A 1,153,433-nucleotide genomic window follows, 5' to 3' on the forward strand; every position below is an offset into this window, starting at 1 on the left:
CTCATTTTTATTATTGTTTTTATTTTATTATTTTTTATATTTGAATGCTCATTTGCATTTATATAATTTTATTCTCTGTTTCTCTTACCTCTTGGGGGAAACAACAGAGGACTACGATTTTTAAACTGGGCTCTTTTTTACCCAGATCGCAGCCTTATTTTTTTTAGCTACCTTGGGCTGAGAATTTTTATTTTTCTACAGTCACTTATAGGTGCCAGCTTAAAACCTTAGTCTCTTACTACAGGGGGGAAAACGTCAGGGTGCCTCGAAGGACCAAATGTTAAAAGGAGCCCTAAATAAATAAGTCTTACTTCCAATTTTTATGGAATTCCTTTTTCTGTGTCCCTTACGACTTATGGGGAAACAACAGAGGATCCGGCTCGAAGGACCAAATCTAAGAGGAACCCTAAATAAATAGGTCTTACTCCAATGAGTTCCTTTCGGAAACTGATTTCATTTGTTATTTCTCTTATAAGTACGATACATGAAAATCCTAAATCTATTTAAAACTACTTATTAACGCACTGCACGCTGACATGCTATGCGACCCTTTCTCAAGTGCGATAAGCGCACCTCTTATGTATGTGTTTGTGTTAGGCTACAGGGGATCGGTTTTAGACCATGCTGTTTGTGTCTTATTTCATGGGTCGGATCCCTTGAAACTCTAACTTAACAATTTGTATATATAATAGTGTTCAATGCTTGAAAATTCTGGAAAGAGCCACAAAAAGAGGTGTAAATTTGATGTGTTTTTGATTAACATTTTTTGAATAAATTTGATGTTACTTAAACCTTTTCTTCGATTATAATTTAAGTGGACTGTATAAAAGTCAATTTTTGTTTTTGTATTTTGATAATAAATATTTTTTCTTTTAATAAATAGTGAAAGTATAATTTAATTTGAATTTTAATATTTTAAATGTTTTAAGTTTTCATTTGTTATGTTTAACCCAATGTTTGAACATCCTTCAAAGGGCCACAAAAGGGCCTTGGAAATATAATTGACAATTTTTATCGATGTTTTTTTTTAATTATTATTTTTTTGAATTGTAAATATTTTTTTTTTTAATTTTTACCATACCGTACAGTTTTTAAAATTTCCTTATTGATGCGTGTTCCTCCTGAAGATGATGTAAAAGGATCCGATCTTGATGCTGCTGATGGTGTAGCTGGTTGTTTTTTCTGGCGCTGATGTTCTTCTACTAGCCGGTGGTCCTGCCGCAGACGATGGTCCCGCCGTATAAAATACCAAAGACTTTGGCTGTCGACTTTTTGTTTTTGCTCGATATTTGGCCTAGAACACGCCGTATATTAATTTATTATTTATGTATTTCCGGCGTTGTTCCGGAAAAACTTATTTTTTATGTTTCATTTTATTTTTTTTTAATTGAAATCTTGTTTTTGATTTCCCACAACTGTGATCAGAATCTTTCCCTACACAAGTTGTATTTTTAACTCCTTGCGCCATATTGCTTTGGAGATCCGATGGCTTAATTCCAGCCCAAAGATTTTTTATAAACATTCCGATGTAAGGCCTCGGACAGTCCTGCGCTAAACAATAAACCCACTTATTGCTCTATGGCAATTCTCAATCTCTGTGTCCCATAACACTTGGGGGGAAACATCAGAGGACTACGATTTTAAACTGAGCTCTTTTACGCCCAGTTCGCAGATATCTTAGCTACCTTGGACTGAGTGTGTCAATGCACATCTAGCCACTATATAGGTGCCAATTTTAATAGGAGCCCCAAAAAACGGTTGGGAATACTCCTAGAGCCTTTTTTTGACTCACCACTTATGTATGTGTTTGTGTTAGGCTACAGGGGACCGTTTTAGACCATGCTGTTTGTGTCTTATTTCATGGGTCGGATCCCTTGAAACTCTAACTTAACAATTTGTATATATAATAGTGTTCAATGCTTGAAAATTCTGGAAAGAGCCACAAAAAGAGGTGTAAATTTGATGTGTTTTTGATTAACATTTTTTGAAAAAATTTGATGTTACTTAAACCTTTTCTTCGATTATAATTTAAGTGGACTGTATAAAAGTCAATTTTTGTTTTTGTATTTTGATAATAAATTTTTTTTCTTTTAATAAATAGTGAAAGTATAATTTAATTTGAATTTTAATATTTTAAATGTTTTAAGTTTTCATTTGTTATGTTCAACCCAATGTTTGAACATCCTTCAAAGGGCCACAAAAGGGCCTTGGAAATATAATTGACAATTTTTATCGATGTTTTTTTTTAATTATTATTTTTTTGAATTGTAAATATTTTTTTTTTTAATTTTTACCATACCGTACAGTTTTTAAAATTTCCTTATTAATGCGTGTTCCTCCTGAAGATGATGTAAAAGGATCCGATCTTGATGCTGCTGATGGTGTAGCTGGTTGTTTTTTCTGGCGCTGATGTTCTTCTACTAGCCGGTGGTCCTGCCGCAGACGATGGTCCCGCCGTATAAAATACCAAAGACTTTGGCTGTCGACTTTTTGTTTTTGCTCGATATTTGGCCTAGAACACGCCGTATATTAATTTATTATTTATGTATTTCCGGCGTTGTTCCGGAAAAACTTATTTTTTATGTTTTATTTTATTTTGTTTTAATTGAATCTTGTTTTTGATTTCCCACAACTGTGATCAGAATCTTTCCCTACACAAGTTGTATTTTTAACTCCTTGCGCCATATTGCTTTGGAGATCCGATGGCTTAATTCCAGCCCAAAGATTTTTTATAAACATTCCGATGTAAGGCCTCGGACAGTCCTGCGCTAAACAATAAACCCACTTATTGCTCTATGGCAATTCTCAATCTCTGTGTCCCATAACACTTGGGGGGAAACATCAAAGGACTACGATTTTAAACTGAGCTCTTTTACGCCCAGTTTGCAGATATCTTAGCTACCTTGGACTGAGTGTGTCAATGCACATCTAGCCACTATATAGGTGCCAATTTTAATAGGAGCCCCAAAAAACGGTTGGGAATACTCCTAGAGTCTTTTTTTTTGACTTATTTTTCTTATTGTTTTTATTTTTTTATTTTTTATATTTGAATGCTCATTGGCATTTATATAATTTTATTCTCTGTTTCTCTTACCTCTTGGGGGAATTTAAACTACGATTTTTAAACTGGGATCTTTTTTACCCAGATCGCAGCCTTATTTTTTTTAGCTACCTTGGGCTGATAGGTGCCAGCTTAAAACCTTAGTCTCTTACTACAGGGGGGAAAACGTCAGGGTGCCTCGAAGGACCAAATGTTAAAAGGAGCCCTAAATAAATAGGTCTTGCTCCAATGAGTTCCTTTTGGAATTTCTTTTTCTGTGTCCCTTACGACTTGGGGGGAAACAACAGAGGATCCGGCTCGAAGGACCAAATGTAAGAGGAACCCTAAATAAATAGGTCTTACTCCAATGAGTTCCTTTCGGAAACTGATTTTATTTGGTATTTCTTTTATAAGTACGAAACATGAAAATCTTAAATCTATTTAAAACTACTTATCAACGCACTGCACGCTGACATGCTATGCGACGCTTTCTCAAGTGCGATAAGCGCACCACTTATGTATGTTTGACCATTTGACCATTTTTAAGACGGTTGTAATCTCTAATTAGCTATATTTTAATTTAGTGCATAAAGCACAAAAAAATATTTGGTTTTTTATTTTAAATACAATTATGAATTTGTATTTCAATAGAAAATTTTACTTAAACTTTTAATAACATCGATTTTTCTGCACCTCTACTGACACGAAAAACGTTGTTTTGCCACCAGTTGAATTTATAATTTCTGTACAAAATGTACTCAGTTCTAAACTTATGTATTATAAAGTCATCTGGAGCGCTGTAAACCATTAGGGAATATAAAAATCAAAAAAGGCCAACATTATTGTAAGTTATTATTTGATCGTAATTTAGCAAGTCAATCTCTTGGTGCTTTATCGTGAACAATATTTTTTGTGACGATAGCGTGATTATCGCTTTGTAATTGGTTCTTATGTAATTTGAATATTTTCAGCAATTCATTGTGCTCGTTCAATAGAGCATCTAGCTTGCTGACGATACGCCTGGCATAAAATGAATCAAGGTTATTATAATCACAACGTGAATTCACGCGATTGGCAAGTGCGCTTCCGGAATCCTCGCCACCCATAAAGTAGATTTGTAAGAATTTATGTGGTTCGTTTGGCATAGGCATTTTATGATAAACTTGGCCTCTGATTTTGAATGTAGAATTGTAATGTTGACCATTTTCATTAGTATTTAGAACTATTTCTGTTGCTCCAAGCAATGTCATTTAAAAGCATGAATTGAATGTTCGAATGACTTCACGATCACGTTAGAATCAGGATCCTTGCCGATAAGTAAGCCGTTAAATTGTTTAGGTGGTGTTTCAATTTCTGGTAGTGGGCTATTTGGAATCGCTAGCAGCATTTAATTAATAACTTCTAAACTATGATAGATGTCTTTAGTCGGCTTTTTCACTAATCAGAGAAACTTCATAAAATTTTTTAAATTTAAAAATTTAAAAAAAAATGTATTAAGACACAAATATTGTAAATACAAAAAATTGTTAATTTCAGAAGAAATCGAAATCAATGCACGCAAAAAGAAAGAATTTTCTACAGCTTTTTGCAAAATCATATGGTTTGTTTGTCACAGCTGCTGATCAGCTGATTGTAGAGCTTTTAAAAAGCTACGGCGAATCTAATCAACGCATCAGTTATCGACTTGTAAAAAATATAAACGCTTTTTTAAATTTGGAAATTTGAATTAAATGCCGCTAGCGCACAGTGGTCGATTTGGCCTCGCTAGTAGCGGCATTTAATTATGATTTTCAAATTTAAATAAACGTTAATTTAAGTTTACCTATCGATAGTATACACCTTGATTAGATGCTAATTTATGTTTTATAAGCTCATCAATAAGCTAATGATCAGCTGTGAACTGTAAAAGTCAACATATGTTTCAGCAGTTGATATTTACAATTATGGCGCCCTTTTACTTATTGGTTGCATATTTGAATAAATAGTGCAATTTACGATTATTCTAGTGCAAGTTTGGTTTTTAACAACTATTAAGGTATGTGCTATATAGAAAATCTGTGCTTGTGACGTGTCAGTATATGTGTTACTTATAAATTTTAGTGGATTTGGAGTGTATTAACAATGTGCGGAATAGAGCGCACACCAGTCTTTCGTGAAGTAGAACTTAACAAATTCACCTGAATTCACTCTGGTTGCAATTATTTGTTAAAGTGTGAATTATTATCTGTCCGAAATATCAAAAATGAGTGCGTAGTCCTGCGTATCTACAAGTTATTTCACTTTTTATGAAGAATGTCAGTGTCGAAGCGCGCACTTTTCTTAGTATGGCACGGCGAAGCCGTTACAATCAAATATGATTGTAACAAAAAGGAGTTTTGCAAAATTGGGGAAAAATAGTAGTTTTAATAGTGGGCTTGTCCAGTAGTGGAAGAAATGCGATATAAATAAGGCAGCTTTTGAAAAAAGGAATAAAGAATGGCTAGACACGCCTCAGGTGTTGATGGAAAGATCATCATTTAGAAATGTTGGACGCCCAAAGAAAAGTATTTCAGAGTGATGCAGAATAACTCAAATCAACAAACTATCAGGCATTTCGGAGAAAGTCTCGACGGATGTATTGTTGTTGGCTGCAAGTAGCAGCCTATATAAGGACGGAAATACATCAAGAATTGTGTCGAAGCTGAATGCTGACGAGTAGCTTACCGGGGATATTATAAGAACTGGAAGTACGGCCGGTACTGAAAGTACTAACAATGGAAACACTGCACGAAGATTTTTTGCAAATTTAGCTGCGCGCATAAAAAGAGTGACCAAATTTTAATATTCCGATTTACCATTGTCCTGCGAGCATTGTCCTGTGGACATTACTTAAACACCAATGCATTCGGATCGTACGCTATGGAAACTGCCGAAATTTTCGTTAATAAATATTCTTGGTTTGACATGCCATCGCCTGTTCACAGAATTTTAATTTTTTTGTGTATGATATATATAAAATTGTTGTATACAATGTATATGTTTCTTATTTGCTTCTTGCATAATATAAGTTATAATTCTATTTCTTACTCTTTTTCTTTAGAATACAAAAAATGTAATAAAAGTCTTTTTTTAAATATAAAAAAAAAAATTTAAAAAAACACTATAAATTTCATTTTTGTCCACATAATGCAAAATTGAGTAAGAAACCGAAAATAAAAAACCGATTGAAGATATCTCTAATATTTCAGAAGTTATTAATTTAATGCCGCTAGTGAGACCGAATCGACCACTGTGTAGCGGCAACAAATCGCCCACTTTGCTACGCCGGGATTTTTGGGGATCCCGCCCGCATTCCTGAGTAATGGCAAGCAGGCTGAAGAGGATTCTCAAGTGACTGTTGACGAGCAGCCTTTTTGAATTTAGACGTGAGATTCTGCCACGCCAAGTGAAATCCTTCTTATTCAAAGAGGTCAGAGCGATGATCGTTCTAGCCTCGCCGCTCATCTTCGCGTTCAGGTGAAACAGACGCTCAACCAGCCAAAGCCTCGGATTATTCCAACAACTGGAACTTTGCCTTTAAATTCGGATTAGAGGGGTAGCTGCGTGGTCGCCATCTGCAACTGGGAAGGAGCAGGTATCGTACTGTTTTTCGACCCGGTCCCAAAGGCATTTTACCTGGGCGCAACGGACGTTCGAAAGTACTATATGTTTCGATTTAGAGTTATCCCAGGTATGAGCGATATTTCAATAGTTGCAGAATCTTAAGGGCTATCTCCAAACAAAATATGATTTCAATCGTTAAATTTGAGCCAAGGTTTTTTTCCTTAAAAAAACAATATTTTCAGTTTTTTTTTTTACTATTTATACTATATATTATATATTTTTGTTTATTAAATATTTTTTTTTATATATATTTTCGTAAATATTTTATTCGATTAGAGTTTTCTTTCAGCTGATTACTGTGAAAGTTTCATGCGGTTTTCAACACTGAAAATTTTGGCGGGACTTTTAGCGCATTCACTTTTTTATTGTCGTTAACCACGTTAACCAAAAAGGAGATAGACATAGTTTATAAGTATTCAGCTCCATTGTTTTCAACAATAAAATATTGGACTGCTGAATTTAAACGCGGGCGGACAAGCATTTTTGACGATGATCGCCCGGGTCGTCCCAGAGAGGAAAGTCCATGGAATGATGTTGGATGATCGCCGAATCAAGCTGCGAGAGATTGCAAATGCTCTTAACATTTCTCGGGAACGCGTTGGAAACATTTTACACGAATTTTTACACATGAGTAAGCTTTCGTCAAGATGGGTGCCGCGATTGCTCACAATGGAAAATAAACGGAACCGCTTGCACATTGCGAAGGAGAGTTTGGAATTGCTTAACGCAAACAAAACGAATTTTTTCGTCGGTTTGTGACTGTTGATGAAACCACCTTATACAAAGAGTAAGGAACAGTCAAAGCAATGGATTTCAACTGGAGAAACGGCACCGAAAAAGGCAAAGATCGGTTTGTCGACCAACAAGGTGATGGCCACGTTTTTCTGGGATACCCGAGGTGTAATTCATGTGGATTATCTGGAAAAAGGCAGAATAATTACCGGAGAATACTATTCCAATCTCTTGGGAGAATTCGATTCGCAGCTGAAGAAAAAAAGGACGCATATGGCGACAAAAAAGGTTTGTCTTATCAGGATAAGTCCTCCCGCTCACAAGAGCGTCGTCACCATGTCGAAATTGTTTGAAGTGCACTACGAAATTCTACCCCATCCACCCTATTCTCCATATGTAGCACCCTGTGACTATTATTTATTTCCAAATTTAAAAAAGTGGCTTGGGGGTAAAAAATTTCCGTCAAATGAACAGGTAATCTGTGAAACAAACGCCTATTTTAAGGACCTGGACAAATGGAAGGTATTGGGAAACTGGAGGATCGGTGGTCCAAGTGCATACGTCTAAGTGGAGATTATGTTGAGAAATAAAAAAATTAAAATTAAAAACCTTTTTTTTTTTTGTTAGGCCGCCTTTTTATTAGCCTACCCTTGTATATAGATACTCATTACAGCGAATCTTTTTCCTATTCGTTTAAATTTTAATTTATTAAAAAAATTATTTATTAATTAATTTATTTGTTTTTTTTCTCTTGCACTATAATTGTTTTTCGCGGCCTTCGTTGGGCCGCGGCGAAGATGCCCAGTTGCAGTGTCAGCATTCTGTATCCGGCCAGCAACGATCACTTGTTGCGAAAATGATGAGCCAGTCCGCGAACGAATGCGTGGTCAGCACCTCTGTTCTTACGCGTGCGGGCCACTGGATCCGGCGTGCAATTTGACACTTTTTCTAATATTTTACTGTTAACTTATGTTACCTTATATGTAGGCTGCATAATTGCGGTACACTTTTTTTAGTGTTGTCATTGCACCCGGTACTCGTAGAGTGCAAGGGTATATTGTAGTCGTGTGAATGTATGTAACATAGAGACGAAATCATCTCCGACCCCATAAAGTATATGTCTAGTCATTAAGATTTTTCAACCGACATAGACATTGCGGAGTTAAAACTCTCTAAAGAAAGGCCCGTTGAAATCGAGCGGCCGAGAAAAAATTGACGTGCGAACAACTAGCGATTTATACAAAATTAAGCCTTACACTAAATAAATCTAACCGCCTATTAGCAATTGCTTATTATTTCACCAAATACTGTTCAAGTAATATTTAATCTGCACCACATATGTTCTCGCGGGTCTAGTTAGGTTTAGTTTTAGTTTTTATAGTTTTAGTAAATTGTAGTTAATTATATTATCTAAATCGCGTCTAAATTTATCTAAATGGTCACCAATATTTGGTCATTGAGATTTTTTTCCGCACCAAAATACAAAGATGAATTAATTTGTTTTAACGTTATACGATTATTAGAGGTGATATGTATACTCAATGGGTATTATCAAAGATTATAAACTACATAGATGGGACATCAGGGCCCAAAACGGTCAACTTTTTGCGTCGAGCTTGTTGGTGAGGGGGAAACGCACATGCATACGATTCTATTTTTAGAACTCTTCACATGTATCCGTCAACAAAAATGTGAACCTATGTGTGTATGTGTGACTGCTCGCACGACGGCGTAAAAATGTTTTGGCTTCCAAATTTCAATTTCAATTTCTCGTTTCTGTTTTCGATGCGCCGATGTGGTAGTTGGTAGAACAAATAGTATTTTTGATCGCCGCAGATCAAGACAGGATGGTAGCGTAATGCATAGAGTAGTTACTCTATGTGTAATTTTTCTGTGTTCAAATCATCGTAAGGACTATGAACTTTTTCTTTCTTTTATAATTATTATTATTTTTTTTTCTCTAATTTTAATATTTTTCTTTAATTTTACAATTGTAAAATTGTTTTATTCTTCATTATGTTCCGCTAATAAAATGCTAATAAAATTTCAAGGGAGTCCTTCCGGCATTTTGTCATCCGACACGTCCGTCACTTATTTTTACAATTGTAATAGAATAATAAAAACGTAAAATTTAAAAGTAAAAAAAAATTAATAAAAAAATATAAGTAAATATAAAACGAATCATAAAACTAAAACTTTATCAAAATTGAAACAACCGCCCGCTAATGAAGTCGAACCCAGGACCCAATGAATAATGACCACGCACTATCCATCTAGGGTACCCTCGAAGTTGATTTTATGATACTTAAAATTGGTGTTAAAGGAGGCGCTAGAATCCATACCAAAAACATAGCTGACGAGTAAGGATAGTAAAAGATATTTCTGATCTCTTTACTCTCACATTGGTTCGGATACAAAGTTTCAAACTTTCATCGTTCCAAAGATGTTACGATCTAAAAATAGAATTCTCTCTTTCCCTCTCTCATCTGACAGCCGTTTTTCATGGAACCCGGGTTCCATGACGCGGCCTGCCAAAATGCCGTAGAACCCGCACTTATAGACATTTTTAAAACGGGTTCCACTACGAACTGAGACGATGTTAAGGTGATTTTACAATTTTGTTTTTTTTTTTGGATTATAAATTTAGGAAAACACATTAAAAGAACAAAAATATAATGTAAATAGATTTAAAATTTAAAAAAAAATGGATGTCCCGAGCCTGGTTTGAGCTCGTTTTACTTTGCACACCAGCCAAGCACTCTACCACTCGGCTATTCCACCATTCGTTGTCGCGCGAAAAATTTCTCAAACTTAACTTGTCGCGCAATGGAACCCGCTCTTTGTATGAGATGTCCCATCTATGTACTTTATAATCTTTGGTGTTATCCATATATATACGATTTCCCATCTTGAAGACTATAAGAGATAGAACTATAAGATGTGGAACTTTGCATCGTATGATTTCCGCGCAGATCAAGTTTGTGTCAAAACTTAAGTGCGCCCGCCCCAAAAAAAAAATTTATTTTTATGCCAAACTGTTTCATTGGCTAATCTACACCCACAAATTTTAAAGAAGCCGAATCGGATAATTTTTAGAGGAGTTATGACTTTTTAGTCAGTTTCCCCACTGAATCGGTAGTAAGGTCGTAGGTTTGTTGTTTTTCCCAAGCGCTAAAATATGCAAAAAAAAATTGTTGCTTATAATCCATACTCTTAATGCTTCAACTTCAATAAAAGTTTGTAAATATTACATGTTTTGTGACTGCTTGCATAATATTTAATCATGGAACAAAAAATAGAGGAACACGACGAATACAAAAAATTTAAGGATTGACGCAGTCAATGTCACAAAGCGGGTCAGCGGGTTGCCATCCAAGATATATTGCTTTCTTGCACCAGCTGTATTATCTGTAAGCTGTATTTTTTCATTATTTTTTCAGTCATTTTGGTTCTTATAGTGCTTCTATTTATTCAAAAACATTTAGGCTCATGAAGTGTCTCTTACGTGTTTTTCGGTTTCCTTAATTTTTCAAATATTGTATTGTTCGTCTGATTGGTATCAAATTATTACAGACATACCAACATGGTATGCCTAGAAAACAGTAAGTACATTTTCGTTTTCAAGAGAACATAAAAAATTAAAATTTTATTCAAGAAGTTAAATTAAATACAATTAATTAATTAGCGATTGTGACCAATTTCATTCATTTGGGGTGCAGATATGTCCACTATTTGATTGTAAAATATTCTCGAGTTACTAAAAATAAAAATTTATTAATACATTATTCAAAATATTTTCAACAAGACGACTTACAACAAATCTTTTAATCGAATGGCGTGGTACATTCTCTGAACGAGTTTCTAGATTATTCATATTTTCAAATCGTTCCCGTATACTGAAAAAATTTAAAAAAATTTAAAGCTTAAGGTTATACATTAAGAGTTTAAATCTCACATTTTCGCACTTTCAATTGATTCATTGGATATAAGTTGAGAGTAAACATCAACGCGACCTTCATTCAATTCATTTTCCATTTCGTGAATTTGCCATTTTTCAAATTTTGAGCGCAAGTGCTTCGCACGGGCCGCATTCTTTGCCTGAAAATCGATTAAAAATATATAATAGCTGCATAAAAGATTCGAATTTGTCTGCTGTTACAAAAGTGCAGTAGAATTGTGTTTTCTTTCGAATATATTTAACAGAAAGAAAAAAAAAATAGTGATAAACCATAGCCATCTATATTTTTTAAGAGAATTAAAAGCTTATATGTGTTTTTCGTTCTCCTTTTTATTTTTAAACGTGGAAATTATTAATGGCAGGCACCTCATATGATGTTAACATAGCTTTGCATTTTGTTTCTTAAATTTCACAGAGCTAAAGCTTGCGTGGATTAAGAGCAGTGGTCGGCAGGGCCCTATTCCAGCGGCATAGGAATTTTCACTGCCCGCGCTCTGCCGCTCACTCACAGTATAAACGTATGAAACGTCAAGCTTCCAGCCTTCTTTCTGCGGTTCGTTATTATTTTTTGCCATTTTTTTATGGGTCACTCCACCACCACTAAATTACTGGAGTTGACATCCTTTTTCATAGATGGCTTTTGAAAGGGATTTTAAACTGATTTTATTGAAACAGACTTTAGTAAAGCCTTTGATTCGGCCAATCACTCACTCCTGTTGAGTAAACTCTTCTATTTATTGTTTTCATTAATGACATCTCGTCATGCTTTCGTCATTCCTTCTTCTTAATGTATGCGGATGAACTTAAAAACTATAAAGCCATTAGCTGCATTAGTGACAGTTACTTGTTACAGGAGGATATATTCTCCTGAGTTTACTTAAGGTGCTCCCGTAATCTTCTTCCATTAAACTTATCTAAGTGTATGTTTACCCGTTACAGTAAGCGGTCTCTTGAAATCCGCACGGGCTATTCCATCAGTAATTGTAATTTGGCAGCTAAAGAGGAGGTGTTAGGCCTTGGTGTCTTATTTGACAGCAAATATAAATTTTCTGGTCACTTAGACTATATTCTGCCTAAAGCGTATGCTATGCTTTTTTAGAGGCACGTGAACGAATTCAAAAGTCCATACTTGAACCTCAGCGTCTATGCTGCATTTATTCGGTCGAGTCTGGAATATGCCTCAATCATTTGGAATCCGGATTGTAAAGTTCGTTCTAACAGAATTGAGCGACTCCAGAAAAATTTTTTAAAATTTGCTCGTTTGCCTCTAAGGTTTCAGGATCCTGTTCCTTCATACCAGAGCCGCTGCCTTCTTCTGAATGTTTGCACGTTGGAGGATTGGCGTAAACTGGCAGCTTTTAATTTTTTGAACAATGTAGTCGTTGATAACATTGATTCCTTTTTTATTGGGACTCATTAATTTTAATGTTTCTCAAAGAGAGAAATGGCCTGGGGACATGTCAAACATGCCCGCGTTGAAGTCATCGTGCATAGGTGATAAAGATGGTGAGTAATCAACATATGACCACTTTAAATCTGGGATATTAGAGCTTTCACGATCGGTCATAAGATTAAAAAAGGATTGAATAGCGAGAAAATGATGTCAGTATGTGAGCGGTTCAGACGAAAGCGGTATATATAATATGAACATGTAATGTATGTAAAAAAAAATGTAATGTTTGGTGACAAATAAATTCTAAAATTTGCTTCATACCAGAGCCGCTGCCTTCTTCTGAATGTTTGCACGTTGGAGGATTGGCGTAAACTGGCAGCTTTTATTTTTTTGCCCTTTGCCCCCTTTCGGATCAAGTGTCACAGTGCCAATTATCTTTTAAATGAGCGAATTGAGCGGGGTTTTTTCTTATTTTAATTCTTTACCGCCTAGCCTCCGAATTGAGTTGGGCTCTGATAAGGCACTTATTAGGTTTTTATTAGTATTGTAATATTATTTATTAGTTTGTAAGTTGTTATTATGGAGCCATGTAAGGATTTAGTCGTTGGCGAAATAAATAAATAAACTGAATCTTCTGGGATTTCTTATAGACCTCCTTACGTGTATCTGTATAGCTACTTAGATGGAAGAACTCAAAGAGTCATATTTAAAAGTATACAATCTCACTTGGTCCGTGCTGACGTCGCACAAGAAAGTCATCTTTTCCCGTTACTATTTATTCTTTTTATTTGTAAGCAGATGATTTTACGCTTTGTCTTCAATACAAATCCAACTCAGCCCATTGCAATCTCCAGTCCGATATGGAAAACTTTCTAGAATGGTGTTTTGCAAATGATTTAATACTTAATGGATTAAAATGAATGTCTTTTTATCGTTCTGGCCCTCTGTAGGCTACGTATTCTATCTATGGGATCGCCTTAGAAAAATTAACTCAGATTAATGATCTCGGCGTCCAAATAGACTCTAAACTTAAATTTGCCGACCATATTTCCACAATGATTAATAAGGCTAAAAGTATCCTTGGTTTCATTAAAAGGTAGTCAAAAGAATTTAACGACCCCTATATTACTGAAAGCATATTCATTTCTTTGGTCCCTCCGATACTGGAGTACGCTTTATCTCTCTGGAGTCCCTATGGAGTACATCAGGATCCCCTATGGAGTACATCAGGACCGCATAGAATCCGTACAAAAGAAAATTACAAAAGAATTTCTTAACATTTTTCCTTAGAGGTCTTAACTGTCTTAATCTTCATCTGAATTAATATGAATGAGTAAGCTTTTAGTAATTTAGGGGTCGGTAAATTCTTTTTAACACCTTTGGATGAAACCAAGGTCACCTTTGGCATTATAAACCATTGTGAAAATATGGTCGGCAAGTTTAAGTTTAGAGTCTAATTGGATGCCGAGATCATTAACAGATGGAAAGCCTACAGATGGCAAGAACGATAAAAAGTTTTCAAGATCATTCTTGAAAGTTTTCAAGATCGGACTAAAGATTGCATTGTGCAGATATGGATTTTTATTGAAGACAAAGCTTAACATCGTCTGCATACATAAGAACTAGAGAGTTCATTAAAGCAGGGGGCGGGTCACTCAAAAGAGTAAATAACAAGGGGCCAAGATGACATCCTTGAAGGACGCCAGATGTAGCACGGACCAAGCGGGAATGTATATTTTTAAATAAGACTCTTTGTGTTCTTATATCTTAAAAGCTGGAGATCCACGTACGGAGGTCTATAGGAAATCCCAGCATATTCAGTTTACTCAACAAGAGTGAGTTATTGACTGAATCAAATGAAAATGTTAAAGTCTGCGTAGATAACATAAGTTTGAAATCCCTTTCGAAAGCCATCTATGACGAAGGATGTCAACTCCAGTAAATTAGTGGTGGTGGAGCGACGCCTAATGAAGCCATGTTGACATAGAGAGATTATCAAAGAGCAAAGGTGTTGCAAATGAGGACTAATTAGTTTTTCAAATAACTTTGGAAGTGCCGACAATTTAGAGATACCTCTGTAGTTAGCAGCATCCGACTTTTTCTCTTTTTTTTTGTAAGGGAATTATGAAAGATTCCGTCCACTTAAGGGGAAAAATCCAAAGATGTTTCCAAAGATAAGTTGAAGTCTGTAAAGAGGTTTGCACAGAGCCCTGGCACAGTATTTTAATACACAACTAAGGACTTCATCGGGGCCTGGCAAATAAACGAGTTTGACCCTTAGAAAATCAGATAATAAGCTATTCTCGGAGAAAAAGGGACAAAAAGGAAATAAGATTTTCTGAGTAAATATTGTAAACGTAAGGCTGATCTGTCAATTTAGGCGGAGAATAAGTTGTTTGAAAAAATTCCGCGAATAGATCGGCAATGGCCTGATCAGAGTCCGCAGATGAATTTTCAAACGTAGGCAGAGGGAGTTATAAAACTGCTTCGGATCCTGAGTGAATTGTATTCGGCAGCGGCGAATAACATTCAGCGTTATGCATGGTAAAATTTGACTGAGCTAGTAGATATCTTGAAAAATCTATACTACTGCAGTATTTGTTATTTTTAAGTAAGAGCCTATTTTAGGTATTTTTTTAGGTTAATGAGGCACCTTGTAAACCAAGGAGGATTTGTTGAAGCGGACCGATATTTCCATGGCACACAGGAGTAAAAAAATATATTTAAAGTATGGTAAAAAATTTCTAAGCTGACATTAACATCGGTGCTTGTCAGAGTATCGGACCAATCAAATGTATCGATAAGGCTAATAAGTTTCTGAAAATCAGCTTTACGGAAGCAGCGAATCTTATTTGCCACGCATAGAGACATCTGATCGATACCAGGAATAGTTTCGATAGAGACCTCCAGCGTGGGGTGATATGAATCCTCTGGGGTTGAAAGGGGAAAAGCTCTGGAGAGAGCGGTACCATCAGGATCAGATACAAAACATTAGTCTAAAAGCCGACCTAACGAATTTCTAACATGGTAAATCTGACCTAGGGACATGTCAAACATGCCCGCGGTGAAGTCATGGCGAGTGATAAGTGACAAAGATGGTGAGTTATCGACGTTGGACCACTTTAATTCTGGGATATTAAAGTCGCCCACCGCTACGAGTTGGTCACGAAGCGTCATAAGATTAAAGACGTATTGAATAGCGGACAAATGCTGCCAATATGTGGGCGGTTCAGACGAAGGCGGTATATATAAACATGTAATGTGTAAAGATTTCACGGACATAGCGATTTTAACGCAAAATTCTATGTCACCAAACTCTTGGGATTTCACCTCTTCAAAAGCAAGAGTAGAGTCTACCGAAATGAGGACTCCAACGCCCCTTTGCTGAGGTCAATCTAGTCTAAAAGTGGTGTACTTACTTGGAAAAACTTCGGAGCTTAAGATCTCCGGCTTTAACCAAGTGTCTGTAATGGCTATAATATGGGATGCAAAGGAAGAACTATCAGAATATAGTTTAGGGAGCTTGCTACGGAGCCCCCTAGTGTTCTGATAGGTAGGTGTTAGTGACGATACTAGTTTTTTGCGTTAGTGGAGAAAGAAGAGGTGGTTCCGATATTGGAAAGTCTCACTCCCACTGGTTTTATAAATTTTTTTCTTTACGGAAGTAGGCTGATGTTCTTGGACGAAAAAATTCTCTGGCCAAAAACTAGAAGAACAAATCGTCTTGAACATCAGCGCGGGCACACGAATCTTGAAAGAAGACGTGCGCCGTGTATAATTATATTTAAATTTAGTTATGTCCTCCACCTTTATATCGGCTTTTGTTTTGATTCACAATTTATTCAATTCACAAATGAGTAAATACCGGTTTACCAATATTTATCATAAACGCAGTGCGCACAAAAAAACACGATCGTTCGTTTAAGAGAATATGGGGAAGTTTTTGGTTCCCACTAGTTTTTGTACGAAAATGTTCTCTGGCCAAAGATAGGGTAAATAAATCGTCTGAAACATCAGCGCGGGCACACAAATTTTTAAAGAAGACGTGCGCCTTAAATAATTATATTTATATTTAGTTTTGTCCTCCACCTTTATATCCGGCCACGGAGGACAAATCGGACAATTGCTAATTTGCACTGAGAAATTCGGACGGCGAATTGTTCTTAGTTCTAGACCTTGGGGTGGCCTGACATATGAGCAGCTGCGTTAATGCCGGCGGATCCAAACAGCGGATTTCTAATGCTTAGGAAACTCATTTAGATCTGGTCATTGATTTTAAGAAAACCAGGAATCAACTCTTTAAATCCGTTCTTAGTCTGTCTCATGAACGACCTTATTTCCTATTGGACAGCACGACAATTATCACAAAAATAATGTAAACCAGACCTACGGGAAATTCCATCCGAAACTGAGGCAGTGAACCTGACACACTTGGCGTTTACGACGCTTTCACATAGCCAGTAATGGATGGGAGGCTAGGATGAGGAGATTGTCTTGGTACAAAACTTCATCGAAGAAACGAATTTAAATTCAATTTTAATAAATAAGAGTTAAAACAAGAAAGGAAAGCTAACTTCGGGCGGAGCCGAAGTTGATATACCCTTGCGGTTAAAACCGGATATATATCGCAAACATCGGATACAGTTGGCCGATCCTTATGAGAATATGATAATATAATCCAATTTATTATAATACAAAATCTAAAAAAGTCCTAAACTTCTTTCTTCAAAAATACCAAAGTTAATATTTCTACCAAAAACCATTTCCGATCGCTCAGTTATATGGGAGCTATTAGATATAGTCGACTGATCGTTATGAAATTTGGTAGGTCGTATTATATAACAAAAAATATAATCTGTCTGACAAAAAATATAATCTGTACCAAGTTCCAGCTAACTATCTTCAAAAACACGAAAGTTGGGTCATTTCCGATCGTTCAGTTAAATAGCAGTTATAGGATATAGTCGGCCGATCCTTATGAAATTTGGCATGTCGTATTATTTTGCCAAAAATAGCGCTCATGTAAAACTTGAACTCTCTAACTCTAAAACACCGCAGTTATACCATTTCTGATCAATAAGTTATATGGCAGCTATAGAATATAGTCGGACGATTCCGGTTCAGACTTATATACTGCGTGCAAAGGAAAGAAGGGTGTGTGCAAAGTTTCAAGTTGATAGCTTTAAAACTGAGAGACTAGTTCGCGTAGAAACAGACAGACAGACGGACAGACGGACCGACAGACAGACGGACATGCTCATATCAACTCAGGAGGTGATCCTGATCAATAATATATATACTTTATAGGGTCGGAGATGTCTCCTTCACTGCTTGCACACTTTTGGACAAAATTATAATACCCTCTGCAAGGGTATAAAAATACATCAAAAGTTAAAAAACACCATACTTTGAACCCTCTGTACCAAGTAGCAGCCGAAGCGAGAGCTTTGGAGAGAGCGAAGGAAAATTGAGAAATAGAGAAAAGTGTAGTGTCTCCTGGCACGATCGCCATGTAGTGTTATTTAGAAGATTTGGTCCAGTTGTTTGATGATTAGGAGCAGGCGTCATCCGATCGATCTTTATTGAATGCTTTGGCTTTTCCGCTGTTCACTGTTTAGCAGTGAGCAGCGACTACATCATTTTGTTTTTTCTTATTATGTACAGCAACAGGAACGTTGCTGGCTAGCTGAGGGAGTTATGCGGGCACATACATATGTATACACAGCGAAGGTCAAGCGTGGGAACGCTGACATAGCAATTGGGCTGTCGCTGTTATCCAAGTGCGAATCATATTTCGTCTGCACTTGAGTATGTGCAGAGGGCACTCAGCGCTGCGACGAAGTCGCTGGTTATGTATGATGTATTGATGTATGTTGGCATAATATCAAAGTGTTGCAGACTTATTTCTATTGCACAAAAGGGGTCTATTGCACGAAAGAGACAAACAAGAGAAGAGGAAGAAGCGAAGCTGAGCTATACTTGGATATTAAATTATTTTTTTTTTTGAACTTTAAATTATGTTGGTATTTGGACTAATATTAGTATTTTTTTTTTGGCTGCATGTTCAAGCTGAAGGCTTTATTTATTATAGTTTCTTTTCCTTAATATCATTTCATTTTTCAAGTTTTAATATTTTGGGATTAAATATTCCTATTTATGTCAACTGGATTCCCATTTGTAAATCTTCAATATATTCTAGAAACCAAGAAAAGCTAACGTCGGGCGGAGCCGCAGTTTATATACCCTTGCAGTTAAAACCGGATATATATCGGAAAAATCGGATATACTTGGCCGATCATTATGAGAATATTATAATATAAAAAATTTATTACAATACAAAAATTAAAAAAAGTCCCAAACTTCTATCCTTAAAAAAACCATAGTTGGTATTTTTACCAAACACCAAATACCATTTCCGATCGTTCAGTTATGTGTATCCCTTTACATGGTGGTGATGCATATCTGCATCACACCGTTTAAATTCAATTATTTTTCAACCTGCGTTACAAAACTATAAAACACTCAACAGGTGATTACTTTTCCCCGCCAATTTGGTGAATGTGGTAATCTGAATTGGTTCTGCAGTTTCTCATCCAACATATAAAAAAACAAAAAAAAAATTATAATTGATTCAATTTATATTTATAAACAGGTAAATATTATATTTAGTTGTATAATGTTGAGTTTTTGTGTTTGTTGCATTATAATACGAATAAATAAACAATTTCGCTTAGTTTAAAAAAATCGTTTTTTTTCGCTTTTTGTAAAAAAAAATTAGGAAAAACAAACATTAAAAAAAAAAAAAAGAAAGCAAAGCTAACTTCGGGCGGAGCTGAAGTTGATATACCCTTGCAGGGAAAACCGGATATATATCGCAAACATCGGATATAGTTATAGTTATACATTACATACATTATAAAACCAATTAATTACAATAAAAAATCTAAAAAAAAGTCCCAAGCTTCTATCTTCAAAAATAAGAAAGTTGATATTTCTACCAAATACCATTTCCGATCGTTCAGTTATATGGCAGTTATAGGATATAGTCGGCCGATCCTAATGAAATTTCGTAGGTTGAAATTTCGTAATTTCGTTTCGTTTAAAACTGAGAGATTAGCTTGCGTAGAAAAAGACAGACGGACAGACGGACATGCTTATATCAACTCGGGAGGTGATCCTGATCAAGAATATATATACTTTATAGGGTCGGAGATGTCTTCTTCACTGCGTTGCACACTTTTGGACAAAATTATAATACCCTCTGCAAGGGTATAAAAAGATGTGTATTTTTTATTTTCACTTATCTACCAAACAAAAAAAATCAATTAAATCAGAGTTATTGCCATGTAAAGGGATATGGCAGCTATAAGGTATAGTCGACTGATCTCGTCCGTTCCGACTTATATACTGCGTGCAAAAGAAAGATGGGTGTTTGCAAAGTTTCAAGGCGATAGCTTTCAAACTAAGAGACTAGTTCGCGTAAAAACAGACAGACAGACGGACGAAAGATATTGCTTTTTTTAATTTTAGATTTATGTTTTAAACGTTTTCTTTTCCTACGTTTCATATCTTTTCCATCTTTTTTATAATTTAAATCTACATCATAAGATTCCCGTTTTTCATTAATTTTATCTATTTTATTTTCTTTTATTTTTTAAATTTTTAATAGGTTCCAAACCAAAAATAAATATTTCAGCGACAGTTCTACCTGTACCTGTTTTGGTCAGTTGATGTCACCTACCGAATTTCATAACAATCGGCCGACTATAGCTGCCGACTAAGCGACTTATAGCTGGCATAGAACTGAACGACCGGAAATGGAATTTGGTAAAAATAACAACTTGGGTGTTCTTGAAGATAAAAGTATGGGACTTTTTTTAATTTTTGTGTTGTAATAATTTGGTTATATTATGATATTCTATATATTATATTATTTATTATATTATATATATTTATATATTATATTCGGCCAATTATATCCGATTTTAGAGATATATATCCGCTTTAATCTGTTCTTTAGCTGTCCTAAAAAAGTTAGCTGTCCCTTCTTTTATTTTATATTTTTACCCAGCCTGAAGCAGGATGCCTGAACATTCTCCAGCCGTAATTTCACCGAAAAATGGAAAAATTTTCAAAAAAAAAGTATGTCCATGGTTAAGTCAAATATAAAGGACCAAATAAGCTTAGTTTGGTTAAACCTACCTAAATCGTATGTGTACCTTGGACAAATGTACATAATTTGTTCTTTTAAATTTTGGAAATTGTATCACATAAGTACTTTATAGAAAATATATTTCTTGAGCAAAGGAAGCAAATTCCTATTAAAACAAAAATATATCTGAGAAATAGGAAAAACATTCCTGAGAATCCAAAGGAAAAATTCTTAATTAAAGAAAAAAAATGTCTTCATTTAAAAAAGACAATTTATCAATTTAAGAAGCATCTGCCCTTCATTTAAGAAAATTTTTCTAATTTTTAGAACAAAAAAATGGTTAAAGATTTGAAAGCAGAAACCATAAATTTTAAAAACAAAATTTCTAAAAAGCAATGCGTGTTGCTACTTACTTTTACTTTTTTTTACTTTTATACTTTTTAAAAGCTCAAAGCCAGAAGTTTTTTGAAACCCCAAAAAATAATAACCCGGGCAAATATATCCGAATCGTTGTGATCCATATCCCACCACAGCCACCAGACTATCCGAAAACCAAGTCTAGTCTTAACATTCTGCAGCAATAACATATTCAACCCTAAAAAGATCATACCCAATAACAAAACTAAAAAAGCGAATCAAGCTTCCTGGTGGTCGTCAGCTAACCAAACCTAACCTTTAGCTCTGAACCTTGTTCATCAGAAGACAGATCAGTAACGAGCAAAGCCTCTGGACTGACATTAAGGCCTCTTAGGAAAACTTCTACAGCTTCTACAGCTTATAACACCCTGACGTTTACTTTTGGTGTAGATGGCAGCGCGGTGGAACTCATTGATCATTGAGGACATCAACCCAATGACGGCAAATCAACCCAGTTCAAGGGCCGTCTTGAGAGGAACTCCGCAAAGAGAAGTCCTCCTTTACGGAACAAAGCATTCGATTTCATACTATGTAGGATGGAAGACGGAGGCTGCCAGTTAGTGGCGTACGCGGATAATGTTGCTATCAATTTCACAAGAAAATACCCTCAGTCCATTTGTGACCTCGTGGACCTGGGCAACTGGACAAGCAGAAATGGCCTAGGGGCGAACGCGAAGAAAACAGAGCTGGTTCTCTTCAAGAAGAATTATGAAAATGCAAATATGAAATCCCATCAGTAGAAACAGTCGTAGAAAAAGTGTTCAACTCCTCCAAAAATGGTCTGGTTTGGCTTAATTTTGTTTTGTAGGTGTAGATTAGCCATTGCATAAGTCAAAACATGAAAACATTTTCCAAAAACATTAATGAGCCCGAGCCACAACTATATTTCCGTTTTTGGGGTGGTAGTGGACGTGGCAAAATTTCATGTTTCAATCATGTTGTCACAAACTTTATTTATTGGACTCGTATGGTTCCAAGTTCCAAAAAGGACAGTCTTATAGTCTCCGAGATTCACGCGTTCAAAATCTTAACACGATTGTATGGGAAATGAAATATGTGATATGGGTATAAATCTTTTAAAAATCGGTCGATTTGGATATTTGCTTTTCAGATATATATAAACTATAGAAAAATGTTTCGAAAAACTTTTTTTTCTCAGCAAAAAAAGATTGTGTTGTATTAATTGCCATTCAACTTGCAGTTTGATTCTTGTTAACCTAGAAACTAGTTCAGGTGTATCCGACAACAAAAACATTTAAAAGAAATTCATTCCGAAAATAAAAAACAATTTAACTAATACTAATAAAAAATACTTATAATACTAATTAAATAATAACTCCAAATTAAAAAATAAGTCACACCTTCCATTTATTTGGTTCATACATATGTGGAAAGTAGCCGCATAAAAAAATAAATAATAAATATTATTTTAACGCTGCCGACTAGACTTTATTTCAGATAACATATGAATACAATCATTTCATACGTACGTACAACAAGGTGGCAAGCCGCGTAAAAAACAATATATAATCTTATACATTTTTTGTGAGGGTCTGAACTGAATGAGACATATATCAAACGAAAGGCATTGCTCTAATTCAGAGGTCGGCACCCCAATACATTGATATAATTTTACCGCATTAGTGTTAGTAACGTATAGTAGAAAGTAGGCTTTGAGCATGACGTTTCACACATTTATACTGTGTGTGTGGCAGAGCTCGGGCAGAGAAATTTCCTATGCCCCCGAGATAGGGCCGTGCCGACCTCTGCTCTAATTAGATAATTTTTATCCAAAATTTGCCACAAATCTATGTGTTTTGTCGAAATTTAAGATAGTAGGGACTTTGGTTCAATGGTTCAGACAACCCATTTTTGTGACAAAATTAATAACTCGCAAACAAATATAATATTATTAAAAGAAAATATCGTGTTAACTTCGTCTAACTATTTTTTAAAACAACTGCTTGATAAGCTTAAAAATTGTTTATTTAAGATTTTAGAAAATAACTACCTTGAAAAAACAAAATGGCCATATTTAAAATTATTATGGTTGGACTAGGTAGATTCGTCGGTAGAAATATACTACTTAAGCATTAGAAATCGACACTAATATAAGACTGACATCCCCTAATTCCCGAATTTGGAGGTGTAAGTTACTTAAATATAATCAAAATTTGTTTTAAACTTTTTAAAATACCTTAAGACTGCGTAAAAAAATGTACAAGAAACTCTTAAATTAAGATATGCATAACCTTATAAGCAACTAGCTGTCCCGGCAAACGTTGTTTTGCCACCAGAAGACTTTATAATTTCTGTACAAAATCTACTCAGTTCTTGACCGGTGTATTATAAAGTCATCTGGAGTGCTGTGACCATGAAGGAAAATATTATTTTTAAGTTATTATTTGATCGTAATTCAGAAAGTTATTATTATTATAGTTATTACAATATTTTTTGTTAGTCCGTCTTTAGCTAACACAAACAAACTGGATGGTTTACCCACTCGAGAGCATGCCACGTATAATTGTCCGTGTGAAAAACATGGTGTTCTTAAATCTAAGCCAAAAATAGACATCGTTTGACCTTGGGATTTGTTGATAGTCATTGCTAATTTCATTGTCATTTGATACTCATTTCTGTACATTATGCGTTGGCATGCCTTGCGAATCCAGTGAGTTTTTCAACTCTGTGGGAAAATTTACTGCTTCGCTGTCGTCGCAAACTTTATCAATAGATTTATATGATACCAAGTTCTTTGGCAACAGCATTTGTATCTTCAGATTTAAACTGTCAACGACTACATTTTTTGCCGCTAAAATTGCTCTCTTTTTTGCAAGCCACTCATGATTTATGTACTGTGTGTATGTCGGGAAATATTTGTTCTCCATTTTAAAGCATGAATTGAATGTTCAAATTGACTTCAGGAACACGTTAAAATTAGGATCCGTGCCGATAAGTAAGCCATTCAATGGTTCAGGTGGTGTTTCAATTTCTGATAGTTGCACTTTTCCTGACGCGCAACACATACCAGCTGGCTCATTTTTTAATTTCAGAGCATGAATATGCGGACATTCCTTGTCCATAGCACCAATAACTTTTGAGTGAGCATAATACTCAATATTAGGCTCATACTGGAATGCTAGACGCAGGAATGAATCAGATATAAATGCTCGATGTACCTGTTGTCGTTGTTGGTTATTCTTTCCTATTGACTGCGCCTATTGACTGTGAAACGGCGTGATTGTGGTTGTTCTAATCTTCTGACTTCATTGCATTCAGCTCGTGTATCTTCTGGCTCTTCTTGATGCAATTGCGCTATTCTAACACGAAAATCAGTATTTTGTTGCTGGATCTGTTCTTTGGTTCTTTCGGATCTTCTATTCGCATGTTTTGAGATCTACTTGTATCACGACTCAAATTACCCCCTTTGCGTTTTCTTAGCATTGCTCACTGTACATAGCACTCATAAATAGAATTAATGTATTTACTTAATTTATTTATTTACTTAAGGATTTTTGCCCCAGTTTAAATTAAGTTAAAATGCTATGGTAGCGTGAGTTTGTCAGTGTGATGAGGTACTGTAAAGGGTCGCCAGGTAATCACCCAGATCGCCCAGAAATGAGTCAATTATATTCGCACGTCTGTGCTCTTTGATTACTTTTTTATTTCTGACTTTAATTCAAAAGATAAAGAATTCTCTAAGTCTAAATACATAAGTTTGGCGCGCGCTGCGCCGCCAGTTTAGCCGGCAGCGGAGCGGCTACATTACATATTTCTTATATACATATACTTAGGTGGTATGTTGTTGGGCGAGCATGTCACATGAGCATGCACGCTTAGTTTACGTTATTGTATAGAGAGTGAGTCTTATGCACACATGTCTTTGGCACATGCGGTCAGCGTGGGAACGCTGACTTAGCCTAACTCATAATTGGGCGGTCATATTTCGCGCACTTGAATTGGTTTATTTGTTTGTTATATGCATGCAGGGTACAGTGTTACCTCGCTACATGTTTCTACATATGTATGTGCATATTACATCTCCCTCCTTTTGAAAAATAACGTAACCTAGTGAAGTTATTTTTAAAATTTTATTTATTTTTTTTATACCCTTGCAGAGGGTATTATAATTTTGGTCAAAAGTGTGCAACGCAGTGAAGGAGACATCTCCGACCCTATAAAGTATATATATTCTTGATCAGGATCACCTCCTGAGTTGATATGAGCATGTCCGTCTGTCCGTCTGTCCGTCTGTCTGTCCGTCTGTCTGTTTCTACGCGAACTAGTCTCTCAGTTTTGAAGCTATCGTCTTGAAACTTTGCACACACCCTTCTTTCCTTTGCACGCAGTATATAAGACGGAACGGCCCGGATCGGCCGACTATATCCTATAGCTGCCATATAACTGATTGATCGGAAATGGTATAACTTTGGTGTTTTTAGAGTTAGAGAGTTCAAATGAGAGCAGAGTTGACATGAGAGCTATTTTTGGCAAAACATTACGTCATGCCAAATTTCATAAGGATCGGCCGACTATATCCTATAGCTGCCATACAACTGAACGATCGGAAATGACCCAACTTTCGTGTTTTTGAAGATAGAAAGCTGGAATTTAATACAGATTCTATTTTTGGTCAATTGATCCAACCTATCAAATTTCATTAGGATCGGCCGACTATATCCCATAGCTGCCATATAACTGAACGATCGGAAATGGTATTTGGTAGAAATATCAACTTTCGTATTTTTGAAGATAGAAGTTGGGGACTTTTTTTAGATTTTGTATTGTAATAAATTGGATTATATATTCCTATTCCCATAAGGATCGGCCAACTATATCCGATGTTTGCGATATATATCCGGTTTTAACTGCAAGGGTATATAAACTTCGGCTCCGCCCGAAGTTAGCTTTCCTTTCTTGTTTTTATATATTTTTTTTGTTTGTAAAATTTTATTTTATTTTATTTTATGCTAAAAATTTAAAATTTTATTATTATTAAATAGGGGAAAAAAGATTTTTTTTTTCAGTGTTTTCTTTTTTATATATGTATATATATATAGTATTTTGGAAATGTATGACCGTTGATTCTTATGAAATAAAAATTTGTATCCTATCCTTATGTACTGTTTTTTTTGTTTTTATTTCCTGAAATAACTATATTATCTCTATCAATATATCTCTCTAATAACTATATTATCTAATTTGTTCTACTCTATAGGGCCCTGTGTATTGGAAGTCTAATTTATGTCCTACTTCATTTTTAAGTAAAACTTTATCTCCTATTGATAGACTTATTTCTTTAGCTTTTTATACCCTTGCAGAGGGTATTATAATTTTGTCCAAAAGTGTGCAACGCAGTGAAGGAGACATCTCCGACCCTATAAAGTATATATATTCTTGATCAGGATCACCTCCTGAGTTGATATAAGCATGTCCGTCTGTCCGTCTGTCCGTCTGTCTGTCCGTCTGTCTGTCCGTCTGTCTGTTTCTACGCGAACTAGTCTCTCAGTTTTAAAGCTATCGTCTTGAAACTTTGCACACACCCTTCTTTCCTTTGCACGCAGTATATAAGTCGGAACGGCCCGGATCGGCCGACTATATCCTATAGCTGCCATATAACTGATTGATCGGAAATGGTATAACTTTGGTGTTTTTAGAGTTAGAGAGTTCAAATTTGACATGAGAGCTATTTTTGGCAAAACATTACGTCATGCCAAATTTCCTAAGGATCGGCCGACTATATCCTGTAGCTGCCATATAACTGAACGATCGGAAATGACCCAACTTTCGTGTTTTTGAAGATAGAAAGCTGGAATTTAATACAGATTCTATTTTTGGTCAATTGATCCAACCTATCAAATTTCATTAGGATCGGCCGACTATATCCCATAGCTGCCATATAACTGAACGATCGGAAATGGTATTTGGTAGAAATATCAACTTTCGTATTTTTGAAGATAGAAGTTGGGGACTTATTTTAGATTTTGTATTGTAATAAATTGGATTATATATTCCTATTCCCATAAGGATCGGCCAACTATATCCGATGTTTGCGATATATATCCGGTTTTAACTGCAAGGGTATATAAACTTCGGCTCCGCCCGAAGTTAGCTTTCCTTTCTTGTTTATCATAATATTCCTTATTTTTCTGCTTATTCGAGTCAAGCACATTTCTTGCTCTTTTGTATGCTACTTCTAATCTATATTTACTTTCCTTTCATCTATTTACATATTGCGTAATCATCTATTTTATATATTGGTTCTATATTATTTAAAATGTTTAGGTTATTAAAATGCTTAGGTAAGTTACTTGTTTTTCCAAAGACAAGTTCATATGGACAATAGTCATGTGCCATAGATGGGGTCGTGTTGAAACAGTATACGAAATATTGGATCCATACATCCCAATCAGTTTTATCAACCGATATTTATGAACGTATGTATTCATTAAAAGTTCTATGACTTCTTTTGACTGTTCCAACTCCAACTGTCTGATGGTGGTGTGCAGTAGGTGTTATATTAGTTATTTTTAAATACTTGCACAGGTCATTTATTATCGAATTTTTGTATTCTGTTCCCATGTCCGTAATGAACGTCTTCATTGGACCGTATTTCAGAATAAAATTTTCGAATATAGCCTTCGCTATTTTATTAGCGTTTTTATTTGGAATTGGAATTGCTACTAAATATTTAGTCAGGTCACAAATTAATGTGACTGCATATTCGTTTGCGTTTTCTGACTTGGTTAGTGGACCTATAGTGTCTACAATAACCCTGTCAAAGGCTTTTAAAGGGGTTTCAGTAATAGTTAAGGGGGTTTTAACATGTTTATTTATTTTTGCTTTTTGGCATTTTTCACATTTCTGGATATGCTGTGTTATATCACGAGTCATAACTTTCCAGTAATAATTTCTTTTTACCTTGGCCAAGGTTTTCGTAATGCCTGTATGACCTCCTTGTATAGGATCATCATGGAATGTAGACAATATTGCTTCTTTCTCTTTAACATTTGTTAAAGTGGTCACCGGGTTGAGTAGCGCTACACTTAATGTATTCAATAATTCATTGCCCATATTTTTGAAATCATCTATTGAAATTTTTTCAAAGATGTGTTCCCGCGGTGCCATTTTCAATTGGCTTATTTTTAATGTACCGGCTTATTTTTCAAGCCTTGGAAATAGTTGTCCTAAGTCAATATTTCCATTTGCACATAAATCACCAATTTCTATTCTTGCCTTAATTCTTTTACCATGTTAAAATAAACATAGCGCATCTTTTATATGCAAGGTCACTACTTTACGTACTTCGTCATTATTTATGAGAGACGAAGACGTTGGGCTGAGAATCTTTTTCTGTAGATTGCCTTGGCAATTCTACTTTTTCATTATCTGCGCTGATATTTCGTCTACTTTGGTACCTGGTAGTGACTTTCAGGATTTTATTGTGTATGTCTTTTAATTCGGATATTGTTATCCTAGATAGGGCGTCTGCCACGAAATTATCTTTACCCTTTAGGTACTCGACAGTAAAGTCGTATTCTTCTAATTCAGTTGATTTACCATAGAAAATAAATATGTTGAAGGTCTGTGATTTGTTTTCCATAAATATATGGTTGAAAATGTAATATTGCCCAGTGGATTGCTGCTAATTCTTGTTTTGTAGTACTCTTATTGCTTTCACCTTTTGTGAATGCTCTCGATGCGTAAGAAATGGGAAGTTGGAGTCCGTTATAGTTTTGGGTTAAAAATGCTCCACATGCTTGTTTACTTGCATCAGTGATTATGCAAAATTCTTTGCTAAAATCGGGATATTGCAACAGGGTTGGTTCCATAAGTTTCTTTTTTAAATACAGGAAAGCTTTTTGGCATTCGGACAGAAGAATGGGACATTCTTTTTACTTAATCGTGTTAAGTGCCGTAAATAGTCGGCGAAGTTATTTATAAAACGTCGATAATAGTTGCAGAATGCAACGAATCGTCTAGCACTGTCCCCATCGTGTGGTACGGGATAATTCATGATGAAATCATAGTTTTTGTCATCTGGAAGTATTTCTTTATGTGTGCACTTGTGACCAAGAAATGTCACTTCATGCATAAAGAATGAACATTTTTATGGATGTAATTTGAGGTTATTTTTTTATACAGAGTTCAAATACATTGGTTAGGTTTTTGATCATATGTTTTTCTGAACATCCAATGACGATTAGATCGTCCATATAAAGAAATGCTTGGGATGGTTCTAGACCCGAAAATGCTATGGCAAATGGCAATCGCGTGAAACGATATGAGCCGTTGTTGGTTGAGAATGACGTTATATTTCTTGATTTTTCTTCAAGCTCTATTTGATGAAAACCTGACATAAGGTCAAGGCATGAAAAGTATTTAGCTCTACCTAATTGATCAAGTATGTCGTCAATCCTATGTAGGGGAAATTTATCGGGCAGAATTTTTTTTATTAATTTGGCGATAGTCTATTACTTATCTCCATTTTTTATCATTAGAACCTGGGAGTGATTTCTTAGGTACTAACAGAAGTGGGCTATTGAATTCAGATACAGACTCTTCAACTTTATTGTCTCTAATGAGTTTATCTACTTGGTTCTTTATTTTGTCTTATGTACACTGGTTCTTTATCTTTAAGTCTTAAATGTTGTTTGTAAAAATTATTAGTTGTGATTGATTCGGTTTCGAGTCCGAATATATCACTTTATTTAGAACATATGTCGGAGAGCTCTGATTCGAATTGCTTAGGAAAGTTTTTCTTTAATTTGGATATGACTTCGTCTGTTCTAGAACCTTTGCTTGGTTGAATTATCTCGTAATTCGAAAGCGGTTCATACTGTATGTTATTGATATCTATTAATTGGTCGGTTCTGGTTGTATTCAGTAAACGGACAAATGTATTTTTTTTTTTTTTTTTTTTTTTTCCGGTCTTTCAGAATTTGGAAATGGCTTGTGCATCAATAAGAGCATCAGCTAGCATTCCTGTATTCATCATAAAGCTTAGAGGCCCAGACGACCGAGGGGCGCTCAAGAAACGATTTGTTAGAATATTAAGTTATTTTGTTAATTATTAAGCTAAGAGGAGTTAGAAAGGAAATTTAAAATTCTATATTTTAAGTTAGAGGGACAGGAAAGAGATGTAATAGAGTAGAGACCATTGTAGTTCGAACATAATACCCTAAAATCAGTCTTCGATAAGCTCTTGTCGTGTGAGGTTGTCTTTAACGAGCTCGGAAATCGTTTACTATCTACCATACGCATAGAAATTCGCCGCGAACTTCTTATCAGCCATTAAAGTTACCTCATTCATTATTAAGCGCCGCAAACTGTTGACTGGCGATGCCTTAGCATCTGCCGAAACCAAAATGACAAAACAAAGAAAAAAAAAATATCCAAGGGGAAAACCCCAATCCAAATCAACATACGAATTATTATCGCCCTCTTCAAACCATAGAAGACGATAACACTGATGCTATTGAAACTGATACAATAGATCGAGTGAATATCAAACCACCTCCCATTACCGTAATTAAACAAAACCCAAATCATGTTCATGACATCATGTCCAAGCTGAAAATTGAAAAATATTACATAAAAAATATCTCTATTGGTTATAAAATATTCCTGGAAAAAATGGATCACTTCGAGCTGGCCACAGCAAAGCTTAAGGAACTTAATTGGGAGTTCTATACATACGACACTAAAACAACTAAACCATATAAAGCTGTTCTGTCTGGAATGGATAGACTCCCAGCAAAAACCGTTATGTCCATGCTTATTGAACTAGGCTTAAAATGCACAAACGTAAAAATTGTTGAAAAAAAGACCAAATATGACTATGATCTCCTACTGTTCATTGTTTATTTTATAAACAAAAGCATCACAGTAAAAGAACTACGAAACAACTACATGTACATCAATCACATGAAAGTACGATGGGACTATAAAGTCAAAATTGACAACAAAATAACACAATGTTACAACTGTCAATTATTTGGTCATGGTTCAAATAATTGTTCAGTTAAAACTGTGCCCACTGTGCCGGACCTCACCCTACGGTTTCTTGTGAGAACCCAAGTAACAATAAATGTGCCAACTGTAAGGGCAATCATCCATCCACTGATAAGACCTGCCCATGCCGTTTGTCTTATCTCAATTTGATCTCCAAGCGTTCGGCGAAGCGCATAAGAAAAACCAATATTGAACCAGAAAATCCAATACGGAGTAATCGGGATTCTTCAACAAATAATAATATAGGATTCTCTACACACACTTTCGGCAGTTATAGAGATGCGCTCAAAGGCAAGGCAACTTTACCAAATGCAACTGAAACTGGCCTCTTTACGCCAGAAGAAGTGAACTCTTTATTAATAGACTTAATAAATAATCTCAGCACATGCTCCAATAAAGGAGAACAATTCCAAGTTATATCAAATTTAGCCATTAAATATGTGTATTCAAACAAGTAACTCTCCTGATACCTTAAATATTATGGCGTGGAACGCCCGCTCTATAAAGCATAAGCGTGTAGAATTCATTAAGTTTTTACAAGATAATAATATTCATGTAGCTACAATAAGTGAAACATGGCTTACTCAAACCGACAGATTTAACATACCAAACTATACTGTGTATAGACGAGACAGAAAAGAAAATAGAGGTGGCGGGGTTGCCATTGTCGTTAGCAATAAAATAGAACACGAGCAAATTACCAATTTAAAAACGCACCTAATTGAAAATGTGGGAATTAAAATCAAAACAGCCCCTAACAATAACAATCTAAAACTTTATGCCATATACTTTCCTGGTTACACAGCAAAATGTCTGACTGCTTCATGTAATGTAGCTGGAGACCGAAATCACTTAAAGACACAATATAGATCAGACTTACTAAAAATTTTCAAATTGCAGGGGAATTTTATCGCCTGTGGTGATTATAACTCATGTCATAGAACATGGAACTGCGACAGAGCAAATTGCTGGGGTAACATTTTAAATGAAATATCAGATTTAGGAAAATTTAACGTGCTTTTTCCCTTCCATCCAACTTATATTCCTAGATGTCATAAGGCTAAGGCATCCACAATAGATCTTTGCATTACCAAAACTCCAAATCTAGTTTCAAATCCAACAGTCTTACAGAACCTATCCTCCTATATCCAAAAATAAAGATCATTTGCCTATAATCTTAAAATATTCAATAAATTTCTTACAAAATGAGAAACACCAACCGATAATTAGTAAAGCAAACTGGACTAAGTTTAAGGAATTTATCAATGACAGATTGCTAGATATAGGAATAAGTAAATATAAATCTTGTTGTTCGATCTCAGACATTGACTTCCTGGTCAACTCGTTCACAAATATTGTCAACGATGGTTTTCGTGAAGCAGTTCCCCATAAAAGACAAACATTTACAAATTACAAGATACCTCATCATATACGCGAGTTATTTAAAATTAGAAACACAATTCAAAGACAATGGATTAGGTCAAGACAGCCGATACTTAAAGCTAGATGTGATCATCTTAACTATGTTATTCAACAAAAGTTATTTGCTCATAATAACACAGAGTGGAACAGTAAACTTCAACAGTTAGGAAAATGTAGTAAGCCCTTTTGGAAGATAACAAAAGCTTTAAAAAAGAGAAAACAATTTATACCCTGTCTCTGCCTTGGCGACTCAAGCTATGAGACTGGAACTGAAAAAGCAAACGTACTCGCAGACATTTTTGAACAGAAACATAAATTAACCACTTCCTTCTCAAATCCAGAAACTGTTAACCTAGTTCAATATTCCATTCAGTCAATTGCAAATTATGATATTAATACTTCTCAAGTATTAAAAACTACAAACTCTGAAATTTCCAGCATAATCAAAGCACTAGTAACACGTAAATCACCTGGAGATGATGGTATTTCAAATATCTGCTTAAAAAACCTCCCTGTTTATGCCATTAGCTTTCTAGTACAAATCTTTAATCATTGTTTTTCCGTTGGATATTTTCCAAATGCATGGAAAACAGCCAAAATAATACCGATTGTTAAACCAGGCAAACTAGCCAGCAGACCTGATAGTTACAGACCGATTAGCTTATTATGTAGCATATCCAAAATATTTGAAAAAATAACCAAAGCTCGAATAGTTAGTTATTTAGATACACACGAAATACTGCCTTCCATACAATACGGATTCAGGACCAAACTAAACTGCACAGTTCCTTCCGTAAAACTCACAAATTACATAAAAGAAAATATGCAAAATAAAAAATCTGTTGGACTGGTTACCTTAGATATTGAAGCGGCTTTTGACACAGTTTGGCACGATGGCTTGGTGCACAAGTTAAAGAATATGGAATTGCCCCCATACCTTATAAAAATTGTACATAGTTTTATAACACAAAGAAGTTTTTATATATCCTTAAATGGAGAAAAGTCCACTCAACGCTCTATACTAGCTGGGGTACCTTAGGGATCGGTGTTAGGACCAGTGTTGTTTATTATATACACGCACGACATTCCCCAGATGACAAATTGTAAGTTATCATTATTTGCTGATGATGCAGCTATTTACACTTCCGGCGTATTATACAATGATATTAAATACATCATTCAAAATTATCTCTACAAACTAGAAGAATATTACCACAAATGGAAGATAAAAATTAATCCTAAAAAGACACAAGCCATTTTTTCACGAAACGAAGAAAATCTTGTTATTTACCAAATGATTGTCTAGAACTATGCAACACACCAATTGAGTGGGTTAACAATATTCGCTATTTAGGAATACATTTTGATAAAAAACTCACTTTTAGTACACATGTTGGGGTCACAATAGATAAAATAAACCAAACAATACGAATATTATACCCTATAATCAATAGAAAATCTAAATTATCAATTGAAAACAAGTTAACCATTTTTAAGGTAATATTCAGGCCAGCCTTGATGTATGGACACTCCATTTGGGGAAAATGTGCACAAACACATATTAAAAAAATACAAACGTGCCAAAATAAACTTCTAAAGCTATTACTTAATCTACCATATTACACAAGCACTAAATACGTGCATGAAATGTCTGGAGTCCAAACGGTACAACAATATATTTCACAATAAACTCTCTTAGTCAGTAAAAGTAGTATAATTAGTAAATAAGTGTCAGATCAAGGTTTTTAAATCCAATTTTTCCTTGAAATAATTATATGTTATAAATAACCAAACGAATAAAATATTATAATATATTTCAGTTGAAAAGCATATGCTATAACTCTGTAAAAATAAAATTCGTAACATTAGCTTTAATGAAATTTATAAATTTTTAGGAAATAAAGCACACAGAATAAATAAATAAAAAATAATACCCTAAAAGGGTCATGCAGTGCATATGTCGAACTACAACGGCTAAGGAACAGAGGACTAAAGTTTCGAGTCCTTCTATTAGGAATGTTAAAATTTAAGCGTGTTAGTAAATGCTGGCTATCTACATCCCCGTTAATAAGGTTATGCAGAAAAACTACACCGAGCATTGTCCTACGATTTGTTAAGCTAGGTAAGTTTATGAGTAAGAGTCTACTACTATAAGATGGAAGTTGAAGATTTGCATCCCAGTTTAGACCTCTAAGTGAAAAAGTTAGGAAATTCTTTTGTACGGATTCTATGCGGTCCTGATGTACTCCATATTGGGGACTCCAGACACATGAACCGTACTCCAGTATAGGACGGACCAAAGAAATGAATAGTGTTTTGGTTATATAGGGGTCATTAAATTCTTTTGACCACCTTTTGATAAAACCAAGGACTTTTTTAGCCTTATTAACCATTAAGGAAATATGGTCGGCAAATTTAAGTTTGATGTCTAATAGGATGCCGAGATCATTAACCTGGGTTAATTTTTCTAAGGCAATCCCATTAATAGAATAAGTAGCTTGCAGAGGGCAAGAACGATAAAAAGACATATGTTTGCATTTAGATCCATTAAGTATTAGATCATTAGCTAAACACCATTTTTGAAAGTTATCAAGGTCAGACTGAAGACTGCATTGGGCAGAGATGGATTTGTACTGAAGACAAAGCTTTACATCATCTGCATACATAAGAACTAGAGAGTTCGTTAAAGCAGGGGGCAAGTCGTTTATAAAAAGCGTAAATAATAACGGGCCAAGATGACTTCCTTGACGGACGCCGGATGTAGCACGGACCAGACGGGACTGAATGTTTTTAAATAAAGCTCTTTGTGTCCTTCCATCTAGGTAGCTGGAGATCCACGTTAAGAGGTCTTTAGGAAAACCCAGCATATTCAGTTTACTCAACAAGAGTGAGTGATTAACTGAATCAAATGCTTTGCTGAAGTCTGTGTAAATTACATCAGTTTGATATCCCTTACGAAAGCCATCTATGACAAAGGATGTCAACTCCAATAAGTTTGTGGTGGTGGAGCGACGCTTAATAAAGCCATGCTGACAAGGAGTGATGATCGAAGAGCAAAGGTGTTGCAAATGAGGGGTAATTAATTTTTCAAATAACTTTGGAATTACCGACAACTTAGAGATGCCTCTGTAGTTGGCAGCCTCGAACTTTTTCCCCTTTTTATGTAGGGGAATTATAAATGATTCCTTCCACTTAAGGGGAAAAATCGAGGTTTCCAAAGATAAGTTGAAAAGTCTTAGAAGAGGTTTGCACAGAGCCCTGGCGCAGTATTTCAGCACACAGCCTGGTACTCCGTCGGGGCCTGGCGAATAAATGGGTTTTACCCTTAAAAGACCAGATAATAAGTTGTTCTCAGAAAAAGACGGACAGAAAATAAGATTTTCTGCTTGAATGTTATATGCATAAGGCTGATCAGTCAATTTAGGAGGAGAATAAGTTGTTTGAAAAAATTCTGCGAATAGATCGGCAATGGCCCGATCCGAAGTCGCAGAGGAATTTTCAAACGTAAGCAGAGGTGAAAAAGATACGTGTTTACGCTTAGTGTTTACAAAATTATAAAACTGCTTTGGATCCTGAGTAAATTGAATCCGGCAGCGGTCAATATAATTCCTATAACCGAGCTAGTAGGTATCTTGAGAAATCAACACTACTGCAGGTTTTTTTATATTTAAGTAAAAGCTTATTTTTTTTATTTTTTAAGTTAGTAAGGCACCTTGTAAACCAAGGAGGATTTGTTGAAGCGGACGGATATTTCCAAGGCACACATGAGTCAAAAAATTTATTTAAAGTAAAATAAAATTTTTCTAAAGTGACATTAAGATCAGTGCACGCTAGAATATCAGACCAGTCAAATGTATCAATAAGGCTATTAAGTTTCTGAAAATCAGCTTTACGGAAACAGCGAATCTTATTTACCACGCTCGGAGACATCTGATCGATACCAGGAGTGGTTTCGATTGAGACCTCCAGTATGGATCCTCTGGGGATGAAAGGGGAAAAGCTCTGGAGAGAGCAGTACCATCAGGATCAGATACAAAACACAAGTCTAAAAGCCGACCTAGCGAATTTCTAACATGATTGATCTGACCTAGGGACATGTCAAACATGCCCGCGGTGAAGTCATGGTAAGTTATAAGTGACAAAGATGGTGAGTTATCGACGTTGGACCACTTTAATTCTGGGATATTAAAGTCGCCCACCGCTACGAGTTGGTCACGATCCGTCATAAGATTAGAGACGTATCGAAAGGCGGACAAATGCTGCCAATATGTAGGCGGTTCAGACATAGGAGGTATATATGAACATGTGATGTATAAAGCTTTAACGGACATAGTGATTTTAACGCAAATAAATTCTATGTCACCAAACTCATGGGATTTCACCTCTTCAAAAGCAAGAGTAGAGTCTACCGAAATGAGGACTCCACCTCCTCTTCGCTGAGATCGATCCCGTCTAAAAGTGGTGTACTTACTTGGAAAAACTTCGGAGCTAAAGATCTCCGGATTTAACCAAGTTTCTGTAAATGCTATTATATGGGATGCAAAGAAAGAACTATCAGAATATAGCTTGGGGAGTTTGCTACGTAGCCCCCTAGTATTCTGATAGGTAAGAGTTAATGAGGAAACTAGTTTTTTGGGTTAGTAGCCAAAGAAGAGGTGGAGGGTTGGTCGGTGGTTCCGATATTGGGAAGTCTCACTCCCACTGGTTTTTTAACTTTTTTCTTCACGGAACTAGGCTGATGTTCTTGGACGAAAAGATTCTCTGGCCAAAAACTGGGAGAACAAATCGTCTTGAACATCAGCGCGGGCACACGAATCTTGAAAGAAGACGTGCGCCGTGTATAATTATATTTAAATTTAGTTATGTCCTCCACCTTTATATCGGCTTTTGTTTTGGCTTTGATATAAGCCGAGATATCAATCTCTGAAGTATCAGGGGCAAGCCGAGAAACAAATATATGTTTCGATGGAGGAATCACCTGTAAGGGTTTTGGTGTCGCAGGTACGAGAACTGCAGCATCAGTCGGTGCCGGTGGTCCGGACTGTGGAATACCCTTTTGGGTGACTCTAATGGGGGTTTCGTTCCCTAGGACCTGTGGCATCACTTGAAGGGATGCCATGGCGGACATATCGGACAATTGCTCATTATCCCTGAGAAATTCGGACGAATTTTTCTCAGTTCTAGCCCTTGGGGTGGCCAGAGATATAAGTGGCTGCATTAATGTCGGCTGAGCAGGCTGAGGCGGATCAGAAACCGCGGATTTCTTACGCTTAGGGGACTCATTTAGCAGCTGAAGGCCACTAAACTGAGTGTCCAGCGCACAGAGCTGTTCATTGATTTTACGAAAACCAGTGATCAGCTCTTTAAATCCATTTTTGGTCTGTCTCATGAACGACCTCATTTCGCTTTGCACAGCACGACAATTCTCACAACAATAATGTATCCCAGACCTACGGGAAATGGCATCCGAAACTGATGCAGTGAAACCGGCACACTTGGCGTGCACGACGTTTTCCTGGTTATGTGAATGGGTGCTAGGCTGGGATGTGGAAATTGTCTTGTTACAAGACTTAATGGCACAGACCAGTTTAAATTCCATTTTATTTATTTTTTATTTTTTTTTTATTTAATAAAACAAAAATTAATATTTAAAAAGTTAAAAAACACAATACCTTGAACCACTGTGCCAAACAAGAAGCCGAAGCGGGAGCTTTGAAAGAGTGCAAAAGAGAAATGCAGAAATATAGATAAGGCGGCGAAGAACCAGAGCTGAGCTATGCTTGGAATAGAATTTAGGCAAATTATTAATTCGACTCCACATATGTATACATATACATATAAATATACCACAGCACTCGCGAAGCGATACGGTTTAGGCTTTAAGAGGGTTAAGATTCACAAGATTTAATTCACAAGTATGTAAACACCGGTTTACCAATATTTTTAATAAAACGCAGTGCGCACAAAAAAAACACGACCGTTCGCTTGAAAGAAAGAGAGGGAAGTCGATGTTGCTATTATTAGTATTATTGGATGTTGCTACTGTATTCCCATCACAAATACCGGATACTATTTCTTGATTTGGAATTAAGACATTATCTTCTGGTAAGTTTATATCTAATTTACGGACAACTTCAGATCTTGCTGGTAATATTGTCAAATTATTACCAGAACTGAACTTTATTGGAACGTTTATTGGGTATTTTAGTTTATTTGGTCTTATTATGAACCAAGATTGCTGGTTCACAATCTAATTTGCAATTAAACGTTTTTATAAAGTCAACTCCTATAATTCCGTCGCATGGTATTGCGAAATTTTTTGAAACTAAATGGAAATTGTGCGGAATTGTATACTTGTCAGTCTGCAATTCAATTCGAACTAAACCATTGAACTTAATTACTCCTTGTCCAATGCCTTGTATATCTATTGTTCTATCTTGCTCAATGTTTTCAAAAGCATCTGAATTATCTTTTAGTTATGAAATGTCTGCTCCTGTATCTAGGAGAAATGTGAGATTATTATTTGTGGCGGAGTTTTTGAATACAACAAACATATTAAGACTTAAGTTTACTGTGTGTACTTTTTTATTTAATTTTGTGTACCTAAGGGTGCCTGGTAGTTTTCCGAACTACCCTGAGTGACACGTTTATTAGAGGAGTTATTATTTTGGCCGCGGCTTTGATTACCGCTACCTCTATAATTTCCTCTATACTGGCCTCTGCCTCTATTGTTATTATTATAACATTTATTTATTTATTTATTTATTTCGCCAACGGACAAATCCTTACATGGCTACATAATCGCAATAACGACGATTACTGTTGTTTTGGGTATTTATTCTACCTCGGTAGTTTCCTCGACTACCTCTATTATAGGGTCGGTGACCACTGAAGTATAGAAAAGTATTAGATTGTCCTGTTGCATCTGTGCAACTATTGACAAAATTTAGTCGTTGCTTGGTCTAGAGTGCTGAATGTTTCAGCCTCCATTATATATTTAACTTTTTCTATAGAGCAATTTTTAATAATTGCACTGACAGCATGCTCTGTGCTGTATTTAGTGGCTGTTTCGGAGGTTTCATCGTCGATGTAGGCTCCTTCTAGGGCCTTTGCCAACTTCTCTACCTCTTGTGCATATTGATTGGCCGTTTTTTGCTTTTGCTGAAGGTTCATTAGTTTTGCAGTTATCCCTGATACTGAATCACCTTTTATTTTACTTTTCAATTTACCAATTATGTCAACAATAGTTGATTCTGTGGTAATGAGCTTTCTTGTATGGCCTTTCAATTTTGACTTGATTAAGTTAATGGCTGTTGTTTCATGTGTGCCTTTCAGTGAATCAATTAGATTCAGTGCGTCTATGAAACTTATCAGATTTTCTGCCTTTCCATCAAACTCTGGCAGCAGAGATGAGGCAATCTTTAGGTATTCTACCTGTGACATAGCCATGTTTACGAATTTTTCAGATATTGATTCTGACTCAGATTCGGATACCTCGGGAAAATGTTTTACCGCTGGTATCGTGAGATCCTGTAGATCTTCTTCTTTAATCTGATATTCTGAATCGCTTACAGCTTCTGTATCTGTATTTGTTTCTTCTTCGATTACTGCTGGTGTGTTCAGTATCGAAGGTATTGTAATTTCTAGTAAATATTTTGAATTTATATTCTGAAGGTTATTTTTCAACCTCTGTAAAAATCTAGATACATACGACCAATGGTGAGAGTTTAACTTTTTTCTATTGTCGTGTATCAATGAACGTGCTTGGTTGAAACAAGCAACTAGCGTTATTGCGTGTTGGATGTAATCCAATACTGGGCGAATGTACAATTGTAATGGTAAAACTGCATAGATGGATAAAAGAGAGACATATAAAAAATATATATATATTACTAAAGACACGGCGAAGAACTATTTTATTATTTGCCATTATGAATTGCAAAGGAATGGAATAATTTGAACGCCAAATTAATTGATATTAAAACACAGTTCGATAAGTCGTATAAATGCAGTACGGGCTGTATAATGGGCCTTTGCAGTCAGCTGGACATCTGGCTTTGTAAGGCTGTATCCTTTTTCGATCTGGACGATGAGTTTTTGAATTAATTATTTTATTCTGAATTGTTGGTGAGTTACAGGTTGAGTCAGTGGCTTTTTTCTTTAACAACGTCTCGATGTGTTCGAGTTCGTTGAAAAGTTTTTGAGCAATATCCCACTTCGGGGGATTTTTGCTTTTGTAGATGGTCTTTACGATCTCAGACTTGCGTTTTCCGTCGTTGAACCCGCTATAATATTGAAAACATTTGAGAGCGGGTTCCACGACAAACGACTGGCAGATGAGAGAGGGAAAGGGAGAATTCTATTTTTAGATCGTAACATCTTTGGAACGATGAAAGTTTAAAACGTTGTAATCGAACCAATGTGGGAGTAAAGAGATCAGAAATATCTTTTACTATCCTTACTCGTCAGTTCTGTTTTTGGTATGGATTCTCGTGCTTCCTTTAACACTAATTTTAAGTATCATAAAATCAACTTCGAGGGTATCCTAGATGGATAGTGCGCGGTGCTTGTTCATGGGGTCCTGGGTTCGATTTCATTAGCGGGCGGTTGTTTCAATTTTGATAAAGTTTTAGTTTTATGATTCGTTTTATATTTACTTATATTTTTTTATTAATTTTTTTTTTACTTTTTATTTTTACGTTATTATTATTCTATTACAATTGTTGTAAAAATAAGTGACGGACGTGTCGGATGACAAAATGCAAGGATGCAAAATGCAAATGGAAGGACTCCCTTGAAATTTTATTAGCATTTTATTAGCGGGACATAATGAAGAATAAATCAACTTTAAAATTGTAAAAATAAAGAAAAATATTACTATTAAAGGAAAATAAAAAAAAAATAAATATAAAAGAAAGAAAAAGTTCAAAGAAACGAGAAATTGAAATTGAAATTTGGATGCCAAAACATTTTTACGCCGTCGTGCGAGCAGTCACACATACATACAAAGGTTCACATTTTTGTTGACGGATACATATAAAGAGTTCTAAAAATAGAATCGCATGCATTTGCGTTCCCCCCTCACCAACAAGCTCGACGAAAAAAGTTGACCGTTTTGGGTCCTGATGGCCCATCTATGTATGTATACTATAATCTTTGCTATAACTTCGGTGTTTTTAGAGTTAAAGAGTTTTGGATGAATGATATTTTTATTAAAATAATACGACCCAAATTTCATAAGGATCGGCCGACTATATCCTATAGCTGAAATGACGCAACTTTCGTGTTTTTAAGAATAGAAAGTTGGAATTTTTCACAAATTCTATTTTTGGTCAGTTGATATGGCCTACCATGGTATTGGGAGAAATGGTATGGAAATGGTATTTGGGGAGAATACCATCATTTGTATTTTTGAAGATAGAAGTTTGAGTCTTTTTTTTTAAGATTTTGTATTGTAATGAATTGGTTACATTATTATCTTCTATCTATATATATAAAAGAAAGTCGTGTTTTATGTTACACCATTTATAACTCAAGAACGGCAGAAGAGATTTGAGTGAAAATTGGTAGGGAGGTAGCTTAGAGCCAAGAGACGGACATAGGATACTTTTTATCCCGTTCGACAGCGTTCCTCCCGAGCCCATACTTTTTTATTTAGGCAGACAGCTAAGAAGAAAATGTCAAATGAAAATGTCAAATGTCGAAATGTCAGTTAGAAACGAAGTCAAAGTCAAAGTCAGGCTCTCAAATTTAACAGCGAACCAAAAGGATTGTGTTGCGCTTCCGGGAAAGTGAAATTGCCTCAACTTGAAGCACCACCAGAGCCTCTGCACTCTCTATTGATATTTGTAAGAAATCAATATTAAAACTATTTCTATTAAATAAATAATTAACAAGTGGATTGAAGTGAAGTGAAGTTTAATTAATAATGCCGCGACCAAGACGATCGAATCTTTCCCGACAAAGCCGTAATGCAAGAAGAATACAAAATACTGCATTTGAAAGAACTGAAGAAGAACAAGAAATTGCACGTGAACAGCGCCGCAATAGTATGGCTCGACTTCGTGCTTCTCAAATAGATTTTAATTTGCGACGCAGAACAAGATATTTAGCTGATTTGAATCGAGCTGCGTTTCGATACGATTGCAGCAATGATTACAGCTTGCATCCTAGTGTTTGCATTGGGCAAATGGACGAGTATTGTGGTGCATTAAAGTTTTCCGGAGAAACGCCTGGATTATGCTGCGTTGACTCCGCCACATGAGCCATTGTATTCATTGCTTTGCGGCGAAACACAAGAATCACGCCACTTTCTTGCAAATACTCGAAAATACAATAGTTGTTTCCAAATGACGTCATTTGGGGCAGACATTATCGAAGAAGGAGGTTTTAAACCGACATTTAGGGTATTTATTTTTGTACTTACATAGAATGTAGTTAAAGAATCTGGTTTTTATTTTGTAGATACAAGGACAGATTCACTATCGAATTGGATCATTACTACCTTTCGAAGATACACAGAATAAATTTTTACAAATATTTTTCATGGGCAACATGGAAGAACAACTTGATCGACGCCTAGGGATCAATGCAGGAATGAAGCGAGCTATTCTTCAAGACTTGCAGTGTCTGCTTCATGAACATAATGCGTTGGTCAGGTTGTTTAAGAGTTGTCATTGAACATTCAAAATAATCCAGATGCAGTGTGCAACATAAAAACATATTTTGGATGAATGCACTATAGGATGTAAAATTGGAATGGGGAATTGGATTGGTCATTTAGGGATATATGAAACAATGATAAACTATTTTACGGCCCTTTGTTACTCCTTTCAGGTGTTAACGGTTAACTGTGGCGGTTAACTGTGGCGTAATGTTGAACAAGAACTGACAAGAATAAGCGCGATCAAATGCTTCAGGATCCATCCTTTCTCTAAACAACTGTTAGATATTGGCGAGGGGAATTTTGCTGTACGTGAAAATACTGGATGTACTTGAAATACTGAAAAATATTTATTAACCAAAATAAATGAAGAAAAAACAGCTAGTCCTTATAGAAAACAAAAAAGGGCAAAACAACGTTGGCCGGGGTTGCTAGTATTCTCATAATGATCCATTGCATCTGATTACACGTTTAAATTCTCCCAAAGGTCAAACAAAAATTTGGAAAAATCCCCGACAGTCATCTACACGCTTCTGCAGACCAGTGAGGTTCAAAGTCAGACTGTATGCGATATCGGAAACAAAAGAATCGATGTTAAACACAGTTTTTAATTGACCATGGTAGATGGGAAAATATGTAATGTCCTCAGCGATACGTCTGCAGTCAAATGTTACATTTTTAAAGAAAAGAAAACGGAAATGAACGACTTCAAAAAGTGTTTGAAGATGAATGTTAAAGAAAACTGCTTCGAGTTTGAATTATCACCATTACACTCATATAAAAGATTCATCGAATATGGCAAGTTATCTATAGATTGGATCAAAAAATTTGGCTAATTTGTACCGCAGAGGGAAAACAGTCACTTTCATGGAAGACTTCATGGCAAAAATGGTGCTAATAGTGGACCAGCCGAAAAGTGGAGGTAGTGGAAGTTCAAATGACGGAAATACTGCGAGAAAATTTAACATTAATTCTTAGCTATCTGCTAAAGTAACTTGCTTAGATGAATGCGTTATAATACGATGTTCAACATTGCTTCAAGACTTGGCATCAGGGTACAGGATTAATGCTGACAAATTCAGAATATACGCTCTTAACACTGCCAAAAAATTGTTAAGTTTGTATGAATGGTACTACCCTCAGTGCACAAAGTTTAATCCATGGTGCATATGTGATTATTTTGCTCTTGTTTCAATTGGACAATTATCGGAAAAAGCTGCAGAGTCGCAAAAGTTCGCTGTTCGAATGTGCGCCGACATTTAAGCAGATATCATGCTCTCGGGCATCCTGCTGAGCCAAGCAGGGCTCAACACTAGCATTGAAATATATTAGGTCTGATTGGCTAGAAAATCCAAATACTTTAACACCGACACAGACATATGCCCAGACAAGCTCTGGCAAGAATACGTACTACACCAAACAACACAAGGTGCAAGTACACTCTGCCCCTCGCAATGGAGGCACCCCCGAACCCATAGACATTGACCCATCACTGTCCAAGATGCTTAAGCCATCTCAAGCCCCGGCATACCAAAACAGGAAGCCGGCCGTATCCGATCGATCGGGCCCACATAAAAGGCAGAGGGTTGACCACGTCCCGCAAAGCGCAGGCGAAACCGGGGAGAAATATACAGCCGCAGCTTCAAGCGTGGATCAGGAAATTGACGACGACGCCCTTCTGGATTATGATTTGGACGTCATTAATTTTTTAGGGGAAAGTCCCTGCTGCCCGTCATCAGACGAAGAGTAGCGGGGGTAGAAATGAAACATTAATGAACATGGGCGCCTAAAAAAATTGCATCCGTCCATACGAAGGGTTAAAAGGCGTCCGCCCAGTAGATTCGCCATTTTTGATACATTTTATCCATGGCGTTACCACGATCACAAAGAAATATTTCGTATCGCTATTCAACTTGAAGGCCACGTTCTTCATCTTAACAGATTTGTCCTACTTTGATGCCATCATCGGTGTTGACCTGTTAAAACAGGCAGGGGCATCGCTTTGCCTAGCTTCCGGTCACCAATAATGGGGCTCCGAAGTTGAAAAGATAGAAATCCAATCTTGCCCCAATGTAAACAGGAAAAATTACTTCGCGAACCCAAATGAGGCGTTACCTTACAACACGTCGGTGGTGGCCACCATCAGGACAGTTGATGAGGAGTCCATTTATGCCAGACCATTTATGCCCGTACCTGATGGGGGCAGCCGATTTCGTCATTGACGAAATCCAGGACCTTCTTAAAACGGCAAAATCCAGGAGTCGATATCCCCCTACAATAACCCAATATGGGTAGTAGAGAAAAAAGGGCACCGACGAATCTGGCAACCGCAAAATGTGGCTGGTGTTGGACATTTGAAAATTAAATAAGAGGACAGTACCAGATCACTACTTCATGCCAATTATCTCTATAATACTAGGGAATTTAGGCAAACCTAATACTTCACAACGCTCGATTTGAAGTCTGGCTACCATCATATTACTCTGGCAAAGCGTGACCGCGAGAAAACTTCCTTTTCCGTAAACGTAGGAAAGTACGAGTTTTGCTGACTGCCATTCGGGTTGAGGATTGCTGCCAGCATCTTCCAAAGAACCATCGACTACATACTGTGAGAGCAGATTGGCAAATTTTACTATGTCTATGTGGATGATGTTATCGTTTTCTCAGAAGACAAATACGCCCAAAAACCGGTTTTTCCAAAAAAAGCGTAAACCTTTTAATTTAGAGTAAGCCTCTAAATTGCTCTCTAGTTTCTCTTCTCTTTGGTAACTAGAGACGGCATATTATTGACTTCACACGCTAGCAATGATGCAGGACAAAATTCCCTGCAACAAACTTTGGCACTGCAAAAACCGAGTCATGGACATTTTTGCAGTTGCTGAGAGGCGAGAAATTACTGTCGAGCACAACAGAGCTCAAAGGTCTGCCCAAGAAAACGTGAAGCAGGTACTCTCCGAGTACTACTTCCCGAAAATGACCAAGCAAGCGAACGAATAGAACGAAATTTTCTCCACGGATAAAAAGTATTTTCTTACATGCATCGACAAATTCTCGAAATTTTCCGTCGTCGAACCAATTTCCTCTAAAACTATAGAGGACCTCAAACCAGCGCTACTGTAGCTGATGAACATTTTCCCTAAGGCCAAGGTCATATATTGCGACAAGGAACCATCGTTGAACTCGCACACCATCGTGGCCATGCTGGAAAATAAGTTCGGCGTTAGCATTTAAAATGCGCCGCCCCTTCACAGAATCTCAAACGGAAAGTGAAACGCTTCGACAGCACTCTGGTAGAGCTTGCTAGATGCCTTAAAATCGATTAAGGATGTAGTCTCATGTTCCGGCCTACTTTTTAGAGGTTATTTCAAGAAATTTTTTTTGTAATAAAAAATAATGCGATCGTTTCAATTTTCACATATGTTTTTATAGGCATTATAAACTATTTGAAAATATTTTGTTTAATTTATTCTTGTGTAGTTTAATACACTTTATAGCATGCCAAATTATGCATATAAAAAAAAAAGGTAGGTCCCTGGCGTAGGTGATTTCGACTGCTAGAGTCATCCGAAACAAAAAATTAGAATAGATTATTGTTTTGTAAGCTTATGGCTCTGTCCCGTACTAGAATGAAATATTTTCATCAATAAACAACAAAATGGCGAACAGACAAAAAAAAAAATTTGTTTTAATTTAAAAAATTTGTCTTAAATTAATGATAAAAAAAAAACTAATCATTAAAAATAAATGATTCTAGTACGGGACAGAGGTGTTACTTTTTAGGACAACATATCCAAATTTCAGCTAGATCGGTACCATAGAATTTTGTGAATCACCTGCGCCGCACACAAAAATGTCGTTCCGAGAAAAACGCGTTTAAAGTTTAGACGCTACCGAGAAACTCATACTTTTCGGTGTAGGCGCGCTCTCGATTATGGGCTGTATCTCTGTCATTATTTGATATTTTTTATTTGAAACTTTAACAGTACATTCTTAATAAACAATACTATCGAAATATGTGAAAAAAAAAAATCGATTTTTTCAACCTCACACATGAGACTACATCCTTAAGGCACTAGCGATACCGTAGAGCTGATCCTACTGGCTACGGCCAAAAATAACAAATCTATTCATTCGGTCATCGACAAATCTATTCATTCGGTCATCGACAAGAGGCCGGCCGACGTGGTTCGGACACAATCGAATGAGCTACTATACGAAATACAGGATAAGATAAAACTCGCGCAGGACAAGCTCCGGAAAAGGAAAAACGCTTAATAGAGTGTTCGAGGTCGGCGAAAAAGTCCTAGTGAAGTCCAACAGACGACTGGGAAACTAACTCTCACCGTTATGTGAAGAAAAAACCGTTGAAGCGGACATGGGGACCGAAGTCCTCATTAAGGGGAGGGTGGTCCACAAAGACATCCTTACATCCACTTCCAGACTTACATCCAGACATCCACTTTTTTCTAGCCACTTGGCATAAGATTTTACTACCATTTTTATTTTAATCACGCTTTGGGGGTGGACTACCCAATCTCAACAAAATTTACAGCTCATCCAAATTACAGGCTTACAACCATATACCTGATTTTCCTTTTGGCCGCAACATCGGCACGCGTCACGGACTATTCTAAAGCCACATACATTCCCATCGTTGATGGCCCGATTCTAGTATGGGAGGAATTTGCGTTCGTAAAACACTTAACGATCATGTCATAGAAGGCGTGTCATACAAATATAACATTCAAGCAGCAAATCTCATTTTTTGTCCTTTTTTTTCTGAGAACAACTTATTATTTTATATTTTAAGGGTCAAACCCATTTATTCGCCAGGCCCCGATGGAGTACCAGGCTGTGTGCTAAAGTACTGTGCCAGGGCTCTGTGCAAACCTCTTCTAAGACTTTTCAACTTATCTTTGGAAACCTTGATTTTTCCCCTTAAGTGGAAGGAATCATTCATAACTCCCCTACATAAAAAAGGGAAAAAGTCCGAGGCTGCCAACTACAGAGGCATCTCTAAGTTGTCGGAAATTCCAAAGTTATTTGAAAAATTAATTACCCCTCAATTGCAACACCTTTGCTCTTTGATTATCACTCCTTGTCAGCATGGCATTAAGCGTCGCTCCACCACCACAAACTTATTGGAGTTGACATCCTTTGTCATAGATGGCTTTTTTAAGGGATATCAAACCGATGTAATTTACACAGACTTCAGCAAAGCATTTGATTCAGTTAATCACTCACTCTTGTTGAGTAAACTGAATATGCTGGGTGTTCCTAAAGACCTCTTAACGTGGATCTCCAGCTACTTAGATGGAAGGACACAAAGAGTCTTATTTAAAAACGTACAGTCCCGTCTGGTCCGTGCTACATCTGGCGTCCCTCAAGGAAGTCATCTTGGTCCGTTATTATTTACGCTTTTTATAAACGACTTGCCACCTGCTTTAACGAACTCTCTAGTTCTTATGTATGCAGATGATGTAAAGCTTTGTCTTCAGTACAAATCAATCTCTGTCCAATGCAGTCTTCAGAGTGACCTTGATAACTTTCAAAAATGGTGTTTAGTTAATGATCTAATACTTAAAAAATCAAAATTCAAGCATATGTCTTTTTATCGTTCTTGCCCTCTGCAAGCTACGTGTTCGATTAATGGGATTGCCTTAGAGAAATTAACTTAGGTTAATGATCTCGGCGTCCTATTAGACATTAAACTTAAATTTTCGGATCATATTTCACTAATGGTTAATAAGGCTAAAGGAGTCCTTGGTTTTATTAAAAGGTGGTCAAAAGAATCTAATGACCCATACATAACCAAAACATTATTTATTTCTTTGGTCCGTCCGATACTGGAGTAGGGTTCATATGTCTGGAGTCCCCAATATGGAGTACATAAGGACCGCATAGAATCCGTACAAAAGAATTTTTGAATATTCGCACTTAGAGGTCTATACTGGGATGCAAATCTTCAGCTGCCATCCTACAGTAGCAGACTTTTACTTATAAACTTAACTTAACTTAACCTAGCTTAACAAATCGTAGGACAATGCTCGGTGTAGTTTTTCTGCATAACCTTATAACGGGGATGTAACGGGCATTTACTAACGCGCTTAAAATTTAAAATTCCTAATAGAAGGACTCGAAACTTTAGTCCTCTTTTCCTTAGCCATTGTAGTTCGACATATCCACTGCATGACCCTTTTAGGGTATTTTGTTCCTCTAATTTAAAATATCGAATTTTACATTTTCTTACTAACTCCTCCTAGCTTAATAAATTATAAATAACTTAATACGTACTAACAAATCGTTTCTCGAGCGCCCCTTGGTCGTCTGGGTTTCTAAGCTTTATGATGAATACAGGAATGCTAGCTGATGCTCTTATTGATGCACAAGCCATTTCCAAATTCTGAAAGACCGGGGGGGGAAAAAAAATAGAAGAAACTAACTAATGAGAAACATTAGGGAGTCCCAAGGTAACAGGTGGGATTTTTTTTTAAATTAAAATCGCATACCCTCTATTTTCTTTCCAAATGACCTTATGATCATTGAAAATAAATATTATGGCGATTGAATCAGGACACCTCTTGCTGACTTGATAGCGAAGTTATAAACTCTGGCATATCGTTTTGAAAATCATTTTCAATGAATTCCGCGCGCTCTTTGCGTTTTATGGTGCGAATTCTTTGAATTAAGGACTTACTTATTGGAAACTCATCAGTATTATATCCATGTGCCTCAATAGTAGCTTCAAGAATATATACAGAATCTCTGATACTTATGTGACACCTGTCTAGTGCCGCTACTATTAAAGTTACGAAATTTTTCCAAGTATATAATGCACTTGCGAATACTGAGATTTGCACTTTCATTTACAGTTAAATTCATTTGACGAATGTTGTAGAAAACTGCTTAGACTTGTTTATTAGAAGAAAGTTTTGAACCCGTTAATTGGTTTTTTGCATCACCTATTAAGAATATATTCTTTTTAGCACTGCGTAATTCCACTGACATGTTGACCGAACAAAAACCATGTGTTTGATGTGCAAGTAAGTCTAAGGAATGTGCCGAAAAGAAACTGCACACTTTTTAAAGCTCTCAGTGGCTGTCTTTGATCATGCCATGCGATGCACCGTTAGAAAGCTCCATAAAGCCAGTACATAATAATTAACTTTCGCACGTGTCGACCATAGTAATCAAGTCGGCACGGGTTATCGTTATCCTACCCAATAAACAAATTTAAAGGGTATGCATTAAAAAAAAATTTATGATTTTTTGGGACACCCTAACCAACATGTTCCCTCAGTATTACATGCAGAAACTCTTGTTTGTTGATGTCGCCCATCTACGCGACCTGCTCGACTTGTTGACCATCAATCACAGGGTAGCTAGAAGCTTAGTCTTCCTAGGGACCGCGTTGAAAGTAATGGAAGGAACGCCGGACGCGGAAGACATTGAAAAAATTAAATTTGGGGAATTCCAATTAACAAATGCAATGCCAGCTGGCGCGAAAAAGATCATGCGCTCAAGAGCTCCACGCTAGAGGCATGGCGCATTGCGAGACCCAGCAAACCGAACTACACCTCATTACTTACGTTGATGAGGGGATTGTAATTATAAATGATCGCTAGGCTCGCGTGTGTGTGGATAATGGCACCTATGTCCATGTAAGGGGCCCATATCTGATCACCTATGCAGAAGGTGCCATCGTCAACGAAACCCGATTGGTCAATCATGACACAGCCCAGAAGAGGGCTTCAGGAGTGGCCAGCTCGCCTTCCCTGAACGTCACTATGGAATGTAACATTCTCAGTCTTCCTTGCCTTCACCGATTGAGTGAACGTAATCTGGAACACATTAAGGAATTCAGGGAGAAGATCGACCACCATCAATTATATTAGATTATATTCATAGCGGGAGCAATATGCTGCGCTTTGATTTCCATCGGCTTGACCTATCGGCGAGTCACTCAGGCCCGAACAACCGCGGCCCAGCTAAAAGAGATGATTGCCCAAATAGGTCGGCTGAGGACGACCTCATTCCTGAAGGGGGAGTAGTTAACTTAAGGTAACCGCGCAACGGCAATGTCCGATTATTTAAGAGCTCGCTCTGGCCAAACTGCTGACACAGCGTCTGGCCGGATGCCCATGCAAAGCCGGCGAACACTACATATTTGTGTGGCCGCTATGAAACACATTTTTGTTAGCTTTAAGTTTCAGTTTGTACTTGCGCTTCATTCAACAAAGAAGGCATTTGTCCCATACTCCGGCACAGCCGTTCAATAGTAAAATTATTTTATTGAATTGGTCACCGCGCCTCAAGGGCCGTGATAACGGAGCAACCATAATTCCTGTCATAGAAGAAATCTCTCTCGGAAACCGCCAGGGACCCAATAATCGCATACTACCTGCAAGGAGAAGCAACCCCCTCGGCAACCGCCAGGGACGACCACACCCTACTGCACCATAATCTCACTAACGGCTGCGGCACCACTGACTGCAGCAAGGGATAACCGAATATAATAAACTAACCCCATAATTTAATTAACTTATACAAATGTAAAACTATACTAAAGTGCAACAATGTTGAACGTGTTACAATCTCTTAATACAAATTCAGAGATAGAACTATCCGAATTGGTACTTTGACTCGTATGGTATCGGCGCAGATAGTTTGGGTCAAAATTTTTCCCCTCCCACTTCTACCGCTAAAACTGTCGTACCGTCAGTTCTTGTTTTTTACAAAATTTACCCAGTAGTACTGGAGGTGGCTATTGGCCCTGTTGACAAAACTAACCACACCCTTTACTAACCATATGATAAGCAAACGCCGAACCAGCATATGAAAAAAAAAATATTTTTCTGGGAAAGCGTCAACGAAGTACTGGTCAATATGCGCATTTGTTTTTGGAAAGAGTGAAACACGAAAATAGACAAAGATTAACTTTGAGTACGCTTTCCGTTGCTGTTTGCTTACTATACATGTCTATAATGAACTTTTTCACAATTTACAAAATAATTTTAATGCAAGAACAGTTAGTCTTTATACCCGGTACTAAATAAGGATTGATCTTTTGTCTCTGGTTCGCTACTTAAAAATTTCTGTTTATATAAGCTTTGTCCAAACGATCCGTCAAATCTTAATTAACTTAATTTATTTCTTGAAATTAAAGAAAAAAATTCGTTTTGGAATATTATGATTCTTTTTGCAGTGTGATTTAGCCAATTTTTCAATGAAACTTGGGCCATGGTTTCGGTGACTTCAATATCAATATCAATTTTTATGCATGCCATTCGGTTTAAAAAAATGCACCCAGAATTTTCCAAAGAGGATGATGACATTTTAAGAGAAAAAGTAGGAAAAACATGTCACGTCTACATGATTTTTTTTTTTTTTTTTGCGGGTTTTAAGAAGTTTGGATATGGCTTGTGCATCAATTAGAGCATCAACAAGAATTCCTGTTTTCATCATGAAGCTTAAAGGCCCAGACGACCGAGGGGCGCTCAAGAAACGATTAATTAGTATATGTTAAGCTATTTGCAATTTATTAAGCTAGGAATTGACAATTCTATATTTGAAATTTGAAGGACAGGAAAGAGATGTTATAGAGTAAAGACCATTGTTAAAATTTAAGCATGTTAGTTAATTCTGGCTATCTATATCCCCATTCATGAGGTTATGCAGAAAAACTACACCGAGCATTGTCCTACGATTTGTTAAGCTAGGTATGTTTATTAGTAAGAGTCTTCTATTATAAGATGGAAGGTGAAGATTTGCTTTCCAAAGTTAAGAAATTTTTTTCTACGGATTCTATGCGGTCCTGATGTACTCCATATTGGGGACTCCAGACACATGAACCGTACTCCAGTATCGGACGGACCAAAGAAATGAATGGTAAGCTTGCATGAATGGTAATGGAACACATAAGCTTGCATTTTGATCCATTAAGTATTAAATCGTTTGTTAAAGACCAATTTTAAAAGTTATCAAGGTCAGACTGAAGACTGCATTGGGCAGAGATGGATTTTTACTGAAGACAAAAGCTCAACATCATCTGCATACATAAGAACTAGAGAGTTCGTTAAAGTAGGGGGCAAGTCATTTATAAAAAGAGTAAATAACAACGGACCATGATGTCTTCCTTGAGGGACGCCAGATGTAGCACGGACCAAACGGGAATGTATATTTTTAAATAAAACTCTTTGTGTTTTTCCATCTAAATAGCTGGAGATCCACGTTAAGAGGTCTACAGACAATCCCAGCATATTCAGTTTACTCAGCAAGAGTGAGTGATTGACTGAATCAAATGCTTTGCTTAAGTCTGTGTAAATTACAACGGTTTGATATTCCTAACAAAAGCCATCTATGACAAAGACTGTCAACTCCAATAGGTTCGTGGTGGTGGAGCGACGCTTAATAAAGCCATGCTGAAATGGAGCGATGATCGAAGAGCAAAGGTGATCTTTGAACTTTATCATAACTTGGCAATATATCACAACCTTGCTTACGTATTAAAGCCCTTATGTTGTTGTACTGTTGTTTGGTAAAGGACTTCTCTAGTAAAAATTCTAAAGCGTCATCTTCAGAAATAGGCTCGGGCTTTGGTACGTTATCATTTTTTTTGGGTAAGTTAGGGAGAATGGGGGAAAGCATACAGGTCAAAGTGTCTGATTGCATTCATTTTGGTGAATGCCAGCATGATTCCTGTCACTGCTTTCTTCAAGCCGACGCACTACCTCCACGTGGTTCTCCCTGGATTGTCGCTCGACAGCCGTTGAGTGGCAAACTAAAGCGCGCGACGAGAGTCCTAACTCTATAAACTAGGTTGTGGCGTAGGACTTGAAATCCACCCATGTAAAACACAATTTCAGTGAAGGAAGCAAGAGAAGCCTCGGAAAGGAACCGATCTAACGTTGACGACCATAGCAAGCGTAAAAAGGACAATGATTTGAGAGTATGCACCTAGAACGTACGAACATTGTACAGACCTGGTGCTGCTCAACAACTAGCAGATACCCTCAACAAATGTAGGGCTGACATCACTGCTATCCAGAAAATGCGATGGATAGGACAAGGCTGCATAAAGAAGAAGAACTGTGACATTTACTACAGCTGCCATCCAGAACGGCATGAATTTGGTTGTGGTTTCGTTGTAGGTGCCAGGCTGCGGCGCCGAGTCTCTCACTTTCGGCCAACAAACGAGAGAATTGCAACGATCCGAATTACTGCCAAATTCTTTAACATCAGCCTGATATGCGCACATGCCCCAACGGAGAAAAAGGATGATGCCACCAAGGACGCTTTCTATGCGGAGCTCGACCGAGCTTATGGCCGCTGTCCTTCCCATGACATTAAAATTCTCCTCGGGGATTTTAATGCCAAGGTAGGACGAGAAGACATCTTTGGTGCCACCGTCGGGCGATTTAGCCTACATGAGACCACCTCGAGCAATGGTCTCAGATTAATAGGCCTTGCAGCTGCGCATAATATGGTAGTTCGTAGTACTGGATTCCGTCATTTGGACATCCATAAAGCATCTTGGCTCTCTCCCGATCGACTGACCAGAAATCAGATCGATCATGTTGTGATCGATGCAAGGCACGCATCTAATATACTCGACGTGCGATCCTGTCGGGGCTCAACATCGACTCCGACCATTACCTTGTTGCAGCTAAGATTCGCACACGGCTATGTGTGGCGAAGATTGCACGTCGAAGTACGTTAAGAAGGCTGGACATCGGAAAGCTGCAATCACAACAGGCGAAGAATGAATTCTCCACTCAAGTCTCGGGGCTATTAAGCCGAGCACCTTCAATACCTGAAGACATAAGCGATATGTGGGCGCTCATATCTCACTCCCTGCGAGCTTCGGCTGAAGAAGTGCTTGGATTCCAGCGTCCTCTATCAAGGAATCCATGGTACGATCAGGAGTGTCATGACGCAACAGCTGCAAAGGATGCCGCCTACGGAAGAACACTACAAGCTGGGGCGACACGAGCGATTGTGGATGTCTACAGGTCGAGAAGAAGAGACGAAAAACGCCTTTTCAGACGCAAGAAGAAAGAGCAGGAAAGGCGAGAGTGTGAGAGCACAGAGAGCAGCAGATGCAGAAATGAAGCACGTAACTTCTACCAGAGGGTCAAGCGTCTGACCCAAGGATTTAAGACTGGTACTGTGGCGTGCAGGGACAATGATGGAAATCTTGTCACAGAAACAGAGGTCGTGCTGAGGTTATGGAGGGATCACTTCTCGAGTTTGTTATCTGGCTCAAGCACAGACTCTGAAGACTATGATCCACGAACCCCAATCTATGGCACTGATATTGAAGTGCCAATCCCAAGTCATTTCGAAGTCAAGGATGCAATCCAACGGCTTAAAAACAACAAGTCTGCAGGTGCTGACGGTCTGCCGGCAGAATTGTTTAAGGCAGCTGGTGATATGTTGGTAGGGAGCATGCACCAAATAATCAGTAAGGTATGGCTCACGGAGAGCATGCCCGAAGACTGGAACCTCAGCATGATCTGTCCCATCCTGATGAAGGGTGATGCTACGGTGCGCACCAACTACCGCGGAATTAGTCTTCTTTCAGTTGCATACAAGGTCCTAACGAGCATATTGTGTGAAAGACTGAAACCCCATGCTGAAGCACTGATTGGACCTTATCAGTGCGGGTTCAGGCCTGGCAAGTCCACTGTTGACCAGATTTTCACCTTGCGCCAAATCCTGGAGAAGTCTTACGAAAACCAGATCGACACGTACCATCTCTTCGTCGACTACAAAGCTGCATTTGATAGCCCCCGGCGAGATCGCCTATATGCCGCCATTTCTGAGCTTGGTATACCAGCAAAGCTGACTAGACTTTGCAGAATGACATTGAGCAACACCATCAGCTCTGTCAAGGTAGGAAGTGGCCAATCCGAAACCTTTATTACCAAGTGTGGCCTCAGACAAGGTGACTCGCTGTCTTGTATACTCTTCAATATTTTAATGGAGAGTATTATAAGAAAGGCTGGTGTACATCGGTCGGGCACGATATTAACCAACAGATGTGTCCAGCTCCTTGGTCACGCTGATGATATTGATATCATTGGCCGCACCAAGCGTGATGTCACAGGAGCCTTCGGGGCTATTGAAAAGGAATCAGCAAAAGTAGGACTAGCAGTGAATATGGAGAAAACAAAGTTTATGGTGTGCTCTAGCAGAGAATCGCGGCGTCTTGATTCTCCGCTGACTGCAGAAAACTATAGCTTTGGGTCCGTCAAGGAGTTTATCTACCTAGGCACTGCTATAACAAGCACAAATGATGTCAGTCTGGAGATTAAGCGGAGAATAACACTTGCCAACAGATGTTACTTTGGGCTCAGTAGGCAGTTTAATAGTAGAGCTCTCTCTCGACGCACAAAAATCACACTCTACAAGACGCTCATTCTTCCAGTACTCCTATATGGTACGGAGTGCTGGACAGTGACGCAATCAGATGCAGCTGCTCTTGGAGTGTTCGAGAGGAAAATTCTTCGTAAAATCTTTGGCCCAATCTGCGTGGACGATGTTTATCGCATCAGATACAACCACGAGCAGTATGAGCTGTACGGTGATGTTGACGTAGCCAGTCGAGTGAAATCTCAAAGACTTCGCTGGCTGGGCCACGTTGCCCGTATGGATGAAGACGCTCCGGCCCGTAAGGTGTTTGATGCGGTGATTGTTGGGACACGAAGGAGAGGACGACCCCGAACGCGATGGCAAGACCAGGTGATGGAAACCCTGTCCACACTTGGTGTTACCAACTGGCGAAGGCGCGCCCAGGACAGAGTCGCGTGGAGGCACATTGCGCTTCAGGCCGAGACCCGATAAAAGGGTTGTCATGGTCATATAATAATAATAATAAGTTAGGCATATTTTTCTTTAAAGTTAAATCATATCAAATATGATATTAAATCAAATCAGGATAATCATCAAACTACCGAACTGAGCGGTCGTGCTTTTCCAGAGCTCCGGGAAAACTGCAACATAAAACAGCAGATCAAAAAAAAAAACTGGGGCAACCCAATATTAACGAAAAGACGCTGAACCACCACGCTTTTTTTAAAAGCAATAGACAATCTTTTTACAACAGTTGTGATGAGCTAAACCAAAAGTAGTGCATTGTTTTAAATAAATAAATGCCACCCAATGAGCTCATTGAGCAACGATCAAAATAACGAGCGTAGAAGTTCAGTGAACCAAAGAAACGGCTTCTACTCTTACTTTAAAACCCGCGATACCGAAGTAGAAAAATCGGCAATTAAGAGCAACCCGGCTTTACAGACCGCTGAAACCCAAAGGGCACGGTCTTGCTCACCCGCACTGCTCACTCCGACTCCCGCGTCATGGAGTTCGCAGTGTAAAATCCCCCCTCCAATATCGGAAACAAATTTCGCACCAACAACTAGCAGTGCTACAATTTCTGCAATCACAGCGACAACCAATGCAACTCAAAATACCGCGACGTCAACGACTACAGCGAGTACAAAAACAACAACCTCGGAAAGTGCCAAAGCGACCACGAACACACAGACTGGAATGGATCGCTTCATCCAAATTAAGCGCAAGCTTAGCCCGCAGAGTAATCCGTCAGGCAATAAAACAAAAATGAACCGTGTTCTGAAGATCGATGAAGAACCAGGCAGATCCACTAGAAACAGATTTGTCCTACTGGCGGAAGCTGAGGAAAACCAACCAGCCGAAGACACAGAAAAAAAACTCAAAATCCAATCTATATTAGAGAGAAAAGCTCGAGTGCCCTAGTCAACCAAATTGCGGCGTTGCTCGGGAACGGGGACAACTTCATGTTGACAAAGGGGCAAATCTAGACCGAAGAGCCAGTGGCGGATCCTTTGTATCATGATCAAAGGAACCACAGAACCTGAAAATTTTACTTGTTTGCTAGAAAAATATTCTCTGCAATAAAAAAATGAAAATACAACAGTGACACCAGCGTCAGTTGACACGAAGAACCACAAAAAACATATGGATATGATGCCGCTTGCGACTATCGTATACCCCAGAGATTCGATATCTCTGCGGGCATATACACTCGTCGTTAACGATATTTTCCGTCGATACATCGAAATTTTTCCCCTCAAGTTGCCACTCCTAGCACTATCCCGCAGTGTTCCCAACCGTTACATGATTATCCTATACGATAAAATAAAGTGCCCGATTTTGAATATCTAAAATGGTAAGTATCGATGTTGTTTCGATTTTACTGTTTATTTTTGTGAGTAGTGAAATTCCACTGACCTTATTCAAAGGCATGATACAATTATACAAGGTAGTCAATTCGTTGACTTAAGTCCCTTATTTTAATTATAACATAGTATGAGTTGAATAGTGCGAGTGAAACGGCTATACAGTACTTTGATTAACCCTCACACGGGGCATGGGGCTAAAAGTTTTTCTTAGTTATGACAAGAGTTGTGTTTATAATTTTATTTTAAGTAGTTTTTAATTTGACATAATTCTTTGTTTTTTTTTTTTGACAGCCATTCTCTTGTTTAAGTTCTTAAATCTAAAGTATATACGTATCTTAAAATAATTTTTTTTTATATTTACACCAATATCGACCTGCTCAGCGGCGTTTAACAATGTCTGTTTTAAATTTTTAGTTTAATAAGACTAAAAAAACAAACTTTACGCCTAGCACGTGCATGCGACAAGAACTGCAAAAAGTCATTTTTTGCTTGGCCACTTAAAAGTTTTGAAAAAAAAATCACCTTTCAGCTTGACAGTTTAAAATTAAGGGACCAAAACTAATAATTGTATCATGATCAAAGGAGTGTTTACATAAAAATTAAGGTTAGGTTTGCTTATTAAACAAATGTAGTAGCCAATTTTGCATAAAGAACCAATGTTTTAACTTGGTGTTTCGTAACAAACTTTAGGAATCTCAATGTAGAATGAGAATTTTGAAAAAAAAAGTAAAATAAGGTGCAAAAATTCAGAAAACTTTTTTTTCGGATGCTGTGCAGTTTTTCTTAGCAGCTTCACTTTAAAACAAGAAAGGAAAGCTAACTTCGGGCGGAGCCGAAGTTTATATACCCTTGCAGTTAAAACCGGATATATATCGCAAACATCGAATATAGTTGGCCGATCCTTATGGCAATAGGAATATGTAATCCAATTTTTTACAATACAAAATCTAAAAAAAGTCCCAAACTTCTATCTTCAAAAATACGAAAGTTGATATTTCTACCAAGTACCATTTCCGATCGTTCAGTTATATGGCAGCTATAGGATATAGTCGGCCGATCCTAATGAAATTTGGTAGGTCGGATCAACTGACCAAATATATAATCTGTACCAAGTTCCAACTTTCTATCTTCAAAAACACGAGTTGGGTTAAAGTTGGGTCATTTCCGATCGTTCAGTTGTATGGCAGCTATAAGATATAGTCGGCCGATCCTTACGAAATTTAGCATGTCGTATTGCCAAAAATAGCTCTCACCTAAAATTTGAACTCTCTAACTTTAAAAACACCAAAGTTATACCATTTCCGATCAATCAGTTATATGGCAGCTATAGGATATAGTCGGCCGATCCGGGCCGTTCCGACTTATATACTGCGTGCAAAGGAAAGAAGGGTGTGTGCAAAGTTTCAAGACGATAGCTTTAAAACTGAGAGACTAGTTTGCGTAGAAACAGACAGACGGACAGACAGACGGACAGACGGACAGACGGACATGCTCATATCTACTCAGGAGGTGATCCTGATCAAGAATATATATACTTTATAGGGTCGGAGATGTCTCCTTCACTGCGTTGCACACTTTTGACCAAAATTATAATACCCTCTGCAAGGGTATAAAAATGTGAATGTTATTTCATATTAAATTTACTATCAAGGATTTGAATAATTGGAGAATATAATTAGTGAAAGTTTTTTCTGGCATTTTTGGGAGCATTATTATTATTATTATTAATAATTATTACTGCCTTCCGCCAGTATAGGCAATACTCCAGTGACTCTGAGTCCGAGACCGATGGCCGGCCAGATTTTTCACACCAAAAAACGCAAACGCTAGCGCTGTCACATCCGTGAACATGGCTTTCAACATGGAGAAAATGACGGGCACTATACAGGCGACCGATCACCATGCCGCTCAGGAAAACAATATCGAAAGACAATGTAGGGAAAAGCGCAGCCTTACGGATGTCGTTTTTTTTCGGCAAAGCCAAAAGATATGCCATCAGCTCTCGCTTTGGCGCAAGAAGTGGAACCTAACCACGAGAGATATTTCTTCGCGGCTTCATTTGCGAGAAGCCAGGAGGACAAGGAAAGAAATTAGTATCCAAAGGCGAAAGAACACCGACAGGCTCATGCACAGACAAATGCCAAGACAAGCTCTGGCAAGAATCCGTACTACACCAAACAACACAAGGTGTAAGTACAGTCTTCCCCACGCAATGGAGGCACACCCGCACCCATGGACATTGACCCATCAATGTCCAAAATTCTTAAGCCATCTCAAGCCCCTGCATACCAAAACAGGAAACCGGCCGTGTCCGATCGATCGGGCCCACAAAAAACGCACGGGTTAACCACGTCGCACAAGTCGCAGGCGAAGCCGGAGAGAAATACACAGCCGCAGCTTCAAGCGCGGCTCAGGTAATTAACGACGACGCCATGCTGGATTATGATTTGGACGTCATTAATTTTTTAGGGTAAAGTCTCTGCTGCCCGTCATCAGACGAAGAGTAGCGGGGGTAGAAATAAAGCTTTTAATAGACACGGGCGCGTCGAAAAATTGCATCCATACGAAGGGTTGAAAGGCATCCGCCCAGTAGATTCGCCATTTTCGATACATTCTATCCATGGCGTTACCACGATCACAAAGAAATGCTTCGTATCCCTAGTCAACTTGAAAGCCACGTTCTTCATCCTCACCACCTCAAATGGGGCTCCGAAGTAAAAAAGCTAGAATTCCTATCATGCCCCAACGTAAATTTCACTGAAGTGGACTGCTCCAGCGCACCACCTTTAGTCAGAAAAACGTTTTCAAAAATGCTAAGCAACAGAAAAAATGCCTTCGCGAACCCAAATGAGGCGTTACCTTACAACACGTCAGTGGTGGCCACCATCAGGACAATTGATGAAGAGCCCATTTATGCCAGACCCTATCGTCCCTTTCGTCAATAGCGAAATTCAAGACCTACTACAAAACGGCATAATCCAGAAGTCGAGATCCCCCTACAATAACCCAATATGGGTAGTAGACAAAAAAGGCACCGACGAATCTGGCAAACGTAAAATGCGTCTGGTTTTAGACTTTCGAAAGTTAAACGAGAGGACAATACCAGATCGCTATCCCATGAAAATTATTTCTATGATACTAGGGAATTTAGGCAAAGCCAAATATTTCACAACGCTCGATTTGAAGTCTGGCTACTATCAAATTACTCTGGCAGAGCGTGACCGCGAGAAAACTTCCTTTTCCGTAAACGGAGGAAAGAACGAGTTTTGCCGACTGCCATTCGGGTTGGGGAATGCTGCCAGCACCTTCCAAAGAACAATCGACGACATACTGCGGGAGCAGATTGGTAATTTTGTTATGTCTATGTCGATAACAGGCATTTTATCTAACGACAGATGCCTCAGCATACGGCATTGGCGCAGTGCTTTCCCAAGAAGGATGACGCATCACTATGATCACTAGAACCTTAAATTACAGAGAGGTTAACTACGCTACCAACGAAAGGGAACTGTTAGCCATAGTTTGTGCGCTAGAAAAGGTGCGACACTACCTATATGGAGTAAAAGATATAAACGTCTACACTGACCACCAACCGCTGACCTACGCGGTATCGGAGAAGCATGCTCTCCGTCATAACCTACCTTCGTTCTCTTTGGAAACAAGAGACGGCATATTATTGACTTCCCTTGCGAGGACTCATTGCTTGAGGAGCTCGCAAACATAATAGTTCCTAAAGACGTAAACGGCATTCATTACGATTTGCACACGCTTGCAATGATACAGGACAAATTGGTTCGGCGATTCCCCGCCACCAAATTTTGGTACTGCAAAAATCGAGTGACGGACATTTTTTCAGTTGCTGAGAGGCGAGAAATTACTGTCGAGCACAACAGAGCTCAAAGGTCTGCCCAAGAAAACGTGAAGCAGGTACTCTCCGAGTACTACTTCCCGAAAATGACCAAGCAAGCGAACGAATAGAACGAAATTTTCTCCACGGATAAAAAGTATTTTCTTACATGCATCGACAAATTCTCGAAATTTTCCGTCGTCGAACCAATTTCCTCTAAAACTATAGAGGACCTCAAACCAGCGCTACTGTAGCTGATGAACATTTTCCCTAAGGCCAAGGTCATATATTGCGACAAGGAACCATCGTTGAACTCGCACACCATCGTGGCCATGCTGGAAAATAAGTTCGGCGTTAGCATTTAAAATGCGCCGCCCCTTCACAGAGTCTCAAACGGAAAGTGAAACGCTTCGACAGCACTCTGGTAGAGCTTGCTAGATGCCTTAAAATCGATTAAGGATGTAGTCTCATGTTCCGGCCTACTTTTTAGAGGTTATTTCAAGAAATTTTTTTTGTAATAAAAAATAATGCGATCGTTTCAATTTTCACATATGTTTTTATAGGCATTATAAACTATTTGAAAATATTTTGTTTAATTTATTCTTGTGTAGTTTAATACACTTTATAGCATGCCAAATTATGCATATAAAAAAAAAAGGTAGGTCCCTGGCGTAGGTGATTTCGACTGCTAGAGTCATCCGAAACAAAAAATTAGAATAGATTATTGTTTTGTAAGCTTATGGCTCTGTCCCGTACTAGAATGAAATATTTTCATCAATAAACAACAAAATGGCGAACAGACAAAAAAAAAAATTTGTTTTAATTTAAAAAATTTGTCTTAAATTAATGATAAAAAAAAAAACTAATCATTAAAAATAAATGATTCTAGTACGGGACAGAGGTGTTACTTTTTAGGACAACATATCCAAATTTCAGCTAGATCGGTACCATAGAATTTTGTGAATCACCTGCGCCGCACACAAAAATGTCTTTCCGAGAAAAACGCGTTTAAAGTTTAGACGCTACCGAGAAACTCATACTTTTCGGTGTAGGCGCGCTCTCGATTATGGGCTGTATCTCTGTCATTATTTGATATTTTTTATTTGAAACTTTAACAGTACATTCTTAATAAACAATACTATCGAAATATGTGAAAAAAAAAATCGATTTTTTCAACCTCACACATGAGACTACATCCTTAAGGCACTAGCGATACCGTAGAGCTGATCCTACTGGCTACGGCCAAAAATAACAAATCTATTCATTCGGTCATCGGCAAATCTATTCATTCGGTCATCGACAAGAGGCCGGCCGACGTGGTTCGGACACAATCGAATGAGCTACTATACGAAATACAGGATAAGATAAAACTCGCGCAGGACAAGCTCCGGAAAAGGAAAAACGCTTAATAGAGTGTTCGAGGTCGGCGAAAAAGTCCTAGTGAAGTCCAACAGACGACTGGGAAACTAACTCTCACCGTTATGTGAAGAAAAAACCGTTGAAGCGGTTGGGTGGTCCACAAAGACATCCTTACATCCACTTCCAGACTTACATCCAGACATCCACTTTTTTCTAGCCACTTGGCATAAGATTTTACTACCATTTTTATTTTAATCACGCTTTGGGGGTGGACTACCCAATCTCAACAAAATTTACAGCTCATCCAAATTACAGGCTTACAACCATATACCTGATTTTCCTTTTGGCCGCAACATCGGCACGCGTCACGGACTATTCTAAAGCCACATACATTCCCATCGTTGATGGCCCGATTCTAGTATGGGAGGAATTTGCGTTCGTAAAACACTTAACGATCATGTCATAGAAGGCGTGTCATACAAATATAACATTCAAGCAGCAAATCTCATTTTTTGTCCTTTTTTTTCTGAGAACAACTTATTATTTTATATTTTAAGGGTCAAACCCATTTATTCGCCAGGCCCCGATGGAGTACCAGGCTGTGTGCTAAAGTACTGTGCCAGGGCTCTGTGCAAACCTCTTCTAAGACTTTTCAACTTATCTTTGGGAACCTTGATTTTTCCCCTTAAGTGGAAGGAATCATTCATAACTCCCCTACATAAAAAAGGGAAAAAGTCCGAGGCTGCCAACTACAGAGGCATCTCTAAGTTGTCGGAAATTCCAAAGTTATTTGAAAAATTAATTACCCCTCAATTGCAACACCTTTGCTCTTTGATTATCACTCCTTGTCAGCATGGCATTAAGCGTCGCTCCACCACCACAAACTTATTGGAGTTGACATCCTTTGTCATAGATGGCTTTTGTAAGGGATATCAAACCGATGTAATTTACACAGACTTCAGCAAAGCATTTGATTCAGTTAATCACTCACTCTTGTTGAGTAAACTGAATATGCTGGGTGTTCCTAAAGACCTCTTAACGTGGATCTCCAGCTACTTAGATGGAAGGACACAAAGAGTCTTATTTAAAAACGTACAGTCCCGTCTGGTCCGTGCTACATCTGGCGTCCCTCAAGGAAGTCATCTTGGTCCGTTATTATTTACGCTTTTTATAAACGACTTGCCACCTGCTTTAACGAACTCTCTAGTTCTTATGTATGCAGATGATGTAAAGCTTTGTCTTCAGTACAAATCAATCTCTGTCCAATGCAGTCTTCAGAGTGACCTTGATAACTTTCAAAAATGGTGTTTAGCTAATGATCTAATACTTAAAAAATCAAAATTCAAGCATATGTCTTTTTATCGTTCTTGCCCTCTGCAAGCTACGTGTTCGATTAATGGGATTGCCTTAGAGAAATTAACTTAGGTTAATGATCTCGGCGTCCTATTAGACATTAAACTTAAATTTTCGGATCATATTTCACTAATGGTTAATAAGGCTAAAGGAGTCCTTGGTTTTATTAAAAGGTGGTCAAAAGAATCTAATGACCCATACATAACCAAAACATTATTTATTTCTTTGGTCCGTCCGATACTGGAGTAGGGTTCATATGTCTGGAGTCCCCAATATGGAGTACATAAGGACCGCATAGAATCCGTACAAAAGAATTTTTGAATATTCGCACTTAGAGGTCTATACTGGGATGCAAATCTTCAGCTGCCATCCTACAGTAGCAGACTTTTACTTATAAACTTAACTTAACTTAACCTAGCTTAACAAATCGTAGGACAATGCTCGGTGTAGTTTTTCTGCATAACCTTATAACGGGGATGTAACGGGCATTTACTAACGCGCTTAAAATTTAAAATTCCTAATAGAAGGACTCGAAACTTTAGTCCTCTTTTCCTTAGCCATTGTAGTTCGACATATCCACTGCATGACCCTTTTAGGGTATTTTGTTCCTCTAATTTAAAATATCGAATTTTACATTTTCTTACTAACTCCTCCTAGCTTAATAAATTATAAATAGCTTAATACGTACTAACAAATCGTTTCTCGAGCGCCCCTTGGTCGTCTGGGTTTCTAAGCTTTATGATGAATACAGGAATGCTAGCTGATGCTCTTATTGATGCACAAGCCATTTCCAAATTCTGAAAGACCGGGGGGGAAAAAAAAATAGAAGAAACTAACTAATGAGAAACATTAGGGAGTCCCAAGGTAACAGGTGGGATTTTTTTTTAAATTGAAATCGCATACCCTCTATTTTCTTTCCAAATGACCTTATGATCATTGAAAATAAATATTATGGCGATTGAATCAGGACACCTCTTGCTGACTTGATAGCGAAGTTATAAACTCTGGCATCTCGTTTTGAAAATCATTTTCAATGAATTCCGCGCGCTCTTTGCGTTTTATGGTGCGAATTCTTTGAATTAAGGACTTACTTATTGGAAACTCATCAGTATTATATCCATGTGCCTCAATAGTAGCTTCAAGAATATATACAGAATCTCTGATACTTAGGTGACACCTGTCTAGTGCCGCTACTATTAAAGTTACGAAATTTTTCCAAGTATATAATGCACTTGCGAATACTGAGATTTGCACTTTCATTTACAGTTAAATTCATTTGACGAATGTTGTAGAAAACTGCTTAGACTTGTTTATTAGAAGAAAGTTTTGAACCCGTTAATTGGTTTTTTGCATCACCTATTAAGAATATATTCTTTTTAGCACTGCGTAATTCCACTGACATGTTGACCGAACAAAAACCATGTGTTTGATGTGCAAGTAAGTCTAAGGAATGTGCCGAAAAGAAACTGCACACTTTTTAAAGCTCTCAGTGGCTGTCTTTGATCATGCCATGCGATGCACCGTTAGAAAGCTCCATAAAGCCAGTACATAATAATTAACTTTCGCACGTGTCGACCATAGTAATCAAGTCGGCACGGGTTATCGTTATCCTACCCAATAAACAAATTTAAAGGGTATGCATTAAAAAAAAATGTATGATTTTTTGGGACACCCTAACCAACATGTTCCCTCAGTATTACATGCAGAAACTCTTGTTTGTTGATGTCGCCCATCTACGCGACCTGCTCGACTCGTTGACCATCCATCACAGGGTAGCTAGAAGCTTAGTCTTCCTAGGGACCGCGTTGAAAGTAATGGAAGGAACGCCGGACGCGGAAGACATTGAAAAAATTAAATTTGGGGAATTCCAATTAACAAATGCAATGCCAGCTGGCGCGAAAAAGATCATGCGCTCAAGAGCTCCACGCTAGAGGCATGGCGCATTGCGAGACCCAGCAAACCGAACTACACCTCATTACTTACGTTGATGAGGGGATTGTAATTATAAATGATCGCCAGGCTCGCGTGTGTGTGGATAATGGCACCTATGTCCATGTAAGGGGCCCATATCTGATCACCTATGCAGAAGGTGCCATCGTCAACGAAACCCGATTGGTCAATCATGACACAGCCCAGAAGAGGGCTTCAGGAGTGGCCAGCTCGCCTTCCCTGAACGTCACTATGGAATGTAACATTCTCAGTCTTCCTTGCCTTCACCGATTGAGTGAACGTAATCTGGAACACATTAAGGAATTCAGGGAGAAGATCGACCACCATCAATTATATTAGATTATATTCATAGCGGGAGCAATATGCTGCGCTTTGATTTCCATCGGCTTGACCTATCGGCGAGTCACTCAGGCCCGAACAACCGCGGCCCAGCTAAAAGAGATGATTGCCCAAATAGGTCGGCTGAGGACGACCTCATTCCTGAAGGGGGAGTAGTTAACTTAAGGTAACCGCGCAACGGCAATGTCCGATTATTTAAGAGCTCGCTCTGGCCAAACTGCTGACACAGCGTCCGGCCGGATGCCCATGCAAAGCCGGCGAACACTACATATTTGTGTGGCCGCTATGAAACACATTTTTGTTAGCTTTAAGTTTCAGTTTGTACTTGCGCTTCATTCAACAAAGAAGGCATTTGTCCCATACTCCGGCACAGCCGTTCAATAGTAAAATTATTTTATTGAATTGGTCACCGCGCCTCAAGGGCCGTGATAACGGAGCAACCATAATTCCTGTCATAGAAGAAATCTCTCTCGGAAACCGCCAGGGACCCAATAATCGCATACTACCTGCAAGGAGAAGCAACCCCCTCGGCAACCGCCAGGGACGACCACACCCTACTGCACCATAATCTCACTAACTTATACAAATGTAAAACTATACTAAAGTGCAACAATGTTGAACGTGTTACAATCTCTTAATACAAATTCAGAGATAGAACTATCCGAATTGGTACTTTGACTCGTATGGTATCGGCGCAGATAGTTTGGGTCAAAATTTTTCCCCTCCCACTTCTACCGCTAAAACTGTCGTACCGTCAGTTCTTGTTTTTTACAAAATTTACCCAGTAGTACTGGAGGTGGCTATTGGCCCTGTTGACAAAACTAACCACACCCTTTACTAACCATATGATAAGCAAACGCCGAACCAGCATATGAAAAAAAAAATATTTTTCTGGGAAAGCGTCAACGAAGTACTGGTCAATATGCGCATTTGTTTTTGGAAAGAGTGAAACACGAAAATAGACAAAGATTAACTTTGAGTACGCTTTCCGTTGCTGTTTGCTTACTATACATGTCTATAATGAACTTTTTCACAATTTACAAAATAATTTTAATGCAAGAACAGTTAGTCTTTATACCCGGTACTTTTAGAGTACAAGGGTCATGTGAATCGTTCAAGTCGTGTGAATGTGTGTAAAATTTACTGTGTTTATGCGTTATCGAATTCATGCTTTCATTTCACAATTTCAGCCGATTTTTGTGTGCATAAACGCCATTTCGTGAGTTCGGCAACACACGAAAGTTGACCATGATTTCAGCTTCAAAGCATGAATTGGTGGTACAAATCAGGTGGTAACGCCGTGAATAAAAGAAATTAATAAACAAGAAAGGAAAGATAACTTCGGGCAGAGCCGAAGTTAATATACCCCTGCAGTTGAAACCGGATATATATCGCAAAAATCTGACATAGTTGGCCGATCCTTGTTGGAATATCATAATATAACCAATTTATTACACGACAAAACCAAAATAAATCCCAAGCTTCGATCGTAAAAAAACCAAACTTTGTATTTTTACCAAATACCATTTGCGATCGTTCCGACTTATATACTGCGTGCAAAAGAAAGAAGGGTGTGTGCAAAGCTTCAAGTCGAAAGCTTTAAAACTGAGAGATTAGTTCGCGTAGAAACAGAGCATTTTCTAGAAATCGTGATTTCCATCGCATAAACATAGGAAAAGAAAAAGAATCATCTGCGACCCCACAAAGTATAAATACTCTTGATCAGCAGCTATGTCGATATAGTCATGTCCGTCTGTCCGCCTGTCTGTCTGTCCGTATGAACACGCGGATCTCAGAAGAGAGAAGAAAATGGTAAGATCTCAGAAGATGGTAAGAGAGAGAGGAATAGGATGTGGCTTGGAGACTTCTTCAATGCCCATGCAGGTCAAGTTTGTTTTAAAATTCACAGAAAATGCGAATTTCTGTAGTGCCAGTACAGAAATGTTTTTTGGAAAACTTTTGATGCCAAATTATTTAATATATCTGAAAAACAAATCTCATTCAAATCGACCGATTTTTAGAAGAGATATACCTATGAATATAAATATACCATTTCCCAGTAAGAATACCAAATACCAGAGGTCGGCACGGGCCTATCTCGGGGGCATAGGAAATTTCTCTGCCCGAGCTCTGGCACACACACACACAGTATAAATGTGTGAAACGTCATGCTCACAGCCTACTTTCTGCTATTCGTTACTAACACTAATGCGGTAAAATCATATCAATGTATTGAAGTGCCGACCACTGCCATATACCAAAAAAAATGGTAAAAATTTGGAACGTGTGGAATTCGAAGACTATAAAAGTTGGAACTATCCTATTTGGAACTTGGACTCGTATGGTAGCCGTGTCTATTCAGTTTGTGTCACAATTTTGCCACGCCCACTTCCGCTCCCAAAACTTAAATCGTTTTGGTTTGATTTAAGCTATTCCAATGGCAAATAAATATTTAGGAAGTACATTTAAAATAATTAAATATTAAATAATAAAATATATGCTATTACCAAATAACGCATGCTTAACAACATAATAATAACGACATTCGACCCCAAAGCAAAGCACACCTTCAGCAAAAATGTATTACTTTTTGGAATGGTTCCAAAAAGAATAGTTCCACCCCTGGAACCCGCTGGAACGAGCGTACTTTTTCTCACATTTGAGAGCGGGTTTTTGACAAACGGCCGGCAGATGAGAGAGGAAAAGAAAGAATTCTATTTTAAGAACATAACATCGTTGGAACGATGAAAGTTTGAAACGTTCACATCGAACGTTTCACACACTGCTCTCGGTGTGTGAGCAAAGAGATCAGAAATATCTTCTACTATCTTTACTCTGTAGCTCTGATTTTGCCATTGATTCTCGCTTTTACATAAATACCAACTTGAAGTATCTTTAAATTAACTTGGAGGGTACCCTAGATGGAAAACGCGTGCTCCGTATGCTTGGGGTTCTGGGTTCGATTCTATAAGTGGAGGTTGTTTCAATTTTTAAAAAGTGAATTTTAGTTTTATAATTAATTTTATATTATTTATTTAAGTTAGAGCTTAAAGATAATTAAAAAAATAGAAAAAGTTCGAAGTCATAAGAAGGATTTGAGTATGGGATAGTTGTAAAGAAAGCAACTACTCTATGCAGACAACGATCAGAAGTACTATTTTTCATCTACCACATCGGCGCATTGCAAACAGAAACTATGAGAAATTGAAATTTGGAAGGCAAAACCTTTATACGCCTTCGCGCGAGCAGTGACACATACATACAAAGGCACACATTTTTTTCGACACATACATGGAAAGAGTTCTATGTATTGTATGTCTTTACCTGTAGGCAGTATAATTGGATGCTGAATATCAATCTTCGGCGAAGTTTTTAGTCGACCATTTACATGCAACAGACAAAACTTATCCAAGAACGGAGAGGAAGAGACAAGTATACTCGATAACGATATCTCCTTTCCATTTTGAAGCGTATTTATGTCCTCCCAAAAGCTCACACGCTGCACTAGTCGCAATAACAGTTGGTTTTTAGACTTGACGACGCTAGGTACACGTACAAAAAGGTTTTACACGTAAGCAAATATGCGCAGCAGTGCTGGAAACGGACATTAGAGAACAACGTCTAAGAGTACATTGGTGCATTGGTCTATAAGCTTCTGAATAGGCAAAACTCGATGGAGCGAATATTAGAGCGAGGAGGTTTTTCTTAAATGACTGAGCCACAGCCGAATCGCTCCAACAAAAATTATTCCCAACGTAGACCTTCAACTGCGCTTTTTTGGACATAAGTCGAGCCAATCATTCGGCTCCCAATAACTTAAGCTTCGAAACGGTAACCGTTTTTAAAGGCGCAACTCGGGTCTTCGAGCAGAGTAAATAACTCGCAGATCCAGATCTGTTCAGCTTTGCCAGGGCGCATCGGCGCAGCTTATGACACATTAGGCCTTGTCGGTCCTGTGCTAACAAAGCCAAAGATCTTTCTCCAAAAGCTATGTCGTGAATATTCCTGGGATTAAAATCTTCCTCAGGCTCTTCACTCCGACTGGGATATTGTTGTCTACTGCCTGACCCGACGAAATGCTTGGTTTATGCTTGGTTTTTTATTCGAATGATTTATGGATTAATATTAAAGTCTGCGCAACTACGCGGCCAGTTACGGTGACAGCGCAGTAGTCGGTATTAATTTATGTATGTGTGTTGATAGGATTTGCGTAGTTATCTCCCGGTCAGGCATGCCACACAGTCGCCTCAGCACTGAGACTGTACTTTGCATATGTGTGTGGTCATTACTAAGCTCTTGAAGTATGCCAAGGAAAAACTTTTTAAGATTTATTCAACACAGCGAGCGCAAATATTGATAAAAGTTTCAAACCAAAAAATATGATTATTCCCCATTTTTTTAATCACAAATAGTGAACATTTATTAGGTCTTATTTTTCTTTTTAAAGAAAAAAATAATACAAAATAACAATTAATCATGATTTTATATTTTTTGGCTCACAGATTAAGTATTATATTTACTTATATTTACATCATGCATTATATACATATTTATTATTTTAAAATGTATACATTTATTAATTGAGCGTATATGTATAAATAAATTCAGGTCGTTGCCAACTACATATCGCACAGTGGCCGATTTGGGTAACTTAGCGTCAGATGTAAAATATCATTAAAAATAATAATTTTTATATGTTTGAAATTTTTATGTAATGTTAACCCAATAAGAAATAAAATTCAGGGACCGTAAATAATGATTATTGTTATGAATTTAATTTTAATAATTACAATATAAGGATTATTCTCTGAGCGAAAAAATAAATATCACAAAATAAACATTATTCTATAATCGAAAAATAAAAATCACAAAATAATCATTATTTTATGATCGAAAAATCAAAATCAAAATATAATCATTATTTTTGATTTTTATTTTTTTTTGCTCAAAAATATCACTCAATTCATGATTTCGCGCTGCGTATTAGATTTTCTTGATATTTGACTTCATATTTCCTTAGACCACATATACAGGTACCATTTAGTACCATGATTTCTTCTTTAACAGTTTCCGGACCACTAAAAGTTAAGAAAATTGAATCTAAAGTTTCTATAAATCATAGAAACAAATTTTTATATGGAAGTTTTTTTTAGTTTTTATTGTAATTATTAGAGCATACCATATTTTAATTTTGGATTAAAGGAAAAGTCCAAAAACATTTTATTAAATTTGTTATAGTTATTTAAGCTTTTTATTTTAAATAATTAGAAACTTGGAATATCATTTTTTGAAAAAAGTCATGGCCATCTACAAAAATTTTAAGTATTTTCTGAACCGAGCTTTTAAAGAGACTTGTTTTTAACATGGAAATTGTCCAAATGTGTACTCCTCAAAGCAAATCGTTGCCGAATATGCTATTTTAATTGAAAAATAAATATCTGAAGCTTTAGGATCTAGTATCTTTTAATGTAAAAAATCTTCATATTCAGTTTTTTCAAATGTTGAATGGTATGGAAGACCAAATCATGGTACTAATGGTACCTGTATATGTGGTCTAAGGTAATATGAAGTCAAATATCAAGAAAATCTAATACGCAGCGCAAAATCATGAATTGAGTAATATTTTTGAGCAAAAAAAAATAAAAATCAAAAATAATGATTATATTTTGATTTTTATTTTTCGATTATAAAATAATGATTTTTTCTGATTTTTATTTTTTTGCTCAGAAAATAATGATTATTTTGTGATTTTTAAAATAAAACTCATAATGATTACAGTCTCTGATAACATTTAATAACTTTAATTAAGTAAAATTTTTTACAAAATTTACAAAATACACCATTTTTTATTGTCCTACTCTGAATCTACATTTTTTTTCTGACTCAGAATCCGAATTTTCTTTTTGAGCATTGTAGTCCAGAAAAAGATTTTGGACTTAAATCTCAAAGGAAACTGCTTTGCTGGAGTTATTGGTCGAACTTTTGGAAAAGCTAGTAATTAGTGGATCTGACGATACTAACCATAAATGCAAAAGATCCGAATCTTAAGCGAATCTTAAATCTATGTTTTGGGCTTCTAAGGCTTTTTCTGACATCATTCATCGGAAGTGGTACTATTTCTATAATATCCGCCCCGTGAATCTATAATATAATATCCATAATATGCCATGCTCATCGAAAAGAACCAAATGTTCGGTTAACCTAGAATTGCCAAATCGTCCACTGTGGATCGGTATTTTACCTTGTCAAGAGGTTTTTTTTCATTGTTGTGTGTATTTATTTATATAAGTAAAGTACGCACATTTTTTAAATATCTATAAAATATAAGTTGTTCAAATTATAATGTCGAACTATTTAAATAATTTTAAAACGTCTGTGTTTTTTTTGCCATATAGATAATTTATGCAAATATAATTCTTTTTAATTATTTAATTATAATTATAATTCAATTTAATACATATGTGTTTTTTTGGCCATATAGATAAATTATACAAAAAACTTACATCTTGAAGAGCTTGATCCTTATATTGAGACTTTTCGGAATCGTTGACAAAATTGTTTTCTTCTTCGTCACTTATTCCTGTATCATCGTCACTACCATTGTCTTCATCTGAATATTTTGAATTGTAAAAGCTAACATTTTCAGGTGGGGGAGTAAAGCATTTTAGTGGCTTTGGTTTTAATGTCTCCATTGAGGAATTGCTTTTTTTTTCAAACATTTCTCGAAATTTATTCAAAATTGTTGAAGTGGTTTGAGTTTCTTCTAAAATGCTATCTTTATATAATAAAGGAGGCTTTTGGTTCAAGTTTTCCGCAACAACGTATAATGGTGACATTTTTTCTACACTTAATTCTGACGGTGCTACGCCACACTGCATTTTTTCATTTTCATTGTTGCGTAAATTTTCAAAGAAGTTATACCTTTCCGTCAAAATTTCTGTGGTAATTTGAACATCCTCCGGTTTCGAATCGTATTTAATAACATCATTGATCTATAAATAAATACAAAAAATTATATAATTTATATACATATGTATGTATATCGAACACCCAACAATTTTATATACTTAAGAAATGGTCGACATTAATTTTACAACCTGTTGAAAACCAGATTATGACATCTTTATGACTATCTTTAACACTTATTGTAAATACACTCCCAGGTGCCTTGAACCTTTTACGTAAATCAAACTGATTTTGTACACGAAACTTCGAAATTTTTATTGAAATGTAAAATATAAATTAAAATTCAAAATACTTTTGCTTACCCTTGTGGTTTGCCGCTCTTCACATTTAACAATGGCGCTTGAAAACTTTTCTATAAATATTTCCCTTTTTAGTGTTGGGAAATAACATAATACTGACTTAAGACAAAATTTAAATTATATCGTTACTTTACGGGTTCATCATTCTCCTCGTGACATTTCCCACCTCGTAGTTCTTCCATTTGGTTTGCTCGTCTGATCCATGACAAGGATTGTTGTAGGGGAGCGTTGCTGCCGCAAAAGATTCCAGAAGTGATGAAAAAAAGAAAGAAGTCGGGGGCGTCGTGGTTGAATTCAAAAACGCGTTCAGCTTTATTCCGCTGCTTACAAGAGATTGACAACTTAACTTAGAAGAATAAACGGACAATTGATGACGGCCGACGAGAGAGGGAGAGTGCATAGAGGGGCGAGCGCGGATGCGCTTTTGAGCGCGGATAAGCTCTTCAGCGCGGTTGCGCTCTTCAGCGCGGATGCGCTCTTAAGTTCAGCTGAGCGGCGGCCCAACGGCCCCTCACATAAACAAGGACTAGATTGACTTCTGAAAGTAAAGTTAAGTTTGGCTCAAGCTTTTTGGGTAGGCTACCCACTATTTTTTGGGTATATATTCCCGGATCCATCTTTTCTAGAATCGAACCCTCAGATACCTAGTGAACGTTGACTTCGTTATACCACTAACTATACAGCATATAGACAACCCATTTCATACAACAAAAATGGACGCCAAAATTCCTTGCGACAGGCCCCAGAGCGAGATCTTACTCTCTTTCTTACGCTCATATTCTCATATTTTTACGAATGATTAAAAATCAATATACTGAGATAGTGTCAGGGTATATTTCAGTCGGAGTCACTTAAAACGCCGATTGCTTTTAAGATTTTGTTGTTCTGCAAGAGGCTTGTGCATGCCTACCCTAACGATGGAATGATTTTTAAGGGAGTGTGAAGACACGAAAAAAGATGATTGATTTTATTACCTTTTTTGTTTTGGCACTAGTTATTAATTTGGTCTATTGTGAGATCTATGTCGTTAATTCAATAAACTTCTTCAATATTTTGGTTCTTTAAAAAAGTTTCCGCCGAATTTGTTATATATATATATATATATAAAGGAAAGGAAATTATAATTTAATTTAATAATTTCGTTAAATTAATAATTTCCTTTATAATTTCCTTTCTTTTATATACTTATGTCGGAAAAATGAACGAAAGATGAGCGTAAGAAAGAGAGTAAGATCTCGCTCTGGGGCCTATCGCAAGTAATTTTTATGTCCATTTTTCTGTATGAAATGGGTTGTCTATATGCTGTATAGTTAGTGGTTAAACGCACCATGCGTTCCCAAGCACCGCCCGTGAGGTGTGGAATATAGGTGGAATATATCCAAATGTAATTTCCGAATACTTACATTCTACATCCGAAGCTAGTGTCTGATACCATCTTAAGAGGTACGCCTTGACGTGCAGTAAATGGAATTTAAACTGGTCTTCTTAATTAAGAATTGTATCAATTGTAGCAATATCTTCATCCCAGCCTACCTGTTCTATAAATATTATTATTTCTTTTTATTTGAATATAAAAAGATTGGCCGCTATTAGCCCAGACTACCTACACAATCACAAAAAGACGACTCAAGTTGTGTTAGTAAAATCGAGGAATAACTGCGCAAAAACTTCGAAGGCAAAAAATCTAAAAAAAACCACGGTCTCTGTGATGGTAAAATAAGACGGGGACAGCATTATGGCACCAACAGGATCAAAAAAGAAATTACAGGGAAAACATCAACAAAAGGATTGAAGACGACAGGGTTATTGACACACTGTTGGAATTTAACTTGAGTACTGAATAATAGTTTTATTTTGGATAATTGAACAGAGATTAGGTTTTACACATTCGTTGGCGTTAGTAATGGTAGAAGGCAATAACTTTTGCTATCGATAGTTCCGTATGCGATATGTGAATGTAGATTTATAACGTGCCAATTGCTTTCCATTACTTCTCCTCAATTGGTAAGGCGTTGATCGACTGGACGTATACCCAGGAGTGTCTTGCAGGTTGGCCCAAAACTTCTTGTAGAAAGCTTCTAAGGTAAACAGCTTCCATTGAGGAGTCAGAGCCATGTCCTCTGCGTCTGTGCCTGACAATGCAACCGTCCGTTGCTTTCGACATTCCCAGGATATTACTTCACCTGCGAACTTAGAAGCAAAACCTATAAAAGATCTGCGATCATCAATGTTGGCGGCCCAGTCAGCATCGGCGTAACCTACAAGGTCTTTGCCACTTCGTTTGTAAGCCAGGAAATAGTTCTGAGTGCAGCAATCCAATTTTGTTTTCCAAGGTTTGTATTGTATTGACTCAGTGCACTCACTGCAAACGCAACATCAAAGCGCGTTGATACTGCCACCCACATTAGGGCTCCTACTAAACTCTGATACGGCACGTTGGAAGCATCTTCTTTCTCGCTTTCGGTTTTCGGACAAATTTCAGTTGACAATTTCTCATTCGTGTAGATTGGTGTTTTTACGGTCTTACAATTCTCCATATTGAACCGTTTGAGAATATCTGCGTTATATTTTGGCTGACCCATAGTAAACTCTGTTTTGTCTGTGTTTTGTTTAAACTCGATGCCCAAGCAATACGATAGTTTACCCAAATCTTTCATCTGGAACTTGTTGGACAATTTGCGCTTCAATTGTAAAAGCATTTGGGTGTTATTGGTCGCAATTATGAGGTCATCTACATAAAGCGGTACGATCAGGATCCCGTTAAGCGAGTGACTTAAGGTTAAGTTCTTTGAGATTACTATCGAGCTTTTTGTACCACTGGCGTCCACTCTGTTTTAGGCCATATAAAGTCTTTTTTAGCTTACCCACTTTTTCAGGTTCATACATTTTTTTGTCTTTAGCTGTCCAGATTTCTTGGAATTCAGGTGGGACGCTGATGTGAAGTTCTTCCTCAATATCTCCATTCAAATAGGCGCTGTTGAAGTCGTATTGATGAAGATACAGTCCGAGTTCCGCAGCCAAAGCTGTTATAATTCGAATCGAGCTCATTCTGGATACTGGCGATAAGGTCTTATCATAGTCAATGCCTTCGCGTTGGGTGAATCCGTTATCAACCAGGCGAGCTTTACGGCAATTTACCCTTCCGTCAGGTAAGTATTTTGTTCGAAGTACCCATTTTGTTTCGATAACCCTATGGTTTTTCTGCCGATCAAAAACTTCCCAGGTATTGTTCCTTTTTAATGACCTGTACTCGTTTATTAATGCCTCCTTCCATTCGATGGCCTCCATTGATTTTCTGCTACCGGCTCAATGTTGACATCAATCTAGGGTTGTTGGTTTTTGAAAAAATATCGTATTGATGATATTTGCTGTGAAAAAAATATCAATCGATAATATTCAGAAATATCACCCAAAAAAATCGATATATCGAGTATTTTCGATATTTTTTATAGTCAGCTAAATTTGAAAAAAGGTTATTTTTAAATTTAAAAAAAGGTTTTAATATGTGTTTTCATCCGCCATGAACTGCAAATAAGACATATTTTTTTATTTAAAAAGTGAATTGAAAAAACAACAAATATTTATACCCACTCTCAAGCAACTTTTATTTAAGTTCTTTGAAATAAAAAATAACAAAATTATTAAGGACATTGTATTCAAATTTATTTATAAAAAAAACTTAATACAAAAAAAAAAAGTTTCATGGAATTCATGGAATATGTACTTAATAATTCTAATTACTTAATTCTCTTATTTAATGCTCTTAATTACTCTTAATTACAAAATAAATCTTTCTTCAATGATTTAAAAAAAACTCTTTCGGTTATATGCTGGTCTGTCATTCGACTACGGGAGTCACAGACAATACATTTAATGGCAGAAGCCAACCGTTCAGATGAAACCGAACTTCCAGGCGTGATAAGAAAACTTAAAGCAACCTTCGCTAGCATCGGCATCGTTGAAATTTGTGAGTTCCAGAATTCCAACGGATTTGTCTCCCAACTACAAAATGGCATACTCAAGTAAACCTGCATTTCCTTTCTTTCGCAACAAATATCGGAGAACACCAACTCAAAAATATTATTATCGACTATTTTTGCCCAAAAAATATCACGATAATAATATTTTTTTAAGAGAAAATATATCGATATATCGATAATTTGATATATTTCCGACATCCCTACATCAATCTGAGGTTTAATGAACTCTTCGAACTTATACTCGTGCCCAAATAGATTTGTGAAAACAACGTCTCGGCTTTTAATTAAGATTTGTAGATTTGAGATTTTTCACATTGTATGGCCTATAAGCTTTGTCATCGGTGCAGTATCCAACGAATAAACATTTATTGGATTTTGGGCTAAACTTACTCTTCGATGGTTTGTCCAGTGAATATGCAATTTGACCAAATTTTTGCATATGCCTTACAATTGCGATGCGATTGTTTCACAGCTTAAAAGGCGTTTCTCTACATAGGTTCCTTGAAGGACATCTGTTTCTTATGTAGTTTGCTGTGTTTACTGCTTCAGCCCAGTAGCTCGCAGGAAGTTCGTCTTGCAACATCAGGCAGCGAGCCATTTCCACAAGGGTCCGGTTCTTACGTTCCACAGTGGTCGAGCTTGTATGGAACCGCGGCCATTAATACTTATAGATGTGCTATCGCTATGAAACTTTCACCAAAAATCAAGAAAGATATTATAAGCATATCATAAAAAAAGTTACTAGATCGTGCATGAATTTCATCATTTTAGCTATGAGGACTTCTATAATTTGTATAAAAACACGTTAATCATTACTTAATATAAATTTTTGCTTATAGATATTATTTATAGTAATCGCTTTGGTATTGTTAATCTGTAAGAATTAGTTTAAGCAAAGGTTACATAGACCAATTGCTGGGTTTTGCCGTAACTTCCACTTGAACATGTTGGACGTGAGAAAGAAATGAGTTCTGAAAAGGTACGTCTGAGACAGATTTAATTGATATAAAACTTCAATATTTATAGCTAGGTTAATTCATGAATATTTCTTATGTAGTAAATTAATGGAGATATAGCACTAAATAAAAATTATAAATTAACAACTTATAAGTGTGGATTGTGTTACAATATTGTGCCGATTTAATCAAACGGTAACTGAGCAATTCTTGTTCAAGCTTTTGTTGGTGTTATGTTAGTCAGCATTTGTGGTGTTGTTCATGACCTAATATTTTGTTTATTTTTTATAATATTTTGTAATTTAATATGAAATCTTATGACTTTACATTCTCCGGGCCGTTGAACAGGTGTTCAACCGTCGTCCAGCTCTCTGGTGAAATTCCTTGGGGCGGGTTCCGGAGAGGTTCTTCTTTTGATATTTTTTATTTTTGATATTTTTGATCGTTGTAGAAGTCTGCAACGATTCTATATCGCAAAATATAGACATATATTAGAACCAGTATAACGATTGAAATGGTCAAAGCTGCGTTCAAAATGGTTGTCCAGTGGTCCAGTTGATACGGTGAAGTTTTATCCTTTCATTACGGCTAGTCGATGTTGAAGAACTCTAGTTCTGGTTCCTAAAGTGGATTCTGATGTTGTGTCTATGGGCACAAAGATGTTTCCAAATCGACTGAATGAAGTTCGTATCTCAGTAGTCAAAGTACCAAGCGTCGCAAACTGATATTAAAATTGCGTGCTGTGCAGCCAGAAGGCATGCTCAACGTGCCGGTCGCCTTTAATGGTTGATGAAATTCCATTGCATACTGCCCGAAGTTTAGTTGGGTCCTTTGATGCAAAGATCCATTGGTTAGATTGGTGAGTTTTCAACCATATCACGCTGGGGTCTACTGGATTGCTCTGACTTTTTGTTCCAAATTTTTTATTGAATACTCATCGCATCGACTGTCAACATTGTAAGCCGTTTGATGGCGATCTCTGTGAGCGTTGCAGCAATTATTGTTGTTTGAAGATTGTATAAGGTCCAACCTTTTGAATCCCAAATTTGAATGGGAACGATGCTGAAGACGTCTAATAATTCCGAAGACACCATAGGTATTGTTATTCGAAAAATAACGTGACTTTCTGTAGTGCTCCTTTTTGTTGAAATTAGTTGATGCAGATGAAAAACGTCCGTAGTGGCAACAGGCAAGATCTAATCGTGGGCCAAATAATTCCGAATTAAGTCGAGTTTTTCTCGTGATTGCGAAGGTGATACCAAAATTGGACTTATGCTTTAATGGCGAACATCATTTAGCACGTTGGTTACTCTGCACCCGCTGTTGTCCATTTGCAAGTACACTCATTTGAGCTGCGAGGATCACAAATTATTGCTCCAGCTGCGCACACTGATACTTTCATCGTTGCTGATTCATTGGATTGCTGGACTAGGCTTTCTTTAGCATCACTTGAAAAGACGGCGTGCTCTAACTCTTTTAATTTGCTGTGGCTCCAATACAATTCGTAGCGTTATCGCAATGCACGTTAGGCGGAAACGCCAATTTCGTGGCGTAAAATCAAAAATTAGGTAAATTTTTATTTTTTTTCGAAATTCTGTTAAAAAATTGTCGGCCTATTATAGAAATATTTTTCGAACATTTTTACGGCTATCTACTTACTACTTTCGACTTGGCTTTGCGGTGGCCACTTTAAATCATCTGATTGTTCTGGGTTATGTGTTCCAAACTTTTTCTCTTCCACGTGACCAAAGTTTGTTAATTTATATTTATTAAAATACAGTATGTGTATGTGTTATGTATGAGTGTTTTTATATCGAACCTAACCACAAAATGGCTCTGTTTCGTGGATAAGAACTAATTATATTACGTCGTATTAGGTAAACTGCAAATGAGGTTGTGTGTGTTATTCCGTATACATTGAAATAAAGTTAAAACCATTTGCGCATACAAATTAAAAATATTACTTTTAGACAAAGAATACTTTTAGAACAACTATAACTTCGGTGTTTTGAGAATTAGCGAGTTCAGGTTTTGTACAAATGCTACTTTTCGCTAAATAATACGATTTACCAAATTTTATTGGGATCGACTATATCCTATAGCTGCCATAAACTTGAAAATTGGAAATAACTCAACTTTCGTGTTTTTGAAAATCTTTGTTCAGTTAATCCGACCTACCAAATTTCATAGCTGCCATATAACTGAACGATCGGAAATGGTATTTGGTAAAAATACAAACTTAGGTTTTTTGTTTTGTATTGGAATAAACTGGTTATATTATGATATTCTCATAATGATCGGCCAACTGTATCCGATTTTTGCGATATACCATATATCGGCTTAGCCCGAAGTTAGCTTTCCATTTTTGTTTATTGTCGAATCAGGCAGCAGCAAAGCGGCTAATGTTAATGTTTAAATAATGTTATTTTAATGCTTAGTTTAATGTTTATTTATTAGGCTTAAGTTTGTATAAATCGCTTAGTTGGTAGCTGGTCTTCTGCTGATCATCTGGTCTATCTGTTGATCATTCGGCTTCATTTGCATGCAGAAATAAACATTTATAACGTTTCAAATTTACTTAAATTCGTCTTTGTGTTTTTGTGCGGATTACGGCATTGAAAACCCTCAATGACCAAACATTTATTTTTATTTACGCTTAATTTTTTTTTACATAGGCAGGTAGGATTTGACTGCTAGCTTTAGGACAACTGAACATTCGTCGTTCCGATTTGCTGGAAGTGTGGCTGGTCAGGGAACGCAGTATTGACGCCACTAATGATTGGCTCTGCGGTAAAATAAACAAAAATTGTTTAACTACCGTGGAAATTTAGAAATATGTTTAATTTTGATTTAGATATAAAATATAAAAAATAAAATGTTTGTTAAAACAAATGTGTAATTAATTTGTTAAATGTATAAAATGTAATTTGTGTAATTAAAAAAAAATATCTATCTTTTATATCTATCTAAAATATCTTTTTTATATCTAATTTAAAAGATGGGGTGAATATGGTAAATATGGGATATGGGCCTAGACTATATACAATAATTTACAATTATCTACATTAGTTTATAATATTAGTGTACAACACGGGAAGACAGATCGATAGGTTGGAATCTCTTTAAAGGCCTAGGAGTTTGCGGCTGTGTTGGTTTAGGACGTCACCCGCCATATAAGCACCCAAGAAGCAGTGAGAGGTGGCGTTTTTAATGGTATTAAAAGTATGGCAATGTTCCATTGCTTGGTCCGACGCTCCATCGCACTCAGCCAGTCCTAAACTGCAGCCGAGGCTGTCAGCTGAGACGAGTGGGATGCAAGCAAGGCCGTGTCGTCGGCGTAAGTAGCCAGAAGCATACGAGCGTCTGTGGGGGCGACGGAACAGGCATATCACTCTTGTACACATCGTGTATAGGAACAGACCAAGTACACTTCCTTGGGGCACTCCTCCGTGAATGTGTGCCAAGCTGTATCGTGAGTCCCTTACTGCTACAACAAAGGTTCGATAGGCAATGAAAGACCTCAGGATGGCGAATAGGGTGCGAAATAGGTCCCTTGATTTTGTAAAGAAGGCCCTCGTGCCACACCTTGTCAAAGGCTTGTTTTACGTCGAGGAAGACGCCTACAGTGTGCAGATTATGCTCGAGTCCGTGGGTGATGTGGTTGACCAGGCGATGGACTTGTTCTGGGCAGCCATGGGATTTTCTGAAGCCGAACTGGTGTTGAGGAATATGGCCTCTACTTGTGGTAGTTCCAACAGTCGGCTGAGTAAAATCCGCTCGAACACTTTCGAGAAAGTGGATAGCAGGCTGATTCAAATCGAGATAGTGGCTTGCTTGGCTTTGGGATCATAATGATCCGGGCTTGCTTCCACTGTCTTGGAAAATGTCCCAGGCTTAGCATGGCGTTGAAAATTTACACCAGCGCTAGCACTCTTTTGGGTGGAAGAGCCTTGGCCGCTTGATTGTTAATGCCATCGGGTCCAGGAGTATTTTTTAAATTAAGCGCCTTTAATTGCATTGTGACTTCTTGTGGCGTGGTGTGTCTGATGGTGCGTGCTGGCTGAACAAGAGCGCGAGTTTTGTTAACGTTTTATGTTAACATTTAATTCAATATAAACAATGTTCTTTTTATTTGAATTCGTATAATAGTTTTTATTTTACTTTAATGATCTTGTCTTGTTCACATCTTGGTTCATTCTGTGCACGAATGCTTTCGAATCGTCGAGCGAGCTTTTTAATTATTTTATGGAAGCTTTTAATCTTGCACTTTTGAATGCAAGCAAGAAAGAAATGGAGAACAAGAACTTGGACTACATAACTTCCCCATCGCTTAAATTAAGACTCTCCCGAGTTTTACAATTTTTTTATAAAAAATATACATAAGTGTAGAATTTCAATTATGGTAGATTACGTATTTAAAGTCTGATATTTCTTTTTTCTTTTTATGTTGGAGCTATGTACATTGTTTAAATTAAATTTTCTATATTTCGGTTCATTTTTGTGTCTTAGAGATTTATAGTTTTTTATATATCCTTCGTCTCTAGTTTCTACAAAATTTTCCCTCGTTTGATTTAAAGATGAAATGTAAGCTTCCTTATATTTTAGAATGTTGTTACGTACAAGTTTTTTGTCACAATTTCCGTATTCAACATTCATTGGTGTATTTTGTATTGTTGAGTGATAACTGTTATTATAATATTCTATAGCTTTACTGACTTTATCTTTGATTGATATATCTTTGTTTTCGAGGTATATTATTTTAATCTTTTCTGTTGAAGTGTTGTGGAATCTTTCAACGTCTGCATTGCCAGTGTGACTAGTCGGTTTCACAAAATGAACTTCTATGTTCTCATTTCTTAAAAAATCTTTTATATTTATACTATTAAATTCATTGTCAGTTATTAATTTTTCAAAGTTTCCTTTTTGGGATTTGTACAAGCGCATTTTTTCTATTATGGTTTGATTATTGCGATCCTCAAGGTAGTATGCAGTAGCAAATTTTGAAAATCGGTCAATAAAAGTTAGAAAATTACATTTTGAATTTGTATAGATATCCATATGAACAATTTTTTTTATATCATTTGGTGTTTCTGTATATTTAAATTTTTCTTTTACTGGGTTCCTATCATATTTACATTGATTACAAATATCGCAATTGTTAATATACTTTTGGATGTAATGTTGAAGTTTTGGAAAATAAATAATCTTTTTTAAGCTTTGGTAATTTTTATTTATACCTGAATGACCAGTATCATATTTATGGAACGTTCAATTTCTTTATACACATCTTCGTTTTCAATGTCTTTTGCGTGAAATGAACATTTTACAAATTTTACATTTTTATTACCCTCAAAAATTTGGCTAATTTTGTTTTGAAATTTATTGTATAGATGATCGTTATATTCACTGAATATTCCTACTTTGCCCTTTATGATATGATGTCTTAAAATTTCTTCCATTCTATTTTCGAGATCATTTCAATTTAAATAAATTTTCTTATTTTTATTCTTATATTCGAATTCTATGGTTTTTTTATTTGTAAGGATGATTTGTATTTTAAATCTATTAACAACTGTTTCTAAATTACCTAAAATAGTTGTGTCAACAAAGTCTTCAGCTTGTGTATGTTGTGTGTCAATGTCATCAACATTGTTTTCTAAAGAGCTACAGGATTCGGCTGTGTTTACGGCACAAATTTCGTCGTTACTTAATCGACTTAAAAAATCAGCTACCTGGTTATCTTTTCCTTTAATGTATGAAACGCTTAGTATTTCATTAAGTTCTTTTCCGTTATATTTAATTAGCAGCCACTTAAGTGGTTGGTGATCGGACAAAATATCGTATTTAACTCCATAGAGGTATGGGCGGAAATAAGCTGTTGCCCACACTATAGCTAGTAATTCCTTTTGTATAGAAGAATAGTTTTTCTCATGGTCATTCAAAGTGCGACTTGCATAGCAAATAGGATGATTATCTTGTTGCAAAACAGCACCTAAAGCAATGTTACTAGCGTCAGTAATAAGCTGAAATTTCTTTTTAAAATCCGGATACTTAAGTACCGGTGCCTCAGTTATGATTCTTTTTAATTTGTCAAATGCAAGCATGAAGTTGGGTTCATTAACATCTATCTTGGCATCCTTTTTAAGGCATTTAATCAATGGATAAGCTACTTGAGAGAAATCCTTTATGAACTTTCTACAATACCCAGTAATTCCTAGAAAAGCTCTAATTTGCTTAATATTTCTGGGAATTTTAATCTGAAGAATGCTGCTAACTTTTTCTGGGTTAGGCTTAACTCCTTCGTGGGTTAAGACATGACCTAAAAACTTAGTTTCTTTTGAAAAGAATTTGCATTTGTTGATTTGAATCTTAAGATTTGCTTCAGAGAGTTTTTTAAAAATTGTATGAATGTGGCCAACATGTTCTGAAAAACTAGTAGAAAAAATAAGAACGTCGTCAAGATAAACCACACAAATTCTATTTATTTCTTCTTTTATGACTGTGTTTATAAGGCGTTGAAATGTGGCAGGAGCGTTTTTGAGCCCGAATGGCATCCGATTAAACTCGTAATGCCCATGAGGAGTAGAAAACGCTGTCTTTTCCCTATCTTGTTCCTGAACAAGAATTTGGTGAAAGCCTTTCGCGAGATCTATAGTAGAAAAATATTTCGCTCTTCCTAACTTATCCAATATACCTTCTATATTTGGGATAGGAAACTTATCATCTACTGTGTTTTCATTCAATTTGCGATAATCAATAACTATACGCCACTTTTTTGTTCCACTGTTATCAGCTTTTTTTGGTTCAAGCCATAGAGGGGCATTATATGGAGAATTGCTTTTTCGTATTATTCCCTGATGTAGCATTTCTTCAATTTGCTTATAAATTTCCTGTTCATGTACTTGAGGATATCTATAAATCTTACAATATACAGGTTTATCCACTACTGTTTTTATCTGATGCTTGATAATGTTTGTATTGCTAAGGCACTGACCTTCAAGAAATATTAATTGTTTAAATTTTCTTAAAATTTTAGTAAGAGCATTGTTTTCCTCTTGATTTAAATCATTGAAAGGTATTTTTTTTTTTTTATCGTCGATTTCGATTGGTTCAATTTGATTTACCTCTTCAGAGTATGGTGAACTATTTTGAAATTGGATATTGTTATTATTAAGGGGTTATATACAGTTGTACGCGCAAAAAAATGGATTTTTATCGATTTTTTTTTGACACCATAGAAAATATTTTCGAAAAATGTTTTACCGACGTTGTTTAGTAAATGTTTCTGGGTACTTCATTAAATTTTTTCATAAAAAAATATTACATAACAAAAATGTTATAGCCGAATTCCCGAATCGTCTTTTTTCGATGGTGTCTTGCGGTGGACATGATTTCTCAAAAACGGTTCATCCGAAATCCAAAATTCAAAAAAGTTTAGTTAGTATATTGTATTGTCTAGTCCGTGAACGGGGGATTTTTAAAAATTTTGATTTAAAAAAAAAATGGCGACGTTTTTAACAAAAAATGTACTTTTTCAAGGTATAAGATTTTCGTTTTTTGTGCTTTAAAAAAAGAGTATTCCCTCGTTCACGGACTAGCTAATATCATAATAAATAAGTGGTCAAAATTTGGTGTTGATCGGATTAGTAGTTTTTTAGTAATCGTGTCCACCGCAAAGGTAATTTCCCAAAAAAAAGATTCTGAGATAATCGCGTTTAAAGTTTCAAGTTTGTTCAAGTTTTATATGCAGATAGTGCGCTATAAATAGCTACAGCTTCGGTTCTAATGCTCCGATCGTTATGAATTTTTGTGAGAGTATTTCCACTAGAATATACTTAAAGAATATGCAATAAAAAATCGATTTTTTCATATATCACAACTGTATATAACCCCTTAATTGTAATTGTATTGTGATGAAAATCAATAACAGCATTTAATGGCTTGAGAATATTTTGACCTGTTATAGCATCGAACGATTTGTTATTAAATGTTGCCAATTTCCAACTCATTGTGGCATCTTCTTTAAGGATGTAGTCTCATGTGCCGGCCTACTTTTTAGAGGTTATTTCAAAAAATTTTTTTTGTAATAAAAAATAATGCGATCGTTTCAATTTTCAAATATGTTTTTATAAGCATCATAAACTATTTGAAAATATTTTGTTTAATTTATTCTTGTGTAGTTTAATACACTTTATAGCATGCCAAAGTATGCATATAAAAAAAAAAGATAGGTCCCTGGCGCAGGTGATTTCGACTGCTAGAGTCATCCGAAACAAAAAATTAGAATAGATTATTGTTTTGTAAGCTAATGGCTCTGTCCCGTACTAGAATGAAATATTTTCATCAATAAACAACAAAATGGCGAACTCACAAAACAAAAAATTAAAAAAAATTAAAAAAATTTGTCTTAAATTAATGATAAAAAAAAAACTAATCATTAAAAATAAGTGATTCTAGTACGGGACAGAGGTGTTACTTTTTAGAACAACATATCCAAATTTCAGCTAGATCGGTACCATAGAATTTTGTGAATCACCTGCGCCGCACACAAAAATGTCGTTTCGAGAAAAACGCGTTTAAAGTTTAGACGCTACCGAGAAACTCATACTTTTCGGTGTAGGCGCGCTCCCGATTATGGGCTGTATCTCTGTCATTATTTGATATTTTTATTTGAAACTTTAACAGTACATTCATAATAAACAATACTATCAAAATATAAAAAAAAAAAAAATTGATTTTTTCAACCTCACACATGAGACTACATCCTTAAATTCAAGAGGTAAATTAGTTATAATTTCTTGCGTTATTAGCGATTTTGAACTAAGAGATGAAAATGTTATTGGATGACGCAAAGTTCTTCGAGGATATTTTAACAATTTATTTCTATCTAACATGGAAGTTGTTGAACCAGTATCAATCAAGGCTGTGATTATTTCATTGTTTATAGTTAGGTTAATTAAGGGAAGTGATTTTTCGAGGCAACTATATGAAAATTTGCATGGCAAGTACAGATCATTGGCTCTGACATTGGTTCAGAAGAGAAGCTTTGATCTTGATTATCATTTTTAAATTGGCTACAATTAGTTTTATCTACTTCGACATGATCGATTTCCATTTTTGAAATATGGCTTTGATTTGTATAGTTTTGATTTGAATTTAAATTTTGTGTTCCTGATCGAAAGTTCCCTGAATAAGCTTTTACATTTTGGAAATTGTTGTGGTTTACATACTGACCTTGATTATTATAATTTAGTTTGTAATATCGGTCTCTTTGATTATTTGTATTGGGATAGTTTTGATTTTCCGTTTTGTTCGGTTTTTCGTTACTTTGAGGAAATTTTGTTTTAACATTTTGAGTTCTAATAAGGCCTTCGGTTTCCAATAAATCGAAAGCTTCTCTTAAATTTTTTACATTTCTATTAATTATGACTGAAGCTAAATTTACATCAATATTTTTCAAGAATGTTCTTAGCATAGATTCTTCAACATTTTTGGGACTAAACTCAGAATGCTTTACGTTATCATATTCATATTTTTCATTAATTTTACACATTATGCTTCTTAAAGACTTAAAATATTCTGTAATGTTGTTGTTGTTACTTAGCATAAACGCTTCTTGGTAAAGTTGATTGTAGGACTCCTTTACGCCAACATTCCGAATAAGAATCCTCTTGATGTCATCCCACGACGGCTCGGAATTCTCGATGGTTCTCACAACATGTAGAGCTCCGCCTTGGATTTTGTTGAGTATGACACGGTGAAACACGTAGGCTCCTGCAGTAGATGTGGGGGGTAATAGTGAAAATATCATCTCCACTTCACGAATAAATGATGAAAGAGCTCTTGTATGGTCTCCTCTGTATTCGTGAATGTGGTGGGCATCCTTTAGAATATCCCCAAACGATAGAGTAAAATCGTTTGCCATTGTTCGTATTCAAAATCAATATCCGTTGAGTTCTTTAGAACTTGATATCAAACGTTCTTATGAACTTGTCATCGAACCACTTACGAACAGAATAAGACCGCTCTGGGATGCAGGTGTGTGTAATTGCCAATTAATGCACACATTCATACATACATGCAAAGATTGGCACACTTTCAAGTGCCGGCACGCTGCATAACCAAAAATATGCACTAGATATTTCTAGTTTAACCACAAAGTCGTACGAGATTCAGTAAATATCCAATGCACAAAAACACTTTGTTGGTTTGGTTTCCGTGGGTGTTGGAAAAACGTGGGTTTTCAGGTTATATATGTATATATGTGTGTATGGCACCAATTCGCTCGACACTGCACTTAAGTGGGTATTTAAATGTTTTAGGTTACTCCGTCGACTGCGCCAGTTTTGTTAACGTTTTATGTTAACATTTAATTCAATATAAACAATGTTCTTTTTATTTGAATTCGTACAATAGTTTTTATTTTACTTTAATGATCTTGTCTTGTTCACATCTTGGTTCATTCTGTGCACGAATGCTTTCGAATCGTCGAGCGAGCTTTTTAATTATTTTATGGAAGCTTTTAAACTTGCACTTTTGAATGCAAGCAAGAAAGAAATGGAGAACAAGAACTTGGACTACATAACTCGCGTAAGAAGTTTGCAACTTCATCGCGGTGTGAAGCGTCTGAAAGTTCAAAAGGAGTGAAGGTGGCAGACAGATGTTCCGTAAAAGCGTTGGCTTTGTCAGAGTCGTTCTTAAGCCAGCGGCCAGTGTGGCTTTGTATTGGGGATTGTACAAGCGGCTATTTTTTAATTGCTCTCGTTAGCTTCCATATCGAAAAATCGCTGCAATTGTCCGGGCCAGCTCCCTCTAGCAGGATATCAATGTTCTTTTGGCGTGTTTTCGCTAGCAACTTGCGCAGTCTATTAATAATGCTAGTTAGACGCTGCTTAGTTGCAGTATCGCCTGACACAATGAATTGCTTTCTGAGGTGCCTTTTTAGATCCAGCAGTGTCCTTGCCTTCGGGGTTATTAATGGTGCCCTCCTTTTAGGTGGGCGACCAGATTGGCGCTGAGGTGGCGTAGCTCTAAGGGCGGCTTCAGTAATTGTGGAGGTGAAGCTATCTACGTATGCATCCATATCGCTGCAGGTTGCTATTGGTGTGTTGAGCACGGTGTGAGCATCGATGTAGGACTTAAAAAGGGCAACGTTTGCATGCGCAGGTAGCATTTTGGGGACTCCTTTAAGGAATTGAGCTTCTTCATTTATTAGGAAGAGCAACGGGAGATGATCAGAAGATAGAAGTCTGAAGATGCCTGTTGTCTGACGCCTTCGAATCGACATTGACATTGGCCAGGACAGAGCTGAGGGTCCGTCTTCTGGCACACATTCTGCAATTGCCCCACCATCTGTGTTTGGCATTCCAATCACCTGCAGCAAGAAACTTGTCTCCGAGATTGGAGAGGAAAGTCATGAAGTCTGCTTCCGTCCACCTGACAGCTGCAGGGCAGTACACAAAAGCAACGTTAAACCTCCCTCTTCTTGGAGACATCTCGATGGAGACGGCTTGAATGTGTTCTTCCAAAAGAATGAAAGAGAGTTCATGGGTTATGCCTGACTTGACGAAGATCGCTGCGCCCCCATGTCGCCGGTCATCCGAATGATCGGCTTTGTGCAAAGTGAAACCAGGGATCCTGAGGGTGGACCGCGAGCAGAGACGGACTTCTGACAACAAGAGGATGTCGATTTCGTAAAGCTCTATGAAGGCAGTGATCTCATTTGCTTTCGAGATTATCCTATTGGGGTTCCAGAAGGCTATTTTAAGCACTCCCTTTGCGAAGAGTAGAGAAAGATGGACGCGTCTGCAGGATTGCTTGCATTAGAGTCTCTACCAGAGACATCATCCTGTCGAGCCTCATGAAAAGCTGTTCCAGTTTAGCACTCAGAGCGGCGTTTTCGGTGGAATGTGTTAGAGGGGGCGTATTTTCCATTTCTTTGCAAGGGTAGGTTCCTTCTGGCTAAACTTGCAAATGATTCCTTACCAACGTTGGGTGAGAGATTGGTTGAAGGAAACGTGTTCGATTCTGTGGCTGCTGTGAGCTTTGATTCGTTATTTGGCTTAAATGCGACTTGCAGAAATTTGCGGCATCCTATGAAGTTAGCCGCGTGAGAGCTGCCGCAGTAAAAGCAGCATCTAGGGTCGTCTTTTCCAAGCTTGCACTCCAGGGTAGGGTGGTTTACTCCGCATTCTCTGCAGATGTAATGCCGTGTGCAGTATGCTTTTGTATTCCTGACATCTAGAGCATTGTAAAGGACCGAATTGCTTGCGTGGCTTCTCCCAGGTTATTATGTGTGTGCAAACAGCAGAGATATTCTTAAGAAGCTTGTTGTTGTCACCCTTCTTAATGTCCACAATCCTCATGTTAAGCGGAAGCTGTGTTGCCTTATTACGAGGGGTATAGAGCGCAGAACGCAGTAACCTCTTCCTGCAGGCACTCAATAATGTCCTCCGATGGGACGTCATAATGAATGTTCCTCAATACCATGCGGTGGGTCTTCTGTTTGGGCTTGTCCTGAATTTTGGGATTTTGCTGGCAGCAAAGTTGCGTCGGACTTCGTTGTGGCGCGGTTTATCGCGGCTTGCGAAGTAGAAGGCCCGACGTCCATTTCTTCCTCGTCGCTTAGGGTTATGAAGCGGTTTCCAGATTTGGGAGTATAGCTTGTCTTCTTTTGGCTGACCTTGGGAGAGAGAGCGGTACCTGCTCTCTTCTTAGCTTAAAGAAAGCTTAAAGCCAGCAATTGCCAGGGCCCAGTGCTTGTGAAAAGAAAAAACTGTGGAATCACCTATAGCTGATTCACTTGGGGATTGCTAACGTGAAGGTAGGACAATTGCAGTCCTACAGTCCCGAAAGAAAAGGAAAGGAACTTCCCGAAAGCCTTAGATTTTTTATTTAAATGCACTTGATGAATCACCAATAACAGGTCTTACTTTTGCAAAAGCTCGACTCGCACTGATTTTATAACTAATGGAACCATATTTAGTACAAGTTTTAGATATTTTTATTAAAAATTAAGATTATGTAAAAAGTAAGTAAAAATTGAAATTTTTACTTATCAACTGTGGACTGTGAAATGTGGCGGTTAATAACCTACAACGATACCTAGAAGGTGGTGGTAGCAAAGTGGGAGTAAACCAACCAAAACCGAGCTTGTCCTCTTTACTAGGAAGTGAAAAATACCAAACACTCTGCCTCAGTGGTAACGCCAAGTACCTAGGAATTACGCTAGACAGGAAACTGGGCTGGAAGTGAAACACTATAGAGCAAGCAAGGCAACAATCGCACTCTACATGCCAAATGGTCATTAGAATCAAATGAAGAATGTCCCCAAATATAGTCAGATGGTTTTTCACAGTGGTCATAAGACCCATCGTATTCTACGGAGTGGTGGTCTGGTTGTCTGCTCCCACAAACTCCACATGTAGAGAGAGACTTAGGAAAACCCAAAGAATGGCGGAGGTCTGTATTAGAGATAATAGGGGCCAAGAAAGTCACGCTATCGGCAATTAGGCTACGCGCGACGGGCCATGGAAAAGGACCGACTATGGACATACCAAGTTGGACCTACACCATTGCACGCCAACGGGGCCTACAGACTACTGCGTACCTGTTGTTCATCCCACCTTAAAATATAAGGTATCCATTCCATCGAGGGAGGAATGGGCCACACAAATCCCGGGCCGGTTTCCTTCATCCGAGCCGGTTCCCTTCATATTTACACAGACGGTTAAAAGTTGGGAGGCGGTTTCACTCAAAAAACTATTTGTATCTTCTCAAACAGTCGAGCGCCCTTGACGGATTCTCATCCATTTCCAGGATAGTGAATAACTATCGCAGATCTGTCTCTTAACGAGATGGCGGAACAGCATGAAATGGGAGGACCCCGAGGGAAACTGCGCCGAACTAGCAAGGGCAGGACCTACCAATCCTCTTCTCTCGGAGAAAGAACTAGTAGACATTCCCTTAGCTGTATGCTATGTATGTTATGCTAAAATTCAGGGATCACTTTGACCGCGTAGCACTGAGGAAATGGAGGAATCTCCAAAATTACAGGAAATCACTCATGATATATCCTATCCGCTCTAGGAAAAGATGAATGATACTTATCACCCTCAATAGGCAGGACTGCAGTCTGTGGCAACACGGGACACTGGCAATAACGAGCACACGCGGCTAGACTAGCGGTGCGATACAATGATTACTGCAGGAGTTGTGGGAATGTCGAAGAGGAAGAGACAGTCGCACACCTCCTGCGTTATTGCCTGGCGCCGGGGCGCATTAGACTCAAATTCTTGGGTGCAACAGCACCCATGGACCTAACAGACCTCGCGGAGATCGCTTCACGCAGACTTGCTGCCTTCATCCGGATAGATGGATAGGACCGCGAGCCGCCGCAGGAAGGATAGCACACTATAGATGTATAGGATAGGTATCACAAGGAGCGAAGCGACTCAAGTGGATGGGGGTGTCAGTGACTGGCCCCGCATCGCTGCCCTAACCTAACCTAGTGCATTGCACCTAACCTAACTGTTTTCATTCTGCGTTACATGTTCATTCAGGGGGAACATCTGAGTAAAGTTTTGAAAAAATTGAAAATTTTTTTTAGCTTAAAAAATTTTTAAGGGTCTTAAAAATAACATATCTAAAGATAAAGTCCGGCAAAAGTGTCTAAGTGTCGATATTTTCTATTCTGCGATGCCTCACAGGTATATCCCACAGTACTAAAAACTTTAAACGCGTTTTTCTCGAAACCGTTTTTTTTTTGAGACGGCCGGACACATATTTCAAACCACTCTTAACCTATTAATCTGAGATTTTGACAGTATATTTAAAAAACCTATGTCTATCGATAAACGTATGATTTTATATTTCTTAGTATTTTATCAACAAATTTATGACGTTTTTGTTGTGAAAATGTTAACTTTTTTTCAATCACTCACCATTTTGCAAAAAATCAATATATCGCAAAAATCCTACATGTGTCGATAGCTTTTGATGTATACAAACTAACCAAATTGGATTTTTCGTTCTACATAAAAAATTATGGACGTTAGCTTGTCGGCCAGAGACTCCCTTTAAAAAAATGGGTCCTACGAATAAAGAATGCAGAGTCGCCATTTTTTTTTTCGATTTCATTGGCTCTTTCAGTTGGCCAAAAAAAATTCCAGAAAATACGTTTTTTTCGCCTGTCACTCAGATGTCCCCCCTTAAATTCATATTGCTGAATTTTACGCAGGATGATTGTGCGTTCTTGGGTCAAAGCGCCTAGGCATAGAGCTGTCGTTGGCGCTCTGTCAGATTTGTAGCAGAATCGGAGCATATATGCAACAATCCGTTGCAATTTGTGCAACGGGTTGCTGTGCCTGCAGTTGTATAATTCTCCTCCGAATCCGTTGCGGCTAACAATTTCTGTCCGTTGCGAATTTGGCTGATTTTGAATTTTGTCTTTTTCTCCAAACTGGTCGAAATGATGGTTGGTATGTTGGCATGCTGTAACTTTTTGCACTACTTCTACGACTAAATTAGCACTCGTCAAACAATCGTCTACATCAGTGGTCGGCAGGTCCCTATTCCAGTGGCATTGGAAATTTCTCTGCCCGAGCCCGAACACACAGTATAACATTTAAAACGTATGAAAAGTCACACTCTCAGCCTACTTTCTATTATTCGTTAATAATACTAATGCACTGTTATCTTAGCTCCCTTTTTGTACCCTTGCAGAGGGTATTATAATTTTGTCCAAAAGTGTGCTACGCAGTGAAGGAGAAATCTCCGACCCTATAAAATATATATATTCTTGATCAGGATCACCTCCTGAGTTGATATGAGCATGTCCGTCTTTCCGTCTGTCCGTCTGTCTGTCCGTTTCTACGCTAACTAGTCTCTCAGTTTTAAACCCTTTTTTCTTTTGCACGCAGTATATAAGTTGGAACGACCGGGATCGGCCGACTATATCCTATAGCTGCCATATAACTGAACGATCGGAATTGACCCAACTTTTGTGTTTTTGAAGATAGAAAGCTGGAACTTGGTACAGATTATATTTTTGGTCAGTTAATTCGACCTACCAAATTTTATAACGACCGGCTGACTATATCTTATAGCTGCCATATAACTGAACGATCGGAAATGGTTTTTGGTAGAAACATCAACTTTGGTATTTTTGAAGATAGAAGTTTGGGACTTTTTTTTAGATTTTATATTATAATAAGTTGGGTTATATTATCATATTCTAATAAGGATCGGCCAACTATATCCGATGTTTGCGATACATATACGGTTTTTATTGCAAGGGTATATCAACTTCGGGTCCGCCCGAAGTTAGCTTTCCTTTCTTGTTTTAACTGTTTTTTCCCCTTTGTTCAGTTTATGTTCCGTTTTTTTTCAACCTAAAAAAAATATGCACAATCACTTTCTCTCAGTGCAGGAGACGTACTTTCTTTTGATTTTGGTTTTCGGTTAAGTGTTTTACGTTGAGAGGTTCGTAAAATGCTTTCCTACTGAACATCGCTCACTGAGAGATATGATTGACACTCTCACAGAGACCCTCATTAAAATATTGATTGACCGAAAAAGTCACATCTTAAAGCTCGGGTCGGAAATTCTGCCGCAGCTCGAAGTTGTTTGGAAGTTCTCTTATTTGCTCTCATTTTGCAGCATATGATAGCCAAAACTTAAAAAAAAAATGTTTCCACTGAGAAAACAGCATTAGAAGGAATGCCATCGGATACACAAAAATGTTTCATAAAAGCGGATTGTACGCCAACCATGTGCGAAGATTCAATGCACCCACTGTTAATGATGTTGCTGCAATTATTGTTGGCGATCCAAGTAAAACGCGAGACATTGTCGTTCAGCGGAGAAGCAATGTCATGCATCGTATAAACGATCTTCGGCGAAATAACATCTTTGGCGGCTTGATGATATTGTTGGCAGGCGTTCCCAGTAATTCCCCGTGGAAGAAAACATTACCACAAATATGAGAGCTGAACTTCAAAATGATCAAGGTGCTGCACAATTTTCAAAACGATTGTTAGCTGTTGGAAATGGAAAAGTCCCAGTTGATGCCGGATCTGGATTAATTTCTCTGACCAAGGACTTTTGCTGATTTGTAGACTCTCAAGTAGCTCTTATTGAAAATGTTTTCCCAAACATTAGTGAGAATTATCAGAATTATGCTTGATTAAGTCAACGAGCAATTCTTGCCGCAAAGAATAATGATGTACACGCAATGAATTTCACCATTTAATCAACAATTGCTGGCGAGTTGGTGATATAAAAATCAGTTGATTCGATAACAAATTCCGATGATGTAGTAAATTATCCAACGGAGTTTTTGAACTCTCTGGAGTTACCTGGATTTTCACCACATAACTTGCGACAAAAAGTTGGTACAGTTATTATGATATTGCTTAATTTGAATCCACCGCGGCTTTGCAACGGTACTCGACTTTCGGTTAAAAGACTTCTGCCAAATTTTATTGAGGCAACCATAATTAACTTTCCGATAATCATCTTACTATATATCGGAAACCCACAAATTTTCAAATATAAAACAAAAAAAAATGTTGTCTCGATCTTTTAATAACAAATACGGAGTTTGCCGGGCTTGCTAGTAATATATACATAAGTCGGCATAATTATTTTGTAATATATACATTGGTCGGCATAATTATTTTGACGAAATACAAACGGTTCAAATTTCGATGTAACTTTGTAATGGTTTAATATAACTCTATGTATTTTTTTCTATTTTTCTTAGAGCTAATAAAATCTTAAAAGTGGTGGCATAAGTATTTTGACAAGTGCCTTTTCATATGTATAACAATTCAGAATAAAAAAGTAGTTTAAATTTAAAAAAAAAACTAAAGAAAAAATAAAAAAAATAAAATATATAATTTCGTTTAGTTTAAATAACTTTTTCCAAACATCCCGGTACTGAATCGATTAAGTTTTGAATGATCTCTGGAGAAACGGAAGTGACCTCAGAAATAGTCTCCTCCCGGGTTTTATATAACGATACTGCTTTTTTTTACGTTTCATAAAAGACCAGACGTTTTCAATTATATTTAAATCTGGACTTTATGGTGGCCAGTTCAAAATGATAACACCAAAATGTTGTAATCATCTTGGCTTTGTGGCATAAGGGGCTTATCCTGCGGCAGAATGAACGATTGTGCAATAAGCCTGCCTCAAGAAGTAAATGCATTATCATTTAGAACCCGTAAATATTGGCCTGATGACAGGAACGAAATCACCCAGTCCATTCAGAGTCAGAACATCACCCAGCCAGAACATCACAGAGCCCCCACCATGGCTTACTCTTTGGCAAACGGGCCGTTTAACCCCTGTTATTTAATAATTTTTAATACATTTCTATTTTAATAACAACGTTTAAAATTGCTCAAAGGGCCGCATTGTCTGCCTTTGTGTCATTGGTAATCTTACACAAATTTTATTTTTTAAATTAATATGTGTTAAGAGGAGCCCCAAATGAAGGTTTTACTCCTATGAGCTCCTTTTGGAAACTGATTTTATTTGGTAAAGTTCTCTTATAAGTAAGATACATGAGAATCTTAAATCTATTTAAAACTACTTGTCAACGCACTGCACGCTGACCTGCTATGCGACCCTTTCTCAAGTGCGATAAGCGCTTCACTTGAGTACATATTTGTGTAGGCTGATGGGGATCGGTTTTAGACCATGCTGTTTGACTCGTATTTCATGGGTCCGATCCCTTGAAACTCTATCTTTGGAATTTATATCTACAGTTGTGTTCAATGCTTGAACAATATGAATTATACTCAACTTTCATTTGTCCATAAAACGCTCCTGCAGAACTCTTTTGGCTTATGGACATACATACATATAGCTTGTCTCTTGGACTTGTTTGCTTTTGTTAGATATGGTACTTTCTTGACTTTATAAGTCTTAAAATCAATTTCTTTCAAACGTCGACGGACATTGCGTTCACTAATTGGTGTCTTAGCTGTCAAATTAAATTGATTTGCGGAATCTGCTGCGGATTGAGGCTTTGAAAAAAGGAGCGTACAAGGACTTGGTCTTCAATGAGATCTGTTTGGAAATGCTTGGAAGTTTGGTAATGTCTTAACTGCTATCTTAGCGTTAAACTTTGCTATTATTGAAAATCTGGTAACCAAACATAGCTCAGCCATTTTACCCATGTTATTTCATAATTTTTAATACCTTTTTATTTTAATAACAACGTGAAATATTGCTCAAAGTTAAACACAGAAGTTTTTTGATTTTCGCGTGCTTAAAAGTGTGAAAATATTTCCATAAAGATGCTCTCAAAATACTTTTGCCACGCAAAAATTATTATGAGCATGAAGAGAATGCAAAAGGTAAACGAAATGAAATTTGGCATGCACATAGCTTAAACAAGATTTTATGTTTACGCATAATTTTTGCACAATTATATATTGCTCGTCATTTTAGCAAAAATTGTAAACCAAGAAAGCAAACGGTTGCTCTCAGATTTTTTTCTCAAAGACTCATTAAACAACACTTATTTTGAGACCCAAACAATCGGTAAAATTATTAGTTATTTGCGACCTATGATTAAAATGATATCAATAAATTGAGTGCCGACTACTGGTCTGCATAGAAGTCTGTCGATCTTAGCAAAAAGGAATAAGTGTTTCTCACAATGTATTTCTGTAGGGGATCGATGTTTTGTTCGATTGTCCAGGTTATCCATATTCCAAAACTTTTCAATCAATGCGTCAGAATCTTTCTCCATTACTGACTCCACAAGACACGGCCGATTCAGTTCTGGACTTTATTCTTCCTGCGACAATGCATCCAAGTTTAGTTAGTTGAAGCATGAAACTCTCTTCCAATTAGAGCATCTCTTCCAATTTTTTTTGGTTGATTCGGAAGGAGTAACGAATATTAGTTTTCAGTTCCTTTTAGTTGATCAATTTTCCCAGGTTTTTCGAACTTTGGATTCACTAATGCACACTCATTGGGTATTTCCAACTCTCAATGAGACAATGGTTGAGGTGGTTGGTCAGCTATAATTTGCGGAAGGACAAAAGCATCGATCCGCTGGGTAAAATCACCACGATGAGACCTTACTAGAACAGTCACTCATGCTCTGCTTATCCTTGGATGTTCACCAAAACTTTCAATTCGATGTTTGGTATCGTGGCGTCTTAGCGACAACATTGATGCTACTCGTTCGGTGATTAAAATGATCTGCGTTCCTTAATCTAGCAGTGCCCAAAACTTTGCTGCCTGTCCGTTATCTGCTTAGAATGCTACCTTTGCTGTGGCAAGGAGGTTGTAATTTTTGTTGCTTACTGAAAGCTTGAAAATTTGTTTTTCTGAATGTAACAAGGTTGTCACACTTGAAATAATTTCATCCTTTGCATTCCCTCGATTTGTGGTCGGCTTAAAACAATTGTCGGGTCGGCAGCCCCTGTTTTAGTGTAATGTTTATTTATTATGTTTAAGTATGTGGAAATCGTTGCTAGTTAGTTGCAGTTAGTTGCAAGCCGACTCTCTCTTGGCCGCTTGACTTCAAGGGGCCCTTCTTTAGATAGTCTTATCTCCGCAATGTTTAGTTCGGGCCTCCCTCTCCATTATCGAGAGCTTTAACTTCGGAATGTCCAGTCGGGCCGCACTTTCTGTTCATAACATTAAGTCCCTGCATGAACTACAATCTGGTCTATCTATGTTGATCATCCAGCTTCATCTGCATGCAGAATCAACAATTTAATAACGTTTCAATTGACAATTGACGCATATCTTTGGTTGGTGTACCCAATTTAGTCTTTCGGGTGTTCTGAAAATCAGGAATGCATCCCATGGGGATACGATGATGCCAAGTCCCTTCAATGGTTCCTGGGTTTCTAGGGTGGTTACATACAGCTCCTGTTACAATTTGGAACTGGGTTTTGATGATGTAGCCTAGGCATTAGTGTATTTGCTATCGGCCGAGGATTATCATAGGATTCCACTATTATACGCCAAGCATGTAAATAGTTTTCCTCGTTTAACCTGCATAGCGCGGTTAAGGTACCACATTTTCTTCACTTATGGCCAGTTAGTTTCATGGACCATACAGGAAAATAAATGAAAATGTTAACCTCTAAGGATAAAATTAAAGGTATCTAGTGCGCTTAGAACCGCAAATAGAGTTATAGTAGGGTTAATGTAATGAAAAGCGAGGCTAAAGGCTCGTAAAAGACGAGCGACCGAGAAAGAGTCGGCTTGCAACTCACTAAGGAGATATGTCCCTACTTAAGCAAAATAAATAAACTATAAACTAATTCAGCGGCTGTTGCCTGACCCGACAGAAAATTACCTCATAATTGGACCATTACTCTTCTTCTCAACTCCTTCGTTCTCCTCGAAATTCTCCTAATTCTTCATAATTGACCTCATAATTGGACAATTATAGCTTAATTAATAAATAAGTAATAAGCATAATAAATTAATTTTAAATTAATTCAGTGGCTGATGCCTGACCCGACAGAAACTTTACCTCATAATTGGACCATTACTCTTCTTCTCAACTCCTTCGTTCTCCTCGAAAAAGAGCTGTCAGACTTTGGAAGAACATACATACAAAGTATGAGTGCATAAGGAAAATTAACAAGTCCTAGCCAGCGAACTCCTCCAGTGCAGAGTCCTATTTGCACTCCAGAAAGATCTTCACAATCAGCTCAAACAACTAAAAATAAACTTTAAAAAGGATAGAAAATCTTGGAACCAAGCGTTATCGAATGCTCAGCGGTTTCATATTCTCAACCAAGCACTGCCAAAGAGCAGGACCAAGATGTGCACCAAATGGAAATTAAAGATGGCGCCTACATAATAGCAGGGATCTTGTCATCAAACGCTATGATAACCCTCGTCTACGATTTATGCACCCCATGAATGCCCTCTACGACTTACCTTTGATTTCAAGGAAAAGATCATCAAAGATAAAAAATATTAGCATATGTTTGATCTCCGATGAGGTTTTTCTTGAGAACAAATGTATGCATCAACGAGTTCAACCGTCTCAAAACTAATATCTATTCTAGCACGCAATGAATACTCCATAATTTAATCGCTAGACTTTCTATGTCAACTGTACAAGCCCGGGAGCATTGCTTGGGGAACTCCAGTGACATTCAGAGTTTTGTAGATTTGGAAACTTTCATCAGCAATCGGCTCGTAAGCATGAACATCATTGAGAACCGGAAATCTTCTCAGCCAACTCAAAACTATGCCATCCCAATCAAAAGGGTTTCAGTTTTCGACAGGAGCCGGCGGTTCCGTCTTTTAAATAAATCGTAAGGGCACCCACATGTTGCGGCGCAGGGCTGGAATAGCCTAAATTTCCTCTTACACTCTTTTTTCTGATCGCAGCGCAGCAGCCAAAAAAATTGTTTACAAGGCGGACATCGCCACCATACCTTGCTTCACTTCAGAACGCAGCAATGTGAGCCTCCGATCTTACTCGGCCTTACGTTACGTGCATTCCGCAGATATCCAACGAATGTTCATCGACATGCTCCCGACATGCATGTCAACTTATCTTATGGTGGAATGATCAAATCAAAATTGCCTAAAACAGCCAAATAACTGTCACTTTTGGCACTGCATCAGCAACATACGCGTGCTCCGTCAACTTGCTCACAACGAAAAATATGATCACAATATGAGTATGTATATATCGACGAAGTTGGGACTTAATCATCCACAGATTTTATTCGGCACTCCAGGCCAGCACATGGCTCAAACAAGAAATTTAGAAGTAAATTCCCAGGAGACTATTAAATTCCCATTGGAACCCACACTAAGACTTTTATAGATTCAAGGTTCGATTTGACATTCCGGCCCTCTTTACTAAACGTTAATTTCTATCAGTAGTCGCTCGCATCTACGATCCCTTAGGTTTTATTTTTCCTACTACTGCTGCCAAGAATATTCTAAGTCTGGCAGAGGTGAAGTCAAGTCACACCCATTAAGCCAGTGGCATTCCTTCGAATCAAACTCTCTGGGGCAGTGTTTATTGGCTACCCAATAGTTTAAATTTTTGAAAATTTCACCTACCGAAATTCCCGATCGACACTTACTATCAACCACTTGACCAAAATAAAGAAAAAAGAGGACAACTGACCCAAACATTGCAAACACCCAAAACATGTTTGTTGTGATGTAAACTTCACCCACCCACTAATTACTCATCATACAACAAACTGTTATTCGTTTTGGCTTACATCCGAAGATATCTGCATAACTCACGTCAACCGCAAGGCAATCGTGGGCACAATTCAAGTAGCAGAATTACGAGAAGTTCTCCACCAAATAATAAGGATGGTGCATAACGAAGCCCATTCTCCAGAGATCAGGCGAGTCCAGGGAAAAATCACATCGCCCTGAGCGCTCTTTGTCCGTTTTCAGACGATTTTTGGATTGTGTGAATAAAAGGGGAAAAAAACAAACCCCAACAAATATAAGCAATTTCCTTGGAGCAGACAAATCTCTTCGCATCAGGCAACAGGACTTTCGAAATGCCATGGACACGGATATCGCACCCACCACGTGGAATCCAATCCCATTTCCATCATAAAATACTCAAACGAATGGAAGATGGGTCGGATAATCGATTTGCATCCTGGAGAAGATGGCCTAGTTTGCGTCGCCTTACTGAAGACTGTCTCTGGAACCTAAAAGAAATCGTTTTCCAATCTGGGTCTACTATTGCCACCTATAGAACCCATATTGTGTTGATCCCAGCATTCCGGGGGCGGCATGTATGGGCGTTATTTTTTTTTTTTATTTATCGCTGCATCTTTTGTGAGCTTAAACTCCACCCAGATTTGTCCATGTAATCTCCACAAAGCTTAACTTTGGCTTTCTCTCCCCTTTGTAAAGTAGTTGTCTAAGAAGAGTCGTGGAGTAAGCAAGGCGATCGGAGTGGTGGATAAGGTTGTGGTACAAACAACGAGGGATGACCCATTCTCAAGTTGACCCATTCATAAATAAACAATTGTAACCTTACCGATATTAAGCAAAAAAACCTTTAGTAACTAGAAAGTGGCTAAATGAATTATGTTTTAAAGTGGTTTCCCGACTATATTATACCCGGTACTCATCTCTATCAACCAGATTTTAACTAACCTTAAAAGTTTTAAAAGTACGGTCTCTAAGAAAACATTTTTTGTCACGTTCAGAAGGAGAAGCATAATAAACAGTCTACAGTTCTATACAAATTTTTCGATTTTTCTTTGACGAAAAAATGCAATACATAGGTACATATTTAAAACTACACATTAAAAACTATTCTTACACGGCACGTTTCTGTCTTGTATTTAGTTTGAGCGGTTTTGTATAAATTTTTTTATAATTTAGTTTTGTATACTATATTGAATTTTTTCGTCACAGAAATGGATGTCAGATATTTTTTGGCGTGGCTTGCGGGTTTGTTGCGGGTTTTGGCGTGGCTTGAGGGTTTGCCTCGTCAAGATGTTTTTTTATTTGATATCAGGAGTTTTTTTTTGTTTACATAAATCGTTCATGTTTATTTTATAATGATACAAATTATAATAATAAAAGCAAGGCTCAAGTTTTTTTTGAGTTGATTTTGTAATTTTTGTTTTAAAACAAGAAAGTTAATGTAACCTCGGGCGGATCCGACGTTGATATACCCTTGCAGTTAAGATCGGAATATGTCGGAAAATGTCGAATATTTGGCCGATGCTCAAGTGTAATTCCAAAAGTCTCAAGCTTCTATCTTCAAAAATACTTAAGTTGGGTGGGACGAACCAATTGCTCAAAAATAAATTCCCTGGAAAATCTCTAATCTCGAACTCTTTGAACAAGAAAGAACGGTTATAGTCGAGTTTCCCGACTATGCTATACCCGGAATTCTTCTCTTTAACCCACAGTTTAACTAAAGTTTAAATGTATGAACTCTCAGAAAAAAATGGTGCCGGTATACTTTTGGGAAGTAGAATAAAAGTCTATAACTCCAAAAGTGGAAAAAATTTTAAACTGATTTCGTCAAGTGTATGTCGAGTAAACTAATAACCTTCGGGTATTATAGGAGTCTCCAAACCAAATCCTTTAGCTTTATTTGTTATAGCCTTTTCTTATAGATCCTCGCGCTTATACCGACAGACGGACATGCCAATATCGACCCAGCTGTGGATGATGATCAATTTATACTTTATGGGGTCGGGAAGGAATAATTTTTCTTTGTGACATACAGTTGCGGCAAAAAAAAATAGCACTGAGATGCACAATTTTCTATAATGCATTACAAATTATGTTTTTCTTTGAAATTGTATTGATTATTTTATTTTACATTATAGGCATACATGTTATCTCTATGAGAGAAATTGTATTGATTATTTTATTTTACATTATAGGCATACATGTTATCTCTATGAGAGAAGTGAATTAAATCTCAATTAGCTAAAGGTTTGTTATATTTTGGGCATTTTATCAAGTAAGATCCAAAAGAGAGCGGCAACAAAAATAGCACTAATAATGGTTTTGATCAAAGATTCAAATTTTTCGAAGTTTTTAGTTACTGATTACATTAGAGAGCATTGCAGTAACAGAGTTCTTACGAATTAGATCGTAAAAAAAATAAATATGGGTCTCAAAAGGCACTGTAGGGACGACCAAAGGATAATCTTTTAAAAACTTATTGAGGAAGGCAAAACGTATGCTCAGGTGGCGAGAATTGTCGGTTTCTCAAATAAAATGATTAGCAACGCATTAAAATATGTTTCGAAGGCAGAAAGCCGCGGTAGAAAGGTCGCCATGTCGAAATTGCAGGTCAACCGACTGGTTCGTGAGAGCAAGGAGTCGCCCTTTAATCCGGCTACTGAGCTAAAAATGGAGCTAAATATTTCGTCATCAATTAGAACAGTTTCCCTTTGGAGTGTGAAGCATGGGGCAAGTTGGATTTTGTTTGCCAAAGAACATCCGAATTGGCCGGCAGAAAAATGGAGAAATATTTTTTGGTCCGATGAAAGCAGGAAAAGGATCCTGAATTTTGAATTTTGATGAATTTTGAGGAAAAGGATCTCGTTCATATGTAAGGCGACCCCAAAATTCGAAATACCGTCCCAGTTTTACGTACAATACCATTAAACCCGGTGGAACCAGTATTATGGTTTGGGCATGCTTCTCGTATTACGGAGTTGGTCCCAATATGGTCTAATGGATCGACTCGTATAGTCCGAAATCTTGAAAAACGTCATGCTGCCTTATGCTGAGGATGAAATGCAATTGTTATGGGTCTTCCAACAGGATAATGACCCAAAGCATACCAGCAATAAAGCTCGAAAGTGGTAAGAAGACAGAAATCTCCATGTAATGGATTGGCCAGCTTAGTCCCCAGACCTAAATCCTATAGAAAATCTGTGGTCTGATGTGAAAAAATTTGATTCAAATACAAATCCAAAAAAAAATAAGGGGCTTTGAGCTTTCTGTCAAGGAGACTTGGAGCAATATCCCACTGGAAAGGGGCCAAAGATTGGTAAATTCAATGCCGAGACATTGTGAAGCTGTCATTTCTGCCAAAGGCTTTAAAACAAATTATTAATGCATTTTTTAGATAAAGATTACAATCTAAAATAATAATTTGAATACTTTCTGGTTGTTTCCATGTTTTTTTTAAGTTTTTTATGTTTTCAAAAAAATAGTGCTATTTTTGTTGCCGCGTCAAATGCTCAAATTTATCATTCTTACTTAAAAATTTTCTAAAGTTTGTTAAAATCGAGGTCGAGTTCGCTATATGTTGTTTAATTATAACCTAATGTTTATAAAAACTCCATTAAGAAGCCAAAAAAACAAAAAAAAGTTTTCAAAAAAGAAAATTGTGCATCTCAGTGCTATTTTTTTTTGCCGCAGCTGTATATTCACAAGAATACAATGAACCCTTGTTCTCTACGAGTACTGGGTATAACAATAAAAGAAACCCACGAACCTCCCAAATCTTTGCGGTATTGCGGTCTTATAAAGATCCCTTGTGGCTCAAATAGGTGCCGTGGGCTATCGACCAAGTTTCTAATAATTACCCTATATAACTGAAAGGGTACTTCATTTAACTACGGTTTCGCCTAAAATTAGCTTTTCTCTTTATTTTTTAACTTACTCTAGGGCCAACATTTGGAGAGCTCAAAATGGTGTTTTCTGGTTTAGTTTGAGTGTGACTCTTTATTATATTTGAAGCATGATTTGCGTCCAGCTCCATGAAAATACTGCGCGATGCTTTTCCTATACCTGCGCAGAATATATTTTTCAATCAATGAAAGCAGTAATTATTTATACATACCTGATTCGAAAACATCTGCATCCGCTTTTAAGGGTTCTTTACTAGATTTTTGATTTCTTTTCTTAAACAGTTCACCATTTTCGAATCGGTTTTTTATTAATCGTGTTTCTACCGTAACATCTTCATTCGGGATTTTACCCGCTGATGTTATACCTTGCTCTGATTCAGCAACTGCCAACTGATACATTTCTTTTATTTTAGCTTGTTTACCCATAAACAGGCGAGAGCGTATGTTTTGTATTTCTTGTTTTGTTTCTTCGCGTCGTTCTTCTTTTGCCAAAACCTTACCAAGTTCAAATCTTGTTCTTATGTCTTTAATTGCATCCCCTAATCCTGCAGGGCTGTCCTTTTTTACATGTTTTTCAGATCGTATGAATTTTACGTCGTTTTCATCATCGCTTCCAAAGTTGTCTGCGCAAATTTAAATTATAGTATATTTCATATTATAAAAAATAAAAGTATACGATGTTTGAAAAATTAATATTTTTTTTAATATAATGAACTTACTATTTAAAACATCAAAATCTCCACATTCTTTTAAAATCTCGTTTCTTATTTTAGGGCCATTTTCGAATGCCATAAATTTTGACCGAACATTTATATGATGTAGCTCCTCTAGTCCTAGGTTTGGCTTATCGGATGCTGTAAGATAAATAAAAATTTATTCAAACAAATGTATAATATTATTCTTCTTTTTCTTAGCCAGAAGCATGCAAAATTTAAAATATTTTTAAAACCAATAAATTATCTAGTTTTTTTTTTTTAAATAGTTGTATTGTAAATTGTAACTTGTATTTATAGAAAATAGAAAATAGCTAAATCAAAATAAATATTCGTCAAGAAAATTTAATTTGTTGTATATACTTAAGTTCATTGTATAATTAAATTAATTAGAAATAAATAAAAACTAAGCCGAAGCCGAGGAACCGAATACCAAAACAAAACAAACTTAAATGTTTAAAAAAAGAAAAAAAATCGATTAAATATAAAGTTTTCAATCACTTCTCTATATAGTAGACAGCGCAAATTGAAACAGCACCTGGATTTAAGTTTGAAATGACTTAAGGGCTACCAATCCGAATAGAGGCGATTTGTCAATAACTTCCGCAAAATTGATTTTATTTTCGTACGGATAATTTTTTACGATTTTGGGCCAAAGGACATCTCCGATCCTATAAAGTATGTATATTCTTGCTCAGGATCACCTCCTTGGTGAGTTGATATAAGCAAGTCTCTCCGTCTGGCCGTCCGTCCGTCCGTCTGTCCGTCCGTCTGTCTCACAGTGGTCGATTTGACCTCGCTAGCGGTATTTAATTATGATTTTCAATTTAAAATAAACGTTAATTTAAGTTTACCTATCGATAAAATACACCTTGATTAGATGCTTATTGATGTTTTCTAAGCTCATCAATAAGCTGTGCCCCTTTGGTTATTGGTTGCATTTTTGAATAAACAATGCAATTTACGTTTCAAAAGAAATCATGCGATGCAGAGCTCTACGAACTAAGCAAAATATGTTTAAGCACAAAACTAACCAAAACGAACTATTACTTAATTCGAAACAAAATTTAAATTTCAAAAATTTATAGGTAACAGTAGAGCTGGCATTTCCTTCATTAAAACTGGTGTTGTCGGACAACAGAAATCGTTTAAGCCACGACAAATTAGAAAACTTCCTTGTTTCCTTGAAAACTTCCTATACTCCTTGTTCGCCTAAACTCAACACACTTAGATAATGCTATCGACAACTTGAGTTTATTTGAAGACGACGATTAATTATTTACTAAATTTTTGAATAGAATAATAAGCCCATGACTGAATAGCACAATGTTTTAATTTTGATTTAATTAGGAGTTATTAATATTTATTTGTTGTTTCTGAATGAACTAAATATTAAATATTATTAATATTTTTTATTACCTTATTATTATTACTATGCATCTTACAAGGGTAAAGAAAAGTGGGTAAGAAAGATAGGAGGTAAAGAAAGAGGTCACACAGTGATAGTGCATAAAAATCAGGTGAGAAAAAAAAAAAAAAAACTACGATAGAGCAATAGAACATACAAAAATATTTTTTGCTCTGCTCTCGCACTAGATTTTTGGATACGGCTACGGCTACGAGGAGCACAGAATATTTTTTTTCTGCTATTGTATAGCTATATCTTCGAACTTTTCGTAGTTCGGAGCAGAGCAGAGCAGACAATTTACTTTTTTCTGCTACGGCTCCGCTCCCGCTCCCGGAAAAAGTGACAGCGGTAGCAATAGCAGATCAATATTTCTATGCATCTCGTTGCTATGGAGTAGTAAATGCAAACCCTGGTTGACCACATTCAACAGCAAAAAAGTTCAGAAAAAGGCGATTTTCTAAATAAATTAAGATTTTTTGGGTGTTACAAATATTATATTTCAATCCCGGTTTTGTGCTATATTCGACCTAATAAACAATTCCTTCTATGTCTCTTTAAAAGTTCCTTTAATTTTTTTTTTTTTCACTGTGTTATTTTTACTTAACGCCTCGGTTTCCAATCCGAATACATCGCTATATTTTTTGCATGGTTGACAGATGTGTCCGGAATTGGATAGGAAAATTTTTTTAGAGTTGATATAATACAGAATTTTCTCTATTTTCTTTGTTTGATTGAACTATAAGTTATTAATGCTGACTACTTTATCAGTATTTGTTGCTTGCTATGTATATCCTATGTTCAATTTCTTGGTTTGAAATTAATATACTGTCTTCAATTGAATCTGTTTAAATTTTACGGAATTATTACCAGAACTGAATGTTATTGGAACATAAATTGGAAATTTCAAGTTATTTGGTCTAAGTATAAGCCAATCTTCGGATAGCTTGAAGTCTAACTGACAGTTGTATTTTTTGATAAAGTCGATTCTTAATATTCCATCACAGGGAATGGCCAATTTCAAATGTACAATATGAAACTTATGTGGGATTAATATTTAGTAGTCTGTATTTCAGTGGATATTTGTCCTATGGATTTTGTAAATTCTTGACTAATTCCTTGTATGTTTATTACATAGTCGGATTTAATGTCAGGAAAAACGTCTGAATTTTCTTTGAGTATTGATATGTCTGCACCAGTGTCTATTAAAAATACAAGTTCTTTTCCGGTGGCGAAATTTTTGAAAATTATAAATGCATTTAAACTGAGATTGATAGTTTTTGCCTTATCTATTGCTGAGTATCTAAAGGTTCCTGGGAGTTTCTAGAGGCATTATGGGCTGTCCTGACGTTTTTGATATTATTATTATTATTAAAATTATTATGGTTATAATAATATATATTTTTTATTATTTCCCTCATAATTTCCTTTGAAGTTGCCTCTGTTATTCCATCTATAGTTATTATTAAGGGGGTAATAATTATTGTTTTGACCGTTATTCAGATTATTATTATTATAATAACTACTACCATTGCCTCTATCGCGATAATTATAATCGTGATAATGTGACTGTAGAAAATGGTGCTCGCATTTCCAATCATTTCTGTGCTGCAATTGATAAATTTGATCACAGCTTTGTTCGTTGTTGTGAAAGTTCCAGCTTCGAGTATTGTTTTTAATTTTTGCTGGACACAATTTATCGTTATGACCCGTATGGCTTCCTTCGTGCTAAACTTATCTGAATGCTCGTAAGACAATCCCTCAAGAATAGATATAGATTCCAACAATTTTCGAAGATTGTCAATGTCTATAGTAAATTGCGTGGCCATTTTACCTTTTAAATAAACACTGGCCATTTTTGCTTTAATTACATCAGAGGTTTCGCCTTCATAATAATCTGTTAACTTTTTTATTATAGCGCCTATAGTGGTTTCATGACTCACTTTTTGTAAGCGAGCATATTCATAATTATCCTTTGTTAGGTTAACTAAGTTAGTTCCTGTTATGAATTGTTTCAGGTGAATTTTCTTTCTAATGGCCTCTGGCTGCGGCTTCAGCTTCAACTTCAGAATTTGTATTACAACTTTCTTCTTCTAGTTCACTTGAATCAGAAAAATTTTATTCAGACGATTCTGTAAATGTCAGAGCCGCAGGTATTGTCAAATCGGTTAATTTTTTTTGACTATTTTGAGGTTTGGGGCTAAATAGAGGCTACGTTATTGATCCTCTTCCTCTATTGTAGAGGGTTTGTTTCCTGTACTTCTGCCTTCTATTGCTTTGTCTGTTTCATCAATATCTATTATTGATAGGGTATTTAATACAGACGGTATTATTATGTTTAAATCAAATTTGTTTTTGATTGAAGTCAAATTTCATTTAAGGTTTATTAAAAAATTTGACAACTGTGTCCAGTATTTCTGACTTGATTTGTCTTTGTTATTATGCATTATTATACGTAAGTCGTGAAAAAACAAGCAACTAATATTGATGAATGTTTGTTGATCGTACTTTTGCGTATTGGCCTGTTTTGTGATAGACATGTGATAGAAATTATATCTTTCAATGTATTAGTTTGCCATTGTACTATTGAAGAATGGCTTGCACTTGCTCAGGGAATTCAGGGTCCTTTCTTAAGGTTTCCCTTATGGCCCTATTTGTGGACATAATTATTTTGAAAATATATTCAATTTTTTTTTATTCGACAAGGGTTTTTACTCTTATACCTTATCCATTTCATTGGCTTGACGCATATAATGCCTTTCTATTAATTTATTATTTTTAATATAAAGGTTAAAGGTTAGAAGATAGTGATAATAAGTAAAAGGATCCACAGTGATTGAAAACTATTTGTGTGATCTATGATGCTTACTTTATTGATCACATTGGCCGTATTATCTTTAGTCTGACTATTGCTGAACCAACACATTTTTAGGAAACTCAAATTCTACATCTTTAAAACAAAAAAAAATTATTTCTTGAATATGTATATGTCGGAGATAAGTTAAATTTAATTTGAAACACTGTATTCAATGATTAATTAAAAGTTTTCATTGTATAGTTTAATAAGGAATAAATGGGCATTCCAAATGAAGAGAGAAGCTTTTTGAATATGAGCGCGGTGGGATAGGCCTGCTTAAATGAGTAAAATGAGCTGGTCGCGACTCGGAGAATTGTTCAAGAAACGCTACGAAGGCAACGAGACGCCGGCAGCAGTGTTGCTCAATAAGCTCAAGGGACGCCCCAATGCAAATGAATGCCTCTCGGTGTATTCCAGTCGATTAATTACATCGTTATTGACCAAGTGGAAATCATTGACCCATGAGGAGATTGCCATATTCCAAGTCTTGGCTCATGCATCCCAAATTGACCCCAGAGCCCCCTCCCCTCCCCCGTGTAGCGTTCACTACAAACATAAAAACACGTGCTGAATTGAAACAAAAACTCAAGGCGCACACGTTTAGCAGCATTTTAGAAATTTTCTGAAATGGAGGGACCCGAAAAGAAGAGGTTTAAAATGCAGACGCCGATTAGATGCCATAATTGCGGGAAACTTGGGCATAAGGCAATAGAGTGTCGCAAGAGGAGAACAGAAGAGCGAAACGAAATTAGACCAGGCCATAGCAACAACAGAACAACGATGGCACGAGAGAGATCAACGGTAACTTGTTTCAAATGTGGCGGCGTTGGACATATCCCGTGAGTGTGTACGAGGGGAACAGCAACAGCGAGCCGAAGCAGCAACGAAAGAAGGGGACTGCAATTCAATTTGGTGAGAAGTTTCCATTTTTTTTGATTCGGGATCTGAATTCTCTCTGGTAAAGGAAACAGTCGGCGTGAAGCTAGCCGGTAAAAGAATTCATAACATGGTTGTTTTGAGAGGCATAGGCGACAACGTTGTCAAAAGCAATATGCAAATTCGGTCCACCATACAAATCTCTGAATTTAACTTGGAATTGTTATTTCACGTAGTAGATAACACAGTGCGACAAAAAAAAAATAGGAGGAACTTTTGAAGAGACATAGTAGGAATTGTTCATTAGGTCGAATATAGTATAAAACCGTGTTTGAAATTTTTTTAACACCCTCAAAATCTTGATTTATTTAGAAAGAACGGTTTTTCGGGACTTTTTTGCTCTTCAAAACTCCTAAGCGCGTTATTTTAATTAAGTAAGTAATTTTGGAAGTTGTACCTAAAAAATGGCGTCAAAGTCTGAAAAACACGACAAAAATTCAAAAATGTCAGTTTCTTGCGTAAAAATTTTATCCTTTTTGTTGAAATAAATTAAAGATATTTTTTTCACTTTTTTTCAAAAGCTACAACATATAACTTTTAAAAAACGTCAAAAATTTTAAAATCGGTTTAAAATTACGCGCTTAGGAATTTTGAAGAGCAAAAAAGTCCCGAAAACCCCTTTTTTCTAAATAAATCAAGATTTTGAGGGTGTTTCAAACACGGTTTTATGCTATATTCGACCTAATAAACAATTCCTACTAGGTCTCTTCAAAAGTTCCAAATCACTGTCGCACTGTGTAATAATTGCCTTAAATATGATATGATAATTGGACCAAAACGCTTCGTCCGTCTTTCTACGTGCCATACTTCGAGGTTTAGGGGACTTGGTTAATAAATACGCAGTAGTCTACATCGAAGTCGTATTAATTTTGTCTAGTATTATAGAGGAAGCATTTGACAGATTGGAAACAATGCTAAGCGTATTATCCAAGTCAGGCTTTTCCTTAAAATTAAAAAATGTCAATTTCTGCAAACGGAGATAGAGTACTTAGGGTTTCTTATAAGAGATGGCGAGCTAAAGCCCAATCCTCGAAAAAAAAGCACTAATCCAACTGCCTACACCAGAATCAGTCACACAAACTAGACAGTTCATAGGTTTAGCATCTTACTTAAGTAAGTAATTTGTCCCACATTTCTCAGAAGTAATGAAGCCTCTTTATCTGCTAACATCAAAAATGAACGAATTTGACTGAAAAGAAAAGCTTGAGGAAACATGCAAACAAATTATTAAGGTGCTAACTAGTGACTCCGTGTTGATTGTATTCGATCCCAACTTACCCATAGAGCTGCATACGGATGCATAAATGCACCACAATACCCGAATGAAAATATCATTCGTATGAACTCGAGATATTGGCGGTGTACAACGCGATCATAAATTTCCGACATTATTTAAGCGGCAGAATATTAACACGATTGTAATTCTGTTAGGGCAAGTCAAAAGAAAGCGGTATTGACACCGCGGGTTCATCGTTGGTGGACATTTTTGCAGTCATACAAATTCCAGGTGGAAAACAAGAAAGGGAGCGAAATAACTCATGTTGACTGCTTGTCTAGAAATCCCGTCACTGTAGTAGAGCAGGAAAGTTTGAGTAAGGTAGTGGAGGTACGAGTTGACTTGGCAACTATAACCCACAACTGGCTTATATCCGAACAGAAGAGTGATCAAGACATATCGCAAATCATGGCCGATTTAAATAGTGATGAAATGCAGAAAGAAATAGCAAATTCTTATGAAATACGGAAAAGTTTGCTGCACCCTAAAATTCAAAGAAGACACAATGCTTGCTAGTCGTACCCAGGGCATTTAGGTGGTCAGTTAATCATGTTCACGAAGCTATAATGCACTTGGGGTGGCAAAAAACCCTAGATAAGATTTACGAGCAATATTGGTTCGATGGATTGTCAAAATACGTGGGAAGATTTTTAGAAAATTGTGTGACATGTAAATTGTCAAAATCAGTGTCAGGTAAAATACAATCGGAGTTACATCCCATTTCCAAGTTAGAGATACCATGGCATGCGGCACACAAAGATATTAGTGGGAAATTGACCGAAAAAAGGACAAGAAGGAATACGGCATCGTTCAAATTGATGCCTTCACCACCATTTTCTACCTGTACCGCATCTGGAGCTCGAGACCCTTGGGAATGCTCACTGTAAAAGAGGAAGAGCGAGTGAATCTGAATAAGGCTAAAAAGGAAGCTAAGGAAGGTATGAGTAGGAATGCTCAGTATGATAAGGCAAGAGTGGATAAAAAACATGCTCAGGTAGTATGGCATAAAATTGGAATAAGAATATTTAATTTTAAAATCTGATGATACCTTCGCAAAAAAAAAAAAATTTTAAATGAAAGAAAATTTGTTAAATGCTTGTTATTGTTTTACATGCAAATGATTTATAATAGTTTGCTCAATATAAATCAATATCAATTGCATGGTTTTATTATATAGCCTATCAGTTGTAAGTGTTTTGCAAGAAGCTCTTTCACGCATCGGCTTCGGTTCGATTTTTTTTTGGTGATGACAGGTAATTTAGGCATTGGCATAAATGCAGCCCTTGTTGCGTTACTTTACTTATTTTAAAAGTTGTTTCCTCCTCTTGTGGGGATTTGGATATTTTATGTAGTCCTGTATTAGCCGCCGTTGTAGGAGCTTTACCCTTTTTTCCGCTCCTGTTCTTCGTTTGGATCGGTGTGTTTTGCTCTGCCCTGTACTCAGCTTTTGTGAGGGGGCGAAATCCACCGTTGGGACACAACTGCAGAGCTTCTTCTAGGCTCGGTGCGTCTCTTTGCTCAACAGGAGCAGATACCTCCTACCTCCTAGATACCTTCTCCTAAACAGGACAGATTGCCTTCCGCATTTTGTTTTTTTCTCGATGGTGAAAAAGGAATTGACATTCCTTCCACACTTGGTAAATATCTGCTGCTGGTTTCCGGGGCCTATGGGCCTACCGACGCACAGGCTTTAATTGTTTCCCACGGATACACAGGTTTAACTCCGCTGCTGCTTCTTTTAATTTTTTTTTTTGGAGGAGATTTCTTGAAGGAGATATCTCCGACCCTATAAATTTTATATATTCTTGATCAGGATCACCTTCTGAGTTTATATGAGCATGTCCTTCTTTCTATCCGTCTGTCTGTCCTTCTGTTTCTACGCGAACTAGTCTCTCAGTTTAAAAGCTACCCTTCAGTACCAAAATTCCCTCCCGGCCTTTTCCTGGCAACATGTCCGAAAAACGAAAACAAATTGGATGGGCTTCGTTTACTCAGTTCGAAACGAAAGGGGAAACGAAATTTCTACCTGCTTTCGGTTTTCGACAATGATTCTCGCAGCTTCTACATCATATTTTCGGAGCAGAGGCACGCGACAGAGAGACAATTAGAGAGATGTAGATGGAGGGAAGGGAGAGAAAAAAAATCGGTGTCGAAAACCAAATGAATGGAAGCGACGTCAGAATACCCTTTTTAAAATATGTTAAAATATTTATATATATTTAAGATTATATTTAATTAATTTTTCTTATCTAATCATATGGTATATTGAAATGTATTAATAATTGGCTTTAGGCAAAGCCAAAATGTTCTTGTTTGATTATTTGCCTTGTGCGATTCTAATTACAAGGCATTGCGTTGGTCGACTATACCCTGGCACGCGCCAGAATTATCGTTTGTCAATTTTCGGTTTCGTCTTGCCTCTCCCCTTCTCTTTGCATTTGATGTTCAAGTTGCACCTAAAGCAAACGCGTTTGTGAAGAAAAAAAAGTTTAAGTGACCAAAAAACTAATTCTGGTGAGTACAATTAAAAAGTAATGTGCATATAATTAAGTTATTTATTAAATACCGAGCGGCCGTTCAATATACATATTTACATATGTACATATATTTATTAAACGGCATTTGCCGCTTGTACATACATATTATGTTATTATTTATTTATTGTTTATTTATTTATTTAAATAAATAATTAACAAGAAAGGAAAGCTAACTTCGGGCGGAGCCGAAGTTTATATACCCTTGCAGCTAAAACCGGATATATATCGCAAACATCGGATATAGTTGGCCGATCCTTATGAAATTTGGTAGGATGGATCAAAATATAATCTGTACCAAGTTCCAGCTTTCTATCTTCAAAAACACAAAAGTTGGGTCATTTCCGATCGTTCAGTTATATGGCAGCTATAGGATATAGTCGGCCGATCCTAATGAAATTTGGTAGGTTGGATCAACTAACCAAAAATAGAGTCTGTACTAAATTCCAGCTTTCTATCTTCAAAAACACGAAAGTTGGGTCATTTCCGATCGTTGAGTTATATGGCAGCTATAGGATATAGTCGGCCGATCCTTATGAAATTTGGCATGTCGTATTATTTTGCCAAAAATAGCTCTCATGTCAAATTTGAACTCTCTAACTCTAAAAACACCAAAGTTATACCATTTCCGATCAATCAGTTATATGGCAGCTATAGGATATAGTCGGCCGATCCCGGCCGTTCCGACTTATATACTGCGTGCAAAGGAAAGAAGGGTGTGTGCAAAGTTTCAAGACGATAGCTTTAAAACTGAGAGACTAGTTTGCGTAGAAACAGACAGACGGACAGACGGACAGACGGACATGCTCATATCAACTCAGGAGGTGATCCTGATCAAGAATATATATACTTTATAGGGTCGGAGATGTCTCCTTCACTGCGTTGCACACTTTTGGACAAAATTATAATACCCTCTGCAAGGGTATAAAAATACATTTTTATATTCTTCAAAAAAGGAACATAACATAACAGATCAAAGATGGAGCCTAACATGAAAATATTAAAGATGGCGTTTAATGTCGATGGTAAAAAATAAAAAAAAATCGAATATATTAATTTTTTATTAATTTCTTTTTTCAGACGTTGACCTGATTGCGGATACGAGCAGAACGAGGTCGAGGTGGTCGAGGGGACGATTTGGGCGATTCAAAAATTGATCACCTAGAGCGAAAAATTGATGAGCAGGCGAGGGAAATCGCCGCATGCACAAATCAACTGGCCAAGTTGACAGCATTGCTGGAGGTTTTTGTTAAGGGAAAGGCCACCAGCAATGCTGTCAACATGGAATTCCCAATTCGCATAGAAGAGGCATTGGGAGCCTTAGATTTTGCCTTAGGCCGCGGCATGAAGGAAGAATGTGTAAGTATAATATTTATAAATTAAATATAAAAAAATTTTTAATACCTATTAATTTTTGCAGTGACAAATTTATCGAAGCGCGTACCATTGACCAAATCTTTAAAATATGTTATTGTTGAGGAGCTGATCGTCCAATATAACATAGACGGAGTTAGTGGGCCTAAAATGAAAACCTTTTCAAATTTTTATGGAGTTTTGATCGGTATGTAATTTAATTACAAATAATGTAAACAATATCTAATTTCTATTTATTTTATTTAAAGATAGTATATCTAACGTGGCTCTGGGGAACTCGCCGGAGAAAGTTTTGGGTCACGCTCTCACTTGTGTTAAAAATAATAATAACAAAAAAAAAATAAATAAATAAATAATTTGTAAAATAATTTTTTATAATTAATAATTTGAAAAAATAATAAAATAATAATTTGTAATTTATTTATTTAATACTTTTTTATTGAAAGGAAAGGTGGGGGTAGAAATCCTTACAGTTTCTCGCTGATTCCTCAGATTCCCATACGAATCCCTGCTATTTCTTCACAGGTTCCTCATTGAATACCCCTACAAATCCCTGCTATTTCCTCTCAGATTCTTCAGTGAACACCCCTACAAATCCCTGCTATTTCCTCTCAATTTTCTCTGTATATTCCCCAGGGATTCCCAGGGGTATTTAGTATGAAATTCTGCAGAATCCTGCAGAATTTCCTGAGAATTCTCCGGGGAGTTCGAATTTCTCGATGCGAGGAACTTTTCTATTCCCTGGGTGGCAATTCCTTTTTTCTAAGGTTTCCTTGAGCAATCCTTGAGGAATGGTACTGAAGGGTATCGACTTGCGACTTTGCACACACGCTTCTTTCTTTTGCACGCAGTACAATAGTCGGAACAGCCTGGTTCAGTCGACTATATCCTATAGCTGCAATATAACTTTTGCATCGAAAATGATAAAACGTTGGTGTTTTTAGAGTAAGCGAAACAAAGGATCGGCCAACTATATCCGATTTTAGCGATATACCATATATCCGCTTTTAACTGCAAAGGTATATCAACATCTGCTCCGCCCAAAGTTAGCTTTTCTTTTTTGTTTATTGTCGGGTCAGGCAGAAGCACAGCGGTTTAGTGTTTAAATTATAATGTTAAAAAAAAGTTAATGTAATGCTTAGTGTAATTTTTATTTATTAGGCTAAAGTTTGTATAAATCGCTTAGTTGGTCGCAAGCTGAGTCTCTCTCTCGGCCGCTCGACTCAACGGCCCTTTCTTTAGAGAGTTTTAGCTCCGCAATGTCTAGGTCGGGCCGCCCTCTCCATTATCGAGACCTTTAGCTTTGCAATGACTCGTCGGGCCGCACTCTCTGTTCATAACATTGAGTCCCTGCATGCACCAAAAGCTGTTCTATCCGTTAATCATCCGGCTTCATCTGCATGAAGAAATTAAAATTTATAACGTTTTAAATTTACTTAAATTCATCTTTGTATTTTGGTGTGGATTACGGCATTGAAAACCCTCAATGACCAAACATTTATGTTTATTTACGCTTATAATTTTTTTCTTTTTTGATTTAATACTACTTTTAAATAGGCATGTAGGATTTGACTGCTTGTTTTAGCACAACTGAACATTCGTTGTACCGATTTCCTGGAAGTGTTACTGGTCAGGGGTAGCAGTGTTGAAACCTTTTTTGATTGGCATTACGATAAAATAGAGAACAAGAAAGAAAAGATAACTTTGGGCGGAACCGAAGTTTATATACCCTTGCAGTTAAAACCGGATATATATCGCACACATCGAATATAATTGGCCGATCCTTATGAGAATATCATAATAAAACCAATTAATTACAATAAAATATATAAAAAAAAGTCCCATGCTTCTATCTTCAAAAATACCAAAGTTGGTATTTTTACCAAAAACCATTTCCGAAACCAGTTATATGGCAGCTATAGGATATAGTTAGCCGATCCTAATGAAATTTGGTAGTCAACTGACAACTGACAAAAATAGAATCTGTACGAAGTTCTATCTTCAAAAACACGAAAGTTGTGTCATTTCCGATCGTTCAGTTATATGGCAGCTATAAGATATATATTATTTTGCCAAAAATAGCTTTTATGTAAAATTTGAACTCTCTAACTCTAAAAACACCGAAGGTATACCATTTCCGATCAATCAGTTATATGGCAGCTATAGGATATAGTCAGCCGATCCCGGTCGTTCCGACTTATATAGGAAATAGGAAAGAAAGAAAGTTTCTTTCCTTTCTTATAAGGAAAAAAAGGTATGTGCAAAGTTTCAAGGCGATAATTTTAAAAGTGAGAGACTAGTTTGCGTAGAAACAGACAGACGGACAGACAGACAGACGGACAGACGGACATGCTAATATCAACTCAGGAGGTGATCCTTATCAAGAATATATAGGGTCGGAGATGTCTCCTTCACTGCGCTGCACACTTTTAACCAAAATTAATGCTAATAAAAAGCGTGTTTCCGCCCAATGTGCACTGCACCTAATGCCGGGTACATTGAAACCTCGATTGGACCACGTCCAGCAAGGAAACCCAAGACGCACTCACCTACTCACACTTCCCAGGAAGGTCACAGAAGAACCCAATTCAGGAAACGCGAAGCCAGGGAGGCTCGAACACGCTCGAACCCCCCGTAAGTAATAGGAATCTCGGTTAAACAGTTTCAAGCCCTTTAAATCTGCAGCCCCGGATGGCATCTTCCCGGCTCAATTAACCAAAGCCGGGGCTGAACTGAGGTTATGGATCAGGAAAATCATCACTGCAATCTTCAAAACATCGTTCCTGTGACGCGGCTGCGAACGAAAGTTGTCTATTCAGTACTCTACCCCCTACGTAGTAAACCATTCTACCATTCTTAGAGGGGTTGCTCCCCTAAGTAAACATTTAAATTTAGAAAATGCTTAGCAGAATCAGCAAGCTGAAGGCTTAAACTACGCACAATTCATTATTTTTAATGTTCTCCTATATAAGCATAATTGGGTAAAACTTTTTTTATAAACACGATTACAATATTTATGTCGATTACCTTAAAAGTTAAATTTTATTGCATAAATAATATACTATATATTATAACTTACCTCTAGCAACATCAGAAGGCAATGATTTGGGTTCATTTTCCCTTATGATTAATTCTGGTTTACAATGAGAAGGTTCTGCTTCGTAAATGATCTTCGGTGCAAAAATTAGTTTGAAGTGAATATTACAGTATAAACATCCATTATGGAAGTGGTAATTTTCAGGCCTGCAAGTTAAAATAATAATATAATCATAATTTTATCTTAATATATATATGAAAATAAACAGATGAAATCATTTCATATTTCATTTTTCATTTTTCAGTTCAGTTCATTTTTCTGCAGCTACTAATAAGCTAAGTCTGTATAAAGTTTAAAGGAAAAATTAAGATACTAAAGATCCCAATAAGTAAGTCACATAGACAGAACTTTTAAGTTAGCTATATAGCTAAACGACCGGAAATGATATACATATGTTTATGTAGACAGAAAGAGTTCCACACTCGTATTTTATTTTTGGATAATTTGGATTTTGGAATTTTCGGATTTTTAAACTCACCGGATCTACTAAATGAGGATACCACGAAATCGTTTATTACTTTTAAAAGAAACAATACCATTGTTCAATAGTATAGTGTTCTGTTGTTCAAACATTTTTAGCATTACAATTTGTAATTGTAGTGTTGCCATTTTAGCCTATTTCAGGCTAGATCTAGCCTATTTTTAAATGATATAGCCTATAAAATTTGTAAATAGCCTGACGGGGAGGCTATTTAAATGACGGGGAGAACGACGATATTGAAAGTTTGTTAACGTGTTTAATATAATAACAAGAAAGGAAAGCTAACTTCGGGCGGAGCCGAAGTTTATATACCCTTGCAGTTAAAACCGGATATATATCGCAAACATCAGATATAGTTGGCCGATCCTTATGGCAATAGGAATATGTAATCCAATTTTTTACAATACAAAATCTAAAAAAAGTCCCAAACTTCTATCTTCAAAAATACGAAAGTTGATATTTCTACCAAGTACCATTTCCGATCGTTCAGTTATATGGCAGCTATAGGATATAGTCGGCCGATCCTAATGAAATTTGGTAGGTCGGATCAACTGACCAAATATATAATCTGTACCAAGTTCCAGCTTTCTATCTTCAAAAACACGAGTTGGGTTAAAGTTGGGTCATTTCCGATCGTTCAGTTGTATGGCAGCTATAGGATATAGTCGGCCGATCCTTACGAAATTTAGCATGTCGTATTATTTTGCCAAAAATAGCTTTCACCTAAAATTTGAACTCTCTAACTTTAAAAACACCAAAGTTATACCATTTCCGATCAATCAGTTATATGGCAGCTATAGGATATAGTCGGCCGATCCGGGCCGTTCCGACTTATATACTGCGTGCAAAGGAAAGAAGGGTGTGTGCAAAGTTTCAAGACGATAGCTTTAAAACTGAGAGACTAGTTTGCGTAGAAACAGACAGACGGACAGACAGACGGACAGACGGACAGACGGACATGCTCATATCTACTCAGGAGGTGATCCTGATCAAGAATATATATACTTTATAGGGTCGGAGATGTCTCCTTCACTGCGTTGCACACTTTTGACCAAAATTATAATACCCTCTGCAAGGGTATAAAAACATGAAAATTACTTTAATGTGGTAGATATTATTAAATTTGAATATATAGCTTATTTTTCAGACATTTTTCTGAGTTTTAGCCTATTCTAGCCTATTTTTACCCAAAATCTAGCCTATTTTGAGCTCAGTACCTGGCAACACTGATTACAAATGAAAACAAATTTTTACTGTTATTCTCCAATTCCTATAGCTTTTATATACCTCTATGATCGGAAATGAACAATTTCTGCCGTTTTTGAAGATAGAAGTGTCAGGACCGAAGTTGATATACCCTTGAAGTTAAGATCGGATATATTTCACGAATATCGGATAAAGTTTTTCGATCTTTAGAGAATTTTATTAAAAAAATACATTTCAAGAATACTAAATTAAAAAAAAAGTCCCAATCTTCTTACTTTTAAAATTTTCAAATTGATTCCTTTGTTTAAAAAATACCAAAATACCAAATATGTTTACCACCAAGAAATCCGATCGTTCAGTTATATGACAGCTATAGGATACGACGGCGATCCCAGCCGTTTCCACTCATAAACTGTGTTCAAATGAAAGAAGGGTGTGTGCAACGTTTTAAGTCAATTTCTTTAAGACTGAGAGCCAACGAGAACAGACAGATGGACAAATAGACGGTCAAACGGACATTCCTATATTAACTCAGGAGGTGAGTTTAAAGGCTATAAGAGTCTATAAGAGAAAAACTATTAATTATTAAATACTAAACAATACTTTTCACGCAAACCAAATTTTGTCAAAATTTGGCCACTCCCACTCCCGCCCCCTAAAAAGGACACCTCGTTTAACATCAGTTCATTAATATTTTTGGGAATTGTTTTGTTGCCAAATTATTTCAATAACTTATCTTCACCTAAAACAAAATTCATCGACATGAAAGTCTGTGGAAAAGTGGCTATAGCAGCTCTTCGAGTTCTTTTGGACAAATTCATTTTCCATATGCGAGCCTTGAAGACTTCGGGTACGTCAAATCAGATTGCCAAGTGCATCATCTTCCAGTTGCTTCCTAAAAGGTTGGAAGCCGCTACCCAGGCTAAGTGGGAAGAAAATCAAAATTCCTTAAGTTCCTTATCCCTACTAGGGAGTCGGTGTCTGAATTTTTGGAGCAGCGATGAAGGACGATGAAGGCTATGGACGTGGCCATGGCCGGAAACGCCCCGGGCGCTCAGGTGGGAAATAACAATATCCGGCGCAAATAACAGTAGATTTTTTATTATGACTAAAGGGGCCAATCCACAGGCGAGCATGTTCGCCAACATGTTTGGTACCTCCAGATGCGGTTTTAATCACCAGCCACTCGAAAAACCACCACCACCGCTATTAAATTTATTACTATTGTTTTGGCAATGTACATCAAGATAAGCATCACAAGTAGCATAAATATATTGGTAGATTTACTTATCGAGCTATATCCTAAGTAATTTGATATTCTCAGATACCAACGATTCCAAGCCATTCAATAGGTAATACCAAACCATTCTATAAAATCGAAAAGATAGCGGTGTTATTAATGTTATTAGTGTCTTTTCTTTTAACATCTTTTATATGACTTTCGTTATATTTTCAGCCATGAACAATAACTTTTTCAAACGTTACAGCCCTGAGAACTTCTTATTATTTATTATAAAAACTATGTTTTATTATTTATTGAGAACTTCTAACTTTATTATTTCTCTTATTTTCTTCTAACATAATTTTAGCTCTTTTATATGATATTTCTAATCTATATTTATTTTCTTTAGCATAATCATCTATGTTATAGTTAACTGTTTGTTTTACCCAAAACAAGTTCATATGGACAATAGTCATGTGCCATAGAAACAATGTTGAAACAATAAACGAAATATTGGATCAATTTGTCCCAATCAGTTTTATCTACCGATATATATGAACGTATGTTTTCATTAAAAGTTCTGTGACTTCTTTCGACTATTCCAACTGTCTGGTGGTGGTGTGTAGTTGATGTTATGTTATTTATTTGTAACAACTTGCACAAATCATTTACCATATTATAGAACTTTTATATTCTGTTCCCATGTCCGTAATGAACGTATTTTTTGGATCGTACTTTAGAATAAAATTTTCAAAAATCGCCTTTGCTACTGTGTTAGCATTTTTGGAGTTGTAATCGCGACTAGATGTTTAGTCAGATCACAAAATAATGTTACTGCGTGTTCATTTCTATATTCAGACCTGGGTAGTGGACCAATGGTGTCTGTTATAACCCTGTCGAAAGCAAGTATTGGTGTATCAGTTATTGTTAGAGGAGTTTTTATTTCTCTTGTAACTTTTCATTTTTGGCATTTTGGACATTTTTGTATTCAGTAATATCTTGAGTCATACCTTTCCAATAATAATGTCTTTTGACCTTGGCAAAGGTTATTGAGATGCCTGTGTGACCTCCTTTTATTGGATCGTCATGGAATATAGACAATAGAGCTTCTTTTTCTTTTATTGTTATTATTTGGGTCACCGGGTCGAGTGGCGCTACTCTCAATGAAATTAATTTTTTATTGTACCTACTTTTAAAGTTATCAATTGAAACGTATGCAAAGATATTATCCCACGGTGCCACTTTGAGTTCGCTGATTTTATTTATACCGGCTTGCGTTTCAAGCCTTTGGAAAAATTGTCCTAAGTCAAGAGTTCCATTCGTATATAAATCGCTAACATCATATCTTGCAGTACCATGAAGTTTTGAAGCTTTTTCTATAAATTGCCTTGGCAATTCTATTTTTTCTATTCCTGCGCAGGAATTTGTGTCTACTTTGATATCTAGTAGTGACTTTCTTTACAGATGCATTTGTTTGTTGTATCTGTTGAATGGTTATTCTTGATAACGCATCCGCTACAAAGTTTTCTTTACCCTTCAGATATTCGGCTGTAAAATTATACTCCTCTAAATCAAGTCTCATACGCATTAGCTTTGAGCTTGGATTTACCATTGAGAACAAGTATGTTAATGGTCTGTGATCTGTTTTGACAGTGAAATGTCTACCATAAATGTATGGACGGAAATAAGTTATGGCCCAATGAATTGCTGCCAATTCTTCTTCTGTTGTACTTTTATTACTTTTACCCTTAGTAAACGAACTTGATGCATAAGTAACTGGAAGTTGGAGTCCATTTTTGTTTTAAGTTAAAACTGCTCCATATGCTTGTTTACTTGCATCAGTTATTACGCAAAATTCTTTGCTGAAATCTCGGTATTATAATAAATTCGGATTTATTAGCGCTGACAATCTAGCTGTCCATTTGAATTTGAAATTTTTTCTATATAATCTTGTTATGTGACGAGCATAGTCGGCAAAATTTTTGAAAAACGGCTACAGTAGTTGCAGATTGCAACGAATCGTCTAGCACTTTCCGCATCATGTGGGACTGCATAATTTTTAATGACGTCGTATTTTTTGTCATCAGGCAAGATTCCGTTATCCGTGCATTTTTGTCACAAAAATGTCACTTCATGAATGAAAAATTATCATTTTTCAGGATGTAATTTAAGATGGTATTTCCTACGTTTCTTCCTACATTTTCTCAAAAACATCAATTAAGTTTTTGAGCATATGTGTTTCGGAACAACCAATGACTAATGAATCATCCATATAAAGGAAAGCTTGAGGAGGTTCTAATCCGTAAAATGCTATAGTCATCATTCTCTGGAAAGAATTTGGCGCTATTTTTAGGCAGCATGGCAATCGGTTTTTTCTAGTTCAATTTGATGGAATCCTGACATTAAGTCAAGGCATGAAAAGTATTTTGCTCTTCCTAGTTAATCAAAAATGTCATCAATTCTAGGGAGCGGGAATTTGTCCGACAACAGTTTTTTATTATTTTCTTGTTTTTACAGTTTTTATTATATTATTCCATTTTTTCTTGTCTGACCCTGGAAGAGATTTCTTTGGTACTAACAAAAGTGGGCTGTTATAAGGGGATACAGACGGTTCTACTATTTTATTGTCGATTAGTTTTTGTACTTGTACTTGTATCTCATTTATTTGACCTTGAGGGTTTATATAATTTTTTATTTAGACTGGTTCATTGTCCTTCAACATTAGCTTTTGTTTGTAGAAGGTATTATTAGTGATGGATTCGGTTTCGAGTCAGAATACGTCACTAAACTGAGTGCATAAATTAATCAATTCGTTTTTGAATTGTGGTGGAAAAATTTTAGCTTATTGAGATAAGACAGTTTTTTCTCTATTTTCTGGATTGTTTTGAACTATATCGTATTTCGAAAGTGGTTCATATGATAAATTTTTAATATCTACTACTTGATCGGCATTGGTCATATTCAGTAATCGGACAAATGCATTTTTGGATATTGCCACTGCGTTTGCAACATAAATGCTTTCTTTAATTTCCTGGTTTGGAATTAATACACTATCCTCATCTGATGATAGGTGAATTTTTCTGACTACTTGGGATATTGCTGGTAGAGCAATGGAATTAGTACCAGAATAGTATGTTATTGAAACATAAATTGGGAATTTTAGATTATTTGGTCTCATTATGAGCCAATCTTTATTTTGTTTTCATATCTAACTGGAAATTGAATGAAGAATATAAATTCTTAATGAAGTCAATGCCTTATATTCCATCACAAGGTATTCTGAAGTGAACATCGTGTGGAATAATGTATTTACCTGTCTGTTCTCTGTTGAAATCAGTCCTTTGGACATAATACTTGACCTATGCCTTAAATATTGATTTTCTTATTTATTTGGATATCATGAAAGATAACGGGGTTTTCCTTTGACATAGACATGTCTGCACCGGTATCTATTAAAATAAAAGTTTTTTATTTGTCTTCACAATTAAAAATTCTACGAATATATTTAAATTAAGATTAATGGTATGAACCGCATAGTTTTATACTGCTGAATATTTGAGGGTTTTGAGAGTTTCCCTGATTGTTTTTTGCTACCCTAACATTATTATGGGTGTCATTGTTATTGTGGCCTCGAGTTGAGTTACCATGTCCTGTCACGGTCGCCATGAAAAGTCTCCTGGCAGGATCTCCATGTAGTATTATTTCGAAGATTTAGTCTAGTTGTTTGTTCACAGCATGGTTTTTTCAAGCATCGCTCTACTACAACCAACCTTCTTGAATTTACTTTGATCATCCATAGGGTCTTTTTGAGCTGCATGAAAACTGATGTGGTATACACTGATTTTAACAAAGCATTTAATTCTGTAATCCATCATTTACTAATGTTTAATATGCCAAATGTAGCTAGTTTTAAAAAAAAAAAGATTTTTTAAAACAAAAACTATAAACGGACATTTTTGCAAATATTATAACAATTATGTATATTGTAAATATATAAAAAATGTTTATTTTATATACAAAACACGGTTTTGTGCTAAGTTCGACGTGATAAACAATTCCTACTATGGAATCCAATTCACTATAAAAATTCTTTCACTTTTTTTTATAACCTTGCAAAGGGTATTATAATTTTGTCCAAAAGTGTGCAACGCAAGAAGGATACATCTTCGACCCTATAAACTATATATATTCTTGATCAGGATCACCTCCTGAGTCTGTCTGTTTCTACGCGAACTAGTCTCTCAGTTTTAAAGCTATTGAATTGAAACTTTGCACACCCCATTCTTTCCTTTGCACGCAGTATATAAGTCCAAAAAACCGGAATTGGCCGACTATATTCTATAGCTGCCATATAACTGATTGGTCGGAAATGGTATAACTTTGATGTTTTTAGAGTTAGAGAGTTCAAATTTTACACGAGAGCTATTTTGGCAAAATTGTAGTATATGCCAAATTTCTTAAGGATCGGCTGACTATATCCTATAGCTGCCACATAACTGAACGATCGGAAATGACCCAACTTTCGTGTTTTTGAAGATAGAAATCTGGAACTTGGTACAGATTATTTTTGGTCAGTTGATCCAACCTACCAAATTTCATAACGATCGGCCGACTATATCTTATGGCTGCCATATAACTAAACGATCGGAAATGGTTTTTGGTAGAAATATAACTTTGGTATGTTTGAAGATAGAAGTTTGGGACTTTTTTTAGATTTTTTATTGTAATAAATTGGATTATATATTCATATTCGCATAAGGATCGGCCAACTATATCCGATGTTTGCGACCGGATATAGGTTTTAACTGCAAGGGTGTATAAAATTCGGCTCCGCCCGAAGCTAGCTTTCCTTTCTTGTTTTAATATATTTCCGGAACGGCCCGGATCGGCCGACTATATCCTATAGCTGCCACATAACTGATTGATCGGAAATGATATTACTTTGGTGTTTTTAAAGTTAGAGAGTTCAAATTTTACACGAGAGCTATTTTTGGCAAAATAATACGACATGCCTAACAAGATGGTCGAACAAAAAATATTGTTCACGCTATAGCACTATTAGATTGACTTGCTGAATTACGATAAAATAATAACTGAAAAATAATGTTTGCCTCTTGTTATTTTTATATTTCCTCATGGCTCACAGCGCTCCAGATGACTTTATAATACGTAAGTCTAGAACTGAGTAAATTTTGTACAGAAATTATAAAGTTATAAACGTTTGCTGGGTCAGCTAATATAATATATATTCTTAATCAGCATCAACAGCCGAGTCGATAAGTCCATCCATGTCTGTCCGTATAAATGCGTGGATCTGAGCGACTTCAAGATAAGATAAAGCTTTATAAGGATTTATAAGAAAAGTAAAAGCTTTAGGATTAAATCAAAGCCTAGCTTCGTCATCGTATATGTACTGGTTGGAAATAAAATGGTAAAGGAATTCAAATTGAATTCAAGGAATTCAATGTACTGGTTATAAATAAAATGGTGAAGGTTCAAGGAAATAAAATGGTTCAAGGAATTCAAAAACCCAATCAAAAGCTGGAGTAGAGGCATTAATAAGGAATAACATAAGCTAGAATCATTCATATGATTATATGAAATGGGTAAAGCAGAAGGAAAAAACCTTTAAAATTCAACATGAATTAATTTAATTTATTATAAAGCCGTTCCCAATTATATACTGTGTGCAATAGAAAGAAGAATGTGTGCAAAGTAGATAGCTACATAGACTAGTTCGCGTAGAAAGAGACAGACAGATGGACATGCTTATATTAACTCATGAGGTGATCCTGATCGGAGAATCGGAGATGGGTCGGAGATGTCTCCTTCATTGCGTTGCATACTTTTGGTCAATATTATAATACCATAAAATTATCTACCCTATAAATATAAGATGAAGAAGCTTAGATAAATCGCTAAAAATTCCATTTACTTGGAAGAGGCTGGATACTTGGATATTATCTAAAACTACAATTTCATGATTTTCCTGAAGATGCTAGTTAGTATACAAAGTGACTCCGGGTCACAAGACCAGACGATAAAGCTTAAGTTTAAACCGCCAGCCACCATCGAAACAATATGGGCACATTTATGTGGTATTTTATCAAACTATTGCCTAAACTTAGCACAGGTGTTCAAAATAGCTTCCTAGGGAGTCAATCAATACAATGAAAAAAAAAGCAATTAAATATTTTCTTTGGTTAACTTTTTTATATGAAACAAGAAAGAAAAGCTAACTTCGGACGGAGCCGAAGTTGATATACCCTTGCAGTTAAAACCGGATATATATCGAAACATCGGATACAGTTGGCCGAACCTTATGATTAGATCATAATGAAACCAATTAACTTAAATAAAAAATCTAAAAAAAAGTCCTAAGCTTCTATCTTCAAAAATACGAAAGTTGATATATCTACCAAATACTATTTCGAATCGTTCAGTTATATGGCAGCTATAGGATATAGTCGGCCGATCCTAATAAAATTTGGTAGGTTGGATCGACCCACCAAAAATATCATCTGTATTAAGTTCCAGCTTTCTATCTTCAAAAACACGGGTCATTTCCGATCGTTCAGTTATATGGCAGCTATAAGATATAGTCGACCGATCCTTATGAAATTTGGTATGTCGTAATGTTTTGCTAAAAATAGCTCTTGTGTGAAATTTGAACTCTCTAACTCTAAAAGTTATACACCGAAGTTATACCATTTCCGATCAATCAGTTAGATGGCAGCTATAGGATATAGTCGGATTCCGGTCGTTCCGACTTATATACTGCGTGCAAAGGAAAAAATGGTGGGTGCAAAGTTTCAAGTCGATAGCTTTAAAACTGAGAGACTAGTTCGCGTTGAACAAAAAGACAGACAGACGGACATGGTCATATCAACTCAGGAGGTGATCCTGATCAAGAATATATATACTTTATAGGGTCGGAGATGTCTCCTTCACTGCGTTGCACACTTTTGACCAAAATTATAATACCCTCTGCAAGGGTATTAAAATAAAATAAATTTAAATTAATATATATCCATATTGTATGGATACACAAAGAGCATTAAGTAACACTAATAAAAGGAAATATACTGCAGGGCAATTTTACTTAGTAAACTTGCACTTCGCAATTCCTTGTGATGGAATAATAGGCATTGACTTCATTAAGAAATTCAATTGCCAGTTAGATTTTAAACCAAATGAAGATTGGCTCATGATGAGACCAAATAATTAGTTCAGGTAATAATTCCATTGTTTTACCAGCAAGATCCAAGTAGTCAGAAAAATTCACCTATCATCAGATGAGGATAGTGTATTAATTCCAAACCAGGAAATTAAAGAAAGCATTTATGTGGCAAACACAGTGGTAACAACCAAAAATACATTTTTCCGATTACTGAATACAACCAATACCGATCAAGTAGTAGATATTAAAAATTTGTCATATAAACCACTTTCAAACTACAGTTCACAGTTCAAAAAAATCCAGAAAATAAAGAAAAAACTGTCCTATCTAAAGTAGCTGATAGTTTTCCACCACAATTTAAAAACGAATTGACTAATTTTTGCACATTTTCGGGCTCGAAACCAAATCGATCACTACTTCTACAAACAAAAGCTTAGCTTAGAGATCACTTCCAGGGTCTGACAAGGAAAAATGGCGATTAGTACTTGACTACTGTCAAATTAATAAAAATCTGTTGTCGCATAAATTCCCGCTCCCTAGAATTGATGACATTATTGATCAACTAGGAAGAGCAAAATACTTTTGATGGATTGACTTAATGTCAGGATTCCATCAAATTAAACTAAAAAAAAGTTCAAGAGATATAACGTCTTTCTCAACCAGCAATGGTTCGTATCGCTTCACGCGATTGCCATGCGACCCAAAAATAGCGCCAAATTCTTTCCAGAGAATGATGATTATAGCATTTTACGGATTAGAACCTCCTCAAGCTTTCCTTTATATGGATGATTCATTAGTCATTGGTTGTTCCGAAACACATATGCTCAAAAACTTAATTGATGTTTTTGAGAAATGTACGAAATACCATCTTAAATTACATCCTAAAAAATGTTAATTTTTCATTCATGAAGTGACATTTTTGTGACAAAAATGCACGGATAACGGAATCTTGCCTGATGAAAAAAAATACGACGTCATTAAAAATTATCCAGTCCCACATAATGCGGAAAGTGCTAGACGATTCGTTGCAATCTGCATTCTTTATTCTAAAGTACGATCAAAAAAATACGTTCATTACGGACATGGGAACCGAATACAAAAATTCTTTAATAAATGACTTGTGCAAGCATTTACAAATAAATAACATAACATCAACTACACACCACCACCAGACAGTTGGAACAGTCGAAAGAAGTCACAGAACTTTTAATAAAAAGAAAATTCAAAGTGAAAGAAAAATTCTTTTCTTTTATAAAAAAAAAGAAACAACGTTTAAAATAAAATACTTACAGATACCTTTTTAAATACATATAGTGTTAAACATATACATTTACACATACATATAAGCAAAAATAATATAAACAAAACATTAATTAAACAAAAAAATAAACACACAAAAAAATTATTAGCATTTATACTTAAAATAACTACATAAATTTTTACTGAATTCTTTATTACGTTACGTTATTCTTTAAAAGGAGGGAGATGTAGCATGCGTACATATACATATAAATAAGCGACTATACATAACCAGCGACTTCGTCGCAGCGCTAAATGCCCTCTGCACATACTCAAGTGAAGACGAAATATGATTCGCACTTGGATAACAGCGACCGCCCAATAGCTAAGTCAGCGTTCCCACGCTTGACCGTCGATGTGTATACATATGTGCGTGCATGACTCTCTCAGCTAGCAAGCAACGTTCCTGTTGCATAATAAACCAAAACACTACATTATTTATTATTATTATTAACAATGATTTTATTCTAAATTATTATAATTAAAAGTCAAGATATATTAAGCTAACTTCTTTCACTTTCTCTTAAGCGAGCGATCTTATTTTTGAGTGCACACTGCGTTTATGATCAATAGTGCCGTAAACAGGTTTTTACATACTTGAGAATCGATATTTGAGAAACTTCAGTTTTAACTTAAACCGCATGGTTTCGCGTGAGGCGGATTAATAATTTACTTAGTTTCAATACTCCCAGCTCTGTTTACTCCTCTTTATTAATTTTCTTTCGTGGGCAATAGAGGTCTTACCGTATGGTTTCGCGTGTGGCGGATTAATAATTTACTTAGTTTCAATACTCCCAGCTCTGTTTCCTCCTCTTTATTAATTTTCTTTCGTGGGCAATAGAGGTCTTATCTCTATTTCTGCAATTTTCCTTTGCCCTCCTTTGCCCACAAAAGATGTATTCCCGCTTAGTCCGTGCTTCATCTAGCGTCCCTCAAATCATCTTGGCCTGTTACTATTTCCTCTTTTCATTAATGACTTGCCCTCTGCTTTGAAGAGCTCTCTAGTTCTTATATATGCTGATGACGTAAGCTTTGTCTTCAATACAAATCCATCTCTGCCCAATGCAATCTTCAAACCGATCTTGAAAATGTTCAAAAATTATGTTTTGCAAATGATTTAGTATTTAATTGATCAAAATACAAGCTTATGTCTTTTTATCGTTCTCGCGATCTGCATGATCTCAGTGTCCTATTAGACTCTAAACTTTAATTTTTATTAGACCATATTTCCACAATGGTTAATAAGGCTAAAGGTGTCCTTGGTTTTATTAAAAGATCGTCAAAAGAATTTAACGATCCCTACATTACTAAAAGCTTATTCATTTCATTGGTCCGTCGGATATGAAGTACGGTTCATGTGTTTGGAGTTCCTAATATGGAGTATATTTGGATCGCATAAAAATCGTACAGAAGAATTTCTTAACATTTTCACAAAGAGGTCTTAACTGGGATTTAAAACTTTATCTTCCATCTTATAGTAGTAGACACCTACTAATAAACTTACCAAGCTTAACTAATCGTAGGACAATTCTGGGTGTAGATTTGGGGATGGGGATGTACATACATAGATAGCCAGTATTTATAATTTTAAGATTCCTAATAGAAGGACTATAAACATTAGCCCTCTATTCGTTAGCCATTATAGTTCAACCAAAGATTCCCATGGATGGGACATCAGGGCCCAAAACGGTCAACTTTTTTCATCGAGCTTGTTGGTGAGGGGAGAACGCACATGCATATGATTCTATTTTTAGAACTCTTTACATTTATCCGTCAACAAAAATGTGAGCCTTTGCATGTATGTGTGACTGCTCGCACGACGTCGTAAAAATGTTTTGGCTTCCAAATTTCAATTTCAATTTCTCGTTTCTGTTTTCAATGCGCCGATTTGGAAGTTAGTAGAACAAATATTATTTTTAATCGCTACAGATCGAGACAGGGTGGTAGCGTAATGCATAGAGTAGTTACTATATGTATAATTTTTTTGTGTTCAAATCCTCAACTGTGTTCATAAATAAAAGAACTACCTAACTGAGCGGACGTGCTTTGTCCGAGCTCCGGGAAAACTGCACCATAATACAGCTAATCAAAAAACTGGGGTAACCCAATATAAGCGAAAAGACGCTGAACTACAATTTACTAAAAGCGACAGACAAGCAGTTGTGATGCAGTTTTATAACAGTAGTGATGTGCTAAACCAAAACTAGTGCATTGTTCAAAAAAAAATAAGAGCCACGCAATGAGCTCATTGAGCAACGATCAAAAGAACGAGGGTAGAAGTTCAGTGAACCAATGAAACGGCTTCTACTCTTACTTTTCAACCCGCGATACCGAAGTGGAAAAATCGGCGATTATAAGCAACCCGGCTTTACTGACCGCTGAAACCCAAAGGGCACGGTCTTGCTCACCCGCTCTGCCCACTCCGACTCCCGCGTCATGGAGTTCGCAGTGTTAAATCCCCCCTCCAATATGGGAAACAAATTTCGCACCAACAACTAGCAGCGCTACAACTTCTGCAACAACAGCGAAAACCTCTGCAACTCAAAGTACCGCGACGTCAACGACTACAGCGAGTACAAAAACAACAACCTCGGAAAGTGCCAAAGCGGCAACGGCCACACAGACTGGAATGGATCGCTACATCCAACTTAAGCGCAAGCTTAGCCCACAGAGTAATCCGGCAGGCAATAAAACAAAAATTAACCGTGTCCTGAATATCGATAAAGAACCAGGCAGATCCACTAGAAACAGATTTGCCCTACTGGCGGAGGCTGAGGAAAACCAACCAGCCCAAGACACCGCAAAAAAACCCAAGCCCCCTCCAATCTATATTAGGGAAAAAAGCTCGAGTGCCCTGGAGTTTTACTAAACGGTATACAGATCGCTCAAGCTTACCTGGCGTAAACATAACGAATGCAAAAAGATGCACCTAAAACTGAAATCCAGCAGCCTCCACTGGATCATAAACTCACGATCGCCACTGTGCCTGGACTACAAGTTACTACTGTACAATTCAGTCCTAAAGCCAATCTGGACGTATTGCTCCCAGCTGTGGGGGAACGCGAGCAGCAGCAACATAGACATCATACAGCGCGCACAATCAAAAATCTTGAGAACTATCACAGGGGCACCTTGGTATGTTCGCAACGAAAACATCCACCGGGATCTGGGCATCCTCGCAGTGAAAGACGAAATACAGAAGCAAAAAGAGTCATACAAAGAAAAACTGTCTTCGCACCCAAATTTTCTCGCTCGGGGATTGACTCGGGTTTCTAGCGTATCCCGCCTTAGACGCAACGACCTCCCAACCCAGCAATCCATTTTTAGGGCCGTCTAACTCCGTATCAGTCAATATGACTGTTAGTTAAGTTAAAAATATAAGATTTGATACACCTCTTGTTAGTCTCGCAAAGAGAAGATTCAAGAAATAAAAGCAACGTTAAAAAAAAAAAAAAAAAAATCCTCGTAAGGACTTTGAACTTTTTCTTTCTTTTATAATTATTATTTTTTTTTATTTTTCTTTAATTGTTATATTTTTTTTTAAATTTAATAATAGTAAAATTGTTTAATTTTTCATTATGCCCGGCTAATAAAATTTCAAGGGAGTCCGTCCGGCATTTTGTCATCCGACACGTCCGTCACTTATTTTTACAAATATTGTAAAAGAATGCAATTTAAAATAATAATAATAAAGTGAATATGAAAAGTGAAAAAAAAAATAAAAAATTAAAAGTAAATATAAAAATAATCAGAAAACTAAAACTTTCTAAAAATTAAGATAAACGCCCACTATTGAAATCGAACCCAGGACCTCAAGAATAAGGAGCGCGCACTTTCCATCTGGGGCTCCCCTTCAAGTTGATTTAACGATACTTTAAATTGGTTTTAAAGTAAGCGCTAGAATCCATACCCAAAACAGAGCTGAAGAGTAAGTATAAAAGAAGATATTTCTGAGGTCTTTGCTCTCATATTGGTTCGATTTGAACGTTTCAAACTTTCATCGTTCCAAAGATATTACGATCTACAAATAGAATTCTCTCTTTCCCTCTCTCATCTGCGGGTTCTATGGCATTTTGGCAGGCCGCGTCACGGAACCCGCTCTCAAATGTTTTCATTTTTTCCGTCGTGGAACCCGCTGTAAAAGTGAAAACATTTGAGAGCGGCTTCCACGACGCGGCCTGTTAAAATGCCGTAGAACCCGCACTTATAGAGATTTTTACAGCGGGTTCCACTAAGAACTGAGACGACGTTAAGGTGATTTTAAAACCACATTAAAAGAATAAAAATATAATATAAATAGTTTTAAAATTAAAAAAAAAACGGATGTCCCGAGCCAAGAGTTATAGACATTTTTATAACAGAACTGTAAGAAAGCTTATACCTTTGCGAGGTAGGTGCCTAAGACATAGGTTGTCTATTCCATTGCCACCAGGCGCTTTTTTAATTTTTAGAGATTTTATTCCATATTAGGAAGGGCATGGATAGAGCTGTTTACAGTGGAAGTGGGTAATGGGTCATTAAGATCAGCGGGTAAAGAGTGGTTGCGATAGAGCCAATACTTCTGCTTTTTCATTCGGAGTGTTATATCAAGTAGCATTTTCCACAAGGGTGGGCATTACTATGCGTTTCTTTTGTTAGTTTCCAAAAGGGAGAAGAGCCCTGTCTAAGGATGACAGTGTGGTGTTCCAACCCTTTTTTTTATAGGTTGAACATCTCTTTTGTGATCAAAAAGTTTTGTAACTTAAACATTGGTAGGTCGATATGATGTCTGAACCTTTGCCATTTCCGCGTGTAATGATTTCGATTCCTTATCAGGTTGGTAATATCACTAGAAAGCGGCTTGAGTGAATAGCGAATTTTTTTTTGGGGTATGCTGGAAATTGTAGCGCATCCGCGCTCGCCCCTCTATGCATTCTCTCTCTCTCGTCGGCCGTCGTCGATCGTCCACTCTGGCTTATATTTACGTTAAGCATTTATTTCTAAGATAAGTTTTTATCTCTGGTAAGCAGCGGAAAAAACTGAACGCGTTTTTGAATTCAACCACGACGCCCCCGACTTCTTTCTTTTTTTTACTACTTCTGGAACCTTTTGCGGCAGCAACGCCCCCCTACAACATTTTGGTCCTTCGAGCCGGATCATTCCTGGATTTTCTTCTACCAACAGTTCTCGGCATTGTTCCGCCAAAAGATAAGTAGATTTTTCCGTCTCCGTCTCTCTGCCGGTCTTCAACAGTGGTCCGAACATTAAATTTCGTTCACACTGCTGCAAGATTGTTTTTCCCTCCGTGTCAACTCCAAGTCCGAGTTTTCCGACACAATGGCAGTTAGCGATTTTCTACTCTTCTTCGTCTTCAAATTCTGCAAATTTTTCCATCCGTCTCCGTCTTGTGTGCTGCCCATATTCCTCGCCGTTTTCGGCCTCTCCGTTATCCATTCACTTGCCAACAGTCGAGGCATATGCGCATCCAAATACATACATACACACATACATATTTTATTTTTTTGGAGCAATTAATCCGCAAAGAAAAAAATCCACAAGTGAACAGTGAAATTGCCAAGTTCCCTGAACAGTCCGCCGCCAAATATATAACTGATAAAATTTAAAAAAAATAAAATTTTCTTAAAACCAATGTTTGGTCATTGAGCGTTTTCAATGCCGTAAATAAAAAGACGAATTTGTTTCTTTTGAACGTTATAAAAAATGTTTATTCCTGCATGCAGATCAAGCCGGATGATCCGCAGATAGACCGGCTATGGTGCATGCAGGGACTCAAGTAAATACAGAGAGGGCGGCCCGACTGGTCACTGCGAAGCTAAAGCTCTCGAATAATGGAGAGGGCGGCCCGACCTAGACACTGCGAGCTGAAACTCTCTATAGAAAGCTTGTTGAGTCGAGCGGCCGAGAAAGAGTCGACTTGCGATCAACAAAGCCTTTGTACAAACTTAAGCCTAATAAATAAACATTACACTAAACATTACATAAACATTATTTAAACATTATTTAAACATTATTTAAACATAAACATTAAACGCCGTGCTGCTGCTTGACCCGACAACCAACAATTGTAAACCGCCATTCCCCTATAAATCCGTGATTGTGCCGCTTAAATTCTCAACCTTGCCGCCGCAGTATCCGTGTTGTGCTTTTCTTTGGTGCTGTTTTTTTCCCTTTGGGGTGAACTACGTACAGGGTGCCGAGTGCATACCCGGCTGCGTAGAAAATAAATTCAAAAAAAACCACATGCAAAAGCCCCAAAGTATGCTCCAATTGCGCCGATAAAGAACACATTCAAAACAATGAAACTTGCACCAACACCCAAATCTGCATAAACTGCAAATACGAAGACGACGAAACAAAACACCACAATGAAATGGATAAATCCTGCCCCTCTTTAATAAAACAAAAAAAATAACTGCCATCAAAACACTTGAAAAAGTAGACCACAAGACAGCACGAATAATATATAACACACGACACATTCACCCTCTGAACTCCTACGCCCAGAAAGCAGCGCTTCCACCATCCAGTACACCATCAACATCCGCAGCAATATTAAAACGACTAGCTCCAACACAAACATCTACTCCTACACCACAATCATCAACATCATCTACACCACAACCATCAACCTTAACATCTAAATCAACATCTTCATCCTCATTAGCCCCAACCACACCAGCCTCCTCTAGGAGACAATGCACCACCTACGACGACCTACTCGATGAACCCATGGACACGACCTCTTCAAAATACACAACGCGATCTGAACTCTTCGATGACCTTAAACTTAAAATATTCTCAGTTAAACCAAATATAATAGGAACCCCCTTAAAATCCAAAGAGAAACTCAACACCAAGACTAACACACACCTACACTGCACAAAAAATATACCTATACTGATTAACTATACGCTATATCACGAAAACACTTCCACCAACAGTTTTGGGTTTACTTAGACTCAATCAATTAAGTCCAAAACTAAATTCACGATAGTATCTTCATACATACCACCCAACAAAAACTACACAATACAAAACCTAAGAAACATATACGACAATTTAAGACCTCCCCTGCTTATTACTGGCGACTTTAATAGCTGGCACAGAAGCTGGGGCTCACCAACCAACAATAAAACAGGTAAAACCTTATTTGAATACATCAATCAATCTTCGCTCACAACTCTATACAATGGCTCAGCCACCCACTTCACCACCCACCACACATTCACGCACATAGATCTCTCAATTGCATAATCTGAGCTCCAAATTGTATACGGATACCTCCCTATCAGGCAGCGACAATTATCCAATCCACATCGAAATGTTTGACGAACATAGAGTAAACAACCCCACTGAAAGACCAAGATTTAATCTAAAAAAGGCAAACTGGCCACTCTTCCAGGAAATCGCAGATAAACTATCCGCCGAAAAACCCCCCAGCGCTAATAAAAGCAAAGAAACCACCAATATAACCAAATTAATAATCCAATCTGCCAACGAATTCCCCAATCACACCCTTCTAACAAAAAGAGGAACGTACCATGGTGGGACCAAACTTCCCAAAAACTACAAAATGAAAAACAAATTGCTTGGACAAATCTAAACAGATACATTGACACCACAAACATACTAATTTACAAAAAAGCCAACGCTATACTCAAACGGGAAATAAAAATTAGAACAAAAAAATCCATAGAAAACTTCACTGCGCAAATCAGAGAAATATGGTTCAATATCAACCGTATCTGCGGCCTGAAAACCAGACACAACATCCACTGCCTTACTAATCCCATTGACACAAAAAGCATTCTAAACAATAACGAAATAGCCAACACCCTCTGCACACGCTGGTCAAATGTATCACTCGACAGCAACTTCCACGAAAATTTAATTCAACGAAAAACTAACCCAACCACTTACACACACATTCCATCACCCATAGCACTTGAGATCGAAAAAGAAATAACGCTTATAGAACTACAGGCTGCACTCAACCAACTCAAGGGAAAAACTCCTGGCAGAGACCGCATAAGCTATCCAATGCTGAAGTACTTTTTATACCCTTGCAGAGGGTATTATAATTTTGTCCAAAAGTGTGCAACGCAGTGAAGGAGACATCTCCGACCCTATAAAGTATATATATTCTTGATCAGGATCACCTCCTGAGTTGATATGAGCATGTCCGTCTGTCCGTCTGTCCGTCTGTCCGTCTGTCTGTTTCTACGCAAACTAGTCTCTCAGTTTTAAAGCTATCGTCTTGAAACTTTGCACACACCCTTCTTTCCTTTGCACGCAGTATATAAGTCGGAACGGCCCGGATCGGCCGACTATATCCTATAGCTGCCATATAACTGATTGATCGGAAATGGTATAACTTTGGTATTTTTAGAGTTAGAGAGTTTAAATTTTAGGTGAGAGCTATTTTTGGCAAAATAATACGACATGCCAAATTTCATAAGGATCGGCCGACTATATCCTATAGCTGTCATATAACTGAACGATCGGAAATGACCCAACTTTCGTGTTTTTGAAGATAGAAAGCTGGAATTTAGTACAGACTCTATTTTTGGTCAGTTGATCCAACCTACCAAATTTCATTAGGATCGGCCGACTATATCCTATAGCTGCCATATAACTGAACGATCGGAAATGGTATTTAATAGAAATATCAACTTTCGTATTTTTGAAGATAGAAGCTTGGGACTTTTTTTAGATTTTGTATTGTAATAAATTGGAGTATATATTCCTATTCCCATAAGGATCGGCCAACTATATCCGATGTTTGCGATATATATCCGGTTTTAACTGCAAGGGTATATAAACTTCGGCTCCGCCCGAAGTTAGCTTTCCTTTCTTGTTTTTTTTTTTTTTTTTCCGCGGTCTTTCAGAATTTGGAAATGGCTTGTGCATCAATAAGAGCATCAGCTAGCATTCCTGTATTCATCATAAAGCTTAGAGGCCCAGACGACTGAGGGGCGCTCGAAAAACGATTTGTTGGTACATATTAAGCTATTTGAAATTTGTTAAGCTAAGAGGAGTTAGTAAGGAAATTTAAAATTCTATATTTTAAATTAGAGGGACAGGAAAGAGATGTTATAGATTAAAGACCATTGTAGTTCGAACATAATACCCTAAAAGGGTCATGCAGTGCATATGTCAAACTACAATGGCTAAGGAACAGAGGACTAAAGTTTCGAGTCCTTCTATTAGGAATGTTAAATTTTAAACTTGTTAGTAAATGCTGGCTATCTACATCCCCGTTAATAAGGTTATGCAGAAAAACTACACCGAGCATTGTCCTACGATTTGTTAAGATAGGTAAGTTTATAATTAAAAATCTGCTACTGTAGGATGGAAGCTGAAGATTTGCATCCCAGTATAGACCTCTAAGTGCAAATATTAAAAAGTTCTTATGTACGGATTCTATGCGGTCCTTATGTACTCCATATCGGGACTCCAGACACATGAACCGTACTCCAGTATAGGACGGACCGAAGAAATGAATAGTTATTTTGGTTATATAAATGAATAGTTTTGGTTATATAGGGGTCATTAAATTCTTTTGACCACCTTTTAATAAAACCAAGGACTCCTTTAGCCTTATTAACCATTAAGGAAATAAGGTCGCCAAATTTAAGTTTAATGTCTAATAGGACGCCGAGATCATTAATTTGTGTTGTAGGGGGGCGTTGCTGCCGCAAAAGATTCCAGGAGTTGAAAATGGAGATGAAAATAAAAAATTCGGGGGCGTCTTCGGGTTATACGCGTTCAGCTTTATGCGCTGCTTACAAGAGATTAACTTAACTAGTACGATAAAACGGACGATCGATGACGGCCGACGAGAGAGCGAGAGTGCATAAAGGGGAGAGCGGATGAGCTCTTCAGCGCGGGTGCGCTCTTCAGCGCGGATGCGCTATTACGTTTAGCTGAGCGGCGGCCAAACGGCCCCTCACATAAACATCCCGCCCCCCTTGAAATCACTCGGGTTGTAACAAATCCCTCGTCGTTACGGCTGATAGGGTGAACGCAGCGGCCACGTCCTGCGGGGGCCCTCGACGAGAGCCGGAAAATTTTCTAGGCGCGGATGACGCGGGTGGACGAGCGGTGGAGCGCTTGACGACTGTCAGCCAGTGGCGGAAGAATGCCGAGGAGTAGCCGACGAGCGCCGGGAAGTCGGTGGCCGTGGATCGCCTTGTGAGTGCCGGAAAGTGGCGGACGAAAGCAGTGGGGCGCTTGACGACTGCCGGCCAGTGGCATAAGAATGCCGAGGAGTTGCCGACGAGCGCCAGGAAGTCCGTGGCCGTGGATCGTGGCAGACGAAGGCCGAGAAGTACCCAACCCGCACAGGGAGGTGGCGGACGTCGGCCGAGCGTCAGCTGAGACACTCTGTGTACTGTCTCCCGCGCGCCGTAACCGTTGCTCCTCTTGACATGCCTTGCGCCGAGCCCACGGTTTCTCCACGAGGTGCAGCAGCGAGTGGTGATCCTGACCACACGACTTACAGCCGTCCCCACGCCGACACGATCCGTCGGAGTGCTCGTGGGCCAGGCAGCTCGAGCAATACCGGTTCACGAGAACCGCTCGGAGCCGCTTCTCGGCGCTAAGGCGTAGAAAGCGCCGACACTTCTTCAATGAATGGATCCCATTGCAGACTCGGCATCGTTAGGATTATATACCTCGAGTACATCTGCTCTCTAGTGACTGGGGGCGTGGCTCATAACGCGCGTGGCGCGCGGATCAGAATTGGCCCGGATCAGACGGATCATCAGCTGATGGCCCCCGTGCAGCGTGATGCGATGCGTAAATTGAACAAGGATACGAGACAGAATTGTGCTCGCAACGTGAATCCGATTCCGAACTGATCTGTGTGGGCACATCTCCCTGATCCAGTGAGTCACCGAGGCTGCGGGCAACGCGTGTGGAAAAAACAGACACGTTGCTGGGGTTGGCTGGAGATAATGGCCCTTGCAGAACCCATCCAAAAATGGTCTCCTGTCCGAGAAGCGACGCGCAGATGATAGCCTTGGAATTACCGAGGAGAATGGACGGAAGAATGTCAGCTCCTACTAACACATCGACCTGGGAGCTCTCAAAGAAGTTGGGGTCTGCCAGGGGAATGTTGGGCAGCCCCTTGAGAAGATCTCGCGAAATCGGATATGATGGCAGATTTTCTGCCAACTGCGGAAGAACGTAAGCCGCAGTCTCTAATTGTAGCCCGGGTCTAGACGGCGACCGAATAAAGAAATGGCAAAATTTAGTTGACTGCGCGGAAATGGTCTGATTAAGGCCGGAAACTTGTGCGTGAATCGTCTTTAAGGGAAACTTGACAACGTTGAACAGTCGTTCCGTTATGAAAGTCGCTGCGGACCCTGAGTCCCCACTGGCTCGTGCCTGGACGGTGCACTCCAAATGGCACACGTTGATAAGGGCCGTGCCCAGTAGGACTGATCCTCTTAGCCGTTTGCTGGCGTAGGCGGACTTGGAGCGGTAGGCGGCGTAGGCGGACTTGGAGCGGTGGTGAACGGTTTGCCGCGGTGCAGGAGGGTGTGGTGTCGGCTGTGACATGTGAAGCAGGTATGGGCGCTCGTGCAGTCTCTGGTGCCCTCGGGCAAAACAGTTCAAACATAACTGCTTCCTCTTAATGTAGTCTGAGCGCCCATTTACGTCCATTTCCAGGAACCGCGGACATAAGCGAATGGGGTGGTTCTCCCTCGAACAGAGATCGCAACGCTTGGGGCCCGGAACCACTCGAGTCTCGTATGAATTGAGCCTCCGAGCAGGGGCAGTAGGAATTCCCGACCTTGGCGGAAGTTGCCCGGAGCCACTAGGCCTGACGTCGTCGATTGCCTCCAGAGTGGCGCTCTGTCAGGAAGTTGTCCAATTCCTTCCATGTTGGAATTTCGGCCTTATTATGCACGGATTGCTCCCACATAGAAAGTGTGACTTTGGGGAGCTTCGACGAAATCATAAATACCAGGAGGCAGTCCCAAGCCTCAACATTGATGGAGGACATTTATAGGGCTGTCAGACAACTCTGAATGGTGACTTGAAGCTCCTTCAGCGCGACCCCGGACTCTTGAGAAATAGCCTGGATGTTGAAAAGGATCTTCAACTGGCTGTTGACCAATAGCCGCCGGTTCTCAAAGCGGCCTGTGAGGCTTTGCCAAGCGGCGACAAACCCCTCATGGGTAAGCGGAGCCTTAAAAACAATGGCGTGGGCGTCACCACTTATTTTAGACAGTAAGTGAAACAACTTCTCTACCGGGGTGAGCCGCGAATTTTTGGATGTAAATGGCCGTAAACAAGTCTCTGAAGGTGGGCCACCGAACATAATCACTCGCAAAGACTTCGGTATCCACTGGAGGTAACCGGCAGCCTGTAGACGGGGCGTGTGTACATTGACGGAAGCCTGAGTGGATTGGGAAGCGATTTTCTCTCGAAGCTAGGCAATACACCTCGAATAGCCGGAGTAACAGTAGCTGTACTTCGATTCCAGCACTATCGAGGTGGCTGCATGGTTGTCTGACACGGCTAGTAAATCGGAGCAGCTCTCATAGCTTTTCTCCACCTTCTCCCACAGTGCCCGAATTTGTTCCCGATGGACTTCGCAGATGTATAGGGAGCCTACTTCCGTTTCTCTGGCGCCCGGAGTATTTATGTTGGCCACAAATTGGCTAATTCGATCTGTTGTGGCGATGAACTTTTTCAGCGCCACTTCGACAGACTTGGAGCCATTTTCGCAACGGAGCGAGTCTGCCTCTGTGATGGACCGGGGATTGTATTCGTCACTCTTTGCCCTTGGAATGGCACTAGTCGCCTTAGGCTTCAACAGAGGCGTCCGCAGAGATGCGGATTGAGATCTGTCCGAACGGATGGTTGGGATCGGACGCGGCTTTTTGTCGTCTCCCGTGGGCATCTCAGAATCCAATTCGCTGGTCAGCGCTTGTCGACTGACTTGCGCAATAGGTGCCTCGTACGAAGCGTTGTCCGGTCACACTAATGTGATGGGAACGGTGAGATCGCGGATGAAATGCGATTACAAGGCAGAAGTGGGAATTAGTAGCGCCGATGTCGAAAGGAACGTTGTATGCGGCACGATTCGAATGTGGAAACCAAAATTTCAGGAACCCAAAGGGGAAGAGGTTTGTTGAGATTCTAGGCGGATGTTGCCTGATGCGGAGTAAAAGCAGCGTTAGAGGGACGGGAAATGGACAAGTACCGGAAAATTCGTGCTCGTTCGGAAAAAAATGATGACGGTCTATATATGTATGTATATTTCGACTTGTGTGGTTCGTACTGAATTGAATATATACTGAGATATTAAATTCTTAACTAGTTTCGAATTTGCGGAGCCGGAAGGTGGACTTAACTTTGGCTTGAGTTTAACACACAAAAAATAAATAATTAATTTTTGGCTAATTGTCGGACTTAATTATGATGGAGCCAGAAGTTGAAAATCTTAATTTTTAATCAATTGAGGTTAATTAACACGAAGCCGGGAAGGTGGAATTAAAATTCGGACAGAAGGTGGATAATTAAATTAATTTATTAAAATTTTTCGATAATTAAATTTTTGACTTTAATTATTGAGTGGCCGGAAAGGTGAATTAAAAAACATGGCCCTTTGCTCGAACGGAAAATAAGAATTAAATAAATTTTAGTAGTTATAATTATAAATACATAAATTTATAATTAATTATTTTTTTTTTTTTATTTTTTTTGTTACGCAGCCGGTTATGCCGTCGGCACCCTGTACGTACCTCAAAGGAAAAAAAACAGAACCGAAAAACTCAACACGGCTAGGTCGAGAATTTAAGCGACACAATCACGGATTTGTAGTGAATTTGCGGTTTATAATTATTGGTTTTAGAAAGTTTAAATTTTAAGTTTTTTTTAAATTTTATCGGCTATATATTTCCTGAAATTGGAGGCAGAAAATATTTGGAAATATATGCACATGCATGCAAGTAGGGCAAGGGCCTGTGGGGCATATGATGGCACAGTGGAACGTCGATAAGTTTACTGTATATTTTAAATTTTATCGGTTATATATTTCCTGAAATTGGAGGCAGAAAATATTTGGAAATATATGGACATGCACGCAAGTACGGATATATGTAAGGGCATGTGAGGCATATGATGGCACAGTGGAACGTCGGTAAGTGGACTGTATAATTGGGGGAACAGAAAAGTTATGTGGTGTAAAAAATGACACTGATTGCGGAAGATAAAAAACAAATAGTACGACAGCGGCGGACTCTTCGGTGAATATTAGGAAATACCGGAACTAATTCACACCGACTGGCCAATATTAATTATGCCTTCTTTTTGTCACCACACAATTACACTGTTCACTTGCGAATTTTTCGCGGATTAATTGCACCAAAAAAATATGTATGTGAGTATGTATGAATATGGATGCACATATGCCTCGACCATTGGCAAGCGAATGGATAACGGAGAGGCCGAAAACGGCGAGGAATATGGGCAGAACAAAAAACGGAGACGGATGGAAAAATTTGCAGAATTTGAAGATTATTATAGATTACACAGTGCGACAGTGATTTGGAACTTTTGAAGAGACCAAATTTTAAACGTTTTTTAATAGTTTAATGTTGTAGCTTTTGAAAAAAAAATAGATCTTTAATTTATTTCAACAAAAAGGATACAATTTTTACGCAAGAAACTGACATTTTTGAATTTTTGTCTTGTTTCTCAGACTTTGACGCCATTTTTTCGGTACAATTTCTAAGAAATGATATCATTTTTTATACATATCATTACTGTCTCGTTAATCTGAATAAAACGAGACCAATTTCATTAAGAAATTATGAAAAATCAAACGGAACACCAGCCAGCACAGACAGCCGTGATGAAGCTACCAAGCTTGGACCATGGAGTGAAATTAAAGCTGATAAAAAAAGGAGGGATGTGGGAACCGGCAGCGAAGAGCGAGAGTGACAGCGGTAGCAACGACGTCAGCGCCGACGTCAACGATTGACTCTTCTGCTGTTTAAATTATGTGCTAGGAGTTTAAGACGTGCGGCCGATGGACCAACATCGCCGGTCCGAAAATAAATTATGTATAAAGTTTACAGAAACCAGCCATATACATATTCATATTACAGGGAGTAATTCGTGGGTTAATACATTGGCGGCGAGGTAAAACTACAAAAAGAAAAACAAGAATTAACCAATATTTAAACTAAACCACATGTATATTTGCAAGACGTAATTTTATGATATTGCGGTACTTGGTACAAATGCATGTGTCGTTTTTTTTCTTTCTTTCTCTCTCTTGTGTTCTACTTGTTCTTCTGCTCTTATCGTACCGTACCACTTCCAATATAAGAAATCATGATAGTGAGCGGAAGACAAAAATCTAATGAAGAGAGCGTTACTGATCACAATTCAAAATATCATAAGCCTAATTCAAGAGCATGACTTAGTAACAGTTGGTTGCAAGTCAAGAGAAAAAAAAAAGGGAAAAGACAAAGACCAAGCATAAATAAAAGAGTGACTGTGTAACAGTTGAAATAATAAAAAACAAGAAAGCAAAGCTAACTTCGGGCGGAGCCGAAGTTGATATACCCTTGCAGTTAAAACCGGATATATATCGCACACATCGGATATAGTTGGCCGATCCTTATGAGAATATGATAGTATAACCCAATTTATTATAATACAAAATTTAAAACAAGTCCCAAACTTCTATCTTTAACAATACCAAAGTTGGTATTTCTTCCAAAAACCATTTCCGATCGTTCAGTTATATGACAGCTATAGGATATAGTCGGCCGATCCTAATGAAATTTCGTAGGTTGGATCAACTGACCAAAAATATAATCTGTACCAAGTTCCAGCTTTCTATCTTCAAAAACACGAAAGTTGGGTCATTTCCGATCGTTCAGTTATATGGCAGCTATAAGATATAGTCGGCCGATCCTTATGAAATTTGGCATGTCGTAATGATTTGCCAAAAATGTCATGTCAAATTTGAACTCTCTAACTCTAAAAACACCAAAGTTATACCATTTCCGATCATTCAGTTATATGGTAGCTATAGGATATAGTCGGCCGATCCGGGCCGTTCCGACTTATATACTGCGTGCAAAGGAAAAAAGGTTGTGTGTAAAGTTTCAAGACGATAGCTTTAAAACTGAGAGACTAGTTCGCGTAGAAAGACAGACAGACGGACAGACGGACATGCTCATATCAACTCAGGAGGTGATCCTGATCAAGAATATATATACTTTATAGGGTCGGAGATGTCTCCTTCACTGCGTGGCACACTTTTGGACAAAATTATAATACCCTCTGCAAGGGTATAAAAATGAAATATTAAAATTCTTAACTGGGCAACAGTACGTTCTAAGTTGAAAAAAAAACCCTATTGAACAAAGAGATAATCTGTTTGTACAGAAGCAGTTAGCCTTGTAATGAGCTGACATAGTCAGAGGCAGTTTGCCGGGGGAAAAAAATTAATAAGTGAAATTTTGGTTTTCGTTTCACTTGCAGAATTCGCCGAAAAAGGAAAATGGGTAAAAATATAATCAAACCTTTCCTGTGTGAAACCATCGAAAAATCACTGTTACGAAACGAGTGCGAAAGATGGTTTTGCGCATTTGAATATATATATATATCAATATATCAATATATATCAATATATATCAATATATATCAATATATATCAATATATATCAATATATATCAATATATATCAATATATATCAATATATATCAATATATATCGATGCTGAAGAGATTGAAACTCCTACCAGGAAACGAAATAGATTGCTCCACTTGGGAGGCGTGCAATTGCAGACGGTTGCTTTCTCCTTACCCGATTCACTAGTGGACCCAGATAAGAATGAAAGAGTCGACGTATTTCTGGTGCTGGTGGGAAAGCTAAATGATTATTTCTCACCGAAACTGAACTCAACCTTCGAGCGGCATATGTTTAGGAATCTTTCGCCTTTGGAAGGTGAGAGTTTTCCAAAATTTACAATCCGGTTACATCACCAAATGCAGAAATGCGATTATGGCTCTACTAAGGCCGAAATTGAAGAGATCTATTTAAAAGATAAAATCATGGACTCCTGGACTTCGCTGGAATTGAAGAGAAAGCTACTTGGGAAAGAGCATACCTTGAATGAAGTGATCGAAACTTGTAGAGTAGAGGAAAAAATTATTAAGCAATCACAATCGATGATTTCTCAGGCAGAAAGAGAAAAAATAATTAACATATCATTTCGGAAACCGAGCAAGGGTACAGAATGACGTGCCACTCTGATGGGTCACTCTGGGTCACTCTGACGATAACCTGACCTGCCCGGCGCGACAAGTTAAAAGCAACAAATGCTCGCGGTTTGGGCATTTCGCCCGCAAGTGCAAAACGAATCTCAAACGCCAGTCCACACAGCCAAACAACGGAGGCCCTAAACGGTAACGGATAGATGTGCGGCAAGTACAAGATGAATGCGCTCCTTTCGGAACGAAACCGACCAAGGAGGATTTTTCCGAATTTGCAGCGATGATGATGAAAATGGTGAACTGATAGAGTGTTCAATAGGAGGGCAGCTGGTTCCCCTTATCATCGACTCAGGCTCGCGTTTCAATCTGATTAGCCAAGCTGATTGGTTATCAATGGAAGCAAACAAAGCAGTAGTCTTCAACATCAGATCCAACTCGGAGAGACAATTTCGGGGTTATGCTTCCAACCAATTGCTTAATGTAATTCGTGTATTCGAGGCTCCTATATCAACAGGCTCAAATAAAGAGATCATTGCTTCATTTTATGTTATTGAAAATGGGAAACAATCGTACTGGGCCGAGAAACAGCGATCAAGTTGAACATCTTAGCATTAAGATTACAAGTCAACCGAGCTGAGTGCATTACTCTATTTCCCAAGTGGAAACGAGTAACAGTCAAGTTATTAATTGACCCTAGCATTAGGCCCATACAGCAGTGACATAATAGTGCCAGTGGTCGGTCACAGCCCTTTGATCTCGCCTATCGTAATAGCTTTTAAAGAAAACGGCGATATCCGGTTGTGCCTTTGACTCATTTATGACAAAGTTAAAGGATGCTACATACTTTTCGCAGCTCGACTTGAAAGATGCATATCATCAATTAGAATTGGATGAGGCAAGCCGGCAGATAACCACATTTATAACCCCAAGGGGTTTGTTCCGCTACAAACGATTAAAGTTTGGGATAAATTCAGCCCACGAGATATGCCAACGACGGCTTAAAGAGTTATTGGCACCATGCCCCAACGTTCTTAATTATATCAAGCATGACGAGACGGTCAGGAAAGTCCGGGAAATATTTAAGAACAATAATGTGGTACTGAATGACTCAAAATGTGTTTGGAAAATACACCGTTTAAAATTTCTAGGCCATATTCTATCCGAAAAGATAATCAGTGTTGATCCCGAACAAATAGATGTCATCACTTCATTCCGAGACCCGAGAAATAAGGAGGAGACGAGAAGCTTCCTAGGACTGGTCACTTACGTCAGGAAGTTTATTCCAGATCTTGCCGATCGCACAGAACCGTTAAGGAAATTGTTAGGAAAAAACACCAAATTTTTCTGGGGCCCCAAAAAGAAAGAAGCGTTCAACAATTTGAAAACTCGCCTGGCTGAAATACCCAGACTTTCATACTTCAATGTAAAACATCGAACACGTCTCATTGCTGATGCAAGCCCGGTGGCGCTGAGAGCATTACTGCTACAATTCACGGAACGAGGCGAACCCCAGATCATTTCTTTTGCCAGCCGAAGTTTGTCAGATGTGGAGAAGCGGTACTCACAAACCGAAAAAGAAAGCTTGGCACTGGTATGGGCGGTAAAAAAATTTTATTACTACTTAGCCGGTATAGAGTTTGAATTGGTTACCGACCACAAGCCACTCGAAACAATATTTAAGCCATCGTCAAAACTACCAGCTCGCATCGAAAGGTGGCTTCTGCGACTACAGATTTATAAATTCAAGGTTATTTATAAAGCTGGGAAGGAAAACCTCTCAGACACTTTGTCTCGTCTGTGTAATATATCATCGACAAAGGATTTCGAGTCAAGAGCCGAATATAGCATTTTTCGTATACTGGAGGGCTCAATTCCTAAGTCGATGAGCATACCGGAAATAGCAGAGAAAAGCATCCTTGATGAAGAAATTGTGGATGCCATTACTTGTTTGCAAGATGATTCATGGACTTCCGCCACATCAAATAACCTCTACCCGTTCCGATTCGAGCTTTCCACAATCGGGAACATCCTATTGAGAGGAAACCGTTTAATCATCCCGACTTCTCTGCAGGAAGAGGTGCTAGAGCTAGCCCATGAAGGCCATCCAGGCGAATCCGCAATGAAGCGTCGGCTACGCTCCAAGGTTTGGTGGCCTGGCATAGATCGTGCGGCTGAAAAGTTTGTAAAGTCCTGCAGAGATTGCCTTCTGGTCTCGCAAGCAATGAGTAGAACACCGTATCCAACGGGTCCTTGGATATGCGTGGCTTCCGATTTGTTGGGTCCTTTGCCAAATGGCGAATTCGTACTCGTTTTCATTGATTATTACTCGCTATACTTGGAGTTTAAGTTCTTGCGTTCGATAACATCAACGACCATTATCGATGTAATGAAAGAAATTTTCTGCAGACTTGGACGGCAGTACATCAGTAGTGAGATTAAAGAATATTGCAAGGTTTGTGGCATAGAGCAGATTAGAACTCCGCCTTACTGGCCTCAGGCAAATGGTGAGGTTGAAAATATAAAAAGATCGCTAGTAAAGCGATTAAAGATCGCATATCAACACAAAAATAACTATAAAAAGGAGATAAAAAAATTTGTGTTCATGTACAATGTAACCCCACATAGTAGCACAGGTACAGCTCCTACGCAGTTGATGTTTAACAGGCTGATCCGTGATAAGGTGCCAGGGATTCAGGATTTGGGCGCGGAAGTATTAGACTCAGCAGAACGAGACCAAGACTGCATTGCAAAACAGAAGGGGAAAGAATCAGCTGATAAAAAGAGAGGGGCGAAGGAAATTGATATAGGAGTTGGTGACAAGGTCCTAATAAAAAATGTTGTGTTTCCACATAAGCTAACACCATACTTCGACCCTACAGAATACGATGTCATAGAGAGAAAAGGAAACATAGCTGTAACCCGGAATATTAGCCACTTAAAGAAGATACCAATAAGGAGCCCGTCGGACAGTATCTCCGATCCTGATTCTTTTCCACAGGTACATGTGACTCCACCAGAAGATTTGACAAACACAGAACAAACGGAACACCAGCCAGCACAGACAGCCGGGATGAAGCTACCAAGCTTGGACCAAGGAGTGAAATTAAAGCTGATAAAAAAAGGAGGGATGTGGGAACCGGCAGCGAAGAGCGAGAGCGACAGCGGTAGCAACGACGTCAGCGCCGACGTCAACGATTGACTCTTCTGCTGTTTAAATTATGTGCTAGAAGTTTAAGACGTGCGGCCGATGGACCAACATCGCCGGTCCGAAAATAAATTATGTATAAAGTTTACAGAAACCAGCCATATACATATTCATATTACAGGGAGTAATTCGTGGGTTAATACACACGGTAAAATTCGACCGAGCAAGTAGGTATCTTGAAAAATCAACACTACTTCAGGTTTTTTTATATTTTAGTAAGAGCCTATTTTTAATATTTTTTTAGGTTAGTGAGGCACCTTGTATACCAAGGAGGATTTGTTGAAGCGGACGGATATTTCCATGGCACACAGGAGTCAAAGAAATTTATTTAAAGTACAGTAAAATTTTTCTAAAGTGACGTTTAGATCAGTGCATGCCAGAATATCGGACCAATCCTAAGTATCGATAAGGCTATTAAGTTTCTGAAAGTCAGCTTTACGGAAGCAGCGAATCTTATTTGCCACGCATAGAGACATCTGATCGATACCAGGAATAGTTTCGATAGATACTTCGATAGATACAGCGTGGGGTGATATGGGGATACTTACCCACTAATCTAAAAATTAGACTTCTTAGTCTCTTCAACAACATCCTCCGATCAAATATCCCCCAGCAATTTAAAGTAAGCAGTGTAATTCCCATACTCAAACCAAATAATGACAAAACCAACATTAACTCATACCGACCCATCTCGCTTAACCCCTGCATTTCAAATGTTATCGATAAGATAATAGCAAAACGGCTAATGGGATTTAGAAAGGGAAAATCGGTTTCTGACCCTCTAGCTCTGCTAGATTATCAGATAATTACAGGCCTTTCCAGAAAAAACCACATTTCGATCATCTCATTAGATTTCGCCAAAGCTTTTGACAGAATAAGCATCCACAGCATCTTCGACGAGCTTTGACACCTGGAAAATAGGACCAACTATCCTAAACTAAATAATAAACTTCCTCACTAACAGAAAAATCACAGTCCTAGCAAACAAATCGAACTCCAATCCGAAACCACTACACAACGGAATACCGCAAGGATATCCCTAAATACAGTAACCCTACAAAATACCTAAATACAGTAACCAAAAACTACAAATGGAACAAATATGTAGAAAACCTCACTCTAGAACTAGCCAAAAGACTCGACGTAATCAAATGTCTCTCTAGCAAAAAATTCTGCTGCAACACAACCACAATTTTATACGTGGTCAAATCCATCATTATGTCAAAAATCGACTACGGGTTACACATATATGGCCATGCTCCCAAAACCACACTAAGCAAGCTTACAACAATATACCAATCAGCAATAAGAATTGCTTTCAACGCATTCCGTACAACCCCAATCAACAATCTCCTCCACGAAGCCAATATATTACCAATAGGACATAGAACAACATTTGCAACGAAAAAAAATTTCAAAACTATAATCCACACCAAACACTCTCCAATAGAAAAAATATACTACAAAATCAAAAACCCAAAAAATACTCCAAAACTCCCGTCGGCACTACACAACACAATAGAACAATTTAAAAATCTTAATCACCGGTAACATGCAAAAAGGAAAAGACCCCTCACAGGTTAAGCAGCAACGCAAACATAAACACTTCATTACACGCACTACACAAAGAAAACACAACACCCAACATCTACCAGCTAAAATTCAATGAACTAAAAAACACTACCAAATAGACAATTCCTCTACACAGATGGATCTAAATCTGAGGACGGCGTTTCATTCAGCGTCACAATAGACAACGAGGTCATCGAACACTACATTCTACCTCAGTACTCCTCCGTATAAACTGCTGAAATATCGGCAATACTAACAGCATGTACGCCAGTAAACTTCGAGGGAAATTTGCAATATGCACGGATTCCCTCTCAGCCTTACAAGAGATCGGGAACACCAAAAAACAAAATTTCTACACCACCATTAGGAAAATAATAAACAAATTTAAAAAAAAAATAAAATCCTGCTGTTATGGGTCCCTGGGCACTGCGGGATCATAGGAAATGAATTCGCAGACACAAGGCAAAAAAAGCACACAATTTCCCACTAATCATTCAAAACAACCAGAACCAATCCGACACCCTTAAGTACATTAAACGAAATACCCAAGCAATTAAAAACTGTATTCTCAATAACTCCTCAACCCACTACCAACAAATAAACCACGACAGCGAAACTACGAAAAACATCCCTCGAGCAGACTCAATTAAATTCGCAAGATTAAGACTAGGTCATACCAACATAACCCACAGAAACTTAATCAATAAAACACCACCACCAATCTGCCCAAACTGCAACACAATCTTGATCATACAACACATATTCGTCGACTGCCCTGAGATCCAAATTTCTAAAACAAACAATAGCTGAAATAACCTCATACAAAAATATACAAAATACAATACAATTCCTAAAAAACACCAATATTTACAACTGTATATAATCACAAGCAATCATACCTAAAATTATCAACATTACTATTGTTCAAGCATTGAACACTATTTCTTATAGAAATTCTTAAGTTAGAGTTTCAAGGGATCGGACCCATGGAAATATGAGATAAACAGAATAATCTAAAACCGATCCCCTGCAGCCTAACATAAATAACACAAAAATATGTGGTGCGCTTATCGCACTTGAGAAAGGGTCGCATAGCAGGTAGTTTTAAATAGATTTAAGATTTTCATGTATCTTACTTATAAGAGAATTGTACTGAATAAAATCAGTTTCTAAATGGAATTCATTGGAGAGTGACCTTATTATTTGAGGCCCCTCTTAACAGGCAGAATATAGTCCAAGTGACCAGAAAATTTAAATTTGCTCTGAAAGATTATGTTTGGGGCACGAGAAAGATGCTCCTCCATTGAGGGCAGAAGGTGACGATTCAGAACACCTTGGAACTTTTCAGCATTCACAGTTCTATCAATTAATGCCAGATAACCAACGCCATAGTAAGAAAAGAAAACCATTCGTCCTGCTCCTTGCTTGACCGTTCGCATTTGGGGCGCACGTAGCTCATACTATTGTAAGCAAAATGTATTATTTTAGTGTCGTTAGAAAAAATTACGTTTCGCCTTGCATTTTGACCCGCTGTTTGCAGATTTGAAACGATCAGACATACTTAATCGTGAAAGGATTAGATCCTCGTGGCAGTTGGTTCTTCTTTTTGTATGAAATTCTCGAAAGAAGAACTAATAAATTCAACGTTAGAGCTTATTCCTAGAAAGCTTGGACATTTTCAGTCAATTTCGACATATTTAAAAAAAAAATTTGACACAAAAGAAGTTTAATAATTAAAACAAGAAAGGAAAGCTAACTTCGGTCGGAGCCGAAGTATCCGCAAACATCGGATATAATTGGCTATAAGATCCAATAAGAAGAATATGAATAATATAACCCAATTTATTATAATACAAAATTTACAACAAGTCCCAAACTTCTATCTTTAACAATACCAAAGTTGCTATTTCTACCAAAAACCATTTCCGATGGTTCAGTTATATGGCAGCTATAAGATATAGTCGGCCGATCGTTATGCAATTTGGTAGGTCGGATTAACTGACCAAAAATATAATCTGTACCAAGTTCCAGTTTTCTATCGTCAAAAACACGAAAGTTGGGTCATTTCCGATCGTTCAGTTATATGGCAGCTATAGGATATAGTCGGCCGATCCCGGTCGTTCCGACTTATATACTGCGTGCACAGAAAAGAAGGGTCAAGACGACAGCTTTAAAACTGAGAGACTACTTTGCGTAGAAACAGACAGACAGACGGACATGCTCGTATCAACTCAGGAGGTGATCCTGATCAAGAATATATATACTTTATAGGGTCGAAGATGTATCCTTCACTGCGTTGCACACTTTTGGACAAAATTATAATACCCTTTGCAAGGTTATAAAAAAAAGTGAAAGAATTTTTAAAGTGAATTAGAATTCTATAGTAGGAATTGTTTATCACGTCGAATTTAGCACAAAACCGTGTTTTGTATATAAAACAAACATTTTTTATATATGTTTGGTCATTGATAGTTTTCAATGCCGGGAAATGAAAGACGAATTTAATTACAGTACGTTATATTTTATTTATGCTGCAGGCAGATGAAACTGGGATCAACCATTGTGATCATCCAGTTTATGGTGCTAAGCAGTGACTAATAATATGGACAGAGAGTGCGGCTCGACTAGACACACGCGAAGCTAAAGCTCTCGATAGTGGAGAGGGCGGCCCGACATAGTGATTGCGAAGCTAAAGTTCTCTTAAAATAGGCCCGTTGAAGTCGAGCGGCCGAGAAAGAGTCGGCTTGCGACCAACAAAGCCTTTGTACAAACTTAAGCCTAATAAGCTATAAGATATAGTCGGCCGATCGTTATGCAATTTGGTAGGTCGGATTAACTGACCAAAAATATAATCTGTACCAAGTTCCAGTTTTCTATCGTCAAAAACACGAAAGTTGGGTCATTTCCGATCGTTCAGTTATATGGCAGCTATAGGATATAGTCGGCCGATCCCGGTCGTTCCGACTTATATACTGCGTGCACAGAAAAGAAGGGTCAAGACGACAGCTTTAAAACTGAGAGACTACTTTGCGTAGAAACAGACAGACAGACGGACATGCTCGTATCAACTCAGGAGGTGATCCTGATCAAGAATATATATACTTTATAGGGTCGAAGATGTATCCTTCACTGCGTTGCACACTTTTGGACAAAATTATAATACCCTTTGCAAGGTTATAAAAAAAAGTGAAAGAATTTTTAAAGTGAATTAGAATTCTATAGTAGGAATTGTTTATCACGTCGAATTTAGCACAAAACCGTGTTTTGTATATAAAACAAACATTTTTTATATATGTTTGGTCATTGATAGTTTTCAATGCCGGGAAATGAAAGACGAATTTAATTACAGTACGTTATATTTTATTTATGCTGCAGGCAGATGAAACTGGGATCAACCATTGTGATCATCCAGTTTATGGTGCTAAGCAGTGACTAATAATATGGACAGAGAGTGCGGCTCGACTAGACACACGCGAAGCTAAAGCTCTCGATAGTGGAGAGGGCGGCCCGACATAGTGATTGCGAAGCTAAAGTTCTCTTAAAATAGGCCCGTTGAAGTCGAGCGGCCGAGAAAGAGTCGGCTTGCGACCAACAAAGCCTTTGTACAAACTTAAGCCTAATAAATAAATATTACACTAATAATTACACTAAACATTACATAAACATTATTTAAACATAAACATTAAACGCCGTGCTGCTGCTTGACCCGACATTCCCCCCGCCGTTGGGGCCTGTCCTCCAACTCCATCCGTAAGGGGAAAGGCACGGCTTAAACCGTCCCGTTCGAAGTCGTCCATCGAAGCCGGGGATGAGCTCCATAGTTCTGGCCAGTGGTCACGTCCAAACCCTCTAACGTCCTGCATCGCTGCTCCAGAAACTCCGCCAAAATTTTAAATATATTTTAAATATATTTTCTCGCGGCGAATACGATCTGTCCCACTGTGCGCTCAGAACCGCAAGTAGCGATGTGGAACTCATATATGTATGAAGGCGTTATGCGCGGGCCATTGCACTTGCAAGTGGATCGTATGTATATATGTTTTTAAATGTTTTTTCGCGGGTCAATAGTTTTTTAAATTGTTAATTATATTAAGTAAAATCACGTCGGGGTCACCAATGTTTGGTCATTGAGCGTTTTCAATGCCGTAAATAAAAGACGAATTTAATTAATTTTGGACGTTACAAATGTTTATTCCTGCATGCAGATGAAGCCGGATGATCCGCAGATAGACCAGCTTATGGTGCATGCAGGGACTCAAGTAAATACAGAGAGAGGGCGGCCCGACAAGTCACCTCGAGCTAAAGCTCTCGAAAGTGGAGAGGGCGGCCCGACTTCGACATTGCCGAGCTAAAACTCTCTATGGAAAGCTTGTTGAGTCGAGCGGCCGAGAGAGAGTCGGCTTGCGATCAACAAAGCCTTTGTACAAACTTAAGCCTAATAAATTACACTAATAATAACACTAAACATTACATAAACATTATTTAAACATAAACATTAAACGCCATTCAGAATACCTTGTGATGGAATATAAGGCATTGACTTCATTAAGAAATTTACAATATACATAATTGTTATAATATTTGCAAAAATGTCCGTTTCTTGTGTACAAATATTATAGTTTTTGTTTTAAAAAATCTTTTTTTTTTTTAAATCTAGCTACATTTGGCATATTAAACATTAGTAAATGATGGATTACAGAATTAAATGCTTTGTTAAAATCAGTGTATACCACATCAGTTTTCATGCAGCTCAAAAAGCCCCTGTGGATGATCAAAGTAAATTCAAGAAGGTTGGTTGTAGTAGAGCGATGCTTGACAAAACCATGCTGTGAGGGGGAAATGATGTTTTTGCAAAAATGTTGCAGTTGGGAAGTAACCAGTTTCTCCTGCTCCTTAATCAACAAGCAACTAGACTAAATCTTCGAAATAACACTACATGGAGATCCTGCCAGGAGACACTTCATGGCGACCGTGACAGGACATGGTAACTCAACTCGAGGCCACAATAACAATGACACCCATAATAATGGTAGGGTAGCAAAGAACAATCAGGGAAACTCTCAAAACCCTCAAATATTCAGCAGTATAAAACTATGCGGTTCATACCATTAATCTTAATTTAAATATATTTGTAGAATTTTTAAATGTGAAGACAAATAAAAAACTTTTATTTTAATAGATACTGGTGCAGACATATCTATGTCAAAGGAAACCCCCGATATCTTTCATTATATCCAAATAAATAAGAAAATCAATATTTAAGGCATAGGTCAAGTATTTTGTCCAAAGGACTGATTTCAACAGAGAACAGACAGGTAAATACATTATTCCACACGATGTTCACTTCAGAATACCTTGTGATGGAATATAAGGCATTGACTTCATTAAGAAATTCAATTTCCAGTTAGATATGAAAACAAAATAAAGATTGGCTCATAATGAGACCAAATAATCTAAAATTCCCAATTTATGTTTCAATAACATTCAATTCTGGTACTAATTCCATTGCTCTACCAGCAATATCCCAAGTAGTCAGAAAAATTCACCTATCATCAGATGAGGATAGTGTATTAATTCCAAACCAGGAAATTAAAGAAAGTATTTATGTTGCAAACGCAGTGGCAATAACCAAAAATGCATTTGTCCGATTACTGAATATGACCAATGCCGATCAAGTAGTAGATATTACAAGTTTATCATATGAACCACTTTCGAAATACGATATAGTTCAAAACAATCCAGAAAATAGAGAAAAAACTGTCTTGTCTCAAAAAGCTAAAATTTTTCCACCACAATTCAAAAACGAATTGATTAATTTATGCACTCAGTTTAGTGACGTATTCTGACTCGAAACCGAATCCATCACTAATAATACCTTCTACAAACAAAAGCTAAGATTGAAGGACAATGAACCAGTCTAAATAAAAAATTATATAAACCCTCAAGGTCAAATAAATGAGATACAAGTACAAGTACAAAAACTAATCGACAATAAAATAGTAGAACCGTCTGTATCCCCTTATAACAGCCCACTTTTGTTAGTACCGAAGAAATCTCTTCCAGGGTCAGACAAGAAAAAATGGAATAATATAATAAAAACTGTAAAAACAAGAAAATAATAAAAAACTGTTGTCGGACAAATTCCCGCTCCCTAGAATTGATGACATTTTTGATTAACTAGGAAGAGCAAAATACTTTTCATGCCTTGACTTAATGTCAGGATTCCATCAAATTGAACTAGAAAAAACCGATTGCCATGCTGCCTAAAAATAGCGCCAAATTCTTTCCAGAGAATGATGACTATAGCATTTTACGGATTAGAACCTCCTCAAGCTTTCCTTTATATGGATGATTCATTAGTCATTGGTTGTTCCGAAACACATATGCTCAAAAACTTAATTGATGTTTTTGAGAAATGTACGAAATACCATCTTAAATTATATCCTGAAAAATATTCATTTATTATTCATGAAGTGACATTTTTGTGACAAAAATGTACGGATAACGGAATCTTGCCTGATGACAAAAAATACGACGTCATTAAAAGTTACCCAGTCCCACATGATGCGGAAAGTGCTAGACGATTCGTTGGATTCTGCAACTACTGTAGCCGTTTTTCAAAAATTTTGCCGACTATGCTCGTCACATAACAAGATTATGTATAAAAAATTTCAAATTCGAATAGACAGCTGATTGTCAGCGCTAATAAATCCGAATTTATTACAATACCGAGATTTCAGCAAAGACTTTTGCGTAATAACTGCTGCAAGTAAACAAGCATATGGAGCAGTTTCAACTAAAAACAAAAATGGACTCCAACTTCCAGTTGCTTATGCATCAAGTTCGTTTACTAAGGGCAAAAGTAATAAAAGTACAACAGAAGAAGAATTGGCAGCAATTCATTGGGCCATAACTTATTTCAGTCCATACATTTATGGTAGACACTTCACTGTCAAAACAGATCACAGACCATTAACATACTTGTTCTCCATGGTAAATCCAAGGTCAAAGCCAACGCATATGAGACTTGAATTAGAGGAGTATAATTTTACAGCCAAATATCTGAAGGGTATTCATCATTCAACAGATACAACAAATAAATGGATCTGTAAGGAAAGTCACTACTAGATATTAAAGTAGACAAAATTTCTGCGCAGGAATAGAAAAAATAGAATTGCCAAGGCAATCTATAGAAAAAGCTTCAAAGCCCAACGTATGACGAAGTACGTAAAGTAGTGACCTTCTTTGCATACGTTTCAATTGATAATTTTAAAAGTAGGGACAATAAAATATTAATTTCATTGAGAGTGGCGCCTTTCAACCAAGTGACCCAAATAAAAACAATAAAAGAAAAAGAAGCTCTATTGTCTATATGCCATTACGATCCAAAACAAGGAGGTCACACAGGCACACAGGTCACTCAATAACCTTAGCCAAGGTCAAAAGACATTATTATTGGAAAGGTATGACTCAAGATATTACTGAATACATACGAAAAAATTTCCAAAATGCCAAAAATGAAAAGTTACGAGAGAAATAAAAACTTCTCTAACAATAACTGATACACCAATACATGCTTTCGACAGGGTTATAATAGACACCATTGGTCCACTACCCAGGTCTGAAAATGGAAATGAATACGCAGTAACATTTATTTGTGATCTGACTAAATATCTAGTTGCGATTTTAATTCCAAACAAAAATGCTAACACAGTAGCAAAGGCGATTTTTGAGACTTTTATTCTAAAGTACGATCCAAAAAATACGTTCATTACGGACATGGGAACAGAATACAAAAATTCTATAATAAATGACTTGTGCAAGCATTTACAAATAAATAACATAAAATCAACCGCACACCACCGACAGTTGGAACAGTCGAAAGAAGTCACAAAACTTTTAATGAATACATACGTTCATATATATCGGTTGATAAAACTGATTGGGACATATCCAATATTTCGTTTATTGTTTCAACACAACCACATCTATGGCACATGACTATTGTCCATATGAACTTGTTTTCGGTAAAACAAACAGTAACCTAAAACATTTTAATAGTAAGGATAACCTAGAACCTTTATATAACATAGATGATAATGCTAAAGAAAGTAAAAATATATTAGAAATAGAATACAAAAGAGTTAAAATTATGTTAGAAGGAAATAAAAGAAATAATAAAGAATTATATGATAAAAAAATAAGAAACGTAGATATATCGGTAGGGAGACTAGGTCATACAGGACATACAGGACAGGAATGAAACAGGACATAAGCTAGATCCAACTTATTTAGGTTTATCAACCCTATACAGTTAGAAGATAACCCCAGAAACCCCAGAAAAGTTAGAAGATAACGATAATATAATATAATATTGTTTTCTTTTATAAAAAAAAAAGAAGAAACAACGTTTATAATAAAATACTAACGAATATATTTTTAAATACACATAGTTTTAAGCATATACATTTACACATACATATTAACAAAAAAATTAATTAACAAAACAATAATTAAAAAAAAAAAAAGAAAAAACACAAAAAAAATAATTAACATTAATACTTAAAATAAATACATAAATTACGTTTTTTATTTAAAAGGAGGGAGATGTAGCATGCGTACATATGTATATAAATACATATTAATAAGGCTGCAACACTTTGTTGTTATGCCAACAGAAATCATACATAACCAGCGACTTCGTTTCAGCGCTAAGTGCCCTCTGCACATACTCAAGTGCAGACGAAATATGATTCGCACTTGATAACCCACTCTTGACCGTCGCTGTCTATACCGTCGCAGATTTACTCGTCTCGGATTAATCTCGGGCTAAGAGACTAGTTCGTGTAGAAACAGACGGACATGTTCATATCAACTCTGAAGGTGATCCTGATCAAGAATACATATATGTCTTATACATATATACATTTTATACATAATATGATACATATGTCTAAGATCTCTTCTTCACTGCGTTGCAAACTTTGGACCAAAATTAAATAACGCTCCGAAGTAACATTGTGCTCTTTCATTGCGCTTATTCCTTTCTTTTACACATTGTTTCGGAATTTTGAAGCTCAAGAACGCCCCGGTTTTTTTACCCTTGCAGAGAGAATTATAATTTTGTCCAAAAGTGTGCAGCGCAGTGAAGGAGACATCTCCGACCCTATAAAGTATATATATTCTTGATCAGGATCACCTCCCAAATTGATATGAGCATGTCCGTCTGTCCGTCTGTCTGTCCGTTTCTACGCGAACTAGTCTCTCAGTTTTAAAGCTATCGACTTGAAACTTTGCACACACCCTTCATTCCTTTGCACGCAGTATATAAGTCGGAACGACCGGAATCGGCCCACTATATCCTATAGCTGCCATATAACTGATTGATCGGAAATGGTATAACTTTGGTGTTTTTAGAGTTAGAGAGTTCAAATTTGACACAAAAGCTATTTTTGGCACATTACGACATGCCAAATTTCATAAGGATCGGCCAACTATATCCTATAGCTGCCATATAACTGAACGATCGGAAATGACCCAACTTTCGTGTTTTTGAAGATAGAAAGCTGGAATTTAGTAAAGCTTCTATTTTTGGTCAGTTAATCCGACCTACCAAATTTTATAACGACCGGCTGACTATATCTTCTGCCATTTAACTGAACGATCGGAAATGTTTTTTGGTAGAAATACCAACTTTGGTATTTTTGAAGATAGAAGTTTGGGACTTTTTTTTCGATTTTATATTATAATAAATTGGGATATATTATCATATTCTTATAAGGATTGGCCAATTTTATCCGATGTTTGCGATATATATCCGGTTTAAACTGCAAAGGTATATCAAATTCGGCTCTGCCCGAAGTTAGCTTTCCTTTCTTGTTTTTTAATAAATCAAGATTTCTATGGTTTTAAAATAACATGTCTGTTTAAAAGTTGAAAATCACTGTTGCACTGTGTAATTGTACTGTATAGGTATAAAGAAAATTTTTTCCCTTTTTAGAAAATTATAATAAACTAAAATTATGATACACTCTGCAAGGGTACAAAAATTAGAGAGGTTACGTAATAATTACCTTAGTTGTTTTAAGCAATCTCGGCAACGAAAGCATGTTTTGTGAAATATAATGGTTTCATTTTTTTTTTGTAGAATTACTTCTTCCATTTTATATACTGCCTTACTGCATTGGTGGCACATAGCATTTTGCTCAATCGCTAAATTCTTATAAAATAAAATAAAAAAATTAATTCCGACATTAATCTTTCATGATTAATTTCAATAATTAAGTTTCACAAGCTTACTTTATCTAAGTCGAACAATTTTTTATCTTTCCGTAGGTTTTGCTTCTGAAGATCATCAAATTTATTAAAACTACTCCTCTGAAAAAAAGAGAATATAATTCTGTGAGTTCTAATATAAATGATAACGTGAGGAAAAAGCTAACTTCAGTCGAATCCGAAGTTTGTATACCCTTGCAGTGTTTTTTGGTTCTGTGAGTTTTATTAAGCTTGTGTGCAACCTCCGAAAAGGGTTTTGATCCTAGAAGCTGCTTAAAAAGAAATTATTGTAGTAGTTTCTTTTTTGTTGTCAATTTAATTTAATATTTTTTGAAAAAACAAGCATTTTAGATTAAGTTAATAAACATTGTTTATATCATGAAAACACTGTGCTCATCAAGGCTTGTGTGGCCGAGTGGGGTAAGAGATTGAGCGCATCTCTGATGAGATCCGAGATCGCTATTTTCGTTTTTAAATTATTTATAAGTCAATATCTTAAAAAAATACGAAAGTTGACCTGAGCGTTTCTGTGGCATCTATATTATATACATATATAGTTGCCCGATAGTTGCTTTTAGTGCTCAATTCAGTGCTCTGTGCAAAATCTCAACTCCGGAGCTTTTAAAGCTTATGAGTAAAAAGAATAAAAACGGACGGACATGCTTACATTTTTTCTACACATAATCCTGATCAAAAATATGTTATGGGTCTTATGTCATATGTCATGGGGATGCCAGTCCACAATGTGACGAATCTTAGCGAGCGCGTAAAGACACTATGTCCGAAAAATGAAAAATTTTACCAGGATATACCAGGTATTTTTTCATTAATTGATTTAAATCTTACAATTTCTTTTTTTACAAACATTTGTCAAAAGTTGTTTGGTTTGGAAGAAATTTGTATGTGAAATTATTTTAATTCACTAAATTGGGGCTAGTGTGGGACATATGTCTATGGCTGATGTGGGCTATAATACGTTCAATCTGAATGAATTATATAGTTCACTTTAATTTTACCAACCGTTTATTTTAAATATTTGTCAAAAGTCGTTTGGATTGGTAGAAATTTTTAAGGGAAATGATTTTGATTCACCATATTGGGACAATAGCCCCACTTGCAATTGATATTACAGTCTCCAGGCAAAGTATTTGTTTATTGAAGCACTTTCATTGAAGCTACGTGTTACGTCTTAAATTTTGATACGCATCGATAGACAACTCTACTACCCCAACCCGATATTTAAAGTAAAGAATTTGCTAAATTTATAGGCAAAAATTGTGTAGTTTGTCCATCTTTTTTTGGCTTTTTGCCTTTGTGCGGGTTTATTTATTAATAGTTTTAAGTATTAAGTTACTGCTTAGAAAAAATGTTAATCCAAGAAAAAAAACTCCGCAAGTTTAATTAATAAATAGTGTTTGTTTGTAACAATATTATGTTGATGACTACTGTAGGTATATGATGCGTTCGGATGATAAAACGCGGCACAACGCTTTGTCAGATCGCCCATTTCATGTTGCAACAACCGAGGCCTAACTTTTTGATGGCCTCGACAACGTTTTTTCCATCCCGATTGGCCCATATTAGTATCAAATCATGGCTAACATTGCTCGTATCCCAGTATTTAGGTTCTGTACATGAAAACTGGTTATAATTCTTTTAGTGACAATTTTACTCCGGAGAAAAATTATTGGTTTCCTAATATCAGCGAATGCAGCGACGAGTTCTTTACATAACTATCCAACCAACTAGACCATCCGTCTAATAATAGCAACCAGGAGGCCAGTGAGCTGAAAGTTGCCACAATACCTTTGGATTAGCTTCGTCTCACGTAGGTTCTCGATGAACCTCCCACAACAAAATTGGGATTACATGCCAAATACGCCTATAAATTGGTGTACTTCGATCCCGGAATGATATTTACATACGGTGATATTAAAAATCAAAATGAAAAACCATATGTAGATCGAAGTTCAATGTCGGGCTTGCAAGACAATACCCAGACTACATTTCGCCAGGTTAGCTGGAAGAGCGCCTCGGGATAGACATTTGTTTACCCTTGCAGAGGGTATTATAATTTTGTCCAAAAGTGTGCAACGCAATGAAGGAGTCATCTCCGACCCTATAAAGTATATATATTCTTGTCCGTCGGTCAGTCTGTCTGTTTCTATGCGAACTAGTCTCTCAGTTTTAAAGCTATCGACTTGAAACTTTGCACACACCTTTCTTTCTTCACCTTTCCTTTGCATCTAGTATATAAGTCGGAACGTCCGGGATCGGCCGACTATATTCTATAGCTGCCATATAACTGATTGATCAAAAATGATATAACTTTGGTGTTTTTAGAGTTGAGAGTTCAAATTTTACACGAGAGCTATTTTTGGCAAAATGTCAAATTTCATAACGATCGGCCGACTATATCCTAAGGCTGCCATATAACTGAACGATCGGAAGTGACGCAACTTTTGTGTTTTTGAAGAAAGATTTTGGTCAGTTGATCAAACCTACCAAAATTCATAAGGATCGGCCGACTATATCCTACAGCTGCCATATAACTGAACGATTGGAAATGGTTTTTGGTAGAAATACCAACTTTGGTATTTTTGAAGGGAGAAGCTTGAGACTTTTTTTTAGATGTTTTATTGGAATTAATTGGGTTTATTATTATATTCTTATGAGAATCGGCCAACTATATCCGATGTTTGCGATATATATTGTTATATGCACATATATAGAAATATATATATGGACCACCCACTGTACCAAGAGTACTTAAAGGGCACACACTGTAGCACTTTGTTGCAGTGTTTATGTTTGTTTATGCAACTTGAAGCCTGGGTTATAAACCTTTAGTGACCGAATTTCCAAACGCTGTTGGCCTAGAGACCTTGACTTCCCAACTCCTAGAAATATTGTAAAGGAGAAGAACCTTTTGGGAACTTGGAGCGGCAACAACGGCTGCTCCAAAAATAAAGATCAATAATAAAGTATCCAAACAAAAACAATAAACAAATTAACTTGATACAAACTGGATGGGGATCCTTTGGAAGACTAGACATATTACAATATCCAGTTTTAACTGCAAGGGTATATCAACTTTGGCTCCGTCCGAAGTTAGCGTTCCTTTCTTTTTTTTGTTGAAACTTGTATTTTTGATTTCATTGAAAAGTATTATTGTTTTGTTTGTTAAATAAATAAGATTAATTGTTATCAATGATTTAAACGATTTAATCAATGTTTTTTTTTGAATATCGAAAATAATCGATTCACTGAGAATACATTTTTTTCCAGCTCTACCTTACGAATGATGGGCCCAAATAAGGGGAATGACGAATTATGAAGGGCAACAAGTTCGAATCACCTCCTGGTCTATGGTGAATCAAGCCTTCTTCGTTAAGTCATTTAATTTATAACCAAAGTTTCCAACTCACCCACATGAACATTTAGCATGGCTTCGAGCCTCCTTAACACCTCCTTACCTCCTTAACAGTTTCAAAAGAGGCCTGAAGACCATAAAATCTTCAAAAAGCACTTTTTGAGGTAGTAAAATGGAAAACAATTAGTGGAGGTATATATTAAATTTAAATGTTGTTTATATATGTTGTTACCGCCGTCATAGAATTAAGTTTATATTTGAAAAATGAAATCGTTAGAATTAATGTTGAATAATGTTTAGAATAAGTTTTGAAAAATGCTAGACGCTAGCTTATCGATATATGAAAAAATGAACGAAGAACGATGCGTCTGCGATTGCTAGGTGAAGCTAACGAGGCGAGGGTAAACGATGAAGTTTTTTTAGCGAGCGCCATTTGATTTGAGTTAAATAAAGGAAAGAACAACCAAATTCATGTTTGATAAAGAATCGTGCAGCAACCTCTCCCCGATCCCAACATTCCCAAAAAAACGTCCTAAAAAAAACATTTCTAAAAAAAACAAAACTTCGTTACCTGCGGATTAAGGCAGAAAAACAGCGTCGCGTCGCTAGCAGACAACAGCTAGACCGACTGGAGGCGACAAATTTAGGAAATAACGAAGGTGAAGGCGTCGCGTCCCTAGCAGCCAAGGCAAGGTTGAGTTGAGCACGCCATTTTTGGGGAAAACCAGAACTCTTGCGGGTAAAGGCAGAGGTAAGGCGTCGCGTCCCTAGCAGCCACAGGCTAGGTCGAGTAAGCACGCAGTCACGAAAATAAAAGCAGACGCCATATTGCACGCACGCCGGACGACGCGAAGCATGAACATTGAAGTGTGCAGAATTTGCGAGAACAAAAACGAAATAGCGTCAGAAAATTGGGTACAGTGCGACGTTTGCGGAAGGTGGTACCATTTCGAGTGTGCCGGCGTAGAGGACGACATTGAGAGCAAGGATTGGAGCTGCGATTACTGTCTTGCGGGTTGCAGCGGTATGCAACGATCACCAGTACAGCCTCAAACACGTGAAGACGCAATGGATACTCCTGAACCGCACGGCAAGCGCTAGACGTCGATACACTAATCGATACTGCCGGCAACGGAGAGAAAATGAATGTTCGGGAAGTCTGGCCGTTATTTATCAGCACATTTGAACACAGTACGACAGCAGCGGTATATACGAATGTCGATTAAAGAGAAAGCTCGTGACTCGGTTAGAGATAAACTCCTACTTCCTAACCTAGTCCCAGAAGTCATCAGCACTTTGAAGATGTTCTTCGGCAGACCAGAGCACGTACCATTTCGAGTGTGCCGGCGTAGAGGACGACATTGAGCAGAGGCAGCATCATTAGTGGTAGCGCCATCGTTTTACAAAACAGTCGCAGTTAATTTCCACAACAGTCGCCACCCGGACAAGGGAGAGGCAGATGAGCCTGGACCAGCACGAGGACAAACACGATCGAACGCGAACCATACTGAAGCAGCTCAGCAGCAAGTTCAACTGAGGTGCGTAGCTTGCGGCGACCCGAGTCACAACCCAGCACAATGTCAGGTATTCTTGAACCTTGACGCGAAGCACAAGTGGCAGGTAATCAGAGCGGGTAAAGCCTGTTTCTGCTGCCCCAAGGTACACCGGAACAGATGCCGAACCGGGAACTGCAGAATTAATGGCTGTACAAGGAGACACCATGATTGTTGTTCCTAACACAATCAGCCAAGACAGACCACAGGGTCACGTGAGTACGCATCGCGACGACAACCACGGAAGTCAGTTCTTTCGCATCATTCCAGTCAAGCTGCATTACGGCAGCAGGCAGATCGAGATCTACGCCTTTTTGGATGAAGGATCATCCGTGACCTTAGCAGATGCATCCGTATTCCAAAGACTGGGAATACAAGGCCAGGCAGTGCCAATGTGTTTGCAGTGGACCACAGAGACGACTCGACTCGAGAGTGGATCCGTAAAAGCATCCGTCCAAATCTCGGAAATAAACTGCGATAAGGTTTACTGGTTGAACAACGTCCAGACCGTTCAGAACCTAGCATTACTGAGACAGACAGTCAATATGAAGGAGCTATGCGACAGATTCCAGCGTTTGAGAGACTTGCCGCTACAGTCCTACTCTGCCCAGCCGACTTTGCTAATCGGAACCAATAACTGGAAGCTAGCAGTCCCTCGCAAGATCCGCGAAGGAAAATGGAACGAGCCAATAGCATCGAAGTGCATGCTAGGATGGAGACTGGCAAGAACTTCATGACGACATGAAGGAACATTTCAACCTTGATGCACTTGTACCACGAAAGCTATACTTAGCTAAAGATGAGCTGGCAGTGAAGATACTGGAAAGCACCTGCCCAAAAAAAGTTCGGAAAATATGAAGTTTGACTTCCGTGGCGCGGTGACAAACTCCCTTAGAGCCGCGGTAACGCTCTGAAGCGGCTTACCTGCATGAGGAAAAAGGTCTCTCAACCAGAATCAGATCTGTACGAAAAGATTGACGCCAAAATCCGGAACCTCCTAGACAAGGGATACGCGGATAAGCTATCCGAGGAAGAAACCAGCCGGGAGATCAGCCGTACATGGTATCTGCCGATATTCATAGTGCTGAATCCAAACAAGCCGAAAAAAATAAGGCTCGTATGGGATGCAGCCGCAAAGGCACAAGGATACGCGTTAAATTAATACCTTCTCAGGGGAGCAGATTGCCTGAACCCACTCATAGACGTCTTGCTAGCCTTTCGGGTCAACAAAATAGCGATTTGCGGTGACATTGCGGAAATGTTTCATAGGATCAACATTCGCGAGGAGGATATGCAGGCGCAGCGATTTTTGTGGTATGACAAAGCCAGCGACAAAGTAGACACCTATGTCATGTAAGCTATGACTTTTGGGATTAGCTGCGCGCTGTTTATAGCGAACTTTGTTCGAGATAAGAACGCGGAAACCCACCAAGAAAAGTTCCCATTTGCCTTAAACGCCATCCAAAGGGCGCACTACGTTGACGACTTCATCGAGAGCATGAGGAACGAACAGAAGGCCATCCAGATCACCAGACAAGTCATAGAAGTACATCGCAGAGACGGATTTGAGATCCGTATCTGGTCATCGAATTCGGAAGAAGTACTCAAAAGCTTGCAGGATAATGGCAACGCTGGAACCCAAAAGAACGTGGATTTTTGTGCAACAAAAAAGATACTTGGCATGTTCTGGGACCCACATAATGATATCTTCAAATTTATCTGCAGATTTTCAAGGCTGAAGCGTGATGTGCTGGCGGAAAACTCGAACTGATATCGATCTTCGATCCATTGGAATTTTTATCATGCCAGACGATTGGACAAAAAATACTTCTCCAGTGCATATGGCGGCAAAAAATTGAATGGGATCAGGAGCTACCTGAGAGAATTCTAGAAGAATGGCGCCAATGGAAAACCATTTTGCATGACAAAAGGACTTTCGAGGTCCCTAGATGCTTTTCCCCAGCCACATGTCAAATTGGACTCCTGTTCATTGCCGGACAAGATATACCAACAACCACGACAATGGCTCATATAAGCAAGGCAAAGATGCTGCTATACAAGCAATCTCAAGCCATCGCCTTCGCAGCAGAACTAAAAACGTAACCCGCGGGACCGGCGCTCCTCTAGGAAAGCAGATTGGCCGGATTGAACGCATACCTGGACAACGAAGGAGTACTACGAACTAGAGGCAGATTGAACGCAGTTGACATAGCTGAGGACGCCATTATACTAGCTCATGGATGCCTGATAACCAACCTCATAGTTAGAAGCTTCCTCGAAAAGAATCACAATCTCGCTCATAAGACTGTAATAAACGACATCAAAAATTCGTTTTATATCAGCCGTCTACGTCTACTGCACAAATCTGTCGAAACACATGGCAACGATGCAAGATCGACAGAGCAGTTCCCAGACCACCCCAGATGGCACCAATCCCGAGGGCAAGAGTTGGAAGCTTTAAGAGGACGTTCACCTATACAGGCATTGACTATTTTGGCCCGTTATTGGTGAACGTCGGCCGGCTCAACGAGAAGAGATGGGTAGCTCTGTAGCTCTGTTCACCTGTCTTACGTTGCGCGCGGTGCATTTTTAGATAGCCTACATACTAGCCAATTGCCTAGCCAATTTTATGGCCCTTCGAGGGATAGCGAAGGAAATATTCTCAGACAATGGTACAAATTTCAGAGCCACGTGGATTAGGAGCTGAAAAAAATCGAGCTTGATAAGATCACCATTAAATTCGACGGCATAAAGTGGCGATTCAACCCACCAGGAGCACCGCACATGAGTGGAGCATGGGAGAGACTCGTCCGGACAACGAAAGGAATCTTGAAGAACATTTGCTCAAGTTATTCTTTCAACGACGAGGGGTTGAGAAACGCATTGATGGAGGCACAATTTATCATCAACTCGACCTCTCACGTTCGTAAGTCTGAATTCCGAGGATGACCCTGACTCCAAACCACCTGCTGCTAGGATCAGCGAAAAAATACAAGCTGCTGTCAAAAGGGGCAATGAATCTGAAGCGTAGATGGAACAAGACTCAGCGCTTCGGAGACCGCTTTTGGCAACGATGGGTTAAAGAGTATGCACCCGTATTAACCAGGCGCACCAAATGGTTTGAGAAGGTACCTCCAATCACCATCGGAAGCATCGTCGTAGTCGTGGATGAGCTTCTTCCTAGGAACCTGTGGCTAAAAGGACGCGTGACTGACGCAATGGTGACTGCAACAAAGGTAGCAGTTTTGGACGTCGGCTTGGAGAATGGTAACTGACCACCGATCGGGATCAATTACGGGAGAGGGAATGTTACCGCCGTCATATAATTAAGTTTATATTTGAAAAATGAAATCGTTAGAATTAGTGTTGAATAATGTTTAGAATAAGTTTTGAAAAATGCTAGACATAAGCTTATTGATATATGAAAAAATGGCGGAAGAATGAGGCGTCTGCGATCGCTAGGTGAAGCTAAGTTTTAAGTTTAACATTAAGTTTTGCACCAGCCTCGTGCACCAACCTCGCCCCGATCCCAACATATGTAGTATGTGCTTTTGTAAAGTTGCATAATTTACAGTTCGAACCAAGCATTTTTTGTGATTTGTAAAATAAAACTATATTGGATTGTGCTGTATTGTAAAAACTATTAACGCAGTTTTGTTCTAGAATTTATTTACAATAAGACAACATATGTAAATCTTTTTTGCTCGTTTTGCTCCATAAAAAAAAGAAAAGAAAAGCAAACTTCTGGTGGAGCCAAAGTTGATATATCCTTGGAGTTTAGATCGCATATATATCGCAAAGTTCGGATACAGTTGGAAAATCCTTTCGAGAATTTTAGTATAAGACCCATTTCTTATAATAAACAAGAAAAGACGGCTGAAGTCAAGCTTATTGACTATATTATACCCGGTACTCATCTCTTCCACCCACAATTTAAGTAACCTTTGAAGGTTAAACATTAATGGTATGGATTCTTAGCAACAAATGTTTGTTGCATACTTTTGCACTTGGGCAAAAAAACAACAAACCTACGGCCATACTACCGATTCGGTTGAGGAGCAGACAAAAATGTCTATAACTCTAAAAATTATGCGATATGGCTGCTTTTTGATTTGGCATCAAAAAGTTTTCCAAAAACATTAATGAACTGGCGCTAACATCAGATATATGTTTCGGGGCGGGAGTGGTCGTGGCAAAATTATGACACAAATTTTATCATACGATCCCAAGATCTAAATCGAATAGTTTTATTTTTTTTAGTCTTCGAAATCCACGCGTTCCAAACTTTAGACCGTTTGTATGGAAAAAGATATATATGGGTATAATGAAATTTGTTTTTCAGATATACATTAACTATAAAAATAGTTTGGCATGAAACGTTTTTCAAAAACATTCCAGTACTTGCACTTCAGAATTTCCAAACTTGTGAAGGCGAATGGGGCTGTGAAAAAAATTTTTAAACAAACATAAACTCCGTGGTCTTTGTAGAAGTCTCCATTCCAAATCTTAAATCTCTATCTCTTAGATACACGTTGTTTGTAGTGGGGCGTTGTTTCCGCAAAAGACTCCAGAAATGGGGATGAAATGAAAAGTAGGGGGCGTCTTCAGTAATTTACACAAGAAGCGCGTTTAGCTTTATTGGCTGCGTACATCGAATTAAAAACTTAACTTAGAAAGAAAACAGGCAACGGTAATAGAAAAGAATACGATCAACGACGACCGACGAAGGAGCGAGAGCGCAAAGAGGGGCGAGCGCGGATGGGCTCTTCAGCGCGGGTGCGCTCTTCAGTGCTGGTGCGCTCTTCAGCGTGGGTGCGCTCTTAAAGTTGCGGCACAACGGCCCCTCACGTAAACATCCTCCCCCCCTTGCAATCGCTCGGGTTGCAACAGATCCCTCGTCGCTAGCTATGCGTCACTGCAGCTAGAGGGCGTACACGGGTCGATGAAAGCCCCCGCGTCGAAGATCCGGGTCCCGGCGTTGACGCTGTTCCGTCTCAGAAGCTACGATAGGGTGGGCGCAGCGAGCGCGTCCTGCGAGGGCCCTCGAGGAGAGGCGGAAAGTTGCCTAGGCGCGGATGACGCGGGCGGAAGAGCGGTGGACGGCACCCGATGAGTGGCGGACGAAAGCAGTGGAGCGCTTGACGACTGCCAGCCAGTGGCGGAAGAATGCCGAGGAGTTGCCGACGAGCGCCGGGAAGTCGATGGCCGTGGATCGGCTTGTGAGTGCCGGAAAATGGCGGACGAAGGGCGAGAAGCACCCGAAACGCGCCGGGAGTTGGCGGATGACGGCCGACGAGAGAGCGAGACACCCCGTGTACTGTCTCCCGTGGGCGGTGACCGGTGCTTCTTGGTCCCGGGGTGCAGCAGCGTGTGGTGATCCTGACCACACGTCTTACAGCCGTCCCCACGCCGACAGGATCCGTCGGAGTGCTCGTGGGCCAGGCAGCTCGAGCAATAGCGGTTCACGAGAACCGCTCGGAGCCGCTCCTCGGCACTAAGGCGTAGGAAGCGCCGACACTTCTTCAACGGATGGATCCCATTGCAGACTCGGCATCGGTAGGATAGTGTACCTCGAGTACATCTGCTTTCCAGTGACGGGGCGTTGCGTGGGCGTGGCGACATCGTGCTGAATATGACCTTGGAATCTAGAATTTGGCCCGGATCAGTCGGATCATCAGCTGATTGCCACCGTGCAGCGTGATGCGATGTGTAAATCGAAGAAGGAGTCGTAACTGAATTATGCTCGCATCCTGAATCGAAACCCTGAACTAGTGAGTCACCGAGGCTGCGGGCAACTCGTGCGGAAAAAACAGACACGCTGCGGGGGTTGGCTGGAGATAATGGGCCTGTCAGCACCCAACCGAAAATGGTCTCCTGACCGAGAAGCGACCCGCAGATGTTAGCCTTGGAATTACCGAGGAGAATGGACGGAAGAATGTCAGCTCCTACTAACACATCGACTTGGGAGCTCTCAAAGAAGTTGGGGTCCGCCAGGGTAATATTGGGCAGCCCCTTGAGACGATCTCGCGAAATCGGATATGATGGCAGATTTCCTGCCAACTGCGGAAGAACGTAAGCCGCAGTCTCTAATTGTAGCCCGGGTCTTGACGGCGACCGAATAGAGAAATGGCACAATTTAGTAGACTGCGCGGAAATGGTTTGATTAAGGCCGGAAACTTGGGCTTGAATTGTCTTGAAGGGAGGCTTGACGAGGTTGAACAGTCGTTCCGTTATGAACGTCGCTTCGGAGCCTGAGTCTTTCAGTGCTCGTGCCTGGACGGTGCACCCCAAATGTGCACCTGGACGGTGCACCGCCTCCGAGCAGGGGCAGTAGGAAGTCCCGACCTTGGCGGAAATTGAACGGAGCCACTAGGCCTGATGGCCTCCAGAGTGCGATGGCGCTCTGTCAGGAAGTTATCTAATTCCTTTTATGTTGGAATCTCGGCCTTATTATGTACGGATTGCTCCCATAGAAAGTGTGACCTTGGGGAGCTTTGACGAAATCATAAATACAAGGAGACAGTCCCAAGCCTCAACATTAACGGAGGACATTTCTAGGGCTGTCAAACAACTCTGAATGGTAGCTTGCAGCTCCTTCAGCGCGACCCCGGACTCTTGAGAAATAGCCTGGATGTTGAAAAGGATCTTCAACTGGCTGTTGACCAATAGCCGCCGGTTCTCAAAGCGGTCTGTGAGGATTTGCCATGCGGCGAAAAACCCCTCATGGGTAAGCGGAGCCTTAGAAACAATGGCGTGGGCGTCACCACTTGTTTTGAACCATAAGTGGAACAACTTCTCTACCGGGGTGAGCCGCGAGTTTTGGATGTAAATGGCCGTAAACAAGTCTCTGAAGGTGGGCCACCGAAGATAATCACCCGCGAAGACCTCGGTATCCACCGGAGGTAACCGGCGGCCTTTAGGCGCGGGCGTGTGGACATTGACGGGAGCCTAAGTGGATTGGGAAGCAATTTTCTCCCGAAGCTGGGCAATACATCTCGAATAGACGGAGTAACAGTAGCTGTACTTCGCTTCCAGCACTGTCGAGGCGGCCGCATTGTCGTCGGACACGGCTAGCAAATCGGAGCAGCTCTCATAGCTCTTCTCCACCTTCTCCCATAGTGCCTGAATTTGGTCCCGATGAACTTCGCACATGTATTGGGAGCCTATTTCCGTTTCTGGGGCGCCCGGAGTACTTATGTTAGCCTCAAATTGGATAATTCGATCTGTTGTGGCGATGAACTTTTCCAACGCCACTTCGACCGCACTTGGAGCCATTTTTGCAACGGAGTGAGTCTGCCTCTGTGAAGGACCGGGGGTTGTATTGACGGGGTCGTCACTCCTTGCCCTTGGACTGGCACTGGTAGCCTTAGGCTTCAAAAGAGGCGTCCGCGGAGATGCGGATTGAGATCTGTCCAAACGGATGGCTGGGATCGAACGCGGCTTTTTGTCGTCTCCCGTGGGCATTCTCAGAGTCCAATTCGCTGGTCAGCGCTTGTCGACTGACTCGCGCAATAGGTGCCCCGTACAAAGTGGTGGCCGGTCGCACTAATGTGATGAGAACGGTGAGATCGCGGATGAAAGGCAATTACAAGGAGCAAGTGCGAACTAGTGGCGCCGATGTGGAAAGGAAAGTCGTGTGCGGCACAATTCGAATGTGGAAAGAAAAACTTCAGGCACCAGAAAAAACCCAAAAGGAGACGAGTTTGTTCGGATTGTAGGCGGATGTTGCCTGATGCGGAGTAGAAGCAGAGTTGGAGGCACGAAAAATGGAAAAAGTACCGGAAAATTCGTGCTTGTTCGGAAAAAAATAATGACGGTCTATATATGTATGTATATTTCGACTTGTGTGGTTCGTACTGAATTTAATATATACTGAGATATTAAATTCTTACTATTTTCGAATTTGCGGAGCCGGAAGGTGGACTTAACTTTGGCTTGAATTTAACACACATAAAATATAAATAATTATTTTTTGGCTAACTGTCGGATTTAAATATGATGGAGCCAGAAGATGGAATTAAAAAACCGCGGCTCTATTCGGACAGAAGGTGGATAATTAAATTAATTAATTATCATTTTCCGATAATTAAATCTTCGACTTTAATTATTGAGTGGCCGGAAAGGTGAATTAAAAAACCTGGCCCTTTGCTCGAACGGAAAATAAGAATTAAATAAATTTTCGTAGTTATAATTATAAATACATAAATTTATAATTAATTGATTTTTTAATCTATTTTGTTATGCAGCCGGTTATGCCGTCGGCACCCTGTACGTACCTCAAAGAAAAATAAACAGAACCGAAAAACACAACACGGCTAGGTCGAGAATTTAAGCGACACAATCACGGATTTGTAGTGAAATGGCGGTTTATAATTGTTGGTTTTAGAATATGTAAAATATTTTTTAAATTTTATCGGCTATATATTTCCTGAAATTGGAGGCAGAAAATATTTGGAAATTATATGGACATGCATGCAAGTAGGGCAAGGGCATGTGGGGCACATGATGGTACAGTAGAGCTTCGATAAGTGGACTGTATATGTTAAATTTTATCGGTTATATATTTCCTGGAATTGAAGGCAGAAAATATATGGACATGCATGCAGGTACGGATATATGTAAGGGCATGTGGGCATATGTTGGCACAGTGGAGCTTTGATAAGTGGACTGTATAATTGGGGGAACAGAAAAGTTATGTGGTGTAAAAAATGACACTGATTGAGGAAGATAAAAACAAATATTACGACAGCGGCGGACTGTTCGGTGAATTTGGAAATTCCGGAACTAATTCACACCGGTGATTATTAGAAAAAACTCAACCTGCCGTTGTGTCGGAAAACTCGGACTTGGAGTTGACACGGAGGGAAAAACAATCTTGCAGCAGTGTGAACGAAATTTAATGTTCGGATCACTGCTGAAGACCGGCAGAGAGATGGGGACGGAAAAATGTACTTATCTTTTGGCGGAACAATGCCGAGAACTGCTGGCAGAAGAAAATCCAGTAATTATCCGGCTCGAAGGACGAATGTTTGTAGGGGGGCGTTGTTTTCGCAAAAGACTCCAGAAATGGGGATGAAATGAAAAGTTGGGGGCGTCTTCAGTAATTTACAAAAGAAGCGCGTTCAGCTTTATTGGCTGCGTACATCGAATTAAAAACTTAACTTAGAAAGAAAACAGGCAACGGTAATAGAAAAGAATACGATCAACGACGACCGACGAAGGAGCGAGAGCGCAAAGAGGGGCGAGCGCGGATGGGCTCTTCAGCGCGGGTGCGCTCTTCAGTGCTGGTGCGCTCTTCAGCGCGGGTGCGCTCTTAAAGTTGCGGCACAACGGCCCCTCACGTAAACACACGTGTTCCTACGGACAGAAGGGCGTGTAATAGGTAAAAAAATAGGTCCTACGAATATGGGCTGCAGTGCCGCCATTTTGTTTTCGATTTATTAAAAAAAAATGTAATTATGTACTTTAAATATAATTTAATAAAACATCATTTAAAAATTTTCGATTAGCTGTTGTTTGGTCATTGAGCGTTTTCAATGCCGTAAATAAAAAATCAGAATTTAACTAATTTCAACGTTATAAACTTTATTCAGGCCGCATATGAAATTAGGATTTATGGTCAATATTTGAAATCCAATTTACGCCAAATTAGCAAAGCCGAGCGGCCGAAAGAGAGTCGGCTTGCGACCAACAAATAATCAGTTACTGATTAATTATTATGTTTAAATTAGTTGCTTGCTGCTTGACCCGACATTCTCCCCCCAGTTGGGGCTTCTACTCCAACTTTATCCTTAAGGAACAAAAGGCACAGCTTAGTCACTGCTCGCTTGGTAATTCCAGATGAGGTTTTTATCACCGCCACTCGAAAGATACCATCCCGACCAGGGATTAACTCCATTATTCCCGCAAGCGGCCATGTCATCGGAGGTAGATTCTTGTCCTTTACTAGCACCACATCGTTCGGGGCCAAGGCAGGACCGGAGGTGCGCCATTTGGAGCGCTGGAGCCTTATTACGCACTTCCGGCTTATAATAGAACGGTCCACAAAAATCCACACCAGTGACTCCGAAGACCTGGGAGCCGCTAACTCTTTGCTCCGGGAGATCAGCCATAATGTGCTCCAACAACCGAGGCTTAGTCCGGAAGCATCGGATGCATTTGTGTATTGCCTTCGTCACGGTTTTTCTCCCCCCAATTGGCCAATATTGGGACCGAATAATTGCCAACAGTGCGCGAGGTTCCGTATGTAAATTTCGCTCATGGAAGTCAACAATTATAGCTTGCGTAACTGGATGGCTTCTTGGAAGTATAATTGGATTCTGACTATCAAAATCCAACGACGAATTTTTTAGCCGACCGTCTATGCGCAACAGTCCAAATTCGTCCAAGAAGGGAGAGGATGAGGCAAGGGCACTGGATACCGCTATGTCTTTTCCATTTTGAAGAGCCTTTATGTCCTCCCAAAAATGCACACGCTGCACTAGCCGCAATAACAGCTGTGTTCCAGATTTTATATCGCTAGCCGTAACACCGTTGTGGTGAATTCGTTGAGAAAACTTGTATACGTACGCGAATACCCTCTGCAGTGCTGGAAACGAATTAGCGTACTTAGAAACCGCTGTTATATCCACGTACGGAGACTGAATGAGCCGGACCCTTGCACGTAACTCCTGGGTTGATCTCTCAGATGGGACCGCGGTTGGCCACGCCTCTTGGGATCCAATGAGAAACGGAGGACCATGAGACCACAGCTTATTCTCAACCAACTCATTGGGAAGAGCACCACGCGACAGGATATCTGCTGGGTTCAAAGAAGTGGGAACATACCGCCACTCCATTTCTCTAGTTAGCTTCTGAATGGTCGAAACTCGATTGGCGACGAAAACATTAAACCGAGAGGGTTCTTCTCGAATCCAAGACAGAATCGCACCAGCAAAAATACTTTCCAACGTAGACCTTCAACTGCTCTACTTCCGACATAAGTCGAGCCAACAACTCGGCTCCCGATAACTCCAGCTTAGGCACCGTAACAGTCTTTAACAGAGTAAATAGCTTGCAGATCCTGCGCCCTTGGACACGACATAAACGCATACCCCATACGCCTCAATGCTGGCATCACAGAATCCATGGACCTCCATCTAGGGAATTCGGCGCGCTGCGTACTAACAAAGCTGCTACAAATCATATTCCAGTCGCAGTGAAGAGCTTGAGGAAGACTTTCATCCCAGGACAACTTCTCCCGGCACAGTTTCTGGAGAAAGATCTTTGCCTTTGAATTTACAGGACCAACAAGGCCTAAGGGGTCATAAAGCCGAGCGACTGAAGAAAGCACAATGCGCCTAGTGGGCTTTGAGATTGACTGAATCCCTTCAAAAGAAAATAGCAAGCGGTCAGTTGCAGTATCCCAAGCAAGACCCAGTGTCTTTGTGAAGTTGCTACCATCATCAAACTTTAGGAAAGACTCCCGATCTTCTTCAGGCACCTTATCCAGCACGTCAGCAACATTGGAGCACCACTTCCTTAACCGAAAATGGCCTTTGGCAAAGATCGCGGATGTTTGCTGCATTATGCTAATAGCTTCATCTATAGAGTCGCCTCCGGAAAGCAGATCATCCACATAAAAGTCGTGACGCAGAATTTCGGCCCCCTCTGGAAACATTAATTGCTTATCATCTGCCAACTGATGCATTGTCCGAACTGCTAAAAATGCGGCAGGCTTCGTTCCATAGGCGACCGTGTCCAGCTTAAAAACCTGCAACTCATCCTGGGTGGAATCACACCGAAGAATACACTGAAGATAGTTGTCCTCAGGAAAAACCCTGACGCAACGATACATTTTACAAATATCTCCAGTAATGGCCACCCGATGGCATCGGAACCTTAACAGAATATGCAGTAACTTTGGCTGAATAACTGGGCCAGACATCAACACGTCATTCAATGAATATCCAGAAGTTGTGACAGCAGATCAATCAAAGACAACCCTGAGCTTGGTTGTTGAACTGTCCTCCTTTAAAACACAATGGTGTGGAAGAAAGTATTGACCAGTGACGCTCGCATCAGAAGGGACTGGAGACATGTGACCCAACTCCAGATACTCCTTTATGAAGGCAGCATATTGCTTCTTTAATTGAGGACGGCGACAGAGCTTCCTCTCGAGGGAAAGAAATCGTCGAACGGCTTGGGGGTACGACTCTCCCTCTCGCCTCACAGCGTAAGCGCCGGAATCCAGCCGAGCAACATGTTGCACGAAATGCGCATCGCAATCTAGCTCTTCCTTCGTCCGCTTCACAATAGGCTCGGAGCAGTCTTCGATTTCCCAAAACCGGCGGAGCAAAGAATCCAGCTGATCATCCAGCATTGTTGCGCTCTCCGGAACATCCTTGTGGGCAGTGGAAACGAGTGATCTTCTCTGGACATGTGAACCGCCTCCACACACGACCCATCCAAGTCGAGTTTTCTGCAGCAATGGCAGGCCGGCTGAGAGCTTAATTTGCCCAACACACAACAGCTCATAAAACAGACTGGCTCCGATAAGAAGGTCGATGCGCTGTGAGCGGAAAAATTCAGGATCAGCCAAAGAAAGATTGCCAGGAATATTCCAACTGGAGACATCCAAACTGAAGCGGACCTGCAGCCTAGGTCCGTAATATTGGTGGCGATGACGGCGTTAACCAGGGCCGAGTACTCGGAACAAGGGGAACGTAGGAGAACATCAACAGAGAATCCATCTGTCGCAAAGCCGGTATCTCCAATACCAGACACCGCCATGAATGATTTGTACCTCCGGAGCTGCAGCTGACTTGCCAGCCGGGAAGTGATCACGTGCACCTGAGATCCAGAATCCAACAGAGCTCGGCATGGAACAAGGGATCCAGCGCGACTACGAACAAGAATGTTCGCTGTAGCAAGCAACGATATATCGCCGCTGTGACCTTGAGCAACTAGTGCATTAGCAGTTGACGGCGAAGAGGCTACAGGCTCGGCGACCTCGGCTATGGCTGACGTGGGAGGACCAACCAAAGGCTGGCCGCCAGATGCCGGCGGCTCCAAGAAATGCAGCAGGCTGTGATGCCTCCTTCCACAACTGCGACAACTAGCAGCGAGGCACTCACGCATGTGATGGCCCGTTTGCAGACACTTCCAACAATGACCGAGTCGCCTGGCCTCACCAAGGCGAATCTCAGGGGCATTGAAAGAAATCGGGGGCATGCAGACATTATATGGGACCATCCACCGCATAAGGCACAGGTAGAGGGAAGCGAATTAGTAACAATAAAGGATGATCTACTATTATTTGCACCTCGAAGCCTTCCCACATGAGCGCCCGGGGCGTATGCAGCCATGGCCACGTCCATAGCCTCCAGCGTCCTACACCGCTGTTCCAAAAAGTCGGCAATCGACTCCCAAGTAGGGATGGCGTCTGAACCTGAGGAGTTTTGACTCTCCTCCCACTTGGCCTGGGTAGCTGGGTCCAACCTTTGAAGCAGAACTTGGACGATGATCTGGCGATCTGAACTGATGTACCCAAATTCTGTAAGGCTCGCATATGGGCATTGAATTTGTCCGAAAGACCTCGAAGAGCTGCTATTAAGCCACTTTCCAACAGACTGAGGTCCAGAATCTCGTTCACGTGTGCCTGAAATATTAAGCGACGGTTATTAAATCGTTTCTCCAATAAATTCAGCGCAACATCATAGTTCTCGTCGGAGACTTCCAAGGAACGAACTGCTTCGAAAGCGGACTCCCGAAGGCAAGACCGCAACCTTTGCAACTTTTCCACCTTACTAATACGAGGATTGCTGCCGACGATGGTAGAGAAGATCATGTAAAATTCAGCCCATTCCGAGTATCCACCGCTGAACGTAGGGAAAGGCAAAGGAGGCAGCACTTGAAAACTTTGACCTAACCCTGGGTCAGCCTGCATGGTGGACATTCCGTTCGCAAGGGTGGATTGGGCAGCAATTCGAGATGAGCGAAGGGTCGTCTCGTGCTCAATTTCCGCCTGCATCGTCGCTACGAGCTCCGAAACAGTCCATCGAAGGTCACTGCTGATCTGCAAAATGTACAAATCCTCAAGCTCCCCGTGGATGGCCTTGAAGTCGCTGAACATGGTGGCTATCTGACCATGTCGCACGTGTAGCATGGCATCATCCACCTTGGAAATAGGCTGAAGAGTTCCTTGGATCCTCTGTAAGTCCTGGAGAATACCCAGGGCCTTGCACTTTAAAATTGCACTCCGGGTTGGAGTGGGTGCTCCTGTGACGGCACCGCTGGAGTTCATGATTTATTATATTGAGTTCCGAACAACCGAAATAAATTTTATTTGCTCGCGGCGAACACGATCTGTCCCACTGTGCGCTCAGAACCGTAGCGGAATTGTGGAATGTATATATATATGAAGCTATGTGCGAGCGAATGCACTTGCGTTGTGGATCGTATGTTTGTATGAAGTCTATGCGCGGGCAAATGCACTTGCGTTGTGGATCGTAAATATGTATGTGTGCTTGTGAACTAACGTTTATGTTTTTGCCTGTATGTATGTATAATATAATAATATATTATAATTTGTTTATTATTGTAAATAAACTTATTAGACACGTATGATAATTTGATAATGATAATTCTACATAACACTGTTTACACAATTGTTTTGTTTTTGTTTTAGCAATTTGTTTATGTGTATATAAATATATTAACGATCACGTCGGGGTTCACCAATGTTTGGTCATCGAGAGTTTTCGATGCCGTAAATAAAAAATCAGAATTTAATTAATTTCAACGTTATAAACTTTATTCAGGCCGCATATGAAATTAGGATTTATGAACAATATTTGAAATCCAATTTAGGAATCGAGCGCAGTAAGAAGACGAACGAGAGTGGCGCCAACCTTCCAGAATAGGCTGAGCGGATGGTCGCTAACTTTAAACGCCGAATTAGCAAAGCCGAGCGGCCGAAAGAGAGTCGGCTTGCGACCAACAAAACATCAGTTACTGATTAATTATTATGTTTAAATTAGTTGCTTGCTGCTTGACCCGACAGCTGTTTTGATTTGGCCAAAAAAAATTCCAGAAAATCCGTTTTTTTTTGGCCTGTTACTCAGATGTCCCCCCTTAAGCAAACGGATGGGTGGAGGGAAAGGCGCAAAAACAAGATTATAAAACGATCGTAGGCACCCGCCTATAGGGCATAAAACGATCGTAGGCACCCGCCTATAGGGCACAAAGTCTACGCGTTAAAAATGTATTCGGATTAAGATCTTTTTTTCATACAAGTAACCTCAATGTGTCAAATTGCATTGTAATAAAAAAAAAAAAATTTAATAAAACTGACAGAGTTAAAATAATATATAATTAATCTACAAAGTGTAATATGTACATTTCTGCATTGCGAGCATAAAAAACATATATATATTCGTTGGATCAAAGAAATCGCTTATAGCTATTCTTATATCTATTCCAAAAGCAACAACAGCCGATCAGTGACTTTTTTTTTTAAAAAGACGGGTATTTTCCAAGACACCCGAGACGTTCATGTGTGTTTTTCCTAACCATGCTCTATGTTAAGGATCATATTTTTTTACTTATTCTCTCATTTCACTCTTTTTGAGGGTGGCAAGTAAGTTCTGCTCAAGCGACCGAAAAATAACCGTGAATTTTGTGAGTTAAGAAACACAGGCACAAAGTCACAAATTCAAGAGAGTGAAAAAGAGTTTTGCTTATGAGTGGCGAGAGGTAGCCGCACAACAATTTTCTTGTGTCCATATGTTGATGGCTGTTGATGCTGATCAAGAATGTTGATCAAGAATATATAGATGATTCCTTTTCTATGTTACATACATTTACACGGCAAAAATATCCGCCCCGATATATGTATAAAAATAACCAAAGTTAACTGCGAAACGGCAATTTCTGATTATCTAAGAGCTCGCTCTGTCTAAACATTTTATTGAATTGGTCATCGTGCCTCAATTCAAGGGCCGTGATAACGTAGCCAGTGTTTCCACCATAATTCCTGTTATAGAAGGAATCACCCTCGGTAACCACCAGAGACTAAACATCGCAAACTTCCAACTAGTAGAAGCAACCCTTTCGGCAACCGCCAGGAACACCCGAATCTGTGACGTCACCGACTGCAGCGAGAGATAACTAAATAGAATTAAACATTACCCTGACACTCATGAAATAAATAATTGGCGCCCAACATAAAAGATCATGTAAGTGACAGATCATAAAAGAAACAGACAACAAACAACAGACAACAGAAACAGTGACAGACAAAGATCATAAAAGATCATGTAAAAGATCATGTTTTTTTTTAAATAGAAAAAAAAGTAAAAGTAAAATTTTGCCCCTCACACTGCCAGAGAAAATCTGCACTAACAATTCATAACAATTATTTAAAATTATAAAATTATTGTAGTTATAATCATCTTAAATTTTATATACGTATTTTGTTTTTTTATAATTGTATATAAGCCATTTCGGGATATTTTTTCTCACATTGTTTGCATTTCTTTTTTTTTTGTGAATAAACAAAAAAATTATTTTATACAAAAACGCAGAAAGTTGCGGAATTAAAAAAAATTTTAACCAGGGCAAAAAATAACCGCTATCTCAAAATTTAATTTTGACCGAAAATACCGAGAATACAGCCGAAAATATTTCATATAATTGTATGCATTTAATCCAGCTTTTATATGTCTCTATATAAAATGGTAAAAAAAATGATCGTTGAACTAGCGCATGGGTAGGAAAAACACACATGAAAGTCTCGGGTATTTTGGCAGATACCCGAGTGTTTTTAAAAAACACTTTGGTGTCTACGCATTGATCGGCTGCTTTCCATTGCTTTTTGGGTAAAAATATCTGTAAGCGATTTCTTTCGTCCAACAAATAGATGTTTTTTAAAGCTCGCAATGCAGATAATTTAATTCATGAATTATATTACCTTCATTTTATTAGTTTTCTTACATTTTGATTTTAAGTCAAATTTTTATGAGAATTCCTTAATCATTTTTTTGGTTTAAAAAGATTTTATTTAATTTTTTTTAATTTTCCTTAACATTTTTATAATAATTATTTTTTTTTTTATGTACATACAAATTATTTTTAATTTTAATTATTTAAATAAAATTGTAAGATTTTGTCCTTTTCCTTTTCTTTCCTTTCTGTCCTTTTCTAACTACCTAAGCGTCTAGACTTCGTGCACGGGTACCTAGAACATACAAAAGTAAAAACAACAAAACCCTTTCCTACGATCGTTTTATGATCTTCTTTGTGTGCCTTTCTTCCACCCATCCGTATTTTATGTGTGCCTGCGATCCACCCATCCGGTTTTTGGTAAATACTCATGCACAAAACTTCGTTTATGAAAGACACTCGGGTGCCTAAAATACCCGGTGTTTTTCGTGTGTACTCATTGTGCGAGTGGCAAGCTGCCGTTCTCTGGTGCCCATACACATCGAGCCATTGCTGTCCAAGATGCTTAACCTATCTCAGGCCCCGGCATACCGAAACAGGGAGCCGGCCGTGTCCAACCGATCGGGCCTACACAAAAGGCAGAGGGTTAACCAATTCGCGCAGAGCGTAGGCGAAACCAGGGAGAAATACACCGCCGCAGCTTCAAGCACGCCTCAGGAAATTGATGACGACGCCATTCATGAATATGATTCGGACGTTCTTTATTTTTTAAGGGAGAATCCCTGCTATCCGTCGGTCATCGACAAGAGGCGAGCTAACGCGGTTCAAACGGAATCAAATGACCTACAATACGCGATACAGGATACGATTAAACACGCCCAAGATAAGCTCCGAGACAGGGAAAATGCTTCCCGACAAAACAGGGTGTTCGCAGTTGGCCAAAAAGTCCTATAGAAGTTCAAGAGGCGACTGGGCAACAAACTATCACCTTGGTGTGAGGAAAGAACCGTGGAAGCGGACGTGGGGACCACAGTCCTAATTAAGGGGATGGTGGTCCACTAGAGCATCCTTGGGTAGGCCGAGCAGAACAGTATTATCGCTCGCCTGATAATCTTTCATTTTTTATTACTATCATCCCTTGCCACTTGGCATAATTATTCGTACCTTATTTTCCATGCTTTAGTGGTGGGCTACCCCGTTTTGAACAAAAATCGCACTACATCCGAATTAAAAGTTTACAACCATACCCCTGATTTTCCTTTGGGCCGTAACATCGGCATGCGTCACGGACTACTCGTAAGCTAATAACATTCCCATCGTTGATGGTAAAAGTTCGCGTTTGTTAAACACTCAGCGAATTTTTCAGAATATAGGCGCATCATAGAAGAAACCGATGGAATGACCAATATATTCTCTCAGTCACACATGCAGAAACACTTGATTGTTGATGTCGTCTATTTACGCGACCTGATCGACTCATTGAGCGTCCATCATAGAGTAGCCAAAATCTTAAACTTCCTAGGGACGCAATGAAAGTAGTGCAAGAACGCTGGACGCGGAAGGCTTTAAAAAAAATGTCAATAATTTTTTTTTTATATTAAGTTACTTTCTGTAGTAAATTAAAGGAAAATGAATTAGTAAATGCAAACAATAGGCAGGTCAATTAAAATAATAAAATACAAAATCAAACTAATAATTTATTAATAATATAATAAATTATAATAATAATAGATTTCCGCAACCGTCAACCAACTTCTGAGGTCGTCTAAAAAGTCCCAAATTGATACCTATTAAGATGCTATTAATTCGAAGTAGGATGAGTGCGATGGAGCTGCAGGGTTAAATGCTGGCAGTAGTTCTTGCCAAAGTAAATGTTGTTAGCCCTAGCATCATAGATCATGCAGTTCTTGGTCTGTGTGTAGATGGAAGAGCCCACCGAGACCGCGATAAGATATTTTTTGTCCGTATCGTCCGACCAGATCCTACAATCTGATAACATCTTACAATTTATTATTAAGTTTCCTGAAATAAGTCGGCCTGCAACAAAATCACCGTTTTCCCGTTTTCGCATGAAGACACCATACTCAGACTGGAGGATAACGTGATAGATGAATGCGACTGTGAGATCAACACGGTAAAAAATTGCTCCACGACGTCAGGAGCTACGTTTTGCCAGCTGGCGCTAAAAAGATCATGCGCCCAAGAGCTCCACGCTGGAGGCACTGCGCATTGAGAAATCCAGCAAAGCGATTTGCACCCCATTACTAACCTCGACGAGGGGATTGTAATTGCCCGATCGCCCGATCGAATATAAACGATCGCCCGGTTTTGTTTAGTTAATTTATATCTAAAAATGAATTGCAACGAAATCGGCTGTTTTTTTACAGGAGGTATACCCATATATGTATAAACCATATATGTATAAACCGAAAAACGGGATAAAATTTGGGCGCATGGATTTCGAAGACTACAAGAGATAAAACTATCCGATTTAGTTTTTTGACGACTATAGCCGTTCATACTTGTTTTATACATCGACATTTAGTCGACATCTCCGTCTCTATAAAGTGTACAAATATATTCTTGATCAGGATCATATCCTGAGTTGACATAAGCACATCCGTCTATCCGTCTGTGTGTTTCTACGCTAACTAGTCACTCAGTTTTAAAAGTATCTAACTGATTGATTGGAATAGCCATAACTTTGGTGTTTTAAAAGTCAGAGAGTTGGGATTTTCAAACAATTCATTGCAAACCTCTACTAAGACTTTTCAACTTATCTTTGGAAACCTCGATTTTTCCCCTTAAGTGGAAGGAATCATTCATAATTCCCCTACATAAAAAGGGGAAAAAGTCCGAGGCTGCCAACTACAGAGGAATCTCTAAGTTGTCGGAAATTCCAAAGTTATTTGAAAAATTAATTACCCCTCAATCGCAACATCTTTGCTCTTCGATTATCACTCCCTGTCAGCATGGCTTTATTAAGCGTCGCTCCACCACCACCACCGTCGCTTATTGGAGTTGACACCCTTTGTCATAGATGGCTTTTGTGAGGGATTTCAAACCGATGTAATTTACACAGACTTCAGCAAAGCATTTGATTCAGTTAATCACTCACTCTTGTTGAGTAAGCTGAATATGCTGGGTTTTCCTAAAGACCTCTTAACGTGGATCTCCAGCTACTTAGATGGAAGGACACAAAGAGTCTTATTTAAAAACGTACAGTCCCGTCTGGTCCGTGCTACATCTGGCGTCCCTCAAGGAAGTCATCTTGGCCCGTTATTATTTACGTTTTTTATAAACGACTTGCCACCTGTTTTAACGAACTCTCTAGTTCTTATGTATGCAGATGATGTAAAGCTTTGTCTTCAGTACAAATCCATCTCTCAGCTTCCATCCTACAGTAGCAGACTTTTACTTATAATTTTACCCAGCTTAACAAATCGTAGGACAATGCTCGGTGTAGTTATTCTGCATAACCTTATTAACTGGGATGTAGATAGCATTTAGTAACACGCTTAAAATTTAACATTCCTAATAGAAGGACTCGAAACTTTAGTTCTCTGTTCCTTAGCCATTGTAGTTTGACATATGCACTGCATGACCCTTTTAGGGTATTATGTTCGAACTACAATGGTCTCCACTCTATAACATCTCTTTCGTGTTCCTCTAATTTAAAATATAGAATTTTAAATTTTCTTACTAACTCCTCTTAGCTTAACAAATTACAAATAGCTTATTATGTACCATTAAATCGTTTCTCGAGCGCCCCTCGAGCGTCTGGGCCTCTAAGCTTTATGATGAATACAGGAATGCTAGCTGATGCTCTTATTGATGCACAAGCCATTTTCAAATTCTAAAAGACCGCAAAAAAACAAAAAAAAAAAAAAATAATGCAGAGTTTTTACTTTAAAAAAATGTTCTGCGAAAAAGAAATTAATCGCTTCAGGTCGACCATTTTTGCAGAAACAAAAACAAGAATGAATTTCTGTCTGTGAAAAGTTTTCGAAAGTCCAACATCAACGAAAATAGGGAAAAACACAAAAAATTGTTATTGTTATTGCTCTTTGCCTATGCTGGGACCAACGAAGCTTATGGCGGGAGCAACGAAGCTTATGGCGTGAGCAACGAACCTTATGGCGTGAGCAGTCTCACACAACTTCGAATGCATGAGAATTTTCAAAAACAAATGAGCAGCGAGACCAATGGGATGAGCACCATTGATGTAATGTATAAAGATTTAGCGGACAAAAAGATTTTAATGCTCTTGTTTAACTCTTGTGATTTTACCTCTTCAGAAGTGAGTTGACTTCACCCCCTTTCGCCGAGGTCGATCACGTTTAAAAGTGGTGTACTTACTATGAAAAACTTCGGAGCTAAAGATCTCCGGCTTTAACCAAGTTTCAGGATAGCAGGATAACGTTTATTTAAAACTGTCCTTTAGGGACAACCATTAAATGTTATCACGTAAACTTCACTTATAGATGATTTTAAATATTAATATGGTAGAAATAAATTAGATTAGTAAGGGGAGGTCCAGCGGGTGTGTCCTTTTTAGTCTTCTGGGCTGCTCGCTGTTGTCCAGCAGGGAGCTGGCCAACAGGTTCGGGTGATTATGAAGCCTATGCATTTAACGTGCGCTGCTTCTTTGGATCTCGTCCTTGACCCAAGGGAAATTGAGAACCTCGTGGATGGTGCGATTGTCATGATAGACGTGGGCCCCACTGGCGATTCGAAGGGCTCTATTTTCAAAAGCTTGTATAGTTCGGACATTCGTCTTGCTCGCAGTGCCCCAGAGCTGTATGCCGTACGTCCAGATTGGGCGTATTACGGCCTTGTAAATGAGCAGTTTTGTGGAAGTTCTCAGCTTCGATCTCCTACCCATGAGCCTGTAGAAGGATCGAAGTCTTTGATCAGCCTGTTTCCTCTTCTTAATCAGATGGGGCCTCCAGGTGAGCCTCCTGTCAAGGGTGAATCCCAGGTACTTGGGATTGTCTTCCTGTGGGATTGGAGAGCCGTTGAGGTTAACTGGAGGGCAGTTGCCTTTGCAGAGAGAAAATGTGGTGGCAGCGGACTTCTCATTATTGACGGCAATGTTCCATCGCTTTTGCCAGTCGCTAAGCAAGTCAAGCTGCAATTGCATCGTTTCGGCTGCCCCCATGGCGCTATCGGCGGTGGTAAGGAAGGCGGTGTCGTCTGCATAGGTTGCTGCGAGCAGGTCAGGCCTCTGAAGAACAGGTAGGTCGGCCGTGTAAGCATTGTACATCAACGGGCCAAGAACGCTGCCTTGAGGTACACCAGTCCGAGATTCTCTTATACCGGATATGGCCTCGTCACATCTAACCGGAAATTTACGGTCTTCCAAGAACAAATTTAGGAACTGGAAGTAGGGTCGTCTTTAATTTATATAGAAGACCGGGATGCCAGACTCGGTCGAACCCCTGCTTCACGTCCAGCATGACGGCCATGCAGTACTTCTTGGTTTCAAATGCGTCCAGGATGCACTGCACCACCCGATTACACTGCTCTGGGGTACCGTGTCGCCGCCTGAAGCCAAACTGGTGGTCAGGGATCAGTCCAGCCTCGTCAAATACTGGCAGTGCTCTGCTTAAATACACTCGGTCCAGTATTTTGGAGAGCATTGGTAACAAACTTATTGGTCGGTAGGACGAAAAGTTCGCTTCGGGTTTCCCGGGCTTAAGTATCATAGTTACCTGGGCACGTTTCCATGTGGACGGAAAGTACCCTATCTTCAAGCATCTTTTATAGATCCTCGTAATTAGCTGAATGCTTGGAGGTGGTAACCTTGCCATAAGTTATGTTGAGGGTCGCTGGCTCAAGTTGTTCGACGAACCCGTCAAAGGCCTGCTTTCTTAGTCTTGCCAGCGTTTCTGTCATACATTTGGTCGCTCTATTGAAGGCGGTTTTGTCCAATGGATTCCTCGAGAGCATCCACACTCTTCGGAGTCGTCGCTTTTCAAGTTTAAGTTCTTCGACTTCTGGGCTCCAAAAATGGATGTCCCTGTCAGCGATTTGCACCCCATTACTAACCTCGACGAGGGGATTGTAATTGCCCGATCGCCCGATCGAATATAAACGATCGCCCGGTTTTGTTTAGTTAATTTATATCTAAAAATGAATTGCAACGAAATCGGCTGTTTTTTTACAGGAGGTATACCCATATATGTATAAACCATATATGTATAAACCGAAAAACGGGATAAAATTTGGGCGCATGGATTTCGAAGACTACAAGAGATAAAACTATCCGATTTAGTTTTTTGACGACTATAGCCGTTCATACTTGTTTTATACATCGACATTTAGTCGACATCTCCGTCTCTATAAAGTGTACAAATATATTCTTGATCAGGATCATATCCTGAGTTGACATAAGCACATCCGTCTATCCGTCTGTGTGTTTCTACGCTAACTAGTCACTCAGTTTTAAAAGTATCTAACTGATTGATTGGAATAGCCATAACTTTGGTGTTTTAAAAGTCAGAGAGTTGGGATTTTCAAACAATTCATTGCAAACCTCTACTAAGACTTTTCAACTTATCTTTGGAAACCTCGATTTTTCCCCTTAAGTGGAAGGAATCATTCATAATTCCCCTACATAAAAAGGGGAAAAAGTCCGAGGCTGCCAACTACAGAGGAATCTCTAAGTTGTCGGAAATTCCAAAGTTATTTGAAAAATTAATTACCCCTCAATCGCAACATCTTTGCTCTTCGATTATCACTCCCTGTCAGCATGGCTTTATTAAGCGTCGCTCCACCACCACCACCGTCGCTTATTGGAGTTGACACCCTTTGTCATAGATGGCTTTTGTGAGGGATTTCAAACCGATGTAATTTACACAGACTTCAGCAAAGCATTTGATTCAGTTAATCACTCACTCTTGTTGAGTAAGCTGAATATGCTGGGTTTTCCTAAAGACCTCTTAACGTGGATCTCCAGCTACTTAGATGGAAGGACACATAGAGTCTTATTTAAAAACGTACAGTCCCGTCTGGTCCGTGCTACATCTGGCGTCCCTCAAGGAAGTCATCTTGGCCCGTTATTATTTACGCTTTTTATAAACGACTTGCCACCTGTTTTAACGAACTCTCTAGTTCTTATGTATGCAGATGATGTAAAGCTTTGTCTTCAGTACAAATCCATCTCTCAGCTTCCATCCTACAGTAGCAGACTTTTACTTATAATTTTACCCAGCTTAACAAATCGTAGGACAATGCTCGGTGTAGTTATTCTGCATAACCTTATTAACTGGGATGTAGATAGCATTTAGTAACACGCTTAAAATTTAACATTCCTAATAGAAGGACTCGAAACTTTAGTTCTCTGTTCCTTAGCCATTGTAGTTTGACATATGCACTGCATGACCCTTTTAGGGTATTATGTTCGAACTACAATGGTCTCCACTCTATAACATCTCTTTCGTGTTCCTCTAATTTAAAATATAGAATTTTAAATTTTCTTACTAACTCCTCTTAGCTTAACAAATTACAAATAGCTTATTATGTACCATTAAATCGTTTCTCGAGCGCCCCTCGAGCGTCTGGGCCTCTAAGCTTTATGATGAATACAGGAATGCTAGCTGATGCTCTTATTGATGCACAAGCCATTTTCAAATTCTAAAAGACCGCAAAAAAACAAAAAAAAAAAAAAAAATAATGCAGAGTTTTTACTTTAAAAAAATGTTCTGCGAAAAAGAAATTAATCGCTTCAGGTCGACCATTTTTGCAGAAACAAAAACAAGAATGAATTTCTGTCTGTGAAAAGTTTTCGAAAGTCCAACATCAACGAAAATAGGGAAAAACACAAAAAATTGTTATTGTTATTGCTCTTTGCCTATGCTGGGACCAACGAAGCTTATGGCGGGAGCAACGAAGCTTATGGCGTGAGCAACGAACCTTATGGCGTGAGCAGTCTCACACAACTTCGAATGCATGAGAATTTTCAAAAACAAATGAGCAGCGAGACCAATGGGATGAGCACCATTGATGTAATGTATAAAGATTTAGCGGACAAAAAGATTTTAATGCTCTTGTTTAACTCTTGTGATTTTACCTCTTCAGAAGTGAGTTGACTTCACCCCCTTTCGCCGAGGTCGATCACGTTTAAAAGTGGTGTACTTACTATGAAAAACTTCGGAGCTAAAGATCTCCGGCTTTAACCAAGTTTCAGGATAGCAGGATAACGTTTATTTAAAACTGTCCTTTAGGGACAACCATTAAATGTTATCACGTAAACTTCACTTATAGATGATTTTAAATATTAATATGGTAGAAATAAATTAGATTAGTAAGGGGAGGTCCAGCGGGTGTGTCCTTTTTAGTCTTCTGGGCTGCTCGCTGTTGTCCAGCAGGGAGCTGGCCAACAGGTTCGGGTGATTATGAAGCCTATGCATTTAACGTGCGCTGCTTCTTTGGATCTCGTCCTTGACCCAAGGGAAATTGAGAACCTCGTGGATGGTGCGATTGTCATGATAGACGTGGGCCCCACTGGCGATTCGAAGGGCTCTATTTTCAAAAGCTTGTATAGTTCGGACATTCGTCTTGCTCGCAGTGCCCCAGAGCTGTATGCCGTACGTCCAGATTGGGCGTATTACGGCCTTGTAAATGAGCAGTTTTGTGGAAGTTCTCAGCTTCGATCTCCTACCCATGAGCCTGTAGAAGGATCGAAGTCTTTGATCAGCCTGTTTCCTCTTCTTAATCAGATGGGGCCTCCAGGTGAGCCTCCTGTCAAGGGTGAATCCCAGGTACTTGGGATTGTCTTCCTGTGGGATTGGAGAGCCGTTGAGGTTAACTGGAGGGCAGTTGCCTTTGCAGAGAGAAAATGTGGTGGCAGCGGACTTCTCATTATTGACGGCAATGTTCCATCGCTTTTGCCAGTCGCTAAGCAAGTCAAGCTGCAATTGCATCGTTTCGGCTGCCCCCATGGCGCTATCGGCGGTGGTAAGGAAGGCGGTGTCGTCTGCATAGGTTGCTGCGAGCAGGTCAGGCCTCTGAAGAACAGGTAGGTCGGCCGTGTAAGCATTGTACATCAACGGGCCAAGAACGCTGCCTTGAGGTACACCAGTCCGAGATTCTCTTATACCGGATATGGCCTCGTCACATCTAACCGCAAATTTACGGTCTTCCAAGAACAAATTTAGGAACTGGAAGTAGGGTCGTCTTTAATTTATATAGAAGACCGGGATGCCAGACTCGGTCGAACCCCTGCTTCACGTCCAGCATGACGGCCATGCAGTACTTCTTGGTTTCAAATGCGTCCAGGATGCACTGCACCACCCGATTACACTGCTCTGGGGTACCGTGTCGCCGCCTGAAGCCAAACTGGTGGTCAGGGATCAGTCCAGCCTCGTCAAATACTGGCAGTGCTCTGCTTAAATACACTCGGTCCAGTATTTTGGAGAGCATTGGTAACAAACTTATTGGTCGGTAGGACGAAAAGTTCGCTTCGGGTTTCCCGGGCTTAAGTATCATAGTTACCTGGGCACGTTTCCATGTGGACGGAAAGTACCCTATCTTCAAGCATCTTTTATAGATCCTCGTAATTAGCTGAATGCTTGGAGGTGGTAACCTTGCCATAAGTTATGTTGAGGGTCGCTGGCTCAAGTTGTTCGACGAACCCGTCAAAGGCCTGCTTTCTTAGTCTTGCCAGCGTTTCTGTCATACATTTGGTCGCTCTATTGAAGGCGGTTTTGTCCAATGGATTCCTCGAGAGCATCCACACTCTTCGGAGTCGTCGCTTTTCAAGTTTAAGTTCTTCGACTTCTGGGCTCCAAAAATGGATGTCCCTGTCAGCGATTTGCACCCCATTACTAACCTCGACGAGGGGATTGTAATTGCCCGATCGCCCGATCGCCCGATCGAATATAAACGATCGCCCGGTTTTGTTTAGTTAATTTATATCTAAAAATGAATTGCAACGAAATCGGCTGTTTTTTACAGGAGGTATACCCATATATGTATAAACCATATATGTATAAACCGAAAAACGGGATAAAATTTGGGCGCATGGATTTCGAAGACTACAAGAGATAAAACTATCCGATTTAGTTTTTTGACGACTATAGCCGTTCATACTTGTTTTATACATCGACATTTAGTCGACATCTCCGTCTCTATAAAGTGTACAAATATATTCTTGATCAGGATCATATCCTGAGTTGACATAAGCACATCCGTCTATCCGTCTGTGTGTTTCTACGCTAACTAGTCACTCAGTTTTAAAAGTATCTAACTGATTGATTGGAATAGCCATAACTTTGGTGTTTTAAAAGTCAGAGAGTTGGGATTTTCAAACAATTCATTGCAAACCTCTACTAAGACTTTTCAACTTATCTTTGGAAACCTCGATTTTTCCCCTTAAGTGGAAGGAATCATTCATAATTCCCCTACATAAAAAGGGGAAAAAGTCCGAGGCTGCCAACTACAGAGGAATCTCTAAGTTGTCGGAAATTCCAAAGTTATTTGAAAAATTAATTACCCCTCAATCGCAACATCTTTGCTCTTCGATTATCACTCCCTGTCAGCATGGCTTTATTAAGCGTCGCTCCACCACCACCACCGTCGCTTATTGGAGTTGACACCCTTTGTCATAGATGGCTTTTGTGAGGGATTTCAAACCGATGTAATTTACACAGACTTCAGCAAAGCATTTGATTCAGTTAATCACTCACTCTTGTTGAGTAAGCTGAATATGCTGGGTTTTCCTAAAGACCTCTTAACGTGGATCTCCAGCTACTTAGATGGAAGGACACAAAGAGTCTTATTTAAAAACGTACAGTCCCGTCTGGTCCGTGCTACATCTGGCGTCCCTCAAGGAAGTCATCTTGGCCCGTTATTATTTACGCTTTTTATAAACGACTTGCCACCTGTTTTAACGAACTCTCTAGTTCTTATGTATGCAGATGATGTAAAGCTTTGTCTTCAGTACAAATCCATCTCTCAGCTTCCATCCTACAGTAGCAGACTTTTACTTATAATTTTACCCAGCTTAACAAATCGTAGGACAATGCTCGGTGTAGTTATTCTGCAAACCTTATTAACTGGGATGTAGATAGCATTTAGTAACACGCTTAAAATTTAACAATCCTAATAGAAGGACTCGAAACTTTAGTTCTCTGTTCCTTAGCCATTGTAGTTTGACATATGCACTGCATGACCCTTTTAGGGTATTATGTTCGAACTACAATGGTCTCCACTCTATAACATCTCTTTCGTGTTCCTCTAATTTAAAATATAGAATTTTAAATTTTCTTACTAACTCCTCTTAGCTTAACAAATTACAAATAGCTTATTATGTACCATTAAATCGTTTCTCGAGCGCCCCTCGAGCGTCTGGGCCTCTAAGCTTTATGATGAATACAGGAATGCTAGCTGATGCTCTTATTGATGCACAAGCCATTTTCAAATTCTAAAAGACCGCAAAAAAACAATAAAAAAAAAAAAATAATGCAGAGTTTTTACTTTAAAAAAATGTTCTGCGAAAAAGAAATTAATCGCTTCAGGTCGACCATTTTTGCAGAAACAAAAACAAGAATGAATTTCTGTCTGTGAAAAGTTTTCGAAAGTCCAACATCAACGAAAATAGGGAAAAACACAAAAAATTGTTATTGTTATTGCTCTTTGCCTATGCTGGGACCAACGAAGCTTATGGCGGGAGCAACGAAGCTTATGGCGTGAGCAACGAACCTTATGGCGTGAGCAGTCTCACACAACTTCGAATGCATGAGAATTTTCAAAAACAAATGAGCAGCGAGACCAATGGGATGAGCACCATTGATGTAATGTATAAAGATTTAGCGGACAAAAAGATTTTAATGCTCTTGTTTAACTCTTGTGATTTTACCTCTTCAGAAGTGAGTTGACTTCACCCCCTTTCGCCGAGGTCGATCACGTTTAAAAGTGGTGTACTTACTATGAAAAACTTCGGAGCTAAAGATCTCCGGCTTTAACCAAGTTTCAGGATAGCAGGATAACGTTTATTTAAAACTGTCCTTTAGGGACAACCATTAAATGTTATCACGTAAACTTCACTTATAGATGATTTTAAATATTAATATGGTAGAAATAAATTAGATTAGTAAGGGGAGGTCCAGCGGGTGTGTCCTTTTTAGTCTTCTGGGCTGCTCGCTGTTGTCCAGCAGGGAGCTGGCCAACAGGTTCGGGTGATTATGAAGCCTATGCATGTAACGTGCGCTGCTTCTTTGGATCTCGTCCTTGACCCAAGGGAAATTGAGAACCTCGTGGATGGTGCGATTGTCATGATAGACGTGGGCCCCACTGGCGATTCGAAGGGCTCTATTTTCAAAAGCTTGTATAGTTCGGACATTCGTCTTGCTCGCAGTGCCCCAGAGCTGTATGCCGTACGTCCAGATTGGGCGTATTACGGCCTTGTAAATGAGCAGTTTTGTGGAAGTTCTCAGCTTCGATCTCCTACCCATGAGCCTGTAGAAGGATCGAAGTCTTTGATCAGCCTGTTTCCTCTTCTTAATCAGATGGGGCCTCCAGGTGAGCCTCCTGTCAAGGGTGAATCCCAGGTACTTGGGATTGTCTTCCTGTGGGATTGGAGAGCCGTTGAGGTTAACTGGAGGGCAGTTGCCTTTGCAGAGAGAAAATGTGGTGGCAGCGGACTTCTCATTATTGACGGCAATGTTCCATCGCTTTTGCCAGTCGCTAAGCAAGTCAAGCTGCAATTGCATCGTTTCGGCTGCCCCCATGGCGCTATCGGCGGTGGTAAGGAAGGCGGTGTCGTCTGCATAGGTTGCTGCGAGCAGGTCAGGCCTCTGAAGAACAGGTAGGTCGGCCGTGTAAGCATTGTACATCAACGGGCCAAGAACGCTGCCTTGAGGTACACCAGTCCGAGCTTCTCTTATACCGGATATGGCCTCGTCACATCTAACCGCAAATTTACGGTCTTCCAAGAACAAATTTAGGAACTGGAAGTATGGTCGTCTTTAATTTATATAGAAGACCGGGATGCCAGACTCGGTCGAACCCCTGCTTCACGTCCAGCATGACGGCCATGCAGTACTTCTTGGTTTCAAATGCGTCCAGGATGCACTGCACCACCCGATTACACTGCTCTGGGGTACCGTGTCGCCGCCTGAAGCCAAACTGGTGGTCAGGGATCAGTCCAGCCTCGTCAAATACTGGCAGTGCTCTGCTTAAATACACTCGGTCCAGTATTTTGGAGAGCATTGGTAACAAACTTATTGGTCGGTAGGACGAAAAGTTCGCTTCGGGTTTCCCGGGCTTAAGTATCATAGTTACCTGGGCACGTTTCCATGTGGACGGAAAGTACCCTATCTTCAAGCATCTTTTATAGATCCTCGTAATTAGCTGAATGCTTGGAGGTGGTAACCTCGCCATAAGTTATGTTGAGGGTCGCTGGCTCAAGTTGTTCGACGAACCCGTCAAAGGCCTGCTTTCTTAGTCTTGCCAGCGTTTCTGTCATACACAGTGGTGTCATTTCCGCTTTTTTCCCGTCAGATCTGGGTTTTTTTGAAGCGTGATTGCGGGAAAAATATGAAAACAGCGGGCAGCGGGAATTCTGGCTTTTTGAGCAAATTTACGCAGCTTTTTTTTTTTTGTTTACAGTTTGATGCATTCTCTGTTGAAAATATTTTAAAAATCAAAAAGAAACAAATCTCTCCAATCCTTGAGTATTTTGGTACTCCTAATATAGATACAATTTAACGACTGTACGACATAACCATGGTAGAGTGGGAAAATGTCGATGATACTGTTAAGTTCTGGGCTGAAGTTCTTAGATATCGGGATTCTGGCGGAAACTGCCGTTTTCAGGAATTGGCTTCAGTTGCTCTGCAAATGCAGTCCTGCCTTGGTCGAATGCCGACGTCGAGCGGTTATTCAGCCAAGTACATTTAATAAAAACGAAAATTCGAAATCACATGAGCGTTGAAACATTAAACGCTATACTGATTATAAGGTCCATATTTTAATTTGTATCTTAAAATTATAAATTAATTTACTTAAAATTTGAGGTACGGGCTGCGTCGACACAATATGTGCTGTTTTAACTATAATATACCACCCAGCTGCCTATCTACAATTGAAGACAAGAAATTTTATCCAACTGATGATGATGATAATATTGACGACATCTTAAATATAATATAGATCTTAATTTTTGTACATTATTGTTTTTTTGTGGTTTCTTGTAATGATATCCGTTAGAGAATTACCCATATATTTTATGTTAAGTGGAACTGAGGTCTTATTAGTGAATAACATGCAGTACGTTGCCTTATAAAAATCAGTTTTTTTCTTAACTTTTTTCCTCTGGTATTCCGCTTTTTTTAGCTTTTTTTTTTCGTTGATCCAGCTTTTTTTGCTCAGAAAAAAGTGACACCACTGGTCATACATTTGGTCGCTCTATTGAAGGCGGTTTTGTTTAATGGATTCCTCGAGAGCATCCACACTCTTCGGAGTCGTCGCTTTTCAAGTTTAAGTTCTTCGACTTCTGGGCTTCAAAAATGGATGTCCCTGTCAGTGGCTCTTGGGCGGTTGGAGGGCCTTGGTGCTGCTTCTGAAGCTGCCGCCTAAATATGGGCTGTTAATTCTTCTACAACGGTGTCGATGTCAAACGGGGAGTCAAGTGTCGGGCTGGGGTCGGTAACATTGTTCAGGTATGATTGGTACTTGTCAACGTCTGTTGTCTTGTAGATCAGCTTTTTGCGGGCTGACCTGAGCAAGGCTGGGGTGAAAAGTGACACGGCGAAGGCGCTGTGGTCCGAGAGGAGGTCTTCTACTTCTCTCGCCTGAATTCCGGCAGAATCCAGTCCTCCGGAGATGGCGAAGTCTAGGACATCTGGGATTTTGCGAGGATCCGTAGGCCGGTATGTGGGTGCACCGTTCGCGTGACAGCTCATGTTTCGGGACTGAATCTGCCTGTATAGAGCCGAGCCCTTTGGGTTCCTAATCCTGGAGCCCCACCAGGGGTGTTTTGCATTAAAGTCCCATCCGATTATGAACTTGGGGCCGAGGCAATCCAGTAGCAAGCCGAATTCCTGTTCGTGGTTGTGCCTGGGGGGGCAATATGCTGCAGCGATTGTTATGTCACCGTTGGTAGTGGAGATTTTAATTTGGGCACATTGCACCCAGTCTTCGCACATGGCTGGAAGTGCCTCATACTTGATGCAGCTGCGAATAAGGATGGCCGCGCCCCCGCGACCTCTACCGTTCGGGTGGTTAGCGGCAACAAGGGCGTATCCTCTAATAGTCAAGTATGATCTGTTGGTAAAATGCGTTTCTGATATGAGGAGAACGTCTGCTTGGTGGGTCCTGCAATACAGCTCGACCTCTGGCCTTCTTTTTACCAGGCCGTTAGCATTCCATATGGTTATATCTAATCGCGTATGCATAAGGATTTGCAAACGGTGGCCATCATTTGGGCTATTTGGCTCAAGACCTTCTCCATCATGCGCTCAAACATAGATTCCATCCTAACCAATAGGGCGTCCATTGGATTACTTGGAAGACTGGGATCGGGATTGGGGTTGGAGTCAAACTGTGGTGCTCCGTTTTTGGCTGCGCTAGCATAGCTGATGTTAGGGTTAATTTTGCTGAGTTGAGGTTGCTGGCTTCTTGGGGCATTCTGCTTGGGGGCGAGCATGCTCTTTGCCTTTTTGTAGGCTGGACAGCCCTTGTAAGAGGCCGCGTGTGGTCCGTCGCAGTGGAGGCAAACGACTGGTTCACTGGCGATTTTGGTGCATTCGGACGATGGGTGCCTATCTCCACACTTTACGCATCTGTACTCCAGATGGCAGTACCGTTTCGTGTGACCGAAGCCCTGGCTGCGATGGCATTGGGGCACATCTTCGAATTTTTTTGGTGCTGCATAGCCGCTTGACTTGAAAGACCTCCTTGTTGTTTTTGGCTGGCTCAAGGTTAATAAAGAAAATGTTTAGTGGCTTCTTTATACCTTTTTGCGTGGGATTGTGTATATCCCTGACTTTGTGTCCATGGCTGCTGAAACCATGGTAAGTGTTAGTGACCATATTAGGTTTTTGGATTAGTGGACGAAGAAGAGGAAGGTTGGTCAGTGGTTCTAATATGGGGAAATTTTACTTCTACTTGTCTTAAAACTTTTTTCTTTACGGTACTAGGCTGATGTTCTTCGATGAAAATGTTCTCTGGTCAAAAGCCGGGTGAACAAATCGTCTTGAAAATCAGCGCGGGCACACGAATCTTGAAAGTAGACGTGTGCCTTATATAATAATATTTATAATTAGTTATGTCCTTTGGCTTTGATATAAGCCGAGATATCAATCTCTGAAGTATCAGGGGAATGCCGAGAAACAGTACATTTATATGAAGTATAAGTTTCTATGGAAGAAGCACCTGTAAGAGTTTCGGCAGCATCAATCGGTACCGGTGGTCCGGACTGTGGAATACCCTTTTGGGTGTGGGTTTCATTCATTTGGACCTGTGGTATCACTTGAAGGGATGCCACGGAGGACATATCAGACAACTGCAAATTTGTATTGAGAAATTCGGACGGCGAATTGGTCTCAGTTTTAGCCCTTGGGATGTCCAGAGATATGAGCGGCTGCGTTAATGTCGGCTGAACAGGCTGAGGTGGATCACATCTTGAAAATTATCACAACAATAATGTCAAACAGACCTATGGGAAATATCATCCGAAACTGAGGCACACTGAGGGGAATCCGGCACACGCCAAGTGTACATCGTTTTCACATAACCAGCAATGGATGGTAAGCTGGGATAAGGATATTGTCGTGTTACAAGACTTTATTGAACAGACGAGTTTTAATTCCATTTTAATAATTAATACTGTATAACAAAATATATACATAAAAAATTAAAAAGCACTATAGCTTGAACCACTGTGCCAAATAGGAGTGGATGTGGAAGCTTTAAAGAGAGCGAAGGAAAATTTCAGAAATAGAGATAAGACCGCTATTGCATTCGAAAGAAAAAACAAAAGAAGAGGAAGAAGCAGAGCTCAGCTATGCTTGGAATTGAAATTAAACAAATTAATAATTCGCCTCCATATATGCCACTGCACACGCGAAGCGATACGACTTACATAAGTTAAGTAACTAAATTTTCCCAAATTCAATTCTTAAGGAAGTTAATTCCGGATTACAGCAATATTTATCATAAACGCAGGGCGCACAAAAAAAAAGACCATTCGCTTAAGAGCAAGTAAGAGAAGTGTTTATCAGAAGTTATTTAGTTTGAAGTTAAGATTCATACTATTTTTAAGAATCGTTTAAATGATGAAAACAGTCTAATTTTAAGATTAACGATTTATACGGAAGAAACATCTGCTATTAAATAAAAAACCTCTTGATGAGGTAAAATACCAGTGTCAAACTATAAAACTACATTTTGAGTCAAATTTTTGACCCAATCGATCTGAATTTTTTTAAACTTTAGCCTTTATCCTGCAAGCAGTTCTTTATTTAAATAAACAATAATAAGTTATTTTTAATAATTATTAATAATTTAATAATATATAAATAATTATAATCATAATAATAATTATAAATAATAATTTATTAATAATATATATTCTTTATAAGGAAGAAAATTATTTTTCCAGGGGGGGGGGGGGGAATATATATTTTGATAATTTTTACCATGCTTATATTCTCGTTATCATATTCACATCTTTTCGATCTTTTTGTTTTAATTTTTTTTATTGGCTTAGTTTCCGATTCTTTGTCCTCCATTACGATCAGTACTTCCACAATTTTCTGAAATTTAACGTATTTAAAGAATTGAATAATATTTTAATTTTTTTCTGTTTATTACAGGGTGACAATAAATAACCCGGACAAACATTTTTGATCATAACTTTTTAAGGAACTGTATTTGAGAAAAAATGCAGATACACAACTATTAAATAGGTATTGTGTTAACATATATTCAGCTGCTTTCGTAGTGTCTTCCTTGGGCTGCGATGCAGAGCCCTAAACGTTTCTGGAAATTTAGCGCAATGGGCCGCAGGAGGTTCTTCCGATAATCGATCCCGTTCTCGGAGCAATGATTGCATCAGCGCCTCCAAACTTATGTGGCGTTAAGCACATGCCCTGGACTCCAAAATAGACCACACACTCTAGTCCATCGGATTAAGATCTGGCGAGTAAGGTGACCATTCACTGCATGTGATAAAGTCCGGGAAATTGGCTTTGCACCAGTCCTGAGTCAATTTGGCTCTATGGGCAGACGCTGAATCCTGTTAAAACGTCCACTCCGTATCACCGAAGTGCTGCTGGGCCCAAGGAAGCACAACTGTTTCCAAAATGTTCCGGCGGTACACTTCCTGATTGATCCTTGACCCCTTGATCGATGAAAACAAGGGGTGTTTTGCCAGTGGCGCATTTTCCTCCCCAAACCATTAACATAGGAGTGGAGACTGCTCACATTGACGGCGCTCGATTATTTCAGAGGTACCTGGAGCTTTAGCAGACCAGCTTCTGTCATTTTGGTGATTGTGCGCCTGTTGGATGGTGAATATCTTCTCGTCCGTGAAAAGAATTCGCTTCCATTTTTGACCTGCGGCCCGACACTTTAGCTGACGGCATCTTTGGAGTCTCACGCGCTTATTGTCATCCGTAAGAAGATGCATTTTTTGGAGCTTGTAGGGCTTGAGATTAAGTTCATTTTTTGCTCGATTCACTCCGATTTCACGGGCTATTTTTCTGACCGAGACTCTGCAATTCCGAGTGATCCGCTTTTTCACTATCTGGCGAATTCTGGAAGTGTTAGCGGTACATGGTCTGTAAATATGTTTGTTTCAGAAAAGTACAAGCTATCGATAAATGCATTTATTTAAGGGCTGCATCATAACACATTTATAATAGATTGCTTTAAAGTTGGTCCGGGTTATTTATTGTCACCCTGTATTTATATACTTTATTATAAATAAATAATTATTATTAATTAATTAATTAATTAATTAATTAATAAAATATTAATTAAAATTGTTATAAATAATGATTAAAATTATGAAATATTATCAATATTGTATCGAATTTTAAAAAATAAAAGGTAACTTCTGGCGGAATTGAATCTGATAAGCCCTTGCAGTCAAAATATCATAATAAACTATAGGATAAATATCAGACACGGTTGATTCTTAAGGTTCTTAATTTATTTCATTATAAAATACAAAAATTATAAGTTACAACAAAAATGTCATGTACTTTCTCCCAAACTTACCATATATTTTTAAAAACACAAAAGCTGTTTCACATAGTTTAGTTAAGTGGTATAGTTTAAGTATATATGTATATATTCTTGATCAGCATCAACAGCCGAGTCGATATACATATGTAGCCATGCCCGTCTGTCCGTCTGTTCATATCAACGGATGGATCTCATACTCTCGAAAGATCTCGAATCCTATAAGAGATATAACCATTCGATTTGGAACTTGCACTCGTATTGTACTCGAGCAGATCAAATTTGTGTTCAAATTTTGACACGCCCACTCCCACCCTCCGGAGACATCTCCGACCCTATAAAGTATATATAGTCTATATCAGGGGTGCCCAAGCTCAGCATACGGCAGAGCCAGTGCAAAAAATCACCAATACATTTACACAATATTTTTTCATGTCTATGCACTGAAGGAGTTTCAAATAAATATCATTATAATAAAAAAAATGCATTTTATATATATTTATATATTGTAATACATACATTTGATAATTATAAATAGGACCTATATTTTTTACCAATTAATGGTAAGATTATTAATGAATAACTTTTTACTAAAATAATGTTCTGCTAGGAAGAAATTCATCGCTTCAAGTCGACCATTTTCGTCGAAACAAAAAAAAATTAATTTCTCGCAGTGAAAAGTTTTTGGCAACCCAACAACAAAATGCATTCGGATCAGGACAATTGAGGAGAATAGGGAAAACAGGAAAAATTGTTTTTGTGTTTGGGCTTTGCCTATGCTGGGAGCCACACACGTATATATATATATATAATTAAATGTTTGCACCATAAGTTTTCAATAAAAAAAATTATCTTTATTTTTCTTATGTCCAACTGGTTACAAATATTCTTTATTTGAAGAACACCAACCTACTACTTGTAGATCTTAAACTGAACTCCACTCCTAACTCTGACTTCTTTTACGATCAAACCTCGGTTTTGGAGCTTTCGAGCTTTACTTGAGTGTGTTTATTCTAATTGAGTGTGTTTTATTGTTTAGGCTGAGAACTTTCCCGATTGGACTTTGGATTCTTGCTTTTGAATTTGTTTTTGTCTTTGGTCCCGAAATTTGAGTTTTACGATTGGGTTTGGGGATCTGAATTATGGGAACGTGCTGAATGCATGTTTCCCTCGGTCTGTTTAGTCTGAGGATTTTTGTTTATAAGTACTTTTCCATCCTCAATTATGTTTAGGTCTGATTTGGGCTAGGATCATGTTCGGTGCATTTGCCTATTTGAATCTAAGTCTCAAGGGTAAGTTCTGACAAATACTTAATGTGTATGTGTGAGTGTGTGGGTGTGTGGACATTTACATAGTTTATGTATAATGCTATGGATATGTCACTCCCCCAACCTTTGAATTTGGCCTGTCCTCAGGTCGATAGATTTGGGTATAACATGAGATGCTCTCCTATGTTCATATTAGGTTGATCGTTTACAATTTCTGGAATCTTTGGTGTTTCTTCCTTTGGTTTTACATATTTTACAATTAGTTTCTTCGGTAAACTTTTGAACTTATAGAATAGATACAAAGATAAACTTATAATTGTAATTATAAAAGTAGTTGTTGTTATTATTTGGAATACATTATAATATTTTGTGTGTGTTTTTATAATTTCTTTTGTTTGGATATATGCTAGCGGTTCTAGTTTTGTTACATTATTACTGACATAAACTGTTTGGGTGTAATCTGCCATTGTATTTGAAAGGATAAATTCATTCAATTGAACCGAACAATTAAGGATTTTGATAAGGTTACTTCCGCTTATAGAAATTTCTTTATTAATGCAATTTTGATTTAAAAATGTTTTAGGGATGTTCCATGTCAATAAAATATTTGGTTCAATATAATCAATTTGAAAATTTTTATGAGTTTTAGTGTATTTACAACCTGTATTTTCTTGTTTAATTATTCCATTTATACATTCGTCAAATACAATCTTTCCTGTTTCTTTATCAAATACTTTTTCATCATGTAGGAAATACTTATTGATCGTGTTCTCTGTTAGTATGTTATTGTCTTCATCTGGGTAGGGAATAATTTCGAAAACAGGGGCTTTAAATATTTCGGTAGGAATGTGGGACATAATCAGAATTTCATTTGTATTAGTTTTGAGCCAAGTGGAAGTTTTGATTTTAAGCAATTTCTCGGAATTCACCTGTTTTAAATTATCATGTTTTAAAAGTTTGGGGTTAAAAATTCCAAGTCTAGTTAGTTGCATTCCTAACTCAATGTCTTCTATGTATTCTGTGAAGTGTTGTAGATTAAATATTAGGACGTTAGCCTGTTGCTCTTTCTCTTCCTCGTCTCTAAATTTGTTGATTAAATCTAATCCATTGTTTACGACATCAATAATCTTATTCAAATCATTACTTTGAATACTATTCTCAGTTAGTGTATCGATTTTCTGTTCTAACTCTTCTTTATCATCCTGATCCAATGTTCCAAATAAGTATTTGTAAGTTGTTCCTACAATGTTTAGCAACCCTCTTTTGCTACGTTTTGCGATTTTAATACCATTAATTTCTCGTTGAAGTTTTCCCACTAAATATTCTATCTGCAATGTTCCTTTGAATTCACATGCTTCTTCTACTAATTTCTCAAAGATTTGTTCTGTTTTCGTAATATTTATGCTTATAAAGTGATTCTCATAATTAGTTGGAATGTCTATCGTGCCTGTTTTAAACATTAAGTATCCATTTTGGGCTTTTATCGGATTTATTTCGATGTTTTGTCCATTCGTCATTTGAATTGAAGTAGTTAATATAATCATAAACATAATAATTTTATAGAGGTTGTTGAATCCATTAGGTTTCTTCTGTTTGTCTGGAATTGTTATATTTACTTTTATTAATTATTTTTTTCTTTTTAAATTTAGATTTATAATGAGTAATTTTCCTGCCTCTATTGGTTTCTTCAAAATGTTTCTCATCAACTTGTCTGATATTTCCTGTCTTTTTAAACGGGTTAGTTGTTTTTGATTTTACTAACGGAGATTGCTTATATTTGGTATCTATTTCATAATCATGTCTGTCTTTATTTAGTTGATTAATCTTATTGATTTTCTTATCCTGTGTATCATAATCGGGTGTTCCTGCATACATGAAAATATCGGCTGGTACTCTGTTTGTAGCATTATGTTTTGTTTTGTGATTATAAATGTAAAGTATTAACTCGAATTTAGTGTACCTATTTTCAATATTTGTCTCACTTCCAATGATTCGTAGTTTTTCATTAACTGTCTTATGGAATCTTTCTACGTCTGATATACCATTCTTACTTGTTGTTACCTGAATTTTTACTCCTTCCGAATCTAACCAGTTGTGTAAAGCTACACACATAAATGCTGAATCCTTATCTACTTTAATTTCTTGTGGTTTTCCCATTTCATTAAATACTTTCATTATTGCTCTTTTCGCTTCTAGCCAATCTTTACTTGTTATTTCTACTAATGAAGCAAATTTTGAATACACGTCAATACAAGATAAAAACTGTTGATTACCTACTATATAAAAATCCATTACGTATTTTTCACGGATGTTTTGTATTTCTGGGGTGGTTTCGAAAGAAAGTTTTGTGTTTCTATGTTCTGTTTTAGATATGTTACAAATTTCGCACTCGTTAATAATGTTCTGGATTAGGTTTTGATGGTCAGGGAAATAGTATTTTTCTTTGAACCAATTAATTGTTTTTTCTATTCCTGGATGTAATAGTTCTTTATGTCTTCCCAATATTTTCTCCTTGAATTCTGCGTATGTCAAGATATCTTCTAATTTAGTTGTGCATCTTACTAATTTTGTTAAATGATTAGAATTGATTATTTCTACGAAAACTTTCTGGAATGTTGGGAAATCTGAGTCATTGTGCATGTAAATAGCGCTTTTCTTTGTACATAAATATTCTTTAATTATTTCTTTTGCCAGGTCTTCAGTCATTTCTTTATAAGTTATTTTGATTTTGATTTTATGAAAATAATGCTGTACGTTCGTTTGGTCTTCATTTCCTTTTATTAATTCGATTTGTCTAGGGAAATAATTGAATGGTCGTTCCGTTATTGGTATGTAATTTTGGTTGTCTTCCTGTGCACTATGTACGGTTGCGCCTACACTTTCGGCTACTTCTCCTAACATATTTTCTTCTATTTTGGTTCGGGATAAAGCGTCCGCTACATAATTTTCTTTTCCGGGTAAATATTTAATTTCGTAATCAAATTCATTTAATTTTATTTTCCATCTCTGTAACTTCATGTTTGGTTCTTTGATATTATTCAGCCAAACAAGAGGTTTATGATCACTGAGTATTTCAAAACGTCTTCCGAATAAGTAAGATCTGAAATATTTCGTTGCCCAAACGATCGCTAACAATTCTTTTTCTATCGTGGCATAATTGATTTCATGTTCGTTTAAAGTTCTGCTTGCATAACATACGGGTTTATGGTTTTGTGATAACACTGCACCGATTGCTATATTACTTGCATCAGTTGTTAAAGAAAATGTTTTACTGAAATCAGGATAAATAAGTATTGGATCTGAAGTAATAAGTACTTTTAATTTTTCGAATGCTTCTATGTAATTTTTACACTTTATATCAATTACTGCTCCTTTTTTTAATTTAACTGTCATTGGTTTTACAATATTAGCGAAATTAGGAATGAATTTGCGATAGAAGCCGCATAGTCCTAAAAATGATTTTATTTGTTTTGGGGTCTTAGGTATTGGAAAGTTAGTTATAGCATTGGTTTTATTAGGATTAGGTTTGATACCACTTGTAGTTACGATATGACCTAAAAATTCTGTTTCCTTTTTCATGAATTCACATTTATCCAATTGTAATTTCAAATTGGCATTCCTTAATTTTCCAAAAACTTTCTTAAGAGACAAAATATGTTCTTCCAATGAAGTGGAGAAAATAATGATGTCATCCAGGTATACTAAACAATCTTTATAGATTAAATCTTCTAAGAGATTGTTCATACATCTTTGGAAAGTTGCAGGGGCGTTTTTAAGACCAAATGGCATACGGGTATATTCATAATGCCCATGTTTAGTTGAAAATGCAGTTTTTGCTATGGAATTTTCATCCATTTGAATTTGGTGGAAGCCTTTGGCTAAATCGAGTGTTGTAAAATATTGGCATTTTCCTAATTTGTCTAGAATTTCATCCATTCTAGGGATCGGAAATTTATCGTTTATTGTGATTTCATTTAAACTCCTATAATCTATTACTAATCTGAATTTTTTCTTTCCTGAAGCATCGCTTTTCTTTGGGACTATCCAGATTGGTGAACAATAAGGAGATTTCGACTTTCGAATTATTCCTTGTTTAATCATCTCAGTAATTTGTGTATTAACTTCTTCGTCAAAAGCTTGCGCATATTTGTATGGCTTTTTATATATCGGGTCTTCGTGTTTTGTTTGTATTGAATGTTTTATTGTACTAGTAAAAGTCAAATTTTCACCTTCCTTGTACTGAATATCTTTGAATTCAAACAAAACCCTTTTTAAATCTTTCTTTTCCTCTTCATTTAAATGTTCGAGACGAAATTCGTTGCATTCTCTAAGTTCGTTGTTTATGGAAAAATTAAATGAGTCATCTTCTGATAGAGGTGGATTAAGGCAATCTTGTGCGGTCTCATCCTTTTCCTCTTTCTTTTCGATTGACTTTGGGCTAAGGCATTTTGGTGCGGTCTTGCCCTTTTTAATTTCTTGTTCGGATGATTTTGAGCTAAGGCATTTTAGTGCGGTCTTGCCCTCTTTATCATCTTCACCATATTCAATGAAAAGTTTTTTGTCTCCTAACGTAATTGATTCATCTTCATAATCTATCTTAGCTTTACTTTCTTTCAAAAAATCTCTGCCTATAAGTATGTCATAATTCTCTGAGAATTTGTGTAAGAAAAATTTTTGTTTTACTGGGCAAATTTTACTGGGATTTAATGTAATGCTTTTAAGTAAGTTAATTGGTCCATTTATTGTATAGACTTTCTGATTTTCGTTAGTTTCTGCAAAATTTCCTGAGTTTTCTCTCATGATGTTAATGGAAGATCCTGTATCGATCATTGCTTTGAGAGTTTTACCTTTGACTACTACTCTGATATAAGGATACTGTTTTCGTTTTCCGAGGCTATTTGCTGAAAATTTACGTCCATTCTACTTTGGGCGCTTTCACTTTCTCTCTGTCTCTTAACAGGTGCATTTGGAGAATTATTAGAAGTTGATGCCTGATAATTCATGGGGTTCTGAGCTCTACCTTGATTTAAATTCCTTCTGAGTTCATGATAGTTGCCTTGGTTTTGGTTTCTGGCAGGTGAATTCGGAATATTTGTTGGATTGCTTGATCCTGGATTATAATTCAAATAATTATTTGAGTTATGTCGGGGATAATGATTTGAATTATTTCTCGAGTAATTTTGATTCTGTCTTGAATTACCCAAATTCCTACGTTGATCATAATACCTGGTTTTATAATTATCGTATGGATCTGAATCCCAATGGCCTAGAGTCATGGCTGCCTCTTTTAAGTTAGTAATAGTTGTAATATCTCTTTTCGATAGTGAATTATACAATCTGTCCGGAAGTTTCTTTTCAATGCAATCCCTGATTGTTTTGTTCAATGAACTTGTATAAATTGTTTTATCTGTCTGATCCATTTCTAAATCTAACTTATTTAAAACTACGGATGACCTGATTTTAAGTTCGTTTATGAACTTACTGATGCTCCCTGGGTAAGGTGTTTGATGTACGTGGCGGATGACATCTTCGTATGGCCTATGGTCCTTGAATGCTTTGATCAGGGCCAGTTTCGTCTGCATCCATGTTGTGGTTTTTTCTTCTGCGATGACTGCTTGTGCTGAGTCAATAATGGTCCTCTCGATGGCCCCGTAGATGATATGGTTTTGCCTCACATCCTGTGTTGGGTATAACTGCAACAGATACTCGACCCGTGTAATGAATCGGCTGAGCTCTATTGGGTTGCCGTCGAAATAAGGCAGTTCCTTGATTTGTCCAATCAATTGATTGAGATGGATCTCGGATAACTGTGGTGTCGCCATTTTTATCGCTTTTGAAGTTTTTGTATTGCAATATTGTCGCACGAAAATTCGTGGAGTTATTGACCGAATTGGATTTTTAATTAATTGTCTTTATATACAGTCGCACTGCACATAAATTCTTTTGCGGATTTCTTTTAGTCACTTTCGCTGATCAGGATAAACTAGTCGTATAGTATTATCCTTCTTTGTTGATCAGTACCGATAACTTGGTGTAAGGACCTTTTTAGAAATCCTACCGACTGCGCCAATTAAATGTTTGCACCATAAGTTTTCAATAAAAAAAATTATCTTTATTTTTCTTATGTCCAACTGGTTACAAATATTCTTTATTTGAAGAACACCAACCTACTACTTGTAGATCTTAAACTGAACTCCACTCCTAACTCTGACTTCTTTTACGATCAAACCTCGGTTTTGGAGCTTTCGAGCTTTACTTGAGTGTGTTTATTCTAATTGAGTGTGTTTTATTGTTTAGGCTGAGAACTTTCCCGATTGGACTTTGGATTCTTGCTTTTGAATTTGTTTTTGTCTTTGGTCCCGAAATTTGAGTTTTACGATTGGGTTTGGGGATCTGAATTATGGGAACGTGCTGAATGCATGTTTCCCTCGGTCTGTTTAGTCTGAGGATTTTTGTTTATAAGTACTTTTCCATCCTCAATTATGTTTAGGTCTGATTTGGGCTAGGATCATGTTCGGTGCATTTGCCTATTTGAATCTAAGTCTCAAGGGTAAGTTCTGACAAATACTTAATGTGTATGTGTGAGTGTGTGGGTGTGTGGACATTTACATAGTTTATGTATAATGCTATGGATATGTCACTATATATATATATATATGTATATATTTTTTTTGTGTGGTTTTATTTAAAACTGTCCAACAGGGACAACCATCAAATATTGGGGCAGAAAACTTGGCTTATGTGTAACTTAAGTTAGACGTGGAAAAACAAGAATGTCTAAGAGTTATTCCGGATGAGGTCCAGCGGGTGAGTTCTGCGCAGCCGCCGCATCTGTTCGCTGTTGTCGAGGAGAGTGGTCGCCAACTTGTTGGGGTGGTTGTGTAGTCTCTGGATGTACTTGCTGCTGCTTCTCTGGATCTCCTCCTTCACCCATAGGAAGCCAAGCACCTCGTGGATTGTCTGGTTGTCGTGGTAGACGTGGGGACATTTGAAAATAGAGCTCTCCGTAACGCCCCAGTGGCGATACGGAGGGCTCTATTTTTAAATGTCTGGATAGTATGAATATTAGTCTTGCTGGCCGTGCCCCAAAGATGGATCCCGTATGTCCAAATTGGCCGAATAATCGCCTTGTAGATTAGGATTCGAAGAGGTCCTCAGATTCGACCTCCTACCCATCAGGCAATAGTACGCCTTTAATCTTACTTCACACTGCTTTCGTTTTTTGACTAGGTGAGGCTTCCAAGTAAGCCTCCTATCTAGCGTGAAGCTCAGGTGTTTTGGGTTTTCTACCTGCGGAATGAGTGAGCTGTTGAAGTGGACCGGTGGGCAATTTCCTTAGCGGAGAGAAAAGCTGGGGGTGGTGGATTTATCGTTATTCACTTGAATATTCCACCTGCTCTGCCGATTGCCGAGAAGATCTAGTTGCTCCTGCATAACAGCAGCCGCCACATAACTGATTGATCGGAAATGCTATAACTTTGGTGTTTTTTGAGCTAGAGAGTTTTTTGCACGGATTTTGCACGAGTGCTATGTTTGGCAAAATAATACGACCTGCTAAATTTTATAAGGATAGGCCGACTATATCTTACAGCTGCCGTATAACTGAACGATCGGAAATGACCCAACTTTCGTGTTTTTGAAGATAGAAAGCTGGAACTTAGTACAGATTATATTTTTGTTAATCCGACCTACCAAATTTCATTACGATCGGCCGACTATAATTTACAGCTCCTATATAATTAAACTATCCGAAATGGAATTTGAGTTTTTGGTAAAAATACCAGCTTTGGTACTTTTAAAGATAGAAGGGATGGGACTTTTTTTAGGACTTGGGCTTTTTTTTCAATGTTGTGTTCTAACAAATTGGTTTATAATATAAACCAACCAAAGGATCGGCCTACTAAATGCTTTATTTTAAATAAATATCCGATCTTAACTGAAAGTGTATTTTAACATCGGCTCCGCCTAAAGTTAGCTTCCATTCTTGTTTAAAAATTTGGTGTCGTTTTGGCCTTGTGAAGGCATTACTGGTAAAGTATAACAGTAAATGCAGTAAAGGAAAGCATTCCCCATAATACTGCTACCGAAATTAAGTGCACATTCGTCCAGGCCAGTGTTCGGCACCCCAATACATTGATATCATTTTAACCATTAGTATTAATAACGAATAGCAAAAAGTAGGCTGTGAGCATGACGTTTCACACATTTATACTGTGTGTGTGACAGAGCTCGGGCAGAGAAATTTCCTATGCCCTCAGGATAGGGCCGTGCCGACCACTGCAGATAACGATCCGCCGACTATATCCTATAGCTGCCATATAGCTGAACGATCGGAAGTGAGATTCTATTTTTCTATTCTATTCTATATTCTATTCTATTCTACAGATTCTATTTTTGGTCAGTTGATCCAACCTACCAAATTTCACAAGGATCGGACTATATCCTATAGCTGCCATAAAACTAAACGATCGGAAAAGGTTTTTGGTAGAAATACCAACTTTGGTATTTTTGAAGATAGAAGCTTGGGAATTTTTTTATTAGATATTTTATTGTAATTAATTGGTTTTATTATGATATTCTCATAAGGATCGGCCAACTTTATCCGATGTTTGCGATATGTATCCGGTTTTAACTGCAAGGGTATATAAACTTCGGCTCCGCCCGAAGTTAGCTAACCTCTCTTGTTATTTAAAAAGTTTGTAACATTTTTACACGTAATCTATTAAAAAAAAAAGTAAGAAAAATTTTTCGTTGGATTTAAGTAACTACCATCTCCAGTTTTTTTTTGGGATTCAGGGAAACAAAATAGTGTAACAGACAAACAAACTTCCGTGCACTGTGATAATATAGGCTAACGAATTTTTTTGTCTTATTTTCGGGTGGAGCTAAGGTTCATATACTGTTTTAAATACATCGTTTGATATAACTCGCAATTTACGGATATAGTTGGCCATGGACTATGAAAAATGTATTTCAAATAAATTCGGTTATTCGAATGTTCGGTTTGACCTACTGTTTGATTTATTGCACGTTAATTCAAAAATGATACACGCAGCCAGAAAAATAACCTAAAGAAGAAAAAGAAACGCACCTTCACTTTCGTGCAAAAAAACAAAGAAGAATTAGATATTGGTACCAAAAACTTGGTACTTAATTCATTTCATTCAACAATTCGGTTCTTATTATTTAGATGAGGTTCTTCTTTAGTTAAACCCTAGCAACCTTATACATTTTACGTGCTTAACTTTACTTAAATCTTAGTCTTATATAATTCTCTTATAAAGTGATACCGAATATCTATGTGTTTAATTCTAGCATGAAAAGTAGTACTCTAAGCTACACATTTAGCGCTCTGGTTGTCACTGTAGATCGTTGACGCCGTCTTAAAGCCCCATCAGATATTACTTTCTGGACGTAAGCAGCCTCTTTAGCTGATATTGAAAGCGCTACGTACTCTGCCTCTCTTGTCTGGCTCCGTTTCTTTGATTTCCACCAAAACTGTGATCCAGCCATGAAGTACGCCCAACCGCTGAATGATTTGCTGTCAATGGTGTCTCCTGCCCAATCTACATCGACATAGCAAAGAACAGGCACACCAGATGGGGCATAATGCAACTACAAGCCCGAAGTTCTTTTTAGGTAGCGAAGGACTCTTTTAGCAGCCACCTCATGTTCCTTGCCACCTCTGTGCCACGGAATGTACAATGTCTGGTCTTGTGGTCATGGCTAAGCACAGCTGCTTTTGGTTAGCTCTCGGGCAGTCGTCCATAGTACAAAGGCTCTGATAACTAACCTTTAAAAGTGTGGTAATCGGTCGACATTCTTCCACGCCATATTCTCGTAATAGCCCGTCGATATACTGTTTTTGAACAATCGTCAAGCTGCCGTCACTTTATTCCGTTCAATTTCCATGCCCAAGAAATGGTTCAGCTCTCCGCCATCTACTATATCAAATTCCTGTGTGATTTGAAGTTTAATATTGACAAGGTCTTTTCTGAAACAAGCAATAATAAGATAATCAACATATACAACAATTATGCAAAGATTTCCGCCAATTGTCTTGGGGAAAGTGCATGGCTTACTAGGACACTGGACACAACGAGTGTGCTGAAAAGTACTATACAATTTCTGGTTGCATTCTCGACTACTCTAGGCAACCTTCCGAACATCGACTTGTGCAACCTCAGCGTTTGTGCAACCTCAACCTCACCCGTTTTGGATACGATGTGTCCACGAATCCCTTAGGCTGCCGCATGTATACCACATCTTTTAGGCTACTGTTGAGATACGGAGCTGAGACGTCGATTTGGTGGAGCCAGTGCTATCACCAATCAGATGGAAGAGTACCGTGCCACGAGGGAAATGATTCTATGTAATTCACATCGTACTCCTGTCCACAACCTTTTACGACTAAGTGATCCTTGATCCACGAAGCCTTAAAACTGGTCAACCTTGATGGCAAAGATCCATTTGCTCCCAATAGTCCTTTCGCCAGCAGGAAGATGAACAAGACTCCATGTCGAGAAGTAGTTGAGAATACTCCACCTTCATCGCAGTCTTCCATTCTTTTGCATGTTCCATGCTCAGCGCCTTCTTGACTCCGATCGGCACTTGAATGTTGGCAACTCCAATAGCGTTCAGCTTATTGTACTCCTAACATGGCCAGGATGGCTTTCCCGTACGGATTAACTTCGGTCTCCCTGAGTCTCTCTGGACTCGGTTGACGCTCTCAACCAACTCGTCTTCATCATCATTGGCCTCTGACTGTTCGTCCCTTTTTTGGATCCTCGTTATTATTATCATATCGTGTTCAAGGAACACAACTGTTATGTATGCGACTGCATTCTCTCGCGCAGCGATCTCGTTCGACTGAAGTCAGTCTTCACTCAATCGTGAGCCCCTGCCGATCGAGCTGCAGTCACGGAAATTCATCAATTCCCCGTCATATAAATAACCCCCTGTAGTAATTGCTACCCCTATTCCTCATTACTGAATCACTTAAATAAATTTATATATGGTTGCGCATGCATAAAATTGGCGACGAGGATAGACTACTAATTCCCTGAGCGTAAGCTTATTAATGTCCGGCATGTCCGCCACCGGATCAAACCTTCTAGGATGCAACTGGCTTAAACCATTCGGAATCCGCATAGAAGGCATTCATGGCGTGCAGTGCGGCAATGGTATCGCGGAAATTTTAAAGAAATTCGACCATTTGTTTTCATCAGAACTTGGTCGGTATACGGGGCCGCCAGTGGCCCACAAAGTGGACCAGGAAGTTCTGCCAGTCATACTATCACCGCGTCGAATTTCTTACTCATTCCTCAAGCCATATGAAGAAAAGTTGGACCGTCTCTGTGCCCGAGGAATACTTGATTCTGTAGAGCACTCTGAGTGGGCCACTCCGACGGTTCCCATAGTCAAGAAAGATGGTTCCATTTGCATTTGTGGAGATTATAAATCTACGCCTAGCAAAGCGGTACAGCTGCATTGCCATCACATTTCTGCAATCAACACGTTATTAGCTTCGATATAAGGAGGCTCAATTTTCGCCAAAATAGATTTGGGCCAGGCGTATCAAAAATTTGTAGTAGACGAAAAGTCAGCTTTGATGCAAACAATTGCTACTCGTAATTTCAGCAGCCCCAGGAATATTCCAAAGCTGCATTGAAAGGATACTGCAGAACATACCGGACGTACTTCCGTATTTTGATGATATTGTAATAATGGGCAAATTAGAAGAGGAACTTGCAAGTAGATTAAACGAAGTTCTAGCTCGTATGGACCAGGCAGGATTACGTCTGCGCAAGGACAAATGTCAGTTTATGGTTTCTTCCATCGAGTTTCTTAGATTCAAAATTGACGCTCTGGGCATTAGGCCATCAGCCGACAAAGTTAGAGCCACCCATGAGGCACCACCGCCAAAAGAGAAAAAACAGTTGCAAGCCTTTTTGAGACTGACCAATTTTGAACACTCATTCTTGCCCCGGAAGGCCTCCATTGTGGAACCATTACATAGACTTCTAGACAAGAACGTACCATAGACATGGCGTCCGGTGCAACCAAAAGCACTCGCAGAACTAAAGAATTGGATCGCATCGGATGCGGTCTTAATTCATTATTCTCCGGACCGCCCATTGATCATAACTTGCGATGCGTCACCATACGTCACCATTGCGTTTTACTCGCGCACGCTTTCAAAGGCGGAGAGGAACTATTCGCAGATCGACAGAGAAGTGGTAGCGTTAGTCACAGGTGTCAAAAAATCGCATAACTATTTATATGGAAGGAAGTTCACGCTTATTGCAGATTACACAGCCACACAAAAAAAAATATTTTTTCGGGTCTCGAGGTCAGACTATGTTTACTATATGTTTTCGGGGTCGCTGAATCCGAATCCGAGGTCCAAAAAACCCCAGCACGTCAGGGTTCTGACATAACCTCAAAAAACCTGATACAAAATTATATTCGAGTCCGTGGGTCAGACCATGTTTATTATATGTTTTCAGGGTCGCTGAATCCGAATCCGAGGCCCCATAAAATCGACATCCGCGTCAGCTGCAATCACCTTCCTTCGAAAACTGTTCGCCACCTATGGCACTTCTGAGGAGTTTAAGTTGTTTACGAAATACAATCGGATCCGTCACATCCGATTCGCGCCGTTCCACCCTGCAACCAACGGACAGGCCGAACGAATGGTTCAAACCACGAGGAGTTACCTGAAGCAGTTAGATCGTCACACGGATGGCAACTTAGCTTTGGCTCGTTTCTTGTTTCCGTTACAATTTCGTTACAAAGAAATCGTTTCGTTTTCGTTTCGTTTGCTGGCGGATCAACAACTCCAGCTGGGCCACAGCATTTGCCTGAGCCAAACGGGACTGGAGGACCGCAACGCAGATCGGCCTGTGACCGTCGCCGCCCCCAGTTCTATGATCCGTCTGGGTGTTAAGGGATGTTATATATGCGACTGCATTCTCTCGCGCAGCGATCTCGTTCGACAGAAGTGAGTCTTCACTAAATCACGACAGTCACGACAATTCATCGATTCCCCGTCATATTAATAGCCCCTTGTACTAATTGCAACTGAATTACTGTACGAATTACTGTACCCTGTATTAATCGTCAGTACTGAATTACTTAAATAAATTTAATATATGCTTGCGCATACATAAAACCAACATTCCTGGTATTAGGATTAATGAGTCTATATGCTCTATACCTTTCCTTTTCTTGTCTTGTCTGGAACTACGGCCTGTGTACCAAAAACACGAACACGTCACTAAAATTGATCAAATGCATTGTCATACTGTCTGACTCTGACATCTTCATGTATGAGAATAACTGTTTGAATAACTGTTTTCTACGGGCCGGTCCACAACTTATGTGAACACTTCCAGCTTTTTCCAAGCTTCCATCGATGATATTCTGTGTTTAACGTAGTTGATCTGCGACGGCTTAATACCCAACAAAATACTCTCTTGGACCTTTTCATCTATTATATGAAGTTTCGTCTGTTGTTCTTTTGTTCGTTTTTAATTTCACAACCACACACAACTGACCAAAGTTCCGAGTGTATTAGCAAACTTTTCATCTGCACTGCCCATGAACTATAATTTTCACTATCCAGTTTTTCTGTTAAGTATTGTGAACTCATTTTGTTCATTTTATTGAAACACGTCATTTTATCGTGCCAAAGAAGAAGAAGAAGATATACAGTGGTGCATTTACTTATATTTTCAAAAAGAAAAGATCCAACTTTCTAACTTAAAAAATATCAAAAATAATAATGTAATAAATTTAAATAATAAATACCAAAAGTAAAATAATTTTCGATCATTTAGTTATAGGGTCGCTTTAGAAAATGCATAGAAAATCTAAACTCTCCAACTCTAAAAACACCAAAGTTGTGGAATTTCTGAATAATCAGTTTTATGGCGCCTACAGGATATAGTCGGCCGATCCCGCCCGTTCCAACTTATATAATGCGTGAAAAGGTTTTGGGGTATATGGAAAGTTTCAAGTCGATAGCTTTTAAACTGAGAGATTAGTTCGCGTTGAAACAGACAGAGAGTCGAATTAACGGACATTCTTGTATCAACTCAGGAGATGCTTCTGATCAATAATAAATATACTTAATAGAGTCGAAGATGTCTCCTTCCCTGTGTTAAACATTTTGACCAAAATTATAATACTCTCTGCAAGGTTACAATCCACCCTTACAATTTTGATTACAATCCACCATTACCATTTTTTTAATAATCATTTTTGAAATAAATTGGTCATATGCGCAGAGCACAAGAGGTTATTTGCAAGATTTGCAGCGTGCAAGATTAAGATTCACGTAGATATATAGCAATGGTGGGCAAACTCTCATTTTACATAGCACGCGTGTATAGGTAAGGAAATTCTGCCGCAGCGCTGCCAGCGCTCAAATTTTAAACATGTGTTCGTTTTGCCCCCCACTGATAGATATATAGTAACCAGTAAACTCAAACTGAAGTTTAAAGGTATGTATTCTGAGCAAAAAATTTTTGGTTACGTACTTTTGGGCTTTGGGGAAAAAAACTTAATACTCCCTAATTCTACCGATTTAATAGGGAAGCAGACTAAAAAGTCTATGACTCCTCTGCCAAATTTTCCGATTTGGCAATTTGATTTGCAACACTTGGCAATTTCACAAAAACATTAAAGTACTGGCGTTACGAAATTTCCATTTGGAAGGCACGCAAAATTTTGACACAAACTTAATCTGCGCGCCATGAGTCCAAGTTCCAAATCAGATAGTTTTATCTCTTATAGTCTTCGAGATCCACGCGTTTAAACTTTGAACACGTTTTTATCAGAGAAAGTATATATATGTATGGGTATATTTCCTCTACGGACAGACGGAAATCGCTATATCGACTCGGCAGTTGATGCTGATCAAGAGTATATGTACTTTATGGTCGGATATGATTCTTTCTCTATGTTACATACATTCCCACGACTACAATACACCCTGTACTTTACGAGTCGTAATCTGGAGTTTCTCGAGCGTGACAACATTATATTTTTATTTTAAAGACACCCTCACACACCCTTCTTTCATTTGCAAGCAGTTTGCACCCGAAATCCGGGTTTGGCCGACTATGTCCTATAGCTGCCATAAAATCACAAAATAATGATTATTCTCTGATTGAAAAAAATAAAAATCAGAAATAATCATTATTCTATGATCGAAAAGAAAAAATCAGAAAATAATTATTCTATGATCGAAAAATAAAAGTCACAAAATAATCATTATTCTCTGATCGAAAAATAAAAATCTCAAAATAATCATTATTCTCTGAGCGAACAAATAATCACTATTTTGTTAATTTCTATTTTTTTTTTTGCTCAAAAATATCACTCCGATCATGATTTCGCTCTATGTATTAGATTTTAATGATATTTGACTGCATATCTTCTCCGACCACATACCTAGGTACCATTTAGTACCATGATTTTTTCACTATCACCCCTTCGTACCACTGGGGAATTTTGGGATGTTAGGAAAATTGAATATAAAGCTTCTAAAAATCATAGAAACCAATTTTTTTATGGAAGATTCTTTAGTTTTTATAGAATTATAAGAGTATACCATACTTTATTTTTGGATAAAAAGAAAAGTCCAAAAACATTGTATTGTTATTCCAATTTGTTATCGTTATTCAAGCTTTATAATTATAATTTTTTGAAAAAGTCATGGCCAAAAGTTATAATGATTTTCTGAACCAAGCTTTCAAAAAGATTTGTTTTTAATGTGGAAATTGCCCAAATGTGTAATCCTTAAAGCGACTCCTTACAATTTGCTATTGTAATTGCCAAATCAAAAACTGAAGCTTTAGGATCAAGTATCTTTTTTCCCAATATTTAATGGTACGGAAGGCTGTTAGTCAAAAAATCATAATACCTGTTCTGTACCTGTACTAAATGATACCTGTATGTGTTGTCTTATAAGATATCCAGCCAAATATCAAGTATATCTAATACATAGCGGGAAATCATGAATTAAGTGATATTTTTAAGCGAAAAAAAAAAATGATTATGTATGATTTTTATTTTTCGATCAAAAAATAATGATTATTTTCTGATTTTTTTTTCGATCAGAGATAATAAAACTAATAACAATTACGGTCCATGGATATACATATATATATATATATATATAGTCCATGTATTTATGGTTCAACTATTCCCATGTGAAGTATTTATAGTTAAAAAAGCTTTTGTTTCGAGTGCATGCATTTATTAATCACATGGATACGCACAGGTCAGAAGAACAAACAATGAAGAAAATAGTTTCAGGCCTGAGTAAATTTTTATGTTATGTTTTTAAGGTCAATCAATGGGCATAATAAATTTTACAATTATGTTAAAATTATATTAACAAAAATATTTCACAAAATATTGAAATTTTGTGTACCTGATATTTTTTAATATAAATTTGTTTTTTATAGAAAACTGATACGAAAAAAAACGTTCTGAATTTGAGGAGGAAAGAATACAAACTGATTTCAAACTTAAGAAACTAGTCAGTATTGTCTAATTGTGTATCCATGAAATATACAAAGTTGAGTCGAAATTTAAAAAAAAGTAGTGAAGCTTTTTAAAAGTTTTCCAAAGCTTTTATACATAAATATAAAGCACTGATTTCTAAGTCTTTTATGTATATAAATATATGTTGTATGTATTTACCATTAAATTCATTTTACACCGACGTTAATCTATATAATTTTCGAGCCTTTGAGGACAGTCCCTAAAAAAAAACGACTGCGCAACGGCTGTTTTGGGTACCAAGTTGGTTAACATTCATATAAGATATTGTATGTGAATGTTTTTAAACATGGAATTTGAGCATTTGTTTTATTCATCTTTTCTACTTCACTGCTTAAACTAATATAACACATTTTTTGTTCTATTCATAGATCTTTATTTTTAAACTTGAGTTATAAAAAAAAAATTGAAAAATAAGCAAGCCTTGCAAGTACAAGAATATTTTGTAGCCGTGTAAATGAGAAGGAATCGTTTATTATATACATATATTCATTACATACTATTACAACATATATTCTTGATCAGCATCAACAGCCAAGTCGATATAGCCATTTCCGTCTGTTCGTTCGACTGTCTGTCCGTATGAACGCGTGAATCTCAGAGACTATAAGAGATAGAGCTATAGGATTTGCCATGAAGATTCCTAAAATGCCCGCGCAGTTCAATTTTGTTTTACATTTTTGCCACGCCTTCTTACACCCCATGAATCTTAAATTTCTGTTGCGCCAGTTTTGAAAAACTTTTGATGCCAAACTATTTCTATAGTTAATTTATATCTAACAAGAAAGGAAAGCTAACTTCGGGCGGAGCCGAAGTTTATATACCCTTGCAGCTAAAACCGGATATATATCGCAAACATCGGATATAGTTGGCCGATCCTTATGAAATTTGGTAGGATGGATCAAAATATAATCTGTACCAAGTTCCAGCTTTCTATCTTCAAAAAAACAAAAGTTGGGTCATTTCCGATCGTTCAGTTATATGGCAGCTATAGGATATAGTCGGCCGATCCTAATGAAATTTGGTAGGTTGGATCAACTAACCAAAAATAGAGTCTGTACTAAATTCCAGCTTTCTATCTTCAAAAACACGAAAGTTGGGTCATTTCCGATCGTTCAGTTATATGGCAGCTATAGGATATAGTCGGCCGATCCGGGCCGTTCCGACTTATATGCTGCGTGCAAAGGAAAGAAGGCTGTGTGCAAAGTTTCAAGACGATAGCTTTAAAACTGAGAGACTAGTTTGCGTAGAAACAGACAGACGGACAGACGGACATGCTCATATCAACTCAGGAGGTGATCCTGATCAAGAATATATATACTTTATAGGGTCGGAGATGTCTCCTTCACTGCGTTGCACACTTTTGATCAAAATTATAATACCCTCTGCAAGGGTATAAAAATCAAGTTTCATCCAAATTGGTTCAAATATCAAAATATATATTATCCAAGTATGTATATAATATATAAAACAAGAAAGGAAAGCTAACTTCGGGCGGAGCCGAAGTTTATATACCCTTGCAGCTAAAACCGGATATATATCGCAAACATCGGATATAGTTGGCCGATCCCTATGAAATTTGGTAGGATGGATCAAAATATAATCTGTACCAAGTTCCAGCTTTCTATCTTCAAAAACACAAAAGTTGGGTCATTTCCTATCGTTCAGTTATATGGCAGCTATAGGATATAGTCGGCCGATCCTAATGAAATTTGGTAGGTTGGATCAACTAACCAAAAATAGAGTCTGTACTAAATTCCAGCTTTCTATCTTCAAAAACACGAAAGTTGGGTCATTTCCGATCGTTGAGTTATATGGCAGCTATAGGATATAGTCGGCCGATCCTTATGAAATTTGGCATGTCGTAATGTGTTGCCAAAAATAGCTCTCATGTCAAATTTGAACTCTCTAACTCTAAAAACACCAAAGTTATACCATTTCCGATCAATCAGTTATATGGCAGCTATAGGATATAGTCGGCCGATCCCGGCCGTTCCGACTTATATACTGCGTGCAAAGGAAAGAAGGGTGTGTGCAAGACGATAGCTTTAAAACTGAGAGACTAGTTTGCGTAGAAACAGACAGACGGACAGACGGACAGACGGACATGCTCATATCAACTCAGGAGGTGATCCTGATCAAGAATATATATACTTTATAGGGTCGGAGATGTCTCCTTCACTGCGTTGCACACTTTTGGACAAAATTATAATACCCTCTGCAAGGGTATAAATATAATTTAAATTTTTTTAGTTATTGTTTTGCTTTCCACCTTTCATTCCACCTGGTTTCCAAAAGCAGCCGTAAAAGGCAGCCTGTCTTTTATATAAAATGCGAGATAACCACAAAAGTGCAGGACCAAGTCGGGGCAGGATCCCTTCTTCACACTTATTTATTTATTTTATTCGTTGGTCTGGCCCAATACAAATCCTGCCTTTCTTTTAATTATAATGTTGGCGACTGGGTGGCAACTGACTGAGCAAATTACATTATTTGTATGTAAATGCCAGGCAGCCATAAAGTTGATTTCCCTCCATTGTTTTACACAAATTCGATTATGCAAAACAGAGTACCTCCTGCCATCCTAGACAGTGTCCTATCGAGACACGACGCCTTGTTAAGAAATCATCGAAAATTTTGCGTAATTAGCGCAATTTTTGTTCGACGATGGGGAAAATGAAGTTAGTTCAGCGAGCCACAGCCTGAGCCTATAACTGATTGATCGAAAATGCTATAACTTTGGTATTTTTAGAGTTAGAGAGTTTTGGATTTTTGTGAATCCTCTTTTTTTAGCTAAATATTACATTTTGTTTTTGAATGGACTAAGTATTTTTATTTTAAACAAGAAAAAATTGTACTTTGGGGGGATTTGAAGTTGATATACCTTTGTAGTTTAGTTCGAATAAATATCGCATATGTCGGATATAGTTGGCCGATGCTTATGTGGATTTTAGAAATCCCAAGCTTCTATCGTCGAAAATACCAAATTGGGTAATTTCAGATCGTTCTAAAAAAGTGATCGGCTTTTAATACATTGATATGATTTTAACGCATTAGTATTAGTAACGAATAGCAGAAAGTAGGCTGAAATTTTCTATTCCCTCAGGATAGATCAATTAGATTAAGAGGGGACATCTGATTAACAGGCCAAAAAAAAACGGATTTTCTGGAATTTTTTTTGGCCAAATCAAAACAGCTAATCGAAAATTTGTAAATGAGGTTTTATTATATTATATTTAAAGTACACAATAAAATTTTTTATTTTTTTTTTTTAATTTTTTGAATAAATCGAAAACAAAATGGCGGCCCTGCAGCCCTTATTCGTAGGCCCTATTTTTTTAAAGGGGGTCCATGGCCGAACACCTAACGTCCTTAATTTTTGATCTAGAACAAAAAATCAAGTTTGGTTAGTTTCTGTATCTCAACGGCTATCGACAGACGTAGGATTTTTTCGATATAGTGATTTTTTGCAAAATAGTGAGTGATTGAACAAAATTTTCAATTTTCACGAACAAAAAACGTTACAAAATTGTTAATAAAAAAAAAAGTAAGCAAAATAAAAAAAAAATCGTGTGTCGTGTGTGTGTCGATAGACATAGGTATTCTGAGTATACTGTCAAAATTTTAGATCGATAGGTTAAGAGTTGTTTGAGTTATGTGGTCGGCCAACTCAAAAAAAGCGGTTTCGAGAAAAACGCGTTTAAAGTTTAAAGTACTGTGGGATATACCTGTGAGGCATCGCCGCAGAATGGAAAATTTCGACACTTAGACACTTTTGCCGGACTCTATCTATGGCTATAGAATATAGTCGCCTGATCCCCACCGATATATAGAAGATTACAATTTCCCGATTACCCCGACCGGTGTTGCCAACGTTTGTTTGAAAAAAAAATCGTTTTTGACGAGAAGAACAATGCAAAACAGCTGAAAATTAAAAAAAAATGGCAACACTTTTTTTTTAATTTATTAGATTTTTTATACATTTGTAGAACCTGCTCTGATATTCACAATATTTGGAGATTTTCATTAACACAGTGTCGTCGCCACGTGTTCAAGTTTTACACTCACCGCTTGTTAGCCAAGCGTCCCGACATTTTTGTTTATAATCCTTTACAATTTTTTAAAACAATAAAAACGCACTGAACTTAAGATCAATTAACTATTGCCTTATGTGACGCTATGATATTAATTGGTTTTGAGGTTGCTTTACAACACTATACAATCGTTTTGTCACTAAACTTGTTGGCAGGCATCCACAAAACAGCTTCAGCAAATATTGTCCCATACTTTTACGCACATACTTGTAAAAGAAAATCTGAAAAAAAGCATTAGGTAAGAAAAAAATTCAGAATTCCCGATGCACGCTGTTTGCAACTTTCTTAAATGGCAAACGGTATTTGAAAATACTTAAAATAATAAGCTCAAATAAGCTATAGAATAAGCTCAAAGCTTAACACAGTCAATAAAAAGAGTTCAAGACCTTGAGCAGTGGTGGGCAAGCTCTCATTTGCCACAGCACGCGTGCAAATTATCTTGTGTTTTTCTATTTTATTCGTTTTTTTCGCGGTCTTTTAGAATTTTAGAAATGTCTTGTGCATCATTTAGTGCATCAGCTAGCATTCCTGTATTCATCATAAAGATTGAGAAACGACTTATTAAATTTTATTAAGCTATTACTTATTTATTGAGCTAAGAGGAGTTATTAAGGAAATTTAAAATACTAGATTTAAGATTTGAAGGTCAGGAAAAGATTTTATAGAGTAGAGACATAAGAAGTTCGAACATTAGAAGGAATAGAGGACTAAAGTTTCTAGTCCTTCTATTAGGAATCTTATAATTTAAGCGTGTTACTAAATGCTGGCTATCTATGTACATCCCCATCCCCAAATCTACACCCAGAATCGTCCTACGATTAGTTAAGCTTGGCAAGTTTATTAGTAGGATTCTACCACTATAAGATGGAAGATAAAGTTTTAGATCCGAGTTAAGACCTCTTTGTGAAAATGTTAAGAAATTCTTCTGTACGATTTTTATGCGATCCAAATATACTCCATATTAGGAACTCCAGACACTCCAGACACATGAACCGCATTTCAGTATCTGACGGACCAATGAAATGAATAAGCTTTTAGTAATGTAGGGATCGTTAAATTCTTTTGACCATCTTTTAATAAAACCAAGAACACCTTTAGCCTTATAAACCATTGTGGAAATATGGTCTAATAAAAATTAAAGTTTAGAGTCTAATAGGACACTGAGATCATGCAGATCGCGAGAACGATAAAAAGACATAAGCTTGTATTTTGATCAATTAAATACTAAATCATTTGCAAAACATAATTTTTGAACATTTTCAAGATCGGTTTGAAGATTGCATTGGGCAGAGATGGATTTGTACTGAAAACAAAGCTTAACAGAGTTCGTTAAAGCAGGGGGAAAGTCATTATTAAAAAGAGTAAATAGCATCGGGCCAAGACTCTTTGTGTTCTTCCATCTAAGTAGCTGGAGATCCACGTTAGGAGGTCTGTAGGAAATCCCAGCATATTCAGTTTACTCAACAAGGGTGAATGATTGAGTGAATCAAATGCTTTGCTAAAGTCAGTGTAAATATCATCAGTTTTAAATCCCTTTCCAAAGCCATCTATGACGAAGGATGACAACTCCAGTAAATTAGCGGTGGTGGAGCGACGCTTAATGAAGCCATGATAAAATGGAGAGATGATCGAAGAGCTAAGTTGTTGCAAATGAGGAGTAAATAGTTTTTCAAATAACTTTGGAATTCCCGACAATTTAGAAATACCTCTGTAGTTAACAGCCTCAGACTTTTTCCCTTTTTTATGTAGGGGAATAATGAATGATTCCTTCCACTTAAAGGGAAAAATCGAGGTTTCCAAAGATAAGTTGAAAAGTCTAAGAAGAGGTTTGCACAGAGCCCTGGTGCAGTATTTTAGCACGCAGCCTGGTACTCCGTCGGGGCCTGGCGAATGAATGGGTTTGACCCTTAAAAGACCAGATAATAAGTTGTTCTCAGAGAATAACGGACAGAAAATAAGATTTGCTGCTTGAATGTTATATGCGTAAGGCTGATCAGTCAATTTAGGAGGAGAATAAGTTGTTTGAAAAAATTCTGCGAATAGATCGGCAATGGCCTGATCAGAAGTCGCAGAGGAATTTTCAAACGTAAGCCGGGGTGAAAAAGATACGTGTTTACGCTTAGTGTTTACAAAATTATAAAACTGCTTTGGATCCTGAGTAAATTGTATCCGGCAGCGGTCAATATAATTCCTATAACATTCAGCATTATGCACGGTAAAATTCGACCGAGCTAGTAGGTATCTTGAGAAATCAACACTACTGCAGGTTTTTTTATATTTAAGTAAAAGCTTATTTTTTTTATTTTTTAAGTTGGTGAGGCACCTTCTAAAATAAGAGGATAAAAATAAGGCAAGGAGGATTTGTTGAAGCGGACGGATATTTCCAAGGCACACATGAGTCAAAAAATGTATTTAAAGTAAAATAAAATTTTTCCAAAGTGACATTAAGATCAGTGCACGCCAGAATATCAGACCAAATGTATCGATAAGGCTTTTAAGTTTCTGAAAATCAGCTTTACGGAAACAGCGAATCTTATTTACCACGCTCGGAGACATCTGATCGATACCAGGAGTGGTTTCGATTGAGACCTCCAGTGTGGGGTGATATGGATCCTCTGGGGATGAAAGGGGAAAAGCTCTGGAGAGAGCAGTACCATCAGGATCAGATACAAAACACAAGCCTAAAAGCCGAACTAGCGAATTTCTAACATGATTGATCTGACCTAGGGACATGTCAAACATGGTAAGTTATAAGTGACAAAGATGGTGAGTTATCGACGTTGGACCACTTTAATTCTGGGATATTAAAGTCGCCCACCGCTACGAGTTTGTCACGATCCGTCATAAGATTAGAGACGTATCGAATGGCGGACAAATGCTGCCAATATGTAGGCGGTTCAGACATAGGAGGTATATATGAACATGTAATGTATAAAGCTTTAACGGACATAGTGATTTTAACGCAAATGAATTCTATGTCACCAAACTCTTGGGATTTCACCTCTTCAGAAGCAAGAGTAGAGTCTACCGAAATGAGGACTCCACCCCTCCCTTCGCTGAGGTCGATACCGTCCCGATAACTGCAGCATCAGTCGGTGCCGGTGGTCCGGACTTTGGAATACTCTTTTGGGTGACTCTGACTGACATTTACTCTGACATTTACTAGGACCTGTGGTATCACTTGAAGGGATACCACAGATGACATTTGCTCAGACATTGCTCATTTTCCTTGAGAAATTCGGACGGCGAATTGTTCTCAGTTCTAGCCCTTGGGGTGGCCAGAGATATGAGCGGCTGCGTTATTGACGGCTGAGTAGACTGAGGCGGATCACAAACAGCGGATTTCTTAAGCTTAGGAGACTCCGTTAGTAGCTGAAGGCTGCTAAACTGGTCATTGACTTTACGAAAACCAGTGATCAACTCTTTAATTCCGTTTTTGGTCTGTCTCATGAACGACCTCATTTCGCCTTGGACAGCACGACAATTTTCACAACAATAGTGTATACCCGACCTACGGGAAATGGCATCCGAAACTGAGGCAGTGAATCCGGCACACTTGGCGTGCACGACGTTTTCACATAACCAGCAATGGATGGTAGGCTGGGATGTGGAAACTGTCTTGTTACAATGTCCTGACTTTATGGCGCAGACAAGTTTAAATTCAATTTTTTGTTTTAATTAATAAACAAAAATTAATATATAAAAAGTTGAAAAACACGATACCTTGAACCACTGTGCCAAATAGGAAGCCGAAGCGGGAGCTTCGGAGAGTGCAAAAGAGAAATGCAGAAATAGAGATAAGCCGGGGAAGAAGCAGAGCTCAGCTATGCTTGGAATTGAAATTATTCAATTTATTAATTCGACTCCAAATATACCGCAGCACTCGCGAAGCGATACGGTTTAAGCTTAAGATTCTTAAGATTCACAATATATGCAATTGATTAAGTGAGTAAACACCGGTTTACTAATATTTATAATTAAACGCACAAAAAAAACACGACCGTTCGCTTAAGAGAAAGAGAGGGAAGGAGGTTTTTTCATGAAGGTTTTTTTTCCTGCGTTGTAGGCGATTGCTTCCGGTTGCTTGTTGAAAGGAAGTTTGCAAAATTGACAAATGATTGTGATTGTGTGTGCCGGCGTGGATGTGCGTAGCGAAAAGTGCTATTTATTTTGTAGGAAATGTGAGAAAATTTAACAATATTTTGTTATTTTTTTTTTGTTCTTTTGGTTTGTGTTCATCCCCTTGAATTTTCTCTTTTATCTTTGTTTTTATTTACCATTTAGGAATTTAATTTAATTTAATTTAAGAGAAAGAGAGGAAAGTGTTATTAAAAATACCCAAATCTTGTTAGCAATTTTATTATTTCTTTACAGTCCTATGGAATCAAAACCATCTATTAAATCAAAGTTAATATTATACATTAACTCTTTTCGTCAATCACAAGGACGACTTGGAAGTCAATTTTTTTTCTATGTTCTAAAGTAATTTTTTTTTCATTTTTCGAAAGAATCATTTTTAAAAGGGTTTTTACGTGGGGCATGTTCAAATTTAATTTGTCCCTAAAAAAAGAATATGTTGAATGCGACACATATAAAATTTTTGGACCAAACATTGTTCCTCTGGGGAGTACTCGTTGGGTCATCTACTTAAAAGTAATTTGCAAAACGTTTTTGTTTTTTGGCTAATGTTCTGAAAGGAACCAATTGTGTCAACTATACTAGTTTTTGAAGTGTCCTTTTTTTAATCCGAATGGGCTGAAATCTATCTTATCTATCTCATATCTTTATGATAATTTGTTCGAAGATACATAATTTTTTTTAACAGTGTTTCATTTTTTTTTTTAAAGAATTTATTGGCTTTAATTATTTTTTTTGCATTTACTACACTGGTACTTTTGTAATATATGATTCGCCGATTGGCTCAAAAATGTTTCCTCAAGGCCACAACTACCAACGCCATTTTTCAAATTTTATGTTGAAAAAGCCTCCTTTTGCAAGTTCTTTTTCCCAATGAAAGGCGTCGAAAAATGGTTTTCACAAATTCTTAGATTCCTTTTAAAATCATCCAAGATACTGCCACATTTTTCTCTTCATTTTGGTCCTATAATTTAATTCGAGGACGGAAATTTAAAAATTGTTAGGTTAGAAAAATGATGCAGTCCCAATGAGGATTCGGACCTATGATTCGGAAAATTTTACAGAGAGCAATCAACCATGCAACCTGCAACATTGGGCTACCACCCTGACTCAAGTTACAGTAAACAATAGTATTATTTGTTCTACGCGCTGTTCGTGAGTTAAAGCGTCGCAAACATTGAGCAAAATAAAGAGAAAAAACTGGCATATATTCGTACTTCTACATTACAATACTACTACAATACAATACTACTACGACAAAGACAAAAAGGCACCTCAAGCTGTCAATAGAATTTGTAGAGTGTATGCATCCGATACAATTTTATCGAACAACGATGGTTTTAACGTTTGCGTCCTGGTGTGGAGGGGATCGAAGATGCGTCATGTTCCGAAAGGACTGACGTTGATAAATGCGACCAAATTATTTTGGCATAATTTTTGACTTCCCAGAATTGAAGCAGAAGCACTCTCAAACTTTTTTAGAAGCTCTCTAATTCGCTCTCAATTTACTCATTTGACAGTCCAAACTTAAAAATCAAAATGTTTCCACTCAGAAAAATTTTCTCAGAAATTGGGTTGGAACAAGTTTTTTCCATAAGAAAATTTAAATTGGGACTCGTAGTTTTTAATTTGTTTAAGAACTTTTTCTTTTCTTTTAAATTAAATACACTATTTTAAAACCTTTTTATACCCTTGCAAAGGGTATTATGATTTTGTTCAAAATTTTTGGTTTCCGACCCTATAAAGTATATATGTATATTCTTGATCAGGATCACCTCCTGAGTTGATATGAGCAAACTAGTCTCTCAGTTTTAAAGCTATCGTCTTGAAACTTTGCACACACCCTTCTTTCCTTTGCACGCAGCATATAAGTCGGAACGGCCCGGATCGGCTGACTATATCCTATAGCTGCCATATAACTGAACGATCGGAAATGACCCAACTTTCGTGTTTTTGAAGATAGAAAGCTGGAACTTGGTACAGATTATATTGATTATATTTTTGGTCAGTTAATCCGGCCTACCAAATTTCATAACGATCGGCCGACTATATCTTACAGCTGCCATATAACTGAACGATCGGAAATGTTTTTTGGTAAAAATACCAACTTTTTGAAGATAGAAGTTTGGGACTTTTTTTTAGACTTAATATTATAATAAATTGGGTTATATTATTATATTATCATAAGGATCGGCCAACTATATACGATGTTTGCGATATATATCCGCTTTTAACTGCAAGGGTATATCAACTTCGGCTCCGCCCGAAGTTAGCTTTTCTTTCTTGTTTTTATATAACTCTTTTATTACTAAAAGGTTTTTTTTCTGTGGTCCTGCGGTCCACCACTAAAATTTTAATTCTTCTGAATTCTATTCAAATAATTTGTAATATTTTTGTTTCTTCATTTTTTGTAAAAAAAAGGTTTACTGTTATAATAATTAAGGTAAACAAAAATTAAAATACCGTAGCTTACTTTTTTGTGGAACACCTGTCTGTTATTTATTCTAAACTTTCAAAGTTTTTGTACTGATCATGATACAATTATACATGTTTAATACATACATGTATAATTGTATCATGGTACTGATAAATTTCAAAGTTAATAATCTTTTTGTATGACATGTTTAACAAGTTTGTTGGACTGGAAAATTTATCATAGAATTCTTTTTGTTCATTTGAAAAAGTTTTTGATAAAATTTGAATTTGGCAATTTTTATAAGGAAATTTCCATTAAGTGTTATTAAATATAAATCTGCAATTATTAAACAAAGTACAGCTTTTTCTTAACTTTAGTTCTTTTGAAATTATGTACATTTTCCTTAAATTCATAAGTCTTATTATTTATAGGTACATTCATCAATTTCAATATGATTACCATTTGGTATTGGGGTGATTAATTTGACATCTTCTTTAACATAATTTTTGGGTAACTTAATTGCCATAACAAATGCACCATTTTTGTATTTAAAAATACCCGATCTTATTCATTTGAGTTTAAAGAAATCTATTTCAAATTTATTTGTTTCATCTTTTGATAATTTTTATTAAATATTAATAATTAATATTAATATTTTTATTAAATATATTTCCATTTTTCTTCTAAATTTCTTAAAGATCTCATTTGGTAATTAAATAAGATTTTCTTTATTGTGCCCTTGCTTCTTTAATTACTTTTGTCTAAGAAAAGGGGTATTATATTTCTTCCTTGATGAATTGTGTCTGCTTATTTATGAATAGTGTCGTCAAAATTTGTATTAATGTAAATTTGTTTATTCAGATTCGATTGTGTTTGTTTGTAATTTGATTGTGGTTATTATGGTCAATAATATTTAGGTGTTCTTATATGTCTTCCCAATCCTCATTGTCCATTATTCCAAAAAACCATTTGTAAAGTGCGCCTGCACCATCAATAAGTCCACTCTTTGTTCTTGTGGATGAAGTAAATGATTTAATTTTTGCTTTTTGTGACCAGACTAAAATATTCTGTTAACATGAAAGAAACTTATTACTACGTGATGAGAAATGAAACGCGTCGTTGTTTCTTTAGTTTATTTGAGCTGCGTGTTCTCGGATTCACTGCTAAAGAATAAGAGACTTTTTTACTAAATGCGACGCGGCGCGAAAATGCGTATACAGAAAAGCTAGGATAAAAACAATTACAAAAAAAATGATGACACGTCAATCTGCGTTTCCAAGATAAATTGGTATACATATTTTAAGTAGAAACATGCATGTTGCTCAACCTTTCAGCAACATGAATATTTGTTTTATTAAATATTGAATATTTTTTAATATATATATATATTTTTTTTTTTTAACGTTGCTTTTATTTCTTGAATCTTCTCTTTGCGAGACTAACAAGAGGTGTATCAAATCTTATATTTTTAACTTAACTAACAGTCATATTGACTAATACGGAGTTAGACGGCCCTAAAAATGGATTGCTGGGTTGGAAGGTCGTGCCCCTGTGATAGTTCTCAAAATTTTTGATTGTGCGCGCTGTATGATGTCTATGTTGCTGCTGCTTGCGTTCCCCCACAGCTGGGAGCCATACGTCCAGATTGGCTTTAGGACTGAATTGTACAGTAGTAACTTGTAGCCCAGGCACAGTGGCGATCGTGAGTTTATGATCCAGTGGAGGCTGCTGGCTTTCAGTTTTAGTTGCATCTTTTTGCATTCGATGTGCTTGCGCCAGGTAAGTCGTCTATCAAGGTGAACGCCAAGGTACGTTACGTTGTTAGCTTGGGGGATCTGCATACCATTTAGTAACAGCGGAGGGCATGTTTGTCTATTAAGAATAAACGTTATATGTTTACACTTTTGTTCGTTTATTTTAATGCGCCAGTCGGACAGCCACCTTTCCACTATTGTGAGATGATTAGCCAGTTGGGTTGTTGCCTGCGTTGGGCATCTGGAGCGACTAAGGATAGCGGTATCGTCGGCGAACGTTGAGGTTGTTAGTTGTGCGCTCGTAGGAATATCCGCAGTATACAAAACATATAGGCACAGGCCGAATGCGCTTTCTTGTGGAACTCCAGCTTCGATGGTGTAGTCGCTCGAAGTAGCTGCGTTGCATCTCACTGAGAATACCCTATTGTAGAGGTATGATTCCAGTAGCTTGTGGGTGTATGTTGGCAAATACGTTTTAATTTTGTGCATGAGTCCGATTAGCCGAACTCGGTCGAAAGCTTGAGATACGTCGAGGAAAATAGCAGTATACCCGCTGTTCGAAGGCTGAGCGTATTTCGGATGTTAATCTGTTCACTTGTTCGATGGTGCCATTGTTTCTTCGAAAGCCAAATGGTGTGCCTGGATAATATTGCAAGCTCCAGGATGTGGTATTATGCGAGTTAACAAGCATTTTTCAAACAATTTAGACAAACAAGGTAGAAGGCTTATTGGTCTGTATGATGACGAAATTGTGTGGTCTTTTCCAGGCTTCGGTATCATTATAATTTCTTCCACTTTTTTGGGAAATAGCCAAGGTTAATGATTCCATTAAATAGTTTGCAGACGACCTCTATAGCGCATTTTGGAAGTTCGATCAGCATCTTTGGGGTCAATAGGTCACCACCCGGAGCCTTTTTTGGTTTTAGCCCTCTTATGACTTTTTCGATTTCGTTCGGCCGGAATGAAGGTGCGGCTGGCTGAGGGGAGGACTCTGGCTGAATTTCTGGCACGAGAAATGAATTTGAGGCTGGGTTTGGCTGGAAGACACTTTGGAGATGTGTGGCGAATGTTTCAGCTCGGTCTTCGTCGCTGCGAGCCCAGCATCCCGAAGAGTTTCTTATCGGGGTGGTCGTTTCAATTGGGGCGCTAAGATTTGGGTGGGCCCTCCACAGGGGGTACTTTGTGCTTGTTGGCGAGAGATTCTGGATGTACCTCAGCTGTGCATTTTCTTCCTGTTGGTGAAGAGCCTGGTCGAGTGATCGGGTTGCTTCCTTAAGGCGTTGTTTTGAAGCTGGTGATCTGCTGTTTTGCCAATCACGACGCGTGATTTTCTCGCACGAGCTGTTCGATTTGCTGATTAGATTTTAAGTGTTTGTTTCGGTCTACATCTTTCCTATGAGGAGTAGAGATTTTAGCTGCCGCAACGAGTACTTCTTCCAGGGCGCTCGTAGTGTAGTCGATGTCCGATTCCATGTTAAATTTCGGGGCGAGTTCTATGTGGGTAAAATACAAAAGTACTCACGTACTTTTTGTATTTTAGCCAGTTCGTGTTTGGCGTCGTCAGGCTGAAGGGGTGTTCGGTTATTTCTGGGCTTTGAAGAAGCGTTAGAAGCACAGGCGAGTGGTCTGATGATAAGTCCGAGACTGCTTTGGCACTTATTAGATTGCGAGGTAAGTTTTTTGTCACTGCAAAATCAATTAGGTCTGGGAGCTTTCGTGAGTCTGTTGGCCAGTATGTGGGACTTCCAGGGAAACCGTAGTTCAGTTTATTTTTCACATTTATAATTGCATTGTACAATTGTCTTCCTTTGGGAGTCACTAGACGTGATCCCCAGTGCGTATGTTTGGCGTTATAGTCTCCTGAGGCTATAAATCGATCCCCAAGTGAATTGTAGAAGTCCATAAATTGTCCTTCCGAGATTGAGAAACGAGGAGGGCAGTAAACGGCAGCGATTGAAAGGATTCCGTTGCTTGACTGAATTTGTATCGATGTGGTCTGCAAGAAGTTTGTGGCAAACCTTTTGTGAAAGTGGTGTTTAATGCGTTCTCTGATTAGAACTCCAGTTCCGCCGTGGGCTTTCCCATCTGGATGATCTGTGCGGTAGATTGTGTAGCCTCTAATTTGAAAGTTGTATTAGTTTTTAAAATGCGTTTTCACTAGTAGCATAACGTCTATATGGTTTTCGGTCAAGAATTGTGACAATTCTAGTTTATGCCGTGAGGCACCATTGGCGTTCCACATTGATATTCGTAGCGCCTGCATAGATTATTTAGACTGTTGTGCTACGAGCAGCTGTATCACCATGTTCTGGTGTTGAACAAGCGTTTGCTTGGTCGTTTTCATGAATGACATAAGGTCCATCATACTTTGTTGGAGGGTAAGGATCATATTTGCTGTGTGGCTGTTCTGGGGCCTGTTGAGCGCTTTGAGAGTTAAGCTGGATTGGAATTTCCCTTCCAGATCGTAGGGCATTGCCATAGGAGAAGCCGTTGGTGGTGTTTTGGGGACCTAATGAGGACCTCGCAGCTTTGGCGAAGAAGACGTCTGGCGCAGCTTTTGACGCAATGTACACATTCTGTGGATTTTAATTGCGCGTTTCGGTCGCTTGTCGCATGCAACTCTTTAACTCCTTGTTCACCATATATACACTATAGTTTGCCGTATGGTTGCCTTCGCAGTTTCCACATTTCGTCACGCTACTGTCCTTGTTTGTAGTGCAGTAAGCGGATTTGTGGGCGTCCCCGCAGACTACACAGACAGCTCGAAGTGTGCTTAATAACCTGGTGTTTCCACACTCTTGACAATTATTGCGTTTACGTGGCTCTTCAACATTGATTTTCCGATGCAAAAATATTGTAGCTTGTAGATTGAGTGGACTTTGTTCTTCTTCAGCGACCTGCTTTCTGGCTCGAGCTCCACCTTGAAGAGGGGTTATGGCTTTTTATCTTAAATTAGAATGTTAATAACATTCTTGGCCGCCGCCAAGCCCTTGTCTTTAAGGACGGTTTTTATTTCCGCGGCGGTAACGTCGAATTCGACTCCCTTTACTACTGTAGGCCCTTACTGCTTTTTAGCTGGTACGTGTAATAGTTTTTCTGAGCACTGTCCAGATATTTGGACACGATTCGGAAGAGCTCTTCAGTCTTGGTTTGCTTCTTTGTTTCATGGATATTCCCTATGATAAACGGAACAACGTGAGTCAAAAAATGTATTTTAGGCAGTGTGGGGCAAAACGCAAACATGTTTAAAATTTGAGTGGATGCGTAGCAGAGAAAAACAACAAGAGCAGAGCATTCACTGAGAGAAAAAAAATTGTTTTTTTATTTCATTTTTCGTTAAGTATAAAGTTGGAATGGGCACTATTATTCGGTTTGACGATTTATTAGAGACTAAAAAATGCTGCACGCATGCAGAACCAGAACTTAAAGAGAGAATGATAATTCGTTACTCGTTACTTTAGTGTATAACATAAGAGGAATAAGATATACAGTGGTGCACATACAAATATTTTCAACACTCCTTCTCACCGCGGTATATTTAATTCACAAGATTCCTTTTTAGTTTAACCCTAGTGAAGTAATACATTTTGTGTGCTTAACTTTACATAGAGCTTTAGTTAGAACATCTAAAATCATATTTTCGGTTGGAACATATTCAATATCAATAACTTTCTTCTTATATAAATCTCTTATGAAATGATACTTGATATCTATATTTTTACTTCTAGCATGAAAACTCGCATTCTTCGCTAAACATTGGGCGCTCTGGTTGTCACTGTAGATCATCAATGTTGGCGCCGTCTCGAAACCCATCTCAGATATCAGCTTCAGCACGTAAGCTGCCTCCTTAGCTGCTGTTGAAAGCGCCACATACTCAGCCTCCGTGCTACTGAGTGCTATGATGCTCTGCTTCTTCAACTCCCACGAAAACGCTGCTCCAGCCAAAAAGAACGCCCAACCACTGAACGATTTGCGGTCAGAACAGTCACCTGCCCAGTCTGCATCCACAAAGCAGCGAACAGGCACACCAGTTCGATCAAAGTGCAGCTTCAAGCTCGAAGTTCCTCTTAGGAAACGAAGGACGCGGCCACCTCATGTTCCTTATGGGGGTCACTGCACTTCTGAGCCAACTTGGCCACACAATGAACAATGTCCGGCCTCGTAGTCATTGCTAGGTACAGCAGTGATCCAATAAGCGATTGATACTGCTTCTGGTTGGCTCGTGGACAGTCTTCCAAACACACATAGGTTCTGATAACCAACCTCCAAAGACGTTGCATTCGGCTTACAGTCTTCCATGCCATAATCTCGTAACAGCCCGTCGATATACTGCTTGTGGCCAATTGCCACACTGCCCGTCTCTCCATCCCGCTCGATCTCCATGCCTAAAAAATGTTTCAGCTCTCCGCCATCTACTACTTCAAATTCCCGTGCGATTTGAAGTTTTATGTCGACAAGGTCTTCTTTTATGGAACAGGCAATAATTAGATCATCGACATATACAACAATTATGTTAAATTTTTCGCCGTTGTTCTTGGTGTAAATGCATGGCTCACTGGGACATTGTACAAAACCAATACGCTGAAGAGTACTGTCCAATTTCTGGTTCCATTCACGCCCACTCTGCTTCAGACCGTATAAAGACTTGTGTAACTTCAACACCCTTTTTGGATACGCTGTGTCCACGAACCCTTCCGGTTGCCGCATGTAGACTACATCTTGTAGGTCGCTATTTAGATACGCAGCTGAGACGTCCATTTGATGCATAAACATTTTGTTCTCGACAGCCAGTGCGATCACCAATCGGATAGAAGAATACCGAGCCACTGGGGAAAATGTTTCTTTGTAGTTTATGCCGTACTCCTGTCCACAACCTTTTGCAACTAAGCGAGCCTTAAACCGTTCCACGTTGCCGTACTGGTCTCCTTTAACCGCAAACACCCATTTGCATCCAATAGTTCTTTCGCCAGGAGGAAGATTTACAAGACTCCATGTATTGGTGGACTGTAGTTGAGAATACTCCAACCTTCGCAATACATCGCAACCTTCCATTCTTCAGCCTGTATCGAGCTCAAAGCCTCCTTGACTCCACTCGGTACTTGGACGTCGGCAACTCCAATAGCGTTAAGCATATTGTACTCCTTACGTGGTCGTCCTGGCCTTCCAGTACGAATTATCTTAGGCCTACCTGGGCCTCGCTGAACTCGTTCGACGCTATTAACCAACTCGTCTTCACCATCTTCGGCTCCCGACTGTCCGTCCCTTGCATGATCTCCGTCATTTTCATCGTGACCCCCATTTATCTCCTCACCAAAAACGCTTCCGTTTTCTGCCAATTCTACTGTCGATATATCCTCGGTTTTTGTTATATCGTGCTCAAGGAACACCACAAATCTGGCTTCCTTGATAGTTTGCGTATCAGGATTGAAGAGTCTATACGCTTTGGCAGTTTCTGAATATGCTCTATTCCTTTCTGAGAAAATTTTCTTTTCATTGTCTTGTCTAGCACAATTGCCTTTGTACCAAACACCTTAAGATGGGATACGCTGGGCTTTTTCCCAAACCATGCTTCGTATGGAGTCACGTCTGTCAATGTAGACGTTTCTGATCGGTTCCTCAAATACATCGCAGTCATTATCGCTTCCCCCCACAGGTACTCGTTCGCATTAGCGTGAACCATCATGCTCCTTGCCATTTCCACTAGCGTCCGATTGGCACGCTCAGCCACGACGTTTTGCTGTGGAGTATGGGGAACGGTGAGCTGCCTCTTAATCCCATTGCTTACCAGGAAGTTTTCGAATGCTCCATTTATGTACTCTCTACCATTATCGCTCCGTATAGCTTTAATCTGCTGCCCAGTTTGCTTCTCAGCCAACAACATAAATTCTTTGAACTTCTCAAACACTTGGTCTTTTGTTTTAAGCATATACACCGATACATAACGCGTCTTGTCGTCTATGAATGTAGCAAAATAACGCGCTCCACCTTTGGAAACTGTACTCATAGGACCGCACACGTCCGTATGGATCAGCCCCAACATTTTGTTCGAACGATTTTCCGCCACTTTTGGAAATTGTTTCACGCATATCTTGCTTTTCGCACAAGTCTCGCAAACAAAGTCATTCGTGCTACCGGTTACTCCGCGTAGACCATACACAAGTTCTTTTCGAATCATGGATTTTAAACTTTCGAAATTTAAATGTCCGAATCTATTGTGCCACGTTATTACTTGATTTGTTTTTCCTTTTGCAGCAAAAGCCGTTTTGTTTTTATTTTCGAAAATAAACAAGTCATTCTGTTTAATTGCTTTTAATACCGTTTCGCCGTTCTTATTATTGACACTAGCACTATTTTTCGAAAAACTTATTTCGAACCCGTTATTAGTTGCTCTCGACACCGAAATAAAATTACACTGAAGGTTTTGTACGAACAATACATCAACCAATTCAATAATGTTTTCTTGCCAAAACAGTTTTACTGTTCCAATGCCTTCAGCCTCAATGTAATTTTCTCCAACCAGCATTATTTTTTCCTTATGCTCACGAATTGAAACAAATAACGATTTGTTTGCACATAAATGGGCTGTTGCCCCACTGTCAATGCACCAAATATTACTCGTTAGTCCACTTTGGCTCGCTGCGGCAGCGAAAACCGAGAACGACTTTTTGTTCTCCTCGCGTTTGCTCACACTATTGATATCCTTTTCTGATCTTGCGTTTTTCTGTTTTGAGTAGCACTTTGCCGAAACATGTCCGTAACGACCGCAGTTGCAACATTCCACATTTTTCATGTCTTTCTTATGCTTGGGCTTTTCCTTTTCGGCACGCGACGAGTAGATTTTCTGTTCCGCTTTATTGTCCATTTTGTCTCCCACTTTTCGTCGTTCTCCCTCTTCCAGCAACTTAATTTTTAGAGAAATTAAGGAAGGCAAAGAATCACGCGTCTCCATAGCAATTACGAAATTTTCGTACGAATCCGATAGGCTGGACAACAAAATTATTACAAGCATTTCTTCTGGGACTGGTTGATCGACCTCTTGTAATTTCTCGATGACGTCATTGAAATTACTCAAATGCACTGTGACACTGTCTGACTCTGACATCTTCATATACAGCAACTGTTTAAACAACTGTATTTTACGCGCTGGTCCACTAGGCATGTGAACACTAGCCAGCTTTTTCCAAGCTTCCATCGATGATTTGCAGTGTTTAACATAGTTAATCTGGGACGGCTTTATACACAACAAAATACTCGCGAGGGCTTTTTCATCCTTGTTATCAAAATTTGCCTGCTTTGCAACCGTTCCACTTTCGTTTTTAATTTCACGACCACACACAATTGACCAAAGTTCTGAGTGTACCAGCAGACTTTTCATTTGCACTGCCCACGAACTATAATTGTCACTATCAAGTTTTTCTATTGAGTATTGCGAACTCATCTTGTTTATCTTGTTCATTAAACACCACCGAATCTCTAATTATTTTATAATCTTTTCGACTATTACGCAGTAGTTTTCTTGCTGGTCTGGGCCCATAACCTATTCGGTTTGACGATTTATTAGAGACTAAAAAATGCTGCACGCAGGCAGAACCAGAACTTAAAAAGAGAATGATAATTCGTTACTCGTTACTTTAGTGTATAACATAAGAGGAATAAGATATACAGTGGTGCATATACAAATATTTTCAACAACTATAATAGTTTTGTTTTTTTTTTTTAAGAAAGCTTTGCTAGCAACCGTTCTTAAACAAACGAAAAACTGCGCTTCCCTAACTATATTTTCTATGGAGAAAAATTTTTCCAGCCTAATTTTTGAGTAAATTTTTCTCAGTGGAATTATTTCGATTTTTATGTTTTTTCTGTCAAATGAGTCAAAATGAGAACGAATAAAAGAGCTTCTAAAAAATGTTTAAAGTGCTCACACTTTTAGTGTGCCGGCAGCGCTGCGTCAGAATTTCCTACCCTATACACGCGTGCTATGGAATTCTCATTCGCATTCTAACTGACGTATGTATGTCAAAGCAAGACAAAAGTTATTGGCAAAATCAAAAGAAAGAGAAACGATAGGAGCAGTCCACAGGTCTAATAAAATATTTTTCATATTTTACTCTGTAAGCCGGGGGTTATATACATACTAGAGAATGGAATTTTGAAAAAGTTTAATTAAACTTAAACTAAAGTTATGGATTTTCCGATCAATCAGTTATGTGGCAGCAACAGCAGTAGAGTGCTATAAAAAATATAAAAGAAATGTTAGAAAAATTTGAAACCATCGAGCAAAAGAACAGATTAACAACCGAAATACGGTGAGCCTTCAAACAGCGAGAATGCAGCGCTATCTACCGATATCATTAAAGTTGAAGTTCCACAAGAAACCGCAAAGGGCCCTTGTCTATATATTTTGTATACTGCGGATATTCCAACGAAAGAATAACTAACAACGTCAACATTCGGCGAAGATACCTTAGTCGCTCAAGATGCTTAACCCAAGCAACAAACAAACTCGCTAATCATCTTAGAGTAGTGGAAAGGTGGCTGTCCAACTAGCGCATTTAAATAAATTAACAAAAGTGTAAACATGTAAAGTTTACTCTTAATAGATAAAAATTCCCTCCGCTTTCACTAAATGGTATACAAATCCCTCAAGCTTACGAAGTAACGTACCTTGGCGTCCACCTTAATATTGAAAACTATCACTTGGTATGTTCGCAAAAAAAAAAATCCACCGGAATATGGGCATCCTCGGAGTGAAAGACGAAATATAAAAGCAAAAAGTGTCGTACAAAGAAAAACTGTCTTCGCACCCAAATTTCCTCGCTCGGGGATAGAGCGGATCCCGCCTGCGACGCATCGACCTCCAATCCAACCAGCAATCGATTTTTAGGGCCGTCTAAGCCCTGTCACTCAATTTGACTATCAGTTAAGTTAAAAATATAAGATTTGATAAACCTCTTGTTAGTCTCGCAAAGAGAAAATTCAAAAACTAAAAGCTAGGTTCAAAAAAAAAAAACCTGCGAAAAAACTGAACATTTGTAAAGAGCTCAAATAACTGGAAGAACAAACGGAAAGCTTGCAAGCAGAAAGTGGAGATTCAGAGAAGAAGGAAGTGAGAAAGTTTGCGAGGGACTGATGTTGATGTGTTTGCTTGAAGCCCTACCCTACCTATTATCATCTCCACTAGAGCATGGCTCTGATGATCCCTTTTAAACACTTAGGACTGAAGAAACATCAGCTGGTTCAGTTAGTTCCGACTTATTTACTACGTGCAAAAATAACAAGGGTGACTGGTGAACAAGGTGAACCTAAAACAAGTCTAGAGATTCAACTCAAGCAAGGAGGAGTTTGTTGCGTTCTTTTGGATTGCTTGATAGACAATATGGCCAGTTTTGTAGCTTTGAACGCACTTGAAGTCAAATTTGCGTTTTTCTGGAAATATCGAGGACTTGATCAAGGATATCTCTAAAGACAGAGAAAATCATGTTGTGATACATACTGTTATATAAGTCTAAGCATTTAAAAAAAAAAACCTGAACTCTCCACTTTTTAACTAACGTCACCATACTTTGTATTCTCTATGACTCTTTTTTTTTTTTTTAAGAATATTTCTTTTTCACTTTTTAGAACCCAATTATAAAAAAAGTGGTTCTCATTGGAAATATTTTGATTTTAAGTTTGGGCTGTCAAATGAGTCAAAATGAGAGCAAATAAGAGAGCTTCAAAAAAAATTTGAAAGTGCTCACACTGTCAGTGTGCCGGCAGCGCTGCTGCAGAATTTCCTACCCTATGCAAATTAAATTGTTTGTAGTTCGGTGAATTAAAAAAATGAAAATTTTATTTTTTAATTTCACAACTTGGTGTTAAACCTTTATTTATTAAACGCAAAAATTACAAGACACTTTTGATTTTTCTTAAATATTTTTGTCAACCGTTCGCGGTCTCGGTCAAAATAGGACTGCCTTCTTAATTCTAAATCTGATCCAAAGAACCTCGGCCATCAGTTGTGTTTAGATTAGAGGCTTAAGATGAAACTGTCGCATCTTATTGTGAAATTCGATTAAGCTGATCGATGCAATTTGGTGGGTACTTGAAACGCAAAAGGCGTAATTGATTGGGCTTCGGAGGGAAGCTGATGTTTACTTTTGATTTTGATTTGATTATGGGGAACCGAGATCGGACCTCAGAGCCAAAGACAAAGCCGAAGGCAAATGCAGAGTTTGAAAATATTGTTTATAAAATTCATAAGTGGAAAGCCATAAGTGGCCTGGATTTATGGGTTGGATAATTGAGCCAAAGATCAAGCCAAAGGCAAATGCAGAAATTGAAAATATTGTTTATAAAAGCCATAAGTGGCCTGTATTTAGGGGTTGGATAACTTGCACGCGTGCTATGGAAAATGACATTTTGGACCCTCTGGGATTGAAAGAGGGAAAGCTGATGATGCTAGTATGTGAGCGGTTCAAACGAAGGCAGTATGTATGAACAAGATATGCTTAAAGATTTACCGGACAGAATAATTTTTAAGGCAAATAAAATCTTTGTCACAAAACTCTTGTGATTTTACCCTTTCAGAAGCCAGTTGGGAGTCTAACGAAATGCAACCTTCGCAAAGGTCGATCACGTCTAAACGTGGTTGTTGAGATCGGGGCGAGGTTGGTGCACGATTTTTTAAGCAAACATGGATTTGGTTGCTCTTTCCTTTATTTAACTCAAATCAAATGGCGCGCGCTAAAAAACTTCGTCGTTTTCCCACGCCTCGTTAGCTTCACCTAGCGATCGCAGACGCCTCGTTCTTCCGCCATTTTTTCATATGTCTATAAGCTTACGTCTAGCATTTTTCAAAACTTATTCTAAACGTTATTCAACACTAATTCTAACCATTTCATTTTTTCAACTATAAACTTAATTCTATGACGGCGGTAACATTCCCTCCCCTGTAATTGATCCCGATCTGTGGTCAGTTACCATTCTCCAAGACGACGTCCAGAACTGCTACCTTTGTTGCTGGTCTTTCTATAGCACCATGCTGCGTCTTGATGGTCACCCGGCGAACTTGTCCATCGTTGGCCATTATTGCGTCAGTCACGCGTTCTTTTAGCCACAGGTTCCTAGGAAGAAGCTCATCCACGACTACGACGATGCTTCCGATGGTGATTGGAGGTACCTTCTCAAACCATTTGGTGCGCCTGGTTAATACGGGTGCATACTACTTAACCCATCGTTGCCAAAAGCGGTCTCCGAAGCGCTTAGATACGCTACGCCTCTTTTGGCAGCAGCTTGTATTCGTTCGCTGATCCTAGCAGCAGGTGGCTTGGAGTCAGGGCAGCGTCATCTTTGGAATCAAGACTTACGAACGTGAGAGGTCGCAAGTTGATGATAAATTGTGCCTCCATCAATGCGTTTCTCAACCCCTCATCGTTGAAAGAGTAACTTGGGCAAATGTTCTTCAAGATTCCTTTCGTTGTCCGGACGAGACTCTCCCATTCTCCACTCATGTGCGGTGCTCCTGGTGGGTTGAATCGCCACTTTATGCCGTCGAACTTAATGGTGATCTTATCAAGCTCGATCTTTTTCAGCTCCTAATCCACGTGGCTCTGAAATTTGTACAATTGTCTGAGAATATTTCCTTCGGTATCCCTCGAAGTGCCATAAAATTGGCTAGGCACATGATACATGAACTGGTATCTAGTCTGTAGGCGATCTCAAAATGCACCGCAGGCAACGTAAGACAGGTGAACAGAGCTACGCATCTCTTCTCGTTGAGCCGGCCGACGTTCACCAATAACGGGCCAAAATAGTCAACGCCTGTATAGGTGAACGTCTTCTCGAAGCTTCCAACTCTTGCCCTCGGGATCGGTGCCATCTGGGGTGGTCTGGGAACTGCTCTGTCGATCTTGCATCGTTGCCATGTGTTTCGCACAGATTTGTGCAGTACTCGTAGCCGGCTGATATAAAACGAATTTTTGATGTCGTTTATTACAGTCTCATGAGCGAGATGGTGATACGTTTCGTGGAAGCTCCTAACTATGAGGTTGGTTATCCGGCATCCATGAGCTAGTATGATGGCGTCCTCAGCTATGTCAACTGCGTTCAATCTGCCTCTAGTTCGTAGTACTCCATCGTTGTCCAGGTATGCGTTCAATCCGGCCAATCTGATTCCCTAGAGGAGCGCCGGTCTCGCGGATAACGTTTTTAGTTCTGCTGCGAAGGCGATGGAATAAGATTGCTTGTATAGCAGCATCTTTGCCTTGCTTACATGAGCCATTGTCGTGGTTGCTGGCATGTCTTGTCCAGCACATTTCGCTCGCAGCTGATCAATAAACAGGAGTACTAGAGCCACAGCTCTGTATAACCGCCGCCAGATTGAGAAATCGTTTGCGTTGAACATAACCACTGATTTCGTATGCGTCGTCATCACATGCTTCGGGATCTCCGAGGTATCGATGATGGTCTTCTGCTTCTTGGATATTGGCCAGTTGCTTGTATCGGTCTTCAGGACTCCGGGCCCGTTATCCACGTCTTTTGTTGGGTTTGCCCGGTGACCTTGATAGCTCCATCTGCTACGTTCAGCTTTGAAGGAATCCACCGCCATTGCTCGACCAGTGTTGTTTCCAGAATTTCGGCGACTCTGTGCATCACGAACTGATAAAAGTTGCGGGGGTCCATAGTTAGCCACTTCCGCCATATGCCGCCATATGCACTGGAGAAGTATTTTTAGTCCAATCGTCTGGCATGATAAAAATCCCAATGGATCGAAGATATTTTTTAAGATATCATTATGTGGGTCCCAGAACATGCCAAGTATATTTTCTGTTGCACAAAAATCCACGGGCTTTTGGGTTCCAGCGTTGCCATTATCCTGCAAGCTTTTGAGTACTTCTTCCGAGTTCGATGACCAGATACGGATCTCAAATCCGCCTCTGCGATGTACTTCTATGACTTGTCTGGTGATCTGGATGGCCTCCTCTTCGTTCCTCATGCTCTCGATGAAGTCGTCAACGTAGTGCGCCCTTTGGATGGCGTTTAAGGCAAATGGGAACTCTTCTTGGTGGGTTTCCGCGTTCTTATCTCGAACAAAGTGTGCTATAAACGGCGCGCAGCTAATCCCATATGCAGCTAAGCCTGCATATCCTCCTCGCGAATGTTGATCCTGTGAAACATTTCCGCAATGTCACCGCAAATCGCTATTTTGTTGACCCGAAAGGCTAGCTATGAGTGGGTTCAGGCAATCGGCTCCCCTGAGAAGGTATTAATTTAGCGCGTATCCGTGTGCCTTTGCGGCTGCATCCCATACGGGCCTTATTTTTTTCGGCTTGTTTGGATTCAGCACTATGAATATCGGCAGATACCATGTACGGCTGATCTCCCGGCTGGTTTCTTCCTCGGATAGCTTATCCGCGTATCCCTTGTCTAGGAGGTTCCGGATTTTGGCGTCAATCTTTTCGTACAGATCTGGTTCTGGTTGAGAGATCTTTTTCCTCATGCAGGTAAGCCGCTTCAGAGCGTTACCGCGGCTCTGAGGGAGTTTGTCACCGCGCCACGGAAGTCAAACTTCATATTTTCCGAACTTTTTTTGGGCAGGTGCTTTCCAGTATCTTCACTGCCAGCTCATCTTTAGCTAAGTATAGCTTTCGTGGTACAAGTGCATCAAGGTTGAAATGTTCCTTGATGTCGTCATGAAGTTCTTGCCAGTCGCAGTTGCAGTGGTGCATGAAAATATATCGTTGTGGGTTCGCCGATCCTTGGATGCTCCATTCCAGCATGCACTTCGATGCTACCAGCTCGTTCCATTTTCTTTCGCGGATCTTGCGAGGGACAGCCAGCTTCTAATTATTGGTTCCGATTAGCAAAGTTGGCTGGGCAGAGTAGGACTGTAGCGGCAAGTCTCTCAAATGCTGGAATCTGTCGCATAGCTCCTTCATATTGACTGTATGTCTCAATAATGCTAGGTTCTGAACGTTCTGGACGTGGTTCAACCAGTAAACCTTAACGCTGTTCATTTCCGAGATTTGGACAAATGCTTTTACGGATCCACTCTCAAATCGAGTCGTCTCTTCGGAGCTGCCTGGCCTTGTATTCCCAGTCTTTGGAGTACGGATGCATCTGCTAAGGTCACGGAGGATCCTTCATCTAGAAAGGCGTAGATTTCAATCTGCCTGCTGCTGCAGCTTGACTGGAATGATGCGAAAGAACTGACTTCCGTGGTTGTCGTCGCGATGCGTACTCACGTGACCCTGTGGTCTGTCTTGGCTGATTGTGTTAGGAACAACAATCATGGTGTCTCCTTGTACAGCCATTAATTCTGCAGTTCCCGGTTCGGCATCTGTTCCGGTGTACCTTGAGGCAGCAGAAACAGGCTTTACCCTCAAGGTTCAAGAATACCTGACATTGTGCTGGGTTGTGACTCGGGTCGCCGCAAGCTACGCACCTCAGTTGAACTTGCTGCTGAGCTGCTTCAGTATGGTTCGCGTTCGATCGTGTTTGTCCTCGTGCTGGTCCAGGCTCATCTGCCTCTCCCTTGTCCGGGCGGCGACTGTTGTGGAAATTAACTGCGACTGTTTTGTAAAACGATGGCGCTACCACTAATGATGCTGCCTCTGCCATTTTATACAGCCAATCACTGAATGCCTTGACTGCGGCCACTCTATCGTCGCGGGGTTGCATTGCCCAGTTTAGCTTGTGTTGGTTGGGTAGTTTATCTACCAGCTCCTTGACCAGCATTGGATTGTTGAGATGCGGCTTCAGATCGCACGCCTCCATAGTAGCACAGACGTTTTCCACTGCAAGCGCGTACTCTAATAACGCCTCCAATCTGTCTTTGGGTGGTGCCAGTCTTCGCACCTTTTCCACCATTCTTTCTAGGACGTGCTCTGGTCTGCCGAAGAACATCTTCAAAGTGCTGATGACTTCTGGGACTAGATTAGGAAGTAGGAGTTTATCTCTAACCAAGTCACGAGCTTTCCCTTTGAGCGACTTTTGCAGACGTAGCATGTTTTCCACATTCGTATATCCCGCTGCTGTCGTACTGTGTTCAAATATGCTGATAAATCGTTATTTATCGTAGCCAGTCCTCAGGATCCCCGCTGAATATTGGAAGGTCCTTGGGTATAGCTTGCCGGGCCGCTATTTGAGTACTTGTATGTGAATCTGTGGCTCAAAACATCCCAGCTACCGCTACGTCAGCGGGGTTCATCTGCATGAGAATTTTGTACTTTTCTTTTATGAACCTTGCCTCAGACTGTATTTTCTCCTCGAGCATATATAACAAGAGTTGGTTCTTGTTCATGTCGGGATTGACTTCCCGAACATTCATTTTTTCTCCGTTGCCGGCAGTATCGACGGCTAGCACTTTGCCGTGCGGTTCAGGAGTATCCATTGCGTCTTCACGTGTTTGAGGCTGTACTGGTGATCGTTGCATACCGCTGAACGGTGCTATGTGGCTGCGACCCGCCAACGTCGCACTGCACCCAATTTTCTGACGCTGTTTCGTTTTTGTTCTCGCAAATTCTGCACACTTCAATGTTCGTGCAATATGGCGTCTGCTTTTCTTCTTCTTGACTGCGTGCTTACTCGACCTAGCCTTTGGCTGCTAGGGACGCGACGCCTTACCCCTGCCTTTATCCGCAAGTGTTCTGGTTTTCCCCAAAAATGGCGTGCTCAACTCAACCTAGCCTTGGCTGCTAGGGACGCGACGCCTTCACCTTCGTTATTTCCAAAATTTGTCACCTCCAGTCGGTCTAGCTGTTGTCTGCTAGCGACGCGACGCTGTTTTTTGTGCCCTAATCCGCAGGTAACGAAGTTTTGGAGAAGGTTTTTTAGAAATGTTGGGATTTGGTTGTTCTTTCCTTTATTTAACTTAAATTAAATTTTTTATATCGATAAGCTTACATCTAGCATTTTTCAAAACTTATTGTTAACATTATTCAACACTAATTCTAACGATTTCCTTTTTTCAAATATAAACTGAATTCTATGACGGCGGTAACAGTGGTGTATGGTTTTTTTTTTTTGTTTTACTGGTCTTTCAGAATTTGGAAATGGCTTGCGCATCAATAAGAGCATCAGCTAGCATTCCTGTATTCATCATAAAGCTTAGAGGCCCAGACGACCGAGGGGCGCTCAGGAAACGATTTGTTAGAATATATTAAGTTATTTGTTAATTATTAAGCTAAGAGGAGTTAGTAAGGAAATTTTAAATTCTATATTTTAAGTTAGAGGGACAGGAAAGAGATGTAATAGAGTAGAGACCATTGTAGTTCATACATAATACCCTAAAAGGGTCATGCAGTGCATATGTCAAACTACAACGGCTAAGGAACAGAGGACTAAAGTTTCGAGTCCTTCTATTAGGAATGTTAAAATTTAAGCGTGTTAGTAAATGCTGGCTATCTACATCCCCGTTAATAAGGTTATGCAGAAAAACTACACCGAGCATTGTCCTACGATTTGTTAAGCTAGGTAAGTTTATGAGTAAGAGTCTACTACTATAAGATGGAAGTTGAAGATTTGCATCCCAGTTTAGACCTCTAAGTGAAAAAGTTAGGAAATTCTTTTGTACGGATTCTATGCGGTCCTGATGTACTCCATATTGGGGACTCCAGACACATGAACGGAATGAAATGAATAGTGTTTTGGTTATATAAGGGTCATTAAATTCTTTTGACCACCTTTTGATAAAACCAAGGACTCCTTTAGCCTTATTAACCATTAAGGAAATATGGTCGGCAAATTTAAGTTTGATGTCTAATAGGATGCCGAGATCATTAACCTGGGTTAATTTTTCTAAGGCAATCCCATTAATAGAATAAGTAGCTTGCAGAGGGCAAAAACGATAAAAAGACATATGCTTGCATTCTAATCCATTAAGTATTAGATCATTAGCTAAACACCATTTTTGAAAGTTATCAAGGTCAGACTGAAGACTGCATTGGGCAGAGATGGATTTGTACTGAAGACAAAGCTTTACATCATCTGCATACATAAGAACTAGAGAGTTCGTTAAAGCAGGGGGCAAGTCGTTAATAAAAAGCGTAGATAATAACGGGCCAAGATGACTTCCTTGAGGAACGCCGGATGTAGCACGGACCAGACGGGACTGAATGTTTTTAAATAAAACTTTTTAAATAAAACCCAGCATATTCAGTTTACTCAACAAGAGTGAGTGATTAACTGAATCAAATGCTTTGCTGAAGTCTGTGTAAATTACATCGGTTTGATATCCCTTACAAAAGCCATCTATGACAAAGGATGTCAACTCCAATACGTTTGTGGTGTTGGAGCGACGCTTAATAAAGCCATGCTGACAAGGAGTGATAATCGAAGAGCAAAGGTGTTGCAAATGAGGGGTAATTAATTTTTCAAATAACTTTGGAATTGCCGACAACTTAGAGATGCCTCTGTAGTTGGCAGCCTCAGACTTTTTCCCTTTTTTGTGTAGGGGAATTATAAGTAGAGGTTTGCACAGAGCCCTGGCACAGTATTTTAGCACACAGCCTGGTACTCCATCGGGGCCTGGCGAATGAATGGGTTTGACCCTTAAAAGACCAGATAATAAGTTGTTCTTAGAAAAAGACGGACAGAAAATAAGATTTGCTGCTTGAATGTTATATGCGTAAGGCTGATCAGTCAATTTCGGAGGAGAATAAGTTGTTTGAAAAAATTCTGCGAATAGATCGGCAATGGCCTGATCAGAAGTCGCAGAGGAATTTTCAAACGTAAGCAGGGGTGAAAAAAATACGTGTTTACGCTTAGTGTTTACAAAATTATAAAACTGCTTTGGATCCTGAGTAAATTGTATCCGGCAGCGGTCAATATAATTCCTATAACATTCAGCATTATGCACGGTAAAATTCGACCGAGCTAGTAGGTATCTTGAGAAATCAACACTACTGCAGGTTTTTTTATATTTAAGTAAAAGCTTATTTTTTTTATTTTTTAAGTTAGTGAGGCACCTTGTAAACCAAGGAGGATTTGTTGAAGCGGACGGATATTTCCAAGGCATACATGAGTCAAAAAATTTATTTAAAGTAAAATAAAATTTTTCTAAAGTGACATTAAGATCAGTGCACGCCAGAATATCAGACCAGTCAAATGTATCAATAAGGCTATTAAGTTTCTGAAAATCAGCTTTACGGAAACAGCGAATCTTATTTACCACGCTCGGAGACAACTGATCGATACCAGGAGTGGTTTCGATTGAGACCTCCAGTGTGGGGTGATATGGATCCTCTGGGGATGAAAGGGGAAAAGCTCTGGAGAGAGCAGTACCATCAGGATCAGATACAAATCACAAGTCTAAAAGCCGACCTAGCGAATTTCTAACATGATTGATCTGACCTAGGGACATGTCAAACATGCCCGCGGTGAAGTCATGGTAAGTTATAAGTGACAAAGATGGTGAGTTATCGACGTTGGACCACTTTAATTCTGGGATATTAAAGTCGCCCACCGCTACGAGTTGGTCACGATCCGTCATAAGATTAGAGACGTATCGAATGGCGGACAAATGCTGCCAATATGTAGGCGGTTCAGACATAGGCGGTATATATGAACATGTAATGTATAAAGCTTTAACGCAAATAAATTCTATGTCACCAAACTCATGGGATTTCACCTCTTCAGAAGCAAGAGTAGAGTCTACCGAAATGAGGACTCCACCTCCTCTTCGCTGAGATCGATCCCGTCTAAAAGTGGTGTACTTACTTGGAAAAACTTCGGAGCTAAAGATCTCCGGATTTAACCAAGTTTCTGTGAACAAATCGTCTTGAACATCAGCGCGGGCACACGAATCTTGAAAGAAGACGTGCGCCGTGTATAATTATATTTAAATTTAGTTATATCCTCCACCTTTATATCGGCTTTTGTTTTGGCTTTGATATAAGCCGAGATATCAATCTCTGAAGTATCAGGGCAAGCCGAGAAACAAATATATGTTTCGATGGAGGAATCACCTGTAAGGGTTTTGGTGTCGCAGGTACAAGAACTGCAGCATCAGTCGGTGCCGGTGGTCCGGACTGTGGAATACCCTTTTGGGTGACCTTAATGGGGGTTTCGTTCCCTAGGACCTGTGGCATCACTTGAAGGGATGCCATGGCGGACATATCGGACAATTGCTCATTATCCCTGAGAAATTCGGACGAATTTTTCTCAGTTCTAGCCCTTGGGGTGGCCAGAGATATAAGCGGCTGCATTAATGTCGGCTGAGCAGGCTGAGGCGGATCAGAAACAGCGGATTTCTTACGCTTAGGGGACTCATTTAGCAGCTGAAGGCCACTAAACTGAGTGTCCAGCGCACAGAGCTGTTCATTGATTTTACGAAAACCAGTGATCAGCTCTTTAAATCCATTTTTGGTCTGTCTCATGAACGACCTCATTTCGCCTTGCACAGCACGACAATTATCACAACAATAATGTATCCCAGACCTACGGGAAATGGCATCCGAAACTGATGCAGTGAAACCGGCACACTTGGCGTGCACGACGTTTTCACATAACCAGCAATGGATGCTAGGCTGCGATGTGGAAATTGTCTTGTTACAAGACTTAATGGCACAGACCAGTTTAAATTCCATTTTATTTATTTATTTATTTTTTTTATTTAATAAGACAAAAATTAATATTTAAAGAGTTAAAAAACACAATACATTGAACCACTGTGCCGAACAAGAAGCCGAAGTGGGAGCTTTGAAAGAGTGCAAAAGAGAAATGCAGAAATATAGATAAGCCGGGGAAGAAGCACAGCTGAGCTATGCTTGGAATAGAATTTAGGCAAATTATTAATTTGACTCCAAATATACCACAGCACTCGCGAAGCGATACGGTTTAGGCTTTAAGATTGTTAAGATTCACAAGATTTAATTCACAAGTGTGTAAACACCGGTTTACCAATATTTTTAATAAAACGCAGTGCGCACAAAAAAAACCCTACCGTTCGCTTGAAAGAAAGAGAGGGAACTTACTTGAAAAAACTTTGGAGCTAAAGATCTCCAGCTTCAACCAAGTTTCTCTAAAGGCTATGATATGGGATGCAAAGAGAGAACTTTCAGAATAAAGTTAAGGGAATTTGCTTCGTAGCCCCTTAGTATTCTGATAGATATGTGTTAGTGACGATATTAGTTTTTTTAAATTAGTGGACGAAGGAGAGGTGGAAGGTTGGTCAGTGGCTCTAATATGGAGAAGTTTCACTCCCACTGGTTTGAAAACTTTTTTCTTTTCGGTACTAGGCTGATGTTCATGTGCGATAATTTTTTGTGGCCAAAAACTGGGTAAAAAAATTGTCTTGAACTTCCGCGACGGGCTTACGAATCTTGAAAGAAGACGTGCGCCATATATAATAATATTTTTATTTAGTTGTCCTCCTCCTTTTTATTAACTTTTGGTTTGGCTTTGATACAAGCCTAGATATCTCTGAAGTATCAGGGGCATGCCGAGAAACAAATATATGTTTCTTTGGAGGAATCACCTGTAAGGCTTTTGGTGTTGCAGGTACAAAACTGCAGTATCAGTCGGTACCGGTGGTCCGAGGGTTTCATTTACTAGGACCTGTAATATCACTTGAAGGGATGCCACAGAGGACATATCTGACAATTGCTCATTTGCACTGAGAAATTCGGACGGCGAATTATTCTCAGTTCTAGCCCTTGACGTGACCAGAGATATGAGCGGCTGCGTTGATGTCGGCTGAGCAGGCTGAGGCGGATCCCAAACAGCGGATTTCTACCGCTTAGGGGACTCATTTAACAGCTGAAGTCCGCGCACAGAGCTGGTCATTAATTTTTCGAATACCAGTGATCAACTCTTTAAATCCATTCTTAGGCTGTCTTAGGAACGATCTCATTTCGTCTTGGACAGCACGACAATCATCACAATAATAATGGAGCCCTAACTTACAGGAAATGGCATCCGAAACTGAGGCAGTGAACCCTGCACACTTGCCAGTGCACCGTGCACGATATAGCCAGCAATAGATGGTAGGCTTGAATGAGGAGATTGTCTTGCTAAAAGACTTCATTGAGCAGGCGAGTTAAAAATCCTTTTTAATAATTAAGAATGTAAAAAATAGATAAAAAGTTAAAAAAACACCATACCTTGAACCACTGTAACAAATATAAGCCGAAGCGAGAGCTTTGGTGACAGCAAAGAAAATTTGAAGAGATAGAGATAAGACCTCTATTGCACACAAAAGAAAAAAACAAAAGAATAGGAAGAAGCAGAGCTCAGCGATGCTTTAAATTGAAATTAAACAAATTATTAATTTGCCTCCAAATATACCACAGCACGCGCGAAGCGGTGCTACTTTAGAGGGGACATCTGAGTAACAGGCGAAAATCGGATTGTTGATTTAATTGATGCAGATGAGGTTGAAGGTGTGTTTGATTGGTTGTGATCGCAGGATGGGGATTTAGTTTTTGCATTTGAAAATGTTGATGTGAGCATGCTTGGAGATCGAGTTCTTATTGTGGTTGTGGTGTTTGTAAGTGTGTTTGCATAAGAGTTTCCTGTTTTGTATCCGTGTCGCTTAAGGATGTAGTCTCATGTGTGAGGTTGAAAAAATCGATTTTTTTTTCACATATTTCGAAAGTACTGTACATTAAGAATGTTAAAGTTTCAAATAAAAATATCAAATAATGGCAGAGATACAGCCCATAATTGAGAGCGTGCCTACACCGAATAGTATGAGTTACTCGGTAGCGTCTAAACTTTAAACGCGTTTTTCTCGGAACGACATTTTTGTGTGCGGCGCCGGTGATGCACAAAATTCGATGGTACCGATCTAGCTGAAATTTGGATATGTTGTTTTAAAAAGTAACACCTCTGTCCCGTACTAGAATCACTAGAATTTATTTTTAATGATTAATTTTTTTTTATCATTAATTTAAGATAATTTTTTAAATTTTTTTTTAATTTTTTGTTTTTGTTTTTTATTGATGAAAATATTTCATTCTAGTACGGGACAGAGCCATAAGCTTACAAAACAATAATCTATTCTAATTTTTTGTTTCGGATGACTCTAGCAATCGAAATCACCTGCGCCAGGGACCTACCTTTTTTTATATATGCATACTTTGGCATGCTATAAAGTGTATTAAAGTACACAAGAATAAATTAAACAAAATATTTTCAAATAGTTTATGATGCCTATAAAAACATATTTGAAAATTGAAACAATCGCATTATTTTTTATTCCAAAATAATTTTTTAAAATACCCTCTGACATGCTATGCGACCCTTCGTGTTCAATGCTTGAACACTCTGCAAAGGGCCACCAAAAATGTGTACATATGATGTTGTTATACCCTTGCAGAGGGTATTATAATTTTGTCCAAAAGTGTGCCTTCACGCAGTGAAGGAGACATCTTCGACCCTATAAAGTATATATATTCTTGAGCAGGATCACCTCCTGAGGTGATATATAGCCGACTATATCCTATAGCTGCATTATAATTAAACGATCGGAAGTGACCCAACTTTTGTTTAGATAGAAAGCTGAAGCTTAGTACAGATTCTATTTTTTGTCATTTGATTCAACCTACTAAATTTCATAACGATCAGTCGACTTTATCCAATAGCAGCCATATAACTGTTTGATCGGAAATGCTATTACTTTGGTGTTTTTCCAGCTATAGAATTTCGATTTCGTACGATTGCTATTTTTTGCAAAATAATACGACATGCCAAATTTCATAACGATCGGTCGACTATCCTATAGCTGCCATATAACTGAACGTTCGGAAATGGTTTTTGGTAGAAATACCAACTTTGGTTTTTTTCAAGATACATAGAAGCTTGGAACTTTTTTTTATATATTTTATTGTAATTAATTGGTTTTATTATCATATTCTGATAAAGATCGGCCAACTATATCCGATGTTTTTGATATATATCTGGTTTTAACTTGGGCTCCGCCAGAAGTTAGTTTTTCTTTCTTGTTTTTGTGTTAAATTTATTAATTTCACGAAATTGAAATTGTTCACTATTAATTTTGTTCCTTTCTTCCTGAAATATTTTATGTTTCCCCAAAAGACACCAGGATAAATGGCAGATTTTGTATTTTCGTCGGACAACTTGAAATTCTTTTCCTTGTTTTTTGTATTTTTTTTTTTTTTTCCTTGTAGTTCCTTGTATTTTTGTATTGAAATACAATCTTAGATTGTATTTACCAAGGCTGTATAAATAATTGATTTTTAATGGGATTGGATCTTGTGCGACCTGACATGATCCATCCGAAAATCGTCTTCTGTCCGAAAATAAACTTATCCTCTTTTTACTATCTTCGGCATAATAATTTGTGGATATAAATCGAATTATTAGATCAATTCGACCAGGTTTATCGAAATTGGGATCGGCTAAATAATAGCCTTTCCAATCAAATTTATTAACATTTAAATTGTTTGTGAGAAGAGTTTGCTTTAATTTTGGTATAATACTTGCGTTTGTGCTAAATTCTTTTGAATATTTACTATTTTTCTTGAGTGTCCATTTTAATTCGTGATTTGAAGCACATGCACCTGTTGGTGATACTTCACTTATTTGTGTGGGAGATTTTATTATAGGCAATTTTAATTTTTGAGCTGCATTTTAAGAAATTAAAGTACTTTGTGACCCATTGTCAATCAAAGCTCTGAATTTATTAAATTCATCATCTTGACCTTTTATTTGAACATAAGCGGTGGCCAACAACACTTGTTCAGAGGTCTGATCAATTGTTTAATTGTCAATTGTATTGCCTTGTTTATGTGAATCATGCTATTGTGATTATTTTTAAGGCAAAACGAGCATTATAACCAGCTATTGCACTTAGTATCAGAACTGTGCTTTAAAAATAGCAAAAGCAATAATGTTTGGTTATTTGTGTTATTTTTTAATATTTTTGTTGGTAACTAGAAAAAATATTAAAAAACTTTTAATATTAACTTTTTTTGTTATTTTTCCTACTGATGTCAACGAACTAAGCCGTTGGTCTAGAAATTCTATGACATCCTTTAAATTTTGGATTTCATAAAATCTTTTAACTTGGCCCTCATATTGTTATAGGGCCTCAATATTTAATTTCTTTAAAATGATATGCGCAAAAATGCAATCTGAAAATGCAATTTCGGTCAGATTTGCTTTTAGACGCATCATATAAATTGATTCATTTATTGATTCAATTGTATTTTTTAGATTCTCATAATTTTGTAATGAAATTGGTCTCTTTTTATTCAGAATTAACGAGACAATATTAATATGTATCAAAAATGATACCATTTCTTGGAAGTTGTACCGAGAAAATGGCGTCAAAGTCCGAAAACACGACGAAAATTCAAAAATGTCAGTTTCTTGCGTAAAAATTGTATCCTTTTTGTTGAAATAAATTAAAGATCTATTTCTTTCAAAAGCTACAACATTTAACTATTAAACAAGAAAGGAAAGCTAAATCGGGCGGAGCCGAAGTTAATATACCCTTGCAGTTAAAACCGGATATATATCGCAAACATCGGATATAGTTGGCCGATTCTTATGATTACATCATAATAAAACCAATTAATTACAATAAAAAATCTAAAAAAAAGTCCCAAGCTCCTATCTTCTAAAATACGAAAGTTGATATTTCTACCAAATACCATTTCCGATCGTTCAGTTACATGGCAGCTATAGCATATAGTCGGCCGATCCTAATGAAATTTCGTAGGTCGGATTAACTGGCCAAAAATATAATCTGTACCAAGTTCCAGCTTTCTATCTTCAAAAACACGAAAGTTGGGTCATTTCTGATCGTTCAGTTATATGTTATATGGCAGCTATAAGATATAGTCGGCCGATCCTTATGAAATTTGGCATGTCGTAATGTGTTGCCAAAAATAGCTCTCATGTCAAATTTGAAATCTCTAACTCTAAAAACACCAAAGTTATACCATTTCCGATCAATCAGTTATATGGCAGCTATAGGATATAGTCGGCCGATCCCGGCCGTTCCGACTTATATACTGCGTGCAAGGGAAAGACGGGTGTGTGCAAAGTTTCAAGTCGATAGCTTTAAAACTGAGAGACTAGTTTGCGTAGAAACAGACAGACGGACAGACGGTCAGACGGACAGACGGACATGCTCATATCAACTCAGGAGGTGATCCTGATCAAGAATATATATACTTTATAGGGTCGGAGATGGCTCCTTCACTGCGTTGCACACTTTTGGACAAAATTATAATACCCTCTGCAAGGGTATAAAAAGTATTTTGATGATAATGGAAGCAAAAACACAGATTCATTATTTGTTGAAAATAGTGAGAAAAGCTTGGGAGTTAAAAATCCCGAGAACGCCGACGTAGAAATATGCGTCAACAAAAATACAAATATCTTGGGAACAAAAAATCCCGAGAACGCCGACGTAGAAATATCCGTCAACAAAAATACAAATATCTTGGGAACAAAAAATCCTAAGAACGCCGACGTAGAAATATCCGTCAATAAAAATAAAAATATCTTGGGAAATAAAAAATCCTGAGAACGCCGACGTAGAAATATCCGTCAATAAAAATAAAAATATCTTGGGAATTAAAAATCCTGAGAGTGCCGACGAAGTAAATACCGTCAAAAATCAAATAAATAATATAGGTACCGACCAATTAGGCGGACTGAGGGAAAAGATAGTTCACTATATTGAAAAGGAGCATTCAAAGATAAATATGCAAATTTCTTTTAGAACAGACATAAAGGGGGAAATAAATCTAATCCATGATAGGCCAATATACGGGAAGCAACATCCGTATGCTCTATCTGTCAACGATTTCGTGAATAGCGAAATCAAAAGAATGTTATCAGAAAAAATAATAAGGCTTAGCAGAAGCCCTTACAATTCACCACTTCTGGTAGTCCCAAAGAAAGGAGAGAATCAAGACGGAAGCCGTAAATTAAGACTCGTCATTGATTACAAAAAATTGAATGAAAGTACTATACCTGACAGGTACCCAATGCAAGACCCATCAGTAATTCTATCAAATTTGGGAAAAGCAAGATATTTTTCAACAATAGATTTAGAGTCAGGATTTCATCAGATACTAATGAAAGAATCTGATGTCGAAAAAACAGCCTTTTCGATAAATAATGGAAAATACGAATTTTTAAGAATGCCATTCGGATTAACAAATGCACCAAGAATCTTTCAGAGAGCAATGGACGATATTCTAAGAGAACAAACAGGGAAAACGTGTCATGTCTATATGGACGACATTATAATATTCTCAAACTCAATCGAACAACACTATACAGATTTAAACAAAATTATAAATATATTATTGAGGGCAAACATGAAAATCTCTTTAGAAAAATCTAAGTTTTTCAAACGCGGAACTAAGAAGTTTCCAAGGTTTTACGGGCTATTATAGAAAATTTGTTTCAAACTACGCCTACATAGCCAAACCTCTAACAAAATATCTTGGAGGTCATAATGGCAAAATCTCAAAAAGAATGTCAACAAAAATATTGATTCAGCTGGATGAATCAGCAATTAAAGCTTTTAACGAGCTGAAAAAAATCTCATTGCTCAAGCAGAACTAGTTCAACCGGACTATACTAAAAAATTTACCTTGACCACCGACGCTTCAGACGTCGCAATTGGTGCAGTTTTATCTCAAGAAGGAAAACCAATTACTTTTATTTCAAAAACCTTGTCTAAAACAGAACAAGCTTATGCGACTAATAAGAAGGAACTTTTAGCGATAGTATGGGCTCTTAAAAATCTAAGAAATTTCTTATACGGAGTAATTGGAATTGAAATTCAAACCGACCATCAAACTTTATCTTACACAATTTCGGATAAAAATCCCAATGTAGATATGAAAGGATGGTATTCTTTCATACAAAGTTTTACACCGAAAATAACATTTAAGCCCGGTACAACAAATGTAGTTGCAGACGTATTATCTCGAATTCAGATAAATAATATTACTGACAGCGATATAGAACAAACAGACCAGTCAGACTCAGATCAGAACACACAGCATTCAGCTGAAAGTAGTTTTGAAAATGTAATACAAGAGACCCGTAAACCGTTAAATCAATTTAAACAACAACTGTTATTAACAACGGGAAGGTATACAATACATGAGTCACTGAAAATTTTTGACAGGACACGACATTTAATTGAATATGACACACCAGAAAATTTAATAACTATATTAAGAGAGTATCTTCCACCTAACATTACGGTAGTAATTCATTGTACCTTAGAGGACTTATTTCAAATTCAATTACCTTTAAAAAATAATTTCACAAACACATTCCTTTTTACAAGAATCTTTCTACAAGACGTGGAAAACGAGGAAGATAAAGCTATAATAATAGAAGAAACGCACAGCCGTGCTCATAGGGGGCTAGAAGAGAATTACAAACAGATCAGTAAATTATATTATTGGCCAAACTGTTTTAAAAAATTAAAAGAATATATTAAAAATTGCGTGATTTGTAACGAAAATAAATATAACAGGCACCCAATAAAAATTCCAATTGGGGAAGCCCCAATTCCAAGTAAAGAAGGAGAAAATTTACACATTGATATATATTACGCGCAAGGTCTTACTTTCATAACTTGTATTGACGCTTACTCAAAATTTCTAGTAGTAAAAGAAATCCAAAATAAATTAAATATCGAAAATAAAGTAATGGAACTTCTTCAGCATTTTGCACAAGCAAAAGTAATAATGACCGATAATGAACCGAGCTTTACCTCGGCCCAATTTAAATCTTTCGCACAAAGGTGCAATTAAACTTTACATTACGCAGACCCGAGGCACAGCACGTCAAACGGACAGGTTGAAAGGGCACATTCTACATTAACAGAATTAGCTCGATGCATTAAAGAAGAATTTAATTTAACTGACTTTTCCGAAATAATAATAAGAGCCGCTCAAGAATATAATCAGAGCATTCATTCTACAACGAACCAAAAACCTTTTGACGTATTATATAATAAAATAGAGCACGATAACATTCCTGAACTTTTGAAAAATACTCAAGAGAAAATGTTGGAAACACATAATGAAAACAGAAAAGAAAAAGAATATCATGTAGGACAGGTAGTCTATGAAAAGAAACACGGGGAAAGAAATAAACTTAAAACCAGATATAAAAAACAAATAATTAAGGAAAATTTACCCAACAAAATAATAATCAACAATAGAAATAGAATTATTCACAAAGATAATATAAAATTCTAAGTATTTATATATCATACTTTTTTTCTTTCCTTTCCCAGAAAATGTTTTATCAGGTGCTCATACTACACCTTATTTTATTAACAAAATCAGAAATAATTGACTATACAAGTCACAAATATCTTCTATTTAAGGACAATAAACGTACGTATTGACGTACGATTCATACGCAGATTTATTCCATGTAACTAACTTAAGCTTTTATAAACAAATAATAAATTTGGAATCAGATAATATTAAAAGGGATACTAATAAAAGGTCACAATGGGAAATTAAATATGACATAAAAGTAATCGAACTAATTTTATCGCAATTAATATCAACTAGATCAAAAAGAGGGATAAATGAGTTAGGCACCGTGTGGAAATGGTTAGCTGGAACTCCGGACCATGATGATTTTATTACAGTTCAGAATAAAATTAATGAATTAATTGAAAACAATAATAAGCAGTCTATTATCAATTCCCGATTATTCAAAGAAATAGAATCTCTTTCCGATGATTTTAAAAAAGTATTTATTGATCAAGATCTACCACTTCGAAAACATCGCTTGCGATTATTAAAATTTGATCTGCAAAATTTAATTGACACAATCACTCTAGCAAAAATTGAAGTTTTTAATACCAAAATTTTAAACAATGATGAAATCTTGGAAATATTAAAACATGAACAAAAACCAGTAATTATAGCTGATTTAATGGACATCTCTTCTTTTAAAATCGCATTGCATAAAGAACTTTTAATAATTTATATAAAATACCCAATAATAAAAAACAGATGTGAAATATACCACGCTAGAGCGATTTCCCAAATCGATGGAAAACTAGTATTAAGCGATCATGTCGCAAAATGCGAAAATATTTTTTACGAAATGTCTAATTTTAAGAACGAACTTTTTAATAATTATTGCACTCTAAGTAACAAAAAAACGTGTTTTACCCGATTATTAAATGGTGAGAAATCAACCTGTAAAAAAATAAGAGAAAAAAATAAAAAAATAGACATCATACAAGATGGTGCCATCCTTATAAATGGGAACAATATTGTTAACAACTCCCATTTAAACGGTTCGTTTTTAATAACATTTAATGGTACAACTAAAATTAATAATATCTCATATACCAATTTGCAAAATAAAATTCTTGAATACGTAACTACGAACCACTTTAAAAATTATGAAATATCCGATTACATATTATCAAATAACTCTGATCTTTCTTTAGATAATATAAACATTTTAAACCCCTTTCGTTAAAATTAAGAATACTTAAATATCACTTACCTTTATATTATTAATTTTAATCATTATATATTTGATTCTTTCACTTATTATAAAAGACAAAAATGCTATATTATTTGAAACCAAAAAACATCGGCCTGTACCAGAAAAATCTATTAACCAAGAAAATTTATTAACAGAATTAAGAGATCATTGAAATGAATTTCATATTGAATCGGGACGATCCATTTTAGAAGGGGGAGAGTTATCCAATCCCTAAATACAGGCCACTTATGGCTTTTATAAACAATATTTTCAATCTCTGCATTTGCCTTTGGCTTGATCTTTGGCTCAATTATCCAACCCATAAATCCAGGCCACTTATGGCTTTCCACTTATGAATTTTATAAACAATATTTTCAAACTCTGCATTTGCCTTCGGCTTTGTCTTTGGCTCTGAGGCGCGATCTCGGTTCCCCATAAACAAATCAAAATCAAAAGTAAACATCAGCTTCCCTCCGAAGCCCAATCAATTACGCCTTTTGCGTTTCAAGTACCCACCAAATTGCATCGATCAGCTTAATCGAATTTCACAATAAGATGCGACAGTTTCATCTTAAGCCTCTAATCTAAACACAACTGATGGCCGAGGTTCTTTGGATCAGATTTAGAATTAAGAAGTCAGTCCTATTTTGACCGAGACCGCGAACGGTTGACAAAAGTATTTAAGAAAAAACCAAAAGTGTCTTGTAATTTTTGCGTTTAATAAATAAAGGTTTAACACCAAGTTGTGAAATCAAAAAATAAAATTTTCATTTTTTTAATTCACCGAACTACAAACAATTTAACTTGCATGTCCATATATTTTTCTGCCCCAAATTTCAGGAAATATATAGCCGATAAAATAAAAAAAAAAATTTTAATTTTCTAAAACCAACAATTATAAACCGCCATTTCACTAAAAATACGTGATTGTGTCGCTTAAATTCTCGACCTAGCCGTGTTTTGTTCTTTGGTGCTGTTTTTTTCCTTAGCGGTACGTACAGGGTGCCGACGGCATAACCGGCTGCGTAACAACTAACTTCAACCAAAAAAATAAATTTATTATAAATTTATATATATATAATTATAACCACCAAAATTTATTATACCCTTGCAGAGGGTATTATACTTTTTTTCCAAAAGTGTGCAACGCGGTGAAGGAGACATCTCCGACCCTATAAAGTATATATATTCTTGATCAGGATCACCTCCTGAGTTGATATGAGCATGTCCGTCTGTCCGTCTGTCTGTCTGTTTCTACGCGAACTAGTCTCTCAGTTTTGAAGCTATCGTCTTGAAACTTTGCACACACCCTTCTTTCCTTTGCACGCAGTATATAAGTCGGAACGGCCCGGATCGGCCGACTATATCCTATAGCTGCCATATAACTGATTGATCGGAAATGGTATTACTTTGGTGTTTTTAGAGTTACAGAGTTCAAATTTTACAGGAAAGCTATTTTTGGCTTATATATATTTAAACATTACGACATGCCAAATTTCATAAGGATCGGCCGACTATATCTTATAGCTGCCATATAACTGAACGATCCCAAAAATTACCCAACTTTCGTGTTTTTGAAGATAGAAGCTTGGGACATTTTTTTAGATTTTTTATTTTATTTAATTGGTTTTATTATGATGTAATCATAAGGATCGGCCAACTATATCCGATGTTTGCGATATATATCCGGTTTTAACTGCAAGGGTATATCAACATCGGCTCCGCCCGAAGATAGCTTTCCTTTCTTGTTTAATTATTATTTCCGTTTGAGCGAAGTGCCAGTTTTGTTAATTAAAATTATTCAATTCCACTCAACAATTAAAATTATTAAAAAGAAGAAAGAAAAGCTAACTTCGGGGGGAAGTTAGCTGTTTAGCAAGTTAACCCTTGCAGTTAAAACCGGATACATATCGCAAACATCGGATATAGTTGGCCGATCCTTATAAGAATATAATATAACCCAATATATTATTGTTGTAGGGGGGCGTTGCTGCCGCAAAAGATCCCAGAATTATATTGAAATAAGAAGTCGGGGGCGTCTTTTCGTGAATTCAAAAGTAAGTTCAGCTTTATTGGGCTGCTTACAGAGTATTAATTAAACAAGTACAATAAAACGGACGATCGATGAAGGCCGACGAGAGAGCGAGAGTACATAAAGGGGCGAGCGGATGAGCTCTTCAGCGCGGGTGCGCTATTCAGCGCGGGTGCGCTATTCAGCGCGGATGCGCTCTTACGTTCAGCTGAGCGGCGGCCCAACGGCCCCTTACATAAACATCCCGCCCCCCTTGCAATCACTCGGGTTGCAACAAATCCCTCGTCGTTACGGCTGATAGGGTGGGCGCAGCGGCCGCGTCCTGCGGGGGCCCACGACGAGAGCCGGAAAATTGGCTAGGCGCGGATGACGCAGGCGAACGAGCGGTGGACGGCACCCGTGGAGCGCCGTGGAAAGCCGTGGAGCGCATGACGACTGTCGGCCAGTGGCGAAAGAATGCCGAGGAGTCGCCGACGAGCGCCGGGTGGTCGTGGATCGGCTTGTGAGTGCCGGAAAGTGGTGGACGAAGGCCAAGAAGCACCTGAACCGCGCCGGGAGTTGGCGGACGACGGACGAGACAGCACGCCAGCAAACGGCTTAGAGGATCAGTCGAATGTGCAGGTGTGTTTCGCTTCCGGGTCAGGAGCCGTCCTACTGGGCACGGCCCTTATCAAGGTGTGCCATTTGGGGTGCAGCGTCCAGGCACAAGCGCTGATAGACTCAGGGTCCGAAGCGACTTTTATAACGTAACAACTCTTCAACATTGTCAAGTTTCCCTTAAAGACGATTCACGCACAAGTTTTCGGCCTTAATCAGACCATTTCCGCGCAGTATACTAAATTGTGCCATTTCTCCATTCGGTCGTCGTCTAGACCCGGGCTACAATTAGAGACTGCGGCTTACGTTCTTCCGCAGTGGGCAGGAAATTTGCCATCATATTCGATTTCGCGAGATCGTCTCAAGGGGCTGCCCGACATTCCCCTGGCGGACCCTAACTTCTTTGAGAGCTCCAAGCCGATGTGTTATTAGGAGCTGACATTCTTCCGTCCATTCTCTTCGGTAATTCCAAGGCTAACATCTGCGGGTCGCTTCTCGGTCAGGAGACCGTTTTTGGATGGGTGCTGACAGGCCCATTATCTCCAGCCAACCCCCGCAGCGTGTCAGTTTTCTCCATACGAGTTGCCCGCAGCTTCGGTGACTCACTGGATCAGGGAGATGTGCCCACACAGGTCAGTTCGGAATCGGATTCACGTTGCGAGCACAATTCTGTCTCGTCTCCTTGTTCAATTTACGCATCGCATCACGCTGCACGGGGGCAATCAGCTCATGATCCGTCTGATCCGGGCCAAATTCTGGATTCCAAGGTCACATTCAGCACGATGTCGCCACGCCCTCGCAACGCGCCACGCGCGTTATGTGCCACGCCCCCAGTCACTAGAGAACATATGTACTCGAGGTATACAATCCTACCGATGCCGAGTCTGCAATGCGATCCATCCATTGAAGAAGTGTCGGCGCTTCCTACGCCTTAGTGCCGAGAAGCGGCTCCGAGCGGTTCTCGTGAACCGGTATTGCTCGAGCTGCCTGGCCCACGAGCACTCCGACGGATCCTGTCGGTGTGGAGACGGCTGTAAGACGTGTGGTCTGGATCACCACACGCTGCTGCACCTCGTGGAGAAGCCGCGGGCTCGTCGCCAGGCACGTCAAGAGGATCAAGAGGTACACTCCGTGTACGGTTCGGATGCTTCTCGGCCTTCGTCCGCCACTTTCCGGCACTCACAAGCCGATCCACCATCGACTTCCCGGCGCTCGTCGGCAACTCCTCGGCATTCTTCCGCCACTGGCTGGGTGTCGTCAAGCACTCCTCGGCATTCTTCCGCCACTGGCCGGCAGTCGTCAAGCGCTCCACTGCTTTCGTCCGCCACTCATCGGGTGCCGTCCACCACTCGTCCGCCCGCGTCATTCGCGCCTAGGCAATTTTCCGCCTCTCCTCAAAGGCCCCCGCAGGACGCGGTCGCTGCGCCCACCCTATCGTCGCTGCTGAACCGGAACAGCGTCAACACCGGGACCCGGATCTTCGACACGGGGGCCTTCATCGACCCGTGTACGCCCTCGAGCTGCAGTGACGCATCGCTAGCGACGAGGGATCTGTTGCAACCTGAGCGATTGCAAGGGGGGCGGGATGTTTAGGTGAGGGGCCGTTGTGCCGCTGAGCTGAGCTTAAGAGCGCACCCGCGCTGAAGAGCGCATCCGCGCTCGGCCCTCTATGCACTCTCGCTCTTTCGTCGGCCGTCGTCGATCGTCCGTTTATGCTTTTTCTAAGTTAAGTTTAATCTCTTGTAAGCAGCGGAATAAAGCTAAACGCGTTTTTTGAATTTACCCAGAAGACGCCCCCGGCGTCTTCTGCGTCTTCTGTGCTCTAGGTCTGGGGTTGCTCCTCTCAAGATATTAACCCAAAGTGGAACTTACTGGGGCCGAGCTAATGGCAAGGATAATGTCCGAGATCTCCAGTATAGTTTGTTGGTGTGACTCAACCGTCACTCTATTCTGGATCCAAGATGAGCAGTCCGGGTTCAACGTTTTTGTCGCTAACCGTGTGTCCACGGTTCAGAGCCTGACGGGCTTCATGGAATGACCCCATGCTTTTAACCCAGCGGATTTAAAACCCCGAAACGCTCTTTCAGCTAAGCTGCAGGAGTGCATTCTATAGCACGAGGGTCCTCCTGCCCAGTTTCCGTTATTCCTGATAAGGGTTCTCCTGCCCAACATAGAACCGTTTACCATACAACATATACACTCAAAATAAAATTTACCCTGAAATTTAGGAATTCGCCATAAAACTTTATTTTTTCTAGAACAAGTTTTCTGAAAACAAAAAAAATTTTCTTAAATCAAAGAAGTATTTCTCAAATATAGAAATAGTCGCCATAAACTGAAATCGCCCTAAAAACCAGAAACATTTTCTATAATTAAGGAAAATTATGATTTATTTTCAGAAACTATTTTCTTAATAATAGAAAGGATCACCATAAAAAGAAAATAGCCTTAGAAAATAGAAAACAATTTCTACAATATAGAAATTCCTTTCTAAAATTTTTGTATATTATATATCTATATCAGTGGTCGGCACCTAATACATTGATATGATTTTAACGCATCAGTATTAGTATAGCAGAATGCAGAAAGTAGGCTGTTAGCATGACGATTCACACATTTATACTGTGTGTGTGGCAGAGCACGGGCACAGAAATTTCCTATGCCCGCAGGATAAGGCCGTGCCGATCAATGATCTATATTATATGTTATATAAAAAGTTTTAACATGTTAAATACAAAAAAATCATGTTAAGAAATAATGTAATGATATTTGAACTATCAAATATCGCACACACAACGGAGTGTTCTATCTCTAAGATGTTGACTTTAAATGTTTATCAAACCTTCAAAGGTTGAAAATAATTTCCCAAATACATTTTCAGGTTATATGGCTGATGTTCAATAGTGAAGAGGTGAAGCCTAGCCATGTGAAGAGGTCAACGAAAAATTGGATCTTACTTTTGAGTGGAAAGGAACGGTTAAAAGAAAGAATTTAACTTTCATTTCTTTAAAAGGAAGTCTAGAGTTTTATCTTACCAAAAACATTCCCTCAACAAAGCGAAGGTAAAAAGGCCAAAATTACACTACCTAACAAGAAAGGTAAGCTAACTTCGGGCGGAGCCGAAGTTTATATACCCTTGCTGTTAAAACCGGATATATATCGCAAACATCGGATACATTTGGCCGATCCTTATGGGAATATAAATATATAATCCAATTTATTACAATACAAAATCACACACCCTTCTTTCCTTTGCACGCAGTATATAAGTCGGAACGGCCGGGATCGGCCGACTATGTCCTATAGCTGCCATATAACTGATTGATCGGAAATGGTATAGCTATGGTGATTTTAGAGTTAGAGAGTTCAAATTTTACACGAGAACTATTTTTGACAAAATAATAATATGACATGCCAAATTTTATAAGGATCGACCGACTGTATCCTATAGCTGCCATATAACTGAACGATCGGAAGTGACCCAACTTTTGTGTTTTTGAAGATAGAAAGATGGAACTTGGTACAGATTTTAGTTTTTGTCAGTTAATCCGACCTACCAAATTTCATAACGATCGGTCGGACGAACTTTGGTATTTTTGAAGATAGAGGCTTGGGACTTTTTTATACCCTTGCAGAGGGCATTATAATTTTGTCCAAAAGTGTGCTGTTGTACGCATTGACGAAATAGACATCCTTTTGTTGTCAGAAGTCCGTCTCTGCTCGCGGTCCACCCTCAGGATCCCTGGATTCACTTTGCACAAAGCCGATCACCCGGATGACCGGCGACATGGGGGCGCAGCGATCTTCGTCAAGTCAGCCTTAGCCCATCAACTCTCTTTCACTCTTTCGGAAGAGCACATACAAGCCGTCTCCATCGAGATATCTACAAGAAGAGGGAGGTTTAACGTTGCTTCGGTGTACTGCCCCCCTGCTTTCAGGTGGACGGAAGCAGACTTCGCGACTTTCCTCTCCAATCTCGGAGATAAGTTTCTTGCTGCAGTTGACTGGAATGCCAAACACAGATGGTGGGGCAACTACAGGATGTGTGCCAGAGGCCGGACCCTCAGCTCTGTCCTGGCCAATATCAATGTCGACATTGTAGCAACTGGAGAAGCCACATGCTACCCCTATCGTGCAAACGCCGCCCCCAGTGCAATTGACTTTGGCATCTCAAAAGGCTTCAGACAACAGCAGGTCACTGTCAGAGCACTCACCGAGCTATCTTCCGACCACCTCCCGTTGCTCTTCATAATAGACGAAGAAGCTCAATTCCATAAAGGAGTCCCCAAAATGCTACCTGCGCATGCAAACGTTGCCATTTTTAAGTCCTACATCGATGCTCACACCGTGCTCAACACACCAATAGCAACCTGCAGCGATCTGGACGCATACGTAGATAGCTTCACCTCTACAATCACTGAAGCCGCCCAGAGAGCTACGCCACCTCAGCGCCAATCTGGTCACCCATCTAATAGAAGGGCACCAATACTAACCCCGGAGGCAAGGGCACTCCTGGATCTAGGCACTCCTGGATCTAGGCACTCAAGGGCACTCCTGCGTCTATCTAGCATTACTAATAGACTGCGCAGGCTGCTAGCGAAAACCCGCCAAAAGAACATCGATACCCTGCTGGAGGGAGCTGGCCCGGACAACTGCAGCGATTTTTCGATATGGAAGCTAACGAGAGGAATTAAAAGACAGCAACTTGTACAATCCCCAATAAAAAGCCACACTGGCCGGTGGCTTAAGAACGACTCCGACAAAGCCAACGCTTTTGCGGAACATCTGTCTGCCACCTTCACTCCTTTTGAACTTCCTGACGCTTCACACCGCGATGAGGTTGCAAACTTCTTACGCGCTCCCTCTCAGCCATCGCGCCCCATCAGACACACCACGCCACAAGAAGTCTCGCTGCAGTTAAAGGCGCTCAACTTAAAAAAGACTCCTGGACCCGATGGCATCGACAATCGAGCGGCCAAGGCTCTTCCACCCAAAGGAGTGCTAGCGCTGGTGAAAATTTTCAACGCCATGCTAAGCCTGGGACATTTTTCCAGACAGTGGAAGCAAGCCCGGATCATCATGATCCCGAAGCCAAGCAAGCCACATTCTCGCATCGACTCCTACCGCCCAATCAGCCTGTTATCCACTTTCTCGAAAGTGTTCGAGCGGATTCTACTCAGCCGACTGTTGGAGCTACCACAAGTAGAAGGCCATATTCCTCAACATCAGTTCGGCTTCAGAAAACCCCACGGCTGCCCAGAACAAGTCCATCGCCTGGTCAACCACATCACCCATGGACTCGAGCATAAACTGCACACTGTAGGCGTCTTTCTCGACGTAAAGCAAGCCTTTGACAAGGTGTGGCACGAGGGCCTTCTCTACAAAATCAAGGAACTTCTCCCTACGCCCTATTTCGCCATCCTGAGGTCCTTCATTGCCGATCGAACCTTCGTGGTAGCAGTAAGGGACTCACGATCCAGCTTGGCACACATTCACGCAGGAGTGCCCCAAGGAAGTGTACTTGGTCCGTTCCTATACACCATGTACACGAGTGATATGCCAGTTCCGTCGCCCACCACAGACGCCCGTATGCTTCTGGCTACTTACGCCGACGACACGGCCCTGCTTGCATCCCACACGTCTCAGCTGTCAGCCTCGGCTGCTGTTCAGGACTGGCTGAATGCAATGGAGCGCTGGACCACGCAAAGGAACATTGCCATAAATTGCAGCAAGTCGGCTTGCGTCACTTTTTCCCTTAGACTCGTGATCGACATCGTACATACCTTCAATGGTGACGCTATTAATAACGCCACCTCTCACTGCTACTTAGGTGTACACCTAGATCACAGGCTCATATGGAACACCCACATCACGGCAATCAAAGCCAAATGTGTTCGCAAACTACAAAAGCTCGACTGGCTCCTGGGATCCAAAAGCCTCCAGCTTTCGACGAAAGTTTTGCTGCTCAAAGCAATCCTCACGCCAACCTGGACGTATGCGATCGAGGTATGGGGCACCGCATCCAAGCACCAGCTAAACAGGCTGAGGGTAGTACAGGCACGTGCTGCTCGACGGGCATCCGGACTTCCCTGGTATGTGACAAACCAGGCCATCCAAAACGACCTACGCCTTGTCCCGGTGGGCGACCTCCTAAACCTACACAGCCGACGGTACTCGGACAGGCTAACGAGTCACCCAAATCCACTGGCTAGCAGGCTGGCCGACCCGCAAACTCTTAGGCGCTTAAAGAGATTCCACCCCAGCGATCTGTCTTCCCGTGTTGTTCAATAATGTTGTAAACTAATGTAAATAACTGTAAATTATTGTATAAAGACTAGGCCCATATCCCATATGTACCATATTCACCCCACCTTCTAAGCGCCCGGTTATGTTCAAATGGTTTTGAACGATTCCGGCGACTAAAATAAAATTTAACTTGTTTTAAAAAAATAAGTACGCATTGAATACCCACTGTACCGAGAGTACTTAAAGGGTGCGCACTGTAACACTTTGTTGCAGTGTTTACATAATCCAAAGTCCCGGTCATAAACCCTAAGTGGCCGAAATATGATCCCATCGTTATGGCTTAGCCCGCACACAGAAAGAGCTAGCGTCGGCATAATTGTAACAAACGGTCAGCATATGCATACCATTCGCGCCTCCACTTGAGAGCGCATAACAACGTATATTATTATATTCCTTTATATATAAGTACATAGTCTTCTCTCTGCCGCCGCCTGCGAGCAGCGCTGCTACGAGACTTAGCCTTACTTAGACTTAAGAAATATTGTAAAAGAACAGAGACATTTTGATCGTTCGAGCGGCACCTCAGCTGCTCCTTCCAAATAGAAACCAACCAAACTCAACTCTTGGTAATATCCTTCATCCTTCATCACATGGCGTGACAGCGATCGAAGGACATCGAAGGACTAAAAGGAATAGACCCAGGAGGATTCGCATAAGCAAAAAAAAAAAAAGCCGGATAAACTGGATAAACTGGAAAATAATTGGAAAACCGGAAATGAATAATATCTGCAAAAAAAAAACACAAAAACTACAAAAATATCTACTACCTACAAATCTACAAAAAATCTGAGAGAGTAGAGTGAAGCAATGGGCAATCGCCGAGGAGTCACGAAAAAAATAAAAAAAAGAGTAGCACACCTAAAGTGGCTACTCTACGTAAACACTCCACCTCCCGCGTGGGCTACAGCCCAAAAACTTCAATCAGAACTAGATTTTCTGAAAGAAAAACTAATGAGTAACAAGAATAAAAGCCCAAAAATTGCCGCCACTCACTCAGTATCGATAAAGAAAATTAATGAGAAAATAATAACAAAACCTCCACCACCAAAGCCATTACCGAAACTAAAAAAGACGTGCCCGAAGGATTGCCCTGGACCACTGGACAGCCCCCACTGCAACCACACCTGTGCGAGGACCGGCACCGGTAACGCCTGAGTCCAAAAGGCCCCAGACAGCAGCAGCAGCAGCAGCAAACAGAGTGCGGGAATACGCCACCTCCAGCGCCACCGAGGGAACGTCAGCGTAGCCAAACCGGCGACGACCAGCTGACGTGAAAAAAAAGGGAAATCAAATAAGGAGAAACATTTTTTTTAACCCATGCACTGCGTTGCATAATTTTTTTGATTGCACTGCGATGAATATTTTTATACCCTTGCAGAGGGTATTATAATTTTGGTCAAAAGTGTGCAACGCAGTGAAGGAGACATCTCCGACCCTATAAAGTATATATATTCTTGATCAGGATCACCTCCTGAGTTGATATGAGCATGTCCGTCTGTCCGTCTGTCCGTCTGTCTGTCTGTCCGTTTCTACGCGAACTAGTCTCTCAGTTTTAAAGCTATCGTCTTGAAACTTTGCACACACCCGTCTTTCCTTTGCACGCAGTATATAAGTCGGAACGGCCCGGATCGGCCGACTATATCCTATAGCTGCCATATAACTGATTGATCGGAAATGGTATAACTTTGGTGTTTTTAAAGTTAGAGAGTTCAAATTTTACATAAGAGCTATTTTTGGCAAAATAATACGACATGCCAAATTTCGTAAGGATCGGCCGACTATATCCTATAGCTGCCATATAACTGAACGATCGGAATTGACCCAACTTTCGTGTTTTTGAAGATAGAGAGCTGGAACTTAATACAGATTATATATTTGGTCAGTTGATCCGACCTACCAAATTTCATTAGGATCGGCTGACTATATCCCATAGCTGCCATATAACTGAACGATCGGAAATGGTATTTGGTAGAAATATCAACTTTCGTATTTTTGAAGATAGAAGTTTGGGACTTTTTTTTAGATTTTGTATTGTAATAAATTGGATTATATATTCCTATTCCCATAAGGATCGGCCAACTATATCCGATGTTTGCGATATATATCCGGTTTTAACTGCAAGGGTATATAAACTTCGGCTCCGCCCGAAGTTAGCTTTCCTTTCTTGTTTTTATATAATATAATATTTTTTGAAAAATTGAGCGGAACCTCTTTTGCCCAATTTGAAAGTATGGCCCGTATAGCTGTACAAATAATAGGTATGAAAAAATGTTAGATAAAAACACAGATTTAAAAAAAAAATTTTTTAATTAAAGGAAAAAATACCATAAATTCCTAAAATTTATGTAAAATTTTAATTCTTTTCTAATGAAGAAAAAAAAAATAAATAAATTCAAAAATAGCATAAATTCCTAAAATTTATGAAACATTTTAATACTTTTTTAATGAGAAGTAATAGCATAAGTAAAACAGATCAAATAAATGATTCTGACTATTACTTCCCAGAAAAATTAAGCAACATTATAAAATATGACTCAGAGAAAAATATAATAGAAATTGAAAAAAAAACATATACAATATCTAAAATGGGTTTAGTAGACACGAAAGTTGTAGATTCCACGGCAAATGTCGTTAATAAAATTGAATCCGAAAAAATCGATCTTCAAACAGTTACAATATTGTTAATGATAATCGTCATTATAATGTTAGCAAGCGTTTTGCTAAAATTATATAAATTACACAACAAATGTTTAAAGAAAAAATTCCAGAGTCAAGCAAATGACCTGGACAAAATCTAAATAAAAAACCCAGAAAACACAAAAATTATTATACACAAATGTAAACACCTACAATCTAAGAAAATGAAATAACGGAAAATAAATATTAACATATATTACGTAATTCTCTTTACAAAAATTATGGCTAAACTAAAGGCATGGATTGGAACAAATTGTACGAGAAGTTATCAATAATTAAGACAAATTTTGACAAATCGTACAAGTCTCTAACTCAGAATAGACCCATTCAAAAGAATACGGTTAGGAAGCACGTTGAAATATTAGTAGAGTGCTTTAATGAAGCGCGTATGCTAGTACATGATCATAGGGAAAGATTAAATCAAGATCATTGGTCACAGGTATCGAAACTTTTGATACGACTACGATCTAATTTAATATTTATTTAACAAAAGTTCAGTTTAGAAATATCATTACCAACCGTTCTAAACACTCCAATAGCAGTTGACACTGCACCTGACTCGGAATCAACAGAAACGAAAGAATCTGAGTCAGAAGAGCTTCCCAAAGTAAACCTCAAAATAGAAGATGAAGATTTAAATAATCTTACTATTCCGGCGGTATACACTGATTCAATTCAACAGATTCAGATACTTCAAGTGTTTCTATTACACTTACAACAAAATAAGTAACTCTGTCACAATGGCACAATCAAATATTGATTTTATTAATACAGCATCCAAGCTTATACCAGTTTTTGATGGTATGGCTGAAAATTTAACAAGTTTCATTGATGCTTTACAAATAATACAATAAATAAAAGGCGCGCACGAGGAATTAGCTGTTTCCATTATTAAAACAAAGCTAAATGGTGTCGCCAGGAATCTAATCGGTAATGAAACAACAATTACTGAGGTGATATCTAGACTAAGAAGCAACGTCAAAGGCGAAACTGTTGAGGTATTATCAGCGAAGCTGATGAACCTACAGCAGCGCAATAAAACTGCTAACCAATACACAAAAGAAATTGAGCAGATGACGAAAGCCTTAGAAGGTGCATATATATCAGATGGTTTACCTTTAGAGCTTGCCAGGAGTTATTCCATGCATCATGCAGTCAAAGCAATGACTAAAAATTGCACAATCGATTAGGTAAAACTTATTATGCAAGCTGGCACATTTAGTACTATGAACGAAGCCGTTTCCAAATTTGTCAATAGTTGCACTGAAGCAACTGGGCAGTCGACTTTACAGTCGAATATTTAAAGGAAAAAAATAATCATGTAGCTGATGCGTTATCAAGGATAACCATCAAAGATCTACAAAATATAACTAGATATATATTAAAAGTGTGTTAAAAAGTATAATGATGTGTGAAGCGTCATGCTCACAGCCTACTTTCTGCTATTCGGAACTACTAACACTAATGCGTTAAAATCTTATCAATGTATTGGGGTGCCGACCACTGAAGTGCGTAAAGTAGTGACCTTGCAGATAAAAAACACGCTATGTTTATTTAAACAAGGCAGAAAAATTACTGCAAGATATGATATTAGAGATTTATATACTAATGGAGTTATTGATTTAGATAAATTTTTCCAAAGGCTTAAAATGCATGCCGGTATAGATAAAATCAGCCAACTCAAAGTGGCACCGTGGAAAAATATCTTTGAACATACTTCAAAAGATAATTTCGAATTAATGGGCAATAAAATATTGAAAACATTAAGAGTAGCGCAACTCAACCCGGTGACCCAAATAACAAATTTAAAAGAAAAAAATTTTGTCTACATTTCATGATGACCCAATTCAAGGGGTCATACTGGCATATCAAAAACGTTGGCTAAAGTAAAAAGACACTATTACTGGAAAAGCATGTCTAAAGATATGAGTTCGTAGTACTTAGGAAAATGTCAAAAATGCCAGAAATCCAAAATAACTAAACACACAAAGACCCCATTAACAATTACAGACACACCAATAAATACTTTCGACAGAGTGATAGAGAACACTATTGGTCCACTGCCAAAATCAGAAAATGGCAATGAGTATGCAGTCACTTTAATATGTGATTTAACTAAGTATTAAGTTGCCATACCTGTTCCGAATAAAAATGCCAATACTGTCGCTAAAGCAATATTTGAATCTTTAATCCTGAAGTACGGTCCATTGAACAAGTTCATTACGGACTTGGAAACAGAATATAAGAATTCAATTATAGACGATTTGTGCAAATATTTAAATATTGGAAATATTACATCCACAGCACACCACGACCAGACAGTTGAAACAATAGAAAGAAGTCTTTCAGAACTTTCAGTGAATACATACGATCGGTTACATATCGGTTGATAAAACTGATTGGGACAAGACCCCCTCTATGGCACATACATATTGTCCATATGAGCTAGTATTCGGTAAAACAAGTAATTTGCAAAAACATTTTAGTATAAGAGAGTAAGTATAGATTAGAAGTAGCCTATAAAAGAGCTAGAAATAATAGAAATAAACTACTATACGATCATAAAGTAAGGGTTATAGATATATCATTAGGTGACAAAGTTTTTGTTAAAAAAGGAGACAGGTCATAAGTTAGATCCTAAATATACAGGTCCGTATATAGTAACGGAAATAGGAGATAGAGATAGCATAGTATTAACAAATAATAAACATAAGAAACAAACAGTTCATAAGGATAGAATAAAAATCTTTATTTCATAAATTGCACTTAGTATGGCCATACAAAGACACACATACATAGATAAATAAATACACATATTCTTTTAATAATTTCATTTTCTTTGATTCTAATAACATAATACAACAAAAAAAAAATTTAAAAAAAGGATGTATTAATTAGAAATTCTGATTATAAAAATAACTTCATTATATTACGTTATTTTTCAAAAGGAGGGAGATGTAGTATCCACATATATTGAATACGCAATGCACCGAAAGTTCTTAAATGGTGCGAACTGTTACACTTTGTTGCAGTGTTTACATATTTCAAAGTCCCGGTCATAAGCCCTAAGTGGTCGAAATATGATCCCATCGTTATGGCTTAGCCCGCACACAGAAAGAGCTAGCGTCGGGATAATTGTAACAAACGGTCAGCATATGCATACCACTCGCGCCTTCACTTGAGTATGCATAACAACGTATAATAGTATATTCATTTATACATAAGTACATAGCCGTCTCTCTGCCGCCGCCTGCGAGCAGCGCAGCTACGAGACTTAGCCTTACTTAGACTTAAGAAATATTGTAAAAGAACAGAGACATTTCGATCGTTAGAGCGGCACCTTTGCTGCTCCATCTAAATAAGAACCCGAAATATAATCAATACACGGAACAACTGAATTATTATGACAGCGGTTTAAAGTTTATTTGCGGGAAGTTTTTAAGTGTCGACGTCGATCGTAAAACAGGGCTAAAGGTCGGTGATGTTTGCCACTACGATCGCTGTCAGCATGGTGTGGTATGGGACTACACATAGGACAGTTATCTGAAAAGCACGGTGCGCGATAAAAGACCGGATAAAAAAAACTTGCGGCATAGCTCCAGCCATTGCATTTCCTGAGAGAGGCCTAAAAACCTAGAACTGAAGGTAGCCCTAGCGAAAGCTGAATTTGTCCAACGCACAGAAGTTCGTAGAAGAGGCTAGCTCCAAAAAGCAGGTCTACCCTTTGAGGCTGATGGAAGTTGGAGTCAGCGAGATGAATATTTGCGGGAATTTCCCAAGTATCGACGTCGATAGTAAAACCGTGCTAAAGGTCGGTGATGTTTGCCGCTACGATCGCTGTCACATGTGTTCAGGTCCGAGACCTGAGATTCCAACCAAACGTTTACCGAAAACCCGTCCGTAGCAAAACCAGCCACATCTAAGCCGAAGACAGGTTGTGGACTTCGACTTGCGCAACTGTATCATAGTTGGTTCGCTAATCGTGAAGAAAGGCAGCTGGGAACCAGAGTCAAGAAGTGCTCGGAAGGGCAACAATTCTGCAGAACGACATTAGCAGTAGCAAACAACACCGTCTCGCCGAGATCTAGGACAAGAATCGATAATATGAGAGTGCCCACCACAGACCAGGCAATAGAAATGTAACCATAAAGAAAGAATTTCCTTATTTGAAATTTCGGTGACTTCTAGCCTGAACACTAAGTTCGTATAATGAACGTAATATGACCAAAAAGTTTCGAGGGCAGAATACCGCAAGCAATACTTCAGGCGCTTTAGCTTTTCTACTCTACTGATGAAGGGGACCACTCAGAACAACCTCCGCTAAAGGTTGAGAGCGGCAAAGGAGGCAATGACTGAAAGCTCTTGCTGAATGATTGGTTGAAATTCGGGGAAGATGACCAATTCGATAGCGTAGAACAATTTGGAGCGCCGAATCACCTCCTGGTCTATGGTGAACCTCTCTCGCTAAATCATTAAATTTAAAGCACAGCTTTCTCCTAAGCTCGAGAAATATACAGCTTCGACAGTTGCTTGTGAGTGGCCTTAAAATCCGACACGAAAGTTTCTAGCTCCCCCTATACGAACATTTTGCATGGGTGGACACATTGTGAACCTCCTTAACTGATTTCAAAGACGCCTGTAACCCCACCAGATCTTCAAAAAGTACGTACGAAATCTGGCTAAAGAGCTGTAGCCTTTCAGAAGATCTTCTTCCACAGAATCCAGGCTGTGGTATGAATGTGGCTTCATCTGGGTCATAGTCCAATAAGGAGAGTTTCATTATCACTCCAAGGAACCTTCGGCTCCAAGTTAGAGGCAAAGTATTTTGCAAAGAGTTCTGAAACGCCCTGATTCGAGTCGGCTACTACATAACCATAAAATATGGGTGAAGGTAAGACCGATGTTGACTTTTTGCTGTTAACAAACCGCCAAAAAGCTTAAGTATGGGATCGGAGGCTAGCTTCGACATCGGATATATACTGGTTGTAAAGAAACTTATTAAGGAATTCAAATGCAGCTAAGTTGAAACCACCAGCTACCATCAATGCAGTAGGGTCCAACATTCTAGCACAGACATTGGTGATGTTTTCAATACTAAGTGCGCTGTTTGGAGGGATATACGACGCAGTGATGACGAATGGGCCCTGGATTGAAACAGCAAGTTGATCCCACCACCTCCTCGCCCACTCAACTTAGCTTCTCGGTTTTTTCGAAATACTTGGTACGAGTTTGGCTCAAAGAACTCAGTGGAGCTAAAGTTGTCATTGAGCCACGTTTCCACAAGGATGATTACATCAAAACCGCTGGCAGAAGAATTCAAGAAAACCATCCGGGACTTGGTCCTCTTTCTCGATTTATTTTGTAATATAACTTTTAAGCTTTTTTTTGAGTCCGAGGACGAATCTGGGCATTGAACGGCTAGGAGCTAAAGAAAAAAGTACACTTTTGGTACTAGTCCATGTGGAGGCATATCCAATACGCATAGCTTGCCAGGTAGCCGAACAGGACACAAAGATCTTTTCAATAGACTCAACAGTAGACCTATGAGTGTCCAGTTGCAATGCGAATCCAGTGCCAAATGAAAACATAGAGCGTTTTTTTACGACATTTTCATAATCCAGCACAGTCACACGCCGCAATAATCAACTCGCACGTCCAAAAGTATCGTAGCAGAGAGCGATCGGGGTGATAGCTAGCTTGGGCTTGGGTTTTTTTGACGATCGCGTATGTGGTAAAGGAAGAGTAGCCGGGAGGTCCCAAACCTTGGCAGACTCTCTATGCACAAACCGGCTGACTTTTACCGACTGTTCAAGCATTAAACACAAATACAAATTCTTAAGTTAGAGTTTGTGAGGAGAATTAGCCTCCTCACACGCTAAGACAGCAATGGCCAATCAGTTTAGAGGGGCCGCGGGAGATAGGCCGAGGACCAATACGAACGGGGAGTGGTAGGGTTTCACCATCAAGTACGAAGACGGAATCAACGTGGAACGTAACGGTTCCCGGAGCAGCAGCAGACGAATGGGAAGACCAGGTTACATCGCCCAGTGGGAAGACGGAATCAACGTAAAACGTAACGGTTCCCGGAGCACCAGCAGACAAATGGCAATGCAAGGTTACATCGCCCAGTGGGAAGACAGAATCGACGTGGAACGTAACGGTTCCCGGAGCACCAGTGGACGAATGGAAGGGCAGTGAGGGGCAGAGCTCCATCATCGAGTGGGAAGACGGAGTCAACGTGGAACGTAACGGCGCCCGAGGCAACGGTGAGCACTATGAGCCCGCCGCGCAGCGGAGTTCAGGATGAGCGACAAGACTGGGGGGCAGCAAAGGAACAAGGAGCAACAGGAGAGGCGAAGGAGGCCAGCGGCACGTCGCATAGCAACAGCAGGGGTCAGCGGCCGAACGGAAAGGGGCAACGACCGTACGGATGGCAGCCCGCCAACGGGAAAGTGGCGTGATCTTGGAAGCAGGAGTAACGGCAGCCCGCCAACGGGAAAGTGGCGTGATTCTGGAAGCAGGATTAACGGCAGGAGCAGAATCCAGGAGGATTAACGGGCGCTCCAGAGGGTATAAAAGGAGGCCCACTAGAGCGGCTCGGGACGAGTCTTTTTAGGAAGCTTGTAGCGTTGAGTTGGAGGACCGCCTGTGGAGAGTCGGCCAGTCAAGTGTTAGAGCGTTTCTAAAAAGGATTCGGTTGTTTGAGTTGAAGGACCGCCTTTGGAGAGTCCGACAGCCAAACGTAAAGACAACGAACGAGACAAAGAGAACGGTACGAGGACAGTTACGGGGAACGACCTAGGCGACAGGAGACGAGTTGGACCAGTTCCTGGCCACGGCAGGTAGCCTTGCTAGGAAGTGCAGAAAGGATAAGTCTGGCGCACGCCACTCGGACTCCTGACTCACAACCAACAGGCGTGGTCCTGCACCGGAAAGGACAGGCCAACTCAAGATCCCGAGCCCGGTTTCGCTCCGGAGGACGAAAAAGGACAGGACGAGAGAGGATCGGCGTCGGTTGGTTTCCTCGAAAGCTACAGGGTAACAGAGTCGAGTGTGGGCTATTCCAAGTCAAAGCAGGTAGCCTTGCAAGGAAGTGAGGAAAGAACAAGTCTGGCGTACGCCACGCGGGTTCTTGACTCGCAACCAACAGGCGTGGTCCTGCAGGACGCGGATAAGCCAACTCGGGAACTCACGCCCGCTTTGGAACGCGATCGGGGAGGCTCCGATCACCCACCAAGCAGCTCTTGACCCGGGCCCATTGGCGCGTACGCGCGGTGGTCACCCGGCCGAAAGAGAGGTGTGACGTACGGTCCTGGACAGGCGACTTCCGACCCTGTCGGAAACTGACAAGACTTCGGCGACTCCCAATCCAGGCCCGCCGGTGCGAAAAGGCACGGCGTCTCCTGGCGTAGCGGAGCCGGCTGTAGACAGCAAACTCTGAACCAGGGCCGCTGGTGCGCATGCACAGCGGGTTGCGGGGACGACCACCAGTAGCCATCTCCCAAACCGGACTCGCCGGTGCAAAAAGCACGGCGCGCTCCTGGCGTAGCGGAGATTACTGCAGGCCGCACACCCCGAACCAGGTCCGCCGGTGCGCATGCACGGCGCATCTCCCTGGTGGTGCAGAGGCGACAGTCAGTAGCTATCTCCCGAACCAGTGTCGCCGGCGCGCAGAGCACGGCGTTCATCCTGGTGTAGCGGAGGCTACAGCCCGCCAACTCCCGAGCCCGGCGGTACAGCGCGTAGGCGCGTATCCCCGACGGCGTAGTGGAGGCTTTTCAGTACATAGCCGAAGGCCAGACCAAGTCGAAGAGGTGGAAGGTTTGACGACGGATCAACGAAGAGGAACCCCGGCAACGAGAGCAACAGCGGAAACACCAGCAACGGAGGAGATCTCCAGGACGGACACACCAAGGGTCACCAAGGACGCACCAAGGGTCATTCCCGGGAAACCGCATAAATCACCATTGTAAACAGAGAGAGCAGAAAATAAAGAGACTGCACAACGGAAAGCTACTTGTATTATTTTCTGGGCTTGGGCAATCACGTCGAATCTATAAATTCGGTGGAACGGATCCGCGAAACTCTGTGAGCTAGCCGCGGCAAATTGTGGCGAGCGGAAGCAGAAATAACAATTCGTTACAAGTTTCAAGGGATCGGACCCATGAAATAAGAGACAAACAGCGTGGTCTAAAACCGATCCCCTGCAGCCTAACACAAACACATACATAAGTGGTGCAATTATCGCACTTGAGAAAGGGTCCCATAGCATGTCAGCGTGCAGTGCGTTAATAAGTAGTTTTAAATAGATTTAGGATTTTCATGTATCTTACTTATAAGAAAACTTTACCAAATAAAAACAGTTTCCAAAAAGGAACTCATTAGAGTAAGATCCTTTATTTGGGGCTCCTCTTAACATTTGGTCCTTCGAGCCGGATCCTCTGGTAAGGGACACATAACAAGAATTCTAAACGGAATTCATTGGAGTACGACCTTATTTTGGGGCTCCTCTTAACACCAACATAGGCCAAAAGTCATCATTAAAGACTCTAGACTAATGCTCCGGAACTCCCAATTTAAAGTTTACGAACTTGAGGGCGTTAATGTCAGCATCTTTTTTGACCAGCTTAGCACAAGCTTAATCACTCGGCTCCACGTTCAGTTTATCTGCGACAAACATGCACAGTGCATCTGGTTGGAAAGACTTCGCGAATTTACCAATATGAAGGTATTTTAAGGTGGGAAGCACTTGAAGCTGAGCGCAACTGGGTGCTTGTCCCACAATGCGCCTATTAGAGTTGATACGCTTCTCCCTCGGGACAGCCAATTTTGATGCCGTTGGGGTCTGGCATCAGCGATCAGCGACCGTTCAAATGCCCGTGATGCGTCAGATAATGAGCGAGATGACGAGCGTTAAAGCGGAAAGAGCTACCAACGGCGCCGGAATAGCCACGAAACAGGGGTTGAAAAATCATAGAGAGAGGCGAGACGTCATAGGGCCCACAAACTATTTGCAGCCAGATTTTCCGGCGGTTACATGACCCGACATAGATATAAAATATTTTTGGCCGATATAATGACGACATTACCATCTGCACGGTTCGTTTCTTGAGAAGCCTGCTGAGACTTTCTGAATAAATTATCTACGAACCATGTAATCTGTTGCCAAAAATTCATCGTCATTTAAATCTTCATATTTGCTCAGCCTCCCTATAAAGTAGGATCGGCTGATCGGATCAGGATGGATATTTGGTGAAAATACCATTTTTATTGTTCTTGAAAATAGATTGATCGCTCATATTCAAATTTGATTGTTACGTATTTCCCCATTATTATTGTATCTGTCCTTTAAAAAAAATTTGACTCGTGTTAGTATTTTTCACTATTTATTATCTTATTTCAATTTACTCACCATTTTAAGTTCTGGTTCTTCATTGTCCTCAACTGCACAACTACCAAAAAATACGCAAACAGACAAATACAGCAACGTTGACCATTGCGAATGGGCGCAAAGAAAAATAAAAACTAACAATTTTTGCAATATAATTTTTTTTTAAATTCATAAACAGTGCCTTCTTAATATGTTACCATTACCAGCGACAGGAAACGTAATCCAAAATTGTGTTTTTCCATTTTCGTGTTTTTGCTCTTTCCGAAACATAACAAAAACAAATGCACAAATTCACTAATGCTTTTCTAAAAACTAAAAAAAAAAATGTTTTTTTCCAGGCGGACCGATGTTTGCATAACATAGAATAAGCGAAACGACCGCTCACCTAGTAAGCGTTGTGGTAAGTACTTACCACATGGCCAATAGCCACCTCGAGTAATGCAAAGGAGCTCCAATGAAAATAATGTTACTTTAATGAGTTCTTTTTCCATACTGACTTTATTCAAAATAAAACTGTCTTAAGAAACTTACATGATTGTAAGTTAACCTTAATACTATTTAAAAGTACTTAGAAACGCATTGCACGCTGATATGTTACATGACCCTTTTGCAAAAAGTGTACCACTAATGCATGTTATGTTAGACTTCATGGGATCGGTTATAAACTGTATTCTTACTTACTTTGTTTTATGTGTCCAATTATCTAAAATCTAAAAAAAATCACAAATTTAAAATGTGCGAAAAGTAAATCTAAAATCCACAATAAATAAAATAAATGTTTCAAGCAACTTTATTGGTTCAATAGCAATTACGCTTAATTAAAATAAATTTCGCACTTAAAATTGGTGTTGCGACACAAATAGAAACAACTTTGCAATACTCTTTCCTCGGGGCATTCCGTTGGTAAACACTGTCATACACAACTCGATTTCGATATCTTGGGGTCCCTCCAGGCTTTTTTTTAGCATAAGATTAGCTTGGTTGTTATTTTTTATTATTCTGTTAAATAAAAAAAATATTTAAAAAATAATTTTTGAACTGTTTGAGACCTGTTTTCTTATATTTATTTATTGCACCATTCTTAAACAAAGTGTAGGTCAAATGGCATAGATTCTATTAGAATTAGAACGACAAAATGGAAGCCGATAAAAAAAAAATGCTTGACCCAACCCAACAATAACATTACCAAGCTTTGGGATTTTTTAAGATAGAAGCTAAAAGTTTTTTCGTATTTACAATTTTAGAATTAATTACAATGAAATTCTTAAACGGATTGGCCAACTATAACCAATTATTGCAATGTATATCCGATCTCAAATGCAAAGGTATATCAACTTCGTATTTGCCCGAAGCTAACTGGTTATTTGAGATGTTATTTCGCGATTTTTATACTCTTGCAGAGGGTATTATAATTTTGTCCAAAAGTGTGCAACGCAGTGAAGGAGACATCTCCGACCCTATAAAGTATATATATTTTTGATCAGGATCACCTCCTGAGTTGATATGAGCATGTCCGTCTGTCCGTCTGTCTGTCCGTCTGTCTGTCCGTCTGTCTGTCTGTCCGTTTCTACGCGAACTAGTCTCTCAGTTTTGAAGCTATCGTCTTGAAACTTTGCACACACCCTATTTTTCTTTGCACGCAGTATATAAGTCGGAACGGCCCGGATCGGCCGACTATATCTTATAGCTGCCATATAACTGATTGATCGGAAATGGTATAACTATGGTGTTTTTAAAGTTAGAGAGTTCAAATTTGACACAAGAGCCATTTTTGGCAAAATAATACGACGTGCCAAATATTATAAGGATCGGTCAACTATATCCTATAGCTGCCATATAACTGAACGATCGGAAATGACCCAACTTTCGTGTTTTTGAAGATAGAAAGCTGAAACTTAATACAGATTATATTTTTGGTCAGTTGATCCAACCTATCAAATTTCATAAGGATCGGCCGACTATATCCTATAGCTGCCATATAACTGAACGATCGGAAATGACCCAACGTTCGTGTTTTTGAAGATAGAAAGCTGGAACTTGGTACAGATTCTATTCTATATTCCGGTTTTAACTGCAAGGGTATATCAACTTCGGCTCCGCCCGAAGTTAGCTTTCCTTTCTTGTTCCATACTGACTTTATTCAAAATAAAACTGTCTTAAGAAACTTACATTATTGTAAGTTAACCTTAATACTATTTAAAAGTACTTAGAAACGCATTGCACGCTGATATGTTACATGACCCTTTTGCAAAAAGTGTACCACTAATGCATGTTATGTTAGACTTCATGGGATCGGTTATAAACTGTATTCTTACTTACTTTGTTTTATGTGTCCAATTATCTAAAATCTAAAAAAAATCACAAATTTAAAATGTGCGAAAAGTAAATCTAAAATCCACAATAAATAAAATAAATGTTTCAAGCAACTTTATTGGTTCAATAGCAATTACGCTTAATTAAAATAAATTTCGCACTTAAAATTGGTGTTGCGACACAAATAGAAACAACTTTGCAATACTCTTTCCTCGGGGCATTCCGTTGGTAAACACTGTCATACACAACTCGATTTCGATATCTTGGGGTCCCTCCAGGCTTTTTTTTAGCATAAGATTAGCTTGGTTGTTATTTTTTATTATTCTGTTAAATAAAAAAAATATTTAAAAAATAATTTTTGAACTGTTTGAGACCTGTTTTCTTATATTTATTTATTGCACCATTCTTAAACAAAGTGTAGGTCAAATGGCAAAGAATGGAAGTCGATAAAAAAAATTTACTCGAAGTCGATAAATTTATCCGGTTCGGATTTACTCGAAGTTAACTGGTTATTTGTGAAGTTATTTCGTGATTTTTATTTTAAAAACTAAAATTATTTTGTCATTTTTATACCCCTGCAGAGGGTATTACAATTTTGTGCAAAAGTGTGCAACGCAGTGAAGGAGACATCTCCGACTTTTGTATCTCTTTTTTTATAGATTTGGTATTGATTTTCGGCCAACTACATCAGATTTTTGCAATATATATCCAGTTTTAACTGCAAGGGTATATATACTTCGGCTCCGTCCGAAGTTAGCTTTGCTTTCTTGTAATTTAAAAAATCCAAATTCTTTTGTGAATTTGATATTTTTTTCTTTGCAAAGACCATGTGCAGTATTTGCGAGAAATTTTATATACATTTTATACAAAAAATAAAAATATCTTTTAGATTTTAACTGCAAGGGTATATCAACTTCGGCTCCACTTGAGCCGCTGGGGCTCCTTGTGATAACGCACAGGCAGAGGTCCTACAAGAGGACCCTCTCCCCTCCCTCTACTGAAGTGCCCAAGAGTGTGGTATCCTTCCTGCGACGGCTCGCGGTCCCATTAAAATTTACGGATGAAGGCTTTGAGTCTGCGTGGAGCGATCTCCGCGAGGTCTGTTAGATCCGTGAGTGCTGCTGCGCCCAAAAATTTGAGTCGACTGAGCCCCAGCGCAGGGCATTGACGCAGGAGGTGTGCGACTGTTTCTTCCTCTTCTACATCCCCACAGATCCTACAGTAGTCATAATGTGGCACAGCTAATCTAGCCGCGCGTGCTCTTATTAACCAATGTCCCGTGATGGCCTTGACTGCCAGACTGCAGTTCTGCCTATTGAGGGTGATAAGCATCATTGATCTCTTCCTAGAACGGATAGGCCATATAATGCGTGAATTCCTGCAGTTTTGAAGATTTCTCAATTTCCTCAGTGCTGCGCGGTCAAAGTGATCCCTGCACTTTAGCCTACATGTAGCTAAAGGGATGCCTACTGGTTCCTTCTCCGGGAGGAGAGGATTGGTAGTACCTGCTTTTGCTAGTTCGTCGGCGGCGCAATTTCCCTCGTGGTCCCTATATCCGGGCACCCATATGAGGTGGATGTCATACTGCTCTGCCATCTCGTTAAGAGATCTGCGACAGTCATTTACTGTCCTGGAGTTGGATAAGAATCCGTCAAGGCCTTTGAGTGCCGCTTGACTGTCTGAGAAGATACAGATTGTTTCTTGATTGCCAGTAAGTGCTGGGGATCTAAGTGCTTCCCCGATAGCTATATTAATGGTCGGGAAGTCTGAAGGACTCATTTTGACACAGCTGTTCGCAATGGAAACCGCCTCCCACCTGGCCATTCAATTTTGAACCGTCTGTGTAAATATGAAGGGAACCGGCTGGTCCCGGGATTTGTGTGGCCCATTCCTTCCTTGTTGGAATGGATACCTCATATTTTAAGGTAGGATGATCAACAAGTACGCAGTAGTCTGTAGCCCCCGTTGGCGTGCAATGGTGTAGGTCCAACTTGGTATGTCCATAGTCGGTCCTTTTCCATATGCCCGTCTCGCGTAGCCTAATTGCCGATAGCCGATAGGCTATCTTGGACCCCATTATCTCTACAGCAAGGTATTAGGTCAAGTATGAAGTCTAGGATGTCTGTCGGTGTGGTACGTAGGCTGCCGGTGTGATACAGACGACGGAGATCCTTTGCGTTTTCCTAAGCCTCTCTCTACATGTGGAGTTTGTGAGAGCAGGCCACCAGACCACCACCCCGTAGAAAAAGATGGGTCTTATGACCACTGTGTGAAACCATCTTACTTTTTTTGGGGACATTCCCCATTTAAGGCCAATGGCTTTTCGGCTTGTATAGAGTGTGATTGTTGCCTTGTTAGCTCGATCCATAGTGTTTGACTTCCAGTCCAGTTTCCTGTCTAGCGTAATCCCTAGGTACTTGGCGCTACCGCAGAGGGAGAGTGTTTCTCCTGATAGTTTCGGAAGCCTTCAGTTTGGTATTTTGTACTTCCTGGTGAAGAGGACGAGCTCGGTTTTGGACTTCCTGGTGAAGAGGACGAGCTCGGTTTTGGACGGGCTTACACCTAGTCCATTCCTAACTGCCCATATTGAGAGGACCCTAAGTTTGTCCGTCGTGCGGTCACATAGAGTCTGGGAAAATTTCTCAGAGAAGGCAACTGCAACATCATCCGCATAAGCGATAACTTTGCAACCACCACCTTCTTGGGATCGCAGTAGGCTATTAACCGCCACGTTCCACAGTAGGGGTGAGAGTATGATTCCGGAGTGCCTCTTCTGACATATCTATGAAAAGATTCTCTTCCTAGTGACGGCTCAACCGCCTTGGGTATGAATACGACCTTCGTCCGCAACCACATTGCGGGTACGATGCCTATTCTGAAAATTGCTGAGAAAGCTTTCCTGACACAAGCCCTCAGATTGGGTCCGGCTTTAATTAGTTGAGTCGGGACAATGCCATCTGCTATTGCTATGCTATGCTATTGCCCAGCTAAGATACCTGTTAGTCAATAGGTATTCGAGTTGGTTACGGAGGGAGGAGCTGTCCCCTGTCTCCGCGTTTCCAGGGTTGTTTCTTCTAGAGAGCATCCCGGCAAATGTGCCTCAGTGAGAGCCTCTAGGATTTCTTTGCTGGACCTTGTCCATTTACCTTTCGAGGTTTTAATGTATCCTACGTTTGGTGCAGTTGTTGCGAGGACCTTCCGGAGTCGGAAGGCCTCTGATGTTTGCTGAATGTTCGTGCAGAACTTGGTCCAGGAATTCCTTTTTGCCTTACCAAGTTCTTTGTTGTATTGCCTAAGGTTCGCTTTATACGTCTCCCAGGCTGTCTCCGAGTTTATCTTGCTGGCAAAATTAAAGGCCTTGCGGGCCTTGGTCTTAAAGGGCGCAAGTGTTTGCGACCACCATGATGGTTTCTTTGACTTGTTATTCCCCGATCTGCTTTTGGGACAAGCTTTATTGAATGCCCTGGCGCACGCTGCCGTAAGCGTGTCCACCATGGCATCCAGGACTTCCCTACTGTCAACGTCCCTTGTTGGAGGTTTCCCCAAGGAACTTTCTAGTTTTTTCCTGTATAGCTCCCAGTTTGCTTTTCTCCGGTTGCGTACCATTAGTCGATTAAAGTTCGATGGTCCAAGAAAGAGAGTTTCTCTAGGACTCCCCATCTAACAATCTTGTCTGCTAGGGAGTCAGAGTAAACTTCCCTTCTGTACTTGACTATAAAAGTGGGTTCTGTACCCCTGTTATCCACCAGAAGATTGCAGCCTACGAACAAAATTCAAGATTTACTCACCCCTCTTGCTCGTGTCAGTGCTTCCCCACTGATGATGATGGGCGTTGGCATCGCAACCTATGATCAGGTCGATCTTATGCTTCCTGCTGTCTTCTACCAGCTGTTTGAGTAGCGGGTGAGGTGGGAGGGCCTGGTCGTGGCTAAAATACACCGAAGACACCCTTAGAGGACCTCGCTTCATTACTGAAATTGGGAAGCAAACAGAGGTTAAGGTTCTTGTTAACCTGTTGTATCGGCTTTTTAGAGCCTATACTCCGACGCCTCCAACCCAATAATCCTGCCCCCAAGAATTCAGGGTTCCTGGATGAGGGCCACATCATCTCCACTCTCGGCGAGGTGGAGTAGGAGGGCAGCAGACGCCGCTTTACTGTGATGGATGTTTATCTGCAAGATTGTCAGGGGCATTCTTACAATTCTCCACCACAGTAACTTCTGCCTCCGTCTCGGAGCTCAGCAGAGAGTCCTCCTCGATTCCGATTCCACTAAGTGCCCTTGCCAAGTCGCTCTCCTCCGAGGTGTACCCTTCCAAGATGTCCTCCTCTTCATCCGACATTCCTTCCGGGTGCCCCTCTTCGGTCGGCTCCTCCAAGTCTGGCCCTTACGCATCTGCCTCCAGCCCGATACCTCCTGGTTTGCTCTTCGGATCGGATTTGTGAATACGGACCGTCACATGTTCAAATCCGTACTTTTACCGGTGCTCAGACCTTTCCAGGGATTTTATGGTCTCCTCTTTGAGGGTGAGGACGACCTGCCTCCGCAGTCCCACCGCCTTCTCGACCTTGGCGACTCTCCAGACCGCTGTTAGAAGCGTCGGATTGCATCCTAAGCATATGTAGTTAAAATGGTCTTAGGGTCGGCTGGATTTTCTGTGAGCCACACTCGCGCCCTCGGTTTTCTTAGGATCTCCTCCCAGTCAACCGCCACCAGCTTAGCTCCAGGGTAGACCTCTCCAAGCGATGCCACCATTCGCTTGTAGGTCATCCTGCGACTTCGCATTCTGGTGGTGGTCCTGGGGGCTTCTCCCTCCGTGGACCTCTGCCTTTTCACGCTTTGCGCGAATTCCTTGGCAGGATCTGACCCAGCACGTTTTTTCTAATCTAGCCTCACACCCACCTTTTCCGGTTTAAAATCGGGCAGGATCTGCCTTGCCCACTCAATAATCTCGGCTTAGTCCGGGTTGGCTTTGGCCGATGGGTCCGCCCTCATTAAAATGAAGGCTGCTCTTCTCCTACCTATATAAGAGCACTTTCGCTGGGTCGAGTGAGACGCTCCCGGACCTTGCTGGTTGGTTTAGAGGTTGACCCTGGGGTCTTCCTCTCCACGCCGTTCGGTGGTCCCATAGCTAGCCACGCTTTGGAAGAAGAAGCCTTGGCAACCTGTAGGGGCTTCTCCATCTTAGGAAGTCCTTGGCTTTTGAGGGCCTTGGAGTTTGACGGGTCACTGACCCCATTTCCGGGCTTTTTTAGGAAGTTCCCTTCTCCGCTTAGGTTTTTAATATTCATGTTTTGGTCTCACGAGTAGGCGGGAAGGAGTTCGTCCATTATGACATAGCCCGCTTGTCACGATGGATAAAAATGGGAGGTCGGCCGGTCCCCCAGAGTTCGCATATTAGAGTCAGAGCTTCTCGATAGCTTCAAGATAGTGTCAAGTCGATAGCTTTAAAACTGAGAGACTAGTTCGCGTAGAAACAGACAGACATACAGACGGACAGACGGACATGCTCATGAGAACTCAGGAAGTGATCCTGATTTATAGGCCGTTTTCCCTTGACCACCGTCAATATTATAGTCCAAAAATCACGGAATATTCAAATTTGATTCTTACGTATTCCCCCATTGCAATGGAGATTATGTTTATTATTGTATCTGTCCTTAAAAAAAAAAATTGAATCGTGTTTTTTTTTTCAATATTTATTATCTTATTTCAATTTACTCACCATTTTAAGTTCTTGTTCTCAACTGCACAGCTACCAAAAAATACGCAAACAGACACATACAGCAACGTTGACCATTGCGAATGGGCGCAAAGAAAAATAAAAACTAACAATTTTTGCAATATAATTTTTTTTTAAATTCATAAACAGTGCCTTCTTAATATGTTACCATTACCAGCGACAGGAAACGTAATCCAAAATTGTGTTTTTCCATTTTCGTGTTTTTGCTCTTTCCGAAACATAACAAAAACAAATGCACAAATTCACTAATGCTTTTCTAAAAACTAAAAAAAAAAAATGTTTTTTCCAGGCGGACCGATGTTTGCATAACATAGAATAAGCGAAACGACCGCTCACCTAGTAAGCGTTGTGGTAAGTACTTACCACATGGCCAATAGCCACCTCGAGTAATGCAAAGGAGCTCCAATGAAAATAATGTTACTTTAATGAGTTCTTTTTATACCCTTGCAGAGGGTATTATAATTTTGCTCAAAAGTGTGCAACGCAGTGAAGGAGACATCTCCGACCCTATAAAGTATATATATTCTTGATCAGGATCACCTCCTGAGTTGATATGAGCATGTCCGTCTGTCCGTCTGTCCGTCTGTCTGTCCGTCTGTCTGTCCGTCTGTCTGTTTCTACGCGAACTAGTCTCTCAGTTTTGAAGCTATCGTCTTGAAACTTTGCACACACCCTATTTTTCTTTGCACGCAGTATATAAGTCGGAACGGCCCGGATCGGCCGACTATATCTTATAGCTGCCATATAACTGATTGATCGGAAATGGTATAACTTTAATGTTTTTAGAGTTAGAGAGTTCAAATTTGACACAAGAGCCATTTTTGGCAAAATAATACGACGTGCTAAATATTATAAGGATCGGTCGACTATATCCTATAGCTGCCATATAACTGAACGATCGGAAATGACCCAACTTTCGTGTTTTTTAAGATAGAAAGCTGGAATTTAATACAGATTCTATTTTTGGTCAGTTGATCCAACCTATCAAATTTCATAAGGATCGGCCGACTATATCCTATAGATGCCATATAACTGAACGATCGGAAATGACCCAACGTTCGTGTTTTTGAAGATAGAAAGCTGGAACTTGGTACAGATTCTATTCTATATTCCGGTTTTAACTGCAAGGGTATATCAACTTCGGCTCCGCCCGAAGTTAGCTTTCCTTTCTTGTTCCATACTGACTTTATTCAAAATAAAACTGTCTTAAGAAACTTACATTATTGTAAGTTAACCTTAATACTATTTAAAAGTACTTAGAAACGCATTGCACGCTGATATGTTACATGACCCTTTTGCAAAAAGTGTACCACTAATGAATGTTATGTTAGACTTCATGGGATCGGTTATAAACTGTATTCTTACTTACTTTGTTTTATGTGTCCAATTATCTAAAATCTAAAAAAAATCACAAATTTAAAATGTGCGAAAAGTAAATCTAAAATCCACAATAAATAAAATAAATGTTTCAAGCAACTTTATTGGTTCAATAGCAATTACGCTTAATTAAAATAAATTTCGCACTTAAAATTGGTGTTGCGACACAAATAGAAACAACTTTGCAATACTCTTTCCTCGGGGCATTCCGTTGGTAAACACTGTCATACACAACTCGATTTCGATATCTTGGGGTCCCTCCAGGCTTTTTTTTAGCATAAGATTAGCTTGGTTGTTATTTTTTATTATTCTGTTAAATAAAAAAAATATTTAAAAAATAATTTTTGAACTGTTTGAGACCTGTTTTCTTATATTTATTTATTGCACCATTCTTAAACAAAGTGTAGGTCAAATGGCATAGATTCTATTAGAATTAGAACGACAAAATGGAAGCCGATAAAAAAAAAATGCTTGACCCAACCCAACAATAACATTACCAAGCTTTGGGATTTTTTAAGATAGAAGCTAAAAGTTTTTTCGTATTTACAATTTTAGAATTAATTACAATGAAATTCTTAAACGGATTGGCCAACTATAACCAATTATTGCAATGTATATCCGATCTCAAATGCAAAGGTATATCAACTTCGTATTTGCCCGAAGCTAACTGGTTATTTGTGATGTTATTTCGCGATTTTTATACTCTTGCAGAGGGTATTATAATTTTGTCCAAAAGTGTGCAACGCAGTGAAGGAGACATCTCCGACCCTATAAAGTATATATATTTTTGATCAGGATCACCTCCTGAGTTGATATGAGCATGTCCGTCTGTCCGTCTGTCTGTCCGTCTGTCTGTCCGTCTGTCTGTCCGTCTGTCTGTCTGTCCGTTTCTACGCGAACTAGTCTCTCAGTTTTGAAGCTATCGTCTTGAAACTTTGCACACACCCTATTTTTCTTTGCACGCAGTATATAAGTCGGAACGGCCCGGATCGGCCGACTATATCTTATAGCTGCCATATAACTGATTGATCGGAAATGGTATAACTATGGTGTTTTTAAAGTTAGAGAGTTCAAATTTGACACAAGAGCCATTTTTGGCAAAATAATACGACGTGCCAAATATTATAAGGATCGGTCAACTATATCCTATAGCTGCCATATAACTGAACGATCGGAAATGACCCAACTTTCGTGTTTTTGAAGATAGAAAGCTGGAATTTAATACAGATTCTATTTTTGGTCAGTTGATCCAACCTATCAAATTTCATAAGGATCGGCCGACTATATCCTATAGCTGCCATATAACTGAACGATCGGAAATGACCCAACGTTCGTGTTTTTGAAGATAGAAAGCTGGAACTTGGTACAGATTCTATTCTATATTCCGGTTTTAACTGCAAGGGTATATCAACTTCGGCTCCGCCCGAAGTTAGCTTTCCTTTCTTGTTCCATACTGACTTTATTCAAAATAAAACTGTCTTAAGAAACTTACATTATTGTAAGTTAACCTTAATACTATTTAAAAGTACTTAGAAACGCATTGCACGCTGATATGTTACATGACCCTTTTGCAAAAAGTGTACCACTAATGCATGTTATGTTAGACTTCATGGGATCGGTTATAAACTGTATTCTTACTTACTTTGTTTTATGTGTCCAATTATCTAAAATCTAAAAAAAATCACAAATTTAAAATGTGCGAAAAGTAAATCTAAAATCCACAATAAATAAAATAAATGTTTCAAGCAACTTTATTGGTTCAATAGCAATTACGCTTAATTAAAATAAATTTCGCACTTAAAATTGGTGTTGCGACACAAATAGAAACAACTTTGCAATACTCTTTCCTCGGGGCATTCCGTTGGTAAACACTGTCATACACAACTCGATTTCGATATCTTGGGGTCCCTCCAGGCTTTTTTTTAGCATAAGATTAGCTTGGTTGTTATTTTTTATTATTCTGTTAAATAAAAAAAATATTTAAAAAATAATTTTTGAACTGTTTGAGACCTGTTTTCTTATATTTATTTATTGCACCATTCTTAAACAAAGTGTAGGTCAAATGGCATAGATTCTATTAGAATTAGAACGACAAAATGGAAGCCGATAAAAAAAAAATGCTTGACCCAACCCAAAAATAACATTACCAAGCTTTGGGATTTTTTAAGATAGAAGCTAAAAGTTTTTTCGTATTTACAATTTTAGAATTAATTACAATGAAATTCTTAAACGGATTGGCCAACTATAACCAATTATTGCAATGTATATCCGATCTCAAATGCAAAGGTATATCAACTTCGTATTTGCCCGAAGCTAACTGGTTATTTGAGATGTTATTTCGCGATTTTTATACTCTTGCAGAGGGTATTATAATTTTGTCCAAAAGTGTGCAACGCAGTGAAGGAGACATCTCCGACCCTATAAAGTATATATATTTTTGATCAGGATCACCTCCTGAGTTGATATGAGCATGTCCGTCTGTCCGTCTGTCTGTCCGTCTGTCTGTCCGTCTGTCTGTCCGTCTGTCTGTCTGTCCGTTTCTACGCGAACTAGTCTCTCAGTTTTGAAGCTATCGTCTTGAAACTTTGCACACACCCTATTTTTCTTTGCACGCAGTATATAAGTCGGAACGGCCCGGATCGGCCGACTATATCTTATAGCTGCCATATAACTGATTGATCGGAAATGGTATAACTATGGTGTTTTTAAAGTTAGAGAGTTCAAATTTGACACAAGAGCCATTTTTGGCAAAATAATACGACGTGCCAAATATTATAAGGATCGGTCAACTATATCCTATAGCTGCCATATAACTGAACGATCGGAAATGACCCAACTTTCGTGTTTTTGAAGATAGAAAGCTGAAACTTAATACAGATTATATTTTTGGCCAGTTGATCAAACCTACCAAATTTCATAAGGATCGGCCGACTATATCCTATAGCTGCCATATAACTGAACGATCGGATATGACCCAACTTTTGTGTTTTTGAAGATAGAAGTTTGGGACATTTTTAGGTTTGGTTTTTGTATTATAATAAATTGGGTTATATTATCATATTCTCATAAGGATCGGCCAACTATATCCGATGTTTGCGATATATATCCGGTTTTAGCTGCAAGGGTATATAAACTTCTGCTCCGCCCGAAGTTAGCTTTCCTTTCTTGTTATTTAAAAAATTAAAATTATTTTGTCATTTTTATACCCCTGCAGAGGGTTGAGTATAGTATAAAACCGTGTTTGAAATTTTTCTAACACCCTCAAAATCTTGATTTATTTAGAAAAAACGGTTTTTCGGGACTTTTTTGCTCCTAAAAATTTCTAAGCGCGTAATTTTAAACCGATTTTAAAATTGTAGACGATTTTTGATAGTTAAATGTTGTAGCTTTTGAACAAAAAATAGGTCTCTAACTTATTTCAACAAAAAGGATAAAATTTTTATGCAAGAAACTGATATTTTTGAATTTTTGACGTGTTTTTCAGCCTTTGACGCCGGTTTAGAAAAATTTCAAACACGGTTTTATACTCGACCTAATGAACAATTCCTACTAGGTCTCTTCAAAAGTTCCTTCAATTTTTATTTTTTTGTCGCACTGTGTAATTTATGAGTAAATTTTTTTTACATTTGCATTTTGCTTATATTATTTTTATATTTTTTTTTTTATTTTATATAAAAGAACTTTTGTGAAAAATGTTAAAAATTTTGAAGACAGAGCACTTTTAATCGAAGTAACACATTGTAGTGCACGAAGGGAACTTGACGAAAATTATAAACAAATCAGTTGGTTGTTTTATTGGCCAAACTTTTTTACTTGCAAAGTTGTAAAATTTTCAATGAAAACTAATACAATATAACAGACACCAAATTAAAATTCCAATTGGAGAAGCTTCAATCCCAAATAAAAAGGATGAAAATTTACACATTGGTACACAACGCGTAAATTCCCACTTTCATAACATGTTTTGATGCTTACTCTAGTAGTAATAGAAGTCTAAATTAAATTAAATATCCAAAACAAGGAAATGAAAATTCTTCAACAATTTCCATAAGCCACAGTAATAATGCACGATAATGAACAGAGCTTTACCTCGGCCCAATTTAAATCTTTTGCACAAAGGTTCGGCTTAGCTTTACATTACGCAGACCCGAGGCACAGTACCTCAAACGGACAAATTGAAAGGACACATTCTACATTAACAGAATTAGCTCGATGCATTAACCCCCTCATGCCAAAATTAAAATGAGCGTGGCCAAAAATTTTTAATTTTAAATTTAAAGAAGAATTTAATTTAACCGGCTCTTCCGAAATAGTAGTAAGAGCCGCTCAAGAATTTAATAAGAGTATTCATTCTACAACGAACCAAAAACCGTTTGACGTACTATATAACAAACAACAGTGCCACTTCAAACTCTGAATAGACAAGTCTTGTTACGGCAATATTAAGGGGACCCCCCCCATTATCGATTTTAAATTGTGACGATTTTCAATGGGCTGGCAAATGAACATAAATTATTTTTTAGGGTTGTAACTGTGCTTACATATATTAAGACACAAAAAGGGAGAAAATCATTTCACAGAATTTTTTTTTTGTTTTGTTGTTGTTTTTTTGTGATCAAAGAAAAGCCCTTCTTTTCGGCGGCGCATGTGATTTCCGCTCACTGGAACATCTGAATCCAAAAATTCCAACGGGATTAGAAAAAGTACATGTTCGGCTCTGGTATGAACTACGGTTATTAACTTCGCTCAAAAATTAGCAAAATGGCGGACCTTTGAAATTTTTTTTTGAAAATTTCCATTTTTTTCAGCCACAAATCAAGTTGAAAAGTAAAGAAGATCTTCACCGATTTGATTTATCCTAGTTCATACGAGAGCTATATATGTATAGAATAATGTGTTAAAATTGTTAAAATTGTTAAAATTGTTAAAATTGTTAAAATTGTTAAAATTGTTAAAATTGTTAAAATTGTTAAAATTGTTAAAATTGTTAAAATTGTTAAAATTGTTAAAATTGTTAAAATTGTTAAAATTGTTAAAATTGTTAAAATTGTTAAAATTGTTAAAATTGTTAAAATTGTTAAAATTGTTAAAATTGTTAAAATTGTTAACGTGTTAAATTGTTAAAATAAAAACCGATTGGATTTTTTTTTAAACAGTGTAAAAACACTGTTTTGAGAAAAACGCGTTTAAAGTTTTGAGACGGCTCTCGCCGTCGCCTGAGGCTTTCACCATAAATCGGCTATATCTTCAAGAGTTTTTGAAATTTTTACTTAAAATTTTCAGGGAACATTCTTGAATAGTTATAAATTCGAATTAAATTAAAAAAAAAAATCGATTTTTTAAAACCGAGAATGGGGGGTGGGGGGTCCCCTTAAGCCGCGATCAGCGAAGCGTCTTTAAAACTAATCAGCAAAAACTTGAAAAAAAATATCCAGAACATAAAAAAACAAAAAACTAAACCAACAAAAAACACACAACCATGGATGAACCACCAAACTAGGCAAAAGACAACAACTCGCTCGAAAAAACATCAATATTCGTCATCAAAAAAAAAGTCGATTATGCATGCGATGGAGAAATCGAATCAATGAAAAAACTCAGGACGGATCAATTTTGAATAAATTGACTAAATTTTGACAAAATTGAAACTCTTAAAACTAACCAAAATTGCAGACATGGAAGTAACAGCCACCGAACCCCAGACATTGAACTTCTCAAAAGGTGAATTTATTGCAACAAGCGATACTATACATCGACGAAGCCACAATCCTGCAAGAACTAAAATCACAAAAAGTTACCGAAGTCAGGAAAATAATGAAAAAAAAAAAGAACACCAACCTTGCGGACAAAACATTGGTAGAAACGGGCCTAGTCATAATTTCATTCGAAACCACCAAGCTTCCAGATACAATAAGAATTGCTTACGATTATACGTGTATACCAATACCACTTTGATGCAAAAAATGCCTCCAATTCTTCTATGCATCGGACACCAGATTCGGACACCCAGCAACCATATGCAAAAGTACAGAATCATGTTCAAACTGTTCAAACGCGAAACACACAAACATCCAACAACAAAAATTAAACCCAACCAAAACAATACTGCAACATCAAAATTCACACACCACACCTGCACCCCGAGACAGCAACACCCCAAAGACAATCACGTTTCCAGAAGAAATGGACACAGACTACACTTTCCCCTCTACATCAAAGATTACACCTCAGGCATCAGAACTCACGGGAGACCTAAAAATAAGATATTTCCCAAAGATAAGTGAAACACCCTAGGCGCCAGCTTCAAACCCCCCAAACAAAATGCCAAAAATAGTAATAAAAACAAACAGACCACAGCGACAGCGAATCCTTTTACACCAACAAGACTAACGTAAAATCTAAATACTTAATCAGCTTCCTCTACTCTACCCTAAAGTCAAGCTCACTAAAAAATAAATATATATATGTATATATAATTAAATATTTTCTCCAAAATAGTTTGAAAAGATATATTTTTATTTGAGTTCCGATTTTGATACAGTCTGATTTTTTAAAACTGCTTAGAATTTCAGAACAACTGCTTAGGATGTTAGAATTTCAGAACTAACTTATCTTTGGGGCTCTAGGACCTTTTTATAGCTACCCTTGCAGATCAAAGCTCGAAAGAAGCTTTTCTCTCTGAGATGCTTTGTTTTCTGAAGAGAATAGATTGAGTCGGAACCTTTTACTTGAGGTGTCAGTTGACATGGAAGGCTTTGGGTCTCATTTAATCGAGGTGACAAGAAAATGTGAATTTCCTGTGATGTGGGCTCCCATTTAAGAATGGTTTGAGCTGTTTAGTTTTAATTCACTTAAAAGGAGTGAAAAAGATTTGAGTCGGAATTTCTTTTAACCCAAATATGGTTTTGCTTTTCAATCCGAAGTGAACCTTAGAAATTGGAAATCTGAAATGAGGCTGTTTTCAGCCGAATTGGAATAATTAAATGTTGATGTTTTTTCAAAAATTGGAATGAGGCTATTTGCAACTGGGTTACGAATTTCAATACAAAAGGCTTCAGCTTTGGTTTACAAAATTTACTGAAATACACTTAAAGAAATTTTGTTGATATGTTACTTCCCCATCCCTAAGAATTTACCCTGTCCTCAGGCGGTTAGTTTGGGGTATAACTGTAGGTCATGTTCTTTATTTACTGAACTTTTAGTTTCTTCTTCGGGACTAATAACCTTTTTTTTTTATAATTAATTATTACCCTTTTTGGGATGTTCTTAAATTTATAAATCAAATATATGATTATAATAATAATTATTATTGCTAGTATTATTAATAAAATTGTTTGGGTTGTTTTACAACCCAATTGTTTTGAATGGTTTTGAAATATTTCTTTGGCTATGATATAGGATAAGGGTTCGAGTTAAGTTATTTTGTTGTTTACATAATTAGTTCGGGTGTAATCAAGCATAGTATTTGTTCCTATTACATCTTCTATTTGTATAGAACAGTTGAATGCTTTTATTAAAATGTTTCCTTCTGCTATTAGATCTTTATTTATACAATTCTGATTTAACAAAGTTTTTGGCAAATTCCATGTTATTATAATGTTGGGTTGGGTTAAAATAATTAAATATAATTTAATTCGAAGTTTTTGTACATTTTTGTATATCTACATTTTGTATTTGTTTGTCTTAAGAGACCTACTATATATTTATTATTTACTATTTCTTTTGTTTTTACTTTAAAGACTTGCTGATTTTGTATGTAATATTTATCATGCAATGTTTCGGTTATTATATTCTGATTCTGATCCGGATACTGTAAGATTTTATAAATGGGGGTTTTAATAAAAGTACGAGGAATATGAGAAATTATCAATATTTCGTTAGTATTAACTTGTAACCAAGTAGATGTTTTGATATTTAACAATTTTTCTGAATTAATATGTTTGAGCGGGTCATGTTTTAGGAGCTTTAGGTTGAATATGCCTAATCTTGTAAATTTCATTCCTAATTTAATGTCTTCTATGTATTCTGTAAATTCGCTGTTTCCACCTATCCCATCCCTATCGTGGAGAGCAGATTGGGGAGAGTTCTGAACGAGAAAAAGACGACGAGAGACGCGAGATTACGACGAGCAGCAGAACAATTAAACAAAGACGAAAAAGGCGCGATTAAAACCAATTAAAAACGTGTAACTTACTTTATATTCTATAAATTTCAATCTATAATCAATTAAACATTACAATAAAACATTAAAATAAAACTAGTGAGACTTTCTCATTTTACAAGGAAAACACCAATCCTACAAATATGGGGGCTCAACCTACGTGATAAAGTGAAGTTAATAAAACGATGAACATATTAACTTAAAACGACGAAAAACTAAAGAAAAGTGCTGAAACGCTGTATTGTGAAATTAAAAACGACGACGACGCCACACACACAACTCTGATCTACACGCATACATTTACAACGACGCATGAGTGTATGTAAACAACGGGTGGAGAAAACGTGAAAAAGAACGACGAACACTTGCGTAAGAACGACGTGAAACACCGTGTTAAAACGGGAATTGATTTTCACAATACAAAAAGCTTGACTATACCTAGTCTGCAAAAATGTCTCAACTCGGTGATTTTGATTCCGTGCTGCGGGCATTGAAAACGGAGTAGAAGAAAAATGTGGATCTTTTACACATGTTTGTGTATGAAAACAACGGTGATCGGCATAATAGAAAACGACTGCGAAATTTTCAGGGATTTGACTTTGCCAAAGATGATGAAGAGTTTGGATAAAAAGTTTCATATGTTGCTGAGAATTTGTCCAACAACGATTTGGCTGTAATTTGCAACATATTGGGATTGCAGCATGACAAAGATGACCTAATGGTCTATATTTTTCGAAATTTGCAAGCGGGAAACTTACTGCCGGACGCCGGTAAAGAGAACGACGAAGATGACGAAGATGATGAATATGAGGACGAAGAGGAAAACGATGAGAGTGGTATACCGAACCGTGTGATCACTAGAGCCAGAGAGCAAGAGAGAGCTGAAAACAAGGCTTTGAACTCGAGCGACGAAGAGGAAGAATTTCGCTCTGTAGGAAGCAACACACAAAAACAGAAGAAGAAGAGAGCCAATGCCAAGGTCTCTACAGTCACATCCGAAAACAATGATGTGAGCTCAGTGAAAAGTTTTGGAGCGGTTTCGCCACGATTTTCGGTGAATTTCCGGGATATTGAGGACTCAATTAGACCCTTTAGCGGTGACGACACGCTTGCAGTGGAAGTGTGGGTGCATGATTATGAGGACATGGCTTCAATTATGTACTGGGATGATCTTCAAAAGTTTATTTTCGCGAAACGGTCACTCAAATGTCTTGCCAAAATGTTTATAATGAGTGAACGTGGTATAAGAAGCTGGCAAATGTTAAAAAATGCTCTGATCAACGAGCTTAAAGCGGAAGTGAATGGTGCACAAATACATAAAATGCTGTCTGAGAGAAAAATTAAAAACAGTGAAAGCGTGCAAGAATATCTTCTTAAAATGAAAGAGATTGCTTCTGGTGGAAGCGTAGACAGCAGTGCGCTTATGCAATATGTGATCGATGGCATAAACGATCTAAGCGTTAAGTTGAAGTGCTATGCAAAAATTCGCCAAAAATCCGGAAAATTCTTTTGAAATATGCCCATAATTGTTGCAATTAAAACCCTTTCGGCCGTTACTTCGATTAGCGCACTGAGCGGATGTATGCCCTAAAGCACCGCAGTTAAAACAGTTTACTTTTTTTGGACCGGACACGTCTTTATGGCCATAAGTCAGGACGAGAAGTTTAAATATTTAAACGCGAAAGACAGTAGTGGCCATAAAGACGTGTCCGGTCCAAAAAAAGTAAACTGTTTTAACTGCGGTGCTTTAGGGCATACATCCGCTCAGTGCGCTAATCGAAGTAACGGCCGAAAGTGTTTTAATTGCAACAATTATGGGCATATTTCAAAAGAATGCACCGTTGGCAAAATCGAACCGGTAGCAAATCTGATCAATATGCGTAAAGTTTCTGAGGAAAAATTATCGATGTGTAAGGAGACTCGTATGCAGCTTAATAAGTATACGGCCCTGATTGACACTGGCAGCAAATACAACATTATGAGTGAAACAGTCTACGTGAGTTTAAATAAGCCAATGCTGAATGCCGTAAACATTGTTCTCGTCGGGTTCGGAAATCAAAACAGATGAAAACCGTTCGGTTCATTTGAAGAAGAGTTCGAAGTGGACGGGCAAGTCTTTCGAGAAAACTTTCTTGTAGTTTCATCTAATTTTTTGGACGTTGAAGTTGTGTTAGGGGCAGAATTGTGTAACAATGTTGTGTACAAGGACAACTAGGACTTGGATGTGGAAATAGGGGCGTTAATGAAAATCAATGTTGATAATGATGAAAACGTGAACATTAACATTGACAAAGAAGCAAGTTTCGAAGCACAACGCGAAGTAAACGACTTAATTAAAAACTATAAGCCTGTGAATACGAAGTCAACCAACGTTGTTATACGTATCGTTTTGAAGGATGACACTCCTGTGCACTCGCGTCCTCGTCGATTCGCATTTTCCGAGCGATGTGTCATTGATGATCAAGTTGAACAGTGGCTAAAAGACGGTATCATTGAACATTCTGAGTCCGAGTACAGCAGTCCAGTCGTTCTCGTGAAGAAACGTGATAATTCAGCACGTCTATGCATCGATTACAGGAGAATAAATAAGGTAATAGTACGAGTTTTATTTCCCAGGCCCCTGATTGAGGACCAATTGGATCGTCTTTAAAATGCACACATATTTAGTACACTGGATCTAAAAAACGGATTTTTCCACGTAAACGTTGAGAAGGACAGCCGCAAGTTTACATCCTTCGTAACGCACAATGGCCAGTACCAGTTTCTTAAAGTCCCATTTGGTCTCACGAATTCTCCAGGTGTGTTTCAAAGACACGTCAACGCCATCTTTCGAGATTTGACTCGTTCTGGTATTCCGATTCCATATGTAGTAGGGATGTCGGAAATATATCAAAATATCGATATATCGATATATTTTCTCTTAAAAAAATATTATTATCGTGATATTTTTTGGGCAAAAATAGTCGATAATAATATTTTTGAGTTGGTGTTCTCCGATATTTGTTGCGAAAGAAAGGAAATGCAGGTTTACTTGAGTATGCCATTTTGTAGTTGGGAGACAAATCCGTTGGAATTCTGGTACTCACAAATTTCAACGATGCCGATGCTAGCGAAGGTTGCTTTAAGTTTTCTTATCACGCCTGGAAGTTCGGTTCCATCTGAACGGTTGGCTTCTGCCATTAAATGTATTGTCTGTGACTCCCGTAGTCGAATGACAGACCAGCATATAACCGAAAGAGTTTTTTTTAAATCATTGAAGAAAGATTTATTTTGTAATTAAGAGTAATTAAGAGCATTAAATAAGAGAATTAAGTAATTAGAATTATTAAGTACATATTCCATGAATTCCATGAAACTTTTTTTTTTTGTATTAAGTTTTTTTTATAAATAAATTTGAATACAATGTCCTTAATAATTTTGTTATTTTTTATTTCAAAGAACTTAAATAAAAGTTGCTTGAGAGTGGGTATAAATATTTGTTGTTTTTTCAATTCACTTTTTGAATAAAAAAATATGTCTTATTTGCAGTTCATGGCGGATGAAAACACATATTAAAACCTTTTTTTAAATTTAAAAATAACCTTTTTTCAAATTTAGCTGACTATAAAAAATATCGAAAATACTCGATATACCGATTTTTTTGGGTGATATTTCTGAATATTATCGATTGATATTTTTTTCACAGCAAATATCATCAATACGATATTTTTTCAAAAACCAACAACCCTAATATGTAGACGACATTATAGTTCCTGCTGAAAACGAAAGACAAGCTGTTACCAATCTGAAAATTGTTATTCGACGTTGTGAAGAGTTCGGGTTAGTAATCAATCTCAAAAAATGCTGCATTTTGAAGAAGAAAATCGAGTTTGCAAAAGATTGCTATCTCTGACGAAAAAACAAAAGCCGTGACGAAGTTTCCGGTTCCGACAAATCAAAAGCAACTTCAAAGCTTTCTGGGTTTGGTTGGGTATTTTAGGAAGTTTATTCTTGATTTTTCGATCATCGCGAAACCTTTAACTGATCTTTTAAGGCGCGACGCAAAGTTTGTCATTACTGATAGAGAGATTGCTGCTGTTGATAAGCTTAAGAATTTGATTTCACAAAAGCCGGTGCTTAAGATCTTCCATCCCCAACATGAAACGGAGTTGCACACAGATGCGTCGATCGATGGTTTCGGAGCAGTCCTACTTCAAAAATGTCCCTCCGATAGTCAGATTCATCCAGTCTATTATATGAGCAAGAAAACGACTGATGCTGAGAGAAAGTTTTCCAGTTATGAGTTAGAAGTATTGGCGGTGGTTGAAGCTCTTAGAAAATTTAGAGTTTATCTTCTCGGTATGAACTTCAAATTGATTAGCGATTGCAACGCATTCACCAAGACCATGGAGAAAAGAGAAGTGTGCACTAGAGTCGCTCGTTGGATTCTCGAACTTCAAGAGTTTACCTTCGACGTGGAGCACAGATCGGGAACACGTATACGTCATGCTGACGCTTTAAGCAGATACCCTGTAATGATGATCTCCGACGAAACATTGCACAGTCAGTTAAGACATATACAGTCGCAGGATGAGGAGCTGAAGGCGATTATTGACATCCTGAATGAGAAGCCGAGTCACAATAATTTTTTCATGAATTCTGGTCTCCTTTACAAGCTAGTTGACGACGATGAGCTGATAGTTGTGCCACCAGTTTTTCAACGCGAAATTATCAGGCAGGCGCATGAAAGAGGACATTTTTCTGTAAAGAAAACCAAAGAAATTATATCCAAGAAGTATTTCATTCCGAAACTGGAAGAAAAAATACAACGGCAGATCAGATGCTGCATTCCATGCATCGTCTCTAACCGTAAGCTTGGTAAAAAGGAAGGAGAGTTGCATCCTTTGCCGAAAGAAGCGGAACCACTTCACACGTTTCATATTGATTTCTTAGGGTTCTTAGGGTGATTTCGTTGATTTTCTTAGTGATTTCTTATCAACACATAAGGCGTATAAACACATTCTAGCCGTTATTGATGGGTTTACCAAATTCTGCTGGCTGTATCCAACCAAAACAACTTCTTCAAAAGACGTCATCGCTAGGCTGGAGGCACAGAGCGCAATTTTTGGCAACCCTGTGCACATCATCTCCGACCGTGGTACTGCCTTCACATCCGACGAGTTTAAGCAGTATTGTAGCAAAAAAAAAAACGAACTTCATGCAATAACGACTGGCCTTCCTAGAGCAAACGGACAAGTGGAGCGCCTCAATGCAACAATCATATCAGTCCTATCCAAACTATCCATCGAGGACCCCAGCAAATGGTACAAATTTGTGAGCAATGTTCAGCAAACAATTAACTCGACGTACTGTATGAGTATACACACAACTCCATTTGAACTACTTGTAGGCGTAAAGTTGCGGACAAAAACTGACGTACAGATTAAGGAAATTATACATCAGGAGTTGATCCAAGCGTTTCAGGATCATAGAGACGATAGCCAAGCAACAGATTCTTGTCATGCAGGACGAAAGAACAAGCACACGTATAATCTCAGACGCAAACCTGCAGCAAAATACAAAGTCGGCGATATTGTTGCTTTAAAGCGTACTCAACTTGGCGGTGGGCTTAAGTTGAAGCCAAAGTTTTTGGGACCTTACCGAGTTACAAAGGTGAAGCCGAAAGATACCTACGATGTATCGAAAGATACTGTATCTGCTGATGGGCCGAGATTCACTACCACTTGTGCTGAGTACATGAAGCCGTGGGTTCGTCTAGGTCTTGAGGACGACGACGACGACGCATTCGGGACGAATGCATAGAAGGATGGCCGAGTTGTGGGAATGGGTCTGGCAGCGCTGTTTCCACCTATCCCATCCCTATCGTGGATTGGGGAGAGTTCTGAACGAGAACACGCCGACGAGAGACGCGAGATTACGACGAGCAGCAGAACAATTAAACAAAGACGAAAAAGGCGCGATTAAAACCAATTAAAAACGTGTAACTTACTTTATATTCTATAAATTTCAATCTATAATCAATTAAACATTACAATAAAACATTAAAATAAAACTAGTGGGACTTTCTCATTTTACAAGGAAAACACCTATCCCACAAATATTTATAAAAGGTACCTACGAAATTTGTAAGTCCTCTTTTGTTTCGTTGAGCAATTTTGATTCCGTTCATTTCTCTATTTAATTTTTCTTTTAGATATTGAATCAAAACGTTCAAATTCTCGTGTTTGTTCCATTAGATTTTTATAAGTTTTTTTAGTTTTAGTTAAATTGACTGTGAGACAATGATATTCATAATTAGTGGGCAGATCTGTGTTACCTGTTTGGAAAATGAAGTATCTATTTTTTGCTTGGATTGGATTGATATCTATGTTCTGACACACGGAGTATATATAAAACATAATAAAATAAAAGATAATTTTATTAAGCTGGGTTGTCTTCCGATGGAAATCTGGAATAATTATATTTGCTGGTATTAATTTTCTTCTTCTTTGTGAATTTCGATTTATAGTGAGTGATTTTTCTACCTCTATTTTTTTCTACATAATGTTTTTCGTCAGTTTGGGTAATTTGGCCTGTCTTCCGAAAATGATTTGTTGTTGTAGATTTTACAAGTGGGGCTTGTCTATACCTAGTATCAATATCGAATGTATGACGATTTTTATTAAGCTTGTTTATTTTCTGTGTTTTATTCACTGTTCTGCCTGTAGAGCTATGTTTTGTTTTATGATTATAAATATAAAAAATTGTTTCAAATTTAGTAATTATATTTTCAGGATTCCGTTCAATATTTATAATTCTTAATTAATCGTCAGAAACGCCATTTTTACTTGTGGTTTTAGTTATTTTTACATCTTCTGATTGCAGCCAATGTTTCAATGCTGAGCACATAAATGTGGAGTCTTTGTCGGCTTTAATTTCTTTTGGTTTACCCATTTCATTAAATACCCAGAGTAATGCCCTTTTTGCTTCTAACCACTCCCTACTGTTGACATTTATTAAAGCAGCATATTTGGAATAAATATCAATGCAAGATAAGAATTGTTTATTATCGATCATGTAAAAATCTATAACATATTTTTCTCTGGGGTTAAAGGTTTCTGGGGTTAATTCAAATGTAGGTTTTGTATCTCTGTGTTGTGTTTTAGCGAGGTTACAAATTTCACACTCATTTATAATATTTTGAATTAATCTCTGATAATCGGGAAAATAATATTTTTCTTTAAAGATGCTTGTTTGTTTTTCTATTCCTGGATGTAATAATTCTACGTGAGCTTTAAGGACATTTTCCTTGAATTCGGCGAATGTTTGGACATCTGTTAATATTGTACTGGTTTTCATAACTTTGGTTAAGTTATTTGGGCTGATAATCTCTATATAAGCATTTTGAAATATTATGAAGTCCATTTCACAAGGAAAATAGATAACACTTTTTTTGGAGCATAAATATTCTTTAATTAATTCTTTTGCATATTCATGGGTCATTTCTTTATACATTATTTTAAGGTTAGTTTTATGAAAGTATTGAGTCAGTATAACTTCATTTGAATTTCCTCTATGAAATTCAATTTGTCTATTGTAATAGTTTAAAGGTCTTTCCGTTATTTCTATATAATTCTGATTATTTTCTTGTGCACTATGAACTGTTGCTATTGTGGGTAATGCCTGGGCACTATCAGGTTATTCTCCTAAACAATTTTTTTCTAGCTTTACTCTTGACAGAGCATCAGCTACCTGGTTTTCCTTTCCCGGCAAATATTTAATAGTGAAGTCAAACTCTTTTAATTCTCCATCTTTGTTGTTTCATATTTGGTTCTTTTATATTATGAAGCTAAACTAATGGTCTATGATCGCTAAGAATTTCGAATTTTCTACCAAAGAGATAAGACCTAAAATATTTAGTGGCCCAGACTATAGCCAAAAGTTTTTTTTTCTATTGCTGAATAATTAATAATAATAATAATTTTTGTATTGCCTCAATTTTTTTGGGGTTTGGCTTTTTTCCTTCTGTTGTTATTATATGTCCAAGGAATTCGGTTTGACGCCAAAATAATAAGAGGAATCAAAGGCTCAGCCAATTTAGCAATCCCTCAAACCAAACCCTCTCTACATCAGAGAAATGTTCCTTGGTGGAGCAAACTCTGCAGGATTTAAGGCAACAAAAAGCAATCTCTTTGGCACGCATACAAACAAACTCAGAGCACCGCTTCTCTAATTTCTTACAGAAAATCTAACGCTCTGTTCAAATAAAATTCAAAAAAAGCAAAACGGGAATTCTTTGAAAGATTCACTTCTAATATAACCCATCTATCATCGACCAAGAAAACTTGGGCTGACCTAAATCGCTTGATAGGTAATTTTCCAAATAACCTCAGGCCAATAAAATATAACAACGAGAATCTCAACCACTCCGTAGACATAGGCGATGCATTTGGGAACTTTTGGTCGGACTACTCTAAGGACGGCAATTTCTCAGGAATACACACCCACCAAATTGTCGACCGCCTCCACAGACCTTGACTCAAATTTTTCTCTTAGTGAGCTTGAATATGCACTTCAGCATGCGAAAGGGAAAACACCCGGTATAGACCGAATTTCATACCCAATGCTGAAACAGTTGCCCTCCGAGGCCAAATACCGCCTATTAGAAATGTGTAACTCCATGCTCGCTACCCTCATGTGTGGAAATCCGCCGTAATTATCCTTATCCTAAGACCTAACAAACCAACACATGAAATAACATCATTTAGACCTATTTCTTTACTCCCATGTTTAAGCAAGACCTTAGAAAAAATGCTAGCCAAAAGGTTAATGTGGTTCATTACGAAACATAAACTTATCAGCCCCCACCAAACGGCTTTTAAGCAATAGCATAGCACTATTGATTCCCTCCTGCATCTCCACCATTACGAATCGGATGCCCTTTCTACCAAAAATCATGTTACCATATTGGCAACTGATTTTGAAAGGGCATTCGATCGCGTAGGGGTGCATACAGTATTGGCTCAACTTTCTCGGTGGGGGGTAGGTCAAAAGACCTTCAACTTAGCGAAGGCTTTCATGATCAACCGTTCTATCCGTGTAAGAGTTAACAACATTCTATCTTAATTCTATACTCTCCACAATGAGATCCCACAAGGATCGCCCCCCTCTGCGGTACGGTTCAAGATCGCCTTCCAGTCCTTAAACAACATAATATTAAGACATAAGCATATTGAACTGGCAATTTATGCAGACGATGCCATAATTTTTAGCAATTTTTCCGATATGGAGAAGTATCACTGCCACTGGTTTTAAAACTTTTTTAGTACTCGACTAATATTCTTGGACGAAAATGCTCTCTGGCCAAAAAGTGGGTGAACAAATCGTCTTGAACATCAGCGCTGGCACCCGAATTTTGAAAGAAGACGTGTGCCTTATATAAGAATATTTAAATTTATGAATTTCCTCAACCTTTGTCCCCAACCAGGAAATGTCGGTAAATTGCTCATTTGTACTGAGAAATTCGGACGGTGAATTGTTCTTAGTTCTAGCCTTTGGAGTGGCCAGAGATATGTGCGGCTGCTTTAATGTCGGCTGAGGAGGCTGGGGCGGATCACAAATACCGGATTTCTTACGCTCAGGTGACTCATTTAGCAGCTGAAGCCGCAAAGTTGTGGATTTTGCCTTGATTTTGACAATAACTTTGGTCTTGCTTTAACATACCTACATACGTCAGTTAGAATGAGAATGACCATATGTCCCTTCATACCGAACTTGTAGCACAACGCATCGCGAAACTGGCACTTTTCTCTTGAGTGAGAATAACCACAGCCAGAGCACGGATTTAAATGCGTTTTTGTTTGATTTTGTCAAACAAAAGCCTTTACCAAGCCTTTACAAAGATTTTGAAAGATTTTTTTGAAGTTAAAATAATAAAACACCGCACCACGAAAAAAGATTTTTTATAAGTACAAATATTTATACACCGCCCCACGAAAGGAAGTAAGCTTTTTGCTTCCAATCTGCACTGACCGAATATGCGTAAAAATTTTGCGAAAATTGTTCGAGATATGACTCCCAGGATTGTAGATCTTTCTCAAATACGTTAAACGGAACGTCTACGTCTATATGTCATAGATTCATCCGCGCGTACCGATAAGCTCAAACCTGCTGCGGCATTTTTTATTAACATTTCTTGCATCCATTTACGTTGCTGCTCCAATATAGTCGTTGTAAATCCCTGCTGTTGAGCAAGGACTGTTTATAATAAGCTAGTATCTGTCGGCATCTTCATGAATATCAACGACTACGTGACACGATTTTCTTTTTTCTTCGTTAATGATGTGAGGCTATAAACTAATCTTTATTAAGTGTGTATAAATCAATGGGCGGCAAACCTCTTATTTTCCATAGCACGCGTGCATAGGGTAGGAAGCGCTGCCGGAACACTGACAGTGTGAACACTTTCAAATTTTTTTATTTTTCACTTTCATTTTGACTCATTTGACAGCCCAAACTTAAAAATTCAAATTTTTCCACTAAGAAAAATATTTTTTAGAAATTGGGTTGTAAAAATAAAATAACAAAACTACATTTTTTTCGCTCAGTGAATGCTCTGCTCTCATTGTTTTTCTCTGCTTCGCATACACTCAAATTTTAAACATGTGTGGGTTTTGCCCCACCACTGGTATAAATATATACGAATTTACAGAGTTGCCCATAATGTAAGAGAATACAAAGTATGGTGACGTTAGTACAAAAGTGGAGAGTAAAGGTTTTTTTTTTAAATTGCGTAGACTTATATAACAGTAGGTATCACAAAATGATCTTCTCTGTCTTCAGAAATATTCTTGATCAAGTTGTCGATATTTCCAGAAAAACCAAAATTTGGTTATGTTGTCTATCGAGCAATCCAAAACAACACAACAAACTCCTCCTTGCTTGAGTTGAATCTATGGACTTGTTTTATGTTTATCTGGAGACTATTCTTTAAATTAGCGTTATTTTATTTTATCGTACATCTCTTCTCTTGAAATGTGTTCCTAATCCCTTAGTTTTATGGCAGGTAAAGGATATAGACGGCCGATTCTGGATGTTCCAACTTATTTACTTCGTGCAAGATAACAAGGGATAACAGAGAGACAAACATGCTTATATGGACTCAGGAGATGATCCAGATCCTAAGTTGATGTATCATGTCCGTCTGTCCATTGTCTGTCTTTTTGTACGCGAACTAATCTCTCAGTGTTGAAGCTTTCGACTTGAAACTTTGCAGTCACCCTTATTATCTTTCCATATATATAAGTCGCAGCGGGATCGGCTGACTATATAACTGAACCATATAACTGAACGCTCGCCTACTGAACATAGCTCACTGAGAGACATGATTGACGTTCGCACAGAGACCCTCATTAACAGACATTGACCGAAAAAAACAATTCAAAAAGTCTGTTCAACACTTTGAATTGTGTTCGATGCACATTGGTGCAATCTGTACTTTTTGAATGAAACAATATTTTTTTTTAATAATTTATTTTCTATTATATTTATTTGGGTTTTGGGTACTTATTGAATTGCGTCGTTTACTTCGAATAAATTGTTAAGCTGAAAATGTTCTCTCCACAGATACTAGAGTAGCCGGTATGGGCAATACTACATGTGCACGCGCACTAAAGTTTGGCGGCTTAGCCTTACATTCGTATAAAAATGTTTAATGGTAAACTTCACTCTCTCACTTTCTCTTAAGCGAACGGTCGTGTTTTTTTTTTTTTGTGCGCACTGCGTTTTATGATAAATATTGGTAAACCGGTGTTTACTCACTTAATGAATTGAATATATTGAGAATCTTAAGAATCTTAAGCTTAAACCGTATCGCTTCGCGAGTGCTGTGGTATATTTGGAGTCGAATAAATAATTTGTACAATTTCAATTCCAAGCATAGCTCAGCTCTGCTTCTTCCCCGACTTATCTCTATTTCTGCATTTTTCTTTTGCACTCTCAAAAGCTCCCACTTCGGCTTCCTATTTGGCACAGTGGTTCAAGGTATTGTGTTTTTTAACTTTTTTATATATTAATTTTGTTTTATAAATTTAAAAAAAATGGAATTTAAAATTGTCTGCGCTATGAAGTCTTGTAACAAGACAATTTCCACATCCCAGCCTACCATCCATTGCTGGTTATGTGAAAACGTCGTGCACGCCAAGTGTGCCGGGTTCACTGCCTCAGTTTCGGAAGCCATTTCTCGTAGGACTGGTATACACTATTGTTGTGAAAATTGTCGTGCTGTCAAAGGCGAAATGAGGTCGTTTATGACAGACCAAAAATGGATTTAAAGAGTTGATCACTGGTTTTCGTAAAGTCAATGACCAACTCTGTGCGCTTGACACTCAGTTTAGCAGCCTTCAGCAGCCGCTCATATCTCTGGCCACCCCAAGGGCCAGAGCTGAGAAAAATTCGTCCTAATTTCTCAGGGAAAATGAGCAATTATCTGATATGTCCGCCATGGCATCCCTTCAAGTAATGCCACAGGTCCTAGTGAACGAAACCCCTGTTAGAGTCACCTAAAAGGGTATTCCAAAGTCCGGACCACCGGCACCGACTGATGCTGCAGTTCTCGTACCTGCGACACCAAAACCCTTACAGGTGATTCCTCCATCGAAACATATATTTGTTTCTCGGCTTGCCCCTGATACTTCAGAGATTGATACTTTCGACCTCAGGGTGGAGTTCTCATTTCGGTAGACTCTACTCTTGCTTCTGAAGAGGTGAAATCCCAAGAGTTTGGTGACATATAATTTATTTGCGTTAAAATCACTACGTCCGTGAAATCTTTATACATTACGTGTTCATATATACCGCCTATGTCTGAACCGCCTACATATTGGCAGCATTTGTCCGCTATTCGACACGTCTTTAATCTTATGACGGATCGTGACCAACTTGTAGCGGTGGGCGACTTTAATATCCCAGAATTAAAGTGGTCCAACGTCGATAACTCATCATCTTCGTCACTTATCACTCACCATGACTTCACCGCGGGCATGTTTGACATGTCCCTAGGTCAGATTAACCATGTAAGAAATTCGTAAGGTCGGCTTTTAGACTTATGTTTTGTATCTAATCCTGATGGTACCGCTCTCTCCAGAGCTTTTCCCCTTTCAACCCCAGAGGATCCATATCACCCCATATCCATATATCAGCTGATTTTCAGAAACTTAATAGCCTTATCGATACATACATATGACTGGTCCGATATTCTGGCATGCACTGATCTTAACGTCACTTTAGAAAAATTTTTCCGTACTTTAAATAAATTTTTTGACTCCTGTGTGTCATGGAAATATCCGTCCGCTTCAAAAAATCCTCCTTGGTATACAAGGTGCCTCACTAACCTAAAAAATATTAAAATTAGGCTCTAACTAAAATACAAAAAAACCTGCAGTAGTGTTGATTTTTCAAGATACCTACTAGCTCGGTCAAATTTTACCGTGCGTAACGCTGAATGTTACAGTTATTATATTGACCGCTGCCGGATACAATTTGCCTCTGCGACCTCTGACCTCTGATCCGCAGAATTTTTTCAAACAACTTATTCTCTGCCTAAATTGACAGATCAGCCTTACGCATATAACATTCAAGCAGAAAATCTTATTTTCTATCCGTTTTTTTCTGAGAACATCTTATTATCTGGTCTTTTAAGGGTAAAACCCATTTATTCGCAAGGCCCTGACGGAGTACCAGGCTGTGTGCTAAAATACTGCGCCAGGGCTCTGTGCAAACCTCTTCTAAGACTTTTCAACTTATCTTTGGAAACCTCGATTTTTCCCCTTTAGTGGAAGGAATCATTCATAATTCCCCTACAAAAAAAAGGGAAAAAGTCCGAGGCTGCCAACTACAGAGGCATCTCTAAGTTGTCGGAAATTCCAAAGTTATTTGAAAAATTAATTACCCCCCAATTGCAACACCTTTGCTCTTCGATTATCTCTCCCTGTCAGCATGGCTTTATTAAGCGTCGCTCCACCACCACAAACTTATTGGAGTTGACATCCTTTGTCATAGATGGCTTTTGTAAGGGATAACAAACCGATGTAATTTACACAGACTTCAGCAAAGCATTTGATTCAGTTAATCACTCACTCTTGTTGAGTTAACTGAATATGCTGGGTTTTCCTAAAGTTCTCTTAACGTGGATCTCCAGCTACCTAGATGGAAGGACACAAAGAGTCTTATTTAAAAACATACAGTCCCGTCTGGTCCGTGCTAGATCTATCAATACAATCCATCTCTACCCAATGCAATCTTCAGTCTGACCCTTGATAACTTTCAAAATGGTGTTTAGCTAATGATCTAATACTTAACCAATCAAAATGCAAGCATATGTCTTTTTATCGTTCTTGCCCTCTGCAAGCTTCATATTCTATTAATGGGATTGCCTTAGAGAATATAACCCAGGTTAATGATCTTGGCGTTCTATTAGACATTAAACTTAAATTTTCCGACCATATTTCACTAATGGTTAATAAGGCTAAAGGAGTCCTTGGTTTTATCAAAAGGTGGTCAAAAGAATTTAATTACCCCTTAGAGGTTTATACTGGGATGCCAATCTTCAGCTTCCATCCTACAGTAGCAGACTTTTACTTATAAACTTACCTAGCTTAACAAATCGTAGGACAATGCTCGGTGTAGTTTTTCTGCATAACCTTATTAACGGGGATGTAGATAGCCAGCATTTACTAACACGTATAAAATTTGACATTCCTAATAGAAGGACTCGAAACTTTAGTCCTCTGTTCCTTAGCCATTGTAGTTCGACATATGCACTGCATGACCCTTTTAGGGTATTATGTTCGAACAATGGTCTCTCCTCTATTACATCTCTTTCCTGTCGCTCTAATTTAAAATATAGAATTTAAAATTTCCTTGCTAACTCTTCTTAGCTTAACAAATTTCAAATAGCTTAATATGTACTAACAAATCGTTTCTCGAGCGCCTCTCGGTCGTCTGGGCCTCTAAGCTTTATAAGGAATACAGGAAAGCCAGCTGATGCTCTTATTGATGCACAAGCCATTTCCAAATTCTGAAAGACCGCGAAAAAAAAAAAAGAAAAACGATGATACATTTTGTCAAAGTTCAATTTTGTTTATATCCCGTCCCATTTTCGTTTAAATTATTTTTTCGGAATATCCAGATGTCACAAAGGCAACACCCACTAACTTTCACATACAATTTTTTTTTTTTTTTTTATGAACGTTGCTTTTATTTCTTGAATCTTCTCTTTGCGAGACGAACAAAAGGTGTGTCAAATCTTATATTTATGCCCTTGCAAAGGGTATTATAATTTTGTCCAAAAGTGTGCAACGCAGTGAAGAAGATATCTCCGACCCTATAAAGTATATATATTCTTGATCAGGATCACCTCCTGAGTTGATATGAGCATGTCCGTCTGTCCGTCTGTCTGTCTGTCCGTTTCTACGCGAACTAGTCTCTCAGTTTAAAAGCGTCTTAAAACTTTGCACACATCCTTCTTTCCTTTGCACGCAGTATATAAGTCGGAACGGCCCGGATCGGCCGACTATATCCTATAGCTGCCATATAACTGATTGATTGGAAATGGTATAACTTTGGTGTTTTTAGAGTTAGAGAGTTCAAATTAGACACGAGAGCTATCTTTGGCAAAACATTACGACATGCCAAATTTCATAAGGATCGGCCAACTATATCCTATAGCTGCCATAGAACTGAACGATCGGAAATGGTTTTTGGTAGAAATACCAACTTTGGTACTTTTGAAGATAGAAGTTTGGGACTTTTTTTTTAGATTTTTTATTTTAGTTTTTTGATTATACCCTTGCAGAGGGTATTATAATTTTGTCCAAAAGTGTGCAACGCAGTGAAGAAGACATCTCCGACCCTATAAAGTATATATATTCTTGATCAGGATCACCTCCTGAGTTGATATGTGCATGTCCGTCTGTCCGTCTGTCCGTCTGTCTGTTTCTACGCAAACTAGTCTCTCAGTTTTAAAGCTATCGTCTTGCACACACCCTTCTTTCCTTTGCACGCAGTATATAAGTCGGAACGGCCCGGATCGGCCGACTATATCCTATAGCTGCCATATAACTGATTGATCGGAAATGGTATAACTTTGGTTTTTTTAGAGTTAGAGAGTTCAAATTGTACACGAGAACTATTTTTGACAAAATAATAATATGACATGCCAAATTTTATAAGGATCGACCGACTATATCTTATAGCTGCCATATAACTGAACGATCGAAAATGACCCAACTTTCGTGATTTTGAAGATAGAAAGCTGAAACTAAGTACAAATTCTATTTTTGGTCAGTTGATCAAACCTACCAAATTTCATTAGGATCGGCCGACTATATCCTATAGCAGCCATATACCTGAACGATCGGAAATGGTATTTGGTTGAAATATCGTTTTTTTTGAAAATAGAAGCTTGGGACATTTTAAATTTTTTTTATTTTAGTTAATTGGTTTTATTATGATGTAATCATAAGGATCGGCCAACTATATCCGATGTTTGCGATATATATCCGGTTTTAACTGCAAGGGTATATCAACTTCGGCTCCGCCCGAAGTTAGCTTTCCTTTCTTGTTTTAACTTAACTTACAGTCATACAGTCATACAGTCATATTTACTGATACGGAGTTAGTCAGCCCTAAAAATCGATTGCTGGGTTGGGAGGTCGTTGCGTCTAAGGCGGGATACGCTAGAAACCCGAGTCAACCCAGTTTTTCTTTGTATGACTCTTTTTGCTTCTGGATTTCGTCTTTCACTGCGAGGATGCCCAGATCCCGGTGGATGTTTTCGATGCGAACTTACCAAGGTGCCCCTGTGATAGTTCTCAAGATTTTTGATTGCGCTGTATGATGTCTATGTTGCTGCTGCTCGGGTTCCCCCATAGCTGGGAGCCATACGTCCAGATTGGCTTCAGGACTGAATTGTACAGTAGTAACTTGTAGTCCAGGCACAGTGGCGATCGTGAGTTTATGGTCCAGTGTAGGCTGCTGGCTTTCAGTTTTAGGTGCATCTTTTTGCATTCGATGTGCTTACGCCAGGTAAGTCGTCTATCAAGGTGGACGCCAAGGAACGTTACTTCGTTAGCTTGAGGGATCTGCATACCGTTTAGTAGAAGCGGAGGGCATGTTTGTCTATTAAGAGTAAACGTTATATGTTTACACTTTTGTTCGTATATTTTAATGCGCCAGTCGGACAGCCACCTTTCCACTATTATGAGATGATTAGCCAGTTGGGTTGTTGCCTGCGGAGGGCATGTTTGTCTATTAAGAGTAAACGTTATAATTTTGTGCATGAGTCCGATGAGCCAAACTCGGTCGAAAGCTTGGGATACGTCGAGGAAAATAGCGCTGCAGTATTCTCGCTGTTCGAAGGCTGAGCGTATTTCGGATTGTAATCTATTCACTTGGTTCCATGGTTTCTTCGGAAGCCAAATTGGTGTGCCGGGATAATATTGCAACCTTCCAGATGTGGTATTATGCTAGTTAACAAGCTATTTTCAAACAATTTGGACAAACAAGATAGAAGGCTTATTGGTCTGTATGATGACGGAATTGTGTGGTCTTTTCCAGACTTCGGTATCATTATAATGTTGGATTTCTTTCACTTTTTTGGGAAATAGCCAAGATTAATGATTCCATTAAATAGTTTGCAGACGACCTTTATAGGGCATTTTGGAAGTTCGATCAGCATCTTTGGAATCAATAGGTTACCACCGGGGGCCATTTTTGGTTTTAGCCCTCTTTTAGCCCCTCGATTTCGTTCGGCCGGAATGAAGGTGCGGCTGGCTGAGGGAAGGACTCTGGCTGAATTACTGGCAGGAGGAATGAATTTGAGGCTGGGTTTGGCAGGAAGACACTTTGGAGATGTGCGGCGAATGTTTGAGCTCGGTCTTTGTCGCTGCGAGCCCAGCCCCAATATGGTAATCTGATACCTGGAAGAAGCCTAAAACGTCCACCCGCCCGACGCGTGGTAAAGGAATTTAGCCAATATTTACACCACGGATAGCATGGACGCTATGAGGGAGAACCCCAAAAAGGCCCTACAGGGAGCTGCCGAAGTGCGAGGATAGTCTGAGGACAATAAGCTGAAGTTATTTGAGAAAAGAGTACCTCGATCATCTGGCGACGGAAGAGGACATTGGGATAGCTATGGCCGAGCAGCTCGACGTGGACGGGCAGCTTGGTTCTAATCAGGAACCAGTCAGTGGACCAGTGGACCAGTCAGATCCCGTCACTCCGTAAAAAATGCCTGAGGTCCAGGAGATCTTTACAGCGAGCTCGAGGCAAGAACTCGCAAGATCAGAATACCAAAAAAAAATACCAAAGTTGGTAATTTTACCAAATACCATTTTTGATCGTTCAGTTAAATGACTGCGCTGCGTTTCAGAGCTAGAACGAGCGGGTAATAAGGACAATATTTCATTTTCTGCTCACGGAGAAAGAGGATTAGCTACAAATTCGGGCTTAGATGGGAAACCGCGCAGATCGTTGATCCACGTAGTGAAAGTGCTCTCCAAGAAGCTGTTGCTTTAATTTGGGCAAAAAATCCTTCTCTATGGTTAAGTGCTTGCCAGCCGACTGTTTATGTAAGGCTGTTGGTTCTGGACTAAAAAAAAAACGTTTCGTAGTTAGTGGTTGATAGTCTGGGCGAAGCAAGAAACTCACTTGAAGACGTCTTTCTACCTCGTCGGTTCGATAGAAAATAACTAGTCCTAACTAGTCTAATTTGACTAATAATTTGACTAGTTGCCCGTCAGCCAACGGGTGAAAAAGGGGCTATAGTGCGACTATACTCTCCAGTTTTAAGTTTTAACCAGGCTTATCGTGACAAGCGGACGATGGATCATGATGGACGAACCCTTTCCCGCCTACTCGTGGGACCAAAATATGAACACTACCATACCAAATAAAAACCTAAGTGGAGAACGAAACTCCCCAAAACAGTCCGGAAATGGGGTCAGTGACCCGTCAAACTCCAAGGCTCTCAAAAGCCAAGGAGTTGCTGAGATGGAGAGGCTGGAGGCGGGACGCGCCGGTGCGGAGGAGGTTGCCAAGGCTTTTTCTTCCAAAGCGGGGCTAGCCATGGGACCACCGAACGGCGTGGAGAGGAAGACCCCAGGGTCAACCTCTAAACCAACCGGCGGGGCCCCTAAGGCGAACCCTGGTCTGGGAGCGTCTCACTCGACGCAGCGTAAAGGCTCTTATAAGGATAGGAGAAGAGCAGCCTTCATTTTAATGAGGGCGGACCCATCGGCCGAAGCCAATCCGGACAAGGCCGAGATTATTAAGTGGGCAAGGGAGATCGTGCCCAATTTTAAACCGGGAAACGGGGGTGTGAGGCTGGATCCGAAAAAACGTGCTGGGTGAGACCCTGCCAAGGAGATCGCGCAATGCGTGAAAAGGCAGAGGTTCACGGAGGGAGAAGTCCCCCAGGCTAAGAAGAGGAAGGCCCAGCCGCAGCCGTCCAACCGCTCGTTCCCCGAAGTGACGAAGCGATGAACCCTAATTGGAGTCCTGGACAAGGGCTTCAAGGATGGGCTCATCCCCAAGGACCTTTGGCGACGAGTGGTAAACGAGTTGCATGGGCGCTTCGTGGAGGAGATGCTGCGAAGCGGAGGCCCCCACCAGAATGCGAAGACGCAGGATGGTACCAGGGTAGCGTTAAGGTAATTGCCTGCCAAGACGCGCGATCGGTAGAGACCTACAAGCGTATGGTAGCATCGCTTGGAGAGGTCTACCCTGGAGCTAAGCTGGTGGCGGTTGACTGGGAGGAGATCCTAAGAAAACCGAGGGCGCGAGTGTGGCTCACAGAAAATCCGACCCTAAGACCAACCTAACTATGCTAAGGATGTGCAATCCGACGCTTCCCACGGCTGGAGAGTCGCCAAGGTCGAGAAGGCGGTAGGACTTCGGAGGTAGGTCGTCCTCACCCTCAACGAAGAGACCGTAAAAGCCCTGGAAAGGTCAGAGCACCGGCTGAAGTACGGATTTGAACACGTGACGGTCCGTATTTACAAATTGGATGCGAAGACCCAGCCAGGAAGTATCGGGCTGGAGGAAGACACGCAAGAGCCAGACTTGGAGGAGCCGACCGAAGAGGGGCGACCGGAAGGAATGTCGGAAGGGTACACCTCGGAGGAGAGCGACTTGGCAAGGGCACTTAGTGGAATCGGAATGGAGGAGGACTCTCTGCTGAGCTCCGAGATGGAAGAAGAATTTACTGTGGTGGAGAATTGTAAGAATGCCCCTGACAATCTTGAAGATAAACCTCCATCACAGTAAAGCGGCGTCAGCTGCCCGCCTACACCACCTCGCCGAGAGTGGAGCTGATGTGGCCCTTATCCAGGAACCCTGTATTCTTGGAGACAGGATTATTGGGTTGGGGGCGTCGGAGTCGATACAACAGGTAAAAGGCGATCCTGCGTCCTCACAAAAAAGAACCTTAACCTCTCTTTGCTACCCAATTTCAGTAATGAATACCATGTCGCCACAGCGATAGAGAGCCCAAAGGGTCCCTTAAGGGTGTCTTCGGCGTATTTGAGCCACGACCAGGCCCTCCCACCTCACCCGCTACTCAAACAGCTGGTGGAAGACAGCAGGAAGTATAAGATCGACCTGATCATAGGTTGCGATGCCAACGCCCATCATCATCAGTGGGGAAGCCCTGACACGAGCGAGAAGGGTGAGTCAATCGTCGATTTTTTCCTAGGCTGCAATCTTCTGGTGGGTAGCAGGGGTACAGAACCCACCTTTATAGTCAAGATCAGAAGGGAAGTATTTGACATTACTCTTTACTCTGACTCCCTAGCAGACAAGATTGTTAGATGGGGATTCCTAGAGAAACACTCTTTCTTGGACCATCGATACATAGAATTAGTGGTCAATTTTAAGAACTTTAATCGATTAACGATACGCAACCCGAGAAAAGCAAACTGGGAGCTATACAGAAAAAAACTAGAAAGTTCCTTGGGGAAACCTCCAACAAGGGACGTTGACAGTAGGAAAGTCCTGGATGCCATGGTGGACACGCTTACGGCAGCGTGCGCCAGGGCATTCAATAAAGCTTGTCCCAAAAGTAGATCGGGCAAGACAAACCCGGAGACAGCCTGGGAGACGTATAAAGCGAACCTTAGGCAATACAACAACGAACTTGGTAAGGCAAAAGGGAATTCCTGGACCAAGTTCTGCACGAACATTCAGCAAACATCAGAGGCCTTCCGACTCCGGAAGTAAAAAACAAAAATAGTAAAGCAGGCTTTTACTTAAAGATAAAAAATGATGCAGTAGTAAAGATTTTTCAAAATATCCACTTCCAATTTTATCGGTCGTAACGCTGAATTGTAACACCGCATAAAAAAGGAAAAAATTCTGATGCTGCCAAAAACAGAAGCATCTCTATTATAAATTTTCGTCAATTCTAATAATTTAATTTATTTGAAAAATTAATCACTCCTCATTTGCAACATCTTTGCTCTTTGATCCTTTTTCCACGCTTGCATGGCTTCATAAGGAGTCGCTTTACCACCACTAATTTACTGGGGTTGACGTCCTTTGTCTAGATGCCTTCCGAAAAGGCTTTCGAACTGATATTATTTATACAGACTTCAGTAAAGCATTCGATGCTTGAACGCTTGAACAGCTTCAATACCTGATTATACTGATTATACCCTTTCAGAGAATCTTAAAATTTTCGTCAAAAGTTTAGAAAAAAGTAAAAGACAACATTTCCGACACTATAATCTATATATATTTTTGATAAGTATTACATCCTGAGTCGATATTCACAAATAGTCATTTTGCACACATTTTTCTTTTCTTTGCTCGAAATATGTAAGTCGAAACAGATCCTATAGCTTACATAAAACTGAACGATCGGCAATGCTATGAACTTACCGATAATGCAGATAAAAGATTGGGACTTTTTTCGAAACTCACAGTGCACTAAATTGTGAAACTCCTTTGTCTGTTATGTGATTTCGTTTGCGGATCGGTCAACTACATCCGATATTTTCAATATATTTATGTATATTTTGGGAAAAATTTGTTTCTGGGGTCCTAAAATTGCAAATGCTCCTAATCAGGAATTTATTTTTTATAACGGTTATAGTGCTGAAGGTAAACATATGTGTCTGTAAAAAAGTTATGTTGACATAGAATCATACTTACTCAAAATTCCTTTCATTTGCTCTTTCAATAATTGCAGGAGCTTGCACTCGAACAATTTTAAGATCGAAGTCAATGTTGTCGTACCAAAGGGGGCCCCTTAGTGTAAAGATAACTCGACCTTCTGGTGCAATAATCAGTTTTGAAACGAAGGTAATAAAATTATATGTATAAGCTGATGGTTTTGAATAGCAATCCTCTTCCTCACAGGTGATACTACTTTGTCTGCACCGGCTGAAAGAAGCATTCAAATGACAGTGAATATCAAGTTAAAAAATAGGAAAAATAAACCTCGGGTGGAGCCGATGTTGACATATCGTTGCAGTTTAGTAAAATTTTGCATTTTTGGATACACATTGGATCGGATATTTGTTTATTTATCGAATATAATAGGACGATCGTTATAGCAATAAGAATTTCACTATATATAAAAGAAACCCATGATGCTAAATCAGCAGTTTATCGTGCATCATAGAGACCAGCGAATTGGAGGCCGGCTTGGGGGCAACACCCTTCACAGATGCCGAGGAGGCAGTTGCTCCAGTTCCAGTTCCGGTTCCCGTTTTGGCCTCCTTGGCACTGCTGTTGTAAATGCTGTTCCTTTGGTACACGGCCTGCACCATCTGCGGCAATTGCAACTGCTGACCAGCTTAGATGAAATAAAAAAGTACGTTATATAAAAATTTCGGTCGTGGGGGAGCAACTAAGACGTTTCGAAATAAAAAAAATAAGTAAACAAGAAAGGTAAGCCAACTTTTGACATAGACGTCAAATTGATATACACTTGCCGTTAAGATCAGAAATATTTAATATCGCAAAAATTGGATAAAGTTGGCTGATACTTATGAAATTAGGCTGATTTAATCAGTTGGGCAACCTTCTATTTTTGATTATATGATAATAGTTATTTCCGATCCGTTATTTATATAGCAGCTATAGGATATAGTCGGCAGATCCCTACAGAAAAGAGAATGTGTAGAAAATTTGTTGAAATTGTGACTACACTGACTACACATTGGTAAAATTAGGATTTTTTTAAAACACTAGGCCAAATATCATCCGTTTTTTTCGAGGTTTTGTAGAATTAAGGAAATGGCTGGTGCACTAATTAGTGGACTCATTAATTAGTTAAATGAGTTTATTTTTCTAAGGAACTCCCATAGGGAAAATACGTAGCCTGGATAAGACAAGAATAATAAACAAACATAAGATTGCATCTTGATCCATTAAATATTAAATTCTCCAAACACCATTTAAAAAATTTTTTTGAGATTGGGTGGAAGCTTGCATTGGGCACAAGCGGATTGCGGAACACGATTTTAAATACAAATTCGAAAGATTGAGTTTCAAGGGACTGGTTAATGCGTAGTTGCGGTGATGTCTCTAAACACAGCAGAACGTCGATTTGCAAATATTACGAAAATAACCCATCTCAGCTGAAAAATGAAATTTTCCATCACTTTTCTGCCATGGGATTTAAGAAAACTTTTATTTATAAAGTAATTTTGGATATTCAGAATGGGAAAAAAATGGAAAGAGCCCGTGGATCCGGAAAAAAATGTCCATTACAGCAGTCTCACGTAAAAGCCAAATTAAAGGCTGAAATTGTGGGTCACTCAGCCAAATCGTATCGTGCGCTTGCTAAAAAATACAATGTGAGCGACAAAACTGTTAAAAAGTATGTAAAAGTCATGGAAGTGGTCAAATGTTGCAAAATAAACCGTTTCCAAAGTTCCAGAAGATCAGAGAGAGACAATAAAAGTTCGGCTGCGTGCGCTCTCTAGAAATTTGTTTTCTGCAAGCAGCTCGAAATTTTGCATAATGGATGATGAGACGTATTTCACAGGGGAGGGTCATGCATGGACTCCAAAACATTACTTTAAGCTTCCTGGTACTCAACCACCTGAAAATGTAACCCAGGTTACAAAAACAAAGTTTCCTAAGAAGGTTTTACTGTGGCTCGCCATAAGCGAGCGTGGAATTAGCAAACCTGTCTTTTTTAAGGGAGGACTGGCTGTCAATATCCAAATTTGCAAGGACAATTGTCTTCCGGCGCTTATGAATTTTATAGATAAGTATCATGCAAGTGATAATACGGTGTTTTAAGCTGCAAAACCCTCCAAATGTGCCTCAGTTAAGGCCAATCGAAAAGTTTTGGGCAAATTTAAAAAGAAATGTTTACAGCAAGGGATATAAGCCAAAAAACATTGACTATTTAATATTAAAAATCAAAAGAGAGCTTGCTAAAATCGATACAAATGGAATTCTGGAGGCTATGCGAAAAATACCCAAAAATATAAGGAAGGCTGATCGCAATGGTTATGAATATTTTTTGAAAAAAATATCATATAGTCTAATAAAAAACATATAACAAATTTAAGTTAGTCGGACTTATAGTGTTTTTTATATTTGTATTGCAACAGTTGTTCGTATTTCATTCTGCATACCTTACGCCCAAAGTTAGCTTGACTTTCTTGTTTTAAATTTACTTTGTTTTACGAATTTGTATATTCGCCTTTCTTTGGAATAAATGAGGTTTTTACTTAGTTTGGCTGTTTGCAGATCTCGTTTTAATTCTTATGGGGGGAATGTTGGCTTCTTGTAGGAGGTTATTTGTTGGAGTAGAGCGGACGGCTCCGAGAGCTAGGCGAATAGCGGAGTTTAGGGGCGGTTATATTTTGTTTAGTGTGTTTTTGGGTGCGTGTAGGAATAGGAATAGGCCGTATTCTATTTTTGCAACAATAGTGGCTGTTACCACGTTGATTAATGTGCCTGTACAGCATTTAAACTTCAGACTGGATAGGCATTTTATTATATTTAGTTTTTTGTGAAGTGCAGGTATAAGTTAATCTATCTGTGTGTTCAATTTATATTTGCTGTGTATATTTATTCCTAAGATTTTTAACGAACTTACTGTAGAGATTTGCATGCTATTGAATGTTACGACACGAGCTTTACGAGCTTTTTGCAAATGTGGAGATTTTGGCACTTTGATAGGGATAGGGATGCCCCGGAATATGAGCCCAAGTTCTCTGTCATTTAAAAGGTTACCTAGGTTAAAGCTAATATATTTTTTTTTGTTTATTAAAGTTAATTATGAGAAAATAGTCATCGGCTTGTGGATTAAATTTGATTTCCTTTTGTAAGGATATTATATCGGACAATTTATTAAAGACTATTACGAATAGTATGTTGGATCGGTGTTGACCCTCACGGATTATTATTTTTCTACTAAGCATGAAATTTCGGACGCAATTTATTATTTCCGGCCCTGTTTTCCATTCCTAATATTGGTCAATTATAGAACGCACACCTACTCGGTCGAAGGCTTTTGGAAAATCTAGAGTGATATGATCAAGATATGAGATAGTCTACGTAAAGTAAATGGGTCTGGCTTCAGGAAAGAAATTATAAGGCTAGTTTTGTATAGTTTGTTAAATAGGGCTGTTATTCTGTTTGTTGTAGTATTGGAGCTATTTTTGATCACGCCGTTGAAGTTTTCAGCTATGTAATGGTAAAATTATGACATATAAAAAACACTAAAGAAAAAATGGAAAGGTCACTAAGTTTTACGCCAAGCGGCAAAAGGATTTAATTTTTTTTTAATATCGGCTTAATATCGATAGAAGTCATCTCGGTGCTGACCCTTGGATCAGTGGTGCATTGACTTATGGTCTGGCTACCACACAGGGTGGACCTGAATTTTCTTGGATCAATAGTGCATCGTTTTCTCGTATTGCAAATTGCACGCTAATTCTTATATTTCCGATTGTTGTATGGCAACAATAGGATAAAGTCGGTCAATCCTTATAAAATTTGGTGTGTCGTATTATTTTGCTAAAAATAGCAGTCGTAGAAATTCCGAACTTTTTAACTTAAACAAGAAAGGAAAGCTAACTTCGGGCGGAGCCGAAGTTGATATACCCTTGCAGTTAAAAGTGGATATATATCGCAAACATCGGATAATGTTGACCGATCCTTATGATTACATCATAATAAAACCAATTAATTAAAATAAAAAATCTAAAAAAAAGTCCCAAGCTTCTATCTTCATAAATACGAAAGTTGATATTCCTACCAAATACCATTTCCGATCGTTCAGTTATATGGCAGCTATAAGATATAGTAGGCCGATCCTAATGAAATTTGGTAGGTTGGATCAACTGACCAATAGAATCATAGAAGAGGATCAATAGAATCTGTACTAAAGTTGGGTCATTTTCGATCGTTTAGTTATATGGCAGCTATAATTTATATTTCTTGAATTCCACAGAGGTTTTCTGAGCCGCATGCAAACTGATGTGATATTCACTGACTTTAGTAAAGCGTTTGACTCTGTGAACCACCATCCCCTCCTTCATAAGCTGTGTCTTATGGGGTTTTCTCCACATATAGTACAGTGGTTGACCTCTTATCTATCGAACCGCACGCAGCGTGTTTTGTTTAAAAACAGTTCATCACAGATTATAAACGTTTCATCTGGTGTCCCACAAGGTAGTCACTTAGGACCTCTTCTGTTTGTTCTTTTTGTCAACGATTTACCTAGTGTTGAATACCAATTGGCTGCCCGACATAAGGGTAGAAGTAATATTTGGAACATATTAACAGAAATTGTTAAGGAGGATGGCGTTGTTTTGGATGGTTTTTTATATTGCCGATCTTGTCATAATCTTGTGAAATACTCACCGAAACAGACTTCAAATTTAAGCCGACACAAATGCTGCAAGTTGCTTAAAGAGTCAAAATTGTTGACTACAGCGAAACCAGAGGACAAAAAAGATGCTATTGACGCATGTGTGGAATGGGTGACACAGGACTGCCGACCCTTTTCATCAATTAATGGCAATGGATTTAGGAACATGGCAAAGTTTCTAGTCAATATTGGTGGAAGGTATAAGGAAGGAGTTGATCTTGATGACCTGCTGCCTGATGCAACGACGGTGTCTCGAGCTACACAAAAGTTGGCGGATGAAAAAAAAAACATGATTAAAGATGAGATAGCCGAAGTTGCTAATAGTGGTGGAGCAACTGCCACAGTTGACTTGTGGACGGACAGTTACGTTCATCGCAACTTTCTTGGTGCCACCTTGCACTACCAAAAAGATTTTAAATTGGTAGATCTCATCTTAGGTGTTAAGTCAATGGACTTCGAGCGTTCAACTAGCGCAAATGTTTTAAACAAGTTGAACACTTTGATTGCTGAATTCGGCATATATAATTTGGACCAAATGAAGCTCGTTACCGATCAAGGCACAAATATTGTCAAAGCTTTGCAGAATAAGATTAGGTTAAGCTGCAGCAGCCATTTGGTGAACTCGTTTAAGGAATCTAAAGAAGTTGCTGAATTAGTAGAAATGTGCAAAAAAATTGTCAAATATTTTAAGAAATTTACAGCTAATTTACAACACCTGCAAACATATGTAAAAAATCAATGCCCAACAAGATGGAATTCGAATGTCACAATGTTTAAGTCTATTGTGGACAATTGGTTCAACATTCAGAAAGTCAGCGATTGTTGCTTATAAACATATCAACCCTAAAACAATTGGTAGACTTATGTAGCGATTTCGAAATAATTTTTAAGAAGCTTCAATTCTGCAGTTCTCCATCCCTGTGTTTTGTGATACCTTCAATTGAAAAAATGAGGCATATTTGCGCGCCACAAGAGGAAGATGTACCGGCACTGGTAACATTAAAAGAAAAGATATGTAATAACGTTAATGAAATTTGGATTCCAAATATTTGTGTGTGGCATAAAGCTGCTTGTTTTTTGTTTCCACCTGCGTTACAAATGCAGCCTAACGATCAAGACGCAAAAAAAAAATTTTACATTTCACAAATTAAGAACTTGGACGTTCCATCAACTAGTTCTGCTCAAATTAGCCCAAGCACACCAAACGGCGATTTCTCAGAATTTTCATTTGAAAGCTCAACTTTTTCACAAAGTACCCAAGCAGAGAAGGATCAGAATGTTTCTTTTTTTTCCCCCAACGTACATAATTAAAAAGTCCACTCTGAATAGCTTCAAAGCACCTGAAGATGAGCTGGAAAGCTATTGTAAAAAAATAGTTGATATAGGAGATGACTTTGATGTTTTAAAATGGTGGAAGGATAAAGATCCTTCCAGACTCTCAAAATTCGCACTTAAAGTCCACTCAATGCCGGCAAGTAGTCCTGATGCAGAGCGCGGATTTTCTTTGGCTGGAAACGTCATCTTTGCCCAAAATCTGTCGACAGCATTATATTTTTAAACTCGTATTATAAAGCATTTGACCATTGATTCTGTTTTTCGATCCTTTAATATAATTTCTTAAGCGGTTATATACAGTTGTGATATATGAAAAAATCGATTTTTTTTTATTGCATATTCTTTAAGTATATTCTATTGGGAAAACTCTCACTAAAATTCATAACGATCGGAGCATTAGAACCGAAGCTGTAGCTATTTGTAGCGCACTATCTGCATATAAAACTTGAACAAACTTGAAACTTTAAACGCGATTATCTCAGAATCTTTTTTTTGGGAAATTACCTTTGCGGTGGACACGATTACTAAAAAACTACTAATCCGATCAACACCAAATGACCACTTATTTATTATGATATTAGCTAGTCCGTGAACGAGGGATTTTTAATTTTTTTGAAAACTCCTTTTTTAAAGCACAAAAAACGAAAATCTTATACCTTGAAAAAGTACATTTCTTGTTAAAAACGTAGCCATTTTTTTTTAAAATCAAAATTTTTAAAAATCCCTCGTTCACGGACTAGACAATACAATATACTAACTAAACTTTTTTGAATTTTGGATTTCGGATTAACTGTTTTCGAGAAATCATGTCCACCGCAAGGCACCATCGAAAAAAGACGATTCGGGAATTCGGCTATAACATTTTCGTTATGTAATATATTTTTATGTAAAAATTTAATTAAGTACCCAGAAACATGTACTAAACAATGTCGGTAAAACATTTTTCATAAATATTTTCTATGGTGTCAAAAAAAAATCCATAAAAATCCATATTTTTGCGCGGTACAACTGTATATAACCCCTTAATAAATTTTAAATCAAAATTAAAACATGAAAATAAACGCTTTGTTGTAAAATCATTTTCATTGTGTTGCATTTCACCTTCTTCTTCACACATTTCATCTGTGAAAAAAAGTTCAGTTTACGTGAATGAGTAAAATCATATTTCCATGAGTAAAATCATTCGAGTTGATTTTTGTGAGTTGAGTGCTATTCTTGTTCAAAAAAATGATTGTTGAACCGAATGAGTAGCGCCCGAAATCATTATGCTGAACACGAGCCGAACAATTTGGAGTGACACAAAAAATCGCTCGCACCAGAGTGGATTTAAAATCTATAACGAAAATGTGAGCGCATGCAAGTTTGATTGGCTGATCCGAACAGTGCGATTATTCGGCTGTTGACCGTGTGCGAATTTTTTTCATTCACACGAATCCGTTCTCTGATCTGCATAGGTTAGGTAAAGGTTACAAGTTGACACTTCTGTTTGTTTATTTTAATGCGCCAGTCGGACAGTCACCTTTCCACTTCTTTAAGATGATTAGCGTGTTTGTTTGCTGCTTCGGTTGCGTATCTTGAGCGACTAAGGATACCGAAAATATCGGCGAACGAGGATGTTGTTAGTTGTTCCTTCGTAGGAATATCCGAAATATTCGAAACACATAGGCCAAGGGCCGAGTGCATTTTCTTATAGAACTCCAGCTTTGATAATGAAGTCGTCACAGAGAATACCCTATTGAAGAGGTATGATTCCAGTAGAATGTGGGTGTTTTAATTTTGTGCATGAGTCCATTAAGCCAAACGTCGCCTTGAGATGCGTCGAGAAAAATAGTTGTTAATTTCGGTAGTTAATTTGTTTACTTGCTCAATGGTTCTATTGTGGGGCGAGTTCTATGTGGGCACTAACGTAGTTTTTGTATTTAAGCTAGTTCATTTTTGGCAACGTCAGGGTGAAGGGGTGTATGGTTATTTCTGGGCTTTGAAGAAGCGTTAAAAGCACAGCCACACTCACACTCGCGCACTCAGACAGACCGTTGTCAGATGATAAGTCCGAGACTGCTTTGGCAATTTTTAGATCGCGAGGTATGCTTTTGTCACCGAATAATTAATAAGGCCCAGACCTCAACTTGCGTGGGTCTGTTGGCCAGTATGTAGGACTTCCAGGGGACACATAGTCCAGTTTATTTCTCACATTTATAATTTCATTGTACGTTTGGCTTCCTTTGGGAGTCACTAGACGTGATCCCCAAGGCTATAAAACGATTCCCAAGTGAATTGTAGAAGTCCATAAATTGTCCTTCCGAGATTGAGAAGCGAGGAGGGCAGTAAACTGCAGCGATTGGAAGGCTTCTGTTACTTAACGGAATTTGTATCGATGTGGCCTGCAAGAAGTTTGTGGCAAGCCTTTTGTGCAAATGGTGTTTGATGCGATTAGAAGATTAGAAGACTCTGTTTCCGCCGTAGGTTTTCCCATCTGGATAATCTGTACGGTAGATGGAATAGCCGCTTATTTAAAATTTATTTTTGCTTGTAAGATGCGTTTCCACCAGGAGCATAACTTCAATATGTTTTTCGTTTAAGAATTGTGACAATTCTAGTGAGATGCCGCGAGACGCAATTGTCGTTCCACATTGATATTCATAGAGTTTGCCTAGATTATTAGAACTGTTGTGCTGTCGTTATCATGAATAACATAAACTCAATCATACTTTGTTGGGGGGTAAGCATCATAGTTTCCATTTGGCTATGTGGCTGTTCTGGGGCCTATTCAACGCTTTTTGAGTTGGTCCGAATTGGATCTTCCAATCCAGATCGTAGAGCATCGGCATAGAAGAAGCCGTTGGTGGTGCTTAAGGGACCTAATGAGGACCTCGCAGCCTTGGCGAAGAAGACGTCTGGCGCAGCTTTTGACGCAATGTACACATTCTGTGGATTTTAATTGCGCGTTTCGGTCGCTTGTCGCATGCGACACTTTAATTCCTTGTGCACCACACATCCTCTATATCTATATAGCTATAGTTGCCTCCGCAGTTTTCACATTTCTTCACGGTACTGTCCTTGTTTGCAATGCAGTGAGCAGAGTTGTGAGCAGAGCGCCGTCGTGCCCAAACGGATCGCGGAAAACTAGACACACCGTGGAACGTAACGGACCTCGGAGAGGCAACGTGGATGGAAGGATGACAGCGTGATACTGGAAAGCAGGATTAACGGCAGGAGCGGAGTCAAGGAGGATTAAAGGGCACTTCAAGCGCTTTGTAAGGAGCTCGGGCTTATTTGGAGTCGGGAAAGATGGGAAAAAATAAGGTTGGATGCTAATATATTATAAGTGTAAGGCTGAGAGGGAACATTTTAAGGGTTATACGTTGTTTTAAACAAAGAGATCGCAAAAAGAAAGAGATCTGCAAAGAGATCGGCGGTTGCCTAATCGGTATTCGCCGATGTGTTTTCAAACGTCAGCAGCAGAGAAAAAGTTAAATGTTTAACGCTTACAAAGCGTTCACTGCTCTGGATTCTAAGTAAACTCAATGCGGAAGGGCTGAGTATAACTCTTACAACATTCCACGTTCCACGGTTAGACTGAGCTACTAAGTATCTTGAGTAAGTAATTGTACATTGTAACGTTCTAAAAAGCGTAATTTTATATGACTCTAAAGAAAAATACAGGTTTAGCAGCAGACCTAAGTAACCTAAGGAATCTAAGGAACGAAATAAAGATGGTGAATCATTAACTGTAATAATTGATAATTATTATACAAAAAAAATAATTAGTTGTTTATTTTGTGTATTGGTCATCCGGTCGATCTGATCGTTATTCGATGAAAGTTCCATTAAAAAGGATTTTATCAGTAAAAGGGCTCGCGGCTTTGCTTAATACAACAGCTCTTTGTACATATATTTCTATGCTCGTGTATAAGGCTGATAGTAGAGGGTTCGCAAGGATGTACTTCAAGACATAGGAATTTGCTGACATTGGCACTTGCCATAAGTGGGGCTCTGAGGAAAATATGTCCACAGGCCACTTTGTAAGTGTCCAGTGTCCACAGGCACTTTATAGTTATGCAGCTACACTGTAGCAAAATATTGTTATTGTTATATCGACACATGTAGGGTTTAAATATTACTCTATAAAAGCCAGATTTATAAAAACATTGTTTTGCTAGGGAGCAGAGAAAATGGAGTTTCGCATGTGCTACAGTTCTCTCGTATGTTTTTTTTGTTCTTATTTGTTTTTTCTGACCATTATAGGATGAACTAAAATAAATAATGCAAACAATTAAAGTTTATTTAATCGCAAGGTTCAAGTTGCATTTAAAGTTATCAATTTATTATTATGAATTGTATACTGACATAAAAGTACTGCCACACTCAAAATGTGCTCTGTACTGGTCTGCAAGTATTAGAATACAATATCAATACATTATGTCGCAAAAAATATTTGTGGTGGTAAAGCTTAACTCGACGAAGAGATCTGCCACTGAAAATGAATATAAGCTAAAGAAGCAAAGAGGTCCAACTCAGCGCGTGGCAACCAAACGGTACGGTGCAAGAATCCAAGCTATGAAGGATGAAGTCATGTGAAACAAATTTGAAGTAGCTTTATGCTTCAGTGAAAGAAATAATTTTTTCAAAAATTTAATTTAATATATTATTTAAATATCGGCTGTTCCGGTTTGTCAACCAGGACCGAAAAATTAAATGTCCATATTCCTCGATTCTTTTTTTGTATTTTCATCAATAAATATCCAAATTTTCATAATCTATTGGATTATGCTCCCAGCTTTAAAAAAAAAAAAAAAAAAGCCCAAAAAGTCAAAAAATGTAATTTTCACCTTTTCTTTTACTTTTAAAGACATTTTTATGTGTATTTATTTCTCAAGGAAAACATATGATGTGTTTGCTCTTTTTGTACTAAATCTCTTAATAACAATCTAATAAGACGAGAAAAATTCAAAGAGAGCGAAAAAATGTTCAATTACCTGTAATTTGTACATTGATTTGTATCTTTGTTCTAATCGTACGTTTACGACCCAAAACATAATTTTATATTAATTGCTTTTCATTAAGTGAAAGCAGGTGGATGAAACTTTATGTGTTAAGTCATTTTAGTGTAAACTATTGAAATTTAACAAAAAATCCCGAATTTTTCAAGAAATTTTTTTATATTGAATTTTAAAGTGGCGTACGTTGGCGACCCAATGTATGACGTACGTATAAAAAATAATATCACTTAAAAAAAAAATATTTTTTTTTTTAACAAACTGATAAATATTTGTAGATGGATAAAAGAAGTGACAATTGAAATTAAATTAAATTAAAACTTAAAAATCAATTTTAAATTTAATTTTTTATTAAAAAAAAAAAATTTTAATAAAAAATTATAAAAACAAAGAAGTAAACAAAACAAAAAAAAAAATTGTATTTATTGGCACTAATTGCGTACGAACGTACGTTCGCGACCCCAGGAAATGCCCATATATAATAATTTATAAAACAAATGAATAAACTAATATTTAAGATGTTTATGTCCCATGTTATGTCCTTGCCACTTTGGATTAAATGTGATCGTAATGAAAAGACACGGTCATTCATATACACGCACGAAAGTCATAGCATCTTGTATGTATCTTCGCGTGTGACGTGGACTACCCAAGTACGATGATGGTAAGATAACAGAGTTAATAATTTCAGCAGTGTTAGGGATGTACGCAGTAGAATCTCGCAAGTGTCGCAAGTGTCGTAGTCGCACTATCTTCACATAAATGTCGACCATAAAGTTTTTACAAAGCTCACGATAACGTAAAATGATGTTGTCTTGGCCGTGTCTAATCATCAAACAATACGAATAAAAGACCTTCGAGCTAAACTTCTTATTTGTTTTGGCTCCTGTAATAATATATACTCAAATTAATTGAAGTTTTATTCTTTAGTAATACATTAATTGTGTTCTTAATAATGATTAAATTACTAAACGGTGGGTGTCATTAAGGGGTTATATACAGTTGTGATATATGAAAAAATCTATTGGGAATACTCTCACAAAAATTCATAACGATCGCAGCATTAGAACCGAAGCTGTAGCTATTTATAGCGCACTATCTGCATATAAAACTTGAACAAACTTGAAACTTTAAACGCGATTATCTCAGAATCTTTTTTTTGGGAAATTACCTTTGCGGTGGACACGATTACTAAAAAACTACTAATCCGATCAACACCAAATTTTGACCACTTATTTATTATGATATTAGCTAGTCCGTGAACGAGGGATTTTCTCCTTTTTTAAAGCACAAAAAACGAAAATCTTATACCTTGAAAAAGTACATTTTTTGTTAAAAACGTCGCCATTTTTTTTTTAATCTAGACAATACAATATACTAACTAAACTTTTTTGAATTTTGGATTTCGGATGAACCGTTTTCGAGAAATCATGTCCACCGCAAGACACCATCGAAAAAAGACGATTCGGAAATTCGGCTATAACATTTTTGTTATGTAATATTTTTTTATGAAAAAATTTAATTAAGTACCTAGAAACATGTACTAAACAACGTCGGTAAAACATTTTTCATAAATATTTTCTATGGTGTCAAAAAAAAATCGATAAAAATCCATATTTTTGCGCGGTACAACTGTATATAACCCCTTAATGAACTGAAGATCATTATTTTTTCTTCGAATCACAATTTGTCACGTCAGTGTACGGCCAACCATGATCCCAGAAACGTCGTCAATGCTCTTTAGGTGGTGTTCTATCAGGATTGATAACAATAGCATAATTTTCACTTTGTAGTTTGTGCATGTGTGATTTAAATAATTTCAATAAGTCATCGTGCTCATAACGTCCCCTTAACATTGTCAAGCTCGTTGACGCCTGGCAAACGGTGAATGAGATTATGGTAGTCGCATCGTGCATCCACACGATTGGCGAGTGCACTTGTGGAGTCCTCGCTACCCATAAAGTAGATTTGTAAAAATTTATAAGATTCGTTCGGCATTGGCAGCAATGAGCCCACTTTGTGATACACTTGGCTTTTGATTTTAAACGTGAAATTGAAATGTTGACCGTTTGCAGCAATATTGTTAACTATTTATGTTGCGAAAAATGATGTCATTTGGAAGCATGAATTGAATGTACGAATTGACTTCAGAAACAAGGTAGAATTTGAATCTGTACCGAGAAGATAACCGCGCAATGGTTCAGGTGGTGTTTAAATTTTTACTTTTCCTGATGAGCAACACATCCCAACTGGCTCATTATTAAATTAACAGGCAATACAGGCATTCCCTTTCTAAAGTACAATAATAATTTTAGAATGAGTAGAATATTCAACATCAGGTTTGTACTGGAATGCTAGTCGAAGAAATGACCCTGATGTCAATGCTTGATGAACTTGTTGGCGTTGTTTGTCAATTCTTCTTCTTCCAACTATGAATATGTGCGCTACTCTTCCTTGCAGTTGTCTTTCTTGATTACGTTCAGCTCGTGCCTCTTGCGATTGTGATTCACGTTATTGCGCCATGCTCACACGTGGCTTTTTAATTATCTTCCTTGATTTGTTCGCCTAATGTTCGTGCTCTTCTATCTCCCGTGGCTGTAGAATTGATCGTGGCATAGAATTGAAAATTAGCCTCATTGCGTTTTTTTGGTATTGCTGACTATAGATCAGTTGCCGGCGGGGTCCTGTTCCAGGGGAATGTGACACATACATAAATGTTCGATACGTTGCGCTCCAAGCCTACTTACTAGGGCGGGTCAATTTGTTCCTGTCCAAAAAATCCTGAAAATCGTCCCCCATAATCGAAATTGACGAAGAATTCTAAAAAAATTTCACCATAAAACCATGTGTATAAAATGAATTCCTAGCTCGCGACGGGAAGCTTAAAGATTTCACTATGAGGTACCTAAGGTATTTCGAGGTATTTAAGGCATTTTAATGTATTTTAAAAAAACCTACGCATTTTCCAATTATGTTGGAGGCAATTGTTCATCTTTTCATCTTTTACAACAAATTTTATAATTTATTTAAAATTTATTTAACCTGTAATTTTTTTTTAATTTGACAAAATGAGCCAAACTAGCCATGTACTGAGCCTTATATAAGAAATTAGGGGCAATGCGTCTCTAACTTTTTAACGAAGTAAGTATATATTCAAAGGCAAATAAATAAAAGTAGACGTGGAATAATAAAAGACGGAATTTAATTTAAATTTTTATTATAAAGTTTATTTGCTTTCCAACAAGTAGGTAGTTTTTGCATTTAGTTGACTCCAAGTCATATAATGTCATCTTATTAGAATCTCAAGTCTTTCTTTGACTCGATTTGAGGAACTTTGGAACGACTTTCTAAAGTCAATGACATAACAGCATCTCGATTCTGTGGCGATGGAATTGCTGGATCTGGCAGTGGTATTTCAGCAGAATTTATGTATTCCAACAAGTGATCGTGTGGGATGTTTGCTTATGTTTGAATTATAAGTTCAAATAAGATGTCGTCATTATCCAAATCAACTAAATGCATATAATAGGTGCAATCGAAATTAATGCGATTCTTTTTATAAGATCTATGTTTAGATGAGTCATATAATTTCTCGCAATATTTTCTCGCAATTATTTTATTAATTGCACTTTCGCGAACAATTTTTCTTTCATCGAAAAGCATTATTAACAAAATTTTTTTCTGTATGGGTGAAGAATGCGTTGTTTTGGATTGCTTTGTTTACAATTTCTCTCAGATTTTGTGGTAAAAATTGCGTTGATTGAATAAAATTAAATAAAAGTTTACTGCCATATACCACCGAATTAAAAAATTTGGTGAAAATTGATTGCAAATGCAAAAACTACCTACTTGTTGGAAAGTAAATGATTTTTATAATACAAAATAAAATTAAATTTCGTCTTTTATCATGCCACGCCTACTTTTATTTAGTTGCTCAAAATGCCTTTGAATATACATATATTTCAATTTTCAGACCGCTAACTTACTTCGTTAAAAAGTTACAGACGCATTGCTCCCACTTTCTTATATGAGGCTCAGTACATGGCTAGTTTGGCTCATTTTGTCAAAATAAAAAAAAAATTTTAAGTTGAATAAATTTAAAAAAAAAGTATAAAATTTGTTGTAAAAAGATGAATAAGAATTGACTCCAACATAATTGGAAAATGCGTATGTTTTTTTTTAAATACACTTAAATGCCTTAAATACCTCGAAATACCTTATGTACCTCATAGTGAAATCTTTAAGCTTCACGGTGCGAGCTGGGAATTCATTTTATACACATGGTTTCATGGTGAAATTTTCTTAGAATTCTTCGTAGATTCCGATTATGGGGGACGATTTTTGCGAACAAACTACTGCGAACCTACTACTTTATGTTATTCATTACTGTATGTTTAGCAATTTCGGAGAAGTATAATTAAATAAATTTTTTAATATATATATATGGTATATTAAAAAATAAATAAATTTATAAAATAGATAACAAAATTTATTTATTTATAACAATGAACAGAAATTAAGTTCCACTACCCTTGATGATTTAAAAAAAAGTTAAAATGTCCGAGTAAAAAGCATTGGCCGGAACGTTTGGAAGCCAGCTCAGTTTCTTAAACCGTCTGGGGTTTTTCTTGATGGCATTATTAAGTGCCTTATTAAGTGCTCATTGGAGCTGAAGACTTCCCTCCAGCTTCTGCAATGACTGCAGCTCCAATTCGTGCTCGACTTCTCAGTTTGGCATTGCCAAAATTCAGTAGGAACTATTCGGAGTTTCAAAACTGTATAAGTAACTGTATAATCATATTACCGATAAATTTAATCATTTAATTTCTTGCCTCTCTGGTGAAGCCTTAGGAACTATCAAGGCTTTTTAAGTCACCAAGAGTAATTATGAAAAAGCGATCGCTAGTTTAAAAGAGTTTACGATATCACATCTTTGCGAACCAAATACGCAAATTATTCAGGTCTCATCGTCATTGAGAGGTCTCATCGTCACAGTGTCATCCATTTATGAGTCATTGTTGTCCATAGAGATGGCACTTAAATTGCAAGCTCCATCATTGTTTATTTAGACCAGTGGTCGGCACCCCAATACATTGATATGATTTTAACACGTTTCACACATTTATACTGTGTATGTGTGGCAGAGCTCGGGCAGCGAAATTTCCTATGCCTTTGAGACAAAAATTAAAAAACACTCATTGTGACTAGACAAAAATGGGAGGAATCATTGAATTATGAGAAATTTCCGCTATCCGATTTCGAAACAAATATTAAATTCTAGGTATCAAACCTGTCCGCTGAAGAAACTAACAAACCAAAACAAGAAAAAACTGGGCTCAGTAAGCAACTGGAAGTTCGAGGGCTTACTCCGCTGCCAACCATAATCTTGTTCAGTGTAGTCCGTTTGTTCTTCTTGCTGTAGTTTGTTAATTCAGCCTCCCTGTGTTAAAAAGGTGTCACGGTTGCAAAGGGTAAATCGACTAGGTGTCAAATTTGACAAAGTTCGCACAACAAATTACCGATTTACTGTGACCGAAAAATAACTTGTCGTTACCACCCCCGACTGAAAATTCTCTCCAGCGCCTTATTCTGATGGCCCTTTTACGTCACATGTTTTGCATGCGTCATCTCTAGAAAGGGTTTCGTTAGTGACGTCGATCGTAAGAGTTCGAACTAAAAATGCCGTGCACATATTGGCCCGAGCATTACTTGACAGCCTTACAGCAGGCCCCAGAAAGCATCTTACTCTCTTTCTTACGCTCATATTACGGTCCGCTTATGCTAATATTTTCATTGAATGCTGTTTTTGAGTCTCTGAAAGGAGTACCATTAAGAAGATTGGTCAGCGCTTCAATCGATCTATGTATGTATGCGTGTCACACAATCACATACATGGGTGCGTGTGTGCGTGCTATTTTATTTCTAAGCCAGCACAAAACTTTTGAGTATTTGTAATTAATTTTAAAAAATTTGTGTAACTTTTAGGGCTTGCTACCCTAAAAAAAATGGTGGTGGGTAATGATGAAAGAAATTATATTATTATACCCTTGCAGAGGGTATTATAATTTTGGTCAAAAGTGTGCAACGCAGTGAAGGAGACATCTCCGACCCTATAAAGTAACATATTCTTGATCAGGATCACCTCCTGAGTTGATATGAGCATGTCCGTCTGTCCGTCTGTCTGTCCGTCTGTCTGTTTCTACGCAAACTAGTCTCTCAGTTTTAAAGCTATCGACTTGAAACTTTGCACACATCCTTCTTTCTTTTGCACGCAGTATATAAGTCGGAACGACCGGAATCGGCCGACTATATCCTATAGCTGCCTTATAACTGATTGATCGAAAATGGTATAATTTCGGTGTTTTTAGAGTGAGAGTTCAAATTTTACAATATGAGCGCAATATGATTACAATATGAGAGTTCAATATGAGCGCTATTTTTGGCAAAATAATACGACATGCCAAATTTCGTAAGGATCGGCCGTTTAAATCCTATAGCTCCCATATAGAAATACCAACTTTGGTATGTTTGAAGATAGAAGTTTGGGACTTTTTTTAGATTTTGTATTGTAATAAATTGGATTATATATTCATATTCCCATAAGGATCGGCCAACTATATCCGATGTTTGCAATATATATCCGGTTTTAACTGCAAGGGTATATAAACTTCGGCTCCGCCCGAAGTTAGCTTTCTTTCTACCCTTTCTTGTTTTTTATACCCTTGCAGAGGGTATTATAATTTTGTCCAAAAGTGTGAAACACAGTGTAGGAGACATCTCCGACCCTATAAAGTATATATATTCTTTATCAGGATAACCTCCTGAGTTGATAAGAGCATGTCCATCTGTCTGTTTCTACGCGAACTAGTCTCTCAGTTTTAAAGCTATCGACTTGAAACTTTGAACACCCTTCTTTCCTTTTCACGCAGTATAAAAGTCGGAACGGCCGGAAATGACCCATCTTTCGTGTTTTTGAAGATATTTAGATATTTTATTGTAATTAATTGGTTTTATTATGATATTCTCATAAGGATCGGCCAACTATATCCAATGTTAGCGATATATACCCGGTTTTAACTGAAAGGGTATGTCAACATCGGCTTCGCCCGAAGTTAGCTTTCCTTTCTTGTTATGTTATAATTATTTATTATAAATATTTTACATTTTTTTAGGAATACGATCAAGTGGTAAAGGTGAATTTTTTTTATTTGGATTTTTAGTAAAAAATAGGCTACATATTTCCCCTAAGGGATTGCCTTAGAAAATTTAACTCATGTAAAGGATCTTGGTCAAATTTTCCACATATATCGGCCGACCATATTTCCACAATGGTTAATAAGGCTTAAGGTGTCCTTGGTTTTATTAATAGGTGGTCAAAAGAATTTGACGACCCCTAAAAACCTAAAAGTTTATTTATTTTATTAGTCTGTCCGATACAGGAGTATGGTTTATGTATATGGAGTCCCCAATATGGAGTACATCCGGATCGTATAGAATCCGTACAAAATAATTTCTTAACATTTTCACTTAGAGGTTTTAACTAGGATGCAAATCTTTATCTTCCATCTTATAGTAGTAGACTCCTACTAATAAACTTATTAAGCTTAACCAATCGAAGGACAATTCTGGGTGTAGTTTTTCTACATAACCTTGTATTGTAGTTCGACATATGCCCAACACCACCCTTTTAGGATCTTATGTTTGAACTACAATGGTCTCTACCCTATCATCTCACTTTCCTCTCCTTCAAATTTAAAAACATATATTTTACATTTTATATGTAATTATTCCTTGATATCTCTCTAACTTTTCTATTTAGAGTAATAACTCGTTTCCCGAGCGCCCCTACATTGCGACTCCAGCTCCGATTCAAATGATTCTTTTTCATTGGAATTGGACGCAGAAATAAAGTAACTATTACAAATAATATTACGTTATAACATTAAAAACAAAAATAAAATATATAAAATGTCTTTTAAAAATATTTATGCGTACATGGGTTTTGTTTAAGTTAATGGAATTGGGGGCGGTAGGTGTGGGCGTGGTTAGATCGAATTCAAATTTTGGCTATAACCTTGTGTTGATCTTATTATTAATTGTGCCAAGTTACAGTACTGTAGGGACATTTTTGGATTTTATGCAAAAAAAATCGGTCAATCCGGCCACTGTGCATTGGCTGGGCCTCTAATTTTTGTGGTGAATGCTAGCTGGTGCACTGATTGGTCCACAAGCATAGCTTGCAAATAACTATTAACCGATTGCTGAGGTCTCAAAATAAGTGTTGTTCAATGCGTCTTTGAGCAAAAAGTCTGAGAGCAACTGTTTGCGTTGTTCGTATACAAATTTATCTCTCGCTCAAATGACGAGCAATATTTTCTGTCGCCATTTGCTCTGTTCTTTAAAGGAGCGTTTGACTATGTGAGACTATTTAAAAAAAAATTTTTTGCATGTATGTATGTTAAAGTTAGTGGGTCTTGCCTTTGTGACATTTGGATATTCAGAAAAAATAATTTAAGCGAAAATGGGACGGGAAATAAACAAAATTAGAACTTTGACAAAATGAATCATCGTTTACCATTAAACATTTTTATACGAATGTAAGGCTAAGCCGCCAAACTTTAGTTCGCTTGCACATGCAGTATTGGCCATCCCGGCTACTCAAGTATCTGTTGAGAGAGCATTTTCAGCTTAACAATTTATTCTAAGCAAACGACGGAGTTCAATAAATACCCAAAGCCCTTACTCTTTATTGTTAGACTGAACTTTTAATAAATATAATAGAAAATAAATGATTCAGAAAAAATTATTTTTTCCTTCAAAAAGTTACACATTGTACCAATGTGCATCGAACACAATTCAATGTGCTGAATTGACTTTTTCGGTTAATGTCTTTTAATGAGGGTCTCTGTGCAAAGGTCTATCTTATCTTTCAGTGAGCGATGTTCAATAGGCGAGCATATTACGAATCTCTCAACGTTGTGTTACATCTGGTTTTCCTCAAAGATTAGTTGGCCGATCCTTATCGGTTGGCCGACTATTATAAATAAAATCAATTTTTTACAATAAAAAATCTTACAACAGGTGCCAAGCTTCTATCTTCATAAATACAAAAGTTGTTATTTTATACCAAATACCATTTCCAATCGTTCAGTTATATGGCAGCTATAGGATATAGTCGGCCAATCCCTGAGAAATTTGGTAAGTCATATTATTTTACCAAAAATAGCACTCATGCAAAATTCAATGTATCTAACTCTAGAAAAACCAAAGTTATACCATTTCCGATCAATCAGTTATATGGCAGCTTTAGAATATAGTCGCCAATCCCGGACGTTTCGACTTATATACTACATGCAAAGAGAACAAGGGTGACTGCAAAGTATTAAGTCGGAAGCTTCGAAACTGACGGACTAGTTCGCGTAGAAACAGACAAACGGACCGACGAACAGACGGACATGATATATCAACTCAGGAGATGAGACTGATCAAGAATATATACTTTATAGGGTCGGAGATGTCTCCTTTACTTCGTTGCCAAAACTATAATACGCTCTGCAATGGTATAACAATTTATTAGGTACTTAATTTCACATTTGGCCAAGAATAATAATAGTAAGTTATTATTAGTAGTTGATAAGTTATTTTTTTTTGTTGACGGTGGGCTAACACCAAAGAGGTTGGTATCTGTAGACTCTGTAGATTCCAGACTCTGTAAAGTATATATATTCTTGATCAGCATTATTTCCTGAGTCCATATAAGCATGTTTGTCTCTCTGTTATCCCTTGTTATCTTGCACGAAAAAAATAAGTCAGAACGATAACGGTAATTTAAGATAAGATAACGGTAATTTAAAGAATCGTCTCCAGATAAACCTAAAAAAAGTCCATAGATTCAACTCAAGAAAGGAGGAGTTTGTTGTGTTGTTTTGGATTGCTCGATAGACAACATGACCAAATTTGGTTTTTTCTGGAAATATCAACGACTTGATCAAGAATATCTCTGAAGACAGAGAAGATCATTTTGTGATACTTACTGTTATATAAATCTATTTAAAAAAAAAACCCTAACTCTCCACTTTTGTACTAACTAACACTTTTGTATTCTCTAACATTATGGGCAACTCTGTAAATTCGTGTGAACACACATGTTTAAAATTTGAGTGTATGCATAGAAGTGAAAAACAATAAGAGCAGAGCATTCACTGAGCGAAAAAAACTTAGTTTTGTTATTTCATTTTTCGTTAATTCAAAAGATGGAAAGAGCATTTGGAATGGAAATGGTATTGTATTATAAAGAAAGATTTGCTAGCACAAGCTCTTAAACAAATGAAAAACTACGCGTCCCTATCTATATGTTCTATGAGGAAAACTTTTAACAACCCAATTTCTAAAAAATATTTTTCTCAGTGGAAAAATTTGGATTTTTAAGTTTGGGCTGTCAAATGAGTCAAAATGAGAGCAAGTGAGAGAGCTTCTAAAAAAATTTGAAAGTGTTCACACTGTCAGTGTTCCGGCAGCGCTGCGGCAGAATTTCCTACCCTATGCACGCGTGCTATGGAAAATAAGAGGTTTGCCGCCCATTGATTTATACACACTTAATAAAGATTAGTTTATAGCCTCACATCATTAACGAAGAAAAAAGAAAATCGTGTCACGTAGTCGTTGATATTCATGAAGATGCCGACAGATACTAGCTTATTATAAACAGTCCTTGCTCAACAGCAGGGATTTACAACGACTATATTGGAGCAGCAACGTAAATGGATGCAAGAAATGTTAATAAAAAATGCCGCAGCAGGTTTGAGCTTATCGGTACGCGCGGATGAATCTATATGTCTTCCGTTTAACGTATTTGAGAAAGATCTACAATCCTGGGAGTCATATCTCGAACAATTTTCGCAAAATTTTTACGCATATTCGGTCAGTGCAGATTGGAAGCAAAAAGCTTACTTCCTTTCGTGGGGCGGTGTATAAATATTTATACTTATAAAAAATCTTTTTTCGTGGTGCGGTGTTTTATTATTTTAACTTCAATAAAATTTTTCAAAATCTTTGTAAAGGCTTGGTAAAGGCTTTTGTTTGACAAAATCAAACAAAAACGCATTTAAATCCGTGCTCTGGCTGTGGTTATTCTCACTCAAGAGAAAAGTGCCAGTTTCGCGATGCGTTGTGCTACAAGTTCGGTATGAAGGGACATATGGTCATTCTCATTCTAACTGACGTATGTAGGTATGTTAAAGCAAGACCAAAGTTATTGTCAAAATCAAGGCAAAATCCACAACTTTGCGGCTTCAGCTGCTAAATGAGTCACCTGAGCGTAAGAAATCCGGTATTTGTGATCCGCCCCAGCCTCCTCAGCCGACATTAAAGCAGCCGCACATATCTCTGGCCACTCCAAAGGCTAGAACTAAGAACAATTCACCGTCCGAATTTCTCAGTACAAATGAGCAATTTACCGACATTTCCTGGTTGGGGACAAAGGTTGAGGAAATTCATAAATTTAAATATTCTTATATAAGGCACACGTCTTCTTTCAAAATTCGGGTGCCAGCGCTGATGTTCAAGACGATTTGTTCACCCACTTTTTGGCCAGAGAGCATTTTCGTCCAAGAATATTAGTCGAGTACTAAAAAAATTTTAAAACCAGTGGCAGTGAAACTTCCCCATATCGGACCACAGTCCAGCCTTCCACCTCTTCTTCGTCCACCAATCCAAAAAACTAATATCGTTATTTACAATTACCTATCAGAATACTAGGGGGCAACGTTGCAAACTCCCTTAACTATATTCTGATAGTTCATTCTTTACATCCCACATTATAGCTGTAGCGGTGGTCTAAGGAGACTTTTCAAAACAAAAAAAAAAAAAAAAAAGGAGAAGAAAGCGGGATGAACAAAAATTCTAGAAAATGATAAGTCCATAAGTACAACATTAATGAAAAGATGACTGCATTATCTGGTTCAATTGGCCGTTAATTAGAATGGTCGAGGAAACCGTTCTTCAGAGTGGACAGATCACACTTTAGTACTTTGGCAGGCAGAAATGTGCAATAGGTGGCGCCAGAAAAACTAGGTGTTACCGGTTAAGCTATTTAGACTACCCTAGTTACCCGAGTAATAATCAGGAAAGATTATCGGGTGGTTCTGAAATATGGAGGATAGTTTAGACCAGGGTTATTTCCGCTGCAGTTGCCTTTAAAAGCTTTGGTGCGACCCGGTTCGAGCTCTTTCATGGTGTGCGCAGTCGTAAATGACAGTCGAGTCTCTACCGATTTAAAATCATTATTAAACTCGTATTTTTTTAAATATTAACCACAATTGGAATTATATACTAATGAAAGAAGTCTTCACCGGAAACGATCTGCCAACCAACCCACATCAGCCATATTTTGAAGGGGCAGGAACCCCAGTTCTTGCCCTTAATCCCGAATTAAATTTAATGGGAATCAAAGAGGGAGCAGTATTTTGAAGGATGAGCTGTTCAGTAATCAGGAACTAATAATAAGTTTTATTATCGTACGTCGATCTTCGCGAGCTTTGGCCATGTCGTGACCAAAAATGTTGAATTCATAATGAACTGGACAAAACCATACCACCAAGGGAAATACCTTCCTGCAGTCGTCGTACACCGTTCGCTCCCTGGCCAGTTTCACCGGCTCGTACCTTTTTCACCAAAATCTTTCAAAATTCTAAGATTCTAAAATATGGGATCACACAAATCAAACCTAAAGAAAATTGTCCTAAGTGTAGAAAAATTAAAAATAAATATTAATTGATTTTAGTTTTGCAAGATTTGTTTAGCAGCGAGTCATATCATGTTGTAATATGATTTTCAATTTTAATTAAGTATATAATTTGATAGTTTTAAATTATATCCGAGTTTAATTTTTCTCCGTGTACGTATATGCACATATAAGCTTAAAGCTTTTACATGCTAAAGCAAGTCTCCCGCGCCATCTACGATAGAATTTCTTTTACCACCTAATTCGGAGATGACCGCTTTTGAGTCAATTACAGCTTTCAGCTCTCGGAAGATCGATCTTTCTACGCTGGATCTGGAGTAAACATCGTGGGTCATTTTTTTTGCATTTTACTAATATTTTACACTCTCCAAAATTCACCTATACCTTTGTAAGAACGAAAGTATAAAATAGAACTAAAGATCTAAAACTCTGCAAAAATTATGAAAATTCCCTCGTCGTGAGTAAAAAGAAACTAAAATAAAGAATGCGACTTTCTTTGCATGTCATAAACTAAAACTTATGTGTGGAGAACAACTTAACGTAAACAAATTTTTGAATTATTCCCAGCTTATAAAACAATTTTTTATATATTTTTTGTTTTAAGCTCAGCTTGAAGAGGTTGAGAGAAACTGAAACCTAATTTTGTGAATTCTTTATATACATTCAGTTAAATATTTCCTAGTATTAATTACACAGCCACACAAAAAAAAAAAAGTGTCCGGGTTGGGAGATCAGAGTACCCTATCCCCATGTATTTTGGACCGCTGAACACGAATCTGAAGTCCGTTTCGGTCCTGCACGTGTACGTTTCTTCCTAACCTCAAAAAAAGTTTTACATTTTTGGAGGTATGCGACTTTATTTTTAATTTATTGGATTTTTATGAAACTGGGTACCCAGGGGTTTTTGGGGTCGCTGATTACGAATTTGAAGTTAGATTTTCAAAATTCAATATGGCGGACGAATTTTCAAAAAATTCGTGGATTTTCTTTTTTGAAAATTCGTCCGCCATATTGAATCCGCCATATTGAATTTGGGAAATCTGACTTTAGATTCGTAATCAGCGACCCCAAAAACCCCTAAGTACCCAGTTTCATGAAAATCCAAAAATTGTTCAAAAATTCGTCCGCCATATTGAATCCGATATGTAACCTGTTCGATCCGTCCGAAGCAAGACCACCACCCCCTAAGCCGACGAGCAAGAGCCGGACACTATAGCGTGCCCAAGCAAGGACGGGTCCTTCTCAACACACACCGTTACCCGTTACACAGACTTTACAGAAACTTGGTTAAAGCCAAGCAAGTACACCCCTTCAGAGATGTGATCGATCCTGCGGAGGGAAGGTGGAGTTCTCATTTCGGTTGACTCCCAACTTGCTTCTCAAGAGGTGAAATCACAAGAGTTTGGGCACATAGAATTTATTTGCATTAAAATTGTTTTGTCCGCTAAATCTCTATACATTACATGTTCTTATATACCGCTTTCGTCCGAGCCGCCCACATAATGGCATCATTTATCCCCTATTCAATAAGTTTTTAACCTAATGATTGATCGTGAACTTTCTGGTAGCTGTGCTGTGGGTGACTTCAATATATTTACCATCTTTATCACTTATCACTCACCATGACTGCACCGCGGGCATGTTAGACATGTCCCTAGGTCAAATCAACCATGTTAGAAATTCGTTAAGTCGACTTAAAGACTTGAACGTTGTATCTGATTCTAAAGGTACCACTATCTCCAGAGCATTTCCCCTTTCAACCCCAGAGGATTCATATCACACCACGCTGGAGGTCTCAATCAAGTCCCAAAAACAAGTCCCAAGCTTCTATCTTCAAATATACGAAAGTTGATATTTCTACCAAATACCATTTCCGATCAATCAGTTATATGGCAGCTATAGAATATAGTCGGCCGATCCCGGTCGTTCCGACTTATATACTGCGTGCAAAGGAAAGAAGGGTGTGTGCAAAGTTTCAAGTCGATAGCTTTAAAACTGAGAGACTAGTTCGCGTAGAAACAGACAGACAGACGGACATGCTCATATCAACTCAGGAGGTAATCCTGATATAGAATATATATATAATACTTTATAGGGTCGGAGATGTCTCTTTCACTGCGTTGCACATCAGTCAAAAACAAAAATGGACAAAAACGTCAAAAACGTTGGACAAAATTATAATACCATCTGCAAGGGTATAAAAATAAATCAAATAAAACAAGAAAGGAGAGCTAACTTAGGGCGGAGCCGAAGTTGATATACCCTTGCAGTTAAAACCGGATATATATCGCAAACATCGGATATAGTTGGCCGATTCTCTTATGATTACATCATAATAAAACCAATAAATTACAATAAAAAATTTTAAAAAAAGTCCCAAGCTCCTATCTTCTTAAATACGAAAGTTGATATTTCTACCAAATACTATTTCCGATCGTTCAGTTATATGGCAGCTATAGGGTATAGTCGGCCGATTCTAATGAAAGTTGGTAGGTTGGATTAACAGACCAATAATAGAATAGTTACTAAGTTTGAGCTTTCTATCTTCAAAAACACGAAAGTTGGGTCAATTTCGATCGTTCAGTTATATGGCAGCTATAGGATATAGTCGGCCGATCCTTATAAAATTTGGCATGTCGTATTATTTTGCCAAAAGTAGCACTCATATAAAAAACTGTCCATCTGTCCGTCTTTCCGTCTGTCTGTCTGTCTGTTTCTACGCGAACTAGTCTCTCAGTTTTAAAGCTAGCGTCTTGAAACTTTGCACACACCCTTCTCTCCTTTGCACGCAGTATATAAGTCGTAACGGATCGGCCGACTATATCCTATAGCTGACATATAACTGAATGATCGGAAATGGTATAACTTTGGTGTTTTTAGAGTTAAAGAGTTCAAATTTGACATTACAGCTATTTTTGGCAAAACATTACGACATGCCAGATTTCATAAAGATCGGCCGACTATATCCTATAGCTGCCATATAACTGAACGATCGGAAATGACCCAACTTCCGTGTTTTAGAAGATATAAAGCTGGAATTTAGAACAGATTATATTTTTGGTCAGTTGATCCAACCTACCAAATTTCATAAGGATCGGCCGACTATATCTTATAGCTGCCATATAACTGAACGATCGGAAATGACCCAACTTTCGTGTTTTTGAAGATAGAAAGCTGGAACTTATAGATTATATTTTTGGTCAGTTGATCCAACCTACGAAATTTCATTAGGATCGGCCGACTATATCCTATAGCTGTCATATAACTGAACGATCGGGAATGGTTTTTGGAAGAAATACCAACTTTGGTATTGTTAAAGATAGATGTTTGGGACTTGTTTTAAATTTTGTGTTATAATAAATTGGGTAATACTATACTATAATACAAAATTGTAATGTTATACAACTATATCCGATGTTTGCGATATATATCCGGTTTTAACTGCAAGGGTATATCAACTTCGGCTCCGCCCGAAGTTAGCTTTGCTTTTTTGTGTTTAATTAGAATCACCTGCCGAGTTAAGATAAGCATTGAGGTTCAATAATATAATACGCAAACTTGTCTTTTAATTTTGATGCTATCGACTCAAAACTTTACACACATTTTTATTTGGTTTGCACACAATATATATTTTTTTTCTTTGCAAATTAAAGCGTGAGAATAATCACAATGGCACCGTGGTATGATTGAATAAAAATAAACAAGGAAACAACAGAAAAGCTTTCTTCGGATCTCAACCCTTTAGATTCGAGAAAATACTATGTCCTAAAATCTAGGAGACTATGGAGACAGTGACTTCCGCTTTTACGTATCAGCCGAATGATCCAAAGTTAAACACTAGTTCCGAATTTAGTTAAAAATTGAGTTTTAGGATTAGAAAAATGATTGTTAGCTAAAAGAAGATTAAATAAAATTAAGTAATGTACTAAATTAAAAATATTGGACTTACTTTTTCTGTTCAGAATCAATGGAGTATCCATTGGGGCAATTAACAGTAGTACATTTATAGCTTCCACGTGTGTTAGTGCAGATGTCGTTCTGAAAAAAATTGTGTACGAATATGACTTAAGTTCAATATACTTTTCTTTGGATTATTTATTTTTGGTGTAACCTTATTTTATTTATTTAAAGACTATACCTTTATTTTATTTAAAGACTATACCCTAAATCGTCCAAATAACTAAGCGATCATGAATCCCGCTACTTTGTAATTTTTTAAGAATGCGAAAATAAGAATTAAGAATGGGCGAATTTTTAACTTACGGTTAACTTGTCAAAAGTCTTTCATCAGTAAGTCTAATTTATGGACCCTTTGAACAATTAGTCAGAAACCAACCTTTTGATTCTGTTTATACCCTTGCAGAGGGTATTGTAATTTTGTCCAAAAGTGTGCAACGCAGTGAAGGAGACATCTCCGACCCTATAAAGTATATATATTCTTGATCAGGATCACCTCCTGAGTTGAGATGAGCATGTCCGTCTGTCCGTCTGTCTGTCCGTCTGTCTGTCTGTCCGTTTCTACGCGAACTAGTCTCGCAGTTTTAAAGCTATCGTCTTGAAACTTTGCACACACCCTTCTTTCTTTTGCACGCAGTATATAAGTCGGAACGGCCCGGATCGGCCGACTATATCCTATAGCTGCCATGTAACTGATTGATCGGAAATGGTATAACTTTAGTGTTTTAAGAGTTAGGGAGTTTAAATTTGACACGAGAGCTATTTTTGACAAACCATTACGACATGCCAAATTTCATAAGGATCGACTGACTATATCCTATAGCTGCCATATAACTGAACGATCGGAAATGGTTTTTGGTAGAAATAGCAATTTTCGTATTTTTGAAGATAGAAGTTTGGGACTTTTTTTAGATTTTTTATTTTAGTTAATTGGTTTTATTATGATGTAATCATAAGGATCGGCCAACTATATCCGATGTTTGCGATACATATCCGGTTTTAACTGCAAGGGTATATAAACTTCGGCTCCGCCCGAAGTTAGCTTTCCTTTCTTGTTTTGAATTAAAAGGGTCTAAGTCAGAGACAAGGCGTTTTTTTTCGCTCAAATGTGATCAGATTCACTGAACGTTTGACTGCTCAATAGCTCAAGCTCAAAAATAAATAAAACATGTTATTTATGCGTATGCTTCAAGTACCGAACTGAAGGGACGTGCTTTGCCCGAGCTCCGGGAAAACTGCAACATAATATTTTTTTAATAATAAAACGGACTAACCAAACAAAAAATCTGGGGTAACCCAGATTAGACGAAAAGACACTGAACCACAATTTATGAAAAGCAATAGACAAGCTTTATATAACAGTTGTTATTTGCTTGTTTTAAATAAATGGGTGCCACGCAATGAAGTCATTGAGCAACGATCAAAAAAACGAGCGAAGATGTTAAGTGAACCGAAGAAACGGCTTCTACTCTTACCTTTCAACCCACGATACTGAAATGGAAAAATCGGCGATTAAGAACAACGCGGCTCTACTGACCGCTGAAAGCCAAAGGGCACGGTCCTGCTCTCCCGCTCTGCTCACTCCGACATCCACGTCATGGAGTTTTTAGTGTAAAACTCCCCCTCCAATGACGGAAAAAAATGTTGCACCAACAACAAGCAGTGCTACAATTTCTGCAACCACAACCACATAATTCAAAATACCGCGACGTCAACGACTACAGCGAGTACAAAAACAACCATTTCGGAAAGTGTCAAAGCGGCCCCGGCCACACAGACTGGAATGGATCGCTACATCCAAATTGAGCGCAAGCCTAAAAAAAAAATTTTCCCTACTGGCGGATGTTGAAGAAAACCAACCAGCCCAAGACACCACAAAAAAACCCAAGCCCCCTCCAATCTACATATATCAGGGAGAATAGCTCGAGTGCTCTGGTCAACCGAATTTGAATCGCGTTGATCGGGAACGGTGACAACTTTTATGTTGTCCCGCTTATCAAAGGGAACATCCATAACACAAAGGTGCAAACCAAGACTGAAGAGCACTTCCGAATCGTGTCCAAATATCTGGACAATGCTTGGAAAAACTATTACACGTACCAGCTGAAAAGCAGTAAGGGCCTACAAGTCGTAGTAAAAGGAATCTTAAAGAAAGGGCTTCATATGGACACACTAGGTCATACTGCACACTTCGGGCTGTCTGTGTAGTCAATAGGGGACAACGCTCTCCAGAGCTGAAGGAGTTGAAGAGTCAAGCGACCGAAACGCGCAATAAAATTCACAAATTCGTACATTGCGTCAAAAACTACGCCAGACGTCATAAGTTCCCCTAAACACCACAAACGGCTTATTCTATGCCGATGCTCTACGGTCTGGATTGGAAAATCCAATTCAGACTCACAAAGCGTTCAATAGGCCCTAGAACAGCCACATAGCAAAACGGAAACTATGATGCTTACCGTCCAAAAAAGTATGATTGTGAATTACGTCTAGTGACTCCCAAGGGAAGGCAAATGTACCATGAAATTGTAAATGTGAGAAATAAACTGGACTCTGTTTTCCCTGGAAGTCCCAGAGTCCCATACTGACTAACAGGCCCATGCAAGCTTCCAGACCTTATTGATTTTGCGGTGACAAAAACATACCTCGCAAAACATACCCAACAAACAACAACCAAACTCGCTTCTCATCTTAGAGTAGTGGAAAGGTGGCTGTCCGACTGGCACAACCAAACTCGCTTCTCATCTTAGAGTAGTGGAAAGGTGGCTGTCCGACTGGCGCATTAAAATAAACGAACAAAAGTGTAAACATGTAAAGTTTACTCTTTAAAGACAAACTTGCCCTCCGTTTTTACTAAAGGGTATGCAGATAACTTAAGGCATCGAAGTAACGTACCTTGGCGTCCACCTTGATCTTGAGAAGTATCACTGGGACACCTTGGTATGTTCGCAACGCAAACATCCACCGGGATCTGGGCATCCTGTCCATCCTGAAGCAAAAAGTGTCTTTTAAAGAAAAACTGTCTTCGCACCCAAATTTCCTCGCTCAGAAGTTGACTCGCGCTTCCATCGGATCCCGCCTGCGACGCTATGAACTCTCAACCCAGCAATCAATTTTTGGGGCTGTCTAACTATGTATCAGTCAAAATGAATGTTAATACCTTAATATGAAATGGAGATTAAAAAAATAATAGCTAGGTTTAAAAGAAATGTGAACATTTTTAAAGAGCTCTTTTTTTCTGGCATATTAAAAAAGGAACAATTCTAGACAGATAATGGAGATTCAACGAAAAAGGAAGTAAGAAAGTTTACGAAGCACTGTGTTTGCTAGGAGCCCTACCCTACCTTTTATCATCTCCTCTAAAGCATGGCTCTGATGATCCCTTTTAAACACTTAGGACTGAAGAAACATCAGCTGGTTCAGTTTAAAATTATTAGCGATTCATTTAAATAATATTTTCATTCATAAGGGATAAAATAGACTCTAATTAGTTAAAACATTATTTTTTATTCATGTGTCAAATATCAAAAAAGTAGTAAGAATAATAAAATAGTAAATAATAGTAATTTAAAAGTAAATTAAATAAAAATAAATAATAAAAGTGAAATTTGGTAGTATGGGCGTCGGGTCAGGCAGCAAACAACAGTTACGTTTTATTAATTAATAATGTACACATTGTTGATCGCAAGCCGACTCCTTTTCGGCCGCTCGGCTTTATATAATTCGGTATGTCAAGCTAGCGAGCATACGCTGAGCCTATTATATAAGGCGGGCGCACTCTCATTCGTTATCGATTTGCGCTCGCACCCTAAATTGGCTTTCCGTTGTATAATCGCAATTTCATATACGGCAAAATAAAGACTTTTCTAATGTTTAAAACTAAATACATGTTGATTTTTTATTTACCGGCATTGAAATATCTCAATGACCAAACAAGGGGGGGATATATAAAAATGCATGGATTTTTTTTAACATATGGGCATTTCCTGGGGTCGCGAACGTACGTTCGTACGCAATTAGTGCCAAAAAATCAAAGAAAAAAACCTTTTCTGATACTTTTTTTTTTGTTTCCGATAGCATTTGGTGAGTTCTTTTCTTAGTTTAAATTATGGTTCTAATGGATTTTTTATTTTCATAATATTAGCAAAAAACATGAGGTCGCGAACGTACGCGAAATGGAAGTCGGTTTTGGCTTGCTTAAGCAAAATCCATAAATCTGCGAATTGGAATGGAATATTTTAATGCAATAACTTTACTTTTAAAATAGAGGCATGTAGCTTTCTATCGAGTCTATTCCCAATTAAATATCTCCATTAGTTTTTATACCCTTGCAGAGGGAATTATAATTTTGTCCAAAAGTGTGCAACGCAGTGAAGGAGACATCTCCGACCCTAAAAAGTATTTATCTGCTTGATCAGGATCACCTCCTGAGTTGATATGAGCATGTCCATCTGTCCGTATGTCTGTCCGTTTCTACGCGAACTAGTCTCTCAGTTTTAAAGCTAGCGTCTTGAAACTTTGCACACACCCTTCTTTCCTTTGCACGCAATATATAAGTCGGAACGGCCCGGATCGGCCGACTATATCCATAGCTGCCACATAACTGATTGATCGGAAATGGTATAACTTTGGTGTTTTTAAAGTTAGAGAGTTCAAATTTTGGGTGAGAGCTATTTTTGAGCAAATGAGAGCAAAATATAACGATATGCCAAAATTGGTAAGGATCGGCCAACTATATCCTATAGCTGCCATATAACTGAACGATCGGAAATGACCCAACTTTCGTGTTTTTGAAGATAAAAAGCTGGTAGAAGCCGATCGTTATGAAATTTGGTAGGTCGGATCAACTGACCAAAAATATAATCTGTACCAAGTTCCAGCTTTCTATATTCAAAAACACGAAAGTTGGGTTATTTTCTTATGAAATCTGGCATGTCGTATTATTTCGCCAAAAATATCTCTCATGTAAAATTTGAATTTTATAACTTGAAAAAATATCTATCATGTAAAATTTGAATTTTTTTAATAACTCTAAAAGCACCATAGTTATACCATTTTCGATCGTTCAGTTCTATGGCAGGATATAGTCGACCGACCCTTATGACATTTGGCATGTCGTAAGCTTTAGCCAAAAATAGCTCCCGTGTCAAATTTGAACTCTCTTACTCTAAAAACACCAACGTAACGCAAAAAACGATAAACTAAATCGTTAGAAACCTTTTCAATCGAACAGATAGAATTCTATGATAGATTATTCTATCCAACAAACTATCTGAACCAGTCATACAAAAACATTATTAACTATGAACATTTACTCTACAAAACTTTGAAAATTTAGAAGAAATAACAGAACTAAAATTTCATAAAAAAGTAATCTACGGTATTTTAATTTTGTTTACTTTGATTATTATAACAATAAAACTTTATTTATACATAAAATTAAGAAACAAAAATATTAAAATTAATGTGAATATAATTCAGGAGAATTCAGTACTAGCTTTAGAGGAGTTATACATCACTACCCCCTCTCTACCCGCTAATACACAACTTCTAATAAGGCTTACGTTGCAATCTAAAATAATATAAACAATAAAAATTATAAAACACAGAAATTACAGAAATTACCCAATTACGAATAAGCAGAGTCAATCCGAAGCCTTAATCATAAAAAAGGAACCACTTAACCACTTTAATCACACTCCCCACTTAGAACCCAAAACCAGACTCTGCAATCAGAAATCATATCACACCTAGCATTTAGATCTTAAACCCAAACAAAAACACGATATATAAGACATCGTCAACGATATAACCGATGCTTGCGATTAAACTGCAGCATAGTTGGCCGATCCTTATGAGAATATCTTAATAAAACCAATTAATTACAATAAAATATTAAGAAAAAAGTCCCAAGCTTCTATCTTTAAAAAAACCAAAGTTGGTATTTCTACCAAATACGAAGGGTGTGTTCAAAGTTTCAAGGTCATTGCTTTAAAATTGTGAGATTAGTTTGCGTAGAAACAGACAGACAGACGGACATGCTCATATGAACTCAAGAGGTGATCCTGATCAGGAATATTTTAGGGTCGGAAATGTCTCCTTCACTGCGTTGCACCCTATTGAACTCGTTCAGTGCCCACATAGAACTCGTCCCGGAGCTTAAAATGGAATCGGACATCGACTACACCACGAGCGCCCTGGACGAAGTACTCGTTGCGGCAGCTAAAATCTCTACTCCTCAAAGGAAGTAACTAGACCGAAATTTAGTAAATAAGTTAGTTATTCTTTAGCAGTGAATCGGAGAACACGCAACTTGTATACAGTCCACTCAAATAAACTATTTTGAGAAAAATCAACTACGCATTATATTTCTCAACAATGCCAGTAATTCAGCCAGATGCTACCACTCAGCCAACTGCACCTTCATTTCGGCCGAACAAAGTCGATTATGTCATAAAAAGGCTAAAACCAAAAAAGGCGTGAGCTACTGACGCCAAAGATGCTGATCGAACATCCAAAATGCGCTATAAAGATCGTCTGCAAACTATTAAATGGGATAATTATTCTTGGCTATTTCCCAAAAAAGTGGTAGAAATCCATCATAATGATACCGAAGCCTAAAAGGACCACACAATTCCGACATCGTACAGACCAATAGGCCTTCTATCTTGTTTGTCTAAAGTGTTTGAAAAACGCTTTGTAACTCGCATAACCCCACATCTGGAAGCTTCAATATTATCCCGGCACACCAAATTTGCTTCCGAAGGAACCACGGAACCAAGTGAACCGATTAACGTCAGAAATACAGCTTTTGAACAGCGAGAGTACTGTAGCGCTATTTTTCTCGACGTTCTCAAGCATAGCTCGCAAATAACTGTTAACCTTTTTCCTTATGTTCAGTTTATGAGAACCACCGAAAAAATTTTGACAATCACTATCTCTCAGAGCAGGAGACTTACTTTCTTTAGATTTTGGTTTTCGGCTGAGTGTTTTACGTGGAGATATTTGTAAAATGCACGCCTGCTGAACATCGCTCACATCGCATACATACATACATACATGTATGTATTATGTTTACCAAGTTACCATGGTGTGAGGGTTTATGGGGTGACAGGGGGGCCCTGAAAAAATTTTGCCCACTGGGCCTTTTTCCTTAAATCCGCCACTGATTATGGATTGACCTAAAAAGTCAATTCAAAAAGTCTTTTCAACACTTTGAATTCTGTTCGAGGCACAGTGGCACAATGTGTAACTTTTTGAATGAAAAACAAATTTCTTTTATTCATTTATTTTCTATTATATATGTTTAAAGTTCAGCCTAATAATAGTCTTTTGCTTAGAATACATTGTAAAACTTAAAATGCTGTCTCAACAGATATTTGAGTAGCCGGGATTGCCAAGACTACATGTGCAAGCACATTTAAGTTTGGCGATTTTTTTTTTCGGTCTTTCCGAATTTTAGAAATGACTTGTGCATCAATTAGAGTATCAGCTAGCATTGCTGTATTCATTATGAAGCTTAGAGGCCCAGAGTATATGTTAGGAGGATTTGTTAGTATATGTTAAGCTATTTTTAATTTATTAGGCTAGGAGGAGTTAGTAAGGAAATTTAAAAATCTATATTTCAAATTGTTGTTGTAAATTGTTGAGATGTTGTAGAGTAGAGACCATTGTAGTTCGAACATAAGACCCTAAAAGGGTCTTACTGTACATATTTTGAACTACAATGGCTAAGGACTTCAGTCCGTTAAATTTAGTCGTGTTAGTAAATTATGGCTATCTACATCCCCATTAATTAGGTTATGTAGGAAAAGTACACCCTGCATTGTCCTGCAATTGGTTAAACTTGGTAAGTTTATTAGCAAGAGTCTATTACTATAAGATGGAAGGTGAATTTTACATCACAGTTTAGACCTTTAAGTGAAAAAGTTAATGAAAGTTACATGCACAGTACAGTGTTTAATTATACCCTTGCAGAGGGTGTTATAATTTTGTCCAAAAGTGTGCAACGCAGTGAAGGAGACATCTCCGACCCTATAAAGTATATCTATTCTTGATCAGGATCACCTCCTGAGTTGATATGAGCATGTCCGTCTGTCTGTCTGTCCGTTTCTACGCGAACTAGTCTCTCAGTTTTCAAGCTATCGACTTGAAACTTTGCACACACCCTTCTTTCCTTTGCACGCAGTAGCAAAGCAAAGCAAAGCTTCCTGTAGCTGCCATATTACTGATTGATCGGAAATGGTACAACTTTAATGTTTTTAAAGTTAAAGAGTTCAAACTTTTCAGGAGAACTATTTCATAAGGATAATTTGGCAAAATTATAAGACATGCCAAATTTCACAAGGATTGGCCTACTATATCTTATAGCTGCCATATAATGTAACGATCGAAAATGAACCAATTTCGTGTTTTTGAAGATAGAAAGCTGAAACTTAGTACAGTTTCTATTTTTGGTCAGTGGATCCAACCTACCAAATTTCATAGGATCGGCCGACTATATCCTATAGCTGCCATATAATTGAACGATCGGAAACGTTATTTGGTAAAAATATCAACTTTCGTATTTTTGAAGATAGAAGCTTGGGACTTTTTTTTAGATTTTTTATTTTAATTAATTGGTTTTATTATGATGTAATCATAAGGATCAGCCAACTATATCCGATGTTTGCGATATTTATCCGGTTTTAACTGCAAGGGTATATCAACTTCGGCTCCGCCGGAAGTTAGCTTTCCTTTCTTGTTTTTTGAATGAAAAGTAATTTTTTTTTTAAATAATTTTTTTTTTTATTATATTTATTAAAAGTTCAGCCTAACAATAAATAGTATGGGTTTTGAGTATTTATTGAACTCCTACGTTGGCTTAGAATAAATTGTAAAGCTGTACCTATGTACTTGACTAGCCAGGATGGCCAAGACATGCAGGCGCACTCAAGTTTGCCGATTTTAGCCATACATTTATATAAAAATTGTATATATCGTCGTTCTAATTTTGGTTATTTCCCTACCCATTGTCGTTTTAATTATTTTCTCTGAATATCCAAATGAAACAAGACCCACTAACTTTGACATGCACACATAAATACAAAAAAGACTTTTTGAATCGTTTCACAAAATCAAAAGGTCCTGGAAAGAACAGAGCAATAGGGAACAGAAAATAATGCCCGTCATTTGAGCAAGAGCAAAATTTCTATATGAACAAAGTAAACGGTTGCTCTCAGACTTTTTGATCAAAGAATCATTGAACAATCTGTGAACAGTTATTTATTCAAGCGATAAATATACCTATGAAATCCGAACCGGTTGCAAGTGTCAGCATAAACTGTCACATTGCTGGGCCTAAAGTATATGAACTAAAGTGCAGCTCCTGCTTCGGCCTCCTATTTGGCACAGCGGTTCAAGGTATAGTGTTTTTAAACTTTTTATATATTATTTATGTGTTGTTTATTTAAACTGGTCTGTTCTATGAAGTCTTGTAACAAGACAATTCTTGTCCTCATTCCAGCCTACCATCCATTGCTGGCTATGTGAAAACGTCGTACACGCCAAGTGTGCCGGGTTCACTGCCTCAGTTTCTGGTTTTCTGCCCCGTAGGTCTGGTTTACGTTATTGTTGTGAAAATTGTCGACAGACTAAGAATGGATTTAAAGAGTTGATCACTGGTTTTCGTAAAATCAATGACCAGCTCTGTGCGCTTGACACTCAGCTTAGCGGCCTTCAGCTGCTAACTGAGTCCCCTAAGCGTAAGAAATCCGCTGTTTGTGATCCACCTCAGCCTGCTCAGCCGTCAATAACGCAGCCGCTCATATCTTTAGCCCCCCAAGAGCTAAAACTGAGAACAATTCGCCGTCCGAATTTCTCAAGAAAAATGAGCAATTATCCGATATGTGCTCCGTGGTATCCCTTTAAATGATACCATAGGTGAAACCTTAGGTGATTTCTCCATCGAAACATATATTGGTTTTTCGGCTTGCCCCTGATTCTTCAGAGATTGATATCTCGGCTTATATCAAAGCAAAAACTAAAGCCGATATAAAGGTAGAGGACTTAGCGAAAATAAAATATAATTATTTAAGGCGCACGTCTTTTTTCAAGATTCGTGTGCCTGTGCTGATGTTCAAGACGATTTATTCACCCAGTTTTTGGCCAGAGAATATTTTCTCCAAGAAAATCAGCCTAGTACTATAAAGAAAAAAGTTTTAAAACAAGTGGGGGTGAAACTTCCACATATTAGAGCTACTGACCAACCTTCCACCTCTTCTTCGTCCACTAACCCAAAAAACTAGAATCGTCATTAACACTTACCTATCAGAATAATAGGGGGCTATGTAGCAAACTCCCCAAACTATATTCTGATAGTTCTTTCTTTGCATCCCATATTATAGCCTTTACAGAAACTTGGTTAAAGCCTCCGAAGTTTTTCCAAGTAAGTACACCACTTTTAGAAGGGATCGTTCTCAGCGAGGGGGGGGGGGGTGGAGTCCTCATTTCGGTGGACTCCACTCTTGCTTCTGAAGAGGTGAAATCACAAGAGTTTGGTGACATTGAGCTTATTTGCATTAAAATCATTTTGTCCGCGAAATCCTTATACATTACATGTTCATATATACCGCCTTCGTCTGAACCGCCCACATATTGCAGCATTTGTCCGCTATTCAATCCGTTTTTAACCTTATGACTGATCGTGACCAGCTCGTAGCTGTGGGCGCCTTTAATATCCCAGAATTACCATAAAGTGGTCCAACATCGATAACTCACCGTCTTTATCTCTTATCACTCACCATGACTTCACCGCGGGCATGTTTGGCTGTCCCTAGGGCAAATTTATCATTTTAGAAATTCGCTAGATCGTCCTTTAGACTTATGTTTTGTATCTGATCCCGATGGTACCGCTCTCTCCAGAGCTTTTCCCCTCTCAACCCCTGAGAATCCTTATCACCCCATGCTGGAGGTATCAATCGAAACCATTCCTGGTATCGATCAGATGTATCCACGCATGGTAAATAAGATTCGCTGTTTTCGTAATGCTGATTTTCATAAACTTAATAGCCTTATCGATACATATGACTGGTCCGATATTCTGGCATGCATTACAATTTAGAATTCTGGCATTAGAAAATGTTTATTGTACTTTGTACTTATTGTACTTATTGTAATTTTTTGACTCATGTGTGCCATGGAAATATGTGCAAATACATCCTCCTTGGTTTATAAGGTGCCTCACTAACCTAAAAAATACTAAAAATAAGCTTTACTTAAATATAAAAAAACCTGCAGTAGTATAAATTTTTCAAGATATCTACTAGCTCGGTAAAATTTTACCGTGCGTAACGCTGAATGTTACAGGAATTATATTCGCCGCTGCCGGATACAATTTACTCAAGATCCAAAGCAGTTTTATAATTTCTTACATAATTTCTTTACATAAAAAAGGGAAAAGGTCCGATGCTCGGCAATTCCAAAGTTAATTGAAAAATTAATTACCCCTCATTTGCAACACCTTTGCTCTTCGATTAACTCTCCCTGTCAGCATGGCTTTATTAAGCGTCGCTCCACCACTACAAATTTACTGGAGTTGACATTCTTTGTCATACATGGATTTTGTAAGGGATATCAAACCGAGGTAATTTACACAGACTTCAACAAAGCATTTGATTCAGTTAATCACTCATTCTTGTTGAGTAAACTGAATATGCTGGGTTTTAATATAGACCTCTTAACGTGGATCTCCAGCTACTTTGATGGAAGGACACAAAGAGCCTTATTTAAAAACATACAGTCCCGTCTGGTCCGTGCTACATCTGGCGTCCCTCAAGGAAGTCATCTTGGCCCGTTATTATTTACGCTTTTTATAAACGACTTGCCCCCTGCTTTAACGAACTCTCTAGTTCTTATGTATGCAGATGATGTAAAGCTTTGTCTTCAGTACAAATCAATCTCTGCCCAATGCAGTCTTCAGTCTGACCTTGATAACTTTCAAAAATGGTGTTTAGCTAATGATCTAATATTTAACAAATCAAAATGCAAGCATATGTCTTTTTATCGTTCTTTCCCTCTACAAGCTACGTATTCGATTACTGGGATTGCCTTAGAGAAATTAACCCAGGTCAATAATCTTGGCGTCCTATTAGACATGAAACTTAAATTTTCCGACCATATTTCCTTAATGGTTAATAAAGCTAAAGGAGTCCTTGGTTTTATTAAAAGGTGGTCAAAAGAATTTAATGACCCATACTTAACCAAAACATTATTTATTTCTTTGGTCCGTCCGATACTGGAGTACGGTTCATGTGTCTGGAGTCCCCAATATGGAGTACATAAGGACCGCATAGAATCCGTACAAAAGAATTTAATATTCGCACTTAAAGGTCTATACTAGGATGCAAATCTTCAGCTTCCATTCTTGAGTAGTAGACTTTTACTTATAAACTTACCCAGCTTAACAAATCGTAGGACAATGCTCGGTGTAGTTTTTCTGCATAACCTTATTAACGGGGATGTAGATAGCCAGAATTTACTAACACGTATAAAATTTAACATTCCTAGTAGAAGGACTCGAAACTTTAGTCCTCTGTTCCTTAGCCGTTGTAGTTCGACATATGCGCTACATGACCCTTGTTTGCTCCAAATGGCAAACTGCGAAAATGCCTGTTTCAAGCCAGCAACTATGGTCCCAGTAGAAACGCATCAACCGAATTCAATCGAAGTTCATTTATTACTAGTTTCTATTTGCTCCTTCTCTTCTTTCATTCGAAACTGCGACGCAGCGAGTGACAAGAACGAGTACTTAACAGAGCTATAATATCTTTAGGCCGTACAATTCAAATATTTCTCATAAGCATGGGCGTGAGGAACACACGTAGATATCTTGCAGCTCGGGCTCGTTGGGGGTTATTTTTTTTGCTCGTAGCTTGCTATGCCCCGTCTCATAGCTAAGTAGCCCAAGTTGCGAGTTCTACGTATTTCCCTCACATATTATTTTTATAAACAAGTTACGACTAAACATCGGCCGCGTTTAATAGCCGAAGGGCTTCAGAAAATGGTGCTAGTCGATGGACAGCACGTTTGTAGATTCCATTTTTAGTTTTTACGATGGCCACTCGGACCCTTCCATCAGCACCTGTAATCGTTTCAGTGATGACGTCCAAAAGCCATGTCTGAGGTGGCAGATTATTCTCCTGAATTGCGACAACGGTTCCAGCAGTTAAATTTGGCGACTCCTTATTCCATTTCACGCGTTGTTGTAAGCTCTACAAGTAGTCTCATGACCAATCCTGCCAAAAGCGTTGTTTTATCGCAGACACCAGATGCCAGCGCTGAAGAAACGATAAATTCGGTTCCAGATTTGCCTGAACGGTTGCTGGAGGCAAGGTCGCCAAGCTGGTCCCGAAGGAGGTGCCCAGGGGTTATAGCTTCACCACCGTTTGGGCTTGAGCCGTCAGCGATAACGATAACGGCAGCGAATTCAGCACTGCTTCAACTTCTACGATCACCGTCTGGAGCTCGTCTTCTTTTAGTAACGCGTTACCCACACCTCGGAGAAACAAGGGCTTAGCCGATTTAACGGCCGCCTCCCACAGCCCTCCAAAATGTGGGGCTCTGGGAGGGATGAAGATAAATTCGAATCGACGAGGTGCTCCAAATGCTGTCATTGCATCCTTATGGGTTTCCAATTTGCTCATTAGGTCATGTATGATACGTATGATCATGTCCGACAAATCTAGATAAGCACAGCGGATATGTATTAGCGGTGAGATCTTTTACAAGTTCAAGATGAACGGCTTTTGACAGGAAGCAAATGAATATCGATACATATATCTTGATTGGAGGCTTGCCACGAATTCCTAGCGATACTCGAATCGGCCCAAATAAGTCAACTCTACTAATTGCAAACGGCCTTGTTCCTATCAAACGGTCGGCTGGTAAGTTACCCATTATTTGTGAAGCTAATTTTGGCTTGTATCGAAAGCAATGTACACATTGTCGTACGACTGCGCTACATTCGCGCCTAGCAAGTATGAGCCTTAAGAAGCTTAAGGAAGGATAAGAAGGATTAAGTGAAGACCACGAGCGAGATTTTGTTGCGTTAACGAATCGTAGGAAGTACGCAACAATGCGCATTACTTTAAGAAATGAAGATGAATTTTCGACAATTTTTTTATCGGATTCGGCTTGAGTTGTGTTGTAACGTGGCTAGTAGTTATATTCCGAATCTCTAACTCTTCGTAAGTTTTGATTTGCTGAATTTTTTTATTTTGAGGCCAAAGCCTTTGATGGAATTGATGGAAAGTCTGCTGGATTGCTGTCAGTGGGTACATGGCGCCAACGGCTAGTTGAGGCTAGATGAGGTCATCTCTTGAATCTTACTGACGCGGTTGGCAACAAAGGTTTTTAGTTTTGAAGGATGTGTTTGCAGCCAATAAAAGACGATTTCTGAGTCGGACCACATTACAACTCGTTCAACTGGAGAGTGGATCAGTGGACGAACTTCTTCCCACAAGTTGGCTAGCAAGAGCGCCGCGCAAAGCTCCAGTCGTGGTACCGACTTTGTTTTCAGAGGGGCCACTCTTGATTTTGCAGTAAGCAATTTAACTTCCACACCATGTGAATGTTCGACACGGATGTACAGGCAACATCCGTATGCCTCAGTTGAGGCATCCGCAAAGTCATGTATTTATTTCGTACATACGGTATTTTTTTTCGTTCCTACATGCCTTGGAATTGTCAATATATCCAACTCTTCCAAATCAATTGTGATCGATTGCCATTTCTGCTGAAGGCTTTCAGGAATTGGATCATCCCACTCTATCTTAAGAAGCCAAATCTGTTGTATAAGAATTTCGGCCTTTGTGACAACAGGACAGATAAGCCCGAGAGGATCAAAACGGCGAGCAGTAAGGGACAACATAGATCTTTTTGTTGGCGCATGGGTTGTACACATCTCTCGCGAAGAAAACTTAAAGATGTCATGTTTTGGGTTCCAAACAAGGCCTAACGCCTTTGTATCTTCGTGCTCCCCAACAGATACATCTGTAGACTGATATATTAGAAAATTTTTTAGCTGCTCACAGTTAGTTGCCCACTTCGAAAGAACAAGCTCGGCCGAGCCTAAAATTTCAACTACTTCGTTTCGCATCGACGTAAGTTCTTCGATTGTATCCGCGCCTGACAAAAGATCGTCAACATAGAAGCTATTTGATAACACTAAGGAGAAACTGAATATATCTCACTGAGGTACTTGAGGCAGCGGATAGCTAAGAACGGTGCGCAGGCCGTGCCGTATGTAATGGTATTCAAGCGATAGACTTGTAATTTTTCATCCTTATACTGTCTCCATACTATTAGCTGAAAATTACGATGGGATTCAGTTATTTCGACGTGTCTATAGATTTTGACGATATCTGCTGTAAAAGCGTATTTGCGAAAACGAAACCTTAGCAATGTAGCGGATAGACACGGCTGTATAGTTGGTCCGATCATCAGCAATTCGTTCAATGACACTTGAAAGCTTATCTTACTCGATGCATCAAAAACTACTCTAAGTTTAGTGCTTGAAATTTGCGGTCTGAGCACACATTGATAAGGAATGAAGAAATGAGGCTCACTCGGAATTTCATCATTGACCAACGTCATGTTGCCTTAGGAAATGTACTCCTTCATAAAGGCAACGTACATGGAATTTATTTCTGGGTTATTGGACATCCTCCTTTCTAGTGCTAAGAACCGCCTTTTTGCGATTTCAAACGACGAGCCGAGACAAGTAGGGCTGGACTTAAATGGCAATGAAACTTGAAGTCGACCGGAGGGTAACCGAACAATACTCTCGATGAATGCCTTTTCGCACATAATTTGCTCCGGAGTGTAAAGTTTATTCTGTGCAATGCTCGGGAGACTTTCTATTTCCCAGAATTTTCGAATCAACAAGTCTACACTGCAATGATCTTAAACCACCCTCAACATTGAGGTAGCCTGTTTGAAATTTGTTTTTGATGACTTATGGTACGATCTGATACGATCCATCCAAAAACGGGATTTTGTAGGACTGGACCATATGTTTCCTGCTTAAATTTCCCTTCCTTTAACAACTCGAAAAATACGTCAGCACCAAGCAATATGTCAATTTTCTGAGGTTTGTGGAACAGTGGATCAGCTAATTTTATGTTGTCAGGGAGGTTCCAGTCTAACACTTGAACTGCCCTCTCTGGTTGGGACGATGATATTGACTTCAGAACAATAAGTTCAGTTTCCAATTGAAATGCCTGTGTTCGGGAGTGTATAGCTTGAACTACATGGCGAGCTGATACAGCTGATTGACCTATTCCAAGAAGGTTTGTGTCTTTTCGATCACGCTTAAATTTTAGAATTTTGGATAACTCCTCTGTTATTAAGTTTACCTGTGACCCGGAATCTAAAAGCACACGAGCAATATGCATTTGACCATTGCTACCTGTAATGTTAACAAGGGCTGTAGCTAATACAATCTGATTTGAGTCGGCTGTCATCACGTGGTGGACGGCAGAGATGGTCAAAGGTTGTGTCACAATCGGCTCTTGAGTGGAAGCTAGCTCGGAGCTATCGGAGAGTCGGAGCTGTATCTATGAAGCAGTGAATGATGTGGTTTGAATGAATGCCACAAGCGAACTGCACGCGTGAATGTAGTAATCCACAGCTTTTCAATAATAGCATTTTGGATCCTGGGTTCGAGTGGTATTGGCAACAGACAAGGAAGTTTTATTAAAGGTCTTTAAAGAATTTGGCCGCCCCAGTTTGCGAGACTTTTGCGTGCTTAACGTAGCTTCATCTGCTGCTAAATGTTGGTAGCGTTTATTGAGTGCATCTTGGCAATCCTGCCAAAGGGGGATGTTTTGAAAGTCTAAGCTCTCTTCCCATCTAGACTTAGTTTTTGCGTCCACTTTGGTCATGACGATGTGTATGAGCATTGCATTTCCTATTACCTTGTCACTGCCTAGTGAAAGCAAGGATTCGTAGATAGCTGTGACAGTATCTATCATATATATACAATATATATGATATACAATCAAATATACATATAAAATGATATAATTTTTTGCGTGATATACAATCAAAAAAAATTAAACACATCAGTGCACTGATTGTCGTACACCCGATTTGAGGGGGCCGCTCGCGAGGATAATACCGGATTAATGGACACAATTTCCTCTTGAAGGTTAAATGCACGATTTATGTAATTGTTTAAAGTGTCTAATCTGCACTCTAATTCGCTGCCTCGAATGGATACGATTTGTTGTTGCATAAACTCTCCCATGCGGTCTATGTCACCCTTAATACTTTCAAGACGCGAGAGTAATGAATTAGCATGATTGTTGCTATCATTGACATCATGTACACTTGAACTTTGCTGACGACTTAAACGTCGCTTCGGAGCCATGATGCAACTTTACGCTAAAATGTCAATATAAGTGACTCTTTGCCACCCACTGATTTAATTGAACTTGAATTCTCAAGTAGGAAGTACAGCTATCTAGTGTTGCGATAGGTTATTGATTGATTTTAACTTATTTTAACTTTGTCACTTTGTTATAACTGTACCCTAATTGCATGTGAGCTCAAGTGCACGCGTGAGCCGTTACTCTGCAGCAGAGAGACAAATTGGACAATTCGAATTCACAAAACTCGGGCTAAGCGCAATTAAGGTGATGCAGTGATTTTCAAAGCTCCCTCTGATCAGGAAACTGTTTTTTTTTGTTGTATGTGTGTTCTGGTGTGTGGTATGTTATGTGAAGAGAGAAAGAACGGCACCAAGCAACTAAAGAACCAACTGAAAGCGTGACATGTGTTTGACTCAAAACTTACGTCTTGCCTAATATTCATTTACTGAAATGATATCAATTTGTTACTCAGCGATTGGCGAAATCCAGCGGCGTGTCCAGTATAAGCCCAAACTGAGATTCCACGGTGAATGTATATATGTGTATTACCCGGTAACCATACCAATAATCGAAACAATTGTTAATTATATTCAAATATATATTTATGCGCGGTGGTCTGTTCACTCCGGCTGTAAGAATAAGATTAGATTACAAGAATTGACAAGAGTCAAAGTATGGCCTTATTGAGAGTCATAATGGGTCGCTCTCTCGCTCTCAGAGATCACCGGAGGTACAGACTCCCACATCCCTCCTTTATTGATGAGCTTCAGCTTCAATCCTTCTCCGGGTGCCGATGTCGTCTCAGACGTCGATTCCCTCTGTTTTGATTCATCCAGTGTCCTGAAATTTAAAGGCTGCAGAACGTCACCTGTGCTTCGGGAGGGTGGAGAGTGATCTTCGGTCTCAGCTGGAGGTTGTGTTTGTGGAATCTTTTTCACATGGCTCACATTCCTTGTTAAAGTTTTTCCCCCGCCTGTTATTCTTATAATGTCTCCCTCTCTTCCTTGTACGACGTATTCGGTGGTGTCAAAATTTGGTGTAAGCTTGTGGGGAAAGATTACGTTTTTAAGAAAAACCTTGTCTCCCACTTCAACATTAATTTCTTTGGCTCCTCTCCTCTTGTCGGCATATTCTTTGCCTTTCTGTTTGTTTACTAAATCACGGGCTCTTTCTACTGAGTCACTGTATTCTCCCATTAAATCCTGCACCCCCGGAATCTTGTCCCTTATTACTCGATTGAACATTAATTCCGTTGGTGCAGACCCTGTGGTTCCATGGGGAGTCACATTATACATCATAACAAATGATTGTATTTCTTCCTTGAAATTTTTCTTGTTGGTGTATGCAATTTTTAGCCTTTTTACTAACGATCGATTCATATTCTCAACTTCCCCATTGGCTTGAGGCCAATAAGGTGGCGATGTTACTTGCTCGATTCCGCATTGCTTACAATATTCCTTAAATTCTGCACTCACATATTGTCTTCCGTTGTCAGTTTTCAGCTTTTTAGGGTAGCCTAATCTGGTGAAAATTTCTTTCATGGTACTGATCAATGACGTTGATGAGATCTATTTTAGAAATTTATATTCCATGTATCTTGAATAGTAGTCGATAAAAACTAGGATGTGCTCGTTGTTAGGTAACGGTCCCAAAAGGTCTTTAGCCACAAAAATCCACGGTCCTTCTGGAAATGTGGTTCGTTTCATAGCAGTGGGGTTTAATGCTTGCGATACCATTATACAATCTACAATACTGCATGATTTGACGAATTTCTTTGCGTCTCGATCTATTTGCGGCCACCATACCTTGGACCTTAATCGTCGCTTCATCGCTGACTCTCCCGGATGACCTTCGTGTGCCAACGTTAGAATCGCCTGTCTTAACGCTTTTGGAATAACTATGCGAGTTCTTCGCATCATGATGGATCCAATAAGTGAGAGCTCATGTCTGAACGGAAACAGACTGTTTGACGATGAAGCGTTCCACGATTCGTCCTGCAGGCACGACATTGCATCTACAATCTCCTCGTCGTTAATGCTTTTCTCTGCAAATTCAGTGATCGGACGACGGAGTCGCGTTTTCGATTACGTGGAGAATGCTATGTTCGCCTTTCATGTCGTAACAATATCCTGGGTTTAATTTGCATAGACGAAAAAAAGTATCCGCAATATTCTCCTTTCCGGTTTTATATTTAACAATGAATTTGAAAGCCTGGAGGCGGAGGAGCCATCTTTCGATTCTCGCTGGAGGCTTCGAAGATGGTTTAAAAATGGTTTCTAGTGGTTTATGATTGGTTATTAGTTCGAACTCTAATCCAGCTAGATAATAGAAGAATTTTTCCACTGCCCAAACTAATGATAAGCTCTCCTTCTCGGTCTGCGAATAGCGCTTTTCGACATCTGTCAGGCTGCGACTAGCAAAAGATATTATTTTCGGTTCATCGTCTCCATGGAATTGCAGCAATACAGCTCCCAATGCAACCGGACTGGCGTCTGCAATTAACTGTGTTTTGTGCTTTGGATTGAAATACTGCAAGTTAGGAATTTTCGCCAGACACGATTTCAGTTTATCAAACGCATCCTGTTCCGTAGCACCCCAGGTGAACTTCTCGTCCTTTTTGAGCAGTCGTCGCAATGGGTCAGTTTTATTTGCTAACTCTGGAATGAATTTTCCTTCATATGTTACAAGGCCCAAAAAACTGCGAGTCTCCTCCTTGTTCTTTGGAGGCCGAAAAGATGTGATGGTGTTAATTTTTTCCGGATCGGCCTCGATGCCATGATTCGATAAAATGTGACCCAAAAAATGTAATTTAGAAGCTTTGTAGACACATTTCTTTTCATTTAATACTGCGTTGTTTTCTTTTAGAATGCCCCGAACTCTTTTCAATGCTTCATCGTGCTCGTCCTCAGTTTTTCCAAAAACAATGATGTCATCTATGTAATTTAGGACATTTGAGGAACCCGACAATAGTTGCTCAAGCCTCCTTTGGAAAATCTCTGGTGCCGAGTTGACTCCAAACATTAATCGCTTGTAACGAAATAATCCTAACGGAGTTATAAACGTTGTTATTGCTCGGCTTTGTTCATGTAGCTCGAGTTGGTGGTATGCATCCTTGAGATCTAACCTGGAGAAGTATCTAGCATCCCTGAGTTGAGTCATGAACGCTTCAAACGTCGGTAAAGGATAGTTTTCCCTTAAAATGGCTTGATTTGCTCGCCGCATATCCAGGCATAGTCGAATGTCTCCATTTTCTTTGAAAACTAAAACCATTGGTGAGATCCAGGCACTTGGGCCATTTACAGGTTCAATAATATCACGCTTTAGAGCATCCTGAATCTTTTCACGCACCTTTCCTTCTAATGCAATTGGTATCCTTCGCATGGGCTGTTGTACTGGTTTTATGTCCTGATTTATTGCCAACTTGACACTGTCGCCCTTCCACTTCGGAAAAACCGATACCTCCTCAATATGATTTATCTGCAGACCCAGCCGTAGCACATCCAACTTAATTGTAGTTTCTCGTCAAAGCAATGACTGTTGTCCTTTTTCAATGGAGGCAATCATTTCAGCCTCTTTACCGACAGAAATTGGTGCCTCAAATACGCAAATTACATTTAAAATTAGGTCCGAAGCATATCCTTTGAACTGGTTCTGTGAGTTAGGACGAACATTGAACACTGTGGCTTTATTCCTTTTTAGAGTGGACCAGTCGTATTGGCAGATGAGATTATAGCGAGACCCCGAATCAATGATCAGAGATATGTCTGCCCCCCCGACTTTGCATTTGAGGCATTCTTCTTGCTCATCACAATTTATTTTGAAACAATTCTCAGTTTTCGGCTTTTTAGTGTAGGAGCCCGTTTCACCTGGATTAGTAGATCTCCATTGAGAGTTCTGTCTTTTTAAATTCGTCCTGCACTTCCTTCCAAAATGGCCCAGCCGACCGCACCGATTACATTTCGACTGTCGAGCTGGACAAGTAGGACAGTCATCTTTGTGGCCAGTACGTCCACATCTCTCGCATTCGAAGTTCCGTCTATTTCCTTTCGGTTTACTTGTCACGACTCTGTTTACCGGCTCCTCTGTACCCTTTGTCATCATTGCTGATTCTTTTCTTATTTCTTCGTCAACTTAGCATGCCTCGAGTATTTCATCCAGTGAATGTTCTTTTTCTAATAATTTCCTTTTTGAATCTCCTGATGCCCAAGCGTCGATTACCTTATCTTTAAGAGAAATCTCTTCGATGTCAGCTTTCGTTGATCCAAAATCGCACCTCTTAATTTGTTGTCTTAGGCGCAAAACAAATTTGGCAAAACTTTCGTCGCCAGATGGAATCAAACTTTTGAACATGTGTCTTTCGAACGACGAGTTTTGTTTGGGTGAGAAGAACGCTGTCAATTTGTCCACCAACACCTGAAATACATCATTTTGTTCCTCTTCGTCGAAATCGATTACAGCATCTGGTAATGAATACGCTACTGATTGCAGCTGTATTCCACCTAAATGGAGTAGTTTGGTCCTCTTTTGCTTGCACGCAGTGATCTCCTCTGATTCAGCATAGATCTTAAATGCTCTCAGCCATTTCTCCCATTCCAAACGAAGCAGTGCTTTGTCAATGCTTTCGCACAAGAATGGTTTACTGGGTAATTCCGCGTTCATCTGTGAAAATTTGGATATCTCTATACACATATGTATATATATATATATAATTTATTTAATGAAACTGAGTTTCGCTTCATTCTGTCACTGACTCCAGTTAGTTCGTATCTAACTGTACCTACTTTACTAAACATATGTATGTTTTTTTTTTTCTCTCTGACTTTTGTCAGTCTTACTGTCCCTGACCTTTGTCAGCTTAGTACATATGTATGTACATACATGTATGGCTAACTGCCTCTGAAAACTCCTTTTCAGATAACTCCTTTTCTTTTTTTTTTATTATAATTATTATTATTACTGTCTCTGACCTTTGTCAGCTTAGTTCGGGCCTAACTGCCTCTGATCTTTGTCAGATAATCTCTCGCTTTCGCACATTTTCTTGTTTTATTTATTTCAAATTGCATGCACATGTACATACATGTATCGTGTGCAATATGCATACACGTATATGTATGTATGTATGCCGGTGTGTCAACGCCAGTTCTATGTCTACATGACGAACGGCGTGCCAAAAGGATAGTGCAATTGAAAATTGCAAATATTTTTTTTTTTGCGTTAATTTTTTTTTTTTTCCTATTTATATTTTATTTCCTTTTAGTTTCATTATTAAGTATTATTTACCTCGTCGCCAATGTATTACCCGGTAACCATACCAATAATAGAAACAATTGTTAATTATATTCAAATATATATTTATACGCGGTGGTCTGTTCACTCCGGCTGTAAGAATAAGATTAGATTACATGAATTGACAAGAGTCAAAGTATGGCCTTATTGAGAGTCATAATGGGTCGCTCTCTCGCTCTCAGAGATCACCGGAGGTTTAGACTCCCACAATATGTAAAGCTGATCTGCTATATAAACGATGAATTCCAGCGGCGTGTCGAGTACAAGCCCAAACTGAGATTGCGGATGTACGTTTAGCTGATCTGCTATATACGATGATACGTCCTTCTGAGTCCACCCGGCGGCGCCAATGTTTGCTCCAAAGTGGCAATCGGCGAAAATGCCAGTTTCAGGCCAGCAACTTTGGTCCCAGTAGAAACGCATCGACCGAATTCAACCAAAGTTTATTTATTACTAGTTTCTCTCTGCTCCTTCTCTTCATTCATGGGGGTTATTTTATTTTCTCGTAGCTTGCTATGCCCCGTCTCATAGCTAAGTAGTCCAAGTTGCGAGTTTTACGTATTTCCCTCACATATTATTTTTTAAACGAGTTACGACTAAACAGATGGTATCGAGATCACTAGCATCGAACAATGGTTTCAGTGGCTTTGGTGGTGTACGTAATAGATACAGTTAGACTGATTATTTGGTCATATTGGCCGACTATCTTATAGCTGCCATATAACTGAACGATTAGAAATGATCCAACTTTCGTGTTTTTGAAGATAGAAAGTTTTTCTTTCTTTCTTTGGCGTCGCCTAAGCATCCACAGATGGCGATGCTTCTTCATTTACTCGATCGCCTTCCCTCAGTCCAACTGCCCGTTGGGCCCGATTAACGCTTCTCCAATTTCCTTCTCGATGTGTTGGACTCCTGAAGCCTTCATTGCTTGCTTCATGAAGAAGTCGGTGATGCTTTAAACTTTGCACTGTCCGCGCCACAAATGCTACCCTTTCGCTAAGGCACGAATCCATCGGGTCGGGTGATCACTTAGAGCTGCTTCAAGCGGTATCCTACGCTTACGGCGTGTTGCGGCAACGCTGTCAAAATTGCCGCCAATTGCCAAGCCACAAACGCCAGTCACCAGTATGCCAATCCAATCACTCCGGTCGGGTAACTCACAATCAAGCGTGTTCCTGCAACCCTCTATCTAACAGCCCAATGCCAGAGGCATTAGCGCATTAGCGCCACCTGACTGCGAATAAAAGCTTCTGTCGTCGCTCGTGCCTACAATACATGCACACGCCACATTAACAATACTGTCGAGTTGTAAACGTTTAAACCAGTGGTCGGCACCCCAATACATTGATATGATTTTACCGCATTAGTGTTAGTAACCAATAGCCGAAAGTAGGCTGTGAGCATGACGTTTCACGCATTTATAATGTGTGTGTGTGTGGCAGAGCTCGGGCAGAGAAATTTCCTATGCCCCCGAGATAGGGCCGTGCCGACCTCTGGTTTAAACGTATATTTTATTCTTAATACTCAATAATAATTCAAACTTAAAATAAAACCGGAGTTTAACCACCACACCCGCCAACTTAACATTATTGTGCCCGACTACTCCATAGGGACACCATACCAAACGATAAGAAAATACTAAGCTAAACTATCGGTATCGCTTTCGACCCGCGAAAATATTTATATTTAGTAATGTCCTCCACCTTTATACCGGTTTTTTTGGATTTTATATAATCCGAGATATCAATTTCTGTAGTATCAGGGGAAGGCCGAGAAACAAATCGTTGTATGTTTCGCAGGTACGAAAACTGCAGCATTAGTCGGTACCGGTAGCCCAGACTGTGGCATACCCTGTTGGCTGATTCTAACGGATGTTCCATTCTAACGGAGTCCTATGACTAGGACTTGAAGGGATGCATATAATCAGTTATATGGCAGCTATAGGATATAGTCGGCCGATCCTTACGAAATTTGGCACGTCGAAATATTTTGCCAAAAATAGCTCTCATGTAAAATTTAAACTCTAAAAACACTAAAGTTATACCATTTCCGATCAATCAGTTATATGGCAGCTATAGGATATTGTCGGCCGATCCGGGCCGTTCCGACTTATATACTGCGTGCAAAGGAAAGAAGGGTGTGTGCAAAGTTTCAAGACGATAGCTTTAAAACTGAGAGACTAGTTCGCGTAGAAACAGACAGACTGACAGACAGACGGACAGACGGACATGCTCATATCAACTCAGGAGGTGTTCCTGATTAAGAATATATATACTTTATAGGGTCGGAGATGTCTCCTTCACTGCGTTGCACACTTTTGACCAAAATTATAATACCCTCTGCAAGGGTATAAAAATAAAATCTGTAAGAAGTTCAAACTATCTGTCTTCAAAAACACGCAAGGAAGTGTTATTTCCGATTGTTCAGTTATATGGCAGATATTGGATGTATTTTTTCGATCCTTATGATATTTGGTACATCTTATTATTTTGCCAAATAGCATTCATTCAAAATCCGAACTCTATAACTTTAAAAACACCAAAAAAATAGCCACAAATTCCGATCAATCAGTTATATGGCAGTTATAGGATATAGTCGGTTTATCATAACCGACTAACCGTTTATCATAATAGTTTATCATAAACTATTAGAAAATATTTTGTTTAATTTATTCTTGTGTAGCTTAATACACTTTATAGCATGCCAAAGTATGCATATAAAAATAGTAGTAGGTCCCTGGCGCAGGTAATTTCGACTGCTGGAGTCATCCGAAACAAAAAATTAGAATAGATCATTCTTTTGTAAGCTTATGGCTCTGTCCCGTACTAGAATGAAATATTTTCATCAATAAACAACAAAATGGCGCCTCACAAAAAAAAAAATTCAAACAAATTAAAAAAAAATTATTTTAAATTAATGATTCTAGTACGGGACAGGGGTGTTACTTTTTAGAACGACATATCCAAATTTCAGCTAGATCGGTAGCATAGAATTTTGTGAATCACCTGCGCCGCACCAAAAATGTCGTTCCGAGAAAAACGCGTTTAAGGTTTAGACGCTACCGAGTAACTCATACTATTCGGTGTAGGTGCGCTCTCGATTATGGGCTGTATCTCTGTCATTATTTGATATTTTTATTTGAAACTTCAAAAGTACATTTTCAATAAACAGTATTTTCGAAATATGTCAAAAACAAAAAAATCGATTTTTTCAAAGTCACACATGAGACTACATCCTTAAATAGGAGTCATAACATTCTTTAGACCATCTTGTATTACAAGATTGCCGAAAATTGCTGTGGTATTTCATAGTTGTGGTAGTTATATTAATAGCATTAGGTTATACCAAAGATTATAAAGTACACAGATGAAACATCTCATAGAAACAAGCGATTCGCTGGAACGAGCTGGTTCCATAGCGTGACAAGATAAGTTTAAAAATTATTTCGCGAGACAACGAATGAGGCATAGCCGAGTGGAAGAGTTTAAATCTCTATGGATGAGGGTTCTACCCGCTGTAAAAATTCAAACATTTGAGAGCGGGTTGCACGACAAACGGCTGGCAGATGAGAGAGATAAACAGAGAATTCTATTTTTAGATCGTAACATCTTTGGAACGATGAAAGTTTGAAACGTTCGCATTGAACCAAAAGAGCATAGAGATCAAAAATATTTTCTATCTTTACTCTTTAGCTCTGTTTTTGCCATTGATTTTCGCATTTATTTCAGTACAAAATTAAAAAATGACGGACGGACTCCCTTAAAATTGTATTTACTGGACATAATTTTTAATTTTTTTAATACTACATTGTTCTAGTCCCAACGCGCAATGTTTTTGTATTAAAACTAATAATAAAAACTCTAATATTTTAATGTGTGGACCTTACAATCTCCGTCAAAGTATACCGGTGTCTATTTCTTACAAGCGTCTATAATTTTCGCTCTTAAACCAATTGTCTCTGGATGATCTTTAAAAATCTTATTAAAAAATTCTATATGCGTGGATGATGGGTTCATAAAAAATTGAGGTGGGACAATAAGACTCCCAAAGTTTTTTTTTCTCATTTACGAAATGAACGTTCTTTATGGAATTCTGAAAGTCCCACTATTCATGCAGTCAAACATAATATCCACTTTTTCTGTCAATACTGCAGTAGATATGGCTACTTCGTTTAAGACCTAATTAAATTTTAAAAAGGGTTTTCTCTATTTGCCCCAGGCTGAAAAACGGTCGGTCGGCAGGAGCTCGGTCACATATTATGGGCTCTCTATTATTTACCTCTATCCCTAAATTAAATAAGATAGTCAACTTTTTTTCTTTTCTTTTTACCGGTCTTTCAGAATTTGGAAATGGCTTGTGCATGAATAAGAGCATCAGCTAGCATTCCTGTATTCATCATAAAGCTTAGAGGACCAGACGACCGAGGGGCGCACAAGAAACGATTTGTTAGTATATATTAAGCTGTTTTTAATTTTTTAAGCTAGGAGGAGTTATAAGGGAAATGTAAAATTCTATATTTTAAATTAGAGGGACAGGAAAGAGATGTTATAGAGTAAAGACCATTGTAGTTCGAACATAATACCCTAAAACGGTCATGCAGTGCATATGTCGAACAACAATGGCGAAGGAATAGAGGACTAAAGTTTTGAGTCCTTCTATTAGGAATGTTATGTTTTAAGCGTGTGAGTAAATGCTATCTGCATCCCCGGTAATAAGGTTATGCAGAAAGACTACACCGAGCATTGTCCTACGATTTGTTAAGCTGGGTAGGTTTATAAGTAAAAGTCTGCTACTGTAGGATGGAAACTGAAGATTTGCATCCCAGTATAGACCTCTAAGTGCGATTATTAAATTCTTTTGTACGGATTCTATGCGGTCCTTATGTAAGTTAACAATGGTTATCTAAGATAAAGACACGAAGACGGACGACGCATATGGTCTTACGACGGGCGTTGGCCGATGACTGTGGTCTGTGCGAGTTAGGGTTACGACTAAGCTCTCCTTATCTTAAGTTAGTTAGTTCTGATCTGACAGCCGAAGAATAAAGGCACCTCTTCTAAGTCCTATGTTATATTCCTAATCACCGTTGGAGGAATAACTGTAGCCACGACCCGGCTACCAGTTTACAAGAAGAGGATCAGCAGCATCATTGTCACTGATCGTGGCCACCACCTGGTCTTGATCGATGCCCTGCATCGTTACGGAAGTGCAGAGACATCTACAAAGTGTCCGACCGTTGTGGGCAGCAACTTGCCGCATCGGTTTCGTCAGAACCCACTATTCCGTGAGCAGCACGTGCCACGGTGGAACCCTCCTGCAAGAGCTGTGCAGGTGGAGAATGTTGTAGGCAAACACGCTGCCACAACCAATCCAAACCTTATCTGGCGCCCAACCAAGTCGAAGACCCCGACGAAATCTCCAAGCCTCGAAAACACGAGGAAACACAAAATCATCATTTCAAAACTGGTAACGTGGTCTGGACCACACAGAAGACTGCGAAAAGGAAGGAAAACTTTCATAGATTCATGTAAGTGAAACCCTTTTGTGAATTGCCAGGAAAAATTAAAAAGAATCGCTAATAAAATAACATATTTAGATTTGTGTTATTTCTTATAAAACATTTCCTTTTGAAAATAGTGACGGCATTTAAGTCAAGAAATTATAGTATTTATTTCTCTCTGTGTTGCGGTTTTTTTCTTTTCTCAAATCAGTAAAATCAATTCGCGGAGAAGAGTAAGGTAAATAGATAAGCGCTTAGTTTAGCGCCTAGCTTGGCGACGGTCCAATATTTTTTTGAGACGACTGTATGAGCGATTCAGAGTCTGAAAGCTTGATTGTTCGGCTAAATAACCTCGCGTTATCAGAAGAGGCCGCCGAACGTATAGTACAGAAAAAACAAAGTATGGATCCACAACAGCTACAGGCAATAATAAATGCTGCGGTTTCGGCCGCATTACAGGTGCAGAAACAAGAGTTTGAAGAGAAATTGCAGAAAGTCACTGATAGGTTTAGCGCTGCGACACTATCTGCTCCTGATATTGCGGTATACTCGCCAGTTGCTGTAACCGGTAATACGCCTTGTGACGAAGGCCTTGAGGCGGTAAAATCATTGCCAGAGTTTGATGGCTCACAGGGAAAATATGTTTCTTGGCGACAGGCAGCACTAGCATCATATGAGTTGTTCAGACGTTTTGACGGGAGTCAGGCTGTTCAGGCTGAGGCATTATCAGGCTGTTCTAATAATCCGTAACAAGATTAGGGGATCTGCTGATTCTATCCTTTCATCCTTTAATACTATTCTTAACTTTGAGGCTATTATAAGCCGCCTTGACTTTACCTATTCTGATAAGCGTCCATTATACTTGCTCGAGCAAGAGCTGACAATACTAAGGCAGGGGCAGATGTCTATTACACAGTTTTATGAGGAGGTTGAGAAGAAGCTGACACTCCTAACAAATAAGACAACTATGACATATGAGACTGACCATGCTCGATATATGAATGAAAAGTATAGGGCTGATGCCCTACGTGTATTTGTTTCCGGTCTGAAGAGAAACTTAACAGACGTGCTCTTTGCTGCTCAACCGAGGGACTTGCCATCAGCCTTGGCAATGGCTCAGGAAATAGAGGCGAACCACGAGAGGCATGCCTTTGCCACACAGTATGCCAGGTCCATAGAGGAGAAACATCTTAGGCAGGCCCAGAGTAATCCGTTACAAGGGACACCCGATTCCACCTACAAACAGATACTTAACAAGAAAGGAAAGCTAACTTCGGGCGGAGCCGAAGTTTATATACCCTTGCAGTTAAAACCGGATATATATCGCAAACATCGGATATAGTTGGCCGATCCTTATGGGAATAGGAATATATAATCCAATTTATTACAATACAAAATCTAAAAAAAGTCCCAAACTTCTATCTTCAAAAATACGAAAGTTGATATTTCTACCAAATACCATTTCCGATCGTTCAGTTATATGGCAGCTATGGGATATAGTCGGCCGATCCTAATGAAATTTGGTAGGTTGGATCAACTGACTAAAAAAAGAATCTGTATTAAATTCCAGCTTTCTATCTTCAAAAACACGAAAGTTGGGTCATTTCCGATCGTTCAGTTATATGGCAGCTATAGGATATAGTCGGCCGATCCTTATGAAATTTGGCATGACGTAAAGTTTTGCCAAAAATAGCTCTCATGTCAAATTTGAACTCTCTAACTCTAAAAACACCAAAGTTATACCATTTCCGATCAATCAGTTATATGGCAGCTATAGGATATAGTCGGCCGATCCGGGCCGTTCCGACTTATATACTGCGTGCAAAGGAAAGAAGGGTGTGTGCAAAGTTTCAAGACGATAGCTTTAAAACTGAGAGACTAGTTCGCGTAGAAACAGACAGACGGACAGACAGACGGACAGACGGACAGACGGACATGCTCATATCAACTCAGGAGGTGATCCTGATCAAGAATATATATACTTTCTAGGATCGGAGATGTCTCCTTCACTGCGTTGCACACTTTTGACCAAAATTATAATACCCTCTGCAAGGGTATAAAAAGGGGTGGAAAAATCCATATTTTACCAGGGATCAAGGTCAACGAACCGTTGGTGATAATACCCCATTAGAGAAGATGGACGTAGATCCAACATCGTCTAAATTCCGTCAAGCGACAAACTTTCAGCGCTCTCAGGGTTCTTCCGCAATGCAGGCACTGGATGCACAGCCACAAAATTTACACAAGAGACCGATGAACTCTCAAAGGTTGTCTGACTTTAGGCGTCAAAGGGTTAATCATCTGTTTGAAGAAGAAAAGGGTGGTCAAACCGAGGATTATTATAATCAGATTGCTACTGATGCGGTAGATGACATAGATGATGAAGAAAAAACGGGCTATGAAAGTGATGCCGTGCATTTTTTAGGGGGATCGTCCCTACTTCCGTTCGTCCAACGAACAGTAGCGGGGGAACCACGAAAGTTTCTAGTTGACACTGGGGCCTCTAAGAGCTACATAAAGAGAGAGATTGGGTGGCCGACTTCAATTCCCGTTGATTCTCCATTTACTGTCAAGTCGCTCCATGGGGTCGAAAAAATAGAACACAAATGCCAGTTTTATCTTTTTGGTGTAGAAAGCCCTTTCTTCTTATTACCCGGGCTTAAAACTTTTGACGGCATAATTGGCCTTGACCTGTTAGCGCAAGTAGGTGCGACCATTGATCTTAAAAGCAATTCTATTAGATTTAATGGGGGACGTGAGGATCTGCACTTTCAAAAATGCGCTCAGGTTAACTTTACGAATATTGAGGATATTGTCGTGCCCCCAACAGTGCAAGAAACTTTGCAGCAGATGATGTCTAAATACTCAGGGGCCTTTGCTGACCCAAATAAGAAGTTGCCGTTCAACACAAATGTTTAAGCGACTATTCGGACAGAGGATAATGAGCCGGTTTATTCAAAACTGTACCCGTTTCCGATGGGTGCTGCCGATTTTGTCAATCAAGAGATTAAGGACTTAGTAAAAAATGACATTATTCGACCATCTCGGTCTCCCTACAATTACCCCATATAGGGTGTCGATAAAAAGGGCTCCGACGCTTCGGGATCGCCCAATAAACGCTTAGAAGTCCTCCGGGAGAAAATAGGAAGGATCTGTTACGTCTATGTGGATGACGTTATTGTCTTTTCAGAAACTGAAGAATCTCATGTTGACCATATTGCGGATGTTTTTAAGTGCCTGCAGGACGCCAACATGCGAGTGTCCAAGCAAAAGTCACACTTTTTTAAAGAAAGTGTCGACTTCCTCGGTTTTGTTGTGACAAAGGAGGGTACTAGGACAAGCCAGGACAAGGTAAAAGCCATCAAGGATTTTAAACAGCCAAGTAATTTGTTCGAGCTGAGATCGTTCTTAAGCTTAGCGAGTTACTTTCGATGCTTCATCAAAGATTTTGCATCAATAGCGAGACCTTTGACAGAGTTACTGAAGGGTGAAGGTGGAAGGGTCAGCAAATACCGTTCAAAAGGCATTTCGGTGAGCTTCGATGAGTCCCAGTTAAGCGCATTTGACAAGCTTAGAAATATTCTTGCTACAGAGGACGTTATCCTCCATTACACAGATTTTACGCGACCATTTGATTTGACAACTGATGCTTCATCCTTTGGCATAGGTGCAGTTTTGTCTCAGGGAATTAGGCCTATAACGATGATATCCAGAACGTTAAAAAATAGGGAATTAAGTTATGCCACGAATGAAAGGGAACTACTAGCAATTGTATGGGCCTTGGATAGTCTTCGTCACTATCTCTGGAAAAAGTGACATAAACATATTTACGGACCATCAGCCCCTTATATTTGCGGTTTCTGATAAGAATCCTAATTCCAAACTCAAGCGCTGGATGGCCCGCATTGAAGAAAGTGGTGCAAAGCTCATGTATAAGCCAAGAAAGGAAAACTGAGTGGCGGACGCATTGTCGCGACAACGTATTCACCCTTTGCAAAGTTCAGCGGAGTCGGATCGAGCCACTATTCACAGTGAAGAGTCATCAACACTTGTTATTGAGGCCACGGAAAAGCCAGTTAACTGTTTTCAAAACCAAATCATATTGCAGGAGGCGTCCACGTCAAATAAGCGACTATTTATTGTGTTTGGTATTAAGACTCGACATCAACATCGAGTCGTGAAAGACGTAGTAAAGCCCAAAGTCGTGAACGCCATACATTGTAAGCTTCCAATTTTGGCCCGCATTCAAGATAGTCTGGTTCGGCTCTTCCCGGCCACTAGATTTTGGTATTGTAAGTATTGGGTGTCGGACTTTATCAGACCGGACGAGCAAAAAGAAATACTAGTTGTGGACATAACAGGGCTCACAGAGCTGCCCAGGAAAATATTGAACAAGTGCTGCTTGACTATTATTTTCCAAAAATGGGCAAAATAGCAACTGAAATCGTTCTAAACTACAGGATTTGTCAGAAAGCAAAATATAATAGGCACCCATTAAAGCAGGAATTAGGAATTTCGCCAATACCATCGCGGGTGGGAGAGATGTTACACATGGACATCTTCTCAACAGGGGGAAAGTACTTTCTCACTGCTGTCGATAAATTCAGCAAGTTTGCGGTGGTCCAGCCAATAGCATCGAGCGCCATTTTAGATATGAAAATTCCAATCCTTCAACTGGTGAATCTCTTCTCTAATGTTTGATCGATTTATTGCGATAATGATGCATCGTTTAACTCCGAAACTATCCGATCCATGCTGAAAAATCATTACGATATCGATATAGCAACTGCCCCACCTTTACACAGCACATCAAATGGACAGGTGGAAAGATTCACAGAACTCTTATAGAAATTGCCAGGTGTCTAAAATTGGAGAGGAAAATAGACGATGTCACGCAGTTATTCCTTCAGGCGACTATAGAGTACAATAGGTCATTTCACTCTGTCATTAGTAGAAAGCCTATTGAGATCATCCATGCTAGTGCTGACTCTGCCCCGGACATAATTATGAACCTTAAAAAGGCACAGCAGGAGCAGTTAAATCGTGACAATCCAGCTCGACAGAATAGGGTATTTAACGTAGGTGAGAGAGTTTTAGTAAAAACCAACAAGAGACTGGGAGATAAGCTTACTCCTTTGTATGTCGAGAACAGGGTCGAAGCTGATACTGGGACAACGGTCCTAATTAATGGTAGGGTGGTCCATAAGGACAATATTCGATAAGGGCCACCAAAACAAAAGAAAAAAAAAAAAATATTGTTTCCCAGGCTTAATGTACCAAATTGTGTTAGGTACCCCAAACTCTGAAAACTTGCAGAGGTAGAGTCTTACCATCGATGTCGAATTTCTGGCTCAGAAGCACGCTCACACAACCGTAGTCAATAGCTTAAATTGAAAATAACGTATCTGCTTTCACTCTTTCAAAAGTAAATGTTGTAATTCACTTAATATTAACACTAATCCTAAAGGCGATTTTGAAAGAGGGTTTCACAAAGGCTAACTTGCTGCTTTAGGTGGCTAAGATGAAAATAAGAAATTGTTGAATTTTGTAAAATTAATATTTAGTTTGTATGAAAATACTAGCTAGTAAGAAATTGTTGAATTTTGTAGAAATAATATTTAGTTTGTATTAATATTTAGATGAAAATACTAGCTAATAAGAAATTGTTGAATTTTGTAAAATCATTATTTAGTTTGTATGGTGTATCTTATACATCTTATGATATGTATCTTCTCCGATCGCACTCATACCATTCGCCAGATATCACACGCTTTCACGTCCTAGGCTACGACTTACCATTCGCAGCGATTCAAGGATAACCCATGCGCCTCTCCACCGCAACGAAGTGCTCTCAGACTCCACTCCACTTTAAGCCTGTCCTTTTTTCACTAAACGAAAAAAGCCCGCAGCATATAACGGAGCTGCAATTACCTACAACAAAATGCCAGCTGCAGCAGCGCTTAACTGCTTCGCGTTCTGCGTATCGATAAAGATAAAGATTTATCAGGCGGCGAAGCAGAGCCTCGATAGTGGTGACTCAAATCCTCGCTAACATGGATATGGCCGAGGACGTCCATGTTTTGAAAAAGGAGAGTAGTTAACAATGGTTATCTAAGATAAAGACACGAAGACGGATGACGCATATGGTCTTACGACGGGCGTTGGCCGACGGCTGTGGTCTGTGCGAGTTAGGGTTACGACTAAGCTCTCCTTATCTTAAGTTAGTTAGTTCTGATCTGACAGCCGAAGAATAAAGGCACCTCTTCTAAGTCCTATGTTTTATTCCTAATCACCGTTGGAGGAATAACTGTAGCCACGACCCGGCTACCAGTTTACAAGAAGAGGATCAGCAGCATCATTGTCACTGATCGTGGCCACCACCTGGTCTTGATCGATGCCCTGCATCGTTACGGAAGTGCAGAGACATCTACAAAGTGTCCGACCGTTGTGGGCAGCAACTTGCCGCATCGGTTTCGTCAGAACCCACTATTCCGTGAGCAGCACGTGCCACGGTGGAACCCTCCTGCAAGAGCTGTGCAGGTGGAGAATGTTGTAGGCAAACACGCTGCCACAACCAATCCAAACCTTATCTTGTACTCCATATTGGGGACTCCTGACACATGAACCGTACTCCAGTATCGGACGGACCAAAGAAATAAATAATGTTTTGGTTATTTACGGGTCAGTAAATTCTTTTGACTACCTTTTAATAAAACCAAGGACTCCTTTAGCCTTATTAACCATTAGTGAAATATGGTCGGAAAATGTATGTTTAATGTCTAATAGAACGCCAAGATCATTAATCTGGGTTAATTTCTCTAAGGCAATCCCATTAATCGAATACGTAGCTTGTAGAGGGAAAGAACGATAAAAAGACATATGCTTGCATTTTGATTTGTTAAATATTAGATCATTAGCTAAACACCAACTTTACTGTTAGAAAGTTATCAAGGTCAGACTGAAGACTGCATTGGGCAGAGATTGATTTATACTGAAGACAAAGCTTTACATCATCTGCATACATAAGAACTAGTATGACTATAATGATAATAACTAGTATGATAATAATGACTTTTTCGATTTCGTTCGGCCGGAATGAAGGTGCGGCTGGCTGAGATGAGGACTCTGGCTGAATTACTGGCAGGAGAAATGAATTTGAGGCTGGGTTTGGCTGGAAGACACTTTGGAGATGTGCAGCGAATGTTTTAGCTCGGTCTTTGTCGCTGCGAGCCCAGCATTCTGAAGATTTTCTTATCGGAGTGGTCGTTTCAATTGGGGCGCTCCACAGCGGATACTTTGTGCTTGTTAGCGAATGATTGTAGGTTAAGGCTGTTGGTGCAGGGGCGGATACAGGTATCTGATTGGGGGAGGGCGATCAAAATTATACCCTTGCAGAGAGTATTATAATTTTGATCAAAAGTATGCAACGAAGTGAAGGAGACATTTCCGACCCTATAAAGTATATATATTCTTGATCAGAATCACCTCCTGAGTTGATATGAGCATGTCCGTCTGTCCGTTTGTCCGTCTGTCTGTCGGTTTCTACGCAAACTAGTCTCTCAGTTTCAAAGCTATCGACATGAAACTTTGCACACATCCTTCTTTCTTTTGCACGCAGTATATAAGTCGGAACGACCGGAATCGGCCGACTATATCCTATAGCTGCCTTATAACTGATTGATCGGAAATGGTATAACTTTGGTGGTTTTAGAGTTAGAGAGTTCAAACTTTAAAGGCCAAATTTCAAAAGGACCGGCCGACTATATCCTATAGCTTTCATATAACTGAACGATCCGAAATGACCCAACTTTCGTGTTTTTGAAGATAGAATGACGGAACTTGGTACAGATTATATTTTTGGTCAGATAACCCGACGTACCAAATTTCAACGATCGGTCGACTATATCTTATAGCTGTCATATAACTGATTAATCCGCAATGGTAGAAATACAAATTTCTACAAAGTAGAAATACAAACTTAGGTATTTTTGAAGATAGAAGCTTAAGACTTTTTTTTAGATATTTTATTGTAATGAATTGCTTTTATTATGATATTTTTTTAAGGATCGGTCAACTATATCCGATGCTTGCGATATATATCCGGTTTTAACTGCAAGGGTATATAAACTTTGGCTCCGCCCGAAGTTAGCTTTTCTTTCTTGTTGGCAAATAGTTAAAAATGATACGCAGTTTCAAACAATAAAGGGATTCTATAGTTTTATTCAAAACACACTGTACATTGCACATAAGTGTTTTGTCTTATTCAGTGTCTTATTAAGTGTCTTATTCATAACCTCATTCGATATCTATGGAACATATATATAACTAAAATTCTAACGCTATTCATAAATGCAAATTTGTATTAATGTGATTTACAGTCGTGAAATCGCTTCAGCCACGACACATTAGGAAATATACACCTTTTTCGCCTAAACTCAACACACTTAGATAATGCGATCGACAACTTGAGTTTATTTGAAGACGACGATTAAATATTTACTAAATAAATTTAGAATAGCTTAATTTTTTAATTTTGATTTAATTAGGAGTTATTATTATTTATTTGTTGTTTCTGAATGAACTAAATATTAAATATTATTACTTATTAATATATGTTATTACCTACAAATCATTCTTACAAGGGTAAAGAAACTGGGTAAGGAAGAAAGGAGGTAAAGAAAGTGGTCACACAGTGACGGTGCATAAAAAACAAAACCAAAACTACGATAGAGCAGTAGCACATACAAAAATATTTGTTGCGCTGCTCTGCTCTCGCTTTAGATTTTTGGCTACGGCTACGAGGAGCACAGAATGTTTTTTTCTGCTACAGCGGTAGCTACAGCTTTAAACTTCTCGCTCTTAAAGACGATTGCGATCGCCCGCTGTGTTGGTGAAGAGCCTAGTCGAGTTATCGGGTTGCTTCCTTAAGGCGTTGTTTTGAAGCTGGTGATCTGCTGTTTTGCCAATCACGACGCGTGCGCCTCTTTTCTCGCACGAGCCTTTTGGTTTGCTAACTGGATTTGTAGTATTTGTTTCGGTCTATTTCCTTCCCATGAGGAGTAGAGATTTTTGCTGCCGCAAGAATACTTCTTCCAGGGCGCGATGTCCGACTCCATTTTAAGCTGCGGGGCGAGTTCTATGTGTATGTGTATTTCTATGTGTATGTGTATTCTATGTGTATTTTAGACAGTTCGTTTTTGGCGTCGTCAGGCTGAAGGGGTGTTCGGTTACTTCAGGCTTTGAAGAAGCGTTAAAAGCACAGGCGAGTAGTCTGGTGTTAAGTCCCACACTGCTTTAGCACCTACTAGATTGCGAGGTATGTTTTTTGTCACCGCAAAATCAACTAGGTCGGGGAGCTTGCGTAGGTCTGTTGGCCAGTATCAGTTTATTTCTTACATTTATAATTTCATTGTACATTTGCCTTACTTTGAGAGTCACTAGACGTGATCCCCAGTGCGTATGTTTGGCGTTGTAGTCTCCTGCGGCTATAAAACGATCCCCAAATGAATTGTAGAAGTCCATACATTGTCCTTCCGAGATTGAGAAACGAGGAGGGCAGTAAACGGCAGCGATTGAAAGGATTCCGTTGCTTGACTGAATTTATATCGATGCGGCCTGCAAGAACTTTGTTGCAAACCTTTTGTGAAAATGGTGTTTGATGCGTTCTCTGATTAGAACTCCAGTTCCGCCGTGGGCTTTCCTATCTAGATGATCTGTGCGGTAGATTGTGTAACCTCTTATATGAAAGTTGTATTTGCTTGTAAGTTGCGTTTCCACTAGTGACATAACGTCAATATAGTTTTTGGTCAAGAATCGTGACAATTTTAGTTTATCACGTTCCCGTCCAGTTCCATTTTAGTTTAAGACACCACACCACGTTCCACATTGATATTCGTGGAGTCTGCATAGATTATTTAGCCAGTTGTGCTACGAGCAGCTGTATTACCATTTTTTGGCTTTGAACAAGTGCTTGCATGGTCGTTATCATGAATGATATAAGCTTTATCATACTTTGTGGGACGGTAAGCATCATAGTTTCCCATTTTGCCGTTTGTGAGTTAGGCTGAATCGGGTTTTCTATTCCAGATCGTAGAGCATCGACGTAGGAGAAGCCGTTAGTGGTATTTAGGGGACCGAATGAGGACCTCGAACCTTTGGCGAAGAAGACGTCTGGCGCAGCTTTTGACGCAATGTACACATTCTTCGGATTTTATTTGCGCGTTGCGGTCCCAGACCTTGTGCACCACGCATCCTCTATAGCTTGCCGTATGGTTGCCTCCGCAATTTTCACATTTCTTCACGGTACTATCCTTGTTTGAAGTACAGTGAGCGGAGGACGTCCCCGCAGACTACACAGATGGCTCAAAGTGTGCAGTAAGACCCAGTGTGTCCATACTCCTGGCAATTAGTGCATTGCACTGGACCGTTGCGCTTATGTAGCTCTTCCATAGTGATTCTCCCATGCAAAGGATTTTGCAGCTTTTAAATTGATCGGACTTCGTTTATCTTTAGCGACCTGCTTTCTGGCTCGAGCTTGACTTTGGAAAAAGGTTGTGGCTTTTTGTCTTTATATATAATGTAAATAACATTCTAGGTGGCGATCTTCTTTTCTTTAAGTACGGTTTTTATTGCCGCGGCGGTAACATCGCGTTCGAATTCCATTACCACCACTTTTAGACCCTTGCTACCTTTTAGCTGGTAGGTGTAGTGCTTTTCTTTGCATTTTCAAAATATTTGAACACGACTTGAAAGTGCTTTTCAGTTTTTGTTTGCACCTTTGTTTCATGGATGTTCCCTTTGATAAGCGGGACAACATGAAAGTTATCACCGTTCCCGATCAACACCGCAATTCGGTTGACGAGGGCACTCGAGCTATTCTCCCTGATATAGGTTGGAGGGGGCTTGGGTTTTTTGCGGTGTCTTGGGCTGGTTGGTTTTCCTCAACCTCCGCTAGTAGAGCAAATCAGTTACTACTGGATCTGCCTGGTTCTTCGTCGATCTTCTGGACGCGGCTAATTTTTGTTTATTGCCTGCCGGATTACTCTGCAGGCTAGGCTTGCGCTCAATTTGGATGTAGCGATTCATTCCAGTCTGTGTGGCCGGGGCCGCATTTGTTGTTTTTGTACTCGCTGCAGTCGTTGACGTCGCGGTATTTTGTATTGCAGTGGTTGCAGAAATTGTAGCACTGCTTGTTGTTGGTGCAAAATTTGTTTCCGTCATTGGAGGGTGGTTTTACACTGCGAACTCCATGACGCGGGAGTCGGAGTGAGCAGAGCGGAAGAGCAAGATCGTGCCCTTTGGCTTTCAGCGGTTGCTCTTAATCGCCGATTTTTCCATTTCGGTATCGCGGGTTGAAAGGTAAGAGTATAAGCCGTTTCTTTGGTTCAATGAGATTCTTCTCTCTTGATTATTAGCTCAGATATAAAATAATCATAAATATCTTATAAAATAAGAAAACCTCTTGACGAGGTAAAATAACGGTGCAAAGCTGGGTTTAAGTTATTTAAGTTAAATTTTATATTAAGTGTTAGTTATTTTATTTGCAATATTATTTGGTCTTACATATAGAAGGGCGGAGTGATGCAATACGTAAGAATATGTAACCATAAATCTATGTAAACCATATGTATATATATAAATCTATAAATCTGTGTAACCGTAATATTTTTGTTTGATATGCAAAAAAAAAGTGTTGGATTTTCTTACCCGTCCTGTGCATACATGGTCGCTGGCACACTCATCTATATCACGGCATGTGCTGAAGTCTGTTGACAAGGTGTATCCTCGAGGGCAGGAGCATTGAAATGATCCTGGAGTATTCATGCAGGATCTGGAATGGCTTCATATTATAAACGTTTTAACAATTTTATAGTCGCCTACCCCATGCATAACTTATAATCCTTATGAGCTTCGCATTCATTTATGTCAACGCATGTTCGGTTGTCGAGACCTATTTGGTAACCTGAATTACATGTGCACCGATAACCGCCCCAGAAGTTGACACATTTTTGTTGACAAAGACCCGGAATAACCTTACACTCATCGATATCAAAACAAACAGTGTTAAAGTTATTTTTATTTGACATTTTTTTTTCAAACCCAGGTTTGCACTCGCAATAATATGACCCTATAGTATTAAAGCAGTATGCATTCGACGGACATAAGCGGTGATCCAGTGAACATTCATTTATATCTAAACAGCTTTTACTTCCGTTGCTCAGTGTTTTAAGTTCATGCCCCAAGGGACACTCGCATACATATCCACCATTCCGATTGCGACAAATTTGTCCTTCGCCACAATTGTGTTCACCAGTCTCGCATTCATCAATATCTGTAATTATAAAAATATGAGAAACTACAAATTTATAGACAACATAATAACATGAAAGAAGCAAATCGAAAAGAAAGAATTTCCGACGCTCTTCAGAAGCAGTTTTTAATACCGATTCCAATTAAGCAAAGTTCTTAATCGATCAACAAACAACGTAAATTAAATACAGTTCAGGTTTATTCTTTATTTGAAAGTAAAGTCCGCTTAAAATAACAATAAAAGTGGCGTTGTGTGTTACGCCCAAATTACAATAAGTCCAAGCTTAAGCTTATTCAATTTATGCTTTACAAGGTCGACTCCCAGCAAAAGACAAGGCGAGGGTCGCATACAAATGCCTAACGATGACCTTGAGTGCAGAATAACAAAGTGCATGCCAAATGGTGAAGAAAATGGTTATCTATGGGCGTTTCCGCTCAAAATTTTGTGTGCCACAACCTGTCAAATTAATTAAATTTAACAGTTATGGCTTAATTATTCCATAGAGTAGCTAAACAAAATTAAATTGTTTTGAAGGGCTTAATCATTTGGTACAGGTTCTTATATTGTATTGGATCCCGCGGGACCGAGACATAGGTCTTTTTACACAGACAGCACACAAAATTCTCACTCGTGAGCGTAAAATTCATATTCATAAATTTTGTCCAGCTGTAGTCAGCGCGTCTTAGCGAGCAGGTCACTTTGTGCCAAGCGAAGACCATGGTAAAGCCATGTGCCATGGTAAAGTAATAAAGATGACCTTTTCTTATAAAATACTTTTGCATTTCTACCGATGGAAGACCAGTCTCGTATTAGTTTTTGTTGAATAATTATTTTTATTCGCCTAATAATTTTATATGCAGCAAACTCGTCAATTTGTTCAATTCATCAGTTTGCTTCTCATATCAATACACTCTTATTTTGTTTCTTCGCTCTTCCTGCTCACCCCAGCTCTTTTGTGTGTAAATACGAATACGAATACTAAAATTTTTACATAGGATATTATTAAATTTTACAAAGGCTATATAAGCTAAAGAATTGATATTTCGTTTGGAGGCTTGAAGTTGCTAGCAGATCAAGTTTGATTTTTCAGATCGGACAACTATTACAAGTCCAATAAGAAAGGACGGCTATAGTGGGGTTTCTTAACTATGTTGTACCTGGTACTCAGCTCTTCCACCCTAACTACCTTACCTTAACTAATCTTTAACATTTAAAATGTAACGCTATGGATTAACAATAAATTTTTATGGCATACTCTTACGCTTAGTCGGGTAATTCAGTCGATTTGGACAAACAAATAAAAAAAAAAAACCTTCCTTTTCTGGCCTTACAGAAATGTTCAAATTATGGGGGCGGAAGAGGGCGAGAGAAAAATTTTAAACAATTTTAACTGCGTGGTAATTATAGGAGTGCAAATCCTATATCTATTGTCACTTATAGTCTCTGAGATCCATGAGATACGGACATGGCTATATCGACTCAGCTGTTGATGCTTATATCTACATACCTACAGTTACATACATTAACTCGAATAAAATATATAATTTGTAGATTATTTGTAATATAATTTGTACTCTACGAGTACCGGGTAGAACGAGCAAATTCAAAAAGTACATCTTCGCTCAATACAAGACATCTCTTCTTGTATAACATATCGTTCAACGATATGTTTAGCCAAAGAAAAAAACAAATAAAAAAGAAAGTAAAGCTAAGCCATATTCAACAAAAAAAAAAACAAAAAAAAAAAAAAACGGAAAGCTAACTTTCGTCGGAGCCCTACAGACTTGACACTTTCCCCACACCCTTCTTTTCTTTGCACGCAGTATATATGTAAGTAGGAATGGCCGGTATCGGCCGACTAACTACTATAGCTGCCAGATAACTTATTGATCGGAAATGCAATAACTTTGGTGTTTTTAAAGTTAAAGAGTTCGCATTTTGCATGAGTACTATTTATGGAAAAATAATACAACTCACAATATAATAATACAATACATAAGGGTCGGCCGTTTTTAGAGGTAAAAAGTTGGGAGTTTGTAAATAAAATTTGTTTAAATTTTAAACACCTTCACACCTTTTCTATTATACTTTTTTTTAAATAGTAAAGTAAAACTTTTCCAATCTAAACTTTACATTTTCTATTCGTCTATTTGTAAGTTGAAATTGTATATAGTATATGCAAAGTACACTATATACTATATACATAGTACCATATATAAGTTGAAAATCTGCCATCGCAGATCCGATCTACGGAATTTTATAAGGATCAGTCAATTATATCCGATGTATGCCATATGTGTCAGATCTTAACTGCAAGGGTAAAAGAACTTTGGCTTTGCCGGAGGTAAGCTTTCCTTTCTTATTATAGCTAAGTGAAAAGTCATGGCTATTTGTAGAGCTTTGTTGAACGAGGAAAGGATTGGGCTTCAAGACCTGTTTTAGATATTCATAACTTAAAAAACAAATAAGATGCGAAACTTCTATTTAATTGACCAAAAAATGTGTTTTTCTAAATATTTGCCGAGTTATATCAAAGTTGAAAAAAGGCCCAATGCAGTTGCCCATAACAATCACTGTCGACGGCAATCCACGGGTGACGAACCTCATGTTATAACGTACGCGTGAAGACACTAGTATACTACATAGCCGATGAATTAAATATTTTGTGTGTTTCATCTGAATTAATGATATACCAGGTGAAAGGTATTGCTTTAATAATATAAGTTTTGTCGAAACATTTGCCAAAAGTCTCTCAGTTGCAGAAATATAAAAGTAAACGGAACTTTGATTCAATAAATTGAAAGTCTCCAGACTTTCTTTAACAATTCTTGAATACGCGTCGATTGCCACCGTCATCTCAATTCGTCATTCCAAAGCTTTTCAAAAAGTTCAATTTTTTTCCTCTTCTCAACTGGAAAAGTGTGTCTAGTTTGTCTTTTTGTTTCTTTCAAAAAAAAAAAACAAACTTAATCATGTTTATTTTCCATTTCCAATTAGTGTTTGTTGTAAAATTGTTTCTAATGTTTACCTAATTAAAAATCTTAATCTTAATCTCAATATCTTTCTTCAAGACCAAGCTATAAAATAATCTATATTTTCTGAATTCTCATGATTATAAAGAACCACTATTTTATAATAAATTAAGGTTTAATTATATTAATGTATTTTATAAGACACTTCGACAAATTATAGCGATAATGAACATGAATTTATAATATATAATTTTTTTTGGCAACTACTAAAGGAATCTTGCCACCAACAGCAAGACACTTCTAATATTGTCCTTAGCCACGGAATGTTTATTTAACAATACTAATTTAGAATCCTGCACCCACCCTTTTTTGTTTCGATCTATGAAGAATCACGTGACGACCATGTCCCTAATGAAATTACCTGAACCATTAACAGATTCCCTGAGCAAGGCAGGACCCTTAGTTAGGGTAGATAGTAAATAGACCCTAGTAGATAGGGTCTTTAAATTATCTTGAATTATCCTTCAAGGATATTCAAAAAATAACCTTAAGTTACAATGCCTGATTTTCTTTTGACCCTTTTCATACCTTAAATAGTATTTGTTTTTAAGTCAATTTACTAATTTCTTTTTTTTTATAAGTGTCTTTTGAGTTGACTTTGTTTGTGCTCATTGCCTGGGAGTACCTCCCTCTTCAAGGAAAAAGTATCAACCAAATTTCTATAGTAATTTTCTTGGTATTTTGTTTTGTTTTTTAATTGAAATGGCTCAGACTTTGGAATTTGTCTTCCTTTGTTTATTTATTTATTATTATGTTCTTTTGTCTTTTTGGATTGAGATGGTTCGAGCTCTGGCTGTAGGAAGCTTTTCACTCTCCAAATAATACATTTGTAATTAACATTATACAATTTTAATTCCTTGGCTAGGAACAATAGAATATATTAAATATTTTTATAATACAAGTGAGAGTTCTGAAGGACAAGTCCCAAAAAAATTTTAATTTACCCTTATCTATCAATAATATACCTACATACATATATATTATTAGCTGACCCGGCAAACGTTGTTTTGCCGATGACTTTATAATTTCGGTACAAAATTTACTCAGTTCTAGGTATACTTATTTATTATAAAGTCATCTGGAGCGCTGTGAACCATGAGGAAATATAAAAATAACAAAAGGCAAACATTATTATACGCTTGCACAGGGTATTATAATTTTGTCCAAAAGTTTGCAACGCAGTGAAGAAGACATCTCCGACCCTATAAAGTATATATATTCTATAAAGTATATATATTCTTGATCAGGATCACCTCCTGAGTTGATATGAGCATGTCCGTCTGTCTGTCTGTCCGTCGTTTCTACGCGAACTAGTCTCTCAGTTTTGAAGCTATCGTCGTAACTATCGAAACTATGGTGTTTTTAAAGTTAGAGAGTTAAAATTTTACACGGGAATATTTTTGGCAAAACATTACGACATGCCAAGTTTCATAAGGATCGGTCGACTATATACTATAGCTGCCATATAACTGAACGATCGAAAGTGACCCAAATTTCGTGTTTTTGAAGATACAAGCTTGGGACTGAAACTTAGTACAGATTCTATTTTTGGTCAGTTGATCCAACCTACCAAATTTCATTAGGATCGGCCGACCATATCCTATAGCTGCCATATAACTGAACGATCGGAAATGGTATTTGGTAGAAATATCAACTTTCGTATTTTTGAAGATAGAAGCTTGGGACTTTTTTTTAGATTTTTTATTTTAGTTAATTGGTTTTATTATGATGTAATCATAACGATCGGTCAACTAATCATAAGGATATATCCGGTTTTAACTGAAAGGGTATATCAACTTCGGCTCCGTCCGAAGTTAGCTTTCCTTTCTTGTTTTTAAGTAATTATTTGATCGTAATTCAGCAAGTCAATCTCTTACTTCTATAGAGTGAATAATATTTTTTGTGACGGTAGTGTGATTATCGCTTTGTAATTGGTGCATATGTGATTTGAATATTTTCAACAATTCATTGCGCTCGTTCAATAGAGGCCTCTGATTTTGAACTTGGCCTCTGATTTTGAATGTAGAATTGCAATATTGACAATTTGCATTAGTATTTCGAACTATTTCTGTTGCTCCGAACGATGTCATGTGAAATCATGAATTCAATGTTCGAATTGACTTCAGGAACACGTTAGAATCTGGATCCATGCCGTTAGATGGTTCAGGTGGGGTTTCAATTTCTGGTAATTGCACTTTTATTGACGCCCAACACATCCCAGCTGGCTCATTTTTTAATTTCAGAGCATGACAATGCGGACAGTCCTTGTCCGTACTACGTAGCACTAATTACCACGTTTGAGTGAGCATAGTACTAAATATCAGGCTCATACTGAAATGATAGACGCAGGAATGACGCAGGCTCAAAGAAATTAGAAGTGTCTAAATGTAAATTATGATTTGTTGTTTCTATTTGCAGACTTATTATTTTCGGGTCCGGTGTTGACATTCTACCTGCATGTACATCGGTCTCGCGATCTCAAAACTTGGTTTTGTTTGTCTGACGTGTTTGTCAGGGAAACACAGAAACCTTTGATTACTTCCTAGATTCTATGTAAGAGATAGCGGACGCATTAAGGGATCCGTTGTCGGACTCTGAGATAAAGGCAGAGGATCGACATAATCTAAGGTCGAAATTGAAGCTGTTACATGAGCTGATGCATGTTCCAACACCAACCTTGGCTGTCTTATCCACCAAATGCTACTGACATGAAGAATTTTTCAAAGGGTATCGTAGTAGAGCAGTCCTACGAACAAATACTCGACCATTGATCTATGATATTCAATTCATCAACCAGACGGATGAAGTTTTTTAATTCGTACAGGACTCAAATTCAGTTTGTGCCATTCGCTTGATGCATAAAATCAATTGTTGGAACTGTAACGAATTAGGACATCTTTAGTAACATTTTCCAAAGACACGTCGCATGTTTTGTTATGGGTGAGGGTTGATTAACACCTCTAAAGCCAATATTATGGTAAGTTATAAACCAATATCGGGATATTCGTCAAAACCATTTAGTGAATATCATTTACAATTCTCGGAACCTTGGAATCAGATCCGAACTTAGCAAATACGAAATACGAAATACGAAATGGTATTTTAGACTTAATCAAATATACTCCCTATCATATATGTACGTTTAGACAAGCTGCTATCTGACTTGGAAAGTAGAAAATTGTAGCAGCCTTAAGAATTAAAAGTCTTAATTATTCAAAATTAATTCAGATCAAAATTATTTCAGAAATGTTCGGGAGCTAAAGAAAGTCGTAACTTAATCTCTCTTACAAAGCATAACGACATTCGTTTCTTTTCACAAACAGAAATATTGATCAATCATACTAAGCTCTGTTTAATAGCGGAGCACACAAAAGTGAAAAAGGTTATCGAAAAGCATACCGGCAGTTAAAAATCATGTTTAATCCAGATTTCAGGAAGTAATTTGGATTTTCCCTATCTTTGGCGGCACATATAAGTTCGTTTTCGTTCAGACTTCTCTCTCTTCCTCTTAAGCGAACGGTCGTGATTTTGTTTGTGCGCACTGCGTTTATATAAATATTGCGTCTATAAATATTGGTAAACCGGTATTTACTCGCTTGTGAATAGAATTTATTGAGAATCTTAAGTTTTATCTTAAACCGTATCGCTTCACGTGTGCTGTGGTATATTTGAAGGCGAATTAATAATTTGTTTAAATTCAATTCCAATCATAGTTTATCTCTGCTTCTTCCCCGTCTTATCTCTATTTCTGCATTTTTCATTTGAACTCTCCAAAGCTCCCGTTTCGTATAGTGTTATAGGTATAGTGTTTTTTAAATTTTTATATATTAATTTTGTTTTGTTAATTAATAATATGGAATTTAAACTGGTCTGTTTTATGAAGTTTTGTAAAAAGCCTCATCCCAGCCTACCATCCCAGCTGGCTATTTGAAAACGTCGTACACGCCAAGTGGCCCAGACTCTTTGTGGACTATTGGACGTGGGGTTTCCATAAAATATGAAATCTTATGTCCTAGTTTGATGTCCTGGATAACTTGTTAGTTATATTTTCAACATTGTAGGATCATCTGCAACTCTTGGCCAAAGTAGCCGCAAATGTCGCAAAAAATCAATTTTGCCTGAAATAAGTACATGCAGACTAGCTCAGAGAAGGTTAGAGCGGTAGACGAATTTCAAGTTTTCAATACTCAGAAAAAGTTGAGTAGATTATTGGGAATGACATGGTGGTACCAGCGGTTCTTGTCCCAATACTGCACCATAATATTTCCACCAACGAAGCTCATGGGAAAAAAGGCTCATATGGAATGAACCGCATTTAAGGAAATCCGAATTTAAATCCGAATTTAAGGAAATAAAAAAGCGACTATTTTCAGCACCTCTTTTAATGCACCTCAATTATGAAAATCTTTTCATTGTCCAATGACAAAAAGCTTGTTGACGCATCTTGTTGTCCATAAAACTTGTTGGCGCATCTAACCGAAAATGGTACAATTACCATTCGGAACCAGACCAATCCAAGTGGTATATTGGCCTGATGGGGACTTAATCTACAACGGTACACCTTTAAAGTTGAACACCTTAAGGGTGCTTTCTCGTTCTTTTAAAGAAGCGGATATGGTAAATGCAATTGAGTTTTAGCTTTCATCAACAATTGATTTATCGTAAAGTTCTTTTCAGTCCGAGGAATACACTGCACAGAAAGACAAGTTTATAGAAGCCGGATTACCCGATTTTCAGGTTAACGGAAATTTTCTTTACCATAGAAACTGATTTTCTTTACCATAGAAATAGGGATGAGGGATGCGAGAGGATATAAATCGCCTCAGTCCTTGCTTCTTCGGAACATGGGTGCGCAGCCAAACGCTTGGAACGCATCCGACAAAATTTCTTTTGGCCAGGAATGGCTTTAAGCGTTCGGCAATATATTGCAAAATGTGAACTTTGTAGGACGTATCCAAATCAGAGCCAAAGGCCATCTGCCTATGGGCCCAAACCAGATCATCAGTGAATGACCTTTTCAAAGATTGTATATAGATATCATGGGGCCTTTTTCACGGTCAAAGAAAGGTTATAAAGGTATTTTCATCACACTTGATCACTTCTCCAAGTTCACCTTTTTCAGACCAGTTTGAAATTTTTCAGATTATTATCGAATTCTTAAGAGATGACAATTTTGGAGACAACGGATCCCAATTCAAAAGTCATAAGTTTGCAGCGTTTCTTACTAAGTAATTAAGCATGTCTGAACTCCGGCTTACGTCCCTCAAGCTAATTGGCATTCGCCTTATAAACATTTTTGCTAATATTGGGAAACACTTCAAAAGGAAAAAACACGAAATCTTTTGAAATAGGTGAAGCGAATTCATTCGCATCTTTCAGCTTAGTAAGTTGTCATCCAATTTGAATGTTTAATTGGGGCCAATCGGCATAAAACAGAAAATAACTGCCCAACCAAAGCTAGGATAAAATAGAAAGTAGGATCTAAGCAATTTTCATGCTTAAGGTAACTATGCTTAGGCTTTATCTCAACTCGCTATCTCAACTCGCGAACCCTTTTTATACCCTTGCAGAGGGTATTATAATTTTGTCCAAAAGTGTGCAACGCAGTGAAGGAGACATCTCCGACCCTATAAAGTATATATATTCTTGATCAGGATCACCTCCTGAGTTGATATGAGCATGTCCGTCTGTCCGTCTGTCTGTCTGTCCGTCTGTCTGTTTCTACGCGAACTAGTCTCTCAGTTTTAAAGCTATCGTCTTGAAACTTTGCACACACCCTTCTTTCCTTTGCACGCAGTATATAAGTCGGAACGGCCCGGATCGGCCGACTATATCCTATAGCTGCCATATAACTGATTGATCGGAAATGGTATAACTTTGGTATTTTTAGAGTTAGAGAGTTCAAATTTTAGGTGAAAGCTATTTTTGGCAAAATAATACGACATGCCAAATTTCATAAGGATCGGCCGACTATATCCTATAGCTGTCATATAACTGAACGATCGGAAATGACCCAACTTTCGTGTTTTTGAAGATAGAAAGCTGTAATTTAGTACAGACTCTATTTTTGGTCAGTTGATCCAACCTACCAAATTTCATTAGGATCGGCCGACTATATCCTATAGCTGCCATATAACTGAACGATCGGAAATGGTATTTGGTAGAAATATCAACTTTCGTATTTTTGAAGATAGAAGCTTGGGACTTTTTTTAGATTTTGTATTGTAATAAATTGGAGTATATATTCCTATTCCCATAAGGATCGGCCAACTATATCCGATGTTTGCGATATATATCCGGTTTTAACTGCAAGGGTATATAAACTTCGGCTCCGCCCGAAGTTAGCTTTCCTTTCTTGTTTAGCTTTTATTTAGGTATGAATACAAAAATATTACCTGTTATGTGACCACCACATCACGTTGGACCAAAATCAAAAAAAAAAGTAAAAGAGTAAACTTTTTATTTAAAAATAAAAAGAAAAAAATAGTAAACCAAAACATATGTTCTGATTTATCCATCTGACCTAGTGCAGCTAGTTATTATATTGATAGGCTCAGCTGACCCGAACTGTCATTCATCCTACCGGTAACCCATTTTGCACGAGATCTCTCCAAGCTTCAGGGATTTTTACGACCCAAAACCGCTGCCGCTGCCCAAACAACACGTCTGCCTACTTGGGTTCTTGGATTTTTTTTTATGTACTTTCTTTTGAAACACAATACACACGGAAATAAATTCCCAAATATACCAAAGTCAATGAACAAAAAAAAAAATAAACCAAGAAAAATAAAAAAACCTGAAAAGACAAAACTCCCAATTAAAAATACGATTGCGACCAGAAAAGAAAATAAAACCCAACTACGCCGGGAATAAGATTAAAATTTCTGTATTTTGTTAATAAAAAGTGAAAATTATGTTGCCTCGAATGTGAAATTTTTTAAAGTACACTAAGCATTACAATGGAAATATTGAAAATATGCGAACCTCGCCACATATTATCCTTATCCAAGAAATGGTTATTTCACAATACTATTTCAGAATCCTTCTCCCACCCATTTTTGTTTCGATATACGAAGATTCGCGTTTCGACCATGTCCCGAAAGAAGATATAAGAACCACCCCCACTTTCCCTGAACAAGTCTATTCTTCCTATTAAAAGACTGAATTACCTTCGGGATATGAACCACCCGTTACAGACTTTCCATAGAATTTATTTTTTGCCTATTGTTTTGACCTATCATAAGAATCGGCCGACTATATTTTATAGTTACAATGTACTAACAAATACAATGTTAGCCTGTCTGTAACGATAGTTTATAAATAGTTGTAATTTTGCTGCCAAAATTGGCGTCGCTGTAGCAGATCGGAAAATTGGTCACAGAAAACTATTATGTGTGGTCCATCCAAATGCGAAGTGTGCTGGTACATGCTTGAAGTGTTTCGAAGACCCATGGCCGGTCGGGCAACCAGCGATCTGGGATGCGCAGAACGAGAAAGCGGTGGCTATGATAACACAATGTGTATGGCAGATAAAGTTGTTGAAAAGTTGCCTTACAGGTGCATAGCACCAGCTGAAGGATGTGGTTGAAACAAGTCTGAAAAGATACGAAAAGTATCACTCTACAAGAAGTTGCTTGCTCTTCGTATGACGAATGAGTGTTACGAAGAACGAAGCTTCGAAAACATACTCAGAGAAGTAGATAATAAGATTGATATTGAATTGGCTGTCATAATTCCGGTCTCCAGTTTGAAAAAGTGTTTCCAAAACTTCATTGTCGCAATGGAAAAGCGCAATGTTGTGTTAAAATGTAAGCGTCTTAGTAAATGCTGGTTATCTACATACCCATTGATTAGGTAATGCAGGAAAACTACACCCAGCATTGTCCTACGATTGGTTAAGCTTATAAGTTTATTAGTAAGAGTCTAATATTATAGACTCTAATATTATCACTTCCCTCTCATTCTCTTAAGCGAACGGTCGTGTTTTTTTGTGCGCACTGCGTTTTATTATAAATATTGGTAAACCGGTGTTAACATACTTGTAAATTAAATCTTGTGAATCTTAACAATCTTAAAGCCTAAACCGTATTGCTTCGCGAGTGCTGTGGTATATTTGGAGTCGAATTAATAATTTGTCTAAATTCTATTCCAAGCACAGCTCAGCTCTGCTTCTTGCCCGGCTTATCTATATTTCTGCATTTCTCTTTTGCACTAGTTCAAAGCTCCCGCTTCGGCTTCTTCTTTGGCACAGTGGTCCAAGGTATTGTGTTTTTTAACTTTTTATATATTAATTTTTGTTCTATTAATTTAAAAAAAAAATGGAATTTAAACTTGTCTGCGCAATTAAGTCTTGTAACAAGACAATTTCCACATCCCAGCCTAGCATCCATTGCTGGTTATGTGAAAAAGTCGTGCACGCCAAGTGTGCCGTATTCACTGCGTAAGTTTCGGATACCATTTCCCGTAGGTCTGGGATACATTATTGTTGTGAAAATTGTTGTGCTGTGCAAGGCGAAATGAGGTCGTTCATGAGACAGACCAAAAATGGATTTAAAGAGCTGATCACTGGTTTTCGTAAAATCAATGACAAGCTCTGTGCGCTTGACACTCAGTTTAGTGGCCTTCAGCTGCTAAATGAGTCGCCTATGCGTAAGAAATCCGCTGTTTCTGATCCGCCTCAGCCTGCTCAGCCGACATTAATGGAGCCGCTTATATCTCTGGCCACCCCAAGGGCTAGAACTAAGAAAAATTCGTCAGAATTTCTCAGGGATAATGAGCAATTGTCTGATATGTCCGCCATGGCATCCCTTCAAGTGATGCCACAGTTCCAAGGGAACGAAACCCCCATTAGAGTCACCCAAAAGGGTATTCCACAGTCCGGACCACCGGCACCAACTGATGCTGCAGTTCTCGTACCTGCGACACCAAAACCCTTACAGGTGATTCCTCCATCGAAACATATATTTGTTTCTCGGCTTGTCCCTGATACTTCAGAGATTGATATCTCGGCTTATATCAAAGCCAAAACAAAAGCCGATATAAAGGTGGAGGACATAACTAAATTTAAATATAAATATACACGGCGCACGTCTTCTTTCAAGATTCGAGTGCCCGCGCTGATGTTCAAGACGATTTGTTCTCCGAGTTTTTGGCCAGAGAATCTTTTCGTCCAAGAACATCAGCCTAGTTCTTTGAAGAAAAAAGTTAAAAAACCAGTGGGAGTGAGACTTCCCAATATCGACACCACTGACCAACCCTCCACCTCTTCTTTGGCCACTAACCCAAAAAACTAGTTTCCTCACTAACTTTTACCTATCAGAATACTAGGGGGCTACGTAGCAAACTCCCCAAGCTATATTCTGATAGTTCTTTCTTTGCATCCCATATAATAGCATTTACAGAAACTTGGTTAAATCCGGAGATCTTTAGCTCCGAAGATTTTCCAAGTAAGTACACCACTTTTAGACGGGATCGATCTCAGCGAAGAGGAGGTGGAGTCCTCGTTTCGGTAGACTCTACTCTTGCTTCTAAAGAGGTGAAATCCCAAGAGTTTGGTGACAGAAATTATTTGCGTTAAAATCACTATGTCCGTGAAAGCTTTATACATTACATGTCCATATATTCCTCCTATGTCTGAACCGCCTACATATTGGCAGCATTTGTCCGCCATTCGATACGTCTCTTATCTTATGACGGATCGTGACCAACTCGTAGCGGTGGGCGACTTTAATATCCCAGAATTAAAGTGGTCCAACGTCGATAACTCACCATCTTTGTCACTTATAACTTACCATGACTTCACCGCGGGCATGTTTGACATGTCCCTAGGTCAGATTAACCATGTAAGAAATTCGTAAGGTCGGCTTTCAGACTTATGTTTTGTATCTGATCCTGATGGTACCGCTCTCTCCAGAGCTTTTCCCCTTTCAACGCCAGAGGATCCATATCACCCCACGCTGGAGGTCTCAATCGGAACCACTCCTGGTTTCGATCAGATGTCTCCGAGCGTGGTAAATAAGATTCGCTGTTTCCCTAAAGCTGATTTTCACAAACTTAATAGCCTTATCGATACATTTGACTGGTCTGATATTCTGGCGTGCACTGATCTTAATGTCACTTTAGAAAAATTTTATTTTACTTTAAATAAATTTTTTGACTCATGTGTGCCTTGGAAATATGCGTCCGCTTCAACAAATCTTCCTTAGTTTACAAGGAATTTACAATCACTAACTTAAAAAATAAAAAAAATAAGCTTTTACTTAAGAAGACCCCCCCATTCTCGGTTTTAAAAAATCGATTTTTTTTTTTAATTTAATTCAAACTTGTAACTATTTAAGAATGTTCCCTGAAAATTTCAAGTAAAAATTTCAAAAACTCTTAAAGATATAGCCGATTTATGGTGGAAGCCTCAGGCGACGGCGAGAGCCGTCTCAAAACTTTAAACGCGTTTTTCTCGAAACAGTGTTTTTACGACTGGCGCATGAGGTTACTCAAAAACTATTAATCCAATCGGTTCCAAATTTTAACACGTTATTCTATACATATATAGCTCTCGTATGAACTAGGATAAATCAAATCGGTGAAGATCTTCTTTACTTTTCAACTCGATTTGTGGAAAAAAAAGAAAATTTTCAAAAAAAAATTTCAAAGGTCTGCCATTTTGTTAATTTTTGAGCGAAGTTAATAATCCTAGTTCATACGAGAGCCAAACATGTACTTTTTCACAAATCACATGCGCCGCCGAAAAGAAGGGCTTTTCTTTGATCACAAAAAACAACAACAAAAACAAAACAAAAAAAAATTCTGTGAAATGATTTTCTTCCTTTTTGTGTCTTAATATATGTAAGCACAGTAACAACCCTAAAAAATAATTTATGTTCATTTGCCAGCCCATTGAAAATCGTCAAAATTTAAAATTGAGAATGGGGGGGGGGTCCCCTTAAATATAAAAAAACCTGCAGTAGTGTTGATTTCTCAAGATACCTACTAGCTCGGTCGAATTTTACCGTGCATAATGCTGAATGTTATAGGAATTATATTGACCGCTGCCGGATACAATTTACTCAGGATGCAAAGCAGTTTTATAATTTTGTAAACACTAAGCGTAAACACGTATCTTTTTCACCCCGGCTTACGTTTAAAAATTCCTCTGCTACTTCTAATCAGGCCATTGCCGATCTATTCGCAGAATTTTTTCAAACAACTTATTCTCCTCCTGAATTGACTGATCAGCCTTACGCATATAAAATTCAAGCAGCAAATCTTATTTTCTGTCCGTTTTTCTCTGAGAACAACTTATTATCTGGTCTTTTAAGGGTCAAACCCATTTATTCGCCAGGCCCCGATGTGCTAAAATACTGTGCCAGGGCTCTGTGCAACCTCTTCTTAGACTTTTCAACATATCTTTGGAAACCTCGATTTTTCCCCTTCAGTGGAAGGAATCATTCATAATTCCCCTACGTAAAAAAGGGAAAAAGTCTGAGGCTGCCAACTACAGAGGCATCTCTAAGTTGTCGGCAATTCCAAAGTTATTTGAAAAATTAATTACCCCTCACTTGCAACACCTATGCTCTTCGATCATTTCTCCCTGTCAGCATGGCTTTATTAAGCGTCGCTCCACCACCACAAATTTACTGGAGTTGACATCCTTTGTTATAGATGGAATGTAAGGGATAACAAACCGATGTAATTTACACAGACTTCAGCAAAGCATTTGATTCAATTAATCACTCACTCTTGTTGAGTAAACTGAACCTGCTGGGTTTTCCTAAAGACCTCTTAACGTGGATCTCCAGCTACTTAGATGGAAGGACACAAAGAGTCTTATTTAAAAACATACAGTCCCGTCTGGTCCGTGCCACATCCGGCGTCCCTCAAGGAAGTCATCTTGGCCCGTTATTATTTACGCTTTTTATAAACGACTTGCCCCCTGCTTTAACGAACTCTCTAGTTCTTATGTATGAAGATGATGTAAAGCTTTGTCTTCAGTAAAAATCCATCTCTGCCCAATGCAGTCTTCAGTCTGACCTTGATAACTTTCAAAAATGGTGTTTAGCTAATGATCTAATACTTAATGGATCTAAATGCAAACATATGTCTTTTTATCGTTCTTGCCCTCTGCAAGCTACTTATTCTATTAATGGGATTGCCTTAGAAAAATTAACCCAGGTTAATGATATCGGCATCCTATTAGACATCAAACTTAAATTTGCCGACCATATTTCCTTAATGGTTAATAAGGCTAAAGGAGTCCTTGGTTTTATCAAAAGGTGGTCAAAAGAATTTAATGACCCCTATATAACCAAAACTGTACTGTGCAAGGCGAAATGAGGTCGTTCATGAGACAGACCAAAAATGGATTTAAAGAGCTGATCACTGGTTTTCGTAAAATCAATGACAAGCTCTGTGCGCTTGACACTCAGTTTAGTGGCCTTCAGCTGCTAAATGAGTCGCCTATGCGTAAGAAATCCGCTGTTTCTGATCCGCCTCAGCCTGCTCAGCCGACATTAATGCAGCCGCTTATATCTCTGGCCACCCCAAGGGCTAGAACTGAGAAAAATTCGTCAGAATTTCTCAGGGATAATGAACAATTGTCCGATATGTCCGCCATGGACAAAAAAAAAAAAAAAAGTAAAAAAGTAAGGAAATTCTTTTGTACGGATTCTATGCGGTCCTGATGTTTTTCATATTGGGGACTCCAACACATGAACCGTACTCGGACGGACCAAAGAAATAAATAAGGTTTTACCTATGTAGGGGTCGTTAAATTCTTGGGACCACCTTTAAATGAAACCAAGAACTCCTTTAGCGCTATTAACCATTGTAGAAATATGGTCGCCAAATTTATGTTTAGTGTCTAAGACGCCTAGATCATTAACCTGATTTAGTTTCTCTAAGAAAATCCATAGAGTGAATATGTAGCCTGCAAAGGGGAAAGAACGATACAAAGACATAGGCTTGCATTTTGAGCCATTAAAAATTAAATCATTTGCTAAACACAATTTTTTAAAGCTTTCTAAGACTGAAGATTGAATTGGGCAGAGATGGATTTATACTGAAGAAGAAGCTTAACATCATCTGCATACATTAGAACAAGAGAGTTCGTTAAAACAGGGGTCGTTAATAAAAAGAGGAAATAATAACGGTTCAAAATGACTTCCTTGAGGGGACTTCCCAGATGTAGCACTGACCAAACGGGAATGTATATTTTTAACTAAGTCTTTGTGTTCTTCCATCTAAGTAGCTGGACATCCACGTTAAGAGGTCTTTAGGAAAATCCCAGCATATTCAGTATACTCAACAAGAGTAAGTGATAGACTGAATCAAATTCTTTGCTAAATTCTGTGTAGATAACATCAATTTAAAATCCCTTTCGAACGACATTAATGACAATGGATGTCAACTCCAGTAAATTCGTGGTGGTGGAGCGATGCTTAATGAAGCCATGCTGACATGGAGAGATGATCCAAGAGCAAAGGTGTTGCAAATGGGATGTTCTACATTTTTCAAATAAATTTGGAATGGCCGATAATTTATACATACCTCTGAAGTTACCAGCATCCGACTTTTTTACATTTTTATGTAAGGGAGTTATGGAAGATTCCTTGTACTTAAAGCATAGTACTGAGTTGACGAAAATCCGCTCTCCAACGAGTGACAGCTGTCAAACTCCATATAAAAAAAACGGTGTAAAAAAGGAAAGAAGAAGAAATTTTTGCCTTCTAGATTTTGCGGGTACTGAGTTGACGAAAATTTTTGTTATCGATTTTAATCGTGTTGCCGGATCAAAAAAAATAAACAGCTGCTCCCGGGGTGTTAAAAAAATATTTGAATTTATTTTTATAGGTGTGACATGGAGGGTCAATTGACCAACAAAAAAATAGTCGGCCCGAAAAATTTTCGACGCACCAGGACAAATTAAAATTAATTTCTGCGGTCAAGACGAAGCCCATAATATGGGATTTGACCCACAAGGGGCATTTTAATGCCATAAAATGGCATTGAAATGATTTGTAATTGATTTGGATTTTGATTTTGACCCAGTTTTCTATTTCTTAATCAGCTCCTTAGCGGCGAAATACATAAACAAAACACCAACATCCAATCGTTTTGAATTCATTTTTGCTTATTTGTTTTTTGTTTACAAACAACAGCTGTTCAGTATTACCTTATTTCTTCATTGTTTTGGTCACACTACCTCGGCAGCCGAATAAAGTGCAAAATCGCTATCAGAATTTCAACAGCGGATTTTCGTCAACTCAATACTATGCTTAAGGGGAAAAATCGAGATTTCTAATGATAAATTGAAAAGTCAATGAAAAGGTTTGCACAGAGCCCTGACACAGTATTTTAGCACACAGCCTGAGCACACAGACTGCATCGGGGCCTGGCGAATAAACGGGTTTGACCTTTGAGCCCTCAGAAAAGAAGATTTGCTGAGTGAATGTTGTAATGGCGAAGCTGATCTGTCGATTTAGGCGGAGAATAGGTTGTTTGAAAAAATTGTGCAAATAGATCTACAATAGCCTGATCAGAAGTCGCAGGTGAATTTTCAAACGAAAGCAGAAGTGGAAAAAATACATCTTGACGCTTAGTACTTACAAAATATTTACAAATTCCTGTAACATTCAGCTTGTAGATATCTTAGAAATCTATACTACTGTTTTTTTTGTATATTGAAGTACGTCCTATTTTCCTATATCCTATTTTAAGTATTTTTTAAATTCGTGAGGCACCTTGTAAACCAAGGAGGATTTGTTAAAGCGGACGGGTATTTCCATACCACACATGAGTCAAAAAATGTATTCAAAGTATGGTATAATTTTTCTAAGGTGACATTAACATCGGTGCATGCCAGAATATCGGACCAATCATATGTATCGATAAGGCTATAAGGTTTGTAAAAATCAGCCTTGCGAAAAGAGCAAATCTTATATGCCACGCATGGAACGGGAAACTTCTGATCGATACAAGTAAATATTTTTCTGGGGTTAAAAGGGGCACAGCTCTGGAAAGAGTGGTACCATAAGGATAAGATAAAAAACAGATGTCTAAAAGCCAAGCTTACGAATTTCTTACATGGTTAATTTGACCCAAGAAAATGTAAAACATGATCGCGGTGAAGATGGTGATAACATAAGACACATAAGACCACTTTCATTCTGGGATATTAAAGTAACCCAGACCTACAAGCTGGTCACGATCTTTCATAAGATTAAAAACTGATTGAACAGCGGAAAAATGATTCCAGTACGGGCGGTTAAGACAGAGGCGGTATATATGATGTAATGTAATGTATAAAACTTTCCAAAAATAAAAATGTATAAAACTGGGGCAAGTCGAGAAACAAATTTATGTTTCGACCTGCAAGGGCTTTGGTGTCGCAAGTTCAAAAACAGCAGTGAATTTCCGGGCTGTGAAATTCCCTGTTGGGTGCCACCCTCTGCCTCTGGGTGTTTTCATTCACTAGCACCCGTATTCTTACTTGAAGGGATGCCAAGGAGGAGATGTCAGACAAATGCTCATTTGCGCCGAGAAATTCCGTCGGCGAATTGTTCTCAGGCTGAGATGAGGGATGAGAAGATATTTTTTAACAAGACTTCATTGAGCAGGCGGGCTAAAATTCCATTTTTATACCAATGCAGAGGGTATTATAATTTTGGTCAAAAGTGTGCAACGCAGCGAAGGAGACATCTCCCACCCTATAAAGTATATATATTCTTGATCAGGATCACCTCCTGAGTTGATATGAGCCGTCCGTTGACATGAGAGCTATTTTTGGCAAAACATTACGTCGTGCCAAATTTCATAAGGATCGGCCGACTATATCCTATAGCTGCCATATAACTGAACGATCGGAAATGACCCAACTTTCGTGTTTTAGAAGATAGAAAGCTGGAATTTAATACAGATTCTATTTTTGGTCAGTTGATCCAACCTACCAAATTTCATTAGGATCGGCCGACTATATCCAATAGCTGCCATAACTGAACTATCGGAAATAGTATTTGGTAGAAATATCAACTTTCGCATATTTGAAGATAGAAGCTTGGGACTTTTTCTCGATTTTTTATTTTAGTTAATTGGTTTTATTATGATATTCTCATAAGGATCGGCCAACTATATCCGATGTTTGCGATATATATCCGGTTTTAACTGCAAGGGTATATACACTTCGGCTCCGCCCGAAGTTAGCTTTCCTTTCTTGTTATAATTAAGAATATAAAAAAATTTATGAAAAGTTAAAAAACACTATACCATGAACCTTGTGCCAAATAGGAGCTGATGCGGGAGCTTTGGAGAGACCGAAGGAAAATAGCAGTTATAGAGACAAGGCCTCTATTGTACACAAAAGAAAAAAAATAAGAGGAAGAACCATAGCTGAGCTATGCTTGGAATTGAAATAAAACAAATTCCTCTAGTCGCCTCGAAATAAAAATAGCACATGCGAAGCGATACGGTTTAAGTGAAAACTGTAATTTCTCAAAATTCTATTTTAAAGTAAGTAAGAATCGGTTTTTGGCAATATATATCATACCGCAGTGTTCACAAAAAACACACGACCGTTCGCCTAAGAGGAAGTGAGAGAAATGAGCTGATGTAAATCGATTTTTATGGATATGAGAAGAAGTGCTCGTACATGCACGGACTTAGAAGAGTCGCAAGATGATCATGATGATGCACCGTGGGATTTTATTGAGACCTAAAATGTGAGAACAGGAAAACCCTGGTGTATACGTAAGGAATACAATGTATTGAATGCGGCCATGTGGAGGAACTCGTGGATCCATTGGCATAAGAGGATACAGTAAGTGACACACAAGGCTATTATTGGAATGTATCAATGACCAAGGAATTTGAGTATTTAATGGAGAATAGAACTTGGACTTTGGAAGATTTACCAGAAGGGCAACAAGTGATTGGTTGCAAATCAATTCTTCCCCGAATACATTGGCAGGAGGACCAATTTTCTGGAAATCTGAGAAGCAATCTGCATGGTACTTAGCAGTACGGAAGCTTAATATCAGGCTCAGAAATTGGCGACCAGAGAGGTATTGCATCTTAAAAATTTGGTGATCGAGATTGGATATGATACGATAGTTCTCCAATAATTTTGTATGGATACTCAAAGCGCACAGGCTTTGGCCAGGAACCATTTCTTCCGCTCACGGAAGACACTCGCGCAAAATAAATTTGCATCTTTATTTTTGTTTTCATTAAAAACTGACGTCTGCTCCTACGCCAACTGCTCTAGAGAAGGAATTGAACCTGGTTAACCGTTGACTGCATTTCTCCAAAAGAGAATGTAATGGCCTTGTTTACATCATATAACTGTCATATAACTGTTTACTGTCATATAACTGAACAATCTGAAAAGATACAACTTTGGTATTTAAAAAATATTCAAAAACAATAATATAAGATATTGTCAAATTTGAATCATCGGCATTGTTTTCTGTTTATTAAAAAACAAATATATTTGTCGTATATCAAGCCGAAGTTGATATATCCTAGCAGTTAAAACCGGATATCGCTAAAATCGGTAATAGTTGGCTGATCTTTATGAGAATATCATAATATAACCTATTTATTACAGTACAAAAATTAAAAAAAAATCCCAAACTTCTGTCTTTAAGCCCAAGTTGGTATTTTTACCAAGTACCATTTCCGATTGCTTAGTTATATGGCAGCTTTAGATTATAGTTGACCGATCCTAATGAAATTTGGTCACATTATTTTGTTGCATTCGTACGAACTTTCTAACTCTAAAAATACCAACGTTATAGCATTTCCGATCAATCAGTTACATATACATATTTTTTTTTATTATGACAGGTGTGGTTTTATTCAAAACTGTCCAACAGGGACAACCATTTAATATTGGGACAGATAACTTGGCTTATGTGTAACTTAAGTAAGAGGTGAAAAAATAAGAATGTCAAAGAGTTATTCCGGATGAGGTCCAACGGGTGAATTCGCGCAGCCTTTAATCTTACTTCACACTGCTTTCGCTTTTTGACTAGGTGAGGCTTCCAAGTAAGCCTCCTGTCTAGCGTGAAGCTCAGGTGTCTTGGGTTTTTTACCTGCGGGATAGGGGAGCTGTTGAAGTGGACTGGTGGGCAATTTCCTCGACGGAGAGAAAAGGTGGTGGCGGTGGATTTATCGTTATCCACTTGAATATTTCACCTTCTTTGCCAATTGCCGAGAAGATCTAGTTGCTCCCGCATGATAACCGCTGCCTCTGTAGCGTTGTCAGCAGCGGTCATGAAGGCGGTATCGCCCGCATAGGTCGCTGTCATTATGTTGGGGCTCCGCAAGACAGGGAGATCGGCCGTGTAGACATTTTATAATAAAGGGCCCAGCACGCTGCCTTTGGGGACTCAGGCGCGGACCTCCCTGAGTCCGGAAGTGGCCTTTTCGCATCTGACCGCAAATTCGCGGTCCTTCAGGAACGACTCCAGAAAGAGGAGACCGGAGTGCAGGTCCCGGTCGAAGGCTTGTTTGACATCCAGCATTACAGCCAGGCAGCACTTTTTGGTTTCGAAGGCATTCAGGATATACTGCACCACTCTGTGGCACTATTCCGGGGTTCCATGGGACCGCCTGAAGCCAAACTAGTGATTGGGGATCAGACCAGCCCCGTCCAGTACAGGCAATGCTCTACTCAAAACACTCTTTTGAGTATTTTGGAGAGTATCGATAAGTGACTGATCGGACGATAACAGGCAAGATCGGCTTCGGGTTTTCCGGTCTTTGGTATCATGGTTACCTGAGAATGTTTCCACTTGGTCGGAAAGTACCCAATCTGTAAGCATCTTTTGTAAATATTCGTCTGCATATTGATGTTTGCAGGTGGCAGCAGTTTTAGTGCGGTTGCATTGCATCATCGCCCGGGGCCTTGTTGTTGCTCAACAGTGAAATCTGGGCGGCTGTCTCTCTTTCGTCACAGGAAGTATTCTGTCGTCGCCTCGTGCGGGCTCTGCCAAGAGTCGTTCCGTTTCTGCTGCCTCTTGTGGCAAGCAGCGGTAGAAAGGGGTGAATACGCTTTCCAGGTTTTCGGCGAACGCGTTGGCTCGGTCAATCTCTGATCTGCACCGAGTGCCGTCGGCTTAAGAGGACGTCGTGTACTTTTCGTGACGCGCCACAGATTGTTTTGTGGGTCACCCGTTTCCAACTGTTCAACGAACCCGTCGAACGCTTCCTTCCTCAGGTCCGCCAAGAGTTCAGAGAGCCACTTGGAGATTCTATTCAGGTTGGTCTTGTCCTTTGGGTTTCTGGACAGCATCCAGTCTCGCCAGAGTCACCGCTTTTCCAGTTTGAGAGCCGTGACGTCTAGATTCCAAAATGGATATCCCTGTTAATGACTCTCGGGCGGTAGGAAAGCGTTGGAGGTACCTCGGCTGCCGCAGCTTGGATTTGTGCGGTCAGTTCCTCGACGGCCACGTCAATGTGGTCGGGGGATTCCAGAGCTGTGTTAAGATCCGCGGCAGAGCACATCCAGGACTGGAATTTCCCGATGTCCGTCGTCTTATAAATACGCTTATTCCGGGCCGACCTTAGGATGGCTGGCGTGTTAGAGAGACGGCAAGAACGCTGTGGTCAGAAATAAGTTCGGCGACTTCTCGTACCTGGATTTCGGCTGAGTTCAGACCTCCCGTGATGGCGAATTCCAGGACATCTGGGATCTTCAACGGATCTGTTGGCCAGTAGTTCGGAGCGCCGAGATTACGAGCCCAGATTGCCTAACTAGGGCCACGCCTATTGGGTTATTGATTCTGGAGCCCTTTCAAGGGTGTTTGGCATTAAAGTCCCCGCCAATCGGAAACTTGGGCCCGAGGGATTCCAGGAGCATCCCGAAGTCAACGTCACTGACGTTGTGTCAAGGGGAGCAGTAGGCAGCAGCAATGGTAATTTCACCATTGGTGGTGGCGACTTGAATTTGAGCGCATTGCACCCAGTCCTCACCAATGGCTGGCAGGGGATGGCCGCACCCCCGCGACCCCTTCCATTTGGGTGGTTGACAGCAATAAGGTCGTATCCTCTGAGGGTTATATAGGATCTGTTTGTAATATGGGTCCATCGCAATGGAGACAGAGGGCCGGTTCGCTAGCGTTCTTTTTATATTCGACCGTTGGGTGCTCACCTGCACACTTTACACTTGTAAAGTAAACATCGTTGTAACGATGTTCACGCTAGCAGTATCTTTGGGTGTGCCCATAGGCCTGGCACCGGTAGCATTGCGGGACATCGTTAAATTAAGTTGGCGGCTCAACCGTCACTACTGAGCTGCACTCCTACCGCTTGATTTGGAACGCCTCCTTATTGTTTTTGGCTGGCTCCAGGTTAACAAAAAAGATGTTTAGGGGTTTCTTTGTACTCCTTTGTGTGGGTTTATGTACGTCTTTGACTTTGTGCCCGAGCCGGCCGAGTCCCTCTTTGATATCATCCAGATCAGTCGAGTAATGGAGGCCCTTGATGACCACCCGGTAGGCGCGTTCGTCTCTGGGTTAGAAAGTGTGAAACCTCTTTTGATTTTCGCTAAGGAACGTCTTAAGTTTGGTTAAGGCGTCCTTGTTCGGGGTCATGACTCGAATGCAGTTGTTCTAGTGGGCCTTATAAGTGATCTCAACCTTGTAGCCTCGGGCGCCAGAGATGGCTTTGGAGGGGGCCTTCATATTTGTTACGTCCGGGATAGAAATCAGTGGTGGCTTGATCTCCTTGGGTGCTTTGACTACTTTGTCGTCCTTCTTGGGAGAATTAGTAGAGATAGGTACCTCATCGTCATCGGCCGCTTCAATGTGGTCATTATTATCTATATCATTTTTATCAGATAGGAGGGCGAAATAGTTTTTTTTCCAGTTTAGCCTTTAGTGCAGTTCTGGCTGCGTCGCTGGTGATTGGTTCATCATCCATGATACGTTCTTTGGAAGGTTTCCGCTTCATTTCTCCGGGCTCGGGCAGACAGAACAGACAAACAAACAGACGGACAGACAGACGGACAGACGGGGGGTGTTGCTACTCCTTGTAGGTAGTGGTTGGGATCCCTGGCGGTTGCCGAGGGGAGATCCGTTCTATGACGGGAGTTATGATGGGAGCACTTGTCCCGTTGTCACGGCCCTGAGGCGCGGTGACCAATTCAACAAATGAATTTACAAGGTAACGGCTGTGCCGGAGATTGGTTTTATTGTGCTCTTTATTGTATGAGACTCTGACACAAACTGAAACTTAAAGCTAACAAAAAGTATTTCATAGCGGCCACGCAAATGTGCAGTGTTTGCCGCTATGCATGGGCTTCCGGCCAGACGCTATGTCAGCAGTTTGGCCAGAGTGAGCTCTTAAATAATCGGACATTGCCGCTGCTCGGTTAACTTCAGTTAACTTATATATTTATATATGTATATATAAATATATGTTTACTATATTTGAATTATATTTTCACATTATTAAAAAGACAACACAAGTGTTTGGACACACACAAACACAAAATACAAGCCATATTGAAAAGTATTTATTTCAAAACTTTTGATTTTTTGTCTATATAATTTTCACTATTTGCGTTTTTGAAATCGCACCAAAAGATCGTAAATTGTAAGCTCATGTAAATGTCAACATCAACAGCTATTTTCAACAGCTGATTTCTTCGCAGTGACGCAATCTATTGAAATTTTTGATAAGAATCATTAAAAATGAATCTATTGTGAATGATATGCAGTTAAAATTATAAAAATTCTTTAACTTTCAAAAAATGATTTTTGGCCAGAGAACGTGGTCATATATATTTTTTTTTTTTTTTTTTCACTATAAGTAGTGCAGTGCCTTACCAATACCATGTTACGGTATGTTGGAAATGGAGTTAATAAAAAAATTTAATTGTTAACTTCACTTCTTAACAGATCAAGATTGGTTGATAGCTCGACCATTAGATATCAATCAAGACATAAATATCTCAATTTAAAATTTAGTAATATCTTAATTATACCAGCACGACCAGAAGTCGTAAAACAAAGTGTTATATGTAGATACCCCTCACAAAGAAATCATTATTAAAAATCAGTGTTTAGATGAAGGCATCATTATAGCCAGCACTATAACTGATTCGAGCAACAAATTGATAAATATAGCAACAAACCGAATTTTAAATACAACTGACACAAATTAATTTTTAAACATTTCCAAAACTGAATTCAAATAATTTGAAAACTATAAAATAGTTCAAAACAAAAAAAATTAAAATAGAAAAAAAAAGTTCTTTCAGAGTTAAGGGGTTTAGTTCGAGGGGTCTCTGCGATACAGTGGCAAACGTTGTTTTGCCCCTTTTTGTTTCTAGAAGCGCTATTTGTTTTTTTTTTTATCATTTATGGTATTTTAGTTAATAAATATGTTTCAGTACATCCAGTATTCTTACGTACAGCAACTTTCCCATCGCCAATATCAATAGTTGTTTAAAGTTGTTAAACTAAAATGGTATTTTAGTTAATAAATATGTTTCAGTACATCCAGTATTCTTACGTACAGCAACTTTCCCATCGCCAATATCAATAGTTGCTTAAAGTTGTTTAAAAAAAGTTTCGGCGAATGGATCCGAAGCATTTAAAAGCGTATATTTCGTCAGTTGTACTTTTTTAACATTACGCCACAGTCGCGATGATCTTAAGCAACCAATAATTTAATTAGCGTACGTTTAACATGGAATAATGTCTAAATGTTTGTCTGAAATCACCTTAAAGAATAACAAAGAGCCACCAAATAGTTCATCATTGTTTTTTATATCCCAAAATTTCCAATCCAATGCTTTAAGCCAATTTTTACGGGCTATAGTGCATTCATCCCAAATAATTATTTTACCTTGTTTCAGCACTATGCTCATAGACGATAGTTTGTTTATGTTGCACACAGCATCTGGATTATTTTGAATGTTCAATGGCAGCTTAAGTCCTGAATGAGCTGTTCTGCCTCCTTATTATTAAGTTGCTGCAATGCCAGAGGATTCAATGACCAATGCGATGCCATTTTTTTAATCGTAACTAGGCGAGAAGTTTTTCCAATTCCAACTGGTGCATCAAAAAAAAAATCCTACTTGTCCTGTCTCATCTGCGAGCATATAGCGGTCGTAAATAACTGTTTGTTCGTCTGTAAGTAGTGGAACATTGCGACTAACAATGCCGTTCATTTCTACAGTATCGTACTGTAGTTCACCATTCATATCTGTGATGAGTAAAAACGATGTCATTTGTAAGCATGAATTGAATGTACTGTACTTGAATGAATTGACTTCAAGGAACAAGGTAGAATCTGGATCTGTGCCGAGAAGTATGCCGCGCAATGGTTCAGGTAGTAATGTCGAGTAGTTGTACTTATCCTGATGAGCAAAACATCCCAACCGGCTCATTTTAAATTTGAGTGCAGTATAATACGGGCATTCTTTTTACAATCACTTTGGAATAAGCAGAATTTTCAATATCAGGCTCTTACTGGAGTGCTAGTAGAAGAAATGCCCCTGATGTAAATCCTCGATGAACTTGTTGTTGTACTTCTAACTATGAATCTGAGCGCTTCTCTTCGTAGCAGTTTTCTTTTTTAATTGCGGTCATCTCGTGCCTCTTTCGATTGTGATTCACGTAACTGTGCCATGGCTACACGCGCATTTTCATTATCAAATTCAAGTTGTTCTCCTGATATTCGTGCTTTTCTATCTCATGCGGCTCTAGAATTGACCGTTTGGCGACTTAAATTGGCCCAACTGGCCCATTGCTGACTGTAGATAAGTGGTCGGCAGGGCCCTATATCAGGGGCATATGACACACACATAAATGTACGATAGGTTACACTCACAGCCCTTTACTGTTATTCATTTCTATAGGTGCAGCCATTTCGGAAGAGTATAATTCCCGCCTTCGAATGGGATAAAAAGTATCCTATGTCCGTCTCCTGGCTCTAAGCTACCTCCCTACCAATTTTGCTCAAATCTGTTCTGCCGGTCTAATAAGTGGTCTAACATAACACGACTTTCTTTTATATATATAGATTGTTATCCATAGACGATAACACTATAATTGGAAAACTGATGAATTTTTACAATATTTTGAAAAAAAAAAGTTTTTTGGACTATAAAAACCTGGCAAGAATCCCTGGATTATGAGGAATTGCCGCTGTGGTCCGGTTTCGAAAATATATTAAATTTTAGATACCAAATCTACCAAATCTTCTGCTGAAAAGGCCGCTAAACCGAAACTGGAGAGTACTAGGTTCAGCAAGCAACACAATAAAAGTTCGTTGTCTTGCTCCACTTCCAACAATAAACAAGCTTGCAGTTAATTTAACTTACAAGGCAATAGTCTTTGTGTAGACTATTTGTGTTCAAGCAAAGATTATAAAGTACATAGATGGGACATCAGGGCCCAAAACGCTCAACTTTTTGCGTCGAGCTTGTTGGTGAGGGGGGAACGCACATGCATACGATTCTATTTTTAGAACTCTTTACATGTATCCGTCAACTACAATGTGAGCCCTTGTATGTATGTGTGACTGCTCGCACGACGGCGTAAAAAGGTTTAGGCTTCCAAATTTCAATTTCAATTTCTCGTTTCTTTTTTCGATGCGCGGATGTGGTAGTTGGAAGAACAAATAGTATTTTTGATCGCCGCAAATCGAGATAGGATGGTAGCGTAATGCATAGAGTAAGGACTTTGAATTTTTTTTCCTTTTATAATTATTTTTTTTTTATTTTTCTTTAATTGTAATGTTTTTCTTTAAGCGCTAGAATCTATACCAAAAACCGAGTTGACGAATAAAGATAGTAAATTCCATTTCTCATCTGCCAGCCGTTTGTCGTGGAACCCGCTCTCAAATGTTTTCATTTTTTCCGTCGTGAAACCCGCTGTAATAATGAAAAAATTTGAGAGCGGGTTCCACGACCACGGCCTGCCGTAGAACCCGCACTTATTTTCATTTTTACAGCGGGTTCCACTACGAACTGAGACGATGTTAAGGTTATTTTACAATTTTGTATTTTTTTTATTGGATTATAAATTTAGGAAAACACATTAAAATAATAAAAATATAATATAAATAGATTTAAAACTAAAAAAAAATGGATGTCCCGAGCCTGGTTTGAACTCGTTTTACTTTCCACACTAGCCAAGCACTCTACCACTCGGCTATTCCTCATTTCTCATACTTATCTCTCTCAAAATTTCTCATACTTACTTAGTAAGCTAATTCAAGCTTACTAATCTAAGCTAATCTAAGCTTGGTCAAGCTTACTTGGAATTGGTCAAGCTAATTCACAAGTAAAGAAAAAGATACAATGGTAGAATTAATGGTAGTGAGTTTTCGTTCAACTTTTGAATTTTGAACACAATTTCTCAAAAAGAACAAGGTTATCACTATCACTAATATTGGGACATACCAAAGAATTTAGCGTTAGCAGCCGTATGTTTTTTGAACCTCAGGCATAGATATGTTGTTTTCATCTACCCATTTTTCGAACGGTTGTTTGTTGGCCAAATAAAACAAGGTCCGAAACATCCCATAATTCAAAAAATCTCCTTGAATGGATCAGGAAAATATATGGCAAATTCCTCAACTCCTCAACAGCCTACCCAAAGCCTAAGATGCGAAGAAGAATGACTCAAATCGATAGATAGCAATTAAAAAAAATTAATTGGTCGTTAAAAATAGTACCATCTTCTAAAAAGATTTTGTCACCTGAACAAGAACATTATCAGAAAAGTGGTCCAGTACTGCCTTCAAGTCGATTTTAAGTCAGACTTTCAATTAAATTGGATCCAGGAGTTTCGAGAAACTCTCGAGGTAATCAATTGCCTTTATTTATTAATCGACAGAAGATTATCTCGAGGTCCAAATTTAAAGAAAATGTTTTTAGAATATGGAAGAATACAAATCATATATCATATATGGAAGATACTCATATATGGAAGAATAAAAATCATCAGGTCATATGTCCCTTGCAAGCAATGATGTTCTCGCTACTCCACACTATGTCATATGTCCCTTGCAAGCAATGATGTTCTCGCTACTCCACACTATGTTATACCCCATCAGTGTGTCTCACAGCCTCAAAGCATATCCACCAAACTATTACTATAGTTGTAGTTTGCCACCTGCCCCATTTTTTGTCAATAAGGTTTTGGTGTCAATAAGATATCCGTGAAAAATACATTCCCTCGTGGCTGCCGAAATTATTGGTTCTTACATTTACGGTACCAAACGGGTGCTGGTTGCATTGAGGATCCAAGTCAATTAAGTCTAAAGCAGAGGTCGGCACGGCCCTATCTCGGGGGCATAGGAAATTTCTCTGCCCGAGCTCTGCCACACACATACAGTATAAATGTGTGAAACGTCATGCTCACAGCCTACTTTCTGCTATTCGTTACTAACACTACTGCGGTAAAATCATATCAATGTATTGGGTGCCGACCACTGGTCTGAAGTAACACAGGTTCAGCGTTCAGAACGCTGGGTTTTAATTGAGCAATCGGTTTTCAAACTCGCCTGAAGTTAGTTAATAACACTTTCGGATTCAGAGCTGATTAAAACATTAGCAATAGCTTATGTTTGAATTTGAAATTAATGTCATGGGTCAAAGGGGAACTGCGCAAAACATTCTTTCAAGATATTTGTACAGAAATACTACAAAAAACGTTCTCAAAATGTTTTAAGATTTTTGGATCCAATTTTTAAAAAGAATGCTAAAGTCAAGAACGTGTTGTCGTTGCGCTAGCCTCAAACTGCTGCCCACTCCACCCTTGCCTCGGAACTCTTAATCCTTGATTCCTTTTCCTTTCTCGAACTTCAGCGGTGAATATTTGAAGTGGACCGAGCCTTACTTAATTTTCTCAACAATCATGGGCAAGAGATGCAAAGATGTACCGAGCTTCCCTTCGGCATTCAGCTTTAGCAGTTCACTCTTTAGAGGTCTGTGGGGAGAATTTCGATGTCAGCTCTCCAAGCAATGCAGTTCCTGGAATTTTTTGCGGAGAATTATAATGTCACGTTGATCTTGTTAGAGAAACGATTTAATAACCGTCGGGTAATATTTATTTATGAATCACGTGAATAAAATTTTCGACCTTAGTTAATTGGAAGGTAGGTAAAAAGCAGCTCTTTGAGTGCTTTAATATATATTTAATACCCATATGCCAGCCTTGAAGAATTTGGGTACGACACTTCAGATCGTTGGTTGCATCATTGTCTAGGTGCTCCTTTAAAGGTTGGACCCATATTTTCAGGCTAAGCCAAAAAAGAAGAAAGTCAAATAGTCTAAACTCAGACGCCAACCCCATTCGAATGGCAATGGTCAATAATCGAATTTCTGGAGCAGCGATGCAGGATGTTGTAGGATCTGGATATGGCCATGGCCGCAGGCATTAAGGTGGAAAGGTTGCGAATAAAAGTAGATCGTCCTTTATTTACGGCAAGTTTACTAAGACTTTGGGCCTATCTTGGGATCCTGACTGATCGCTTAATATTTTTTTCAGTCAACAATCAGTGATTCAAAGCCTAAAGCCAGTCAGTGATTCTTCAATCTTCAACCCGGCGGTATGATAGGACTAGGACTTTCGGTCCTGTTATTACTAAGGAAAAGATCTTTCTCCAAAAGCTATGCCTTAAAAAATGGTCCTGGGATGAAATTCTTCCTCAAGTCCTTCACTTTTTCCACGAGTTGATTGATGATTGTCTGTGGTCTTATGGCCCTCCGTATCTCCTTGGGGGAGAGAGATCCTTGAGAGATCCACAACAATGGAGTTGCATGCAAGAGTTTTGCTCATCCAGTCTCCGTTCGTGGATATAAAAGGGTTTGAAGTACAGCAGATTAGATTGATTACACTTAGATTGATATCTAAGTGCAACAGGAATTTGCTTCTTAGCGAATTCGCCAAAAAGATGTCAAAGCTAGAGACGTCAAGTCTGGAACCCAGCTATTATTTTGATTAATGCAGTGCGACAATATTTGGGATGACAGTAAAGAAGGGGGAAATCATTATCCTGTGAACTTGCCTCAATCTCTACCTTCTTCAATAAATAAGGTTGAATTTGAACAAATTCTCCTTTGGACTTTAATAATCGACATGCAATTATACTGCCTAGGACCAGTTACTTTCACTAAATCAGTTATTTATTATTAACAATGATCTGTTATTTCTATAATATTATAACTAAATGTAAGGATAAATTAAGCTAAAAGATATTCCATAATTTTGGATTTAATTACATCTAGGGATAGTTCAGGGTATAATAAATGGGACAATGAGTTATAATTTTTACAAATAACGCGAAATGGATCGTGTTCCGCAAAATTACACCTAGAAATCGGTAACCAAAGGGGTCGGAAGGATCTAGTTACTTTATTAGGCACAGAAAACATTAATTTTTCAAGAAGTACTTGTGAGTCAACCTGTCCAAGAATAAGCACATGAAGTAGCATAACCCCAGCACAAGTACGGCGCTCTTTTAAAGAAGGTAGGTTTAGTAGTTTTAACCGGCAATTATACGACGGGAGGGAAGTGGCAGTACCCCAGTTTAAGCTTTTTAACGCAAATAGCAGAAACTGCTTTTGGACAGATTCAATCCTCCTTTGGTGAATAAAGTATTGCGGACTCCAAACGCTAGAACAGTATTCCACGATAGGACCGAACCAACGATACGTATAGAGTTTTAGTTTTGAAAGGATCATCAAATTCTTTAGACCAACGTTTGATAAAAGCTAGCACACCTCTGGCCTTATTAACTGTTAGTGATATGTGTTCGTTGAAGGACAACTTGTTGTCAAAAATGACTCCAAGATCCTTAATTAGGGAAACACGATCTAAGACGTTATTCCCAAGAGAGTACGAAACGATGTGAGGCACACTGCGATTGAACGTCATAACCTTACACTTAGAGCAGTTAAGCAAAAGGAAATTGTTTGAGCACCACAAGAAGACTTCGTTAAGGTCTAGTTGCAGGTGCCTATGAAGGAAATGGTCTGAGAAAGAAAGACATAACTTGACATCATCAGCATGCATAAATGTAGTAGCAAAGTTTACAACACTAGGTAAATCGTTGACAAAAAGAACAAACAGAAGAGGTCCTAAGTGACTACCTTGTGGGACACCAGATGAAACGTTTATAATCTGTGATGAACTGTTTTTAAACAAAACACGCTGCGTGCGGTTCGATAGATAAGAGGTCAACCACTGTACTATATGTGGAGAAAACCCCATAAGACACAGCTTATGAAGGAGGAGATGGTGGTTCACAGAGTCAAACGCTTTACTAAAGTCAGTGTATACCACATCAGTGTGCATACGGCTCAGAAATCCTCTGTGGATAAACGAAGTGAATTCAAGAAGGTTAGTTATGGTAGAGCGATGCTTAACAAAATCATGCTGTGAAGTGAAAATAATGTTTTTACAAAAATGTTGCAGTTGGAAAGTAACCAGTTTCTCAAGCAGTTTGGGAATCGCAGATAGCTTAGCAATCCCCCTGTAGTTCTCAACAAGTGCTTTAGAGCCTTTCTTGTGAAGCGGAATAATAAAAGATTCATTCCATCTCTTGGAAAGACATGGCAGCTCCAAAGATAGGTTGAATAATATAGTGAGAGAATAGCAAAGGATATCAGAACAGTACCTTAGAACACAGCTAGGAACATTGTCAGGACCAGCAGAGAATGATATATCTATTGTTGAAAGAGCTTCGAACAGATCCTGAATTCGAAATTTTGAAAAGTAAATGTTGTTTATATGTGGTAATTTATCCTTAGACCGTATTGTGGTTATATGAATCGGACAAAAAAGAGGTTTGAAAAAATGTTGCAAAGAGATTAGCAATACCTTGCTCAGAAGAATGTGAATTATTTTTATATGATAGGGAAGGAGGAAAAAGATTTGATTTACGTTTCATATTGACAAAAGAGTAGAAGGAGCTTGGATCATTACGAAAGTTTACCTTACAATTCCTGATATACTGCTTATAGAGTTGATCGTTAAGAATAATAAACTGGTTGCGAACATAAAGAAAGTTTGACTGGTGGCACATCGATCCTGACTTAAGAAACTTTTTGTAAGCTCTGGATTTCCTGTTCTTAAGACGAGAAAGGTATTTATTATACCAAGGTGGTTTTGTAGACAATGATACTGGGACTTCCGGAACAAATTTGTTCAAGGCATTATGAATTATTTCGTAAAACGAATCCGTAGCTGATTCAATTGTGTTTATAAATGAAAGAACATTCCAATCGATTTCAGCTAAATGATTCCGAAGGTCCATAAAATCAGTCTTTCTGAAGCATTTGAAACGAGGTTTAGCATTAAAGCAAGCACCATTGTGAGGCACATTAATTAACACCGATGCTAATAGTGTAGGGTGGTGAAAGTCTTCAGGAAGCGATAGCGGCGGGGACCGAATGACTGTCACAGAGGATGACACATTGGAAAAAATAAGGTCCAGAAATCTGGAATGAGTGTTATGAATTGGATTAATTTGGAGCAGGGCAAGATCGGTTAAGCCATCGATAAAGTCGTTATGACAACTGGAAAGCAGGGAATTGTCTACCTCAGACGGGATCCAGGAAATGATGGGAAGGATGAAATCTCCCATGATTAGGATTTAATCACGGTCCTTGACCACCGAAAAAACAGACCTAATGGCATCAAGATGGTGAAAGTACACAATATCTTCAGCCATGGGAGGAATGTAGGAACAGGTCAGAAAAATATGAGACGAGCCAGTTAAAATTTTCACTGCAATGAACTCAATTCCGAACTCGTTCGGGAAAGGAATAATTTCAGAAGGGTACTCATTACTAACAGCAATGAGGACACCACCTGCAAAAGTTGGACGATCCAATCGAAACACTATGAATTTGAAAACAAGAATTTTATAATTAGAGACAGAGGAGTTAAGCCAAGTTTCAGTAAGCACGATAGCATCAAAATCAAAAGAAGCACTCTTTGTAAAAAATTGGCTCAGCTTACCCAGAATACTTCTAACATTTTGATAGCAGCAGGAAAATACTATGCTATTCAGTTTTTTTTAAACCAGTTTCTGCAGGGCTAGGATTCTGAGCGTCTTTTGCTAGGAATTCATGAATGATACTGTGCTCAGGCCAAGCTACAGGATCAAGTGCTTTTTCAAGGTAAGAATCAGGTAGAACTATTTCAAAAGAAGAAATAGAACGCTTATGCTTGAAGTTAAACTTAAAAACAGCTATTTCATTAGGAGCAACTTTAAGATGGTTTAACAGGTGACTCCTGATTTCATCAACAGTAGCATCCGGCATAAGCCGAGAGACAAAAATGGACTTACGAGGAGCAACCACCCTCAGCGTAAGTCCAGAAGATCTTACTTCAGGCCCCACACAAACCAGGGGCCTTGGAGACATCACAGCTAGAGCAGAGGGTAGGTTGTCCAACGTGGGGGTTTCCCAACGATGTCCAACGATGGAGGCTCCAAGATGAGAGGTGGCTCGAGATTTGTACTTGGTACGCTGATCGCTTCTTGCAAGGGATAAATATTAGAGTGCCCTGAAGGAAGGCTCATCAAGTCCATTGGTACTGGAACAGCATAAGTAGGTAGAAAAGTAGGCGACGGTAAAATGTTTGGTGTTGAAAATTCATCGACTAGTGCAGCATGGGATGTAGGGGTATTCAGTAATTTAGCAGTCAGCAGGTTGTTGTTCGGAATTTTTCATCTGGGGGATTCGCTTAACAGCTTTAGCCCAAGGAATTGAGTTTCAAGAGCGAGGAATTGCTCATTAAGGGCCGAGAATTGCTTGCGGACATCTAGGAAACCATTTCTCGTCTGTTTCATAAAAGTCCGCATCTCTGACCCAATTTCTCTACAAGCGATGCAAGACCATGTCAGGCCAATTTTCTTGTTGATAAGGTCACTTATCCGTCCATTGTGTCCTCCTTCAGCACATTTAATATGTGAGCAGTTATTGCAGAGCCAACAAGACAGGTATGAGTCACCCGGGATGGTTCCACCAAATTCACATTTTTTTGCTGTGCAAGTAAGACTCATTTTTGTCTTCTTTCTTGACGGAATGCGGACCACTGTAATAGCGTGTAAAGAATTTAGGCTCTCTGAAGCACTCTGTAGCCGAGAGTGGACAATCAGATCGGATGTAAGAGATGACGTTACAAAAGAGATGTGCAACGAAGGTTCGGCGTCGTGAAGAACGACAAACTCCACAGTAATTATGATGTAACGGGTTACGTTACAGTAACTATGATGTAACATAAGCTCGGAGAGACTTATGTTGGAGAATATAGTTAAAGCGCAACAGAGATAACTTTAACCGATTAAATGTATAAATTGGAAATAAATAGTTCAATGAACTTATTAAGTCGAATTTATTTTTAGGGATTAATCGTTATATTTCCACTTGTCGCAGAAGGAGAAAGCTTGAGTTCAAGATCGAAAATAATTGCAAACTGGCAAGAGCGATCGAAGAAACACGTCCGGGTACGGCAAGTGAATATACAGAACTCCTCATCGATTTCCATGAGCAGAATATACACACGAGATGTCGCGCTCGTTGGGCACTTTTATAGTAAGCCAGAAGTTCACAACAAGGTTTCTGTAAAATGCTGAGGGAGCGTTTTAATTTATTTTATCCCCAAAGCCATTAACCTGAAGCTTGTAAAACATCTGTCCACAACTGCCTTTCTGCTGACATTAAAGCAGTTTGTATCCACCTATCGAAAACCCTAACATATTTGGTTTGACAAGCAGCCAATTTCGTTGGAAACAAAAACGACCAAAGAAGCTCCTCCTACTCTTCAGAGGCGATGAGCATAAACAAGCAATGCTGCTGTTTTGCGAGATTAGGTCCATCGGAAGCCAGTTCATTAATCTTCGATATCCGCTTTCGGTGAACTGTCAAAACGGCTGTCAAAAGCTCTAAGCATAATTTTGACCGTCTTTGAGATTCTCAAAGCTTGGATTTGAGGAGCTGCAAACGCTACTGTTATCGATTCTGCTATAAATTCAAGACCATCGATATCTCTTATAAAGGATGCGTACTTTTCTCAGTCAGCTTTATCGAGCGTGATATAGTGGCAACTCCAGTGAAGTATATCGAGTGACGGTGAATAGAACCTCATTTGGAACTATCAAGCAAGCAGTGTTTAAGCTGTTCCATTCAAAATATTTTATTGATTATTTTAAAGAATGCATTTCTCAATTATTCAAAAATTACCATCTTTGACAAAATGGTTTAACTTAAAGAAAACTTTGTTCTTTTGCAAGGGTTTTTTCATTATATTGTCGAAAAAAATAGAAAAACATTTTTTTAATTAAAATCCTTAGTTACCTAAAGGAATATTTACCACAAGATTTAGTAAATATTTCAGATTGATACGTTATCCATTTATGAAACACCAAGATCACCAACTTTAAAAACCCTGTTTTGAGAAAAACGCGTTCAAAGTTATGCGTTATACTTCCTTTTTGACAGATAAGATTGTTTAATTTGTAGGTGAAAATGAGGCATTTAAACAGTTCTGCATCAAAAAATTTTTAAAAACATGAATGAAATGGCGCTACAACGACATTTCCTTTTTTGGGGCGGGAGAAGGAGTGGAAAAAATTTTGGCACTAGAGGCACTAGAAAATTAGAGGCCCAGACGACCGAGGGGCGCTCAAGAAACGATTTGTTAGAATATATTAAGCTATTTGTCAATAATTAAGCTAGGAGGAGTTAGTAAGGAAATTAAAAATTCTATATTTTAAATTTGAGGGACAGGAAAGAGATGTTATAGAGTAGAGACCATTGTAGTTCGAACATAATACCCTAAAAGGGTCATGCAGTGCATATGTCGAACTACAACGGCTAAGGAACAGAGGACTAAAGTTTCGAGTCCTTCTATTAGGAATGTTAAATTTTAAGCGTTTTAGTAAATGCCGGCTATCTACATCCCCGTTAATAAGGTTATGCAGAAAGACTACACCGAGCATTGTCCTACGATTTGTTAAGCTAGGTAAGTTTATGAGTAAGAGTCTACTATTATAAGATGGAAGGTGAAGATTTGATCACAGTTTAGACCTCTAAGTGAAAAAGTTAGGAAATTCTTTTGTACGGATTCTATGCGGTCCTGATGTACTCCATATTGGGGACTCCAGACACATGAACCGTACTCCAGTATAGGACGGACCAAAGAAATGAATAATGTTTTGGTTATATAGGGGTCATTAAATTCTTTTGAACACCTTTTAATAAAACCAAGGACTCCTTTAGCCTTATTAACCATTAAGGAAATATGGTCGGCAAATTTAAGTTTTATGACTAATAGGATGCCGAGATCATTAACCTGGGTTAATTTTTCTAAGGCAATCCCATTAATGGAATACGTAGCTTGCAGAGGGCAAGAACGATAAAAAGACATATGCTTGCATTTTGATTCATTAAGTTAATACTTAACTTCTAATGATCATTAGCTAAACACCATTTTTGAAAGTTATCAAGGTCAGACTGAAGACTGCATTGGGCAGAGATGGATTTGTACTGAAGACAAAGCTTTACATCATCTGCATACATAAGAACTAGAGTGTTCGTTAAAGCAGGGGGCAAGTCATTAATAAAAAGCGTGAATAATAGCGGGCCAAGATGACTTCATTGAGGGACGTCAGATGTAGCACGGACCAGACGGGACTGTATGTTTTTAAATAAGACTCTTTGTGTCCTTCCATCTAAATAGCTGGAGATCCACGTTAAGAGGCCTTTAGGAAAACCCAGCATGTTCAGTTTACTCAACAAGAGTGAGTGATTAACTGAATCAAATGCTTTGCTGAAGTCTGTGTAAATTACATCGGTTTGTTATCCCTTACAAAAGCCATCTATGACAAAGGATGTCAACTCCAGTAAATTTGTGGTGGTGGAGCGACGCTTAATAAAGCCATGCTGACAGGGAGAAATGATCGAAGAGCATAGGTGTTGCAAGTGAGGGGTAATTAATTTTTCAAATAACTTTGGAATTGCCGACAACTTAGAGATGCCTCTGTAGTTGGCAGCCTCAGACTTTTTCCCTTTTTTACGTAGGGGAATTATGAGTGATTCCTTCCACTGAAGGGGAAAAATCGAGGTTTCCAAAGATATGTTGAAAAGTCTAAGAAGAGGTTTGCACAGAGCCCTGGCACAGTATTTTAGCACATCGGGGCCTGGCGAATAAATGGGTTTGACCCTTAAAAGACCAGATAATAAGTTGTTCTCAGAGAAAAACGGACAGAAAATAAGATTTGCTGCTTGAATGTTATATGCGTAAGGCTGATCAGTCAATTTAGGAGGAGAATAAGTTGTTTGAAAAAATTCTGCGAATAGATCGGCAATGGCCTGATTAGAAGTCGCAGAGGAATTTTTAAACGTAAGCCGGGGTGAAAAAGATACGTGTTTACGCTTAGTGTTTACAAAATTATAGAACTGTTTTGGATCCTGAGTAAATTGTATCCGGCAGCGTTCAATATAATTCCTATAACATTCAGCGTTATGCACGGTAAAATTCGACCGAGCTAGTAGGTATCTTGAGAAATCAACACTACTGCAGGTTTTTTTATATTTAAGTAAAAGCTTATTTTTATACCCTTGCAGAGGGTATTATAATTTTGTCCAAAAGTGTGCAACGCAGTGAAGGAGACATCTCCGACCCTATAAAGTATATATATTCTTGATCAGGATCACCTCCTGAGTTGATATGAGCATGTCCGTCTGTCCGTCTGTCCGTCTGTCCGTCTGTCTGTCCGTCTGTCTGTCCGTCTGTCTGTCCGTTTCTACGCGAACTAGTCTCTCAGTTTTAAAGCTATCGTCTTGAAACTTTGCACACACCCTTCTTTCCTTTGCACGCAGTATATAAGTCGGAACGGCCGGGATCGGCCTACTATATCCTATAGCTGCCATATAACTGATTGATCGGAAATGGTATAACTTTGGTGTTTTTAGAGTTAGAGAGTTCAAATTTGACATGAGAGATATGTTTGGCAAAATATTACGACATGCCAAATTTCATAAGGATCGGCCGACTATATCCTATAGCTGCCATATAACTGAACGATCGGAAATGACCCAACTTTCGTGTTTTTGATGATGGCACTTGGTACACATTCTATTTTTGGTCAGTTAATCCGATCTACCAAATTTCATAACGATCGGTTGACTATATCTTATAGCTGACATATAACTGAACGATCGGAAATGGTATTTGGTAGAAATATCAACTTTCGTATTTTTAAAGATAGAAGCTTGCGACTTTTTTTTAGATATTTTATTGTAATTAATTGGTTTTATTATGATGTAATCATAAGGATCGGCCAACTATATCCGATGTTTGCGATATATATCCGGTTTTAGCTGCAAGGGTATATCAACTTCGGCTCCGCCCGAAGTTAGCTTTGCTTTCTTGTTTTTATTTTTTAAGTTAGTGAGGCACCTTGTAAACCAAGGAGGATTTGTTGAAGCGGACGGATATTTCCAAGGCACATATGAGTCAAAAAATTTATTTAAAGTAAAATAAAATTTTTCTAAAGTGACATTAAGATCAGTGCACGCCAGAATATCAGACCAGTCAAATGTATCGATAAGGCTATTAAGTTTCTGAAAATCAGCTTTACGGAAACAGCGAATCTTATTTACCACGCTCGGAGACATCTGATCGATACCAGGAGTGGTTCCGATTGAGACCTCCAGCGTGGGGTGATATGGATCCTCTGGGGTTGAAAGGGGAAAAGCTCTGGAGAGAGCAGTACCATTAGGATCAAAACATAAGTCTTAAAGCCGACCTAGCGAATTTCTAACATGATTGGTCTGACCTAAGGACATGTCAAACATGCCCGCGGTGAAGTCATGGTAAGTTATAAGTGACAAAGATGGTGAGTTATCGACGTTGGACCACTTTAATTCTGGGATATTAAAGTCGCCCACCGCTACGAGTTGGTCACGATCCTTCATAAGATTAGAGACGTATCGAATGGCGGTCAAATGCTGCCAATATTTAGGCGGTTCAGACATAGGAGGTATATATGGACATGTAATGTATAAAGCTTTCACGGACATAGTGATTTTAACGCAAATAATTTCTGTCACCAAACTCTTGGGATTTCACCTCTTTAGAAGCAAGAGTAGAGTCTACCGAAACGAGGACTCCACCTCCTCTTCGCTGAGATCGATCCCGTCTAAAAGTGGTGTACTTACTTGGAAAATCTTCGGAGCTAAAGATCTCCGGATTTAACCAAGTTTCTGTAAATGCTATTATATGGGATGCAAAGAAAGAACTATCAGAATTTAGCTTGGGGAGTTTGCTACGTAGCCCCCTAGTATTCTGATAGGTAAGAGTTAGTGAGGAAACTAGTTTTTTGGGTTAGTGGTTCCGATATTGGGAAGTCTCACTCCCATTGGTTTTTTAACTTTTTTCTTTACGGAACTAGGCTGATGTTCTTGGACGAAAAGATTCTCTGGCCAAAAACTCGGAGAACAAATCGTCTTGAACATCAGCGAGGGCACACGAATCTTGAAAGAAGATGTGCGCCGTGTATATTTATATTTAAATTTAGTTATGTCCTCCACCTTTATGTCGGCTTTTGTTTTGGCTTTGATATAAGCCGAGATATCAATCTCTGAAGTATCAGGGGCAAGCCGAGAAACAAATATATGTTTCGATGGAGGAATCACCTGTAAGGGTTTTTTGTGTCGCAGGTACAAGAACTGCAGCATCAGTCGGTGCCGGTGGTCCGGATTGTGGAATACCCTTTTGGGTGACTCTAATGGGGGTTTCGTTCCCTTGGAACTGTGGCATCACTTGAAGGGATGCCATGGCGGACATATCAGACAATTGCTCATTATCCCTGAGAAATTCTGACGAATTTTTCTCAGTTCTAGCCCTTGGGGTGGCCAGAGATATAAGCGGCTGCATTAATGTCGGCTGAGCAGGCTAAGGCGGATCAGAAACAGCGGATTTCTTACGCATAGGCGACTCATTTAGCAGCTGAAGGCCACTACGAAAACCAGCGATCAGCTGGTTGATTTTACGAAAACGAAACCAGCGATCAGCTCTTTAAATCCATTTTTGGTCTGTCTCATGAACGACCTCATTTCGCCTTGGACAGTAGGACAATTTTCATAGCAATAGTGTATACCCGACCTACGGGAAATGGTATCCGAAACTGAGGTTGTGAATCCGGCACACTTGGCGTGCACGACGTTTTCACATAACCAGCAACGGTTGCTAGGCTGGAATGTGGAAATTGTCTTGTTACAAGACTTTATAGCGCAGACAAGTTTAAATTCCATTTTTTTTTTTAATAATAAAACAAAAACAAGAAAGGAAAGCTAACTTCGGGCGGAGTCGAAGTTGATATACCCTTGCAGTTAAAACCAGATATGTATCGCAAACATCGGATATTTAAAAAAGCTTTTATATATCGTCAATCCGAAATTTTCTGCTTAAACATAAAAATAAAATCAAACTCCTATGGGTCCCCAGCCACGTCGGAATCAAGGGCAACGAAAATGCCGATGCAGCAGTGAAAGGAGCGACCATCGCTTCACTATTTTCTACAACAAATGTTAACCGTGGAGACATCAACAAAAAATTAAATTCTGAGTCCATCAAAAAAAAAACTATAATCTTGCAAAAATCATCGCAGTGGTACCAACAAATTAATCCTGAAGCAATAAGCATAGCCGACTACAGTAAAACTGCACAGACCTCCAACCTCCCAAGAAGAGAGATTACCAAAATCCGGCTTCGACTTGGCCACACCAGACCCACCCACGAACATCGCTTCTCACAGATACCAAACTATCAATGCCAGTTCTGCACCACGGACACCATATCAATCTCCCATATCCTTGACGACTGCCCCGCCCTACAAACACATAGAAAAAATTTTCCAAATTTTAAACTCTCGGAACTATTAATTGACCCTAATCCTGCAAACCTCCAGCTAATTCTAAACTTTCTTAAATCAGCTAACCTTTTGCATCTCATATAACCTAATAAAACCATAACCTAATAACCTCATATTCATACCTAAATAAAAGCTAAACAAGAAAGGAAAGCTAACTTCGGGCGGAGCCGAAGTTTATATACCCTTGCAGTTAAAACCGGATATATATCGCAAACATCGGATATAGTTGGCCGATCCTTATGGGAATAGGAATATATACTCCAATTTATTACAATACAAAATCTAAAAAAAGTCCCAAGCTTCTATCTTCAAAAATACGAAAGTTGATATTTCTACCAAATACCATTTCCGATCGTTCAGTTATATGGCAGCTATAGGATATAGTCGGCCGATTCTAATGAAATTTGGCAGGTTGGATTAGCTGACCAAAAATAGAATATGTACTAAGTTTCAGCTTTCTATCTTCAAAAACACGAAAGTTGGGTCATTTCCGATCGTTCAGTTATATGCCAGCTATAGGATATAGTCGGCCGATCCTTATGAAATTTGGCATATCGTAATGTTTTGCCAAAAATAGCTTTCATGTCAAATTTGAGCTCTCTAACTCTAAAAACACCAAAGTTATACCATTTCCGATCAATCAGTTATATGGCAGCTATAGGATATAGTCGACCGATCCGGGCCGTTCCGACTTATATACTGCGTGCAAAGGAAAGAAGGGTGTGTGCAAAGTTTCAAGACGATAGCTTTAAAACTGAGAGACTAGTTCGCGTAGAAACAGACAGACGGACAGACAGACGGACAGACAGACGGACAGACAGACGGACAGACAGACGGACAGACGGACAGACGGACATGCTCATATCAACTCAGGAGGTGATCCTGATCAAGAATATATATACTTTATAGGGTCTGAGATGTCTCCTTCACTGCGTTGCACACTTTTGACCAAATTATAATACCCTCTGCAAGGGTATAATTATAATGATATTAGCTAGTCCGTGAACGAGGTATTTTTTTGGAAAACTCCTTTTTTAAAGCATAAAAATCGAAAATCTTATTCCTTGAAAAAGTACATTTTTTGTTAAAACCGTCGCCATTTTTATACCCTTGCAGAGGGTATTATAATTTTGGTCAAAAGTGTGCAACGCAGTGAAGGAGACATCTCCGACCCTATAAAGTATATATATTCTTGATCAGGATCACCTCCTGAGTTGATATGAGCATGTCCGTCTGTCCGTCTGTCCGTCTGTCCGTCTGTCTGTCCGTCTGTCTGTCTGTTTCTACGCGAACTAGTCTCTCAGTTTTAAAGCTATCGTCTTGAAACTTTGCACACACCCTTCTTTCCTTTGCACGCAGTATATAAGTCGGAACGGCCCGGATCGGCCGACTATATCCTATAGCTGCCATATAACTGATTGATCGGAAATGGTATAACTTTGACGTTTTTAAAGTTAGAGAGTTCAAATTTAACATTTTTTGGCAAAACATTACGACATGCCAAATTTCATAAGGATCGGCCGACTATATCCTATAGCTGCCATATAACTGAACGATCGGAAATGACCCAACTTTCGTGTTTTTGAAGATAGAAAGCTAAAACTGAATACAGATTATATATTTGGCCAGTTGATCCAATCTACCAAATTTCATTAGGATCGGCCGACTATATCCCATAGCTGCCATATAACTGAACGATCGGAAATGGTATTTGGTAGAAATATCAACTTTCGTATTTTTGAAGATAGAAGTTTGGGACTTTTTTTAGATTTTGTATTGAAATAAATTGGATTATATATTCCTATTCCCATAAGGATCGGCCAACTATATCCGATGTTTGCGATATATATCCGGTTTTAACTGCAAGGGTATATAAACTTCGGCTCCGCCCTAAGTTAGCTTTCCTTTCTTGTTATTTAATCAAAATTTTTAAAAATACCTTGTTTACGGACTAGACAATACAATATACTAACTAAATTTTTTTGCAGTTTGGATTTCAGAGGAACCGTTTTCGGGATATCATGTCCACCGCAAGACACCATCGAAAAAAGACGATTCGGGAATTCGGCTATAACATTTTTATTATGTAATATTTTTTTATGAAAAAATTTAATTAAGTACCCAGAAACATGTACTAAACAACGTCGGTAAAACATTTTTCATAAATATTTTCTATGGTCTCAAAAAAAATCGATAAAATTTTATTTTTTTGTGCGGTACAGCTGTATATAACCCCTTAACTTAAAATCTTTGCAAAGCTAAGGCTGCAGTCAAAGCCTAGATTTATAAATATTAAGATCGTTCTAGTTCTAATTGTGAATTAGTGATACAATTTAATATTATTTTCATAAACAAAATGCCAAAATGCCCCAAGCATTTCGCAAATGTTCGAAATTCGAACCATACCCGAACATTTTAATAAATGCAGAGCGCCGAGATCTCGAATAGAGCACAAATGAATACCGTGATGATGCATCAAACAGATAAGACAACAGCGGTAATTGATGCGCAAGCCGTCCATATAAATATAAAATAATTCATGGGTGTGCACCACGCTATGGTAATAGAAGAAAACAGTGATCAAAACTTTGACATTTGATCGAACTTGGCGTGCTTATTTCGGTCTTGGCTCACTTGGGCTCTTCCATTTGTCACTTTTTGAGTAAATTTGGGTCGTCGTTGGCAACATTCAACAGCTCTTGAGCGATGCTTATGCGATGGTTCATTTCGTCAAATTACGGCAATACCCGTTACGCCTCTGACAACCAAACAAAAAAGAGGATTCAAGTAAACTTGGTACAGATGTTAGGGAAGAGTGTACCAACATAACAAAAAAATCGATAATGGAAAATATGTTGCCCGCGAAATTTGAAAAGTCACCTTACTTTTTGAACACATTTCGTATAACCTAAAAGTATTAAAAATTCCTCATATAAATGAGGAAGATACCTCATATATATGGTATATTCCTCATATATATGAGCTATACTATATATGGTATATTCCTCATATATATGAGGTATACATTATAAATATGAATAATAATGAAATTATTTGTATTAGACGATAAGCAGATATTGCTACATTTAAATAGAAATCCCTAATTTGGAAAAATGAATCAATTTTGTTAGAAATTTTCTTTGAGTATTTGGAGCTCCATGAAGCCTTAATGTCCTAACAGTTCCGTTGCCACACTTCAAATAGTCAAAGGCGGAACCAAAGGAATGTAACAATTCAGAAGTTTTGCGTAAAAAAAAAAATTTCTGTTTCAGTTAATTTAACTGAAACCGGCACTCAAAGAGAACAAGGGTACATTTTTTATCGTTTGTCTCCGACACCTTAAAGTAGATCAACATCAACATCCGAATCGATATAGCCGTATCTGTAAGGTTAGTTAAATTGTGGGTGCAATAGTCCTCTCTTACCAGGTATAATATAGTCGAGAAACTCGACAATGTATATCCGTCCTGTCTTGTTGTTCATATTTAATATTAATAATAAAAACAATATATTGCGGCTTGTGTCTTGCCACATAGTTCTCACGAACTCTTAGAGTCATATATAAACAGATTCCCCCAACTGCTGCTAAACAATGAAAGACAAAAAATCCAAATCGATCGCGCCACCGAGGCTCTTCTTTTTGGACATATGGGTTGTTACCCAAATTTTGCTGACCGAAGCCATCCTAATTCGGGAACCAAGATTAAAAACAATTTCTGCTGTGCATCAGTTTGTTTTGAAAAATTATAATGAGGCTGAATTAAGTGATGTCCAGCAAAAGTATAATAAAAGATGAACTCATGGTATTCTTTGGATTCATAAACATTAATTTGCCAAAATGCAAGAGAATGCTCGACCGTTTTAAAGAAAAAAAATTGGCATCTGATCTGATCGATAAAACTGAAGATTCCATGCTCCTGTTGTTGCATGCAACTTCTACATTGACCAAAAAATTAAAAACGGGCGACACTTCTCCTCTACTGTAGAAAGCATTGAATAGAGAAAATATAGCTAGTACGCCGAACCAATTTAAGCAGAAATAGATAACATTAAGTCCTGAAATAAATTAAACATTGTTGATCGCAAGCAGACTCCCTTTCGGCTGCGCGGCTTTAACTCATTCGGCATTTAAAGCTAACGAGCATGGGGTCTTATTGCGCTCGCACCCTAAATTGGGTCTTACACATATAAGTATAAGATCCCAATTTCATATGCGGCCAAATAAAGATTTTATAATGTTTAATTTAATACAATTTGCTTTTTATTTTACCGGCAAACTATCAATGACCAATCTATCAATTATAATATATTTATATATAAACGAATTAGTAAAACAAAAACAAAACAATTTCGTAAACAGTGTTTTGTGAACAATTTTCATACGTGGCTAATACAGGAACAGTTTGTTTATAATAATAAACAAATTATAAAATATAATATTTTATACATACATAAAGCATAAACATAAACGGTAGTTCGCAATCACACATATATATTTATGTTCCACAACGCAAGTGCATTTGCTCGCACATAGCTTCATTCATATAGACGTACCAAAATTCCGCTACGGTTCTGAGCTCACAGTGGGACAGATCGTGTTCGCCGCAAGTAAATAAAATTTAACAAATAACATTTTGGCGCCGGAATTATTAACTTCGGGTTGGGCGGAACTCAATATAATCAATCATGAACTCCAGCGGCACCATCACAGGAGCACCCACTCCAACCCGTAGTGCTATTTTAAAGTGCCAGGTCCTGGGTATTCTCCAGGACTTACAGAGGAGTGCCTCGCTGCTTATTGTCGCAGTTGTGGAAGGAGGCATCACAGCCTGCTGCATTTTCTGTAACCGCAGGCTTCTAGCGGCCAGCCTTTGGTTGGTCCTCCCACGTCAGCCATAGCCGAGGGCGCCGAGCCTGTAGCCTGAATTTTTTCTTCCACAGCGCATTGATCTTCATATCGGAGCGAGTCTTTTTTATGAGCTGCATTGTGTTGGGCAAATTAAGCACACAGCCAGCCTGTCGTTGCTGCAGAAAACCCGCCTTGGATGGATCGTGTGTGGATCACATGTCCAGAGAAGATCACTCTTTTCCATTGCCCATAAGAATTTTCCGAAGAGCGCAACGATGCTGCATGATCAGTTGAATTCTCTGCTCCACCAGTTTTGGGAAATCGAAGACTGCTCCGAGCCTATTGTGAAGCGGACGAAGGCGGAGTTAAATTGCGATGCGCATTTCGTGCAACATGTTGGCCGGTTGGATTCCGGCTCTGTGAGGCTTTCGTTGAAATGCGGTTCAAAGTTGCTGGGACAATATTTTTCTCAAGCCGTTCACCGATTACTCTCCCTAGAAAGAAGCTCTGTCGCCGTCCATAATTAAAGGAGCAATATGCTGCCTTCGTAAAGGAGTATTTTAAGTTGAGTCATTTGTCTCCAGTCCCTGCTGATGCGAGCGTCACCAGTTATTCAGCCAAAGTTACTGCATATTCTGTTAAGGTTCCGATGCCATCGGCTGGCGATTACTGGAGATATTTGCAAAATATATCGTTGCGTCAGAGTTTTTTCTGAGGACAGCTATCTTCAGGGCATTCTTTGGCGGGCTGGATCAGAACCATCTTCAGAGCTGGATACTGTCACCTATGAAACGAAGCTTGCCTCATTTTTAGCAGTTCGGGCAATGCATCAGTTGGCAGAGGATGAGCAATTAAGGTTTCCAAAGGGGGCCGAAATCTGCGTCGCGACTTTTATGTGGATGATCTACTTTCCGGAGGCGACTCTATAAAGCTATTAGCATAATGCAGCAAACATCCGGGATCCTTCCCAAAAACCACTTTCGGTTAGAGAAGTGGTGCTCCAATGTTGCTGACGTGCTGGATAAGGTGCCTGAAAAAGATCGGGAGTCATTCCTAAGGTTCGATGATGACAACAACTTCACAAAAACTCTGGATCCCGCTTGGGATCCCGCAAATGACAGTGGTCAGTTCGAAGGGATTTCGTTTGAAAGGATTCAGTCAACCTCAAACCCACTAGGCGCATCGTTTTCTTCAGTCGCTCGGTCTAATGACCCAATAGGCCTTGTCGGTCCTGTAATTGCAAAGGCGAAGATCTTCCTCCAGAAGCTGTGCCGTGAGAAGTTGTCCTGGGATAAAAGTCTTCCTCAAGCTCTTCACTGCGTCTGAAATATGATAAGTAGCAACTTTGTTAGTGCGCAGCGTGCCGAATGTCCTAGATGGGCGCTGACATCGAAATCCCAGGCTGAGGTCCATGGATTCTATAACGCCAGCATTGAGGCGTATGGGGCTTGCGTTTATGTCGTGTCCAAGGGCGCAGGATCTGTAAGCTATTTACTCTGCTCGAAGTTCCGAGTTGCGCCTTTAAAGACTGTTACGGTGCCAAAGCTGGAGTTATCGGGGGCCGAGTTGTTGGCTCGACTTATGTCGGAAGTAGCACAGTTGAAGGTCTACGTTGGAAGGAATTTTTGCTGGTGCGATTCTGCTGTGGCTCTGTCTTGGATTTGAGAAGAACCCTCTCGGTTTAATGTGTTCGTTGCCAATCGAGTTTCGACCATTTAGAAGATAACTAGAAAAATGGAGTGGCGGTATATTACCACTTCATTCCAAATGAAATGATTAAGAATGAGCTGTAGTCGCACGGTCCTCCGTTTCTCATTGGACCCCAAGAGGAGTGGCCAACCGCGGTCCCATCTAAGAGATCGACCATCTAAGAGCACCTGGAGTTAGGTGCAAGGGTCCTGCTCATTCAGTATCCGTACGTAGATGTAACATCGGTTTCTAAGTTCGCTAATTTGTTTCCAGCACTTCCAGGGTATTCCCTTACGTATACAATTTTTCTCAACGAATTTTTAACAACGGTGTAACAACGCTGGAACACAGCTTTTATTGCGACTATTGCAGTGTGTGCATTTTTGGGACATAAGACATAAGGACATAAAGGCGCTTCAAAGTGGAAAGGAGGTAGCGGTATCCAGTATTGCCTCATCCTTCTTGGATAAATTTGGTCTGTTGCACGTAGACGATCGACTGAAAAATTCGTCATTGGATTTTGATAGTCAGCATCCAATTGTACTTTCTAGAAACCATCCAGTTACCTAGCGCGGTTTTAACAATCATTCGGTCCCAATATTGGCCCATTGGAGGAGAAAAATGGCATTACATAAAATGCATCCGATGCTTCCGGACTAAGCCTCAGTTGTTGCAGCACATTATGGCTGATCTCCCGGTGCAAAAAATTAGCGGCTCCCAGGTCTTGGGAGTCACTGGTGTGGAGCTTGTAAGGGATCTTTCCACAGTTTTTTTTCTACAGGCTTTGAAGCGGTTTATATGCACCCGCCGAAGTCCTCAACGTATTTGGTCTGATAACGAAACCAACTTTGTGGGAGCCAAAAACAAGCTAAAGGAGCTGCTCCGATAATTTCTAAGCGATGAGCATCAACGGGCACTGCTCTATGGAGTCAATCGAATGGCATTTTATTCTTCCTCCATCTCCGCATTTCCGCATAAGTACATGGGGCGGCGGAAATAAAGTAGCCTACACTCATAAAAAAACATAAACCCTGCACTGATAAGTTCCCAATTTCATATACGGCCAAATAAAGATTTTATAACGTTTAATTTAATACAATTTGCTTTTTATTTTACAAGTAAAACTTGTAAATTGAAAACTTGTTTATTGAAAAAAAGTAAAAAAAATTATAAAAAAAAAAGGATACAAGTTTTTTTAAATGCTCGGCGATTTTTTGCTATCAAAAAATATGAATCAAAGGATTTGCATCAAATTTTGTGTAAAAAATAAAATTAAGTGCTCCGAAACACTTCGCATGTGTTCTGAAACGGTTCTGAGAAAAAAAAAATGTTTAAAAGTGGTACAAAGTCGTCCAAGATGGCCAGGATGATGCCAATGACGAGCCCCGCTCTGGACAACCACTGATGAAAACGTTCAAGCAGTGAAGAAAATTGTTTTGGAAAATCGTCGAATCACTATCAGAGAATTTGCTGAAGATGACGAAACCTTTTGGGCATGAGTCAGTTTGTTCCAAAATTACTGAATTTTTACCAAAAGAACCGCCTCATGAGCATCGCTCAAGAGCTTTTGAATGTCGTCAACGACGACCCAGATTTACTCAAAAGGTGACGAATCATGGGTATGTGGTAATGATATCGAAACCAAAGCCCAATCGTCCCAATGGAAGAGCTCAGGTGAGCCAAGACCGAAAAAAGCACGCAAGCACTGTTTTCTTCGATTACCATGGCGTGGTGCAACATAAATATTGATAAAGAAATTAATAGTTTTTCTTGAAAATACAAAGTCACCTTACTTTTTGAACAGACCTCGTACTTAAACTTCACGCTCGTTGTTACGGCTATTCGGCAGAAGATGCGGCCATCTTCATTAATTTTCCCCCGAGTACAATATTAATCCAAAAAAAATAGCATGGCCAGGACGGAGTCGAGTCACACTCACTAAGCCAACACCGTGTTTTTAACCCTCTTAAAATCTTGGTTTATTTAGAAAAAAACCGTTTTTCGGGACTTTTTTGCAATTTTAAAATTTTTGATGTTTTTCAATAGTGTAATATTGTAGCTTTTGAGAAATCTACCTTGAATTTTTCGGTACAACTTTCAAAAAACTGTGTCATTTTTGACCTTTATCAATATTTTCTCATTAATGTTGAATAAAACGAGACCAATTTCAGTAAAAAATTATAAAAATTGTTGAAGTTGTAACGCTTTTCCCAAAACAAATCTTTTCTTGTCTACCTAGTGATGTCGTTCCAGTACCAAGGAACATGCTGAGCGTCCCATCAGGGCAGACTTATGTTGATTCCTTTCTTGAAATGATCATATCACCGAGTCTTGGAATGGAATCGAGTAAAAATCTTGAGCCATCTTGGAACCTCCATCGCTGGACAACCTACATCCTGCTCCTGCTGTGCCGTCTCCAAGGCCTCTGACTGGTGTGGTGCATGAAGTTAGGACTTCTGGGCTTACGCTTAGAGCGGTGGCTTAGCCCCATCCATGACACTCGTGGAAAATTTCTGGACCTTATATTCTCCAAAGTACCATCTTCTGTGTTAGTAATTCGGTCGTCCCCACCATCATTTCCTAAGGACTTTCAACATCCTACACTATTAGCTTTGTCTTAAGAACAGGAAATCGAAAGCTAACAAAAAGTTTCTTAAGTCAGGATGCTTTTTGCATCAGTCAAAACTTTTATGTTTTCGTAACAAGTTTATTATTCTTAACAACTAACTTTATAAACGTTATATTATGAATTTTAAGAACTTTCGTAATGATCCTAGCTCTTTCGTTTTTTTTTATCAATATGAAACTTATATTTCTTCTTTCGTATCATATAAAAGTGTTTCAGATTCTACTGAGCTAGGTATGGCCAATCTCTTTGCAAAATTTTTTCAAACAATTTATTTTTCGGAAACCTGCGAGTCGCCAGGAAAGGACCCTTGTCTATCCCTTCTCCTATCTCTTCGCCTGCATGATTGGCAAGGAACAAGCAGAGCAAACACTGGGGGAAAAAGAAGGGCGTTCAACGTGACGTGTACACGTTGCTAAGTTCAAGATGCTCCAACTTTTGAGTCACGTCGAAACGAAGTTACTAACCAAGGTTGATTGATTAACCAAGGCACAACGCGCATATCGCAAATGGCTTATTATTTCAAATTTACCATCTGCAATTATAAAATGATAATAAAGTATCGTTTAACGATTTATTAATGTTTTAAATACATAATTTCACAATAATTGAACATGTACGCAAAAAAAATTGACTCTCAGCAGACAAATTAGTTGAAATTAACTCTGAGAATCGAGTCGCTTCAACGTTGGTTTCCAAGTTGAATTGACCAGAGATGATAGCTAAAAAAAATTGCTACTTCCAAATGAAGATGTCGGGACTGGCACCAGGGTTTGCATTTACTACTCCGTAGCAGCGAGATGCATAAAAATATTGCTCTGCTATTGCTACCGCTGTCACTTTTCCGAGAGCGGGAGCGGAGCCATAGCAGAAAAATGAAAATTGTCTGCTCTGCTCTGCTTCGAGCTTTAAGAGCGAGAAGTTTAAAACTGTAGCTACCGCTGTAGCAGAAAAAAACATTCTGTGCTCCTCGTAGCCGTAGCCAAAAATCTAAAGCGAGAGCAGAGCAGTGCAACAAATATTTTTGTATGTGCTACTGCTCTATCGTAGTTTTGTTTTTGTTTTTTATGCACCGTCACTGTGTGACCACTTTCTTTACCTCCTTTCTTCCTTACCCACTTTCTTTACCCTTGTAAGAATGATTTGTAGGTAATAACAAATATTAATAAGTAATAATATTTAATATTTAGTTCATTCAGAAACAACAAATAAATAATAATAACTCCAAATTAAATCAAAATTAAAAAATTAAGCTATTCTAAATTTATTTAGTAAATATTTAATCGTCGTCTTCAAATAAACTCAAGTTGTCGATCGCATTATCAAAGTCTGTTGAGTTTAGGCGAACAAGGTGTATATTTTCTAATGTGTCGTGGCTGAAACGATTTCACGACTGTACATCACATTAATACAAATTTGCATTTATGAATAGCGTTAGAATTTTAGTAATATATATGTTCCATAGATATCGAATGAGGTTATGAATAAGACACTTAATAAGACACTGAATAAGACAAAAAACTTATGTGCAATGTACAGTGTGTTTTGACTAAAACTATAGAATCACTTTATTGTTTGAAACTGCGTATAATTTTTAACTATTTGCCAACAAGAAACGAAAGCTAACTTCGGGCGGAGCAAAAGTTTATATACCCTTGCAGTTAAAACTATCAATATCATAGTAAAATAAAATAAAAATATCATAATAAAAGCAATTCATTACAATAAAATATTTTAAAAAGTCTTAAGCTTCTATCTTCAAAAATACCAAAGTTTGTATTTCTACCAAATACCATTGCGGATCAATTAGTTATATGACAGCTATAAGATATAGTCGACCGATCGTTATGAAATTTGGAACGTCGGGTTATCTGACCAAAAATAAAATCTGTACCAAGTTTCATCTTTCTATCTTCAAAAATACGAAAGTTGGGTCATTTCCGATCGTTCAGTTATATGGAAGCTATTGGATATAGTCGGCCTGTCCTTTTGAAATTTGGCAAATATTTTTTCAAAAATAGCTCTCCTGTAAAGTTTGAACTCTCTAACTCTAAAAACACCGAAGTTATACCATTCCCGATCAACCGACAGACAGCCGGACAAACGGACAGACGGACATGCTCATATCAACTCAGGAGGTGATTCTGATCAAGAATATATATACTTTATAGGGTCGGAGATGTCTCCTTCACTGCGTTGCACACTTTTGATCAAAATTATAATACTCTCTGCAAGGGTATAATTATGATCGCCCTCCCCCAGGCAGATACTTGTATCCGCTCCTGTCAAGGCCCTTTTATCAAGGGATACCTTATTTTCTGCTGGTCCCGACAATGTCCCTAGCTGAGTTTTTATCCCTAATACTGCTTTGATATCCTTTGCTATCTTCATACTATCTTATTCAATATATCTTGGAGCTTGCAAGTTATCCAACCCCTAAATACAGGCCACTTATGGCTTTTATAAACAATATTTTCAATCTCTGCATTTGCCTTTGGCTTGATCTTTGGCTCAATTATCCAACCCATAAATCCAGGCCACTTAGGGCTTTCCACTTATGATTTTTATAAACAATATTTTCAAACTCTGCATTTGCCTTTGGCTTTGTCTTTGGCTCTGAGGTCCGATCTCGGTTCCCCATAAACAAATCAAAATCAAAAGTAAACATCAGCTTCCCTCCGAAGCCCAATGAATTACGCCTTTTGCGTTTCAAGTACCCACCAAATTGCATCGATCAGCGTAATCGAATTTCACAATAAGATGCGACAGTTTCATCTTAAGCCTCTAATCTAAACACAACTGATGGCCGAGGTTCTTTGGATCAGATTTAGACATAAGAAGTCAGTCCCATTTTGACCGAGACCGCAAACGGTTGACAAAAATATTTAAGAAAAAGCAAAGTGTCTTGTAATTGTTACGTTTAATAAATAAAGGTTTAACACCAAGTTGTGTAATTAAAAAATAAAATTTAAATTTTTTTAATTCACCGAACTACAAACAATTTAACTGGCGCCCAACTCAAGGGGCCGCGTCACATAAAGCTCCAAAAAATAGTTTAATGAAAAATAAGTTAAACATAAATGGAACTCGCGCGGTCAACAACTCAACATTTTTAGTGGAAAAATTAAAACATCCACCAAACGACACTACCAAGTGACAGTGATCGTTAACAATAAAGTAAATGGAAATTAATTAATGAAATAATCCATAAAGAGTGAATTAAAACAAAGGTGGACCGAAATTTTAAACCAAACAATTACAAGAACACAAAAACTAAAAAAATCAACGCACAAAAAAAAACAAACAAGAACAACAAAAACAAATAAAACGACAACTCCAATAAGAAAAACCAGGGAAGGAAGGCAGGACATTCTCTATCCATTTATCAACTATCAACACCCCAACCACACAGAAGGAAGACCCCAACGGGACAATATCGTGAGGAATTAATTTAAAATAATAAAAAAATTAAAGACTATAATTTAAGATCTATAAATTTGAGAAAAATAATACAAGATTTATATATTGCAAACAGTAAGATTCGCGATTTAACAAAAAAATATAAAGAATAATTCTGGAAGATTTGATAAATAGCTTTTGTGAACTAAATCTAACAATGGCAACCGGAGGTTAAGCACCAAATTTTTCTGCAGGCAGTGTAGCCACAGCCGGCAGTTTAACAGTAGAATTGATAAACAGATTAATAAACGCTCAATTGAATGAAGTTAGCAGGAAAGTAGAATGTTTAGAAGGAAGGCTAGCCACAGATGCAAACACTGTGGAAGATTATAAAGTACAAGCAATTGACCCAGCTATAAAATGCGATACACTTGAAGTGGTAAAATCCTTACCAAATTTCACAGGGGAAACAACACAATATGTAGGTTGGAGAGAAGCTGCAGAAACTGCAATGAGTCTCTATAAAATTGAAAGTGAACAATATTTTATCGCCCTAAAAATTTTACGAAATAAAATTATGGGAGCTGCCCATAATGCTCTTACCAATCATGGCACAGTTTTAAACTTTAAAGCAATCTTATCCCGATGGGACTTTATATATAGTGACAAACGACCAATACATGTTCTCGAGTCAAAACTAAGTATCCTCAGGCAAGGACGAATGAAAATTACTGAGTCAATTCGTAATCGAACTACCGAACTGAGCGGACGTGCTTTGTCCGAGCTCCGGGAAAACTTCACTTCGCTTATATTTTCGCCAATATAAGCGAAAAGACACTGAAATACAATTTATTAAAAGCGACAGACAAGCTTTTTATAACAGTTGTAATGTGCTAAACCAAAACTAGTGCATTGTTGAAAAAAAAAATACGTACCACGCAATGAGCTCATTGAGCAACGACCAAAAGAACGAGCGTAGAAGTTCAGTGAACCAAAGAAACGGCTTCTACTCTTACTTTTCAACCCGCGATACCGAAGTGGAAAAATCGGCGCTTAAAAGCAACCCGGCCTTACTGACCGCTGAAACCCAAAGGGCACGGTCTTGCTCACCCGCTCTGCTCACTCCGACTCCCGCATCATGGAGTTCGCAGTGTAAGACCCCCCCTCCAATACCGGAAACAAATTTCGCACCAACAACAAGCAGCGCTACAACTTCTGCAACAACAGCGAAAACCCCTGCAACTCAAAGTACCACGACGTCAACGACTACAGCGAGTACAAAAACAACAACCTCGGAAAGTGCCAAAGCGGCAACGGCCACACAGACTGGAATGGATCGCTACATCCAAATTAAGCGCAAGCTTAGCCCGCAGAGTAATCCGGCAGGCAACAAAACAAAAATTAACCGTGTCCTGAATAACGATAATGAACCAGACAGATCCACTACTAACAGATTTGCCCTACTGGCGGAGGCTGAGGAAAACCAACCAGCCCAAGACACCGCAAAAAAACCCAAGCCCCCTCCAATCTATATTAGGGAAAAAAGCTCGAGTGCCCTGGTCAACAAAATTGCGTCGTTGATCGGGAACGGTGACAACTTTCATGTTGTTCCGCTTATCAAAGGGAACATCCATGAAACAAAGGTGCAAGCCAAGACTGAAGAGCACTTCCGAATAGTGTCAAAATATCTGGACACTGTACAGAAAAACTATTACACGTACCAGCTGAAAAGCATTAAGGGCCTACAAGTGGCAGTAAAGGGAATAGAACCTGATGTTACCGCCGCGGAAATAAAAACCGCCCTTAAAGAAAATCGCTTCGCCGCCAAGAATGTTATTAACATTCTAAATAAAGATAAAAAGCCACAACCCCTCTTCAAGGTCGAGCTCGAGCCAGAAAGCAGGTCGCTGAAGAAGAACGAAGTCCACCCAATCTACAACCTGCAATATCTTTTGCATCGGAAAATCACTGTTGAAGAGCCACATAAAAGTAACGGTCCAGTGCAATGCACTAATTGTCAAGAGTATGGACACACAAGGTCTTACTGCACACTTCGGGCTGTCTGTGTAGTCTGCGGGGACGCCCACAAGTCCGCTTGCTGCACTACAAACAAGGACAGTACCGTGAAGAAATGTGGAAACTGCGGAGGCAGCCATACGGCAAACTATAGAGGATGTATTGTGTATAAGGAGTTAAAGAGTCGCATGCGTCAAACAACCGCAACGCGCAACCAAAATCCACAGAATGCGTACGTTTCGTCAAAAACCACGCCAGACGTCTTCTTCGCCAAAGCTGCGAGATCCTCATTCGGTCCACTAAACACCACTAACGGCTTCTCCTATGCCGATGCTCTACGATCTGGAAGGGAAATTCCAATTCAGCCTAACTCTCAAAGCGCTCAACAGGCCCCAGAACAACCACACAGCAAAACGGAAACTATGATGCTTACCCTCCAACAAAGTATGATGGAGCTTATGTCATTCATGAAAACGACCATACAAACGCTTGTTCAAAACCAGAACATGGTGATACAGCTGCTCGTAGCACAACAGTCTAAATAATTTATGCAGGCGCTACGAATATCAATGTGGAACGCCAATGGTGTCTTACGGCATAAACTAGAATTTTCACAATTCTTAACCGAAAACCATATTGACGTTACGATACTGGTGGAAACGCATCTTACAAGCAAATACAACTTTCATATAAGAGGCTACACAATCTACCGCACAGATCATCCAGATGGGAAAGCCCACGGCGGAACTGGAGTTATAATCAGAGAACGAATTAAACACCATTTTTACAAAAGGTTTGCAACAAACTTCTTGCAGGCCACATCGATACAAATTCAGTCAAGCAACGGAATCCTTTCAATCGTTTCCGTTTACTGCCCTCCTCGTTTCTCAATCTCGGAAGGACAATTTATGGACTTCTACAATTTACTTGGGGATCGATTTATAGCCGCAGGAGACTACAACGCCAAACATACGCACTGGGGATCACGTCTAGTGACTCCCAAAGGAAGACAATTGTACAATGCAATTATTAATGTGAAAAATAAACTGGACTACGTTTCCCCTGGAAGTCCCACATACTGGCCAACAGACTCACGAAAGCTCCCAGACCTTATTGATTTTGCAGTGACAAAAAACATACCTCGCAATCTAATAAGTGCCAAAGCAGTCTCGGACTTATCATCAGACCACTCGCCTGTGCTTCTAACGCTTCTTCAAAGCCCAGAAATAACCGAACACCCCTTCAGTCTGACGACGACAAAAACAAACTGGCTAAAATACAAAAAGTACGTGAGTGCCCACATAGAACTCGCCCCGGATTTTAACATGGAATCGGACATCGACTACACTACGAGCGCCCTGGAAGAAGTACTCGTTGCGGCAGCTAAAATCTCTACTCCTCATAGGAAAGAAGTAGACCGAAACAAACACTTCAAATCTAATCAGCAAATCGAACAGCTCGTGCGAGAAAAGAGGCGCACGCGTCGTGATTGGCAAAACAGCAGATCACCAGCTTCAAAACAACGCCTTATGGAAGCAACCTGATCACTCGACCACTCACTCTCCACCAACAGGAAGAAAATGCACAGCTGAGGTACATCCAGAATCTCTCTCCAACAAGCACAAAGTACCCCCTGTGGAGGGCCCACCCAAATCTTAGTGCCCCAATTGAAACGACCACCCCGATAAGAAACTCTTCGGGATGCTGGGCTCGCAGCGACGAAGACCGAGCTGAAACATTCGCCACACATCTCCAAAGTGTCTGCCAGCCAAACCCAGCCTCAAATTCATTCCTCCTGCCAGTAATTCAGCCAGAGTCCTCCCCTCAGCCAGCCGCACCTCCATTCCGGCCGAACGAAATCGAAAAAGTCATAAGAGGGCTAAAACCAAAAAAGGCTCCGGGTGGTGACCTATTGACCCCAAAGATGCTGATCGAACTTCCAAAATGCGCTATAGAGGTCGTCTGCAAACTATTTAATGGAATCATTAACCTTGGCTATTTCCCAAAAAAGTGGAAGAAATCCATTATTATAATAATACCGAAGCCTGGAAAAGACCACACAATTCCGTCATCATACAGACCAATAAGCCTTCTATCTTGTTTGTCTAAACTGTTTGAAAAATGCTTATTAACTCGCATAATACCACATCTGGAAGCTTGCAATATCATCCCGGCACACCAATTTGGCTTTCGAAGAAACCATGGAACCATCGAACAAGTGAACAGATTAACATCCGAAATACGCTCAGCCTTCGAACAACGAGAATACTGCAGCGGTATTTTCCTCGACGTATCTCAAGCTTTCGACCGAGTTTGGCTCATCGGACTCATGCACAAAATTAAAACGTATTTGCCAACATACACCCACAAGCTACTGGAATCATACCTCTTCAATAGGGTATTCTCAGTGAGATGCAACGCAGCTACTTCGGGCGACTACACCATCGAAGCTGGAGTTCCACAGGGGAGCGCACAACTAACAACGTCAACGTTCGCCGATGATACCGCTATTCTTAGTCGCTCCAGATGCCCAACGCAGGCAACAACCCAACTGGCTAATCATCTCACAATAGTGGAAAGGTGGCTGTCCGACTGGCGCATTAAAATAAACGAACAAAAGTGTAAACATATAACGTTTACTCTTAATAGACAAACATGCCCTCCGCTTTTACTAAACGGTATGCAGATCCCTCAAGCTAACGACGTAACGTACCTTGGCGTTCACCTTGATAGACGACTTACCTGGCGTAAGCACATCGAATGCAAAAAGATGCATCTAAAACTGAAAGCCAGCAGCCTCCACTGGATCATAAACTCACGATCGCCACTGTGCCTGGACTACAAGTTACTACTGTACAATTCAGTCCTAAAGCCAATCTGGACGTATGGCTCCCAGCTGTGGGGGAACGCGAGCAGCAGCAACATAGACATCATACAGCGCGCACAATCAAAAATCTTGAGAACTATCACAGGGGCACCTTGGTATGTTCGCAACGAAAACATCCACCGGGATCTGGGCATCCTCGCAGTGAAAGACGAAATCCAGAAGCGAAAAGAGTCATACAAAGAAAAACTGTCTTCGCACCCAAATTTTCTCACTCGGGGATTGACTCGGGTTTCTAGCGTATCCCGCCTTAGACGCAACGACCTCCCAACCCAGCAATCGATTTTTAGGGCCGTCTAACTCCGTATCAGTCAATATGACTGTTAGTTAAGTTAAAAATATAAGATTTGATACACCTCTTGTTAGTCTCGCAAAGAGAAGATTCAAGAAATAAAAGCAACATTAAAAAAAAATAAAATTACTGAGTACTATAACGAAGTCAATAAAAAAATGACCTTACCAATAAACAAAACCATAATGACATACGGAAAGGACAGTGTAATTACCAAAGAAACAAACAATTCAATAAAAAAGAGTCAATGAAGACCATTTTTTAGACCAGACCCCTACAGAAGCTCAAAAAAGGGAATCAGATGGAACAGAAAGTCAGCCAGCTAATAAAGTAACCAGATTAAATAATATCAATGAAGACCATTTTTTAGACCAGACCTCTACAGAGGAATGCCTTATTTATTATTAAAAATCTCGAGAACTCCGACGTAGAAATATGCGTCAACAAAAATACAAATATCTTGGGAACAAAAAATCCCGAGAACGCCGACGTAGAAATATCCGTCAACAAAAATACAAATATCTTGGGAACAAAAAATCCTGAGAGCGCCGACGTAGAAATATCCGTCAATAAAAATAAAAATATCTTGGGAATTAAAAATCCTGAGAACGCCGACGTAGAAATATCCGTCAATAAAAATAAAAATATCTTGGGAATTAAAAATTCTGAGAGTGCCGTTGAAGTAAATACCGTCAAAAATCAAATAAATAATATAGGTACTGACCAATTAGGCGGATTGAGGGAAAAGATAGTTCACTATATTGAAAAGGAGCATTCAAAGATAAATATGCAAATTCCTTTTAGAACAGACATAAAGGGGGAAATAAATCTTATCCACGATAGGCCAATATACGGGAAGCAGTATCCGTATGCTCTATCTGTCAACGACTTTGTGAATAGCGAAATCAAAAGAATGTTATCAGAAAAAATAATAAGGCCTACCAGAAGCCCTTACAATTTACCACTTCTGGTAGTCCCAAAGAAGGGAGAGAATCAAGACGGAAGCCGTAAATTAAGACTCGTCATTGATTATAAAAAATTAAATGAAAGTACTATATCTGACAGGTACCCAATGCAAGACCCATCAGTAATTCTATCAAATTTGGGAAAAGCAAGATATTTTTCAACAATAGATTTGGAGTCAGGATTTCATCAGATACTAATGAAAGAATCAGATGTCGAAAAAACAGCCTTTTCAATAAATAATGGAAAATACGAATTTTTAAGAATGCCATTCGGATTAACAAATGCACCAAGAATCTTTCAGAGAGCAATGGACGATATTCTAAGAGAACAAATAGGGAAAACGTGTCATGTCTATATGGACGACATTATAATATTCTCAAACTCAATTGAACGACACTATACAGATCTAAACAAAATTATAAATATATTAATGAGGGCAAACATGAAAATCTCTTTAGAAAAATCTAAGTTTTTCAAACGCGAAACCAGTTTTCTAGGATACATGGTATCCTATAACGTCATCAACACAGACCCAGAGAAAATGGAAACCATTAAAAAATATCCGCTTCCAGAAAATATTCGGGAACTAAGAAGTTTCCTAGGTTTTACGGGCTGTTATAGAAAATTTGTTTCAAACTACGCCTACATAGCCAAACCTCTAACAAAATATCTTGGAGGTCATAATGGCAAAATCTCAAAAAGAATGTCAACAAAAATGTTAATTCAGCTGGATGAACCAGCAATTAAAGCTTTTAACGAGCTGAAAAAAAATCTCATTGCTCAAGCAGAACTAGTTCAACCGGACTATACTAAAAAATTTACCTTGACCACCGACGCTTCAGACGTCGCAATTGGTGCAGTTTTATCTCAAGAAGGAAAACCAATTGTTTTTATTTCAAAAACCTTGTCTAAAACAGAACAAGCTTATGCGACTAATAAGAAGGAACTTTTAGCGATAGTATGGGCTCTTAAAAATCTAAGAAATTACTTATACGGAGTAATTGGAATTGAAATTCAAACCGACCATCAAACTTACACAATTTCGGATAAAAATCCCAATGTAGATATGAAAGGATGGTATTCTTTCATACAAAGTTTTACACCGAAAATAACATTTAAGCCCGGTACAACAAATGTAGTTGCAGACGCATTATCTCTAATTCAGATAAATAATATTACTGACAGCGATATAAAACAAACAGACCAGTCAGACTCAGATCAGAACACACAGCATTCAGCTGAAAGTAGTTTTGAAAATGTAATACAAGAGACCCGTAAACCGTTAAATCAATTTAAACAACAACTGTTATTAACAACGGGGAGGTTGTTAATAACAGTTAACAACTGTTAACTGTTATTAAGTGACAATGAGTCACCGAAAATTTTTGACAGGACACGACATTTAATTGAATATGACACACCAGAAAATTTAATAACTATATTAAGAGAGTATCTTCCACCTAACATTACGGTAGGAATTCATTGTACCTTAGAGGACTTATTACAAATTCTTATTTATTTACAAGAATCTTTCTACAAGACGTGGAAAACGAGGAAGATAAAGCTATAATAATAGAAGAAACACACAGCCGTGCTCATAGGGGGCTAGAATATAGAATAGAAACACACAGCCGTGCTCATAGGGGGCTAGAAGGGTTGAAAGTGCGGGTCGAAGAAAGCGGACGTGCCGCGCGGGCGCTCCCCAGTGACGCGCCCAAGCAGCGCAGAATCTGGAAAAGGAGTGGGTAATGGGTGACCGGACAGCTGGGGACGGACTCACCTGCCGAGTGAACCAAAAACACTCCCTGGATAGGTCACTAGATGGCCTCCGTGAAGACTCGGATAGCCGCCAACCGCCGAGGTAAGAGGCGCGAAGAGAGCTTTCTCTTATAGGATCTCTCTTTGCGACACCTTTCTCCGAGTTGTAGCAAACGTGGCTGCCCCCACCAGAATTGCGCAGGTCATGGCAGCTGATCGCAACCAGCTGGCGGGCAGTGTTGGGTAACGCCCTAACAGTGTCTGCCGGTAGAGGGCGCTAGACCCGGTTCAAGGGCACCAGGGCTGCCGAACGTCGCAATGACGCGACTACAGGAGCCGCTAGAGGTCGCCAGCGACCCAAAGCAAAGGAAAAGGGTAGCATACCTTTCAGGGCTGCTGCCTCAGGTCCTTTGACCAACATAAAGCGGAAGGGGCTAGAAAACTCTGGCCTGCCATGAGGTGACAAAGGTCATGGAGCCGACCAACTGCCAACCCCTCCGCTACGGCGGTTCACCCACAAAAGGGGCTCTGGCGACCGAGCAGGAGCGGTATAACTCCCATCGGTCCCGCCAGGAGGAAATTCCAGGCGCACCGTTGGAAGGCAGTGCTGAAACCCCCAAACCACAGCATGCATTAGCCATGCTCTATCCACTTTCCCCACCCCCCCAACCCCCTATCGAAGAAGGCTAGCGCTCAGCTGAGCCGGAGAATAAAACCCTCGCAGCGTCTGTCCCACATTGGGCGGCTGCGAGGTCTGCGTCTGTACCAAAGTGGTCGGCAGCTTAGACACCTGGCAGTAGGTATAAAATGCGCAACCCCCCCCCAATTTGGAATGTCGTCGAAAAACGAAATTACTCCAGGTGGCAGCCACAGAAGTGGAAATCCACCCGTGGGAGAGACCACGGCTAGGGCAAGGATTCTGGAGGCCCTAAACAACATCCCAATCATACCTGACAAGGCGGTGCCTCACTTGGCCGCCCTGGAAAGGAACACTACAAGTGCAGAAGAGCTAAAGAGTGCGAAAACGGGTGACCCGTTCAAAAAGAGCAACAAAATGCGGCGCTCGCCGCTATTGGCGCCACAGGCTGGCAGCTCAGCCGGCTCTGGCAGCCCAGCAGCGGTAGAGAAGGAAACGCCAAAGAGGCCACGTGAGATGCTTAGCCCGGACAAGGACCAGAGGGCGGCTCCCCCGAAGAAAAATAAGGCTGGCAGCCCACCGGCAAAAAGCGAAGAATGCCTGACGGAGCTGGGCACGATAGTGAACGAGCTGCTATCGTGGGTCACCGAAAAAAAATAAGAGGCATATTTCCGCAATGCAAAGGAGCCTGATAACCAGATTGAAGGACATCCACTCCATTCTGGTCGGAAGTGTTCCAGAGGAGCATGCGCGACCGGCCATCATGCCCAAGCCAGTGTGCCCCAGATGCGAGAGAGCCGGCATCGATACCGCGGAGAAGGAGCAGCAGACCCTTCCGACGAAGGTCTGGACCCAGGACCAGGCTGTGCAGACCGGCAGCATCCCGAACAGCACGGGCCCCTGGAGTGCACGCCGGGACCCGGGCGCCAAAGTAGCAACGGCCAACAAGGCGGCAAGGTCCAAGCCAGCTGTTGCGAACCCGGGTGCCGACAAAGGAAGCGACGGCGAAGCAATCAGGAGAAGGTCCGAATGGACGAAGGCCAAGCCGAGAAATCCCGAGAGGAGACGAGCCAGACCCGACGCCATAGTGATCCAAGCAGCAGGCATGACGTACAGTCAGATCCTAAGCATGGTAACTCGCAGGGAGGACGGGAAGCTTGACGACCTTGGCCCGTGCGTCAAGAAGGTGAGGAAGACAGCCAAGGGCGGGCTGCTACTGGAATTGGCCAGGAAGAAGGAGAACTCCACAAAGGCCCTTAAAGGTTGCATCGAGGAGGTCCTAGGGAGCAAGGCAGAGGTGCGTGCGTACTCGGAGGAGACCAAGGAGTCACTCGTCGAGCTACGAGGACTCGACGCACTAGCTACTTCAGAGGACATCGTCGGGGCTATCGCGCAGCAGGCAGCGGTGGACCAAGGCGCCTTAAAGGTAAAGAAGCTGAGAAGCAGTTATGGCGAGACGCAGACCGCTATCGTGGCTTTCCCCGCGAGCCTTGCCAAGACCATCATTGCTGTGGGCAAGGTGAAGGTTGGGTGGTCGGTTTGCCATATGAGGGAAAAGGAGGTCGTGGCTCGCTGCTACAGGTGTCTTGGGATGGGGCACATCGCAAGCGCTTGCAAGAGCTCGAAGGACAGGAGCGACTGCTGCTTCCGCTGCGGAGACTCGGACCACAGGGCGGCCTCCTGCAAAAAGGACCCACGATGCTTCTCGTGCGAAGATAAGGGCCGGAAGGATGTGAGGCATCAGACTGGAAGCAGAAGTTGCCCCATGTCAGCGAAAGAAGGTGGACCTAGGACGACAGGATGTTAGTGCTTCAGCTGAACCTGAACCACTGTAGGGCGGCCCAAGATGTGCTGTCGCAGACGGCGAGGGAGACGAAGGCGGACATAGCGCTCCTAAGCGAGCCCCATAGGACTGGCTCGGACAACCGCTGGGCAGTTGACCTTTCGGGGAAGGCCGCCATCTGGAGCTGCGGCGCAACCGGCGCGACAATGCACTCAGTGCACAGTGCGGAGGGATTTGTAAGGGCTCGGATAGGTGGGGCATGGCTGTACAGCTGCTACATGGCACCTAGCCTAACCACCATTGAGTTTGAGCGCATGATGGACTGCCTAGGAAATGACATCAGAGGCCGTTCTGACGTCCTTGTAGCAGGGGACTTCAACGCATGGGCGCAGGACTGGGGCTGCCCGAGGACGAATGCGAGAGGGAGAGTGGTCAGAGAAACCTTTGCCTCACTCGATCTCGTCCTGCTGAACGAAGGAAACCAGCACACCTTCAGCAGAGCCGGAGCAGGTTCCATCATAGACCTGACGTTCGCAAGCCCCTCGCTAGCGAATGGCGCTAACTGGAGGATAAGCGGCAGCTTTACGGCCAGCGACCATGAAGCAATATTGTGCTCAATTGGTAACCCTCAAGAACGACCGAGGGACCCGAAACCACGAGGCTACAGAGTCGGTACGCTCCAAGCGAGGATCTTCACCGAGGCAGCGCGCGACATTGGCAACATCTTACCAAGCGGAGCCAACGAAATGGCTGATACCCTGGCTGCTAAGCTGGAGGCAGCGTGCATGGCGAGCATGCAGCGGAGAAGCCGCTACCGCAGGAACCACGCTCCCGTTTACTGGTGGAGCGTCGAGATCGGCTCCATCCGAGCTGAGTGCATGAGAGCAAGGAGGCTCATGCAGCGTGCGAGAGGCAGCGACGCCTTTGAGGAGCGGCTCTCAGCCTTCAAGGACCGGCGCAAAGCATTGAAGGTGGCCATCCGAGACAGCAAAAGGAAATGCTTCCTGGAGCTATGCGACTCGGCGGAAGAAAATCCATGGGGCAACGCGTACCGGATAGTGGTGAAGAGGCTGCGCGCAGGAAACCAGTCCCCCACGGACCCGAACGTGCTAAGGACCATAGTGCAAGCACTGTTCCCAGCCGGCAACCAGGTCACCCAGCTTCCCACCCCCCCAGCAGACAATGAAGCGAATGAGGAGGTAACGGAAGAGGAAGTACTGGCCATAGGGAGAGGCCTGGCCCCGAACAAAGCACCCGGCCCGGACTCGGTTCCTAACCGAGCCCTGAAGCTGGCTCTAGCTCTGCAGCCGGGCAGCTTTGCGGTGCTCTACAATAAATGTATCCGCGAAGGCACTTTTCCCACCAGGTGGAAGGTACAGAAGCTCCTGCTGCTCCTCAAGCCAGGGAAACCAAGGGAGGAGGCGTCGTCCTATAGGCCAATCTGCCTGCTGGACGCAACGGGCAAGGTCTTCGAGAGGGTGATCGCGGCGAGGCTCGAAGCTGCCATAGAGGAGGCGGGAGGGCTGTCTCCCAAGCAGTATGGATTCCGGAAGGGAAGGTCAACGGTGGATGCCATAGCAGAGGTGGTCGGCATTGCTCGCAACGCAATATCGGGAACCAGGTGGAAAGGTGGCTCCAAGCAATACTGCCTGATAGTCACCCTGGACATCAGGAACGCCTTCAACACGGCGGACTGGAGCAAAACACTGGCAGCCCTAAGGCGGTTCAACGTTCCCAGTGCCATAATGAACGTCGTCAGTAGCTACTTTAGCTCCAGAGTGCTACTGGTCGACACGGACATGGGCACGGAGTCCTACGACGTTACGGCGGGTGTGCCCCAAGGATCGGTCCTAGGACCGCTGCTGTGGAACATCATGTATGATGGAATCCTGAGGCTGCAGCTCCCAGCGGGATGCGACGTCGTCGGCTTCGCAGACGACGTAGCGTTGGTGATAGTGGCCAAGCACAGGGAGGAAGCGGAGAGAGCGGCGAACAAGGCTATCGAGACAATGGAGATGTGGCTCCAAAACGCCGGTCTAAGCCTAGCCCCGCAAAAGACCGAAGCGGTGCTGGTCAGCAGCCGCAAGGTGCTGGAAACGGCGACAATCCGGGTTGGTGGTATGGCCATAACCTCCCAGCGGGCCATAAAATACCTGGGCGTGATGATCGACGCCCGGCTCACCTTCCGCGAGCACCTTGATTATATCCAGGGCAAGGCTGCAGCCACTAACAGGGGCCTTGCCAGGATCCTTCTAAACACCAGAGGCCCCAAGCAGAACAGGAGAAGGCTCCTCGTGAGCGTTGCCTCGGCGCAAATTTTGTATGCAGCACCCATCTGGGCTGAGGCGATGAATACGCCCAGCTACAGGAGAGGGGTAGATGCAGTCTACAGGCTGGGTGCTATAAGAGTCGCGTCCGGCTTCAGGACAGTCTCCGACGACGCCATTCTGGTCATTGCGGGGATGGTCCCGCTGAAGGAGCGCGCTCGTGAGCTCAAGGAGCTCAAGGAAACCCGTGCTCGCAATGAGGGTGCGGGCGGCACCCCCAATACAGCTGCAAAGGAGGACGCCAAGGAGAGGTCGCTCACAGCCTGGCAGGAGTGCTGGGACGCGTCGACGAAGGGACGTTGGACACACACCCTCATTCCTAACCTTAGAAGGTGGGTGCTGCGAAGCCATGGGCAGGTCGACTTTTACCTGACCCAGGTCCTGAGTGGACATGGCTGCTTCCGGCAATACCTGAAGCGTTTTGGCCACACGGAGGATGACTGGTGCCCGGAGTGCGGGAGTTCGATAATCGAGGACGCCAGGCACGTTGTCTTTGAGTGCCGGCGGTTTGCACGAGAGCGCCACCGACTGGAGATGACGGCGGGTAGATCAATCCACCCGGGAAACCTAGTGGAGGTAATGCTGGAGAACCAGATGCTCTGGGACGCAGTAGCAACTTTTGCTGCAGCATTAATGCAGAGGCTCAGGAGCATCGAGCAGGAGAGGCGGTAGGGTGGAGAGTTGGGGCCTGTGGCGGGCGAAGCAATGCCTAGCGGTCGTCCCGCCCGCACTCAATCCCTCACTATCCATCATCCATGAACAACCACCTTTCCCCCCCCCCCCCCCCTTATTATTATGGTTATACTTATGTATGTATGTATGTTAAATGTTGTTGATATTAATAAAACAAAAAGTATATAAAAAAAAAAAAAAAAAAAAAATAGGGGGCTAGAAGAGAATTACAAACAGATCAGTAAATTATATTATTGGCCAAACTGTTTTAAAAAATTAAAAGAATATATTAAAAATTGCGTGATTTGTAACGAAAATAAATATAACAGGCACCCAATAAAAATTCCAATTGGGGAAGCCCCAATTCCAAGTAAAGAAGGAGAAAATTTACACATTGATATATATTACGCGCAAGGTCTTACTTTCATAACTTGTATTGACGCTTACTCAAAATTTCTAGTAGTAAAAGAAATCCAAAATAAATGAAATATCGAAAATAATGTAATGGAACTTCTTCAGCATTTTCCACAAGCAAAAGTAATAATGACCGATAATGAACCGAGCTTTACCTCGGCCCAATTTAACTCTTTCGCACAAAGGTGCAATTTAACTTTACATTACGCAGACCCGAGGCACAGCACGTCAAACGGACAGGTTGAAAGGGCACATTCTACATTAACAGAATTAGCTCGATGCATTAAAGAAGAATTTAATTTAACTGACTTTTCCGAAATAATAATAAGAGCCGCTCAAGAATATAATCAGAGCATTCATTCTACAACGAACCAAAAACCTTTTGACGTATTATATAATAAAATAGAGCACGATAACATTCCTGAACTTTTGAAAAATACTCAAGAGAAAATGTTGGAAACACATAATGAAAACAGAAAAGAAAAAGAATATCATGTAGGACAGGTAGTCTATGAAAAGAAACACGGGGAAAGAAATAAACTTAAAACCAGATATAAAAAACAAATAGTTAAAGAAATCTTACCCAACAAAATAATAATCAACAATAGAAATAGAGTTATTCACAAAGATAATATAAAATTCTAAGTATTTATATATCATCCTTTTTTTCTTTCCTTTCCCAGAAAATGTTTTATCAGGTGCTCATACTACACCTTATTTTATTAACAAAATCAGAAATAATTGACTATACAAGTCACGAATATCTTCTATTTAGGGACAATAAAGACGTATTGACGTACGATTCATACGCAGATTTATTCCATGTAACTAACTTAAGCTTTTATAAAGAAATAATAAATTTGCAATCAGATAATATTAAAAGAGATACTAATAAAAGGTCACAATGGGAAATTAAATATGACTTAAAAGTCATAGAACTAATTTTATCGCAATTAATATCAACTAGATCAAAAAGAGGAATAAATGAGTTAGGCACCGTGTGGAAATGGTTAGCTGGAACTCCGGACCATGATGATTTTATTACAATTCAGAATAAAATTAATGAATTAATTGAAAACAATAATAAGCAGTCTTTTATCAATTCCCGATTATTCAAAGAAATAGAATCTCTTTCCGATGATTTTAAAAAAGTATTTATTGATCAAGATCTACCACTTCGAAAACATCGCTTGCGATTATTAACATTTGATCTGCAAAATTTAATTGACACAATCACTCTAGCAAAAATAGACGTTTTTAATACCAAAGTTTTAAACAATGATGACATCTTGGAAATATTAAAACATGAACCAAAACCAGTAATTATAGCTGATTTAATGGACATCTCTTCTTTTAAAATCGCATTGCATAAAGAACTTTTAATAATTTATATTAAATACCCAATAATAAAAAAAGATGTGAAATATATCACGCTAGAGCGATTTCCCAAATCGATGGAAAACTAGTATTAAGCAATCAAGTCGCAAAATGCGAAAATATTTTTTACGAAATGTCTAATTTTAAGAACGAACTTTTTAATAATTATTGCACTCTAAGTAACAAAAAAAACTTGTTTTACCCGATTATTAAATGGTGAGAAATCAACCTGTAAAAAAATAAGAGAAAAAAATAAAAAAATAGACATCATACAAGATGGTGCCATTCTTATAAATGGGAACAATATTGTTAACAACTCCCATTTAAACGGTTCGTTTTTAATAACATTTAATGGTACAACTAAAAATAATAATATCTCATATACCAATTTGCAAAATAAAATTCTTGAATACGTAACTACGAACCACTTTAAAAATTATGAAATATCCGATTACATATTATCAAATAACTCTGATCTTTCTTTAGATAATATAAACATTTAAACCCATTCGTTAAAATTAAGAATACTAAAATATCACTTACCTTTATATTATTAATTTTAATCATTATATATTTGATTCTTTCACTTATTATAAAATACAAAAATGCTATATTATTTGTAACCAAAAAACATCGGCCTGAACCAGAAAAATCTATTAACCAAGAAAATTTTTTAACAGAATGAAGAGATCATTTAAACGAATTTCATATTGAATCGGGACGATCCATTTTAGAAGGGGGAGAGTTATCCAACCCCTAAATACAGGCCACTTATGGCTTTTATAAACAATATTTTCAATCTCTGCATTTGCCTTTGGCTTGATCTTTGGCTCAATTATCCAACCCATAAATCCAGGCCACTTAGGGCTTTCCACTTATGATTTTTATAAACAATATTTTCAAACTCTGCATTTGCCTTTGGCTTTGTCTTTGGCTCTGAGGTCCGATCTCGGTTCCCCATAAACAAATCAAAATCAAAAGTAAACATCAGCTTCCCTCCGAAGCCCAATGAATTACGCCTTTTGCGTTTCAAGTACCCACCAAATTGCATCGATCAGCGTAATCGAATTTCACAATAAGATGCGATAGTTTCATCTTAAGCCTTTAATCTTAACACAACTGATGGCCGAGGTTCTTTGAATCAGATTTAGAATTAAGAAGTCAGTCCTATTTTGACCGAGACCGCGAACGGTTGACAAAAATATTTAAGAAAAATCAAAATGTCTTGTAATTGTTACGTTTAATAAATAAAGGTTTAACACCAAGTTGTGTAATTAAAAAATAAAATGTACATTTTTTTAATTCACCGAACTACAAATAATTTAACTTGCATGTCTTTGTAAGCGATGGATCGAATCATTTATTATTCCGCTTCATAAGAAAGGTTCCAAAGCCCAAACTATCAATTTCCAATTAAAAAATTACAGAAAATTTCCAATTATTCAGAACTACCGCGGAATTGTTAAGCTTCTGTCAAGCATCGCTCTACTAAAACCAATTCATTTCGATCATTCACAGGCGTTTCCTATGCCGCATGTAAACCGATTTAGTGTAAACTGAGTTCAGCTGACGATGACATTTCATTCGCTAGAGGCGAAAGCTATTATCCTGGAGTTACTTTAATTACTTTAAAACTTTACAATGAGTCGCAAGCAATCATTTATATCAGTGGTGGAACATTTTAAATCATAATTAATAAACCCAACTCTGTTTCAATACCCAGATTTTAGCAAAGAATTTTGCATAATCACAGATGCTAGAAAATAAGCTTGTGGATTCCTAACACAAAACAAAAATGGACTACAGATTCCAGTTGCATACGCATCAAGATCCTTTACAAAGGTGAAAACAACAAGAGCACTACAGAACTAGAATAAGCAGCTATTCATTGGGCGATAACACACTTCAGACCATACTTGTATATTTATGGTAGGCATTTCACTGTCAAAACAGAGCCACAAAGCACTTATCTACTTATTTTCAATGGTGAATCTTAGTTCCAAATAAACACGAATGAGACTTGAATTAGAGGAATACAATTTTATAATTATAATTTTATACTATATAATTTTTGAATAAAAGGAATATAATTTAACGGTAGAGTATCTAAAGGGCAAAGATAATTATGTAGCCGATGCGCTCTCTAGAATAACAATCACAGACTTGAAAAATGCACAATTAAATATTCTAAAAGTCACTACCAGAAACCAAAGTAGACAAAAATCCTGCGCAGGAAAATAACAATAAGAATTGCATAATCAATATACAAACCAGAAAGGAAAGCTAACTTCGGGCTATAGGATATAGTCGGCCGATCCTTACGAAATTCAGCATGTAGTATTTTGCCAAAAATAGCTCTCATGTTAAATTTGAACTCTCTAACTCTAAAAACACCAAAGTTATACCATTTCCGATCAATCAGTTGTATGGCAGCTATAGGATATAGTCGGCCGATCCCGGTCGCTCCGACTGCGTGCAAAGGAAAGAAGGGTGGGTGCAAAGATTCAAGTCGATAGCTTTAAAACTGAGAGACTAGTTTGCATAGAAACAGACAGACGGACAGACGAGGTATAATGAAGTTTCTCCAAATTTAATTCTCAAGTAAGTAAACACCGACTAATAGCAAGTTCTATGCGCAGTGCGCATAAAAAAATATACGACCATTCGCTTAAAAGGAAGTGAGAGAAGCATATGATTATGCTTATGCGGCATATGATGTTTACATATTTTGCTGCTGACCCTAATCCACGTCTTCTAATCCAATGCGTCAACAGCCGCTGCTGGCCACCTGGTACTTTTGATGGTATAGAAGAATATTGGAATTAGATTACGGGGAAGAATAAGAAGTGTGTTGGACTTATCCTGCGCTGGGTCAGAACCGAGATTGAGATTCTTGCAATAATTAAAAATCGGGTCTCGCCTTACAAGTTTTTCATCTCGCACAATCAAAATTACACTCGGTTAAAATATTAAAGCTTGGCTGAATTTACTTATTGTTTTTGCACTCCACGTGACTTGCCCGGATTTTTGATCTTTTTTTTATTTATTATTACTCCCAAAACAAGTCGGTGCAATTTTATTAGCGCTTGGGAGTAACAGTGTATAAATGAAAAGAATAAGCGCAATGGAAGGGCACACTATTGCTTCGGTACGCTACCAAGATTGCACTGACTAGTTTTGGAAAAGCGTTACAGCTTTAACAATTTTCATAACTTTGTAATGAAATTGGTCTCGTTTTATTCAAAACTAATGAGACAATATTCATATGTGTCAAAAATGATATCATTTAATGACACCAGTTTCGTGTTTAAAAATTTTATTTTTTTGTTTTTAATTAATTTAAGATCTATTTTTTTTTCAAAAGCTGCAACATTTAACTATTTAAAAACTCGAAAATTTTAAAATCAGCGTAAAATTACCCGCGCAGGGATTTTTAAGAGCAAAAATGTCTCGAAAAACCGTTTTTTTAATTGATCAAGATTTTGAGGGTGTTAGAAATATTTCAAACACGGTTTTCTACTATATTCGACCTAATAAACAATTCTTACTAGGTCTCTTCAAAAGTTTCTCAAATTTTTTTTGTCGCACTGTGTAATTATTTTTTTACTTCAGTCAAAAATGTCTGAACTGAAATGTTTATTAATGGTAATCGTTATGATGTAATAAGATTCGAATTTACTTTCAAGTGTAAATAGTTCGACACTTCTCGTAATGTTTTTGTTTTTTACATTAGCAGTGCAGAACGGAACGATAGTTTTATGAAAAAGCATTAGTCCTTCTTCTACTCGATATTGTCGACCCTTTGGGAGAAAAAATCGGTAGCCAAAAAGCCAAATATCAAATCAAATATCAAATATTTTACCAACATAAGTGAGTGGCTTTGGAATTGATCACCAATTTCACGCGAGCAATATAAGAAAAAATTGCAGGAAAAATATCATGGAAGATGTGTTAAATGCCTTAGGGGCCTTAGGGGCCTTAGGTTCATATATTGCGGGACGCGCCTGGGGGGGGAGGGATTTCGGGTTAACGATTTGTCACGCAGGGGGGAGGGGGGGTCAATCGCTGCCTCACGTGACACTAAATTTTCAAATAGCTATACTTATTATCCCGGTAAAAGAAAAACATATCTTTCAAATGACTCGCGAATGTGACAAATGTGCGTGCTGCCATCTACTTTACGCCTCCATTTCTAAACGGTAAGTTTCAATTTGTATCGTTTCTATAGTGCCTTTAGGTATTTCTTGTTTGTTTCATTAGTGAATCCAAACATTTTGAGTCCAATCAGTTCAGTCGAGTCAATTGTAAAATGTACATAAAGAGGTTAAATTTGCTTGCAAGTGAATGAAACAAAATAAAGAGGTAGACAAATCATGGACAAAAATAAAGCTTTCCAAGACTTGGCTTCTGCTTTAAAGAATGCTTTTCCAGAAAAATCAGTAGCGGTTCACAAAATGAAGCTACAAAACTGTGGAGTTCAATCAAAAAAAGTGATGATTTTGAGGCAAAACTTCAGTCAAAAATGTCTGAACTGAAATGTTTATTAATGGTAATCGTTATGATGTAATAAGATTCGAATTTACTTTCAAGTGTAAATAGTTCGACACTTCTCGTAATGTTTTTGTTTTGGTAGAAACTGTCGCAATCAAAGTTGTATTAAATTTTTAGAATGATTCAATCGTAGATGCGATTAAGATTATTGGAATAATATTACTCTTGCGATGCCCATAATTAATCACACTCAAAAACTGTTTATTGATTTTTCGGAACATTTTTCACAGGTGCACTATGATAAGGACAAATTTGAAACTCCTGCTCAAGATAAGTTGAAGAAAGAAATTAACTTATTACACGATGATATACAACTTTATAAAGTAAGTAACAAAACTGATTTATTGTCACAAGATGAAGAAAAGATTTTAAAAGAAAAAAGAAGATATTAGAAATGAAAAAAAACATCTTTAAAGCAAAAGAAGACACTGCAGAAAGGAATAGAAAATTCCGGGCAAATAAGAGAAAAAATTTGGAAGAAATATGTTCAAAATCCCCTGAGATAAAAAGAAAAGCTGAAATTACGCTCAAAAGCTGGCCGACCAAGAATTGAAGAAGATCAGCCAGAATTATTCAAGACAATTGTAGACATTGATAGCAGCTGATAGTAGACGTCGGACCGAAACATTAAGGTGCGTCAGAACACTGAGCGACTTAACAGAGGTTCTCATAACGGAATTTAACTTCGATATAAGCAGGAGTGGGACCTAATTAAGATTGCTACCTCGTCGTGCTTATTCAATTGAAGGCCAGAAGCATGTTGTGACCGTTCCTGTGAAATTGGCCAAACCACAGAATGATATACACAAACAACATGTTGACGCACAATTTGCAGCTGCAACGATTCACCATTTGGAAGAACTAGCTTCTACACTGGGACCTCATGCAGGGAAACAAGGGTTATATTCACCCTTGTGTGAATTGTAAAATTTTATTTGATTATTAAGAGTATCAATGAGAGATAGATTGTAGATAGATAGATCAAATAGAGATAAGTACATAGTAAAATGTTCGACAAAGAGATGAATTCAATAAAATCTACAAAAATAATACTTTCTATGTTAAAATAGTGAAAATTACATAATGTTGCTGTTAAGAGGAGCCCTAAATACCATAAATAGGTCGCACTCCAATGAATTCCGTTTAGAAACTGATTTTATTTGGAAAAGTTCTCTTATAAGTACGATACATAAGAATCTTAAATCTATTTAAAACTACTTATCAACGCACTGCACGCTGCACATATTTTTGTGTTATTTATGTTAGGCTGCAGGGGATCGGTTTTAGACCATGCTGTTTATCCCATATTTTCATGGGTCCGATCCCTTGAAACTCTACCATAACTTAAGAATTTCTATATAAAATAGTGTTCAATGCTTGAACAGTTGCTACATTTTCCATCAACTTGCAATATTATTATTTCAGCCGCTGAAAAACAATGCTCACTTTTGATGAATATAGAGTACCGAGTCAAACTTCCGGATCATGATTAGGTCGTTGCTCCCGCGCATAAACTGATACCTTCAGTTTATGCAGGTATTGTGATCAAAGAGAGTGGTTTTGGAACTTCAGATGCTGTTACTCATTCCGGATCAACCTATGGTATTGCCATACGATCGGGGAAGCACTCATCTTCAACTGCTTGGTCTCACGTTTTGGATATAGACAAACGTTTTGATATTTCGGAATTCAATCAGATTACTAAGGATCATTTTGGTAATACGAAACCAGTCATAATTTTAACGTCAATGGGGGGCCTGATGAGAGTCCGCGACACAATAAAGTTATTCTTGCGGGGATACATCATTTTGTGAAGAATAATTTAAACGCTTTATACATCGGTTGAACGCAGGATGGCACCTCTGTGTAGAGAATTATCAGGTGTGATTCTCCTTCATGAAAACTTTGGAACTCATATAGATAAAAATGGTAAAAAAATTGATGAACTCAAAGAATTGCCAAATTTTGAATTCGCTGGTCAGGCGTCAGTTAATATTTGGTCCAACGTAATTATTGATCAACACACCGTTGTAAGTGAGTACATTTCTCCAAAAAATTCCGAAATCGATGAAGCAGATCTTGTTAAAAGATAACAAAAATGGCAAGATGTTCACGTTAGGTCGAGTCAATATTTTACGAAAATTGTAAAGTGCACAGACACTAACTGTTGTTCACAGATACGAAGCTCACTTTTCAAAATTTTGCCAAATCGATTTTCCTGCCTCCTTTAACGATAGCTCAAAGTCAATGTGGCCTATAAATTTCTGAAGATAAAGGAAAATTCCAAAATTTATTCATCTCACAAATGTTGAAGCACACAATGCTGGAAAAAGTTTTTCCTTTGTACAAAGATATTCCATACGACATAATGTGCCCTTCAGTGAAACAAGAAATCAAAAGGAAAATATTCTCCAAGTGCGGTCTCTATATTGCGGCAATAAACAGACTGCAATGTCAATAAAAGTCATGTGGTGCATTAGATAAGATCGCGAAAATTCGTCCAGTGAGAATTGCAGCTACTCGGCGAAAAGAATTTTCAAAAAGAATCAAAAAAGTCTGAAATTCTAAATTATAATAAATAATTATTATGGACGATAATGTTAGGAGTTTGCTTCTAATAAAGCATCTACATATATAAGGCTCTTTCTGATACCGATGATTCCAAATTACATTCTAACCTTTTTAGATAAAGTTTATTTATGAAATATGTTAATTGAAGTTTAAAAAAAAACAAGAAAGGAAAGCTAACTTCGGGCGGAGCTGAAGTTTATATACCCTTGCAGTTAAAACCGGATATATATCGCAAACATCGGATATAGTTGGCCGATCCTTATGGGAATATGAATATATAATCCAATTTATTACAATACAAAATTTAAAAAAAGTCCCAAACTTCTATCTTCAAAAATACGAAAGTTGATATTTCTACCAAATACCATTTCCGATCGTTCAGTTATATGGCAGCTATAGGACATAGTCGGCCGATCCTAATGAAATTTGGTAGATCGTATTATTTTGCCTCTCATGTGAAATTTGAACTCTCTAACTCTAAAAATACCAAAGTTATACCATTTCCGATCGTTCAGTTATATGGCAGCTATAAAATATAGTCGGCCGATCCTTACGAAATTTAGCATGTCGTATTATTTTGCCTCTCATGTGAAATTTGAACTCTCTAACTCTAAAAACACCAAAGTTATACCATTTCCGATCAATCAGTTATATGGCAGCTATAAGATATAGTCGGCCGATCAAAGCCGTTCCGACTTATATACTGCGTGCAAAGGAAAAAAGGGTGTGTGCAAAGTTTCAAGACGATATTGCCCATTAGCCCCCCCTCCCCTCCAAACTTCTGGAGTGAACTGGCGTGAACTTTGGAAACCTGCGTGTTACAGCGTGTCCCCAGTCCTTCCTTGCCCTACTTCTTCCCTTGTCTATCCCTCCTCCTTTCTCTTCGATTTCGTGATTGGCAAGGAACAAGCAGGGCAAACACTGGGGGAAAAAAGAAAGACATTTTGCTTTAATGCGCATATCGCAAATGGCTAATTATCTAAAATTTACCATCTGCAATTATAAAATGACAATAATGTATCGTTTAACGATTTATCAATGTTTCAAATACATAATTCCACAATAATTGAACTTGTACGCAAAACAAATTGACCCTCAGCAGACAAATTAGTTGAAAATAACTCAGAAAATCGAGTCGTTTCATCATTGGTTTCCAAGCTAAATTGACCAGAGATGACAGCTTAAAAAAAAATTGCTACTTCGAAATGAAGATGTCGTGACTGGCACCAGGGTTTGCATTTACTACTCCGTAGCAGCGAGATGCATACAAATATTGCTCTGCTATTGCTACCGCTGTCACTTTTTCCGAGAGCGGGAGCGGAGCCGTAGCAGAAAAAGAAAAATTGTCTGCTCTACTCTCCTCCGAGCTACGAAAAGTTCAAAGCTATAGCTATAGCAATAGCAGAAAAAAATATTCTGTGCTCCTCGTAGCCGTAGCCGTAGCCAAAAATCTAAAGCGAGAGCAGAGCAGAACAAAAAATATTTTTGTATGTGCTACTGCTCTATCGTAGTTTTGTTTTTATGCACCGTCACTGTGTGACCACTTTCTTTACGTCCTTTCTTCCTTACCCACTTTGTTTACTCTTGTAAGAATGTTTTTTAGGTAATAATAAATATTAATAAGTAATAATATTCAGAAACAACAAATAAATATTTGTCGCAGTAAGATTCCTAGCAAATGTAGCATTCTGGTAATTTGGGAATTCGGGGAATTACCTGCTTCTGCTTTACCCGTTGATACTGAGCGAAAGCACGGCAGCAGAGGCAGAGACGCTCTGCTGCTGAGTGAGGTTCGATGGTAAGATACCAAGAGTCTTGAGTAAGACAGAGATGGCTGTATACGCTCGATTGAGTGAGTTTATGACCGTGAGCGCGTATTCAATAGTTAGTTGAGCTTGGGTATTCGAACCGATCGGAACTCGCTATGCAGCTGTGTCAATCATCAAAGGCATCAACATGGATAACATACCCTTCCCGCCGACCAACATACCCTTGCCGCCGACATATTAATAACTCCCAATTCAAGCAAAATTAAAAAATGATGCTATTCAGTCATGTATGTATTTATTATACTATTCAAAAATTTATTTATTTATAAATTAATCGTCGTCGTCGATCGCATTATCTAAGTGTGTTGAGTTTACGCGAACAAGGAGTATATTTTCTAATGTTTCGTGAAATCGTTTAAGCCAAAAATTAAGATCGCCCTCCCCCAAGGCAGATACTTGTATCCGCCCCTTCAACTTTAACTTAAAAATGTTATGAATTTTATCTGATCAGTGAAAAAAACGATTAAAGACATAACATCACCTTAGCCTAGCGCGTTAAAAAAAAAAATTACAAAATAACAAACTATAAAACGTATTCTGATAGTTCTTTCTTTTATGGTCCTGCTTCCCATGTTATGGTCCTTACAGAAACTTGGTAAAAAAAAAAAGAAAATATTCCAAAGTTTTTTCAACTTACTACACCACATTTAGATGTAATCGACCTCTAAGAAGGAGAGGAAAAGCTCTCATATTTTTACACTTAAATTTGGGATCTGATCGATCACAAGAGTTTAGTAATAAAGAATTTATTAAAAAATGTAAAATCTTGTCCGATCAATCTTTATCAAAACAGTCTTGCGGTATTGTTAAGAATTTTTAAATTATTCATTAAATCGGTTTCAATCATGCGATTCAAGACAAAAGTGCGCCGTTTTCGATGACTAGTTCCTACCGAGATGGCAACTTTATGTTCCCTGTTGGGTCATGCAAGCGCCGGAAAATCTGGCCGGAAAGTCACGCCTCGCCTCTACTACGATGTTTCAACCCCCCTTTCGTCGCTATCTTGACGCCGTTGAAAACTTTCTCCGCTAATACGCTCGTCATCTTGCTCATTATCTGCCGGTCGCCGGTCAATACCGCTTGCATTCGCTGTCGCTCTTTCGAGTTCTCACGGTCTCGTTTTCTCGGTCGAGATAAAACGAGACCGCAATTATTAAAATATTATAATTTTATTGTCTAAGTCTTTTTTTCTAAGCAAGAGCTTATTATTGAAAACGCTCACTAAGTAAAAATTGGTGACCCCCACGTGATGGTGTAAGAAAATTATTCTTAAGGGAACCCCCCCCATTCTCGGTTTTAAAAAATCGATTTTTTTTTTTTTAATTTAATTCGAACTTGTAACTATTCAAGAATGTTCCCTGAAAATTTCAAGTAAAAATTTCAAAAACTCTTAAAGATATAGCCGATTTATGGTGAAAGCCTCAGGCGACGGCGAGAGCCGTCTCAAAACTTTAAACGCGTTTTTCTCGAAACAGTGTTTTTACGACTGGCGCATGGGGTTACTCAAAAACTATAAATCCAATCGGTTCCAACGTTATTCTATACATATATAGCTCTCGTATGAACTAGGATAAATCAAATCGGTGAAGATCTTCTTTACTTTTCAACTCGATTTGTGGCTGAAAAAAATGGAAATTTTCAAAAAAAAATTTCAAAGGTCCGCCATTTTGTTAATTTTTGAGCGAAGCTAATAATCCTAGTTCATACGAGAGCCAAACATGTACATTTTCTAATCCCGTTGGAATTTTTGGATTCAGATGTTCCAGTGAGCGGAAATCACATGCGCCGCCGAAAAGAAGGGCTTTTCATTGATCACAAAAAACAACAACAAAAACAAAAAAAAAAAAATGCTGTGAAATGATTTTCTCCCTTTTTGTGTCTTAATATATGTAAGCACAGTTACAACCCTAAAAAATAATTTATGTTCATTTGCCAGCCCATTGAAAATCGTCAAAATTTAAAATCGAGAATGGGGGGGGGGGGTCCCCTTAAATCGTTCTGAAACAAACTTTTCACTAAAACTGCGCTGTGAATTAACAAACAAGAAAGGAAAGCTAGCTTCGTGCGGAGCCAAAGTTGATATACCCTTGCAGCTAGAACCGGATATATATCGCAAACAACGGATAAAGTTGATCGATCCCTTTAAGAGTATCATAATATAACACATTTATTAAAATCAAAAATTTAAAAAAAAATTCCGAGCTTCTATCTTCAAAACAACCAAAGTTGGTATATCTACCAAAACCCATTTCCGATCGTTCCAGTTATATGCCAGCTATAAGATATAGTCGGATCAACTGGCCAAAAAAAGAATCTGTACTAAGTTCCAGCTTTCAATCCTTAAACACACGAAAGTTGTTCAGTTATATGGCAGCTATAAGATATAGTCTTTATCAAACTTGGTTTGCAAAAAGTTGAACTCATGCAAAATTCGAACCCTCTTACTACAAAAACACCGAAGTAATAGTATTTCCGGTCAATCAGTTATATGGCAGTTATATATAGGATATAGTCGGCCGATCCCGGCCGTTCCGACCAATATACTGGGTGCAAAAGAAAGAACGGTGTGTGCAGTAGATGTCTGCAGAAATACATTCTTATCGCCTCAGCCATAGAATCCATCCGAATGGAATATGTAGAATGAATCAGTGCAAGAGTTACAACGAATTGAGTGAGAGAGTAAGAGAGTAAGAGAGCCTTCTAACTCATGGGCATGCTCTTGCTTTGAAACCGAGTGAGTTGGGGTGGGACGTAAGAAAGGGTGCTTTTGGAATGAGGAATGCAACCGAATTTCTCGAATGGTTATTCGCTTCTTCTAATACTTCTTTTATTATGAGGGAGTTGACCGAAAGGCACATTAAATGAAAGTGTTTTTTTAGCGAATGTATGAATAATTCTTTTATTCTTATGGTTTTTAACTGTTATTATTATTTTTTTAGTGTTTTTTGTTCAGTTTTCTTGTGAGTTTTTCCAAATTACATTAAATGAAAGTGTTTTTTTTAGCGAATGTATGAATAATTCTTTTATTCTTATGGTTTCTAACTGTTATTATTATTTTTTTAGTGTTTTTTGTTCAGTTTTCTTGTGAGTTTTTCCAAATTAAATTATTTTACAATTAATAATTTTGTTAAGTGGCAAAATTGTGTTGGAAAAGTTTCTATTAATAAACATTGAAAATGTTTATTGACATAAGTAAAATATGTGGAATAAAATATACAACATAATAATGAATATTTCTGAAAAAAACAATGACTTTCTTCCACTTTTGAATTATTTTATTATCAGTGTCTAAAAGGACAGGCAAATATGCATAGTTGTATCGTACATTCTAGAATGAACTGTATCTCTAACTCATTCAATTCGGGTTTCATCTCCCAAATGTTGTGGGAGTGAGAACTACACAGTCGCACTTACTCATTCATTATTTTCGTCTCACCATTCTATCTCGCTCAATTCATTTCTAAGGTTGTGCATTAGAATCCTTTGTTTGGAATCCGAGCATCCAGTCTTCTTTCGGCTCTTCGACGCCTTCCACAACCCTGGATAGCTTGTCTGTCACCACATTCCCGGTCCCTTTGCAGTGCTCGATTGCCATCTGGTATGGTTGCAGCTTAAACGACCACCTCGCCAATATTCCGGCCAGGTTCTTCACGGATATGATCCATTGCAGACTCGAATGATCCATGTGCAGCCGAAATATTTGACAGAAAACGTGGAACTGCTAACACGGCTGCTTCTCCGTTACGCTAAAGTTCCGCTGAAAAAGCACTGCTCCTACCCCGGCATCCGAAGAATTGCAATGTAAATAAAACATTCTTTTAAGATCGGGAAGTCTTTAGACTGACGCTGTAGTCATTGCCTTCTTCAGCATCTTCACCGATCTCTCTGCCTCCTACGTCAAGACAAATTTGACCTTTCTTAGGGTATCCGTCAGCGTCGCCGCCAGTTCTGTGAAGTTCCGTATGAACCTTCGGTACCATCCTGCCATTCCGCCACCATTTTGATCACCTACCCTTTCTCTGGATCGGTCCTCACTTCTTCAGTCCGTATTGTCAGTCCGGCTTCCTTCAGGCTTCTGAAAACCTCTTCCAGCATCCTCATGTGGTCCTGAAAGTTTGCGGTTACTACAAAAAGGTCGCCCAGGTGCACAAAGACGCTTTCTATAAAATGGTATAACCGAATGGCATAACCACGAAATGGTACAATGGACGTCTCGGTACCGTAAAAGCCGTATATCTCTTGCTGGCGTCGTCCAACTCTATCTACCAGAATGAATGCTTTAGATCCATACTTGAGATGTATCTTGTCGTCTCAATACGGTCGCCTCAATATGCGTCCTTGATTGTAATTTTATTCAGCTTTAGGGCGTTTAGGCAGAGGCGATTCCTTCCTGGCTTCCGGACTAAAGTGATTGTGTTGCTCCATGGGCTTTAATACTCCTCTACAACTCCAAGTCATACCATCTTATTGATTTTCTGTTATATAAGCGTCTGAACTGCTTCATTACCGCTGTCTTCCTAATCCACTTTCCTCGAAACTTGGGAAAGATTTTTGGACTTCTTCCAGATGCTTTCTCTCTGCGTCACCTAATTCATGCTGCTCATGGCTATTTTCTCCGCTGTACTGCTCGTTGCTTCCTGGGATGGACAATGATGGACATAGGTAGAATAGCATTTCTCTTATCTTATTTTTGTGTTCCACTTAGCTCCAGAATCCAACAGCCCTCTCATCGCCACTTCTGCCACCTTGACCATAGCGTAGGGTCGGGGGTTTATTTTGGTTACCCCCGCATCATCGACATCACCGAACTGCTTACTAACTGTCGTTACTATTTTCTTCTTTTGTAGCGCTCCTGCTAATTGGTTCGGCCGAAAGATTCTTTCCCTCGATTCTTTGTACCGTACCCTCTCCTCCAAGCTCTGAATCACCTTACGTGTTGTTTGCTCCTGTAGTATGCACATATATTGAATACCCACTGTACCGAGAGTACTTAAAGGGTGCGGCCTGTAACACTTTGTTGCAGTGTTTACATAATCCAAAGTCCCGGTCATAAACCCTAAGTGGCCGAAATATGAACCGATCGTTATGGCTTAGCCCGCACACAGAAAGTGCTAGTGTCAGCATAATCGTAACAAACGGTCAACATATGCATACCCCTCGCGCCTCCACTTGAGAGCGCATAACAACGTATATTATTATATTACTTTATACATAAGTACATAGCCGTCTCTCTGCCGCCGCCTGCGAGCAGAGCAGCTACGAGACTTAGCCTTACTTAGACTTAAAAAATATTGTAAAAGAACTGAGACATTTTGATCGTTGGAGCGGCACCTCTAAATAAAAACCTAACAAAACTCAAACCCTGGACTTATCCTATGACATGGCGACCGTGACAGCGATGAAAGGACATCGAGGGATAAAAAGGATACACCAAAAAAGATATACCCAGAAGGATATATATATAATAAAAAAAAAAAAAAAAAACTGGATAAACTGGAAAATGCAAAATAAATCGACGAAAAACAAATCTAAGTGAGTAGAGTGAAAGCAATGGGCAATCGCGGAGGAGTTGCGGAAAAAAATAAAAAAAAGAGTTGCACACCTAAAGTGGCTACTCTACGTAAATGCTCCACCTCCCACGTGGGCTACGGCCCAAAAACTTCAAACAGAACTAGATTTTCTGCAAGAACGATTAATAAGCAACAAAAATAAACGCCCAAAAATTGCCCCCACTCACTCAGTGCCAATAAGAAAAATTCATGAAAAAATAATAATAACAAAACGTCCATCACCCAAGCCATTACCGAAACTTAAAAAGACATGCCCGAAGGATTGCCCTGGACCACTGGACAGCCCCCACTGCAACCACACCTGTGCGAGGACCGGCACCGGTAACGCCTGAGCCCAAAAGGCCCCGGACAGTAGCAGCAGCACATAGAGTGCGGGAATACGCCACCTACTGCGCCACCGAGGGAACGTCAGCGTAGCCAAACCGGCGACGACCAGCTGACGTAGAAGGAAGAAAAACTAAGATTTTTTTTCTAATTTCCTTTCTAATGAGAAGTAATAGCATAAGTAAAACAGATCAAATAAATGATTCTGACTATTACTTCCGAAAAAAATTATATGACAGAACAAAATATGACCAAAGGAAAATAAAATAGTATATTAAAAAAAAGTTCAGTTTAGAAATATCGTTATCAACCGTTCTAAACACTCCAATAGCCGTTGACACTGCACCTGACTTAAAATCAACAGAAACGAACGAATCTGAGTCAGAAGAGATTCCCAAAGTAAACCCCAAAATAGAAGATGAAGATTTGAATAATCTTACTATTTCGGCGGTAAACACTGATCTGGATAACTCTACAGATTCTGATACTTCGAGTGTAATAGAAAACAAAATAAGTAAATCCATCACAATGGCACAATCAAATATTGATTTTATTAATGCAGCATCTAAGCTTATACCAGTTTTTGATGGTAAGGCTGAAAATTTAACAAGTTTCATTGATGCTTTACAAATAATACAATCAATAAAAGGCGACCACGAAGAATTAGCTTTTTCCATTATTAAAACAAAGCTAAATGGTGTCGCCAGGAATTTAATCGGTAATGAAACAACAATTACTGAGGTGATTGCCAGACTAAGAAGCAACGTCAAAGGTAAAACTGTTGAGGAATTATCAGCAGAGATGTTTTTGAGAAATGTAGGAAATTCAACCTAAAGCTTTATAAAAAATTTCGACGATTATTCACGGCACATAACAAGAATATGTAAAAAGAATATTCCTTTTAAATGGACGGATGAGTGTGAAAATGCATTCCAATACTTAAAAACAAAACTTATGGAACCTACTTTGCTACAATACTCAGATTTCACTAAAGAATTCTGTATAATAACAGATGCAAGTAATCAAGCATTTGGAGCGGTTTTAACTCAAAATCATAATGGTCTCCAACTTCCCATTGCATACGCATCAAGAGCATTTACAAAAGGTGAAGTAACAAATGTACTACTGAGCAGGAATTAGCTGCAATTCACTGGGCGATATTACATTTCAGACCATATATATATGGAACACATTTCTTAATAAGAACAGACCATAGACCTTTAATATACCTTTTCTCAATGACCAATCCCAGTTCTAAACTGACACGTATGAGGCTCGAACTAGAAGAATACGACTTTACAGTCGAATATTTAAAGGGAAAAGATAATCATGTAGCTGATGCTTTATCAAGGATAACCATCAAAGATCTACAAAATACAACTAGAAATATATTAAAAGTCACTACTAGATATCAAAGTAGACAAAAATTCCACGCGGAAAATCAAGAACAAGTATTGCCAATGCAATCTTTGAATAAAGCTTCTAAGCCCAACGTATACGACGTCATACACAATGATGAAGTACGTAAAGTAGTGACCTTGCAGATAAAAAATATGGTATGTTTATTTAAACAAGGCAGAAAAATTACTGCAAGATATGATGTTAGAGATTTATATACTAATGGAGTTATTGATTTAGATCAATTTTTCCAAAGGCTTGAAATGCAAGCCGGTATAAATATAATCAGCCAACTCAAAGTGGCACTCTGGGAAAATATCTTTGAATATAATTCAATAGATAAATTTATATTAATGGGCAATAAAATATTGAAAATATTAAGATTAGCGCTACTCAACTCGGTGACCCAAATAACAAATTTAAAAGAAAAAGAAGCAATTTTGTCTACATTTCATGATGATCCAATTCAAGGAGGTCATACTGGCATATCAAAAACTTTGGTCAAAGTAAAAAGACACTATTACTAGAAAAGCATGTCTAAAGATATAACTGAGTTCGTAAGAAAATGTCAAAAATGCCAGAAATCCAAAATAACTAATCACACAAAGACCCCTTTAACAATTACAGACACACCAATAAATGCTTTCGACAGAGTGATAGTGGACACTATCGGTCCACTGCCAAAATCAGAAAATGGCAATGAGTATGCAGTCACTTTAATATGTGATTTAACTAAGTATTTAGTTGCCACACCTGTTCCGAATAAAAATGCCAATACTGTCGCTAAAGCAATATTTGAATCTTTTATCCAGAAGTACGGTCCAATGACGACGTTCATTACGGACATGGGAACAGAATATAAGAATTCAATTATAGACGATTTGTGCAAATATTTAAATATTGAAAATATTACATCCACACCACACCACCACCAGACAGTTGAAACAATAGAAAGAAGTCATAGAACTTTCAATGAATACATACGATCTTACATATCTATGCACTATAGCACTAAATAATATAGATATAATATAGATGACTATGCTAAGGAGAGTAAGTATAGATTAGAAGTATCCTATAAAAGAGCTAGAGTTATGTTAGAAGCAAATAAGAATAGAAATAAACTTCTTTACGATCATTAAGTAAGGAATATAGATATATCAGTAGGTGAAAAAGTTTTATTAAAAAACGAGACAGGTCATACGTTATATCCTAAATATACAGGTCCGTATATAGTAACGGAAATAGGAGATAGAGATAACATAGTAATAACAAAGAATAAACATAAGAAACAAACAGTTCATAAGGATAGATTAAAAATCTTTATTTCATAAATTGCACTTAGTATGGCCATACAAAGACACACAAACATAGATAAATAAATACACATATTCTTTTAAAAATTTCATTTTTTTCGATTCTAATAACATTTCAATTCAATTCAATAATTTTGCTTCATTTTTCAATATCATTTTCTATTTTCTTTAAAGCTAACAAATTTTTTACTTAGAGCTTAGACCTATTAACTATCTTTACAACTATAATATTCTATACTTTGTTTATTTAATATTTATTTGTTCATTTTTATTTACATTTAATAACCCAAGAAAATGGTAAAACTTGGCTCGATGGGCTTAAAGAATAAAGATAAAACTAAGACTGGTGCTTCGTGGTTACTAGCTTAATACTTGGAAGGGAAGGACCTGTCAGCACGCGGATGTGCAATATAGGATTTGCGAATATTGAATTTGTTTGTTGAATGAGAGATGAGTGCATCGTTCATTTTAATATCTGCTTTTAAATGTAGACGGTTGGTCGCATAGAAAAAAGGTAAATTATAGATCATTATTAAGATTTTATTTTGAGCAAGTTGTAATTTATTTATATGGGTCTTGGCACTACAGCCCCAGATTTCAGATCCATAAAGCATTATGGGTAAAAATTATGGGTTGACAGATTTGATCTGAGATTTTTAAAAGGGTACAATATTCGGATGGTCCTATTTATTTTGTCAATGGTATGACTTATGTGACCATTGAAAATAAGTTTTTTGTCAAAGTTAATGCCAAGATACTTTATGGAGTTTTCCCATTTAATGTCAGTGTTATTTAGTTTAAGTTCACTATTTTTCTGCCAAATAGTGAACTTAAACTAAATAACACTGACATTAAATGGGCACAGTTTCCGTTTTTTGGTGAAGAAAATTGATTTCGTTTTTGAGGCATTTATTTTAATTTTCCATTTATAAAAATAAGAAGATATTGCATCTAAGGACATTTGGAGCTCGTTTTCTATCGAATCATAGGTAGTGCCAGAGCTAAACAGGGCTGTGTCGTCGGCAAATATAAGTGTATGACATAGGGGGATGTCATAGGTGTAAATGTTATGAAGAACTGGTCCGAGCACAGAGCCCTGTGGGACACCTGCTTTAATTAGTTTTTTATTCGAATTGGTACCATCAAGACTGACGTAAAAGTACCTATCTGAGAGAAAACTTTGGATGATCTTTGTTAAATATATTGGGCTGTTACAAGTGATAAGCTTATGGATTAGACCATGGTGCCAAACAGTATCAAAAGTAGCTTCTATGTCAAGCGTTACCATGCCAACTGACTCCATTCGTTCAAAAATTTCCTTTATATAGTTAGTGATTTGATCAAGTGGGTGAATACAGTTCAGAAAAGCACGAAAGCCATATTGGACTGGGGGTAGAATGTTATTATCTTCCACATGCAGATTGAGCCTAGATTTAATTAATCTTTTAAAAATTTTTGAAAAACCACATAGCAAACTTATTGGACGGTAATTGTTTGGACAATCCGGGGGCTTCCCTGGCTTAGAAATTGGAATAATTCTTGCAACTTTCCAATTTTTGGGGAAATAACCAATTTGAAGACATTTATTCATGATTAGAGCAAGAAAGTCTATCGCATTTTTTGGTAAATTTTTTAGACAAATGTTTGGAATTTTATCAATGCCAGGTGATTTGTTATTTTTTAGTGACTTTATTATGACGTCAATATCCTTAGGAGTGATTTCAGGTGTGAATGTTAGGTCATTCAAATTGTTAAATTCGCTTAAAGTATTTTGGACTTCAGTTGAGGTATTATGGTCTGAGAAACTGTCAGTAATGTGATGTTTTGATTCAAAAACTTCTGCTAAGATATCTGCTTTTTCTGCTCTTGTGGTAAACACTATATTATTGTGAAGGAAACTTGGCATAAACTGTTTTTTGTTCTTAATAATTTTAGTAAGCTTCCAAAATGGTCTGGAATTCTTGTCCAATTTAGACAGTTTAAGATTCCATTTTTCATTGTTAAGCTCAAATAGTTTCTGGCTAATCATGTTGTTCAAATAGTTTACCCTAGCCTTAAAGATGGGTTGTCTGGTTCTAATCCATTTTCTTTGATTTGTGTTTCTTTTTTTTTTTTTTTTTTTTTTTGCTTTAACGTTCCTTTTATTTATTGAATCTTCTCTTTGCGAGACTAACAAGAGGGCTTATCAAATCTTATATTTTTAACTTAACTAACAGTCAGTGAAACAAAGGTGCAAACCAAGACTGAAGAGCATTTCCGAATAGTGTGAAAATATCTGGACACTGTACAGAAAAACTATTACACGTACCAGCTGAAAAGCAGTAAGGGCCTACAAGTGGTAGTAAAGGGAATAGAACCTGATGTTACCGCCGCGGAAATAAAAACCGCCCTTAAAGAAAAGGGCTTCGCCGCCAAGAATGTTATTAACATTCTAAATAAAGATAAAAAGCCACAACCCCTCTTCAAGGTCGAGCTCGAGCCAGAAAGCAGGTCGCTGAAGAAGAACGAAGTCCACCCAATCTACAACCTGCAATATCTTTTGCATCGGAAAATCACTGTTGAAGAGCCATATAATCGCAACGGTCCAGTGCAATGTACTAAATGTCAAGAGTATGGACATACCATGTCATACTGCACACGGGCTGTCTGTGTAGTTTGCGGGGACGCCCACAACTCCGTCTTCTTCGCCAAAGCTGCGAGATCCCCATTCGGTTCACTAAACACCACCAACGGCTTCTTCTATGCCGATGCTCTACGATCTGGAAGGGAAATTCCAATTCAGCCTACCTCTCAAAGCGCTCAACAGGCCCCAGAACAGCAACACAGCAAAATGGAAACTATGATACTTACCCTCCAACAAAGTATGATGGAGCTTATGTCATTCATGAAAACGACCATGCAAACGCTTGTTCAAAACCAGAACATGGTGATACAGCTGCTCGTAGAACAACAGTCTAAATAATCTATGCAGGTGCTACGAATATCAATGTGGAACGCCAATGGTGTCTCACGGTATAAACTATAATTGTCACAATTCTTAACCGAAACCCATATTGACGTTATGCTACTGGTGGAAACGCATCTTACAAGCAAATACAACTTTCATATAAGAGGCTACACAATCTACCGCACAGATCATCCAGATGGGAAAGCCCACGGCGGAACTGGAGTTCTAATCAGAGAACGAATTAAACACCATTTTCACAAAAGGTTTGCAACAAACTTCTTGCAGGCCACATCGATACAAATTCAGTCAAGCAACGGAATCCTTTCAATTGCTGCCGTTTACTGCCCTCCTCGCTTCTCAATCTCGGAAGGACAATTTATGGACTTCTACAATTCACTTGGGGATCGATTTATAGCCACAGGAGACTACAACGCCAAACATACGCACTGGGGATCACGTCTAGTGACTCCCAAAAGAAGGCAATTGTACAATGCAATTATAAATGTAAAAAATAAACTAGACTATGTCCCACATACTGGCCAACCCACTCACGCAAGCTCCCAAGCTTTATTGAAGATTGGCAAAACATCCAATTTCCAGCTTCAAAAGAACGCCTTAAGGAAGCAACCCGATCACTCGACCAGGCTCTTCACCAGAAAGAAAATACACAGCTGAGGTACATCCAGAATCTCTCGCCAACAAGCACAAAGTTCCCCCTGTGGAGGGCCCACCCAAATCTTAGCGCCCCAATTGAAACGACCACCCCAATAAGAAACTCGGGATGCTGGGCTCGCAGCGACGGAGACCAAGCTGAAACATTCGCCGCACATCTCCAAAGCGTTTTCCAGCCACCTTCATTCCGGCCGAAAGAAATCGAAAAAGTCGTAAGAGGGCTAAAACCAAAAAAGGCTCCCGGTGGTGACCTATTGACCCCAAAGATGCTGAACGAACTTCCAAAATGCGCTATAGAGGTCGTCTGCAAACTATTTAATGGAATCATTAACCTTGGCTATTTCCCAAAAAAGTGGAAGAAATCCATTATTATAATGATACCGAAGCCTGGAAAAGACCACACAATTCCGTCATCATACAGACCAATAAGCCTTCTATCTTGTTTGTCTAAACTGTTTGAAAAATGCTTATTAACTAAAATGCTCGCCACATAATACCACATCTGGAAGCTTGAAATATCATCCCGGCACACCAATTTGGCTTTCGAAGAAACCATGGAACCATCGAACAAGTGAACAGATTAACATCCGAAATACGCTCAGCCTTCGAACAGCGAGAATACTGCAGCGCTATTTTCCTCGACGTATCTCAAGCTTTCGACCGAGGTTGGCTCATCGGACTCATGCACAAAATTAAAACGTGTTTGCCAACATACACCCACAAGCTACTGGAATCGTACCTCTACAATAGGGTATTCTCAGTGAGATGCAACGCAGCTACTTCGGGCGACTATACCATCGAAGCTGGAGTTGCACAAGGAAGCGCACTCGGCCCGTGTCTATATGTTTTGTATACTGCGGATATTCCTACGAGCGCACAACTAACAACGTCAACGTTCGCCGATGATACCGCTATTCTTAGTCGCTCTAGATGCCCAAAGCAGGCTGGGCAACTGGCTAATCATCTCACAATAGTGGAAAGGTGGCTGTCCGACTGGCGCATTAAAATAAACGAACAAAAGTGTAAACATTTAACGTTTACTCTTAATAGACAAACATGCCCTCCGCTTTTACTAAACGGTATGCAGATCCCTCAAGCTAACGACGTAACGTACCTTGGCGTTCACCTTGATAGACGACTTACCTGGCGTAAGCACATCGAATGCAAAAAGATGCATCTAAAACTGAAAGCCAGCAGCCTCCACTGGATCATAAACTCACGATCGCCACTGTGCCTGGACTACAAGATACTACTGTAAAGATGCATCTAAAACTGAAAGCCAGGAGCCTCCAAAGGATCATAAACTCACGATCGCCACTGTGCCTGGACTACAAGTTACTACTGTACAATTCAGTCCTAAAGCCAATCTGGACGTATGGCTCCCAGCTGTGGGGGAACGCGAGCAGCACTAACATAGACATCATACAGCGCGCACAATCAAAAATCTTGAGAACTATCACAGGGGCACCTTGGTATGTTCGCAACGAAAACATCCACCGGGATCGCAGTGAAAGACGAAATCCAGAAGCAAAAAGAGCATACAAAGAAAAACTGTCTTCGCACCCAAATTTTCTCGCTCGGGGATTGACTCGGGTTTCTAGCGTATCCCAGCTTCAAAAGAACGCCTTAAGGAAGCAACCCGATCACTCGACCAGGCTCTTCACCAGAAAGAAAATACACAGCTGAGGTACATCCAGAATCTCTCGCCAACAAGCACAAAGTTCCCCCTGTGGAGGGCCCACCCAAATCTTAGCGCCCCAATTGAAACGACCACCCCAATAAGAAACTCGGGATGCTGGGCTCGCAGCGACGGAGACCAAGCTGAAACATTCGCCGCACATCTCCAAAGCGTTTTCCAGCCACCTTCATTCCGGCCGAAAGAAATCGAAAAAGTCGTAAGAGGGCTAAAACCAAAAAAGGCTCCCGGTGGTGACCTATTGACCCCAAAGATGCTGAACGAACTTCCAAAATGCGCTATAGAGGTCGTCTGCAAACTATTTAATGGAATCATTAACCTTGGCTATTTCCCAAAAAAGTGGAAGAAATCCATTATTATAATGATACCGAAGCCTGGAAAAGACCACACAATTCCGTCATCATACAGACCAATAAGCCTTCTATCTTGTTTGTCTAAACTGTTTGAAAAATGCTTATTAACTAAAATGCTCGCCACATAATACCACATCTGGAAGCTTGAAATATCATCCCGGCACACCAATTTGGCTTTCGAAGAAACCATGGAACCATCGAACAAGTGAACAGATTAACATCCGAAATACGCTCAGCCTTCGAACAGCGAGAATACTGCAGCGCTATTTTCCTCGACGTATCTCAAGCTTTCGACCGAGGTTGGCTCATCGGACTCATGCACAAAATTAAAACGTGTTTGCCAACATACACCCACAAGCTACTGGAATCGTACCTCTACAATAGGGTATTCTCAGTGAGATGCAACGCAGCTACTTCGGGCGACTATACCATCGAAGCTGGAGTTGCACAAGGAAGCGCACTCGGCCCGTGTCTATATGTTTTGTATACTGCGGATATTCCTACGAGCGCACAACTAACAACGTCAACGTTCGCCGATGATACCGCTATTCTTAGTCGCTCTAGATGCCCAAAGCAGGCTGGGCAACTGGCTAATCATCTCACAATAGTGGAAAGGTGGCTGTCCGACTGGCGCATTAAAATAAACGAACAAAAGTGTAAACATTTAACGTTTACTCTTAATAGACAAACATGCCCTCCGCTTTTACTAAACGGTATGCAGATCCCTCAAGCTAACGACGTAACGTACCTTGGCGTTCACCTTGATAGACGACTTACCTGGCGTAAGCACATCGAATGCAAAAAGATGCATCTAAAACTGAAAGCCAGCAGCCTCCACTGGATCATAAACTCACGATCGCCACTGTGCCTGGACTACAAGATACTACTGTAAAGATGCATCTAAAACTGAAAGCCAGGAGCCTCCAAAGGATCATAAACTCACGATCGCCACTGTGCCTGGACTACAAGTTACTACTGTACAATTCAGTCCTAAAGCCAATCTGGACGTATGGCTCCCAGCTGTGGGGGAACGCGAGCAGCACTAACATAGACATCATACAGCGCGCACAATCAAAAATCTTGAGAACTATCACAGGGGCACCTTGGTATGTTCGCAACGAAAACATCCACCGGGATCGCAGTGAAAGACGAAATCCAGAAGCAAAAAGAGCATACAAAGAAAAACTGTCTTCGCACCCAAATTTTCTCGCTCGGGGATTGACTCGGGTTTCTAGCGTATCCCGCCTTAGACGCAACAACCTCCCAACCCAGCAATCGATTTGTGTTTCTATCACTGATTATATTTTTTATCCACCGTGGAATTTTCAAAACTATGGGCCTAACAGGCGCTTCGGGTACACACTGCTTTATTGCACTATGTATGTCAGCTTGAAGAATATTGACCATTAAATCTATTACTTCTTGCGCCGCTTCAATATCCGAAAGAGCTTTGAGATTGGCTAAGGTAGCAACATTGAGGATATGCTTAAATTGTTTCCAGTTTGCTTTGGAGTATTGCAAGTGTGTAACATTTTTGCAATGAACTTCTTTAGTAAGCTCACAACGTACTGGTAAATGGTCCGATGAGAGATCAGTATGCACAATTGGCTCGGAGAAATTTATCGGTGAATTTGTAAGGAAAATGTCAAGAGTAGAAGGCTTGCTACTAAAGTTAGCTGGTATATAGGTTGGATCTTTGGAGTATAAATTTTCCTGTTGACAAAAGCTCATGAAGGCAATTTCCAAACGAGTTAGCTCTGGCAAAATTCCATAATCGATTTCTGCAGTTCAAGTCACCACCCAATATGTAATGGCCATCAATTTGTGAAAATTTTACTAGGTCGGCCCTGAACATTGTTTTTATGTGTTTATTTATTAAAGGAAAGTTGCATGGATTGTTTAGGCATTTAGCTGAAGCACCAGGAAAATAGGCTGATTATATTTTGAGAGAATTATTGGAGTCAATGTTTATTTTTATAGCAATGTTTTCTATTAGATGGGTCTTTATAATATTAATTTGTTCATGCTGAATACTGTTCTCTACTATAATCGCAACACCTCCACCTTTTGTGGTACCTCGATCATTTCGATAAACTTTATAATTTGGTATAGACAGTTTAATTTTACCCGTTAGCCATGTTTAACTAACAAGACAAACATGGATTTGGTTTTTAGTGAGAAAGTTAACTAACTCAAGACGTTTACTACTGACTGCACGAGCGTTCCATGCCATGATATTAATATGAGTGAGTGATTTACTTATTGGAGTACACATATTGGATAGCAAGTTGAGTTATTATATTGAACTGCTCACTTTTTGAGGTACAGGCACTCAATTTATTTATGAGCTCAGTCGTAAGAGCTGTGATTTCATCGATGGTAAAAAGGTCGGGAGAACTCGGTGGATTTGAGTCGTTGTTTACGACTGCATTTCTGTAGCTCTGGTATGAAATTTGAGGAAGATTTGGCGGCCGAATCGGAGTTGAGTGCTGTCTTGGTACAGTGCTGTCCTGGCTGATACGAGCTCCACGAGCTGTTTGGTTCTCGTACCTCGGTTTGATGAAACGATTACCGCTGGACGATCGTCGTTGGAGAAGCCACTGATAAGAAAGTCGGCAAGGGCACTGAGGGTCGGAGGAGTGGTTATTTCCTTTGCAGTTTGCGCATTTTAGTTTGGTTCTGTCAGGGCACTCAATGGTCTTGTGTGGGCCGGCACAGTGGGCGCAAGAGGTCTCTACAGCGCAATGCATGGATCCATGTCCATAAAGCTGGCAATTGTAGCATTGTGTCAGTTTGCTGCTTGGTTTTGATTTGTACTCCCATCGTACTTTGGTATGGTTTATATAAATGTAGTCTTTGCGTAGCTGGAGCAGAGTGATGCTTTTATTAGCGAAATAGACTACATAGAGCAATAGCTTATTGTCATTTTTTGTTGTTTTTTCAATTGTTTTAACCTCAATGCATTTCAGGCCCATGTTATTAAGCAAAGTTTTGACGTCAGCATTGGGTAGTTTGTCAAGAACAGAAAATACCGCCTTGTAAGGTTTGGTCTTTTTGCAATCGTACGAATAGAATTCGCATTTGTGATCACGCAGCTGAGTGCAAATTTTATTGTAGTTTTCTTCACCTGTGGTGAATATTTTGATACCAATAGATATGGTTTTGATATAGTAGTCACTTATTTTAATGCGGATGAGAACTTCATGTAGGAACTTGGCAGTCTGTTTAAGGACAGTAATAGGTACCATTTTAGTAGAATCTTTTGGCACGACTTCAGGTTTCTCTTCGACGTCATCAATGTTGTTGTTGTTCTCAATAGTTTGAAGCGGACGATAGTAATTTGTGAACTCGTCACGAAAAGCTTTGTTCACAGTAATATTTTTCCTTTGACGTGGCATTTTGTTAACAGCGGCTGATGCTACAGCATCGCCAGTAATTGTCTTTTGACGTTTTATGTTTATGATAATATGCACTTTCAATCGACAAAACTTTTAGCTCTTTATTTAGATATCACGATGTGCTGATCGAAATAATGAAAGATAACAAACGAGATCAACGTATGCAAGACAACCGTACACTCGGAGTGTAAGTCAGAGACTGATTCTAATAACATAAAACAACAAAAAAATAATAAAAACAAGAGAGAAAAGCTAACTTCGGGTGGAGCCGAAATTTATATACCCTTGCAGTTAAAACCGGATATATATCGCAAACATCGGATATAGTTGACCGATCCTTATGACTACATCATATTAAAACTAATTAACTAAAATAAAAAATCTAAAAAAAGTCCCAAACTTCTATCTTCAAAAATACGAAAGTTGATATATCTACCAAGTACCATTTCCGATCGTTCAGTTATATGGCAGCTATAGGATATAGTCGGCCGATCCTAATGAAATTTGGTAAGTTGGATCAACTGACCAAAAATAGAATCTGTATAAAGTTTCAACTTTCTATCTTCAAAAACACGAAAGATTGGTCATTTCCGATCGTTCAGTTATGTGGCAGCCATAAGATATAGTCGGCCGATCCTTATGAAATTTGACATGTCGCAATGGCTTGCCAAAAATAGCTCTCGTGTCAAATTTGAACTCTCTAACTCTAAAAACACCAAAGTTATACCTTTTCCGATCAATCAGTTATATGGCAGCTATAGGATATAGTCGGCCGATCCGGGCCGTTCCGACTTATATACTGCGTGCAAAGAAAAGAAGGGTGTGTGCAAAGTTTCAAGATGATAGCTTCAAAACTGAGAGACTAGTTCGCGTAGAAACGGACAGACAGACAAACGGACAGACAGACGGACAGACAGACGGACAGACGGACATGCTCATATCAACTCAGGAGGTGATCCTGATCAAGAATATACATACTTTATAGGGTCGGAGATGTCTCCTTCACTGCGTTGCACACTTTTGGACAAAATTATAATACCCTCTGCAATGGTATAAAAAGGATGTATTAATAAGAAATTTTTATTATACCCTTGCAGAGGGTATTATAATTTTGGTCAAAAGTGTGCAACGCAGTAAAGGAGACATCTCCGACCCTATAAAGTATATATATTCTTGATCAGGATCACCTCCTGAGTTGATATGAGCATGTCCGTCTGTCCGTCTGTCTGTCCGTCTGTCTGTCTGTCCGTTTCTACGCGAACTAGTCTCTCAGTTTTGAAGCTATCGTCTTGAAACTTTGCACACACCCTTCTTTTCTTTGCACGTAGATGTTGTTAGTCGTGTGCTTCTGGGGATGTCTGCTGTGTAGAGGACATATAGTATTGGCCCTAGCACGCTGCCTTGAGGAACTGCAGCTCCAACAGTGTAATCATCGGATATAGCGGTGTTGCACCTCACGACAAATTTTCTGTCGTGAAGGTAAGACTCCAACATCTTCTGGGTGAGCATTGTAGGGGAGCATTGTCTTGATCTTGTACATTAGACCTTCCAGCCAGACTCTATCGAATGCTTGAGAGACATCTAAAAATATGGCAGTAGAGTACTCCGTTTTTCGAACGCGTTCCGAATTTCGGATGTTATCCGGTTGACCTGCTCAATTGTTCCATGCTTTTCACGAAACCCAAATTGGTGTGACGGGATTCCTTCCTGGATTCTCAGGTATGTGTTTATCCGAGTCATTAGGCATTTTTCAAAGAGTTTAGATAGGCAAGAGAGTAGGCTTATAGGTCTATACGACGTGGGGATAGAGTGGTCTTTTCCCGGCTTTGCTATCATTATTATAATTGACTTTTTCCGTCTTACTGGAAAGTGGCCAAGTTTTGCGATGGCATTAAATAGCTGGGTGAGAGTGCAAACGGCGCAGTATGGGAGCTCAATGATCATTTTGGGAGTTATGAGGTCACAGCCCGGGGATTTTTTCGGATTCAATTGTCGTTTGATGATGTTAACGATTTCGTTTGGGCGAAACTCAATCGGCTCATGTTGAGGCTGGGGCTCATCTGATAGATTCGGGAAAGTAAACGCATTGGTGGCAGGATTTGGTTGGAAGACATTTTTAAGGTGTTTGGCAAACGTGCTGGCTCTGTCTGCGTCGCTGCGCGCCCACCCGACTGTGGAATTCCTAATAGGCATCACGGTTTCTTTCGGTGAGCTCAGAGTTGGGTGAGCTCTCCATAGTGAGTGTTTTGTACTGTTAGTTGACAATTGCTCTATGTAGCGGCGGTGGACATACGTTTCTTCTTGCTGTAGAGCTTGATCAAGTTGACGTGAGGCATGTTTTAATCTTTGCTTGCGATCTTTGCGATCTGTGACATTGCCATTCTCGACGTAAGCGTCGCTTTTCGAGGACGAGCTGTTCGATTTGTAGATTTGTCTTCTTTTGAATGCAGTGTGTGTATATAGTTTGAGGTGTTGAAACTCGAGCTGCAGAGACGAGTACAGACTCCAGCGAATAACCAAAACTGTCTACGTTGGCTTCGTCGCTGAGGTGAGGACTCAGCTCAATGTGTGAGCTGATGTACTTCCTGTACTTAACCCAATTGGTTTTATGTAAGGTCAGTTTTGATGATTGATCCCATATTTCTGGGTGTTGGAGAAGAGTAAAACGGAAAGGCGAGTGATCAGATAAAAGATCCGAAAGGCATTTTTAGGAATGTTTTTGGTAATCGCAAGGTCAATTAAATCGGGAAGTTTCTTTGGGTCTGCCGGCCAGTATGTTGGTGTGCCAGAAGAAGCATAGTCTAGCTTGTTCTTAGCTTTGATAATTGCATTATAGAGCTGCTTTCCTTTTGGGGTCACGAGACGAGATCCCCAGTGTGTGTGCTTGGCATTGTAGTCTCCTGCTGCTATGAAGTGGTCTCCGAGTGAGTTGAAAAACTGCATAAACTCAACTTCGGCTATGGTGAAGCGTGGGGGGCAGTATACGGCGGCTAGAGTTAATTGCTTGCCAGTATTTAGGTGTATATTTATTGATGTGGCCTGTAGGTAGTTTTTTGCAAATTTCGTATGATAATGGTGCTTGATACGGCTTCTGATTAAGATTCCAGTCCCGCCGTGTGCTTTACCGTCTGGATGATTTGTTCCATAGAATGAATATCCTCGTAGTTGGAAATTGGATCTGTTCGTAAGATGTGTTTCTGAAAGCAGCATTACGTCGATTTGATTGTCTAGTAGGAATTGCGCTAACTCGAGTTTATGCTGCGAAACGCCGTCAGCGTTCCATGTAGATATTCGTAGGGAAGTCATTATTTGGATTGTTGTGAAACCAGCATTTGTATTAATAGATTTTGGTTTCGCATTAGATCTTGCATAGTTGTACGCATAGACGACATGAACTCCGTAAGGCTTTGTTGTAGACTGCATATCATAGCTTCAAAGTTACTTTTTGGCTGCTCCGGCGGTTGATGCTGCTGAGCCGTGTTCGGTTCTTGGTGTGCTGGTTGCGGCAGTGAGCTTTTTGAGGCTGGGGTAGCCAGTCCTGATTTTAAAGCGGTTGCGTATGTGACATTTTTGTCAGAGTTTATGGGTCCTAGTGAGGATCTGGCTGCAGTCGAGAAGAAGACTTCAGGGTTTGACCTGGAGGCTATGAACTGATTATTTTGGGTGCGGGCACTAAATCCCCTCTGGTGGATGCGACTTTTCAGCTCCTTATAAATTGGGCAACCTCTATAGTTAGCAGTGTGATTTCCACCGCAGTTACCGCACTTCTTCGAGTTTTGGTCATCTTCAAAGTCATGAAGCTCACCACAAACTACACAGACTGGGCGCAGTTTACAGTAAGACCTTGTATGGCCATATTCTTGGCAGCTCGCACATTTTACCGGGCCACTGCGTTTGTGCGGCTCCTCAACTGTAATTCTGCGGTGCAGCAGGAACTAAAGATTGTATATAGGGTGCACTTCGTATTTCTTGAGGGGCTTAATTTGTGGTTCGAGCTCAACCTCAAAGAGTGGCTGCGGCTTTCTATCCCTGTTAGAGATATTGAACACTGTCTTAGCGCTAAATCCCTTCTCTTGTAGCGCCTTTGTTATCTCTGCAGGCGGTACTTCGGGCTCTATGCCCTTAAGTACGACTTGCAAGCCCTTGCTGCTTTTTAGCTGATACGTGTAAAAGCTTTTTTTTTTGTCGGTGAGATATTTCGATTATACTCTGTAATTATCTTCAGACTTCGTTTGAACTTTGGTTTCCTGGATGTTGCCCTTTACGAGTGGTATTATGTGGAAGTTGTCCTTGCCAATGAGCTCTATAATTTTGTTGACAAGAACGTTGGAACTTTTTTCTCGTATGTATATTGGCGGGGGCTTAGGCTTCCTTTTTTCGACTTCTGCAGATTCGGCGTCATCCTCATAGTCTGCCAAGATTTTAAAACGGTTTGGGTTCGTGGGCGTTTCTATTGCAGCTCTGTTAGCTTTGCCACGGGTTATTTTGCGTTGAGAGTTTAGGGGGCTCAGCTTCCTTTTGATTTGGATGTAGCGATCCATACCAGTCTGCACAGCCGGCTTAATATTTTCTTTGTTTTTGTTCTCTTTTTCGGGCAGCACTGCGGCAGAAGTATCAATGTTTGCGCTGCTAGCGGATGACGTCGTTAAACGCGCTGTCGTAGCGGTTGTTGTTGTTGTTGTTACGGTTGACGTTGTCAAAGAGGTTGCGGTGCTAGTTACTGCGCTCTTTGGCTGCAGAGACATCGATGGTAGCGAGGGGGAGCAAGAGCGCGCTCTCACGCTCTCTACGTTTAAGAATTCGGCCAAGTTTGGGGTAATTGACCGTGTTTGGGATGAGCTTGCATTACTTTCGGTTGCTTTGAAAGTGAAGTAAGCGTTGTTTCTTTGTACTGAGAGCCGTCTCTCGTCTTGCTCACGTTGACGTTGTGTGCTAACCTCGTTTAGACTCATTGCAATCGAGGTTGATATTGTTCGAGTTTTAAATGTTATGTTTTATATTAATTAATTAATTAATCAATATAAACATTAGCGATTTCATCGCTGAAAGCGTCTTTTCGCGTTGTTGTTGATTTACGAAACCAGTCACTGCACTTTTTTGATATTATTGAATACTTTTTTTTTTCCCCGGAGCACAATAAATATACGTCTGCATGCGACGACGATTTGCGAACCTTTTTGTTTGCTTTGAGAATTAGTTTCAATTACTCAGTCAGCCATCGTAGATTGGCAGAATTGGCGTTGATCCGCTGCATCTGGGCTGCAGTTCGAGCAGTGACTACAATCTCTGTAGTCACTACAATTTAATAATCAATAATTATAAAAATAACTTCTAAAATAACTGTAAAATAACTTAAAAAATAACTATAAAAATACTTTATTAAAAAAATAACTTCATTTTTCAAAAGGAGGGAGATGTAGTATGCACATATATTGAATACCCACTGTACCGAGAGTACTTAAAGGGTGCGCACTGTAACACTTTGTTGCAGTGTTTACATAATCTAAAGTCCCGGTCATAAACCCTAAGTGGCCGAAATATAAACCGATCGTTATGAATTAGCCCGCACACAGAAAGTGCTAGTGTCAGCATAATCGTAACAAACGGTCAACATATGCATACCCCTCGCGCCTCCACTTGAGAGCGCATAACAACGTATATTATTATATTCCTTTATACATAAGTACATAGCCGTCTCTCTGCCGCCGCCTGCGAGCAGCGCAGCTACGAGACTTAACCTTACTTAGACTTAAAAAATATTGTAAAAGAACTGAGACATTTTGACACTATATCATTCCAGCTCCATCTTGGCTGGCGGGTACAGATACCCTTGTTGCTATCCTATTCCGATTCACCGTCTCCTTCGCCGAACGTTGGTTCCCCGATACCCCAATGTATCGTTTTCCCTGCCTGCAATTCGGAAATTTTGGCGTTAGGGTGTTCGCCAACGTACACTTGTAGCAGAAAAGGGTGCCGCGAGCCGCTTCGCAGTCAATGTACACGTGACCTACTTGATGAAAAATCCACGCAGGTGATCGCGTTGTATCCAACAGTCATGTGTTGTTTACACCCTGCTCCTCGCTCCGGATTTAGGACACGTTCTACCTCCTTGCATTCGTCGTTTAGGTGTTCCAGTGTGTAAACTCGGATCGGATAGACCCACTGCCTCATTTGCTACAGGAGATTCCGGGTTGCCGTCTTGATAATCCAATCGTTTTCCACTCCGGGGTTTACGGATGCCACCAGCCTACTGAGTGCCATAAAACACTCCACCAGTGACTCTCCCTGTCGTGTTCCCTGACTCTGCCCTGAAAATCGCAGTCTTTTCCGCCTTCCGTTTGTCCTTCAGACGTTTTTTTTAAAATGGGACCCTGCCGGCTGATTATTTTCCACTTGCATCGAGAACTCGGAGGATCTAGAGAATGGAATCTTTTCATTGCCATAATTTGGTCAAACTTCGTCCTCATGCATCTTTTTGATCAACCAACTGTTGCTCCTGATGGGGATCTAATTTAACGTGGAAATAAATCCAAAATCAAGTGGATGCTTGATCTAGGCTAAGGTTTCTAGGGATTGCCCTTCTTTGTTGCGCGCTGAGCCGACCGGTCCCTCTTTTTTCCGTACCGCCCTGTGCGCCCACTTTTATGTCCATATCCTTTCCCCTTCTTCGAGCATTGGTAGACTAGGACCGCAAAGGAGTTAAGTGTTTTGGTTTATTTATCTACCAGGGGTTCTGCCTTACTTTGGTTAATATATTTATACACAAATGAATGAATAAAAGCTGAACACTAAGGAATACCAAAATTTAAATAAATATATCAATACACAAATATATACATAAATAAATATGTATACCATATATAACAATAACCAAAATATATAAATTAATAGATGAATAAATAAATAAACAAATAAATAGATAACTGACCACTCCCTTTGATTCCAGACTCATCCACTTTATTCAAGAAAAATTCTATTTTTATTCTATTCAAATCTCAATCGCGACTTTAAATACATATTTAGTTTCTCAACTAGGTGCTATAAGGAAGGACTTTTTGGTTTCGGGTTGAGTGTTTTTCGTATTTTCGTTTTTTTTATGAGGGTGTTGAGAAATAGTTCGTCTTTATTTTGCATTTAAATAGTATTACATTTGCTTCTTTACTTGTTAATTAATTTCTTATTATCGTACCTATTTTTGTGCACATCATTGTCTTGTTTACCATTTGGGAGATTTAAGCTCACACGCATAGCCGAAATTGCAGTGCAATGCGTTAGTATTAGAACATCACGCGATCGTTTTTCAGTTCTTTTTCTGTACGTTTTGCAAGCCGGCCGCATTCTCTTGTCGACATTAACCGCAACCGCTCGCTGATAGCAACCCCGCTTAAAAACATTGTAAACCCGCTAAATAGTGAAAATAAATGCATAAAACTATAATAAAAACCATAATACAGTCCACTATTCATAAACATAAGAAATTTTGGTCCTTCGAACCGGATACACGCGTTTATTTGTGCATTTACTTTTGTGAACATTAGAGACAAATTTACCGCTTTTTCGTCATGAAGATAAGGAGAAAATTCATACTTCATCGGGAACTGCTGATTTAAGGTTTGAGAAATTTCGGATTCCCACATTTTCTGGTAAATATGAGGATTGGAGCCAGTTTAGTGATCTGTTCTTAAGCTCAGTAAATAGTAACGAAAAGCTCTCCAAGTGCCAAAAGTTTCATTATCTCAAATCATATCTGGAGGGAGAAGTACTGTCCCTAATTAAACATATTGCCGTCTGTAATAATAATTACCAAGATGCATGGGAAAAATTAGAAAATCGTTATAATAAAAGATCGCTCATCGCTCGATCGTTTGTTCAGAATTTTTTATCGTTGCCAACCGCTAACAATTCGAATATTGCAGAATTACGCAAGGTAATTGACTCGGCCGACGAATGCATTCGAGGCTTACATGCGCTGAACTGTGACAGCCGCGATGTATGGCTCATTCATATTTTGCTGTCAAAGTTAGGTTCAGAAATTAAACAAGCTTGGGCCAACTGCAGTATATCGGCCACTGAAGACGTCACCATAGATGATCCGTTCGCCTTTCTTTTCGCTCATTGTGATACTTTGGAGTCTTGTCAGGATTTACCCGCAATGCAACCCTCAAGACCAGCCCAGAGTAGACGCCGCCAAGCCGCCTTTCATGCCAGTGGATCAACTCAGTCGTCTCGCGAATGTATATATTGCCAAGGACAGCATTCTATATATTCATGCAATGAATTCAAGGCACTGGATGTAGTCAGCCGCCGCACCTTCGCCAGGGATACAAAATTATGCTGCAACTGCTTGAGTCGATCGCACCAAGTCAGGGATTGTAATTCATCGAACACTTTCCGTCAGTGCAACGCTAAGCATCACACATAAGTACACCCGATTGAAGCAAGATCGGTTCTTGTGGCACCTGCGCACTCGACTGCCGCTGTTAGCCATCATATTTTGGAGAGGGCCAACAATCCAGCCCTACTGCCAACTGTTGTCGCCAATGTATTTGACACATGGGGAAACCAGACCTCATGTAGGTTATTGCTCGATACTAGATCAACAATAACCATGGTATCTGAGTCCTTTATCCAAAGGATCGGAATTCCTCGCACGCATGGCCGCATTTCGGTAGTTGGTTTAGGTGCTAACCCGGCTGGTGTTAGCCGAGGTCGCGCTAGCTTCACCTTACTCTCAAGAACCACGACTGCATCATTGGAAGTCTCTTGTCTAATTATGAGTTCTCTAACTTCTACGATTCCAGCTCAGCAGGTCAAATCAAATGCAACTATTTGGAACAAGATTCGCAGCCTACCGCTAGCTGACCCGACGTTTGGATCTCCGGGCAAAATCGACGTTATCTTAGGCGCTGATCAGCTGTGGAACTTATATACTGGACATAGCCGAGAGTTTGGTATCGATTACCCCATCGCACTGCATTCTAATTTTGGTTGGGTTATTACAGGCAGCTATACTGATTGTAACGAAGCATCTACGCACGCACAAGTTCATCACGCTTATGAAGATTTGGATTCCTTAGTTCACTCATTTATGGACATGGAACAAGTGCATCCGAGTAAAACAACGATGGACGCCAGTGATCCCGCCGAACAACATTTTATGAAAACACATGCTCGTAGAGAAGATGGTGTTTATATTGTTCAATACCCATTCAAGGAGCCCCGCACGCCAATTGGCTCCACTTTGCCACAGGCTTTAAACCGCTTCGCCGCTTTGGAAAGGAAATTTAGAAGATTCCCCGCACTCAAACAACAATATGTGGATTTCATGGATGATTATTTAAATCAGTGGTCGGCACCCCAATACATTGATATGATTTTACCGCATTAGTGTTAGTAACGTATAGCAGAAAGTAGGCTGTGAGCATGACGTTTATACTGTGTTTATATACTTATACTGTTTATACATTTATACTGTGTGTGTGTGGCAGAGCTCGGGCAGAGAAATTTCCTATGCCCCCGAGATAGGGCCGTGCCGACCTCTGATTTAAATCGAGGACATATGGAATTGATTCCGGCTGCTGCAGGCGGTGAGGATCCCGCACGCTACAACTATTTGGCACACCATGCAGTTTTTAAGCCAGATAGTACTACCACACGTTGCCGTCCACGGGTCATTCTCTTAATTCGCGACTGCATATAGGACCGCCTATTCAGAGGGACTTAATTGGAGTATGCCTTCGATTTCGTCAGCATCGTTATGTATTTTGTGCAGACATCGAGAAGATGTTTAGAGGCATTTTGGTGTCGGACGAACATACACAGTACCAACGTATAGTTTGGAGGAAGGATGAAAACGCTACGCTGGATCATTATCGACGGTTGACAGTAACATATGGATTAGCTTCATCGCCATTTATTGCAGTTCGAGTTCTTAAACAGCTCTCGAATGACTATGCCAAATTGTATCCCACCGCTGCTTTCGTGCTCAACAGAGGCGCGTACGTTGATGATATTCCTACTGGATGCGACAACATCAAGGATCTCATTGCACTCAAAGATGAATTGATTCTGCTTCTTAGCGAAGCCCAATTCAAATTGCGAAAGTGGAGCTCAAACTGTTACGCCCTTTTAAAGTCGTTGCCAAAGGAGATTTGTGAGTATCCACCAGAGGACTTAGAGGAAGACCGCTCATTTCGATTTGTTAAAGTCCTGGGATTGTGTTGGGAACCAAAACCGGACTATATATAGAAACCCCCGCATTTACAACTGCTCTTACTAAACGCATATTGCTTTCAGAACTAGCCAAGATCTACGACCCGCTGGGTTTGCTTTCGCCAACGGTTGTTTTTCTGAAGATCCTATTTCAAGATAGTTGGCTAAGTTCTGTCGATTGGAATTAAACTTGTCGAGTTCCTCGCTACATATTTGCACCACATCAAAAAATGGAACTGCACGGATTTGCTGATGCATCATCTCAAGCGTATGCTGCCGTCATCTATAGCCGCGTTGAATTCAACAATGGATATGCTGTCAAACTGATTATGGCTAAAACTCGCGTAGCCCCTATTAAGCCTATCTCTATTCCGCGACTAGAGTTAAACGCAGCTCATTTACTCTCTAAACTGATTTATCTGGTCAAGCAATCATTAACTGTTCCTATTTCCAGAATCAATTGTTGGTCAGACTCTGAAATAGTCCTGCATTGGCTATCTTCTCCGCCTAGGACTTGGAACACCTATGTTTGCAACCGCACTGCTGAAATTCTAGAGGTTTGCCCATGCAGCTGCTGGCAACATATTCGAAGTGGTGATAATCCCGCAGACTGCGCATCGCGAGGAGTACTGCCAAAGGACCTCGTGGATCATCAAATATGGTGGAATGGACCACCTTGGCTATCTCAGTCATGTTCAGCTTGGCCACCTGTTAAAGCTAAGTTTGTTCTGTCGACAGAAGAAGAGGCCTGCCTAGAGATGAAGGCTGAAACGAAAGTTAATCTCCACATTTCCGACGACGGAAATTTGCTATCTTGTATGATCAACAAATCCTCCTCATGGTCCCGTTTATTAAGGATAGTCAGCTACTGCCTTCGCTTCGTTCATCGTCTTCGTGAGAGGAATCGACTTTCACCATTCCTATCGGCGTGGGAGCTACAATATGCACGAGCTAAGATCTTTACGCACGCTCAAGAGGAGTTCTTTAACGTGGAGTACAAGCAGTTAACTACCGGACAGCCATTGTCGAAGAAATCGAAGTTGATTCGCTACACACCATTTTTAGACGAGCAGAGAGTAATGCGTGTTGGTGGTCGCATCGATAATTCTATAGCTACTTATGACGCAAAGCATCCCATTCTCCTTCCTAAGGAATCTCCAATAGCTGGTCTGCTAGTTCGCTCATGCTGCATTGTTACACGCTGGAGTCGAATACACGTTTCATAGTCTACGCCAAAGGTATTGGATTCTAGGAGCTCGGAACCTCGTCCGCAAAACTGTATTCAATTGCAGAACTTGCTTTCTGCAGCGAAGACACACGAGTTCTCAACTTATGGCTGATTTACCGGAGTTTCGAGTTCAACCCGCCCGTTGTAACCTGCACACTGGATTGGATTATGCTGGACCTGTGTCAATCAAAACATCGACAGGCCGAACACCAAGATTTGGCAAAGCTTGGTTTGCGATCTTTGTCTGCCTATCTACAAAAGCGATTCACATAGAATTGGTCAGCGATTTGACGACATCCGCCTTTATAGCCGCTTTCAAACGCTTTTGGTCTCGACGTGGACCTATATCGGATACTTGGACAATGGAACGACTTTCCATGGAGCCAAAAAAGATTTAGCTGAAATGCAACGAATGGCAATAGCTCAAAGTCAAGATGAAGAAATTTCAAGCTTCATGGCCAGCCACGAGATTAATTGGCATTTCATTCCGCCATCTGCTCCCCATTTCGGAGGCATTTGGGAGACTGGTGTGAGATCCATAAAGCTGCACTTAAAACGAGTCATTGGCAGCAGTGCCTTGACATTCGAGGAGTATTCGACCCTGTTAATTCAGATTGAAGGGCTTCTGAACTCTCGCCCTTTATGCGCACCTAGCGATCACAGTCTTAACCCGCTAACTCCTTCTCATTTTCTAACAGGTCAGCCTCTCACTTCGGTACCAGAACCATCTTTCCTGGATGTAAACATCAACAGACTGCAGCGCTGGAGACAACTACAGGCCAACGTTCAAGGTTTCTGGAAACGTTGGAATCTCGAGTATCTTAGCACGCTTCAACCTCGCACGAAATGGCATCAAGATGCTTCAAATGTTGCCGTGGACACACTGGTTGTGCTGAAGGAGCCCAATCAACCGCCAAGCAAGTGGATGCTAGGACGAGTCACCGAAATTCATCCTGGCCAGGATCAGAGGGTCCGGGTGGTCACCGTTAAAACCGCCAAGGGAATCTACAAGCGCCCTTTTACGAAAATTTCTGTGCTTCCTTTGAACTGAACCGTCGTTCAGGGGGGCCGGTATGTTGAGAAATAGTTCGTCTTTATTTTGCATTTAAATAGTATTACATTTGCTTCTTTACTTGTTAATTAATTTCTTATTATCGAACCTATTTTTGTGCACATCATTGTCTTGTTTACCATTTGGGAGATTTAAGCTCACACGCATAGCCGAAATTGCAGTGCAATGCGTTAGGATTAGAACATCACGCGATCGTTTTTCAGTTCTTTTTCTGTACGTTTTGCAAGCCGGCTGCATTCTCTTGTTGACATTAACCGCAACCGCTCGCTGATAGCAACCCCGCTTAAAAACATTGTAAACCCGCTAAATAGTGAAAATAAATGCATAAAACTATAATAAAAACCATAATACAGTCCACTATTCATAAACAAAGGGTAAGAGTTAGAATTGGTATTGTCGACTATTCTAACCATTCATTTCATTGATGGTTGATAGTCAAGATGCCTTACTTTATAGAATTATAATAATTTTTATTCTATTTCTATTGCTTCATTCTGATCCTTCTTGGAGCAATGCAAGGGCTATTTAGTTCTAGCCGTTTGAGACTTCCATTTCCGGATCCGTACCTTTATATAAAAATTAATTAATTCTAGATCTCACATTCCTATTCTCTCCATCTTTTATATTTCTTTGATTTTGCATACGATATCTTTTGTTTTTGGAACGTGTCGTGTTTTTCACCCCTTCCCCTTGGTGAGGAAACTTTCCATTTTCCATAGAGTTCCATATAATTTTCACAGCGCTGCCGGCCTACAGTCAGTGTAAGAACTCTCAAATTTTTGTAGAAGCTCATTTGACAGCCCAAACTTTTTTAACAAAAAATTTCCCTTTCTCTTTTAAATTAATAAAAAACAAGAAAGGAAAGCTAACTTCGGGCGGAGCCGATGTTGATATACCCTCCCAGTTAAAACCGGATATATATCGCAAACATCGGATATAGTTAGCCGATCCTTATGAGAATATGATAATATAACCCAATTTATTATAATAAAAAATCTAAAAAAAATCTTAAAATAAAAGTTGGTATTTCTACCAAAAACCATTTCCGATCGTTCAGTTATATGGCAGCTATAGGATATAGTCGGCCGATCCTTATGAAATTAGGTAGATCGGATTATCTGACCAAAAATAGAATCTGTACGAAGTTAGATTTCTATCTTCAAAAACACGGAAGTTGGGTTATTTCCGATTGTTCCGTTATATGGCCGATCCTTATGAAATTAGGTAGATCGGATTATCTGACCAAAAACAGAATCTGTACGAAGTTAGATTTCTATCTTCAAAAACACGGAAGTTGGGTTATTTCCGATTGTTCCGTTATATGGCAGCTATAGGATATAGTCGGCCGATCCTTACGAAATTTGGCATGTGGTATTATTTTGCCAAAAATAGCTCTCACCTAAATTTGAACTCTCTAACTCTAAAAACACCGAAGTTATACCATTTCCGATCAATCAGTTATATGGCAGCTATAGGATATAGTCGTTCCGACTTATATGCTGCGTGCAAAGGAAAGAAGGGTGTGTGCAAAGTTTCAAGTCGATAGCTTTAAAACTGAGAGACTAGTTTGCTCATATCAACTCAGGAGGTGATCCTGATCAAGAATATATATACTTTATAGGGTCGGAGACCAAAAATTTTTGAAATTTTTGAACAAAATTATAATACCTTTTGCACGGGTATTAAAAGGTTTTAAAATAGTGTATTTAATTTAAAAGAAAGCTTTGCTAGAAAAAGTTCTTAAACAAATTAAAACCTACGAGTCCCAATTTATATTTTCTTATGGAAAAAACTTGTTCCAACCCAATTTCTGAGAAAATTTTTCTCAGTGGAAACAGTTTGATTTTTAAGTTTGGACTGTCAAATGAGTAAATTGAGAGCGAATTAGAGAGCTTATAAAAAAATTTGAGAGTGCTTCTGCTTCAATTCTGGGAAGTCAAAAATTATGCCAAAATAATTTGGTCGCATTTATCAACGTCAGTCCTTTCGGAGCATGACGCATCTTCGATCCCCTCCACACCAGGACGCAAACGTTAAAACCATCGTTGTTCGATAAAATTGTATCGGATGCATACACTCCACAAATTCTATTGACAGCTTGGGGTGCCTTTTTGTCTTTGTCGTAGTAGTATTGTATTGTAGTAGTATTGTAATGTAGAAGTACGAATATATGCCAGTTTTTTCTCATTATTTTGCTCAATGTTTGCGACGCTTTAACTCACGAACAGCGCGTAGAACAAATAATACTATTGTTTACTGTAACTTGAGTCAGGGTGGTAGCCCAATGTTGCAGGTTGCATGGTTGATTGCTCTCTGTAAAATTTTCCTAGGTCCGAATTCTCATTGGGACTGCATCATTTTTCTAACCTAACATTTTTTAAATTTCCGTCCTCGAATTAAATTATAGGACCAAAATGAAGAGAAAAATGTGGCAGTATCTTGGATGATTTTAAAAGGAATCTAAGAATTTGTGAAAACCATTTTTCGATGCCTTTCATTGGGAAAAAGAACTTGAAAAAGGAGGCTTTTTCAACATAAAATTTGAAAAATGGCGTTGGTAGTTGTGGCCTTGAGGAAACATTTTTGAGCCAATCGGCGAATCATATATTACAAAAGTACAAGTGTAATAAATGCAAAAAAAAATAATTTCTTTAAAAAAAAAAAAATGAAACACTGCTAAAAAAAAAATTATGTATATTCAAACAAATTATCATAAAGATATCAGCCCATTCGGATTAAAAACAAGAAAGGAAAGCTAACTTCGGGCGGAGCCGAAGTTGATATACCCTTGCAGTTAAAACCGGATATATATTGCAAACATCGGATATAGTTGGCCGATCCTAATGAAATTTGGTAGGTTAGATGAACTGACCAAACCAAAACTAGAATCTGTACCAAGTTCCAGCTTTCTATCTTCAAAAACACATAAGTTAGGTCCATTCCGATCCTTCAGTTATATGGCAGCTATAGGATATAGTTGGCCGATCCTTATGAAATTTGGCACTTCGTATTATTTTGGCAAAAATAGCTTTCATGTCAAATTTGAACTCTCTAACTCTAAAAACACCAAAGTTATACCATTTCCGATCAATTAGTTATATGGCAGCTATAGGATATAGTCGACCGATCCCGGTCGTTCCGACTTATATACTGCGTGCAAAGGAAAGAAGGGTGTGTGCAAAGTTTCAAGTCGATAGCTTCAAAACTGAGAGACTAGTTCGCGTAGAAACGGACAGACAGACAGACGGACAGACAGACGGACAGACAGACGGACAGACAGACGGACAGACGGACATGCTCATATCAACTCAGGAGGTGATCCTGATCAAAAATATATATACTTTATAGGGTCGGAGATGTCTCCTTCACTGCGTTGCACACTTTTGGACAAAATTATAATACCCTCTGCAAGGGTATAAAAAGGACACTTCAAAAACTAGTATAGTTGACACAATTGATTCCTTTCAGAACATTAGCCAAAAAACAAAAACGTTTTGCAAATTACTTTTAAGTAGACGACCCAACGAGTACTCCCCAGAGGAACAATGTTTGGTCCAAAAATTTTCTATATGTCGCATTCAACATATTCTTTTTTAGGGACAAATTAAATTTGAACATGCCCCACGTAAAAACCCTTTTAAAAATAATTCTTTCGAAAAATGAAAAAAAATTACTTTAGAACATAGAAAAAAAATTGACTTCCAAGTCGTCCTTGTGATTGACGAAAAGAGTTGATGTATAATATTAACTTTGATTTAATAGATGGTTTTGATTCCATAGGACTGTAAAGAAATAATAAAATTGCTAACAAGATTTGGGTATTTTTAATAACACTTTCCTCTCTTTCTCATCTGAGGACATCTGAGTAGAGTTTTGAAAAAATCGATAAATTTTTTTTTCGCTTAAAAAATTCTTTAGGGTCTTAAAAATAACATATCAAAAGATATAGTCCGGCCAAAGTGTCTAAGTGTTTAAATTTTCCATTCTGCGGCGATGCCTCACAGGTATATCCCACAGTACTTAAAACTTTAAACGCGTTTTTCTCGAAACCACTTTTTTTGAGTTGGCCGAACACATAACTCGAACAACTTTTAACCTATCAAAATACAATTTTGACAGTATACTCAGAATACCTATGTCTATCGACACACGTTTTTTTTTATTTTGCTTACTTTTTTTTTATCAACAATTTTGTGACGTTTTTTGTTCGTGAAAATTGAAAATTTTGCTCAATCACTCACTATTTTGCAAAAAATCAATATATCGAAAAAATCCTACGTGTGTCGATAGCCGTTGAGATACAGAAACTAACCAAACTTGATTTTTTGTTCTAGATCAAAAATAAAGGACGTTAGGTGTTCGGCCATGGACTCTCTTTAAAAAAATAGGGCCTACGAATAAGGGCTGCAGGGCCGCCATTTTGTTTTCGATTTATTAAAAAAAAATTTTATTATGTACTTTTAATATAATATAATAAAACCTCATTTACAAATTTTCGATTAGCTGTTTTGATTTGGCCAAAAAAATTCCAGAAAATCCGCTTTTTTTGGCTTGTTACTCAGATGTCCCCCCCCCCGCGTTTATGTTAAATATTGGTAAACCGGTGTTTACTTACTTGTGAATCGAATTTATTGAGAATCCTAAAAATCTTAAGCTTAAACCGTATCGCTTCGCGAGTGCTGTGGTATATTTGGAGGCGAATTAATAATTTGTCTAAATTCAATTTCAAGCATAGCTCGGCTTTGTTTCTTCCCCGTCTCATCTATATTTCTGCACTTTTCCTTTGCACTCTCCAAATCTCCCGTTTCGTCTTCTTATTTGGCACAGTGGTTCAAGGTATAGTGTTTTTAAACTTTTTATATATTAATTTTGTTCTATTTTTTAAAAATTATGGAATTTAAACTGGTCTGTTCTATGAAGTCTTGAAACAAGACAGTTTCCTCATCCCAGCCTACCGCCCATTGCTGGTTATGTGAAAACGTCGCACACGCCAAGTGTGCCGGGTTCACTGCCTCAGTTTCAGATGCCATTTCCCGTAGGTCTGGTATACACTATTGTTGTGAAAATTTTCGTGCTGCCCAAGGCGAAATGAGGGTGTTAATGAGACAGACCAAGAATGGATTTAAAGAGTTGATCACTGGTTTTCGTAAAGTCAATGACCAACTCTGTGTGCTTGACACTCAGTTAAGCAGCCTTCAGCTACTAACTGAGCCTCCTAAGCGTAAGAAATCCGCTGTTTGTGATCCGCCTCAGCCTACTCAGCCGTCAATAACTCATATCTTTGGTCACCCCAAGAGCTAGAACTGAGAACAATTCGCCGTCCGAATTTCTCAAGGAAAATGAGCAATTGTCTGATATATCCGCCATGGCATCCCTTTAAGTGATGCCACAGGACCTAGTGAACGAAACCCCCATTAGAGTCAACCAAAAGGTTATTCCACAGTCCGGACCACCGGCACCGACTGATGCTGCAGTTATCGTACCTGCGACACCAAAACCCTTACAGGTGATTCCTCCATCGAAACATATATTTGTTTCTCGGCTTGCCCCTGATACTTCAGAGATTGATATATTTGCTTATATCAAAGCCAAAACTAAAGCCGATATAGAGAGGGAGGATCTCATCTTTCAAGATTCGGGTGCCCCCGATGATATTCCAGACGATTTTTTTCACCCAGTTTTTGGCCAGAGAACATTTTCGTCCAAGAACATCGGCCTAGTACTGCAAAGTTAAAAGATTTAAAACCAGTGGGAGTGAGACTTCCCCATACCGGAACCACTGACCAACCTTCCACCTCTTCTTCGTCCACTAACCCAAAAAACTAGTATCGTTACTAACACTTACCTATCAGAACACTAGGGGGCTCCGTAGCAAACTCCCTAAACTATATTCTGATAGTTCTTCCTTTGCATCGCTAGGTCGGCTCATATTATAGCCTTTACAGAAACTTGGTTAAAGCCAGAGATCTTTAGCTCCGAAGTTTTTCCAAGTAAGTACACCACTTTTAGACCGGGATCGAACTCAGCGAAGGGGGGGTGGAGTCCTCATTTCGGTAGAATCTACTCTTGCTTCTGAAGAGGTGAAATCACAAGAGTTTGGTGACATAGAATTTATTCGCATTAAAATCACTCTGTCCGTCAAATCTTTATACATTACATGTTCGTATATACCGACTTCGTCCGAACCGCCCACATATTGCAGCATTTGTCCGCACATTTGTCCGGTACGTTTTTAATCTTATGACTGATCGTGACCAGCTCGTAGCGGGGGGCGACTTTAATATCCCCAAAATAAAGTGAGATGTGTCCATGCGTGGCAAATAAGATTCGCTGATTCCGTAATGCTGATTTTCATAAACTTAAAAGCCTTATCGATACATATGACTGGTCCGATATTCTGGCATGCACTGAATTTAACGTGACATTACAAAATTTATATTGTACTTTAAATAAATTTTTTGACCCAAGTGTGCCATGGAAATATCCGTCCGTATCAACAAATCCTCCTTGGTATACAAGGTGCCTCACAAACCTAAAAAATATTAAAAATAGGCTCTTACTAAATATAAAAAAACCTGCAGTAGTATTGATTTTTCATGATACCTACTAGCTTGGTCGAATTTTACCGTGCATAACGCTAAAAGTTATAGGAATTATATTGACCGCTGCCGGATACAATTTACTCAGGATCCAAAACAGTTTTATAATTTTGTAAACAGTAAGCGTAAACACGTATCTTTTTCACCCTTGCTTACGTTTGAAAATTCCTCTGCGACCTCTGCGATCAGGCCATTGCCGATCTATTCGCAGAATTTTTTCAAACAACTTATTTTCCGCCTAAATTGACAGATCAGCCTTACGCATATAACATTCAAGCAGCAAATCTTATTTTCTGTCCGTCTTTCTCTGAGTACAACTTATTATCTAATCTTTCAAGGGTCAAACCCATTTATTCGCCAGGACCCGACGGAGTACCAGGCTGTGTGCTAAAATACTGTGCCAGGGTTCTGTGCAAACCTCTTCTAAGACTTTTCAATTTATCTTTGGAAACCTCGATTTTTCCCCTTAAGTGGAAAGAATCTTACATAATTCCTTTACATAAAAAAGGGAAAAAGTCCGATGCTCGGCAATTCCAAAGTTAATTGAAAAATTAATTACCCCTGATTTGCAACACCTTTGCTCTTCGATTATCTCTCCCTGTCAGCATGGCTTTATTAATTTATTTTATATTTTATAATTTTTATTATTTACTGGAGTTGACATCCTTTGTCATAGATGGCTTTTGTAAGTGATATCAAGCCGATGTAATTTACACAGACTTCAAAAAAGCATTTGATTCAGTTAATCACTCACTCTTGTTGAGTAAACTGAATATGCTGGGTTTTCCTATAGACACCTTAACGTGGATCTCCAGCTACTTAGATGAAAGGACACAAAGGATCTTATTTAAAAACATACAGTCCCGTCTGGTCCGTGCTAGATCTATCAATACCAATCCATCTCTACCCAATGCAATCTTCAGTCTGACCCTTGATAACTTTCAAAATGGTGTTTAGCTAATGATCTAATACTTAACGAATCAAAATGCAAGCATATGTCTTTTTATCGTTCTTGCCCTCTGCAAGCTACATATTCTATTAATGGGATTTCCTTAGAGAAATTAACTCAGGTTAATGATCTCGGCGTCCTATTAGACATTAAACATAAATTTTCCGACAATATTTCCTTAATGGTTAATAAGGCTAAAGGAGTCCTTGGTTTTATTAAAAGGTGGTCAAAAGAATTTAATGACCCATACATAACCAAAAAATTATTTATTTCTTTAATCCGTCCGATACTGGAGTTTGGTTCATGTGTCTGGAGTCCCGATATGGAGTACATAAGGACCGCATAGAATCCGTACAAAAGAATTTTTAATATTCGCACTTAGAGGTCTATACTGGGATGCAAATCTTCAGCTTCCATCCTACAGTAGCAGACTTTTACTTATAAACTTACCTAGCTTAACAAATCGTAGGACAATGCTCGGTGTAGTCTTTCTGCATAACCTTATTAACGGGGATGTAGATAGCCAGCATTTACTAACATGCTTAAAATTTAACATTCCTAATAGAAGAAATCCAAACTTTAGTCCTCTGTTCCTTAGCCATTGTAGTTCGACATATGCACTGCATGACCCTTTTAGGGTATTATGTTCGAACTACAATGGTCTTTACTCTATAACATCTCTTTTCTGTCCCTCTTATTTAAAATATAGAATTTTACATTTCCTTAATAACTCCTCCTAGCTTAAAAAAATACAAACAGCTTAATATATACTAACAAATCGTTTCTTGTGCGCCCCTCGGTCGTCTGGGCCTCTAAGCTTTATGATGAATAAAGGAATGCTAGCTGATGCTCTTATTCATGCACAAGCCATTTCCAAATTCTGAAAGACCGGTAAAAAAAACAAAAAAAAGTAAAAAAAATCAATATTCTCAAATTGTGGTATGATTTTAAATTATTTCGTTTCCGAAAATGGGCTTTCAGCAAATAACCTAAGTGAGGTTATAAAAAAAAAAGATGACTATCTTATTTAATTTAGGGATAGAGGTAAAGCGCATAATATGTGACCGAGCTTCTGCCGACCGACCGATTTTCAGCCTGGGGCAAATAGAGAAAACGCTTTTTAAAATTTAATTAGGTCTTAAACGAAGTAGCCATATCTACTGCAGTATTGATAGAAAAGGTGGATAAAATGTTTGACTGCATGAATAGTGGGACTTTAAGAATTACATAAAGAACGTTCATTTCGTATATGAGAAAAATAAACTTTGGGAGTCTTATTGTCCCACCTCAATTTTTTATGAACCCATCATCCACGCATATAGAATTTTTTAATAAGATTTTTAAAGATCATCCAGAGACAGTTGGTTTAAGAGCGAAAATTATAGACGCTTGTAAGAAATAGACACCGGTATACTTTGACGGAGATTGTAAGGTCCACACATTAAAATATAAGAGTTTTTATTATTAGTTTTAATACAAAAACATTGCGCGTTGGGACTAGAACAATGTAGTATTAAAAAAATTAAAAATTATGTCCAGTAAATACAATTTTAAGGGAGTCCGTCCGTCATTTTGTAATTTTGTACTGAAGTAAATGCGAAAATCAATGAAAAAACAGAGCTAGAGTAAAGATAGAAAATATTTTTGATCTCTATGCTCTTTTGGTTCAATGCGAACGTTTCAAACTTTCATCGTTCCAAAGATGTTAGGATCTAAAAATAGAATTCTCTGTTTATCTCTCTCATCTGCCAGCCGTTTGTCGTGCAACCCGCTCTCAAATGTTTGAATTTTTACAGCGGGTAGAACCCTCACGCATAGAGATTTAAACTCTTCCACTCGGCTATGCCTCATTCGTTGTCTCCTGAAAAAATTTTTAAACCTATCTTGTCACGCTATGGAACCAGCTCGTCCCAGCGAATCGCTTGTTTCTATGAGATCATCTGTGTACTTTATAATCTTTGGTATAACCTAATGCTATGAATATAACTACCACAACTATGAAATACCACAGCAATTTTCGGCAATCTTGTAATACAAGATGGTCTAAAGAATGTTATGACTCCTATTTAAGGATGTAGTCTCATGTGTGACTTTGAAAAAAACCGATTTTTTTTTGACATATTTCGAAAATACTGTTCATTGAAAATGTACTGTTGAAGTTTCAAATAAAAATATCAAATAATGACAGAGATACAGCCACTCGGTAGCGTCTAAACTTTAAACGCGTTTTTCTCGGAACGTCATTTTTGGTGCGGCGCAGGAAATTCTATGGTACCGATCTGGCTGAAATTTGGATATGTCGTTCTAAAAAGTAACACCCCTGTCCCGTACTAGAATCATTAATTTAAAATAAATTTTTTTAATTTTTTTGAATATTTTTTTTTTGAGTTCGCCATTTTGTTGTTTATTGATGAAAATATTTCATTCTAGTACGGGACAGAGCCATAAGCTTACAAAAGAATGATCTATTCTAATTTTTTGTTTCGGATGACTCTAGCAGTCGAAATCACCTGCGCCAGGGACCTACCACTTTTTTTATATGCATACTTTGGCATTCTATAAAGTGTAATAAACTACACAAGAATAAATTAAACAAAATATTTTCTAATTGTTTATGATAAACTATTATGATAAACGGTTAGTCGGTTACGATAAACCGACTATATCCTATAACTGCCATGTAACTGATTGATCGGAAATTGTGGCTATTGTTTTGGTGTTTTTAAAGTTATAGAGTTCGGATTTTGAATGAATGCCATTTGGCAAAATAATAAGATGTACCAAATATCATTAGGATCGAAAAAATACATCCAATATCTGCCATATAACTGAACAATCGGAAATAATAATAACAATCTGATGTGCCTCCGCACATCTGCCAAGCACTCTACCACTCGGCTATCCCTCATTCGTTGTCGCGCGAAAAATTTCTCAAACTTAACTTGTCGCGCTGTGGAACCCGCCATAGAAAATTTTTCTTTGTATGAGATGTCCCATCTTTTTGCTTTATTATCTTTGCTTCTATCTTCAAGAACACAAAAGTTGGTCTTTCTACCAAAAACCATTTCCGATCGTTCAGTTATATGGCAGCTATAGAATATAATCGGCCGATCCTCATAAAATTTGGCATGTCGTATCATTTAAAAAAAAAAGAAATTCATACAAAATTCGAACTCTCTTACTCTAAAACAAGGAAGGAAAGTTAACTTCGGGCGGAGCCGAAGTTTATATACCCTCGCAGTTAAAACCGGATATATATCGCAAACATCGGATATAGTTGGCCGATCCTTATGAATATATCATAATAAAACCCATTAACTAAAATAAAAAATCTAAAAAAAGTCCCAAACTTCTATCTTCAAAAATAAGAAAGTTGATATTTCTACCAAGTACCATTTCCGATCGTTCAGTTATATGGCAGCTATAGGATTTAAACGGCCGATCCTAATGAAATTTGGTAGGTTGGATCAACTGGCCAAAAATATAATCTGTATTAAGTTTCAGCTTTCTATCTTCAAAATAGGGTTGTTGGTTTTTGAAAAAATATCGTATTGATGATATTTGCTGTGAAAAAAATATCAATCGATAATATTCAGAAATATCACCCAAAAAAATCGATATATCGAGTATTTTCGATATTTTTTATAGTCAGCTACATTTGAAAAAAGGTTATTTTTAAATTTAAAAAAAGGTTTTAATATGTGTTTTCATCCGCCATGAACTGCAAATAAGACATATTTTTTTATTTAAAAAGTGAATTGAAAAAACAACAAATATTTATACCCACTCTCAAGCAACTTTTATTTAAGTTCTTTGAAATAAAAAATAACAAAATTATTAAGGACATTGTATTCAAATTTATTTATAAAAAAAACTTAATACAAAAAAAAAAAGTTTCATGGAATTCATGGAATATGTACTTAATAATTCTAATTACTTAATTCTCTTATTTAATGCTCTTAATTACTCTTAATTACAAAATAAATCTTTCTTCAATGATTTAAAAAAAAACTCTTTCGGTTATATGCTGGTCTGTCATTCGACTACGGGAGTCACAGACAATACATTTAATGGCAGAAGCCAACCGTTCAGATGGAACCGAACTTCCAGGCGTGATAAGAAAACTTAAAGCAACCTTCGCTAGCATCGGCATCGTTGAAATTTGTGAGTTCCAGAATTCCAACGGATTTGTCTCCCAACTACAAAATGGCATACTCAAGTAAACCTGCATTTCCTTTCTTTCGCAACAAATATCGGAGAACACCAACTCAAAAATATTATTATCGACTATTTTTGCCCAAAAAATATCACGATAATAATATTTTTTTAAGAGAAAATATATCGATATATCGATATTTTGATATATTTCCGACATCCCTACTTCAAAAACACGAAATTTGGGTCATTTCCGATCGTTCAGTTATACTGCAGCTAAAGGATATAGTCGGCTGATCCTTATGAAATTTGGCATGTCGTAATGTTTTGCCAAAAATAGCTCTCGTGTCAAATTTGAACTCTCCAACTCTAAAAACACCAAAGTTATATCATTTCCGATCAATCAGTTATATGGCAGCTATAGGATATAGGAGGACTTCTCCTACAAAGCCACCAGAGCCAATCAGGTGAGGATTATGATGCGGGATAAGGAGTCGTACTCTGCCCTCAAATCCCAGCTTGATAGCGCCGGGAAAAGATATTACATATTCCAAACCAAGAAAGATAGAGCCTACCGAATTGTAGTAAAGGGACTCCACCACACCACCGATATAGACGAGATTAAGGAAGACTTTCGGCATCAAGGACATGCAGTCCGTGATGTGCACAATGCCATAGGGCAAATCACCAAGAATCCATTACCTATATGTTTTCTTAATCTAGAGCCGTCTAGCAACAACAAAGAGGTCTTTAACAAAGAGGCGGCAAAATGCGTGCACTGCCATGGACCCCAAGAAAGCCAAGGCCAGCATGGCCCCTGAAGATCCACGTCCAGCTCAACCACTTCGTTTAGCTTTCCAACCCGTTCAACACTATCCAACAGGGGACACCTTATCAAGGAGCTATGCTGATATAGCCAGGGGAGGAGCCCGTTCACAACAGCAACAAGCGGCAGCACCCGAGATGCCACAAGCCGATCAGTTGGCAGCCTTTACGACGAGAGTGGAAAGCCTCCTGGAGAGAGTTTTGGATAAGATGTTAGAACGTATGACAACAATGATGAGCGCCATCCTTACTCAGATATGCAACAAGTAGGACTGCACGTAGCCTTCTGGAACGCTAACGGCCTAGTTAATAAAAGGCTAGAAGTGGAGCATTTCATCCACACCCGATGCATTGACATTTTGCTGATTTCAGAACACACAAATCATTCCTGACTTTACACGGCTACGATATCATTCATGCTAATCATCCCAGTGGCAGAGGGCACGGAGGAGCGGCAATTATAATCAAATCTAGCATTGACTACAGCGAGATCGCAAGAATCAAAGAATAATGGATCCAGTGCGCCAAAATCAGTGTCTCCACCCTTGGGGGGAAAATTATGATCGGTTCCGCTTATATTCCCCCTAGACAGAGAGTGTCCGATAACCAATTTGATTTACTGCTGAATGACATGGGCGACAAATTCGTACTTGCAGGTGATTTCAATGCCAAGCACCCATGGTGGGGCTCGAGGGTGACTAACCCTAAAGGATCTACGCTATTCAGGTGTATTCAGCGTAGAGCCTTGAACTGTCATTCAACCGGAGAGCCTACGTACTGGCCCACTGACCCCCAAAAACGGCCGGACCTACTGGACTTTGCTATATCCCACGGAATTCATCCGGACTTCATTGCCTGCTCGTCAAATGCAGATCTCCTTTCGGATCACAGCGCGGTGGAGCTCCACATTAATACCCCTGTTGAAAAGAAGGTCATTAGTTCCCGGATGATAAAATCACGTACCAACATCGAAACCTACACAGGGTGGCTAAATAACGCCCTAGGCAATACTCAGCCGGACCTCAACACAGGATTTGATATTGACAATGCCGTGGTCAACCTCACTCAGGAGATGCACAATGCTGCCTTAGTCGCAACACGAAGGCTCCATGCAATAACAAAATCCTTCAAAGGCACCTACATTTGTGGTCTCCAGAAGTAGCTCTACTGCTCAATGAAAAGCGACGGCTTAGAAGGATCTGGTTCCGAACTAGGTATCCCAGCGACAAAACAGCTCTCAATCGTCGACCAAAAGACTCACGAAGCTGCTCCAGAGGTTGCGGACGTGTGCTTTTGAAGAATACCTACGTCAGGTTGAGCCCGGCGACCCCGAGCACAACTTGTGGCAACTGACAAGTCACATCAAGCGTCCAAAGAAAAGGGTGGCTCAGGTTAAGAAACCCGACGGTGAGTGGTGCCGCTCCGATCAGGAGAGGGCGGACGCATTTGCTGCTCATTTGGAAAACGCCTTCACTCCATTCAATAGATGCTCGGAGGTGGACCAAGCTGAGACTGAGAGGTTTCTGTCTCTACCCTGGATGGATTTCTGTCAATTGGAGCCAGTCTCGGAAGAGGAAGTTCAAGAGGAGGTCGCTGGCCTTAACACCAAAAAATCCCCGGGTGCGGATGGCCTTGAAGCACTTGCCATTAAACTTCTCCCCCCATTAGGTATCCAAAGGCTTACGAGCATATTCAACGCGTGCTTGGAGATCGGCCACTTCCCCTCTGACTTTAAAAAAGCGGAGATCATACTTATTCCGAAGCCAGGAAAGTCTGAAGCTGATCTTGCCTCATACAGGCCGATAAGCTTATTATCAGTACTATCCAAGTTACTTGAGAGAGTATTTCTGCGCAGATTTCAGATCATATTAGACGAGGCTGGCTTGATTCCAGACCATCAATTTGGTTTCAGGCGTTGTCACACCACCCCGGAGCAATGCCACAGGATTGTACAAAAGATTCTAAACAGCCTGGAGGAGCAGAAATATTGTTGCGCAGTTTTCCTTGACGTCAAGCAGGCATTTGACAGGGTCTGGCATCCAGGACTACTAATGAAAATAAAAAGGAGCGTACCCCATGAGCATTACGCCTTCCTCAAATCATACCTGAATGACAGGTCATTAAGGGTTAGATGTGGAGACGCAAGGTCAGATTATAGGCCCATTAAGGCAGGTGTACCGCAGGGCAGTGTACTTGGCCCCATTCTGTATACGATGTACACAGTCGACATGCCTGTCGCTGAAGAGGAGGGCCTTCTAGCGGCTACGTATGCAGACGATACGGAATTTTTGACCTCTGCAATCTTTCCAAAAGAGGCCTCTGCGTCTCTCCAACGCCAGCCAAGGTGGAACATTGCCGTCAACCACGAAAAATCAGCCCAAACGACTTTTACAATGAGGAGAGGCGACTGTCCTGGAGTCAGTCTCGGAGGCACTCCAATTCCAGCAAGCCCTACACCCAAATATCTGGGTATGACCCTGGAGAGAAGGCTCACCTGGAGAACCCACCTGCAGCGCAAACGGACGCAAATCGGGATCAAGCTGCGTCAGCTAAACTGGCTCCTTGGAAGGAGGTCCAGGCTGAAGCTAAGAGTCAAGCTCTTTATATATAAGGCCATTGTAAAGCCAGTCTGGACCTATGGTATCCAGCTATGGGGGACGGCGTGTCTAAGCAACCGAAGGATCATCCAGATCGCCCAAAACAAGGCCTTAAGAACTTTAACTGGAGCTCATCCGTTCCACGACAATTCGACAATCCACGTCCAACTGAGAGTCCCATATGTGAGCGAAGAAGTTCAGCGATTCGCCAATAGGTACGTGGAAAGGCTGGACCGACATCCTAACCCTGAGGACATCCATCTTCTGGACAACAGCCACACCACAAGGAGGCTGAAACGGACCCACCCACTGGACCTCTGCCACTCGGGCGAACGGGACTGAGCTGCAGTTGTAAAACCAACAAGGCCCACTAAAGGGCCCGACAATAAATCACTTGAATTCTATCGCTAAGGTTTACTGTTAAAATTAGTTTCCTAGGATAAACAAACATTGTACTACTCAATATTTCATTAAGTTAAGGTCCCATTATAAAATTTAATTATTGTCCATAACTCCGAACAGATTTTAAATATAACTATTGATTGATTGATAATAAAAAAAAAAAAAAAAAGAAAAAGAGTTGCAGGAACACGCTTGATCGTGAGTTACCCGACCGGAGTGATTGGATTGGCATACTGGTGGACTTCATTGGTGACTGGCGTTTGTGGCTTGGCAATTGGCGGCAATTTTGACAGCGTTGCCGCAACACGCCGTAAGCGTAGGATACCGCTTGAAGCAGCTCTAAGTGATCACCCGACGGAGTGGATTCGTGCCTTAGCGAAAGGGTAGCATTTGTAACGCGGACAGTGCAAAGTTTACTGGAAGCAACAGGTGTTACTGGATTAGTGCCTTATCATTAGATCGGTGCATCATTAGATGATGCAGCGCTCGCCCAGAAGACGTCCTCGTGACGTGATGGTGACGCCGCATCAGGATGGCAGCTTGTTGGTTCCGCAACCGAGTGCAGATGGTGGCCGAGGCAGTGAAGACCCGGCGTCATCCGCCCACCACGAGGAATATCCACGTGCTGCCATTTTGGACAACCGTAATACCATGGTTGTCCAAAATGGCAGCGCATGGTCTCAGCGCATGGCGTTGGGACACACAGTGATGTGGCCGGCGGAAAATCGGTGTGAGCGCCCTCACCGGGGTACGGTGCTTGTGCGGTGGCTACTGGAGGATATGGAAGCTGGTCTCCACGAAAGCTTCCCGAGCCGCCTACGTTCTATTGCATGTTTACGCAGACGACGGAAGCGTATGGTTTTACGGATCTAGAGAATCACCAGAGGTTACTAAAAGCGCTACAGGATGACGCGCGTGAGACGGTGAAGTCGCTGTTAATTCACCCGAGCAATGCGAATGTAGTTATGGAGCAGCTGCGACTCAGATACGGCCGACCAGCTCAATAGTATCCGAGATGTGCCTGCAATAACGGAGCACAATCTGGGAAAGCTCGTCGCATTCGCCACTCATGTGAGTTCGAGTAAATGAAGAAGCATCGCCATCTGTGGATGCTTAGGCGACGCCGGAAAGGAATTTAAACTGTGTCAACAAGACAGTTTTTCTAGAATCCGAACTAGGATGGGTTGCTTTTGGTCCTGTAGGAGGACGACTAGAGATGCCATCTCGGCTTGACTGTTAGCCATGTCGTTGGCTACTTCGAGATCGAGAATTTTGGTGTGAAGTTGGCGCCAGCAGTTGCAGCCAGCGACGACGTGAGGGTCCAGCTGATCTGTGCGATTTGGACGTCGGTAACAGACGGGATTATTATGGGAAAAGGATCACATTGTGCTGCCACGTAGCTATAATATGGCGTACAATCGGCTGATGAATATCGAGAATTTTTGCCCAGAAGAGTTTGCACAGGAATATTAACGGCTCATGAAAGACTACATCGTCAAAGAATACACTAGGCGTTCGAAACGACCGGAAATCTATATGGAAAGCGATAAGACCCGGTATTTGCCTCATTTTAGAGTGGAGAATCTCAACAAGCCGGAAAAGATTCGATTGATATTCGATGCGGGGCACAAGTCGGAGAAGTGTCATTGAATTCGGACCTGTGGAAAGGTCCACAGCACTATAAGCCTTTTGCATTTAATCTCTTATATTTCAAGGAAGGTGCAGTCGGAGTCTGCAGTGGCATCAATGAGATGTTTCACCAGTTGAAGATCCGACCAGAAGATAGATGTGCGCAACGATTCTTGTGGAAAGACGGGAATGACCAACGAGATCCCGAAGTTTATGAGATGTCCATGATGACCTTTGTAGCTGCTTACTCACCGAGTAACGCGCATCATGTGAAGACTATGAATGCCAGGTGATTCCTGGAGTCGGTCCCCAGAGTGGTCAAGGCTATCGTGGATTACCACTACGGAGATCTAATGGAGAACTGGACGATCACGTATGAGGACGGCGACGTGCAAGGTCCGTGGGTGGAAAAACGAAGTGCGCACCAAAGGGAACAATGACGATTTATTGCAGCGTGACCTAAGTGAGAAATCACGCTGGTTAGGAGGACCGGCATTCCTGAAAAGACCGGTAGATAGCTTGGCAGAATCTGCACCCGGTGACGAAGCGGATGCAGAGGATGAAGAAGAGATTCCGAGTGAGTTTTTAGTCGTCGGAGGAAGTAATACGTTTATATCGTTGCAAAGGTTCTAAAGCTACAGGCGACTGTTGAGGACTACGGCCAGGGTTCTGAGGTTCACGCGCCGATACCATGGACAACGAGATGAGCTTGAGAGCTACGCCTCACTGTGGTTGAGTGTGAGGGAGCAAAGAGTTTGTTGGTCTGCAGAGCGCAATGTGAGGCGTTCCGGGATGAGATTGGAGCCACAGAGAACGGACTGGAGTCGCTAAAGGAAGCGACATATCTAAATAGCAATGCGTCACACAGTGAAGGAAGTGGCGCCGAAGAAGCACGTATTAGAGAGTTTCCTGAAAGAGGCGGAGAATATTGTTCATTCTCGTCCGCTCACCCATCTGCCGGTAAGTGCGGACCAGGAATTCCCTCTTACGTCGAATGATCTGCTTAAGGGACCAGCTTGCTCGCCGGATACCCCCGCCCGGGATGGAAGCATTGTAATGGAAGGAACCACAAGAAAACAGTAGCGCATCGCAAGGATGCTGAGGGAAAGATTCTGGAAGAGGAAGATCGTCTTCGTTTGTGACCCAGTTGTACCGCGTCGAGACTGGCAGAAGGCAGTGGATGGAGAAATCAGGCGAGCCAGCGTGCGAATCATGGATGGAGATTGGTCTCGCTGGATAATGCTCCCCGCTTTAAAGTTCGCGGTTTTGGATTTCAGTGAAGATGTTCATTACGGAGGTGGGGATGTCGCGGGTCGAACGCGATACCGATAGTTTAGCTTAGTATTCTCTTATCATTTTTTATTGTACACCTATGAAGTAATCGGATACACTAATAATAAGTTGGCGCTCGTGATAAGTTTGTCGTAAAGAGGCATGGAGTGTCAGAGGTTAAACTACGGTAAGGCATCTTCTATTTAAAGTTTGAATTATTATTAAACTTGGCATTGTCGTCCATGGCTTGCCTGCGTGTATTGTAGGCAATTCCCGCACCAGCGACATCAAATATAAATATAAGGCGCATGTCTTCTTTTAAGATTCGTGTACCCGCGCTGGTATTCAAGACGATTTGTTTAACCATTTAGTTAATGGACAGAAAACATTTTCGTCCAATAACATCAACTTAGTACCGTAAATAAAAATAAATTCAAAACCGATGGGTGCCCATATACTGGCATCATTTGTCAGCTAATCAATCCGGTTTTTAATTTTTTGTCCGATTGTGACAAACTTGTAGCTCTGGTGACTTTAATATCCCAGAACTCAAGTGGTCTTATGTCGATAACTCACCATCTTTATAACTTATCACATACCAAGAATTCACCGCGCTCATATTTGACTTGTTCCAGGGTAAAATTAACCATATTAGAAAATTGTTCCGTCGGCTATTAAACTTATGTTTTGTATCTGATCCCGATGATACCACTTTTTCCAGAGCTTTGCCATTTTCATCCCCAGAGGATCAATATCAGCCCATGCTTGAGGTGTCAAACAAAACCATTTCTGGTATCGATCCGGAGTTTCCATGCGTGGCAAATAAGATTCGCTGTTTCCGTTAAACTGATTTTCACAAACATAATAGCCTTATTGATAAATATGATTGGTCCGATATTCTGGAAGGCTCCGATCTAAATGCAACCTTAAAAAAATGTTACCGTACTTTAAATACATTGACTCATGTGTGCCATGACTTCCCATCGAACTACCGAACTGAGCGGACGTGCTTTGTGCGAGCTCCGGGAAAACTGCACCATAATACAGCTAATCAAAAAACTGGGGTAGCCCAATATAAGCGAAAAGACGCTGATTTACAATTTATTAAAAGCAATAGACAAGCTTTTTATAACAGTAGTGCTGTGCTAAGCCAAAACAAGTTAATTGTTTAAAAAAAATAAGTGCCATGCAATAAGCTCAAAAGATCAAAAGAACGAGAGTAGAAGTTCAGTGAACCAAAGAAACGGCTTCTACTCTTACTTTTGAGCTCCCGATACCGAAGTGGAAAAATCGGCGATTATGAGCAACCCGGCTTTACTGACCGCTGAAACCCAAAGGGCACGGTCTTGCTCACCCGCTCGGCTCTCTCCGACGCCCGCGTCATGGAGTTCGCAGTGTAAAGCTCCTCCTCTAATATCGGAAACAAATTTCGCACCAACAACTAGCAGTACCACAATTTCTGCAACCACTGCAACTCAAAGTACCGCGACCTCAACGACTACAGCGACTACAAAAACAACAACTTCGGAAAGTGCCAAAGCGGCCACCGCCACACAGACTGGAATGGATCGCTACATCCAAATTAAGCGCAAGCTTAGCCCGCAGAGTAATCCGGCAGACAATAAAAAAAAAATTAACCGTGTCCTGAATATCGATAAAGAACCAGACAGATCCACTACTAACAAAATCGCCCTACTGGCGGAGGTTGAGGAAAACCAACCAGCCAAAGATACCGGAAAAAAACCCACGCCCTCTTCAAACTATATTAAGGAGAAAAGCTCGAGTGCCCTGGTCAACAAGATTGCGTCGTTGATCGGGAACGGTGACAACTTTCATGTTGTTCCGCTTATCAAAGGGAACATCCATGAAACAAAGGTGCAAACCAAGACTGAAGAGCACTTCCGAATCGTGTCCAAATATCTGAACACTGAACAGAAAAACTATTTAACGTACCAGCTGTAAATCAGTAAAGGCCTACAAGTGGTAGTAAAGGGAATAGAACCTGATGTTACCGCCGAGGAAATAAAAACCGCCCTTAAAGAAAAGGGCTTCGCCGCCTAGAATGTTATTAACATTAAAATAAAGATAAACAGCCACAACCCCTCTTCAAGGTCGAGCTCGAGCCAGAAAGCAGGTCGCTGAAGAAGAACGAAGTCCACCCAATCTACAACCTGCAATATCTTTTGCATCGGAAAATCACTGTTGAAGAGCCATATAATCGCAACGGTCCAGTGCAATGCACTAATTGTCAAGAGTAAGGACACACAAAGTCTTACTGCACACTTCGTGCTGTCTGTGTAGTCTGCGGGGACGCCCACAGTCCGCTTACTGCACTACAAACAAGGACAGTACCGTGAAGAAATGTGGAAACTGCGGAGGCAGCCATACGGCAAACTATAGAGGATGTATGGTGTATACTGAGTTAAAGAGTCGCATGCATCAAGCGACCGCAACGCGCAACCAAAATCCACAGAATGCGTACATTGCGCCAAAAACCACGCCAGACGTCTTCTTCGCCAAAGCTGCGAGATCCTCATTCGGTCCACTAAACACCACCAACGGCTTCTTCTAAGCCGATGCTCTACGATCTGGAAGGGAAGTTCCAATTCAGTCTAACTCTCAAAGCGCTCAACAGGCCCCAGAACAGCTACACAGCAAAATGGAAACTATGACGCTTACCCTCCATCAAAGTATGATGGAGCTTATGTCATTCATGAAAACGACCATGCAAACGCTTGTTCAAAACCAGAACATGGTGATACAGCTGCTCGTAGCACAACAGTCTAAACAAGATATGCAGGTGCTACAAATATCAATGTGGAACGCCAATGGTGTCTCACGCCATTAACTAGAATGGTCACAATTCTTGACCGATTACCATATTGACGTTATGCCACTAGTGAAAACGCATCTTACAAGCAAATACAACTTTCATATAAGAGGCTACACAATCTACCGCACAGATCATCCAGATGGGAAAGCCCACGGCGGAACTGGAGTTCTAATCAGAGAACGCATTAAACACCATTTTCACAAAAGGTTTGCAACAAACTTCTTGCAGGCCACATCGATACAAATTCAGTGAAGCAACGAGCAAGAATCCTTTCAATCGCTGCCGTTTACTGCCCTCCTAGTTTCTCAATCTTGGAAAGACAATTTATGGACTTCTACAATTCACTTGGGGATCGTTTTATAGCCACAGGAGACTACAGCGCCAAACATACGCACTGGGGATCACGTCTAGTGACTCCCAAAAGAAGGCAATTGTACAATGCAATTATAAATGTAAAAAATAAACTAGACTATGTCCCACATACTGGCCAACCCACTCACGCAAGCTCCCAAGCTTTATTGAAGATTGGCAAAACATCCAATTTCCAGCTTCAAAAGAACGCCTTAAGGAAGCAACCCGATCACTCGACCAGGCTCTTCACCAAAAAGAAAATACACAGCTGAGGTACATCCAGAATCTCTCGCCAACAAGCACAAAGTTCCCCCTGTGGAGGGCCCACCCAAATCTTAGCGCCCCAATTGAAACGACCACCCCAATAAGAAACTCGGGATGCTGGGCTCGCAGCGACGGAGACCAAGCTGAAACATTCGCCGCACATCTCCAAAGTGTTTTCCAGCCACCTTCATTCCGGCCGAAAGAAATCGAAAAAGTCGTAAGAGGGCTAAAACCAAAAAAGGCTCCCGGTGGTGACCTATTGACCCCAAAGATGCTGATCGAACTTCCAAAATGCCGAAGCCTGGAAAAGACCACACAATTCCGTCATCATACAGACCAATAAGTCTTCTATCTTGTTTATCTAAATTGTTTGAAAAATGCTTGTTAACTACCACATCTGGAAGCTTGCAATATTATCCCGGCACACCAATTTGGCTTCCGAAGAAACCATGGAAACATCGAACAAGTGAACAGATTAACATCCGAAAAAAGCTCAGCCTTCGAACAGCGAGAATACTGCAGCGCTATTTTCCTCGACGTATCTCAAGTTTTCGACCGAGGTTGGCTCATCGGACTCATGCACAAAATTAAAACGTGTTTGCCAACATACACCCACAAGCTACTGGAATCGTACCTCTACAATAGGGTATTCTCAGTGAGATGCAACGCAGCTACTTCGGGCGACTATACCATCGAAGCTGGAGTTCCACAAGGAAGCGCACTCGGCCCGTGTCTATATGTTTTGTATACTTCGGATATTCCTACGAGCGCACAACTAACAACGTCAACGTTCGCCGATGATACCGCTATCCTTAGTCGCTCCAGATGCCCAACGCAGGCAACAACCCAACTGGCTAATCATCTCACAATAGTGGAAAGGTGGCTGTCCGACTGGCGCATTAAAATAAACGAACAAAAGTGTAAACATATAACGTTTACTCTTAATAGACAAACATGCCCTCCGCTTTTACTAAACTGTATGCAGATCCCTCAAGCTAACGACGTAACGTACCTTGGCGTTCACCTTGATAGACGACTTACCTGGCGTAAGCACATCGAATGCAAAAAGATGCATCTAAAACTGAAAGCCAGCAGCCTCCACTGGATCATAAACTCACGATCGCCACTGTGCCTGGACTACAAGTTACTACTCTGCAATTCAGTCGTAAAGCCAATCTGGACGTATGGCTCCCAGCTGAGGGGGAACGCGAGCAGCAGTAACATAGACATCATACAGCGCGCACAATCAAAAATCTTGAGAACTATCGCAGGGGCACCTTGGTATGTTCGCAACGAAAACATACACCGGGATCTGGGCATCCTCGCAGTGAAAGACGAAATCCAGAAGCAAAAAAAATCATACAAAGAATAACTGTCTTCGCACCCAAATTTTCTCGCTCGGGGATTGACTCGGGTTTCTAGCGTATACCGCCTGCGACGCAACGACCTCCCAACCCAGCAATCGATTTTTAGGGCCGTCTAACTCTGTCTTAGTCAGTATGACTGTTAGTTAAGTTAAAAATATAAGATTTGATACACCTCTTGATCGTCTCGCAAAAAGAAGATTGAAGAAATAAAAGCAACGTTATTAAAAAACAAGAAAGGAAAGCTAGCTTCGGGCGGAGCCGAAGTTGATATACCCTTGCAGGTAAAACCGGATATATATCGCAAACATCTGATATAGTTGGCCGGTCCTTATGAGAATACCATAAAAAAAATCAATTAATTACAATAAAATATCTAAAAAAGGTCCCACCCTTCTATCTTCAAAAATACCAAAGTTGGTATTCATACCGAAAACCATTTCCGATGGTTCAGTTACATGGCAGCTATAGGATATAGCCGACCGATCCTTATGATATTTGGTAGGTCGGATCAACTGACCAAAAATAGAATCTGTACCAAGTTCCAGCTTTCTATCTTCAAAACACACAAAAGTTGGGTCACTTTCGATCCTTGAGTTATATGGCAGCTATAGGATATACATAGTCGGCCGATCCTTATGAAATTTGGCATATTGCATTATTTTGCCAAAAATATCTCATCTACTAAACTCTCTAACATTAAAAACTTAAAAGTTACAGCATTTACGATCAATCAGTTGTATGGCAGCTATAGGATATAGTCGGCCGATCGTAATAAAGTGTATTACGTCGGATGAACTGATACGGTTTATAAAAAAACAAATTTGCAGGTTTTTCAAAATCTGTACGTAAGCTTTAGATATTGATATTCCAAAAGTTTATCATTATTCTAATATTATAATTATTGACATAAGAAGGGTCGACTGAAAGGTGAATAGTGTAGAGCAGGTATAGGGAGGGAATGGCATATACATATCATGTAAAATTTTTTGTATAAAGCCTTTGTTTTTTTGCCTGGTTGGCTCCTATATCGGAACATCCGGGGCAGCCAGTCTTGGCCCAATACCGGGCCGATGCTAATTCTTTGTATGAGTAGGTTTTTTTCTATCTACGTCGATATCACAAATGTAAAGCTACCAAGCTGCAAACTTTTTTAATCTGTAAAGCTACAGGAACTATAAGACAAACTAAAAGTCTATTGGCAGAAGCCAGATACAACCGGATAATTAGGGCCTTTGAGGTTTTTTTTTTCGATTTTAAATTCTTCACTATTTTTTTTAAGAAAGTCTTAATATGAATATATTCAATGAAGATATCTTCATTTCATACCTATACAAGATTTTCCATCTGATGTAGATTTGTATCCTCCTCGACACTTTAAAAGGATCTCGCAGCGGTAATTTCCATTTGTATTAATGCAACGCTCATGACTTCTACATGGGTTATTGGTTTGACATTCATCTGTGTCTAAAAGTAAAAAAATAACAAATAGGATAATTAAACTAAATTCATTAAATTAATAAATTTCCGTTAGAATCGAATCTTATCGTATTTTTTTTTAATTGGGTATGTTAATATGTTACCAAAGAGTACGTTAAATGCTCTAGCTGTTTTTAATGCTTTAAATATATTGTGAAGTGCCATACGTAAGATGGGACAGAAAGAATCTACACTCGTGCGGCACGCTATAAAACATATTTATAAAGTTAATAAGAAAAGTAATTGTGCTGCACAGATATGATATACAAATATTTTAGCTAGAATTCAAATCCGGTATTTTTATTATAAATAATGTTTTAAAATATACATAAACAAATTTACATATACAAATAAAAATTGGAAAAGAATTAGAAGTAGAAAAGAATTGGCAAGTAGATTTTTTTGTGAAAGTACTTTTGAAGGAACACTGTTGTTAATATGATCCCTCGATACCACACCCTTCCTAATGCCACCTGCATAAGAGAACGACTTCCGGGGCTCCGTTTACGCCTGTGAAATCGTGGGCAATTTCTTCGTTTCCATTTTAATAGGTATATCTTCCTCTTAAGCTTCCATTATGTTAATGGTATTGTTTTGTAAAAGTAATATGATCTACTACCAAAATAACCTTTGACGATGGGTCGAATGTGCATGAAATAGTGAGATTTTTAATTATGGGAATTTTTTCTCACGCAATCGAGTCAAATTTTTTATTGAAAACATTTTAACTTAAAATAATTTTTTTTCTTTACTACATTTTTCTTTCTAAATTATTTTCTGATAGTATATTTGACTTAAATTTATTACTTACAAGAAAGTTGATAAACCCTTCTAGTTAGAACCTTTCCAGTTATATCGCCGAAATCGGATATAAGCAATTTATTTCCCAATTCAATTCAATTCAATTTCTCGTTTCTGTTTTTAATGCGCCGATGTGGTAGTTAGTAGAACAAATAGTAGTAGTGTATAATTTTTCTGTGTTCAAATCCTCGTAAGGACATTGAACTTTTTCCTTTTTTTATTATTATTATTTTTTATAATTTTTTTAAATTGTAATATTTTTCTTTAAATTTACAATTGTAAAATTGTTTAATTTTTCATTATGTCCTTCTAATAAAATTTCAAGGGAGTCCATCCGGCATTTTGTCATCCGACACGTCCGTTATTTATTTTTACAACAATTGTAATAGAATGCAATTAAAAATAATAATAATAAAGTAAATAGGAAAAGTAAAAAAATAATAAAAAAAAAAATAAAAAATCAAATAAATTTAACAAGAAAATAAAAGTAAATATAAAATTATTCAAAAAACTAAAACTTTTTAAAAAATTGAAACAACCGCCCCTAATGATATCGAACCCTCGAAGTTTATCCAATCGTCCAAAGATGTTACGATCTAAAAAAAGAATTCTCTCTTTCCCTGTCCCATCTGCCACGTCGTGGAACCCGCTCTCAAATGTTTTCATTTTTGAAAAGGCCGCGGCCTTCCAAAATGACGTAGAACCCGCACTTATAGACATTTTTTCAGCGGGTTCCACTACGAACTGAGACGATGTTAAGGTGATATAAAAATTTTGTATTCTTTTTAATTGGATTATAAATTTATGAAAACACATTAAAAGAATCAAAATATAATATAAATTAATTTAAAATTTGGCAAAGAAATGGATGTCCCGAGCCTGGTTTGAACTCGTTTGCCTCCGCACATCTGCCAAGCACTCTACCACTCGGCTATCCCTCATTCGTTGTCGCGCGAAAAATTTCTCAAACTTACCTTGTCGCGCTGTGGAACCCGCCATAGAATATTTTTCTTTGTATGAGATGTCCCACCTTTTTGCTTTATTATCTTTGCTTCTATCTTCAAGAACACAAAAGTTGGTCTTTCTACCAAAAAACATTTCCGATCGTTCAGTTATATGGCAGCTATAGAATATAATCGGCCGATCCGGCCGTTTCGACTTATATACTGTGTGCAAAAGAAAGAAGGGTGTGTGCACGGTTTTAAGTCGATAGCTTTATAACTGAGAGCCTAGTTCGCTTAGAAACAGACAGACAGACGGACCAACAGTAGAGGTCTGCAGGAATACATTCTTATTGCCTCAGCCATAGAATACATCCTAATGGAATAGAATGAATCAGTGCAAGAGTTACAACGAATTGAGTGAGAAGGAGTGAGAGTGTAAGAGAGCATTCTAACTCATGGGCATTCTCTTATACTTATGGTTTTTTAACTGTTATTACTATTTTCTAAGTGCTTTTTGTTTATTTTTCTTGTGAGTTTTTCCAAATTAAATTATTTTACAATTCAATTGTTGGCGGCAAAATTGTGTTGGCAAAGTTGTTATTAATAAACATTGAAAATATTAAGTATAAGTAAAATATGTTCCACTTTTGAATTATTTTATTATCAGTGTCTAAAAGGACAGGCAAATATGCATAGTTGTATCGAACATTCTAGAATGAACTGTATCTCTAACTCATTCAATTCGGGTTTCATTCCCCAAATGTTGTGGGAGTGAGACCTACACAGTCGCACTTACTCATTCATTATTTTCGTCTCACCATTCTATCTCGCTCAATTCATTTCTAAGGTTGTGCATTAGAATCCTTTGTTTGGAATCCGAGCATCCAGTCTTCTTTCGGCTCTTCGACGCCTTCCACCACCCTATATAGCTTGTCTGTCACCACATTCTCGGTCTCTTTGCAGTGCTCGATTGCCATCTGGTATGGTTGCAGCTTAAACGACCACCTCGCGAATATTCCGGCCAGGTTCTTCACGGATATGATCCATTGCAGACTCGAATGATCCATGTGCAGCCGAAATATTTGACAGAAAACGTGGAACTGCTAACACGGCTGCTTCTCCGTTATGCTAAAGTTCCGCTGCGCTGGGCTTAGCTTCTGGGAAAAGAAGACTATGGGACGTACGCCCTCCTCCTCCGCTTTCTGAAAAAGCACTGCTCCTACCCCGGTATCCGAAGAATTGCAATGTAAATAAAACATTCTTTTAAGATCGGGAAGTCTTTAGACTGACGCTGTAGTCATTGCCTTCTTCAGCATCTTCACCGATCTCTTTGCCTCCTACGTTAAGACAAATTTGACCTTTCTTAGGGTATCCGTCAGCGTCGCCGCCAGTTCTGTGAAGTTCCGTATGAACCTTCGGTACCACCCTGCCATTCCGTCACCCTTTTGATCACCTTCCCTTTCTCTTCTCACTTCGTCACTTCTTCAGTCCGTATTGTCAGTCCGGCTTCCTTCAGGCTTCTGAAAACCTCTTCCAGCATCCTCATGTGGTCCTGAAAGTTTGCGGTTACTACAAAAAGGTCGCCCAGGTGCACAAAGACGCTTTCTATAAAATGGTATAACCGAATGGCATAACCACGAAATGGTACAATGGACGTCTCGGTACCGTAAAAGCCGTATATCTCTTGCTGGCGTCGTCCAACTCTATCTACCAGAATGAATGCTTTAGATCCATACTTGAGATGTATCTTGTCGTCTCAATACGGTCGCCTCAATATGCGTCCTTGATTGTAATTTTATTCAGCTTTAGGGCGTTTAGGCAGAGGCGATTCCTTCCTGGCTTCCGGACTAAAGTGATTGTGTTGCTCCATGGGCTTTAATACTCCTCTACAACTCCAAGTCAACCATCTTATTGATTTTCTGTTATATAAGCGTCTGAACTGCTTCATTACCGCTGTCTTCCTAATCCACTTTCCTCGAAACTTGGGAAAGATTTTTGGACTTCTTCCAGATGCTTTCTCTCTGCGTCACCTAATTCATGCTGCTCATGGCTATTTTCTCCGCTGTACTGCTCGTTGCTTCCTGGGATGGACAATGATGGACATAGGTAGAATAGCATTTCTCTTATCTTATTTTTGTGTTCCACTTAGCTCCAGAATCCAACAGCCCTCTCATCGCCACTTCTGCCACCTTGACCATAGCGTAGGGTCAGGGGTTTATTTTGGTTACCCCCGCATCATCGACATCACCGAACTGCTTACTAACTGTCGTTACTATTTTCTTCTTTTGTAGCGCTCCTGCTAATTGGTTCGGCCGAAAGATTCTTTCCGTCGATTCTTTGTACCGTACCCTCTCCTCCAAGCTCTGAATCACCTTACGTGTTGTTTGCTCCTGTAGTATGAAGATATATTTAATACCCACTGTACCGAGAGTACTTAAAGGGTGCGGCCTGTAACACTTTGTTGCAGTGTTTACATAATCCAAAGTCCCGGTCATAAACCCTAAGTGGCCGAAATATGAACCGATCCTTATGGCTTAGCCCGCACACAGAAAGTGCTAGTGTCTGCATAATCGTAACAAACGGTCAACATATGCATACCCCTCGCGGCTCCACTTGAGAGCGCATAACAACGTATATTATTATATTACTTTATACATAAGTACATAGCCGTCTCTCTGCCGCCGCCTGCGAGCAGAGCAGCTACGAGACTTACCCTTACTTAGACTTAAAAAATATTGTAAAAGAACTGAGACATTTTGATCGTTGGAGCGGCACCTCTAAATAAAAACCTAACAAAACTCAAACCCTGGACTTATCCTATGACGTGGCGACCGTGACAGCGATGAAAGGACATCGAGGGATAAACAGGATACACCAAAAAAGATATACCCAGAAGGATATATATATAATAAAAAAAAAAAAAAAAAACTGGATAAACTGGAAAATGCAAAATAAATCGACGAAAAACAAATCTAAGTGAGTAGAGTGAAAGCAATGGGCAATCGCGGAGGAGTTGCGAAAAAAAATAAAAAAAAGAGTTGCACACCTAAAGTGGCTACTCTACGTAAATGCTCCACCTCCCACGTGGGCTACGGCCCAAAAACTTCAAACAGAACTAGATTTTCTGCAAGAACGATTAATAAGCAACAAAAATAAACGCTCAAAAATTGCCGCCACTCACTCAGTGCCAATAAGAAAAATTCATGAAAAAATAATAATAACAAAACGTCCATCACCCAAGCCATTACCGAAACTTAAAAAGACATGCCCGAAGGATTGCCCTGGACCACTGGACAGCCCCCACTGCAACCACACCTGTGCGAGGACCGGCACCGGTAACGGCTGAGCCCAAAAGGCCCCGGACAGTAGCAGCAGCACATAGAGTGCGGGAATACGCCACCTCCTGCGCCACTGAGGGAACGTCAGCGTAGCCAAACCGGCGACGACCAGCTGACGTAGAAGGAAGAAAAACTAAGATTTTTTTTCTAATTTCCTTTCTAATGAGAAGTAATAGCATAAGTAAAACAGATCAAATAAATGATTCTGACTATTACTTCCGAAAAAAATTATATGACAGAACAAAATATGACACAAAGGAAAATAAAATAGTATGTTAAAAAAAAGTTCAGTTTAGAAATATCGTTATCAACCGTTCTAAACACTCCAATAGCCGTTGACACTGCACCTGACTTAAAATCAACAGAAACGAACGAATCTGAGTCAGAAGAGATTCCCAAAGTAAACCCCAAAATAGAAGATGAAGATTTGAATAATCTTACTATTTCGGCGGTATACACTGATCTGGATAACTCTACAGATTCAGATACTTCGAGTGTAATAGAAAACAAAATAAGTAAATCCATCACAATGGCACAATCAAATATTGATTTTATTAATGCAGCATCTAAGCTTATACCAGTTTTTGATGGTAAGGCTGAAAATTTAACAAGTTTCATTGATGCTTTACAAATAATACAATCAATAAAAGGCGACCACGAAGAATTAGCTGTTTCCATTATTAAAACAAAGCTAAATGGTGTTGCCAGGAATCTAATCGGTAATGAAACAACAATTACTGAGGTGATTGCCAGACTAAGAAGCAACGTCAAAGGTAAAACTGTTGAGGAATTATCAGTGAAGCTGATGAACCTACAGCAGCGCAATAAAACTGTTAACCAATACACACAAGACATTGAGCAGATGACGAAAGCCTTAGAAGGTGCATATATATCAGATGGTTTACCTTTAGAGCTAGCCAGGAGTTATTCCATGCAGCATGCAGTCAAAGTATTGACTAAAAATTGCACAATCGATAAGGTAAAACTTATCATGCAAGCTGGCACATTCAGTACTATGAACGAAGTCGTTTCCAAATTAGTCAATAGTTGCACTGAAGCAACTGGGCAGTCAAACACTGTCCTATACTATAAGAATTATCCACAGCGCGGCTCAAATCGCGGACGTGGAAGCTATAAAGGTAGTTTTCGTGGTAATCACAATAACTACAACCACAATAACTACAACAACGATAATTATAACAACAATTATCAAAATAACAATAGAGGGCGAGGCCTATATAGAGGAAACTATAGAGGCAGTGGTAACTCGAACCGAGGCCACAATAGCAATAACCAAGGCAATGTAAGAATGACCCAAAATAATAACCAAAACACATCGGAAAACTCCCAAAACCCTTTAAATACTCAACAATAAAAGAGATCAGAGTTCACACCATTAATCTCAGCCAAAATATATTCGTTTCATTTTTTAATACACACAGGTGCAGACATTTCCATTTTAAAAGAAACTTCGGATAACTTCCAAAACATCCAAAATGATTACATCATAGACATAAAAGGTCAAGAAATAATAAAATCCAAAAATCTAAATTCAACTTTATCAAAAAATACAACTGTCAATTAGACTTCAAGCCATCTGAAGATTGGCTTATAATTAGACTCAATAATTTAAAATTCCCAATTGAAGTACCAATAGCTCAAAGTTCTGGCAATAATTCAATACTTCTGCCAGCAAGATCCCAAGTTATTCGGAAAATTGAACTTAATTCTAAAGCAGACAGTGTATTAATTCTAAATCAGGAAATTCAACATGGTATTTACGTTGCAAATACCATAGCAACATCCAATAATGCCTTCATAAGACTATTAAACACAACAAATACCGACCAAGTAGTCAGTACAGATAACCTAACATATGAATCACTTTTGAACTACGATGTAGTCAACACAAATTCAGACAATAGAAAAAAATCCGTACTATCACAACTATCAAAAAACTTCCCTCCACAGTTCAAGTCTCAGCTTACTAGCCTATGCACCCGCGATAGTATAGCGATATATTCGGATTGGAAACCGCATCAATAACCACAAATAATTTTTACAAACAGAAACTGAGATTAAAAGATGATGAACCAGTTTTTATAAAGAACTATTGAAGCCCACATAGTCAGGTGAACGAAATACAAAAGCAAGTAGAAAGATTAATCTCAGACGGGATTGTCGAACCGTCAGTATCCGAATAGCCCATTGTTACTTGTTCCTAAGAAATCATCCCCCGGATCAAATGTAAAGAAATGGCGATTAGTAATTGACTACCGCCAGATTAATAAAAAATTACTATCTGATAAATTCCCATTACTTAGAATTGATACCTAACGTCTTTTTCAACGAGGAACGGCTCATATCGCTTCACACGATTACCCTTCGGATTAAAAATAGCTCCTAATTTGTTTCAGAGTATGATGGCTATTGCGTTCTCTGGTCTAGAACCTTCTCAAGCGTTTCTTTATATGGATGACTTAATAGTAATCGGTTGTTCCGAAAAACATATGCTTAAAAACTTAACAGATGTTTTTGAGAAATGTAGGAAATTCAACCTAAAGCTTTATAAAAAATTTCGACGATTATTCACGGCACATAACAAGAATATGTAAAAAGAATATTCCTTTTAAATGGACGGATGAGTGTGAAAATGCATTCCAATACTTAAAAACAAAACTTATGGAACCTACTTTGCTACAATACTCAGATTTCACTAAAGAATTCTGTATAATAACAGATGCAAGTAATCAAGCATTTGGAGCGGTTTTAACTCAAAATCATAATGGTCTCCAACTTCCCATTGCATACGCATCAAGAGCATTTACAAAAGGTGAAGTAACAAATGTACTACTGAGCAGGAATTAGCTGCAATTCACTGGGCGATATTACATTTCAGACCATATATATATGGAACACATTTCTTAATAAGAACAGACCATAGACCTTTAATATACCTTTTCTCAATGACCAATCCCAGTTCTAAACTGACACGTATGAGGCTCGAACTAGAAGAATACGACTTTACAGTCGAATATTTAAAGGGAAAAGATAATCATGTAGCTGATGCTTTATCAAGGATAACCATCAAAGATCTACAAAATACAACTAGAAATATATTAAAAGTCACTACTAGATATCAAAGTAGACAAAAATTTCACGCGGAAAATCAAGAACAAGAATTGCCAATGCAATCTTTGAATAAAGCTTCTAAGCCCAACGTATACGACGTCATAAACAATGATGAAGTACGTAAAGTAGTGACCTTGCAGATAAAAAATATGGTATGTTTTTTTAAACAAGGCAGAAAAATTACTGCAAGATATGATATTAGAGATTTATATACTAATGGAGTTATGATTTATATCAATTTTTCCAAAGGCTTGAAATGCAAGCCGGTATAAATATAATCAGCCAACTCAAAGTGGCACCGTGGGAAAATATCTTTGAGTATAATTCAATAGATAAATTTAAATTAATGGGCAATAAAATATTGAAAATATTAAGAGTAGCGCTACTCAACTGTGACCCAAATAACAAATTTAAAAGAAAAAGAAGCAATTTTGTCTACATTTCATGATGATCCAATTCAAGGTGGTCATACTGGCATATCATAAACTTTGGTCAAAGTAAAAAGACACTATTACTAGAAAAGCATGTCTAAAGATATAACTGAGTTCGTAAGAAAATGTCAAAAATTCCAGAAATCCAAAATAACTAATCACACAAAGACCCCTTTAACAATTACAGACACACCAATAAATGCTTTCGACAGAGTGATAGTGGACACTATCGGTCCACTGCCAAAATCAGAAAATGGCAATGAGTATGCAGTCACTTTAATATGTGATTTAACTAAGTATTTAGTTGCCACACCTGTTCCGAATAAAAATGTCGCTAAAGCAATATTAGAATCTTTTATCCTGAAGTGCGGTCCAATGACGACGTTCATTACGGACATGGGAACAGAATATAAGAATTCAATTATAGACGATTTGTGCAAATATTTAAATATTGAAAATATTACATCCACACCGCACCACCACCAGACAGTTGAAACAATAGAAAGAAGTCATAGAACTTTCAATGAATACATACGATCTTACATATCTATGCACTATAGCACTATATAATATAGATATAATATAGATGACTATGCTAAGGAGAGTCAGTATAGATTAGAAGTATCCTATAAAAGAGCTAGAGTTGTGTTAGAAGCAAATAAGAATAGAAATAAACTACTATACGATCATAAAGTAAGGGATATAGATATATCAGTAGGTGAAAAGGTTTTATTTTATTAAAAAAGGTTTTATTATTAGGTTTTATTAAAAAACGAGACAGGTCATAAGATATATCCTAAATATACAGGTCCGTATATAGAAACGGAAATAGGAGATAGAGATAACATAGTAATAACAAATAATAAACATAAGAAACAAACAGTTCAAAGGATAGATTAAAAATCTTTATTTCATAAATTGCACTTAGTATGGCCATACAAAGACACACATTCATAGATAAATAAATACACATATTCTTTTAATAATTTCATTTTCTTCGATTCTAATAACATAAAACAACAAAAAAATAATGAAAAAAAGGATGTATTAATTAGAAATTTTTATTATAAAAATAACTTCTAAAATAACTATAAATAAACTTAAACAAGAAAGGAAAGCTAACTTCGGGCGGAGCCGAAGTTTACATACCCTTGCAGTTAAAACCGGATATATATCGCAAACATCGGATATAGTTGGCCGATCCTTATGATTACATCATAATAAAACTAATTAACTAAAATAAAAAATCTAAAAAAAGTCCCAAACGTCTATCTTCAAAAATACGAAAGTTGGTATTTCTACCAAGTACCATTTCCGATCGTTCAGTTATATGGCAGCTATAGAACATAGTCGGCCGATTCTAATGAAATTTGGTAGGTTGGATCAACTGGCCAATTGATCAACTGGTTGGGTCAATTCTCAAAATAGAATCTGTATTAATTTTCAGCTTTCTATCTTCAAAAACACGAAAGTTGGGTCATTTCCGATCGTTCAGTTATATGGCAGCTATAAGATATAGTCGGCCCAACCTTATGAAATTTGGCATGTCGTAATGCTTTGCCAACAATAGCTTTTGCAATAGCTCTAACTCTAAAAACACCAAAGTTATACCTTTTCCGATCGGAGATGTTTCCTTCACTGCGTTGCACACTTTTGGACAAAATTATAATACCCTCTGCAAGGGTATAAAAATAACTATAAAAATTACTCTATTAAAAGAATAACGTTATTTTTCAAAAGGAGGGAGATGTAGTATGCACATATATTGAATACCCACTGTAGCGAGAGTACTTAAAGGGTGCGCACTGTAACCCTTTGTTGCAGTGTTTACATAATCCAAAGTCCCGGTCATAAACCCTAGGTGGCCGAAATAAGACCCGATCGTTATGGCTTAGCCCGCACATAGAAAGTGCTAGTGTCAGCATAATCGTAACAAACGGTATATGCATATGCATACCCCTCGCGCCTCCTCTTGAGAGCGCATAACAACGTATATTATTAAATTACTTTATAATAAGTACATAGCCGTCTCTCTGCCGCCGCCTGCGAGCAGCGCAGCTACGAGACTTAACCTTACTTAGACTTAAAAAATACTGTAAAAGAACAGAGACATTTTGATCGTTGGAGCGTCACCTCAGCTGCTCCTTCTAAATAAAAACCTAACAAAACTCAAACCCTGGAATTATCCTACGACACTCCATCATTCCAGCTCCATCTTGGTTGGCGGGTACAGATACCCTTGTTGCTATCCTATTCCGATTCACTGTCTCCTTCGCTGAACGTTGGTTGCCCGATACCCCAATGTATCGTTTTCCCTGCCTGCAATTCGGAAATTTTGGCGTTAGGGTATTCGCCAACGTACACTTGTAGCAGAAAAGGGTGCCGCGAGCCGCTTCGCAGTCCATGTACACGTGACCCTCTTGATGAAAAATTCCACGCAAATCCAACGCGATCAGCGTTGTATCCAACAGTCATGTGTTGTTTACACCCTGCTCCTCGCTCCGGATTTAGGTCACGTTCTACCTCCTTGCATTCGTCGTTTAGGTGTTCCAGTGTGTAAACTCGGATCGGATAGACCCACTGCCTCATTTGCTACAGGAGATTCCGGGTTGCCGTCTTGATAATCCAATCGTTATCCACTCCGGGGCTTACGGATGCCACCAGCCTACTGAGTGCCATAAAACACTCCACCAGTGACTCTCCCTGTCGGGTTCCCTGACTCTGCCCTGAAAATCGCAGTCTTTTCCGCCTTCCGTTTGTCCTTCAGACGTTTTTCTAAAATGGGACCCTGCCGGCTGATTATTTTCCACTTGCATCGAGGACTCGGAGGATCTAGAGAATGGAATCTTTTCATTGCCATAATTTGGTCAAACTTCGTCCTCATGCATCTTTTTGATCAACCAACTGTTGCTCCTGAATGGGATTAAATTTAAAGTGGGAATAACGTGGGAAGGTTTCTAAGGATTGCCCTTCTTTGTTGCGCGCTGAGCCGACCGGTCCCTCTATTTTCCGTACCGCCCTGTGCGCCCACTTCTATGTCCATATCTTCGAGCATTGGTAGACTAGGACCGAAGTTAAGTGCCGGAGTTCAAAGGAGTTAAGTGTTTTGGTTTATTTATCTACCAGGTTTATTTATCTATTAATTACTTTGATTAATGTATTTATACACAAATGAATGAATAAAAGCTAAACACTAAGGAATAACACAAAATTTAAATAAATATAACAACACACATATATAATAAATATAATAATAAATATAATAAATAATAAATATAATAAATAAATATGTATATATATAACCAAAATATATAAATTAATAGATGAATAAATAAATAAACAAATAAATAGATAACTGACCACTCCCTTTGATTCCAGACTCATCCACTTTATTCAAGAAAAATTCTATTTTTATTCTATTCAAATCTCAATCGCGACTTTAAATACATATTTAGTTTCTCAACTAGAGGCTATAAGGAAGGACTTTTTGGTTTCGGGTTGAGTGTTTTTCGTATTTTCGTTTTTTTTATAAGGGTAAGAGCTAGAATTGGCATTGTCGACTATTCTAACCATTAATTTCATTGATGGCTGATAGTCAAGATGTCTTACTGTATAGAATTATAATACTTTTTATTCTATTTCTATGGTTTCATTCTGGTCCTTCTTGGAGCAATGCAAGGGCTATTTAGTTCTAGCCGTTTGAGACTTCAATTTTCGGATCCGTACCTTTGTATAAAAATTAATTAATTCTAGATCTCACATTCCTATTATCTCTATCTTTTATATTTCTTTAATTTTGCATACGATATCTTTTGTTTTTTTTGGAACGTGTCGTGTTTTTCACCCCTTCCCCTTGGTGAGGAAACTTTCCATTTTCCATACTACACTACATACTAGGCGGCGACTTCAATTGCAGGCACGGTGCGTGGGGCTGCTACAGGGCTAACTCATGGGGGAATTTATTGAAGCGGAAACTAGACTCACAGAACTTCTATATAATCCACACGGCGGACAACACCTACATCCCAGCAAGAGCTCAAGGTCTCTCTTCAACATTAGATCTATTCATCACAAATTGCCCGCAACGCTTTTCACATGCGCGAGCAATAAACAATCTGGGATCTGATCACCTACCAGTCCAAATTACGTTACTTAATTCCCCGGCAATAGTTGAGTCGTATTACTTCGATACTAAAAACGCAAATTGGGTAGAATATATGCGCCTTATCAACTCTCAGCTACCAACAATAAACCCCAGCTCAATCTGTCTTCCCCAAGACATTGACGAGCAAATCAACATCTTTAATAACACAATATCTGGAGCTAAAACTGCCAGCATACCCCAAAAAAGAATTCGCTATTCACCCAAGCCGCTTCCTAGAAATGTTACCAACTTGATAAGGAATCGGAATCATTACAGACGGAACTGGCAAAGGTTTAGACATCATATCGACCTAGAATTGTTTAAGTTACATAACTTTTTGATATCAGAAGCGTTGTTCAACCTTAGAAATAAGGCTTGGAACACAACACTATCATCCTTAGACAAGGGCTCTTCTCCCTTTTGGAAACTAACAAAAGTCATTAAGAAGAAACGCATAGTAATGCCCACCCTTGTGGAAAATTCTACTCGATATAACACTCCGGAGGAAAAAGCAGAAGTATTGGCCCAGTTGTTTCATCGCAACCACTCTTTGTCCGCTGATCTTAGTGACCCATCAACCACTTCCACTGTAAACAGCTCTAACCATGCCCTTGCGAATACGCCTATAAATCTTACAAACATTCCACCACTAACGAGAGACCAAGTAAAAGGTGTCTTAAAATCCCTAAAAATTAAAAAAGCGCCTGGCGTCGATGGAATAGACAACCTATGTCTTAGGCATCTACCTCGCAAGGGTATAAGCTTTCTTACAGTACTGTTTAACAAATGTCTTAAACTCTGCTACTTTCCAAATGCTTGGAAGAAGTCGAAGGTAATCCCCATTGCCAAACAAAACAAACCGATAGATTCACCTTCTTCTTATAGGCCAATTAGTCTCCTTTCCTCAGTAAGTAAAATATTAGAGAAAATAATTAAAGAGAGGCTTATCCAGTTCCTTGAGAATAATGCCTGCCTACCTTCTTTTCAATTTGGGTTCCGGCGTGAGCACAATACAGTCCAACCTCTTGTAAGAATCAAACAAATCGTAAATAGAAGTTTTTCAGCATCCCAATCCACCGGAATGGTACTGCTAGATATTCGAGCTGCTTTTGATTCCGTTTGGCACGATGGACTGATACATAAAATGTTCATTCTAAACTTCCCCCCAGAAATCATTAAGATAGTGAAGAGCTTTCTTTCCAATAGGTCGTTCTCGGTACACATAGAAAGTGCAACGTCCACCATAAAATACATCCCAGCAGGCTGCCCGCAAGGATCCTGCCTTTCTCCAATCCTGTATAATATATTTACAGCAGATTTTCCAGTTCTGCCCGGTTGTTCCATGTCGGTATTCGCTGATGACACAGCTATTTTAAGCTCAGGTAGATTATCATCGGAGATCACCAACAAATTAACTCTAGCGTTTGAAAAAACTAACACATACTTCCGAAAATGGAAAATCCTCGTGAACTCTGATAAAACCCAGGCAATCTACTTTACAAGAAAACGGAAAAATATCAACATTCCCAATGGAGCAATCATGCTAGGGAATACTTATGTTAGCTGGGAACCTAGCGTCAAATATCTAGGACTAATTTTAGACAAAAAACTGAAATTTGGCGACCATATAAAAAACACCATTAAAAAGGTGAACATCACGGTTCGAACTATCTACCCCTTCATAAACAGAAATGCCCGCCTGAGCTTAGAAAATAAACTATTTCTATTTAGATCAATTTTCCAAGCAATAATTTTTTACGGTGCACCTGTCTGGGCAGATATAGCGAAATGTCATTTAAAGAAGCTTCAAGTGTCCCAAAATAAAATATTAAAAATGATTTACAACCTACCTTGGTACCACGCTACGACTGATCTTCATAATACTGCTAATATTGAGTTAGTTACAGATGGACTTCCACGCCTTACTCGGTGTTTCTACTTAAGATGTCAGAATTCGACGTACCCTCATTTAAACGATCTAGCCTTAGATTATAACATTTAGTTGTAACTTAGACCTAAAGTTTTATTTTTGTAGGTTAAGATATTGTAAGCGGTTTTTGTATTTTTCCCGCACACTTTAATATTGGATACACCAAACAATTTGTCACCACCCATTATCTATTCTAAGTTGATAAGGTATTCTTCCTGAACTCTTAAAAATCTATCCCATATTAGTATCACGCACTTTTTGTAAATTTAAGTTTGTTGAGTGAATAAATTGAATTGAATTGAATTGAAAAAATTAATTTTGCATACGATATCTTTTGTTTTTGGATCGTGTCGTGTTTTTCACCCCTTCCAACGCAATGGGTTTTAATTTTTTTACTCTTTCTAAAACAGTGGTGAGTAAACTTTTCATTTTCCATAGAGTTCCATATAATTTTCACAGCGCTGCCGGCCTACTGTCAGTGTAAGAACTCTACAATTTTTGTAGAAGCTCATTTGACAGCCCAAACTTTTTTAACAAAAAATTTCCCTTTCTCTTTTAAATTACTAAAAAACAAGAAAGGAAAGCTAACTTCGGGCGGATCCGAAGTTGATATACCCTTCCAGTTAAAACCGGTTTTATATTTTTAAACATCGGATATAGTTAGCCGATCCTTATGAGAATATGATAATATAACCCAATTTATTATAATACAAAATCTTAAAAAAAAAAGTTGGTATTTCTACCAAAAACCATTTCCGATCGTTCAGTTATGTGGCAATATAGTCGGCCGATCTTTATGAAATTAGGTAGATCGGATTATCTGACCAAAAATAGAATCTGTACGAAGTAACAAATCTTTATCTTCAAAAACACGAAAGTTGGGTTATTTCCGATTGTTCAGTTATATAGTCGGCCGATCCTTATGAAATTTTGCTTGTCGTATTATTTTGGCAAAATTTGAACTCTCTAACTTTAAAAACACCGATGTTATACTATTTCCGATCAATCAATTATATGGCAGCTATAGAATATAGTCAGGGCCGTAGCTAGCATGGGGCAGGTGGGGCGGTGCCCCAGGGCCCCCGAAGGGAAGGGGCCCCGCCGGGGCAAAAGACTTCCGTATAGGGGGCCCCACATTTACTTGTTGCCCCAGGGCCCCCGAGGCTCTAGCTACGGCCCTGGATATAGTCGGCCGATCCGGGCCGTTCCGACTTATATACTGCGTGCAAAGGAAAGAGGGGTGTGTGAAAAGTTTCAAGTCGATAGCTTTAAAACTGAGAGACTAGTTTGCTCATATCAACTCAGGAGGTGATCCTGATCAAGAATATATGTTCTTTATAGGGTCGGAGATGTCTCCTTCGCTGCGTTGCACACTTTTGACCAAAATTATAATAACCTCTGCAAGGGGATAAAAAGGGTTTAAAATAGTGTATTTAATTTAAAAGAAAGCTTTGCTAGAAAAAGTTCTTAAACAAATGAAAAACTACGAGTCCCAATTTATATTTTCTTATGGAAAAAACTTGTTCCAACCCAATTTCGGAGAAAATTTTTCTCAGTGGAAACATTTTGAAATTTAAGTTTGGACTGTCAAATGAGTAAATTGAGGGCGAATTAGAGAGCTTCTAAAAAAGTTTGAGAGTGCTTCTGCGTCAATTCTGGAAAGTCAAAAACTATGCCAAAATAATTTCGACGCATCTTCGATCCCCTCCACACCAGGACTCAAACGATAAAACCATCGTTGTGCGATAGAAACTGTATCGGATGCATACACTCCACAAATTCTATTGACAGCTTGAGGTGCCTTTTTGTCTTTGTCGTAGTAGTATTGTATTGTAGTAGTATTGTAATGTAGAAGTACGAATATATGCCAGTTTTTTCTCTTTATTTTGCTCAATGTTTGCGACGCTATAACTCACGAACAGCGCGTAGAACAAATAATACTATTGTTTACTGTCACTTGAGTCAGGGTGGTAGCCCAATGTTGCAGGTTGCATGGTTGATTGCTCTCTGTAAAATTTTCCTAGGTCTGAATCCTCATTGGGACTGCATCATTTTTCTAACCTAAAATTTTTTAAATTTCCGTCCTCGAATTAAATTATAGGACCAAAATGGAGAGAAAAATGTGGCAGTATCTTGGATGATTATAAAATGAATCTAAGAACTTGTGAAAACCATTTTTCGACGCCTTTCATTGGGAAAAGAACTTGAAAAAGAAAGCTTTTTCAACATTAAATTTGAACAAGAAAGGAAAGCTAACTTCGGGCGGAGCCGAAGTTTATATACCCTTGCAGTTAAAACCGGATATATATCGCAAACATCGGATATAGTTGGCCGATCTTTATGAGAATAACATGAGGTTATCCCCTTATGAGGTTTTATTAACCAATTAACTAAAATAAAAAATCTAAAAAAAAGTCCCAAGCTTCTATCTTCAAAAATACGAAAGTTGATATTTCTACCAAATACTTTTTCCGATCGTTCAGTTATGTGGCAGTCATAGGATATAGTCGGCCGATCCTAATGAAATTTGGTAGGTTGGATCAACGTAGGAACAGACAGACAGACGGACATGCTCATATCAACTCAGGAGGTGATCCTGATCAAGACTATATATACTTTATAGGGTCGGAGATGTCTCCTTCACTGCGTTGCACACTTTTGGACAAAATTATAATACCCAAGCATATTCCAAGCATAGCTCAGCTCTGCTTCTTCCCCGTTGTATCTCTATATCTGCATTTTTCTTTTGCACTCTCGCTTCGGCTTCCTATTTCGGATGCCATTTCCCGCAGGTCTGGTATACATCATTGTTGTGAAAATTGTCGTGCTGTGCAAGGCGAAATGAGGATGTTCTTGAGACAGACCAAAAATGGATTTAAAGAGCTGATCACTGGTTTTCGCAGAAAACCTTGGTTAAAGCCAGAGATCTTTAGCTCCGAAGTTTTTCCAAGTAAGTACACCACTTTTAGACCGGGATCGAACTCAGCGAAGGGGGGGTGGAGTCCTCATTTCGATAGAAGCTACTCTTGCTTCTGAAGAGGTGAAATCACAAGAGTTTGGTGACATAGAATTTATTCGCATTAAAATCACTCTGTCCGTCAAATCTTTATACATTACATGTTCGTATATACCGACTTCGTCCGAGCCGCCCACATATTGCAGCATTTGTCCGCTATTCGGTACGTTTTTAATCTTATGACTGATCGTGACCAGCTCGTAGCGGTGGGCGACTTTAATATCCCCAAATTAAAGTGAGATGTGTCCATGCGTGGCAAATAAGATTCGCTAATTCCGTAATGCTGATTTTCATAAACTTAAAAGCCTTATCGATACATATGACTGGTCCGATATTCTGGCATGCACTGATCTAAACGTGACATTAGAAAATTTTTATTATACCTTAAATAAATTTTTTGACTCATGTGTGCCATGGAAATACCCGTCCGCATCAACAAATCCTCCTTGGTATACAAGGTGCCTCACTAACCTAAAAAATATTAAAAATAGGCTCTTACTAAAATATAAAAAACCTGCAGTAGTATTGATTTTTCAAGATATCTGCTAGCTCGGTCAAATTTTACCGTGCGTAACGCTGAATGTTGCAGGAATTATATTCGCCGCTGCCGGATACAATTTACTCAGGATCCAAAACAGTTTCATAATTTTGTAAACAGTAAGCGTAAACATGTATCTTTTTCACCCCTGCTAACGTTTGAAAATTCCTCTGCGACCTCTGATCAGGCCATTGCCGATCTATTCGCAGAATTTTTTCAAACAACTTATTCTCCGCCTAAATTGACAGATCAGCCTTACGCATATAACATTCAAGCAGCAAATCTTATATTCTGTTCGTTTTTTTATAACTTATTATCTGGTCTTTTAAGGGTAAAACGCATTTATTCGCCAGGCTTCGACGGAGTACCAGGCTGCGTGCCAAAATACTGCCCCAGGGTTCTGTGCAAACCTCTTCTAAGACTTTTCAATTTATCTTTGGAAACCTCGATTTTTCCCCTTAAGTGGAAGGAATCTTTCATAATTCCCCTACATAAAAAAGGGAAAAAGTCCGATGCTCGGCAATTCCAAAGTTAATTGAAAAATTAATTACCCCTCATTTGCAACACCATTGCTCTTCGATTATCTCTCCCTGTCAGCATGGCTTTATTAAGCGTCGCTCCACCACCACAAATTTACTGGAGTTGACATCCTTTGTCATAGATGGCTTTTGTAAGTGATATCAAGCCGATGTAATTTACACAGACTTCAAAAAAGCATTTGATTCAGTTAATCACTCACTCTTGTTGAGTAAACTGAATATGCTGGGTTTTCCTAAAGACCACTTAACGTGGATCTCCAGCTACCTAGATGGAAGGACACAAAGAGTCTTATTTAATAACATACAGTCCCGTCTGGTCCGTGCTACATCTATCAATACCAATCCATCTCTACCCAATGCAATCTTCAGTCTGACCCTTGATAACTTTCAAAATGGTGTTTAGCTAATGATCTAATACTTAACGAATCAAAATGCAAGCATATGTCTTTTTATCGTTCTTGCCCTCTGCAAGCTACATATTCTATTAATGGGATTTCCTTAGAGAAATTAACTCAGATTAATGATCTCGGCGTCCTATTAGACATTAAACATAAATTTTCCGACAATATTTCCTTAATGGTTAATAAGGCTTAAGAAGTCCTTGGTTTTATTAAAAGGTGGTCAAAAGAATTTAATGACCCATACATAACCAAAACATTATTTATTTCTTTGGTCCGTCCTATACTGGAGTACGGTTCATGTGTCTGGAGTCCCCAATATGGAGTACATCAGGACCGCATAGAATCCGTACAAAAGAATTTCCTAACTTTTTCACTTAGAGGTCTAAACTGTGATCAAATCTTCACCTTCCATCTTATAATAGTAGACTCTTACTCATAAACTTACCTAGCTTAACAAATCGTAGGACAATGCTCGGTGTAGTCTTTCTGTATAACCTTATTAACGGGGATGTAGATAGCCAGCATTTACTAAAACGCTTAAAATTTAAAAAGGAAGTATAACGCATAACTTTGAACGCGTTTTTCTCAAAACAGGGTTTTTAAAGTTGGTGATCTTGGTGTTTCATAAATGGATAACGTATCAATCTGAAATATTTACTAAATCTTGTGGTAAATATTCCTTTAGGTAACTAAGGATTTTAATTTAAAAAATGTTTTTCTATTTTTTTCGACAATATAATGAAAAAACCCATGCAAAAGAACAAAGTTTTCTTTAAGTTAAACCATTTTGTCAAAGATGGTAATTTTTGAATAATTGAGAAATGCATTCTTTAAAATAATCAATAAAATATTTTGAATGGAACAGCTTAAACACTGCTTGCTTGATAGTTCCAAATGAGGTTCTATTCACCGTCACTCGATATACTTCACTGGAGTTGCCACTATATCACGCTCGATAAAGCTGACTGAGAAAAGTACGCATCCTCTATAAGAGATATCGATGGTCTTGAATTTATAGCAGAATCGATAACAGTAGCGTTTGCAGCTCCTCAAATCCAAGCTTTGAGAATCTCAAAGACGGTCAAAATTATGCTTAGAGCTTTTGACAGCCGTTTTGACAGTTCACCGAAAGCGGATATCGAAGATTAATGAACTGGCTTCCGATGGACCTAATCTCGCAAAACAGCAGCATTGCTTGTTTATGCTCATCGCCTCTGAAGAGTAGGAGGAGCTTCTTTGGTCGTTTTTGTTTCCAACGAAATTGGCTGCTTGTCAAACCAAATATGTTAGGGTTTTCGATAAGTGGATACTAACTGCTTTAATGTCAGCAGAAAGGCAGTTGTGGACAGATGTTTTACAAGCTTCAGGTTAATGGCTTTGGGGATAAAATAAATTAAAACGCTCCCTCAGCATTTTACAGAAACCTTGTTGTGAACTTCTGGCTTACTATAAAAGTGCCCAACGAGCGCGACATCTCGTGTGTATATTCTGCTCATGGAAATCGATGAGGAGTTCTGTATATTCACTTGCCGTACCCGGACGTGTTTCTTCGATCGCTCTTGCCAGTTTGCAATTATTTTCGATCTTGAACTCAAGCTTTCTCCTTCTGCGACAAGTGGAAATATAACGATTAATCCCTAAAAATAAATTCGACTTAATAAGTTCATTGAACTATTTATTTCCAATTTATACATTTAATCGGTTAAAGTTATCTCTGTTGCGCTTTAACTATATTCTCCAACATAAGTCTCTCCGAGCTGTACTCTCCGGACGTAACCCGTTACATCATAGTTACTGTGGAGTTTGTCGTTCTTCACGACGCCGAACCTTCGTTGCACATCTCTTTTGTAACGTCATCTCTTACATCCGATCTGATTGTCCACTCTCGGCTACAGAGTGCTTCAGAGAGCCTAAATTCTTTACACGCTATTACAGTGGTCCGCATTCCGTCAAAAAAGAAGACAAAAATGAGTCTTACTTGCACAGCAAAAAAATGTGAATTTGGTGGAACCATCACGGGTGACTCATACCTGTCTTGTTGGCTCTGCAATAACTGCTCACATATTAAATGTGCTGAAAGAGGACACAATGGACGGATTTTCTTGAAACTCAATTCCTTGGGCTAAAGCTGTTAAGCGCATCCCCCAGACGAAAAATTCCGAACAACAACCTGCTGACTGCTAAATTACTGAATACCCCTACATCCCATGCTGCACTAGTCGATAAATTTTCAACACCAAACATTTTTCCGTCGCCTACTTGTCCACCTACTTATGCTGTTCCAGTACCAATGGACTTGATGAGCCTTCCTTCAGGGCACTCTAATATTTATCCCTTGCAAGAAGCGATCAGCATAAATAATTACTGATAATAATAATAAATAATTTACACAGACTTCAAAAAAGCATTTGATTCAGTTAATCACTCACTCTTGTTGAGTAAACTGAATATGCTGGGTTTTCCTATAGACCCCTTAACGTGGATCTCCAGCTACTTAAATGGAAGGACACAAAGAGTCTTATTTAATAACATACAGTCCCGTCTGGTCCGTGCTACATCTGGCGTCCCTCAAGGAAGTCATCTTGGCCCGTTATTACTTACGCTATTTATAAACGACTTGCCCCCTGCTTTAACGAACTCTCTATTTCTTATGTATGCAGATGATGTTAAGCTTTGTCTTCAGTACAAATCCATCTCTACCCAATGCAATCTTCAGTCTGACCCTTGATAACTTTCAAAATGGTGTTTAGCTAATGATCTAATACTTAACGAATCAAAATGCAAGCATATGTCTTTTTATCGTTCTTGCCCTCTGCAAGCTACATATTCTATTAATGGGATTTCCTTAGAGAAATTAACTCAGGTTAATGATCTCGGCGTCCTATTAGACATTAAACATAAATTTTCCGACAATATTTCCTTAATGGTTAATAAGGCTAAAGGAGTCCTTGGTTTTATTAAAAGGTGGTCAAAAGAATTTAATGACCCATACATAACCAAAAAATTATTTATTTTTTTAATCCGTCCGATACTGGAGTACGGTTCATGTGTCTGGAGTCCCCAATATGGAGTACATCAGGACCGCATAGAATCCGTACAAAAGAATTTCCTAACTTTTTCACTTAGAGGTCTAAACTGTGATCAAATCTTCACCTTCCATCTTATAATAGTAGACTCTTACTCATAAACTTACCTAGCTTAACAAATCGTAGGACAATGCTCGGTGTAGTCTTTCTGTATAACCTTATTAACGGGGATGTAGATAGCCAGCATTTACTAAAACGCTTAAAATTTAAAAAGGAAGTATAACGCATAACTTTGAACGCGTTTTTCTCAAAACAGGGTTTTTAAAGTTGGTGATCTTGGTGTTTCATAAATGGTGTTTCATAAGATAACGTATCAATCTGAAATATTTACTAAATCTTGTGGTAAATATTCCTTTAGGTAACTAAGGATTTTAATTTAAAAAATGTTTTTCTATTTTTTTCGACAATATAATGAAAAAACCCATGCAAAAGAACAAAGTTTTCTTTAAGTTAAACCATTTTGTCAAAGATGGTAATTTTTGAATAATTGAGAAATGCATTCTTTAAAATAATCAATAAAATATTTTGAATGGAACAGCTTAAACACTGCTTGCTTGATAGTTCCAAATGAGGTTCTATTCACCGTCACTCGATATACTTCACTGGAGTTGCCACTATATCACGCTCGATAAAGCTGACTGAGAAAAGTACGCATCCTCTATAAGAGATATCGATGGTCTTGAATTTATAGCAGAATCGATAACAGTAGCGTTTGCAGCTCCTCAAATCCAAGCTTTGAGAATCTCAAAGACGGTCAAAATTATGCTTAGAGCTTTTGACAGCCGTTTTGACAGTTCACCGAAAGCGGATATCGAAGATTAATGAACTGGCTTCCGATGGACCTAATCTCGCAAAACAGCAGCATTGCTTGTTTATGCTCATCGCCTCTGAAGAGTAGGAGGAGCTTCTTTGGTCGTTTTTGTTTCCAACGAAATTGGCTGCTTGTCAAACCAAATATGTTAGGGTTTTCGATAAGTGGATACTAACTGCTTTAATGTCAGCAGAAAGGCAGTTGTGGACAGATGTTTTACAAGCTTCAGGTTAATGGCTTTGGGGATAAAATAAATTAAAACGCTCCCTCAGCATTTTACAGAAACCTTGTTGTGAACTTCTGGCTTACTATAAAAGTGCCCAACGAGCGCGACATCTCGTGTGTATATTCTGCTCATGGAAATCGATGAGGAGTTCTGTATATTCACTTGCCGTACCCGGACGTGTTTCTTCGATCGCTCTTGCCAGTTTGCAATTATTTTCGATCTTGAACTCAAGCTTTCTCCTTCTGCGACAAGTGGAAATATAACGATTAATCCCTAAAAATAAATTCGACTTAATAAGTTCATTGAACTATTTATTTCCAATTTATACATTTAATCGGTTAAAGTTATCTCTGTTGCGCTTTAACTATATTCTCCAACATAAGTCTCTCCGAGCTGTACTCTCCGGACGTAACCCGTTACATCATAGTTACTGTGGAGTTTGTCGTTCTTCACGACGCCGAACCTTCGTTGCACATCTCTTTTGTAACGTCATCTCTTACATCCGATCTGATTGTCCACTCTCGGCTACAGAGTGCTTCAGAGAGCCTAAATTCTTTACACGCTATTACAGTGGTCCGCATTCCGTCAAAAAAGAAGACAAAAATGAGTCTTACTTGCACAGCAAAAAAATGTGAATTTGGTGGAACCATCACGGGTGACTCATACCTGTCTTGTTGGCTCTGCAATAACTGCTCACATATTAAATGTGCTGAAAGAGGACACAATGGACGGATTTTCTTGAAACTCAATTCCTTGGGCTAAAGCTGTTAAGCGCATCCCCCAGACGAAAAATTCCGAACAACAACCTGCTGACTGCTAAATTACTGAATACCCCTACATCCCATGCTGCACTAGTCGATAAATTTTCAACACCAAACATTTTTCCGTCGCCTACTTGTCCACCTACTTATGCTGTTCCAGTACCAATGGACTTGATGAGCCTTCCTTCAGGGCACTCTAATATTTATCCCTTGCAAGAAGCGATCAGCATAAATAATTACTGATAATAATAATAAATAATTTACACAGACTTCAAAAAAGCATTTGATTCAGTTAATCACTCACTCTTGTTGAGTAAACTGAATATGCTGGGTTTTCCTATAGACCCCTTAACGTGGATCTCCAGCTACTTAAATGGAAGGACACAAAGAGTCTTATTTAATAACATACAGTCCCGTCTGGTCCGTGCTACATCTGGCGTCCCTCAAGGAAGTCATCTTGGCCCGTTATTACTTACGCTATTTATAAACGACTTGCCCCCTGCTTTAACGAACTCTCTATTTCTTATGTATGCAGATGATGTTAAGCTTTGTCTTCAGTACAAATCCATCTCTACCCAATGCAATCTTCAGTCTGACCCTTGATAACTTTCAAAATGGTGTTTAGCTAATGATCTAATACTTAACGAATCAAAATGCAAGCATATGTCTTTTTATCGTTCTTGCCCTCTGCAAGCTACATATTCTATTAATGGGATTTCCTTAGAGAAATTAACTCAGGTTAATGATCTCGGCGTCCTATTAGACATTAAACATAAATTTTCCGACAATATTTCCTTAATGGTTAATAAGGCTAAAGGAGTCCTTGGTTTTATTAAAAGGTGGTCAAAAGAATTTAATGACCCATACATAACCAAAAAATTATTTATTTTTTTAATCCGTCCGATACTGGAGTACGGTTCATGTGTCTGGAGTCCCGATATGGAGTACATAAGGACCGCATAGAATCCGTACAAAAGAATTTTTAATATTCGCACTTAGAGGTCTATACTGGGATGCAAATCTTCAGCTTCCATCCTACAGTAGCAGACTTTTACTTATAAACTTACCTAGCTTAACAAATCGTAGGACAATGCTCGGTGTAGTCTTTCTGCATAACCTTATTAACGGGGATGTAGATAGCCAGCATTTACTAACATGCTTAAAATTTAACATTCCTAATAGAAGAAATCCAAACTTTAGTCCTCTGTTCCTTAGCCATTGTATAATAGTTCGACATATGCACTGCATGACCCTTTTAGGGTATTATGTTCGAACTACAATGGTCTTTACTCTATAACATCTCTTTCCTGTCCCTCTTATTTAAAATATAGAATTTTACATTTCCTTAATAACTCCTCCTAGCTTAAAAAAATACAAACAGCTTAATATATACTAACAAATCGTTTCTTGTGCGCCCCTCGGTCGTCTGGGCCTCTAAGCTTTATGATGGATAAAGGAATGCTAGCTGATGCTCTTATTCATGCACAAGCCATTTCCAAATTCTGAAAGACCGGTAAAAAAAACAAAAATAAGTAAAAAAAATCAATATTCTCAAATTGTGGTATGATTTTAAATTATTTCGTTTCCGAAAATGGCCTTTCAGCAAATAACCTAAGTGAGGTTATAAAAAAAAAAAGATGACTATCTTATTTAATTTAGGGATAGAGGTAAAGCGCATAATATGTGACCGAGCTTCTGCCGACCGACCGATTTTCAGCCTGGGGCAAATAGAGAAAACGCTTTTTAAAATTTAATTAGGTCTTAAACGAAGTAGCCATATCTACTGCAGTATTGATAGAAAAGGTGGATAAAATGTTTGACTGCATGAATAGTGGGACCTTCAGAATTACATAAAGAACGTTCATTTCGTAAATGAGAAAAAAAAACTTTGGGAGTCTTATTGCCCCACCTCAATTTTTTATGAACCCATCATCCACGCATATAGAATTTTTTAATAAGATTTTTAAAGATCATCCAGAGACAGTTGGTTTAAGAGCGAAAATTATAGACGCTTGTAGGAAGACACCGGTATACTTTGACGGAGATTGTAAGGTCCACACATTAAAATATAAGAGTTTTTATTATTAGTTTTAATACAAAAACATTGCGCGTTGGGACTAGAACAATGTAGTATTAAAAAAATTAAAAATTATGTCCAGTAAATACAATTTTAAGGGAGTCCGTCCGTCATTTTTTAATTTTGTACTGAAATAAATGCGAAAATCAATGGCAAAAACAGAGCTAAAGAGTAAAGATAGAAAATATTTTTGATCACTATGCTCTTTTGGTTCAATGCGAACGTTTCAAACTTTCATCGTTCCAAACAGTAGAGGACCGACAGTAGAGGTCTGCAGGAATACATTCTTATTGCCTCAGCCATAGAATACATCCGAATGGAATAGAATGAATCAGTGCAAGAGTTACAACGAATTGAGTGAGAAAGAGTGAGAGTGTAAGAGACAGTAGAGGTCTGCAGGAATACATTCTTATTGCCTCAGCCATAGAATACATCCGAATGGAATAGAATGAATCAGTGCAAGAGTTACAACGAATTGAGTGAGAAAGAGTGAGAGTGTAAGAGAGCATTCTAACTCATGGGCATTCTCTTATACTTATGGTTTTTTAACTGTTATTACTATTTTCTAAGTGCTTTTTGTTTATTTTTCTTGTGAGTTTTTCCAAATTAAATTATTTTACAATTCAATTGTTGGCGGCAAAATTGTGTTGGAAAAGTTTTTATTAATAAACATTAAAATATTAAGTATAAGTAAAATATGTTCCACTTTTGAATTATTTTATTATCAGTGTCTAAAAGGACCGGCAAATATGCATAGTTGTATCGAACATTCCAGAATGAACTGTATCTCTAACTCATTCAATTCGGGTTTCATTCCCCAAATGTTGTGGGAGTGAGACCTACACAGTCGCACTTACTCATTCATTATTTTCGTCTCACCATTCTATCTCGCTCAATTCATTTCTAAGGTTGTGCATTAGAATCCTTTGTTTGGAATCCGAGCATCCAGTCTTCTTTCGGCTCTTCGACGCCTTCCACCACCCTGGATAGCTTGTCTTGCCATCTGGTATGGTTGAAGCTTAAACGACCACCTCGCCAATATTCCGGCCAGGTTCTTCACGGACATGATCCATTGCAGACTCGAATGATCCATGTGCAGCCGAAATATTTGACAGAAAACGTGGAACTGTTAACACGGCTGCTTCTCCGTTACGCTAAAGTTCCGCTGCACTGGGCTTAGCTTCTGGGAAAAGAAGACTATGGGACGTTCGCCCTCCTCCTCCGCTTTCTGGAAAAGCACTGCTCCTACCCCGGTATCTGAAGAATTGCAATGTAAATAAAACATTCTTTTAATGGTTTGCTCCATCATTCCAGCTCCATCTTGGCTGGCGGGTACAGATATTCTTGTTGCTATCCTATTCCGATTCACTGTCTCCTCTAGACCTCGGGCTCCTTCGCCGAACTTTGGTTGCCCGCTACCCCAATGTTCCTGTTGGCATTTCCCTGCCTGCACTTTGGAAATTTTGGCGTTAGGGTGTTCGCCAACCTACACTTGTAGCAGAAAAGGGTGCCGCTAGCCGCTTCGCAGTCCATGTACACGTGACCCTCTTGATGGAAAATCCACGCAGGTGATCGAGTTTTATCCAACGCTCATGTGTTGTTTACACCCTGCTCCTCGCTCCGGATTTAGAACACGTTCTACCTCCTTGCATTCGTCGTTTAGGTGACCCAGTGTGTAAACTCCGATCGGATAGACCCACTGCCTCATTTGCTACAGGAGATTCCGGGTTGCCGTCTTGATAATCCAATCGTTTACCACTCCGGGGTTTACGGATGCCACCAGCCTACTGAGTGCCATAAAACACTCCACCAGTGACTCTCCCTGTCGTGTTCCCTGACTCTGCCCTGAAAATCGCAGTCTTTTCCGCCTTCCGTTTGTCCTTCAGACGTTTTTCTAAAATGGGACCCTGCCGGCTGATTATTTTCCACTTGCATCGAGGACTCGGAGGATCTAGAGAATGGAATCTTTTCATTGCCATAATTTGGTCAAACTTCGTCCTCATGCATCTTTTTGATCAACCAACTGTTGCTCCTGAATGGGATTAAATTTAAAGTGGGAATAACGTGGGAAGGTTTCTAAGGATTGCCCTTCTTTGTTGCGCGCTGAGCCGACCGGTCCCTCTATTTTCCGTACCGCCCTGTGCGCCCACTTCTATGTCCATATCTTCGAGCATTGGTAGACTAGGACCGAAGTTAAGTGCCGGAGTTCAAAGGAGTTAAGTGTTTTGGTTTATTTATCTACCAGGTTTATTTATCTATTAATTACTTTGATTAATGTATTTATACACAAATGAATGAATAAAAGCTAAACACTAAGGAATAACACAAAATTTAAATAAATATAACAACACACATATATAATAAATATAATAATAAATATAATAAATAATAAATATAATAAATAAATATGTATATATATCAATAACCAAAATATATAAATTAATAGATGAATAAATAAATAAACAAATAAATAGATAACTGACCACTCCCTTTGATTCCAGACTCATCCACTTTATTCAAGAAAAATTCTATTTTTATTCTATTCAAATCTCAATCGCGACTTTAAATACATATTTAGTTTCTCAACTAGAGGCTATAAGGAAGGACTTTTTGGTTTCGGGTTGAGTGTTTTTCGTATTTTCGTTTTTTTTATAAGGGTAAGAGCTAGAATTGGCATTGTCGACTATTCTAACCATTAATTTCATTGATGGCTGATAGTCAAGATGTCTTACTGTATAGAATTATAATACTTTTTATTCTATTTCTATGGTTTCATTCTGGTCCTTCTTGGAGCAATGCAAGGGCTATTTAGTTCTAGCCGTTTGAGACTTCTATTTTCGGATCCGTACCTTTGTATAAAAATTAATTAATTCTAGATCTCACATTCCTATTATCTCTATCTTTTATATTTCTTTAATTTTGCATACGAAATCTTTTGTTTTTGGATCGTGTCGTGTTTTTCACCCCTTCCAACGCAATGGGTTTTAATTTTTTTACTCTTTCTAAACCAGTAGTGAGTAAACTTTCCATTTTCCATAGAGTTCCATATAATTTTCACAGCGCTGCCGGCCTACTGTCAGTGTAAGAACTTTAAAAATTTTGTAGAAGCTCATTTGACAGCCCAAACTTTTTTAACAAAAAATTTCCCTTTCTCTTTTAAATTACTAAAAAACAAGAAAGGAAAGCTAACTTCGTGCGGAGCCGAAGTTGATATACCCTCCCAGTTAAAACCGGTTATATATCGCAAACATCGGATATAGTTAGCCGATCCTTATGAGAATATGATAATATAACCCAATTTATTATAATACAAAATCTTAAAAAAAAAGTTGGTATTTCTACCAAAAACCATTTTCGATCGTTCAGTTATATGGCAGCTGTAGAATATAGTCGGCCGATCTTTATGAAATAAGGTAGATCGGATTATCTGACCAAAAATAGAATCTGTACGAAGTAACAGATTTTTATCTTCAAAAACACGAAAGTTGGGTTATTTCCGATTGTTCAGTTATATAGTCGGCCGATCCTTATGAAATTTTGCTTGTCGTATTATTTTGGCAAAATTTGAACTCTCTAACTTTAAAAACACCGAAGTTATACTATTTCCGATCAATCAATTATATGGCAGCTATAGGATATAGTCGGCCGATCCGGGCCGTTCCGACTTATATACTGCGTGCAAAGGAAAGAGGGGTGTGTGCAAAGTTTCAAGTCGATAGCTTTAAAACTGAGAGACTAGTTTGCTCATATCAACTCAGGAGGTGATCCTGATCAAGAATATATGTACTTTATAGGGTCGGAGATGTCTCCTTCGCTGCGTTGCACACTTTTGACCAAAATTATAATAACCTCTACAAGGGGATAAAAAGGGTTTAAAATAGTGTATTTAATTTAAAAGAAAGCTTTGCTAGAAAAAGTTCTTAAACAAATGAAAAATTACGAGTCCCAATTTATATTTTCTTATGGAAAAAACTTGTTCCAACCCAATTTCTGAGAAAATTTTTCTCAGTGGAAACATTTTGAAATTTAAGTTTGGACTGTCAAATGAGTAAATTGAGGGCGAATTAGAGAGCTTCTAAAAAACTTTGAGAGTGCTTCTGCGTCAATTCTGGAAAGTCAAAAATTATGCCAAAATAATTTCGACGCATCTTCGATCCCCTCCACACCAGGACTCAAACGATAAAACCATCGTTGTGCGATAGAAACTGTATCGGATGCATACACTCCACAAATTCTATTGACAGCTTGAGGTGCCTTTTTGTCTTTGTCGTAGTAGTATTGTAATGTAGTAGTATTGTAATGTAGAAGTACGAATATATGCCAGTTTTTATACCCTTGCAGAGGGTATTATAATTTTGTCCAAAAGTGTGCAACGCAGTGAAGGAAACATCTCCGATCGGAAAAGGTATAACTTTGGTGTTTTTAGAGTTAGAGAGTTCAAATTTGACATGAGAGCTATTTTTGGCAAAACATTACGTCATGCCAAATTTCATAAGGATCGGCCGCCTATATCTTATAGCTGCCATATAACTGAACGATCGGAAATAACCCAACTTTCGTGTTTTTGAAGATAGAAAGCTGGAATTTAATACAGATTCTATTTTTGGTCAGTTAATCCAACCTACCAAATTTCATTACGATCGGCCGACTATATCTCATAGCTGCCATATAACTGAACGATCGGAAATGTTTTTTTTTGTTTTTGAAGATAGAAAGCTGGAATTTAATACAAATTCTATTTTTGGTCAGTTAATCCAACCTACCAAATTTCATTAGGATCGGCCGACTATATCTCATAGCTGCCATATAACTGAACGATCGGAAATGTTTTTTGGTAGAAATACCAACTTTGGTATTTTCGAAGATAGAAGTTTGGGACTTTTTTTAGAATTTGTATTGTAATAAATTGGATTATATATTCCTATTCAGATAAGGATCGGCCAACTATATCCGATGTTTGCGATATATATCCGGTTTTAACTGCAAGGGTATATAAACTTCGGCTCCGCCCGAAGTTAGCTTTCCTTTCTTGTTTCTCTTTATTTTGCTCAATGTTTGCGACGCTATAACTCACGAACAGCGCGTAGAACAAATAATACTATTGTTTACTGTAACTTGAGTCAGGGTGGTAGGAGTATCTTGGATGATTATAAAATGAATCTAAGAATTTGTGAAAACCATTTTTCGACGCCTTTCATTGGGAAAAGAACTTGAAAAAGAAAGCTTATTCAACATTAAATTTGAACAAGAAAGGAAAGCTAACTTCGGGCGGAGCCGAAGTTGATATACCCTTGCAGTTAAAACCGGATATATATCGCAAACATCGGATATAGTTGGCCGATCCTTATGAGTATATCATGAGGTTATCCCCTTATGAGGTTTTATTAACCAATTAACTAAAATAAAAAATCTAAAAAAAGTCCCAAGCTTCTATCTTCAAAAATACGAAAGTTGATATTTCCACCAAATACTTTTTCCGATCGTTCAGTTATGTGGCAGTCATAGGATATAGTCGGCCGATCCTAATGAAATTTGGTAGGTTGGATCAACGTAGGAACAGACAGACAGACGGACATGCTCATATCAACTCAGGAGGTGATCCTGATCAAGACTATATATACTTTATAGGGTCGGAGATGTCTCCTTCACTGCGTTGCACACTTTTGGACAAAATTATAATACCCAAGCATATTCCAAGCATAGCTCAGCTCTGTTTCTTCCCCGTTGTATCTCTATATCTGCATTTTTCTTTTGCACTCTCGCTTCGGCTTCCTATTTCGGATGCCATTTCCCGCAGGTCTGGTATACATTATTGTTGTGAAAATTGTCGTGCTGTGCAAGGCGAAATGAGGATGTTCTTGAGACAGACCAAAAATGAATTTAAAGAGCTGATCACTGGTTTTCGTAAAATCAATGACCAGCTCTGTGCGCTTGACTCTCAGTTTAGTGGCTTAATGGGTCCCCTAAGCGTAAGAAATCCGTTGTTTCTGATCCGCCTCAGCCGGCTCAGCCGACATTAATGCAGCCGCTCATATCTCTGGCCACCCCAAGGGCTAGAACTGAGAAAAATTCGTCCTTATTTCTCAGGGAAAATGAGCAATTGTCTGATATGTCCGCCATGGCATCCCTTCAAGTGATGCCACAGGTCCTAGTGAACGAAACCCCCATTAGAGTCACCCAGGGTACTCCACAGTCCGGACCACCAGTACCGACTGATGCTGCAGTTCTCGTACCTGCGACACCAAAACCCTTACAGGTGATTCCTCCATAGAAACATATATTTATTTCTCGGCTTGCCCCTGATACTTCACAGATTGATATCTTGGCTTGTATCAAAGCCAAAACTAAAGCCGATATAGAGGTGGAGGACATACATAAATTTAAATATACATATATAAGGCGCACGTCATCTTTCGATATTCGAGTGCCCCCGATGATGTTCTAGACGATTTGTTCAACCAGTTTTTGGCCAGAAAACATTTTCGTCCAAGAACATCGGCCTAGTACTGCAAAGTTAAAAGATTTAAAACCAGTGGGAGTGAGACTTCCCCATACCGGAACCACTGACCAACCTTCCACCTCTTCTTCGTCCACTAACCCAAAAAAACTAGTATCGTCACTAACACTTACCTATCAGAACACTAGGGGGCTCCGTAGCAAACTCCCTAAACTACATTCTGATAGTTCTTCCTTTGCATCGCTAGGTCGGCTCATATTATAGCCTTTACAGAAACTTGGTTAAAGCCGGAGATCTTTAGCTCCGAAGTTTTTCCAAGTAAGTACACCACTTTTAGACCGGGATCGACCTCAGCGAAGGGGGGGTGGAGTCCTCATTTCGGTAGAATCTACTCTTGCTTCTGAAGAGGTGAAATCACAAGAGTTTGGTGACATAGAATTTATTCGCATTAAAATCACTCTGTCCGTCAAATCTTTATACATTAAATGTTCGTATATACCGACTTCGTCCGAGCCGCCCACATATTGCAGCATTTGTCCGCTATTCGGTACGTTTTTAATCTTATGACTGATCGTGACCAGCTCGTAGCGGTGGGCGACTTTAATATCCCCGAATTAAAGTAAGAGCTCACCATCTTTGCCACTTATTACGCACCATGACTTCACCGCGGGCATGTTTGACATGTCCCTAGGCCACATTAACCATGTTAGAAATTCGCTAGGTCGGCTTTTAGACTTATGCTTTGTATCTGATCCTGATGGTACTGTTCTCTCCAGAGCTTTTCCCCTTTCAACCCCAGAGGATCTATATCACCCCACCCTGGAGGTCTCTATCGAAACTATTCCTGGTATCGATCAGATGTTTCCATGCGTGGCAAATAAGATTCGCTGTTTCCGTAATGCTGATTTTTATAAACTTAATAGCCTTATGGATACATTTGATTGGGCCGATATTCTGGCATGCACCGATGTAAATGTCACCTTAAAAAAATTTTACCATACCTTAAATAAATTTTTTGACTCATGTGTGCCATGGAAATATCCGTCCCCTTCTACAAATCCTCTTTGGTTTACAAGAAGCCTAATGAATTAAAAATATATTAAAAACAGACTCTTACCTAAATATAAAAAAACCTGCAGTAGTATAGAGTTTTCAAGATATCTACTATCTTTGTCAAATTTTACCTTGCATAACGCTGAGTGTTACAGGAATTATTTTCGCCACTGCCGGATACAATTCACTCAGAAACAGTTTTCAGCAGTTTTATAACTTTGTAAGCATTAAGCGTAAAAATGTATATTTTACACCTCTGCTTACGTTTTAAAATTCATCTGCGACCTCTAATCAGGCCCCTGCCATTCCATTCGCAAATTACTTATTTTGCGCCTAAAACGACATATCAGCCTTTCGCATAAAACATTCAATCCGCCAATCTTAGTTTCTGTTCATTTTTCTACGAGAATAGCTTAGTATCAGATCTTCTAAAAGTCAAACCCGTTTATTCGCCAGGCCCCGATGGAGTACCAGGCTGTGTGCTTAAGTACTGTTCCAGGGCTCTGTGCAAACCTCTTCATAGACTTCTTAACTTCTCTTTAGAAACTTCGATTTTTTCACTTAACTGAAAGGAACCTTGCATAACTCCCTGACATTAAAAATGGAAAAAGTCCAATGCTGCCAACTACAGAGGCATCTCTTATTTGTCGGTAATTCCAAAAATATTGAAAACAAACCTTATTTATTTCTTTGGTCCGTGCGATACTCCAGTATGGAGTACATCAGTAAATTAATTACTCCTTATTTGCAACACCTTTTCTCTTCGATCATCTCTCCATATCAGCACGACATCATAAAGCGGCATTTCACCACCACTAATTTTTTGAAGTTGACATCCGTTGTCATAGAATGCTTTGAAAGGGTTCGAAAGGGTTTTCAAGCTGAAGTTATGTACACAGAATTTAGCAAAGCATTTGATTCAGTCAATCACTTATTCCTGTTGATTAAACTGAATATGCTTGGATTTTTTACAGACCTTTTAACGTCCAAGATTTCCAGCTACTTAGATGGAAGAAGCCAAAGAGTCTTTTTTCAAAATATACATTCCCGTGAGGTCTGTGCTACATCTGGCGTCTCTCAAGAAAGTCATCTTGGCTCGTTGTTCTTTTCGTTATTGACTTGCCCCCTGATTTAACGAACACTCTAGTTCTTATGTATGCAGATGATGTTAAGCCTCAGTACTTGTCTTCAGTACTCTTGCCCAATGAAATCTTCAAACCAATTTTGAAAATGTTCAAAAATGGTGCTTAGAAAATTATTCGGTACTTTACGGATTATTATTATTCTCGCCCTTTGCATGATCTCGGTGTCCTAATAGACTCTAAACTTAAATTTTCCGGTGTCCTTGGTTTCATTAAATGGTGGTCAAAAGAATTTAACGACCTCTACATTTAATGACCCATACATAACCAAAACATTATTTATTTCTTTGGTCCGTCCGATACTGGAGTACGGTTAATGTGTCTGAGGTCCCCAATAAAGAAAAGTAGTTCGTCTGAAGACTCCAATGTCCCACTAGACCAGTGGTCGGCAGCGCCCTATTCCAGGGGCATAAGAAATTTCTTTGCCCGAGCTCTGCCGCTCACACACAGTATAAAACGTATCAAACGTCATGCTCTCAGCTTACTTTCAGCTATTCTCTATTAATACTTACGTATTAAAATTTTATCAATATATTGGGTGCCGACCACTGCACTAGACCCAATTTATTGAATCAAAATTCCGTATATTTTTGCGCAAATTTCTGCCAAACTGACTTTTGGCAAATTTTTCGACAAAAATTATATAATTAAAGCAATACCTTTCACTTGGTATATCATTCATTCAGATCAAACGCACACAGAATTTTTAATTCCTCGACTACATATTATAGTGTGTTCACACGCACGTTATAACATGCGACTCGTCACCCGTGGACTCCCGTTGACAGTGGGTGCCAATGTTATGGTAAACTGCTTTGGGCTATTTTTGACATTTATATAACGGTAAATATTTAGAAAAGCACAATTGTTGGTCAATTAAATAGAAGTAAAAACAATGTAGAACACTGTACATTATAATTTATTGGTTCAATATTTTTGAAAGAACACAACAACAAATTGTGTTCCTGGACAGGGGTGCCCAAGCTCTGCATATGGGAGAGCAAACTCCCATACCAATGCGAAAAATCATTAATACATTGGTGCGAGAATTTTTTTCCCATCCATGTGGGTGCACTGAAAAATAAAATTATAGTAACATTCACAAGGGGTTTAAAAATATGAATAGAATAAAAAATACATTTTATTATAGCAATTATAAAAAGGCACTACATTTTTTACAACTGCTCATTATTATACATACTATGACAAATAATGCAGAGCTTCCTACTTAAAAAAAAAAATGCTCTGCGAAGAACATATTCATCGCTTCAGGTCGAGTATTTTGGCAGAAACACAAACAAAAATGAATTTCTTGCAGTAAAAAGTTTTGTGAAACAACAAAATGCATTCGGATTAGCACGATTGAGGAGAATAGGGAAAACACGACAAATTTTTATTGTATTTGCCCTTTGCCTATGCTGGGATCAACGAAGCTTATGGCGTGAGCAACGGAACCTTATGGCGTGAGCAGTCGCACACAACTCCGTATGCATGAGCATTTGCAAAAACAAATGAGCAGCGACAGCAATGGGATGAGCAACACAGCTATAGAATAATATTTATTATTGCTGCCCAGCAAATTTTAAACCTTAATTGGGAAAGCTTTACTTTACTATTTTAATAAAAGTAAAATGGAAAGTATTGGTGAAGGTGTGGCAACCCTCACGCGAGTATCGATATTACGGGAGTACATCTCAAGGAGACACAATCTCTCATCTATCAGATTCGTCCGCCGCCACTACTGAGTCTTTGCCGCATTCATCTCCCGATCATCTTTTTAGTTTTAAATATAAGTATATAGTGAACAATAAATATAAGCAAAGTAAATTGGTGACCCCGACGTGATCACTATATACACGCGAGTACTGGTGCTTACAATGGCAAACAACGACACCCCACAAGACGACGCCGAAGTTTTTCACGGTACAATCCTTGCGTCAATTGAAAAACCGGTGTTGTCCCGAATCGCCGACGCCATCGTCAACCAACCACGCACAGGCAAGTACGAAAATTTGAAATCGTGCATTCTGGAACGCTTCTGCGAAAGCGAACAAAAGAAAATCCAGAAGTTAATATCGGAAACCGACCTTGGTGACAAGCGCCCCACGCAACTGCTCAACGAGTTAAACGCACTCGCCGCAAACAAAGTTCAAGAATCTTTCTTGAAAGCATTGTGGCTGCAGCGCTTACTAACACAAGTGCAAGCGATCTTGCAAGCATCGGACGCAAGCCTAGCAAACTTAGCTAAGTTGGCTGATAAAGTGATGAAAGTCGGTGATTTTTGTATCAGGTACGCACCGTCGACGCCAAGTTGGCGCCAACCAGCAGCGACGTTTTTGGCGATCGTCTAGACCGCATCGAACAACAAATTGACGCGCTGTTCAGAAACCGTTTTCGCAAGAACAGCTTGCGAACGGATCGCAACAGCTTCATAGCTGGAGACATGTGTTGGTAACACAGCAAATTTGGCAACACCGCCAATTCGAAAAAGACCACAACACAATTGCCCGCCTCGCCATCAACGACAATTCCTTCAAAACACAGTTCCTCATCGATACCGGCGCCGACATTTCAATGATGCCACCCTGCAAAAACGCAAAAACTATGCGCACTCCAAAGCTTCTTTTTGCCGCCAATGGCACGAAAATACAAACCTATGGAGAAAAACGCATAGCATTGTCACTGGGATTGCGACGAAACTTCGTGTGGACGTTCGTGAGAGCTGACGTCAACTGCGCTATCATCGGATCCGACTTTCTTCAACATTTTGACTTTCTCGTCGATATGAAACGACGCAAACTCATCGATCGGGCTAAGCTGCTGGTTTTATCCTACGACACGAGTAACCAATATGCTACATTGCTTCACGAATATCGCGATCTCGCAACGATCAACTCGAACCGGCTGCCAGCCAAGTCCGAAGTAACACACTTCATCTCGACCAACGGTCTTCTCACGCCCGCGCCCGACGACTAGCGCCCGACAAACTCAAAGCTGCACCATCCGAGTTCTCCTACCTCATCGAGAAAGGAATATGCCGTCCCTCAAATAGCAACTGGTGGCGACCGTGCGGCGACTACCGAGCACTGAACAACGTAACAGTGCCGGATCGATATCCTATTCCGTACATACTGGATCTTATACGGTAAGAAGATATTTTCGAAAATCGACCTGCAAAAAGCATATTACCAGATTCCTGTCGAATCACAAGATATTCCCAAAACAGCAATTATCACGCTTTTTGGGCTATTCGAATTTTTGTTCATGATGTTCGGTCTGCGCAACGCAGCGCAAACTTTTCAACATAAACGACGTCATACAAGGCCTCGACTTCGTTTTTGCATACATCGACGACATTCTGATCGCTTCAGAATCCGAGGTGCAGCACGAGACGCACCTTCGCACGATCATCGACCGCCTTCGAAAGGCACATCTCACCGTAAACTTTGAGAAGTGCCAATTCAGTAAGACACAACTAACATTCCTGGGACACGACATCAGTCAGCACGGCTTAAAACCATCCGAAGCCAAAGTGGAAGCCATACGGCACTTTAAAAACCCGCTTATCGCTAAAGACCTAAAAAAGTTTCTGGGTATGATTAATTTCTATAGGCCGTTTATCCCACGAGCAGCCGAGAACCAGCACATACTCCAGACGCTGATCCAAGGCAATGAAAAAAACGACAAAACCCCGATACTCTGGTCTACAAAAGCCGACTACGCATTCATCACCTGCAAGAACGAGCTTGCAAACGCTACGTTGTTGAACTACATGGCACTAAACTCACAATTACCACTAACCACCGACGCTATGGGTGCCGTAGCACATCAGATCATCAACGGGCAGACACAACCACTGGGATTCTTCTCCAGGAAATTAACATCGACGCAAAAGAAGTACAGCCCCTACGATAGAGAACTGACTGCCATCTATCAGGCCATTTTGCACTTCAAGTACGCACTGAAGGGCAGAAATTTCGTCATTTTCACCGACCAAAAGCCGCTTAACAGCGAGAAAGCATCACCTCGACGCCCTCGGCAACTGGATATCCAGCACCGATATCCGGCACATCTCTGGAGAAGAAAACAACGTGGCTGATCTTCTCTCACGCATCGATGCCATCAAACACATAAACTTCGACGAGATGGCACTGGAACAGGAAAACGATGAGGAACTACAATCGCTTCACATTCTGTAGTCGAAAATACAATTTCACTAAAAAAATTGTCTCTTTCAGGCTCCAACAAGCAATTGTACTGCCACGTCGCCAATAACCAGAAGTTCCGTGTGTGCCCAGATGCCAACGCCAAACCATGGTTGAAGCTCTTTATTCGCTGAGCCATCAAGGAGTTAGGGTAACGAACAAGTTGGTCAGCAAACACTACGTTTGGCCCCGCATGGCGAAGGATGTCGCTAAAATCGTTCGCTCTTGCATCCCGTGCCAGAAGGTCAAAATCCAACGTAACACCAAATCGCCACTAGGAGAGTACACCGCCAGCGATGCCCCTTTTCGAACACATAAATATCGACATAGTCGGCCCTCTGCCTTCATCGAACGGATACCGATACTACCTCACGTGTATCGATCGTTTCTCAAGATGGCCCGCAACAATTCCTTTAGTAGACATCACAGCACAATCTGTAGCCAACGCACTGATATCGGGCTGGTTCGCTCAGTACGGTATTCCTCTCCAAATCACAACCGCTCTGGGTCGACAATTCGAGTCTACATTATTCCAAGAGCTTTCCAAAATTTGTGATTTTAAGCACCTGCGGACGACGGCGTACCACCCGCAAGCCAATGGTATGATCGAACGCTGGCACAGAACGTTAAAAGCTGCTTTAAAATGCGTCGATCCAATCAACTGGAGCAGTTCCCTGCATCTAATCCTACTCGGCCTACGCACAACAATCAAGAGCGACATCGGTCTGAGCCCTGCTGAAATGGTTTATGGCACCACACTACGGGTGCCAGGCGGATTTTTTGCACCGAGCACACAAAAACACACCGAGTCCGAGTTCACTGAGGCTCTTCAAAAAACCATGTCTCAACTGCCAACCACTAAGCCAGTGCACCATCATACACCGCAACAATTTGTGCACCCGGACCTAAACCATTGTACCCACGTCTTCGTCCGAGTGGATCGAGTAAAAACCCCGTTGGCAGCAAACTACGAGGGTCCTTTCGAAGTGGTAACAAGACACGACATATATTTTACACTCGAGGGCCACGCAAAGGACAACAAGGTTTCCATCGATCGACTTAAACCAGCTTACATCTTCAAAGACGTACCGCCTCCAACATAGTAGCAGACGACAGTGCCAACTGCTCAGACACCCGTGTAACGAACAACATAGAGCTGGTGTTCTTTGGAAGCTAATAACACGGCACGCATTAAATTCCGGCTCTCGCTCGTCAGCGAATGGAGTGGTGTTCTTCAGCGGTTATAGCCTACAGGTGCTCATAGTTATCTGAGATAAATCAGTTTTATTTGCGTGCAAAAACGAGCCAATTTCGGCCGGACAAGAGATAGCTTAACAAACGGATGGACAAGAACTAGGATAGTACTCTCACTTTGCGCACCCCGAGATGTAAAAAGGGGTGTCTTCAGCCCACCCTACCATGGCCAGTGCGTTTTCCCAACGATCCTGCAACAGGCCCCTTTGAGTTTATGACCCTACGACGGCTCTGTGATCGGCATGGAGTTACAACAGGGTTTTCTACTCTTTCATTATAATGGCGTATTTATGAAACATAAAGATGTACATCTCGTTTTGTTTACTTTTGTTTTCTTGAGTTAAAGTCTAAAAGATTACTTCATTTCTTAATAACTACTGTTTTACAAACTTATATTACTTAGAACCAATGCTAATAATTTGTATTCGCATTTAGGAAGGATTTCTTAACGTATTATTTATATATTTATATGTTATTAAGTGTAATATTTATTATTAAATGCAAATATTTTAAATCAAACGTATGTATGTTCTTTTTATTTTTAATTTTATCTTCTTTTTTTTTTTTCTTTAATAGTGCCTAACAAGTTAACTTTATTTTCAACGCTTTCTTTTCATTTCATTTCAATTGATTTCAAATTTCGGTTTTGAATCGAGATGACATGCATATGCAGACGAAAAAGGTAAATATTGGGTAGACTTAGCTCACCTGATATACTCCACCGTTGAAAGCGCTTCCAAATATCGGAGGTGTCGTAAGAAGTCTGTAAATAAATGCAAGTCCAAAGCGACTCGCGAAGACTAAAATTTTTCAGCACACACACCCACATCGAGACTTAACCGAATTTGTCTTATCGGCGTTTTTATTCATTTTCGCCCTCTTTCTAATTCAACTTCTTACTCGTTTCTAATCATCATCTTTTCTAATTTACATCACACCCGTTTTTGATCTATTCCTTTTTTTCTTTTTTTTCCTTTTTTTTTTAAATTTGTATATTTTTACACAATTTTAGCTTGTGGTTTTAACCTTATTTTTTTTTTAACCGATTTTAACTTTGTACCGATTTTAAATCTGCTAAACTAGGTTTTTAGATTATACTTTATATTTAGATTAACTAAAGACTTCATGTGGTTTTGATGACACATGACATGGACGACACCTTTGCCATCATCGCGACGTTCCCTAATTTCGGGTATTTGTTTGGGAGCTAATCGCACGGAATTCTTAGCTGTCTATCAGCAACGCGCAGACTAAACCAGACTCGAGTTTTCGTCTGCTCTTTTTCTTGTGTCTGACTATCTCCCTATGAAAACAACACCGCAAACCAATTGATGCTGATATGGGCTGGGCTGGGATGTTGGGCTGGGCGTAGATAATGTTGACTGGCGGAGTTCTGGTTCTGGTCGGTATGGGTAATTTAGCTGCCCTCTTGGGGCAGGAATTAGCGTTCCTATGCTCGCCTCCTTCGCTCCAAAGCTGGGGTTACTCGGCGATAGCTTCAACCAAAAATTTGTGGATGGATCTGGATCTGACGTACATCCGTGCCGGTCCAGAGTCTGATTCCAAAAAAAAGCACCAGATTCTAGATCTCAGTTTCTACAAGATGGCTTACTGCCAGGGCTAGACTTCTGCTACTCCTAAAACGCTAAAGCAAATGCAGTCCTGCCTAATCCCTACGTCTAATGTTGCCAATTTACCACCCGCTAGGTGGCACTAGTAAGCACAGGGTCTGCGGTTTTGAACCCCACTACACCCGAGAAAGTGTCAAGATAAGGACGACGGATCAGATTCCCAGCAAAGTATCTTTCCCAACTGGAACTCAAGGAGGGGGGTACTGTGGCAACCCTTTTCACTTTTCTTTCTTGACCAAACTCGATAACTCACGCGAGTATCGATATTACGTAAATCTCAAAGAGACACACTCTCTCATCTATCAGCTTCGTCAGCTTCGTCCGCCGCCACTACAGAGTCTTTGCCGCATTCATCTCCCGATCATCTTTTTAGTTTTAAATATAAGTATGTTGTTTGGTCATTGAGCGTTTTCAATGCCGTAAATAAAAGACGAATTTAAATTTAGTATGAACGTTATAAATGTTTATTTCTGCCTGCAGATGAAGCCGGATGATCATCTGATAGACCAGCTTATGGTGCATGCAGAGACTAAAGTCAAATACAGAGAGGGCGGCCCGACTGGTCACTGCGAAGCTAAAGCTCTCGAATAATGGAGAGGGCGGCCCGACCTAGACACTGCCAGCTAAAACTCTCTATAGAAAGCCCGTTGAATCGAGCGGCCGAGAGAGAGTCGGCTTACGATCAACTAAGCTTTTGTATAAACTTAAGCCATAAATAAACATTACCAAACATTACGCTAACATATTTAAACATTAAAATTACACCGCTGCTGCCTGACCCGACATTCCCCCCTCCGTTGGGGCCTGTACTCCAACTATATTCGTAAGGGGCGAGGTACAGCTTAATCAGCTCCCAGCGAAGCACTCCAACCCGAAGAGGGATCCGCTCCATAGCTCTGCCCAGCGGCCACATCCATAGCCTCCAAAGTCCTGCATCGCTGCTCCAGAAACTCTGCCAGCGACTCCCAAGTAGGGATGGGGTCGGAACTTGAAGAATTTAGACTCTCCTCCCACTTAACCTGGGTAGCTGGGTCCAACCGTTGAAGAAGCACCTGGACAATGATGCAGCCGGCTATCTCATTCGTCGAACCCAAATTCTTCAAAGTTCTCATATGGGCATTGAATTTATCGGATAACCCTCGAAGACCTGTTATTGAATCACCTTTCACTAGAGTGAGGCCAAGAATCTCGTTCACATGAGGCTGAAATATTAAACGACGGCTATTAAATCGTTTATCCAACAAATTCAGCGCGACATCATAATTCTCATCGGAGACTTCCAAGGAGCGAACTGCTTCGAAAGCGGACTCCCGAAGGCAAGATCGCAACCTTTGCAGCTTTTCCACCTTACTGATGCTCGGATTACCGCCGACGATTGTACAGAAAATCAAGTAAAACTCAGGCCATTCAGAGTATCCACCGCTGAAGATAGGAAGAGGCAAGGGAGGCAAAGCTTGAAACCTATGACCTGACCCCTGACCTAGCTAGGGTGGAGTGGGCAGCAATTCGGGAAGAGCGAAGGGTCGTCTCGTGCTCAATTTCGGCCTGCATTGTCACTACCAGCTCCGAGACAGTCCATCGGAGCTCACTACTGATCTGCGAAATGTCCAAATCCTCAAGCTCCCCGTGGATGGCCTTGAAGTCGCTGAACATGGCGGCTATCTGACCATGACGCACGTTGAGCATGGCATCGTCCACCTTGGAAACAGGCTGAAGAGCTCTTTGGATCCTCTGCAAGTCCTGGAGAATACCCAGGGCCTTGCACTTTAGAACAGCACTACGGGTTGGAGTGGGTGCTCCTGTGTCTGCGCCGCTGGAGTTCATGGTTGATTTATTAAGTTCCGACCAACCCGAAGTAAATAATTCCGGCGCCAAAATTTTTTTTTTTTTCTCCAAATTTATTTGCCCGCGACGAATACGACTTGTCCCACTGTGCGCTCAGAACCGTAGCGGAATTGTGGAACGTATATATATATGAAGTCTATGCGCGGGCGAATGCACTTGCTTTGTGGAACGTAAATATGTATGTTTTTTTAAATGTTTTTTCGCGGCTCAATAGTTTTTTTAAATTGTTAATTATATTAACTAAATCACGTCGGGGTCACCAATGTTTGGTCATTGAGCGTTTTCAATGCCGTAAATAAAAGACGAATTTAAATTTAGTATGAACGTTATAAATGTTTATTTCTGCCTGCAGATGAAGCCGGATGATCATCTGATAGACCAGCTTATGGTGCATGCAGAGACTAAAGTCAAATACAGAGAGGGCGGCCCGACTGGTCACTGCGAAGCTAAAGCTCTCGAATAATGGAGAGGGCGGCCCGACCTAGACACTGCGAGCTAAAACTCTCTATAGAAAGCCCGTTGAATCGAGCGGCCGAGAGAGAGTCGGCTTGCGATCAACTAAGCTTTTGTATAAACTTAAGCCATAAATAAACATTACCAAACATTACGCTAACATATTTAAACATTAAAATTACACCGCTGCTGCCTGACCCGACATATATAGTGAACAATAAATATAAGCAAAGTAAAAAGGTATTTAAAACGCACATTCATACGATTTTATTTTAAGAACTCTGTACATGTACACCCACCCAAGGAGAGAGCGCGCTTTCCATCTAGGCTACCCTCCAATTTGATTTAATGAAACTTCAAATTGGTTTTAAAGTAAGCGCGAGAATCTATACCAAAAACAGAGCTTAAGAGTAAAGATAGTAGAAGATATTTCGATTTGTTCGTTTTAAACTTTCATCGTTCCAAAGGTGTTACGTTCTAAAAATGAAATTCCCTCATTCCCTCTCTCATCTGCTAGCCGTTTGTCGTGGAACCCGCTCTCAAATGCTTTAATTTTTACAGCGGGTTCCACGATGCGCCTGCCAAAATACCGTGACCCGCACTTATAGAGATTCTTACAGCGGGTTCTACTGCGAACTGAGGCAATTTTAAGGTGATTTTAAAATTTTGTATTTCTTTCTTGGATTACAAATTTTGGCAAACAATTTTTAAAAAAATAAAAAAAATGTGTTTGCCCCGAGCCTGATTTGATCCATCATTTGTTGTCACGCGAAAAATTTCTTAAACTTTACTTATCGCCCTGTGGAACCCGCTCCTTTCAGTCATAGAAAATTTTTGTTTGTAAATCTATGTCCCATCTATGTATGTCATTGTTGCCATTTTAGCTTATTTCAAGCTAGATTTAGCATATCTTTAAAATGAACTAGCTTGAAAAATACTTGAAATGCATATAGCTTAAAATCTGGCACGTTTGAAATTTCATTTAGCTAATTTCGGCTTAAGAAATGTATAACAAAACATGTTTTGTTTTTCGATTGTATTATTATTTTTGGTAATTTTTATCGATAATTTGGACAAAAGTCATTCCTTATAACATTGAAGTTCTACAAATAAAATTGATATTTTGGAAAAATACAACTAATTAATTGGGGAAAAAAGGAACAGACTATAGAGTTTTGTTGAACAAGGATGCTGGCCAAAACAAAGCTTTTGAGCAACTGGCGTTATTTGCTTTGCATATTGCTTCACTGCCACGGTCGAATGCTGCGGTTGAGAGGGCATTCAGCCAAATGAACATCGTAAAAACAAAGTTGCGCAACAAAATGTGTTTTAAAAGCTTGCACGCAATATTAATAATAAGGTTTGTTTTTGAAATTTTAAATTATTTAAAATATACTAAGTATTTTTATTTTAATGTTATAGATATTGACTGCGACGTCATCGCAATGTTGTCATGACTACCAACTTCCAACGAAATACCTCGCTTTAGTTCAATCATCCGCCAAATATATGGACTCTAATGATGAAGTTTATGAAAATTTCTCTTTTATAATAGTGGTTAGCTTATTTGTAGCTTATTCTAGCTTATTTTTCTTCAATCTAGCTTATTTTATCTTTCAAAATCTGGAAGCACTGATGTATGTACTTTATAATCTTTGCTTTGACTAACTCCCATAATTAAAAGCCGAAGCGAAGCAGGAGGCAGAAAAATGAAAATTTTCGGCAGCGGCAGCTGTTTTGAAATTAGTGCTTATGCTTCGACTGCGGTTCGTGTTATTTTCGGAAGCAGAACCAAATTCTCATTTTGGAAAGTCGCTCACAGTCGAAGCAATTGGTATAAATGTATTGAAACTTTTTCTTCTGGGCCTGCAGTTTTTTTACCACTGTATCGACCTACTATATCCTATAGCTCCTTTACGACTAAACGATCGGTAATGAAATTCTCAAAAAAAAAGCCAACTATATCTTATGTTAGGCCAACTATATCCGATCTAAACTACAATGCTATGTATATTAAATTTGGCTCCGCCAGAAATTAGCTTTCCTTTTTTAGAGGGTCTGAATGTCATGTCCACAAGCTTTTCGGCAAAACTTTTTAAAGTAGAGTTGCAACAATCGTACCCCCATCTCCTCTTTTCAATTTCATGATTCCACCTTAATTACTTACTTCACACGTTTTTTTATTAAATTGTGTTTCTTTTAAAAATGATACTGAAATTTGTATTTTGTACCATGTATTTACATGTTTCCGACACAAGCTTTTAAATTGAAGCAAAATGTTGAAACAAGACAGGAAAGCTAGCTTCGGGCGAAGCCGAAAATAATATACCTTTGCAGTTAAGATCGGCTATACATTGCATATATTGAATAATCTTAAGCGATCTTTTTGAAAATTTCATTAAAAAACCACTTCCTAAGAATACCAAATATAAAAAAACCAAGCTTATATCTTAAAAAATACCAAAGTTGGGTCATTTCCGATCGTTCAGTCTTAAAGTAGCTATAGGATTTTTGATCTATTAACTCGTTCTACCAAATTTAATAAGGGTCGGCCGACTGTTTCCCATTAATCCCATATAACTTGTGAGGTGAGGACTTCCTAATGATTCTTCTTTAGATCCAATCTACCCAATATTGTAACGATCTTATAGTAGCGGAAATAGATTGGATCTAAAGAAGAATCGTTAGGAAGTCCTCACCTCACAAGTTATATGGGATTAATGGGAAACAGTCGGCCGACCCTTATTAAATTTGGTAGAACGAGTTAATAGATCAAAAATTGAATTCATAGAAAATGTAAATTTTCTAACTCTCACAAGAAAGAACGGCTTTAGTCGAGTTTCCCGACCATATTATACCCGATACTCTTATCTTCCACCTACATTTTAGCTTAAGTTGAAAGGTATGCCCTCTCTGCAAAAAATTTTTGTAACATGCTTTTCGGCTCGGAAAAAATACTGAAGCAATTCAGTAGGGAAGCAGAATTAAAAGTCGTCTAAAAATTTTCCGATTAAGCTTAATTATATTTTGCAGGAAAGAATAGGCAATGTAATATGTAGTTAAGCATCAAAACATTTTTACAAAAGTTGTGTAAACTGGCGCTGGTTACTGGACGGTATACCATGCGTGTACTTCTGTGAAAGTGTAAAATTAGACCACCTGAATTATTCAACATAGTTAGTTTCATTGCCCCACCGTGTTTTCAGCATCAAAGCAGCACACAAATCTGCCAAGATCGATAAAAAAAACCCTAAAAACAAAATTTGAAAAATTGAACACGGGAGGAAAAAAGTCAGAAAAAAGTAATTCACTTCAAAAAGTAAACACCGGAGCCTGCCTATGTTTGAAGCAAAAAAGTTGAGTCAATTCAGTAGGGAAGCAGAACAAAAAGTCTGCAACTGCTCCAAAAGTTGCGCTTAATTTGTCCCTCCAATGAAGCTCCAAGGATTGTCCGATTGAGCTTAATTTTGATTTGCAAGTAAGGATCGGCAATGGAATAGTTTGGCATCAAAACTTTTTTACCCGCCGAAACTTGTGTGAACTGCGCTACGAGATTACTGAGAAAGTTGACACCATTCAAAATTTTTACATAGACTTGAGCTGCGTGGATCCCATAGGAGTTCAAATCGGATAGTTTTAAATCGATTTTTTCTATATTTTATAGTATTCGGGATCCTCACGCTTAAAACTTTAACACTTTAGTATGAAAATTGGTATATATTTTAAACACCTAAAAATCTGCTTGAATTTTATTTAACGGATATAAATTAGCTATATAAATACTTTGGTATCAAAACTTTTCAAGAGAACATTGCTGTATTGGCGCTACAAAAATATGCAATTTGTTGGGGCGGTGCAAAAATTAAAAGCTCTTCGATACAAATCCATAAGCCATTAGCTGTATCCCATTCACGTTAACTAACTTTAAAGCAGTGATCGGCACCCCAATACATTGATATGATTTTACCGCATTAGTGTTAGTAACGAATAGCAGAAAGTAGGCTGTGAGCATGACGTTTCACACATTTGTACTGTGTGTGTGTGGCAGAGCTCGGGCAGAGAAATTTCCTATGCCCCCGAGATAGGGCCGTGCCGACCTCTGCTTTAAAGCTTAAACTTTAACGGTGTGGATTCTCAGCAACAAATTTTTGTTGCATACTTTTGCGCTTTGGGGAAAACCATCTGAGCCCCTCATCTACCACCTTCGACCATACTACCGATTCAGTAGGGAAGCACAATAGAAAGAATATGAATCCTCTAAAAATTATCCAATTCGCATGATTTTTGATTTATAGGTGACTCACTTATTTTTATTTATGACTGTATATAAAAAGTTAAAATTTACTTAAATTTGTAACGTTATTAAAATCTTTATTTGGCCGCATATGAAATTAGGAATATACACAAGAACGCCAATTTAGGGTGCGAGCTCAAAGAGATAACGAACGAGAATACGCCCTCCTTAGATAATAGGCTGAGCGGATGCTCGCTAGCTTGAAATGCTTGCGACTAACAATGCGTACATTATTAATTAATTATAAAATTAAGCCTAACAGCTTTTTGCTGCCTGACCCGAAATCCTCCCCCCAGTTGGGGCATGTACTCAAACTTCATCCTAAAAGAGCAACAAGCACAGCTTAGATACTGCTCGATTAGTAGCCCCAGGTGAGGTTTTAATCAACACTCGAAAGACTCAATTTCGACCAGGGATTAAATTCATTATTCTCGCAAGCGGCCATTTCATCGGAGGTAGGTTCTTAGGTTTAGGTACTCTCCCTTCCATCGGGAACAGAAGGACTGCTGCCGGAAAGGAACGCGATGCCAACTGTCCAATCGGTTGAAGTTCAGCTTTGTGACATTGGGCTCGATAAAGCTGTATGACGGACCACCAGTGAAAAAATGAGCCGGGGTTGAAAGGTCTGACGATTCTCTGAAAGAGACAATAAAGGTAGTGAGTTTGAACCAGCCCCAATATGGCACAGCTGCGTTCGCAGCTCCTCGAATCTTAACACTGAATATCCAACACATCGGTAAAAATTGAGCTTGGTGGTTTTAACAGCCGCTTCCCACAGTCCACCGAAATGCGGAGCTTTGATCTTCGAATAAAATGCAATTCGATTAACTCCATAGAGAAAAATTCCACCAGCGCCCGTTGACGCTCATCGCTTAGAAATAATCGGATCAGCTCCTTTAGCTTGTTTTTGGCTCCAACAAAGTTGGTTTCGTTGTCAGACCAAATATTTTCAGGCCTTCGGAGGGTGCATATAAGCCGCTTCAATGCCTGCAGAAAGGAAGTTGTGGACAGATCCCTTACAATTTCCAGGTGGACGGCTTTGGTGGCAAAACAAATGAAAGCGCTGACGTAATATTTAACTGAAGCTTTATTACTAACTTCCAGCTTATAATAAAAAGGCAAAAAAAAATCCACACCAGTGACTCCAAAGACCTGGTTTTGCTTCGGAAAATAAGCCATAATGTGCTTCAGCAACCGAGGCTTAGCCCGGAAGCATCGGATGTATTTGTGCAGTGCCTTCGTCACCGTTTTTCTCCCCCCAATTGGCCAATATTAGGACCGAATGATTGCCAAGAGCGTGCGAGGTCCCGTAGGGATTCAGGCAACCTCAAAGCCTACTAGGCGCATCGTTCGGTCTTGCTCGACTGTATGACCCATCAGGCCTTGTCGGTCCTGTAATTGCAAAGGCGAAGATTTTTCTCCAGAAGCTGTGCCGTGAGAAGTTGTCCTGGGATAAAAGTCTTCTTCAAGCTCTTCACTCCGACTGGAATATGATTTGTAGCAGCTTTGCTAGTGCGCAGCCGAATTCCCTAGATGGGCGCTTACATCGAAATCAGAGGTGGAGATCCATGGATTCTGTGACGTATGATGCATGAAAACAAGAAAATATTTTCGTGGAAAAAATGTTATTTTTCGTTTTCGATTTTAAATTGATTTAATCGGTCTTTTCAATAATTAAATCGAAAAGAATCGATTCTCAAAAAGTAGAATTGTTTACAGCTCTAGCGTTTATGTCCTGTCCAATGGCACAGGATCTGCAAGCTCTGCTCGAAGTTCCGAGTTGCGCCTTTAAAGACTGTTACGGTGTCGAAGCTTGAGTTATGGGGAGCTGAGGTCTAAGGTCAAGAGTTAAGGTCTACGTTGGGAAGTATTTTTGCTGGTGCGTGTATGCTGTGGCTATATCTTGGATTCGAGAAGAGCCCTCTCGATTAATATTTCCATCGCCAATTAAGACTATTCAGAAGCTAACTAGAGCAATGGAGTGGCAGCATGTTCCCATTTCCTGTAAGCCCGGGAGACATCCTGTTGCGTAGTGCTCTTCCCAATGAGTTTATTGAGATTAAACTGTGGTCTCAAGGTCCTCCGTTTCTCCTAGGAGCCCAAGAGGAGTGGCCAACCGCGGTCCCATCTGAGAGGTCTGGAGTTACTGGAGTTACTTGCAAGGTCCTGCTCATTCAGTCTCCGTACGTGGATATAACAAGTCTAAGTACGCTAATTCGTTTTCAGCACTGCAGAGGGTATTCGCTTACTTATACAATTTTTCTCAACGAATTCGCCACAAAGGTGTTACGGCTAGCGAACTTGAACTCAGCTTTTATTGCGACTTTTGCAGCATGTGCATTTTTGGGAGGATATGAAGGCGCTTCAAAATGGAAAGGAGAAAGTGGTATCCAATGCACTTGCCTCATTTTTTAGACGCCTAAAAAAAATTCACATTAAAAAATTCGTCATTGGATTTTTCCCGTCAAAACAGGTTTTTTTTTTAAGGCGAACTGCGGGAAAAATTTTTGAATTGCGGGAATTTTAAACAGCTTTTTTAGAAATTCAGTTGGATTTTTCACCATTTTTTTTTTTGTGGTATTAACACTTAAGTACAAAATATGAAAAAGTTGCAGCTTTACGATAGTTTTTTACAAACAAACCAGAAAATGTGTTTTCTCGATATATGCAAATGTCATAACTCGCTTTGTGTTTCCATCTCTATACATTTAAAAAGTGCACGTAAATTCTTAGCTGAAGTTCTAAAATTCCGCAAGAATATAAGCAAAAATTCCGCGATGTCTGGCTTAAAAGTGATGAGTTCAAGGCATGGATTCGCAGGGATGAAACAAACCTGCAGAGGGTTTATTGCAACTATTGCAAGACCACTATTATAGCTAAACTAAGTGATCTGCGAGCTCACGCTGCAACAAAGAAGCACACAAGTGCCATGAGTGGCTTCACGCAAGTGAACAAGCGTAACTTTGCAAGTGCATCCGAAAACTATATTGTGCAAATTAGGGAAGCATTATTGTGCCCTTTTATTGTACAGCATACAGCAATAGCGCAAATTGACCACTTGGGAAGCCTGATAGGCACCAATATGTCATACGAAAATGAGAAAGACGAAGAAGATATTGATAAAATTATGGAAATCTTAACATAAGAAATTAACTTAACTAAATAATTTGTTATTTTTACACCCTTGCAGAGGGTATTGTAATTTTGTCCAAAAGTGTTCTACGCAGTGAAGGAGACATCTCCGACCCTATAAAGTATATATATTCTTGATCAGGATCACCTCCTGAGTTGATATGAGCATGTCCGTCTGTCCGTCTGTCTGTCCGTCTGTCTGTCTGTTTCTACGCGAACTAGTCTTTCAGTTTTAAAGCTATCGTCTTGAAACTTCTTTCCTTTGCACGCAGTATATAAGTCGGAACGGCCCGAATCGAATCCTATAGCTGCCATATAACTGATTGATCGGAAATGGTATAACTTTGACGTTTTTAAAGTTAGAGAGTTCAAATTCGACATGAGAGCATTTTTTGGCAAAACATTACGACATGACAAATTTCATAAGGATCGGCCGACTATATCCTATAGCTGCCATATAACTGAACGATCGGAAATGACCCAACTTTCGTGTTTTTGAAGATAGAAAGGTGGAATTTAGTATAGGTTCTATTTTTGGTTAGTTGATCCAACCTACCAAATTTCATTAGGATCGGCCGACTATATCCTATAGCTGCCTGTATTTACGTTCCGACTTATATACTGCGTGCAAAGGAAAGAAGGGTGTGTGCAAAGTTTCAAGTCGATAGCTTTAAAACTGAGAGACTAGTTCGCGTAGAAACAGACAGACAGACGGACAGACGGACAGACGGACATGCTCATATCAACTCAGGAGGTGATCCTGATCAAGAATATATATACTTTATAGGGTCGGAGATGTCTCCTTCACTGCGTTGCACACTTTTGGACAAAATTATAATACCCTCTGCAAGGGTATAAAAACAGAACCCAAATATTTTGTTTCGTTTAGAAGTCATTAATTTTGGCCAGAAAAAGTGGTCATCCGGCCTATAGTGCAGTGATAGTAGCGAGGTGAAAAGAAGAAGCATTAGAAAGATTGACAGTCATGCTAAAAGCTCTATCGGGTGCAGGATTTTCATTTAATCAAAGATAATAAATGGGATGACGGGACAGATGGGACAGATAAAAAGATGGGACATCGCATACAAAGAAAAATTTTGTATGGCGGGTTCCAGCGCTGGATCCTCCTCCACCGAGTAAATTTTTCGCGCGACAACTAATGAGGGATAGTCGAGTGGTAGAGTGCTTGGATGATGTGCAAAGTTAAGGGGTTATATGCTTCAGATATGCCTACAAAAACTCCAATCACTGAAGTGAACGAACAAGACGTGCTAATTGCCTGACCAAAAGCAGTAGTATCTTGGCAGCCACTTTTGCATTGCAGGAGTATCTGGACGCATTTCACCAATGGGCCACGAACTGGAACATTCGTGTAAATGCAGACAAATGTGCCAATGTAACTTTTACCAATTGCCGAAGTACCTGCCCAGGAGTCAACCTCAACGATAACCCAATCAGAGCCCTTCCTGCATACAAGTACCTCGGTGTCACCTTGGACAAAAAACTCACTTTTGGCAGGCACATTACCTGTATCCAAGACTCTTTCAGGACTAAAGTGGCTCGGATGTCCTGGCTCCTCACACCACGCAATAAGCTCGCGTTTGGATGTAATGTGCAGATTTACAAGTCTATACTAGCGCCAAGTCTTTTCTACGGACTCCAGGTTTATGGCATCGCTGCAAAAACCAACCTGAACCAAATCCGGGTTTTGCAAGCAAAAACTCTGCGAAGGATCTCTGGAGCTCCGTGGTTTATGCGAACCAGAGACATCGAACAAGATCTCAACGTGCCTAAAATCGGAGACAAGCTCCAGGAACTTGCTCGGAAATACATGGAACGTCTAAATGAGCACCCCAACAGCCTAGCTAAAAAACTTGGTACCGCTGCTATTAGGAGCGCTGTCTCAAGTAATCGAGTCAAGAGAAGAGTAAAAAGACACCACCCTCAAGACCTACCAAACCGGACCTTGACCTAGCCGATTTCGTCACCCTCGACATAATCATACATAATCGACATAATCATAAATAAAAATAAGTTAAAATAAAAAAACATTAAATCACCTCTTGCCCTAAGCAACGCTTAGACTAAGTATTTTTAAAAAATTTGTAAAAAACGATTAGAATAAGCTGTCAATTTGGTAGTAGTGCGCTAATCTTAAGAATAAAATTTCAACATTCAAAACGTAAAAATAAGGGGTTATATACCTTCTTTGTCGAAGAATAAGAGCAAAGTTCGGATTTTTTTTTTAGGTATGTAGCAATTATTTAATTACAGGGATGTTTTAATTTTTTGATAGTACACTTTATTAACAATGTTTGTGCAAAATTTGGTGGAAAAATATTAAATAGTTTTTAAGAGGTGGCTGTTTCCCTTAGAGGCTTTTTTTTTTTAGAGCCTTGCGGTGACAGTTCCCCAGGTCAAACAGGTCAACTTAAACCATAAAAGTAAAAAAATTTCATAAGTTTAGTGTATTTCCTTGTGCTTGAACGATCGATTTTAAAATTTTTATTTTTTTTATTCATACGGGAACGTTTTAAGCTAAAAATGAACTTTTTGGTCTCTAGAAATTTCATTAAAAAATTCGTTCCGGCGAAAAAAAAGTTTGTGCGTAAAAAGTCGATCGTTCAAGCACAGAAGAATTTCATTACGAACATTTTAAAAAAAATTTGAAGTAAACCGGTTCAGTAGTTTTCCGCCAATCGATGTCACCGCAAAGTCATTTTCAAGTTTCAAGTTCAGTTCAAGGTCGCAATGAGGCGCGCGGTTAGGAGCGCTGTAACTTTTTTTCTACTGCTCCAATCTCTATGAAAATTTGGGAAAATGTTCTTAAGGAGTTTTTCTTCAAGATAAAGCAATAAACAAAATTTCGATTTTTTGAAAATAAAAAAGGTATAAAGGATAAAACCCCTTAAACGAGTTCAAATCAGGCTCGGGACATCCATTTTTTTTAAATTTTAACTTTATTTATATTATATTTTTATTCTTTTAATGTGTTCTCCAAAATTTATTCTCCAATAAAAAAAACCGAAAATATTAATATCACCTTAACATTGTCTCAGTTCGTAGTGGAACCCGCTGTAAGAATGTCTATAAGTGCGGGTTCTACGGCATTTTGGCAGGCCGCGTCAACTTCACGACCAAAAAATGAAAACATTTGAGAGCGGGTTCCACGACAAACGGCTGGCAGATGAGACAGATTCTGTTTTTAGATCGTAACATCTTTGGAACGATGAAAATTTGAAACGTTCAAATCGAACCAATGTGAGAGTAAAGAGATCAGAAATATCTTTTACCATCCTTACTCTTCAGCTCTGTTTTTGGTATGGATTTTAGCGCTTACTTTAAAACCAATTTTAAGTATCATTAGATCAACTTCGAGGCTAACCTAGATGGATAGTGCGCGCTCCTTAATCTTGGGGTCCTGGGTTCGATTTAATCAGAGGGCGGTTGTTTTAACCGCAAGGGCGGTTACCCCTTGCAGAGGGTATTATAATTTTGTCCAAAAGTGTGCAACGCAGTGAAGGAGACATCTCCGACCCTATAAAGTATATATATTCTTGATCAGGATCACCTCCTGTTTTGATATGAGCATGTCCGTCTGTCCGTCTGTCTGTCTGTCTGTCTGTCTGTCCGTTTCTACGCAAACTAGTCTCTCAGTTTTGAAGCTATTGTCTTGAAACTTTGCACACACCTTTCTTTCCTTTGCACGCAGTATATAAGTCGGAACGGCCGAGATCGGCCGACTATCCTATAGCTGCCATATAACTGATTGATCGGAAATGGTATAACTTTGGTGTTTTTTGAGTCAGAGAGTTCAAATTTGACACGAGAGCTACAAATTATTACGACATGCCAAATTTCATAAGGATCGGCCGACTATATCTTATAGCTGCCATATAACTGAACGATCGGAAATGACCCAACTTTCGTGTTTTTGAAGATAGAAAGCTGAAACTTAATACAGATTATAGTTTTGGCCAGTTGATCCAACCTACCAAATTTCATTAGGATCGGCCGAGTACATCCTATAGCTGCCATATAACTGAACGATCGGAAATGGTATTTGGTAGAAATATCAACTTTCATATTTTTGAAGATAGAAGTTTGGGACTTTTTTTAGATTTTTTTTTTTAGTTAGTTGGTTTTATTATAGTGTAGTCATAAGGATCGGCCAACTATATCCGATGTTTGCGATATATATCCGGTTTTAACTGCAAGGGTATATCAACTTCGGCTCCGCCCGAAGTTAGCTTTCCTTTCTTGTTTTTATTAATATTTTTTTTTACTTTTCATTTTGACTTTATTATTATTATTTTTTATTGCATTCTATTACAATTCTTGTAAAAACAAGTGACGGACGTGTCGGATGATAAAATGCCGAAAGGACTCTCTTGTAATTTTTTTAGCCGGACTTTATGAAAAATTAAACAATTTTACAATTGTAAAATTAAAGAAAAATATTACAATTAAAGAAATATTAAAGAAAATAATATTTTTAAAAGAAAGAAAAAGTTCGAAGTCCTTACCAGGATTTGAACACAGAAAATTTATACATACCTAGAGTAACTACTCTATGCATTACGCTATCATCCTGTCTCGATCAGCAGCGATTAAAAATACTTTTTGATCTACTAACTACCACATTGGCGCATTGAAAAAGAAACGAGAAATTGAAATTGAAATTTGGAAGCCAAAACATTTTTACGTCGTCATGCGAGCAGTCACACATACATACAAACCCTCACATTTTTGTTGACGGATACATGCAAAGAGTTCTATAAATAGAATCGTATGCATGTGCGTTCCCCCCTCACCAACAAGCTCGACAAAACAAGTGGACCGTTTTGGGCTCTGATGCCCCATTTATGTACTTCATAATCTTTGATTTAATATAAAAAAGTGCTCTTTTCTGAAAACTGAAATAGAATATCTTTGCTACTTGGTCATATTAAACCAAATTCGCGAAAAATACAAGCTCAAGCTTTACAATTGAGAGAATTTATAGGTTTATCGTCGTACTTCCGCAAATTTGTCCCGCAGCTCTGTGAACAGATGAAACCGTTATCACAATTGACTCCTAAAAATGGTAGCTTCGTTTGGAAATCAGAGCATGAAGAAATACGTCAAAAGATTATCTCAGTACTATTTTATGATCAGTGTTTAATGATCTTTGATCCGCAATATACCATAGAGCTGCATACAGATGCAAGTGCAAGTGGCTATGGTGCCATTCTCATGCACAATATAGACGGTAAGCATAAATGATCAAATCTTTTAGCAAATGTACATCGTCCCCAGAATCGGGGTATCATTCCTACGAACTAGAGACGCTCGCAGTATACAACGCTCTAAAAAGTTTCCGCCATTACCTTCACGGTCGAAAGTTTGTAGTATTTACAGATTGTAATTCATTGGGAGCAAGTCGAACCAAAGGCATATGGGCATGGTGGGCAATCATTTACAATCATTTGACTTCACTGTAGAGTACCGCAAGGGAAATCGCATGGCGCACGTGGACTTAAAACCGATTGTTACTGAATAAGAGATAACAAAAAGGAAATAAATACCAGAGGTTTCTCATCGACTTGACATAGGTGACAAAAAACTTGCTGGTAGTTGAGCAGCAGCGTGATTCGTGCTTAAGGTAAATTATAGCCAAGTTGAATGATGGAAAGATGCAGGAGAGCTTAGCGAAGACGTATACAACGTATACGAACACGTATGAGTTAAGGATTGGAATTCTATATCAGAAAAGTCAGAGAAATGGAAAGGCACGCCGTCTACCTGTAATCCCAAGAGCCTTTAGGTGGTCTGTAGTAAATTATGTCCATGAAGCAAGCATGTATTTAAGGTGAGAGGAGGAGGGTGGAGGAGGTGATCCTGATCAAGAATATATATTGTACTTTATAGGGTCGGAGATCACTGCGTTGCACACTTTTGGACAAAATTATAATACCCTCTGCAAGGGTAGGACTTTTTTCTAAGCCCAAGGGCAAGGCGCCCTAAAATTAAGAAAGCCCTTTCTACAATATATACAAAAATTCTTAAATTGAGGGTCAACTTTTCTAAATACTAGAAATTGTATTTCTACATTTTTCATGACACATTACATCTTACATTTACATATTTTTACATTATTTTTACATTTACATTTGATTTCTTTGATAGCTCTCTGCAGTTCTTACTTTCACATAAGACTTTTTTTTATGGTATATAATAAATTTGACCCTCGAATCTTTTTTTTTTTGTTTTCCTTATTACTCCTCTCGGGAGCCTAGGGCCTCTACAAGGGCTCTCCACCTAACTTTATTTGCCGTTGTTTGCTTTATTGTGTCCCAGCTGATGTTCTTCCGGGATATTTCTAGCAGAGCTGTACGGCGCCAGGTCATCTTTGGGCGACCCACTCTTCTGCTTCCTTGTGGGTTCCATTCCAGAGCCATTCTTACGATGCTACCTGGTTCCTTCCTCAGAGCGTGGCCAATCCATTTCCATTTCCGTTTCTTTATTTGCTCCTGGATTGGGATCTCTCCTGTGCAGTGCCATAAGTCCTCATTGTTTTATTCCTCAAGTCCTCAAGTATTATTCTTAGGCACTTATTGATGAAAGCCTGCAGCTTCATGAATATCCTTTAAGTGGTCAGCCACGTCTCCGATCCGTATAGCAGTATGGATTTTACACACGAGTTGTATATTCGCAGCTTTGTTTTTCTGTTTATCTGCTGGTTTCTCCATACTCGGTGTAGTCTTCCAAATGCAGACCTCGCTTTGCGCAGTCGGTTCTCCACCATTTGATGTTATGATAGTACCGAGGTAGGTGAAGCTGTCGACGAAGTCGATGGTATTATCTCCGATTGTGATGTTGGTTGTGTTGGAGTTGTTGATCCGCATAGCTTTCGTTTTTGATGCGTTGATCTTTAAGCCTACTGCGCCGGCTCGGATCTCGAGGTCCCTAGCTTTGGCTTGAATGTCTTCGAATTTGTGAGCCAAGAGACATATGTCATCCGCGTAATCCAAGTGTTCTAGATGTCGGATGAAGTTCCAGGTGATTCCGCGTCTTTTCTTCTGTTGAACAGAAGTGGTGATAGAGGACATCCTTGCTTGACGCCTGTGTTCGTCTGGAAGAGTGCACTAATTTTCCCGTTGTGCAGTACCGCCAGCTCAGCATCATCATACATAGCTTTCACTATGTTTATGATTTTCACTGGCACTCCCTTTCTTGCAAGTGCCCTCCATATCGCTGCTCTGTCTACCGAATCGAATGCCTTCTGGAAATCTATGAACAGGAGGTACAGCGGCGAGCGCCATTCCACAGTTTGTTCGGTTATTGCGCGTAGTGTGTTTGCCTGGTCTACGCAGCTCCTGTGTGGTCTGAAACCTCCTTGTTCATCTCGTATTGTTGGCTCTATCTTTTCCTGAAGACGTTCGTTTAGTAGAGTGGCTAGTACCTTGTAGCTTGTGTTTAACAGGGTAATGCCTCGCCAGTTGTTGCAGTCACTGAGGTCTCCTTTCTTCGGTAGCTTAATGATGATTCCTTTTTCCAAGATGTTGGGAACAGCTCCTTTTCCCATATATTATTGAAATGTGGATGCAGTGTTTCGGCCATTAGTTGCGTGTTAATCTGGAGAAGTTCGGCCGGTATGCCGTCATCTCCAGCCGCTTTGTTGCGTTTTAATTTCCTGATTGCATCCTTTATTTCTCTAATTGATGGTGCCGTGGGTGATATTCTGAGGTTATTGCTCGTTACAATACTCCTTGAGTTATCTTGCGTGCTGCTCGGTTGTTCTGTGCAGCTGAACTCCATAAAGTGCTGTCGCCCTCTCTGGAGTTGTGCCTCATCATCAGTAAGGAGTCTTCCATCTGGGTCCCGCACTGGTTGGGTTCGCCAATGGCAGCTTCCGGTCAGCTGACTAATTATCTGGTACAGTGAGCGCATGTTGTTCGTGTTGGCTGCGCTTTCTGCATTTTCAGCGAGTCTGTCCAGAAATTTTCTTTTGTCGTTACTTGCTGATTTCTTCACCATCTTGCACAGCTCTTTGTGTTCGTCGTGAGCTCTGCAGTCTTGATCTGCTTTCGACTTTAGGCTGTTCCGTTTGCTGATAAGTTCCCAAGTGTGCGCTGATATCCAATCCGTGCGCCTGCGTTGTCGGGTGCCAAGCATCTCCTCCGCGGTGCTTCTCAGTATACTGCATGTTTATTCCCATGAGTGATTCAACGGTTGTACTGTCATCTGTTCACGCAACGTGTTCATCTGTGGTCATTCTGGTGGATAGGTTGGAGTCACTCAGTCGTTGTACGTTAATGGTAGGCGGTCTTCTTGTGGTCCTGTTGACAGTGTTGCTATTTCGTCTGAGCTTGATTAAAAGCTCTCCGATTATCAGCTCGTGGTCACTGTCGATAGACGCACTTCTCCTGTTCCTAACATCCATTATCTATGGGCTCCCCAAAGGCCTCGAATCTTGAATTGTATACTTATTTTTATCTGTGGGAAAATCACGTAAATTAAATCAGTTCGTGGTCACTGTCGATAGACGCATTTCTCCTGTTCCTAACATCCATTATCTATGGGCTCCCCAAAGGCCTCGAATCTTGAATTGTATACTTATTTTTATCTGTGGGAAAATCGAGTAAATTAATATTGCGATATAAATATTTCCTTTGCTGATGAAATGTTTTTAGTAAGATAAATCTCTGGACTTCCTATTCAAGAAATGAGAAAAAAAATTCCCACAATCTAAGAATTTATTCAATAAATGCATTAAATAAAACAAAATTAATGTATAAAAATTCTGTGCGATATTTGATAGTTTAAATATCGTTACATTATTTCTTAACATGATTTTTTGTATTTAACATGTTAAAACTTTATATATAAAATATAATATAAATCATTGGTCGGCACGGCCCAATCCTGCGGGCATAGAAAATTTCTCTGCCCGTGCTCTGCCACACACACTACAGTGCACTGTATAAATGTGTGAAACGTCATAGCCTACTTTCTGCTATACTAATACTGATGCGTTAAAATCATATCAATGTATTAGGTGCCAACCACTGATATAGATATATAATATAAAAAAATTTTAGAAAGGAATTTCTATATTGTAGAAAAAGTTTCCTTTTTTTTAGGGCTGGTTTCTTTTTATGGTAAGCCTTTCTATTATTAAGAAAATAGTTCCTGAAAATAAGTCATAATTTTTCTTTATTATAGAAAAATTTCCTTGTTTTTAGGGCGATTTCAGTTTATGGCGACTATTTGTATTTGAGTGTATAGCCCACTCCAAATAAAATTTAATAAAAAGATTTCTAGTTTCTAAAAAAAATTTTCTGGAAACAAGAAAATCTTTCTTAGAATTAATGATTGGATGATAAATGAAGAAGCTAAAATATATTGTGAGCAAGCGAGGGCTCAGGCCAAATATAATATTGAAATTAATGCGAAATATGAAAAGAATCGAGTTGATAAGAATAAGGCCAAGATTGTAAAACATAAGGTTGGGGATCATGTCTTGCTTAGAAGTGAAGAGCGGCATCAGACCAAATTGGATCCTAAGTTCAAAGGACCTTTTGTGGTTGCCGTGTTGTTGGAAGGTGATCGATACCTGTTGAAATCGTTGAATAGCAAGCGAACATATAAGTATTTACACGAGAGTTTGAAGAGGCTGCCGGAAGAGCAGATCTCTGATGAGACTATTGAGAAAGGTGACGGTGGTGCAGGGGACACTCGTTGTAAGACATCAAACACAGGGGCTAGATCTGATCAACAATAGTCATGCATGGTATAGATGATATTGTGTGGTGCAGTTTTGATCTGAGTAGATCGTGGAGCTAAAGGGGCGAAGCGTCGTGTGAGACGGCAAGAGCCCGTAACTGTGGTTTGATAACGAGGATAGCCAAATGGGCGGGTTTGCGCAGAAGAGTACGAGCTACTGAGAAAGAGTTATACATGGTCAAGCCAAAAGCACAAATGTAGAATCAGGAGTGTTCTGTCATGGCGTGTGGTGCGGTTGACTGGTGTGGCAAGTTTGGAAGGACTCACTGTATGGTTTGAGACAGGAAGATAGCCTGCGACACCGACATTTGATGACATTATTTATAAAGTTGTGTGTGCAGACTGTTTGTTTTTTTTAGGAGAATGTTGAGAGATGAAAAAGATGTAAAGAGAAATGAACCAAGAACCGTACCAACCTAGTTTTACAGAAAGCACACGAGGGACGTGTGAAAGTAAGAATGGTCGTGTCGAAGATGTATAAGATGTAGCAGGATTGCTACTTAGGGTATATATATATTAGCTATAATGTATGGCATAACTGTAAACTGTTGCTAGTGTAAGTTGGTGTCGTTGCCTGTTGTCGGTTCTGGCTCTCTCTCTCTTGTGCTCTCATAGCTCTCATTGCTCTTAAGCGAGTGATGAGGGTTGATGCTGATCACGAGTTGAGAGCGGAGTCCGCCGAACACCAGCAGCGATCCGAAGCCGATCTAGTCAAGAATAATAAATAAATTAGAGTAAGCAAAGTTTTGGTGTTTTACTCCAGGGACATCGTTATATCCCTACAAAGATTAAGAAAATATGAAGTTCGCTGTAAATCGTTAAGAAAGAGAAAACAATACAGAACAAAAGAAAATAAGCAAAGAGCTATTTTTGTGGTTCCTATTACTTAAGATAGATTGTCGTTTCAGCTGAGTGTGGCGCTGTCGGGTGTCGGTTCTCTCAGAGACAGAGAAGTCAAAAAGGAATAGAGAATTGGATGATGAAATATGGGGCGTGTCAAGGGAAGCGGGCAAAATGAAAGCAAAGTTGCTTAACCGCGACTCACTTCGCATCAGTAAAAAACATGCAAGAAGAATAACAGCAAACATCCCAGCCCCTGACATACACGCATTATGATCAAGTAAATAAATGTTGACAGAAGTAATATTAAAGTTATTGGGGTTCTGGTATGCTTTATTTGGATAAATGGACTTTTTTATTTATTTTAAAATTTTATTTTAGTCGCCGGAATCGCTCACAACCATTTGAACATGACCGGGCGCTTAGAATATGGGGTGAATATGGAACATATGGGATATGGGCCTAGACTATAGACAATAATTTACAGTTATTTACATTAGTTTACAATATTATTGAACTACACGGAAAGACAGATCGCTGGGGTGAAATCTCTTTAAGCGCCTAAGAGTTTGCGGGGATTAATGGACTTAGAATATCTATATTATCAAAAGAAAATTCAGAATCTAATTCAGAATTTGCAGTCTGCATCTAGCTTTCTTTGAGTTCGGCCGTTTACTTTTTCGCTCATGTCGCATCTCATGAACGGCTCATGTGTGAGGCCGTTCGGTGCGCGTCGATCTGCAGGCGTGCCTATCACACCGCTTGTGTTGATTTGCCCTCGGAGGCTATAAAACTACTTATTAACATTCCGAACTTAATGTGGCAATGTAATAGCTGCGTCATTGGAAATGATTCGCATTCCAAAATAGATGAGCTAAATCATAAAGTTCTAGATCTGGAGTCCCGCTTCGAAAGCCTTAATGCCAAAGTTGGCCATGCCCTAGTAAATGGAACGGCTGTGCCCGCTGGACGCGCCTCTTCGCTTGGGGTGCATGTTGTTGCTCCCCCTTTTATTGCTACCAGCACTGGGAGCAAAAAGGCTACTCTGGGCCAGGCCCCAACGGCATCTAAGGAGGCTGTCCGAGGAAGAAGCGGATCAACTCTTCATGTTGGTAAATTCGCGACGTCTACCCAAACTGATGCACTGTGCAAGTTTGTTGCAGATAAGCTGAACGTGGAGCCAAGTGATTTAGCCTGTGCTAGGCTGATCAAAAAGGATGCTGACATCAACGCCCTCAAGTTCGTCAATTTTAAATTGGGAGTTCCGGAGCAAAATTTCCCTACAGTCTTCAATGATGATTTTTGGCCTATGTCGGTAAAAGTCAGCCGGCTTGTTCATAGAGAGCCTGCTAAGGTTATTGACCTCCCGGCGATTCTACCTTTACCGCAATCGCAACCTTCAAAAACCCCCAGTAAGCGGCCGCTGGCGCCGTTACTTCTTATTCCTTTCAAGCTGCAGTTTGTCACCCCGATTGCTCTCTGCTGCGCTGCCAACAACAAACAGCGTGGGCGTTAATGGTAACAGTTGATGCTGTCTTCAATTCCTCCAATAATTTGATTCGTTTGCTGATCGATATTCTTCAACAACAACAACTTTTTTCAGGGCGAGTTGTTTATTTCTTATCTTACCTTGTGAATGCCCAGCAACAACAAGACGATGGTAATCGAGACGTTGGCAGCGCATCGCTCATCTTATTTCTTTTTGCTGGACCACTCGCTGGTGCTTTAGTTTCGCCGATGGAAGATGTTTGTTTACGTTTTGGACGTGTGGGTGGATCTTTGCTGCGTTTGGATGTGCCTGACTATGAACGCTCACTGTTTTCACCTGGCACTGGATTTGCCTTGCAACTGGACTCTCGCAGGTCTACTGATGAGTCTAATGGAAATTTCTATGTGTCCTCGTCGGCTATTTTGCAAGCTATGCGTATTGGATATGCCTCCACATTCACCAGTACCAGGAGTGCACTTTCATCATTACCGCCTCGGCGCGCCGTCCAATTCCCAGTTTGGACTGTAGCTACTCGTCGTCCTCGGACCCAAATAAAAACCTAAAAGTTCTATTCCAAAATATATCGGGAATGAGAACCAAGACCCGGATGGTATTCCTCAATTCTTCTGCCTGCGATTTTGATGTAATCATCCTTGTGGAAACGTGGCTCAATGACAAATTTAGCTTTTATGAGTTCTTCGAGCCTAACTTGTACCATGTATTTCGAAAAGACCGAGATGCATTCAGTACCCAGTTTGGTGGAAGATTACTTTTATAACGCCTATTCACAAAGGTGGCAGTAGGTGTCATGTAGGTGTCACCAACTATCGACCTATAGCCAAAATTTGCAACGCCGCTAAGATACTGGAGCGAATAGTAACTAAAAAATTGACTTTTCTGTCTCGCAGTTTTATATCCCCCAACCAGCCTGGGAGGTCCACTACAACTAATTAAGCGGTCTTCTCTAAGCACTGCTTTGAAGCTTTTGAAAAGCGATTTCAGGTTAATGCCATTTACACTGACTTCTCCGAAGCTTCGACAAAGTCATGCTGCCCTTCTGGCCAATTATATAAATAAGGTATTCACTCCTGCATATTAAGTTGGTTCGAGTCTTATCTGGCTGACCGACCTTGCCACGTTTCTATTGGAGACGCTAGCTCAAGTCCATTTGTCACCTCCTCTGGTCTTCCACAAGGCAGCTCTCTTGGACCTCTCATGGACTCCCGTAATCTTCTTCCATTAAACTTATCTAAGTGTATGTTTGACCGTTACAGTAGGCGGTCTCTTGAAATCAGTATGGGGTATTCCATCAGTAATTATAATTTGGCACCTAAAGAAGAGGTGTTGGACCTTGGTGTCTTATTCGACAGCAAATTTAAATTTTCTGGTCACTTGGACTATATTCTGCCTAAAGCGTATGCTATGCTGGGCTTTGTTAAGAGCCACGTGAACCAATTCAAAAGTCCATACTCGAGCCTCAGCGTCTATGCTGCATTTATTCGGTCGAGGCTGGAATATGCCTCAATCATTTGGAATCCGGATTGTAAGGTTCGTTCCAACAGAATTGAGCGACTCTAGAAAAATTTATTAAAATTTGCTCTTTTGCCTCTACACGTTTATGTTTATGTTTACACGTTGGAGGATCGGCGTAAACTGGCAGCTTTAACTTTTTTGAACAATGTAGTCGTTGATAACATTGATTGTCCTTTTTTATTGGGACTCATTAATTTTAATGTTCCTCAAAGGGATCTTCGTACCTTTGCCCCCTTTCGGGTCAAGTGTCACAGGGCCAATTATCTTTTAAATGAGCCGATTGAGCGGGATCTTTCTTATTTTACCTCTTTGCCGCCTAGCCTCCGAATTGAGTGGGGCTCTGATAAGGGTGTGTTTAAACGCATGTTTATCAGGCACTTATTAAGTTTTTATTAGTATTGTAGTATTATTTATTAGTTTTTAAGTTGTTATTATGTAGCCATGTAAGGACTTGTCCGTTGGCGAAATAAATAAAGAAATTGTTTGATAAAATATAAACTGAAATTTCTTGATTGTTAAACTTCTGAGCAATGTTTTATAATATTTTATTCTCAACTTTAGTACAAGAATTATTATTAACAACTGTTGTATCATAGAAAGTTAGTAGAAATGTCCTTGGTTAAGTCAACGATCAATTCTTGTCGCAAAGGATAATAATGTACACGCACTGAACTTCACCAATTAATTAAAAAATTGCTGGTGATTTGGTGACATCCAAATCCATTGATTCCAGAACAAATCCGGATGATGTAGTAAATTATCCAACAGAGTTTTTTAACTTTCTGGAGTTACCAGGATTTCTACCACTTAACTTGTAACTGTAGCTAATGGGAAATTTAAATGCAACGCAACTTTGCAACGGTTCTCGACTTTTAAAAATGATTGAGGCAACCATTATTAAAGAAAAGTAAGCAGGGGAAAATGTATGTATTCCTCGAAAACCAATGGTTCCGACTGACCTTCCGTTTGGCTTCATACAATTGAAATTTCCCGTTGACCTTGCGTTCGCAATGACAGTTAAAAAGTCGCAAAGCCAGTCGGTTAGTGTTTAAGGGATAAATTTATAAAACTATTGTTTTTCACATGGGCGCTGCGTGCGTGTTACGTTGCGTGTTTACTAGTTGGGAAACCAACCGCATTGTTTGTGTTAACGTCAGACAAAAAGATGTAGAAGATTTTAGAGGATGTAAGTTAACAACCAACTCCTAGCTAAAGCCGAGCAGTCCAATTCATATCCCCTTTATTAATATTAATAATTTTTATTATTATTATAACACTTCTTATACCACTCATGTATGGTCCACCTTAATTTTGTTCCACCCTAATGGGCCCGAGAGGTGAGCCGTTATGTGCCGTGGTTTTGTCTCATTGGCTGACAGCGATCGTATGACTTCTGTAAAATGTGCATGGTCAGCGGCCTGCCACGGGCATCAGGTCATGAATGAGCTTTTGTTAATTCTTAATTTCAGTTCATATTTTTTTTTCAATAAATGAAGACTTGGACTTGTATTGTATCCGCGCAGATAAAGTTTGTGGACTTGTTCCAATGGCTAATTAACACCTATAAATTAGAAATTAGCCAAATCGGATAATTAATTAATACCATTTAATACCATAATTAATACCAAAAAAAAGAGAAAGTTAAGAATGAACAAAGTGGACGAACTAATTTCCGATTTTAAAAACAAATTCCTATCATTAATCCATCCTACAATCTTCTAGCAGCCAGGCTGGAACAAACAATACAATGTTAAATGTAGGAAAATTAATAAAACAAATGTTTAATAAGGAGTGGAAACCATTGAAGGATCAGATTATAAGCTTAAAATCACAGTTATGCCATAATATTAAAAAGGTTGAAAATGATCAAAAACAAGTCAATGCAATCTTGCGAGCGCTCTGGAGTGACAGTGTGTAAAAGAAGGGCACACTGTTTTGGAAAAAGCGTTATAACTTCAACGATTTTTATAATTTCTTGATTTCTTCCCGTATAAACGCGAGGATCTCAAAGACTATAAGAGATAGGGCTTATGGATTTGGAACGGAGAGCTTTTAAGTTTTGCACCGCCCCACAAATTGCATATTTCTGTAGCGCCAGTACAGCAATGCTTTTTTTTTAAGTTTTGATGCGAAAGTATATATATAAAATTTTATATGTATGTATGTCAAAATTTTGAATGGTGGCCACTTTCTCAGTAATCTCGTAGCGCAGTTCACACAAGTTCTGTATGCTGAAACTATTCCATTGCCGATCCTTACTTGCAAACAAAAATTAAGCTCAATCGGACAATTTTTGGAGGAGCTGCAGACTTTTTGTTCTGCTTCCCTACTGAATTTTCTCAACTTTTTTGCTTCAAACATAAGGAGGCACCGGTGTTTCCTTTTTGGAGTGAATTACTTTTTTCTGACTTTTTTCCTCCCGTGTTCAATTTTTCATATTTTGTTTTTACGAGGGTAGACTGATAAAAAGTCGGCCTTACAAAGAACATCTGTTTTTTTTTTTAATTTGCTTTTTTATTTCTCAACATAATCTCCTTTTAGATGTATGCACTTGGGCCACCGATACTCCAGTTTCAAAACGCCTTCCATAAAATAGGATTTGTCTAGGTCCTCAAAATAGGCGTTTGTTTCACAGATTACCTGTTCATTGGACTGAAATTTATTACCCCCAAGCCATTTTTTTTTCAGGATGCTAAATCTGGAGTATAGGGTGGATGTGGTAGAATTTCGTAGTGCAATTCACACAAATTCGTAGTGCAATTGGCGATAACGCTAACGCTGTGAGCGGGAGCATTGTCCTGGTGAAACAAGACTTTCTTCTTCGCCATGTGCGGTCTTTTTTCTTCAGCTCCAAACCAAATCGTGCCAAGAGATTGAAATAGTATTCTCCCGTAATTGTTCTGCCTTTTTCCAAATAAGCCACATGAATTACACCTCGGGTATCCCAGAAAACCGTTGCCATCACTTTGTTGGCCGACAAACCTATCGTTGCCTTTTTCGGTGCCGTTTCTCCAGTTGAAATCCATTGCTTTGACTGTTCTTTACTCTCTGGTGTATCATGATGAATCCAGGTTTCGTCAACAGTCACAAAATGAGAAAAAATTCGTTTTTGTTTGCGTTAAGCAATGCCAAACTCTCATTCGCAATGTGCAAGCGGTTGCGTTTATTTACCATTGTGAGCAATTTCGGCACCCATCTTGACGAAAGCTTACACATGAGTAAAAATTCGTGTAACATGTTTCCAACGCGTTCCCGAGAAATGTTAAGAGCATTTGCAATCTCTCGCAGCTTGATTCGGCGATTATCCAATATCATTCCATGGACTTTATCGACGATTTCTGGTGTTGTCACCTCTCTGGGACGACCCGGGCAATCATCGTCAAAAATGCTTGTCCGCCCGCGTTTAAATTCAGCAGTCAAATATTTTATTGTTGATAACGATGGAGCTGAATCCTTATAAACTTCGTCTTACTCCTTTTTAATATCGTCGTTGTATTTCTCTTTTAAAAACAGAAATTTTATGATAGCACGATATTCGATATTAATCATGTTGACGACAATACAAAAGTGAATGCGCTAAAAGTCCCGTTAAAATTACAAGTGTTGATAAAACTGCATGAAACTTTCACAGTAATCAGCTGATATAAAATTCTAATCAAATAAATTATTTCCGAATTAAAAAAAAATTTTTTTCTTTGTAACGCCGACTTTTTATCAGCCTACCCTCGTAGGGTTTGTTTATCGGGCTTGGCAGATTTGTGTGCTGCTTTGATGCTAAAAACACGGTGGGATAATGAAACGAACTGTGTTAAATAATGGGGGTAGCCTAATTTAAATTTCATTTATTGCAGAGAGTCCACACCATTCAACTTAAGCTAAAATGTAGGTGGAAGATTAGAGTATCGGGTATAATAAGTTCGGGAAACTCGACTAAAGCCGTTCTTTCTGGTTAGAGTTAGGGAATTTGCATTTTCTATGAATTCAATTTTTGATATATTGACTCGTTCTACCAAATTTAATAAGGGTCGGCCGACTGTATCCCATTGATGCCATATAACTTGTAACATAGAAAATGTCCTTACATTCGTGTTTTTGAAGATAGAAGGTGAGGACTTCCTAACGATTCTTCTTTATGCACAACTGATCCAATCTACCCAACATTGTAACGATCTTATAGTAGCGGAACTATATCTGTTCAAGCATTGAACACTATTTTATATTCCAAAGAGAGAGTTTCAAGGGATCGGACCCATGGAAATGTGAGATAAACAGCATGGTCTAAAACCGATCCCCTGCAGCCTAACATGAATAACACAATCATAAGCGCATCCGCATAAGCATCATAAATAACACAAACATAAGCGCATCCGCTTATCGCACTTGAGAAAGGGTCGCATAGCATGTCAACGTGCAGTGCATTGATAAGTAGTTTTTAATAGTTTTAAGATTTTCATGTATCTTACTTTTTTTTTTTTTTTTTTATTTTAACGTTGCTTTTATTTCTTGAATCTTCTCTTTGCGAGACTAACAAGAGGTGTATCAAATCTTATATTTTTAACTTAACTAACAGTCATATTGACTGATACGGAGTTAGACGGCCCTAAAAATCGATTGCTGGGTTGGGAGGTCGTTGCGTCTAAGGCGGGATACGCTAGAAACCCGAGTCAATCCCCGAGCGAGAAAATTTGGGTGCGAAGACAGTTTTTCTTTGTATGACTCTTTTTGCTTCTGGATTTCGTCTTTCACTGCGAGGATGCCCAGATCCCGGTGGATGTTTTCGTTGCGAACATACCAAGGTGCCCCTGTGATAGTTCTCAGGATTTTTGATTGTGCGCGCTGTATGATGTCTATGTTGCTGCTGCTCGCGTTCCCCCACAGCTGGGAGCCATACGTCCAGATTTGCTTTAGGACTGAATTGTACAGTAGTAACTTGTAGTCTAGGCACAGTGGCGATCGTGAGTTTATGATCCAGTGGAGGCTGCTGGCTTTCAGTTTTAGATGCATCTTTTTGCATTCGATGTGCTTACGCCAGGTAAGTCGTCTATCAAGGTGAACGCCAAGGTACGTTACGTCGTTAGCTTGAGCATACCGTTTAGCATACCGTTTAGTAAAAGCGGAGGGCATGTTTGTCTATTAAGAGTAAACGTTATATGTTTACACTTTTGTTCGTTTATTTTAATGCGCCAGTCGGACAGCCACCTTTCCACTATTGTGAGATGATTAGCCAGTTGGGTTGTTGCCTGCGTTGGGCATCTGGAGCGACTAAGGATAGCGGTATCATCGGCGAACGTTGACGTTGTTAGTTGTGAGCTCGTAGGAATATCCGCAGTATACAAAACATATAGACACGGCCCGAGTGCCCTTCCCTGTGGAACTCCAGCTTCGATGGTGTAGTCGCCCGAAGTAGCTGCGTTGCATCTCACTGAGAATACCCTATTGAAGAGGTATGATTCCAGTAGCTTGTGGGTGTATGTTGGCAAATACGTTTTAATTTTGTGCATGAGTCCGATGAGCCAAACTCGGCCGAAAGCTTGAGATACGTCGAGGAAAATAGCGCTGCAGTATTCTCGTTGTTCGAAGGCTGAGCGTATTTCGGATGTTAATCTGTTCACTTGTTCGATGGTTCCATGGTTTCTTCGAAAGCCAAATTGGTGTGCCGGGATGATATTGCAAGCTTCCAAATGTGGTATTATGCGAGTTAACAAGCATTTTTCAAACAGTTTAGACAAACAAGATAGAAGGCTTATTGGTCTGTATGATGACGGAATTGTGTGGTCTTTTCCAGTCTTCGGAATCATTATAATAATGGATTTCTTCCACTTTTTTGGGAAATAGCCAAGATTAATGATTCCATTAAATAGTTTGCAGACGACCTCTATAGCGCATTTTGGAAGTTCGATCAGCATCTTTGGGGTCAATAGGTCACCACCGGGAGCCTTTTTTGGTTTTAGCCCTCTTATGACTTTTTCGATTTCGTTCGGCCGGAATGGAGGTGCGGCTGGCTGAGGGGTGGACTCTGGCTGAATTACTGGCAGGAGGAATGAATTTAAGGCTGGGTTTGGCTGGAAGACACTTTGGAGATGTGTGGCGAATGTTTCAGCTCGGTCTTCGTTGCTGCGAGCCCAGCATCCCGAAGAGTTTCTTATCGGGGTGGTCGTTTCAATTGGGGCACTAAGATTTGGGTGGGCCCTCCACAGGGGGTACTTTGTGCTTGTTGGCGAGAGATTCTGGATGTACCTCAGCTGTGCATTTTCTTCCTGTTGGTGAAGAGCCTGGTCGAGTGATCGGGTTGCTTCCTTAAGGCGTTGTTTTGAAGCTGGTGATCTGCTGTTTTGCCAATCACGACGCGTGCGCCTCTTTTCTCGCACGAGCTGTTCGATTTGCTGATTAGATTTGAAGTGTTTGTTTCGGTCTACTTCTTTCCTATGAGGAGTAGAGATTTTAGCTGCCGCAACGAGTACTTCTTCCAGGGCGCTCGTAGTGTAGTCGATGTCCGATTCCATGTTAAAATCCGGGGCGAGTTCTATGTGGGCACTCACGTACTTTTTGTATTTTAGCCAGTTTGTTTTTGTCGTCGTCAGACTGAAGGGGTGTTCGGTTATTTCTGGGCTTTGAAGAAGCGTTAGAAGCACAGGCGAGTGGTCTGATGATAAGTCCGAGACTGCTTTGGCACTTATTAGATTGCGAGGTATGTTTTTTGTCACTGCAAAATCAATAAGGTCTGGGAGCTTTCGTGAGTCTGTTGGCCAGTATGTGGGACTTCCAGGGGAAACGTAGTCCAGTTTATTTTTCACATTTATAATTGCATTGTACAATTGTCTTCCTTTGGGAGTCACTAGACGTGATCCCCAGTGCGTATGTTTGGCGTTGTAGTCTCCTGCGGCTATAAATCGATCCCCAAGTGAATTGTAGAAGTCCATAAATTGTCCTTCCGAGATTGAGAAGCGAGGAGGGCAGTAAACGGCAGCAATTGAAAGGATTCCGTTGCTTGACTGAATTTGTATCGATGTGGCCTGCAAGAAGTTTGTTGCAAACCTTTTGTGAAAATGGTGTTTAATTCGTTCTCTGATTAGAACTCCAGTTCCGCCGTGGGCTTTCCCATCTGGATGATCTGTGCGGTAGATTGTGTAGCCTCTTATATGAAAGTTGTATTTGCTTGTAAGATGCGTTTCCACCAGTAGCATAACGTCAATATGGTTTTCGGTCAAGAATTGTGACAATTCTAGTTTATGCCGTGAGACACCATTGGCGTTCCACATTGATATTCGTAGCGCCTGCATAGATTATTTGGACTGTTGTGCTACGAGCAGCTGTATCACCATGTTCTGGTTTTGAACAAGCGTTTGCATGGTCGTTTTCATGAATGACATAAGCTCCATCATACTTTGTTGGAGGGTAAGCATCATAGTTTCCGTTTTGCTGTGTGGCTGTTCTGGGGCCTGTTGAGCGCTTTGAGAGTTAGGCTGAATTGGAATTTCCCTTCCAGATCGTAGAGCATCGGCATAGGAGAAGCCGTTGGTGGTGTTTAGTGGACCGAATGAGGATCTCGCAGCTTTGGCGAAGAAGACGTCTGGCGTGGTTTTTGACGAAACGTACGCATTTTGTGGATTTTGGTTGCGCGTTGCGGTCGCTTGACGCATGCGACTCTTTAACTCCTTATACACAATACATCCTCTATAGTTTGCCGTATGGCTGCCTCCGCAGTTTCCACATTTCTTCACGGTACTGTCCTTGTTTGTAGTGCAGCAAGCGGACTTGTGGGCGTCCCCGCAGACTACACAGACAGCCCGAAGTGTGCAGTAAGACCTTGTGTGTCCATACTCTTGACAATTAGTGCATTGCACTGGACCGTTACTTTTATGTGGCTCTTCAACAGTGATTTTCCGATGCAAAAGATATTGCAGGTTGTAGATTGGGTGGACTTCGTTCTTCTTCAGCGACCTGCTTTCTGGCTCGAGCTCGACCTTGAAGAGGGGTTGTGGCTTTTTATCTTTATTTAGAATGTTAATAACATTCTTGGCGGCGAAGCGATTTTCTTTAAGGGCGGTTTTTATTTCCGCGGCGGTAACATCAGGTTCTATTCCCTTTACTGCCACTTGTAGGCCCTTAATGCTTTTCAGCTGGTACGTGTAATAGTTTTTCTGTACAGTGTCCAGATATTTTGACACTATTCGGAAGTGCTCTTCAGTCTTGGCTTGCACCTTTGTTTCATGGATGTTCCCTTTGATAAGCGGAACAACATGAAAGTTGTCACCGTTCCCGATCAACGACGCAATTTTGTTGACCAGGGCACTCGAGCTTTTTTCCCTAATATAGATTGGAGGGGGCTTGGGTTTTTTTGCGGTGTCTTGGGCTGGTTGGTTTTCCTCAGCCTCCGCCAGTAGGGCAAATCTGTTAGTAGTGGATCTGTCTGGTTCATTATCGTTATTCAGGACACGGTTAATTTTTGTTTTGTTGCCTGCCGGATTACTCTGCGGGCTAAGCTTGCGCTTAATTTGGATGTAGCGATCCATTCCAGTCTGTGTGGCCGTTGCCGCTTTGGCACTTTCCGAGGTTGTTGTTTTTGTACTCGCTGTAGTCGTTGACGTCGTGGTACTTTGAGTTGCAGGGGTTTTCGCTGTTGTTGCAGAAGTTGTAGCGCTGCTTGTTGTTGGTGCGAAATTTGTTTCCGGTATTGGAGGGGGGGTCTTACACTGCGAACTCCATGATGCGGGAGTCGGAGTGAGCAGAGCGGGTGAGCAAGACCGTGCCCTTTGGGTTTCAGCGGTCAGTAAGGCCGGGTTGCTTTTAAGCGCCGATTTTTCCACTTCGGTATCGCGGGTTGAAAAGTAAGAGTAGAAGCCGTTTCTTTGGTTCACTGAACTTCTACGCTCGTTCTTTTGGTCGTTGCTCAATGAGCTCATTGCGTGGTACGTATTTTTTTTTTTTTCAACAATGCACTAGTTTTGGTTTAGCACATTACAACTGTTATAAAAAAAAAAGCTTGTCTGTCGCTTTTAATAAATTGTATTTCAGTGTCTTTTCGCTTATATTGGCGAAAATATAAGCGAAGTGAAGTTTTCCCGGAGCTCGGACAAAGCACGTCCGCTCAGTTCGGTAGTTCGATTACGAATATGTATCTTACTTATAAGAGAATTTTGCAGAATAAAATCAGTTTCTAAACGGAATTCATTGGAGTACGACCTTTTTATATGGGGACCCTCTTAACATTTGGTCCTTTGAGACAGCCTGACGTTTTCCCCCCTGTGGTAAGAGACTCAGGTTTAAAAAACTGGCACCTATAAGTGGCTGAAGAAAAATAATAATTCTCAGCCCAAGGTATCTTAAAAATAAAGGCTGCGATCTGGGTAAAAAAGAACCCAGCTTAAAAACCGTAGTCCTCTGTTGTTTCCCCCCAAGAGGTAAGGAACATAGGGTATAAAATAATATAAATGCCAATGAGCATAAAGAAAAAATTTGTTTATCGATGTGTGTTTATCCCGGAACAACTCCGGAATAAAAAATTATATATATTTGTGTTGGCGTATCCGAGGCCCTACATCGAAGAAATTAAATTGTTTATATAAAGTGTATAAACTTTGTACACAGTGAGTGAGGAAAAAATAAAATAAAACCCCAAAGAACCCCCAAACAACATCCACAAAAAGTAAAACCCCAAAGAACCCCCAAACAACATCCACAAAAAGTAAAACCCCAAAGAACCCCCAAACAACATCCACAAAAAGTAAAACCCCAAAGAACCCCAAAGAACCCCAAAAAAACATGTACAAAAAGTAAAACACCAAAGAACCCCCAAACAACATCCACAAAAGTTAAAGAAAAAAATACACCAAAATAAAAAAAAAAAAAACCCGTGAAACAACATCAGGAGCAGAGGCGGCATCGAGAAAGGAAACCCATCAGCAGGAGCAGCAACGGCGGCAACAACATCAGGAGCATCAACGTCAGCGACCCATCATCAGGAGCAGCAACGGCGGCAACAACATCAGGAGCATCAACGTCAGCAACACAACATCAGCAGCAATAATTAGAAAATAGTCCTCGGCAAGTTTCGTTTTTATTTTCTATATATATACTTGAATTGTGTTTTAGAACTTAATTTAATTTAAAAAATTTTAAATATGTCGACTAAGGATAAAATCCCCATTATTGAAGACCAGGTGCTCCTCACCCGGCAAATAGATGCGCTTCTCGCAAAAAAATTCTTATTTAGAAGAGGACAGCAAAATATTAAAAAAATTGGAAAGCAAAAAAAAAATCAATTAATAACCATAATTATTTGATTAAACTAGGTCCAGTAGATCATGATTATTTTAAAGCAAATCATTACGATAGCATGCTATTGAAATTTAAGTTCGCAAAGGAAAAAATTAAAAAATATTTCGGCCAGGCTGAGCTTTTTTTGAGGCTTGAGGGGGCAATAAAGAACCTTGAGGATTACCTCGAGAAAACTTATATAGAAATTCAGGAAAGGAAAAATAAAACCTTTCCAAAAAGGATTAAAAAATTAATAATGTTGCTAAACAAAATAGATACAGTGTCCGATTTAATAAAAATAGAAGGGCTCAATAATAAATATATAAGCAAAATTATAGAGCTCAAAGATGATATTGAAATACACATCGAGCTAATGGATAATAAAATCCAAGAGAAAACTATTAGCAAGGTAGAAGGTGGTAGCCCTAGAATGGACGAACTACCTAGCCTACCAAAAATTGAGGTCCCCAATTTATCTGGAAATTCCAAAGATTGGGACCATTTTTATGAGTTATTTAAGGAGCTGGTTCATTCAAGAACGGATTTAAGTCCATCCTTGAAGCTAAGCTACCTTAACCCTTTCGGGACGGGGTTTTTTTTCGAAAACCAAGATAGTTAGAGAAAATCCTTTTTCAGATTCTGAGAGATGACTAAAAATAATTAGGTACTGCATACTTGGAAATCCTGAATTCGTCCTTAATTAATCCTTAAAACTGTATTTGGGATATTTCACAAGTGCTCTAGCATTAAAATTATAGAAAATACGATGCAAAAAAAATGTTGGGACGTATTTTCCCAGTAGTCCCGAAAGGGTTAAAAGTGCTCTAAAAGGGGAAGCACGAAATGTGGTTTCCCATTTATTGCTTGGCTCAGGCAATAATTACGATGCTGCCTGTGAATTACTCATCAAGCGATATGAAAATAATAGGAAAATATTCTTAGATCAGCTTAATCGCCTCATTGAGCTTCCAAAAATAAATTTGGACTCATATAGGCACCTTAAAAATATAATTGATTCAATCAATGAATCAATTTATATGATGCGCCTAAAAGCAAATCTGACCGAAGAATCAGATTGCATTTTTGCGCATATTATTTTTATTTTTTTTTTTTTTTTTTTAAGCTTAGTTTGTTTTTATTGGATCACTCTTTAAGAGTCTAACAATAAGGTTGCAAATCTTAAAATAATACAATATCTAACAGTTTGTTTTGAACTGAATAGAGACTACGTGGTCCTAATAATTAGCGCTGGATTGGGAGGTCGTTGCGGCGAAGACGAGAACTGCTGGAAACTCGCGTGAGGGGGTTCTCTCGCGAGATGATTTGGATGTACTGATAGCCTGTTGTAGTACTTTGTTTTGATTTGTGCTATCTCTTCTCTGACGAGTGGTATGTGGATGTTTTAATTCCGAACGTACCACGGGGCCCCGGTCATGGTTCAGAGAATTTTTGACTGAGTTCGTTGCATTATATCCACACTGCTGTTACTGGCATTCCCCCACAACTGGGAGCCGTACATCCAGATTGGTTTCAAGACGGTGTTATAGAGGAGTACCTTGTAGTCCAAGCTAAGGGGCGAACGGCTATTGATAAGCCAGTGGAGGCTGTTGGCTTTGAGCTTTAAATGCGTTCTTTTGGCTTCAATGTGGCTGCGCCAGGTAAGCCGTCTATCGAGGTGTACGCCAAGATATGTTACTACATTTGCTATCGGAACCACTGTGTTGTTAAGAGTAAGTGGAGGGCAGTCTTGCCTGTTAAGAGTGAACGTTACGTGTTTGCATTTTTGTTCGTTAACTTTGATTCGCCAGTCGGATAGCCATTTCTCCACTGCCACCAGATGTGTAGCAAGTTGCGCCGTTGCTTGCTTGGGGCATCTCGCGCGGCTTAGGATCGCTGTGTCATCTGCAAAAGTGGATGTGGTTAGATTCCTGCTCGTTGGGATGTCCGCAGTGTAGATAAGGTAGAGTGTTGGTCCAAGCACGCTGCCTTGAGGAACTCCGGCTCTAATTGTGTAGTCATCGGACATGGCTGAATTACATCTTACTGAGAATTTCCTGTTGTATAGGTATGACTTCAGAAGTTTGTGTGTGTTGGTTGGGAGCATTTCTATAATTTTGTGCATTAGACCTTCTAACCATACCCTGTCGAAAGCTTGTGATACGTCCAGAAATATCGCAGTGCAGTACTCCCTTTGTTCGAATGTATTTCGGATTTCTGAGGTTATGCGGTTGACTTGCTCAATGGTTCCGTGTTTTTCTCGAAAACCGAATTGATGAATAGGGATTTTGCTGTGTGTTCTGAGATATAGGGTAATGTGTGCCAAGAAGCATTTTTCAAAGAGTTTTGATAGACACGTTAGTAAACTAATTGGTCTATATTATGAAGCAATTGTGCGGTCTCTGCCAGGTTTTGGTATCATTATAATTAACGACTTTTTCCATCTCTCTGGAAAGTGTCCGTGTCTCGTTATTGCATTGAAGAGCTGGCAAATAGCTCGAACAGCACAGAGAGGAAGTTCAATAATCATTTTTGGTGATATTAGGTCGCATCCTGGAGATTTTTTTGGGTTGAGTTCGTTTATGATTTTGAGTAACTCATGTGGCCTAAATACAATAGGTTCATAGGTTGATGTGTCGATATCTGATGTTGCTGGCAGTGAGATCCCGTTTGATGATGTGTTGGGCTGAAATACATTTTGAAGATGCTCTGCGAATCTGTCGGCTCTTTCTTCGTCGCTTCGAGCCCAGTTGCCTGTGGATGTCCTTATTGGCACTGCAGATTCGATTGGTGCGCAGAGAGATGAGTGTGCTCTCCAAAGTGGGAACTTGGAGCTAATTGGGGATAACTGTTCTATGTAGTGTTTTTGCGACCCTTCTTCTTCATGACGAAGTGCAGCTGAGAGCCTCTCTGTAGCGTCTTTTAGCCTTTGTTTTGCGGTTGGTGATCTGTTGGATCGCCATTCTCGCCGTGAGCGTCGCTTTGCTAGAACGAGCTGCTCTATTTCAACGTTCGTGTATCTATTATTGTACGATGTTTTTGGGGTTTGTGGAGTTGATACGCGAGCTGCTGCGACCAAGACGGATTCAAGAGTGTTTGTGGATAAGTTGATATCAGCTTCGTCATTCAGACGTGGATTCAACTCAATGTGCGAACTTACATATTTTTTGTACTTAAGCCAATTGGTTTTATTCGTTGTTAGTCTGAATGGTTTATCTACCGCAACTGGATGTAGATTTAGATGAAGAAGTACAGGCGAGTGATCGGACGATAGATCTGGTAAGGAGTTGGCACTTATCAGGTTGCGTTTTTGTGACTGCAAAATCTATCAAGTCTTGCAGTTTTCTAGGTTCTGTTGGCCAATATATAGGTGTCCCAGGTGACACACAGTCTAGCTTGTTGCTTGCTTTTATTATTGCATTGTACAGCCTTAGGAGTCACAAGTCGAGATCCCCAGTGCGTTTGCTTGGCATTGAAGTCTCCTGCTGCTATAAATTGTTCGCTCAGAGAGTTTAAATATTCCATGAATTGGGATTCTGATATTGTGAACCGAGGAGGACAGTATACGGCGGCAAGCTTTAAAGATCGGGAATCCATTTGCACATCTATTGATGTAGCTTGCATGAAGTTAGTGGCGAAGCTGTTGTGGAAGCAGTGCTTGATGCGATTTCTAATCAGAATCCCAGTGCCTCCATGAGCTTTCCCGTCTGGGTGATTCGTGTTGTAGAATAGATAGCCTCGAATTTGAAAATTATATTTATTTGTAAGATGAGTTTCTGCGAGTAGCATTACATCGATATGGTAATTAATAAGGAACTGAGTTAACTCGAGTTTGCGCTGTGAGACGCCTTTTGCGTTCCACAGTGCTATACGGAGTGGAGCCATTGATTATTTAGTCTGTTTTTGAGCAACAAGCAGCTCAATCAAAACGTTCTGGTTTCGCATAAGATCTTGCATAGTTGTCTGCATGAATGACATGAATTCCATCATACTTTGTTGAAGATTACATATCATTGTTTCAAGTTTGTTCGTAGACGGTTCTTCTGGTTGATGAGGGGGAACTGATGATCTTGGATTGGTGGGAGCGGTACTTTTAAGGCCCAACTTTAGAGCAGTTGCATAGCTTGCGGATTTGTCGGTGACCTCATTATTGGCCAAAGATTTAACAGCTGAAGGGGGGATGACATTACGTGTAGATTTCATAGGTGGTGTATGTGAGTGAGCAGTGGTCACTCTTTGGTGTGTGCGACTTTTCAGTTCCTTGTAGACTGGACAGCCCCTGTAGTTAGCCGTATGGTTGCCTCCACAGTTTCCGCACTTTTTGCTGCTGGGATCCTTTTTATTTTTTGGGCATTTGTGAGATTCATGAAGGTCTCCACAAGCAACGCATACTGGACGAAGCGTGCAATAAGACCTTGTGTGGCCATATTCCTGACAATTATTACACTGCACCGGTCCATTTCTTTTATGCGGCTCCTCTACCGTAATTCTGCGGTGTAGTAGGAACTGGAGAGTAAAAATTGGATGCACTTCATTTTTTTTCAGAGGCTTGGATTTGGTTTCGGGTTCAAGTTCTACCTTGAAAAGAGGTTGAGGCTTTCTTTCTCTATTCAAAATGTTACTAACATTTTTTATATTAAAACCTTTCTCCATCAGTGCTCTTGTAACTTCATCTGGTGTTACTTCCGGCTCGATACCTTTTAGTACTACTGGCTGGCCCTTACTGCTTTTTAATTGGTACGTGTAGAAGTTTTTATTATTGTCGTTTAGATACTTTGAAAGAATTCTGTAGTTTGCTTCCGTATTAGTCTGAACTTTAGTTTCATGAATATTTCCCTTTGTTAATGGAATTATGTGGAAATTGTCTAGTCCTATTAGATTCAGTATCGAGTTTACGAGAGTATTCGAACTTTTCTCTCGGATGTAAATCGGCGGCGGCTTAGGCTTTTTGTTGTCCCCTACGATGACTTCAGGAGGTGTATCATCGGATTTATCTGCCAAAATAGCAAATCTGTTTGCTTCTATGGGCTTCTCTATTGTAGCTTGTTTTGAGGTGCCTCGAGTTATTTTAGCAGAGTTACCAAGTCTAGAGTTCTGCGGGCTAAGCTTTCGTTTTATTTGTATGTAGCGATCCATACCTGTCTGTACGGCCGAACGTTGTTTTGAAGGGGGCTCGCTGGTGTAAGGTGCTGCATTGTTTGCTTGCACTGCAGTTTCCGATATTACTGTAGATGGTATTGCGCGAGCAGTCGATACCATTGTAGTTGTTGTAATAGTTGCCGTTGCAGTTGCTAATGACGACACTGTGCTGGTGACCGTGGCTATGCAGGCAGGCATGAGGGAAGGGTATGGGGTTTTATCCAACGAGAGCGCAGGAGAGCAAGAACGCGCCCTGCCTTGCGATGTTGGATAGAGTTCATTACTCGGGGTTGGGGTTATTGATCGCGGTTGGTTATTTTTTGTTGGGTTTGCGGTCGCGTTGTCTTGCGTTGACACAAATGAGTGGTATGCGTTGTTACGTAGCAAGGAGAGTCGACGCTCGTCTTGCTGACGTTGGAGCACCGTATGAGTGTCGAATTCACTCATAGCTTAATGTTTTTGATTTTCTTATTTTTTCTTATTTACACAAAAAAGTACGAAGTTCATCGCACTAAGCGTCTTTTCGCCCACTGTGTATTTTTGTTTAGACCTTGCACTGCACTATGCTTAGTTTTTGTTTAATTTTCGTTGCACGATCAGAAGACAAAAAGAAAGCACGTCTGCACTCGCCGACGTTCGCGAACGAATCTGATTTATTATTATATTTAAAAAAAAATTAAATATTGAGGCTCTACAACAATATGAGGGCCAAGTTAAAAAATCAAGTGAGATTCAAAATTTAAAGGATGTCACAGAGTTTTTAGATCAACGGCTTAGTTCGTTGACATCAGTGGGAAATGAGGTCCCAACAAAGAAAATAATAAAAAATATTAACACAAGTGACCTAACATGCCCGATGTGCCAAATGCCCGGGCATCAATTAGTTTATTGTTACAAATTTAAAGCTTTAAGTCCATAGGCCAGAATGGACGTGGCTAAAAAAGTGAATTTGTGCTACCGATGTTTAAAGCACAGTCCAAACATCAAATGTACAAGCGAGCTAGTATGCTCATATTGTCAAAAATCACATCATAGCATGTTGCATTTTAAAAGGGAGAATGTAAATACATGCATGACCTCTGAACCAGCGTTGTTGGCCACAGCTTATGTTCAGATTAAAGGTCATGATGGTGAATTCGGAAAGTTCAGAGTATTGATTGACAATAGGTCACAAAGCACTTTGATTTCTGAAGAAGCGGCACAAAAACTTAAGTTGCCTAAAATAAAAGCGCACACTGAAATAAGTGGAGTATCACCAACAGGTGCGTGTGTGTCAAACCACAAGCTAAAATTAACAATTAAAAATAACAGTAAATATTCTAAAGAATTTTACACAAATGCTATTATTTTAACCAAATTAATGAAATGTCTACCCACTAATGAAATTTCTCTAAACACGTCGGATTGGAAAGAATTCTATTTAGCGGATCCCAATTTCGATCAACCTGGTCGAATTGACCTTGTAATTGGTGCGGATTTATATCCACTAATCTTACTGCCGGAGATAACCAAAAAAGGTATGCTTCTTGGGCAAAAAACGGTCTTTGGATGGACAGTGTCAGGGTGCACAAAATCCAGAGGAAGTAAGTCGATTGTAGCAACCAGTATCGAGCTAAAACACATGGATCGATATTGGGAGGTAGAAGAAGAGGATAGCAATGACTTAGAGACAGAAATTTGTGAAAATAATTTTAAAAAAATATACTAAAAAAGATTCAAATGGAAAATATATTGTAGCTATTCCCTTTAAAGAAAATATAACATTACGAGACTCAAAGAATCAAGCAATGGAGTTTCATGAATTTAGAAAAAAAATTACTATAAAATGAAAAACTTCGAATTGAATATTCAAAATTTATGAAAGAATATTTAGACTTAGGACATATGGTAGAAGTAATGATAAAGGCAAATTCTACCTTCCTCACCAAGCTGTTATAAGGGAATCGAGTCTCACAACAAAATTAAGAGTAGTTTTTGATGCCTCAGCCAAAACCAGCAATAACAAAAGCCTAAACGACATTATGTGGGTTGGACCAAAAGTTCAAAAAGATATTTTCGATATAATGATAAATTGGCGTAAATGGGAATATGTAGTATCATCGGACATTGAGAAAATGTACCGACAAATCAAAATAAAACATGGGGATCAAAAATTTCAATATATGTTGTGGAGGAATGACCCAAAAACAAAAATAAAAACCTACAAATAAACTACTGTAACTTATGGTACCGCTTCCGCCCCATATTTAGCAACCAAAGTATTGACAGATGTAGGTGAAAATTGCAAAAAAAAATGATCGGGGAAATAATAAAAAATGATTTTTATATGGACGACCTTATGACAGGTGCAAATTCAATAGAAGATGCCACAACCATAGTTCAATTAATTTCTAAGGAACTATCGAGCTCTGGGTTTAATTTGAGAAAGTGGGTTTCGAATGACCCAAAAATAAAAGATATGGTAGAAAACTCAGGAGATAATAAAATAGTTAGCATCAAGGAAGATGAGTTTATAAAAACCTTAGGGCTACAATGGGACCCTAGCAAAGACGAGTTAAAATTTACAGTATGTTGTACTGAACCTAAAAAACGAACTAAAAGATTCGTCTTGTCCACATTAACAAAAATATTCGATCCATCAACCAACCTAGGTACCGGTAACAATTGTGGGAAAAATCTTTATGCAAAAATTGTGGACAGCAGGAATCAATTGGGATGAAGAGCTAGGTATTGAAGATCGTAAGGAATGGGAAGAATATAACTCTGGGTTAGAGGAATTAGGGCAAATAAGGGTCCCTAGATGGATTAATTTCAAATTTGAATTATGTATTTAAATTCATGGTTTTGCAAACGCTTCGGAAAAGGCTTATGCGGCCGTAGTATATGCCAAGGTGGGATCAAAAGTGACTATAATCGCTAGCAAAAGTAGGGTCAATCCGATCAAAAATAGAAAAACTATCCCAAAACTAGAATTATGCGCAGCACATTTGCTGAGTAAGATAATGATGCGCATAACGGAAGCCACGAAAAATTACAAATTAGAAATATATGCATGGAGTGATTCAACCATAACGCTAGCCTGGATTAAGAATGGGTTGAATAAGATAAAATATATCAGACGTAGAACAATTCGAAATTCAGGAATCAAAAAATACTGAATGGAATCATATAAGATCCGAAGATAATCCAGCAGACCTTGCATCAAGAGGAGTTTGCGCAAATCAATTGGTGAATTGCGATCTTTCGTGGAGAGGGCCAAAATGGTTGACTGAGCCAAAAGCCAATGGCCACAATCGCCGATCATTGAGGAATCCTTAACACTAAATACATTGGTAAAAACCAAAGATGACAGGATTTACGAATTGATGTAAAAGTTCTCTTGCATGCATAAGTTAACCCGAGTAATAGCTTATGTAATGCGATTTTTGAAGATAAAAACCAGAGCAAACTCTAACCCAAAGTTTTTAACAGCAAAAGAATTAAAAGATGCTGAAATAATCATAATTAAAAAACAACAGGAGTGGCAATTTAATAAAGAAATAAAATACCTAAGAAAAAGTTAGAGTCGTTAAGCTTAGGGTGCAAGAGAATTTGGTAGCCAGACCATTAAATAAAATTTGCCCCCTAGCTGGTTTAAATGATCAATATGATGCAAAAGCACATCAAAATAGATCAAAGTCGCCCAGAACAAGAAGCAGTGCTAGATTATCTAAGCTAGGAATGATGATGGCCTTAATGATGCTCTCATTATGCTGTCAGTTCTTACATAAAAAACTTACATAGAAATTCAGGAAAGGAAAAATGAAACCTTTCCAATAAGGATTAAAAAATTAATAATGTTGCTAAACAAAATAGATACAGTGTCCGATTTAATAAAAATAGAAGGGCTCAATAATAAATATATGAGCAAAATTATAGAGCTCAAAGATGATGTTGAAATATACATCGAGCTAATGGATAATAAAATCCAAGAGAAAACTATTAACAAGGTAGAAGGTGGTAGCCCTAGAATGGACGAACTACCTAGCCTACCAAAAATTGAGGTCCCCAATTTATCTGGAAATTCCAAAGATTGGGACCATTTTTATGAGTTATTTAAGGAGCTGGTTCATTCAAGAACGGATTTAAGTCAATCCTTGAAGCCAAGATATTTAGAGAAAATCCTTTTTCAGATTCTGAAAGATGACTAAAAATAATTATGTACTGCATACTTGGAAATCCTGAATTCGGTCTTAATTAATCCTTAAAACTGTATTTGGGATATTTCACAAGTGCTCTAGCATTAAAATTATAGAAAATACGATGCAAAAAAAATGTTGCGACGTATTGTCCCAGTAGTCCCGAAAGGGTTAAAAGTGCTCTAAAAGGGGAAGCACGAAATGTGGTTTCCCATTTATTGCTTGGCTCAGGCAATAATTACGATGCTGCCTGGGAATTACTCATCAAGCGATATGAGAATAATAGGAAAATATTCTCAGATCAGCTTAATCGCCTCATTGAGCTTCCAAAAATAAATTTGGACTTATATAGGCACCTTAAAAATATAATTGATTCAATCAATGAATCAATTTATATGATGCGCCTAAAAGAAAATCTGATCGAAGAATCAGATTGCATTTTAAAAAATTTTAAAAAAATTAAATATTGAGGCTCTACAACAATATGAGGGCCAACTTAAAAAATCAAGATTCAAAATTTAAGGGATGTCACAGAGTTTTAAGACCAACTGCTTAGTTCGTTGAAATCAGTGGGAAATGATGTTCTAACAAAGAAAACAATAAAAAATATTAACACAAGTGACCAAACATGCCCGATGTGCCAAATGCCCGGGCATCAATTAGTTTATTGTTACAAATTTAAAGCTTTAAGTCCACAGGCCAGAATGGACGTGGCTAAAAAAGATTTGTGCTACCGATGTTTAAAGCACAGTCCAAACATCAAATGTACAAGCAAGCTAGTATGCTCATATTGTCAAAAATCACATCATAGCATGTTGCGTTTTAAAAGGGAGAATGTAAATACATGCATGACCTCTGAACCAGCGTTGTTGGCCACAGCTTATGTTCAGATTAAAGGTCATGATGGTGAATTCGGAAAGTTCAGAGCATTGATTGACAATAGGTCACAAAGCACTTTGATTTCTGAAGAAGCGGCACAAAAACTTAAGTTGCCTAAAATAAAAGCGCACACTGAAATAAGTGGAGTATCACCAACAGGTGCGTGTGTGTCAAACCACAAGCTAAAATTAACAATTAAAAATAACAGTAAATATTCTAAAGAATTTTACACAAATGCTATTATTTTAACCAAATTAATGAAATGTCTACCCACTAATGAAATTTCTCTAAACACGTCGGATTGGAAAGAATTCTATTTAGCGGATCCCAATTTCGATCAACCTGGTCGAATTGACCTTGTAATTGGTGCGGATTTATATCCACTAATCTTACTGCCGGAGATAACCAAAAAAGGTATGCTTCTTGGGCAAAAAACGGTCTTTGGATGGACAGTGTCAGGGTGCACAAAATCCAGAGGAAGTAAGTCGATTGTAGCAACCAGTATCGAGCTAAAACATATGGATCGATATTGGGAGGTAGAAGAAGAGGATAGCAATGACTTAGAGACAGAAATTTGTGAAAATAATTTTAAAAAAATATACTAAAAAAGATTCAAATGGAAAATATATTGTAGCTATTCCCTTTAAAGAAAATATAACATTACGAGACTCAAAGAATCAAGCAATGAAGTTTCATGAACTTAGAAAAAAAATTACTAAAAAATGAAAAACTTCGAATTGAATATTCAAAATTTATGAAAGAATATTTAGACTTAGGACATATGGTAGAAGTAATGATAAAGGCAAATTCTACCTTCCTCACCAAGCTTTTATAAGGGAATCGAGTCTCACAACAAAATTAAGAGTAGTTTTTGATGCCTCAGCCAAAACCAGCAATAACAAAAGCCTAAACGACATTATGTGGGTTGGACCAAAAGTTCAAAAAGATATTTTCGATATAATGATAAATTGGCGTAAATGGGAATATGTAGTATCATCGGACATTGAGAAAATGTACCGACAAATCAAAATAAAACATGGGGATCAAAAATTTCAATATATGTTGTGGAGGAATGACCCAAAAACAAAAATAAAAACCTACAAATAAACTACTGTAACTTATGGTACCGCTTCCGCCCCATATTTAGCAACCAAAGTATTGACAGATGTAGGTGAAAATTGCAAAAAAAAATGATCGGGGAAATAATAAAAAATGATTTTTATATGGACGACCTTATGACAGGTGCAAATTCAATAGAAGATGCCACAACCATAGTTCAATTAATTTCTAAGGAACTATCGAGCTCTGGGTTTAATTTGAGAAAGTGGGTTTCGAATGACCCAAAAATAAAAGATATGGTAGAAAACTCAGGAGATAATAAAATAGTTAGCATCAAGGAAGATGAGTTTATAAAAACCTTAGGGCTACAATGGGACCCTAGCAAAGACGAGTTAAAATTTACAGTATGTTGTACTGAACCTAAAAAACGAACTAAAAGATTCGTCTTGTCCACATTAACAAAAATATTCGATCCATCAACCAACCTAGGCAGCGGTAACAATTGTGGGAAAAATCTTTATGCAAAAATTGTGGACAGCAGGAATCAATTGGGATGAAGAGCTAGGTATTGAAGATCGTAAGGAATGGGAAGAATATAACTCTGGGTTAGAGGAATTAGGGCAAATAAGGGTCCCTAGATGGATTAATTTCAAATTTGAATTATGTATTTAAATTCATGGTTTTGCAAACGCTTCGGAAAAGGCTTATGCGGCCGTAGTATATGCCAAGGTGGGATCAAAAGTGACTATAATCGCTAGCAAAAGTAGGGTCAATCCGATCAAAAATAGAAAAACTATCCCAAAACTAGAATTATGCGCAGCACATTTGCTGAGTAAGATAATGATGCGCATAACGGAAGCCACGAAAAATTACAAATTAGAAATATATGCATGGAGTGATTCAACCATAACGCTAGCCTGGATTAAGAATGGGTTGAATAAGATAAAATATATCAGACGTAGAACAATTCGAAATTCAGGAATCAAAAAATACTGAATGGAATCATATAAGATCCGAAGATAATCCAGCAGACCTTGCATCAAGAGGAGTTTGCGCAAATCAATTGGTGAATTGCGATCTTTGGTGGAGTGGGCCAAAAAGCCTTAACTTAACACTAAATCCTTAACACTAAATACATTGGTAAAAACCAAAGATGACAGGATTTACGAATTGATGCAAAAGTTCTCTTGCATGCATAAGTTAACCCGAGTAGTAGCTTATGTAATGCGATTTTTGAAGATAAAAACCAGAGCAAACTCTAACCCAAAGTTTTTAACAGCAAAAGAATTAAAAGATGCTGAAATAATCATAATTAAAAAACAACAGGAGTGGCAATTTAATAAAGAAATAAAATACCTAAGAAAAAGTTAGAGTCGTTAAGCTTAGGGTGCAAGAGAATTTGGTAGCCAGACCATTAAATAAAATTTGCCCCCTAGCTGGTTTAAATGATCAAGATGATGCAAAAGCACATCAAAATAGATCAAAGTCGCCCAGAACAAGAAGCAGTGCTAGATTGTCTAAGCTAGGAATGATGATGGCCTTAATGATGCTCTCATTATGCTGTCAGTTGACAAACGCAGCACCGGAAATAAAAGATCCAAAATACCGTATTGAACAAATTTCTAAATTCTCGTCCATGTATTTAGATCTGATGGGAGACATAGAAGTTGTCTCATCATCATGGAATTTGGTGATATTCTACGATATGGAAGCATATTTCGAGATGATCCATAAAGGAAAGAGCATAATCACCAAAATGAGAGTAGTTTGTGAAAAACTTCATGGGTTTGAGGATCAGTGCTACCTTATTTTGGGCAATACACTTAAACAGATTTTAGAGTTGGAGGAGAATAATAAACTCTTCATGACTCATAATAAATCGAGGCAAAGGCGGGCACCGTTTGAATTTATAGGATCTTTATACCATATTCTGTTTGGAGTAATGGATGAAGATGATCGGGTTCAAATGGAAGATAACATGAAAAACTGATTGAGCAAACAACACAATTTAAAAGAATTAAGAAAAAAAAAACTTCATTAGTCGAATCCACTACTAATATTCTAAAGAAAACAACGGAAGAAGTCAATGCAAACTTCATAAGTATGAATAAAAGAATAAAAAATATGACGTTAATATTGCAAGAGTCATATTACGTATACAAAGAATCTATCAAATTTTTTATGGTCACGAAGGAATTAAGTAGTCTGATCGATGAATGTGAAAAAATACAAGCAGGCATCATAAGCCTGTAAATTGACATTAACCATGGAAGGCTTAACACGTCCTATCCGAAAATTTAATTCTTCCAGGGAAAAGAGTATACGGAGTACGGAGTAAAAGAGTACGGAGTTAAAGGATGCACCTTACTTACCGCAAGGGGGTTGTTCGTTGATAAAAAACTAATCATCAATGCGAAAATTCCTCTGTTTGGGCGGCATGCATATAAACTGTATAGGGTTATTCCTGTTCCAGTCAGAGCAGAAAATCACACTATTCTAGCTCAAATTGAGTCAGAATATTTAGTGTACAACTTTGAAATTGATTCATACCACTTAATGACGGAGTCTACAATTAGTAAATGTCAAAAGTGGCAAACAAACAAATGAGTTTGTGACGGCAGCTGGCCATGGAGGAATGGCAACGATAATAGTTGCCAGCTAGGACCCCTTAAACGTAATAGACCTTCCAATTGCTTTTACAAATCTGTCCTTTCATCAATTTCTTTTTGGGTAGAGCTAGAAAAAAGAAGTAGTTGGTTGTTTAAAGTTGAGGAAAACAATAAGTTGAGGCTCCAATGTGTCCAATCCAAAATCCAGATTATTGATTTACCAGAGCAAGGCATATTAACAATCAGTTCAGAATGTACAGCCCGGACCGATGATAAAATTCTAATAGCTCAGCACATTATTAAAACGGAAAGTCAAGAGGGATTAGCTTCGGCTTATATAGGAGAAATAAGGGAAATTCCTAGAATTGCTTGGGACCCTCTAAAGCCTCCTGTTATAAATCATACAGCAGAAATAGCTCACCTGGCCAAACAAATTGAAGATTTGAAAGCACAAAATGTAGAGTTAAACAAGAAAGGAAAGCTAACTTCGGTCGGAGCCGAAGTTAATATACCCTTGCAGTTAAAACCGGATATACATATATCGCAAACATCGGATATAGTTGGCCGATCCTAATGAAATTTGGTAGGTTAAATGAACTGACCAAAACTAGAATCTGTAACAAGTTCCAGCTTTCTATCTTTAAAAACACAAAAATTGGGTCAATTCCGATCCTTCAGTTATATGGCAGCTATAGGACATAGTCGGCTGATCCTTATGAAATTTGATGGGTTGGATCAACTGACCAAAAATAAAATATGTATGAAATTCCAGCTTTCTATTTTTAAAAACACGAAAGTTGGGTCATTTCCGATCGTTCAGTTGTATGGCAGCTATAGGATATAGTCGGCTGATCCTTATGAAATTTGACACGTCGTAATTTTTTGCCAAAGATAGCTTTCATGTAAAATTTGAACTCTCTAACTCTACAAACACCAAAGTTATACCATTTCCGATCAATCAGTTATATGGCAGCTATAGGATATAGTCGACCGATCCCGGTCGTTCCGACTTATATACTGCGTGCAAAGAAAAGAAGGGTGTGTGCAAAGTTTCAAGTCGATAGCTTTAAAACTGAGAGACTAGTTCGCGTAGAAACAGACAGACAGACAGACGGACAGACGGACATGCTCATACAGACTCAGGAGGTGATCCTGATCAAGAATATATACACTTTATAGGGTCGGAGATGTCTCCTTCACTGCGTTGCATACTTTTGGACAAAATTATAATACCCTCTGCAAGGGTATAACAATTTTAAAATATTTAAGATATTAAAATTCAAAAAGAAAATATACATACAGTCCACTACTCTTTGTTATCGAACAATTATAATAATTTTCTAATACTGAAGAAATAGAATTAACAAATGTAATACGAAAACAAAAATACACATATACATAAGTAAAATGTTAATCTAAAACAACACACACTTTTTTGTGGCCCTTTCCAGAATGTTCAGGCATTGAACACTATTTTATATTCCAAAGAGAGAGTTTCAAGGGATCGGACCCATGGAAATGTGAGATAAACAGCATGGTCAATCATAAGCGCATCCGCATAAGCATCATAAATAACACAAACATAAGCGCATCCGCTTATCGCACTTGAGAAAGGGTCGCATAGCATGTCAACGTGCAGTGCATTGATAAGTAGTTTTTAATAGTTTTAAGATTTTCATGTATCTTACTTATGAGAGAATTGTACAGAATAAAATCAGTTTCTAAACGGAATTTATTGGAGTACGACCTTTTTATTTGGGGCTCCTCTTAACAATATCCTATAGCTACTTTAAGACTAAACGATCGGAAATGACCCAATTTTTTAAGATATAAGCTTGGTTTTTTTATATTTGGTATTCTTAGGAAGTGGTTTTTTAATGAAATTTTCAAAAAGATCGCTTAAGATTATTCAATATATGCAATGTATAGCCGATCTTAACTGCAAAGGTATATTATTTTCGGCTTCGCCCGAAGCTAGCTTTCCTCTCTTGTTTCAACATTTTGCTTCAATTTAAAAGCTTATGTCGGAAACATGTAAATACATTGCAAAATACAAATTTCAGTATCATTTTTAAAAGAAACACAATTTAATAAAAAAAAACGTGTGAAGTGGAGGAATCATGAATTTGAAAAGAGGAGATCGAAGGGGTACGAATGTTGCAACTCTACTTTGAAACGTTTTGCCAAAAAGCTTGTCGACATGACATTCAGACGCTCTAAATCTTTCCAAGCAGCATTCCTATATACATAATTATTCAAGTTTTTATACCCTTGCAGAGGGTATTATAATTTTGTCCAAAAGTGTGCAACGCAGTGAAGGAGACATTTCCGACCCTATAAAGTATATATATTCTTGATCAGGATCACCTCCTAAGTTGATATGAGCATGTCCGTCTGTCCGTCTGTCTGTCCGTCTGTCTGTCCGTCTGTCTGTCTGTCCGTTTCTACGCGAACTAGTCTCTCAGTTTTAAAGCTATCGTCTTGAAACTTTGCACACACCCTTCTTTTCTTTGCACGCAGTATATAAGTCGGAACGACCGGGATCGGTCGACTATATCCTATAGCTGCCATATAACTGATTGATCGGAAATGGTATAACTTTGGTGTTTTTAGAGTTAGAGAGTTCAAATTTGACACGAGAGCTACAAATTATTACGACATGCCAAATTTCATAAGGATCGGCCGACTATATCCTATAGCTGCCATATAACTGAACGATCGGAAATGACCCAACTTTCGTGTTTTTGAAGATAGAAAGCTGAAACTTAATACAGATTATAGTTTTGGCCAGTTGATCCAACCTACCAAATTTCATTAGGATCGGCCGATTATATCCTATAGCTGCCATATAACTGAACGATCGGAAATGGTACTTGGTAGAAATATCAACTTTCTTATTTTTGAAGATAGAAGTTTGGGACTTTTTTTGGATTTTTCATTTTAGTTAATTGGTTTTATTATGATGTATTCATAAGGATCGGCCAACTATATCCGATGTTTGCGATATATATCCGGTTTTAACTGCAAGGGTATATAAACTTCGGCTCCACCCGAAGTTAGCTTTCCTTTCTTGTTTACATGATAAATGGCTATATTTGGAGAGCATCTAGAAATTTGTTTGTCAAAAAATAATTATTATTTACCCCGTGACGGCAGTCGCTCGCTTCAAAAAAGTGTCGTCTTGCGGTGCGTAAAACGTGGACTCACAGTGTTATTTTAAATAAAAAAAAAGTTCATCCTAGAGTATTTGCTTTATAAAGGATGTGTGAAAAATTTAAGATCCGAACATTTCTTTTTGAGTTACGTTACGCACCGACTTGGAAAAAGTTGTTTTGAGAAAAGCGCGTCAAAAGTTTTAAATGCAAATGAAATGGAGAACGATGACAAGATAATTTTCATCTCAGCGAGTTAAATTCCGATCGACATGGAATTTTCACAGGATATCCTTCTATCCTGAGATAATGTGCTTTAAATAAAAAATTATCAAAAAAAAAAATTAAAGTTTTAAACCATTCTGCTCCCTTCAGTCGATTTGTCTCTTTGTTGGGTTGCTTCAATCGAGCGGATAGCGCTGACGTGACACACATACACTCTTGTGGAAATGGGCTTAGAAAATTTATCTGCGTCATTTTACTGCCCACTTTCCGTTCATAAACACTATTTTACCTATCTAAATCCAGCTAGTTCTCCAGCTAGTTGACTTTATAACTTTATATTTCTCATTACATTTTTTAGAGGGTGGGCAATTTCGGCGAATAAATGTATAAACTAGAGGACTAACGTTCCTTGTGACTCCAAAACGACTTACTTTCTATTTCTTCGCCATTACCCCCCTAATATGTCTGGCTTCGATAAACGCAAGCCTATACCTTTTTATGCTCAGACTATAGCGATCCACTTTCTATTGCAACTGCTATATATCTTCATAAATAAAAAAATTTTGGTAAAATATACAGCCGACGCCTTATAAACGCTGCTGATTAATTTTTAAATCCATAACGTGCTTTATTGAATCCAACAATCCCTCTCTGTTCACAAACGCTAACTGTTCTCGGTGACGGTTTCCAAGTTCATTATCGTGAAATTCTGCTTTTTCAGAATTCTGCGTGCAAAGAACAAATTGGAGAGTGGCAAGTTTCAAGTCTGTAGCTTATTTTTTCTAGTTTATAATTAGTATAACAATAATATACAATATAATCTTTTGGTTATTGGGATGTTTATATTTTTATTAAATTGTGTTACTTTAAAAAAATGACACTGAGATTTGTAATTTGTCATTTATTTACATGTTTCCGAAACAAGCTTTTAAAGTGAAACAAAATGTTTTTGAAACAAAAAAGGAAAGCTAATTTCTGGCGGAGCCAAAATTAATATACATAGCATTGCAGCTTAGATCGGATATATATGGCCAACATGGGATATAAAGTTGTCTTTTCTTTGAGAATTTTATTACCAAACGTTTGGTCGTAAAGGAGCTACAGGATATAGTAGGTCGATACAGTGTTTAAAAAACTGCAGGCCCATAAGAAAAAGTTTGAATAAATATATACCAACTGCTTCGGCTGTGAGCGACTTTTCAAGATGAGAATTTGGTTCTGCTTCCGAAAAAAACACGAAACCGCAGTCGAAGCATAAGCAGTAATTTCAAAACCGCTGCCGCTGTTGCAGATTTTCATTTTTCTGCTTACTGCTTCGCTGCTGCTTTCGATTATGGGAGTTAGTCAAAGCAAAGATTATAAAGTACAAAGATGGGACATCTCATACAAACAAAAATTTTCTATGGCTGAAACGAGCGGGTTCCACAGGGCGAGAAGTTAAGTTTGTTTAGTTTAAATCTATTTATATTAAATTTTAATTTTTTTAAAGGGTTTTCCAAAATTTATAATCCAATCAAGAAATCAAACAAAATCAAACGAAATTTAAAAATCACCCCAACATCGCGTCAGTTTGTAATGGAACCCGCTGTACAAATCTCTATAAGTGCGGGTTCTACGGCGTTTTGGCAAGCCGAAAAAAAAAATAAAAATAATTGAGCGGGTTCCACGACAAACGGATAACAGATGAGAGAGGGAAAGAGAGAATTCTATTTTTAGAACGTTACATCTTTGGAATGATTAAAGTTTGAAACGTTCACATCGAACCAGTGTGAGAGCAAAGAGATAAGAAATATCGACTACTATCTTTACTCTTCAACTCAGTTTTTGCTATGGATTCTCGAGTTTCTTTAATTCCAACTTTAAGTATCATTAGACCAACTATGAGGGTAGCCTAGATGAAAAGCGCGCGGTGTGGTACAGGGTTCGATTTTATGAGTGGAGGTTGTTTCAATATATCAAAATCAAATGTTAAGATTATTTTTATAATATTTACTTTTATTATTGGTTATTACTTTTTATATATTTTCTTTATTAAAATTATTTTATTTCATTCTATTACTACTGTAAAAGTAATTATTTTGTTATTCATTTCATTATGAGAAATGGGGAAAATAGTGACGGACGTTTCAAATGACAAAATAGCGGACGAACTCCCTTGGAATTTTATTTACCGGACATAATTCTTAAATTTTTTTTTTTATTATACAATTAAAGAAAGGAAAGCTAACTTCGGGCTGAGCCGAAGTTGATATACCCTTGCAGCTAAAACCGGATGAATATCGCAAACATCGGATATAGTTGGCCGATCCTTATGAGAATATCATAATAAAACCAATTAATAATGTCGTATTATTTTGCCAAAAATAGATTTCTTGTAAAATTTGAACTCTCTAACTTTTCAAACACCAAAGTTATACCATTTCCGAGCAATCAGTTATATGGCAGCTATAGGATATAGTCGGCCGATCCCGTTCCGACTTATATACTGCGTGAAAAGGAAAGGTTGTGTGCAAAGTTTCAAAACTGAGAGACTAGTTCGCGTAGGAACAGACAGACAGACGGACATGCTCATATCAACTCAGGAGGTGATCCTGATAAAGAATACATTTACTTTGTAGGGTCGGAGATGTCTCCTTCACTGCGTTGCACACTTTTGGACAAAATTATGATACCATCTGCAAGGGTATAAAAAAACATAATTACAAAAAAGAGGAAAAGCTTGAAGTCCTTGAGGAGGATCTGAACATAGGAAAAGTGTAATTCTATGCATTACGCCTTTTTTCATTACCATCGTGACTGATCGGTAGTGATCAAAAATACTATTTGTTCTACTGCCACATCGACGCATTGAAAACATAAACGAGAAATCGAAATTGACATTTGGAAGCCCAAAAAATTATACGCCGTCGTGCGAGCAGTGATACATACACATATACAAAGCCACACATTTTTTTGACACATACCCCCCTCACCAACAACGAAAAAAGTTTACCGTTTTCGTACCGTCAAAGTTACAGCAGCCGACGAATTTCGGAAATGCTGCAACTGTTGCTTGCTTCTGCTGTAGCATAGTATGTTGTCTACTATTAATATTCAGTAGACTTTTCTGCTGGTTTCTTTTAATTTTTAGTAATCAGCATTCATTATACCCTTGCAGAGGGTATTATAATTTTGGTCAAAAGTGTGCAACGCAGTGAAGGAGACATATCCGACCCTATAAAGTATATATATTCTTGATCAGGATCACCTCCTGAGTTGATATGAGCATGTCCGTCTGTCCGTCTGTCCGTCTGTCCGTCTGTCCGTCTGTCTGTCCGTCTGTCTGTCCGTCTGTCTGTCCGTCTGTCTGTTTCTACGCAAACTAGTCTCTCAGTTTTAAAGCTATCGTCTTGAAACTTTGCACACACCCTTCTTTCCTTTGCACGCAGTATATAAGTCGGAACGGCCCGGATCGGCAGACTATATCCTATAGCTGCCATATAACTGATTGATCGGAAAAGGTATAACTTTGGTGTTTCTAGAGTTAGAGATTTGACATGAGATTTGACATGAGAGCTATTTTTGGCAAAATAATACGACATGCCAAATTTCATAAGGATCGGCCGACTATATCCTATAGCTGCCATATAACTGAACGATCGGAAATGACCCAACTTTCGTGTTTTTGAAGATAGAAAGCTGAAACTTAATACAGATTCTATTTTTGGTCAGTTGATCCAACCTACCAAATTTCATTAGGATCGGCCGACTATATCCTATAGCTGCCATATAACTGAACGATCGGAAATGGTATTTGGTAGAAATATCAACTTTCTTATTTTTGAAGATAGAAGTTTGGGACTTTTTTTAGATTTTGTATTTTAGTTAATTGGTTTTATTATGATGTAATCATAAGGATCGGCCAACTATATCCGATGTTTGTGATATATATCCGGATTTAACTGCAAGGGTACATAAACTTCGGCTCCGTCCGAAGTTAGCTTTCCCTTCTTGTTTTTGAATACATTTTTTGAATAAGCAGCGTAAACCAAAGAAGTAAAAAAAAAAAGCAAAAGAACAAAGAACAAGTCTAAAGCAGTCCTTTGACTCTACCGATGAAAGAGTTGTTGAGATAACAAATAGCCAAAGATAACCCTTGGGAAAAAAAAAATTTTTATAATCAGTTTCGTTTCAATAGTGGTTACGTAAGTTATGTAAAATTAACACCACAAATATTTACCGACACATGCGCCAAAATCATTCCTATGAAATCCAGATGAGCAAGAAATTTTTAAGTCAGTATTTTCAGTATTTTGGTCAGGATATTTTGAGTAATTACTGCTTGGTATAAGATTTGAGATCCTTGGCCTAGTCGTAGTTGTAGTCGATGTTGAAGTTTTTCTGTAACAACGAAACGATCCTTTGGTATTGTAGCAGTCATATTTTGAAGGGCAGTTATGAGTATTAAGAGTGCATTCATCATCATCTATTGTAATAAAATAAGAAAAATGTTTTATTGAAATTCAAATTTTCAAATATAAATTAAAACAATAAAGGAAACCAAGCTTCGGGAGGAGCCACAGTTGTTTTACCCCTGCAGTTATGATCCGATATTAATCCTTAAGCAAATTTTATTTTAAAACCAATTTATTAGAATAAATAATTTAAGGGGTTACGCCACCCTGACCGCGTGGAAACGGGACGGTTTTTCAGGAATTTCTTGTGACTAAACTAGTTGAGATAGGATTTTTCCACTTTTATTTCTATTCAATACAACTAATGAGCTTTAAAATTATAAAAAAAAACTTGTTTTCTATGCAAAATGGCGGAGATATGAACATCGGCGATCATCGGTTTTTCCGGAGTGCTCCTTGATGGTGGGCATGATTCACGTGTCAATTTTCATTTCAATCAAGTAAACAAAATTTTTTTTTAAAAGTGATAAATTTGGAACAGAGTGACGTAGCCGTCACAAAAATTACGCAAATGAGAGCACTTCAAATATTGACTCAATTTTTTGGGCAAAAAATTTCGTACTAAAAATTGCATAAAAAAATTTTCATCCATTGGATCGAAAAAATCCTACGTCACTCTGTGGAAAATCTATGTAAGAAGTGGTTTCGAGAAAAACGCAAAAGAAGAAAGAGAAGTGTCTTAGGTGCCCTCCTGCCGTGCCGATTTCAAATAAACATAACTTCCATAATTATCAAGATATTGTATTCGGGGACGTCTTAAAATACGCGTAAGAATATAGTCTTTTAAATTAAGTAAAAAAAAATTTCAGGGTGGCGTAACCCCTTAAAACAAGAAACGGCTATAGTAGTGTTTTACGACTATATTATACCTGGTACTCATCTCTTCCACCCACAGTTTAACTGACCTTGAGAGTTTAGACATTAACGGTATGGATTCTCAGCAACAAATTTTCAGCAGCGTAAACCAAAGAAGTAGAAAGGGCCAAAGAAGTAAAACCCAAAGAAGTAAAAAAAATAAGAAGCAAACGAACAAAAAACAAGTCTATAACAGTCCATTAACTATTCCGATGAAAGAGTTGTTGAGATAAAAAATTGCCAAAGATAACCCTTGGGAAGAAGAAGATAAAACTTTTGCGCTTAGGCAAACAAAAAAAACAAAAAACCTTCTGCCATACTGCTGATTCAGTAGGGATAATTCGATTTGGCTGCTTTTTGATTAATGGGTGAAGATTAGCCATTGGAACAGTTTGGCATCAAAACGTTTTCTAAAAACATTAACGAACTAACATTACCAGCGCTACAACCAGATTTCTGCTATAGGGGCGGGAGTTCCAAATCTAACACTTATATTTCTTATAGTCTTCGAAATCCACGCGTTCAAAATTTTAGCCCGTTTGTATGGGAAAAAGTATATATATAGGTATATCTCCTCCTAAAATCGGCCGATTTGATTTAAATTTGTTTTTTAAGATATATAATAGATATAGAAATGGTTTGGCATCAACAGTTTTTCAAAAAACCGTCTTGTACTGGGGCTACAGAAATTCGCGATCTGTGGGGGCAAGAGGGGGCGTGGCAATATTAACAAACTTTAACTGCGTGGGTATTTTAGGAGTCTCTATTTCAAAAGCTCCATCTCTTATAGTCTCTGAGATCCACGCGTTCATACGGACGGACGGACAGACGGACATAGCTATATCGACTCGGCTGTTGGTGCTGATCAAGAATATATGTACTTTTGGGGTCCGAGATGATTCAATGTACCCTTGTACTCCACGAGAACCGGGTATAAAGAGTCCCAACGAGTCTTCAAAAACTTTAAACTTGGTATTTTTACCAAATAAAAAACACTATTTTCGATTGTTCAGTTATATGGCAGCTATATGAATCGTCCGATCCTTATAAAATTTGTTATTCGTAAAAAGTCGGACTATCGAACTCTAACAACACCAAACTCATAGCATTTCAGATCCATCAGTTATGTATGTACTGCATGCAAAAAAAAGAAGGGTGTGTGCAAAGTTTAAAGTCGATAGCTTTAAAACTGAGAGACTTGTGAAAACACAACAAATTTATTCAACCACTTAAAGTGAGCTCATTCGACAGCGGTTAGCATTCCAAAAGTTGTTAAAAAAATATGAGATTTTTTTTACACTAAAAAGACAACAACCTATGAAAATGGTTCATCCCGAAAAACCTCACTTGACAAGGCTCTTATTGAGATGACCTGTACTGATTTAAAGCCTCTTAGAATTGGGGAAAACTCAGGTTTTTGCAAATTTGTGGACTGCTTGGACCCACAATACAAATTACCCTGCACAAGGACACTAGGTGATGTACTTTTAACTAACATGTACGAAGATATCGATAAGCAGCTAAAAGCGATTCTCAGAAGGGTAAGGTTCTGCGCTGTGACTACCGACGGATGGACGCCAAGGGCCAACGACCACTACTTGACGGTCACATGCCATTTTCTGATGGATGATTTTAAATTAAAAAGCACTGTTTTTTCAACAGCTAAACTGCAAAACGATTCAGATCGTTCTGTCCGAATGGGGTTTCGCAAACAAGGTAACTGCAATTGTGACAGATAATGCAGCCTCAATGATTAGAGCCTGCACTATTCTGGCGAAAAGTCGCATGCCTTTTGCATACATTATCAACATTATAATGCAGGACACCCAAGAAGTACCGATCAGGTGGAATAACTGCTTCAAAATGGTAACCCGAATTTTAAAAAGAAAAGACTCCATTTCTCGTGTTCTATTGGATTCGAAAAGGGCTCCCCACCGCTAAAAGCAGAAGAGGTTTTCGTCCTAAACGATCTTGAGGTGCTGTTTAAGCCTTTTGTTGCAGCTACCAACAGGATCTCAGGAAGCAGTTAAGCCACGATATCATTGATCATACCGTTATCGGCTGATCTCCACCATCGCCTCAAAAACATGCTTCGTTCTTTGAAGACTTTGGATGGACGGGACGTCGGGACGTGCAAATTCATATTACAAGTGAACACTTGGCTGTTTCCGTATGAACACAGGATATATATACTTCATGGGGTAGAAGATTATTCCGTTTCTATTTTACATACATTCACACGAATAGATAGAAAATATTAGAATAGAATAATATTAGAATCGGGTATAATAATATTTTTATACCCTAGCAGAGGGTATTATAATTTTGTCCAAAGGGAAATTTTTCGCGCGACAACGAATAAGGGATAGCCGAGTGGTACAGAGCTTGGCTGATGTCCAGAGTTAAACGAGTTCAACTCAGGCTCGAATCATACACTTTTTGTATAGTTTAAATCTATTTATAATATTGTTAATTATTTTCAAACTCATGAAAAGAAAATATCAACCCAACGGTGTATAGTACAACCTATTCACGCTATGGGTGTAGTCGACCCGCCCAATAAGCCGCCCAATTTGGCAGTACCAAAATTTCTGGTTATCCGGCGCTATGATAAACAGTCCATGCGTAACGTCAATCCGTTCCTAATAAAAGAAAAAAAAAGTTGATAACACCTGTAATGGTGAAGTTTTCTTTGCAAAAAATACATGGAATGAAAACCTTCTCGTAAAAACAAGAAACAAACTTACACTAATGGAAAACATCCTCTTTTCTAATGGGAATGCAGTAATGAATGGTACACTAATGGGAAACATCCAAGCTTCGTGTCTTTCGCATCCAATGCAACACCAGAAACAGTCAAAATGTGTTACCAATCAATGAAAATACGGCCGTATTCACCTGCTGCCACTTCGCTGCAAAAATTGCTTCCGGTATGGACAGATCGCCAGCATTTGCTCCAGTGCTAAAATTTGTATCAACTGTGCCAACGAATCCCACACTGACCACTGAAAAGGATGAAATATGCTCCAACGAAAAATGCTGTGTAAATTGTCTGGATGTCAAACTTCAGAAAACCGGGCATTCATCGGCATACAGAAGATGCCCAATCTTCGTTAAACAACAGGAAATCCAAGCAATTAGAACCCATGAAAAAGTTGATGCCAAGAAGGCCATATTAATCTACAATTCCCGTCACCCTCATGATAGATCGTTATATTTTAGTATAGTTAAGAATAATATATCACCTGACACTAATCATAAGTATCCCTAATCCCAATTTATTATAATACAAAATTTAAAACAAGTCCCAAAACTTTTATCTTTAACAATACCAAATTTGGTATTTCTACCATTTCCGATCGTTCAGTTATATGGCATCTATAGGATATAGTCGGCCGATCCTTATGAAATTTGGCATGTCTCAATATTTTGCGAAAATAGCTCTTGTGTCAAATTTGATTTCTCTAACTCTAAAAACACCAAAGTTATACCATTTCCGATCAATCAGTTATATGGCAGCTATAGGATATAGTCGGCCGTTCCGACTTATATACTGCGTGCAAAGGAAAGAAGTTTCAAGACGATAGCTTTAAAACTGAAACCTACAGGAAATTTTGACTGCTGGACAGAACTCGCTCTTTTTAAAATGTACGTCTATGCATTTCTTATGAAACTCGTGCTACATTCACTTCCATGGTCCTTTCTTTTTACGAAACGACTGAATAAAATGTTTTTTTTTTTACTATTATATCTTATTTATTGTTATATTATATTTTTGAAAATCTATGTTAAAAATCTTCTCAGATCGACCAAATCTGTTTTTCAGCCATGAAATATCGGGTATGTTCGCGGGAGTAACAACCTCTTTTAGGCGTCCAATGCGTTCAGAATCATTCCCCCAAACACGCTTGAAATCGGCAAGCCATCCGAATATTGTTCTTTTAGATGGAGCAGATTCTGGATAACAATTGTCAAGCCAAGTTGCCGTACGGTTTCAACAGTATTTTTACCCATACAAAAATAATGTTTTGAACACTCGAATATATCTTCCGAACGGATCGTCCAATTGTTAAAAAGTTTTGTATGTTTCGTCAAAGATTATAAAGTACATAGATGGGACATCAGGGCCCAAAACAGTCAACTTTTTGCGTCGAGCTTGTTGGTGAGGGGGGAACGCACATGCATACGATTCTATTTTTAGAACTCTTTACATGTACCCGTCAACAAAAATGTGAGCCTATGTGTGTATGTGTGACTGCTCGCACGACGGAGTAAAAATGTTTTGGCTTCCAAATTTCAATTTCTATTTCTCGTTTCTGTTTTTGATGCGCCGATGTGGTAGTTGGTAGAACAAATAGTATTATTGATCGCCGCGGATCGAGACAGGATGGTAGCGTAATGCATAGAGTAGTTACTCTATGTGTAATTTTTATGTGTTCAAATCCTCGTAAGGACTTCGAACTTTTTCGTTCTTTTATATTTATATTTATTTTTTTTTCCTTATTTATAATGTTTTTCTTTAATTTTACAATTGTAAAATTGTTTAATTCTTCATTATGTCCGGCTAATAAAATTTCAAGGGAGTCCTTCCGGCATTTTGTCATCCGACACGTCCGTCACTTATTTTTACAACAATTGTAATAGAATAATAATAACGTAAAAATTAAAAGTAAAAAAAAAAAATAAAAAAATAAATGTAAATATAAAAAGAATCATAAAACTAAAACTTTATCAAAATCGAAACAACCGAAGTCGAACCCAGGACCCCATGAATAAGGACCAAGCACTATCCATCTAGGCTACCCTCGAAGTTGATTTTATGATACTTAAAATTGGTGTTAGAGGAGGCGCCAGAATCAATACCAAAAACCGAGTTGACGAGTAAGGATAGTAAAAGATATTTCTGATCTCTTTACTCTTACATTGGTTCGATTACATCGTTTCAAACTTTCATCTTTCCAAAGATGTTACGATCTAAAAATAGAATTCTCTCTCTTCCTATCTCATCTGCCAGGCGTTTGTCGTGGAACCCGCTCTCAAATGTTTTCATTATACAGCGGGTTCCACGACGGAAAAAATGAAAACATTTGAGAGCGGGTTCCATGACGCTGCCTGCCAAAGTGCCGTAGAACCCGCACTTATAGACATTTTTACAGCGGGTTCCACTACGAACTGAGACGATGTTAAGGTTATTTTACAATTTTGTATTTTTTTTTTTATTGGATTATAAATTTAGGAAAACATATTAAAAGAATAAAAATTTAATATAAATAGATTTAAAATTAAAAAAAATGGATGTCCCGAGCCTGGTTTGAACTCCTTTTACTTTGCACACCAGCCAAGCACTCTACCACTCGGATATCCCTCATCGTTGTCGCGCGAAAAATTTCTCAAACTTAACTTGCCGCGCAATGGAACCCGCTCGTTCCCGCCATAGAAAATTTTTCTTTGTATGAGATGTCCCATCTATGTACTTTATAATCTTTGCTTTTACTCAACACCTTATAGTCGTACGGTGGTGTGACAATTCTATTACACAATACAATAGAACTTAAAGGAATTATCTTAGGATACGACTTTGAAGCTATATGTGTTGAAATATGCTCTAGGAAAAAAATAACATAATATCAACATACCTCCAACCTAAAGCTGTCTTTAATATTAGCAATCTTCATTCCGTACTCAATCCACCTTATAAAAAACCTACATTGATAACTGGCGACTTCAACGCTTGGCACCAATGCTGGGGCTCTCCAAAAAACAATAAAAAGGTACCTTATTAAGAAAATTTATCACAGGTTCGAATTACATAATACTAAGTGATAAAAGCCCCACCCATCTCAGCACGCATAACTCTTTACGCTAGACAAACTCAATCGGCAGTGACAAGGCCATTCTTTAAAACACAAAAAGCCAACTGGAATCTTTTTGAAACTCACGCCAATGCCTTTCACTTAAAAACCCCAATAAGATCCAATATAAACCAGAAGAAGCATCTAACCTAAAAAATAAAACTTAGCAGTGCACATTCCAAAGGCTTCCAACAGTTGCCAAAAGAATGGTGGAACAAAGCTCTCGAAACCTCGTGCAAATCAAAAAAACAAGCATGGAATAAACTTATAAGAAAATAAAAATATAAAAATATTACCAAAGCGAACATAATAGATTTAAGGAGAAAGAATGCCCTTTTTCGACGTGAGTAAGAAACAGAAAAAAATATCCCATTCAAAGCTTCAACGAAGATATCAACCCAAAAAAAAGATATGGAGTAAAATCCGTATTTTTGGTCGGTTGAGTCCAGTCAATGGTTTCCACAACTATTCCAAACAATCCTCTTGAAAACCTAACCGATAAACAAGAAATACAATACAATACAACTTCAATACAACTTCAACCTCCGAAGAGATAAGTCGTACCAACACAGCGTAAAGCCCAGCCTCGCGCAAACCAAAAAAGTTATCAGCAAAATTTTGCACAAACATAAACCACAAAAAGAAAACAAAAACCCAACAACACCAAACACACGAAACCTCTAATACGGGCTGAAGCCCTTCATCCGATCGTGACGGACCCACCTGACATTTTCAAAATTACCTCAAAATCGTACTATTCCCAATTAGGCGACCCAAAATTTATTGTAATTAAAAGGAAGGACAACGGCTCGTTTGAAAAACTAACACCGTTCATAATTAAAAAATTCTTTGACTTTGCCTGTGCAGGAGAAGTTGACGGATGCAAAAAAATAGGAGACGGAACATTATTAATAAAAACTAAAAATGAATTGCAAGCCAGAAAGCTCCTTAGACTTACAACAATCGCAGAAATGGAAGTAACAACAAGCGAACATAAAACATTGAACTTCTCTAAGGGAGTTATTTATTGAAACGACCTTAGTTATGTTGACGAAGATGTTTCTGGCTTGACGCAGACACTATTCTACAAAAACTAAAATCACAAAAAGTAAGCGATGTGAAAAAAAAATAAGAGTATTTTCCACTTCCTCTCCGATGCAGTAAATGGGCCCGCTTTGGTCACCCAGCATCAATATGCTAAAGCTCCGAAACCTGCACTAATTGCTCATAAACAAAAAAAAAACACACAAACGACGGAGAAACAAGCAAAAACGAAAAAAATGCCTTAGCTGCAAAAACAACATAGAACTTGACCATCAGCACAGCCTAATCGATCGCAAATGCCCCACTTTCATAAAAAACCAATAATTAACCGCCGTTAAAACCACACAAAAAGTTGATCACATGCCCGTATTTATTTTGAATGACACGGATCTCAATTGAGGAGCACTTATGCCAAAACACTTGCAAAATCCACAATTCAGATGACAACAAACCTTCAATCACCGAATACTAATATAAATATACACACAAGCCCAACACAACCACAACATAAAAATTCGAACACCACACACACATCAGGAACCCATATCCCTCCATCGAATGCAACAGCCACCGGATTAGTCATAACAACTCTACCATCAAGCCAAACTCTTCAACACCATCACCACCACGATTACGACAAACTAGAAGACATGGATACTCCCTGCATCACACATACCAGAAACTAACTACATAACTAACCACATCATACTCGTCACAGAAGACTCACAAAATATAAAAATCTTCCATAAAGACAAGTCTAAAAACCTAACAACGAATCTTAAAGCATCTAAGACTAAGGCCAAAGCGCTAAACAAAAACAAACACGCTAACAACAGCGACAACAGCAAATCTATATAGAACCTTAAACTCTAAGTAAAACTTAAACTTAAACCGTTATTACTACTAATAAAGTAAAGTTACAAGCTTTCATCTTCCCTAAAATGTCATTAACATTAATTCAATGGAACTTAAAAGGATATGTAAATAACTATAACCAACTCCTTATTCTCATCAAAAAATATTCACCGCATATAATTTCCCTCCAAGAAACCCGCATACAATACACTACTAGTATACCAACCACAATAAACTACAAACTATTAACAAACATAGCAACCAACAGATTTGGCTCCGTAGCACTTTTAGTTCATAAGTCAATTCAACACACTACCCCTAATATCACAGACGACCTAGAAACAATAGCCATAAATATTCAATCTAAACTAAAATTAAACATATCTTCAACATACATATCTCCCACCAAAAACATTACTAACCAGACACTTGAAAGCACAATAAACACACAACAAGCACCCTCACCGCATGGGGGGTAATTATGGGGTGCTGATGTAGCGAGCGAGAGGCAGCGACAACTTTGAGGAGCGGCACCTAGCCTTCAAGGACCGACGCAAAGCACTGAAGGTGGCTATCCGAGATTGCAAAAAAAAATGCTTTCTGGAGCTATGTGACTCGGCGGAGGAAAACCCATGGGGCAACGCATACCGGTTAGTGGTCAAGAGGCTACGCGCAGGAGGCCTGACCCCCACGGATCCGAACACACTAAGGACCATAGTGCGAGCGCTGTTCCCTGCCGGCAGACAGGTCACCCAGCTACCCACCCCCCCAACAGACATTGAAGTGGCTGAGGGGGTAACGGAAGAGGAAGTTCTGGCCATAGGGAAACCTTGTGGAGGTAATGCTGGAGAACCAGATCCTCTGGGACGCAGTAGCATCTTTTGCTACAGCGTTAATGCAAAGGCTCAGGAGCATCGAGCAGGGGAGGCGGTAGGGTGGAGAGTTGGGGCCTGCGGCGGGCAGATAAACCCCTTCCTGGGGTTTACCAACAACAAACACACGAGAAATATAACTCAAAGATTTATTGACAATGCACACCTTATTCTACTGAACGACTAATCTCCCACTCCCAAACTCACAATACTTACACACACATAGACCAGGACTTTACCAAATACCCATCCATACAGGGTTCCTTGGTGGAACAAAAAACTCGACCTGCTACAAAAAGAAAAACAAAAAGCGTGGAAAACACTCAACCGCCACATAACATAACACATCAAAGACTACAGACGTAAAAATGCAAAGTTTAGATACACCTTAAAAAATAGTAAAAATGAAGCTTCTAGATTTTTTACTTCAACCATCCATTTGTCAACCCCTTCTTCCAAAATATGGGCGAATATAAGACGCTTCTGCGGACTCTAGTTAAGCAAATCCACGCCATAACAAACCCAGACAACACCGAAGCAACTACAACTAATAACGAAATTTCCAATATCTTTGCTAAACAATTTTCAAACCTGTCAGAAGACATGAATTTCCCAGAACAATTTCGAAAAAACAAATATAGAAACAATACAGTAGATTACATACCCTCAGTAGATTACATGTTCGTCAACCTGCTCGCCTACTTGAATTTCATTTTCCCCACTAACTAGAACCAACATTCGTGCGAACATCATTTTTCGATAAATTTTCAAACTATCAACATGGTAACGGACAACGACTGCGGCACTGTAATTGCACTTATGGCAATAAGTATTTGCTTAGAAAAAAAGAAAACAAATATGATGCGAAAAAAAGGATGCACAGTGCTCATCGAACTCTTTATATTTTTTGAGTAGAACTTCTTATGCGTTATTACGCAAATGCTTGTTTTTATATTAATCGCTTTTGGCGTGCCATAATGCAGGCTCATTTTTTGAGGTAAAAAATAAAATCTAGCAGGAACTTTTATTCATTTTTCTTTACCAAAACGTTTTTCAAACTGACGTTCGTGCCAACATTGCCATCCATTGGCGAGCATGTTGTTGCAAACGTTGTCAAAATAGAACGATTTCAATTTCATTCGAACATTTTCACGAACACAAAATTTGACAATGAACACTACCATCCACAGGAAAAATTTCGTCGAGCACAACATGTTCGCCCAACATGCTCGCCTGTGGATGGGCCCCTTTAAGCTTAAACCATGGAAAAACAGATTTCCAACCTCGAACTAGCATCAGCACTACAACCCCTTAAAGGATCTGCCCCAGGACTCAACAGAATGTCCTACCAAATGATCAAAAATAGCTCCAATACTACAAAAAACAAAATAACAGCCCTATTTAACAAAATATTCGATACTCACATACCACGAGCCAAATGTGGCTTGCAAATACTCACAAGGCAATCGACTTCGGACAGTCTACTTTACGTAGACTATCTCATATCGAAGTCACACCAGCACAGCTCACTCGTCACTCTTGATTTTTCAAAAGACTTCGACCGAATAGGTGTGCAATCTATAATCGACCAACTTCAGGAATAAAAAACAGGGCCGAAATTAATATATTACGTCCGAAATGTTGTGCTTAACAGAAAAATAATAATCCGTGTCAGTCAACACAGATCCAACACACTACCCTTATTCAATGGAAACCCCCAAGGATCCCCAATCTCCGTTATACTATTTCCCATATCTTTTAATAAATTGTCCGATATAATATCCTTACACATAGAAATGAAATTTAATGCATACGCTGATGACTATTTTTTCATAAATAACTTTAATAAAAAGAAAAACATTTAACCTAGCTGTTCAAGCATTGAACACTTTTTTAGATAAAAATTTTTAAGTTAAAGTTTCAAGGGATCGAATCCAAGAATAACGAGATAAGCAGCATGGTCTAAAACCGATCCCCTGCAGCCTACACAAATATGTACACAAGTGACGCGCTTATCGCACTTGAGAAAGGTTCGCATAGCAGATCAGCGTGCAGTGCGTTGATAAGTAGTTTTAAATAGATTTAAGATTTTAATGTATCTTTCTTATAAGAGAACTTTACAAAATAAAATCAGTTTCTAAACGGAATTCATTAGAGTACGACCTTATTATTTGGGGCTCCTCTTAACACTAGGTAACCTTTTAAATGACATAGAGAACTGGGGTTCATATTCCGGGGCATCCCTATCAAAGTGCCAACACCTCCACATTTGCAAAAAGCACAACTGCACCTATGTCATACCATTCAATAGCATGCAAATCCTTACAGTAAGCTCGTTAAAATTCTTAGGAATAAATATAGACAGCAAATACAAATAAAACACACACATAGATGTAAGAGAGTGGAAGATGTAACAGCAGCAGTATAAAATCAGCAGTATGGCAGCAGTGTTAAAAATCAGCAGTATGGCAGCAGTGTTAAAAATCAGCAGTATGGCAGCAGTATGAAGATCAGCAGTATGGCAACTTAGAAGAAAGGCGTCGAGAGGGCAGCATCGAGGAAGCAGCAACAGCAGAGAGAACGACGGAAAGCAGCAGCAGAAATTATCTTAATTATAAAATATAAGGAATCAGAATCTGTAACATTTAATACACCTAACTATCTTTAATAAAACTGAGTGGAGCTAAAAACTCTCCTCACATTTGGGGGCTCGTCCTAACCAGAAAATTACAAAGTGACGCCGTCCCGAAAAGTCTTTAAAAGTGAAGAAGTTGGATCACAAAAGGGAATGAGAGCAAATGAGTGAAAAGTCCAGACAGCAGGAGACTTCTAGAATACCAATTGCGAAAGGAAAACAGCCGTACTACACAAGATCAGTTGCCGCAGCAGATAAAAATCGGAAAATGATTGAGCCGGAGAGAAACGTTGAAGCAAGTGGAGAAAAAAATATGAGTGAGACAAAGAGCTACGTGCAGAGTCTCGTCGAAGCAAGTGTGACTAAAACACAAAGCAACGTACAGAATCCCGTGGAATCGAATGGAGGAACAAATGTCGCAGCTGAGGCAATTGCAAGCTGTTCGATCGCCGAGAACACAAAAACGCTGCAGGATCTTGTTCAGCTTATGGCATTAAAAATGGGAGCAGATGAACAAAATAGCCGTTGCTCAGTTACAGCGGAAAGTTTCGCGAAAATAATTCCGGAGTTTGACGGTGAATCCATGCCGGTCAAGAATTGGTTTGACAATTTCGAGCTGAATGCTGAAGCTTACGATTTGAACTTAAAGCAGATGTATGTACAGGCACGTGCCAAAATGACGAAAACGGCTAAATTGTTTTTGGATTCGACTTACGTACACCAATACACAGAGATGCGGATGTTGCTGCAGGCAGAGTTTAGTCGTCCATACGTATGCAGTGCAGATCTTCACGAGCAGCTTCGGGATCGCAAGAAACGCAAGCAGGAATCATTTCACGAATATATTCTTCAGATGAGAAAGATTGCAGCACTTGGCAGCATCGATGCAAGTTCTGTAATCCGCTACATAGTAGACGGCCTGAACTTAAGGAGTGACTTCAAATACACCCTGTACAATTGCAAGTCTTTCAAAGAGCTGCAGGAGCAATATGACGTATTTGAACGCGTCAACGAAAAGAGCTTCAAGCCGTTCCAGCTGAACGATGCAAAATGGACGCCGAATCAAAAAAAACAGTACGAGTTAAACGACCGAAAGAGCTACTGTTTTAATTGTGGATCAGCTGATCATCTTCGCAAGGATTGCAAAGCCGCCACGAAATGCTTCAGTTGCAACAAAGAAGGACACATGTCTAGAGATTGCCCTAGGTCAGCTGCTGGTGTCCAAGTTGTGCGCAGCGGAAGACGGATGAAAAAGGTCATCATCAACGACGTCGAAGTGGAGTGCCTAGTGGATACTGGAGCTGATGTATCTATATTGAGAAAGTTCATCTTTAACAAAATCCCAAATGTCTTCTTGGAGAGATGTACATCGACGCTCCGCGGACTAGGAAAGAAGATCACGTACCCAGAGGGATGCTTTTTTGCTGAGGTTGCAGTAGATCACGAGATAACCCAACACAAGTTCGTTGTTGTAGAGGATGAAAATATGGAGTATGACGCATTGCTTGGATTCGATTTTGTTTCAAAGTTCAATCTTTCGCTGTCGCCAGAGGGATACAAGTTTTCTTCCCCGCATGGGAAGAAAGCTTGTGAGGAACCGAATGAGATGAGTATTTATAGTATTGTTAATACAAATGATGAAATCGATGTTCCTACGCAGTATAAAAAGGAAGTATCAATGCTGATCAAGAACTACAAGGCGGTGGATTCAGTAGCAGAGGTTCCAGTCAAGCTGCGAATTGTTCCAGATGGTGAGATTATCCCATTTCGTCAATCTCCGAGTCGATTTGCGATTGCCGAACAACAGGATGTCGAACAGCAGATCGTAGAATGGCTATCTGCTGGAATTATACGCCCATCTACATCAAACTTTGCTAGCCGTCTGGTGCTGGTAAACAAAAAGGATGGCACACACCGTGTTTGCGTTGATTTTCGTAAGCTGAACTCGATGGTATTGAGAGATTGTTTTCCTGTCCCTGTTATAGAGGACGTACTTCAAAAGCTGCAAAAAGCGCGATACTTTACCGTGATGGACTTGGAGAATGGTTTCTTCCACGTTGCCATTGAGGAAGAGAGCAAGAAATTTACAGCGTTTATAACCAAATCCGGATTGTACGAATTCAATAGAACACCGTTTGGATTTCGGAATTCGCCAGCTGTATTCATTCGCTACGTTAATTACGTATTTCACGAGCTGATGAACAAGGACATACTCGATTTATATATGGATGATATAATAATCCACGCCGAGACTGCAGAGCAATGTTTGCAAAAGATGGCACTCGTCTTTAAAAGAGCTGGGGCGTTTGGCCTGAAGATCAAGTGGCGAAAATGTCACTTCTTGCAGAGAAGAATTTACTTCTTGGGCCACAACATTGAAGACGGAAACCTGTGGCCTGGACAAGAGAAGACTGCAGCGGTCAGCAAATTTTCGGTGCCGAAAAACGTCAGAGCAGTCCAAGCTTTTCTGGGGCTGACGGGATTTTTCAGAAAATTTATTCAGAATTATTCGCAAATTGCACGCCCGTTAACTGACCTGCTGCGCAAAGATGTTCGTTTCCAAATGGCTGAGCCTCAGATGAACGCGTTCCGGAGTTTGAAGGATGCGTTGACAAAGGAACCTGTTTTGAAATTGTACACCAGAGGAGCTAAAACTGAGTTACATACAGACGCATCAAAAGACGGATTTGCAGCGGTATTAATGCAGTGGTTCGATGACAAACTCCACCCTATCCAGTATTGGAGCAAGAAGACAACAGGAGCTGAGTCTCGCCAGCACAGTTATATCCTGGAAGCCAAAGCCGTGTATCTAGCGGTACAAAAATTCAGACATTATCTGCTGGGATCGCCGTTTAAGCTGATAACGGATTGTGTCGCTTTTAAACAAACTCTACAGAAGGCGGATATACCAAGAGCAGTCACGCAGTGGATTGTTTATCTACAAGATTTCGTTTTTACAGTGGAACATCGTCCTGGAGAACGATTAAAGCATGTTGACTGCCTAAGTCGCTATCCTGATCGGGTTATGCTTGTCTCCTTAGAGATCACAGCACGCATCAAAAACGCTCAAAGAAAAGATGATATGCTGAAAGCAATTGTGGAAATTCTCAAAAGCCGCCCATACGAGGGGTACAAGATAAAAGCTTCACTTGTCTATAAGGAGGTGAATGGTAACGATCTCCTCGTAGTCCCGAAAGCAATGGAAAAAGAAGTCATTGTTGACGCCCATAATGCAGGCCACTTTGCACTACAAAAAACTCTACATACAATTCAACAATCCTATTGGATTCCTCATTTGGAGCAAAAAGTTCAGCATGTGGTAAACAATTGTGTAAGATGCATAATTTTTAACAAGAAACTTGGCAAGAAAGAAGGCTTTTTAAACTGTATCGATAAAGGTGATCAACCCCTTCACACGCTGCATGTTGATCATCTGGGTCCCATGGATGCCACTGGAAAACAATATAAATACATATTTGCGATGGTGGACTCATTCACAAAGTTTATATGGCTTTTTCCTACAAAGACTGCAAGCTGCGAGGAAACGCTGAAGAAGGTTAAGACTTGGTCTGAAATTTTTGGCAACCCAGTGCGGATAGTTTCAGACAGAGGTTCTGCTTTCACAGCCAACTTGTTTGCAGATTACATGAAGGAAAACGGTATTGAACACGTTTTAAGCACAACTGGAGTTCCCCGCGGAAATGGTCAGATCGAGAGGGTGAATCGCACGATATTGTCGATTATTTCTAAGATTTCGGCAGATGATCCAGCCAAGTGGTTTAAGGCAGTACCTGAGGTGCAGAGAGCTGTTAATTCCCACGTACATGCTTCTACTAAGAAGTCACCATTTGAGCTAATGTTTGGTGTGAAGATGAACAATAATCCAACCCATCGTATTCTGCAGCTTCTAGATGAGGAGATGTATTCAAACTTCGACGAGCAACGGCAGCAACTTAGAAAAGATGCAAAGATCGAAATTCAACGTGCACAAGATGCCTACAAAAAGTACTATGACCTAAGGCGTAAACCAGAAGTCAATTATAAAGTTGTAGACTTAGTCGCTATACGCCGGACACAGTTTATTGCAGGGAAAAAGCTGGCTGGAGAATATCTGGGACCGTATGAAATATCAAAAGTTAACAGGAACGGCAGATACGAAGTGCGGAAGGCTGCGGATGTAGAAGGCCCATGTAACACTTCAACCTGCTGTGATCACATGAAGCTGTGGCGTTATGTAAAGGATAATGAAGACGCTTGGTCATCTGGGACAGATGACTAGTCAGGAATGGCCGAATGTAAGAGAGTGGAAGATGTAACAGCAGCAGTATAAAATCAGCAGTATGGCAGCAGTGTTAAAAATCAGCAGTATGGCAGCAGTATGAAGATCAGCAGTATGGCAACTTAGAAGAAAGGCGTCGAGAGGGCAGCATCGAGGAAGCAGCAACAGCAGAGAGAACGACGGAAAGCAGCAGCAGAAATTATCTTAATTATAAAATATAAGGAATCAGAATCTGTAACATTTAATACACCTAACTATCTTTAATAAAACTGAGTGGAGCTAAAAACTCTCCTCACATAGATAAACTTATACCTGCACTTCACAAAAAGCTAAAGATAACAAAATGCCTATCCAGTCTCAAGTTTAAATGCAGTACATACACATTAATCAACGTGGTAATAGCCACTATTGTTGCAAACATAGCATATGGCCTATTCCTATACGGACACGCACCCAAAAATACACTAAACAAAATAAAACCGCTCTAAACTCCGCTAGGTGAATAGCTCTCGGAGCCTTCCGCTCTATTCCAACAAATAACCTCCTACAAGAAGCCAATATTCCCCAAATAGAATTAAAACAAGACTGTAAACAGCCAAACTAAGTAAAAACCTCGTTTATTCCAAAGACACGCCAATACACAAATTCGTAAAACAAAGTAAACTTAAAAAGAAATCTTCTCCAATTATAGACCGTATAATAAACCACTGTCAGCAATTTCACCTCCCCTTCGAACCACATAAGCTAAGCAAACTCAAGCCACCCTGGGACCTACCCAACCTTATAGACACACCCATACGATAATATTTTATAAAAAAAAGGCACACATCCAAAGATATATATTAGAAAATATACGAAGACACAAAATCAAACCTTAAATCACACAACTTTATATTGACTGATGGATCAAAAATAACCGACATTATAACATAACGAAAACGGAAATATAACGGAATACAATAATATAAACGGAATATTTATAACGGAAATAAACATCCTAAAATGTGGAATCCTGCCACCATATTCCTCTGTTCTAAAAGCCAAAATCATCGCCATTCTCGAAGCTATCAAAATTATAAAAAACAAAAGAGGCAAATATGTTCAGACTCCTTCGCAGCAATAGACTCAATAAAAAATAAAAACAATAATAATATTTATCCAAATAAAATAAGATCATTAATAGCCCAGTTGACCCCAAAAATCAAATTAATTTTGATTCCTTGCAATTGCAGGAAACGAACTAGCAGATCAAGCAGCAAAGTCGACCAACAAAAGCCCACTAATCTTTACATCCAATATAAATTCTACAGATATAAAAAGATAACTCAATTCTGAACTCAAGGCAAGACAAAATCAAAGCTTAATACACTGTAGACAAAGGTACCAATCCATCAACACCAATCCATAGATAGCCACCATATTAGCGACCGTTTTAGACAAACCCACCAAAACTGGAATAGACTTGACCAAACTACTAGACTACGTCTAGGACACACCAACCTCACCCACCAACACTATCTGAAGCAAATTCCAATACCACCTTGCCCTTTCTGACAAGGCAACCTCTCCTTACACCACATACTAAACACATGTCCACCTCTCTTGCAAACAAAGCAAACTATCTTCCAGAACTGCAACCCGCTAAATCTCCTCAATGTCCTAACCCCAGAAAACATTGAAAAAATACTACTTTTCCTAAAAACGACACAATTATACCACAAAATCTAAATATAAATATTCAATAAGACTAGTTGCCTAATTTAAGAAGATAAGAAAACGGTTAAATATTAAGTTAAGACACAGAATGTATATAACGCTTAAGGCCTAATTTCTGAATCTTAGGGTTAGTTTTATTTTGAGTGTATGCTTGCGAAATCCGAAACCTTCCATTAGGCTGTTTCCAAAATTTTCTCTTATATAAATACCAAGTCATATCAATATAAAAGGAAAATAACTAGCCGATAAAATTGCCAAAGACTCATTCCTGTATCGCCTTGTCTACACGACCAACCGCAATGCTAGTGATATTAAAAAAATATATTAAAACAAGAAAGGAAAGCTAACTTCGGGCGGAGCCGAAGTTGATATACCCTTGCAGTTAAAACCGGATATATATTGCAAGCCGATTCATATGATTAAATCATAATAAAACCAATAAACTACAATAAACAAGAAAGGAAAGCTAACTTCGGGCGGAGCCGAAGTTTATATACCCTTGCAGCTAAAACCGGATATATATCGCAAACATCGGATATAGTTGGCCGATCCTTATGGGAATAGGAATATATAATCCAATTTATTACAATACAAAATCTAAAAAAAGTCCCAAACTTCTATCTTCAAAAATACGAAAGTTGATATTTCTACCAAATACCATTTCCGATCGTTCAGTTATATGGCAGCTATGGGATATAGTCGGCCGATCCTAATGAAATTTGGTAGGTTGGATCTACTGACTAAAAATAGAATCTGTATTAAATTCCAGCTTTCTATCTTCAAAAACACGAAAGTTGGGTCATTTCCGATCGTTCAGTTATATGCAGCTATAGGATATAGTCGGTCGATCCTTATGAAATTTGGAATGACGTAATGTTTTGCCAAAAATAGCTCTCATGTCAAATTTGAACTTTCTAACTCTAAAAACACCAAAGTTATACCATTTCCGATCAATCAGTTATATGGCAGCTATAGGATATAGTCGGCCGATCCGGGCCGTTCCGACTTATATACTGCGTGCAAAGGAAAGAAGGGTGTGTGCAAAGTTTCAAGACGATAGCTTTAAAACTGAGAGACTAGTTCGCGTAGAAACAGACAGACAGACGGACAGACAGACGGACAGACGGACATGCTCATATCAACTCAGGAGGTGATCCTGATCAAGAATATATATACTTTATAGGGTCGGAGATGTCTCCTTCACTGCGTTGCACACTTTTGACCAAAATTATAATACCCTCTGCAAGGGTATAAAAAGTCCCAAACTTCTATCTTCAAAAGTACCAAAGTTGGTATTTCTACCAAAAACCATTTCCGATCGTTCAGTTCTATGGCAGCTACAGCGACAACTTTGAGGAGCGGCACCTAGCCTTCAAGGACCGACGCAAAGCACTGAAGGTGGCTATCCGAGATTGCAAAAAAAAATGCTTTCTGGAGCTATGTGACTCGGCGGAGGAAAACCCATGGGGCAACGCATACCGGTTAGTGGTCAAGAGGCTGCGCAAAGGAGGCCTGACCCCCACGGATCCGAACACACTAAGGACCATAGTGCGAGCGCTGTTCCCTGCCGGCAGACAGGTCACCCAGCTACCCACCCCCCCAACAGACATTGAAGTGGCTGAGGGGGTAACGGAAGAGGAAGTTCTGGCCATAGGGAAACCTTGTGGAGGTAATGCTGGAGAACCAGATCCTCTGGGACGCAGTAGCATCTTTTGCTGCAGCGTTAATGCAAAGGCTCAGGAGCATCGAGCAGGGGAGGCGGTAGGGTGGAGAGTTGGGGCCTGCGGCGGGCAGATAAACCCCTTCCTGGGGTTTACCAACAACAAACACACGAGAAATATAACTCAAAGATTTATTGACAATGCACACCTTATTCTACTGAACGACTAATCTCCCACTCCCAAACTCACAATACTTACACACACATAGACCAGGACTTTACCAAATACCCATCCATACAGGGTTCCTTGGTGGAACAAAAAACTCGACCTGCTACAAAAAGAAAAACAAAAAGCGTGGAAAACACTCAACCGCCACATAACATAACACATCAAAGACTACAGACGTAAAAATGCAAAGTTTAGATACACCTTAAAAAATAGTAAAAATGAAGCTTCTAGATTTTTTACTTCAACCATCCATTTGTCAACCCCTTCTTCCAAAATATGGGCGAATATAAGACGCTTCTGCGGACTCTAGTTAAGCAAATCCACGCCATAACAAACCCAGACAACACCGAAGCAACTACAACTAATAACGAAATTTCCAATATCTTTGCTAAACAATTTTCAAACCTGTCAGAAGACATGAATTTCCCAGAACAATTTCGAAAAAACAAATATAGAAACAATACAGTAGATTACATACCCTCAGTAGATTACATGTTCGTCAACCTGCTCGCCTACTTGAATTTCATTTTCCCCACTAACTAGAACCAACATTCGTGCGAACATCATTTTTCGATAAATTTTCAAACTATCAACATGTCAACGGACAACGACTGCGGCACTGTAATTGCACTTATGGCAATAAGTATTTGCTTAGAAAAAAAGAAAACAAATATGATGCGAAAAAAAGGATGCACAGTGCTCATCGAACTCTTTATATTTTTTGAGTAGAACTTCTTATGCGTTATTACGCAAATGCTTGTTTTTATATTAATCGCTTTTGGCGTGCCATAATGCAGGCTCATTTTTTGAGGTAATAAATAAAATCTAGCAGGAACTTTTATTCATTTTTCTTTACCAAAACGTTTTTCAAACTGACGTTCGTGCCAACATTGCCATCCATTGGCGAGCATGTTGTTGCAAACGTTGTCAAAATAGAACGATTTCAATTTCATTCGAACATTTTCACGAACACAAAATTTGACAATGAACACTACCATCCACAGGAAAAATTTCGTCGAGCACAACATGTTCGCCCAACATGCTCGCCTGTGGATGGGCCCCTTTAAGCTTAAACCATGGAAAAACAGATTTCCAACCTCGAACTAGCATCAGCACTACAACCCCTTAAAGGATCTGCCCCAGGACTCAACAGAATGTCCTACCAAATGATCAAAAATAGCTCCAATACTACAAAAAACAAAATAACAGCCCTATTTAACAAAATATTCGATACTCACATACCACGAGCCAAATGTGGCTTGCAAATACTTACAAGGCAATCGACTTCGGACAGTCTACTTTACGTAGACTATCTCATATCGAAGTCACACCAGCACAGCTCACTCGTCACTCTTGATTTTTCAAAAGACTTCGACCGAATAGGTGTGCAATCTATAATCGACCAACTTCAGGAATAAACAAGAAAGGAAAGCTAACTTCGGACGGAGCCGAAGTTTATACACCCTTGCAGTTAAAACCGGATATATATCGCAAACATCGGATATAGTTGGCCGATCCTTATGATTATGATTTATCATAATAAAACCAATTAATTACAATAAAAAATCTAAAAAAAAGTCCCAAGCTTCTATCTTCAAAAATACGAAAGTTGATATTTCTACCAAATACCATTTCCGATCGTTCAGTTATATGGCAGCTATAGGATATAGTCGGCCGATCCAGGCCGTTCCGACTTATATACTGCGTGCAAAGGAAAGAAGGGTGTGTGCAAAGTTTCAAGACGATAGCTTTAAAACTGAGAGACTAGTTTGCGTAGAAACAGACAGACGGACAGACAGACGGACAGACAGACGGACAGACAGACGGACAGACAGACGGACAGACGGACAGACGGACATGCTCATATCAACTCAGGAGGTGATCCTGATCAAGAATATATATACTTTATAGGGTCGGAGATGTCTCCTTCACTGCGTTGCACACTTTTGACCAAAATTATAATACCCTCTGCAAGGGTATAAAAACAGGGCCGAAATTAATATATTACGTCCGAAATGTTGTGCTTAACAGAAAAATAATAATCCGTGTCAGTCAACACAGATCCAACACACTACCCTTATTCAATGGAAACCCCCAAGGATCCCCAATCTCCGTTATACTATTTCCCATATCTTTTAATAAATTGTCCGATATAATATCCTTACACATAGAAATGAAATTTAATGCATACGCTGATGACTATTTTTTCATAAATAACTTTAATAAAAAGAAAAACATTTAACCTAGCTGTTCAAGCATTGAACACTTATTTAGATAAAAATTTTTAAGTTAAAGTTTCAAGGGATCGAATCCAAGAAATACGAGATAAGCAGCATGGTCTAAAACCGATCCCCTGCAGCCTACACAAATATGTACACAAGTGGCGCGCTTATCGCACTTGAGAAAGGTTCGCATAGCAGATCAGCGTGCAGTGCGTTGATAAGTAGTTTTAAATAGATTTAAGATTTTAATGTATCTTTCTTATAAGAGAACTTTACAAAATAAAATCAGTTTCTAAACGGAATTCATTAGAGTACGACCTTATTATTTGGGGCTCCTCTTAACACTAGATAACCTTTTAAATGACATAGAGAACTGGGGTTCATATTCCGGGGCATCCCTATCAAAGTGCCAACACCTCCACATTTGCAAAAAGCACAACTGCACCTATGTCATACCATTCAATAGCATGCAAATCCTTACAGTAAGCTCGTTAAAATTCTTAGGAATAAATATAGACAGCCAATACAAATAAAACACACACATAGATAAACTTATACCTGCACTTCACAAAAAGCTAAAGATAACAAAATGCCTATCCAGTCTCAAGTTTAAATGCAGTACAAACACATTAATCAACGTGGTAATAGCCACTATTGTTGCAAACATAGCATATGGCCTATTCCTATACGGACACGCACCCAAAAATACACTAAACAAAATAAAACCGCCCCTAAACTCCGCTAGGTGAATAGCTCTCGGAGCCTTCCGCTCTATTCCAACAAATAACCTCCTACAAGAAGCCAATATTCCCCAAATAGAATTAAAACAAGACTGTAAACAGCCAAACTAAGTAAAAACCTCGTTTATTCCAAAGACACGCCAATACACAAATTCGTAAAACAAAGTAAACTTAAAAAGAAATCTTCTCCAATTATAGACCGTATAATAAACCACTGTCAGCAATTTCACCTCCCCTTCGAACCACATAAGCTAAGCAAACTCAAGCCACCCTGGGACCTACCCAACCTTATAGACACACCCATACGATAATATTTTATAAAAAAAAGGCACACATCCAAAGATATATATTAGAAAATATACGAAGACACAAAATCAAACCTTAAATCACACAACTTTATATTGACTGATGGATCAAAAATAACCGACATTATAACATAACGAAAACGGAAATATAACGGAATACAATAATATAAACGGAATATTTATAACGGAAATAAACATCCTAAAATGTGGAATCCTGCCACCATATTCCTCTGTTCTAAAAGCCAAAATCATCGCCATTCTCGAAGCTATCAAAATTATAAAAAACAAAAGAGGCAAATATGTTCAGACTCCTTCGCAGCAATAGACTCAATAAAAAATAAAAACAATAATAATATTTATCCAAATAAAATAAGATCATTAATAGCCCAGTTGACCCCAAAAATCAAATTAATTTTGATTCCTTGCAATTGCAGGAAACGAACTAGCAGATCAAGCAGCAAAGTCGACCAACAAAAGCCCACTAATCTTTACATCCAATATAAATTCTACAGATATAAAAAGATAACTCAATTCTGAACTCAAGGCAAGACAAAATCAAAGCTTAATACACTGTAGACAAAGGTACCAATCCATCAACACCAATCCATAGATAGCCACCATATTAGCGACCGTTTTAGACAAACCCACCAAAACTGGAATAGACTTGACCAAACTACTAGACTACGTCTAGGACACACCAACCTCACCCACCAACACTATCTGAAGCAAATTCCAATACCACCTTGCCCTTTCTGACAAGGCAACCTCTCCTTACACCACATACTAAACACATGTCCACCTCTCTTGCAAACAAAGCAAACTATCTTCCAGAACTGCAACCCGCTAAATCTCCTCAATGTCCTAACCCCAGAAAACATTGAAAAAATACTACTTTTCCTAAAAACGACACAATTATACCACAAAATCTAAATATAAATATTCAATAAGACTAGTTGCCTAATTTAAGAAGATAAGAAAACGGTTAAATATTAAGTTAAGACACAGAATGTATATAACGCTTAAGGCCTAATTTCTGAATCTTAGGGTTAGTTTTATTTTGAGTGTATGCTTGCGAAATCCGAAACCTTCCATTAGGCTGTTTCCAAAATTTTCTCTTATATAAATACCAAGTCATATCAATATAAAAGGAAAATAACTAGCCGATAAAATTGCCAAAGACTCATTCCTGTATCGCCTTGTCTACACGACCAACCGCAATGCTAGTGATATTAAAAAAATATATTAAAACAAGAAAGGAAAGCTAACTTCGGGCGGAGCCGAAGTTGATATACCCTTGCAGTTAAAACCGGATATATATTGCAAGCCGATTCATATGATTAAATCATAATAAAACCAATAAACTACAATAAACAAGAAAGGAAAGCTAACTTCGGGCGGAGCCGAAGTTTATATACCCTTGCAGTTAAAACCGGATATATATCGCAAACATCGGATATAGTTGGCCGATCCTTATGGGAATAGGAATATATAATCCAATTTATTACAATACAAAATCTAAAAAAAGTCCCAAACTTCAATCTTCAAAAATACGAAAGTTGATATTTCTACCAAATACCATTTCCGATCGTTCAGTTATATGGCAGCTATGGGATATAGTCGGCCGATCCTAATGAAATTTGGTAGGTTGGATCTACTGACCAAAAGTAGAATATGTACTAAGTTGTAGCTTTCTATCTTCAAAAACACGAAAGTTGGGTCATTTCCGATCATTTAGTTATATGGCAGCTATAAGATATAGTCGGTCGATCCTTATGAAATTTGGCATGTCGTAATGTTTTGCCAAAGATAGCTCTCGTGTCAAATTTGACAACTTTAAAAACACCAAAGTTATACCATTTCCGATCAATCAGTTATATGGCAGCTATAGGATATAGTCAGCCGATCCGGGCCGTTCCAACTTATATACTGCGTGCAAAGGAAAGAAGGATGTGTGCAAAGTTTCAAGACGATAGCTTTTAAACTGAGAGACTAGTTCGCGTAGAAACGGACAGACAGACAGACGGACAGACGGACATGCTCATATCAACTCAGGAGGTGATTCTGATCAAGAATATATATACTTTATAGGGTCGGAGATGTCTCCTTCACTGCGTTGCACACTTTTGGACAAAATTATAATACCCTCTGCAAGGGTATACAAATCTAAAAAAAAGTCCCAAGCTTCTATCTTTAAAAATACTAAAGTTGATATTTCTACCAAATACCATTTCCGATCGTTCAGTTATGTGGCAGCTATAGGATATAGTCGGCCGATCCTAATGAAATTTGGTAGGTTGGATCAACTGGCCAAAAATGGCAGGTATAGAATATAGTCGGTCGATCCGGGCCGTTCCGACTTATATACTGCGTGCAAAGGAAAGAAGGATAATACCAAAATATTAACCTAAAAAATTAAGCATTAACATCTTTACAAAATTACACAAACAGACTCTAATCTCACGACGCACAGTGGCCAATTTGGCTATCCTAGCGTCACAATAAACAAATTTTCAACTTTTAAAATTCATTAAAATTTTGTTTCCTACCGATTGTCAAATAAATGTATACGAGCTATATATATACTTCTATAAATATACTGCTATATATATTTCTGGCCTAGGCCATACTAAGTGTTGCCTAGCGCCATCTGACGAAGTTTCATTGGGAAGTTTGACATGTTTTAGCAAAAACGTGCTGAGAACGTTTTGATGTACGGCCATAATTTGTGTTGTTTACAATAACTTGAAAAAATCAATTTGGCAGAAAATGGAATTAACTCGAGAAAATTTTCGAGCAATCATTATACCCTTGCTGAGGGTATTATAATTTTGTCCAAAAGTGTGCAACGCAGTGAAGGAGACATCTCCGACCCTATGAAGTATATATATTCTTGATCAGGATCACCTCCTGAGTTGATATGAGCATGTCCGTCTGTCCGTCTGTCTGCCTGTGTGTTTCTACGCGAACTAGTCTCTCAGTTTTAAAGCTATCTACTTGAAACTTTGCACATACTCTTTCCTTTGCACGCAGTATATAAGTCGGAACGACCGGGATCGGCCGACTATATCCTATAACTGCCATATAACTGATTGATCGGAAATGGTATAACTTTGGTGTTTTTAGAGTTAGAGAGTTCAAATTTGACATGAGTGCTATTTTTGGCAAAACATTACATACCAAATTTCATAAGGATCGGCCGACTATATCCTATAGCTGCCATATAACTGAACAATCGGAAATGACCCAACTTTCGTGTTTTTGAAGATAGAAAGCTGGAATTTAATACAGTTTCTATTTTTGGTCAGTTGATCCAACCTACAAAATTTCATAAGGATCGGCCGACTATATCTTATAGCTGCCATATAACTGAAAGGTCGGAATTGACCCAACTTTTGTGTTTTTGAAGATAGAAAGCTGGATTTTGGTACAGATTCTATTTTTGGTTCAGTTCATCCAACCTACCAAATTTCATAAGGATCGGCCAACTATATCCGATGTTTGCAATTTGGTAGGTTGGATATCCGGTTTGAACTGCAAGGGTATATCAACTTCGGCTCCGCCCGAAGTTAGCTTTACTTTCTTGTTATACCCTTGCAGAGGGTATTATAATTTTGGTCAAAAGTGTGCAACGCAGTGAAGGAGACATCTCCGACCCTATGAAGTATATATATTCTTGATCAGGATCACCTCCTGAGTTGATATGAGCATGTCCGTCTGTCCGTCTGTCTGCCTGTGTGTTTCTACGCGAACTAGTCTCTCAGTTTTAAAGCTATCTACTTGAAACTTTGCACATACTCTTTCCTTTGCACGCAGTATATAAGTCGGAACGACCGGGATCGGCCGACTATATCCTATAACTGCCATATAACTGATTGATCGGAAATGGTATAACTTTGGTGTTTTTAGAGTTAGAGAGTTCAAATTTGACATGAGTGCTATTTTTGGCAAAACATTACATACCAAATTTCATAAGGATCGGCCGACTATATCCTATAGCTGCCATATAACTGAACAATCGGAAATGACCCAACTTTCGTGTTTTTGAAGATAGAAAGCTGGAATTTAATACAGTTTCTATTTTTGGTCAGTTGATCCAACCTACAAAATTTCATAAGGATCGGCCGACTATATCTTATAGCTGCCATATAACTGAAAGGTCGGAATTGACCCAACTTTTGTGTTTTTGAAGATAGAAAGCTGGATTTTGGTACAGATTCTATTTTTGGTTCAGTTCATCCAACCTACCAAATTTCATAAGGATCGGCCAACTATATCCGATGTTTGCAATTTGGTAGGTTGGATATCCGGTTTGAACTGCAAGGGTATATCAACTTCGGCTCCGCCCGAAGTTAGCTTTACTTTCTTGTTATACCCTTGCAGAGGGTATTATAATTTTGGTCAAAAGTGTGCAACGCAGTGAAGGAGACATCTCCGACCCTATAAAGTATATATATTCTTGATCAGGATCACCTCCTGAGTTGATATGAGCATGTCCGTCTGTCCGTCTGTCTGTCCGTCTGTCTGTTTCTACGCAAACTAGTCTCTCAGTTTTAAAGCTATCGTCTTGAAACTTTGCACACATCCTTCTTTCCTTTGCACGCAGTATATAAGTCGGAACGGCCCGGATCGGTTGACTATATCTTATAGCTGACATATAACTGTACGATCGGAAATGGTTTTTGGTAGAAATACCAACTTTGGTATTTTTGAAGATAGAAGCTTGAGACTTTTTTTAGATTTTGTATTGTAATAAATTGGATTATATATTCATATTCCCATAAGGATCGGCCAACTATATCCGATGTTTGAGATATATATCCGGTTTTAGCTGCAAGGGTATATCAACTTCGGATCCGCCCGAAGTTAGCTTTGCTTTCTTGTTTTTCACTGCTTTCGACGTGAATTAACACGACAAGAGTGCATCGATGAACTTAAATCTTTGTATGGCGATGGAGCACCATCTTATAGCACTGAGAAAAACTGGTATAATGAATTCAATCGTGGCCGACGCTCGATCGAAGACGAAGGTCTTGAAGGCCGTCCAAACACAGTCGTTGTTCCAGAGAACATTGACGTCGTGCATGAACTGATAATGCAAGATCGTCATGTGACATACCGTGAGATACAGCATCCTTGGCCATTTCTTGCACCAGCATACATTCGATATGGCATGAACACTTGGTTGTAAGAAAAATTATTTCTCGTTGGATCCCGCACAATTTGACAATCGCTCAAAAAAAATTCGTGTGGATTGGTGCAAAAAAAAATTTGAAAAAATACAATCGCGGTGTTTCAAAAGACGTTTATAAGATCGTCACAGGTGACGAATCATGGATCTATGCTCATGAGTCCGAAACAAAACAGCAATCGACCGTGTGGGTCTTCGAAGACGAGCCAAATCCAACGAAAGTTGTTCGTGGAAGAAGCACTTCGAAGCAAATGGTGGCCTGTTTCTTCGGTAAAACAGATCATGTGGCGACTATTCCGCTTGAGCAACGTAGGACAGTCACTTCTGAGTAGTGCATCTTAATTTGTTTGCCTGAAATCTTTGGAGAGATTCGAAAAACGTACAAGATGGACCATTCTGCACCATGACAATGCGAGCACTCACACATCAGCTCAAACCAGCGCCTTTTCGACCGGCCAAAATGTCGAACTGATGGATCATCCGCCATACAACCCTGACTTGGCACCCAATGACTTCTTTTTATTCCCGCACATGAAGAGAAAAATGCGTGGTTAACAATCTTCGATGCCAGAAGATGCTGTTGAAGCGTTCAAAAACCATGTTTTGAAGGTGTCTCAATCGGAGTGGACAAAGTGCTTCGACAATTGCACTATAGGAAATATGACCACTTTTTCTGGCCAAATATTATATTTCAAGAACGAAACAAGATATTTAAGTTCTGATTTCTGATTTAAGTTCACATGGTCAATAGATTTAAGATTTAAAAAAAATGGGGCGTGGCACCGCCAACTTTTTAAGAAACACATTCTAACTCTAAGCAAGATATTTAGATTTTAATTTTTGATTTGAGTTTATATGGTCAAAAGAATTCCGATTTGAAAAAATTGTGGGCGTGGCACCGCGCCCTATTTAAAAATAACATGCTAACTGTAAAACTAAGCAAGATATTTCAATTTGGTTCTTTTAAGTGTTTTATAAAGCCATAGTCTTCTTTTGGAAAATAAGGTGTGCTTTTTTTTTTTAATTAAAATCTTTTATTTTTTTTTTAATTTTAATCGGTTTTGCACTAGTCTTACAGCTAACAGATTCACATTCAAGGTTTTGAGGTTGCCTCCTTAAATTATGAATTTCTTCGAAAGCGCATAGAAGTGCAATTAAACAGTCTACAACATGGACTAAATTACAATGTTCGACTCGGTTTGACTTAGTTTAAAAAGACAACACAAGTTTTTTGGACACTTCACATACACAAACACATAATAAAAACCACATTGAAAAGTATTCATTTCAAAACTACTAGTCTTACAGCTAACAGATTCACATTCAAGGTTTTGAGGCTGCCTCCTTAAATTATGAATTTCTTCGAAAGCGCATAGAAATGCATTTTCATATTTCACTCATATGAAGAAAATTAAACAGTCTACAACATGGACTAAATTACAATGTTCGACTCGGTTTGACTTAGTTTAAAAAGACAACACAAGTTTTTTGGACACTTCACATACACAAACACATAATACAAACCACATTGAAAAGTATTCATTTCAAAACTTTTGATTTTGTACATAAAATTTTCAGAACCCGCGTTTTTAAAATCGCACCAAATGTTAACATCGACAGCGGTTTTTAACAGCTGATTTCTTCGCAGTGGTGCCAGTGCCACATTAAAAATGTATCTATTTTGAATGATATGCAGTTAAAATTATTTAAATCCTTTAACTTTCTAAAAATGGTTTTTGGCCAGAAAATGTCAAATTTCCTATAGTTAATTGGTTTGAGCGCATGCATAAGTGTATAAGTCTTCCTGGAGAATACTTTCAAAAGCAATAAAACAATTTTTAATAATAAAAATTCTCATTTTCATTTTCATATGTATAGAAACCCTCGTATCGTAAAAAAAACACACAATATAACACCTATAAACTTGATCAACTAGATCAGCTGTAAGCTCTCAAAGCTAACATAAAGCGTAAAGCTCAAAGCTTGATCGATGTCTTTTTATATTTGCGACACATTTTTTTTGATTTTGTCTGTTTGAAATCAATTTTAGCATTTTCTCAAAGTTGAAGGTATGTAGTATACGACATTTTTAAAACCAGCAATGGTTGTAGTACCCTTTTTTATAACAAATTTCAACTTCTGTAGAGGAAAACTTTATGAAGGTCGCCTCGGCCCGCAAAAAACGTTTATTTTAAGTTAAATTTAGCGATATTTTCAGCAACCATGTCCGCCTGTAAACAAGCACTTTTTGTAGTATGGCATGGGGAAGCCGACACATCACAAAAAGTTCCGCAATATCTCACCCAACACCTGAAAAAATAAGTTCTATTCTAAAAATTATAAAAAATGTTAATATATATTTTGACATCTAAATATTAGTTTTAAAAAGTTAATTAAGCTCAATACTATTATATACTATGTATTTAAACAATGAGAAAGCCAACTGAAAACAATACAGCCGAAGATGCCATGGCTTTTGTAGTTGATTTAAGTTTTGTAAGCCTAAGTCTACGATGTAATAATATTAATAATAATATTTTTGGTCACCTACCACCGTTTTTGGGCACCGACCTACCAAATTTCATGACGACCGACTATATCTTATAGCTGCCATATAACTAAACGATCGGAGATAATGGTATTTGGTAAAAATATCAACTTTGGTAATCTTGAAGATAGAAGCTTGGAACTTTTTTTGATTTTTTATTGTTATTGGTTATATAATAATATTTTCATAAGGATTGGACCACTATATCCGATGTTTGCGATCAGGTTTTACCTGCAAGGGTATATCAACTTCGGCTCCGCTCGAAGTTAGCTTTCATTTCTTAATAAAGGTTAAATAAAAAGAATGTTCCATTTGAATGGACTAATAAATGTCAAAATGCATTTGAATGTCTCTAATCGCAACTAGTAAAACCAACTCTGTTACCAGTTGTTACCAGTACCCAGATTAACAAAAGAATTGGGTATAATCACAGATGCGAGTAAGAAATTTTGGTGGGGCAGAGCTAACACAAGACCACATATAATTTATATTCCAGTTGCCTATTCATCGAAAGCACTTACAAAAGGGTAAAGAAACAGGAGTACAACGGAACAAGAGTTAACTACCAATCGTACAGAAAAAGCTTCTCAGCGTATACAAACTCATTACTAATGACGAAGACCGTAAAGTAGTAACCTTGCCTTTCTATAAAAAAAAGATAACCTCTATTTCTTAAAAAATGTTAAGAAAATTATAGGAAGAAGAGATGTTGATGATTTATATACTAATGGAACTATTGACTTAGGACTACAGTTTCCAAGGCTTGATAAAGAAGCCAGTATTTTAAATATACGTCAATTGAAAATGGCACCGTGCGAAAACATCTTTGAAAAACTTTCAACAGATAACACAGTGCGACAAAAAAAAAAATTGGAATATGGTACAAAACCGTGTTTGAAATATTTTTAACACCCTCAAAATCTGGATTAATTTAGAAGAAACGGTTTTTCGGGACTTTTTTGCTCCTAAAAAAACTCAACGCGTAATTTTAAGCTGATTTTATAATCGTTTTTCAATAGTTAAATGTTGTAGCTTTTGAAAAAAAATATATTTTACATTTTTTTTAACAAAAAAAATACAATTTTTACGCAAGAAACTGACATTTTCGAATTTTTGTAGTGTTTTTCCGACTTTGACGCAATTTTTTCGGTACAACTTCCAAGAAATGGTATCATTTTTGACACATATTGTCTCATTAATCCTGAATAAAACGAGACCAATTTCATAAGAATTTCATAGAATTTCATTATGAGAATTGTTGAAGTTATAACGCTTTTACCAAAACTAGTCTGTGAAATCTTACTAGCGTTCCTTGTACTTAGACTAACTATACCTGAAATAAAGTTTATTGATCTGGAGTTTTCAATTTTGTGGCTTAATAGCAAATTTGGACGGTTTAAAACGCTTGTTAGCTAACACGTACTTTTATTTTGAGTTCAATTTGAATTTTCGATGAAGTTGAATTGTAGCACTTCTTTTGAATTTCATATTTTTGGCGTTAATATTGTGGTGTAAGTCCCGGGACTCGGGACCCCACATCCTGGGATGGTTCAAAGTTGAATGGCCAGGAGGGAGGCGATTTTCACTGTGAGCGGCTGTGTCTAAATGAGTCTTTTAGACTCCCCGATCACTGTGGTGTGTTCCAAGCACTGTTTTTTTTTTGTAATAGCAGGATAACGTTTATTTGAAACTGTCCTTTAGGGACAACCATTAAATGTTATCACATGAACTTCGCTTATAGATAATTTTACATATTAATATGGTAGAAATAAATTAGAGTAGTAAGGGGAGATCCAGCGAGTGTGCCCTTTTTAGTCTTCTGGGCAGCTCGCTGTTGTCCAGCAGGGAGCTGGCCAACAGGTTCGGGTAATTATGAAGCCTATGCATGTAACGTGCGCTGCTTCTTTGGATCTCGTCCTTGACCCAAGGGAAATTGAGAACCTCGTGGATGGTGCGATTGTCATGATAGACGTGGGCCCCACTGGCGATTCGAAGGGCTCTATTTTCAAAAGCTTGTATAGTTCGGACATTCGTCTTGCTCGCAGTGCCCCAGAGCTGTATGCCGTACGTCCAGATTGGGCGTATTACGGCCTTGTAAATGAGGAGTTTTGTGGAAGTTCTCAGCTTCGATCTCCTACCCATGAGCCAGTAGAAGGATCGAAGTCTTTGATCAGCCTGTTTCCTCTTCTTAATTAGATGGGGCTTCCAGGTGGGGGGCTTCACCCTGTATAGGGTGAATCCAAGGTACTTGGGATTGTCTTCCTGTGGGATTGGGTAGCCGTTAAGGTTAACTGGAGGGCAGTTGCCTTTGCAGAGAGAAAATGTGGTGGCAGTGGACTTCTCATTACTGACGGCAATGTTCCAACGCTTTTGCCAGTCGCTGAGCAAGTCAAGCTGCAATTGCATCGTTTCGGCTGCCTCCAAGGCGCTATCGGCGGTGGTAAGGAAGGCGGTGTCGTCTGCATAGGTTGCTGCGAGCAGGTCAGGCCTCTGAAGAACAGGTAGGTCGGCCGTGTAAGTTTTGTACACCAACGGGCCTAAAACGCTGCCTTGGGGTACACCAGCGTGAGCTTCTTTTAGACCAGAGATGGCTTCGCCGCAACTTCCCGCAAATTTACTGGAACTAGGAACTTGAAGTACGGTCGGGGTAGGCCAGTCTTTAATTTATATAGAAGACCGGGATGCCAGGTTCGCTCGCCTGCTTCACGTCCAGCATGATGGCCATACAGTACTTCTTGTTTCAAATGCGTCCAGGATGCACTGCACCACCCGATGGCACTGCTCTAGGGTACCGTGTCGCCGCCTGAAGCCAAACTGGTGGTCAGGGATCAGTCCAGCCTCGTCAAATACTGGCAGTGCTCTGCTTAAAAACACTCGTTCCAGTATTTTGGAGAGCATTGGTAACAAACTTATTGGTCGGTAGGACGAACGGTTCGCTTCGGGTTTCCCGGGCTTAGGTATCATAGTTACCTGGGCACGTTTCCATGTGGACGGAAAGTACCCTATCTCCAAGCATCTATTATAGATCCTCATAATTAGCTGAATGCTTGGAGGTGGTAACATTATTAATGCAATTGCCTTGATACCATCATCGCCCGGGGACTTGTTGTTGTTCATGATGGTTATGAGCTCAGCTGTTTCCTCCTCAGTCACTGGTCGTATTGGATCGGCATCCCTGGAAGGCTCGGCTAGCAGTTGGGCAGTTTCAGCAGCATCCTCCTGTGAGCAGCGATCGAAAGGCGTAAAGACACCTTCGAGGTGTTCGGCGAAAGCATTGGCCCTGTCTATCTCCGATCTGCAGCAGCTGCCGTTGGTTCTTTGTACAGATGGGATCCTTTTCGCTGGCCGTCTGATAGATTTGGTGACTCGCCATAAGTTATGTTGAGGGTCGATTGACTCAAGTTGTTCAACGAACCCGTCAAAGGCCTGCTTTCTTTGTCTTGCCAGCGTTTCTGTCAGACATTTGGTCGCTCTATTGAAGACGGTTTTGTTCAATGGATTCCTCGAGAGCATCCACACTCTTCGGAGTCTTCGCTTTTCAAGTTTGAGTTCTTCGACTTCTGGGCTCCAAAAGCGGATGTCCCTGTCAGTGGCTCTTGGACGGTTGGAGCGCCTTGGTGCTGTTTCAGAAGCTGCCGCCTGGATATGGGCGGTTAACTCTTTTACAGCGGTGTCGATATCAAACGGGGAGTCAAGTGTCGGGCTGGGGTCGGTAACGTTGTTCAGGTATGATTGGTACTTGTCAACGTCTGTTGTCTTGTAGATCAGCTTTTTGCGGACTGACCTGAGCAAGGCTGGGTTGAAAAGTGAAACGGCGAAGGCGCTGTGGTCCGAGAAGAGGTCGTCTACTTTCCCGCCTGAATTCCGGCAGAATTCAGTCCTGCAGAGATGGCGAAGTCTAGGACATCTGAGATTTTGTGAGGATCCATAGGCCAGTATGTGGGTGCACCGGTCGCGTGAGAGCTCAAGTTTCGGGACTGAATTTGCCTGTATAGGACCGAGCCCTTTGGGCTCCTAATCTTGGAGCCCTACCAGGGGTGTTTAGCATTAAAGTCCCCTCCGATTATGAACTTGGGGCCGAGGCAATCCAGTAGCAAGCCGAATTCCTGTTCGTGCTCGGAGTCGTCATGCTCCGAGTCGCTGGAATCGTCATCTTGAAAATTTGAATAGGCCTTCTTTTTCGAAGGCGGCTTGAATTTGATGGAACTGGTGGGGGTCTTGACAGCCCATTGTGTTGGTTTTGCCGAGATTGGCCGCTGTAAGATTATGTAAGATTATGATTATGTAAATAGGAGTGGTTTTATATTTGTTTGGTGTTTGGGAAAAATTTTAAATTTTTCTTTTTATTTTTTTTTTTTAACAAACAATAAAACGATGCTTTAGGTTCAAAGCCTTTTTAGTATCCCAGAAAAAAAAAAAAACAAATTAAACATTTTTTCCAAACCAAACAAATATAAAACCACTCCTATTTACATAATCTTGCGTCATGTATATTTACATGTATCCGTCAACAAAAATGTGAGCCTTTGTATGTATGTATGTGTGACTGCTCGCACGACGGCGTAAAAATGTTTTGGCTTCCAAATTTTTAATTTCAATGTCTCTTTTCTGTTTTCAATGCGCCGATGTGGTAGTTAGTAGCACAAATAGAATTTGTAATCCCTGCAGATCGAGACATCTTTCATATGGAGACATATGGGTGCCTGGACATAGGGCCTACGAGGGAAATTGCGCCGCTGATGAACTAGTAAAGGCAGGTACTACCAACCCTCTCCTCCCGGAGAAAGAAATGGTAAGCATTCCCTTAGCGATGTGTATCCTGAAATTCAAGGATTCAAGGAAATGGAGGAGTCTCCAGAACTGCAGGAGCTCACGCATGATATGGCCCATCCGCTTTAGGAAAAGATCAATGATGTTCATCACCTTCAATAGGCAGGATTGCAGTCTAGCGGTCTGCCCTGCGTTTGGTCGCAATCGACTCAAAGTCCCTGGTGCAGCACCACTCACGGAGTTAAAAGACCTCACCAAGATTGCTCCACTTAGACTCGTTTTCTTCATCCGGAAAGCTGGATGGGACCGCGAGCCGCCTCAAGAAGGGTAGACTTGTTTAAGCACTTTAGTAGATAGGAAGAGGTAGGTTTTCCTTGCAGAACCTTTTGTCTGCTAAATATTACAAGGAGCCCCAGCGGCTCAAGTGAATTTGGAAGGTCAGAGACTGGCATCGGACGTTAGAGACTGGCACCAGCATCGCCACCTCAACCTAACCTACCTATGATTTTTAGCCGCGACGACTTAGGTGAGTGAAGGCTAGTAATGGCGAAGGCTTTTTAGTGCCCAAGCTATGACAAGGATCTCTCGCTCGTTGGTTGCAAAATTTGTTTCGTTGTCGCGCAGAGTGCGTGATATCATTGTGATTGGGCGACCATACTAAGATAGCACCGCCCCTAAACCAAAACCTGACGCATCTGTTTTTAGATTGAAGGGTTTTTTATAATAAGGGTAAGATAGTTAAAGTCTTTGATGCAAAGATTTCTCTTAGCGTCAAAAGGTTCATTTTCTGTTCTTTGTTCATTTCAATGTTAATTTTTCACGATTGGTATTTGCTTATCTTTCCGTTTCCGCCCATAATAATGCTTTTAAGAGGTCTTGCAATTGCAGCAGAGTTCTTAATAAAGCATCAATAGTAGCTTGCTAACCCTTTGAAGGATCTTAGCTCGAAAAGAGTTTTTTGCCAAAGGTATTTTGGCAATGGCTTTGACCATTTCACTATGAACCTGTATCACTATGAACCCCAAGTATTTAACGCTATTCAACGATTTTTCTTGAGATACTCTCATGCCTGCTTAAGAAAGTTTCCCTGAAAATAAACTTAGCATTACCTTGAAATTCTTTCTCGTAGGACATCATTTATAGCTCTTTGGAAAATGCTTGGAGCATTTTTTTGTCCAAAAGGAAATCTACAGAACTCGTATTTTTTTTTCAGTTTACTGTTTTTTCAGTTTCCTGCAGTCAATAAAAATTCCCTTCTTTTTAACCCCGTCTCCCCATCTGTTTTTATTGAAACAATATTGTCTATATTAAAAGGGAGTTCCTCGTCTGGATCAGCGAAAGCTTAACAATTTTTCACTATCATTGTGTTGAAGGCAGTTTTCACTGCAGGAGGAATATTCTCGTTGTCTTTTTTTATAAAGTTGACATTCTCTGCCTTGGCAAACTGGATCTTTTCAGACCCATTATTAGAGTGGAAAATATTTCCCGGAAAATCAAGTTTTGCATTCACTTGTTTAAGCAAGTCGAGAACAATAATACTGTCAAAATCCTTAAGAACACTAAGAATGAAAAATGGTAGTCTTAATAGAGTCTTCTGCGCCCATGTCATTCTCTACTTCCGTGGCGCATGCTTGCGTAAAAGAATCGGATTTTCCTTCATCATGGTTTTCCGCGGGCATAAAGTTAATTTTCTGTTGGGTTCGTGCTGACTACCCTGTTTTCCAAACTGTGGGCTGTCTAAAACGGGATGAGGTGTCGACCTTCATTCGCTCCGCCTTTGGTTAGCTCTGCGTGTTTCCCGTATAACTATATGGTCTTTGTTAAAAAAAAAACCGTGCTGATAATTGCTTTCCTTTTGGCTATGCCAAAGTATGGGGTCTTCCAATTCTTCCAACCTGCCTGCCGCTGGTTGTTTTGCTTATTCACCTTTTTTCGCTGTGTCGCGCGAAACAAGCCGTTTGGACAAAATAAGAAGGAAAAATACTGCCTCTTACTTCCAAAAATTAAGCTTTTTTACTGCTTAGGTTTGAGGGCGGGACGTCTATCGGAAATTATCGACTTAATGAACACGGTCTCCCATTCATGGATCCACCAACACACAAAAATCACAAAAATCATAAACATTTGAATATATTATTTTAAATTACCCTTATTCGCACGTGATTTGTTCTACGAATGCTGGTCACAACCGGAGACCAACTCTAACGCCAGAATGGAGGCCATGTTCGAGAGAAGAAGTTATGGGTCAAATGACCCAAATGATCGCCACTGTCTGCAACTCCTTATGCAAACGGGACTAGACGTCACAATTTGGAACGTCAACGGTCTGGTGAAAAGCAGGCCAGCAGGGGAGCTCTACTGCAAAGCTGAAAAAGCCGATATTCTCCTCATATCGGAAACCCATTTTACAAACAGATCCTATCTAACCCTCAGAGGATACGACATTATTGCTGTCACCCACCCATGCTACAGGCGCTCCGACCTACTGGCCAACCGATCCATCGAAGATCCCAGATGTCCTGGACTTCGCCATCATAAGATGACTGGACTCGGCCGGAATCCAGGTACGAGAAGTCGCCGACCTTATTTCTGACCACAGCCCTCTTGCCGTCTCCCTGTACACGCCAGCTATCCTAAGATCGGGCCGAAAGAAGCTTATTTATAAGACGACGGACATCGAAAAATTCCAGTCCTAGATGTGCTCTGCCACGAATCTTAACACAACTCTGAAATCCCCCGACCAGATTGAGGCGGCCGTCGAGGAACTGACCCCACAAATCCAAGCTGCGGCAGCCAAGGCAGCTCCGAGGATTTTTTTTTTTGGAATCCAGACGTCACGGCTCTCAAGCTGGAAAAGCGGCGACTCAGGCCGTCTCCAAGTGGCCCTTTGAACTCTTGGCGGACTTTAGAAAGGAAGCATTCGACGGGTTCGTTAAATAGTTGGAACCGGATGACCCACAAATACAATTTGTGGCGCGTCACAAAAAGCACACGACGTCCTCTTAAGAGGATCCCATCTATTCAGCGAGCCGACGGCAGTTGGTGCAGGTCAGAGACGGACCGAGCCAACGCGTTCGCCGAACACCTGCAAAGCGTATTCAACTCTTTCTACCGCTGCTCGCCAGAAGAGGCAGCAGAAAATGAACGACTCTTGGCGGAGCGCGCACAAGGCGACGACAGAATACTACCTGTGACGAAAGAGGAAGGCAGCCGTCCAGATTTCAGTGTTGAGCAACAACAAGGCCCTGGGCGATGATGGCATCAATGCAACCACATTAAAACTGCTGCCATCTCCAAACATCAAGATACTGACGAAAATTTACAATAGATGCTTAGAGATTGGGTACTCGAAAGAGTGTTTTTGAGTAGAGCATTGATCACCAATCACCAGTTTAACTTCAAGTGGTCCCACGGAACTCTGGAACAATGCCACAGAGTGGTGCAGTATATCCTGCACGCCTTCAAAACCAAAAAGTAGTGCCTGGCTGTAATGCTGGCATCAAACAAGCCTTCGACCGGGTCGGTTTTCTCTCCGTCCAGGAAATTGCCCACGGGTCCAACTCAACAGCTCCCCCATCCCAGAAAACCCAAGAAGGAAGCCTCACCTAGTCAAAAAACGAAAGCAGTGTGAAGTAAGATTAAACGCGTACTAATCTGCAAGACGATTTTTCGACCAATTTGGACATACGGGACCCAACTTTGGGGCACGGCCAGCACGTCTACCACGACAATCTCTTAGTTCGTTGCCTCCGTTGCCGAGCTAAGCAACAAAAATGGCATAGGCACTTTGTTTTTCTATTTTATTAGAAAGTTTTATAATTTTAACAATAAAGTTTTATTATTTTTTTCTATTGATATATTTTATTTCTAAATTGTATTTTATTTTTGCATATTTCATGAATACTCTTATACCCTTGCAGAGGGTATTAAAATTTTGGTCAAAAGTGTGCAACTCCGAAGTGTACAAAGGAGGCATCTCCGACCATATGTAGCAGTGGTCCACTGATATAAAGTATATATGCGAGGTGTGTTCAAAAAGTAAGGTGACTTTTAAAATTTTATGGGCAACACATTTTCGATTATCGATTTTTTTGTTTTGTTATGTTGGTACACTCTTCCCTAACATCGGCAACAAGTTTTAATTGAATCTCCTTTTTTGTTTGGTTGTGAGAGGCATAAAGGTTACAAGTTGTTTTGCGTGCTCGGCGATTTTTTTCTATCAAAAAATATGGATCAAGGGATTTTCATCAAATTTTGTTTAAAAAATAAAATTAAGTGCTCCGAAACACTTGACATGTGGGCAGTGGCATACGGTGAAACTTTTCTGAGTAAGAAAAAAATGTTTACAAGTGGTACAAAGTGTAGGGTTTATCCTGATACTCCTGGCAGGATCGCCATGTAGTAATTTATATCAGGCAATTATAATACGTAGTCCGGTTGTTTTTATTAAGGAGCAGACGTCAGCCTGCTCCGATCAATCTTTATTGAATGAATTCTTAGCTTTTGCGCTGTTCACTGATTAGTAAGCAGCGCTTACATTATTTTGTTTTAGCTCATTATGTACAGCAACAGGAACGTTGCTGACTAGCTGAGAAAGTTATGCGCGCACATACATATGTATACACAGCGCCGGACAAGCGTGGGAACGCTGACTTAGCTATTGGGCGGTCGCTGTTATTCAAGTGCGAATCGTATTTCGTCTGCTCTTCAGCATGTGCAGAGGGCACTTAGCGCTGCGACAAAGTCGCTGGTTATGTATGATTTCTGTTGGCATAATAACAAAGTATTGCAGCCTTATTTATATGTATGTATGTATATCAGTGGGGGGCAAAACGAACACATTTTTAAAATTTGAGTGTATGCGTAACACAGAAAAACAATAAAGCAGAGAAGCAGCGAAAAAAACGTATTTTTTTTTTCATTTTTCTTTAATTAAAAAGTTGGCACTAAATGGGCACTAAAATAGTTTATTTTATTTTAAAGAAAGCTTTGCTACCTATGTATGTTCTCCATAAAGAAAACTTTTTGCAACCAAATTTCTGAAAAGATTTTTCTCAGTGGAAACATTTTGATTTTTAAGTTTGGGCTGTCAAATGTGTCAAAATGAGAGCAAATGAGAGGGCTTCTAAAAAATTTGAAAGTGCTCACACTGTCAGTGTCCCGGCAGCGCACAAATGCTATGGAAAATGAGAGTTTGCGCCCTACTGCTTTAAAGACAGATATTCTCACACTGGATATATTATATATTGGATATTTTTTCACTTTTATTTTTATTTTCTGCTATTTTCTTTAAGTTAGAGTTATAGCCGAATAAAACTTTTAAACCAATTAAACTTTTTTTGGACTTTTATTTCGAAGTTTTTTTCATCTTCTTTTTTTATGAACTTAACTCGGGTGTATTCTTTTAACTTGTTGGGCGATAGTTATCCAATAATTGTGTCTTGTTTCAAGGTTGAATATAAATCTTTATTAAACAGTTATTTCGCCCAAGTCCGTTAGCGTTAGGGTAACTAATATTGATATATTAATAATATAAAATATTAACGCGACCTAAGGCTGCGGAATTCAGCTTGAGACTGAATTAAAATACTACCCCAGCTGTACTTCGAGACCTTCGTTGGACTGCAGCGCAGTCGCCCAGTTGCTGTGTCAGAAGTCCGCATCCGGCCTGCAAGGAATACTTGTTGCACTAGTGCTCGGGCTCATCCGCAGACAGTTGCCCTCGGAATGCGTGGAATGCTTTTCCCAAATTTCCCAAAACACTAATAACATTTTTAAATTTGATATATATTTAAAAAATTAAGATAAAATTAATGAAAAATTCTAGGTCACCTAGCCCGCGGCTTTTACCTCTTTTGAAGCGAAATTGGAGTTGACGAAGAGCTTGAACTTCTCGTATTCTTCTTTGAAATGGATCACGTCTAAAAGATGTGAATTAACCAGATGCACAATTGAAATTTCTTCGTAAACGGCTAGTATTTTGATAACAAAATTTTAATATCCACCACCTTTTTATCGTTATTTAATCTGACTTTGATATAATCTGGAATATGTGTCAGTCTCCAGAATAACAGTGGTAAGCTTAGAATAAAATGTATATTTTAATGGTTTCAAAATGTTTAATTTCTTAGTTTTTTAAAATCAAACAGAGAATCAAGTGCACTGACTTGCAAAAAATTTAATTTGAAAACTAGCGGTTACTTTGCAAACTTCTGCTATTTTTCTTTGCATCCCACATTATAAAAAAATGAAAGGTTCACAACTGAAACCTAGTTTAAGCAGAAAGTATCAAGCTCCAGGCAAGTAAACTATTTTTGGACGACTCAATATGGATGAAAAAGTGAATATGGGAAATCTAACCATTTTAAAAAACTTAATTAGATGGAGTTATGGATTTTGTGGAAATACATTTTTATACTTCCTAATTAATAAAAATAAATGGAATTTTCTTACCATCACAATTCATTGTTTCCGCATTGAGTGTATATCCAGTTCCGCAACTTTGAAGACGCTGTTAATGATACGTAAGATAAATTTTAAAACATTATTATGACTACGATCGGAAGAATCCGAAGCTTGCATGTTTCTGAAAATCTTTAAAGATACAAATTTTTTTTAAGGCACTCAAAGATAAAATATTTGCATTTACTAAGGTGACAGATTAAAATATAACATTTACGCAATAATTATAAAAAAAGATATATGAAGCCTGTCAAGGCTAAAGAGTTCTATTTTTTTGTTTTTTTTTTTTTCGCTGTATTTCAGAATTTAAAAAAGGTTTGTGCATCAATAAGAGCATCAGCTATCATTCCTGTATTCATCATAAAGCTTAGAGGCCCAGACGACCGAGGGGTGCTCGAGAAACGATTTGTTAGTATATATTAAGCTATTTGTAATTTATTAAGCTAGGAGGAGTAAGTAAGAAAATTTAAAATTCTATATTTTAAATTTGAGGGACAGGAAAGAGATGTTATAGAGTAGAGACCATTGTAGTTCGAACATAATACCCTAAAACGGTCATGCAGTGCATATATCGAACTACAATGGCTAAGGAATAGAGGACTAAAGTTTTGAGTCCTTCTATTAGGAATTTTAAATTTTAAGCGTGTTAGTAAATGCTGGCTATCTACACCCCCGTTAATAAGGTTATGCAGAAAGACTACACCGAGCATTGTCTGGGCCTCTAAGCTTTATGATGAATACAGGATTGCTAGCTGATGCTCTTATTGATGCACAAACCATTTCCAAATTCTAAAAGACCGGGAAAAAAATCATAAGTATCGATAAGGCTATTAAGTTTGTGAAAGTCAGCTAAACGGAAACAGCGAATCTTATTTACCACGCATGAAGACATCGGATCGATACCAGGAACGGTTTCCAATAAGACCTCCAGCGTGGGGTGATACGGATCCTCTGGGGTTGAAAGGGGAAAAGCTCTGGAGAGAGCGGTACCATCAGGATCAGATACAAAACATAAGTCTAAAAGCCGACCTAACGAATTTCTTACATGGTTAATCTGACCTAGGGACATGTCAAACATGCCCGCGGTGAAATCATGGTTCGTAATAAGTGACAAAGATGGTGAGTTATCGACGTTGGACTACTTTAATTCTGGGATATTAAAGTCACCCACAGCTACGAGCTGGTCACGATCAGTCATAAGATTAAAAACGGATTGAATAGCGGACAAATGCTGCCAATATGTGAGCGGTTCGGACGAAGGCGGCATGTAATGTATAGAGATTTCGAGGACAAAATGATTTTAATGAAAATAAATTCTATGTCACCAAGCTTTTGAGATTTCACCTCTTCAGAAGCAAAAGTGGAGTCTACGAAATGAGGACTCCACCCCCCTTTGCTGAGGTCGATCCCGTCTAAAAGTGGTGTACTTACTTGGAAAAACTTCAGAGCCATAGATCTTCGGCTTTAACCCAGTTTCTGTAAAGGCTATAATATGGGATGCAAAAAAAAACTATCAGAATAAAGTTTGCGGAGTTTGCTACGTAGCCCCCTGGTATTCTGATAGGTAAGTGTTAGTGACGATACTTGTTTTTTGGGTTAGAGGACGAAGAAAAGGTGGAAGGTTGGTCCATGGTTCTGATATCGGGTAGTTTTACTCCCGCTGGTTTTAACACTTTTTTCTTCACAAAACTAGGCTGATGTTCTTGGACGAAAATATTCTCTGGCCAAAAACTGGGTGAAGAAATCGTCTTTAACATCAGCGCGGGCACACGAATCTTGAAAGAAGACGTGCGCCGTGTATAATTATACATTCAGCCTTTATTTCGGCTTTTGTTTTGGCTTTGATATAAGCCGAGATATCAATCTCTGAAGTATCAGGGGCAAGCCGAGAAACAAATATATGTTTTGATGTAGGAATCACCTGTAAGGGTTTTGGTGTCGCAGGTACGAGAACTGCAGCATCAGTCGGTACCGGTGGTTCGGACTGTGGAATACCCTGGGTGACTCGGGGGTTTCGTTCACTAGGACCTTAGGCATCACTTGAAGCGATGCCATGGCAGACATATCGGACAATTGCTCATTTTCCCTGAGAAATTTGGCTGAGCAGGCTGAGACGGATCAGAAACAGCGGATTTCTTACGCTTAGGGGACTCATTTAGCAGCTGAAGGCCACTAAACTGAGTGTCAAGCGCACAGAGCTGGTCATTAATTTTACGAAAACCAGTGATCAGCTCTTTAAATCCATTCTTGGTCTGTCTCATGAACGACCTCATTTCGCCTTGAACAGAACGACAATTTCACAACAATAATGTATACCAGACCTACGGGATCCGAAACTGAGGCAGTGAACCCGGCACACATGGCGTGTACGACGTTTTCACATAGCCAGCAATGGATGGTAGGCTGGGATGAGGAAATGGTTTTGTTACAAGACTTCATAGAACAGACTAGTTTTTATTCTATATTTTTAATAAATAAAACAAAATAAAAAGTTAAAAAACACTATACCTTGAACAACTGTGCTAAATAGGAAGCCAAAGCGGGATCTTTGGAGAGTGTAAAGGAAAAATTCAGAGCTATGCTTGGAATTGAATTTAGACAAATTATAAATTCGCTTTCAAATGTACCACAGCACTCGCGAACCGATACGGCTTAGGTTAAAACTTAAGAGTCTCAATAGATTCGATTCACAAGTATGTAAGCACCGGTTTACTAATATTTATCATAAACGCAGTGCGCACAAAAAAAACAAGAGAAAGATAGAGAATAATAAAAATTTTAAGAGAGATTCAGATTAAGATAGGGATACTTGATGCCCATTGATAAAGTTGATTTGGATAAAGTGTGGCCTTGATTTTTTAGTTATTTTTAAATAAGTTTTATTTTGCAGTAACTGACGTTTCTACATGGTTCACAGTTACACAAGGTTCACAGTTACGCTTTTTTTTGGCCTGTTACTCAGATGTCCCCCCTTAACTGACCAAAAATTTAATCTGTAGTAAGTTTCAGCATTCTCTCTTCAAATCACGAAAGTTGGGTCATTTCCGATCGTTCAGTTACAGGGTGACAATAAATAACCCGGACAAACTTTGAAGCAATCTATTATAAATGTGTTATGATGCAGCCCTTAAATAAATGCATTTATCAATAGCTTGTACTTTTCTGAAAAATGTATATTTACATTTTTGTGATTCCCATCAATTTTATATTTGTTTCGGGATGTCTAACAATCGTTGTGCAATTTTAAAACTGTTTCAACAAGGAAATCGCCAATGCGACATTGTTCGTTTGCTTGGCATACCAAAACAAACGGTCTCTGACGCTATCCGGGGATTTAATGCGCTTGGCCATGAAGTCGACCGTCCCAGACGAGGCAGACCATGCACCGCTAACACTTTTAGAGTTCGCCAGATCGTGAAAAAGCGGATCACTCGGAATTGCAGAGTCTCGTCAGAAAAATAGCCCGTGAAATTGCAGTGAATCGAGAAAGTGTTTGGTTGATTGCAAAAAATGAACTTAATCTCAAGCACTACAAGCTACAAAAAGTGCATCTTCTTACGGATGACAATAAGCGCGTGAGACTCCAAAGATGCAGTCAGCTAAAGCGTCGGGCCGCAGGTCAAAAATGGGAGCGTATTTTCTTCACGGACGAGAAGATTTTCACCATCCAACAGGCGCACAATCACCCAAATGACAGAAGCTGGTCGATTGAAGCTACAGGTACCTCTGCAATAATCGAGCGCCGTCAATGTGAGCAGTCTTTAATGGTTTGGGGAGGACTATGCGCCACCGGTAAAACACCCCTTGTTTTCATCGATCATTTCATCGCTTTCATCGGTCAAAATCAATCAGGAAGTGTACCGCCGGGACATTTTGGAAACTGTTGTGCTTCCTTGGGTCCAGCAGCACTTCGGTGATGCGGAGTGGACGTTTCAACAGGATTCAGCGCCAGCCCATAGAGCCAAATTGACTTAGGCCTGGTGCAAAGCCAATTTTCCACACTTTATCACATCCAGTGAATGGCCACCTTACTCGCCAGATCTTAATCCGATGCACTACAGTGTGTCGTCTGTTTTGGAGTCCAGGGCATGTGCTAAACGCCACATAAGTTTGGAGGCGCTGAAGCAATCATTGCTCCGAGAATGGGATCGATTATCGGAAGAAGACCTGCGGCCCATTACGCTAAATTTCCAGAAACGTTTAAGGCTCTGCATCGCAGCCCAAGGAAGCCACTTTGAATCCGGCTGAATATATGTAAACACAATACTTATTTAATAGTTGTGTATCTGCATTTTTTCTCAAATACAGTTCAGTTCTCAAATACAAATACAGGGTTATTTATTGTCACCCTGTATATGGCAGCTATAGGATATAGTCGGCCGATCCTTACGAAATTCAGCATGTAGTATTTTGCCAAAAATAGCTCTCATGTAAAATTTCCAGTCGTTCCGACATATATTTTACTACTGCGTGCAAAGGAAAGAAGGATGTGTGCAAAGTTTCATGTCGATAGCTTTAAAACTGAGAGACTAGTTCGCGTAGAAACCGACAGACACACGGACAAACGGACAGATTTGGCCAAAAATGTTCTAGAGCATAACCTTTTAAAGAGTACGACAATAGAGGTGCAGAAACATAGATTTTTTTTTATACATCGATGTTAAAGTCGTGTTAAATTGGAATTGAGGGAATTATAGGGTTAACATTGACAATGTTTTCGCCTTTATTCGAGATCTTTAAAAATCCTATTTTGGTTTACAAATATCGGTTCCATACATTAGGTACATAAGGAAAATGCAATTTTATATATGTCGGAGAGGGCTCTAAGTTTTCCATGTTCTGTAAGGGAGCCAAAAACTACAGGTTCATGGGGTACTAGCGCCACCTAGCGGGAGGTAGCTGCTGCAAGTGGCAACATTTACCCTAATTTACCGGGAATCTGCAAGACTGCATTTGCGTTAACGTTGAGTCTTCCACGAATCCCAGCTCTAGCCCCGGCAGGAGGCCATTGCTAGACGCTCCATGCTTTCTTTTCGAGACCGTACTTTGACCTGACCTGACATTTTTTTATTCTTATCTCAGGTAGGGAACGGCGCCTTCAAATAATCTCCGTTTACCTCTGCCGTGGAGACAAAAGCGAGCAGAGCAAAATTGATCCCCGCTCCAAGCTCAGTTTATCTTCGGCGCGGTCTCCGTACGGTTCGTCGGGTATATAAGTCCCGGTGCGGGGAAGGGGGGAAAACTCCCCCCAAAACCACATGGAAATCTAAAGGGTTTTAAGTCCCAGTTTTTTTAAGCTTTAAGTTTTAACTTGCGTAAGAAATTGTAAAATAATTTATCAGTAGGAAGATCTAAGAAATCAGGTAAAGGAGGATTAAAAAAAAAAGTTAAAGTTTTTGTGTGCGCAAAATTTTGGTTGCTTGTGTGTTTGCCGAGATTTTTCTTTTGTGTCAATTCTTTTTACATTTGATTACCAGAATTTACAGCATCACCAACGAATGGAAGCGCTTTCATCATTGGACTAATTAGGGTGAGCCATGTTCAACCATTTAATTTAATTTTCGGCATTTTCCAAATATTATTATTTTTGCTACCGAAATTTATGCTACACGATCACATGAATAATTGAAAACAATCAGCCTCCCACAAAAAAAAAAAAAATTTAGAATTATTAAACAAAAAAATATATATTGAATTAAATTGAAATAAAAACAATAACAAAGTTAAATATTGAATTGAAGTAAATTAAAAATGAAAAGAATAACAAAATTACTTATTAAACACTTGTATCTAATTTTTTTTGTATAACCTTTCTCCCAAGTTTTATTAAGATACACTTTTATTTTAGAATATTTTATAAGCCGTTCAAATGTATATTCTATCTTTACTTTTATTATATAAATAACCCCATATTATAATGTTTGAGTAAATAACTCTGTTTAACTCCATGCTGACCCAAAAGCCGTCGTAGGTTCAAAATATTAAAAGGGGCCTAATGCTTTGTTTTATCGGAAGACCATTGGCCATGGTAGGGAGGGCTAATAACATCCCCGTTCACATCTAGGGGCGCGGTATGTCTAGCGAGAAGTTCTATTTCCTTTTTCTCATCCTTCTGTCCGATTTTCATGTTATCTCTTTTCCGGCCGATTTTGAATCGTTACTTGTTCGCACGCGACAAATTTTAATTATTAAAGATACAAGTGAGCACCCGTAATCTGTGTCCTCTAAAGAGCACCACGACATTTGCCGACAAGATATAGCCGGAATTCAACGCGTGCGGGAAAAACAGTTTGCGTGACCACCAGCTCAACGTTGTTCGTCACAGGAATAATATCTAAAATAATTATGGCGCCCAACGTGTGGGGCTTTACTGTACATGCTAACCGCGCTTGGCGTAGCGACATCTAATTTAAATTAGATCCAACAAGTCATCACTGCAGGAAAACAGAGCTAATGCCCGCGACCAATTTAGGATTTAGGACTAATATGATTTGTTTTTATTTTTTTTTGAGTCTGACAGATTGGAAAGTGCTTGGAACTACAATCCTCAAAAAAACTATTAGTAGTTGAGGTTGGCCACGCTTTAAATAATCGAACCAGGTCAAGTGAGCAAATCACCTTTATTTTTCCTTCTTTCTCAGAACGTCTCACATAAACATACATAAGAGCTTCGACAATGAGCTGTTGGTTAAGCATGGGATAATTTAATTTTTATATATTTTTATATTTTTATAAATCATCTTTTCGCACCCATCTACATATCTTACATATATCATACATATCTTTTCGTATATTTTACAAATAACTATTACAAATCTTCCCACTACTATAAAGGTTGGAGGATTGAAAAGAAGAGTTAGTTCTATTTTTTTTAAGTTCTTTTTGTTGTTAGAAAAGTCCGAGAGGTAATATATATCAGAGATTTTATTTAGTTTTAATTTATGAGAGGCAGAATAATACAATAAATTTAACTGTTCAATCCCAAGCAGTCAAGATTTAGTTTAGTGAAATGGGTCTTGATCATTCGGATACCGAAGAGGCAAGTGGTTCAACAGAGCTCTGTACGTTGTGCAGAACTCGAACTCCATCTACGGAATTGTTTAAAACCAAATGTGAGCACAGTTTTCATAAAATCTGTATAAAAACGCATTTCGCAAAGGATATAAATTGTCCTGTCTGCAAGGCATCCTGCCAAGGGGAATCTGTGGGAAGACCAGATAGTGTTGCACAGCATACAAGGCAGAAACAAAGGGTCGCAAGTTCACAGGTAGAAAGTGTTGAACAAAGAGTCGCTGACATGGAGAATCGAGGTCACACTAGTGGTCGCGAAAGCATGCTGCAGGATGCAGTAAAAAGGATGCAAAATGAGTTGCTTACACAGTTGACAGAGAAAATTTCCCTCTTAATTCTTTCGAATTTGTCAGGCTGGAGCCAAGAAGCTCCACGTCAAGGTGTAGCCAACGCAAGTCCGTCGTTTGATTATCTGCTACGTGTAGATGCGGGTAACCTAGTGAGATACAGGAGCCGGTTAACCCAAACTATTCACTCAGGTCAAACCTTTCTGACCTTCCAAATCCACCCGATAAGGTCTCTCATATAATGAATGGGTGGAAGTTGCGTATTAGTGGTGCCGAGGGTGGAATAAGCGTAGATAATTTTATTTACAGAGTTTAGGCTTTGACTTGCCAGACACTTGGCGGAAATTTCGATATCCTCTGTGGAAATGCAAGCGCGCTGTTTGAAGGGAAAGCCGATGATTTCTTCTGGCGGTACCATAAATCTGTTCGGACTGTGAGATGGGACGATTTGTGTACTGCTCTCCGCCGTCAGTTCAGGGATACGAGAACTGAAGTAGACATCCAAGAAATGATCAGGGATCGTAAACAGAAAGAAAGAGAAACTTTCGACTCTTTTTATGATGCGGTGGTCCAACTGACAGATAGTTGAGAGGATCAAATGGGGGAAAGGGAGTTAATAGAAATCCTTCGGCGAAATTTAAGACCCGAAATAAGGCACGAGATCTTAAATATCTCTATTAATTCAATGTCACGGCTTCGCGAAATTTGTAGAAAGCGGGAGTGTTTTCTGGAAGAGCTTAAGAGAGAACAGGTCTACAAAAAGGGACCGTCATTCAAGAGCCACGTGTCTGAGCTCCTGGAAGATTCTCCTGACCCAACCGAGTCAGAATTTTTCGATGAGCCGGAAGGAACTGTGGAGGCCATATCCTTAATCTGCTGGAACTGCAGAAAAGAAGGACATAGGTACCAGGACTGCACAGCGACACGAAAAGTTTTCTGTTATGGTTGTGGTGCTCAAAATGCCTACAAACCATCTTGCCAAAGGTGTTGCCAAACATACAACAGAACACCCAAGTTGTTCGTTCGCGGACTGTTCGGAAGGCACAAGGAACGAACACGGAGAATCAGGAAGTATAGATATCAAGGAGAGTATCCCTGAGAAGGATATCCTTGAACCAACTGAGTCCACTTCGGAAGGTTGGCACCAGAGAATTTCTACTGTGAATAAGTTTATTAATAGTGGTACGAGCAAAAATATTAAAAATTTTAGGATTACTAAGTCTATTTAGTCTATTTAGGCATAGACTTTTGGAACCTTTTTGACCTATTACCTCAAGAGATTCAGATATCGGAGCTGAGCGCCCACGAGATTTCTGATGATCAGAGAAGAAGTCTGCAAAAGGTGGTAGGCAAGTTTCCATCGTTTGAAGTATCGGGGCTAGGTAAAATAAGCCTACTGTCGCATCAGATTGATGTTGGAGATGGCATAAGCAGAGGCATTTTCCTGTCTCTCCAGCAGTAGAAAAATTACTCTGTGCAGAAGTAGATCGAATGCTACAGCTAGGGGTAATTGAGGAATCCGACAGCGCCTGGTCATCACCGGGGGTCCTGGTTCAAAAGCCCGGAAAGGTTTGGCTTTGTCTAGACAGTCGCAAAGTGAACGCGGTGTCTGTTAAGGACGCATACCCGTTGCCACAAATTGACTGCATCCTTAGTCGGTTGCCCAAAGCTAATTTCATTAGTAGTCTAGACCTCAAGGACTCTGCAATGCGGGCCAAACGATGTCACGTCTGATGGATAAGGTTATCCCAGCAGCCTTACGAAATGGGGTCTTCATCTATCTCGATGATCTCCTTATAGTTTTCGAAAGCTTTGAAGCGCATATGGAAATACTTGAGACAGTTGCAGATTGTATCCGAAAAGCAGGATCTCTATTTAGGCATAGACTTTTGGAACCTTTTTTACCTATTACCTCAAGAGATTCAGATATCGGAGCTGAGCGCCCACGAGATTTCTGATGATCAGAGAAGAAGTCTGTTAAAGACGCATACCCGTTGCCACAAATTCACGGCATCCTTAGTCGGTTGCCTAAAGCTAATTTTCTTAGTAGTCTAGACCTCAAGGACGCATTTTGGCAGATACCATTAGATCAAGCGTCTAGGGATAAAACAGCCTTCACGATCCCTACTTTACCAATTCAAGGTGATGCCGTTTGGACTCTGCAATGCGGGCTAAACGATGTCACGTCTGATGGATAAGGTTATCCCAGCAGCCTTACGAAATGAGGTCTTCATCTATCTCGATGATCTCCTTATAGTTTCCGAAAGCTTTGAAGCGCATATGGAAATACTTGAGACAGTTGCAGATTGTATCCGAAAAGCAGGCTTGACTATTAATGTTAAGAAAAGTCATTTCTGCGTGCAACAGGCCAAGTATTTGGGTCATTTAATTGGGGAAGGTGTTATACGCCCGGACCCAGATAAAGTGGCTGCGATTCAAAAGTTTCCATTGCCAAAAACTCTTAGGAGTCTGAGAAGTTTTTTAGGTATGGCTGGCTGGTATAGAAAGTTTATTGAAAATTTTGCTACAATCGCGGCTCCGTTGAACGATTTATTAAAAGCATAGAGAAAGTTTAGTATGACGGATGAGGGAAGAGAGGCTTTTGAGGAACTAAAGCTTAGATTATGTTCAGCGCCAGTCCTTAGAAGTCAAGATTTCAACAAGCCTTTTAATATTCATTGCGACGCAAGTAAAAGCGGGGTAGGAGGCGTTTTGATCCAAAAGACAGAGGATGGTGATGAGTACCCAATCGCATATGTATCCAAAAAGCTCATTAAAGCCCAGAGGAATTACTCTGTAACTGAGCAAGAGTGTCTTGCGGCGATCATAAGCGTGAAGCGCTTTCGTCCGTATGTAGAAGGCCACGAGTTCACCATTGTTACAGATCACGCATCGCTCAAGTGGTTGATGAACCAGACGGATTTGCATTCGCGGTTAGCAAGGTGGGCCCTTAAGTTGCAGGCTTTTAGATTTACGATTGAGCATCGGAAGGGGTCACTGAATGTTGTTCCTGATTCACTCTCGAGGCTAAACGAGGACGAATTAGCGAGAATAGATGCCTCTAATGGCTTGTTAGTGGATACTTCCTCCGAACATTTCCGTAGTCCTGAGTATATTGGTCTGATAGACAGTCTAAGAGCCAATTGCTCGAAATTCCCAGAATTAAAGGTTGTGGATGGTTTAGTACATAGGCGCTCAGAACACGCAACAGGTGAACCGCTCCACGACGTGTACATTTGGAAGCTTTGGGTACCCGTTCAGCTGGTAGGCGAGGTTTTGAAGAACGCGCATGATCATCCACTTGCATCTCACGGCGGAGTTCACAAGACTCTAAAGCGAACCACTTTTCGAAATTTGTATTCGTTAAGGCCGTAAAGAAGCTGGAAGCGTCGGTCATAATAAAATATTTAAAAGAAGAATTGTTTCATCTTTGCGGAGTTCCGGAGACAATTATATCTGACAACGGCTCACAGTTCAGATCGAAACGGTTTCAGAAGCTTTTGAGGGAGCATAGAATTTCTCACAAGCTGACTGCTATTCATTCGCCACAAGCAAATGCGTCAGAACGCGTTAACCGATCCATAATTACTGCAATACGTTTTTATGTAGACATCAGTCAAAGAGACTGGGACGCAAACTTAAGCAGCATTTGTTGTGCTTTAAGGTCAGCTACACATTCGGCTATTGGTACGTCACCCTACTATATGGTATTTGGCCAGCATATGGTAACGTCAGGTGGGACATATGCCTTGCTAAGATCACTTGAAGTATTGCAGGATAGAGGGATATCTTTTACTAGATTGAATCGCTGGAATTGGCTCAAGGCAAGGCAAAGAAACTTTCATAACAACAGGATAGCAAAAACAGAGAGCGTTATAATCTGAGATCGCGAGAAGTGAACTTTTCTAATGGCCAAGAAATATTGCGCCGTAACTTTAAGCAAAACAGCTTTCAAACCGGCTACAACGCAAAGTTAGGACCAGCATTTATAAAGGCACGAGTGCGTCAGAAGTTGGGGAACTCTTATTATGAGATCGAGGATCTCCAAGGTAAATTTGTCGGACGCTATCATGCAAAAGATTTGCGCCAGTAATTATGGCGGGATCAGCCTTGTTGGGTTCACCACCAAATCTGATCTTGGCGGGGGGGTGTTGTAAGAGAGCGTAGAACTACAGGTTCATGGGGTACTAGTGCCACCTAGCGGGGGGTAGCTGCTGCAAGTGGCAACATTATTCCCTAATTTATCGGGAATCTGCCAGACTGCATTTGCGTTAACGTTAAGTCTTCCACGAATCCCAGCTCTAGCCCCGGCTGGAGGCCATTGCTAGACGCTCCATGCTTTCTTTTCGAGACCGTACTTTGACCTGAAGGGTTGCGTGAAAAGAAAGGTCCTAAGCTGCCATAGAAGAAATAGAGAGGTTGGATTAGGGTGACCAGGCGTCCGTATTAATACGGACATGTCCGTATTTTCAGCTCTGTGTCCGTTCGTCCGTATTTTTTTGTAAAATGTCCGTATTTTTCGCGTTTTTAACGAAAAAACAGGTTGCACCTGCAATTTTTCCGAAAGGAGTTTCTAGACTTAAACATTCGAAAGCGCCCGCGCTCGCAGCTGACGTAGAGAACGCGCAATTAGTTTAGCACGCGTTAACGGTAAAATTCCCTAGAAATATGGTACGATTGCGTCTGGTTGTTCGGTTTGCTATGTATGTATGCATACTGTCGCGTACATATGTACATTGCTTTTAGCGTTGCTTTGTGTATTTCTGTAACAGCTGACTTTTTTATTCTCAATCAGTCAATCTGTAACAAAACAACCAACTCGTAAGTATTCTGGATGTTTTATAAACGCTAATAACGATTAGATTAGTTGAGAGCTTTATTGTAAAAAAAAGTGTACTTGTTGTTGCAGATCCTGGAAGTTCGGTATTCGAAATTCGGTAAAGGAAAATCTAACCTGACACTCGATAGGGACAACAAGCTTGCTGATTGCTCAATTGCTGAACCTCTTTCCTTAAAATAAAAAATCTTGAAGTAATGAAAGAATATGCAAAGTATAATTTCAATATAACGGGTGGGGGGGGGGGGGGGGGGGGGGGGGTGGGGTGGATACGACAAAACGGCGGTGTCCGTATTTCCCACCTCAGCTATCTGGTCACCCTAGGTTGGATCCGATCTTGTCCCGATCCGTGTCACTTCTTTTTTTGTGCGAGAGACGAGGCTTTATATTGTGGAACAGTGGACAGAGGATGCGTTTTTGGCCAGATTCTGGCCCCATTACATATTGTTTTCCAAGACCCCTAGGGGTAAGTCCGAATGGGTGTAGAGCAAAGCAAATGAATATGCTCTCGCACAAACATTTTTTTATTCTTATCTCAGGTAGGATAAGAATAATTTACCTTTACCTCTGCCGTGGAGACAAAAGCGAGCAGAGCAAAATTGATCCCCGCTCCAAGCTCAGTTTATCTTCGGCGCGGTCTCCGTACGGTTCGTCGGTTATATAAGTCCGGTGCGGGGAAGAGGGGAAAACTCCCCCCAAAACCACATGGAAATCTAAAGGGATTTAAGTCCCAAGAAAACCCAAATCTTTGTCGGGAAATCGAAGATTCTTTTATTTTATTTATTTAAAAGTGTCCCAACCAATGAAATAATGAAGAAATGAAGAAATAATGGAAAAACACTCACTTTACAGTTAGCAGCAAATAATAATTTAGTGTAAAAACCTCGAGAATTTAAGAAAAACAGGAAAAATATAATCTTTAAATCAGTGGTGGGCAAACTCTCATTTTACATAGCACGCGAGTATAGGGTAGGAAATTCTGCCGCAGCGCTGCCGGCACACTGACAGTGTGAGCACTCTCAAATTTTTTTTAGAAGCTCTCTCATTTGCTCTCATTTTGATTCATTTGACAACCCAAACTAAAAATCAAAAATTTTCCACTTAGAAAAATGTTCTCAGAAATTGGGTTGGAAAAAGTTTTCTTCATGGAGAATATAAATAAGGAAGCGTAGTTTTTCATTTGTTTAAGAAATGTTGCTAGCAAAGCTGTTTTTAAAATAAATTACTCAATTTTAGTGCCCATTCAAACTTTTGAATTAACGAAAAATGAAATAAAAAAAAACGTTTTTTTCGCTCAGTGAATTCTCTGCTCTCATTGCTTTTCTCTGCTACGCACACACTCAAATTTTAAATATGTGTTAGTTTTACCCACCACTGCTTTAAATAATGAATATTCTTTTAAAAAAATCTCTAAAATAATGAAGAACTATAAATGAGTAAATAATTAAAATTTTAAGAAGTAAAAAATTAACGGTAAAGAAAATGTAAAGAAAGAAACAAAGAAAAACTTGCGTAAGAAATTGTAAAATAATTTATTAGTAGGGAGTAGGGGAAGAAATCAGGTAAAAAAGGACTAAAAAAAAAAAAGTTAGTTTTTGTGTGCGCAAAATTTTGGTTGCTTGTGTGTTTGCCGAGATTTTTCTTTTGTGTCAATTCTTTTTACATTTGATTACCAGAATTTACAGCATTACCGCTAACAAATGGAAAAATGTAGAATCATTAAAAAAAAAATATATATTGAATTAATTTGAAATAAAAACAATAACAAAGTTAAATATTGAATTGAAGTAAATTAAAAATGAAAAGAATAACAAAATCACTAATTAAACACTTGTATCTAATTTTTTTGTATAACCTTTCTCCCAAGTTTTATTAAGATAACCTTTTATTTTAGAATATTTTATAAGCCGTTCAAATGTATATTCTATCTTTACTTTTATTATATAAATAAACCCATATTATAATGTTTGAGTAAATAACCCTCTTTAACTCCATGCTGACCCAAAAGCCGTCGTAGGTTCAAAATATTAAAAGGGGCCTAATGCTTTGTTTTATCGGAAGACCATTGGCCATGGTAGGGAGGGCTAATAACACCCCCGTTCACATCTAGGGGCGCGGTATGTCTAGCGAGAAGTTCTATTTCCTTTTTCTCATCCGTCTGTCCGATTTTCATGTTATCTCTTTTCCGGCCGATTTTGAATCGTTACTTGTTCGCACGCGACAAATTTTAATTATTAAAGATACAAGTGAGCACCCGTAATCTGTGTCCTCTAAAGAGCACCACGACATTTGCCGACAAGATATAGCCGGAATTCAACGCGTGCGGGACAAACAGTTTGCGTGACCACCAGCTCAACGTTGTTCGTTACAGTTCTCGCGCAGCAAGTTCCGTCCGTTTCGGTGGCACGTCTTTAGCTGCCCTCGCGATGGCCCTATTCCTTCTAGTAGTTTTTGTATTTCGACAAACTACATCGCCATCTCTGTCTACGCTCCCACGGTCAGACCTTGCTCAGCATCAAAGTATGTCCTCCCTCGGCTACCCATTGAGAATGAACAAGCGACAACGTTTCGTTTGAAAAATAACGATTCGTAAAATATTGGACAAGCGACAACGTTTCGTTTGAAAAATAACGTTCCGTAAAATATTGACTTTAGTGATGTCCAGCAAATCATAATAAAACAAAAACTCAGGGTGTTCTTTGGATTCATTAACACTATGCCAAAATGCAACAGAATGCTCGTTACCGAATACCGTTTTAAGGGGAAAGCATGCGCAATGGCTCGCATCTTTAAAAATTGAGTTTCTTAAAAATGATATTCCACGCGAAAAGCTTGGTCGCAAACGCTTGACATACACTGAGGCAGAATCAAGGTTAAAGCGAAAATCGGCATCTGATCTGGTAGGTAAAACTGAAGATTCCATGCCACTGTTGTTGCATGCAACTTCTACATTGGCTAAAAAATTGAAAACGGGTGACACTTCTCCTCTACCGCAAAAAGAATTAAATAGAGAAAATATAGCCGGTACATATGACGAACCAATTTAAGCCGAAAGAGATAACATCAATAAGTCCAAAAAATACGTAGCCTTTTTATTAAAAACAATATAACAGAACTATAAAAGAAAAAGAAAAGAAATGAGTAAGCTCCATGGATGAAATATTTATTCCCAAGATTATCCATAAGGATTGGCCGACTATATCCTATAGCTGCCATAGAACTAAAAAATCGAAAATGACCCAAATTTCGTGTTTTTTAAGACAGAAAGTTGAAAATTCGTACAGATTTTATTTTAGTTAGTTGATCCTACCTACCAAAATTGCATAACGATCGGGAGACTATATTTTATAGCTGGCATAAAACTGAACGATCGGAAATGGTATTTGGTAAAAATACCAACTTTGGTGTTCTTGAAGATACAAGCTTGGGTTTTTTTTTAGATTTTGTATTGTAATAAATTTGTTATATTATGATATTTACATGAGGATCGGCAAACTTTATCAGATTTTAACTGCAAGGGTATTTCAACTTCGGCTCCTTCCGAAGATAGCTTTCCTTTCTTGTTATTTTGTGTAATTCCTTTTTTTTTATCTTTTATTTTCCAACTCTGTCTTTTGACCCACAGCATTAAAGTCTCTTCTGGTGCGGTCTCTTTCTTTTTCTCTTCATAGGCCTCAGAAGAATCTTCTATTGTGTCACCCTTGTTTTCGCTTATAAGCTGATTCTTTGTCAAAGCCCCTAAAGATTCTCGTCAATATTAATAAGTTTACTTTTTAACGATCTTACCAGATAACTAACGCCGTATTCTCGAGAATAGGGTGGATGTGGTCGAATTTCGTAGTGTAATTCACACAATTTCGACATGGCGACAACGCTCTTGTGAGCGGGAGCATTGTCCTGGTGAAACAAGACTTTTTTCTTCGCCATGTGCGGTCTTTTTTTCTTCAGCTCCGAACCAAATCGTTCCAAGAGATTGAAATAGTATTTCCCCGTAATTGTTCTGCCTTTTTCCAAATAATCCACATGAATTACACCACGGGCATCCCAGAAAACCGTTGCCATCACCTTGTTGGCCGACAAACCGATCTTTGCCTTTTTCGGTGTTGTTTCTCCAGTTGAAATCTATTGCTTTGACTGTTCCTTACTCTCTGGTGTATCATGATGAACCCAGGTTTCGTCAACAGTCACAAAACGACGAAAAAATTTGTTTTTGTATGCGTTAAGCAATGCCAAACTCTCCTTCGCAATGTACAAGCGATCATCCAATATTATTCCATGGACGTTATCCAAAATTTCTGGTGTTGTCTCCTCTCTGGGACGACCCGGGCGATCATCGTCAAAAATGCTTGTCCACCCGCGTTTAAATTCAGCAGCCCAATATTTTATTGTTGAAAACGATGTAGCTAAATCCTTATAAACTTTGTTGAACTCCTTTTTAATATCGTCGTTTGATTTCTCTTTTAAAAACAGAAATCTTTTGACGGCACGATATTCGATTTCATTCATGTTGAAGACAATGCAAAAGTGAATGCGCTAAAAACCCAAAATATTTACGAATTTAAAAAAAAAAATTCTTTTGTAAGGCTAATTTTTTCTTATTTTTATTAGTGTGTAGAATACAAATTTATACTTATAAAAAATTTATTATACTGCTTTCGCTTTTTGCACTTTTGCTATAGACTTTGATTTTTATAATCAAAATCAAAACCAATTTTTATATTTGAATTAAAAAATTATAAATTATAAATATAAGACAACTTTTATTTAAATCGCTCCCACAGATTTAAAGAAATCAAGTCCCGAAAATTTCAGACCCTGATTCACCAACACTGGCCATTAACAGCATCACATATTTCATGTACGTCAAATTAGCGTCGCTCAGTTAGCGTCGAAGTGGAACGGTGGAATTGGAACACAGCAACAAATATTTTGTTTTTCAATTATTTCCGTATTTAGCCACTAAATTTAATCAATTAACACTAGAATTGTTAAGAATTGAATAAACTATTGTTTTTTCTTACTTTGAGCGGGTTCTTCACTCTTTAAGTACCTTAAAAATGGGGTTGAAAAATTGCCCTTACACTGTATTGAGCATTATCACAGAAATAAGAGAATGCGCCAATAAGCGCGATACACCAGCTTATAGCCCATTCTTTTGAGAATATGCCCTGAAAATTTCATTAAAATCGTTCCCTACGTTTTGGAGCAAATCGACTAAAAGTGGACCAACCCGGCTAACAGCCCATACAAAAATGACCCCAAAAAATTGTTTTTCAAATTGTGAAGCTCCAAGAGGATGCGCCAATATGAACGGTAGTGGAGTCGATGTAGGACCTTTTCAAGTATATATGGACCAAAAATCATACAAATCGTTCCCACAGATTTTGAGAAAATCGAATTACAGTTTCCCATATAATTTGAACTAATAAGAGGAGCGCCAACCAGTGAACCGGAACCAGTCCGCAAAAAGTTCATTGAACTAGTTTAAAAATACTATATGGCTCTGTTAGACTTATTAAGTCCTTCACAGAGGATGCGCCATTATGCACGGTATACCGTTGAAAAGCTTATTTTATACAGAACATTATAAGACAACTTTTATTTAAATCGCTCCCACAGATTTAAAGAAATCAAGTCCCGAAAATTTCAGACCCTGATTCACCAACACTGGCCATTAACAGCATCACATATTTCTGCGCTGCCAAACACGGCGCTAGCCGTTATGGAATTTGAATGCCCCCCTAGCTTTTTTTAAGGGGTTATATACAGTTGTGATATATGAAAAAATCTATTTTTTTTTTTTATTGCATATTCTTTAAGTATATTCTATTGGGAATACTCTCACAAAAATTCATAACGATCGGAGCATTAGAACCGAAGCTGTAGCTATTTATAGCGCACTATCTGCATATAAAACTTGAACAAACTTGAAACGCGATTATCTCAGAATCTTGTTTTTGGGAAATTACCTTTGCGGTGGACACGATTACTAAAAAACTACTAATCCGATCAACACCAAATTTCGACCACTTATTTATTATGATATTAGCTAGTCCATGAACGAGGGATTTTCAATTTTTTATACCTTGAAAAAGTACATTTTTTGTTAAAAACGTCGCCATTTTTTTTTTAATCAAAATTTTTAAAAATCCCTCGTTCACGGACTAGACAATACAATATACTAACTAAACTTTTTTGAATTTTGGATTTCGGATGAACCGTTTTCGAGAAATCTTGTCCACCGCAAGACACCATCGAAAAAAGACGATCCGGGAATTCGGCTATAACATTTTTGTTATGTAATATTTGTTTATGAAAAAATTTAATTAAGTACCCAGAAACATGTACTAAACAACGTGGGTTAAACATTTTTCATATATATTTTCTATGGTGTCAAAAAAAAATCGATAAAAATCCATATTTTTGCGCGGTACAACTGTATATAACCCCTTAAAGAGGATGCGCCATTATGCACGGTATACCACGAGAAAGCTAATTTTTAGCCCATTCGAATGGTACCAGTGCCATTAAAATCCTTCCCACAGATTTTTAGAAATCAAGTCCCGAAATTTTCGGGACCTGGTTTGCCAATACTGGCCATTATCATTTTTCCGTGTTTGCACTAGAGGTGCAGAAAAATCGATGAAAACATCGATGCATCGATGTTTTTAAATTTCTAAAAAACATCGATTGTTTTTTTTGACCATCGATGTTTTGAGAACCATCACTATTTCAAAAAATTCGAAGAAGAAAAGCACGCTTAAGGTTCGTATTTTGTAACATTTTACTTATTTTGTTAATAATAATGTTTAATTATTTACTTATACTTATAGAAAGTGATATTGGTGGTGTAGGCGCGACGCTGATTCAGTTTCAACAATGGATAAGTTCTTGAACCGTAAGTAAATTAAAAACTGCGCAGTACATGGCGAACTACAAGCAATGTAGTTGATTGCGTACATATGTCCCACGTGTGGCGGCCAATTCTCATCTGTTCATTTTTTATAATATAGGTACAACGAAGGAAAATATTGAAGGTCCGTCGCCTAAAAGAAAGCGAGAAACATCATGTGTGTGGCAGCACTTTAAGAAAACCGAGGACAAGACTAAGGCCACCTGCATTCACTGTGGGAAAACGTTAAAAACGGCAGGAAACACAACTAACTTAATGGACCACCTCAAACGTATACATCCAAACTATAGTGTTTTAGAAATAGATGGTCAGTCTCCAAGTCTAGATAGTTTCATGCAACGAAATATAGAGTATCCGCCAGAGTCCCAAAAGAAAAAAACAATGGACAAATACAGTATGTCAAGAAACTGTTTACTGTAACTGTAATTGAAAAAAAATCATAATTTTTGACTTTGCATGCAAAAAAAACGCCTTTGTTTGTGTTTTTTCAATATTTTTTTAATGTAGAACTATTATTAACTAAATTTAACATAAGAATGTACAAAAATTAAAACGATATAACGAAACAAAAAATTATAATTCAATAATATATGAGTTTACACATCTTTGACACTGTCAAGAAACTATTTACACACTTTAGTTTTTGATTCTGTTTTGTTCTATTCGATGAAAAAACGGTACTTTTCCGTTTGCTATGCTTCTTTACCATGCGCTATGTTTGCATTCCCTTTCATTTGACTTCAAATTTTTTCTGCAAACGTGCCAAAAAGCTAATTTTAAACTTCTTCAACATGCCCGGAGCTAGATTGACTTTTCAAGTTACCCAATTGATATATTATAATCACCAAATGGGAAAAACAGTAGCTGAACTTGTGGAGATGTTTCAGGTATCCCGAAAAACAATTTATAATGTTTTAAATCGAGCGAAAAATGAAGACAGATTGGAAGCAAAGTGTGCAAGTGGTCGAAACAAAAAGATTGACAAGCGGGCAGAACGCCTTATAATGCGTAAGGTCAGTCAAAACCCCCAAATTTCGACCAGAACCCTTGCCAAGGAGTTGGAAGAAGAGTGTGGCACGGTCGTTTCACATGAAACCGTCCGCCAACTAATTCTGCGAAACAAATACACTTCGAGGGTTGCGCGTAAGAAGCCTCTGCTTTCACAAGTGAATATTGAAAAGCGCTTAACTTTTGCTGTTGACATGAATATTAAGCCGGAAAATTATTGGGATGACGTCATATTCTGTGACGAAACCAAAATTATGCTGTACTATAATGATGGACCAACTAGAGTATGGCGCAAGCCGTTAACAGCTTTACATCAGCACAACATCATACCGACGGTCAAATTTGGCAAATTGTCGGTGATGATTTGGGGATGTATTAGCAGCAAGGGAGTGGGACAGCTTGCGTTTATTGAAAATACAATGAATGCTGAGCAATATCTCTCCATTCTCAAACAAAATTTGAGGCAAAGTGCAGAAAAATTTGGCTTTATTGTCGATAACAAGCCAAAGTTTAAATTCTATCAAGACAACGACCCCAAACATAAGGAGCTCACTGTGCGCACATGGCTCCTTTATAATTGCCAAAAGGTCATAGATACACCTCCTCAGAGCCCCGACATGAACCCCATTGAAAATTTGTGGGTTTATCTTAAAAAGAAAGTGGCCAAAAGGCAGCCCACAAACCGCGCCGCCTTAAAAGCAGCAGTACTGGAAGAGTGGCATAAAATTCCACTAGAATATGACCTACAAAAGCTGATAAATTCGATGAAAAATCGCACTAGGCTAGTAGTTGAAGCTAAGGGGGGTCATACTAAATATTAAAATTAGATTAAGATAGTATAAGTTGTTAAATATATTCATTAATCTGTAGCTTAAGTACCTTGTGTAAAGAGTTTCTTGACAGTGTCAAAGATGTGTAAACTCATATATTATTGAATTATAATTTTTTGTTTCGTTATATCGTTTTAATTTTTGTACATTCTTATGTTAAATTTAGTTAATAATAGTTCTACATTAAAAAAATATTGAAAAAACACAAACAAAGGCGTTTTTTTTGCATGCAAAGTCAAAAATTATGATTTTTTTTCAATGTGTAAACAGTTTCTTGACATACTGTATGTAATGCTCATGATAGCACGGGACGTTCATTCCGTAATTTAATGCAGCACATGGACCCTAAATATAAAATGCCGAGCAGAACCTTTTTCAGAGAAGTAATGCTACCTAAGATATATAAAGATTTAAGAAAGGATCTGGAATGTGAGCTCGAAGGTGTCCAGTACGTTGCAATAACCACGGATGGATGGACTTCCCGTGCTAATAAAGCTTTCATAACGGTTACGTGCCACTATGTAAACAAACAGTTTCAGCTAATTACAGCGGTCTTGTCGACGGCGAGTCTTTTGACGCCCACAAATCACTCAGCAATGAATATCGCTGACACTATTCGGCAAGTACTAAATGAGTGGAAACTTCTACATAAAGTTGTAACTATAGTTACAGATAACGACGCTACAATGAAGAAGGCATGCGAACATTTTCAAATTAAACATTTTCCATGTTTTGCGCACACGATAAATTTGCTAGTTCAAGAAATTCTCAAATTGGAGATTATTCGGCCCATTCTTACCAAGTGCAAGACTGTTGTCGCATTTATGAAGCGAAGTTTGACTGCCATGGCGAAATTTAAGGACGCTCAAATGGTGACACCCCCCCTTGGATTAATTCAAGAGGTACCAATTAGGTGGAACAGTGCCTTCCAAATGATGGAACGAATTTTGCAGACTAATGAGGCACTCTCAATCGCATTGTTAGGAACTGCAAAGGCTCCGGCACCTTTCTCTGCCGAGGAAATTGGTGTCCTGGAGGAACTTTGTTCATTGCTTCGTACGTTCGAGAAAGCCACAAAATTAATATCGGGCGGGAAGTACCCCACTATGTCCCTCGTAATTCCAATTGTCTGCGAAATGCAATCACAAGTGTTTTCTTATAAAGATAGCTTTAAAAGCCCAGAAGCCATTCTGGCATTCAACTTTTTAAGTGAACGCTATAATGATCGTTTTGGGCACTATGAAACGCGCACCGTTCCTAGGATGGCAACATTAATTGACCCCAGGTTTAAAAAACAGGGCTTCCAACGAACAAATAATGCCGATCAAGCATATCGAGCATTAGAAGACGAGCTTCACAATGTTTTTAAAAATTTGACTCAAGAACCATCCACATCAGCGTCGATAGCGCCTACACCACCCAATCCAACTTCGAGTTTTTTTTACAAATCTTCAACTCAAAATAAGTTCAAGAACAACGACTACGCGTTCTGACGCAATTATATTGCTCAGGCAACACGTAGAAAGCGGGAACGAGCCAGAAACTTGCGATCCCTTAAATTTTTGGATGGTAAATATAGAAATTGTGTATTATGATTATTTTAAAATAAATTATTCTAATTCTAGCTGTGTTCAAACAACATGCAGCCCTTCAAGGAGCTAAAAAAAAATTCTTTTGTATTCCAGCCACGTCGTGTGAATCAGAGAAAGCCTTTAACAAAGCAGGCCAAATAATTTCGGATCGCCGTACCCGGTTGAAGTCCGAAGTTGTTGACCAGCTAATGTTTATCAATAAGAATTACTATATCTTTAATAAGTGACTTATCCGATCTCTATGGACTGAATTTTTGTTTTTATTTTATTAATTTCTCTAAATATGTTACTTGAATAAATTTGTTATTTTTTTTTCGTTTAAATATAAATTCTGTAAAGACTTTTTAATTATATTTTTTAATATAAAATTATTTTTGAAAACACCGATGTTTTATCGATGTTTTTTTAAAAACATCGAAAAACATCGATGTCTGCAAACATCGATGTTTCTGGACCTCTAGTTTGCACGCTGCCCAACACGGCAGCCGCCATCATGTATGTTTACCTTTTTTTTAAAGAGGATGTGCCATTACGCACGGTATACCACGAGAAATCTAATTTTTAGCCCCTTCGAATGGTACCAGTCCCATTAAAAAAATCGCTCCCACAGATTTTGAGAAATCAAGTCCGGAAATGTTCGGACCCTGATTCGCCAATACTGCCCATTATCATTGTTATGAGTTGTTATGAGCATGTCCGTCTGTCCGTCCGTCCGTCTGTCTGTTTTTACGCAAACTAGTCTCTTAGTTTTAAAGCTTGAAACTTTGCAAACACCATTCTTTCCTTTGCGCGCAGTATATAAGTCGACTATATCCTATCGAACCGGTGCTTTTAAAGTTAGAGCGTCCGTCCGACAGACGGACAGACAGACGGACATGCTCATATCAATTCAGGAGGTGATCCTGATCAAGAATATATACACTTTATAGGGTCGGAGATGTCTCCTTCACTGCGATGCACACTTTTGGAAAAAGGAAGGGTACCATATTAGGGTACCAAGGGTATTACCCTCAGGAAGGGTACCATATACAAATTTATCGCTTCAAGTTGACCATATTGGCAGACACAAAAATAAGAACAAAGTTCATGCAGTTAAAAATTTTTGACAGTCCAATAACCAAATTCATTCGGATTAACACGATTGAGGAGATAAGGGAATTAACGAAAAATTGTATTTGTAATTGAAATTATATTGTAATTTCTTTGCCTATGCTGGAAATCACACATGAATTTGACCGAGGGGCGCCCGAGAAACGATTTGTTAGTACATATTAAGCTATTTGAAATTTGTTAAGCTAAGAGTTAGTAAGGAAATTTAAAATTTTATATTTTAAATTAGAAGGAACGGAAAGAGATGTAATAGTGTAAAGACCATTGTAGTTCAAACATAATACCCTAAAAGGGTCATGCAGTTAAAACTACAATGGCTAAGGAACAGAGTTTCGAGTAATTCTATTAGGAATGTTAATTTTTAAACGTGTTAGTAAATGCTGGCTATCTACATCCCCGTTAATAAGGTTATGCAGAAAAACTACACCGAGCATTGTCCTACGATTTGTTAAGGGGTTATATATGTACCTTCTTTGTCGAAGAAAAAGAAGAAAGTTTGGATTTTTTTTTTAGGTATGTAGCAATTATTTAATTACACGGATGTTTTAATTTTTTGATAGTACACTTTAGTAACAATGTTTGTGCTAAATTTCGTGGAAAAATATTAAATTGTTTTTAAGGGGTGGCTGTTTCCCTTAGGGGCTTTTTTTTTTAGAGCCTTGCGGTGACAGTTCCCCAGCTCGAACAGGTCAACTAAAACCATAAAAGTAAAAAAAATTTCATTAGTTTAGTGTAATTCCTTGTGCTTGAACGATCGGTTTTAAAATTTTTTGTTTTTTTATGCATACGGGAACGTTTTATGCTAAAAAATGAACTTTTTGGTCTCTAGAAATTTCACTAAAAAATTCATTTCGGCGAAAAAAAAGTTTGTGCGTGAAAAGTCGATCGTTCAAGCACAGAAGAATTTCACTATGAACATTTAAAAAAAAATTTGAAGTAAATCGGTTCAGTAGTTTTCCGCCAATCCATGTCACCGCAAAGTCATTTTTCAAGAAACACCATTTCGAGATATTCGCGTTTAAAGTTTCAAGTTCAGTTCAAGGCCGCAATGAGGCGCGCGGTTAGGAGCGCTGTAACTTTTGTTCTACTGCTCCAATCTCTATGAAAATGTTCTCAAGGAGTTGTTCTTAAAGATAAAGCAATACAAAAATTTTCGATTTTTCGAAAATAAAAAAGGTATTTAACCCCTTAAGCTAGGTAAGTTTCTAAGTAAAAGTCTGCTACTGTGTAAACACCATTTTTGAAAGTTATCAAGGTCAGACTGAAGACTGCATTGGACAGAGATGGATTTGTACTGAAGACAAAGCTTTACATCATCTGCATACATAAGAACTAGAGAGTTCGTTAAAGCAGGGGGCAAGTCGTTTATAAAAAGCGTAAATAATAACGGGCCAAGATGACTTCCTTGAGGGACGCCGGATGTAGCACGGACCAGACGGGACTGTATGTTTTAAAATAAGACTCTTTGTTTTCTTCCATCTAGGTAGCTGGAGATCCACGTTAAGAGGTCTTTAGGAAAACCCAGCATATTCAGTTTAGTCAACAAGAGTGAGTGATTAACTGAATCAAATGCTTTTTTGAAGTCTGTGTAAATTACAACTTACAATTAAATTAATTAAATTGAATTAAATTGCCAACTTCAGTAAATTTGTGGTGGTGGAGCGACGCTTAATAAAGCCATGCTGACAGGGAGAGATAATCGAAGAGCAAAGGTGTTGCAAATGAGGGGTAATTAATTTTTCAATTAACTTTGGAATTGCCGAGCATCGGACTTTTTCCCTTTTTTATGTAGGGGAATTATGTAAGATTCCTTCCACTTAGGGGGAAAAATCGAGGTTTCCAAAGATAAATTGCAAAGTCTTAGAAGAGGTTTCCACAGAGCCCTGGGGCAGTATTTTAGCACGCAGCCTGGTACTCCGTCGAAGCCTGGCGAATAAATGCGTTTTACCCTTAAAAGACCAAATAATAAGTTGTAAAAAAACGAACAGAAAATAAGATTTGCTGCTTGAATGTTATATGCTTAGGGCTGATCTGTCAAATTAGGCGGAGAATAAGTTGTTTAAAAAAATTCTACGAATAGATCGGCAATGGTCGATCAGAGGTCGCAGAGGAATTTTCAAACGTAAGCAGGGGTGAAAAAGATACGTGTTGACGCTAAGTGTTTACAAAATTATAAAACTGATTTGGATCCTGAGTAAATTGTATCCGGCAGCGGTCAATATAAAATTGACCGCACGGATATGCACGGTAAAATTTGACCGAGCTAGCAGATATCTTGAAAAATCAATACTACTGCAGGTTTTTTTGTATTTTAGTTAGAGCCTATTTTTAATATTTTTTAGGTTAGTGAGGCACCTTGTATACCAAGGAGGATTTGTTGAAGCGGACGGATATTTCCATGGCACACAGGAGTCAAAAAATGTATTTTAAGTACCGTAAAATTTTTCTCAAGTGACGTTAAGATCAGTGCATGCCAGACTATCGGACCAATCGTATGTATCAATAAGGCTATTAAATTTCTGAAAATCAGCTTTACGAAAGCAGCGAATCTTATTTGCCACTCATAGAGACATCTGATCGATACCAGAAATAGTTTCGATAGAGACCTCCAGCGTGGGGTGCTAAGGATCCTCTGGGGTTGAAAGGGAAAAGGCTCTGGAGAGAGCGGTACCATCGGTACAAAACATTAGTTTTGTATCTGATCCTGATAGTACCGCTTCTTGCAAAAGCTTATCGTTCACAACGTTTTCATTTTTTACAATGCTTGCAGCGATTATAAAGTCCTTATTATCATATGACTTTAATTGATCTTTATGTAAACAAGAAAGGAAAGTAATTTTCGGGCGGAGCCGAAGTTGATATACCCTTGCAGTTAAGATCACATATAAATCTCAAATACCGGATATAAAGTTGGCCGATCGTTTATGAAATCGATTTTTATGAAATTTCGTAGAACAAATCAATAATGAAAAAATATAATCTGTTTAAAGTTGAAAGGTTCTATCTTCAAAAACACGAAAGTTGGGTCATTTTTTATCTTTCAGTTATATGAAAACTATAGGATATAGTCGGCCGTAGATGTTTTTATCTCTGGGGGTAAGTTTACTGGTGGAATCCTTGCCAACGGCGAGTTTTGATTAATATGGTGCTTCAATAATTCGCGTGCCTTGTGATGAAAAGAATCGTGGGAGCTACCTGACTTTTGACAATGGCAGCAACTTTATCAAAACGCCGAAATATTTCCAAAATATGTGATCGGTGGGAGTATTTAGCGAGTTGATGATTTGGCAGACGTCCGTATTTAATTTTATAAATCCAGTATTTTTATGTACCATTTAATTTCATGTACCAATCGCCAATGTCTAACAGCTGTTTTGGAAAAATTTCAGCGGATGTATCCAGAAGCATTTTGATGTTTAGCGGGATTGTCAATTTGTAGCTTTTCCATGTGAGATTTAAATAATTGTCCAGCTGGCGGCCGATACGCCTGGTGAAAGGAGAATTGAGTTATGAAATGAGTGCATCCACACGATTGGCGAGTGCACGTGTGGAGTCCTCGCCACCCGTAAAGTGTATTTGTAAAAATTTATGAGATTTGTTTGCAATGAGATTTGTTGATTACGTTCATCTTATGCTCCTTGCGATTGTGATTGATCTAACTGCACCATGCTCACAAACGCACTTTCATTTCTTTCTTTAATTTTCTCGCCGAATTGGGTCCTAGAGATTTCCTCTTTGCGTATTTTTGCGACTGTCAGGGCTATTCTCAAGCCTAACGGGTATGTACATCAAATTTAACGAAAATCGGTCGAGCCATTTCACGAACATTTCAAGACAAAGATAAGATAAATCCGTTCTCGAGTCTTAGCGAGACTAACGAACAGTAATTCATTATACCCTTGCAGAGGGTATTATAATTTTGTCCAAAAGTGTGCAACGCAGTGAAGGAGACATCTCCGACCCTATAAAGTATATATATTCTTGATCAGGATCACCTCCTGAGTTGATATGAGCATGTCCGTCTGTCTGTCCGTCTGTCTGTCTGTTTCTACGCGAACTATTTTCTCAGTTTTAAAGCTATCGGCTTGAAACAAATTGCACACATTCTTTCTTCCCTTATATGTAGGATCGGCCGAGATCGTCCGACTGTATACTACAGCTGCCAAATAACTGATTGACTGCAAATGCCATAACATTGGTGTTAAGAGGAGCCCCTTACTCCAATGAATTCCGTTTAGAAACTGATTTTATTCTGTACAATTCTCCTATAAGTAAGATACATGAAAAACTTAAATCCATTTAAAACTACTTATGAATGCATTGCACGCTGGCCTGCTATGCGACCCTTTCTCAAGTGCGATAAGCGCACCACATATTTTTGTGTTATTTATGTTAGGCTGCAGGGGATCGTTTTTAAGGATGTAGTCTCATGTGCCGGCCTACTTTTTAGAGGGTATTTAAAAAAATTTTTTTTGTAATAAAAAATAATGCGATCGTTTCAATTTTCAAATATGTTTTTATAAGCATCATAAACTATTTGAAAATATTTTGTTTCATTTATTCTTGTGTAGTTTAATACAATTTATAGCATGCCAAAGTATGCATATAAAAAAAAAAGGTAGGTCCCTGGCGCAGGTGATTTCGACTGCTAGAGTCATCCGAAACAAAAAATTAGAATAGATTGTTGTTTTGTAAGCTTATGGCTCTGTCCCGTACTAGAATGAAATATTTTCATTAATAAACAACAAAATGGCGAACTCAAAAAAAAATTTTAAAAAATGTAAAAAATTTATCTTAAATTAATGATAAAAAAAAAACTAATCATTAAAAATAAATGATTCTAGTACGGGACAGAGGTGTTACTTTTTAAAACAACATATCCAAATTTCAGCTATATCGGTACCATAGAATTTTGTGAATCACCTGCGCCGCACACAAAAATGTCGTTTCGAGAAAAACGCGTTTAAAGTTTAGACGCTACCGAGAAACTTATACTTTTCGGTGTAGGCGCGCTCCCGATTATGGGCTGTATCTCTGTCATTATTTGATATTTTTATTTGAAACTTTAACAGTACATTCATAATAAACAATACTATCAAAATATAAAAAAAAAAAAAATTGATTTTTCAACCTCACACATGAGACTACATCCTTAAACCATGCCGTTTGGCTCGTATTTCATGGGTCCGATCCCTTGAAACTCTAACTTAAGAATTTCTATATAAAATAGTGTTCAATACTTGAACTTTCTGGAAAGGGCCACAAAAAGAAATTTTGAATTTGATGTGTGTTTGATTAATATTTTTTGAATAAATTTTATGTTTCTTTAACCTTTTCTTCGATTATAGTTTTTAGTGGACTGTATAAATCAGGGATCGGCACCCCAATACATTGATATGATTTTACCGCATTAGTGTTAGTAAAGAATAGCAGAAAGTAGGCTGTGTGCATGACGTTTCACACATGTATACTGTGTGTGTGTGGCAGAGCTCGGGCAGAGAAATTTCCTATGCCCCCGAGATAGGGCCGTGCCGACCTCTGGTATAAATGTCTATTTTTTTTCTTGTATTTTTTTAATACATTTTTTTTCTTTTAATAATTTTTGAAAGAATTATTTAATTGGAATTTTAAATATTTTAAAATATTTAAGCTTTCATTTGTTATGTTCAACCTAATGTTTGAACATCCTGCAAGGGGCCACAAAAGTACCTTAGTATATTTTTTTTTTCATTTAGATTTACTTTGAAATATTTATTTTTTGTTTGATTTTTTAGTAAACTGTAATTTAAAAATTTTTGTTTTACTGAGGGCTAATTTCTTTTAAAATTTTAATTTTTTTGTATAAAATTTTATTGATAATTAATACCTATTTTATCGATTTTTTTAAATCATTATTTTTTAAATTGTAAATATTTTTTATTTTTTATCATAACATACAGTTGTTAAATTTTCTTTTTTGATGCGTGTTCCTCCTGTAGATGATGTAAAAGGATCCGCCCTTGATGCTGCTGATGGTGTAGCTGGTAGTTTTTTCTGCCGCTGATGTTCTTCTACTCGCCGGTGGTCCTGCCGCAGAAAAATGCCAAAGACTTCAGCTGTCTTCGTTTCCAGGAACCCGACTTTTTTTTTTGCTCGATATTTGGCCTCGAACACGCCGTATATTATTTTTAATATTTATGAATTTCCGGTGTTGTTTATTTCCAGAAAAATTTATTTTTTTTTAAATTGAAATCTCATTTTTGATTTCCCACAACAAGTTGTGTTTTCAACTCCTTGCGCCGTATCGCTTTGGATATCCGATGGCTGAATTCCAGCCCAAAGATTTTCCATAAATATTCCGATGTAAGGCCTCGGACAGTCCTGCGCTAAACAAAAATCGCACTTATTGCTCGATGGCAATTACCAACCTCTGTGTCCCTTACGCCTTGGGGGGAAACAACAGAGGACTACGATTTTACACTGAGCTCTTTTATGCCCAGTTCGCAGCCGTCTTAGCTGCCTTGGACTGAGTGTGTCAATGCACATGTAGCCACTATTTAGGTGCCAATTTTAATAGGAGCCCCAAAATACGGTTGAGAATACTCCTTGAGCCCTTTTTTTTGACTCATTTTTATTATTTTTTTTTTTTATTTTATGCTCATTGACATTTATATAATTTTATTCTCTGTGTCCCTTACCTCTTGGGGCGAAACAACAGAGGATTACGGTTTTTAAACTGGGCTCTTTTTTACCCAGATCGCAGCCTTTTTTTAGCTACCTTGGGCTGAGAATTTGTATTTTTCTACAGGCACTTATAGGTGCCAGTTTAAAACCTGAGTCTCTTACCACAGGGGGAAAAACGTAAGGGTGTTAAGAGGAACCCTAAATAAATAGGTCTTCCTCTAATGAACTCCTTTTCGAAACTGTTCAGAGGAGCCCCTTACTCGAATGAATTCCGTTTAGTAACTGATTTTATTCTGTAAAATTTTCTTATAAGTAAGATACTTGAAAAAATTAAATCTATTTAAAACTACTTATCAACGCACTGCACGCTGACTTGCTATGCGACCCTTTTTCAAGTGCAATAAGCGCACCACATATTGTTGTGTTATTTATGTTAGGCTGCAGGGGATCGGTTTTAAACCATGCTGTTTGACTCGTATTTCATGGATCCGATCCCTTGAAACTCTAACTTAAGAATTTCGATATAAAATAGTGTTCAATGCTTGAACAATTGGTGTTAGAGGTTTTGGATTTCCTATGCATTTTTTTTCACTAATACGACATCCAAATTTCATAAGGACAAGTCGAATACAACTGAATCGAACTGAGATAGAATATTTAAATCTACAGATTCAGATAAATTCTACTGAACGTTCTACAGATTATATTTTTTGCAAATTGATTCGACCTACCCAATTTCATTGGGATCGGCCGTCTATACCCTACAGCTGCCATATAACTGAACTATCGGTATAGGCTAAAAATATCAACTTGAGTATTTTTGAAGAAACAAGTTCAGACTTTTTTAAATATTGTTTTCTAATAAATTTAATTTACAATAAAATTCTCATAACGACCGGCTAAGTATATTCTGTTTTTGTGAGATACACATATTCGATTTTAGCTGCAAGAGTATATTAATTTCTGCTCCTCTCGATCTTTGCTTTCCTTTCTTATACATAGATTCAAATTTGTAACGACGTGCACTGGAAATAATAAAGTCAGGCAGGCCGACTTCAGCTAAATTTTTTTCTTAAACATGTTTTATGTTTAAAACATCAATGTTTTGTCAATTTGATCAAATAAAACATTTTTTCCCCCACAACGAATCGAAGCTTTGTGGGGCTTAGTGCTTGGCAATAGGGCCAAAACCGTTTTAACGATTCATAGTCCTAGAGCAAGCATTTTTCGTTTAAGTTCAGAAAACCAATTTTAAAATTTTATTTTTTTAAAGAATAATGTATAATACTTAGCTACCGTGCATATATACGACCCAATTGTGTTATCACATCTTTGAGTTGGCAGGCAATTATGGTTGTTGATGGAACACTCATTTATGTCTAAAAGAGGATAAACAGATTACAACATAGACAAAGCAATAAAAAGTTGACTTACCAATGCATTCGTTTAATGTGGAATCTAATTTAAAGCCCGATAGGCATTGGCATGAGTAATTACCCAACGAGTTTACGCATTCCTGGTGCATGCCACTGCAGCTGTATGTTGTGTTCTTAGAGCATTCATCAATATCTGTACAACTGCCGTTTTGAAATACATAGCCATCTTCGCATTTTTTCTTTATCCGATTCGATTGCTTATTATTATTGCACTCATTGCAAATCTCTTTTTCTATTAAAATTAAAAATAATATAATTTTATTTTTATTTTATAACTAAAGTCGATAGCGTTGATCATCATTGTTTTTATAATTTTTTTTGTATAATTTTTTACATGTACATATGTATACCAATTCAAATTAAAACAAGAAAGGAAAGCTAACTTCAGCGCCGAAGATGATATACCCTTGCAGTTGAAACCGGATATATATCGCAAACATCGGATATAGTTGCCGATCCTTATGAGAATATGATAATATAACCCATTTATTATAATAAAAATTCTAAAAAAAATTCTTAAACTTATTTCGTCAAAAATACCAAAGTTGACATTTCTACCAAAAACCATTTCCGATTTCTCAGTTATGTGGGAGCTATAAGATATAGTCGACCGATCGTTATGAAATTTAGAAGGTCGGATGAACTGACAAAAAATATAATCTGTACCAAGTTCAAGCTTTCTATCTTCAAAAACACGAAAGTAGGGTCATTTCCGATCGTTCAGTTATATGGCAGCTATAAGATATAGTCGGCCGATCCTAATGAATTTGGGTAGGTTAGATCAACTGACCAAAAATAGAATCTGTACCAAGTTCCAGCTTTCTATCTTCAAAAACACGAAAGTTGGGTCACTTCCGATCGTACAGTTATATGGCAGCTATAGGATATAGTCGGCGGATTGGGCATGTCGTATTATTTTGCCAAAAATAGCGCTCATGTAAAATTTAAACTCTCTCACTCTTAAATCACTAAATTTATACCATTTCCGATCAATCAGTTATATGGCAGCTATAGGATATAGTCGGCCGATCCCGGCCGTTCCGACTTATATACTGCGTGCAAAGGATGGAAGGGTGTGTGCAAAGTTTTAAGTCGATAGCTTTAAAACTGAGAGACTAGTTTGCGTAGAAACAGACAGACGGACAGACTTTAAGAACTTTTAAGAATGCCAACAATTGTATTTTGTAAGATAGAAGCTTGGGACCTATTTTTAAGATTTTGTTTTCTAGTAATTTGGTTTTAATTTAATATTCTCATAAGGATCGGCCAACTAAATCCGATATTTGCCATATATAACCGATTTAAACTTCAAGGGTATTTCAATTCAAGAGTTACATTTTCGTGATTATTTCTGTTCGGCGTGCTTGCAAAACATTTCCAGGCTGTTCCTAGAAAGTCTATTGATCTGGTCACTCTTTTGTTTTAATTCTTAACATAGGGGCACATAAACTGAGTGGCACATAAAATCCTGACGTGAAAATTCAATCACAGCATTAGTTCTTGTGTTGTAAGTTAAATAAAACAATATTAACAAAGTTCAGTCCAATTTCAGAAAATGATCAAGGGCCGGTCGGCTAATGCAAAACGGGCAGCACTTGCTAACTTGCTATGCTGTTAAGAGCCCTGTGTCGTGGGCCGCAAACCATTAAGACAATCTGGTGTGACATACTTTAGTCGACTTCTCGACAGCACTCGTTGCGTTTTATCGGTACATTTTATTTCGCTCCCGCAACCTATGCAATTTTCTAACCAATACACTCCCACTTTCATTAGAAGCGTTGAAAATTATAAATATCAAACAAAAACTGGGCTTGGTGGAAATTGCAAAGAAAAAAATATACAGTAATCTAAAGATATCGGGCGTCAGCCAATAGGTACAACTGGGGGACCTACGCGCAAGCAATTGCGTGCCGTAACTGTGTACACCGCTGGTAGTGCGACTATGCACTCCACTTGATGGCGGCTAGTAACAGGTCCCGGTAAGGTCAGGTCTCTTCCGAGGATGCTGGCTAATCGTAGTCGGGCGGAGAGAAGAACAACCCCTTCCTCAAATTACCCCAATCCATGGTGGAACAGCATTAACCGAGGCAGGCGTGTCCAAGGCTCGGATGCTTATATGCGAACTCCGGGGGACCGGCCGATCACCCAGATTTAAACAGGCTTATTGTGACAAGCGAGCTATGTCATGATGGACGATCTACTTTCCGCCTACTCGTGGGTTAAAAATATTAATTAATTTAACTTAACAAAAAACTATGGTGGGGAACAGAATTTTGGAAATGGGGTCGAACTCCAAGTCTCTCAAAAGCCAAGAAGTTGCTGGGATGGAGAAGCTCCCTACAGAGGGGCAACATCCGGATTCGGGACGCGGTGTGGAGGGTGCCAAGGCATCTTCCTCTAAAGCGGGGCTAGCCATGGCACCACCGAACGGCATGGAGAAGAAGACCTCAGGGTCAACCTCTATACCAAGCAGCGGGGCCTCTAAGGCAAGCCTTGGTCCGGCAGAGTCTCACTCGACGGAAAGGGAAGAGGAAAGGCTCCTACAAGGACAGGAGGAAAGCAGCTTTCTTTCGGATAGGGCGGACCGATCGGCATCGGCGGACCTGGCCAAGGTCATGAGGTGGGCAAGAGAAATCGTGCTACATCCTGGAAGAGTACACCTTGGAGGAGAGCGACTTGGCAAGGGCTCTTAGAGGCGTCGGGACGATTTAGGATTCTCTGCTCAGCTCCAAGACGGAAGCAGAGGTTTCTTTGGTGGAGAATCACAAGGATGTCTCTGACAATTTTCTAGATAAACCTCCATCACAGTAAGGCGGCGTCAGCTTCCTTCCTACTCCACCTCGCCGAGAGTGCAGCTGATGTGACCCTCATCCAAAAAGCCTTGGAGTATAGTTTCTTGGGCTGCGGGCGTCGGAGTAAAGGCTCTGTAAAGCCGATTCAACACGTAAAAAGCGAGCCTGCATCCACAAAGAAGAACCTAAGCCTATTTTTGCTACCTAATTTCAGCAATGAAGAGCAATGTAGCCACAGCAATAGAGAGCCCAAAGGGACCTCAAAGGGTATGCTTGGCGTACATGGGCCACGTCCAGGATGTTTTCCCCCTGCACCCGCTACTCAAACAGCTGGTGGAAGACAGTGAGAAGCAGATGATCGACCTGAATATAGGGTGCGACGCCAACGCCTATCGTCATCAGTAAGGAAGTACTGACACTAACTAGAGGGGTGAGTCAATATTCGATTTTGTCCTAAGCTCAAATGTTCCGATGGGTAACAGGGGCTCAGAACTCACCTTCAACATCAAGAATAGAAGGGAGGTACTTGACATTAGTCTTCACTAAGAATCTCTAGCAGACAGGGTTGTTAGATGGGGAGTCCTAGACTCCTACGGACCTAGGGACTCCTTCTCGGACCCTCGAAACATAGAATTATTGGTCACTTTCAATAGTTTTACTCAGCTAGCTCTACGCAAGACAAAGTACGGAACACCAACTGGAAGTTCTACGAGAAAAAAATAGATAGATCCTTGGGGAAACTTCCAACAAGTGACGTTAACAACAAGGAAGGCTTGGAGGCTAACAGTGGCTTGCACCAAGGCATTCAACAGGGTCTGTCCCAAAAGTAGATCGGGCAGTAGTAAGTTAAAGAAACCACCATGGTGGTCGCAAGCACTTGCGGCCTTTAAAAAAGTAAAGCCTTTAACGTCGCTATTAAAAAAAACACACAAGCAGTTTAGGAGGCGTATAAAGGGGACCTGAACCTGTACAACAAAGAACTTCGTAGGGCAAAGATCAATGCCTGGACCAGATTCTGTAAAAGCATTCAGGAGTCATCAGAGGCCTCTCTACTTAGGAAAGTCCTCGCAACCACTGCAGCTAATGGATACATTAAAACCTGAGATGGTAGCTGGACCATCATTACGGGAGATAGTAGATCCTTGTCCACATCTTCAAACGACCTACGCAACTCCGTGCAGGCTCCTTGAAAATTGGTGCAGTTGTCGCTCCAGAGTTCCACTGGGCACCCTCGTCGGGCCATAAAACTGCGCACCGCTAGAATACAAGAGTCAGTTGTTAATGAATACGCTACCTCTAGATTTATTGCCCTTGTAGAGAGGCAGGTGAAGAGCACGCCGTATCGTTTCTCTGAACTGCGTCTGACCCGTACCATCAGAGGCCCAAAGTAGTCCACACCCGTGTAGCTGAAAGGTCTATGAAAGGCTGCTACTCTTAAATAGGGAAGTTCCACCATGCGTGGCGGTTTGGGGGCCGCCTGTCGGTTCTTGCATTGTTGGCAGGAACGTCGTATCCGAGCAATGGTGGATCTCAGCTTTGGTATCCAAAATCTTTGTAGTAGTTCGTTGACCCCCGTCTCGTGGTTAGCGTGCAGAAATCTTTGGTGAAATTCCTTTATGATAAGCTGCGTAATGTGGATGCCGCAGGGGAGTACGACGCGGTCGCTTCCCTTGATCATCTTGGCACGTTCATCCAGCTTTAATACTCCATCGGAATCCATATACGGTCCCAGCTTGTATAGTAGGTTATTCTTCTTCAATAGTTTTCCTTGTAAAATTAACCGTATCTCCGCCTGGTAGTACTCTGCCTGAGCGTAGAACCACAGAAGACTCTCCGTGACCCTGGTATCTTCTTGTGATGGTTGATTTTCGATGTCCGACCGTTGAAGTGCCTTGGCCTTCCATCGCCTCATACACCATACCGTTCTCGCGGTACTCCATAGCAGACGTGTCCAGATTGAGAACCGCTCGGAGTCTATGAGGGTCGCGCGTCCTACGTCTGTGAATCCGTCACATACGCCGATGAATTGCGCTTTCAATTCCATTCCTGACTCGTCTCCTTCTTCCGCCTCTGTCAGCGGCCAAAATTGCCTCTCTTGCCAAAGAAATTTCGGCCCGTTCAACCAGCGACTTTCTCGGTTGAAATCTGGTCCTTTGTTCCACTTAGTGGCGTCGTCCGCCACGTTCTCGGCAGTCCTTGACTCTAGTACCGTCTTGAATCTCAATCACACGGAATGCAACAAATTGTTTGTACTTCCTCTGGTCCGATCGCAGCCAACTCAGCACGGGCCTCGAGTCGGTCCAGAAAGTCCGTGTGCTCAGCTTCGCGCCAGGTGAAAGCTCCAGAGTTTGAGCTAACCTCGTTCCAAGCACTGCTCCCATGAGTTCAAGCCTTGGTATGGATGTCGGTCTTAGAGGGGCTACCTTGGTTTTGCTGCCCAGTAGACTGCAGTGGATACCTGCCTCATTTTGAAATCTTATATAACTCACGGCGGCAAATCCATTCTCGCTTGCGTCCACGAAGGTGTTCATCTCCACTTCTGAGTCCATCAGCGACTCCTTCATGTGGCATCTTGGGATGGTCATTTTCTCAACGTCCGGGATATACCGAAGCCATCGCTTCCATTTAATCCATTCTGCCTCAGGTATGGGGTCATCCCAGGTACATCCACTTCGCCATATATCCTGAAATATTATTTTTGCATACATTACGTAGAAGGATATGAGCCCTAAAGGATCATATATAGACATCAATACACTAAGAAACTCTCGTGGGTCGTTGCCTTCCTTGGAGAAGTTCTCTATGGCGATATCGTGGGGATACACGGTAGCGGATGAGATCTTTTTTCGTGTCCCACCACATTCCGAGCACCTTCTCGGTCTGTCCATCCGTTGTTTCGTCTAGTCTCACTAGCTCCTTCGCCGAGTGCGCTTAATACTTCTCTGGAATTCGATACCCAGTTTCGAATGAGGAATCCGCCCTGAAAATGAATGTAATGGACCTGACGCGCGAGGCTTCCTCCGTGTCGACGCTGTCCAGCATGTCGTCTACATAGTGATTCTTCAGTATGCACTTAACAGCGCGTGGGTATTCCTTCTTGAACGACTCTGCATTTCTGTTCCTCACGTACTGGGCACAGCTGGGGGAGCAACTAGCCTTAAACGTCATTACCTGCATGGCGTTGTTCTCTCTCCGTTGTGTGTATGGGTCTATAAATACAGAACGTTGGTATCTCTGATCTTCTGTGTGTATCCTGACCTTATGGCGGCGATATCGCCGCCAATAGCAATACGTTTCTCTCTAAACCTGTGAAGTATTGGTACTAACTGCGCTAGTTGGTCAGGTCCCTTCAGCAGCATTGTGTTCGGCGAGATCCCTTCCGTCTTCGCAGCCGCATCCCAGACTATGCGAAGCTTTCCTGGCTTGTTCACGTTTAGCACGGGAAAGATAGGTAAATACCAATATGGATTTCCCTCAGCTTCTTCCGACTTAATGGGCCGTGCATATCCTTTCTTCACGTACTCATCTAGCTGTCGGCGAATTTCCTTCGCAAGCTCCGGCTCGCGAGTCAATTTCTGGTACAGGCATCGTGCCCGCTTTGGGGCTGTCGGTAAACTATCCGGCAGCTTGTCATCTTTATACCTCCAAAGCAGACTTGTTTCAAATCGGCCATTAATACGCCTCGTGTTCTTCTCCAGCTGCTGTATAGCAAACTGGTCATCATTGGATACGCTCTTGCTATTCATCTCCGGTCTAGGGCCGCCGTCCGACCACATGCACTGCTCAAGCAGGCGCAAGATCTCCTTGTTCTCGTCAGCTTCACATGCACATATGTGAAACACGTGGTAGCTTGGGGTTATGTCATCACCCACACTGTTGGAGCTTCTTCCTTTAATCGTCCACCCCAGGCGGGTCTTCTCAGCGATCGGTTCTTCTGTTGTGCCTTCCTTGGTGCGAAGCATGCGCCCTTGTTTGCAATTATTGAGACCTATTAGGAGCCTGGGCTGTGCTGAGTCGTAACCGGACAGTGGTAGATGTCGAAGGTTTGTGTGCTGTGCTTTCAGGTGGGTTATATCCAACGACTGTGACGGGAGATCAAGAGACTGGACCGACTGAACGTCGCGAATATCATATAGCTTCGTTTGGCCAATGCCGGAGATCCTTAAGTCGAGTCTGACCGCGTTGTCCTAATACCGGTGCATGCCGGCAGTCCACTGCATACATAGAGGCTGCGGTTGTCCCTTCACTCCAAGGTCTTCTAGCAATGGGGCATCGATCAAGGTTAAAGATGACCCGTCGTCGATGAAGGCATACGTGTTGACTTGCTTACCATTTCCATACAAAGTCACTGGCAATACCCTGAATAGCATTTCCACATCTTCTTGTCGGTGTGCATGGCACCTGGCTTGGACGGGAGCAGTGCTGCCGCGATGATGGCGCTCTAGGCGTCCATCTATTCCGCAAGGATTGGGGACTCCGCATCTTTCCACTTTGTGGCTCTGGAAACATTTTCAGCACAAGCCACACCGTCAAGTAGCATTCCAGCGATCGCGGGTCGTCATTTCCAGGAATGCTGGACACTCCTGCAGGGTTCTGCAATTGCGGGTGCACAGCCGACAGCCTTGGCGCACAGTGTGTGTATGTACCGTGCCCCATCTCTCCGTTCTTGACGACGAGCTTGGGACTATCACATGGCTCGCTATTTATCCCTATCACAACTATCACAACTATCACAACGTACACACTGTTAGAGAGGCTTTGTGATTCCCCAAAACGTCTGCACCATCGATGGCAACTTGCTCACTAGCTCCTGCGTGAGCGCTGGGTTGTTTAAGTACTGGTCCAATTTGGAGGCTTTCATCGTAGAGCAAACATTTTGAACCTCCACCGAGAAGTCAACCAGCATTTCAAGCTTATTCTCCCTCACTTGAGGAAATTGTTTAATCCTTGCAACTAACAAGTCAATGATAATTTCGGGTCGCCCAAATCGCATTCTTAACGTGGTTATTATCTGCGGAACACAGTCCGCATGCAGCATTAGACTTTGTACTGCGTTCTTGGCTGGTCCTTCCAACGCATGCCGAATCCGCATAGCTCCGTCGTCTGTTCATACGTAGGCATTATTGATGTATGGGCTATTCGGTATTTCTTTTTTATTGCATTTATCACAGGATACAACAAGTTTAAATCCCAATCCTCGTTTACTGCTCTCTGTGAATTTCACTTCAGAATGACACACTTTACACACAACGACGTTCGAAAGGGCAGCAAAAACTGTTACAAAATTGACGAAATGATAGCCGAACGTAGAGTCCACTTCAATGTCTTCAAAATCACGTTGATGCAATTTCCTCCCCGATGCGCTGACATTCAAATCTTCGGGATTTTCCACTTCATATCGATTAAACGGTCGTTTCGCTTTCGCTTTTTTATCGTATGAACAATTTTCTGTAAACTACTATTTCAGTACAAGCAAAGGCAGACCGACCTCAAGCAACAGGTGTCTTCAAAATTTATCATCGGGAGGGATGACAGATCGTCAGATGGGTCAGATCGTCAAGTAAGTGATTAGAAGCTTTTGCTGACAGCCTGCAAAGTTGCTTCGAGGAGTTTAATTTTGGACCAGTTTCTACTGAATTACGAGCAATTACGGGAGAGTAAGTCTCGACCCACATTAAGGCGCTAAAGAACATCAAAACACCAGGTTATGACCTGGATTACACTTTGAAGGCGCCGCCTTCTTGGTGCTTATTTTTGCTGTCGTGTTGAATACTTTCCTAAGCAATAGAAAAAGGTGAGAATATACATGGTTCACAAAGCCCGGCCTCTCGGATACTGGACATCATAAAAATCAAGAAGAGCATACCCCCTTTCAGTTTGATTTCAATAAATTACGCAGAACGCCTAAACAATTCAACAGGGTTTTAAACTGTATCCTGGAATGATTTGAGGCAAAGGAGTATGACTGCGTGGCTGCGTACTTCGATACATAGCAAGCATTCCATGGAATGCTAATTTCTTTAGCTTGGCTGCTATAGAAACTGAAGACTCTTTTTCCTACTCAACTTTGGCTTCTGGTGCGAAGCTTTTTGGGAGGGAGATCGTCTACAGTAGTTCTAGATGGCGCTGAGTTCAATACAAAAGAAACCTGTGCAGCAGTCCCCCCAGGGTAGCGTTTTTGGTAGAAATACCAACTTTGGTATTTTTGAAGATAGAAGTTTGGGACTTTTTCCGGTTTTAACTGCAAGAGTATATCAACTTCGGCTCCGGCCAAAGTTATTTTTCCTTTCTTGTTATTATTACCGAATTTGGGGCTGTCAAAATCGCATGGCAGCTAACATAATGAATTATGTGGGCCATGTTATTGCGTTGACAATCCATGTTATTAGTACTTATGATTTTTGAAATTTCTTTATACCCACTAAATCTACGAAATATCATCTAGAAGTTACCATATCTTTGGAATACGCATCCAAATCTCCAGTTTTATACATATACTTTTGTTACCCTATTTTCCCCAATCATTTTCCCATGGAAGATTTTTTTCCTTTTAAAATCGGAAGAACGTGCCATGTATCATTTTAATTTGAATTAAAGCTCAAAATTATTTAAGTGAATTATTTATAGTTAGTTAAACAATATTTTTGTCAATTAAATAAGAGTTTTGCCCGGTACCCGGTAAAAAGCTTTTATTTTGGATCTTGAAGACTCAACGTAGTGCCAGTTTGTTAATGTTTTGGAATAAAACATTCTGCCATATCGTTCATTCGCAATTTGTTTCCATTTATAAAGAGGGTAACAAGTTTTTTTAAATAAAAATATTTTTAATATTTAAAAAAAAATTACTTCTTACTTGACTTATAACTTTCTTATTAGATTCCAACAACATTCTGTCAGTATTGAAGTACTTCATTTTCCCTGACACCTGTTCTCATAGTTCCAATACCATGGTGACATTTCTCACCTTACTTATCAATGTCTATTCCTATATTTTCAGTAAAGAAAACCTTTTTTTTTAAACCAGGTACTCCTAGAGTACAAGGGTATATTGTAGTCGTGTGAATGTATGTATGTAACATAGAGAAGAAACGATCTCCATTTAATATAAATATTCTTGATCAGCATCAACAGCCGAGTCGATAGAGCTTTGGCCGTCCGTCCGTCTTTACGTACGAACGTAAGTCGCAAATACTTTATGAGATAGAGCTATAAGATTTGAAACCGAGTCTTCTACAATGACCACGCAGTTCAAGTTAGTTTCAAAATTTTGGATCGGCCACTGGCCAAATCACGCCAGTTTATTTATGATTGTTTGGCCAATTTTGGCTGCGAGCGCAATAAGATAATGAACGAGAGTGCGTCAACCTTAGATAATAGGCTGAGCGGATGCTCGCTAGATTGAGATGCCAAATTATTTATTAATTATTTAACCCAATAGTTGCTTGCTGCCTGACCCGACATTCTCCCCCCAGTTGGGGCTTCTACTCCAACTTCTTCCTTAAGGAACAACAGGCACAGCTTAGACACTGCTCGCTTGGTAACTCCAGATGAGGTTTTAATCACCGCCACTCTAAAGACTCCATCTCGGTTTAAGTACTCCTCCTTCCGTCGGGACCAGAAAGACTGCTGCAGGAAAGACACGCGCTGTCAGCTGTCAAACCGATTGAAGTTTAGCTTTGTGACATCGGGCTCTATAAAGCTGACTGACGGACCAATAGTCAAAAAATGAGCCGGGGTTCGAACATCAAGGTCTGCAGGATTCTCTGAAAGAGACAATAAAGGTCGTGAATTTATGATGGCATCAATATGGTACAGCAGCGTTCGCAGCTCCTCGAATCCAAGAACTGCCAATACTCCAATGTTGCTGACGTGCTGGATAAGGTGCCTAAAGAAGATCGGGAGTCATTTCTTAGGGTCGATGATGACAAAAACTTCACAAAAAATCTGGATTTTGCTTGGGATCCCGCAACTGACACTGGTCAGTTCGAAGGCATTTCGTTTTAAAGGATTCAGTCAACCTCAAAGCCCACTAGGCGCATCGTTCTTTCTTCAGTCCCTCGGCTTTATGACCCATTAGGCCTTGTCGGTCCTGTAATTGCAAAGGCAATCTTTCTCCTGAAGCTGTGCCGTGAGAAGTTGTCCTGGGATAAAAGACTTCCTCAAGCTCTTCACTGCGTCTGAAATAAAATTTATAGCAGCTTTATTAGTGCGCAGCGTGCCGAATGTCCTAGATGGGCGCTGACATCGAAATCCAAGGATGAGGTCCATGGATTCTATGACGCCATGGATTCATTGAGGCGTATGGGGCTTGCGTTTATGTCGTGTCCAAGGGGCAAGATCTGTAAGCTATTTACTCGGCTCGAAGTTACGAGTTGCGCCTTTAAAGACTGTTAGGGTGCCGAAGCTGGAGTTATCGGGAGCCGAGTTGTTGGCTCGACTTATGTCGGAAGTAGCACTGTTGAAGGTCTACGTTGGAAAGAATTTTTGGAGTCGCAAAGAACCTCGGTTTAATATTTTCGTCGCCAATTGAGTTTCGACCATACGGAAGCTATTTAGAAAAATGGAGTGGCGTTGTGTTCCCACTTCCTTGATCCCAGCAGATATCCTGTCACGTGGTGCTCTTCCCAATAAATGAAATGAGAATAACTTGTGGTCTCACGGTCCTTCGTTTCTCATTGGATCCCAAGAGGAGTGGCCAACCGCGGTCTCATCTGAGAGATCGACCCTGGAGTTACGTGGATATAACAGTGGTTATTCTGGTAAATGCTAATTCGTTTCCAGCACTGCAGAGGGTTTTCGCTTACGTATACGAGTTTTCTCAACGAATTCGACACAACTGGAACACCGCTTTAACTAGTGCAGCGTGTGCATTTTTGGGAGGACATAAAGGCTATTCACAATGGAAAGGAGGTATGGAAAATGGCCTTGCCTCTCCTTTCTTGGATAAATTTGGTTTGTTGCGCGTAGGCGGTTAGCTAAAAAATTCGTCGTTGGATTTTGATACACAGCATCTAAATATAATTCCTAGAAGCCATCCAGTTGGCTTTTATTGTTGACTTCTATGAGCGGAATTTACATACGGGACCTCGCGCGCTGTTGGCAATCATTCGGTCCCAACATTGGCCAGTTGAGGGGAGAAAAAAGGTGACGAAGGCAATACACAAGGCATCCGATGCTTCCGGACTAAGCCTCGGTAGCTAGAGCACATTGTGGCTGATCTCCCGGAAGTGCGTAATAAGGCTCCAGTAAAATTTTACGTCAGCGTTTTCATTTTTTTTTGCGTCCAAAGCCGCCCACCTGAAGCTTGTAAGGGATCTGTCCACAATTTTTTTGCACAGGCTTTGAAACGGTTTATATGCATCCGCCGAAGTCCTCAACATATTTGGTCTGACAACGCAACCAACTTTGTAGGAGCCAAAAACGAGCCAAAGGAGATGCTCCGATTATTTCTACGCGATGAGCATCAACGGGCATTGCTGGAGTTTTGAGAGAGAGCACCACTTCTCTAACCGAAATTGGTTTTTGGCAAGGATCCCGGATGTTTGCTGCATTATGCTAATAGCTTTATAGAGTCGCCTCCGGAAAGTAGATCATCCACATAAAAGTCGCGACGCAGATGTCGGCCCCCTTTGGAAACCTTAATTGCTCATCCTCTGCCAACTGATGCATTGCCCGAACTGCTAAAAATGAGGCAAGCTTCGTTCCATAGGTGACAGTATCCAGCTCTAAAGATAGCTCTGATCCAGCCCGCCAAAGAATGCCTTGAAGATAGCTGTCCTCAGGAAAAACTCTGACGCAACGATACATTTTGCAAATATCTCCAGTAATTGCCAGCCGATGGCATCGGTACCTTAAAAGAATATGCAGTAACTTTGGCTGAATAACTGGTGACGCTCGCATCAGCAGGGACTGGAGACAAATGACTCAACTCAATTATGGACGGCGACAGAGCTTCTTTCTAGGGAGAGTAATCGGTGAACGGCTTGAGAGAAAGATTCTCCCAGCAACTTTGAACCGCATTTCAACGAAAGCCTCACAGAGCCGGAATCCAACCGAGCAACATGTTGCACGAAATGCGCATCGCAACTTAACTCCTCCTTCGTCCGCTTCACAATAGGCTCGGAGCAGTCTTCGATTTCCCAAAACTGGTGGAGCAGAGAATTCAACTGATCATCCAGCATCGTTGCGCTCTTCGGAAAATTCTTGTGGGCAGTCGAAAAGAGTGATCTTCTCTGGACATGTGAACCGCCTCCTCCCAGCCGGGTTTTCTGCAGCAACGACAGGCCGGCTGAGAGCTTAATTTGCCCAAGATCGATGCGCTGTGGACGAAAAAATTCAGGATCAGCTAAAGAAAGATTGCCCGGAATTTTCCAACTGGAGACATCCAAACTGAAGCTAGGCGGCAGGTCCGTGATATTGGCGGCGATGACGGCGTTAACCAAGGCCAAGTATTCGGAGCAGTGGGACTTCGGGAGAACATCAACCAACCAACCAGACACCGCCATGAATGACTTGCACCTCCGAAGCTGCAGCTGACTTGCCAGCCGGGAAGTGATCACGTGAACCTGCGATCCAGAACCAGCAGCGCTAGGCATGGAACAAGGGATCCAGCACAACTACGAACAAGAATGTTCGCTGTAGCAAGCAAAGATATATCGCCGCTGCGACCTTGAGCAACTAGTGGATTAGCAGTGGACGGCAAAGAAGCAACAGGCTCGGCGCACTCGGCTATGGCTGACGTGGGACGACCACCCAAAGGCTGGCCGCTATAAGCCTGCGGTTACAGAAAATGCCTCCTTCTACAACTGGGACAATTAGCAGCGTGGCATTCACGCATGTGATGGCCCGTTTGGAGACACTTTTGACAAAGACCGAGTTGCCTGTCCTCACCAAGGCGGATCTTGCATCGCTGCTCCAAAAATTCGGCCATCGACTCCCAAGTCGACATCATAATTATCGTCGGAGACTTTCAAGGAACGAACTGCTTCGAAAGCGGACTCCCGAAGGCAAGATCGCAACCTTTGTAGACTTTCCACCTTACTAATACGAGGATTGCTGCCGACGATTGTAGAAAAGATCTAGTAGAATTCAGCCCATTCCGAGTATCTACCGTTGAAGGTAGGGAGAGGGAGAGGAGGCAGCACTTGAAAACTTTGACCTAACCCAGGGTCAGCCTGCATGATGGACATTCCGTTGGCAAGGGTGGAGTGGGCAGCAATTCGAGAAGAGCGAAGGGTCATCTCATGCTCAATTTCGGCCAGCATCGTCGCTACGAGCTCCGAAACAGTCCTTCGAAGGTCACTGCTGATCTGCAAAATGTCCAAATCCTCAGAACCGTAGCGGAATTGTGAAACGTATATATATCTGAAGTTATGTGCGAACGAATGCACTTGCGTTTATGAAGCAAGCGTTTATGTATGTATGAAGCCTATGAGCGCGCGAATGCACTTGCGTTGTGGATCGTAAGTATGTATGTATACGCACTTGCGAACTGCCGTTTATGTTTATGTCTATAAATTATAATTTTATTATTATTGGATAAAAACTGTTTTCTTATAAACCACGTATAAAAATTGTTCACAAAACACTGTTTATGAAATTTTTTTGTTTTTGTTGTTTGTTTTAGTAATTTCTAAAATATATAATAACGATCACGTCGGTGTTCACCAATGTTTTGTCATTGTTATTTTTCAATGCTGGGAAATAAAAATGCAAAAAAAAATGTAAAATAAAAATGAAAGCAAATGTTATGTAGTTTTTTACGTTATAATGTATGATGTATAAGTTCGGAACCATGGAATATGATTTAAAATCTTCGTCCTCTTCACGTCCCGTCTTGGCTTCGCTTTTGGATTTTTGGTGACTGATTGGCGGCCTCCATGTTGATGGTACCAAATATTACATTTTATGATTACTCAATGCTATTCTGCATGTATTGCGACAATAATGCGGTACCCAACTCAAGCCATTTAGCTCTTGCCTAGTACAAACGATTTAATAAAAGCTACTAAGTAGGGTTGTTGATATTTTATCGATATATCAATATCTATATTCGATAATATCGTCACGATATTTTAGGGTACGATATGATCGATATTCGATATCCAAATGTGGAATATTGTTATCGTTCTGCCCTCGAAAGCAACTGCCTCTTTTCAGTCTTCCCGGTCATGTCCGAAAAAAGCAGTTCTGCTTCTGCGAAAGCAAGCACAAGCACTGGCGATATAAGTGAAAAAAAGACAGCGAAAGGTTATTTTGAAAAAATTTCAATTTCGAAAAGCAAGTGTTCTGTTTGTGGAAAAGTAGTGAAAACAAGTGGGAATACCACTAACACTCGGGCGCACCTTAAACCAAAACATCCACAAATTGCCCGAATTTTGAAAATAGATCTAAATCAAAATACGACATGTAAAACTGATGTTAATAAAGTAAATATACGATTATTATGATGATGTTTCGTCATTTCAAATCGCTGCTGTAGTGTTTGTTATTGTTTCGTTTCACGTATTTTGTGTTGTTGTTTTGTTACAGGGCGCTGGAACTGATAATACTTGCAGTGATCTGCGTCAATTAAATTTGAAGCAGTGCATCGAAAACATTGAAAAATATAAAGGTAACACATGAATGTTATGATAAAACATATTTTAAACGATTTGAAAAAAACAGTGCACTCTACTTTGCTATTTTAATTTAACATGTGATTTTAACAGAAGGAGGTGATGTGAACCGACCGAATTTTGAAAATAGATCTAAATCAAAATACGACATGTAAAACTGATGTTAATAAAGTAAATATACGATTATTATGATGATGTTTCGTCATTTCAAATCGCTGCTGTAGTGTTTGTTATTGTTTCGTTTCACGTATTTTGTGTTGTTGTTTTGTTACAGGGCGCTGGAACTGATAATACTTGCAGTGATCTGCGTCAATTAAATTTGAAGCAGTGCATCGAAAACATTGAAAAATATAAAGGTAACACATGAATGTTATGATAAAACATATTTTAAACGATTTGAAAAAAACAGTGCACTCTACTTTGGAGGTGATGTGAACCGACAAATTACCCAAGCGATAGTCTTTATGATCTGCAAAGATAATCTCCCAATAAGATGTGTCGAAAAAGTCGGTCTGAACAATTTGATGAAAATTTGCTGTCCTCGTTACCAAATGTATTTTAGATTTACAGTAAGATCGATTATCTATTAAAACATTATTCGTTTATGATTTATCACAATTATTTTTTTTTTTCAGATTACTCAGCTGATCGATAAAAGATACGAAGTTGAAGTTGCAGTAGTTCAAAGTTGCAGTTTCGTTACCATTACGAATTCAACAAGGTCTTTCTTAACATTAACAGTTCACTTCCTCGCAGACAATGGCCTTGATAGTGTTTGCCTTACAGCAATTCGACTTTCTGAAGTAAATATTTTTATATAATAATTTGCAATTATATTATCTTGAAATAAAAACATTGTGTTTTTCATGAAACTATATTTTATTTTAAGGCGCACACTGGAGAGTATATGAGTCGCGTAATTGGTGAAGTATTGGAAGAATTTGGAATCACAATCGCTAAACAAACATTGTCGATGACTACTGACTGTGCCGTAAATGCTAAGGCTTTAACCGCAAATCTTCTTGGCGCTCAAAAGTGGATTCCTTGTGCAGCTCATACCATCGATTTACTTGTGAAGGATGCATTAGCTTCAATAAAAAAGTTTGATACTCTCGTTAGTCATGTAAAGAATATCGTTGCATTCTTCAAAGGTAGTGTATCGCTTTGGATGCTTTACGAGAAGCACAAGAAAAGGAAGGAATCGCCGAAGGAAATATCCGTACTTTGCAGCAAGACATCGATACACGTTGGAATTCTGCTTTTGCGAAAATCTTGCAGAATAGAAACAAGGACAAAAACGTTCCAGACATGCTCCTGCGTCATCCCTGCGTCATCCCAGCCTTGCTTCCACGATTAAACTTGTTGTTTCAGACAATCGGAGCAAAATGACCCATGAACTTATTAAAAAGCGGGTTTTCTTGAAATCGGTCAACGAAAAATATTGGACTGAAGCTAGGCGGCAGGTCCGTGATATTGGCGGCGATGACGGCGTTAACCAAGGCCAAGTATTCGGAGCAGTGGGACTTCGGGAGAACATCAACCAACCAACCAGACACCGCCATGAATGACTTGCACCTCCGAAGCTGCAGCTGACTTGCCAGCCGGGAAGTGATCACGTGAACCTGCGATCCAGAACCAGCAGCGCTAGGCATGGAACAAGGGATCCAGCACAACTACGAACAAGAATGTTCGCTGTAGCAAGCAAAGATATATCGCCGCTGCGACCTTGAGCAACTAGTGGATTAGCAGTGGACGGCAAAGAAGCAACAGGCTCGGCGCACTCGGCTATGGCTGACGTGGGACGACCACCCAAAGGCTGGCCGCTATAAGCCTGCGGTTACAGAAAATGCCTCCTTCTACAACTGGGACAATTAGCAGCGTGGCATTCACGCATGTGATGGCCCGTTTGGAGACACTTTTGACAAAGACCGAGTTGCCTGTCCTCACCAAGGCGGATCTTGCATCGCTGCTCCAAAAATTCGGCCATCGACTCCCAAGTCGACATCATAATTATCGTCGGAGACTTTCAAGGAACGAACTGCTTCGAAAGCGGACTCCCGAAGGCAAGATCGCAACCTTTGTAGACTTTCCACCTTACTAATACGAGGATTGCTGCCGACGATTGTAGAAAAGATCTAGTAGAATTCAGCCCATTCCGAGTATCTACCGTTGAAGGTAGGGAGAGGGAGAGGAGGCAGCACTTGAAAACTTTGACCTAACCCAGGGTCAGCCTGCATGATGGACATTCCGTTGGCAAGGGTGGAGTGGGCAGCAATTCGAGAAGAGCGAAGGGTCATCTCATGCTCAATTTCGGCCAGCATCGTCGCTACGAGCTCCGAAACAGTCCTTCGAAGGTCACTGCTGATCTGCAAAATGTCCAAATCCTCAGAACCGTAGCGGAATTGTGAAACGTATATATATCTGAAGTTATGTGCGAACGAATGCACTTGCGTTTATGAAGCAAGCGTTTATGTATGTATGAAGCCTATGAGCGCGCGAATGCACTTGCGTTGTGGATCGTAAGTATGTATGTATACGCACTTGCGAACTGCCGTTTATGTTTATGTCTATAAATTATAATTTTATTATTATTGGATAAAAACTGTTTTCTTATAAACCACGTATAAAAATTGTTCACAAAACACTGTTTATGAAATTTTTTTGTTTTTGTTGTTTGTTTTAGTAATTTCTAAAATATATAATAACGATCACGTCGGTGTTCACCAATGTTTTGTCATTGTTATTTTTCAATGCTGGGAAATAAAAATGCAAAAAAAATGTAAAATAAAAATGAAAGCAAATGTTATGTAGTTTTTTACGTTATAATGTATGATGTATAAGTTCGGAACCATGGAATATGATTTAAAATCTTCGTCCTCTTCACGTCCCGTCTTGGCTTCGCTTTTGGATTTTTGGTGACTGATTGGCGGCCTCCATGTTGATGGTACCAAATATTACATTTTATGATTACTCAATGCTATTCTGCATGTATTGCGACAATAATGCGGTACCCAACTCAAGCCATTTAGCTCTTGCCTAGTACAAACGATTTAATAAAAGCTACTAAGTAGGGTTGTTGATATTTTATCGATATATCGATATCTATATTCGATAATATCGTCACGATATTTTAGGGTACGATATGATCGATATTCGATATCCAAATGTGGAATATTGTTATCGTTCTGCCCTCGAAAGCAACTGCCTCTTTTCAGTCTTCCCGGTCATGTCCGAAAAAAGCAGTTCTGCTTCTGCGAAAGCAAGCACAAGCACTGGCGATATAAGTGAAAAAAAGACAGCGAAAGGTTATTTTGAAAAAATTTCAATTTCGAAAAGCAAGTGTTCTGTTTGTGGAAAAGTAGTGAAAACAAGTGGGAATACCACTAACACTCGGGCGCACCTTAAACCAAAACATCCACAAATTGCCCGAATTTTGAAAATAGATCTAAATCAAAATACGACATGTAAAACTGATGTTAATAAAGTAAATATACGATTATTATGATGATGTTTCGTCATTTCAAATCGCTGCTGTAGTGTTTGTTATTGTTTCGTTTCACGTATTTTGTGTTGTTGTTTTGTTACAGGGCGCTGGAACTGATAATACTTGCAGTGATCTGCGTCAATTAAATTTGAAGCAGTGCATCGAAAACATTGAAAAATATAAAGGTAACACATGAATGTTATGATAAAACATATTTTAAACGATTTGAAAAAAACAGTGCACTCTACTTTGCTATTTTAATTTAACATGTGATTTTAACAGAAGGAGGTGATGTGAACCGACCGAATTTTGAAAATAGATCTAAATCAAAATACGACATGTAAAACTGATGTTAATAAAGTAAATATACGATTATTATGATGATGTTTCGTCATTTCAAATCGCTGCTGTAGTGTTTGTTATTGTTTCGTTTCACATATTTTGTGTTGTTGTTTTGTTACAGGGCGCTGGAACTGATAATACTTGCAGTGATCTGCGTCAATTAAATTTGAAGCAGTGCATCGAAAACATTGAAAAATATAAAGGTAACACATGAATGTTATGATAAAACATATTTTAAACGATTTGAAAAAAACAGTGCACTCTACTTTGCTATTTTAATTTAACATGTGATTTTAACAGAAGGAGGTGATGTGAACCGACAAATTACCCAAGCGATAGTCTTTATGATCTGCAAAGATAATCTCCCAATAAGATGTGTCGAAAAAGTCGGTCTGAACAATTTGATGAAAATTTGCTGTCCTCGTTACCAAATGTATTTTAGATTTACAGTAAGATCGATTATCTATTAAAACATTATTCGTTTATGATTTATCACAATTATTTTTTTTTTTCAGATTACTCAGCTGATCGATAAAAGATACGAAGTTGAAGTTGCAGTAGTTCAAAGTTGCAGTTTCGTTACCATTACGAATTCAACAAGGTCTTTCTTAACATTAACAGTTCACTTCCTCGCAGACAATGGCCTTGATAGTGTTTGCCTTACAGCAATTCGACTTTCTGAAGTAAATATTTTTATATAATAATTTGCAATTATATTATCTTGAAATAAAAACATTGTGTTTTTCATGAAACTATATTTTATTTTAAGGCGCACACTGGAGAGTATATGAGTCGCGTAATTGGTGAAGTATTGGAAGAATTTGGAATCACAATCGCTAAACAAACATTGTCGATGACTACTGACTGTGCCGTAAATGCTAAGGCTTTAACCGCAAATCTTCTTGGCGCTCAAAAGTGGATTCCTTGTGCAGCTCATACCATCGATTTACTTGTGAAGGATGCATTAGCTTCAATAAAAAAGTTTGATACTCTCGTTAGTCATGTAAAGAATATCGTTGCATTCTTCAAAGGTAGTGTATCGCTTTGGATGCTTTACGAGAAGCACAAGAAAAGGAAGGAATCGCCGAAGGAAATATCCGTACTTTGCAGCAAGACATCGATACACGTTGGAATTCTGCTTTTGCGAAAATCTTGCAGAATAGAAACAAGGACAAAAACGTTCCAGACATGCTCCTGCGTCATCCCTGCGTCATCCCAGCCTTGCTTCCACGATTAAACTTGTTGTTTCAGACAATCGGAGCAAAATGACCCATGAACTTATTAAAAAGCGGGTTTTCTTGAAATCGGTCAACGAAAAATATTGGGTCAATTAAATTTATATGAAGCCACTACTTTCTTTTCCGTTGTACATACACTTTCAGAATACAAATGAATTTTTTTTTGCAATGGAATGTTGTTAGTGTTAGTTTCCCTGACATTGGTGATATATACCGATATTCCGATACCGATATTTTCATCCGATATTATCGGGCCGGTATGATATTTTTCGGAATATCAATATTTAACATATTCGATATTTTTTTCATATATCAACAACCTTACTACTAAGATATATTTATATCTTATATATATTTTATATTTTATTCCATGTTGTGATCGGGCTAAGTAACAATAAAAAACGGGCATAACAATAAAAAACAGGAAAAGAAAGTTGACTTCGGGCGGAGCCGAAGTTGATATACCTGTTTGTCGAGATTATTGTCGAGTTTGACTCTCAAAAAACAAAAAAAAAAAATTATCTGGTGACTGCGAAAAATTAAACGAAATATACAAGAAACGAAAGATACTGCCTCTTCAACGTTATAATTCAAACTCTCTATTTTTCTCTAATCTCAAGCCTTATTTATCTATAGCGGCAAGGAAAGTCGATTTTGCATAAGAGCGAATATGAGCTCTCGCTCCCGCTCCGCCCTAAGCTATTTTTTTACTAAATTTAGGTAACTGATAATTCAATTATTACAAAAATTCGACAATATTAATTAAAACAAGAAAGGAAAGCTAACTTCGGGCGGAGCCGAAGTTTATATACCCTTGCAGTTAAAACCGGATATATATCGCAAACATCGGATATAGTTGGCCGATCCTTATGGCAATAGGAATATGTAATCCAATTTTTTACAATACAAAATCTAAAAAAAGTCCCAAACTTCTATCTTCAAATATACGAAAGTTGATATTTCTACCAAGTACCGGCCGATCCGGGCCGTTTCGACTTATATACTGCGTGCAAAGGAAAGAAGGGTGTGTGCAAAGTTTCAAGACGATAGCTTTAAAACTGAGAGACTAGTTTGCGTAGAAACAGACAGACGGACAGACAGACGGACAGACGGACAGACGGACATGCTCATATCAACTCAGGAGGTGATCCTGATCAAGAATATATATACTTTATAGGGTCGGAGATGTCTCCTTCACTGCGTTGCACACTTTTGACCAAAATTATAATACCCTCTGCAAGGGTATAATAAAAAAATAATTAAAAAATAAAAAATAAAAGAATTAACTCAAAAAATTATAAAAACGCCGTGTAAAATGTTGACACCGGACCCGTTGAAGGCCTCCATCCGGCATTAACTAACCGGAAGCTGCGCTAGATTGTGGACTGCTCTTCGGAACTTTGCTCCTGAGCTACTCCTGACGACGGCGACCCTGACCCTTTCGTCCGCATTGGCGTGTGTTGCTATGGCCCTTCCAGTGAGCCACTATTGTGGCGGATCCTCCCCGATCAGGCTTGCCCGTTCGAATGTCTTCCTGTTGACGCTGCCATTTCGACCGCGCCTGTAGGCCCAAGACGTACTCCTGGGACCATCACTGCCAAAACATTTGCTTGATTGACGAGACAAGCCGCCAAGCCTGCTGGTCCGGAGTCCGTGGTGTTGGTCGGGCGATGAGCAGCCACACCATTAATGAGTACCATCCTGACGATGCTTAGGGTGTGCAATCCGACGCTTCCCACGGCGGACTGGAGAGTCGCCAAGGTCGAGAAGGCGGTAGCACTGCGGAGGTGGGTCGCCCTCACACTCACCGAGGACACCGTGAAAGCCCTGGAAAGGTCGGAGCACCGGTTAAAGTATTGATTCGAGCATGTGACGGTCCGTATTTATCAATCCGATACGAAGAGCTAACCATGAGGAATCGGGCTGGAGGCAGACGCGCAAGAGCCAGACTTCTTGGAGGAGGAGGAGGGCATCCTTGAAGGGTACACCTCAGAGGAGAGCGACTTGGCAAGGACTCTCTGCTGAGCTCCGAGACCGAGGCAGAAGTTACGGTGGTGGAGAATCTTAGGAATGTCTCTGACAATCTTACAGATAAACCTCCATCACAGTAAAGCGGCGTCAGCTGCCCTCCTACTCCACCTCGCCACCGCCTCCACCGAGAGTGGAGCTGATGTGGCCCTCATCCAGGAACCCTGGATCCTTGGAGACAGGATTCTTGGGTTAGGGGCGTCGGAGTATAGGCTCTGAAGCCGATACAACAGGTAAAAGGCGAACCTGCATCCTCACAAAAAAGCACCTTAGCATCTTTTTGCTACCCAATTTCAGTAATGAAGAGAACTTAGCCGCAACCATAGAGAGCCCAAATGGCCCTCTAAGGGTGTGTTCGGCGTATATGGGCCACGACCAGGAGGCCATCCCCCCGAAACCGCTACTCAAACAGCTGGTGGAAGACAGCAGGAAGCACAAGATCGACCTGATCATAGGTTGCGATGCCAACGCCCATCATCATCAGTGGGTAAGCACTGACACGAACGAGAGGGGTGAGTCAATCTTCGATTTTATCCTAGGCTCCAATCTTCTGGTGGGTAACAAGTGTACAGAACCCAACTTCATAGTCAAGAACAGAAGGGAAGTACTTGACATTACTCTTTACTCTGACTCCCTAGCTTATAAGATTGATAGATTGGGAGTCCTAGAAAAACACTCTTTCTCGGACCATCAATACATAGAATTAGTGGTCAATTTTGAGAACTTTAATCGGCTAAGGGTACGCAAACCGAGTAAAGCAAACTGGGAGTTATACAAGAAAAAACCATAAAGATCCTTGGGGAAACCTCCAGCAAGGGACGTTGACAGTAGGGAAGTCCTGGATGCCATGGTGGACACGCTAACGGCGGCGTGCGCCAGGGCATTCAATAGAGCTTGTCCCAAAAGCAAAACGGGCAGTAGCAAGTCAAAGAAACCACCATAGTAATCGCAAACACTTGCGCCCTTTAAGGCCCGCAAAGCCTTTGATTTCGCCAGTAAGGCAAACACGAAGACAGCCTGGAAGACGTACAAAGCGAAGCTTAGGCAGTACAACAAAGAACTGCGTAAGGCAGAAAGGAATGCGTGGACCAAGTTCTGCACCAACAAACATCGGTGGCCTCCCGATTCCGGAAGGTCCTCGCAACAACTGCACCAAATGTAGGATACATTAAAACCTCGTCCAGCAAAGAAACCCTGGAGGCTCTCACAGAGGCACATTTCCCTGGATGCTCTCAAGAAGAAACAACCCTGGAAACCCAGAGACAGGGGGATAGCTCCTCCCTCCCTAACCAACTCGAATACCTATTGAGTGATAGGTATCTCAGCTGGGCGGTAAACGGCTAAAAGACTTTTAAATCCCCAGGCCAAGATGGCATTGTCCCGGCTCAACTAGTTAAGGCCGGACCCAATCTGAGGCCTTGGGTCAGGAAAGCTTTCTCAGCATAGGCATCGTACCCGCAATGTGGTTGCGGACGACGGTCGTATTCATACCCAAGGCGGGAAAACCATCGCACTGCACCCTTAAGGAATTCAGACCAATAAGCCTGTCGTCCTTTCATTTCAAGACAATGGAGAGACTAATCAGTCTCCACATTAATCTTATCATCAACCCAGATGATATCTCGGGTTCACAGCATGCGTATAGGAAGGGCTGATCCAAGGAGACGGCACTCCACGAGATCACTACTTTCGTCGAAAAGGCACTTAGTGACAAGGAATACGCACTTATTGCTTTTCTAGACATAGAAGGTGCGTCCAACAACATCCTACCATGTTCGATAATTAATGCGATGACGAGACTAGGAATAGAGGATCAATCCGTATGCCTTATAAAGCAGATCCTGGTAAACAGGACTGTTGAGGCGTCATTAGGATACTTCAGAAGAGGCACTCCGCAAGGAGGCGTACTTGCACCCCTATTGTGGAACGTGGCGATTAATAGCCTACTACGATCCTTAGAAGGTGGTGGTTGCAAATTTATTGCTTATGCGGATGATGTCGCAATTGCCTTCTCTGGGAAACTTCCCCAGACTCTATGTGACCGCATGACGGAAAAACTTAGGGTTCTTTCAACATGGGCAGTTAGGAATAGACTAGGTGTTAACCCATCCAACAGTCCTCCAATGTCCTCTTCAACAGGAAATACAAAATACCAAATTAAAGGCTTCCAAAACTAACAGGAGAAACAATCGCCCTCAGCGGTAGCGCCAAGTAGCTAGGGATTATGCTAGACAGGAAACTGGACTGGAAGTCAAACACTATGGAAAGAGCTAACAAGGCAACAATCGCGCTCTATACATGCCGAAAAGCCATTGGCCTTAAATGGGGAATGTCCCTAAAAATAGTAAAATGGCTTTACACAGCGGTCATAAGACCCATCCTTTTCTACGGGGTGGTGTCTGGTGGCCTGCTCTCAAAAACAAGTAGAGAAAAACTTAGGAAAACGCAAAGGATGACGGAGTTCTGTATCACAGGCAGCCTACGAACTACACCGACTGATGCCTTAGACTTAATATTCGACCTATTACTTGTAGAGATAATAGGGGCCAAGATAGCCACGCTATCGGCAATTGGGCTACGCGAGACGGGCATATGGAAAAAGACCGACTATGAACATACCAAGTTGGACATACACCACTGCACGCCAACGGGGGCTTCAGACTACTGCGTACCTGTTGATCATCTCACATTAAAATATAAGGTATCCATTCCAACAAGGGAGGAATGGGCCACACAAATCCCGGGACCAGCCGGTTCCCTTCATATTTACACAGGCGGTTCAAAATTGAATGGCCAGGTGCTATCTATCTATCGGCTACCTAAATAAGTCCTTTAAATGAGTCCTAAATGAGTCTTTTAGACTCCCCGACCACTGTAGTGTGTTCAACGCAGAAGTAATAGCTATTGGAAAAGCACTTAGATCCCCAGCACTAAATGGCAATCAAGACACAATCTGTATCTTCTCAGACAGTCAAGCGGCACTCAAAGCCCTTGACGGATTTTCATCCAGCTCCAGGACAGTGAATGACTGTCGCAGATCTCTAAACGAGATGGCAGAACAGTATGACATCCACTTCATTCGGGAGCCCGGACATAGGGACCACGAGGAAAATTGCGCCGCTGACGAACTAGCAAGGGCAGGTACTACCAATCCTCTCCTCCCGGAGAAGGAACCAGTAGGAATTCCCTTAGCTACGTGTAGGCTAAAATGCAGGGATCAATTTGACCGCGCAGCACTGAGGAGATGGGGAAGCTTCAAAACTGCAGGAATTCACGCAGGATATGGCCTATCCGCTCTAGGAAGAGATCAATGATGCTTAGCGCCCTCAATAGGCAGGACTGCAGTCTAGCAGTCAAGGCCATCACGGGTTATTGATTAATAAAAGCACACGCGGCTAGATTATCTGTGCCACATTATGACTACTGCAGAAGCTGTGGGGATGTAGAAGAGGAAGAGACAGTCGCACACCTCCTGTGTCAATGCCCTGCGCTGGGGCGCAGCCGACTCAAATTCTTGGGCGCAGCAGCACTCACGGACCTAACAGACCTCGCAGAGATCGCTCCACGATGACTCGTTGCCTTCATTCGTAAATCAGGATGGGATCTCGAGCTGCCGCAGGAAAGATAGCATAATCTTGGCCACATTAGCAGATAGAAAGGGGAGGCCCCCTGGTAGGACCTCTGCCTGCGCGGTATCACAAGAAGCCCTAGCGGCTCAAATAGATGGGGGTGTCAGTGACTGGCCCCGCATGGCCGCCTCAACCTAACCTAACCTATATTTTATCGTGAGAGATAACCTTATCTCATTCAACACATCCAAGGGAAGTTTTTTGGAGAATGGGATGGTTAGGACCTTGTTTTATTTGGCCAACGGACAAAAATTCAAAAAATGGTCAGGGTGATAACCCGAAATTTGTCTTAAAATCCTTATATTCTAAAAGAATATTTTCTTAAACACATCACCCTTGGCTTGGTCGTTATCTCTAATTCTTTTAACTCGGCTTCAAATTCATCTTCCCCATCTAATTGGGTCGTGGATTTTAGTTTCTTTATAATTATCCATTTTCAAATTTGGTTTATTTTTTAATTTTATTTTATTTTTTAAGCAGACAACAAACACAATATATATTATACAACAATACTGGCATGGAACGAGCGTATTCTACAGCGTGACAAGTTAAGTTTGAGAAATTTTTCGAGCGAAAACAAATGAGGGATAGCCGAGTGGTAGAGTATTTGACTGATGTGCAGAGTAAAACGAGTTCAAACCAGGCTCGGGACATCCACTTTTTTTTACTTTTAAATCTATTTACATTATATTTTTATTCTTTTAATTCTTTTAATTTTGTATTAATACAAAATTTTGAAATTACCTTAACATTGCCACAGTTTGTAGTTGAACCCGCTGTTAAAATCTCTATAAGTGCGGGTTCAACGGCATAATGGCAGGCCGCGTTGTGGAACCCGCTGTAAAAATGAAGAGCGAGTTCCACGACAAACGGCTGACAGATGAGAGAGGGAAAGAGAGATTTCTATTTTAAGAACGTAACATCTTTGGAACGATGAAAGATTGAAACGTTCAAATCGAACAAGTGTGAGAGCAAAAAGATACAAGATATCTTTTTCTATCTTTACTCTTCAGCTCTGTTTTTGCTATAGATTCTCGCGCTTACTTCAAAATCAATTTTAAGTATCATTAGATCAACTTGGAGGGTAGTCTATATGGAAAGAGCGCGCTCCTTATCCTTGACTTCCTGGGTTCGATTTTATCAGTGGGTAGTTGTTTCAATTTTTAAAAAATTTTAATTTTATAATTATTTTTATATTTAATTTTATTTTATTTTTTTTTTTACTTTTATTTTTTTATTAATATATTTGTATTACTTTTCATATTTACTTTATTATTATTATTTTAAATTGCATTCTATTACAATTATTGTAATAATAAGTGACGGACGTGTCGGATGAAAAAAAACCGTGGCCCGAAACGTGGCCGGAAGTCCGGAAACGTGGCCGGACGGACTCCCTTGAAATTTTATTAGCCGGACATAATTAATTTTTTATTTTTAATACTAAAATTAAAGATAAATAAACAAGAAGGAAAAGCTAACTTCGGGCGGACCCGAAGTTGATATACCCTTGCAGTTAAACCCGTATATATGTATCGCAAACATCGGATATAGTTGGCCGATCCTTATGAGTACACACACCCAATCTTCTACCTATATATATAAAAATTCTCTGTTCGTATCTACTTCCTTTATAGACTTGAAAAGTTCTGAACCGTTTTAGCCCAAATTTTGCCCAGCTCGGTTATTGCTCGGTTATTGCTGTTCCAGCTCGGTTATTGTCTACTTTTGATGTTGATAGCTTATCTGCGTTTGCGAATATATCAGTTTTTTTCGCGTTTCTCCGTGCCCCTACTTTTCTTTCTTAGGCAGTCAGCTAAGAAGAAAATGTCAAATGAAAATGTCAAATGTCAAAACGTCAGAAACGAAATCATGCCACCCAAAAAGTCGAATTTGGGTCGTCATACTCGCAATACAGAAGCAAAAAGACGTAACATTTCGAATATGACTGACGAAGAGCGGGCCTCCATCCGAGAGACTGAGAGGCTGAGAGCAATGCGGATGCACGACGCGGAATCAGCAGAAACGCGAGCAGCTAGGCTTGAGCGAACTTGAGCTTAAGTAGGCTAGGCTTAAGCAAGCAATAGATTTGATTTGGTCTCAAAATAATGAACGCGACAAGGCAAGGGTAGCTGAAGCGCGTTTACAGCTTGCAACAGATCGAAACCTGCAATACAATCGTCTTGCATTCCGATATAATCCAACTGTTGATTATAGGTCGAATGGCAATGTCGTTATTGGATGCATCAAGTCTGCATACACTGTCAGGCTCTCAAATTCAACAACGAACCAAAAGGATTGTGTTGCGCTTCCGGGAAAGTGAAATTGCCTCAACTTCAAGCACCACCAGAGCCTCTGCACTCTCTATTCGCTGGATCTACTGCTGAACCGAAGCATTTCCTGTCGAACATTAAGAAACACAACTCTTGCTTCCAAATGACGTCATTTGGTGCGGAAATTAAAACTCCGCAATTCATGCCAACTTTTAAAATCAAAGGACAAATCTATCACAAAGCCGGTTCCCTGCTTCCGTTCTCAGACAGCGAACACAAATTTCTTCAAATGTACTTCATTAGTGGGGATGGAGCTGAAGTCGATGCACATTATGGAGTCAATACCTCGCTGAAGAAGCCCATTATTTCGCAGCTACAGAAGCTTTTTCACGAACGGAACCATTTGGTACGTTTGTTCAAAACAGCAATCGATATGATGCCTTCGGATACCCATAAAATTGTCTTTCATGCAGACAAAACGCCTGCTGGAGAACATATGAGGAGATATAGTGCTCCAACTATAGACCGTTGTTACGATGCTTTGCATTATCCACTCATCTTTTGGGCTGGTGCCGATGGATATCATTTCAATGTGAGGATGGTAGATCCAGTCAATGGTGTAGAAACGAATAAAAAGTGCAGCGCGATGAACTTTTACTCATACCGATTAATGGTTCGGAGGACCGATGACAATCATATATTGAAATGTCGTCAGTTGTTTCATCACTACATTGTCGATATGTATGCAAAAATTGAAACAGAACGTTTGTTGTTCCTCCGATTGAATCAGATGAAACTTCGGTCCGAGGAATATATCCATTTGCGGGATGCTGTGATGAATGACCGTAATACAACCACTGTTGGAAAGCTCACAATTTTGCCATCCTCATGCATAGGTAGTCCACGCCACATGCAGGAATATGCTCAAGATGCCATGTCATATGTTCGTTGCTACGGCCGTCCAGACTTATTTATCATCTTCACATGCAATTCAGCTTGGGACAAGCCCGTGTTTTCAGACAAAAGCTCAAGTCACCGATGGATTTCATTGTGAAACATGGAGTTTTTGGATCTGTGCGGTGCTGGATGTATTCAGTAGAATGGCAGAAGAGAGGATTGCCGCATGCGCACATACTAATTTGGCTGTATGATAAAATTACTCCAGACGAAATCGACGATGTGATATGCGCTGAGATTCCACGGGCCGAGGTTGATACGGATTTGCATGCAGTTGTCCTCAAGAACATGATCCATGGCCCATGTGGTACCCTCAACCCAAGGTAGACGGGAAGTGTTCCAAGCGATATCCTCGATCATTTGCAGCCAACACCGTAACAGGGAACGATAGATATCTTCTGTATAGGAGACGGTCAACTAAAGATCTTCGGGACTTCGGCAACTTTAAACATGAGAATTGGTGATATTGAGATAGACAATCGTTGTTTTCACAATGAACGGACAATTATATGTTGCGTGTTCCCGTGTCGGAAAACCAAATAATCTTTATATTTACGCGGCGGATGGAGAAACAAAGGATATTGTATACCGACAAGTATAACAGAATAAAATGAATTTGAAAATTATTCTTTTTTTTTTACTTATTTAATATGCGTGCAACTACAATATGCCACAGCGAAACGTGGCAGGGTACAGCTAGTTTATTATAATAAAAAATCTCAAAAAAGTCCCAAACTTCTATCTTCAAAAATACCAAAGTTGGTATTTCTACCAAAAACCATTTCCGATCGTTTAGTTATATATCAGGTATAAAATATAGTCGGCCGATCGTTATGAAATTTGGTAGGTCGGATTAACTGACCAAAAATATAATCTGTACTAAGTTCAAGATTTCGATCTTCAAAAACATGAAAGTTCCGATCGTTATTTCTGATCGTTCAGTTATATGGCAGCTATAGAAAATAGTCGGCCGATCCTTATGATCGGCATGTCGTATTATTTTGACAAAAATAGCTCTCATGTAAAATTTGAACTTTCTAACTCTTAAAACACCAAAGTTATACCATTTCCGATCAATCAGTTATATGGCAGCTATAGGATATAGTCGGCCGATCCGTTCCGACATATATACTGCGTGCAAAGGATGGAAGGGTGTGTGCAAAGTTTCAAGACGATAGCTTTTAAACTGAGAGACTAGTTTGCGTAGAAACAGACAGACGGAGAGACGGAAAGATGGACATGGTTATATCAACTCAGGAGGTGATCCTAATCTAGAATATATATACTTTATAGGGTCGGAGATGTCTCCTTCACTGCGTTGCACATTTTTGACCAAAACTGTATAAATAAAATTAATAATTTTTAAAGAAAGAAAAAGTTCGAAGTCCTTGGCAGGATTTTAACTCAGAAAATTTTACATAGAGTAACTACTCTATGCATTACGTATGCATGTGCGTTCTCCCCTCACCAACAAGCTCGACGAAAAAGTTGACCGTTTTGGGCCCTGATGTCCCATCTATGTAGTTTATAATCTTTGGTCGTAGTAAAGTGATGCTTGAGAAAACCATGCTGTGATGTGGAACTGATGATTTTGAAAAAATTTTGCAATAAGTTTCTCCAGCAGCTTGCAAGCTCCAAGAATAAATTAAATAAGATAGTAAAGGATACCAAAGGATAATAGAACAGCGCCTAAGAACGCAGCTAGGAACATTATCACAACCAGCAGAAAATTAGAAATCCATTAATGAGAGAGCCTTAAACAAATCATGATGTTGAAATTTTGATGCTTGGTAGATTTAGGTATGGTATAAATAGAGATTAAAAAAATTGAGATCATAGAAACGGCCAAATAAGTTGTTTTAAATCAGAGGTCGGCAGCCCAATACATTGATATGATTTTACCGCATTAGTGTTAGTAACGTATAGCAGAAAGTAGGCTTTGAGCATGACGTTTCACACATTTATACTGTGTGTGTGTGGCAGAGCTTGGGCAGAGAAATTTCCTATGCCCCCGAGATAGGACCGTGCCGACCTCTGTTTTAAATGTATAAGTTTTATTATTTTTTTTAATTTAAACATTTTCACAAAGTGATTAACAACATCTGGCTTAGTAGAGTCTGAAGGAATATTTTAATATGATAGGGAATAGGAAAATCTTGATTTACGTTTCATATTGACAAATGAATAGAAGAGTCTCGGATCGAAAGTTTATCTTAAAATTCATAAACAAACGTTTATAAAGTTGATTGTTAGGAATGATAAACTGGTTACGAAAATATACAAAGTTTCACTAACGAAACAAGGATTCCGTTAGGAATCTTTTTGTAAGATCTCGATTTCCTGTTCTTTCCTGTTTAATGTGGTTTTGTGGACAATGTTGAAAATGATACTTAAGGAACAAATTTATTTAACGCATAATGATTTTTTATGCAGTAGCAGCTTTGATAAAGCTTAAATATAACGGAAACTTCCAATCGAGTTCAGCCAAATGATTGCCAAGCGTAGTTCAACTTAAAAAGCAAGCATGATTATGAGGCTCATCGATTACCACAAAAGCTACAAGTGTAGGATGATGAAAGCGACGACGACGAAATTACTGTCATAGAGAATGACAACACCCAATTATTTGAACATCTTTAAGATGTTATTTTTGTTGTTGTTGGACAATACCTGAAATAAATGTTATAGCGTAGCTTGATCTATGCTTAAGCGATTCATAGGACCGGTTCATAGGACAAAGCTAAAAGATAAAGAAAAAAAGCGTATCAGTTGTCAGAAGTATTTGCACACGTTTTCGGTGAGTCAAATCTATCAGACAGCCGCTGAAAAGGATCCCACCTGTACAAAGACGGCAGCTGGTGCAGATCGGAGATGGACAGGGCCAACGCCTTCGCCGAACACCTTGAAGGTGTCTTTACGCCTTTCGATCGCTGCTCACCGGAGGATGCTGCTGAAACTGCCCAACTGCTAGCCGAGCCTTCCAGGGACGCCGATCCAATACGACCAATGACTGAGGAGGAAACAGCTGAGCTCATAACCATCATGAACAACAACAAGGCCCCGGGCCCCTATCAATGCAATTGCATTAAAAATGTTACCACCTCCAAGCATTCCCTGACCACCAGTTTGGCTTCAGTCGGCGACACGGTACCCCAGAGAAGTGCCATCAGGTAGTGCAGTGCATCCTGGACGCGTTTGAAACCAAGAAGTACTGCATGGCCGTCATGCTGGAAGTGAAGCAGCCGTTTGACCGAGTCTGGCATCCCGGTCTTCTATATAAATTAAAGACTGGACTACCCCGACCATACTTCCAGTTCCTAAAGTCGTTCTTGGAAGACCGTAAATTTGCTGTTAGATGTGGCGAGGCCATCTCCGGTATTAGAGAAGCTCACGCTGGTGTACCCCAAGGCAGCGTTCTTGGCCCGTTGATGTACAATGCTTACACGGCCGACCTCCCTGTTCTTCAGAGGCCTGACCTGCTCGCAGCAACCTATGCAGACGACACCGCCTTCCTTACCACCGCCGATAGCGCATTGGGGGCAGCCGATACGATGCAATTGCAGCTTGACTTGCTCAGCGACTGGCAAAAGCGATGGAACATTGCCGTCAATAATGAGAAGTCCACTGCCTCCACATTTTCTCTCTGCAAAGAAAACTGCCCCCCAGTTAACCTTAACGGCTCTCCAATACCACAGGAAGACAATCCGAAGTACCTGGGATTCACCCTAGACAGGAGGCTCACCTGGAAGCCCCATCTGATTAAGAAGAGGAAACAGGCTGATCAAAGACTTCAATCCTTCTACTGGCTCATGGGTAGGAGATCGAAGCTGAGAACTTCCACTAAACTCCTCATTTAAAAGGCCGTAATACGCCCAATCTGGACGTACGGCATACAGCTCTGGGGAACTGCGAGCAAGACGAATGTCCGAACTATGTATTTCCCCTGGGTCAAGGACGAGATACAAAGAAGCAGCGCACGTTACATGCAGAGGCTTCATAATCACCCGAACCGGTTGGCCAGCTCCCTGCTGGACAGCAGCGAGCAACCCAGAAGACTTAAAAGGACACACCCGCTGGACCTCCCCTTACTACTCTAATTTTTTTTTTTCTACCATATTAATATTTAAAAATATCTATACCTGAAGTTTACGTGATAAAATTTAATGGTTGTCCATAATGGATAGTTTTAAATAAACATTACCCTGCTATTACAAAAAAAAAAAAAAAAAAAAATAGAGAATGACACTTTGAAGATCCAAAAATCTGAAGTAAGTGTTATGGATGGGGTTCGAATAGTGATATATCAGTTAAGTCACCGATAAAGTCTGGTGACAACTGAAAAAGCACAAAGTTTTTATTTTTATAAGGGATCCAGGAAATGAGGGTAAGGTTAAAATCGCCCCTAACATGGATTAAAACCAAGTCATTGGCCATCAAAAAAACAGACCAAATGGACTCAAGATGTTGAAAATATACGATATCTTCTACCATAGAAGGAATGTAGGAACATGTCAGGAAAATATGAGACGAGGCAGTGGAAACTTTTATCGCAATAAACTCTATTTCAAAATCTTTCGGGAAAGGTATAAGTTCAGTTGAGTTCTCATTATAAGGAGCAATGAGAACACCAACTGCAAAAGATGGACGATCTAATCGAAACACTTGGGAAAAGAAATTTCATAATCAGAGGCAAAGGAATTAAGGATGTAGTCTCATGTTCCGGCCTTCATTTTAGAGGTTATGTCAAAAAATTTTTTTTGTAATAAAAAATAATGCGATCGTTCCAATTTTCACATATGTTTTTATAGGCATCATAAACTATTTGAAAATATTTTGTTTAATTTATTCTTGTGTAGTTTAATACACTTTATCAGTCTTCATCTAGCTTTCTTTGAGTTCGGACGTCTACTTTTTCGCTCATGTCGCCTCTCGTTTGCACCGAGTGCAGTGCAGAAGTTACTGCTACCCAACTTCGTGGGTGTGAGGCCGTTAGGTGCGCGTCGATCTGCCGGCGTGCCTATCACACCGCTTGTGTTGATTTGCCCTCGGAGGCTATAAAACTACTTATTAACATTCCGAACTTAATGTGGCAATGTGATAGCTGCGTCATTGGAAATGATTCGCATTCCAAAATTGATGAGCTAAATCATAAAGTTCTAGATCTGGAGTCCCGCTTCGAAAGCCTTAATGCCAAAGTTGACCTAGCCCTGGTAAATGGAGCGGCTGTGCCCGCTGGACGCGCCTCCTCGGCTGGGGTGCAAGTTGTTGCTCCCCCTGCTATGCCCACCAGCACTGGGAGCATAAAGGCTACTCTGGGGCTGGCCCCAACGGCATCTAAGGGGGCTGTCCCGAAGAAGAAGAAGCGGATCAACCCTAATAAGCGCATTCTGGGACAAGCTCCCAGTTGCGCTCAACTTCAAGTGCTTCCCACCTTGAAATACCTTCATGTGGGTAAATTCGCGACGTCTACCCAACCGGATGCATTGTGCAAATTTGTCGCAGATAAGCTGAACGTGGAGCCCAATGATTTAGTCTGTGCTAGGCTGATCAAAAAGGATGCTGACATCAACGCCCTCAAGTTCGTCAATTTTAAATTGGGAGTTCCGGAGCAAAATTTCCCAACAGTCTTCAATGACGATTTTTGGCCTATGTCGGTAAAAGTCAGCCGGTTTGTTCATAGAGAGCCGGCTAAGGTTATTGACCTCCCGGCGATTCTACCTTTACCGCATTCGCAATCTTCAAAAAACCCCCAGTAAGCGGCGCCGCTGGCGCCGTTACATCGTTTTCTTCTCAAGCTGCAGTTCGTCACCCCGATTGCTCTCTGCTGCGCTACCAACAACAATCGGCGTGGGCGTTCATGGTAACGGTTGACGCTGTCTTCAATTCCTCCAATAATTGGCTTCGTTTGCTGATCGATATTCTTCAACAACAACAACTTTTTTCAAGGCGAGTTGTTTATTTCTTATCTTCACTTGTGGATGCCCAGCAACAACAAGACGATGGTAATCGAGACGTTGGCAGCGCATCGCTTATCTTATCTCTTTTCGTTGGGCCACTCGCTGGTGCTTTATTTTCGCCGATGGAAGATGTTTATTTTCGTTTTGGACCCGTGGGTGGATCTTTGCTGCGTTTGGATGTGCCTGACTATGAACGCTCAATGTTTTCACCTGGCACGGAATCTGCCTTGCTACTGGACTCTCGCAGGTCTACTGATGAGTCTAATGGAAATTTCTATGTGTCCTTGTCGGCTATTTTGCAAGCTATGCGTATTGGATATGCCTCCACATGCACCAGTACCAGGAGTGCACTTTCACCATCACCGCCTTGCCGTCCAATTCCCAGTTTGGACTGTAGCTACTCGTCGTCCTTGGACCCTAATAAAAGCCTAAAAGTTCTATTCCAAAATATATCGGGTATGAGAACCAAGACCCGGATGGTATTCCTCAATTCTTCTGCCTGCGATTTTGATGTAATCATCCTTGTGGAAACCTGGCTCAATGACAAATTCAGCTCCTCTGAGTTCTTCGAGCCTAATTTGTACCATGTATTTCGAAAGGACCGAGATGCATTCAGTACCCAGTGTGAGCGAGGTGGAGGTGTGATCATCGCTATCCGTCGATCTCTTCAGGCTACACCACTGCGCCTTCCGGTGGCCGACCCTTTACTGGATCAGCTTGCGGTCTCAATCCAGGGCGTCCATGGCCCGTTCGTCATCATTGCATCATACATCCCTCCGAACAGCGCATTCAGTATCATGCGCATATGGAAAACATCACTAGTGTCTGTGCTAGAACGTCGGACCCTACCGCTTTGATGGTAGCTGGCGATTTCAACCTGAGCTCCATTGTCTGGTCTTGGGACCCGGAATCTCCCTGCATGCTACCTAGCAACGTTCACCAGAGTCATGAAATTGTAGTTTTAGATGATATTTTTAGTCTGGGCCTCTCCCAAGTAAATAATATTTTTAATGATTTATCCAAAATTCTTGATCTTATATTTTTAAATAATTTGATTAATAGTAAAGTAGAATTATGCAATGTACCATTAAGTCCTTGTGATATGCACCACAAGCCGTTGGTAATTAATATTGAGTTTTATAGTTTTTTGCCTTCTGCTTCCCCCATTCCATTTTATCATCTGAATGATACTAACTTGTCACTTATTAACGCCTCTATTTCAGCCTTTGATTGGGTTTCCCTTTTTTCGGATGGCTCAATCGATGATTGTTATACTAAGTTCTTGGTTGCCCTTTTTAATATTATTGATACTTATGCCCCTGTGAGGGTACGAAGATCCTATAGGCTTCCCTGGTACACAAAAGGTTTAAAAAACTTAAAGAATAGAAGGGATAAGCACTACAAACGATTTATATTGACAGGTGAGACTCGAGCAGGAGAGCTGTACCGGCAATTTAAGCGGGAATTTGATTTCCTTAATAAGTTCCTCTACAATCAGTATATATCCGATGTCGAAGCTAGCCTTCGATCCAATCCTAAAGCTTTTTGGCGGTTTGTTAACAGCAAAAAGTCAAAATCGGACATACCTTCATCCATATGTTATGGTAATTTAGCAGCCGACTCGGATCAGGGCGTTTCTGATCTTTTTGCAAAATACTTTGCCTCTAACTTGGAGCCGAAGGTTCCTTGGAGTGATCATGAAACTCTTCTTAGCATTGAGCCTTTTCTTAATGTGAGTAACATGGACGTTTTGGACGGTGACCTAGTTGAAGCCACTGGACATCTGACCGAGTCGCTCACACCTGACGTGGACGGTATCTCCCCATTCTTTCTTAAGAGGAGTATCGCTTCTCCTTCTACTCCCCTTCAACTGCTGTTCTCTTTTTCGCTCTCTTCTGGTAGATTCCCCCACCGGTGGAAGATTACTTCTATAACGCCTATTCACAATGGTGGCAGTAGGTGTGATGTTACCAACTATCGACCTATAGCCAAAATTTGCAACGTCGCTAAGATACTGGAGCGGATAGTAACTAAAAAATTGACTTTTCTGGCTCGCAATTTCATATCCCCCAACCAGCATGGTTTTCTGCCTGGGAGGTCCACTACCACTAATTTAGCTGTCTTTTCTAAGCACTGCTTTGAAGCTTTTGAAAACCGATTTCAGGTTGATGCCATTTACACCGACTTCTCCAAAGCCTTCGACAAAGTGTGTCATGCTGCCCTTCTGGCCAAATTATATAAATTAGGTATTCATTCCTGCCTATTAAGTTGGTTCGAATCTTATCTGGCTGACCGACCTTGCCACGTTACTGTTGGAGACGCTATCTCAAATCCATTTGTCACCTCTTCTGGTCTTCCACAAGGCAGCTCTCTTGGACCTCTTCTATTTATAATTTTCATTAATGACATCTCGTCATGCTTTCGTCATTCGCACTTTTTAATGTATGCGGATGACCTTAAAATCTATAAAGAGATTAGCTGCATTAGTGACAGTTACTTGTTACAGGAGGATATATCCAGAGTTTACTCATGGTGCTCCCGCAATCTTCTTCCATTAAACTTATCTAAGTGTTTGTTTACCCGTTACAGTAGGCGGTCTCTTGAAATCTGTACAGGTTATTCCATCAATAATTATAATTTGGCAGCTAAAGAAGAGGTGTTAGACCTTGGTGTCTTATTCGACAGCAAATTTAAATTTTCGGGTCACTTAGACTACATTTTACCTAAAGCGTATGCTATGCTGGGCTTTGTTAAGAGGCACGTGAACCAGTTTAAAAGTCCATACTCGAGCCTCAGCGTCTATGCTGCATTCATTCGGTCGAGGCTGGAGTATGCCTCAATCATTTGGAACCCGGAGTGTAAAGTTCGTTCCAATAGAATTGAGCGACTCCAGAAAAAATTTTTAAAATTTGCACTTCTGCCTCTAAGGTTTCAGGATCCTGTTCCTTCATACCAGAGCCGTTGCCTTCTTCTGAACGTTTGCACGTTGGAGGATCGGCGTAAACTGGCAGCGTTAACCTTTTTAAATAATTTAATCGTTAATAACATTGATTGTCCTTTTTTGTTGGGACTCGTTAATTTTAATGTTCCTCAAAGGGATCTTCGTACCTTTGCCCCTTTCGGGTCAAATGTCATAGGGCCAATTATTTCTTAAATGAGCCGATAGAGCGGGCTCTTTCTTATTTTAATTCTTTGCCGCCTAGCCTCCGAACTGAGTGGGGCTCTGATAAGGGTGTGTTAAAACACAAGTTATTAAGGCATTAATTAAGTTTTTGTTAATTTTGTAGTTTTATTTATTAGGTGTAAGTTGTTATGTTATGTAGCCATGTAAGGATTTGTCCATTGGCGAAATAAATAAATAAATTATAGCATGCCAAAGTATGCATATAAAAAAAAAAGTTAGGTCCCTGACGCAGGTGATTTCGACTGCTAGAGTCATCAGAAACAAAAAATTAGAATAGATTATTGTTTTGTAAGCTTATGGCTCTGTCCCGTACTAGAATGAAATATTTTCGCCAATAAACAACAAAATGGCGAACTCACAAAAATAAAAATTTTTTTATTTAAAAAATTTACCTTAAATTAATGATAAAAAAAAAAACTAATCAATAAAAATAAATGATTCTAGTACGGGACAGAGGTGTTACTTTTAAGAACAACATATCCAAATTTCAGCTAGATCGGTACCATAGAATTTTGTGAATCACCTGCGCCGCACACAAAAATGTAGTTCCGAGAAAAACGCGTTTAAAGTCTAGACGCTACCGAGAAACTCATACTTTTCGGTGTAGGCGCGCTCTCGATTATGGGCTATATCTCTGTCATTATTTGATATTTTTATTTGAAACTTTAACAGTACATTCTTAATAAACAATACTATCGAAATATGTGAAAAAACCCGATTTTTTCAACCTCACACATGAGACTACATCCTTAAGACAAGTTAAAGTAAGCGCGATGGCATCAAAAGAAGCACTCTATGTAAAAAATTTACTCAGTTTACCCAGATAACTTCGAAAGTTTTGGTAGCAACAGGAAAATACCTTGCTATTCTGTGGAGCAGTTTCTGCAGAGCAAGGATTTTGACTGGAAATTTATGAGTGAGACGGTGCTCAGACCAGGCAGGAGCATGAAGTTCTTTTTCGAGGTTGAAATCAGGTAGGGATTTGAACGAAGATATAGAACGCTTTTGTTTTAAGGATGTAGTCTCATGTGTGAGGTTGAAAAAATCGATTTTTTTTTTTTCACACATTTCGATAGTGCTGTTTATTAAGAATGTACTGTTAAAGTTTCAAATAAAAATATCAAATAATGACAGAGATACAGCCCATAATCGAGAGCGCGCCTACACCGAAAAGTATGAGTTTCTCGGTAGCGTCTATACCTTAAACGCGTTTTTCTCGGAACGACATTTTTGTGTGCGGCGCAGGTGATTCACAAAATTCTATTGTACCGATCTAGCTGAAATTTGGATATGTTGTTCTAAAAAGTAACACCTCTGTCCCGTACTAGAATCATTTATTTTTAATGATTAGTTTTTTTTTTATCATTAATTTAAGATAAATTTTTTAAATTTTTTTAAATTTTTATTTTTGTGAGTTCGCCATTTTGTTGTTTATTGATGAAAATATTTCATTCTAGTACGGGACAGAGCCATAAGCTTACAAAACAATAATCTATTCTAATTTTTTGTTTCGGATGACTCTAGCAGTCAAAATCACCTGCGCCAGGGACCTACCTTTTTTATTATATGCATACTTTGGCATGCTATAAAGTGTATTAAACTACACAAGAATAAATTAAACAAAATTTTTTCAAATAGTTTATGATGCTTATAAAAACATATGTGAAAATGGGAACGATCGCATTATTTTTTATTACAAAAAAAAATTTTTGAAATAACCTCTAAAAAGTAGGCCGGAACATGAGACTACATCCTTAAGTTAAACTTGACAACAGAGGAAAACTTACTTCGGGCGGAGTCGATGTTGATATACCCCTGCAGTTAAGATCGGATTAATATCGAAAATAAAGCATATAGTGAGCCGATCCTTTGATAGAATAATTTTAGATTTTCATAATAAGACAAATTTTTTGGAATACAAAATTTAAAAAAAAGTTCCAACCTTTTATGTTCCCAAAACTCGTATTTTTACCAAATATCAAATACCATTAATCATATACCATATAAATAATAATACCGATCCTTATGAAATTTGGTAGGCCGGATCAACAGAAAAATAGAATCTCTACTAAGTTCCAACTTTCTGCCTTCAAAAACACATTTTCGATCGTTCATTTATATGTCAGCTAAAGGATATGGCGGCCGATCCTGATGAAATTTGGTACGTCGTACTATTCTGCCAAAATAAGTATTCTATTTCCTAGATTTTGTGTCTATGGAAACGTCTAAAAACTTGTTTCTCATGTTAAGAGTTTTAAAGTCAGTCATTAGTTGCAGTCTTTTGAACACATTGTCTACCAATTTCATCAGAAATTAATTTTCTTTAACCTAATGGCTACTGGCTACCCCAGCCTCAAAAAGCTCACTGCCGCAATCAGCACACCCAGAACCGAACACGGCTTAGCAGCATCAGCCGCCGGAGCAGCCAAATAGTAACTTTGAAGCTATGATATGCAGTCTACAACAAAGCCTAACGGAGTTCATGTCGTTTATGCGTACAACTATGCAAGATCTAATGCGAAACCAAAATCTATTAATACAAATGCTGGTTTCACAACAATCCAAATAATGACTTCCCTACAAATGTCTACGTGGAACGATAACTGCGTTTCGCAGCATAAACTCGAGTTAGCGCAATTCCTACTAGACAATCAAATCGACGTAATGCTGCTTTCAGAAACACATCTTACAAAAAGATGCAATTTCCAACTACGAGGATATTCATTCTATGGAACAAATCATCCAGACAGTAAAGCACACGGCGGGACTGGAATTTTAATCAGAAGCCGTATTAAGCACCAGTATCATACGAAATTTTCTAAAAACTACCTTCAGGCCTACCTACCTACCTACCTACATCCCTAAATATACACGTAAATACTGGCAAGTAATTAACTCTAGCCGCCGTATACTGCCCCCCACGCTTCACCATAGCCGACGTTGAGTTTATGCAGTTTTTCAACTCACTCGGAGACCACTTCATAGCAGCAGGAGACTACAATGCCAAGCACACACACTGGGGATCTCGTCTCGTGACCCCAAAAGGAAAGCAGCTCTATAATGCAATTATCAAAGCTAAGAACAAGCTAGACTATGCTTCTTCTGGCACACCAACATACTGGCCGGCAGACCCAAAGAAACTTCCCGATTTAATTGACCTTGCGATTACCAAAAACATTCCTAAAAATGCCTTTCGGATCTTTCATCTGATCACTCGCCTTTCCGTTTTACTCTTCTCCAACACCCAGAAACATGGGATCAATCATCAAAACTGACCTTACATAAAACCAATTGGGTTAAGTACAGGAAGTACATCAGCTCACACATTGAGCTGAGTCCTCACCTCAGCGACGAAGCCAACGTAGACAGTTTTGGTTATTCGCTGGAGTCTGTACTCGTCTCTGCAGCTCGAGTTTCAACACCTCAAACTATATACACACAATGCATTCAAAAGAAGACAAATCTACAAATCGAACAGCTCGTCCTCGAAAAGCGACGCTTACGTCGAGAATGGCAATGTCACAGATCGCAAAGATCGCAAGCAAAGATTAAAACATGCCTCACGTCAACTTGATCAAGCTCTACAGCAAGAAGAAACGTATGTCCACCGCCGCTACATAGAGCAATTGTCAACTAACAGTACAAAACACTCACTATGGAGAGCTCACCCAACTCTGAGCTCACCGAAAGAAACCGTGATGCCTATTAGAAATTCCACAGGCTGGTAGGCGCGCAGCGACGCAGACAGGGCCAGCACGTTTGCCAAACACCTTAAAAATGTCTTCCAACCAAATCCTGCCACCAATGGGTTTACTTTGCCGGCTCTATCAGATGAGCCCCAGCCTCAACATGGGCCGATTGAGTTTCGCCCAAACGAAATCGTTAACACCATCAAAAGACAACTGAATCCGAAAAAATTCCCGGGCTGCGACCTCATAACTCCCAAAATGATCATTGAGCTCCCATACTGCGCTATTTAATGCCATCGGAAAACTTGGCCACTTTCCAGCGAGATGGAAAAAGTCAATTATAATAATGATAGCAAAGCCGGGGAAAGACCACACTATCCCCATGTCATATAGACCTATAAGCCTACTCTCTTGCCTATCTAAACTCTTTGAAAAATGCCTAATGACTCGGATAAACACATACCTGAGAATCCAGGAAGGAATCCCGTCACACCAATTTGGGTTTCGAGGAAAGCATGGAACAATTGAGCAGGTCAACCGGATAACATCCGAAATTCGGAACGCGTTCGAAAAACCGAGTACTGTACTGCCATATTTTTAGATGTCTCTCAAGCATTCGATAGAGTCTGGCTGGAAGGTCTAATGTACAAGATCAAGACAATGCTCCCCTACAGCACCCACAAGATTTTGGAGTCTTACCCTTACGACAGAAAATTTGTCGTGAGGTGCAACACTGCTATATCTGATGATTGCACTGTTGGAGCTGGAGTTCCTCAAGGTAGCGTGCTAGGGCCAATACTATATGTCCTCTACACAGCAGACATCCCCAGAAGCACACTACTAACAACATCTACGTTTCCCGATGACACAGTTATTCTTAGCCGCTCAAAATGTCCGATTCAAGCAACTGCACAGCTAGCTCTAAAAATGGTCGATGTTGAAAAAAGGCTATCAGATTGTCGAATTAAAGTGAACGAACTAAAATGCAAGCACGTTACGTTCACTCTGAACAGGCAAAATTGCCCGCCGATTACATTAAAGAACACTCTACTCCCACAAGCAAACGAAGTAGCATACCTAGGAGTACATCTCGACAGAAGACTCACATGGGGCCGGCACATTGAAGCCACACACCTTAAGCTAAAAGCTAGCAGCCTCCATTGGCTTATCAACGCTCGGTCACCTCTAAGCCTTGAATATAAAGTCCTGCTGTACAACTCGGTACTAAAACCTATATGGATGTACGGCTCCCAGTTATGGGGGAACGCCAGCAATAGCAACATTGACATAGTTCAGAGAGTTCAGTCGAAGATCTTGAGAACAATCACCGGGGTACCGTGGTACGTTCGCAACGAAAACATACACCGCGACTTAAACATTCTACCAGTCAAAGAAGTGATCGCAGAACAGAAGGTAAAGTTCTTAACCAAGCTATCGGTGCACCCTAACCACCTGGCGAGAGGTCTAACAAGGTTAAGCAAGCAATGACGCCTTCGTCGCAATAACTTACCCACCCAGCGACCGACCTGAGGGACGCGCAACCAGAATGCCTTCTTAGTATACTGTTAGTTAAATTTGAATGATAAGATTCGTCAACTTATTGTTCGTCTCAAAATTAACAGTAGATTCAATAAATAAAAGCAAAGCTATTAATAAAAAAAAAAAAAAATCCTTATGATTCATAAAACGGTAGTCACAGCAAAGTCTTTTTTCTACGTTCCGGTGCCTTCAAAACTACTTCAAACATATTGTTCGTAATTCGCCTTACCCGATAAGCATGAGGTATCTCATCTAGTGTTGCATGTTTAACAGTCCTGGATTTATAAATAAGCCGAGGGGTGACAGATTTCAAAGGACGGTCACTTGATTTAAGAGGATAAAAGTCAAACACGTCCACTGATTTTCTTATGGTTTTCTGTAAAAATGCCTTAACGCGTAATTTAGGCCGATTTCAAAATTTCCGACGTTTTTTAATAGTTAAATGTTGTAGCTTTTGAAAAAAATAGATCTTTAATTAATTAAAACAAAAAGGAAACAATTTTTACACAAGAAAATGACATTCCTACTAGGTCTCTTTTAAAGTTCCTCCAATTTTTTTTAGTCGTACACTGCAATTAATACAATGTACTTATATTTAAAATATGAGCGATGGAAGGAAGAAACTTAGTATCGCTGAATACAGGAAAAATGCAAAAATAAGAAAAGATGAAAAAGAACTTGCACTTCAGATGACCAGAAAAAAAAACTTTTTTAAAAGTGAAAACAGCAGCGAGGACTTACGTATTGCACATATATAAAATATATATTTAAAAGGTTCTATTTCGATTGAGGCGATGAGCGACCACCGTAATTAGACAGATCAGTTGCATTCAGTAAAACCTGCTCAACCTTCTGATTCTAACTTCCAAAAACCTTCAACAAGTGGCAGTAATATACATTCAGACAGCAAAGAAATGGATACATTTGCGACGTTAATTTAAATTGAATCAACCATAAAACTAAACAGAGATCCAGTCTTCTGGGGGATAAACGATTTAACAAGAGATATTATTGCAAGAAATGGTTTCGAGCAAAACAAAACCTGAAACTTCACAAAAAATGCAAGAATGTATTCCGATCATCGCCGTTATTTACCAAAAAATATATTTTACAGAAAAATGAAGAAATATGAAATTAAAAAAAAAAATTGGCTCGTCTATTAGAAAAGCAAAGGCTCCGTATTCTATGGACCTTGCTGGCCTTTGGATCTATTGAGAACACAACACAGTTTGACGGGGAAGGGTTCAATGATTGGAAGAATGCAGAAGTTCGAGTAGCTTATCACAAACACATAAATCAACACTGAAAATCATAAATTCTCGCTGCATTCTCGCTTTAAGAGCTAGGACATTTTAAAGAGTATTGTAACTGTAATAAAAGGATTAGCTTCTAGAGGTCTCGCTTTTAGAGGAAGTAATAAAAAATTTGGTGACCTGTACAGTGGAAATTAAATTATGATTCTAGAATTAATAGCAGAGTTTGATCCATTGCAAACCTGGGATCTGGAACAACTAGCTACCTTTCAAAAACTTTCTGCGACGAATTAATTTATTTAATGGCTGAAAAAGTACTAATATACATCAGTGATGAGATAAAAAAAGCGAAGAAAAAAACAGATGTAGCACATTTTGATTTAGATTTATATCAGCTAACACTTGTGATTCGATATGTTTCAGATAATGGAGCACCATGTGAGATATTTATTAAATTCTTGCCTTCTGAAGGACACAAGGCTCAAGATATGTTTCATGCCAACCTCGGCCGCTGAGTATTGTACAGAGGCCTGCCACTTTTTTATGTTGCTTGAGGAGGTATATACTTTCTTCGTGAAGTCAACTGAACGTTGGAAAAAATTAATGAATGAGATAGGAAGAGGAAGAGAAAGTGAACCTTACTCGATTAGAGCAGATGCCTGTAAAAGTCTAAAACATTCGTGGGATGAAGTAATTACAGTTTTAAAAATTATTGAAAATGATAGTACAGAGAAACCGGTCCCGCGAATTTAGGCAAGGGGAATTCGCATTAAATTAGAAAAACTAGAAACTGCGTTAATGGTCTTATTTTGGAATGTTATTTTGGAAACTTTAATTAAAGTGAGCATTCAGATTCAGAGCTCATCTATAGATGTATTGACGGTATCTAATCTCTATGGATCTCTAGTAGAGTTTATAATAGCAGAAAACTTTGTGTTAAATGAGATTAGTTTATCTCACACTATAAAAAAATAACAAATATTCATTCTTGATAGACTGAGATTTGAAATACAGAGAAGGCACTATGCCTACTTAAACTTTAAAGACAAATTTTCATTTTTAACAAAGTTACTGTACTTTCATCAAAAACAGTGACAGAAAAAGCTCAGTCTCTCGTTAAATATTATACCAATGATTTAGAGGACGATTTGTTTCAAGAATGTGTGCAGTAAAGCCTGAATCAAACTCACTCAGTCTCTCAACTTTTTTGAGGAATCAAAGTCTGACTAATGTATACCCTAACTTCGATAAAGGTCTCCGCATTGCACTTTCCACTCCTGCTACAAATTGATTTGGGGAAAGGAGTTCTTCGTGTTTAAAACGCGTAAAGAATTATCAAAGGGGTTCATTGTTTCAAGAAAAAATGAATTCTCTAGCTCTTCTCTACATATGTTAGATGCCGAAATAATGAACACCATAAACTATGATGATTTTATTAATGATTTTGCAACTAAAAAGGACCTCAAAAAAATTGTATATCTTGATTTTTATTTAATTAATTCTAATTTTATTTATCTGTAAGGCCTTCTTTACGAAAATGGAAAATTATTATTTTAGAAAGGTATGTAAGTACATATAACCCATGGGGCGGCGGAAATAAAGTGACCTACACTAATAAAAAACATAAATCCGTCCCTGATGTTTAGCCCATCAAAGATTTTAAAAATTTTTTCTGTTATTTAGAAAATACTAGCGACCCCGGCAAAGTCATGCAAAAATACTCGAGCGGGTTACTTGCTGGTTAAAACTAAGAACACCTTACAGGCAAATAAGTTACTTAGACTGCAAAACATTACAGACATGGTAGTAAAAGCTACCGAACACAAAACTCTAAGCTTCTCTAAGGGCGTCATATACTGTAATGAATTACGAAACATATACGAAACAGAAATACTCAACGAATTAAAAACAGAAAAAGTCACTGAAGTTCGCAAAATTCTAAAAAAGCAAAACCAATCATTGGTAGAAGCTGGATTAATTATAATCACTTTCCAAACCCATACACTCCCAGAATCTCTAAACGTTGGCTACGAAAAAGTTCGTCCACGCCCATATAACGCCCAGCAACAACGAAAAAAACTGCATTAACTGCAAAAACCTTTTGATGCATATACAAAACATAGCCTACTAGACCGCAGTTGCCCATCATTTATAAAACAAAAATAACTGATAACAATAAAAACTATGCAAAAAGCATTAGAATTTTACTACTCTCGTCGCAACCAACAGCTCAGCACCAGCTTTGCATCTATTGTATCTAAACAGCACAAACAACAACTAAACAACAACAAACAAAAGAACAACACCCACTCCTCAATACACAAACCAAAATAAAGACATCACACCGACACCGACCGCCGACATCACAGATACAACATCAAAGAAAACAAACATCATATCATGACCTCCCTAATGACCATCCCACACCTACTCCAATTGCAAACATCACAACACCACAAACCTCACCGCTCACCAAAATACTTATGTCTCCAACATGGATATCGACCTCCCCAACACTTCAAAAGACAACACAGCATGCGAAAGGACCCAGAACTGACAATAAGTCTTTCGAACATGTTTCACCCTTCATAATTAAAAAAGCCATAGATTTTGCATGCGGAGGAGAAGTGGATTCATGCAAAAATACTCGAGCGGGTTACTTGCTGGTTAAAACTAAGAACACGAATTTTTCAAAAGGACAAAAATAAGAAACTAGCGACCGACCTAAAACATACCAAAACTATCCAACCAAAAAGTAAACACAAAAAAAAAAAAAACACAGTAACATGAGCGATTCTGAAAGCACTTAACACTTGTAGCAGCAGTTATAAAAGAAAAAAGTACCCATAGTAACCAACTAACACCTCATCAACAACAAACCACTAATTATTAAAACGACTCTAAACAACTACTGCGAGCTTCAAACAATCATTAAAAAACATGCACCACTTATAACATCTAATAATGTTATTTAGTGTTAATAATGTTAGTGTTTACTAATAACATTCCCATACCCATAAATTACACACTTATTTCAAAAAACACCTCATCTTCCCACGGTGGCGTAGGTCTCCTAGCCCACAAGTCACTACAAGCTCGAGAGATAATCCTTAGCGATGATTTTGATGCAGTATGCATAGAACTGAACTCCAAACTTAAATTTAGAATTATCTCAGCATACATAGCTCCTAACAAATCATTCTCACTGCAAAACCTTCAGGCCGTACTAGACACCTCACATATACCCACCTTGATCACTGGCGACTTTAACGGTTGGCATAAAAACTAAAAACAACGCAAGAGGAAAAACATTAGAGAAATTCATAACTCAATCCAGCTACATACTACTAAACGAAATGTCACCTACTCACTTTAGCACACAAAACACACTAACAAACGTCGACCTAACACTCGGCAGCCCAATTCTCCAAATCGACAGCTCTTGGCACACCGAAGATAATCTTTTTGGCAGCGATCACTTCCCCATAATAATCAAACTTTTCACCTTTAACAGAACGAGCCTTCGTGTCACTCCTCGCAAGCCATCATTTTTAACCGACAAAGCAAACTGGCTAAAATTCTGCAAGAAAACCAAGCACAAACATAAACAAGGAAGCCGCAACAATTCACACAATCATCCTCTCCAGCGCCCATAAGGCAATACCCCAGACACACTCACACTCTCAAGCTTCTATCTTCAAAAATAAAAAAGTTGATATTTCTACCAAATACCATTTCCGATCGTTCAGTTATATGGCAGCTATAGGATATAGTCGGCCGATCCTAATGAAATTCGGTAGGATGGATCAACTGGCCAAAAATATAATCTGTATTAAGTTTCAAAAAGACGAAAGTTGGGTCATTTTCGATCGTTCAGTTATATGGCAGCTATAAGATATAGTCGGCCGATCCTTATGAAATTTGGCATGTCGTAATGTTTTGCCAAAAATAGCTGTAAAATTTGAACTCTCTAACTCTAAAAACACCAAAGTTATACCATTTCCGATCAATCAGTTATATGGCAGCTATAGGATCCGTTCCGACTTATATACTGCGTGCAAAGGAAAGAAGGGTGTGTGCAAAGTTTCAAGACGATAGCTTCAAAACTGAGAGACTAGTTCGCGTAGAAACAGAAAGACAGACGGACAGACAGACAGACGGACAAACGGACATGCTCATATCAACTCAGGAGGTGATCCTGATCAAGAATATATATACTTTATAGGGTCGGAGATGTCTCCTTCACTGCGTTGCACACTTTTGGACAAAATTATAATACCCTCTGCAAGGGTATAAAAACGAAGTATAAACAATTTTACTACACTAATCTCACCCGAAACACCGCCAAAAACAATCTGGAGTAACATCCGACGCTTTTGCGGACTCAACCCGCAAAAACACATACACTGCATATTTAACACAACCACAAATCAAAACACCACCCAAAAATTAGAAATCGCAGATTTATTTTGTAAAAATTTTTCAAAAATTTTATCCGACACAAACTTCAACACAACATTCATAAACCAAAAACAAACTTCAATCAGTAACTCACACAACCTATCATACACTCCTTGCAAAAGAGCAAAAGAAATACAAAAGCCCATAACTTCAATAGAATTCTCAGCAGCATTAAGCACACTAAAAGGAAATACACCCGGACTGTAGAGAATTAACTACGCAATGATCAAAAACATAGATAATACAACAAAAAATAGAATTATAAGCCTACAAAACTCAATCCTCAACAGCTATATCCCACAAACCTACAAAAATTGCCTAATAGTACCAATTTTAAAACCAAACTCAGACAAACCAACCTAAACTCATACCGTCCAATCTCACTAAACTCATGCCTTTCAAAAATTCTGGACAAAATTATTGCCAAACGACTGTGGTGGTTTGTATTAAACGACAAACTCATCCAAAACAGCCAAACTGGTTTCCGAAAAGGTAAGTCAGCTATGGACAGTCTACTGCTCCTAGACCATCTATTAGCAAGAGCTATCTCAAGAGGAAACCACACTTCCATCATATCCCTAGATTTTGCGAAAGCCTTCGACAGAATTCGAATCCACTCCATACTCAACCAACTTGCCATTTGGAAAACAGGACCAAAAATAACCAACTACATAAAAAATTATATGACAAATAGAAAAATAATAGTACGTATCGACTTCGACCTTTCTTCTTTTCATTCCATCCAAAACGGCATACCTCAAGGCTCTCCACTCTCCCTGATCCTCTTTGTTATAGCATGCAACAAACTCGCAGAAAAACTCACCCTTCATCGCAATATTAATCTAAGCGCATATGCGGATGACTTTCACTTGATTGTAAAGCTAAGAAACAGAAAAAATATAAAAACAAATCTCAACCTCATTATTACTACCATACTAGATTGGACCGAATACTCAGGCGCCCAACTTTCAACCACAAAATGCAAACACTTGCACGTTTGCAGAAAACACAACTGCAACTGCAACCTATCTGGTAACATACAAATACAAAACTTAACATCCCTTAAAATACTCGGCATATAACGTAACGGCGTAATACACATAACAAAAACAGGTGGAAAACGCACACAGAACAACTCTCACACAACATCAAACAATCAATAAACATAATAAAATGCCTCTCAAGCCCAAAACTGAACTGCAACACATCCACACTTCTTAACATCTCAAAAGCAACTATCACCGCAAAAGCAGACTATGGTCTCCCAATCTACGGATATTGCCCACAAATAAACCTACGGATGGCAAAAGCAACAATAAACACCGCTTTCAGAACTGCTCTTGGCACACTTCGAACTACATCTATTAACAACATCTTGTAAGAAGCACGCGCAGACACTCTAGAAGACAGACGTGACCTCATAACAACAAAAATAATTAAATCCTTGATCGATGCCAAAAACTCCCCATTTATAAAAATCCTTAAATCATACCGACCTCCAAAGCGATCACAATACAAATCAACAATTGACCGCATTATAGAAAACTCCGAAGCACACAAACTCCCCCTTAAGCTGACTAATCAACACTCACAGACCACAACACTGATATTTTAAAAATTGACACATCATTAAGCACGTACAACAAAAAAACACAACACCACAATCTTTTCGGACACTATTCACAGAAATCAAGACCAAAGACAATCACAAATTCACCTACATTTACACAGATGGATCTCACGTAAACTCAATTACCAGTCTCGCAATGACGAACGAAACAGAAGCTATAAAAATAAGCCTTCTGCCACACTACTCCTCAGTATTCTCCTCCGAGCTTCTAGCAATAGTAGAGGGAATCGAACTACTAAAAAATAAAAGAGGACAATTTTGCATATGCTCCGACTCCCTCTCTGCAATCGATGCAATAAAAAACCCGAACAAAAGCTAACACTACACCTCACACGCACGTAATCTGCTCCAAAAATTCAAAACTAGATTCAAACTACTTTGGATACCCGGTATTCCAGGTAACGAACTGGCGAACACCCTAGCCAAAAACGCAACCACGCAACCACTTCTAACGATTGAAAATCTAAACACAAAAGACACACAAAAATATATAATAAGCACTCTCCAAGAAAAAACACTATCATCAACGAAGACATCAACCCGGTACCAATCAAGTAATCAACTCCAACCCAACAGCTCCACATCCCCAAAAACAACCACTCTGCCATCTCACGTCTTGACCAAATAAAAATAACAAGACTCAGACTTGGACACACCAAATTAACCCACACACACTACATTGATCCAAACCCCAACAACACTTGCCCTTCCTGCAACGATACTGTAACAATAACACACTCACTTTCCACCTGCAATGCGCTTAACATCCAAAGACAACAAATGTTTTAAAACACCAACCCACTGGAAGCACTTTCAAACCCCACACCACCAAACATTTTAATATTACTACAATTCCTAAAGAACACAAATTTATACCACCACATACAACTCTATTCTATCTTTACCGTTTATATAAATAAACAAGCTCGACGAAAAAAGTTGACCGTTTTGGGCCCTGATGTCCCATCTATGTACTTTATAATCTTTATAAGGTTACTAGCGACCCCGGCACACGTTGTTTTGCCCTTTTTTGTTTTCTATAAGGGCTAGCTGTTTTTTCTTCATTTATTTTGGTTAATAAATGTTTTTCAGTATTTCAAGTACATCCAATAATTTCACGTACAGCAAAATTCCCCTCGCCAATATCTAACAGTTGTTTAGAGAAAGGATGAATCCTGAAGCATTTGATAGCGCATATTCTTGGTCAGTTCTTTTTCAACATTACGCCACAGTTGCGATGATTTTAAGCAAGCATTGAATTCATCAGCGTACGTTAACCGTGAACACCTGAAAGGAGTAACAAAGGGCCGTAAAATAGTTTATCATTGTTCCTTATATCCCTAATTGACCAATCCAATTCCCCAAGCGAATTTTTACGTCCTATAGTGCATTCATCCAAAATATGGGCGCTATGCCCATAGACGATTGTTTTAATGTTGCACACTGCATCTGGATTATTTTGAATGTTCAATGACAGCTTAAGTGCTGAATGAGCTGTTATGCCTCCATCTAATAAGGTTGCTGCAACGCCAGAAGATGCAATGGCCAATGCGTTGCCATTTTTTTTAATCGTAACTCGACAGGAAGAAGCGTAATAAGGAATGTTCACTTTGGAACTTTCACTTTGAATGTTCACAATAATCACTTTGGAATAAGCAGAATTTTCAACATCAGGCTCTTACTGGAATGCTAGTCGAAGAAATTGCCCAGATGTGAATCCTCGATAAACTTGTTGCCGTTGTTAGTTAATTCTTCTTCTAACTATAATTCTGTGCGCTTCTCTTCTTTGAAAAGTGGCCTTTGTTGATTATGTTCATCTCGTGCATCTTTCGATTGTGATTCACGTAACTGCGCCATGCTTACACGCGCCTTTTCATTACCTTTATAAATTTGTTCTCCTGATCTCGTATTCTTCTATCTCGCGCAGCTCTTGAATTGACTGTTTGATGACTAAAATTGGCCCAATTGCATATCACCGCTTTCGTTTGCAGTATTTTGTATTCTTCTTGCATTATGGCTTTGTCGGGAAAGATTCGATCGTCTTGGTCGCGGCATTATAAATTAAACATCCGAATCAAATCGATTGCTGCAGAACGCGACTGCCTAACTCTCAATCGTGTTCGCTCAAGCCTAGCTGCTGACATTTTGACATTTGACATTTTCATTTGACATTTTCTTGTGCATCTTTCGATTGTGATTCACGTAACTGCGCCATGCTTACACGCGCCTTTTCATTACCTTTATACATCTAGATAACAGTATAAATACATAATATCGTACATAAAAATATGATACGTCACGTTCACAGCCTACTTACTTTTATTCATTACTATAAGTGGAGTATAGTTCGGTGGAGTATAATTCGCGCTGTCGAACTCTCTAAGCTACCTCCCTACCAATTTTCACTCAAATCTGTTCTTCCGTTCTTGATTTATAAGTGGTGTAACATATAACACGACTTTCTTTTATATATATAGAAGAAGAAGAAGATAGATAGATTAATATATGTAAGTTATCCAACCCATAAATCCAGGCCACTTATGGCTTTTCAAACTCTGCATTTGCCTACGGCTTTCTCTTTGCCTCTGAGGTCCGACCTCGGTTCCCCATATACAAATCAAAATCAAAAGTAAACATCAGCTTCCCTCCGAAGCCCAATCAACGCTTAATCGCGATCAGCTTAATCGAATTTCACAATGTGGTTGTCAAATCTAATGTCAAATATTATGATTGCGTTCAGAAATTTAACTTAAGATTTATAATTTAACGTTTGTGACAAAACTTAAGATTTATCTTTCGATTTCTATATAGTCTTATTAAAAAAACAATCGGACAGATTAACAACTGAAGTTAGCTAAAATTAATTTTCTCGAAGCTATATGAAGCTGTGAGACTATGCAATTTTGTCGCGTTCGCGATTCACTTGATAATTGTGAGCAGATTTTGAATTTCTGACAGCCAGATAAGTTATAAATTGTTCAAATAGGACAACTACATTAAATAGATGCAAAAAAAAAACGATTGGGTAAACTTGTGCATTCTTTAATACAGGGTTTTTTAGCCCATTTTGGAAAATGGGTGGTTTTTAGTCCTTTTTGGAAAATAAACAAGATTCATTTAGGGTATAGAATGCCATTTATTGACAATTCCCTCAGTATACAATATCGATCAAATGACCGCCTTCATTAGAAACACAAAAAGCGGCCCTTTTTTGGGCATTTCGCATTGTATTTGACAACATTTTGGGCGCAATAGCAGCAATTTCCGCTTTGATATTATCTTTTAGTTGTTCAATAGTCTTCGGTTTGCTGACATACACCTTACTCTTCAAGTAGCCCCACAGAAAAAAGTCCGGTGCCGTCAAATCCGGTAAACGAGGAGGCCACTCCAAATCACACTTTTTTGACACAACGCGTCCCGGGAACTTGCTCTGAAAAAACTTCATGCGGTGTTACAAGGTGCGCTGTCTTGTTGAAAATAGAAGCTCGTCAGACCGTGTTTACGCATTTCCGGACAAACAGTTTTCACAATTAAACGATTGCTTTCGATGTACAGCGCTACAATTTCAGCCCGATTTTTTGCTGTGAGTCGATCCATGTCTAAAAGGGCATAGGCTGTCGTTTCAGAATCTGGCTGGCTTGTCAAAATAGGCTGAAAAATGGCGGAGTTAATAAAAATTTCAAAAAAGGTACTGTCTAGATGGCGCACCCTGTATATCAACAAAAAATTTTACATTTAAAGACACGCTCAACACGACCACCATGGCTTTTCCCATAATCTTCAATAAACACAAAGCAAATATGCTAAACTAAACAGCTCAGTTATTTTCAAATCCTTTCAGACAGTACTATAATTTTGGTCAAAAGTGGGCAACGCAGTGTAGGAGATATCTCCGGCCCTAACAGTATGTATGTATATGCTAAGTCAGGATCACCTCCTGAGTGAATATAAGCATGTCCGTCTGTTTATACGCGAACTTGTCTCTCAGTTTTCAAGCTATCGACTTTGCACACACCCTTCTTTCCTTTGCACGCAGAACTTAAGTCGGAACGGCCGAATACATCCTATAGTTGCCATATAACTGATTGATCGGAAATATCATAATTTTGGTGTTTTTAGAGCAGTGGAAACATTTTTCTCTCATTTTTCAACATTTTTCTCAACTCTCATTTTCCATAGCACGAGTGGGGTAGGGAATTCTGGCGTAGCGCTGCGGTAAAGCTCTCTCATTTTCTCTTATTTGACAGCCCACATTTAAAAATCAAAATGTTTCCACTGAGAAAAATTTTCTCAGAAATTTGGTTGGAAAATGTTTTCTCCATAGAATATATAGATGGGGAACCGTTGTTTTTCATTTCTTTAAGAACTGTTGCTATCAAAGCTTTCTTTAAAATAAAATACACAATGCTCTGCTCTTATTGTTTTTCTCTGCTACGCATACACTCAAATTTTAAACATGTGTGCGTTTTGCCCCCAAAATAATTAACAACATATTTTTTGTCAATTAATTCGACCTACAAAATTTCACAAGGATCGGGCATCTATATCCCATAGGTCTATAACCGTCTATAGGCCGTCTATATCCCATATAAATGAACAATCGGATAGGATATTTGGTAAAACCAACAACTTTCGCATTTTTGTAGATAGAAGCTTGAGATTTAAGCTTAAGACTTTTTTTAAAATTTTTATTATGAAATTAAATACTATTATGAAATTCTAACAAGTTTCGGCCAACTATATCCAAAATTTGCTGTTTATATAATTTCTCTGAAAATTACAGCTATTTTTTCATCCCAAATGGCCACTACCATTTTTTTGATTTATTGGTTATTTTGATTTATTAAATTTATTATTATACCATTATTATACCAAACGGGATAAAATTTTGAACGCGTGGATCTCAAAGACCAAACGAGATAAAGCTGTTCGATTTGGAGCTTGACCAAGTTTGGCAACCAAGTTTGGTGTGTTTCCACGCCCACTCCCGTCTCTAAAATTAAATCGCGTTCAAGAAGCAATTCGTTAATGTTTTTGGAAAAAGTTTTGATGCAAAACTTTTTCAATGGTTAAAAGAGTAAAAAAAATAAAAGATTATGGCCGTAGCTGTCGTTTTGGCCAAACGCAAAAGTATGCAACAAAATATTGAAACTTCTAGAGGTATTTAAATTGTGGGTGGAAGAGATAAGTACCGAATGGGTCCCCAAGAGAATTACCAGTCACAATGGTAAGAAAATACACAAAATTAAACCTAATCCGACAATCTTCTCCAGGGCTTAAATAACACCAGCGCCCGTTGTGTTCCTTTTTTATATCCCTCATTATCACCTCCTGAGTTGATACATATAAGCATGTTCTTTGGTCTGTTGATATGTAAACTAGTCTCTAAACCTATCGATCTTAAACTTTGCACACATTCTTCTTTTCTTTGTCGGAAAGTCCGATGTCAGTTGATCGGAAATTTCATAAGATTGTTGTTTTTGGAATTTTTATACCCGGTACTCGTAGCGTATAAAAGGTATAAAATAAAAGGGTGTTCATGGGTATAAAGGGTATACCCATAAATACAAGGGTATATTGTAGTCATGTGAATCAAGTTTTTTTTTCAAGTACCCTCCCGTTCGTCAAAGCGAAAATTTCGATGTAACGCCTGTTCACACAAGTTTTTGTGAAAATGTTTCGATGTTAAACTATTCCAATAATTATTCTTACCTGTAAATCAAAATTCAGCTCAATCGGACAATTATTCTGCTTCCCTACTGAATCGGTAGAAGTAACGTAGGGGGGCTCCGGTTGTTTTTTCGGCCAAGCGCCATAAAATGCAACATAACATATATTTAGTTATGTCTCCAATAAATAATAAAGGGTAGCAAACATTTGAAACAAACTTAAACTGGGCAATATAAGTAGGAGTTTCCATGCCAATCCTATAGCTCTATTTCTTAAAGTTCCTATCTCTGAGATTCCCGCCTTCATACATACAGTCGAACATGCCTATACCGATACATACCATATAGGGTCGGAGATTTTTCGTTGTCTATGTAAAATTCAGTCACAAGAATAAAATGTACCCTTGTACTTTACGTGTACCTGGGAAAAAAGAAAAGAAAGCTGACTTCGGGAAGAGCCGAAGTTGGTATACTTTTGCAGTTAAGATCGGATATACATATGTCACAAAAATCGGATATAGTTGGCTGATCCATATGAGAATTTTATTATAAAACCAATTTCTTAGAATACCAAATTTAAAACAAGTCCTAAGGTTTTTTCTTCAAAAAACCTAAAGCTTAGTAATTTCCGATCGTTCATTCTTATAACAGCTATAGTTGGCCAATCCTTATAAAATTTGGCATCATGTATTATTAAAAAAAAAAAAAAATAGCTCAATAAATATTAAAGTAATGGCAATTCCGATCAATCAGTTCCTACTTATAGACTGCGTGCAAAGAAAGAAAGGTGTGTACAAAATTTCAAGTCGATAGCTTTAAAACTGAGAGACTAGCTTGTGTAGTAAAAGTGTAGAGAAAGAAAAAGACAGACGTACATGGTTATATCAACTCAGGAGGTGATCCAATTCAAGAATATATATTTTATAGAAGATGTATGCGTTCACATTTTTGACCAAAATTGACCTCTGTTACCCTCTGACCCAAAAATATAAAAACGGAAAGGAATTTGGGAATTTTTCTACATATACAGGGTTGCCCACGAAAGATTTGCATTTCAAATCGTTATAAAAAAACCAGTATATATTTTTCAAACATTTTTATTGGATAGCCTCAACATTGCGGTTTATGTATTAATCACCACTTCGTTCATATGGACTATAGGAAATTTTACCACTTTTTCTGGCCAAAAACCGTTTTTTGAAAGTTAAAGGATTTAAATAATTTTAACTGCATATCATTCACAATAGATTAATTTTTAATGTTGCATACCAGAAATTTTCATAGATGGCGCCACTGCGAAGAAATCAGCTGTTAAAAACATCTGTTGATGTTAACATTTACATGAGCTTAGAATTTACGATTTTTTTGGTGCGATTTTAAAAACGCCAATACTGAAAATTTTATGGACAAAATCAAAAGTTTTGAAATGAATACTTTTTAATGTGGTTTGTATTATGTGTTTTTGTATGTGAAGTGTACAAAAAACTTGTGTCGTCTATTTAATAAAGTGAAAATGTAAGTAGTCTAGCAAGAGAAATTTTTAAATTTAAATCACATTTTTAAAAAGAGATTTAAACTAAGTCCGACCGAGTCATACATTGTAATTTAGTCCATGTTGTAGATTGTTTAATTTTCTTCATATGAGTGAAATGTAAATATGCGCTTTCGAAGAAATTCATAATTTAAGGAGGCAACCTCAAAACCTTGAATGTGAATCTGTTAGCTGTGAGACTAGTGAAAAACCGATTTAAATTTAACAAAAAATAAAAATTTTTTAATAAAAAAAAAAAAAAACCTTACCTACTTTTTCAAAAGAAGACTATGGCTTTATAAAACACTAAAAAAGAACCAAATTAAAATATCTTGCTTAGTTCTACAGTTAGTTTGTTATTTTTAAATAGGACGCCACGCCCCCATTTTTTTTAATCTGAGTTCTTTTGACCATATTAACTCAAATCAAAAATTAAAATCTAAATATCTTGCTTAGTTTTTGAGTTAGAATGTGTTTCTTAAAAAGTGGGCGGTGCCACGCCCAAATTTTTTTTTAAATCTTAAATCTATTGACAATGTGAACTCAAATCAAAAATCAGAACTTAAATATCTTGTTTCGATCTTGAGATATTATTTTTGTCCAGAAAAAGTGGTCATATTTCCTATAGTGATATGGCTGCCTCGGTTGGCTTCACATTAGCCTCTGACCCTATAAAGTATAAATATTCTTTATCAGGATCACTTCCTGAGTTGATATAAGCATGTCCGTCTCTCCGTCCGTCCGTCTGTCCGTCTGTCTTTTTCTACGCAAACTAGTCTCTCAGTTTTAAAGCTATCGACTTGAATCTTTGCACCCACCATTTTTTCCTTTGCACGCAGTATATAAGTCGGAGCGACAGGGATCGGTCGTCTATATCCTATAGCTGCCATACAACTGAACGATCGGAAGTGTTCAAACTTTTGTGTTTTTGAAGATAGAAAGCTGGAACTTGGTACAGATTATACAGATTTGGTCAGTTGATCCAACCTACCAAATTTCATAAGGATGGGCCGACTATATCTTAAAGCTGTCATATAACTGAACGATCGGAAATGGTATTTGGTAGAAATGTCAACTTTCGTATTTTTGAAGATAGAAGCTTGGGACTTATTTTTAAATTTTTTATTTTAATTAATTGGTTTTATTATGATGTAATCATAAGGATCGGCCAACTATATCCGGTTTTAGCTGCAAGGGTATATTAACTTCGGCTCCTTCCGAAGGAAGCTCTCCTTTCTTCTTATACCCTTGCAGAGGGTATTACAATTTTGGTCAAAAGTGTGCAACGCAGTGAAGGAGACATCTCCGACCCTATAAAGTATATATATTCTTGATCAGGATCACCTCCTGTGTTGATATAGGCATTTCCGTCAGTACGTCTGTGTGTCCGTCTGTCTGTTTCTACGCAAACTAGTCTCTCAGTTTTAAAGCTATCGTCTTGAAACTTTGCACACATCCTTCTTTCCTTGCACGCAGTATATAAGTGGGAACGGCCCGGATCGGCTGACTATATCCTATAGCTGCCATATAACTGAACGATCGGAAGTGACCCAACATTCGTGTTTTTGGAGATAGAAAGCTGGAATAACGATCGGTCGACTATATCTAATAGCTGACATATAACTTAATAATCGGAAATGGTTTTTGGTAAAAATACAAACTTTGGTATGTTTGAAGATAGAAGTATGGGACTTTTTTTAGACTTTGTATTGTAATAAATTGGATTATATATTTATATTCCCATAAGGATCGGCCAACTATATCCGATGTTTGCGACCGGATATAGGTTTTAACTGCAAGGGCATGTAAACTTCGGCTCCGCCCGAAGTTAGCTTTCCTTTCTTGTTTTTTAATAATGTAGGACAAGTGCTAGAGTTCGTAAAACCAATACCTCCATCACCAAAGGCGAAGAACTATAGCCGGACTACATATGTCTTGATCCGCATTCCATTTCTAGATTCCAAACACTGGATCAATGTTGCACCTTACACGTGTATATCTGGTGTTACAAAAATTTCCTTTTAAATTCTATAGTAGTTAGTTCGGTATCCTCATATGGCATGTCTTCACGTTACGCTTGCTTACTTAAGCTTACTTAAACTTAAACGCTTGCTTAAGCTTATATATGATGCGATGTATGCTTTTTGTGAGGCCTGGTGTGGCATTAATAGTAAACAAATTTTTTAATATATGAATTTTAACACAATTTCGGTTATATGGCGCCTATGAGGATATAGCGTGTCACTTCTAATGAAAAGTTGAGAATAAGCTGGCCACAAATAAAGAATTTCTGATGAAATGCTATAGATATGCTACTATTAACTTAAACATATTCGAAGCAAGCCGTAACTTTTAAATTCCATAGAAAAATATTTTATTAAGTAGGTACAATTATTTAAATAATTTTGTAATCCAAACTCACCTTCACAATTATTTAGGTCACTGTTATGGCAGTCCGCATTTTTAACATTTAGGCAGTGATAGCTTCCTATAGTATTGTAGCAATACTGACTTGTCCCACACTCATGAATTTGCTCCCTACATTCATCGATGTCAATGCATTTTTCTCTAAGCTCATCAAAATTGAATCCGCTAGGACATGTTTGGTTGGTATCCGGTGAACACGTAACATTGTTAGAATCCAACTTATAACCCAAATGACACTTACATTTATAGGCATCAAAGGTGTTTTCGCATATCTGAGCGCACAGATTAGGAATTTTTCCACAAATGTCGTCTGTGAATATTTAATAATAATATATATATATATGCATTATTATTTACATGTATAAAGTATGTATTCTTTACACGGTCGGAAATGGCACCTTTAACACAATTTTTGCAAAATTTTAAAAAAATTTCACATACTCTCTGCAAGGGTTTAAAAATATTGACACGTTTATAAACAAAGGGCAAATATAGACAAGTTTCGATGCAAACTGGCATTATCCTAACTAAGCCAAATCTTTGTAATCGCATTGTTGATAAAATTTGTAATCGCAATTTAAGAAGATACCATAATTCAGCCAGGCATCTTAACTGTAGGCCTAACACGAATATCCATTTTATCTAGATGTCGTCTGCCTATATTTATATACAGGTTTTCACAAAATTTAAAAACATACCCTTTCGTTTTGATCCGTATTCCATATCTAAGTTTAAACGCTTGCTTCAGCTTATATATAATGCGCTGTAAGCTCTTTGTGAGGCCTAGTGTGGAATTATTAGTAAATCAGTTAATTATAATATAAATTTTAATACAATTTGAGTTATATGACGCCAATGGGAATACATATATCGTTAAACTTCCAATGGAATATTCTGAATAAGCTGGTCACAAATATAGAATTCCTGCTGAAATACAGATAAGCAACTATTAACTTAAACATATTCTAAGCAAGCCGTAACTTTTAAATTCCTTAAAAAAATATTTTATTAAGTAAGTATTATAACTTTTACTTATTTAGTTATTTAGGCCAGTAAATAAACGATATTTCTTGAAACTCAAACTTTTGTTTTTTGTTTTTGATTCGATACTATCGATATGATATTTAAAGCGCCCTCTGACTTGGCAGGTAATTTTGAATTTGAAAAATTTATCTTCAACACTTTCCCTTGTGAGAATTTAATAATAACAATTCAATTGACAAACTTAACAATTTTATGACTCTGTATAAAGAAAAAATAAATGGTGTTTTTCTCCTTCAGAAGAGTCCAATCTTGTTGCATAGAAACCGGAGACGAGTATTGAGGATCGGCTTCGTCATCATATCTGCGAATTGTTCCTCAGTCGGGATTTGTTCGATCCCAAATTCTCCCTCAGCAATTCTTTCCCTGATAAATAAATGCTTGTTGGCTATGTGCTTGGTCCTGCGATTGAATTCGGGGTTTCGGGCCAAATTATTTCTTTTGCAGCTTCATTGGCTGCTACGATCTCAGCCTCTGTATTAGAAATGGCCACCATAGCCTGCCTTTGACTTTTCCATGAAATGGTTCCTGAGGCAAACATGATTCCGATAGACTATCGGAAACAGACGTTGATTGTTCCGGAAATGTAACGGAAAACCCTCTTCTATTGAGCAATGTTTTCTTTTGCAGGATTTTCAAGCGTTCTTGAAAAAAATCCGATGCTGAAAGCCAAGTCTGGCCTAGTTCCAAGCATGAGGTACATGAGAGCTCCGATGGCTTGGCGATAAGGGAACGCAGTCGTCTCTGATTCTTTCCCTGCTGTCGTAATTTCCAAATTCTTGAGAAGTGGGGTTGAAACAGCTATGCAATCCGAGAATCTGAATCGCTCCAAAATCCTTGTGGCATATCCTTGTTGACTAATTTTTAGTCCATTTTCTTGTTTCTTGATTTCGAGTCCCAAGAAGCACTCAGCCTTGCTCGACACAATTTTGAACTCTGATTTAAGCTCGTCCAAAATTCTTCCAAATTTTCCGTATCTGTTGCTGCGGCGAGTCCGTCATCTACGTAAACAACGAGTATAGTCTTTTGGCCATTTCTTCCTCTGATGTAGAGACATGGATCTGCCTCGCTGACTTTGAAATTGTGTTTCCGCAGGCAACCTCCGAAGCGTTCTTGCCAACATCTTGGCCCTTGCTTAAGCCCGTAGAGACTCTTCTTCAATCTACAAACAAGCCCCGGTCCTTGCTCGTATCCCTCAGGTTGTTGCATGTTAATCTCCTTGTCGTCCAATTCACCGTATAGAAAAGCTGTCGAGACGTCAAACTGGACGAAAAACATATCATTTTTGGCAGCAACGCTCAAAAATGAGCGGATTGTTTCCATTCTTGCGACAGAGCTAAAAGTTTGGTCGTAATCAATCCCTCGTTATGTGTATTTATTTATCTATGTATGTGTGTCTTTGTATGGCCATAATAAGTGCAATTTATGAAATAAAGATTTTTAATTTATCTGTTTGGAAACTATCGCTTAGGTATTAAGTTTAGCTCATATTGTCATCTCTATATTGTAGCCTTAAGATCAAAACAATGTGCACACACTACTTTTAGAAACAAGCAGCACCTATGGCAACATTGCAAATTTACTTTAGTACCAATTAGACAGCGAAACAAGCAAGAACAATAAAATATACAGTCCACTATAAAAAAGGCTCTACGCATTTAGGATCATTGTTTGGTCTTTCGAGCCGGGTGTTTTTGTTGTTTTCTGTGCATTGGTTCTCACGGTAATTGTTCTTCAATGGATCAATTAAAAGCATTAGTGAAGGGACGCGCCAGACTCAATGCCAATATCACACGGAGCTTGACTTGGGCTGAGGACGCGCACCAATCAAACGCCACATTGGCGGAGGTGTCTTCGCGGCTGGAGCATCTCAACACAACATGGAAAGAATTCATTCGATTTGGTGATGAAAAAGCTGTTCTAGACGAAGTAGATGGCTATGTGGATCCGGAGCCTGACAACGCTTTCTACGAGGGAAAGTATCTACGGGCGCATTCATTACCTTCGGCGATAGGAGGTACAAGACCTGGCCCATCCACTGTGAGTAGCTAGAACGGCAGCAACGGGCTGCAAATCAACAATGACGCAATAATCAGTTTGCTAAAACAACAACAACAATTGTTCGAGCAGTTGGCAGCAGATCGAGCCACAGCGCAATTGCCAAGACCTACAAGAGGTGACGTCAGTGCGCCGAATTCAGGTACCGCAAAAATCGTAGAGGCATCAACTCAAAGCGAATTGCCTAAAATTCAAATAAAACGGTTTGCTGGCAACTACTTGGAGTGGCGAGCTTTCAAAGATATTTACGAGAGCACAATTCACAACAATGCGAAATTGACAAATACGCACAAATTTCATCATCTGAAATCTCCTATAATCGTCGAAGCTGCAAACTTGGTGCGTCATGTAAGTTTTACGGATGCAGCTTACAACACAGCGTGGGAGCGACTTAATGAAAGATATAATCGTCCACGGCACATCGTGAATTCTTTCATGGAGCAGTTTATGAAGCTGCCAACAACAACAAGGTCTGATGCAGCAACCTTGCGGAAGGTGTCAGACGGCGCAAACGAAATCATGCGTGGTTTGGATGCCATTGAGGAAACAGGACGAGACTGTTGGATCATCTACCTGGCGTTGGAAAAACTGGACGCAGATACTCGACGCAAGTGGATCGAACGCAGTGTGGGGTCAGACTCACCCACACTAGAGGAATTCTTCAAATTCTTGGATGCGCGTTGCGAGGAGCTGGAGCTTAGAAAACGCGAAACAACTGGAGGTAAAACGGCAGCCTCTATTGGTGACAAAACAAAGAAGGTCACACATTCGTTGGTTGGGCTTGATGGAAACAAGTGCAGCAAATGCTATTCTACAGAACATCGTCTGTATGGATGTCCACATTTTTTGGGTATGTCTGTAGGACAGAGAATCTCGTTTGCCAAGGAGAAATCTCTATGCTATAATTGTCTGAAACCTGGTCATGGGGTCAGAAGATGCACATCAACGTTCAACTGCAGACAATGTAAAGCTCAGCACCATACACTATTGCATCTTCAAGGTTGCATCGCAATACGCAATTGGTACAATCGTTTAAACTAGTGAGGATCAGGATGATCCCAACGCACACATCTCACCGGTGACTATTAGTCACATAGCACAAATAGAAGGCTCCGCAGCAATTGTATGTGCACAAGGCACAATTGTATGTTCAACACAATCAAATGGATGGAACAGAAGCACCCTGCCCACGGCTATGGTCAACGTTCAAAACGCTAACGGGGATTTGGTAGCATGCCGACTCCTTTTGGACACAGACTCAGAACTGTCATATGTATCTGAACGCTGTATACACGCACTTGGTTTGGCTCGTACGCCATCCCGCATATTGGTCACTGGAATTTCATCGATTAAAGCAGACACAAAAAGGGGATGCAGTACCCTACGCATCCAATCCCGTATATCAGAGGATCAACTGGTAGTCCAGGCTCACGTGCTTGGAAAGATTACCTCATCATTGGACAGGCAGAGCATCGACGCGTCTGCACTACAAGTCTTCAACGATCTACAACTAGCAGATTCACAATTCAGCACAAGTGGCCCAATCGATAATCTTTTGGGCAGCGAGCATGTTTGAAGTGCTATTACTGAGAGGAAGATATTTGACAACAAAGGCAAGCTAATCGCTATTTCATCAATTTTTGGATGGGTGATCACATCACTGTTTACACCCAGGACGAGCAACACTATGGCCCTCACAACAACAGTCGACATAGACGCCACTCTCAGACGATTCTGGGAGCTGGAAAGCATTCATCGCAAGGCGGAAGTTCAACCTGAGGACGAACAGGTCGAGAAACACTTTCTCAACACACACTCTCGAGACGATAATGGAAAATACATCGTGGATAATGGAAAATACATCAATACTATTTCAAAAACTCTGGCTGTTGAATTTGAATTGGGACGACAAGTGGCTTAAATGGCGAGCAGATTTAGAAAACCTACCACAATTCCAGATACCACGCTTGGTCGAGAGCGACAGCGACAAGATCGAATTGCACGGATTTTCAGACGCATCCACGAAAGCATACTCAGCCGTAGTGTACAGCCGAATGGTTAAGGATGATGGAACCATTTCGGTAGCCATACTTGCAGTAAAAACAAGGGTGGCACCTTTAAAACAACAATCTCTGCCACGCCTGGAGCTGTGCGGTGCACTTCTACTGAACCAACTTTTGCAATCCATCAAGGCTGGATTAAAACACAAGGATTTGACAATCTACGCATGGAGCGACTCCACAATAGTCCTATCATGGCTATCGTACTCACTAGCCCTACTAAAGACGTTTGTTGGGAACCGCACTTCCCAGATCTTGGAAACCATACCTATGCATGCATGGCGGCATGTGGACTCAAAATCGAAGCCAGCGGATTGTGCATCCGAGCTCATTGACTTCCAATTGTGGTGGAAGGGTCCTTCATGGCTGAGGGACAAGGATCAATTTTTGGTAAAGTTGAACAAACTGTTCTTCACTTTCAGACAAACGTATACAAAGTGAGATCAAAGCTAACTCCCTTGCTGCGCAGGTTAGTGTCACGACGGACAATCCTTTGGATAAGCTTCGAAATCACAACTCATCTTGGCTGAAGCTTATACACACGCTCGGTTATGTTATGCGATTCATTCATCGCATGAAACGCCCGTCTTCAAAACAAACATCAACTTCTCTCACCTTTGACGAGATCAAGTCTGCAAGAATTCGATCGCTGCAACACGCTCAAGCTGGTTTTCAACAGGACTTCCAGCTACTACTCGCTAACAAGCCTCTAGGAAACCAATCAAAATTGGTAAAGCTATCACCGTTCATCGACACGGACAACCTGCTCAGAGTGGGAGGACGAATCCACCACTCACAGTTGTCGGCAGAGGCAAAACATTCCATTTTGCTTCCATAGGCTCATCGGATAACCTTCCTGATCATAGAACATGAGCACCGAGACAAACTGCATCCTGGAGTCTCATCTCTCTTCGTCATTGTCCGGCAACGATATTGGATTTTCGGCGCACGGAACCTGATACGCAAAATCACACACAACTGTTTGGCGCGCTTTCGACTGAGACAATATACAATGCATCAACGTATGGCAGATCTACCCAGCGTACGTATAACGCTCAGTGGTCCGGCTTGTATGAAGAGAGCGGCCAAAAATAATTCTAGTTGAGGTAGGGACTGGAAACTTGGCAAAAAATATTTACATTTTTATTCTAAAATAATATGTTAAAATCAGCCAGATTGGGCAACTATATTATATGAACTGATTAATCGAAAATGCTATAACTTTGGTGTTTTTACAGTTAGAGAGTTCAGTTTTTGTACGAATGCTATATTTGACAAAATAATACGACCTACCCAATTTCATAAGGATCAGCCGACTATATCCTATGGCAGCTATAGGATATATAAATGTTTGATCGGTAATGACCCAACTTTTGTGCTTTTTAAGATAGACAGTTGAAACTTTGTACACATTCTATTTTTGGTCAGTTGATCCAACCTATGGTTTTGGTAGAAATACCAACTTCGGTGTTCTTGAAGATAGAAGTTTGGGACTTTTTTTTAGATTTTTTATTGTAAAAGATTGGTTATATTATGATATTTTCATAAGGATCGGCGAACTAAATCTGATTCTTGCGATATATATACGGTTTTTTCAAATTAAGGTTAGGTTACCTTTTTGTATTTTGCAAGCCGCACGGCAACTTACGGCACTTGAACTAAACTTTCTTATATTCTTAAAATGCTTAAGAATATGATACAAAAAGATTTGTGAATGGCAAAGAGTGCCATCACAACTAAAACTCTAACCAAACACAGAAAAGCCAAACTAAGAACGTTCGCAATTATGTACTAAATACAACAATGATTTACACAAAACACAACAAATCATACATATACTTTTTATTGTAAAAAGAAAGTTAATACCTTTCTTTAAAATATTAATAACTTCCATGGCACAAACACTTGTTTTAAAAATGTTTAATAGATTTTATGCGGAGAGCTTCACTTGCACGTTGCTTACGCTGCAATTCACAATAAATATCATGCTATCACTTTCGATGCTATTCTTGAAGCGGACAGACAGATTAAAACAAAAAGATGAATTAATTCAAATAGCTAGACCAATTATAAATAAGAATTGGTACACTTAAAGTCAAAAGTTGGACGTTGGTTTTTTTATTTTTGGCCTATGGGCTGAACCACTGTGTAACGCAAGCACTGCCATTCGTAAACACTGGATGCGACTATGCAGGACCAATTCTTCTGAAGGACGCTAAGGTGCGCAAGCCGCGCATCAGCAAGGGATACATATGCCTATTCGTATGTATGGTTACGTCGGCGAACCATCTAGAACTCGCCACCGACTTATCTACGGAAACATTTCTGGCGGCATTGAGACGATTTTTCTCAATACGAGGCAAATGTACACGCATGTACAGCGACAACAGAACAAATTTCATAGGAGCCAGGCGATCCCTGGATAAAATGCAGCAGCTACTGAGCTCAACACAATGCAAGGATCACGTATCGAACTCACTAGCAGACGAAGGTCCATTGTATACACCTTCATCCCACCTTGTGCTCCTCATTGGGGAGGAAAGTGGGAATCAGCAGTTCGATGAGCAAATGCGCACCTTGCTGGCGCAGATCAGTGCGGTTGTCAACTCATGAACCTTATGCTACACGTCGGATACAGATAGCAACTATCTGTCACCAGCCCATTTCCTGATCGGGCGACCATTTACGACGATCCCGAAGGCCGATCTTGGCCACATTCCTGTTGGCCGTTTGGGATACTGGCAGAGTATACAATCGATGTACCAAGGCTTCTGGAAACAATGGCACCAGGAGTACCTGACTAGTCTTCAACAGAGACCAAAGTGGACCAAGGCAACACCCAACATCAAAATCAGCAGCGTTGTGCTCGTCAAGGAGTCCAACACACCACCGGCATCATGGCACCTAGCGAGGGTGATCGAAACCTTCCTAGGAAAGGACAATATCGTACGAGCAGTAAGGCTCAAGATGGCATCAGGAGAATTGACCCGGCCAATAACGAAAATTGCAGAATTACCTCATTCAGAAACCGTGTTTCAGGGTGGGCCGGGATGTTTGGAAACTATCGTTTAGGTATTAAGTTTAGCTCATATTGTCATCTCTATATTTTAGCCTTAAGATCAAAACAATGTGCACTCACTACTTTTAGAAACAAGCAGCACCTATGGCAACATTGCAAATTTACTTTAGTACCAATAAGACAGCAAAACAAGCAAGAACAATAAAATATACAGTCCACTATAAAAAAGGCTCTACGCATTTAGGATCACTATCCTTATTTTCTTTGTTTGTTTGTTTCTTATGTTTATTATTTGTTATTACTATGTTATCTCTATCTCCTATTTCCGTTACTATATACGGACCTGTATATTTAGGATCTAACTTATGGCCTTTCTCGTTTTTTAATAAAACTTTGTCACCTACTGATATATCTATATCCCTTACTTTATGATCGTATAGTAGTTTATTTCTATTCTTATTTGCTTCTAGCATAACTCTAGCTCTTTTATAGGCTACTTCTAATCTATACTTACTGTCCTTAGCATAGTCATCTATATTATATAGTGCTTCTACACTATCTATGCTATTAAAATGTTTTGGCAAATTACTTGTTTTACCGAATACTAACTCATATGGAAAATATGTATGTGCCATAGAGAGGGTCGTGTTGAAACAGAAGACAAAATATTAAAGCCATACGTCCCAATCAGTTTTATCAACCGATATGTAAGATCGTATGTATTCACTGAAAGTTCTATGACTTCTTTCTATTGTTCCAACTGTCTGGTGGTGGTGTGCTGTGGATGTAATATTTGCAATATTTAAATATTTGCACAAATCGTCTATAATAGAATTCTTATATTCTGTTTCCATGTCTGTAATGAACATGTTCATTGGACCGTACTTCAGGATAAATGATTCAAATATTGCTTTAGCGTCAGTATTTGCATTTTTATTCGAAACAGGTATGGGAACTAAATACTTAGTTTAATCACAAATTAAAGTGACTGCATACTCATTGCCATTTTCTGATTTTGGCAGTGGCTCAATAGTGTCCACTATCACTCTCTCGAAAGCATTTATTGGTGTGTCTGTAATTGTTAAAGGGGTCTTTGTGTGTTTAGTTATTTTGGATTTCTGGCATTTTTGACATTTTCTTACGTACTCAGTTATATTTTTAGACATGCTTTTCCAGTAATAGTGTCTTTTTACTTTGGCCAAAGTTTTTGATATGCTAGTATAAACTTCTTGAATTGGATCATCATGAAATGTCGACAAAATGGCATTTGGCAAAATGCATTTTCACACTCATCCGCCCATTTAAAAGGAACATTCTTTTTACATAATCTTGTTATGTGCCGTGAATAATCGGCGAAATTTTGTATAAAACGTCTATAATAGTTACAGAATGCTACGAAACGTCTAGCACTGTCCGCGTCGTGCGGAACTGGGTAGTTCATAATGACATCATATTTCTTGTCATCTGAGAGTATTCCTGTATCAGTGCATTTATGACCTAGAAAAGTCACTTCATGCATAAAAAATGAACATTTTTCTGGATGTAGCTTTAGGTTGAATTTCCTACATTTCTCAAAAACATCTGTTTAGTTTTTAAGCATATGTTTTTCGGAACAACCGATTACTATTAAGTCATCCATATAAAGAAACGCTTGAAAAGGTTCTAGACCAGAGAACGCAATAGTCATCATTCTCTGAAACAAATTAGGAGCTATTTTTAATCCGAAGGGTAATCGCGTGAAGCGATATGAGCCGTTGCTCGTTGAAAATGAAGTTAGGTATCAATTCTAGGTAATGGGAATTTATCAGATAGTAATTTTTTATTAATCTGGCGGCAGTCAATTACTAATCGCTATTTCTTTACATTTGATCCGGGGGATGATTTCTTAGGAAGAAGTAACAATGGGCTATTATATTCGGATACTGACGGTTCGACAATCCCGTCTGAGATTAATTTTTCTACTTGCTTTTGTATTTCGTTCACCTGACTATGTGGGCTTCGATAGTTCTTTATAAAAATTGGTTCATCATCTTTTAATCTAAGTTTCTGTTTATAAAAATTATTTGTGGTTATTGATTCGGTTTCCAATCCGAATATATCGCTATACTGGGTGCAAAGGCTAGTAAGCTGAGACTTGAACTATGGAGGGAAGTTTTTTGATAGTTGTGATAGTACGGATTTTTTTCTATTGTCTGAATTTGTGTTGACTACATCGTAGTTCGAAAGTGATTCATATGTTAGGTTATCTGTACTGATTACTTGGTCGGTATTTGTTGTGTTTAATAGTCTTATGAAGGCATTATTGGATGTTGCTATGGTATTTGCAACGTAAATACCATGTTGAATTTCCTGATTTGGAATTAATACACTGTCTGCTGTTGAATTAAGTTCAATTTTCCGAATAACTTGGGATCTTGCTGGCAGAAGTGTTGAATTATTGCCAGAACTATGAGCTATTGGTAATTTAATTGGGAATTTTAAATTATTGAGTCTAATTATAAGCCAATCTTCAGATGGCTTGAAGTCTAATTGACAGTTTTATTTTTTGATAAAGTCGATGCCTATTATTCCATCGCATGGAACTGGGAAATGTGAATTTAGAATATAAAAATCGTGTCGAATTATGTAGTTGGTGGTCTGTATCTCTACAGAAACTAAACCTTTGGATTTTATTATTTCTTGACTTATGCCTTTTATGTCTATGATGTAATCATTTTGGATGTTTTGGAAGTTATCCGAAGTTTCTTTTAAAATGGAAATGTCTGCACCTGTGTCAATTAAAAATATAAGTTCTTTCCCAGTAGCTACATTAAAAAATTAAACAAATATATTTTGGCTGAGATTAATGGTGTGAACTCTGATTTCTTTTATTGTTGAGTATTTAAAGGGTTTTGGGAGTTTCCCGATGGGTTTTGGTTATTATTTTGGGTCATTCTTACATTGCCTTGGTTATTGCTATTGTGGCCTCGGTTCGAGTTACCACTGCCTCTATAGTTTCCTCTATATGGGCCTCGCCCTCTATTGTTATTCTGATAATTGTTGTTATAATTACCGTTGTTGTAGTTATTGTGATTGTAGTTATTGTGATTACCACGAAAACTACCTCTATAACTGCCACGTCCGCGATTTGAGCCGCGCTGTGGATAATTCTTATAATATAGGACAGTGTTTGACTGCCCAGTTGCTTCAGTGCAACTATTAACAAATTTTGAAACGGCTTCGTTTATCGTACTGAATGTGCCAGCTTGCATGATAAGTTTTACCTTATCGATTGTGCAGTTTTTAGTCATTGCTTTGACTGCATGCTGCATGGAATAATTCCTGGCTAGCTCTAAAGATAAACCATCTGATATACAACTATGCACCTTCTAAGGCTTTCGTCATCTGCTCAATTTCTTGTGTGTATTGGTTAGCAGTTTTATTGCGCTGCTGTAGGTTCATCAGCTTCACTGATAATACCTCAACAGTTTTGCCTTTGACGTTGCTTCTTATTCTGGCAATCACCTCTGTAATTAGTGTTTCATTACCGATTAGATTCCTGGCGACACCATTTAGCTTTGTTTTAATAATGGAAACAGCTAATTCTTCGTGCTCGCCTTTTATTGATTGTATTAATGAAACTTGTTAAATTTTCAGCCTTACCATCAAAAACTGGTATAAGCTTAGATGCTGTATTAATAAAATCAATATTTGATTGTGCCGTTGTGATGGATTTACTTATTTTGTTTTCTATTACACTCGAAGTATCTGAATCTGTAGAATTATCCAGATCAGTGTATACCGCCGGAATAGCAAGATTATTTAAATCTTCATCTACTATTTTGGGATCTACTTTGGGAAGCTTTTCTGACTTAGATTCGTTCGTTTCTGTTGATTCCGAGTCAGGTGCAGTGTCAACTGCTATTGGAGTGTTTAGAACGGTTGGTAACGATATTTCTAAACTGAACTTTTGTTTAACAAATATTAAATTAGATCGTAGTCGTATCAAAAGTTTCGATACCTGTGACCAATGATCTTGATTTAATCTTTCCCTATGATCATTTATTAACATTCGCGCTTCATTAAAGCACTCTACTAATATTTCAATGTGCTTCCTAACCGTGTTCTTTTGAATGGGTCTATTCTGAGTTAGCGACTTGTACGATCTGTCAAAATAAGTTTTAATTATTGATAACTCCTCGTACAATTTGTTCCATTCCATGCCTTTAGTTTAGCCATACTTTTTAAAAAGAATTACGTAATATATTTTAATATTTATTTTCTGTTATTTCACTTTCTTAGATTTTAGGTGTTGACATTTATGTGTAATAATTTTTGTTTGTGCTGGATTTTTTGATTAGATTTTGTCCAGGTCATTTGCTTGACTCTGGAATTTTTTCTTCAAACATTTGTTGTGTAATTTATACAATTTTAGTATTACGCTTGCCAACATTATAATATCGATTATCATTACAACTTTTGTATCTACCAAACCCATTTTAGATATTGTATCTATTTTTCTTTTTTCAATTTCTATTTTATTTTCCTTTGTGTCATATTTTGTAATGTCATATAATGTTTCGAGGAAGTAATAGTCAGAATCATTTATTTGATCTGTTTTATTTATGCTATTACTTCTCATTAGAAAAGAAATTTTAAAAAATCTTAGTTTTTCTCTAACATATTTTCTTACCTATTATTTGTACGGCTATACGGGCCATACTTTCTAATTGGGCAAAAGAGGTTCAAAAAAAAAAAGGTTTGGGCAAAAGAGGTTTTGGGAAAAAAAAGTCCCAAACTTCTATTTTCAAAAATACCAATGTAGGTATTTCTACCAAAAACCATTTCCGATCGTTCAGTTATATGGCAGCTACAAGATATAGTCGACCGATCGTTAAGAAATTTGGTTGGTCGGATAAACTGACCAAAAATAGAATCTGTTTCAAGTTCCACTTTTCTATCTTCAAAACCACGAAAGTTGGGTCATACATGGCAATTATAAGATATAGTCTGATATGAAATTTGGCATATCGAATTATTTTGTCAAAAATAAAAGTTAGAACTCTCTAACTCTAAAAACACCAAAGTTTTACCATTTGCGATCAATCAGTTATATGGCAGCTATAGGATATCCGATCCGGGTCGTTCCGACTTATATACTGCGGGCAAAGGAAAGAAGGATGTGTGCAAAGTTTCAAGACGATAGCTTCAAAACTGAGACTAGTTCGCGGAGAAACAGACAGACAGACAGACGAACAGACGGACATGCTCATATCAACTCAGGAGGTGATCCTGATCAAGAATATATATACTTTATAGGTTTGGAGATGTCTCCTTCACTGCGCTGCACACTTTTTACCCAAATCATTCATAATACCCTCTGCAGGGGTACAAAAACGCATTTAAAATCCTCTTTTGGTTTTTTTTTTTTTTTTTATTTAATTTAGTTATTTTTATTATTTAAAGGAATTATAGGAGCTATGTCAATGTTATACAGGCTGCCAAAAGTTAAATATGTTATAAGGGGTAAACGTTTATAAGGGGTAAATGTTATAAGTAATCTGTGTAAACTTGTAAATCAGTGCACTATAGGAAATTTGACCACTTTTTCTGGCCGAAAAATCATTTTTTGAAAGTTGAAGAATTTAAGGATGTAGTCTCATGTTCCGGCCTTCTTTTTAGAGGTTATTTCAAAAAAATTTTTTTTTTAATAAAAAATATTGCGATCGTTCCAATTTTCACATATGTTTTTAAAGGCATCATAAACTATTTGAAAATATTTTGTTTCATTTATTCTTGTGTAGTTTAATACAATTTATAGCATGCCAAAGTATGCATATAAAAAAAAAAGGTAGGTCCCTGGCGCAGGTGATTTCGACTGCTAGAGTCATCCGAAACAAAAAATTAGAATAGATTGTTGTTTTGTAAGCTTATGGCTCTGTCCCGTACTAGAATGAAATATTTTCATTAATAAACAACAAAATGGCGAACTCACAAAAAAAAAATTTTAAAAAATGTAAAAAATTTATCTTAAATTAATGATAAAAAAAAAACTATTCATTAAAAATAAATGATTCTAGTACGGGACAGAGGTGTTACTTTTTAAAACAACATATCCAAATTTCAGCTATATCGGTACCATAGAATTTTGTGAATCACCTGCGCCGCACACAAAAATGTAGTTCCGAGAAAAACGCGTTTAAAGTTTAGACGCTACCGAGAAACTCATACTTTTCGGTGTAGGCGCGCTCTCGATTATGGGCTGTATCTCTGTAATTATTTGATATTTTTATTTGAAACTTTAACAGTACACTCTTAATAAACAATACTATCGAAATATGTGAAAAAAAAAATCAATTTTTTCAACCTCACACATGAGACTACATCCTTAAATAATTTCAACTGCATATCATTCACCAGAAATTTCGATAGATGTCGCCCCTGCAAAGAAATTAGCTGTTGATGTTGACATTTACATGAGCTTACAACAGTGGCCGATTTGGGTAATTTAGCGTCAGATGTGGAATATCTTTCAAAATAATGAAAATTTTAAAAAGTTGGATATTTTTATGGAATTTTAACCCAATAAGAAATAAAATTTAGTACAAAGTTCCCCCTGTGGAGGGCCCACCCAAATCTTAGCGCCCCAATTGAAACGACCACCCCGATAAGAAACTCTTCGGGATGCTGGGCTCGCAGCGACGAAGACCGAGCTGAAACATTCGCCACACATCTCCAAAGTGTCTTCCAGCCAAACCCAGCCTTAAATTCATTCCTCCTGCCAGAAATTCAGCCAGAGTCCTCCCCTCAGCCAGCCGCACCTTCATTCCGGCCGAACGAAATCGAAAAAGTCATAAGAGGGCTAAAACCAAAAAAGGCTCCCGGTGGTGACCTATTGACCCCAAAGATGCTGATCGAACTTCCAAAATGCGCTATAGAGGTCGTCTGCAAACTATTTAATGGAATCATAGCCAAGATTAATGGAATCATAGCCAAGATTAGGCTATTTCCCAAAGAAGTGGAAGAAATCATGATAATGATAGCCTTCTATCTTGTTTGTCTAAATTGTTTGAAAAATGCTTGATAACTCGCATAATACCACATCTAGAAGCTTGCAATATTATCCCGGCACACCAATTTGGCTTCCGAAGAAACCACGGAACCATCGAACAAGTGAATAGATTAACATCCGAAATACGCTCAGCCTTCGAACAGCGAGTATACTGCTATTTTCCTCGACGTATCACAAGCTTTCAACCGAGTTTCGCTCATCGGAGTCATGCAAAAAATTAACACGTATTTGCCAACATACACCCACAAGCTACTGGAATCATGCCTCTACAATAGGGTATTCAGAGTGAGATGCAACGCAGCTACTTCGGGCGACTACACCATCGAAGCTGGAGTTCCATAAGGAAGCGCACTCGGCCCGTGTCTATATGTTTTGTATACTGCGGATATTTCTACGGGCGCACAACTAACAACGTCAACGTTCGCCGACGATACCGCTATCTTTAGTCGCTCCAGATGCCCAACGCAGGTAACAACCAAACTGGCTAATCATCTTATAATAGTAGAAAGGTGACTGTCCGACTGGCGCATTAAAATAAACGAACAAAAATGTAAGCATATAACGTTTACTCTTAATAGACAAACATACCCTCCGCTTTATTTAAACGGTATGCAGATCCCTCAAGCTAACGAAGTAACGTACCTTGGCGTCCACCTTGATAGACGACTTACCTGGCGTAATCACATCGAATGCAAGAATTTCCACCTAAAACTGAAAGCCAGCAGCCAGGATCATAAACTCACGATCGCCACTGTGCCTGGACTACAAGTTACTACTGTACAATTCAGTCCTAAAGCCAATCTGGACGTATGGCTCCCAGCTGTGGGGGAACGCAAGCAGCAGCAACATAGACATCATACAGCGCGCACAACCAAAAATCTTGAGAACTATCACTAGGGCACCTTAGTATGTTCGCAACGAAAACATCCACCGAAATCTGGGCAAGTTTCAAAAATAAAAAAAAAACAACATTTACTTGTCAAAATTTTTATATCAGGATATCATTCTCTGCTGGTCCTAATAATGTCCCTAGCTGTGTTCTAAGGCATTGTTCAGCTGTCCTTTGCTATCCTCTTACTATCTGATCTTTATCCTTGGAGCTTGCATGTCCTTCCAAGCGATGGAATGAATCATTTATTATTTTGCTTCATAAGAAAGGCTTGAAAGCACTTCTTGAGAACTACCGGGGAATCGCTAAGCTATCTGGGATTCCCAAACTGCTAGAGAAACTGGTTACTTCCCAACTGCAACATTTTTGTAAAATCATTATTATCAGTTCACAGCATGGTTTTGTCAAGCATCGCTCTACCACAACTAACCTACTTTAATTCACTTCGATCATTCACAGAGGTTTGCTGAACCGCATGCAAATTTATGTGGTATACACTGATTTTAGCAAATTATTCGATTCTGTGAACCATCATCTTCTCCTTCATAAGCTGTATCTTATGGTGTTTTCTCCACAAATCGTACACATCGAACCACATGCAGCGAGTTTTGTTTAAAAATATTTCATCCCAGATTTTAAGCGTTTCATCTGGTGTCCCACAAAGTAGTCACTTAGGACCTCTTCAGTTTGTTCTTTTTGTTAATGATTTACCTAGTGTTGTAAACTATGCTACTACATTTATGTATGCTGATGATGTCAAGTTATGTTATTCTTTTTCAGACCATTTTCTTCATAGACACCTGCAATTAGACCTCAACAAAGTCTTCCTGTGGTGTTCAAGGCATCTCTTTTTACTTAACTTCCCAAAGTGTCTTAGATCGTGTTTTCCTTATTAATGATCTTAGAGTCCTTTTTGACAATAAGTTGTTTTTTAATGAACATATATCATTGACAGTCAATAAAGCCAGGGGTGTGTTAGTTTTTATCAAACGTTGGTCAAAAGAATTTGATGATCCTTTCACAACTAAAACTCTATATGTATCTTTGGTTCGTCTTATCTTCGAATACTGTTCGTGCGTTTGAAGTCCGCAATACTTGGTTCATCTAAGAAGGATTGAATCTGTCCAAAAGCAGCTTCTGTTATTTTCATTAAAAAGTTTAAGCTGGGATACTTTCACTTGCCTTCCGTCGTATCGTTGCTGGTTAAGACTTTTAAACCTACTTCCATTAAATGTGCGCCGTACTTGTGCTGGGGTTATGCTTATTCATGTGCTTATTCTTGGAGAGGTGGACTCAAAATTACTTCTTGAAAAATTAATGTTTTCTGTACCTAATAGATTAACTAGATACTTCCGACCCCTTTGGTTACCAATTTCTAGGTCTTATTTTGCTGAACTCGATCCATTTCGCGTTATTTGTAAAAATTACAATTCATTGTCCCATTTATTATCCCCGGAACTATTCATAGATGTAATTAAATAAAAAATTATGGAATCTTTTTAAGCTTAATTATCCTTACTTTTAGTTATAATAATATAGACTCTAGAATTACATATCATTTTTAATAAATAAATAAATAAAAATAAAATAAAAAAAATAAAAAATTTAAGGGAAAAGATTTAAAAGAAAGACACTTCCCTCTCTTTCTTTCAAGCGAACGGTCGTGTTTTTTTTGTGCGCACTGCGTTTTTGATAAATATTGGTAAACCGGTGTTTACATTCTTTGTGAATTAAATCTTGTGAATCATAACAATCTTAAAGCCTAAACCGTATCGCTTCGCGAGTGCTTTGGTATATTTGGAATCGAATTAATAATTTGTCTAAATTCTATTCCAAGCATAGCTCAGCTCTGCTTCTTCCCCGGCTTATCTATATTTTCTGCATTTCTCTTGTGCACTCTTTCAAAGCTCCCGCTTCGGCTTCTTGTTTGGCACAGTGGTTCAAGGTATTGTGTTTTTTAACTTTTTAAATATTAATTTTTGTCTTATTAAATTAAAAAAAAAATAATAATAAATAAAATGGAATTTAAACTGGTCTGTGCCATTAAGTCTTGCAACAAGACAATTTCCACATCCCAGCCTAGTATCCATTGCTGGTTATGTGAAAACGTCGTGCACGCCAAGAGTGCCGGTTTCACTGCATCAGTTTCGGATGCCATTTCCCGTAGGTCTGGGATACATTATTGTTGCGAAAATTGTCGTGCTGTGCAAGGCGAAATGAGGTCGTTCATGAGACAGACCAAAAATGGATTTAAAGAGCTGATCACTGGTTTTCGTAAAATCAATGACCAGCTCTGTGCGCTTGACACTCAATTTAGTGGCCTTCAGCTGCTAAATGAGTCCCCTAAGCGTAAGAAATCCGCTGTTTCTGATCCGCCTCAGCCAGCTCAGCCGACACTAATGCAGCCGCTTATATCTCTGGCCACCCCAAGGGCCTTAACTGAGAAAAATTCGTCAGAATTTCTCAGGGATAATGAGCAATTGTCCGATATGTCCGCCATGGCATCCCTTCAAGTGATGCCACAGGTCCTAGGGAACGAAACCCCCATTAGGGTCACCCAAAAGGGTATTCCACAGTCCGGACCACCGCCACCGACTGATGCTGCAGTTCTTGTACCTGCGACACCAAAACCCTTACAGGTGATTCCTCCATCGAAACATATATTTGTTTCTCGGCTTGCCCCTGATACTTCAGAGATTGATATCTCGGCTTATATCAAAGCCAAAACTAAAGCCGATATAAAGGTGGAGGACATACAAAAATTTAAATACAATTATACAAGGCGCACGTCTTCTTTCAAGATTCGTGTGCCCGCGCTGATGTTCAAGACGATTTGTTCTCCCAGTTTTTGGCCAGAGAATCTTTTCGTCCAAGAACATCAGCTTAGTTCCGTGAAGAAAAAAGTTAAAAAACCAGTGGGAGTGAGACTTCCCAATATGGGAACCACCGTCCAACCCTCTACCTCTTCTTTGGCTACTAACCCAAAAAACTAGTTTCCTCATTAACTCTTACCTATCAGAATACTAGGGGGCTACGTAGCAAACTCCCCAAGCTATATTCTGATAGTTCTTTCTTTGCATCCCATATAATAGCATTTACAGAAACTTGGTTAAATCCGGAGATCTTTAGCTCCGAAGTTTTTCCAAGTAAGTACACCACTTTTAGACGGGATCGATCTCAGCGAAGAGGAGGTGGAGTCCTCATTTCGGTAGACTCTACTTTTGCTTCTGAAGAGGTGAAATCCCAAGAGTTTGGTGACATAGAATTTATTTGCGTTAAAATCACTATGTCCGTGAAAGCTTTATACATTACATGTTCATATATACCTCCTATGTCTGAACCGCCCACATATTGGCAGCATTTGTCCGCTATTCGATACGTCTCTAATCTTATGACGGATCGTGACCAACTCGTAGCGGTGGGCGACTTCAATATCCCAGAATTAAAGTGGTCCAACGTCGATAACTCACCATCTTTGTCACTTATAACTTACCATGACTTCACCGCGGGCATGTTTGACATGTCCCTAGGTCAGATCAATCATGTTAGAAATTCGGCTCTTAGACTTATGTTTTGTATCTGATCCGGATGGTACCGCTCTCTCCAGAGCTTTTCCCCTTTCAGCCCCAGAGGATCCATATCACCCCACGCTGGAGGTCTCAATCGAAACCACTCCTGGTATCGATCAGATGTCTCCGAGCGTGGTAAATAAGATTCGCTGTTTCCGTAAAGCTGATTTTCAAAAACTTAATAGCCTTATCGATACATTTGACTGGTCTGATATTCTTGCGTGCACTGATCTTAATGTCACTTTAAAAAAATTTTATTTTACTTTAAATACATTTTTTGACTCATGTGTGCCTTGGAAACATCCGTCCGCTTCAACAAATCCTCCTTGGTTTACAAGGTGCCTCGCTAACTTAAAAAATAAAAAAAATAAGCTTTTACTTAAATATAAAAAAACCTGCAGTAGTGTTGATTTCTCAAGATACCTACTAGCTCGGTCGAATTTTACCGTGCATAACGCTGAATGTTATAGGAATTATATTGACCGCTGCCGGATTCAATTTACTCAGGATCCAAAGCAGTTTTATAATTTTGTAAACACTAAGCGTAAACACGTATCTTTTTCACCTCTGCTTACGTTTGAAAATTCCTCTGCGACTTCGGATCAGGCCATTGCCGATCTATTCGCAGAATTTTTTCAAACAACTTATTCTCCTCCTAAATTGACTGATCAGCCTTACGCATATAACATTCAAGCAGCAAATCTTATTTTCTGTCCGTTTTTTTCTGAGAACAACTTATTATGTGGTCTTTTAAGGGTAAAACCCATTTTTTCGCCAGGCCCCGACGGAGTACCAGGGTGTGTGCTAAAATACTGCGCCAGGGCTCTGTGCAAACCTCTTCTAAGACTTTTCAATTTATCTTTGGAAACCTCGATTTTTCCCCTTAAGTGGATGGAATCATTTATAATTCCCCTACATAAAAAAGGGAAAAAGTCCGAGGCTGCTAACTACAGAGGCATCTCTAAGTTGTCGGCAATTCCAAAGTTATTTGAAAAATTAATTACCCCTCATTTGCAACACCTTTGCTCTTCGATTATCACTCCTTGTCAGCATGGCTTTATTAAGCGTCGCTCCACCACCACAAACTTATTGGAGTTGACATCCTTTGTCATAGACGGCTTTTGTAAGGGATATCAAACCGATGTAATTTACACAGACTTCAGCAAAGCATTTGATTCAGTTAATCACTCACTTTTGTTGAGTAAACTGAATATGCTGGGTTTTCCTAAAGACCTCTTAACGTGGATCTCCAGCTACCTAGATGGAAGGACACAAAGAGTCTTATTTAAAAACATACAGTCCCGTCTGGTCCGTGCTACATCCGGCGTCCCTCAAGGAAGTCATCTTGGCCCGTTATTATTTACGCTTTTTATAAACGACTTGCCCCCTGCTTTAACGAACTCTCTAGTTCTTATGTATGCAGATGATGTAAAGCTTTGTCTTCAGTATAAATCCATCTCTGCCCAATGCAGTCTTCAGTCTGACCTTGATAACTTTCAAAAATGGTGTTTGGCTAATGATCTAATACTTAATGGATCAAAATGCAAGCATATGTCTTTTTATCGTTCTTGCCCTCTGCAAGCTACGTATTCCATTAATGGGATTGCCTTAGAAAAATTAACCCAGGTTAATGATCTCGGCATCCTATTAGACATAAAACTTAAATTTGCCGACCATATTTCCTTAATGGTTAATAAGGCTAAAGGAGTCCTTGGTTTTATTAAAAGGTGGTCAAAAGAATTTAATGACCCCTATATAACCAAAACTTTATTCATTTCTTTGGTCCGTCCGATACTAGAGTACGGTTCATGTGTCTGGAGTCCCCAATATGGAGTACATAAGGACCGCATAGAATCCGTACAAAAGAACTTTTTAATATTTGCACTTAGAGGTCTATACTGGGATGCAAATCTTCAGCTTCCATCCTACAGTAGCAGACTTTTACTTATTAACTTACCTAGCTTAACAAATCGTAGGACAATGCTCGGTGTAGTTTTTCTGCATAACCTTATTAACGGGGATGTAGATAGCCAGCATTTACTAACACGCTTAAATTTCAACATTCCTAATAGAAGGACTCGCAACTTTAGTCCTCTGTTCCTTAGCCGTTGTAGTTCGACATATGCACTGCATGACCCTTTTAGGGTATTATGTTCGAACTACAATGGTCTCTACTCTATTACATCTCTTTCCGGTCCCTCTAATTTAAAATATAGAATTTTAAATTTCCTTACTAACTCCTCTTAGCTTAATAATTAACCAATAACTTAATATACTCTAACAAATCGTTTCTTGAGCGCCTCTCGGTCGTCTGGGCCTCTAAGCTTTATGATGAATACAGGAATGCTAGCTGATGCTCTTATTGATGCACAAGCCATTTCCAAATTCTGAAAGACCGCGAAAAAAAAAAAAAAAAAAAAAAAAAAAACAAGAAAGGAAAGCTAACTTCGGGCGGAGCCGAAGTTTATATACCCTTGCAGTTAAAACCGGATATATATCGCAAACATCGGATATAGTTGGCCGATCCTTATGGGAATAGGAATATATAATCCAATTTATTTCAATACAAAATCTAAAAAAAGTCCCAAACTTCTATCTTCAAAAATACGAAAGTTGATATTTCTACCAAATACCATTTCCGATCGTTCAGTTATATGGCAGCTATGGGATATAGTCGGCCGATCCTAATGAAATTTGGTAGGTTGGATCAACTGGCCAAAAATATAATCTGTATTCAGTTTTAGCTTTCTATCTTCAAAAACACGAAAGTTGGGTCATTTCCGATCGTTCAGTTATATGGCAGCTATAGGATATAGTCGGCCGATCCTTATGAAATTTGGCATGACGTAATGTTTTGCCAAAAATAGCTCACATGTCAGATTTGAACTCTCTAACTCTAAAAACACCAAAGTTATACCATTTCCGATCAATCAGTTATATGGCAGCTATAGGATATAGTCGGCCGATCCGGGCCGTTCCGACTTATATACTGCGTGCAAAGGAACGAAGGGTGTGTGCAAAGTTTCAAGACGATAGCTTTAAAACTGAGAGACTAGTTCGCGTAGAAACAGACAGACAGACGGACAGACAGACGGACAGACGGACAGACGGACAGACGGACAGACGGACATGCTCATATCAACTCAGGAGGTGATCCTGATCAAGAATATATATACTTTATAGGGTCGGAGATGTCTCCTTCACTGCGTTGCACACTTTTGACCAAAATTATAATACCCTCTGCAAGGGTATAAAAATAGTTTAATGCATCATAATAGACATATTTAAAGTCACATCAAATGTAAAATTTCCTAAATGCACAAAAAGGGCTAGAAAACGAAATAGAAAACGAAGAACAATTACATGTGTGTCAGAATTTTCTCTATTTCATACAAAAGAATCCTTTTAAAATGGCATGAATAATACTGTGTTACCGTAAAGGAGTAAAGGACAAAATTTACTTCCCAAAACTAAAAGAATACATAAACTTGATTATATCTAATTGTATAAATTGCAGGGAAATAAAATATGATAGAAATCCAATAAAACAAAAATTTTATAAAACGGAAACACCGCAAGAAAAAAATCAAATAATTCATATAGACATTTTTATATAATATATTAATCATAGATCAATTGCAATAAAAGATAAACTTACTAAATTTGTGCCAAACAATATCAGAGATAGGAACTGGAGGAAAAAATTACAAATTATAGTTGATCAATTTACCAAATTTGGTACACCCGAAAAAATAATAATGGGCAATGAATTTAGGGCAAAAAAAAAAGCCAGTTTCTTCAACAAAGAAGGCTTAGAACTACACTTGACGAAACCGAATTTACATACAATGAATGCAGATATAAATAGAAACAAATTTTTTTGAATTAAATATAAAAAAAAAATATTAAAATATTAATATTAATATCTTTTTGGAACGTATACGAACTACCGAACTGAGCGGACATGCTTTGTCCGAGCTCCGGAAAAACTGCACCATAATACAGCTAATCAAAAAACTGGGGTAACCCAATATAAGCGAAAAGACGCTGAACTACAATTTACTAATAGCGACAGACAAGCTTTTTATAAAAGTTGTGATGTGCTAAACCAAAACTAGTGCATTGTTCAAAAAAAAAGTAAGAGCCACGCAATGAGCTCATTGAGCAACGATCAAAATAACGAGCGTAGAAGCTCAGTGAACCAAAGAAACGGCTTCTACTCTTACTTTTCAACCCGCGATACCGAAGTGGTAAAATTGGCGATTATAAGCAACCCGGCTTTACTGACCGTTTAACCTAAAGGGCACGGTCTTGCTCACCCGCTCTGCTCACTCCGACTCCCGCGTCATGGAGTTCGCAGTGTAAAACCCCCCTCCAATATCGGAAACAAATTTCGCACCAACAACTAGCAGCGCTACAACTTCTGCAACAACAGCAACCTCTGCAACTCAAAGTACCGCGACATCAACGACTACAGCGAGTACAAAAACAACAACCACGGAAAGTGCCAAAGCGGTAACGGCCACACAGACTGGAATGGATCGTTACATCCAAACCAGAGTAATCCGGCAGGCAACAAAACAAAAATTAACCGTGTCCAGATTTGCTAACAGATTTGCCCTACTGGCGGAGGTTGAGGAAAACCAACCAGCCCAAGACACCGCAAAAAAACTCAAGCCCCCTCCGATCTATATTAGGGAAAAAAGCTCCGCTTATGTTTTTCCGCTTATCAAAGGAAACATCCATGAAACAAAGGTGCAAACCAAGACTGAAGAGCACTTCCGAATCGTGTCCAAATATCTGGACACTGTACAGAAAAACTATTACACGTACCAGCTGAAAAGCAGTAAGGGCCTACAAGTGGTAGTAAAAGGAATAGAACCTGATGTTACCGCCGCGGAAATAAAAACCGCCCTTAAAGAAAAGGGCTTCTCCGCCAAGAATGTTATTAACATTCTAAATAAAGATAAAAAGCCACAACCCCTCTTCAAGGTCGAGCTCGAGCCAGAAAGCAGGTCGCTGAAGAAGAACGAAGTCCACCCAATCTACAACCTGCAATATCTTTTGCACCGGAAAATCACTGTTGAAGAGCCACATAAAAGCAACGGTCCAGTACAATGCACTAACTGTCAAGAGTATGGACACACAAGGTCTTACTGCACACTTCGGGCTGTCTGTGTAGTCTGCGGGGACGCCCACAAGTCCGCTTTCTGCACTACAAACAAGGACAGTACCGTGAAGAAATGTGGAAACTGCGGAGGCAGCCATACAGCAAACTAAAGAGGATGTATTGTGTATAAGGAGTTAAACAATCGCATGCGTCAAGCGACCGCAACGCGCAACCAAAATCCACAGACGTCTTCTTCGCCAAAGCTACGAGATCCTCATTCGGTCCACTAAACACCACCAACGGCTTCTCCTATGCCGATGCTCTACGATCTGGAAGGGAAATTCCAATTCAGCCTAACTCTCAAAGCGCTCAACAGGCCCCAGAACAGCCACACAGCAAAACGGAAACTATGATGCTTACCCTCCAACAAAGTATGATGGAGCTTATGTCATTCATGAAAACGACCATGCAAACGCTTGTTCAAAACCAGAACATGGTGATACAGCTGCTCGTAGCACAACAGTCCAAATAATCTATGCAGGCGCTACGAATATCAATGTGGAACGCCAATGGTGTCTCACGGTATAAACTAGAATTGTCACAATTCTTAACCGAAACCCATATTGACGTTATGCTACTGGTGGAAACGCATCTTACAAGCAAATACAATTTTCATATAAGAGGCTACACAATCTACCGCACAGATCATCCAGATGGGAAAGCCCACGGCGGAACTGGAGTTATAATCAGAGAACGAATTAAACACCATTTTTACAAAAGGTTTGCAACAAACTTCTTGCAGGCCACATCGATACAAATTCAGTCAAGCAACGGAATCCTTTCAATTGCTGCCGTTTACTGCCCTCCTCGCTTCTCAATCTCGGAAGGACAATTTATGGACTTCTACAATTCACTTGGGGATCGATTGATAGCCGCAGGAGACTACAACGCCAAACATACGCACTGGGGATCACGTCTAGTGACTCCCAAAGGAAGACAATTGTACAATGCAATTATAAATGTGAAAAATAAACTGGACTACGTTTCCCCTGGAAGTCCCACATACTGGCCAACAGTCTCACGAAAGCTCCCAGACCTTATTGATTTTGCAGTGACAAAAAACATACCTCGCAATCTAATAAGTGCCAAAGCAGTCTCGGACTTATCATCAGACCACTCGCCTGTGCATCTAACGCTTCTTCAAAGCCCAAAAATAACCGAACACCCCTTCAGCCTGACGACGTCAAAAACGAACTGGCTAAAATACAAAAAGTACGTGAGTGCCCACATAGAACTCGCCCCGGAGTTTAACATGGAATCGGACATCGACTACACTACGAGCGCCCTGGAAGAAGTACTCGTTGCGGCAGCTAAAATTTCTACTCCTCATAGGAAAGAAGTAGACCGAAACAAACACTTCAAATCTAATCAGCAAATCGAACAGCTCGTGCGAGAAAAGAGGCGCACGCGTCGTGATTGGCAAAACAGCAGATCACCAGCTTCAAAACAACGCCTTAAGGAAGCAACCCGATCACTCGACCAGGCTCTTCACCAACAGGAAGAAAATGCACAGCTGAGGTACATCCAGAATCTCTCGCCAACAAGCACAAAGTACCCCCTGTGGAGGGCCCACCCAAATCTTAGCGTTCCAATTGAAACGACCACCCCGATAAGAAACTCTTCGGGATGCTGGGCTCGCAGCGACGAAGACCGAGCTGAAACATTCGCCACACATCTCCAAAGTGTCTTCCAGCCAAACCCAGCCTCAAATTCATTCCTCCTGCCAGAAATTCAGCCAGAGTCCTCCCCTCAGCCAGCCGCACCTTCATTCCGGCCGAACGAAATCGAAAAAGTCATAAGAGGGCTAAAACCAAAAAAGGCTCCCGGTGGTGACCTATTGACCCCAAAGATGCTGATCGAACTTCCAAAATGCGCTATAGAGGTCGTCTGCAAACTATTTAATGGAATCATTAATCTTGGCTATTTCCCAAAAAAGTGGAAGAAATCCATTATTATAATGATACCGAAGCCTGGAAAAGACCACACAATTCCGTCATCATACAGACCAATAAGCCTTCTATCTTGTTTGTCTAAACTGTTTGAAAAATGCTTGTTAACTCGCATAATACCACATCTGGAAGCTTGCAATATTATCCCGGCACACCATTTGGCTTTCGAAGAAACAATGGAACCATCGAACAAGTGAACAGATTAACATCCGAAATACGCTCAGCCTTCGAACAGCGAGTATACTGCTATTTTCCTCGACGTATCTCAAGCTTTCGACCGAGTTCGGCTAATCGGACTCATGCACAAAATTAAAATTATTTGCCAACATACACCCACAAGCTACTGGAATCAGACCTCTACATTAGGGTATTCAGAGTGAGATGCAACGCAGCTACTTCGGGCGACTACACCATCGAAGCTGGAGTTCCACAAGAAAGCGCACTCGGCCCGTGCCTATATGTTTTGTATACTGCGGATATTCCTACGAGCGCACAACTAACAACCTCAACGTTCGCCGACGATACCGCTATCCTTAGTCGCTCCAGATGCCCAACGCAGGCAACAACCCAACTGGCTAATCATCTCACAATAGTGGAAAGGTGGCTGTCCGACTGGCGCATTAAAATAAACGAACAAAAGTGTAAACATATAACGTTTACTCTTAATAGACAAACATACCCTCCGCTTTATTTAAACGGTATGCAGATCCCTCAAGCTAACGAAGTAACGTACCTTGGCGTCCACCTTGATAGACGACTTACCTGGCGTAATCACATCGAATGCAAGAATTTCCACCTAAAACTGAAAGCCAGCAGCCTCCACTGGATCATAAACTCACGATCGCCACTGTGCCTGGACTACAAGTAACTACGTTACAATTCAGTCCTAAAGCCAATCTGGACGTATGGCTCCCAGCTGTGGGGGAACGCGAGCAGCAGCATCATAGACATCATATAGCGCGCACAATCAAAAATCTTGAGAACTATCACTAGGGCACCTTGGTATGTTCGCAACGAAAACATCCACCGGGATCTGGGCATCCTCGCAATGAAAGACGAAATCCAGAAGCAAAAAGAGTCATACAAAGAAAAACTGTCTTCGCACCCAAATTTTCTCGCTCGGGGATTGACTCGGGTTTCTAGCGTATCCCGCCTTAGACGCAACGACCTCCCAACCCAGCAATCGATTTTTAGGGCCGTCTAACTCCGTATCAGTCAATATGACTGTTGGTTAAGTTAAAAATATAAAATTTGATACACCTCTTGTTAGTCTCGCAAAGAGAAGATTCAAGAATTAAAAACAATGTTAAAAAAAATATAAAAAAAATAACTGCAAGAGTATATCAATTTTGGCTCCGCCCGAAGTTAGCTTTCCTTTCTTGTTTTTAGATATTTTATTGTAATTAATTGGTTTTATTATGATATTCTCATAAGGATCGGCCAACTATATCCGATGTTTGCGATATAGGTATATTAACTTCGGTATATCGGAAAAGGTATATTAACTTCGGCTCCGCCCGAAGGTAGCTTTTCTTTCTTGTTTTTTTTTTTTTATATTTCTACTTTAATTGTGATTTCTTTTGTTTTCGTAAGCTGGAAGCAGATAACTAACGCAAGTCGACTCTCTCTCTGCCGCTCGACTCAACGGGTCTTTCTTTAGAGAGTTCTAGCTCCGCAATGTCTAGGCCTCTCCATTATCGAGAGCTTTAGATTCGCGTATGACTAGTCGGGCCGCCCTCTCTGTACATTATTTGAGTCCCTGCATGCACCATGAACTGGTCTATCTGCTGATCATCCGGCTTCATCTGTATGCAGGAATAAACATTTATAACGTTTTAAAATTACATAAATTCGGCCTTTTATTTTGGTGCGAATTACGGCATTAAAAACCCTCAATAACCAAACAACAATCTTTGGTCATTTTTTGATTGAGATGGTACAAGCTTTAGCTGGACGGAGCTTTTCCCTCTCCAAATAAGACATTTGAAATTTATTAAATAATTTTAGAACCTTGACTAGGAATTAAATATAATAAATAGGCTTATAATAACTAATGGCGAGAGTTCTGAAGGATAAGTCCCAATTATTATTGTTATTATTATTTAAATATGGGTCCATGTCGTAGAGGATCACGAAGTGAAATTCCACTTGAATGGGATATTGAGGTACCAAGGTTTATGTCTAGGTGTAACCCACCTCGTGATAATTTCCGAGAAAGCGTTCCGTCAAGAAATCGATTAAGCAGTCACTCAGTAGATACACCAAATAGAGTATCCAGTGTTATTTCAAACTGGAACCTCAATTTTAACGGTTCCAATGGGGAAATATCAATCGCGGATTGAGAGAATATTTTAACCATTCAGTGTTTAAATGGAAATGATGATTTGTTATTCCAATTTGAAACTTATTATTTACGGGCCCAGCATTGAAGTTTCATTGGTGTGTACATCGATCTTCAAATCTCACAAATTGGTTTTGTGTCAATGATCAATGATCAATGATCAGGCCGCGATATCAAAGATTCTCTACGACGTCGCGTGCAGGGAAACCTTTGATGACTTCCTAGATTCGATGTTAGGGATCGCGGACGCGTTAAGGGATCCGTTGTCCGACTTCGAAATAACGGAAGAGGTTCGACATAATCTTAGGTTGGAAGAGAAACACAACCTATTTTTATATGTAAGTCAATTAACACTTACATATAAGCCCAATTGACCAGTGTCATCCTGGGTCGGAAAACCGATCTCGGGATATTCGCCAAAACCATTAAGCGAATGCCCTCTTTTAGTCTCGGAGCTAATCAAATCAGAACTCAATGAAGACGAACTTAACCTAAACCTTATCAAATTTACTCCCTACCATATAAGTTTAGACAACCTACCATCTGACTTAGAAAGTAAGGACAGTGTAGCAGCTTTAAGAGTTAAAAATCGTAGCGCTGATCGCATTCAAGACTATTTTTTAGAAACGTTTGGGAGCTAAAGAAAGTCGTTATTTCATCACTCTTACACAAGCATAACGACATTCGTCCCTTTTCACAAATAGAAATATTTTATTTATTTATTGAATCTACTCTTAATTTTGAGACTAACAATAAACTTGATTATATCTAATTGTATAAATTGCAGGGAAATAAAATATGATAGAAATCCAATAAAACAAAAATTTTATAAAACGGAAACACCGCAAGAAAAAAATCAAATAATTCATATAGACATTTTTATATAATATATTAATCATAGATCAATTGCAATAAAAGATAAACTTACTAAATTTGTGCCAAACAATATCAGAGATAGGAACTGGAGGAAAAAATTACAAATTATAGTTGATCAATTTACCAAATTTGGTACACCCGAAAAAATAATAATGGGCAATGAATTTAGGGCAAAAAAAAAAGCCAGTTTCTTCAACAAAGAAGGCTTAGAACTACACTTGACGAAACCGAATTTACATACAATGAATGCAGATATAAATAGAAACAAATTTTTTTGAATTAAATATAAAAAAAAAATATTAAAATATTAATATTAATATCTTTTTGGAACGTATACGAACTACCGAACTGAGCGGACATGCTTTGTCCGAGCTCCGGAAAAACTGCACCATAATACAGCTAATCAAAAAACTGGGGTAACCCAATATAAGCGAAAAGACGCTGAACTACAATTTACTAATAGCGACAGACAAGCTTTTTATAAAAGTTGTGATGTGCTAAACCAAAACTAGTGCATTGTTCAAAAAAAAAGTAAGAGCCACGCAATGAGCTCATTGAGCAACGATCAAAATAACGAGCGTAGAAGCTCAGTGAACCAAAGAAACGGCTTCTACTCTTACTTTTCAACCCGCGATACCGAAGTGGTAAAATTGGCGATTATAAGCAACCCGGCTTTACTGACCGTTTAACCTAAAGGGCACGGTCTTGCTCACCCGCTCTGCTCACTCCGACTCCCGCGTCATGGAGTTCGCAGTGTAAAACCCCCCTCCAATATCGGAAACAAATTTCGCACCAACAACTAGCAGCGCTACAACTTCTGCAACAACAGCAACCTCTGCAACTCAAAGTACCGCGACATCAACGACTACAGCGAGTACAAAAACAACAACCACGGAAAGTGCCAAAGCGGTAACGGCCACACAGACTGGAATGGATCGTTACATCCAAACCAGAGTAATCCGGCAGGCAACAAAACAAAAATTAACCGTGTCCAGATTTGCTAACAGATTTGCCCTACTGGCGGAGGTTGAGGAAAACCAACCAGCCCAAGACACCGCAAAAAAACTCAAGCCCCCTCCGATCTATATTAGGGAAAAAAGCTCCGCTTATGTTTTTCCGCTTATCAAAGGAAACATCCATGAAACAAAGGTGCAAACCAAGACTGAAGAGCACTTCCGAATCGTGTCCAAATATCTGGACACTGTACAGAAAAACTATTACACGTACCAGCTGAAAAGCAGTAAGGGCCTACAAGTGGTAGTAAAAGGAATAGAACCTGATGTTACCGCCGCGGAAATAAAAACCGCCCTTAAAGAAAAGGGCTTCTCCGCCAAGAATGTTATTAACATTCTAAATAAAGATAAAAAGCCACAACCCCTCTTCAAGGTCGAGCTCGAGCCAGAAAGCAGGTCGCTGAAGAAGAACGAAGTCCACCCAATCTACAACCTGCAATATCTTTTGCACCGGAAAATCACTGTTGAAGAGCCACATAAAAGCAACGGTCCAGTACAATGCACTAACTGTCAAGAGTATGGACACACAAGGTCTTACTGCACACTTCGGGCTGTCTGTGTAGTCTGCGGGGACGCCCACAAGTCCGCTTTCTGCACTACAAACAAGGACAGTACCGTGAAGAAATGTGGAAACTGCGGAGGCAGCCATACAGCAAACTAAAGAGGATGTATTGTGTATAAGGAGTTAAACAATCGCATGCGTCAAGCGACCGCAACGCGCAACCAAAATCCACAGACGTCTTCTTCGCCAAAGCTACGAGATCCTCATTCGGTCCACTAAACACCACCAACGGCTTCTCCTATGCCGATGCTCTACGATCTGGAAGGGAAATTCCAATTCAGCCTAACTCTCAAAGCGCTCAACAGGCCCCAGAACAGCCACACAGCAAAACGGAAACTATGATGCTTACCCTCCAACAAAGTATGATGGAGCTTATGTCATTCATGAAAACGACCATGCAAACGCTTGTTCAAAACCAGAACATGGTGATACAGCTGCTCGTAGCACAACAGTCCAAATAATCTATGCAGGCGCTACGAATATCAATGTGGAACGCCAATGGTGTCTCACGGTATAAACTAGAATTGTCACAATTCTTAACCGAAACCCATATTGACGTTATGCTACTGGTGGAAACGCATCTTACAAGCAAATACAATTTTCATATAAGAGGCTACACAATCTACCGCACAGATCATCCAGATGGGAAAGCCCACGGCGGAACTGGAGTTATAATCAGAGAACGAATTAAACACCATTTTTACAAAAGGTTTGCAACAAACTTCTTGCAGGCCACATCGATACAAATTCAGTCAAGCAACGGAATCCTTTCAATTGCTGCCGTTTACTGCCCTCCTCGCTTCTCAATCTCGGAAGGACAATTTATGGACTTCTACAATTCACTTGGGGATCGATTGATAGCCGCAGGAGACTACAACGCCAAACATACGCACTGGGGATCACGTCTAGTGACTCCCAAAGGAAGACAATTGTACAATGCAATTATAAATGTGAAAAATAAACTGGACTACGTTTCCCCTGGAAGTCCCACATACTGGCCAACAGTCTCACGAAAGCTCCCAGACCTTATTGATTTTGCAGTGACAAAAAACATACCTCGCAATCTAATAAGTGCCAAAGCAGTCTCGGACTTATCATCAGACCACTCGCCTGTGCATCTAACGCTTCTTCAAAGCCCAAAAATAACCGAACACCCCTTCAGCCTGACGACGTCAAAAACGAACTGGCTAAAATACAAAAAGTACGTGAGTGCCCACATAGAACTCGCCCCGGAGTTTAACATGGAATCGGACATCGACTACACTACGAGCGCCCTGGAAGAAGTACTCGTTGCGGCAGCTAAAATTTCTACTCCTCATAGGAAAGAAGTAGACCGAAACAAACACTTCAAATCTAATCAGCAAATCGAACAGCTCGTGCGAGAAAAGAGGCGCACGCGTCGTGATTGGCAAAACAGCAGATCACCAGCTTCAAAACAACGCCTTAAGGAAGCAACCCGATCACTCGACCAGGCTCTTCACCAACAGGAAGAAAATGCACAGCTGAGGTACATCCAGAATCTCTCGCCAACAAGCACAAAGTACCCCCTGTGGAGGGCCCACCCAAATCTTAGCGTTCCAATTGAAACGACCACCCCGATAAGAAACTCTTCGGGATGCTGGGCTCGCAGCGACGAAGACCGAGCTGAAACATTCGCCACACATCTCCAAAGTGTCTTCCAGCCAAACCCAGCCTCAAATTCATTCCTCCTGCCAGAAATTCAGCCAGAGTCCTCCCCTCAGCCAGCCGCACCTTCATTCCGGCCGAACGAAATCGAAAAAGTCATAAGAGGGCTAAAACCAAAAAAGGCTCCCGGTGGTGACCTATTGACCCCAAAGATGCTGATCGAACTTCCAAAATGCGCTATAGAGGTCGTCTGCAAACTATTTAATGGAATCATTAATCTTGGCTATTTCCCAAAAAAGTGGAAGAAATCCATTATTATAATGATACCGAAGCCTGGAAAAGACCACACAATTCCGTCATCATACAGACCAATAAGCCTTCTATCTTGTTTGTCTAAACTGTTTGAAAAATGCTTGTTAACTCGCATAATACCACATCTGGAAGCTTGCAATATTATCCCGGCACACCATTTGGCTTTCGAAGAAACAATGGAACCATCGAACAAGTGAACAGATTAACATCCGAAATACGCTCAGCCTTCGAACAGCGAGTATACTGCTATTTTCCTCGACGTATCTCAAGCTTTCGACCGAGTTCGGCTAATCGGACTCATGCACAAAATTAAAATTATTTGCCAACATACACCCACAAGCTACTGGAATCAGACCTCTACATTAGGGTATTCAGAGTGAGATGCAACGCAGCTACTTCGGGCGACTACACCATCGAAGCTGGAGTTCCACAAGAAAGCGCACTCGGCCCGTGCCTATATGTTTTGTATACTGCGGATATTCCTACGAGCGCACAACTAACAACCTCAACGTTCGCCGACGATACCGCTATCCTTAGTCGCTCCAGATGCCCAACGCAGGCAACAACCCAACTGGCTAATCATCTCACAATAGTGGAAAGGTGGCTGTCCGACTGGCGCATTAAAATAAACGAACAAAAGTGTAAACATATAACGTTTACTCTTAATAGACAAACATACCCTCCGCTTTATTTAAACGGTATGCAGATCCCTCAAGCTAACGAAGTAACGTACCTTGGCGTCCACCTTGATAGACGACTTACCTGGCGTAATCACATCGAATGCAAGAATTTCCACCTAAAACTGAAAGCCAGCAGCCTCCACTGGATCATAAACTCACGATCGCCACTGTGCCTGGACTACAAGTAACTACGTTACAATTCAGTCCTAAAGCCAATCTGGACGTATGGCTCCCAGCTGTGGGGGAACGCGAGCAGCAGCATCATAGACATCATATAGCGCGCACAATCAAAAATCTTGAGAACTATCACTAGGGCACCTTGGTATGTTCGCAACGAAAACATCCACCGGGATCTGGGCATCCTCGCAATGAAAGACGAAATCCAGAAGCAAAAAGAGTCATACAAAGAAAAACTGTCTTCGCACCCAAATTTTCTCGCTCGGGGATTGACTCGGGTTTCTAGCGTATCCCGCCTTAGACGCAACGACCTCCCAACCCAGCAATCGATTTTTAGGGCCGTCTAACTCCGTATCAGTCAATATGACTGTTGGTTAAGTTAAAAATATAAAATTTGATACACCTCTTGTTAGTCTCGCAAAGAGAAGATTCAAGAATTAAAAACAATGTTAAAAAAAATATAAAAAAAATAACTGCAAGAGTATATCAATTTTGGCTCCGCCCGAAGTTAGCTTTCCTTTCTTGTTTTTAGATATTTTATTGTAATTAATTGGTTTTATTATGATATTCTCATAAGGATCGGCCAACTATATCCGATGTTTGCGATATAGGTATATTAACTTCGGTATATCGGAAAAGGTATATTAACTTCGGCTCCGCCCGAAGGTAGCTTTTCTTTCTTGTTTTTTTTTTTTTATATTTCTACTTTAATTGTGATTTCTTTTGTTTTCGTAAGCTGGAAGCAGATAACTAACGCAAGTCGACTCTCTCTCTGCCGCTCGACTCAACGGGTCTTTCTTTAGAGAGTTCTAGCTCCGCAATGTCTAGGCCTCTCCATTATCGAGAGCTTTAGATTCGCGTATGACTAGTCGGGCCGCCCTCTCTGTACATTATTTGAGTCCCTGCATGCACCATGAACTGGTCTATCTGCTGATCATCCGGCTTCATCTGTATGCAGGAATAAACATTTATAACGTTTTAAAATTACATAAATTCGGCCTTTTATTTTGGTGCGAATTACGGCATTAAAAACCCTCAATAACCAAACAACAATCTTTGGTCATTTTTTGATTGAGATGGTACAAGCTTTAGCTGGACGGAGCTTTTCCCTCTCCAAATAAGACATTTGAAATTTATTAAATAATTTTAGAACCTTGACTAGGAATTAAATATAATAAATAGGCTTATAATAACTAATGGCGAGAGTTCTGAAGGATAAGTCCCAATTATTATTGTTATTATTATTTAAATATGGGTCCATGTCGTAGAGGATCACGAAGTGAAATTCCACTTGAATGGGATATTGAGGTACCAAGGTTTATGTCTAGGTGTAACCCACCTCGTGATAATTTCCGAGAAAGCGTTCCGTCAAGAAATCGATTAAGCAGTCACTCAGTAGATACACCAAATAGAGTATCCAGTGTTATTTCAAACTGGAACCTCAATTTTAACGGTTCCAATGGGGAAATATCAATCGCGGATTGAGAGAATATTTTAACCATTCAGTGTTTAAATGGAAATGATGATTTGTTATTCCAATTTGAAACTTATTATTTACGGGCCCAGCATTGAAGTTTCATTGGTGTGTACATCGATCTTCAAATCTCACAAATTGGTTTTGTGTCAATGATCAATGATCAATGATCAGGCCGCGATATCAAAGATTCTCTACGACGTCGCGTGCAGGGAAACCTTTGATGACTTCCTAGATTCGATGTTAGGGATCGCGGACGCGTTAAGGGATCCGTTGTCCGACTTCGAAATAACGGAAGAGGTTCGACATAATCTTAGGTTGGAAGAGAAACACAACCTATTTTTATATGTAAGTCAATTAACACTTACATATAAGCCCAATTGACCAGTGTCATCCTGGGTCGGAAAACCGATCTCGGGATATTCGCCAAAACCATTAAGCGAATGCCCTCTTTTAGTCTCGGAGCTAATCAAATCAGAACTCAATGAAGACGAACTTAACCTAAACCTTATCAAATTTACTCCCTACCATATAAGTTTAGACAACCTACCATCTGACTTAGAAAGTAAGGACAGTGTAGCAGCTTTAAGAGTTAAAAATCGTAGCGCTGATCGCATTCAAGACTATTTTTTAGAAACGTTTGGGAGCTAAAGAAAGTCGTTATTTCATCACTCTTACACAAGCATAACGACATTCGTCCCTTTTCACAAATAGAAATATTTTATTTATTTATTGAATCTACTCTTAATTTTGAGACTAACAATAAACTTGATTATATCTAATTGTATAAATTGCAGGGAAATAAAATATGATAGAAATCCAATAAAACAAAAATTTTATAAAACGGAAACACCGCAAGAAAAAAATCAAATAATTCATATAGACATTTTTATATAATATATTAATCATAGATCAATTGCAATAAAAGATAAACTTACTAAATTTGTGCCAAACAATATCAGAGATAGGAACTGGAGGAAAAAATTACAAATTATAGTTGATCAATTTACCAAATTTGGTACACCCGAAAAAATAATAATGGGCAATGAATTTAGGGCAAAAAAAAAAGCCAGTTTCTTCAACAAAGAAGGCTTAGAACTACACTTGACGAAACCGAATTTACATACAATGAATGCAGATATAAATAGAAACAAATTTTTTTGAATTAAATATAAAAAAAAAATATTAAAATATTAATATTAATATCTTTTTGGAACGTATACGAACTACCGAACTGAGCGGACATGCTTTGTCCGAGCTCCGGAAAAACTGCACCATAATACAGCTAATCAAAAAACTGGGGTAACCCAATATAAGCGAAAAGACGCTGAACTACAATTTACTAATAGCGACAGACAAGCTTTTTATAAAAGTTGTGATGTGCTAAACCAAAACTAGTGCATTGTTCAAAAAAAAAGTAAGAGCCACGCAATGAGCTCATTGAGCAACGATCAAAATAACGAGCGTAGAAGCTCAGTGAACCAAAGAAACGGCTTCTACTCTTACTTTTCAACCCGCGATACCGAAGTGGTAAAATTGGCGATTATAAGCAACCCGGCTTTACTGACCGTTTAACCTAAAGGGCACGGTCTTGCTCACCCGCTCTGCTCACTCCGACTCCCGCGTCATGGAGTTCGCAGTGTAAAACCCCCCTCCAATATCGGAAACAAATTTCGCACCAACAACTAGCAGCGCTACAACTTCTGCAACAACAGCAACCTCTGCAACTCAAAGTACCGCGACATCAACGACTACAGCGAGTACAAAAACAACAACCACGGAAAGTGCCAAAGCGGTAACGGCCACACAGACTGGAATGGATCGTTACATCCAAACCAGAGTAATCCGGCAGGCAACAAAACAAAAATTAACCGTGTCCAGATTTGCTAACAGATTTGCCCTACTGGCGGAGGTTGAGGAAAACCAACCAGCCCAAGACACCGCAAAAAAACTCAAGCCCCCTCCGATCTATATTAGGGAAAAAAGCTCCGCTTATGTTTTTCCGCTTATCAAAGGAAACATCCATGAAACAAAGGTGCAAACCAAGACTGAAGAGCACTTCCGAATCGTGTCCAAATATCTGGACACTGTACAGAAAAACTATTACACGTACCAGCTGAAAAGCAGTAAGGGCCTACAAGTGGTAGTAAAAGGAATAGAACCTGATGTTACCGCCGCGGAAATAAAAACCGCCCTTAAAGAAAAGGGCTTCTCCGCCAAGAATGTTATTAACATTCTAAATAAAGATAAAAAGCCACAACCCCTCTTCAAGGTCGAGCTCGAGCCAGAAAGCAGGTCGCTGAAGAAGAACGAAGTCCACCCAATCTACAACCTGCAATATCTTTTGCACCGGAAAATCACTGTTGAAGAGCCACATAAAAGCAACGGTCCAGTACAATGCACTAACTGTCAAGAGTATGGACACACAAGGTCTTACTGCACACTTCGGGCTGTCTGTGTAGTCTGCGGGGACGCCCACAAGTCCGCTTTCTGCACTACAAACAAGGACAGTACCGTGAAGAAATGTGGAAACTGCGGAGGCAGCCATACAGCAAACTAAAGAGGATGTATTGTGTATAAGGAGTTAAACAATCGCATGCGTCAAGCGACCGCAACGCGCAACCAAAATCCACAGACGTCTTCTTCGCCAAAGCTACGAGATCCTCATTCGGTCCACTAAACACCACCAACGGCTTCTCCTATGCCGATGCTCTACGATCTGGAAGGGAAATTCCAATTCAGCCTAACTCTCAAAGCGCTCAACAGGCCCCAGAACAGCCACACAGCAAAACGGAAACTATGATGCTTACCCTCCAACAAAGTATGATGGAGCTTATGTCATTCATGAAAACGACCATGCAAACGCTTGTTCAAAACCAGAACATGGTGATACAGCTGCTCGTAGCACAACAGTCCAAATAATCTATGCAGGCGCTACGAATATCAATGTGGAACGCCAATGGTGTCTCACGGTATAAACTAGAATTGTCACAATTCTTAACCGAAACCCATATTGACGTTATGCTACTGGTGGAAACGCATCTTACAAGCAAATACAATTTTCATATAAGAGGCTACACAATCTACCGCACAGATCATCCAGATGGGAAAGCCCACGGCGGAACTGGAGTTATAATCAGAGAACGAATTAAACACCATTTTTACAAAAGGTTTGCAACAAACTTCTTGCAGGCCACATCGATACAAATTCAGTCAAGCAACGGAATCCTTTCAATTGCTGCCGTTTACTGCCCTCCTCGCTTCTCAATCTCGGAAGGACAATTTATGGACTTCTACAATTCACTTGGGGATCGATTGATAGCCGCAGGAGACTACAACGCCAAACATACGCACTGGGGATCACGTCTAGTGACTCCCAAAGGAAGACAATTGTACAATGCAATTATAAATGTGAAAAATAAACTGGACTACGTTTCCCCTGGAAGTCCCACATACTGGCCAACAGTCTCACGAAAGCTCCCAGACCTTATTGATTTTGCAGTGACAAAAAACATACCTCGCAATCTAATAAGTGCCAAAGCAGTCTCGGACTTATCATCAGACCACTCGCCTGTGCATCTAACGCTTCTTCAAAGCCCAAAAATAACCGAACACCCCTTCAGCCTGACGACGTCAAAAACGAACTGGCTAAAATACAAAAAGTACGTGAGTGCCCACATAGAACTCGCCCCGGAGTTTAACATGGAATCGGACATCGACTACACTACGAGCGCCCTGGAAGAAGTACTCGTTGCGGCAGCTAAAATTTCTACTCCTCATAGGAAAGAAGTAGACCGAAACAAACACTTCAAATCTAATCAGCAAATCGAACAGCTCGTGCGAGAAAAGAGGCGCACGCGTCGTGATTGGCAAAACAGCAGATCACCAGCTTCAAAACAACGCCTTAAGGAAGCAACCCGATCACTCGACCAGGCTCTTCACCAACAGGAAGAAAATGCACAGCTGAGGTACATCCAGAATCTCTCGCCAACAAGCACAAAGTACCCCCTGTGGAGGGCCCACCCAAATCTTAGCGTTCCAATTGAAACGACCACCCCGATAAGAAACTCTTCGGGATGCTGGGCTCGCAGCGACGAAGACCGAGCTGAAACATTCGCCACACATCTCCAAAGTGTCTTCCAGCCAAACCCAGCCTCAAATTCATTCCTCCTGCCAGAAATTCAGCCAGAGTCCTCCCCTCAGCCAGCCGCACCTTCATTCCGGCCGAACGAAATCGAAAAAGTCATAAGAGGGCTAAAACCAAAAAAGGCTCCCGGTGGTGACCTATTGACCCCAAAGATGCTGATCGAACTTCCAAAATGCGCTATAGAGGTCGTCTGCAAACTATTTAATGGAATCATTAATCTTGGCTATTTCCCAAAAAAGTGGAAGAAATCCATTATTATAATGATACCGAAGCCTGGAAAAGACCACACAATTCCGTCATCATACAGACCAATAAGCCTTCTATCTTGTTTGTCTAAACTGTTTGAAAAATGCTTGTTAACTCGCATAATACCACATCTGGAAGCTTGCAATATTATCCCGGCACACCATTTGGCTTTCGAAGAAACAATGGAACCATCGAACAAGTGAACAGATTAACATCCGAAATACGCTCAGCCTTCGAACAGCGAGTATACTGCTATTTTCCTCGACGTATCTCAAGCTTTCGACCGAGTTCGGCTAATCGGACTCATGCACAAAATTAAAATTATTTGCCAACATACACCCACAAGCTACTGGAATCAGACCTCTACATTAGGGTATTCAGAGTGAGATGCAACGCAGCTACTTCGGGCGACTACACCATCGAAGCTGGAGTTCCACAAGAAAGCGCACTCGGCCCGTGCCTATATGTTTTGTATACTGCGGATATTCCTACGAGCGCACAACTAACAACCTCAACGTTCGCCGACGATACCGCTATCCTTAGTCGCTCCAGATGCCCAACGCAGGCAACAACCCAACTGGCTAATCATCTCACAATAGTGGAAAGGTGGCTGTCCGACTGGCGCATTAAAATAAACGAACAAAAGTGTAAACATATAACGTTTACTCTTAATAGACAAACATACCCTCCGCTTTATTTAAACGGTATGCAGATCCCTCAAGCTAACGAAGTAACGTACCTTGGCGTCCACCTTGATAGACGACTTACCTGGCGTAATCACATCGAATGCAAGAATTTCCACCTAAAACTGAAAGCCAGCAGCCTCCACTGGATCATAAACTCACGATCGCCACTGTGCCTGGACTACAAGTAACTACGTTACAATTCAGTCCTAAAGCCAATCTGGACGTATGGCTCCCAGCTGTGGGGGAACGCGAGCAGCAGCATCATAGACATCATATAGCGCGCACAATCAAAAATCTTGAGAACTATCACTAGGGCACCTTGGTATGTTCGCAACGAAAACATCCACCGGGATCTGGGCATCCTCGCAATGAAAGACGAAATCCAGAAGCAAAAAGAGTCATACAAAGAAAAACTGTCTTCGCACCCAAATTTTCTCGCTCGGGGATTGACTCGGGTTTCTAGCGTATCCCGCCTTAGACGCAACGACCTCCCAACCCAGCAATCGATTTTTAGGGCCGTCTAACTCCGTATCAGTCAATATGACTGTTGGTTAAGTTAAAAATATAAAATTTGATACACCTCTTGTTAGTCTCGCAAAGAGAAGATTCAAGAATTAAAAACAATGTTAAAAAAAATATAAAAAAAATAACTGCAAGAGTATATCAATTTTGGCTCCGCCCGAAGTTAGCTTTCCTTTCTTGTTTTTAGATATTTTATTGTAATTAATTGGTTTTATTATGATATTCTCATAAGGATCGGCCAACTATATCCGATGTTTGCGATATAGGTATATTAACTTCGGTATATCGGAAAAGGTATATTAACTTCGGCTCCGCCCGAAGGTAGCTTTTCTTTCTTGTTTTTTTTTTTTTATATTTCTACTTTAATTGTGATTTCTTTTGTTTTCGTAAGCTGGAAGCAGATAACTAACGCAAGTCGACTCTCTCTCTGCCGCTCGACTCAACGGGTCTTTCTTTAGAGAGTTCTAGCTCCGCAATGTCTAGGCCTCTCCATTATCGAGAGCTTTAGATTCGCGTATGACTAGTCGGGCCGCCCTCTCTGTACATTATTTGAGTCCCTGCATGCACCATGAACTGGTCTATCTGCTGATCATCCGGCTTCATCTGTATGCAGGAATAAACATTTATAACGTTTTAAAATTACATAAATTCGGCCTTTTATTTTGGTGCGAATTACGGCATTAAAAACCCTCAATAACCAAACAACAATCTTTGGTCATTTTTTGATTGAGATGGTACAAGCTTTAGCTGGACGGAGCTTTTCCCTCTCCAAATAAGACATTTGAAATTTATTAAATAATTTTAGAACCTTGACTAGGAATTAAATATAATAAATAGGCTTATAATAACTAATGGCGAGAGTTCTGAAGGATAAGTCCCAATTATTATTGTTATTATTATTTAAATATGGGTCCATGTCGTAGAGGATCACGAAGTGAAATTCCACTTGAATGGGATATTGAGGTACCAAGGTTTATGTCTAGGTGTAACCCACCTCGTGATAATTTCCGAGAAAGCGTTCCGTCAAGAAATCGATTAAGCAGTCACTCAGTAGATACACCAAATAGAGTATCCAGTGTTATTTCAAACTGGAACCTCAATTTTAACGGTTCCAATGGGGAAATATCAATCGCGGATTGAGAGAATATTTTAACCATTCAGTGTTTAAATGGAAATGATGATTTGTTATTCCAATTTGAAACTTATTATTTACGGGCCCAGCATTGAAGTTTCATTGGTGTGTACATCGATCTTCAAATCTCACAAATTGGTTTTGTGTCAATGATCAATGATCAATGATCAGGCCGCGATATCAAAGATTCTCTACGACGTCGCGTGCAGGGAAACCTTTGATGACTTCCTAGATTCGATGTTAGGGATCGCGGACGCGTTAAGGGATCCGTTGTCCGACTTCGAAATAACGGAAGAGGTTCGACATAATCTTAGGTTGGAAGAGAAACACAACCTATTTTTATATGTAAGTCAATTAACACTTACATATAAGCCCAATTGACCAGTGTCATCCTGGGTCGGAAAACCGATCTCGGGATATTCGCCAAAACCATTAAGCGAATGCCCTCTTTTAGTCTCGGAGCTAATCAAATCAGAACTCAATGAAGACGAACTTAACCTAAACCTTATCAAATTTACTCCCTACCATATAAGTTTAGACAACCTACCATCTGACTTAGAAAGTAAGGACAGTGTAGCAGCTTTAAGAGTTAAAAATCGTAGCGCTGATCGCATTCAAGACTATTTTTTAGAAACGTTTGGGAGCTAAAGAAAGTCGTTATTTCATCACTCTTACACAAGCATAACGACATTCGTCCCTTTTCACAAATAGAAATATTTTATTTATTTATTGAATCTACTCTTAATTTTGAGACTAACAATAAGTTGACGAATCTTAACATTAATATTTAACTAACAGTATGCTAAGACTGCATTCTGGTTGCGCGTCCCTCAGGTCGGTCGCCTGGTGGGTAAGTCATTGCGACGAAGGCGTGATTGTTTGCTCAACCTTGTTAGACCTCTCGCCAGGTGGTTAGGGTGCACCGATAGCTTGGTTAAGTACTTTACCTTCTGTTCTGCGATCGCTTCTTTGACTGGTAGAATGTTAATGTCGCGGTGTATGTTCTCTCCATGTGAGTCTTCTGTCGAGATGTACTCCTAGGTATGTTACTTCGTTTGCTTGTGGGAGTAGAGTGTTGTTTAATGTTATCGGCGGGCAGTTTTGCCTGTTCAGAGTGAACGTAACATGCTTGCATTTTAGTTCGTTCACTTTAATTCGCCAGTCTGACAGCCATTTTTCGACATCGACCATATGATGAGCTAGCTGCGCAGTTGCTTGAATCGGGCATTTTGAGCGGCTAAGAATAGCTGTGTCATCGGCAAACGTGGATGTTGTTAGACGTGTGCTTGTCGGGATATCTGCTGTGTAGAGGACATATAATATTGGCCCTAGCACGCTGCCTTGAGGAACTCTAGCTCCAACAGTGTAATCATCGGATATAGCGGTGTTGCACCTCACGACAAATTTTCTGTCGTGAAGGTAAGACTCCAACATCTTAGGGGAGCTGTAGGGAAGCATTGTCTTGATCTTGTACATTAGACCTTCCAGCCAGACTCTATCGAATGCTTGAGAGACATCTAAAAATATGGCAGTACAGTACTCCATTTTTCGAACGCGTTCCGAATTTCGGATGTTATCCGGTTGACCTGCTCAATTGTTCCATGCTTTTCACGAAACCCAAATTGGTTTGACGGGATTCCTTCCTGGATTCTCAGGTATGTGTTTATCCGAGTCATTAGGCATTTTTCAAAGAGTTTAGATAGGCAAGAGAGTAGGCTTATAGGTCTATACGACGTGGGGATAGTGTGGTCTTTTCCCGGCTTTGCTATCATTATTATAATTGACTTTTTCCATCTCACTGGAAAGTGGCCAAGTTTTGCGATGGCATTAAATAGCTGGGTGAGAGTGCAAACGGCGCAGTATGGGAGCTCAATGATCATTTTGGGAGTTCTGAGGTCGCAGCCCGGGGATTTTTTCGGATTCAATTGTCGTTTGATGATGTTAACGGTTTTGTTTGGGCGAAACTCAATCGGCTCATGTTGAGGCTGGGGCTCATCTGATACAGTCGGCAAATTAAACGCATTGGTGGCAGGATTTGGTTGGAAGACATTTTTAAAGTGTTTGGCAAACGTGCTGGCTCTGTCTGCGTCGCTGCGCGCCCACCCGCCTATGAAATTTCTAATAGGCATCACGGTTTCTTTCGGTGAGCTTAGAGTTGGGTGAGCTCTCCATAGTGAGTGTTTCGAACTGTTAGTTGAAAATTGCTCTATGTAGCGGCGGAGGACATACGTTTCTTCTTGCTGTAGAGCTTGATCAAGTTGACGTGAGGCATGTTTGAAGCGTTGCTTAGCAGATGGCGATCTGTGACATTGCCATTCTCGACGTAAGCGTCGCTTTTCGAGGACGAGCTGTTCGATTTGTAGATTTGTCTTCTTTTGAATGCGTTGTGTGTTTATAGTTTGAGGTGTTGAAACTCGAGCTGCAGAGACGAGTACAGACTCCAGCGAATTAACAAAACTGTCTACGTTGGCTTCGTCGCTGAGGTGAGGACTCAGCTCAATGTGTGAGCTGATGTACTTCCTGTACTTAACCCAATTGGTTTTATGTGAGGTCAGATTTGATGATTGATCCCATGTTCCTGGGTGTTGGAGTAGAGTAAAAAGGACAGGCGAGTGATCAGATGAAAGATCCGAAAGGCATTCGGCGCTTATCAGATTTTTAGGAATGTTTTTGGTAATCGCTAAGTCAATTAAATCGGGAAGTTTCTTTGGGTCTGCCGGCCAGTATGTTGGTGTGCCAGAAGAAGCATAGTCTAGCTTGTTCTTAGCTTTGATAATTGCATTATAGAGCTGCTTTCCTTTTGGGGTCACGAGACGAGATCCCCAGTGTGTGTGCTTGGCATTGTAGTCTCCTGCTGCTATGAAGTGGTCTCCGAGTGAATTGAAAAACTGCATAAACTCATCTTCGGCTATGGTGAAGCGTGGGGGGCAGTTTACGGCAGCTAGAGTTAATTGCTTGCCAGTATTTAGGTGTATATTTATTGATGTGGCCTTTAGGTAGTTTTTTGCAAATTTCGTATGATAATGGTGCTTGATACGGCTTCTGATTAAAATTCCAGTCCCTCCGTGTGCTTTTCCGTCTGGATGATTTGTTCCATAGAATGAATATCCTCGTAGTTGGAAATTGTATCTGTTCGTAAGATGTGTTTCTAAAAGCAGCATTACGTCGATTTGATTGTCTAGTAGGAATTGCGCTAATTCGAGTTTATGCTGCGAAACGCCGTTAACCAGCATTTGTATTAATAGATTTTGGTTTCGCATTAGATCTTGCATAGTTGTACGCATAAAGGACATGAACTCCGTAAGGCTTTGTTGTAGACTGCATATCATAGCTTCAAAGTTACTTTTTGGCTGCTCCGGCGGTTGATGCTGCTGAGCCGTGTTCGGTTCTTGGTGTGCTGAGTGCGGCAGTGAGCTTTTTGAGGCTGGGGTAGCCAGTCCTAATTTTAAAGCGCTTGCGTATGTGACATTTTTGTCAGAGTTTATGGGTCCTAGTGAGGATCTGACTGCAGTCGAGAAGAAGACTTCAGGGTTTGACCTGGAGGCTATGAACTGATTATTTTAAATGAACGGGCTATGAACGGGCAGTAAATCCCCTCTGGTGGATGCGACTTTTCAACTCCTTATAAACTGGGCAACCTCTATAGTTAGAGGTTTGTTTCGTTTGGGCGAAACTTAATCGGCTCATGTTGAGACTGGGGCTCATCTGATAGGGTCGGCAAAGTAAACGCATTGGTGGCAGGATTTCGTTGGAAGACATTTTTAAGGTGTTTGGCAAACGTGCTGGCTCTGTCTGCGTCGCTGCGTGCCCACCCGCCTGTGGAATTTCTAATAGGCATCACGGTTTCTTTCGGTGAGCTCAGAGTTGGGTGAGCTCTCCATAGTGAGTGTTTCGTACTGTTAGTTGACAATTGCTCTATGTAGCGGTGGTGGACATACGTTTCTTCTTGCTGTAGAGCTTGATCAAGTTGACGTGAGGCATGTTTCAATCTTTGCTTAGCAGATGGCGATCTGTGACATTGCCATTCTCGACGTAAGCGTCGCTTTTCGAGGACGAGCTGTTCGATTTGTAGATTTGTCTTCTTTTGAATACATTGTGTGCGTATAGTTTGAGGTGTTGAAACTCGAGCTGCAGAGACGAGTACAGAATCCAGCGAATTAACAAGGAGCTGCTTTCCTTTTGGGGTCACGAGACGAGATCCCCAGTGTGTGTGCTTTGCTCATTAACTTTAGGTTTTATTTAGGATCATTTACGTATGATAATGGTGCTGGATACGGCTTCTGATTAAAATTCCAGTCCCGCCGTGTGCTTTACCGTCTGGATGATTTGTTCCATAGAATGAATATCGTCGTAGTTGGAAATTGGATCTGTTCGTAAGATGTGTTTCTGAAAGCAGCATTACGTCGATTTGATTGTCTAGTAGGAATTGCGCTAGCTCGAGTTTATGCAGCGAAACGCCGTTAGCGTTCCACGTAGATATTCGTAGGGAAGTTATTATTTGGATTGTTGTGAAACCAGCATTTGTATTAATAGATTTTGGTTTCGCATTAGATCTTGCATAGTTGTACGCATAAACGACATAAACTCCGTAAGGCTTTGTTGTAGACTGCATATCATAGCTTCAAAGTTACTTTTTGGCTGCTCCGGCGGTTGATGCTGCTGAGCCGTGTTCGGTTCTTGGTGTGCTGAGTGCGGCAGTGAGCTTTTTGAGGCTGGGGTAGCCAGTCCTGATTTTAAAGCGCTTGCGTATGTGACATTTTTGTCAGAGTTTATGGGTCCTAGTGAGGATCTGGCTGCAGTCGAGAAGAAGACTTCAGGGTTTGACCTGGAGGCTATGAACTGATTATTTTGGATGCGGGCAGTAAATCCCCTCTGGTGGATGCGACTTTTCAGCTCCTTATAAACTGGGCAACCTCTATAGTTAGCAGTGTGATTTCCACCGCAGTTGCCGCACTTTTTCGAGCTTTGGTCATCTTTGCTCGCTGGGCAGTGTGCCGAGTCATGAGTCTCACCACAAACTACACACACCGGGAGCTGTTTACAGCAAGACCTGGTAAGGCCATATTCTTGGCAGTTCGCACATTGTACCATTTCGCTTGTGCGGCTCCTCAACTGTAATTCTGCGGTGCAGCCGGAACTCAAGATTGTATAAGTTAACAATGCAACGGTGATCTAAGATAAGGACACGAAGACGGACGACGCATATGGTCTTACGACTGGCGTTGGCCGACGGCTGTTATCTGTGCGAGTTAGGGTTACGACTAAGCTCTCCCTATCTTAAGTTAGTTAGTTCTGATCTGACAGCCGAAGAATAAAGGCACCTCTTCCAAGTCTTATGTTTTATTCCTAATCACCGTTGGAGGAATAACTGTAGCCACGACCCGGCTACCAGTTTACAAGAAGAGGATCAGCAGCATCATTGTCACTGATCGTGGCCACCACCTTGTCTTGATCGATGCCCTGCATCGTTACAGAAGTGCAGAGACATCTACAAAGTGTCCGGCCGTTGTGGGCAGCAACTTGCCGCATTGGTTTCGTCAGAACCCACTATTCCGTGAGCAGCACGTGCCATGGTGGAACTCTCCAGCAAGAGCTGTGCAGGTGGAGAATGTTGTAGGCAAACACGCTGCCACAACTAAACCAAACCTTATCTGGCGCCCAACTAAGTCAAAGACCCCGACGAAATCTCCAAGCCTCGAAAACACGAGGAAAAACAAAATCATCATCTCAAAACTGGTAACGTGGTCTGGACCACACAGAAGACTGCGAAAAGGAAGGAAAACTTTCATAGATTCATGTAAGTGAAACCCTTTTGTGAATTGCCAGGAAAAATTAAAAGAATCGCTAATAAAATAACATATTTAGATTTGTGTTATTTCTTACAAAACATTTCCTTTTGAAAACAGTGACGGCATTTAAGTCAAGAAATTAGAGTATTTATTTCTCTCTGTGTTGCGGTTTTTTTCTTTTCTCAAATCAGTAAAATCAATTCGCGGAGAAGAGTAAGGTAAATAGATAAGCGCTTAGTTTAGCGCCTAGCTTGGCGACGGTCCAATATTTTTTTGAGACGACTGTATGAGCGATTCAGAGTCTGAAAGCTTGATTGTTCGGCTAAATAACCTCGCGTTATCAGAAGAGGCCGCCGAACGTATAGTACAGAAAAAACAAAGTATGGATCCACAACAGCTACAGGCAATAATAAATGCTGCGGTTTCGGCCGCATTACAGGTGCAGAAACAAGAGTTTGAAGAGAAATTGCAGAAAGTCACTGATAGGTTTAGCGCTGCGACACTATCTGCTCCTGATATTGCGGTATACTCGCCAGTTGCTGTAACCGGTAATACGCCTTGTGACGAAGGCCTTGAGGCGGTAAAATCATTGCCAGAGTTTGATGGCTCACAGGGAAAATATGTTTCTTGGCGACAAACAGCACTAGCATCATATGAGTTGTTCAGACGTTTTGACGGGAGTTCGAAGCATTATCAGGCTGTTCTAATAATCCGTAACAAGATTAGGGGATCTGCTGATTCTATCCTTTCATCCTTTAATACTATTCTTAACTTTGAGGCTATTATAAGCCGCCTTGACTTTACCTATTCTGATAAGCGTCCATTATACTTGCTCGAGCAAGAGCTCACAATACTAAGGCAGGGGCAGATGTCTATTACACAGTTTTATGAGGAGGTTGAGAAGAAGCTGACACTCCTAACAAATAAGATAACTATGACATATGAGACTGACCATGCTCGATATATGAATGAAAATTATAGGGCTGATGCCCTACGTGTATGTGTTTCCGGTCTGAAGAGAAACTTTACAGACGTGCTCTTTGCTGCTCAGCCTTGGCGGCTCAGGCAATAGAGGCAAACCACGAGAGGCATGCCTTTGCCACACAGTATGCCAGGTCCATAGAGGAGAAACATCTTAGGCAGGCCCAGAGTAATCCGTTACAAGGGAAACCCGATTCCACCTACAAACAGATACTTAAAAAGTGGTGGAAAAATCCATATTTTACCAGGGATCAAGGTCAACGAACCGTTGGTGATAATACACCATTAGAGAAGATGGACGTAGATCCAACATCGTCTAAATTCCGTCAAGCGACAAACTTTCAGCGCTCTCAGGGTTCTTCCGCACTGCAGGCACTGGATGCACAGCCACAAAATTTACACAAGAGACCGATGAACTCTCAAAGGTTGTCTGACTTTAGGCGTCAAAGGGTTAATCATCTGTTTGAAGAAGAAAAGGGTGGTCAAACCGAGGATTATTATAATCAGATTGCTACTGATGCGGTAGATGACATAGATGATGAAGAAAAAACGGGCTATGAAAGTGATGCCGTGCATTTTTTAGGGGGATCGTCCCTACTTCCGTTCGTCCAACGAACAGTAGCGGGGGAACCACGAAAGTTTCTAGTTGACACGGGGGCCTCTAAAAGCTACATAAAGAGAGAGATTGGGTGGCCGACTTCAATTCCCGTTATTTCTCCATTTACTGTCAAGTCGCTTCATGGGGTCGAAAAAATAGAACACAAATGCCAGTTTTATCTTTTTGGTGTAGAAAGCCGTTTCTTCTCATTACCCGGGCTAAAACCGGACGGTATAATTGGCCTTGACCTGTTAGCGCAAGTAGGTGCGACCATTGATCTTAAAAGCAATCCTATTAGATTTAATAGGGGGACGTGAGGATCTGCACTTTCAAAAATGCGCTCAGGTTAACTTTACGAATATTGAGGATATTGTCGTGCCCCCAACAGTGCAAGAAACTTTTCAGCAGATGATGTCTAAATACTCAGGGGCCTTTGCTGACCCAAATAAGAAGTTGCCGTTCAACACAAATGTTTAAGCGACAATTCGGACAGAGGATAATGAGCCGGTTTATTCAAAACTGTACCCGTTTCCGATGGGTGCTGCCGATTTTGTCAATCAAGAGATTAAGGACTTAGTAAAAAATGACATTATTCGACCATCTCGGTCTCCCTACAATAACCCCATATAGGGTGTCGATAAAAAGGGCTCCGACGCTTCGGGATCGCCCAATAAACGCTTAGAAGTCGATTTCAGAAAGTTAAATTTGAAATCTATTGCCGATAAATACCCCATGCCGAGTATAAATATGATACTGTCGAATCTGGGAAGGGCCAAATTTTTCACAACCCTCGACCTAAAGTCCGGATACCACCAGATAGAGCTTGCGGAATTGGACAGGGAGAAAACTTCTTTTTCGGTCAATGGAGGCAAGTACGAGTTCTGCCGGTTACCCTTCGGACTAAAGAATGCCTCAAGCATTTTTCAAAGGGCAATAGACGATGTCCTCCGGGAGAAAATAGGAAGGATCTGTTACGTCTATGTGGATGACGTTATTGTCTTTTCAGAAACTGAAGAATCTCATGTTGACCATATTGCGGATATTTTTAAGTGCCTGCAGGACGCCAACATGCGAGTGTCCAAGCAAAAGTCACACTTTTTTAAAGAAAGTGTCGACTTCCTCGGTTTTGTTGTGACAAAGGAGGGTACTAGGACAAGCCAGGACAAGGTAAAAGCCATCAAGGATTTTAAACAGCCAAGTAATTTGTTCGAGCTGAGATCGTTCTTAAGCTTAGCGAGTTACTTTCGATGCTTCATCAAAGATTTCGCATCAATAGCGAGACCTTTGACAGAGTTACTGAAGGGTGAAGGTGGAAGGGTCAGCAAATACCGTTCAAAAGGCATTTCGGTGAGCTTCGATGAGTCCCAGTTAAGCGCATTTGACAAGCTTAGAAATATTCTTGCTACAGAGGACGTTATCCTCCATTACCCAGATTTTACGCGACCATTTGATTTGACAACTGATGCTTCATCCTTTGGCATAGGTGCAGTTTTGTCTCAGGGAATTAGGCCTATAACGATGATATCCAGAACGTTGAAAAATAGGGAATTAAGTTATGCCACGAATGAAAGGGAACTACTAGCAATTGTATGGGCCTTGGATAGTCTTCGTCACTATCTCTGGAAAAAGTGACATAAACATATTTACGGACCATCAGCCCCTTATATTTGCGGTTTCTGATAAGAATCCTAATTCCAAACTCAAGCGCTGGATGGCCCGCATTGAAGAAAGTGGTGCAAAGCTCATGTATAAGCCAGGAAAGGAAAAGTGGCGGACGCATTGTCGCGGCAACGTATTCACACTTTGCAAAGTTCAGCGGAGTCGGATCGAGCCACTATTCACAGTGAAGAGTCATCAACACTTGTTATTGAGGCCACGGAAAAGCCAGTTAACTGTTTTCAAAACCAAATCATATTGCAGGAGGCGTCCACGTCAAATAAGCGACTATTTATTGTGTTTGGTATTAAGACTCGACATCAACATCGAGTCGTAAAAGACGTAGTAAAGCCCAAAGTCGTGAACGCCATACATTGTAAGCTTCCAATTTTGGCCCGCATTCAAGATAGTCTGGTTCGGCTCTTCCCGGCCACTAGATTTTGGTATTGTAAGTATTGGGTGTCGGACTTTATCAGACCGGACGAGCAAAAAGAAATACTAGTTGTGGACATAACAGGGCTCACAGAGCTGCCCAGGAAAATATTGAACAAGTGCTGCTTGACTATTATTTTCCAAAAATGGGCAAAATAGCAACTGAAATCGTTCTAAACTACAGGATTTGTCAGAAAGCAAAATATAATAGGCACCCATTAAAGCAGGAATTAGGAATTTCACCAATACCATCGCGGGTGGGAGAGATGTTACACATGGACATCTTCTCAACAGGGGGAAAGTACTTTCTCACTGCTGTCGATAAATTCAGCAAGTTTGCGGTGGTCCAGCCAATAGCATCGAGCGCCATTTTAGATATGAAAATTCCAATCCTTCAACTGGTGAATCTCTTCTCTAATGTTTGATCGATTTATTGCGATAATGATGCATCGTTTAACTCCGAAACTATCCGATCCATGCTGAAAAATCATTACGATATCGATATAGCAACTGCCCCACCTTTACACAGCACATCAAATGGACAGGTGGAAAGATTCAAAGAACTCTTATAGAAATTGCCAGGTGTCTAAAATTGGAGAGGAAAATAGACGATGTCACGCAGTTATTCCTTCAGGCGACTATAGAGTACAATAGGTCATTTCACTCTGTCATTAGTAGAAAGCCTATTGAGATCATCCATGCTAGTGCTGACTCTGCCCCGGACATAATTATGAACCTTAAAAAGGCAATCCAGCTCGACAGAATAGGGTATTTAACGTAGGTGAGAGAGTTTTAGTAAAATCCAACAAGAGACTGGGAGATAAGCTTACTCCTTTGTATGTCGAGAACAGGGTCGAAGCTGATACTGGGACAACGGTCCTAATTATTGGTAGGGTGGTCCACAAGGACAATATTCGATAAGAGCCACCAAAAAAATATTGTTTTCCAGGCTTAATGTACCAAATAGTGTTAGGTACCCTAAACTCTGAAAACTTGGAGAGGTAGAGTCTTACCATCGATGTCGAATTTCTGGCTCAGAAGAACGCTCACACAACCGTAGTTAATAGCTTAAATTGAAAATAACGTATCTGCTTTCACTCTTATAAAAGCAAATGTTGTAAATCACTTAATATTAACACTAATGCCCTAAAGGCGATTCTGAAAGAGGGTTTCACAAAGGCTAACTTGCTGCTTAAGGTGGCTAAGATGAAAATAAGAAATTGTTGAATTTTGTAAAATTAATATTCAGTTTGTATGAAAATACTAGCTAGTAAGAAATTGTTGAATTTTGTAGAAATAATATTTAGTTTGTATTAATATTTAGATGAAAATGCTAGCTACTAAGAAATTGTTGAATTTTGTAAAATCAGTATTTAGTTTGTATGGTGTATCTTATACATCTTATGATATAAGATGTCTAAGTATAGACGCACACATACCATACGCCAGATATCACACGCTTTCACGTCATAGGCTACAACTTACCATTCGCAGCGATTCAAGGATAACCTATGCAGCCTCGCCACCGCAACGAAGTGCTCTCAGACTCCACTCCACTTTAAGCCTGTCCTTTTTTCACTAAACGAAAAAAGCCCGCAGCATATAACGGAGCAGCAATTACCTACAACAAAATGCCAGCTGCAGAAGCGCTTAACTGCTTCGCGTTCTGCGTATCGATAAAGATAAAGATTTATCAGACGGCGAAGCAGAGCCCCGATAGTGGTAACTCAAATCCTCGCTAACATGGATATGGCCGAGGACGTCCATGTTTTGAAAAAGGAGAGTAGTTAACAATGCAACGGTGATCTAAGATAAGGACACGAAGACGGACGACGCATATGGTCTTACGACGGGCGTTGGCCGACGGCTGTGATCTGTGCGAGTTAGGGTTACGACTAAGCTCTCCTTATCTTAAATTAGTTAGTTCTGATCTGACAGCCGAAGAATAAAGGCACCTCTTCCAAGTCTTATGTTTTATTCCTAATCACCGTTGGAGGAATAACTGTAGCCACGACCCGGCTACCAGTTTACAAGAAGAGGATCAGCAGCATCATTGTCACTGATCGTGGCCACCACCTTGTCTTGATCGATGCCCTGCATCGTTACAGAAGTGCAGAGACATCTACAAAGTGTCCGGCCGTTGTGGGCAGCAACTTGCCGCATTGGTTTCGTCAGAGCCCACTATTCCGTGAGCAGCACGTGCCATGGTGGAACTCTCCAGCAAGAGCTGTGCAGGTAAAGAATGTTGTAGGCAAACACGCTGCCACAACTAAACCAAACCTTATCTTATATAGGGTGCACTTCGTATATCTTTAGGGGCTTAATTTGTGGTTCGAGCTCAACCTTAAAGAGTGGCTGCGGCTTTCTATCCCTGTTTGGGATATTGAACTGTCTTAGCGCTAAATCCCTTCTCTTATAGCGCCTTTTTTATCTCTGCAGGCGATACTTCGGGCTCTATGCCCTTAAGTACGACTTGCAAGCCCTTGCTGCTTTTTAGCTGATACGTGTAAAAGTTCTTTTTTTGTCGGTTAGGTATTTCGATTATACTCTGTAATTATCTTCAGACTTCGTTTGAACTTTGGTTTCCTGGATGTTGCCCTTTACGAGTGGTATTATGTGGAAGTTGTCTTTGCCAATTAGCTCTATAATTTTGTTGACAAGAACGTTGGAACTTTTTTCTCGTATGTATATTGGCGGGGCTTAGGCTTCCTTTTTTCGACTTCTGCAGATTCGGCGTCATCCTCATAGTCTGCCAAGATTTTAAAACGGTTTGAGTTCGTGGGCGTTTCTATTGCGGCTATGTTAGCATTGCCACGGGTTATTTTGCGTTGAGAGTTTAGGGGGCTCAGCTTCCTTTTGATTTGGATGTAGCGATCCATACCAGTCTGCACAGCCGGCTTAATATTTTCTTTGTTTTTGTTCTCTTTTTCGGGCAGCACTGCGGCAGAAGTATCAATGTTTGCGCTGCTAGCTGATGACGTCGATAAACGCGCTGTCATTACAGTAGCGGTTGTTGTTGTTGTTACGGTTGACGTTGTCAAAGAGGTTGCGGTGCTAGTTACTGCGCTCTTTGGCTGCAGAGACATCGATGGTAGCGAGGGGGAGCAAGAACGCGCTCTCACTCTCTCTACGTTTAAGAATTCGGCCAAGTTTGGGGTAATTGACCGTGTTTGGGATGAGCTTGCATTACTTTCGGTTGCTTTGAAAGTGAAGTAAGCGTTGTTTCTTTGTACTGAGAGCCGTCTCTCGTCTTGCTCACGTTGACGTTATGTGCTAACGTCGTTTAGACTCATTGCAATCGAGGTTGATATTGTTCGAGTTTTAAATGTTATGTTTTATATTAATTAATTAATTAATCAATATAAACATTAGCGATTTCATCGCTGAAAGCGTCTTTTCGCGTTGTTGTTGATTTACGAAACCAGTCACTGCACTTTTTTGATATTATTGAATACTTTTTTTTTTTTTCCCCCGGAGCACAATAAATACACGTCTGCATGCGACGACGATTCGCGAATTGGCACGACTTTTCAATAAATTTTGGTAGGCAAGATAAATTTCTTAAGTCTATTATATTTCAATGTTTACAAATGGTTATCTTATTATAATTGTAATATGTAAATACCACCAAATGAAATAATAAGCAACACAGTAACACATTAAATAATATGTCTATACACATAAGCTCAAGGTCCCACACATTCCGTAAGTGGTTGAAATATGAACCACCCAAGTATTCCTGGGCAAAAACGCAACCATATGCGCCTCGCGAGCATTTACCGCTCGCGTAAATATACAATGTGCAGAATATACTCCGTCAGCGGTATCGTGACTGTTGCTTACATAAATATCAAAACCTTTATATACATATAGGTACATAATCGGCATCAGATATCTATATATATATCGGTTTAGATATCTTATTGTATGATCCCATAGGCCAAAAATACAGTAGTCGATCCCATAGGCCAAAAATAAAAATAAAATGTTTGTATTCGGTCGCCAAATTGGCATTACTGATTCTTGAAATGGTAACGAATTTAACTGTTATGCTCTATTTTGTTTGAGCTCATTGTAAAAGCGTTCGTAAATCGGAGATTAAAACTTCAAACGGGCAGTCAAGAAACACGAAAAACACAGCTCGCCCTTAAAACATTTAAAAAAAATATTAAATCAAGGTATATTAAGGTAGGTAATTTAAAATAAAAATTGTGAAAAAAGGTTTATATTTTAAAATTAAAGTGTTTCTGTGTATTTAATTTTTGTTGTTTTTTTGTAATATAAATTGTTGTCCAATTTTTTTGTCATTGTTATAAAAACCAAAATAGCGTAAATTTAACTTAAGAAATAGTTGTGATCCAGATCTGTCCCGATAGTGAAACATATTTTATAAACAAGATTAATCTTTTAGAATTATATGTTTACAATTTCAGCCGCCCGATTTTGCCCGTTCCCGTGGTATACTGTTTTCAACAAACTTATCTCTTGCTCTATTTACCGTTTTTTTTTAATTTCGTGTCTTTCATTTTGTGTGTGTTCTTAGCTTTCGTGTATTTGTTTTTATCCACTGATGAAGCTTTTTTCGTGCTTTGTTTTTATCTTTCTTTATGTTTATTATTCTATCATAACACCATTCTTTATTTCCTTATAAATTTCGATTTCTTGATAGGCTTATTCTCTCAGTGTGAACTTTCACGCACTACCATTTTTAATATTTGGTGCTCATTGAAACGTACTTATGCAATAAAGGATAAACACGTAGGCGATCAAATAAAACAAAAATTGGAAATAGAAGGATACGGATAGCCATGTTATATTTTATTGTTTTAATTACTAAATTGTATTTATATTAAATAACTAAACTTGATTTTAATTAAATAAATTTAATAATTGCGTTGTCAATAACGCATTAAAAAGTGTTGCGGGCTTTAAGGGGTAAAATATAACATTTTTCAATTTTATATAAAATTTTAGGCATATATACTTAGTCAATGGGGCAAATTTTTTCAGTATAATCTAATCATATTATTATTAAGTTAATATTAAGTAATTATTATTAAGTAATTTTAAGGGGTTATATATCTTCTTTGTCGAAGAAAATGAGCAAAGTTTGGGTTTTGGTTTAGGTATGTAGCAATTATTTAATTACACGGATGTTTTAATTTTTTGATAGTACACTTTATTAACAATGTTTGTGCAAAATTAGGTGGAAAAATATTAAATAGTTTTTAAGGGGTGGCTGTTTCCCTCAGAGGCCTTTTTTTTTTTAGAGCCTTGCGGTGACAGTTCCCCAGGTCAAACAGGTCAACTTAAACCATAAAAGTAAAAATATTTCATTAGTTTAGAGTAATCTCTTGTGCTTGAACGATCGATTTTGAAATTTTTTGTTTTTGTTTGGATATGGCAGCGTTTTATGCTAAAAATTAACGTTTTGGTCTCTAGAAATTTCACTAAAAAATTTATTTCGCCGAAAAAAAAGTTTGCGCGTGAAAAGTCGATCGTTCAAGCACAAGAGAATTTCATTACGAACATTTTAAAAAAAATTTGAAGTAAATCGGTTCAGTAGTTTTCCGCCAATCCATGTCACCGCAAAGTCATTTTTCAAGAAACACCATTTCGAGATATTCGCGTTTAAAGTTTCAAGTTCAGTTCAAGGCCGCAACGAGGCGTGCGATTAGGAAAAAAATTGTTTTTCAGCTAACTGAATTGTTTACTATTAATAAAAAAAAACATTTCCTTAATATTTCACCATAAATTTTATGACTTTATGCCGCCCATTATGAAAAATCGCCCATAGTGCAGTGCCCAAAAATTTGACATCTTTGACATTGTAGCATGGTTTGAACGGATTCCTTTGAGAACTAATCTGAAGGCCTTGTCTTCTTTTAGCTGATGGTGCCAAAAATGGCAGTTAAGCGATGTCAGTGTTTTAACAGCTACCCTAAAAGCTGGCTGGATATATTCTGGAAACGCCAAATTTGGAAGCGCAAATGTTGTAGTTAGTGGAGCCAATGCTATGATCAAGAGACTTTTCCAATAAGACCGGATCGCTTACGTTCGGTACGCAAATAACAGGTATCTTGTTGGATTTTGCGGATTGATCGTAACCACCAGGTGGAATTGTATCCCCACTGGTAGAGTCTTCATCATCCAGGTCCTGTTCCATTTGTTCTGCTTCAGCAGCCAGAACTGTGAATCGATTGTTACCCAATGCGTTTGCAGAGGAGGAATCGGCCGGCTTGTTGATCGCCGTTGTGGTGTGCAACTTAGTTTTGTGGGTCGGGGGCGGAGTTAAGACAGGTAAAGAGGGCTGAGCCATGTATTTTCGTTTTCGGCTGACTTTTCGTCCAGGAGCTTGGAACAGACATTTACTTGGTTTATTCGCTAACAGAGTTGATACATTTGTCAGCGGAGACATAGTTGAGCATATGCTGCTGGCTGTAGTCGCAGCAACGGTGTAATTAGAGGTATTGCCCAAGATTGTTTTGGCGTTTGTAATGGTGCAGATAACACTAGTAGTAGAGTTACTGCTAATTATCAAAAAAATTAATTATAAAAAAATTTTTTGTAATAAAAAATAATGCGATCGTTTCAATTTTCACATATGTTTTTATAGGCATCATAAACTATTTGAAAATATTTTGTTTAATTTATTCTTGTGTAGTTTAATACACTTTATAGCATGCATATAAAAAAAAAAGGTAGGTCACTGGCGCAGGTGATTTCGACTGCTAGAGTCATCCGAAACAAAAAATTAGAATAGATTATTGTTTTGTAAGCTTTTGGCTCTGTCCCGTACTAGAATGAAATATTTTCATGAATAAACAACAAAAGGGCAAAACCACAAAAAAAAAAAAATTTTTTAATTTAAAAAATTTAACTTAAATTAATAATAAAAAAAAACTAATCATTAAAAATAAATGATTCTAGTACGGGACAGAGGTGTTACTTTTAAGAACAACATATCCAAATTTCAGCTAGATCGGTACCATAGAATTTTGTGAATCATTTCATCATGAAAATATTTCATTCTAGTACGGGACAGAGCCAAAAGCTTACAAAACAATAATCTATTCTAATTTTTTGTTTCGGATGACTCTAGCAGTCGAAATCACCTGCGCCAGTGACCTACCTTTTTTTTATATGCATGCTATAAAGTGTATTAAACTACACAAGAATAAATTAAACAAAATATTTTCAAATAGTTTATGATGCCTATAAAAACATATGTGAAAATTGAAACGATCGCATTATTTTTTATTAAAAAAAATTTTTTTTGAAATAACCTCTAAAAAGTAGGCCGGAACATGAGACTACATCCTTAAGTGTCGCTTATCGCTGTTGGATTTCTCGACAATAGCAGCCACCGCTTTGCAGTTGCCAAAAATAGACTTCGTGTGCAAGGTGTACACCTGTGGTGACGCCTGTCTGATTAATACAGCTTGTTTCAGGACTCAGACGCTTCTTCTGCAAAATAGCCGACTGGAAGCACCGTATTTTCCATTACTTCCATTACAAATTGGTGGCTTTTTTCTTTCAAAATGGAATTATCCACATTGTTATTTGCATGGCGTTCAAAAAAACATTGTACAGCCATTTGATGCTCAGCCCGGCCCTTTTCGCTGTTCCAAGCAGCGACCAAATTGGCTTTGGAGAAAGTGAGGCTATCTAAAAAAAATTTAAATTGCACCAATAGTGGGGAAAAGTGCACAATAAGACTAACAGCCTTTGCTCAGTATTGACAACGCTACAATATACACTTGGACGCATTAACTTACGCATTAAACGCATTAAAAACTTTATATTTCTTCTATTTCAAAACTCTTCCCAAAGGTGCAATTTGTTTCCCAATATTCAGCTTAGGGTGCATTTATAAAATGACAAAATTTTAGTATAGACAGGCACAATTTAAACAGTTAATACATTTAACATGTAGTACAAACCTGTGAAATCAGTTTCCATTACTATTTTTTTTTCGAATGGTATTTTACTCGAATAATCTAATTTAACAAATCACTATGTGAAAATTACAAACTTAGTTCACGTGCTTTCGGATACAACAGCTGACTTTGCAGCTGTTATGCTAACATATGGTGTTAATAATTAATATTTTGAGTATAAAGCATAACAGTTTGATGTTTTTCTAATAAATTTCCACTAATTTTATTTAAATCAGAGAACTTTTAAAAAATGATTAAATGCCACATAAAGTGGTCAAAAACCCCATAGTGCCCTGTGCAAAGATCAGAGAATAAAGAGCAGAGCACTGTTGCAGTGGAAGCGCGTACATTGCGCTCCACATTAAAACAACCTAAGACTAAAACAAGAAATTAAAGCTTACTTCGGTCGAAGCCGAAGTTGATATACCCTTGCAGTTAAAACAATCTACAAACAAGAAATGAAAGCTAACTTCGGGCGGAGCCGAAGTTTATATACCCTTGCAGTTAAAACCGGATATATATCGCAAACATCGGATATAGTTGGCCGATCCTTATGAGAATATGATAATATAACCCAATTTATTATAATACAAAAACCAAACCTAAAAATGTCCCAAACTTCTATCTTCAAAAACACAAAAGTTCGGTCATTTCCGATCGTTCAGTTATATGGCAGCTATAGGATATAGTCGGCCGATCCTAATGAAATTTGGTAGGTTGGATCAACTGAATCTGTAATAGAATCTGTACTAAATATAAAAAATAGAATCTGTACTAAATTCCACCTTTCTATCTTCAAAAACACGAAAGTTGGGTCATTTCCGATCGTTCAGTTATATAGCAGCTATAGGATATAGTCGGCCGATCCTTATGAAATTTGGCATGTCGTAATGTTTTGCCAAAAAATGCTCTCATGTCAAATTTGAACTCTGTAACTTTAAAAACGTCAAAGTTATACCATTTCCGATCAATCAGTTATATGGCAGCTATAGGATATAGTCGGCCGATCCGGGCCGCTCCGACTTATATACTGCGTGCAAAGGAAAGAAGGGTGTGTGCAAAGTTTCAAGACGATAGCTTTAAAACTGAGAGACTAGTTTGCGTAGAAACAGACAGACGGACAGACAGACGGACAGACGGACAGACGGACATGCTCATATCAACTCAGGAGGTGATCCTGATCAAGAATATATATACTTTATAAGGTCGGAGATGTCTCCTTCACTGCGTTTCACACTTTTGGACAAAATTATAATACCCTCTGCAAGGGTATAAAAACTCCCAATCTTCACAAATACCAAAGTTAGTATTTCTACCAAATACCATTTCCGATCGTTCAATTATATGGCAGCTATAAGATATAGTCCGCCGATCGTTATAAACTTTGGTAGGTCGGATTAACTGACCAAAAACATTATCTCTACTAAGTTCCAGCTTTCTATCTTCAAAAATACCAAAGTTGGATTTGGAAACTTTTGAAAAAAATTATAGTACCCTCTGCAAGCGTATAATGATTTGTTTCGAGGATCTACAATGTCTGACAAAAGGATTTACAAAGGGATCTACAAAAGGATTACTACGAAGATCTACATGGCGACCTTGACACTGGATCTACATCGAAGGGTTCGCCGAGGAAGCAGAAATAAAGCAGGATAAAGCCAAATAAGCAAGAAGAAAAACGAAAAACAAAAATTGAAATGATGGACGAAAAAAAAGAGAATCTGAATGAGCAAAGTGCAGTGATGGGAGGCGAAGGTGTACAAAACAAAATTAAAAAAGAATAGCGCACCTCAAATGGTTGCTATACACAAGTACACCTCCAGCGTGGTCAACAGCGCAAAAAATGCAAGCTGAACTTTCTGAAAACTAAATTAACAAAAATAAAACCCAAGAATCTGCAACTCATTGTGCAGTGCTACCTGCAAAGAAACATGCCACCTAAAACCAACAGCCTGTGCGAAGACCAGCACCGGCATCGTCTGAGCCAGAAGACTCGGACAACAGCACCAGAAAATCTACAAGTGCGAGGGGTCAACGGCCACTTGCGCCACCGATGGAAAATCAGCTTGCCACCCCGGGCGACGTCCAGCTGATACAGAGGGTCGAACTCAACACTAAACAGCGAGAATTGAAAATAAAATAATTATATTAATTTAAATATAAAACACTTATGAACGATTCCGCGGAACCACTTTTGCCTTATCAGAAGCATTGCATGTGAACCTAGGTAAAATTGCGCAGAACCTTTTCTGCCCAATCCTAAGTAAAGCCCCTAAAGCTATACGAAACAGTAGGAAGGAAAATATTTGTGAACGCGGTTTGCAAATTTCAAAAATATTCTAATGTCATATTTAAAAAATATATAAGGAATTATATAAATATATTCAAAATTTAAATTTTAAAAATATGTAAGAAAATATGAATGAAATTAAATGAATATTATAAAAAAAACATTATTTTATTGATTGTTACTTGACAAAAACAATTCACGGCTAGTGCCAAAAAAAATCAACGAAAATTGGCTCAATACAGCATATAGACAACCCATTTCATACAACGAAAATGGACGCGAAAATTTCTTGCGACAGGCCCCAGCAGGCCCCAGAGCGGATTTCTTACGCTCTCTTACGCTCATCGTTCGTTCATCTTACGCTCATTCTCTCATTAAATGTTTTCTGTTTCTCAGTCTCTAAACGGAGCGCGATGAAGAAGGTTGGCCTGCGCTTCGGTTGATCTTCGTATGTATGCGTGTCACACATTCACATACATGGGTGTATGTGTGCGTGCGATTTCGTTTCGAAGCCAGCGCACAAAATTTAGATTTTTCTTACTTTTCAGGCTTGCTACCCTAACAAAATTCGGGTATTCGTTATTTGATGAAATGACGAAAGAAATTATATTATTTTTTATATTATATTTTTTTATTATTTCAGCATACATTTTTAATTTATTTAGGAATAAGATTAAGTGTTAGTAGTAAAATGTTTTCTGTATATATATTTTTACGAATCATTAAAAATCAATATACTGAGAAAGTGTCAGTAAAATTACTTTTTAAAGTTCCAAAATATATAAGGAAATTATTAAATTAACGACAATAATTTAATTAAATCTCACAATAACCCAAAATAATAACAAGTGCCTGAAAAATTTTAAACAAAAAAGGTAAACAAGTCCATCAGTTGTTTTCGTGTCTTCACCCTCCCCTAAAAATCATTCCATCGTTAGAGTAGGCATGCACAAGCCTCTTGCAGAACAACAAAAACTTAAAAGCAATCGGCGCTTTAAGTGACTCCGACCGAAATATACTCTGACACTTTCTCAGTATATTGATTTTTAATGATTCGTAAAAATATATATACAGAAAACATTTTACTACTAACACTTAATCTTATTCCTAAATAAATTAAAAATGTATGCTGAAATAATAAAAAAATATAATATAAAAAATAATATAATTTCTTTCGTCATTTCATCAAATAACGAATACCCGAATTTTGTTAGGGTAGCAAGCCTGAAAAGTAAGAAAAATCTAAATTTTGTGCGCTGGCTTCGAAACGAAATCGCACGCACACATACACCCATGTATGTGAATGTGTGACACGCATACATACGAAGATCAACCGAAGCGCAGGCCAACCTTCTTCATCGCGCTCCGTTTAGAGACTGAGAAACAGAAAACATTTAATGAGAGAATGAGCGTAAGATGAACGAACGATGAGCGTAAGAGAGCGTAAGAAATCCGCTCTGGGGCCTGCTGGGGCCTGTCGCAAGAAATTTTCGCGTCCATTTTCGTTGTATGAAATGGGTTGTCTATATGCTGTATGGTTAGTGATAGAACTCAAAACTATCGACTCTACGGCATATGTAATCAATAAAGTAGAAACACAAAAAGTAGTCACAGAAACTATTACAATATTATTAATAAAATGTATTATCATTTTTTACAATTATTTTATAATAAAATAAATTATTATATTTATTATTATTACAATTTATTAAATTGTATAAATTGCACAACAAGTGCATAAAGAAATGCAATCCAACAAAGCCAAGGTAATCCCCTGGATAAAATATAACAATTATTATTGATAATATAAACAAAAAAAAAAATAAATATATATATAACTAACTGACCCGGCAAAAGTTGTTTTGCCACCAGATGACTTTATAATTTCTGTACAAAATTTACTCAGGTTTAGAGTTTTAGATTTTCGTGTCAAAGTTTTTGTTACCATACTCCTCCGAAATGGCAATACCGATTCGTGCCGATAAGTGAGCAATTCAATGGTTCAGGTGGTGTTTAAATTTCTGGTAGTAGCACTTTTCCTGACGCCCAACACATCCCAGGTGGCTTATTTTTAAATTTTAGAGCATGACAATGCGGATATTCCTTGTCCATAGCACCAATTACCACTTTTGAGTGAACATAATACTCAATATCAGGCTCATACTGGAGTGCTTGACGCAGGAATGAATCAGATATAAAATGCTCGATGTACCTGTTGTCGTTGTTGGTCATTTGTTCTGCGTCTGTTGAATGTGAAGCGGCGTGATTGTCGTTGTTCTAATCTTCTGATTTCATTGCGTTCATCTCGTGTATCTTGTGGCTCTTCTTGATGCAATTGCGCTATTCTAACACGTACATCAGTATCTTGTTGCTGGATTTGTTTTTCGGTTCTTTCGAATCTTCTATTTCGCATTTTTGGAGATCTCCTTTTATCACGGATTAAATCACCCCCTTTGCATTTTTTTGCCATTGCTCTTTGTACAAAACACTCATAAATTAATTAAGGTATAAACTTAATGATGAAGGATTTTTGCCCCAGTTTAAAGTGAGTCAAAATGCTATAGTAGCGTGAGTTTGTCAGTGTGATGAGGTAGTAACTCACTTTATATGCGATTTTTGGTATGTCGAACAGGATGAAAGAGGATGAAAAATAGATGTTGGCGGATTCTCAGACCTACTCAATATGGTCACAAAATTTCATAAGAATAGGTATAGCCGTTTCGGAGGAGTATGGTAACAAAAACTGTGACACGACAATTTCATATGTATAGATTACATATCTTCTCCAAAATAAATTGAAAAAAATGTATTTTTATTTGAGTTCCGTTCTTAATACAGTGTTATTCTTTAAAACGGCTTAGAACTTTGGAATTTTATAACTAACCTAACTTTGGGGCTCTAAATCCTTTTTATAGGTACCCTTTTTATACCCTTGCAGAGGATATTATAATTTTGTCCAAAAGTGTGCAACGCAGTGAAGGAGACATCTCCGACCCTATAAAGTATATATATTCTTGAGCAGGATCACCTCCTGAGTTGATATGAGCATGTCCGTCTGTCTGTTTCTACGCAAACTAGTCTCTCAGTCTTAAAGCTATCGACTTGAAACTTTGCACACACCCTTCTTTCCTTTGCACGCAGTATATAAGTCGGAACGGCCGGGATCGGCCGACTATATCCTATAGCTGCCATATAACTGATTGATCGGAAATGGTATAACTTTGGTGTTTTTAGAGTTAGAGAGTTTAAATACTTTTACTACTTTTGGCTACTTTTGGCAACACATTACGACATGCCAAATTTCATAAGGATCGGCCGATTATATCTTATAGCTGCCATATAACTGAACGATCGGAAATGACCTAACTTTCGTGTTTTTGATGATAGAAAGCTGGCACTTGGTACAGATTATATTTTTGGTCAGTTAATCCGACCTACAAAATTTCATTAGGATCGGCCGACTATATCCTATAGCTGCCATATAACTGAACGATCGGAAATGACCCAACTTTCGTGTTTTTGATGATAGAAAGCTGGCACTTGGTACACAGTCTATTTTTTAATCCGATCTACCAAGTTTCATAACGATCGGTTGACTATATCTTATAGCTGACATATAACTGAACGATCGGAAATGGTATTTGGTAGAAATATAAACTTTCGTATTTTTGAAGATAGAAGCTTGGGACTTTTTTTAGATTTTTTATTGTAATTTATTGGTTTTATTATGATGTAAACATAAGGATCGGCCAACTATGTCGGATGTTTGCGATATATATCCGGTTTTAGCTGCAAGGGTATATCAACTTCGGCTCCGCCCGAAGTTAGCTTTGCTTTCTTGTTTTTATTTACTCATTATTAACAATGATCTGTTATTTCTATATTATTATAACTAAGAGTAAGGATAAGAATAAGAGTAAGGATAAATTAAGTTAAAAGATATTCCATAATTTTGGATTTAATTACATCTAGGGATAGTTCAGGGGACAATAAATGGGACAATGAGTTATAGTTTTTACAAATAACGCGAAATGGATCGTGTTCCGCAAAATTAGACCTAGAAATCGGTAACCAAAGGGGTCGGAAGGATCTAGTTACTTTATTAGGCACAGAAAACAATAATTTTTCAAGAAGTACTTGTGAGTCAACCTGTCCAAGAATAAGCACATGAAGTAGCATAACCCCAGCACAAGTACGGAGCTCTTTTAAAGGAGGTAGGTTTAGTAGTTTTAACCGGCAATTATACGACGGGAGGGAAGTGGCAGTATCCCAGTTTAAGCTTTTAACGCAAATAGCAGAAACTGCTTTTGGACTGATTCAATCCTCCTTTGGTGAACAAAGTATTGCGGACTCCAAACGCTAGAACAGTATTCCAAGATAAGACGAACCAACGATACGTATAGAGTTTTAGTTGTGAAAGGATCATCAAATTCTTTAGACCAACGTTTGATAAAAGCTAGCACACCTCTGGCTTTATTAACTATTAGTGATATGTGGTCGTTGAAGGACAACTTATTGTCAAAAATGACTCCAAGATCGTTAATTAGGAAAACACGATCTAAGACGTTATTCCCAAGAGAGTACGAAACGATATGGGGCACACTGCGATTGAACGTCAAACCTTACTTTTAGAGCAGTTAAGCAAAAGGAGATTGTTTGAGCACCACAAGAAGACTTCGTTAAGGTCTAGTTGCAGGTGTCTATGAAGAAAATGGTCTGAGAAAGAAAGACATAACTTGACATCATCAGCATACATTAATGTAGTAGCATAGTTTACAACACTAGGTAATTCGTTGACAAAAAGAACAAACAGAAGAGGTCCTAAGTGACTACTTTGTGGGACACCAGATGAAACATTTTTAATCTGTGATTAACTGTTTTTAAACAAAACACGCTGCGTGCGGTTCGATAGATAAGAGGTCAACCACTGTACTATATGTGGAAAAAACCCCAAAAGACACAGTTTATGAAGGAGGAGATGGTGGTTCACAGAGTCAAACGCTTTACTAAAGTCAGTGTACACCACATCAGTTTGCATGCGGCTCAGAAAACCTCTGTGGATAAACGAAGTGAATTGAAGAAGATTAGTTGTGGTAGAGCAATGCTTGACAAAACCATGCTGTGAAGTGGAAATAATGCTTTTACAAAAATGTTGCAGTTGGAAAGTAACTAGTTTCTCAAGCAGTTTGGGCATCGCAGATAGCTTAGCAATCCCCCGGTAGTTCTTAATAAGTGCTTTAGAGCCTTTCTTATGAAGCGGAATAATAAAAGATTCATTCCATCTCTTGGGTAGACATGCCTGCTCCAAGGATAAGTTGAATAAGATAGTGAGAGGATAGCAAAGGATATCAGAACAGTACCTTAACACAGCTAGGAACATTGTCAGGACCAACAGAGAATGATATATCTATTCAAGAGCGAGGAATTGCTCATTAAGGGCCGAGAATTGCTTGCGGACATCTAGGAAACCATTTCTCGTCTGTTTCATAAGAGTCCGCATCTCTGACTCAATTTCTCTACAAGCCATGCAAAAACATGTCAGGCCAATTTTCTTGTTGATAAGGTCACTTATCCGTCCATTGTGTCCTCCTCCAGTACATTTAATATGTGAGCAGTTATTGCAGAGCCAACAAGACAGGTTTGAGTCACCCGTGATGGTTCCACCAAAAACACATTTTTTTGCTGTGCAAGTAAGACTCATTTTTGACTTCTTTTTTAACGGAATGAAGACCACTGTAATAGCGTGTAAAGAATTTAGGCTCTCTGAAGCACTCTGTAGCCGAGAGTGGACGATCGGATCGGATGTAAGAGATGACGTTACAAAAGAGATGTGCAACGAAGGTTCGGCGTCGTGAAGAACAACAAACTCCACAGTAACTATGATGTAACGGGTTACGTCCGGAGAGTACAGCTCGGAGAGACTTATTTTGGAGAGTATAGTTAAAGCGCAACAGAGATAACTTTAACCGATTAAATGTATAAATTGGAAATAAATAGTTCAATGAATTTATTAAGTCGAATTTATTATTAGGGATTAATTGTTATATTTAAACTTGTCGCAGAAGGAGAAAGCTTGAGTTCAAGATCGAAAATAATTGCAAACTGGCAAGAGCGATCGAAGAAACACGTCCGGGTACGGCAAGTGAATATACAGAACTGATACCCTTGATATACCCTTGCTGAAGCTTTTTGTAGATCAAAGCTGGAAAGAAGCTTTTCTCCCTGAGGGGCTTTCGGAATCTATTACTTGAGGTGTCAGTTGATGTGGAAGGCTTTGGGTCTTTATTAATCGAGGTGACAAGAAAAATGTGAAATTTCTTATGAAGTGGGTGCCCACTTAAGAATGGTTTGAGCTGTTTAGTTTTATTTCACTTAAGAGAAGTGAGAAAGATTGGGGTCAGGATTCTGTTTACCAAAATATTGTTTTGGTTTTCAATCTGAAGTAACTCTTAGAAATCGGGACTTTGAAATGAGGCTGTTTTCAGCCGAATTGTAATAATTAAATGTTTATGATTTTTCAAAATTTCAATGAGGCTTTTGGCAGCGGGATTACGAATTTCAAGACAAAAGGCTTCAGCTTCGGTTTAATATATTTATTGATATATACTTTGTCGGGCCAGGCGGCAGCTCAGCGTTTTAATGTTAATGTTAAATGTAATTTTTATTTATTTAGGCTTAAGTTTGTACAAAGCGCTTAGTGTATCGCAAGCCGATTCTCTCGCGGCCGCTCGACTCAACGGGCCTTTCTTTAGAGAGTTTTAACTCCGCAATGTCTAGGTCTGTCTAGGTCCATTATCGAGACCTTCAGCTCCTTAGACCTTCAGCTCCCTCTCTGTTCATTACTTGAGTCTCTGCATGCACCATAAGCTGGTCTATCTGCTGATCATGAGGCTTCATCTGCATGCAGAAATAAACATAGTTATAACGTTTTAAAAGTACTTCATTTCGGCCCTTTATTTTGTGTCGGATTACTTAATTGAAACCGCTCAATGACCAAACACACTTATAGAAATTTTGTTGTTATGTTACTTTTCCATCCTTAAGAAATAAGCCTGTCCTCGGGCGGTTTGATAATGATAATTTGTAAAATATTTTTTTGAGTGAATTTGGAATATTTCTTTGGCTACGATATAAGATAAAGGTTTAAGTTTAGTTACGTTGTTGTTTACATAAATAGTTTGGGTGTAATCAAGCATAGTTTTGTTATTATTACATCTTCTATTTGTATAGAACAGTTGAATGTTTTAATTATATTGTTTCCTTCTGCTGTTAGATATTTATTTATACAATTCTGATTTTACAAAGATTTTGGCAAATTCCATTTTATTATAATTATGGGTTCAATATAATTTAATTCGAAGTTCTTGTACATTTTTTATACCCTTGAAAAGGGTATTATAATTTTATTATTATATCAATTATATATATTATAATAAAGAAGGACACATCACCGACTCTATAAACTTTATAGTATAGAGTATATATATTCTTTATTAGGATCACCTCCTAAGTTGATATGAGCATGTCCGTCTGTCTGTCTGTTTCTACGCAAACTTGTCTCTCAGTTTTAAAGCTAAGGTCCCGGTAAGGTCATGTCTCTGTCGAGAATGCTGGCTAATGGTAGTCGGGCGGGGAGAAGAACACTTCCTTCCTTAAATCACCCCAATCCAAGGTGGGTGTCCGAGGGGGGGGATCGGACGCCAATATGCGAATTTTGGGGGACCGGCCGACCTCCCAGTTTTAAACAGGCATATCGTGACAAGCGGGCTATGTTATAATGGACGAACCTCTTCCCGCCTACTCGTGGGACCAAAAAATGAATTCTACCTTATCTAATAAAAACCTTAAAATAAAAATAAAATGCGGAGAACGGAACTCCAAGGCCCTCAAAAGCTAAGGAGTTGCTGAGAGGGAGAAGCCCCCCACAGAAGGGCAACATCTGGAGGCGGGATGCGCCGGTGCGAAGGAGGTTGCCAAGGCTTCTTCTTCCAAAGCGGGAGTAGCCATGGGACCACCGAACGGCGTGGAGAGGAAGACCCCAGGATCAACCTCTAAACCAACCGGCGGGGCCCCTAAGGCGAACCCTGCCCTGGGAGCATCTCACTCGACGCAGCGAAAGTGCTCTTATAAAGATAGGAGGAGAGCAGCCTTCATTTTAAAGAGGGCGGACCCATCGGCCGAAGCAAATCCGGACCAGGCCGAGATTATTAAGTGGGCAAGGGAGGTCCTGCCCGATTTTAAACCGGAAAAGGCGGGTGTGAGGCTGGATCCGAAAAAACGTACTGGGTCAGATCCTGCCAAGGAGATCGCGCAAAGCAAGTAACGGCAGAGGCCCACGGAGGGAGAAGCGCCCCAGGCCAAGAAGAGGAAGGCCCAGCCGCAGGCGTCCAACCGCTCCGTCGCCGAAGTGACGAAGGGATTAAACCTAATTGGAGTCCTGGACAAGTGTTTCAAAGATGGGCTCATCCCCAAGGACCTTTGGCGACGAGTGGTTGACGAGTTGCATAGACGCTTCGTGGAGGAGATGCTACAGACCGGAGGACCCCCACCAGAATGCGAAGACGCAGGATAGTATCAGGGTAGCGTCAAGGTAATTGCCTGCCAAGACGCGCGATCGGTAGAGACCTAAAAGCGAATGGTTGAATCGCTTGGAGAGGTCTACCCCGGGGCTAAGCTGGTGGCAGTTGACTGGAAGGAGATCTCAAGCAAACCGAGGGCGCGAGTGTGGCTCACAGAAAAGCCAGCCGACCCTAAAACCATCCTAACGATGCTTAGGATGTGCAATCCGACGCTTCCCACGGCGGCCTGGAGAGTCCCCCTGGTTTGCTCTTCGCATCGGATTTATAAATACAGACCGTAACATGCTCAAATCCATACTTTAACCGGTGCTCCGACCTTTCCATGGCTTTCACGGTCTCCTCGTTGAGTGTGAGGATGACCTGCCTCCGCAGCTGCCCTCCTACTCCACCTCGCCGAGAGTGGAGCGGATATGGCCCTCATCCAGGAACCCTGGATCCTTGGAGAAAGGATTCTTGAGTTGGGGGCGTCGGAGTATAGGCTCTGAAGCCGATACAACAGGTAAAAGGACAAACCTGCATCCTCACAAAAAAGAACCTTAGCATCTTTTTGCTACCCAATTTCAGCAATGAAGACCACTTAGCCGAAACCATAGAGAGCCCAAATGGCCCCCTGAGGGTGTGTTCGGCGAATATGGGCCACGACCAGGTGGCCTTCCACCCACACCCGCTACTCAAACAGCTGGTGGAAGACAGCAGGTAACACAAGATCGACCTGATCATAGGTTGCGATGCCAACGCCCATCATCATCAGTGGTAAAGCACTGACACGAACGAGAGGGGTGAGTCAATCTTCGTTTTTTATTCTAGGCTCCAATCTTCTGGTGGATAACAAGTGTATAGAACCCACCTTCATAGTCAAGAACAGAAGGGAAGTACTTGACATTACTCTTTACTCTGACTCCCTAGCTAATAAGATTGTTAGATTGGGAGTCCTAGAGAAACACTTTTTCTCGGACCATCGATACAAAGAATTAGAGATTTGGGAACTTTAATCGACTAAGGGTACGCAAACCGAGAAAAGCAAACTGGGAGTTATACAAGAAAAAACTATAAATATCCTTGGGGAAACCTCCAGCAAGGGACGTTGACAGTAGGGAAGTCCTGGATACCATGGTGGACACGCTAACGGTGGCGTGCTGCAGGGCATTCAATAAAACCCAGAGACAGGGGGACAGCTCCTCCCTCCCTAACCAACTCGAATACCTATTGAGTGATAGGTATCTCAGCTGGGCGATAAACTGCTTCGAGACTTTTAAATCCCCAGGCCAAGATGGCATTGTCCCGGCTCAACTAGTTAAGGCCGGACCCAATCTGAGGTCTTGGGTCAGGAAAGCTTTCTCAGCATAGGCATCGTACCCGCAATGTGGTTGCGGACGACGGTCGTATTCATACCCAAGGCGGGAAAACCATCGTACTGCACCCCTAAGGAATTCTGACCAATAAGCCTGTCGTCCTTTCATTTCAAGACAATGGAGAGACTAATCAGTCTCCACATTAATCTTACCATCAACCCAGATGATATCTCGGGTTCACAGCATGCGTATAGGAAGGGCTGATGGAGACGGCACTCCACGAGATCACTACTTTCGTCGAAAAGGCACTTAGTGACAAGGAATACGCACTTATTGCTTTTCTAGACATAGAAGGTGCGTCCAACAACATCCTACCATATTCGATAATTAATGCGATGACGAGACTAGGAATAGAGGATCAATCCGTATGCCTTATAAAGCAGATCCTGGTAAACAGAACTGTTGAGGCGTCACAAGGAGGAGACCCCATTCATAGATACGTCAGAAGAGGCACTCCGCAAGGAGCCGTACTCTCACCCCTACTGTGGAACGTGGCGGTAAATAGCCTACTACGATCCCTAGAAGGTGGTGGTTGCAAAGTTATTGCTTATGTGGATGATGTCGCAATTGCCTTCTCTGGGGAATTCCCCCAGACTCTATGTGACCGCATGACGGACAAACTTAGGGTTCTTTCAACATGGGCAGTTAGGAATAGACTAGGTGTAAACCCATCCAAAACCGAGCTTGTTCTCTTCACCAGGCAATACAAAATACCAAATTAAAGGCTTCCAAAACTATCAGGAGAAACAATCGCCCTCAGCGGTAACGCCAAGTAGCTAGGGATTATGATAGACAGGAAACTGGACTGGAAGTCAAACACTATGAATAGAGCTAACAAGGCCACAATCGCGCTCTATATATGCCGAAAAGCCATTGGCCTTAAATGGGGAATGTACCCAAAGATAGTCAGATGGCTTTACACAGCGGTCATAAGACCCTTTTCTACGGGGTGGTGGTCTGGTTGAATACTCTCACAAACTCCACATGTAGAGAGAGACTTAGAAAAACGCAAAGGATGCCGGAGGTCTGTATCACAGGCAGCCTACGTACCACACCGACAGACGCCCTAGACTTCATACTCGACCTATTACTTGTAGAGATAATGGTGGCCCAGATAGCCACGCTATCGGCAATTAGGCTACGCGAGACGGGCATATGGAAAAGGACCGACTATGGACATACCAAGTTGGACATACACCACTGCACGCCAACGGGGGCTACAGACTTCTGCATGCCTGTTGAGCATCCCACCTTTAAAAATAAAGTATCCATTCCAAGGAAGGAATGGGCCACACAAATCCCGGGACCAGCCGGTTCCCTTCATATTTACACATATGATTCAAAATTGAATTGCCAGGTGGGAGGTGGTTTCCATTGCGAACTAAATGAGTCCTTCAGACTCCCCGACCCCTGTAGTGTGTCCAAAGCAGAAGTAATAGCTATCGGGGAAGCTCTTAGATCCCCAGCACATACTGGCAATCAAGACACAATCTGTATCTTCTCAGAAAGTCAAGCGGCACTCAAAGCCCTTGATGAGTTTTCATCCAACTCCAGGACAGTGAATGACTGTCGCAGATGTCTTAACGAGATGGCAGAACAATATGACATCCACTTTATATGGGTGCCCGGACATAGGGACCACGAGGAAAATTGCGCCGCTGACGAACTAGCAAGGGCAGGTAATACCAATCCTCTCCTCCCGGAGAAGGAACCAGTAGGAATTCCCTTAGCTACGTGTAGGCTAAAATGCAGGGATCAATTTGACCGCGCAGCACTGAGGAGATGGGGAAGCTTCAAAACTGCAGGAATTCACGCATGATATGGCCTATCCGCTCTAGGAAGAGATCAATGATGCTTAGCGCCCTCAATAGGCAGGCCTGCAGTCTGGCAGTCAAGGCAATCACGGGTTATTGGTTAATAAAAGCACACGCGGCTAAATTAGCGGTGCCACAAAAGCTGCGGGGATGTAGAAGATGAAGAGACAGTCGCACAGGACCTAACAGACCTCGCGGAGATCGCTCCACGCTGACTCGTAGCCTTCATTCGTAAATCAGGATGGGACCTCGAGCTGCCGCAGGAAAGATAGAATACTCTTGGCCACATTAGCTGATAGATGGGGGGAGGCCCCCTCGCAGGACCTCTGCCTGCGCGTTGCCACAAGGAGCCCTAGCGGCTCAAGTGGATGGGGTTGTCAGTGACTGGCCCCGAATCGCCGCCTCAACCTACCCTAACCTTTGTTTCGTTGAGCAATTTGATTCCTTTCATTTCTCTTTTTAATTTTTCTTTTAGATATTGAACTTTATCTATATGTTCAAATTCTTGGGTTTGTTCTAATACATTTTTACAAGTTTTTTCTGTTTTCGTTAAGTTGACTGTGAGACAATGATATTCATAATTAGTGGGCAGCTCTATGTTACCTGTTTGGAAAATAAATATCGATTTTTTCTTGAATTGGATTGATATCTATGCTCTGAAACATGGCGTGATATATAAGACATAATAAGTTATTACATACAAAATTATTGTATTATGCTGGGTTGTCTTCCGGTGGAAATCAGTAAGTATTCTATTTGCTGGTATTAATTTTCTTCTTCTTTTTAAATTTCTATTTATAGTGTGTAATTTCTCTACCTCTATTTTTTTCTACTTAATATTTTTCATCAGTTTGTCTAATTTGGCCTATCTTCCTTAAATAATTTTTTGTTTTAGATTTTATAAGTGGGCCTTGTCTGTACCTAGTGTCAGTGTCGAATGTATAACGATTTGTTTCAAGCTTTCTTTATTTTCTGTGTTTTATTTTATTGGGTATTTTAATTTCTTTAATTTCTTTTGGTTTACCCATTTCATAAATATCCTGAGTAATGCCCTCTTTGCTTCTAACCAATCCCTACTGTTGGCATTTATTAAAGCAGCTTATTATACCCTTGCAGAGGGTATTATAATTTTGTCCAAAAGTGTGCAACGCAGTGAAGGAGACATCTCCGACCCTATAAAGTATATATATTCTTGATCAGGATCACCTCCTGAGTTGATATGAGCATGTCCGTCTGTCCGTCTGTCCGTCTGTCTGTTTCTATGCAAACTAGTCTCTCAGTTTTAAAGCTATCGACTTGAAACTTTGCACACACCCTTCTTTCCTTTGCACGCAGTATATAAGTCGGAACGGCCGGGATCGGCCGACTATATCCTATAGCTGCCATATAACTGATTGATCGGAAATGGTATAACTTTGGTGTTTTTAGAGTTAGAGAGTTCAAATTTGACATGAGAGCTATTTTTGGCAAAATAATACGACATGCCAAATTTCATAAGGATCGGCCGACTATATCCTATAGCTGCCATATAACTCAACGATCGGAAATGACCCAACTTTCGTGTTTTTGAAGATAGAAAATTTAGTACAGACTCTATTTTTGGTTAGTTGATCCAACCTACCAAATTTCATTAAGATCGGCCGACTATATCCTATAGCTGCCATATAACTGAACGATCGGAAATGACCCAACTTTTGTGTTTTTGAAGATAGAAAGCTGGAACTTGGTACAGATTATATTTTGATCCATCCTACCAAATTTCATAAGGATCGGCCAACTATATCCGATGTTTGCGATATATATCCGGTTTTAGCTGCAAGGGTATATAAACTTCGGCTCCGCCCGAAGTTAGCTTTCCTTTCTTGTTTTGAATAAATATGTTTTCGGGGTCGCTGAATCCGAATCCGAGGTCTAAAACACTTTAGAATGTCAGGGTTACGACATAACCTCAAAAACTTGATAAAATTAGAAAAAAAAAAATAAAATCCGAACGACGGATTCGGAACCGAACGACAATTTAACAAATGTTTGGACAGCTGTTAATACTGTACTGGTTTTCATACCTTTGGTTAAGTCATTTGGGTTGATAATCTCTATATAAGCATTTTGAAATATTATGAAATCTATTTCACAAGGAAAATAAATACTACTTTTTTTGGAACAGAAATATTTTAAATTAATTCTATTGAATATTCATGGGTCATTTCTTCATAAATTAATTTAAGGTTGGTTTTGTGAATGTATTGGGTCAATTTAACTTAATTTGCATTTCCTCTATGAAATTCAATTTGGGTATTGTAATAGTTTAAAGGTTTTTCCGTTATTTGTATATAATTCTGATTGACAGAGCATCAGCTACCAGGTTTTCCATTTAATAGTGAAATAATAGTATATTTATAGTGAAGTCAAACTCGTTTATTTTATTCTCCATTTCTGTAATTTCATATTTGTTTTTTTATATTATGAAGCCAAACTAATGGTAAATGATTGCTAAGAATTACAAACTTTCTACCAAAGAGATAAGACCTCAAATATTCAGTGGCCCAGACTATAGCCAGAAATTCTTTTTCTGTTGCTGAATAATTCATTTCATGTTTATTAAGAGTTCTACTAGCTTAGCAAATAGGTTTATGATTTTGTGATAATACTGTGCCTATGGCGACATTATTACCATCTGTTGTTAAAAAAAATAGTTTTTCAAAGTCAGGGTAAATTAAAATTGGGTCACATTACACATTTAAATGGGCGACTGCTAATCGTTATTCTTTCGATAAAATTTTCGTTTTTCATTTTGGAATGATCGCTTAATGATCACGCTGTCTTTTCACAGGTCTGTTAAAATTAGAAGCTTTTAAAGAAGATTGTGGCTGCAGATAATTCACGGAATGCTGAGCTCTACATTGATTTAAGTTTTGATACAATTCCTGTCGATAGGGTTGTTGATTAAAATGTCTATTCTTTAAATATATTCTATTTTTTTTAAATTCTTGTCTATTCTTTGTTCCAAATCAGTGCACTATGGGGAATCCGACCAGTTTTTGTGACAAAACCCATTTTATGAAAGTCGGAAAATTAAAATAAGTTTCAGTGTAACGCATTCCAAGTTCACCAATCTTCAGTGGTGCTTGGTAAAATTTTTATTGAGGGCGCCACAACAAAAGAATTATCTGACAAACACAGCTGTTGCATTTGCAAAGCACAGGCGGCTGAAAAATAAAGTTTTGTTTACAAAGTTTGAGTACTTTGTATTCAACAGTATTCCAAGATAGGACGAACCAATAAGACATATAGAGTCTTAGTTTTGAAAGGATCATCAAATTCTTTTGAGCAACGTTTGATAAAAGCTAGCACAATTCTGGCATTTTTAACTGTCAATGATATGTGCTCATTGAACGAAAGCTTATTGTCAAGGATAGGAAACCCGATCAAGGACGATATTTCCAAATGAGTATGAGACGATGAGAGGCACACTGCGATTGAACGTGAGAGGAGGAGATTGTTTGAACACTAGAAGAATACTTCATAAAGTGGGGAGCAAAACGCACAAATGTTTAAAATTTGAGTGTATGCGTAGCAGAGAAAAACAATGAGAGCAGAGCATTCACAGAGCGGAAAAAAAAAGTTTTTTTTTTTAGGCACTAAAATAGTGTATATTATTTTAAAGGTAGCTTTTCTAGCAACAGTTCTTAAACAAATAAAAAACTACGCTTCCCTAACTATATTTTCTATGGAGAAAACTTGTTCCAACCCAATTTCTGAGAGAATTTGTTCAGTGGAAATACATATTTTTCTGAATACAAAAGGTTCTGCGTATTTCTGCGATGTGAAATATTCGTCAAGCAAAAGTTTAAGCTGTTTATTAAATTATAATAACAATCCGGTTTGCGGCTTTTTCGACGTTTCATTATACCCTTGCAGAGGGTACTATAATTTTGTCCAAAAGTGTGCAACGCAGTAAAGTAGACATCTCCGACCCTATAAAGTATATATATTCTTGATCAGGATCACCTCCTGAGTTAATATGAGCATGTCCGTCTGTCCGTCTGTCTGGCTGTTTCTACGCGAACTAGTCTCTCAGTTTTAAAGCCAAAGTTATACCATTTCCGATCAATCAGTTATATGGCAGCTATAGGATATAGTCCCGATCCCGTCCGTTCCGACTTATATACTGCGTGCAAAGAAAAGAAGGGTGTGTGCAAAGTTTCAAGTCGATAGCTTTAAAACTGAGAGACTAGTTTGCGTAGAAACAGACAGACGGACAGACGGACATGCTCATATCAACTCAGGAGGTGATCCTTATCAAGAATATATATACTTTATAGGGTCGGAGATGTCTCCTTCACTGCGTTGCACACTTTTGGACAAAATTATAATACCCAGGATGAAAAATTGATGTTGGCGGATTTTCAGACCTACTCAATATGCTCACAAAATTTTATGAGAATCGGTATAGCCATTTCGGAGGAGTATGGTAAAAAAAACTTTGGCAGGAAAATTTTATATATAATATAATATATAGAAAAAGCCCTATTTATACCAGGTACTCGTAGAGTAAAAGTTCGTGTTGTAGTAGTCGTGATAATTTCAAATTTAGATAAAAGTTGACAGAAGCCACTAAATGGAGGACCTGCTAGTTCACATAAATCTTCTCAAGAAAGGAAAGATCATTTATACGGTACACGGATGATCCGACGATCGTTTAAATGAGCTATGTTGTAGTATATTTTCATTTTAGAAGATATCTTAGTATATTTTTGTAGCACCCTTTACTCCTCTAATCTAATGATTGTGATTTGAAGTAGTGTTAGTGATTTTACAACTAATTTATTCAAAGCAAGTATAGAAAGCTACGTTGGTTCGTTGGTTTCCAAGTTGAATTGACCAGAGATGATAGCTAAAACAAATTGCTACTTCGAAATGAAGATGTCGTGACTGGCACCAGGGTATATTAAAATATTCTGTTCTCCTCGTAGCCGTAGCCAAAAATCTAAAGCGAGACAGATCAGTGCAACAAATATTTTTGTATGTGCTACTGCTCTATCGTAGTTTTGTTTTTGTTTTTTATGCACCATCACTGTGTGACCACTTTCTTTACCTCCTTTCTTCCTTACCCACTTTCTTTACCCTTGTAAGAATGAAATTTGGTACGTCGGGTTATCTGACCAAAAATATAATCTGTACTAAGTTCCATCTTTCTATCTTCAAAAACACGAAAGTTGGGTCATTTCCGATCGTTCAGTTATATGGAAGCTATAAGATATAGTCGGCCGGTCCTTTTGAAATTTGACATGTCGTAATATTTTTTCTCTAACTCTAAAAACACCAAAGTTATACCATTTCCGATCAATCAGTTATATGGCAGCTATAGCATATAATCGGCTGTTTCCAGTCGTTCCGACTTATATTTTGCAAGGAAAAGGAAGGAAAGAAGCAAAGGAAAGAAGGATGTGTGCAAAGTTTCATGTCGATAGCTTTAAAACTGAGACTAGTTCGCGTAGAAACCGACAGACAGACGGACAAACGGACAGAGGGACATGCTCATCAAAATTATAATACTCTCTGCAAGGGTATAATTATGATCGCCCACCCCCAGGCAGATACCCGTATCCGCCCCTGGATAAGTCGGCCAAAAATACAATTTATAGGTATACCCGATTGGGTCTACCCAACCTTCTATCTTCGGAAAAAAAACGAAACAAGAAAGGAAAGCTAACTTCGGGCGGAGCCGAAGTTGATATACCCTTGCAGTTAAAACCGGATGTATATCGCAAATATCGGATATAGTTGTCCGATCCTTATGAGAATATCATAATAAAACCAAATAATAAATAAAAAATATTGAAAAAAAACGCCAAGCTTCTATCTTCAAAAATACCAAAGTTGGTATTTCTACCAAAAACCATTTTCGATCGTTCAGTTATATGGCAGCTGTAGGATATAGTCGGCCGATCCTTATGAAATTTGGTAGGTTGGATCAAGTGACCAAAAATAGAATCTGTACTAAGTTTCAGCTTACTATCTTCAAAAACACGAAAGTTTGTCATTTCCGATCAATCAGTTACATGACAGCTATAGGATATAGTCGGATGATCCCTGCCGTTCCGACTTATATACTGCGTGCAAAGGAAAAAAAGGTATGTGCAAAGTTTGAAGTCGATAGCTTTAAAACTAAGAGACTAGTTTCCGTAGAAACAGACAGACGGACAGACCGACATGCTCATATCAACTCAGGAGGTGATCCTGATCAAGAATATATATACTTTTTAGGGTCGGAGATGTCTCCTTCACTGCGTTGCACACTTTTGGACAAAATAATATTACCCTCTGTATAAAATGGGTCATTTTTGATTGTTCAATTATATGCTAGCTGTAGCATATAGTCGGTCCATCCATATTGAATTCGATAGGTCGGATCAATTTACTTAAATTCAAATAATAAAAAATGCCAACTCGCTAAATTTAAAAATACCAGAGTTTCCGATCAATCAATTAGAAAGCAGCCATAGGATAAAGTCGGCCGGTCCAAGTCGGATCCGTTCGAACTTATATGTGTATATGGAGTGCAAAGAAAGTATGGATATGTGCAAAATTTTAACTCGATAGACAGACAGACGGACTTGCTTATATCATCTCAGGAGTTGATCCTGATCAAGAATATATATACTTTATAGGGTCGGAGATGTCTCCTTCACTGCGTTGCACACTTTTGACCAAAATTATAATACCCTCTGCAAGGGTATAACAGAAAGAAAAGCTAACTTCGGGAACCAAAGTTTATATACCCTTGCAGTTATAACCGGATATATATCGCAAACATCGGACACATATCATCTCAGGGACTAATACTAATCAGGAAAATATACTTTATAGAGTCGAAGATGTCTCCTTCACTATGTTGCACACTTTTGACCAAAATTAAAATAACCCCTGAAAGGGCACAAAAGGGGTTTCGCCATTTAATCACTTCAAAAATTTTATGTTTTATACTTTTTTTTATAAATATATAATATACAGTGTAATAGTATACATATTTATGAAATATTTTATGTATATTTCACATACATTTTATGTTGTGTAAAATATTTAGTCACTAATATGTAAATATAATAACTTTTCTTACCGTCATCAGATAAAATAATAGTTCCATCTACGTGATCTGCAGAGTTAATTTTTTTTTCGGAAGCACCAATATTATCATGGGTATATAAAAAGTTTTTTTCCGTTTCAGCTTGAATATTTAAGTCATCTTCATAACAGCAAGCTTTATATGCGTCCATCGAAGAAAGAAAAGAAAACAAGGGATCCTTACAGTTAACTTTACTTGCTTTTACTGCCAATCCAATTTGGCATGATCTACAGCATATGGTAAACGCTTTAGATGTAATATTTTCACCTACGTCGCAGCGAGTTCCCTCTAATGCTGCCAATCGACCAAGATCGCAGTTTTGGTGGTCAAGTGCAAGGGAACAGCATACTTCAAATGTTGAGTGACATAATCCTAACCAAAGTTGTGGTGTTATGAAAGGTGATATGTCATGGTCCGAACAAGAGGCTGTTAAGCGTGCTTGACGGAGTCCATTAATGCAGCACTTTCGAATATATTCAGAAATTTGTTCTAAAAATAAATCGTATAATTAGTTAACTACATCACTAGGTAGACAGTACTTAAAATGTCTAAAACGAATCAGTATTAATTTAATTAGACTAAATTGGTCAGACTCTTAGTTAACATATGACTGAATATATGAAATTTTTTGTTAAAAAATTAAAAATCAAAAAATATTGGGCTTCGGGCGGAGGGGAAGTTGATAAGTCCATGCAGTGACAAGGAATATTGTTTTTTAAAATAAATATAGGATCCAAACAATCTTCAATCTTAAAATAAATATAGGAAGAGAAAGGAAAGCTTATTTCGGCAGAGCCTTGCAGTTTAAATCGGATATATTTAGCAAATATCGGATTCAGTTGGCCGATCCTTATGTCATTATAATAAAACAAATTTCTTAGAAAACAAAATATAAAAAAAAATTCCAAGCTTCTATCTTTAAAAATACCAATGATGGTTTTTTAACAAACACCAAACATAGGCTGCTATAGAATATAGACAATTTGGTATCCTTCCGAAATTGTGCGAATAGAATGAATTGACCAAAAAAAGAATCTGTTGAAAGTCTCAACATTCTATCTTCAAAAACACGAAGTCATTTCCGAGAGGATTCCTTCTCTTTTACTTTTCGTCCACATCCATTCACACAAATACAATATACCCCTGTACTCTACGGTGTGTGCAATGTTTGAATTCGATAGCTTTTGAACTAGAACGATGGCAGAACGATGGAACTGATTATATCGGCTCCGTAGGTAATGGTAAAAAAAAAATATTTTTAGATGAAGGGCTATGAAAAGGGGGTATTTGCAAGGGTATTAAGGGGTTATATACAGTTGTACCGCGCAAAAAAATGTAATTTTATCGATTTTTTTTTGACACCATAGAAAATATTTATGAAAAATGTTTTACCGACGTTGTTTAGTACATGTTTCTGGGTACTTAATTAAATTTTTTCATAAAAAAATATTACATAATACAAATGTTATAGCCGAATTCCCGGATCATCTTTTTTCGATGGTGTCTTGCGGTTGACATGATATCCCAAAAACGGTTCTTCTGAAATCCAAAATTCAAAAAAATTTAGTTAGTATATTGTATTTTCTAGTCCGTGATCGAGGGATTTTTAAAAATTTTAATAAAAAATAAATGGCGACGGTTTTAAAAAAAAAAAAAAAAATGTACTTTTTCAAGGTATAAGATTTTTCATTTTTATGCTTTAAAAACGGAGTTTGAAAATCCAAAAAAATGGAAAATCCGTCGATCACGGACTAGCTAATATCATAATAAATAAGTGGTCAAAATTTGGTGTTGATCGGATTAGTAGTTTTTTAGTAATCGTGTCCACAGCAAATGTAATTTCGAAAAATCAAGATTCTGAGATAATCGAGTTTAAAGTTTAACGTTTATTCAAGTTTTATGTGCAGGTTGTGCACTATAAATAGCTACAACTTCGGTTCTAATGCTCCGATCGTTGAATTTTTGTGAGAGTATTCTCAACAGTATATACTTAAAAAGTATATCGATTTTTTCATCTATCACAACTGTATAAAACCAGTTAAAAACGCAAACTATGGGATCCGAATCGGGCCACATAAGTTAAAGCCTATAGGATACCAATTAGAAAGTAGATTCTATTTTAAAATGATTTTTATACCTTTGTAGAGGGTATTAGAATTTTGTCCAAAAGTGTGCAACGCAGTGAAGGAGACATCTTCACTATATATATTCTTGATCAGGATCACCTCCTGAGTTGATATGAGCATGTCCGTCTGTCCGTCTGTCTGTCCGTCTGTCTGTCCGTTTCTACGCGAACTAGTCTCTCAGTTTAAAAACTATCGTCTTAAAACTTTGCACACACCCTTTTTTCTTTTCCACGCAGTAGTAAAATATAAGTCGGAACGACTGGAAACAGCCGATTATATCCTATAGCTGCCATATAACTGATTGATCGGAAATGGTATAACTTTGACGTTTTTAAAGTTAGAGAGTTCAGAGAGAAAATTTGACAAGAGAGCCTTTTTTGGCAAAACATTACGACATGCCAAATTTCATAAGGATCGGCCAACTATATCCTATAGCTGCTATATAACTGAACGATCGGAAATTACCCAACTTTTGTGTTTTTGAAGATAGAAGTTTGGGACATTTTTAGGTTTGGTTTTTGTATTATAATAAATTGGGTTATATTATCATATTCTCATAAGGATCGGCCAACTATATCCGATGTTTGAGATATATATCCGGTTTTAACTGCAAGGGTATATAAACTTCGGCTCCGCCCGAAGTTAGCTTTCCTTTCATGTTTTTTTGTTTTTTTTTTAGAATGAGCAAAAGATTTATCAGATTGGCAGCTCCAAGAACTTTCGTCGGATCCAGAAAACTTTACTTTACTTTAAAAAGGCCTTGGCACTCGCACACCTTGTTTGAGGCAATCCTTTTGGAACAAGGCCAGGCTTTCGCAGCAATCCTATAAAAGTGAAGAAAAGCTGGAACTAAAGCCCAGCCAAAGGTTTATGATTTATCCACAATACCCAAAGGTCACCTCAATAAAATAACAATGTTTAATGGGAAAAATTAGGGAGGGATACGTTGACCTGATAGACATGGATCAAATTATCAGAAATAATTTATAATAATATTGTTTCGAAACAAACTAGTCTCTCTATCGTTTCTATGGTATGCGACATTTAGACGGAGGGATAAACGGACAGACAGACACGCTTATATCGACTCCGAAGGTGATCCAGATCAAGTATATGCTTTATCATTTTATTGAGTCACAGATGCCTCCTTCACCTCCATAAGCCAGGCATGTTGACCTGATAGACATGGATCAAATTTTCAGCGGATAATTATTATCAATTATTATAATTGATACTTATCAATTATTTATTAGGATGCCTCCGTCCGTCTGTGTGTTTCAAAACAAACTAGTCTCCCTATCGTCTCTATGGTATGCGACATTTAGACGGAGAGATAAACGGACAGACAGACACGCTTATATCGACTCCGAAGGTGATCCAGATCAAGTGTATGCTTTATCATTTTATTGGGTCACAGATACCTCCTTCACCTCCATGAACCAGGCATGTTCCGGTGTTTATGTTTAAATGTGAATTTCTTTTTTTTGACAAAAAGTAATTGTAACGTGCTTTCGTGTTTAATATCATATTTTATACCCTTGCAGAGGGTATTATAATTTTGTCCAAAATTGTGCAACGCAGTGAAGGAGACATCTCTGACCCTATAAAGTATATTTATTCTTGATCAGGATCACCTCCTGAGTTGATATGAGCATGTCCGTCTGTCTGTCTGTTTCTACGCCAACTAGTCTCTCAGTTTTAAAGCTATCGACTTGAAACTTTGCACACACCCTTCTTTCCTTTGCACGCAGTATATAAGTCGGAACGGCAGGCATCAGCCGACTATATCCTATAGCTGTCATGAAACTGATTGATCGGAAATGACCAACTTTCGTGTTTTTGAAGATAGTAAGCTGGAACTTAGTACAGATTCTATTTCAGTTTCAGTTGATCAGTTGATCCAACCTACCAAATTTCATTAGAATCGGCCGACAATATCCTATAGCTGCCATATAACTGATCGATCGCAAATGGTATATGGTAGAAATATCAACTTTCTTATTGTTTTTGTAGGGGGGCGTTGGTTCCGCAAAAGATTCCAGGAGTAGAAATGTTGAATAAAAAGTCGGGGGCGTCTTCCAGTGGATATAACGCGGTCAGCTTTATTGGGCTGCTTACATCGAATTAATTCCTTAAAAACTAGTGCAAAAAGTAATAGAAAAACTACGATCGACGACGGCCGGCGAAGGAGCGAGAGCGCAAAGAGGGGCGAGCGCGGATGCGCTCTTCAGCGCGGGTGCGCTCTTCAGTGCTGGTGCGCTCTTCAGCGCGGGTGCGCTCTTAAAGTTGCGGCACCCCGGCCCCTCACGTAAACATCCTCCCCCCCTTGCAATCGCTCGGGTTGCAACATATCCCTCGTCGCTAGCTATGCGTCACTGCAGCTAGAGGGCGTACACGGTCGATGAAGGCCCCCGTGTCGAAAATCCGGGTCCCGATGTTGACGCTGTTCCGTCTCGGCAGCGACGATAGGGTGGGCGCAGCGAGCGCGTCCTGCGGGGGCCCTCGAGGAGAGGCGGAAAGTTGCCTAGGCGCGGATGACGCGGGCGGAAGAGCGGTGGACGGCACCCGATGAGTGGCGGACGAAAGCAGTGGAGCGCTTGACGACTGCCAGCCAGTGGCGGAAGAATGCCGAGGAGTTGCCGACGAGCGCCGGGAAGTCGATGGCCGTGGATCGGCTTGTGAGTGCCGGAAAATGGCGGACGCAGGGCGAGAAGCACCCGAACCGCGCCGGGAGTTGGCGGATGACGGCCGACGAGAGAGCGAGACACCAGGTGTACTGTCTCCCGTGGGCGGTGACCGGTGCTCCTTGGTCCCGGGGTGCAGCAGCGTGTGGTGATCCTGACCACACGTCTTACAGCCGTCCCCACGCCGACAGGATCCGTCGGAGTGCTCGTGGCCCAGGCAGCTCGAGCAATAGCGGTTCACGAGAACCACTCGAAGCCGCTCCTCGGCACTAAGGCGTAGGAAGCGCCGACACTTCTTCAACGGATGACTCCCATTGCAGACTCGGCATCGGTAGGATAGTGTACCTCGAGTACATCTGCTTTCCAGTGACGGGGCGTTGCGAAGGCGTGGCGACATCGTGCTGAATATGACCTTGGAATCTAGAATTAGACCCGGATCAGTCGGATCATCAGCTGATTGCCACCGTGCAGCGTGATGCGATGTGTAAATCGAAGAAGGAGTCGTAACAGAATTATGCTCGCATCCGGAATCGAAACCCTGAACCAGTGAGTCACCGAGGCTGCGGGCAACTCGTGCGGAAAAAACAGACACGCTGCGGGTGTTGGCTGGAGATAATGGGCCTGTCAGCACCCATCCGAAAATGGTCTCCTGACCGAGAAGCGACCCGCAGATATTAGCCTTGGAATTACCGAGGAGAATGGACGGAAGAATGTCAGCTCCTAATAACACATCGACTTGGGAGCTCTCAAAGAAGTTGGGGTCCGCCAGGGTAATATTGGGCAGCCCCTTGAGACGATCTCGCGAAATCGGATATGATGGCAGATTTCCTGCCAACTGCGGAAGAACGTAAGCCGCAGTCTCTAATTGTAGCCCGGGTCTTGACGGCGACCGAATAGAGAAATGGCACAATTTAGTAGACTGCGCGGAAATGGTTTGATTAAGGCCGGAAACTTGGGATTGAATCGTCTTGAAGGGAGGCTTGACGAGGTTGAACAGTCGTTCCGTTATGAACGTCGCTTCGGAGCCTGAGTCTATCAGTGCTCGTGCTTGGACGGTGCACCCCAAATGGCACACGTTGATAAGGGCCGTGCCCAGTAGGACGGCTCCTGACCCGGAAGCGAAACACACCTGCACATTCGACTGATCTTCGGGGCCGTTTGTTGACGTAGGCGGACTTGGAGCGGTAAGCTGCGTAGGCGGACTTGGAGCGGTTGCGAATGGATTGCCGCGGTGCAAGAGGGTGTGGTGTCTGCTGTGGCATGTGGAGCAGGTATGGGCGCTCGTGCAGTCTCGCTGCTGGTGCCCTCGGGCAAAACAGTTTAAACATAACTGCTTCCTCCTTATGTAGTCAGAGCGCCCATTTACATCCATTTCTAGGAAACGCGGACATAAGCGAATGGGGTGGTCCTCCCTCGAACAGAGATCGCAGCCCTTTTGGCCCGGAACCACTCGAGTCTCGTATGAAGTGAGCCTCCGAGCAGGGGCAGTAGGAAGTCCCGACCTTGGCGGAAATTGCACGGAGCCACTAGGCCTGACGTCGTCGATGGCCTCCAGAGTGCGATGGCGCTCTGTCAGGAAGTTATCTAATTCCTTCCATGTTGGAATCTCGGCCTTATTATGTACGGATTGCTCCCACATAGAAAGTGTGACCTTGGGGAGCTTTGACGAAATCATAAATACAAGGAGACAGTCCCAAGCCTCAACATTAACGGAGGACATTTCTAGGGCTGTCAAACAACTCTGAATGGTAGCTTGCAGCTCCTTCAGCGCGACCCCGGACTCTTGAGAAATAGCCTGGATGTTGAAAAGGATCTTCAACTGGCTGTTGACCAATAGCCGCCGGTTCTCAAAGCGGTCTGTGAGGCTTTGCCATGCGGCGACAAACCCCTCATGGGTAAGCGGAGCCTTAGAAACAATGGCGTGGGCGTCACCACTTGTCTTAGACAATAAGTGGAACAACTTCTCTACCGGGGTGAGCCGCGAGTTTTGGATGTAAATGGCCGTAAACAAGTCTCTGAAGGTGGGCCACCGAAGATAATCACCCGCGAAGACCTCGGTATCCACCGGAGGTAACCGGCAGCCTGTAGGCGCGGGCGTGTGGACATTGACGGGAGCCTGAGTGGATTGGGAAGCAATTTTCTCCCGAAGCTGGGCAATACATCTCGAATAGACGGAGTAACAGTAGCTGTACTTCGCTTCCAGCACTGTCGAGGCGGCCGCATTGTCGTCGGACACGGCTAGCAAATCGGAGCAGCTCTCATAGCTCTTCTCCACCTTCTCCCATAGTGCCTGAATTTGGTCCCGATGAACTTCGCACATGTATTGGGAGCCTATTTCCGTTTCTGGGGCGCCCGGAGTACTTATGTTAGCCTCAAATTGGATAATTCGATCTGTTGTGGCGATGAACTTTTTCAACGCCACTTCGACCGCACTTGGAGCCATTTTTGCGACGGAGTGAGTCTGCCTCTGTGAAGGACCGGGGGTTGTATTGACGGATTCGTCACTCCTTGCCCTTGGACTGGCACTGGTAGCCTTAGGCTTCAAAAGAGGCGTCCGCGGAGATGCGGATTGAGATCTGTCCAAACGGATGGCTGGGATCGAACGCGGCTTTTTGTCGTCTCCCGTGGGCATTCTCAGCGTCCAATTCGCTGATCAGCGCTTGTCGACTGACTCGCGCAACAGGTGCCCCGTACGAAGTGGTGGCCGGTCACACTAATGTGATGAGAACGGTGAGATCGCGGATGAAAGGCAATTACAAGGAGCAAGTGCGAACTAGTGGCGCCGATATGGAAAGGAAAGTCGTGTGCGGCACAATTCGAATGTGGGAAGAAAAACTTCAGGCACCAGAAAAAACCCAAAAGGAGACGAGGTTTGTTCGGATTGTAGGCGGATGTTGCCTGATGCGGAGTAGAAGCAGAGTTGGAGGCGCGGAAATGGTTTGATTAAGGCCGGAAACTTGGGATTGAATCGTCTTGAAGGGAGGCTTGACGAGGTTGAACAGTCGTTCCGTTATGAACGTCGCTTCGGAGCCTGAGTCTATCAGTGCTCGTGCTTGGACGGTGCACCCCAAATGGCACACGTTGATAAGGGCCGTGCCCAGTAGGACGGCTCCTGACCCGGAAGCGAAACACACCTGCACATTCGACTGATCTTCGGGGCCGTTTGTTGACGTAGGCGGACTTGGAGCGGTAAGCTGCGTAGGCGGACTTGGAGCGGTTGCGAATGGATTGCCGCGGTGCAAGAGGGTGTGGTGTCTGCTGTGGCATGTGGAGCAGGTATGGGCGCTCGTGCAGTCTCGCTGCTGGTGCCCTCGGGCAAAACAGTTTAAACATAACTGCTTCCTCCTTATGTAGTCAGAGCGCCCATTTACATCCATTTCTAGGAAACGCGGACATAAGCGAATGGGGTGGTCCTCCCTCGAACAGAGATCGCAGCCCTTTTGGCCCGGAACCACTCGAGTCTCGTATGAAGTGAGCCTCCGAGCAGGGGCAGTAGGAAGTCCCGACCTTGGCGGAAATTGCACGGAGCCACTAGGCCTGACGTCGTCGATGGCCTCCAGAGTGCGATGGCGCTCTGTCAGGAAGTTATCTAATTCCTTCCATGTTGGAATCTCGGCCTTATTATGTACGGATTGCTCCCACATAGAAAGTGTGACCTTGGGGAGCTTTGACGAAATCATAAATACAAGGAGACAGTCCCAAGCCTCAACATTAACGGAGGACATTTCTAGGGCTGTCAAACAACTCTGAATGGTAGCTTGCAGCTCCTTCAGCGCGACCCCGGACTCTTGAGAAATAGCCTGGATGTTGAAAAGGATCTTCAACTGGCTGTTGACCAATAGCCGCCGGTTCTCAAAGCGGTCTGTGAGGCTTTGCCATGCGGCGACAAACCCCTCATGGGTAAGCGGAGCCTTAGAAACAATGGCGTGGGCGTCACCACTTGTCTTAGACAATAAGTGGAACAACTTCTCTACCGGGGTGAGCCGCGAGTTTTGGATGTAAATGGCCGTAAACAAGTCTCTGAAGGTGGGCCACCGAAGATAATCACCCGCGAAGACCTCGGTATCCACCGGAGGTAACCGGCAGCCTGTAGGCGCGGGCGTGTGGACATTGACGGGAGCCTGAGTGGATTGGGAAGCAATTTTCTCCCGAAGCTGGGCAATACATCTCGAATAGACGGAGTAACAGTAGCTGTACTTCGCTTCCAGCACTGTCGAGGCGGCCGCATTGTCGTCGGACACGGCTAGCAAATCGGAGCAGCTCTCATAGCTCTTCTCCACCTTCTCCCATAGTGCCTGAATTTGGTCCCGATGAACTTCGCACATGTATTGGGAGCCTATTTCCGTTTCTGGGGCGCCCGGAGTACTTATGTTAGCCTCAAATTGGATAATTCGATCTGTTGTGGCGATGAACTTTTTCAACGCCACTTCGACCGCACTTGGAGCCATTTTTGCGACGGAGTGAGTCTGCCTCTGTGAAGGACCGGGGGTTGTATTGACGGATTCGTCACTCCTTGCCCTTGGACTGGCACTGGTAGCCTTAGGCTTCAAAAGAGGCGTCCGCGGAGATGCGGATTGAGATCTGTCCAAACGGATGGCTGGGATCGAACGCGGCTTTTTGTCGTCTCCCGTGGGCATTCTCAGCGTCCAATTCGCTGATCAGCGCTTGTCGACTGACTCGCGCAACAGGTGCCCCGTACGAAGTGGTGGCCGGTCACACTAATGTGATGAGAACGGTGAGATCGCGGATGAAAGGCAATTACAAGGAGCAAGTGCGAACTAGTGGCGCCGATATGGAAAGGAAAGTCGTGTGCGGCACAATTCGAATGTGGGAAGAAAAACTTCAGGCACCAGAAAAAACCCAAAAGGAGACGAGGTTTGTTCGGATTGTAGGCGGATGTTGCCTGATGCGGAGTAGAAGCAGAGTTGGAGGCACGAAAAAATGGAAAAGGTACCGGAAAATTCGTGCTTGTTCGGAAAAAAAATGATGACGGTCTATATATGTATGTATATTTCGACTTGTGTGGTTCGTACTGAATTTAATATATACTGAGATATTAAATTCTTAACTATTTTCGAATTTGCGGAGCCGGAAGGTGGACTTAACTTTGGCTTGAATTTAACACACAAAGATATAAATAATTAATTTTGTAAATAATAATTAAATAATTAATCCAGAAGGGTGGAGTTGAAAATCTTAATTTTTAATCAATTGAGGTTAATTATCACGAAGCTGGAACGGTGGAACTGAAACCTAAATATTTAATTAATTGAATTTAATTAACACGAAGCCGGGAAGATGGAATTAAAAAACCGCGGCTCTATTCGGACAGAAGGTGGATATTTAAATTAATTAATTATAATTTTCCGATAGTTAAATCTTCGACTTTAATTATTGAGTGGCCGAAAAGGTGAATTAAAAAACCTGGCCCTTAGCTTGAACGGAAAATAAGAATTAAATAAATTTTCGTAGTTATAATTATAAATACATAAATTTATAATTAATTGATTTTTTAATCTATTTTGTTATGCAGCCGGTTATGCCGTCGGCACCCTGTACGTACCAAAGAAAAAAAAACAGAACCGAAAAACACAACACGGCTAGGTCGAGAATTTAAGCGACACAATCACGGATTTGTAGTGAAATGGCGGTTTATAATTGTTAGTTTTAGAAAATGTGAAATATTTTTTTTTTTAATTTTATCGGCTATATATTTCCTGAAATTGGAGGCAGAAAATAATTGGAAATTATGTGGACATGCATGCAAGTAGGGCAAGGGCATGTGGGGCATATGATGATACAGTAGAGCTTCGATAAGTGGACTGTATATGTTAAATTTTATCGGTTATATATTTCTTGGAATTGAAGGCAGAAAATATATGGACATGCATGCAGGTACGGATATATGTAAGGGCATGTGGGCATATGTTGGCACAGTGGAGCTTTGATAAGTGGACTGTATAATTGGGGGAACAGAAAAGTTATGTGGTGTAAAAAATGACACTGATTGAGGAAGATAAAAACAAATATTACGACAGCGGCGGACTGTTCGGTGAATTTGGAAATTCCGGAACTAACTCACACCGGTGGCCAATATTAATTATGCCTTCTTTTTGTCACCACACAATTTCACTGTTCACTTGCGATTTTTTCGCGGATTAATTGCACCAAAAAATATGTATGTGCGTATGTATGTATGCGGATGCACATATGCCTCGACCGTTGGCAAGCGAATGAATAACGGAGAGGCCGAACACGGCGAGGAATATGGGCAGCACACAAAACGGAGACGGATAGAAAAATTTGCCGAATTTTAAGATTATTATAGATTATTAGAAAATCTCAACCTGCCGTTGTGTCGGAAAACTCGGACTTGGAGTTGACACGGAGGGAAAAACAATCTTGCAGCAGTGTGAACGAAATTTAATGTTCGGATCACTGCTGAAGACCGGCAGAGAGATGGGGACGGAAAAATGTACTTATCTTTTGGCGGAACAATGCCGAGAACTGCTGGCAGAAGAAAATCCAGTAATTATCCGGCTCGAAGGACCAATGTTTTTGTAGGGGGGCGTTGGTTCCGCAAAAGATTCCAGGAGTAGAAATGTTGAATAAAAAGTCGGGGGCGTCTTCCAGTGGATATAACGCGGTCAGCTTTATTGGGCTGCTTACATCGAATTAATTCCTTAAAAACTAGTGCAAAAAGTAATAGAAAAACTACGATCGACGACGGCCGGCGAAGGAGCGAGAGCGCAAAGAGGGGCGAGCGCGGATGCGCTCTTCAGCGCGGGTGCGCTCTTCAGTGCTGGTGCGCTCTTCAGCGCGGGTGCGCTCTTAAAGTTGCGGCACCCCGGCCCCTCACGTAAACACTTATTTTTGAAGATAGAAGCTTGGGACTTTTTTTTTGAAATTTTTTATTTTAATTATTTGGTTTTATTATGATTTAATCATAAGGATCGGCCAACTATATCCGATGTTTGCGATATATATCCGATATATATCTGCCCGATATATATCTTAGCTTCAGTCCGATTTTTATCATTTTCAAATAGTTACATTATAATAGTTACAGAAAGAGAAAAAGTTTCATCCAACATTCAGCAATATCATCTGATTAGGCTATCGGTTAGACTTAGTGCTCATTTCTTAATTTCTTTTTAGTTCGAAGGCATACCAGCGCTTCCATACGTACCTTAACAATCGTACAAATGCATTTCGACACTAGTAATAAGCTTGAACGGCATGAATTCAGAACTCCTAGGTTCCGCTCTGTGGATAAATTGCTGGACAGGACCAAGGTACTTATCCCAGACTGATGGACAATTATCACTCAGCTTGGCTAACATTGGAATAAAAAACTTATCCTTTCATCCATTTCATTTGCCAGTTTTCATGCGGCAAGTTCCTATACGCCACGTGTAGCGTGCACCTTCTTTAAAATTATAAATTATCCCTTGCCAGGTGGCTTATAAATACAACGATTCTGGATCAGACGACGCGCAGAAACAGCCCCGCCAGGTCAACGACTCCACGGACTTCTTCTTCTTCCCCGTGACCTAATTTAAATTTTTTTCTGGATCACCAAAGGTACTAGATGGCCAGCAGCGGCTGTTAATGCATAAGCAACATAGATTAGGGCCAGCTTAGATAGATTAGAGAAATTATGAAAACATGTAACCGCCGCAGCAGCATAATTGTTTTAGGCACAAGTTGTGCGAATAGCGATTTTATCAAGTGCGTGATCATATTTTTTTGATCCCGAATCTTTTGAGCCCGGGTCTAAAACAGCCAATCAGTGCAAAATGGTCCATATGTATTATTAATTATACAAAACAACCCCAAGGCAAATCGATGGAATCAAAACAACCAAGATTAAAGGTGGAATTACCTGAAAATGTTTGGCTGTCACGTTTGGAAACACTGCGACATCCATCCGTTTTGGTTGTCCGGTTGGTTGGTTTCCTTAAATAAGCGCTACTGTTCTCAATCTAACTGACTAGTTCGATTTAACCGAATTTTATTCTCCGGTCCTGCCCTTGAAATGGCAAGAAATATGAGAAATCTGATTTTCAGTCTCTAAAAAAGAGACTAAAAGCGAAACATGTAGATTTTTTTCACTTGGGCGACTCATTAAAAATCTAAAAAAAAAACTGATAAGCTGTGTATCAAAAAAGAAGAAGTGACTTCCGGTGCTTGGCGCCTTATGCATATGTATAAAAGTGTCGCACGATCGTAATATGTAAAGGATAATAAAAAGGATAATAAAATGTAAAGGAATTCATAGCTGACATACAATTTTAATTATTGGAGAATAATTGAGATCTATGGAAAATTTGCTGCTGATATAAGACCAAACACACTCCTCCAGTCAAAAGCCCAGCTTTAAGCTACGAATCTATTATTCATGAGAGACAGCAACGTTGACTTCGACCTGATTTCATATCCATTGAAATGGTTTCGTCTTTGCTAACGGTGAGAACGGCGGGCAATTCAACTTGCTTGCGACGAAGGCAGTTGCTGTGAGGCGGTATCCGGTTTCGCCAGAATCGGCCACATTGCACATAAAATGGGCGTAAATGTAGAAGATGAGAAGTCCAGGATTAGGCTTGATTTAGAGCAGTGGGGGGGCAAACTCTCATTTTCCATTGCACATAGGGTCGAAAATCTTACATAGGGTCGAAAATTCTGCCACAACGTTGCCGGCACACTGACAGTGTGAGAACTCTCAAATTTTTTAAGAGGCTCACCCATTTGCTCCCATTTTGCCTCATTCAACAGCTCAAAACTAAAAATCAAAATGTTTCCACTGAAAAAAATGTTCGCAAAAATTGGGTTGTAGTTTTCTCAATAAGAAAATATAAATTGGGACTCGTAGTTTTTCATTTTTTTAGGACTGTAAAGCTTTAAAATAAGTATAGCTATTTTAGCGCCCATTTCAACTTTTGATTTAACGAAAAATGAAATAAGCCAAAAAGGAAAGCTAACTTCGTGCGGAGCCAAAGTTGATGTACCCTTGCAGTTAAGACCGGATATATATCGCAAACATTAGATATAGTTGGCCTATCCTTAAGAGAATAAAACCAATTAATTACAATAAAAAATTAAAAAAAAAAGCTTCTATCTTAAAAAAAACCAAAGGTTGTATTTTTACTAAATACCATATCCGATTGTCAGCCGATCGTTATGAAATTTGGTAGGTCGGATCAACTAACAAATAATAGAGTCTGTACGAAGTTCCACCTATCTTCAAAAACACGAAAGTTGGGTCATTTTCGATCGTTCAGTTATATGTCAGCTATAGGATATCGGAGTCGGTCGTTCCGACGTATATACTGCGTGCAAATCTTACATCTGATATACTACTCCCGGATGCAGAGAGCCTATCTAAATTCTACACACTCTACTACAGTGGTCAGAATTCCCTCAACAATGAGTCTAATTTGTACAGCCAAAATACGCGAAATCCGTTAATTTATCACGGGTAACTCATACCTGTCTTGCTGGCTTTACAACAACTGCGTACATATTAAATGTGCTGTAGGTGGACACAATGAACGGATAAGTGATCCTTATCAATAATGAAATTGGCTCGACGCAATCTTGAATCTATGCAATCAAGATAGAGATAAAGCTTGAATGAAGCGGGCAAGCAATAGTTTTCTTGATGTTTGCAAGCAATTCTCGGTCCTAACTGATCAATTCCTTGCACTTGAAACCCAATTCTTTGGTCTAAATTTATTAAGCGAATCTCCAAGAAAAAATTCTCAACAATAGCCTGATGACTGTCAGGTTATTGGGTACCCCTACTTCACATGTGTTACCAGTCGATACACTTTCGATGCCTACCTACTTATGTAGTTCCAGTGCCAAGGGACATTTTGAGCGTCCCAGCAGGGCAGACTAATATTGATCCCTTGCATGAAGCCATCAGTGTACTGAGTCTTGGAATGGAATAGAGTAAAAATCTGGAGGCTCCTTTCATCTTGAAGCCTCCATTGTTGGACAACCCACATTCTGCTCCTGTTGTGCTGTCTCCAAGGCCTCTTACTGCTGTGGCAGTAAGGCCATATTTTTTTCTTGCTTTATGCCTGACGCCACTGTTGATGATGTCAGGAGTGACCTGTAAAACCATTTTTGGGTAGCTCCTAATGAAATTTTTAAGTTTAACAGGAAATATAAGCGTTCTATCATATATCATCTTTTAAATAGTCCAACCAACCTCGAAAAAGCATTTGTTGCTACTGTATCATATATGAGTTTCTAGCCAAAGGCCCACAAAATCCTAGCTCTGCAGCAACTGCTCCAAAAAATTGAATTACAAAGTATTTTTTGCTGTTGCTACTAAAACGTTGGAAGTATTCTGGGTAAATTGATCCATTGTTTTACAAAAACCGCTTCTTTGGATTTTAATGCTTTCGCGTTTTCCGAAATTGGCTTTATTTCTCTGTCTCTGATTATGAAATTTTTGTTCCCAAGTTCACTATTTTTCGATTGGGTCGTCTATTTTTTGCAGATGGTTTCCTGATGTCTAAATGAGAACCCAACTGAAGTTAACTCTTTCTCCAACAAGTTCAAAATATAGTTCATTGCGAAATTAATATAATTGGCTCGACTCATATTTTCTGCAGGATAAAAATTGCTCAGATCCCATCTGAGGATGACAATTCCCTCTTAGGGTAAAACCTAAGAAGAAGGAATTCAAAAAGAGGCATAATCATAGAATCAGTGATGTGCTAAAAAAACATAAAATCTATATATATAAATATATTTAAAGTTTTTTTTTCGCGTGTAAAATTTTGCGAAGCAAGGTTCGCCATCAGTTTATTTAAATCGTTTATTTTTATTTTTGTGTAAAACTCAGTTCTTTTAAGATCAGTTCGTGAAAAAACACATGTTCTTTAACAGCAAACTTAAGCAAGGTCGATCGAACATGAATTTTAGTTAAATGGTTTAAGAACATAAATTTGATTATTAACGTAATAATATAAACGTAATAACGTAAAGTAATAACTTTGCTTACTTCAACCAACGCTTTAACCAAGTAATTTTTGAGTTTTTTTATTCGATTTTTTAATTTTTGTTATTATTTATATAATTTTTATTTTTATATTTTTTGTTAATTTTGTTTTTATCTCATATTTTTCCTATAACCAACCCAACTCGTATGGTTATAAATGTTTTTTTCCCTCTTAATCACGACTAAAACATGAATTACATATCCTAACACTATAATCTTATTTTCACATTCACAAGAGCTCCTTGTTATTATAATATTGATAATTTTATATATTAAAAATTATAAATCTATACATTATATATATTTACTTGTCTCTGAATGGCCTCTGTTCTTTGAACGAATCGATTTTAGTTTTCTAAACTTTTACGATTAAACTGAACTATGAAACGTTAATTATCTCCTGTTCTATTTGATTATTTTGTTCTCCCGGCTTAGTATCTAGCTACCTATCTTGTCACAAGCATGCTTAATTCTTGGCCTATTTATACATAAATAGGATTTGTAGGGTTAGGCAGGGTTCGAATTTGTATAAAACAAAACCTTCACCCCGAAAACCGACGAGCTAAAGCCGGACTCTATAGCGTGCTCTCGCAAGTACAGATCCCTACAAACGACTTTTGTCAACTTTGAACTCATTGGGAGCTTCTACAGATTCGTTTTACAAAATAGTTCACAATGCGTTGAATAAATTTGTTCCAGAAGTCTAATTTCAACATTTTTAACCAAACTACCTTGGGTTTATAAACATCTTTATCGCCCTAAGAAGAGGAATTCGAGAGCTTACAAAAGTCAAAAAGTTTCTTAAGTCAGGATCCTTGTTTCATCATTCAAACTTTGTATATATAAGTAACCAGTTTGTCATTCTCAACAATCAATTTTATAAGCGTTATGAATTGTAGGGTAAACTTTCGTAATGATCAATGATCACAACATGAAAAGTAAATCAAATTTTATTTTATAAAAATATCTTTAGATTCTTCTTAGCTAGGTATCTTCTTAGCTAGATTCTTCTTGCTATATATATTTCTGGCCTAATAATGAAAATGAGTGTACCACTCAAAATTGACCATGCAACGTTGCTCAAGCGGAACAGTCGCCACATGACCTGTTTTACTGAAGAAACAGGCCATCATTTGCTTTGAAGTGCTTCTTGCACCAACAAATTTTTGTTGGATTTGGGTTGTCTTCGAAGACCCACACGGTCGATTGCTGTCTTGTTTCGAGCTCATAAGCATTTTTTTTTTTTTGGCATAGCCCACGCGAGCGATTTTGAGCGATTGTCAAATTGTGCGGGATCTAACGAGAACAAATATTTTTTACGGCCAGGTGTTCATCCAGTTGCCTCTATCTAACGGTATGTCACAAATTATCAATTCATGCACAGCGTCACTGTTCTTTGGTAAAACGACTCTTTTTGGACGACCTTCGTCTTCGAGAGAGCGTCGGCCACGATTGAATTCATAATACCTGTTTTTCACAGTGCTATAGGATAGTGCTTTATCGCCATGCAAAGATTTAAGTTCACCGATGCACTCCTGTTGTGTTAATTCACGACGAAAATCGTGAAAAATGATTGCGCAAAAGTGTTCACGAGTGAATTTCATTTTTTGTCAAATTGATTTTTTTCAAGTCACTGTTAACATCCATAGGGGTGTATGTTTGCAGCATGTAAACTGATGTGGTATACACTGCTTTAAGCAGTATCTTTGCATCTTATGAGTTTTTCCCCAAAAATCGTACAGTGGTTTTCTTATTTTTCAAGCCGCACGCAGCTTGTTTTGCTTAAAAACAGATTATCATGGATTGTTTTACATCACGGATTATTAAACTTCATCTGGTGTCCCAACGATATTCCTAGTGTTGTAAACTATGCTACTAGTGCTAGCGTAAGGTTTTAAAGTTAATCGCAGTTAATCCTGTTTATCCTGTCGTTCATTAAAAAAATATCACTGACACATTTTTGGTGTTTACTTCTGAAAAAACTAATATTTTTCTAATAGATAATAGAGTAAGTTAGTTTCTAATAGAGTAAGTAGGTCCTTTCTTTTAGTAAGTAATTTTTTTGTTAAAAATTGCTTTTATTTCTTGAATCTTCTCTTTGCGAGACTTACAAGAGGTGTATCAAATCTTATATTTTTAACTAAACTTACAGTCATATTGACTGATACTGAGTTAGACGGCCCTAAAAATCGATTGCTGGGTTGGGAGGTCATTGCGTCGCAGGCGGGATACGCTAGAAATCCGAGTCAACCCCAGAGCGAGTTGGGTGCAAAGACAGTTATTCGTTGTCTTTTTGCTTCTGGATTTCGTCATTCACTGCGAGGAAACAGATCCCGGTGGATGTTTTCGTTGCGAACATACCAAGGTGCCCCAGTGATAGTTGTGTGTTCGTAGGAATGGCCATACTATACAAAAAATACAGACACGGGTCGAGTGCGCGTTCCTGTGGAGGTAGCCCTCTTATGACTTTTCCGATTTTGTTCACCCGGAATGAAGGTGCGGCTGGCTGAGGGAGGCCTCTGGCTGAGTTTTTGTCAGGAGGAATGAATTTGAGGCTGGGTTTGGCTGGTAGACACTTTAAAGATGTGTGGTGAATGTTTCAGCTCGGTCTTCGTCGCTGCAAGCCCAGCATCCTGAAGAGTTTTTTATCGGGGTAGTCGCTTCAATTGGGGCGCTAAGATTTGGGTGGGCCCTCCACAGAGGGAAGTTAGTACTTGCTGGCGAAAGATTCTGGATGTACCTTTTGCATAGTGTTTGCATGTATAGTCGTTTTCATGAATGACATAAGCTCCATCATACTTTTTTGGAGGGTAAGCAATGCTAAGCATTACTAATGCTTACTAAGCATCATAATTACCGTTTTGCTCTGTGACTGTTCTGGGGCCTGTTGCTTTGTGAAATAGGCTGAATTGGTGATTCTATTCCAAATCGTTAAGCATCGGCATGCGTTGCGCGTTGCGGTCGCTTGACGCATACAAGTCTTCAACTCCTTGTACATCACACATTCTATATAGGTTGCCGTATGGTTGCCTCCGCAGTTTCCACATTTCTTCATGGTACTGTCCTTGTTTGTAGTGTAGTGAGCGGAGTTGTGGGCGCCCCGCAGACTACTTAGACCTACTACTTAGCCCGAAGTATGCAGTATGATCTGTTATGTCCATACCCTTGGCCATTAGCGCATTCCACTGGATCGTTGCGTTTATTCTTCGATGCAAAAGATATTGCAGCTTGTAGTTTGGGTCACAACCTTGAAGAGGGCTGTGGCTTTTTATCTTTATTTAGAATGTTAATAACATTCTTGGCGGCGAAGCCCTTTTCTTTAAGAGCGGTTTTTATTTCCGCGGCGGTAACATCGGATTTGATTCCCTTTACTACTGATTCCCTTTACTGTAGGCTCTTACTGCTTTTCAGCTGGTACGTGTAAAAGTTTTTCTGAGCCTTGCCCAGATATTTTGATATCCGTCAGACTTGGTTTGGACCTTTGTTTCATGGATTTTCCCTTTGATAAGCAGGATAAGGTAAAAGTTATCACCGTCCCCGATCAGCGCGATTTAAATTCGGTTCACCAGGGCACTCGAGCTTTTTTCCCTAATATAGATTGGAGGGGGCTTTGGTTTTTTTTCGTTGGTTTGGGCTGGTTGGTTTTCTTCAACATCCGCCAGTAGGGCAAATCTGTTACTACTGGATCTGCCTGGTTCTTCGTCGATTTTCTGGACGCGGTAAATTTTTGTTTTATTGCCTTCCAGATTACTCTGCGGGCTAAGCTTTCGCTCAATTTGGATGTGGCGATCCATTCCAGTCTGTGTGGCCGGGGCCTTTATGGCACTTTTCGAAGTTGTTGTTTTTGTACTCGCTGTAGTCGTTGACATCGCGGTGTTTTGAATTTATGTGGATGTCGCTGTGGTTGCAGAAATTGTAGCACTGCTTGTTGTTGGTGCTACATTTTTTTTTTTTGTTTGGGTAACTGTTTTATGTTCCAGTTTTCTCGGCGCTCGGGCAAAGCACGTCCGCTCAGTTTGGTACTTTCGATTAACTCTTAGCAATTTAAAGATCTAATATTGCCGAACACGATCCGTTTCGTGTTATTTATAAAAATTACAGCTCATTTTTGCATTCATTTTCCCATAGCTATCCCTAGATTTAATTTAATCTTGAAATGTAGATTCTCTATTTTCTTAATTTATGATAACTGTTTAGCTGAGGGGCCATTGTGCCGTCGCTTATCTGAGCTTAAGAACGCATCCCCGCTGAAGAGCGCATCTGCGCTCGCCCATCTATGCACGATCTCGCACTCTCTGTCTCTTGGGTCAAAATGCGCGGTCGGCCGTCGTCGATCGTCCGCTCTGGCTGTAGCAGTTTTTTTCTAAGTAAAGTGAGTTTTATGTATGCAGGAGATTAAAGCTGACATGAATGCGCCCTTGACTTTTCTTTCACGACGCCCACGACTTATTCTTTTCGAGCCTCCGGATTAATTTTCGTTCGCGACGTGGGATTTGTTCCTCTGGGCCTTCTGCACCCTCTGGAATCTTGCGGCCACATCGCCCCCCAGCATTTGGTCCACCGAGCCGGACATTTTTGGATATTTTTCTACCAGCATTTCCCGGCATTGTTCCGCCAAATGATAATTACGCCATTTTGTTTGTTGTTTTTACACCACATAACTTTCCTGTTCCCCCAGTTATACAGTCCACTTTTCGCCCACGCATATACCCCAAATGCCCTTACATATATTCGTACTTGCATGCATGTCCATATATTTCCATATATTTTCTGCCTCCAGCGGCTTCACGGTCCTTTGCTCTTGCTCAGTTCCTGCGTAATGCGCACCGCCTGAAGAGGGATCCGCCCCTTAAGGCTCGCTATGACTCGGTAATCCAGGAATACATCGACTTAGGCCACATGACCGAGGTCTCTCCGGCGAGCAGTCCCGCTACCTACTATCTTCAACATCATGCCGTCTTCAAGCCCAAAAGCACGACCACCAAGGTGGTCTTCAATGCTTCGAGCCCGTCCGCAAACGGGACCAGTCTGAACGACATTCATTACGCGGGCCCGGCGTAATCTTACAATCCGAACTGACGATTCAAATCCTAAAGTGGCGATACTTTAGGTTTGTCTTCAACGCCGAAATCGAGAAGCTTTATCGGCAAATTTAGGTAGACCCAAGCATACTCCGCTTCAACGTATTTTGTTTCGCAATCCCGATGGGGATATCCGCGACTACGAGTTAAAAACGGTCACCTTCGGTGTCAATTGTGCCCCGTTTCTAGCGATCCGAGTCCTGCAACAGCTCGCTGACGATGAAGAGTCGAAGTATCCGCAGGCAAGCCAAAGTATCCGGCATTTTATGTACGTTGATGACGTTGATGAAGGGGCCCTAGAGTCGACAGGGTTTCCACTAAGGAAATGGACGCTTTTTTTCCATGTCCGGGCGAAAATGTTCATGCAGGACATTTGGCTTCTGGATCTAGGGTGGGACGACGCCCTCCCTAAAGATTTCTGTCAGTGATGGTTGACTTCCTGAAGAATTACTCGGTGCTCGATCAGATTCGTGTTCCTCGTTGGGTCGCGTTCCGACCACACCTAAAGGTCAGACGCTTCGCAGAAGGCGTACGGCGCAGCAATTTACGTCCGTGTCGAGGTTGGGTCCACGGTAATAGTGACCCTGCTGACTGCAAAGACTCGAGTGGCCCCAGTTAAAACGGTGTCGCTCCCTCGGCTAGAACTGTGCGGTGCATTGTTGTTGTCCGAGATGGCCACCGCCGTTCTGCCAAAGATGCCAGGGGCCGCGTCTGCCCTATACTGTTGGACCGACTCGACTATTGTCCTCGCGTGGCTGCGTAATCCAGCGTGCCAGTGGACAACGTTCGTGGCCAACCGGGTGACCAAGATCACCCAGTTCACCGACGAGCACAAATGGGCACATGTCCGCTTCGAGCAGAACCCTGCAGATCTCGCTAGCCAGGGCGCAGCTCTCCAAGATCTTGCGATTAACCAGTTGTGGTGGCACGGTCCTGACTGACAGCAAAGGCCTCGCAGCGATTGGCCCACTCAAGGCAATGATCCCCCGTGACTGAACTCGAGAAGCGAGCAGTCCAGGTCCATGTCGCGAAGGCGCCCCCCGAAGATCTTCTTGAACGTTTTTCTACCCTCGCATTACGAATCCTTGCCTATGTTTATCGCTTCATCCAGCGCGCGCGGAAGATTCGATCCCCGTTCGAAGAGCACCTGACAGCTAATGAGGTTACGTCGGCTGAACGTGTTCTAGTTTCCGTCACTCTGCGCAGACACTTCGTCTCTGAGATGGACTGCTTAAGCGAAAAGCGTCTAGTATCAGCATCCAGTCCGATTCAAAATCTTAACCCCTTCGTGGATTCGCAAGGCCTTATGAGAGCCTGCGGCCGGTTCGCGTCCTCTGAGCTTCTCCAATATGACGAACGGCACCCTATTATCCTTCCGAACGACTGCCATCTATCTCGACTCCTGGTTCAATTTACACATCGCATCACGCTGCACGGTGGCAATCAGCTGATGTTCCGTCTGATCCGGGCCAAATTCTGGACTCCAAGGGTAAGGAATTTGGTCAAGTCCGTCGTCTATTCTTGTAAGGTATGTGTCATCCACAAGAAGAAGTTGCAGACGCAACTCATGGGAGAGCTACCCAAGGAACGGACGTCCTTCTCGCGCCCATTCACGTACACCGGTGTGGATTATGTCGGTTCTTTCGAGATAAAAAACTATACGGGGAGGGCCTGTCTCATCACAAGGGTTATGTGTTGGTGTTTGTGCGCTTCTCCACTAAGGCCATCTATTTCGAGCCTACGTCGGACCTTACGACCGAGAACTTTCTGGCAGCTTTTGCACGGTTCGTGTCCCGGAGAGGATGCCCCCGTAAAGTGCAGTCCGACAACGAGAATACCTTTGTGGAGGCAGCTGCTCTACTATCCCGCGATTTTCTCCAGAGCCTAAAGGGGGCTTTGACCGGCGCCTATAGTCACCAGCAGCTTCTCTGACATTTCATTCCTCCAGGAGCTCCCCACATGGGGGTCTGTGGGAGGCCGCCACGCGGAAAGACACCTTTGAGGAGCTTGCTACTCTCCTGGCGAGGATCGAGGCGTGCCTGAATTCGCGGCCGCTCGCACCAATGTCCGAAGACCCTACTGATCTGTTGGCTCTTACACCCGGGCAGTTTCTTGTGGGAGGCCCACTTTTCGCCACGGTTGAACCCGAGATACAGGGGGATACCACGTCCATTATTAACCGCTGGCAGCACCTGAAGGCTGCGATGGAAGGAAGAGTACCTCAAGGAGCTCCATAAGAGGAATAAGTGGCAAACCCCTACGCGTTGGGGATATGGTGGTTATCAAGGAGGACAACCTTCCGTCCAATGAGTGGCGATTAGGCAGGGTTGACGCGGTGTATCCAGGATCCGATGGCCAGGTCCGCGTGATCGACATCCGCACCGCGCAAGGCTCGTCATGCGGCCCGTCGCTAAGTTCGTGCTTTTTCCGATGGAAGCGTCCGCCTGCCCACAATAATTATGCATTTCTTCCGCTCCAATGTTCCTGTCCATATTTCTGTCTCGTAACTCTGCCCGTTCAGTCGTCTTCAAGGTTGTGCCTCACATACGCGTTCGTACGCCGTCCCGAGAGCTGAGCGAGGCGGTGCGTGCCCACTTCCGAGGTGTCCGCCTGACATTGGCGGATGAGCGGTTCTATACGCCAGCGACGATCTCCATTGTCTGCCAGTGGCCCAGAGCACCGTTTTTGGATGGGTCGTGTCTGGAGCCTGTCACCAGCCGTAACGACAAGGGATCTGTTGCAACCCGAGTAATAGCAAAGGTGGCGGGATGTTTAGGTGACAGTTGCCTTCTACAAAAACCTCTGGAATCTTTTTGCGGCAGCATCGCCTCCCAACAATAACTTTTATTTATAGTAATGTAGAATAACAGATCATTGTTAATAATTAATAAATTAAAACAAAATATGTTTTCAATAAAATATTGGAGAGTAAGAGCGATTAAAAAATGAAACAGTCTGAGACAGATACAAAAAAGCAAAACGTTTTAAAATATATGTATAAAGCAGTTATTTAGAATGCCTTAAACCTTCAGAGACTTAAAAAAGAAATTAAGAAATATAGCTGATCTATATATTGATTAAATAAATACATTCCTACAAAACACGTAAATTTGAGTGGCAAACACGAGATTGATAGAAACAAAACAAATAACGAAACACAAACTAATACAATAGAAAGAACTTTTATTATAAATATAATAGAAATAGATAGATTTTCCATTTGAAACAAAATTTAAAATTTTACTTTAGTAGTTGAAACGTTTGGCACATGCCCTGAAGTACTTCGATCTACTACCAGGGTCCAGCCTTTCTCAGGAAAAATAGGTGTTTGTATCTTCATTAGGGATCCACCGTTTAAGGTAACTGCAAATAATATTCCGAAATTCTCTTCCAATAAAAACCTCGATACTTTTGTTATTTGTGTTTGTTTTAAATCTAATGCAAACAATCAGTCGCGAACCATTCTGGATCAGAGGGAACGGCGAGAAAAATGCGAGTGCATCTCAACGCATGTCAAAGATAAGCGGAGCAAACGGGAACGAAACGAGACAGGCGTGACTTGGATCTCTCCGAACTTTTTCACATGAATTTTTTTACACTGAAGGCAGACATATAGCGCATGGGCACGGATGGTACGCCTGCCAGCACCCCAGACTAGAAGCTATAGCTATGTACATTGCGACCAGCTAGGACTTTTCGAATATGTGCTTGTCGGGCAAGCTTTAGCGAACTGTTGCAGAATTTTTAACCACTAGCCACACGGCCTGAAATTGGCCTAACGATTCCTCCTCCTCCGGAACACCTCCCCAGCAAGTTATTGAAAATCCAAAGTTAGACGAATGCAGACTGAGTCCGATAGACGAATGAGACGTTCGGGATGAAATTGTTGGTCACCCGACCGGGCAAACCAATGTCCGAGAATAATAACATCGACTACATAACTCCCGCGAGTGACCCCTTCAGGAGCATTATCATCGTCTTGCTGGTGGAAATGGACATCATTTGGCTCGTTTTTCTTCCAGCGCGGCTCGGGACTTACCCTCCACAGGGAGCATCAGGTCAACCACATACGCGATAAAAGCTGAGTAGGTCTGGAAGCGCCGCAGCTGTACGTCCATCCGCAGATCCCAAAAAAATGGGCCACTACTCAACCACGGCTCTTTACATGCCTCCAAGCATCGTCGACACATCGTCCGACGAGCGGAATCCAAACTGTCATTTGCATCCTCCGGAATAACTTCTCTGACACCATCAACCATGATGGCCAATAGCACCTTGCCAAATACCGTCACCAGGCATATCCTATTGGGATCCTGGTACGTCGAGGGTTCGCATCTATACTTGCCGGGGAAGTTACCCGACCGGATGCATCGGGAATATAGGGCGATCAGATGCTGAGGTATGGCGCGCCACACTCGACGCGCCCAGAGAAAAAGGCGCCAATGCTAAGGTAAGAGTCGGGAATAATACTTTCTCTTTCGCTCACTCTACTTGCAGCTATTCCTGCTTCCGCGAGATAGTTTCTCCGGAATTGACACGAGCGTGGCCACCCACCAAAAGTGCACTGCACTTCCAGCTTATTGATAACGAAGCTCTGACACTGTGGGGAAACGAAGAAGGCATTTATGGACAAGTTGTGACCACTAAATGGCGCTACCAAAAAGCGCTCAAAAATGGAGCGTTCCCGCCGTCGCCGTCGGCCTAGTGATAAGGCTGGATTTTTGTTTCCTGATACAGGTAAATACGGCTCACCAACCACGACGACTCACAGAAAACCATCCCACTATCCACTATCCACAAAACCCCTAACCCTTAACAAAACCCCTAACCCACCACCAAAGCCCTTTTTTTGGTTTGTCATAAGAGGCGATTGATAGGGGGGATATCCCTGTAGGCCGAAGGGTCCACACCAGCAAATTAGCTGGACGGCCTTATTTCATTTTAAGCAGGAAAAGAGCTACTCTCAGCCTTTCCTAGCACCCCGAAAGGCATCCCCTTCAAAAACTGTGTGAAAGTAACTAGGGCTGAGACCAGTTAAGCCCTGGGATAGGATAATGGCTGACGGACAGCTATATTTTGTCACCTGAGTATACGGAGTTTACTCCCAATGGCTGCCCATTTGCTAAAATATCTGCCAATGGACCCATTAAGTGTGCCTGCAATGTGGCATAGACGGCCATATGGCTAAAGACTGCGAAATGCAGTCACCCAGCTCAAATGCACCCAGCTCAACCTCAACCATTGCCAGCCAGGCAGCACAGTCGCTGCTTAAACTTCGCTTCTTGAAACCGTACGGAAAAGGAGTATCCCAGAAAATGGATGGCTGTAATCCGCAAGTAGTTGTAAGCGAGCAAACAAATTTGCTTGCGACAGCTCCATGCCAAGTATACTGGTGGAAACAGGACATTTTGAGATGAAAGACTGACCACCAGAACTGGAACTGACCAAGGAACTGACAACCAGAACGACAGAATTCAAGGCAAAAAGGAGCCCTGAAATTAACAATAAAGGCAAGCAATCGCGAGTGTTTTAAAAAGATCTGCGACGAGACAGAGACCCAAGGGGAACAGCCTATAAGGTTGTCATGAGCAAGATAAAAAGCCAAGAACATCTTAGACCAACTTGCCCTACCCTACTAAGAAAAATTTTGGAGTTTTTGTTCCCGAAACACCCGTCAAAAAGGGATATTGAACAAGCTAATAATAAGGAGCCGTTTGCGCAAATTAGGGACGCGGAGATTCGGAATTACACAAAAAAGATTATAGCTAGAATGACTCCAGGACCAGACGGAATGCCGAATGCCGTCTTAATGCAGAAGAAATAAAGTTAAACCATGCAACAAGTGCCGCCTGCAAGGCTCTGTGCAAAAAAGTGCTGAAGCAGAATATCATTCTGCTGCCGAAAGGGAACAAGGCGACAGACGACCCATCAGGATACAGTCCCGTATGTCTCCCAGACATGGTAGGGAAGGTCCTCGAGATTACCATCGCTACTCGTATCTGGAAATTCGCTGAGGACAAAGGAACGGTCTTGGTCAATCAGTACGGTTTCCAGAAGGCGCGCTCTACGGTTGACGACATCAAAGCCCGGACCGACACGGCGGAAGCTGCCATCGCTGGAATTCGGTGGAAATGGGGCGAAAAGGAGTATTAGACATTCGTAACGCTCTTAACTCAGCAATTTGGCCTTGCATCCAACGAGCCTTGTTCTTGAAGGGTACTCCGAGATACCTCCAACGGATAATATCCAGCTACCTTTCAGATTGGACAGTGCTATATGACACGGATGAAGAACCAAAAACTTATAAGGTAACCGCGGGTGTTCTGCAAGGACCGTCTTCGGACCGCTTCTCGGGAACATCTTCTCGGGAACATCTTCTTCTCTCGCTTCTCGGAAGCTACCGGAGGGATGCAAGCTCATCGGCCTCGCGGATGACCTGGCCCTGATCGTGGTTGCAAATGAGGAAAAGAAGGCCGTGGAAGGCCTTTATCAATCAAGGAATCAAAGCCTTTATTGATAAGGAATTATCAAGGATATCTGACTCTGGACGGGACCTGACAGCTCATAAAACGAAGGCGGTTCTCTTCACAAGCAGGAAGAAAGTGGAGTATATATATATCTATATATCTATATATCTATATATCTATATATCTATATATCTATATATCTATATATCTATATATCTATATATCTATATATCTATATATCTATATATCTATAAATCTATATATCTATATATATATATATCTATATATCTATATATCTATATATCTATATATCTATATTACTATCCAAGTACATACTCCATAAAGTTAAAGGAGGCACGTGGAGTACGTCAACATAAGAGCAGCAGGAATCCGAGAGCACTCGCATGGATGCTGCCAAACATGGAAGGCCCAAAGAAAGGTAGGAGGCGCCTTCTGGCCAGGATGCTGTACGCAGCGCCGTTTTGGGCTGCTTCAGTCAGAAGACACCAGGGGCTTAGGAGGAAGCTAGGGGCATATTACCGACTCACTACGCCCTATAATACAACAATATCGGAAGAAGCTGATCTTGTTCTAGCCGAAATGATCCCTATCGACATTTTGGCTTATGCGCTCCATAATCTATCTTATGATTGGATGAAATCTACACATCCAATCAACAACGAATGGAACTCATCCCCACAGGTCAGCCCATCAAGAGGCATTATCTACAAAGATGTAGAGGTGGGACTCAACGACCAAAGGTAGGACGAGAAAACGAAAGCCCCAACATCCAGGAGTGGATCGGAAGAAACAACGGTCAGGTAAGTTTCCCACTTTCCCAGTTTTTTTCAGGTCACGAGGGGTACAGAATATACCTCCACAGATTCAGACATGATGAAATACCCAGGAGCTACCTAGAAAGAAACGAGGACCCAGAGAACATCCTTTATAAGTGTAGGAGGTATCGTGCCAGAGATCAGAGATCACTGCCAGAGATAGATCACTACCAGCTCCGGAGCAGCTTATAAATTATACAGTGTGACTCAAGAAGACTTGAAAATTAACGTTGCTTAAGGGAGAATGCCTAGATGAGGCAACCCTTCCTCCCGAAGTAATACTTTGCAGTGGTTCCGCGGGGTATGTGTTGTGTGCGAGGGTGTCTTTTGTACGTAGACGACGGCTTGATGCCGGTGCCGGTGAATCACGCATGCTTTTAGTACAGGCCAATAGTATCTAGGCTAGAATTTTGCAAAAACGCAATCCAAAACAAAAAAATTCCAGTCACCCCAATCGGTAACCAACGCGCCTGAGAGCCCGACCGCAAGCAGCTCAGTCGCATCTACGTCACCACGATGACGACAGTTGCCGGCAGCAAAGTCTCCTGCACATTGTGCACTATCCTGCGCTGAGTTGAGACCTGCACAAATCCTCCTCGTCTATTCGAATGTGGCCTTCATCGATCCTGCGTTGTTGGCAATTATCACGTCGATATCACTAGGCGGATAGTAGGTATCGAACGTGAACACCGGGATTGGCTGGTTTAGGGCAACGGCTCCCTCCATCTGTAGTTATCTAGTCCATTGGGTTTCCGTGGGAGTTTCCTAAGCCACATAGGGAATTTATGTAGCTAAGGTACGGCTTTAGCTCGTTTTCGAACTGGCAGTACACGAAGCAAAGCAAAGATTGAGCCAAAACTACTTTTGACTCACACTCATACGCCACAGTCGATTTTGAGTGGCTCCATCAGCATGCAGATGATAACCTGGCGATCCACGAGGATGGCTGACTTTCCTCTCCGGTCAGTGTAAATCATCATTCCTTCTCGCAGCACATCCTTCGTCCCACTGCCAATGTAGGCTTGGCACACATACACCCGGACTCCATGAACCGGACCGCGAACTTAATGATCGCAGCTCGGCCTCGACCACGGCTTAGTTGGAGGAAGTGAAACATTAATGTCTAGCATTCACCCTCGCTAGCACCGCTGCGTACACCGGGCTCGAGGCCAATTTCACCGACCTACCTGCTCGCCTGATCTCTTCTGACGAGGGAGTGCGGATAATAGCGCCACGCGCAAGCCCTCACACCTCATGTAGGAGTACTCCAAGCAACCTCCTTACACGAGAGCTTCGGGACCTTGCTCGAAACCACAGTCAACCACGTGTAGCGTGGTTTTCTCGGCGCTGGCACTAAAGCAGCAGAAGGCAATGACCTTATTGACCACAGCTAATAACGCCGATGGCATCTGGTAAACTCAGAAAAGAGCGTAGTAAAATCTCATATTATACCCTCGCGGAGGGTATTATAATTTTGGGGAAAAGTGTGCAATGAAGTGAAGGAGTCATCTCCTATAGCTGCCAAAGATCAAACTTTAAACTGATTATATTTTTTGCCAATTAATCCGACCCACCAAATTTTTTCAAAATCGGTCGACTACATCTTATAGCTGCCATAAAACTGAAAGATCGGAAATGGTATTTGGTAATAATACCAATATTGGTACTTGTGTACCAGCTTGGGACTTTTTTAAAATTGTCTATTCTGTAAAAAAAAAACCAAATTTAAATATCTTGCCACGTTTCTGAGATATGAATTTTGGGAAGAAAAAGTGGTCAAATTTTACCTAGTGTTATGACATTTGAATGCGAATGAATATAGAAAACTTTATGTATACATTCAAATGCCAAATCAGTTTTTTTTTTGCAATAAAAAAACAGAAAAACGAAACTCAATAAAATTTTGTTTCCAAAAATTGTCTTTCCGAATTTGAAATTCAAAATATGTAAATTGTTTTTGCTTTTATTGTTATAGTTATAGTAGTTTCGTCTTCAAAAGAATATAAATGTATAACTTTTATTTTTATTTGTAAAATAAAAATGATGAAAAACTTTTATTTTTGAAATTGAACAAGTTTTTTAAAATCCACAGCATGTAAGTTTGAGTGAATTTACGAACTCATACATCTTCATTTCATCACATTCACTCAATCAATTCAATTTAAGTTAATTTACTTTATCGTATGTTACAGCGTACGAGGTATAAACGTAGCGCGGTGGAAAATGAGTTTTTCGATGCCTCAAAGTCGCTGCCAGATTTTCTTGGTTCGGAGGAAGAATATATGTATCATAGCAGCAAAGCTAGTGCTGAAACATTTTTGCCCTATGTCGGCAGCTTAAGGCACCACCGTTGCCGCAATAGTTCGGAATCGTGAAAGGGGCTTGGAAAATGACGGAAAATTCGGTAAATGAAAGGGCTGCGAGCAATGCGTTTTCTTCGTCAAATTATTTACTTGATAATAACAATTATGTAGTTCTACAAGGATGTTGAGGAAAAACGCATCCTTATTATTAATAAAACAACCATGACACATGAGTCGCATTACGCGAACTCATTTCTGGCCTTAAGAAAAACCTTACAGACAAACTTTTTGCGACTCAACCTAAATAATTTCCAATTTCCATAATTTCAATGAGGTGAAAACAATGAGGTTAAACACCAATGAGGTAAAATGATAATAAATGCGGTCAATGATGAAATTGCAAAACTCCAAAAAGCAGATTTTGAAGACTGTTTTTCAAGGTGGATTTATCGACTTCAAAAATGTATTAAAATAAATGGCGATTTCGTTAAAAAAAATAGAAAAAGATTATGAATAATAATATAAATAAAAAAAAGAAATGTTTTTCTACTATATTAAGCGGTTATATTATTTTATTAGTCCCCTCGTATACTGGCGCAAGAACTCGAGTCTAACCATGAACGATATGCGTTGGGGGCACAGCCCCATCAACAAAGCCGTGCGGCTCAAGTGTAATCCGAAGAAAATTCTGACCAATAAACTAGGAATGGCGAAAATCTGCCAAGCCCAAAATATCGTTTTTCAATTTTGTTGACGAAAAAATGCTTCATAGGTATAAAAAATTATACATAAAATTATTCCTAAACGGCACGTGTTTTTGTTACCTTGCATTTTTTGCACTTGTCAGATAAGTTACATTTTTACTGTATATATATTTTTAAACAAAATAAAATAATACATTTCTCCATGATACAATTATACAAGATAGTCCATTCGGCTGACAAATCGTTCGTGTTTTGGTTCCTTCTTGAAACTGAAAGTTGATTTTTTTTTCAAAACTTTAACCTTTAAATGGCTAAGCAAAAAAATTATTTATTACAGTTCTTGTCGCAAGCACGTGATAGGCGTAAAATTTGTTTTTTTTTAGTTTTTTTAAACTAAAAAATTAAAACAGACAGTTAAACGCCGCTGAGAAGGTCGATATTGGTGTAAATATAAAAAAAATTCATACTTTGAAATTAAGAACTTAAACAAGAAAATGGCTGTCCAAAAACAAAAACAAAGAATTATGTCAAATTCAAAACTAATTAAAATAAAATTATAAACACTACAACTCTTGTCATAACTAAGAAAAACTTTTAACCCCATGCCCCGTGTGCAGGTTAACGAAAGTACTGTAAAGCCGTTTCACTCACACTATTCAACGCTTACTATGTTAAAATTAAAACAAGAAAGCAAAGCTAACTTCGGGCGGAGGCGAAGTTGATATACCCTTGCAGCTAAAACCAGATATGTATCGCAAACATCGGATATAGTTGGCCGATCCTTATGATTACATCATAATAAAACCAATTAATTACAATAAAAAATCTAAAAAAAAGTCTCAAGCTTCTATCTTCAAAAATACGAAAGTTGATATTTCTACCAAATACCATTTCCGATCGTTCAGTTATATGTCAGCTATAAGATATAGTCAACCGATCGTTATGAAATTTGATAGGTCAGATTAACTGACCAAAAATATAATCTGTACCAAGTTCCAGCTTTCTATCTTCAAAAGAACGAAAGTTGGGTCAATTTCGATCGTTCAGTTATATGGCAGCTATAGGATATAGTAAGCCGATCCTTATGAAATTTGGCATGTCGTATTATTTTGCCAAAAGTAGCATTCATGTAAAATTTGAACTTTCTTACTCTTAAAACACCAAAGTTATACCGGAGGTGATCCTGATGAAGAATATATATACTTAAAGGGTCAGAGATGTCTCCTTCACTGCGTTGCACACTTTTGGACAAAATTATAATACCCTCTGCAAGGGTATAATAAGGGACTGACGGACTACCTTGTACAATTGTATCATGCATTTCTCTAATGTTTAATGTCTGACTCTAATGGAGCTCTAATGTCCCACTAGTCTCGATTTAGTGAAACAAAATTTTTTAGGCATGTTGAGGTACTCCCTCATTTTAATAATTTTTTTATTTTTTATTGATTCGCGGTTTTTTAGAATTTTTGAAATGGTTCATGCACCAGATAGCAATTCCGCATTCATCATAAAGCTTAGAGGCCCAGACGACAAAGGGGCACTCGAGAAACGATTTATTATTAATTTATTATTTATCACACTAAGAGGAATTAGTAAGGAAAGTGAAAATAAATGTTTTTTTTTTAAATTTGAAAGACAGGAAATGATACAGTAAGAGATACATAATAGTAAGAGACTGCTAATATTAGAGGAAAGATGAAGATTTACATCCCAGTAAGACTGATATTTACATCCGAAATTCGGACGTCGTATTGTTCTCAGTTTTAGCCCTTGGGGTGCCAGAAATATGATTGGACGCGTTATTATGGGCTGAGCAGACTGAGGTGGAACACATGCAGCGAATTTCTTACGCTTTCGGATTTCTTTCTTACGCTTTATTTAGCAATTGAAGGCCGCTAAGCTGAGTGTGATCAACTCATTAACTCTTAAATTCGCTCTTAGCCTGTCTCATCAACGACTTCATTTCGTTTTGGACATCACGACAATTATTACAACAATAATGGAGACCTAGGGGAAATATCATCCGAAACTGAAGCAGTGAGCCAAGCACACTTGGTGTGTACGACGTTTTCAAATAGGCAGCAATGGATGGTAGGCTGGGATGATAAGATTGTCTTATTACAAAACTATGCATTTTTAAGATAAAAAATATAAAAAATATATACAAATTTTATAAACAATGAGCCTTGAATCACTATGCCAAATAGAGCCGAAGAAAGCGAAAATTGCAGAAATAGAGATAAGAACTTCTATCGCACAAAAGAAAAAAAAAGAGGAGGAAGATGCAGAGCCGAGCTATGCTTGGATTGAAATTAAACGAATTTTTAATTCGCCTCCAAATATATCACAGCACACGGGAAGCAACACGATTTTTGCTAAAGCGAAATTTGTCTAAATTAAATTCTTAAGTGAGTAAACACCAGTTTACAGCAAATAACTTTTACAATATCGTATGATATCCGCGCAAATCAATTTTGTGTCAAAATTTGGCCACTCCCACACTCGCGAGATCTCGCTCCCAAAACATAAATGTGGTTCTTTAATGTTTTTGGAAAATGCTTTGAAGCCAAACTGTACCAATGGCTAATCACACCTATAAATCAAAATTCAGCCAAACCGGAAAATGTTTGAGAAGTTAAATACTTTTTATTCTGATTTCCTACTGAATCGGAAGTATGGCCGTAGGGGGGCAGTTTTAGTTGTTGTTGTTTTGCCCAACGGCAAAAGTATAAAACAAAAATTTGTTGCTGAGAATCTATGAGATGAGTAACGGGTATAATATAGTCGAGAAACTCGACATTAACCGTCGTTTCTTGTTAAAGTTTGAGATTTGGGATTTTGTATGGATTCTAGTTTTGGTGTTTTTTAAGACTTTGTTTTTGAATTCCAACAGACTCTGTTTTTGGCCAATAGATCCGAGCTACCAAGTTACATAAGGATCGTCCTACCATATCCTATAGCAGCGATATTACTGAGCGATCGGAAATGACCCAACTGTAGTGTTTTAACTTTATGTTTTTAGGTTTTGCGTATCGGTTTTGACAAATTTATTCGGATGCATCGGGAATATAGGGCGATCAGATGCTGAGGTATGGCGCGCCACACTCGACGCGCCCAGAGAAAAAGGCGCCAATGCTAAGGTAAGAGTCGGGAATAATACTTTCTCTTTCGCTCACTCTACTTGCAGCTATTCCTGCTTCCGCGAGATAGTTTCTCCGGAATTGACACGAGCGTGGCCACCCACCAAAAGTGCACTGCACTTCCAGCTTATTGATAACGAAGCTCTGACACTGTGGGGAAACGAAGAAGGCATTTATGGACAAGTTGTGACCACTAAATGGCGCTACCAAAAAGCGCTCAAAAATGGAGCGTTCCCGCCGTCGCCGTCGGCCTAGTGATAAGGCTGGATTTTTGTTTCCTGATACAGGTAAATACGGCTCACCAACCACGACGACTCACAGAAAACCATCCCACTATCCACTATCCACAAAACCCCTAACCCTTAACAAAACCCCTAACCCACCACCAAAGCCCTTTTTTTGGTTTGTCATAAGAGGCGATTGATAGGGGGGATATCCCTGTAGGCCGAAGGGTCCACACCAGCAAATTAGCTGGACGGCCTTATTTCATTTTAAGCAGGAAAAGAGCTACTCTCAGCCTTTCCTAGCACCCCGAAAGGCATCCCCTTCAAAAACTGTGTGAAAGTAACTAGGGCTGAGACCAGTTAAGCCCTGGGATAGGATAATGGCTGACGGACAGCTATATTTTGTCACCTGAGTATACGGAGTTTACTCCCAATGGCTGCCCATTTGCTAAAATATCTGCCAATGGACCCATTAAGTGTGCCTGCAATGTGGCATAGACGGCCATATGGCTAAAGACTGCGAAATGCAGTCACCCAGCTCAAATGCACCCAGCTCAACCTCAACCATTGCCAGCCAGGCAGCACAGTCGCTGCTTAAACTTCGCTTCTTGAAACCGTACGGAAAAGGAGTATCCCAGAAAATGGATGGCTGTAATCCGCAAGTAGTTGTAAGCGAGCAAACAAATTTGCTTGCGACAGCTCCATGCCAAGTATACTGGTGGAAACAGGACATTTTGAGATGAAAGACTGACCACCAGAACTGGAACTGACCAAGGAACTGACAACCAGAACGACAGAATTCAAGGCAAAAAGGAGCCCTGAAATTAACAATAAAGGCAAGCAATCGCGAGTGTTTTAAAAAGATCTGCGACGAGACAGAGACCCAAGGGGAACAGCCTATAAGGTTGTCATGAGCAAGATAAAAAGCCAAGAACATCTTAGACCAACTTGCCCTACCCTACTAAGAAAAATTTTGGAGTTTTTGTTCCCGAAACACCCGTCAAAAAGGGATATTGAACAAGCTAATAATAAGGAGCCGTTTGCGCAAATTAGGGACGCGGAGATTCGGAATTACACAAAAAAGATTATAGCTAGAATGACTCCAGGACCAGACGGAATGCCGAATGCCGTCTTAATGCAGAAGAAATAAAGTTAAACCATGCAACAAGTGCCGCCTGCAAGGCTCTGTGCAAAAAAGTGCTGAAGCAGAATATCATTCTGCTGCCGAAAGGGAACAAGGCGACAGACGACCCATCAGGATACAGTCCCGTATGTCTCCCAGACATGGTAGGGAAGGTCCTCGAGATTACCATCGCTACTCGTATCTGGAAATTCGCTGAGGACAAAGGAACGGTCTTGGTCAATCAGTACGGTTTCCAGAAGGCGCGCTCTACGGTTGACGACATCAAAGCCCGGACCGACACGGCGGAAGCTGCCATCGCTGGAATTCGGTGGAAATGGGGCGAAAAGGAGTATTAGACATTCGTAACGCTCTTAACTCAGCAATTTGGCCTTGCATCCAACGAGCCTTGTTCTTGAAGGGTACTCCGAGATACCTCCAACGGATAATATCCAGCTACCTTTCAGATTGGACAGTGCTATATGACACGGATGAAGAACCAAAAACTTATAAGGTAACCGCGGGTGTTCTGCAAGGACCGTCTTCGGACCGCTTCTCGGGAACATCTTCTCGGGAACATCTTCTTCTCTCGCTTCTCGGAAGCTACCGGAGGGATGCAAGCTCATCGGCCTCGCGGATGACCTGGCCCTGATCGTGGTTGCAAATGAGGAAAAGAAGGCCGTGGAAGGCCTTTATCAATCAAGGAATCAAAGCCTTTATTGATAAGGAATTATCAAGGATATCTGACTCTGGACGGGACCTGACAGCTCATAAAACGAAGGCGGTTCTCTTCACAAGCAGGAAGAAAGTGGAGTATATATATATCTATATATCTATATATCTATATATCTATATATCTATATATCTATATATCTATATATCTATATATCTATATATCTATATATCTATATATCTATATATCTATAAATCTATATATCTATATATATATATATCTATATATCTATATATCTATATATCTATATATCTATATTACTATCCAAGTACATACTCCATAAAGTTAAAGGAGGCACGTGGAGTACGTCAACATAAGAGCAGCAGGAATCCGAGAGCACTCGCATGGATGCTGCCAAACATGGAAGGCCCAAAGAAAGGTAGGAGGCGCCTTCTGGCCAGGATGCTGTACGCAGCGCCGTTTTGGGCTGCTTCAGTCAGAAGACACCAGGGGCTTAGGAGGAAGCTAGGGGCATATTACCGACTCACTACGCCCTATAATACAACAATATCGGAAGAAGCTGATCTTGTTCTAGCCGAAATGATCCCTATCGACATTTTGGCTTATGCGCTCCATAATCTATCTTATGATTGGATGAAATCTACACATCCAATCAACAACGAATGGAACTCATCCCCACAGGTCAGCCCATCAAGAGGCATTATCTACAAAGATGTAGAGGTGGGACTCAACGACCAAAGGTAGGACGAGAAAACGAAAGCCCCAACATCCAGGAGTGGATCGGAAGAAACAACGGTCAGGTAAGTTTCCCACTTTCCCAGTTTTTTTCAGGTCACGAGGGGTACAGAATATACCTCCACAGATTCAGACATGATGAAATACCCAGGAGCTACCTAGAAAGAAACGAGGACCCAGAGAACATCCTTTATAAGTGTAGGAGGTATCGTGCCAGAGATCAGAGATCACTGCCAGAGATAGATCACTACCAGCTCCGGAGCAGCTTATAAATTATACAGTGTGACTCAAGAAGACTTGAAAATTAACGTTGCTTAAGGGAGAATGCCTAGATGAGGCAACCCTTCCTCCCGAAGTAATACTTTGCAGTGGTTCCGCGGGGTATGTGTTGTGTGCGAGGGTGTCTTTTGTACGTAGACGACGGCTTGATGCCGGTGCCGGTGAATCACGCATGCTTTTAGTACAGGCCAATAGTATCTAGGCTAGAATTTTGCAAAAACGCAATCCAAAACAAAAAAATTCCAGTCACCCCAATCGGTAACCAACGCGCCTGAGAGCCCGACCGCAAGCAGCTCAGTCGCATCTACGTCACCACGATGACGACAGTTGCCGGCAGCAAAGTCTCCTGCACATTGTGCACTATCCTGCGCTGAGTTGAGACCTGCACAAATCCTCCTCGTCTATTCGAATGTGGCCTTCATCGATCCTGCGTTGTTGGCAATTATCACGTCGATATCACTAGGCGGATAGTAGGTATCGAACGTGAACACCGGGATTGGCTGGTTTAGGGCAACGGCTCCCTCCATCTGTAGTTATCTAGTCCATTGGGTTTCCGTGGGAGTTTCCTAAGCCACATAGGGAATTTATGTAGCTAAGGTACGGCTTTAGCTCGTTTTCGAACTGGCAGTACACGAAGCAAAGCAAAGATTGAGCCAAAACTACTTTTGACTCACACTCATACGCCACAGTCGATTTTGAGTGGCTCCATCAGCATGCAGATGATAACCTGGCGATCCACGAGGATGGCTGACTTTCCTCTCCGGTCAGTGTAAATCATCATTCCTTCTCGCAGCACATCCTTCGTCCCACTGCCAATGTAGGCTTGGCACACATACACCCGGACTCCATGAACCGGACCGCGAACTTAATGATCGCAGCTCGGCCTCGACCACGGCTTAGTTGGAGGAAGTGAAACATTAATGTCTAGCATTCACCCTCGCTAGCACCGCTGCGTACACCGGGCTCGAGGCCAATTTCACCGACCTACCTGCTCGCCTGATCTCTTCTGACGAGGGAGTGCGGATAATAGCGCCACGCGCAAGCCCTCACACCTCATGTAGGAGTACTCCAAGCAACCTCCTTACACGAGAGCTTCGGGACCTTGCTCGAAACCACAGTCAACCACGTGTAGCGTGGTTTTCTCGGCGCTGGCACTAAAGCAGCAGAAGGCAATGACCTTATTGACCACAGCTAATAACGCCGATGGCATCTGGTAAACTCAGAAAAGAGCGTAGTAAAATCTCATATTATACCCTCGCGGAGGGTATTATAATTTTGGGGAAAAGTGTGCAATGAAGTGAAGGAGTCATCTCCTATAGCTGCCAAAGATCAAACTTTAAACTGATTATATTTTTTGCCAATTAATCCGACCCACCAAATTTTTTCAAAATCGGTCGACTACATCTTATAGCTGCCATAAAACTGAAAGATCGGAAATGGTATTTGGTAATAATACCAATATTGGTACTTGTGTACCAGCTTGGGACTTTTTTAAAATTGTCTATTCTGTAAAAAAAAAACCAAATTTAAATATCTTGCCACGTTTCTGAGATATGAATTTTGGGAAGAAAAAGTGGTCAAATTTTACCTAGTGTTATGACATTTGAATGCGAATGAATATAGAAAACTTTATGTATACATTCAAATGCCAAATCAGTTTTTTTTTTGCAATAAAAAAACAGAAAAACGAAACTCAATAAAATTTTGTTTCCAAAAATTGTCTTTCCGAATTTGAAATTCAAAATATGTAAATTGTTTTTGCTTTTATTGTTATAGTTATAGTAGTTTCGTCTTCAAAAGAATATAAATGTATAACTTTTATTTTTATTTGTAAAATAAAAATGATGAAAAACTTTTATTTTTGAAATTGAACAAGTTTTTTAAAATCCACAGCATGTAAGTTTGAGTGAATTTACGAACTCATACATCTTCATTTCATCACATTCACTCAATCAATTCAATTTAAGTTAATTTACTTTATCGTATGTTACAGCGTACGAGGTATAAACGTAGCGCGGTGGAAAATGAGTTTTTCGATGCCTCAAAGTCGCTGCCAGATTTTCTTGGTTCGGAGGAAGAATATATGTATCATAGCAGCAAAGCTAGTGCTGAAACATTTTTGCCCTATGTCGGCAGCTTAAGGCACCACCGTTGCCGCAATAGTTCGGAATCGTGAAAGGGGCTTGGAAAATGACGGAAAATTCGGTAAATGAAAGGGCTGCGAGCAATGCGTTTTCTTCGTCAAATTATTTACTTGATAATAACAATTATGTAGTTCTACAAGGATGTTGAGGAAAAACGCATCCTTATTATTAATAAAACAACCATGACACATGAGTCGCATTACGCGAACTCATTTCTGGCCTTAAGAAAAACCTTACAGACAAACTTTTTGCGACTCAACCTAAATAATTTCCAATTTCCATAATTTCAATGAGGTGAAAACAATGAGGTTAAACACCAATGAGGTAAAATGATAATAAATGCGGTCAATGATGAAATTGCAAAACTCCAAAAAGCAGATTTTGAAGACTGTTTTTCAAGGTGGATTTATCGACTTCAAAAATGTATTAAAATAAATGGCGATTTCGTTAAAAAAAATAGAAAAAGATTATGAATAATAATATAAATAAAAAAAAGAAATGTTTTTCTACTATATTAAGCGGTTATATTATTTTATTAGTCCCCTCGTATACTGGCGCAAGAACTCGAGTCTAACCATGAACGATATGCGTTGGGGGCACAGCCCCATCAACAAAGCCGTGCGGCTCAAGTGTAATCCGAAGAAAATTCTGACCAATAAACTAGGAATGGCGAAAATCTGCCAAGCCCAAAATATCGTTTTTCAATTTTGTTGACGAAAAAATGCTTCATAGGTATAAAAAATTATACATAAAATTATTCCTAAACGGCACGTGTTTTTGTTACCTTGCATTTTTTGCACTTGTCAGATAAGTTACATTTTTACTGTATATATATTTTTAAACAAAATAAAATAATACATTTCTCCATGATACAATTATACAAGATAGTCCATTCGGCTGACAAATCGTTCGTGTTTTGGTTCCTTCTTGAAACTGAAAGTTGATTTTTTTTTCAAAACTTTAACCTTTAAATGGCTAAGCAAAAAAATTATTTATTACAGTTCTTGTCGCAAGCACGTGATAGGCGTAAAATTTGTTTTTTTTTAGTTTTTTTAAACTAAAAAATTAAAACAGACAGTTAAACGCCGCTGAGAAGGTCGATATTGGTGTAAATATAAAAAAAATTCATACTTTGAAATTAAGAACTTAAACAAGAAAATGGCTGTCCAAAAACAAAAACAAAGAATTATGTCAAATTCAAAACTAATTAAAATAAAATTATAAACACTACAACTCTTGTCATAACTAAGAAAAACTTTTAACCCCATGCCCCGTGTGCAGGTTAACGAAAGTACTGTAAAGCCGTTTCACTCACACTATTCAACGCTTACTATGTTAAAATTAAAACAAGAAAGCAAAGCTAACTTCGGGCGGAGGCGAAGTTGATATACCCTTGCAGCTAAAACCAGATATGTATCGCAAACATCGGATATAGTTGGCCGATCCTTATGATTACATCATAATAAAACCAATTAATTACAATAAAAAATCTAAAAAAAAGTCTCAAGCTTCTATCTTCAAAAATACGAAAGTTGATATTTCTACCAAATACCATTTCCGATCGTTCAGTTATATGTCAGCTATAAGATATAGTCAACCGATCGTTATGAAATTTGATAGGTCAGATTAACTGACCAAAAATATAATCTGTACCAAGTTCCAGCTTTCTATCTTCAAAAGAACGAAAGTTGGGTCAATTTCGATCGTTCAGTTATATGGCAGCTATAGGATATAGTAAGCCGATCCTTATGAAATTTGGCATGTCGTATTATTTTGCCAAAAGTAGCATTCATGTAAAATTTGAACTTTCTTACTCTTAAAACACCAAAGTTATACCGGAGGTGATCCTGATGAAGAATATATATACTTAAAGGGTCAGAGATGTCTCCTTCACTGCGTTGCACACTTTTGGACAAAATTATAATACCCTCTGCAAGGGTATAATAAGGGACTGACGGACTACCTTGTACAATTGTATCATGCATTTCTCTAATGTTTAATGTCTGACTCTAATGGAGCTCTAATGTCCCACTAGTCTCGATTTAGTGAAACAAAATTTTTTAGGCATGTTGAGGTACTCCCTCATTTTAATAATTTTTTTATTTTTTATTGATTCGCGGTTTTTTAGAATTTTTGAAATGGTTCATGCACCAGATAGCAATTCCGCATTCATCATAAAGCTTAGAGGCCCAGACGACAAAGGGGCACTCGAGAAACGATTTATTATTAATTTATTATTTATCACACTAAGAGGAATTAGTAAGGAAAGTGAAAATAAATGTTTTTTTTTTAAATTTGAAAGACAGGAAATGATACAGTAAGAGATACATAATAGTAAGAGACTGCTAATATTAGAGGAAAGATGAAGATTTACATCCCAGTAAGACTGATATTTACATCCGAAATTCGGACGTCGTATTGTTCTCAGTTTTAGCCCTTGGGGTGCCAGAAATATGATTGGACGCGTTATTATGGGCTGAGCAGACTGAGGTGGAACACATGCAGCGAATTTCTTACGCTTTCGGATTTCTTTCTTACGCTTTATTTAGCAATTGAAGGCCGCTAAGCTGAGTGTGATCAACTCATTAACTCTTAAATTCGCTCTTAGCCTGTCTCATCAACGACTTCATTTCGTTTTGGACATCACGACAATTATTACAACAATAATGGAGACCTAGGGGAAATATCATCCGAAACTGAAGCAGTGAGCCAAGCACACTTGGTGTGTACGACGTTTTCAAATAGGCAGCAATGGATGGTAGGCTGGGATGATAAGATTGTCTTATTACAAAACTATGCATTTTTAAGATAAAAAATATAAAAAATATATACAAATTTTATAAACAATGAGCCTTGAATCACTATGCCAAATAGAGCCGAAGAAAGCGAAAATTGCAGAAATAGAGATAAGAACTTCTATCGCACAAAAGAAAAAAAAAGAGGAGGAAGATGCAGAGCCGAGCTATGCTTGGATTGAAATTAAACGAATTTTTAATTCGCCTCCAAATATATCACAGCACACGGGAAGCAACACGATTTTTGCTAAAGCGAAATTTGTCTAAATTAAATTCTTAAGTGAGTAAACACCAGTTTACAGCAAATAACTTTTACAATATCGTATGATATCCGCGCAAATCAATTTTGTGTCAAAATTTGGCCACTCCCACACTCGCGAGATCTCGCTCCCAAAACATAAATGTGGTTCTTTAATGTTTTTGGAAAATGCTTTGAAGCCAAACTGTACCAATGGCTAATCACACCTATAAATCAAAATTCAGCCAAACCGGAAAATGTTTGAGAAGTTAAATACTTTTTATTCTGATTTCCTACTGAATCGGAAGTATGGCCGTAGGGGGGCAGTTTTAGTTGTTGTTGTTTTGCCCAACGGCAAAAGTATAAAACAAAAATTTGTTGCTGAGAATCTATGAGATGAGTAACGGGTATAATATAGTCGAGAAACTCGACATTAACCGTCGTTTCTTGTTAAAGTTTGAGATTTGGGATTTTGTATGGATTCTAGTTTTGGTGTTTTTTAAGACTTTGTTTTTGAATTCCAACAGACTCTGTTTTTGGCCAATAGATCCGAGCTACCAAGTTACATAAGGATCGTCCTACCATATCCTATAGCAGCGATATTACTGAGCGATCGGAAATGACCCAACTGTAGTGTTTTAACTTTATGTTTTTAGGTTTTGCGTATCGGTTTTGACAAATTTATTCGCTACTTTGATGTCAAAAAAATGGTATGGTAATGAAACGATGTGTGTTTATGCAACACATTTCATGATTTGATTTTAGTAGAGATGCTAGCCGTATAAAATTTGGTCTGATCAGTTTAGTCTGATCAGACTTTCACAAGAAATAGACAAACCAAGCAACGCAATGGATAAAAATAAATTCTTAATTTACAATCAGCATATTGTCAGAACCGGGAAATGAATTCCCAAAGTTGCTAAGTTGAAATTTAATTCAACTATACTTTTATTGCCCTCTGATTTGTACCACTAATTCATACTTTGGGGCTGAAATCGTAGTCAACTTTCGTGTTGCCGAATTCACGAAACGGCGTTTATGCACACACGAATCGTCTGAAATCGTGAAATGAAAGCGTGAATTCGGCATCGCTTAAACACAGTAAAAATTCACTTCGTAAAAGTAAACACCGGTTAAGTAAAGGTGACGAAACCATTTAGCAACATTTTTCATTTAGCAACAGCTAAGAATTTATACTTTTTAAGGTTAGTTAAGGCGTTTAAACCCCAATTTAGTGAATCAAAATCATTTCACGTTTACGCAAACATCTCCCAAACTTATAGGCTTTTGTTTTGTCAAATGTTTTGGGCAAAAATTACCTAATTAGAGCAATGCCTTTTGTTTGATATATGACACACTCAAATCAGACGCACACAGAAAATGTTTAATTCTGCGGCTATAGTGTTTTTAGGCGCACGCTAAGGCATGCGGTTCGCCACCACGTAGAGCGATTGCTATGAATTGTGGAAGGAATCATTCGGCAAGATACAATGCTAGCCAAAGGTATTAATATTACGATCTATGGGTTCTGCAAAAAAGCAAACAACGCGGCAACAACCACAACGAATGCTTCAGCAAACATTGGCAACTCGACTTGAACAAACTTAGCAAATGCCTAACATTTCTAAAAACATTAGGAAGAGGTTTATCTTATACCTCAATAGAAAAAAATGGAAATGGACCGTCTCAACGCCGTCTACATGATCTCCAAGCTCAGTCACAATTGTAAAAATAAAAAGGAATATGAACCACAAATATTGTTCAGACAATATTTGAGCAACAAGAAATGCAATTTTCAAAATGGCAACAACAACTCCAGCAACAGTAATTCCTTTTGTGGCTAAGCAGCAGCAGCGGGAACAACAACAGAAAAACAAGCCGAACCTCACCGACTTAAACGGTTTGAAAATATGGTCGTTGAAATGGAAACTCGTTGAAACTCGATCGATAAATCATTTTCCCAAGTCCATAACAAGGTTTTAGCCTCACAATGGACACACTCAAAATTCTTATATGGAATGTCTTAACAATAAGCTTACCAGAGAAGTTGAGCTTTTTGCGCACAACAACGGCATTGGTACCATACTTTTAAGTGAAATAAGGTTCAATCGAGGAAAAACTGTCCAAATTTATGGATATTCCTTCTATCCAGCGTATAAATCAGCACGGCACATTCACTGCAACGGTAAAGCGACAGTGTTGGTAAAAAGCTCTTTTAGTCATTTTCCTCAAAGTGTTATTGAAATACAGGCTTGGGTTCTATGAAAGTAAGAGCCATATGCTGTCTTCCAAGGCAAAAGAGGGGCTAAAATTTATGCCACTAGTTTATTAACCAGATACCCATATATATCTGACCACACAGGTACTTGCACAGACTTTGCCAAATAATCCAAATAAATATTTGCCAGAACTGGGATTTGGACTAGAATCATATAGCTCTTGTTTAAAGTCTTCAAACAGATGGTATTATTTTCAGACCAAGCCCTCGTTGTACTTACTTTTTAACAACATCGTAAGATCTCCTTCCACAATTCTGCTCTGAACTCTAGGGAGGACATGAGAATGCTGTTTACTGTAAATTGACAAACGGCGAAAATGCCTGTTGCAGGCCAGCTTTGGTCCCAGTAGAAACGCATCATCCGAATTCAATGGAAGTTTCTCTCTGCTCATTATCTTTTTTCATTCGCAACTGCGACGCAGCGAGTAACAAGAACGAGTACTTAACAGAGCGATAATATCTTTAGGCGGTACAATTCAAATATTTTTCATAAGCAGAGCGTAAGGAACACTCTTAGGTATCTTTTAGCTCGGGCTCGTTGGGGGTTATTTTATTTGCTCGTAGCTTGCTATGCCCCGTCTCATAGCTAAGTTCTACTTTGCGAGTTCTACGTATTTCCTTCACATATTTCGAGTTCTACGTATTTCCTTCACATATTTCAAACAAGTTACGACTAAACAAATGCAGTTGACATTCTTACTGATAATATATATAGAGCTGCCTCAACGCCACCTGAGCCGGTTCCTCGTCCTATAAGTTATGGCATTGTTCTTACAAGGGAAGCAAAAGAATTATTCAATTCCAGCTTTCACGGGGAATCTGCAGGAGTATTTTGTTACTCTTGCAGCTTAGTGCAAACGTCGGAATTTGAAGATAAGCCCACCGAAAAAAAAAAAATCTTCTTAAATTCGTCTGGAGGGAGTAAGCAGCCAAAGGAAGCAAAATATCTCTTGTTAAGCGACTTACTCTCAATTCTACAGTTAACAAGAAAGCAAAGCTAACTTCGGGCGGAGCCGAAGTTGATATACCCTTGCAGCTAAAACCGGATATATATCGCAAACATCGGATATAGTTGGCCGATCCTTATGGGAATATGAATATATAATCCAATTTATTACAATACAAAATCTAAAAAAAGTCTCAAGCTTCTATCTTCAAAAATACCAAAGTTGGTATTTCTACCAAAAACCATTTCCGATCGTACAGTTATATGTCAGCTATAAGATATAGTCAACCGATCGTTATGAAATTTGGTAGATCGGATAAACTGACCAAAAATAGAATGTGTACCAAGTGCCAGCTTTCTATCATCAAAAACACGAAAGTTGGGTCATTTCCGATCGTTCAGTTATATGGCAGCTATAGGATATAGTCGGCCGATCCTTATGAAATTTGGCATGTCGTATTAGGTTGCCAAAAAAGCTCTCACCTAAAATTTGAACTCTCTAACTTTAAAAACACCAAAGTTATACCATTTCCGATCAATCAGTTATATGGCAGCTATAGGATATAGTCGACCGATCCGGGCCGTTCCGACTTATATACTGCGTGCAAAGGAAAGAAGGATGTGTGCAAAGTTTCAAGACGATAGCTTTAAAACTGAGAGACTAGTTTGCGTAGAAACAGACAGACGGACAGACAGACGGACAGACGGACATGCTCATATCAACTCAGGAGGTGATCCTGATCAAGAATATATATACTTTATAGGGTCGGAGATGTCTCCTTCACTGCGTTGCACACTTTTGACCAAAATTATAATACCCTCTGCAAGGGTATAAAAATTGTAACATAAGAATCCAGTTAAAATGTGTAAAATAGCGGTTTAAGTCCAGCAGCTGTGTAAATAAGTTCAGCAGCTGCGCTGGATAGTTGCCGCTTAGATGCAAAAGGGCATTGCATCCTGCCAATTTGGCTTTATCGAATTTAAAATTGGGGGATCGCAGCCAAATCAAATGTTGAACGCACCCAGGGATCGCATACTCAGATAATACAGGGTGACAATAAATAACCCGGACAAACATTTTTGATCATAACTTTTTAAGGAACTGTATTTGAGAAAAAATGAAGATACACAACTATTAAATAGGTATTGTGTTAACATATTTTCAGCTGGTTTCGAAGTGGCTTCCTTGGGCGGCGATGCAGAGCCCTAAACGTTTCTGGAAATTTAGCGCAATGGGCCGCAGGTCTTCTTCCGATAATCGATCCCATTCTCGGAGCAATGATTGCTTCAGCGCCTCCAAACTTATATGGCGTTTAGCACATGCCCTGGACTCCAAAATAGACCACACACTGTAGTCCATCGGATTAAGATCTGGCGAGTAAGGTGGCCATTCACTGGATGTGATAAAGTCCGGAAAATTGGCTTTGCACTAGTCCTGAGTCAATTTGGCTCTATGGGCTGACGCTGAATTCTGTTGAAACGTCCACTCCGTGGACGTCACCGAAGTGCTGCCGGGCCCTGGGAAGCACAACAGTTTCCAAAGTGTCTAGGCGGTACACTTCCGGATTAATTTTTACCCCTTTATCGATGAAAACAAAGGGTGTTTTGCTGGTGGCGCATATTCCTCCCCAAACCATTAAAGACTGCTCACATTGACGGCGCTCGATTATTGCAGAGGTACCTGGAGCTTTAGCAGACCAGCTTATGTCATTTTGGTGATTGTGCGCCTGTTGGATGGTGAATATCTTCTCGCCCGTGAAGAGAATACGCTCCCATTTTTGCCCTGCGGCCCGACGCTTTAGCTGACGGCATCTTTGGAGTCTCACGTGCTTATTGTCATCCGTAAGAAGATGCATTTTTTGGAGCTTGTAGGGCTTGAGATTAATTTCATTTTTTTTTGATCAACCGAACACTTTCTCGATTCACTCCGATTTCCCGGGCTATTTTTCTGACCGAGACTCTGCAATTCCGATTGATCCGCTTTTTCACGATCTGGCGAATTCTGGAAGTGTTAGCGGTGCATGGTATGGCTCTTCGGGACGGTCACCTTCATGGCAAAGCTCATTAAGTCGCCGGAAAGCGTTTGTTTGTTTTGGTATGCCAAGCAATGTCGCATTGGCGATTTCCTTGTTCAAACAGTTTTAAAAGTGCACAACGATTGTTAGACATCCCGAAACAAAAATCAAATGGATGGGAATCACAAATATGTAAATTTTTTTTGATTCAGAAGCTATCGATAAATGCATTTATTAAAGGGCTGCTTCAAAGTTTGTCTGGGTTATTTATTGTCACCCTGTATAATTATGTAAGGAGCACGTCTTCTTTCAAAATTCATGTGCCTGCGCTTATGTTCAAGACGATTTGTTCACCTAGTTTTTGGCCAGAGAACATTTTCGTACAAGAACATCATCCTAGTTCCGTGAAAAAAAAGTTTTAAAACCAGTGGGAGTGAAGCTTCCTCACATTAGAACCACTGAAACTTGGTTAAAGCCGGAGATCTTTAGCTCCGAAATTTTTCCAAGTAAGTACACAACTTTTAGGCGGGATCGACCTCAGCGAAAGGGGATGGCGAATTCCTCATTTCGTTAGACTCCACTCTCGCTTCTAAAGAGGTGAAATCACAAGAGTTTGGTCAAAGAATTTATTTGCATTAAAATTATTTTGTCCGTATAATCTTTATACATTACATGTTCATACATACCACCTTCGTCCGAACCGCCCACATATTGGGAGCATTTGTCCGCTAATAAATCCGTTTTTGATCGGATCTTGACCAGCACGTACCTGTGTGCGACTTTAAAATCCTAGAGTTAAACTCCAACGTCGATAATTCACCATCTTTATCACTTATCACGCACCACGACTTCACCGCGGGCGTGTTTGACATGTCTCTAGGTCAAATTTACCATGTGAGAAATTGGTAAGGTTGGCTTTTAGACTTGTGCTTTGTATCTGATCCCGATGGTACCGCTCTCTCCAGAGTTTTTCAACTCCAGAGCACCCATATCGCCCCACGCTGGAGGTCTCAATATAAACCATTTCTGGTATCAATCAGAGGTTTCCATGCGTGGAAAATAAGATTCGCTATTTCCGTAATGCTGATTTTCACAAAATTAATATCCTTATCGATACATATAATTGGTTCGATATTCTGGCATGCACCGATCTAAATGCCACCTTTAAAAAAATTTAACCATACTTTTTGGGGTCCAAAGGAAAATCGTTTAGTTTTAGTCTCAGCGGCAGTCGGAAATGCTTTAACCCAAAAGTAGGATATCGAGTAACAGGGAGCGCGATATAGAGGCCTCGCTTCAACTCAAAGATGTATGATACTAATTCTCTCTTTCTGGCGCGCTCAATGCGAGAGCACTGAGAGCCAGATATAGAGAAGAGCAGGAAAAGTTCCGTTACTGGAAGTTTTGGAGATTTTCACGGTCACGTTGGCCTATTGGTTCATAGTTGTTGAGCAAAGACCAAAAGTAGTGAACATATAGCTAAAAGGTAAATACAAGGGATAGATAGTGAACAGTTCGGTGAGACATATTTGTATTACCACCGGCCAGTTAGACTAGCGCAAGTCGCGTGGCGCGTTCGCGCTTTTCCCATATTTGCAACGGTGTGGCAAGTGGTCACTGACAAAATACAAAGGCAACCGGTCGGTAGAAGGAAGCGTTTGAATCTGTAGAGAACATTTTTACAAGTGCTAACTTGGTATCAAGGTAGGGAGGGTAAAGAAAGGGAAGCGAACGACACCTTAGCCACCTTGATCAAACGATAGTTTCTCTGTCCCTTTACACAACCCGACGTCTGTCCGTTTCCAGCAGGTCCCATTTCAAATATTTGCCCGATCATTAATGTACAGTAAAGTGCACTTAATAAGAGTAGAGTGGTGTTATTTAGGAGACAAGGAAGAACCCCCACCATTATGACGAGCTTAGAAGCGGATTTTCGCCGCTGCCACATACAATTTACTTAGGATCCGAAGCAGTTTTAAAATTTTGTAAACACAAAGCGTAAACATGTATCTTTTTCACCTATGCTTACGTTTGAAAATTCATCTGCGACCTTTGATCACGCCATTGCCGATCTATTCGCTTAATTTTATTTCTTATTTCAAACAACTTATTCACCGCCTAAATTGACAAATCAGTCTTACGCATACAACATTCAATCAGAAAATCTTATTTTCTGTCCGTTTTTCTCCGATAATAGCTCATTTGATTCAGTCAATCATTCACTCTGATCAAACTCACAAAGAGTCTTATTTAAAAACACACATTGCCATCTGGTCCGTGCTACATCTGGCGTCCTTCAAAGAAGTCATCTTGTCCCGTTGTTATTTACTCTTTTTTTAAATGACTTGCCCCCGCTTTCACCAACTTTCTAGTTCTTATGTATGCAAATGATTTAAAGCTTTGTCTTCAGTACAAATCCATCTTTGCCCAATGCAGTCTTTAGTCTGACCTTGACATCTTTCAAAAATTGGGTTAGCTAACGACTCAATACTTAATGGATCTAAATGCAAGCTTATGTCTTTTTATCGTTTCTGACATCTGCAGGCTACGTACTCTCTTTATGGGATTACCTTAGAAAAATTAACCCATGTTAATGATCGGCGTCCTATTAGACAGTAAACTTAAATTTGCCGACTATATTTCCTTAATGGTTAATAAGGCTAAAGGAGTCCTTGGTTTTACTAAAAGATGGTCAAAATAATTTAATTACCCGTACATAACCAAAACATTATTCATTTCTTAGGTCCGTCCGATACTGGAGTACGGTTCATGTGTCTGGAGTCCCCAATGTAGAGAACATCAGGACCCCATAAAATCCGTACAAAAGGATTTTTTAACTTTTTCACTTAGAGGTCTAAACTGGGATGCAAATCTTCACCTTCCATCTTATAATACATAGTAGACTTTTTCTAATAAACTTAGCTAGCTTAACAAATCGTAGGACAATTCTCGGTGTAGTTTTTCTGCATAACCTAATTAATGGAGATGTAGATAGCCAGCATTTACTAACACACTTAAATTTTAAGCTTTTTAGGATCTTATGATCGAACTACAATGGTCTCTACTCTGTAACATCTCTCTCCTGTCCTTCAAATTAAAAATATAGAATTTTAAATTTCCTTACTAACTCCACCTAGCTTAATAAATTAAAAATACCTTAATATATACTAATTCATCGTTTCTCGAGCGCCCCTCGGTCGTCTGGGCCTTTAAGCTTTATGCTGAATACAGGAATGCTAGTTGATGCTCTAATTGATGCATTTCAAAAATTCTGAAAGACAGAAAAAAAATCCGACCTACCAATTGTTATAGCTGCCATATAACTAAACGATCGTAAATGGTATTTGAAAGAAATACCAACTTTTGTATTGATGAAGATAGAAGCTTGGGGTTTTTTTTTCAATATATTTTATTGTAATTATTTGGTTTTATTATGATATTCTCGAGTTGATCGGCCAACTATATCCAATGTTTGCGATATATATCCGGTTTTTACTGCAAGGGTATACAAACTTCATCTTCGCACGAAATATGCTTTCCTTTCTTGTTATACCCTTGCAGAGGGTATAATAATTTTGTCCAAAAGTGTGCAACGCAGTGAAAGAGACATCTTCGACCCTATAAACTATATATATTCTTGATCAGGATCACCTCCTGAGTTGATATGAGCATGTCCGTCTGTCCGTCTGCCTGTCTATTTCTACGCGAAGTAGTTTTTAAGTTGCATACCTATCGTCTTGAAATTCGAATTTCGATTTTCCTTTGCACGCAGCATATCAGTCGGAACGGGACCGGGATCTGCCGACTATATCCCATAGCTGGCTTTTCCGATATATGATTGATCGGAAATCCCATAACTTTGGTATTTTTAGAGCAAGAGTCGGGGAAAAATTAATTGGTTAAATTATTAAATTCTTATAAAGATCGGCGAGCCATACCCGATATTTTCGATTTATATCGGATCTTAGTGTCAAGAGTTTATCAACTTCATATCCGCCCGAAAAGAATTTTCCTTTTTGTTTTTTTTTGTACAGTGAAGATGAAATTTTTCTAAAGCTTGCTAATTTTTTCAACTACTTCATTCTTTCTGATAAAATTAATGCTGTAACATTTTGACAGTAAAGTATTTTGTACTAACTTAGTCGTTGCTCTAAAAATGTCATCACGTCGGATAATAATTGAATTTTTTTTCTTTTTAATCTTGTTTGCCTTTCAAATTTCAATTTCTGACGATTTGTGCTTCTAAATTTTTCTCGAATTTTTTTCCCCCTTTAATTTTTTTGCCTATTGCCTTTTTGTACTCAAAAGCTTTTATTTTATAATAATAAAAGCTTAATAATTTAATAAAATTAGCTTGTCGTTCTGTTCTACCCGCACTTTTAAGCGACGAAGTCCCATATATGTATGTACTTTATAACCTTTGATAGAATATTGTAATCATTATATCAACACTGGGCGTAGCAAACCCAAAGAAACCCCTAAATAAAGCTTTGTACGCTAAAGCTAAAGTACGTACGTAATAAGTATTAAGAACTGACACTCAACAATAGAAAGAACCCATACCCCGGGTGCACCCGTCGAAAAGAAATGAAAACAAGAAAGGAAAGCTAACTTAGGGCGAAGCAGAAGTTGATATACCCTTGCAGTTAAAACCGGAAATATAGCGCAAACATCGAATATAGTTGGCCGATCCTTATGATTACATCATAATAAAACCAATTAACTAAAATAAAAAATCTAAAAAAAGTCCCAAGCTTCTATCTTCAAAAATACGAAAGTTGAAATTTCTAACAAATACTATTTCCGATCGTTCAGTTATATGGCAGCTAGAGGATATAGTCGACCAATCCTAATGAAATTTGGTAGGTTGGATCAACTGACCAATAATAGAATCTGTATTAAGTTTCAGCTTTGTATCTTCAAAAACAAGAAAGTTGGGTCATATTCGATCGTTCAGTTATATGGAGCTATAAGATATAGTCGGCCGATCCTTATGAAATTTGGCATGTCGTAATGTTTAGCCAAAAATAGCTTTTGTGTCAAATTTGAACTCTAAAAACACCAAAATTATACAATTTCCGATCAATCAATTATATGGCAGCTATAGGATATAGTCGGCCGATCCGGGCCGTTCCGACATATATACTGCGTTTATATTCTGCCGTGTACTGAAGTCGCCTCCAGTCGGTGGCGCTCTAGTGCAAACCGGCGGCACTCGAAGACAACGTGCTTGGCGTCCTCGACTACCGATCTCCCGCACTCCGGGCACCAGTCCTCCTCCGCGTGGGCAAAACCGCGTGGCTTCGGAACACCCATCTTCTAAGGTTGGGGATCCACCCATCTTCGTCGATGAGTCCCAGCAATCCTGCCAGGCTGTGAGCGACCTCTCCTTGGCCTCCTCCCTTGTAACTATATAGAGGGCGCCACCAGCATTCTCATAGCGAGCTTCCTTTAGCTCCTTAAGCTCACGAGCGCGCTCTTTCAGCGGGACCATCCCCGCAATGACCAGAATGTCGTCGTCGGAGCCTGTCCTGAAGCCGGACGCCACCATTATGTAGCTGGGCGTATTCATCGCTTCAGCCCAGATGGGCGCCGCGTACAAAATTTGCACAAAGGCAACGCTCACGAGGAGCCTTCTCCTGTTCTGCTTTGGGCCTCTGGTATTGAGGAGGATCCTGGCGAGGCCCTGATAGTGGCTGCAGCCTTGCCCTGGATATATTCTAGATGCTCACGGAAGGAGAGCCGGGCGTCGATCATCACACCCAGGTATTTTATGGCCCGCTGGGAGGCTATGGCCATTCCGCCAACCTGAATCGTCGCCGTTTCTAGAACCTTGCGGCTGCTGACCAGCACCGCTTCCGTCTTTTGTGGGGCTAGGCTTAGTCCTGCATTTTGGAGCCACTGTTCCATTGCCTCAATCGCCTTGTTCGCCGCTCTCACCGCTTCCTCCCTATGTTTCGCCACAACCACCAATGCTACGTCGTCTGCGAAGCCGACGTGCACACCTGCCGTGACGCCGTAGGCCTCCGTGCCCATGTCCGTGTCGACAAGTAGCACTCTGCAGCTGAAGTAGCTGCTGAAAACGTTCATTATAGAATTGGGGACGTTGAACCGCCTTATGGCTGCCAGGGTATTGCCCCAGTCCGCCGTGTTGAATGCGTTCTTGATGTCCAGGGTGACTATTAGGCAGTATTGCTTGGAGCCACCCTTCCACCTGTCCCTGTGCGTTGCGAGCTATTCGAACCACCGCTGCTATGGCATCCACTGTAGACCTTCCCTTCCGGAACCCATACTGCTTTGGAGACAGCCCTCCCGCCTCCTCTATGGCGGCTTCGAGCCTCGAAGCGATCACCCTGGTGGGAAAGGTCCTTCGCGGATGCATTTGTTGTACAGCTTCGCAAAACTTCCCGGCTGCAGTGCCAGAGCCAGCTTCAGAGTCCGGGCCGGGTGCTTTGTTGGGGGCCAGGCCTCTCCCTATGGCCAGAACATCCTCTTCGGTTACCTCCTCCGCCATTTCATTGTCTGCTGGTGGGTGGGAAACTGGGTGACCTGGTTGCCGGCTGGGAACAGTGCGATCCTTAGTACGATCGGGTCCGTGGGGGACTGGGTTCCTGTGCGCAGCCTCTTCACTACTTTCCGGTACGCGTTGCCCCATAGATTTTCCTTCGCCGAGTCACACAGCTCCAGGAAGCATTTCCTTTTACTGTCTCGGATGGCCACCTTCAATGCTTTGCGTTGGTCCTTGAAGGCTAGGAGCCCCTATAAGCCTCCTTGCTCTCATGCACTCAGCTCGGATGAAGCCAATCCCACCAGTAAAGAGGAACGTGGTTTCTACGGTAGCGGCTTCTCCGCTGCATGTTCGCCATGCACGCTGCCTCGAACTTAGCTGCCAGGGTGTCAGCCATTTCGTTGGCTCCGCTTGGAAGGAAGATGCCGATGTCGCGCACCTCCTCGGTGAAGTTCCTCGCCTGGAGCGTACCGACTCTGTAGCCTCGTGGATTCGGTTCCCTCGGTCGTTCTTGAGGGCTATCAATTGAGCACAATATTGTTTCGTGGTCGCTGGCCGTAAAGCTGCCGCTTATCCTCCAGTTAGCACCAGTCGCTAGCGAGGGGCTTGCGAACGTCAGGTCTATGATGGATCCTGCTCCGGCTCTGCTGACGGTGTGCTGGTTTCCTTCGTTCAGCAGTACGAGATCGAGTGAAGCAAAGGTTTCTCTGACCACTCTCCCTCTCGCATTCGTCCTCGGGCAGCCCCAACCCTGTGCGTTGAAGTCCCCTGCTACCAGGACGTCAGAACGGCCTCTGATATCATTTCCCAGGGAGTCCATCATGCGCTCAAACTCATTGGTGGTTAGGCTAGGTGTCATGTAGCAGCTGTAAAGCCATGCCCCACCTACCCGAGCCCTTACGAATCCCTCCGCACTGTGTACTGAGTGCATTGTCGCGCCGGTTGCGTCGCAGCTCCAGATGGCAGCCTTCCCCGATAGGTCAACTGCCCAGCGGTTGTTTGAGCCAGTCCTATGGGGCTCGCTTAGGAGCGCTATGTCCGTCTTCGTCTTCCTCGCAGTCTGCGACAGCAAATCTTAAGCCGCCCTGCAGTGGGTTCAGCTGAAGCACTAGCATCCTAACGTCCTTGGTCCACCTCCTTTCGCTGACATGGGGCAACTTCTGCTTCCAGTCTGATGCCTCACATCCTTCCGGGCCTTATCTTTACACGAGAAGCATTGAGGGTCCTTTTTGCAGGTGGCCGCCCTATGATCCGTGTCTCCGCAGCGGAAGCAAGAGCCGCTCCTGTCCTTCGAGCTCTTGCAAGCGCTTGCGATGTGCTCCATCCCAAGGCACCTGTAGCAGCGAGCCACGACCTCCTTTTCCTTTATATGGCATACTGACCACCCAACCTTCACCTTCCCCACAGAAATGATGGCCTTGGCAAGGCTCACGGGGGAAACCACGATAGCGGTCTGTGTCTCGCCATAGGTGCTTCTCAGCTTCTTGACCATCAAGGCGCCTTGGTCCACCGCTGCCTGCTGGACCCTAGGACCTCCTCGATGCAGCCTTTAAGGGCCTGTGTGGAGTTATCCTTCTTCCTGGCCAATTCCAGAAGCAGCCATCCCTTGGCTGTCTTCCTCACTTTCTTGACGCATGGACCAAGGTCGTCAAGCTTCTCGTCCTCCCTGCGCGTTACCATGCTTAGGATCTGGCTGCACGTCAGGCGTGCTGCTTAGATCACTACGGCGTCGGGTCTGGCTCGTCTCTGCTCGGGATTTCCAGGCTTGGCCTTCGTCCATTCAGTCCTTCTCATGCTTGCTTCGCCGTCACTTCCTTTGTCGGCAGCAGGGTTTGCAATAGCTGGTTTGGGCCTTGCCGCCGTGTTGGCCTTTGCTTCTTTGGCCCCCGAGTCCCTCGCAGTAATTTTTCGGTGTGCACTCCAGGGGCCCGTGCTGTTCGGGATTCTGCCGGTCTGTACAGCCTGGTCCTGGGTCCAGACCAGAGAACTGAAACAATCCACCGGCACTTAAGGTGCACCGGGTAAATGTAGGGTGATTTTGACACCCTGGTGTTTTTACTTGTCAGAAAACTGGGTATAGGTGATTGCTTTGCAAGCATGTATGGGTGTGTGATGTTACAAGCATCAAATTAATTAGGTATATTTTTTGATTAGTGTGTATTGCATATTGCATATGGATTAAGCGTCCCAAAAACTGCAGGTGAAAAGGAAGACACAAAAATGTAGGCAGAAAATGTGTTGAGTGATTTTGGTATTGTTTTTTTTTTTTACATGCGTCCGCTTGTGTTGTTTTTTCACTACCTGCTGCTCAATACTTACCTGCTATTTTATTATTTAAATAAATAAGCTTATTTTATTTCGCTTCTTGCGTTCTTTTTTTAACAAATTAATACAAAATAATATAATAAATACTTTATTGAAATTTATTTATGTAGGAATGCAGAAATAGTAAATTATTTACGGTATCAGGCCCTAATCTATTTCTTTTTTCTTTTCAATATTATAGAATGCTAATGAAAATACTCTCTCGGCCGCTGCACTGCTCGATGGAATAGAAAGAAGTTGCAATGCTAATTTTGATAAAAGCGGATAACAGCTTTTCTTGGATTGCCACCATTCAATGGGTTCGAAGTCCTCGCATAAAGCAACTCTCTCTGTACAATAACTTTCCAATTCCTCAAAAGCAGATTTAGTACTATTATTTGAAAATGCAACAAGATGAGAAAAGAAAAACTTATTCTTTGGTACAATTGTTTGGTTTTTAGAGCTTGTTGCTATGAAGACATCCTATCCCTTAGGATGTCTCAAAGACAGACAACATTTGTGCCTTGACAAATTCGAAGTTTGGTTGGCAACAAATTTTAAAACTTTTCTGCATGTATTGCAAAATATCCAGCCTTGAAGGACAGTTTGGTCTTCTTGTAGAATATCACTTAATATGGTCCATATTACACTTTTTCCTTTGTGTGCTGGAGTTACGGTGTATTCACCACGCTCTATTTTATTATACCCTTGCAGAGGGTATTATAATTTTGTCCAAAAGTGTGCAACGCAGTGAAGGAGACATCACCGACCCTATAAAGTATATATATTCATGATCAGGATCACCTCCTGAGTTGATATGAGCATGTCCGTCTGTCCGTCTGTCTGTTTCTACGCGAACTAGTCTCTCAGTTTTAAAGCTATCGTCTTGAAACTTTGCACACACCTTTCTTTTCTTTGCACGCAGTATATAAGTCGGAACGACCGGGATCGGCCGACTATATCCTATAGCTGCCATATAACTGATTGATCGGAAATGGTATAACTTTGGTGTTTTTAAAGTTAGAGAGTTCAAATTTGACATGAGTGCTATTTTTGGCAAAACATTACGACATGCCAAATTTCATAAGGATCGGCCGACTATATCATATAGCTGCCATATAACTGAACGATCGGAAATGCCTCAACTTTCGTGATTTTGAAGATAGAAAGCTGGAACTTGGTACAGATTATATTTTTGGTCATTTGATCCAACCTACCAAATTTCATAAGGATCGGCCGACTATATCCTATAGCTGCCATATAACTGAACGATCGGAAATGACTCAACTTTCGTGTTTTTGAAGATAGAAAGCTGGAACTTGGTACAGATTCTATTCTATATTCCGGTTTTAACTGCAAGGGTATATCAACTTCGGCTCCGCCCGAAGTTAGCTTTCCTTTCTTGTTTTTAATTATTTCCGACGACATTGTAATCTTTCCAGACAGAATCAAAAATGAAATGAGCTTGAACGCAAAAGAAAGTAATAATTAAAAAACACCCGTGTACATGTGTGAACCCATTCATATATTTACACCATGGTGTGTCCGAAACACCTGGGTGATTTATATGTGTTTTGCCTACTCATGCATATTTGCGTCCTACTTTTTTTGTTACTTGTGCCTCTTTCTAATTTCCTTTTTTGTGCGAGTGTGACCGGCACGCGTAGCTCAAAACAGAATAGGTGAAAAGTCAAAATAACATCGGCACCTGTATGACCGGGTGCTTAAAAATTCCGGCACTCATGCCACACACAACATGTTTGATGAGTGTGGGTTTTTACTTTGCTTAAGCAGGAATGAGTTGCACCGAGACAACAATTGTATGGGGTGTGAGTAAGGTGGCAAAAATTGACACCCTTGCAGTTCTCTGGTCCAGACCTCCGTCGGAAGGGTCTGCTGCTCCTTCTCCACGGTATCGATGCCGGCTCTCTCGCATCTGGGGCACACTGGCTTGGGCATGATGACCGGTCGCGCATGTTCCTCCGGAACACTTCCGACCAGAATGGAGTGGATGTCCTTCAGTCTGGTTATCAGGCTTCTTTGCATCGCGGAAACATGTCTCTTATTTCTCCGTGACCCACGATAGCAGCTCATTAACTATCGTGCCCAACTCCGTAAAGCATTCTTCGCTTCTTGCCGGCGGGCTGCCAGCCTTATGAGGAAAGTCGATAGAGCATGGCTAATGCATGCTGCGGGGGGGGCTTTCTGCACTGCGCCTGGAATTTCCGCCTGGCGGGAGCGATGGGAGTTATACCGCTCCTGCTCGGTCGCCAGAGCCCCTTTTGAGGGTGAACCGCCGTAGCGGAGGGGTTGGCAGTTGGTCAGCTCCATGACCTTCGTCACCTTCGTCATGGCAGGCCAGAGTTTTCTAGCCCCTTCCGCACTAGGTTGGTCAAAGGACCTGAGGCAGCAGCCCTGAAAGGTATGCTACCCTTCTGCTTTGCCTTGAGTCCCTGGCGCCCTCTAGCGGGCTCCTGCAATGGTGTCATAGCGACGTTCGGCAGCCCTGGTGCCCTTGGTCCGGATCTAGCGCCCTCTACCGGCAGGCAATGTTAGGGCGTTACCCAACACTGCCCACCAGCTGGTTACGATCAGTTGCCATGACCTGCGCAATTTTGTTGGGGGCAGCCACGTTTGCTTAGCTCGTTCAACTCAGGAGAAAGGTGTCGCAAAGAGAATTCCTAGAAGAGAAAGCTTTCTTCGCGCCTCTTACCTCGGCGGTTGGCGGCTCATCCGAATCTTCGTGGAGGCCATCTAGTGACCTATCCAGGGAGTGTTGTGGTTCGCTCGCCAGGTGGGTCCGTCCCCAGCTGTCCGGACACCCATTACCCACTCTTTGTCTAGATTCTGTAGTGTTTGGGCGCGTCACTCAGGAGCGCCCGCGCGGCACGACCGCTTTCTTCTACCCGCACTTTCAACCGAGTATTTATATACTGCGCGAAAAGAAGGGTGTGTGCAAAGTTTCAAGACAAAATTATAATACCCTCTGCAAGGATATAAAAATAAGTTAAACATAAACCGAACTCGCGTGGTCAACAACTCAACATTTTTAGTGGAAAAATTAAAACATCTACCAAACGACTCTACCAAGTGACAGTGATCGTTAACAACAAAGTAAATGGAAATTAATTAATAAAATAATCCATAAAGAGTGAACTAAAAAAAATGTGGACCGAAATTTTAAACCAAACAATTACAAGAACCCAAAATTATTAAATCAACGCACAAAAAAAAACAAGAACAACAAAAACAAACAAAACGACAACTCGCTCCAACAAGAAAAACCAAGGAAGGAAGGCAGGACATTCTCAAAAAAAACGACAACTCGCTCCAACAAGAAAAACCAAGGAAGGAAGACAGGACATTCTCTATCCATTAATCCACTGGAAGAAGGTATCCAGGAAGGAAGATCAACCACCAACCACACAGAAGGAAGACTCCAACGGGACAGTATCGTGAAGAATTAATTAACAATAATTAAAAATTAAAGATTATAAATTAAGATCAGGGAATTAAAAAAAAATAATACAAGATTTATATATTGCAAAAAGTAAGATTCGCGATTTAATAAATAATATAAAGAATAAATCTGGAAGATTTGATAAATAGCTTTGGTGAATTAAATTTAACAAAGGCAACCGGATGTTCAGCACCAAATTTTTCTGCAGGCAGTGTAGCCACCGCCGGCGGTTTAACAGTGGAATTGATATACAGATTAATAAACGCTCAATCGAATGAAGTTAGCAGGAAAGTAGAATGTTTAGAAGGAAGGCTAGCCACAGATGCAAAAACTGTGGAAGATTATAAAACACAAACAATTGACCCAGCTATAAAATGCGATACAATACTTGAAGTGGTAAAGTGGTAAAATCCTTACCAAGTTTCACAGGGGAACCAACACATTATGTAAGTTGGAGGGAAGCTGCAGAAACTGTAATGAGTCTCTATAAAATTAAAAGGGAACAATATTTTACCGCCTTAACAATTTTACGAAATAAAATTATGGTGATGCTCTTAGCAATCATGGAACAGTTTTAAACTTTTAAGCAATCTTATCCCGATTGGACTTTCCACATGGTGATAAACGACCAATATATATTCTCGAGTCAGAAGTAAGTATCCTCAGGCAAGGACGAATGACAATAACTGAGTTTTATAACAAAGTCAATAAAAAAACAAGAAGGGAAAACTAACTTCTGGCGGAATCGAAGTTAATATACCCTTGCAGTTAAAACCGGATATATATTGCAAACATCGGATATAGTGTGTGTACAAAGTTTCAAGTTGATAGCTTTAAAACTGAGAAACTAGTTCGCGTAGAAACAGACAGACAGACGGACAGGCGGACATGTTTATATCAACCTGATCAATAATATATATAGTTTATAGGGTCGGAGATGTCTCCTTCACTGCGTTGCACACTTTTGGACAAAATTATAATACCCTCTGCAAGGGTATAACAAGAAAGGAAAGCTAACTTCGAGCCGAAATTTATATACCCTTGCAGTTAAAACCGGATATATATCGCAAGCATCGGATATAGTTGGCCGATCCTTATGAGAATATGATAATACAACCCAATTTAATACAATACAAAATTTAAAACAAGTCCCAAACTTCAAAATACCAAAGTTGGTATTCCTACCAAAAACCATTTCCGATCGTTCAGTTATATGACAGCTATAAGATATAGTCGGCCGACCGTTATGAAATTTGGTAGGTCTGATTATTTGACCAAAAATAGTATTTGTACAAAGTTTAAGATTTCTATCTTCGAATAACCAACGAACGTGGGTTATTTCCAATCGTTCAGTTATATGACAGCTCCTTATGAAATTTAGCATGTCATATTATTTTGCCAAAAAGAGCTCTCGCGTACAATTTGAACTCTCTTACTCCAAAAACACGAAAGTTATACCATTTCCGATCAATCAGTTATATGCCAGCTATAGGATATAGTCGGCCGATTCGGACCGTTCCGACTTATATACTGCGTGCAAAGGAAAGAAGGGTGTGTGCAAAGTTTCAAGACGATAGCTTTAAAACTGAGAGACTAGTTTGCGTAGAAACAGACAGATGGATATGCTGATATCAAGAATGTACATACATATATACTTTATATGGTCGCAGATATCTTCGTTATATCTTCCCTCTGCAAGGGTATAAAAATTCATCAAACCCGGATCATTTTTAGAGCAGTTTTAGACTTTTTAGTCTGCTTTCCTACAGAAGTGGTAATAGTGACGTAGGAAGTAGTCGGTTGTTTTTTTCCAAGCGCAAAAGTATGCAACACAAATTTTTTCGGAGAATTCATTCCTTTAGAACAGTCATGCCCAGCCCATTGCTCTTGCCGCTCGCATTGTTTTTGTTTCTGTTCCTAGGCATAGGCAAAGCAATCGCCGTATACATGCACGACTCACTCCAAAAGCAAAGCTGACTACACTAACAATTTTGCGAATTCTCTTGATTCTTCGCGTCTTCGTTGATTTCGGAAACAAGAATTTCGTAGGCTTCGCTGTTATCTCGCTTGCCCGAATGTAAATTGTTGTTGGATCGTCGAAAAATGTACATTGCGAAAAATCAGTCGTCTTTCGCGTGCAGGCAAGATGTTTGCCATTGAAGAAACAAATTTTTGTTATTCTGAAAATTGCTTTTGTGAGCCCCAATGTATTGTTTGCTTTATGAATTTATTTTCATTTTTTTCAGTGCAGAAATTGAAAGAAAAAATAAAACGTTTGCGTAAATGTATTTGTGTTTTCATTTATGTGTATTAGTGAGTTGCTCTGCCATAAGCAACGTTTGGGTTGCCTGCTTTAGAATTTTAACATCCATGGTTAGTTAATGTAAGTGTGGAAGAGATGAATACCGGGTAAATATATCCGGGAAACTAGACTATAGCCATCATTTCTTGCTTTTAACTTTTTAATTTGGTAGTGTATAGTTTGACGCGAAATTGACATTAAACGCATTGCCAAAGTCTTTCACTCCCATTCCAGCGATAAACTTTACTACCATTGAGAAATCTTGTAACCAAACTTAGCTCAGTCGTTGCAGCCATTTTTTTTAAATAAACATTTTTTATTTTAATACCATCGACAAATATTTATTAATAATTAACACAGATGTTTGTTTCTCGCGTCCTTAAAAGTGTTAAAATATTAATATTAGGATGCTATCAAAAGGTTTGTGCCACGCACTTATCATCAGAAAAAGGTAAACGAATATTTGACATGCACAAATCGAAAAATATATCGAGTCCTATTTGCAAAAATAACGTAAGCGTCAAAAAGCAAATTTAACAGGATAGGGTTTTTTCGCAATTTTTTTTCGGTTACTTACAAGCCGATATCTCAGTAAATATATGTGTTTAATATTTTGGGAGCAAATGGTAATAAATGGTTGGTAATAATGTACACGTATGCGTAAAAAAATTTTTTTCTGAAGAATGGAGCCCAAATAGGGCTCGATATGCTTTGTTTTGCGCATTATTTTCTAACCATTATTTGAGGATCCAAAAGTCAAAAAAGGGTTTCGACAAAATAATTATGCCGATAGTGTATTGTATATAGTATAATACCATATATATATAATATATGTAAGTGTATAAGTTACGTATATAAGTGTATATAAAAATTTTTATATAAAATATATATATATTTATAGTGTTTTATATGTATATATTTATAGTCTAGCAGATTTGTTTTTTGATTATTCATTAAAATTAAACTTGCTAGTAGCACTAACCATACAGTATATGCCATAATTATATGCTGTATGGTTAGTGCTAGTACTTATGGTTGAATGGGTCCATTATATGGGTAAAAATAAGTCAAATTAGTATTATCAGTTTATTTATTATCATTTTTAGTATTATCAAATTATTTAATAAAAAAATATTCTATTAAGGCACGTGTCTTTGTTGTATGTTTTTTCTTATTTTATGTTTTCTTTGTTATTTGTTATATGTTACAATACATTTTTATTTTAATAACAACGGCAAATAACAATTTTATCTTCTGCTATCCTCAATTTATTTAAGGGGTTATATACAGTTGTGATAGATGAAAAAATCGATTTTTTTATTGCATATTCGTTAAGTATATATGTACTGTTGAGAATACTCAATTCATAACGATCGGAGCATTAGAACAAAGTTGTAGCTATTTATAGCACACTATCTGCGCTATCAATAAATTTTTAAAAATCCCTCGTTCACGGACTAGACAATACAAGATACTAACTAAATTTTTTGGAAATTTTGTATTTCAGATGAACAGTTTTCGGGATATCATGTCCACCGCACTATCGAAAAAAAAACGATCCGGGAATTCGGCTATAACATTTTTATTATGTAATATTTTTTTATGAAAAAATTTTATTAAGTACCCAGAAACATGTACTAAACAACGTCGGTAAAACATTTTTCATAAATATTTTCTATGGTGTCGAAAAAAATCGATAAAATTACATTTTTTTGCGCGGTACAACTTTATATTAACCCCTTAATCAAAATCCATTTTCTTTTTCACAAATTTCTCCCAAACTAAAATTAACTATCTAATTAAACCTCTTCATTTTGTAGATCATTTATTCAGATCAAACGCACACAAAAATTGTTTAATTATATATTTTAATTCTATACATAGTGTCTTCACAAGCATTCTATTTTTACATCTTTAAAAAAAATTCTTATTGTGATTTTACACGATCTAATCTTCTTTTTAAAAATATTTCTCAAACACCCACAAGCATCATATACTATTTTTTATTTCTAAAACAGAAGATAAAATATGTATGTTGATTGGCTAAAAATATATGTACATTCTTTTACTTTCATATAATATTATACTGTACATATCAACTTCAATGAAAGAAATGTAATGGGTATATTTTACCATACATATAGTTCAATGTATTTGTTTACTTGACTTTTTCATGCATGAAAAAATTTTAATCATTTAAAAAAGCCTCTGTTATACATGGTATATACTTACCATTTTTAAACGGCTCTAACGCACATTGCCCAATAAGGATGGTATAAAAAATTGCATATATTTTTAATAACATATTGTTTATAAAAGTATTTTCAAAACTTTGTTAAGCTAGAACAAAACAGCCCAAACTAGTAGTAAAATTCAGTACAAATATATTCTCATTCTCTTGGAAAGCAAGATAATTCATACTGCCCAGATCGCTGGATTATATACAATCATATAAATATACTTACAATAATACATGAACATATGTATTCATTGTTAGATAATACCAAATGTGTTCAGTCTTATGTATGTACATGTGTACGTACAACATACATACATACATATGTAGATAAGTGGTTTTTCAGTGTTCCGGTCGCATAAAAATATGTTGTTATAAAACATTTATTCAGTATAGATAACGTGTATTATGAAGTACTAGGCAGTAAATCACACATACAGACTTAAAATTAATAAATTTTTAAATATTCTTTCTAGGAAAATCTTGGATCTTCGGTCTTTTTTTTATGCCTTGTACACCAAGGCAGATTTGTTGAAACTGATGGATATATCTTTGGCACGCAGGAGTCAACGACTAAATTCATATTTAATTATTAACATTAGACCAATTTTGTTCTTGGATATTGACCTACTCAACATTATTAATGATGATTTAGATAGCCAGCATTTACTAACACGCTTATATTTTAACCTTATATGACTTTGAAACTTTTGTCCTATTTTCTTAGCCACTGGAGTTCGAATTATACTCAGCACGATGTTTAAACTACAAAGGTGTCTACCGCATCATTTCACTTTCCACTCCCTTAAATCTAAAAAATCAATTCTAAATTTCTTGGAAGTGCGTTGCAATTCCTCCTCGTTATCTTTCTAATTTGTCTTTTCCTGTATCCACTGTAGCTCAAATTATCCTCAGCACAATGTTTACTACATTCTTACTACTACATGTAGACTACAATGGTGTCTACCGAATCATTTCACTTTCCACTCCCTTATTTAAAAAAAATCGATTCTAAATTTCTTGGAGGAGCACAGCAATTCTTCTTCGTTATCTTTATAATTTGTCTTATCCTGAATCCACTATAGTTCAATGATTTCTACCGCATAGTTTTACTTTCCACTCCCTCAAATCTAAATAATCGATTCTAAATTTCTTGGGAGAGCACAGCAATTCATCCTCGTTATCTTTATAATTTGTCTTATCTTTCTATTTGTCATAAAAATCTTGAAAGAAGTGTTTACTTATAACCTCCACCTTTGCATAGGCTTTGGTGTAAGCCGAGATATCAATCTCCGTAGTATTGAGATATACTCAATACTATCAAAGTACTAGCTTTGAAACTCAGAGAAAAGTTCATGTAGAAACAAACAGACGGACAGACAGATAGACGGCATGCTCATATCAACTCAGGAGGTAATCCACATTGAGAATATCTATACTTCATAAGGTCGGAGATGTCTGCTTCACTGAGTTGCACACTTTTGACCAAAAATGTAATACCTTCTGCAAGGGTATAAATATAAAGTAAGTAAGAGCCATTTAAATTCCGTACCACTTAAAAACATTTATAAATGATCATAGGCAACATAACCTTTTTAATAAGATTAAAATTAAACAAGAAGGGACAACTGTAGTCGAGTATCCCGACTATATTACTCATCTCTTACACCCACACTTTCAAGACCCTTTAAGGGACAAGGTTAAAGGTATGAATTTAAAAAAATATATAGATATTAATATCATAATATAATATAACCAATGAATTAGAACGCAAAAATTATCAAATGATCAATTATCCTTACAGAACATATTACAGGATTTCTTAATAATTCAATAAATAACAGCTTTCATTACAAAAGGAAGACTCGGTCCAAAAAATTTTTTTGAAAAATTTAACAGATCTTATAATTACTTGTCAAAGATTAATCAATTTGTCATGTTTGAGAGATCACTGTAGTAGGAGGGATAAAAAATATGTATACTTTATGAGGTCTGGCACGGTATGTTCTACTGCTGCATGTTGTTTGCCAATAATACCGCAACATAATGTTTATATGTAGCAAAAAAACAATAAATAAATTGAATTATTAAGGAATCCTGTATTATATCTTTTAAAGACATTCGATACATGATTTGAAAGGTACTGCGCCACAGATCATAAATATAAGTTACCCGTTTTTTTTTTTTTTAATTTTTATTGTAAAAATTGAAAAATAGTTCTTATTCTTAATATAATTATAAAAAATTAAAATATGAGTTATATATAAATTTTTGTCATAAAAATCCACAAGAAAATTTTATTTTTAAAAGTATAATAATTACGGTCCCTGTAATAATATTTAAATATTAGGACATGCCAAATTTCATAAGGATCGGCCAACTATATCCCATAGCTGCCATATAACTAAACGATCGAAAATGTCCCAACTTGTTATTTTTGGAGATAGAAGTGTGGGACCTTTTTTAGATTTTCTATTATAATAAATTGGGTTATATTATCATATTCTCATAACGATCGGCCAACTATATCCGTTGTTTGCGATATATATCCGGTTTAAGCTTAAAGGGTATATCAACTTCTGCCCCGCCCGAAGTTTGCTTTCCTTTCTTGTTAAAATATATACAAATCAGACAGCAATATGGTTGTAGATCTGGGTAATACAAATTTTAAATTTCATAAGCTATGTTTTAAGCTCACAATGAAGCTTGCTTTAATGTTCAAGCTCGTTTCAAATGCTTCAGAAAGACTGATTTTATGGCCCTTCGGAATTATTTGGCTGAAATCGATTGGAATGTCATTTCGTCTATAAACACAATTGAAGCAGCTACGGATTCGTTTTACGAAATAATTCATAATGCCTTGAACAAATTTGTTCCGGAAGTCCCAGTATCATTGTCTACAAAACCACCTTGGTATAATAAACACCTTTCTCGTCTTAAGAACAGGAAATCCAGAGCTTATAAAAAGTTTCTTAAGTCAGGATCGATGTGCCATCAGTCAAACTTTCTTTATGTTCGCAACCAGCTTATTATTCTCAACGATCAACTTTATAAGCAGTATATCAGGAATTGTAAGGTAAGCTTTCGTAATGATCCAAGCTCCTGCTATTCTTTTGTCAATATGAAACGTAAATCAAATCTTTTTCCTCCTTCCCTATCATATACAAATATTTTACATTCCTCTGAGCAATGTATTGCTAATCTCTTTGTGAATTTTTTCAACCCACTTATTCGTCCGATTCATATAACCTCAATTCTTCTTATCCTTATAAATTACCACATATAAACAACATTTACTTTTCAAAATTCAAATTCAGGATGTGTTCGAAGCTCTTTTAACAATGGATGTGTCATTCTCTGCTGGTTCTGACAATGTTCCTAGCTTTGTTCTAAGGTACTGTTCTGATATCCTTTGCTATCCTATCACTATCTTATTCAACTTATCCTTGGAGTTGGCAAGTCTTCCCAAGAGATGGAATGAATCATTTATTATTCCGCTTCATAAGAAAGGCTTTAAAGCACTTATTGAGAACTACCGGGGGATTGCTAAGCTATCTACGATTCCCAAACTGCTTGAGAAACTGGTTACTTTCCAACTGCAACATTTTTGTAAAAGCATTATTTACACTTCACAGCATGGTTTTGTCAAGCATCGCTCTACCAAAACTAACCTACTTTAATTCACTTCGATCATTCACAGAGGTTTTCTGAACCGCATGCAAATTGATGTGGTATACACTGATTTTAGCAAAGCGGTCGATTCTGTGAACCATCATCTTATCCTTCATAAGCTGTATCTTATGGGGTTTTCTCCACAGTGGTTGACCTCTTATCTATCGAACCGCACGCAGCGTGATTTGTTTAAAAACAGTTCATCACAGATTATATACGTTTCATCTGGTGTCCCACAAGGTAGTCACTTAGGACCCTTCTGTTTGTTCTTTTTGTCAACGATTTACCTAGTGTTGTAAACTATACTACTACATTTATGTATGCTGATGATGTCAAGTTATGTCTTTCTTTCTCAGACCATTTCCTTCATAGACACCTGCAATTAAACCTTAACGAAGTCTTCTTGTAACGTTCAAACAATCTTCTTTTACTTAACTGCTCTAAGTGTAAGGTTATGACGTTCAATCGCAGTGTGCCTCACATCGTTTCGTACTCTCTGGGGAATAACGTCTTAGATCATGTTTCCCTAATTAACGATCTTGGAGTCATTTTTGACAATAAGTTGTCCTTCAACGAACACATATCACTAAGAGTTAATAAAGCCTGGATGTGCTAGCTTTTATCAAACGTTGGTCTAAAGAATTTGATGATCCTTTCACAACTAAAACTTTATATATATCGTTGGTTCGTCCTATCTTGGAATACTGTTCTAGCGTTTGGAGTCCGCAATACTTTGTTCACCAAAGGAGGATTGAATCTGTCCAAATGCAGTTTCTGCTATTTGCGTTAAAAAGCTTAAACTGGGATACTGCCACTTGCCTCCCGTCGTATCATTGCCGTTTAAAACTATTAAACCTACCTCCTTTAAAAGAGCGCCGTACTTGTGCTGGGGTTACGCTACTTCATGTGCTTATTCTTGGACAGGTTGACTCACAAGTACTTCTTGAAAAATTAATGTTCTCTGTTCCTAATAGAGTAACTAGATCCTTCCGACCCCTTTTGTTACCAAGTTCTAGGTCTAATTTTGCTGAACACGATCCATTTCACGTTATTTGTAAAAATTATAGCTCATTGTCCCATTTATTATCCCCTGAACTATCCCTAGATGTAATTAAATCCAAAATTATGGAATATCTTTTAACTTAATTTATCATTACTTTTAGTTATAATAATTTAGATTCTAGAATAACAGATCATTGTTAATAATAAATAACAAAAAATGCTTCTCAATTACTTATTCTCCAATTTAATAACCTGCATGTCCTTTTTATTTTTTCTGCAAAATGATACGCAAGATTCTACCAAAAAGTGACAACAGGTTTTTGAAGACTTTGAGGTTTTGAAAACGACCGAAGATCCAAGATTTTCCTTGGAAGAATATTTAAAAATTAATTAATTTTAAGTCTGTATGTGTGATTTACTGCCTAATAACACAGTGTGACAGTGATTTGGAACTTTTGAAGAGACCTAGTAGGAATTGTTCATTAGGTTGAGTATAGTATAAAACCATGTTTGAAATTTTTCATACACCCTCAAATCTTGATTTATTTCGAAAAAACGGTTTTTTTAACACGTAATTTTAGGCCGATTTTCAATTTTTTTACGTTAGTAACTGTTAATAGTAACAGTAATAGTAGTAATAGTTAAGTGTTGTAGCTTTTGAAAAAAAATAGATCTTTAATTTATTTAAACAGAAAGGATACAAATTTTACAAAAGAAACTGACATTTTTGTCATGTTTTTCAAACTTTGACGCCATTTTTTCGGTACAACTTCCAAGAAATGGTATCATTTTTGACACATATCAATATTGTCTCGTTAATTTTGTCTCGTAATTATGGAAATTGTTGAAATTAAAACGATTTTCCCAAAACAAGTCAGTCCAATCTTCATAGCTTTCCGGAGCAATAGTGTGCCATTCCATTCCGCCCATTCCTTTCTTTCACACACTTTTACTTCGGAGCGCTAGTAAACTTTTTTTGGGAAAAGCGTTATAGCTTCAACAATTTTCATAATTTCCTAATGAAATTGGTCTTGTTTTCTTCAGGATTAATGAGACAATATTGATATGTGTTAAGAATAATACCGTTTCTTGGAAGTTGTACCGAAAAAATGGCGTCAAAGTTTGAAAAAGACGACAAAAAATCAAAAATGTCAGTTTCTTTTGTAAAATTTGTATCCTTTCTGTTTAAATAAATTAAAGATCTATTTTTTTTTCAAAAGCTCCAACATTTAACTATTGAAAAACGTAAAATATTGAAAATTGGCCTAAAATTACGCGTTCAGGAATATTTAAGAACAAAACACTTTCGAAAAACCGTTTTTTCGAAATAAATCAAGATTTGAGGGTGTATGAAAAATTTCAATCATGGTTTTATACTATACTCGACCTAATGGACAATTCCTACTAGGTCTCTTCAAAAGTTCCTCCATTTTTATACCCTTGCAGAGGGTATTATAATTTTGTCTAAAAGTGTGCAACGCAGTGAAGGAGACATCTCCGACCCTATAAAGTATATATATTCTTGATCAGGATCACCTCCTGAGTTGATATGAGCATGTCCGTCTGTCCGTCTGTCTGTCTGTCTGTTTCTACGCGAACTAGTCTCTCAGTTTTGAAGCTATCGTCTTGAAACTTTGCACACACCCTTCTTTCCTTTGCACGCAGTATATAAGTCGGAACGACCGGGATCGGCCGACTATATCCTATAGCTACCATATAACTGATTGATCGGAAATGGTATAACTTTGGTGTTTTTAGAGTTAGAGAGTTTAAATTTGACATGAGTGCTATTTTTGGCAAAACATTACGACATGCCAAATTTCATAAGGATCGGCCGACTATATCCTATAGCTGCCATATAACTGAACGATCGGAAATGACTCAACTTTCGTGTTTTTGAAGAAAGAAAGCTGAAATTTAATACAGATTCTATTTTTGGTCAGTTGATCCAACCTAACAAATTTCATAAGGATCGGCCGACTATATTTTATAGCTGCCATATAACTGAACGATCGGAAATGACCCAACTTTCGTGTTTTTGAAGATAGAAAGCTGGAACTTGGTACAGATTCTATTCTATATTCCGGTTTTAACTGCAAGGGTATGTCAACATCGGCTCCGCCCGAAGTTAGCTTTCCTTTCTTGTTTTTTTTGTCGCACTGTGTAATCTATGTACTATGTAATTATCTATGCATATACATATATTGTACCTACACGTGTACATACATCGGTCTAAGCTCGGTCTAACTTCACAGTGAATGACGCGGAATATTATAAGAAAAACTTAGGTTTACTCAGGATCCGAAGGAGTTTTATTACTTTTTAGGCACTAACCGTAAACATTTATCTTTCTTCAACGACTACCATTCTTTTGAGCCATTCTTTTTTCACAGTTTTTTCAAACAACGTATTCACCTTATAATATCACTTTTATATTTTATATCAAATCAGCCAACCTTACTTTTTCTTCATAAGGTTCTTCTTAAGGTTCAGCCCAACTATTCACCAGTTTTCTAAAGAACTACGCCAAGACCGTGTCAAGCTTCTCCTTAAACTCTTATAACAATAATGATTGGGTTAAAATCGTATACAATACGAAATTTAAATTTCAGGCGAGATGGAGGGGTGCCGCACGCAATATACAAAATTTTGTGACTCTTGCTCGCCAGCTATTAGGGTGGTGTTCTTGCTACGCCCCCCAAGGTGGGTGCATATACTTATTATCAACATAAAAATCTGCGAGCATGGGGCAAGCTTCTTTTGGTAAGAGGATCACTACTCACCTCAGCCATCCGAAAATTTTATTAGGGGAAGATAGGAAAAGGGTTCTTTTTTGCATCAGAATCTACCATCGAACGTCCAAGACCTCAGATGTTAGGAGGCTTGATTTGCCCATCCAACCTGTGGCTATCAAAATCCTGGGGACAGAATCCATTGCAACCATAATAGCCCCTATGTTTGACGATCTCAAAAGGTCATGCTATCTCGGGCCAAAAAAAAAAGCATTTAAGACATTTGTCATTTGGGTCAGGCAGCAGCACATCGCCTTAATTTTAATGTTTAAATATTGTTATTGTAATGTAAGTGTAATGTTTATTTATTTAGGCTTTAGTTTGTATAAAGCACTTAGTGGGTCGCAACGGGCCTTTCTTTAGAGAGTTTTAGCTTCGCAATAACTAGTCGGACCGTCCTCTCTGTACATAACAATTGAGTCCCTTCATGCACCATAAGCTGGTCTTTCTGCTGATCATCGGGCTTGGGGGTTGGAATAGGAAAGGCGCAATTGCTGGGGAAAGCGCAATTGTTTGGGCCTCAAACGGGAGCTCATGTTTACTTTAAGTTTGATTTGTTTGTTTCGGTTGGGGCTCCAAGAGCGGACCAAAGGCATAGGAAATGACAAAGGGTAATGCGAAGAGATTCAATTTGGAAAAATGTTTATAAATGCCATAAGGGCCTGGTTTCATGGTTTGGATAACTTGTTTCCCTAAACATAAACGCCTTCATACATACATATGTTCCACAACGGTTCTTGCGTGTCTGAGCGCACAGTGGGATAGATCGTATTCGCCGCGAGCAAATATATTTAAACGATAAAATTATGGCGGAGTTTCTGGAGCAGCGATGCACGACATATCTGACATATCATAACTGATCCTGAGAAGGTGTAGCGAGGGAATGAATGTTATAGACGCATGACTTTTGGCGCTAAATCCTTCATGGCCTTTGCCCAGTGTCTTTACAGAAAGATGCCATTTTACCCTGTTACACTTCAAATCTCTCTATGCCCCTTTATAGTTTTAAACTTGCTTTCTGGATGGTGAACCTTTCCCAAATAACTTTTCTTTACATATACAAGCGTTTTACTTTTTAAACTTTCTCTGAAAACTTCGATATTGAATCCTCTCATGTGGAGGGAATCTTACATTATTATTGCTTGGTCATTGATAATTTTCAATGCCAGTAAAATAAAAGGACGAATTGTATTAAATTAAAAGTTATAAAATCTATTTGGCCGCATATGAAATTGGGATCTATATATATTTGTGAAATCCAAATTAGGGTGCGAGCGCAATAAGACAACGAATGAGAGTGACGCCAACCTTCGATAATAGGCTGAGCGGATGGTCGCTAGCTTTAGATGCCGAATTAGTTAAAGCCGAGCGGCCGAAAGGGAGTCGGCTTGCGACCAACAATGCTTAAGTTATTAATTAATTATTAAAACTAGTTGCTTGCTGCTTGACCCGACATTCTCCCCCCAGTTGGGGCTTCTACTCCAACTTCATCCTTAAGGAGCAACAGGCACATCTTAGACACTGCTCGCTTGATAACTCCAGATGAGGTTTTAATCACCGCTACTCGAAAGACTCCATCTCGACCTGGGATTGACTCTATTATTCTCGTAAGCGGCCATTTCATCGGAGGTAGGTTCTCGTCCTTTACTAGCTCCACATCGTTCAGGGCCAAGGCAGGACCGGAGGCACGTCATTTGGAGCGCTGTTTAGCGCAGGCTTATGTACTCCTCCTTCCATCGGGACCAGAAAAACTGCTGCGCGCTGCCAGCTGTCCAATCGGTTGAAGTTTAGCTTTGTGACATCAAGCTCGAAGTTTGATTAGAAATAATCGGGTAACCCACCTTCGGCGAGTGCAAGTTATCCAACTCTAAATACAGGCCACTTATGGCTTTTATAAAAAATATTTTCAATCTCTGCATTTGCCTTTGTCTTGATCTTTGGCTCAATTATCCAACCCATAAATCCAGGTCACTTATGGCTTTCCACTTATGAATTTTATAAACAATATTTTCAAACTCTGCATTTGCCTTCGGCTTTGTCTTTGGCTCTGAGGTCCGATCTCGGTTCCCCATAAACAAATCAAAATCAAAAGTAAACATCAGCTTCCCTCCGAAGCCCAATCAATTACGCCTTTTGCGTTTCAAGTACCCAACAAATTGCATCGATCAGCTTAATCGAATTTCACAATAAGATGCGACAGTTTCATCTTAAGCCTCTAATCTAAACACAACTGATGGCCGAGGTTCTTTGGATCAGATTTATAATTAAGAATTCAGTCCTATTTTGACCGAGACCGCGAACGGTTGACAAAAATATTTAAGAGAAATCAAAAGTGTCTTGTAATTGTTACGTTTAATAAATAAAGGTTTAACACCAAGTTGTGTAATTAAAAAATAAAATTTACATTCTTTTAATTCACCGAACTACAAACAATTTAACTGGCGCCCAACTCAAGGGGCCGCGTCACGTAAAGCTCCAAAAAATTGTTTAATGAAAAATAAGTTAAACATAAACGGAACTCGCGCGGTCAACAACTCAACATTTTTAGTGGAAAAATTAAAACATCCACCAAACGACACTACCAAGTGACAGTGATCGTTAACAACAAAGTAAATGGAAATTAAATAATGAAATAATCCATAAAGAGTGAATTAAAACAAAGGTGGACCGAAATTTTAAACCAAACAATTACAAGAACACAAAAACTAAAAAAATCAACGCACAAAAAAAAACAAACAAGAACAACAAAAACAAATAAAACGACAACTCCAACAAGAAAAACCAAGGAAGGAAGACAGGAGATTCTCTATCCATTTATCAACTATCAACCACCAACCACACAGAAGGAAGACCCCAACGGGACAATATCGTGAGGAATTAATTTAAAATAATAAAAAATTTATAGATTATAATTTAAGATCTGTGAATTTGATAAAAATAATATAAGATTTATATATTGCAAAAGTAAGATTCGCGATTTAACAAAAAAATATAAAGAATAATTCTGGAAGATTTGATAAATAGCTTTTGTGAACTAAATCTAACAATGGCAACCGAAAGTTCAGCACCAAATTTTTCTGCAGGCAGTGTAGCCACAGCCGGCAGTTTAACAGTAGAATTGATAAACAGATTAATAAACGCTCAATTGAATGAAGTTAGCAGGAAAGTAGAATGTTTAGAAGGAAGGCTAGCCACAGATGCAAACACTGTGGAACATTATAAAGTACAAGCAATTGACCCAGCTATAAAATGCGATACAACACTTGATGTGGTAAAATCCTTACCAAATTTCACAGGGGAAACAACACAATATGTAGGTTGGAGGGAAGCTGCAGAAACTGCAATGAGTCTCTATAAAATTGAGAGTGAACAATATTTTATCGCCTTGACAATTTTACGAAATAAAATTATGGGATCTGCCCATGATGCTCTTACCAATCATGCCACAGTTTTAAACTTTAAAGCAATCTTATCCCGATTGGACTTTATATATAGTGACAAACGACCAGTACATGTTCTCGAGTCAGAACTAAGTATCCTCAGGCAAGGACGAATGACAATTACTGATTACTATAACAAAGTCAAAAAAAAAAAATGACCTTACTAATAAACAAAACCATAATGACATACGGAAAGGACAGTGTAATTACCAAAGAAACACACAATTCAATAAGGGGAAATGCTCTACGAGTATTTATATCCAAACTTAATGGATCTATTTCAGAAACTCTTTTCTCATTCAATCCACCAGATTTGCCCAATGCTTTGGCAAAGGTCCAAGAATTACAATCAAACAAATTCCGTGCTCAATTTGCAAATAGGTTTAATGGATTTAAAAATGAAAGTAAATATCGGGGAAAAAACTTACGATTTGATCAAATACGGCAAAATAATAATACCACTAAAATGGGAAATAATTTTAATCATAACCAAAATTACAATCGGCCACAAAAGGGAAATTTTTGGCAAAATAATAATCAAAATAATAATCATAAGCAACAAGCTATCGAGCCAATGGATGTTGATCCACCGATTAATCTCTAGAATAAATCTAATAACAATCGGCAGCCGAGCCAAAATTGGCAGTCAAATAGTAACCAGGGAAGATATAATAATTGGCAGGCAAACTATAATCAAGTGGAGATATTAATAATTATCATCAAAATAAAAATCGTTTAAATTTCTATAACACAAATCAAAATAGAGAGCAAACTCAAGCTCAAAAAAGGGAACCAGATGGAACAGAAAGTCAGCCAGCTAATAAAGTAACCAGATTAAATAATATTAATGAAGACCATTTTTTAGACCAGACCCCTACAGAGGAATGCCTTATTTAAATAGGATAGATCGAAAAACCAAGAAGCAGCTAAAAGTTTTAATAGATACAGGAGCCACTGCTTGTAACATAAAAAGGGGAATTTTTGAAAATAAAAACGAGCTACCAATATACAAAAAGGTAACAACAGTTCATGGCTACTCAATTTATAGGTATTACCATATTATAAATATATTTGAAACAAAACAATTATTTTATGAAATCGAAGGTTTAGAATCTGATATTCTAATTGGATTCAATCTATTAAGAAAAATTGGAGCTATAATAAATATAGATAAGGGAATCTTGGAATATAATGGGAAACAGGAGAAGTTAAAATATTATGATAATGAGGAGAAAATGAAATACGTTTAATTGAAGAAAATACTATTCTTCCGTTAAAAGAATTTATTATAAAAAAGTATTTTAAGGATAATGGTAGCGAAAACACAGATTCATTATTTGTTGAAAATAGTGAGAAAAGCTTGGGAATTAAAAATCCCGAGAACGCCGACGTAGAAATATCCGTCAACAAAAATACAAATATCTTGGGAACAAAAAATCGCGAGAACGACGACGTAGAAATATCCGTCAACAAAAATACAAATGTCTTGGGAACAAAAAATCCTGAGAACGCCGACGTAGAAATATCCGTCAATAAAAATAAAAATATCTTGGGAATTAAAAATCCTGAGAACGCCGACGTAGAAATATCCGTCAATAAAAATAAAAATATCTTGGGAATTAAAAATCCTAAGAGTGCCGACGAAGTAAATACCGTCAAAAATCAAATAAATAATATAGGTACCGACCAATTAGGCGGATTGAGGGAAAAGATAGTTCACTGTATTGAAAATGAGCATTCAAAGATAAATATGCAAATTCCTTTTAGAACAGACATAAAGGGGGAAACAAATCTTATCCACGATAGGTCAATATACGGGAAGCAATATCCGTATGCTCTAACTGTCAACGACTTCGTGAATAGCGAAATCAAAAGAATGTTATCAGAAAAAATAATAAGGCCTAGCAGAAGCCCTTACAATTCACCACTTCTGGTAGTCCCAAAGAAAGGAGAGAATCAAGACGAAAGTCGTAAATTAAGACTCGTCATTGATTACAAAAAATTGAATGAAAGTACTATACCTGACAGGTACCCAATGCAAGACCCATCAGTAATTCTATCAAATTTGGGAAAAGCAAGATATTTTTCAACAATAGATTTAGAGTCAGGATTTCATCAGATACTAATGAAAGAATCTGATGTCGAAAAAACAGCCTTTTCGATAAATAATGGAAAATACGAATTTTTAAGAATGCCATTCGGATTAACAAATGCACCAAGAATCTTTCAGAGAGCAATGGACGATATTCTAAGAGAACAAATAGGGAAAACGTGTCATGTCTATATGGACGACATTATAATATTCTCAAACTCAATCGAACAACACTATACAGATTTAAACAAAATTATAAATATATTATTGAGGGCAAACATGAAAATCTCTTTAGAAAAATCTAAGTTTTTCAAACGCGAAACCCGTTACATGGTATCCTATAACGTCATCAAGACAGACCCAGAGAAAATTGAAACCATTAGAAAATATCCGCTTCCAGAAAATATTCGGGAACTAAGAAGTTTCCTAGGTTTTACGGGCTATTATAGAAAATATGTTTCAAACTACGCCTACATAGCCAAACCTCTAACAAAATATCTTGGAGGTCATAATGGCAAAATCTCAAAAAGAATGTCAACAAAAATGTTAATTCAGCTGGATGAACCAGCAATTAAAGCTTTTAACGAGCTAAAAGAAAAGAACCTTGCTCAAGTAGAACTAGTTCAACCGGACTATAATACAAAATTTACCTTGACCACCGACGCTTCAGACGTCGCAATTGGTGCAGTTTTATCTCAAGAAGGAAAACCAATTGTTTTTATTTCAAAAACCTTGTCTAAAACAGAACAAGCTTATGCGACTAATAAGAAGGAACTTTTAGCGATAGTATGGGCTCTTAAAAATCTAAGAAATTACTTATACGGAGTTATTGGAATTGAAATTCAAACCGACCATCAAACTTTATCTTACACAATTTCGGATAAAAATCCCAATGTAGATATGAAAGGATTGTATTCTTTTATACAAAGTTTTACACCAAAAATAACATTTAAGCCTGGTACAACAAATGTAGTTGCAGACGCATTATCTCGAATTCAGATAAATAATATTACTAACAGCGACAGAGAACAAACAGACCAGTCAGACTCAGATCAGAACACACAGCATTCAGCTGAAAGTAGTTTTGAAAATGTAATACAAGAGACCCGTAAACCGTTAAATCAATTTAAACAACAACTGTTATTAACAACGGGTATACCAATACATGAGTCACTGAAAATCTTTGACAGGACACGACATTTAATTGAATTTGACACACCAGAAAATTTAATAACTATATTAAGAGAGTATCTTCCACCTAACATTACGGTAGGAATTCATTGTACCTTAGAGGACTTATTTCAAATTCAATTACCATTAAAAAATAATTTCACAAACACATTCCTTTTTACAAGAATCTTTCTACAAGACGTAGAAAATGAGGAAGATAAAGCTATAATAAAAGAAGAAACACACAGCCGTGCTCATAGGGGGCTAGAAGAGAATTACAAACAGATCAGTAAATTATATTATTGGTCAAACTGTTTTAAAAAACTAAAAAAATATATTAAAAGTTGCGTGATTTGTAACGAAAATAAATATAACAGGCATCCAATAAAAATTCCAATTTGGGAAGCCCCAATTCCAAGTAAAGAAGGAGAAAATTTACATATGACATATATTAAGCCCAAGGTCTTACTTTCATAACTTGTATTGACGCTTACTCAAAATTTCTAGTAGTAAAAGAAATCCAAAATAAATTAAATATCGAACTTCTTCAACATTTTCCACAAGCCAAAGTAATAATGACCGATAATGAACCGAGCTTTACCTCGGCCCAATTTAAATCTTTCGCACAAAGGTGCAATTTAACTTTACATTACGCAGACCCGAGGCACAGCCCGTCAAACGGACAGGTTGAAAGGGCACATTCTACATTAACAGAATTAGCTCGATGCATTAAAGAAGAATTTAATTTAACTGACTTTTCCGAAATAGTAATAAGAGCGCTCAAGAATATAATCTGAGCATTCATTCTACAACGAACCAAAAACCTTTTGACGTACCATATAATAAACAGAGAACATTCCTGAACTTTTGAAAAATACTCAAGAGAAAATGTTGGAAACACATAATGGAAACAGAAAAGAAAAAGAATATCATGTAGGACAGGTAGTCTATGAAAAGAAACACGGGGAAAGAAATAAACTTAAAACCAGATATAAAAAACAAATAGTTAAAGAAAATTTACCCAACAAAATAATAATCAACAATAGAAATAGAATTATTCACACAGATAATATAAAATTCTAAGTATTTATATATTATCCTTTTTTTCTTTCCTTTCCCAAAAAATGTTTTATCAGGTGCTCATACTACACCTTATTTTATTAACAAAATCAGAAATAATTGACTATACAAGTCACAAATATCTTCTATTTAAGGACAATAAAGACGTATTGACGTACGATTCATACGCAGATTTATTCCATGTAACTAACTTAAGCTTTTATAAAGAAATAATACATTTGGAATCAGATAATATTAAAAGGGATACTAATAAAAGGTCACAATGGGAAATTAAATATGACATAAAAGTAATTAAACTAATTTTATCACAATTAATATCAACTAGATCAAAAAGAGGGATAAATGAGTTAGGCACCGTGTGGAAATGGTTAGCTGGAACTCCGGACCATGATGATTTTATTACAGTTCAGAATAAAATTAATGAATTAATTGAAAACAATAAGCAGTCTATTATCAATTCCCGATTGTTCAAAGAAATAGAATCTCTTTCCGATGATTTTAAAAAAGTATTTATTGATCAAGATCTACCACTTCGAAAACATCGCTTGCGATTATTAACATTTGATCTGCAAAATTTAATTGACACAATCACTCTAGCAAAAATAGACGTTTTGAATGCCTAAATTTTAAACAATGATGACATCTTGGAAATATTAAAACACGAACAAAAACCAGTAATTATAGGTGATTTAATGGACATCTCTTTTTTTAAAATCTCATTGCATAAAAAACTTTTAATAATTTATATAAAATACCCAATAATAAAAAACAGATGTGAAATATATCACGCTAGAGCGATTTCCCAAATCGTTGGAAAACTAGAATTAAGCAATCAAGTCGCAAAATGCGAAAATGTTTTTTACGAAATGTCTAATTTTAAGAACGAACTTTTTAATAATTATTGCACTCTAAGTAACAAAAAAAACTTGTTTTACCTGATTATTAAAAATTAAAAATTAAAAAAAATTAAAAAATTAAAAAAATTTAACAAATTAAAGATTAAAAAAAATTAAATAAGAGAAAAAAATAAAAAAAATAGACATCATACAAGATGGTGCCATTCTTATAAATGGGAACAATATTGTTAACAACTCCCATTTAAACGGTTCGTTTTTAATAAAATTTAATGGTACAACTAAAATTAATAATATCTCATATACCAATTTGGAAAATAAAATTCTTGAATACGTAACTACGAACCACTTCAAAAATTACGAAATATCCGATTACATATTATCAAATAACTCTGATCTAACTCTGAAACAAATCAAAATCAAAATTAAACATCAGCTTCCCTCCGAAGCCCAATCAATTACGTCTTTTGCGTTTCAAGTACCCACCAAATTGCATCGATCAGCTTAATCGAATTTCACAATAAGATGCGACAGTTTCATCTTAAGCCTCTAATCTAAACACAACTGATGGCCGAGGTTCTTTGGATCAGATTTATAATTAAGAATTCAGTCCTATTTTGACCGAGACCGCGAACGGTTGACAAAAATATTTAAGAGAAATCAAAAGTGTCTTGTAATTGTTACGTTTAATAAATAAAGGTTTAACACCAAGTTGTGTAATTAACAAATAAAATTTACATTTTTTTAATTCACCGAACTACAAACAATTTAACTTGCACACCTATAAGCCGCTTCAAAGCCTGTAAAAAAAGAAATTTTAGACTACAGAAACTTGGTTAAAGACGGAGATTTTAAGCTCATATTTTCTTCTGAGTAAGTACACCACTCATTCATTCATTTTGAAAGAAATCATATATACCTCATGTTTACCATATGTATATGCCCACATACTAGCATCATTTGACCGCTATTCAATCCATTTTTAATCTTATGACCGATTCGGACTAGCTTGTAGCTCTGGGTGACCTTAATATCTCAGAAATAAATTGGTGCTTTATCAAAACTCACCATCTTTATCGCTTATTACGCACAACGACTTCACCGCAGGCATGTTTGACACGTCCCTAGGTCAAATTTTTTATATTTAATAATGATGTTTGAAACTTAAATTTTCCGACTATATTTCCACCATGGTTAATATACTAATGGGTGTAATAACACAATAAACAATCGTTTAATCACATTAAACTTACTTTTATTCGTATCTTTGGTTCGTTTGACACTTGAGCATCGATCGTCTGTATGGAATCCTAAATACAGAGTAAATCGAGATCATGTCGATCTGTAAAAAAAAACCTTTCTGATTTTTGTTCTAAGACAGTGGGGGTCGAATCGCAAACATTTTTTAAATTTGAGTGCATGCGTAGCAGACAAAACCAATGAGGGCAGGGCATTCACTGAGCGAAAAAAACGTAGTTTTTTTTATTTCATTTTTGGTTAATTCCAAAGTTGGAATGGGCACTAAAATAGTGTATTTTATTTTAAAGAAAGTTTTGCTAGTAAGTTTTTGCTGTCAAATGAGTCAAAATTCTTTTTTTTTTTTTTTTTTTTTTTTTTTGTAATAGCAGGGTAACGTTTATTTAAAACTGTCCTTTAGGGACAACCATTAAATGTTATCACATAAACTTCACTTATAGATAATTTTAAATTTTAATATGGTAGAAATAAATTAGATTAGTAAGGGGAGGTCCAGCGGGTGTGTCCTTTTTAGTCTTCTGGGCTGCTTGCTGTTGACCAGCAGGGAGCTGGGCAACAGGTTCGGGTGATTATGAAGCCTCTGCATGTAACGTGCGCTGCTTCTTTGGATCTCGTCCTTGACCCAAGGAAAATTGAGAACCTCGTGGATGGTTCGATTGTCATAATAGACGTGGGCCTCAGTGGCGATTCGAAGGGCTCTATTTTCGAAAGCTTGTATAGTTCGGACATTCGTCTTGCTCGCAGTGCCCCAGAGCTGTATGCCGTACGTCCAGATTGGGCGTATTACGGCCTTTTAAATGAGGAGTTTAGTGGAAGTTCTCAGCTTCGATCTCCTACCCATGAGCCAGTAGAAGGATTGAAGTCTTTGATCAGCCTGTTTCCTCTTCTTAATCAGATGGGGCTTCCAGGTGAGCCTCCTGTCTAGGGTGAATCCCAGGTACTTCGGATTGTCTTCCTGTGGTATTGGAGAGCCGTTAAGGTTAACTGGGGGGCAGTTTTCTTTGCAGAGAGAAAATGTGGTGGCAGTGGACTTCTCATTATTAACGGCAATGTTCCATCGCTTTTGCCTGTCGCTGAGCAAGTCAAGCTGCAATTGCATCGTTTCGGCTGCCCCCATGGTGCTATCGGCGGTGGTAAGGAAGGCGGTGTCGTCTGCATAGGTTGCTGCGAGCAGGTCAGGCCTCTGAAGAACAGGGAGGTCGGCCGTGTAAGTGATGTACATCAACGGGCCAAGAACGCTGCCTTGGGGTACACCAGTGTGAGCTTCTCTTATACCGGAGATGGCCTCGCCACATCTAACAGCAAATTTACGGTCTTCCAAGAACGACTTTAGGAACTGGAAGTATGGTCGGGGTAGGCCAGTCTTTAATTTATAAAGAATACCGGAATGCCAGACTCGGTCGAACGCCTGCTTGTACTTCAGTACATGCAGTACTTCTTGGTTTCAAATGCGTCCAGGATGCACTGCACCACCCGATGGCACTGCTCTGGGGTACCGTATCGCCGCCTGAAGCCAAACTGGTGGTCAGGGATCAGTCCAGCCTCGTCAAATACTGGCAGTGCTCTGCTTAAAAACACTCGTTCCAGTATTTTGGAGAGCATTGGTAACAAACTTATTGGTCGGTAGGACGAAAGGTTCGCTTCGGGTTTCCCGGGCTTAGGTATCATAGTTACCTGGGCACGTTTCCATGTGGACGGAAAGTACCCTATCTCCAAGCATCTATTATAGATCCTCATAATTAGCTGAATGCTTGGAGGTGGTAACATTATTAATGCAATTGCCTTGATACCATCATCGCCCGGGGACTTGTTGTTGTTCATGACAGTTATGAGCTCAGCTGTTTCCTCCTCAGTCACTGGTGGTATTGAATCGGCGTCCCTGGAAGGCTCGACTAGCAGACGGGCAGTTTCAGCATCATCCTCCGGTGAGCAGCGATCGAAAGGCGTAAAGACACCTTCGAGGTGTTCGGCGAAAGCGTTGGCCCTGTCCATCTCCGATCTGCACCAGCTGCCGTCGGTTCTTTGTACAGGTGGGATCCTTTTCAGCGGCTGTCTGATAGATTTGGTGACTCGCCATAAGTTATGTTGAGGGTCGCCTGGCTCAAGTTGTTCGACGAACCCGTCAAAGGCCTGCTTTCTTAGTCTTGCCAGCGTTTCTGTCAGACATTTGGTCGCTCTATTGAAGGCGGTTTTTTCCAAAGGATTCCTCGAGAGTATCCACACTCTTCGGAGTCGTCGCTTTTCAAGTTTGAGTTCTTCGACTTCTGGGCTCCAAAAGTGGATGTCCCTGTCAGTGGCTCTTGGGCGGTTGGAGGGCCTTGGCGCTGCTTCAGAAGCTGCCGCCTCAATATGGGCTGTTAACTCTTCTACAACGGTGTCGATGTCAACCGGGGAGTCAAGTGTCGGGCTGGGGTCGGTAACGTTGTACAGGTAAGATTGGTACTTGTCAACGTCTGTTGTCTTGTAGATCAGCTTTTTGCGGGCTGACCTGAGCAAGGCTGGGGTGAAAAGTGACACGGCAAAGGCGCTGTGGTCCGAGAAGAGGTCTTCTACTTCTCTCGCTTGAATTCCGGCAGAATCCAGTCCTCCGGAGATGGCGAAGTCTAGGACATCTGGGATTTTGTGGGGATCCGTAGGACAGTAAGTGGGTGCACCGGTTGCGTGACAGCTCAAGTTTCGGGACTGAATCTGCCTGTATAGGGCCGAGCCCTTTGGGTTCGTAATCCTGGAGCCCCACCAGGGGTGTTTAGCATTAAAGTCCCCTCCGATTTTGAACTTGGGGCCGAGGCAATCCAGTAGCAAGCCGAATTCCTGTTCGTGGATGTTGTGCCTGGGGGGGCAATATGCTGCAGATTGTTATGTCACCGTTGGTAGTGGAGATTTTAATTTGGGCACATTGCACCCAGTCTTCGCACATGGCTGGAAGTGCCTCATACTTGATGCAGCTGCGAATAAGGATGGCCGCGCCCCCGCGACCTCTACGGTTCGGGTGGTTAGCGGCAATGAGGTCGTATCCTCTAATAGTCAAGTATGATCTGTTGGTAAAATGCGTTTCTGATATGAGGAGAACGTCTGCTTTGTGGGTCTTGCAATAAAGCTCGACCTCTGGCCTTCTTTTTACCAGGCCGTTAGCATTCCATATGGTTATATCTAATTGCGTATGCATAAGGATTTGCAAACGGTGGCCATCATTTGGGCTATTTGGCTCAAGACCTTCTCCATCATGCGCTCAAACATAGGATTAATTTTGCTGAATTGAGATTGCTGGCGTCTTGGGGCAGTCTGCTTGGGGGCGATCGTGCTCTTTGCCTTTTTGTAGGCCGGACAGCCCTTGTAAGAGGCCGCGTGTGATCCGTCGCAGTGGAGGCAGACGGCTGGTTCACTGGCGATTTTGGTGCATTCGGACGATGGGTGCCTATCACCACACTTTACGCATCTGTACTCCAGATGGCAGTACCGTTTCGTGTGACCGAAGCCCCGGCAGCGATGGCATTAGGGCACATCGTCGAATTTTTTTGGTGGCTCAACCGTAACCACCGAGCTGCATAGCCGCTTGACTTGAAAGGCCTCCTTATTGTTTTTGACTGGCTCAGGGTTAATAAAGAAAATGTTTAGTGGCTTCTTTGTACCTTTTTGCGTAGGATTGTGTATATCCCTGACTTTGTGTCCATGGCTGCTGAAACCCACCTTAATATCCTCCGGGTCGGTGGAGAAGTGGAGGCCTTTAACGACGATCCGATAAGCGCGCTCGTCTCGGGGCTGGAATGTGTGGTATCGATGGTTATTTTTGCTCAGGAACTTTTTCAGAGTTGAGTAAGTATCCTTGTCTGGAGTCATGACGCGAATTGTGTTGTTAGTGCTTGCCTTGTAGGTCACTTCAACATCCTCGCCTAAGAGGCGGGAAATGTCTTTGGAGAGGCCCTTGATGCTGGATACGTCCGGGATAAAAATTGGGGGCGGTTTGATGATATTCGCCGTTTTTTCCGCAGATCGCTTGGTCTTCTTGTCATCTTTTTTCTTCATACCGTCAACCTCCATGTCGCTGACACGATCTTCATCGTCTAAATCAGATAGAATTTCATAATAGTTTTTTCAATATTAGCTTTAAATGCAGCTCTGGCTGCTTCGCTGGTGGTTGGTTCGTCTTCCATAATGAGTTTTTTTAGCAGTCTTCCTCTTCATTTCTCCAAAATTAGAATAAGCATTCTTTTTCGAAGGCGGCTTGATTTTGATGGAACTGGGAGGGTCAAAAAATGAAATGAAATGAGTCAAAATGAGAGCAAATAAGGGCATGATACAATTATACAAGGTAGTCCATTCGGGTAACGAATCGTTCGGGGTTTGGTCCCCTAATTTCTGTGCGTGCCTACTTGTCAAACTGAAAGTCGATTTTTTTTTTCAAAACTTTAACCTATAAGTGGCCAAGCAAAAAAATGACTTTGTATCATGAATAAGGGAGCTTCTTAAAAAAATTTGAAAGTGCTCACACTGTCAGTGTGCCGGCAGCGCGGCGGCAGAATTTCCTACCCTATGCACGCGTGCTATTGAAAATGAGAGTTTGCCTCCCATTGTTCTATACACAGCCATCGGATTTCCACCCTTTACTTATATTTTTTTTATCAAGTCCTAAACAAAATTCTATTTATGTATTACAGTAAAATTTCTTGATTCCTCGTGCCCAAATCTGTATTTGTACTCTTGCCAATGCTGATGTCGCATTTGGAATTAATAATCAACCACGATCCTTACTGTTATAAATTGAATTGAATACATAAATTGACATGCTATTTGGGCTAATAAAGTAGATGTTTCTCTTATGGAGGATATAGCCATATCGTTATGACCAATTTCTGGTCCTACGGTCCGCCTATGGGCATGGGTCTGGCTCCGGCTAGCTCATCCAGGGCCGTGGCTCCCCTAACCCTTCCCACTAGACCGCTTATATCCAACAAACACAAAGATCTATTGGACATTATACAACTCTAAAACTCCCACAATAATCAAACAGCGATTTTTGCCACCCTTTTTTTCAAGGTATATTGTTTGGCCGCTTATTTAATATGTCTTGTGGAGGGGTGTCTTCGTCTAAGAGAGCGGGTCTACATTTTGTTTTTTTTTCAGATTTTAGGGCAACTGCGGCCCACGCTGAACGAACGAATTAATGTCCCAAAAACAAAGGGAGGACAGTTAGCTTTAATAAAAGAATATGCGGGTTGCAAGGCCTGGGCATTATTAACCTCGGAATAAAAGAAAAAATCGCCAGGCCCAATTTGTTTTCCAGTCAGGGCTGCCTTTCTTATCCGGATACACGGGTATGGTCGGTCTGGAAAGAAAAAATCCATTAGCCATGGCTCTTCTTCCTGGACCGAGGTTCAAATTTCCCTGTTCATCCTGAGGTAGCATCACTGGGGCCTTCCAAGTCCCTCAGGTGGCATCGCCTTGTCCGACTATTTTTATCGGCCACAAAAAATATTATAAGCAAAATGGGACTTCAAATGTGCATACATTTTGGACTAAAACTAAATGGAATGGAATGGCAAATAAAATTAAAAAAATATCATACGAAAAAAAGGAAGAATGCATTGTAAATGCATGTATAACAAGAAAAGAAAGCTAACTTAGGGCGGGGCCGAAGTTTTTATACCCTTGCAGCTTATACCCTATACCGCAAAATCGGATTCAGTTGGCCCGTCTTGATGAGAATATTATAAAAGAACCAATTTATTTGAAAACAAAATCTAAAGCTTTTATCTTCTATCAAGGGTATAGTAAAAATGAAGTGTATCAGAGCACCTGAAGTTCGTCACCTACATATGCGGCCTTTGTCGTCCTCACCCCCATACCATAGGAATGAAACTTGCTAAGCTATCGCAGCAAAGTTTGGCTACTCCGAGCCTTTTACAATATCTTTTACTGGGCAACTGTAATATTAAATAGTACAATTATTTTTGGATATTTTATGTTGTTAAAATCGTTTCGGTAAAGATATCATAAAAGTCTCGTAAACAATCTGTTTTTGATCTATCGAATACAAAATTATCGTTTTGTTGTCGTTTGCGAATCAAAAGTAACTCTAGTTCAGTGGGGAGAAAACTCTCATTTTCCATAGAGTGCGTGCATGGGGTAGGAAATTCTGTCGCAGCGCTGCCGGCACACTGACAGTGTGAGCACTTTCATTTTTTTGAAGCTCTCTTACTTGCTCTCATTTTGACTCATTTGACAGCCAAAACTTAAAAATCAAATGTTTCCACAAGAAAAAATTTACTCAGAAATTGGGTTCGAAAAAGTTTCTCCATAGAAAATATAGATAGGGAAGCGTAGTTTTTTATTTGGTTAAGAACTTTTGCTAGCAAAGCTTTCGTTAAATTAAAATACACCATTTTTGGGCGCATTCCAACTTTGGAATAAACGAAAAACAAGAAAGGAAAGCTAACTTCGGGCGGAGCCGAAGTTTATATACCCTTGCAGTTAAAACCGGATATATATCGCAAACATCGGATATAGTTGGCCGATCCTTATGGGAATAGGAATATATAATCCAATTTATTACAATACAAAATCTAAAAAAAGTCCCAAACTTCTATCTTCAAAAATACGAAAGTTGATATTTCTACCAAATACCATTTCCGATCGTTCAGTTATATGGCAGCTATGGGATATAGTCGGCCGATCCTAATGAAATTTGGTAGGTTGGATCAACTGACCAAGAATTAAATCTGTACTAAGTTCCAGCTTTCTATCTTCAAAAACACGAAAGTTGGGTCATTTCCGATCGTTCAGTTATATGGCAGCTATAGGATATAGTCGGCCGATCCTTATGAAATTTGGCATGACGTAATGTTTTGCCAAAAATAGCTCACATGTCAAATTTGAACTCTCTAACTCTAAAAACACCAAAGTTATACCATTTCCGATCAATCAGTTATATGGCAGCTATAGGATATAGTCGGCCGATCCGGGCCGTTCCGACTTATATACTGCGTGCAAAGGAAAGAAGGGTGTGTGCAAAGTTTCAAGACGATAGCTTTAAAACTGAGAGACTAGTTCGCGTAGAAACAGACAGACGGACAGACAGACGGACAGACGGACAGACGGACAGACAGACATGCTCATATCAACTCAGGAGGTGATCCTGATCAAGAATATATATACTTTATAGGGTCGGAGATGTCTCCTTCACTGCGTTGCACACTTTTGACCAAAATTATAATACCCTCTGCAAGGGTATAATGAAATGAAAAAAAACTTTTGTTATGCTCAGTGAATGTTTCGCTTCCATTGTTTTTTTCTGCTACGCATACACACAAATTTTAAAGATGTTTGCGTTTTTCCCCACTGCACTGAACTACTTACACGATTTGTTTGACGTAACTCTCATTGTCGATTATTTGTACGTGTGTAGGGGGCGTTGCTACCGCAAAGGATTCCCGAAATGTTGAAATGTTGAATTAAAAAGTCGGGGGCGTCTTCCAGTGAATATAACGCGGTCAGCTTTATTGGGCTGCTTACAAGAGATTGATAACTTAAACTAGTACAAAAAGAGACGATCGACGACAACCAACGAGCGAGAGAGAGTGCACAGAGTGGCGTGTGCGGATGCGCTCTTCAGCTGAGCGGCACTACGGCCCCTCACCTAAACATTCCGCCCCCCTTGCAATCGCTCGGGTTTCCCCTTGCAAACATTGGGCACACACCGCCTCGCTCAGCTCCCGGGACGGCGTACGAACTCGCACGTGAGGCTCAATCTTAAAAATGACCTCCAGCCGAACGCTACCATCGGTCTTTGACCGCACGGTGGCGGAACACACCTATTCGTCCCCCACGCTGGTAGTGGGCAGCCGGAAACACGCAGCGAGCGAGGCGTCGATGCAGCTCGAGGGCGTGCATGGGTCGATGAAGGCCCCCGTGTCGAAGCTCCGGGTCCCGGTGTCTATCCGCACTAGTGCAGTCGGCAGCACGTTGACGCTGTTCCGCTGCAGCAGCGACGAGAGGGTGGGCGCAGCGACCGCGTCCTGCGGGGGCCCTCGACGAGAGGCGGAACATTGCCTAGGTGCGGATGACGCGGGCGGATGAGCGGTGGTCGGCAACCGATGAGTGGCGGAAGAATGCCGAGGATGTATCGACGAGTGGCGGGACGTCGGTGACCGTGCATCGGGTTGGGAATGCCGGAAAGTTACGGACCCAGGCCGAGGAGCACCCGAACCGCGCCGGGAGTTGGCGGATGACGGCCGGGCGCCAGACGAGACACTCCGTGTCCTGTCTCCCGCGCTCCGTGACCGGTGCTCCTCTTGCGCCGAGCCCGCGGCTTCTCCACGAGGTGCAGCAGCGTGTGGTGATCCTGACCACACGTCTTACAACCGTCACCCCGCCGACAGGATCCGTCGGAGTGCTCGTGGGCCAGGCAGCTCGAGCAATAACGGTTCACGAGAACCGCTCGGAGCCGCTTCTCGGCACTAAGGCGTAGGAAGCGCCGACACTTCTTCAAGGCGTGGAATTCATTGCAGACTCGGCAACGGTAGGATTGAATACCTCGAGTACATCTGCTCTCCAGCGATTGGGTGTTGCGTGGGCGTGGCGACATCGTGTTGACTATGGCTGACGGAAATATGGTGAAGGAACAAATAACATTATCAGAATCGGTGTAAATGAAGGTTTGGAACTACGGGCAGAGCAACAAGACAGCTTAATGGACAGGAACATTTTTTTTTTTTTTCGCGTTCTTTCAGAATTTGGAAATGGCTTGCGCATCAATAAGAGCATCAGCTAGCATTCCTGTATTCATCATAAAGCTTAAAGGCCCAGACGACCGAGGGGTGCTCGAGAAACGATTTGTTAGTATATATTAAGCTATTTGTAATTTATTAAGCTAGGAGGAGTAAGTAAGAAAATTTAAAATTCTATATTTTAAATTAGAGGGACGGGAAAGAGATGTAATAGAGTAGAGACTATTGTTGTTCGAACATAATACCCTAAAAGGGTCGTGCAGTGCATATGTCGAACTACAACGGCTAAGGAACAGAGGACTAAAGTTTCAAGTCCTTCTAATAGGAATGTTAAAATTTAAGCGTGTTAAAAAATGCTGGCTATCTACATCCCCATTAATAAGGTTATGCAGAAAAACTACACCGAGCATTGTCCTACGATTTGTTAAGGTAGGTAAGTTTATAAGTAAAAGTCTGCTACTGTAGGCTGGAAGCTGAAGATTTGCATCCCAGTATAGACCTCTAAGTGCAAATATTAAAAAGTTCTTTTGTACGGATTCTATGCGGTCCTTATGTACTCCATATTGGGGACTCCAGACACATGAACCGTACTCTAGTATAGGACGGACCAAGGAAATAAATAATGTTTTGGTTATATAGGGGTCATTAAATTCTTTTGACCACCTTTTGATAAAACCAAGGACTCCTTTAGCCTTATTAACCATTAAGGAAATATGGTCGGCAAATTTAAGTTTGATGTCTAATAGGATGCCGAGATCATTAACCTGGGTTAATTTTTCTAAGGCAATCCCATTAATAGAATAAGTAGCTTGCAAAGGGCAAGAACGATAAAAAGACATATGTTTGCATTTGGATCCATTAAGTATTAGATCATTAGCTAAACACCATTTTTGAAAGTTATCAAGGTCAGACTGAAGACTGCATTGGGCAGAGATGGATTTGTACTGAAGAAAAGCTTTACATCATCTGCATACATAAGAACTAGAGAGTTCGTTAAAGCAGGGGGCAAGTCGTTTATAAAAAGCGTAAATAATAACGGGCCAAGATGACTTCCTTGAGGGACGCCAGATGTAGCACGGACCAGACGGGACTGTATGTTTTTAAATAAGACTCTTTGTGTTCTTCCATCTAAGTAGCTGGAGATCCACGTTAAGAGGTCTATAGGAAAACCCAGCATATTCAGTTTACTCAACAAAAGTGAGTGATTAACTGAATCAAATGCTTTTTTGAAGTCTGTGTAAATTACATCGGTTTGATATCCCTTACAAAAGCCATCTATGACAAAGGATGTCAACTCCAATAAGTTTGTGGTGGTGGAGCGACGCTTAATAAAGCCATGCTGACAAGGAGTGATAATCGAAGAGACAAGGTGTTGCAAATTAGGGGTAATTAATTTTTCAAATAACTTTGGAATTGCCGACAACTTAGAGATGCCCCTTTAGTTGCCAGCCTCGGACTTTTTTCCTTTTTTATGTAGGGGAATTATGAATGATTCCTTCCACTTATGGGGAAAAATCGAGGTTTCCAAAGATAAGTTGAAAAGTCTTAGAAGAGGTTTGCACAGAGCCCTGGCGCAGTATTTTAGCACACAGCCTGGTACTCCGTCGGGGCCTGGCGAATATGGGTTTTACCCTTAAAAGACCAGACAATAAGTTGTTCTCAGAAAAAAACGGACAGAAAATAAGATTTGCTGCTTGAATGTTATATTCGTAAGGCTGATCTGTCAAATTAGGCGGAGAATAAGTTGTTTGAAAAAATTCTGCGAATAGATCGGCAATGGCCTGATCAGAGGTCGCAGAGGAATTTTCAAACGTAAGCAGGGGTGAAAAAGATACGTGTTTACGCTTAGTGTTTACAAAATTATAAAACTGCTTTGGATCCTGAGTAAATTGTATCCGGCAGCGGTCAATATAATTCCTATAATATTCCGCGTTAGCACGGTAAAATTCGATCGAGCTAGTAGGTATCTTGAGAAATCAACACTTCTGCAGGTTTTTTTATATTTAAGTAAAAGCTTATTTTTTTTATTTTTTAAGTTAGTGAGGCACCTTGTAAACCAAGGAGGATTTGTTGAAGCGGACGGATATTTCCATGGCACACAGGAGTCAAAACATTTATTTAAAGTACAGTAAAATTTTTCTAAAGTGACGTTAAGATCAGTGCATTCCAGAATATCGGACCAATCGTATGTATCAATAAGGCTATTAAGTTTCTGAAAATCAGCTTTACGGAAGCAGCGAATCTTATTTTCCTCGCATAGAGACATCTGATCGATATCAGGAATAGTTTCGATAGAGACCGATAGAGCGTGGGGTGATAAGGATCCTCTGGAGTTGAAAGGGGAAAAGCTCTGGAGAGAGCGGTACCATCAGGATCAGATACAAAGCATAAGTCTAAAAGCCGACCTAACGAATTTCTAACATGGTTAATCTGACCTAGGGACATGTCAAACATGCCCGCGGTGAAGTCATGGTGAGTGATAAGTGACAAAGATGGTGAGTTATCGACGTTGGACCACTTAAATTCTGGAATATTAAAGTCGCCCACCGCTACAAGTTGGTCACGATCCGTCATTAGATTAAAGACGTGTCGAACAGCGGACAAATGCTGCCAATATGTAGGCGGTTCAGACATAGGCGGTATATATTAGAGGTCTGCAGGAATACATTCTTATTGCCGCAGCCATGGAATACATCCGAATGGAATAGAATGAATGAGTGCAAGAGACACAACGAATTGAGTGAAAGGGAGTGAGAGAGTGAGAGAGCATTGTAACTCATGGGCATTCTCTTGCTTTGAAACAGAGTGAGTTGGGGTGGGAAGTAAAAAGAGTGCCTTTGGAATAAGGCATGCAGCCGAATGTCTCGAATGGTTTTTAACATACTCTATGCATTCATTTATTTTCTTCTGTTGCGCAAAACGCTTCTTTAATACTTCTTTAATAATGACCGAAAGGTGAATTATGATGAAAGTGTTTTTTACTTATGGTTATAACTGATATTATTATTTTCTTAGTGTTTTTTTTTTAGTTTTCTTAAGTTTTTCAAAATTAAATTATTTTACAAAATTTTTTTAGCAGCGAAATTGTGCTGGAAAGGGGTTTATTAATAAATATTGAAAATATTTTTACATTCATATAAGTAAAATATCTAAAATAAAATATACAGCTTAATAATGAATATTTCTGGAAAAAAAATTAATGACTTAGTTCACTTTTGAATTATTTTATTATCAGCGTCTAAAAAAACAGGCAAATATGCATAGTTGTATCGTACATTCTAGAATGCATTCAAAACAATTCGAATGCGAACTGTAACTCTAACTCATTCAATTCGGTTTTCATGCCCCAAATGTTGTGCGAGTCAGACCTACACAGTCGCACTCACTCATTCATTAATTTTCGTCTCAGCATTCTATCTCACTCAATTCATTTTCAACGTTGTGCATTTGAATGTCCTTTTTTAGCTATTCATGCAGACCTCTAGTATATATGAACATGTAATGTATAAAGATTTCACGGACATAGTGATTTTAACGCAAATAAATTCTATGTCACCAAACTCTTGGGATTTCACCTCTTCAGAAGCAGCAGTAGAGTCTACCGAAATGAGGACTCCACCCCCCCTTCGCTGAGGTCGATCTCGTCTAAAAGTGGTGTACTTACCTGGAAAAAAATTGGAGCATAAGATCTCCGGCTTTAACTAAGTTTCTGTAAAGGCTATCATGTGGGATGCGAAGGAAGAACTATCAGAATATAGTTTAGGGAGTTTGCTACGAAGCCCCCTAGTGTTCTGATAGGTAAGAGTTAGTGACGAAACTAGTTTTTTGGAACATTGGAGCGGAAGAAATGTTAATTACTGTGGGTAGGCGGACGCGTCCAACGGAAGAAGCACGACCTTAGCAACGGGCCTCCTTACGAGACCTCGCGCGGTACGGATGTCGATCACGCGGACATGGTCATCGGAGCCGGGATACACCGCGTCAACCCTGCCTAAACGCCACTCATTGGACGGAAGGTTGTCTTCCTTGATGACGACCATATCCCCAAAGCGGAGGTCCCTCGTAGGGGCTCGCCACTGGTTTCTCTTATGGAGCTCCTTGAGGTACTCCTCCTTCTATCGGAGCCGAAATTGCAGCTGAAGCGCCTTGAGGTGTTGCCAGCGATTGATGATGGAATTGGTGTCTCCCTTTATCTCGGGCTCGACCGTGGCGAGAAGTGGGCCTCCCACAAGAAAGTGCCCGGGTGTAAGAGCCAGCAGGTCAGCAGGGTCTTCGGACATTGGCGCGAGTGGCCGCGAATTCAGGCACGCCTCGATTTTCGCCAGGAGAATAGCCAGCTCCTCAAAGGTGTGTTTCCGCGTGGCGGTGGACTTGTAGAAGCCTGGACTTGTAGAATGAGAAGCCTCTGGTGGCTATAGGCACCGGTCACAGCCCCCTTTAGGCTCTGGAGAAAATCGCGGGATCCCACAAAGGTCTTCCCGTTGTCGGACTGCACTTGACGGGGGCATCCTCTCCGGGACACGAACCGTGCGAAAGCCGCCAGAAATTTCTCGGTCGTAAGGTCCGACGTAGGCTCTAAATGGATGGCCTTAGTGGAGAAGCACACAAACACCAACACATAACCCTTTGTGATGAGACAGGCCCTCCCCGTATAGTTTTTTATCTCGAAAGGACCGACATAATCCACACCGGTGTACGTGAATGGGCGCGAGAAGGACGTCCGTTCCTTGGGTAGCTCTCCCATGAGTTGCGTCTGAAACTTCTTCTTATGGATGACACATACCATACAAAAATAGACGACGGACTTGACCAAATTCTTCACCCTTGGAATCTAGAATTTGGTCCGGATCAGACGGATCATCAGCTGATTGCCACCGTGCAGCGTGATGCGATGTGTAAAATGAACCAGGAGTCGAGACAGATGACAGTCGTACGGAAGGATAATAGGGTGCCGTTCGTCATATTGGAGAAGCTCAGAGGACGTGACCCGGCCGCAGGCTCTCATAAGGCCTTGCGAATCCACGAAAAGGTTCAGATTTGGAATCGGACTGGATGCCGATATTGGACGCTTTTCGCTTAAGCAGCCCATCTCAGAGACGAAGTGTCTGCGCTGAGTGACGGAAACTAGAAGACGTTCAGCCGACGTCGAACGAGGATCAAATCTTCCGCGCGCGTTGGATGAACCGATCAACATAGGCAAGGAAAAACCGCTGAAAGCGGAAAACCGTGGAAAACCGCTCAAGGAGATCTTCGGGGGGCGCCTTCGCGACATGGACCTCGACTGCTCGCTTCTCGAGTTCAGTCGCGGGGGCATCATTGCCTTGAGTGGGCCAGTCGCTGCGAGGCCTCTGCAGCCAGTCAGGACCGTACCACCACAACTGGTTATCTGCAAGATCTTGGAGAGCTACGCCCCGGCTAGCGAGATCCGCAGGGTTGTGCTCGGAGCGGACATGTGTCCATTTCTGCACGTCGGTGAACTGGGTGATCTTGGTCACCCGGTTGGCCACGAACGTTGTGTTCTGGCACGCTGGATTACGCAGCCACGCGAGGACAATAGTCGAGTCGGTCCAACAGTATAGGGCAGACGCGGCCCCTGGCATTTGTGGCAGAACGGCGGTGGCCATCTCGGACATCAACAAGGCACCGCACAGTTCTAGTCGAGGGAGCGAAACTGTCTTAACTGGGGCCACTCGAGTCTTTGCAGTCAGCAGGGTCACTATTACCGTGGACCCGATTTCGATACGAACGTAAATTGCGGCGCCGTACGCCTTCTTCTGAGGTGTGGTCGGAACGCGACCCATCGAGGAACACGAATCTGATCGAGCACCGAGTAATTCTTTAGGAAGTCAACCCATCGCTGACAGAAATCTTGAGGGAGGGCGTCATCCCACCCTAGATCCAGAAGCCAAATGTCTTGCATGAACATTTTTGCCCGAACAATGAAAGGAGCGAGCCAACCTGCTGGATCGAACAATTTGGCAATTTGGGAGAGGACTTAGCGCTTTGTGAAAACCGAGCCGGAAGTCAATTCTGGCGGGACAAAAAAGAATTCATCAGTCGTCGCTTTCCACCGCACGCCGAGTGTCTTGGCCGTGCTCTCTGCATCGATGTCGAGAAAGTCAGCTCGGCCAGGAATGTCGGCCAGGATTGCCTTGTTATTCGACGTCCATTTCCTAATTGGGAACCCTGCTGACTCTAGGGCCCCTTTCAGCTCCCGAATCGAAGCTTGGGCTTCAGTTTTGGAGTCTGCCCCCGCGAGAACGTCATCAACGTACATAAACTGCCGGATAACTTGGCTTGCCTGCGGATACTTCGACTCTTCGTCGTCAGCGAGCTGTTGCAGCACGCGGATCGCCATGAAGGACGACATTCCTATAAAACAGCGATATTACCCCAAAAACCCGAAAATAGAGGGGGAAATAAACTCAAAAGTGGAAGAGCTGTTGGAAAAGGGATGCATTGAGCCCTCGAATAGCGCATACAGCTCACCCATTGTAATGGTAAAGAAAATGACGGAGGAGAATGTGCGTGGACTTCCGGCAAATCAACGCAAAATCAGTAAAAGATGCGTACCCAATGCCACGAATAAATTTCATATTGGAGCAACTAAGGGAAGCCAGATTCTTCAGCAGCCTCAACTTGAAGGACGGGTATTGGCAGATCCCTCTGGAGGAAGGAAGCAGAAAGTACACCGCCTTCACCGTTTCAGGGAAGGGTCTGTACCAATGGAAGGTAATGCCGTTCGAGTTGCACTCAGCCTCGGCAACATTTCAAAGGGCCCTTGACCAGGTCATAGGGCCGGACTCGGCTCCACATGCCTTTGCGTATCAGGACGATATCATCGTGATCGGACGCACCAAGGAAGAACACATGGCGAACCTAAGAGAAGTGTTCAGAAAGTTGAAAGCAGCAAACCTGCGGATAAACACGGAAAAATGTCACTTTTTCAGGCAGGAACTGCTATACTTGGGACATAGAATAACGAGCCAAGGGATCGGCATGGATCCGGGGAAGGTCGCTGCCATTACAGAGCTGCAACCCCCGACAAATGTCAAGGGAGTACGACAGTTCATAGGGATGGCGTCATGGTATCGGCGATTCGTCCCAGATTTCACAGAAATCGCGAAGCCCTCGAACGATCTCCAGTACTGGAAGATCCAGTACTGGCGTGCGAGAAAAGGTTCGTGCTGCAAACGGACGCAAGCGACTACGGCGTCGGAGCGGTCCTGACCCAGGACACCGCGGAGGGCGAACGAGTAATCGCATACGCTAGTCGAACGCTGATTGGAGCTGAAAAAAAATTACTCGGCAATGGAGAAGGAGTGCCTAGCCATAGTATGGGCGATCCGGCAAATGAGGCCCTCATTTGGCACTGAAGTGGCTCAACAACCTCGAGAGTCCGCTTGGAAGAATAGGGAGGTGGGTGTTCGAGTTACAGCAGTATGACTACGTCATCAGCTACAGGAAGGGTAAGCTGAACGTGGTCGCCGACGCGCTATCTCGCCAGCCGGTGTTGGAGCAGTTGAGAAGAACCGTGGATCTGGAAGTCCAAGAGTGCGTGTGGATAAACGCGTTAAGGAGAAAATGAAGGCAAGCCCGCAAAAATTCCCGGACTACGTCGAAGAGGGCGGCTTGATGTACCGCCACGTTCCGCATAGAGCAGGAAGCGAGGAAGTGGCAGAAGGTCCTCAAAGAGAACCATGACGCACCGGCGGCAGGACACCTAGGCGTGAGGAAGACGATAGCCAGAGTGGCCGCCAGGTACTTCTGGCCAGGGATGCAAAGAGACATCCGGAAATATGTCAGGAGATGCGAAACTTGCCTAAAATACAAACCATGCCAGATGCAAGCAGCAGGACAAATGCTGACACAGGTCCCGGAAGAGCCATGGGCAACGGTGTGTGCGGACTTCGTGGGTCCATTGCCAAGATCTAAACACGGGAATACAATGGTTTTGGTAATGATGGACCGGTTTTCGAAGTGGACGGAGATAGTGCCACTGCAGAAAGCAACTACGGAGGCACTGCAAAAGGCAATCAGAGAAAGGACTGTCGCTCGGTATGGAGTTCCGAAGGTGATGGTAACGGATAACGGCGTACAATTCACCAGCCGCAGCTTTAAGAAGTTCCTCGGGGAGCTTGGCGTGCGCCACCAGATCACCGCACCATATACGCCCCAAGAAAATCCAACAGAAAGGGCGAATAGAACAATCAAAACGATGATCGCCCAGTTCGCTGGGGAGGACCAGAGGACTTGGGACGAGCACTGCTCATGCTGGCAGTGAACTCGGCAGTGTCAGAGTCGACAGGATATTCGCCTTGCTTTGTTACGCAGGGCAGGGAGCCAAGGATGCCAAGAGCGTTGTTCGACGAAAACGCTTTGGTACAGGAGTTGGGCAAGGAACGCCCACGGAGAACGCGACGAAGTTGAAGGAAGTCTTCTTCGAAATAGTGCGGAGGAACATGGAGAGGGCGGCCCAGGACCAGGCGAGGCATTATAATTTACGGAGACGGAAGTGGATCCCAAAGGTCGGCGAAACAAAGTGGGCAAAGGAGCACAATTTGTCGAAGGCGGCAGAGGGATTCGCAGCAAAACTAGCGCCACGGTACGATGGGCCCTACACGGTCGTCAATTTCGTTTCTCCGGTAATTGTCATCATACGGCACGGAAGAACCAACAAAGAGAAGAGGGCACACGTGAGTGAGCTGAAGTGCCAAGACATGGGATCACCGGCGAAAGAGGAATAGAACAGCAACACTTAACCCACACAAGTGTACAAGAGGACTGCACAGTGGGAAACGGGACACACGGGAGCCTTAACAGGTCCAGTCACGGAACAGTAACGGGGCATATCCAGTAGCGGGAGTTGGATGTGCTATAAAAGGCGGCGGCTGGGAGGAGCACGGTCTATTCAAAAAATTCTAATCAGCGGAGCAACATGTCCAACAAGTCAGAAGCAACAATGATCGTCTCGTCTGACGAGAGCGACCTGGAAGTGGTCGGCGATCTTACCTGGAACGGGAGAAGGATGAGGACGGAGTGGGCGATACAACGGGCAGCAGGAGGACGGAGGCACATACCAGTCGGTCGCGCCACTGTGGAGGAGCGGCGCCGGAGCGAGATGCTGGAGCTCCGAAGGAGATCCCAGAGGTGCCGCCAGCGAAAGGAGGCGATGGTCACCATCTGGGATACGGCCAGGAAGAGGGCCCAAAAAGCACAGGAGATGTGCGAGGAGATCGCCAGGTAGTGGAAGGATATAATGAGAGATGGACGGGAGAGAGCCATGAGGAGGGCGATGTCAAGGAGGATGCGGCTGCGACGGGCAAGGCGGCTGGTGGAGGTCACGAAAAGGAGGGAAGCCACGAAGAGGACCCGGCCAGCAACGCGGTGGCCCGCGGTGCCACCAACACCACGCCCTCGATCGGAACGACCGAAGGAAAGGGAAGTGGCAACGGCCGCCAGTAAGAGGCAGCAGGAGACGACGTGGCCTGCGGCACCACCTACGCCACGCCCAAGGAAGGAGGACAAGGAGGAGGAGCCGTGGACGAAGGGGCCGAGGGTGTGGCCAACACCGAGGAAGCCGGCGCTGGGCCGGCAGTACTCGTGCCCGGAGGAGCGGCCAATGAGGCCGGTGTTGATGAGGTCAGCGTCGGATGGAGGCGTCGAGGTCCCAGAATCAGACTGGCCGCCGGAGCTCTGTGCGAGGGTGGCGACGGAGGTTGAGAGGCGGCGCGGACGCACCGGAAGGTGGTGTGTCATGGCGCAAGTTGGAGCCATATGCTTCCGGGTGCGAGGAGGTGCCAACGGCGTGAAGGTAATGAGGAAAGTTTGAAAAGTATGAATCAAGGAAAAATTTATAAATAAAAAACAATTAATTTAATAAACCGAAAACCATATTGACGTTATGCTACTGGTGGAAACGCATCTTACAAGCAAATACAACTTTCATATAAGAGGCTACACAATCTACCGCACAGATCATCCAGATGGGAAAGCCCACGGCGGAACTGGAGTTCTAATCAGAGAACGAATTAAACACCATTTTCACAAAAGGTTTGCAACAAACTTCTTGCAGGCCACATCGATACAAATTCAGTCAAGCAACGGAATCCTTTCAATTGCTGCCGTTTACTGCCCTCCTCGCTTCTCAATCTCGGAAGGACAATTTATGGACTTCTACAATTCACTTGGGGATCGATTTATAGCCGCAGGAGACTACAACGCCAAACATACGCACTGGGGATCACGTCTAGTGACTCCCAAAGGAAGACAATTGTACAATGCAATTATAAATGTGAAAAATAAACTGGACTACGTTTCCCCTGGAAGTCCCACATACTGGCCAACAGTCTCACGAAAGCTCCCAGACCTTATTGATTTTGCAGTGACAAAAAACATACCTCGCAATCTAATAAGTGCCAAAGCAGTCTCGGACTTATCATCAGACCACTCGCCTGTGCTTCTAACGCTTCTTCAAAGCCCAGAAATAACCGAACACCCCTTCAGTCTGACGACGACAAAAACAAACTGGCTAAAATACAAAAAGTACGTGAGTGCCCACATAGAACTCGCCCCGGATTTTAACATGGAATCGGACATCGACTACACTACGAGCGCCCTGGAAGAAGTACTCGTTGCGGCAGCTAAAATCTCTACTCCTCATAGGAAAGAAGTAGACCGAAACAAACACTTCAAATCTAATCAGCAAATCGAACAGCTCGTGCGAGAAAAGAGGCGCACGCGTCGTGATTGGCAAAACAGCAGATCACCAGCTTCAAAACAACGCCTTAAGGAAGCAACCCGATCACTCGACCAGGCTCTTCACCAACAGGAAGAAAATGCACAGCTGAGGTACATCCAGAATCTCTCGCCAACAAGCACAAAGTACCCCCTGTGGAGGGCCCACCCAAATCTTAGTGCCCCAATTGAAACGACCACCCCGATAAGAAACTCTTCGGGATGCTGGGCTCGCAGCAACGAAGACCGAGCTGAAACATTCGCCACACATCTCCAAAGTGTCTTCCAGCCAAACCCAGCCTCAAATTCATTCCTCCTGCCAGTAATTCAGCCAGAGTCCTCCCCTCAGCCAGCCGCACCTCCATTCCGGCCGAACGAAATCGAAAAAGTCATAAGAGGGCTAAAACCAAAAAAGGCTCCCGGAGGTGACCTATTGACCCCAAAGATGCTGATCGAACTTCCAAAATGCGCTATAGAGGTCGTCTGCAAACTATTTAATGGAATCATTAATCTTGGCTATTTCCCAAAAAAGTGGAAGAAATCCATTATTATAATGATACCGAAGCCTGGAAAAGACCACACAATTCCGTCATCATACAGACCAATAAGCCTTCTATCTTGTTTGTCTAAACTGTTTGAAAAATGCTTGTTAACTCGCATAATACCACATTTGGAAGCTTGCAATATCATCCCGGCACACCAATTTGGCTTTCGAAGAAACCATGGAACCATCGAACAAGTGAACAGATTAACATCCGAAATACGCTCAGCCTTCGAACAACGAGAATACTGCAGCGCTATTTTCCTCGACGTATCTCAAGCTTTCGACCGAGTTTGGCTCATCGGACTCATGCACAAAATTAAAACGTATTTGCCAACATACACCCACAAGCTACTGGAATCATACCTCTTCAATAGGGTATTCTCAGTGAGATGCAACGCAGCTACTTCGGGCGACTACACCATCGAAGCTGGAGTTCCACAGGGAAGCGCACTCGGGCCGTGTCTATATGTTTTGTATACTGCGGATATTCCTACGAGCGCACAACTAACAACGTCAACGTTCGCCGATGATACCGCTATCCTTAGTCGCTCCAGATGCCCAACGCAGGCAACAACCCAACTGGCTAATCATCTCACAATAGTGGAAAGGTGGCTGTCCGACTGGCGCATTAAAATAAACGAACAAAAGTGTAAACATATAACGTTTACTCTTAATAGACAAACATGCCCTCCGCTTTTACTAAACGGTATGCAGATCCCTCAAGCTAACGACGTAACGTACCTTGGCGTTCACCTTGATAGACGACTTACCTGGCGTAAGCACATCGAATGCAAAAAGATGCATCTAAAACTGAAAGTCAGCAGCCTCCACTGGATCATAAACTCACGATCGCCACTGTGCCTAGACTACAAGTTACTACTGTACAATTCAGTCCTAAAGCCAATCTGGACGTATGGCTCCCAGCTGTGGGGGAACGCGAGCAGCAGCAACATAGACATCATACAGCGCGCACAATCTAAAATCCTGAGAACTATCACAGGGGCACCTTGGTATGTTCGCAACGATAACATCCACCGGGATCTGGGCATCCTCGCAGTGAAAGACGAAATCCAGAAGCAAAAAGAGTCATACAAAGAAAAACTGTCTTCGCACCCAAATTTTCTCGCTCGGCTTATCCCGCCTTAGACGCAACGACCTCCCAACCCAGCAATCGATTTTTAGGGCCGTCTAACTCCGTATCAGTCAATATGACTGTTAGTTAAGTTAAAAATATAAGATTTGATACACCTCTTGTTAGTCTCGCAAAGAGAAGATTCAAGAAATAAAAGCAACGTTAAAATAAAAAAAAAAAAAAAATTTAATAAAAAAAAAACATTAAGTTTAGAAAACACCCGAGTAAAACTGAGAGGGGTATATAAAAAAAAGGAAACAAAACAAAATAGTAAAATAGAACAAATTTTAACTGAAAAGAATAAATATAGATACATACATGTACACAATAAAAAAAAATACATATATATATATATATATAAAATTATATATATTTATATAAAAAATATCAAAAAAAAAATAATAAAAAAATAAAATAAAATAAAAATCTAACTGGAAACAAACATAAAAAAAATAATTATAAGGAAAGGAAAAAAAAACAAAAATAGAAAAGATTATTAAAGAAAAAGAATATTTAAAAAAAAAACAAGAAAGCAAAGCTAACTTCGGGTGGAGCCGAAGTTGATATACCCTTGCAGTTAAAACCGGATATATATCGCAAACATCGGATATAGTTGTCCGATCCTTATGATTACATCATAATAAAACCAATTAATTACAATAAAAAATCTAAAAAAAAATCCCAAGCTTCTATCTTTAAAAATACGATATTTCTACCAAATACCATTTCCGATCGTTCAGTTATATGGCAGCTATAGGATATAGTCGGCCGATCCTTATGAAATTTGGCATGTCATAATGTTTTGCCAAAAATAGCTCTCATGTCAAATTTGAACTCTCTAACTCTAAAAACACCCAAGTTATATCATTTCCGATCAATAAGTTATATGGCAGCTATAGGATATAGTCGGCCGATCCGGGCCGTTCCGACTTATATACTGCGTGCAAAGGAAAGAAGGGTGTGTGCAAAGTTTCAAGTCGATAGCTTTAAAACTGAGACACTAGTTCGCGTAGAAACAGACAGACAGACAGACGGACATGCTCATATCAACTCAGGAGGTGATCCTGATCAAGAATATATATACTTTATAGGGTCGGAGATGTCTCCTTCACTGCGTTGCACACTTTTGGACAAAATTATAATACCCTCTGCAAGGGTATAAAAATTGTTATAGGTTGTCAAAATAATCAGTTAAATGGCAGCTGTAGGATATAGTCGGCAGATCCTTATAAAAGTTGGTATGTCGTATTATTTTGCCAAAAATAGAATCCACAGAAAATCCCCACTTTTTAGCTCAAAAAACACCAAAATTATGCTATTTTTGATCAATTAGTTATATGGCAGCTATAGGATATCGTCGGCCGATCCCCACGAAACTTAATAAGTCGTATTATTTTGCCAAAAATAGAACCCATAGAAAATCCCAACTTTCTAGCTCAAAAAACACCAAAGTTATGCCATTTCCGATCAATCAGTTATATGACAGCTATAGGATATAGTCCGCCGATCCCTACGAAACTTGATAAGTCGTATTATTTTGCCAAAAATAGAACCCATAGAAAATCCCAACTTTCTAGCTCTAAAAACACCAAAGTTATGCCATTTCCGATCAATCAGTTATATGGCAGCTATAGGATATAGTCCGCCGATCCCTACGAAACTTGATAAGTCGTATTATTTTGCCAAAAATAGAACCCATAGAAAATCCCAACTTTCTAGCTCTAAAAACACCAAAGTTATGCCATTTCCGATCAATCAGTTATATGGCAGCTATAGAATATAGTCGACCGATCCGTATGAATTTTGGTAGGTCGTACTATTTTGCTAAAAATAGCACTCATGCGAAATTCGAACTCTCTAACTTTGAAAACTTCGAAGTTATGCCATTTCCGATTAATCAGTTATATGGCAGCTATAGGATATAGTCGGCCGATCCGGGGCGTTCCGACTTATATACTGCGTGCAAAGGAAAGAAGGGTGTGTGCAAAGTTTCAAGACGATAGCTTTGAAACTGAGAGACTAGTTCGCGTAGAAACAGACAGACAGACGGACAGACGGACATGCTCATATCAACTCAGGAGGTGATCCTGATCAAGAATATATATACTTTATAGGGTCGGAGATGTCTCCTTCACTGCGTTGCACACTTTTGACCAAAATTAGAACACCCTCTGCAAGGGTAAAAAAAAAAAAAACAAAAAAACAAGAAAAAAACATGGAATGGGGTACATAGGCTAGGTGCTCTAAAAGGGTCCCAGGGGAGCGCACAATCGTTTTCCGAAGGAGAGGGGAAGTGGATAGGTATCCACACTAAGATAAGAGGGTAACCGAGAATGTCATTTTTTTTTTGGGGGCCCATGTTCAGCACAGCGCTTCAACACCGGTGTCCACAACAAACGGCTCTGTCGTTTCCCGAAGAAGGGGGGAAGTGTGAGGAGATTTAGTCTCCATACACGCTAAGACAGACAGCCGGGGGCAAAGGAAGGGCCGAGGAGGCGGAAAAAGGGGGTCAACCACTGGTCATCAACCCGGGCAGCCCAAGGTAATGTCGCCAGGATCAGTACGGGGGGTTGGGGGAAAGGTGAAAGGTGCGACGAAGAGTGCAACGGGCCCTGGAAGCCCACCGGTGCACCACATACCAGCAGCAGAGATCCGTGGCCGGGGGAGACGAGGGGCCACGGACAGCGACCCGCCAACGGGAGAGTGGCGTGATTCTGGAAGCAGGATTAACGGCAGGAGCAGAATCCAGGAGGATTAACGGGCGCTCCAGTCAGTATAAAAGGAGGCCCATTGGAGCGGCTCGAGACGAGTCTTTTTAGGAAGCTTGTAGCGTTGAGTTGGAGGACCGCCTGTGGAGAGTCCGCCATTCAAGTGTTAGAGCATTTCTAAACAGGATTCGGTTTGTTTGAGTTGAAGGACCGCCTTTTGAGAGTCCGACAGCCAAGCGCAAGAAGAGCGAATAAGACAATAAGGAAAGGATCCATTGCTGGACCTTCCTCTGGAAACCCAGGGTCGTGGTTCATTCCCGAACACTGCAGGTAGCCTTGCAAGGAAGTGAGAAAAGGATACGTCTGGCGTACGCCTTACCGATTCGTGAAATCACAACCAACAGGCGTGGTCCTGTGAGACAAGGATAGACCGACTCGGGATCGCACGCCCGGTGTACACGAAACGTAAAGGACGAGACAGAACCAGGGTGGGGAGACCGAGTTGAGCCACTCCCGAACACGGCAGATAGCCTTGCAAGAAAGTGAGGAAAGGATAAGTCTGGCGTATGCCTTACCGACTCCTGAAATCATAACCAACAGGCGTGGTCATGCGAAACAAGGAGGCCTACTTGGGGTCACACGCCCGGTAACCACGAGACGTACAGAGCAAGGGAGACAAGGATCCGTTTGCTGGACGGTTTCCTCTACAAGCCCGGGGCGTCAGAGTCGAGTTGAGCCATTCCCGAACACGGCAGGTAGCCTTGCAAGGAAGTGAAGAAAGGATAAGTCTGGCGTACGCCTTACCGACTCCTGGAATCGCAACCAACAGGCGTGGTCCTGCGAAACACGGATCGGCCGACTCGAGAACTCGCGTCCAAGTCACAGACCAATTGAGAACACCCTGGTCACCAGCCCCGCCACTTCAAACTCGGGTTCGCCGGCGCGTATGCACGGTGTCCCGGTGTAGCGGGAGCGGAACAATACGATCAGGCACACGGTGGCTTCCAAACCTAGCACCGGAGCGTATGCTCGGTGTCCCGGTGTAGCGGAGACGTCACACGGCAACTTCCAAATCTATAAATTCGGTGGAACGTATCCGCGAAACTCTGTGAGCCAGCCGCGGCAAATTGTGGCGAGCGGAAGCAGAAAAGACAGTTCGTTACAGTATTTTGGTATTTATTTGGTATTTAAGTAAGTATTAGAGTCGTTGAAGGTTTTTATCATTTTTCACAGTTTGACAAATGTTGCAATCTTTGATAGTAGTTGTTATAAATGTCTTTAGATTTGGAAATAGATTCTCCTTTTAAGATGGCTAGTGGTTTCTTCTGCTCCACTGTGATTGGATTTCGACTGTGAGTTGGGTGTATCGAAACTCCACCCTTTCCTCCGTTAATTTATGAGGGAAAGGGGAGCACAGTGGTCGATTTGGCCTCGCTAGCGACATTTAATTATTATTCTCAAATTTTAATAAACGTTCATTTAGGTTTTTAGCAGGTGATTTATACAATTTTGGCGCCCTTTTGCTTATTGGTTGCATGTTTGAATAAATATTACAATTTACGTTTAGTCTAATGCAAGTTTGGTTTTTAACAAGTATTAAGGTATGTGCTACATAGAAAATCTGTGCTTGTGTATTTGTGTAATGTGTAATCTGTGCTTACATTTAGTGTATTAACAATGCGCGGAATAGAGCGCACCCCTGTCTTTCGTGAGGTACAACCTAACAGATTCACATGGATTCACTCTGGTTGCAATTGTTTGTTAAAGTGTGAAAAATTATCTGTCCAATATTTTAAACGCCAATATTTAACCGTGCTACGACAAATTACTCTCCGCGATGATAAATTTCTATCCAAGTGACATCACAGTCACGGACTATTATGCTGACTATGCGGACTATTGTGCCTCTACAAAGTTTGGTGGCCCATACTATAAAAAGGATTATGGATGCAAGCCCACAAACTTATCAGATTGAGAATAATAATATGATTAATTTAACAGCGGCTTACAAATGGGGTTGTGATAGCAGCAGCGGCCATTCAACTTATATACAACAGCTTAATGATTGCGATGGTAAAATGATTGCAAGTGCAGAAAGGAAATTCAGTTCTATGGAAAAACAATCGACCTTCTTCTACGCGGTATTGTCGTCCAATCAAAATACTTTGCGAGAAAGAAACAATGGAGTTGAGTCGAAGGAAAGTTGAAAAAATAAAAAAACAAATATTAAATATTTTACCAACTTGTAATGGCTCCTTTACAATTCATCACCAAATCACCAAGTCATTTCGGAAAGCTCTTCGCAATCATGCGGATTCTGTAGCGCAACGCCAAAAAATATGAACGACTTAAAATTGATAAAAACGTTTTCAAAAAATACCAACATTTTTGAATATTGGGTATCAAGTCTCCACGCACGTATTACATTTTTTGAGTGTGTTTTGCACATTTCATACAAAAACAAGAAAGGAAAGCTAACTTCGAGCGGAGCCGAAGTTTATATACCCTTGCAGCTAAAACCGGATATATATCGCAAACATCGGATATAGTTGGCCGATCCTTATGAAATTTGGTAGGATGGATCAAAATTTAATCTGTACCAAGTTCCAGCTTTCTATCTTCAAAAACACGAAAGTTGGGTCATTTCCGATCGTTCAGTTATATGGCAGCTATAGGATATAGTCGGTCGATCCTTATGAAATTTGGTACGTTGGATCAACTGACCAAAAATAGAATCTGTATTAAATTTCAGCTTTCTATCTTCAAAAAAACGAAAGTTGGGTCATTTCCGATCGTTCAGTTATATGGCAGCTATAAGATATAGTCGGCCGATCCTTATGAAATTTGGCATGTCGTAATGGTTTGCTTAAAATAGTCCAATTTGAACTCTGTAACTCTAAAAACACCGCAGTTATACCATTTCCGATCAATCAGTTATATGGCAGCTATAGGATATAGTCGGCCGATCCGGTCCGTTCCGACTTATATACTGCGTGCAAAGGAAAGAAGGGTGTGTGCAAAGTTTCAAGACGATAGCTTTAAAACTGAGAGACTAGTTCGCGTAGAAACAGACAGACAGACAGACGGACAGACGGACATGCTCATATCAACTCAGGAGGTGATCCTGATCAAGAATATATATACTTTATAGGGTCGGAGATGTCTCCTTCACTGCGTTGCACACTTTTGGACAAAATTATAATACCCTCTGCAAGGGTATAAAATCAGCTCGAGGTGCTGATAAGGATATTGTTAAGAGATAAGAGATGCATACAGCAGACGCTGAGAGAAGAAATGAATTTATTGGTGGACAAACCAATCGCCGGTACTGAAAAGATTTTTTCAGCAACCAAATTTAGCTGCGCGTATAACAGGAGTACACGAAATTTTAATATTCCGATATAGCGTTGTCCTGCAAGCATTGACCTGTGGACATTACTTAAACTCGGATGCATTCGAATCGAACACTATGGAAACTGCAGAAATTTTTGTTAATAAATACCCTTGGTTTTACATGCCTTTGTTCACAGGAGCAGACATCATAAACAGTTTTTGTCATCCAATTGGTATGATGTCAGAGGAAGCGCTTGAAGCAAGAAATAAAGATTATCGAAACATACGCGAGAATAATATAAGGAAAAATTCGAGAAAAAACACAATGGAGGATATAATGAATACGCTTTTTGTGTCTTCTAATCTTCTGATATCTTCAATGTCAAACGGCTTATCAATTAGGTCATCGAAAAAAAATTTCGATGACGAAATTTTCCATTGTTGGACAATCTTCTACCTCCACCTTGAATTTTATGATTTTGGCTTAAAACTTTTAACTTATCTCCGGATCTTGCAACATTTTGATAGCATTTCAGCAGCTCGCTGGCAAAATGTGACCTTAAAACAGAAGAAATCGAGTTAGCATAGTATTTACGATTACAAATAAATCCTCAACATTCCGCACCTAACTCTAACGATTTTAAAGTCCTAAAACTATGACAAAGATAAAAAATAATAATGTAACGAGGAATTTTGAGGGAACACAACTAGGCTGCGCGCAGGAGGCCAGTCACCCTCGGACCTGGGCGCACTGAAGATTATAGTGCGGACACTGTTCCCAGCAAGCAGTCAGGTCGCCCAGCTACCCACCCCCCCAGTAGACAGTGAAGAGGAAGTACTGGCTATAGTGAGAGGCTTAGCCCTAAACAAAGCACCGGACCCGGATTCTGTTCCTAAACGAGCCTTGAAGCTGACTCTGACTCTGCAACCGGGCAGCTTCGCGGAGCTGATCAATAGGTGCTTTTTTTCTCTTGGAAGGTGCAGAAGCTGTTGTTGTTCTTCAAACCAGAGAAAAGGCGTCGTAGTATAGACCAATCTGCCTGCTGGACGTGACAGGAAAGGTTTTCGAGAGGATAATTCCGTCGAGGCTCGTAGCTGCTATGAGGGTGTGGGAGGGCTATCTCCCAAGCAGTGCGGATTCCGAAAGGGAAGGTCGACGGTGTACACCATAGTAGCGGTGGTTGGCATTGCTCGCAACGCAATTGCGGAAACCTGGTGGAAAAGTGGCTCCAAGCAGTACTGCCTTATAGTTACCCTGGACATCAGAGACCTATGACAGAGCTATGACGGGCGTTCCCCAAGGATGGGTTCTAGGACCGCTGCTGTGGAACGAGGGTACGAGGTACGAGGGCATCTTGAAGATGCAGCTCCCAGCTGGATGTGACGTTATCGGCTTCTCAGACGAACCAGCGTTGGTGGTTGTGGCCAAGCGAAAAACAACGCGATTGAGGCAATGGAGCAATGCCTCCAAAATGCTGGAATAAGCCTAGCCGCGCAAAAGACGGAAGCAGTGCTAGTCAGCAGCATCATGGTGCTGGAATCGGCAACGATCCAGGTCAGTGGAATGGCCATAACCTCCCAGTGAGCCATAAAATACCTGGGCGTAATGATTTAGGTCCGGCTAAGGCCTCACCCACCAGGTTAAAGCCACACCCACTACTAGGGGCCTTGCTAGGATCCGTCTGAGCACTAGAGGCTCGAGAAAGAACGGAAATTTTGTGCGCCTCACCCATCTGCTACAAGTGAGAGGTAGATGCTGCGTACAGGCTGGGAGCTATAAAGGTGGCGTCCGGTTTCACGACGGTCTCCGACGACGCCATTCTGGTCATTGCAGGGATGGCCCCGGTGAAAGAGCATGCTCGAGAGCTTAAGGAGATACATGACGCTCGCACTTGTTGAGGGAGCTGGTGGATTCCTCGATCCAACTACAGAGGAAGAGGCCAAGAAGAGGTCGCTCTAACATCCTGGCTGGAGTGCAGGGACACGTCGCCAATGGGACGCTGGACGTCAATATCTGAAGCGTTTTGGCCACGAGAAAGAGGACTTGGAGTGCGGCACCTCACGTCGAGGACGTCAAGCATGTAGCCTTTGGGTGCCGCCGGTTTACACGTCAGCGGCCGCCTGTACTTAAGTCATAAACGATTCATCACCAATAAGTCGGAACGGCTCGGATCGGCCGACTATATCCTATAGCTGCCATATAACTGAACGAAAATGGTACTCGGAAATGGTACTTGGTAGAAATATCAACTTTCGTATTTTTGAAGATAGAAGTTTGGGACTTTTTTTTAGATTTTTTATTTTAGTTAATTAGTTTTATTATGATGTAATCATAAGGATCGGCCAACTATATCCGATGTTTGCGATATATATCCGGTTTTAACTGCAAGGGTATAGAAACTTCGGCTCCGCCCGAAGTTAGCTTTGCTTTCTTGTTTATAGATATTTTGTTGTAATTAATTGATTTTATTATGATATTCTTATAAGGATCGGCCAACTATGGTATATTGGATGTTTACGATAAATCTGGTTTTAACAGCAAGGGTATTGTTTACCGAGATTGATTTATCTCACACATAACAAAAAAGGGTGGCTGCTGAATATTTAAAAAATGCGAAAAAACGATAACGAAAAAAATGGTCGTGCCTCATCAACGTTATAATTTCGAATGTATTTTTCTCTAATCTTAAGCGGAACTTATCTATTGCGGCAAAGAGGGGCGAATTCGCACCAGAGCGAAAGCATATGAGCTTTCGCTCCCGCTCCGCCCTAAGCTATCTTAGAGTAAATTTAGAAACTAACAACTACAAAATACAATTCAACTATAAACTATAATTCAAATTTTCGGCAACTTTAATATAATAGCAAAGCAAGTAACACCGGCCCCGTTGAAGGCCTCCATCAGGCTTCAACTAACTGGCAGCCGCGCCAGCTTGTGGACCGCTCTCCTGTACTCCGCTCCAGAGCTAGTTCGGACGACGGCGACCCTGACCCTTCCGTCCGCGCCGGCGTGTGTTGCTCCTACTCGTCCTGTGAGCCACTGTTGTGGCGACTGGTGATCCTCTGCGATCAGGACCAGCTCGCCCGTCCGGATGTCGTCCTCCTTGTTCTGCCACTTCGACCGCGCCTGTAGGCCCAAGACGTACTCCCGGGACCATCGCTGCCAAAACATTTGCTGGATTGACGAGACAAGCCGCCATCGCCGCAAGCACGTTAGACCCTGCTGGTCCGGGGTCCGCGGTGCTGGGGGGCGCCTGTCAACAGGTGCCTGGGAGTAAGCGCCTCGCCGTCGCTTGGGTCCTGACTCAGAGCCCCCAGGGGTCGTGAATTCAGGACGGCCTCGACTCCAACGAGGACGGTCTGCAGTTCCTCCGCGGTCAGCCTGGCGTTCCCTACCGCTCGTAGGAGTAGGTGTTTTGCAGACTTCACACCTGCCTCCCATAGTCCGCCCATGTGCGGAGCCTGCGGCGGTATGAACGCAAATACGCATCCGTTTTTTGATGCGTATTGCGTGACCGCGTCGACCTCGTCCTCGATTCTCGGACGAAGGTCTGCGATGTGGCGACTCGCTCCGACGAAGTCCGTCAAGTTGTCGCAGTGCACGATCTGCGGACATCCTCGGCGCCCAACGAACCTTTGAAAAGCCAACAAAAAGGAATCAGTTGAAAGGTCGGAAACTACTTCTAAACGAACTGCCTTGGACGCAAAAAACACAAATTAGGCAATGAAGGACTTATAGGGTGGCCTACCACGAATTTTCAATGTCGTATCAATAGGGCCACAAAAATTAACACCACATATGGAAAATGGGCGGAGAGCACGAATTCTATCTAAAGGTAAATCACCCATGATTTGAGTCATCAGACGAGGCTTGCTTTTAAAGCAGCTTATGCATGACCGTACTGTCTGACTGCAGACTTCCTGCGCATTTACGATCCATATGCGCTGTCGCAAAAGCCTCACAAGAGCTCGTGGACCCACATGAAAATTCGACTCGTGCAAGTATCGGACGTAGCTCTGAACAAAATGAGAGCGTTTTGTCAACTGTACTGGAAACTTGGCATCGTACGATATAGGAGCATTAGCTAGTCGCCCCCCAACCCGCAACAACGAAAAGGTAAGCCCATACTCTGATGATTCGTGTAGAAAGGGATTTAGCTTTTGATCTTTTCTATTTCATCTTGATACTCGTGCTCTTGGACTATTTCGACTATTTTCTTAAAGGCTTCATTATATTCGACAGGTAAGGGAACAATATCAGAATTTACTACCAATTTCTTCGATTTCCTTATAAAGCGGAACATATAAACGAACACTCGCAGCAGTTTTAGGTGAGAGGAATAACCTTCTATCACTTCCAATAAATCTGAGGTAGATACGATTGCGGTTAATCCGACCGCACTCTTTTTGGCTTCCATCTGTAGAAGTTCTGGTGACAGATCAAACCGGGGGCTCGTCGGTCACTTATCTTCCGGTTCCTTTAAAAACGATGGAGCTGCAAAGCAAATCGATTCTACAGTCTCCTTTACGTCTCCACCTCTGGACACTATATCTGCCGGGTTCTGTTTAGTTGGTACATGCCGCCAAGTGCTATCATCTGACCACTCTTCAATTTCAGCTACTCTATTCGATACGAACGTTGACAACGACGATGGATGGGAACGAATCCAATGAAAAGTTACTTCTAAATTCGACCAAAATACACTTCATTTGATCGGAACTTTTATTAGAGGCTTTATCTTGCGGCAGAGATCTGCGAGAAGGTGAGCGGCACATAACTCAAGACGGGGGAGCGTCTTTGTCTTTAGCGGCGGTTCTTTGGACTTTGCCGTCAACAATTAAACTCGAATACCTTCTGCAGATTCGCAACGAATATAGACGCAGGCTTCATAGGCTCTCATCGATGCGTCAGAAAAGGCATGAATTCGAATCGGTGACATCAGCGCGGTAAACACGAATCTCGGAATTGAGATGTCCTCTAATTGCGACAAGGCAAATTGTATTTTGTTCCACGCTGTTTCTAAGTGCAGTGGAATTGACTCATCCCAATCTAGGTTATTTAGCCAAAGTTCCTGCAATAGGATCTTTCCTTTTATAAGTATAGGGCTTAATAAGCCAAGGGGGTCAAACAACTTCGATGTCACCGAAAGGATGTTCCGCTTGGTCGCCCTTTGACCCATGACTGAAGCATCAATTTCAAATTTAAATACATCTTCTTTAGGAACCCAAGCGATTCCTAATGCTTTAGTCAGTTCTGAGTCCGAAAGTGTTATTGGCTTAACCGTGCTCTTGGATGCAGTAACTTCAGGCGAGGCGAGTTCGAGCGACCACTTGCTCAATTCAAACCCAGCGTTTTGAAGAACCTAAGTTACTTCAGACTTAATTGTAATAGCTCCTCAATGCAACCAGCACCCGTTAACATGTTGTCGACGTAAAAGTCGGACCCAATAACTTCGGCAGCTCGAGGCAATGTATTTTTCACAGATTCACTCAACCTTCAACCTTCAAACACCTTATAGCCAGGAATGGCTGGCGCAGTGCCATATGTAACGATGTTGAGCTTGCACAGTTTCAAGGACTCTGATGGGTCTTTCCTCCACACTATCAACTGGTATCGCCTATCGGCTTCATTTACCATTACTTGGCGATACATCTTTTTTATGTCGGCTATCAAAGCGAATCTGTTCAGCCCGAATCGAAGAAGAGTTGCATAAAACAATTCTTGGATGGTAGGACCAACCATCAACAGATCGTTAAGACACTTATGCGTTGATGTCTTACAAGACGCATTCAACACGCCTCGTAGTTTGGTCGATGAGCTTGGAGGCCGTAAGACACACTGATGGGGTATGACGTAGTGTGGAGTACCAAGAACATCATTGCTTGTAGGGGACATATGACCTAAGCATTCGTATTCTTCCATAAATTCCACATACACTTTCTTTAAATTCGGATCTCGAGATAATCTTCTCTCGAGCGACAAAAAACGGTGTTTGGCTACCTCGAACGAGTTTCCCAAAACGCTTGAAACCGATTTAAATGGAAGCGTGACTTCAAATCGACCTGAAGGCAGTGCAACTGTATTTTTCTGATAATGTTTTTCACATAACTTGTTCAGGTGACAAAAGCTTTTTGGAAGTTGGTACTTCTTCCAACGACCAGAATTTTTTCAAATTGCCATCTATCGACTCGAGTAATTTTTCTAGGCATTTCAAGCTAGAGACAAGCTGTTGAAGAGTTGAGGTATTTGCCTTATATTTCCGCTACTATTTCCTTATATATTTCCATCCGCTGAGGTTTGTAGAAATATGGGTCTGCTAAAGGCAAGTTCTTTGGTAGGTCCCAATCTTTCACGTTCACTGAATGGTCAGGGTGATAACCCGAGATAGTTCTCAAAATCCAAAAGTCGAACGGAAACTCACTACCATTAATTGTTGACTTCACCACAGTGTGTATCTTTTTCTTAAACTGGGAATCAATCAACCTTGACCAATTCCAAGCAAGTTGATACACGATTCCTCCCTACGGATCTGTAAGCGTTGAGCAAGTTCTTCAGTAAAGAAGTTCATTTGTGACCCAGAGTTAATAAATGCTCGGGCCAATATGTGTTCGCCATTTTTAGTTCTATCGCTTACGATCGACGTCGCTAACAAAACCCTTCCTAGAGATGACGCATGCAAAGCATGTGACGTAGAAGGGCCATCAAGATGTAGCGCTGGAGGAGGATGTTCATTTGGTGGTGGTAACGCCAAGTTATTTTCGGTCACAGTAAATCGGTGCAGAAGTTTGTGGTGCGATCTAGCACAAATTTGACACCTAGTCGAATTACACTTCGCAACCATGTGACCTTTTCGCAGACAATTTAAACATAATGAGGCTGACTTGACAAACTCAAACCGTTGCATTACAGCAAGGCGAGCGAACGGACTACACTGGGCAAGACTATGGTTTTGTGCGTTGCAATAACTGCGAGCTTGTTTATTGGAAGCGGAGCAAGCCAACGTACTCCTATTGTGCTGCTTCCCGAACCCAATTTTCTCCTGGTTTTGGCTTCCCAGTCTCTTCAGCGGACAGGTGCTGGTACCTACGAATTAATATTTTTTCGAAATCGGACCACAGCGGCAATTCCTCATAATCCAGTGACTCTTCCCATTTTTCTCTGGTCACTGGATCAACTCTACTTAAAACCATGTGAATGATCATTAAGTTTGCAATTACAATTACAATTAAGACCTCTCAACGACGACGCAGGCGTCTGGGAAACTTTCGGAAGGCTGAATAATTTGCTTATTTGGTTCGCAAAGATGAGACATTCGTTATCGTAAACTCTTTTCAGACTGGCAATAGCTTTGTCATAATTACTCTCGGTGACTTGGAATGCCTTGATAGTTCCTAAGGCTTCACCAGAGAGACAAGAAATTAAATGGTTAAATTTCTCGATAACAGGAATGTTCACATCATTGTCTACTAATGTCTCAAAAAGACTCATGAAATTTTTGAACTCCGAAAAGTTTCCACTGAATTTTGGCAATGCCAAACTGGGAAGTCGAGCTCGAGTTGGGGCTGCAGAAATTGCAGCTGCTTGTGGGGACTCTTCAGCTAACGTGAAGGCATTTAATAATGACATCACCCTTGCCTTAGTTGTTATCTCTAATTCTTCCAACTCGGCTCTAAATTTATCTTCCTCATCTAACGTTCCTCTAACCGGCGAATGCTTTTTACCCTGACATTTAATCTTCTTCTTAAGTCATCAAGAGTCGTGGATTTTGGTTTCTGTTTGTTACTTTCCATTTTCTGATTTTATTTATTTTTTAAGAAACAGACAACGATAAAAAATTTAAAAATGTAATGTTTTTTATTTTTAAATAAAATTTTTTTTTAATTTATTTTGTTAATTAGTAAAAATTAAAAATTTTTGACTGATGTTTTTTTTTATTTTAATTATTTAATTAATAAATTAAATTCAAAAACGAAAACGAACCAAAAAAGGTATTTAATTTAATATATAGCGAAAACAAAAAATAATTGATTAATATGGCGAAAAAGATTAAATAATTAATCAATTAATTGATAGTCGAATAATGTTGATAGTCGAGGCACTGAGTATCCAAAAAAAAATAGTTGGTTGCCAATGACACCGAAAAGGTGTATACCCCACAATTATATGGTAGCGCGTCACTTGGCGTTCCGGTAAAATAAAATGCGTTATACTAATGCATATACATACATACATATATAGCAGCGGACAACGGTTGGAGCGAAATTTGTATGTACGCCAAATTATTTATGCACGTAAGTATGTATTATATATGCATATATGTATATTTGTATATAAATAAATGTTTTGCTGCACTAAATTTAACTATTTTGTTTGGCGAAAAACGAACGAGGGATAAAAGGGAGGGGGCGTCAGTGATGTGGATATATATTTACGTTTTTTGTCAATTTTACCCACAGGCAGTTTGTTAATAATTTTAACTAAACTATTAAAAATTTTTAGCTCTACTAATTTAAAGTACGTATGCGCCAAGAATTGAAAGGAGGGTGCAATATTCCAGCACAAGACGAAGATTTAATTTGTCTTTTCTCAACTTTCAATTTTTTGCACAAATACCTGCGGTTCTGCCTTGGGATCCTTTAATCCAGGTGCCACTTTTCTTGTGCAGTCATTGCAGCTGGAGGCAGATGGTTTCCTGGTGGCGATGATCCTGTGGTGATGATCCTGGATTTCTTCTTGAGGCGGTTTCACGGACGCGTCGCGAGCAGCTCTTTGACTTTTAGTTTGTGTAAGTTAACACGCGCAGACAGAATTTAGGAAAAGTGCCAAATTGCACCCCGGATCCGGTGGCCCGCACGCGTAACGAAAGAGGTGCTGACTACGCATTCCAAGGGCAACTGTCCGCGGACCGGCTCGGGCACTTGCGCAACATGTGATCGTTGCTGGCCGGATACGGAAGAAGAAAACCCACCCTCAAAAAAGCTTCTAAGACATTCGGACAAAATATATTTTCTACACAAAAAGTTGTAAAAATAGTGAAAATAATATAAAAAAAAAAAAAACAAAAACGAAAAGTTCTAAAACAAAAATAATATGCAAGATTTTATTCAGTTAAATCTTGCATAAAACTCAAAAAACCAACAAAACAGTGAAAAAGGGAGCTGTAGGGACAACCCTCGCCCCCTCCGCGGGAATAATCCAAGTAAAGGGAGCTGTAGGGATACCCCTCGCCCCCCTCCGTGGGAGCAACTAAAGTAAAGGGAGCTGTAGGGTAACCCTCGCCCCCCTCCGTGGGAATCAACAAGCTGAAGCGAAGGAAAGCCGACGGCAACTTGCAGCATATCTTAATAAATAAATATAAGAAAATGTAAGTAGGCTGTTCGTTTGTCTGTTTTCGTGCAAGAAAAATAATACAGAAAATAAAAAGTTGTTTAAACAAGTAAAAGAGATTTGCTAGGCCTGTAATGATTACATGATTAAAAAAAAAAAAAAAAGATAGGAATACATGATTTAAAAAATAAGTACATTTTTTTTTTTTTCTCTCTGAAATCTGAGTACGAAGAAATACATTTTTCTTGAAATTCGAGTACGAATAAAAGCATTTGCGCAGCTAACTCATTTTTACTATTTATAAAAAAGTGCACTGATAATTGTTTTTTTAAATAAAAACAAGCAAAACATAAAAAAAAAAAAAACATTAAAAAAAACATTACAATTTTTTTAAGGAAATATTACAAAATTAAAAACCCGCAGCAATTTTTGTTATTAATTTTGACCCATGTCCACGGGAAACTACGCATGCTTTTAAGAACTTTTAGAAGAGTATAGGAAATCTCGGGGGTCAAGGGCTCACCAAGAGGACTTTTACCCATCAACCAGTAGGACCGCAACTAACACCCTCGTTCGAGAGAGTGTCCTTGAAACTAAAACCTCTGAATTTTCCAGTCAAACAATACAAATGTCTCATGAACAGCTTCTAGCCATCGAGAACGCCATGAAAGGCGCACTCGAAAGGCAACAACGAGAATTTGATGAGCAGAAATAAACTCATTAAAAATCAAAACCCCAGAAATCAAAACGTATCAGGAGATCAAAATTGAACCAGGAATAGAATGTTCCGAACCGCTAGATATAGTGAAATCCGTCCCAGAATTTGAAGGGAAACAGGAGAATTACGTCTCCTGGAGGCAGGCTGCCACAGCAGCATACAGGGTATTCGAGCCTTACGAGGGCAGCAGTCGATTCTATCAAGCAGTCGCAATCCTCAGAAACAAAGTAAGAGGACCAGCGTCCGCTGCATTGTCTTCTTATAATACAGTGTTAAATTTCCATGCCATACTGGCACGTTTAGATTTCACGTATGCGGATAAAACTCCGACACACGTAATTCAACAAGAATTAAGCTTACTAAGGCAAGGAGATTTAGCCTTACTTAAATACTACGACGAAGTAGAACGAAAGCTAATGCTTTTAACAAATAAAATTATTATGACCCACGACGCTAACGCAGCAGCCGTTCTGAACCAAAAATTCAGGAACGACGCCCTGCATGCGTTCGTATCCGGCCTAAAAAAATCTTTAAAGATGCATTGGCTTTGGCCCAAGAAGCCGAATCAAGCAACGATACAAGTGTTTTTGCGGCTAGTTTTGCTCGACACAGCGAGGAAAAAGTGAATGAACAACCAGCGACAAGCGGGTTGGAAGAATTGGTCCACAGACCAAGAACAAAGTCGAAATTTGGGGGCAATGCAAAAGACCCCTTACTTTGCCAGACCTCAAAAAGGAGGCAACAATCAACCCGGTTCTTTTAAACAAAGACCATATAGTAATACGGGAAACGCCCAGAAACAAACAAGGGCGGAGCCAATGGATGTGGATACCTCATCCCGTTTTAGACAGCCTTCGGCATGGGTAGCAGGGCAATCGACAAGGACCCAACAGAAAATCAACTTCATGCCAGAGGAGCAGTCCGGCGAAGAAGACTACGATTCCGTGGCGCAAACATGCGCCACAGAAATAGAGGATGACCTGGACGCAGAGGACTCTATTAATTTTTTAGGGTAAAGTCCCTACTCCCGTACATTACGCGTACGCTGGCAGAAAGGGAAATAAAGGCGTCGTGGCTGTGGACACCCCATTTAACGTAAAGTCAATCCACGGCTTTACAAAAATCGAGAAGAAATGTTTTGCTTCCATATTTAATGTTAAGTCACCATTTTTCATTCTTAAAGTTCTGAAAGATTTTGACGGTATTATCGGTCTTGACTTGCTTAAACAAGTGAATGCGAAACTCGATTTTACTGAAAATATTCAGATCAGAAAAGATCCAGTTCGCTAAGGCAGAAAATGTCAACTTCATCAAAATAGATGACGAGGACGTTCCCCCCGCGGTAAAAGCTGCCTTTGACAAAATGATAGGTGAAAATTACAAAGCCTTCGCTGATCCAGACGAAGCACTTCCTTTTAATATAAATACTGTTGCTACAATTAAAACAGATGGGGAGCCGGTGTACTCAAAGTCGTACCCGCACCCCATGGGTGTAACTGAATTCGTCAACGTAGAGGTTAAACAACTTCTAGCGGACGGCGTAATAAGGCCATCCAAGTCTCCTTATAATAACCCAACGTGGGTTGTTGACAAAAAAGGAACCGACCAAAACGGGGTCAAGAAGAAGCGACTCGTTATCGACTTTAAAAAGCTAAACGAAAAAACCGTAGACGATAGATACCCTATCCCTGCGATTACGACAATATTATCGAACCTCGGCGAGTCAAAGTTTTTTACAACACTCGACCTTAAAACCGGCTTCCACCAAATAGAGCTGGCAGAGAGAGACCGGCAGAAGACGGATTTCTCAATAAATAATGGTAAATACGAATTCTGTAGATTGCCATTTGGACTAAAAAATGCTCCGAGCATTTTCCAAAGAGCTATCGATGATGTCCTACGAGATGGATTTTCAAAGATATGCTATGTTTATGTCGACGATGTCATAATATACTCAAAAACGAAAGAGGACCATCTTAATGACATAAGATGGGTCCTAGGAAAACTTTCCGAAGTAGGTATGAGAGTATCTCAAGAAGAATCAAAGTTCTTCAAAAAGAGCGTTGAATACTTGGGATTCATAGTGACGCAAGGGGGCTTACGGACATCACCCAAAAAGGTCAGGGCCATAAAGCAATTTCCCCAGCCAAAGACCCTTTTCGAGCTAAGATCTTTCTTAGGGTTGGCTAGCTACTATAGATGCTTTATTAAGAATTTTGCAGCAATTGCAAGGCCTCTTACTAGCATTCTTAAGGGCGAAAACGGTAAGATAAGCAAATACCAATCAAGAAAAAAATGCATTGAAATGAACAAGGAACAGATGGAAACATTCTGCAGACTAAGAGAAATCCTAGCATCAGAAGATGTTTTACTTTCCCACCCAGACTATAAGAAACCGTTCGATCTAACAACGGACGCGTCAGGTCTAGGGGCGGTTCTATCGCAGGGTGGTCGCCCAATTACAATGATATCACGCACTCTGCGTGATAACGAAAAGAACTATGCAACCAACGAACGGGAACTCCTCGCCATAGTCTGGGCACTACAAAACCTCCGCAATTATTTTTACGGAGTAAAAAATCTACAGATCTTTACCGACCACCAGCCACTCACTTACGCCGTCTCTGATAAAAATCCTAACGTTAAACTAAAGCGCTGGAAGGAAATCATTGACGACCACGGTGCAAAGGTGATTTAATACACCTGGCAAAGAAAACTTTGTCGCTGACGCTTTGTCCCGTTGTCAAAACGTTAACGCTTTAGAGGAAGAACAGGACTCCGACATGGCTACCATACATAGCGAGGAATCGCTAACGTATACCATAGTCACAACGGACAACCCGGTTAACTGTTTCAGGAATCAAATAATAATTGAAGAGAGTAACAGCTCGTCCGTAGACACGTTTATTCTGTTTAAAAGCAAAGTTAGACACATAGTAAAAATAAATGACCGCGGTAACCTACTGAATACCTTGCTAGAGGTGGTTAATGCAGAAGTGGTAAACGCAATATATTGCTCCCTACCAATCCTGGCATTTATTCAACACAAACTTGAGGAGCTATTCCCGAACACTACGTTCAGACATTCAAAAAGCTTTTTACAGGACATAACGGACGGAACCGAACAGAAAGAGATCATGGTAACCGAACACAATAGAGCGCATCGAGCAGCCCAGGAGAATGTGAAACAAGTCCTAAGGGACTATTTTTTTCCAAAAATGTTCCGACTAGCAACAGATGTAGCATCAAACTGCAAAATCTGTTCCATGGCAAAGTACAAACGCCACCCATCCAAACAAGCAGTAGCACAAACACCTATACCTACTTCTGTGGGGGAAATCCTTCACATTGACATTTTTTCCACAGACAAATTTTCGAAATTTGCCACAGTACAGGTGATCGCGTCAAGAGCTATTGTGGAAGTAAAAACTTCAATAATGCAAATAGCGAATTTTTTTCCAAAAGCGAAAACGATCTACTGCGATAACGAGAAATCCCTAAACTCCGAGACCATAAAATCCATTCTCCTGAACAACTATAACATTACCGTTTCTAACGCACCACCTCTACACAGCACCTCAAACGGCCAGGTAGAGAGATTTCATAGCACCCTGGCCGAAATAGCACGATGTTTGGAGCTAGAGAACAAATTAGTTGACACCACCGAAATAATTCTTCTTGCAACTAATAAATACAATAAATCAATTCACTCGGTGACTAACGAAAAACCCATAGACATTTTACACTCAAAATCAGCAGAATTCGAGACAGTAATTAGCAAAAAAATTCAACAGGCTCAGGAGAGAACCCTCGAACACGTAAACAAAGATAGGACTCATAAAACTTACCAAGTGGGCGATAAGGTTTTCCTGAAAGCAAACAAACGCCTGGGGAATAAGCTTACACCACTGTGCTCAGAAGAGGTTGTTGATGCAGACCTGGGGACCACGGTCCTTATTAAAAGGAGGGTGGTCCACAAGGACAATCTACGTTAATCATCCTCACAAGATTTTGACCTACCCCTTTGTTCCTTTCTTTATTCTTTCTAGGTTACAAAAATATTTTTTAATTTTCATACTAACGGCTATTAGGACAGACGCGACATTAAAACTAAACGATTACACGAACGCGGACTATATCCCGATAGAAGACAATGACATTGTAATCTGGGAGAATTACGGATACCTACAGCACGCAACTAACATGACAACCTACGAGGACTACGCAGACCAAACAGAAGCAACGACAAAGACATTCACAGACGACCACAGAACACCAGTTATTGAAACGGACCTTAGACATATTTGCAAGTTGGTGACCACCCTTAAGTTCCACCACAGGGCTACTAGAAGTATTAATTTAATCGGTACGGCTCTCAAAGTTATTGCAGGTACGCCTGACTTTAATGATTGGGAGCAGGTAAGATTTAATCAGAACCGGTTAATGAGGGCAGACGAGGGTCAAACAGAATTAAACATAAAATTTCAAGAACGTCTAAATGTGCTCGCTAACGCAATGAATCAGATTCAGAAATACGAAACAAATAACGAAACACACTTGTTAGAAATCATCTTAGCAAAGAATAGAATCATCATTACAGACCTAGAAAACATCCTTATGGGCCTAACCCTAGCAAAATTAAATATTGTAAGCCCAGCTATTCTAGATGGTGCCGACGTAAGCGAATTCAGAGACAAACAGCCTATTAATATTAATATTAGTTTGGTACAAATATTGGAAGTATCTAGCATAAGTGTTTTTCAAAATTCTGACATTCTGCACTTTCTCATTAAATTTCCTAATCCTAAGCTCGTATGTAAGAGAATAACGGTCTACCCGGTTCAACGCCATAATAGAATCCTGAACTTCGAGAGCGGAAATTTAGTTGCCGAATGCCCAACACAGAATCTCAATATCGGTGACTGCAGGACAACGGTAGATGCCGCATTCTGCAAGGAACTAAAAAACGGCACATGTGCTCAGCAGATAGTTTCTGGGGCCATCGCGCACTGCTCCACGCTCCCGGGTCATCTAGATCCAATCACCATTGTGGACCACGGAACCCTAATCACCAACGATGCCAACGTAACGGTGACTTACGACCAAGGCCGGGAACAAAAGGTATCCGGAACCTACCTGTTAGCGTACTCTGACGGAACCTGGTTCATAAACCAGCTGGGGAGCTCACTGAAAAAACCTGCTGTGTCGGCTATGATAGTAGTAAACGTCACTGCCCACCACAACCGACTCAGCCCGTTTCTCCATGAACTCAGCCTAAGTAACCTACACCATATTGGGGCCCTCAGAGAAAGACTGTCATCGGGATCCCGTCTCAACATTTGCCTTATTCTACTGCCTTATTTCTCTATGCGCAATTCTGTGGATCGGCAAATACCACCTGAAGACCTATTGCCGCAAGAAATCGAGGGACCAATCGAGGGATGTAGAACGAGTAGGTCCCCGGGACGACGACCATTTAAAGGAGGGAGGAGTTAACATGCGCAGACAGAATTTAGGAAAAGTGCCAAATTGCACACCGGATCCGGTGGCCCGCACGCGTAACGAAAGAGGTGCTGACTACGCATTCCAAGGGCAACTGTCCGCGGACCGGCTCGGGCACTTGCGCAACATGTGATACGGAAAGCTGACACTGCAATTGGGCAACTGCGCCGCAGCCCAACGAAGGCTTCGAAGTAAAGCCCGGGTAGTATTTTAGTTCAGTCTTAAGTAGAACTCCGCAGCCTTAGCTCGCGTTATATTTTATCTTTGTCAGTAACACTAACCCAAACGGGCTCGTGCGAAACAAATGATCAATAAATATTATTTGTAAAACCCACACACAAATAATAATAATAATAATTATAATCTATTATTAACTTGTATAATAAGACAGTGTCACTGTCACTTTTATGTTTGTTTATTTTTCAAATATTTCTCAGTAGTGTCCACCCGGGGGCGGCAAAATGTTTAATGAGATTGATTTATCTCACACTTTTGAAAATAACAAAAAAAAGGGTGGCTGCTGAATATTTAAAAAATGTGAAAAAACGATAACGAAAAGAATGGTCGTGCCTCATCAACGTTATAATTTCAAATGTATTTTTCTCTAATCTTAAGCGTAACTTATCTAATGCGGCGAAGCGGGGCGAATTCGCACCAGAGCAAATATGAGCTTTCGCTCCCGCTCCGCCCTAAGCTATCTTAGAGTAAATTTAGAAACTAACAACTACAAAATACAATTCAACTATAAACTATAATTCAAATTTTCGACAACATCGACAAATTCTCGACAATAGCAAAGCAATTAACAGGTATATCAACTTCGGCTCCGCCCGAAGTTAGCTTTTCTTTCTTGTTTTTTATTGATTTTTAGTGATTACACAGTGCGATAGTGATTTGGAACTTTTGAAAAGAACTAGTAGGAATTGTTTATTGGGTCGAGTATAGTACAAAACTGTGTTTGAAATATTTCTTATTTAGAAAAAACGGAACGAAACCGGGTTTTCGGAATTTTTTTGCTCTTAAAAATTCCGTAACGCGTATTTACAAGCGGATTTTAAAATTTCCGACGTTTTTTAATAGTTAAATGTTGTAGCTTTTAAAAAAAAATGTATCTTACATTTTTTCCAACAAAAAGGATACAATTTGTACACAAGAACACGGTACAACTTACAAGATATTCTATTATTTTTGACACATCAATATTGTCTTATTGTTACAGGGGTGGGTGTTACAAATATTTCAAACACGGTTTTGCGTAAATTCGACCCAATAAACAATTCCTACTAGGTTTCTTTAAAAGTAACTCCAATTTTTTTTTGTCTCACTGTGTTATTATTTACCAAATGTCTTAAATTAATTTTAAATTTTAAGTTACATATAAATTTTAATCACTTACCCTCCGCTGGGAATCGATGCTTTGTGCTCTTGTTTATTGGATTGACATACAAACAACTTAAATTTCTTGTTAACCGATGTGTTTGGTCATTGATAGTTTTCAATGCCAGGAAATAAAAAATGAAATTTTATTTAGTTTTAAACTTTATAATAATATTTATTTGGCCGCATATGAAATTGGGATTATACAAGAAGAACCAATTTAGGGTTTGAGCGCAATAAGGTAATGAACCAACATGCGCCAGCCTTGCCGAATGCCAAATAAGTTGAAACCGAGCGGCCAACAGTGAGTCGGCTTGCGACCAACAATGCTTACGTTGTTAATTATTTATTTAACATAACAGTTGCTTGCTGCATGACCCGTCATTCTCCCCCCAGTTGGGTTCTACTCCAACTTCATCCTTAAGGGGCAACAGGCACAGCTTAGACACTGCGCGCTTAAGTTCTTTACTAGCTCCACATCGTTCAGGGCCAAGGCTGGACCGGAGGCTCGCCATTTGCAGCGCTGCCTAAAAAGGTTTAGGTATTCCTCCTTCCATCGGGACCAGAAAGACTGCTGCAGGAAAGACACGCGCTGCTTTGGCTCCAACAAAGTTGGTTGCGTTGCCAAACCAAATATGTTGAGACCTTCGGCCGGTGTACATAAACCGCTTCAAAGCCTACAGAATAAAATTGTGGAAAGATCCATTACAAGCTCCAGGTGGACGGCTTTGGTAGCAAAACAAATGACGTAACATTTTACTGAAGCCTTATTATGCACTTCCGGCTTATAATAAAAAGGCCCACAGAAATCCACACCAGTGACTCCAAAGACCTGGGAGCCGCTATCATGTCGCTCCGTGAGATCAGCCATAATGTGCCCAGCAACCGAGGCTTAGTCCGAAAGCATCGGATGTATTTGTGTATTGCATTCGTCACTGTTTTTCTCCCCCCAATTGGCCAATATTGGGACCGAATGATTCGTATCCCTCATGTAAAAAACATTTCGCTCATGGAAGTCAACAATTTTAGCCAGCGTAACTGGATGGCTGGATGGATACTTCGTAGATATAGGTAATTGGATGCTGACTATCACAGTCCAACGACGAATTTTTTAATCGACCGTCTACGCGCAACAGACCAAATTTAACCAAGAAGGGAGAGGATGAGTCAAGTGCACTGAATACCGAGATACTGGATATTAGATAAACATTAAAGCGAGAGGGTTCTTCTTGAGTCCAAGGCAGAGCCACAGCATAGTCGCACCAGCAAAAATTCTTTCCAACGTAGACCTTCAACTGTGCTATTTCCGACATAAGTCGAGCCAACAACTCGGCTCCCGATAACTCCAGCTTCGGCACCGTAACAGTCTTCAAAGGCGCAACTCGGGACTTCGTGCAGAGTAAAAAGCAGAGTAGCAGAGTAACGAGCTGCGAATTAGCAAAGCTGCTACAAATCATATTCCAGTCGCAGTGAAGAGCTTAAGAAAGATTTTCATGCCAGGACAGCTTCTCACGGCACAGTTTCTGGAGAAAGATCTTCGCCTTTGCAATTATAGGACCGAAAAGGCCTAATGGGTCATAAAACCGAGCGACTAAAGAAAGAGTGATGCGCGTAGTGAGCTTTGAAAATAGTGGTCAGTTGCAGGATCCCAAGCAAGACTTTGTCTTTGTGAATTTGTCAGAGTCTTTGTGAAATTGCTACCATCATCGAACCTTAGGAAAGACTCCCGATCTTCTTCAGGCACCTTATCCAGCACGTTAGCAACATTGGAGCACCACTTCCTTAAACGAAATTGGCATTTGGCAAGGATCCCGTATGTTTGCTGCATTATGCTAATAGCTTCATTTATAGAGTGGCCTCCGGAAAGTAGATCATTTACATAAAAGTCGGGACGCAGAATTTTGGTCCCCTTTGGAAACACTAATGGCTCATCCTCTGCCAACTGATGCATTGTCCGAACTGCTAAAAATGAGGCAGGTTTCGTTCCATAGGTGACAGTATCTACCTGAACCCTCGTACACGCACATGGCCAGGAATATTTCGACTTTTAACGTTAATTTAACTTACTCCCAAATAAGATATCGAAAATTGCTTTCAGGTAATCTCCACAAATTCTATTGGCTTCCGATATGTGCATTTTATAATTGAAAAAAGTCCTTAAAACAGGACAAAAAAAGAATATTTAAAATCCGCACCTTTCTACACGCACTTGGTGCCTGGCCAGACCCCTATGTATTTTTTACGGAAACATACGGATTTTACATAGAATATTTGTTTTCCTGCATTTCGTCCTTATTAACGATCTTATTGCTTATTCTTTTATTTCTCTTTCTTGTTTTGTTTCTATTTGTGAGTCATTTTTCGATAAAACGCTGAACAGAAAACAAGTACTGTCAAAGCTGAAAAACATTTTTCGCTGCAATTTTTCGTTTGCTTGTTTCTTTTTTGTCAATAAGTGATGAAGTGGAATTCGTTTATAATATGCGATCGCGTTACAAAAATCAAAGTACGGAAGTACGGACGTTTATCAGCGGCGAAAAACTCGATTTTACTGCTGTAAATGTACGAATCCGGTGTGTCAACAACATTCGAAAATCGAATATATATGCTTCGCATGCCTTCCCCAGAAGACATGAAGAAATTTGATGTTATGTTTAACTACAAAACTCATTACTACAATATTCCATTTCTTTTGTATTAAAAACTTTGTTGTGGCTCATAATAAATGATAAAAAAGGACGAAAGAAAAAGTTGTTTTCTCTCACATTCTGGATATTTTTGCAAGTTTATTTTTCCTCACATAGGTACTCTTATCTAAGTCGAAATAAAATAAATTGGTCAGAAATAAAAATATTTATCTATTCAAGATAAAAATTCGACCGTATGCAACTCTAATTCCCATACAAATGCATGTAAACGTATAGGGGTCTGGCCAGGCACCATGTGCGTGGAATAAGGTTTTAAAATATGTGCGTGTACGAGGGTTAAAAACCTGTAACTCATCCTGGGTGGAATCCCGCCAAAGAATGCACTGAAGATAGCTATCCTCAGGATAAACCCTAGCATTTTGTATGGCATCGGAACCCAGTCACCAGAAGTGGTGACTGCAGATCCATCAAAAACAACCCTGAGCTTTTTTGTTGAACTGTCCTCCTTTTAAACACAATGGTGTGGTAGAATATACTGGCTAGTGACGCTCGCATCAGCAAGAACTGGAGACATATGACCCAACTCCAAATACTCTTTTTTGAAGGCAGCATATTGCTCATTCAATTGAGGACGGCGAAAGAGCTTCCTTTGGAGGGAGAGAAATCGTCGAACGGCTTGGCAGTAAGATTTTCCCAGCAACTAAAGACCACATTTCAACGGAAGCCTCACAGCGTAAGCCCCAGAATCCAACCGAGCAACATGTTCAACGAAATGTGCATCGGCGGAGCAGAGAACCCAACTGATCATTTAGCATAGTTGCGCTCTTCGGAACATCCTTGTGGGCAGTGGAAATGAGTGATCTTCTCTGGACATGTAAACATGTTCTCTGGACCCATCCAAGTCGGGTTTTCTGCAGCAACGGCAGGCCGACTGAGAGCTGAACATGCCCAACACAAAGCAGCTCATAAAAAAGACTGGCTCCGATATGAAGATCGATGCGCTGTAAACGGAGACATCCATCCATATTCCAACTGGAGACATCCAAGCTGAACAGATCTAGGCATGGAACAAGGGATTCAGCGCGGCTACGAACAAGAATGTTTGCTGTAGAAAGCAAAGATATATCGCCGCCGACCTTGAGCAACTAGTGCATTAGCATTGGACGGCAAAGAAGCTACAGGCTCGGCGCACTCGGCTATGGCTGACGTGGGAGGACCAACCAAAGGCTGGAAGCTAGAAGCCTGCGGTTTCAGAAAATGCAGCAGGGTGTGATGCCTCCTTCCACAACTGCGACAATTAGCAGCGAGGCACTCACGCATGTGGTGGCCCATTTGGAGAAACTTCCGACAAAGACCGAGTCGCCTGGCCTCACCAAGGCGGATCTCAGGAGGCATTGACAGAAATCGGGGGTATGCAGACATTACATGTGACCATCCACCGCGTAAAGTACAGGTAGAGGCGAGCGAATTAGTTACGATAAAGGATGATCTATTGTTATTTGCCCCTCGACGCCTGACTAGGAATGGCGTCTGAACTGGGTCCAACCTTTAAAGCAGATCCTGGACGAGGATGGAGCTGGCGATCTGATCTGAGCCCGAATTCTTTAAGGCTCGCATAAGGGCATTGAATTTGTCCAAAATACCTCAAAAAGCTGCTATTGAGCCACTTTCCAACAGACTGAGGCCCAGAATCTCGTTCACGTGTGCCTAAAATCTTAAGCGATGTTTATTAAATCGTTTCTCCATTAAATTCAGCGCGACATCATAATTATCGTCGGAGACTTTCAAGGAACGAACTGCTTCGAAAGCGGACTCCCGAAGGCAAGATCGAAACCTTTGCAGCTTTTCCTTCTTGCTAATATAAGGATTGCTGCCGACGATTGTAGAGAAGAAGGAGTATCCACCGCTGAAGCTAAAGAGAGGCAGAGGAGGCAACGCTTGAAAGCTTAACCCTGGGTCAGCTTGCATGGTGGACATTCCGTTAGCAAGGGTGGAGTGGGCAGCAATTCGGGAAGAGTGAAGGGTCATCTCGTGCTCAATTTAGGCCTGCATTGTCACTACGAGTTCCGAAACAGTCCATCGGAGGGGACTACTGATCTGCGAAATTTCCAAATCCTCAAGCTCCCCGTGGATGGCCTTGAAGTCGCTGAACATGGTGACTTTCTGGCCATGTCGCACGTGGAGCATGGCATCATCCATCTTAGAAACAGGCTGAAGAGCTCCTTGGATCCTCTGTAAGTCCTGGAGAATACCCAGGGCCTTGCTTTTTAAAATAGCACTACGGGTTGCATGCGCAACCCTATGACATGCGCAACCCTATGACAACCCTATGAGTTCAAAACTAATTATATTAACTTCCGAACAACCCGCAGTAAATAATTCCACCGCCAAAAATTTTAACGCTCAAAATTTATTTGCTCGCGGCGAACACTTGCGGTTATATGCACTTGCGAACTGCCGTTTATTTTTATGTCTATGTATAATTAATTATAATATCTATTATAATTTGCTTATAAGCAAACTTTTTTCTTATTAACCACGTATGTTCACAAAACACTGTGTATGAAATTGTTTTGGTTAAGTTAGTTCTGTTAAACTTTTGTCGGCTTGCGACCAACAATGCTTACGTTATTTTTAATTATTTATCCGAACAGTTGCTTAATGCCTGACCCGGCACAATGAATCAAAAAAAATATAATTTCTACTTTTTTATTATATAACTTTGGTGTTAAACCAAACTCATTTTACATAGCACCCGTGTATAGGGTAGGAAATTCTGCCGCAGTGCTGCCGGCACACTGACAGTGTAAGCATTCTCAATTTTTTTTAGAAGCTCTCTCAATTGCTCTCATTTTGACTCATTTGACAGCCCAAACTTAAAAATCAAAATGTTTCCACTGAGAAAAATTTTATTTAGAAATTGGGCAGAAAAAAGTTTTCTTCATGGAGAATATAGATATGAAAGCATTTCATTTGTTTAAAAAATGTTGCTAGCAAAGCTTTTTTTAAAATAAAATACTCAATTTTTGTGCCGATTCCAACTTATTAACGAAAAAAGAAATAAAAAAATACGTTTTATTCGCTCAGTGAATTCTCTACTCTCATTGTTTTTCTCTGTTACGCACAAACTCAAATTTTAAACATGTGTTAGTTTTGCCCCCCACTGTGTTAAAACTTTATTAATTAGGCAAAGTGAATATACGACACTTAATAATTTTTTTTGTGAAACGTTCGCGGTCTCGATTAAAAAATGACTCCCCGACTCTGGTTCAACCATCAATAATCGAACCTCGGCTTAAGAAATTTATCCTAAAAACTAATTAAGAGAATGACTCAAGCGATTCGAAAAATAGGATGATTAAATTTGTCAATTAAACTTGAAATCTGTAATAAGGAATCGCTTAGGAGACCTTTGTGTTTACGCTGCACTATGGTTTTTTTTTCGTTTTTTTTGGCATAAACTCTAATTTTAAACCTATTGAATTGAAATTTGGTTTGTATACATTTTTGAAGCTCCTAAGATTACATACCAAGTTTCAAATGATTTGGGGCACTATTTCATATAGCTGCCATATAACCGATCTGGCCGATTTGCCCCAACTTTTTTGTTTATCAAGCTATTGCTTTGAAATTTGGTTTGTATACATTTGAAGCTCCCAAGATGACTTACCAAGTTTCAAATGATTTGGGGCACTATATCCTATGGCTGCCATATAACTGAATGATCGGAAATGACCCAACTTTCGTGTTTTTAAAGATAGCAGACCACCACTACTTACAAAGTGGCGTCTAGCCATGCGTTTTTTAATCGCCACCGCCTCGATTACCCACGAACTAGTGAAATAGTGCAACATATTAGGGTCTTTAAAGAAACTACTTACATTAGACCCCATGGAACGGCCGGTAAAATATGTGCTTACATGGGACACCATGGAATGGCCGGTAAAATAAGTGCTTACATCGGACCCCATTGAAGGGTCGATAAAATGAGTGCTTACATCGGACCCCATGGAGAGGTTGGTGAAGTAAGTACTTACATTGCACCCCATGGAGGGGCCTGCCATTAGAAATTAAAAAACATGTACAATTGCAATTAAAGTTTTTATTTGGTTTAAATTTTTCTTTTTTATAACGGGGTTTTTTCTTTCATTACTTTTAGGCTGCTTGAGTTTGAATCTAAAAATAGGTAGGCTTTTTAGATTGAATCTAAAAATAAAAAGGATTAAACAATTATATTTTAAAATACTCACCGATCATAACGCCAAAGAAATTTTCTTCTTTTCTTAGGGCACCTTTCCCCTGAACGTCATCCACATTATACGCCAAGACCACTTCATTGACTAAAATATATTTATACATATGTATTTATACATAAAATATACATAAACATATTTTATATTACAAACATATATTATTTTTTAGGTTACTCACCTAATAATCGATTGATCCCCTTTGCACTTCTTAACTCAAATGCTTGCAAAAATTTTGTCAGCCGGAAAACACAGCTGCGTTTTAGCGAAAGAGTAGCACGAAATAAAACAAACTGTTCTTTCTAGACAATTGTTTTTGTAAGCAGTGCACCAAAGACGCGTAAACAAACAGCGATGTAAAGCATAATCGAAGTTTTGTCTTTAATCTTGTGTATTCTCTTTCCACAAAATAACAAAAACAAAAGCGATGCTTGCCGTTATTTTGTACTTATGCGCTAATGCGCATATATTTATTAACTGGGTGGGTGAATCTAGTAAGTACCCATGTAGTTATCAACGAGGTAAGCACTTACCCAGGGCCAATCGGAAACTCGAGTCGACTAGGTGGTTCGACGTTCGTTTACTATAGGGTCACTTTAGAAGTACCCATGTATTGATCGGCGAGGTAAACACTTACCCATGGCCGATTGACACCTCCAGTTCTGCAGGGTATAAGCATGTCCGTCTGTCCTTCTGTCTGTCCGGTTTTTTTTTTTTTTTTTTTGAATTGCGCCATTGAGGTGAAAGTCCTATATATCCTATCCTAGATATTTTTGCCCCGTATCAATAGCATGCACGATTTACCGGCATGCCTAGCCAGCGCCTACATACTAGAGACACTCCCGCACACACCACAGACCCCGCGGTACCACTGCAAAGGATTACTGAGTTTAAGCTACCATTATCCAATGCCCAATGCTTACCCAATGCTAGTCCCAATGCTCCTGTGAGCTACACATGAATTACACTAGCTGCTCCGGATCTGGTAGCGATGCGACGATGGCACGATACCTCCTTCAATTGTAAAAAATGTGCTCTGGGTCCTGGTCTGCTCCTGTTTAGTTGGGGCACACTGGACTTTCGTCGTGTCCGAATCTATGGAGGTATTTTCTGTACCCCCCGTGGCCTGTAAGAAACTGGGTAAGCTTGTAATTAACCTGACCGTTATCTCTTCCGATCCACTCCTGGATGTTTGGGAATAGCCTGTGCGTCCATCTACCTTTGTTCGTTGAGTCCCACCTCTCCTGCCATGAGGATAATGCCGCTTGTCGGGCTGACTACTTGATGGCCCCTCGGGATGAATTCCTTCCCCGTTGCCGATTGGATGCGTAGATTTCCTCCGCTTCATTAGCCAGTATATCAATTGGAATCATTCCGGCTAGAACGATGGCAGCTTCCTCGGATATGGTTCTAAAGCCGGATATGACGCGTAGGGCCGCTAGTGGGTACGATGTCCCTAGCTTTTTCTTAAGCCTCTGTTATCTTCTGACTGACGCAGCCCATATCGGCGCTGCGTACAGCAAGACCGACGTGACGACACTGGCTAAAAGACGTCTCCTGCCTTCCTTTGGGCCTCCCATTAAGGCTCCTTGGATCTTTGCAGCCTTAATGGTGGAGTACTCCACGTACGCTCCGTAGGACATCCTGTTGTCCAGCATTAGCCCTAGGTATTTAATTGTCTCCTTTGTCGTGATGCAGCAGTTGCCCACCTGGATGGTAATGTACTCCACCTTTTTCCTGCTCGTGAAGAGAACTGCCTCCGTTTTATGTGCTGATAGATCCAGTCCAGAGTCAGATAACCAGGTTGATATTCTTCATATTGCTTCACTCGCATTGGTTTCCACGTTCTTGATTTCCTTCGCCACCACGAGCAGCGCTAGGTCGTCCGCGAAGCCGATGAGTTTACATCCCGTCGGTATTTTGATCCTGAGTACTTCGACGTACATGATGTTTCAAAGAAGTGGCCCGAAGACCGATCCTTGCGGCACCCCCGCAGTCACCTCATAGGATTTTGCTCCTTCGTCCGTGTCATACAGCAGTGTCCTATCTGAAAGGTAGCTGGACAATATTAGTTGTAAGTATGTAGGAGTGCCTGCCAAGAACAAGGCTCGTTGGATACGTGTCCAATTAGCCGAGTTGAAGGCGTTGCGGATGTCTAGTGTTACCATCGCGCAATACTCCTTTTCTCCCCATTTCCACCGAGTTCCCGCTATGGCTGCTTTCGCCGTGTCGGTCACGGCATTGATGGCGTCCACCGAAGAGCGCGCCTTCCGGAAACCGTACTGGCTGACCATACTGGCTGACCGAGACCGTTCCTTTGGCCTCTGCGAATTTCGAGATGCGAGAAGCTATGGCCATCTCGAGGACTTTCCCTACCGTTCCCCTAGGAGACATATGGGCTTGAATCCTGATGGGTCGTCTGTCTCCTTGTTCCCTTTCGGCAGCAGAATGAGGTTCTACCTCTTCCAATTTTTTGGAAAAGTGCCGTGCTGATGACACTTGTTGAAGGTCTCAGCAAAGACCTCCGGCTTCTCCTGCATGGCTTGCCTCAGGACGGACTTTGGGACTCTGTCTGATCCTGGAGTCTTTCCAGCCTCAATCTATTTTGCATAGTTCAAGATCTCCTCCTCCGTTACTGGCTTAAATGGCTCCCCATCATCGGCTGGTATAATCTCCCTTTTTGGCGGGTACTTCGGGAACAGAGCCTCCACAATTTTCCTTAATAGGGTAGGGCATGTTGGTCTAAGGTGTTCTTGCCCTTTAACCTTTTCATGACGACCTTGTAGGCTGTGCTCCATAGGTCCACCTCCACCTCGTCGCAGATTTTTTTTAAAGCATTGACGTTTTCTGCCTTTTATAGCCAGTTTCAAGGCCCTCATAGCTGCGTTGAAATCCTCCGTTCTGGTGGTTAGGTCCTCTGAGCCTCTTGCCCTCAAGAAGCGTCTTCTTGCCCGCAGGCAGGCGGTCCTTAGTTGCTGAATGTCCTGGTTCCCCCAGTATACTGATGCTCCTCTTCTGCTGAGTTTCCTCCTAAGCATGACACTGTCGCAAGCATCGGCTAGTGATCCTGAAAGTTCCTCCGCTGCACCCTCCGGGAAGGATGATGAAGTCCGGTCCAGCGTCCGCAGAGTTACCGAGAGTGCTTCTCGATCCAAATGCGTGGCCAAATGCATTTCGGTCCTGTCACCTTGGGAATCCGTTTCTACTTACTTACTTACTACGTTGAAAGTAAAAGCATCACTGACCTCCTAGTTGCACCTCCTTATTAGTATTAGCGCTGCTAACGCCCTGCCTTGTTGTATGTCAGCTTTTGGCCTCTATTGGCCAAGACCACGTCCTGTGCCGCAAGGTGTTCCAGGAGACTGGTGCCTCTCTAGTTCGATACTCGGCTTCCCCAATCCGTGGACCAGCCCTTGAAGTCCCCTCCAATGACCACCAGCAATCTGCCTCTTGCATTCGCAACCAAGCTTCTTAGCATCCTTGGGTAGCGCGAGAACTCCCATCTTGGCGGGGCGTAGCAGCTGTAGAATGTAACCCCAATTATTTTGGCCGGTAAAAAACCTTCGCTGGATGTCCTTTTGTCCTGGGGGCCGTCTCCGTTGACCACAGACCCACTCCCTTGCAGCTGCTTGCCAGCCATCCGTTTCCTGGGATGCTCCTATATGGTTCCGAGATGAGTATTACCTGAGTCTGCTCGTCTCTGACCCCCTGCCTAAGCAGCGAATGAGCCACCCCGCAATGGTTGAGGTTGAGCTGGGTGCACTTCATTAGATTTTCATTTGTGAGAGGGCGCTCCTGAACATCGGACATTTCCCACTTCCTGCTATGTGTCCTGCTTCCTTCCCGGCGTTGCTGCAGAACGCACTTTTTGTTTCTTCCGCGCAGTCTTTTGCAATATGGCCGTCCTTGCCACATCTTCTGCACATTCGTGAGCGGTCGATGGCGATCTGACATTTTTCCGCCATGTGCCCAAACTCGAGGCATCTGAAGCATTTAATGACTCTGGTCCTTTCCCTGAGTCTGCACCGCACCCAGCCTACCTTCAACCAGCCTATCTTCATTGCTTTCGAGCACACGCTGCTGGCAGCCTAATTATGTCTGTCTGCGTCTGGCCAAAAGGCTTCCTTAAAAGGATATCGTTTACCGGCACCCCTGGTGATTCCACCAGCTTTCCAATGGCTTCAGAAACCTCCTCCTTTGTAGTGATCTCGTCCAGATCCCTACACTCGATTTCGATCTTGTGCGACAAGGAACGCACTTCCACCTAATCATCATCCTGACCAGATCATCCACCTGACCAGAGCTTTGAATGCTGCTGTTGCCTCCCCTGATTTCTTTAGGTGGAGCAGTAGCTCTCCTTTCTGGGTCCTCCTTATCCTCGATACTGCTTTGCCTAGTCCTTGCAGCTTCTTGTCCTGCTTCACCCGTCGCAGGATATCGGCGTAGCTAGATTCGCCCTTAGCCGTGATGACCAGTGCATCCGACCTTGTCTTCTCTTTGGGCATTGAGCTAGTTGCCCGCTGCTTCTTCGGCAGTTTCTTCTTAGGGCCAAGCAGCTTCCATTCTTGGACGTCCTTGCTCACCTGAGTTGCAGGTTCCACGGCCTGCCCTGGTGCCCTGGCTTCCATCCTCGTTCGTGTCGCCGCCTGCGAACTCTCCCTCTTGCTCCTCTTGTTGTTTGGGGGGTCTGGGCCTGTTCCCTTTCTTCTGGGTTCCGCTACCGGTTAAAAAAGGGCGATGTTTGTGACGCCTGGTGGGATTTAGGCGCTTCCTTACGTCCCTGCTCTTCCGTCTGAGCGGCCAGTCGCTCGTAGAAAGCTCGGATGCTCTCTATGGTATCCCTCATTGTCTGGTGGATGGACCTCCTTTTACCGTCCTCCAGCATCTCCACTAGGTGCGCGATCTCCTTCCCGAGGTCCTGCAGTGTTGTTGCCTCTCCTTACGAGGTGTAGAGTTCAGAGCCAGATGGTCATCTGAGCCTGCTCGGCCAGCTTAAAGGCGACACCTAAGGAGCGTTTTCTGGAGACTTGCCCAATATAAGCTGGGCGGGGCAGAAGCTGCATTTGCCTGGCAGCCATTTCGGCGGGAGCTTACCCCGCGTACTCAGGTGCCAGAATACAGCTCTCCGTCAGCCCAGGGTTCGTCGTCTCAAGTTCCTTTATTCCAGTTACCTATCCCAGGGCTTTACTGGACTCAGCTCTGATCGCTTTCTCGCTATTTTGATGGGGATGCCTTTTGGGTTGTATTTAAATGGAGAACGGTTGTATTTAAATATAAATATAAATATAAATATAAGCGTCATCTAGCGCCGTCTACCGCCGATCCGTCTTCGTTGCCCCACACTGTCAGGGCTGCATTAATAAACAGAGCATTGCACTTTTTGGTGGGTGGCCACGCTCGTGTTCTTTTTGGAGAAAATATCTTTCGGAAGCAGGAAGAGCTGCAAAGAGAGTGACCGGAAGAGTAAGTGATTTCCCCGTCTCATACCTTAGCGTTGGCGCCATCAAACCGGACGCGTCGGATAAACCCGGATTAGGGCGTTTCGATGCAGGCCTCGATGATAAGACCATCACGCTCCTGATGAGCGCCTATATTTAACACTATGAATATGACACTATGAGCGTGTTAGTTAATCCCCATTAATTAGGTTATTTAGAAAAACTACACCGAGCAATTGACCAACGATTTGTTAAGCTAGGTAAGTTTATAAGTAAAAGTTTACTAAAATCCTGATGTCCTGATGTACTCCATATTGGGAACTCCAGACACATGAGCCGTACTCCAGTATCGGACGGACCAAAGATATGAATACTGTTTTGGTTATATACGGGTCATTAAATTCTATTGACCACCTTTTAATAAAACCGAGGACTTCTTTAGCCTTATTTACCATTAAGGAAATATGGTCGGAAAATTTAAGTTTAATGTCTAATAGGACGCCGAGATCATTAACTTGAGCTAATTTCTCTAAGGCAATCCCATATAGAGTATACGTAGCCTGCAAAGGGCAAGAACGATAAAAAGACATAAGCTTGCATTTTAATCCATTATGTATTAAATCGTTAGCTGAAAACCATTTTTTAAAGTTATCAAAGTCAGACTGAAAACTGCATTGGGCAGAGATGGATTTGTACTGAAGACACAGCTTTACATCACCTGCATACATAAGAACTAGAGAGTTCGTTAAAGCAGGGGGCAAGTCATTTATACAAAGAGTAAATAACAACAGGCCAAGATGAATTCTTTGAGGGACGCTTTGAGGGTCTTTGTGTCCTTCCATCTAGGTAGCTGGGGATCCCCGTTAAGAGGTCTGTAGAATATCCCAGCATATTTACTTTACCCAGAAAGAGTGAGTGATCTACTGAATTAATAATTTACTGAATGCTTTTCTTAAGTCTGTGAAAATTACATCGGCTTGATATCCCTTACGAAAGCCATCTATGACAAAGGATGTCCAATCTATATTAGAGACAAAAGCTCGAGTGCCCTAGTCAACCAAATGGCGGCGTTGCTCGGGAACGGTGACAACTTTCATGTTGTCCCGCTTATCAAAGGGAACATCCACGAAACAAAGGTGCAAACCTAGACTTAAGAGCACTACCGAACCTTTTCCAAATATCTGGACAATGCTCAGAAAAACTATTACACGTACCAGCTAAAAACCAGTAAGGGCCTACAAGTGGTAGTAAAGTGTCATATGATAACTCCAGGGGATTAGTTTTAGTTGGATTTTTATTTAGAAGGAGCAGCAAAGATGCCGCTCTATCATTTAGATGAAGCAGCTGAGGTGCCGCTCCAACAATCAAAATGTCTCTGTTCTTTTACAATATTTCTTAAGTCTAAGTAAGGCTAAGTCTCGTAGCAGCGCTGCTTGCAGGCGGCGGCAGAGAGACGGCTATGTACTTATATATAAAGGAATATAATAATATACGTTGTTATGCGCTCTCAAGTAAAGGCGCGAGGGGTATGCATATGCTGACCGTTTGTTACGATTATGCTGACACTAGCACTTTCTGTGTGCGGGCTAAGCCATAACGATCGGTTCATATTTCGGCCACTTAGGGTTTATGACCGGGACTTTGGATAATGTAAACACTGCAACAAAGTGTTACAGTGCGCACCCTTTAAGTACTCTCGGTAATGACCGGGACTTTGGATTATGTAAACACTGCAACAAAGTGTTACAGTGCGCACCCTTTAAGTACTCAGTGGGTATTCAATATATGTGCATACTACATTTCCCTCCTTTTGAAAAATTACGTAATATAATAAAGTTATTTTTATAATAAAAATTTCTAATTAATTCATCCTTTTTTTTGTATTATTTTTTGTTTTGTTTTATGTTATAAGAATCAAAGAAAATGAAATTATTAAAAGAATATGTGTATTTATTTATCTATGTATGTGTGTCTTTGTATGGCCATACTAAGTGCAATTTATGAAATAAAGATTTTTAATCTATCCTTATGAACTTTTTGTTACTTTATTATTTTATGAACTTTATTATTTGTTACTACTATGTTATCTCTATCTCCTATTTCCGTTACTTTATACGGACCTGTATATATAGGATCTAACTTATGACCTGTCTCGTTATACCCTTGCAGAGGGTATTATAATTTTGTCAAAAAGTGTGCAACGCAGTGAAGGAGACATCTCCGACCCTATAAATATATTCTTGATCAGGATCACCTCCTGAGTTGATATGAGCATGTCCCTCTGTCCGTCGGTCCGTCTGTCTCTCTGTTTCTACGCGAACTAGTCTCTCAGTTTTAAAGCTATCGTCTTGAAACTTTGCACACACCCTTTTTTCCTTTGCACGCAGTATATAAGTCAGAACGGATCGGCCGACTATATCCTATAGCTGCCATATAACTGAACGATTCGAAATAGTATTTGGTAGAAATATCAACTTTCGTATTTTTGAAGATAGAAGCTTGGGACTTTTTTTAGATTTTTTATTTAAGTTTATTGGTTTCATTATGATCTAATCATAAGGATCGGCCAATTGTTTCCGATGTTTGCGATATATATCCGGTTTTAACTGCAAGGGTATATCAACTTCGGCTCCGCCCGAAGTTAGCTTTTCTTTCTTGTTTTAGATTTTTTTTTAATAAAACTTTGTCACCTACTGATATATCTATATCCCTTACTTTATGATCGCATAGTAGTTTATTTCTATTCCTATTTGCTTCTAACATAACTCTAGCTCTTTCATAGGCTACTTCTAATCTATACTTACTCTCCTTAGCATAGTCATCTATATTATATAGTGCTTCTACACTATCTATGCTATTAAAATGTTTTGGCAAATTACTTGTTTTACCGAATACTAGCTCATATGGACAACATGTATGTGCCGTAGAGGGGGTCGTGTTGAAACAGAAGACAAAATATTAAAGCCATACGTCCCAATCAGTTTTATCAACCGATATGTAACCGATCGTATGTATTCACTGAAAGTTCTATGACTTCTTTCTATTGTTCCAACTGTCTGGTGGTGGTGTGCTGTGGATGTAATATTTTCGATTATCGTCCATAATTGAATTCTTATATTCTGTTCCCATGTCCGTAATGAACGTCTTCATTGGACCCAACTTCAGGATAAAAGATTCAAATATTGCTTTAGCGACAGTATTGGCATTTTTATTCGGAACAGGTATGGCAACTAAATACTTAGTTAAATAAAATATTCAAGTGACTGCATACTCATTGCCATTTTCTTATTTTGGCAGTGGACCGATAGTGTCCACTATCACTCTGTCGAAAGCATTTATTGGTGTGTCTGTAATTGTTAAAGGGGGTTTGTGTGTTTAGTTATTTTGGATTTCTGGCATTTTTGACATTTTCTTACGTACTCAGTTATATCTTTAGACATGCTTTTCCAGTAATAGTGTCTTTTTACTTTGGCCAAAGTTTTTGATATGCCAGTATGACCTCCTTGAATTGGATCATCATGATATGTAGACAAAATTGCTCTTTTCTTTTAAATTTGTTATTTGGGTCACCGGGTTGAGTAGCGCTACTCTTAATGTTTCCAATATTTTATTGCCCATTAATTTAAATTTATCTATTGAAGTTTATTTAAAGATATTTTGCCACGGTGCCACTTTGAGTTGGCTCATTTTATGAAGACCGGCTTGCATTTCAAGCCTTTGGAAAAATTGATCTTAATCAATAACTCCATTAGTATATAAATCTCTAACATCATATCTTGCAGTAATTTTTCTGCCTTGTTTAAATTAACATAACATATTTTTTATCTGCAAGGTCACTACTTTACGTACTTCATCATTGTTTATGACGTCGCATACGTTGGGCTTAGAAGCTTTATTTCAAAATTGCATTGGCAATTCTTGTTCTTGATTTTCCGCGCGGAATTTTTGTCTACTTTGATATCTAGTAGTGACTTTTAATATATTTCTAGTTATATTTTGTAGATCTTTGATGGTTATCCTTGATAACGCATCAGCTACATGATTATCTTTTCCCTTTAAATATTCGACTGTAAAGTCGTATTCTTCTAGTTCGAGCCTCATACGTGTCAGTTTAGAACTGGGATTGGTCATTGAGAAAAGGTATATTAAAGGTCTATGGTCTGTTCTTATTAAGAAATGTGTTCCATATATATATGGTCTGAAATGTAATATCGCCCAGTGAATTGCAGCTAATTCCTGCTCAGTAGTACATTTGTTACTTTCACCTTTTGTAAATGCTCTTGATGCGTATGCAATGGGGAGTTGGAGACCATTATGGTTTTGAGTTAAAACCGCTCCACATGCTTGCTTACTTGCATCTGTTATTATACAGAATTCTTTAGTGAAATCTGGATGTTTAGGTGAGGGGACACTCACCTGAAGAGCGCATCCGCGCTGATGAGCGTACCCGCGCTAAAGAGCGCACCCACGCTAAAGAGCGCACCCGCGCTGAAGAGCGCGTGCACACTCGCCCCTCTGTGCCCTCTTTCTCGCTCGTTGGCTGTCGGCGATCTCTTTTTTTTCACTAGTTTTTAAGATCAATTCGATGTACGCAGCCAATAAAGCTGAACGCGTTCTTTATACTGAAACCGAAGACGCCCCCGACTTCTAATTTTTCTGGAATCTTTTTGCGGAACCACGCCACCCTACACACGTTGGTCCTTCGAGCCGGATACCAGGATATTCAGGATATTTTGGATCCACCAGCAGTTCAGGCATTGTTCCGCCCAAAAGATAAGTACGAAATTTTTTCCGTCTCCGTCTCTCTGCCGGTCTTCAGCAGTGGTCCGAACATAAAATTTCGTTCACACTGCTGCAAGATTGTTTTTCCCTCCGTGTCAACTCCAAGTCCGAGTTTTACGACACCACGGCAGCTTGAGACTTTTCTAAGACAAAAAATTACCAAATTTTCCATCCATCTCCGTTGTGTGTGCCTCGCCATTTTCCTCGCCGTTTTTGGCTTTTCCGTTATCCGTTCGCTCGCCAACGGTCGAGGCATATGTACATGCATACACACATACATTGTGATTGGTGCAATTAATCCGCAAAAAAAAAAAACGAAATCGACAAGTGAACAGTGAAAGTGTGTGGTGAAAAAAAAAAATATATAAAAATAAAAGGGCATAATTAATATTGGCCAGCCGGTGTGAAGTGGTTCCGGGAATCTCCAAGTTCACCGAACAGTCCGCCGCTGTCGTAATATTGGTTTTTCATCCCCAATTTTTTACACCACATAACTTTTCCGTTTCCGCCGTTAAACATTATCGACGCTCCACTGTGCCAACATACATATGCCCACATGCCCTTACATACATACATATATCCGTACCTGCATGCATGTCCACATATCTCCAAATATTTTCTGCCTCCGATTTCAGGAAATATATAACCGATAAAATTTAACCATACAGTCCACTTATCGACGTTCCACTGTGCCATCATATGTCCCACATGCCCTTGCCCTACTTGCATGTATGCCCATATATTTCTCAATATTTTCTGCCTCCAATTTCAGGAAATATATAACCAAACAAATTAAAAAAAAAAAAAAAATCAATTAATTATAAATTTATTTATTTATATTTACAACTAGAAAAATTTATTTAATTCGTATTTTCCGTCCGAGCAAAGGGCCAGGGTTTTTAATTCACCTTTCCGTTTACTCAATAATTAAAGTCAAAAATTTAATTATCGAAAAATTATAATTAAATAATTTAATTGTCAACCTCCTGTCTGAATCGAGCCGCGGTTTCAATTCCACCGTTCCAGCTTTGTGATAATTAACCTCAATTGATTAAAAATGGAGATTTTCAACTCCACCCTTCTGGCTTCATAACAATTAAATCCGACAATTAGCCAAAAAAAAAAAATTATTTTTTTTTTTTGTGTTAAATCCAAGCCAAGGTCAAGTCCACCTTTCAGGCTCCGCAAATTCGAAAATAGTAAGGGATTCAATATTGACGTACGAGCCATACTGGTCGAAATATACATACAATATAGGCAGTCATCAATTATTTTTCCGAACGATCACGAATTTTCCGGGTCTTGTCCATTTTCCGTTTCGTCATTTCCCTACCGCTGCTTCTACTTCGCATCTGGCAAAATCCGCCTAGAATCTCAACGAACCTTGGCCCTTCTTGATTTTTCTTTTTGGCTTCCTGAAGTTTCTCCCACATCCGAATTGTGCCGCATCCGACGTTCCTCTCGACATCGGCGCTTCTAATTCCCACTTGGCCTTGCAATCGCAATTCGTCCGCGATCTCACCGGTCTCATCACATTAGTGACTGGCTACCGCTTCGTACGAGGCACCAATTGCGCGCGTCAGTCGACAAGTTCTGACCACCGAATTGGTGTCTGAGAATGCCCACGGGAGACGACCAAAAGCCACGTCCGATCCCAACCATCCGTCTGGACAGATCTTAATCCGCTTCTCCGCGGACGCCTCTTTTAAAGCCTAAGGCGTACAGTTCCATTCCAAGGGCAAAGAGTGACGAATCCGTCAATACAATCCCCGGGTCCTTCACAGAGGCAGACTCGTTCCGTTGCAAAAATGGCTCAAAGTGCGGTCGACGTGGCGCTGAAAAAGTTCATCGCCACAACGGATCGAATTAGCCAATTTGAGGCTAACATAAATACTCCGGGCGCCAGAGAAACGGAAGGAGGCTCCCAGTACATTTGCGAGGTTCATCGGGACCAAATTCGGGCACTGTGGGAGAAGGTGGAGAAAAGCTATGAGAGCTGCTCCGATTTACTAGCCGTGTCAGACGACAATGTGGCCACCTCGACCGTGCTGGAATCGAAGTACAACTACTGCTACTCCGTCTATTCGAGATGTATTGCCCAGCTTCGGGAGAAAATTGCTTCCCAATCCACTCAGGCTTCCGTCAATGTCCACACGCCCGCGCCTACAGGCTGCCGGTTACCTCCGGTGGATACCGAGGTCTTCGCGGGTGATTATCTTCGGTGGCCCACCTTCAGAGACTTGTTTACGGCCATTTACATCCAAAACTCGCGGCTCACCCCGGTAGAGAGGTTGTTCCACTTACTGTCCAAAACAAGTGGAGACGCCCACGCCATTGTTTCTAAGGCTCCGCTTACCCATGAGGGGTTTGTCGCCGCTTGGCAAAGCCTCACAGACCGCTTTGAGAACCGGCGGCTATTGGTCAACAGCCAGTGGAAAATTCTTTTCAACCTCCAGGCTATTTCGCAAGAGTCCGGGGTCGCGCTGAAGGAGCTCCAAGCCACCATTCAGAGTTGTCTGACAGCCCTAGCAATGTCCGCCATCAATGTTGAGGCTTGGGACTGCCTCCTGGTGTTTATGATTTCGTCAAAGCTCCCCAAAGTCACACTTTCCATGTGGGAGCAATCCGTTCATAACAAGGCCGAAATTCCAACATGGAAGGAATTAGACAACTTCCTGACAGAGCGCCATCGCACTCTGGAAGCGATCGACGACGTCAGACCTAGTGGCTCCGGGTAACTTCCGCCAAGGTCGGGAACTCCTACTGCCCCTGCTCGAAGGCTCCACTCATACGAGACTCGAGTGGTTCCGGGCCCCAAGGGTTGCGATCTCTGTTCGAGGGAGAACCACCCCATTCGTTTATGTCCGCGGTTCTTGGAAATGGACGTAAATGGGCGCTCGGACTACATTAAAAGGAAGCAGCTATGTTTGAACTGTTTTGCCCGAGGGCACCAGCAACGAGACTGCACGAGCGCCCATACCTGCTTCACATGTCACAGCCGACACCACACCCTTCTGCACCGCGGCAATCCGTTCGCCACCGCTCCAAGTCCGCCTACGACAGCAAGGGCTCGACCCGCACAGACTGCCAGAAGCACAAACGGCTCAGAGGATCAGTCGGATGTGCAGGTGTGTTTCGCTTCCGGGTCAGGAGCCGTCCTACTAGGCACGGCCCTTATCAACGTGTGCCATTTGGGGTGCAGCTTCCAGGCACGAGCTCTGATAGACTCAGGGTTCGAAGCGACCTTCATAACGGAACGACTGTTCAACCTCGTCAAACCACCCTTCAAGACGATTCAAGCCCAAGTTTCCGGCCTTAATCAGACCATTAAGGCCGTCTAGACCCGGGCTACAATTAGAGACTGCGGCCTACGTTCTGCCGCAGTTGGCAGGAAATCTCCCATCATACCCGATTCCGCGAGATCGTCTCAAGGGGCTGCCCGACATTCCCCTGGCGGACCCCAACTTCTTTGAGAGCTCCCAAGTCGATGTACTAATAGGAGCTGACATTCTTCCGTCCATTCTCCTCGGTAATGCCAAGGCTAACATCTGCGGGTCGCTTCTCGGTCAGGAGACCATTTTTGGATGGGTCCTGACAGGCCCATTATCTCCAGCCAATCCCCGCAGCGTGTCCGTTTTTTCCACACGAGTGGCCCCCAGCCTCGGTGACTCACTGGATCAGCTCCTCACCAAATTCTGGGAGGTGGAAGATGTGCCCACACCGATAAGTTCGGAATCGGATTCCGTTTGCGAGCACAATTTTGTCCAGACGACGAAAAGAGACGAGTGTGGCAAGTACGTTGTGACGCTCCCCTTAAGCGACCCCGGGCAGAAGGGTTCCGAGCTAGCGGCTTCACGGTCCTTTGCCCTTGCTCAGTTTCTGCGTAACGAGCAGCGCCTGAAGAGGGACCCGCCCCTTAAGGCCCGCTATGACTCGGTAATTCAGGAGTACATCGACTTAGGCCACATGACCGAGGTCTCTCCCGCGAGCAATTCCGCTACCTACTATCTTCCACATCATGCAGTCTTCAAGCCCGAAAGCACGACCACCAAGGTGCGAGTGGTCTTCAATGCTTCGAGCCCGTCCGCAAACGGGACCAGTCTGAACGACATTCTTTTCGCGGGCCCGGTCTTACAATCCGACCTGACGATTCAAACCTAAAGTGGCGGTACTTTAGGTTTGTCTTCAACGCCGACATCGAGAAGATGTATCGGCAAATTTGGGTAGACCCCAAGCATACTCCGCTCCAACGTATTTTGTTTCGCAATCCCGATGGGGATATCCGCGACTACGAGTTGAAAACGGTCACCTTCGGTGTCAATTGTGCCCCGTTCCTGGCGATCCGTGTGCTGCGACAGCTCGCTGACGACGAAGAGTCGAAGTATCCGCAGGCAAGCCAAATTATCCGGCAGTTTATGTACGTTGATGACGTTCTCGCGGGGGCAGACTCCAAAACTGAAGCCCAAGCTTCGATTCGGGAGCTGAAAGGGGCCCTAGAGTCAGCAGGGTTCCCACTTAGGAAATGGACGTCGAATAACAAGGCAATCCTGGCCGACATTCCGATCGATCACCGTCTCCGAGCTGACTTTCTCGACATCGATGCAGAGAGCACGGCCAAGACACTCGGCGTGCGGTGGAAAGCGACGACTGATGAATTCTTTTTTGTCCCGCCAGAATTGACTTCCGGCTCGGTTTTCACAAAGCGCCAAGTCCTCTCCCAAATTGCCAAATTGTTCGATCCAGCAGGTTGGCTCGCTCCTTTCATTGTTCGGGCAAAAATGTTCATACAAGACATTTGGCTTCTGGATCTAGGGTGGGATGACGCCCTCCCTTAAGATTTCTGTCAGCGATGGGTTGACTTCCTAAAGAATTACTCGGTGCTCGATCAGATTCGTGTTCCTCGATGGGTCGCGTTCCGACCACACCTCAGAAGAAGGCGTACGGCGCCGCAATTTACGTTCATGTCGAAATCGGGTCCACGGTAATAGTGACCCTGCTGACTGCAAAGACTCGAGTGGCCCCAGTTAAGACGGTTTCGCTCCCTCGACTAGAACTGTGCGGTGCCTTGTTGTTGTCCGAGATGGCCACCGCCGTTCTGCCACAAATGCCAGGGGCCGCGTCTGCCCTATACTGTTGGACCGACTCGACTATTGTCCTCGCGTGGCTGCATAAGCCAGCGTGCCAGTGGACAACGTTCCCCCCCGAAGATCTCCTTGAGCGTTTTTCCACACTCGACAAGGCATTACGAGTCCTTGCCTATGTAAATCGCTTCATCCAGGGCGCGCGGATGATTCGACCCTCGTTTGAAGAGCACCTGACCGCTAATGAGATTACGTCGGCTGAACGTCTTCTAGTTTCCGTCACTCAGCGCAGACACTTCGTCTCTGAGATGGGCTGCTTAAGCGAAAAGCGTCCAATATCGGCATCCAGTCCGATTCAGAATCTGAACTTCGTGGATTCGCAAGGCCTTATGAGAGCCTGCGGCCGGGTCACGTCCTCTGAGCTTCTCCAATATGACGAACCCTTCTCCCTATTATCCTTCCGTACGACCGTCAGCTGTCTCGACTCCTGGTTCATTTTATACATCGCATCACGCTGCACGGTGGCAGTCAGCTGATGATCCGTCTGATCCGGGCCACGTTCTGGATTCCAAGGGTGAGGAATTTGGTCAAGTCCGTCGTCTATTCTTGTAAGGTATGTGTCATCCACAAGAAGAAGTTGCAGACGCAACTCATGGGAGAGCTACCCAAGGAACGGACGTCCTTCTTGCGCCCGTTCACGCACACCGGTGTGGATTATGCCGGTCCCTTCGAGATAAAAAACTATACGGGGAGGGCCTGTCTCATCACAAAGGGTTATGTGTTGGTGTTTGTGTGTTTCTCCACTAAGGCCATCCATTTAGAGCCTACGTCGGACCTTACGACCGAGAAATTTCTGGCGGCTTTCGCACGGTTCGTGTCCCGGAGAGGATGCCCCCGTCAAGTGCAGTCCGACAACGGGAAGACCTTTGTGGGAGAAGCTGCTCTACTATCCCGCGATTTTCTCCAGAGCCTAAAGGGGGCTGTGACCGGTGCCTATAGTCACCAGCAGCTTCTCTGGCATTTCATTTCTCCGGGAGCTCCCCACATGGGGGGCCTTTGGGAAGGAGGGGTCAAGAGCTTCAAGACCTTGTTCTAAAAGTCCGCCGCCACGCGAAAATACACCTTTGAGGAGCTGGCTACTCTCCTGGCGAAAATCGAGGCGTGCCTGAATTCGCGGCCACTCGCGCCAATGTCCGAAAACCCTGCTGACCTGCTAGCTCTTACACCCGGGCACTTTCTTGTGGGAGGACCACTTCTCGCCACGGTCGAGCCCGAGATAAAGGGGGACACCAATTCCATTATCAATCGTTGGCAACACCTCAAGGCGCTTCAGCAGCAATTTCCGCTCCGGTGGAAGGAGGAGTACCTCAAGGAGCTCCATAAGAGAAACAAGTGGCGAGCCCCTACGAGGGACCTCCGAGTTGGGGAAATGGTCGTCATCAAGGAAGACAACCTTCCGTCCAATGAGTGGCGTTTAGGCAGGGTTGACGCGGTGTATTCCGGCTCTGATGGCCATGTCCGCGTGATCGACATCCGCACCGCGCGAGGGCTTGTAAAGCGGCCCGTTGTTAAGGTCGTGCTTCTTCCGTTGGACGCGTCCGCCTACCCACAGTGATCAACATTTCTTCCGCTCCAATGTTCCTGTCCAATTGTGCTGTCCCGTAGCTCTGCCCGTAGTTCCGAACTTTCATTTACACCGATTCTGATCATGTTATTTGTTCCTTTATCATATATCCGTCAGCCATAGCCAACACGATGTCGCCACGTCCACGCAACACCCAAGCATCGCTGGAGAGCAGATGTACTCGTGGTATTCAATCCTACCGTTGCCGAGTCTACAATGGAATCCACGCCTTAAAGAAGTGTCGGCGCTTCCTACGCCTTAGCGCCGAGAAGCGGCTCCGAGCGGTTCTTGTGAACCGGTATTGCTCGAGCTGCCTGGCCCACGAGCACTCCGACGGATCCTGTCGTCGGGGTGACGGTTGTAAGACGTGTGGACAGGATCACCACACGCTGCTGCATCTCGTGGAGAAGCCGCGGGCTCGGCGCAAGGCACGCCAAGAGGAGCACCGGTCACGGAGCGCGGGAGTCAGGACACAGAGTGTCTCGTCTGGCGCCCGGCCGTCATCCGCCAACTCCCGGCGCGGTTCGGGTGCTCCTCGGCCTGGGTCCGCCACTTTCCGGCAATCCCAACCCGATCCACGGCCACCGACGTCCCGGCACTCGTCGTTACATCCTCGGCCTTCTTCCGCCACTCCTCGGTTGCCCACCACCGCTCATCCGCCCGCGTCATCCGCACCTAGGCAAAGTTCCGCCTCTCGTCGAGGGCCCCCGCTGGACGCGGTCGCTGCGCCTACCCTCTCATCGCTGTTGCACCGGAACAGCGTCAACGTGCTGCCGACTGCACTAGTGCGGATAGACACCGGGACCCGGAGCTTCGACACGGGGGCCCTTATCGACCCATGCACGCCCTCGAGCTGCATCGACGCCTCGCTCGCAGCGTGTTTCCGGCTGCCCACTACCAGCGTGGGGGACGAACAGGTGTGTTCCGCCACCGTGGGGTCAACGACCGATGATAGCGTTCGGCTGGAGGTCATGTTCAAGATCGAGCCTCACGTGCAAGTTCGTACGCCGTCCCGGGAGCTGAGCGAGGCGGTGCGTGCCCACTTCCGAGGCGTGACCCTGGCGGATGAGCGATTCCATCTGCCAGCGACAATCTCCGTCGTCCTGGGCGCAGATATGTACCCACGGATTATTCAACCGGGCTTCCTGAAGATCCAGGACGGACTGCCAGTGGCCCAGAGCACCGTGTTTGGATGGGTCGTGTCCGGAGCCTGCCACCAGCCATAACATCGAGGGAGCTATTGCAACCCGAGTGATTGCAAGGGGGGCGGAATGTTTAGGTGAGGGGCCACTCACCTGAAGAGCGCATCCGCGCTGATGAGCGCACCCGCGCTAAAGAGCGCACCCACGCTAAAGAGCGCACCCGCGCTGAAGAGCGCGTGCACACTCGCCCCTCTGTGCCCTCTCTTCTCGCTCGTTGGCTGTCGGCGATCTCTTTTTTATACCCTTGCAGAGGGTATTATAATTTTGTCCAAAAGTGTGCAACGCAGTGAAGGAGACATCTCCGACCCTATAAAGTAAAATATATTCTTGATCAGGATCACCTCCTGAGTTGATATGAGCATGTCCGTCTGTCCGTCTGTCCGTTTGTCCGTCTGTCTGTCCGTTTCTACGCGAACTAGTCTCTCAGTTTTAAAGCTATCGTCTTGAAACTTTGCACACACCCTTCTTTCCTTTGCACGCAGTATATAAGTCGGAACGGCCCGGATCGGCCGACTATATCCTATAGCTGCCATATAACTGATTGATCGGAAATGGTATAACTTTGGTGTTTTTAGAGTTAGAGAGTTCAAATTTGACACGGGAGCTATATTTGGCAACACATTACGACACGCCAAATTTCATAAGGATCGGCCGACTATATCTTATAGCTGCCATATAGCTGAACGATCGGAAATGACCCAACTTTCGTGTTTTTGAAGATAGAAAGCTGGAACTTAGTACAGATTCTATTTTTGGTCAGTTGATCCAATCTACCAAATTTCATTAGGATCGGCCGACTATATCCTTTAGCTGCCATATAACTGAACGATCGGAAATGGTATTTGGTAGAAGTATAAACTTTCGTGTTTTTAAAGATAGAAGCTTGGGACTTTTTTTTAGATTTTTTATTGTAATTAATTGGTTTTATTATGATGTAATCATAAGGATCGGCCAACTATATCCGATGTTTGCGATATATATCCGGTTTTAACTGCAAGGGTATATCAGCTTCGGCTCCGCCCGAAGTTAGCTTTCCTTTCTTGTTTTCACTAGTTTTTAAGATCAATTCGATGTACGCAGCCAATAAAGCTGAACGCGTTCTTTATACTGAAACCGAAGACGCCCCCGACTTCTAATTTTTCTGGAATCTTTTTGCGGAACCACGCCCCCCTACACACTGGATATTGTAGCAAGGTAGGTTCCATAAGTTTTGTTTTTAAGTTTTAAGCATTTTCACACTCATCCGTCCATTTAAAAGGAACATTCTTTTTACATAATCTTGTTATGTGCCGTGAATAATCGGCGAAATTTTTTATAAAACGTCTATAATAGTTACAGAATGCTACGAAACGTCTAGCACTGTCCGCGTCGTGCGGAACTGAGTAGTTCCTAATGACATCGTATTTCTTGTCATCTGGAAGTATTCCTTTATCAGTGCATTTATGACCTAGAAAAGTCACTTCATGCATAAAAAATGAACATTTTTCTGGATGTAGCTTTAGGTTGAATTTCCTACATTTCTTAAAAACATCTGTTAAGTTTTTAAGCATATATTTTTCGGAACAACCGATTACTATTAAGTCATCCATATAAAGAAACGCTTGAGAAGGATCTAGACCAGAGAACGCAATAGTCATCATTCTCTGAAACAAATTAGGAGCTATTTTTAATCCGAAGGGTAATTGCGTGAGGCGATATGAGCCGTTGCTCGTTGAAAAAGACGTTAGGTGTCAATTCTAGGTAATGGGAATTTATCAGATAGTAATTTTTTATTAATCTGGTGGCAGTCAATTACTAATCGCCATTTCTTTACATTTAATCCGGGGATGATTTCTTAGGAACAAGTAACAATGGGCTATTATATTCGGATACTGACGGTTCGAAAATCCCGTCTGAGATTAATTTTTCTACTTGCTTTTGTATTTCGTTCACCTGACTATGTGGGCTTCGATAGTTCTTTATATAAACTGGTTCATCATCTTTTAATCTCAGTTTCTGTTTATAACAAGAAAGGAAAGCTAACTTCGGGCGGAGCCGAAGTTTATATACCCTTGCAGTTAAAACCGGATATATATCGCACACAACGGATATAGTTGGCCGATCCTTATGGGAATAGGAATATATAATCCAATTTATTACAATACAAAATCTAAAAAAAGTCCCAAATTTCTATCTTCAAAAATACGAAAGTTGATATTTCTACCAAATACCATTTCCGATCGTTCAGTTATATGGCAGCTATAGGATATAGTCGGCCGATCCTTATGAAATTTGGCATGTCGTAATGTTTTGCCAAAAATAGCACTCATGTCAAATTTGAACTCTGTAACTTTAAAAACGTCAAACTTATACAATTTCCGATCAATCAGTTATATGGCAGCTATAGGATATAGTCGGCCGATCCGGGCCGTTCCGACTTATATACTGCGTGCAAAGGAAAGAAGGGTGTGTGCAAAGTTTCAAGACGATAGCTATAAAACTGAGAGACTAGTTCGCGTAGAAACAGACAGACGGACAGACAGACGGACAGACAGACGGACAGACAGACGGACAGACGGACATGCTCATATCAACTCAGGAGGTGATCCTGATCAAGAATATATATACTTTATAGGGTCGGAGATGTCTCCTTCACTGCGTTGCACACTTTTGACCAAAATTATAATACCCTCTGCAAGGGTATAAAAATTATTTGTGGTTATTGATTCGGTTTCCAATCCGAATATATCGCTATACTGGGTGCATGGGCTAGTAAGCTGAGTGTTGAGTTGCTGAGTCTGAATTTGTGTTGACTACATCGTAGTTCAAAAGTGATTCATAGTTAGGTTATCTGTACTGACTACTTGCTCGGTATTTGTTGTGTTTAATAGTCTTATGAAGGCATTATTGGATGTTGCTACAGTATTTGCAGCGTAAATACCATGTTGAATTACCTGATTTGGAATTAAGTTCAATTTTCCGAATAACTTGGGTTCTTGCTGGCAGAAGTATTGAATTATTGCCAGAACTATGAGCTATTGGTAATTTAATTGGGAATTTTAAATTATTGAGTCTAATTATAAGCCAATCTTCAGATGGCTTGAAATCTAATTGACAGTTGTATTTTTTGATAAAGTCGATGCCTATTATTCCATCGCATGGAATTGAGAAATGTGAATTTAGAATATAAAAATCGTGTGGAATTATGTATTTGGTTGTCTGTATCTCTACAGAAACTAAACCTTTGGATTTTATTATTTCTTGACTTATGCCTTTTATGTCTATGATGTAATCATTTTGGATGTTTTGGAAGTTATCCGAAGTTTCTTTTAAAATGGAAATGTCTGCACCTGTGTGTATTAAAAATATAAGTTCTTTCCCAGTAGCTACATTAAAAAATGAAACGAATATATTTTGGCTGAGATTAATGGTGTGAACTCTGATTTCTTTTATTGTTGAGTATTTAAAAAGTTTTGGGAGTTTTCCGATGTGTTTTGGTTATTATTTTGGGTCATTCTTACATTGCCTTGGTTATTGCTATTGTGGTCTCGGTGCGAGTTACTACTGCTTCTATAGTTTCCTCTATATAGGCCTCGCCCTCTATTGTTATTTTGATAATTGTTGTTATAATTATCGTAGTTGTAGTTATTGTGGTTGTAGTTATTGTGATTACCACGAAAGCTACCTCTATAACTTCAAAGTCCGCGATTTGAGCCGCGCTGTGGATAATTCTTATAATATAGGACAGTGTTTGACGGCCCAGCTGCTTCAGTGCAACTATTGACAAATTTTGAAACGGCTTCGTTCATGGTACTGAATGTGCCAGCTTGCATGATAAGTTTTACCTTATCGATTGTGCAATTTTTAGTCATTGCAATTTCTTGTGTGTATTGGTTAGCAGTTTTATTGCGCTGCTGTAGGTTCATCAGCTGCACTGATAATACCTCAACAGTTTCGCCTTTGACGTTGCTTCTTAGTCTGGCAATCACCTCAGTAATTGTTGTTTCATAACCGATTAGATTCCTGGCGACACCTTTTAGCAGCTAAATAATGGAAACAGCTAATTCTTCGTGCTCGCCTTTTATTGATTGAATTATTTGTAAAACATCAATGAAACTTGTTAAATTTTCAGCCTTACCATCAAAAACTGGTATAAGCTTAGATACTGTATTAATAAAATCAATATTTGATTGTGCCGTTGTGATGGAGTTACTTATTTTGTTTTCTATTACACTCGAAGTATCTGAATCTGTAGAATTATCCAGATCAGTGTATACCGCCGGAATAGTAAGATTATTCAAATCTTCATCTTCTATTTTGGGGTTTACTTTGGAAAGCTCTTCTGACTCAGATTCGTTCGTTTCTGTTGATTCCGAGTCAGGTGCAGTGTCAACTTCTATTGGAGTGTTTAGAACGGTTGATAATGATATTTCTAAACTGAACTTTTGTTTAACAAATATTAAATTAGATCGTAGTCGTATCAAAAGTTTCGATACCTGTGACCAATGATCTTGATTTAATCTTTCCCTATGATCATTTATTAACATTCGCGCTTCATCTTCTCTACTAATATTTCAATGTGCTTCCTAACCGTGTTCTTTTGAATGGGTCTATTCTGAGTTAGCGACTTGTACGATCTGTCAAAATTAGTTTTAATTATTGATAACTCCTCGTACAATTTGTTCCAATCCTTGCCTTTAGTTTAACCACACTTTGTAAAAAGAATTACGTAATATATTTATACCCTTGCAGAGGGTATTATAATTTTGTCCAAAAGTGTGCAACGCAGTGAAGGAGACATCTCCGACCCTATAAAGTATATATATTCTTGATTAGGATCACCTCCTGAGTTGATATGAGCATGTCCGTCTGTCCGTCTGTCTGTCCGTCTGTCTGTCCGTCTGTCTGTCCGTCTGTCTGTCCGTCTGTCTGTCCGTTTCTACGCGAACTAGTTTCTCAGTTTTGAAGCTTGAATCGTCTTGAAACTTTGCACACACCCTTTTTTCCTTTGCACGCAGTATATAAGTCGGAACGGCCGGAATCGGCCGACTATATCCTATAGCTGCCATATAACTGATTGATCGGAAATGGTATAACTTCAGTGTTTTTAGAGTTAGAGAGTTCAAATTTGACAGGAGAGTTATTTTTGGCAAACCATTACGACATGCCAAATTTCATAAGGATCGGCCGACTATATCCTATAGCTGCCATATAACTGAACGATCGGAAATGACCCAACTTTCGTGTTTTTGAAGATAGAAAGTTGAAACTTAATAAAGATTATATTTTTGGCCAGTTGATCCAACCTACCAAATTTCATTAGAATCGGCCAATTATATCCTATAGCTGCCATATAACTTAACGATCGGAAATGGTACTTGGTAGAAACATCAACTTTCTTATTTTTAAAGATAGAAGTTTGGGACCTTTTTTGGATTTTTCATTTTAGTTAATTGGTTTTATTATGATGTATTCATAAGGATCGATCAACTATATCCGATGTTTGCGATATATATCCGGTTTTAACTGCAAGGGTATATAAACTTCGGCTCCGCCCGAAGTTAGCTTTCCTTTCTTGTTTTTGTTTGTGCTGGGTTTTTTTTTATTAGATTTTATCCAGGTCATTTGCCTGACTCTGGATTTTTTTCTTCAAACATTTGTTGTGTAATTTATACAATTTTAGTAATACGCTTGCCAACATTATAATAACGATTATCATTAACAATATTGTGATTGTTTGAATATCATTTTTTTCGGATTCAGTTTTATTACCGACATTTGCCGTAGAATCTACAACTTTTGTATCTACCAAACCCATTTTAGATATTGTATCTATTTTCCTTTTTTCAATTTCTATTTTATTTTCATTTGAGTCATATTTTGCAATGTTATATAATTTTTTTGGGAAGTAATAGTCAGAATAATTTATTTGATCTGTTTTACTTATGCTATTACTTCTCATTAGAAAGGAATAAAAAAAAAAAAAATCTTAGTTTTTCTCTAACATATTTTTCCTACCTATTATTTGTACAGCTTTGCGGGCCATACTTTCAAATTGGGCAAAAGAAGTTCCGCTCAATTTTTCAAAATATTATATTATATAAAAAAAATATGCATCGTAGTGCAATCAAATTATGCAACGCAGTGCATGGGTAAAAAAAATGTTCAGCTCAGTTGGTTTCCTTTCTTCCTTCTACGTCAACTGGTCGTCGCCGGTTTGGCTACGCTGACGTTTCCTCGGTGGCGCAGGAGGTGGCGTATTCCCGCACTCTATTTGCTGATGCTGCTGTCCGGGGCCTTTTGGGCTCAGGCGTTATCGGTGCCGGTCCTCGCACAGGCGTGGTTGCAGTGGGGGCTGTCCAGGGCAATCCTTCGGGCATGTTTTTTTAAGTTTCGGTAATGGCTTGGGTGATGGAGGTTTTGTGTTTATTAGTTTTTCATTAATTTTTCTTATTGGTACTGAGTCAGTGCCGGCAATTTTTTGGTTTTTTTTTTTGTTGCTTATTAACGTTTCTTTCAGAAAATCTAGTTCTGTTTGAAGTTTTTGGGCCGTAGCCAACGTATTGGGAGATGAACGGGAGAACGGGAGGTGAAGTATTTACGTAGAGTAGCCACTTTAGGTGTGCAACTCTTTTTTTTTTATTTTTTTCGCAACTTCTCCGCGATTGCCCATTGCTTTCACTCTACTCACTCAGAATTTTTATTGTTGATTTATTTATTTTGCATTTTCCAGTTTATCCAGTTTTTTTTTGATTATATATATTCTCCTGGGTATATCCTTGTTGGTGTATCCTTTTAATCCCTCGATGTCCTTCGATGTCCTTTCATCGCTGTCACGGTCGCCATGTCATAGGATAAGTCCAGGGTTTGAATTTTGTTAGGTTTTTATTTAGAAGGAGCAGCTGAGGTGCCGCTCCAACGATCAAAATGTCTCTGTTCTTTTACAATATTTTTTAAGTCTAAGTAAGGCTAAGTCTCGTAGCTGCGCTGCTCGCAGGCGCCGGCAGAGACACGGCTATGTACTAATGTATAAAGGAATATAATAATATATGAGATATTTAGGAGATGAGATATTTGTTCAAAATAAAAAAAAATTAGGTACCAAACTTTCCGCCAGATATAAAAAAGAAATCGTAAAAGAAGACAGAAATACCACAGTACTAACAGAGAGTGGAAGAATTATTTACAAACAACTTATTCGAAATTAAATCATATTTACAGAACCCTTTTCGCGGTGTGCGCTGCTGACGTTCAAATAACTAACTGCACGAAATCCAATATTGTGACTTAAGTTACCGGACTGGCTAAGGTTCAAACGGGAACCTTCAGATTAATTCATATTATTGATATAGAAGAATACGAAAAAACTCTTGAAAAAATTAATTACATTACTAACTACCAACTAAAGACGTACGACCCAATATTGCTATTTATAACCGAAGAGATAAGAATTACAAAAAATTTAATTAATAACCTCAAGATTAGGAGTAAAAGGAAAACCCATATCGATTTGTTAGGCAGCGCCTGACAAAAAGATAAATTCTGCATTAACCAACAACAACAATCAAGTTATTCTAAACAGACTCATCGTAGAAAAAATAAACAATATGACGCAAATACAAATACATCAAGCCTCAAAGGGACACTAGCACAACATTAATGTTTCAAATTAAAATGCTTAAAGAAGAAATCGTTAACCTTAACCACGCAATACAATGGGCGAAAGCAGATATTAGTAACACCCAGATATTAGGAGATGAAGAGGTAAATGAAGTTATAAAAACCTTAGATCAAGACCAGTTACCATACACCAATTTTGAAGAAGCCATGAAAATAGCAGAAGTAAGCGGAGCAAGAAATCGGCCAAACATTTTTTTAGATTATTAAAATTCCCATAACCAACTCCAACCTTTGTGAAGAACTTTTAATCAAACCAATAAAAATTAGTAAGTAAATTAGTAAATTAGTAAGTATTAAATAAGTTAACAAAATCCAAAACGAAAATAAAATCATATGTAAAGGAAAACTTTTTGCAAAATTTCAAAATGTAATACCTGGTGTAATTCTAAAATTCTCTTCTAAGGGTAAAAAGGGTCAAAGTACTGCACATCAACAAAGTAGCTTCCGATAACGAGATCAATGACCGCAACAAGCGTGGACACTCGATTTTAAAGGTGGAGAAGTTAACACAAAACGAATTCGCAACCGAAGTTGGCCACGCGCATCTGGCATTGCAGCAGCAAGCAAAAGGCAAGGTCAATTTCTCGGCTTCAGTCAATAACTCCCAAAAGGTGCTGACTGCGTCTGATCCACTTCCCGCTGCAGCGAAGACAACAGCAAAGCTCCGACGTTGGCAGAGGCAGCGACAAAGCTATTGGGTATAGATATGCCAATTTTTGTAAAAATAATTTAGTTCCAATTTTTGTACTAATAAATACGGACCAAGTGTCCAACAAAATTATATAATTTTTTAAATAATAAATCCAAGTGTTTAACCTATATATGTATGTGAATATATATATATATATATATATATGTAAATATATACATGTATATATATCGGTAACAAATTCGAGCGGCGACTTTTTTATATAATAAAATAATAACAAGTGCCTGAAAAATTGTAAACAAAAAAGGTAAACAAGTCAATCAGCTGTTTTAGTGTCTGCACACTCCCCTCAAAATCGTTCCATCGTTACAGCAGGCATGCACAAGCCTCTTGCAGAACACCAAAAACCTAAAAGCAATCGTCGTTTTAAGTGATTCCGACTAAAATATACCCTGTTGCTATCTCAGTATATTGATTTTTAATGATTTGTAAAAATATATATATTAAGGTGGGTCGATTTTTGCGAAAAAAAAATCGACCCCTATAGTTGAAATCTACGAAGAATTCTAAGAAAATTTTGCCATGAAACCATGTGTATAAAATGAATTCCTAGCTCACACCGTGAAGCTTAAAGATTTCACTAAGAGGTACATAAGGTATTTCGAGGTATTTAAGACATTTTAATGTATTTAAAAAAACACAAAAACATTTTCCAATTATGTTGGAGTCAATTCTAATTCATCTTTTTACAACAAATTTTATAATATTTTTTAAATTTATTTAACTCATAATTTTTTTAATTTGACAAAATGAGCCAAACTTGCCATGTACTGAGCCTCATATAAGAAAGTAGGAGCAACGCGGGTGTAACTTTTTAAAGAAGTAAGGTATCGGTCTGAAAATTGAAATGTATATTCAAAGGCCATTTAAGCAACTAAATAAAAGTAGGCGTGGCATGATAAAAGGCCGAAAAAGTTTTTTATTTATTTTTGATCTAAGAGATAAGAATCTGAGAGAAATCATAAACAAAGCCATCCAAAACAATGCATTTTTCGCCCATACAGAAAATATTTTGTTAACAATGCTTTTCGATGAAAGAAAAACAGTTCGCGAAAGTGCAATTAATATAATTATGTATTATCGCGGGAATTATATGACCCAACTAAACTTAGATCTTATAAAAAGAATCTATTATCTTATCTTATATTATCTTATAATATCCTTATAAGATATTCTTTTAAGGATCGGCCAACTATATCCGATGTTTGCGATATATATCCAAGTTGGATGAGATTCGTTTATCTCTCACTAGTTTTTAACTATAAAAAATTAAAAATGAGGGTGGCTGCTAAATAGATAAAAATGTCGAAAGCGAGAACGTTGTGTCCTCTTCAAAGTTATAAATCGATCTATATTTTCTCTAATACCGCGCCTGTAGGCCCAATACGTACTCGCCGTCGCTTGGGTCCTTACTCAGAGCCCCCAAGGGTCGTGAGATCAGAACGGCCTCGACGCGGACGGTCTGCAGCTCCTCCGCGATCAGCCTGGCGTTCCCTACCGCTCGTAGGAGTAGGTGTTTTGCAGACTTCACACCTGCCTCCCATAGTCCACCCAAGTGCAGAGCCCGCGGCGGTATGAACGCAAATATGCATCTGATGATTCGTGTAGAAAGGGATTTAGCTTTTGTAGACTAGGGCTAACAATTAAATTTTTCCGGATCTTTTCTATTTCATCTTGATACTCGTGCTTTTGGACTATTTCGACTATTTTCTTAAAGGCTTCATGATATTTGACAGGTGAGGGAACAATATCAGAATTCACTAATAATTTCTTCGATTTCCCTATGAAGCGGAACATATAAACGAACACTCGCAGCAGTTTTAGGTGGGAGGAATATCCTTCTATCACTTCCAATAAATCTGAGGTAGATACGATTGCGGTTAATCCGACCGCATTCTTTTTCGCTTTCATTTGTAGAAGTTCTGGTGACAGATCAAACCGGGGGCTCGTCGGCCACTTATCTTCCGGTTCCTTTAAAAACGATGGACCTGTAAACCAGATCGATTCTACAGTCTCCTTTACGTCTCCACCTCTGGACACTATATCTGCCGGGTTCTGTTTAGTTGGTACATGCCGCCACGTGCTATCATCTGACCACTCTTGAATTTCAGCTACTCTATTCGATACGAACGTTGACAACGACGAAAGATGGGAACGAATCCAATGAAGAGTTACTTCTGAATCCGACCAAAATGCACTTCGTTCGATCGGAACTTTTATTAGAGGCTTTATCATGCGGCAGAGATCTGCGAGAAGGTGAGCGGCACATAACTCAAGACGGGGGAGCGTCTTTGTCTTTAGCGGCGGTTCTTTGGACTTTGCCGTCAACAATTAAACTCTAATACCTTCTGCAGATTCGCAACGAATATAGACGCAGGCTCCATAGGCTCTTATCGATGCGTCATAAAAGGCATGAATTCGAATCGGTGACATCAGCGCGGTAAACACGAATCTCGGAATTGAGATGTCCTCTAATTGCGACAAGGCAAATTGTATTTTGTTCCACGCTGTTTCTAAGTGCAGTGGAATTGACTCATCCCAATCTAGGTTATTTAGCCAAAGTTCCTGCAATAGGATCTTTCCTTTTATAAGTATAGGGCTTAATAAGCCAAGGGGGTCAAACAACTTCGATGTCACCGAAAGGATGTTCCGCTTGGTCGCCCTTTGACCCATGACTGAAGCATCAATTTCAAATTTAAATACATCTTCTTTAGGAACCCAAGCGATTCCTAATGCTTTAGTCAGTTCTGAGTCCGAAAGTGTTATTGGCTTAACCGTGCTCTTGGATGCAGTAACTTCAGGCGAGGCGAGTTCGAGCGACCACTTGCTCAATTCAAACCCAGCGTTTTGAAGAACCTAAGTTACTTCAGACTTAATTGTAATAGCTCCTCAATGCAACCAGCACCCGTTAACATGTTGTCGACGTAAAAGTCGGACCCAATAACTTCGGCAGCTCGAGGCAATGTATTTTTCACAGATTCACTCAACCTTCAACCTTCAAACACCTTATAGCCAGGAATGGCTGGCGCAGTGCCATATGTAACGATGTTGAGCTTGCACAGTTTCAAGGACTCTGATGGGTTTTTCCTCCACACTATCAACTGGTATCGCCTATCGGCTTCATTTACCATTACTTGGCGATACATCTTTTTTATGTCGGCTATCAAAGCGAATCTCTTCAGCCCGAATCGAAGAAGAGTTGCATAAAACACTTCTTGGATGGTAGGACCAACCATCAACAGATCGTTAAGACACTTATGCGTTGATGTCTTACAAGACGCATTCAACACGCCTCGTAGTTTGGTCGATGAGCTTGGAGGCCGTAAGACACACTGATGGGGTATGACGTAGTGTGGAGTACCAAGAACATCATTGCTTGTAGGGGACATATGACCTAAGCATTCGTATTCTTCCATAAATTCCACATACATTTTCTTTAAATTCGGATCTCGAGATAATCTTCTCTCGAGCGACAAAAAACGGCCAAGTTGATACACGATTCCTCCCTACGGATCTGTAAGCGTTGAGCAAGTTCTTCAGTAAAGAAGTTCATTTGTTACCGAGAGTCAATAAATGCTCGGGCCAATATGTGTTCGCCATTTTTAGTTCTATCGCTTACGATCGACGTCGCTAACAAAACCCTTTCTAGAGATGACGCATGCAAAGCATGTGACGTAGAAGGGCCATCAAGATGTAGCGCTGGAGGAGGATGTTCATTTGGTGGTGGTAACGCCAAGTTATTTTCGGTCACAGTTAATCGGTGCAGAAGTTTGTGGTGCGATCTTGCACAAATTTGACACCTAGTCGAATTACACTTCGCAACCGTGTGACCTTTTCGCAGAAAATTTAAACATAATGAGGCTGACTGGACAAACTCAAACCGTTGCATTACAGCAAGGCGAGCGAACGGACTACACTGAGCAAGACTATGGTCTTGTGCGTTGAAATAACTGCAAGCTTGTTTATTGGAAGCGGAGCAAGCCAACGAACTCCTATTGTGCTGCTTCCTGAACCCAATTTTCTCCTGTTTTGGCTTGCTTTCTTCTTGAGACGGTTTCACGACGCGGTGAATTTTTTTTTTTTTTTATTTTGCACTTCACGGACGCGTCGCGAGCAGCTCTTTGACTTTTAGTTTGTGTATAATAACACAGTGCAACTGTCACTTTTATGTTTGTTTATTTTTTAAATATTTCTCACTAGTGTCCACCCGGGGGCGCCAAATGTTTAACGAGATTGATTTATCTCACACTTTTGAAAATAACAAAAAAAAGGGTGGCTGCTGAATATTTAAAAAATGCGAAAAAACTATAACGAAAAGAATGGTCGTGCCTAATCAACGTTATAATTTCAAATGTATTTTTCTCTAATCTTAAGCGTAACTTATCTAATGCGGCGAAGCGGGGCGAATTCGCACCAGAGCAAATATGAGCTTTAGCTCCCGCTCCGCCCTAAGCTATCTTAGAGTAAATTTAGAAACTAACAACTTTGTAGTTGTTACAATTCAACTATAAACTATAATTCAAATTTTCGACAACTTCAATATAATAGCAAAGCAATCAACAGGTATATCAACTTCGGCTCCGCCCGAAGTTAGCTTTTCTTTCTTGTTTTTTATTGATATTTAGTGATTACACAGTGCGACAGTGATTTGGAACTTTTGAAGAGAACTAGTAGGAATGGTTTATTGGGTCGAGTATAGTACAAAACTGTGTTTGAAATATTTCTTATTTAGAAAAAACGTGTTTTCGGGATTTTTTTGCTCTTAAAAATTCCATAACCCGTAATTATAATCGGATTTTAAAATTTCTGACTTTTTTTAATAGTTAAAGGTTGTAGCTTTTAAAAAAAATGTATCCTACATTTTTTCCAACAAAAAGGATACAATTTGTACACAAGAAACTGACATTTTGTCATTTTGTTCGTGTTTTTCGGAACTTGACGCAATTTTTTCGGTACAACTTACAAGATATTCTATTATTTTTGACTCATCAATATTGTCTTATTGTTACAGGGGTGGGTGTTACAAATATTTCAAACACGGGTTTGCGTTAAATTCGACCCAATAAAAAATTCCTACTAGGTTTCTTTAAAAGTTCCTCCAATTTTTTTTTTGTCTCACTGTGTTATTATTTACCAAATGTCTTAAATTAAATCTAAATTTTAAGTTATATATAAATTTTAATCACTTACCCTCCGCTGGGAATCGATGCTTTGTGCTTTTGTTTATTGGATTGACATACAAACAACTTAAATTTCTTGTTAACCGATGTGTTTGGTCATTAATAGTTTTCAATGCCAGGAAATAAAAAAGAAATTTTATTTAGTTTTAAACTTTATAATAATATTTATTTGGCCGCATATGAAATTGGGATTTTACAAGAAGAACCAATTTAGAGTGCGAGCGCAATAAGGTAATGAACCAACGTGCGCCAACCTTGCCGAATGCCAAATAAGTTGAAACCGAGCGGCCAACAGGGAGTCGGCTTGCGACCAACAATGCTTAAGTTGTTAATTATTTATTTAACCTAACAGTTGCTTGCTGCATGCCCCGTCATTCTCCCCCCAGTTGGGCTTCTACTCCAACTTCATCCTTAAGGGGCAACAGGCACAGCTTAGACACTGTGCGCCTGGTAAATCCAGATGAGGTTTTTATCACCGCCACTTGAAAGACTCTATTCTTTTCGCAAGCGGCCATTTCATCGGAGGTAAGTTGTCGTTCTTTACTAGCTCCACATCGTTCAGGGCCAAGGCTGGACCGGAGGCTCGCCATTTGGAGCGCTGCCTAAGAAGGTTTAGGTATTCCTCCTTCCATCGGGACCAGAAAGACTGCTGCAGGGAAGACACGCGCTGCTTTGGCTCCAACAAAGTTGGTTGCGTTGCCAAACCAAATATGTTGAGACCTTCGGCCGGTGTACATAAACCGCTTCAAAGCCTACAGAATAAAATTGTGGAAAGATCCATTACAAGCTCCAGGTGGACGGCTTTGGTAGCAAAAAAAATGACGTAACATTTTACTGAAGCCTTATTATGCACTTCCGACTTATAATAAAAAGGCCCACAGAAATCCACACCAGTGACTTCAAAGATCTGGGAGCCGCTATCATTTTGCTCCGGGAGATCATTTTGCTCCCAGCAACCGAGGCTTAGTCCGGAAGCATCGGACGTATTTGTATTTTGCCTTTGTCACTGTTTTTCTCCTCCCAATTGGCCAATATTGGGACCAATGCCAATGCTTGAACATTATTTAAACATTAACATTAAGCCGCTGTGGTGGTGCTCGACCCGACAACACTTTTAGCACTAGCTGCAAGACGTGAACATTTTCCCGCGTTTTTAGGCTTAAAAAAAGAGAAACTGAACAGCTGACTTAAAAAGCGCCTAGAAAACTAGGGGTATTCCGAAAAAACCTTTCAAAAAACTTTTTTATATCATTTCAGTAATAAAGATACCAAAAAATAAGCCAAATTTAATTATCTCAGAAAAAAAATAATACAATTTTTGCGCAAAATTTTGGTTATTGGACCATTGTGCAGTGTGATGTTTTCCGTTAAATCGGGGGATAAGAGGCACCACACGATCGACTGATACTTCATTAGAGCCAAGTCTCTGACAGTATTAACGGTTAACAAGACGATCAAAAAATAAATCTGGGGTAACCTAATATAAGCGTAAAGACGCTGAACCACAATCGATTGAAAGCAATATAATATAGCTTTATATAACAGTTGTGATGTGTTAAAACGAAAACTTGTGCTTAGTTGTTTTAAATAAATAAGTGCTACGCCAATTAGCTCATTGAGCAACGTTCAAAGGAACGAGCGTAGAAGCTCAGTGAACCAAAGAAATTGCTTATACTCTTACTTTTTAACCCGCGATACCGAAATGGAAAAATCGGCGATTAAGAGAAACTCGGCTCTACTGACCGCTGAAAGCCAAAGGGCACGGTCTTGCTCACCTGCGCTGCTCACTCCGACTCCCGCATCATGGAGTTCGTAGTGAAAATCCCCTCTCCAATGGCGGAAACAAAATCGCTAATCATCTCACAGTAGTTTAAAGGTGGCTGTCCGCCTGGCGCATTAAAATAAACGAACAAAAGTGTAAAAATTAACCGTTTACTCTTAATGAAAACAAACATGCCTTTCGCTTTTACTAAAAGGTATGTAGATCCCTCAAGCGAAAGTAGTAAAAATATAAGATTTGATACATCTCTTGTTAGTCTCACACAAACAAGATTTAAGAAAAAACAGCAAGGTAAAAAAAAAACAAGAAAGGAAAGCTAACTTCGGGCGGAGCCGAATTTGATATACCCTTGCAGTTAAAACCAGATATATATCGCAAACATCTGATATAGTTGGCCGATCCTTATGAGAATATTTTTATGTAATAGCAGGATAACGTTTATTTAAAACTGTCCTTAAAGGACAACCACTAAATGTTATAACATGAACTTTACTTATGAGAATATGATATGATAAGATATAGTCAGCCGATCGTTATGAAATTTCCAGATGAAATCAATAACAAGCGCTTATTGGATATCACCAGTACAAAGCGAGAGGAAGGGAGGAAGCCTGTCACGAATACCCTAACTTTCTGCAACAATTAAGGAACCACTCTGGAACCTACCCCAAGGAATTACCATAGAGTTGGATGACTGTTTAACACCTGATCAATGGCAGCAAGAAAGTAAAGTCATAACACTTAATTTTAAATTACAAAACATTATCTATATAGATATCTATAGATATATAGATGTACCACCACTTATAACTCAAGAACGGCAGAAATGACTTGGTTGAAAATTGGTTGAACAGACCCACAAACTCTGTGAGCTAGCCGCGGCAAACTGTTGCGAGCGGGTAGCACAAAAAAAGTTCGTTACACAACTTTCTGATTTTTGCTTTTGGAGGAGTAAATTGGTATGTAAATCGTCACCTTCCTACCATTACCACAAAATTTTATTAATTAAATGGCTGACACTAATAAACCTTAGAACGATAATGGGTGTCATTTTTTTACACAGACTTTGGCCACACAGATGATGATGGCCAGCATATACTAACACGCTTAAAATTTAACGTTTCTAGTATAAGGGGACTAGAAAATTTTGTCGTCTTCTCCACCTTTGTTCGATATGTGAACATAATAATCCCTATAGAGCAGTGGTCGGCACGGCAATATCCCGCGGGCATAAGAAATTGCTTTGCCACACAGTATAAGTGTGTTAAACGTCATGCTTACAGCCCACTTTCTGCTTTTCGTTACTAATACTAATGCGTTAAAATCATATCAATGTATTGAGTGCCGATCACTGGTCTAGATCTTTTGTTAAGGGAGAAAGTAATAAGTGTACTACTGAGCAGTAATTAGCTTGATTTAGAGGCTTGAAGGCTTGAATTGGAAGAATATGATTTCACAGTTGAATACTTAAGGGTTTACATAAATTCTTTGTCGAAGAAAAAGAGGAAAGTTCGGATTTATTAAGGTATGTAGCAATTATTTAATTACACGGATGTTTTTTTTTTTTTGAAAGTACACATTATTAACAATGTTTGTGCAAAATTTGGTGGAAAAAGTAATTGGCGATTATTAATTGACTACCTTCAAATTAATAAAAAACTGTTGTCGGTCAAATTCCCGCTCCCTAGAATTGATGACATTTTTGATCAACTAGGAAGAGCAAAATACTTTCATGCCTTGACTTAATGTCATGATTCCATCAAATTGATCAATTTGAAAAAAGTTCAAGAGATATAACGTCTTTCTCAACAAGCAATGGTTCGTATCGCTTCAAGCAATTGCCGTTCGGCCTAAAAATAGTGCCAAATTCTTTTCAGAGAATGATGACTATAGCATTTTCCGGATTAGAGCCTCCTCAAGCTTTCCTTTATATGGATGATTTAATAGTCATTGGTTGTTCCAAAACACATATGCTCAAAAACTTAACTGATGTTTTTGAGAAATGTGGGAAATACCATCGTAAATTACATCCTGAAAAATGTTCATTTTTCATGCATGAAGTGACATTTTTGGGACACAAATGCACGGCTAAAGGAATCTTGCCTGACGACAAAAAATACGACGTAATTAAAAATTGCCCAGTCCCACATGATGCGGACAGTGTTAGACGATTCGTTGCATTCTGCAACTACTACCATATAGACGTTTCACCAAAAATTTTGCCGACAATGCTCGTCACATAACAAGATTACGTAGAAAAAATGTCAAATTCGAATGGACAGCTGATTGGCAGCATGCCATCAGACATCTCAAAACGGCGGTAATAAATCAGAATTTATTACAATACCGAGATTTCAGCAAAGAATTTTGCGTTATAACTGATGCAAGTAAACAAGCCTGTGGAGCAGTTTTAACTCAAAACAAAAATAGAATCCAACTTCCAGTTGCTTATGCGTCAAGATCGTTTACTGAGGGTGAACGTAATAAAATTACAACAGAACAAGAATTGGCAGCAATTCATTGGGTCATAACTTATTTCAGACCATACATTTATGGTAGTCACTTCACTGTCTAAACAGATCAAAGACCATTAACATACTTGTTCTCAATGGTAGATAAAAGCTCAAAGCTAACGCATATGAGACTTGAAATAGAGGAGTATTATTCTACAGCCGAATATCTGAAGGGTAAAGACAATTTTGTAGCGGATGCGTTATCAAGAATATCCATTCAACAGCTACAACAAATAAACGGATCTGTAAAGAAAGTCATTACTAGATATCAAAGTAGTATGGGCAATAAAATATTAATTTCATTGAGAGTAGCGCCACTCAACCCGGTGACCCAAATAAAAGCCGGGTATATTCCATGATGATCCAGTACAAGGACAAAAAAAACATTATTATTGGAAAGGTATGACTCAAGATATTACTGAATACATAAAAAAATGTCCAAAATGCCAAAAATCAAAAGTGAAAAGAAAAATAAAAACTCCTTTAACATGAACTGATGCGCCAATAATAGACTCCATTGGTCCACTACCCAGGTCTGAAAATGGAAATTAATACGCAGTGACATTAATTTGTGATCTGACTAAATATCTAGTCGCGATTCCAATTCCAGACAAAAATGCTAACACAGTAGCAAAGGCGATTTTTGAGAATTCATACTTTCATATATACCGGTTGATAATGTTGATTGGGACATATGGATCCAATCTTTCGTTTATTCTTTCAACTCAACCCCATTTATGGCACATGACTATTTTCCATATGAACTTGTTTTCGGTAAAACAAACAGTTTACTAAATCATTTTAATAGCAAAGATAACATAGAACCCTTATTTAACATAGATGATTATGCTAAAGAAAGTAAATATAGATTATAAATAGTATATAAAAGAGCTAGAATTATGTTAGAAGAAAATAAGAGAAATAATAAAGAATTACATGATGGAAAAGTAAGAAACGTAGATATATCGGTAGGAGACAAAGTCCTACTTAAGAATGAAACAGGATAAAAGTTAGATCCAATTTATTTAGGAGCCTATACAGTAGAAAAATAAGAAGATAACGATAATATAATAATTAGGGATTTTAGAAAGAAACAAGAAAGGAAAGCTAACTTCGGGCGGAGCCGAAGTTTATATACCCTTGCAGTTAAAACCGGATATATATCGCAAACATCGGATATAGTTGGCCGATCCTTATGGGAATAGGAATATATAATCCAATTTATTACAATACAAAATCTAAAAAAAGTCCCAAACTTCTATCTTCAAAAATACGAAAGTTGATATTTCTACCAAATACCATTTCCGATCGTTCAGTTATATGGCAGCTATGGGATATAGTCGGCCGATCCTAATGAAATTTGGTAGGTTGGATCAACTGACTAAAAAAAGAATCTGTATTAAATTCCAGCTTTCTATCTTCAAAAACACGAAAGTTGGGTCATTTCCGATCGTTCAGTTATATGGCAGCTATAGGATATAGTCGGCCGATCCTTATGAAATTTGGCATGACGTAAAGTTTTGCCAAAAATAGCTCTCATGTCAAATTTGAACTCTCTAACTATAAAAACACCAAAGTTATACCATTTCCGATCAATCAGTTATATGGCAGCTATAGGATATAGTCGGCGGATCCGGGCCGTTCCGACTTATATACTGCGTGCAAAGGAAAGAAGGGTGTGTGCAAAGTTTCAAGACGATAGCTTTAAAACTGAGAGACTAGTTCGCGTAGAAACAGACAGACGGACAGACAGACAGACGGACAGACGGACAGACGGACATGCTCATATCAACTCAGGAGGTGATCCTGATCAAGAATATATATACTTTATAGGATCGGAGATGTCTCCTTCACTGCGTTGTACACTTTTGACCAAAATTATAATACCCTCTGCAAGGGTATAAAAAACAAATAGTACATAAGGATAGATTAAAACTTTTTAATAATTGAATTAAAAACTCTAATATAAACAAAAAAATACAAACAATATAAAAAGAAAAGAAAAATGGGATTTAAGAAAAGAAAAATCAAAAAAATAACTTTTTCTGATTAATAAAATAAAAAAAAAAAATAAACTTCTTTTAAGAAGTTAAAAAATTAACTTTTTATAATTAAAAGTTAAGATAAATTAACCTTACTCTTAAGCGAACGGTCGTATTTTTGTGTGCACACTGCGTTTATGATAAATGGTGCCGTAAACCGGTTTTTACATACTTGAGAATCGATATTTGAGAAACTTAAGTTTTAACTTAAACCGTATGGCTTCGCGTGTGCTGTGGTATATTTGGAGGCGGATTAATAATTTACTTAATTTCAAAACCGAGCATAGCTCAGTTCTGTTTCCTCCTCTTCTTTTATTTGTCTTTTGTGGGCCATAGAGGTCTTATCTCTATTTCTGCAATTTTCCTTTGCCCTCTCCAAAGCTCCGGCTTCGTCTCCTTTTTGGCACAGTGGTTCAAGGTATAGTATTTTTTAACTTATTATATATATATTTGTTTAACTTAATTATTATTATGAAGTTTAAGCTCATATGTTCAATGAAGTCTTGTAACAAGACAATCTCCTAATCCCAGCCTACAATCCGTCTATCTATATGAAAACGTCATACACGCCAAGTGTGCCATATTCACTTCCTCAGTTTCGGATGCCATTTCCCATAAGTGTGGTTTACATTATTGTTGTGATAATTGTCGTGCTGTCCAAGACGAAATGCGGTCGATCATGAGATCGAATGGATTTAAAGAGGTGATCACTGTCTTTCGTAAAATCAATGACCAGCTCTGTGCGGCGTCAGCAGCTTAATGGTCACCTAAGCGTAAAAAATCTGCGGTTTGTGATCCAACATTACCGCAGCCGCTCATATCTCTGGCCACCCCAAGGGCTGAACTGAAAACAATTCGCCGTCCAGATTTCTCAGTAAAAATAAGCAATTGTCCGATACCAAAGGTCTTAATGAATGAAACTGCCGTTAGAGTTACCCAACAGGGTATTCCGCAGTCCGGTCCATCGGCACCGACTGATGCTGCAGTTTTTGTACGTGCACATTAAAACCCCTACAGGCTGCGACACCAGTTCTATAACTTTGTAAACACTAAGCGCAAACATGTATATATCATGTACCTCTGCTTCCGGTTAAAAATTCATCTACGTAGCGTAAGCATGTTTTTCCACCTTTGCTAACGTTTGAAAATTCATCTCGCCTCCTTTGATCAGGCAATTGCCGATCTATTCGCAAAATTTTGTCAAACAACTTATTCTCCGCCTAAAACGACAGATCAGCCTTTCACACACAACATTCAGTCAGCAAATCTTATTTTCTGTCCCATTTTCTCCGAGAATAGCTTATTATCTGATCTTCTCAGGGTCAAACTCGTTTATTCGCCAGGCCCCGATGGAGTAGCAGGCTGTGTGCTAAAATACTGTGCCAGGGCTATGTCCAAACCTCTGAATAGACTTTTGAACATATCATTGGAAGGAATCTTTCATAATTCCCTTACATAAAAAGGGCAAAAAGTCGGATGCTGCCAACTACAGAGGTATCTCTAAATTGTCGGCAATTACAAAGTTATTTGAAAAATTAATTACTTCTCATTTGCAACACCTTTGCTCTTCAATCATCTCAACATGTCAGGATTTTTCCCGCTTGGTCCATGCTACATCTGGCGTCACTCAAGTCATCTTGGCCTGATACTATTTACTTTTTTTATTAATGACTTGCTCTCTGCTTTGAAGAGCTCTCTAGTTCTTATATATGCAGAAGATGTTAAGCTTTGTCTTCAATAAAAATCCATCTCTGCTCAATGCGATCACCAGTCCGATCTTGAAAACTTTCAAGAATGGTATTTAGCAAATGATTTGCAAAATGCAAGTTTATGTTTTTTTCTCGTTCTTGTTCTCTGTAGGCTACGTATTCTCTCTATAGGATGGCCTTAGAAAAATAAAATCAGGTTTATGATCTCGGCGTCCAATTAGACCAGTGGTGGGCAAAACTAACACATGTTTAAAATTTAAGTGTGTGCGTAGCAGAGAAAAACAATGAGAGCAGAGAATTCACTGAGCGAAAAAAACGAATTTTTTTATTTCATTTTTCGTTTTTCAAAAGTTTGAATGGGAACTAAAATAGTGTATTTTATTTCATAGACATCTTTTCTAGCAACATTTCTTAAACAAATGAAAAACCACGCTTCCCTATCTATATTCTCCATGAAGAAAACTTCTTCCAACCCAATTTCTGAACGATTTTTCTTTTTTCAACCCAATTTTTCTCAGAGGAAACATTTTGATTTTTAAGTTTGGGCTGTCAAATGAGTCAAAATGAGAGCAAATGAGAGAGCTTCTAAAAAAAATTTAGAATGCTCACACTGTCAGTGTGCCGGCAGCGCTGCGGCAGAATTTCCTACCCTATACTCGCTTGCTATGTAAAATGAGAGTTTGCCCACCACTGAATTAGACTCTAAACTTCAATTTGCCGACCATATTTCCACATTGGTTAATAAGGCTAAAGGTGTCCTTGGATTCATTAAAAGGTAGTGAAAAGAATTTAATGACCCCTACGTTACTAAAAGTGTTAACGGATTCGTTATTATTATTGAAGTTGTCGTAAATTTGAAGTATAGTTTATAGTTGAATTGTATTTTTAGTTGTTAGTCTTTAAATTTACTCTAAGATAGCTTAGGGCGGAGCGGGAACAAAATCTCATATTTGCTCTTGTGCGAATTCGCCCCGCATCGCCGCAAAGGATAAGTTAGGCTTAAGATTAGGCAAAAATATAATCGGAATTATAACGTTGAAGAGGCAAGATCATTTTTTCGTTTTCGTTTTTCGACCTTTTTAAATATTCGGCAGCCCTTCGGCCCTTTTTTGTTATTTTTTTTTTTAAGTGTGAGATAAACCAATCTCATTAAACATTTTGGCGCCCCCTGGTGGACACTAGTGGTAAATATTTAAAGGTAAAAATAAACATAAAGTGACAGTGGCACAGTATTACACAACAAAGACCAAAAACACAAAAATTCAAAGAGCTGCTCGCGACGCGTCCGTAGTGCAATTAATATTACAAAAAAAATATTCAGCGCGTCGTGAAACTGCCTCAAGCCGCAATCCAAATATCATCACCGCAGGAATCATCGCCACCAGGAACAGCATCTACCTGCTGTGTACCTGCATTGACTGCACAAGGAAAGTGGCAGAGGGATTAAAGGATCCCAAGGCAGAACCGCAGGTATTTGTGCAAAAAATTGAAAGTTCAGAAAAAACGAATTAAATCTACCTACGTCTTGTGCTGGACCCTCCTTTCAATCAATTCTTGGCGCATACGTACTTAAAATTATTAGAGCTAATAATTTGAATAGTTTGGTAAAATAATTAACAAACTGCCTGTGTGTAAAATTGATAAACAACATACATACAAGTTAAATTGTTTGTAGTTCGGTGAATTAAAAAAATGAAAATTTTATTTTTTGATTTCACAACTTGGTGTTAAACCTTTATTTATTAAACGCAAAAATTACAAGACACTTTTGGTTTTTTCTTAAATACTTTTGTCAACCGTTCGCGGTCTCGGTCAAAATAGGACTGACTTCTTAATTCTAAATCTGATCCAAAGAACCTCGGCCATCAGTTGTGTTTAGATTAGAGGCTTAAGATGAAACTGTCGCATCTTATTGTGAAATTCGATTAAGCTGATCGATGCAATTTGGTGGGTACTTGAAACGCAAAAGGCGTAATTGATTGGGGTTCGGAGGGAAGCTGATGTTTACTTTTGATTTTGATTTGTTTATGGGGAACCGAGATCGCGCCTCAGAGCCAAAGACAAAGCCGAAGGCAAATGCAGAGTTTGAAAATATTGTTTATAAAATTCATAAGTGGAAAGCCATAAGTGGCCTGGATTTATGGGTTGGATAATTGAGCCAAAGATCAAGCCAAAGGCAAATGCAGAGATTGAAAATATTGTTTATAAAAGCCATATGTGGCCTGTATTTAGGGGTTGGATAACTCTCCCCCTTCTAAAATGGATCGTCCCGATTCAATATGAAACTCGTTTAAATGATCTCTTAATTCTGTTAAAAAAATTTCTTGGTTAATAGATTTTTCTGGTTCAGGCCGATGTTTTTTGGTTACAAATAATATAGCATTTTTGTATTATATAATAAGTGAAAGAATCAAAAATATAATGATTAAAATTAATAATATAAAGGTAAGTGATATTTTAGTATTCTTAATTTTAACGAATGGGTTTAAAATGCTTATATTATCTAAAGAAAGATCAGAGTTATTTGATAATATGTAATCGGATATTTCATAATTTTTAAAGTGGTTCGTAGTTACGTATTCAAGAATTTTATTTTGCAAATTGGTATATGAGATATTATTAATTTTAGTTGTACCATTAAATGTTATTAAAAACGAACCGTTTAAATGGGAGTTGTTAACAATATTGTTCCCATTTATAAGGATGGCACCATCTTGTATGATGTCTATTTTTTTATTTTTTTCTCTTATTTTTTTACAGGTTGATTTCTCACCATTTAATAATCGGGTAAAACACGTTTTTTGGTTACTTAGAGTGCAATAATTATTAAAAAGTTCGTTCTTAAAATTAGACATTTCGTAAAAAATATTTTCGCATTTTGCGACTTGATCGCTTAATACTAGTTTTCCATCGATTTGGGAAATCGCTCTAGCGTGATATATTTCACATCTGTTTTTTATTATTGGGTATTTTATATAAATTATTAAAAGTTCTTTATGCAATGCGATTTTAAAAGAAGAGATGTCCATTAAATCAGCTATAATTACTGGTTTTTGTTCATGTTTTAATATTTCCAAGATGTCATCATTGTTTAAAATTTTGGTATTAAAAACGTCTATTTTTGCTAGAGTGATTGTGTCAATTAAATTTTGCAGATCAAATGTTAATAATCGCAAGCGATGTTTTCGAAGTGGTAGATCTTGATCAATAAATACTTTTTTAAAATCATCGGAAAGAGATTCTATTTCTTTGAATAATCGGGAATTGATAATAGACTGCTTATTATTGTTTTCAATTAATTCATTAATTTTATTCTGAACTGTAATAAAATCATCATGGTCCGGAGTTCCACCTACTCCTTTCCACCCGGTGCCTAACTCATTTATCCCTCTTTTTGATCTAGTTGATACTAATTGCGATAAAATTAGTTCGATTACTTTTATGTCATATTTAATTTCCCATTGTGACCTTTTATTAGTATCCCTTTTAATATTATCTGATTCCAAATTTATTATTTCTTTATAAAAGCTTAAGTTAGTTACATGGAATAAATCTGCGTATGAATCGTACGTCAATACGTCTTTATTGTCCTTAAATAGAAGATATTCGTGACTTGTATAGTCAATTATTTCTGATTTTGTTAATAAAATAAGGTGTAGTATGAGCACCTGATAAAACATTTTCTGGGAAAGGAAAGAAAAAAAGGATAATATATAAATACTTAGAATTTTATATTATCTTTGTGAATAATTCTATTTCTATTGTTGATTATTATTTTGTTGGGTAAATTTTCCTTAACTATTTGTTTTTTATATCTGGTTTTAAGTTTATTTCTTTCCCCGTGTTTCTTTTCATAGACTACCTGTCCTACATGATATTCTTTTTCTTTTCTGTTTTCATTATGTGTTTCCAACATTTTCTCTTGAGTATTTTTCAAAAGTTCAGGAATGTTATCGTGCTCTATTTTATTATATAATACGTCAAAAGGTTTTTGGTTCGTTGTAGAATGAATGCTCTGATTATATTCTTGAGCGGCTCTTATTATTATTTCGGAAAAGTCAGTTAAATTAAATTCTTCTTTAATGCATCGAGCTAATTCTGTTAATGTAGAATGTGCCCTTTCAACCTGTCCGTTTGACGTGCTGTGCCTCGGATCTGCGTAATGTAAAGTTAAATTGCACCTTTGTGCGAAAGATTTAAATTGGGCCGAGGTAAAGCTCGGTTCATTATCGGTCATTATTACTTTTGCTTGTGGAAAATGCTGAAGAAGTTCCATTACTTTATTTTCGATATTTAATTTATTTTGGATTTCTTTTACTACTAGAAATTTTGAGTAAGCGTCAATACAAGTTATGAAAGTAAGACCTTGCGCGTAATATATATCAATGTGTAAATTTTCTCCTTCTTTACTTGGAATTGGGGCTTCCCCAATTGGAATTTTTATTGGGTGCCTGTTATATTTATTTTCGTTACAAATCACGCAATTTTTAATATACTCTTTTAATTTTTTAAAACAGTTTGGCCAATAATATAATTTACTGATCTGTTTGTAATTCTCTTCTAGCCCCCTATGAGCACGGCTGTGCGTTTCTTCTATTATTATAGCTTTATCTTCCTCGTTTTCCACGTCTTGTAGAAAGATTCTTGTAAAAAGGAATGTGTTTGTGAAATTATTTTTTAAAGGTAATTGAATTTGAAATAAGTCCTCTAAGGTACAATGAATTCCTACCGTAATGTTAGGTGGAAGATACTCTCTTAATATAGTTATTAAATTTTCTGGTGTGTCATATTCAATTAAATGTCGTGTCCTGTCAAAAATTTTCAGTGACTCATGTATTGTATACCTCCCCGTTGTTAATAACAGTTGTTGTTTAAATTGATTTAACGGTTTACGGGTCTCTTGTATTACATTTTCAAAACTACTTTCAGCTGAATGCTGTGTGTTCTGATCTGAGTCTGACTGGTCTGTTTGTTCTATATCGCTGTCTGTAATATTATTTATCTGAATTCGAGATAATGCGTCTGCAACTACATTTGTTGTACCGGGCTTAAATGTTATTTTCGGTGTAAAACTTTGAATGAAAGAATACCATCCTTTCATATCTACATTGGGATTTTTATCCGAAATTGTGTAAGATAAAGTTTGATGGTCGGTTTGAATTTCAATTCCAATTACTCCGTATAAGTAATTTCTTAGATTTTTAAGAGCCCATACTATCGCTAAAAGTTCCTTCTTATTAGTCGCATAAGCTTGTTCTGTTTTAGACAAGGTTTTTGAAATAAAAGTAATTGGTTTTCCTTCTTGAGATAAAACTGCACCAATTGCGACGTCTGAAGCGTCGGTGGTCAAGGTAAATTTTTTATTATAGTCCGGTTGAACTAGTTCTACCTGAGCAATGAGATTTTCTTTTAGCTCGTTAAAAGCTTTAATTGCTGGTTCATCCAGCTGAATCAATATTTTTGTTGACATTCTTTTCGAGATTTTGCCATTATGACCTCCAAGATATTTTGTTAGAGGTTTGGCTATGTAGGCGTAGTTTGAAACAAATTTTCTATAATAGCCCGTAAAACCTAGGAAACTTCTTAGTTCCCGAATATTTTCTGGAAGCGGATATTTTCTAATGGTTTCAATTTTCTCTGGGTCTGTCTTGATGACGTTATAGGATACCATGTATCCTAGAAAACGGGTTTCGCGTTTGAAAAACTTAGATTTTTCTAAAGAGATTTTCATGTTTGCCCTCAATAATATATTTATAATTTTGTTTAAATCTGTATAGTGTTGTTCGATTGAGTTTGAGAATATTATAATGTCGTCCATATAGACATGACACGTTTTCCCTATTTGTTCTCTTAGAATATCGTCCATTGCTCTCTGAAAGATTCTTGGTGCATTTGTTAATCCGAATGGCATTCTTAAAAATTCGTATTTTCCATTATTTATCGAAAAGGCTGTTTTTTCGACATCAGATTCTTTCATTAGTATCTGATGAAATCCTGACTCTAAATCTATTGTTGAAAAATATCTTGCTTTTCCCAAATTTGATAGAATTACTGATGGGTCTTGCATTGGGTACCTGTCAGGTATAGTACTTTCATTCAATTTTTTGTAATCAATGACGAGTCTTAATTTACGGCTTCCGTCTTGATTCTCTCCTTTCTTTGGGACTACCAGAAGTGGTGAATTGTAAGGGCTTCTGCTAGGCCTTATTATTTTTTCTGATAACATTCTTTTGATTTCGCTATTCACGAAATCGTTGACAGATAGAGCATACGGATATTGCTTCCCGTATATTGGCCTATCATGGATTAGATTTATTTCCCCCTTTATGTCTGTTCTAAAAGGAATTTGCATATTTATCTTTGAATGCTCCTTTTCAATATAGTGAACTATCTTTTCCCTCAGTCCGCCTAATTGGTCGGTACCTATATTATTTATTTGATTTTTGACGGTATTTACTTCGTCGGCACTCTCAGGATTTTTAATTCCCGAGATATTTTTATTTTTATTGACGGATATTTCTACGTCGGCGTTCTCAGGATTTTTAATTCCCAAGATATTTTTATTTTTATTGACGGATATTTCTACGTCGGCGTTCTCAGGATTTTTTGTTCCCAAGACATTTGTATTTTTGTTGACGGATATTTCTACGTCGGCGTTCTCGGGATTTTTTGTTCCCAAGATATTTGTATTTTTGTTGACGGATATTTCTACGTCGGCGTTCTCGGGATTTTTAACTCCCAAGCTTTTCTCACTATTTTCAACAAATAATGAATCTGGGTTTTTGCTACCATTATCATCAAAATACTTTTTTATAATAAATTCTTTTAACGGAAGAATATTATTTTCTTCAATTAAACGTATTTCGTTTTTCTCCTCATTATCATAATATTTTAACTTCTCCTGTTTCCCATTATATTCCAAGATTCCCTTATCTATATTTATTATAGCTCCAATTTTTCTTAATAGATTGAATCCAATTAGAATATCAGATTCTAAACCTTCGATTTCATAAAATAATTGTTTTGTTTCAAATATATTTATAATATGGTAATACCTAATAATTGAGTAGCCATGAACTGTTGTTACCTTTTTGTATATTGGTAGCTCGTTTTTATTTTCAAAAATTCCCCTTTTTATGTAACAAGCAGTGGCTCCTGTATCTATTAAAACTTTTAGCTGCTTCTTGGTTTTTCGATCTATCCTATTTAAATAAGGCATTCCTCTGTAGGGGTCTGGTCTAAAAAATGGTCTTCATTAATATTATTTAATCTGGTTACTTTATTAGCTGGCTGACTTTCTGTTCCATCTGATTCCCTTTTTTGAGCTTGAGTTTGCTCTCTATTTTGATTTGTGTTATAAAAATTTGAACGATTTTTATTTTGATGATAATTATTATTATATCTACCTTGATTATCGTTTGCCTGCCAATTATTATATCTTCCCTGGTTACTATTTGGCTGCCAATTTTGGCTCGGCTGCCGATTGTTATTAGATTTATTCTGGAGTTGAATCGGTGGATCAACATCCATTGGCTCGATAGCTTGTTGCTTATGATTATTATTTTGATTATTATTTTGCCAAAAATTTCCCTTTTGTGGCCAATTGTAATTTTGGTTATGATTAAAATTATTTCCCATTTTAGTGGTATTATTATTTTGCCGTATTTGATCAAATCGTAAGTTGTTTCCCCGATATTTACTTTCATTTTTAAATCCATTAAACCTATTTGCGAATTGAGCACGGAAGTTGTTTGATTCTAATTCTTGGACCTTTGCCAAAGCATTGGGCAAATCTGGTGGATTTAATGAGAAAAGAGTTTCTGAAATAGATCCATTAAGTCCGGATATAAATACTCGTAGAGCATTTCCCCTTATTGAATTGTTTGTTTCTTTGGTAATTACACTGTCCTTTCCGTATGTCATTATGGTTTTGTTTATTAGTAAGGTCATTTTTTTATTGACTTCGTTATAGTACTCAGTAATTGTCATTCGTCCTTGCCTGAGGATACTTAGTTCTGACTCGAGAACATGTATTGGTCGTTTGTCACTATATATAAAGTCCAATCGGGATAAGATTGCTTTAAAGTTTAAAACTGTGCCATGATTGGTAAGAGCATCATGGGCAGCTCCCATAATTTTATTTCGTAAAATTGTTAGGGCGATAAAATATTGTTCACTTTCAATTTTATAGAGACTCATTGCAGTTTCTGCAGCTTCCCTCCAACCTACATATTGTGTTGCTTCCCCTGTGAAATTTGGTAAGGATTTTACCACTTCAAGTGTTGTATCGCATTTTATAGCTGGGTCAATTGTTTGTACTTTATAATCTTCCACAGTGTTTGCATCTGTGGCTAGCCTTCCTTCTAAACATTCTACTTTCCTGCTAACTTCATTCAATTGAGCGTTTATTAATCTGTTTATCAATTCTACTGTTAAACTGCCGGCTGTGGCTACACTGCCTGCAGAAAAATTTGGTGCTGAACCTCCGGTTGCCATTGTTAGATTTAGTTCACAAAAGCTATTTATCAAATCTTCCAGAATTATTCTTTATATTTTTTTGTTAAATCGCGAATCTTACTTTTTGCAATATATAAATCTTATATTATTTTTCTCGAATTTACAGGTCTTAAATTTTAGTCTTTAATTTTTTTATTTTAAATTAATTCCTCACGATATTGTCCCGTTGGGGTCTTCCTTCTGTGTGGTTGGTGGTTGATAGAGAATGTCCTGTCTTCCTTCCTTGGGTTTTTTTGTTGGAGCGAGTTGTCGTTTTTATTTGAGAATGTCCTGCCTTCCTTTCCTGGTTTTTCTTGTTGGAGTTGTCGTTTTATTTGTTTTTGTTGTTCTTGTTTGTTTTTTTTTGTTGTGCGTTGATTTTTTTTTAGTTTGTGTTCTTGTAATTGTTTGGTTTAAAATTTCGGTCCACCTTTGTTTTAATTCACTCTTTATGGATTATTACATTAATTAATTTCCATTTACTTTATTGTTAACGATCACTGTCACTTGGTAGTGTCGTTTGGTGGATGTTTTAATTTTTCCACTAAAAATGTTGAGTTGTTGACCGCGCGAGTTCCGTTTATGTTTAACTTATTTTTCATTAAACTATTTTTTGGAGCTTTATGTGACGCGGCCCCTTGAGTTGGGCGCCAGTTAAATTGTTTGTAGTTCGGTGAATTAAAAAAATGAAAATTTTATTTTTTGATTTCACAACTTGGTGTTAAACCTTTATTTATTAAACGCAAAAATTACAAGACACTTTTGGTTTTTTCTTAAATACTTTTGTCAACCGTTCGCGGTCTCGGTCAAAATAGGACTGACTTCTTAATTCTAAATCTGATCCAAAGAACCTCGGCCATCAGTTGTGTTTAGATTAGAGGCTTAAGATGAAACTGTCGCATCTTATTGTGAAATTCGATTAAGCTGATCGATGCAATTTGGTGGGTACTTGAAACGCAAAAGGCGTAATTGATTGGGCTTCGGAGGGAAGCTGATGTTTACTTTTGATTTTGATTTGTTTATGGGGAACCGAGATCGCGCCTCAGAGCCAAAGACAAAGCCGAAGGCAAATGCAGAGTTTGAAAATATTGTTTATAAAATTCATAAGTGGAAAGCCATAAGTGGCCTGGATTTATGGGTTGGATAATTGAGCCAAAGATCAAGCCAAAGGCAAATGCAGAGATTGAAAATATTGTTTATAAAAGCCATATGTGGCCTGTATTTAGGGGTTGGATAACTTACATATCCACATCACTGTCGCCCTCCCTTTTTACCCCTCGTTCGTTTTCGCCAAACAAAATAGTTAAATTAAGTGCAGCCAAACATTTATTTATATACAAATATTTTTACCAAATTTTCATAATCTATTGAATTCACAGCATATCTCAGCTTAAAAAAAAAAAAAGCCGGAAAAGTCAAAAAATGTAATTTTTACCTTTTTTTTACTTTTAAAGACATTTTTATGCTTATTAATTTCTCGAGGAAAACATATAATGTGTTTTTTTTTTTGTACTAAATCTCTTAATAACAATCTAATAAGACAAGAAAAATTCAAAGAGAGCGAAAAAATTTTCAATTACCTCTTAATTTGTACTTTGATTCTTATCTATGTTCTAATCGTACGTTCGCGACCCAAATCATAATTTTCTTGTAATTGCTTCGCATCAAGCGAAAGCAGGTGAATGAAACTTCATGTGTTAAGTCATTTTAGTGTAAACTATTGAAATTTAAAAAAAAATCCCGACTTTTTCAAGAAAAATTTTTTTTATTGAATTTAAATGTGGCGTACGTTTGCGACCGTATGTATAACGAACGTATAAAAAATAATAATATATTTATACCCTTGTAGAGGGTATTATAATTTTGGTCAAAAGTGTGCAACGCAGTGAAGGAGACATCTCCGACCCTATAAAGTATATATATTCTTGATCAGGATCACCTCCTGAGTTGATATGAGCATGTCCGTCTGTCCGTCTGTCCGTCTGTCTGTCTGTCCGTTTCTACGCGAACTAGTCTCTCAGTTTTGAAGCTATCGTCTTGAAACTTTGCACACACCCTTCTTTCCTTTGCACGCAGTATATAAGTCGGAACGGACCGGATCGGCCGACTATATCCTATAGCTGCCATATAACTGATTGATCGGAAATGGTATAACTGCGGTGTTTTTAGAGTTACAGAGTTCAAATTGGACACGAAAGCTATTTTAAGCAAACCATTACGACATGCCAAATTTCATAAGGATCGGCCGACTATATCTTATAGCTGCCATATAACTGAACGATCGGAAATGACCCAACTTTCGTGTTTTTGAAGATAGAAAGCTGATACTTGGTACAGATTATATTTTTGGACAGTTAATCCAACCTACCAAATTTCATTAGGATCGGCCGACTATATCCTATAGATGCCATATAACTGAACGATCGGAAATGGTATTTGGTAGAAATATCAACTTTCTTATTTTTGAAGATAGAAGCTTGGGACCTTTTTTTTAGATTTTTTTTATGATGTATTCATAAGGATCGGCCAACTATATCCGATGTTTGCGATATATATCCGGTTTTAACTGCAAGGGTATATAAACTTCGGCTCCGCCCGAAGTTAGCTTTCCTTTCTTGTTTTTGTTTATTATAGCTTTGCTTTTATTTATTGAATCTACTCTTAATTTTGAGACTAACAATAAGTTGACGAATCTTAACATCTTAACATCAAAATTTAACTAACAGTATACTAAGACTGCATTTTGGTTGCGCGTCCCTCAGGTCGGTCGCTGGGTGGGTAAGTAATTGCGACGAAGGCGTGATTGGTTGCTCAACCTTGTGAGACCTCTCGCCAGGTGGTTAGGGTGCACCGATAGCTTGGTTAAGTACTTCTGTTCTGCGATCGCTTCTTTGACTAGTAGAATGTTTAAGTCGCGGTGTATGTTTTCGTTGCGAACGTACCACGGTGCCCCGGTGATTGTTCTCAAGATCTTTGACTGAACTCTTTGAACTATGTTAATGTTGCTATTGCTGGCGTTCCCCCATAACTGGGAGCCGTACATCCATATAGGTTTTAGTACCGATTTGTACAGCAGGACTTTATATTCAAGGCTAAGAGGTGACCGAGCGTTGATAAGCCAATGAAGGCCGCTGGCTTTTAGCTTTATGTGTGTTCTTTAAGCTTCAATGTGCCGGCGCCATGTGAGTCTTCTATCGAGATGTACTCCTAGGTAGAGTAGAGTAGAGTGTTGTTTAATGTTATCGGCGGGCAGTTTTGCCTGTTCAGAGTGAACGTAACATACTTGCATTTTAGTTCGTTCACTTTAATTCGCCAATCTGACAGCCATTTTTCGACATCGACCTTATGATGAGCTAGCTGCGCAGTGGCTTGAATCGGGCATTTTGAGCGGCTAAGAATAGCTGTGTCATCGGCAAACGTGGATGTTGTTAGACGTGAGCTTGTCGGGATATCTGCTGTGTAGAGGACATATAATATTGGCCCTAGCACGCTTGTGGGTGCTGTAGGGGAGCATTGTCTTGATCTTGTACATTAGACCTTCCAGCCAGACTCTATCGAATGCTTGAGAGACATCTAAAAATATGGCAGTACAGTACTCGGTTTTTCGAACGCGTTCCGAATTTCGGATGTTATCCGGTTGACCTGCTCAATTGTTCCATGCTTTTCACGAAACCCAAATTGGTGTGACGGGATTCCTTCCTGGATTCTCAGGTATGTGTTTATCCGAGTCATTAGGCATTTTTCAAAGAGTTTAGAATTGCGCTAATTCGAGTTTATGCCGCGAAACGCCGTTAGCGTTCCATGTAGATATTCGTAGGGAAGTCATTATTTGGATTGTTGTGAAACCAGCATTTGTATTAATAGATTTTGGTTTCGCATTAGATCTTGCATAGTTGTACGCATAAACGACGTGAACTCCGTAAGGCTTTGTTGTAGACTGCATATCATAGCTTTAAAGTTACTTTTTGGCTGCTCCGGAAGTTGATACTGCTGAGCCGTGTTCGGTTCTTGGTGTGCTGATTGCGGCAGTCCGCTTTTTGAGGCTGGGGTAGCCAGTCCTGATTTTAAAGCGCCTGCGTATTGTACATTTTTGTCAGAGTTTATGGGTCCTAGTGAGGAACTGGCTGCAGTCGAGAAGAAGACTTCAGTGTTTGACCTGGAGGCTATGAACTGATTATTTTGGGTGCGGGCAGTAAATCCCCTCTGGTGGATGTGATTTCCACCGAAGTTGCCGCACTTTTTCGAGCTTTAGTCATCTTTGCTCGCTGGGCAGTGTGCCGAGTCATGAGTCTCCCCACAAACTACACACACCGGGAGCAGTTTACAGTAAGACCTGGTAAGGCCATATTCTTGGCAGTTCGCACATTGTACCGGGCCACTGCGTTTGTGCGGCTCTCCAACTGTAATTCTGCGGTGCAGCAGGAACTAAAGATTGTATATAGGGTGCACTTCGTATTTCTTTAGGGGCTTAATTTGTGGTTCGAGCTCAACCTTAAAGAGTGGCTGCGGCTTTCTAACCCTGTTTGGGATATTGAACACTGTCTTAGCGCTAAATCCCTTCTCTTGTAGCGCCTTTGTTATCTCTGCAGGCGATACTTCGGGCTCTATGCCCTTAAGTACGACTTGCAAGCCTTTGCTGCTTTTTAGCTGATACGTGTAAAAGTTCTTTTTTTTGTCGGTGAGATATTTCGATTATACTCTGTAATTATCTTCAGACTTCGTTTTAACTTTGGTTTCCTGGATGTTGCCCTTTACGAGTGGTATTATGTGGAAGTTGTCTTTGCCAATGAGCTCTATAATTTTGTTGACAAGAACGTTGGAAATTTTTTCTCGTATGTATATTGGCGGGGGCTTAGGCTTCCTTTTTTCGACTTCTGTAGATTCGGCGTCATCCTCATAGTCTGCCAAGATTTTAAAACGGTTTGAGTTCGTGGGCGTTTCTATTGCGGCTATGTTAGCATTGCCACGGGTTATTTTGCGTTGAGAGCTTAGGGGGCTCAGCTTCCTTTTGATTTGGATGTAGCGATCCATACCAATCTGCACAGCCGGCTTAATATTTCCTTTGTTTTTGGAGCAAGAACGCGCTCTCACGCTCTCTACGTTTAAGAATTCGGCGAAGTTTGGGGTAATTGACCGTGTTTGGGATGAGCTTGCATTACTTTCGGTTGCTTTGAAAGTGAAGTATGCGTTGTTTCTTTGTACTGAGAGCCGTCTCTCGTCTTGCTCACGTTGACGTTGTGTGCTAACATCGTTTAGACTCATTGCAATCGAGGTTGATATTGTTCGAGTTTTAAATGTTATGTTTTATATTAATTAATTAATTAATCAATATAAACATTAGCGATTTCATCGCTGAAAGCGTCTTTTCGCGTTGTTGTTGATTTACGAAACCAGTCACTGCTTTTTTTTGATATTATTAAATACTTCTTTTTTTCCGGAGCACAATAAATACACGTCTGCATGCGACGACAATTCGCGATCCATATTATTAAAAAAAAAAATTTTTTTTTTTTAAACAATCTAATAAATAGTTGTAGATGGATAGAAGAAGTGAGAGTTGAAATTAAATTATATTTAAATTAAACATAAAATTAATATTTAATTTTTTATTACAAAAAAAAAAAATTTGGTTAAACATGATTTTTTAAGAAAAAATTATATTTATTTTATTTATAATATGTGGAATATGTGGAAAAATCGTACGTTTGCGACCCGTACGTTCGCGACTTGTACTTAATTTAATTTAAAAAAAACTTATGGAGATATTTAATTGGGAATAGACTCGATAGAAAGCTATATGGCTCTATTTTAAGAGTAAAGTTATTGCATTAAAATATTCCGTTCCAATTCGCAGATTTATTGATTTTGCCAAAACCGACTTCCATTTCGCGTACGTTCGCGACCTCATGTTTTTTGCCATTATTATGAAAATGAAAAATCCATTAGAATCATAATTTACACTAAGACAAAAACTCACCAAATGCTATCGGAAACAAAAAGTAAGTATCAGAAAAATTTTTTGTTCTTTAATTTTTTTTGCACTAGTTGCGTACGAACGTACGTTCGCGATCCCAGGAAATGCCCATATACATACAAATATATGCAGCGCTAAAAGTTTCTTATTCGCTCCAACCGTTGTCCGCTGATATATATGAATGTATGTATATGCATTAGTTTGAGTTTGTTTTAAGGTAAAAAGCATTCGCCGGTTAGAGGAACGTTTGGAAGCTGGGTCAGTTCCTTTAGTGAAGACCGAGCTAGAGTGCAGGTTTCAGGTTTTAAATGAGACAATATTTAAGGAAAATGAGTTGCAAGACCAGATCGAGCAATTAGATGAGAAAGATGAATTTGAAGCCGAGTTGGAAGAATTAGAGATAACAACTAAGGCAAGGGTGATGTCGTTATTGAATTCCTTCACGTTAGCTGAAGAGTCCCCACCAGCTACTGCAATTTCTGCAGCCCCAACTCGAGCTCGACTTTCCAGTTTTCCATTGCCAAAATTCAGTGGAAACTATTCGGAGTTTAAAAATTTTATGAATCTCTTGACATTAATAAACAAGGATGTGAACATTCCTGTTATCGAGAAATTTAACCATTTAATTTATTGCCTCTCTGGTGAAGCCTTAGGAACTATCAAGGCATTCCAAGTCACCGAGAGTAATTATGACAAAGCTATAGCTAGTCTGAAAAGAGTTTAAATTATTCAGCCTTCCGAAAGTTTCCCAGCCGCCTGCGTCGTCGTTGAGAGGTCTCATCGACACAGTGTCATCGATCTATGGGTCACTATTAACCATAGGAGATGACACTAAAATTGCAAACTTATTGATCATTCACTTAGTTTTGCGCAGAGTTGATCCAGTGACCAGAGAAAAATGGGGAGAGTCACTGGATTATGAGGAATTGCCGCTGTGGTCCGATTCCGAAAAAATATTAAATCGTAGGTACCAGAGAGACCCCTGAAAACACTGGGAAACCAAAACAGGAGAAAACTCGGTTCGGGAAGCAGCACAATAGGAGTTCGTTGGCTTGCTCCGCTTCCAATAAACAAGCTGCAGTTATTGCAAGACCACAGTCTTGCCCAGTGTAGTCCGTTCGCTCGCCTTGCTGTAATGCAACGGTTTGAATTTGTCAAGTCAGCCTCATTATGTTTAAATTGTCTGCGAAAAGGTCACACGGTTGCGAAGTGTAATTCGACTAGGTGTCAAATTTGTGCAAGATCGCACCACAAACTTCTGCACCGATTAACTGTGACCGAAAATAACTTGGCGTTACCACCACCAAATGAACATCCTCCTCCAGCGCTACATCTTGATGGCCCTTCTACGTCACATGCTTTGCATGCGTCATCTCTAGAAGGGGTTTTGTTAGCGACGTCGATCGTAAGCGATAGAACTAAAAATGGCGAACACATATTGGCCCGAGCATTTATTGACTCTCGGTAACAAATGAACTTCTTTACTGAAGAACTTGCTCAACGCTTACAGATCCGTAGGGAGGAATCGTGTATCAACTTGGCCGTTTTTTGTCGCTCGAGAGAAGATTATCTCGAGATCCGAATTTAAAGAAAATGTATGTGGAATTTATGGAAGAATACGAATGCTTAGGTCATATGTCCCCTACAAGCAATGATGTTCTTGGTACTCCACACTACGTCATACCCCATCAGTGTGTCTTACGGCCTCCAAGCTCATCGACCAAACTACGAGGTGTGTTGAATGCGTCTTGTAAGACATCAACGCATAAGTGTCTTAACGATCTGTTGATGGTTGGTCCTACCATCCAAGAAGTGTTTTATGCAACTCTTCTTCGATTCGGGCTGAACAGATTCGCTTTGATAGCCGACATAAAAAAGATGTATCGCCAAGTAATGGTAAATGAAGCCGATAGGCGATACCAGTTGATAGTGTGGAGGAAAGACCCATCAGAGTCCTTGAAACTGTGCAAGCTCAACATCGTTACATATGGCACTGCGCCAGCCATTCCTGGCTATAAGGTGTTTGAAGGTTGAAGGTTGAGTGAATCTGTGAAAAATACATTGCCTCGAGCTGCCGAAGTTATTGGGTCCGACTTTTACGTCGACGACATGTTAACGGGTGCTGGTTGCATTGAGGAGCTATTACAATTAAGTCTGAAGTAACTTAGGTTCTTCAAAACGCTGGGTTTGAATTGAGCAAGTGGTCGCTCGAACTCGCCTCGCCTGAAGTTACTGCATCCGAGAGCACGGTTAAGCCAATAACACTTTCGGACTCAGAACTGACTAAAGCATTAGGAATCGCTTGGGTTCCTAAAGAAGATGTATTTAAATTTGAAATTGATGCTTCAGTCATGGGTCAAAGGGCGACCAAGCGGAACATCCTTTCGGTGACATCGAAGTTGTTTGACCCCCTTGGCTTATTAAGCCCTATACTTATAAAAGGAAAGATCCTATTGCAGGAACTTTGGCTAAATAACCTAGATTGGGATGAGTCAATTCCACTGCACTTAGAAACAGCGTGGAACAAAATACAATTTGCCTTGTCGCAATTAGAGGACATCTCAATTCCGAGATTCGGGTTTACCGAGCTGATGTCACCGATTCAAATTCATGCCTTTTATGACGCATCGATAAGAGCCTATGGAGCCTGCGTCTATATTCGTTGCGAATCTGCAGAAGGTATTAGAGTTTAATTGTTGACGGCAAAGTCCAAAGAACCGCCGCTAAAGACAAAGACGCTCCCCCGTCTTGAGTTATGTGCCGCTCACCTTCTCGCAGATCTCTGCCGCAAGATAAAGCCTCTAATAAAAGTTCCGATCGAACGAAGTGTATTTTGGTCGGATTTAGAAGTAACTCTTCATTGGATTCGTTCCCATCCAGCGTCGTTGTCAACGTTCGTATAGAATAGAGTAGCTGAAATTCAATGGTCAGATGATAGCACGTGGCGGCATGTACCAACTAAACAGAACCCGGCAGATATAGTGGAGGTGGAGAGGTGGAGACGTAAAGGAGACTGTAGAATCGATCTGGTTTACAGGTCCATCGTTTTAAAAGAACCGGAAGATAAGTGGCCGACGAGCCCCCGGTTTGATCTGTCACCAAAACTTTTACAAATGAAAGCGAAAAAAAATGCGGTCGGATTAGCCGCAATCGTATCTACCTCAGATTTATTGGAAGTGATAGAAGGACCTAAAACTGCTGCGAGTGTTCGTTTATATGTTCCGCTTCATAAGGAAATCGAAGGAATTATTAGTGAATTCTGATATTGTTCCCTCACCTGTCGAATATAATGAAGCCTTTAAGAAAATAGTCGAAATAGTCCAAAAGCACGAGTTTCAAGATGAAATAGAAAAGATCCGGAAAAATTTAATTGTTAGCCCTAGTCCTCAAAAGCTTAATCCCTTTCTACACGAATCATCAGAGGCGGGGCTTACCAGCACTGGGCTAGTCGCCACTTCGCAGACCTTCGTCGGAGAGTTGAGGACGAGGTCGACGCGGTCACGCACGGATGCATATTTGCGTTCATACCGCCACGGGCTTTGCACTTGGGTGGACTATGGGAGGCAGGTGTGAAGTCTGCAAAACACCTACTCCTACGAGCGGTAGGGAACGCCAGGCTGACCGCGGAGGAGCTGCAGACCGTCCTCGTTGGCGTCGAGGCCGTCCTGAACTCACGAGCCTTGGGGGCTCTGAGTCAGGACCCAAGCGACGGCGAAGTCTTCACACCACCAGCACCGCGGACCCCGGACCAGCTGGGTCTGACGTGCTTGTGGCGATGACGGCTTGTCTCGACAATCAAGCAAATGTTTAGGCATCGATTACGTCTTGAGCCTACAGGCGCGGTCGAAGTAGCAGAACAAGGAGGACGACATCTGGACGGGCGAGCTGGTCCTGATCGCAGAGGATCACCAGCCGCCACAACAGTGGGTCACAGGCGCGGCGCGGACGGAAGGGTCAGAGTCGCCGTCGTCAGATCTAGCTCTGGAAGCTGGCGCGGCCTTCAACGGGGCCGCTGTTAATGGATTTGTTATTATTATTGAAGTTGTCGTAAATATGAAGTATAGTTTATAGTTGAATTGTATTTTGTAGTTGTTAGTCTCTAAATTTACTCTAAGATAGCTTAGGGCGGAGCGGGAGCGAAAGCATATTCGCTCTTGTGCGAATTCGCCCCGCTTCGCCGCAATAGTTAAGTTAGATATAAGATAAGAAATCGTTTTTCGATTTTTTTTTAATATTCGGCAGCCACCATATTTTGTTATTTTTTTAGAGTGTGAGATAAACTAATCTCAATAAACAGAAATGCTTCCTGGAGCTATGTGACTCGGCGGAGGAAAACCCATGGGGCAACGCATACCGGTTAGTGGTGAAGAGGCTGCGCACAAGAGGCCAGTGCCCCACGGACCCGATCGCATTAAGGATCATAGTGCGAGCGCTGTTCCCAGCCGGCAGACAGATAACCCAGCAATCCACCCCCACAGCAGACATTAAAGAGATTGAGGGGGTAACGGAAGAGGAAGTTCTGGCCATGGGGAGAGGCCTAGCCCCCAACAAAGCACCCGGCCCGGACTCGGTTCCTAACCGAGCCCTGAAGCTGGTTCTGGCACTGCATCCGGGAAGGTTTGCGGAGCTATACAACAAATGCATCCGCGAAGGCACCTTTCCCACCAGGTGGAAGGTGCAGAAGCTCCTGCTGTTACTCAAACCAGGGAAACCAAGGGAGGAGGCGTCGACCTATAAGCCAATCTGCCTGCTGGGCACAACTGGCAAGGTCTTCGAGAGGGTGATCGCGGCGACCTCGAAGCCGCCATAGAGGAGAAGGGAGGACTGTCTTCCAAGCAGTATGGGTTCCGAAAGGGGAGGCGTATTAGAAGTACTAGAAACGGCGGCGATTCAGGTTGGGCGAATGGCCATAGCCTCCCAGCGTGCCTTAAAATACCTGGGTGTGATCGACGCCCAGCTCTCCTTCCGCGAGCACCTAAAATACATTCAAGACTACCAGGGGCCTCGCCAGGATCCTTCTCAACACCAGAGGCCCTAAGCAGGAAAGGAGAAGGCTCCTCGTGAGCGTTGCCTCGGCGCAAATTCTGTACGCGGCGCCCATCTGGGCCGAGGCGATGAACACGGCTACAAGAGAGGGATAGATGCATCGTACAGGCTGGGAGCCATAAGGGTAGCGTCCGGCTTCAGGACAGTCTCCGACGACGCCATTCTGGTCATTGCGGGGATGGTCCTAAGCTAAATATGGTAACTAAATATAAGTAGGCGTGGCATGATAAAAGGCGGAATTTAATTTTATTTTTTATTAGAAAGTTTATTAGCTTTCCAAAAAGTAGGTAATTTTTGCATTTTGTTGACTTGGAATATAACGTCATCTTATTAGAATCTCAAGTCTTCCTTTGACTCGATTTCAGGAACTTTGGAACGACTTTCAAAAGTCAATGACATAACAGCATCTCGATTCTGTGGCATAACTCGTCGTGAGAAATGTGTTAACAACTGCACACATCGTTCGGTGCCCTGAATTGTCGATGGAATTGCTGGATCTGGCAGTGGAATTTCAGCAGAATTTATGTATTCCAACAAGTGATCGTGTGGGATGTTTGCAGTAAATGGAGGTGCAAATAAGATGTCGTCATTATCCAAGTCAACTAAATGCATATAATCGGTGCAATCAAAGTTAATGCGATTCTTTTTATAAGATCTAAGTTTAATTGGGTCATATAATTTCTCGCGATAATGCATAATTTTATTAATTGCACTTTCGCGAACTGTTTTTCTTTCATCGAAAAGCATTGTTAATAAAATATTTTCTGTATGGGCGAAGAATGCATTGTTTTGGATGGCTTTGTTTACGATTTCTCTCAGATTTTTATCTCCTAGATCAAAAATAAATAAAAAACTTTTTCGGCCTTTTATCATGCCACGCCTACTTTTATTTATTTGCTTAAAATGCCTTTGAATATATATTTCAATTTTCAGACCGATACCTTACTTCGTTTAAAAGTTACAGGCTCAGTACATGGCAAGTTTGGCTCATTTTGTTAAATATAAAAATAATTATTATATTATATTAAAAAAAATATTGTAAAAATATGAATTAGAATTGACTCCAACATAATTGGAAAATGCGTATGTTTTTTTTTAAATACATTAAAATGTCTTAAAAAGTCGCCGCTCGATTTTGTTACCGATATATATACATGTATATATTTAAAACAAGTTAAACACTTGGGTTTATTATTTAAAAAAAAATATACTTTTGTTGGACACTTGGTCCGTATTTATTAGTACAAAAATTGGAACTAAATTATTTTTACAAAAATTGGCATATCTATACCCAATAGCTTTGTCGCTGCCTCTGCCAACGTCGGAGCTTTGCCGTTGTCTTCGCTGCAGCGGGAAGTGGAACAGACGCTGCAGTCAGCACCTTTTGGGAGTTATTGACCGAAGCCTTGCAGTTGCAATGCCGGATGCGCATGGCCAACTTCGGTTGCGAATTCCTTTTGTGTTAACTTCTCCACCTTTAAAATCGAGTGTCCACGCTTGTTGCGGTCATTGATCTCGTTATCGGAAGCTTCTTTGTTGAAGTGCAGTACTTTGACCCTTTTAATCAAGAAGCGAATTGCTATTGCTGCAAGTCCCGTGATTATTATGGAACTTATTAAATAATCGGCTGTATGCGACGTGGTTTTCAAGAGTTCCAAGGTTTTCGTATTGTTGATGTTAAGCTCTTTGATCAATTCTAGTGATAGATTCTCTTCTATCTTTCGAATGTTCATCTCTGTTTGGAGAATGGCTGGTATCGGGTGATAGTGCACCGTGTCTTTGTTGGCGAAGGTCTGTCCATCAATATTAATTGTAGAATTGCTGAAGTTGATAACGAAGGTACCGTTGAGACTTGTGGATGTCCCATTTATTTCTACGTTGTCAGAGAATTTGTTGAGTAGAATTACACCAGGTGTGAGTTCATCAATAATTGGAATGTGTTGGTTGCTGATTTGAGTGCAAGTGGCAGGGAGAATTTTTTATAAGTTTGGTAGGCAAGAAGAATTTCTTATGTTATTTTTGTTATTACAAAAAATTTTGTTATTATTATGTTATTACATTTCGAAATTTTGCAAAAAGTTTTCCTTTACATATGATTACATTTTCGTTTTGGATTTTGTTAACTTATTGACCAAATTTTAATTGGTTTGATTAAAGTTCTTCACAAAGGTTGGAGTTGGTTATGGGAATTTTAATAATGTAAATAAGTGTTTGGCCGATTTCTTGCTCCGCTTACTTCTGCTATTTTCATGGCTTCTTCAAAATTGGTGTATGGTAACTGGTCTTGATCTAAAGTTTTTATAACTTCATTTACCTCTTCATCTCCTAATATCTGGGTGTTACTAATATCTGCTTTCGCCCATTGTATTGCGTGGTTAAGGTTAACGATTTCTTCTTTAAGCATTTTAATTTGAAACATTAATGTTGTGCTAGTGTCCCTTTGAGGGTTTCCTCCGTATTTGAAGCTATTTATTAAATTTGTATTTGCTTGCTCTATTTGTATTTGCGTCATATTGTTTATTTTTTCTACGATGAGTCTGTTTAGAATAACTTTATTGTTGTTGTTGGTTAATGCAGAATTTATCTTTTTGTCAGGCGATGCGTAACAAATCGATATGTCTTTTCCTTTTACTCCTAATCTTGAGGTTATTAATTAAATTTTTTGTAATTCTTATCTCTTCGGTTATAAATGGCAATATTGGGTTTGTTTTTTGGAGTTTTTTCGTATTCTTCTATATCAATAATATGAATTAATCTGAAGGTTCCCGATTGAACCTTAGCCAGTCCGGTAACTTAAGTCACAATATTGGATTTCGTGTAGTCAGTTATTTGAACGTCAGCAGCGCACACAGCAAAAAGGGTTCTGTAAATATGATTTAATTTCGAATAAGTTTCTTGTAAATAATTCTTCCACTCTCTGTTAGTACTGTGGTATTTCTGTCTTCTTTTACGATTTCTTTTTTATATCTGGCGGAAAGTTTGGTACCTAATTTTTTATTATTTTGAACAAATACTCATCTCCTGGGGAATATTTTTTTATTCGATCTCTTTTTATACCCTTGCAGAGGGTATTATAATTTTGGTCAAAAGTGTGCAACGCAGTGAAGGAGACATCTCCGACCCTATAAAGTATATATATTCTTGATCAGGATCACCTCCTGAGTTGATATGAGCATGTCCGTCTGTCCGTCTGTCCGTCTGTCTGTCCGTCTGTCTGTCCGTCTGTCTGTCCGTCTGTCTGTCTGTTTCTACGCGAACTAGTCTCTCAGTTTTAAAGCTATCGTCTTGAAACTTTGCACACACCCTTCTTTCCTTTGCACGCAGTATATAAGTCGGAACGGCCCGGATCGGCCGACTATATCCTATAGCTGCCATATAACTGATTGATCGGAAATGGTATAACTTTGGTGTTTTTAGAGTTAGATAGTTCAAATTTGACATGTGAGCTATTTTTGGCAAAAAATTACGTCATGCCAAATTTCATAAGGATCGGCCGACTATATCCTATAGCTGCCATATAACTGAACGATCGGAAATGACCCAACTTTCGTGTTTTTGAAGATAGAAAGCTAAAACTAAATACAGATTATATTTTTGGCCAGTTGATCCAACCTACCAAATTTCATTAGGATCGGCCGACTATATCCCATAGCTGCCATATAACTGAACGATCGGAAATGGTATTTGGTAGAAATATCAACTTTCGTATTTTTGAAGATAGAAGTTTGGGTCTTTTTTTAGATTTTGTATTGAAATAAATAGGATTATATATTCCTATTCCCATAAGGATCGGCCAACTATATCCGATGTTTGCGATATATATCCGGTTTTAACTGCAAGGGTATATAAACTTCGGCTCCGCCCGAAGTTAGCTTTCCTTTCTTGTTTTGTTATGGTATGTTATGTATGTTTTCTCTGTGATTTGTTGTCTCTCTGTCTGTTGTAGTCTAGGAGTTCGTACTGGCCCTACCACCCACGGACCTTAGCCAGATGGAGCCCGTATCGGAGGAAGAGGTCAAGGAGGAGGTGTCAGGCCTCAACGCCAAAAAATCTCCGGGTGCAGATGGGATAGAGCCACTCACGGTCAAGCTTCTCCCACCTTCAGGAATAAGGAGGCTCACAAGGATCTATAATGCGTGCCTAGAAAGTGGACACTTCCCCACTTGCTGGAAACAGGCGGAGGTCATCCTGATCCCTAAGCCTGGAAAGCCTGAAACTAATTTTGCCTTATATAGGCCGATTAGTTTACTGTCTGTAATCTCCAAAATACTCGAGAGAGTATTTTTGCGCAGATTGCAGACAGTACTGGACGATGCTGGTTTGATCCCAGATCACCAGTTTGGTTTCAGGCGCTCCCACTCCACCCCCGAGCAATGCCACAGGATCGTGGCAAAAATCCTGGACAGCCTCGAAAGAAAACATTACTGCTGTGCTGTTTTCCTGGATGTCAAGCAGGCGTTTGACAGGGTCTGGCACCTTGGTCTAAAAGCGAAGCTCAAGAGGAACCTGCCACAACAGTATTACGATTTCCTTAACTCGTACTTGACCGACAGGAAGTTTAGGGTCAGAAGCGGAAATGCGACATCGGAGTACAGGCCCATTGAAGCTGGAGTTCCGCAGGGCAGTGTACTTGGTCCCATCCTGTACACCATGTACACAGCCGACATGCCTGTCGCTGAAGAGGAGGGCCTTCTAGTGGCTACTTATGCCGACGACACGGCATTTTTGGCCTCTTCAATCTTGCCAGAGGAGGCTTCTGCAAGACTCCAACGCCAGCTGGACATCCTCGACCCGTGGCTTCGAAGGTGGAACATCGCCGTCAACCATGAGAAGTCAGGCCAAACGACGTTTACAATGAGGAGAGGCGACTGTCCTGGAATCAGTCTCGGAGGCACCCCAATTCCAGCCAGCCCTACACCCAAATATCTGGGTATGACCCTGGATAGAAGGCTCACCTGGAAAACTCACTTGCTGCGCAAACGGACGCAAATCCGGATCAAGCTACGTCAGCTCAACTGGCTCATTGGAAGGAGGTCCAGACTGAAGCAAAGAGTCAAGCTCCTTATATATAAGGCCATTGTAAAGCCAGTCTGGACCTATGGTATCCAGCTATGGGGGACGGCGTGTCTAAGCAACCGAAGGATCATCCAGATCGCCCAAAACAAGGCCCTAAGAACTTTAACTGGAGCTCATCCGTTCCACGACAATGCGACAATCCACGCCAAACTGAGAGTCCCATATATGACCGAAGAAGTTCAGCGATTCGCCAATAGGTACGTGGAAAGGCTGGACCGACATCCTGACCCTGAGGCCATCAATCTTTTGGACAACAGCTACACCACAAGGAGGCTGAAACGGACCCACCCACTGGACCTCTGCCGCTCGGGCGAACGGGACTGAGCTGCAGTTGTAAAACCAACAAGGCCCACTAAAGGGCCCGACAATAAATAACTTGAATTCTATCGCTAAGGTTTACTGTTAAAATTAATTTCCTAGGATAAGCAAACATTGTACTACTCAATATTTCATTAAGTTAAGGTCCCATTATAAAATGTAATTATTGTCCATATCTCCGGACAGGTTTGAAATATAACTATTGATTGATTGATAATAAAAAAAAAAAAAAAAAAACGATGCGTATACTTTGTCTGCCTTTTGGCAACGAATAATTTCGGACAGTGTTGAATGGAAGCGTTCTATTGTATCTATTGTATAGCGTATCTATTGCAGTCAAAACAACTTGTTTGCAAGTAAGGTAAAAATCGACGTGAATAATTTGACCTGGGTATTGTGGTATTGGTGCTTTTTGTAACTCTGGTTTGTTGGGGTGTCTTTCGTATTTCTGTTCTTTTCAAATTTGGCATTCTTTTACAATTTTTATTATTTTAGCCCTCATCTGAAGAAAGTAAACTTTGTTTAGTAATTGTTGTTTTTTCATTGCTATTTCTATATGCTCTTCTATGCTCTGTTATAATTGCATTTTCCTGATCAGTTTGTAGATAATAGAATTTGATTTTTAAAAACATTTAATGGTTCTTCTGCCATTGGTATTTGTCTTTCAGGAGAACTAGAGCTGCTGTGAATAGTGCCTGTTAATGTGTTTACTTCCCTCGCGTTTGAATGGGAGGTCTACTCAGAGCATCGGCAACAACGTTTGCCTTGCCGGGCTTGTGGATTAACTGTGTGCCGGGTTTGTGGATGGTTGTACTCTCCTAGAATATCATTCTATCTCTTCATCTGGTCGTTACGGCTTTTCGGGTTAGTTTGGTGTGTGAGAGATTCATGGTCAGTGAATATTTTCACTTTGGTCGGACCGTACAGAAAATTTCTAAGAGTCTGAATTGACCAGATTATAGCTAGCATCTCCTTTTTGTTAGGAGCATAGCTTTCTTCTGCTTTACTTAAAGTTCTAGAAATAAACATTATAGGTTTGTCATCTTCGGAAGTATCGGTAGTTAATTGAAATTCTTTATTGTAGTCTGGATGCTTCCCTTGTGTCTTTGTCAAGTTAGATTAGTGTTTTGCTTGAGGCATTTTTTGAGATACGGGCCCGGCCCTCTTCCCCTCTTAAAAGGGCTGTTAGGGGCTTTGCAAGCTTTGCATAATCTTTAATGAATCGACGGTAGAACCCTGACAGTCCTTAAAAGGAACGAAGATCTTTAAGTGTCTTTGGTTCGGGGAATTCGACGATTGCTCTCACTTTTTCCGGGTTTTTCTTAATTCCGGTATCTGCTACTAAAAATCCTAAAAATTCTACTTCTTTCTTAAAAAATTCGCATTTATCTAACTGAATTCTCATGTTTGCGTCCTCAAGAATTTTGAATATAATTTCTATGTCATTTAGATGATTTTATTCGCTTTTACTGAAGATAATAATGTCGTCAATGTAGACGAAACACCTAACTCCTATATGATCTCTAAGAATGTCATCTAGCGCTCGTTGGAAAATAGAAGGGGCATTTTTGAGTCCAAACGGAAGTCTGGTAAACTCATATTTGCCTTGATTTACTAAAAATGCAGTTTTTTCTATGGCTGATTGTCTGAGTGGGATTTGGTGAAATCCACTTTTAAGGTCTAAAACAGAAAAAAATGTACTTTGTCCTAACTGTGTCAGTACATTGTTAATGTCTGGTATAGGGTATCTGTCTGGAATTGTGACTGTTTTGGTGAGGGGCCGTGGTTCCGCTCAGTTGTGGATAAGAGGGCATCCGCGCATCTGCACTCGCCCCTCTGTGCACTCTCTCTCGATCGTTGGTTGTCGTCGATCGTCTTTTTTTTGTACTAGTTAAATTAATCTTCTATAAGCAGCCAAATAAAGCTGAACGCGTTTTTTTTGAATTTACGAAAAGACGCCCCCGACTTCTTATTTCAATATATTTCTTGGATCCTTTTGGTCCTTCGAGCCGGATACCTTGGATATTTTCTACCAGCAGTCCAGGCATTGTTCCGCCAAAAGAAAGGTACGAAATTTTTTCCGTCTCCGTCTCTCTGCCTGTCTTCAGCAGTGGTCCGAACATTAAATTTCGTTCACACTGCTGCAAAATTTGTTTTTTTTCCTACCGGTTTTTCTTCCCCAATTTTTTCCACCACATAACTTTTCCGTTCCCCCAGTTACATGTTATCGACGCTCCACTGTGCCAACATATGCCCAGTGTGTAAAAGAAACAGTGTGTAAAAGAAAGGAATAATGGAAATGGAACGGCACACTATTACTCCGGAACGCTAGCAAGATTGGACTGACTTGTTTTGGGAAAATCGTTATAACTTCACAAATTCATAATTTGATAATGAAGTTTGTCTCGTTTTATTCAGAATTAACGAGACAATATTGATATGTATCAAAAATGATACAATTTCTTGGAAGTTGTACCGAAAAAATGGCGTCAAAGTCCGAAAAACACGACAAAAATTCAAAAATGTCAGTTTCCTGCGTTAAAATTGTATCTTTTTTGTTGAAATAAATTAAAGATCTATTTTTTTTTCAAAAGCTCCAACATTTACGCGTTTAGGAATTTTTAAGAGCCAAAAAGTCCCGAAAAACCGTTTTTTTCCAAATAAATCAAGATTTTGAGGGTGTTTGAAAAATTTCAAAACATGGTTTTATACTATACTCGACCTAATGAACAATTCCTACTAGGTCTCTTCAAAAGTTCCAAATCACTGTCGCACTGTGTTATATACCGCCATTTCACTACAAATCCGTGATTGTGTCGCTTAAATTCTCCTTTGGGTACGTACAGGGTGCCGACGGCATAACCGGCTGCGTTACAAATATATTAAAAAAAAAATCAATTAATAATAAATTTATTTATTTATAACTATAACTACTAAAATTTATTTAATCCTTATTCTCCGTTCGAGCAAAGGGCCAGGGTTTTTAATTCACCTTTCCGTTTACTCAATAATTAAAGTCAAAAATTTAATTATCGAAAAATTATAATTAAATAATTTAATTGTCAACCTCCTGTCTGAATCGAGCCGCGGTTTCAATTCCACCGTTCCAGCTTTGTGATAATTAACCTCAATTGATTAAAAATGGAGATTTTCAACTCCACCCTTCTGGCTTCATAACAATTAAATCCGACAATTAGCCAAAAAAAAAAATTATTTTTTTTTTTTGTGTTAAATCCAAGCCAAGGTCAAGTCCACCTTTCAGGCTCCGCAAATTCGAAAATAGTTAGGGATTCAATATTGACGTACGAGCCATACTGGTCGAAATATACATACAATATAGGCAGTCATCAATTTTTTTCCGAACGAGCACGAATTTTCCGGTACTTGTCCATTTTCCGTTCCGTCATTTTCCTAACGCTGCTTCTACTCCGCATCAGGCAACATCCGCCTAGAATCTCAACAAACCTAGTCCCATCTGGTTTTTTTGGCCTCCTGAAGTTTCTTCCACATTCGAATTGTGCCGCATCCGACATTTCTTTCGACATCGGCGCTACTAATTCCCACTTGTGCCTTGTAATCGCATTTCGTCCGCAATCTCACCGGTCTCATCACATTAGTGTGACCGGCCACCGCTTCGTACGAGGCACCTATTGCACAAGTCAGTCGACAAGCGCTGACCAGCGAGAATGCCCACGGGAGACGAAAAAAAGACAAAAAACCGCGTCCGATCCCAACCCTCCGTTTGGACAGATCTTAATCCACTTCTCCGCGGACGCCTCTCTTAAAGCCTAAGGCGTACAGTGTCATTCCAAGGGCAAAGAGTGACGAATCCGTCAATACAATCCCCGGTCCTTCACAGAGGCAGACTCGTTCCATTGCGAAAATGGCTCAAAGTGCGGTCGACGTGGCGCTGAAAAGTTCAAGTTGGCCACAACAGATCGAATTAGCCAACTTGAGGCTAACATAAATAAAGGTGGAGAAAAGCTATGAGAGCTGCTCCGATTTACTTGCCGTGTCAGACGACAATGCGGCCACCCCGACAGTGCTGGAATCGAAGTACAACTACTGTTACTCCGTCTAATCGAGATGTATTGCCCAGCTTCGGAAGAAAATTGCTTCCCAATCCACTCAGGCTTCCGTCAATGTCACCAAGCCAGCGCCTACAGGCTGCCGGTTACCTCCGGTGGATACCGAGGTCTTCGCGGGTGATTATCTTCGGTGGCCCACCTTCAGAGACTTGTTTACGGCCATTTACATCCAAAACTTGCGGCTCACCCCGGTAGAGAGGTTGTTCCACTTACTGTCCAAAACAAGTGGAGACGCCCACGCCATTGTTTCTAAGGCTCCGCTTACCCATGAGGGGTTTGTCGCCGCTTGGCAAAGCCTCACAGACCGCTTTGAGAACCGGCGGCTATTGGTCAACAGCCAGTGGAAAATTCTTTTCAACATCCAGACTATTTCTCAAGAGTACGGTGTCGCGCTGAAGGAGCTGTAAGCCACCATTCAGAATTTTCTGACCGCCCTAGCAATGTCCGCCATCAATGTTGAGGCTTGGGACTGCCTCCTGGTGTTTATTATTTCGTCAAAGCTCCACAAAGTCACACTTTCCATGTGGGAGCAATCCGTCCATAAGGCCGAAATTCCAACATGGAAGGAATTAGACAACTTCATAACAGAGCGCCATCGCACTCTGGAGGCAATAGACGACGTCAGGCCTAGTGGCTCCGGGCAACTTCCGCCAAGGTCGGGAATTCCTACTGCCCCTGCTCGGAGGCTCAATTCATACGAGACTCGAGTGGTTCCGGGCCCCAAGGGTTGCGATCTTTGTTTGAGGGAGAATTACCCCATTCGCTTATGTCCACGGTTCCTGGAAATGGACGTAAATGGGCGCTCGGACTACATTAAGAGGAAGCAGTTATGTTTGAACTGTTTTGCCCGAGGGCACCAGCAATGAGACTGCACGAGCGCCCATACCTGCTTCACATGTCACAGCAGACACCACACCCTCCTGCACCGCGGCAATCCGTTCGCCACCGCTCCAAGTCTGCCAACGACAGCAAGACTCGACCCGCACAGACTGCCAGAAGCACAAATCGCTCAGAGGATCAGTCGGATGTGCAGGTGTGCTTCGCTTCCGGGTCAGGAGCCGTCCTACTGGGTACGGCCCTTATCAACGTGTGCCATTTGGGTGCAGCTTCCAGGCGCGAGCACTGATAGACTCAGGGTCCGAGGCGACCTTCATAACGGAACGACTGTTCAATCTCGCCAAGCCTCCCTTCAAGACGATTCAAGCACAAGTTTCCGGCCTTAATCAGACCATTTCCGCGCAGTCTACTAAATTGTGCCATTTCTCTATTCGGTCGCCGTCTAGACCCGGGCTACAATTAGAGACTGCGGCTGACGTTCTTCTGCAGTTGGCAGGAAATCTGCCATCATATCCAATTCCGCGGGATCCTCTCAAAGGGCTGCCCAACATTCCCCTGGCGGACCCCTACTTCTTTGAGAGCTCCCAAGTCGATGTGTTAATAGGAGCTGACATTCTTCCGTCCATTCTCCTCGGTAATGCCAAGGCTAACATCTGCGGGTCGCTTCTCGGTCAGGAGACCATTTTTGGATGGGTGCTGACAGGCCCATTATCTCCAGCCAACCCCCGCAGCGTGTCCGTTTTTTCCACACGAGTGGCCCGCAGCCTCGGTGACTCACTGGACCAGCTCCTCACCAAATTTTGGGAGGTGGAAGATGTGCCCACACAGATAAGTTCGGAATCGGATTCAGTTTGCGAGCACAATTTTGTCCAGACGTTGAGAAGAGACGAGTGTGGCAAGTACGTTGTGACGCTCCCCTTACGCGACCCCGGGCAGAAGGGTTCCGAGCTAGCGGCTTCACGGTCCTTTGCCCTAGCTCAGTTCCTGCGTAATGAGCAGCGCCTCATCAATCCGACCTGACGATTCAAATCCTAAAGAGAAGACATCGAGAAGATGTATCGGCAATTTGGGTAGACCCCAAGCATAGTCCGCTCCAACGTATTTTGTTTCGCAATCCCGATGGGGATATCCGTGACTACAAGCTGAAAACGGTCACCTTCGGTGTCAATTGTGCCCCGTTCCTGGCGATACGTGTGCTGCAACAGCTCGCTGACGACGAAGAGTCGAAGTATCCTCAGGCAAGCCAAGTTATCCGGCAATTTATGTACGTTGATGACGTTCTCGCGGGGGCAGACTCCAAGACTGAAGCCCAAGCTGCGATTCGGTAGCTGAAAGGGGCCCTAGAGGCAGCAGGGTTCCCACTTAGGAAATGGACGTCGAATAGCAATGTAATCCAGGCCGACATTCCGAGCGACCATCGTCTCCGTGCTGACTTTCTCGACATCGATGCAGAGAGCACGGCCAAGACACTCGGCGTGCGGTGGAAAGCGACGAAAGTGCCAAATTGTTCGATCCAGCAGGTTGGCTCGCTCCTTTCATTGTTCCGGCAAAAATGTTCATGCAAGACATTTGGCTTCTGGATCAAGGGTGGGACGACGCCCTCCCTGAAGATTTCTGTCAGCGATGGGTTGACTTCCTAAAGAATTACTCGGTGCTCGATCAGATTCGTGTTCCTCGGTGGGTCGCGTTCCGACCACACCTAAAGGTCGAACACCACGGGTTCTGCGACGCTTCACAGAAGGCGTACGGCGCCGCAATTTACGTTCGTGTCGAGGTTGGGTCCACGGTAATAGTGACCCTGCTGACTGCAAAGACTCGAGTGGCCCCAGTTAAAACGGTGTCGCTCCCTCGGCGAGAACTGTGCGGTGCCTTGTTGTTGTCCGAGATGGCCACCGCCGTTCTGCCAAAGATGCCAGGGGCCGCGTCTGCCCTATACTGTTGGACCGACTCGACTATTGTCCTCGCGTGGCTGCGTAATCCAGCGTGCCAGTGGACAACGTTCGTGGCCAACCGAAATGGGCAGAAATGGGCACATGTCCGCTCCGAGCAGAACCCTGCGGATCTCGCTAGCCGGGGCGAAGCTCTCCAAGATCTTGCAGATAACCAGTTATGGTGGCACGGTCCTGACTGGCTGCAAAGGCCTCGCAGCGACTGGCCCACTCAAGGCAATGATGCCCCCGTGACTGAACTCGAGAAGCGAGCAGTCAAGGTCCATGTCGCGAAGGCACCCCCGAAGATCTCCTTGAGCGGTTTTCCACACTCGACAAGGCATTACGAGTCCTTGCCTATGTTGATCGGTTCATCCAACGCGCGCGGAAGATTCGATCCTCGTTTGAAGAGCACCTGACCGCTAATGAGGTTATGTCGGCTGAACGTCTTCTAGTTTCCGTCACTCAGCGCAGACATTTCGTCTCTGAGATGGGCTGCTTAGGGGGGATATCTGAGTAGAGTTTTGAAAAAATCGAAAATTTTTTTTCGCTAAAAAAATTCTTTAAAAATAGAGTCCGAGAAAGATAGAGCTCTGAAAGATAGAGTCCGGCCAAAGTGTCTACGTGTCGAAATTTTCCTTTCTGCGGCGATGCCACACAGGTATATACCACAATACTTAAAACCGCTTTTTTTGAGTTGGCCGAACACACAACTCGAACAACTCTTAACTTATCGATCTAATTAACCTAAATTTTGGCAGTATACTCAGAATACCTATTTCTATCGACACACGTAGGATTTTTTTTATATTGCTTACTTTTTGTTTTATCAACAATTTTGTGACGTTTTTTGTTCGTGAAAATTGAAAATTTTGTTCAATCACTCGCCAATTTGAAAAAAATCAATATATCGAAAAAATCCTACGTGTGTCGATAGCCGTTAATGTACAGAAACTAAACAAACTTGATTTTTAGATTGAAAATTAAGGGTTAGGTGTTCGGCCATGGACCCCCTTTTAAGAAATAGGGCCTACGAATAAAGGCTGCAGAGCCGCCATTTTGTTTTCGATTTATTAAAAAAAAATTAGTTTTGTACTTTAAATATAATATAATAAAACCTCATTTACAAATTTTCGATTGGCTTTTTCATTTGGCCAACAAAAATTCCAGAAAATCCGTTTTTTTTTGCCTGTTACTCAGATGTCCCCCCTTAAGCAAAAAGCGTCCAATATCGGCATCCAGTCCAAATCAAAATCTTAACCCCTTCGTGGATTCGCAAGGCCTTATGAGAGCCTGCGGCCGGTTCGCGTCCTCTGAGCTTCTCCAATATGACGAACGGCACCCTATTATCCTTCCGAACGACTGCCATCTGTCTCGACTCCTGGTTCATTTTACACATCGCATCACGCTGCACGGTGGCAATCAGCTGATGATCCGTCTGATCCGGGCCAAATTCTGGACTCCAAGGGTAAGGAATTTGGTCAAGTCCGTCGTCTATTCTTGTAAGGTATGTGTCATCCACAAGAAGAAGTTGCAGACGCAACTCATGGGAGAGCTACCCAAGGAACGGACGTCCTTCTCGCGCCCATTCACGTACACCGGTGTGGATTATGTCGGTTCTTTCGAGATAAAAAACTATACGGGGAGGGCCTGTCTCATCACAAGGGTTATGTGTTGGTGTTTGTGCGCTTCTCCACTAAGGCCATCTATTTAGAGCCTACGTCGGACCTTACGACCGAGAACTTTCTGGCGGCTGTCGCACGGTTCGTGTCCCGGAGAGGATGCCCCCGTCAAGTGCAGTCCGACAACGGGAAGACCTTTGTGGGGGCAGCTGCTCTACTATCCCGCGATTTTCTCCAGAGCCTAAAGGGCTGTGACCGGCGCCTATAGTCACCAGCAGCTTCTTTGGCATTTCATTTCACCGGGAGTTCCCCACATGGGAGGCCTGTGGGAAGTAGGCGTCAAGAGTTTCAAGACCTTGTTCTACAAGTCCACCGCCACGCGGAAACACACCTTTGAGGAGCTGGCTACTCTCCTGCAAAGATCGAGGCGTGCCTGAATTCGCGGCCACTCGCGCCAATGTCCGAAAATCCTGCTGATCTGTTGGCTCTTACACCTGGGCACTTTCTTGTGGGAGGCCCACTTCTCGCCACGGTCGAGCCCGAGATAAAGGGGGACACCAATTCCATCATTAATCGCTGGCAACACCTCAAGGCTCTTCAGCAGCAATTTCGGCTACGATGAAAGGAGGAGTACTTCAAGGAGCTCCACAAGAGAAACAAGTGGCGAGGCCCTACGAGGGACCTCCGCGTTGGGGATATGGTCGTCATCAAGGAAAGCAACCTTCCGTCCAATGAGTTGCGTTTAGGCAGGGTTGACGCGGTGTATCCCGGCTCCGATGGCCATGTCCGCGTGATAGACATCCGCACCACGAGAGGGCTCGTAAAGCGGCCCGTTGCTAAGGTCGTGCTTCTTTCGTTGGGAGCGTCCGCCTACCCACAGTAATTAACATTTCTTCCGCTCCAATGTTCCTGTCCATTGTGCTGTTTCGTAGTTCTGCCCGTAGTTCCGAACCTTCATTCTCAACGATTCTGATCATGTTATTTGTTCCTTCACCATATTTCCGTTAGCCATAGTCAACACGAAGTCGCCACGTCCACGTAACACCCGATCGCTGGAGAGCAGATGTACTCGAGGTATTCAATCCTATCGTTGCCGAGTCTGCAATGGAATCCACGCCTTGAAGAAGTGTCGGCGTTTCCTACGCCATAGTGCCGAGAAGCGGCTCCGAGCGGTTCTCGTGAACCGGTATTGCTCGAGCTGCCTGGCCCACGAGCATTTCGACGGATCCTGTCGGCGTGGTGACCGCTGTAAGACGTGTGGTCATGATCACCACACGGTGCTGCACCTCGTGGAGAAGCCGCGGGCTCGGCGCAAGGCACGCTAAGAGGAGCACCGGTCACGGAGCGCGGGAGACAGGACACGGAGTGTCTCGTCTGGCGCCCGGCCGTCATCCGCCAACTCCCGGCGCGGTTCGGGTGCTCCTCGGCCTGCGTCCGCCACCTTCCGTCATTCCCAACCCGATCCACGGCCACCGACTCGGCATTCTTCTGCCACTCATCGGTTTCCGACCACCACTCATCCGCACGCGTCATCCGCACCTAGGCAATGGTCCGCCTCTCGTCGAGGGCCCCCGCAGGACGCGGCCGCTGCGCCCACCCTCTCGTTGCTGCTGCAGCGGACCAGCGTCAACGTGCTGCCGACTGCACTAGTGCGCATAGACACCGTGACCCGGAAATTCCACACGGGGGCCCTCATCGACCCATGCACGCCCTCGAGCTGCATCGACGCCTCGCTCGCGTTGTGCTTCCGGCTGCCCACTACCAGCGTGGGGGCCGAACCGCCACCGTGGGTCAAAGACCGATGATAGCGTTTGGCTGGAGGTCATCTTTAAGATTGAGCCTCACGTGCGCGTTTGTACGCCGTCCCGTGAGCTGAGAGAGGTGGTGCGTGCCCACTTCCGAGGCGTGACATTGGCGGATGAGCGATTCCATCTGCCAGCGACAATCTCCGTCGTCCTGGGCGCAAATATGTACCCGCGGATTATGCAACCGGGCTTCCTGAAGACCCAGGACGGGCTGCCAGTAGCCCAGAGCACAGTTGTCCGGAGCCTGTCACCAGCCATAACATCGAGGGAGCTATTGAAACCCGAGCGATTGCAAGGGGGGCGGAATCTTTAGGTGAGGGGCCGTGGTGCCGCTCAGCTGTGGATAAGAGCGCATCCGCGCTGAAAAACGCATCCGCGCTGAAGAGCGCATCCGCTCTCAAGAGCGCATCCGCTCTCAAGAGCGCATCCGCGCTGAAGAGCGCACCCGCGCTGAAAAGCGCATCGGCGCTCGCCCCTCTGTGCACTCTCTCTCGCTCGTTGGTTGTCGTCGATCATTTTTTTTTTTATATATTTCTGGGATCTTCCCCTACAACAGTGGCCAAGTTAAGCTTCCTATAGTCGATAACCATTCTATGCTTTTTCTGTCCGGAGGCATCCATTTTTTTCGGTACAATCCATATTGGCGAATTAAACGGGGATCTTGAACGTCCTTTTACGCCGTTTTCGAGTGGCTCTTGTATTTGCTTCTACACTTCTGGCCTAAGAGCTTTTAAGTGCCTCAAGTATATTGAACTTAATTCGTACTTCTTATAGTTGCTTCTACATTGATAGTGTATGTCAGTTTTGGATGTAAATGGCCGTAAACAAGTCTCTGAAGGTGGGCCACCGAAGATAATCACCCGCGAAGACCTAAGTATCTACCGTATCTGTATCTGTAGGCGCGGGCGTGTTTTCATTGACGGAAGCCTGAGTGGATTGGGAAGCAATTTTCTTCCGAAGCTGGGCAATACATGTCGAATAGACGGAGTAACAGTAGCTGTACTTCGATTCCAGCACTGTCGAGGTGGCCGCATTGTCGTCTGACACGGCAAGTAAATCGGAGCAGCTCTCATAGCTTTTCTCCACCTTTATTTATGTTAGCCTCAAGTTGGCTAATTCGATCTGTTGTGGCCAACTTGAACTTTTCAGCGCCACGTCGACCGCACTTTGAGCCATTTTCGCAATGGAACGAGTCTGCCTCTGTGAAGGACCGGGGATTGTATTGACGGATTCGTCACTCTTTGCCCTTGGAATGACACTGTACGCCTTAGGCTTTAAGAGAGGCGTCCGCGGAGAAGTGGATTAAGATCTGTCCAAACGGAGGGTTGGGATCGGACGCGGTTTTTTGTCTTTTTTTCGTCTCCCGTGGGCATTCTCGCTGGTCAGCGCTTGTCGACTGACTTGTGCAATAGGTGCCTCGTACGAAGCGGTGGCCGGTCACACTAATGTGATGAGACCGGTGAGATTGCGGACGAAATGCGATTACAAGGCACAAGTGGGAATTAGTAGCGCCGATGTCGAAAGAAATGTCGGATGCGGCACAATTCGAATGTGGAAGAAACTTCAGGAGGCCAAAAAAACCAGATGGGACTAGGTTTGTTGAGATTCTAGGCGGATGTTGCCTGATGCGGAGTAGAAGCAGCGTTAGGAAAATGACGGAACGGAAAATGGACAAGTACCGGAAAATTCGTGCTCGTTCGGAAAAAAATTGATGACTGCCTATATTGTATGTATATTTCGACCAGTATGGCTCGTACGTCAATATTGAATCCCTAACTATTTTCGAATTTGCGGAGCCTGAAAGGTGGACTTGACCTTGGCTTGGATTTAACACAAAAAAAAAAAATAATTTTTTTTTTTTGGCTAATTGTCGGATTTAATGTTTATGAAGCCAGAAGGGTGGAGTTGAAAATCTCCATTTTTAATCAATTGAGGTTAATTATCACAAAGCTGGAACGGTGGAATTGAAACCGCGGCTCGATTCAGACAGGAGGTTGACAATTAAATTATTTAATTATAATTTTTCGATAATTAAATTTTTGACTTTAATTATTGAGTAAACGGAAAGGTGAATTAAAAACCCTGGCCCTTTGCTCGAACGGAGAATATGGATTAAATAAATTTTAGTAGTTATAGTTATAAATAAATAAATTTATTATTAATTGATTTTTTTTTTAATATATTTGTAACGCAGCCGGTTATGCCGTCGGCACCCTGTACGTACCCAAAGGAGAATTTAAGCGACACAATCACGGATATGTAGTGAAATGGCGGTATATAACACAGTGCGACAGTGATTTGGAACTTTTGAAGAGACCTAGTAGGAATTGTTCATTAGGTCGAGTATAGTATAAAACCATGTTTTGAAATTTTTCAAACACCCTCAAAATCTTGATTTATTTGGAAAAAACGGTTTTTCGGGACTTTTTGGCTCTTAAAAATTCCTAAACGCGTAAATGTTGGAGCTTTTGAAAAAAAAATAGATCTTTAATTTATTTCAACAAAAAAGATACAATTTTAACGCAGGAAACTGACATTTTTGAATTTTTGTCGTGTTTTTCGGACTTTGACGCCATTTTTTCGGTACAACTTCCAAGAAATTGTATCATTTTTGATACATATCAATATTGTCTCGTTAATTCTGAATAAAACGAGACAAACTTCATTATCAAATTATGAATTTGTGAAGTTATAACGATTTTCCCAAAACAAGTCAGTCCAATCTTGCTAGCGTTCCGGAGTAATAGTGTGCCGTTCCATTTCCATTATTCCTTTCTTTTACACACTGTTTCTTTTACACACTGGGCATATGTTGGCACAGTGGAGCGTCGATAACATGTAACTGGGGGAACGGAAAAGTTATGTGGTGGAAAAAATTGGGGAAGAAAAACAGGTAGGAAAAAAAACAAATTTTGCAGCAGTGTGAACGAAATTTAATGTTCGGACCACTGCTGAAGACAGGCAGAGAGACGGAGACGGAAAAAATTTCGTACCTTTCTTTTGGCGGAACAATGCCTGGAGTGCTGGTAGAAAATATCCAAGGTATCCGGCTCGAAGGACCAAAAGGATCCAAGAAATATATTGAAATAAGAAGTCGGGGGCGTCTTTTCGTAAATTCAAAAAAAACGCGTTCAGCTTTATTTGGCTGCTTATAGAAGATTAATTTAACTAGTACAAAAAAAAGACGATCGACGACAACCAACGATCGAGAGAGAGTGCACAGAGGGGCGAGTGCAGATGCGCGGATGCCCTCTTATCCACAACTGAGCGGAACCACGGCCCCTCACCAAAACAGTCACAATTCCAGACAGATACCCTATACCAGACATTAACAATGTACTGACACAGTTAGGACAAAGTACATTTTTTTCTGTTTTAGACCTTAAAAGTGGATTTCACCAAATCCCACTCAGACAATCAGCCATAGAAAAAACTGCATTTTTAGTAAATCAAGGCAAATATGAGTTTACCAGACTTCCGTTTGGACTCAAAAATGCCCCTTCTATTTTCCAACGAGCGCTAGATGACATTCTTAGAGATCATATAGGAGTTAGGTGTTTCGTCTACATTGACGACATTATTATCTTCAGTAAAAGCGAATAAAATCATCTAAATGACATAGAAATTATATTCAAAATTCTTGAGGACGCAAACATGAGAATTCAGTTAGATAAATGCGAATTTTTTAAGAAAGAAGTAGAATTTTTAGGATTTTTAGTAGCAGATACCGGAATTAAGAAAAACCCGGAAAAAGTGAGAGCAATCGTCGAATTCCCCGAACCAAAGACACTTAAAGATCTTCGTTCCTTTTAAGGACTGTCAGGGTTCTACCGTCGATTCATTAAAGATTATGCAAAGCTTGCAAAGCCCCTAACAGCCCTTTTAAGAGGGGAAGAGGGCCGGGCCCGTATCTCAAAAAATGCCTCAAGCAAAACACTAATCTAACTTGACAAAGACACAAGGGAAGCATCCAGACTACAATAAAGAATTTCAATTAACTACCGATACTTCCGAAGATGACAAACCTATAATGTTTATTTCTAGAACTTTAAGTAAAGCAGAAGAAAGCTATGCTCCTAACAAAAAGGAGATGCTAGCTATAATCTGGTCAATTCAGACTCTTAGAAATTTTCTGTACGGTCCGACCAAAGTGAAAATATTCACTGACCATGAATCTCTCACACACCAAACTAACCCGAAAAGCCGTAACGACCAGAGATAGAATGATATTCTAGGAGAGTACAACCATCCACAAACCCGGCACACAGTTAATCCACAAGCCCGGCAAGGCAAACGTTGTTGCCGATGCTCTGAGTAGACCTCCCATTCAAACGCGAGGGAAGTAAACACATTAACAGGCACTATTCACAGCAGCTCTAGTTCTCCTGAAAGACAAATACCAATGGCAGAAGAACCATTAAATGTTTTTAAAAATCAAATTCTATTATCTACAAACTGATCAGGAAAATGCAATTATAACAGAGCATAGAAGAGCATATAGAAATAGCAATGAAAAAACAACAATTACTAAACAAAGTTTACTTTCTTCAGATGAGGGCTAAAATAATAAAAATTGTAAAAGAATGCCAAATTTGAAAAGAACAGAAATACGAAAGACACCCCAACAAACCAGAGTTACAAAAAGCACCAATACCACAATACCCAGGTCAAATTATTCACGTCGATTTTTACCTTACTTGCAAACAAGTTGTTTTGACTGCAATAGATACGCTATACAATAGATACAATAGAACGCTTCCATTCAACACTGTCCGAAATTATTCGTTGCCAAAAGGCAGACAAAGTATACGCATCGTTTTTTTTTTTTTTTTTTTTATTATCAATCAATCAATAGTTATATTTCAAACCTGTCCGGAGATATGGACAATAATTACATTTTATAATGGGACCTTAACTTAATGAAATATTGAGTAGTACAATGTTTGCTTATCCTAGGAAATTAATTTTAACAGTAAACCTTAGCGATAGAATTCAAGTTATTTATTGTCGGGCCCTTTAGTGGGCCTTGTTGGTTTTACAACTGCAGCTCAGTCCCGTTCGCCCGAGCGGCAGAGGTCCAGTGGGTGGGTCCGTTTCAGCCTCCTTGTGGTGTAGCTGTTGTCCAAAAGATTGATGGCCTCAGGGTCAGGATGTCGGTCCAGCCTTTCCACGTACCTATTGGCGAATCGCTGAACTTCTTCGGTCATATATGGGACTCTCAGTTTGGCGTGGATTGTCGCATTGTCGTGGAACGGATGAGCTCCAGTTAAAGTTCTTAGGGCCTTGTTTTGGGCGATCTGGATGATCCTTCGGTTGCTTAGACACGCCGTCCCCCATAGCTGGATACCATAGGTCCAGACTGGCTTTACAATGGCCTTATATATAAGGAGCTTGACTCTTTGCTTCAGTCTGGACCTCCTTCCAATGAGCCAGTTGAGCTGACGTAGCTTGATCCGGATTTGCGTCCGTTTGCGCAGCAAGTGAGTTTTCCAGGTGAGCCTTCTATCCAGGGTCATACCCAGATATTTGGGTGTAGGGCTGGCTGGAATTGGGGTGCCTCCGAGACTGATTCCAGGACAGTCGCCTCTCCTCATTGTAAACGTCGTTTGGCCTGACTTCTCATGGTTGACGGCGATGTTCCACCTTCGAAGCCACGGGTCGAGGATGTCCAGCTGGCGTTGGAGTCTTGCAGAAGCCTCCTCTGGCAAGATTGAAGAGGCCAAAAATGCCGTGTCGTCGGCATAAGTAGCCACTAGAAGGCCCTCCTCTTCAGCGACAGGCATGTCGGCTGTGTACATGGTGTACAGGATGGGACCAAGTACACTGCCCTGCGGAACTCCAGCTTCAATGGGCCTGTACTCCGATGTCGCATTTCCGCTTCTGACCCTAAACTTCCTGTCGGTCAAGTACGAGTTAAGGAAATCGTAATACTGTTGTGGCAGGTTCCTCTTGAGCTTCGCTTTTAGACCAAGGTGCCAGACCCTGTCAAACGCCTGCTTGACATCCAGGAAAACAGCACAGCAGTAATGTTTTCTTTCGAGGCTGTCCAGGATTTTTGCCACGATCCTGTGGCATTGCTCGGGGGTGGAGTGGGAGCGCCTGAAACCAAACTGGTGATCTGGGATCAAACCAGCATCGTCCAGTACTGTCTGCAATCTGCGCAAAAATACTCTCTCGAGTATTTTGGAGATTACAGACAGTAAACTAATCGGCCTATATAAGGCAAAATTAGTTTCAGGCTTTCCAGGCTTAGGGATCAGGATGACCTCCGCCTGTTTCCAGCAAGTGGGGAAGTGTCCACTTTCTAGGCACGCATTATAGATCCTTGTGAGCCTCCTTATTCCTGAAGGTGGGAGAAGCTTGAACGTGAGTGGCTCTATCCCATCTGCACCCGGAGATTTTTTGGCGTTGAGGCCTGACACCTCCTCCTTGACCTCTTCCTCCGATACGGGCTCCATCTGGCTAAGGTCCGTGGGTGGTAGGGCCAGTACGAACTCCTAGACTACAACAGACAGAGAGACAACAAATCACAGAGAAAACATACATAACATACCATAACAAAAAAAGAGATCGAATAAAAAAATATTCCCCAGGAGATGAGTATTTGTTCAAAATAATAAAAAATTAGGTACCAAACTTTCCACCAGATATAAAAAAGAAATCGTAAAGAAGACAGAAATACCACAGTACTAACAGAGAGTGGAAGAATTATTTACAAACAACTTATTCGAAATTAAATCATATTTACAGAACCCTTTTTGCTGTGTGCGCTGCTGACGTTCAAATAACTGACTACACGAAATCCAATATTGTGACTTAAGTTACCGGACTGGCTAAGGTTCAATCGGGAACCTTCAGATTAATTCATATTATTGATATAGAAGAATACGAAAAAACTCTTGAAAAAGTTAATTACACTACTAACTACCAACTAAAGACGTACGACCCAATATTGCCATTTATAACCGAAGAGATAAGAATTACAAAAAATTTAATTAATAACCTCAAGATTAGGAGTAAAAGGAAAAGACATATCGATTTGTTACGCATCGCCTGACAAAAAGATAAATTCTGCATTAACCAACAACAACAATAAAGTTATTCTAAACAGACTCATCGTAGAAAAAATAAACAATATGACGCAAATACAAATAGAGCAAGCAAATACAAATTTAATAAATAGCTTCAAATACGGAGGAAACCCTCAAAGGGACACTAGCACAACATTAATGTTTCAAATTAAAATGCTTAAAGAAGAAATCGTTAACCTTAACCACGCAATACAATGGGCGAAAGCAGATATTAGTAACACCCAGATATTAGGAGATGAAGAGGTAAATGAAGTTATAAAAACTTTAGATCAAGACCAGTTACCATACACCAATTTTGAAGAAGCCATGAAAATAGCAGAAGTAAGCGGAGCAAGAAATCGGCCAAACACTTATTTACATTATTAAAATTCCCATAACCAACTCCAACCTTTGTGAAGAACTTTAATCAAACCAATTAAAATTTGGTCAATAAGTTAACAAAATCCAAAACGAAAATGTAATCATATGTAAAGGAAAACTTTTTGCAAAATTTCGAAATGTAATAACATAATAATAACAAAATTTTTTGTAATAACAAAAATAACATAAGAAATTCTTCTTGCCTACCAAACTTATAAAAAATTTTCCCTGCCACTTGCACTCAAATCAGCAACCAACACATTCCAATTATTGATGAACTCACACCTGGTGTAATTCTACTCAACAAATTCTCTGACAACGTAGAAATAAATGGGACATCCACAAGTCTCAACGGAACCTTCGTTATCAACTTCAGCAATTCTACAATTAATATTGATGGACAGACCTTCGCCAACAAAGACACGGTGCACTATCACCCGATACCAGCCATTCTCCAAACAGAGATGAACATTCGAAAGATAGAAGAGAATCTATCACTAGAATTGATCAAAGAGCTTAACATCAACAATACGAAAACCTTGGAACTCTTGAAAACCACGTCGCATACAGCCGATTATTTAATAAGTTCCATAATAATCACGGGACTTGCAGCAATAGCAATTCGCTTCTTGATTAAAAGGGTCAAAGTACTGCACTTCAACAAAGAAGCTTCCGATAACGAGATCAATGACCGCAACAAGCGTGGACACTCGATTTTAAAGGTGGAGAAGTTAACACAAAACGAATTCGCAACCGAAGTTGGCCATGCGCATCCGGCATTGCAGCAGCAAGCAAAAGTGCAAGGTCAATTTCTCGGCTTCGGTCAATAACTCCCAAAAGGTGCTGACTGCGTCTGATCCACTTCCCGCTGCAGCGAAGACAACGGCAAAGCTCCGACGTTGGCAGAGGCAGCCACAAAGCTATTGGGAATAGATATGCCAATTTTTGAAAAAATAATTTAGTTCCAATTTTTGTACTAATAAATTATATTTTTTTTTAAATAATAAACCCAAGTGTTTAACTTATATATGTATGTGAATATATATATATGTCGGATCTTAAATTATGGTAGTCAGTGTAATAAAGAACAATTCTTGTCACTGCAATTGTTGATTGTTAGTACACTTTGTTCCTTCTATTCGCCAGATGGTCAGGATAGTTCGATGCGAATAAGGAAGAGAAATGTGACATTAGGTTGGATGTTTGAGAGAGAGAGATGGGCACTACGATTGTTGTGCGTGTATGCTTGAGCCACTGCGAGAGACAGAGATACAAGTATGTTCGTTGTAGCTTTTGTAGCGTTGTAGCTGGAGGACAATTCCGGTAAGCGAGAATTGCTGGGGCAGTCTCAAGTTGGCAGTGGCACGATCAAGTATATTCGCCGTATGCAATCCGTTAAAAATATGGAAAATCATAACCCCAACCCGACATCAGAAGTGGGATCAGTGCCAACTCCTGCATTTACTGAAGATCAGTGGCGTACCATTATGGAACTAAACAAGAAAGGAAAGCTAACTTCGGGCGGAGCCGAAGTTTATATACCCTTGCAGTTAAAACCGGATATATATCGCAAACATCGGATATAGTTGGCCGATCCTTATGATTACATCATAATAAAACTAATTAACTAAAATAACAAGAAAGGAAAGCTAACTTCGGGCGGAGCCGAAGTTTATATACCCTTGCAGTTAAAACCGGATATATATCGCAAACATCGGATATAGTTGGCCGATCCTTATGGGAATAGGAATATATAATCCAATTTATTACAATACAAAATCTAAAAAAAAGTCCCAAACTTCTATCTTCAAAAATACGAAAGTTGATATTTCTACCAAGTACCATTTCCGATCGTTCAGTTATTTGGCAGCTTTAGGATATAGTCGGCCGATCCTAATGAAATTTGGTAGGTTGGATCAACTGGCCAAAAATAGAATCTGTATTAAGTTTCAGCTTTCTATCTTCAAAAACACGAAAGTTGGGTCATTTCCGATCGTTCAGTTATATGGCAGCTATAAAATATAGTCGGCCGATCCTTGTGAAATTTGGCATGTCATAATGTTTTGCCAAAAATAGCTCTCGTGTCAAATTTGAACTCTCTAACTCTAAAAACACTGAAGTTATACCATTTCCGATCAATCAGTTATATGGCAGCTATAGGATATAGTTGGCCGATCCGGGCCGTTCCGACTTATATACTGCGTGCAAAGGAAAGAAGGGTGTGTGCAAAGTTTCAAGACGATAGCTGTAAAACTGAGAGACTAGTTCGCGTAGAAACGGACAGACAGACGGACATGCTCATATCAACTCAGGAGGTGATCCTGATCAAGAATATATATACTTTATAGGGTCGGAGATGTCTCCTTCACTGCGTTGCACACTTTTGGACAAAATTATAATACGCTTCCCTCTCTTTCTCTTAAGCGAACGGTCGCGTTTTTTTTGTGCGCACTGCGTTTTATTATAAATATTGGTAAACCGGTGGTTACATACTTGTGAATTAAATCTTGTAAATCTTAATAATCTTAAAGCCTAAACCGTATCGCTTCGCGAGTGCTGTGGTATATTTGGAGTCGAATTAATAATTTGTCTAAATTCTATTCCAAGCATAGCTCACCTCTGCTTCTTCCCGGCTTATCTATATTTCCGTTCCGACTTATATACTGCGTGCAAAGGAAAGAAGGGTGTGTGCAAAGTTTCAAGACGATAGCTGTAAAACTGAGAGACTAGTTCGCGTAGAAACGGACAGACAGACGGACATGCTCATATCAACTCAGGAGGTGATCCTGATCAAGAATATATATACTTTATAGGGTCGGAGATGTCTCCTTCACTGCGTTGCACACTTTTGGACAAAATTATAATACCCTCTGCAAGGGTATAAAAATCGCAATTTCGTCGAGATGTGTAAAGCTATGCAAGCGTCTGTGCGTCCACAAAATCAAGTGGTTTTGCCAAAATTTAACCCAGATGTATCAGGAGTGGATGCGACTCAATGGTGTGCAACTGCAAGCATTATCATGGACGAACAGAAGATTGATGGCAGCGCACTTATCATGATGTTGAGTAGTTGCATGCAGGGCAGTGCTTCATCGTGGCTTGCACAGATCTGCTATCCTGGCATTAATTGGGAGCAGTTTAAAGAACTATTTATACAGCGCTTCGAGATTAAGGAAACGCCGGCAGCTATGTTCCTGAATCTACTGAATAGCCGTCCAGCCCACAATGAGTGTCCTGCAGTGTACGCAAGCCGTATGGTGACGGCATTGACCACAAAATGGCGCAATATGAACGTCGAGGAAATAGCTGTATCCACTATACTTGCGCATATGGCCAATTTGCAGTGTATGGTGTTTTCGTCTAATGTACAAACTAGAAGCCAACTTCAAATGGAACTGAAAGCATTTACATTTGACAAAAAGCGGAGTGCTGGAAATACTGATGGTAATAGCGGCGACTCCAAGCGAGCCAAAATTGTCCACTTATGCAAGAAACCAGGACATAAAATGGCAGAGTGTAAATTAAAGCAGTCTGGACCGGAGAATAAAAAGCATCGCGATTTACAGAATGTGACCTGTTACCGGTGTGGACAACTTGGGCATCTTGCGAACGGCACTTGCGTTCGTGCACCGGCACGAACAATGCAGCTAAATCTGGAGCAGTTACTGAGAAGAAATGTAATCAATGTTTTGTGGCTGAGCCAAAAGGAGTTTTGACACATCAGGGTGAGATCTTTCCTATTTGTTTTGACTCTGGAGCTGAATGTTCGCTTATTCAAAGTAGTGTTGCCGAAAAATTTGATAGCAAACATATTAATAATATTGTCATAATACGAGGTATTGGCGACGCTGGCATTTCCAGTAAGCTACAAAAACTATCTAAATGTATTATTAATGGAAATATTGTAGAAATACTGTTTCACGTCATAGCATTTAAGCATCTCACAAATGATATTGTAATTGGTAGGGAAATCCTTAGTCCAGGATACGAAATCATCTTGACACCTGATAAATTTAAATTGGTTAAGACTAAATCTGTAAAAGTCTGTAAAGTCTCTGAGTCATCTACCTTGCTACTTAATGTTGATACTGAATTGATTGGTAATGACAAAGAAAACTTAATTAAATTACTTTAAGACTATTCAGCTGCATTTATTGATGGAATCCCTTGCACAAAGGTTAATACGGGTGAAATGACTATTAGATTAATTGATCCAAAAAAAACTGTGCAGCGGCGTCCATATCGTTTGAGTCCAAATGAAAAAGAAATTGTACGTGAAAGGATAACAGAGTTGTTAAATTGTAACATTATTCGACCTAGTTGTTCTCCCTATGCTAGTCCTATACTGTTGAATAAAAAGAAGAACGGATCCGATCGACTCTGTGTTGATTATCGTGAACTAAACAGAAATACTGTTTCTGACAGATATCCCTTACCACTAATCAACGATCAGATTGCTAGACGGGTGCAGATATTTTGCGGGTGCAAAATATTTTACTTGTCTGGATATGGCTAGTGGATACCATCAGATACCCATTCATGCCGATTCTGTTGAATGTACTGCGTTTGTTACAGCTGATGGCCACTATGAGTATCTGACAATGCCATTTGGCCTCAAGAACGCCCCGTCTGTTTTCCAGCGAGCCATTATAAACGCATTGGAAAATCTTGCACATTCTTATGTAATAGTCTATATGGACGATATAATGGTGATGTCATCTACCATAGAATCAGGTATAGAAAGATTGAGGATTGTTTTGGATGTATTGACTGCAGCGGGATTCTCTTTTAACATAGCAAAATGTGGATTTTTAAAAACAACTGTACAATACTTGGGGTATGAGGTACGAGCTGGAGAGTTAAGGCCTAATCCGCGAAAAATTATTGCGTTAAATTCCTTGCCACCACCGCAAACAGTTCGTAGCGTAAGACAGTTTATCACTTCCCTCTCTTTCTCTTAAGCGAACGGTCGCGTTTTTTTTGTGCGCACTGCGTTTTATTATAAATATTGGTAAACCGGTGGTTACATACTTGTGAATTAAATCTTGTAAATCTTAATAATCTTAAAGCCTAAACCGTATCGCTTCGCGAGTGCTGTGGTATATTTGGAGTCGAATTAATAATTTGTCTAAATTCTATTCCAAGCATAGCTCACCTCTGCTTCTTCCCGGCTTATCTATATTTCTGCATAGCTCCCGTTTCGGCTTCTTGTTTGGCACAGTGGTTTAAGGTATTGTGTTTTTTAACTTTTTAAATATTAATTTTTGTTTTATTAAATAAAAAAAAAAAAAAAATGGAATTTAAACTTGTCTGTGCCATTAAGTCTTGTAACAAGACAATTTCCTCATCCCAGCCTGCCATCCATTGCTGGCTATGTGAGAACGTCGTACATGCCAAGTGTGCCGGTTTCTTTGCATCAGTTTCGGATGCCATTTCCCGTAGGTCTGGGATACATTATTGTTGTGAAAATTGTCGTGCTGTGCAAGGCGAAATGAGGTCGTTCATGAGACAGACCAAAAATGGATTTAAAGAGCTGATCACTGGTTTTCGTAAAATCAATGAACAGCTCTGTGCGCTGGACACTCAGTTTAGTGGCCTTCAGCTGCTAAATGAGTCGCCTATGCGTAAGAAATCCGCTTTTTCTGATCCGCCTCAGCCTGCTCAGCCGACATTAATGCAGCCGCTTATATCTTTGGCCACCCTAAGGGCTAGAACTGAGAAAAATTCGTCAGAATTTCTCAGGGATAATGAGCAATTGTCCGATATGTCCGCCATGGCATCCCTTCAAGTGATGCCACAGGTCCTAGGGAACGAAACCCCCATTAGAGTCACCCAAAAGGGTATTCCACAGTCCGGACCACCGGCACCGACTGATGCTGCAGTTCTCGTACCTGCGACACCAAAACCCTTACAGGTGATTCCTCCATCGAAACATATATTTGTTTCTCGGCTTGCCCCTGATACTTCAGAGATTGATAACTCGGCTTATATCAAAGCCAAAACAAAAGCCGATATAAAGGTGGAGGACATAACTAAATTTAAATATAATTATACACGGCGCACGTATTCTTTCAAGATTCGTGTGCCCGCGCTGATGTTCAAGACGATTTGTTCTCCCAGTTTTTGGCCAGAGAATCTTTTCGTCCAAGAACATCAGCTTAGTTTCGTGAAGAAAAAAGTTAAAAAACCAGTGGGAGTGAGACTTCCCAATATGGGAACCACCGTCCAACCCTCTACCTCTTCTTTGGCTACTAACCCAAAAAACTAGTTTCCTCATTAACTCTTACCTATCGGAATACTAGGGGGCTACGTAGCAAACTCCCCAAGCTATATTCTGATAGTTCTTTCTTTGCATCCCATATAATAGCATTTACAGAAACTTGGTTAAATCCGGAGATCTTTAGCTCCGAAGTTTTTCCAAGTAAGTACACCACTTTTAGACGGGATCGATCTCAGCGAAGAGGAGGTGGAGTCCTTATTTCGGTAGACTCTACTCTTGCTTCTGAAGAGGTGAAATCCCATGAGTTTGGTGACATAGAATTTATTTGCGTTAAAATCACTATGTCCGTTAAAGCTATATACATTACATGTTCATATATACCTCCTATGTCTGAACCGCCTACATATTGGCAGCATTTGTCCGCCATTCGATACATCTCTAATCTTATGACGGATCGTGACCAACTCGTAGCGGTGGGCGACTTTAATATCCCAGAATTAAAGTGGTCCAACGTCGATAACTCACCATCTTTGTCACTTATAACTTACCATGACTTCACCGCGGGCATGTTTGACATGTCCCTAGGTCAGATCAATCATGTTAGAAATTCGCTAGGTCGGCTTTTAGACTTGTGTTTTGTATCTGATTCTGATTGTACTGCTCTCTCCAGAGCTTTTCCCCTTTCAACCACAGAGGATCCATATCACCCCACGCTGGAGGTCTCAATCGAAACCACTCCTGGTATCGATCAGATGTCTCCGAGCGTGGTAAATAAGATTCGCTGTTTCCGTAAAGCTGATTTTCAGAAACTTAATAGCCTTATCGATACATTTGACTGGTCTGATATTCTGGCGTGCACTGATATTAATGTCACTTTAGAAAAATTTTATTATACTTTAAATAAATTTTTTGACTTATGTGTCAACTTAAATATCCGTCCGCTTCAACAAATCCTCCTTGGTTTACAAGGTGCCTTACTAACTTAAAAAATAAAAAAAATAAGCTTTTACTTAAATATAAAAAAACCTGCAGTAGTGTTGATTTCTCAAGATACCTACTAGCTCAATCGAATTTTACCGTGCTGAATGTTATAGGAATTATATTGACCGCTGCCGGATTCAATTTACTCAGGATCCAAAGCAGTTTTATAATTTTGTAAACACTAAGCGTAAACACGTATCTTTTTCACCTCTGCTTACGTTTGAAAATTCCTCTGCGACTTCGGATCAGGCCATTGCCGATCTATTCGCAGAATTTTTTCAAACAACTTATTCTCCTCCTAAATTGACTGATCAGCTTTACGCATATAACATTCAAGCAGCAAATCTTATTTTCTGTCCGTTTTTTTCTGAGAACAACTTATTATCTGGTCTTTTAAGGGTAAAACCCATTTATTCGCCAGGCCAGTGGATCTCCAGCTACCTAGATGGAAGGACACAAAGAGTCTTATTTAAAAACATACAGTCCCGTCTGGTCCGTGCTACATCTGGTGTCCCTCAAGAAAGTCTTCTTGGCCCGCTATTCTTCACGCTTTTTATAAACGACTTGCCCCCTGCTTTAAGGAACTCTCTAGTTCTTATGTATGCAGATGATGTAAAGCTTTGTCTTCAGTACAAATCCATCTCTGCCCAATGCAGTCTTCAGTCTGACCTTGATAACTTTCAAAAATGGTGTTTAGCTAATGATCTAATACTTAATGGATCCAAATGCAAACATATGTCTTTTTATCGTTCTTGCCCTCTGCAAGCTACTTATTCTATTAATGGGATTGCCTTAGAAAAATTAACCCAGGTTAATGATCTCGGCATCCTATTAGACATCAAACTTAAATTTGCCGACCATATTTCCTTAATGGTTAATAAGGCTAAAGGAGTCCTTGGTTTTATCAAAAGGTGGTCAAAAGAATTTAATGACCCCTATATAACCAAAACATTATTTATTTCCTTGGTCCGTCCTATACTAGAGTACGGTTCATGTGTCTGGAGTCCCCAATATGGAGTACATAAGGACCGCATAGAATCCGTACAAAAGAACTTTTTAATATTTGCATTTAGAGGTCTATATTGGGATGCAAATCTTCAGCTTCCATCCTACAGTAGCAGACTTTTACTTATAAACTTACCTACCTTAACAAATCGTAGGACAATGCTCGGTGTAGTTTTTCTGCATAACCTTATTAACGGGGATGTAGATAGCCAGCATTTACTAACACGCTTAAATTTCAACATTCCTAATAGAAGGACTCGAAACTTTAGTCCTCTGTTCCTTAGCCGTTGTAGTTCGACATATGCACTGCATGACCCTTTTAGGGTATTATGTTCGAGCTACAATGGTCTCTACTCTATTACATCTCTTTCCTGTCCCTCTAATTTAAAATATAGAATTTTAAATTTTCTTACTAACTCCTCCTAGCTTAATAATTAACAAATAACTTAACTTAATATATTCTAACAAATCGTTTCTTGAGCGCCCCTCGGTCGTCTGGGCCTCTAAGCTTTATGATGAATACAGGAATGCTAGCTGACGCTCTTATTGATGCACAAGCCATTTCCAAATTCTGAAAGACCGGAAAAAAAAAAAAAAAAAAAATTGGAGTGCCTCGGTTCTCACAGATTATGAAACCGATATATTCCTTAACTTCGAGTAAAAGTGTGTTTAATTGGAATAACTAGTTGGAAAGTAATAGAAAAGATATTATTGCTATTCTTGTAAATGAGCCTGTACTTGTTATTTTTGATCCACAACATCCAATAGAGTTACACACAGATGCAAATTCTTACGGTTATGGAGCAATATTAATGCATCGAATCAATGGTAGTCCCCATGTAATAGAGTATTTTAGTAAAACTACTTCCCCTGCAGAGTCTAGATACCATTCATACGAATTAGAAACCTTGGCAGTGGTAGAATCCGTTAAAAAGTTCCGTCATTATTTAGTTGGTCGTACGTTCGTAATGTATACTGATTGGAATTCTCTTAAATCATCGCGGAGAAAAATTGATTTAACACCAAGAGTGCATCGTTGGTGGGTGTATTTGCAGCCGTTTCAATTTACAATAGAATATAGAGAAGGAAAGCGCATGGCGCATGTGGATTTTTTATCGAGAAATCATATTCAGGAAGCCAGCAAAGTTGAAAAGTCGTTAGTCCCTGAAAAGCGCGTAAACTTGGCAGAAATCTCAAGTGACTGGCTTGCTGCAGAACAGCGCCAGGATTCTGAAATTACTGATATCATTAACAAACTTAACTCCAAAGAGTTGACAGATGATGTTGCACAGACTTATGAGTTGAGAAAAGGTGTCTTGTTCCGTAAAGTTCAGAGAAATGGAAGAACCCGTTGTCTGCCAGTAGTACCCCATGCATTTCGATGGTCAGTAATAAATCAAGTGCACGAGTCCATCATGCATTTGGGATGGAAAAAGACCTTGACAAGACTTACCAATACTATTGGTTTGCTAAGATGAATAAATATGTTAGGAAGTTTGTCGATAGTTCATTACGTGTAAAACTGTTAAGGGTTCATCTGGGAAGATACAAGCCGAGTTACATCCAATTCCAAAAGTGAATATGCCATGGCACACGGTGCATATCGACATAACTGGAAAATTAAGTGGTAAGAATGATCTTAAGGAGTACGTGGTAGTACAAATTTATGCCCTAACAAAATTTGTTTATTTGTTCCATACTTTAAGACTAGATTCTGACAGTTGTATTCAGGCAGTGAAATCATCTATTTCTTTGTTCGGAATACCGCAGCATATAATCGGTGATCAGGGTAGATGTTTTACTAGTGGGAAATTTTTAGAATTTTGTACATCACAGAAGATTAAGGATGTAGTCTCATGTGTGAGGTTGAAAAAATCAATTTTTTTTTTTTTTTATATTTTGATAGTATTGTTTATTATGAATGTACTGTTAAAGATTCAAATAAAAATATCAAATAATGACAGAGATACAACCCATAATCGAGAGCGCGCCTACACCGGAAAGTATGAGTTTCTCGGTAGCGTCTAAACTTTAAACGCGTTTTTCTCGAAACGACATTTTTGTGTGCGGCGCAGGTGATTCACAAAATTCTATGGTACCGATCTAGCTGAAATTTGGATATGTTGTTCTAAAAAGTAACACCTCTGTCCCGTACTAGAATCATTTATTTTTAATGATTAGTTTTTTTTTTATCATTAATTTAAGATAAATTTTTTTTAATTTTTTTTAATTTTTTGTTTTGTGAGTTCGCCATTTTGTTGTTTATTGATGAAAATATTTCATTCTAGTACGGGACAGAGCCATTAGCTTACAAAACAATAATCTATTCTAATTTTTTGTTTCGGATGACTCTATCAGTCGAAATCACCTGCGCCAGGGACCTATCTTTTTTTTTTATATGCATACTTTGGCATGCTATAAAGTGTATTAAACTACACAAGAATAAATTAAACAAAATATTTTCAAATAGTTTATGATGCTTATAAAAACATATTTGAAAATTGAAACGATCGCATTATTTTTTATTACAAAAAAATTTTTTTGAAATAACCTCTAAAAAGTAGGCCGGCACATGAGATTACATCCTTAAGCTTCATCTTATAGCTACAGGAGGAAGCCATGCAAACGGTCAAGTTGAACGTGTGATGAGTACACTTAAGAATCTACTGTCAGCGGTTGAATCGAGTCACCGATCTTGGCAGGATGCTTTAGGTGAGATACAACTTTCTTTGAATTGCACAGTTAGTAGTGCAACCAAAGCAAGTCCCCTAGAGTTACTTGTCGGCAAGGAGGCTCGTCCTTTGGGTTTAATTCCACCGTATGATACAGAGATGGAGGTAGATAAAGTTAATGCTAGAGATAGGGCAATTGAAAATATGAAAAATCAAGCTAGTTACGACAAAATAAGGTTTGATAAAAATAAAGCAGCAGTTGAACGACATAAAGTTGGAGATTTTGTGCTACTGAAAAATGAAGAAAGACATCAAACTAAATTGGATGTAAAGTTTAAAGGGCCATTTTTGGTTAGTGAAGTTCTAGAAGGAGATAGATATATTCTGAAGTCATTGCATAATAAGAGAACTTATAAATATTGTCATGAAGATTTGAGAAAGATGCCAGATGGTTATGTTCCGAGTGAATTGGAGTACCCGCCTGAGACTTGTTGAAATGGTTATGATATATCCGTGTGAGAGGATATGTTATATGAAAATCAAATGTCCATATAAAGTATGGAATGATTGAAATGAAGTTGCAATAGACTTCGATAAGAAATGTTTGTGAATGGCGGATGTGTTTGAGAATTCAAATGGAAATAACCTGGCTGATGTAAAGTTTATGCATGGTTTATGAACCATGACAATATTTGATTGAAATTTATGAGTTAAAGATATGGTTTTGAGATTTGAGCTATCTGCGTCATTGGGCAAGCACAAGTGAAAGACGAAAGTTGGAACATGGCGTGTGGCGCTCTTGACGGGACTATGCTCTTAATCAAAAGAAAATCATAGTGACAATAACTAGAGTCGAATTTTGAATTGCTGAGAAGCAAATGAAATAAATTAAACTTTAAAATGAATTTAATTATGTAATGAGAATAAGAATTAAAACTTGCTAATAATGTTGTGTAGAATGTAAAATAATGAAATGATTTTTAAGTAAGTGAAAATGTTTAGTATAAGGAAATATATCAAATAAAAATGGTATTCGAAAATGATGAGTAAAAGAAAACACAAGCTATAGTCACCGATTTATGTCACATTTGTAATGTTAAGATTACAGTACATGAGGACGTGTAAATTGTCAGAATGGCCGTGTCGGATCTTAAATTATGGTAGTCAGAACAAATAAAGAACAATTCTCGTCCCTGCAATTGTTGATTGTTAGTACACTTTGTTCTTTCTATTCGACAGATGGTCAGGATAGTTCGATGCGAATAAGGAAGAGAAATGTGACATTAGGTTGGATGTTTGAGAGAGAGAGATGGGCACTACGATTGTTGTGCGTGTATGCTTGAGCCACTGCGAGAGACAGAGATACAAGTATGTTCGTTGTAGCTTTTGTAGCGTTGTAGCTGGAGGACAATTCCGGTAAGCAAGAATGGCTGGGGCAGTCTCAAGTTGGCAGTGGCACGATCAAGTATATTCGCCGTATACAATCCGTTAAAAATATGGAAAATCATAACCCCAACCCGACATATATATGTAAATATATATATGTATATATATCGGTAACAAATTCGAGCGGCGACTTTTTTATATAATAAAATAATAACAAGTGCCTGAAAAATTGTAAACAAAAAAGGTAAACAAGTCAATCAGCTGTTTTAGTGTCTGCACACTCCCTTCAAAATCGTTCCATCGTTACGGCAGGCATGCACAAGCCTCTAGCAGAACAACAAAAACCTAAAAGCAATCGGCGTTTTAAGTAATTCCGACTGAAATATAACCTGTTGCTATCTCAGTGTATTGATTTTTAACCCTTTACATGGTGGTGATGCAGAGATAAAAAGTGTTGATCACTCAGAATTCTGTCCAATACTCAACAGGTGATTAATTTTCCCGCCAATTTGGTGAATGTGGTAATCTGAATTGGTTGTGCAGTTTCTGATCCAAAATATACAAAAACAAAAAAAATTGTATAATTGATTTAATTAATGTTTAAAAACAGGTAAATATTATATTTAGTTGTATATTATTGAGTTTTTGTGTTTGTTGCATTATAATACAATTAAATCATTAATTTCGCTTAGTTTATAAAAATTCGTTTTTTTTCGCTTTTTGTAAAAAAAATTAAGAAAAACCAACTTAAAAAAAAACAAGAAAGGAAAGCTAACTTCGGGCGGAGCCGAAGTTGATATACCCTTGCAGTTAAAACCGGAATATAGAATAGAATCTGTACCAAGTTCCAGCTTTCGATCTTCAAAAACACGAAAGTTGGGTCATTTCCGATCGTTCAGTTATATGGCAGCTATAGGATATAGTCGGCCGATCCCGGTCGTTCCGACTTATATACTGCGTGCAAAGGAAAGAAGGGTGTGTGCAAAGTTTCAAGTCGATAGCTTTAAAACTGAGAGACTAGTTCGCGTAGAAACAGACAGACAGACAGACGGACATGCTCATATCAACTCAGAAGGTGATCCTGATCAAGAATATATATACTTTATATGGTCGGAGATGTCTCCTTCACTGCGTTGCACACTTTTGGACAAAATTATAATACCCTCTGCAAGGGTATAAAAATAAAAAGAAGTGTATTTTTTATTTTTACTTATCTACCGAACAAAAAAAAATCAAGAAAATCGGAGTTATTTCCATGTAAAGGCAGGATGCTTTAGGTGAGATACAACTTTCTTTGAATTGCACAGTTAGTAGTGCAACCAAAGCAAGTCCCCTAGAGTTACTTGTCGGCAAGGAGGCTCGTCCTTTGGGTTTAATTCCACCGTATGATACAGAGATGGAGGTAGATAAAGTTAATGCTAGAGATAGGGCAATTGAAAATATGAAAAATCAAGCTAGTTACGACAAAATAAGGTTTGATAAAAATAAAGCAGCAGTTGAACGACATAAAGTTGGAGATTTTGTGCTACTGAAAAATGAAGAAAGACATCAAACTAAATTGGATGTAAAGTTTAAAGGGCCATTTTTGGTTAGTGAAGTTCTAGAAGGAGATAGATATATTCTGAAGTCATTGCATAATAAGAGAACTTATAAATATTGTCATGAAGATTTGAGAAAGATGCCAGATGGTTATGTTCCGAGTGAATTGGAGTACCCGCCTGAGACTTGTTGAAATGGTTATGATATATCCGTGTGAGAGGATATGTTATATGAAAATCAAATGTCCATATAAAGTATGGAATGATTGAAATGAAGTTGCAATAGACTTCGATAAGAAATGTTTGTGAATGGCGGATGTGTTTGAGAATTCAAATGGAAATAACCTGGCTGATGTAAAGTTTATACATGGTTTATGAACCATGACAATATTTGATTGAAATGTATGAGTTAAAGATATGGTTTTGAGATTTGAGCTATCTGCGTCATTGGGCAAGCACAAGTGAAAGACGAAAGTTGGAACATGGCGTGTGGCGCTCTTGACGGGACTATGCTCTTAATCAAAAGGAAATCATAGTGACAATAACTAGAGTCGAATTTTGAATTGCTGAGAAGCAAATGAAATAAATTAAACTTTAAAATGAATTTAATTATGTAATGAGATTAAGAATTAAAACTTGCTAATAATGTTGTGTAGAATGTAAATTAATGAAATGATTTTGAAGTAAGTGAAAATGTTTAGTATAAGGAAATATATCAAATAAAAATGGTATTCGAAAATGATGAGTAAAAGAAAACACAAGCTATAGTCACCGATTTATGTCACATTTGTAATATTAAGATTACAGTACACGAGGACGTGTAAATTGTCAGAATGGCCGTGTCGGATCTTAAATTATGGTAGTCAGTGTAATAAAGAACAATTCTCGTCCCTGCAATTGTTTATTGTTAATACACTTTGTTCTTTCTATTCGACAGATGGTCAGGATAGTTCGATGCGAATAAGGAAGAGAAATGTGACATTAGGTTGGATGTTTGAGAGAGAGAGATGGGCACTACGATTGTTGTGCGTGTATGCTTGAGCCACTGCGAGAGACAGAGATACAAGTATGTTCGTTGTAGCTTTTGTAGCGTTGTAGCTGGAGGACAATTCCGGTAAGCAAGAATGGCTGGGGCAGTCTCAAGTTGGCAGTGGCACGATCAAGTATATTCGCCGTATACAATCCGTTAAAAATATGGAAAATCATAACCCCAACCCGACATATATATGTAAATATATATATGTATATATATCGGTAACAAATTCGAGCGGCGACTTTTTTATATAATAAAATAATAACAAGTGCCTGAAAAATTGTAAACAAAAAAGGTAAACAAGTCAATCAGCTGTTTTAGTGTCTGCACACTCCCTTCAAAATCGTTCCATCGTTACGGCAGGCATGCACAAGCCTCTAGCAGAACAACAAAAACCTAAAAGCAATCGGCGTTTTAAGTAATTCCGACTGAAATATAACCTGTTGCTATCTCAGTGTATTGATTTTTAACCCTTTACATGGTGGTGATGCAGAGATAAAAAGTGTTGATCACTCAGAATTCTGTCCAATACTCAACAGGTGATTAATTTTCCCGCCAATTTGGTGAATGTGGTAATCTGAATTGGTTGTGCAGTTTCTGATCCAAAATATACAAAAACAAAAAAAATTGTATAATTGATTTAATTAATGTTTAAAAACAGGTAAATATTATATTTAGTTGTATATTATTGAGTTTTTGTGTTTGTTGCATTATAATACAATTAAATCATTAATTTCGCTTAGTTTATAAAAATTCGTTTTTTTTCGCTTTTTGTAAAAAAAATTAAGAAAAACCAACTTAAAAAAAAACAAGAAAGGAAAGCTAACTTCGGGCGGAGCCGAAGTTGATATACCCTTGCAGTTAAAACCGGAATATAGAATAGAATCTGTACCAAGTTCCAGCTTTCGATCTTCAAAAACACGAAAGTTGGGTCATTTCCGATCGTTCAGTTATATGGCAGCTATAGGATATAGTCGGCCGATCCCGGTCGTTCCGACTTATATACTGCGTGCAAAGGAAAGAAGGGTGTGTGCAAAGTTTCAAGTCGATAGCTTTAAAACTGAGAGACTAGTTCGCGTAGAAACAGACAGACAGACAGACGGACATGCTCATATCAACTCAGAAGGTGATCCTGATCAAGAATATATATACTTTATATGGTCGGAGATGTCTCCTTCACTGCGTTGCACACTTTTGGACAAAATTATAATACCCTCTGCAAGGGTATAAAAATAAAAAGAAGTGTATTTTTTATTTTTACTTATCTACCGAACAAAAAAAAATCAAGAAAATCGGAGTTATTTCCATGTAAAGGGTTAGTTATTTGTAAAAATATATATATTAGAGTGGGTCAATTTTTTTTTCGCAAAAATCGACTTCTATAGTTGGAATCTACGAAGAATTTTAAGAAAATTTCACCATGAAATCATGTGTATAAAATGAATTCCTAGCTTGCACCGTGAAGCTTAAAGATTTCACTAAGAGGTACATAAGGTATTTCGAGGTATTTAAGACATTTTAATGTATTTAAAAAAAAACATACACATTTTCCAATTATGTTGGAGTCAATTCTAATTCATCTTTTTACAAAAAATTTTATAATATTTTTTAATTTTATTTAACTCATAATTTTTTTCAATTTGACAAAATGAGCCAAACTAGCCATGTACTGAGCCTCATATAAGAAAGTAGGAGCAACGCGTCTGTAACTTTTTATCGAAGTAAGGTATCGGTCTGAAAATTGAAATATATATTCAAAGGCATTTTAAGCAACTAAATAAAAGTAAGCGTGGCATAATAAAAGGCCGAAAAAGTTTTTTTATTTATTTTTGATCTAAGAGATAAGAATCTGAGAGAAAACGTAAACAAAGCCATCCAAAACAATGCATTCTTCGCCCATACAGAAAATATTTTGTTAACAATGCTTTTCGATGAAAGAAAAACAGCTCGCGAAAGTGCAATTAATAAAATTATGTATTATCGCGAGAAATTATATGACCTAATTAAACTTAGATCTTATAAAAAGAATCGCATTAACTTTGATTGCACCGATTATATGCATTTAGTTGACTTGGATAATGACGACATCTTATTTGCACCTCCATTTACTGCAAACATCCCACACGATCACTTGTTGGAATACATAAATTCTGCTGAAATTCCACTGCCAGATCCAGCAATTCCATCGACAATTCAGGGCACCGAACGATGTGTGCAGTTGTTAACACATTTCTCAGGACGAGTTATGCCACAGAATCGAGATGCTGTTATGTCATTGACTTTTGAAAGCCGTTCCAAAGTTCCTGAAATCGAGTCAAAGGAAGACTTGAGATTCTAATAAGATGACGTTATATTCCAAGTCAACAAAATGCAAAAATTACCTACTTTTTGGAAAGCTAATAAACTTTCTAATAAAAAATAAAATTAAATTCCGCCTTTTATCATGCCACGCCTACTTATATTTAGTTACCATATTTAGCTTAGGACCATCCCCGCAATGACCAGAATGGCGTCGTCGGAGACTGTCCTGAAGCCGGACGCTACCCTTATGGCTCCCAGCCTGAACGATGCATCTATCCCTCTCTTGTAGCCGTGTTCATCGCCTCGGCCCAGATGGGCGCCGCGTACAGAATTTGCGCCGAGGCAACGCTCACGAGGAGCCTTCTCCTTTCCTGCTTAGGGCCTCTGGTGTTGAGAAGGATCCTGGCGAGGCCCCTGGTAGTGGCTGCAGTCTTGCCCTGAATGTATTTTAGGTGCTCGCGGAAGGAGAGCTGGGCGTCGATCACACCCAGGTATTTTAAGGCACGCTGGGAGGCTATGGCCATTCGCCCAACCTGAATCGTCGCCGTTTCTAGTACTTCTAATACGCCTCCCTTTTCGGAACCCATACTGCTTGGAAGACAGTCCTCCCTTCTCCTCTATGGCGGCTTCGAGGTCGCCGCGATCACCCTCTCGAAGACCTTGCCAGTTGTGCCCAGCAGGCAGATTGGCTTATAGGTCGACGCCTCCTCCCTTGGTTTCCCTGGTTTGAGTAACAGCAGGAGCTTCTGCACCTTCCACCTGGTGGGAAAGGTGCCTTCGCGGATGCATTTGTTGTATAGCTCCGCAAACCTTCCCGGATGCAGTGCCAGAACCAGCTTCAGGGCTCGGTTAGGAACCGAGTCCGGGCCGGGTGCTTTGTTGGGGGCTAGGCCTCTCCCCATGGCCAGAACTTCCTCTTCCGTTACCCCCTCAATCTCTTTAATGTCTGCTGTGGGGGTGGATTGCTGGGTTATCTGTCTGCCGGCTGGGAACAGCGCTCGCACTATGGTCCTTAATGCGATCGGGTCCGTGGGGCACTGGCCTCTTGTGCGCAGCCTCTTCACCACTAACCGGTATGCGTTGCCCCATGGGTTTTCCTCCGCCGAGTCACATAGCTCCAGGAAGCATTTCTGTTTATTGAGATTAGTTTATCTCACACTCTAAAAAAATAACAAAATATGGTGGCTGCCGAATATTAAAAAAAAATCGAAAAACGATTTCTTATCTTATATCTAACTTAACTATTGCGGCGAAGCGGGGCGAATTCGCACAAGAGCGAATATGCTTTCGCTCCCGCTCCGCCCTAAGCTATCTTAGAGTAAATTTAGAGACTAACAACTACAAAATACAATTCAACTATAAACTATACTTCATATTTACGACAACTTCAATAATAATAACAAATCCATTAACAGCGGCCCCGTTGAAGGCCGCGCCAGCTTCCAGAGCTAGATCTGACGACGGCGACTCTGACCCTTCCGTCCGCGCCGCGCCTGTGACCCACTGTTGTGGCGGCTGGTGATCCTCTGCGATCAGGACCAGCTCGCCCGTCCAGATGTCGTCCTCCTTGTTCTGCTACTTCGACCGCGCCTGTAGGCTCAAGACGTAATCGATGCCTAAACATTTGCTTGATTGTCGAGACAAGCCGTCATCGCCACAAGCACGTTAGACCCAGCTGGTCCGGGGTCCGCGGTGCTGGTGGGGTGATGACTTCGCCGTCGCTTGGGTCCTGACTCAGAGCCCCCAAGGCTCGTGAGTTCAGGACGGCCTCGACGCCAACGAGGACGGTCTGCAGCTCCTCCGCGGTCAGCCTGGCGTTCCCGACCGCTCGTAGGAGTAGGTGTTTTGCAGACTTCACACCTGCCTCCCATAGTCCACCCAAGTGCAAAGCCCGTGGCGGTATGAACGCAAATATGCATCCGTGCGTGACCGCGTCGACCTCGTCCTCAACTCTCCGACGAAGGTCTGCGAAGTGGCGACTAGCCCAGTGGTGGTAAGCCCCGCCTCTGATGATTCGTGTAGAAAGGGATTAAGCTTTTGAGGACTAGGGATAACAATTAAATTTTTCCGGATCTTTTCTATTTCATCTTGATACTCGTGCTTTTGGACTATTTCGACTATTTTCTTAAAGGCTTCATTATATTCGACAGGTGAGGGAACAATATCAGAATTCACTAATAATTTCTTCGATTTCCTTATGAAGCGGAACATATAAACGAACACTCGCAGCAGTTTTAGGTGAGAGGAATATCCTTCTATCACTTCCAATAAATCTGAGGTAGATACGATTGCGGCTAATCCGACCGCATTTTTTTTCGCTTTCATTTTCGCTCGTCGGCCACTTATCTTCCGGTTCCTTTAAAAACGATGGACCTGTAAACCAGATCGATTCTACAGTCTCCTTTACGTCTCCACCTCTCCACCTCCACTATATCTGCCGGGTTCTGTTTAGTTGGTACATGCCACCACGTGCTATCATCTGACCATTGAATTTCAGCTACTCTATTCTATACGAACGTTGACAACGACGCTGGATGGGAACGAATCCAATGAAGAGTTACTTCTAAATCCGACCAAAATACACTTCGTTCGATCGGAACTTTTATTAGAGGCTTTATCTTGCGGCAGAGATCTGCGAGAAGGTGAGCGGCACATAACTCAAGACGGGGGAGCGTCTTTGTCTTTAGCGGCGGTTCTTTGGACTTTGCCGTCAACAATTAAACTCTAATACCTTCTGCAGATTCGCAACGAATATAGACGCAGGCTCCATAGGCTCTTATCGATGCGTCATAAAAGGCATGAATTTGAATCGGTGACATCAGCTCGGTAAACCCGAATCTCGGAATTGAGATGTCCTCTAATTGCGACAAGGCAAATTGTATTTTGTTCCACGCTGTTTCTAAGTGCGGTGGAATTGACTCATCCCAATGTAGGTTATTTAGCCAAAGTTCCTGCAATAGGATCTTTCCTTTTATAAGTATAGGGCTTAATAAGCCAAGGGGGTCAAACAACTTCGATGTCACCGAAAGGATGTTCCGCTTGGTCGCCCTTTGACCCATGACTGAAGCATCAATTTCAAATTTAAATACATCTTCTTTAGGAACCCAAGCGATTCCTAATGCTTTAGTCAGTTCTGAGTCCGAAAGTGTTATTGGCTTAACCGTGCTCTCGGATGCAGTAACTTCAGGCGAGGCGAGTTCGAGCGACCACTTGCTCAATTCAAACCCAGCGTTTTGAAGAACCTAAGTTACTTCAGACTTAATTGTAATAGCTCCTCAATGCAACCAGCACCCGTTAACATGTCGTCGACGTAAAAGTCGGACCCAATAACTTCGGCAGCTCGAGGCAATGTATTTTTCACAGATTCACTCAACCTCTTCAAACACCTTATAGCCAGGAATGGCTGGCGCAGTGCCATATGTAACGATGTTGAGCTTGCATAGTTTCAAGGACTCTGATGGGTCTTTCCTCCACACTATCAACTGGTATCGCCTATCGGCTTCATTTACCATTACTTGGCGATACATCTTTTTTATGTCGGCTATCAAAGCGAATCTGTTCAGCCCGAATCGAAGAAGAGTTGCATAAAACACTTCTTGGATGGTAGGACCAACCATCAACAGATCGTTAAGACACTTATGCGTTGATGTCTTACAAGACTCATTCAACACGCCTCGTAGTTTGGTCGATGAGCTTGGAGGCCGTAAGACACACTGATGGGGTATGCCGTAGTGTGGAGTAGCAAGAACATCATTGCTTGTAGGGGACATATGACCTAAGCATTCGTATTCTTCCATAAATTCCACATACATTTTCTTTAAATTCGGATCTCGAGATAATCTTCTCTCGAGCGACAAAAAACGGCGTTTGGCTACCTCGAACGAGTTTCCCAAATAGCTTTGATCCGATTTAAATGGAACTCTGACTTCAAATCGACCTGAAGGCAGTACAACTTTATATTTTTGATAATGTTCCTCACAAACTCTTCTTCAGGTGACAAAAGCTTTTTGGAAGTTGGTTTTTCTTCCAACGACCAGAATTTTTTCAAATTGCCATCTATCGACTCGAGTATTTCTTCTTGGCAATTCAGGCTAGAGACAGGCTGTTGAGGAGTTGAGGTATTTGCTTTATATTTTCCCGATACTATCTGTCCAAGGGGAGTTTTTTGGAGGAAGGAATGGGATGGTTTGGCCCTTGTTTTATTTGGCCGACGGACAACAGTTCGAAAAAACACTCAGCTCCAATTAACATGTCTATCCGCTGAGGTTTTAGAAACGTGGGTCTGCTAAAGGCAAGTTCTTTGGTAGGTCCCAATCTTTCACGTTCACTGAAAAACCCTTTCTAGAGATGACGCATGCAAAGCATGTGACGTAGAAGGGCCATCAAGATGTAGCGCTGGAGGAGGATGTTCATTTGGTGGTGGTAACGCCAAGTTATTTTCGGTCACAGTTAATCGGTGCAGAAGTTTGTGGTGCGATCTTGCACAAATTTGACACCTAGTCGAATTACACTTCGCAATCGTGTGACCTTTTCGCAGACAATTTAAACATAATGAGGCTGACTTGACAAACTCAAACCGTTGCATTACAGCAAGGCGAGCGAACGGACTACACTGGGCAAGACTGTGGTCTTGCAATAACTGCAAGCTTGTTTATTGGAAGCGGAGCAAGCCAACGAACTCCTATTGTGCTGCTTCCCGAACCGAGTTTTCTCCTGTTTTGGTTTCCCAGTGTTTTCAGGGTCTCTCTGGTACCTACGATTTAATATTTTTTCGAAATCGGACCACAGCGGCAATTCCTCATAATCCAGTGACTCTCCCCATTTTTCTCTGGTCACTGGATCAACTCTGCGCAAAACTAAGTGAATGATCATAAAGTTTGCAATTTTAGTGTCATCTCCTATGGTTAATAGTGACCCATAGATCGATGACACTGTGTCGATGAGACCTCTCAACGACGACGCAGGCGGCTGGGAAACTTTCGGAAGGCTGAATAATTTAAACTCTTTTCAGACTAGCTATAGCTTTGTCATAATTACTCTCGGTGACTTGGAATGCCTTGATAGTTCCTAAGGCTTCACCAGAGAGGCAATAAATTAAATGGTTAAATTTCTCGATAACAGGAATGTTCACATCCTTGTTTATTAATGTCAAGAGACTCATACAATTTTTAAACTCCGAATAGTTTGCACTGAATTTTGGCAATGGAAAACTGGAAAGTCGAGCTCGAGTTGGGGCTGCAGAAATTGCAGTAGCTGGTGGGGACTCAAAGCCCACACGGACAACTATTCTCCATGTCAGCTACCAGAGACGGCGTTTCTTATGGAGACATTGCAAGGAATAACCTTCCTAGCAGTACCAGCGCCGCAGCTCCGCAGTCTGCCGCACATATACCAGGAGGCGACCGCAACTCCAACAGGAATTTGTCTACTTTAGAGAAAGCAATCGTCGATATAAACACTAGGCTGGATCAACTCTTCAAATTAGTCATGGAAACGATTGAGTCAAACAAGGCTTTTCGCGACCTAGTTCAGGTTTAAATTTCTAGGAAATGACATTGTCAAAAATAAAAATCGGATTATGGAATGCAGTACAGGTATAGTATAGTACAGAAAACTGAAGAATTTCGTATTTTCCATATTGAAAATTCAATAGATATAATGCTCATTACCGAGACACACATGCGTCCCGGTCTTAACTTTTACATTCCTGTTTATGATCAATACTTTGCCAATCGCCCTAGCAACACCGGTGACTCTACTATCCTTATCAAGACCGGCATTATCCAAACGCAGAGTGAGCCCACAACGAAAACAGACTTACAGCTAGCTTGCATTGATATATATCAATTGAGAAATCCTTGATTATGTCCTTTAAAGACATTCGATACATCATTTGAAAGTTACTGCGCCACAGATCATAAAAATGTAAGCGGTTTTTTAATAGTCCACTCGGTTCAGAAGTTATTCGCATTCAATTTTTATTTTCAATTTTAATAATAAAAATTGAATCGTAACACTTATTTTCAATTTTTTTAATAAAAATTGAATCATAATTTTTATTTTTATTTTTTTTTATAAAAATTGAAAAATAATTCTTATTCGTAATTATTGTTATAAAAATTGAAAATAAGAGTTATATTTAAATTTTTGTCAAAAAAATCAACAAATAATTTTTATTTTAAAAATTATAACAATTACGGTCCCTGCTATTCTTCAAATACCAGGCTCACACCATCAGCCCTGGACTTGTTCATCGTAAATGGGGTACCAGTCTACAAATTTTCAATCGAAACCAAATACGAGCTGTCCTCGGATCATTTGGCCATCGTCGCAACGCTAAGTCAAAGACCACAATTTTTTTTTTTTTGTAATAGCAGGATAACGTATATTTAAAACTGTCTTTTAGGGACAACCATTAAATATTGTCACATAAACTTCACTTATGGATAATTTTACATATTAATATGGTAGAAATAAATTAGAGTAGTAAGGGGAGGTCCAGAGGGTGTATCCTTTTTAGTTTTCTGGGCTGCTCGCTGTTGTCCAGCTGGGTGATTATGAAGCCTCTGCATGTAACGTGCGCTGCTTCTGTCTGCCGGCTGGGAACAGCGCTCGCACTGTGGTCCTTAATGCGATCGGGTCCGTGGGGCACTGGCCTCTTGTGCGCAGCCTCTTCACCACTAACCGGTATGCGTTGCCCCATGGGTTTTCCTCCGCCGAGTCACATAGCTCCAGGAAGCATTTCTGTTTATTGAGATTAGTTTATCTCACACTCTAAAAAAATAACAAAATATGGTGGCTGCCGAATATTAAAAAAAAATCGAAAAACGATTTCTTATCTTATATCTAACTTAACTATTGCGGCGAAGCGGGGCGAATTCGCACAAGAGCGAATATGCTTTCGCTCCCGCTCCGCCCTAAGCTATCTTAGAGTAAATTTAGAGACTAACAACTACAAAATACAATTCAACTATAAACTATACTTCATATTTACGACAACTTCAATAATAATAACAAATCCATTAACAGCGGCCCCGTTGAAGGCCGCGCCAGCTTCCAGAGCTAGATCTGACGACGGCGACTCTGACCCTTCCGTCCGCGCCGCGCCTGTGACCCACTGTTGTGGCGGCTGGTGATCCTCTGCGATCAGGACCAGCTCGCCCGTCCAGATGTCGTCCTCCTTGTTCTGCTACTTCGACCGCGCCTGTAGGCTCAAGACGTAATCGATGCCTAAACATTTGCTTGATTGTCGAGACAAGCCGTCATCGCCACAAGCACGTTAGACCCAGCTGGTCCGGGGTCCGCGGTGCTGGTGGGGTGATGACTTCGCCGTCGCTTGGGTCCTGACTCAGAGCCCCCAAGGCTCGTGAGTTCAGGACGGCCTCGACGCCAACGAGGACGGTCTGAAATAAATTAGAGTAGTAAGGGGAGGTCCAGAGGGTGTATCCTTTTTAGTTTTCTGGGCTGCTCGCTGTTGTCCAGCTGGGTGATTATGAAGCCTCTGCATGTAACGTGCGCTGCTTCTTTGGATCTCGTCCTTGACCCGAGGAAAATTGAGAACCTCTTGGATGGTGCGATTGTCATGATAGACGTGGGCCCCACTGGCGATTCGAAGGGCTCTATTTTCAAAAGCTTGTATAGTTCGGACATTCGTCTTGCTCGCAGTGCCCCAGAGCTGTATGCCGTACGTCCAGATTGGGCGTATTATGGTCTTATAAATGAGAAGTTTAGTGGAAGTTCTCAGCTTCGATCTCCTACCCATGAGCCAGTTGAAGGATCGAAGTATTTGATCAGCCTGTTTCCTCTTCTTAATCAGATGGGGCTTCCAGGTGAGCCTCCTGTCTAGGGTGAATCTTATGTACATGGTACTGTCTTCCTGTGGGATTGGAGAGCCGTTGAGGTTAACTGCAGGGCAGTTGCCTTTGCAGAGAGAAAATGTGGTGGCAGCGGACTTCTCATTATTGACGGCAATGTTCCATCGCTTTTCCAGTCGCTGAGCAAGTCAAGCTGCAATTGCATCGTTTCGGCTGCCCCCATGGCGCTATCGGCGGTGGTAAGGAAGGCGGTGTCGTCTGCATAGGTTGCTGCGAGCAGGTCAGGCCTCTGAAGAACAGGGAGGTCGGCCGTGTAAGTGATGTACATCAACGGGCCAAGAACGCTGCCTTGGGGTACACCAGTGTGAGCTTCTCTTATACCGGAGATGGCCTCGCCACATCTAACCGCAAATTTACGGTATTCCAAGAACGACTTTAGGAACTGGAAGTATGGTCGGGGTAGGCCAGTCTTTAATTTATGTAGAAGACCGGGATGCCAGACTCGGTCGAACGCCTACTTCACGTCCAGCATGACGGCCATGCAGTACTTCTTGGTTTCAAATGCGTCCAGGATGCACTGCACCACCCGATGGCACTGCTCTGGGGTACCGTATAGCCGCCTGAAGCAAGTTGTTCGAAGAACCCGTCAAAGGCCTGCTTTCTTAGTTTGCCAGCGTTTGTGTCAGACATTTGGTCGCTCTATTGAAGGCGGTTTTGTCCAAAGGATTCCTCTAGAGCATCCACTCTCTCCGGAGTCGTCGCTTTTAAAGTTTGAGTTCTTCGACTTCTGGGCTCCAAAAGTGGATGTCCCTGTCAGTGGCTCTTGGACGGTTGGAGGGCCTTGGTGCTGCTTCAGAAGCTGCCACCTGAATATGGGCTGTTAACTCTTCAACAACGGTGTCGATGTCGAACGGGGAGTCAAGTGTCGGGCTGGGGTCGGTAACGTTGTTCAGGTATGATTGGTACTTGTCAACGTCTGTTGTCTTGTAGATCAGCTGTTTGCGGGCTGACCTGAGCAAGGCTGGGGTGAAAAGTGACACGGCGAAGGCGCTGTGGTCCGAGATGAGGTCTTCTACTTCTCTCGCCTGAATTCCGGCAATATCCAGTCCTCCGGAGATGGCGAAGTCTAGGACATCTGGGATTTTGTGAGGATCCGTAGGGCAGTATGTAGGTGCACCGGTCCCGTGACAGCTCAAGTTTCGGGACTGAATCTGCCTGTATAGGGCCGAGCCCTTTGGGTTCGTAATCCTGGAGCCCCACCAGGGGTGTTTAGCATTAAAGTCCCCTTTGATTATGAACTTGGGCCGAGGCAATCCAGTAGCAAGCCGAATTCCTGTTCGTGGATGTTGTGCCTGGGGGGGCAATATGCTGCAGATTGTTATGTCACCGTTGGTAGTGGAGATTTTAATTTGGGCACATTACACCCAGTCTTCGCACATGGCTGGAAGTGCCTCATACTTGATGCAGCTGCGAATAAGGATGGCCGCGACCTCTACCGTTCGGGTGGTTAGCGGCAATGAGGTCGTATCCTCTAATAGTCCAGTATGATCTGTTGGTAAAATGCGTTTCTGATATGAGGAGAACGTCTGCTTGGTGGATCCTGCAATACAGCTCGACCAATTCCATATGGTTATATCTAATCGCTAATATCTAAATATCTAATCAGTTTGAGTCAAACTGTGGTGCTCCGTTTTTGGCTGAGCTAGCATAGGTTATGTTTAGGTTAATTTTGCTGAATTGAATTTGCTGGCTTCTTGGGGCAGTCTGCTTGGGGGCGAACGTGCTCTTTGCCTTTTTGTAGGCTGGACAGCCCTTGTAAGAGGCCGCGTGTGGTCCGTCGCAGTGGTGGCAGACGACATGTTCACTGGCGATGTTGGTGCATTCGGACGATGGGTGCCTATCTCCACACTTTACGCATCTGTACTCCAGATGGCAGTACCGTTTCGTGTGACCGAAGCCCTGGCAGCGATGGCATTAGGGAACATCGTCGAATTTTTTTGGTGGCTCAACCGTAACCACCGTGCTGCATAGCAGCTTGACTTGAAAGGCTTCCTTGTTGTTTTTGGCTGGCTCGAGGTTGATAAAGAAAATGTTTGGTGGCTTCTTTGTACCTTTTTGCGTGGGATTGTGTATATCCCTGACTTTGTGTCCATGGCGGCTGAAACCCTCCTTAATATCCTCCGGGTCGGTGGAGAAGTAGAGGCCTTTAACGACGATCCGATAAGCGCGCTCGTCTCGGGGCTGGAATGTCAGATTTTTCCGAAATTTTCAGATTTGAGTAAGTATCCTTGTCTAAAGTCATGACGTGAATTGTGTTGTAAGTGCTTGCCTTGTAGGTCACTTCAACATCCCCGCCTAAGAGGCGGAAAATGTCTTTGGAGAGGCCTTTGATGCTGGATACGTCCGGGATAAAAATTGGGGGCGGTTTGATGATTTTCGCCGTTTTTTTCCGCAGTTTGCTTGGTCTTCTTGTCATCTTTTTTCTTCATACCGTCAACCTCCATATCGCTGTCATGATCTTCATCGTCTAAATCAGATAGAATTGCAAAATAGTTTTTTTCAATATTAGCTTTAAATGCAGCTGTGGCTGCTTCGCTGGTGGTTGGTTCGTCTTCCATGATGGGTTTTTTAGCAGACTTCCGCTTCATTTCTCCATGCTCGGAGTCGCTGGAATCGTCATCTTAAAAATTAGAATAGGCCTTCTTTTTTGAAGGCGGCTTGATTTTGATGGAACTGGGGGGGTCTTGCCAGCCCATTGTGTTGGTTTTGCCCGAGATTGGCCGCAAGATTATGTAAATAAAAGTGTTTGGAAAAAAATTTTAATTTTTTTTTTTAACAGACAATAAAACGATGCTTTAGGTTCAAAGCCTATTCAGTTTTTTTTTTTTTTTTGTGCAAGGAACGCAATGCAAGGATAAAAAGAAATCAATACTACCGCCCGGCTCTTCTGTTGAAAAGTTTAACGAATCCCTGGACAGAAGCATTAACCTCAACGCTGTCATCAACCATCCATACGATCTTGAAGCTGCGGTGGCAGCCTTCATGGAAAATATACACACTGCTGCGACAGCTGCTACCCCGAACCAAAAGAACCTTTCGATTCAGAATAGCAGAAATCTGCTCCCACAAAATGCTCTACTTCTCATACAGCTTAGAAGAAGAGTAGCCAGGACATACTTGCTGCCTTTGAAAGTACAGCTTGCTTGATCATCGTTGTGTGTCTCTGGAAATTAAGTCCTCTATCCAAAATCTAGGTACTTGTAGTAGGCCTCGTAAAGAAGCACAGAGCCAAGCATGGAGATTCCTGGGCAGTCTTTTGCCTTTGTGGAGAATGTGACACAAGCACATTTGCTGCAGTTGATGCCTATGTTCCATTCTGTAGTCCACTTTTCAAAACGTGTCACTTACTCTTGCAGGCCCAAGGTTGCGATTTATATGCTTGGACTTCTGACCATAACAGCAGTGTCGTCAGCGTAAGTTGCGATCAGCATATTACCATCGTCGTCATCGGTACAGCCCCAGGAGTCTAGCATATCTGATCTGTACAAAGAGTAAAGCGTCGGACCTAGTACCTTGGGGACCTTGGGGTACACCGGCTGAGATTGGGCGTTTTGGCGACATTTCTCCATCGACAACCACACTGACCTTTCCCGCACACACTGGGCAATTTTCTCTCCGATAAGAAGCTCTGAATGAGGAGAAAGAGCTGAGGCGTTAGGAGGTTTTTCAGCTTTCTTAGAAGACCATCGTGCCATACCCTATCAAAGGCTTGTTGAATGTCCATGAACATAGCAACTGCATACATTTTGTTTTCCATGGCTTCCAGAGCGAAATTGACCACGCGATGTAGCTGTTCAGCTGTGCGATGACTCTTTCGGAAGCCAAACGGCCACTTTGGAATAGCTCTGCTTATCCTTTCTAGTCCAAGGATACGATTCAGTATGACTTTTTCCATCATTTTCCCCAATGAAGTTAAGAGACTAATTGGCCTGTATATATCTACTTCAGTGGGTTGCTTTCCAGGCTTGGGTATCATCGTGATGATAGCATTCTTCCATGCACTTGGGTAATGACTCAGCTTTAGGACGCTGTTAAACAACAGGACTATAAATAATATGGCCTCGATGGGAAGTATCTTCAGCGTTTTGTTGTCTAGAAGGTCCTCCCTTGGTGCTTTTTTGTTTTTGAGCTTTCTGATCTGTGCCTTGACTTCTTCTGGGGTTACAGGCTTCCAGGGAAGAGCCATTTGAAAAGGTCTGTCCAGTTGTGTTTTTACAAACATTCGATTTTCCATCGGAGTTAGATCTAGCGGCTTAAATCTGTTTTCCAGATTATCAGCAGATATTCGCCTTCTACTGACTTGACCTACACCAACCACTAGCGGGATTTCTGAGTGGAGCCTTTTGGATGACCTGTCTTTTAAATCGACTTGTGAGTTTCCATAAGGAGTAATTGGTAGATGCATCTGGACTCGCATTTTCCAACATCTGGTCTATATGGTCTTGCTTGTTCTTGGTCAAGACTTTGCTTAGCCGGTTTGACAGTCTTTTACTCTTCTCTTCTGTACATGCTTTGCTCTGTGCTTCTTTACGAGGCCTACTACAAGTACCTTGATGTGATTTTGGATAGAGGACTTAATTTCCAGAGACACACAACGATGATCAAGCAAGCTGTGCTTTCAAAGGCAGCAAGTATGTCCCGGCTACTATCACCAAGAAATAAGCTTTCACTTTCCAACAAAGTTAGGATCTATAAATCTTTTCGCAGCCCAATCTGGAAATATGCATTACAAGATTACGACACAGCGTCTAAGTCAAACCTGAAGAAAATGCGAGTAGCGCAAAGTTAGATTGTCAGATCGATTTGTAATGCCCCCTGGTTCATTAGAACTAGGGACATAGAAAGAGATCTGAAAATCCCAAAGATAGGCGATGTAGTACGTTCACATTCAGAAAAATATCATGAACGCCTTGGCTCTCATCCTAACACCCTAGCGAAGAGGCTAATATGGAGACCTAGAAAAAGGAGATTAAAAAGGTATCATCCACATGACCTTATTTTAAGATTCATATAGCCGTGGTAGTTAAAAAAAAAAAAAATTTAATTTAAATAATATAGAATTATATATAAAATATAGAATTAATTAGATATAAAATCAATGTATATTCAGTTATACCTAAATTTTGATATTTCCCTGTAATTTGCAACCTGTTCAAGCTGCCACAAAGGTAGAAGTTTACCCGTTAATGTTAAATAAATATACACCTTTTATTAAAAAAAAAAAAAAAGGGGCTCGCTTAAGGGCGCTATGTCCGCCTTCGTCTCCCCATCACAGTCTGCGACAGCACATTTTGAGCCGCCCTGCAGTGGTTTAGGTTCAGCTGAAGCACTAGCATCCTGACGTCCTAGGTCCACCTTCTTTCGCTGACATGGCAGCTTCTGCTTTTCCCGGGTATGTGAATGTGTGACACGCATAACTACAAAGAACAATCCAAGCGCAGACCAACCTTCTTCGTCGCGCTTTTTTCAGAGACTGAGAAACACAAAGCATTCAACGAGAATGTGAGCGTAAGATGGACGAACGGTGAGCGTAAGAAAAAGAGTAAGATTTCGCTCTGGGGCCAGTTGCAAGAAATTTTTGCGTCCAAGGCCACGGCGGAACTGGAGTTCAAAAAACTACTTGCAGACCACATCGATACAAATTCAGTCAAGCAACGGAAGCCTTTCAATTGCTGCTGTTTACTGCGCTCCTCGCTTCTTCATCTCGGAAGGAAAATTTATGGACATCTACAATTCACTTGGGGATTGTTTTATAGCCGTAGGAGACTACAATGCCAAAAATACGCACTGGTGATCACATCTAGTGACTCCCATAGGAAGGAAATTGTAAAATCTATGTATATAAAAATGAAACCCGTTTGCAGTTGTCACGACATCGCATGAAAACGGCTTGACCGATTTGGCTGATTTTTTTGTAGTTTTCTAATACTCTCTACAAGGTACTTACAGAAAAAAATATTAAGAAAAGCGTTCTTAAGTTGCCGCGAAATTCCATGATATTTAGTAACAAGACATTAAGTTTGTTTGTTTTAAAGACTAAGAAGTTTTTTGTTTGCTAATAAGTGTTTTTAGTCACGGTAAGTTCCCTTCACTTTCTATCTTTTTTTGGTAACTTTTTGTGACTACACAGAAACCAATACAAGAAACCAACAATGCCAGCAACCAGACGTAAAAACGTAAGCCGCAGAACTCGAAATACGGCAAGTCAAAGATATATAAGAGCAAATCTAACTGATGAGCCACGCGAAGCGCCAAATGAACTTCAACGGAATCGAAATCTACATAGGAATGTTGTTTTCTGTTGTTTTCTCTGTGCTACAGCCCCACAGAGCTGCACTCAGTTATTATGTGGCAATTGATTAAAGTTCAGAGCAAATTGTTGCTATTGGACTAATGAATATTGTGTGTCCACATTGCAATGCATTGAAATTCGAAAAAAAAGCCCCTGGATTGTGTTGCGACAGCGGCCAAGTCAAATTGACGTCATTGGTACCACCAACACAGCCACTACATTCATTGGGTTCCGGAAATGGGCCGGATTGTAATCATTTGTTGACTCATATCCTTCAATACAATAATTGCTTTCAAATGACGTCATTTGGCGCAACAAAAGGTTTTCGAGACAATTTTTTACCTACTTTTAAGGTAAGTATAATGGCAAACAATTTGCTCTACTATTACCTAAATACATATTTATATTCTTGCAGATTCAGGGTCAAATATATCATAGAACAGGTTCCTTATTGCCAGTGCCTGATGAAGACTATAAATTTTTGCAAATATATTTTATGGGCAATTTAACAAGTCAAGTCGATCAGCGTTGTGCACACAACAGCTCAGTAAAAAGATCCATTGTGCAACAACTTCAAAGATTTTTCCATCAACACAATGAATTAGTTGCATTCACAACTGCATTAGACCGCATGCCATCCGATAATCATAAAGTTGTCATCAGAGCCGATAAGGCGCCTGCAGGACAACATGCTGTACGTTTTAATGCGCCAGCAACTGATGAAGTGGCTATTGTCGTGATAGGAGAAAATTTGGACATTGGAAAAAACCGAGACATTGTTTTACATCGGCGTGCCGATGTGTTACGCCAAAGTGCCATCTTGTGTCACGAAAAGAACATTATGGGAAAGCATTATGAGAAGAACATTATGGGCAATTAACCAATTTACTAGGTCTGATTTATCTACATTATTTAAGATTACACAAGATCATATTAATGTTAGCTCACCTGCTAAGCAGAAGGTTAAGTTAGTGACACAATTATTTTCCAATACAACCGCAAGCTCCATCCGCAAAGCTATTTGTTGGGATATGATGTAGATAAAGCGTGCGAAACCGCCGACTTTTCTAAACTTCTGAATGATTGGTTTGACGTTTTCAACAAAGGCAAAGATCTCATGATTTTTGAATTCAACCACGACGCCCCCGACTTCTTTCTTTTTTTTCACCACTTCTCTAATCTTTTGCGGCAGCAACGACCTCCTACAACATTTTGGTCCTTCGAGCCGGATAATTCGTGGATTTTCTTCTACCAGCAGTTCTCGGCATTGTTTCGCCAAAAGATAAGTACATTTTTCCGTCTCCATAAATTTCGTTCACACTGCTGCAAGATTTTTTTTCCCCTCCGTGTCAGAGTCCAAGTCAGAGTTTTCCGACACAACGGCCGTTTGAGACTTTCTACTCTTCTTCGTCTTCTAACTCTGCAAAATTGTTCATCCGTTTTCGTTTTGTGTACTTCGCCATATTTCTCGCCGTTTTCGACCTCTCCGTTATCCATTCGCTTGCCTAAGGTCGAAGCATATGTGCATCCATATGCATACATACACACATACGTGTTATGTTTTTGGTGCAATTAATCCGCGAAAAATTGGCAAGTGAACAGTGAAATTGTGTGGTGACAAAAAAAGGCATAATTAATATTGGTCAGCCGGTTTGAACTATTTCCGGAAATTTACAAATTCACCGAACAGTCCGCCGCTGTCGTAAAATTTGGTTTTTTTCCTTCCCCAATCAGTGTCATTTTTTTTTTTTTTTTAAATAGTCTACCCATTAACGCTCTACTCTACCAACATATGCCCCACATGCCCTTACATATATCCGTAATGTCCATATATTTCCTTATATTTTCTGCCTCCAATTTCAGGAAATATATAACCGGTAAAATTAAAAAAAAAAATTTTAATTTTCTAAAACCAACAATTATAAACCGCCATTTCACTACAAATCCGTGAATGTGTCGCTTAAATTCTCAACCTAGCCGCCGTAGTAGCCGAGTTGTGTTTTTTTTTTGGTGCTGTTTTTTTCTTTTGGGGTACGTACAGGGTGCCGACGGCATAGCCGGCTGCGTAACAAATAACTTAAAAAAAAAAAACAATTAATAATAAAGTCATAAATTTATAATTATAACCACCACAATTTATTTAATTATTATTTTCCGTTTTCCCATAATTAAAGTAAAAAATTATTAATAATTTAATTATCAACCTTCTGTCCGAATAGAGCCGCGATTTCAATTCCAGCTTTCCGGCTTTATGATAAATAAATTCAATTAATTTAGGATTAAGGATTCAACTCCACCTTTCTGGCTCCATAATTATTAAATCCGACAATTAGTCAAAAAATTAATTATTATTAAATATTTTTTTTTTTGCGTTAAATTCAAGCCAAAGTCAAGTCCACCTTTCCGGCTCCGCAAGTTCGAAAATAGTCAAGAATTCAATATATGTACACAAACGAACCACACTTGTATAAATATACATATCTAGATCGTCATCAACTTTTTTCGAACGAGCACAAATTTTCCGGTACTTAACCATTTTCCTTGCCTCTAACGCTGCTTCTACTCCGCATCAGGCAACATCCGCCTACAATCTCGTCTCATTTTTGGTTTTTTTTTTGTTACTGAAGTTTTTTTTCCACATTCGAATTGTGCCGCACACGACTTTGCTTTCGACATCGGCGCCACTAGTTCCCACTTGCTCCTCGTAATCGTATTTCATCCGCGATCTCACCGTTCTCATCACATTAGTATGACCGGCCACCACGTCGTACGAGGCACCTGCGCAAGTCAGACGACAAGCGCTGACCAGCGAATTGGACTCTGAGAATGCGCACGGGAGACGACAAAAAGCCGCGTCCGATCCCAACCATCCGAAAAAATTGAGAGAACTTTGGATTTTTATTTCAGGTGAGTAGCAATTATTTTATGACACTGAAGGTTTTTTTTATTGATAGTACATGTTTTTATCGAAACAAAAAGCGTTTGTTCTTGAAAAAATATAAACAATTTACTAAGTTCTGGCAATTCTCTCGGAACCCTTTTTTTTATAGCGGCTTGCGGTGACCACGGAAGTCCAGCAGGTCAACCGAAATCAAAAAACCAAACATTTTTTATTAGTACAGTTTTATTCCCAGTTCGTGAACGATTATTTTCAAGAAATATTCTCTAGGGGATTTTCAAAAATCTTTAGGATTCAGCAAAAAAATTTTTTCGTTTTTTTGAAGAAAAAAGGTATATAACCCCTTAAATGTCGTGTCCTGTTAAAGATTTTCAGTGACTCATGTGTTCTATACCTCCCCTTTGTTAATAACAGTTGTTGTTTAAATTGATTTAACGGTCTCTTGTATTACATTTTCAAACCAACTTTCAGCTGAATGCTGTGTGTTCTGATCTGAGTCTGACTGGTCTGTTTGTTCTATATCGCTGTTAGTAATATTATTTATCTGAATTCGAGATAATGCGTCTGCAACTACATTTGTTGTACCGGGCTTAAATGTTATTTTCGGTGTAAAACTATGTATGAAAGAATACCATCCTTTCATATCTACATTGGGATTTTTATCCAAAATTGTGTAAGATAAAGATTGATGGTCGGTTTGAATTTCAATTCCAATAACTCCGTATAAGTAATTTCTTAGATTTTTATGAGCCCATACTATCGCTAAAAGTTCCTTCTTATTAGTCGCATAAGCTTGTTCTGTTTTAGACAAGGTTTTTGAAATAAAAGTAATTGGTTTTCCTTCTTGAGATAAAACTGCACCAATTGCGACGTCTGAAGCGTCGGTGGTCAAGGTAAATTTTTTATTATAGTCCGGTTGAACTAGTTCTACTTGAGCAATGAGATTTTCTTTCAGCTCGTTAAAAGCTTTAATTGCTGGTTCATCCAGCTGAATTAACATTTTTGTTGACATTCTTTTTGAAATTTTGCCATTATGACCCAAGATATTTTGTTAGAGGCTTGGCTATGTAGGCGTAGTTTGAAATAAATTTTTTATAATAGCCCGTAATACCTAGGAAATTTCCTAGTTCCCGAATATTTTTTGAAAGCGGATATTTACTAATGGTTTCAATTTTCTCTGGGTCTGTCTTGGTGACGTTATAGGATATAATGTATCCTAGATACATATCCTTGTATCCTAGAAACCCTTGTTTCTTGTATCCTAGAAACCCGTTCCTAGAAAACGGGTTTCACGTTTGAAAAACTTAGATTTTTCTAAAGAGATTTTCATGTTTGCCCTCAATAATATATTTATAATTTTGCTTACATCTGTATAGTGTTGTTCAATTGAGTTTGAGAATATTATAATGTCGTCCATATAGACATGACATGTTTTCCCTATTTGTTCTCTTAGAATATCGTCCATTGCTCTCTGAAAGATTCTTGGTGTATTTTTAATCCGAATGGCATTCTTAAAAATTCGTATTTTCCATTATTTGTTGAAAAAGCTGTTTTTTCGACATCAGATTCTTTCATTAGTATCTGATGAAATCCTGACTCTAAATCTATTGTTGAAAAATATATTGCTTTTCCCAAATTTGATAGAATTACTGATGGGTCTTGCATTGGGTATTTGTCAGGTATGTTACTTTCATTTAATTTTTTATAATCAATGAAAAGTCTTAATTTACGGCTTCCGTCTTGATTCTCTCCTTTCTTTGGGACGTTCCTTTCTTTGGGACTTTCCTTTCCTTTCTTCCTTTCACCAGAAGTGGTGAATTGTAAGGGCTTCTGCTAGGCCTTATTATTTTTTCTGATAAAATTCTTCTGATTTCGCTATTTACGAAGTCGTTGACAGATAGAGCATACGGATATTGTTTCCCGTATATTGGCCTATCGCGAATACGATTTATTTCCCCCTTTATGTCTTCCCCTTTATGTCTAAAAGGAATTTGTATATTTATCTTTGAGTGCTCCTTTTCAATATAGTGAACTTTTTTTCCCTCAATCCGCCAAATTAGTCGGTACCTATATTATTTATTTGATTTTTGACGGTATTTACTTCGTCGGTACTCTCAGCATTTTTAATTCCCAAGATATTTTTATTTTTATTGACGGATATTTCTACGTTGGCGTTCTCGGGATTTTTAATTCCCAAGCTTTTCTCACGATTTTCAACAAATAATGGATCTGTGTTTTCGCTACTATTATCATCAAAATATTTTTTACAAAAAATTCTTTTAACGGAAGAATATTATTTTCTTCAATTAAACATATTTCATTTTTTTCCTCATTATCATAATATTTTAACTTCTCCTGTTTCCCATTATATTCCAAAATTCCCTTATCTATATTTATTATAGCTCCAATTTTTATACCCTGACAGAGGGTATTATAATTTTGGTCAAAAGTGTGCAACGCAGTGAAGGAGACATCTCCGACCCTATAAAGTATATGTATATATTCTTGATCAGGATCACCTCCTGAGTTGATATGAGCATGTCCGTCTGTCCGTCTGTCTGTCTGTCTGTTTCTACGCGAACTAGTCTCTAAGTTTTAAAGCTATCGACTTGAAACTTTGCACATACCCTTCTTTCTTTTGCACGCAGTATATAAGTCGGAACGACCGGGATCGGCCGACTATATCCTATAGCTGTCATATAACTGATTGATCGGTAATGGTATAACTTTGGTGGTTTTAGAGTTAGAGAGTTCAAATTTGACATGAGAGCTATTTTTGGCAGAATTATACGACACGACAAAGGATCGGCCGACTATATCCTATAGCTGCCATACAGATTATATTTTTGGTCAGTTAATCCGACCTACCAAATTTCATAATTTGCGTCATCGGCCGACTATATCGTATAGCTGCCATATAACTGAACGTTCGGAAATGGTTTTTGGTAAAAATACCAACTTTGGTATGTTAGAACATAGAAGTTTGGGACTTTTTTTAGATTTTGTATTGTAATAAATTGGATTATATATTCATATTCCCACAAGGATCGGCCAACTATATCCGATGTTTGCGATATATATCCGGTTTTAACTGCAAGGGTATATAAACTTCAGCTCAGCCCGACTTCCTTCTTGTTCTTAATAAATTTAATCCAATTGGAATATCAGATTCTAAACCTTCGATTTCATAAAATAATTGTCTTGTTTCAAATTTATTTATAATAGGTAATACCTAATAATTGATTAGTATATTTGTATAGTTATACTTTTTGTATGTTGTTAGCTCGTTTTTATTGTAAAAAATTCAAAAATATTTATTAGAATTTTTAACTGCTTATTGGTTTTTCGATCTATTCTATTTAAATAAGGCATTCCTCTGTAGGGGTCTGGTCTAAAAAATGGTCTTCATTTTTGTTATTTAATCTGGTTACTTTATTAGCTGGATGACTTTCTGTTTCATCTGATTCCGTTTTTTGAGCTTGAGTTTGCTTTCTGTTTTGATTTGTGATATAGAAATTTGAACGATTTTTATTTTGGTAATAATTATTATTATATCTATCTTGATTATCGTTTACTTGCCAATTATTATATCTTCCTTGATTATTATTTGCCTGCCAACTATGATTCGGCTGCTGATTGTTATTAGGTTTATTCTGGAGTTGAATCGGTGGATCAACATCCATTGGCTCGATAGCTTGTTGCTTTGATTGCTATTTTGATTATTATTTTGCCAAAAATATTCCTTTTGTGCCCAATTATTATCTTGGTTATGATTTAAATTATCTCTCATTTTAGTGGTATTATTATTTTGTCGTATTTGATCAAATCGTAAGTTATTTCCCCGATATTTATTTTCATTTTTAAATCCATTAAACCTGTTTGCGAATTGAGCACGAAAATTGTTTGATTTAATTGGATTTAATGAGGAAAGAGTTTCTGAAATAGATCCTCTTTCTGAAATAGAAATAGAAGAGATGGATATAAATACTCGTAGAGCATTGCTCTTTATTTATTTGTTTGTTTCTTTGATATTTACACTGTCCTTTCCGTATGTCATTATGGTTTTGTTTATTAGAAAGGTCATTGTTTTATTGACTTCGTCCACTAACCATACAGCATATAGAGAACCCATTTCATACAACGAAAATGGACGCAAAAATTTCTTGCGACAGGCCTCAGCAGGCCCCAGAGCGAGTTCTTTCTCTATTTCTTACGCCCATCGTTCATTGATTTTACGCTCATATTCTCATTGAATGCCTTCTGTTTATCAGTCTCTGACAGGAGCGCGATTAAGAAGGTTGGGGTGCGCTTCGATTGATCTTCGATCTATCTACACGGGTGTATGTGTGCGTGCGATTTCGTTTCGAAGCCAGCGCACAAAATTTTGATTTTTCTAACTTTTCAGGCTGTCTACCCTAACAAAATTCGAGTATTCGTTATTGGGTGAAGTGACGAAATAAATTATATTATATTTTATATTATATTTTTTAATATTTCAGCATACATTTTAAATTTATTTAGAAATAAGATTTAGTGTTTACAGTAAAATGTTTTTTCTATACATATTTTTACGAATCATGAAAAACAATATACTGAGAAAGGAACATGGTATATTTCAGTCGACATCACTTAAAACGCCGATTGCTTTTAAATTTTAGTTGTTCTGCATGTGAATTGTGCTTGCATACGCCAGTTAAATTTGTTGTTAGATGGTGAATGTTTAAATTTATTTTAAATTATACAACTTGGTGTTGAACCTTTATTTATTAAACTGAATTATTACAAGACACTTTCGATTTTCTTAAATATTTTCCGTCAACCGTTCGCGGTCTCGGTCAAAATAGGATTGCCTTCTTAATTCTAAATCTTATCCAAAGAACCTCGGCTATGAGTTGTGTTTAGATTAAAGGCTTAAGATGAAAATGTCGCATCTCATTGTGAAATTCGATTAAGCTGATCGATGCAATTTGGTGGGTACTTGAAACGCAAAAGGCGCAATTGATTGGGCTTCGGAGGGAAGCTGATGTTTACTTTTAATTTTGATTTGTTTGTGGGGAACCGAGATCGGACCTCATAGCCAACGACAAAGCCGAATGCAAATGCACAGTTTGAAAATACTGTTTCTAAAATCCATAAGTGGAAAGCCATAAGTGGCCTGGATATACGGGTTGGATAATTGAGCCAAAGACATAGACAAGGCCAAATGCAGAGATTGAAAATATTGTTTATAAAAGCCATAAGATGTCCCCGATCGGTTTCTTCACTGGGCTTGAGTGCACGAGTCGGCCTATCCTTGTCCCGCAAGATCACGCCTTTTTATCACGATTAAGGAGTCGGTAAGGTGTACGTCAGACCGGTCCGTTTACTCGCTTCGCGGCAAGGTTATCTGACGTGGTCGGGAATGGTCGTGGTCGGGCCCAACTCGACTCCCTGGGCTTTAGGGGAACCGTCCTGCTACGGGTCCCTTTTCCGCTCGTCTTGTTTACTCTACTTCTTTTGGGCTATTGGACTCTCCAGAGACGGTCCTTCAGCTCAAACTACCAGCTTTCAAAACGACTCGTTCTGATTCGCTCCAATAGGCTTTATTGTACATTATACATTTTACAGGGGGCCACGCCCCCTTTTCCTCGTACAAATTGGTAATTTCTGTGGCGCCAGTATAGGAACGACTCCGAGAACCGTTAAGTTCCAGGTTGTTTCTCCTTTACGCATTTTCTAAACAACGCTGACGCTGCCGTTACGCGAACAGTAACGTTCCACGTTGATTTTGCCTTTCCAGGTCGCGGCGACGCTGCGCCCTTCACCGCCCCTTCTGCCTTGCGGCTAGGCTTTTGGTCTTTACTTCTCCCCCTGCCCCCGATCCTGATCCTTGCGGCTAGGCTTTTGGTCTTTACTTCCCCCCCTGCCCCCGATCCTGATCCTTGAAATACTCCCTGCACTTGCCCGGATGATGACTTGGCTTGTCTTGGCTTCACCCCCGGCTTTTTAGAGCCCAAAGAACCGCCAGGTACCACGAGCACTCCGTTAACGACTGGACAGAATTTCTAGCTGGGCCCCCCAGCAGGCTGACTCTTGACTCTTGACTCGAGTAACATTTTACTCCGACCCGGAGCGAGATAGTGTTTTGGGATAGCAAGTGAATGGGGATGGGTAGGTACAAAGGTGTGGAAGAGGAAAGTATGTGAGGCTACTATCGTTGGTGTCGATTAGGGCGCGGATACCCGCCAGCTGCCCGGGGTGTTTTATTTACAAGGAGGGCCACTCGAGGAGAGTCCTACTATGGGCCCTTCGCTTTACTCACAGCTGACGTTCCAGGAAATGCCGTATCTGCAAGCTGCGAGTCGTTCGGTAGCCCCAAGCTAGTCATTCTTGAAGTCATCTTACAATCTGGAAGAGCGTAGAGTGTTCTGCCAAGCGAGGCATCAAATTGGTGGTGGAAGTAACGTTGATCAGCCTCGTGCTTGCAGGCAATAACTTGAAGCACAAGTATTGCGTATTATTGTTATCCGCGGGGATGCCTTTCGCTTCGCCAAGCCTCACTTTTAGGATTGTTTTCTATGCAAAGGAAGCTCTTAAAGCTTTAAGAGTTTCAAAAAGGACAACCGCGCTTTGGCTCAAAAAGAGCTTCCTTCGAGTAAATGCAGACTCAAAAAACAGATTCATTTTTGCAACAAACAATTTATTTAAATTTGTTTATTTATCGAAACTGTACGACCCACAGTGCAGTAAAGAATCTTGTTAGTTTTGGAACTATAGTAACTAAAGCAATCCTGTAGGGAAGAAAAACAAGAAAGAGAAGCTAACTTCGGGCGGAGCCGAAGTTTATACACCCTTGCAGTTAAAACCGGATATATATCGCAAACATCGGATATAGTTGGCCGATCCTTATGATTACATCATATTAAAACTAATTAACTAAAATAAAAAATCTAAAAAAAGTCCCAAACTTTTATCTTCAAAAATACGGAAGTTGATATTTCTACCAAGTACCATTTCCGATCGTTCAGTTATATGGCAGCTGTAGGATATAGTCGGCCGATCCTAATGAAATTTGGTAGGGTGGATCAACTGACCAAAAATAGAATGTATTAAGTTTCAACTTTCTATCTTCAAAAACACGAAAGTTGGGTCATTTTGATCGTTCAGTTATATGGCAGCCATAAGATATAGTCGGCCGATCCTTATGAAATTTGACATGTCGTAATAGTTTGCCAAAAATAGCTCTCGTGTCAAATTTGAACTCTCTAACTCTAAAAACACCAAAGTTATACCATTTCCGATCAATCAGTTATATGGCAGCTATAGGATATAGTTGGCCGATCCGGGCCGTTTCGACTTATATACTGCGTGCAAAAAAAAGAAGGGTGTGTGCAAAGTTTCAAGACGATAGCTTCAAAAATGAGAGACTAGTTCGCGTAGAAACAGACAGACAGACGGACAGACAGACGTACAGACAGACGGACAGACGGACATGCTCATATCAACTCAGGAGGTGATCCTGATCAAGAATATATATACTTTATAGGGTCGGAGATGTCTCCTTCACTGCGGTGCACACTTTTGGACAAAATTATAATACCCTCTGCAAGGTTATAATAAAATGTTAATAGTTTTTTTTAAAATATGGGTCCAAAAATTACCTTAAATAACCGATTTGGCTTAATTTTGATTTGTTCGTATAGATTATGAGTAGAATAGTTTGGAAATCAATGTCTTTTCTAAAATTGATTGAACTAGCCGGTGAATTTTAAGCTTCAATACCGGTGACGACTCCGCAAGCCTCGCACAAAAAAAATCAGTATTGATGTACAAAGCTACTCAAACAACATATATTTTTATTTTGAACGTGCAAAAAAAAAAGTAAACTATATAAATGAGAGAGGAAAGAAAATAAGGGTATGTTCCAAGTTTGAAAGCTATAGCTTCAAAACGGGGAGACTAGTCTCTCTTCAGTTGGAACTTCCTACAGATTCTACCTTTGCCCATTGATCTGATCTACCAAATTTCATGAGGATCGGCTTTCTGCATCCTATATGGTAGCTTCCGTTTAACTGAACGATCGGAAGTGACTACACTTTAATATTTTTAAAGATAGAATCTTGGGTACATTTTTTAAATTTGGTATCCTATTAAATTATAGAAAATAGTTTTATTTTATAGTTTTATAGCAAAACTTTCATATTTAGCGATAGCCTATCCTAATTTCAAGGGTAAATCAACTTTGGCTACGCCCGATGCTCTTCTTTCCTGTTTTGTGTAGTGTACTACACATGTAGTGTTTTGTGTAGTCGTATACCTATATTTCATTTTTCGTCACAAAAGGGATATAAGATGTTTTGAGCGTGTCTCACTGGTTTGTCACTGGTTTTATGACTTTCATTCATTTTCTCTCTTCTTTCTAAGCGAACGGTCGTGTTTTTTTTGTTCGCACTGCGTTTATGATAATTATTGGTAAACCGATGCTTACTTGCTTGACAATTGAATTTTTTGAGAAACTTCAGTTTTAACTTAAACCGTATCGCTTCGCGTGTGTTGCGGTATATTTGGAGGCGAATTAATTCATTAGGAATTAATTCCTAATACATTGTTTCAATTCAATTCCAAGCAAAGCTCAGCTCTACTTCTTCCCCGTCTTATCTCTATTTCTGAATTTTTCCTTTGCACTCTCCAAAGCTCCCACTTCATCTTCCTATTTGGCACAGTGGTTCAAGGTATAGTGTTTTTTAACTTTTTATTTATTAATTTTGTTTGTTATTAATTAAAAATATGGAATTTAATCTTGTCTGTGCTATGAAGTCTTGTAACAAGACAACCTCCTCATCCCAGCCTACCATTGCTGGCTATGTGAAAACGTCGTACACGCCAAGTGTGCCGGGTTCACTGTCTAATTTTCGGATGCCATTTTTCGTAGGTCTGGTTTACATTATTGTTGTGAAAATTGTCGTGCTGTCCAAGACGAAATGACGACGTTCATGGGACAGACTAAGAATGGATTTAAAGAGTTTATCACTGGTTTTCGTAAAATCAATGACCAGCTCTGTGCGCTTGACACTCAGCTTAGCGGCCTTCAGCTGCTAAATGAGTCCCCTAAGCGTAAGAAATCCTATGTTTGGGATCCGCCTTAGCCTGCTCAGCCGCCAATAACGCAGCCACTTATGTCTTTGGCCACCCCAAGGGCTAAAACTGAGAACAATTCGCTGTCCGACTTTCTCAAGGAAAATGAGAAATTGTCTGATATGTGCTCCATGGTATCCCTTCAAGTGATACCATAGGTCCTAGTAAATGAAACCCCCATCAGAGTCACCCAAAAGGGTATTCCACAATCCGGACCACCGGCACCGACTGTTGCTGCAGTTCTCGTTCCTGCAACACCAAAACCCTTACAGGTGATTCCTCCATCGAAACATATATTTATTTCTCGGCTTGCCCCTGATGCTTCAGAGATTTATTTCTCGGCTTATATCAAAACAAAAGCAGATATATAGGCGGAGGACATAGCAAAATTTAAATATAATTATATAAGGCGCAAGTCTTCTTTCAAGATCCGTGTGCCTGCGTTGATTTTCAAGACGATTTCTTCACCCAGTATTTGACCAGAGAACATTTTTGTCCAAGAACATCAGCCTAGTTGCGTAAAAAAAAAGTTTTAAAACCATTCCTGGTATTGATCAGATGTCTCCATTATATGCTTCAGAGATTTATTTCTCGGCTTATATCAAAACAAAAGCAGATATATAGGCGGAGGACATAGCAAAATTTAAATATAATTATATAAGGCGCAAGTCTTCTTTCAAGATCCGTGTGCCTGCGTTGATTTTCAAGACGATTTCTTCACCCAGTTTTTGACCAGAGAACATTTTTGTCCAAGAACATCAGCCTAGTTGCGTAAAAATAAAATTTAAAAAACCATTCCTGGTATTGATCAGATGTCTCCATTATATAGCATAATAGCTTTATCGATACATATGATTGGTCCGATATTCTGGCATGCACCGATCTTAATGTCCCCTTAGAAAAATGTTGCTGTACTTAAATACATTTTTTGACTCATGTGTGCCATGGAAATATCCGTCAGCTTCAACAAATCCTGCTTGGCTTACTAGGAGCCTCACTAACCTAAAAAATTCTAAAAATAGACTCATACTTAAATATTAAAAATCCTGCAGTAGGTCAAATTTTACCGTGCATAACGCTGAATGTTACAGGAATTATATTTGCCGCTGCCGGATCTTTTCCACCTCTGCTTACGTTTGAAAATTCATTTGCGACCTCTGATCAGGCCATTATTCAGGCTGATCTATTCGCAGAAAATTTTCAAACAACTTGTTCTCCGTTTAAATTGACTGATCAGCCTTACGCATACAACATTCAATCAGCAAATCTTATTTTCTCTCCGTCTTTCTCCGAGAATAGCTTTTTATCTGATCTTCTAAGGGTCAAACCCATTTGTTCGCCAGGCCCCGATGGATACTGTGCCAGGGCTCTGTGCAATCCTATTCTTAGACTTTTTAACTTATCTTTGGCGATTCCAAAGTTATTTGAAAAATTAATTTATCCTCATTTTCAACATCTTTGCTCTTCGAACACGAACTTGGAGTTGACATCCTTTGTCATAGATGGCTTTCAAAAAGGATGTAACACAGATGTTATTTACACAGACTTTAGCAAAGGATTTGATTCAGATAATCGCTCACTTTTGATGAGTAAACTGAATATGCTGGGATTCTCTACAGACCTCTTAACGTGGATTTCTAGCTACTAAGATGGAAGAACACAAAGAGTTTTATTTAAAAACATATATTCCCGTTTGGTCCGTGCTTCATCTGGCGTCCCTCAAGGAAGTCATCTTGGCCCGTTATTATTGATTCTTTTCATATGGAATATGACTTGCCCCCGGCTTTAACGAACTCTCTTGTTTTTCTTCAATGGTTAATAATGGGGATATAGATAGCCAGCATTTAATAACACGCTTCCATTTTAACATTCCCAATTGAAGGAATAGAAATTTCAGTCCTTTATTCCTCAGCCGTTGTAGTTCGACATATGCAGCACGAACCTTTTGTTTTCTTATGTTCGAACTACAATGATCTTTACTCTATAACATCTCTTTCCTGTTCTTCTTTCCTTTTTTTTTTATTTTAAACTTTGCTTTTATTTCTTGAATCTTCTCTTTGCGAGACTAACAAGAGGTGTATCAAATCTTATATTTTTAATTTAACTAACAATCATTTTGACTGGTACAGAGTTAGACGGCCCTACAAATCGATTGCTGGGTTGGGAGGCCGTTGCGTCTCAGGCTGGATACGCTAGAAGCCCAAGTCAATCCCCAAGCGAGAAAATTTGGGTGCGAAAACAGTTTTTCTTTGTATGACTCTTTTTGCTTCTGGATTTCGTCTTTCACTGCGAGGATGCCTAGATCCCGGTGGATGTTTTCGTTGCGAACATACCAAGGTGCCCCTGTGATAGTTCTCAAGATTTTTGTCGTGAAGATCTACAAGACTTGTAGTCCAGCCACAGTGGCGATCGTGAGTTTATGATTCAGTGGAGGCTGCTGGCTTTCAGTTTTAGGTGCATCTTTTTGCATTCGATGTGCTTACGCCAGGTAAGTCGCCTATCAAGGTGTACGCCAAGGTACGTTACTTCGTTAGCTTGAGGGATCTGCATACCGTTTAGTAAAAGCGGAGGGCATGTTTGTCTATTAAGAGTAAACGTTATATGTTTACACTTTTGTTCCTTTTATTTTAATGCGCCAGTCGGACAGCCACCTTTCCACTATTGTGAGATGATTAGCCAGTTGGGTTGTTGCCTGCGTTGGGCATCTGGAGCGACTAAGGATAGCGGTATCATCGGCGAACGTTGACGTTGTTAGTTGTGCGCTCGTAGGAATATCCGAAGTATACAAAACATACAGACACGGGCCGAGTGCGCTTCCTTGTGGAACTCCAGCTTCGTTGTGGAAGTACCTGCGTTGCATCTCACTGAGAATACCCTATTGTAGAGGTATGATTCTAGTAGCTTGTGGGTGTATGTTGGCAAATACGTTTTAATTTTGTGCATGAGTCCGATGAGCCAAACTCGGTCGAAAGCTTGAGATACGTCAACGACAATAGCGCTGCAGTATTCTCGCTGTTCGAAGGCTGAGCGAATTTCGGATGTTAATCTGTTCACTTGTTCGATGGTTCCATGGTTTCTTCGGAAGCCAAATCGGTGTGCCGGGATAATATTGCAAGCTTCCAGGTGTGGTATTATGCGTGTTAACAAGCATTTTTCAAACAATTTAGACAAACAAGATAGAAGGCTTATTGGTCTGTATGATGACGGAATTGTGTGGTCTTTTCCAGGCTTCGGTATCATTATAATTATGGATTTCTTCCAGTTTTTTGGGAAATAGCCAAGATTAATGATTCCATTAAATAGTTTGCTATAGCGCATTTTGGAAGTTCGATTAGCATCTTTGGGGTCAAAAGGTCACCACCCGGAACGTTTTTTGGTTTTAGCCCTCTTATGACTGTTTCGATTTTGTTGGGCCGAAATGATGGTGCGGCTGGCTGAGGGGAGGACTCTTGCTGAATTACCGGCGGGAGGAATGGATTTGAGGCTTTGTTTGGCTGGAAGACACTTTGGAGATGTGTGGCGAATGTTTCAGGTCGGTCTTCGTCGCTGCAAGCCCAGCATCCCGAAGAGTTTCATGTCGGGGTGGTCGTTTCAATTGGGGTGCTAAAATTTGGGTGGGACCTTCGCAGGGGGTACTCGATTTGCTGGTTAGATTTAAAGTATTTGTTTCGATCAACATTGTTTCCTATGAGGAGTAGAGATTTTAGCTGCCGTAACGAGTACTTCTTCCAGGGCTCTCGTAGTGTAGTCGATGTCCGATTCCATTTCAAACTCCGGGGCGAGTTCTATGTGGGCACTTACGTACTCACTCACTCGTCAGGCTGAAGGGGTATTCGGTTATTGCTGGGCTTTGAAGAAGTGTTAGATGATAAGATGATAAGTGTTAGATAAGAAGTCCGAGACGGCTTTGGCACTTATTAGACTGCGAGGTATGTTTTTTGTCACCGCAAAATTTATAAGGTCTGGGAGCTTGCGTGAGCCTGTTGGCCAGTGGGTGGAACTTCCAGCGGAAACGTAGTCCAGTTTATTTTTCACATTTATAATTGCATTGTACAATTGCTTTACTTTGGGAGTCACTAGACGTGATCCTTTGTGCGTATGTTTGGCGTTGTAGCCCCTTGCGGCTATAAAACGATCCCCAAGTGAATTGTAGAAGTCCATAAATTGTCTTCCGAGATTGAGAAACGAGGAGGGCAGTAAACGGGAGAACTCCAGAACTCCAGTTCCGCCGTGGGCTATCCCATCAGGATGATCTGTGCGGTAGATTGTGTAGGCTCTTATATGAAAGTTGTATTTGCTTGTAAGATGCGGTTCCACCAGTAGCATAACGTCAATATGGTTTTCGGTCAAGAATTGCGACAATTCTAGTTTATGCCGTGACACACCATTGGCATTCCACATTGATATTCGTAGCGCCTGCATAGATTATTTAGACTGTTGTGCTACGAGCAGCTGTATCACCATGTTCTGGTTTTGAACAAGCGTTTGCATGGTCGTTTTTATGAATGACATAAGCTCCATCATACTTTGTTGGAGGGTAAGCATCATAGTTTCCATTTTGCTGTGTGGCTGTTCTGGGGCCTGTTGAGCGCTTTGAGAGTTAGGCTGAATGGGAATTTCCCTTCCAGATCGGCATAGGAGAAGCCGTTGGTGGTGTTTAGTGGACCGAATGAGGATCTCGCAGCTTTGGCGAAGAAGACGTCTGGCGTAGTTTTTGACGTAGTTTGCCGTATGGTTGCCTCCGCAGTTTCCACATTTCTTCACGGTACTGTCCTTGTTTGTAGTCCAGTAAGCGGATTTGTGGGCATCTCCGCAGACTACACAGACAGCCCGGAGTGTGCAGAAAGACTTTGTGTGTCCATACTCTTGACAATTAGTGCATTGCACTGGACCGTTGCGTTTATGTGGCTCTTCAACAGTGATTTTCCGGTGCAAAAGATATTGCAGGTTGTAGATTGGGTGGACTTCGTTCTTCTTCTACGACCTGCTTTCTGGCTCGAGGTCAACCTTGAAGAGGGGTTGTGGCTTTTTATCTTTATTTAGAATGTTAATAACATTCTTGGCGGCGAAGCCCTTTTCTTTAAGGGCGGTTTTTTTCCGCGGAGATAAAATCGGGTTGGATTCATTTTACCACTTGTAGGCCCTTACTGCTTTTCAGCTGGTACGTGTAGTAGTTTTTCTGTACAATGTCTAGGCTTTTGGTCTTTACTTCCCCCCCTGCCCCCGATCCTGATCCTTGAAATACTCCCTGCACTTGCCCGGATGATGACTTGGCTTGTCTTGGCTTCACCCCCGGCTTTTTAGAGCCCAAAGAACCGCCAGGTACCACGAGCACTCCGTTAACGACTGGACAGAATTTCTAGCTGGGCCCCCCAGCAGGCTGACTCTTGACTCTTGACTCGAGTAACATTTTACTCCGACCCGGAGCGAGATAGTGTTTTGGGATAGCAAGTGAATGGGGATGGGTAGGTACAAAGGTGTGGAAGAGGAAAGTATGTGAGGCTACTATCGTTGGTGTCGATTAGGGCGCGGATACCCGCCAGCTGCCCGGGGTGTTTTATTTACAAGGAGGGCCACTCGAGGAGAGTCCTACTATGGGCCCTTCGCTTTACTCACAGGATTGTTTTCTATGCAAAGGAAGCTCTTAAAGCTTTAAGAGTTTCAAAAAGGACAACCGCGCTTTGGCTCAAAAAGAGCTTCCTTCGAGTAAATGCAGACTCAAAAAACAGATTCATTTTTGCAACAAACAATTTATTTAAATTTGTTTATTTATCGAAACTGTACAACCCACAGTGCAGTAAAGAATCTTGTTAGTTTTGGAACTATAGTAACTAAAGCAATCCTGTAGGGAAGAAAAACAAGAAAGAAAAGCTAACTTCGGGCGGAGCCGAAGTTTATATACCCTTGCAGTTAAAACCGGATATATATCGCAAACATCGGATATAGTTGGCCGATCCTTATGATTACATCATATTAAAACTAATTAACTAAAATAAAAATCTAAAAAAAGTCCCAAACTTTTATCTTCAAAAATACGGAAGTTGATATTTCTACCAAGTACCATTTCCGATCGTTCAGTTATATGGCAGCTGTAGGATATAGTCGGCCGATTCTAATGAAATTTGGTAGGGTGGATCAACTGACCAAAAATAGAATCTGTATTAAGTTTCTATTCAACTTTCTATCTTCAAAAACACGAAAGTTGGGTCATTTTGATCGTTCAGTTATATGGCAGCCATAAGATATAGTCGGCCGATCCTTATGAAATTTGACATGTCGTAATGGTTTGCCAAAAATAGCTCTCGTGTCAAATTTGAACTCTCTAACTCTAAAAACACCAAAGTTATACCATTTCCGATCAATCAGTTATATGGCAGCTATAGGATATAGTTGGCCGATCCGGGCCGTTCCGACTTATATACTGCGTGCAAAGAAAAGAAGGGTGTGTGCAAAGTTTCAAGACGATAGCTTCAAAAATGAGAGACTAGTTCGCGTAGAAACAGACAGACAGACGGACAGACAGACGTACAGACAGACGGACAGACGGACATGCTCATATCAACTCAGGAGGTGATCCTGATCAAGAATATATATACTTTATAGGGTCGGAGATGTCTCCTTCACTGCGTTGCACACTTTTGGACAAAATTATAATACCCTCTGCAAGGTTATAATAAAATGTTAATAGTTTTTTTTAAAATATGGGTCCAAAAATTACCTTAAATAACCGATTTGGCTTAATTTTGATTTGTTCGTATAGATTATGAGTAGAATAGTTTGGAAATCAATGTCTTTTCTAAAATTGATTGAACTAACCGGTGAATTTTAAGCTTCAATACCGGTGACGACTCCGCAAGCCTCGCACAAAAAAAATCAGTATTGATGTACAAAGCTACTCAAACAACATATATTTTTATTTTGAACGTGCAAAAAAAAAAGTAAACTATATAAATGAGAGAGGAAAGAAAATAAGGGTATGTTCCAAGTTTGAAAGCTATAGCTTCAAAACGGGGAGACTAGTCTCTCTTCAGTTGGAACTTCCTACAGATTCTACCTTTGCCCATTGATCTGATCTACCAAATTTCATGAGGATCGGCTTTCTGCATCCTATATGGTAGCTTCCGTTTAACTGAACGATCGGAAGTGACTACACTTTAATATTTTTAAAGATAGAATCTTGGGTACATTTTTTAAATTTGGTATCCTATTAAATTATAGAAAATAGTTTTATTTTATAGTTTTATAGCAAAACTTTCATATTTAGCGATAGCCTATCCTAATTTCAAGGGTAAATCAACTTTGGCTACGCCCGATGCTCTTCTTTCCTGTTTTGTGTAGTGTACCACATATGTAGTGTTTTGTGTAGTCGTATACCTATATTTCATTTTTCGTCACAAAAGGGATATAAGATGTTTTGAGCGTGTCTCACTGGTTTGTTTCATTTTCTCTCTTCTTTCTAAGCGAACGGTCGTGTTTTTTTTGCGCCCACTGCGTTTATGATAATTATTGGTAAACCGATGCTTACTTGCTTGACAATTGAATTTTTTGAGAAACTTCAGTTTTAACTTAAACCGTATCGCTTCGCGTGTGTTGCGGTATATTTGGAGGCGAATTAATTCATTAGGAATTAATTCCTAATACATTGTTTCAATTCAATTCCAAGCAAAGCTCAGCTCTACTTCTTCCCCGTCTTATCTCTATTTCTGAATTTTTCCTTTGCACTCTCCAAAGCTCCCACTTCATCTTCCTATTTGGCACAGTGGTTCAAGGTATAGTGTTTTTTAACTTTTTATTTATTAATTTTGTTTGTTATTAATTAAAAATATGGAATTTAATCTTGTCTGTGCTATGAAGTCTTGTAACAAGACAACCTCCTCATCCCAGCCTACCATTGCTGGCTATGTGAAAACGTCGTACACGCCAAGTGTGCCGGGTTCACTGTCTAATTTTCGGATGCCATTTTTCGTAGGTCTGGTTTACATTATTGTTGTGAAAATTGTCGTGCTGTCCAAGACGAAATGACGACGTTCATGGGACAGACTAAGAATGGATTTAAAGAGTTTATCACTGGTTTTCGTAAAATCAATGACCAGCTCTGTGCGCTTGACACTCAGCTTAGCGGCCTTCAGCTGCTAAATGAGTCCCCTAAGCGTAAGAAATCCTATGTTTGGGATCCGCCTTAGCCTGCTCAGCCGCCAATAACGCAGCCACTTATGTCTTTGGCCACCCCAAGGGCTAAAACTGAGAACAATTCGCTGTCCGACTTTCTCAAGGAAAATGAGAAATTGTCTGATATGTGCTCCATGGTATCCCTTCAAGTGATACCATAGGTCCTAGTAAATGAAACCCCCATCAGAGTCAACATACCAAGTTCCAGCTTTCGATCTTCAAAAACACGAAAGTTGGGTCATTTCCGATCGTTCAGTTATATGGCAGCTATAGGATATAGTCGGCCGATCCTTATGAAATTTGGTAGGTTGGATCAACTGACCAAAAATAGAATCTGTATTAAATTCCAGCTTTCTATCTTCAAAAACACAAAAGTTGGGTCATTTCCGATCGTTCAGTTATATGGCAGCTATAGAATATAGTCGGCCGATCCTTATAAAATTTGGCATGTCGTAATGTTTGGCCAAAAATAACACTCATGTCAAATTTGAACTCTCTAACTCAAAAAACACCAAAGTTATACCATTTCCGATCAATCAGTTATATGGCAGCTATAGGATATAGTTGGCCGATCCCGGTCGTTCCGACTTATATACTGCGTGCAAAGGAAAGAAGGGTGTGTGCAAAGTTTCAAGTCGATAGCTTTGAAACTGAGAGACTAGTTCGCGTAGAAACAGACAGACAGACAGACGGACATGCTCATATCAACTCAGAAGGTGATCCTGATCAAGAATATATATACTTTATATGGTCGGAGATGTCTCCTTCACTGCGTTGCACACTTTTGGACAAAATTATAATACCCTCTGCAAGGGTTTTAAAATAAAAAGAAGTGTATTTTTTATTTTTACTTATCTACCGAACAAAAAAAAATCAAGAAAGTCGGAGTTATTTCCATGTAAAGGGTTAGTTATTTGTAAAAATATATATATTAGAGTGGGTCAATTTTTTTTTCGCAAAAATCGACTTCTATAGTTGGAATCTACGAAGAATTTTAAGAAAATTTCACCATGAAATCATGTGTATAAAATGAATTCCTAGCTTGCACCGTGAAGCTTAAAGATTTCACTAAGAGGTACATAAGGTATTTCGAGGTATTTAAGACATTTTAATGTATTTAAAAAAAAACATACACATTTTCCAATTATGTTGGAGTCAATTCTAATTCATCTTTTTACAAAAAATTTTATAATATTTTTTAATTTTATTTAACTCATAATTTTTTTCAATTTGACAAAATGAGCCAAACTAGCCATGTACTGAGCCTCATATAAGAAAGTAGGAGCAACGCGTCTGTAACTTTTTATCGAAGTAAGGTATCGGTCTGAAAATTGAAATATATATTCAAAGGCATTTTAAGCAACTAAATAAAAGTAAGCGTGGCATAATAAAAGGCCGAAAAAGTTTTTTTATTTATTTTTGATCTAAGAGATAAGAATCTGAGAGAAAACGTAAACAAAGCCATCCAAAACAATGCATTCTTCGCCCATACAGAAAATATTTTGTTAACAATGCTTTTCGATGAAAGAAAAACAGCTCGCGAAAGTGCAATTAATAAAATTATGTATTATCGCGAGAAATTATATGACCTAATTAAACTTAGATCTTATAAAAAGAATCGCATTAACTTTGATTGCACCGATTATATGCATTTAGTTGACTTGGATAATGACGACATCTTATTTGCACCTCCATTTACTGCAAACATCCCACACGATCACTTGTTGGAATACATAATTCTGCTGAAATTCTGAAATTCCACTGCCAGATCCAGCAATTCCATCGACAATTCAGGGCACCGAACGATGTGTGCAGTTGTTAACACATTTCTCACGACGAGTTATGCCACAGAATCGAGATGCTGTTATGTCATTGACTTTTGAAAGTCGTTCCAAAGTTCCTGAAATCAAGTCAAAGGAAGACTTGAGATTCTAATAAGATGACGTTATATTCCAAGTCAACAAAATGCAAAAATTACCTACTTTTTGGAAAGCTAATAAACTTTCTAATAAAAAATAAAATTAAATTCCGCCTTTTATCATGCCACGCCTACTTATATTTAGTTACCATATTTAGCTTAGGACCATCCCCGCAATGACCAGAATGGCGTCGTCGGAGACTGTCCTGAAGCCGGACGCTACCCTTATGGCTCCCAGCCTGAACGATGCATCTATCCCTCTCTTGTAGCCGTGTTCATCGCCTCGGCCCAGATGGGCGCCGCGTACAGAATTTGCGCCGAGGCAACGCTCACGAGGAGCCTTCTCCTTTCCTGCTTAGGGCCTCTGGTGTTGAGAAGGATCCTGGCGAGGCCCCTGGTAGTGGCTGCAGTCTTGCCCTGAATGTATTTTAGGTGCTCGCGGAAGGAGAGCTGGGCGTCGATCACACCCAGGTATTTTAAGGCACGCTGGGAGGCTATGGCCATTCGCCCAACCTGAATCGTCGCCGTTTCTAGTACTTCTAATACGCCTCCCCTTTCGGAACCCATACTGCTTGGAAGACAGTCCTCCCTTCTCCTCTATGGCGGCTTCGAGGTCGCCGCGATCACCCTCTCGAAGACCTTGCCAGTTGTGCCCAGCAGGCAGATTGGCTTATAGGTCGACGCCTCCTCCCTTGGTTTCCCTGGTTTGAGTAACAGCAGGAGCTTCTGCACCTTCCACCTGGTGGGAAAGGTGCCTTCGCGGATGCATTTGTTGTATAGCTCCGCAAACCTTCCCGGATGCAGTGCCAGAACCAGCTTCAGGGCTCGGTTAGGAACCGAGTCCGGGCCGGGTGCTTTGTTGGGGGCTAGGCCTCTCCCCATGGCCAGAACTTCCTCTTCCGTTACCCCCTCAATCTCTTTAATGTCTGCTGTGGGGGTGGATTGCTGGGTTATCTGTCTGCCGGCTGGGAACAGCGCTCGCACTATGGTCCTTAATGCGATCGGGTCCGTGGGGCACTGGCCTCTTGTGCGCAGCCTCTTCACCACTAACCGGTATGCGTTGCCCCATGGGTTTTCCTCCGCCGAGTCACATAGCTCCAGGAAGCATTTCTGTTTATTGAGATTAGTTTATCTCACACTCTAAAAAAATAACAAAATATGGTGGCTGCCGAATATTAAAAAAAAATCGAAAAACGATTTCTTATCTTATATCTAACTTAACTATTGCGGCGAAGCGGGGCGAATTCGCACAAGAGCGAATATGCTTTCGCTCCCGCTCCGCCCTAAGCTATCTTAGAGTAAATTTAGAGACTAACAACTACAAAATACAATTCAACTATAAACTATACTTCATATTTACGACAACTTCAATAATAATAACAAATCCATTAACAGCGGCCCCGTTGAAGGCCGCGCCAGCTTCCAGAGCTAGATCTGACAACGGCGACTCTGACCCTTCCGTCCGCGCCGCGCCTGTGACCCACTGTTGTGGCGGCTGGTGATCCTCTGCGATCAGGACCAGCTCGCCCGTCCAGATGTCGTCCTCCTTGTTCTGCTACTTCGACCGCGCCTGTAGGCTCAAGACGTAATCGATGCCTAAACATTTGCTTGATTGTCGAGACAAGCCGTCATCGCCACAAGCACGTTAAACCCAGCTGGTCCGGGGTCCGCGGTGCTGGTGGGGTGATGACTTCGCCGTCGCTTGGGTCCTGACTCAGAGCCCCCAAGGCTCGTGAGTTCAGGACGGCCTCGACGCCAACGAGGACGGTCTGCAGCTCCTCCGCGGTCAGCCTGGCGTTCCCTACCGCTCGTAGGAGTAGGTGTTTTGCAGACTTCACACCTGCCTCCCATAGTCCACCCAAGTGCAAAGCCCGTGGCGGTATGAACGCAAATATGCATCCGTGCGTGACCGCGTCGACCTCGTCCTCAACTCTCCGACGAAGGTCTGCGAAGTGGCGACTAGCCCAGTGGTGGTAAGCCCCGCCTCTGATGATTCGTGTAGAAAGGGATTAAGCTTTTGAGGACTAGGGCTAACAATTAAATTTTTCCGGATCTTTTCTATTTCATCTTGATACTCGTGCTTTTGGACTATTTCGACTATTTTCTTAAAGGCTTCATTATATTCGACAGGTGAGGGAACAATATCAGAATTCACTAATAATTTCTTCGATTTCCTTATGAAGCGGAACATATAAACGAACACTCGCAGCAGTTTTAGGTGAGAGGAATATCCTTCTATCACTTCCAATAAATCTGAGGTAGATACGATTGCGGCTAATCCGACCGCATTTTTTTTCGCTTTCATTTTCGCTCGTCGGCCACTTATCTTCCGGTTCCTTTAAAAACGATGGACCTGTAAACCAGATCGATTCTACAGTCTCCTTTACGTCTCCACCTCTCCACCTCCACTATATCTGCCGGGTTCTGTTTAGTTGGTACATGCCGCCACGTGCTATCATCTGACCATTGAATTTCAGCTACTCTATTCTATACGAACGTTGACAACGACGCTGGATGGGAACGAATCCAATGAAGAGTTACTTCTAAATCCGACCAAAATACACTTCGTTCGATCGGAACTTTTATTAGAGGCTTTATCTTGCGGCAGAGATCTGCGAGAAGGTGAGCGGCACATAACTCAAGACGGGGGAGCGTCTTTGTCTTTAGCGGCGGTTCTTTGGACTTTGCCGTCAACAATTAAACTCTAATACCTTCTGCAGATTCGCAACGAATATAGACGCAGGCTCCATAGGCTTTTATCGATGCGTCATAAAAGGCATGAATTTGAATCGGTGACATCAGCTCGGTAAACCCGAATCTCGGAATTGAGATGTCCTCTAATTGCGACAAGGCAAATTGTATTTTGTTCCACGCTGTTTCTAAGTGCGGTGGAATTGACTCATCCCAATGTAGGTTATTTAGCCAAAGTTCCTGCAATAGGATCTTTCCTTTTATAAGTATAGGGCTTAATAAGCCAAGGGGGTCAAACAACTTCGATGTCACCGAAAGGATGTTCCGCTTGGTCGCCCTTTGACCCATGACTGAAGCATCAATTTCAAATTTAAATACATCTTCTTTAGGAACCCAAGCGATTCCTAATGCTTTAGTCAGTTCTGAGTCCGAAAGTGTTATTGGCTTAACCGTGCTCTCGGATGCAGTAACTTCAGGCGAGGCGAGTTCGAGCGACCACTTGCTCAATTCAAACCCAGCGTTTTGAAGAACCTAAGTTACTTCAGACTTAATTGTAATAGCTCCTCAATGCAACCAGCACCCGTTAACATGTCGTCGACGTAAAAGTCGGACCCAATAACTTCGGCAGCTCGAGGCAATGTATTTTTCACAGATTCACTCAACCTCTTCAAACACCTTATAGCCAGGAATGGCTGGCGCAGTGCCATTTGTAACGATGTTGAGCTTGCATAGTTTCAAGGACTCTGATGGGTCTTTCCTCCACACTATCAACTGGTATCGCCTATCGGCTTCATTTACCATTACTTGGCAATACATCTTTTTTATGTCGGCTATCAAAGCGAATCTGTTCAGCCCGAATCGAAGAAGAGTTGCATAAAACACTTCTTGGATGGTAGGACCAACCATCAACAGATCGTTAAGACACTTATGCGTTGATGTCTTACAAGACTCATTCAACACGCCTCGTAGTTTGGTCGATGAGCTTGGAGGCCGTAAGACACACTGATGGGGTATGCCGTAGTGTGGAGTAGCAAGAACATCATTGCTTGTAGGGGACATATGACCTAAGCATTCGTATTCTTCCATAAATTCCACATACATTTTCTTTAAATTCGGATCTCGAGATAATCTTCTCTCGAGCGACAAAAAACGGCGTTTGGCTACCTCGAACGAGTTTCCCAAATAGCTTTGATCCGATTTAAATGGAACTCTGACTTCAAATCGACCTGAAGGCAGTACAACTTTATTTTTTTGATAATGTTCCTCACAAACTCTTCTTCAGGTGACAAAAGCTTTTTGGAAGTTGGTTTTTCTTCCAACGACCAGAATTTTTTCAAATTGCCATCTATCGACTCGAGTATTTCTTCTTGGCAATTCAGGCTAGAGACAGGCTGTTGAGGAGTTGAGGTATTTGCTTTATATTTTCCCGATACTATCTGTCCAAGGGGAGTTTTTTGGAGGAAGGAATGGGATGGTTTGGCCCTTGTTTTATTTGGCCGACGGACAACAGTTCGAAAAAACACTCAGCTCCAATTAACATGTCTATCCGCTGAGGTTTTAGAAACGTGGGTCTGCTAAAGGCAAGTTCTTTGGTAGGTCCCAATCTTTCACGTTCACTGAAAAACCCTTTCTAGAGATGACGCATGCAAAGCATGTGACGTAGAAGGGCCATCAAGATGTAGCGCTGGAGGAGGATGTTCATTTGGTGGTGGTAACGCCAAGTTATTTTCGGTCACAGTTAATCGGTGCAGAAGTTTGTGGTGCGATCTTGCACAAATTTGACACCTAGTCGAATTACACTTCGCAACCGTGTGACCTTTTCGCAGACAATTTAAACATAATGAGGCTGACTTGACAAACTCAAACCGTTGCATTACAGCAAGGCGAGCGAACGGACTACACTGGGCAAGACTGTGGTCTTGCAATAACTGCAAGCTTGTTTATTGGAAGCGGAGCAAGCCAACGAACTCCTATTGTGCTGCTTCCCGAACCGAGTTTTCTCCTGTTTTGGTTTCCCAGTGTTTTCAGGGTCTCTCTGCTACCTACGATTTAATATTTTTTCGAAATCGGACCACAGCGGCAATTCCTCATAATCCAGTGACTCTCCCCATTTTTCTCTGGTCACTGGATCAACTCTGCGCAAAACTAAGTGAATGATCATAAAGTTTGCAATTTTAGTGTCATCTCCTATGGTTAATAGTGACCCATAGATCGATGACACTGTGTCGATGAGACCTCTCAACGACGACGCAGGCGGCTGGGAAACTTTCGGAAGGCTGAATAATTTAAACTCTTTTCAGACTAGCTATAGCTTTGTCATAATTACTCTCGGTGACTTGGAATGCCTTGATAGTTCCTAAGGCTTCACCAGAGAGGCAATAAATTAAATGGTTAAATTTCTCGATAACAGGAATGTTCACATCCTTGTTTATTAATGTCAAGAGACTCATACAATTTTTAAACTCCGAATAGTTTGCACTGAATTTTGGCAATGGAAAACTGGAAAGTCGAGCTCGAGTTGGGGCTGCAGAAATTGCAGTAGCTGGTGGGGACTCAAAGCCCACACGGACAACTATTCTCCATGTCAGCTACCAGAGACGGCGTTTCTTATGGAGACATTGCAAGGAATAACCTTCCTAGCAGTACCAGCGCCGCAGCTCCGCAGTCTGCCGCACAAATACCAGGAGGCGACCGCAACTCCAACAGGAATTTGTCTACTTTAGAGAAAGCAATCGTCGATATAAACACTAGGCTGGATCAACTCTTCAAATTAGTCATGGAAACGATTGAGTCAAACAAGGCTTTTCGCGACCTAGTTCAGGTTTAAATTTCTAGGAAATGACATTGTCAAAAATAAAAATCGGATTATGGAATGCAGTACAGGTATAGTATAGTACAGAAAACTGAAGAATTTCGTCTTTTCCATATTGAAAATTCAATAGATATAATGCTCATTACCGAGACACACATGCGTCCCGGTCTTAACTTTTACATTCCTGTTTATGATCAATACTTTGCCAATCGCCCTAGCAACACCGGTGACTCTACTATCCTTATCAAGACCGGCATTATCCAAACGCAGAGTGAGCCCACAACGAAAACAGACTTACAGCTAGCTTGCATTGATATATATCAATTGAGAAATCCTTGATTATGTCCTTTAAAGACATTCGATACATCATTTGAAAGTTACTGCGCCACAGATCATAAAAATGTAAGCGGTTTTTTAATAGTCCACTCGGTTCAGAAGTTATTCGCATTCAATTTTTATTTTCAATTTTAATAATAAAAATTGAATCGTAACACTTATTTTCAATTTTTTTAATAAAAATTGAATCATAATTTTTATTTTTATTTTTTTTTATAAAAATTGAAAAATAATTCTTATTCGTAATTATTGTTATAAAAATTGAAAATAAGAGTTATATTTAAATTTTTGTCAAAAAAATCAACAAATAATTTTTATTTTAAAAATTATAACAATTACGGTCCCTGCTATTCTTCAAATACCAGGCTCACACCATCAGCCCTGGACTTGTTCATCGTAAATGGGGTACCACTCTACAAATTTTCAATCGAAACCAAATACGAGCTGTCCTCGGATCATTTGGCCATCGTCGCAACGCTAAGTCAAAGACCACAATTTTTTTTTTTTGTAATAGCAGGATAACGTATATTTAAAACTGTCTTTTAGGGACAACCATTAAATATTGTCACATAAACTTCACTTATGGATAATTTTACATATTAATATGGTAGAAATAAATTAGAGTAGTAAGGGGAGGTCCAGAGGGTGTATCCTTTTTAGTTTTCTGGGCTGCTCGCTGTTGTCCAGCTGGGTGATTATGAAGCCTCTGCATGTAACGTGCGCTGCTTCTTTGGATCTCGTCCTTGACCCAAGGAAAATTGAGAACCTCTTGGATGGTGCGATTGTCATGATAGACGTGGGCCCCACTGGCGATTCGAAGGGCTCTATTTTCAAAAGCTTGTATAGTTCGGACATTCGTCTTGCTCGCAGTGCCCCAGAGCTGTATGCCGTACGTCCAGATTGGGCGTATTATGGTCTTATAAATGAGAAGTTTAGTGGAAGTTCTCAGCTTCGATCTCCTACCCATGAGCCAGTTGAAGGATCGAAGTATTTGATCAGCCTGTTTCCTCTTCTTAATCAGATGGGGCTTCCAGGTGAGCCTCCTGTCTAGGGTGAATCCCATGTACATGGTACTGTCTTCCTGTGGGATTGGAGAGCCGTTGAGGTTAACTGCAGGGCAGTTGCCTTTGCAGAGAGAAAATGTGGTGGCAGCGGACTTCTCATTATTGACGGCAATGTTCCATCGCTTTTCCAGTCGCTGAGCAAGTCAAGCTGCATCGTTTCGGCTGCCCCCATGGCGCTATCGGCGGTGGTAAGGAAGGCGGTGTCGTCTGCATAGGTTGCTGCGAGCAGGTCAGGCCTCTGAAGAACAGGGAGGTCGGCCGTGTAAGTGATGTACATCAACGGGCCAAGAACGCTGCCTTGGGGTACACCAGCGTGAGCTTCTCTTATACCGGAGATGGCCTCGCCACATCTAACCGCAAATTTACGGTATTCCAAGAACGACTTTAGGAACTGGAAGTATGGTCGGGGTAGGCCAGTCTTTAATTTATGTAGAAGACCGGGATGCCAGACTCGGTCGAACGCCTACTTCACGTCCAGCATGACGGCCATGCAGTACTTCTTGGTTTCAAATGCGTCCAGGATGCACTGCACCACCCGATGGCACTGCTCTGGGGTACCGTATAGCCGCCTGAAGCAAGTTGTTCGAAGAACCCGTCAAAGGCCTGCTTTCTTAGTTTGCCAGCGTTTGTGTCAGACATTTGGTCGCTCTATTGAAGGCGGTTTTGTCCAAAGGATTCCTCTAGAGCATCCACTCTCTCCGGAGTCGTCGCTTTTAAAGTTTGAGTTCTTCAACTTCTGGGCTCCAAAAGTGGATGTCCCTGTCAGTGGCTCTTGGACGGTTGGAGGGCCTTGGTGCTGCTTCAGAAGCTGCCACCTGAATATGGGCTGTTAACTCTTCAACAACGGTGTCGATGTCGAACGGGGAGTCAAGTGTCGGGCTGGGGTCGGTAACGTTGTTCAGGTATGATTGGTACTTGTCAACGTCTGTTGTCTTGTAGATCAGCTGTTTGCGGGCTGACCTGAGCAAGGCTGGGGTGAAAAGTGACACGGCGAAGGCGCTGTGGTCCGAGATGAGGTCTTCTACTTCTCTCGCCTGAATTCCGGCAATATCCAGTCCTCCGGAGATGGCGAAGTCTAGGACATCTGGGATTTTGTGAGGATCCGTAGGGCAGTATGTGGGTGCACCGGTCCCGTGACAGCTCAAGTTTCGGGACTGAATCTGCCTGTATAGGGCCGAGCCCTTTGGGTTCGTAATCCTGGAGCCCCACCAGGGGTGTTTAGCATTAAAGTCCCCTTTGATTATGAACTTGGGCCGAGGCAATCCAGTAGCAAGCCGAATTCCTGTTCGTGGATGTTGTGCCTGGGGGGGCAATATGCTGCAGATTGTTATGTCACCGTTGGTAGTGGAGATTTTAATTTGGGCACATTACACCCAGTCTTCGCACATGGCTGGAAGTGCCTCATACTTGATGCAGCTGCGAATAAGGATGGCCGCGACCTCTACCGTTCGGGTGGTTAGCGGCAATGAGGTCGTATCCTCTAATAGTCCAGTATGATCTGTTGGTAAAATGCGTTTCTGATATGAGGAGAACGTCTGCTTGGTGGATCCTGCAATACAGCTCGACCAATTCCATATGGTTATATCTAATCGCTAATATCTAAATATCTAATCAGTTTGAGTCAAACTGTGGTGCTCCGTTTTTGGCTGAGCTAGCATAGGTTATGTTTAGGTTAATTTTGCTGAATTGAATTTGCTGGCTTCTTGGGGCAGTCTGCTTGGGGGCGAACGTGCTCTTTGCCTTTTTGTAGGCTGGACAGCCCTTGTAAGAGGCCGCGTGTGGTCCGTCGCAGTGGTGGCAGACGACATGTTCACTGGCGATGTTGGTGCATTCGGACGATGGGTGCCTATCTCCACACTTTACGCATCTGTACTCCAGATGGCAGTACCGTTTCGTGTGACCGAAGCCCTGGCAGCGATGGCATTAGGGAACATCGTCGAATTTTTTTGGTGGCTCAACCGTAACCACCGTGCTGCATAGCAGCTTGACTTGAAAGGCTTCCTTGTTGTTTTTGGCTGGCTCGAGGTTGATAAAGAAAATGTTTGGTGGCTTCTTTGTACCTTTTTGCGTGGGATTGTGTATATCCCTGACTTTGTGTCCATGGCGGCTGAAACCCTCCTTAATATCCTCCGGGTCGGTGGAGAAGTAGAGGCCTTTAACGACGATCCGATAAGCGCGCTCGTCTCGGGGCTAGAATGTCAGATTTTTCAGAAATTTTCAGATTTGAGTAAGTATCCTTGTCTGGAGTCATGACGCGAATAGTGTTGTAAGTGCTTGCCTTGTAGGTCACTTCAACATCCCCGCCTAAGAGGCGGAAAATGTCTTTGGAGAGGCCTTTGATGCTGGATACGTCCGGGATAAAAATTGGGGGCGGTTTGATGATTTTCGCCGTTTTTTCCGCAGTTTGCTTGGTCTTCTTGTCATCTTTTTTCTTCATACCGTCAACCTCCATATCGCTGTCATGATCTTCATCGTCTAAATCAGATAGAATTGCAAAATAGTTTTTTTCAATATTAGCTTTAAATGCAGCTGTGGCTGCTTCGCTGGTGGTTGGTTCGTCTTCCATGATGGGTTTTTTAGCAGACTTCCGCTTCATTTCTCCATGCTCGGAGTCGCTGGAATCGTCATCTTAAAAATTAGAATAGGCCTTCTTTTTTGAAGGCGGCTTGATTTTGATGGAACTGGGGGGGTCTTGCCAGCCCATTGTGTTGGTTTTGCCCGAGATTGGCCGCAAGATTATGTAAATAAAAGTGGTTTTATATTTGTTTGGTGTTTGGAAAAAAATTTTAATTTTTTTTTTTAACAGACAATAAAACGATGCTTTAGGTTCAAAGCCTATTCAGTTTTTTTTTTTTTTTTTGTGCAAAGAACGCAATGCAAGGATAAAAAGAAATCAATACTACCGCCCGGCTCTTCTGTTGAAAAGTTTAACGAATCCCTGGACAGAAGCATTAACCTCAACGCTGTCATCAACCATCCATACGATCTTGAAGCTGCGGTGGCAGCCTTCATGGAAAATATACACACTGCTGCGACAGCTGCTACCCCGAACCAAAAGAACCTTTCGATTCAGAATAGCAGAAATCTGCTCCCACAAAATGCTCTACTTCTCATACAGCTTAGAAGAAGAGTAGCCAGGACATACTTGCTGCCTTTGAAAGTACAGCTTGCTTGATCATCGTTGTGTGTCTCTGGAAATTAAGTCCTCTATCCAAAATCTAGGTACTTGTAGTAGGCCTCGTAAAGAAGCACAGAGCCAAGCATGGAGATTCCTGGGCAGTCTTTTGGCTTTGTGGAGAATGTGACACAAGCACATTTGCTGCAGTTGATGCCTATGTTCCATTCTGTAGTCCACTTTTCAAAACGTGTCACTTACTCTTGCAGGCCCAAGGTTGCGATTTATATGCTTGGACTTCTGACCATAACAGCAGTGTCGTCAGCGTAAGTTGCGATCAGCATATTACCATCGTCGTCATCGGTACAGCCCCAGGAGTCTAGCATATCTGATCTGTACAAAGAGTAAAGCGTCGGACCTAGTACCTTGGGGACCTTGGGGTACACCGGCTGAGATTGGGCGTTTTGGCGACTTTTCTCCATCGACAACCACACTGACCTTTCCCGCACACACTGGGCAATTTTCTCTCCGATAAGAAGCTCTGAATGAGGAGAAAGAGCTGAGGCGTTAGGAGGTTTTTCAGCTTTCTTAGAAGACCATCGTGCCATACCCTATCAAAGGCTTGTTGAATGTCCATGAACATAGCAACTGCATACATTTTGTTTTCCATGGCTTCCAGAGCGAAATTGACCACGCGATGTAGCTGTTCAGCTGTGCGATGACTCTTTCGGAAGCCAAACGGCCACTTTGGAATAGCTCTGCTTATCCTTTCTAGTCCAAGGATACGATTCAGTATGACTTTTTCCATCATTTTCCCCAATGAAGGTAAGAGACTAATTGGCCTGTATATATCTACTTCAGTGGGTTGCTTTCCAGGCTTGGGTATCATCGTGATGATAGCATTCTTCCATGCACTTGGGTAATGACTCAGCTTTAGGACGCTGTTAAACAACAGGACTATAAATAATATGGCCTCGATGGGAAGTATCTTCAGCGTTTTGTTGTCTAGAAGGTCCTCCCTTGGTGCTTTTTTGTTTTTGAGCTTTCTGATCTGTGCCTTGACTTCTTCTGGGGTTACAGGCTTCCAGGGAAGAGCCATTTGAAAAGGTCTGTCCAGTTGTGTTTTTACAAACATTCGATTTTCCATCGGAGTTAGATCTAGCGGCTTAAATCTGTTTTCCAGATTATCAGCAGATATTCGCCTTCTACTGACTTGACCTACACCAACCACTAGCGGGATTTCTGAGTGGAGCCTTTTGGATGACCTGTCTTTTAAATCGACTTGTGAGTTTCCATAAGGAGTAATTGGTAGATGCATCTGGACTCGCATTTTCCAACATCTGGTCTATATGGTCTTGCTTGTTCTTGGTCAAGACTTTGCTTAGCCGGTTTGACAGTCTTTTACTCTTCTCTTCTGTACATGCTTGGCTCTGTGCTTCTTTACGAGGCCTACTACAAGTACCTTGTTGTGATTTTGGATAGAGGACTTAATTTCCAGAGACACACAACGATGATCAAGCAAGCTGTGCTTTCAAAGGCAGCAAGTATGTCCCGGCTACTATCACCAAGAAATAAGCTTTCACTTTCCAACAAAGTTAGGATCTATAAATCTTTTCGCAGCCCAATCTGGAAATATGCATTACAAGATTACGACACAGCGTCTAAGTCAAACCTGAAGAAAATGCGAGTAGCGCAAAGTTAGATTGTCAGATCGATTTGTAATGCCCCCTGGTTCATTAGAACTAGGGACATAGAAAGAGATCTGAAAATCCCAAAGATAGGCGATGTAGTACGTTCACATTCAGAAAAATATCATGAACGCCTTGGCTCTCATCCTAACACCCTAGCGAAGAGGCTAATATGGAGACCTAGAAAAAGGAGATTAAAAAGGTATCATCCACATGACCTTATTTTAAGATTCATATAGCCGTTGTAGTTAAAAAAAAAAAAAATTTAATTTAAATAATATAGAATTATATATAAAATATAGAATTAATTAGATATAAAATCAATGTATATTCAGTTATACCTAAATTTTGATATTTCCCTGTAATTTGCAACCTGTTCAAGCTGCCACAAAGGTAGAAGTTTACCCGTTAATGTTAAATAAATATACACCTTTTATTAAAAAAAAAAAAAAGGGGCTCGCTTAAGGGCGCTATGTCCGCCTTCGTCTCCCCATCACAGTCTGCGACAGCACATTTTGAGCCGCCCTGCAGTGGTTTAGGTTCAGCTGAAGCACTAGCATCCTGACGTCCTAGGTCCACCTTCTTTCGCTGACATGGCAGCTTCTGCTTTTCCCGGGTATGTGAATGTGTGACACGCATAACTACAAAGAACAATCCAAGCGCAGACCAACCTTCTTCGTCGCGCTTTTTTCAGAGACTGAGAAACACAAAGCATTCAACGAGAATGTGAGCGTAAGATGGACGAACGGTGAGCGTAAGAAAAAGAGTAAGATTTCGCTCTGGGGCCAGTTGCAAGAAATTTTTGCGTCCAAGGCCACGGCGGAACTGGAGTTCAAAAAACTACTTGCAGACCACATCGATACAAATTCAGTCAAGCAACGGAAGCCTTTCAATTGCTGCTGTTTACTGCGCTCCTCGCTTCTTCATCTCGGAAGGAAAATTTATGGACATCTACAATTCACTTGGGGATTGTTTTATAGCCGCAGGAGACTACAATGCCAAAAATAAGCACTGGTGATCACATCTAGTGACTCCCATAGGAAGGAAATTGTAAAATCTATGTATATAAAAATGAAACCCGTTTGCAGTTGTCACGACATCGCATGAAAACGGCTTGACCGATTTGGCTGATTTTTTTGTAGTTTTCTAATACTCTCTACAAGGTACTTACAGAAAAAAATATTAAGAAAAGCGTTCTTAAGTTGCCGCGAAATTCCATGATATTTAGTAACAAGACATTAAGTTTGTTTGTTTTAAAGACTAAGAAGTTTTTTGTTTGCTAATAAGTGTTTTTAGTCACGGTAAGTTCCCTTCACTTTCTATCTTTTTTTGGTAACTTTTGGTGACTACACAGAAACCAATACAAGAAACCAACAATGCCAGCAACCAGACGTAAAAACGTAAGCCGCAGAACTCGAAATACGGCAAGTCAAAGATATATAAGAGCAAATCTAACTGATGAGCCACGCGAAGCGCCAAATGAACTTCAACGGAATCGAAATCTACATAGGAATGTTGTTTTCTGTTGTTTTCTCTGTGCTACAGCCCCACAGAGCTGCACTCAGTTATTATGTGGCAATTGATTAAAGTTCAGAGCAAATTGTTGCTATTGGACTAATGAATATTGTGTGTCCACATTGCAATGCATTGAAATTCGAAAAAAAAGCCCCTGGATTGTGTTGCGACAGCGGCACGTCATTGGTACCACCAACACAGCCACTACATTCATTGGGTTCCGGAAATGGGCCGGATTGTAATCATTTGTTGACTCATATCCTTCAATACAATAATTGCTTTCAAATGACGTCATTTGGCGCAACAAAAGGTTTTCGAGACAATTTTTTACCTACTTTTAAGGTAAGTATAATGGCAAACAATTTGCTCTACTATTACCTAAATACATATTTATATTCTTGCAGATTCAGGGTCAAATATATCATAGAACAGGTTCCTTATTGCCAGTGCCTGATGAAGACTATAAATTTTTGCAAATATATTTTATGGGCAATTTAACAAGTCAAGTCGATCAGCGTTGTGCACACAACAGCTCAGTAAAAAGATCCATTGTGCAACAACTTCAAAGATTTTTCCATCAACACAATGAATTAGTTGCATTCACAACTGCATTAGACCGCATGCCATCCGATAATCATAAAGTTGTCATCAGAGCCGATAAGGCGCCTGCAGGACAACATGCTGTACGTTTTAATGCGCCAGCAACTGATGAAGTGGCTATTGTCGTGATAGGAGAAAATTTGGACATTGGAAAAAACCGAGACATTGTTTTACATCGGCGTGCCGATGTGTTACGCCAAAGTGCCATCTTGTGTCACGAAAAGAACATTATGGGAAAGCATTATGAGAAGAACATTATGGGCAATTAACCAATTTACTAGGTCTGATTTATCTACATTATTTAAGATTACACAAGATCATATTAATGTTAGCTCACCTGCTAAGCAGAAGGTTAAGTTAGTGACACAATTATTTTCCAATACAACCGCAAGCTCCATCCGCAAAGCTATTTGTTGGGATATGATGTAGATAAAGCGTGCGAAACCGCCGACTTTTCTAAACTTCTGAATGATTGGTTTGACGTTTTCAACAAAGGCAAAGATCTCATGATTTTTGAATTCAACCACGACGCCCCCGACTTCTTTCTTTTTTTTCACCACTTCTCTAATCTTTTGCGGCAGCAACGCCCTCCTACAACATTTTGGTCCTTCGAGCCGGATAATTCGTGGATTTTCTTCTACCAGCAGTTCTCGGCATTGTTTCGCCAAAAGATAAGTACATTTTTCCGTCTCCATAAATTTCGTTCACACTGCTGCAAGATTTTTTTTCCCCTCCGTGTCAGAGTCCAAGTCAGAGTTTTCCGACACAACGGCCGTTTGAGACTTTCTACTCTTCTTCGTCTTCTAACTCTGCAAAATTGTTCATCCGTTTTCGTTTTGTGTACTTCGCCATATTTCTCGCCGTTTTCGACCTCTCCGTTATCCATTCGCTTGCCTAAGGTCGAAGCATATGTGCATACATATGCATACATACACACATACGTGTTATGTTTTTGGTGCAATTAATCCGCGAAAAATTGGCAAGTGAACAGTGAAATTGTGTGGTGACAAAAAAAGGCATAATTAATATTGGTCAGCCGGTTTGAACTATTTCCGGAAATTTACAAATTCACCGAACAGTCCACCGCTGCCGTAAAATTTGTTTTTTTTCCTTCCCCAATCAGTGTCATTTTTTTTTTTTTTTTAAATAGTGTACCTATCAACGCTCTACTGTACCAACATATGCCCCACATGCCCTTACATATATCCGTAATTGCATGCATGTCCATATATTTCCTTATATTTTCTGCCTCCAATTTCAGGAAATATATAACCGGTAAAATTAAAAAAAAAATTTTAATTTTCTAAAACCAACAATTATAAACCGACATTTCACTACAAATCCGTGAATGTGTCGCTTAAATTCTCAACCTAGCCGCCGTAGTAGCCGAGTTGTGTTTTTTTTTGGTGCTGTTGTTTTCTTTTGGGGTACGTACAGGGCGCCGACGGCATAGCCGGCTGCGTAACAGCATTTTGCAGTGCAGCCTGGGCAAAAACGTCAAAATCTGCGAAACCCCATTTTGATGCTTCTCAGTGGAAGTTGGTTCCAAATAGGGCACTGATTTACAAGCGGAAGCTTAACGAGTACGAGAAACTGGAAAAGTACCTAGGCAAGATCTTCACAGAAACACAAATAAAATTTTTTTTATTTTTAAAGCAGATGCCCGAAGTGGACAAGCTTTGCGTCTTGGCTTTTGACGAAATGAAGGTTGCTAAGGCTTTTGAGTACGATAGCTCTTCAGATACTGTGCATGAGCCGAAAAACTATGTGCAACTAGCCATAGTCCGTGATTGAAAAAAGTTGTGGAAGCAGCCAAAGGCTATGAAGTGAGCTAGCATTTCAGAGAGTAAGTTAAAAAAGAAAAATAATACAAGTCGTCATATATTAATAAATGTTTTTTTCCAGCAAAGACCAGGTTTAGTCATCCAGCAGATGAAAATTTCAAAATTTTTGTATTTTCCGATACGCCTTATTTGGCAAAGTAAGTTAGAAATCACTACATCGACTCTGGTTTGTTTGTTAATAGGAAAAAAAAATTGACAAAGACGACAGTCCAACAGGCAATTAACCACTTTACTAGGTCTGATTTATCTACATTATTTAAGATTACACAAGATCATATTAATGTTAGCTCACTTGCTATGCAGAAGGTTAAGTTAGTGACACAATTATTTTCCAATACAACCGCAAGCTCCATCCGCAAAGCTATTTGTTGGGATATGATGTAGATAAAGCGTGCGAAACCGCCGACTTTTCCAAACTTCTGAATGATTGGTTTGACGTTTTCAACAAAGGCAAAGATCTCATGATTTTTGAATTCAACCACGACGCCCCGACTTCTTTCTTTTTTTTCACCACTTCTCTAATCTTTTAAGGCAGCAACGCCCCCCTACAACATTTTGGTCCTTCGAGCCGGATAATTCGTGGATTTTCTTTTACCAGCAGTTCTCGGCATTGTTCCGCCAAAAGATAAGTACATTTTTCCGTCTCCATAAATTTCGTTCACACTGCTGCAAGATTTTTTTTCTCCTCCGTGTCAACTCCAAGTCAGAGTTTTCCGACACAACGGCAGTTTGAGACTTTCTACTCTTCTTCGTCTTCAAACTCTGCAAAATTGTTCATCCGTTTTCGTTTTGTGTACTTCGCCATATTTCTCGCCGTTTTCGACCTCTCCGTTATCCATTCGCTTGCCTAAGGTCGAAGCATATGTGCATCCATATGCATACATACACACATACGTGTTATGTTTTTGGTGCAATTAATCCGCGAAAAATTGGCAAGTGAACAGTGAAATTGTGTGGTGACAAAAAAAGGCATAATTAATATTGGTCAGCCGGTTTGAACTATTTCCGGAAATTTACAAATTCACCGAACAGTCCGCCGCTGTCGTAAAATTTGGTTTTTTTCCTTCCCCAATCAGTGTCATTTTTTTTTTTTTTTTAAATAGTCTACCTATTAACGCTCTACTCTACCAACATATGCCCCACATGCCCTTACATATATCCGTAATTGCATGCATGTCCATATATTTCCTTATATTTTCTGCCTCCAATTTCAGGAAATATATAACCGGTAAAATTAAAAAAAAAAATTTTAATTTTCTAAAACCAACAATTATAAACCGCCATTTCACTACAAATCCGTGAATGTGTCGCTTAAATTCTCAACCTAGCCGCCGTAGTAGCCGAGTTGTGTTTTTTTTTTGGTGCTGTTTTTTTCTTTTGGGGTACGTACAGGGTGCCGACGGCATAGCCGGCTGCGTAACAAATAACTTAAAAAAAAAAAACAATTAATAATAAAGTCATAAATTTATAATTATAACCACCACAATTTATTTAATTATTATTTTCCGTTTTCCCATAATTAAAGTAAAAAATTATTAATAATTTAATTATCAACCTTCTGTCCGAATAGAGCCGCGATTTCAATTCCAGCTTTCCGGCTTTATGATAAATAAATTCAATTAATTTAGGATTAAGGATTCAACTCCACCTTTCTGGCTCCATAATTATTAAATCCGACAATTAGTCAAAAAATTAATTATTATTAAATATTTTTTTTTTTGCGTTAAATTCAAGCCAAAGTCAAGTCCACCTTTCCGGCTCCGCAAGTTCGAAAATAGTCAAGAATTCAATATATGTACACGAACGAACCACACTTGTATAAATATACATATCTAGATCGTCATCAACTTTTTTCGAACGAGCACAAATTTTCCGGTACTTAACCATTTTCCTTGCCTCTAACGCTGCTTCTACTCCGCATCAGGCAACATCCGCCTACAATCTCGTCTCATTTTTGGTTTTTTTTTTGTTACTGAAGTTTTTTTTCCACATTCGAATTGTGCCGCACACGTTTTTGCTTTCGACATCGGCGCCACTAGTTCCCACTTGCTCCTCGTAATCGTATTTCATCCGCGATCTCACCGTTCTCATCACATTAGTATGACCGGCCACCACGTCGTACGAGGCACCTGCGCAAGTCAGACGACAAGCGCTGACCAGCGAATTGGACTCTGAGAATGCGCACGGGAGACGACAAAAAGCCGCGTCCGATCCCAACCATCCGAAAAAATTGAGAGAACTTTGGATTTTTATTTCAGGTGAGTAGCAATTATTTTATGACACTGAAGGTTTTTTTTATTGATAGTACATGTTTTTATCGAAACAAAAAGCGTTTGTTCTTGAAAAAATATAAACAATTTACTAAGTTCTGGCAATTCTCTCGGAACCCTTTTTTTTATAGCGGCTTGCGGTGACCACGGAAGTCCAGCAGGTCAACCGAAATCAAAAAACCAAACATTTTTTATTAGTACAGTTTTATTCCCAGTTCGTGAACGATTATTTTCAAGAAATATTCTCTAGGGGATTTTCAAAAATCTTTAGGATTCAGCAAAAAAATTTTTTCGTTTTTTTGAAGAAAAAAGGTATATAACCCCTTAAATGTCGTGTCCTGTTAAAGATTTTCAGTGACTCATGTGTTCTATACCTCCCCTTTGTTAATAACAGTTGTTGTTTAAATTGATTTAACGGTCTCTTGTATTACATTTTCAAACCAACTTTCAGCTGAATGCTGTGTGTTCTGATCTGAGTCTGACTGGTCTGTTTGTTCTATATCGCTGTTAGTAATATTATTTATCTGAATTCGAGATAATGCGTCTGCGACTACATTTGTTGTACCGGGCTTAAATGTTATTTTCGGTGTAAAACTATGTATGAAAGAATACCATCCTTTCATATCTACATTGGGATTTTTATCCAAAATTGTGTAAGATAAAGATTGATGGTCGGTTTGAATTTCAATTCCAATAACTCCGTATAAGTAATTTCTTAGATTTTTATGAGCCCATACTATCGCTAAAAGTTCCTTCTTATTAGTCGCATAAGCTTGTTCTGTTTTAGACAAGGTTTTTGAAATAAAAGTAATTGGTTTTCCTTCTTGAGATAAAACTGCACCAATTGCGACGTCTGAAGCGTCGGTGGTCAAGGTAAATTTTGTATTATAGTCCGGTTGAACTAGTTCTACTTGAGCAATGAGATTTTCTTTCAGCTCGTTAAAAGCTTTAATTGCTGGTTCATCCAGCTGAATTAACATTTTTGTTGACATTCTTTTTGAAATTTTGCCATTATGACCCAAGATATTTTGTTAGAGGCTTGGCTATGTAGGCGTAGTTTGAAATAAATTTTTTATAATAGCCCGTAATACCTAGGAAATTTCCTAGTTCCCGAATATTTTTTGAAAGCGGATATTTACTAATGGTTTCAATTTTCTCTGGGTCTGTCTTGGTGACGTTATAGGATATAATGTATCCTAGATACATATCCTTGTATCCTAGAAACCCTTGTTTCTTGTATCCTAGAAACCCGTTCCTAGAAAACGGGTTTCACGTTTGAAAAACTTAGATTTTTCTAAAGAGATTTTCATGTTTGCCCTCAATAATATATTTATAATTTTGCTTACATCTGTATAGTGTTGTTCAATTGAGTTTGAGAATATTATAATGTCGTCCATATAGACATGACATGTTTTCCCTATTTGTTCTCTTAGAATATCGTCCATTGCTCTCTGAAAGATTCTTGGTGTATTTTTAATCCGAATGGCATTCTTAAAAATTCGTATTTTCCATTATTTGTTGAAAAAGCTGTTTTTTCGACATCAGATTCTTTCATTAGTATCTGATGAAATCCTGACTCTAAATCTATTGTTGAAAAATATATTGCTTTTCCCAAATTTGATAGAATTACTGATGGGTCTTGCATTGGGTATTTGTCAGGTATGTTACTTTCATTTAATTTTTTATAATCAATGAAAAGTCTTAATTTACGGCTTCCGTCTTGATTCTCTCCTTTCTTTGGGACGTTCCTTTCTTTGGGACTTTCCTTTCCTTTCTTCCTTTCACCAGAAGTGGTGAATTGTAAGGGCTTCTGCTAGGCCTTATTATTTTTTCTGATAAAATTCTTCTGATTTCGCTATTTACGAAGTCGTTGACAGATAGAGCATACGGATATTGTTTCCCGTATATTGGCCTATCGCGAATACGATTTATTTCCCCCTTTATGTCTTCCCCTTTATGTCTAAAAGGAATTTGTATATTTATCTTTGAGTGCTCCTTTTCAATATAGTGAACTTTTTTTCCCTCAATCCGCCAAATTAGTCGGTACCTATATTATTTATTTGATTTTTGACGGTATTTACTTCGTCGGTACTCTCAGCATTTTTAATTCCCAAGATATTTTTATTTTTATTGACTGATATTTCTACGTTGGCGTTCTCGGGATTTTTAATTCCCAAGCTTTTCTCACGATTTTCAACAAATAATGGATCTGTGTTTTCGCTACTATTATCATCAAAATATTTTTTACAAAAAATTCTTTTAACGGAAGAATATTATTTTCTTCAATTAAACATATTTCATTTTTTTTCCTCATTATCATAATATTTTAACTTCTCCTGTTTCCCATTATATTCCAAAATTCCCTTATCTATATTTATTATAGCTCCAATTTTTATACCCTGACAGAGGGTATTATAATTTTGGTCAAAAGTGTGCAACGCAGTGAAGGAGACATCTCCGACCCTATAAAGTATATGTATATATTCTTGATCAGGATCACCTCCTGAGTTGATATGAGCATGTCCGTCTGTCCGTCTGTCTGTCTGTCTGTTTCTACGCGAACTAGTCTCTAAGTTTTAAAGCTATCGACTTGAAACTTTGCACATACCCTTCTTTCTTTTGCACGCAGTATATAAGTCGGAACGACCGGGATCGGCCGACTATATCCTATAGCTGTCATATAACTGATTGATCGGTAATGGTATAACTTTGGTGGTTTTAGAGTTAGAGAGTTCAAATTTGACATGAGAGCTATTTTTGGCAGAATTATACGGCACGACAAAGGATCGGCCGACTATATCCTATAGCTGCCATACAGATTATATTTTTGGTCAGTTAATCCGACCTACCAAATTTCATAATTTGCGTCATCGGCCGACTATATCGTATTGCTGCCATATAACTGAACGTTCGGAAATGGTTTTTGGTAAAAATACCAACTTTGGTATGTTAGAACATAGAAGTTTGGGACTTTTTTTAGATTTTGTATTGTAATAAATTGGATTATATATTCATATTCCCACAAGGATCGGCCAACTATATCCGATGTTTGCGATATATATCCGGTTTTAACTGCAAGGGTATATAAACTTCAGCTCAGCCCGACTTCCTTCTTGTTCTTAATAAATTTAATCCAATTGGAATATCAGATTCTAAACCTTCGATTTCATAAAATAATTGTCTTGTTTCAAATTTATTTATAATAGGTAATACCTAATAATTGATTAGTATATTTGTATAGTTATACTTTTTGTATGTTGTTAGCTCGTTTTTATTGTAAAAAATTCAAAAATATTTATTAGAATTTTTAACTGCTTATTGGTTTTTCGATCTATTCTATTTAAATAAGGCATTCCTCTGTAGGGGTCTGGTCTAAAAAATGGTCTTCATTTTTGTTATTTAATCTGGTTACTTTATTAGCTGGATGACTTTCTGTTTCATCTGATTCCGTTTTTTGAGCTTGAGTTTGCTTTCTGTTTTGATTTGTGATATAGAAATTTGAACGATTTTTATTTTGGTAATAATTATTATTATATCTATCTTGATTATCGTTTACTTGCCAATTATTATATCTTCCTTGATTATTATTTGCCTGCCAACTATGATTCGGCTGCTGATTGTTATTAGGTTTATTCTGGAGTTGAATCGGTGGATCAACATCCATTGGCTCGATAGCTTGTTGCTTTGATTGATATTTTGATTATTATTTTGCCAAAAATATTCCTTTTGTGCCCAATTATTATCTTGGTTATGATTTAAATTATCTCTCATTTTAGTGGTATTATTATTTTGTCGTATTTGATCAAATCGTAAGTTATTTCCCCGATATTTATTTTCATTTTTAAATCCATTAAACCTGTTTGCGAATTGAGCACGAAAATTGTTTGATTTAATTGGATTTAATGAGGAAAGAGTTTCTGAAATAGATCCTCTTTCTGAAATAGAAATAGAAGAGATGGATATAAATACTCGTAGAGCATTGCTCTTTATTTATTTGTTTGTTTCTTTGATATTTACACTGTCCTTTCCGTATGTCATTATGGTTTTGTTTATTAGAAAGGTCATTGTTTTATTGACTTCGTCCACTAACCATACAGCATATAGACAACCCATTTCATACAACGAAAATGGACGCAAAAATTTCTTGCGACAGGCCTCAGCAGGCCCCAGAGCGAGTTCTTACTCTATTTCTTACGCCCATCGTTCATTGATTTTACGCTCATATTCTCATTGAATGCCTTCTGTTTATCAGTCTCTGACAGGAGCGCGATTAAGAAGGTTGGGGTGCGCTTCGATTGATCTTCGATCTATCTACACGGGTGTATGTGTGCGTGCGATTTCGTTTCGATTGATTGATTTGATTTGATTTTTCTAACTTTTCAGGCTGTCTACCCTAACAAAATTCGAGTATTCGTTATTGGGTGAAGTGACGAAATAAATTATATTATATTTTATATTATATTTTTTAATATTTCAGCATACACTTTAAATTTATTTAGAAATAAGATTTAGTGTTTACAGTAAAATGTTTTTTCTATACATATTTTTACGAATCATGAAAAACAATATACTGAGAAAGGAACATGGTATATTTCAGTCGACATCACTTAAAACGCCGATTGCTTTTAAATTTTAGTTGTTCTGCATGTGAATTGTGCTTGCATACGCCAGTTAAATTTGTTGTTAGATGGTGAATGTTTAAATTTATTTTAAATTATACAACTTGGTGTTGAACCTTTATTTATTAAACTGAATTATTACAAGACACTTTCGATTTTCTTAAATATTTTCCGTCAACCGTTCGCGGTCTCGGTCAAAATAGGATTGCCTTCTTAATTCTAAATCTTATCCAAAGAACCTCGGCTATGAGTTGTGTTTAGATTAAAGGCTTAAGATGAAAATGTCGCATCTCATTGTGAAATTCGATTAAGCTGATCGATGCAATTTGGTGGGTACTTGAAACGCAAAAGGCGCAATTGATTGGCCTTCGGAGGGAAGCTGATGTTTACTTTTAATTTTGATTTGTTTGTGGGGAACCGAGATCGGACCTCATAGCCAACGACAAAGCCGAATGCGAATGCACAGTTTGAAAATACTGTTTCTAAAATCCATAAGTGGAAAGCCATAAGTGGCCTGGATATACGGGTTGGATAATTGAGCCAAAGACATAGACAAGGCCAAATGCAGAGATTGAAAATATTGTTTATAAAAGCCATAAGATGTCCCCGATCGGTTTCTTCACTGGGCTTGAGTGCACGAGTCGGCCTATCCTTGTCCCGCAAGATCACGCCTTTTTATCACGATTAAGGAGTCGGTAAGGTGTACGTCAGACCGGTCCGTTTACTCGCTTCGCGGCAAGGTTATCTGACGTGGTCGGGAATGGTCGTGGTCGGGCCCAACTCGACTCCCTGGGCTTTAGGGGAACCGTCCTGCTACGGGTCCCTTTTCCGCTCGTCTTGTTTACTCTACTTCTTTTGGGCTATTGGACTCTCCAGAGACGGTCCTTCAGCTCAAACTACCAGCTTTCAAAACGACTCGTTCTGATTCGCTCCAATAGGCTTTATTGTACATTATACATTTTACAGGGGGCCACGCCCCCTTTTCCTCGTACAAATTGGTAATTTCTGTGGCGCCAGTATAGGAACGACTCCGAGAACCGTTAAGTTCCAGGTTGTTTCTCCTTTACGCATTTTCTAAACAACGCTGACGCTGCCGTTACGCGAACAGTAACGTTCCACGTTGATTTTGCCTTTCCAGGTCGCGGCGACGCTGCGCCCTTCACCGCCCCTTCTGCCTTGCGGCTAGGCTTTTGGTCTTTACTTCTCCCCCTGCCCCCGATCCTGATCCTTGCGGCTAGGCTTTTGGTCTTTACTTCCCCCCCTGCCCCCGATCCTGATCCTTGAAATACTCCCTGCACTTGCCCGGATGATGACTTGGCTTGTCTTGGCTTCACCCCCGGCTTTTTAGAGCCCAAAGAACCGCCAGGTACCACGAGCACTCCGTTAACGACTGGACAGAATTTCTAGCTGGGCCCCCCAGCAGGCTGACTCTTGACTCTTGACTCGAGTAACATTTTACTCCGACCCGGAGCGAGATAGTGTTTTGGGATAGCAAGTGAATGGGGATGGGTAGGTACAAAGGTGTGGAAGAGGAAAGTATGTGAGGCTACTATCGTTGGTGTCGATTAGGGCGCGGATACCCGCCAGCTGCCCGGGGTGTTTTATTTACAAGGAGGGCCACTCGAGGAGAGTCCTACTATGGGCCCTTCGCTTTACTCACAGCTGACGTTCCAGGAAATGCCGTATCTGCAAGCTGCGAGTCGTTCGGTAGCCCCAAGCTAGTCATTCTTGAAGTCATCTTACAATCTGGAAGAGCGTAGAGTGTTCTGCCAAGCGAGGCATCAAATTGGTGGTGGAAGTAACGTTGATCAGCCTCGTGCTTGCAGGCAATAACTTGAAGCACAAGTATTGCGTATTATTGTTATCCGCGGGGATGCCTTTCGCTTCGCCAAGCCTCACTTTTAGGATTGTTTTCTATGCAAAGGAAGCTCTTAAAGCTTTAAGAGTTTCAAAAAGGACAACCGCGCTTTGGCTCAAAAAGAGCTTCCTTCGAGTAAATGCAGACTCAAAAAACAGATTCATTCGAAACTGTACGACCCACAGTGCAGTAAAGAATCTTGTTAGTTTTGGAACTATAGTAACTAAAGCAATCCTGTAGGGAAGAAAAACAAGAAAGAAAAGCTAACTTCGGGCGGAGCCGAAGTTTATATACCCTTGCAGTTAAAACCGGATATATATCGCAAACATCGGATATAGTTGGCCGATCCTTATGATTACTTCATATTAAAACTAATTAACTAAAATAAAAAATCTAAAAAAAGTCCCAAACTTTTATCTTCAAAAATACGGAAGTTGATATTTCTACCAAGTACCATTTCCGATCGTTCAGTTATATGGCAGCTGTAGGATATAGTCGGCCGATCCTAATGAAATTTGGTAGGGTGGATCAACTGACCAAAAATAGAATGTATTAAGTTTCAACTTTCTATCTTCAAAAACACGAAAGTTGGGTCATTTTGATCGTTCAGTTATATGGCAGCCATAAGATATAGTCGGCCGATCCTTATGAAATTTGACATGTCGTAATAGTTTGCCAAAAATAGCTCTCGTGTCAAATTTGAACTCTCTAACTCTAAAAACACCAAAGTTATACCATTTCCGATCAATCAGTTATATGGCAGCTATAGGATATAGTTGGCCGATCCGGGCCGCTCCGACTTATATACTGCGTGCAAAGAAAAGAAGGGTGTGTGCAAAGTTTCAAGACGATAGCTTCAAAAATGAGAGACTAGTTCGCGTAGAAACAGACAGACAGACGGACAGACAGACGTACAGACAGACGGACAGACGGACATGCTCATATCAACTCAGGAGGTGATCCTGATCAAGAATATATATACTTTATAGGGTCGGAGATGTCTCCTTCACTGCGTTGCACACTTTTGGACAAAATTATAATACCTTCTGCAAGGTTATAATAAAATGTTAATAGTTTTTTTTAAAATATGGGTCCAAAAATTACCTTAAATAACCGATTTGGCTTAATTTTGATTTGTTCGTATAGATTATGAGTAGAATAGTTTGGAAATCAATGTCTTTTCTAAAATTGATTGAACTAACCGGTGAATTTTAAGCTTCAATACCGGTGACGACTCCGCAAGCCTCGCACAAAAAAAATCAGTATTGATGTACAAAGCTACTCAAACAACATATATTTTTATTTTGAACGTGCAAAAAAAAAAGTAAACTATATAAATGAGAGAGGAAAGAAAATAAGGGTATGTTCCAAGTTTGAAAGCTATAGCTTCAAAACGGGGAGACTAGTCTCTCTTCAGTTGGAACTTCCTACAGATTCTACCTTTGCCCATTGATCTGATCTACCAAATTTCATGAGGATCGGCTTTCTGCATCCTATATGGTAGCTTCCGTTTAACTGAACGATCGGAAGTGACTACACTTTAATATTTTTAAAGATAGAATCTTGGGTACATTTTTTAAATTTGGTATCCTATTAAATTATAGAAAATAGATTTATTTTATAGTTTTATAGCAAAACTTTCATATTTAGCGATAGCCTATCCTAATTTCAAGGGTAAATCAACTTTGGCTACGCCCGATGCTCTTCTTTCCTGTTTTGTGTAGTGTACTACACATGTAGTGTTTTGTGTAGTCGTATACCTATATTTCATTTTTCGTCACAAAAGGGATATAAGATGTTTTGAGCGTGTCTCACTGGTTTGTCACTGGTTTTATGACTTTCATTCATTTTCTCTCTTCTTTCTAAGCGAACGGTCGTGTTTTTTTTGTGCGCACTGCGTTTATGATAATTATTGGTAAACCGATGCTTACTTGCTTGACAATTGAATTTTTTGAGAAACTTCAGTTTTAACTTAAACCGTATCGCTTCGCGTGTGTTGCGGTATATTTGGAGGCGAATTAATTCATTAGGAATTAATTCCTAATACATTGTTTCAATTCAATTCCAAGCAAAGCTCAGCTCTACTTCTTCCCCGTCTTATCTCTATTTCTGAATTTTTCCTTTGCACTCTCCAAAGCTCCCACTTCATCTTCCTATTTGGCACAGTGGTTCAAGGTATAGTGTTTTTTAACTTTTTATTTATTAATTTTGTTTGTTATTAATTAAAAATATGGAATTTAATCTTGTCTGTGCTATGAAGTCTTGTAACAAGACAACCTCCTCATCCCAGCCTACCATTGCTGGCTATGTGAAAACGTCGTACACGCCAAGTGTGCCGGGTTCACTGTCTAATTTTCGGATGCCATTTTTCGTAGGTCTGGTTTACATTATTGTTGTGAAAATTGTCGTGCTGTCCAAGACGAAATGACGACGTTCATGGGACAGACTAAGAATGGATTTAAAGAGTTTATCACTGGTTTTCGTAAAATCAATGACCAGCTCTGTGCGCTTGACACTCAGCTTAGCGGCCTTCAGCTGCTAAATGAGTCCCCTAAGCGTAAGAAATCCTATGTTTGGGATCCGCCTTAGCCTGCTCAGCCGCCAATAACGCAGCCACTTATGTCTTTGGCCACCCCAAGGGCTAAAACTGAGAACAATTCGCTGTCCGACTTTCTCAAGGAAAATGAGAAATTGTCTGATATGTGCTCCATGGTATCCCTTCAAGTGATACCATAGGTCCTAGTAAATGAAACCCCCATCAGAGTCACCCAAAAGGGTATTCCACAATCCGGACCACCGGCACCGACTGTTGCTGCAGTTCTCGTTCCTGCAACACCAAAACCCTTACAGGTGATTCCTCCATCGAAACATATATTTATTTCTCGGCTTGCCCCTGATGCTTCAGAGATTTATTTCTCGGCTTATATCAAAACAAAAGCAGATATATAGGCGGAGGACATAGCAAAATTTAAATATAATTATGTAAGGCGCAAGTCTTCTTTCAAGATCCGTGTGCCTGCGTTGATTTTCAAGACGATTTCTTCACCCAGTTTTTGACCAGATAACATTTTTGTAGGTCAAATTTTACCGTGCATAACGCTGGATCTTTTCCACCTCTGCTTACGTTTGAAAATTCATTTGCGACCTCTGATCAGGCCATTATTCAGGCTGATCTATTCGCAGAAAATTTTCAAACAACTTGTTCTCCGTTTAAATTGACTGATCAGCCTTCCGCATACAACATTCAATCAGCAAATCTTATTTTCTCTCCGTCTTTCTCCGAGAATAGCTTTTTATCTGATCTTCTAAGGGTCAAACCCATTTGTTCGCCAGGCCCCGATGGATACTGTGCCAGGGCTCTGTGCAATCCTATTCTTAGACTTTTTAACTTATCTTTGGCGATTCCAAAGTTATTTGAAAAATTAATTTATCCTCATTTTCAACATCTTTGCTCTTCGAACACGAACTTGGAGTTGACATCCTTTGTCATAGATGGCTTTCAAAAAGGATGTAACACAGATGTTATTTACACAGACTTTAGCAAAGGATTTGATTCAGATAATCGCTCACTTTTGATGAGTAAACTGAATATGCTGGGATTCTCTACAGACCTCTTAACGTGTATTTCTAGCTACTAAGATGGAAGAACACAAAGAGTTTTATTTAAAAACATATATTCCCGTTTGGTCCGTGCTTCATCTGGCGTCCCTCAAGGAAGTCATCTTGGCCCGTTATTATTGATTCTTTTCATATGGAATATGACTTGCCCCCGGCTTTAACGAACTCTCTAGTTTTTCCTCAATGGTTAATAATGGGGATATAGATAGCCAGCATTTACTAACACGCTTCCATTTTAACATTCCCAATTGAAGGAATAGAAATTTCAGTCCTCTGTTCCTCAGCCGTTGTAGTTCGACATATGCAGCACGAACCTTTTGTTTTCTTATGTTCGAACTACAATGATCTTTACTCTATAACATCTCTTTCCTGTTCTTCTTTCCTTTTTTTTTTATTTTAAACTTTGCTTTTATTTCTTGAATCTTCTCTTTGCGAGGCTAACAAGAGGTGTATCAAATCTTATATTTTTAATTTAACTAACAATCATTTTGACTGGTACAGAGTTAGACGGCCCTACAAATCGATTGCTGGGTTGGGAGGCCGTTGCGTCTCAGGCTGGATACGCTAGAAGCCCAAGTCAATCCCCAAGCGAGAAAATTTGGGTGCGAAAACAGTTTTTCTTTGTATGACTCTTTTTGCTTCTGGATTTCGTCTTTCACATGTCTAGATCCCGGTGGATGTTTTCGTTGCGAACATACCAAGGTGCCCCTGTGATAGTTCTCAAGATTTTTGTCGTGAAGATCTACAAGACTTGCAGTCCAGGCACAGTGGCGATCGTGAGTTTATGATTCAGTGGAGGCTGCTGGCTTTCAGTTTTAGGTGCATCTTTTTGCATTCGATGTGCTTACGCCAGGTAAGTCGCCTATCAAGGTGTACGCCAAGGTACGTTACTTCGTTAGCTTGAGGGATCTGCATACCGTTTAGTAAAAGCGGAGGGCATGTTTGTCTATTAAGAGTAAACGTTATATGTTTACACTTTTGTTCGTTTATTTTAATGCGCCAGTCGGACAGCCACCTTTCCACTATTGTGAGATGATTAGCCAGTTGGGTTGTTGCCTGCGTTGGGCATCTGGAGCGACTAAGGATAGCGGTATCATCGGCGAACGTTGACGTTGTTAGTTGTGCGCTCGTAGGAATATCCGAAGTATACAAAACATACAGACACGGGCCGAGTGCGCTTCCTTGTGGAACTCCAACTTCGTTGTGGAAGTAGCTGCGTTGCATCTCACTGAGAATACCCTATTGTAGAGGTATGATTCTAGTAGCTTGTGGGTGTATGTTGGCAAATACGTTTTAATTTTGTGCATGAGTCCGATGAGCCAAACTCGGTCGAAAGCTTGAGATACGTCAAGGAAAATAGCGCTGCAGTATTCTCGCTGTTCGAAGGCTGAGCGAATTTCGGATGTTAATCTGTTCACTTGTTCGATGGTTCCATGGTTTCTTCGGAAGCCAAATCGGTGTGCCGGGATAATATTGCAAGCTTCCAGGTGTGGTATTATGCGTGTTAACAAGCATTTTTCAAACAATTTAGACAAACAAGATAGAAGGCTTATTGGTCTGTATGATGACGGAATTGTGTGGTCTTTTCCAGGCTTCGGTATCATTATAATTATGGATTTCTTCCAGTTTTTTGGGAAATAGCCAAGATTAATGATTCCATTAAATAGTTTGCTATAGCGCATTTTGGAAGTTCGATTAGCATCTTTGGGGTCAAAAGGTCACCACCCGGAACGTTTTTTGGTTTTAGCCCTTTTATGACTGTTTCGATTTTGTTGGGCCGAAATGATGGTGCGGCTGGCTGAGGGGAGGATTCTTGCTGAATTACTGGCGGGAGGAATGGATTTGAGGCTTTGTTTGGCTGGAAGACACTTTGGAGATGTGTGGCGAATGTTTCAGGTCGGTCTTCGTCGCTGCGAGCCCAGCATCCCGAAGAGTTTCATGTCGGGGTGGTCGTTTCAATTGGGGTGCTAAAATTTGGGTGGGACCTTCGCAGGGGGTACTCGATTTGCTGGTTAGATTTAAAGTATTTGTTTCGATCAACATTGTTTCCTATGAGGAGTAGAGATTTTAGCTGCCGTAACGAGTACTTCTTCCAGGGCTCTCGTAGTGTAGTCGATGTCCGATTCCATTTCAAACTCCGGGGCGAGTTCTATGTGGGCACTTACGTACTCACTCACTCGTCAGGCTGAAGGGGTGTTCGGTTATTGCTGGGCTTTGAAGAAGTGTTAGATGATAAGATGATAAGTGTTAGATAAAAAGTCCGAGACGGCTTTGGCACTTATTAGACTGCGAGGTATGTTTTTTGTCACCGCAAAATTTATAAGGTCTGGGAGCTTGCGTGAGCCTGTTGGCCAGTGGGTGGAACTTCCAGCGGAAACGTAGTCCAGTTTATTTTTCACATTTATAATTGCATTGTACAATTGCTTTACTTTGGGAGTCACTAGACGTGATCCTTTGTGCGTATGTTTGGCGTTGTAGCCCCTTGCGGCTATAAAACGATCCCCAAGTGAATTGTAGAAGTCCATAAATTGTCTTCCGAGATTGAGAAACGAGGAGGGCAGTAAACGGGAACACTCCAGAACTCCAGTTCCGCCGTGGGCTATCCCATCAGGATGATCTGTGCGGTAGATTGTGTAGGCTCTTATATGAAAGTTGTATTTGCTTGTAAGATGCGGTTCCACCAGTAGCATAACGTCAATATGGTTTTCGGTCAAGAATTGCGACAATTCTAGTTTATGCCGTGACACACCATTGGCATTCCACATTGATATTCGTAGCGCCTGCATAGATTATTTAGACTGTTGTGCTACGAGCTGCTGTATCACCATGTTCTGGTTTTGAACAAGCGTTTGCATGGTCGTTTTTATGAATGACATAAGCTCCATCATACTTTGTTGGAGGGTAAGCATCATAGTTTCCATTTTGCTGTGTGGCTGTTCTGGGGCCTGTTGAGCGCTTTGAGAGTTAGGCTGAATGGGAATTTCCCTTCCAGATCGGCATAGGAGAAGCCGTTGGTGGTGTTTAGTGGACCGAATGAGGATCTCGCAGCTTTGGCGAAGAAGACGTCTGGCATAGTTTTTGACGTAGTTTGCCGTATGGTTGCCTCCGCAGTTTCCACATTTCTTCACGGTACTGTCCTTGTTTGTAGTGCAGTAAGCGGATTTGTGGGCATCTCCGCAGACTACACAGACAGCCCGGAGTGTGCAGAAAGACTTTGTGTGTCCATACTCTTGACAATTAGTGCATTGCACTGGACCGTTGCGTTTATGTGGCTCTTCAACAGTGATTTTCCGGTGCAAAAGATATTGCAGGTTGTAGATTGGGTGGACTTCGTTCTTCTTCTACGACCTGCTTTCTGGCTCGAGGTCAACCTTGAAGAGGGGTTGTGGCTTTTTATCTTTATTTAGAATGTTAATAACATTCTTGGCGGCGAAGCCCTTTTCTTTAAGGGCGGTTTTTTTCCGCGGAGATAAAATCGGGTTGGATTCATTTTACCACTTGTAGGCCCTTACTGCTTTTCAGCTGGTACGTGTAGTAGTTTTTCTGTACAGTGTCTAGGCTTTTGGTCTTTACTCCCCCCCCCTGCCCCCGATCCTGATCCTTGAAATACTCCCTGCACTTGCCCGGATGATGACTTGGCTTGTCTTGGCTTCACCCCCGGCTTTTTAGAGCCCAAAGAACCGCCAGGTACCACGAGCACTCCGTTAACGACTGGACAGAATTTCTAGCTGGGCCCCCCAGCAGGCTGACTCTTGACTCTTGACTCGAGTAACATTTTACTCCGACCCGGAGCGAGATAGTGTTTTGGGATAGCAAGTGAATGGGGATGGGTAGGTACAAAGGTGTGGAAGAGGAAAGTATGTGAGGCTACTATCGTTGGTGTCGATTAGGGCGCGGATACCCGCCAGCTGCCCGGGGTGTTTTATTTACAAGGAGAGCCACTCGAGGAGAGTCCTACTATGGGTCCTTCGCTTTACTCACAGGATTGTTTTCTATGCAAAGGAAGCTCTTAAAGCTTTAAGAGTTTCAAAAAGGACAACCGCGCTTTGGCTCAAAAAGAGCTTCCTTCGAGTAAATGCAGACTCAAAAAACAGATTCATTTTTGCAACAAACAATTTATTTAAATTTGTTTATTTATCGAAACTGTACAACCCACAATGCAGTAAAGAATCTTGTTAGTTTTGGAACTATAGTAACTAAAGCAATCCTGTAGGGAAGAAAAACAAGAAAGAAAAGCTAACTTCGGGCGGAGCCGAAGTTTATATACCCTTGCAGTTAAAACCGGATATATATCGCAAACATCGGATATAGTTGGCCGATCCTTATGATTACTTCATATTAAAACTAATTAACTAAAATAAAAAATCTAAAAAAAGTCCCAAGCTTTTATCTTCAAAAATACGGAAGTTGATATTTCTACCAAGTACCATTTCCGATCGTTCAGTTATATGGCAGCTGTAGGATATAGTCGGCCGATCCTAATGAAATTTGGTAGGGTGGATCAACTGACCAAAAATAGAATCTGTATTAAGTTTCTATTCAACTTTCTATCTTCAAAAACACGAAAGTTGGGTCATTTTGATCGTTCAGTTATATGGCAGCCATAAGATATAGTCGGCCGATCCTTATGAAATTTGACATGTCGTAATGGTTTGCCAAAAATAGCTGTCGTGTCAAATTTGAACTCTCTAACTCTAAAAACACCAAAGTTATACCATTTCCGATCAATCAGTTATATGGCAGCTATAGGATATAGTTGGCCGATCCGGGCCGTTCCGACTTATATACTGCGTGCAAAGAAAAGAAGGGTGTGTGCAAAGTTTCAAGACGATAGCTTCAAAAATGAGAGACTAGTTCGCGTAGAAACAGACAGACAGACGTACAGACAGACGGACAGACGGACATGCTCATATCAACTCAGGAGGTGATCCTGATCAAGAATATATATACTTTATAGGGTCGGAGATGTCTCCTTCACTGCGTTGCACACTTTTGGACAAAATTATAATACCCTCTGCAAGGTTATAATAAAATGTTAATAGTTTTTTTTAAAATATGGGTCCAAAAATTACCTTAAATAACCGATTTGGCTTAATTTTGATTTGTTCGTATAGATTATGAGTAGAATAGTTTGGAAATCAATGTCTTTTCTAAAATTGATTGAACTAACCGGTGAATTTTAAGCTTCAATACCGGTGACGACTCCGCAAGCCTCGCACAAAAAAAATCAGTATTGATGTACAAAGCTACTCAAACAACATATATTTTTATTTTGAACGTGCAAAAAAAAAAGTAAACTATATAAATGAGAGAGGAAAGAAAATAAGGGTATGTTCCAAGTTTGAAAGCTATAGCTTCAAAACGGGGAGACTAGTCTCTCTTCAGTTGGAACTTCCTACAGATTCTACCTTTGCCCATTGATCTGATCTACCAAATTTCATGAGGATCGGCTTTCTGCATCCTATATGGTAGCTTCCGTTTAACTGAACGATCGGAAGTGACTACACTTTAATATTTTTATACCCTTGCAGAGGGTATTATAATTTTGGTCAAAAGTGTGCAACGCAGTGAAGGAGACATCTCCGATCCTATAAAGTATATATATTCTTGATCAGGATCACCTCCTGAGTTGATATGAGCATGTCCGTCTGTCCGTCTGTCCGTCTGTCTGTCTGTCCGTCTGTCTGTTTCTACGCGAACTAGTCTCTCAGTTTTAAAGCTATCGTCTTGAAACTTTGCACACACCCTTCTTTCCTTTGCACGCAGTATATAAGTCGGAACGGCCCGGATCGGCCGACTATATCCTATAGCTGCCATATAACTGATTGATCGGAAATGGTATTACTTTGGTGTTTTTAGAGTTAGAGAGTTCAAATTTGACATGAGAGCTATTTTTGGCAAAACTTTACGTCATGCCAAATTTCATAAGGATCGGCCGACTATATCCTATAGCTGCCATATAACTGAACGATCGGAAATGACCCAACTTTCGTGTTTTTGAAGATAGAAAGCTGGAATTTAATACAGATTCTTTTTTTAGTCAGTTGATCCAACCTACCAAATTTCATTAGGATCGGCCGACTATATCCCATAGCTGCCATATAACTGAACGATCGGAAATGGTATTTGGTAGAAATATCAACTTTCGTATTTTTGAAGATAGAAGTTTGGGACTTTTTTTTGATTTTGTATTGTAATAAATTGGATTATATATTCCTATTCCCATAAGGATCGGCCAACTATATCCGATGTTTGCGATATATATCCGGTTTTAACTGCAAGGGTATATAAACTCCGGCTCCGCCCGAAGTTACCTTTCCTTTCTTGTTAAAGATAGAATCTTGGGTACATTTTTTAAATTTGGTATCCTATTAAATTATAGAAAATAGTTTTATTTTATAGTTTTATAGCAAAACTTTCATATTTAGCGATAGCCTATCCTAATTTCAAGGGTAAATCAACTTTGGCTACGCCCGATGCTCTTCTTTCCTGTTTTGTGTAGTGTACTACACATGTAGTGTTTTGTGTAGTCGTATACCTATATTTCATTTTTCGTCACAAAAGGGATATAAGATGTTTTGAGCGTGTCTCACTGGTTTGTTTCATTTTCTCTCTTCTTTCTAAGCGAACGGTCGTGTTTTTTTTGTGCCCACTGCGTTTATGATAATTATTGGTAAACCGATGCTTACTTGCTTGACAATTGAATTTTTTGAGAAACTTCAGTTTTACCTTAAACCGTATCGCTTCGCGTGTGTTGCGGTATATTTGGAGGCGAATTAATTCATTAGGAATTAATTCCTAATACATTGTTTCAATTCAATTCCAAGCAAAGCTCAGCTCTACTTCTTCCCCGTCTTATCTCTATTTCTGAATTTTTCCTTTGCACTCTCCAAAGCTCCCACTTCATCTTCCTATTTGGCACAGTGGTTCAAGGTATAGTGTTTTTTAACTTTTTATTTATTAATTTTGTTTGTTATTGATTAAAAATATGGAATTTAATCTTGTCTGTGCTATGAAGTCTTGTAACAAGACAACCTCCTCATCCCAGCCTACCATTGCTGGCTATGTGAAAACGTCGTACACGCCAAGTGTGCCGGGTTCACTGTCTAATTTTCGGATGCCATTTTTCGTAGGTCTGGTTTACATTATTGTTGTGAAAATTGTCGTGCTGTCCAAGACGAAATGAGGACGTTCATGAGACAGACTAAGAATGGATTTAAAGAGTTTATCACTGGTTTTCGTAAAATCAATGACCAGCTCTGTGCGCTTGACACTCAGCTTAGCGGCCTTCAGCTGCTAAATGAGTCCCCTAAGCGTAAGAAATCCTATGTTTGGGATCCGCCTTAGCCTGCTCAGCCGCCAATAACGCAGCCACTTATGTCTTTGGCCACCCCAAGGGCTAAAACTGAGAACAATTCGCTGTCCGACTTTCTCAAGGAAAATGAGAAATTGTCTGATATGTGCTCCATGGTATCCCTTCAAGTGATACCATAGGTCCTAGTAAATGAAACCCCCATCAGAGTCACCCAAAAGGGTATTCCACAATCCGGACCACCGGCACCGACTGTTGCTGCAGTTCTCGTTCCTGCAACACCAAAACCCTTACAGGTGATTCCTCCATCGAAACATATATTTATTTCTCGGCTTGCCCCTGATGCTTCAGAGATTTATTTCTCGGCTTATATCAAAACAAAAGCAGATATATAGGCGGAGGACATAGCAAAATTTAAATATAATTATGTAAGGCGCAAGTCTTCTTTCAAGATCCGTGTGCCTGCGTTGATTTTCAAGACGATTTCTTCACCCAGTTTTTGACCAGAGAACATTTTTGTCCAAGAACATCAGCCTAGTTGCGTAAAAAAAAAGTTTTAAAACCATTCCTGGTATTGATCAGATGTCTCCATTATATAGCATAATAGCTTTATCGATACATATGATTGGTCCGATATTCTGGCATGCACCGATCTTAATGTCCCCTTAGAAAAATGTTGCTGTACTTAAATACATTTTTTGACTCATGTGTGCCATGGAAATATTCGTCAGCTTCAACAAATCCTGCTTGGTTTACTAGGTGCCTCACTAACCTACAAAATTCTAAAAATAGAATAGACTTAAATATTAAAAATCCTGCAGTAGGTCAAATTTTACCGTGCATAACGCTGAATGTTACAGGAATTATATTTGCCGCTGCCGGATCTTTTACACCTCTGCTTACGTTTGAAAATTCATTTGCGACCTCTGATCAGGCCATTATTCAGGCTGATCTATTCGCAGAAAATTTTCAAACAACTTGTTCTCCGTTTAAATTGACTGATCAGCCTTACGCATACAACATTCAATCAGCAAATCTTATTTTCTCTCCGTCTTTCTCCGAGAATAGCTTTTTATCTGATCTTCTAAGGGTCAGATGTTATTTACACAGACTTTAGCAAAGGATTTGATTCAGATAATCGATCACTTTTGATGAGTAAACTGAATATGCTGGGATTCTCTACAGACCTCTTAACGTGTATTTCTAGCTACTAAGATGGAAGAACACAAAGAGTTTTATTTAAAAACATATATTCCCGTTTGGTCCGTGCTTCATCTGGCGTCCCTCAAGGAAGTCATCTTGGCCCGTTATTATTGATTCTTTTCATATGGAATATGACTTGCCCCCGGCTTTAACGAACTCTCTAGTTTTTCCTCAATGGTTAATAATGGGGATATAGATAGCCAGCATTTACTAACACGCTTCCATTTTAACATTCCCAATTGAAGGAATAGAAATTTCAGTCCTCTGTTCCTCAGCCGTTGTAGTTCGACATATGCAGCACGAACCTTTTGTTTTCTTATGTTCGAACTACAATGATCTTTACTCTATAACATCTCTTTCCTGTTCTTCTTTCCTTTTTTTTTATTTTAAACTTTGCTTTTATTTCTTCAATCTTCTCTTTGCGAGGCTAACAAGAGGTGTATCAAATCTTATATTTTTAATTTAACTAACAATCATTTTGACTGGTACAGAGTTAGACGGCCCTACAAATCGATTGCTGGGTTGGGAGGCCGTTGAGTCTCAGGCTGGATACGCTAGAAGCCCAAGTCAATCCCCAAGCGAGAAAATTTGGGTGCGAAAACAGTTTTTCTTTGTATGACTCTTTTTGCTTCTGGATTTCGTCTTTCACTGCGAGGATGCCTAGATCCCGGTGGATGTTTTCGTTGCGAACATACCAAGGTGCCCCTGTAATAGTTCTCAAGATTTTTGTCGTGAAGATCTACAAGACTTGTAGTCCAGGCACAGTGGCGATCGTGAGTTTATGATTCAGTGGAGGCTGCTGGCTTTCAGTTTTAGGTGCATCTTTTTGCATTCGATGTGCTTACGCCAGGTAAGTCGCCTATCAAGGTGTACGCCAAGGTACGTTACTTCGTTAGCTTGAGGGATCTGCATACCGTTTAGTAAAAGCGGAGGGCATGTTTGTCTATTAAGAGTAAACGTTATATGTTTACACTTTTGTTCGTTTATTTTAATGCGCCAGTCGGACAGCCACCTTTCCACTATTGTGAGATGATTAGCCAGTTGGGTTGTTGCCTGCGTTGGGCATCTGGAGCGACTAAGGATAGCGGTATCATCGGCGAACGTTGACGTTGTTAGTTGTGCGCTCGTAGGAATATCCGAAGTATACAAAACATACAGACACGGGCCGAGTGCGCTTCCTTGTGGAACTCCAGCTTCGTTGTGGAAGTAGCTGCGTTGCATCTCACTGAGAATACCCTATTGTAGAGGTATGATTCTAGTAGCTTGTGGGTGTATGTTGGCAAGTACGTTTTAATTTTGTGCATGAGTCCGATGAGCCAAACTCGGTCGAAAGCTTGAGATACGTCAAGGAAAATAGCGCTGCAGTATTCTCGCTGTTCGAAGGGTGAGCGAATTTCGGATGTTAATCTGTTCACTTGTTCGATGGTTCCATGGTTTCTTCGGAAGCCAAATCGGTGTGCCGGGATAATATTGCAAGCTTCCAGGTGTGGTATTATGCGAGTTAACAAGCATTTTTCAAACAATTTAGACAAACAAGATAGAAGGCTTATTGGTCTGTATGATGACGGAATTGTGTGGTCTTTTCCAGGCTTCGGTATCATTATAATTATGGATTTCTTCCAGTTTTTTGGGAAATAGCCAAGATTAATGATTCCATTAAATAGTTTGCTATAGCGCATTTTGGAAGTTCGATTAGCATCTTTGGGGTCAAAAGGTCACCACCCGGAACGTTTTTTGGTTTTAGCCCTCTTATGACTTTTCCGATTTTGTTGGGCCGGAATGACGGTGCGGCTGGCTGAGGGGAGGACTCTTGCTGAATTACTGGCGGGAGGAATGGATTTGAGGCTTTGTTTGGCTGGAAGACACTTTGGAGATGTGTGGCGAATGTTTCAACTCGGTCTTCGTCGCTGCGAGCCCAGCATCCCGAAGAGTTTCTTATCGGGGTGGTCGTTTCAATTGGGGCGCTAAGATTTGGGTGGGCCCTCCACAGGGTGTACTTTGTGCTTGTTGGCGACAGATTCTGGATGTACCTTAGCTGTGCATTTTCTTCCTGTGGGTGAAGGGCCTGGTCGAATGATCGGGTTGCTTCCTTAAGGCGTTGTTTTAAAGCTGGTGATCTGCTGTTTTGCCAATCACGACGCGTGCGCCTCTTTTCTCGCACGAGCTGTTCGATTTGCTGATTAGATTTGAAGTATTTGTTTCGGTGTACTTCTTGCCCATGGGGAGTAGAGATTTTAGCTGCCGTAACGAAAACTTCTTCCAGGGCGCTCGTAGTGTAGTCGACGTCCGATTCCATGTTAAACTCCGGGGCGAGTTCTATGTGGGCACTTACGAACTTTTTGTATTTTAGCCAGTTCGTTTTTGGCGTCGTCAGGCTGAAGGGGTGTTCGGTTATTTCTGGGCTTTGAAGAAGCGTTAGAAGCACAGGCGAGTGGTCTGATGATAAGTCCGAGACTGCTTTGGCACTTATTAGATTGCGAGGTATGTTTTTTGTCACTGCAAAATCAATAAGGTCTTGGAGTTTTCTTTAGTCGGTTGGCCAGTATTTGGGACATCCAGGGGAAACGTAGTCCAGTTTATTTTTCACATTTATAATTGCATTGTACAATTGCCTTAAATTGTCATAAATTGTCCTTCCGAGATTGAGAAACGAGGAGGGCAGTAAACGGCAGCGATTGAAAGGATTTCGTCGCTTGACTGAATTTGTATCGATGTGGACTGCAAGAAGTTTGTTACAAACCTTTTGTGAAAATGATGTTTAATGCGTTCTCTGATTAGAACTCCAGTTCCGCCGTGGGCTTTCCCATCTGGATAATCTGTGCGGTAGATTGTGTAGCCTCTTATATGAAAGTTGTATTTGCTTGTAAGATGCGGTTCCACCAGTAGCATAACGTCAATATGGTTTTCGGTCAAGAATTGCGACAATTCTAGTTTATGCCGTGACACACCATTGGCATTCCACATTGATATTCGTAGCGCCTGCATAGATTATTTAGACTGTTGTGCTACGAGCAGCTGTATCACCTTGTTCTGGTTTTGAACAAGCGTTTGCATGGTCGTTTTTATGAATGACATAAGCTCCATCATACTTTGTTGGAGGGTAAGCATCATAGTTTCCATTTTGCTGTGTGGCTGTTCTGGGGCCTGTTGAGCGCTTTGAGAGTTAGGCTGAATGGGAATTTCCCTTCCAGATCGGCATAGGAGAAGCCGTTGGTGGTGTTTAGTGGACCGAATGAGGATCTCGCAGCTTTGGCGAAGAAGACGTCTGGCGTAGTTTTTGACGTAGTTTGCCGTATGGTTGCCTCCGCAGTTTCCACATTTCTTCACGGTACTGTCCTTGTTTGTAGTGCAGTAAGCGGATTTGTGGGCATCTCCGCAGACTAAACAGACAGCCCGGAGTGTGCAGAAAGACTTTGTGTGTCCATACTCTTGACAATTACTGCATTGCCCTGGACCGTTGCGTTTATGTGGCTCTTCAACAGTGATTTTCCGGTGCAAAAGATATTGCAGGTTGTAGATTGGGTGGACTTCGTTCTTCTTCAGCGACCTGCTTTCTGGCTCGAGGTCAACCTTGAAGAGGGGTTGTGGCTTTTTATCTTTATTTAGAATGTTGATAACATTCTTGGCGGCGAAGCCCTTTTCTTTAAGGGCGGTTTTTTTCCGCGGAGATAAAATCGGGTTGGATTCATTTTACCACTTGTAGGCCCTTACTGCTTTTCAGCTGGTACGTGTAGTAGTTTTTCTGTACAGTGTCCAGATATTTGGACACGATTCGGAAGTGCTCTTCAGTCTTGGTTTGCACCTTTGTTTCATGGATGTTCCCTTTGATAAGCGAAACAACATGAAAGTTGTCACCGTTCCCGATCAACGACGCAATTTTGTTGACCAGGGCACTCGAGCTTTTTTCCCTAATATAGATTGGAGGGGGCTTGGGTTTTTTTGCGGTGTCTTGGGCTGGTTGGTTTTCCTCAGCCTCCGCCAGTAGGGCAAATCTGTTAGTAGTGGATCTGTCTGGTTCTTTATCGATATTCAGGACACGGCTAATTTTTGTTTTGTTGCCTGCCGGATTACTTTGCGGGCTAAGCTTGCGCTTAATTATGATGTAGGCATTCATTCCAGTCCGAAATTGTTATTTTGTACTCGCTGTAGTCGTTGAACTCCATCAAGCGGCAGTCGGAGTGAGCAGAGCGGGTGAGCAAGACCGTGCCCTTTGGCTTTCAGCGGTTAGTAGAGCCGGGTTGCTCCTATCGCCGATTTTTCCACTTCGGTATCGCGGGTAGAAAAGTAAGAGTAGAATCCGTTTCTTTGGTTCACTGAACTTTTGCGACTGTTCTTTTGATCGTTGCTCAATGAGCTCATTGCGTGGCACTTATTTATTTAAAACAATGCACAACAAGTATAGAATTTTAAATTTCTCTCCTAACTGCTCCTAGCTTAATAAATTAAAAATAGCTTAATATATACTAATTAATCGTTTCTCGAGGGCTCCTCGGTCGTCTGGGCCTCTAAGCTTTATGATGATTACAGGAATGCTACCTGATGCTTTAATTGATGCACACGCCATTTGAAAAATTCTGAAAGACCGCAAAAAAAAAATTTAATTATGATAAGATATAATCATCCTATCCCGTTCCTTCTTATAGCCTTCATTCATCTGATAAGTAAAGATGGTAAATATACTTTATGGGATCTAAATTGTGCTATTTACTGCGATGCTTTTGGTACCCTAATTATAATACCCTTTGAAAGAGTATAATAATTTTTTTATATTATTATGTTATTATTATTTTTATACCTTTGCAGAGGGTGTTATAATTTTGGACAAAAGTGTGCAACGCAGTGAAGGAGACACCTCCGACCCTATAAAGTATATATATTCTTGATCAGGATCACCTCCTGAGTTGATATGAGCATGTCCGTCTGTCCGTCTGTTTGTCTGTTTCTACGCGAACTAGTCTCCGTTTTAAAGCTAACGACTTGAAACTTCGCACACACCATTCTTTCTTTTGCACGCAGTATATAAGTCGGATCGGCCGGTGTTTAAGCATTGAAGACTATTTTATATAGAAATTCTTAAGTAAGAGTTTCAAGGGATCACACCCATGAAATACGAGTCAAACATTATAGTTTAAAACCAATGCCCTGCAGCCTATACAAATATGTACTCAAGTGGTGCGCTTATCGCCCGGGGAAAGGGTTGCATAGCAGGTCAGCGTGCAGTGCGTTGACAAGTAGTTTTAAATAGATTTAAGATTCTCATGTATCGTACTAATAGGAGTACTTTACCAAATAAAATCCAGTTCCAAAAAGAACTCATTATAGTAAGACCTATTTATTTAGGGCTCCTCTTAACATTTCGTCCTTCGAGGCACCCAGACGTTTTTCCCCCTGTGGTTAGAGACTCAGGTATTAAACTGGCACCTAAAAGTGGCTGTAGAAAAATACAAATTCTCATCCCAGGGTAGCTAAAAAAATAAGGCTGCGATCTGGGTAAAAAAGAGCCCAGTTTAAAAATCGTAGTCCTCTGTTGTTTCCCCCCAAGAAGTAAGGGACACAGAAAATTAAATTATATGAATGCCAATGAGTATTAAAATATAAATATAAAATAAAATTAAAATCAGTAAAAAATGAGTAAAAAACAAGAAAGGAAATCTAACTTCGGGAGGAGCCGAAGTTGATATACCCTTGCAGTTAAAACCGGATATATATCGCAAACATCGGATATGGTTATCTGATTCTTATGAGAATATGATAATATAACCCAATTTATTATAATATAAAATCTAAAAAAAAAAGTCGCAAACTTCTATCTTCAAAAATACTAAAGTTGGTATTTCTACCAAAAACCAATTCCTATCGGCCGTTCCGACTAATGTACTGCGTGCAAAGGAAAGAAGGGTATGTGCAAAGTTTCAAGTGGATAAAGTGAAGCTTTAAAACTGAGAGACTAGTTTGCGTAGAAACAGACAGACAGACGGACCGACGGACAGACGGACATGCTCATATCAACTCAGGAGGTGATCCTGATCAAGAATATATATACTTTATAGGGTCGGAGATGTCTCCTTTACTGCGTTGCACACTTTTGGACAAAACTATAATAGCCTCTGCATGGGTATAAAAAAAGGCTCATGGAGTATACTCAACCGTATTTGAGGTTCCAATTAAAATTGGCACCTAAATAGTGGCTAGATGTGCATTGACACACTCAGTCCAAGGCAGCTAAGATGGCTGCGAACTGGGCATAAAAGAGCTCAGCTTAAAATTGTATTCCTCTGTTGTTTCCCCCCAAGTGGTGATGGACACAGAGATTGAGAATTGCCATCGAGCATTAAGTGCGTTTTTTGTTTAGCGCAGGACTGTCCGAGGACTTACATCGGAATGTTTATCAGCCATCGGATCTCCAAAGCGATACGGCGCAAGGAGTTAAAAACACAACTTATTGTGGGAAATCAAAAATAAGATTTCAATTAAAACAAGAAAGGAAAGCTAACTTCGGGCGGAGCCGAAGTTTATATACCCTTGCAGTTAAAACCGGATATATATCGCAAACATCGGATATAGTTGGCCGATCCTTATGGGAATAGGAATATATAATCCAATTTATTACAACACAAAATCTAAAAAAAGTCCCAAACTTCTATCTTCAAAATCTAAAATATATCTACAAAATACCATTTCCGATCGTTCAGTTATATGGCAGCTATAGGATATAGTCGGCCGATCCTAATGAAATTTGGTAGGTTGGATCAACTGACCAAAAATGGAATCTGTATTACATTCCAGCTTTCTATCTTCAAAAACACGAAAGTTGGGTCATTTCCGATCGTTCTGTTATATGGCAGCTATAGGATATAGTCGGCCGATCCTCATGAAATTTGGCATAACGGAATGTGTTGCCAAAAATAGCTCTCATTTGAACTCTCTAACTCTAAAAACACCAAAGTTATACCACTTCCGATCAATCAGTAATATGGCAGCTATAGGATATAGTCGGCCGATCCCGGCCGTTACGACTTATATGTATACTGCGTGCAAAGAAAAGAAGGGTGTGTGCAAAGTTTCAAGACGATAGCTTTAAACTGAGAGACTAGTTCGCGTAGAAACAGACAGACAGACAGACGGACAGACA

General features: G+C 39.6%; 4 protein-coding genes and 3 long non-coding RNA genes across 11 annotated transcripts; 3 read left to right on the forward strand and 4 right to left on the reverse strand.

Annotated features, from left to right (window-relative positions):
- Nucleotides 1-11,047: 11,047 nt before the first annotated feature.
- Nucleotides 11,048-223,746, reverse strand: LOC108125669 (uncharacterized). Of its 3 annotated transcripts, XM_043213346.1 has the most exons (12): nucleotides 223,720-223,746; nucleotides 204,187-204,303; nucleotides 164,717-164,794; nucleotides 164,491-164,636; nucleotides 120,982-121,145; nucleotides 107,527-107,661; nucleotides 107,020-107,430; nucleotides 106,840-106,967; nucleotides 74,009-74,497; nucleotides 11,370-11,512; nucleotides 11,229-11,310; nucleotides 11,048-11,171 (listed from the first exon to the last, which is right to left on the reverse strand). In XM_043213346.1, the coding sequence occupies exons 1-12, from the start codon at nucleotides 223,729-223,731 to the stop codon at nucleotides 11,169-11,171; spliced, it is 1,908 nt and encodes a 635-aa protein (XP_043069281.1). In that variant the 5' UTR covers nucleotides 223,732-223,746; the 3' UTR covers nucleotides 11,048-11,168. The 3 variants fall into 3 exon arrangements, with proteins under 3 accessions (XP_043069281.1, XP_070138459.1, XP_070138460.1); XM_070282358.1 differs by lacking the exons at nucleotides 164,491-164,636; nucleotides 164,717-164,794; nucleotides 223,720-223,746 and adding an exon at nucleotides 223,448-223,557; XM_070282359.1 differs by lacking the exons at nucleotides 107,527-107,661; nucleotides 120,982-121,145; nucleotides 164,491-164,636; ... (1 more) ...; nucleotides 204,187-204,303; nucleotides 223,720-223,746 and having other exon boundaries at nucleotides 106,840-106,961; nucleotides 107,016-107,085.
- LOC138926815 (uncharacterized) lies at nucleotides 80,413-81,529 on the forward strand. The gene is made up of 3 exons (XR_011443493.1): nucleotides 80,413-80,802; nucleotides 80,861-81,274; nucleotides 81,329-81,529. It is a non-coding gene; the product is annotated as an uncharacterized lncRNA (long non-coding RNA).
- A 68,023-nt stretch (nucleotides 223,747-291,769) lies between the features above and the next one.
- On the reverse strand, nucleotides 291,770-293,107 carry LOC138926911 (uncharacterized). Its single transcript, XM_070282522.1, has 3 exons — nucleotides 292,966-293,107; nucleotides 292,555-292,737; nucleotides 291,770-292,350 (listed from the first exon to the last, which is right to left on the reverse strand). The coding sequence occupies exons 1-3, from the start codon at nucleotides 293,105-293,107 to the stop codon at nucleotides 291,770-291,772; spliced, it is 906 nt and encodes a 301-aa protein (XP_070138623.1).
- A 4,511-nt stretch (nucleotides 293,108-297,618) lies between these two features.
- LOC122322090 (fibulin-1) lies at nucleotides 297,619-905,844 on the reverse strand. 3 transcript variants are annotated; one of them, XM_043213493.2, is made up of 13 exons: nucleotides 905,632-905,843; nucleotides 840,994-841,488; nucleotides 759,838-760,152; nucleotides 699,141-699,374; nucleotides 699,003-699,085; nucleotides 667,387-667,444; nucleotides 624,929-625,174; nucleotides 527,794-527,931; nucleotides 394,036-394,486; nucleotides 393,862-393,985; nucleotides 353,951-354,039; nucleotides 326,238-326,468; nucleotides 297,619-297,845 (listed from the first exon to the last, which is right to left on the reverse strand). In XM_043213493.2, exons 1-13 carry the CDS (start codon nucleotides 905,702-905,704, stop codon nucleotides 297,683-297,685), a joined length of 2,700 nt encoding a protein of 899 aa, XP_043069428.1. In that variant the 5' UTR covers nucleotides 905,705-905,843; the 3' UTR covers nucleotides 297,619-297,682. The 3 variants fall into 3 exon arrangements, with proteins under 3 accessions (XP_043069428.1, XP_070138506.1, XP_070138505.1); XM_070282404.1 differs by lacking the exon at nucleotides 297,619-297,845 and adding an exon at nucleotides 310,452-310,494; XM_070282405.1 differs by lacking the exon at nucleotides 527,794-527,931 and having other exon boundaries at nucleotides 905,632-905,844.
- On the forward strand, nucleotides 665,117-667,209 carry LOC138926805 (uncharacterized). Its single transcript, XR_011443474.1, has 3 exons — nucleotides 665,117-665,261; nucleotides 666,761-667,009; nucleotides 667,065-667,209. It is a non-coding gene; the product is annotated as an uncharacterized lncRNA (long non-coding RNA).
- On the forward strand, nucleotides 686,283-687,049 carry LOC122322091 (uncharacterized). Its single transcript, XR_006246426.2, has 3 exons — nucleotides 686,283-686,355; nucleotides 686,424-686,488; nucleotides 686,604-687,049. It is a non-coding gene; the product is annotated as an uncharacterized lncRNA (long non-coding RNA).
- Nucleotides 905,845-975,271: 69,427 nt separating the features above from the next.
- Nucleotides 975,272-975,940, reverse strand: LOC122322080 (uncharacterized). The gene is made up of 3 exons (XM_043213435.1): nucleotides 975,823-975,940; nucleotides 975,489-975,765; nucleotides 975,272-975,404 (listed from the first exon to the last, which is right to left on the reverse strand). The coding sequence occupies exons 1-3, from the start codon at nucleotides 975,938-975,940 to the stop codon at nucleotides 975,272-975,274; spliced, it is 528 nt and encodes a 175-aa protein (XP_043069370.1).
- Nucleotides 975,941-1,153,433: the final 177,493 nt, after the last annotated feature.

The sequence above is a fragment of the Drosophila bipectinata genome, chromosome 4, assembly GCF_030179905.1.
Source record: "Drosophila bipectinata strain 14024-0381.07 chromosome 4, DbipHiC1v2, whole genome shotgun sequence".
Classification (NCBI taxonomy): domain Eukaryota; kingdom Metazoa; phylum Arthropoda; class Insecta; order Diptera; family Drosophilidae; genus Drosophila; species Drosophila bipectinata.

Excerpts from the sequence above, each read along its gene's own strand:
- LOC122322090 (XM_043213493.2), bottom strand. The coding sequence starts at position 905,704 with ATGTTATTAAAAATATATGCAATTTTTTATACCATCCTTATTGGGCAA. Across the intron at positions 527,932-624,928 it reads TGATTTTGGCGCATGTGTCG|ACACAGATGAATGTCAAACC; the intron begins GTAAATATTTGT and ends TTTTACTTTTAG. Across the intron at positions 326,469-353,950 it reads ATTGATTCTGAACAGAAAAA|CCGGTGCAGACAAAGTAGTA; the intron begins GTAAGTCCAATA and ends TGCTTCTTTCAG.
- LOC108125669 (XM_043213346.1), bottom strand. Across the intron at positions 107,431-107,526 it reads AGATTTTGATGTTTTAAATA|ACAACTTTGGAAGCGATGAT; the intron begins GTAAGTTCATTA and ends AAATTTGCGCAG. Across the intron at positions 11,513-74,008 it reads AGGATCAAGCTCTTCAAGAT|GCAAAGAATGCGGCCCGTGC; the intron begins GTAAGTTTTTTG and ends ATCGATTTTCAG.
- LOC138926911 (XM_070282522.1), bottom strand. The coding sequence starts at position 293,107 with ATGTCGGATGAAGAGGAGGACATCTTGGAAGGGTACACCTCGGAGGAG. Across the intron at positions 292,738-292,965 it reads AGTTACTGTGGTGGAGAATT|TAATGAAGCGAGGTCCTCTA; the intron begins GTAAGAATGCCC and ends TCCCAATTTCAG. Across the intron at positions 292,351-292,554 it reads CACTGACACGAGCAAGAGGG|CAAACTGGGAGCTATACAGG; the intron begins GTGAGTAAATCT and ends ACCGGAGAAAAG.
- LOC122322080 (XM_043213435.1), bottom strand. The coding sequence starts at position 975,940 with ATGTACGTCGAAGTACTCAGGATCAAAATACCGACGGGATGTAAACTC. Across the intron at positions 975,766-975,822 it reads GAACGTGGAAACCAATGCGA|CACATAAAACGGAGGCAGTT; the intron begins GTGAAGCAATAT and ends TGGATCTATCAG. Across the intron at positions 975,405-975,488 it reads GCAGCGCCGATATGGGCTGC|AACCATATCCGAGGAAGCTG; the intron begins GTCAGTCAGAAG and ends ATCCGGCTTTAG.